At 42.2% G+C, this 1,070,505-nt stretch overlaps 10 protein-coding genes, 4 long non-coding RNA genes, 1 other non-coding gene and 4 pseudogenes across 48 annotated transcripts; 8 read left to right on the forward strand and 11 right to left on the reverse strand.

Annotated features, from left to right (window-relative positions):
- Positions 1-505: 505 nt before the first annotated feature.
- Positions 506-40,562, reverse strand: STYXL2 (serine/threonine/tyrosine interacting like 2). 2 transcript variants are annotated; one of them, XM_002760428.7, is made up of 6 exons: positions 40,448-40,562; positions 39,672-39,797; positions 16,320-16,414; positions 12,381-12,612; positions 9,898-10,115; positions 506-3,851 (listed from the first exon to the last, which is right to left on the reverse strand). In XM_002760428.7, exons 2-6 carry the CDS (start codon positions 39,779-39,781, stop codon positions 1,015-1,017), a joined length of 3,492 nt encoding a protein of 1,163 aa, XP_002760474.3. In that variant the 5' UTR covers positions 39,782-39,797; positions 40,448-40,562; the 3' UTR covers positions 506-1,014. The 2 variants fall into 2 exon arrangements, with proteins under 2 accessions (XP_002760474.3, XP_078212483.1); XM_078356357.1 differs by lacking the exons at positions 12,381-12,612; positions 16,320-16,414; positions 39,672-39,797; positions 40,448-40,562 and adding an exon at positions 11,389-11,598.
- Positions 40,563-44,251: 3,689 nt separating this feature from the next.
- On the forward strand, positions 44,252-81,810 carry GPA33 (glycoprotein A33). Its single transcript, XM_008985097.5, has 7 exons — positions 44,252-44,389; positions 61,459-61,613; positions 66,258-66,474; positions 71,642-71,797; positions 78,876-78,995; positions 79,605-79,731; positions 80,227-81,810. The coding sequence occupies exons 1-7, from the start codon at positions 44,347-44,349 to the stop codon at positions 80,357-80,359; spliced, it is 951 nt and encodes a 316-aa protein (XP_008983345.1). The 5' UTR covers positions 44,252-44,346; the 3' UTR covers positions 80,360-81,810.
- An 11,605-nt stretch (positions 81,811-93,415) lies between these two features.
- On the reverse strand, positions 93,416-93,519 carry LOC118149363 (small nucleolar RNA U13). Its single transcript, XR_004736745.1, has one exon. It is a non-coding gene; the product is annotated as a small nucleolar RNA U13 (small nucleolar RNA).
- A 12,000-nt stretch (positions 93,520-105,519) lies between these two features.
- On the reverse strand, positions 105,520-155,059 carry MAEL (maelstrom spermatogenic transposon silencer). 5 transcript variants are annotated; one of them, XM_008985100.6, is made up of 13 exons: positions 155,003-155,059; positions 139,886-139,969; positions 139,523-139,615; positions 137,572-137,671; positions 136,213-136,368; positions 134,999-135,040; positions 125,045-125,169; positions 124,191-124,245; positions 123,928-124,069; positions 111,347-111,409; positions 109,644-109,776; positions 106,495-106,570; positions 105,520-105,969 (listed from the first exon to the last, which is right to left on the reverse strand). In XM_008985100.6, the coding sequence occupies exons 3-13, from the start codon at positions 139,577-139,579 to the stop codon at positions 105,782-105,784; spliced, it is 1,137 nt and encodes a 378-aa protein (XP_008983348.1). In that variant the 5' UTR covers positions 139,580-139,615; positions 139,886-139,969; positions 155,003-155,059; the 3' UTR covers positions 105,520-105,781. The 5 variants fall into 5 exon arrangements, with proteins under 5 accessions (XP_008983348.1, XP_035136096.1, XP_035136095.1 ...); XM_035280205.3 differs by lacking the exon at positions 155,003-155,059 and adding an exon at positions 140,094-140,190; XM_035280204.2 differs by lacking the exon at positions 155,003-155,059 and adding an exon at positions 140,084-140,190.
- On the reverse strand, positions 123,255-123,373 carry LOC118149320 (5S ribosomal RNA; annotated as a pseudogene).
- Positions 155,060-155,536: 477 nt separating the features above from the next.
- Positions 155,537-217,426, forward strand: ILDR2 (immunoglobulin like domain containing receptor 2). Of its 7 annotated transcripts, XR_004736651.3 has the most exons (11): positions 157,838-158,088; positions 172,529-172,861; positions 173,800-173,919; positions 190,929-190,985; positions 193,737-193,883; positions 194,988-195,164; positions 203,955-204,068; positions 208,174-208,390; positions 209,584-210,256; positions 211,561-215,463; positions 216,616-217,426. XR_004736651.3 is itself a non-coding variant. In XM_035280198.3 (10 exons), the coding sequence occupies exons 1-10, from the start codon at positions 155,802-155,804 to the stop codon at positions 211,594-211,596; spliced, it is 1,920 nt and encodes a 639-aa protein (XP_035136089.1). In that variant the 5' UTR covers positions 155,537-155,801; the 3' UTR covers positions 211,597-217,426. The 7 variants fall into 7 exon arrangements, 6 of the variants coding, with proteins under 6 accessions (XP_035136089.1, XP_054103852.1, XP_078212484.1 ...); XM_035280198.3 differs by lacking the exon at positions 157,838-158,088 and adding an exon at positions 155,537-155,847 and having other exon boundaries at positions 211,561-217,426; XM_035280197.3 differs by having other exon boundaries at positions 211,561-217,426.
- An 18,923-nt stretch (positions 217,427-236,349) lies between these two features.
- On the reverse strand, positions 236,350-241,495 carry LOC118149262 (uncharacterized). Its single transcript, XR_004736660.3, has 4 exons — positions 241,131-241,495; positions 240,091-240,309; positions 239,831-239,948; positions 236,350-238,889 (listed from the first exon to the last, which is right to left on the reverse strand). It is a non-coding gene; the product is annotated as an uncharacterized LOC118149262 (long non-coding RNA).
- Positions 241,496-245,677: 4,182 nt separating this feature from the next.
- TADA1 (transcriptional adaptor 1) lies at positions 245,678-264,184 on the forward strand. Of its 6 annotated transcripts, none has more exons than XM_035280213.2 (8): positions 245,678-246,210; positions 251,119-251,210; positions 251,468-251,533; positions 256,973-257,070; positions 258,428-258,637; positions 260,106-260,257; positions 262,411-262,573; positions 262,975-264,184. In XM_035280213.2, exons 1-8 carry the CDS (start codon positions 246,107-246,109, stop codon positions 263,125-263,127), a joined length of 1,038 nt encoding a protein of 345 aa, XP_035136104.1. In that variant the 5' UTR covers positions 245,678-246,106; the 3' UTR covers positions 263,128-264,184. The 6 variants fall into 6 exon arrangements, with proteins under 6 accessions (XP_035136104.1, XP_017821603.2, XP_002760479.3 ...); XM_017966114.4 differs by having other exon boundaries at positions 245,678-246,071; positions 258,433-258,637; XM_002760433.6 differs by having other exon boundaries at positions 245,678-245,782.
- A 2,008-nt stretch (positions 264,185-266,192) lies between these two features.
- Positions 266,193-605,804, reverse strand: POGK (pogo transposable element derived with KRAB domain). Of its 9 annotated transcripts, none has more exons than XM_035280209.3 (8): positions 605,615-605,804; positions 345,701-345,997; positions 342,270-342,431; positions 280,005-280,138; positions 274,364-274,490; positions 273,534-273,632; positions 270,418-271,903; positions 266,193-268,042 (listed from the first exon to the last, which is right to left on the reverse strand). In XM_035280209.3, exons 3-7 carry the CDS (start codon positions 342,322-342,324, stop codon positions 270,432-270,434), a joined length of 1,887 nt encoding a protein of 628 aa, XP_035136100.1. In that variant the 5' UTR covers positions 342,325-342,431; positions 345,701-345,997; positions 605,615-605,804; the 3' UTR covers positions 266,193-268,042; positions 270,418-270,431. The 9 variants fall into 9 exon arrangements, with proteins under 9 accessions (XP_035136100.1, XP_078212487.1, XP_078212486.1 ...); XM_078356361.1 differs by having other exon boundaries at positions 345,701-346,098; XM_078356360.1 differs by having other exon boundaries at positions 604,674-605,804.
- On the forward strand, positions 345,219-568,066 carry LOC144580272 (uncharacterized). 6 transcript variants are annotated; one of them, XR_013529571.1, is made up of 6 exons: positions 345,219-345,376; positions 368,433-368,699; positions 414,386-426,883; positions 439,451-439,538; positions 484,285-533,757; positions 561,009-568,066. It is a non-coding gene; the product is annotated as an uncharacterized LOC144580272 (long non-coding RNA). The 6 variants fall into 6 exon arrangements; XR_013529568.1 differs by having other exon boundaries at positions 533,589-533,757; positions 555,617-568,062; XR_013529567.1 differs by having other exon boundaries at positions 533,589-533,757; positions 561,009-568,060.
- On the reverse strand, positions 581,623-583,124 carry LOC144580270 (transcriptional enhancer factor TEF-3 pseudogene; annotated as a pseudogene). Its single transcript, XR_013529564.1, has one exon. The product of XR_013529564.1 is annotated as a transcriptional enhancer factor TEF-3 pseudogene (transcript).
- Positions 604,665-714,104, forward strand: FAM78B (family with sequence similarity 78 member B). 3 transcript variants are annotated; one of them, XR_013529566.1, is made up of 3 exons: positions 605,421-605,683; positions 700,348-701,280; positions 710,967-714,104. XR_013529566.1 is itself a non-coding variant. In XM_054247437.2 (2 exons), the coding sequence occupies exons 1-2, from the start codon at positions 605,421-605,423 to the stop codon at positions 700,868-700,870; spliced, it is 786 nt and encodes a 261-aa protein (XP_054103412.1). In that variant the 5' UTR covers positions 604,665-605,420; the 3' UTR covers positions 700,871-703,328. The 3 variants fall into 3 exon arrangements, 1 of the variants encoding a protein (XP_054103412.1); XR_013529565.1 differs by having other exon boundaries at positions 700,348-701,277; XM_054247437.2 differs by lacking the exon at positions 710,967-714,104 and having other exon boundaries at positions 604,665-605,683; positions 700,348-703,328.
- On the reverse strand, positions 645,277-782,985 carry LOC144580273 (uncharacterized). The gene is made up of 3 exons (XR_013529573.1): positions 782,454-782,985; positions 756,306-756,384; positions 645,277-650,450 (listed from the first exon to the last, which is right to left on the reverse strand). It is a non-coding gene; the product is annotated as an uncharacterized LOC144580273 (long non-coding RNA).
- Positions 745,348-746,619, forward strand: LOC144580271 (microtubule-associated protein RP/EB family member 1 pseudogene; annotated as a pseudogene).
- A 50,533-nt stretch (positions 782,986-833,518) lies between the features above and the next one.
- On the reverse strand, positions 833,519-921,634 carry UCK2 (uridine-cytidine kinase 2). The gene is made up of 7 exons (XM_002760436.6): positions 921,316-921,634; positions 855,353-855,512; positions 854,405-854,501; positions 849,428-849,570; positions 842,643-842,740; positions 839,845-839,893; positions 833,519-837,450 (listed from the first exon to the last, which is right to left on the reverse strand). The coding sequence occupies exons 1-7, from the start codon at positions 921,412-921,414 to the stop codon at positions 837,311-837,313; spliced, it is 786 nt and encodes a 261-aa protein (XP_002760482.1). The 5' UTR covers positions 921,415-921,634; the 3' UTR covers positions 833,519-837,310.
- Positions 921,635-976,210: 54,576 nt separating this feature from the next.
- On the forward strand, positions 976,211-1,008,854 carry TMCO1 (transmembrane and coiled-coil domains 1). 2 transcript variants are annotated; one of them, XM_035278942.3, is made up of 7 exons: positions 976,211-976,418; positions 976,831-976,908; positions 984,711-984,770; positions 991,069-991,115; positions 992,903-992,970; positions 997,754-997,898; positions 1,004,794-1,008,854. In XM_035278942.3, exons 1-7 carry the CDS (start codon positions 976,349-976,351, stop codon positions 1,004,890-1,004,892), a joined length of 567 nt encoding a protein of 188 aa, XP_035134833.1. In that variant the 5' UTR covers positions 976,211-976,348; the 3' UTR covers positions 1,004,893-1,008,854. The 2 variants fall into 2 exon arrangements, with proteins under 2 accessions (XP_035134833.1, XP_035134834.1); XM_035278943.3 differs by lacking the exon at positions 997,754-997,898.
- On the reverse strand, positions 1,004,790-1,038,075 carry LOC144580080 (uncharacterized). The gene is made up of 2 exons (XR_013528955.1): positions 1,037,942-1,038,075; positions 1,004,790-1,012,293 (listed from the first exon to the last, which is right to left on the reverse strand). It is a non-coding gene; the product is annotated as an uncharacterized LOC144580080 (long non-coding RNA).
- An 85-nt stretch (positions 1,038,076-1,038,160) lies between these two features.
- Positions 1,038,161-1,064,397, forward strand: ALDH9A1 (aldehyde dehydrogenase 9 family member A1). Its single transcript, XM_002760438.6, has 11 exons — positions 1,038,161-1,038,501; positions 1,041,027-1,041,172; positions 1,048,034-1,048,163; positions 1,048,880-1,049,014; positions 1,050,743-1,050,939; positions 1,051,852-1,051,992; positions 1,056,647-1,056,835; positions 1,057,077-1,057,164; positions 1,058,632-1,058,773; positions 1,061,432-1,061,544; positions 1,063,502-1,064,397. Exons 1-11 carry the CDS (start codon positions 1,038,321-1,038,323, stop codon positions 1,063,594-1,063,596), a joined length of 1,557 nt encoding a protein of 518 aa, XP_002760484.6. The 5' UTR covers positions 1,038,161-1,038,320; the 3' UTR covers positions 1,063,597-1,064,397.
- On the reverse strand, positions 1,042,656-1,043,147 carry LOC108588958 (NADH dehydrogenase [ubiquinone] iron-sulfur protein 5 pseudogene; annotated as a pseudogene).
- Positions 1,064,398-1,070,505: the final 6,108 nt, after the last annotated feature.

The raw sequence follows: 1,070,505 nt of genomic DNA on the forward strand, positions 1-1,070,505 counted from the left end.
CCTTGGGGACAAAAGATAAAAGATTCTCACCAACTTAGCCCACTTAGAGTGCAGGGAAAAATCAAGTGTACGACCCACTACATTACCCAGTGATCCTCCTAGGAATACGAATCAAAGATGACCACTAGGTTTTATAAAAACATGTCTCCATCTCCCTCTACTGGGTTTATTTTCTTCTCTCCCCATGCTTTGTTTTTGTTTTTCTGCCTTTCAGAGAGGCCTTCTCTCTACTTTACATCTTGACATTCTCACCACAATAAAACTCATTCTCTTTTTCTCTGGTTCCCTCTGTTACTCTCAAGGGTTTTCCTAGTGTGGTCTGCTGTATTGTATCACAGGCTAAATACTTGCTTGTTCTTTTTTATAATGAGGCGATGATGGCATTGTCTGGAGGCACAGCTTTGGTGAAACAAGGTGAGACTGGCTCAGATAACACATTTGTGTCTTTTAAAGTGGTTTTTGTCTAATATCCAAAGATCTAAACATGACCAGAATAAAGAAGAACTGTTTGCTAACATACCATTTTAATGGAGACTCAAAACAGTTTAAAAACATCAGAATTGAGCATTCCCAGGAGAGGTCAGACTTGCCATAGGATAGACTTTCTGGTTCTCATTATAAAACCTCTACAGACAAAACCGTGTCCTATGTTCACGGCCTTTCCGGATGTAAACTGGAGTCTCTGACAAACTACAGTGCTTTTCCAGGCTTACCTCTCTAGTCTGTGATGAACACTATCAATTACATTAAGTGAAACACCAAAGCTTAGAGGGTGCCGGGCAAGAGAAAACGGTGTCAGTCCAGCATTCAGACCTCATACAGATGGTTCTCCCTGTCCTTGCCTCTTCCTTACTCCACCTCTGCTGCCCTTATGCTTGGTACCTCTCATTCTGGCTCTGCCCCTTCAGAAGATCCTCTCTGCATCCTCATCTCTTGATGGGTGGTGGCAATGTACGCCCTGAGCCCTATGCTAAGCTGAGGGGTTTCTTTCAGTGTTCTCAGCTTTTTTCCAGCTCAGTCCTCCCTCCTCCTCTGCAGCTTGGTCCTGGTTTCTTCTTGCCGGCGTCTCCAAGCAGCAATGATGGCTTCATCATCCATTTCTTCCTCTTCCTCCCTGTCAGTGCTTCTCCGATACTGGAAGCGCCGTCCAGATGCAAACCTCCCTTCTTCTCTGTTTTCCGTCCTCTCTTTCTCTCCCTCTTCTTCAGACCTCATAAAGCTCTGGGTGAATTTCCTCTTGGCTCCAAATTCAGAGAAGTCTGACTTGGATGACTCTTCCACATCTTCCCAGTCCCTGGACCTGGCCCAGCTTGGGTGCTGTGGCTCCGGGGACTCTTCCCTTTCTGATGGCTCTGGGGTCCTGCGGAAGAAGTAGGGCTCTGGGCTCTCCTCTCGGGAACTTGAGGTCTCGCTGTACGTGGACCTGCAGAACTTGTGCATCTCTCTGCCCTCCCTGGTGGAGGAAGATGAGAACCTCGAAGTGCTTCTTACAGAGTTGCCATTTGCCTCGTTGTAGGAGGAGCTGTCCTGTTCCTCTGACCGGGATTTGGAGAACTTGTAACTGGAGGATTTAGACTCCATCTCCCTGAGCAGAGATGATCTGGTATACTTCCCCCTAGAACTTCCAGACCAGTCACTTTGGAAAGGAGGTTTTTCCTCTGTCCTGAGGCCACTGAGCCACTTATTAATACTGCTATCCACCTCTTTGCCAACTCTGCTGCCACTTGCATAGTGATCACAGACAGCCAGTGAGGACGATGTGTCTGTTTCGGGTTTCTGGGAATTACTGCGGGAAGAATATCGGAAGCTCCCTATAGCACTGTCAGCGTCCTCATCCCTGTCACCCACACCATCATCCTCATCTTCCTTGACCTTCTTCTTCTTGAAGAGGGAGCTGCGTTTATTGTCTGAGGCCAGCTTTTCCATTTTGTACTCGGACATCTTCTCCCTAAGCTCCATCTGCATCTCCTTCTCCTTCTGGCCAAGTCTTTTTAGGTCCACATTGTCAGCAAAGAGGCTGTAGATGGGCTTGCTGGTCCCCCTCACTTTGCTCCTGGAAACTTCGGCCGGCGAGCTCAGTGTGGTGTTGCAGGACAGCACAGACTGCATGTCAGAGCTGGGTCTTGCCTGGCTCTGAGGCAGCAGGCAGCCACCCAAGGAGGAGCTGCTCTGTCCGCTGAGCATAGAGACTTGGTCATCCCCCAGGCAGCTGGCCGCTGGTGCTGCCTTCATGCTTGCAACAGACGGAGATCGGGACAGCAGCAGCATTTCATTTTGCTTCTGAGCAAGGGTCTCGCTGACTACATTGGCAATCCAGTTCTGGATACTGGCAATGGAAATGGTGTCTCCAGGCCCCACTGGCAGGTTAGGCAGGGGTGTGGTGGGATTGGAGGTTGAGCACCCTCCTATATTGCTGGCAGCCTGAGACAGGTGGGAGCGGTGGCTCTGGGTGCTGAGTACCGAAGCCGTGTCCCCATCAGCACTGACCGAGGGGGCTGCAGACCAGAACGCAGACAGGGGAATACTCCCGCTGGCCGCGGAGCTGTCTGCCTCCCAGCTTGTCATAGACTGGCTCTCCTCCAGCGTCTGCCGGCTTCTCTCTAGTAGCTCCAGCCTCCGTTGCCTCTTCTTAGCCAAGGCCAAGTCCTCCCCCTTGCTGAGCTCCACCACCTCCTCCCTGTTCTCACTGCCCACCTTCTTCTGGTGTTTCAGCTTCCAGGCCTGGTAGGCTGTCAGGCTGATGTCGGAGGGGTTCTTCTTCTCCCCCGCTGCCTCCTCTGCACCGGGCTCACTGCTGCTGTCTCCTGCTTCCAAGTCTTTCTTGTGAAATCCAAACTGGATTCTCTTGATCTTCCATCTCTCCAGAGCAGTGAGCTTGTCCTTGTTCCTGCTGCAGAAATTGTAGAAGGAGCTGGCCTCAGAGCCCACGCTCTCCTCGTCGTCCTCCCGCACCCTGCTCCCCGCCTCTGAGCTCAGGTCCGCCGCCTCCTCTCTCTTGCTCTTGGCATGGTACCTCCGGGAAGCCTCCTTCTCAATCTCCAGCAGCCTCTCATTCCACGCGTCCCAGGTGCTCTCCGAGGACACCGAGTCTGCGCGGCGCCTCCCGCCTTGGTTCTGGCGGCTCAGCTCCAGCTGCTGCTTCAAGACCCAGATGTCGTGGCTGCTCACGCTCTCCCAGGCGCTGCTCTCGCTCAGGGTGCGCCGCCGCCTCCCCACCATGGAGCCAGCATCGCTCTCCTCCTCCTCTTCCTCCTCCCTTCCCCACCTCCGGTGCCCTTCTGCTTGGTACCTCTCGTTTCGGCTCTGCCACTCCTGGATGATCCTCTCCACGTCCTCCTCCTCGTCCTCGCCCTGGAGCTCCTCCCCACTCTGGCCAGAGGAGGCTGAGCGTCTGCCACCTCCACCCTGGGGGACCTTGCCCGAGGGGAGGCCCTGCCCTTTCTTCCACTCCTTGTACAGTTTCTCCTCCTCCTCCTCGTCAATGAGGGTGAGGGGCTTGGAGGCCTGGCTGGCCTTCCCCAGGGAGGAGCCACTCAGGTGGCTAGCGCTGTCGTCCTCCTCCTCCACCGTCAGGGCGTGCACTCTGGCCCCCAGCGTGCTCCCCGAGCCCTCGCCCTCCTCAGCCTCAGCTGATTCCCCCTCCAGCCTATAGTCCTCTTCTCTTTCCTCCATCAGCTTCTCGTTGAGCTCCCGCAGCTGCTTCAGGAAGCCGTCGTTGGGGTAGATGGCCCGCTTCTTGCGCACGGTCATCAAAGCCTCCAGGATGGCCATGTTGTGGAAGATCATCAGGTAGGCGACCACCAGCACCGCTGACCGGCTGATGCCCATTTCGCTGCTGATCAGGACTTTCCCTGAAAAGAAAACACAAGAGAAAATGATGTAATGATGTAATTACAGTGGCTTCCTTGTAGCGTTCTTGTTTGTTTGTTTTCTTTGGTAAGTGCTGTTTTAATGCGCTGCACTGAAGGTGTTTACTTTGTCTCTGAAATTCATCCCGGCTCAAGACACAGGACGGCTGAGCATCACCGTCCCCATATTACACATGGAAGATCCGCAGTCCCCGATGAGCCTCTATTTGAAACACTGCAGTGCATTTCTACTTTCTCCTCACAAACTGAACATCAGACGGAGGGGAAATACAAGAATTGGTGGGGAGGAGGATAGAGCAGAAAAGGAATGAGAGGCTAAGATGAATGAATCACAAAGAAATAGAATCTCGGTGCTGGGAAGCATCATAAGTCACATCCTAAACCTGAGAATTCCCTTTACAACATCCCTGATGCTGGATCACCTGTCACATTTGTCATCCAGCCACTGCTGAATGCTTCCAGTTATGAGGAGCTCATTAGCTCAGCTGGACAGACAAATACAACTCACTTCATTTTTGTATCACTCTAGTGCTTCAATTTTTTTTTTTTTTTTGGTACATTAGGGAAAAGTACAAATCTCTGTAACAAGCATCCAGTACTGTTGCTCTGACATTCTAAAGTCAACAATGAATACATTGTATGAAACAGGGCAGGGGCTGAGCGCAGTGGCTCATGCCTGTAATCCCAGCACTTTGGGAGGCCGAGGAGGGTGGATCGCAAGGTCAAGAGATCGAGACCATCCTGGTCAACATGGTGAAGCCCCGTCTCTACTAAAAATACAAAAAATTAGCTGGGCATGGTGGCGCGTGCCTGTAATCCCAGCTACTCAGGAGGCTGAGGCAGGAGAATTGCCTGAACCCAGGAGGCAGAGGTTGTGGTGAGCCAAGATTGCACCATTGCACTCCAGCCTGGGTGACAAGAGCGAAACTCCATCTCAAAACAAAAAAAGAAAAAAAGAAACAGGGCTTTTATACAAAAATCCTTAAGAATATGGCTATCATAGTCTTCCCAAAATATTTTTTTTCTTTTCCTGGCTATTTTGAGTCTTTCAAACGTTATTTGAACAACTTCTCATGTCCCCTTACTCTTCTAGCTACTATCCTCCAGGTTGTTCGTTGTTTTGTTTGTTTGTTTGTTCTGGAGTTTGTATTCAGGATGGAGCAAGATATTTCGGGTCTGGACTGACCCACATAGAGTAGAGTGGGCTCCTCCCCACCCTTGTTTGGGTCACTGGGGCTTTACTGATCCCTTCTAAGCTTGCAGTGTGGGTGGATATGTCACACAATGAACTCAAGTTATCTTTTACATCAGCTGAAACCTGTAAAACTTTTTTAAAAAACTTCAATTAAGTCATGTTTCTTTTAATGTGCAGTCATTTTTAAACTTAAGGATAACTTTACAAATTCTTACTAACATCTTTTAGTAGATGTCTGTTTTTATAGCTTTTGCAAGTCTTGACTCTACCATTCAACAGATCAGTTACCTGCTGCTGGCCTCCCTTTCGGCTTTGCGTCTGTCATGAACGTGACAAATATGTCTCCTATGCCTTCATTGTAATAGCTGTTTAAAGTGCATACTGGAACCGCTGGAGACCTTCCTCCCTGCTGTCATCCATCTACTTGCCAACAGTCTTTGGGGACGTTGGCTAAATCAGTTAAAAATCCTCTCTAACAATGTGGGATGGGAGGGACTCTTTTATTATTACATCTTTGCCGCAGTTAGGGTCATGTCTTTGTCATACAGGAGGTCAGAGACAGAAAATTCAGGAGACTTGAGGCCCCGTAGTGATGAAAGGTGTTATTGCTAAGAGCCAGCAGCCACTAGAGGGAGATAAATCAGCAGAGTCAAAGCCACAGGCTGGGCATGGTGGCTCATGCTATAGTCCCAGCACTTTGGGAAGACAAGGTTGGAGGATTGCTTGAGACCAGGAGGTTGAGGCTGCTGTGAGTGGTGACTGTGCCACTGTACTCCAGCTCAGGCAACAGAGTGAGACCTTGTCTCAAAATTAACAAACAAGGGTGCTGTGGCTCACATCTGTAATCCTAGCACTTTAGGATCCAAGGTGGGTGGATCACTTGAGGCCAGGAGTTTGAGACCAGCCTGGCCAACATGGCAAAACCCTGTCTCTACTAAAAATACAAAAACAATAAAATGCTTGTAATTCCAGCTATTCGGGAGGCTGAGGCAGGAGAATCACTTGAACCCAGGAGGCAAAGACTGCAGTGAGCCGAGATTGTGCCACTGCACTCCAGCCTAAGCAACAGAGCAAGACTCTGTCTCCAAAAACAAAGAGCAAAAGCCTCACAAGGAGCATCTGCCGAAGCGTTTGTCTTTTTCTCCTCTCACCTTCGGCACAGGGCTTAGCTGTCCCTTGCAAGGACCTCCACTTAACTATCTGACCAGGCTACTGTCTACTGTGGCTAGTCTCAAAGTCTCACTCATTTTCTCTGGAGATGGAATCACCAGACCAGCTCGCTTCAGGACACTTCAGGACATGACCAGCCAGTCTTCTTCATAGGGGCATCAAATACTACTTAGACTCAGTCTGGTGGAGATCAGGTTAGGGTGCCATGTTTTTCCATGCTGTGTTCCTAGCATACTGGGACTCCTCTGAGGAGCCTCAAGGGCAGCCAGAGGGACAAGAGAGAGGATGGGTGGGTGAGACTCAGGGATCTTTACCCAGAGCAGCAACAGGATTCTCTGTCTTCTCTGTTAGAGGCAGGCTGATGCTGTATAGACTTTTCTCTGCACAATTCTAGGGGGCCTCTTCACATCGAAATCGAAGTATCAAAACATACTTGGGTTATGATGAAAATTTTCCAACAGCAAAATGGTTTGAGGAAGGTAATTGATGATTTTCTAATTTGCAGAGTTACCATTTTGATTACCAACAGGGCTGATTGTGAAGGGGGTCCTTGTTTTCAAAATTAGAAAAGTACAGGCTGGGTGTGGTGGCTCATGCCTGTACTCACAGCACCCCGGGAGGCCAAGGCAGGTGGATCACCTGAGGTCAGGAGTTTGAGACTAGCTTGGCCAACATGGTGAAACCCCGTCTCTACTAAAAATACAAAACTTAGCTGGGCAGTGGTGGTGCATGCCTGCAATTGCAGCTACTCAGGAGGCTGAAGCACAAGAATCGCTTGAACCTGGGAGGCAGAGGTTGCAGTGACCCAAGATAGCACCACTGCACTCCATCCTGGGTGACAGAGTGAGACTCTGTCTCAAAAAAAATTTTTTTTTTAAGAGTACAGCTACTGGGAAGAGCATCAGACTTGAGCAAGACTGGGTTTGAATTCTCTACACTCTCAGTATGCCTTTATATGGGAGGCAATTGTGCTATACTCTCCCAATTCATAATCCTCCCTTTCCTTGGAACCTACCCCTCTCCACATCCCAGAAAATAAATAGTAGTTGCCCAGAAGCCACCCCACTTGCCACTGTTGATGGAATTCAGGGTACAAAAAGGACCAGCATCTGACAAATTCTCCAGGAAATTTGAAAATGAGGCTGAGACAGGAAATTAGCTAGTTTAATGTCAGACCTGTGGATGGCCATTTGCTCTCTGAAGTAGAGAAAGAAGAGGGAAACTGAGAGTCCTTAGACTGTCTAGCTCTTGTCCCAGGCTTGCCTATCTAGCTCTTGTCCCAGGCTTGCCTGTCTGTGCTTCTTTCCTGCAACTTCAGAACTGATGCCTTTGCTGCCTGTGAAGGCGTTTCAGATGGTTTCCACCCACTAGCAACCAAGAGAATCTTGATTATTACACCGTGCGCCGTGCCAAGTCGCCACTTAATCTTCCATGGGTCTCAACTTCCCAGTGCGTGCAATGTAAATAGCAACACCCCCTCGTGGGCTCTTTGTGATTACCATGTAAAACGCCAGCGCCTGGTGTTTCTTTCGCTGTTCTCATCAGGCACTGACTCCCAAGCAACCTGGAGTAGAGGAAGCCACAGGACCCAAGGCTCAGCGGGGTAATTCTAGAGATGCTATGACCTCTCTGCGGTGGAGTAGGAACGACCCGCAAAAGCAACAAGCACAGCAACAAGGGCCTTGAGCTGCCTGGCAGGGAGAGTGAGACTGAATCGGGAGGAGATACCCGCAGGGCGCACCGGCGCCTGCAAGGAATCTGGACACCCAGCGCTCCGACCTACGGTCTCGGGCCCGGTGGAGCTGACGCGCTGGCTTCTGGTCAGTGCTCCTGGCTAGTGGTGTGCTGCAGAGAAGGCCGCGCCTGAGTTACAGCGGCGACAGGAAACTTCCTGCTGAGCCCTCGAGGCTCCTGGCACCGCCTCCGCCTCCGCGTTTGGGCGCATTCTTCCTCCCTCCACCCGCAAGGCTGGCTCTCGCTTCTGGTATGCGTTCCACATTCTGGGATCTGTCTCATCCGCACTGGGATGTTGCGGGGGACTGCCGGCCCGTGGCCGTGTCAACCTGCGTGAGCTACCGAGAGCCATCCGCTCCGCCTCGAGGTCGGTCGGTGTGCCCAGGCCCAGTGAGCGAGGTGGGACACGCTTCCTATGCCGCAGACGACCGACAGACCCACTCAATCCCACACTGGTCAAACGTCCTGCATTTTAAAAAGAAGGCATTTTTAAGCATTGAAAAGAGAAGAAAGCAGTTTACATATATGTGTGTGTGTATACATGTGTGTATATATATACACATACATACCTATATATATAATTTACACACACATACATGTTTAAAATACGTGTATTTGGCTAGGCATGGTGGCTCATGCCTGTAATCCCAGCACTTAGGGGGGCCAAGATGGAAGAATCTCTTGAGCCCAAGAGGTCAAAGTTACAGTGAGCATTCCAGCTGCCTGGGGGACAGAGCTATTTCCTGTCTCTAAAAATAAAAATAAAAAATAATAGCAAAGGAAAATATGTGTGCTTGTAATTTCCATTAGAAGTTACCCATCCTGGCCATTGGTGGTGACAGGCAATGCCCTTTCCAGGAATCATGAGCAATATTATTATAGAAAAGGCTGTCATTTTAGAAGCATTTATTGTGCCAGGTGTTGTCCCAAGGGAGTTATTTTTGGTGCATTTTTAAAATGTTATTCCTCACAGCAACTTTAGGATTTGATATTTTTGTCTTTGTTCTCTATAAGGAAACTGCAGCTCCTAGGGCTGAGGGAAATGGCCCAAGGTCACTTGGTATATACAGTGCAGCAAATCCTGGACTCAGAGCCCGGTTTCTGGACACCAGATCCTGAACTCTTCCCAGCCAGGCTGCTGGCTCCATTGCCTAGGCTCCACCTCTCCTCCTTGAGGCCTGTGACCTCTGTAGATGAGGCTTCTGTCACCTTTCACTTGGATATAACGATAGCTGCCCCGAAGCACTACTCTCCACCATCCCAACTGGGTCTGTTCTCCAAGGCAGAGGGAGGGAGTTTTCCAAAACATAAATCAGATCAAAGTGCCGCTCGAGCTTCTTACCCTGGCATTTAGCTTCCTGTTTGATGGGGGGGCCCCCTGCCACTCCAACCTTCATCCACACTGGCCTTTGATGCTTGAACGCACCAAGCTTCCCACGTTCGGCTCTTCGCAGTACTAGTTCTCTTCCACAGGAATTCTCTTCTTCCAGTTTTCCCATGCTAGCTCTTTGTCACTTGGCTTACATGTCCCGTTGTCAGAAGGCCTTCTCCACCATGCTCTCCAAGGAGTTAGCCAGTCACTCTAGCACACCATCCTAGTTAGTTTCTGCCTCACACTTACCACCATCTGACATTTTTCTCTCTTTTTTTTCATTTTTCTCTCCCCTCACTACAGTGTAAGAGTCAAAGGCTGGAAGCGTTGCATCTTTTACCACAGTGCCTAGAATGGTACCTGGCCCATGCTAGGCACTCAGTAATTAATTACCGGGTGACTGATTATCCTGTCTTTCCTCCTTTTCTTAGAGAAAACGACCTTCTTAAGACAGATACCCCCGAGACACGCCAACTAATCAGGTTTTCATAACATTCCCCACATTGCTTTTCCCCTTGTGGAAGTCCAGCAGCCTGGAGCGGACAGACCCCTCTCACCTCTATAGGTCAGCAGCGCCTCATCGAGGAACTCAGCCGCCTTCCGGAAATGTTGGGAAATGTCCACCTCAGGAAAGTCATCTACCTCCACACCCAAGTACTGGATCTCCAGGCCAGTGTAGAATTCAGGGCCAGTGTAAACGCCGGTGCCATGCGCAGCATTGAGAATGTGGGTGATTCCCAGCCTCTTCAGCCTCCCCTTGTTCACAGCCACACTCCTGGGGAAAGAGACAGGGACCTGTTTGCCACAGTCGGAACTAGAAAGGTGCATCACCACTGTGATGGCGAGCCTGCCTCAGCTGGTCTGGGGTCTCAGCTGGGCAAGTGCCTCCTTTTCTGCCCCCTGGTGTCTGGGGATCACTGCAAATAACATTATAGAGAGAGTTGATGCCTTGGCCTCAGCAAGAGAGAGAAGAGACAGGGAGTTAAGCAAGGGAGGGCAAGATGAAGAGGCCAACAAAAGTGATGTGTAAGGAAACTTTTGAATGGTCCAGAGACTTCTAGTTTAAAACCCCATGCCTTGGGAATAGACGTTCATCAAGGCACAAAAGTGGCAGGCACAAATAATAAAATTAAGTGGTTTTTTTTTTTTTTTTTTTGAGACAGAGTCTCACTCTGTCACCAGGTGCCAGGCTGGAGTGCAGTGGCATGATCTCGGCTCACTGCAACCTCCACCTCCAAGGTTCAAGCAATTCTCCTGCCTCAGCCTCCCGAGTAGCTGGGACTACAGGCGCACGCCACCATGCCCAGCTAATTTTTGTGTTTTTTTTAGTAGAGACAGGTTTTCACCATGTTGGCCAGGATGGTCTTGATCTCTTGACCTCGTGATCCGCCCGCCTCGGCCTGCCAAAGTGCTGGGATTACAGGGGTGAGCCACTAAGCCCTGCCAAATTCAGTGTATTTTACATTGATATGGCATGCTTATAATTTTCAAAATCCTTTCACACGCATTATTTTACATTATCCTAAAAATAAACTTAAGAAGTAGACAGGGAAACTAGTTTTATTCCCATTTGGAGATTATAAAAATTGCCAAGTCCGGAGGTCCACACCTGTAATCCTAGCACTTTGGGGGGCTGAGGTGGATGGATCACAAGGTCAGGAGATTGAGACCATCCTGGCCAACACGTTGAAATGTTGGGATTGTAGTTCCAGCTACTCAGGAGGCTGAGGCAGGAGAATCACTTGAACCCAGGAGGCAGAGGTTGCAGTAAGCCAAGATAGTGCCACTGCACTCCAGCCTAGAAGACAGAGTGAGACTCTGTCTCAAAAAAGAAGAAGAAGAAGAAGAAGAAGAAGATTATAAAAATCAATCTGAGAACTCATAACTTCCCAAAATTGTGAAAGGAGAAAAAGACAAAACAAGAACTAGTGTTTTAGATCTCTAGTTCAGAGCTCTTTTTGCTGTAGCTGAATAAGTGCAGTTTAGTTTGAAGAGGCCCTGAGGTCAGGATTGTTCGAGAAAGAACAGAAGCCTTGAGCTGAGAATACCTGGATGCCTGGGTCCTCAGTGGCCATGAAGTGAATGCTCCTGGATCTGAAGATCTATTTAAAGATCACTTAGGACTTGGTGCCCAGCTCTGAGGATCAAGTTCTAGGCAACCGATTTCTCCTTGGTGAAGATAAGACCCACTGTTCCAAGCTGTTTTCCCTATGCCCTTCCCTGAGGCCCCACATTTCCTCCTTTGCTTTTGGATATCTGGATAATTACATTGGGAAAACATCTCATTAAGTATTCGATGAATCAGCAGAAATTCGTTTCACTAATTAACCTAGTGGTAGCAATTACACACTGGCATCCTAAAGGAATGGGATGTGGGTGAGTTGCTTTTGTTCTGGAAACAACTGATAAACTTGTAGAAAATAATCGTTTTTGGATTATAAAAACAATGTCTACTTTAGGAAACCTGTCCAAGTCAAGGGAAATCTAAAGAAAATAAAAACCACTTGTAAAAACACTTCCCAGAGAGAAACATTGTTAACATTTTGTCACATTTCCTTCTAGCTGTTGTCTATGTAAAAGCATGCACACACATACACATACATCTATTGCCTGATTTTGTATTCTCTTGTAATCTAATTCTTTCTTACTGTATTGAGAACATTATCCGTGTTGGTAAATACATATGCATGTCAATATTGTCAGTGGCTCCTAGTGTCCAGTTCTGTGGTTATTACAGATGATGAAGTTGGCAAGATTCTGTGGCAAAAAACGAGGCCCAGAGAAGGACTTCTTGAGGGACAAGAGAGTCCTGGCAAGTGGGTAAAGGATAAGCAGTGATGCCAACGTTTTGCCTGGAGACCTCTGAATGCAGGTGGATGGAGGGGTCTTTCTCTGGGCTGGGGCAGGGTAAGTGGCTAGGCAGCCTCATTGAGCTGCAAGGACCTATGGACGCCTTTGGTGAAAGTTGGGGGAGTTTCATCTGTCTCAGGCACTAAGCAGAAAGGTAGGACAAAGGGTCATGAAGAGCAGTCAGACTCACTTCTCAGCTATGAAGACGTTGGGCCAGACCTCGTCCACCTCGTTCCAGGGAGCCTCTTGGCGATCCTGAACTAGGGCCCGCTGGAGGTCCAGGACGCAGGGCGTATTATAGAGGCTGGTGTCATCCATCTTCTCCCTGACGCGGTTGTACAGGTCCTCCACCAGCAGCTGTTCAGCAGACTCCAGCATGCCTGGACACTCTGCGTCTGCTCTGACCCCCCGTGGCTTGAGCTCTAGAGGAGACAGGAGGCAATCTCATGAGAGAGTTAGGAACACCAAGGCCTCCTTGTTCCTGGGGAGAACATGCTCTTGGCTGGTTTGCTGCCAGGATCTGGGCATGGACTGAATACCAGCAGGATCTCCCAGGAAGGACTTTAATTGGGACCAAGGCATTTGTTGCACTGGCCTGGACGCTTGTAATCAGGGTCAGCGGGAGGAGCGTATAGGAGTGGGTGAAGGCGACCCAATTTCTTTTACTCTCTTCCATGCTTCTCTGAAGCTGGCTGATAATTTTTTAGACCGAGTTCCTTGAGTACGAGGTGTATTTTGATCCATACTTAGTAACTCCCACAGTGCCCAGTACAAAGTGGATGCTCAGAAGTATTTACTGGCCAGGAGTGGTGGCTCATGCCCGTAATCCCAGCACTTTGGGAGGCCACGGCAGGTGGGTCACCTGAGGTCGGGAGTTTGAGATCAGCCTGGCCAACAGGGTGAAACTATCTCTATAAAAAAATACAAAATTAGCCAGTTGTGGTGGCACATGCCTGTAGTCCCAGTTACTTGGGAGGCTGAGACAGGAGAATCACTTGAACCTCGGAGGTAGAGGTCACAGTGAGCCGAGAGTGCACCAGTGCGTTCCAGCTTGGACAAAAAGAGCGAAACTCTGTCCCCCCCCCCAAAATGGTAGAAGTATGTATTAAATGAGGGAATGGTGTTCATTCATAGTAAAATTCTGTTAGTTTAACTCTCTTTAACATACGGATTGCAGATAACCCTGGGAAAGGTAAAACTTTCAGCAGTAACTTATGCAATGTTACCTTCGAATATACATCTAATTTACTTATTTATTTTTTGTATTGTCTTATTCCCCCTACTAGAGTGGAAGCACCTGGGATTCTCAGCCTCCCAGCCCACAGATAGGTGGCAAAGCTCAGCCATGAGCTCTCATTCTAGTCTCAAAACAGGACTCAAACTTCAAATGAACTCAAATCCCAACTCACCCACATCTGGGGTGAATCTTTAATCTTCTTCTAATAATATATTTGCTCACAGTTTATCAAATTTGGGAAAATGTAAGATGTTTTCTTTCTTTAAGGTAGACAAAAGTAAGAAAGAACAAAATTGTTCCTCTCATGTGGTAGCCAAAACTACTGAATAGAAAGAGAAAAAAGCTGGACATATCTGTCTTCTGTGTTTCTCATAGCCATCTTTTTCCCTGATGGGCAGTTTTCGGGTGGGGGCTGATGCAGAGAGAGTCTAGCCACATTTGGAAGTTAGACTTGGCCCAGCCCCTCGTGGAATCTGCTCCTCCCGGGGTCTGTAAGCAGGGCTTGCTGCTCATGGACTGCAATCCTGGGAGCTTGGGTTCTACCTAGGGCTCAGGATTTCATTTCCCTTCTCTTTTCCCTCCTCCAACCATCCTGAGGGGCTCCCACATCCCTGCATCAAGGCTCAGTTCTATTTTTATTTTTTTTAAAGACAGGGTTTCACCATGTTGGCCAGGTTGGTCTTGAACTCCTGACCTCAGGTGATCCACCTGCCTCGGCCTCCCAAAGTGCTGAGATTACAGGTGTGAGCCGCCACGCCGGCCAGGGCTCAGTTCTAAATGTTCTCTGATCTCCATTTCAAAAGTGGAAAGAAGAAAACTTCTACAATCCCAGAGCTCTATTTTGTTTAAAAATAGATAAAGTGTTCCTATTTTCTCCACCACCCAGTTTTCTCCCCTGGATCTCCTGGGGTCTTTCATAGCAAATGCAGCCCCTCTCCTTCCCTTGTCTACTTTTTCCCTTACTACATATAAAAAATGGGACTCCTGACCTCATTAAAATACACAGTATTGTCTTCCTCAGCTATTTATCTAGAAGGTTGTTGTTTTAACTTCTTTTCTTTTCAGTTTAAATACAAATGTCCCAGCTCCTCACCCTCATGGTAACTCCTGCTTTCCCTAGGTCTCTGGCTCACACTTCAGCCTCTGTAGAGTTTGCCTCTATCCCTGCATCAATTTCTTTCTATTACCTGACATTTCTTCAGCAGAAAGTAAAGCCCACACATTTCTCCCCTACACTCTCAGATGTGTGGCATGTGCCGACTTTCATGAAAATGGAAGGTTCTTCAACACACATTTTTACTCCTCTGATCACTAGTGAGCACAGCGATGTTTTGAAATATCACCTGATACATTTTCCTTTCTCTCTAATATATTGTTTTTTCTTCCCCTACAGCCCTTCAGCCACTAAGGCTAATGAAACTTAGGTTTGATGCCCCCAGAGAAGAGAAGAATAGAAGAGACCCAGGATAAAAAAAAAGGCATTGCACATCTTTTGGTTTCAAACTAGACTTTGAACGTCCCTAGCATTCTATAGACTTGAAAGTGAAGCTTTCAAAGAGAGAAAATGTTTTTTTTTTCCTCCTCGCAATTCCTAAAGCTGGACTTCTGCTTAGCAAGAACCAAAGCCTGGAGAATGGCCCATAGAATGAAGCACAAAGCAGAGATGATGCCGAATGGATGGTTAGGGAAATTTCCAACCATGAAAGAGGAAGAAAAGACTTTCCAGAGTGAGGGTGGTGCTGGAAGCAATTCAGAGAGAACTGGACCAAGGTGAAGACACTGCCTGTGTTCGGGGGCAAGGTGTCTTGGGGCAAGATATTTTGGAGCCAGATAACAGATACTCCACGTATGGAAGAAAAAGAAAAAAAAATCCCCCAAAGCAGATGGGTCTTTGAGAAGATGGGGCAAATTACTGTCTCTAGGGCCTCTTGCTCAGTTTTTGGTTGCCTCAGGGGTCCTGAGGTGGCTTATGACAGAGGCACAGACCTGAGAGCCCAAGAAATGGCCAGGAGCAAACAGAGTCAAATTTCTGGTTCTATGTGAAGTGTTCAAGAGGTCCAGATATTCTCTCGAGACCCTGGTGGAGACCCAAACGGATCAGGGGACCAAGAAAGGACCAGAGTTAGAGTGGACAAAGAGTAGTGTGTGATTCTCATGATGAAAGACCAAGGAAAGGCTTGTGGCCACCAGTAATGGGTGCAAGATTAAGCCCAAAGGCCAGCTGGGCCCTATTTCATCAGCATGCACCTGTCCCATTCCACCCTATCTCACCAGAGTTGTGAGACTTCCCAGGGAGAAGGGAGAAGAAAGGGGAAGAAAGAAATTGGAAAAGATTGTTTACCTAAAATTGACTAGAAAAAAAAAATCCATCTAATCCAGACAAGTGTCCTTGAATGAAATATAATAGTATGTTGCCTGCTTCAAAATTTTACTGTGTAAATATTAACATGGCTCCCCACTCAACCCTTCTTTCCCTCCTTCCCATGCGTCCTTCAGTTTGAAGCATCTTTAAGCACTGGTAGATGTGCAGGTGTAAGTCTAGACTCCCTTGGATGGGAACTAGAAAAAAATGCTCCTGGCCATTTCTTGGGCTCTCAGGTCTGTGCCTCTGTCATAAGCCACCTCAGGACCCCTGAGGTAACCAAAAACTGAGCAAGAGGCCCTAGAGACAGACTGGTACTGCCTCCCTGGTTGTCCCTGTTCACACTGATGCATAATTATTTCCACTTCTGTCCTATCAAAGTTGAGGAGGTGGGTTGGCAGAACAGCCTTGTGAAGATCTGCTCTTCCTAATGTGACGGGCAGCACCTGAGAGGCACATTGACACCTTCCAATGCCCCCCCACAAGGATCATCCAGTTGGGTGATTCCACCCAGCTTTTCATTGCATTACCTTCATTGATGATCTGTTTGGCTGCAATGGCTGAGGAGAGGTGAATGGGATCCATGAAAATGCTTTCTGTTTCTGCATCTGAGACCATGGAATACCTAAGGGAAGAGGACATTTTGTGAGATGAGCCTGCAGCATCTGAATTGAAGGCATTCTTTTAGATGAGAGATCTGGTTCTGATTCTAGCAACAAGTGGGAAACAGTGAGCAATCAAGGCGCCTTCCTAAGTTTAAGGACCCAAGAATACAGAACACTGGCTATCCTGTGGCTCAGGTGCCCACCTATTTTCAGATCAGAGTTGGCATTGATGGTCTATGCTGTGGAGGCAAGAGCGTACATCTGAGCTTGGGGGAACCCACCCTGATATGGCTTCACTTTCTTGAATGTCTTGCTGCTCATTTAAAAAAGTGTTGTCTCCTATTCCTCTGCTATCAGTCTACAGAATGTCCTTCACTGTGCCTCTGCCAGTCTTCTGCTGGACTGTTGGGCTGCATAGGTTGGCCGCACTCTTTCTGTTCCCTCTGTTCTCCATTCTTTCTCCCTTTTTGCTTGGGGATGGGCTGATGACAAAGGACTGACACAGCACCGAGTGAAATGCTAAAGATGAACTCAGTTGCACAGGGACCAATTCTGAGCCCAAGAAATCAGGAGTCAGGTTGAGCCCAGATGCAAAAAAAGTAACTTGGGTGAATATCAAGGCAATTTCCCAAAAATAATTCTGTGCAGTTGTCAAAAGAGACCTTTAAGAACCTGGAGAATCTACAGCAGAGACAAGACTTGGGACTGCACTGTGGTGGTGGGGTGGGACCACACTAGAGTTCACTAGTAAACATCTTTCTAGTGAATTGGCCTATTCTTCAGGTGTTCAGATGAGCTTTGGGTCATTTTTTTTTTCTGCTTAGTCTTTCCTTTAGGTCCAGAGAGGGGGAATTTAATGGATAACATTTAGGGGTGCCTTCTATGATATAATTCTGACAAATTCTCCACAAATTAGGTATTACTTTTATTCCTGGGGTTAAGAAAATTGCCCAAGGCAGTAAGTAAATGGCAGGGCTAAATTGAGAATATAGGGCAGTCCTGCTGTAGGTCCAGTGTTCTCTCCACAATACACAGATACCATTTAGATTAGAACGGGAAGGTGGATTGGTTGGTGGAAGCAACCCCAGCTGGATTCCCAGACTCAGTGCAGACTTTGACAGGTAAGTACTTAAGAATGCTTGTTAGAAGCCTGGATGCATGGATGAATTCAGCTGAGTTAAGTTGAGTGGAGCAGAATCCAGATAAGCTCAACAAAGCTAACTTGAGCTAAGACAAGTTGCGATTGAATTCAGTTGAACTGATTAGCAGAACAATTCTCCTGTGCATCCACAACATCAGAGTTCACCCTAGGGAGAATGGTGTGCTCATGTCAGCAATGCCAGTGCTCTTGCCAGGAGAAAGAAGTAGTCTGGGACTCTACCCAAGACATGGCCAGACCTGCCTATGCAACCTCAGGGACAGCATGATGTGGCATCATCCATAATATCTGAGAGTTTTCTCATAGCAGTTGTGCTGGTTCATTCCCATTCTAGCACCAAGTACTCCTGTGACCAAACAAAATGCATTTCCAAATAAGCATGACTGGGGAATGAGCATACATCTGAGCTTGGGGGAACCCACCCTAATGTGGCTTCACTTTCTTGAATGTCTTGGGGTGGATTAAACTTTGTTCACTAGAGGCTGTCCATCCTAAGTAGATTCACAGACTACTCCTTTCTCTTGACAAGGTCATTTGCTTCTTCATGGCATGGCTGACACTGGGCACACCATTCTTCTGAAGTTGGACACTAATTTGTGGATGGTTACCACAAAATAATTGTTTTGCTAATCAACTCATTTATTTTTATTTCCATAAGCTTTTGGGGAACAGGTGGTGTTTGGTTACATGGACATGTTCTTTAGTGGTGATTTCTGAGAGTTTGGTGCACCCATCATCTGAGCAGTGTACACTGTACCCAGTGTGTAATCTATCCCTCACCCCCTCCCACCTTTCCCAGCAAGTCCCCAGAGTCCAATGTATTATTCTTATGCCTTTGCCTCCTCATAGCTTAGCTCCCACTTATAAGTGAAAACATGCAATGTTTGGTTTTCCATTCCTGAGTTACTTCACTTAGAATAATGGGCTCCAGTTCCATCCAAGTTGCTGCAAATGCCATGATTTTATACCATTTTATGGCTATTACTCCATGGCGTGTGTGTGTGTGTGTGTGTGTGTGTGTGTGTGTATACATATATATATATATATGCCACATTTTCTTTATCCACTTGTTGATTGATGGGCATTTGGACTGGTTCCATATTTTCACAATTGCAAACTGTGCTGCTATAAACATATGCATGCAAGTCTTTCATATAATCACTTCTTTTACTCTGAGTAGACAGGAGTGGGATTGCTGGATCAAATAGTAGATCTACCTTTAGTTCTTTAAGGAATCTCTCTACTGTTTTCAATAACGGCTGTACTAGTTTACATTCCTACCAGCAATGTACAAGTGTTCCCTTTGCACCACATCCATGCCAACATCTATTAGTTTTTGATTTTTTTTATTATGGCCATTCTTGCAGGAGTGAGGTGGTATCGCATTGTGGTTTTGATTTGCATTTCCCTGATCATTAGTGATGTTGAGCATTTTAAAAATATGTTTGTTGTTAACTATTTGTGTATCTTCTTTTGAGAATTATCTATTCATGTCCTTAGCCCACTTTTTGATAGGATTATTATTATTATTATTGCTGATTTGCTTTTTGAGTTCCTTGTAAAATCTGGATGTTAGTCCTTTGCTGGATGCTTAGTTTGCAAAGATTTTCTCCCACTTTGTGGGTTGTCTATTTACTCTGCTGATTATTTCTTTTGCTGTGCAGAAACTAAAGTTTAATTAAGTCCCATCTATTTATCTTTGTGTTTGTTGCATTTGCTTTTGTTTCTTGGTCATGAAGTCTTCGTCTATGCCAATGCATAGAAGGGTTTTTCTGATGTTATCTTCTAGAATTTTTATGGCTTCAGGTCTTAGATTTAAGTCTTTGATCCATCTTGAGTTGATTTTTGTATAAAGTGAGAGATGAGGTTCCAGTTTTATTCTTCTACATGTAGCTTGCTAACTATCCCAATACCATTTGTTGAATACAGTGTCCCTTCCCCACTTTATGTTTTTGTTTGCTTTGTTGAAGGTCAGTTGGCTGTAAGTATTTGGCTTTATTTCTGGGTTCTCTATTCTGTTCCATTGGTCTATGTGCCTATTTTTATACCAGTAGCATGCTGTTTTGATGACTATAGCCTTATAATATAGTTTGAAGTCAGGTAATGTGATGCCTCCAGATTTGTTTTTTTGCTTAGTCTTTCTTAGGGTATGTAGACTCTTTTTTGGTTCCATATGAATTTTGGAATTGTTTTTTTCCAGTTCTGTGAAGAATGATGATGGTATTTTGATGGGAATTTCACTGAATTTGTAGATTGCTTTTGGCAGTATGGTCATTTTCACAATATTGATTCTACCCATCCATGAGCATAGGATGTGTTTCCATTTGTTTGTGTCATCTATGATTGATGACAAAGTACTGTGTATTTTGTAGCTTTCCTTGTTGAGGTCTTTCACCTTCTTGGTAAGGTATATTTCTAAATTTTTGTTTCTTTGTTTGTTTGTTGTTGTTTTGTTTGCAGCTATTTTAAAGGAAAGGAGTTCCCGATTTGATTCTCAGCTTGTTCACTGTTGGTGTATAGCAGTGCTACTGATTTGTGTGCATTGATTTTGTATCCTGAAATTTTACTGAATTCATTTATCAGATATAGAAGCGTCTTGGACGAATCTTTAGGTTTTCTAGGCACATAATCATATCATTAGCAAACAGTGGCAGTTTGACTGCCACCTACTGATTTGGATGCCCTTTATTTCTTTCTCTTGTATTGCTCTGGCTAGGACTTTCAGTACTGTATTGAATAGAAGAGGTGAAAGTGGGCATCTTTGTCTTGTTTCAGTTCTCAGGAGGAATGCTTTCAACTTTTCCTTGTTTAGTATAATGTTGGCTGTGGTTTTGTTATAGATGGCTTTTATTACCTTGAGGTATATGTCCCTTCTATGCCAATTTTGCTGAGGGTTTTAAACGTAAAGGAGCAATGCTGGATTTTGTCAACTGCTTTTTCTGCATCTATTAAGATGATCATGTGATTTTTGTTTTTAATTATGTTTATGTGGTGTATCACATTTATTGACTTGCAGATGTTAAACCATCTTTTTTTGCTATATCCTTTCCTGGTTTGGTATTAAAGTGCTACTGACTTCATAGAATGATTTAGGGAGGACTCCCTCTTTTTTTTTTTTATTTTTGAGATGGAGTTTTGCTCTTGTTACCCAGGCTGGAGTGCAATGGCACGATCTCGGCTCACTGCAACCTCTGCCTCCTGGATTCAGTCAATTCTCCTGCCTCAGCCTCCTGAGTAGCTGGGATTACAGGCACACACCACCATGCGCAGCTAATTTTTTGTATTTTTAGTAGAGACGGGGTTTCACCATGTTGACCAGGATGGTCTCGATCTGTTGACCTCGTGATCCACCCGCCTCGGCCTCCCAAAGTGCAGGGATTAAAGGCTTGCGCCACCGCGCCCGGCTGTTTTTCCATCTTTTGGAATAGTTTCAATAAGATTTGTACCAATTATTCTTTGAATGTCTGATAGGCTTTAGCCATAAACCCATCTGGTCTTTTGTGTGTATGTACAATGTTTTTATTACCAATTCAATCTTGCTGCTTGTTATTGGTCTGTTTCAGAGTTTGTTTCTTCCTGGTTTAATCTAGGAGGGCTATGTATTTCCAGGAATTTATCCATTTCCTCTAGTTTGTACCTGTAAAGATGTTCATAGTAATCTTGAAAGATCTTTGTATTTCTGTGGTATTGTTTGTAATATCTCATGTTTCTTTCTAATTGAGTTTCTTTGATTCTTCTCTCTTCTTTCCTTGGTTAATCTCACTAGTGGTCTATCAATTTTGTTTATCTTTGCAAAGAACCAGCTTTTTGTTTCATTGATGTGTTTTGTATTGTTTTTTGTTTGTTGGTTTCAATTTCATTTAGTTCTGCCCTGGTCTTTGCTATTTCTTTTCTTCTGCTGAGTTTGGGTTTGATTTGTTCTTGGTTCTCTGGTTCCTTGAGGAACCTTAGATTGTCTGTTTATGCTCATTCAGACTTTTGATGAGGGTATTCATTGCTATGAACTATCTCTTAGCCCTGCTTTTGCTGTATCCCAGATGTATTGATAGATTGTGTTACTATTATCCTTTAGTTCAAAGAATTTTTAAAATTTCCATCTTCATTTCATTGTTGACTCAATGGTCATTCAGAAACAAGTTATTTAATTTCCATGTATTTGCATGGTTTTGAGGGTTCCTTTTGGAGTTGATTTCTAATTTCATTCTATTGTGGTCTGAGAAAGTATTTGATATGATTTTAATTTTCTTAAATTTGTTGAGATTTGTTTTGTGGCCTATTATATGGTCTCTCTTGGAGACGTTCCGTGTGTTGATGAATGGAATGTATATTCTGCAGTTGATTGGTAGAATGTCCTGAAAATATCTGTGTTAGGTACATCACTTGTTTAAGAGACCACCAAGCAGGCTTTGTGCGGGCAACAAGACCATTTTATTTCACACTTGGGTGCAAGTGGGCCAAGTCCGAGAAAGAAGTTAGGTAAGGGGTGTAGAAATGGGGACTGGTTATATAGGTTGGAGCAAATGGTCAGTTAAAGGTGGTTATCTATTTTAGAGAGGGAGAGGGCATCAGGGATACATGGTCACAAGGCTAGGGGTTATCTATTACAAACAGGCATGGTCATAAGTGTGGGGGTTATTGGTTGCAAGTAGGGAGGGTGCAGTAAATTACATAGTTACAGGGTGGGAGTCTTGAGAAACTTAATGTCTTGTGGGGAAGCTTTGCAAGGCTGAGCAGGAACAATGGTCAAAAGTTGCAGGGGGAGAGTAATCAGTTGAGGCAGGAGCTAGTTGTTTCACTTCTCTTTGTGGCCATTGGTTACTTCAGACTTTCTGGCTCCTAGAGCCCATCAAGAGGTGTATTAAGAGGTCACCAAGGCTATAATGGCCAGGGTTGGACTTAGAGGCCTGACGATCTGTTAAGGCCATTTGATCAAGGGTATACTTTAAATTCATTATTTCTTCATTGACTTCCTGTCTTGACGATGTCTAGTGCTGTCATTGGAGTACTAAAGTTCCCCGCTGTTATTGTGAAGCATTTAGGCCATTTACATTCAATGTTCCTATTGAGATGTGAGGTACTATTCAATTCATCATCTAGTTGTTGCCTGAGTGTTATTGTTTTATAGGCCTTGTGAGATTTATGCTTAAATAAGTTCCATTTTGGGGTTTTTGTTTCAAGATTTAGAACCCTTTTTAGCTGTTGTAGTGCTGGCTTGGTAGTGGCAAATTCTCTCAGCATTTGTTTGCCTGAAAAAGACTTATCTTTCCTTCATTTATGAAGCTTAGCTTTTGGATACAAAATTCTTGGCTGATAATTGTTTAGTTTAAGAAGGTTAAAGATAGGACCCCAATCCTTTCTAGCTCGTAGGGTTTCTGCTAAGAAATCTGCTGTTAATCTGATAGGTTTTCCTTTACAATTTACTTGATACTTTTGCCTCATAGCTCTTAATATTCTTTCCTTCATCTTGACTTTAGATAACCGGATGACTATGTGCTTAGGGGATAATCTTTTTGTGATGAATTTCCTGGGTGTTCTTTGAGTTTCTTGTATTTGAATGCCTAGTTCTCTAGCAAGGCCAGGGAAGTTCTCCTTGATTATGTTTCTCAAATAAGTTTTCCAAACTTTTAGATTTCTCTTCTTCCTCAGGAACACCAATTATTCCCAGGTTTGGTCATTTAACATAATTCTAAACTTCTCGGAGCCTTTGTTTATTTTTCAAAAATTCTTTTTTCTTTGTCTTTGTTGGATTGGATTAATTTGAAAGCCTTGTGTTCGGAAAATATAAAGGAAGAGAGTGATGGAAAGAAGGTACCTCAACTGCCAAACAGGTTTATTTACAGGAATAAGCCTGCAAGGGGTCTCAGTCAGGAATCTCACTGAGACCCTGACAGCTTACAAGCTGAGGGTTTTTTTTTTTTTTTTGAGGCAGAGTTTCCCTCTTGTTACCCAGGCTGGAGTGCAATGGTGCGATCTCGGCTCACCGCAACCTCCGCCTCCTGGGTTCAGGCAATTCTCCTGCCTCAGCCTCCTGAGTAGCTGGGATTACAGGCACGCGCCACCATGCCCAGCTAATTTTTTTTTGTATTTTTAGTAGAGACGGGGTTTCACCATGTTGACCAGGATGGTCTCGATCTGTTGACCTCGTGATCCACCCGCCTCGGCCTCCCAAAGTGCTGGGATTACAGGCTTGAGCCACCTTGCCTGGCCTACAAGCTGAGGTTTTTATAATAAAGTTTCTACAGGGGAGGGGTTGGGCAAGTGCTGGCAGGTTGGAACTGTCGGGAGCTGGGGAGAGATGTGGTGAGGGCCAGCAGGCTTTGTTGTGGTCAGAGTTGTTATGCTCTCTTTAAGGTATGGGTGAAGTTGACATGTGTTTTTGTATCTGGGGACACTGTCACCAAGGTGGAAAACAGTCACCAAGGTAGAAAAGTGGCATTGCTATTGTTAATTTTCACACCTTGTGTTTGAGCTCTTATTTCTTCTACTTGTTTGATTCTATTGTTGAAACTTTCCAGTGTATTTTGTATTTCTCTGTCTTTTACTTCTAGAAGTTCTGATTTTTTTTAATTGATGCTATCTATTTTTCTGAAGTTTTTTGTGTTCATATCCAGTATTATTTTTAAAATTTCTTTAAGTTGATTTTCACCTTTCTCTGGTTGCTTAATAATCAACCTTCTGAATTCTTTTTCTGGCAACTCAGAGATTTCTTCTTGGTTTGGATTGATTGCTGGTGAGGTGCTGTCATCTTTTGGGGGTGTTAAAGAACCTTGCTTTGTCATATTGCCAGAATTGTTTTCTGGTTCCTTCTCATTTGGGTAGAGTATGTCAGAGGAAAGATCTGGGGCTCAAGGGCTACTGTTCAGATTCTTTTGTCCCATGCAGTGTTCTCTTATGCGGTGCTCTCCTCCTTCCACTAGGGATGGGGCTTCCTGAGAGCTAGACTGCAATGACTGTTATTGGTCTTCTGGGCCTAGCTACCCAGTGGAGCTACCAGGGCTTCGGTCTCATATTGTTCGTTCTGGGGAGTGTCTACAAAGAGTCCTGTGATGTGATCCAGCTTCAGGTCTCTCAGCCATGGATACCAGTACCTGCTCCAGTGGAGGTAGCAGGGAAGTGAAATAGACTCTGTTAGGGTCCTTGGTTATAGTTTTGTTTAGTGTGTTGGTCTTCTCAAATGCTGGTTATGGTAGCAGTGAAGTTGTTTTGTAGCTAGACCTGGGACCTCTGGTTAGTCACGATGTCACAGGTGGTAGAATTAGCTGTTGTTTTCTCCCTTCTTGGAGCAGCATTATTATTCTTTTATGAGTTGCTGTAATGGCTTGAGTTGGTTGGCCTCCAGCCAGGTGGTGGCACTTTCAAGAAAGCATCAGCTGCCGTAGTATGGGAGGGATACAAACTTGCCCTAACGTCTCCTGGATAAATATTCAGGTTTCTCAGGTGATGGGTAGGCCGTAGAACTCCCAAGAGATTATGTCTTTTGTCTTTGGCTACCATAGCATGTAGAAAAAGACTATCAGGCGGGGGCAGGGCTGTCCCGTGTTTGAGCTCTGACTCTCCTTGGGTGGGGCGGGCTTTCTGTGGCTGCTATTGGGGATGGGGTGTGGTTCTCAGGCCAATGGAGTTAGGTTCCCAGGGATTATGGCTGCCTCTGCTGCATCATACAGGTTGCCAGGGAAGTGAATAAAGCTGGCAGTGGGGGCCTCACCCACTGAGGGAGTCAGCAAGGCCAGTCCCACTCCCACTGTGCCACACCAACAGCACTGTTTAGGCAGCTGGTAATCAGGGATGAGATCTTGCCCCAGGCTACAAGCCTCCCTGAGGAGAAAGCAAGCAGAGCTTTTCAGGCCCCACCACTGCTCCCCTGTGATGACTTCTGTGCTCTTCCTGTTTGCCATCCCCCCACTCCCCACCCCGATTCTGGCCTGGACAATTTACACTTTGTTGAAATTATTACAAATTTCAGTTGGAAGTTTCCTGCTCCCTGTGGTCCTTCCCTAATACTCCTCGCTGCCCTCCCCAAGGACCCCTGTGAGAAAAAGTCAGAAATGGCTTCCCTGGAGACTGGGAGTGCCCGCAGGGCTCTTCCCACTGCTTCTTCTACTTATATATCTCTCTCAGCTCTCTAAATTCATTTCAGCTCTAGGAAAGGTTACATGCTCCTCATGTGATCTGGATTTTCAGGCCCCCTTTGAGGATGTCTGTAGGAGGCAGACTTTCCTCTTCTCACACCTTGGGCACCTGCAGTTTTTGGCTGTCTCATGGAGTCTGCAGCAGCAGGCTGCTTCTTTCAAAGGATCTGTGAATTTTTTCAGTTTTCCTTATATGTTTCTGTAGTCGTTCTTGGAGCAAAGGTTCATGATGTGAGTCTCTACATGCTGTTCTGTCCATCCAAGTGGGAGCTAAAAGCTAGTCCTGCCTCCTATCTGCCGATTTTTTTTTTTCTATAACTCTAATCAACTCAATTTAATTCAATTCCAAGTTATCTTGGATGTTAAAGCTACAGAGGTCTTTAGAGATCTCGTTGCTTGGCGAAGATAATGGAGTTTTATGATAGCAGTTGTGTTGGCTGATTTTTCATTCTAGCATCAAGTACTTTTTATGACCAAAAGATACATTTTCAAATAAGCATTACTAGAGAGTGGGGGTGGATTAAGGATAAAGTTCATGGGATATTATCTTTGCATGTTAAAACTAGAGAGATCTTTGGAATCTTATTGTCTGGTGAAGATAGTAAAGACTTAAACACCTAGTTGGGGTGGCAAAAAGCTCTATAAAGGAACAGATTAGGTGGATTAGGTGGTCTTATTTACCTGTGTCTCTAGTAGACGGAAGATGATCATTCAGGGTTTGATGATTTAGTGAGTGTATGGCACAGACAGATGGGTAGATGGATGAACAGCTGGATGTCTGAATGAATGGATGGACAAGGTGTCCACATACAACCTAGGGGATCAAACCTGATGATTTCCAAGGCCCTGTATTCTCTGTCCCCTTCCTCCTCTTCAGCCTCAGTTTGCACTGCTTTCTCTCTGGCTCACTCATTTCCAGTACACTGGTCTTCTTTTGGCTGCCATTCTCACCAAGTTTTTCTCTGCCCAGGGACTTTGCAGAAGTTCATTTCTACAGCCTGCTGCTTCATCCTCTCCTTCTTCCCCCATTTTTCAGATTCCAGTTCAATCATCCCTTCTTTAGGGAAGTCTTCCTTGATCTTGCATCATACATCTGTTTTCATGGCACTTCTATCGGATGAAATTTTATACTTCTTTATGAAATCATTTGATAAATACCTGTCTCCTGTGCTAGATCACACCCTCTGTGAGGGCAAGGACCATGACTGGGCATTTTCTTGACCATTGTGTTCCTAGCACCTAGGAGAACGTCTGGAACACAGTTAATGTTTAACAGCTATTTTCTGACCTACTGACTGAATTTGTCCTCAATAGTACTATACTTAAGGGAATGTGGCAGTTACAACAATTAGCAATAAGATTTATCCAGTGTTTGCTGAATGCTCATTATCTTACTTGAACACCAGAAGCAAGCCTCAAAGCAAAAGCAGGATCTTGGCTGTGCCCTCTCCATGCTACTCTCTGCCCTTCAGAGGCCAAAATGTATACAATATCTGAGGCCTGTGTTAGCAATTAGTCATTTTTTCTTCTGTAAGAGGAATGGTCACCCCAGATCTGTGATACTCCTTGCATAGAGAGGTGGGGTCTATGTCCACTGCTCTAGAATCTAGGCGGTCTCTGTGACTGCTCTGACCAATAGAATATAGTACGAGTGATAACTGGCCCATTTTGAGCCCACATCTTGAGGGAAACCTTCCTTCTCTGGGTCTTGACACTGTCTCTGGGACCCCCTGCGCTGCCATATAAGAAGTCCAACTACCCCCAGAACACCAAGCTAGAAAAGCCACTGGTCAACCATCCCTGCTGAGCTCCCCACCAGCAGCCAACCATGTGAATGATCCTCTTAGAAATGGACCTTGCAGCCCATCAGGCCACTCCGGCTGATGCCATATGAAACGGATAAACTGCCCAGTCAAATCCTGTCCAAATTCCTGACCCACAAAAAGGGGAGTAAAATAAAATTATTGTCTTTAGTCACTAAGTTGTGGGGTAATTTGTTAAACACCAATAGATAACAGGAACAGTGCTATTCCAAGGGCTAAAAAACAAGTTTTAAGCAAATGCTTAGGCACTCTTCTCCTTAATAGTGATACACAACCTAATAAATATCAGTGACTGACCTAAACATGTTGTGGATGGGAAGTAACAACAAAATAATGCCAATATGATAGAGCACACCCTGCCTCTATGCCAGACCTGGTGGACATTCTGAGCACAGGGGTTCAGGACAGTTAGTTTCCATATATCAATATTTCACAAAACTAGAATCAAAGCCCCAGATTTTATATAAATGTGAGCCATATTTTCCATTTCAACAATATTTATTAAGGGAGTTTGTTTTATTTTTCAATAATGAATACTATTTATGCTCCTATTAACAAAATATTAATCGTTTTATTTATTAAGGGTCAGTATTACGTAAAATGAGGTTTGAGGCAAAACCAAACCAAACAGATCCAGGCTGAGAATGACTGTATTACTCTGGGGATTACAAGGGCCTCCTCCTTGCACATTTCTACCACGTGGAGAATTTTCTTTGTTCCTTTGTGGGCCCCAGGGCTCTGCATCCCAAAGAGGCTTTCTCACATCTGTAATCAGTATTCCAAGCAACTGACACAGACTGAAAATAGACACAGGAGGCACCGTCACCTGTCAGGTGTGCAGAAAGGCCTTGCAAAGAACTCAGCAGGTGGGATTGCCAAGATCCTCGCCTGGGATTATCGTCCAGGAGCCTTCAATCCTGCCATTTTCCCTAAACAACATTGACTTTAAATTGTGAGGATTTGGTTTTAAGTAACAAATACTGAGAACCAAGAATCTGTCTTAAATACACCTACATGCTGAGGGTGTGGGTTTGATAGGGAGAATATGAAAAGAGAAATCGCTGTGAAACATCTTTCCTTCTTCTGGGTGGTAGAGATTGAAGTTCAGCTAATGAGTCAGCAAACCTGAGAAATCACACGTGAAGAGCCTACCCGGTACACTCTTGAGAAGTTGGCAGCTTTGTAATTGAGAAAAGAGGGGGGATTAAGAACAGATTTCCTCCCCAGCCCCACAACGTTTCTGGCTTTGGCTGAGGATGCTAAAATGTGAGCAACATTAAACCCTGCTCAGTATTACCCAGTGTGGAATGTAGGATGTAGATTACAAATGCTTTTACGAGTCAGCCGCCATGAGGGGAGATGTAAACCTAATAAACTGTTTGCCACAGACACGGTTTATTAAGTCTAATAAAGAAAGGTGTGGGGGCAAGACCTAAAACGGATGCTTGTTTTCCACAGAGAAGAAGGATTGCAGAATAGAAAAGAGGAAGGAGGGAGAGCCCTGAACAATTGGCCTTGTTTCTATTTGCAAGGTCAGTGAGATGGCGGCCCTAGAGGTTTTGATTTATGGCTATGTCTGTGTCCCAGCCTGCTTACCTGAGATGGAGTGAGATGACACTCACACCCTGATTAGAAAGCAGTGAGGGCTGGCTGTTCAAGAAAGACAGGCGGGGAAAAAGAGGATCTAGGATCGATACATACCTCATCACAGGATCAGGAAGCAGCTGCTAAAAAGCCTTGAGGCTCAACTGAAAGAGGAGCAATAAAGGGGACTTTGATGGACTTCCTAACCAAGAGCGGGAGAGCTGTAAAGCTTGCTTCACACCTGCATTTTTCAAAATTGCAGACTGACCAATCCATGTATAATAAAATCAATTCAATGGGTTGTGTTCAGCATCTGGGACAGAAAGAAGAAAAGGAAGAAGAAAGAAAGAGAACGGAAGGAAGGAAGGAAGGAAAAGAAGGAAGAAAAGGAGGGAAGGATAGAGAAGAGGAAGAAAGGGAGGGAGGGAGGGATGGGAAAGAAAGGGAATAGTGCTACCCATTGTAAGGGTAAGTGTAGTTTTGTGAACTTTTAAAAATTTATATATACACGTATATATCTCTGAGTTGAGCTATAAATGGCATTGTCACGCTGCAGATTGCCATTAGCCAAGTTTAAAACCCATTGCTTTAAACCAGTTGCCTGCTGTCCAGACATGGAATGGAGTTGAATTGGAGTCCTTTGGCCCAGACTTCCGTATAGCTGATCACTTATCAAGGAGTCCCTTGGAAGTAAAACAGAGGTAGACCTCCAGGAGGAGGTGTCTTTCTTGATTTGGCTTTTGCAAAAAAAGGACAAGGTTTCTGAGCGCTCTCTAAGTGTTCAGCCACTTCAGAGAAAATGACCACACACAGGCACAATTCAGGCTCGAAGGAAGAAAAGTCAGTAAACCAAAGAAAATCGATTTTTAGCAAGCTGCTTCCAGCGGGCTTAGTGAGAGAGCCAAGGTGGAGACATTTTCACTGAAAAAGAAAAGTAAAGGAGAAAGGGTGAACAGGAGGAGCCATTTCCCAAGGAAACGTAATGAAAACACAGTGAAATTAAACTTCATGCACCTGTCTCTTACCCACCCACCACCGCTGGAATACAGATGCTTGCTCACCACAGGAAGGGAAAGGAGAGCACAGTTAAGGAAGTTCAGCTGAAGGTCAAGGGAAACAGTGCCACCGTGAGAGGAAGCCCGATCAAGCCTTACCAAGCAGTTTTAAACAACTGCAGTCTTGAAAAGTTTAGATCTAAAAGCCAACAAGAAACAGACTTTGACTTGGAAAGATATAAAGGAAAGCAGAAAAGCATTCTTCAAATAGGGAAAAAGAGAATGATAAAAATGTTTTTGCTCCTTTAGTTGGAAGGGAAGAGAAAACTGCTAATAGCTAAGGAGATGGTGTGGAGGTTGGTTTGCATTACAAGCACACTTATTTCTTAGACTGTATTTATTTAGGTGACCGGGAAGGTCCGATGGAGACCCCCGTCTCCATCAGATGCCCCCAGCAAGTTGCCACACTGACAGGGGTTTTTAAATTTTAGTGTCAACTCATGAATCACCTAGAGAAAGTTCCTCGCTGGAGGATGGATGAATCTCTAACAGCACGTTTTCTTCCAGAGCGACTCTTAATTTGAGGTGTTTGAAGTTAGTGCCTAACTCAGGCAAAAATGAAGATTTGACACCCCTGCCCATTGTCTACACCCCTTTCTCAGGTTCTTAATTGACCCTAGGATGAGATTTACAGATGAGACTTGAAATGTTAGGACTCCCTGCCAGGACAGCAAGCAGGCTACATCCCTGCCAATTTTAACTGGCTGCTAGTGGCTATTTGTTTGGAGCACTGGGTGAAGCTTTGCAAGGCTCTGTTCTAGTTACACAGGAAAGAGTACAGTTATGTCTGTTAGGGTCTGGATCTAGAGCTGTTGTGAGTCGAATGGTGGCCCTCCAAAATGGTATGCCTTCCAAAACCTGGAAATGTAATCTTTTTTAGAAAAAGGATTATTGCCGGAGTAATAAGTTAAAGCTTTTAAGATGGGATCACCCTAAATTAGGATGGACTCTAAAGCCAATGACAAGTGTCCTTATAAGAGAAGACAGAGCAGAAGGCCTTTTGAAGGAGGGGCAGAGATTGGACTTATGCCGCCGCAATGTAAGAAATGCCCGTAGGCAACAGAAACGAGGCGAGACAAGGAAAGAGTGTTCCATAGAGTCTTCGGAGGCTGTGTGGCTCTGTCACTATCTTGATTTCAGACCTCTGGGTTCCAAAATGTGAGAGAATAAATTTCTGTTGTGTTTAAGCTGCCTAGTTTGCAATCATTTGCTGTGGCAGCCCTAGGAAACCAGTACAGGAACCGAGAGTCCGGTGGAGAGATATTTGCTGACTTGGTGCATAATTTAACTTAAAGACTTAAAATGTTAAAGACTCAAACCTTTACCTGAAGTCATAAAACCAGAAGGATGGAATTTCAGGCACTTATCAGGTGCAAGGAGGACTGTTCAGGACAGGAACAAATATCAGAAAGTATCTCTGCTTCTTAGAATACAGGATTTGCTTATGGCAGAATTAGAGAAGCGTGATGTCTTAACCAGTGTGTGTGTGAATCTACCTAATAAAAATTTTTTGACATAATGAGTTACTGAAAAAATTTTGTCAGATATCTTTCCCTGAAAAGAAAAGGGAAGAGAACTATCATTTATCAAATACCTAATATACCTTTGTACATATTATATTATTTATTCTCCACTACTGGAAAGCTGGCATTCCAATTGTTGTGATTAAGTAATTTAAGCAAGCTTTCAAGGGTTTATAAGTAGGAGGGCAGATCTGATCTCAATTTTGGTCTCAACTACACCACTTAATTTCTTTCCACAGTGCCATGCTCCCTCCTAAAAGAAGGTTTTGTTTATTGTTTATGTTTTTTAAAACCCACTTTATTATTGACATACAAACTGCACAAATTTAAAATATACAAATTGGTAAGGTTTGACATATGTATACATCTGTGAAGCCATCACTGCCATCAAGGTCACATCATCCCTTGTGCCCCTTTTTAAGCCCTCCCTCTCACCCTTCCCTGCCCGATGCCCCCCAGGCAACCATTGAACTGCTTTCTGCCACTATAGAGATTCTAGAATTTTATGTAAACAGAATGATATAGTATGTACCCTTTTTTGTCTGACTTTCAAGCAGCATGATTATTTTGAGATTCATCCGTGTTGTATGAATCAATAGCTCATTTCTTTTCATTGCTGTATAGTATTCCTATGTATAAATGTAACACAATATGTTTATCCATTCACTTGTCAATGGGCACCTAGGCTGTTTTTAGTTTTTTGGCTATTACAAATAAACCTGCTATAAACATTCATGTTTAAGTCTTTGCATAGACATAGGCTTTCTTCTTCTTCTTTTTTTTTTTTTTTTTTTTTTTTTTTGAGACAGACTATTACTCTGTTGCCCAGGCTGAAGAGCAGTGGTGTGATCTCGGTTCACTGAAACCTCCACCTCTCTGGTTCAAGCAATTATTTTGCCTCAGCCTAAGTACTGGGCTTACAGGTGCCCACCACCACACCCAGCTAATTTTTGTATTTTTGGTTGAGACAGGGTTTTGCTATGTTGGCCAGGCTGGTCTCGAACTCCTGACCTCAGGTGATGCACCTGCCTCAGCCTCCCAAAGTTTTGGGATTACAGATAGGAGCCACTGTACCCGGGAGACATAGGCTTTCACTTCTCTTGAGTAAATACCTTGGAGTAGAATGACTGGATCATGTAGATATAGGTGTGTTTGTTTAACTTTATAAGAAACTGAAAAACTGTAAAATGGTTGGACTATTTTACATTCCCTCCAGCAGTATAAGATTGTCCCAAGTACTCCACATTTCCACCAGCATTTGGTATGGTCAGTCCTTTTAATTTCAGATATTCTAATAGGTATGTAATGGAACTCTCTGTGATTTTAATTTGTGTTTCCCTAATGATTAAGGATTTTGAGCGTCTTTTCATGTGCTTATCTGCCATCCACATATCTTTTTTGGTGAATATGTATTCAAATCATTTGTCTGCTTTTTAACTAAGTTGTTTCCTTATTAGTGGGTCATGGGAGTTTCAAAAAAATACATTCCAGATACAAGATACGTAATTTGCAGATATTTTCTCCAAGTCTGTAGGTTGTCTTTTCATTTTTAAAAAGTGCTGCAGACTCATTCATCTGAACTAGTTGAGGTGCGGTTCTGTGTAATAAAGTGGGATAGATTAGACGATCGCTCCAAAGCCTGTGTAATTGTAATTGTTTAGACGTCTTATTTTATGAAGACACTGTGGGAAGAGACAGCCTATGAAGTGTCACCACATGTTTGCCTTCCTTGAAAATATCTGGAAAGGGCCACACGATTTGGGATAAGTTTCTAGAAATCCATTGCTGAGTAGTACACACAAACCAAGAAGGGCATCAGAACCAACAGGATTCAGCAGCAGTCACTGCAAATCCAGAGGACATTTGCTCCGGATATGGGGCCATGCTTTAAGGAAGTTTAGCCCATTCCACAGGAAAGTGGGTCTTTCGGGCTAAGCTGGTTTTTGCCTAGGAAGGGAGAATGGCTGCTGGAAGGAAGGGCTAAAGATTGAATGCCTTTGCTTCAATTCTTTTGTCTTGTGGTAGGCTAAGGTGACGTAAAATTGTGAAACCAACAGACTTAGTCTTCCCTGCCTCCTATTTCTCTTTTCAGTGACTCCTCTCATCCCTGCCCCTTTGTGTCATATTTATTATTTGCCTTCCTCAATCAACAATCTGAGAAGCTCAATCATACCAAAATGATAGGCAGTTAATAAATACATATTCCCTAAGGCAATGCTGTGGTTCGTCCTTACCAAAATGCATATTGAGGCTTGGTCTCCAGTGCGATGGTACCGGAAGGCAGTGCCTTTAAGAGGTGATTAGGTTGTTAAGAGAGATGAATGCTTTTCTCAAGGGAGTGAGTTCTGGCTCTTGGGGGACTGGATTAATTACCATGAGGGGGTTGTTATAAAGTGAGGCTGCCCCTTGCATTTGGTCTCTTTTGCACATGCATGCTCTCCTCTCTCACATGCACTCATGCCACGTGTTGCCATCTACCATGTTATGAGCTAGCATGAGGCCCTTGCCAAATGTGGCCACTTAATCTTGGACTTTCCAGATTATGAGCCAGATAAACCTCTATTCTTTGTACATTACCCAGTCTCAGGTATTCTGTTATAGCAACAGAAAACAGACCAAGAAAGGAAGCTTTAAAAATAAATATATATGCCAGACTTTATTTATCTAGCCTACTGCTGATTGGACAGTTCACCATGTTGTTTATACATTCTATATTCTTAATGATTGTTAGTTGCTAAACATTATAATATTTATCTTCTGGTATACATATGTACTTGTTTTCGTTAACTATTTGTGAAGAATGAGCCTGCTGGGTCAGAGGACAACCATATGTTTAGCTTTAGTAGATACTGCAAAATAGTTCCAAATGGCTGTTCTAATTCACACTCGTACCAGCAATGAATGGGAGTTTGGATTGCTTCACAGCTGCACTAATATTTGCTACCTTTGGTCTTTAGTTTTAGATATTCTGGTGAGTATGTAGTAGTATTGAATTGTGGTTTTAATTTAAATTTCTATTTTTTAACTTTAAATTTATTTCTACCTTTGTTCTTCTATGTTCAGATAACATGTTCTGTATTATTTTGATCACTAAAAATTTGTTGATATATGTATGGCCCGGTATATGATCTATTTCGGTAAATGCTTCATGTGTACATGATAAGAATGTGTATCCTGTAGTTGTTGGGTACATGTTCTATAAATGCTAATTAAGTTAATTTTATTTATTGTTTTGTCCAAATATTCTTGATTTTTTATTATATTCTTATCAAAAATCATTCCTTTTTTTTATTCTATCAGTTGTTGAGATGGTTTTTAAAAATATGTATATATATACAGTTGTGGGAAATTGTGGCTTTTATTCTTTCATTCAGTTCTGTCAACTTTTTGCCTTATATATTTTGAGGCTGTGTTATTAGACATAGAAATTGAAAATTATTATCTCTTTCTGGTGAACCGAACCTTTGAGCATTATGAAATGTCTCTTTTTGTCTCTTTGTATCTAGTAATGATTACTTTAAAATCTGCTTCACTGACTTGCTTTGGCTTACTTTTCAATATCACCTTGATACTTCTCCAATGGAGGGATGAAGTCTATGTTGCCTCCCCTTGAAACTTCACGGACATTTGTGACAGCAGAGTACAGCAGAAGCAGTGCTATGTAACTTCTGAGGCTAGCTCTTGAAAATTAATACACATCTATCTTATTCTCTTGGATGCAACTCTTGGAGTTGAGCTACCATGCTTACAGAAAGCCCAAAGTAGCCCACATGGAGATATTCTGGCCAAAAGCCCAGGTATTTGGCTAGGTATTCTGGCCAAAAGCCCAGGTAAATTTCTTTTTTTCTTTTTCTTTTTCTTTTTTTTTTTTTTTTTTGAGACGGAGTTTCGCTCTTGTTACCCAGGCTGGAGTGCAATGGCGCGATCTCGGCTCACTGCAACCTCCGCCTCCTGGGTTCAGGCAATGCTCCTGCCTCAGCCTCCTGAGTAGCTGGGATTACAGGCACACGCCACCATGCCCAGCTAATTTTTTGTATTTTTAGTAGAGACGGGGTTTCACCGTGTTGACCAGGATGGTCTCGATCTCTTGACCTCATGATCCACCCACCTCAGCCTCCCAAAGTGCTAGGATTACAGGCTTGAGCCACCGGACCTGGCCCAGCCCAGGTGACTTTCAACATAAACTGCCAAACGTGAAGATGCCTCTATGAGTCACCCTCAGCCTTAAGTCATCCCCAGTCTTCAAATTTTTTCTAGCTGAGGCCTTGGACATCCTAGAGCAAAGATAAGCTAACCCCACTGTGCCTCATCCAGGCTCCTGATTATGAACATAATAAAACGGTGTTTTATGCCACCAAAATGTGAAGTTATGAGCAGTAGTAACTGGAACAGTGTAGTATAAGTTTTTTGTTCTTGGTTAACTTTGTGTATCCATATCCTTATTTTATTTCATTTTTTGAGGCAGGACCCCACTTTGTCACCCAGGCTGGAGTGCAGTAGTAGCTGAGACAACAGGCATGTGCAACCATGCCCGACTAACTTTTTTTAAAAATGTCTGTAGAGACAGGGCCTCAGTATGTTGCCTGGTCTGGTCTCAAACTCCTGGCCTCAAACAGTCCTCCTACGTCAGCCTCCCAAAATGCTAGAATTACAGGCATGAGCTACCCATGACAAACCTATATCCTTACTTTTAATGTTTGTCTCTTGTAAACAGTATGTAGCCTTTTTAATTGAGTCTGACAGTCATTATCTTTTAATAGAATATTTAGTCTATTTACATTTAATGTAGTTATTTATATATTGAAGTTTAAATCTACCATACTACTATTTTCTTATTTATTATTCTTATTCTTCCTTTTTTTTCATCTATGATTTCTTGTGGAAAAAGCTGTTCTTTTTCTGTATTCTTTTTCTCTACTTTCTTTTGGATTGATTATATTTTATGATTTATCCTCCCTTCATTAGCTTGTTAGCTATACATTCTATTGCAAAACTTTCTAATAATTGCACCACAAAGTATAGCATGCATCCTGGACCGCCAACCCCAATTTACAGTTTCAGATAACCTCCCAAGATAACGATCATTAAACTGAGAAAAGAAGGCAAATAAATGAATCAGGATTGATATAATTTATGATTATATCAATAAATCTGATTTATATATAAATAAGATATAATTTAAGATTATAACTAGGAAATAACTTTGAGCGTGGTTAGTAACACATGGAGTTGTGTAATCTACATAGATCATAAACCTACTGAGTTTTTGAAAGGGTTCTATTTTCAAAGAAACCAGGAACTTTCAAAAGCTTTTGGGTGGCATAAGCCTTATTAATACAGCCCCTGAGACACCAAATTTTCATAAACAGGACAGTCTGCAAAAGCTATACAGTCTTCAAGGAAGACATGTCTTCAGCCTCACTCCAGATGTGGCCATGGAGGTAATGGACAAGCAAGATAGCTCAGAAGGCAGAGTTAGAGGTCAAAGAGAACAACAGATAGGGGTGTTCCTCTCAGAAAGACAAATCAAGGTCAAATCTAGGAGGTTTCCTCACATCCTGGGTCAACATGCTCATTAATTATATGACTGCAGTATTTCCTCTTCTTCCTTTTATAAAATGGTAGCTGTTTTTGCAGTTATCTTGCTCAGACCATAACGTGTTGCATTCAGGCCTGAGGAAGAGAATGCACACCCATTGGAGAACCTAACCTTGAACTCTGTATGTGGCAGTTGGTAAGTGGGATTTTGAGTTTTCTCACTTGGGAGGCAGTAAACATGTTCTATGGGTGGGAAAAAAAGGTAACATGGATTGACTGAGAGGAGGAGCACATTGTGGCTGACACTGCTATTGTAAATACACTAATTTCCTCTTCTGGGGGGAGCTCATGGACCTTATTTCCCATCCTTCCCTGCAAGAAAGCATGACCTTGCTGAGTTCTAGGCAATGGAATATGAGTGAAAATGAAGTGGTCACTTTCACGTCTGGACCGCAAAACTTCCTGGGAAATTCTCCATGCTCGTCTCCATTTTTTCTTGATACTGACGGCATAGTGACTTTAGAAGTCATGCTTTAAAGCGGTGAACCCACAAGATAGAACGAGCCTTAGTTCCTGAATCACTGCTCAGGCACTTGTTTTGGAACTTATCTGAGCAGGAAAGAAGTGTCCTTTAGGTATAATAGCTAACGTTACCCTTAGCAATATACAAAACTGTCACCTATCCCAACCACACAAAGCAACCTCTACCTTATTCAGGGGTGTACAAGAGAGGAGGAACATATTTTAAATCTTTCAATCCTGAGAGTTTTCCTAAGTGGGACCATAAGGTTGAATCTTCTTTCTTTTTTTCTTTCTTTTTTCTTTCTTTTTTTTTTTTTTTTTTGAGACAGAGTTTGGCTTTGTCACCAGGCTGGATTGCAGTGACTCCACCTGCAAGGTTGCTCCATTGCAACCTCCACCTCCCAGGTTCAGGCAATTCTCCTGTCTCAGCCTCCTGAGTAGCTGGGATTACAGGCACCTGCCACCATGCCTAGCTAATTTTTGTATTTTTAGTAGAGATGGGGTTTCATCATGTTGGCCAGGCTGGTCTCGATCTTCTGAGCTTGTGATCTGCTCACCTCAGCTTCCCAACATAATGCTGTATTTTGAAGAAGTGTCTACACTCCATTTGGGTGAAGTGCCCTGGCCCATGAGTGCCAAGCACCTGCCGTTGTTCCCATCTTACTCCACTGGGGAAGCCTTTTGAACCTCAGAAAGCAGGAGCCAGCAAGACCCCAAGAGAATGGAAGAAAAGTGAAGTCAAGCAGAATTATAAATTCTTACTAGGGAAGTTAATTTCAGATATTTTAGCTGGGCCTTCCAACTAAAGGCTCAATCATTTAAGTTATTCTTCACATCAATTTGGTGACAGAGATATGATTAGAAGTCAGGTCTCTTGCCATCATTTATGGCAGAAGAAAATGGACGGGCACATATAGTATTGTTTTAGCAAGCAATTAAGCATGACATTTCTTCACTGTCTCGTGGTTTTTCTTAAAACGTTACACACATTTTTTTTTTAATTCTACATAAGAAAATAACCTTGATGATTTTAATGTAAAAGAATGTTTCCAATTACTTGTGGTAAAAACAGGACTTTCCGGCCGGGCTTGGTGGCTCACATCTGTAATCCCAGAACTTTGGGAAGCCAAGGTGGGTGGATCACAAGGTCAAGAGTTCGAGACCAGCCTGACCAACATGGTGAAACCCCGTCTCTACTAAAAATACAAAAATTAGCCAGATCTGGTGGTATGCGCCTGTAATCCCAGCTACTTAGGAGGCTGAAGCAGGAGAATTGCTTGAACCTGGGAGGCAGAGGTTGCAGTGAGCCAAGACAGTGTCATTTCACTCCAGCCTGGGTGACAGAGTGAGACTCCTTTAAAAAAAAACACAAAACAAAGCGAAAAAAAAGGACTCTCCAGGAAGATGCATTATGCCCCTTGCCATCTTGTGACTTGCCCCAAGCACACACATCACCCAGTGTAAATGATACAGCTTGATTATGGATATAAAATTATTTTAGTGCTAGGGAATGCTTGCATAAGCTTCTCCTCTCCTGATCCCTTCTCTTATAGTCTAAGGCCTGTTGTCCCCAAATCCAGCCCCTATCCTAGTAAATCAAGCACTGCCAAGTTCCTACTCATCCTCTGAGATTCGGGTCCAGCATCATCTCCTCCAGCAAGCAGCCTATGACCTTCCAAGTACGGTGGTTCCCTTCCCTAGTGTCTAGTTCACCACATACTAGATCTTGGACATATTAATACTTAGCACATACCTGCCACATTGCAATCAGTCTGTTTGCATATTTACCACCGCCAGAAAGTAGGACACACAGAAGTACTCAACAATATCTGTTGAATGAGTGAACCAAGGTGATGGCTGCAGGCTCCCTGGAGCCAAAGGCCCATCCTGCTCCCAATCCCTCCCAGCCGTGGCTGTAAGGGTGGGAGATGAGTGGTCACTTACTGGCTAGGGGACGGGCTCCGGAGGTAGTGGGCCTGCACTGCCCTCACGTTGGCTTCATCCTCCTCATTTGGGACTACTTGCTCTTCCTCTGGGTCCTCACTCGTCGCCATGACAACTTGCCAATTTCTGAAAGTTTGGCAAGAAAAAGGCTGTTAGGGAATTAGGTTCCAGAGGTTTTATGGGAGGAGGAGGGGCATCAGTGATGTCGCCTCAGTAGAACTAGGAGTAGGAAGGTCCCAGTGGGCAAAGGACCGGCAAGGAAAACCCAGTCATACCCAGTCACTGCTACCAGGACACCAAGGAGTGCACCCTGCCATATTAACAGGCCACCTTAAATTGGCAATATTTAAGTGCCAGTGTGGCTCTTTCCACAGATGCCAGCAGTTGGTTCCTGTCTCACTGTCCCTTAGCAGGCAGAGGAGCCAGCAGGTCACCTGAACTCAGCTCAAGAAGTTGAAGAACAGTGGCTTTCCTGGACCAGCAAGATCTTTCAGTTGAAATGGTAGGGTGTGCATACACACCCCCCTCACCTATGCCCGTGTGCACCCCTTTGTCTCTGCTGGGGAAGGTGCAGCTGGCCTTCAGTGGCTATAACCAAGGCCACAGGAGGCAGGGCCTTTGGCTCAGGCGTCATTCTGGAGCCTATTAAGGGACATGAAATCTCCCAGCAGCTGGTCCCAGACATCATGGCTGGGCCCTGACACTCAGGGCAAATCTGCTGCCCCTTGGATTGTAAGTCCTGGGCACACCAGAACTGAGGGGAGAAGCACACTCACCTCTACCCTGCCTGGACGTTCCACACCAAGGGCTGAGAGACCCAGATGAAATGACCAAAGCTCCGGCCAGTGAGACAGGAATCAACCACCTCCTCTCTTCGGGGCTTCTTCTCCTAGGAGCAGGACAGCTGTTAACAGGAAACCTTAGCCACCCTCTAAATTTAGCCTCTGGCCCCATAGGCTGGCAGATCTCTGGGAGAAAGGAATGCAGGCTCCAGACCCAGGCCCCAAAGCAGTCCTCACTTAACCCTTTCCCTCCTGGCTGATTCTCCAGACACTGACATTTAGCAGCAGAATTGGAAGACGTTCGTGCTTGGTAGACAGAGAATCTAAAGAACTCTGGCTCTTGCCTGGGTCTGCCTATTCAAAGTTCTTCCAGAAGGGAGTCTAAATCCAAGGATCCAGAAGAATAAACGAACTTAGCACAGCCCTACGTCCACTAGAGAGGCCTAAAGCAAGTCCAGATAGAAAGAACGGAAAGGGTCCTCAACAGACAGATACTAGGAGAGCACTGTGTGCAATGAAACATTCTTTTTGTTTTTTTTTTTTTAAGACAAGGTGAGAGTGCCGTGGTGCCATCAAAGCTCACTGCAGCCTCAACCTCTTGGGGTCAGGGGATCCTCCCACCTTCGACTTCCGAGTACCTGGCAGTACAGGCCCATGCCACCACACCCAGGCAACTTTTAAATTTTTTATAGAGATGCGGTCTCGTTATATTGCCCAAGCTGGTCTCAAACTTGGGCTAAAGTGATCCATCCACCTCAGCATCTCAAAGTGCTGGGATGGATTACAGTTGTAAGCCACTGTGCCCCGCCTATATTTCTTTTAATAGACATGTCTCTGGATGGTCGACTGGGCAGTTGTGCTTGCCCTCCACATTCCCTCCCTCTACTCACACCCCAAGGTGATGATGGATTGGCAACCCTGAGCGACGTGTAAGAATTCCGTGAGCCTCATAGTCAAAGAAGCTACCTTACCCCACTACACCCTCTACCACCACTATGATCAAAGCAAAGCCAGATAGCCCACGCCTCTCATCCCACACATACTAGTCACCCTTTCATCCGTTTATCCAGCCGTCTATTTACCCACTTACAAATATTCATTGATTACCTACTATCCACGGCTCTGTACTTGACGCAAGTTGGTACGTCACACAGCTTAAAGTTGTCTTTCTTCCTAGCTATGTGGAACAATGCCTGCTATATAGTATCATTAGAAATGGCTGAATGAATGAGCTCACTGTTTATTAGGAGAAATGAGACACAGACCAAAAATAACTCCAGCATAACACAGAATGTAGTTAGTATCCTAAAAGAGAGCCAGAGTGTTGTGTGAGTTCAAAGGTGGGAGAGAGCCCTTCTGACTGAAGAAATCAGGAAAGACTTCAGAGAAGCAGTGGTGACATGTGGGCTGGCTTCTAAAGGACAAGTAAGGTTCTAAGAGCAGATATATTAGGGGAAGGGAATTACCGAGGGATGGCATCGACAGTGTTTTGGGAGTAGGAAAGTATGAGTTCTGGGTGTGAAAAGATGTCTAACTTGGTCAGAGCGTAAGTTACGTATTCTGGAAGGCAGACTGTGTTTGAGAACAAATGCTAGAATGCCTTCAAAGCCAATTTGTTAGGTTCTGCAGAATCAGTTATAGGACCCGAGCAGACAAGTAATATCATCAGGGCTGTGTGTTAGGAAGACTAATTTGGCAAAGATATTATAAAGTGCTGGGGCTGAACAATTATTATCTATAATAAGAGAATTTAACAAGGTGCCTGAGTGAAATGTAATAAACAGAAAACAACAAATTTTGTATGACAACCAAACCGAACAGCCATAAGGATTGATAAAAAATAATCCATGTAGGATATTATGAATTCATAACACAAAAAAATGCTAGGGGAAATATTTGCAATGCTCATCACATCCAAAAGTTCCTTTCCCTAATATACAAAGAGCTGCTAGAAGTCAACAAGCTAAAGACCAACAACTCGATAGAAATATGGCCAAATGGCCAGACGTGGTGGCTTATGCCTGTAATCCCAGCACTTTGGGAGGCTGAGGCAGGATTGCTTGAGCCCAGGTATTCAAGACCAGCCGGGTCAACATAACGAGACTCTATCTCTATTTTTAAAAATTTACTTTAAAAAAGAAATATGGGCAAATGAGCTACCTAGTCTCAGAAAAGAAAAAAAAAAAATATATATATATATATATATATGATGCACAACTATATAAAAAGATTTTCAATTTCACTAATAATTTTTAAAAGTAAATTATATATACATGGGATATCACGTTCACTTAGATTGGCAAGGAGCAGAAAACTTGATAACTGTGTTATGAATATTTGGTGACTGTTAATGAGCGTGTGGGGAAATAGGCATCCTTAAGTGCTGTTAATAGGAGTGTAGGCTGTAAAATTCTCATGGTAGTTTAGCAATATCTATAAAAATTACAAATGTGCATAACCTTTCACTGAGTCATTTCACAAATTTTACTTTTTTTTGAGACAGAGTTTCGCTCTTGTTGCCCAGGCTGCAGTGCAATGGTGCATTCTCAGCTCACCGCAACTACTGCCTCCTGGGTTCACATGATTCTCCTGTCTCAGCCTCCCAAGTAGCTGGGATTACAGGCATGTATCACCATGCCCGGCTAATTACTTTTTTTGTATTTAGTAGAGACAGGGTTTCACCATGTTGGCCAGGATGGTCTCGATCTCTCGACCTCGTGATCCACCTGCCTCGGCCTCTCAAAGTGCTGGGATTACAGGAGTGAGCCACTGCACCTGGCAAATTTTACTTTTAAGAACTTATCTTACATGTATAATCACGACATGTGTGAAATATCATACACATAATAGATATTGGTGGCAGTCTTTTCATAATTGTGAAAGATTAGGAAAAACAATCTTAAAAGTAGTTTGGTTAAATAAATCACGTCACTCACAGACCGTGAAATATCATCCCCAGTTTTAAATAGACGATGCTGGTAGTGCCATACATGCTGATACAGAAAACTTTCTAGGCCTTTCTTTGAATGAAAAATGAAAAAATCATTGCAGAACAGTGTATATGGTACACTGTCATTTGTGCATATTCTGTCATATGTCTAGAATATCTGTGGAAGAAACCAGCAACAGGGGCTGCTCCTGGAGAATTCCGGTCCCACAGAATTGACCATTCTTTCGGTAGGGTGGCCATCATCCCAATTTGCTTGGGACTGAGGGGATTCCTTTCGGTTTGAAAACCAGGACAGTCCTAGGAAAACTGAGATGAGTTGGTCACATGTCCCCAAGATGATCTTTCACTTATGAATTCGCTACTCTCCCAATCAGAATAGAAACTCTGAGGGCAGAGACTTCCTGTTTTCTTCATGACTGTGTCTCTAGCATACTGTGGGGTGGGGGTTATAGAAGAGGAGAGAAGTAGAGAAACAGATCGCATCGTGTGAAGTGTTTCAGCAAATATGGGCAACACCTTTCTTTTGCTAGCTTGGAACCCTACCTCTGAGAGCATTTCTCTTTTTATTATGTATTTCCTGTCAGTTATAGGAGAGGCCCACACCTTTGTGAGCAGTCTAGGACTTTGTACATCTGCAAGGTAGGGAGAAGGCAGGGGAGGTGGCTGGTTTAAAATGAACTGGAGGGACGTAAGGAAGACTCCTCTTGGGACCTTTGGAGTAAGTGACGCAGGAGCCCAGCCCCGCAAGTGAGCTCACCTACCAATCCAGCTGAGGGACAGAGCCTGTGAGCCAGGCTGAGCAGAGGTGGGTGGGAAGAGGGAAAACTGCAGGGATCTCCGGTTGAGCCAGACCAGAGGCTGCTGTAGCTTTAACCAGACAACTCAGACCTGTCTGGTGGCTGCCAGTGACAGGCTAGGTTTACGGCAGAGAAGAAGCAAGACTATGGTGGGGAAGATGTGGCCTGTGCTGTGGATGCTCTGTGCAGGTGAGTGCCTCCTTTTCTGTCCAACACCTGGGAGTGGGTGAGACATGAGGACCTAGGGCTGAAGGAGAGGCTCTCCCAGAGCCTTCCCAGGCAGGGCCTCCAGCAACACAGCTGTGTCCCTGCTGGGCAGAATTACACATTCTCTTATTCGGGCAGCAGTTTCCAGGTCAGTGCCCAAAATCAGAATGGTTTGATTTGCATATTAGTAAATAACATTCTAGCCCACTGCTGAAAGGAAGAATTCAAAGTACTCTCAAGACCATATTTTCTCATCTGAAATGGGATTATAGGATTGGACGCAGAATTTGACGAAAAGAAAAAGTATTTGAAATCAGCGTTGTCCGAGAAAATCCGGGGTGTGTGGGTCTAGACACGTTCACTATCTAGTATATTAACGTTTGTGTTAAAAACAGAGAACGAGAGGGAAGAGTGTTAAAGTCTGTATCACATATAGGGAAACCGAGGCAGAAGAGACAATGCAAGTTATCCAGTATTATTCACAGAGCAAGAGAAGACTCAACCCTAAAAACAAACAACAACCTAGAAAGGTCTTTTCCAAAGGCTAATGCTCCTTGTCTCTTCTGGGCCTCTGGTCATTGAAAACTCTGGGACTCTGGCCATTTCCCTCTGGGAGGGAAACCTCCCAGAATAAAATCAGACATTCATGAGTATATGGCTGAATCCAAATCAAGTACTTAATAGCACAGCGTTGTGTGGGGACCTGTGGAGTGTCTAAGGGTTAGAATGGAAGTCTTGGCATTAAGGCACCAACTGTTTTGCTGGGCATCAGAAGGAAATAGAATGGAGAGAGGGAAGTTGAGAGAGGCAGGGTCTGGGAAAGTTTAGGAATATCTTTGGTTTGGTGTATTTGGCCATCACCTGGCAATTCAAATGCTCTTGAGGGCTTCCCGGATCCGGCAGGAATGGGGATGAGGTGAAGAGCTATACCAGGAAACTCAGGAGTGCCAAGCCTGGGGAAGTGGGCCCAGGAGACTGGTTTAGAGCTCACTTTTCAGCATATACAGGAAAGCCCAGGGCCACATGGCCTGCAGCTCATAGAGGTTCTCCCAGGCCCCAGACTCGCTCATCTCTCAGAAGCCAGCCTTGGGGCTCTCGAGGGAAGGGCAGCCTGCTGCTGGGGATGAGCTGGACCACATGGTTTGGAGGAAGATCTGGGTAGGATCATTAGCTGAGGCTGGCTCAAGCTCTGCCAGGGGTCCATGTGGCGGAAGGCAGAAGGCCCCTCGTCATCCACCGAGATGGACTGCTTGGTTCTTTCCATTATCCAAACAACTCTTTACTGAGCACATAGTTTGTGCAGGTGCCATAAGAGTGAGGAGTCTGGAGTGATGAGTCATAAGTGGGCCTACCTCAGCCATCAGATCCAGACGGGGAGGATGCTTCAGGGCCCGAAGGAGGGAGGCTGAAGGAAATACCCATCCTCCCCGGCTGGGCCAGTGATTCTCCCACTGTCCCCTAGTAAGCCAGAGCCTCCTCCATGCCTGCACCACCCCAACCCCCAACACATAACCCACGCTTGTAATCTGGCTGCAATGAATAAAAAGAAAAAATTTTGGCTTAGAAAAAAGGATCTTAGAACAAAACACTCACCCAGGTTGGAAGGAAAAATGGGCTTAACTCTGAATTGCCTGGAGTAGGACATTTTGCTTCTTGCTGTGAGAAAGTGAGTGACCCCTGGGGACCTCACACAGCGGAACCAATTATTGGGCCTGTTTTCAGACACAGATAAAGTGTCTTCCACCTCCGTCCCATCATTTCCACCACAGCTTGCCCAGCCTAGAAGCATGTGACCGCTACCTTTTCTTCCTCCATATCTTACATTAAGAGGAAGGAGGGGTCAGAGCAGTGGGGCAGGAGAAGCCGGGCGTGGTGGTCAGTTTGAGGCATATAGACAGAGTTTGCCAAATAGTGAAATAGCCATTGCCACTGCAGATGAGCGAGGAAGACCCTCAAAGATTGAACAAAAGCAACTAGGCAGCCCTCCCCACCATGCCTCATTAGAGGACACCACCTCCTCCTTTGCCCAGGTAAGGGAGACCCAGGTAGGAGCAGGACCATTAGAAAGGCTTCCTGAAGGAGGTGGAGCTTGAATTGGGTTCCAGAGGACCTACTGGGCTTTTCTCTTCTTTTTCTTCCCATCTGATCTTTCCCAGGAATAGATTCTGCTAAGATCAGGGCAGGGAAGCACCACATTGATGAATGAGCCCCAGGACTCAAGTGGTGTTTGGGGAAGCAGAAGTATTACATAAGGTCCTATGCAGGGAACACAAAGTTAAGGCAGTGCACTAAGGAGTTTAAAAGCAATCAAAACCTACTAGGGGGCTGGGTGAGGTGGCTCAGGCCTCCCAGCACTTTGGGAGGCTGAGGTGGGCGGATCACAAGGTCAAGAGATCAAGATGACCATCCTGGCCAAGATAGTGAAACCCCATGTCAACAAAAAATACAAAAAAAAAGTGAGCCGAGACTGTGCCAATGCACTCCAGCCTGGGCGAAAGAGCAAGCCTCCAACTCAAGAAAAAAAAAAGACTACTAAAAGTTGGTCTGCTTCTTATGGTCATCATATACTGACAGTTCTAAACAGAGTCAATGACAAAACACACCTCCATGCTTGGGAGATACTCCCACCCCTCCCTCCTTGCACTCCACTGCCATTCCAAGGGATCAAAGGGAGCTGACTCCAGTGCCTCTTAACTGACTATGGTGTGGGCCATGACTTTACCTTGCTAAAGTCTTCTTGCACGGGCTTCTAGTCTGTGAAATGGAGAGGGTAAAATTCCCACTGTGTCCCAACAGAGCTATCACAGGTACTAAATGAGTTTGCACATGTAAAAATCTTAGACCCGAGGCTGGGTGCGGTGGCTCACACCTATAATCCCAGCACTGTGGGAGGCCGAGGTGGGTGGATCACAAGGTCAAGAGATCAAGACCATCTTGGTCAACATGGTGAAACCCCATCTCTACTAAAAATACAAAAAAATTAGCTGGGCATAATGGCACATGCCTGTAGTCCCAGCTACTTGGGAAGCTGAGGCAGGAGAATGGCTTGAATCCAGGAGGCAGAGGTTGCAGTGAGCCAAGATCGTGCCATTGCACTCCAGCCTGGGTAACAAGAGCGAAACTCCGTCTCAAAAAAAAAAAAACCTGACACATAATAAATACTCAATAAATCCCAGTTATGACTGCAGTTATCATTATTAGTGTGGGGAGATGTAAGTTACAGAAAATCAGTAGAATTTGGTGACCAATTATCTGAGAGCCCTGAGAGGGCAGACAGGTGCCAAGAAAGGAAGTCAGAGGTCACTGCGGACGAACCCTAAATTATCACCAAAAAGCCACCACGTGCTGCCCCCTCCACAAGGCTGTTAGAGAAAATGCTCCAATTTCAAGGTGCTTCCATTACAGGAATTTTTTTCAGCCACCAGACTCTATGAAAGATCTGATGTGCTGCAATGTACCGCTGCATGAAAAGGGATGTCTAAAGAGGAGAGCGCCGGGAGAGAGGAGTCACTGAGCAGCTCTGCTCAGAGCCAGTGACACCTTTGAAGACCCACTCACACACACACACACGCGCGCACACACATGCATACACACGCTCACGCACACACACACGCACACATGCACACGCACACGCGCGCACACACGTGAGCTCGCACACACACGTGTGCGCACACACACACTTACACACCCCACCTTCCTAGAATGAGAAGAAGCTTTTTCTAAGTTAAATGAGAAAAACTCGGGAGAACTTTCACCTGGGAAAGGTGTAAAAGATTTTTTCTCCCAGGAAAAACATATTTTTTCTCCTCCCATATAAAAAAGTTTCAGAAAACCCACAGTGCTTGATCCATGAAGGGATCTTGAAGGGAACCACGTTTTCAAGTTGCTGACTTTTTGAGGCTGATTGTGCCTAAATGAATCCTTCCCTGGAATCTTCGTTAGAGGCACGATCCCAGCAGGAAGATTTTCCCTAAATGTGGTGCCATCCACTTGTCTGCTCTGAAGCGGCATGTTCCTGTTGATTGCACAGGTGTGGGCTTCTCCCTGGGGTCTGCCCTATCACAATGGCCTATCTGTCATGTGCCTAAAGTCTGTGCAGTTGCCTGGCTTCAGATATGTGGTTTAAGGGGCTCAGTCTCACATGTGCAGTCTCACAGAGTGTCCTGATGGGACTCTGGACATCAAGAGGGTAGTATTTGGGCCAGAGCCGGGGTGGCGTCAGCCTGCAGAGGCAACTACAAGATGAGTGGCCTGCCCACCGTCTGTTCTGTGGCCCTGGGTCCTGTTGCCATTCCAGTCCCTAAATCCTGGCTCCCAGCTGGGGCCTGGGCACCATCTGCTGGCACCTGAGCACAAGTCAGAAGCCGGTGCTTGTAGGAAGAGCTCATGCACCTGGAATGAATCACATTGCCTGCCTGTCAGAGAGGCAATCGGGATTAAAATGTCCTACTCTAGTCTCAGTCCCAGCCTCAACGGAGAAAGGATGTAATGAATGGCCAGTCTAAGAAGGGCATGTGTTCAAAAGAGGAAGATTAATAGTTTAGGCCCGTGGCTCTCAACCGTGGTTGCCCCTCAGAGTCACCTGGGGAGTGAAAATACAGATGCCCAGTCTCCCTCATACCATACCTTCCGAGTCAGAATCCAGAGGGGCGGGATCTGGGTTTCTCTCTGGTTTTTGAAAAGTTACTGAGGTGATTCTGATGTGCAGTCTAGGTGTAGAGACACAAATTGGAGCTTGAGGAAAAGTCAGTTTAATGAACAGTTGTCTCCGGTACACTGCATGTGACTTTCAGCTCAGTTTTGTATCATCTGGCTGCTTCTCTGAGTTACTGTCCAATTCCCCCAATTTAGGGGGCTCAATTGTGTGCATTCTCCCACATTAGTGTGTATACAAGTCATCTGGGGATCTTGTTAAAATGCGGATGATGCAGTAGGTCCTGGGTAGGACCTGAGATTCTGCATTTCTAGTGAGCTCCCAGGGGATGATACACCTGGTCCAGGGACCAGTCTGAGAAGCAAGTCCCTGGGGAAGAATTGGTTCATGGGCACAGGTGCGATCCTCATCTTGCCTTTGCCCACCAGAGTTCCCTCTCAGGGCTTTTTGGTAACACAACCATGCTGCCTGTTGTAATGCTGGTCACCAGGAAGCCTGGGGAAAGTGTGTCTGGCCCAGGATCTACTTGTGCTCCTGGCAGTGTTTGACCCAGCTAATCTCTCCCTCCTTCCTGAAACACTCTGTTCTGTTGGTTTCCATGATTCTTCCTCTCCTTGTTCTCCTCCTACATCTCTGACCTTGATCTTTCCACGTCTCCTTAGCAGCCTCATTCTCCTCTGCCCTGCCATGAAATGTCAGAGTTCCTCACTCTCCGTCCTAGGCTCTCCTGCTGTCACTCTGCATCCACATCTACCTCCAAAGCTTGAGTAGCTGCCCATTCCCAGCTGACTCATACATTTCTGTCTTCAAACCCAACCTCTCTCTTGAGCTATGACTTCTCAACCTAGATTTGCAGAACTCAAACTCACAAACTGAAAACAAAACTCATGATCTTTGTCCCCAAACCTGGTTCTTTCCCAGTGAGCTCTCTCTCAATAAATGACAACCTGTCCCTTCAGGAATGAAAGCCAGAAACCTAACAGACATCTGTTGTGTTTTCTATTGCTGTGTAATAAACCACTCCAGCATTTAGTGACTTAAAACAATAATCATCGTTTATGTTGCTCTTAAATTAGCAATTTGGATGGTGCTTGGCAGGGACAGCTTGTCTTTGCTTTATTCAGTGTCAGCTGGGGTGGCTCAGCCAGCACTGGAAGACCCACTTCTGAGATGGTGCAGCCGTTGGCTAACAAGCTGGCATGGAGTCTGGTTCCCCTCTCCACGGGCCTCTCCACAGACAAGCCTGGGCCTCCTCATAGCATGACGGCTGGATTTCAAGAGCAAACATCTAAAGAGACAAGAAGTAAAAGCTGCTAGTTTCTTAAGGCAAAGGCCCAGAAACTGACCCAGCATCACTGCCGCCATATTCTCTAGGGAAGCAGGCATAGAACCCAGCTCAAGGGAGAGAATAAGAACACCTTTTGATGACAACGGTTTAAAAGAATTTGGGGACCATATTCTAAAACTGCCACATCACCCTTGATCTCTTTGTCCCCACTGACAAATTCAGACCATGGTTTTGCATGATGATTTTAGCTTCCAGTATCTCTTCAATCTGCCCAGTTTTCTCTGTTACTTTTGCCGCCTCATGCTCCCCGTCGCCTCTCCTAAGCTACTGCCACAGCTGCCTCCCTTCCCTCCTGAGCCTGTCTGCTCCTCTGACTGCTCTCCAGCCTGGAGCCAGAATGATCTTTTAAAATAAAATCATGACGTCACTACCTCTGCTTAAAGACCTTCGGTAACTTCCCATGACTATTCGGATAAAGACTCAGATTGTTGTCATGGCCTGTAAGGGTCAGCCCACATTTCTGGCTGCCCTGGCCATGTATGGTGTGATTTGAGTTGCTTGTAGGAGGGCCTTGGTGGGGCAGGCAACCTGGCTGAAAGAGAGCAGATAGCAGGATTTGTCCTCACTACCTAGATGGGACAAGGACGCTATTTTTAATTGTCCTGTATTAGGCAAGTTTATTGGTAGTGGGAGGCTGAAGGGTATTATATGGGGAATCACACACCCCCAAGAAACCCCTCAATGCCATGGCTACACACTGGCTTGTGTTAGTTTCTGGAACATGCCTCGCCTTCGGCCACCCCCTGACCACTGCACACTGCCCTTCTGTCATACCTCTTCTCCTGTTTCCTCATGGTTCACTCCTACTTATCCTTCAATCTCAGCTCAAAAGGCCCTTCCTCAGGGTGCCCTCTCTGCTATATCCTCTCATCAGATGCATGACACTTGTTACTATGATGGTTTTACATTTGTTTCTATGATTGTTTACAGACTATGATTGTTATTCACCTGGAACAGTGAAAGCTGTGAGAGCAGGAACTGCGTCTGCCCCTGCCCCTGGTTGTATCCCCAGAGTCTAGCATAGTGCCCAGGACACAGGTGCCCAGCGGCCATTTGCTGGATAGGTGTTGATGAATGAGTGCCGACCCTTCTGAACCTCCCTTCACCATCTCCTATCCTTTCCTGCTTTTGTTCCTCCTCTAGGCTGTCCCTGCTTCTCTCCAAGCTCCTCGTTCCTAATCTCATTTGCTTCTCTCAAAATGAGCCTGCCTCACATTCCTTTCTTGGGTTTCCATGGATAAGAGGCGCTAGCTAGTTAGGGAGGCGGATTGGTCGCAGGTTAAATTGACTTAAAGAAAGTCGCTTAGTGTGTCTTCCCTGACTCTCAGACATCACCTGCATTTTAGCAGGAGCTTCTGTGGCTTCTGTCAATGGTGGAAGTTTCAGTATCGCAACAGTTGGGGGAAGACACAGTGGGCTTGGGGGGAAGTACAATGTCCCTCAAGCCGCCCCAGGTTGGCAGCACTCAGGTCCTGCCCTCCATCATCTTCTCTCTGCCTGCTCTGTGGGGCTTGTCTCTGTTCCCAGATCACCCTGTCCCCTCTCTGCCTGGGGCACCAACCATCAAGCTTGGAACCCGGCTCGTTCCTGAGGTGTTTCCCTCTCCTCTGCTACCCAGTGACCTTTGGGCTGCTTCCTCATTTTCCGCCCTGATGAGTCAGGGATGCCATAAACACTGGGCATGGGCAGAACATGGTGACAGACAGATGATTCCCTTTAGGACCGTCACAAAGTTCACTGGGAGAGGAGCATAAAATGTATATCCGTTGGCTAGAGCTCATGCCCTGCACCTGCCCACTGACATATCCCCATCTGCACTGGGGAACAGGTGACACTTGCCGTGAGCAAAGCTGGCCTTCCACCTGTGCCCTGGCCCTTCCCCTCCTCTTGGGCCCCCTCCCAGGCTAAGGTCTTGCTCCATCTGGTGTCTCCTGCACTTTCAGTCTCTTCCTTCCTGGGAGCACCTTCCCCATAGCCTACAAGCCCACCCCTGTCTCTCCATCTTCAATCCCAGAGGGGCTAAAGAGATCTGCTCAGGATCCCCTGTGCCGCTCTGGTCTGGGCTTTCTCATCTTCTGGTGTTAGGCGGGCTCCTGACGAAATAGGCTGCCCTCACTGTCTCTACTTCTTCACCTCCTAGTTGGCTTTATTGTTACAAGACCACCGTGTGTTTGTTGCAGAGCACTGAGAAATAAAAGTACACATAGAAGAAACCTCAGATTGACACATGATCTCAGAATCCACAGATAACTATTAATGCTGTATTTTGGTATATTTTCTCCTAGAAATATTTGTGTGTGTGTGTGTGTGTGTGTGTGAGAGAGAGAGAGAGAGATTGTGTGGGACTGGGACACTATTGTATGTACAGTTTTGCATCCTGCTTTATTCCTTTTTTTTTTTTTTTTTGAGACAGAGTCTTGCTCTGTCACCCAGGCTAGAGTACAGTGGCAGGACCTTAGTTCACTGCAACTTCCACCACTTGGGTTTAAGCAATTCTCCTGCCTCAGCTTCCCAAGTAGCTTGGATTACAGGGCCCTGTCACCACGCCTGCCTCATTTTTGTATTTTTAGTAGAGACGGGTTTCACCATCTTGGCCAGGCTGATCTTGAACTCCTGACCTCAAGTGATCCATCTGCCTTGGCCTCCCAATGTGCTGGGATTACAGGCATGAGCCACCGCACCCGGCCTTTATTCCCTTATATATGCAGTCCAAAACAGAGAATTGAATCCCTCGGGAGCTATGTCAGGTCCTACCTCCTCAATAAACCTTTCCATTAAATCTCTTTTCCTGGTTTTAGCTCAGCCCCTCCCCTCTCCCGCTACACACCTCACTCCCTTAACACTTGCGCTTTAACACTTAATTAGGCTCCATTAGGATGCTGGCTGACAGCAACCTCTCACTGCTTCCTGAGCAGGGATTGTGCCACAGACCACTCAATCAGCAAGTTCTCATTAGGACCCAGCTCAGTGCAGACACTTTGCGGGTAGAGCCAGCGAGTGGTGGATGTAAGAGAAGTCTGAGACTCAGACCCTGCTCCAAGGAGCCTGCCATCTGTTGAGGGAAGGGTCCTGATCCACAGCCCATATCAACAGGAGAACTGCATGTGCCCAGGATGCATCTGCCCGAAGTGGCTTGGGAAAGCCAGCCAGCGGGAAGGGCTGGGATGTTCCTGGTGGGCCTCCAAGATGAGGTATGAACACACCTCTGATCATTCTTCCAGTGCCTTGCACTAAACTAAGACGTTGGGAGAATTTTATTGGATTGAGCTGAATTTGTAGACGCCTAAAAAATTATGTTAAATGAACAGTTCAACATTTACTGAGTCCTAAACTACCTCCCTCCCGCCTCTCCGTCCCTCCTCTCTCAGCTGCCAGTTTGAGAGCCTGCAGGGGCTGTCCCCTGACCACCGCCTGTAGAGGAAGGACAAACCAACCTGCATGTGTGAACTGCCTTCTTCTCCCTAGAGACCAGGACTTTCTCAACACCAGAGCATGATACGTGGTCCTGGGGCAGGCCAGGTCCCTTCTGGCCTCCAGAATCTCCTCCCTAAGAACATGGTTTCCCTGAGCAAATGGATTTTCCTAAGTGGAGGAATTGGTACCAGTTTCCCAAGGGCTCACATAATGTGCTATGTATGCCTCCAGCAGCTGTTTCCATCAAGCATTTCATTATCTTCCAGTGTATTACTTTCCATTTAGTTCTCAAGAGACAGTTTATTATCTTCTTAATAAACCTTAATTTTTCACAAGCAATCTTCGAGACCTCAAGCTGGCTCTCCACACCAACCTCCTTAGAGAGGCAAAATGACCTCTCTCATTTCCAGCTGGGGTATCTTGCAGACTCCGCTTCCCATCTCTGGGGATCCTTTGGTCTTTTATTTTATTTTAAGCAATTCATGGAATAGGTTCTTCCACCAAGTTTCTCTGGTTTTAAATCCTACCCATCCTCTAAGCTTAAATTCTCTATAACTCATTCATTTGCTGTCAAAAAGCACGTATTCGAGACCTTTTATGTGTTAGGCGCTTTGCTGAGCTCTGGGGATATGAAGAGGAAGAAAACAGCGCAGCGGAGGAGAAAGGCAGGGCAACCCGGATTGCATGTAGAGTCCTTTATGTGCCAGGGTAAAGGATATGTACTTTATGTGAAGTCGTTCACCCTCTCACAACCTGGAGTTAGATAGTATGATGAGGCTTATTTTATAGTTGTGGAAACTGAAGCCCAGAGAAATTAATTCAGTTGCCTAAGGTTACACAGTTAGGAAAAGCAAGAAAGAGGATGCCAGCCCAGATAGTTTGGCTTCAACATTCAATTCCACACTGCTGTATTGTGTAATAAAGTTTTACGAGAGAGATGCACCAGGAGGCAGGTAGCCATGGGTAGTAGGTGACACCAAGGACCGAATTATCAAATCTTCTTGGGAAAGTTGGGACATCTTCTTTAGGACAATGCATGTGTTATCATGCAAGAGATTCTTCTGATTCCTTCCTTGCAGGGAAAAGTGCTTGCACTTCCAGGTTATGTACCCCTGGAGGTTAACACATAGACACATTATTAGTTAGTAGCACCTTACGGTAAATTAGCTTATCCGATGGATGATTTTCTTGAGCATCAGAAGAGCTCAGCCTGGACAAGGAGAGTAGGGGAGAGGGGATGGAAGAAAGAAAATGTGTAGAGCATGAGGGGCACAGGCCAAAGGGAGCGACTGGATGGGAGAGACACAACTACTGGGCGGAGGGTGGGCTCTGGGCAACTGGAGACGTGATACCCAATACCGACCTATGCAAGGAAGTAGAAAGAGTGGTAGCTGGAGACTCTAGAAATGAGCTTCTCAGCTTTTTATCCCAGCTTAGATGTCCTACCTGGTGCTTTGGTTTCATTAAGTGCGTAGCAATGGAAAGACCCCCAGAAGAGAAAATGAGGGATGCAGCAGTAATAAACAGAACGCCTGTGGAAAGAAGTAAAAGAAACTGGATTTCTTCCAGATGGAGGGGAAGAGGCTGCTGATTACAAACAACAGAAGCCTCTAAGGGTACAATGGGAAGTTATTAAAAGTCTGGCCAGATGTCTTCATTGCCAGTAATGTCAGAACAAGAGGATATTGACTGAATGGGTGGAAAGGATTAGCTATGAAGGATTCCCAAGATGGCTGTTGGCATAAAGTTCTTAAACATGGGATAACTTATCTCAAATTATGGAAAATGTAAGTGTGCCTCAGGGCACAGGATGAGCTTTTTAAAATCCTTCTCAGGTTTACAAATAACAGTGAAAGAGTGCTCCACATTTGTGCAAGGATTTTTTCCTTATGAGCCCTTTCTTATTCATTCATTTCTATTTCTTCCTTAACAGATCTAATAGCATACATGGATTTTAACTTGCTATTATAATGATCTCTAAAACTAATCTATTCTTTAGTTCGAATCATTAGAAATTACTCTTCTTTTTTGACAACTCACCCATGGTGATGGTTAGTGCTGCCTCAGGATTCACTTCTACCAAGGATGCACCTCCACAGCAGAGTGTGGGATAAGGAAGCAGAAGTGGCTCAGTGTGAAAAATATATGTAATGGTAACTCATTTCTTGAACACCGATTATGACTTAGGAACTATTCTAAACAAAGTACCCATTTCATGTCACTTCATTCTCACACAACTCATTTTTCAAAGGAAAACTCTGTGGCACAGAGAGCTTAAGTAAACTTCTCATGGTTATCCATGTAGTAAATAAAGGAACTGGAGTTCCAGCTGAGGCATTCTGGTTCCAGAGCCTGTGCATTTAAACTCTATGCTATGCTGCCTCCTGAAATGGCCATGGAGAAGTTGTGCGATACAGAGTGGTCTGTGCTCTGGGATAAAGTATCAGAGGGATGGTTCTGAACCAGAAGAAGGGGAGAGTTGGGAGAAAAAAAGAATAAGTCACAGGAGTGGCTGATGGGAGTGTATTGCTCTCCAGGGAAGGGGGTGTTCAGAGAATCTCAATACAGCCAATTCAGCCATTCCACTGGGCAGAGGGTCCCCTCTCTCAAGGGTGTGAGGATCCTGAGAACTGTGAGATGGAAGCAAATAGTGGGTGTTGTTTCTATGCAGTTTCCGGCCCTAGTTCTTTTCCTGCATAAAGGTCACATTGAGTTCTCTTCTATGAGCAAATACTGTACTTAGCATTCCGTTAAGAGGATCTAAGTGTGTGTGTGAAGCTAGTCAATGTCCATTAACTTTGCCAGGGTAAGAAGATGACTTTGTGGGCATCTATCTCATCTCCCGGAGGAGAGCTGGGGGCTGGTTTTATACGCTAGGCACATATTAAGTACTTAGTGGTTGACTGAAGGAAGCAGAAGAGTTTCTGTGACAAGATTGAGGGGTGTGATGTGTTCAAGGAACAAAATAGAAAATAGATTCTGTTGACAGCCAAGGAAAACACCATCACCCCCGTCCCTGCAGGCAAAAATTAGCACTTTCCCCTGACTGGCGGGAAGCCACCCTGCCCCTCACTAGGGCTGCCTCTATCTGAGGGACCTGCCAGCTGCTCTGCCATTTGTTAGCTGTCATATCCAGCTAGAGCGAAGGGTCTAACTTTCCAGAACCTCAATTATGCCACTAGTAAAATTGGGCTAATACAAATGTCTATCATTAAGGAGAGTATGAAAATAAATGAGAAAGTATCTATAAAATACCTGTATGGTGCCTGTACCATTGAGACGTAATTAACATAACATGAGATTAACAGGAATTGAGAATGACTAACTCAATAGAGTGACTCATTTTTCATCCATTGATGGTTGACTTCACATCCCTTTAATCTTGAGTGAGCAGGTAACTGGACACTCCATTGTCTAAAGGAATGACTTGGTGTGTTGGTTTTCTTTGATTTGAGAGTTAGAACTGTTACTATCAGATAGAATGTGCTTGAGTGTCGGGGGCCAACCGTTCCTGGGCCATTCAGGTTCTGCCAATGGCAGAAGTCCCCTAATGGGTAATCTCTGGGTAGGGTGTTAGATAAGAATGAAATCATTGTAAAGGTCATGGAGAGGCCTGAGAGTGATCACCACTAATGGGTAATCTATGGGTAGGGTGTTAGATAAGAATGAAATCATTGTAAAGGTCATGGAGAGGCCTGAGAGTGAGGATGGGGCTCCAGGGAAATGCCCTGGCCCAGGCAAGGACCCAGAAGAGGTGAGGTAAGGATCGATGGCAGTTGCCACGACTAAACCAGGTGTAAGAGGAATGGTATCTAGACAGGTTGTCTGCTATAGCTGGGAGCTGGGCAGATGGCACTGGAGGGCTCCATTCAAGCAAACAACCTTCTGATGAAGGGTGACTTGTTAGTAATGATAACAAATGTGCTTTCTTTTCTTTTCTTTCTCTCTTTCTATCTCTTTCTCCTTTCCTTCCTTTCTCTCTTTCTTTTCTCTTTTTCTCTCTTTCTTTTCTTTCTTTCTTTCCTTCTTTCTTCCTTTCTTGAGATGGATTCTTGCTCTGTTGTCCAGGCTGGAGCACAGTGGTGCGGTTTCAGCTCAATGCAGCTTCTGCCTCCCAGGTTCAAGTAATTCTCCTGCCTTGGCGTCCTGAGTAGCTGGAACTACAGGCATGCACCACCATGTCCAGCTAATTTTTTTGTATTTTTAGTAGAGGTGGGGTTTTACCATGTTGGCCAGGCTGGTCTTGAACTCCTGACCTCAGGTGATCCATCCACATTGGCCTCCCAAAGTGCTGCGATTACAGGCATGAGCCGCTGCACCTGACCAGCAAATGTTTTCTGACAGATGAAGATGGTGGAAAGACCACCAGTCACATGGAGGGTCATTTGATAAGTCTTGGCCACTTTGGAAGCACCTTCTAGAATAGAATCAGTGACTCGGGAAGCCAGCATTTGAGCCAATTTTCCATGCGGAAAATATGCAAATGCCAAAGAGGAGAAACCTGGTTTTTGATGCCTTCCTGTCTCCCTCACTCCCCATATCCAACACTCCCTGACGTTTTAGACTCGCCCCAGGAACTCACATGGCCCTCCCTGTACAGTGTCCATTCCAGGAGGGCGGCTTTCACCTTATGAAGTATTGCATACTGAAGTATGAACGACCTGAATGCCTCACTGTTCCCCAGGAGTGATTTGCATCTTTAAGAGAAGTGTGTTAATCCAGCTGGACTTTGACTGGAGAATGGAGTCTTCCCAACTGGGAGGGGTCTTCAGCAGGATAGTTTCCTTCTTTATGCTGCAGCCTCATCATGGGAACACTCAGACAGAACTTGCTCACCCTCCTACCACCAAATCTACCAGCCTCCCTGCACCTGTAGCCACACCCCATTACAGTGGATGGACAGCCCTGGGGTCTCTAGGGCCTGTCCTCCCATAGCACCCTACTCCCAGCTCCATTTGCCCTATGAGGACATCATTTCTGCCTCATTCTGTCTTGGTTCGTTGTCATCATCACAAACAGTGTAAAAACATTTTTAAATCATCATACACATATTTTGGAAAAAAGGGCGTCAACGCCTCTTGACCCCCTTTAGCTAGTATAGTCCCCTTGCTCTCTCCCCTTTCCAGCAAACTCTGTCTGCGTCCTCTTGTCCCATCAGCTCTTGAACTCACTCCTTTCAGGCTCTATCCTCACCACTCCACTGCAATCACTCATGGCAAAGTCACCTCCATGTGGCCACATCCCATGACCATCTCTCTGCCCTCAGCTCCCTGGTTGAACATGTCAGCAGCATTTGAATAGCTGACCTCCTTTGCTTTCAAGAAACACATTTCTTGCTTGGACTCTGGGAAATGCTTTTTCTTGGTTCTCTTCCTGTCTTCCTGGCCAAATTTTCCTCCTCCTCCCTTACTGATTGCTCCTAACTTCCTTCATCACTAAGCACTGGAGTGCCTCAGGGTTCAGTCCCAGATGCCTTTCCTGTCTTCCTGCACTTCCTTAGTGATCCTCAATATCCTCCTACCTTAAATTATGGAAAGCTGGGCACTCCCAAAGTTGTCTCTCCATTCTGCGCCTGTCTAGCACTCTAGACTCACATAACTGGCTTCTTGCCACCTCCATCAGGGTGACTAAGGAGCATCTCAAACTTTACAAGTCCTAAAACAAACTCTTAATCTGCCCCCGGAGACCTTCTCCTTCGTTAGTTGTTGTCATTTCAGTAAATGATGATTCCATTCTCAGGCCATATCCTTCCATCTATTCCTGACTCCTCTTTTCCTCTAACACGCTAAATCTAGCCTGCAATCAAATCCCATTGGCCCTGCCTTCTAGATACATTGCAATTTGGACCACTTCTCACCACTTCCACCGTTATCACCTGTGTCTAAGCCATCAGCCTTCATCTAGACTATCAAAGTCAACTCTTGCATGATTTCCCTGCTTCCATTCTTGTTTCCCATCCCACTCCTATCTGTTCACCTCACATCAACCAGAATGATCTTTTAAAAATGTATGCCAGGCCAGGCATGGTGGCTCAGGCCTGTAATCCCAGCACTTTGGGAGGCCGAGGTTGGCAGATCACCTGAGGTCAGAAGTTCAAGACCAGCCTGGCCAACATGATGAAACCCCATCTCTACTAAAAATACAAAATTAGCTGGGTATGATGGTGCACACCTGTAATCCAAGCTACTTGGGAGGCTGAGGCAGGAGAATTGCTTGAACCTGGCAGGCAGAGTTTGCAATGAGCCAAGATTGAGCCACTGCACTCCAGCCTGGGCAACAGCGAGATTCTGTCTCAGAAAAAAAAAAAAAAGGTATGTCATATATATTTCATCTGCTTAAATCTCGCTAAGAGATTTTCACTTCATTCAGAGCAAAATACAAAATCCTAAATAAGGGCTATATTGCTCCAAGCAATCTGAGACCCCTCACTGTTCCACCTCATCTCTCCTCCTCACTCACTCCCCTCCCACTACACCAGCTTCCTTGCTGTTCCTTGCGATGGACTAAGCTGACTCCTGCCTCCCTGCCTGACCCTTGCTGACCCTCTGCATGGAAAGTTCTCACCAGTGGCATCCATATGACTCTCTGTGTCAAGCCACTATTCTGCATGACAAACAGCCCCAAAACTCAGTGCTTAAAACAGTAACAATTTCTATTTTACTCTTGAGTCTTCAATTTGAGCAGGGATCTGCAGGGGTAGCTCAGCCCTGCACCCCTTGGTGTCAGCTGAAACAGCTAGATGGCTGTGTTCACTCACTCTCATGTCTGGGAGTTGAAGTTGCTGTCCAAAGGACCTCAGTTGGTGAACCGAACACCGACACCTGTTCTTTCCATGTGGCTGCTTACCTTCCTTCAGGATGTTGATGGGCTGCCAGGGTGAGCATCGCAAGGGACCAGGTGAAGTGAATGGCCTCTTATGAGTTGGCCTCAGAACCACATAGTGTCCCTTATACTGGAGTCACAGGTGCTTCCAGGCTCGAAGGGAAGGAACACAGACCCCAACTCCTGATGGAGGAGTGTCAAAATCATGTGGTAAGAGTATGTGTGATGAAAGGCACATACTAGTGTGGCCACATTCTTTTCCTTACCTTGTTTCCATAAAATTATATGAAATGAACTCCTGTGAGAATATGGTCCATCTCTTTACCTTGATATAATCTTATTCTTTAAATTCATAAAATTCTTTACCACATACAAATGTTTCATAAATACTTGTTAAATAAGTGAATAAATCATCATCACAACCAAAAAGATAGCTGGTAATGTTTAATGAGAGTTTTCCATGTGCCAGAGACTAATAAAAATATTTACACAGAGTATCTCCATTAATTTGCCCAATAATTCAAGGAAATAAGTATTAGAGCTCCTATTTTATTGATGAGAAAACTGAGGCTCAGACAAGTTGGCAACTTCACGATGCTGCGGGGTGGAGTTAGGTGGGGCAAGGCACATGTGTTTGTCTTCACCACAGTCTTGGAGGAGAAGCTGGTTTCCAGGGTGAAGGTGGCCAAGGTGGCTCTAGCTGTGGCTGGAGGCACAAGGACAGTCCTGGGCGTTCCCTCAGTGGTCCTGTGGGCAGTGGTGGTTATGTCTGTGTCCTTCACTTTTCCCTCCCACTGACGACTTTCTTTCCAGTTAGGGTGACTGTGGATGCCATCTCTGTGGAAACTCCGCAGGATGTTCTTCGGGCTGCTAGGGGAACGAGTGTCACCCTGCCCTGCACCTACCACACTTCCGTCTCCAGTCGAGAGGGATTTATTCAATGGGATAAGCTTCTCTTCAGTCATACGGTAAGGATGCTTTACAAGTTCTGGCATCATGGGAATGATTATCATCTGACCGGGTCCTCTTAGAAGGCAAGCACTATGCAGTATTGCCATAAATGACATAATAAACACTAGCACCCAGGCTGGGGTGGGTGGGGAGGGAGTGGTGAGTGTTGGACTCATGGAGAGCCAGATTGTGTCACCTTGATTTTGAAAATGTCACCTGCCCTAAAGTATCTTTCTGGTGGCCAATCTCAAATGACCTAAATTGTATCATGTGAATCAGTCACTCCTTTTGTTTGTTCTGTTTTGTTTCGTTTGTTTTGGTTTTAGACGGAGTCTCACTCTGTCACCCAGGCTGGAGTACAGTGGTGCAATCTCGGCTCACTGCAGCTTCTGCCTTCCGGGTTTAAGCAGTTCTTCTCCTGCCTCAGCCTCCCAAGTAGCTGGGACTACAGGTGTATGCCGCCACGCCCGGCTAATTTTTTTTGTATTTTTAGTAGGGAAGGGGTTTCACTATGTTGGCCAGGATGATCTTGATCTCCTGACCTTGTGATCCACCCGCTTCGGCCTCACAAAGCGCTGGGATTACAGGCGTGAGCCACCGCAATTGGCCGGGAGTCAATCACTCCTTTTGATTAGCATAACCCTTGCTCTGAGGCCAAATTTTGTTTTACAGGTTTTTCTTTTCCTGTTTGGATTCTTTTGGGGAGTATGGAGGAGTTTTGTTTTATTTTCTATTTTAAAATAGATAATATAATCTCATGGTTTGAAAATCAAAACATCATAAAAAGTCTACATGGAGAAGGTTCATTCCCATCCCTGCTTCTCCTGTCCCACCTACCCTGTTCCCACACCCACATCCTCCATCCCCCTCACTCTCCTCCACCCCCAGGCAGTGCATATACAAACATGGATATATGTTTTTATAGATGCATTTGCATATATGAGTACGTATGTTTACATATGCTACACGCGTGCTGTTCTGCATTTGACTGTTAACGATATATCTTGGGCTCTGTGTGCATGAGTATATTCATCTCATTTTCAACATTTGCGTAAGGCGTTTCAGTTTATGAAGGTACTATATGTACCATGAATGGACATTTGGTTTGTTTCTTATATTTTGCTGCTACAAATAATGCTGGATAAATATAATTACCCTTATATGTATGTCTCTAGACATATGTATATATGAGAGAGATTATTAAAAGTAAAACCCTGGGTCAAAGGGTATGTGAATTAAACATTGATAAGTAAGATCAAATTCTTCTCATTAAATGCCTACCGATCTTTATTTTCACCACCAACAGTGAGGGCGCCTATTTCTCCAACACAGAGCATTCTCAAACTGTTTGCTATTTGCCAGTCTGATAAGTGAAAATCATCTCATTCGTCATCAAATTCACATTTGTTTAATTATAAGAAGTGGAATATCTATTCATAAGTTTAAAAGTGAGGTCTCCTTTTAAAATGCAAATGTGCCTGGCAGAGGTAAGCATTAGGTCCTCAACCTCTCAGAGTGGAAAGGACTTAGCTTTTTCCCTGATGGGAAAGAAGGGATGGCCTAAACACCCAAGACCTTGAGCGGCAGGACTGATGGAGAAGGAAAGCGAGTCTTGTTCAGACTCACCAAGGGACCCTGATGGACCCTGATGACCCTGTCCCGACTGCTCCCAGAGTGCTGGGATAAAGTCGCAGAGAGGAGGGCTGCCGCCTTTAGCTTGTAGGAGTAAAAGGACACCTTCTTTGGCCATCACATGTATTTAGCAGGCCAGGCATGAGGTCAATGCCTGACAGTTTTCTGGGTGTTGAGGTAGATACTAAAGTTATTTTATTGACTGCTGGATTCCTTACTTTCACAAGGATTTCAGGCAATTCCCTTGAGACCCTGCAAGAGTACAGAGAAAGGGATTAAATCCAGTCCCTTAAAGAGATTATTGTGACAGGTCCTAGCAGGTCTTGTCTTTGGGGGAGATTCAGGGAGATAGCCTTAGGATATCTTTGATGGGAGGAAGGTTAATGGGTGGAGAGTCCTGGGCAGAGCCACTCAGGGTCAGAAAAAGCCGAGCTGGGGAAGACCAGTATCCATGGACTGATCCGCAGCCCGAGACACTTTTGCATCTCCCATCTGTTTCCCCCTTGCTTCTCAGCTAAGCTTCCTGAAAGAGCTGTCTGCCTCCACCAGGTCTGTTGCCTGTGGTTGGGCAGATTGCTCCCTGCACAAGGGTATGTGCTTCATTAGCCAAGTTATGTATCCCAGCACAGGCTGTAGACCCCTTTATGCTAATTTGCACAAAGTGCACTGCAGGCACAGATGTCAGACGTGACAGTGGATTCCCACATTCTCTCTGCCCATCATGGTCTTGATTCTTTACCTAACGCTCTGCAAAAGTCACCAGCACAACCTCTTTTTTTTTTTTTTTTGCTCCATTCAGTACACTTCATTCAGTCATCTTATTTCATCTCTGATTAGCAGTTCACACTGGCAGCCACTTTCCAACCTTGGAGTCTTGTTGTCTTGACTTTCTGGCAGTCTTGCCTTGGCTTTTCCTCTTATTTCTCTGACCTCTCCTTGACACTTCGAATGAAGTAACTTGGAGACTTGCCATTTCTCTACTTATTTATCCCGGTGGCTTCAACGAGCCCACGTCTCAGTGAACATCGACATGATGTTGGCTCCCTAACGTTCATCCCAGTTGCACTAAACTGACCCGTCTGGCTCTTACTGACTCCTCCACCTAGATGAATCTCCCACCGACGCTCCAGACACCCCACCCGTAAAGAGACACATCGTTTATTCATAAAACATTCCCTTCCTTTGTGCTTCCTCTTTTGGAAATGACATCACCTAATATCCAAGCCAAAAACCTCTCTGGAGGTCTGCCATTCCCTAACTCTGTCCACCAGATCCACTCCTGTCTCATTGGTGCTCCCCCTTCATACTCCTCAATTTCTTAACGGGTGCCTTTTCTCCTTCCAATTCATTTTCCATCCCAAGTTGAGAGCTGGCTTCCTAAATACACAGCTCTCTAGTGCTTCAGGGTAAATGCAAAGTGTTTAGTCCCATATACACGGTGTCTGAGACCTGGCATTGTAGAATCTCTGGACTTCAGACTCTGGAGCCAGAATGCTGGGTTTGAACCTCAGCCCTGTCATTTACTTAAACATGTGGACTTGGGGGAGGCATTTAATTTCTTGGTGCTTTGGCTTCCTCATTTGTAAAGTGAGTATAATCATATACCTACTTCAGGGGTGTTGCGAAGATTCAGTGAGATAATGCATACCAAGGGCATAGACTAAGACCCAGCACATAGCATATGTTCACTAAATAACAGCTCTGATCTGAAGCGCTACCTGCCTAACCTCACCCTCTCACCAGCCCCTCACTCACCCACTTACCTCTATTCACACCGAACCACTGGAGTCAGTAAGTTGCTTCCCACGTCTAGGTCTTTCCCTGCAGCTCTCGCTTTGCCCGAAATGCCCAACACCTTTATCCTACTCCAACACTTACTCTGTCAATACCCCCAGCCCCTTGCCTGGAGAATTCTTAGTTGTTTTTAGGATTCAAGGCAACTGTCACCTCTTCTAGGAAGTCTCCCCTGACTTCCCAGTCTGGAAGTGACACTTTCTTCAGGAGTCCTATAGATCATGGTAAGATGTTGTAACATTTGGTTGTCTATCACTTCCATTACTCTTTGGGGGCGGAATTCATGAATTACCATCTTTGAATGTCAGACACCTGGCAGATGCTCAGTTAGAAAAATGGCTAGCACTTCTAGAAACTTACCGTGTCAGGCAATGCCCGAGCTGCTTTGTGTATATGACTACGTTAATTCTCACTGCAGTCCTATGAGGCAGGCATTATTATCATCATTTCCATTCTGTAGCATAGTTAACAGAGTCACAGATCGAGCATTTTGCTCAAGGTCGTACAATTAGTCCATGGCAGAATGGGGATCTGAATTGAAGCTGTCCAGCTTGAAAGTCTGTGATTTTAGCCATTACCACATACAATTTGATAAATGATGAGTTTCTCCATCAATCAGTAAATTCCAAAGGCAAGAGTCAAGTAAATAAAGTGAATTTGGCAGCCAAGGCTGGCTGCCCAGCGTGATGGCTGGTGCATGGAAGGTGCTCGGTAAATACTGGGAGACTGAATGAGTGAGAATAGGCTATGGATAAAATGGAATGGATAAGAGATACTGCAGATTACAAGAGGTGAAAGTGTAGGCATCCCAGATGGACCCATTTACCCACATATGTTCTATAGTATGAACTGCCTAATTTCTTTCAATATTTTCATTTAAAAATAATTTTAAAATATATATATAATAAAAGAATACATGCTACTCATTTGTGGATTTCTTTTATTATAGAATACATTTTATCATATAATATGCATTGTATATAATTATCATATAATATATATTATATATTATTCTATTATACACAATACATATTATATACACTTTTATATAATATATATAATATATACACGAAACCTACCAATGGGTAGCATGTATTCGAGCTGCTTGTTCTGAGAGGTTGGTGTCTGTGCTTCTGGGCCCTGGGAAGTAGAGGATGCGGGCAGTCACGGCAGGCTGGAAGCACCAGGCAAGGGCCTTTGGGTGAAGACCTAGTGCCATTTTTCTTCCCTCCCAGGAAAGAGTGGTCACCTGGCCGTTTTCAAACAAAAACTACATCTATGGTGAGCTTTATAAGGATCGTGTCAACATGTCGGGCAATGCTGAGCAGTCCGACGCCTCCATCACCATTGGTCAGCTGACCATGAAAGACAACGGCACCTACGAGTGCTCCGTTTCGCTGATGTCAGACCTGGACGGCACCTCCAAGTCACGCCTCCGCCTCTTGGTCCTCTGTGAGTGTCTCCATTTCTTTCAGGAGTGTAGGAAGAGGGTGGGATGGTGGCAGCACAGGGAGGAGAACAGCCCCGGTGATGAGGCGAAGGCAGAGGCAGCAGCAGGAGCTGAGTCACCTCCCCTCGTCCCGCTGTCTCTGGCAGAGGGCCGGTTCCTCCCTTTGGAACTGAACACTAGTGGGCAATTCCCGAGGGCAGAGAAGGCTGATTTGGAGTGGTCCCTTGCTCTGTCGATGTCCTTTTCCCCACACCAACTCCTCTTTTTCATACCATACTTATTACAAAGATAAAGGAAACTCTTAAATCCTGTTGCAAAGATTCATGGTGCCTCTAATTGGGTGCTCAGAGGGCCACATCGCAACTCTCTTACATCTTTCCCTGCCGTAATTTAGCTACCTAGCAGAAATCCTTCACACCACCGTCTGCTCACCCCCACCCCTAAACAGACACTCCATCAATCAGGTGCTACTCCCTTTGAAATGTGTCCCAAGATAACATTCTTTTCATAGAAATAACTTATTATTGGAATTTATAGTTTAGGAAGGATCTGAAAGATCGTGTACTTTAATATCCTCATTTTGTAGGTGAGGCCCGAGAAAGGGAGCAACTGACTCACAGTCAAATAGTTATTGGAAAATAACTGTTATTTAATGAACACAGTCTATGTCCAATATTAGAAATGGCGCCACTGCTGGTAGGTTGCAATGCTTTAAACCAAAACAAGGTTTTATTTCCCTTCTTTCTTTTACATACTTGATTGCATTTTATTTTTAATTAATATGTTCAATTTAAATTTATTTTTAAATTAAATTTAATTAATACTTAAAATATTTTAATTGCATAAGGTGGTTGCCTGACTTTTTGAAAGCATTACTGAGTCAAACTGTACAAACTAGCATTGTATAAAAAATAACTAAGATCTCGGTAGCCAATGGCAACACAGGTAGGTGTTTCATATTTTCCTCATGTCCTTTCAAAATACACAGACTCTTGCATACTTTTCTCTTTTCCTTTAAAAAAAATGAGATTGGCAGGGAGCGGTGGCTCACACCTGTAATCCCAGCACTTTGCAAGGGTGGCAGATCATGAGCTCAGGAGATCGAGACCATCCTGGCTAACATGGTGGAACCCTGTCGCTCCTAAAAAAATACCAAAAATTAGCCGGGCATGGTGGCACGTGCCTATAGTCTAAGCTACTTGGGAGACCGGGGTAGGACAATCACTTGAACCTGGGAGGCATTGCAGTGAGCCGAGATCGGGTCACTGCATTCCAGCCTGGGCGACAGAGCCAGACTCTGTCTCAAAAAAAAAAAAAAAAAAAAAAAAAAAAAAGGATCATATTGTAAAATCGCTCTGCATTTTTTCTTTTCTAACCATGTTTCATGCACATTTCTCCAGATCGGCACATGTAGATCTACTGATTAACGCGTACCTTCCATCACACGGAGGTGCCATGATTTATTCAAGTATTCCTTCCTGATGAATATTCCGGCTGTTAAATTTTTTTTTTTTTTTTGTATGAACAATACTACAATAAACATCCCTCTTACACACACGTACCTATGTATGTTAGGGGTCCCTTAAATAGCTCTCGTTTTCTTTGGGCAATGGAAGTATTAATGAAGACTCCCCCGAAATCCTCCACATAGTATTATGTAAATGCTGATCCCCCTGCCTCCCAACCAGGGCCAGAAGGATACAAATTTAATCTGAGATTATGGAACTCCGTGAAACCAATGTTTTAATTTTTAAAAAAAGAAGGGTCAGGTGCAGTGGCTCACGCCTGTAATCCCAGCACTTTAGGGGGCCGAGGCAGAGACCAGCCTGAGCAACATAGCTAGACCTCCTCTCTACAAAAAAATTTAAAAATTGAGGTGGAGGATCACTGCAATTAGCTGTGATCCGGACACTGCCCTCCCAGCTGGGTGACAGTGAGACCCGTCTCAAACAAACAAGCAAGCAAACAAACAAACAAAAAACATAGAAAAGAGAGGGAGAGCTCATTTTTAAATGCATTCTAAGAAATAAGTTTAAATCGTATACATATAAACAGAAATAAAAACATAAACACACGCACACGTTTTCTTTCCTAATGGCTTTGCTAGGCTATTTTAAGGCAGCCGGTCTACTCGGCTACTCGGGCTGGATGACCGCAGTAAACAGAGGCGGGCAGGAAGCTCCGGCCAGGCAGCCCCTCAGCCCGCGCCTCGGGGCAGCGCGCCTGATCTCAATCTCGGCCGGGAAAGCTGGAGCCCTGGGTCCCGAGACCAGGTGCCGCGGATCGGTATCGGCAGTCTCCCCGGCCTCTGGCTCCCCCTGACGTCCGTAGAGGGAGTCGCAGGCTTTGGAGAGGCCTCGGCGCCCGACTAACTGGTTCACTCTCCCCTCCTTCCCCATTACTGCGTCCCCAGCAAATATTCAGGTAACATCTGCCCTATGCTGGGAGGGTATGACTGAGTCTGAGACTCCGAGTCCCCCGGAGGTCTCACGGCCCCCACATGTGTGGAAGGACGATTTGATCTTTTAAAGATCTGTTTGATCGGAGGTCCTAGCTGTTTTTGATGGTGGGAGGCTGAGGAGAGAGACCTTAGTGAGGGATTAACAGAGTGACAGCAGGGGGTTCCTGGGTGTGAGGCCAGAGGGTTTGGGGGCTGAGAACGGACACATTCCACCCTAAGCCTGATCTCTTTGGGGGTGGGTGGTCACTTCTTTGCCGTTATCTGTACTTCTGCCTCTGGAGAGAATAAGGATTTGCTTTTTTTTTTCCCTTAGCAAATGTTGGTTTCGGCAAAGCTATGGCAGTTTTTGGGTGCATTCAGATGCCTTTGAGTGCTCTGTAGACGCCAGTAGGCCTCAGTTACTTTCCTACCCTTTTTGTCTTTTACCCCAAAGAAACCTGGTTATAGAAAGGCTCTACTGTCAGTCAAGCACACTTTGTATGACTTTGGGGACACATGGAACTCCTCGGGTGGGACTGGTGTTTTGCCCACTCTCCGACTGTGAAATAAAGCCTTTGCCTCCTATTCAAGGCATTCCTGGGAAAAGGTTGAATGTTTTTGATGTGTGGAGAGGGATGCTCCCTGTTGGAAATAGATGCTTGGTGCCGCAAAGAAAAATTAGCACTGAGACAAAGGATCTTTCAGCGATGCAATTTTTACTTCCTGGGCTGCAGGAAGGGTACTCTCACTAGCCATCTTGCCATGAGAGCAAGCTGGACTCAGCAACCCCATCCTAGGGGTCCTCTGGGAAGCGGTGTTCACCTTCTGCTTGCTGGCCCAGCATGGGGAGCAAAAAGGCTGCTGGTAAGAGTGGTCCTCAGGCCGCAGCCTCCCCCTCCCCACACTCCTCCAGTCCCAAGGTCTGGTTCAGGATAGATGAGACCTGCTCTTGAACTTTGGGCCTCTTCTGTTTAGGAACAGCCCAAGGGAAAGTGACAATCAGAGAGGGCATCTAATTTCCCTCATGTCGCCCCACACCTGGCCAGCTTTCACTATGGCAGCCAGAGATGTTGTGCACACACAACAATAACCTGCCTGTTTCCAAGAGGAAATACTTGGCTGCCAGGGTAGAGGGGAGTGGTGTGTGGAAGGGTTTCTCTGGGCAACTGCCGGGTGGGGCTGAGAACAGAAGGCATTTCTGATGCTCAGCACCTGGATTATAGAATGGGCGGCACTGTTATTGGGTGAGCAAGCTATCCAAAGGGATGTGAAAAGAAAGAAAGATTCAGAAGGGACAGGCTTGGACCCAGGGATTCCAGGAGCAACCCTCTCCACTGCGTGTCCTCTTCTCACCTCCAAGGACACGACCTGAAGTCTCAAGCATGCTTCATGTTGCTTCTTGCCTCTGAGCCTTTGCACATGCTGTTTGCTCTGCCTGGAGTACCATCACCTCTTTCTCTGACCACCACTCCCACCTCCACCACTGGCCTTTTTTACTGTCATCCTTCCTTCAGGTCACAGCTGATGCTGTGATTGGGGCCGTGTTTGGGTCTTATCTGCCCCAGCAGCCTTGCCTCCTGCCTGGTCATTGTTCATCTATTTGTCTTTTGCCCCCACTAGATTCCCTTATCCAATCACTGTGTCCTCCCAGTGCCCACCACTGTCAGACACACAGTAGGCCCCCAGTGAGATTTGTAGAATGCACCCACTTCACAATGGTGTCTTGACAATGCTGAGTGAAGGGCATAGGCTTAAGCCTCCCAGGATTTCAGGGAATCAGGTTGGGGTGGTGAGATGAGGGTGGCCTGTGTCCTGCCGTTCGGTGTAACCTCTGGTCTGTGGGCTTCCCTCTCCTGAGCTCTGTGCCCTCTGCCTTCTTGGATCCCCTCCGTCCTCGTCACCCTGTACATAACTTTCCTGCTGCCTGTGCTTCCTCCCATGATCCGGCGCTTGTGGGAGCTGCACGTTATCGGCAAAGTGCAGGAAGAGCGTAGTCCTGAACCCAGAGAGAACTTCCCTAGTAAGTTAGCATCGAAGGCTTCAGAGAGCACTTAGTCCAGGGTTAGGCAAACTAGGACCAAATCCAGCCCACAGCCTGTTTTTATATTTCTAACATATCATTTAAAGAGAAAAAGTAGCAGCAACAGAGACAATATGTGGTCTGCAAAGCCTAAAATATTGTCACCTGGCCCTTTTCAGAACACGTTTGTTGTCTACTAATTTTGCAGAACGGAACACTGAGGTCCAGGGAAATTGAAGGTTTTCCCAAAATGGCACAGATGAGTCAGTGGCAGAGGAGCTCCTATGGACTGGTGGAGAGCACACTGGAACTGGAGTTAGAAGATCTGGGCTCTAGTCCCTGTTCTGCCAGGACCCACGAACAAGTGTCCTCTCTGGGCCTCAACATCCCCATCTTTCTAATGGCCACGTTGAGCTATCCTTAAAAGTCCCATGACTGTAAACTAGAACACACATGAAACCATGCCTTGTGAAGCTACTGCAGACCCACGATGCTCCCCAGAGTATGTACCACTCCTCTGTGATGGTGACAGACCACTGAGGGCACACTGGGGTGAATTGGTTTCACAGCGTTCCATCTCACCACTCAGCTACAGAGTTTTCTGCCTGTGAACAAACAAGGCAGTATGTGTTGTGGGGAGGGGGTGGCGGGTGGCTGTCACCAAGCCCCACCTGCCTCATGCCTTCTTTTTGGTCTCTCGTCTACATAGCGCCACCCTCCAAACCAGAATGCGGCATCGAGGGAGAGACCATAATTGGGAACAACATCCAGCTGACCTGCCTATCACAGGAGGGCTCACCAGCCCCTCAGTACAGCTGGAAGAGGTACAACATCCTGAACCAGGAGCAGCCCCTGGCCCAGCCAGGTAAAGGGGCAGCAGGGAAGGCGGGCTCCTCACGTCCAGGTGCAGCGGATTGGCAAGGGGTTGCCAGGGGCGACTCGGGTAACCAATCAGATCCCCCCGAAGGCCGCTTCCCTGCCCCACCCCTATCCCCACCTCTCTAAGCTCTGGTTTCTTATAATAATACCCATCTCATAGGTTCTGGCAAGAAACAAAAATGATTCGTGTCAAGGACGTAGCGGAAGCCGCGGTAACTGTTGACTTGTTTTCTTTGTTCCGCATTCCTCAGTTCTCTTGGATGAGCGTGTAAGCACCCTGTGCGAAAGCATAGGTAGGGTTTTAATTGACTATGTCCTGAAGTATACGTTTGAGACCCCAAGTCTAACTCGGCGGCTCCACCCAAAGGTGGGGAATTTAACTTTCCCATATCCAGGCCGGTCCATCTCAGCCTTCAGGGACTCACGTGCTGTAAGTGTCCCACGTTCTCGGGAGAAGCAATGGTAGGGTCAGCTGTAGTTGCCAGGAGACCAGTTTTGTGGTGGGCAACTTGGTATTTGACCTTTCAGTCAGGAAACTAACTGGAAAAAAAAAAAAAAAAGCGTTATATGAAAATCCTACCATCCTTACCCCGGAGCCAACGGGTGCAGAAATACCCTGGTGGAGTCTCAGGGCCCCTGGTGCCCATCCCTGCTCCTGAGGATCAAGAAAAACAAGGCTTGCCCGGTGCGGTGGCTCAGGCCTGTAATCCCAGCACTTTGGGAGGCTGAGGCAGGAAGATCACTTGAGGTCAGGAGTTCAAGACCAGCCTGGGCAACATTGTGAGACCCCATTTCCACACACACACAAAAATTAAAAATTAGCTGGGGATGGCAGGATTCACCCTTTAGTCTTAGCTACTCAGAAGGCTGAGGTGGGAGGATCACTTCAGCCCTGGAGGTGGAGGCTACAGTGAACCATGATCATGCCACTGTACTCCAGCCTTGGTAACAGAGCGAGACTGTGTCTCAAAATAAAATAAAATAATTTCTTTTAAAAGAAAGGCAAGGCCTGAAAGGTGTCCATCAGATTTCACTTCTGGGAGATCTTTCAGTTCAGTGTAGGTGGAAAAAGAGGCCAGAGGTGGAAAGTGAAGCTAGCGGGACACACAGCTCTCCAAGATGAGGTGCCTGGTGGTGGGGGTGGGGGCCATGGGCAGGACATCTGTTGTCCTGGATAAGCCCAGCCGGATGGATGCACATGCCAAGGGTGTACTCACCAGGATGAGCTTTATCATTCCTTTGGAGGCAGAGTGACTTCTTAAAAACAATTAGTAGAATCCACTCGACCTAACTTAAAATACGTTGATGTAATGTAGATTTTCAACAAGCTTTCAGTTTTGTTTACCTATTTCTGGTTGGCAACTTTTTATCGAGTATGTTGGGAATTTTTGTTGAAACCACCTGGCAGCTCTCCCGGGGCTCTGTGGCCTCCTCTCTCTGGCCTGTGAACAGCCTAGCAACTCCAGCCATGGTCATGGTAGGTCTGCTGTGGACACTGGTAGTGTGTGATCTTCTTTCCAGCAAAGTGTGTATAGGGAGACCCAAAGCTGAAGACTACAGGTGGCAAAAGCTACATTAGCTTTATACCCAGTGGCAAGGTAACAGAAGAGGCATAAGAAGATGAAAGAAGGTTTCTCCAAGGAGGGGGTATTGGAGTCAACAGTAGTTAAGAGCACGCCATGGCTTGATTCCTGGCTTGGACTCTTGTTAGCAGTGTGACCTTGGCACGTGTCTTAGCTTCTTTGTGCCTTAGGTTCTAGGTCTGTGAAATGGGCACAATGCTAGTGTTTCCTTCATAGGGTTGTGGAGATTAAATAAAAGTAGATGTAAAGCACTGAAACCAGTGCCTGGTAGGTAGTAAGCACCCACTTAATGCTAAGTATTACTCGCTGTTATTTGAGTCCTCAAGGATGAAGAGGCTTGGCTTGGAGAACAGGAAGGAATCATGACTGTCTGGTGTGGTTAAGGGGTAGGTATAGGAATGGTAGGAGATACTCTTGTTAAGAAACACAGTGAAGAGAAATCATGAAGAGCCTGTGTCACACTAGGGAGGTTGGTCTTTGCCCTATAAGCCATGGGTACCTTGCGAGGAGCCTCACAAATGGACACCCCAGCTGCAGTTCTCTCCTGCCTCCACCGGCAGACTCCTCTGGTGGTTAGAAGCCAAAACTTAGTTATTTCATTATCCAAAAGAAAGAATCCTGAGGACATGGAAGGGGGTTAAAGGAGAATTGCTTCCTTAATTTGTAAAAGGTTTATCCCGTCTCTAGTTAAGATTTGCTGAGTCAGAATGGGGATTGGGGGTGACAGAAAAGAATAGGATTAATGGTCATAACAACACTCCCTTGCAGCTGGATGACATCGTGGGGTGAGGATGGAGTTCTCAAAGTCTTTTGTCTCCACCCTGCTTCTCAGAGCCTTAGAGAATCTGCCAATTCTGGCCAGGTGCAGTGGCTCATGCCTATAATCCCAGCACTTTGGGAGGCTGAGGTGGGTGGATCGCCTGAGTTCAGGAGTTTGAGACCAGCCTGGGCAACATGGTGAAACCCTGTCTCTACAAAAAATACAAAATTAGTGCGGCCTGGTGGTGTATGCCTGTAGTCCCAGCTACTCGGGAGGCTGAGGTGGGAAGATCGCTTGGGTCTGGAAGGCAGAGGTTGCAGTGAGCCGAGATGGTGCCACTCCAGCCACGGCACTAGAGCCAGATCTTGTCTTAAAAACAAAAAACAACGAAACAGAGAGAGGGAGAATTTGCTAATTCTTCCTCCTCTGTGGGTCAGACCAAATTATTTCTGGCTTTTAAAACATTTCAGTCCAACATGGATGATTTGGAGAGGAGGGTACCTCTGCCCTCCTACATCTGAAGACAATTTCCAACATTAGAGATTGGTTCCTTTGATTAAGCCCTCCGTGGGCACAAGCTAGCAGTGAAAAGAACAGGGAATCAGGAATCAGGAAACTAGGATTTGAGTCTGGACTTCCCCACTTTGGAGCCTTGAGTCACTCACAGCCTCTCTGACCCTTAGTGGTTCCCTTTGAAAAAAACTGGGATTCCCCAAAAGCTGTGAAGAGGATGAGAGGAGATCCCATATGTGATAGGCTCTGAAAAGACTTTATAAGTTGTGTCCTAGTAAGCTGAGTTTCATGCACTGAAGAAATAGGAATTTGGATATCACAGAATTGGGGCAGGGTGTAGTTCTGGGGCCTGGAGCACTTGAGGGGAGGAGGTTGTGAAGGCTGGGGACCGGTCCAGGGAGGATCCTGAGGGCCCTGTGTGAGACAGAGGTGGCAGCAGGGGCTTGTCAACAAGCTACGGGATTGGATGAGGGTTGGGGGAATGCAGAAATGTTAAATCTCGTTAATGTGACATTAGTGTCTTGGTGAGACCAGAGGTTCTCTCGAGGGTACTCTTTCCACAGCTGGAGCAGAGGAAGGTGGGAGGCTTATGACCGTCCTGGGCATTTCCCATCCTGACCACAAGGTGTCGTCACTGCAGCGGAAACAGTTTTCTCTGGATTTCAAAATTTACTAGTCCCTTTCTGAAAAAAAAGGGGCTTGGGATCCGCAACTCGGAATCAAAAAAGGTCCTGTGGCACAAGACCTGCACTGGTTCATCCCGGCAGCTTCCAATGCACACCATTTGCATCAGGGAACTGGGGGAGGAGAGTGCTGACTCATTGGACTAGGAAGTCCCATGTTCCCCCACCCTAAACAAGGCCTGGAGCTCAAAGCTGGACTCTGCCCACTAGAAAGGTCCTCACTGTCTGCACTGTGCTGCCCACACTGAACCCAGAGTCTGAGCTTCACCCTTAAAGTGGTGGGGATCTGTTAAGAGCTCTAGACCTCCTACGCATGCCTAGGCCCATAGAGCATTTCCTAAAGTGTGTTCCTTCAAGATGCCTCTTATTAACAAATGCAGTTAAGCCGTGAATACCATAACCCACTATCAGAGACTTCCGGTGCTCAACAGCATTTTGGGGGTTCTGAAAGTGCTGCCCTTAGAAAGCGTACTTAACCCTAACTCCGTGATTTCTAAACTTGCTTTTTTTAGGGACTCCTCCTCTATGCCACATATTAATATCACATGTAAACAATGTGCCAGAAAGCATACTGAGACGTGGAATTCTAGGATAGAAGGGGGCACATTTTATGAAGAATGAGCATCCAGAGAGTAGTGTCCTGGGCTTCAAGGGAAGAATTTTGAAGAAAGTACAAGTGAAAAGACTGAACGAAAGTAGCACAAAATCAAAGTGTTATTTCTAGGTGATGGAATTATAATGATTTTTTTCTGTTCTCTCTCCTTTGAAGAGGCTTTCCTTGGCCCTTTTGATGAGATTTAAACCCCCTGCCATAAGCTCAGATAGTACCTCCACCTGGAACTGAAACTACCTCTGTCTTCTTTGCGAGACTGGAAACACCAAGAGGAAAGGGACCCTCTTCCTATCCTTTATAATGTCATCAGCAGCTAAAGACTTTCTGTATTGAACTAAATTGAAATAATAGTTTTAAATCATAAATTATTATAATTGGTTTTGTGATACAAATTTTCATTTTTATTTTTTGAGACAGAATCTTGCTCTGTTACCCTGCTGGAGTGCAGTGGTGCAATCTCAGCTCACTGCAACCCCCTCCTCCCGGGTTCAAGTGATTCTCATGCTGAGTAGCTGAGACTAGAGGCACACGCCACCACGCCCGGCTAATTTTTCTGTTTTTAGTAGAGACGGGGTTTCACTATGTTGACCAGGCTGGTCTCAAACTCCTGACTTCAAGTGATCCGCCCACCTCAGCCTCCCAGAGTGTTGGGATTACAGGTGTGAGCCACCGCACCTGGCCACAAATTTTAAAAGAGAATTATCAATGGCTCCAGGGAGTTCTAGACCCCAAACAGGGTTTTTGTTCCTGTTTTATCATTTTTTAAATTTTGTGGCCTTGAGCAGTCACTTAACTTCTTGAAGCCTCCAGTTACCTCTATGAACTGGAGATTGAAGTATTGAGGACTGCTGGAACGATGACAGGACATCACATTTGAGGATGTGTACCCAGCAGCACCTCCACAAAAGGAAGATTTTGAGATGCAATCTTGCAAGAAAGTGACAGTGGGGCAGCAAGAGGGCAGCTCCCCTGGTTTTCCCATAGCTCCAAGTGGCAAAAGAGAAAGCAGGTATGATTGACAGAGCCAGATCTATGACCTGAAGCTTGGACTTGTTACTGAGGATTATGGGCAGCCCCTGAAATGTCTGAACAGAGCAGTGACAGGATCGTATTTACAATTTAGAGTGTCTCCTAGGGATGGCAGTAACCACCTGGTGGCAGCAGGGATCAGGCAAGGCTGGCTCTGCAGCTAAATTAGACGATGCAGGTCTCCACCTCCTCTCTCAAAATAGCTGTTATAACAAAGCATCTTGGATGGCCTGCCATATACATATGCCCAAGCACAACGCTCTTGCTTTCAAGATGAAGAAACTGTTAGGATGATAGATTGAGGGGAAATGTCTTCCATGAGACATTCTGGTCCCTTCTCTTGGATTTAGGAGGATCAGGTGTTTTCACTCCCACTTTCCAGATGAAGCTTGCAGCTCAAAGAAGTTAAATGGCTTGCTCACGTGGTGGCAGATGCAGAGGAAGAGTCTAGACAGTCTCCTCCATCCCACCCCAACAGCACACACGTCCACCACCCCCATACCACACACACCACACGCCACATACACCACACACACTACACATGCCTCATGCCACACACATAACACATTCATCACATGCATATGCACCACATACATTACACACGCCATACACACACCACAGCACACATCACACACCACACACTCATGCACCACACACACTACACGTGCCACACACCACACACCACACACCATACAACTACATACCACATACATCACACACTCACTACACACCACTCACCACACACCACACACACCACACAGCACACATCACACACCACATGCACCACACACACTACATGTGCCACACACACCACACACACCATACAACTACATACCACACACATCACAAACCACACTCACCACACACCACACACACACCACACAACACACACCACGCACAGCACATACACACCATACACATCACACACTCGCCACATACCACACACCACATGCACCACACACACTACACATGCCACACACACCACACACCACACATACCATACTACATACCACACACATCACACACCACACACACCACACACTGACCACACACAGCACATAACACACCACATGCACCACACACACTACACGTGCCACACACCACACACTCACCACACACACCGTACAACTACACAACACACACCACATGCACCACACACACTATACGTGCCACACACAGCACTCACCACACATACCCATACAACTCTACACCACACACATCAGACACTCCACACTCCACACACCACACACCCATCACACACTATACACACACAACACACATATACCACACACACCACATACCATACACATACACACACACACACACACCTTTCTCAGGGCAGAATCCCAAGATCAGGGTTCTTGATTTCCAAAGACTTCTCTCATGTGAGCCTAAGCTAAGAGATTGTTTCTGAAGATCATAAAAGTAATAATATCTTCTAAATAGAAAGCATTTTCACATAATATGAAATGTGCATTATGCTTCCTGAGTACTTACTACATATCAGGCATTCTGCTGTGGCCTTATCTTTATTCTTAGCACCTCATTTAAGCTCTCAAGTACCCTGTGAGGCAGGTACTATTATTTCTGATTTTAGATGAGGAAACGGAAGTTGAATGAAGCTAAATTACTTGCTAAAGGCAAGTTCATAAGTGGCAGAGCCAGGTGTCAAACCCAGGGTGCCTGACTGAAATCTAAGCACGTGGCATTGTGCACCCTGCCTGGTTTAATCGTCCTGCAACCCTTGAGGTGGAGATGGGGCTCCGGCCTGGAGAAGCTCAGTGGCCGAGCTTGTGCCTCCCTAGGAGTCCGGACCTCCCGTTCCTGGCTGCCTCCACCCCACTGTGGTGCCTCTCATCACCCTGACTGTTCTTCCCCTGCAGTCTCAGGCCAGCCCGTCTCCCTGAAGAACATCTCCACAGACACATCAGGTTACTACATCTGCACCGCCAGCAATGAGATGGGGAGGGAGTCCTGCAACATCACGGTGGCCGTCAGACTTCGTAAGAGCAGCCTGGGAAGGGAGGGAGGACAAAGGCCACAGGATAACTGGTGGGGGTCCAGAGTGTCAGCTGAGACCACCGGGAGAATGAATCATGGAGCCTCTCTAGGGCCACGTACCTGCAGGGTGACCTAGGCAGGATGACTCTGTCCCAGGCTCCCCTCGCTCTGAGGCCAGTCCAGTTCCACTGGTTTTTGGAAGTGGAGCATAGGACCAACTTCTAGGACTGAGAGGCTTCCTCAGTCCAACCTGCCTGAGAGCCACTGAGGGGGCATGGAGGAAGTGCCGAGAGCCGGCTGCCACAGAGTCTAGACCACGTCCTTTTGGGGTGAGACGTCATGTCTAGCTCAACGAGCTGGCAAGGCTGACACCTGAGGACTTCTGCAGAGCCAGGGTGGCCCAAAGAGTGTGAAGATGTGAAGTATCTTCACATCTCTGTCTGCACCTCCATCCTGAAGAGTATTCCTGGATCATGGCTGGTCACATCCCTACAAGACCATGCCTTCCATGGAGTGTTACCAGGAGCTGGCAGCTGCTGCTCCCCTGGCTGGGAGGAGCACCGGAGCCAGCTTCGAAGCTCGGGAAGTGCAGCTGCTCTGTCCTCTTGCAGCCTCCATGAACGTGGCCCTGTATGTGGGCATCGCGGTGGGCGTGGTTGCAGCCCTCATCATCATTGGCATCATCATCTACTGCTGCTGCTGCCGGGGGAAGGACGACACCGACGAGAAACAAAGGCCGTGAGTGTCTGGGCTGCAGCCTGTTGCAAGGGTCTAGGGAGATTGAAATTACGCATCCCAACTCCTCACAGCCTCTTCTATTCGCTGCACCCCTGGGCATATCACCCCCATTTTGTGCTAACAAAAGAATGACCTGCCCAAGCCATAAAATGTGCATTGCAGCCCCAGGCCCTGCCTCCCACGCCTCTGGTTTCCAGTCTGGGAGCTCAGATCCAGCCTCTCCGGGCATGCCCAGAGCCAAGTGTGGCCTGCAGCCTCTGTCAAGGGGCCAGTCCTTCCTGGGCTGCTAGAACCAGCCTGTTCCTGTACTGCCCTCAGCTCATGCGTGGAACAAGTCTGTGGCTCCTTCACTCTCAGCCCAGCCTTTCAGCCCAGTGTCCTCTGCAGCTGGTGGGTGGGGAGGAGGTCTGGAGGCTGCTCTTCCCATGAGGCCCAGCTCCCTCGGGGGTCCACCTCAGAGCAAATCCTTCCCCTCTGTCCCCTGCTGCCCTGCAGGAATCCGGAAGCCTATGAGGAGCCGCCAGAGCAGCTGAGAGAACTTTCCAGAGGGAGAGAGGAGGAGGATGACTACAGGCCACAAGACCAGAGGAGCATGGGGCGTGAATCCCCAGACCACCCCGGCCGGTGACGGGCCGGCAGCGGAGGGCAGCAGAGGCAGGGTTAGGACTTCATTCCCTGGCTTCCTGGCCTCCTTCTCTCTAAGCCCCATTCTCCTGTCCCTCCATCCCAAACATTGATGGGGCATTTCTTCCCCTCTGTCAGCTGTGAGGAACGTGGCTGGCCTAGTAAGGGGGTCTCTCCTGTGACTGACCCTGCCAACCTTGCTGTCCTGTGAAGTGACTCCTCCTGTCTGTGATACCTGGTTCAGGGCCTGGCCCTCACTCGAGACAAGGCTGCAGCCTCCACTTCCCCCATAGTTGGCAGGAGCTCCTGGAAACACAGCGCTGAGCATGGGGCACTCACGCTGAGAACTCTCCAGGGAGGTGATGCCAGCTGCGGGGGGGGGGGAGCTGCCCTGCTTACCTGTGAGCCCAGCACCTGGAGGGGCACCGGCAGAGGGTCTGCACTCCACATATTTTTGTTGAATGAATGAAAGAGTAAGTATGCTTGGGCCCTGCATGGGCCTGGCCTCCAGCTCCCACTCCCTTTCCAGCCTCACTTCCCATAGCTGCCAGTATGTCCCAGACCCTCCTGGGAAGGCCACCTCCCACTCCCGCTGCACAGGCCCTGCGGAGCTTTTGCCCACACACTTTCCCTTTTTGCCTGTCAATGTCCTACCTGTCCCCCCAGGCCCATCTCAAATCACAAGGATTTCTCTAACTCTATCCTAATTTTCCACATATGTGGAAACAATGCTGTCACTCTGTCCCACAGCCAATCATGGGCCACAAGACACAGTCCTCTGAGCGAGTGCCTCTGGCTATATTAGAGCACCAGCTCCTTGGGGCAGGGCCTGGGCCTCATAGCTTTTGCTTTCCCTGAAGCCCTAGCAGCTGGCGCCCATCCTAGTGGATGTTTAAGCTTAATTGGGGAAACTGCTTTGATTGGTTAGGCCCTCCCTTCTCTGATCTCCCTGAGATGACTGTGGATGCAAGGATGACTCCCACCCAAACACACATGTTCATTCAGTAAGTTAAATAGGAATTGATTTAAAGTGAACACACACCAGGAGCTTACTTGCAGAGTGTCTAATTCCTCTCCAGGCCAGAATAACTGGCTGGGTTCCTGGTTGTTCCTGCATCGGATACCTCAGCCCTGGCCCTGCCCAGCCCATTCGGGCTCTGGTTTTCTGGTTGGACTATCCTGCTGCCCTCTCTCACCTTCCCTCTGCTTGTCAAGCATTTCCCCTACTCTTGAGAGCTCAGGCAGCGTTAGACCGCGTAGGTCCCAGGGCCCAGTGGCTGGTCTCACCCAACTGCAGTTTACTCTTGCTGTCTTTTCTGGATGATCAGAAAAATAATTCCATAAGACTATTGCCTACTTGTGATTTTTTTAATGTGTATTTTTATATATATTGTTAAATCCTTTGCTTCATTCCAAATGCTTTCAGGAATAATAAAATGTGGGTGAAAATTCTTATTTCTTTTTTAATGTGGATTTTGTTTGCAGTAAGATAAAGCTTGGGTCTCATGGGTCTGTGTCTACTCAACCTAGCACTCTTCTGCTTCCTAGGAGAGGTGAGACAAGGTAACTGAGTTGAGAATCGTGAGGTCCCTCTGCTTGTGGCTGCAGTAGGGTCAGGCAGTGCCTCTAGTGGTTGTGGGAACAGGACAGATTCCTGCCTGCTAGTGGAGGTAAATTCCAGGAGCCTGCGGTGTCAGGACCTGGCAGGCCTGGGCGTCAGTCCACATGCTTGAAGGAAGACGGTGGAGATGCTCTAGCCAGTTCTGCTCCCTATGATGCCCCTCCTGAGAGAGGGGAGGAGCAGTCCTCTTGTTCTGTCACAGAGCACAGTGACACTTCCTCCTCCAAAGCAACTTGGCTCCGCCATCGGTTTGTGGCTTTGACGCTGACCTTCCAGAGAGACATTCAAGGTCTGTTCCTCAGTGTCCTTTCCTGTGGGGCTCTGTACTCCCTCCTGTCCCAGCGCTTGTCAGGCAGCACTGTGTGCCTATTTCACCTGTGTACAGGTCTGTCTCTGCCTCGGCCTGTACCTTCCTTATGGCCTGGCACGTGTTTACCCTTGAAAAGGTTTGTTAAATGAATAAGGTTTGATGTCACAGTATCTTGCTGCAGGACATCTCCTGGCTCTCTAGCTACTCTGAGGTGCCTTCCGGTTCTCACCATGCAAGGTTCCACAGCATGTTCTTGAGGGAGCCATGGAAGCAGAGGCAGCCACCGTCCCCCAGGTTTGACATGACTTCTCTCTGCCCTTCAAAGGACTCTGAAGGTTCACCTGCTTTAGCTCCAGGCTTAGGGAAGAAAATGAGGGAAATCAAGACCCACTGCACTAATTCAACAACAAATATTTTTCACACATCTACTATATGCCAAGTAGCGTGCTGGTTGCAGAGTATATACAAGTCACTAAGACACTATTATCCAGAAGGAGCTAAAATCTAATGGAGGTCACAGACATAGAAACATAATTATGTGAGCGAGAGAAGGGGCTACTGTAACACAGAGGAGGGCCTGAGTAACTCAGCCTAAGGGAGTTCAGGAAAGCTTCAGAGACGAGGTGGCATTTGGGCTGCATCTTGAAGAAAAATGAGGAGTTTTACAAGAGGCAAAGGGCTGGTGCTGACTTTTCTTCTGTCCTCCAGTGCGGGTTTCTATTACTTGGGTGTCAAATCACATTATCACTCGGTAAGACTACAGTTTCCTGCTGAATTTATTTCAGTCCGCAGACTCTGGGAATCAGACAGTTGTAGGTTCTTACACAATCAAAATTAGCCCAGCAATACACTCTCCTTAGAATGTCAAGCATCCCTTCCAAGTATGGTTTCCGGCTGATGGTTCAGAGACTTTCCGGTGTTTTAGAAGAGAGACAGAGCCTGCCCACTAATTGAGGGGCGATTGTGGACTAGGCACTTGAGACAGTTTCTCATATAATCCCCACTTGCAGTTTCCAATATTTGGGCCTATGTCAACGCTAGGTTATCACCTAAGGAGGGACTCTGGCTGCCCAGAGAGGGCCCCATGAGGTAATATATAACTTGGTAAATTAGCCACTCTTCAGGTCTTGTTTTTTAATTATTTATTTATTTTAAATTGTACTTTAAGTTCTGGGATACATGTGCAGAACATGCAGGTTTGTCACATAGGTACACATGTGCCACAGTGGTTTGCGGCACCTATCAGTTTGTCATCTAGGTTTTAAGCCCTGCATGCATTAGGTACTTGTCCTAATGCTCCCCCTCCCAAGGGGTCTTGTCCTTAAGCTGCTTTTGTGACACAATGACTGGGCCTCAGCTCTCAAATGCAGAATCACATTAACCAAGCTCACAGTGCGTGATGTACAATGCTTATAGCAGCAATACTTGCTCTGGGCCAGCCACTGCTCTAGGCACTTTGCATAGAACATCTCATAATCTTCACACTACGAGATAAGTGGTATTATTCCCATTTTACAGATAAGGAAGCTAAGACACAGTGCAATGTTGACATTGGATCAACACAGAATGTCAGTTTGCTACTTATAGCTGTCAAGCAGACCAGCTTTTCAGTCCACCTGACCCAGGCCATCTCACGCCACGAGCACTATGCCCTCAGTTGCTTACTGAGCATGGAATCAGAACAAGAGAAGTCGGCTACCATCAAGGAGCTCTCATCCTCGATGGCAGTTTGTATAAGTAGGTATCATATCCCCTGTGGAAGTTCTGGAAGATTCTCTGGGCTTGGCCCCACCCTTGGATATTCTGGCTTGGGGCCCTGGGCATCTGCAGAAGTGATCCTATTGGTAAGGCCCTATAGAGAGGCCTCTTCGGGGACACTTGGCTATTGAATTTGCTCACTGAGACTGCCTCTCCTCAGGTAGGTTTCCAGAAAGACCCAGCCTGGTTTCTGTCTGTGATGGCCCTTTGTCTGCACTTCCTCAGCTCTCCACCTCATCCCGTCCTACAATCTTTTTTTCTCATGCGTATACTGCCTTTGTATTTGCAAAAACTTTCCTCCAGCTCCAATGAACTCTGTTAGATCTGGGAACTGGTCTTTCCTCTTGAGAGGATACTGAATATTTCTGCTTGGATCTAGGATTTTAAAGTTTATCTCTAAGAGTCAATCCTATTTCCCCGATTTCCATGTTGCTGAGTAAAATTTTCCCTTTAATTAAGATGAGCTAAACTGCTATAAAAGTGGGCTGAAAAGCTATAAGGCTCAGATACAATAGAAGTTTCTTTCTCACACAAGTAACAGCTTTTGAGACAGACTCAGGGGTGGGATCTTCTGTTTATCTCCAACTGTTTACATTAGTGGGTCTTCCATCCTCAAGGGCCTGGAAATTGTCTGCAACCAGCCAGCAGACAGGAAGGAGAGCAGAGCAAAGGTGCAAATGCTTCTTCAGACTTGATCCAGAAGTGACTGCCCTTGATTGTGCTCACTCACCATTGGCCCATTGGCAAGCACTAGTCACAAGGCCACACATTGTACAGGGAAGGCGGGGAAATGCAAACTTGTGACCTTGTCATATATGCTTAGGAGGCAAAACAACTGGCTACTGGCTTCTGCCACAGTTGCCTCATCCTAAGTTCCACAGACCCTCTCCATTTTACAGATGAGCAAACTGAGGCTCAGAAGCAGAAACTCATTGCTAGTAGGTGATGGAATGAAGATTAGATTAATTCTGTCTGATTCTGAAGACCTTGCTCTTTCTACTTGAAAATATTTTCTCCTGATCCTGTGTATGAACAGGATGATAGAATGGGGGAAATGTGGGAGTGGAGACAGAGTTAAGGTTTTTTGTTTTAAATCTGTATATGGCAGTTCTTTCTTATAATACAGGTGTCTCAGGAGTTACATGTGCATTTCTGAATAAAGAATATATTGGTATACCTCCTCATGTATAATAATATATGCATTTCTGAAAAACCTTGCAGGAACACAGAGGAAGGCCTGAGTAACTCAAAGACGAGTAACTCTTCAAAATCACACACTCAAACTAATAGGACTTACAGGAAAGTTAGGATTCGAGGAGGACCACATAAAAACCAACCAAACTTTGAAAACCAGCGGGCCTTTGTAACCGGATCACTTTCAAAACAGTAACAACACTCGTGAAAATACAAGTGATGTTAAATTTGGCGCCAAGTCTGTTAGCACAAAATATCAGTCAGTCACCCTTAATGTGGGCACTCATTTCTTCAGAGACCTACTCATCACAATTAAAACATTCCTTGTCTATCTTTATGCCAACACTGCATTGTCTGGATGAGTGTAGGTTCGTGAGATAATCATCTTTCATTGTAGAGTCCTGTTAGTTACTTAAGATTGTTTTGACCAGTATAGATCCTTTGCTTTTCTACATAAATTTAAGAATTAACTTTTACATTTATAAAATATATGCTTACGATTTTGACTGGGATTGCATTTAATCAACAGATCAAGTTGGGGAAACTGACATCTCAATATTGAGTCTTCAAATTTATGAAAATGACATATCTCTTCTATTATTAATTAGGTCTCTTTAATTTCTCTCAGAGGTATTTTGTAGCTTTCACTGTAAAGGTTTTGCAAGTATTTTGTTAAATTTAAAAGTGTTTTATGTTTTTGATACTATTATAAATGAGATTGGCTCTTAAATTTCTATCAGTTTTGATTAATTTATTTTGAAGTTCTGTTATTAGGCACACACATTTAAAATAGCCATGTCTTCCTGTTGAATTGGCTTTCTGTCAATAGAAGAAATATTCCTATTGATCTCTGGTACCTTAATATGACAATGTTTTTATGCCTATTGTCTTTATGGTATTTTTTTCATTATTTTACATTCACCCTGTCTTTGTCATTATATTTAAAGTGACAGACCTATTTCTGTCATTATATTAAAAATCGATTCTTTTTAAAATCCTTTCTGACAATCTCTGTCTTTTAAATTGAAAGGTTTAAGTCAGTTATATGTAATTATTGATATAGTTTTAAAAAGTCTACCATTTTGCTGTTTGTTGTTCTATGTTTTGTTTTGAGTTTTTGTGGTTATAATTCCCTTTTCCTTCCTTATTTTGAGTTAATAAAATACTTTAAAACATCCTATTTAAACTTTCTATTGGATTAGCAATAGTACATCTAAAAGTGTCTATGACATATAAAAGTAGAGAGTATACACTTAACAAATTATTAGTTATGCTTTAGTTTTTCTCTCAGGAAAATGGGACTTGGTATATGAACCTTACAGGTTCCACTGAAAGGCTAGAGAATATCTATCTGGCTGAAGGTAGCTGCTGTAGCTCATATAAAAAGCCTGTGTAAGCAGGTCCCTGATCTCTCTCAGCAAAACCTGCCCTCCTTGTCTTGCCCAACAAAAAATAAAGAAAGAAAAATTATGAGAAAATACTCCATTTGGGTCTCAGCATAACTCCTAAAGTCATTGCCATTTTTATGGGATGGGAAATTTACCCACGGTTGCAGAGGAACGATCATGTAGTGGAACGAAGAGAAAGAAGGAGAGGAATGTGATGTTGGGCTAGTCTAAAGAGCCACCAAAGTGAAGGCTGTGATTTCTAGATTCATTTTGGTATTTCTGACCCTGATTGGTATGGCATGGCCTAAAGCCCCTTCTGATCCTAGACAGCCAAGATTGTCCCCTCTGACTTTGCCAGGGACAACACAGCTCCACAGTTGCTCCTCTTCCCTTCATGAAAAGCGTGCCCATCCAGATTTTCACCCTTACTCTCTTGGAAAGGCATTCCCCACGATGATTAGAAGCTGCTGTTCAAATGTCTGGGAGGATAAACCAATGAGTTGACGTAAATGAAGGCCAACAGCCATGATGTCTTAGCTGTAGAACAGAGAGGTGACCAACTCAAACTGAGGTCTGAGTGGCTTTTGATCACCAGATGCCAGGGGAAATGACCCAAGGGCAACAAGTCTGACTCGTTGAACTTGTCTCCCCTCTGCCTCCTTAGCTGTAATGCAGGAGGAATGGAAGATAAGAGATTGTGAGAAGGCAATTGATATCACTCAATAAAGTTCAACAGAGACAAACTAACTTGAACTATTACAAACATTTTCTTGTCTGCTTCTGAAACTCCTCCTTTTTATTATTTGAATAATGACACATCTACTTCTAGCAGCCAGATCTCTTAATTCTTCTTTTATATTTTCCATTACTTTACTCCTTCCTAATGCCTTTTGGGGAGTGTTTCTTAACGAAATCTTCTAGTTCACTAATTCTGGAATAGGGTCTGGCTTAGTTTAGGTTTCTGTGAAAACAGAGCCTGAGATCACGATGCCTGTGTTACTTAGAGATGATCCCTTAGCAATAGCCCACTCCATAACACAGATTTTGTTGCCTTTCCTTCTCTCTCACTTTTCTCATTCCATCACTTCTGCTTCCTGGGCAACTAGAGCTCTGAGAAACTGTGTGGAATGTGCTTCAAGACTGTAGCACTGAAGGGAGGAAAAGCTGGGGCGTTTATCTACCACTTCCATCCCATAGGGGTCTGAGACTGTCACCTCCCCTACACTTCCCAGCTGCCCCCCATAGGTGGGTAGAAATCTCCTTGAGGCAATCAAGGGGAGTGTAGCATGCACTTGAGTAGGTACAGAGGCATCATGGGTGGACCTGTCCATTATAGCTGAACTACAAGCAGGTGACCAAGGGGATGAGGTATAGGGACCATAAGCACTTGCCCAGGCCCTCAGGGCAGACACCCTACAGGCTGCCCCACCTCGGGGAGACCCTGACCCTGGGAGCCTCTTTATACCTCCGATTCAGGCACTGCCCCTCTTCAGAAGCCTTCACTCCTCATTGCAGTGACTCAGCCTCATGTGTGGGCTGGGGGGCATCCAGTCAGGGTCCTCTCTTGTTATTCTCTTTGGGGAGGCACCCCCTTGGATGCTTGCAGCTGATTCCTGTAGTGTTGGGCTGCAGCAGCCCTTCTTCTCTTTATCAGCAGTAACTGCACAGGGAATGATTTGCTCAGAGCAATACAATGAAAAGAAAAGGGCCCCAAAATGAAAGTGTTTTAAACCTGAGGGTCCTCCTAGACACCACTCTCTTTTCAAGTCAACTAGTGGCCAGTTTTGAAGATACGATCTCGTTAGCATCTCTCCAATGAATCTGATTCCTCCCCATTCTCCTTTCTGTTGCAGTAGTGTTCTGGGGCATAGAGACATGGGGCCTCATCTGCTTATATACTACTGATTTGGAGCAATTCTTGTTTTCTGCTCATTGGTAGCCCCTCAAGCCAACTTTATGCAAAACCAGGGAAGTGGCCTCTGCATGGGCAAGTGTCTAAATTCAGCATTTCAACCTTCATAAAACGATGTCACTCTAACCCCACTCCACCCTTCTTGGCTGGCTTAAATTTAAGAATATTTGCACTTAAATCCAACTAAGAATGTTTGCACCCCAGAAACTTCAGGAGATTATAAGTTTGGACTCACTGCTGATCAATAAATTTCAAAACTTCCAATAAAAGAAATAATACAGAGAATTGTACACAGTGTAGAATATTCTTTACTATTTCCTTGTCTCAAGCCAAGCCATCAGCTCTGCATACTTGGTTGGATCCTCCTTGATTCCTTCTGGAATTCTTTTATATAAGCACTTTAGCATTATTCCTCTGGGTATCTTTGTAGGAAATTGTTAGAAGCAATATTAGGTCTCTCATTTTTGTATTTATCATTAGAGTATTGTTGAGGACACTGCTTACTACATTGTAAATTACTTGTTGATGAAAATCCACCAGAGAATTTTCTCACAGGTCTGCATACTAGGAAGGTTTTGCTGCTCATTTTTTTTTGGAGGCACAGTCTTGCTCTATTCCCTAGGCTGGGGTGTAGTGGCGTGATCTTGGTTCACTGCAACCTCCACCTCCTGGGTTCAAGCGATTCTCCTGCCTCAGCCTCCTGAGTAGCTGAGATTACAGGCGACTGCCACCATACCTGGCTAATTTTTGTATTTTTAGTAGAGATGGAGTTTCGCCATGTTGGCCAGGCTGGTCTAGAATTCCTGACCTCAGGTGATCCTCCTGCCTCAGCCTTCCAAAGTATTGGGATTACAGGTGTGAGCCACCGCATCCGGCCTCAATTTTTTTCTTCTATTCCCTTTAGGTCATAAATTTTTGCTACTCATAAGCAAGTCTGCTATAGACATACTATGTCAAGGACACCATGAACTATATACAATTTGTGCTTTCCTCGTTGCAATGGTTGCTAGGAAGTTCAGAGTCAAACTTACTCATGTCAAGGACCTGTTTAGGACTTTTCTAAATGCAGTTGGTGAACTAACTTTGTCCATAATTTCATCTCTCTCTCCTTTTTTGCCCTCATTTTATCTTCACAGTGATTCTGCCTTTATTTAGTTCTCATCTTTTATGTATTTGGGGAATCCACCTTAAGTCCTCTTGAAAACAAGATGGGATTGAGTAGCAGTGAGTAGGAATAATAAAAACAGCTGTGGGGAGTGAGGTAGAAGTGCCTGGAGCTGGGGGTTGGGGAGGGGAGAGTTTTGGCTGATTCAGCGCCTTGGGAGTCACAGGCATGGATGAGAGGCGTCACACAGAGGGCATGCCCTGGATGAGGGTGTGTGGTGAGAAAGCAGCCAAGGACGGGTTCTGAGGACATCTTTGTAACAGATGGAGGAGGAGATCACATAAAGGCCTGCAGCAAGGCTGGAGGAAAGCCGGAGAGAGGATGGGCTGGGAGGCAGTAGAATGTAAGTTCTCCCTTTTTAAAGTATTTTAAACAAGCCCATCATGTTTCTATTCTGCCCTTTTCCTCATAAAATCAACCAGAGGAATTGCACAGTTGAAAGACTTAATTGAGCATAGCTTATTTGGCTTGGCAGTCTTCTATGATTTTTTTTTCTCTACTGAACTAAAAAAAAAAAGGCTACCCACGGAGAGACAAGCTTTTCTGTTTCCACCTAAAGTTCACTTCCCACATTCCCAGCAGCCTTGGCAGACCCCTGTCAGTCTGGTCTATGGCGAGGGTAAGCGAGCCTTCCGGCACTTTCAGTCTGAGAGCACGCCCTAGTCTACCCGCGGACCCCCGTGGAGCCGAGCCCGGGCCCAGCTTCTCGAAGCTCCTGTGGCAGAAGGTGACGTCAACACCCACTGCGCGCCTACGGAGCGGCAGCGAGGCGGAAGTGGCTTTCTGTAGGGAGGCACCTGGACTCATAATTTAGTCTACTTTCACCGCCTCCCCCACTTGGCAATCAAAACCGGAGATGCTTTTGAGCTTTCTTTTGTGCTGCCCGGAGAGGAGATGGGCTCATTGTGCCAATGGGCAATTATTTCATATTGCTCTACAGAGCACAGGCTGCAGCTGTCTTGGAACAGGAGCTTTGCAAGGTGGATTCAAAGTGTCTGGTCTCATCAGGCATCCAGGAAGAGGCTTCAAACACCCTGCTGGAATACTTAGTGAGCAACTTTTTAGACAAATCAGCCTCAGTGAATCACAACTAGGCAGTCTCCCTGTCTAGTATCTTGCGGTGTGTGTGTACCTGCTAGAGACTGTCCAGGGTGGGGGGCAGTGTATCAGAGGAACATGAACAATCAGCTGAGGAAATGAAAGAATTGAATTTTATAAAGCGTATTCAAAGGCATGACCCATTTTAATCTTCTCAGCCACATTATCAGCCAGGCATTATTCATCTCAATTTACAGATGAGGAAACCAAGGCTCGGGATATTAAAGTGACTTGTCAAGGATCATGCAGCTGGTTAGTGACTAAGAGCCCAAACTCAGGTCTAACTATTTAAGTTCTGGGCTGTCTTACAGATTTTTTTTTTCCCCAGAAAGAGATCCAGAATCCTTAAATAAAGACATTAGTTGCTTAAATACAATTCTTCATACCATGAGCCTTAGTCTCTCCCTTCAAGAACAATCTATATGGTTTATCAGCTCAGGGCAGCCTTCCTTCTCTCCTAGCATATTACTTTCATCTTCTTGTTCCAGCTTTTCTCTAACTGGCTTTCATTGTTTTTTTCATTAAACTAAAACATCCTGCAGTCCCTCTGAACCTGTTCCATGACGGAGGAGAGCTCTGTGGCTTGGCTGGGAATAGTCAAACAGAGCAGAGAAACAATGCCTCCATCAAATATCACCCAAGGCCCCATTAGTAAGGGTTGTTCTCCAGACCAGACAGCACCAAAAGGAAAGGTGGTATTTCTGCTCCTCTAACTTCTCTACCAGTTTGATGCTGTGGAAATAATCGAGAACAATCTGAAAACCCAGTGCCCTGGCTTTGTGTGACTTTAAGCAGTGACAAAATCTCTGGAGTTTTTTCCTCCCTATTGATAAGAGACTGAGTCAGAAGGAGGTTCAAGACCCTCTTTGGGCACTAACAGTTATCTGTATGGAAGAAACCAGCATTTTTACCACTGCTTTTGACTTACTAGTGAGGTTGACCCCCAATTTCTGAATATGGCAAATGGAAATATGGAGAAAATCATATGAAAAAATAGTCTATTCTTTTAGAGATGATCTTTCAGCCTGAATCAGGAGAATAATATCATTTCCTTTTCTATTTCTTTCTGAGGAAGAAAAATATATTCACTCTTGTATCTAAAACAGAACTTGGACATAGTTTGTGTTCAACAAATATTTCTTGAATTAATGAATTAATAAAATAAACTTAAATATCCAAGAAAGTCAATTTCTTTAAAAATTCAAAACTCTAATTAATATTTGAAAATCTTTGTTTTTGTCCATGTGCTAAGTAATTTGTGATACTCCATGGTCCCCATACCACCCTCCAACTAAGTTTCCATAGACCCAAGGTCTCTTTGGCATATTCGGTTCTTGCTAGAATTTAAGGTTGTGTCACTTAACAGAAATACAGTAACTTGAAGCAGGAGGAGAAGCCTCATCAGAGACACAAACAGACAATGCACAGGAAAAGAAGTGAGAATTACACTTAGCCCTGGGAAAAGATGCTCAACATCATTCACTTATAATTGTAAATTAAAACTACACTAAGATACCATTTCCTGCCAGTAAGTAAGCTTGGCAAAAATCTAAGATTTGGACCACATACTTTATTGGTGAGGCTAGGGTGAAACAAACACTCTTCTACATTGCTGGTAGGAATGAGAAATGGCATCATCATGATGGGGGGGAATTGGGGGAAATTCAGCACAATTTTATGCGCATCTACCATTTGACTCAGCAATCATACTGAAATTTATCTTTTAGAAATCTAGATTCTAGGCCAGGTGCGGTGGCTCATGCCTATAATCCCAGCACTCTGGGAGGCCAAGGTGGGCAGATCACAAGGTCAGGAGATTGAGACCATCCTGGCCAACATGGTAAAACCCCGTCTCTACCAACAAAAAAAACAAAACCTAGCTGGGTATGGTGGCGTGCGCCTTAGTCACCCCTACTCAGGAGGCTGAGGCAGAATCACTTGAACCTGGGAGGCAGAGGTTGCTGTGAGCTGAGATCATGCCACTGCACTCCAACCTGACGACAGTGAGACTCCATCTCAGAAAGAAAAGAAAAGAAATCTAGATTCTAGAACACTATCCCAAAGCCACAGTAGCAAAAATATGACAAGATGTACATACAAGGTACTGTTATAGCATTATTTGTAATAACAAAAGACTAGCAACAACCAGAATCGATAGCACAACAGTTAAATAAACAATGCTTCAGCCACATAATGATAAGTGCAGTGTAAAATGGTGGGGATTATCTCTATACAGCAAGTGATCTCTAGGGTGTATCGTTAAATGAAAAAAGCAAAGTGAAGAAAAATATGTGTAGTAAGCTACATTTACATCTGAAAGGAAAGAGTAGAATCCACCTACCTATCTCTGTAGGTATGCATTTGCTTACATTACAAAAACCAGTAAGGGAATAAAAAAAAATTTAAATAGCTGTATAGAATAGTACAGGGAGGAATATCTTTAAATATTCCAGATTTGTCTTTAGAAACATATTTTTTAAATCATAAAACAAAATTCAATAAAAACATAATCCCCGAAGCAAAAATAAAATAAGTGATTATATTTGTGTAACCAGTAAACACCATTATGAAACAAAGAGAAACGATTTCAAATGACTTTGTTTTATTTTTTTCATGTCACATGGATAATGTGCCCACGTTGTAACAAAGTTTGAGGGTGGCACATCTCACACATGCACATGCAAACTCAATCATCACACTTATGAGCTACAAAAGCAACCTCAAATGACTTGTTTTTTGTTTTTTTTTTTTGTCTCTGATCTTGGCTCACTGCAGCCTCCACCTTCTGAGCTCAAGCAATCCTCCCACCTTAGCCTTCCAAGTAGCTTTACACAGGTGCGTGCTACCACGCTCAGCTAATTTTTTAACTTTTTGTAGACACAAGGTCTCACTATATATCCCAGTCTGGTCTCAAATGATCTTCCTGCCTTGGCCTCCCAAAGTGCTGGGGTTACAGGAATGAGCCACCACACCCAGTCTTCAAATGACTTTAAAACAGCAATTTGGTCATATATTCCCACTGAGATCAATCCTAAGGACAAAAATAACAATAAATACAAAAATAAAACCTTGAACTGTTCTCAGTAGTCATATTGTTGGTGATAGAGTTGGTTTTGTTATTCTGAGACTGCTGTGTTGCAGGATAAAGAAAAGTGATTATTTGGTTTCATTCAGAACTATGTATTTTCGGTGTGGTCAAAAGAAGATATGGATGCAAGATTGGTGAGTTTAAGAGTCTGTAGACCTGTACTTCATTTGGAATATCTGTATGAAATCATGACATATTTGATCTTAAAAATATCTTTTCTAGTTCTGCCGTGTATCAAATAATCAAGATAGTCCCAGTATTTTGATTGGAATCCTTCCTTCCTTCCTTCCTTTTCCTTCCTTCTTTCCTTCCTCCCTCCCTCCCTCCCTCCCGTTATATATAATGGTCAGTAGGCATTATATATATGTAAGAAAATTTCACATGTACTCCATAAATTAGTCCAAATTTTAAAAAGCAGTGAATAAAGAGAAAGAAAAATTCCTTTTCTCTGTGGAGTTTACATTCTAGCGGTGGGAAAAGGTAATCCTAAATAAAATGAATGAGTAAAACAAAGTATGTCTAATGCTTCTAACTGCAATGGTGGATAATAAATCAGGCCAGGGGACTAGAGAATGTGGATAACTGCTATTTTAAAGAAGGGGTCAAGACCCTATTGAGATGGTGACATCTGGGTGAACATCTGAGGAAGGTGAGGAGGGAGGTATGCAGATATCTACAGGAAGAGCATTCTGGGCAGATGAACCAGCCAGGGCAAAGGCCTTGCTTTGAGGCATAAGTGTGCTTGGAGTATTTAAGGAAGAGCAAGGAGCACCGCGTGGCTGCAGCAGAGAAAGCTGAGTGTGGGAAGCAGGCCAGGGAGATAGTGCAGGGTCTTAGTGGCTACAGAAAAGCAAAGCCTTTGACTTTGAACTTTCACATGATTTGAGATGAAGAACAAGTACAGGTTTTGTTTTTTTTTTCCCTGATGAATTTGTTTTAAATTTTACTTTAAGTTCTGGGGTACATGTGCAGATCTTGCAGGACTGTTACAAAGGTATACACATGCCATGGTGGTTTGCTGCCTCCATTCCCCCGTCACCTACATTAGGTATTTCTCCTAATGTTATCCCTCCCCAATCTCCCCACCCACTGCTATCCCTCTCCTAACCCCCTACCCCCTCAGCATACCTCAGTGTTGGGGTCTGTGATGTTCCCCTCCCTGTGTCCATGTGTTCTCATTGTTCAACACCCACTTATGAGTAAGAACATGCAGTGTTTCTGATCTTGTGTCAGTTTGTGAGAATGATGGTTTTCAGATTCATCCATGTCCTTGCAAAGGACATGAACTCATCCTTTTTTATGGCTGCATAGTATTCCATGGTGTGTATGTGCCACATTTTCTTTATCCAGGTTTATTAATTTTTAAGCAGCTTTATTGAAGTATGCATTAATTCCCTGGAGCTGGCAAATAAATTACCACAAATGTGTGGCTTCAAACCGTAGAAATTTATTCTTTCACAGTTCTGGCAGCAAGGAGTGTGAAATTGGGATATCTGGAAGCTGAGCTTTGGGGAAGTATAAAACTTTGAGGAAGGAAGATAATGAAAGAGCAGCTAAGGCGGAGGAGCAACCAATAAGACAAGAGAGAACCAAGAGAATGTGTGGTCCTAGAAGCCAAGTGAAGAAACTGTCTCAACTGTGTCTACAAAATATTGCTTATAGGGTCAATTAAGTTGAGGACTGAGACTTGGACCATTTGATTTAGCAATGTGGAAGTCACTGGTGGCCTTGATAAGCATAATTACAGCTGAGTGACATGGACAAATGCCTGACTGAGACAATGGGAGGAGAGAAATTGAGGACAGGAAGAAAAGATACTTATTTTGAGAAGCTTTGCTCTAAAAGGGAGCCAATAATAAAGCAGTAGACATAGAGGGCTCAAGGATTGTTTTATTTTTAATGGGAGAATTAATTGTACGGTGATGGGAATGATCCAACAGGGAGGGAACCATTAATGATGCCAAAGAGGGGAGAATTGCTGGTTCAACACTCTGAGTCTGGGATAAGATTTAGAGGAGAGGAGAGTTATTGGCCTTAAGAGGAGAACCAACAAGTTATTCATTCTAACAGGCAGGGCTGAGGATGAAGTGGAGGGCACAGTGTATGGAACAGATGTCAGTGGCTGAGCTTACAGAAGTTCTCTTCTGAATAATTCTTCCTGAGTGACGTGTGAAGCTAAAAGAGGATGGGAAGGAGATGTTGGCATTTTAAGGAAAGAAGAGAAGGTATGAAAGAGTCATCTAAAAGACGAGTTAGTGAGTGAGTAGACTAGGAAAAGAAAAGCACGACTTGAGAGGCAGTGGATGAGGCAAATGCAGCAGTGTTAAGGGCCTCCTTGAGAACGGTGGTCATGAATTCACAGTGAAACCAGATAGCATGACAGCGTGCTTTTCTTCAGCTTTATTCAGATGTGTAGGTGTTGGTGTGAAGTAGGCAGAGAGTTGTGTTTAGCAAGGCTTTAGATTGTGCCACACAATTGTTTAGTAAGGGAAGTGGGAATGTATACCAGGGAGTGAATGTAACCGTTGACTATGGACTTTGAACATGGTAAGGGTCAAAGTGTGAACAAGAGCATTGTATGACACAGGGAAAGATGTGATTAAATTAATGGGTTGTAGGTCCCGTTGAAACTATAAGTTCAAAAGTAGGAGGACTGTTTAACTTGGGGGGCCAGAATGTATGAGCTAAAAAATGGAGGTGGTGAGCAGAGTATAATGTTGAAACGGAAGGTACGGAGTTGTGTTATTGGTGTATGTCTAAGAAAGTGGACAGTAGAAGCAGGGTGAAGGGCAAAGTCCTGGGAGAGGAAGTCAAAGAACTGTGACATCTGGATTTGAGAAGATCATCTCATGGAGACTGAACTCTCCAAGAATTAAGGCAGAAGTAGGACTGGAGAGTGTGACAGAGCCCAGAGTGAAAATAATCAAAGAATGAGTTGGGAGTGATCTGGTGGAGTAGACGACAGCAACAATGAGGAAGAGTGATGACATAACTTGTCAATCTGACCTTCCCCTGAAGTAAGTCATAAGACCTCTCATGTGAGAGGTGCCTTCCCGTACCTGGAGGAAAGGGAAAGGAACATCCTTATCTCTGAAGACCAAGAGATGCCAAAAAGAATACGAACAGGCAGGCCTCACTAAATTTCTCCCAGTTCATTACCATTAGGTCGTACCAATTCACCCTATCATATTTCTCAATGACTATCTATTCTTTATCAAATCTACAATAAAACACTCAGGTTTAATTATTTATTCAAGTCTTTATTTCCTTATCAAGGCTCTCATGTCATATAAAACTTATAAATGTATATGCTTTTCTCTTGTTAATCTGTTTCTGTTACAAGGTCTCATCCATGAACCTAAGATGTGTAGGAGAGATATTCCCCCCACCCCACATAACCATTTCCATTTTTTCAAAGAAGGAATAAAGAATATATGACTATATGCCTGATTGTTACAGTTCTATAGATGTATAATACTTGGGAAAAATACCCAAGAAACTAGCCACATTGGTTTCCTGGGGAAAGGAATTAAGTACATGGGGACAATGGTGTCATGCCTGGGGGTTACTGTTTATTCTTTGATCCTTTTGAATTTGAGCTACATACAGTGCCTATTACAAATAGGAATTATGATATTAATATAAAAGAATGTCTTTTTGTCTTCAAGTTGGGGAGACAAAACATATATACACTTCTTATTATAAAATGGAAAGTGTTTAGTGTCCTAAGAGAGGCAGAGATAAGATTGTCTTCCAGGGTTGGCTAGAAAGTCAGGGCAGGTGGAAATTTAGGTACAAGTTTAAGTTTGCATTTTGTTTAAATATACTTCAATGGAACTGGAATGAATGCCCCAATCTCCGAGTTCAGGTCATGCTCAGCAGTGCTTTAGCCTCCAATAAGTTTTTTGGTTAAAAGCAGGTGCCAAAAAATTTGTAAAGTTCCGTAAAAGCGCTGCTAGCATCTGGTAAGAGTCAAGGGTTTAATGTTACTAGTTAAAGGCTTTTTAAACACTCATCACCCTCCTTTGTGACCTGTTCTGATGTTAAAGTAGCTGAGTTTAACACCACTGCACGCCAGCGCGAGACAGAAAATGCATGTTATTTTTAGCAAAGTCTAGTGCAAATGGTGTATGCTCTTTGGACTCTGTTGGCAGATTTGATTCTTAGCTCCTGGGAAGCCAAATTTATTTAAATTTTCATCCTTGTCTGTCGTCTCTAAGAGTGAAATGAACTTTTCCAATTCCTCAAACTGTGATGTGGTGGGTGAATAAAACCCCAAGGTGGCATCCAACTAGGACTAGATTGAAAGTTTCTTTTTTCTTTTGAAAGCTAAGTAAGGACACAGTTTCAGTTCAGCAGCTGATAAAGACATTTGATTTACCGAGAAAGCACACGGAACTCTTCCACTGTTATCTTCTAAATCAGGAAAAGTCTCAGGCAACTCATTAACTCATTAACTGTAGCTCTTCCCAAATCAACCAGTAGATAGTGTCTTAAAGATTAAGATACCCTAACTTGAGAGAAAGAAAACTCTGTATTTCATCATTTTACTGCCCAAGTCACCGAAAAGCCTCTCTTAAAATTTCTCTTTATTATTAATTAAAGAGGGTTTTACTATGTTGTCCAGACTAGACTAGGACTCCTGGGGTTAAGCAATCCTCCTGAGTATCTGGGATTACAGGTGAGCACCAACTTTTCTTCCTTGACTCTATTAATACAGTCAATGACATTTACAGATTTTTGAATGCTAAATCATCTTGCTCTCCTAAAGAAACTCAACTTGGACATGACTTTTTTATACATTAAAACAATATTCAAGATCAGTGTTAAAACAATATATTCCTTGAAAGTTTAGAATTCAGCTGTTAAACTCCGTGGCTTTGGCATTTTATTCTTTAGAATATTTTAAACTATTGTTTCAATATTGTACAGACAGTATTTGTCTGTATTTGCACGTTTGCCATTTTTAATTTTTTTAGATGGAGTCTTGCTCTGTCACCCAGGGTGGAGAGCAGTGGTGTGATCTTGGCTCACTGCAACCCCTGCCTCCCAGATTCAAGAAATTCTCTTGTCTCTGTCTCCCAAGTAGCTGGGACTACAGGCACGTGCCACCACACCCAGCATTTTATTTTTTATTTTTAGTAGAGACAGGGTTTCACTATATTGGCCAGACTGGTCTTGAACTCCTAACCTTGTAATCCACCTACCTCAGCCTCCTAAATGTTTGCCATTTTATATCCTTCCTATCTCATCATGCAATCTCAGACTGTCCTTCTAGGATAATTTTATTGCAGAAGTTATTATAGTTCAATTGGTGGCAATCGGTTTTTTAACCTATAAATGAATTTATTTGATCCTCTGTTTTCAAAGACAGTTTACTGGGTACCTATTCTAGTTTGATAATTCTTTTCTCTCAACATTTTGGAGATACTATTTCATATCTCCTGACTGTCTTTGCTGCTGCCAGGAGTTTTCTGTCATTGCCCCTTTGTAGGTGATATTTTTCTCTGGCTGCTTTTGAAGTCTACTCTGGTGTTAATGAATTTTCCCATCAATATCTTTGGGATAGGTTTTTTTGTTTTTTGTTTGTTTTTTTGTTTTTTGAGACAGAGTCTTGCTCTGGCACCCAGGCTGTAGTGCAGTGGCATGATCTTGGCTCACAGCATCCTCTGCCACCCGGGTTCAAGTGATTCCCCTGCCTCAGCCTCCTGATTAGCTGGGACTACAGGCACGTGCCAAACTCCCACCTCAGCCTTTTTTTTTTTTTTTTTTTTGTATTTTTAGTAGAGATGGGGTTTCACCATGTTGGCCAGGATGGTCTCGATCTCCTGACCTTGTGATCTGCCCACTTCGGCCTCCCAAAGTGCTGGGATTACAGGCATGAACCACCTCACCCGGCCTGGGATAGGTTTTTATATTTATCTCAAGGATTCATGTTTTTCATTATTTCTTAAAGTTTTCAGCCATCATCTCTTTAAATATAACCTCTTATCCATCTATTTTTAGGCCCCATATTTTTCCTCCATATCTCTTATTATCTCTTTCTTTTCTGTTCTGTCTCTTTTTTCTACATTTCTTCAGAACTATCTTCCAACACAGTAATTTTCTTTTCAGTTGTGATTAATTTGCCTTTTTTTTTTTTTACCTCAACAATTCTAATTTATTTCTGGAAGTTCCTTTTGTTTCTTGTTCTTCAAATACACCTGCTTGCTCTTCTTTGTGAATGAGTCTTTTATGTAAACAATTCATGCATAGCTCTTTTATTTTCTACATCTGACAATTTCAGTAGTGGCAGTTCTTGGGTAGGTAACTATTACTTGCTGATTCTACTCTCACACTGTGTCACCTTCTTTTAGGCTTTAATGAGCTTACTGCTTGATTTTAATCTGTAGGAATTTTGGGAAAGTAAAATGGGCAAATATTTCTTAAGAGAGGATTGTTCACAAGGTCAAGAGATCAAGAGCATCCTGGTCAACATGGTGAAACCCCATCTCTACTAAAAATACAAAAATTAGCTGGGTGTGGTGGGGCACACCTGTAGTCCCAGCTACTCTGGAGGCTGAGGCAGGAGAATCGCTTGAACCCAGGAGGCAGAGGTTGCAGTGAGCTGAGATTACGCATCTGCATTCCAGATTGGGCAACAGAGCAAGACTCCGTCTTAAAAAAAAAAAAAAAAACAGAGAGGAATGTTATCTGTTTCTGACAGTGTCCAAGGGTTGCCACCAACCTGATACTATTTCACATGCCTGAGAGATAGAAGTCTCAGGCTCAGGCTGTCTGCTGCTGGTCCTAGGCTCAGACAAATGGTAGCAGTGCTGCTATTTGCACCTATCCCCAACTCCCAGGCCATCCGTACCCAACTTCTCAGCTTCCTTAAAATTCCTTCAGTCCATCTACGGGGGTCAAAATGAGGCAGACATGCTTAGAGTGATGAGGGGTCCCTCCCTCAGCAGAGGTCTGCTTGAACTAGTGTACTGCTTCTAGAACTCCCATATCCTTTTTAGCCCTGTTGTCACGAGTGAAGAGTCACAGAAATTCACTCCTTGTCTGCTAACAATCAAAACCTTAACATCACTATCTGCTTTGACTCCACCAGGACCAACTTTCTTCTGTCCTTTATCCTTGTTTATATGAGTTACCACAAGAACCACTAGACTCTTAGGTCACTGCTCATCTCCCACACCCAAATCTCCCTAAGGTTCTATACATCTCTGTTGCAGTCCCTTCTCTTTGTCAATTCCTGAACCCTTCTACCATGCCCCCTACAACTTACGGTTCATTATTAGCAAAATTACTTTAATTTCAACCATTTTTTTAAAAACACAGACTCACTTCATCACCCAGGCTGGAGTGCAGTGGTGCAATCTCAGCTCATTGTAGCCTCAACCTCCCAGACTCAAGTGATCCTCCTACCTTAGCCTCCCAGTAGCTGGGACTACTGGGCACATGCCACCATGCCCGGCTAAGTTTTGTATTTTTTGTAGAGATGGAGTTTTACCATATTGCCCAGGCTGATCTTGAATTCCTGAGCTCAAGTGATCTGCGCACCTCAGACTCTCAAAGTGCTGGGATTATAGGTATGAGCCACTGTGCCCGTCCTCAAGCATTTTTCTGATTTCTCCTTTCACCTTCTTGCTAAAACTGAAATCTGGCTCATCCCTGAGAGCAGTATTCCCTTGTAGCCTTCTCAAGTACTGGTGATTTTTCTTTCTCACACCTATTACCACTGGGCCTGGAGGTGAGATAGGGCCTCCTTGTTTCTCACTGCTACTTTCTATCTTCCTTCTCCCTAAAACTCAGCTTTGATTTTCCTGTCATCAGATTTTAATACCTATCACCCTCATTTTGATGTCACCTATCAACCCTTGGGTTAACCCCAGCTCCACCCTCCATTTTCTCAGTAATTTTGGCTGCTGGGATACTACCACTCTCTCCAAGTCTTACTTAATGGTGATTTCAATGTACATGGAGATGATTCTTTCAACACCCTGACCTCTCATTTCTTTTTTTTTTTAAAGGTTTTATTTTCATAGGTTACTGGGGAACAAGTCCTGTTGGGTTACATAAATAAATTATTTAGCAGTGATTTGTGAGATTTTGGTGCACCCCTCACCCGAGCAGTATATACTGCAAACAATTTGTAGTCTTTTATCCATCACCTCCTTCCCACCCTTTCCCCTTGAGTTCCTAAAGTCCATTGTGTCATTCTTATGCTTTTGCTTCCTCATAGCTTAACTCCCACTTATGAGAGAGAACATATGATGTTTGCTTTTCCATTCCTGAGTTACTTCACTTAGAATAATAGTCTCCAATCTCATCCAGTTCACTGCAAATGCCATTAATCCATTCCTTTTTATGGCTGAGTAGTATTCCATCACACACACACACACACATTTTTATCCACTCGTTGATTATAGACATTTGGGGTGGTTCCACATTTTTGCAATTGCGAATCGTGCTGCTATAAACCTGTGTGTGCAATATCTTTTTTGTATAATGACTTCTTTTCCTCTGGGTAGAAACACAGTAGTGGGATTGCTAGATTGAACAGTAGTTCTACTTTCAGTTCTTTAAGTGATCTCCACACTGTTTTCCATTGTTGTTGTACTATTTACATTCCCACCAGTAGTGTAGAAGTGTTCCCTGTTCACTGCATGCATGCCAACATCTATTATTTTTTGATTATGGCCATTCTTGCAGGAGTAAGGTGGTATCTCATTATGGTTTTGATTTGCATTTCCCTGATCATTAGTGATGTTGAGCATTTTTTCATATATTTGTTGGCCATTCGTATATCTTCTTTTAAGAATTGTCTATTCATGTCCTTAGCCCACTTTTTGATGGGATTTTTTTTCTTGCTAATTTGAGTTTGTTGTAGATTCTGGATATTAGTCCATTGTCAGATGTATACATTGTGATGATTTTCTCCCATTCTGTGGGTTGTCTGTTTACTCTGTTCTTCCTTTTGCCACACAAAAGCTCTTTAGTTTAAGTCCTAGCTATTTATCTGTTTTTATTGCATTTGCTTTTGGCAATTTTGGGTTCTTGGTCATGAAATCCTTGCCTAAGCCAATGTCTAGAAAGGTTTTTCCAATGTCCTATAATTTTTATAGTTTCAGGTCTTAAAAGTCCTGGATCCATCTTGAGTTGATTTTTGTAAAAAGTGAGAGAAAAGGATCCAGTTTCACTCCCCTACATGTGGCTTGCCAATTATCCCAGCACCATTTGTTGAATAGGGTGTCTTTTCCTCCACCTTGTTTTTGTTTGCTTTGTCAAAGATCAGTTGGCTGTTAAGTATTTGTGTTTATTTCTGGATTCCCTATTTTGTTCCATTGCTGACCTCTCAGTTCCTTAAACTGCTCTCCTCCTTCTCTACCTCCCTCAGAAACACAATCATATAACAATACCCAGACTATCTCATTATCAGTAACTGTAACGCACTATAATCTCGATTTCATGCATTGCTCTCTCTGACCACCACCTCCTGTCTTTCCAGCTCATTCCCCCCGTACCACAAAAACTCTGTCCTTCAATACTACCTCCAATCCAACCTCCAATCCATTGATCTAGTCATCTTGATACTTTATTCATCTTCCTACCTAGTCTGTATTTTTTACTGAGGTAAAATAGACACATACAATTTACTTTCTTTAAATGTACATTTCAGTGGTAATAAATACATTTATATTCCTTTTGCTCCCTCATGTCCCCCATGCTCCTCCCCTTCCTGGCTATGGTAACCACAAATCTACTGTCTTCATCAGATCTGCTTTTTAGCTTCCACATGAGAGGGAACATGCAGTATTTGTCTGTGCTTGGCTTATTTCACTTAATGGCCTCCAGTTCTATTCATGTTGCTGCAAATGACATGATTTCATTCTTTTTTATGGCTGAATAATAAATATTCCATTGTGAAGTTATACCACTTCTTGTTTACCCATTTATCAGTTCATGGTTATTTGAGTTGTTTCCATTTTGGGGCTATTATAAGTAATGCTGCTATGAACATTCATGTACAAGTTTCTGTAGAAACATGTTTTCAACTCTCTTTGGTATATGTAAACAAATAAATGGAATTGCTGGATCATATGGTAACTGTATTGAACTTTTTTAGGAATTGCCAAATTGTTTTCCACAGCAGCTGGACCATTTACATTTCCACCAGCAATGTATGAGAGTTCCAATTTCTTTATATCCTTACCAATACTTATTTTCCTTTTTTTGATGATAGCCATCCTAGTGAGAGTGAAGTAGTCTCTTTTTGGTTTTGATATGCATATGCTAATGACTAATGATGTTGCACATATTTTTTTGTGCTTATTGGGCATTTGTATTTCTTCTTTGGAACAGATATTTGAAATATCTATTCAAATCTTTTGCCCCTTTAGAAACTGGGTTGTCTTTTTATTGTTATTCCAAGTCGGTCTGACTCCAAGGACCGTGTTACCTTTTTTTGTAATTGGCCAACCTTTTGTATAGATCATGTTCCCAATACACTAAATTGTCCTCCATCTCGCTTTCATCTGTTTCTGATACCAGATCTTTGAACAAGAAAACAATTCAGAGACTGTAAATTTATATCTTTTCTAGTAGTATATTTTTATTTAAAAACTTCATATCCAAGATTTGAAACCACTGTGTCTTTCTTAAAAATCTGGCTCACACCTTTAATCCCACCAGTTTGGGAGGCTGAGGCAACAGGATCGCTTGAGGATAGGAGTTTGAGACCAGCTGAGGCATAGGAGCAAAACTCCAGCTCTACAACAAACTAAAAAGTTAGCCAGGCATGGTAGTGCATGCCTGCAGTCCTAGCTACTAGGGAGGCTAAAGTAGGAGGATAACTTTAGCCCAGGCGTTCAAGGCTATATGACCTGAGCATTTTTTGGTCTCTAAAATGTAGGTAATAAGGATTTAATAAGATCTTTGCTCTCACTTCAGAGTGATAAGGATTTAGTAAGATGAAACATATAAAATGTCCATAAGGTAAGTATTCAATAGCTAGTAAAGAAGAATATGAGTATTAATAAAAAACCAGAAGCCCAGGACAGTCATTCTCTGTAATCAGAGGGATCAGGGTTTGGGGTCATGTAGACTTAAATTGCTACCTTTACCAATGTTGTGTGTGATATTCGCTTGTCGTTTCAAGTGGAAGGGGTTACCATTGCCTGTTTTACTCACCCTAGGTCATATACTACTCCAGGTTGAGAATGTAAGCCAGTTTAAGTCAGTCACAGACCAAAACCTGACTCAATATAATATCTACTTGCTTTGCGGTCCAATGGATGATAAATTCATTCAATATCTAGCCATGTGATATGATTTAGGGTAAATTACAAAACCTTTCTAATTTTGCCTTCTCATCTTTCAAGTGACTCCTTTTGCAAAAGTAAGTATATTTCAAAAACATTTTAAGGTAGCAAAACTCTGTGTTTTTTAAAGGCTAATTTTCTTAGTTATTTGCAATGAAAACAGCCTGCAGGTCTCCAGTGTAAGGTTCCCATTTCATTGGCAGGAAGAAATAGATTAACATTATTTTAGAACCTTACTAACAGATATTCTATACCTTTATTATCAGGGAAAAGAATTATCAATTTATAAGATTCCCAAAAGTACAACTCTGAAAATGTCAGTTTTGTGCACATAGGACTCCAAACTTTAATGATACACCCATCATACAGTCAGGAAGCAGAACAATCCCTCAAGAAAAAAAGCAAAAATGCCAAGATGCTCTCCAACCACCATTTTTTTTAAATCTATGAAACAATTTCCTTACAAATTAAGTAGTTTTTATAGTATTGACATTTATCATTGATGTAATCTGTTTAATATGACTGTAGTCAGAAGGGAAGTTGGGCCTGTAATTTTTTTCAGAAATTGAAAAAAGTACCATCATTAAGATAAGGAAGAGAAAGATTTGTATCCATCTTTTTGGGACATGTAAGGTGAGAGTGAAGTCTCACAGTTGGAGAATTTGTGGACATTGCTGGAGGAATTGGAGATGCTCTCTAGTAAGCGGGTAATCCCTCTTCCCCGAACACTGCTGTTTGGGCCAGAAATGTTCGCCCTAGATGGGTAGTCACCTAGGATATTGAAAATATGAGAAAAGAAATATAGTAATTTTATAATTTCTTAATAAAGAGGTGCCTCAATTAACTGACTCATCCTACTGTAGGCCTTTCACTAAGTCATAATTCAATAGATCAAGAATAAAAAAATGTTTTTGTTTTTAGCCCAGGAAATTTTCAGTTGAAGTTCTTTAGGTACTACTTGAAATTTCGTGTCATTAGCTTTTAAAGTTTCTCACCTACCAAAAGATATTATTAAAATCAAAACTATAAAGCTGTTGCTGTTACGAAAAAAACCCAGGTTTTCTTTTAAAGTCTTGAACAAATTCTGAGGAATAAGTTACAACGTATCAAAGTGACCCCAAAATGTATGTATCTAAACTGTGTAAGGTGCTAATGCCAACTAAAACCCCCAATTCAACAAGCTCCTTATATCCCAAAGCTAATTTAGAAATCACTGTTTAAATACTACACCCTGGGATCTTAGTAATAAGCCCTAACCTCCTTTAGGTGCATTTTGGTAAAATATAAGGTGCTTACCAATGGGTGTATTTGATCTTTGTTCCTGATTAGAAGAGTTGAAATGAGAGAATCCTGGACTCCCGACCCTTAGCTTCTGTAAGTAACAGGAAAATACCAGGGGGAAATTTGTTTACTTATCAATTATTGGATGGTCTTCAATTTCAAATTACTCTTTAAAAATCCAAACTAATACTTAAATACTTTTCCAATGTCTGATAAATTTTTGCTGCAAAGAGAAGGAGAAAATAGGATAGACTCTGTGGGGGAAGATATGAAATTACAGGGTAAAAAAGGGTTTGCCTTTTTTTTTTAAGTGAGATTATAGCATGTTTGCTGATAATGCATTAGAACAGAGTGAAACCCTGATGATACAGGAGGGGAAAATTACTGAAGCCATGTTCTTGAGTGGTAAGGGAAGGAAATTTAATATATAAGTAGACACATGAGTTTTAGATAGTAACACAGAAAATTCATTCATTGAAACAGGAGTAAAGCAGATGATATGGTAGATGCAGGTAGATGAGTGGCAGGAATACGCAGAAAATCTCTCCCAATTGCTTCTATTTCCTCAGAGAAATAGAAGGCAAAGGCATCAGCTAGAGCAAGGGTGAGGGAAGAGGTGATGAAATTTGAAGGAAAAAGGTGGTGAGAAATAACTGCCTAGGAGATTAGGAAATTAATCAGACTAGAGAAATGAATATCTGCCAGGCAGCACTAAAGGCCCCTTGAAGTTGGTGGTGCTAAATATTCAGTAAGATCATTCCTTTCTAGCTGCATTTAGCTTCATAGGCCTAGGAGGAGAGTAGGTGAAGAGTTAGATGTAATCAGGGTTAGTATCTGTCAAGTATTATGAAAAAAAGAGGGCCAATGGAGTTGACAAGTGCATGCAAGGCAATGGAAAACACAGGCCAAGGAATCTGAGTTGGGAAGGACGAAGGTGAAGGGTAGAGACAAAGGTGGTAAAGGAGGAGACGTAAGGCTACAGCATTACTAGTGTGAATGGTGCCCTGGAGTTGTGCCATGAAGTGGCCCTGTAAGGGAGTATAAAACAGTGGAGGCATAAATGAATTGTATATCCCAGTAGAGACTAAGTAATTGTTGGCACCGGGGTACTAAAAGATGGTGGTAGTCTGAGAGGAGGATGTTTGAAATCAAGATTATGAAGGAGGTACCATTGGGTCCAGGATATGATTGTTTGTTAGAAGACAAGATTGAAGGAGAGGAAATCAAAGGATTTCGTGTAGGGAAATTGAAATAAATAATTCTGATGTGAAAACCAGTTTTCTGGATCAATGTTGCTCTAAGAACAAGAGTAACCAACTCAGGAGTCTACTGAGTCCAAAAGGGCCATCAGGTACTACATCCTGGATGGCAGGAATTTCAATCCTAGGAATTTAGGGAGACTGTATGAAGAAGTCTGGAAGTCACAATCAAGAACAACTACTTCAAATCTAGGCCCATGACAAATGAAGAAGAAAAAGACGTCACCATTTGAAAGGGGTAATAGAAAAGCAGTGTCCTTAGAGGACTGTCAGTTTTAGTTTGAACCAAGAAGGTAAATAGATTTTCCCCCAAAGATAACAAAGATATCTGAAATTTTGCTGATAACTAAGGCTGAGAAAACCCACAGGAAGGTTTCTCAGCAGTTGGGAAGGGCTGGGAAACAGGATCAGCCAAATAAGATGAGTTGGGGAGATGAGAGAGAATCTAGGAGTCCCTAGGCTTCCTGTAGTAACTGATGTAAACAGTGAAAAAGCGTATTGTTGAGATTAATTCTGATGATGTCCACAAGATGGTGGTGATGAGGCTAAGGCAGGGTTTCTCAACCTGGGCACTAATGATATTTTCAGCTGAAAATGCTTTGCTGTGGAAAGCTGTCCTGTATATACAGAATGTTTAATAGCATTACTGGCCTTAATCCAGTAAATGCCAGGGGCACTCTCTCCCTAGATGTGACAACCAAAAATGTCCCCAGGCATTGTCAGATGTCCCATGGAGGACACAATATGGAATTGAGAACCACTGGGCAAAAAGTCAAAAGGGAGAATACAGAAGGATCTTGCCCAGAATATGTATGGAGAGCTCTGGAGTCCTTCTGTTTTTAATTTTAAATTATCATACAGTAAAACGGTTTTTTATTTGTATACACATCTATGAAGTTTAACCTATGTACAGAGTTGTGTATACATCACAATCAGGATACAGAGCCATTCTACTACCTTGAAAACCTCCCTCATGCTCAATCCCTTTACAGACACCCTGTCCCCACCCCTAACTCCTGGGAACCACTAACCTGTTCTTCATTGTTACAGTTTTGTCTTCAAAACATGTCATATGAATGGAATCACACAGTATAATATAAAGTGTATAATTTTGGAGACTGCTTCTTTTGTTCAGCATAATTGACTAGGATGAATCTAGTTCTATGTGTCAGTAGTTCATTCCATTTCTTGAGTTTCCTTTTTACCAAATGTTTAACTATTTTAAAATATCAATATTTATTTATTATCTATTAAGTTCTAAGGCATGGAAGCCTTGGCACTGTCATATATTGCTGCATTTAATCCTAATAAATATTAGCCCCTATTATTGTTCTTGTTTAATACATAAAAATTAGTATAGAAAATTCAAGTATCTTGCATAAAAACACAAAGCTTATATGTAGCAGAACCTAAAATAACATTCAGGAATTTTGACCCTACAGCCCATACTCTTAAGTGCTATGCACTTATTGGTGTAGAGGCCTACTAACAAGTAAACAGCAGGGAAGGAAGGAAGGTGGTAGAGAAATTAGATAGCTTTTAATTAAATCCTAAATCAGGTCTTCAATATTTTTGAAGTAGATGTTTAGAATATTTATATGACCTACATTCAGATATCTAATTTTTGGAATAAATCTTTGGAAATGTTTTACATAAAGATTAAATACTGGTTTTAACTTTCTTAAAGCTTTGTTAAATTTGTAGGAAATATACCAGAAAAAAAAGAATTTTACGCAAGACACAACTGGGTTAGGGACTGTTTGACATTCCATGAAGGACTTCAAAATAATGTTTAAGGGGAAGAAAAGAACCAAACAAAGCCTTGATCTTTTGCTGCTATTGGCCAGAATCACATTGAGTAGAACAGCTAGAGAGACCTGCAGCTCTTAGAAGTCAGTTCCTTACCTGGTAACGCCCTGCATCCAATACAACCATTTTGGGTGTCACACTATTGCTGGCCTCATAATCTTGTAGTGGTACATGAGCCTCTGTGAGCCGGATTCCAAAGAGAGTACCCAGAGAATTACTGATGCAGTACCTTTAAAAGAAAGAAATATCTCACTATCAGAATCTAATTTAATTCATTCTAAAAGTATTTGTATTTTAAAATCCCTAACAAAAAGAAAGCATCTGAGATACTGTTATAAACTGGGAAAAAATAAATTTGGAGATTCAGAGAAGTCATATAAATAAATAGCAATATACATAATACGACAGGTTATTACTGGTAAGCAACCTTCTGATTACCAGATAAAATTTTACTTTTATTTTAAAGGTATGGGAATGAAGGTAAAGATCACTAGGGTTCCCAAATATTTAAGGCAAGGAGAGGGCAGCAGCAGAAATAAGACTACAACCATAAATCATAATTTATCCTCTGAACCAATATCACCTGCTGGGCTACCAGAGCACCCAGATATCTGGGGCGCCAGGTACTTTCACTACAAAATGAGAATAAAGGTCTATGTGTTAGAGCACCCCAACAAGGAAGCAATAAGTGGTTCTGAAGATTCACCCATATTGCTCAGAACAGGTGACATGAACAGAAAATAAAAGTAGTATGATATACAGAACCACATTTGTTTTTATTTTTTTTGTCAGTACATAGTAGGTGTATATATTCATGGGGTACATAAGAAGTTTTGATACAAGCATGCAATATGTAGTAATCACATCATGGAAGACAGTATATCTGTTCCAAAGGATAAATTCATATTTATCCTTTGTATTATAAACAATCCAATGATACTCTTTTAGTTATTTTCAAATGTACAGTTAAATTATTATTGACTATAGTCACTCTACTGTGCTATCAAATACTAGGCCTTATTCAGTCATCCAAACTATTTTTTTGTACCAATTAATAATCCCCACTTTCCCCTTATCCCTCTCACCCCTCTAGCACCCTTCCTTGCCTCTAGTAATCATCCTTCTACTCTCTATATCCATGAATTTAATTGTTTTGATTTTTAGATTCCACAAATAAATGAGAACATGTGACATTTATCTTCCTGTGCCTGGCTTATTTCTCTTAATATAATGACCTCTATTCCATCTATGTTGTTGCAAATGGCTGAATCGCATTCTTTTTTATGGCTGAATAGTACTCTATTATGTACCAATACCACATTTTCTTTATCCATTCATCTGCTGATGGATACTTAGGTTGCTTCCAAATCTTGGCTATTGTGAACAATGCTGCCACAAACATGGAAGTATAGATATATTTTCAATATATTTCCTTTCTTTAGGGGATATCCCCAGCAGTGGAAGTGCTAGATCATATGGTAGCTCTATTTTTAGTTTTCTAGAGAATCTCCAAACTGTTCCCCATAGTGGTTGTATTAACTTACATCCCACCAGCAGTGTATGAGGGTTCCCTTTTCTCCAAATCCTCACCAGCATTTGTTATTGCGTATCCTTTAGGTATAAGCCATTTCAAACCAGTGGGAGATAATATCTTACTGTAGTTTCGATTTGACCACCTTTGTTTTAAAAGAGCATTGTGGAAACAGATTTACCCCAGCTGCCAAAGTAACAGCAAGCAAAACAGCACAATAATTTAATCAGAATACAGTATCATGAAGAAACTCCTTTCCCCAACTTACGCAATCTTCTTGCAAACAGCTAAAGCACAAAAGAGAATATCATTTTCTTCATGCCACTTGCACCTGTACAAAAAAAATAGACTTTAATATCCTAACTGAAGTGGCTCTGCTTAAAGGTTTTTACATGCCAGATTCCTATCTGAAATCATTTAAAAAATGAGCTTACTCAAAGATTAAAACTTCAAATTTAACATAATTTTAAAAAACAGATGTTAATGCTACCTTCTCTGATAAAAATTCATGACACTACACAACCTACACATAATCATACAGTCAAATTTGACCTTGAAATAAAATGAGTTCTTCTGGCACACTGGTGACATGCAGTCATTCAACAAACATTTATTCAATGTACACTATTTGCCAGGCCTTGCAGTAAACACTAGTAATACAGTATTGGAAAAATAGAAACTATTGTCCATATGAAACCTACTTTCTGGTGGAAAGACAGATCAAGAAAGATACACAAGCATAATACACAGTAAATTAGAAAACTAAGAAAGTTCTAAGGAGAAAAAAAGATGACATAAAATATTAGAGGGGGTAACATTTTAGATAAACTGTCAATCAATGAAAGGCATCACTGAGAAGGTGGTGTTTCAACAGAGATCTCAGGAGGTGATGTTGGTGAGGAAATGACCGAAATAATTTGTATAAGTCAATACAAGGTTACAAGCACTGACAGCACACTTTCATGACAAGAGATGCTATAAACTTGTGTATATATCTTTCCAGTAAGTACAGTCTATTAAGACTCAGAGCAGCTCTACTTCCACAATACAAAGCTTACCTAAACTCAGCAAAAAGACTTCATTTAAAATTACAAACATACTAAACAGTGTAAGTGTAAAAAGTTCATTATTTCAACTGCATGAAAGTTATTTCATGCATAGACGAATGGAAGACTACTTAAAAATAATGAATTTCCCACTGTTTTTCCAAAGAAAAGTGATCCAATAAATGCAGCAGTTCACAAAACGGTTAACATGAAGACGCAGGTTAAAACAAAGCTAAGTTATAGATACATACTATGTACCAACAAAATTAAAGCTTAAGAAAACAAAAACCCTAAACTGGCTGGGCACAGTGGCTCATGCCTGTAATCCCAGCACTTTGGGAGGCTGAGGCGGGTGGATCACTTGAGATCAGGAGTTCGAGACCAAGCCTGGCCAGCATGGTGAAACTCCGTCTCTACTAAAAATATAAAAATTAACTAGGTGTGGTGGTGTATGCCTGTAATCCCAGCTACTTGGGAGGCTGAAGCAGGAGAACCACTTAAACCAGAGAGGTGAAGGCTGCCGTGAGCCAAGATCAAGCCATTGCACTCCAGTCTGGGAGACGAAGCAAGACTTAGTCTCAAACAACTACCACCACCACAAACAACAACCCTAAACCTAAGTTTCTAGATAACCACACAGAATTTTCATGTAATTTTAGAAGTAATTTTTACTTTCCAGCTAGTTTTGCTCCTTGTCCAGAACTTAATAAACCCTAAGAGTTTAACCGTTATGTCATATATACACTTTCCATTGGCGATCAGATTTGAAATGAAGGAACTGAAAAACTAATAATATACTCCAGGATTAAAAAAACAAACAAAACCTTACAAAAATCTGATCCCAGAAGAAGAAAAGCCTCCAAATTGATGGTTCTGCCATTAAAAATGACATTGTTTTAATCTGTTTTTATACTCATACGTCTTAATCATCTTCCTTAAAATTATTCCACCAATCTCCCTAAAAATATGAGCTTATTTTCTAGTAAAGGAAGGTTAGTTGCATAAATGTGTCAAAAATCAGAACGGCTTTGTATACTTTGTTAAGCTAAACTCACAGCTTCCTCCCAAGACTGCAACATAATCTTCCTCGCTCAAATGATGTGCAGCACAAAGACCTTACACTCTTTTCCTCTTTATCTCAAAAGGTCCCTATGCCCTTGTTTTCTATTTCAACATTAAGATTCTTCTATTCAAGGATAACCCTGCCTTTACCTGCCCTTATGGACCATTGTCATCCTATAGTTACATATATGCTGTAGTCAAACTGACTTGCCGGTTTTTCTTAAACAGTCTCTTGGCTTTCATTTCTGTTTTCCATTTTGTTTTGTTTTGTTTTGAGACAGAGTCTCACTCTGCTGCCCAGGCTGGAGTGCAGTGGTGTGATCTCGGCTCACTGCAACCTCCACCTCCTGGGTTCAAGCAATTCTCGTGCCTCAGCCTCCTGAGTAGCTGATACTATAAACGTGCGCCACCATGCCTGGCTAATTTTTGTATTTTTAGTAGAGACAAAGGTTTTACCATGTTGGCCAGACTGGCCTCGAACTGCTGACCTCAAGTGATCCACCCACCTTGGCCTCCATAGTGCTGGGATTATAGGCATGAGCCACTGTGCCCTGCTGGCTTTCATTTCTCTGAGTCACTATTCAGGTCATTTTTTAATTGAAAAGGTCCCCCCTTCAACCTGAATTTCTACTCTAAGAAATTCTATCTTCACAGAAGAAACAAATGAAACATTTATTCCATATAGTATTCAGTAGTTTTTAAATCCTCACAACACTTAAGTGACATCTTCCGCATCTGATTTTTCATAATTTTTTGAAATTCTACCAGAATTTACCATATATGACTAGCGTTTTCACACTAGAGTCTTACTGAGCAGGAGATTCTGAGGCCAAGGACAATTGTGTGCTCTTTCTCACATTTCCCAAAGAAATTTTCCCATACAAGTGCCTTATGTACAAGAGCAGCTCAAATCCTGCTAAATAGCAAAAGCTCATTAATTTGGGCTAAGAAAAACTATTCTAAAGTGATAAAGTATAAAAATATATCTCTTTTTTGAGGTAAAGTTTTGCTCTTGTTGCCCAGACTGGAGTGCAGTGGTGCCACCTTGGCCCACTACAATCTCTGCCTCCCAGGTTCAAGCGATTCTCCTGCTTCAGCCTCCTGAGTAGCTGGGATTACAGACATATGCCACCACACCCGGCTAATTTTGTATTTTCAGTAGAGACAGGGTTTCTCCATATTGGTCAGGCTGGTCTCGAACTTGTGACCTAAGGTGATCTGCCTGTGTTGACCTCCTTAAAGTGCTGGGATTACAGGCAAACCTGCATCTCTTAATACTACTATTGCTGAGGGTTCTGGTTCAAGATGGTGAATTAAACATATGCACAAATTTATCTCTTCTTGCTCCCAAGACCCTATGAAGATGACAGCCAAAGAATAAAAATGGAACTTGTCCACAATAAAGGAACAAAGCAGAAAGAGGCCTCCACAGAAGACAGTTTAACAAATCTGTGGCAGAAAAAAAACAGTAACTGGTGAAGCTGGACAGAAGTCACAGTCTTCAGTGCTCACAGTAGAGGATACAACAGAAGAAGATCTGCCTAGCAGAACTCAGGAGAGGCTCTGGACTTACGAACATGTTGTCTCTACTCACAGAGCAGAAAAAGAAGACACGAGGCTGAACTTCTGTAAAAAGAATAGTCCACTTCCCTGACCCCCCATGCAAAAAACTAAACTGTTCTTGGAAAATCAGGCAGCAAGAACGGCTGCTTGCACCCTAAAGCAAAGCCTTTCAAATTCTAGCATTTAGGATTTTGCCTCCAACTTAACATCTATTTCTCTTGTCTGCTTTCTTTACAGGAAAGCCTCATCAGTTAACAATCCTCACTGAACAATATGGAACACTTACTCAGCTTTATAGCCTCATTTCTAAATCTGAGCGCAATCAAGGATAATCAGACATTCAAGAAAAGCCTGCAACGTGAAAAAGAACAAAATAGGGACACCACAACTCACAACCCAGAAGAATGAGATAATGCAGGGAACAAAAGCAAACTAACAGCCCTAACAGCTTACAGAAGAGTGTGTAGAAAGGCAGAGTACTTTATAGTGGCAAAGAAGACCAACTACTTCAAGGGGATTTATGAAATTATTACATCCACAATCCCAGTTTTCTCATCTCTTCAACCCTCATCAACACTGATGATGGCTATGATGATTTGTGTAACAGCAACACTTATAGGCTGAGAGATACTGAGACTTCAAAAAGCCTCTGCCCACATTTTAACTTGTCAGAGCTTGTCAGGGCTTGCGCTGAGTCCTCTTCTCTTTCTGTTGTTTGTTAAAGTAATCTCATCTACATACTGTGAGGTATATTAAGGCGGAAGACTTGTCTTTCTGTATTATATCTTCAGTGCCCAGTACATAGTGAAAAGAATGCTGACACTACCCACACCACTTCACTGAGCTCTAGGTCAGGACCACAGGTTGCCTGCCTGCTATTTACAGATGTGATGCCTCACCAGGACCTCAGAACACTGTAACTTTGCTCCTCTCTTCCCCATCTATCCAGTAGTATAAACCAGAAAGTTGGGTGTCATCTTTCATTATTTCTTTGCATTTTCTCTCCCTGGGTCCAGTCCAGCAGCAAGGTCTACTGACTTTAACCAATCTTAAATCAACCTATTCCTCTCCATCGCTCCACCATCACCCTAGCGCAAGCCATTTCTTGCCTGGATTAGAGAAATCATCTAATAATCACAGGTTCCATACTTCCTTTTTTGCCTCCTTATAATAAACCCATTAAAAATTCAGACCTTTTAGATGTAATCTGACACTTCCCTAATTGATAAAATTCTGTCTTATGGCTAACAAGGCCTTGTGTTTCTGATCCCTAGCGGCTTCAACCTCCTCTTACGCTTTCTTCATTTCACGCATTCCTCCCCAGTCACACTGATTGTCTAACAATTTCTAGTAAACACCAAGCCTTTACCTCAATGCTTTTCTAGTCCTCTATCCAGGATGCTCTTCTTACCATTTTTTGCATGGCTGCATGTTTCTTCCACTTCGGTTCTCGGTTTTAATGACACACTCTCAAAGCCTTCTTGACCACTCTATAAAGTGGTCTACTTTTCTACACATTCTTCTTTGTTAGAGTGTCCTGTTGATTTTTTCTTAGCACTTATCACAAGCTAAAATTACCCTTTTCTTTATTATGTACTGTATGCTTCTTTCCTACTTAACTGCTAGCTTCTTGAAGGCAGGAACCACATTAATTTTGCTCACTCTTTGTACCATCTTCTGGCACAGAGGAGATGCTCAAAAAATATTTGTTGATTAAATGAAGGCTGCCATATTTTAGTCAGTAGGTCATAGACAGTGAATTAGTCCAAGAAAAATTATGACAAGTAGCATCAGGAGACTAAGGAATCTATAAAAGTTATAAATATTCTAGCCTCCAAATTAACATTATTAACAGCCTGTTTACTTAAGATTTTAATATTCAGTTTGTCTAACTCTACTCAATTTCACCAATACAAAACCTACCCATTTCTCCTGGAGCTAGAAAAAACATTTATCACAAATTTATTACAAACTTTAAGGTCTTTTAGTAGGCGTTTAAGAGCAGTGCTTGGAATAAGTTTCATTTGCTTATATCAACAGATTCTAACAGTTTCTATTGTACGTTACAATCCCAACTCCCTTGTAAAATATTATACATTAGAATCTTATTATGTTATGAAGCACAAAAGAAAGTAGATCCATCCTGTCCAAAGAAGTTTAGTAAAATGCCTAAAGTACTATGTAACAGTTTTACCTTTAACAAAATCCCATGGCATAGACCTCAAATAATGTCTTAAATTAGAGCTACTCTAATCTTGCTGCAGAATGTACCTACTCTGCTGAACTTGATACAGTATTTCCTCAATTATAAAACATATTTTCTTCACATTTTAACCAAAATTAGAATGCATTTTACAATCGAAGGTATTCCACAATATCTGACATTCTAGAAATAGTTGCCATTGCCTAAGGATGTACAAATTTAATTATTAATTTTGATGGTAACCAGACATTTGCAATACTTCAAAATTTTAGTCCATAAACCACTTAAAGATTATTTGAGGACATATTAGTTTGTCCCTGAGAATTTTCTTTTGACCTCTTCTGAAAAGATCAAGAAAGAACAAGAATCAAAAAATTACAGAAAGGGTATGCTTAGAAAAAAACCCCAGAGACAACACTTTTTAAGAAATGCTACGGCTGGGTGCAGTGGCTCACACCTGTAATCCCAACACTTTGGGAGGCCCAGGCAAGCGGATCACAAGGTTGGGAGTTTGAGATCAGCCTGGCCAATATGGTGAAACCCCAACTCTACTAAAAATACAAAAATTAGCCAGGTGTGGTGCCGGGTGCCTGTAGTCCCAGCTACTTGGGAGGCTGAGGCTGGAGAATTGCTTGAATCCAGGAGGTAGAGGTTACAGTGAGCCGAGATTGTGCCACTGCACTCCAGACTGGGCGACACAGCAAGACTCCTTTTTAAAAGAAATGCTGTATTGCTAACATTCTTAATGGCACAGAGGATAATAATGCACAAAAACATGGATAATGAATGACCCAATGTGAAATTTTACAAATACTTCAGCCTGTACCTGCAGTATTTCAGGTAATGGTACATAAATCCAAAATCCTAACACATCATCCATAAGCTTTACAGATTAACAAGAACAACAACAACAAGTGTGGGGAAAACAAAATCTACACCTGCAGCATAACTAGAAGAATGCTAAAAAACTCAGTTATCTATAAATAGAAAAATGAAAACTTTAATTTTCAGGCAGCAATTTCTCAATCTCCTATCCCAACCTTTATATGGAGAGTGGAGCCCAGAAAAAACTGTGGGGAAGAAAGAAAATGGAGAGCATAAGATTAAATAGAAATCATTCTTACAACGAGGAAGCCCATTCTTCATGTAAATATTCAAACAGTCCTAGTAGATCAGAGCACTAGGAAAGTGACTGTGCTAAGTGAAAGAGGAAGAGGGAAGGGCCCTTTAGAAATTAGGTGGAGACGGCCGGGCGTGGTGGCTCAAGCCTGTAATCCCAGCACTTTGGGAGGCCGAGGCAGGTGGATCACGAGGTCAACAGATCGAGACCATCTTGGTCAACATGGTGAAACCCCATCTCTACTAAAATTACAAAAAATTAGCTGGGCACGGTGGTGCGTGCCTGTAATCCCAGCTGCTCGGGAGGCTGAGGCAGGAGAATTGCCTGAACCCAGGAGGCGGAGATTGCGGTGAGCCGAGATCGCGCCATTGCACTCCAGCCTGGGTAGCAAGAGCGAAACTCCGTCTCAAAAAAAAAAAGAAATTAGGTGGAGACAATAAAGCAAAGGGGGAAATTTAACATCATGCAGGCAAAAAAATTTGAACAACCTATAACCACACTCCTACCATCCCAAAAACATTCATTAAAGAACCTGTGCTTTGTCACGCTGATAGAGAGGAAGGTTCTTGGAACAAAGACTCTCAATCAAATCTCCCCCCAAATTATCAGCCTTGTCCAAGAAATACAAAGGAGCAATGTATCTTTATCTACAAAAAGCTATTGTCGGAAGAAAACAAGCTATTATAAAAAAATGCCAGGTGTAAGCCAGCCATGATGGCTTACACCTCTAATCCCAGCATTTGGGAGGCTGAGGCAGGAAGATCACTTGAGGGCAGAAGTTTTACACCAGCCTAGGCAACATAACAAGACCCTGTCTCTACAAAAAATGAAAAATAACTAGGTACGCATGGTAACACATGCCTGTAGTCCCAGCTACTCAGGAGACTGAGGCAGGAGGATTGCTTGACCCTAGGAGTTCTAGGCTGCAGTGAGCTATGATTATGTCACTGCAATCCAGCTGGGGTGACAGCAAGACTCTTTAAGAAAAAAAAGACAGAAAGAAAAGAAAAACAGAAAATGAGAATCAAAACACTTTAGCTGATAGTTTCTCATACCCAAGCCCCCAAAAAGTATGAAGGAGAGAAAAAGCATAACATTACTGTATTAGTCCATTCTCACACTGCTATGAAGAAATATTCAAGACTGGGTAATTTATAAAGGAAAGAGATTTAACTGACTCATAGTTTCGCATTGCTGGAGAGGCCTCAGGAAATCTGCAATCATGGGAAAGGCAAAGGAGAAGCAGCTACCATCTTCACAAGGCAGCATGATGAAGTAAATGCAAGCAGAAGAAATGCCAGATGTTTATTAAATTCGTCAAATCTCATGAGAAGAGCAAGAAGGAACTACCCCCATGATCCATATACCACCACCTGGTCTAACCGTTGACTTGTGGGGGTTATGGGGATGACAATTCGAGGTGAGATTCGGGTGGAGACACAGAGCCAAATCACATGAGATTTGGGTGAAGACACAGAGCCAAACCATATCAATTACCATTCCATGTTAAATTAAATATTCTCAGAAAGGACGTGAGAATATGAAAACACACCCTGAATGAGAAACTTTGAAACTAGAAACCGAAATAAATAAAAAAAGAAAAATGAGTTAACTCAGAAAGAAAGGGGAAAAAAAAGAAAAAGAATTACAGAAAAGAACTAAATTACCAACTGCCCAAGGCTGAACAGATTCATTTGTAAAGTTAATGAGATACACTGAAGAAAGCAGAAACTATCACGAGAATAAAAAAAGTAAAAAGGGTCAGAAAAAGTCATTAAAATGAAAGGCAAAAAAGATGAAACATATACATATATAGGACTCCTTTTAAGAAGAAACATTAAACAGTGGAACAAAACTAATATTAAACTATGATCTAAAAAAAAATCTCCAGATAAAGAAATGATTCTGCATATTGTAAGGGCTCACCAAACGTCTCAGTAAATGGACCTGCATATAAACTCAGAAAAACAACCTAGTGAAAGTATTCGACTTTGAAAAAAGACTAAGGTCTCCAGGCAAAATAACTCCAGTCAAAAAGATCAGATAACTAAGGTCAAGAGAATTAACAGACCAAATTTCACAAAAGGAACATAGAAAGCCATAAAATGAAGTTGCATTTTCTAGAAACTCAAGGAAATACTGTGTAAACCATTAGCAAAAGTTTTAAACAATACAACCAATGTAGATCACGTATGTGTGTGTGTATATGTATCTCAAATGCTATATCCTGAAAAGAAAGTATATTCTCATATGACAAGAGAACAGTCATGAAAATTAACTATATGTTAAGTTGGCAAAAAATGAACCCCAAATACCAGTAACTTCCATAAAGTAAAAATAGTACAAATGTTTTCTGATCACAAAGTAAAAACACTGGAATTTACTAAAAGAAAAACAAAATGCAGAAAGTCCTTCTTGCCTGGACATTTAAAAGCCCTGTATTTAAAGAGATAGTGGTTGAGAGTGAAAATGACAGAATTTGTTTAAAATGGCAATGAAAATATTGCATGCAAAAAAACCTATGTAATTCACTGAAAACAATGATTATGAGAAACTTCACTCTACTAAACACATCAAAAAAATCAGGCAAAATATAAATGAATTACATATCCAGCCCCAAAACTAGAAAAAGAACCACAACATACAAAGAGAATAGCAAACATTAATTAGGAAGAGAATAGAAACACAGGTCTAATAAATTAAAATCCTGTTGCTCTCAAAATTAAAAGACAACACACTTGCTTACAAAACAATGAGAGCACAAATACACAATGACAAGATAACCACTGAAACCGAAGAAATTAAAAAAATTTTAAGAGACCACTTCTTTGCAGACCTTTAAACAAGCAACTTTGAAAAGCTATATAATATGTATCATTTTCCAAAAACATACAGAGTATCAACATTTACCCCATTAAAATTAGAAAGCCTAATAAAACCAATTTCCGTAGAAAAAGTTATCAAGGAACTGCCCCTACAAAAATGCGCCAGTCCCCGATATGCACAATCCGTGTGAGAAAAATTTTAAAACATATTTAAAAGACACAAAAGTAGATCTGAACAATGGAAAGATGTCCCTAGCCTTGGAAACAACTCAACATTATAAATATTTCAGTTATCCCCAAGTTAATCTATAAATTTAATGCACTAACATGCTTTTTTTATGGAGCTATAATAAAGTAACACTTCTGAACATTATTTTTGTTTTCAATGGAAATGCTTTAGACATTCAAAAGATAAATGAACAAAAATGGAATAAAAACAAGTAAATGAACTTAACTATTAGTATATTCCAAAAGAATAATTTGTACTGAATGGGGAAAAAAAGAACCTAAATAACGTTTGAATAAAACATTTTGACTACATACTTTCAGACTAAAAACTATTATAAACAAACTCTAAACAGTTGTATGTCTTTTTTTCAAAATAGTGGTTATCATATAATTCTGAAAAATATTGACAGCCCAGGTTTTCATGCTCAGAGAAAAAAAATTTTTTTAAATGTAAAAAAAAACTAGAGAACTCTATGGTACTGGATTGAAATTACAGGTTAAGTGTGAACTTATGGTAAGGCAGAGATGGATAAAAAGAGTAAGAGACCTAGCTACAAACAGATGTGTATGTAGAGTGTAAACAAACAACACACACACACACACACACACACACACACACACACACACACACAATTTCCTAGCTCTCTCCACTAAGGGGATCTAGAATCAATGACACTCTAGTAAGAAATGAGCACACCTACCACCAACCAGATCCCATCTCCTCAACATTATGCTCCAGTAAAAGAAACCAGAGATTCTTGGAGAAATGGCTAATCCAGGGCTAGAACAGAGAAAGTAAAAGATAAGCCTGGAACATTTTGTGCCAAACAGAAAGCAAAGAAGCACTGTTAGATAGAAAGCAATGAAACAATGTCAAAAGGACACACAAACCCCCACTTGAAGGTATTCCCACTGGCCATATATGGAACAATTTGATCATAAAAATAAAATACAATAACATATTATAATCTATTGAATAGTAATCCATGAATCCATGCTCATATAAATGAAAAAAATAAGTGAGTGAAAAGGAGAAGCTTTTTTTTTTTTTTTTTTACAGTGGAATGCCAACCAATAAATGCAGAAGGAACAATCAAATTAGAAAAGTCACCTTTCACAATGATAGTAATAACTGACTCAGGCAAAAATTGGCACTGGACACTAAAACTTGTCTATGAAAGTTTGAGGAAGAGAATATCTACCCAATTTGAAAGTATTTCCCCACAAAATATTTATTAATTATATGGTAAAAAGCTGCAAGCTGTGGCTCATGCATGTAATCCCAGCACTCTGGGAGGCTGAAGTGGATAGACTGCATGAAGTCAGGAGTTCAAGACCAGCCTGGTCAACATGGTGAAACCCCATCTCCACTAAAAATACAAAAATTAGCCAGGCACAGTGATGGGTGCCTGTAATCCTATCTACTCAAGAAGCTGAAGCACGAGAATTGCTTGAACCTGGTAGGCAGAGGGTGCAGTAATCCGAGATTGTGCTACTGCACTCTAGTCTGGGTGACAGAGCAAGACACTGTCTCAAAAAAAAAAAAAATATATATATATATACACACACACACACACACATAAAATATGGTAAAAAAAAAATACCATAACTTTCCAATAGAGAAATAATGACAGGTACTATCTTAAACAAGTGACCAAAGTTATCATTATCAGTAATGGGACAAACTGACATCATATGCCTCCAGATACGACACACTGAGCAGTCACATAATCACTCCTGCGGTATTTCCGCCAAAAATACATACTCTTAATTTAACCATGAGGAAATACAGATCATCTCAAAGTAAGAAACTATTCTATAAAATAACTGGCCTGTACTCAAAAATGTCCAGATCATGAAAGTAAAAGAAAGACTGAGGAACTGTCCAGATTAAAGAGATATAATAACTAAGTGCAACATGTGGTCCTGGATTGGCCTCAGAGTTTTTTTGGCTATAAAAAACATAGTGGAACAATAATACATTAAGAATATGGTCTTCAGATTAGATAATAGTATTGCATCCTATATCCAATATCCTGATTTTTATAATTACACTATGGTAATATAAATGTTCTACACACACACACACACACACACACACACACACACACATGTACACATGCAGTAAAAGCCTACAGCACCCAGTATTCCCAGGCAGTCTCCCATATAAGTACTAACCAGGCCAATCCCTGCTTAGCTTGTAACATCAGACAAGATCAGGCGTGTTCAGGGTGCTATGGCTGTAGACTAAACATTCTTATTCTTAGGAAACATATTGAAGTATTTAGGTGTAAACAGGAATAATGACAGCAACTTACCCCCAAATGGTTTTTAAAAAGTCTACATATATTTAGGAACAAAATTATAGAAAATGTATTAAAATGTTAGCAATTAAGGAAACAGAGAATAGCATACTTTGTATTATTCCTGCAACTTTTCTGTAAGTCTAAAATTATCTCAAAATAAAAAATACTTTTGCCTACTTATTTTACTTATATATTCTTTTATATGTAAGTACAAGACTTTTATGTAATAAAAATCTGTCTAAATAAATCTAAGGACATTATTTCATCAGCAAAGAAGTTCTAAGTGATAAGAAAGAACAGTTTACTGGCAGTTTGTTTTTAGCAGTACATAAGTAACAACGATGTAATCTTACTATCAATGAAATCTTATATTCAAGGAAATACAATAATTCCAAGCTTAAATGGGAAAATATTACACAAAAAAACAAAAATAATCCTACCATATTTTCTCAGTTTAGAAGTCAAAATGACTCTAAAGCAAAAATGCTAGCAATACCTTGTGTTGCTAGAATAATCCCACATGGCCACATCTAGGAGGCTTCGAACCCAGGTCTTAGAGGGTTCCTTGAGAAATTTTTGCTGGTAGATCCCCACTAGAAGGTCCTCTACAGTAAGAAGTTGCAGATCTTGCCTGATTTCTTCCATTAGTAAACAGAAAAACACATACAGTTAGTAAGTTTAGATACTTGTAAGATATCAAAATGGAAACAAATACAGATACTATAAAGCACTTCTGCAGCAACCCGGAGTTTTACTCACCTGATACTTTTGCCATATGCTTCAAACACCAGTTGACTCTGGTTCTATCATCAGACTGGAGAAAGAAAAAAAAATTACTTGCATCTTCTCCTATTTTAAATGACTTCTAATGCCGTCCTTTTAAAATGGGTCGTTGCAGGGTAGGGGGCACAGAAGAAAGACTGAAGAGTTTGTGACAAAATGAAAACTATAAAAAAATTGACATATATTAGAAAAGATTACTGCTATTATTAATCAGTTACATTTATACAGAAATGTTAAGATACTTTAGGAGGAGCAAGAGTCCTAGGGTACACAAATGAAGAAACCAATGTTAAGAAAAAGATCAGGTAATCACCTCATGGTTAGACTAAGTAGCAAGGTTAAAACTCAATTTTTCAACTCCAACCCTGGAAGAATATAGTCTCTCTAAATATTACAAACATAGAAGGGAAGGGGTTGCTACAAAGACACTTCTGAAGAAAAGGTAATCTTGTTTGGAAAGACTGGTGTACAGAATGGAGCATCCATTCTTTTTTTTTTTCCCTACTCTGCACTTATTGGTAAGATATTTTGGAGCATCCATTCTTAAGAGTAAAAAGATATTGCAGATGGTTCAGAAAGAGGAACTCAGAAAACATGAACTCTACCAAAATAGACACATATTTAGCTTTTGCAGTCTTCAAAATCCCACCAAAATTGGAGAAATTTAAAAAATAGGCATTATATCTAAATACATTCAAAACTATTCAAAATATGTGTTTTAAGACACACAATGAATACATAGACAAAAATATACAGGCAAAAATTCTTTTTTTATGGCTCTTTTGGTATATAAGTTGATACCTTAAAAGAACTTCTAAACTTGAAATTACCTTGCAGTAGATGGGTGGCCAGTTCCCCGGATTGGGATGAATAAATTTATAAAGGTTTTGTAACACAGTTGCTTGGCTATGCCCAGATTCAAAATTTGAAATAGGAATCTTGTGACTAGAATCACCTGAGGGAAATAAAAAGAAGTTCAAACTTTGAGCAAGACAAATACTATGGGGTACGTATGGAAGTAGGGGTATAAGAAGAGAGTAGTGTGTAACACACAGTTAAGTACTTGTACCCAGCCCCATTTCGGTGAGGATTTTACATATTTTAACCCACAGTCTTACAGCCATTCTATGAGAACTAAATAGTAATGACTGCTTTATAAAAAGTTATATGACGTCCACTCATAGGAAAAATAAAAACCAAGTAATTTAGACCAACTTTCCCACAGAAAATAAAAAAGCTTGAGGATATTAAGATCACACAGAGCATTAGGAATTAATGGATTAAGAGAATTTTACATAATTATGTCTGAGAAGATTTTACATAATTATGTCTGAGGAGATCCAATCACAAATTTTAGCATAAAATTGTTAATTATTTTAAAAAAGATTTAGGAAGCCAGGTGTGGTGGTATGCACCTGCAGTCCCAGCTACTTGGGAGGCTCAGGCTAGATCAACTGAGCCAGGAGTTTGAGCCCACAGTGAATTATGATCACACCACTGCACTCCAGCCTGAGTGAATGAGTAAGAATTCCGTTCTCCCTCATTCTCCCCCAAACAGATGCAGGAGTTGTTCAACTTCTAATGATAGACTAGGGAAAAGCTGAACAGATGAAACACCTTCTTCAAAGACCTGCAGAGATAAAAATGGTGAGGAATCATGAATCATGGGCCCAAAATCTTGGAAAGGAACAAATCTTAGAGAGCTGAATCTGGAGCTGTATTTGTTTCTTCCCAGGGTCAGTTACCAATTCTGGAAGTGGATATTTAGAGGCTGAGAAACAGAACAGAGTTTCCACTAAACTCAGAGCTGGTAAGAACTAAATAATTTATTGCAATATCACATTAACAATTTATAATTTTAAAAATTCCATTGTCTTCTGTCTTCCATTGGTTATTCTGTGAAGTCAAATGTAAATTTTACTAATAATCCTTTGGTGATCATCCATCCATCCTTTCCCTTTTTCTAGTAAAGGCCAGCTACAAATGGACTTTCATGAGGTCTAAAGCCCAATTTAAAACCACCTCAATTCCTGAAAATGGATTAAGATAATCTGAGATGCTAGTGACTCCAGCTTTCTGACAGACATAATCATAAATCTTCTCTGGAGAGAAATAACAAGCCTTCATATATACTACTTAGCACTCAAAAATAGACATATGAAGAGATTCTGATAGTTTGATTGACCATCGAGATAACCAACAGACTATAAAATCAACCCCCAAAAGAAGATGCCTGTAAGAGGATTATCAGACGTGTAACACTAAAATAACTAGGCTTATTATGTTTAGGGAAATTAAAGACAATGTTAGTAATTTCTCTAAAGCTATTAAAAATAACCAAATTCAAAAACTGAAAAATCTATTCCCAAACTCATTGCATAATGGCAAAACAACCTTGATAATAAAATTAGGTAAAGTTAATCTTAGTCTTTAACATAAATGCAAAAGTCCTAAAACAAAATAGTAACAAACCAAACTCAGTATTTTATATGTGAGATATACAGTAACCATGATGGGCTTGTTCCTGGAAGACAAGGTTAGTTTAACACTAGTAGATTACCACATGAGGCTGGCGTGGTGGCTCACACTTTGGCCAACAATCGGGAAACCCTGTCTCTACTAAAAATACAAAAATTAGCTGGGTGTGGTGACATGCACCTATGATTCCAGCTCCTCAGGAGACTGAGAATTGTTTCACCCAGGAGGCAGAGGTTGCAGTGAGCTGAGATCATACCACTGCACTCTATCCTGGGTGATGAAATGACACTGTCTCAATAAATAAATAAATGACCACATGAACAAAAGACACAAATCATATGACATGAAGAAAAAACATTCATTAGAATGTGCAGCTGCTATCTCCCTAGCCAAACTGGGAATATAAGAATATCTTGAAGATGCTGTAGGTTCAGTTCCAGACTGTCACAATAAAGTGAGTATTGAAATAAACTGTCACACAAATATTTTGGTTTCCCAGTGCATTTAAGTTACATTTACTGTACTCTAAAGTTATGATTATGCTGTTATTAAGTGTGCAACAGCATTGTTTTAAAAATAAACATACATATGTATTTTTAATATAAAAATATTTTATTGCTAAAAATGCTAATGATCAGCTGATTCTTCAGTGAGTTGCAATCTTTTTGCAGGTGAAAGATATTTTTTTAAAATGTTTTTATTTCCATAGGTTTTTGGGGAACAGGTGGTATTTGGTTACCTAAGTTCTTTAGCGGTGATTTGTGAGATTTTGGTGCACCCATCCCCCAAGTAGTATACACTGACCTCAATTTCTAGTCTTTTATCCCTCATCCCTTCCTATGCTTCCCCTCCCCAACTCTCCAAAGTCCCTTGTATCATTCTTATGCCTTTGCATCCTCACAGCTTAGCTCCCACTTATGAGTGAGAACATGTTTGGTTTTCCATTCCTAGTTACTTCACTTAGAATAACCATCTCTGATCCCATCCAGATTGCTGCAAATGCCATCAACTCATTCTTTTTTATGGCTGAGTAGTATTCTATCACATATATACACACATATATACTAGTTTCTTTATCCACTTGTTGATTGATGGGCATTTGGGCTGGTTCCATATTTTTTGCTATTGCAAACTGTGCTGCTATAAACAGTAAGTGTGCAAGTTATCTTTTCCATATGACTTATTTTCCTCTGGGTAGATACCCAGGAGTGTGAATGTTAGAATTCTCAAATGGTAGTTCTAGTTTTAGTTCTTTAAGGACTTTCCACATTTTTTTCTTTTTTTTTTTGAGACGGAGTTTCACTCGTTACCCAGGCTGGAGTGCAATGGCGAGATCTCACCTCACCGCAACCTCCGCCCCTGGGTTCAGGCAATTCTCCTGCCTCAGCCTCCTGAGTAGCTAGGATTACAGGCACGCGCCACCGTGCCCAGCTAATTTTTTGTAATTTTAGTCGAGACGGGGTTTCACCATGTTGACGAGGATGGTCTTGATCTCTTGACCTCGTGATCCACCCGCCTTGGCCTCTCAAAGAGCTGGGATTACAGGCTTGAGCCATCACGCCTGGCCCTCCACATTTTTTTCCTATGGTGGTTTTACTAGTTTAAATTCCCATGCTGGTAGAAGATCCTGCCTTGATGTTGCTGGCCGGTGACTATCAGGGTCGTGGTTGCTGAAGGCTGCAGTTGCTGTGGCAATTTTTAAAAATAAAACAATGAAGTTCGCTACATTGATTGACTCTTCCTTTTATGAAGAATTTCTCTGTAGCATGTGATACTGTTTGATAACATTTTACTCACAGAACTTCTTTTGAAATTTAAGTCAATCTTTTCCAACCCTGCTGCTACTTTACCAAGTTTATGAAATATTCTTAGTGCTTTGTTGTCATTTAACCAGTGTTCACAGCATCTTCATCAGAAGTAGGTTCCATCTCAAGCAACTAGTTTCATTTCTCATCCAAAAGCAACTACTTGTCCATTCAAGTTTTATTGTGAGATTGTAGCAATTCAGTCACATTTTCAGGTTCCATTTCTAATTCTAGTTCTCTTCTTACTATCACTTCTCCACTGAAGTCTTGAACCCCTCAAAGTCATTGATGAAGGTTGGAATCTACTTCTTGCAAACAACATTTAATGTTGATATTTTGACCTCCTCCAATGAATTATGTGTGTTTTTAAAGGCATCTAGAATACTGAATCCTTTTCAGAAGGTTTTCAATTTACTTTGCTTAGATCCATCAGAAAAATCACCATTTATGGCAGCTACAGTCTTATAAAACAGATTTCTTAAGTAATATGACTTGAAAGTTGAAATTACTCCTTGATCCATGGTCTACGGAATGATGCTGTGGTAGCAGGCATGAAAACATTAATCTCTTTGTACATCTCCACCAGAGCTCTTGGATGACTAGGTCTATTGTCAATGAGCAGTAAAATTTTGAATTTTTTTTCTGAGCAGCAGATCTCAAGAGTGAGCTTAAAATATTCAGTAAACCATGCTGTCAAAAGATGTGCTGTCTTCTAGGCTTTGTTGTTCCATTTATAATAGTACAAGCAGAGTCAATTTAGCATAATTTCCTAAGAGCCCTATGAGTTTCAGAATGGTAAATAAGCAATGACTTCAACTTAAAGTCACCAGCTGCATTAGCCACTAACAAGAGAATCAGTCCTTTGAAGCCAGGCACTGATTTCTCTCTAGCTATAAAACTCATACATAGTATCTTCTTCAAATAGAAGGTGGTTTCATCTTCATCGAAAATCTGCTATTTGCTGTAGCCACCTCGATCATTTATCTTAGCTAGATCCTCTGGATGACTTGCTGCAGGGTCTATATAAGCATTTGCTCCTTCACTTTGCACTTTTATGTTATGGAGATGGCTTCTTTTCTTAAACCTCATGAACCAAACTCTGCAAACTTCTAACTTTTATCCTGCGGCTTCTTCACAGAACTGAAGAGAGTGGAGGCTTTGCTTTGGATTAGGCTTCAGCTTAAGGGAATGTGGTGGCTGGAGAATGCTGATCTATCCACACCACTGTAACTTTCTTCCTATCAGCAATGGGGCTGTTTCACTTTCTTATCATTGGTTGTTCACTCTAGTAGTACATAAATTGCCTTCAAAAACATTCCCTTTCTATTTACAACTTGGTCATCTGGCATAAGAAGCTGAGTTTTTGGCCTACTGTCGCTTTTGATATGCATTCCTCACCAAGCTGAATTATTTCTAGCTTCTGATTTAAAGTGAGAAACATGTAGCTCTTCCTTTCACTTGAACACTGAGAAGCCATTGTAGGGTTATTAATTGACCTAATTTCAATATTGTGTCTCAGAGAAAAGTGAGGCCCAAGGAAAGGGAGAGAGATGAGGCAATGGCCAGTCAGTGGAGCAATCAGAACACATACAACATTTATCAATTAAATTTGCCATCTTATATGGGCATGATTCATGACACTCCAAAGCAATTACAAGAGTAACATCAAAGATCACTGATCACAGATTCACCATAACAGATACAATAATAATGACAAAATCTGAAATAATTGTGAGAATTACCAAAATGTGACACAGAGAGAAGTACATGCTACTGGAAAAATGGTGCCAATAGACTTGCTCAATGCAGGGCTTCCACAAACCTCAATGTGTAAAAAAAAAAATGCAATATATGCCAAGTGCAACAAACTGAAATGCAATAAAACAAGGTGTGTATGTAGAAGAAATATCTTTATCCTGATAAAGAGCACACACCAAAAACAGGGGTGGGGAGAGAAAGAAAAAAACTACAGCAAGTAGCATACTCACTGGTGAAACATTAGAAACCAGTGGTCCTGGTCAGTATACTAAAACAAAACAAATTTAAAAAATTTTAAATGAAGATACGTAGATTAGAAAGAACAAAGTGATTTCACAGATATGATTAAGTAATTTGTTAAAACTCAAGAGTTTACCAATGGGTGGGACAAAACCAAAATACAAAAGTAAACAATCAGAAAATGTAATTTCAAGGGATATAATTTATAACAGCAACAAAAAGCATGATAAACTATAAATTTAACAAATGATATTCAGACTGTTAGTGGAGAAAATTATAAAATTTTATTGGAAGACGTTCTAAATCTAAAAAACAACAGGGAAGCCCAATATTTACAAATATAAAGATTCAATATAATGAAGATACCAGTTTTCTCCAAAATGACCTAATGTAAAACATGAAGAAACTGATTTTAAATTGTGTATGGAAGAACAAAGGGTCAGGGCAGCCATGATATTCCAAAAGAATGAGGTAGGGGGCTTGTCTAAATAGATATTATCAAACTACTATGTTTAAGAACATGATATTGACAGCAAAAAAGTAGAATGGAACAAGACAAAGAGAACAAAAAATCTTCCCCCCACACAAACAGAAACATATGATACAGGTGGCACTACCTATTGGAGTACAAATTCATTAAGTCAATAAATGATGCTAAGATAAGTGATTATCCACATGGTTAAAAATTAAAGTGAATCTCTCCCTCATACCATACACAAGTCAATTCCAGGTAGAATAATAACTTGAATACAAAAAATAAAACCTTATAATTTTTAGAAGAAAACAGAGACTACCTTTACAACTTTAGGGTAAAGAAGAGTTCTTGCCTAAGACACAAAAACCCCACGAATGATAAAAACATTGACACATTTACTAAATTAAAAATAAAAACAAGGGGCCAGGTGTGATGACTCACACCTGTAATCCCAGCACTTTGGGAGCCCATGGTGGGGAGATCACGAGGTCAGGAGATAAAGACCATCCTGGCTAACACGGTGAGACCCTGTCTTTACCAAAACACACAGCAAAAAAAAAAAAAGGCTGGACATGGTGGCACACACCTGTAGTCCTAGCTACTCGGGAGGCTGAGGCAGAGGAAATCACTTGAACCTGGGAGGCAAAGGCTGCAGTGAGTGGAGATTGTGCCACCGCACTCCAGCCTGGTGACAAAGCGAGACTTCATCTCAAAATAAATAAACAAACAAATAAATAAAATAAGCTGGGCACAGTGGTACATGCCTCAAGCCCCAGCTACTCAGGGGAGTGAGGCAAGGGGATCACTTGAGCTCAGGAGTTTGAGGCTGCAGTGAGCTATGACAGCATCTGTGAAGTGACATCACACTCAAACCTGGGCAATATAGCAAGACCCCATCTCTAAACAAAAAAGTTTTTTTAAAGCCTGTTCATTAAAAGACACCATAAAGAGAGTGAAAATACAAGGCACAAACTGAAACAGGTATCTGCACACAATTTTAAAAAATCCACCAGCAGATAAGATAGAGGAAAGAAAAATGAACAATTCAACAGAAAATGGGTGAAAGATACAGAGTTAAAAAATACAGGAGAGGAAATACATACATCAAGTTTGTACAACCTGTGGCATGCAGGCCTCACGTGGCCCAGGACCACTTTGAATGCAATGCAATACAAATTCATAAACTTCCATTATGGGATTTCATTATGAGAAAAAATTCATTATGAGATTTTTTTGTTTTTGTTTTTTTTGTTTAACTCAATAGCTATTATTAGTGTTAGTGTATTTCATGTGTGACCCAAGACAATTCTTCTTCCAACGTGACCCAGGGGGTGAAGTGTGGTGGCTTACACCTGTAACCCCAGCACTTTGGGAGGCTGAGGTGGACAGATCAGGAAGTTAGGTGTTCGAGACCAGCCTGACCAATGTGGTGAAACCCATCTCTTCTAAAGATACAAAAAATTAGCCAGGCATGGTAGTGTAAGCCTGTAATCCCAGGTACTTGGGAAGCTGAGGCAGGAGAATTGCTTGAACCTGGGAGGCAGAGGTTGCAGTGAGCTGAGATCGTGCTACTGCTCTCCAGCCTGGGTGCGACAGGGTGAGACTTCATCTCAAAAAAAAAAAAAAAAAAATGTGGCCCAGGGAAGCCAAAAGATTGGGCGTCCTGATATATACAATATGTTAATTACATAAAAGTTGAAACAAATAAAATTAAATATATCATTTAAACAAATATGTACGTGTAGTAAAACTACTCAGAAAAGAAATACACAAAATTCAAACACGAAATTCAGAATCGTGGTTTTTCTCATAAAGAAGGAAGGGGATGCCATCAGGGAGAGATATGGGACTGGCAATGCGCTATTTTTTCAATTGACTTGTGAGTGTTTTGTTGTTCATTAATGTTCTTTATACCTTAAATAAATGGTATAATCTGTTCTGTGTACAGAAGCTTCATTTGAAAAGCTGACGGACCTGTTGTATAGGAAGCTGAAAGCAGGTCCTGATGTTTTAAAGCAGAATTTCTCTCAAGAAAATCATGAACCAGTGAAATGGAGAGAAGCAGAGCTCCGCTGGTTAAACTGGGCAAGGAGAAGAACCAAGACCTCCTATCCTTACACTCATAGTTCATAAAAGATCAGACAGCACAGGGGTATTGGAGAGATCAATACGCATGTTCCTTAAATACCACTCATATTCTTCATATCCACATGTAAATTCATTCCATTGTGTGACTATATGAAACACGGTCTCCTCTAAATCAGCTCAATTACATTTGCATAGGTATTTTTAGTTATTATGGTGACAGGTGTCACTCTAATAGTTATTTATCGTATTTAACTGGCATATTTCCCAGGATTATCAAATTGGCAATTTAAGAGGCACTCAAATTGGTAAGCTCCAAACATTTTAAGTTTCCTTGAATTAGAAACATTGTACTCAGTTTTGACTATATTGAATACTAAATTAAGAAAATATTCCTAGAGTCTTTAATAGATTTTTTTTAAAGAACCATACTTTCTGTTAATCTGATTTGAAAAGGTTGTAAAAACAGGTTGTCAAAAATAGATTTTTAAGAAGGATTTAACAGAATCAAAACAAAGAAGAAACAGCAAGCCAGTGACACTCTCATAAATGAAGGTCTGGCACATAGTAGGGATTCCAATAAACCTGAAACAGAGTTTAAGTAAATATGTGAAAATTAATTCACCAGCTAAGTTTCTATATATATATTTCTAACTGCTATCTATGTAGTTCAGTAACCTTAGATGATGTAACAGTTGGGGATATTAGCTATGTTCACACTTCAAAGCAAGTACAGAATTTTTCTTCCATATTGTTATTTTTTTTCCATTCAAAGCTACGTAAGAAGGAACTACTAAAACAGTTCTCCCTTATGCTTCTTATTCTATAGCCTACAGCCCAGATTCCAGTCAAATAATGGATTAGTATATATTAAGAATTCAAAATACACAACCAAATATGAGTCCAAAATATGTTCATCTATAAAGAACAGTCTTATAAGTATTATAGCTGTTTGTTATGGAAGATTGGAAAAACGTACTTCTAATTTCAAACACTTCTACAGGCTAGTTGTCCATATTTTTAAGTAAAAAAAAATTACAGACAGGAATCATTAAAGGGTCCCGACACACTGACACTTTTAATTTAATATACATTTTTAAATAAACCTATTATGATTTTCATGCTATTTAAGCAGAAACTGCTAAAACCTAGTTCTTAGAAAAAGAGTTTAGTTCAAGGGTTTAGGTATACAGTCATGCCCTTTGGTTGCAAAATACTTGGAAAACTGTTTTCCTTATCTGAAAAATTCAGAACTCTTTTTTTTTGAAGTATTAACTTTTTAAAAACATTTGAAATGGACATCCCTGAAAATGAACCTAAATCTAAATAATCTGAAACCCTTTTTTTTTTTTTTGAGACAGAGTCTCACTCCGTCACCAGGTGCCAGGCTGGAGTGCAGTGGCGCAACCTCGGCTCACTGCAACCTCCGCCTCCCGGCTTCAAGCAAATCTCCTGCCTTAGCCTCCCGAGTAGCTGGGACTACAGGCACGCGCCACCATGCCCAGCTAATTTTTTTGTATTTTTAGTAGAGATGGGGTTTCACCATGTTGGCCAGGATGGTCTCGATCTCTTGACCTCATGATCCGCCTGCCTTGGCCTCTGAAAGTGCTGGGATTACAGGCGTGAGCCACCGCACCCAGCCAATCTGAGACCCCTTAAAAGACTTTGCTAAGTATCTAGGCACTAAGAGCAGCTGACGTTGAGGTCAAAGGATATATACAGAAAATAAAATGACAATTCCCTGAAGGGAAAAGGGACAATATACTATCAGTCTATAAAAAATTTAAAGATCACAGATACCATCTATCTCTTCTATGCAGACTCTCTAACAATAACCTAAGGTTATTTTCCACTTAGTTTATATTTTGTGTGTTAAAGGAATAAGTCTAACCAGGTATAAATATATTCAATTCACAAATCCTACCCCATTCCTTTATACTTACTTGCAGCCTGACAATGAAATCGAAATCCTCGTGGAATTTCACCTATAATACAAAACATCTAATTGAGAAGCAGACATTTCAAAAGTGCTCTAGTAGTGCTACAGTAATACTCTATAGGACGACCAAGTTATAACACAGAAAGGTAATTTTTATTATGTGGAAATACAAAGGATTAAACTTGTATAGGGTTTATTTTTAACCAAAGGCTGTTGGTTTGAAATAACTGTTGGAGAATTTGGTATATTGTCTAAGCTACTTTTAAAAGTAAGTTACTCCTTACAGAGAAAGAAATGCTAGATAAAGAAAGCATGTGTCAATAGATAAAGAAAGCATGTGTCAAAAGAGTTTTACTTCCACATCCATGAATGGGCCTCAGGGGGTCATAAGGGTGTTGATACAGCAAGGTTTGTATGCATTTCCCAGAGGAAAAATAGTTACTAACCCTATCTTTTTAATATCTTACAACCCATGTGGGGAATAGCAGTTCTTTAACTTGCCCTAAGTAGCAACACTCACAATTGTGAGTAGGATGATTAATGTTTTTGTCCTCTAAAAATGAGGAGGAAAAAGTGCTGGGATTCCTAATTTATTTTAAAGTAATTGACAAAACTGAAAATAAAGTCACTTCCCCAATCTCTTCTCCCTATAAATTTTTCCTACTTACATTCAAGGATATAAAATCCTATGTCTTCATACCTATTTTGCTTTTTAATGGGATGGAGCTGTAGGAAGAAGAGATGCTAATAATATCTGAGAGCCAATTAAGTATTAGGCTATTTCCATATTTCTCATCTATTCCTTAGAACAAACAACCTTCCAATAGGTATTATCCCCACTTTACAGATGAGCTAATAGGTTCAGAGAGGTTAAGTAATTTCCTCAAGGTTACAAAGCAATAGCACCTTAAAAAGCTAGTCACTACTGAGGTGAAGGATGAGGTAGAGAAAGAAAAGACCATGGCATACACAGCTTTTAGAAAATCCCAAGATGTACGGCTATAGGTAGGTGAATAGCAGGCTATGAATTGTTCAAATAGTCTATCTGAACAATACTGATTTTAATGGTAACTTGAGGTTAAAAGCCTAAACCAAAAAACCCTGTGTCAACACTTAATTTCTGTCAGTTTTTCAATAAGAATTATAAAGTCTTGTTTTCAAGATTAAAAAAAAACATGCACTTTTAAGATCTAGCATCTACTCTAACTGACTACTTACCAGGATTTATAAAACTGTGGAAATCTGCCATAATACCATCTTGGAGAGAATATTTAACACAGCCAATTTCACAAGGGAGGAAGCGCTGCTCACAATGAGGAGGTAGCTCACCATGGCTAAAAATGTTCAAAAAATAAAAAATGCCTCCAAGGAAAGCTAAAAAAAAAATGGTGAGATAAAATGAACAAATGAATGTCTCAAATTTACCTCTTCCACAAAAGCCTCTAGTTCAAGAGAAATAAATGTTTTAGAACAATTTTCTTTCTGTTCCTATATTCCTAAATGAGCTGGAAAAGAGAAAACTAATCAACTATACCAAATAAAGAAATAAAAATTTTTATAATTACACTTATCAAGGATTAAAGTAACCACTCTTTTCATGAAGCAACAAAATTATTCTAACTTGCAGCAGCTCTGCATAATTCGGCCATACATGAGCCCCGAATCTCAGGAATGACCTAAGAGCTGTGACCCTTATTCAACAAACAGGTTTGAAATGAAGCTGAGCAGAATCAATGCAGAAAGGCTGTAATATAAATCATGAACAATTTAGTTCATTCTTTTTTCACTTTTCACCAATACATGTAAGACCCCCTATAAATCCTCCAAAGGAATAAAGGAATGTGAGAATGTGTGAATTGTTATTTACCAAGATAGGCCACATTTAAGACTGTTAAAAGTTTATTAGTGTTCAACAAAGGGAGAACACAATTAATAAAAACAGCCAGAAGGAATAGCAAGGATCCTTATTAACTATGTTCTCTTATTGGCAGGTTCCACAATTCATTTGTATCTTTATAACTCCCCTCTACCACCCAGGATTTTTTAAAATTTTATTTTTAGTTAACAATAATAATAAAATATATTTATGAGGTACAATGTAGTTTTGATACATGTATACATTGTGGAATGATTAAATCAAGCTCATTAACATATCTATCACCTCACTTTTTTATGGTGTGAATATGTAAAACCTACTCTTACCAATTTTGAAACATACATTAACTGTAGTCATCACACTGTAGAACAGATCTGAAAACCTTATTCCACCTGCTTTTGTTTTTAATTTAAGTGTATTTAAGTGTTCCATTATAAGTAAGTCTAAAAAATACCTATGTTTAACAACACATGAAGTGGTAGAAACGGAGACCAGATTTTTGTTAAAAAAAAAAAACAACTCTCTTGTTTTATTTCAACAAATTACCTGATCTTTTATAATGTCAGCACCATAATATTTAACACTTGTAGTTAATTATTTTGAAATGGAGGATCAAAATGAACAGAAAACATTTTTACTGACAAATACAGTGTTTCGGGCACTCAAATTTATCTAAGCAAAATATTTCAGGATTACTTTACCTTGCTCACTTTTTAAAGACAAAGTTGACATATCTGGAGGTGAAACATTCTGCTTTGGTACAAGCATGTCTGGCCTCCTCAGTGGTGTGAAAACAGGTTTCTAAAGAGGAAGAGAATGATTGGCCACATAAACTCTTGCTGGGCACTTTAGACCATATATTAAAATTTAGCTAAACAACTGCAAAACCACCTATAGATTACCAAGGTCAACGAATCCAATGAATAAATGTATCTGTCAATAATACCAACACCCAAAGGCAGAATAACAAATCTATAAATGTTCTGAATCAGAAGGGGAATGGTAAATAACCAATACCACTATTACTGAAAGCCATTTTGCCCACTACTGATTATCCAAGGTAATCATCCTGAGTCACTTACTATATGCCAGGCCAGTGGCCAAAAGCACACTATTTCCCAAAGTACTTTAATATTGCTTGTAAAGTCAAAACCAGATTATGTTGCCTCTAAGTCTCACATAAGGTACATATACCATAGCTTAAGTTTTGAGGGAAGGTATCTTGTAAGAAGAAAGCTTGCGAGTATAGCTTCTACTCATAAATCTACAAAATAAAAGTATCTCTTGAATTTCAATCCAATGTTGACAGTTTAAGAATGGAATTGTACCATGTAAGAATGGAAAAAACAAAGCCGGGGGCGGGGTAGGGCCAACAATTACCTTGCATTTTCCTGATACAAATCAACAAGAAAACAAATTTTACTTAGTACTTTAACATTTTACTACACAGAAATTTACCCAAATAGGCCCGGCGCGGTGGCTCATGCCTGTAATCCCAGCACTTTGGGAGGCCGAGGCGGGTGGATCACGAGGTCAAGAGATCGAGACCATCCTGGTCAACATGGTGAAACCCCGTCTCTACTAAAAATACAAAAAAATTAGCTGGGCATGGTGGCGCGTGTCTGTAATCCCAGCTACTCAGGAGGGGGAGGCAGGAGAATTGCCTGAACCCAGGAGGCGGAGGTTGCAGTGAGCCGAGATCACGCCATTGCACTCCAGCCTGGGTAACAAGAGCGAAACTCCGTCTCAAAAAAAAAAAAAAAAAAAAAAATTTACTCAAATAAATTTATTATTTATTTTTTTTTATTTTTTTTTTTGAGACAGTCTTGCTCTTTTGAACAGGCTGGAGTGCAGTGGCGTGATCTCAGCTCACCACAACCTCTGCATCCCATCAAGTGATTCTCCCAGCTCAGCGTTCTGAGTAGCTGGGACTACAGGCGCCTGTAACCACTCACGGCTTTTATTTTTAATTTTTTTTTCTTTGCCCCACCACTCCCTGCCCCCACAGTTTTTAATTTTTAATAGAGACGGGGTTTCCTCATGTTGGCCAGGCCAGTCTCAAACTCCTGACCTCAAGTGATCAGCTCACCTGTACCTCCCAAAGCGCTGGGATTACAGGCATGAGCCACCGAGCCCGGCCTATTCAACTCTGTAAAACATACACACACACACCAACTAATCCAAGTCCTGTTATTCCAATATTTTAAACACAGCAGCTAGCTTTGTTTCAGGTGTCATTTTAAAAGAATGGTATATTTAGCTAAATGAAAAAAAAAAAAGAATCTAAACTACTTGTAACACCCCCCTGCCCCCACAGACCCACCCAGGCTCATTAATCACAGAAAGTTGAAAGGGACACCTTAATATCATCTAGTATAACCCCTAGATGTTACATTCCCATTACTGATCAAAGCCACATTCCCATTACTGATCTCATCACCAAATTCAACCAGTGTGTGCATGCCCTAGTTATGGAGTCTGCAGGTTTTTTTAACAGGCATTCTGATACCAGGGGAAAAAAAGAACGTCGTCTTCACACTAACCGAATCCCCAAAGCAGTCTACCCCTGACATTCACTCATTCACTCATCCAGCCTTTGCTGAATACGCCCATGTGCCAGGCAGATGGCTGCTTTTCTCTTGCTAACTTTACCTGCTTCTCTGAAGGCCCAGAGTCCCTTCCCTGAGCGGCTCTCCACTCTCGAGCCATTTCTGCGTATTTCTCCTTTTCTTCCTCCCTCAGAAGCTTTCGGAGATCGAAAAGGTAAAGAAGAGAAGCAGCCGTGAGGATCGAGTGCTCTGGGGCCCCCAGGCAGATGCCCCGACATTACAGGGAGGTTGTTCTAGCGTTGGTTTGCCCAAGGCCACAAACGGAGGCTTTCCGTTTCGTTTCCTCTGGCAGGGCCAAGCCGCCTGACCTCCTCGAGGCCTTCTGCCCTCCCGCCTCGCCTTCCCGCCTCACCCTCCAGCTTGCCCAACTGCCCTGCCCAGCCCTCTCACTCCGCTGCAGCCTTACCGCCCAGTCTGTGGAGCAGTAGGGGATGGCATCAGCGACGCGAGCCACACGTAGACCTTGCCGTCGCAGTTCGGGGATCTTCTCCTGCACAAAGAAATAGTAAGCATTCCGGCTGGCCTTGCGGTTCGGCATGGCAGGGATGGCAGGACTTCGGGCCTCAGACAGCACAACCCCCCAGCGCCCTCGCCGGGCTCCCACCCTAAGTAACCGAGGTAGGCGCCTGCGCACGCAGCCAGCAACTCTCGGCCAATCAGGACGCAGCGCGCAGTCGCATTGACCCGCTGGAGGACAAACAGCCTGAGACTGGAAGATTCCGGCTCGTGCCGCCTTGCGGGTGAGGTAGGGGGAGAGCGAGGGCGTAAGTGCCAAGTGCTTTGATTGGCTGGGTGCATGGTAGGCGGAGGCATTGTCACGTGGGAGGCCTGGAGCAATTTTTGTACATTATTGCGTAATGTACAAAATAGGTGGAGAAGTGGAACTGCGGGTGCTTCCCCATTTTACAGCTACAAACGGCCAGCGTTGCGCCAAAGACTGTGAAAAGTGTCGAGTGAGGACATAATGAGGAACGGGACACATAAGGTCCTCCTTGTCCTCCAGTTTACAATCGAAAGAGGGGAGAGGATGCCAAAAACCGGTGAAAACAAAAACGAATCTTTTAAAAGTGCATTTTAAAATAAGGGTTCGAAAGAAACATACAGGAAGAGGTTGAGATTTCAAATATCCTTGAATAAAGTTTTATAGATTTCCTCATAAAAGTCTGTCAGTTTTATTCCCAAATAACAATATTTTTTGAGTTTTTATGAAAATATTCTTTTTTTAAAATGGTATTTTCTAATTGGTTACTGCTGATGTCTAGAGAAGGTATTGATTTTAGTGTTGGTCCTGTGTATTTAGTCATACTACTGATCTCTCACATTAGTTTAAATCGTGCTAATTGGTTCTTTTGGTTTTCTAGTTAAGTTTTCCAGAGAAAATTCCTTTCTCGGCTCAGATTTCTAAGTGTGTGTATACATGGTGTATCCATATGTTTTAAAATCAAGAATGGCAGTTGAACATTTGCTAAATTTCTGGATCTTTTCAGGTAATCACAGTTTTTATTTTTTTGAGACAGGGTCTCACTGTGTCACCCAGGCTGCAGTGCAGTGCCACAATCTCGGCTCACTGCAACCTAGACCACCTGGGCTCAAGTGGGACCTCCCACCTCAGCCTCCCGAGTAGTTGGGGCTACAAGTGCACACGCCCTGGTGATTTTTCTATTTTTTGTAGAGATGAGGCATCCCTAAGTTGCCCAGGCTGGTCTCGAACTTCTGGGCTTAAGCAATCTGCCTGCCGAGATCTCCCAGAGCGCTGGGATTACAAGCGTGAACTACTACACTGGGCCTAATTGCCTAATTTGTTAACATAAAGAATATCGCTAGTTTCTTCTAATGTTGATGAGGCTTTGCTTTTTAAAAAAAAAAAAAAAAAAAAAAACATAATACAGGCTGGGCACAGTGGCTCAAGCCTGTAATCCCAGCACTTTGGGAAGCTGAGGCGGGTGGATCGCGAGGTCAAGAGATCAAGACCATCCTGGTCAACATGGTGAAACCCCATCTCTACTAAAAAAAAAAAAAAAAAAAAAAAAAAAAATTAGCTGGGCATGGTGGTGCATGCCTGTAATCCTAGCTACTCAGGAGGCTGAGGCAGGAGAATTGCCTGAACCCAGGAGGCGGAGGTTGCGGTGAGCCGAGATCGCACCATTGCACTCCAGCTTGGGTAACAAGAGTGAAACTCTGTCTCAAAACAAAAAACAAAAACCATAATACAGATTTTGTGGTTTTTTCCTTATCAAATATTGGTGTCAAGGTTGTGTTCAGATTGAATAATAGATGGAAATTATCTATTCCTTGACAGTTTGGTAGAGCTTATTAGTAAAACTCTGTGATCCTGTTATATCTTTGGAGGGGAATTCATCTTTAACTACCATTTCAATATCTTTTGTATGGTTTATAGTCTTCTCAGTTTTCCTAGTTTTCTTCACCTAATTTTTATAATTATATTTTCCTAGAAAAAGTTTCTATCTCAATTAGATTTTTCTAGTGTATTGGAATAAAATTTGGCAAGGATCTGAAGCAGCTGGAATTTTCATACCTTATTGGTGGGACAGCTGCCTGAGTTTCTTTTTTATTTTATTTTATTTTATCTTTTTTGAGACGGAGTTTCGCTCATTACCCAGGCTGGAGTGCAATGGCGTGATCTCGGCTCACCGCAACCTCTGCCTCCTGGGTTCGGGCAGTTCTCCTGCCTCAGCCTCCTGTGTAGCTGGGATTACAGGCACGCGCCACCATGCCCAGCTAATTTTTTTGTATTTTTAGTAGAGACGGGGTTTCACCATGTTGACCAGGATGGTCTCGATCTCTTGACCTCGTGCCTGAGTTTCTTATACTTACCATAGGACCCAGCAATTCCATTCTTCTAGGAAAATGAAAATATATATCCACAAAGCCTCGTACATGACATTTCACAGTAGTACTATTCATAAGAGCTCCAAGCTGGACAACCCAAATGTTCATCAACAGGTGAACTGATAAATTATGCGTTCATATAGTAGACTACTACTCAAGAATGAAAAGGAATGAAGTATTGATATTCGACATGGATGAATTTGGAATTTTGTTGAGTGAAAAAAGGCATACATAAAAGTATACATATGATGTGATTCAGTGTATACAAAACTTGAGAAAAGGTAAAATTGTAGGCTCCAGATCTGCAGTTACCTGGAGCCAGGAGGTGGGGAAAGGAGATTGAGAACTGACACAGGGAACCTTCTGGGTTGTCAGAAATGTTCTCTACCTTAATTGTGGCGATGGTGGCCATTAGTAGTATTTATTTGTCAATATTCATCAAACTATGGACTTAAAATATGTGCAATTCATTGTGTGTAAGTTATAGTTCAATAAAGTTGACTTTAAAAAACAAAAGAATTAGCATAAAAATAAATGTAACATTTGATTGTAACTTTAAACACATACACACACAGACACACACACACACACACACACACACACACACACACACCCATCTTGTCCTCTTCCTTTTTATTCCTAATATTATTTATGTTTTCCAGGTTGTTTTCCTTAATACTTGCCAAATTTTGTTTATTTTATTGATCTCTTAAAAATACTTTTGGTTGCATTGATCCACTTTACAGTTTTTCTTTCCCTTTTCCCACATTTCTGCCTTAAGTTTATTAATTCCTTCTTTCTACTTACTTCAGACTGTTTTGTGTTTTTTTGTTTGTTTCTTGAATAAAAAGCTTTGTTCAATTCTTTTTCTTGCCTGTTTATTACGTTTCTAATTTTTCCCTTCTCTGTGTTAGCTGGAGTGATCAGTATTTTTTGCTGTAGTTTCTTTCCACTGGTTTTAAACTTATACATTCTACTTTTCTTCATTCTGTTGTTGCCCATAAATTTTAGTGTACTTATTTTAAAACATATTTTTATCACAACTTTTACAGCTAATACCTATTCATATCCCCTCTTCCGAAATAGACAAGAAGCTTAGAAAATTACTACTTCTTCCCACTCAGACTTCCATTCCACCCACCACCATCCCACTTCTGTCTCCCACCTTGGTATCATCTGGGATTTTAGTTTCACATTGCCTTTTTTATAACAACATTTAGATATGGCTGAAGTATAATAAACACAATATATCTAAAGTGTATAATTTTTTGAGTTTAGACATATGTATACACCTGTGTAACCATCACTGCCATCAAGATAATGAACATATTCATGCTCGCCTTAGCAGCACATATTCTAAATTTGAACATATCCATCCCCCAAAGTTTCCTCACTGCTCCTTTACAATGCTTGAAGTTGCCCATGGCTTACTGATGCTCTGTTCATTTTTTCCCTTCACTCTTTTTTCTCTCTTTCATTTTGCATAGTGTCAATAGCTGTCTTTGTATTTACTAATGTTTTCTTCTGTAATGCTAATCTGCATTAATCCCATCCAGTGTATTTTTCATATCGGATTATTTATTTTCATCTCTAGAAGTTAATTGGGTCTTTAAAAAAATTTAAAATCTTTAAGCATATCTCTACTTAACATCATCTATCCTTCATCTACATTTTTAAACGTGGAATACAGTTGAAACATGTAATATAATTATGATAATCATTAATTCTTGTCTACTCATTCTATTATCTGTTTCATTTCTGGGTCTATTTCTACTGATTGATGTTTCCTCTTACGGGTTTTATTGTCCTGCTTCTTTGCATGCTTGGTAATATATGATTGGATGCTGGCAATTGTAAATTTTACCCTGTTTAATACTGTATATTTTTATATTCTTTAAATATTCTTGGGCTTTGTTCTGGGACACAGTTCTGTTACTTGGAAACAGTTTGAGGCTGGTTTTCACTCTTTTTAGGCTTGCTTTTCTGCTCTGTTATTTGAGATCAGAGCAATCTTTAAAGCTAATCTTCTTCTCTACTGATATAACATCTTTTTGAGTACTGTACTTGATATTCCATGAAATTTGGAGCCAAATTCCACTTTGGCTGATGGGAATACAAACTATTTCTAGTCCTATGTGAATTCCAAGGATGGTTACTTGTAATCCTTTCAGGTTGTTCTTTCTTTGGCTCTGTATAGTTTCTTCCCACACATGCACTAATCAGTATTCAGCTCAAGTTTCAAGGGAGATCCTTACCACATCTCCAGAGCTTTCTTTTTTTTCTTTTCTTTCTTTTTTTTTCTTTTTTTTGTCATTATGCTGTTCCCTTGTTTCTGGTACTCTGCCCTGCAAACTCTACCCACTGTGGCACACCTAGATACACAACTCCATCTGCTCAACCCAGGGAGACTCCACTGGGCTCTGACTAGGTAACCCATTTTGATACTGCTTTCCGATACTCTCTCCAGGCAGCTGCCTGTGGCAATCACAGAGCTCACCTTGTTTGGTGCTGGTCTTTAAGGGATTACTCATCTCTGCTCCCTGATATCCAGTGCCTGAAAACATTGTTTCATATGTTTTGACCAGTTTATTGGGTTGGTGCAAAAGTAATTGCAGTTTTGTTTCAGGGTACTGAATCCATTAGTTTCCTGTTACTTCACCTTGGGCAAGATAGCTTTTTCATATTTTAACATTTTTAAAACCATATTTAGCTTTAACTAGTGAATTTCTATATAGATGATCAGGGAAAACCTCTGTGAGGAGCAGGTGACTTTTATAATGAGAAAGGATGGAAGGAATAGAGCTAATCATGTGAAGAATTGAAAAAATAGAGTTCTAGACAGAGGGAATAGTATGTGTAAAAGCCTCAGGTGATAAAGAATTGAGTGTCTTCAGAACAGATGGAAGACTAGTTGCTAGTGTTGCTGTACTGTATCCTGTCAGGCAGAGAATGGTGCCTGCCGAGGTTGGAGTGATCAACAGGGATCTGGGATTGACCGTGACCACTTAAGGGGTTCAATTATTGGTCTAAGTACAATCGATGTTCATTTAGGGAGTTATTTTATATTTATTTATTTAATTTATTTATTTTTGAGATGGAGTCTCGCTCTGTAGCCCAGGCTGGAGTGCAGTGGCAGGATCTTGGCTCACTGCAACCTCCGCCTCCCAGGTCCTGGTTCAAGTAATTCTCCTACCTCAGCCTCCCTAGTAGCTGGGATTACAGGTGCGAGCCACCATGCCCAGCTAATTTTTGTATTTTTTAGTAGAGACGGGGTTTCACCATGTTGGCCAGTCTGGTCTTGAACTCCTGACCTCGTGATCCACCTGCCTTGGCCTCCCAAAGTGCTGGGATTATAGGTATAAGCCATTGTGCCTGGCCCATTTATTTTTAATCGAGAGATAAAATAGTATATATTTATTGTGTACAACATGTTTTGAAATATGTATATGTTGTGGAATGGCTAAATTGAATGAACTAACATATGCAATACTTCATACACTTATACTTTTTTTGTGGTGAGAACACTTGAAGTCTACTCTATTTAAGGGTTTTAAGAAACATGTCATGTTTTCTATTTGGAGAAAGGGTTCAAAGCAGTAAGAATGGGTATGGTGAGACCAGTTAGGAAGCTCCTTCAGGAGTCCATGTGAGTGATGATGGCAACCTCGAACAGAAAAGAAATGCTGTGCTGAAATTTTATTTTAGGAAAAATAGAACTAGCTTATGGATTGGTTGTGGGAGTAAGAAAAAAGGAGGAGTCCTAGGATTTTGGCTTCAGTAACCCACTGGCAAACAGTGCTTTTACTAAAATAGGGAGGACTTTGGGGCAGAGGGAGCCAGTGCTAATACCAAGTGCTAATGCCAAGGTCCAAAGCCAAAGCTGCCAACTCCCAATAATTTATACTATCTGCTCCTCTCCTTTTTTTTTTTTCTTTTTTGAGACAGAGTTTCGCTCTTGTTACCCAGGCTGGAGTGCAATGGCGCGATCTCGGCTCACCACAACCTCCACCTCCTGGGTTCAGGCAATTCTCCTGCCTCAGCCTCCTGAGTAGGTGGGATTACAGGCACGCGCCACCGTGCCCAGCTAATTTTTTGTACTTTTAGTAGAGATGGGGTTTCACCATGTCAACCAGGATGTTCTCGATCTCTTGACCTCGTGATCCACCTGCCTTGGCCTCCCAAAGTACTGGGATTACAGGCTTGAGCCAACGCGCCCGGCCTCCTTTTTTTTTTTCTTTTGAGACAGAATCTCACTCTGTCACCCAGGCTGGAGTGCAGGGGCGTAATCACAACTAACCACAGCCTCAGTCCTGTGGGCTCAAGTGATCCTCCCACCTCAGTCTCTCGAGTAGCTGGGACTACAGGTGTGTGCCACCATGCCCAGCTAATTTTTGTAAAGACTGGGTTTCACCATGTTGCCCAGTCTGGTTTCAAACTTCTGGGCTCAAGTGATCTGCCTGCCTCAGCCTCCCAAAGTACTGGGATTACAGGTGTGAGCCACTGCTCCTCTCCTTCTTTGATAAAATTGATTTTTGTTGTTGTTGTTGTTGTTGAGTCAGTCTTGCTCTGTCGCCCAGACTGGAGTGCAATGGCATAATCTTACCTCACTGTGACTTCTGTCTCCCAGGTTCAAGTGATTCTCCTGCCTCAGCCTCCCAAGTAGCTAGGATTACAGATGCACACTACCACATCTGGCTAATTTTTGTATTTTTAGTAGAGATTGGGTTTCACCATGTTGGTCGGGCTGGTCTCAAACTCCTGACTTTGTGATCTGCCCGCCTAAGCCTCCCAAAGTGCTGGGATTACAGGCATGAGCCACCGTGCCCAGTCTGATAAAACTGATCTTTTTTCCATTTTACTTAAGTCCTATATAAACAGAATGGCTTTCTCCACTTTCCAAACAGATTGATTTTTTTTCTATTCAGAAATTCTAAAGGGGGGCAGGTTTGGGTTGAAGTATGTGGAGGGGGTGGATGAAGAGTTCTATTACGGACATGTTCATTTTGAGATGCCTACTATATATTCAAGTAGAGAGGTCAAGTAGGTAACTGACCACGTAAGTCTGGAGCTCTGGGCTTGAGAAAGAATTCAGAAGTAAGCCACATAAAGATGTATTTAAATTCATGAACTAGATGAGATCACTAAGGAGAGAGCGAAGAGAGAGAGAAAAAGGATCCAGGATGGAGTCCTGAGGAACTGTAGCATTTACAAGCCAGAGAAGGAAGACCCAGTAAAGATGACTGAGAAGAACATGTGAAAAAGTAGGAAGAAAGGCAGAAAAACCAAGACAGGGGAGTGATTTCAGTAGCAAGTTGTTCATTTATTCAATAGATATTTATTAAGAACCTACTATACCAGTCACTATTTTAAGCACAAGAATGGATTGAATAGAACAAAGCTTATAATAGAAAAAAAAGGCAATAGAGAAATAAACTATTACGTATATAACAAGATGTCAGATATCTTATTGGATGATAAGTCCAATGAAGAAAAACAATGCAAGATATGGGACTAGCAACAGATAGAGGGTACATTTTTAGGGTGGTTAGTAAAGGTCCTATATAAGGAAATGAAATTTGAGCAAAGACTGGAAGGAAATGAGCAAGCAAACCATCAAGATATCTGCGGAAGAGCATTCCAGGCAGAAAGAATAACAAGTGCAAAGGCTCTGAGGTGGGAGCACATCAGATATGGTTGAGGAACAGCAAAATCAGTCATGTAGCTGGAGTAAAGTGAGTGAGGGGGAAAGTAGAGAGAATATTAGAGAGTGAGCTAGGGCCAGGTCATATAGGATTTACAAGGCCACCATAAAGACTTTAGATTTTTGTCTAAATGGAGGAAAACTTGGAGGTTTGGGTGACTATTATTTCTTTTTCTTAAATGAAGTATGAGGTGTGATTATCAGCCAGGTAAGTCTTATGCAAACCACTGTAGAGCACCACAAGTGTTCTTGGAAAATGTGGCTGAGTTTTTGTGATGGTAATTTAAGTGAAGGCCCAACACTATTCAGTGTGCATCTTCCTTCCTGTGCTAATAATAATAATAGTAGTAATAATAGGTGACATTCATTGCAAGCTACATCCGGCTCTCTGCTAAACACTCCACAAGGGTTATCTCGTCTCCCTTTCACAACAACCCTATGAAACAGATTCCATGATTATCCCCATATTGCAGGAAAGGAAACTGAGGCTGAGAGTGATGAAGTGACTTCCTCATGCCACACAGCCTTTGAGTGACTCTGACATCTGTGAGATCCCTGCTTAACACTCATTCCAATCTGTTTGTCTTAGATGTTCAAGGTTGTTTATTACCTGATGCTTTGCCAAAGTTAAGAGAGAAATTTCTGAGTACCATCTCGACATTGTCTGAATGTGTTCTCAGATTCATTAGTGACTTATCCTGATGTCTGGTTGATTTCTCCTGCTTGCAATATACATGTGAATTCTACCTCTTGTGACTCCTTGTAATGCCTCTCTCAATTGATGTTTGTGTTCTCTTTGTGCTGCCCCTTGTTAGGTGCTTGTTACTTCTTGGGATCTTGTAATGAGCTCTCCCATGGAAGAGACCTCTATCTCTCTCTGTCAATTCATCCTACACCCTGTGGCCACAATACCTTTGCCGAGACACAGGTCTGATCTTGTTCTACTTAGAAAGAAATTCGCATGGATGGTACATTGCCTGTGGAATCATGTCCAGATCTGGTACCCTGGTTTCCCTTGTTGAACCTCAGCCTAGCTTTCCAGCCTTATTGCTGACTGTGCCTTTTGTAAACCCATGCTCTGGGTAGAAGTTCCTATTCTTACCTCTGCCTGTTGCTTGTACATCTGTACTACCTTCTGCTTACTCTCTGCCACTAGAAATTCTGTCCAGATGATGTTTAAAGCTTAGCTCTGGGGTCAGCTTTTAATTAAGATATCTCTGACCAGCACTACTAATAATTGGCCCCCCACTTCATTTTCCTACCAAACTCGTACATGTCCTAACACAGGCGCTGTCATACTATCATACTTAAAGACCACATATTTGCCTCCCTCCCTCCTTCTCTACACACCTGGTGACAACTCAAATGTAAGCTCTTTGACATAAGGGGCTGTGACTCATTCATCTTTGAATTCGTATTCATTTTTAATTTCTAGATAGCATAGTGTCTAGAATATAGTAAGCATTCAATAAATGTGTGTGGAATAAATGAATGAATTCAGGGAAGAGAAAAGGAGAGAAGATGAGGAAGAGGGAAGATGAATACACTAGGGGCAGTTTGTAATTAATTAGACAAATACATAATGATCATCGTATGTATAAGGCATCTACTTAGAATTGGGGAAGGGGTACAGAATTAACACTTCTAGGAGACATCCTCACCCTGCTACTTCAACACAAAGGTTAAGGCTGCTGTTTTCTAACCCTGGTCTTTAAAGCCCACATGCCCCTTCTCTTGCTTGAGCCATTATTTTCATGGTGCTCAATCTTCTGGCCTTCTTATTGTAGCTCTCTTCCCTGCCCATTTTCTGGGGGTGAGGTCATCGGATGACATATTTGTTCTGGCTCATTTCCCTCTCTTGGGTTCTGTTTTTGACCTTTGCCAGGGACTAAGGAGGCCTCTAGGAGAATGCATAGGGCTGGGCTCTGAGAAACAATCTTCTGGCTAAATTACCAAGACCCAGAGCCTAAGGCAGCTTCATTTTATAATCTATAGGCAGCCAGTTCCCCTTTCTTCCTGTAGCCTTTGGGCTGTAGGAAGCTGCTTGACCACTGGAATAAGAATTGCTCTGCTGCTCATCTTGGAGGCTGTCAATGCTGTTCTGGTCTCCAAAGGATGCTAACAATGAAATAAAAACAGAAACAAAAGCAAAAACTGGAGGCAGGGCTCCTAAAAGAGCATTGACCTTCATCTCTGGCTGTGTAACTTACAAAGAAATTATAGGTTGAACTGTCAGTCAGTAAAAGCTCCCAAGGCTCAACTGCTTATAATTAACTTGATTAACTGCTCACAATTGAGACATAATGAGAGCAGGTGTACATTTGGGGGCTTTGTATCTGGCTAAAGATACAGGCCCGACAAAACACCTGTCACTTCTTCTTGCTTCTTTCCTTTCTCCAGGGATATCCTAGAGACTGGAGAACAAATTGACAATGAGTAAATTTTGGCATGGGCACAGCTTTTGTGCAGCACCTTTTCCTATATTATAGAAATATTACAGGGTATAGAAAGTTATAGGCTGGGCACAATGGGTCACACTTATAATCCCAGCACTTTGGGAGGCTGAGGTGGGAAGATCACTTGAGCCCAGGAGTTTGATACCAAACTGGGCAACTTAGCAAGATGCAGTCTCTCAAAAAAAAAAAATTAAAAATTTGCTGGGCATGGTGGTGTGCACAAGCTGAGGCAGGAGGATAGCATTGAGCCTAGGAGTTCAAGGTTGCAGGGAGCTATGATGGCACCACTCAGTCTAGTCTGGGTGACAGAGTCAGACCCTGTGTCTAAAAGAAAGGAAGAAAATTATAAAGAAAAAAAATAAAGGAATGATGATCTTCCCAGAGATAATCATTGTTACTGATTTGTTTTCTTTGTCCCTTTTAAATGTATTTTTTCATATTTGATACCAAGCTTAAATATACCTTTATGTTCTTTTTTCTGCACATTATACTTGAATGGACCTTTTAAGGGAAAACATTGGTAGAGAGCTAATTCAGGAAAGGTGTGCCCCGCTGTTGAGCAGGATCTAGCCTTAGAAAGGGGCACACAAAACATCACCTAATTCAGCATCCAGCACCACCAGCCCAAGACTGGATCGAATCTGCTGGAAGTACATGGAATTTTCAACACATTCTCCCAACCTTTTACTTATTATATACTTTCCACTGTTCTTGGCAGTTCAGATTTCGTTTTTCTTTCTTTCTTTCTTTCTTTTTTTTGGCATAATGCATCTGTTTATTTGCATTTCTTTTCTTTAAAGCATCTTCTTAATGAAACAACTTATTCCTCAACCTGAAAGGACTTCAAGATTGAAAATGTTTCCAGTTTTCAGTACAGGGTTCCTAGAGTCTCCAGTTTTTTTTTTTAGTTCCTTGGTTTAATTTAGGTTTTTAACTTATAACACATTGAGGGTGGTTTTGAAGGTATGGAGAATGGGGAAGATAACAAACCTAAAAGGTAGCAAGAGAAAAAATAGATGGACCAAACTTACACGAGAAAAATGGTATGTGTTTCAGAGTCATACTTTATATATTCCTCTTGAAATGCAGGATCAGAGAGAAGTAGAAATATGATTTCATCTGTGTGCTTTAAACAGACTTACGTTAAGCGGTATTCATGTGCATGCATGCTTGTGTGTCTGCAATGAAATCATGTTTTAAAGACGATTCAGCTACATTATATTTATAACTATGTGGTTGCTACCAGCTACCAGCATGTCTCCTTGCAGTGGTTCACTTCTCTTTTCTCTGTGTCCTAATTCTGTTCTAAAGTGTGGAGTTTTGCTGAAGCAGCCTGTTAGTCCCCTCACCACACACATACAATCCCAGCTGTGGCTTCCTGGGAAACTTGTTCTGGTCCCATACAGGTCCTTGTTCTGACACATTTGTCTTGTTGCAGTAGAAACCTTCAAGTATTGCAGATCCAGACCCCCTCCTTGGCTGTGATGAATCAATCTCTCTATTTGGGCTCTTGTCCTATCAGGCCAGAATAAATGGACAACCAGAGCTTAACTAGATCCAAGGCTCATTAGAAAACATCAGCTCAACAGCTTCCCAGGAGAACAAAAAGATAGTTAGGTACTGCTTCTTAAACATTAATGTGCATCAGAAGCACCTGGAGAAGGTGGTTAAACTGCAGATTTATGGGCTCCACCTGGAGTTTCTGATCTCATTATTTTTAGTAGAGCCTGGGAGTCTGTTTAAGCAAACACAGATTCTGTGATCTGATGATTCTGATACTGGAAGTTCAGAAACCACATTGGGACTCTGGGTGCCATATCCCATTACCAACCACCAATGTGGCAAAACAATACCATTTTCCCATCCTCTTTCCACCTCCATCCCTTAGGCTACATGTTTTGAATCATTAGGTGTACTTCAAAATTTTATATTAACACTTCATCACCTTGGTAATAACATGTGCAAGGTGGAGGGGCACACACTGTGATTCACTCCAGTTTAGCATCCCTTTCAGGATAGCCTGGGCTCCACTCATCAGGAAGATTCAGGATTCACCATGTGTACTTCTCTGGCTATAAAGCAGACATGCAGGGCACTACATGGAAAACACATTTCTGGGATGATGGACAAGGCACCCGCATTCTATGATTCATTGTGGCATAAACTCTGCAAGTCTCCTGATTCCTTGTGCAACTACACAAAGACACCTCCTCTGAGCAGACATGAGTTCACCTCTGTGGGCATTCATGTTCCACTTCATATACACATCCAGGCTCCCTTCACTCAGTTCATCTCCTACTTTCACATGTATAAACTTGCTCATATATCCAAGTTTTGCATAAAATGCCATTTGTTTTGAGACAGGGTGTCACTCTGTCACCCAGGCTGGAGTCCAGTAATGTGGTCACAGCTCACTGCACCCTCAACCTCCCAGATTGAAGTGATCCTCTCACCTCAGCCTCCTGAGTAGCTAAGACTACAGGAATGCACAACCACATCTGGCTAATTTTTGTATTTTTGTAAAGATTGGGTTTCACCATGTTACTCAGGCTGGTCAAACTCCTAAGCTCAAACGATCCGCCCACCTCAACCTCCCAAAATGCTGAGATTACAGGTGTGAGCCATTGCACCTGGCTAAAATGGCTGTTACATGTGCTTAGATAATAAACACTATTCAAGTTGTTTTGTGCACTGTGTGTGGCACACACTCGTACATGCAATAAATGGCAGAGCATAATACAAACATATCATCATCTCAACCTTCTGGTGTAGATGTTCTTTTTCTTTCCCTTTTTTTTTGAGACAGAGTCTTGCTCTTTTGCCAGGCTGGAGTGTAGTAGCACAATCTCAGCTCACTGCAACCTCCACCTCCTGGATTCAAGTGATTCTCCTGCCTCAGCCTCCTGAGTAGCTGGGATTACAGGTGCATGCCACCACACCCAGCTAATTTTTGTGTTTTTAGTAGAGAAAGGGTTTCACCATGTTGGCCAGGCTGGTCTTGAACTCCTGATCTCCTGGCCTCCCAAAGTGCTGGGATTACAGGCGTGAGCCACCGCACCCGGCCCATGCACCATGTGTTCTTTTTATGGTGCAAAACGTATATGCTTTAGAGTCAGATTCAAATCCTAGCTCTGCCACTTACTAGCTACCTGATCTTAGAGAAATTAAATGCTCTGGGCCTAAGTTCTCTCTTTAGGGTTATATGAGAAGGCTTGTAAAACATGTGGATCTTTGCCTAGAACCTAATAGGAAACCCACAAATGTTAGGTGCCTCCTATGTTTTTATTCTTCTATATATGAAAGGAAATGGTCCTCAGATTTCTCTCATGCAGTACATAGCATGAAAAATCATCCAAAATAAATAAAGAGTTTATGAAAGGATATTGGGCCGTTCAAAGAACTGCCAGGAAAGCAAAGAGCCAAGTGTAGAAGAGAGGCTGGAACCCAGAGAGCCTACCAGACCACAGTCAAAATCACACCTTGGAGCATCCTGGTGGCTTAACCTCTGCCACAGCTGACTGTGTATACTGGATGCTGCTGCTGCCTCGGTGACAAAATCACTTCTCCACTGTCCTTCTTCCCTATGTCCACCACTTGCTCCAGAATAAAAAAGCTCTGAGGGAGAGGTCAGCCTGGCCATGCCAGCGGCCCAGGTCGGCACTCCAGCTGGGATAGTCAGGGGGGTGGCTCTAGACTTTCTGGCTTCTGCAGTTGGAATTCCTCAAAATAAGAAGGGAATTCAAATGTCAAGCAGCCATAAAAGACGGCTGTCCAGGGTCTACTCTTACCATTTCTCACATGTTCACATATCCTCCCTGCCTGCATACACATTCACTCTTAGGTGTAGTCTTGTCTGTTCCAGGAACTACCCTCCAGCCTGGCATTACTCTGTTTTCAGATGCCACTTGAGACCTTTCTGCTTTGTCTCTTTGCCCAGAATGCCCCCGCCTGCTCCCTTTCCACCAGGGACCCTTGAATGGCGCATATCTTGCCCTTTCTGCAAATGCCAACTTAGATGTTACCTCTACTTTATCGTGGTGCCCCCTCCCCACCCAGGACTAACTCCTTCCTCTATGTTTCCAGGGCACTTTCTCTGTCTCCATTATTGCAGTTGCCCCGTTTTCCTACCAATAAGTATCATGTCTTCAATGGGCTGACCTTCCTCCCTTTCCTGGACCTAAGATGAGACTCCTAAGGACAGGAAGTCTATCTCATCCCACTTTGTAGCCTTGGTTCTTAGCACCTAGAAGAGGCTTCACATATATTTCTTATGCAAATCATACATTTCTCAGTTCTCTCTCAGCACATGAATTTTGAGACCCAAGACAAATCCGTCTGAAAATTAGGCCTAATCCATGTGGATGCGTGCTGCAAACTATAAAGCGTTGGATGGAATTAAGCTGTCATAATTATTTATCTCATTCTGGTTTTACATATTTTCTGTTAAAGGGCTGAATGCCCTTATTCTACCTCATATTTTAACGGGAAAAAGTAATGACGTGAGATTCCCGCCTACCTTTTTCAATTCTGCAGAGCCTCCTGCCTGGTTCCTTGCACTGTCAAAAAGGAAACCAGACGGAGGGGCAGGGGGACCGCAGAAGCGAACGGTCTAGCCCAGAGTACCTGCTAGTTAAGTCCCGCAAGAAGTTAACGCCAAGTCCCCGCCGTCCCCCACCCTCGCCGCTGTCGCTCTCTCCCGATTCAGGTTGGCTCTGGCGGCCCGCAGACACAGGCACCCCTTGCTCCGAGTCCCCAACGCGCCTTCTCGCCCGGGTTCCCGAGCGCGGGCGTCCCTGGGAGAAGCCGCGATGGTCGCTCCCCGCACAGCGCGGCCCGCGGGGCGGCCTCTCCCGCGCCTCTCGCTGGCTGCCCCCCTGCGGCCCCCTCTCCCCGCGTGGCCTCGGTCACTCCGCGCTGACCTCCGGGGCGCCGGGGACCGGCACGTGACCGAGAAACTTTGGCAGCCTGGGCAGCGGGCGGCGGGGCGGCGAGGCGGAGGCGCGGGAGGCGGCGCGGCGGCCGAGCTCCCCCGCGCGGCGGGCTCTGCGGCGGAGAGACGCTCGCCCCGCGCCGCGCTGCCTGGGCGTGCGGAGGCGCCGCCGAGCGCCGCGCGGACCCCGGAAGCCCGCGGCAGCGCGCGCTCCGCCGGCAGCGAGATCCAGTCCCCGGCCCCGCCTGCGCGCCCGGCCCGGCGGGCGCTGCGCCCAGGGACGCCCGGTGCCCGCCGCTGCGCTGCCGCGGGGTGACAGCGATCCTTCTGTTCCAGCCGTTTCCCACTTTCCTCACTCCGTAATCCGGATGGGAAGTTGGGGAAGATGGACAGGGTCTTGCTGAGGTGGATTGTTCTTTTCTGTCTAACAGGTAAGAGTCGTTTTCTACAGAAACCAAGAACTTTGTATATGCCTGTAGTGCTTCTGTTCTCACCCCACCCCCATTTTCCTCCTTACTGACCATGTTTAAAGCTGCTTATCAGTCTGGCGGAAAGTGGGGGAGGGGGCTGTGTGTGTGTGTGTGTGTGTGTGTGTGTATGTGTGTGTGTGTATGATGGGGGCGGCAGGGGAGAAGCCCAATGACAAGTGAGACGCATCTAGATGCAGGTGTTTGACTCATTGGCGTTGAGGTTGTTCTTTCGAATGTGCATTTCCCCTTCATGAAACGGTTTTTCGGTCTTATCCTGAGTTGTAATGCTGTGAGTCCTGGGAAGAGCCTGGCTGGAATAAAAGAAGCTCAGAGGGAGCTGATGAATTAAGTGAACTGGTTTTCTGGAGGTGGTGGCTGGAGGACTGTCTCCTTAATTTCTTCCCTAGAGAAGGGGGGGGGGGATCCGGGGCATTCTCTCTGTGGCTCTCTGGAGGGTGCAAGGAACTGGAGGTTGGGAAGGAGAAGGTTGTGGACTTTACGGCCTTCTCTCTCTCACTTGGTATCACTTGGGGAGTGGTCCCACACGATAATTAGAAAGCAGAAAAGCCTTTCTAATAGGTGCACTCCCCGCTACCTAAAAGATAATTTGCAGAGAGATTGAGAGGCATTGGACTTCTCCCCAGCACCAGAATCACTGGTCTAGCTGGGTCTTCTGTGTCCTCCCTCCTTTTCGGTGAACTTTCTTCCCATTCTCCTGGGGTCAGGAGATGCTCTTGTTCTTAACCCATTTCCCCACAGGTGGATTCTGATTCCTTGTGGTTAAGGAATATGAGGCCTTGGAGTGGCCAGCCCGGAGAGATTCTCAAAGCAGCTGAAGGGAGTGGGATGGGAGTGAAAAAGGTCTGGATAGCTTGGACTGGGTCAGAGGCAACCATTCAAATCAAGGTGGAGGCAGAATGATGGAAGAAACGGAACAGGGGGTCAGAAGGGTGAGGACGGGATTGAGTGGAAAGCAGGAGAGAAAAGGGAAAATAGCACCACATGAGAAGTTTGTCTCCTCTAGGGTCACCAACCAGATGATCTGGACGAAATCAAGGCACTAGGCAAAGGGGAACAAGCTTAAAATAGCTAAAACAAATCATGGAAAATACATGCTAAAATACATTTAGCAAGAAAAGGCAAATACCCCATTTCCCTTAGCTTCAGAATAAGATTCTTGATTGCTTAAATATTTTTCCCATTTCAAATGAAATGCCGCTAATATTGCCCTGGCCCTACTGCTGGGTTTAGGCTGGGGGAGGCACCCTCAGCAGAGTTAGCCTCTTCTTTTGGCTGCTTTGAGTTCATCCCTCCCACACTATTCAAATATGAATCATCTCTAATTTCAGGGTTTGGCTGATCCATGCCTCCCAGCTCCCCTGGCCTCCCAGCGCCTTCCACTCCCACCGTCCCTGATTCTTCACATCCTTAACCTGCCTCTATTCTCGGACACTTAGTCCTTGAGCCTGTATCACCACCTCCCTGAAGTCAGCCAGGCATCTGGGGAGGGGTCCCTGAGTTAGAGGTGCTCTTATAGACACCCTGGGGTCTGCCTAAAATAAGTACTCTGGGGGTTTGCAGGGAGTGAGAGAAGAAGGGAAACAGCTCTCTTCAGATGGCTCACAGCTTTTTATGAAATGGAATCATGTCACTGGAGGGGACCACAGGAACTGTAGTTCAGCGATCTCAGTTTATAGAGATGGAGTCCTAGAGAGGCAGTATGCACATAGCAGGATCATGATTGATTAAGGACTAGATCCCAGTTCTCCCAAACCCAAGGCCAGTCTCATTCGCCCTCTCCCAAGCTGCCTCTCTGGGCTTTTTGCTGGAGGGCTTTGTGTTTTATTTTTGTTTTGAGGGAAGTGATGCTTTGTCTGTGCCTTCTGCCACCTGCACCTGGTTCTGCTTGGAATCAGGCAACAGGTTAGTTATCAGGGCCAGCTCAGCTGTCAGATGGCTGGGGATTCTTTGCTCTGAAAGGGAGACGGACTCCTGGGATCCCATTGATCATCCTCTGCTCCCAGCTCCTGCTTTCCCCTCATCCTGTCACTGCTGTCAGAGGTGTGGACAGACAAGCTGCCTCTCAGCCTGAGCAAGTAGAGGAGCAAACAATGGCGGCTGGGGAGGGGAGGGAGGAGACAGAAGCAGACAAGGAGGAGATGAATTCAGACTCATTCTTCACAGAGAACCATGAGAGGAAAGGTGAGAAATTTTAGTCCAGCCCAATCAATGAATTCTCTCTTGAGGGGGTGGTAGAAAGGAAGGGAGACAGGGAAGGACAGATTAAAAAATGAGACAGAGAACCAGGAAAAAAAAAATCCACATTTATTCTCCTTCTCCCTCCCTTTCTCTCCCCACCGTCTCTCTCCCCTCCCTCTCTATTTTTCCTCCCCTCCCCTCTCCTCCTGTTTCTCTTTTTTAATACAGGCTGAGCAATTTCTAATCAACACTTCAGTATATTTTTCCTCCAGCCTCTAGCAGCTCCTTCCTTGTCTTTTATTACTAAAATTCCGTATTTCTTCCTGTTATATATTTAGCCTCATGGTTTCTTATTGCCATTGTGATGTTGCTTCCCATAATATATTGGTTTTGTTATTGTTGCTGTTGTTGTTGTTTTGAAAAAAACAAAATGCTTACCAGCTGCTATTTTAGCAACAGGTGCCATCTAGCAATAAGACTTGAAGGAGGGTTCACTCTGTCTTTGTTCCTGAATATGGGTGGTGTTTCATCCTTTTTTGGCAGCAGAGGCTGTGAGAAACGCTGGAGCTGTGTCGACACTCTGGGAACCCACTCCCGGAGCAAGTGATATGTTTTCCTGGAGGCTCCTTTGCTATCTCTGTGATAAGGATTGTGTGTGATGGATTCGCATTTCTTTTTTTTCCTTTTCTTTTTTTTTTGAGACACCCAAGCCAGAGTGCAGTGGCACCATCTCAGCTCACTGCAACCTCTGCCTTTCAGGTTCGAGCAATTCTTGTGCCTCAGCCTCCCAAGTAGCTGGAAATACAGGCATGCGTCACTACACCCAGCTAATTTTTGTATTTTTAGTAGAGATCGGGGTTACCATGTTGGCCAAGTAGGTCTCAAACTCCCAACCCCAGGTGATATGCCCACTTTGGCCTTCTGAAGTACTGGGATTACAAGTGTGAGCCACCATGCCTGGCCCTGGATTAGCATTTCTTTTGGTTTCACTTATTTGTCTATTCTACAAGCACATATTAAATTCTTGTGATTTCTAAGTATTATAATAAGTGCTGAGAATAAGGCACTAAAAGACATCGTCCTTGTCCTCAAAGTGTTGTCAATCTAGTCAGTGATTCCAATAAGTTTTCAGCCAGTTGCAGTTGTTCATGCCTGTGATCCCAGCACTTTGGGAAGCTGAAGCAGGTGGACCTCTTGAGCCCAGGAGTTTAAGACCAGCCTGGTGAAACCTCATCTCTACCAAAAAAAAAATACAAAAAAAATTAACCAGGAACGGTGGCTTGTGCCTGTAGTCCCAGTTACCCAGGGAGCTGAGTGGGAGGACTGCTTGAGCCCAGGAAATAGAGGCTGCAGTGAGCTGAGACTGTGCCACTGTACTCCAGCCTTGGTGACAGAGTGAGACCCTGTCTCAAAACAAAAACCAAAAACCAAGTTTTCCAGTCATTTTGTTAGGGAGGTTGAAGGTCCTTTGATGAGAGCCACACCCCTGCTGTGAGAGCATGGAGGAAGCACACACAATCTGAACCAGGAGTGGTGCAGCAGCTCTGAAACAAATTCCCAGAAAAGGTGATAGCTAAGACATTTGTTCATGAATAGTCAGTGAGTGAGTTACTCCTGTGTCCCAGACATTGTGCTGGGGTTAATAAGATGAGTAAGTCACAGCTCTTGCCTTTAAGGCACTCAGTCTGGTGGTGGAGACACCAGTTATGGAGTAGCATTGTGCAAAAGCAATGATAAAGATGTGCACGATGGAGTGCCTTGAATCCGCCCCAGCCGCTTCCCTGCAGTGGGAAGGGAGGTATCAGGGAGTGATCATTACTTGGTCTGGTTTCATTGTCAGGTGGACACCTGGTGACTGTGAAGAATAGGCTTGGATTTAGAGAGTTAAAATGTTATTAGCCCTGGAGAAAGAAGAATCACTTTTAGAGACTGCTGACACCTCAGCTTTTGTTATCTCCTTTCCTGTCCTCCATACCTTCCAATTTCTCTTCCTCCTCTGTTCTACTTTTCTATGTGGAACTTACCTTGTTCATCTTCTTTCGTCACTTTAGCACAGCTCTCCCAACTCATCCCCTAGCCTGGATGCTTCTCTCTGGACTAGGAGAGGGAAGTTGTTTCAGTATCCTCATCACTCCTTATGTTTTACACATATGAGTCTTCTAGGTGGCTAGTTTATATGGACTTGAGTATCAGTATGAGTGGTCTTAGTGCAAGTACCTAGTGCTTAGTCCAGTGTGCGTAGTATTAGTACCAGGACACAGTGGAAAGAGCCTTGACCTGGGAGCTGGGGTTTAGGTTCTAGTCCTAGCACCTCCATATAACCATGGGTTTGGATCTTAGTCTTAAATATTGAGCAAGTTCAGCTCTAAGAATCTAGGGTTCTGAAATTTTCCCCCTTAAAATTTGATAAGTTGTAAATGAAAGCTAGAGTGACAGGTACGCTATTCCTTTTATAATTCACACAGGAGGAGCCATCAGGGAGACCCAGTTCCTTTTTTTCATACTTTCCCAGACCATTAATGATTAGAATGAAAAACACCAGCTAGAAAGGAAGAGCTCTTGCTAGAATTTTCAGAAGAACAAATGGTGTAGAATCCAGTACTTGCTGGACAGGATAGGTTCTATTCTGAACAATTAAATGTGCTGATATTGGGAAGTGGTAATGTGAGTCAAGTACTTTGGACCATATAGGATGAATCTTGCTCCAACCTACCTGGTCCTAGAATGTCCCTTCTAGTCCCAAATTTTTGTTCTAGGACTCTTTCACCTCTTCACCCCTTCCAACTATTTTAACTCTTATGCCTTCTTTTTCCCAGTCAGGAGTATAAAGAAATGTGTGATGTTGTTGTTGTTGTTCTCACTTATTTAAATGCTATGATGCTTTTCTATGTGTTAAATGTCTTTCACATACATCATCCCATTTGATCTTGCTAAGTAAGTAAGGTTGGTATTACCTACCTATACTTAAGAAGACCAAGGCTCAGAGGAAATAAATGATTTGTCCAAGCCCGTGATATCATACTGGTTAAAAGAATAAGAAATAATGTCACTGCCTTAATATGAGTTGGTTGTTTTAAGTACTTGAATTCAGGAAAACATTCTTTTCTGGTTAAGGTAGATCAAACTATAACTTCTGATTTAGGTGAACATACATGGTGTCTATTATGGGGCATTGGACATTGAGCGTTCATAGAAAAGCGTGGAGTTCATAGAAAAGTGAGTAAGAATGGCAGTTAGTTTTTCATAATGAAATCCTCAGATCTAGTGGGAAAGGAGTGAATGAAGAGTACTCCAGCAAGGCACACGAGAGCAGAGGATGTGCCCCAGTGACAGAGCAGAAGCTGATGGCACATCAGAGCCCATCTGGTACTAGGGGCTGCTGCTGTGCTCTCAGGAGCCACACAGGATGTAGCTACAGCATATGCATGCTCAAAGTCTCAGTCTTCAAGATAGTTTTTGGCTCTCAGAAAATGAAAGAAGGTGTTTTGGATGACTACAGTTCTTTACAGGCCAAGGAACAAGGAAGAACTCAGAAAAACCTGCTGCTTTCTCTGTTCTCCTTCAGCGTGTGGAACCCTACAGAAAGTGGTGCTGAATTAGGAGTAGGGCCCTCACTTTCAGCTGACGCTCTGTATAATCACTATCATCACTGTTTCCATGCCCTTGGATCACCAGGAGGCAGTGTGGGGAGGGTGGGGAGGCTCCAACTAACCTGGATTTGAATGCCAGCTTAGGATTTTATCTTTTTTTTTTTTTTTTGGCTTTAAAATGGAAAGCAAACCTACCCCATAGGGTTGTTGTGATAATTAAAATGAAATTGTGTAAAACTTCTAGCACAATAGTAGGCCCTCAATACTTATTTTGAGCCCAAACTAGATGTATTTGCCAGTATTTTGATGCAGCAACAAGCAGCCCCCAAATCTCAGTAGCTCACAGCATACACTTTGTTCTTGCTCATATTATATGAGAGCTGCAGTCAGCTGTAGGTAGCTATGGATTGGCTAGGTTTGGTGGATTTGGCTTAATTCCAATTGTCTTCTTACTCCAAGACCCAAGATGAAGGGGCAGCCACTATCTGAGCATTTTTTTCTCACAGTGGAGGGCAAATGCTCAAGGGGGTCAGGGCAAGGGCAGAGCTAAACCACACAAATGTCTTTAAAGCTTCTGCTTGGCCATATCTATGGCACATCTGCTTACAATCCATTGACCAAAGCAAGTCATGTGGTCAAGTTTATAGTCTATGAGGTGGTAAGTATACTCTGCCTACAGGGACAAATGCAAGGATGGAGAGGAAACAAATCATTGGGAATAAATAATATGATCTATCAACTGGGTTAAATTATTCAACGCATCTATGGAATACTTATCATGTAGCAGAGGGAGCTTGTTATTAGTGGGGGAGATAGATGGCTAAATAAGAAATTCTCAGGGGAAGTGATGTGATTCTTTGGGGTATTGTGACTGCAGTAAGAACAGGAAGAAGCTTTCGAGGCAGTGATAGCTGAGCAAGTCCTGAAGGATGAGTAGGAATTGGCGAGAGAAGAGTGGGATGGGGATAGGGGAATCTGCAATGGAAACAGCCTGTGCAAAGGCCGGGAATCAAGGGAGGGCATGATATTTTCTGAAAACTCAAATATTTTGGTATGGTTAGAGTCTTTAGTACTGTAGGAAGAATGGAAGGGAGTGGTCCTATCTGAAAGGAGCTTTTGTGCTCCTGAAGCCTAGAAGAAGTCTTTTAAGAATCAAAGCAAGAGAGTGGCACAATCAGATGTGCATTTTAGAAATATCATGTGGACCTCAGTGTGGAGAGTGGATTAGATGTGGACAAGACTTGTAGCAGAAGTCAACTAGGGGACATTTGCAGAAAGCATGGCAAGACGTGGCGAAATCCTCAATTCGCATGGTACAATGAGGAGGAGAGAAATGGACAGAGTGACCAGAGATGGAGGAAGTAGGACTGGCTTGGATGAAGGTGGAGGTTGAAAAGGAGGGAGTGTCAAAGCGCCTCCAAGTTTCTGGCTGGGGACTGCTGGAGATGCCATTCATCAACATGAACTAACACAAGAGGAGAAATGTGTTTTGTTTTTGAGATGGAGTCTCACTCTGTCGCCCAGGCTGGAGTACAGTGACCGCACGATCTCAGCTCATTGCAGCCTCTGCATCCTGGGTCAAGCATTTTTCGTACCTCAGCTTCCCAAGAAGCTGAGACTACAGACACACATCACCATGCCCGGCTAATTTTTGTATTGCCATGTTGGCCAGGCTGGTCTCGAATTCCTGGCCTCAAACAGTCTGGCTGCCTCGACTTCCCAAAGGTCTGGGATTACAGGCATGAGGCACCACACCCAGCCAGAAGAAATATGTTAAGGAAGGAAGATGAAGTTTTCCCTCCCTCCCTTCCTTCCTCCCTTTCTAACTTCCTATCTTCCTTATTTTCCCTTTAAAGTATAGCCTAAGCTGTTATAACTAAGAGATCCTAAAATACTGTAACCCACACAAAAGAGTATATTTCTTTCTCCTGTAACAGCCTGAATCTCTGGGGGTAAGTCTACCATTTCCAACATGCAGCTTCCAAGACTACTCATAGCCATTTCTCAGGGGGAAGGGGCAAGGAAAGCAGAGTTCCAGGGCAAGCCACTTGTTTGGAGAGAGGTGGCCCAGACGTTGTACACATCACTTCTCCTATCATACCTTTGTCCTGAACCTAGTCACATGGCCACACTTAGCTAAAAGAGAGACTAGGAAATATATACTACTTGGCTGGCCAAATTAAACCTGGGAATTTCTATCACTAAAAGGAAGAAGGAGATGGTTAGTGTCTCCATCTACAGATGGATGAGTTTGAGGTGCTTGTATAACATCCTGATGGAGAGTGAAGTTGTATATTTGATTCTGGAGGTTAGGAAAGAGATCTAGACAGGAGGTACAGATAACAAGTTGGTAAAGGCTGATAAGAGCTTTGTTGAAGGAGTTTTTTCCTGTCTGACTGTTCCATCCCAGAAGTCTGACCCACTTGGAAACCAAGAGAGTTTTCAAAGTACCTCCACATAGCAGGGTAAAGACTGACTTCTTTTAGCACTGCTTTGTCCCATTGGAACAGTGTTTAAGCCAGCTAGACATCTCCCATGAACTCATTTCAGATCTGTGGAAGACGAGGCAAATGAGGCAGAAAGAAAATGTTTCTACACAGTGGTGGCAGAGAACAAGAAAGAATGGCACACTTGGACACAGAGAAAATATGCTTGATGAATGGCAAGCTTTGTGTAAACAAACACCAGAGTTACTATCGGCAACTAATAACTATGCCATGAGCAAAAATCCACCTGGGCAGTGGCAGCACTGGTATTTACCATGGCTCTTTGGAAAACAGTGACATATTGCTGCTGTTGAGAATCTTGAGGAGAAAACATACAAGAACACTATCATGTTTTTTGAAATTTCAAGATGGCACATCTGGTTACCCTAACCCTAAAGTAGATTGAGCAATCAGGTATACCATGGTAGCAAACAGAAAAACTGATTCTGGCCAAATTAAGCAGGAAAGGACTTTATTGGAAAGAAGGTAATTAACTCACAGAATCAATGGGAAAGCTGGAGAATGAGGCTCAGAAAATAGGCAGATTCTAAAGCAATGTCTACTATTCTTGGTAAAGCCTTTTTATTTTAGTTTTTTAGTTTTTTTTAAACCAAGTTTATCAAGGCGATGAATAGTTCCTATTTCAAGAAGGAAAAGAGATTCAAGCTGCGTTTTCTTTGTCTTTATACTTTTAGCCTTGTCTTTAAATATTTCCCAAAATGTTTTATTCTCATCCTGACAGTACTATTAAGAGCTGAACAAGCTTTCTTTCCTTGTTTGAATTATGACCAAACCCAGAAGAGATGTTTACTCATCCCCCAATTCATCTCCTACACTTAAAAAACCTGCCCGTTAGTTGTTCCTAAAAAGTATCTTAGGAAATTGGGACAAGATGTTAAAACTGTGAAAACAAAAGATGAATTTGTTAAGAATACCTAACTTGAAGGCAGGCAGAGAAAGGTTTTGCGCAGGTTGAGCATTGGTAATCTGAAAATTTGAAATCTAAAATCTGAAACTTTGAGTGCCTACATAATGCCAAAAGTGGAAAATTCTACACCTGATACATTTGCTTTCTGATTGTTCAATGTACACAAATTTTGTTTCATATACAAAATTCTTTAAAATATTAAATAAAATTACTCTCAGACTATGTGTATAAAGATATATGAAGCATAAATGAATTTTGTGTTTAGATTTGGGTTCCATCCCCAAGATAGCTCTTCATGTATATGCAAATACTCCCAAATGCAAAAAAGTCTGAAATCTGAAACGCTACTGGTCCCAAGCATTTCAGATAAGCGATACTCAAACTATATTGTCAAACTGAATGAAGAAAATCCTTAGGAATTTGAAGGCCAAGATATGCTGAGGAATGGGCAATTATGAGGTCAAATCCTGCTTTTGGTACTCAAAGCTTTAAGGGGTGGGTGATCATTATACAACATTTCTAAAGATGCCTGTCTCTAATGATGATAATTTTCCATGACCTTTAGCAGCATTCTTTGTTTCTCTAAAATGGGGCTGTGCTTATAGATCTGCCTCCCAAAGATGCTGACAGGAATAGCTTACAACTAGTGAGGGAAAGGAACTTGCTTTGAAAAAAATGAAAGTGCTAAAAATAAGAATAGCATTGCCTTAGAGTCTGTGTTTGTTATTCTTGCAAGAACACAGTTCATCATATATAGAATCTTTTTCTTTACATGAGAATTGGGGCAGAACCTTTTTTTTGCATATGCAGTGAGACATTGTCTGCATTTGACACTGATCTTCCCTCCCTGGTGGCTAGGCACCTATGCCTGCAGACTAGTTGAGATGGGGGCTGCTGCTCTGAGCCGTCACTCTTCACTCTACCTTTAGGCAACTTTCCTAGTTATTGGCCAGAATCCATTCTCTGAACTGGAGACCACCTGCTAAGAAAGGCCCCTCAGACTCACAGGTTCATTTTTCATTCATTCCTTGATTCATTCCACATTTTTTAGCTTCAGCTATATTCTTTACCTTTGCTGTATACTGATACAAAGTCAATAAAATCCTGGCCCCTGCCCTCAGGGACCTTATAGTTAGAAATGAAGTTTATATTGAATTTCTCAAGATGAGGGACTGGTTTTAAAAATCTGTTTTACAAGAACTTAGCATAGTGTTTTAAAATATGCTTTGGATCAAATTAAAATTAGATAGTCAAGGGCAGTTTGCCTGAAGGTCAGGGCACCAAAACGGTTAAAAAAATAGTCTGGTGGTGTAAGAATGATGACTATTTCCTTTTCAAAGCAGAAAACCACCTATGGTCTTCATTTCTAGTGCTTCTTTTGGTGAGAAATCCTTAAAACTTTTTTTTTTTTTAATTTAGAAGATCTAATTTTTACAGGTGTACTCTCTACAGTATAATTCTTTACCTTGCTTCACTTCTCCTCTCTTTTGCTTTCTCCCCTAAGGTGCCTCTCTCTAGTTTTACAGAATACTTGCTTTAGTTTATAGGATGAAGCACAGGTTCTTTCTGCACCTCTGTAAATTTTTATACAAGTCTGAAACTCAAGTCCCATGTGGTGTTACCAGTGCCTGGACTCAGAGGCCCAGCCTTCCCATTGTACCAGCGTGTGCTTGTTTATGAGTGGGCAAGACTCTTTCTCAGTGCTTCTCTATGTCTGCCTCCCAGGAACTCCTTCAGTTACATGGCCTGATATTTGCCCAGGAGGATGGGAAAACATACTTATTATAGTCAAAGGATGAAAAATAGTATGGCTGGAGCCTGTCAGGGGCCAAATCAAGGAGAAGGCCTTATATGCCATGTCAGAGTATTTCAGTTTTGTCCTGGAGGGAATGGGGGATCAATGGAGGCCTTAAAGCAGGAACTGACATGATTGATGATGTTTTAAAAACAGTATTCTTGAAAAATATGGAGAATGGATTGGGTTGGAAGTAGGAAGACCATTTATTCTCAAACCCAGATGGTGGTGAGGATCGTGTAAAAGGATGGCGAGGATCTTTGGAGCCAGTCAGTGTGGGTTCAAATGCGACTGTCACCTGCTAACCGTGAGATGTTAAGCAAGATACATACATTCTCTGAGCATCAGTCTCTTCATCAGTAAAACAGGTGTAATAACAATGCCTACTTCATAGGATTTTGAGAGAATTAATTAGGATACTACATGAAGAGTGCTTAGCACAATCCCTGACACATAGTCAGCATTTTACAGCTATTATCTAGTAGCAGGAATAGTAACTTGATTTAAGGGAGTGACAGTGGGAATAGAGAAGGATCAAATTTGAGAGATATTTAGATTTAGATCAACTGAATATGGTCAGGGACAGAGAGGAAATTATCAAAGCTAAGATTTCTATCTAGGGCAATAGGTTAAGTGGTATTTTGGCAAAAGACCGAGGGATAGAGAAAGGATAAGTTTGTAAGCAAGAGCTAGGGTGGGAAAAGAGGAGATGATGAAAGAGGTTTAGACATGTTTAAAGTATTTGTTAAATATGCAGATGAGGCTTAAGGGCATTGGGGGTGTGAGATATAACTGGTAGTTGGAACCTTGGGAGTAAATAAGATTTCTTGGATCAAATGCACAGCTTAGCACTACAAAGAGGCTGAAAATGTTTAATTCATTTATCTGGAATTCAAACTTATAGTTACATATTCATACTAGCCTGTATAGACTCCAGCATAAGAAGTACTTGTTCTTGGTACCTGGTTTTTGGCATCTGACAAGTAGGAAAATTGAAAAACAAAAACAAAATCCATAAGAGGTAGGACCCCAGCTCAGGATACTCCCTTACCCCCAGGGCAGACCTCTTGGGAATGGGAGCCAGAGGGAGGGTATCTCCAGGTCAAATCTCAGCATCCACAGAGGACTGGCAATCCTAGTCCCCACCCAAATTAGCTACCAGCGCTGAGGAGCCTGATCTGTGGGGGTTCTATGAGAGGTATTTTTTGAAGTTGGGTGGATAGCAGCATCACAGTTTCAGATTTGGATCAGTCATACATGAAGAATATAGGAAACAATACCTGACCGTCAGGAGAAGGGGCTGGTATCAGATTCCCAGGCAAGCAGACTAGAGTTCAGGGCAAGGGTTCAGACCCAGTGGAGCAACTGGATTGCAAATCAGTATACCAAGGTGGAAAAACAGTCTTCAAATAAAGTAAACATAGGTTGAGAGAAAGAGATGCTGCCTAGTGGTTATAGGAAACCTAGGCACTCACCAGTGATCCAGGGTTAGGGCCAGAAGAGCAGTTCTAGACCCTACCCTCCAGTGGGAATGGGGGTCCTGATAAGCTTGGTCAGGGCAGTTTGGGGACTGGATGGCATTCATCTTACTGTTTGAAACTTATGGTGCGGAAGCAGGGATTGGCATTTTTACTTTTATCTCTAACACTTCACTCTGTGGTCCTCAAAGATCCAATAAACTGACATTTACTTGGAATTCTAGTCTTGTCTTCTCCAGATCTACTCTTAGAGTCCCATTGTGCCTGTACATGTGTACATGTGTATGTATGTGTGCACACACACTCACAGGGTTACTCTCTACCTCTGAGTTCCAGGAGGTACATACGTGAAATGCAGTGATGAACAGACCCAGGCACTGTCACTGCTGAACTCCTAATGACATAGTCTAGCATTCTTGTGCAGTTTTTGCCCTGTACACACTCGGCATCTCACATCTTGATCCTTGTGCTTGCATAGCTCTAGGTTTGTAGCTTCACAGAAGTTAGCAAACTGCTCTTGATAGCAATGCTGACAACTACATTTATTGAATGCTCACTATATACCAGGTATTATTCTAAATACTTAGGATCAATCCCACTTAACCTTCAAACAATTCCATAACATAGTTACTATTGTTCTGGTTTTGCCAGTGAGGACACTGAAAGTCATCAGAGTTGAGTAATTTGCCTGAGGTCATGTAGAGCCTGGATTCTTACTTAGGATTGACTACAAAATCCATGCCTTTAAGTATCATGCTATAAAAAGGCAGATGTTTCTGAGAATGTATTTTTTATTCTTGGGAGCATGAGTTTATGTTTATGTCATAGAAGCTGAGCATTGACCAACCTCTGTTAATAATTTAAGAGAGTCCAGTGGCTTGCTCAAGTGGCTAATCTCATTAACAGAGAACAGAGCTTAGAAGGAGGTTATTCTTGGTAATCATCTAATCAACAAAACCACAAACTTAACTTTCTCTCTAAAAAAATAAATAAATCTCACTACACTTTTGTATAGCACCCACCTGCATGACGAACTTGTCTGTACACCACACCCCTGCAACATACGATGTACCCATGTAACAGACATGCACATGTGCCCCTTGAACCTAAAACAAAAGTTGGAAAGGAAAAAAAGAAAGGCTAGGAAATGTGATTCAGTGCCAGAATAGCAGCAGAGCAGAAAGGTGGTGTGGTCAAGCACACAGCTGTGTATGGGAATGGTGCCTGTTGAGTGGTTATCCAGCCTCAACCACTGATCATTGAAGTCATTTCACCTCTCTCGTCCCATTTTTATTACCTGAAAAATGGGGTGTAATTAAGGATTTGAAGGATAATTACAAGGTTAAAAAATTAACACACTAGAATTTAAGGAGAAACTATAAAGAAGGTGATTTTTCTATCCAGCTGTGTAAGTGAGGGAGATGTAGTGTGGAATTGTGATGTGGAATTAGCCACATCAACATTTAGGGATGGTGAAAGGAAGCATGGGAACTAGGGTTCTTCAGGGAGCTTCCAAATGGAATTGTTTGCTTTTTGATGCATCATGCTTTTGATGATCTACATAATCTTTGTGTAATCAAGCCTGGTGGTGATGGATGGTCATCAAGATTCAGGATGGGAGGTGAGGGGAAAGGTTGGCAAGGTGAGGGAGAATTAGCATTTGAGACCTAGTCTACCGGTCACAGTGCTCTTCTACTGAGTCTCCTCTCGGAAGGCGCCCAATGAAAGAACGTTTGTCAGCAAGCCTAAGAGTAAGCATTATGATGCTCATTCTATAGATGAGGAAAAGGAGTCTCAGGTTGCTCAAGAAACCATCCAAAGTATATGGCCAGATGAGATTCAAAGCCATTCCTATTTGATGCCAACACTGTTTTCCTACACTTCTGACTTATTTAACTTGTTTCCTCTGTAAAGCCCTAAAAATTTCCTTATTTATAGCCATTCACTTGCTCATCCATTTCTTCATTTATTCTGTAGGTGGCTACTGAGCACAGGGTAAGTCCGAAATGCTTTGAGACTTAATAAATCTCAAATACGCTGTTGTATTCATTTCCAGGTTCTACAGAATGCAGAAACCCCTTTCCCCAATAGGAATTAGGATCTACTTTTTCATTGTTCCTTTCACTGAATAGAGACATTGGTGTGGATGTCAGAAGATATGAGTACAATTATGTATCTTGCCCTTGTCAAGAGTCCTCCAGTAAAGAGGCATATTCATAAGTAAGTTTATGCTTTAGCTGTGGGAGTGAGCTGGCTTTGCAGGATGTTATTGTGAACATTGGCACTAGTAAAGGACAGGACTCCATGGAAAGTAGTCCTTTTTTGCATGTCACTACCCCAAGCTACTTGAAGCTGACTTGGGAGTCTCCTGGATTCAATTCAGAACCTCTTTATGATATCTTCATATTTGTTTTTTCTGCCTCTCATCATAATTCTATTTCTGCTTCTAACCTCACATCAAGTTAAAAACTCTTGACTTTCCCATTCAACTGAGGAAGTTATGTTCCCTTTGTTTGGAATTTCTAGATCTTATCATTTGAGTTCATGAGGGACCTTTGCTTCTCAAACATACCCCTGGTTTCTCATTCACTGAAATTTCTCATTCTTTCTTGGTCACCAAGCCTCAGGTTGGATCTTTTTACCACTTAAACTTCTCATCTGCTTTTTAGCCCCCCCCCCTTTTCTTTTCCTTCTTTTGATTACCCTTCAAAGCTTTTGAACTTAGTCCACAGTATTTGATCTGAAATCCTCCATTTCTCTCAAAGACTTCTTTTCCTCTTCATCTCTGTCCCCTTTGCTGGGTCACCAGCTGGAAGGGAAGTCACTTCCTCCTGAAGTGATACTTCCTGGCTTCATTGTCATTATTTATCAAATATTTGTTGGGTACCTATGGGCTTCACAAGCCAGGGCAGCAAGATAAGATGCCTTCCATACCTGATAAGTCTGACAGGCCTGACAAGCATGAAAAGAAATACTTGGAAGACTGTTAGAGTAAATTCCAGAAGAAAATGCTGGGTGTACTGATAGCATGAAGGAGGATGCTATAAACTTACTGGTCAGAGAAGGCTTTCCAAGGAGTCCTTGAACTGGATTTTGAAAGATGCAAAAGGGTTTCCCAAGCAAAGAAGTGAGGAAAAAGCATCCCGGAAACAGGACACATCATGTGCAAAGATGTAGAGGTGTGAAACAAGATATCCCACTGGAGAAGCAATTAGTTGTTTGATATTCTTGGAGCTTGGCACTTAAATAGAGGTGCTTCAAGAGGTAAGAGGTGAAGTTCAGGAGGTAAGAGGAACTAGATGATGGAATACCTTGCCAAGGACTTTTGGTTTTATCCTGAAGGCTATGGAGGATGAGTGAAAGGTCTTAAGAAAGAGAGCCATAACAATCAGTTTAGAAAGATCATCTGAACTGTAGCAAGAAGAGTATACTGGGTGTTGACAGATTGAAGGCAGGGAGACCAAACAAGAGATTACTGTGGTGTTACAAGGAGGAAAAGAAGGGGGTCTCAGCAAAGGCAACGGTAATGGGGTTAAAGAGGAGGGAAGAACATCTTAACATCTTAAAGATGTTAAGAGATAAGTTGACATGACTTAGTGCCTGACTGGATATAGGGAGTAAGGCTGTATTAGTCTGCTCTCACACTGCTATAAAGAACTGTCTGAGACTGAGTAATTTATGAAGAAAAGAGGCTTAGTTGACTTACAGTTCCACAGGCTTAACAGGAAGCATGACTGGAGGCCTCAGGAAACTTACAATCATGATAGAAGGCGAAGGGGAAGTAAGCACCTTCTTTGCATGGCAGCAAGAGAGAAAGAGTGAAGGAGGAAGTGCCACACACTTTCAAACCATCATTTCTCATGAGAAGTCACTCACTATCACAAGAACAGCACAGGGGAAACCTGTCCTCATGATACAATCACCTCCCACCAGGCCCCTCTTCCAAGTTGACATGAGATTTGGGCAGGGACACAAATCCAAACCATATTAGAGGGCATATTTCTGCACACAGCAACCAGATGGGTATTAATGCCATTAAGTGTGATGCTGAAAGTGAGGTTGAGGGGACACAAGTTAGGGAAGTGAAGTGGAAAGGTATGACCATGTGGTAGAAGGGGAGGTCCAGGATATGGACACTGTTTGGACATGTTTATTCTGTTTTGCAGCCATGGTCAAAGGCCTTCAGGTCACAGTGCCTGACAAGAAGAAGGTGGCTATGCTCTTCCAGCCCACTGTGCTTCGCTGCCACTTCTCTACATCCTCTCATCAGCCTGCAGTTGTGCAGTGGAAGTTCAAGTCCTACTGCCAGGATCGCATGGGAGAATCCTTGGGCATGTCCTCTACCCGGGCCCAATCTCTCAGCAAGAGAAACCTGGAATGGGACCCCTACTTGGATTGTTTAGACAGCAGGAGGACTGTTCGAGTGGTAGCTTCGAAGCAGGGCTCGGCTATCACCCTGGGAGATTTCTACAGGGGCAGAGAGATCACGATTGTTCATGGTAATAATGCCCCTGTTTTGAATCTAGGAAATGGGAGGGAGGTTAGTTTCATTCTTCCCTTCCCTTGGGTTGGGATATCTAAGACTTTGATTTTATTGGAAATGGGAGCATCAAGAGACCTATTACTGGTTTGTGGGTAAAAGAGTTAGACCTACTACCTCTAACTGTTTAATGGGATGGGATGGTGAGGGGGGAAAAGGGTGGATGGTGTAAAATCTAGAGAAGACATACAGATGAACTTTGGAAACAGTCTTTCCAGAGTCCAGCATCAAGTCTCAGGAGTTTGTTTTTAGAGCTGAATTGAAATGGGTCTTAGAGAAAAAACTTTTTTCGTCAAATATCCTATACCCACCTTGACATCAGCCTTTAGGGTTCTTTCCCAAATGGAAAGCAGGTTTTTCACTGGGGGATGGGATATATGCATACAAATAACAGAGCCAGGTAGATGCTTGGCCCAAGCCCCAGGTGGCTTTGCATCAATTCTACCCTTTCTCTTGCTCTCTAAAGCTTTGGACATCAAAAGTTCCCAAGAGTCTGATATGACCTATTTGATTATTTGAATTTTGAAGAACTCCTGTGATGTTAGCTTATTTCCAGGAGTTCAGAATAATTCTAGCATTTTTGTGGCTCTCAGGGGCCTCTGCAGGCCTGGTTCAAAGCCATCTCCTACTCCTGAAACTGGACCAGAACTAGACCGGTTTCTGGCAGGCTCTAATTGTCTTTCCTTAGAAATGCTAGTTTTTGTTATGGTTCTGTTGATCTTGTTTGTTTGTTTGTTTGTTTTAAAGAAAGTAAACCTCTTTCAGTCACCATCCAGATAAAGAAAGAAAACACTTCAGACACTCCAGAGGGGTTCTCCCCTCCCAACCCCCATTGTTCAGTGTTTTTCTTTCAGAGGACAGAGTTTCAGGACTGGGTCCTTCTTTTCGTGATAACAGATGCAGATCTTCATATTGGAAAGCTCATGTGGGGAGACAGCGGACTCTATTACTGTATTATCACCACCCCGGATGACCTGGAGGGCAAAAATGAGGACTCAGTGGAACTGCTGGTGTTGGGTAAGTGAAAACCACTGGTGACATTTTCATCTTAGACCGCTTGCACTGTATCCTGACCCTCTTCTCACATGTCCCCTGTCTTTATACAGGTGTATACAGGTTGCATACACAGTCTTTATCTCTCTCACACACACCCTTTTAGAATATGTGCTTTTTGAGCAGTAGTTGTACTTTTTTTTTGTTTTTGTTTTTTGAGACGGAGTTTCGCTCTTGTTACCCAGGCTGGAGTGCAATGGCGCGATCTCGGCTCACTGCAGACGGGGTTTCACCATGTTGACCAGATGGTCTCAATCTCTTGACCTCGTGATCCACCCGCCTCGGCCTCCCAAAGTGCTGGGATTACAGGCTTGAGCCACCGCGCCCGGCCCTCAGTAGTTGTACTTACTATAGCTTATTTCTTGAAAGCTATGACCACCCCCTTCCCCTGCTATTATCATTGTCCCGAATATTTTTCTGCGTTATTAGATTTTTTTCCCTCCTTTCCACTTTCACCTTTAACCCTGATTTTTCTCTTTGTCTTTTTATATGCTCATTTTGAAGAAAATGCAAGAGGCCCCTTGTAGCAAGCTAGAGATTACACAGAGATAAGAATTCACCGATGTGTCAGAACCTCTGGAGACATCAGGAATCTTTTCCCACTAGATTACCTCCACTAAGACAATCATAAGAAAAGATACTGGTAAAGTGGAGGGTTTCATAATAAAAGATGCCCAATGAAAACAGCTGCTTGGGAGATGTACTAGTGTTTAATTGGAACACAAATATCTTGAAACCTAAAAGTGTCCAAGTTATTCTCAAAGCAAATACATCTAATCCTTATTAATATTAATTTCCTCATAAATGAAAACTCGTTACTTTTGACTACTTTCCTTTTTTGTGGATTGGAGGAATGTCAGTGGGAGCTGACCTCTTTGTATGAAACTGAAAATTGAGCACATATTTTGTGCTCTATTAATGTTGTTTGAACAAGAAAATTAGGACATACAGAAATAAGAAAAGAAACTGCATAATTGTAGGAAAAAAGGTAGTTCAGGATATATACTTAAAGCCATTTTTCAAAAGAAATTATACTTTTGTAGCTACCAAGAAACCAGGTAATGGCAATTTGAGGAATATGTTAGAGTACCTCCTATTAAAAGTAAGTGAAGTTGAAGGTTGATTTGTACCCTATGTAAAAATTATACAAAAACTCAATTCCTAGGGAGAAAATGGCAGTTGCTATTTATGATTTTTAGTTTTAGTCTTTATCATGATTGTGTGACTTTGGCAAAACAACTGTTCTGATGCCTTAGTATTATTTTTTTTAGTTTTTATTGTTCTGTTTTTAAAAATTATTTTATTTGATTTTATTTTGAGACAGAGTCTTGCTCTGTTACCCAGGCTGGAGTGTAGTGGCTCAATCTCAGCTCATTGCAACTTCTGCCTCTCAGGTGTGATTCTCATGTCTCAGCCTCCTGAGTAGCCTAGGACTACAGGTGTGTACCACCACGTCTTTGTAGAGACAGGGTTTTGCTATGTTGGCCAGGCCAATCTCAAACTTCTGTTCTCAAGTGATCTGCCCACCTTGGCCTCCTAAAAGTGCTGGGATTACAGGTGTGAGCCACTTCGCCCAGCCACATTATATTTTGTAAATTGGATTAAGGTAATAATGGTCTGCCTTTTTAGAAGATTGACTTAATTCAAACAAAGTCTTTGGGTCCAGTATGTAAAGTGTAACTTGTGACTTTATAGAAGAATGGAAATATGACTGATATTTAGTAGGAAATGAAGGTAAAAGGCTTATATTGACATTGTAAAAGAACATAGAGAGATCAGATCTGGAATCTGCTGGAACTCTGTAAATCAGAAGGGAATAAAAAGACACATTTTTGGTTAATCACACTCTAATAGTCAAGTTTGAAGGAACAAGTGGCTCATTGAGCCTGCAATTAGCTAATTGTGAACATAGTTATTTGGCCAGGGCAGCCATTTGCAGAGAAGTAATTGCCTGTGCAGGAAAAGGGGGCCAGGTAATAAACACTTTAAATAATTTGGTCCCAGTTGTTCTGCAAACATGGGGAAATGAATACAGTGAAAGCTTTGTCATCTGAGGATGTGTTGAAGCGTATGAAGGGCATTCCTCTGGATCAAAACATGCAGAGTTGGGCAAAAATGCTATTCCCAAGGGAAAAAAGGGGCCAGCAGCTGAGAGGTGAGTAAAACAGAAGTCAGATGACAGTGGTCACCAATTATGGAAGGAAAGATGAAGAACAGAAATCAGTATTACTTTAAAGGAATCGTAAAGGAAACTGTACAAGGCTGCCAATCCAAACTCATTGTAGTAGAAGCAGCCTGTCTGTGAAACAAACAGAAATGCTAGGGTTCTTGGGGAGGAAAAACACATCATTCTGTTATGTTCAACATTAATTAGAGGTGTTCAAAGCATGATAAATTTGTCATGGAAACTTTGTGGGACAACACAAGCTATGTTACTTATTTAAAGGGGTTAGTTTGAAATCTACAAAAATTTTCTGAGTACACAAAGCACTGTATTTACTTTCCAAATACAAAATTCTGAGTCTTTATTTATATTCACACCCCTTTAGACAATACTTCAAAATGCTGTCACAGTTTTAAAATTCCTTATGTTGGGATTATTTCATCCTGCTGGCCTATTTGTTAAGTATTCTTTTTATGTGAGACCAGGAGAGCAAGCTGATTTCTGAGGTCATTCTTAAGGAGATGAAGACCTCTGCGGGAAGATAACTGGGACCCACAGTTTGCTAATTATCATGTTCATGAACCACTGGCTCAGTCATTGAATTTTATATGAGGGTGATTGGAGGATTTGGTCTAGCAAAAGTGGACTTGGAACAGGGAGCATGAGAAGTGTCTCCAAAAATTTGAAGTGAAATTATATAGAAGAGAGAATGGAAACATAACTCTGGGTAGATAAAATGGAATCAGGAGTGGAAGTTACAAAGGGAGGGAGTCTATCTCCGTGTAAAAGAAGAGCTGGAGACATCTAACATTAACAACTGGAGACATCTAAAGATGGAATAAGTGTTCTCAGAAGTGAGTTCCATATCCCTGGAGGTACTTATACACAGGAAAAGGTATTCAGAAATAAAGCTTTTGAGCTTTACTTCTATTCCAAAGTTCTTGGTTTACAAAGTAGATGAACATGATTGATGTGACTCCCTTGATGAATAAGAAAATGATCTCCCAGGAAATCAATCCTCATGAAAGAGATAAATGGAGTAACAGGTTGGTTACAAGAACATACCGGGTGATTGATGTTCATTCACAAGGAAGCCAGAAGGAATAAACTGTGGTCTTTTGCAGTATGTCAGGGCTAAGAGGACTAATCCCTGAAGAGTGAAGAATAAAAACTATTGATGGTGGCTTGAAAGAGTCAACTGCTGTAGCTTTTCTTGGAGATAATCACAAAATGGGGAGCACAAAACTGGTTGGGATTACAGAAGCTGAATTAGCAAGGAAAGATGGGTTAAATATACAAATTAGAGGCAAAGTTAAGAAGAATGTGGATTCCTCATTATACTCACAAAGGTGAGGATGGAAAAGTTGACGGAGCAAGGTTGTGAAGTGTCTTACATGCAAGACTAAGAAGTTTGGACTAGATTCTGAAGACTTAGGGGAACCAGTGAAGAAATCTTAACAGAGGAATCAGATTAGATCATAGCGTCAGAACAATTATTAGCAAGCAGGGTAGGTGAAGTTCCAGTTGACCCAGTTTGGTCAGTTGTCCCCTGCTTAGCCTTTTAAGTCCAGGGGCTCTTCATGGTTAGTTTATCAAGACACAGAGAAGAATTAATTCTCCCAAGTAAAGTAAGACACTGTTATATAAAAGAAGAATAGATGTGGGATGCCAAAAAAGTAATATGTGTCTACCAGAGGATGCCATTACTACGTCTACCACTAATACTAATGTACATTGCAAATAAGTTTCAGTTTATAAAATTTTTCTGTAACAATCTTGTAGGAGGGCAGGTATTCTTTTCCAAATGAAAAAATTGATGTCTAGGTTTTATGACTAATATCCCAGTTTAAAAAGTGTCAATGACCAAACCCAAGTGCTTTGATTCTTAGCCTTGTCTCTTTCTGCAATACCTCATGACCTGTCTGTATGAAGAAGCTATAGAATAGGCTATGTTAAAAAAAATGTGGTTGCTACTTGAGGGCATGGGTCATGATTGCTACTTGCTCCAGGTTTGCTTCAGTATTTCACTTTATTTCTTAGTGAAACTGCCCACAACCATTGGCCGAAGCTCTGACTTCAAAGGCATAGTTGTTATTGTCTAGATTGCATTCCTTCCCACTGAGCATGACTCACCCCTCCTTCCACACCATACATCTGAACCATCCACAAATCGCTATGGATGGCTCTTTCAGTGGTTTCAGAAATATCCAAAGACATGTGATTCACAGAAACGGGAGGACAACCACTGATTCAACATTAAACACAAAAACTATACTGAACACCCTTTAATGTCTTTTGATGAATCAGAAGGTTAAAGTCATTGTGAAGTTGGAAATGCATATAGTGTTTTGGGGGCTTTGAGATGACAGTGACAGGTACCGTAGAAATATTTAGACTGTCATTTGGGACCATAGGGCCATACCAGCATTCACAGAAGGTGGGAGTGTCTAGAAATCTTCCATCCAAGATTAGACATTTGTCTAGGATCAATGGTAAGGACAGGCTGTTTATCATCTGGAACCATGCCACTGTTTGGATAGGAATAAAGTTCCCTGGGGCATCTCCAGCTGGCAGGCAAAGGACTTCACCATTTCAGGAAGGTTCAAACAGGGAAGTTATTTTAAAATCTAAAAGCAGCTTGCCTTGTTCTTGTGTCTTTCGATGTACAATCTGAGGGCTTGACCCCTTCTTTCTGATGTCCTATGTGGTAGCTTGTTTTTTAAAGGCCTTTAATTAGAAAAAGGGGGAAAAGGCCTGGGAGGAAATGTGACTGGATGAACACCCCTGCCTGTGAGCCAAGAATAGAATAAGAGGATATGAGGTAAGGAGTGTTTAGATTTACCCTAAGGAAGACAGTCCTAATGGTCAATAACAATTTTTGGAAACTATGGATGGTTGAGGGAAATTATAAGAAACTCCTTCTCTGATGAACTTTGAAAATGGAACAGGTTCTCTTGTCTGGGATATTGCAATAAGCAAGATGGTTTTTCAGAGTACTTTCTATGATTTTGACTTTATTTAAAAGATCCACAGATGGCAGAATTAATTCTCTATTGAGGGTGATACCTCAAATAATGCTGTTTTGTGTTGTTTTAATATTGTTTCTGTTTTAGAAAAAAAGATGCATGCTTATTGTAAAAATTTCAAACAAAACAGAAAGGTACAAAAGAAAGTATCCCTAAAGATCTCACTATCCAGAGCTAACTGTTATATTTTTCAGAACTTTTATTGTAAGGGATAGAGGCTCAAACTGGCTTAGGGGAACTCTGGTAACAGGTAATTTGATTTAGGTAACAGATAAATTCAGGGGTGTTCCTAGGTTCAAGCATGGCTGAGTCCTGGTTTTCGGATTATGTGTTAAACAGTCTCTGTCTTCCTATCTTCTCCTGGCTCTGCTCTCTGTGTTAGCTTCATTTTCAGGCAGGATCTCTCTGCATGGGGCAGAGATGATGGCCCCCAGCAGGACTACCCTTCCATGGTCTTTAGAACATTTGATCTCAAGAGGATAAAGTGGCTCTTTCCCCATAGTGTGAGTAAAAATCCTGTTGTTGGGGGTGGCCTGTGTGTGGGAGGACTGTAGTACACCACCAACCCCAACTGAACCTTATGCACTGAAGGGAAAAGGGAAAAAGAGTAACTTCCTAAAGGAAACTCTGCAGTTTGTTTCCAAATGAAGAAGAAAAGAATGTCAGGCAGGCAAATAACAAACATTAACATTTTGGGGAATTCATCCATTTGTGATCCTTTATGGGCCAAATGCAATGCTAATCCAGGAGGCCAGAAATAGGTATGCTCCCAGCAGGTCCTTGTGAGTAGGCGCTAATTTGGAATTGATTCTTCCCTATGAATATAAAGCCACAGGATTGCCATTGTTTTCCTGTCATGCTCCTATTTTTTTTTTCTATCTCCTTCTGTGACTTAACCAGAAGTAGACAAGTGATAAAAGAATGGGCAGGCATGTGCGTGTGTGTGTGTGTGTATATATTTTATTATTATTATTATTATTTGAGACGGAGTTTCGCTCTTATTACCCAGGCTGAAGTGCAATGGCGTGATGTCGGTTCGCCGCAACCTCCACCTCCTGGGTTCAGGCAATTCTCCTACCTCAGCCTCCCGAGTAGCTGGGACTACAGGTGTGCACCACCGTGCCCAGCTAAGTTTTGTATTTTTAGTAGAGATGGTGTTTCACCATGTTGACCAGGATGGTCTCGATCTCTTGACCTCGTGATCCAACCACCTCGGCCTCCCAAAGTGCTGGGATTATAGGCGTGAGTCACCGCCTATAATCAAATTATTCACAATACTGTGCCCGAAATTGTTATTCTGCTTTCAAATAAACTTCTGTGTCCATTGGTATTAAAAAGCTATTAAGAACCTATTATAAAATCAGTTAATTCTTGAGGGTGTCTCAGAATTTGCAATTGGCTTTAGGGATGTTTGATGGGAGTGTGCATCTTAAGGCTGTGCAGAGATGCCCCCACACCCACCCCTGTGTTACTCCTGCCTCAGTTTGAATCCTGTCCACCCACCACCCTTGTGAATTTAGTTCAGTCTCTTCAGAAAGGCTACTTGTTGCCAATGCTTCCCCTCCCTCCTTCTCCTCCTCTTTGCCAGCCCCAGCCTGGTGCTGCTAACCGAGGAGATTTGACGATTAAAAGGGCCTCAGCTCCCAGAGTTCCCATGGCAACAGCCTCCTTGGAGGTCTTTGTTGCCTGCTAAAACTTTGATCTCTGAGAGTGGCTGCTGCTGTTTCTTTCCAAGATTTACAAACAGAGGAAGAGGGAAAAAGAATTGGGGGAGAAGGAAGAAAAAGTTTACTCCTGGCAGAAGGGGGAAAAGGAATTAATTACAGAGCCACACTTTAGCCATAAATTTGGAGGCTACTTCTTTGGAACATCTTTTGATTTGAGCTGTGCCTACATTTTCATTTGTAAACTCAATTATGCATCAGATATACTTCAGATTATGCGTCAGTAGGGTTGATTTCCCAAAGAAAGCAGAGTTATCCTTTCTGTCATCAGCAGACACCTGTGCCTTCAGGTTTCCAGAACAGCTGAAATAACTCCACAGTTTCCCATAAGAGACAGAAAAATGAGGAGTGGCTTTTCAGGCCTCAGCCCCCTGTCTTTTTTCCCAGCACTCTCTTCTAGCTTTGGCCTGCTCTGCCCTGCGCTTACCTAGATGCCCTTGCTGGTCTTGTTTTTAAAAAGAACTGGGAAAAAAAATACATTTAAGGGATGGAGGAGAGGGAAAGCCAGAAAAATTAGCCAAGTGTCTACTAGAATCTGATTCTGGTTAATGACTGCCAATAACCTTCATTCTACTGAATGAAGAGTGGAGTAGGGTTTTTGGTTCCTCCAAAGATGTGGGATCATGCCTTTCATACCTTGCAAGAAGCTTCCTTTGCCTTCACGCCTTTCTACTGCATAATATCAACCTTGTTCTTTGATAAGCACCATGGAATAGAGTCACTTTTGCTTCAAGTATGATTTTTTTAAATGAATTTTTTGCATATTATATCCCTAGCACAGTGAGGATACAACATAAATAAATGACAATGTCTTGCCTCTATAAATATTACTATCTTCTGGTGAAGATAAAAGTATATTTCTGAAGCAGTTAGAGAACAATACAAGAAATATTAAAGTTGTATTTGGATATTAAATATGTAGGCCATTGATGCTCAAGAAGGGGCAACTTTGCCTCTCCAGGAGATATCTGGCAGTGTTTGGAGATGTTTTTTGTTATCACAACTTGTGGGATGCTATGGCATCTAGTGGCTAGAGACTAGGGAAGCTGCTAAGCATTCTGCAGTATGCAGGGTAGTTCTCCCATACCCCAAAGGAATTATCTGGCTCTAAATAGAAATAGTGCTGAGGCTGTGAAACTGACCAAAGGTCTCTCTGGATATTGGATAAAGTTCAGGCAGCGTGGGACTCACTGCAGCAATATGAACTTGGACAAGTCAATGTCTATGAGCACGGGTTTCCTTAGCTGTATAAATGGGGAGGGGTAATAAAAGTTACGTGGAAGATCTATTATGAAGATCAAATAGCATGTAGAACTCAGTAAATGTTATCTGCCTTCTCCCACCCCATCCTACTCCCCACACCACATCAGCGTGTCATCCCTAATCTGAGGGCACCTTCTTTAGGGAATTCTACATTTGGGGACTCCTGCTAAAGAGCTGATTTTCCCTTAGCCCATTCCATAGGCAGAGACTTTAATGGCCATCTGTGACCTGGCAATCCTATTGCTAATAGATTCCCATTTTCTCAATGACATCTGTACTGTGTTTTGCCAGTGCTGACACTAATCAGCCCAGTGGAAATCTTCCTGCAAGTGTATTTGAAAGCATTGTGTCCCAGCATGGTATCTTTTGGTTGCTGTTGGAAGCCCCCATTTCTCAGTAGATGACCGTTAGTTAATAATTGCAGGGTGTTTACTGCCTAACCTAAATACAAGGATTAGGTCATACAGGCCAGGCGATTTGGTGAAGTCTGGAGGGGACTGAAAAACACTGGACTTGGATTAGGATCTGGGTGGGGTTAGGAAGACTTTAGATAGGGTGAATTTACAACTTATCATCCAAACTAGGATACGCTTGAGAGTGAAAATGGGGGACTTTTAATAATTTCTGGCCAGACAACAGGCATAAACTGGAACTGTCTAGGCAAACTGGCATGATGGTCACCCATCTTTAGCTGCTGACCATCTTGAAGGGTCTCCGGTAGATTGAAATGAACAGAAGATCCAAAGGACTGGAGGGGAAATTAGTGTCCACTCACCTCCACCTGCTGAACCCTGCTGCTAGATGGCATTTCCTTCCCGGGGACCTGTGTATGTGCACATATATCTCCATTCATCTGCGTACTTGAACCGAGCAAAGGGGCCCAGCAAAGAGCTGGGGGTTTGACGTAATAATTGTTTTTTGAAAAATTTGCCCTAAGATTTTTGAACCGTAAAAGACGTCGGTCGCAGCCGTTCACTGCCCTGCGTTAAGAAAACAAATGCGGTCTTGCAGGCGCTATTTCCCCTCCCCGAAGCCCCCAGCCACCCCGGTCGCGCCCGTCGCTCCCTCCTCGCAGCCTTTATCCCGCCTCACTATTTTTGCTTCACTTGTTGCTCATCACTGTGGGAGGAAACTCGGCCTTCAATTAGCGCGCATTCCTGGCGGCCCGCGGTTGCCGTGGTTACCCCGGGCAGGAGCCGGAGCAGCTGGGTCAGCCGCGCGCTGCATTGTAGTCGGCTGGACCCGCGCCGGCCCGAGCGGGGGAGGAAACGGGGGCGGGCGCGAGAGTGGGTGGCACCGAGAAATCGGCTCAGCCTCTGGAAAGAAAGAATGGCAGCCCTTGAAAGCCGGGCAGGAGACAGTCGTTCCATTTTTCTCCAAAGCCAGCTGCCGCTATTCAGGCGTGCAGGTTTGCGTTCACATGGGAGCTGTGCCTCCGACTTTGCTGAATTGGCTTCCCACGAGAGGACCTGGGAAAGGCTCAATGGCCAACCCCCTCACACTAAGGGGGCTGGCCACGGAGGAAAGAGCAGGAACTCGACAGTTTGAGACCTAGCAAGTGTGTGCCCCTCTGCGTCTGCCTGAGACCGCCAGGGCCTTTTTTGGTTAAAGAAAGTAGCCATTCTTGCTGCTTTGTATCTGTGCTAGTCTGATGGATGGAGCACAGTGACTTCAAGACACCCTACTGGGCTCCAAGAAACTCAATTTTCCCCTTCCATGACATCCCACGCTCCTTCGCGTCATTTTAAAGTCAATCTAGCAGTCTTCTGCATTTTATCTCAGGCCAAGTCGACCATGTTCTATTTCTAATAATATTTTGTATTTATTCACTCTCTGGGGGTGGAGGTTGAATCATTATAGCACTTTGTGAAGTCAGATTACTTCGCAACCATTTTTGTGGTTTATTAGTTTGTAGCAGCATGGTGAATGCCTTTTAATTAGCTCATACTGTGTTATGATGTATTCAGTGATCATTTTTCCGGTTGCAACTTTAAAAGGTGCTGAGAATTTCAGCTATCTTCAACGTTTCCTACATCCGAAAATTGTATTTTAATTATATAAGTAGAGCATTAATGCCAAAAACATGAACAAATTTCAGGGTCATTCACTACAAATATTAGGAGACTAGAAAGCAATTGCTGCACTAAATGAAGAATAAGCAAATGTTTTGGGGTGGTGAGATATTGGGAAAAAATTCTGGAGTTGGGGTGAGTACACCTAGTTCTATTCCTGGCGTGATCATTAATGAATTGTGTGACTTGGGGTAAGATTCTTAACCTCTCAGAGCCTCAAATCACTGAAACCTGAGGTAGAATATGGACTAGATGATCTCCAAGATCTTTTCTAGTTATAAAATCTGATTCTAGGATTCTGTGGGAATAGAAGACAGCTCCTTAGGCCAAGCTTATAACTACTGCCAAAAACAAAAAACCAACCCAAAGCATTTGTTAACAGTTAATTGTAGATGGTCCAATACTTGTTATTTTATGGATAGAATTCAGTGTCAGAATTCTTCTCCTCTAAGACTATAATTTAAAGTGAACTGAAATGTAAAGGACACGGAAGGAAAAAGTAAACATATGAAATGCTTAAGAACATAGTTTATAAATGTATATAAAAGAAAGGGAGGCTATATCCACATTTGTGATAGTCATAAACTATATTTATTAAATGCATGGTTGCTATGGGAATATAGAATAAAAACGGGGATGTGTGTGCCCTTGGGAAATTTCCAATCTATTTGGGATTCCAAATAGCCATAGAAACAACTTAACACTTAAAAGCATAGCCATAGAAACATCTTTACACTTAAAAGGGCCAGAGAAAGGCATCTGTTCTCCTCAAAGACATAGGAGTGAAACATTTTGGAGGGTTAGGAGCTGACAGAACAGGGGGTGGATACAGTACATCCCTGAAAATGGATCTAGGGCATCTGAGGAAAGCTTGAAAGTGGGATGAAGCTGAGATGTGCATTAAACATAAGGGAGAAGAGGGGATCCACACAGAGCTGAGGAAGAAAGGCATTCCTCATTGTCCTAAGCAGAAAGTTCATCTGTATAGTGTATTGACAAACCCCAGGAGGACTCCAAGTTAATACGTTTAAAGAAATGGAGCTAACTCTGCTGTCAGCAGTGGTGTCATAAGGATAAAGGAAATGTTATCCTTCCTTTTCCTAAGTTCCAATGCATTAAACAGTGTGTCTATTATCAAGTGATTGAGTAGGCAGGTTCTGGAAACAAGTGTGTCCTAAATCCTGAACTTCTGTACTTCCATTGCAACTTTGAAGACTTGGAAATGATTAGAGCTTGGATTTAAGTTTCAAGAGTAAAGACCAAAACAATCTTTTTGGCTGAAATTTTTGTGTGTATTATATCTCTGTAATGACTTCCTTGAAAATACCCTTCAGTGTGGGGTAGGGTGGTGCTTCTGTCTCCTTACATAGCAAAATGACATTTGGGGATGTTCTAACAACTGGAGAATGCTCCTGGCATTCTTCCCCGAGTTCAGAAGTGCTAAACATTCTGCAGTGTATAGAATAATGCTGCATGAATAAATGAATAGTTCTTTCATATTTTTATTAAAAGCCTACTTCCACCTGGTGTTGATAAAGTCACCATAATGAGCAGCAAATCAGAAGTCCCGTTAGAAACCCTGCATACTGAACAAGGGGATTTGCTATTGGAAACACTTCAAGTTCCTGACAGGTTGGGTGAGATGCCTTCTCACACTGGGCTTCTGCAGATGCCAAGCATAGAGCACACACCTGGAGGGGTTTCCATGTTGCTAGGGAAGGCACATGTAAAAGCAAAGGCGCATTGCAGCCACGAGATAAGTGCTTTAGTGAAGGCATATGCAGTGGGCCTAGGGAGCATGGAGGAGGAAACACCTTCTTAGTGCAGCATTCTTACAGGGCTCTGTCAGAACATATCTTATCTCAGCCTTGTGGACTCTACGCGGTAAAGAAGTAAACAAAGTAGTTCAAATGTTTATCCAAGCAAAGAAGGTAAGTAAAATTTGCTCTGAGGGGGCTGACCTACCAAGAAAAACATGTAAAACAAAAACTTAGGGAAATGCCACTAGGACATGATTTGTTGTGAAATGTGCGAAGATAATGTTCTGAGTAGAAGTGGAAAACCAGGCAAGGACTAGATCTCTAGGGAAAGGCCCCAGGACCAGGCAGAACCTGATGTCAAAAATGCAGAGAAAACGGATGATAACTAATTTGGCGGGAAGATTTAGTAGGTCTTGTGACACAGAAGCAGATAACTAAAGCCAAGCTCTGCGTGGGCCAGACTGTGAGCCTCTCAAGTGTCTCAGAGGAACACATCTTGTCCCTTGTGTCTAGCTAAATATAAATTTCTTTGCTGAATGAATGAATGATGAATGAATAAATGAGAGCCATTCCAACAGTGAGCTGGTTTGCAGGAATGTGTACAAAGAGTTCAATTGAGGATAACTTCAAAGTGGCAGTGGCAGAAAACAACTGAAATAGGGAATTTTATAGGTAAGCTAGGTAAGTTATTTTATTCACAATGCATGTTTCTACTCTAATCATTCAACCCAATGCGTGTGAATGTGTTTAACTGTAGAGTTTGTGACAGTATGATATGGAACTGGCATTTGTGTGTGTGATTTGTGTACAAAGTATTAGTATGCCTGATTCGTTTGGTTTATTCATGTGGAAATTTCTTAAAAGTGATAGATTCTGCAAGGTTTGGGGAAAACTGTTTGAGTGCTTACATAAAAACTGTCTTTTCCGCTGATAGTTTGAGCTGTGGTTTGAAAAGAGCAAATGTGGCCTTCTATTTGCAGGGCTTGCTTTCCATCCTTTCCTCAGACATTAAAGTGACTTGTAATTGCCACTCTTAAACTGAATCCTGGAAGAATGACAGTGATTCACAAGTGTTGGTAAAGTGCCGCTGAAATCTAGAATGTATTTACTGCAATTGTTTAGATGCTCTAAGATCAGGCCTTCATTGAATGTGATAGAAGAAAAGATAAAGCATTTCTAACTAGCAATAACATTTCTTAGGAATTGTTAGGGAGGAAGCTAGAAGTGAACTATTTTCAGAAATATTAGATCCCAGCATAAATCCACTTTTTAAAATGTCTTTAGTGTCAATAAAATATAAGTAATGGTATAAAAACTACAGAGCTTTGCACCGTCTCTGCTGTTGACGGTGATATATTGGCATTGTCTGCTCTCCCAAAACTCCTACTATGTTCTGAATTCTGAAGATATTTAATTTCTCCCACTTTACTGCACACATCACCTATGCTACCCTGCGGCTAACACTACACAGGTGCATATGGGAAGCCTTCACCTTCGGATGCATCAGCCACTGACTGTTGCTTCAGGGAGAATGAGAAGCTTGATATATGTCACTTCCACAAAGCTTGGAGTGACAAGCTTTGTGAATCACCTGTCCATGTGTCTGATACACCCTTTCTTAATTTTAATTTTTTCAATTATAAAAGTAAAAAAGTCTAAAGTTAAAAAAAAAAAGCAAGTTCCTTCATTGTTCTTCCATAATGCTCATTCTAGCTCCCTAGAAATAAGAAGGGCTAGCAGTTTGATGTGTAATATCATTGTTTCCAATTTTAATTTGAACATAGGTGACTAGATCTTGTATTACTATCATTCTGTGTGTGGAAGCAATGTTAGAACAGCATCAAGGAACCTAAACAGCCTATGGGGAAATCCAGCTTTATGTTTTACCCTCCCATAAATGTATCTGTGTGTGTATACCCTTCAGAGGTTGCAAACACACGATTTCTGGGTTCTCTACAGCCTGTAGACATATTGTGTTTGATTCACCTAGTGTTTTAAAAACTGAATTGGTTGCCAACATTTGAAAATCAAAATATTTCACATAAAATCTGGGGCCTGGAAAATCTTGAATAATAGGATGATCTGAAACCCTAAAGACACATTTCTATGGGGCCACAGGTGGCTGGAGGTGACTAGTAGCAGCCCCCTAGTGACATCTCTAGCTGCTCCCTGTTGTATTACATTTGGCCAGCTGCACTCATATGCATTACCTGCTAGTCCCTATAGGTATTTGAGTTTTTAACTCCAATCACTGAGCATAAGATTTGGGAACTAAAAGTGATATAAATAGTGTGACCGTGTAATTAATTGTCCAAACGAGAACACTTTGAGAGTAAAAAAGGGTGCTATTAAAAATTACACCTGGACCATAGGCATAAACCGCAATTGTCCTAGACAAACAAAGATAGATGGTCTTTCTATTTATAAATTTCTCCACTCAACCTCTTCATTTTACTAATGAGAAAACCGAGACCTAGAAAGGGAAAGTAATTTGCCTGTAGTAATCACCAAGTGAAGTAATGAAGTTGCCCTAAGTACTCTGACTCCCAGTCCACTGCTTTTTCCAATATACCATGTGTGAGTACCACATCCTCTTGAATATATGGATTTTTATAGTTAATTATCATACTTAGTTAGCTATGGGAGCCCACAAATTGGTAGCTTATATCATCAATCATCAGTGAGTTTTCTATCATGAATTTAAGTGACGATTTAGACCATAGCATATCCAGAGATGCTTAAAACATTGGTAGGCTTGAGAAATAGAGAGTAAACACTAGCAAAGATTCTGATTTTACAATCTACAACAAGAGATGTATTTATAAGTGCTAATTATGCAGATTGAAAAAAACAATAAAATCCACCATCAAATACATATCTGATGACTGGATTGCTAAAAAACAGTATGTATTGACTTCTTGATCGTTGATTATTGCCTGGTCTTTAAGAGATCTCCAGGAGCCCAAATTCCCAAATCTTTGACCAGTTGTTTATTACTCTGTTGCATTTCCCAGAGATATTTTTACAGAGAACACTTAGACAAGACCAATGCATATTGTCTCTTAATGACTTTCTCAAACTTTGGCCCCAAATTTTTACTAATTTCCTACCCTAGGGAACTGTGTAAGCCTTAGGAACACCTCTTAGTCTTTTATGAAGGCTTGGGTCAATTCTAGCCTGAGTAGACACCTTTTCCAATGTTCCGCTTGACTCCTACTTGTCCTTCCAAGAGACCTTGCAACAGCAGAGCCATCTTACCATGTCAGCTGCATGAGATGGAGGACAGAAAGAAGGAAGCTCTTTTTGCTAAGGCCAAAAGCAGAGTTGGCCCAAGTCACTCATCCTTGGAATGTACTCTGGTCCTCGTTAGCTTTTTAAATGTGGGAACTTCACCCACATAGACTAGGATACACATTACCACACTGGCCTTGTGGAGTTGAGGAGAGCCAAGAAAAAGAGAGCAAAGACCCCTTCTACCCCACTCATTAAATCTTGCCCCAGCTCCAGCATACTTCCCTAGTATCCTAGGGGAGCCCCTTTTCTTTGACCTTTGTCAGAACTTCTCTTCTGTGGGTGACTTCATAGAGATGTCACCCACAGAAGAGATTGGACCGGTGACCAATCATGACCTTAGATTCAAAATATGAACTACACACCTTTTCTCTAATGCACCTCAACAAACTTTAACATGAAAGAGTTGTTTTCTAAATGAGCCAATTCTATAGGCATGAAACAGATTGCCAGAGCTGTGCTGTCCAGTAGCAACACGTGGCTACTAAATCCTTGAAATGATAGTATTTTGATGATAGTCACACAAGCCAAAAAATAGGATCACATTAATTTCCTTTGTTTCTTTTTTGCGTTTTATTGTACTTCCTAGAAAAGTTCAAGTTATCCACATTGCTTGCCTTATATTTCTATTGGACAGTGCTGTTCTAGAGGTATGTGTCAGGGACCTAAATGAAGTAGAATTTAGTTGCATGTTTAGGTGCTACAGCAACTGTTTGCCATCATCGCAAGTCTGAAAGGAGGGATGTTTGCTAATTGTTTACATTACTACTAGTTTCTTAGCAAGGCTTCAGTGTGGTAGACGTATCTGGTACAGGGACAGAAGTTTGTAACAGGACTTCACCTTGATATGAGAACATGATGAAAGCATTCATTATGTCTTTCTGTAAATCAGGCTAGTTTTAAAGTGGACTAATCTGCTCCCTCATGTCTTCCAGCCTCTTGTTTCCTGCACAGCTCTCTGCTTCCCAGAGCCCATGAGGGCACCTGTTCTGACTCCAGCTTTTAAGCTTCTCTGCCATATTATGCAGAAGGCACTTGGGTCCATATAATGCCAGCTGTGTGTGCCATATGGAAAAGCCGTACCATCTACATATGTACAGTGTATTTCTGAAGCCAGAAGGAGTGTAGAGGAATGTGTAACTGATCTAGTTTTATCTTTCCCTTGCCTTTGAAAATTCTAATCATTGAAATATCTTTAGGCCACAAATAGAATCATGTAGTGAGATAATTCTGAGTTAAAACCAAATATGTACTTTTGTTTTTATATGGACATAGGGCTGTGTATGGATGTATGAAAATGTAGATTGAACATTTGGATACAGACGGGCTTGACTTTCCAATGAAGTGTATGGAGACGGATGTATAAATGAATGGAGACAGTGTGTGTCAGTCTGCTCAAGCAGAGATTTCCTCCTCCTATATATAGTTGGAGAGAAAGTTCTGTTTCTGCTTCCGCTTAGTTTAGGTGCAGAGTTCACTTAGATGGCTGCCAAAGATTGACAGAGAACGTCATTCTCTAGTCTCAGCCTAGCTTCGGTGATGCGCTTTTCATACCACAAAGAGCATGCTCTAATGGCCCCACGTATGGATGGTACCAGCTGGAGCCAGGCTTTAGGCTATGTTTTCCTTTTTAATAACCACTTTCCTTCTTCTTTTCCTTCCACTTCTTCTAGGCAGGACAGGGCTGCTTGCTGATCTCTTGCCCAGTTTTGCTGTGGAGATTATGCCAGGTATTCAGTCATTTAACTCTTTATTTGCTTGATTTGCTGTTATTACATCTGCCTTGCTTCTGCATTAGTCACTAATTGCTTTTTTAATTTATTTGCACATTTATCTATATGTCTCTGATCTTTTCCGAGATGAACTAAACCCATTGGAAGGGCTTTTAAATTGCATTCCTTCTGTTACTAGGCCTTAAGAGAATAATGATAATTAAAAAATAAGCTGAGATAGTAACCCAGTCCTTCAGTGTCAGGCATGCAGGCTCTTTGGCAATCTCCATGCCATTTCAGTATTTCAGCTGTACCCATACACTTAAATAGTATTTTTAACAGAATTAGTATTTACCTGCCTTCCTTATTTCCTAAGTTATATGTTTACCGATTCGTTATTATACAACTGTGTTACTCTGAATTGCCTTTTATAACATGATCACACTTTTTTCTCAAACCTTAGGAAAGCTACGTACCCCTCCTTCCTTGAAAAATACTCATTTGCAGACCAACATTACTTTGTACACAATTTCAGGGGCTTATTAGTCCCTTCAAGTCCCTAGGGGTCCACGGACCATATGTGAAGGACATCTATGGCAAACATACATCTCTGTCTTTTTTTATATCTTCAGTTGAATGCACTAGCCTAGATAAGCCAACATCAGTTTGGTGCAGCTTTATGGTCCACAACTGAGGGAGGCACAGAGAGAAGCAAGAATGAACTGTGGGAGAGAACATATCTAAGCTCAAGCAGTAGGAAAAGGGGTGATTTAGTCTTGTCTTGGAGGGTTTCTGCCAAAGTTTTAAGAGCTACCTAATCACAACAGAGAAACAAAATATCCCTGGGTATTGGTTTTTAGCTTAATTCAAGTTTTTAAAAACATCCAGAGTCTTCACCATTGAGCTTTACTAATTATTCTTCTATGAATTCTAGTCCATTTCCATTAGGTGGCCAACCCAAACACAGACATTCTTCTTACTGATGTTGCTCCCAAGGACACAAATATATGCCTCTTTGCAATCCCCTTATCCAGAATTCCCTCAATTCATAAGCATTTGTTCATCACACAAACAGTGTTACATTACAGTACTTCAAACTAGATGTTACATCTCCCAGTCTCAAGAAAGACGTACTGTGTTGTTCGTATCTGGCCCTATATGACTAAATTTCCCTCTCTTTGATTCCAAGAATCCTTTCACAGATAATATTCTTTTGTTTCTCACATATACATTTCCAGTCTTATCCTTGACTGCTTGACCCAAGTTGTAGCCACCACTGCATACAGCTCATCTAAACCTAAGAGCTCATTTCTGTCTCAGGCCATGTTGCATTACTGTGTTGTTACTAAGGCTTAGGCCAAAGCCTTCAACTATGGACTGTCCTCGGCATGAATACTCTCCAGGCCATTCTAGCCAGGCAAGGCCTTCCCATTCCCTCACTAAACAGAGGTTGACCTGTTTGATTTGAATGTATTCCAGAAAGATTAGTGAGGAGGGATATTCAGGAAACATGCTGTTTGTTTCCTATCTGAGGAAATTATGGTCTATACAAAGTCATTTTGTTAACCATTATTACACAACCTGTTATATAATAAAAATGTCATGTTCTCAAGCTCCCAGCTGAATGTCCATTAAATTGAAGGAATATTTAATAATCAAAATTTAAGAAAAACGATGTATGCTTGAGGTTCATGGTGAAGGGATTTGGGATAGATTGCTTCTAACCAAAATGAATTGCTTTAGTCTTTTTGGCATTTAAAGGAAAGCATGACTCTCCCCAGTCTATCCAGGCCTCCAGGGGGAAGTTGGGTCCTATAGCCAAGTCCCTAAAGCATGATGTTGAGACACATCACCTGAAGGCCACAGTCATTTTTATCTAAGCCAATTGCAATTTGTTTCCTTTCTCTTAATCTTTTTGATGGGCAAATGAAATGGAATTTATATTTAGCTTCTGGCAAAACTGTGAAAAGAGGCAGAGTTAACAAACATATCCAGATATACATGTCAGCCTTGCCATTTATCCAAGCTCAGAGCCACTTGAGCCCTTGGTGAGGCTACCTGCCTAGCATGGGCAGCTTGAGTGTGATCAAACCAAACTCATTCTCTGTGCATGGGGACAGTGTCTTCTCTATGGAGACCATGTCTCTAGCTTCCTCTAGACATGGATTATTGTCCCAGTAGACCCAAAAGGTTTGGGTCTCAGCACTGGTGCTGAGTACAGGAAAGATGTTCTAGGGGCAGTCAGCAGGGAAAGCAGGTGAATACCTAAGGGGCCTGGAACTACATCTAGGCTACTAGACATACAGACCTTTTCCTCAGGACTTAGACTTTTAAAGACAGGATTAACTTGACTACAAAAAATAAGTATTCACAGAACCCACCAGTTCATAGCCCAGCAGAAAAGGTTCTCCCTCCCCCTAGCCAGGATTCTTTCAGCTCTGGTCCCATCCTTGTTCCGACGCTGCAGTCAATAGTGTGAATCCTTTCTGCAGTATAGGACTCTGAAGTCCCCACATTGTTTTGTGCCGGTCATTACATGTGCCCAACATGACATAGATAACCTTCTTCCTTCTTCTCCATTCCCCAGGACTGGGTGTCTGCACTCGTCACTCCCAGAGTTCCTCTTGAGTGTTGGGGCTCTGTCTCCTGTTAAGAGATGCTTTCTTCCCCAGCCTCCTCTCCCCTGTTCACAGGGAAATGCCAATCAGAGTGCACGCTGCCCTGGAGGTGGGCTGCCTCGAGTATGGATTTCTTTGTACATCCTTCTAGAGTGGGTGTTTGTTGGCCTGGTGCTCCTGGGCATCTTCCTTTTCTTCGTCCTGGTGGGGATCTGCTGGTGCCAGTGCTGCCCTCACAGCTGCTGCTGCTATGTCCGCTGCCCGTGCTGCCCAGATTCCTGCTGCTGCCCTCAAGCCTGTGAGTAAAGGGATCGGTGGGGAGACAGAGCAATTGAGAGAAATGTCTACCCCTCTACCTGACAGCTATGTGCGCTGAGTTCCTCCCCCACTTCCTGTCCTTCCACCCCCAAAATTGGTCATTCCAGACTCTCTTCTCCGCTGGGTGCCCCTGGCCTCAGGGATGATCATTCTCATTTGCCTTCTCACCTTAATGCACCTCTCCACACTTCTTATCCATACCTGTCACTCCATGCATTTGGAATTCTCATGGACACTATTGATAAAATGGAAGGGCAGGTTTGGCATGGTGAGGTTGTGGGGTAAGGCTGTTTCCTCTCCCTGGCGCATTTCAAACTAGAGGAAACCTCCTCTGTTAATTCCCTTCCCACACAGAGAACCTCCTTTTTATATAAGAAGAGTGTGCAAACTGTGGCCTTTGGGCACCCACCCAGCCACAGATTTGTTTTATTTACTCCCATGATGCATGGGCCACAATAGGGCCTAGCTCTTATTTGGGGATTCACCATTTTTACCTTACTGGCCAAGCCCATATAGACATTAAGTTTGGTACCCCTGCCATAAACCAAACACATCTTGAAAGAGCAAGGTACACCAGGTCTTTAGTATCTTCAGGAATAAAGCAGTTTCTAGGACAAATCAGGTATTTGCTCTGCTTTTGAAATCACAGAGCAGGGAACATGTACAAGCCCATTACTTGCTTTCCTTCCTAAGGGAAGGTCCAGGCTCCTCCTTGAAGCAGCCCTGGGTGGTCCCCGTGCTAGGCTGCATCCAGAGGGGCTCAGGCAACTTCCAGTGTGGATGAGAGTGGGCTGCTGCCGTCACTGGGGATGCTGCCATGACAGCTCTGAGAGCAGCTTAATTACTCAGTTGCCAGGTACTAAACAGTGTAATTCCTTATGTCGTTGCCATTTGGTGGAGCTGGAGGAGTCCAAGGGAGTGGGGGAAGGTGACTCTGATGAATCAGTTCAGTTCTGGAGAACAAACACACATGCACATACACACACACAGGAGCTCCCTGAAGTGCATCCTCAGGGATTTTTGGTGTGAGGGTTGTGGAGGGTGGGACAATGTAATCTCTCTTGCTCTTGATCTCCCTCCACAGTGTATGAAGCAGGGAAAGCAGCAAAGGCCGGGTACCCTCCCTCTGTCTCCGGTGTCCCTGGCCCTTACTCCATCCCCTCTGTCCCTTTGGGAGGAGCCCCCTCATCTGGCATGCTGATGGACAAGCCGCATCCACCTCCCTTGGCACCAAGTGACTCCACTGGAGGAAGCCACAGTGGTAAATGTAGTTCCTGACTGCCCTGCCCCATGCTTGTCTTGGGCCCCAATAGTGATTCCTTGTTGTTCAGAACAGTTCAGTGATGTGTCTTTGGAAAATAGTTATCTCCATTACAGAAATGAGATCCTTCCAGCTATGTCAGATATCTTTTGGGGTGCATGTCAGACTTTCCAAGGGCCGTAGGACATTGCTGACGCCTGCCTTCTCCTTAGGCTTCTCAATGACTAAAACTATAAGAAAAGAGACAAGGTATCCCTTGAATGTTGATTATTCAGTTAGTAAATAGTTGTTTCATCCCTACTGGTATTCAGGAGTCCACTAGTACTGTGAGGGCCTGCAAGAAGTGTAGGACATGGTTTCTCCGACAAGCAGCATGGCCTGGTCAGGGAGAGAATGACCTTCATTAGACAAACCAGATGCTAAAGAGTATGCTAAAGGCAATCAGTTCGAAGAAGAAAGGGCTGGACTGGTTACAGAATCTTCTGGGAGGAGTTGAAATTTGAGCTGGCCTAGAGGGATAAATGGGATTTAGGAAAGCACAGTCAAGGGATGCTGAGCACCTTAAGTGACAAGGTCAGCATGATGAAATCCCAGAGCTGGGTGGGAGAACACAGTATGAGCATGTGACAGTGTCCAACTTGTCAGATTGATTAGAAGAAGGTAGAAGGATATGATGGAGCCAGATTGGGGAGGGCCTTGAAACCCCTCCAGAAGAGTGGGGCTTGGTGTGAGAGCCACTGTGGACAGACTCCTGAGGGCGGAGGTGGCACCATGGCAAAGGGAGTGGCAAGTGGGAGAGAGTGGAGCCAGAGACCATGAGCTGAGGTATGGTTGAATTGATTGGGATATGTGAGCATCTGGATTATGATGGAGACAATGGGAGTGAAATGTGTGGGTAAAGCTGAGAGACACTTTGAAAGAAACAATGAGTTATTGGGGAATGAAGGAAAGGGAGGCTTCAGGATGACCCCAAGTTGTCTAGATCATAGACAAAAATGGAGTAAGTGGTAAGGAGAGCTGATTTAGGCAAAGGTTAGTCCCATTTGAGGCACTATTAATTTGTGGTTATAGGCAGGTAGGAGGTATAGGTGGAGGGGCAGGGTAGGGTGGGCAGGTAGAGGGGCATTAAAATATGGCTCTTCTGGAGGCATGTGAACAGGATTGCAGGGTAGTGAAGGTTAGGATTGAATGTGCTATAGATTTAGAAGGTGATTTTTAAATCCCTAGATGTGGATGAGCTGCTGGAGTTGGTAAAACAGACATTTCTTCCCTAGAGGTATCCCTAGAGCCTCCAGTGTGAGGTGGGGAAAGGTATCTAGCCCACCTAATGAGCTGCCAGTGCCTGACTGTAGAATGAGTGGATATCCTCAATGAGTGATTAGGATTTGTATTTTTCTCTCCCAGGAGCTATTAGTAGAATTGTGACATCTGATACAGAATGAGTCACAGACTGAGAAGTAAAAGTTAATGATCAGTGACACACAGGGAATTAGAGAGATAAAGACAATATAGTCCGTTTCCATGAAAGATGAAGTGGGCAAAAGAGACATTAGTGGAACTTATCTCACACTCTTTGTTTGCCTTTTTTCTAATCTTTCTTCCCATCAGAATCCTTTTCCCCTTATTTTTTATTTAACGGATTAGCTAACAAAACTGTTCTTATTCACAGAAGAGCAAATACTTGCTCTCTCTTGTTTTCAGTCTTTTTCCAGTTCCTCTTTGCTGTACTTCAACCATTTTGGTCTCATTCTGCCATACTAACCAACTGTAATTAGAAGTGGCTTTAAAATTGGAAATATATTATTTCACATAACAAGAATGTCAAGGTAAGGCAGTTCCAGAGTTGCTTAATAGAACAGTTTGGGTGGCAGCCCTGGAGGAGCTAGTTCCTTCTGTCTTTGTTCTGTTATCCTGAGCACGTCCCCTGTCCTCCTCAGCTGGCTCACCTCATGATCTCTTGATGACTGCATAGTTCCAGGTAATTAAGCACATTCAGAGACTGAAAATGGTATTCTATTCCTTACGCCGCTTTTCTCAAGAGTAAGGAAAAGCTTTTCTGGCAGACTTTTTCTTTTAGTTTTATCAGCAAGAATTGGGCTCATGCCCATTCATAAACACAATCGGCTTGAACTACTTAAGTCTTGCCTCTTAGGCCTGAACAACTATTTATTTACTTTGGAAGTGATCAGGGTTTGTTAGCAAGGAAAAAGAGGACGGGTAGTGATCAATGTCAGCCGCAGCTAGTCTGGCCCGTGCTGTCACGGTCTGGCTGGTGGAGCCAGGACAGACTTCTTCATGATCCCCACCAGGCACACTTCAGTACTCATGGTCCTATGGGGAGTATTAGTGATGGCGTTTGGCTAATCTGCCTTTAGCAAAGGTGGCTTATGCCAGTGTTCCATGTAGATTATTACTTAAAAGAACATTAAAAATGTTAAGAAATGTTAATTTACAAAAATGTAAATTTAGCCTATTTTATATTTATATACTACTTCAATTTTAGGGTAGTTATTTCACAACAGTAATTTTTCAGATTACATCTATACACAGTAGCCTTTTGAACACTGTGTGGTTGTAAAGGGCATCTTTTTTTTTTGGAGACAGAGTTTCGCTCTTGTTACCCAGGCTAGAGTGCAATTGCACATTCTCAGCTCACCACAACCTCCGCCTCCTGGGTTCAAACGATTCTCCTGTCTCAGCCTCCCAAGTAGCTGGGATTACAGGCATGTGCCACCATGCCCGGCTAATTTTTTTTTGTATTTAGTAGACACGCAGTTTCACCATGTTGGCCAGGATGGTATCAATCTCTTGACCTCGTGATCCACCCGCCTCGGCCTCCCAAAGTGCTGGGATTACAGGCGTGAGCCGCCGCGCCTGGCCGTAAAGGGTATCTTTGATGAACTATATGTAGTGTAGCCAGTTGGTTCCCAAATGGAATAGGTAAGAGGCACTCTAATTCCTTCTCCTGTTCTTCATGGCAGCGACTTGAGACCTTCTTTGTTACCATGCAACAAGACTGCCTGCTCCTGTGCTGCTCTGGATCGTCCCTTTCAGCTTTGTCAAGGCTCTCTCTTTATTGAATACCCACAATCCACCCTGCTCCCACCTCACATCTCCATTCTTTTCTTCTTTAGTGACTCCTTCCTATCAGCATTCAATAAATGCTAAAATCTCTCCCATTAAAATACAACAATTCACAAAAACCTGTGGTCCTTGGATGTTGCTTTCCTATCCCTTTACTCTTCTTCACAGCCAAAATCCTTGGAAGAGTTTTGAATATTAAATATCTCCTTTCCCTCTGCTCTCACCAGCTCCCCGGCTCCCTTCCATCTTGCTATTGCTTTCACCACTCCAGAAACCAGCTCTTGCTAAGATTGTCTGATTGCTAGATTTAATGGACGCTTTTCAATCATTACCTCCCTTGACTTCTCAGAAGCATTTGCCACTCTGAGGCACTCATCTTTCTTTGCTGTTCTCAGCACTGTACTTGGTCATTTTTCTTACCTATCTCTGTGCATGCTGGCCATTATTCTACTATACCACCTCCAGATATTCCTGTTTTGTTTGAGGTCCTCTCCCTGGGAAATCTTATTCACTCCTATGGCTTCAATCAGCATCTATATGCTGATGATTTCTGATCATTATCTCCAGCCTCTCTTTTGTTCCTCAATATCACATATCCAGCTGTCTTCAGGACATCTCCACCTGGGTGTTTTGTAGGCATTTCAACCTTAGTCCCTAGGAAATTGAATTAATCTGCTGCTGCTTCACTTCAAACCAGCTTGTATATATCTTATCTCAGTTGATAGCATTGTTGTCCACCTTATAGCCCAAACCAGAAGCAGAGACTTCATCCTTATCTCTTCCTTCTCCCCCACTTCCCTCATCCAATTGGTAACTAAGTCCTTTAGATTGCAACTCAAAATAACCTTAGGTTGGTTTCTTTCCTTCCATCTCTACTGAAACTGCCCCAGTCCTTGCTGCCATTACCTCCCACCTTGCTTGACAGAATTATCTCCCACCTGGTGCTTCCACATCTACTCTGCTTCACTCTAATCCATTTTATTTCCACATCTACCTGGCTTCCACCCATTCTTCATGCAAAAGAATTGAGTAGGCAAGTAGAGTTTTGAAATGTCATTTTCAAAATTAATAAGGATGTGTATCTATATATATGCCTACTGTATGTATACAGAGAATATGCAAATTTTAAGAATCACTTCTCCCACAGCTGAGCTGCTGTCACCTTGGGGGTGGAATCTGGCAGCTGTTCTATCATCCATAAACAGCTTTACTTAGCTTATTAAGATAGGACATGCAGAACAAGGCTATATCCATGAGTATCTGCCTTAGAGACTTCTTTTGCAAGTTTTATAAGTTGGATTTTGGCTATAATGGGGAACTTAGCTGAAAACTGCCTAAGCCATAATGGGGTCAAAAGTATCAGCAAAAATCCTTTAATAATAAGAATGTTTTAAATTATAGTTTGGCATCAAAGTGAATATCCCAGTATCCTCTCTCCAGTAAAATCGAAGTTGGCAAGGCTAATAAACTAGGGGAGGTGAAGTATGAAGAACCACACCAACCAAAGGACTTGGGGCAGACTGAACTTGAAAACAGATAAATCATCCATTGATCCTAAACTGAAACATCACTAGGAAAAAAGTCATTTTCCAAATATGCTGAACTTTGGCCAATAGTCTAGGACATTTCTTATTAAAACATTACCACATACCCCAGAGAGTTCTCTGATCTTCAGACAAATTACAGATAAAAATCAATCTGACACCATTGCTATTTGCTTTCAAATCAAGAAAAATTTAATGAATGCCTACAAATTTTACCTGCCCTCAAGGAATTTACAGACTAGCAGGTGGTTGCTGGGGGCTTGTAAGTAGAAATAAAATGAGTAAGTAATGCAAGGCAGTATATGAAAAGATTGATCCAGGATGCCAGCTCAGAAAGGAAAACCTCATCCTTGGAGAGGAGGGACCAGGAAAGGTTTTCTGGTGTTTCTTTTCTTTTTTTTTTTTTTAGATGGAGTTTCACTCTTGTTACCCAGGCTGGAGTGCAATGGCACGATCTCGGCTCACCGCAACCTCCGCCTCCTGGGTTCAGGCAATTCTCCTGCCTCAGCCTCCTGAGTAGCTGGGGTTACAGGCACGCGCCACCGTGCCCAGCTAATTTTCTGTATTTTTAGTAGAGACGGGGTTTCACCATGTTGACCAGGATGGTCTCGATCTCTTGACCTCGTGATCCACCCGCCTCGGCCTCCCAAAGTGCTGGGATTACAGGCATGAGCCACCGCACCCGGCGTTGGTTTTCTGGTGTTTCTTATCTCCCTCAGAATGTATGTGACATAGAGCCCTATTCTACCAGGATCAGAGAATTGTTTAGTGTATTTGAACTTGTAGCTTACCATTTTTTAAAAAGTCCAATACCTTTTAAAGGGAGAAAGAATTGCCTAGGTTTTTAGCTACTGAAACCAAATGGATGATACACCTAAAGTCAAAAGATCAAAACTTTACTTCTGTCTTTTTTTTGGACAAATTAGAGGAATTTAGATTTCTGAAGTCAAGGGCTACTGTGACGAAGAAGTCAAGGTTGAAAGTATCTGGTACAGTGGAGTCTCTTTATAATGCCAGTACTGGAGGCAAAACTATCATCTTCATTTGAGGCTATAAATGGTTACTGTAACTTCTCAGGGACATGATAACCTATGCATACACAATCAAATCTGTATCATAATGAGGAGTGTAATTTGTTATAATGACATAGAAAACTATGCTCTAGTCCAAGTGGCAATTAACTGAGGATTCTCCAGCTGCTGCTCAGGGTAGCAGCCATCTCTCACCGGCCATCTCTCTCCACCAGGGCACAGCTGGTACATTGTTCCATGCAGCAACAACTTTGTGGGCCCCATCCCCCATGACCTCTAGCTCAGTATTACTGAATGCTTACCGTAACAGCGCTTCACATATTAGAACACCTGGATAAAACCACAGCTGCTGGTAGAGCAGGCCCTTTCCATAATGCCTACAGACAAGCTAGTTTTTCTTACTTTAAAAATAATTAACAATAATCATGATACTTACCTAAACTTTGCTATGATCCAAGCCTTTCCCTTCCTGGTCAAAATTCTCCCATAAACCACCCATATGGCCTCATCTGCTATACATTGTAATCTCTTATAATATGGTTTCTATTCCCAGTTTCTCCTCATTCATTCACTCATTCCTTCATTCATTACAAACACACATCTTTCAAATGTCTACAATGTGCCAGGCTCTATGCTAGGTGCTGGGGATACAGAAGGGAACAGAGACCTAGTCCTTGTCTTCAGGAAGTTTGCAGTCTAAAGAGAAAAACTCTACTGAAAATAAACTTTTCAAAGAAGCCATTAACCTTGCCCCAATTCCCAGGCTGGAAGCATGCAACAAACATTTTTTAAGTTCCCTACTATGTGTAAAGCATGGTTTTAGGCACATGGAGATCCAGAACCATAAGGATTCTTTCCCTTCAAGAATCTTTTAGAAGATTTGACATTTATACAGATAACCTAAATAAACTAGAATATATTATTAAGGACCATGATAAAATTCAAATTGAATGATTTATAAGTTAGAGAGGGAGAAACAGAACTCTTTAAGCTGTGAGAATCAAAGAAAGCCCTTTGGCTGAGGCAGCATATGAGCTGCTCCTGATAATTACAGAGAACTCAAAGTGCTCCACTGATTTGGTCTTAGTTGTTCTCTCATCATTAAGAGATTATTTAAAGATTGGGAAGTATTCACTGCATTTTATAGACATGAAAACTGAGTCCTAGATAGGTCATCATTTGTTTGAGGTCCCTCAATAAATAGCACAGCATGCTACAAGATGCCCTGTTCCCCGCTTCTCAGGCTAGAGCCTCATCCATCAGACATAACTGCCTCCAGAACAGACATCGCAGTTCCATGGGATAATTGCATTTTAATTGAACTGTCTGTATGACTCTGTAAATGCCTCTGTACAGATGGAAGAATGTTTAGCTTGATAAATAAAATTATTTCTGCTAATAATTGCTTTCATGCAAGGATTATGGATCTAACTTCTGGGAGAAAGTGCCACTAAAAAGAGTGTGCTGAGATTCATTAATTTTTTTTCTTAGTAATTCCACAATTTGAGATGAATGTGGACTGCCCAGTATATTCTCATATAGAAAATCAGTGCACCTGCAAATGGGTGTGTGGGTGACTTCTGTTTTTAGTGCTTGGGCTACAATTAGAATGCGATGGAATTTTATATTTTCATCTTCCATGTAAATAGCTTGTGTGGGAGGGGTTTGTCCGCAGTCAGGGTAACATGGCCAGACACTACACCACAGGGTTTTCACTGGATTTACATGCAGTCATGTGGTTTCTTTATGGTGTTTGCCCCACTTTGGGAACAGGAAATGTTGGCATTAGGTCACTAGCTTCCATCCCATTGAAAAGTCTTGAAGAGCTGGAAGATAGGACCACGCTGCAGACCATACAACCTGTGGCATAGCTAAAGCATTTCTTACTCTGGGCTTTCCTTCCTTATCCTTCTCACCTGTCTCTTCTTACCACCTCTCTTCCTAGACTCTAGAGAGGCAAGATGCCCTAATATGTTTAAGCTTCCATCAGACTACATGGTTCCAGCCCTGGCACTGCTAAATTTTTCCTTGGCAAGTTATGAAACCTCTGTGACCCCAAATTTTCTCAAACATAAAATGTGGCTGATAACAGTACTGTTTTAGATGGTTCTGAGGAACAAATGTCCATGTAAAGCATTTAGCACAGTACCTAGCACATTTTTAGTGCCTGGTGAGTACTGTCTAATTACCATTATTGTTCTGTACTCATCCCATCATTCCCTTCTCTCTTTCGTTTTTTTCTTCTTTCTCTTATCTGTGCATTAGGCCCGCTGGTATCAGTCACTCTGGGGGCTGGTATTGGGCTACATTCATGCTTAAGCGATATGGGGCTTAAACGGCCTTTGTCTCTGACAATATGAGTGATAGGGATGTAGGAGATGTTCTCGTGCCTGCTTTAGTTTTGTTTTTTATTAAGCCCTGAAAATAACAGCTGCTTGTAACCGCATAGCAGCAGCTTGAATTAATCATGTCTAAAATACAGTATTCCTTTTCCTAAAAGGAAAATGCTAAAGAAATAAAATGGAACCATAATTAAAAATCCACGTAGTTTGAATTTTGTTTTGTACTACTATGTATATGGTCTAGAAATTAATATTAGCTCTTATACACAACTCAGTTTAAGGAATTTTTGTACTATCTATCTTCCAGGCAACTCAAAGCTTTCAGGCCAACTTGTCAAGGTCCTTGATGTTTTTAAAGTTACCTGTGCTCCCACAAAGTGAAGGTGTGATCCTCAGATGGTAGAGTGACGCATGTCCTCAACCTAGAAAGTGGTCTTTTTTTAGTGTGAATACCCTCCTCCAATGGAACTCAAAAGCATTGAGAAGATGAGCGCTAAGTGGAGCTGCAGGAGGTCGAAAGATGGGAAGCAGAGGTTAATAAATGACTGAAAATAGACTGTGATGGAATTCTGTTGTTGACCTTTAGGTCCTCCATTCCAGTGGCGCCATCTGATAAAGGGGATAACAGATATGGTCTCATATGTATAAATATAGATTGTTATTTCTGGGTGATTTCAAAAAGAGTTGTTATAATTGGAAACCCTATTTTCTACTTGGTAAAATAAATGGAGGCCTCCTTCTCCTGATATTTTCCTTTTTCAGCTCACCTTCTTGTGCTTTTCTCAACAGTTCGCAAAGGTTACCGGATCCAGGCTGACAAAGAGAGAGACTCCATGAAGGTCCTGTACTATGTTGAGAAGGAGCTGGCTCAGTTTGATCCAGCCAGAAGGATGAGAGGCAGATGTGAGCATCTGTTAGTTTTCTGTGATCTGCGCATTATGCAGGAGTTAGTGTGTAAAGGGGACTTGGGGGTCACCAAACTTGGGCAGCCCTGAGCTTACAGGCTTAGAACTAGCAGGGGTGCTGGTGACACTACTGAAGAAAGTAGCTCTCAGTACACAGAGGGGGAAAAAAAAGGTCTTCTGGTGTGAAGAGCAGAGCAATTCTGTAGCACTTTGGTTTATGTTGGTTCTCTCAATGGACGGTCAGTATTTCTGGGGCTGTGTTTTATCCTGGGGTTTGGAATGCTTTATTAAAATAGTCTCCCTTCTACTCCCTTTAAAATATATTCTAAGTAATGTCTTAAGATGTAGAAGCTTGAGTATCAGTTTTTCCAATGTGAATGGCCCTAGCCTTGAACAATCCAACCATCAGCTCGCTGCATGGAGGCCTCCTGAAAGTAAAAGAACAAGTCTGGCACATAAACCTGGAAAAAAGAGGTTGTTGCTCCTCGAAGATGCCAAACAACAGAGGTTAAAGGGCAAGCAAAGAGGCCGCTCCTCTTGTCAAAAGAACGTTTTGAATCCTAAGTCTGAGGTGGCAGGGCCCCAACCCTTAACTCACCCCCAGCCCTTGGATACTTTGTAGTTGACACAGCTGATTCTTGGGGTGGATTCCAAATTACCGTCTATCATGGGAGACAACACAAGCAGGTCCCGTATGGACAAGCTGATTATCAGAAGGTGCTGGCGGGTGTGGAAGTGAGGTCATTATGCTCTCTCTTTAACTCCTCTTCTTGGAACTAACGAGAGACTTGACGGAATTGTTGGGGAAACAGTCCCAGACTAGAGGAGCTTTATTCAGATTAAGGACAACATATTCCACCCAGTTTGCAATTCTAAATTCATCCTGTCTGCGTTGTATCCATTGCTGTATCCTCCCACCAAACTGACTATAAAAAGACCATTTCCAGATTGGAATGTCAGGAATGCAGATGTCACTGCACTTGACAAGCTAGTTGTAACAATGTTGTCATGGATCCCTGTAAGGGGCCAGAGACAGAGTGAGTCAGGTACCACAGAGGAGTCTGCAGGAAATCTGCAAATCTCACAGCTCAGGGAAAAAGTTAACAGCTAAGGTTAAAACTAAAGGATCAATTCTGGTTTAGGCGATGTCTCCTGTCTCTCTACTTGATTAAAATGGTCTCTATGGGCTTACTGGTCATAAGGTAATGGATTCTTACAGTCCAAGAGGGTCTTAGACATGGCCTAGGTCAACCTTTGTAGTGCACAGATGAGGAAACAGAAGCCTAGGAATGCGGTGGCAATTAAGACTAGATTCCAACTCTTCTGATTCCCAGTCCTGTGCTCTTTCCACAGGAAACTCGAGCAAACTGTGGATGGCTCCGTGGCTGTAACAGCAGTTTCTGTTCAGAGACCACAGCCTTCTAGCTAATAGGACTTTAGAATGCTAGAGCTGGAAGAGACTCTGGGGTTGTTGAATCCATCCCCTCACTAAGGCAGAGAGGAAAAGTAACAAGTACCAATACTCAGTGCCAGTGCCAGAACTGGAACCCTCATCTCCTGAAACCTGCAAGTTAATTTTACAATAACTACATAAAGTAGGAATACTGTTTATTTTGAGAGGTCCTATTCCTGAAAAACAGAGTAAACTATGGGGTGGATCATGGAAGTGGGCAATCTTGAAATCTCTTTATAAAATGGATCTCATAGTTTCAGGTTGGAGCAGGAGAGTAACAGGTTCTGTAAGAACTGAGTTTGAGGTCCAGGCTTGTGAATTTGCTAGCCAGTATGGTCCTTATTTGCTTTGCCCTTCCAAATGGGGGGTTGTTTTGGGGATGTTTTTAGTCTGGGAAGTCCTAGAGTAGGGCTCAGCAAACTATATCTCCTGGGCCAAATATGTTTCACTTCTTTTTTTTTTTTTTTTTTTTTTGAGACAAGGTCTTGCTCTGTTACCTAGGCTGGAATACAGCACAGCTTACTGCAGCCTCAACTTCCTCAGCTCAAGGGGTCCTCCCACCTCAGCCTCACCAGTAGCTGGGACCACAGGCATGTGCCATCACACACAACTAATTGTTTTATTTTTTATAGAGATGAAGATCTCACCATGTTGCCCAGGCTGGTCTCAAACTCCTGGGCTCAAACAATCCTCCCTCATTGGTCTCACAAAGTGCTGGGATTATGGACATGAGCCACCATGCCCAGACCCACTTCCTATTTTTATAAATAAAGGTTACTGGAATACAGCCATGCCAGTTTACTTATGTTGCATCTATGCCTGCTTTCATGCTACAGTGGCAGAACTGAATGGTTGTGTCAATATGGCTTGCAAAACCTAAAATATTTACTCTCTGGCCCTTTACAAAAAGAAGTTTGCTTATCCCTATCCTAGAGTTATATTATGGATGTTTGTGAGATGGGGACAGGTCGATGTTCATGTTCAATTTGGCAGAAATTTTAGCACAACATACAACTTAGACAATCCATCACTGTGAATAGTGAAACATAGATCATCCTCACTATCTAGAGAAATGAAAAAGGTCAAGTATTCCCTGAAGTTTAAGGAAAGTTCTGAGCCAATGACACAATTTTCCAGTAGGCTCATTTGGTGCATTTTAAAGGCCTCTTCTTTGTGTACTGGAATTCATGGGGATTGTGAGAAAGGGAAAGTTGTAGATTTTGTTAATTTATAGTATCTGAGTTATTTTCCTTAAGATAGGCATAGTCCCTTCTTTTTAGATGGAAGAAAAAGTTAAAAGTTAAATTATAATTAAAAATCAACTGATGGCATGATTAATCTGAATGGCATTCATGGTAAACGCTGTGTCCCTGGTGAAACAGAACTAGGTGGCTGTGTTGGGAGGCCCTCCCTCATCTTTGTAGAAAAATCCCCTGGTCCTCCACGTACTCTTCGGGATAGTGAGGGGGGAAAGTTGAGGGAATCTGAGACACACATTTCCACATCTTATCTTGGCCTACCTCTCACTCAACAGCTAGGCCTGAAATTTGGTAAATACTATTTTTGATAATATTTTGAAGTTCTAATTAAAGGATTTTAGAAAACAAATGGATTCAGTTACATTGCAAATAGATTTGGTAGATTTAGTTTTTAAGTACAATGAAATTCAATACATTTCAAAGTTTTATAAATAAATAGTTGAGTATTTATTTATTTTTTCCTTTCCAGACTGTGATTCTGGTCCATATTCACAAGTGCTTTTGCAAAAAGCTACTTAGGCCACTTCAGGAAATGAGAAAGCTGTGACTCGATACCCCCAGTTTTGGGCTAGGGCCAGAGTTTAAGTAGAGGCCCACAGGTGTAAGTACAGCCCCCTCTACTTTTCTTCCTACACCTCCAAACTGCTGGCCTAACCACTCATGGCCACATACCCCTGGAAAGCTTTTTTGGGGGAGAGGAAGAGGTCTGCCCAGGTCCTAGAAGTAGACTTGGTTCTACTTGGGCAGCATCTTCCAGGTTCCTAGATGAGCATGGGCTAGGCAGGGGGTATATGGACACTAGGAACATGTTTCCCCTTGACTGTTCAACTACTCTGTGGACTTCTTGCTCTGTGGGGAGGAGCACAGCCAAAGGAGGCCAGAATGCGGTGCCTCTACAGCATGTGGCAGGATTGGCTCTGAAGGCCCATCTTAGGACTGGGCCAACAGTAAGGAAGATGCTGTGATCTATGCTTCTGTCTCTCTTTTTCTGCTTTTGGCTTAACATGCCTGGGATCAACACAGCTCATCACAGAATTATAAACGAAGAAGAAAACATTTGAACAAGAATGATGATATACTAGGAGGAGGCCAGCAACAGAGAGCCTGAGTCCTGGAAAGCCTGCCTTAGGTGCAACAATAACAAACTTGTTCTCCTATTCCAAGAACAGAACATGTAGGAACCTCCCGCTCTGTAAGCAAGTAGGCTTCAAACTGGAGCCAATTCCTGCTAAGAATACAAACACCACTAGTTCAGGTTTATAACCCACCCTGGACAGGAATGAGGCAGGAGTTTCCTGGAACCTAGGGTGTTCCCCTTAACAGGATTCTTTTCCTATCTAACACAGAGTAACACTTAGAAAGCTCTATCATGCCTGGTTTTGTCCCTACAGATAACAACACCATCTCAGAACTCAGCTCCCTACATGACGAGGACAGCAATTTCCGCCAGTCTTTCCATCAGATGAGAAACAAGCAGTTCCCAGTGTCTGGGGACTTGGAGAGCAATCCTGACTACTGGTCAGGTGTCATGGGAGGCAGCAGTGGGGCAAGCCGTGGGCCCTCAGCCATGGAGTATAACAAAGAGGATCGGGAGAGCTTCAGGCACAGGTGATGGCTGTGAGGGGCAGGTCTGGTCTGGGTGTTTGGGGGCAGGAGCTGGAAGGCAAGGAAGATGCCATCCAGTTCATCTCTGTCTCCCATTCCAGGTTATGCTGACACATCTCTCTTTCTACAGGATATTGAACAGCTCACATTTGTCAAGACAGGAAACACTTGTGACAACATGTGTAGAAGTAATTATTCAAGACCTTTGAAATGGGTCCCCTAGACCCTTTAATGAACCTTAACATATCTCTGCCCTTCTCATATATTTTATCCTATAACTTCTAAAAAAATCGCACCCATCATCTCCATCTTTTTTGAGGGGGATGGGTAGAGACAGAGTTTTGCCATGTTGCCCAGGCTGGTCTCGAACTCCTGAGCTCAAGGGATCTGCCCACCTTAGCCTCCCAAACTGCTGGAATTACAGGTGTGGGCCATTGTGCCTGGCCATCTCTCTCATTTTTGATCATTTAGTATATGAAAGGTAAAATGCCGAACACTTCTTTTGCATTTAATTCTCATAACTCTAAAGGGCAGCTACTATTAATGTCCCCATTTTAAACTGGAAAAATAGAAACTTCCAGGTGCTAAGGCACTTACCCAGGTAATGTGACCAACAATTGTGGGAGTATAAGATTTGCTATTCCCCCTAAATAGCACCTTCACCACTCATCTGTCTTTTGCCTTAAAAGACAGTAGATACTGCCTTTCCTTTACAAATTGCAAGGGTCCCTCTCCCCTCCTGTCCCAGTAGGTAACTTGGCCCTCGGCTCTGATGGGGAAAAGGCCTGTGTGTCACCACACATTACAGGGCCTCCTGGGACCACAACTGTTGTAGTGACACTTGCGCTGGCTTTGAGGGTGGAGTGAGATGTGTGGTTGTCGACCAGAGGTCACAACATAATGACCAGAAGGCAGCCCCATGGTGTGTCGGTATTCCATGGGACACAAAATTTCTATCCACACAACCCCATTTTGAAGCATGGCACACGTGTGACCGGTTGTCCCCACTTGACGTTCTGGGGTATGAGAGGAGCCGGGAATGCTTCATCCAGCCTGGAGCAGAGCTGTGGCTGGGGCCAAGGTGCCTGAGTGCGGCCCCAGGACACTATGGGTGCTCTCAGAGCTCAGCCTCGAACTCCCGGCCTCAAGCTTGGGGGAGGGACGGGCCGTCTGACCCCAACCTCCTCTGCCCGCAGCCAGCCGCGCTCCAAGTCTGAGATGCTGTCGCGGAAGAACTTCGCCACGGGGGTGCCGGCCGTCTCCATGGATGAGCTGGCGGCCTTCGCTGACTCCTATGGCCAGCGGCCCCGCCGGGGCGACGGCAACAACCACGAGGCGCGGGGCGGGAGCCGCTTTGAGCGCTCGGAGTCGCGGGCGCACGGCGGCTTCTACCAGGACGACTCCCTGGAGGAATACTACGGCCAGCGCAGCCGCAGCCGCGAGCCCCTGACCGACGCCGACCGCGGCTGGGCCTTCAGCCCCGCGCGCCGCAGACCGGCCGAGGACGCGCACCTGCCGCGGCTGGTGAGCCGCACGCCGGGCACCGCGCCCAAGTACGACCACTCGTACCTGGGCGGCACGCGGGAGCGGCAGCCGCGGCCCGAGGGCGCCAGCCGCGGCGGGAGCCTGGAGACCCCGTCCAAGCGCAGCGCGCAGCTCGGCCCGCGCAGCGCCTCCTACTACGCGTGGTCGCCGCCCGGCACCTACAAGGCGAGCTCGTCCCAGGACGACCAGGAGGACGCGTCCGACGACGCGCTGCCGCCCTACAGTGAGCTGGAGCTGACCCGCGGCCCTTCCTACCGCGGCCGCGACCTGCCGTACCACAGCAACTCGGAGAAGAAGAGGAAAAAGGAGCCCGCCAAGAAAACCGTGAGGCCGCGTCTGCCGCCCCTCCTCGGAGGGGGCTGAGCGGGAGCCGCCGGGGCAGGGCGGGCAGCGTTGCTGTCCCGGGCCGGGCCGGGGAGGTGGCGAGGCGGGAGGCCTCTGCCCGGAGAGGCTGCCGGGGCCTGACCAAGGGAGTTTGAATGCGGATGTTAGGCCCGGTAGCTTTTCAACCTCATTCTGTCCAGGGCCAGAGGAAGGAAGGAGCATGCGCCGGGAGAGGTGAAAAACAGGCAGAAAGTAGTAGGCCTGTAGATGGTTTAACACGGAGAATTAGGTAGTTAACCAACTCAGAAGCGCGTAGCGTCAGCGATTCCGGGAGCCATCACCACCACCGGCCTTTAGGTGGGCTTCTGAGGTCTGCGCAGATCTTCAGTGCGTGCTTCTGTGTGTATTCCTCCCCAGCCCTGCTTGGGGCAAGGGTTTGTAACCTGCATCAGATTTCCGAGAATCCACATCCCAGAGAAGGTTAAGAGCCACTGCTGTTTGCAAAGGACACCTCATGTTTGTTCTCCTTCGACGTTTTATTGAGTGTAAACTGTAGTCATATATGCGAAGGAAATCCCTTGGTCCCTGCCCAGTTCATTGTCTCTTTTGTAAGTGGCCTTATACAGACTTTATTATTTTCAAAATGCCGAAAGCTGCCTACTACATCCCTCAGCCTGAAAATGGGAGCCCTGGACCTCAGAGAAACGTTAGGGACAATCACAAATATCCACTGTGTGTACCAAGTGCCTCTGACCCCCATGCTTTGGAGACTGGTCTCTAAGCACAACTGCTTCTGCCCCTCCTCAATTACCCTGCCTCCCCACCATTCTGTTTTTTATGAATCCGAGCTGGGCATTTTCATTAATGTTTAGTATGAGGAGAAGGAATATGAACAGAAAAAGGTTTTGACACAATTATTAGCCCTTCTAAAGGAATTCCGTGTATTTCATTTTTCTTTAAATAAAAAAATACAATAACCAAAGTACTATGAGTAGGGAAGAAACTTTCAGGCGATTTCAGGTTTATGGTATACCAACCACACTTGCTGCTGTGGAGCTGTGAAGTAGTTATCCTTAAGGGAGTGAGAACTTATTTTGTGGCTAAGGAACTAAGCCTATCAGATGTATGTTGGCTTTAGCCTCTACTGCATATTAGGATCAACCATCACAGGTCTAATGACAGGTTCTGAGAGTCAGGGGTGCCTGGCACTGAATAGGTTGTGGACTCTGCCCAGTGAACCATCTGTTATTGGTTGTTTTCTTTAGCATGTGGCTTAATGTTGGGCTCTTTCTGCTCTTTCCTAGAATGACTTTCCAACCAGGATGTCCCTTGTGGTCTGATGTTGTCAACATTTCTCTGGATGACTAGAAATCAGACATGGACTACAGGGACAAGATACAAATCTAAGAGCCAGCAGGCCCAGGACCTTCTCTGGCCATCACCTTGGAAGATTTGCTCATCTCTGCTTTGGCAAGGGATGGGAGGCAGCCTTTAAGAGAGGCTGATTTCAGACCTCTGTGCCCATCTAACTAGTTTGAGAAACTTACCAAGAAAGAAAGAATGTGTGAGAACATACATTCCTACATTCAGTTTCTCAACCATAGCGTTTATTCTGCCCAGCCTCCTCCCTTAGCAGAACCAGGACTCTATTTCCAATTCTGAAAGAGACTTAGCTCTGGACTGCTAATCTCCAGAAACTGTCTATGCCTACAGTATGCTTTTCTACACCTCCTGTGCTATACTTAGAAGAATTTATTACTACCAGGAGAAGAAGGCCTTCTGCTGACAAGGGAAGATAGCTTCAAATCAAAATATACCTTTTATCCCCGTCACTTTCCAGTCACTAGTCAATGACTGTTGTTACACTAAAATCAAAAGGCCCTTGGTGAGCTCAGTGACAGTGACCTCTGGGACAATCACAGAAATGACTTCAGTTTGTTCTGAATGACAATTCTTGAGTGGCTAGGACAAAGCAAAAGCGAGTATACTTTTGAAAAGCTGTCTAAGTGGTATTTCCTTTTCCATTCGGAGAACGTAAACTGCTTTTTTCTTTTCTGTTGCACATGTCAGTATCTGAGTCTTAGACATTAAGGACTCTTTTCTCTCTCGAGACCCTGTCCTGGACTTTCCGCAGGTTGGTGCCACACACAGAGCCCTGCCTCCCTCTGCACTCTGGTTAGATTGTCATCGGGTGCCTTGGAGAAATGCTTAAAATACACACATGAAGAAGAAGAGGGGAAAAAGGAGAAAGCAGTAATGCATGTATAAAAGAATGAGAAGGAATTTAAGAGGGAAATAACATCGTCTTATTATATTTTGAATGTGGACCATTTCCCCCACAAACTTCACTCAGTCTTTTCTGGTTTTGTGCTTCACTTACCATAATTGTTTCTGCCATCCCAGTTCTGCCATTCTAGGGCATGGGGGCTGTGGCACATACAGCTTTTGGCCTGACTAGACTGCCACTATGGATGCTTTCAAGAAATAAGAGATACTGCTTTCTCAGGAAGGAGTACTTCCTATTTCCACCCTTGCCTAAATGATAGAATTTGCCTAAGTTCCAAAGCTAGATCTCTGGAGTTTACAGTTTGTGTAGATTGCAAAAATGGCCACAAACACTTCCCTTCTCATCAAGAGGTGCCATCTTTTTCCCCACCCCTTGAATCTGGAGTTGGCTGTGTGATTTGATTTAGCCAGTAGCCCAACAAATGTGACACAAGCAGAGACTTGAAAAGTTCTTGTGCATGGGGCTTGTCCTCTTTTGCTGCTCTTGGGAACCTTGCAACTACCACCAGGTGAACAAGCCTGGACTATCCTGCTGCATGACAAAAGAAAAGGGCCCAATTACCCGTGTCTTCCTGTCTGACAGCCCATCAACTTTCAGCTGATTGCAGACATATGAGTGAGTCAAGCTAATACCAACGGAAGAACTGCCTAGCTGAATGTAGCCCAAATTTCTGATTCCTACCCGAGGCATGAAAAGTTGATGCATTCTGTATGTTCTCCACAAGAACAAACCTGACGCTTTCTTGTCTGAATGTTCATCCCTGAATCCCCTACTCCGTCCAAACTTGTGTTTCTCATAGCCTCTGCTTTTGTTGACAGATTTTTTTCAAAGCTTTTCACCTGAACCCTTGTTGTGTACATGTTCGGGTCAAATCAGTGGAGGATGATGCTTGACTTTGCTGTTCCTTAATCCAGCAGTGGGTTATTCCCTGTCGGTGGATCCATGGACAACCTCTGAAGAAGGTCTCTTTTTTTTTTTTACCATCTTTTTTGTCTTCTCCAGAGCCACCCCACTGGAGCTAGGCCCTGTTCTCAGAGTATCGTTCCTCTACTATCCATGTGTACTTCATGACATTTCCAAAAAAAAATTCTTGCGTTTGCAATGAAATAAAGACGTGGCTGGGTGAGGGTCGGGGCAGTGAGCTGGTAGGTGTCATTGCTTGGAGAATTGACCTACCAAAGGACTTTCCTGTTGCTTTGACAAGTCTTGGAGATATCGGGAAAACAGTTGAACTCAGTGCTGGCACTTCCAAGGGCTGGAAGACACAAGCCATAACCCTGGTGCTGAGTTTCAGACTTGCTAGTGTCCCTGGCCTCTGAAAGCTTAGGTCTAGCCTGTGTGTTTGGACCTCAGTTCAGATGGAAAAGATGCTAAAAAACTTCTTAGTCACCAGCTTTGGATTTCAACTTGCTCAGGCAATTTTGGAGAATATTGGGTAGCTGTGGTAGCTATTATCGCTTTATACTGAGCACTGTGTCAGGCTTTTCACCACCAAAGAGCCTCATAGCACCAGCTGCAGAGACCAAAAATAATGCTTTTTTAAAGCTACAGGCATGTATGATTTTGGTGAAGTTTGAGGGTAGCAATGGGAAAGAATTAAAAGAATTATTAAAATTGGAAACCTGCAATTCCAAAGACAACAAAACTACAGAGAGACTGAAAAATACAAAGAAGATCGCAGGCTACTGAAATAACCTGGGGAGTTGGGACCAGGTTGTCCTTTGTAGAACTGCATAAATCATTCAGACTTCCAGGCCTTCAGCGGAGAGAAAAAACAGTTGTTTCTGGGTATATGGACAGGAGTTAAGGCTGAGTTGACAAATCAAAGCTTGCTGTCTCAGCACCCCTGACTTTCCTCTATGTGTCCTTTTGTTTGTTCTCCCTTGAATAGTGTGTCCTGCATAGGAAATGCTTATATTTGTTAGCTTCTTTGTATAAGACATAATCTCTGTCCACTAGGACCCTGTAATAGGGGAAATAAGACATGCTGAAGAAAGGAGATTATTTATATAGAGAGTATGAAATAGTGCTATGGATAAATTATAATAAACCCAGAGATTTAGTTTTTTTAAAAACATAAATGGGAATACTTTGATATTAAAGTATTGTGTGTGTGTGTCCATCATCTCATTTAAAAATATGCTCAGCGATCTGAAAAGCCGGTATTCAAAAGTCTGAACTGAAAAGAGGTGAATTAAGATCAGGGAAGGGTGAGCAACAGGGGTCCCGGAGGGATGATGCATAAGCTGCAGTGCTTGCCTATGAGTCACTATGAGTCAGGAACATGCTGGAGGAGGAAGTGTGGATGCAGGTGGCAAGGAGGTGTCTCCTGGTAGATGAGCTGTTTCTGTAGGCCATGCGTGGATTCATTAGGAAGTTGGAGACAATGGCCAGGCACCTGGTGGTGCGTGCCAACTATTCCATCCAAGCATGCTCACAGGGGAGTTCTATGTCGGCTGCTCCTGGGGCTGAATTCTGCGGCTGGGAGTGCTGCTGCCCATCTTCACCAACAAAGGGCAGGTTTCACGGAGATGCTAGGCCTCTCATCCCCCTTCTCATGATCCTCACTGTGCACTTGACGTAGGATTAGGCATTCTGGAGATGGGAAAAGACTGCCACCCACACCCAAGGCACTGACCACATCTGTAAATTGAATAGTCCGCAAAATTTCACATAGGTAATCTGATTCGATCTTGCCTTTAAGGGAAGCTAAAGTCACAGATCCTGTTGTAATTTACCACCACCCTCAACCCAGTTTTTTTTTTAATAGGTGAAGAGACCATCATTGCCATTAATGAAGTCACAAACCTATTAGGTCTTAAGACTCTTAAACTCTGGATTTTTTCTGCTCATCAATGGAAAAAATCATTCCCAAAATTGCCTAACCATAAGAATGAACTTGATTGCTGCTGTTAAAAAGGTATTGTTGGGCCCAGCCTTGGAGATTGATTGGGTGGATGTAGAGCCAGAATTCATACTTTTAATATGCATTCCAGGAGACTCCTGAGATCAGATGCATTTGGAAATTGTTGCACTAAGTCATACCTCTGGTGTATTCCAAACAGCTAGTCCCGAGGCTTCCTTGGGCCTTAGAACTTTTTTCCTCAAATGTCCTGGTGAAGTCTCTCACTCCCTTGGGGCTGGCAGTGGTGAGACACCCAAAAGTCTGGCTGTGACCCTGATGGGCTCACCAGAGTGCAGTAGTAGTGGTGGTAAAACCATCAGGCAGAGAGAAAGGAGTGTCGGGAGCACTCCCAGGGAGCCTGTTGTAGACGTTTCCATTACAGAATAGTGATTTATTGTGACAGTCTCAGAACAGACAATAAGAATTACAGGTAATTTTCTCATTCCCTTGATATATTTTTAGCAAAATTGAAATGAATAGAAGGAAAAGAGGGCATTGGGGAAATGGAAAAAATCATTTTATAAAGCATACAAATTATAAGACTGGTCAATAGCACTTCCTCTTTGGTCTTACCCAAAGTTGGGTAGGCAAGAATAATAAAAATCCCCATTATATATCCTTCCAAAACCAGACTTAAATGCTGCCAGCATCTTACTAGAAGTCTGAAATTGATTGATAGGATGTAGAAATCCAAATTCACTAAAATAGGGGGCCAGCTACTTAAAGTCCTAGAAGGAAAAAATGCCTAGTTTTTTTCTGCCAGTATTCTACCTCCTAGTCATCTGGGAAACTGATTTATGAAGCTTGAAGAAGGGGCTTTGAATAGCAGAGTGGCGCAAGGGTGATGATGAGCTGCTTTAAGCAGCAGCCTGAGTTTTAGCACTACTTGAGGGGGAGAAGGTTAATGCTAATAATATTTGTGTTGTTTTTATGTATATTACTGTTTACATGCATTATCTCTTTTGATCCCAACATCAATTCCTGTGATAGAGGCAGGGCAGATGTGTGGTCTCATTACACATAATGTAAAACTGAGGTTGAAAAATAGTAAGTGACTTGTCCATAAGCAAATGGTTTTTGAAATTATAAAGGCAGGCCTTCTGACTATCTTGTCTCGAGTCCTCTCCAATTCCTATGGGACTGGAATCTGGCTTCTTCTCTTCACAGCCAAGCATCTGGTGAGAAGAGCTGTAGACTTGTTCATATGTCATAGATGTGGTGAAGCTATGAAGACATATACTGTTGCTGCTTCATCCAGCCAAGCACCATTCATTCCTCAAATGTTAATCTTCTGGCCTCAAGTGATCCTCCTATCTTGGCTGCCTAAAGTGCTGGGATTACAGACATGAGCCACTGAACCCAGCTGAGAGCCTCATTCTCATTAGCTATGCTGTGAGGGGTAAATATGTGCTTCAGCTTTTCTGGAGAATCCTTACAGAGAAGTTTCTGAATGAAACTACAGATTCATCTGGATTCAGAATTCTGGACAGGAGCTGCATAACAGCAAAACTCTGGCATCTTCACTATATTTTAAGATTTTAGGTAGAACTAAGAGGAATCAGATATATAGAGAGAAGCAATGTGAGAAAGAAAAAGATAGTGGTTTAGCTAAAGGTTTTCTTAGAGTTTCTTGGTGGGGCTGGACATGAAATAACTAGTCTGACTCATTTCTTCTGGGAAGGCTAAAAGAGACACAAATAGCTTCTCTTTTACCTTGGCTTTAAGGAAAAGCCACTTTATTAACAAAAGTATTAAACACGACTGCATAAGAAATTTCCTTATGAGAATCAAGGGAATAGAAGGGTGGGACAGAGGGACGAGAAGTTGACTTCGTGAGGGCTACCTGTCAGTTTTTGTGCCTTGTTTGTGACATCAAAACTGAAATGTTTGTGTTACTGTTGTCCGTCACTTTTTTTTCTGTGTCAGACATACAAATTGAATTTGTAATGTTTTAAACTAAATAAAGCATTCTCACCTACATTTGTTACCAAGAACTCATAATTAACACAGCAATGGTTAATCATGATCTGACACATTAAATGGCCTCAGCAAGAGAAAGACTCGTGATACTTGTCCTCCTCTGATTGTTGTAAGTATGGTAATAGAGGAATACATATTGTGGGGTTACAGAGGGGGCAGGTACTGACAGAGTAAAAGGTATGTTTTTACGGATCGTAGTAAGCTAGATAAATTCTGTCGTCACTCCTGCTCTCCACAGACTGTAATATTCAGGAGGAGATGAGGGGCAGGAAAGGTGGTTGGATAAAGTGGTGGTACTTAGCTCATTTCCAAGATGGGCACAAGTATGTGCCTGCTAGAAATTGCACTTGGGGGCTGGGCACAGTGGCTCATGCCTGTAATCCCAGCACTTTGGGAGGCTGAGGTGGGCGGGTCACCTGAGGTCAAGAGTTCAACCTGACCAACAGAGAGAAATCCTGTCTCTACTAAAGATACAAAAATTGGCTGGGCATGGTGGCATATGCCTGTAATCCCAACTACTCGGGAGGCTGAGGCAGAAGAATCATTTGAACCTGGGAGGCAGAGGTTGCAGTGAGCCGAGTTCGCACATTGCACTCCAGCCTGGGCAACAAGAGTGAGACTCCATCTCAAAAAAAAGAAAGAAAGAAATTACAGTTGGAGAAGGGAAGAAGGAAGTTATTTGTGGGAGGACATTTTAAGTTCTGTAAAGATTTGAGAAATTCCACAGTACTGTAATTAAGAGGAGGCAATTAAAAACCGTTGTTAGCTAAAGATAAATACTTCAGAGAACTATTAATCCTATTTTGGATGGCTAAGCCTTCTAAAGACAATTCCAGATGATTTTAGGGGCCTTGTCAAGCAGAAAATCTGTCCTTGCTTGAAGCATCTGGGTTCAGTTTTGTTTTCTTTCAGTAGTTAACTTTAAAATTGTAACATGTAGATTTAGCTTAAATATAGACTCTAAAACAGTTGAACTCTGATTACCCGCTCTGGACGTTGTATTATTTTGTCTAAAGTTTTAATTCCATTTTGGTTTTTCAACTTTATAAAATATTTTTGTTTTTATAAAGTATTTGTTTAGAATCACCCATGTGTTTTTTCTACACATCTTTTCTTCCTATATTTCAGAGCTTCCTTTTGAAATCTTTTCTTTATGAAGGATGTTTACTTCAGTGATGATTTGTTGGTAGGATACTCATCAGCCTTTGTTAAATAAAGATCTAAAGGTCTTTATTTAATTTTTGTTCTTGAAAGATAATTTCACTGAGTATAATTCTAGATTGAGAGTTATTTTCTCTCAGGACATTGAAGTTATCTTTACATTCCCTTCTGACTTATTTTTGTTTTTGAAGAATCAATTACCAATTTAATTATCCTTCCTAATTTGCCTTGTCTCTCTGGCTGTTTTAAAGATTTTTTTGTTTCTAGTGTTCTTTGGTTTAATTAACATGTGATCAAGTGTGGATTTCTTTTTATTTCAGATTAGGATTTGTGGTGTTTCCTAAATCTGTGGATTGGATTTTCCATCAAATATGAAAAACTCTCGGCTATTAACACATCAAATATTTCCTCTTCCTTTTAAACTCTCTTGAGAATTCCAATTTAGCATTAGATTTTTTTTTTTGTTCTAGCCCCATATTGTTTAATCTATATTTTGTATTTCCTCTCTCTCTGTCTTCTGTTCCCTATTCAGGTAAATTTCTTCAGGTTTATCTTCCAGCTCACTAATTTTCTTTTCAGCTAGCTCTAATCTCCTTTCTTTGAATTTTAATTTTAATTAATATATATTTCATTTATAAGAGTTTAATTTAGTTCTTTTTTAAATCTGCACAGTCCCTGCTGATAGTGTCTTGTGGCTTACTCTTTTTTTTAAATGCCCTCTTATTTATCTGAAAATGTTAAAGATACTAACCTAAAATTTTATATCCAGTAGTTCCAATATCTATAGTCTTTGTGGATCTAATTTTAGACTTGCTACTTCTACTAATTCTCACAGTTTTTTGTTTCTTTATGGGTTTTATAGGTTTTTGTTGTAAGCTCGTATTTGCTGCAATACCATATGACATTGTGCCAGTCAAGAAAGACCTTTCCTGTTCCTTATCTGCCTTCCTTTTCTCCATAATGACTCCATATATACACAGCAACCCTGGGGTGGGGGTGGGGCAGGAAGAATGAGTGAGTAAAGAAGAAGGAAGTGTGCTAAATGGGAAAAAATGAAAAAGGCACACATACATGCATTTCTTTTTAATGCAAGCTCTAGACTGCAAAGAAAAACTTAAGATGGGGAAGACAAGAGGCTTTAACTTTACATATTCTTTAGAGTTTGATAATATAAGAGAATGGCTGTCTTAATTACAGACATAGACTATTTTAGGGTTTAAAACTGAACAGAAGTCTCTTAATTGTTAAGAGTAGCCAAAGAAATTATGGATCTAGATTTCATTCAAGAAGCAAGGAAGGCCGGGCACTATGGCTCATGCCTGTAATCCCAACAGTTAGGGAGACAGAGGTGGGAGGATAGCTTGAGCCAGGAGTTCCTGAACTGCCTGGGCAGTATAGTGAGACCCCATCCTCCACAAAAAGGTAAAAATAAAAAAAGACAAAAAATAAAAATAAAAAAGCAAGGAAGGACTAGACTCATAGGATGGATTAAAATTAGGTGAAACAAATAATTCATTTTTCCCTATGAGTATCTAATTCAATTTTTATATGCTTTCATTTCAAGAAGTAAGAAGTAGGCTAATTTCAGGTTCTCTTCAAAAATCTTGGCAGAGACATCCTACTAATACTCATCACACCACTTAGGTGAAAATTATATTTTCTGCTGAATTGGTTATAAGCATTTCCTAAATGCTTATCAGGCGGCCCAAGATGACTAACCAAAAATGGCATGAGGTGTGTGGCGGTAGCCAGCAAGTTGCTCAGAGGTGAGTGAGTTAGCCTGACATGCCACCTAGTGGCACGCATCCTCAGGAGAATGACTCCATTGCTAACCTTCCAGTATTGGGTGGAGGTGTACCTCACATTACTTAGGGGATGTGTTTTTGAAAAGCTGTATATGAATTATGTATTTTAAAGCTATATATGAATTTATATATGTTTATTGAAAAACGAAGTATATTAGGAGTTCTTAAAAGTGATATGTTTTTCTCTATACTTTACAAGTTTAGAACTTGCCATATTATGTTTTTGATGCAGCTTCTGTGGATATAATTTGGGGAAAACGTCATGGTTTTTGCTTGGGATCAAGTGGGATTTAGGGTACACACCTTTTGTGATTTAAAGCTATTTTAAAGTGTGCTTTTAACACCATTGCATTACAAATGCTTTCTGAAGTCAGGTCAGGATGACTCTGATTCTGCAGAATTATGGTGAAGCCAATTTCTCTTTAACAAGCAAAAACGATGTCATCAAACTGTACAACCAAAGGACCTAAATAGTCCATTCCCTAGTCTTTGGCTGTAGAAAGATGAATCAGTCTCCTGTCTCTTGTTCTCTTTCTCACTGTCTCTAAAAAACAAGCAAAGGAGAAAATTTCAGAGTCTTATGTTAAAACATTTTACTTTTTTTTTTTTAAAACAATCCTAGCTCTCTGGAGATAGACTTCTTATATGTTCTTACAAATTTTGTATAGAAGCATAGCACCAATGGATTCTGTCTGGCTCTCTTTCTTTCCCTGAGATGTTAATGTCCAGTATAACAAAGCTAGATGGATATATGTGTGTATGTGTGTGTGTGTATATATATGTGTGTGTGTGTGTATGAACAAAGGGGCTGTTCTAAAAACAATGTTAATAGAAATCGACATTATATATATATAATGTCTATAGATACATATGTCAGTCAACATTATATATATATGTCTATATATATATAAAATGTCAATTTCTATTAACATTGTTTTTAGAATAGCCCCTTTGTTCAATGGAACATAGTTAAATTATAATGGACGTTAATACCCAACTCCACCTTCCCAGCCTTTTTGTGTTGCTGGTATGACCTAGATGCCTAGCTTTTCTCATATCCTCAGGTCAAGGCAATAGCCACGGATGTTTCTTTACTTTGGCAGCTGTATTAGTAAATAAATTTTTTGGTTGCAAATGACAGGAAGTTAACTCAGACTAGCTTAAGAACAAGAAAAGGAAAAATGGAGGTCATCTATAAGAGAGATCCTGTAGTAGCTCACAGGCCAGAAGAAGAGCTGTAGGAACTGAGAACAAATCTGGGTTTCAATGTAGTAAGATTCCCTGTCCATCATCTACACCTACTTGTATTTTTACGTTGATACATTTGGATAGACTTACTCCAAAAGGTAAGAATATATTCACTAGCAGTCTTAGAGTCACAACTTTCCAGCTGATTTGACCAAGCAGGCAAAAGGCCTTACTTCTGAGAACAATCCTGGAGAAAGACTGTGGTCAACTCATGTTGAGTCATGTGCCCATATCTGAGCTAATCATGTGGCCAGAGACATGGCAAGTCTGTTTATGACCAGGAAGATGAGAAATGCAATGGACTGGATAGTGGGATAGGAAGATTTCTCCGAAGAGAGAAGAGAGGTGTTATTAATAGAAGAAGTAGGAATAGCGATGCTGGGCAGACACATACAACACCAGCAGCTATCTGCTACTGCATCCAAAAAGATTCTTTATCTGCAGTCACAGAGCCCTGAACAACCAGCCTTCCTGGCTTCCTTTTGTTGCCAATTCCCTTACACATATTATCCCTACCCAAGGCTGCAGGGAGGCTGTTTTCACTGCAGTTCAGAGCGTTCAAATCCTACCAGAGCATTCCGTATACCAGTGAATGTCCTTGGTTATACTTGGCTCATTCTGAATTTAGAAATCCATCTCTGTGTCACTGCCTTTGTTAGGACCTTTCATCTCTTCCCTGGATTCTTTCTACCCTCATTTCTTCTCTCCTACTTCTTGTCTCCTAATTATTTGCCTTCTACTTTTTTTGTTAGAGGTTATAAACAGTTTGAAGAAAAATACTTGATGCTGGGCAAGGTGCTTCCTCCCTTGCTCCCTAAGCTCCTTAGAACAGGGGACATTTTGTTTCTCTGTTGCTATGGACTGAATGTTTGTGTCTTCCCCACCTTTTTATGTTAAACCCTTAAACCCAATGTGATGGTATTTGGATATGAGGCCTTTGAAAGATGATTAGGTCTGATGGTAGAACTTTTATCATGGAATTAGTGTCCTTATAAGAAGAGACAGGAGAGAGATTGCTTCTTCTCTTTCTCTGCCGTGTGAGGATACAGCAAGGCATCTGTCTGCAAACCAGGAAAAGGACCTTCACCGGGAACTGAATGTACTGGTACATTGAGCTTGGACTTCACAGCCTCTAGAACTGTGAGAAATACATTTCTGATGTTTAAGCCACCTAGTCTATGGTATTTTTGTCACAGCAGCCTAAAGTGACTAAGACACCTATCCACCTCTTCATTCTTTTCTGTATAAGCAGGAAAGGAGAACTACCTAGATTCCTGAGTGTCTGAAGTTCATCGTGCCACATTTCGCAGTGTAAAGTAAGTGTTTACACACCCCACATTCTCTTTTCTGGTCCTACACCTTTCACCTCCTGTTCTCAGGGATGGCCAGTGCATTTGTGCTTCCTTCTCTCATGTGAAGGAGAATATGTGACTTGGGCAGAGTCCTTTCTCTGCAACTCAGCTTGAGACCAAAGCTGCCTTCTCTAATATGGTTATCAGAAATCCTGCATTTTGGGAGTTGGCTGTTCTTTGGTGAGCACCCATTTAACTCATAGCCTTTATGTATATGCTGCATTTGTCATGGAAGAATGGGACTATGTCACCTCCAAATATATGTAATTTTTACATTAGATTATATGATTTTAAAATACATTTTCTTGAAAAAAGTTAATTACTTCCAAGCAGCTGATATCTCACATTCCTCTGATTATTGATTACCCGTGATGCTAAACTTCCTTTCCATCCCAGCATTTGATACAGGAATTCAAACAACATATTGAACATGTTTTTCAAATTTAGAGCAACAGATTCTGGAGCGGGACAACTCCATTTATTAAGGGATGTTCCCTCATAAGAAATGAATGACAGGCCCACAGCAAGCTCTGTGTGGAGAACCTGGAGCGTGCTCATTGTTCCATGGCAATTCCTGAGATGTAAATAACTCCATCACATGAAGGTGGATTTTCACAGTGATCCAACACAAGTCACTCACAGCAGGCCATGGGGAATTTTCAAAAGGAAACCTCTTCTCCAGGCACTTGAGGGCTCTTGTGTACATTTTCAGTGCTTCAGAGAGAAGCGTCTTCAAGAACTGGCAAACAGCTGTTCGTCACGGCAAATATATTTCTCATTCCAAGGAAAGCATCAACACATTTTTTTCTCTCTCTCAAGGAAATTCAGAACTAAATGGAATGATTTAAATTCTTGACTTAAGGAGACTAGCAGCTTTGATAATGCTGCCAAATCCTCCTCACCGTATCAGAAGAAAAAAATGACCTGAAGACTTGCACTGTAAGAATTATAAGTGGTGAAAGGAAGCTACTTAACCTTGGTTTTTGGTAGATGGCAGCCTGGCAGTGGGCAGCACTGACCTGCAGAGAGGACAGAGGCAATCGGGCACAGGGTTGCCTGCCATGGAGGCCCTGAACTGATGGGTGGCTGGGCCTCCTAGGTCCAGGCAAAACACTAGAGCATCACACAGTTCATCCGTGAGGGTGAGCCTGAGGATACCTGAACTCTCGCATAAAGCCACGTCATATCTTGATAAGGACTGTCAGTCATGAAATTCCAGACATTCTAATGTTTCCTAAGCAGAAAACTCAAGTAACAAGTGGTTCAGTTGAAATTAAGATACCTGGCAAAACTGAAGTCTAACTTTGGCACTTTCTGCTTAAAACCCTTCTGGCTCTCCATAGTCTTTTTCACATATAGTCAAGTGCCTTAGAAGACACGAAGCTCTCTATGATCCCACCCCTTCTGCCATCACAGCTTCATTGCCAGTCTCTGCCTCTACTTCTCTTCTACTCCTTTGCTATGCTGTAATATGCAGAAACATTTGTAGAGCTTGACCTTATTCCAGAATACCTTCCTCCCCCTCTCTAGGCACTTTCTTACATACATTTTCAGACTCAGCTTGGATGTGGCATCGTTTAGGTAATCCCTTAGTTCCAGCAGGCTGAGCTAAGAGCCCTTGGTCCATGCTTCCTCTGCAGCGTTTGCCCTGTCACCATGTTCAACACACTAACACAAAATTATCTCTTTTTGTGTCTGGCTACCCACTGAAATGCAAGTTATTTGAAAGTATCCTTTTTTGGGTATCCTTCATACCACTGTGGTATGTGGCAGGCAGTAGGTCTTATAACATGAGCTTAACTAAACCAAAGTGAGATCATTTTATGATATTCTGAAAGCTCTGACCTCAGGACAGCTGCAGAGCAGTCACTCCCATGCAGAGTGAATAAGCACTAACACTTTTACATCCAGGTCACATCCCAGCCAGTACAAATGATCTCAGTCACTTTAAGGCTTTCAGCCTAGCCACACCCAGAACAAAGGTTGGAAGACTTTTCAAAGGGACTTGCCGAAAGACAAATTCCTTTCACATAAAAGCCTGGAGGAGTTCGGAAGGCAGGTGATGGGGATTCTTATTACTCATAAACCATGGGCAAAAGAGATTCTGAGATAGTATGGTCACAGATTTTGGAAGTAGAAACACCCAAGGCCCTGTATCAGTTTTCAGCCTGGTCTGTTCACTCCAACTGATGATTTATTTGTAGCTAGAGAGGTTCCAAATGATGCTGTGGCTGGGACATGAAGGAGGCAACCCGTCCAAAAGCTGTTTGTGTGTGTTTTTATCAGCACCTAGACTAGCAATTACTATTCCTAAGCTGTTGAGGACCACAAAAGAGTATAAGCGACGTGTATAAGATAGAGATATCAGGGGTTGGACAACTAGGTGGGTGGCTGGAAAACACCGTCAAGGTAGAGGGGAGGGTAGGGCACTGAACTACTAGAGAAAGCGACTTAACCTCTGGTAGACCCTGGGTCTGCTCCTTCTCCACCGTATCTGAGCCTCAGTTTTGTTTAATCTAAAAGGTAACAAATCAGTGTGATAGGTAGAAAATTTAAATGTTATGAGTGCTCTTCAAACTCTTTCTCCTTCAGTGCATACCAAATTCTGAACAGCTGACTCAGCTTCTGCAATTTTGTAGTACAAAATGATATAACGGGTGCACAAGGGAAGACTCCACTAGAGCCTGGCCAAGCTCAATTGATTTACATGGAACCAGCTGGCCATGGGAGAGAAAAGGATGAAAGAGATTACAACCAGGATGGGCTAGGAGAGTTTGGAGAGGAAAAAAAGTAGATTTTGGGTATAATCAGCATTTACATGAGATTTTGAGAGAGATAAAAAGAATCTTTTAAGGTTAAAATTTTTTTTTTGTTATGAATACAATCCCCTTTGGGATTTTTGAGAGACTTTACTATGTGCCAGTATAGGGCCATAGGTTAAACTGGTTATAGCAGCATTTAAAAGTCTCCCTTCTGAGTAAGGCCTTTATCTGGTTACCTAGCACAAAAGGATTTTTTTCTTTTGCAGTTTTTTTGAGGCAGTGTCTCCATGCTCAGCATGAAAACCAGAGGAGGCAACTCTAAAATGCCCTCTTGTGTACAATGAAGTATCTTAGACATTGACTGCTAAAAGTTAGGACAGTATTGGAACAGTGGTCAGAAGGCCTCTCAAAGGATGGGATATTTTCAAACTGTTGCCTGAAGGATAAGAAGAAACTGGGATTGTGAGGATCATTGGGCAGAGTTCCAAGGAAAGGGTGAACAAGTGAACAGTGCTTGAGGTGGGCATGATTTCAGAAGGCTTGAGGAACAGAAAGGAAGCCATCATGGTTCAAAATTAGTGAACAAGGACAGATGTAGGAGATGATGTTGGAGAGTGCGTATCCAGATCATTTAGGCTGAGAAGGGTATGATAAAGATGCCAGACTGGCAGGCATCCTCCTCAAATCTCTTCTCTTTTTCGTCCTTGGAAAAAGACTCTTATCTGGATATCTAGTCAGAGACTAAATTTCCCAGCCTTCCTTATTGTGACTTGTGGCCATGTGACTATAGTTATTGACAGAGGAATGTGACAGAAGAGATGTGTGCAACACCCACCTTACTTGACTGAAGGGAAATTACTTGTCTTTAACTTTCTTCCTTTGAGTGGCCAACCACATGAGTAAGGACAATGTACTAGCCGTAGGCATGGTGGAGCAACAAGATGGGAGGAACCTGGCTCCCAAATGACCTCATGGAGAACTGGTCTGCCTGGCTGGACTAAGTGAAAGAGAAATACGCTTCTCTCTTATTTAAGCCACTGTATTTTGAGGTGTTTATTATAATGACATAGTCTTTACTATAATTAAACCAATGAGAAATGTGGACTTTTTTCTAAATTGGAAACTATTAGGAAATTTCAAACAGATGAATGTTGTGGCCTATGTTTGAAAAAGATCATTCTGACTTCTGTGTGGAGAACAGATTATAGGAAGACAAGAGGGGAAGAAGTGAGAACTGTTGGGGGGCCGGCGAATGCAGATGTTATGTGAGGGACAATGGAATAAAATGATGGTGGTGGAGAAGGGTTTTCAGGATAGACTGTAAATATATTTTGGAGGGAGAGCAAATAGGCTTGCTGATTTATTTAATTTTGGAGACAGTGAAGGAAAAGGGGGAAAATATGATTCCTAGGTCTCTGACTTGAGTAACTAGTGAAATGTCAGTGGACTTTCCTGAGGTGGATGAAACTGAAGTGCAGGGTAGGAGAGGTTGCTTTGACTGCAAAACAAACAAAACCCAGAAAACTTGGCATAAACTGGCAAAAACAATGAGAACACGTATTAGCCTACAAAAGGTAGAACAGGCTATGATGATTGGTTGTTCCAAAAGTTTAATATGTTACCAACATCTTCTTCTTAGCTCTACTCTTTGCCATCCAAGTTTAAGCCTTATCCTAAAGCTGGTTCCTCTTGTGGTTGGTGACTGAGACGTGTTTCCTCACTCACCTCCAACAAGGAAGAGAGAAGCCATTTCTCTAATCGTATAATACAAGTCTTTCTAGCATGAACTTTCTGACTTAGCTCTGCCATGTGCTAATTGGCTTAGATGAATAAGGAATAGGCTTGGAGTTACTGCCCTCTGAGTCATGGCTGATGCACAGAGGGCACTATATGACACCAGGGCAAGATCAGGTTCTGTTGGGAAGGGCAGAGCTGTCTTGTGCTTCAGCTCTGTTTCTTCTTCCTAATCTGTGAAGTGGGGAGAGAGATACGCACAGTCTTGGCAGACAGAGGAGGTCCGGGATCTCACAGAAAAAGAGATTTTTGCATCTGTCAAAAGAAAGAAACTCAAAAACTGGGAAGCTGAAGTTTCTGTGGAACCAAGGGGGAAGGCCACTCCTAATATCAAAGGGACCCATACGGCAAAATTGCTGCAGAGATGAGGTAATGTGAATGTCAGAGGCTGTATTTTGTTAACATAGATATCTGTCTGCTACCAGTGAGTCCAAGCAGCCCTGTGGGGGAGCCAGGGAAGAAGGCAGCAAAATAAAACCCTGCTGGCCCTGGTTTTTGTGTTTTAGAAATCCAGTCTTTTGGCCCGTGAGAGAATGATCACAGAGGATTCTAAAACTGTCTCCCTTTTACAAGTCACATCTATGACATTTGAGAAATCAGGACTTGAATATAAAAAACAAATTGGGACAGTGCCATTGAGGGCAAAAGGAGCCTTGGTTTAGAATGAGGGAGGGAAGAGGAGAGGACCAGGAAGAATGATGTCTTGGTGTCAAAGCCTCACCTGCTCTCCAGGCAGACAGATTCTCTGGTTGGGGGGCTTTCTTGTTTGTCATTCTATGAATAAGAAACTTGTTTAAAAGCTGTTCACAGTTAGCCATGGAGAGGAGCTGTAGGAGAAGTTCTTCTCAACATTTGTAATAACCCTGAGGCACCCAATGATTGTAAGGCTGATGTGGGTCCAGCCCTCTGTTCCTCCCCAAGAGGAAGGGAGCAGGGTTTATTCCCAGTCATCAGCGTGGCTGCCAGGAACCTGAGAAACTCGGGAATGTGGAGCATTTGGGGCACTGCATTAGATATACAGAGTGTGAGCCCCTTGTAGCCCCAGACTGTACTTCCAGGCCACCAACTCTGATTGCTAAAAATGGAAGGTGGCCAAAGAGACCAGGCAAAACTATAAAGCTATTGGTGCTTTGCTTCTGCGTTTGAGTGTGATTCACCAATCATCTTGTATTCCTTCAGGAAGAGCTTGGTCTAGGGATTTTAAACATCAGAGTAAGTAGTTAGAAAGGTAGAATAAAGACGGTGGGAAGATTGAAAGCAAGCGATTTTACCTTAGAAATAAAATGGAGTTTTAACATAAGCATACCAGTAACTTAGAACTACCCATACCAGCCAACAAAACAAAAGGTCTGCCCTTTCATCTATTTTTCCTACTTCTGTTGGTAACCTCATCAACTGCAGTTTTATTGGGGTGTCATTAAATGGACATGATTGATTGAACTAAACCCAATCTCTAAGTCCCCACTCCTTCCCTCCCTAAGGTTGGGAGGTCTAGTCAGTTTTACTTGGCTCAAAGCTCCAACTTTTTAATCACATAGTTCATCTTTCTGGTATGGCCAGCCTCCATCCTGAAATTGTCTAGTGGCACACCATGAATCACCTCATTAGCATAAATTAGGGGTAGTCCAAGAAGCCCAGCATAAATAACAAAGACACTCCTATCACTCAGGAAACCCCAAAGTTTAGAGGTTACCTCCCAGGAACCAGAGATAAAGACGAGCCAAATTCTTTAATACACAACACACACCCACAGCCAATCCATTACCAAGCCATGCCAACTTCCTCTCCTAAATGTCTTTTAAATACAGCTCCTCTGTTCCATCCCTACTGCCACTGTGTAGGTGTATATTACCTCTAATGTGGACCACAGCAATAGCCTCTTAACTGCTCACCTTACTTCTAGTTGTACTTTCCCACCAAGTCATCCTTTACTCTGCTATCAGAGTCTTATTCTAAAACCCCAACATGATCATATTCTTGTCCTGCACAAAAACTCTCAATGTTTCCCAATTGCCTGTAGCAGCAATGTCCAATAGAAGCATAATGTAAGCTGCATATGTAATTTCAAAGTTTCTGGGAGCCGAATTTTTTTAAAGTAAAAAAAGTAGACAAAGTTAATTGTAATAATTTATTTAATCCAAAATTTCTAAAATATTATCATTTCAACATGAGATGTATAGATATGTGTGTGTGTGTGTATCTGTTTCCATTTTTAACTTTACATGACTAGAATTACAAATTAAAATTCTTCTGCTTAGTCGTACTAGCCACAATTTACCTACTTGAGAGCCACTGGCTGTCTTGCTTAACAGCACAAGCCTACGGTACAAAGAAAACTTCCAGCCTGTGGCATCCAAATCCTTCACATGCTGACTCCTGTCCACCTTTATTCCATCTCCTGCCATCCCATCCCTCCTGCCAACAGCAGCAGTACAGCACTTTCTTCTCTGGCCACGCCAAACCACCTGCTCTTCCTCCGAAGAGACCATTCTGTTTCCCACTTCTTCACCTTTGTCCATGCTGACTTGTCTGCCTTAAAATTCTTTCAGTAAAAGAGCCAGAAAAAAAGTCACATATATTGTTAAACATTGTTGGAGTTCAGGACATGCTACTTTAAAATATGGCACCTTGGCGTTTCAGAAAACAGCAGAAGCAGAAGCTACCCTCACCTCCCATCACTCTTCTGCCTTGAAGCAGGACATAAGACCCTCATTCGAGAGGTGCCCTTCCTTATCTCTGAAGATAAAGGCACATCCTTATCTCTGAAGACATGGGAACATCAAGAAGAATCTCAACAAACAGGGCTTGCTAAGTTCTCCACAGTTTATTGGCATTAGATTATACTCTTTTTTCCTCCAGTTGTATTCCTCTATGACGGTCCGTGACTCGTCAAACCTAAACATAATATACGTCTACCTGTTTCTTTGGGTCTTCATTTCCAAAGCCTCCTATATCCATAAATATATTTAATAAATGTGTATGCTTTTATCTTGTAAACCTGTTATTCATTATAGGGGACCTAAGATGGAAAGAAAATATATTTTTTCATCCCCCACAGCGTTAAGCCCTGATTTTCCTTCCTCAGTGAAGACATCTCAGGCGCTCCAGACAGGTTCCTCTAAGCCTCTGCATTTCCGTGGTGCTTTAATACCCCTTTTGGAGTAAACTACATTTTCTGCATCAAAGACTATAACACGTGATTTGACACCTCAACTGACAAATAGGCAGACTATTGAAAATAAAGGAAAAATGGGTTTTGCAATTATAGTACTTACCACATTGTATTGAAATTGTGTTTGTACATGCCTGAGTGGCGAGCTCCTCAAGGACACAGTTGCTGGTCTTTATATCCCGTGTTCTAGTTCAATGCCTGGTGGCTGTTAGCTCCTTCCTCACTTATGAGATTAAACAGGACCAATTTCTCCCCCTTCCTACAATGGGATACTGTTCAATACTAAAAGCAAATTAGTTATCAAGTCATGAAAAGATATGGAAGAACTTTAATGCATATTACTAAGTGAAAGAAGCCAATCTCAAAGGGCTATGTACTGTAGGATTTCGACTAGATGACATTCTGGGAAAGGCAAAACTGTGCAGACAGAAAAAAGATCAGCGGTTCCCAGGGGCTAGTGGGGAGGAAGGGGTGATAGGTGGAACACAGAGGATATTTAGGGCAGTGAAAGTATTCTGTATTGTACTTTAATGGTGAGTACATGTCATTATACGTTTGTCAAAACTCATAGAATGTACATCAAGAAGAAAGCCTAATGTAAACGCGGACTTTGGATGATAGTGATACATCAGCATAGGTTCACTGTAACGATGAACCACTCTGATAGGGGTTGTTAATAGTGAGGGAGCTTATGTGCATGTTGGGGGAAGGGGATATGTGTAAAATCTATATTTTCTGCTCAATTTTGCTGTGAACCCAAAACTGTTCTGAAAAATAAGTTGTATTTAAAAAATCAACACCATCAAATAAGAAAACATAAGTTTATGAGCTTCTGTAGTGCTTGAGGAAAAAGTAGTCTACACTCTCCATGGCTCAGAAGCCTCCCTGAATCCCAAGCTGGGTGAGGTAGATACTCCCTGCACCTGCCACCTCCCAATTCACACATTTGCTCATTCATCTTCTCTGCTGAACCTTGAGCCCCGTGAGGGCAAAGACTGTGTTTGGTTTCAGTGCTGCACCTTCATTGCCTGGTGCAAGGCGTGGCACCTATTAACACACATGTGCTCGATCAGCAGATCAGGGTGTGGGCAGCTAGCTAGCTGTCCTAAAGCATGCTTGACTCCAACCATACCTCTGGATACCTCATAGTAGAGTTCTGCAGGAAATCAGTGGTGCCCGGTGCTGCAAGTGGCATTTTCTCCAGCGCAGACGGGGCAATTTCTTCCTGTGGTATGCTGAGCTCTGCTTGAGAGCCCATCTTGAAAAAAAGCTGTTTCTGTTTCTGTAAACAGCATAAAAATGGAGAAAGCAAAAACACTATAATGAAGTTCTTGATGAAAAGAAATCTCTCTAGATGAGGAAAATAACATGTCGGCCAATGGGAAACTGATGGAGATTTGGGCAGATCTTGTTTCAGGCCCAATTCCTTCCTTTACCTACTGTGTGAAGGTGCACAAGTCACCAGTCTCTGCAAGCCTGTTCTTGATGAACAGAATGAGAAAGCTCCTAGGTTGGATGATCTCAATGGTCTCTTTTACTTTTGTGATTTAACAAAAGCTCCAGAGCAAATGAGTTACTTTTAGCCTTCATTGTCTAGGTGAAGCAATTCAGCAGCTGTCTCTGCTATGCTTTCATTTAGTACCTTGTTTAAAATAATTACTGTTTGAAATAATTATATTTCATTATCATGCTAGGATTCTCAGTTTGGTCCGCTCTAGATCTACTGTGTGCTGTGCTCTGCAGACTGCCTCTTTTGGGCTCCCTGGCCACTTCAGTTTGGCCAGTGGAAAGCACTGGAAGGAGATCAGAGGCAGTGGGAGAGAGGCCAGGGTATTCCTCCTGCATTCCTTCCTGCTGTACTAATTGCCTAATTATCACAAACTGAGTAGCTTAAAGTAACTGAAACATATTTTCTCACATGGTTTTGGAGACCAGAGATCCAAAATCAAAGTGCCAACAGGGCTGGCTCCTCTTGGAGGCTGAGACCATCCATTCCATGCCTCTCCCCTAGCTTCTCAAGGCTGTTGGCAATCCTTGGCATTCCTTGGTTTGTAGACATATCACACCAATCTCTGCCTTTACGTTCACATGGCTTTTTACCTTATATCTTTGAGTGTCTCAAATCTCCTCCTTTCTCTTATAAGGACACCAGTAGTTGGTGTCCACCCTAAATGCAGGATGATCTCATCTTGAGATCCTTAAATACATTTGCAAAGACTCCATCTCCAAATAAGGTCAGATGTACAGGTACCAAGGGTAAGAACTTGGACATATCTTTTGGGGCCACAATTTAACCCACTACACTTGTCCTGATGTCATATCTCTGATAAAAGCAGAGACATCTAAAGGACTGATATCTCTTCCATAATTCAATTCTCATGAGTATCACTCCTCTCCTTGTCCCTTTTGCCCTAGGAGTAGTAATAATTTCCTTTTATTGGCTAAACTCTGAGTGTCACAGAGACCCCGTGATAGGAGATTAAATTGTTACGTATGCTTCCAGACAATAACAGGCAGGGCTTGGTGGCTCATGCCTGTAATCCCAGCAATTTGGGAGGCCGAGGAGGGTGGATCACCTGAGGTCAGGAGTTCAAGACCAGCCTGACCAACATGGTGAAACCCTGTCTTTACTAAAAATACAAAGATTATCCAGGTGTGGTGGTGCATGCCTATAATCCCAGCTACTCAGGAGGCTGAGGCAAGAGAATCACTTGAACCTGGGAGGCGGAGGTTGCAGTGAGCCGAGATTGTGCCATTGCACTGCAGCCTAAGTGACTAAGATTCTGTCTCAATACTAATAATAATAGCATAAGAATAAATTTGTATTCCTGGAAAATAACTGACAAGAAGTGAAAGTGAGACTGGACATAGAGTTCAGAAAGATGCGAGCTAGGCAGGAAGACTGAGTGAATTTTATATTTTTCTTTGAAGAAGAAGCATCTTATACTTGAATCACTTTTTCTGAGTTTTTCCTCAGAGTTCGCTTGTTAGAATTTAGTGGGAAAATAAGAAGTAAGTCATTATGAGGTAAAGACTGAATTTAATGTCATCTCAAAAAAAATCTAGAATCATATAGATTCTAGAATCATCTAGAATTTTTAAAAAGCTATGGATTTTATATTTTAATGTTGATATGCTAAACTGGAATCCATAGAGAGGTTCTACATAGCTTTACACCAACTCATGAGTATTTGGAGTAGGACAGTGTTGGTTTGGTTTCCCCAGAAGGCATACCCTGAAATAAGAATTTGAGGAAAGTAGTTTACTGGAGAGGGCTGGTCCTGGGAAAGTGAGACAGGGAAAGGAAGGACATCAGTAAAGAATACATTGTTAGGGCAGTTACCATTTCCTGCAATTGGAGCTCAATCCTGATGGGTGAATGTGGGAGGCTGTACAGGAATCCCTCCTTCACCCAAATTGAGAAGTCAGGAATCTGGACTAGTTATTCCTCAACTCCCTGCCCAACTTTGGTTGAAAACTGCTTCTGAGGGCATGACTCTTCAGAATCTCTGGCTTATCCTTTTTGCCGGGCTGAAGAAAGTCCTCAGGCAGAAGCTCTGGATATTCATGGTAAACAGCATTGGCTTGTAGGGGTGAATGTGGGGGGTGGGGGGTATAAGTGGGACATTGGCAGCATCTGCTCAAGAAATTAATGTCATTAAAGAAAAAGACAAAACCAAAAACACGCACATCCTGGCAATGTGGCAACCTTTATTATATATCCCTGAATCTTCCTTCTCTGTCCTTGCCATTGCTACATTGCGGGCAGAGTGTAATTCCCCACCTGTGTGACTCACATTGTCCAGTGGAAGGTTAAGAGGCATGATAACAGCAGACATTGTAAACGCCCTGCATGCAGGAGGTTTCTTGTGACCTCCTGTGCTTCAGTCATCTATGCCTTTACTTAGAATTCTACTTTAGGGAGTCAGTCCTATGAAAATACAAATATACACAAATAAATTGTGTAAAATTATGGTCATTGTAGAATTAATTATAAAGGCAAAAAAAATGGAAATAACATAATGAGAATGGTGGCTCATGCCTGTAATCCCAGCACTTTGGGAGGCCGAGGCGGTTGGATCACGAGGTCAAGAGATCGAGACCATCCTGGTCAACATGGTGAAACCCCGTCTCTATTAAAATACAAAAAATTAGCTGGGCATGGTGGTGCGCACCTGTAGTCCCAGCTACTCAGGAGGCTGAGGCAGGAGAATTGCCTGAACCCAGGAGGCGGAGGTTGCAGTGAGCCGAGATTGTGCCATTGCATTCCAGCCTGGGTAACAAGGGCGAAACTCCATCTCAAAAAAAAAAAGAATGGGTAAATAAGTCACAGCATATTTTTACTGTAGAATTTTATGCAGTATGTCCTTAAATGGAAAGATGTGAATGACATAAAAATTCAGAAAAGCAAGTTTCAGAACTATATATAATCTCCATTTTTAACAACAAAGATTCTAATTATGCATATTCAAAGATACATATTTGCATCTTTCTTATATACATATAGAAAAAACTGAATGTAAAATGTATCTCTGGGCATTGCAGTTGAGAAAAGTAAAGGCAACCTCTGATAATAGTTTTTTTTTAAATGTCATACGTGAAACGTGTCAGACAAAAAAAATTTTATTTCAATAGGTTTTTGGGGAACAGGTAGTGTTTGGTTACATGAATAATTTATTCAGTGGTGATTTCTGAGATTTTGCTACACCCACCACCCGAGTAGTGTATGCTATACCCAATGTATAATCTTTTTTTTTTTTTTTTTTTTTTGAGATGGAGTTTCGCTCTTGTTACCCAGGCTGGAGTGCAATGGCGCCATCTCAGCTCACTGCAACCTCCGCCTCCTGGGTTCAGGCAATTCTCCTGCCTCAGCCTCCTGAGTAGCTGGGATTACAGGCACACACCACCATGCCCGGCTAATTTTTTGTACTTTTAGTAGAGACGGGGTTTCACCATGTTGACCAGGATGGTCTCGATCTCTTGACCTTGTGATCCACCCGCCTCGGCCTCCCAAAGTGCTGGGATTACAGGCGTGAGCCACTTTTATCCCTCACCTACCTCCCCGCCTTCCCACCACCGGTCCCCAAAGTCCATCGTATCATTCTTATGCCTTTGCATCCTCATAGCTTTGCTCCTTATAAGATGAAAAATTTAATGAGCAAAAGATACAAAATGAAAGTAAAAGGTTTTTTCCTTGTCTTCATACCACAGATAACTAATTCTGTAATTTATTCTAAAAATTATTTTAATGCATATGTTCACACCATATATGCATCTGTGTGTTCTTATAAAAATGTTATTTGTACTGAACGTGTTCTTTTGACTCTTGAGGTCACAGAAGTACCTCAGTCTTTTCATAGAGGCATCCTTATTCCATCCTACAGGTTTACTGTTATTTAGTTAACTTGCCCCCTACTTATGAATACTGGGTATTTCCAGTCTTTTGCTGTTGCAAAACAATGTAGCAATAAATATTCAGGTACATATATTTTGCTAAACATTTGCAACTATATCTATTGCGTAAATTTCTGGCAGAGGAATTACCAGTGAAAGGAGATGTGCATTTTAAATTCTGAAAGATATTGTCAAATTATCCCCAAAAAGAACACACCAATGCACATTTCTACCAATGACTTTGGAGAGTGTTTATTTTCCCTTTAGACTTGCAGCACTAGGTGTCATTAAACGTCTACATTTGCCCATCAGAGAAGTGGAAAAAATCTTATTTATTCATTATCGTTTTGATTATTTGTATTCATTTTAATTCTGAATTGATCTTGTCATTTGTTTTCTGACCAGTTGTGCTCCTTTTTCTGCAGACATTAGTAGCCTTTGACCATTTTCCTCCTGGTGGGTCATCTGTTTCATACTGACTTGTAGAAGCTCCTTGATAGTTGAGGAAGTTTAACTTTTTACCATTTGTTTTGCAAATATATTTTTTCCAGTTTGCTATTAATCTTTTGACCTTTTTTGCTATTAATCTTTATGGCATTTTCCCCACACACACTGTTTTGGAATGTTTATATGGTCAAACATGTTAATTTTGTTTCTTTACGGCTTCCGGATTTTGTTCCTATTTAAAGGAGCCTTTCTTACCACAAATTATAAATTCTTTTGGAACTTTTATCATTTTTATGTTTAAATCATTGATCCAGCTGGAATTTATTTTGGTGAAGAGGAATGTTTACTTTTAGCTTCGTAGGTATCTAAAATGGTTTGAGTTTTCTAAAATGAGCAAGTGTTCCTTCTGTAATTTAAAAGCGCCAGTAAATGAAAACAGATGAATGAGATGAAACGATAAGGCATAATAACTCACAGGGACAAAGCCTGGAGCAAGAAAGACGAGGTAAGAGGTATTTTAATAATCTAGGTCGGGCTATTCATTCAATACACTGACCACCTATTATTTGTCAGGTCCAGTGCTAGATCCCAAAGACATAATAAAGGCCTGGATTGAGAAACCGACAATGGTAATGAGAATGAGGGGAAGGATTGATGGAAGTGTTTTAGCCCATAGAATGATCACCATGGCAACGGGAGCCTGAATCATCACTATGGAGACACAGTGCTTCAAATTATGACTAGAGGGGTAGTGTGATTCTGTCAGTGAGAATTTTGAAAAAGGTAAACAGGTATGTTACAGATGTTTCAAAATGACACTATTACTTGCCAAATTGAGGTTAGTGCCTTGCTTTTTCCCACTGTTCTCTTTGGGGAGACTAGAGACAAAATCATTCATAAATAACATAGATTAAGACAAGCACAAGCTTTATCTGGTCATTTCTGCTCCTGACTGCACCAGCTAGGGAACAGCCTTTCATTCAAAGAGGTTTCCATCCAATATAATACACATTACATATATGGCCCAGTGTCCTGGACCTCGGAGCCCCAGACTGTTTGGTTGTTTGGAGAGACTACTCATAACATTTCTTCCCGGCAGCAACCATAAAGACTTCTATCCAACACTTACAGCCCAAAAGAAACACTTATATTTGGGAGTGGGACTTGGGGTTTTAATGGGGAATTTGATTAGGGATTGAACTATTTGATTATTGCCAATATATGGCAAACATGATTTGCTTATGAGTATAGCTGAGGTCGCTTTTATGATTATGTCCAAATAATAATGTCCTTCGCCCCTCCCTCTGCACTCAGAACCTCTAGCCTCACTTTCAGAGGCACTGGGAACTTTGGCAGTCGTAGCAGCAGAAGGGGTTCACACAGGCTTGAAGTCGGTCTGTAACAGCACCGTGTTTCTGCCACTGCCTGGCTCTGGTCACTGCTCATGCCACTGCCAACCCCCTCCTGCAGTGTCTAGCCACCGTGCTGGCCTAAACAAGGTGACTGCTTCTCTTTTATCTATTCACCTTTAGACTCTTACCTAATTCCCCATGCACAGCTCAAAGCATATTGACACATTAGGTGTGAATTTTCTGAAAGCTTGGGGATAACCAAAGGGAAACTTATAGCTGGTTACCAGATGAAACTGCTTTGGGGAACAAGGCCCAGGCTCAACCTCCTCCATGTGACCGAGGCCAGTTTACCTCCCTCCTAGAATGCCCTCAACAAGAATCTATAAGTTTTTATTACATGATTGTGTAAAATTGGTTTCTGATTTGAGCCATAGCAAACATCTTGGAATCTGCCTCCTTTAATTCTACTTAATGTTTAGGCTCTCCGGGAATGTTTGGGGTTCCCAGCCCACATGATTCCTCTGCCCCGGCTGATGTGGTAGGGACCCTGTGCCCATTAGCCTGTCATATAGGTGCCATATCGCTTATTAGGGTTTAGGGGAAAAACTATGAGGAATGGTTGCACATGGAATCTCCGGAGGGCTTTGAAAATTACTGATAACCTGGGTTCCATTCCCCCAACATTCTAATTTAATTGTTCTAAGGAATGGTCAGGGCATGGAGGTTCTAAAAATTCTCCCAAGTGATTCTAACACCAAAATTGAGAACCACTGCTCTTATCAAAGCTACAGTATGGTGAATTCAATAGAAATAATCTGTTCAAGCAAGCAAAGTCCAGTAATCTCCTTTGGCTATTCATGTTCCAGAAATGATGGGCAGACACTCCATGTTTTCTGTAGTCGCCCGTGGGCTCTCCATAGCAACAAGATGGAATGGATTCCATTGTCCTGGCCTGGCTGGTTCCACGGCATCCCCTACATGACATGGAAATTGTTGGAATAGACTAGACATTAATTTATATGGACATGTTAAGTGTTTCATAAATGTTTCCTAATATTATGATTATCTGGTCAGAAGCTGACTGCTGGGCATTAGAACACACACAGACAGTGCCTTCTTTCCAACTGTCCTCTTTTCTGCACATAGTAGAAAAGGTTGAGGCTCCTATTATCGGTATTCTGCAAAAACCTGCCATGCAGGCCTAAAGCAATACAAGTACTTTGAGGTTTGAGGCTACCCAGCAGTCCATTAGATCTAGTAGTCATCTCCATTTACTATTTTGTATTGGGTAGGCATCCCTCAGGTAGAAATCACTGCCATGGAAGCAGCCAAATTTCATGACCCTGGTTTGCACCAGCTATCACCCTCTTCACAGACAAATCAAACATCACAGGCTTCCGACAGATCCTAATAATGCAGAAGTAGCAAAGGGCATACTTCCGGAATTTTTTGTTTCAAGTTGCAAGTCCTCCAAATCCTACTAGGAAACGGAGCAAATACAGCTAGGTTAGGCTCGACCATAAAGGCACAGTTCCACAAAGTCCATTTTAAATAATATATGGAAATGTAGTCGTTTTCGTTTCATGTGGACGAAGCCTGGGTGAGACCTGCCTCATCTTCCTGAGCTGGGGTCAACAATTCAGATACTATTTTCTAGTTTTGTACTCTATGAAACAACTGATAACTTGGGGAAAGCAATAAACTCAGGTGTCAGATATTTGTAATAAATAAAGAAAGGCTGGGCACAGTGGCTTACACCTGTAATCCCAGCACTTGGGGAAGCCAAGATTAGCCGACTGCTTGAGCCTAGGAGTTCTTGAACTCCTGGACTCCTCATGTCTACAAAAAAAAAAAAAAAAAAAAAAAAGAAGAAGAAGAAGAGAAAGAAAGAAGAGCTGGGCATGGTGGTACACACCTGTGGTGCCAGCTTCTTAGGAGGCTGAGGTGAGAAGATCACTTGAGCCTGGGAGGTTGAGGGCTGCAGTTAGCCATGGTTGTGCTATTGTACTCCAGCGCAGGCAACAGAGCAAGACCTTGTTTCCAAAAAAAAAAAAAAATCCATCTCTATAAAAAATAAAATGAATAAGTGACAAAGCAAGGAGAGAGGAAGAAGAGAAAGGGAAGGAGGGGGAGGAAGGAAAAGGAAACAAAAGATTATTCTGCTAAATCTCTTACCCATCTGATGTGCATCTAATAAGGACAGTGCAGCCTGTAGAGGGGCTCTCTCAAAATGCGGGTGCAGGGCATGCATGAGCTCCATCCCCACAGTGTCAGAAATCATGGAGCTGCAGGGAGGTGTAGTAGAATGTGGATGGTTGAAAGGATGGCATCAGCTACACTGGCTGGAGGACATCGAGGAGTTTTCAGACCATTCCAGCTTGTTTCAGATGGAATCTGTTGGAAGAAATGGACAGGGGCACTTACACTACAGTGAGCAGTAGAACTTGGTAGCTAGTGTATGAGTTCTGGAATGGAACTTTCTGGGCTTATGTCCAACTCTACCAGTTACTAGATGTGTAACTGTGGGCAAGTTTCTTAACGCTCTATGACTTAGTTTATCTCCCTATAAAATGGGAATAACAATAATAGTGGCTACCTTGTGAGGGTTGAGGTGAGAATTTTAAACCACTGCCAAAAAACATTACGTACAATGCTTGGCAGATATTAAGTGCTCACTGGAGTTAACATATTTTTGTGGTTATTGTGGAAAAATGGACTCTGGTGTCAGTGAGATCTGGGTTCCAGTGTTAACTCTGCCACTTCCTGCATAACCTAGGTCAACTGAACTTTCCGGAGTCTCATTTCCCTCACTTATGCCCTGAGGATAGCAGCAATTTAAATCTCACTGGATTCTGGTTTGGGCTAAAGGAGGTAATGTAGTAGACCCACTTCCTAGTAGGCAGTTCGTACATATCAGTCGTTGTTACTTCCTAGAGCCTGATGAGAAAGAGCTCACCACGGGTTGCACTCTACTTTTTTCCTCTTTCAGGACCCAAGGTGGGGAGCGTGCAGGGGAGGGTCAACTCTACTTGTGGCCGCTGTAAGCCCAGCCTTCCCATTCAACTGCTCTCGGGCCCCTTTGGTCCGCAGCTCCCAGGTTGTCTCTAAACGTGGCAATTCGTCAATTTCTTCCTGTAGGTGGCCCTTCCCATGATATGGCAATGATTTTTGGCAGAGTCTATCCCTGCCATTACTGGAGGGTCTGAAAGTCGCACCTTCGGACGGCCAAGATGTATTATGAGTCCAAGGGCCAGGACTTCCCAGGGTCCGTAGAAGGAATGCGCGAGCGTCAGGTGGCCACCAGAGACCTGGTGCCGGTGGTCAAGGGTATCTTCCCCCGCGGAGGCTCCGGGCTGGGACGCGTTAGACCCACTGCCCTCCTTGGCATCCACGGCATCCTCGAGGAAAGGTGAGGGCGCATCACCCCCTGGTGGCAGCCGGGCAGACTCCAGCCGGCCGAGTTGGTGCTGCGCGCTGGCCGTCCCTCCTTCCTCTGGGGAAGGTAAAGCGGTGCTGCTGCAGGGACATTTCGCTCGCGCCGGGAGCCAACTCTGTATCCTCGCTTCGTTTCTTGGACAACAGCCGCTTTAGCGCTGAGCTCAGCACCGCGCTATCCGCCCACCCCGTCCCCAAAGCCAAGTAACCCTCCCATACTCGCTTTCTGTAGGAGGCGGGGTTTTCAAGCTGAGCGGTGGTGCGCGCCTAGAGTTGGGTGACCGCAGGGAAAGTCCTTCCTGCGGGACGAGGGCCGCCTGCGCCGCCAGTGCAGGTGAGTTCTTGAACTTAAGAGAGCCGAGGACGCACCTGGTCAGGTGCCTGGGTGGTGTGAGATTCAACAGAAGTCAACAAGGCCAGGATCGAACCAGCTGGCCAGTTGGCCCGGACGACAGACGGTGCATTGCTGGGGACTCCAGAAAGTGCTCGATGTCCTTTCTGTCCAGTGTGAATAGGCATTATCCAATCTGTTGAGGATAATGAATAGAACAAAAAGAAAGAGGAAAGGCCAATTCTTTCTCTTGAGCCGAGACGTCCGTCTGCTTCTGCCCTCCGCCCATGGTTTGGAGGTTTCCTACTCCTCAGCCTTAGGAGTGCAGGACTTACATAGGTGTCTCATTCCTCGGGCCTTTGGACTAGAACTGAATTATACCACCAGCTTTCCTGGTTCTCTAGCTTGCAAATGGCAGATGGTGGGACTTGTTTGCGTCCATAATCGTATGAACAATAGACACGCACGCACACACACACACACATTTCTTCCCTGTTGGTTCTGTTTCTTGGCAAACTGAGAATAAAGAGTGTCTTTCCAAATGTACAACAAATATACTTCCTGGTGAAATGTGAGAAGGAATGCCAGGTGCTCAGCAAAGAGGCCCACTCTGAGTCCGCTGCTCCACACTGCAATGGAAATTCTGGTCTTGAGCTGTTCAATACGCTTGCCACTAGCCACAGGTGGTTATTTAAATTTAATGAAAAATTCAGTTCCTCAGTCTCACGAGCTGTATCTCAAGTGCTAATAGCCGTACATGGCTGCCGTATTGGACAACCCAGCTAGAGAACATTTCCATCACTGTAGAAAGTTCTATTGGACAAAGCTGGTCTTGTCAACACAAAAACCAAAAAATGAAAAAAGATATCTAAGGGTTGGAAAGAGAAAGGCGAGCTTTTCCTAATCTGTAGACAATATGATTGTCCACACAGAATATCTAAAAAAACATGCAGGTAAACTATTAGAATTAATAAAGGAGTTTAGCAATGTCAGTATACACAAGATAGGCTCATACTAGCTATGACATACTGACTTTTACTACACATCTGGCATTATTCCAAGGCTTTCATGTACTCTCACATGTGACAGTAATTTAATTTTTACAACAGAGTGATTAAGTAACTTGCTCAGAGTCACACAACTAAATTAGAAGAAGTCAGGATTCAAACCAACCTCAGGCAAACTGGCTGTGGTTTGCACTTTAACACCGTGCTATTTGCCTCCATTGCATTCCAAAGTACCAACCAAATTAGACAACATAATAGGAGGCTGGGCATGGTGGCTTACACCTGTAATCCCAGCACTTGGGGAGCCCGAGGTGGGAGGATCGTTTGAGCCCAGGAGTTCAAGACTATCCTGGGCAGCTAGGAAAATACACTTTTTAAAGGGTTTTCCTTTGTTTGTACACAATTATATTCATGAGGGAAAAAAGTTGTATAGAAACAGGCAATATATATGAGTAATATCACCAACCTTCAGTGAAATGGAAAAAAAAGATATGGATAATATAAATAAAGGAAATTTTATGTTGTATAAGTGGAGAATACATATATATATATACATATATTTATATACATAATCCATGTACTTGGAGAAATACTTGCATGTTAGGTGAGGTTGGATCCTCGATGTCTGTTCTCAGCAACCTATTGAGTTGACTCTACTAGTTACTCTCAAACCAGCTTGTGACCAGCTGGGATGATCCAAAAAACAAACAACGGCAACAACAACAACAAAACAGACTAAACATGTCAAGTTCCTTGCACTTTATAAAGCATTTTGACACACATTCTCTGAAGCTATTTAATAGTTTCAGCGTGCACTGTATAATATTTGCTATAATTAAAAGATTAGAATTAGTTTCTTTAAAGTAAACTTCCAAATTACAAGTGGTTTGGATATTCATTTTTTTTCAGAAAAGTTTTTTGTTTTTTTTTTTTAAAGCCAGGGTCTCACTCTGTTGCCTAGGCTGGAGTGCAGTGGTGCTCTCAGGGCTCACTACAGACTCGAACTCCTGGATCTAAGCAATCCTCCCACTCCAGCCTCCCCAGTAGGTGGGACTACAGGCTTGGTATTCATTTATATTATTACCTTGTTTGGTAGACGTCCATTTATGTATTGTCTAAGACTGCAGTTTAAATGGACATTTGACTGAATAACTTTAGTAAAATTAGAGCTAATAGGTGTATAAAGTGCTGACAGAGAAAGGAATATTTAATTGAGCTAGACGTATGCGTGTTGTCATGCATGGGTTCAAAAAGAAAATTTTTGAGGCCTTCCTTTGTGGCTAGAGACAGATGAGAAACAAGGACTCTTCCTGGAAGATGTACCCAAACATCTATAGCCTTTCCTAATGTTGTTGAATTGATCCTTGAATAGAGTCATATGTATGTTTGAACCTGAATGAAAAAAATGGAGGTACCCAACCATAAGTCTCAAAACCAGCAGAGAAGAGATATGTGTAAAGGGACGGAGCCATGTGTTGTTAAAGTCAAGTTAACTAGAATGCTGAGTGCAAGTGTGGGGGTTATGTGGCAAGGCCGGGAGTGTGTGAGGTACACAGGTAGGGTGAGTTCAGATCATGAGAACATCTGAATGCTGGAGTCTGGAATTTGTTTAGCAGAGAGGGGGGAACCATAGAAAACTTAAGTGGATAATTTTTTTAAAGTGTCAAAATTTACCCGAATTTTTGACACAGAGGAAGACTTTGCCTGACGTGTTCACCTTTATACCTCCAGTACCCAAAGAGTTCCAGACACATAGTAGGAGCTCACTGGATGAATTCAGGGAAGAGAAGGTGCCTGGCCAGCTTTGCAGGTAGAGCTGCAGCAAAGATAAGGTGGAGCTGCAGCAAAGATAAGGCTGGTGGGTTTAGGTTGAGCACTGAGGAAGTTGAATGAATGAATAAACTTAAGGGGACCTTTTTGGAGAAATTACACAAAAATTAAAAGCTATCTAGGATTATTTTTAAATCTTTGGAAGGCAATTTGACAGTGTACACCAAGGCACTTACAAATATTCTTATCATTTGATCCAGTAATTCTATTTGTGGGACTCTATCCTAAAGTAATAATCCTAAAAGAGGAAAAGTTTTACGCATAAAGAAGTTTTATTTCATTATGGCATATGCTTCAAAAGCGATATTACAGTATTGCTTTTAATAGAAAAAAATGGAAACAATCAGTCTAACAATTGGGAAACAAGTTATTGTGTACCTTCTATCTGTGGGGGTATTTAACATGCTATCATTAAAATCACTATAAAGACGACGTAATACTACAGATAAATCCTGAAGTTTAAAACGTGCAAAATTGAACATAGAGTATTATAAGTGATGGGAGTGTGCGAGGTAAAGGAGAAATCTTTCTCAGTTAAGTGTTTGCCCAGGGGTGGTAAAACACTTTTTCTATCTTTATGCTTCTCTGTATTTCCCCCGTGTGACATAATTACCTCATTTACTCAAATACTTATTAAGCATCCATTATGTGCTCTAGGAACTGCGGGTAACCCTGAATAAAACAGAACTCCGGTCCTCGAGCCACAACATTAACAAGATAAATCAACTAAATGTCATATGAGACGATTAGTGCTCGGTGAAAAATAAGGCAAAGAAAGTAAAATTGATACTGCATGTACTTTTTGAAATGGAGGGGTAAGGTACTCCTCCAGGTAGAAGGACAGCGGGCCGAATTCGGAATTGCCCCAGCGGAAATAGAATTAAAAGGCTGGGACGCGCCAGCCTGCCTGCGACGCTGCGGGGCGCGCGGGTTTAGGTTGGGCGCGCTACAAGGTGAAACGGATCACGTGACTCGAGGGGCGGGAGGAAGTGAGCAGAGTTTGGCTGGGCACCTTCCCTACAAAAAGGCGGGCGGAGCCGAAAACCAAACAAACGACTTCTGAGTGATTGGGGGCGGGGCAGACGGCGGCGAGCTTAGTTTCCAGAGCGGAGGCCTTCCGCCGAGTTGGTTTTTCGGTTGTTGATCGCAGTGGCCGGGCGGTTTGCGGTCGGGCTGAGACGCGCGGAGCAATGGCGACCTTTGTCAGCGAGCTGGAGGCGGCCAAGAAGAACTTGAGCGAGGCCCTGGGGGACAACGTGAAACAGTAAGAGCTGCCCCAGCGCAGCATCCAGGCCAACACTCAGCTGCTCTCCTGGCCTCGGGCTGCCAGCCCGACCCAGAGAAGCCCACACCGCCCGGGGGCCTGTGCAGCCTTGAGTCCGCGGCGGCGGGGCTTCGGGGTTTTTCCGGCCGGGGCGGGGCGGGCCACCCGAACTCACCGCCCTGGAGGCACCCAGACTTCTGGGCGCTCGGGAGACCCCAGCGGGCGCCGTTGCTCGGGACTTTCTGTCCTGGGTGGGGCGGGAGAAGCGCACTTCTCGCCCAGGGGCCAGGTGAGCAAGTGCGGGCCCCAGCGCGGGCGTTTGGGATGCAGGAGGCCGACCTGGGCCGAGTGAGCAGGAGCCCTACGCGCCGGGCCAGAGAGGGCATCGCGCGGGGCGGTCGCTCCTGGAGGGCTTCCTGGAGGTGGAGGTCAGTTGATCTCTTGTGATCTGCTAGGCATTATTGGTAAGCGCTTTGACAGCAATTTTGTAAGGCAAACGGACCCTGCGGTAAAATCATACTCACAGAACACTATGACAATTATAGTGATGATAGCAATAGCAGACATTTAAACATTTTAAGCTCTCTAAATGTATTATCTCATCTAATTTTTACAACAGATGTGAGATAGGTACAGTTGCTGATCTTATTTGACAGGTGGGAAGACCGAGACCTAGTGAGGATAAGTAACTCTTCAAAAAAGTGACTGTCAGGGTTGGGACCCACGCTTCTGATTCCAAACTGATGCCTTAGAGGGGCTGAAAAGAATCCCGGAGACGCCCAGACAGACCTTCATCCAGGTTATGGTAGGGATTGAGTGCACAGCCGGGATAGATGCAGAATGGCCAAGGGTAAAATCAGTATCCGGCCAAGGCCGAAGCCAGACAGCATAGAAGGAACCTCTGAGATACAAGGAAGAGTTTGGAAATTTTCAAAACGTTGTTATTGCAACTCTTATTTTTCAAAAATATGGGAGGTAAATTTAAACCTTTAAAATTATAGTATGTGTGTCGTTGCTGCTAGATGCCTCTGTGGTATTCTAAACATTTGCATTGCTCAATGGATACATACTTCTAAATGACATTGGTGGAGGAGCAATTTGGGAATACTTAATTTTTCCCCAATACTTTCTTTTTATCCTTCTTTATTATTTCTGGATTGAAGTTACTTAGCTTGGATGCCATACATGAATTTTGGAGTTTTTCCTTCATGTGAAATTTTGGGGTGGTGGAGTTGACTGCTCTTCATCCTAACCAGATAAAAAATTGAAACTTTAAGAAGACTGGAATTAAAATCTGCTATTTTAGCACAATTATTTAATTTTTGATGGCCATATATTGACTCCCAAAAATATAATGTTCCACTTTTTTTTTTTGAATTGGGGTCTTGCTCTGTGGCAGAGGCTGACGAACAGTGGCCTGATCACACAATTCACAGCGACCTTGATCTCCTGGGCTCAAGAGAGCCTCCCCTGCCTCAAGCCTATAGCAGGGGCCATAGGCACGCCCCACCAATCCTGGCTGAATATTTTTTTTTTTCAGAGATAGGGTCTTGCTATGTTGCCCAGGCTGGTCTCAAATCCTGGCCTCAAGCAGTCCTCCCGCGTTGGCCTCCCAGCATTCTGGGATTACAGTCATGAGCCACCACACCTGATTATAATGAACCACTGAAAGTTTTCTTTTAATATTCCTGTTCACTGTCAGCCTATTCTTTGTTTATTGAATTAAATATTCACAAACTTATTTTAATAGTAAAATTGACAGCTTTCACCTTGATTAATTACTACAGCTTTTTACTTTTGTAATACTGACTGGCAAAATTTACATTTTTAAGCACATAATCAGCTTTTCACTCTCTTCCATCTAGAATGCTTACAAATATTTGAAAGCGAATGTTTACCTACCATAATAAATCTGAAGGACCTGGCTTGTGTATGATTGCCTTTAACCTCGATTAGATGCAGTGGTGACCTGTGATCCCATACTCATCAATTACAGGTTCAGGGCTGCCAGAAATGTTTTTGAAGTTAGCATTCATTATTCAGTTTAAAGGCCAAAGCCGATTCTCTGATGCTGGTCAAATACTGATGCTGAAACTGAATTTGGGGCATCTAGATAGAGCACGAATCCCCACTGAAAGGCAATCAAAAGAGGTTTTTATGCCTGAAACAGTTAATGGTACAGTATCATTCTAAATTTGTTTTTCCACTCTCTCATTGTTCTTTTCCCTTCTTAAAAAGTGCCTCCTGGTTGAATAGTAACACTGCTGTACTGTACCGTCATTTCTTACGTTTCCCCATGAGCACTCTGCTTTGGTTTGCACAACCTGACTATTTAAGCGTGGTCCTTGGTGGTAGGCAAAACATACAAGGTAATGCACGGAGGCTGGATATGAGTTATTTGCTATTCATCCAGTGGTCTGAACATCCCTTCATGTCTGACTGGTTGGGTTGTGTGCCCAAGCTGCTTCCAGGAAGACATGGGCTTTGCTAAGCAACTCACTTTGTATAGTAGCCAGTAGAGTGCCATGTTCAAATTGGTGCCTGATTTTTTTTTGAAGATTTGATATTTATTTATGTATTTATTTATATATTTTGACATGGAGTCTTGCTTTGTCGCCCAGGCTGGAGTGCAGTGGCGCGATCTCAACTCACTGCAACCTCTGCCTCCTGGGCTCAAGTGATTCTCCTGCGTCAGCCTCCTGAGTAGCTGGGATATAGGTACCTGCCACCGTGTCCGGCTAATTTTTGTATTTTTTGTAGAGACAGGGTTTTGCCATGTTGGCCAGGCTGGTCTCAAACTCCTGACCTCAAGTGATCCACCTGCCTTGGCCTCCCAAAATGCTAGAATTACAGGCATGAGTCAGTGTGCCTAGCCACGATCACATGTTATTTAATATTCTTCAGTATCTCCAGTGCTTTGTAATCCGACCCACTTACACTTCTACCCATTGTCCTCACCTTCACAGGGATTGATTGACTTTTTTTTTTGTATTTGTCTTTGGTCCATGTGTGTTGCTGTAAAGGAATACTTGAGGCTGGGTAATTTATAAAGAAGATAATTTGGCTTACAGTTATGCAGACTACACCAAAAGCATGGCACCAGCATCTTCTGGTGACGGCCTCAGGCTGCTTCACTCATGGTGAAAGGTGAAGGGGAACATGCATGTGCAGATTACTTTGTGAGAGGAAGCAAGGAGGGCGAAGGTGCCAGGCTCTTTTTTAACAACTAGCTCTTGGGGAAATCTCTTGCAGGAACTCAGGGTGAGTGAGCACCTCATTACCACCAGGAAGGTTCCCACCAAGCCACTGGTGAGGAATCTGCCCCCATAACCCAAACTCTTCTCATTAGGCTCCACTTCCAACACTGGGGATTAAATGTCATCATGAAGTTTGGTCAAATATTCAAACTGTAGCAGTATTGTTGAGGGAAACAGTCATTTGTCTGTGGTTACACAGTGAGTTAACACAGGGACCAGGATTGGAGAGCAAGTCTTTTAACCCTTGGTAGCTCGTTCTAGCTCTTTGGGCTGAAACGTTTCCCATTGGAGGAAATAGTTTGCATTATTTTGACAGAGCTTCCTGGTAGACCCTTGTTTTAGTTCTGGAACAAGTTTACTCATTCCAAATATACATTTGCTTTTTATAAAATACTGACATAGGACTTTTAAATAATAGAGTTTTTGTCTAGATTACTGTCCTTTTTTGTTGCATTGAATGGGATAGGAACTTTGTTTTTCTGTGGAGCTTTTTTTATTTCTTTCATTATTGTTCCTGTCCTTTAAAAAAATGTACGAAAGTGTCCACTGTTGGAAAGTTACTGTTGACCTACTGACTAATGAGTGTGCAAGTATCAGCTGGAAAGGGTGCCTAGCTCCAGAGCTGCGCATGTTTTGTTGTTGAGTGAAATGGGCCTGAAAGATGGCTGTGTCATGGGTTTTGGGCCACTTAAGACCTCATAAAAGCTATGGGTTTTCTCCTGAAAAATAACAACAACAAACATGAACCCAGAGCTTTGCATGCAACTACATATGTACATAGTCAATTACATACCAGGATACTAAGATGACTTAAAGCGAATCCACACACAGGGAGGTCCTACTGTGGGTATAATATAGCAGCGAGAATATAAACCATCTTGTTTAGAAATCTGATTTTTTTTTTGCCTGTTAGGAACTCAAGTACTAAGTAATTTTTCAGCCCATTCCATGAACAAGAAGAAGCTTCCTTTAGTACCAAAACAAGGGTTGTGGATGTGATGCGAACTGATATATTTCACTCGAATTTCTAACACTGTTGTTAAAGTGTAAAAGGTTAAGTCATTTTTTTTCTACTAGTTACTTAATAGTTTTATTATTAGGTGTTGGTTTTCACTTTAAAAACTACCAAGTTTCTCATATCCCCAGGCATTTTCTTTGTGCTGAGACGTTTAGAAACCCATCTTTTTTTCAGCCAGTTAGATTGAAAGTTGATTTTATCTGAAGGGAAGGATGTCACCTAAAACAAATATAAATGACTACTTCTCTCTCTGTTAAACACACACACTTTAAAATATAAATCTGAAATGCAGGATTCTGGAGAGTAGGTCTTTTAGAAACGTGACAGTGAGAAACAGAGGTATAGCTGTAGATTCTAAGTGAATCATGAGTTCAATTCTGTGACTGCCTGCCAATTCCCTTTTATTTGTTTTAAGACAGGGTCTTGTTCTGTCCCCCAAGCTGGAGTTTAGAGCTCACCGTAGTCTTGACCTCCTGGGCTCAATCAGTCCCTCCACGTCAGCCTTCCAGATAGCAGGGACCACAGGCATGCACCACCATGACAGCCTTGTTGTGTGTTCATGTGGTTATTTCTTTGTATGTGAATGTGTCTGGTGTCTGTATCCTAATTGCCTCTTCTTATAAGGACACAAGTCATATTGGATTAGGGCCCACCCTAATGGTCTCATTTTAAGTACTATTTAAAGGCCCAATCTCCAAATACAGTCACATTCTGTAGTAGGATTAAGGCTTTAACATAGGACTTTGTAGGGGGACACAATTCAGCCCATGAAGCTAGGTAATGCAAAAATTCCTTTCCTGAGAATTGGAGCATTTATGCTGAACTTGGGAAAGAAGCAACATCTCTTCATGCTGTAGTCCCAGCTACACAGGAGGCTGAGGTGGGAGGGTAGCTTAAAACTAGGAGTTCAAGGCTATGGTGAGCTCTGATTGTGCCCCTGCATTCCAGCCCGAGTGACAGAATAAAACTGTCTCTAAAAAAAAAAAAACAAGAAAACCAACAACAAAGAAAACTAGAAGCAGCAAAATCTGTAGTTCTTAATATTGTTTCTGCCTCTACAGATACTGGGCTAACCTAAAGCTGTGGTTCAAGCAGAAGATCAGCAAAGAGGAGTTTGACCTGGAAGCTCATAGACTTCTCACACAGGATAATGGTAAACGAATTATCTGGGGAGTTTTTTTACTATTCTCTACTTTCCCTAGATTAGTAGTAAAGTCATTTCCCTTTTTAAAATGTTAAGTTTTGGTTTTGTGGTGTGTAAGATTAGCTTAGTAATGTGGATATTTAAAATTAAGTATAAAGAATGGCAGAGTAGGGGCTATCCAAAATCCTGACAAGCTAGACCAAAGTTGTGGTTTCCTTACGTTGAAAATATTTTTAATTTGATTGTCACTGTCTTCCCTTTTTCAGTCCATTCTCACAATGATTTCCTCCTGGCCATTCTCACGCGTTGTCAGATTTTGGTTTCTACACCAGGTAAGGGAGTGGAAATACTTCCAGTGTGTGTCAGTCAGCAAAGCACTAGACTTTAGCTTTCTCTAATAGACACAGCCAGTGTTTGTAAAGCAGACATTTTTAAACTGCTCAGAAGAAAAGTTTTATTCTGTAGATACAAATTCTTTTACAGAATCTTTTTTTCTTTTTAAAGCAAAAACGATTTTTAAGAAAAAGGTATGATTTCTCATTTTCTATTTTTGGCATACATTTTAATTCTTTCCAGTGGAACCAAAACCTCCTGAACCGCTTTTGGTGTCATTCAGAGCTTGAACTTCTGTTTCTGGAGAAAAAACCTGTTCACAAATGAGCCGTGTAATTTGATCACCATTTTTGACATCAAACTTTTCGTTGCCAAAATTGAATAGTATAACATCAACATTTCCTCTATGATCTTTATCTTATGATGCCAGCTCCTACATCAATAAAGTGTTTTTCAGACAAGCCAGATGTAGGGCTACTCTTGTCTAACACCCTGAAGGAAGGGCTATCTGAATGTCCGTTTTCACAGGCGCTTTCTCCCTAGGTGGTATTGTGTGATCGTAGGCATGTTGAAGTCCCAGCCCGGGTGGACCCTGGGTCTGGGCATGTTGTTCTGGGAGACCCGTGCCGCCCTCCCCAACAGGCTGGTTTGCTCAGTGAGGGAAATGATGGGGTCCTTCAGAATAGGGAAGGGGATAGCTGAAAGGCGAGCAAGGAGACAGCCCAGGAACAAGAGGGTGCAGGGCAAGCACCGCAGCAGGGACTTACAGATCTACAGAGCCTTTGTAAAGTGGGCTATGGTCTCTGTACTTACATTGCCTTTGATATTGACTCTCGACTCAGCTACATTTTAGATGACTTAAGTAAATGAGAAAGAGGGTGGGAAGTCAGGATGAAGAAGGTAAGGAGGATGAAGAGAGGGCAGTTGGTGTTAGGTGTCCCATACCTAAGGGATACCTAACTTGAAAGGTGTCTGTAGCAGGATGGTGGGGGAACCGTAACGTATGTCGGGACCTGGACTTCCGCTATGTTCTTAAGTAAGATAGCACCTGGAAAGTCAAGCTTCAGCACCTGTGTTTGGCAGATTATTGGTAGAGAACAAGAGGTAGGGGACAGTAGCATGTTGAGGGGGTGGGTGGAAACTAAACCTGTCACTTTAACCTGAAGAGAAGATTAAGCTATAAGTCACCTCTTTCAACTATCTTATTTTAATCAGTCAAAAACAAGTAATTAGATACATTGAAAACTTTCTTCATGATAAAAGTCATGCTGCTCAGTTTTTGTGTTTCTAAATTGCAATTTATGTCTATTTATAAGAGTACAAAAGTTACCGTTAGAATTGTGCTTTCCAACCAGTGTTGTAGATTAAACTGAAATTTTTTAAGGGCTTAGGGTGATTCGGATGATCATATATGAAAAGCTCATGTTTTATGTATAAATGGCTAGTTTTTTTTATCCTTTCTCTCTGTTTACCTCTACTGTATAATAAAGAAGTCACAGCCTGGGCGTGGTGGCTCACACCTATAATCCCAGCACTTTGGGAGGCTGAGGTGGGTGGATCACTTGAGGTCAGGAGTTCGAGACCAGCCTGGCCATCATAGTGAAACCCCAACTCTACTAATAATACAAAAAAAAATTAGCTAGGTGTAGTGGTACACACCTGTAGTCCCAGCTACTTGGGAGGCTGAGGCAGAGAATCGCTTGAACCTGGGAGGTAGAGGTTGCAATGAGCTGAGACTGTGCCACTGCACTTCAGCCTACGTAACAGAGTGAAACTGTGTCTCAAAAAAAAAAAAAAAAATAGAATTCACATAAAATCTCCTAACACCTCATTCCTTGCTCCTGAAAGAAGTCGTCGTTAATGTGTAGTAAACTGTGAGCACTTGCTTAGAGAACAGTGCCTACTTCCCTACCCTCACCACACTCATCACCACACGTTCTTCCACCGTGTCAGATTTTTGATGTGCTATTTTATTTATATACAAGTGGACTTCAGCCATTCCTCTTTTATGTCCAAAGTTAAATCAAGATCTACCTTGTTGTATAAAATTTAATTTGATCAGAAAAGCCAATATTGTGAGGATTACATCTTACTTTTTAGGGAAGTATATTGTAAATTGCCACATACGCAAAAGATAAATGGAGTGATCAGAAATAAAAACCCTGGTTTATAAGAGTGAAGAGACTTGGGTTCAAGTGTAGGTTTTGCCACTAGCTTACATATTATAGTTACTTGGGTGTTCTAGTTTTCACATTTATAAAATAAGTCAGCAATTTGTACCCCACAGGATTATGAAACAGATGAAAGAATGTATAAAAAAGTTATTTTAAAAATAAAAAATGCCATCTGGGTGGCTTAAGCCTCTAATCCCAGCACTTGGGAAGCTGAGGTGGGTGGATCACCTGAGGTCAGGAGTTCAAGACCAGCCTGGCCAACATGGTGAAACCTGTCTCTACTAAAAATACAAAAATTAGCCAGGCGCAGTGGTGGGCACCTGTAATCTCAGCTACTAGGGAGGCTGAGGCAGGAGAATCGCTTGAACCTGGAGGCGGAGCTTTCAGTCAGCCAAGATCATACCACTGCCCTCCAGCCTGGGTGACAGACTAAGACCCTGTCTCAAATAAAATAAAATTTAATTTAATTTAAAAAATAAATTAAAATGCCAAATAAATGTTGAAGTGGTATTAGTAAGTGTAGGTGGCTGATTTTAATTAGATAAAAATCTTTGATATTCTGAATACTTGTTAATAGTTACTTTAAAATAAATGAAGAAGCATTTGGATTTTTAGAATGTATTCTTCCATATAAAATTCTTCCAATAAAATTCCCCAAATTTATTTTCTCAAAATGAAATTAATATTTGTTAGTAACAAAGAGGAGATTTCTATTCAAAGTAAAATATAGTTCTTTGTACCTCACAATTTTGGATGGGTTGTCTTCTAGTTTTCTAAGTTAGGCAGGAAAGATGATATTAATAATAATATTTGTTGAGTACAGCATAGTAGACACTTTATATGCATTATCTTTAATCCTCACAACAATTCTGCAGGGTAGGTGTTAGCCTGTTTTTATAGATAAGGAAACAAACTTCAGAGAAGAGAAAACAAAATAAAAACTTGCCTTAGGCCTTATCCAGCTAGTAAGATCAAAACTGAAATCTAAGTGCTACTAAAAAGCTTTCCCTCTTGTCAGGGTTAGGCCTTACCGTGCTTTGCATGGCCACACAGCAGCAGCTGGTTAGCTCTGAGTTTGCAGGCCTGCTCCTTTGCATCATCATCCTCATGTTCAGCCTGCTTTCCTATCATCACCTAGCATCCAGTTTCGTTTATCAGGAAGAGATTTCTTTGGAAATCATCTAAGATTGGGTGACCTTATCAAGTGAGATCTGTTCATGCCAAAGATAAGAGAAACTTCCCAAACCGTTCTTTTTAAACTGAGTCATCTGGAATATTTTTTTTCAAAGCTTGAAAAAGTTTCTTTCAAAAAATATCAAAATTGCAGGAACATTTTACTATAATTATGGGTGACTTTTTTTCTTTCTTAAAAATTTTTTTGGGTTTTCTTTTTAAGTGAACTATAATGAGGTTGTATTACTTTTTTTTTTTTTTTTAACATTAAACAATATATGTTCATGGTTAAAAAAATATCCATAGCATAGACGATTTCATGATAAAAGCTTTTTCCCACCCCTAGACCTATTCCCAAAGGCAACCAGTTTTTGGTTTTTGTTCTTCTGGTCGGACCTCCATGGCCCTCATAGTTGCTTAAATCTGTTTCTGGATTTACTGATTTTAACATCTCTGTCTTACTGCTGTGTGTTCTTTGAGATTTCCTCAACTCTTTTGGCCTTTCTGTTGAATGCATTATTTAATTAAGCAATTTTAATAGCATCTTATTTCCTGGATAAACATGTTCTCAAACTTTTCTGTGGATACCAGTTAGAAATTTATCAGAATTCTTTTGCATTTCCTGTCTAGGACCTCATTATTATTATTATTTTTACCTTGCTCTTGTCGTGTTTAAGTATATTGTCAAATATCTGATGATTCATTGTTGTCCGTTTCATGTTTAAGAATGAAGGCTAAAACTGCTTAGAGACTTTGCTTTAGAGTGAGCTGACAAGAAGGCTGTTGATAAACTGGTGGGTCTCCCAAATTTCCATATGCAGAGAGCTTTGCTGTAGGGTACCAATGTCCATACTAACTACCTTAGTAGATCCCAGAAATTGTGTTCAGTTTAACTAGAGAAGAGTCCTTATTCCCTCCCCACCTTCCTTCTAACCCCCTGCCCCAGCTATTACAAACACCCTGCTCTGTGTCGTTCTGTGCGTGGGAATGAGCCTTCATGGGCCTGTGAACTGCAGTTGCGCAGAAGGGCCCTGCTGCGCTTGGTTTGGTGCTGTACCATCATTATCTTGAAATTCTTAATTTTTGAATATGAGGCCCAGCACTTTGATTTTGTACTGAACCCACTTTTGGGGGTGAGTGAATGGGTTTGTGTGGATGATTTAAGGATACAGACTTTCCATTAATTTTGTTTTTAGCCTTACAGATCCCTCCTGGTTTCCACTCCACTCACATTCTCCCAGTCCAGGTTGTAGGTTTCTACCAGGCAGGTCGACGCGCTTCTGCCTCATTTGCCTAGCCTAGGTTACAGCTTCCATGGGTCTGCTTTGTGAGTCCGCACCCTAGAAGTTTGTTGACATCTCATCGTGTCTGCCATTCATTTTCCTTTTTTTTTTTTGAGACACAGTGTTGCTCTGTCTGCCAGGTTGGCATGATCTCGGCTCACTGCAACATCTGTCTCCCGGGCTCAAGCAATTCTCCTGTGTCAGCCTCCCAAGTAGCTGGGATTACAGGCCTGTGCTACCATGCTCAGCAAATTTTTGTATCTTTAGTAGAGATGGGGTTTTACCATGTTGGCCAGGCTGGTCTCGAACTCCCGACCTAAGGTAATGCACCCACCTTGACCTCCCAAAGTGTTGGGATTACAGGTGTGAGCCACCATGCTCGGCCTCAATTTCCTTTTTAATCTCTGTTGTGGGAGTGTGCTGTTTACCTTCCTTACTTTCATATTTTGTGGAGTCTTGGAAGAGAGAGGAGATAAATACAGGTGCTTGGTTCATCATCTTAGACCAGCAAATTTTGTCCTACATCTGTAATAATACTACTGCTGATCAACGAAACACCCAATAAACATTAATTAAAAATATAAAAATATTTATCTTCCTAAAAAATTTTAGTTGCAGCTAGGAAAAAAATGCGATTTCAAAAGATTGGTAATTTTATTTAGCGAAGTAGAAGGAGAAGATTTGGATTTAAGCATTCATTATTTATTTGCATTTTTGAGCATTCCATGCTTCTTACCCCAAATGAAAACAAACTAGTAGTTACCAGTTGTCATTATTTTTACTTATGTCATATTCTTCTGTCTCCTAGAGGGTGCTGGATCTTTGCCCTGGACAGGGGGTTCTGCAGCAAAACCTGGAAAACCCAAGGGAAAGAAAAAGCTTTCTTCTGTTCGTCAGAAATTTGATGTAGGTTGTTCTTCAGTAGATCTTGATAATGACTGATTGACGTTCTGGTGTGATGGGACTAGCTGTAGTTTTTAAGTGAATAGCTAAATACTGGTAGGGGAGTTAAAAATAAGGGAGTATGATTAGAGAAGAAATGGGTTTCAAGGACTGTGAGTTCTAGGTGTTTGAATTTTTATAGTTCTTGCTTAAATCTTAATGTTATTATTAGTACCTAATGATTTTTCCATTATTCAAAACAATGGCTTTGTTCTCTCTCCTCTTAAGTACTTTTCTTGAATGAATAATGTTTCTTGGATGAAGACATCTGTCCCAAGGGTTTAGGCAGCTTGGAGGCCTTTGGTGGGATCTTGGTGATGCTCAGCTGGGCCCTGAGTGTTTTGGGGACTAGTAGAGATGCCATGAAGGCATTTGGCTTTAAAATTTGTAAACATTTTAAAACAAATTGCTTTTTCAAGCATATATTCGGGGAAAAAAAGCTTCCCAAAAGTAACCATTTTATAGGTTTATGGGGTATTGATAGCTTTATTGATTAACATCAATAAACATTTTTTTCACCTTGACTGTCTGCTTTATATCAGTAAGACTATCCAATCTGGAGGGCATCAGGATCTCTAGAGAGACATTTCTGGTTTAAAAAGACATGTTCAATATAAAATAGTTTTATACTTGGAAATGGAAAAATAACCGTGTTGTTTTCATAATAGTTTCAAACAGGGACAAATCATCTTCACTATAAAATCTTTTATGTTGGCCTTAAGCAAAAGCTACCAGTGATGATGGAGAATATGAATGGGCTATCAGAATCTCCCAGGGGAAGGCTGAGATTTTTATGCACGAAAATGACTGTATCTTAGGTTCTGTGTTGAGAATTCTAAATAGAAAATAACAGCAATTAAATAGTTACACTACACAGCATTATCTTGGAATATTTGTTATTTGATATGCCATATTGGTTAGGCTTTTTAAGGCTTAATTGAATCATTCTTTATATGTTTATACTTTTAGAACCTACTTACAGTTAAATTTTAAATGCTCTGACTTGTTTGAATGTAGTTCCATACTTCTCCCTCAGTTATTTTTAGCACAGTGCCATGCATTCTGTGATCACCAGGGTATTAATTGAATAGAATAAACTACTATGCAAACTACCATTATTACCCTTAATTCATGTCTTCCTTATTACCTTGTATTGGATGTGAATTTGGATTCTTTGTGCGTGAATTACTTTTTATACCCTGAACCCTGTGGTGTGGTTTTGGTGGCATTAATTTGTAGGAGCTCCACTTCAGTGCAGGAGTTACTTTGTGGTTGTTTGCCACTGGAATGAAGAATTTTAAAAAGTTTTTTTTACTCATAGCATAGATTCCAGCCTCAAAATCCTCTCTCAGGAGCCCAGCAATTTGTGGCAAAGGATCCCCAAGATGATGATGACTTGAAACTTTGTTCCCACACAATGATGCTTCCCACTCGAGGCCAGCTTGAAGGGAGAATGATAGTGACTGCTTATGAGCACGGGCTGGACAACGTCACCGAAGAGGCTGTTTCAGCTGTTGTCTATGCTGTGGAGGTTGGTTTGCTGTTGGGAGAAATAATTTTACAGGTTGAATGTGATAGACTTGTGTGTTGCTTAAAGTCAGTATTGCAAGAAAAGAACCCAAATGTCACTCTGATTTCACAGAATTGTCATTGTTGAAGTGGTTTGCCCTTTTTTTTGAGACAGTGTCACTTCATATCCTAGGCTGGAGTGCAGTGGCACGATCATGGCTCACTGCAACCTGGAAATCCTGGGCTCAAGCTATCCTCTTGCCTCTCGAAAGCCGGGACTGTAGACATGCAGCACCATACCTGGCTAATTTTTTTAGAATTTTTTTGTAACAATAGGGGTCTCTCTATGTTGCCTAGGCTGGTCTCGAATTCATGGGCTCAAGTGATCTTCCTGCTTTGGCCTCCCAAAGTGCTGGGATTTACACATGTGAGCCACAGCACCTGGCTGAAAGTTGTTTTCTTTTAGGAGGAGACACTCATTACAATCTAAATAATTGTCTTCAGTTAATAGACTAAGCTTTTCAGAAAGGTTATTTATGGCATGATCTGCTTGATCTGATGTTTTGTCAACAGAGGAATGGTTTTTAAGGAAAAGAAATGCAATTGAGAATCCTGAAGATTAAAGCCACTTATTTTTGCTGTGGTACAGCACTAAAAAGCATTAGTCTTGGCCTCTGAACAGCAGAGTTCTTGTCACTGCCCATGATTTAATTCGTCCATTCATTTTATTCATTTAGTTACTTGACAAAACTGATTTGACATTGAGGTCTATAGTGAATGGGTGCAGCCAGATAACATTGGATAATTATTTTCAATTCTCTGAGCCCTATTTTCTTCATCTGTACCTCAAAGATAGTAACAGTTGTCTCATGAAGTTATAAACATTAAGTGATTTCTGTGTGCAAATCAATTATAAATAGTACAATAATGTCATGATATAAGTGGATTTTCCTTGGTTTAATTGAAACACCCTGCCTGATCCTGGCTCTTCTACTAATAATGGTAGCCTGGGATGAGTTCTGTTACTCTCTTTTCACAAACTTCCTTAACCTTTTCCTATGAACTTGGCTGAAAAGTGAAGACAAATCAAGTACCTAATTTATTTTGTGCTTATTTCCTATATAGCTATAGTTTATGTGGCTTTTGAGAGAGCCCAAAGTCATTTTTGTGTACTTTTATTTAAAGTCATCTAAAAATCATTTTTGAGAGAGAGGAGCTAATTTAGATATGTAAAAACTTTTCAAATAAACTTCATGTGGAGCAAGCCCATCTTAAAGAGAATTATTAATAAATGAAAATAAGCATGCCCCATTCTTTCCTATATCCTCCTACTCCTTTGGTATGGCTCTGTGGCTCTTCATGCGAACATTCATTTGGTTGTATACACATCTCCATCTAAATGCCAATAAACATTTTTTGGTCAATGGAATTTTATGATTTGCATTTAAAGAGGAGGAGATCATGCTATTTTTCTTTTCTTATTTTCACAGAATCACCTTAAAGATATACTGACGTCAGTTGTGTCAAGAAGGAAAGCTTATCGGTTACGAGATGGCCATTTTAAATATGCCTTTGGCAGTAATGTGACCCCACAGCCATACCTGAAGAATAGTGTAGTAGCTTACAACAACTTAATAGAAAGGTAAATGAAGTTTCTTGTCAATTTTTTTTTTGAGACGGAGTTTCACTCTTGTTGCCCAGACAGGAGTGCTATGGTGCAATCTCAGCTCGGTGTAGTCTCAGCTCACCGCAACCTCCATCTCCTGGGTTCAAGTGATTCTCCTACCTCAGCCTCCTGAGTAGCTGGGATAACAGGCATGTGCCACCATGCCCAGCTAATTTTTGTATTTTTAGTAGAGACAGGGTTTCTCCATGTTGGTCGGGCTGGTCTCGAACTCCCGACCTCAGGTGATCTGTCCATTTCAGCCTTGCTAGTTGGTTATACTCCTCTTACGAAATAGACCACCGTTAAATAATTGATTATGTTTCCATATGTTTAAAGTACCTTTAATAGGAGACAATTTTTTTTTTTTTAAGTCCTATACTCGCCTGAGATCAAGTGAATTATTTTGGTACTTTCTTTTTAATCAGAAGTGAAGTTCCAGAGTTTGGCTGCATGTGGGTTTAGTGTGCTTGTCCCCCACCTCGACTCTTGGGTGGAATGGAGTAGTGCATAGGCAGTGCATCCTGAGGGACATCACCTGCTTGATGGGGAAGTGAGCCTACTTTCAATTAGAAGCAGGACCTATGATTGTTAGGTCACAGCTGGGTTTCTTGGTGGTGGGAAGAGGAGGAGTGGTAGATATTTCTCCAGGCCCTCATTTTCCTCTTGTAACTCAAGATCATGGCATGTGCCTGGTGTCATCACATTGCTTTTTTGGCCTCCTGCTGTGCAGACACGGTCTCTCAGCTCATCTCTGGGATTCCTGTGTCTTCCCATTGAGGGCTTCAGGATGTCTCCATGTCCTGAGTCACTCCTTTATGAGACAGCCTAGATTACCTTCATCCCTACGTTGTCTTTCTTCCCCTTCCATCTCCCTCTGTCCTCCATTTCCCCCAAAGGGAATTTAGTCTGAATTTTAAGCCTTTGGGAAAGCAAAAAACCAGTGATATAATTTTCCTTATGGTTACTGAAGTGACTTGAATTTCCTGTCAATGCTGGACTTTGCATATCTGGTTAGTTAGGAAGAAGAGAGGTAAAGAGAAAACTGGGACTTGCACGTTCAGAGAAAAAAGTAGACTGGGAAGGCTGGCAGGGTGATTGGTGGAGAAGAAACGGGAAGGAAAGGCAGGAGGTGTAGGTGGAAAAGCTGAGAGTTGGATAGAGCAGAGTGTTGATACCACATGTGGGAGTTTGTACCGTTGCCCATTGCATGGCTCTGAAGATCTTTACAGGGGTCATGGGCCTATTTTAACCTATCTTAAAATTGGGCTCACTGTTTAGATTGCCATATTTGATGATTTATTGTCTAAGTTGCATTCAGGCATATCTGTTTGGGATCATTCTTCTCTAGAAAATAAAACCCCCAAAATGGCTCCTTGTAGTGGGTGATGTTGGGAGCAGCGTCTGGCCCTGGCGGGACTCCCAAGCCCTCTCTGCCCTGCTGGCCAGTCTCTGAGTGCCTTTGCCTGTCTATTGGGCACTTGTTACTCTAACAGGCTGCTTTTGTCCGATGCTTTAGTCCCACGCTAACGTTCCACTTTGCTTTCCCGAGTTACTGCTTTACTCTTGTTTTACCTCATGCTATGTCCCCAGCATTGTGTAGTTTATCTCCTACTGGGTTATGAGGTAAAAACCATGTCTGACTTTTCAATTTGTATCTGGCTCTATTTTAGGAAATTTGCAGCTTCTGGATTAATTTTCCCCATTCTCCATTTTTGCCTATTGCTTCTGTGCTGTGTCTTCTTTTCTTCTCATTTATTTTAGAACCAGTTGTCTCCAGTACCATTCACCTCCCTCTTTAAGTTACTTGTTTTCAATGTTATATTCCTGTAGTTAAGGTCTAGTAGTTGTTTCAACTGGAAGCCCTTTAAGGGAAACAATTTTTGTTCAGTATCCTGAGCTAAGTAAATATTTTAACATTGTGGAAGAAGGAGGGTAAATATAGTTGCATTATGTTTTATTTCCAGCCTTTAAAAATTAAAATTACAGACTATTCATGTCTGCAGCAGTAGACATTGAATGGATTTCTAATTCAATGAAATATATTTTTAATAAGATGCTAGCAGGCCAGTCCTGTTCTTGTTGTTCAGTTGTCTCCATGCTGGGAATATTTCTGAAGTTTTTATTTTCAGCCCTCCAGCTTTTACTGCTCCCTGTGCTGGTCAGAATCCAGCTTCTCACCCACCCCCAGATGATGCCGAGCAGCAGGCTGCACTCCTGCTGGCATGCTCTGGAGACACTCTACCTACATCGTTGCCTCCAGTGAACATGTATGACCTTTTTGAAGCTTTACAGGTAAGTCTTGGCTCCTTAAAGTTTACCTAGATTTATAGATAGGTTAAGAGATTCTTCAGGTCTACAAAGGTTTTGACTGTTTTCTCTCTACTTCTTGACTTTGTGTTTTTGTTTTGTCTGTTATGAAAGCCATTATTAATACTAGCCTCATTCTTCAAATCCTGAGCCCATCTTCTTTCTCCCCACTAAAGAAATAAAAAAAGAAAAAATCCCTTGTTTTCCTATTCCTATTTCAAAACATTTTTATTTCCTTACCTTATTGTTATCTAATTGGTGATTCATTTTAGTGTCTGACTGAAAGTTTTTAAGTTGTGTGTAGGTTTTGTTGATGTAAAGCCTTTTATATGTTGGAAAAATAAGTCTACTGAAGAATAATTGGAGTGTTAATTTTTTAATCCCAGGTGCACAGGGAAGTCATCCCTACACATACTGTCTATGCCCTTAACATTGAAAGGATCATCACGAAACTTTGGCATCCAAATCATGAAGAACTGCAGCAAGACAAAGTTCACCGCCAGCGCTTGGCAGCAAAGGAGGGGCTTTTGCTGTGCTAAATTAGGATTTGAGGGTGTGAGACCCTCACCAAATTCACTGATTACTGAAAATTGAATGTTTTTTGGGTCCACATTTCAAGGCTGAAGTGTATAGTGTATATATAACCTTTCCTATGGAAATGTGACATTGAGTACATTTGTGTTTCTGTTGTGAAGCCATTAATATAAATCTTTGGTAATGACCCATATCTCTATATTTATGTGTTCCCAGCGGTGGGAGCAGGCACTAATGAAATCCTATGTCTGGAATGGAGATGCTTAGGTACCTGAGGCTTAGTGTCCTGTGGTCTGCATGTAAGATAGATGACATCCTAGAACAAAGAAGCTGTTATAACATAGCCCCCCGATCAGGAGGACATCTGTGTGTTTAGTGACATCATACATTCTGTATCTAGAAGTCTAAAATTTCTGCCTTTCTCCTAAAGAATGTGCTCTTGCATTTTGGCTGAAGTAACCTCCACAGTGTTAAAAATCAGATACCTCCTTTAGTGACCAGTTTAATTTTAATAGCTATAGGTAGCCCCTGAAAAATTTATCACTATAACTCCACAGGAACTATGACTTGGAAGTGCTGTGTGTACTAAACCATATAAAGTCTCTTTGCATTTAAAACCAAAATCAAAACAAAACTCTTGGAATGTAAGTAATTAACTCTGTGTCTTCCCATGATTCAAGTTTTGTTAGAGTTAGTATGTCCAAAGACTTTGGCAGTTTCTTGGGTTAATTATTCCTATAGAATGTATTTTAAGAAATGTATACAAATTGGATATATGCTTGGTAATTGCCCTATTTCTAGGAGGTATCTAATTCTACCCTTTCAAGTGATGAAGTGAAAATAATTTGCATTCAACAGTGTTACTGATAACAAACCTAGGTTTCTTAAAAGAGTTATGTTGCTTTTTACTTAAGGGATAGCATTGACAAATTAAAAATTGATAGATAGGTTTGTGTAGGTCTAAATAATAGCTATATAGATATGTATATATGGTTCATGTATCTGGATCTGTGTATTTGATTTTGTACTTTAAATGTGAGAAATAAACCTTTTGGGAGAAAACTTTGTTGTTTATTAAACATTATAAGGAATATTGCCTTCTACAGAAATGTGAAAATTGCTTGCTTTATGAGGGCTTGGCAAAGACTTCTCAAAATAATGTACTAGATGAGAAAGATTAAAAAGCAGATTCCAATTAAGGTATACCATTTTTTTTTTCTTTTTGAGATAAGGTCTCACTTTGTCTCCCTGACTGGAGTGCAGTGGTATGGTAGCAGCTCAGTGCAGCCTTGACCTCCGGGCTCAGGTGATTCTCCCATCTCAGTCTCCTAAGCAGCTGGGACTACCGACTTCCACCACCATGCACGGCTAATTAAAATTTTTTTTTTTGTAAAGACAGAGTTTTACTGTGTTGCCCTGGCTGGTCCTGAATTCCTGAGTTCAAGCAGTCTGCCCACCTTGGCCTCCCAAAGTGTTAGGATTACAGGCTTGAACTACTGCACCTGGCCAGGTATGTAATTTCTTTACGTATGTATAGATTAAGACTCAAAAAGAGAACCAACAGCTTAGTTTCAGTTCTTGGCCCAAGCCTTTAGTTTTAGGTGAGATACTGAAGAATTTTTAGGGTTTGGAAGAATTTGAACTAATACTCTAATATAGTAGTTTTGGTTTGGACTACTCATATATCTGGGCTTTAATACTGCCTAGGGAGTATGTTTGAAATGTCATAGTCCCATAGATGGAGGGACAGCCAGGAGCTTTGACTATGTTCTGCTGCCCATTGCAGTGTCTGGTTCCATAGGCTGTATGTACAGCACAGAGGAAACTGCAAACAGGAAAACTTCTCACTACTCTAGGACCTGGTCTGAATTCCTAGTCATCTACCCACCTGGTGGGACCACAGAATGCTGGAGGGTCTCCCTTTGCCTCATGTACTTCAGTCTACACTCGTTTTCTGCTCTCCATGCCAGTTTTCCTAGGAAATCATTTTCTAAAGAGGGGAGATGGAGGAAAGTGCAGGGCAGGAAGGTAGAAACAGTAATACTCTGCATTTTCACAAGAGCCCCTGAAACATCTGAACTTTGCCCCCAAAGGCTGGTTTCATCTGTAACAGCATGACAGCTGTGGGGACTCTGAGTGCAATCAACTCTTCTCTAATGAGGTTAAGAAACGAATGCTTATTACCAAGCCTCATGTAGAAAAATAATTATTTTAATGAGGGAAAAAGCTGTTAGAAACCATATACTTTCAGACTTAGAATAAAACTTATTTTTTTCCTCCAGGAATTGAAGTAATTATCTTTTGGCTGTAGGTGAATCACTGGGCAAAACCAGGTGTGATAAGGCTGGCCGTACTTCTCCAGGCAGGTAGGAGGACTCAGACTCACTAGCATGTTCTTTTGTTGTTCTGAATTTATTAAAAAAAATCTTTTGGGTTCAGGAGTACAAGTGTGCAGGTTTGTTATGTAGCGAGTTCTTATCACAGTTACCACCCACTCCTCTGATCAACCAAGCACAAAGTTAATCAAACACTTTCCCTTGCCATTGCCTGAAGTGACTCATTCCAAAATGCCTGTGGGAAGAAGAGTAAGAGTAAGGAAGCTTAGCTGAGGGGTCAGATTTGGCTCAGCATTTAATTCTAATGGGTTAAAAAGGACAAATGACACAACCAGATTATTTCTGGAGAATCAACTACTATATGGGCACTGCAAATTGTTAGGACTAATGTTACCAAAAGCGCACCGTTAAGACTTATGAGTTCATACTTTCGTTTAAAATTCAGATCCCTTCATGGAATTTCTTTCATGTGACTTTGGTAACGTACCATTGCTGAGAGCATACAAAACATGGCTGAGGAATAAAGGTATTTATGCCAAACTTCCCCCACTGCACACACTTTCTTCCCTGTGTCTTCACAGATACCAATATTATACTGCATCTCATCAACGCTTTTTGATTCAAAGGTGTAATATGTTGGTAGCAAACTGGATGGAGAATAAGGTGCAGCCAATAGCCTGAATGCAACTTTTCACAATGCTAATAGGTAAAGAAAACCACCATAGCCTACTGTCTTTATTATCAAAGTTTATTGTTGGGGTCAGTTCCTACCTACTAGGGAGTACGACTATGTCTCATTATGTGCTATAGTAATTCTAGGGTAACAGCCATTCTGCAAAATAGTTGTACTGGGGCTCTGTTAGGCATAGATGATAATTAAGTCAGTGGAAGAATGAGCCCAGAGAAACCCTGACAGTAGAGCCATTACTCTAGGAAAGTTCCAGTGCTGTGCAACCTGTAAGGCATCATCGCTCAGGTGATGATGAGACTCACGGAGGTGTTGGAGTGAAACAGGAGTTGAACCCATTTTCTACTCTTCTTGGCAGGATAACTATGGCTCCAAGGCAGGAACCAAAATTAGGTCTTATAAAATCTTTCAAGTTCCCAAAGCAAGAGAAATAAGACATAAAGAAGAAACAGCCAGTAATTAGGACAGCAGATGAAAAATTAGGTGGAACTGGAGGGAATGGAAACTTCTGGAATGCTGGGTTTAGATGCCATTTGAGATGACCAAGAATACAGTACAGGAAAAAGCAAATGGGGAAACAATTAAAATATTGACAGTTATTCAGATACTAGAGATTAAGTAAAATCTCCCCCTTAGGGGAAAACTGGTTTAAAAGGATCAGAAAAGTGAATTAGTAATAGGAAAATGAGTACCTGAGTAGAAACAGGTGTTTCAAGATGCCAAGAACAGTTTAATATACAGGTGAGCTGAGTCTACAGGAAGGAAAAGTGGTTATGGCAGCCTGTTTCCAGATTGGACATCGGAATGACATTTCTAGCAATGGCTTTGTCTGTGAGGTCCTGGCATATTTTTTGTAGCACAGATCGCTTTTAAAGGAATGTTTTCATAACACTCAAACTTATGTGGGAATGCAAATTACGATAGTGTAAAAAATTCAATGACCTCCCACCTATTACTGGAGGGCAGGAGATTAGCAAGTCTTGAAAGAGCTGTGGTTAAAGGCCCAAGCCCCCACTGCCCCTGTGATAAAAATATTGAAGAAATTAACAAAACAAGCAGCAGATGAGTCAATGGGCCTTGTACCATGTAGACAGCAGATAATTTATAGTGACTTCTTCTGCAGGCAGCCTGAGAAACAGAAGAGCTTGCATATGAAATCTTGCCCTATCATTAAATATAATAATGAAAAAAACAGGGCCATCAAATGAGACCCTAAAAACGTCTAGCTGCCAATCAGGTTGGGATGATAAATAAAACATCATAGTTTAACCTGTATTTTCCAAACTAACCCAGTTTGTCTATAGAAAAGCCATCTGCTGGCACCAGGCCAGTATGTTTTAATTTTGTTGTTATCCTAAGTATCTCATTTTTCCAAAAGAGGAAATGTGTAAGTAGCAGGTATACATAAGTGACACATTTCTACAAAGCTTTTTGGAAGTGCTACTTTTGGAAGCATTTTCAAAGGCAGAATAAAACTTTACTTGAGGTTTTCTCCATAGAAGGACACCAGAGTTGTGCCCATGAGTCGAGTCCCATGTTGCTGTTGAACAAATTGTCTCTTCTCCAGGAAATACCTTTGTTTGTTCATATTTACAGGTTTCTCTTGATGGACAGATGGAGTAATCTCCAAAACAAGAAATGGGGCAGAAGCAGTTTCATTTCTGATCACGTCTCTGATGAAATGAAGGTCCTAGACTTTTCTGATACCTTATATGGTGTCGGGGAGGGGCTGGGCTGTGTCCTGGGATGGATGTACAGGCTGCTGTCTGGACCTGGGCTGTTAAGAGCCCTGTGCCCTTTTCCTGATGTTCCCTGTGCATCCAGTACATCCACACTTTCAGGAATAATCTTCATGAGGATTTTCCTCTCCAACTGTTTCAGTCAGAGTTCCATTTGCTGGAAAACAGAGAGAACCTAAATGAATCAACCCTTGGCTTTTTGGAATAACTTTTAACAAACATAATAAATCCATCAGTCAGATTTCCAAATTGATGACGAGGCAGTTTTACGGCCACCTGGTCTCCCAAATCTCTTGTTCACTGTGAATCTGTCAACTCCCATCACTTCCTCAGGAGCTGCACAGAGAACTGTGGCCGTCTGGAAGAGCAAAAGCTCATGACCAACATTAGATGCTAACATTCATAGATGTAGCTTAGCATAACTTTTTCTCCTTCCCTTTCTGGCAGGTTTTAATCATGTCCCTGAGGTAGTAAGGAGCTTAGGAAATTAAAAGTGCACAAAAATGTCTAACAAAAAGAGGGCAAAGTAAAAGGTAAATGAGGAAAAGATGGAAACTCAATGTAATGGTCAGCAGAAAAGGGAGGCTGGATTCATGGTGTTTCTCGAAGCAGGAGGAACACAAGCGGTAAAAGAACCAATTTTGGTGATTGTGAATGTAACAGTAAGGACTTCTCCTTGCTCCATTTAATTCCAGGGATCTCAGAATTACAATGGGATTCAGCAATGAGTATATTTTGATTTGGGGGCAAGGAAGGAGATAGATGTAAGTCACTCTTTGAAACATCTGGACTTATATAGTTGAAGTGGGTAAAAGAAGGTTCCCATTAACATTTCGTTTGGAGAAAAAAGCAAGGAAGATGAAAGCACCTAATTATACTTTAAAAGAAAGAAACAGAGTGTGTGAAGATGATTGATGGTTTCAGGTCCTCTGTAAAAGAGGTGGTTTCTTCCTTCATATAAAACACTGTGTCTGGAGGATGAAATTAATTTATAATTAGGGAGATAAGAATGAGAAGGTAAATGAACTGTTTGTTCTTTGTGGGTGTCTCCCCCTGCTGTACATGCTCATCTTCTTCCTCTCTGGAGTTGTGGGTGGCTGGGGTCATTTCACTAGCGTTGTCTTGGCCTCCATTCCTATTTTCCTTTGGAAGCTGCTCTTCTTTTGTAGTCAGCCCGGAAAATTCCAGGCCTATTGTCCTCAGCCCTCAAAGTTTATTCACTAGAGTCTGTTTTATTTTTTGTTGTTGTTGTTTTAAAGATTCAATTAAAAAATATCTTCAGACATCTGCACTACAGGAAGGAAATTATTGTACTAGCCCACATGAGGGTCATAATGAGACTGATTTTTTTTTTTTTTTTTTTTTTTTTTTGAGATGGAGTTTCGTTCTTGTTAGCCAGGCTGGAGTGCAATGGCGTGATCTTGGCTCGCCATGACCTCTGCCTCCTGGGTTCAGGCAATTCTCCTGCCTCAGCCTCCTGAGTAGCTGGGACTACAGGCATGCGCCACTATGCCCAGCTAATTTTCTTGTATTTTTAGTAGAGATGGGGTTTCACCATGTTGACCAGGATGGTCTCGATCTCTTGACCTCGTGATCCACCCACCTCGGCCTCCCAAAGTGCTGGGATTACAGGCTTGAGCCACCGCGCCTGGCCTAAGATGATGTTTTAAAACCTCTTCAGTCCCTAGTGAAAAGCAAGCAGAGCTATTATTATTTCCTGGTGGCATACTGTAGTCTGCTCCAGGACTGAAACCCGAGGCCCAGAGGACACTGTACTGAAGGCCATAAATGTTAAGCATAATTTATAAGGGAAAGAAAAATGTTGGCTTTTCAGACAAAATTTTGTGTGAATCTGAACAATGTCAGACTATGCTTCTTTGGGCCCAAATAATTTCTTTCAACTTTATAGCTCTCAGATGTTCTTTCTGGTAGCTCATTCTTTGTTAATTTCACCTATTACACAAGTGTTTCTGGGTCCAGTCCACAGAGCAAAATAGACACAAAGTAAATCAAACAACAGAAGTTTCATGTAAAGGAGAAAATGCTAATGGTCTGTTATCTATACCAGCAGTCCCCAACTTTTTTGGTACCAGGGACTGGTTTTGTGGAAGACAATTTTTCCATAGACCCAGGGTGTCAGGGGTAGGAGGATGGTTTTGGGATGAAACTTGCACCTCAGATCATCAGGCATTAGATTCTCATAAGGAGTGTGCAACCTAGATCCCTCACATGTGCAGCTCACAACCGGGTTTGTGCTCCTATGAGAATCTAATGCTGCTGCTGATCTGACAGGAGGCGGAGCTCAGGTGGTAACGCTAGCGCACTCACCTCCTGCTATGCAGCCCAGTTCCTGATAGGCCATGGACCGGTATGGTCCGTGGCCTGGGGTTTGGGAACCCCTGATCCATGCTACTGCATTGTAGGCTCTAAAGGAACTTAAACACAGAAAAATACTGGAAAGAGAGAAGGTATCTGTAGAACACAAACATGTCAATTAGCAAAGGCACTGAGTATCTACTCCTGAGTAGTTACCTGTCCCTTTCCCTTCAGTTGCCCTCAGCCATGCTTTCAGTGTCACATTCTTTTGGTGGTTCTCCTCCTCCTGGCAACTCACTCTCAATTTCCCATAGGACGTCGTCTTCCTCCTCCAAGTTGCTAGAGATATGGCACTTCTTGAACCCTTGGACAATGGACTCACTTGAGATGCTATTCCATGCCACCATGACCCACTCCAGAAAGAGGCCCAGGGGTGGCTTCTTAGCATTCCCGGTTGGGCTCAGCGCCAGATTCCCAGCCAGAAGCCAATTGGAGTACTGTGCCCGTACACTGTCATTCAGTGGCTTGTAGACCACAACGTCCAGCACCTGAAGCTGTGAGGTCAGACCCCCTGGGATGATCACCATGTCAGTGTTCATGCTTTCCATGGAGTTCTTCACCGAATCTGTGGCGTGGCCCCGGAAGCCATTCAAGATGAGCATCCCTCGCTGCTTAGGCACCGCTCCTGTCCTCCGTCTCCACACCACTTCCAACCAGTCCTGCATCAAGTCTTCAGTCATCCACCCATACCGGTGGCAGCGGATTTCCATCCCACTGGGAAACTTCCCCGGGGGGATATATGTTCCCCTCAAAATGATGTACGGAGGTAACTTCCTCCCATCAGCCAAGACACCAAGCATTGCTGTGATTTTCAGTTTTTCCCTGCCTGGTGTCTTGACCAAGACAGGCTTTTCGCCCTGGTTATCAACAGTTACCCGTGATGGCACCTCTAAACAAATGGGTGTCTCATCTGCATTTCCCATCTGAGCTACCTCATAGTCATGTGCCCTGCGCAGAGCCAGGACACTGCGCTGGTAAGTGACAAGTTTCTCAGTCAGGTCTTCCGGCAGGTGCTGGGGCACAGGCACTTTATGCCTCAGAGACAGGTCATACCTTCTCATCATTCTTCGACACCAACCCAAGCTTGCCTTGAACCCTTTCTCTGGAATGTTCATTTCCTGGGCGATTTCGAGAGCTTTCAGCTGCATCGCCTCCCGGGTGATGGGGTCCCCTTTGGCCTGCATGTATCTGACATATTCGGCCACACGTTGGTCCACCAGAGCAAACCTCCCATTCTTCGGGCCTCGGAATGCCCGCCGCATGGCATGGGCATTTTGAAGCTGTGGCTTCACTTTGCGCCAGTCTCGAACATTTTTTTCCAATACTCCAAACTGCTTGGCAGCCTGGCAGTTGTTGGTGCTCTCAGCATATTCCACCACCATCAGCTTGAACCCTGCGTCGTAACTGCGGCGCATGCCCCGGCTGAACTGAAACTTCCCAGCTATGTCGTCAGCTGAGAGGTCATACCCTGGGAAGCCCATGGCCATGTAGAAGGGGTACCCCTCACTCCACTCAGGCAGCTCTGTGATATCCCGAGGCAGACGGAGGCCAAAGCTGTCGAAGTGCTGAGGCTGAGGAAAGTGGGAGGTAGCATTCACTGGGCTTGGCCAGTCTGGAGGCTTGACGTCAGATTCTTCATTTTCTGGGAGACAAATAGGGAAGGGCAAAAATAATGCCAATAAGTAAAATGGCTTATACCCGGATTTTTGGGGGTTGAAATGCCAAGAATACCCTAAATGAGGTTCACCAAAAGTAGTAACTTCAATAACAGATAGTTGCCTAAGTCCTTATCCATATGCCAATGTATATGGACTACCCACATCCAGTTCTCTCAGTAACTAAGTTACTGTTCCTTCTTTGCAGATGAGGAAGGGGAGGCTACGGAGGTAACATATACAGCAAGGCAGCCAAGCAGGAAAGTGGCAGAGCTGGGAATTGAACACAGACACCCAGCTTGGACCAAATGATTTGGGAGCCATGTTTGCGCCAAAATACTTTTTATGTGAATGAGAAGCCACATGTAAACCATACTACCATATAATATTACAGAGATACTTCATGGCCTGAATCATATCCCTTTTGAACCAAGAAAACCTATAGCAAAAACCATACTTAGCAAAGTAAAGCTTATGAGCAGAAAATTAGTTCTTGCACATTAATGGTAGAACTGGGTTTCACTTTATATTTAGAAGGTGGTCATAGACACCAGGCGCAGTGGCTCATGCGTATAATCCCAGCCCTTTGGGAAGCCAAGGTAGGTGGACCACAAGGTTAAGAGATGGAGACCATCCTAGCCAACATAGTAGCCCATCCCTACTAAAAATATAAAAATTGTCTGGGCTTGGTGCACGCCTGTAGTTTCAGCTACTTGGGAAGCTGAGGCAGGAGAGTCACTTGAACCCAGGAAGTGGAGGTTGCAGTGAGCCGAGAACGCACCACTGCACTCCAGCCTGGCGATGGAGCAAGACTCTGTCTCAAAAAAAAAAAAAAAAAAACAAGGTGGACACAGAAATTGAATATGAGTTGGGGAAATTACCCTATCTCACCCAAACTAACTAAAATGCCATCAGTTGTAGGATGCATCATTATGTGTCATTAAGAAAGAAAACACTACTAATTAAGCTGTGACATGCCATTGATTTTAAGAGGGTTTCTCAATTTCAGAGACAGTAAAGCAATGGGGGAAAAAGATGTCTTAGAGTTAGTGAACCATGGCATTTTAAACTCTTACTTCTGGAGAAAAGACAGAACGATTCCAGCCCTCCGGAAGCAACGCTATATTCATTCAACTGCAGCCACACTAACCATTTTTCTTGATAAAGGACTAGGTACTTCTTAAGATACATCTGCTCAAATGTATTGCTGTTGCTTTTTCTGTCCAATATGAAATGGACAGGAAGCCGGGTAACTCAGGAAGCGTGCTTCCTCTCACTATTCTTCGTTTGCAGAGGTGCATGGTATGCTACTGAGGTAGCCCTGTTCAGCCAGAAGGTGCACTGGACCAAACGCCGCGCAAGCCCATTTCACTTCATCCACACAGAAGGTCATACCTCGAGTCTTGTTACTCAGAGCTGACAGAGGAAGAATGGAAGCTCTGAGGTAAAAGCAGTTGCCTAAGGTCACACATTTAGCACTTCGAGAGAGAGATTTTAAAACTCCAAAGCCCATAATCCTTCTATCTCACTCTTAAATACCCCATGGAATGGCCACTGAAAATCCCGCTTCACAGTGTTCCCAGCTGGATGGACGCTGAGTGGTTTTACTTGTAGTACCTGCAGAGGTGCCTCCTTGGAGTTGCCACTCGTCAGAATTCTGAGACTCCTCCTCCCCTTCCAACCGGGTGATCATGTCTGGCTTAGGGAATGGGAATTCTGTTTACAGGAAATAAAATAGGTAACAGCGGTGTGTTACTGTCCTGGAGCACTACCAGAATGAGTAATATACTTAAGAACCACTCTCCCCTTCTTTGTGAAAACAAGGGGAAAAGGCTCAGGGATACTTAAAGAAAAAAGATAATGGAAAATAGACCTGTCCAAGGAAATGGATGGATCTCTCCTAATGAGGGATGGTATTGGCACCAACAATAAAAGAACTGCATTTAGAAGGGAAGAGAAGGAATGTAGTTGCTGATCCAATGATTTGGTACCTGTATGAGCAAACCAGGAAATCTCTTCAAATGGGTACATTCTGCTGATAAAATGGATATCAATGGGGGCGGGGGCTGGGGAGAGGAGTCTTTGGGAGTGTATGTCCCCAAGCTTCTGAGGCTGACAGGATAACAAGGCCTGCCTTCCCTCCTAAGGAACAGTGAGGCACAGGCCCAGATCCATGGGGACATTTCTAAGGTCATATTTTTTTTCCTTAAAATACAAATGCCTGGGTTGAATGCGGGCAGTTCTGAGGCAGCACGAGTTGCTGAGCAGGACAGCACAATATTTATATACTGCCCAAACAAAAAACTGGAAATTAAATGGGAATAGACATTGAGGGGGCAGAGCCTAAGTTCAGGAGAGAGGGATGTTGGATATACCAGAGAAGAGAGTCATGTAAACAGTTCTCTGGGCTCAGAGCTTCCAAGAGACAAAGGAAAGCAAAGCTTTACCCAGGGACAGGACGGTTTCATAATTCATCCTCATGACTTCCCGGTACAGGGCCTTTTGTTGCTCCGTCAAAACTTCCCACTCCTCATCGGAAAAATATATGGCCACCTCATCAAACAGGGCTGGTACCTGGAAGAGTGAACAGCCCTTTCTCAATGATCAACAGCCACATGCACGCAGACAGACTTTCAGACCAGACAGGACCTTACAGACAGCCTGGCACAGCCCAGCCTCTCACAGGTCAGGTAAGGGACCCTGACCCAGGGGAAAACAGACTGTCCACATTCATACAGCTGCTGGAGGCTAAAGAGGGCAAGAGCACAGTCCTGTGCCCACCACAGTGGCTGCCACCCTCAGTTCAGATAAGGTAAGCAGCACCTTGAGAAGAAAACTAACTCCCTACCATGATCACCAGCTGGGGGACGCTGGGACATTGTACCCTCATGCGCTGCAGTGAGAGCTGCTCACGGCTCACTTCTGACCCACCCACACCCAGATAAAGTGTCTCACCAACACTCACCCCCAATTCCCTCCCACCCCAGAAAAGGGCCCTCGGCCCAGGGCGGGCTGCATTGGGTTTGTAAATCTGAATAGGATCACTGCCCTCCATGGGGTCTTTGTGGTTTTCCAGGGCACTGCATTTCCAAGGGTACTAACCAAAGTGTTAAACTTGGAACCCAAAGCTGCCAGGGAGGAGCCCTACTTGGCCTTTTCGATCCACAAGAGCATGAAGAGAAAGAAAGAAGGGCTAATTAGAGCTTAATGTATGTAATGATTCCAGAGCAAACTCATTCACTTTGATCCTAGACCAGATAGGCAGAAAGAAGCCCAAGGTCCCCACACTGTTCCTCTGCTTCCCGGCCCCAGCACAAGGGGGCTCCTCACTAGCCCAGGGCAGCCAAGCCACCCGAACCAACCTCCCCTTTTTGTTTTTCACTGTATTTTTTCGTTCAGTCATTAAAAACCCTACTCCAAAGTTCATCCTATTTAGTGATAAGGCGGCACTGGACAGCTTGTTTCAGGCTGGTTATTTTGAATTCTTGCCTTCGAAGCTATTTCCCAAAGCTGTATCTTGGGTCTGAGTGATTATGATGTTGGTTTTTCCTCAGTGTAGAAAATTAGTGTCCATGCACTATATAGACTGCAGCCACTTCAGGGGTCAGGCTATCAGTCACATGGAAGCCCTCTTGTTCTCTCCCTACTTCCACAGCACCTCACATGTAGGAAGCATATACTAGGAAAGGCCCTGTAACTGCTTCATTAATTTATTCCCCACAATGGGCCTGTGGAGAAGCAGATACCTCTATTTGTTTTTTCCTTTGAGACAGAGTCTTGCTCTGTTGCCCAGGCTGGAGTGCAGTGGCATGATCTTGGCTCACTGCAACCTCTGCCTCCTGGGTTCAAGCAATTCTCCTGCCTCAGCCTCCCCAATAGCTGGGATTACAGGCACCTGCCACCACACCTGGCTGATTTTTGTATTTTTAGTAGAGATGAGGTTTTACCACGTTGGCCAGGCTGGTCTTGAACTCCCGACCTCAGGTGGGTGATCCACCCACCTTGGCCTCCCAAAGTGCTGGGATTACAGGTTTGAGCCACTGTGCCCTATTAAATAGATTAAAATGATTCTATTAAATCAAATAGAATATGGGCTCAGAGAGGTCTCATTTCCAGTCTAACGTCATAGGCAATAAATGGCAGGGTTGCGTTTTGGACCCAACACTGCCTAACCCCCAAGGCTCCAGCAATACCGAGCACAGCTGCCTCCTTATGACTAACCCTCAACTCTCCATAGCTCTGTGCTCCACTTGTACTCAGCTGTGTACTGTTCCCTGAACAACCATTCCCTGATGCCCCCATACCTTGGCCCATAATCTCCCCCACCCTTGAAGAACCTCCCTTTCTTGGTCTAGCTGACATCCACCCATCTTCCAGGACTCAGCCCAAATGCCCTGCTCCCCAGGAAACCGGCTCTGTACCGTGCTGTGAACAGACCCACATGTCCCTGTGATGCCCTGGGCTCCACACTCCCGGGGCACTCGTCACACAGAATTCTTTTGGTGGACTTGTCTGCTCCCTCCACTAGAATCTGAGCTCACTGAAGGCAGGACCTGTACTTACTCCTTTTTGCTTCCCTAAGCCTAGGACACTTCCTGTGCTAGTAGTCACTGAAAAACATGATTCTGAATATACCATCTAGGCAAATCTCTGGATTTCCCTTCTCTTGTTCCACTTGGAACTGTTTCAAAAAATCATCAAATTTTATCTGTCACAACGAAGCCTACTCGTTGGATGGACAAAAATCCCTAAGTATGAAAAGGCTGGATTCGTCTCCAGGCTTTCCTCAGACTTCCTCACCCTGGAAAGTCAGTCAGCCCAGGAATTTTCCACCCCACTCCTTTCCCACTTCCCAGGCTTTTAAAGAACTCTCCCTTTGGCCTTTTTTTCTCCCTGGGAAGTCCCAGATCCAGGCCATACCTATTTATAGTCCCCTTCCCTTTGCTGATAAAATGGGAACAGGACTGGCTATGCCTGTCATTTCAGAGGGGCTATCAATACTCTTAGCGGGGGTAACACATGCTAGGCCTGATAAAAACATCAGGTACCAGGAGCCCTGAAGCCACAAGAAGGCTGGGGGGCTGGTGCAGGCTTCATCTCCTCCTATTGATGACTGAGCCATGGAGGATCTTCAAACAAGCCCACATTATGCTCCAGAGGCACAGTGCAGTGGCTTAGAAATTCTCCTCACAGCAAGCCTCTGTAAGAATGGAGCGATCCTTCAGCCAGGCCCTGCTGCGCAGGCCTCCCCTCGCTCCACAGAGGCCTTTTATCTGGACAAACACAGCAGAAGGTAAACAGGGCCAGCCCTGGGCAAAACTGAGAAGTCAGGCAGTCTGCGTACCACCTCCAGACACCCCTTCTTGGCCTTGCAGGTAGGGGCCCTCAATCCCTGCCCTCCTCCCTTTCCTCAGAAGATCAAGGACTCACTGGTAAGTGTTCTTCCTCCAGCTTGTGTGCACTGCCTTGATCTGCTCAGGAAGCTGGCATTCCAACGCTATCACCAACGCTAAATGTTGTAAAGTGCTTACACATTGCACAGCCTCACTAAAGCCTTGCAGCCACCCAGCAAAGATGTGGGATCTCAGGGGAGTGAGTCTGTACTGACCCACTGATGGCGCGCCTGCTATGTGCCAAGCCCTGTATGGGACACTCAGTCATCTATTCTCTCACAATTCTCTAAACTAGGGACATGGGGATCACTACCTCACTTTTATGGGTAAGGAAACAGAGTGGTTAAGTAACTTGTCCAAGGTCACAGAGATAAAAAGTCTGATGCCAAAACTAGGCTTTCTTAGTAGGCCACTCAGGCCTTAGCATAGTGGCTGTAGAGAGCCTGAGGCCTCCCTTAGAAAGATGGGCTAAGGCCTCATTCCACAGAGCTAAGGAGAAAGCTCCAACTCGACGGCGTAGCACTCCATGTCCTCCTGGCTGGCTCTGGCCCCGACCTGGCCTCCTTCTATGCCTGATCCCCTTCCACTCTCTGCCACGAGTTTCAGGTTCCAGCTGCAGGGGAGCGGCTCCTAACTCTGCACACAAGCACCGTTCCCTGTGCTTCTGCCTGTGCTGTCCTCTTACCTGAACCGCAACCCCCTCCCTTCCCTCAGCTGATTCCATCATGACTAAGACTCAGTTCAAAGTACATTCTTCCTTTTTTCTACTTGAAATTGTATTTCTATTTCAATCCTATAAAATTTTATCCTACTATAGTTCTTATACTTAAAAAAGGTTTCACTGATCACCCTAATTCTCTATAATCAAAATACATATTTTAAAAATAGATTTTTTTTCTAATTTAATGCTCTAGAGCAGGGTTTCTCAATCTCAGCACAACTGACATTTTCGGCCAGTTAATTCTTTATTGTGTGTGTGTGTGTGTGTGTGTGTGTGTGGCATCCTGTGCATTGCAAATGTCTAGCAGCACCCCTGGCTTCTACCCACTAGACGCCCGGAGGATCTCCCAGTCCCCAATGCCCCCCGACTCAGTCAGACAACCAAAAGTGTTTCCAGATATTACCCAATATCCAGGGGTGGGGGAAGGAGGTAGTGTTTCCAGATGGTGCCAAATGTCCAGGGGTCAGGCAAATTGCTCATTGTTCAAGATTAGGCCTTGTCCAGGAAGCCCCAGGGTTCTCAGCCTGAATGAAGCATCTCCTCACCGGCTCCTGGCACATCCTTGCAGACCTCCACCACTGCACTCTGCACAGTGTGCTTATTATTACTTATGTTTACTTCCCTGCCTTGCTCACAAGACTAGAAATTCCATCAGGGAAAAAACCTCTCTTTACACCCAGCACTGTTTGGTAACTGTGGATGGATGGGCAATTGCCTGGAGGCCACAAGGGCCCAATCCCCAGCACCAGCCAGCTGCTGGCCTCCCTCCCCCAGCTCCTCTGGTTACTTTCTTCTTTTCCCCACTCAAGCACGGTTTGTCTTCATCTTGCTCCTTCCTTACTGTCCCAACGCATTCACTTTTATTGCACCTGCTCCCCAAGGCTGTCCATTTAGATGTTCTGGGCTGGCCAGTTTAGCCTCAAAGCCCTGAGTTTCAACTGCCTTGGGGTTTTGTTCCAGGCTAAATGGACCTGACACCTGCTTAAATCAGAACTGGGAAGAAGGATGTAGTGGGAAAAGAACACTGCTAAGACAAAGGCAGTGCAGCATCCAAAGCTAGACTGGCAAACCCAGAGCCTGTGGTTGCACTGCTTTTTTTTTCAAATTAAGGTACAGCTTACATACGGTAAACTGCATTATTTTAAAGGGTATAGCTCAGGAGACCTGTTTTGAAGAACAAATGTCAGTGTACATGTGTATCCTTGGGGTAAAGCAGATAATCCTTCTGCATCCCAGTTCCCTCATGTGGTAGGGAACAATTTAGAAGTGCCATGCTTCTCTATAGATAGAGACTCTTTATGGAAGCAAAGGATACTATGTATACTGGCAGTACTTATACACAGTAGAAAAGGAATGTCAATTTGTTGCTTATTTAAAATGCTTAGTCTTCATGTCTAATTACCAAGAAGTCCAGTAACTACTGTGAATAACTATCTGTAACTATAAATATCTACTGCATTTGCATGTGTATAAACTGACCTCTATCACACTACTCTGTGTGTGTATCATAAATCTCTGTATTCCCTGCTGCCCGCCATTTCAATCCAGGCCAGCGGGATATGCAGCTCTCCTGTGTGAACTGTGATAAGAGGTGCTCACACAGACCCAACCAGCCTAACCTCTCATGTCAACCCAATGACTTGAGTCTTATTTAAAATAATTCCCTTCAACCAGCACTAAGTCAGCAAACATCTACTTGGTGCCTACAATGTGCCTGGCATCAAATACAGTGCAGGAGAAGTGGCTGAATGAGAGAGACAAGGTCTTGGCTTCTAGGACTTCCAATCGAATGATGACAAGCTACATGGCGGAGGGACTGCTTCCATAACCACCTCCTCCATTCTTTGCACTGCCTTTTAAAGCCACAGGGCAGATTTCTCAGGAATGCAAACACCCTGGGCTGGGCTATTTTTACTTTCCTGGCTCTCAGGCCTGCTACTGCTGGCTGTGTGGACTCCACACCTTCTTACTTACCCATCCGCCCTCAGAGCAGATTCGGACTTTCTGCATGACAACGGGGCCGTCCTCCAGTTCCCGGCTCTGAATCTCTTCTTCCTCTTCCTCTTCTTTCAGGGTCAAATTGAGAGGATAGGCTGCGGACTCCATCTCTGCAAATAAGATTCAAGTTCAGAAAAACCAGGTATCACTGAAACCTCCCCAAAGCCTATGATGGTGGAGGCTGAACTACATACTAACCTCTTTTGCCCCAAGCACTGTGACCGCTGGAGGGAGGTAAGGGAACAGAGTCGGCCAGGAAGCTACAGGGTGTCATGTTTAATTATGATAAGAGAGGCTATGGGTAGATGATGTCTCTGGCTGCCTTCAAATATTTAAAAAGCTCTCTGGGGAAGAGAACCCAGACTGGTTTGTAGAGACTGGAGGGCAGAACTGAGGCCAGCCAGTGGGTAAATATTCCACAACAAGGTTTTAAGCTGTGAGAAAGGCAGTACTTTCTCACAGCCAATCCCACCCAGGGGAAAGGTGCTGATTTCCTATCAGTGAAGGTGGCTGAACACAGATTGGACTGGGTGCTAGAAGCCAGTTAAGCATGAGCGGCGTGGTTGGCTCAGTAGGCCTATCACCTGGATTTTCCAAATTCAAAGGCTCTGTCCACGAGCTGGTTCAGAAAATTGGGTCATTCTACCTTAAGGGACTTTGCAAACCCAGGATTCAGTGAAACACAGTGAGAGCTATGCCTGGATACCCAAAAAGGTGCAGAAATCTGCTGGGGCCCACCCTAACAGGGAAATGACCCATTGCCTCTTGGATGCAAATTCTCTGTTCGCTGACTCTTGGCCAGTACAAAGGGCCGCGCTCCTGCCCTCTACGGGCACGGGCAATTCCTAAGTGTGGAGTGCGGGTGCATCTTAAGGGCCGCATCTTCTGGGACTTCCAAAGAAAAGATCCCTCTGGAGTTCAAAGTCGGTTCTTGCGATATTTCCAAAAAAGATGGGCGAACGCGACACGGATAGGTGTAGGCTTCAGATGCCTGCAGCAGCTGGGGCCCGAACTTGGCCGCGGCCTCCCTGCCGGCTCCCGGGCAGAGGTGGGAGGGGCCCCCGCCCCTCACCAAGGTGCCGCAACCAGGGCCGCCGCCCGCCCAGTCCAGCCTGCGCCACCGCTGCCGCGCCCCGGGGCGCGCTCGGATTTCTCCAGCCATCTTGCCCCATTTCCCTTTCTCCGCGGCCCCGCGCCGGCAGCGCTCCCGCCGCCCCCTCCGCCCGGCCCGCCTTCCGGCCGGGCCCCCTCTCAGCCTCAGCGCACCTGCCGGGAGGCGAGAGCCGGCGCCGCCCGCCTCCCCCGGCGGGCCCTCAACAAAGGCGGCGGCGGCGGCAGCGCAGCCTCGGCGCCCCCGCCCCCGCCGCGGCCCAGCCGCCCGGGACCCGGGGGAGGGGCCGCGCCGCCACCGCCCCCGCCCGCGCGCACTCACCGCCGGGCCCAGCGGCCGGGGCGCGGGGTGGGGACCCGAGGGCTCCGGCCTGGCTGTCACAGAGCCATCCTTTCCGCCTCTCCGGCCTCCCGTGCGCGCGGCCCCTCGGGATGGAGCGGGGAGGACACGTGGTGGGAGGAGGGAGGGTCCGGCCCGGAGCTGAGGGTGTTGGGAGGCGAGGGGAGGAGCGCGGCTGATGTCAGCAGGCCTCGGCGGCGCCGGGGGACGGCGCCCGCGCGAGCTCCGCGGCCCTCCTCTCGGCGCGGCTTCCGGCCGGTCCGCGCACCTCCCGGGCAGTCCCTGGCTGGCCTGGACAGCCGTGCCCTCGGCCTTCTCCTGCCCCGCCCGCTGCAGGCCGCTTCCAGTGCCGCGTGTGACCTCGGCGTGGACGAGGCAGGAAAAGCCCGGACTGATTTTAACCGAGCGTAGTGTGGGCTCACAGTTCCATGTGCTCATTTGCAGTCACCAGCGGGTGCACTTGCTTGGATGAGCTCTCCAGGCGCTCTCTCCGCGCTTCAGGGAGTGAAAGACTAGACAGGCAAGGGAGTGTAGGAACAAGAGCAGGGGTCTTTGGGAAAGAAGATTCGTATTCTGGCAGCAGGCTCCTGTCCAGAAATTCGTCATATAGATGGAGAAGGAACTTCTTGATTTTTGTAGCTGTTGTCTGTTAAATCCCAAGCATGTAATCCCTTGAACAAAGTAGGTGTATAGAAGGACCTTTCTTTTCCAAAACGTTCAAAGGAGTTGTTTACGCTCAGCTTTGGGGACAAATACAACAAAAATGACCCGAGAAGCCCTAAAGCCTTTTTCATTTCAGAAAAATTTTGGGTTTGGGTTTTTGTTGAGAATTTGTTAAAGAAAAAATTATTCTGACACTTGTTAAAACATGAAGGCTTTATACAGTGTTATTGCTATCTATAGGTGTAAAGATGGTCACACTAGGGAGAGAGATGAGGTCTAACCTGGAATACAGTAAGGACAGCTGGGGATGTACAGCCAAGGAGCAGAACGAAGGGGTCAGTAGATGGAAAGTTACTGAGATGAGACGCAAGCTCCTAGAGGGATTCTTGCTGAAGGCAGGCCAGGGTGATCCGATATCAAGGATGAGGGAATAAGGAATTTGATCAGATACCAAGGGTGGTGATTTCTCTTTAACCTGACTTAGCAGGATTCTTGCTAAAATAGAGCTGGGCAAGCCAGAGGTGCAGGGGGGCAGGGGGTGAGTGGTCAGGGGACCAGGGTGGTGGGCTGCTTAAGAGGGCTCATACTTGATTAAACTTTTGTCAAGGAGAGAGTCCGTCAGACTCTTCAGATTGTCCCTGAGACCTGAGTATCTGTTGGAAAAGATCTGTCTTTCCAAGTTTTCGTGGGCACTACTATTTATATATGACTTTTATTTCTCTCTGTCATGGGAGAGGCCACTGTGCGCTGTACTCTTAATACATAAAATGTAGCATGACATACACATCTCTGAAATCCAATCACTGCTGACAACCCAAGACCATAGAAGATCTTATCAGTGGGTGGGCAAGATTGTTCAAATGCTGGGAGGGAAGCTAGAATTTATTTTTTTGTTTGTTTTAATGAACAATTATTTTTGTGTATTAAGTATTTGTAGAACAGGAGTGACATCTTAGCTTGAATTGACTGGCATTCCCCTCTTAATTTTTTTGAGGAAATGGCAGGTTCAAATAGGAGGGCATCAGGAAGGGAGAGGGGGTTCTAGGGGTGTTCGCTGGCATCTCAGCATCTTGGAAATTAATACAGTTAGGAGATAGCCCAAAAACCCCCCACTATGTTAGAGTTTTAGTCTCTGAGAGCCCTAATGTTCTCATGGGCTTTGATTAGGTGTCCCTGGGAAGAAACTAACAGTGACCCACCTGAATTCTTGACTTCGAACCCAGTCCCATGATCTCAATTACTGCCAGAGGATCCACCGTTCCATGGGTCTGTAATTGCTAACAAGACTTACTCCAGGAGCAAGGTGCTGGTGTGGCACGATACACTGCAGTATAAATGGTTTCAAGTGCTTTTCTGAGTCATTGTGCTTCTCTCTGCTGGTGTTTCTTCTGCAAAAAGAGCGTTGAAGCAGATATGGTCCTAATGTTCCCTCGGCTCTATTATTGTTCCCATTTTCCATAAGACTGCGTCTGAGTCTGAATGGGGAGTGATTGAATCCAGTCTTTGAGATAGTGCATTACTCTGGTAATTCCACAGGATGGATTTCTCTTAGTTGATGGCTAATATGAACAGAACATCCATGTAATCAACATAGTAGTTCTTTAATGATGCTGTTGGTCTGACTTCGTCCTTCCTCCTGTTGAATTATTACAGTAGACAAACCATAGGGATGCCTTAAATTCCAAATTTTACAAAATACTCATTTCTAAATGTAGTGCCCTTTAGTGAATACACATTTCTGATTGCCTTCAGCTGAGGCTCCAGACGGGTCAACATAGCTATTGGCTCACATACCTCTATTTCTCAGGGACTGCTGTAGATTGAATTAGTAGTCTTGGTACTTTGTGTCCCTGTGGTAGTGTTACATATCACACCTTTGCCGAGGTGTCATGTGTAGAATGTACTTCAATGCCCCTTCACTTGGCCTGCTTTTATGGTGAGCTTCAGCCAATGGAATCTGGGGGGAAGTGACTGTGTGTGAATCCTGAGCAGAGGTCCTAAGGCCTCAAAAGTTTTTCCCAGCACCTCTGGGAGCTTTTCATCTGTGCTACGACAAAACCATGCTTAAGTAGTCACTGCTTCTCCAGCTTAGGCATCAGAATGAGGCATGTGTTACAGAGCAATCCTTGCTACTATGAAGACGAGTGACAATTAGAAAAGATCATTATTTGAAGCTACTGAGTACTGGGGTGCCTTGTTATATAGCAATTTTGAAGGTATAACTTATTGAGATGATGACAAGAGGCAACCTAGGCCTTAGGGCTCCCAACCTTGGCCTTCAAAGGGTTGCTCTGAAGCAGGAGAAGGAGAAATGACCATTTTGTGGTAGGTATCCTCAGGTATGTGGACAAAGAAATCCTAGTTGGGAAGGAAAGGAGGAGAGAGCCAAATGGGGAAGAAGCATCACTGCTGACTGTATCTTTCTCTTTCCTGGGGTTCTGGCACTTCAGAGAAAGAGCAAGATATGAACCCAGCCCTAGAAATTACCCAATAAGAAGCCAGGCATGCTGGCTTTTATCTGTAATCCCAGCTACTCAGGAGGCTGTAGGAGGATTGCTTGAGCCCAGGAGTTCAAAAGCAGCCTGAGCAACATAGCGAGACCCCATCTTTTAAAAAAAATATTACCCAATAAAGCCAGAAGTTATTCCTCGGACATCTTGATAAAATGGTAAGGAAATGTCTGCTCTGGGCAGTTCATTGAAAGGTCCTAGAGATTCTTGGAGAGGAGGTGTGCTGTTAGAGCATCTCAGAGAGTTAAGGAACAGTCAGTGGTTTCTCTAGAAGAGGAAAGGGAATTATAACACTTAGTTTCATACTATTAGAGCTACTGTAACAAAGAGACCCCAAATGCATAAAGGCAGAACTGTGATTTCCATTGATGTAATAGTCCAGAGTTGTTCTGTCCACAGGTGACTCCTGACGCCGTGATTTAGGATCCGTGTTTTGGCTTTGGTACCACCTGGGGCCTGTGGTTTTTCTCTATCTGCCAGAGTGAAGGGGAGAGAAAATGAAGAAGGCACACCCTTGTCTTGCATCTACAGTGACATACATCTCTTTTATTCACATTCCATTGGTTGGGATCAGTTACATGGTCACACCTACATGAGAAGAGGCTGGAAAATGTATGTGTATCTCCATATAGAAGTGGAGCAGAGGGAAGGAGGAGAGGAGGGAGGCAGGGGAGAGGGAGAGGGAGAGGGAGAGGGAGAGGGAGAGGGAGAGGAGGAGGGGAAGGGGGAGGGGGAGGGGGAGGGGGAGGGGGAGGGGGGAGAGGGGGAGAGATGGAGAGGGAGAGGGAGAGGGAGAAGGGAATTGGCTTATGAGATTATGGAGGCTGAGTCCCACCATGCGCTGTCTGCTATTTGGAGGGCCAGGAAAGCTGGTGATATAATTCAGCCTAAGTCTGAAGGCCTAAGAACCAGGACCTTCAATGTCTGAGGGCAAGAGAAGATGGACACCCAGCCCAATAAAAACTTTTTGTTCTATTCAGGCCCTTAGTGGATTGTGTGATACCTGCCTATGTGATGACGACAGATTCAAATACTCTTCCATAAATACCCTCACAGGAACACCCAGAAATAATGTTTTACCAGTTATCTGAGCACCCCTTAGCCCAATAAAGTTGACATATAAAATTAGCCATCACAGATATGATATTTCTAGGTGGAAACTTTTTGATATTTATTCTGCTTGGTTTTCTCTGAATTTTCTGGATCTGTTTGGTTTGGTGTCAATGGCTAATTTGGGAAAATTCTCATCTATTATTATTTCAGATACTTTTTTCCGTTCCTATGTTTCTGTCTTCTCCTTCTGGTATTTCCATTATGTGTATATTGTACCTTTTGTAATTTTCACACAGTTCTGGTATTCTTTTATTATTTTCTTTTCTTTTCAGTTAGGGAAGTTTCTTTTGACGTATCTTCAAGCTCACGGATTCTTTCCTTGGCTGTGTCCAGTCCACTAATGAGCCCATTAAAGCATTCTTTATTTCTGTTATGGTATTTTTCATTTTTAGAACTTCCTCTTTCTTTCAACTTTCATCTCTCCACTGACATTACCCATTTGTTCTTCCGTATTGTTTACTTTTTCCATTAGAGCCCTAAGCATATTAATCATAGTTATTTTAAATCTCAATTTTGATAATTCCCAACTATCTGTCATATCTGGGTCTGGTTCTAATGCTTGCTTTATCTTTTTTCCCCTTCTTTTTGAGACCAAGTTTCACTCTTGTTGCCCAGGCTGGAGTGCAATGGTACAATTTCAGCTCACCGCAATCTTTGCCTCCTGAGTTCAAGCAATTCTCCTGCCTCAGCCTCCCCCAAGGAGCTGGGATTACAGGCATGCACCACCACACCAGGCTAATTTTATATTTTTAGTAGAGACAGGGTTTCTCCATTTTGGTCAGGCTGGTCTCGAACCCCCGACCTCAGGTAATCTGCCCACCTTGGCTTCTCAAAGTGTTGAGATTACAGGTGTGAGCATATCCGGCTGCTTTATCTTTTCAAACAGTGCTTTTTTTTTTTTTTAACCTCCTTACCATGCCTTATAATTCTTTTTTGTTGTTGAGAAACAACAATCTGGCTGGGAATTAGGCTGGGTTTATTGCTTGCTGTGCTTTTGTAGTGTTGGAGTCTAAAATTCCCTCTCATGCCTATGTTTTGTCTGCACTGTCATCTTTGGATTTCTGTAGACTCTTTCCTAAATACAGTCTGAGGCTTGCATTTCTTTGATCTGTAAGCCCCTGTTACTAGACAGGTGCCTGATTGATGTGGCGTTGGGATGTGGAGGGAGAAGCAGCATTCTTTAATCCCGACTGGGTCTCAGTCTCAGTGAGCCTGTGTCCCTGGACTGGGACCTTCACAAGTGCTTCTTGGCTTCTTCCCATTCCCCCTTAAGTGAGACAGGAAGAGGGGGCTGAATTTGGTCATTTCCCTTCCCCAGGTCTGGCAGACTCTGGTAAAACCCATGTTTGTTAGGCTCTGATAAAATAGTTTCCCTTGAGGGCAGGCTTTTGTTGAGGACAGAATGCTCTGGGTTACTTGTTCCTTTCCCCTTGCCAGAAGCATTAAGGGAACTTTCTCTAATTTTAACCCTAAGAACCTGATGGAGCTTCTGGAGGTAAAACTTCTGAACGTGTAAAGGCTCCACTATGACTGCCGCTCCCCTAGTGGGGAGAGGTTACCTTGCATGCGGGTCCACACTGAGCCTCTGACAAGTATTCCTTGTATTGTATTTGGCCCCAGCAGTGGCTTTTGCACCTGTAAGCCATTATTCTCTGTATCCCCTCATCTCTCCAGTTGTTGAGGTGGCAACTTGCCCTCTATTCTGACGGATCTAAAAAAATCGTTAATTTTCAGTTTGTTCAGCATTTTTTTCTTGTGAAGATGGGAGTTACTACTTCTAAGCTCTTCATATGTTTGGACTGGAAACTGCTTTTCTTATTAGAAAAATTCTTTTACTCATGGAAGAAAATAAAAATCACTTAAAATTCTCATCACATATAACTTATGAATGTGGTTGTTTCTTAGGAAAAGCTGAGGGAATGACAACTTGTGGCTCAGTGAAGAGAACTAAGGTGATAAATATATGAAATGTAATATTTATCCACATTTTCACCCAAGGAATGAATTTAGAGATTTTGGAGGAGTAAATGGGAACTTACTTGTTGTTTAGTCTTCTCTAAAGGTCATTACTACCAGCCTAGCTTTCGCTAGGAGCTAGAAAGGAGACACTTCTCTAGTGAGAGAGTGAAATGCTGGTGTCTTGTATTGTCCACTGGAAGATTCTAAGTGCTTTGGAATCACTTCAGCAGAGGAAGAGTTACAACTACAAAATTACAGAAATTAAGTGGCCTGGATAAAAAGGCATCTGTAGACAAAGCCAGACTTTTCTTTGTAAGTAATTTTAGATCAGTTTCAGCACATTTTTGGTAGAATCCCTAAAGTTCTAAACTTCAAGCTTGGTAAAATAATTTTGATCTGGAAAAATTTTAAGCATGTGTTGAGTTTGTTAGCAGTGCAAATATCCCAGTTACTGGCAGCAACCACAATTCTTGCCTCCTCTGAAGAAAGAATTTGACAGAGGGGGATTGACAGAAAAAAGAGACCAAAGCAAGTTTCAGAGTAGGAGTTGAAGTTAATAAAAAGCTTTAGCGCAGGAAAGAAAAGAAAATATACTTGGAAGAGATCCAAGTGGGCTTCTTGGAGGTGAAGTGCCCAGTTTAATCTTGAACCTGGGATTTTAAATACTGGCTTACTTCAGGCATCTTGCACCCCTTTCCCTTCATTCTTCTCTTAGGGTGAGCCACCAGCATGTGTGGTGCTGCCCTGCTTGCACTTGGAAGGTAAGCATGCACGATGTGCTTACTGGAGTCGTATGCATGCTCACCTGAGGCTTTCTTCTCTTTTCCGGTGGAATGTCCCCGCAAGGTCATACTCCACCATTTTGCCTCTTATGCACATGCTCAAGCCCACTTGCCCAGTTCCAGAAATCTTATTGGAAGCTGCTGATTACCAATTTCATGTATTTTATCTATTGGGAAACTGCCTCTCCCTGGTGCTGGCTGCAACCAATTATCATTTTAGAGAGGCAGTGTAACAACTATTGGACTATCACCTGATGGTTGCCTGACATTCCTGATGCATTGGGGGAGCCCTGTCCTGCCCTGCTCTTGCTTGACTAGCTACCTACTGTAACAAGTTGTCTTGTCGAAGTTATAGAAGAGTAATGGTCCCATGAATATAATTTCTCATCTGTTATGGTTTGGATGTGGCTTATCCCTGCCAATGTGATTATTTTGAGAGGTGTTTGGGTTTGGAGGTATGTACTTTCATGAAAGATTAATGACACTCAAGGGAGTGAGTACTCACTCTGGCAGGAAGAGAGCAGATTTGGTCCTGTAAACCAAAAAGTATCTGAGACAGGTCAGATTAATTTAGCGGTTAGTTTTGCCAAGGTTAAGGATGATGACCTTTGACATAGCCTCAGGAGGCCCTGAGAACATGTGCCCAAGGTAGTTGGGTTACAGCTTGGTTTTATATATTTTAGGGAGACAGAAGCTATAGGCAAAGACATAAATCAATACATGGAAGGTATACATTGGTTTAGGCCACATAGGCAGGATTTCTCAAAGTGTGGGGGCTTCCAGGTCTTGGGTGGTATATTTGTCTGTTTTCATGCTGCTGAAAAGAGACTGGGAAGAAAAAGAGCTTTAATTGGTCTTAGAGTTCCACATGACTAGGGAGGCCTCAGAATCATGGCGGGAGGCAAAAGGCACTTCTTACATGGTGGTGGCAAGAGAAAAATTAGGAAGATGCCAAAGTGGAAACCCCTGATAAAACTGTGTCTCATGAGACTTATTCACTACCACAAGAACAGTATGGGAAAAACTACCCCCACGATTCCATTATCTCTTTATTTCATCTGTTCTCCTGGCTTTAAATACCCACGTTTGAAATAAGACCCACATTGATTGATGTTCCAGCTTGGACCTCTCCTCTTAACTGTAGACTCGTATATCCAACTGCCTGCCAGAAATTTCTATTTGAATGTCTAATAGGTATGTTGAACTACATCTGTCCAAACATGAAATCTGGACGTATCTCCCAAGTTATTCTCCTACAGTCTTCCCATCCTATTAAGTACAAGCTCCATGCTTTCAGTTGATCTGGCTGTTATTCTTGATTCCTGTCTTTTTCCTTTCAGCCACCTGGAAATCCTGTAGGAGATTTTCAGAATATATGCAGAGTCTGTCTTCCTCTACCATCCCCATCTTTGAGTAAACTGCCATCATCTCTCACTAGGCCACTGGCAATGACCTCATGGCTGGTCACCTTGCTTCTACCTTTGTCCCCTACAGCCTGTTCTCAACACAGTAACTAGAATGTTTTAAAAAGGCAAGGTGCCTCCTCTGCTCAAATCCCTCTAATCAGCATAGGACAATTCACAGTTATTACTGTGTCTACTAAGGCCTTCCATCCCTTCGTCCTTCAAGCCTTGGCGCTTGCTGTTCCTTTCCCTTGGAACATCCCCGCTTCACCGGCTCTCCATTCCAATGTCCTCACCTAGATAAGGCCCTCCATGGTTACTCTATAAAGCAGTTACTTCCCCATGCCCCACATTGTCTATCTCCTACATTCCACTTCATTTGCTCCATTGTACTTAACACCATCTGACATCTTTTATATCTACTTGTTTACTTATTATTATCTATTTCCTGACTGGAATGTAAGCTCCATGGGTAGAGGGACTTGGTCTACTGTATTAATTGCTGCAACCCTGGCAGCCAGAGCAGTCCCTGGCCAGTAGGATGCCCTCAAGAAATTAATGCCCAATGGATGAAGAAATCATGAGTAACTCTGCCTCCTGGTGTTTATGTAGAATGTAAATCTGCAAAATTACCTTCAGGAACAGGAGGAGATGACCTTCAGAAAGTAGTTATTTGATGTAGACATATTAGATTATGGAGATCGTTTGTTCCAAAGATAATACATTTCATCTTAGAATAGCTAATTATTTTTTTCTGGAAGTGGTTACAGAATCAGATGGTTTGTTTATTGCAGCCACTTCTGGTCTCTGATACACAATGAGGAATGTTATTATCCCATCATTCACTGATGTGGTGGTGAAAAACAGGGGAGGGAAATGAATGTTAAAGAATAGTTTTTAAAAAATGAAAAACATACTCATACTTGGCTGGGTTCACTGGCTCACGCCTGTAATCCCAGCACTTTGGGAGGCTGAGGGGGGTGGATCACTTGAGGCCAGGAGTTCAAGACCAGACTGGCCAACATGGTAAAACCCCGTGTCTACTAAAAATGCAAAAATTAGCCAGGCAGGCTGGTGCACACCTATAGTTTCAGATACTCACTTGGGAGGCTGAGGCAGAAGAATTGCTTGAGCCTGGGAGGCCAAGGTTGCAATGAGCCAAGATTGTGCCACTGTGCTCTAGCCTGGGTCACAGACCCTGTCTCCAAACAAAACAAAACATACACAAAAATGGATTGAACTACATCAAAGATTCATTAAGCTTGTTAATAAGGGGATCAGCAAGATGGTAAAGCTGGCATCAAGATCATTTGAGGAAGTTTTAGGCACTGAGAAAAGAATGTTGCCAGGTTGTATGCAAACCTGGGTTAATATACTGGCCAATGAAACGATAACTTTGTGGTTCTCCTTTCTATAGTACAGGAGTTGTTTGCATCAATACCTAATGAAAAATCTACAAGTTATCATCTAACCTCACAGTGGGTGGGCCCCAATCAATAATAAAGAGCAAGTCAAACAAAGGTATGTCTACTAGAGAGTTAAGTAATTTTGGGTGAGCCTGTTAAACAGAGTTTCAGTCTGACATTGAAAGGGCATGCCGTTCTTTCTTTGCCTAATTCCCAAATTTTGAATAATTTTTCTTACAGCAATATAGACCAAATTAATCTGAGTAATTTCTACTTAATAATTTAGAATTTTTTAAAAGAAGTTTCCAATTATAAAAGTAGTGTGACCTTATTTTTAACCCCACAATGAGAACACTCAGTTTGACACATTCTAAGTGGAGGATGGATAAACAGTAAGGCAGCTTATTTGAAACCAAGACTTCCAGACAATTGTGAATGGTGCTCAGTATAAGAGTACAGAGTCTCCTAATGTAGTAATTTATCTTTCCTTTAAAAAATTTTCTTGATTAAGGAGTTTTTGTTTTGAGATGTGTGCTCAGGCTCAGAAATCCAGGTAAGCAAGGAAATGAGCACGCTGTGGAACTGGTCCTAACTGTTACACCTCACAGGGGATTGTGGCTCTGTGGCTGGACATGGTCCCCCATAAAATGAGGTTGTAGGGGCTGGAGGCTTCACCCTCAAAAATTTGGAACTCTGTTTTCTGCTCTATCAATGGTAAGAAATCACCAGAGCAAAAAGAAGATGGGAAAAATAAGGAAGGAACTACATTATCTCATATATTTTTTGCATCACAGTGGGTATTGGTATTCCCATTTTACTGAAAGAAATGCAAAACTTAGAAATATTATATAACAATAGATTGATGCAGTTAGTGGCAGGACTGAGTTTATTCATCTCCAAAGACAGTTATTTTTCCTTTTTCTATTAAAAATGTTGGTCACTGTTTCCATCTAGGTGACTCAGCAAAGCGGATGGCTCATAGTTCTTGTCTCTGACCTTTGTGTTACCACCTTAGGCTTCCTAGCACACATGGAGCTCTTGAAACATTGCCTGGCACAAGGTGAGCACTCAGTATATGTTGGCTTTTACCTTCCTTATCTCCACTCCATGCCGCCCCCTCTCCATATTGATATTGGCAGTCCACACCTATATAAGGTTTAACATTTCAGGGCATACTCACTCTCATTGTTTTAGTTGATCCTTGAAATACTCCCATAAAATTGGCAGGGCAGGTGTCATTCCTACTGTTTTATAGATAAGATAACTGAGGTTTCTGTAGATGAAGCACCCTTCTCATGATAACATCGAATATTACAAGGCAGATGTGGAAAATACAGGTGTTCCCCAGCACCATACAATGCCACTGGCCACACTGTTGTTTTTTACTCATGCTATTTCCGTGCTCCCACATAGCCTACGTGACGACGGCTCTTTTCTCTCTGGAGTGTCTCTTCAATCTTGTCTACTTCTTCCCCCTCTACCCTTCTCCTTAAACTTTCCTTTTGAGCAAGGTGCTTTGGAAACCTAATAAAGGATTGCATCAAACCCTAAAACCACATATACTGCAGAGTGAAGAAGGGCTGAAGGCTGGGCGCTCCCTCTGCTGTCCATTATGGGCAGGGCAGGAGCTTTGAACGCAGCCTAAGGTGGGGAGTATGTGGGAGGGGAGGGGGGTGTAACAGATCACAGTACCTAAATTACACCAAGAAATAGATACTAAGGTAAAATTCACAATAATAAACTAGGAAGCAACCTCTGAAGGAATTCACTTCCTACTTGTTCTTTGTAGCAGCCCTAGAAAAAATAAAATACTATGAGGATGTTGAAGAATCAGGTGGGATTATTAGAAGTAATAAGAATCATATTTGTAAAAATGCATATTAATCATATTACAAAAAGCCTGGGCTTTGGAATCAGACACATCAAGGGTCTAATACCAACTTTGCTATTGATGAGCTTTTTTGGCCTTGGGGAAATTACCTCCATCTTTGTAGCCTCACTTCCCCCTTTGGTGAGAAGTAAATGAGCCAATCTGTGCCAAGTGCCTCCCGTAGTATCTGGAACACCAATGGACACACAGTGGGAAAATAAAAAAAGAAGACAGAAGTGGGGCAAAGATACTATGAGCATTAAAAACATTTAAGAAGGGACTACCTTAATGGAATATATATTCAATTCATAAAATTTAAAACTTTAAAACTATTTTATATATTTATTTCTGATTTTTGCTTTTTAGGCATGTATTGATTATGGAAATTGGTGAACTTGTCCTTAAAAGTAATTACCTGGCCGGGCGCGGTGGCTCAAGCCTGTAATCCCAGCACTTTGGGAGGCCGAGGCAGGTGGATCATGAGGTCAACAGATCAAGACTATCCTGGTCAACATGGTGAAACCCCATCTCTACTAAAAATACAAAAAATTAGCTGAGCATGGTGGCGCATGCCTGTAGTCCCAGCTACTCAGGAGGCTGAGGCAGGAGAATTGCCTGAACCCAGGAGGCGGAGGTTGCAGTGAGCCGAGATCACGCCATTGCACTCCAGCCTGGGTAACAAGAGCGAAACTCTGTCTCAAAAAAAATTACTTATCTAACTCCATACCCACCAAGAGGAAAGACATCTGTCCCTCAGAAGAGACATCTTCATGCCTGGTGTGTGAGCCCTAAACAAACCAAAGACCAAAACTTTTTTTTAACCACTTCACTCTGTTTCCCACAGGTGACTCAGGGTGGAGCTAAAGTGATTAGGGGAGGCTTCCTGGAGCAGGAGGTGGGTGCAGAGTTGAAATAAGTAGAAAGAAGAGAAGAAGTTAATGAATATGCCTCGTATCATTCTTCAAAGGCCTTTAAATTTATAAGAAGTTTCCAAGGTTAGAGGATCCTAAAGGGGGAAGTAATAGAAGTAAGACCAAAAGGATGTGTCAGGAGAACCTGAGGAAAAGAGGACATTTGGTGTGATACTTACATTTATAATTTATGGAAACTTCAGAAGATTTACAATCTGATGAAAGCTTAAAGATATTTATTGTTAACTAACAAAAATAGCCAAGCAATGATATCATAAACCTGTGATCTATTATATCTATTAGAATTATTAGATTAGTAAAAGAAAAAAATGCAAGTTGGATGGTGGTACTGTTTGGATCTGTGTCCCCACCTAAACCTCGTTTGATTGTAATCTCCAGTGTTGGAGGTGGGACCTGGTGGGAACTGACTGGATCACGGGGATGGGGTTCTCATGAATGGCTTAGCACATCTCCTTGGTGCTGTTTTCATGATAGTGAGTGAGTGGGTTCTTCTGAGATCTGGTTGTTTAAAAATGTGTAGGCTAGATGCGGTGGCTCATGCCTGTAATCCTAGCACTTTGGGAAGCTGAAGCAGGTGGATCACCTGAGGTTGCGAGTTTGAGAACCAGCCTGACCAACATGGAGAAACTGTCTCTATTAAAAATACAAAATTAGCTGGGCATGGTGGCACATGCCTGTAAGCCCAGCTACTCGGGAGGCTGAGGCAGGAGAATTGCTTGAACCCAGGAGGCAGAGGTTGTGGTGAGCCAAGATGGTACCATTGCACTCCAGCCTGGGCAACAAGAGTGGAATTCCATCTCAAAAAAATAAAGAAAAGAAAAGTGTATAGCACCTCCTGCTTCTCTCTCTTCCTCCTGCGCCAGCCATGTCAAGATGTCTGCTCCCACTTTGCCTTCTGCCCTGAGTAAAAGTTTCCTAAAGCCTCCCCAGAAGCAGATGCCACCATGTTTTCTGTGCAGGCTGCAGAACTGTGAGCCAATGAAACGTCTTTTCTTTATAAGTTATCCAGTCTCAAGTAGTTCTTTACAAAAGTGCTAGAATAGACTAATACAGAAAATTGGTACCAAGGAGTGGGGCATTGCTATAAAGATACTTGCAAATGTGACCTTGGAGCTGGGTAAGAGGCAGAGGTTGAAAGAGTGTGAAGGGCTCAGAAGAAGACATTAAGATGAGGGAAAGTTTGGAACTTTCTAGAGACTTGGCAAATTGTTGTGACCAAAATGCTGATAGTGATATGGCTAACAAAAGTCCAGGCTGATGAGGTCTCAGATGGAAATGAGAAACTTACTGGGAATTGGAGTAAAGATCATATTTGTCATGCTTTAGCAAAGAACTTGGAGGCACTGTGTCCCTGCCCTGGGGATCTGTGGAACTTTGAACTTGAGAGTGATGATTTAGGGTATCTGGTAGAAAAAATTTCTAAGCAGCAAAGCATTCAAGATGTGACCTGGCTGCTTCTAACCACCTATGTTCATATGCATCAAAGAAATAATCTGAAACTGGAACTTATATGTAAAAGGGAAGCAGAGTGTAAAAGTTTGGAAAATTTGCAGCCTGATAATGTGATAGAAAAGAAAAGCCTGTTTTCTGGGGAGGAATTCAAGTCAGCTGTAAAAATTTTCATAAGAAAAAAACAGCCAAGTGCTAATATTCAAGACAATGGGAAAAGGACTCCAAGCCATTTCAGAGAAATCTGTGGCAGCCACTCCCATCACAGGCCTGAAGCCTAGGAGGAAGAATGGTTTCCTGGGCCAGGCCCAGGGCCCCCGTGCTCTGTACAGCCTTGGACACTGCTCTATGTATCCAGGGAGCTCCAGCTGTGGATAAAAGGAGCCCAGGTACAGCTCAGGCTACTGCTTCAGAGGGTATAGTATAAGCCATAAGCCTTGGCAGCTGCCACATGGTGTTAAGTCTGTGGGTGCATATAGTGTAAGAGTAGAGGCTTGCAAGCTTCTGCCTAGATTTCAGAGGATGAAAAGCCTAGATGTCTAGACAGAAGCTTGCTGTGGTGGCAGAGCCCACATAGATAACTTCTACTAGGGCAGTGCAGAAGGGAAATCTGGGATTGGAGCCCCCCCAGAGAGTCCCCACTGAGGCAATGTCTGATGGATTTGTGAGAAGAGGACCACTGTCCTCCAGACTCCAGAATGGTAGGTCTGCCAACAGCTTGCACCCTGCCTGGAAAAACTGTAGGTACTCAACAACAGTCCATGAGAGCAGATGTGTGGGCTGAACCTTGCAAAGCCACAGGGTGGAGCTACCTAAAGCTTTAGGAGTGCACCCCTCACACCAGTGTGCTCTGGATGTGAGACATGGAGTCAAAGGAGATTATTTTTTGGAGCTTTAAGATTTAATGACTGCCCTGATAGGTTTCAGACTTAAATGGGGCCTGTAGCCCCATTCTTTTGGCTGATTTCTCTCTTTTGAAATAGGAGTATTTACCGAATACCTCCACCTCTATTGTATCTTGGGAGTAACTAACTTATTTTTTCATTTCATAGGCTCGTATGCAGAAGGGACTTGCCTTGTCTCAGATGGAACTTTGGACTTTTGAATTAATGTTAGAATGAGTTAAGACTTTGGGGGATTGTTAGGAAGACATGATTGTATTTTCAATGTGAGAAGGACATGAAATTTGGGAGGGGCCAGGGACAGAATGATATGGTTTGGATCTGTGTCCCCACCCAAATCTCATGTTCAACTGTAATCCTCAGTGTTGGAAGTGGGTCCTCTTGAAAGGTGATTTCTCATGAATGGGTTAGTACCATCCCTTCAGTGCTCTTCTCATGATAGTGAGTGAGTTATTATGAGATCTGGTTGTTTAAAATAAAAATGTGTTGCTCCTGCCCCCTCTCTCTCTTCCCCCTGCTCTGGCTATGTGAAGATGCCTCCTCCCACTTTGCCTTCCACCATGAGTAAAAGTAAAACCCTGACGGCTTGGGAATGTCTGTTCCTGCTGCCTAGTGCCACTTCTCCTCTACTGGCAGCTGCTGCAATCTCAGAGCAGGGTTGGGACCAAGCCCTGGGGCTATGAATGGCAGTGGGAGGCAGACAGATTCCTGGGAGAAAGTGGGTGGGTCCCCAGGAAGGCTCCACTTTTAGGCTAGGGAGAGTGAGGCTGGGAGCTGGGCTGCCAGTCTGGTGACTGGAGTGGGGCTCATGGATCCTCTTCTGCCAGCCCATGGCCACCCATGGACCAATTGGCATTCACTTCCTCCCCTCTGAGGTCCATAAAAGCCCTGGGATAAGGCAGAGCAGGGCAGAGGGTGGCCAGAGAAGGAAGAGGGCAGAAAGAGGACAGGATAACCAGCTGCAGAGAGGAGTACCCTCTCTACAGATAGCTAGAAATGATGGGTCAACCAGCAACAGAGAGGAGCTACCCTTTCTGCTGAGAGCTTCAGAGATGACCTGCGTGTGAGAGGAACCACCCTCTCCCTTTCCAGTGTCTCTTCTTGGCTGAGAGCTGCAGACACTGGATGCCCAGTTGCAGAGAGGACCTATCCTTTCCAGGGCTTCCTCTCTGCTGAGACCTGAACACTTGCTGGATGACCTGCCTACAGAGAGGAGCTACTCACTGTGGGTCTCCTCTGAGCTGTTGTAACACTCAATAAAGCTTACCTTCATCTTGTTCACCCTTTACTTGTCTTTGTTCCTCATTCTTCCTGGACACAGGACAAAAACTTGGGCAACAGTGTCATGGCCCCAGAGGTTTTCGATCAGAATATTGACACCCTCAAAGATCCCATAACATTACTATTAAATTCTTCATTTTATCGATGAGGCAATTGAGGCCTAGAGAGAGTGAATAACTTGTCTGCAGACATACAGCTGGTTAGTGGTAATATAGATTCCCTTGGTCTGCAGTGATGCTATGCAGAACCCCATGATGGTAAACCAGGGGTTCAGTTTAGTAAGGACAAACTGCCTCCTCTATGGTGGAAGAAGTCTGATGTCATCAACTTGCCACACAGTGGCTGACTAGCCTCCACAAGGGACGGTACCATATCAAAGCTCAGTATTGGTCTCTGCTATACTTGGTACATTGAACACTCAGCTGTGGCAGGAGCTAGATCAGCTTTAGTGAGGAGGAACCTAGGCTGTTGGACCTTTGCATAGCACTTGTCACTGATATCATGGCCACCATGGACCCATGCACAAGCAAAGTGGTGGCCAAGGAAAGAGTCTGGTCAAGCATGGAGGATCTCTGCCAAGTTATTGATGGATGACTCCCTTTTGGAGACATCAGTGTGAGACACAGACTAAGTCCTTTGTGCTCTTTCCAGTGGGTCCATTCACATGCCTCTTCCCTATATTTATCTCTAATCTGCCAGTTTTGCTTTTTCCAGCACCCTGATCAGTTAGTGCATCTCATTTTTCCTTTCATACAAGAGAAATAACCGACTATACTGTTTGAAGTTCTGCCCACTGGGAGGATTTCACTTCCTCACTGTCCTTCCAGATCATTTACATCGTTTACCTTCAGCTTGTACCAACATATGAAGACAATCAATCCATGAACCAGGCCTGAGATTTTCTCCCCCCATCAGTTGGTTGTAGGGCCCCTGATGAAGTAAGTTGAAGGAAAAATGTCCATGCATTAGAAATTGGTGAATTGAAGTCTGGACCATGCAACTTATTTGTGCTCTCCTGACCTACTCAGGCCGGGTCTGAAATGTTTTCTTTCCATCATGCTCTTTTAACCATCTGACTCAGTAGATTTGATACTTTCTAGCTCATTAAGAGAAGCTTCTGTGGTACATTTAGGACATACTTTTCTTATAACAGAAGACAGGAATGCAAAGGCCAAAAGAACCAACCACATGCATTTAGAATTTCTGGCTGCTTACAGTGTATACATTCCACTCACATTCCATTATCCAGAGCATGTCACCTAGCCAAGCTTGGCACTGGACTGTGGAAGCATACTTCACCCATGAGGAGGCAAGGAAAGGGAAGGACTCTATGACACTCTTACAAGGATGGGAGCAGAAAACAAGGAGCAATTATAGTCTGCCACATTCCTGGAGTTTTTGTTTTCACCATTGCTCTCCATCATTATTTCTTCCTATAATATTTATTGTCTATCCACTCACCATTTTCTGTTTAGTTATATGGTTTTTACATTATTCTTTGGTTTAGGTATATTATATCTTCCTGATAAGCTTGATAATGGGAACCAGGAATTATACTTCCCTTAAATCTTTTAGCACAGTGCTAAAAGCATCTTAGTTGTTCAATATAATTAACTAAGGGGTTGAGAGCATCTAAATGATCAAATCATAGACCACATCAATCTTCATCTGTTAGCTTATGAAACCTGAGGTATACTTAAGAGACATTTACCTGTTATTATTTTTCATATATGAGAAACTACCTCTCTTACAGCTGGTTCAGAGAAGTGCAAGTTCTGAGAAGAAAAATGAAAGCTCAATTATTCATTCAACACATATTTATTAAATGCCTGTAGATATACTCCTCCTTCATAGAGCTTAGAGTTCAGCAGGTGCAAACCTTGGGGTGTTTTCTGATCATCAGAGAATGGACTCTGATATGATTTCAATTTGAAAAAATGATGTGGCGAGAAGGACATTGGCGGCATATGATCTTATCCCCTTATAACATTAGTATGGAAAGTTAGTTTATATTTAACCACTAGGTGGTAACATAATGGTGTAGTTAGACATAATGTACTCAGATTCTGTATTTGCCAAAAAATTCCAGTCAATTATTACCAGCAGCTGTTAGGCAAAGGAGATAATGAGTCCATAAGGAGATTAAGCCGAATGTTTTCAGCCACCAGATGCTATTAACTTTTTTTCCTTCTGTAAAGTGGATTAATGCAAGATTCTAGTTTGTTTATATAGTTGTTAGAACTCAGCTCTTTATTATGCCATCTTGTAAAGCAATCTGTGGCTAATGCTAATCTCTAGCTAACTTCTGTTTTAGCTAAGATACTCAGGGTCAAGGGCACTCGAACTGCTTTGTGCACTGTTGACTTCCACGGGAGATGAAGAAGACCAGCATCAGAGAGAGTGCTGGAGCTCTCAGTTCTGTTCTGTTTGCCCTGATCTGGGATTGTGAAAGAAATAACACTGTAATTTCTAAGGCTCAACCTGATTTTACCTTTCATGCCTATCCAGGCCTTATGTAATACAGGCAGTTTTATAGTCAAAAGGACCTGGTTGACATTTTGGGCTGGATGATTAAAAACAAACAACCAACAACCTGGGTTTGAATCCTGGCCCCACCATTACTTATTAGCTGTGTGACCTCAGGCAAGTTACAGTTTCTTATGTGCAAATGGGGGAAATACTAATTTTACTACAACAGGCTGTTGCAAGGCCTAAGTGAGAATCTGTATCTATAACTGTGTCCATATCTACATCCATATCCATAACCACTAATAATACTGCCATGCCATAGTAGGTGCCCAGAATTATGAATGCACTTCCCAATCCCTTTGCTCCTCATATCAATCACTTTTACAAACAGGTCAATCTTCTTGCTGACCCCAAATATGGTTTTCTCACTCCCATCTTCAGAAGTTGATGATATAGCAACTGCTAGAAAAATGAGAGCCCTTTCCTCAATCTTCCCTTATGAAAATTCTATCCTTCCTTTGAGATCCACTTAAAATGTTGCTCTCTATCATATTATTACATGTCTTAACATTTTACAGCCTTCTTATTCTATATTTCAGTTATGAGTATTTTTGTTTTTCAAGAAAAGTAGATACATTATGATGATGATGACTTTCCTGTTAACATAATGGAAAAGTGCTTAATTTTTTTAACTTTGATATATTAAACTATTTGAAAAGAAAAAAATCCCAAATAGCCAAAGCAATCCTAAGCAAAAAGAACAAAGCCAGAAGCATCATGTTACCTGACTTCAAACTATATTATAAAGCTTCAGTAACCAAAACAACATGGTACTGGTACAGGAACAAACACATAGAACAATGGAACAGAATAAAGAACCCAGAAATAAAGCCACACACCGACACCCACCTAACCTTTGACAAAGTCAACAAACACAAGCAATCAGCAAAAGTGCTATTCTAGTTCTTCTTTTGTAGAAAATTATAAAAGAGGTACTTTTGTGCCAAAAAGGTAAAAGGCAATGCTGCTTTTTTGGGATAGAAGTGCTTCTTTTGTACTTTTCTTTCTTCTTCTTTTTTTTTTTTTTAACACTTTCATCTTTTACTTTAGAATCACAGGGTACATGTGCAAGTTTGTTACCTGGGTATATTGCATGATGCTGGGGCTTGAGGTATGATTGATCTTGTCACCCAGGTACTGAACACAGTATCCAATAGTTAGTTTTTCAACCCTTGCCCTCTTCTTTCCCTCCTATCTCTAGTAGTGCCCAGTGTCTATTGCCATCTTTATGTCCATGAGTAACCATTGCTTAGCTCCTCTTATAAGGGAGAACATTTGGTGTTTGGTTTTCTGTTTCTGTGTTAATTTGCTTAGGATAATGGCTTCCAGCTGCCTTCATGTTGCTGCAAAGGACATGATTTTATTCTTTTCTATGGCTGCATTGTATTCCATGATGTATATGAGCCACATTTTCATTATCCAATCCACTGATGAGCACCTAGGTTGATTCCATGTCTTTGCTATTGTGAATAGTATTGTGATGAAGATATGAGTACATGTATCTTTTTGGTAGAAGGATTTTCTTTGGATATATACTAAGTAGTAGGATCACTGGGTCAAATAGTAGCTGTTTTAAGTTGTTTTGAGAAATCTCCAAACTGCTTTTCACAGAGGCTGAACTAATTTACATTCTCACTGTATAAGTCTATGTTCTTTGCAGCCCTGCCAGTATCTGTTGTTTTTAGGTTTTTGAATAGTAGCCATTCTGATTGGTGTAAGGTGGTATCTCATTGTAGTTTTGATTTGCATTTCTCTGATGATTGAGCATTTTTTCATGTTTGTTGGTTGTTTGTGTGTCTTCTTTAAGAAGCTTCTTTTAACAACCTACAGAATAGGAGAAAACTTTTGCAATCTATCCATCTGATAAAGGTCTAATATTCAGAATCTACAAGGAGATTAAACAAATTTTCAAGAAAACAAAACCAAAAACAACCCTATTAAAAACTGGGCAAAGGAAATGAACAGGCACTTCTCAAAGGAAGACACATGGCCAAAAAACATGAAAAACATCTAAACATCACTGAACATTGGAGAAATGCAAATCAAAACCACAATGGATACCATCTCATGCCAGTCAGAATGGTGATTATTAAAAAGTCAAGAAACAACAGATGCTGGTGAGGCTGTGCTGTGCAGAAGCTCTTTAGTTTAATTAGGTCCCACTTGTTTTTTGTTGTTGTTGCAATTGCTTTTGAAGATTTAGTCATAAAAATATTTTATTTAAAGAATTTAAAGAATTTGGTTTGATTATACATTATTAGAAGACATCCAGTCAGCTCTTATGCCTTTCTCAGACAACTCACCTTGGCAAATTTTAGTCTCACCTTGTCTTCCCTCTTCTAGCCATGATTGCTTTTGTTTCTGTGGATATAGATGCTCACGTGAGATCTATGCCATTTGTCTTATTTGCCAAAGCTACACATTTTTGACAAGTTAGATCTGTTAGAGAAAATTCTAAGACAAGGAAGTATAAACAAGATTTTAGATTCTTTGCTGTTTATATTTGTGTCACAGACTCTAATGTCCTTCCACTCTCATCTCATCAGTTTTTCAGAGAATGCACCATTGTTCATAATGATAAAATATTTTGACATATTTCTTTAGAATCCTAGAATCAGGAATACTTGAACTGTTCCTGAATATTTCTGTAGCCACTTTACATACCATTTAATTTTATAATCAACTCACCACTCTAGGTATTTGCACTTTCCACCAGTAATAATAAGTAAATACTCTATACCAGCAATTTTCACTTCCAGAGAAAAGAGGCAAACAATTGTTGTGCAAAGTGTATTCTCTAGACTGTATAACATCTAAATAAATTTTTAAAGAAACAGATTAAGCTATATACATAGTCTATTATACATTTCTAAACTTAAAGAACAGTAATACAGTAATAATATGTATCCAGACATAAAATTTCTGAGTTTATAAACTTTCTGATTTTAAATTGAATTAATTTTATTGTTTTCTGCCACTAAATTTTAAAGCCTCTTCTAATAAAAAAAAAATAAGCCTTATTTAAGTAAAAAACAGTTCATAGCTATGTTGTTGTTTCAAAATAAAGATTATGTCAAATGTCAGGCCCTGACGTAATGGATAGGCTGAGACATAGAGGGATCAGTAGATATACAGATACATACCAATATTCACACACACACATAAACATATGTAATAGCTTGTAGTATATTTATATTTAGTTTATATTTCTGTTTACAATTAGTTTATATTTACATATATATATGTATGCTGTATATAGGCACACACACACACACACACACACACACACACACACCTATAGATATGCATTATGGCTTGAATGTGTCCCTTTCAAATTCAAGTGTTGCCAATTCAATAACAGTATTATGAGGTAGGGCCTTTAAAAGGTGATTAGGCCATGAGTGTTCCTCTGTCATGAATGGGACCAAGGCCCTTATAAAAGAGGCTTCATGCAGCTTTTGGCTAGCTTCCTCTTCTGCCATCCACCATGAGAGGACACAGCATTCTAGTATCTTCCGAAGCATGCAGAATCAAGGCTCCATCTTGGAAGTGGAAAGTAGCCTTTGTCAGACACCTGAACCTGCCAACGTCTTGATCTTGGACTTTCCAGTCTTCAGAACTGTAAGAAATAAATTTCTGTTCTTCATAAATTACCCAGTCTGTGCTATTTTGTTACAGAAGTTCAAATAAGCTAAGACAATAGGTAGATAATAGTCTTGAATCTTTCATTATATTCTTCAAGTAGTAAGCTGAGCATACTGCTGAACCTTTCTCATAGTAATGAAAATTTCCCAAAGTAAATTCATTACTTTGTGGTTGGGGTTTTCTATAGTCTTGATTATGCTTTGTAATACAAACACAGGCGTAACAGCAGAATGGTTAAAACTTGGGTGTTGTTGTCAGGCATCTCTCAGATGGCTGTGAGGGCTAAAAGAAATATTTGTGTGAAGTGTTCAGCACAGGGTACAGTACCTCTGGTAGTTATTATTAGTGGCATTATTATAACACATATTTGTCTTTTCTTTCATATATCATGTTCTGCCATTTTGCAATTCATTTTCTAAAAATTATTTTTTATTATTATTATTTAGAAATAGTCTTGCTCTGTCACCCCGATTGGAGTGCAGTGGCACAATCATAGCTTGACTTCCTGGGCTCAAGAGATCCTCTGCCTCAACCTCTTAAGTAGCTGCGACACATGTGCACCACCACACCTGGGTAATTTTTTGTAGAGATGGTGTCTTACCATATGGTGTAGGCTGGTCTCAAAGTTCTGGGTTCAAGCCATCCTCCTGCCTCCACCTCGCTGAGATTACAGGCCTGAGCCACTGCGTCCCACCACAGTTCACTTTCTATTTGTCCCCATATGTTCTTTTCTTCCCCCACTTTCCTTCCTTTTTCCCATTAAGCAAGAATTTTTGGGTATTCCATTTTATCTCTGCTACCGTATTTTGGTTAAACAGTTTAATATTATTATTCTATTGATTGCAGTGGAGCTGACAACACACACCCTTGACTTACTTCTACAGCCTGCCTCAAATTAGTCTTTTCTCATTTTCCAAACAATGCAGTAACTCTACAACAGTTTAATCAATATATTTCCCTCCCACATTTTGTGCTATTGTTGTCATATATCTTACTTGTATATATGCTATAAATGCCACAAGACATAGTTACTGTAACTGCTTTAAATGGTCAACATTTTAAATATTTCCCATATGTTTATCTTTATTTCTACATGAAGTTCTGTGGTTTAATCGGGGATCATTTTCTTGAAGGTCAATAACTTAAAAAAATTTTGTGTAGTGTAGGTCTGCCTGGTGAAAATGTTTTCAAGTTTTTGTTGTCTGAAAATGTTTATTTTCTCTTATTTTTGAGTAATATTTTCACTAAATATAGAATTTTAAGTTAGCAGTTTTCCTGCCATGAAACTGTTATTTCGCTGTCTTTTCCAGTGCTATTGAGAAGTCAGCCATCATCCTTGTCATTATTTCCTTGAAATTAAGTGTTTTTTGTTTGTTCGTTTCTGGCTCCTGACAAGATTTTCTCTTTATCTTTGTTTTTGTTATTGGTTTAACTGTGATGCAACTAGTCACAGTTTTCTTTGTATTTATTCTGCTTTGGGTTCAACTGAGCTTCTGAATCTGTGGGTTGATGTCTTTGATCAGATTTAATGCATTAAATTAGCCATTATCTTTTAAAATACATTTTCTCAAATAAAAAAAATTAAAATACATTTTCTCTCTTATTCTTTACCTTCTCTTATATAGGATTCCAATTGTATGAACACCATGTCATTTGCCATATTTAATGTTTCTTACACTTGGTCCTATTCTTTCCACTGTTTTATTTCTGTGACTCAGTTATTTTTCTACTGATTTAATAAGTTTACTTATGTCTTCTTCTGCATCCAGGCTCTTGAAAAATCTATCCAATGAGTTCTTACTTTAGGATATTGAATTTTTCAGTTACAGAATATCTATCTGATTTTTAAAAATGAATTCCAATTCTCTATTGAAATTATCTATTTTTTCAATAATTTCATTCATATTTTCCTCTAGTTTTTGAACCTATTTATACTAGCTATTTTAAAGACCACGTCTCCTAACACCAACATTGAATTAGGGTCTTCTTCTATGGTTTATTTCTGTTCTTGATTTTCAGTTCCATTTGCCTGCCTCTTTGCGTGTCTTGTAAATCTTTATAGATGCTGGGCATTATTGTTAAATAATGATAAAGACTGAAGTAGGTGTTGTTTTCTCCCCAAAGGAATTTATCATTTTGTCTTTTAGGCTGACAGGGTAAGGGGCTGAGGTCAGTCCCTTAGGAATTAAGTTAAATCAGGGCTGGGTTGTAGAATTAGCTAACCCAGTCTACTTCTGGTTTCAATTGTCTTGGCAATGAGATTTATCACATGTTTGTTGCTGTCCCCTCCCTCTGACAGTACTCTGTCTTCTAAGCAACTGAGGCTACATGAGATCTCAATCCTCCCCTCTCCTCAACTCAGTACTCAGTATATGAATCATGGGCAAAACTAGTTGTGTATCTGAGATCTTTCAACAGTCTAGTCGGTCATGCCAGCAAATGTCTCTGGGAAGAAAAGGGCTGATGATTTCTGTTCACCTAAAAAGGGCTCTTTCCACTCTGGAACTGCGATTCATTAAGAACCCTTTGTTTTCAAGCTCTTCAATGTCTTTAAGGTTTTTGTGACTTGTCTATTTTTTTCCCAATTGTTGAAGTGGGAGTGATGAACTGCTGATACTGTGTATCCTACCTGGAAGCAAAAGTTCTTAATGACTTTTAAATTAAGACAGTAAGCGTGGGCCCTGGTACATGACTTTATATGGCTCTTGCACATATACTTTATTATATGTTTTTGTACTATTCCAAAAGAAATAATGTTTAATTTGATGCTCTAAATCTGTTTTTAATATATGTGAAATATACTAATTACTAATATATTAATAATTTTATAATGCAATATTATAAATGTAGTCCATTTAATATTACACATATGTACTATATATTATAAATTATATATTATATAGAAATATATGTAATATAACAAATAGTACATATGATATAAATGTTAATAGTCATATATGACTATTACTGCAAATGAATTGTTACTCAGAAGTTTAACATGTAATAGCAGATGGCAGCGGAGCTCCTTTGGTTGAGTTGGAGGTGAGGGAGGCCTGCCTGCCTGGCTTTTCTCCAGCGATAACCTCTCCTCTCTAACTCCTAGGACCATAAAGATTATGACTTGAAAACCAGTGCTTTATATATCTTCATTCTAATAATGATAATTATTAATCAGATTAAGATTACCAAAATAAAATAATTTGCATTGGTTTAGGTGAACAAGTCTATTTCTGCCTTCTTGACAACCTTGCCGACAGAGCTGTTAGAACTTTACATCTGCAAACTCTGTCACCCCTAGTTTCAAGACTACAGCTTATGAAGCAATAAAGTTTATGATTAGCCTCAGATGCCAGCTGTTATAGCCTGGTATTAATCTTACTACTATAGATCAAAGACCTGATATACTTGGTTGTATGCCTTTGGAACCTGTATAATCTTTGATTTGCATTTGTTTAAACTCTCTCTCTTCCTTGAGACCAACATCCTGCTCCAGTTGGTTTCCTCCATAATTGTTAGGCATCTGCCTCAGTTTACTAGCACGTTATTTATGTGCAGTTATGCTAGCAGGAATGAACTGTGTGTATGACTTCAACTACCAAATTGGAGACTTATTATAGCTCTTGCCAGACGGCATCTCTGGGGGATAACTTCTTATCTCTATCCTCCAGCCAGTGGCTGTGTTCTTTTTTAGATCACATAAATAAAGATATTTCTACCTCAAATAACAGTGCTGCCATCCTTACCACTAGGCTGACTTGGACTTTCACCTGACTAGATTTCACTTTGTTGAAGGGGTATTTGTCTGACTGGGTTGATTTCTTGTCCTTTTTAAACTCTCAGTTCTGGTTCCTTTCCCTATCTCCATGAGGCTATGTTGCTGAAGTTTTAGCATATTTTAAATCTGAGCCTTAAAAGTTATGATGAAACTGAACATTATGTAGAGCAGCAGTTCTTAAAGTAGTTTGCAGATCTCCTCAGGCCTCTGACACGCTTTCAGAAAGTGTGCGAGGGGGGAACTATTTTATCACAATATCATCTTTATTTGCTTTTTTCCCTGTGTTGACATTTGCACTGCTGATACAAAAGCAACAGTGGGTGCCTCAAAACAAATCAAAGCTGGCTCCATGCAATGTTAGTAGTTATTTAATTCCTAATCCATACATTTGCATTAAAAAAGTCAGTTTCACCTAACATTGTCCTTGGTGAATTATTAATTTTTAAAAAAATCTTAACCCTTGAGTCTTTAACATTTTGTGTACTAGAAAGAGAAGTGTGCATACAGCACTCTGCTGCATTCTAAAATATGACGGCTGTCTCCAGGAAAAAGCACTTATGCAGTTGTTTAAGTTATAAACTGAACAAGTGGCTTTTCTCATGGAACACCATTTTTACTTGATAAAATAACTCTTACACAAACTGTGGTTATTCTGATTCAGGCATTTGGCAGACATTTTCTGAAAAACAGATGAAGTAAGCCTGTCAATTCAAGGAAAGCGACTGATAGCATTTGTTATCAATAATAAAATTAGAGCATTCAAGCAATAATTAGAATGTAGAAAAACTTGTATCTGTTACTCTAAGCTTTACTTTACATAAAGGCTTTACCGCTGAGCAATGTGATCCTCTGATATTGTATAATAACATAGTGTTAACATTTGGAAAATCTTCATAACTCAAGAAACAAATGTTTTCTAAATAACCAATATGATGTTGCAGAATTATGAATGGTTAAAATGTATGTTCAAAGTGCAAAACAGATCAATCAATTTTAGAGTAATAGACTACAAATACAATGCCAGATTCCATGCTGCAGCTAACCTTTAAGAAACTACCACTTGCTGACTTTTGTTTTATTGTTAAAGATAAAGATCCACGATTATCTGTAAAGTCTACCCAAATATGATTCCCCTTTCCAGCTATATCTGAGTGAGGCTGTATTTCATTTACAAATGTCAGTCAAAATAAGATATTTAAACAGATTAAATGTAGAAGCAGATATCAGAATCAAGCTGTCTTCTATCAAGTCAGGCATTAAAGATATTTGCAAAATGCAAAACAATGCCACTTTTTTCATTAAAAATATAGAGTTTTTCATAAACAAGTTATGTTAATATACATTGGATTTATCATAGTTATTTTAAAATGAACAGTAAATAAATATTTTTAAGATGTCTTAGTTTTAATTTCTAATATGGTAAGTAGCAATAGACAACTCACATAAAGAAGAGTTTTTTTGAGTATTAAGGGGGTTGAGAACCACTGATATTTAAAATAAGGGAAGAAGTGTTGCCATTTACTAGATGGCTAAAGGTTTAGTTTTCAAATATCATTTTAGATAATGTACATAATTTGTACCTTTTCTATATGCAATATTTAGCTAAAAGGTAATTTGTTTTATAAAAAATACTACTCATTAGGGATAGCCTCTTAAGAATATGTTTAAATATTAACAGCAAATCACTACACAACAAAACAAATCAAGGCTAGAAAGGAAATAAAGTTAATTTCCTAAATTTAAAAAGAAAATGCCAAATAGACACAGAACATTCATTACTAAATTCCCAAAGGCAGAAACTTGGATTTAGATGATTACAAAACAGAAGAAAATTCTAAGATGGAATGTCTCACATAAAAATGAGCCTCGATTCTCATCTAGTAGGAATCTGAGATCATTAACCAGAATGCTTTTACTGATCATAATTTTTGCAGTGAGGGAAACTGAGAAGGAATTAAACAAGTTTTCATTATAAATATTCATCCTGTAGGGTATTGCAATCGGCTTGAATTTGTCAAACTGCTCCCATTTGAAGTGTAAAACTCTGATGTTGAAGTTATAGAGCTAAGGAGTCTCCCATGAGGAAAGGGATCAAGACCCTGGTCTCCCCTCCCTTTCCCTCCCTTTCCCTTTATTTTTGAGACAGAGTCTTGCTCTGTCACCCAAGCTGGAGGGCAGTGGCGCAATCACAGCTCACCGCAGCCTCGCTTTATTTTTGAGATTGAGTCTTGCTCTGTCACCCCAGCTGGAGTGCAGTGGTGCAATCACAGCTCACTGCAGCATTGACCTCCTGGGCTCAAGCTGTTCTTCCATCTCAGCTTCCTAAGTAGCTGGGAATATAAGCATGCAAGCCCAGTTAATTTTTTATTGTTTCTAGGGTCTCACCATGTATTGCTGATCTTGAACTCCTGGGCTCTAGTGACCCGCCTGCCTTGGCCTCCCAACATGTTGGGATTTCAAGCATGAAACCACCATGCCCAGTCTCTCTTTCCTTTTAAAATTAAATTTATTAAGGTATAATTTATTTAAAATGTATAATTTTAAAAAAATGTACAGCTTTATAAGTTTTGACATATATACATCATGTGTCACTATCCTAATCAAGATTTAAAATATTTCCATGAACCCAGAAAGTTCCCCCATGCCCCTCCCAGTGAATCTTCCCCTCTTTCTCCACCATCCTTTGAGGCCTGGGAAATCATTGCTATCTTTATAACTAAAGATTAATCTCACTGTTCTAAAATACCATATAAATGATACATACAGGCTTACTTTAAAACTCAGAGAGCACTAAAAGAGTCTGGGGAATTGGGGATCTGACAGCAGGGGCCCAGTGACACAGGAGAGTCTCTAAACTTTTTTTCAGGATGCTGACAGGGGGCAGCAAAAGAATAGTGATTCTGAAAAAAAAAAAAACTAGATGAGATAGCTCATAGTGCTAGACTCAAGAAAACAAAGGTTGATAAGGAATTAGGCTCTGATTGCAAAATTGGAGAAGAAATAGCAGGAAAGAGATGAAGGGTATATCTGGAATACAGGATAGCCACTAGGGTTTCTCTTACTATTACCATGCCTTGTGATTAAGGTGAATGGAGAATTACAACAACCTAATTGAGGCAAGACTATGAATGGCCAAGACCCTTTAGGAATGAAGGTTTGCATCACCCCAGCAAGTAAAGAACCACAACCAGCTGAAGTGCCTGCTAAAGACACAGGAAATACAAATTAGGTAGTAGAAATAGGTAGTTATAAATATCAGCTACTACCTTGTGACCAGTTGCAGAAATGAGAACTAATTTTTTTTTTCTTTTTTTTTAGCCAACTCTTTTTTTTTTAAGGGAGAGAAGGAGGAAGGGAGGAAGGCACGAAGGGAGGGAAGGAGGAAGGGAGGGAGGAAGGAAGGGATGAAGGAAGGAAGGAAGGGAGGAAGGGAGGAGGGAGGGAGGGAGGGAGGGAGGGAGGGAAGGGAAGGAAGGAATTCAAGCAATGAGAGAGACATTGCCAACCTGGATCTAGAGGTTTACAAGTTGATTTCTTTTTTTGAGAGAAGGAAAGAAAAAAAATGAGTAAAGGAGAGAAAGAGGAAGAGAGAGAGGGAGGGTGAACGGAAATATTGCTTTATTCTGGAAAAAAAAATGGGTATTAATAATGGCCAATCAATGTTTCATTTAAACTTATGGGTAGGTGTGATGTGGTATTGACAAGAATGTATATTTTGTGTATTTAAAGTGGAGAGCTCTATAAATATTTATTAAGTTTACTTGTTCCGGATCTGAGTTCGAGTCCTTGATATCCTTATTAATTTTCTGTCTCATTGAATCTAAGTCTCTATGTATCTGGGTGTTAGGATCGTTAGCTCTTGTTGTTGTATTGATCCTTTTACCACTATATCTTTGTTGCTTTAAAATCTATTTTATCCACTACGAGAATTGCAACTCCTGCTTTTTATTTATTTATTTATTTTTGCTCTCCATTTTTTTATGAGTATTTCCTCCTTGTTTTGTTAGATTACGTTTGTGCTTAATACACATATATTAAGCAAATATCTTTGTTTTTATTCTTATTATTCTCTCATGTAACATAAGATATATCAACTTTATATTAGTATTTAGCTATTGTTAATTTTACATCATGATATTTTAGTTATGGGATATCAGGAGAAGAATAAACACCCAAATAAATTTACCTCCTTCTCTGGGAAAGAGATTAGTGTTTTCTGTTGTATGCAGGGTAACTGTATCATGGTAAGCAGACCAATAGCCTCTTTACTGTCTTTGGAGATTAAGTATAAAGAGGTGTATATAGGAGCTGAGTTGATAAGGAATGGAATTGTGATGGTTAATTTTAGGTGTCAACTTGACTGGATTAAGGAATACCTAGAGATCTGGTAAAGCATTATTTCTGGGTATGCCTGTAAAAATGTCCCAGAGAAGACTGACATGCAAGTTGGTGAACAAATGGGGATAATCTTCCCTCAGTTGGGCAGGCATCATCCAACAAGCTGGGGGTTTGAATACCCTCAACAAAAATGCAGAGGAAAGGTGATTTCGTTTTCTTCTCACTCCTGAAGCGGAAATACTCTTCTTCACCTATTCTTGCACGTTAGAACTTCAGGCTTTCTGGACTTTCAAGATTTATACCAGTGGCCCGCCCAGGTTCTAGGCCTTTGGCATCCAGTCTATCCACACCTCAAGGTCTCTAGCTTGCAGACGGACTCTTGTGGGACTTCTGAGACTCCACATGATTCTGTGAGTCAATTCCCATACAAATCTTTTCTATCTGTGTATCTCTCCATCTATCCCTTTTCTATTTGTTCTGTCTCTCTGAGGAACCCTGAGAAACATAATCTTCAATCCAACAATATTCCTAAAACAACTTGTTATTTTCAGTAGTTTTGTTTTTGGATTTATTATATTTGAGAATAAAAGCATTTTTCCTTGTTTCTTTTTTCCTTGCCTTATTTAACTTGCTAGAATCTCTAGTGCAATGCTGAATAGAAGTGGATTAGTAGGAATTCTTACATTATTACCAAGCCTAGAAGAAAATTTTTCATACTGTATTATTTAATAAAAGCTTAGCTGAATGATTTTCTCATATATTCCCCATTTTAGAGGAGATTCCCTTTTAATTTTTGTCTGCCAAGATTTTTTAAAATTAATAAATGGATGTTGAATTTTAGGAAATGATTTTTCTCCATCTATTAAAATAATTATGAGGTTTTCTGTTTTATTTTGGTAATATAATAAATTACATAAATTTAATTAATTTGCTTGTGGCACACAATTTGAGTCTAGTCTGACATCATCTATCAAGGATGGAATATTCTAAGCCATTTTCCTCTTGGATGTTTTTGTTCTCTTTTTCTCTCTAGGACTCTATATGGGACCTTTTCATTTTACCCATCCTGTCCTTGGGGTTCTCTTTTCTGTTTTTTAAACCTTAATGTTCTCATACCGCATTTTGAATTATTTCCTCAGACATATCTTTCAGTTTTCTATTTCTGTCAGTGTGTCAAATTGGTGTTTAAGCCAATTTCTCAATTTCAATTACCATAATCTTATTTTTCTGATGAGTTTTCAAATGTATGATTTTTTAAAAATAGTATCATTCTTTTATACAGATTCGTATTTCCTTTTTTTTCTCTTTACTCATTTTAAGTAGTTATTTTAGACTCTCTCTCTGATTCTTTTTCACCTCCACGCCTTTCCTACTCTCTCTATCACCTATACAAAAATGCAAAAATGATTGCTTCAAAATGAGAGTCAGTGTCTAGCAATCCCCTGTTCAAAACTCTTTACAGGTTTTCATCATCATTAAAAATTCATCCTTGTGTTCCTTCTGCCTGCGTTTTTCTTTCCTTAGATATTCACACAACTCAATCCCTCCATTTCTTTAAGTCCCTACTCAAATATCACCTATCTATTCAGGGGAGCCTCTCCTATCAGACTCCTCTGGGGCTCTGAGTCATACCTCTTTGCTTTATCTCTAATTCCAGCCACAGCTGTAGTGGACAGCATTGTGAAGGCTTCATCTTATCTCAGGCTGACAGTTGTATGCCTTAAGCTCATCCATCACTTTGTGTGCAGGGACTTCTTCAATGCTTAGGACTCTTGTGTGAGCCCACTCAGCCCATACACACAAGCGATTTGAAAGTGCTTGGGAATAAAACCCCCATGGGCAACCCTCAGCTAATAACAATTGGGAGCCCATGAATAAATTTCCTGTTTCTTGTTTTTACATGGACAAATCAAACCACTGTTTCCCTTGGCAGCAGTAATACATACTTACACTGTCTTCTTTCTCCTTCCTCACCCACTTTTTCTGTTCTATTACTTTTGTTCTTTAAAATCGCCTCCCTGATTAACTACGTACTTACACATTCTTTTCTAAGGCTCTGCTTTTGACTAAACTCCAACTCAATCTACTTGGATTATACTATTTAGTCCATAGGAACTATTTAATATTTTGCCTTAAATTCTTTATCTGATTTAAGAGAGTAAACCTTGATTTTTTTTTTCAAATTTGTTTGCTGTATCATGGACAGTTTATTTCAGGTATGTTTTCATTAAGTAATCTGAGGTTGGATTTTCTACTATAACTCAATATGAGAGATTTTAAGTGGATGCAAGCTTAATTAATTTATCTAATTTATATAATTTGTGTTTCTTGTGTCACCTTATATTTTTTCCCTTGTGGAGTAATTTTTCTTATTTTGCTTTATATGCAATGTTTTGCTTTTATTTTTAATTGACACATAATAATTATACTTATTTATGGGGTACAGTGTAATATTTTGACATATGTAAATAATAATCCTATCTAGCTGTATCTTTGTATCTATACACCTCACCCGCGGCTATGACCCACCCTATATGTAGTTTATGGATACACAGATTCTTGTCCTTATACAGACAAATCAAACCCGTTTCCCTTGGCAATAATAATATACACTTACATTGTTTTTTTCTCCTTCCCACCCCATATAAATATATGCTCCATTCCATATACATATACATTTTATATATATATATATATATATATAAAACACACAGATATATACACATATGTATGCACACATAGGTTACATGTATATGATACACCATGTTTTCATTAGACATTCATCTGTTGATGGACACTTTGGTTGACTGCAGGTCTTGGCTCTTGTGAACAGTGCTGCAGTAAATGTGGGAAGGCAGATATCTCTTTGACATACTGATTTCCTTTCCTTTGGATATAAGCCCAATAGTGAGACTGCTGGGTCATGCGGCCGTTCTCTTAGAAGTTTTCTGAGGAACTGTTTTCCATATTGTCATGCTAATTTACATTAGCAGCAACAGTGTATGTGTTCCCCTTTCTTTGCATCCTTGCCAATATGTAATGTCATTTAGGAGGGAGTCATAGATCTACTGGTGGCCACATTGAAACGTTTCCAAAGTAATTTTTAACCTGTATTTTCCTAGGTTTCTTTGAGTCAAGAGTGAAATTGCACTTTCAAGCCTTTTGTTCACTTCGTAACTTTTAAATTAGTGCACTGTCAGTTCTCTCTCTCAGGGAAAACCAGGACTTGGGAAAGGGAGAAAGACCAGAAGATAAAATGTAAGTCCTGCTTAGACAGCACCATTTTGTTCTGCCTGTAACTGTCACAGCAGCAGAGGCGCTGGTCTTCTGCTACATTGAGAGAAATAGTCCAAAGAGGTAGCTTTCACTTTACTGAAGTTCCAACACTAGCACGACTGTGGGCTTGGACCACTAAGAGACTCTTTTTCCATCTTGCTTATTTGGGGGGGAACACTTTTTACTTTGAGAGTAAGAAAAAAGCAGAAGTGGCCTAAAAATCAACTCTAATTTGTTAGTTACCTGAAGTCTTTCATCAGGCGGTGGTACATCACAGTTAGTAGAGAAATGGTGAGCTAGGCATTTTATTTGACTCTGAATACCAAAATATGGCTACAGACACAAAACATCCTGCAAAAAAAAATGACTCAGATCTCAAATCATCTTCCATTGATGGGATGTGCATCTAGACTTCAATGATCCCCCAGATTTTGTGAGCTTTCTCAGAAAATTTTAGAGAAAATTTATTATTTGATTCCTTATATAAACACTTTTTATCATTTGCTAACAGACTAGTGAATTTTTGATTATGTTTATACTGATCATCTACTAGACGTTTTTCTTTTTGACGATTTTTATTGATTATTAAAGGCACATAATATTAATGTTGCAGAACTTTCTCTTTAGTTCAGCTAAAACCTGGTTCTTGTCACATGACCAGGAAAGATTAGGCTCATGGACACATAGAAGGGTGAGGAGAGGAATTTATTGGGGAAAAAGGAAAAGCAACTCTCAGTGAAGTGAGAGAGAGTCCTGCTAGCAAGTCTCCGACCTCACAGATTGAATCCCAGGTCAGCACTCAGCAACTGGAGAGGTCAGGCTCCTCCTCACCGCAAACATGAATTTCCTGAGGCTCCACCCCATCCTCCCAGTGCACATATTGGCATTGTTCAGAAAGAAGCCTTCAGAAAGAGCCAGCTTCATCCAAGACCAGTAGTCCAGGTTTTCAGCCTTTAGACTGTTTTAGGCTTGAAAGCAGCGTTTCACTGGGGACCCTAGGCTGTCTCCTGTCTCTATTATTAATACTAGGGAAGTATACATTTACTATATTTTTCTAAGTTCTTACCAAGAGAAACAAACATGTGCAGACATCGGAACTAGTTTAGATGAGACCTGTTAGGATCTAGAGATAAACTTTCAGAGGTCTAAGACAATGCAGGGTTCCTCAATTTTGAAGAATTATTATAAAAATGGAATCACAAGCTCATGTGCCCTAGACTGTAAACTTCTTGAGAGCAGAGGCCATGTCTTATTTGTAACTCCAGGACTAAGGATAGCATCTGGAATGCAGGCTCACCTCACAATCACATATATTGAAAGAATTCAGTACTTTAAAAGTGTCAACCCTTAACTCATGAGATTCCGAAAATATGATCAAGGAGAGTTTATTTGAGCCCAAAGCTTGAGGATGGTCACCCAAGAGCATACATTCAAGTTGCCCTTCCATTAGCAGCAGTTATAGTGGGTTTTTACGTAAAAAAGGAAACGCAGCTTCTACATTGCATACCAAGAATTTACATTAAAATAACATAAGCTATCCATTGGCTATACATTGTTCTTTGTATCACAAATTTTAGGAACATGACAGTAATGGGTGAGGAACAAAAATACCCGTTAACATTTGCCTCTGGGCATGGGTAGGGGTGCCTAAATCAAGTCCCACGCTCAGGTCTCTCTGGGCCTGATAAATTTGGCATACCTCACATAGCTCAAACAACTCTATTTTTCTTTTTTTAAAGGTAAATATATTTTAGTATTTTTTGGTCATCTAATGCCAGCTTTTCTAAAATTACAAAAGCTTAGAAATAAGGTTGCTAGATTTAACTGACATTAATTATACAGAGTGGCCTTAAGCTCAATTTTTTTTAAAAAAATAATCTTAGTTTGAAAGAGCTTAGGAGCTACTTATCTAATATTTATCTCTAGATTTAAGTCCTACCTTTGTAGTTCTCAAGCTGTGCTAAGGGGTTTTATTGGCTTGCAAAATCTGTTTTTTCTTAATTACTTCTTTGTCAGCTACCCCTTGAGCTATTAAATAGATGTTACCCAGTCAAAATTGGCGAGCTGTCTTTGCATGGCTCAAGGGATTATGGTTGTATACATTTATAGACAGAGGATTTACCTCTGCAGGAGAGAGAAAATGACAAGGTACAAGACTAGGTTTACCTCACAGTGGAAAAATGTAAATACTTGTCAGCAATGAAAAAAATATTCTTGTCACATTATAAAAACACCTAGGTGATTTCATTGTTTTGAAGCAGTTACATGGCCATCCCTACCTATCAGAGAATACTCAATATTCATGTTATACCTGGCTGAGATAGCGTTTTTAAAAATATATCTCAAATGTACTTTACTTAGTGGGATTCACCTTACTTTCATCTGCTTATTAATTATAAACCTGCTTCTTACAAAAGTCCTTTGTGTTTGGAATTCTTATTGCTTTTTTTTTTTCATTCATCAAATAAATGTTTATAGAGCTCCTACCACTTGATGTTTACTTTTCAGGTGGTGGAGATAAAAAGAGGAAATGACATGGTCTCTGCCCTTCAATGGATAGTAGAAAACAGACAATGACAAGACACTGCAAGATACTGTACGAGGGTTCTAAAGATGGTATGCGCAGTCATCTTTAGATGGGGGAGGGGCCACATATGTGAAGTATGGAGTTTGCCCATACTAGCTGTCATCTAGTGAATCACTGGTCCTTGGACAGAATCTATCACTCTTAATAGTAATTCAACTTGGAAAATGAAGTCAAATGTTTTGAAATTGCTGTCTGTATAAAACATCATATTGTCCAAGATGGCCAAATAGAAACAGCTCTGGATTGCAGTTCCCAGTGAGAATGCAGAGGGTGAGTGATCACTGCATTTCCAAATGAGTTTTTACTGCCCACAGACCACGAGATTCCTGGGCGGAAAACGGCCATGAGTCTCCAGCATGGGTGTTTCAGCCAATGCAGTGGGTCTCTGCACAAAAACTCACACAAATCTGGGTGGCCATTTCAACTGGTGCCTGAAATGCCTGGGAGACAGAGTCGCCCATTCAACTGAAAGAAAGGGGGCTGAAACAGGGAGCCAGGTGATCTGGCTCAGCGGGTCCCACCACACAAAGACCAGCAATCTGAAACACTCTGGAATGAGAGTTTCACAGCAAGCACAGCTGGACCCAGGCTGGTCCAGCTCTGTGGGGGGAAGGGGCGTTCACCATTACCGAGGCAGTCCACGATTACCAAGGCAGTCCACAATTACCGAGGCAGTCTGCCATTACCAAGGCAATCTGCCATTACAGACAGTCTGCCATTACTGAGGCAGACCACCATTACTGAGGCAGTTCTAACTATACCTCTATAAATAAAACTGCAAGGAAGTTCACACAGCAGCTGAGCAGAGCCCACAGCAGCTCAGCAATGCCTCTGACAGACTGTGACTAGGCTACCTCCTCGCTGGGCAGAGCATCTCTGAAAAAAGGCAGCAGAATGATAGGAACTTATAAATAAAGCACCACCCCCTTCCCAGGACAGAGCACCTGGGGAAAAGGCTGTTAAGAGTTTTGCTGCAGCAGACTTAAACATACCTGTCCAGCAGCTCTGAACGGAACAATGGAGCTCCCAGCTCAGCACTTGAGTTCCCCTCCTCAAGCAGCTCCCTGACACCCATATATCCAAAGATATACCTCATAAAGGAGAGCTCAGGCTGACATCTGGTGGGTATCCGTCTGGGAAGAAGATAACAGAAGAAGAAACTAGCAGCAACCCTTACTATTCTGCAGCCACTGCAGGTGATCCCCAGGCAAGCAGGGCGTGGAGTAGATCTCCAGCAGTCCTACAGCAGGGGGGCCTGACTGTTAGAAGGAAAACTAAGAAACAGAAAGAAATAACTTCATCATCAACAAAAAGGACATCCACTCAGAGACCTCATCCGAAAGTCACCAACTACAAAGACCACAAGTGGTTAAATCCACAAAGATGGGAAGAAACCAGTGCAAAAAGGATGAAAACACCCAAAACCAGAATGCCTCCCCTCCTCCAAGGGATCACAACTCCTCACCAGCAAGGGAACAAGGCTGGATGGAGAATGAGTCTGATGAATTGACAGAAACAGGCTTCAGAAAGTGGGTAATAACAAACTTCTCTGAGCTAAAAAATCATGTTCTAACCCAATGCAAAGAAACTAAGAACCTTGAAAAAAGGTTTGACAAAACGATAATGAGAATAAACAACTTAGAGAAGAATATAAATGAACTGATGGAGCTGAAAAACACAAGAACTTCACGAAGCATACACAAGTTTCAATAGCCAAATCGACCAAGATATCAGAGACTGAAGATCAACTCAATGAAATAAAATGAGAAGGCAAGATTAGAGAAAAAAGAGTAAAACGAAATGAACAAAGCCTCCAAGAAATATGGGATTATGTAAAAAGACCTAATTTATGTTTGATAGGTGTACCTGAATGTGACAGACAGAATGAATCCAAGCTGGAAAACACTCTTCAGGATATTATCCAGGAAAATTTCCCCAACCTAGCAAGGCAGGCCAATATTCAAGTCCAGGAAATACAGAGAATACCACAAAGATATTCCTCAAGAAGAGCAACCCCAAGGAACATAATCATCAGATTCACCAGGGTTGAAATGAAGGAAAAAATGTTAAGAGCAGCCAGAGAGAAAGGTCGGGTTACCCACAAAGGGAAGCCCATCAGACTCACAGTGGATCTCTTGGAAGAAACCCTACAAGTCAGAAGAGAGTGGGGCCAATATTCAATATCCTTGAAGAAAAGAACTTTCAACCTAAAAAGCCAAAATCCATCGGTGTGCTGTATTCAGGAAACCCATCTCATGTGCAAGGATACACATAGGCTCAAAATAAAGGGAGAGAGGAAGATTTACCAAGCAAATGGAGAGCCAAAATAAGCAGGAGTTGCAATCCTGGTCTCTGATAAAATAGACTTTAAACCAACAAAGATCAAAAGAAGAGCATTACATAATGGTAAAAGGATCAATGCAACAAGAAGAGCTGATGATCCTAAATATATATGCACCCAATACAGGAGCATCCAGATACATAAAGCAAGTTCTTAATGCCCTACAAAGAGACTTAGACTCCCACACAATAATAGTGGAAGAATTTAATATGCCACTGTCAATATTAGACAGATCAACGAGACTGAAAATTAACAAGGATATCCAGGACTTGAACTCAGAGCTGGACCAAGCAAACCTAATAGACATTTACAGAACTCTCCACACCAAATACACAGAATATACATTCTGTTCAGCAACACATCACACCTACTCTAAAACTGACCACATAATTAGAAGTAAATCACTCCTCAGCAAATGCAAAGAATGGAAATCATAACAAACAGCCTCTCAGACCACAGTGCAATCAAATATTAGAACTCAGGATTAAGAACCTAACTCAGAACCGCACAACTTCATGGAAACTGAACAACTGGCTCTTGAATGTTGACTGGATAAACAATGAAATGAAGGCAGAAAGATGTTCTTCAAAACCAATGAGAACAAAGACATATTTAAAGCAGTGTCTAGAGGAAAATTTATAGCAATAAATGCCCACATGAGAAGGAAAAAGAGATATAAAATCAACACCCTATCATCAAAATAGAAAGATCTAGAGGAGCAAGATTAAAAAAAACTCAAAAGCTAGCAGAAGACAAGAAATAACTAAGATCAGAGCAGAACTGAAGGAGATAGAGACACAAAAGACCCTTCAAAATATCAATAAATCCAGGAGCTGACTTTTTGAAAAGATCAACAAAATAGACAGATCACCAGCCAGATTAATAAAAAAGAAAAGAGAAAAATCAAGTAGATGCAATAAAAAACGATAAGGGGGATATCACTACCAATTCCACAGAAATACAAACTACCATCAGAGATTACTACAAACAACTATGTGCACATAAACCAGTAAACCTGGAAGAAACAGATAAATTCCTGGACACTTGCACCCTCCCAAGCCTAAACCAGGAAAGAGTCAAAACCCTGAACAGACCAATAACAAGGGCTGAAGTTGAGGCAGCAATTCATAGCCTATCAACCAAATAAAGTCCAGGTCCAGAGGGGTTCACAGCCAAATTCTACCAGTCATACAAAGAGGAGCTGGTACCACTCATTCTGAAACTATTCCAAACAATCCAAAAAGAGGGAATCCTCCCCAAATCATTTTGTGAGACCAACATCATCCTGATACCAAAACCCAGCAAACACTCAACAAGAAAAAAAAACTTCAGGCCAATATCCATGATGAACATAGATGCAAAAATCTTCAATAAAATATTGGCAAACCGATTGCAACTGCACATCAAAAAGCTTATCCATCATGATCAAGTAGGCTTCTTCCTAGGGATGCAAGGCTGGTTCAACATACACAAATCTATAAACGTAATTTGCCACATAAACAGAACCAAAGACAAAAACCACATGATTATCTCAATAGATGCAGAGAAGGCCTTTGACAAAATTCAACAGCTCTTTATGCTAAAAACTCTCAATAAACTAGGTATCGATGGAACATATCTTAAAATAATAAAAGCCATTTAAAACAAACCCACAGCCAATATCATACTGAATGGGCAAAAACTGGAAGCATTCCCTTTGAAATCTGGCACTAGACAAGGATGCCTTCTCTCACCACTCCTATTCAATACAGTATTGGAAGTTCTAGCCAGAACAATCAGGCAAGAAAAAGAAATAAAGGGTATTCAATTAAGAAAGGAGGAAGTCAAATTGTCTCTATTTGCAGACAACATAATTATATATATAGAAGACCCCATCATCTCAGCCCAAAATCTCCTGAAACTGGTAAGCAACTTCAGCAAAGTCTCAGGATATGAAATTAATATGCAGAAATCACAAGCATTCCTATACACCAATAACAGACTTAAAGAGAGCCAAATCAAGAACGAACTGCCATTCACAATTGCTACAAAGAGAATAAAATAACTAGGAATACAACTAACAAAGGATGTAAAGGACCTCTTCAAGGGGAACTACAAACCACTGCTCAAGGAAATAAGAGAGGACACAAACAGATGAAGAAACATTCCATGCTCATGGTTAGGAAGAATCAATATTGTGAAAGTGGCCACACTGCCGAAAGTATTTATAGATTCAATGCTATCCCCACCAAGTTACCTATGACCCTCTTCACAGAACTGGAAAAAGCCACCTTAAACTTCATATGGAAACAAAAGAGAGCCCGCATAGCCAAGTGAATTCTAAGCAAAAAGAACAAAGCTGGAGGCATCATGCTACCTGATTTCAAACTATACTACAAGGGTACAGTAATCAGAACAGCATGCCACCAGTACCAAAACAGATATAGACTAATGGAACAGAACAGAGGCCTCGGGGGCAAAGCCACACATCTACAATCATCTGATCTTTGACAAACCTGACAAAAACAAGTAATGGGGAAAGAATTCCCTGTTTAATAAATGGTGTTGGGACATCTGGCTAGCCATGTGCAGAAAGCAGAAACTGGACCCCTTCCTGACACCTTACACTAAAATTAGCTCCAGGTGGATTAAAGACTTAAACATAAGACCTAACACCATAAAAACCCAAGAAGAAAACCTAGGCAAAAACCATTCAGGACATAGGCATAGGCAAGGACTTCATGACTAAAACACCAAAAGCATTGGCAACAAAAGCCAAAATAGACAAAAGGGATCTAATTAAACTCTAGAGCTTCTGCACAGCAAAGAAACAATCATTAGAGTGAACTGGCAACCAAGAGAATGGGAAAAAATTTTTGCAATCTACCCATCTGACAAATGGCTAATATCCAGAATCTACAAAGAATTAAAGCAGATTTACAAGAAAAAAACAAACAAACCCATTCAAAAGTAGGCGAAGGATATGAACAGACACTTTGTAAAAGAAGACATCTACGAGGCCAACAAACATATGAAAAAATGCTCACCATCACCGGTCATTAGAGAAATGCAAATCAAAACCACATTGAGATATCATCTCATGCCAGTTAAAATGGCAATCATTAAAAAATCAGGAGACAGATGCTGGAGAAGATATGAAGGAATAGGAACACTTTTACACTGTTGGTGGGAGTGTAAATTAGTTCAACCATTGTGGAAGACAGTGTGGCAATTCCTCAAGGACCTAGAAATAGAAACACCATTTGACCCAGCGATCCCATTACTGGGTATATATCCAAAGAATTATAAATTGTTCTATTATAAAGACACATGCATATGTATGTTCACTACGGCACTGTTTACAATAGCAAAGACTTAGAACCAACCCAAATGTCCATCAACAATAGACTGGGTAAAGAAAATATAGCACATATACACCATGGAATACTACACAGCCATAAAAAAACAATGAGTTTGTGTCCTTCATGGGGACATGGATGAATCTGGAAACCATCATTCTCAGCAAACTGACACAAGAACAGAAAACCAAATACCGCATGTTCTCACTCATAGGACAGTGTTGAATAATGAAGATATATGGACACACGGAAGGGAGCATCACTGCAGTCAGTTGGTGGGGGCTAAGGGAGGGACAGCGAGGGGAAAATAGGGAGGGATAACATGGCGAGAAATACTAGATATAGGTGATGGGGGGGATGAAGGCAGCAAACCACATTGCCATGTATGTACCTATGCAACAATCCTGCATGATCTGCTCATGTACCCCAGAACCTAAAGTACAATTAAAAAAAAAAGGCTTGAACTAATTAATCTCCATAAACATTATTACTTTAGCATTCTTTAAGTCTCTAAACCTCTCGTTCCTGCACTATCTCTGGGTTTTATTCTCTCTCTCTCTCCCTTTTACATGTTCTTTATTCATTCATCAATTCTATAAGCAATAATTGGGCATACTGAATGGGCCAATCCCTGGCCTGAGCCCTGAGGATATATGGTTGAATAAGATAAGAATTTGCACGGGTGAGAAGGTAAGTGAACAAAGGCAACTCATATACTTTAACAGGGTGGTCCCTGTTGTCCCATGGAGGCCAGAAACTTGAGTGTATGTTGGGTGCCAGTGGGAGATGGTGGAGAGGGAGGAAGAGGATAGGGCTGGGCTTCACTCATGGCTGCATAATACACAGGAAATCCAGAAGCTGACCCTCTATAGTAAAGAAGGCTATTGATTTTAGCAGTTTTCTGGTATCTGAATTCTGGTTTTGTGGCTATAGTATTTGTCACAGTGGCAAAATACTAGCCCCATCTGTGCTACAAAAAATACACAGAAGATAAGGCTTCTACAAAAGGCTTAGCTCATTACAGTTGGGGTCAACCTGTCTTTCTGGCTTGACGCCTACACGAGTGAACAAGCAAAAGAGATTGCTGGCTAAAGCACTCTCTACCCTGCTCTCCCAAGGCCACCTTCAGATAGCTTCTAGCTTGCTTGGCGTTTGCAGAATTTCCCAGGAAGCTGACTTGAGGCAAGGGGAGGACATGAGAATTGGAAGACAGTAAATTAAAGTTTGCTTATCCCTTCTGATACATACAAAGCCTTTGCAACACCCTCCATTTGCAGACAGATTATTTCTTTAATTATATATTTAAGGGCCTGAGTCAGTCAATTATCTTCCTTCACCAACCTATCTTGCTGCATAAACAGATTTCCATTTCCCAATGCTGTCCCTAAATGGCAAGTAGTAGAACACTGGGAGAAGGTGGCTGACATTGCTCTGTATGTGTCTAGAGTCCAGTGTGATCTGAGGCATCTCCTGGGGCAAACACAGATGCACGTGAGAAGAGAAGTGCAGAAGGGCTCAGCAGGTGTGGGAGTAGACCATCACCGCTCACTCCAAACCCTGGAGCTGCTTTCTGCTTTCCTTTCTTTCTATGCCAGTGATATAGCCAAAACTGCCTGCATTGTTGTCACCTAGAGTCTGGACTCTTGTGGGGATGTGCTAACATACTCCAGTCCTTGCTTTTGTGGCCTTTCCTTCAGTCAACAAACCTTTACTGTGGGCCTAGTACTGACTGCTCTCCAAATATTGCTACAGGTACAAAGATTAACCTGGCATAGTCGAAACCTAATAAATTCAATGCTCTAGTTGGGAGACAAACATTAAGGAATAATTGCAACGCAGTATGTTATAGGCCATAGCAGAAATACATTTAAGAAATGAAAGTGTCACAATAAATAAAAATATATAACTTCAAGAGAGGCAGGAACAGAGAAGATTCTTAAAAGAGATGTTAACTGAGCTAGGTTTCTAAGAATCAATAGAAATTTATCCACAGATAAGAGGCAGAACAACTGAGGAATCTGCACATGCACAGGCACACAAGTAAGCAGCAGGAGGCGTGCATGCGCAGGGAGCCACAGGGCCTTAAAGCATTCTCGGAGTGCACTGCAAAAGCCAGGGTGCTGAGAGAGGACAGACTTCCATGGGCCTGATGGTGAAGGTGGCATCTGCCACAAGGAAGACTTTTCTTACTGACATGAGGCATCACTGGAGGCTTTCAAACAACACAGTGCTATGGCCGGATTGGGGTTTTAGAAATATTATCCCATAAATAGTGGAGAAAAGATCAAAGCAGGAAAAGTGATCAGAATGGAAGAGGGTAAGCGAAAGTGAAGGTAAGGGCCTGTATAGATGGAGGCGGCAGACTCATTTAGGAGGCAGAGATACAGAGCTCAGGGACTGCTGGAGTGCTTGGTTGTGGACGAAAGGGAGAAGGGAGCAACAAGCTGACCGGCAGGCCATGGTTTGGTGGCTGGCTCAGTGGTGACTCCTCCAACCTCCAGACCTGTCTGGACACGTGACAAAAATGGCCACCCTACTGGAGTGTATGAACTGCCTTTCTTCACCTACATCGCTCTCTCCAGTTCTGAGGGCAGGGGTCTTATCTTACTCAACAAGTGTCCTGCCCTGTGTTTGGTGTACAGAATATGCTCAATTATTACTTTTTGAATTGATGAATGAATAAAGAAAGTCTAAAAGGGAGAGAGAGAGTAAAACCTAGAGACAGTGCAGGGATATGAAGTTTCGAGAATTAAAGAATGTTAAAGTAAAAATATTCATGGAGGGTCTTTAATTCAACCCAGTAATGCAGATGAAGAAACCAAGCCCTAGAGCACTAAAAGATTTGTCCAACATCACATGCTGAGATAACAGACAGAGTAATGGGCAAGTTGGGGATGAAGAGATGATGAATGCAGTTTGGATGTCATTATATTTGTGATACTTGTGGTGGTAAATGCAGATTCTAATACCAACTGTGCTGTTGGAATGTGATGTTCAAGAGAAGGGTCAAATCTAGACATATAAAGCTGGGATATAGATCATACTGAGATGATACCTCATGAGAATAGGTGGAGTCAGCAGCCAGGAAGGCCACGAGGAGAGCTCTAGCAATCTCAGAGATGGTACAGCATGGTAGAAAGCAGCACACCAAATTGTTTGGCCTTCCTGTGCCTCAGTTTCCCCAATCTATTTTCTAAGGTTGCCATGTGTTATATAAAATGAACAGATATTTATAAGACCTTATGACAGTGCCTGGCGTGAACTAAGCTCTAAATAAGTGTGGAAATGTGTATATAAACACCAACATTTGATGGTGGACAAAGAAAAAAAGACTCAGAAAATCAGTAAACTAGGAAAGGCATTTTTCATAAACGAAAACGATGTTCTTTAGAGGCCCATTTTTTTTTTTTCTCAGTAAACTAAGAAATCAGGCAACTATGGGAACACCAATGACCAAGGAAGAGAGAGTGTAAAGAAGGCAGGAGCAATTATGCGGCAGATGCAAAAGAAAGACTAAAATTACAAAGTGCCTACTGGCTTTGGCAACTGAAAGTTCACTGGTGATTTTAGAGCCTCCTTGGTGGGCACTCAGGAGGAAGAGGAGTGGGCTGAAAAGTGAGTCAGGGGTGGGAGGGCAGTTGGCTCAGGGCAAGGCTGGGCAAAGTGAAAAAAACCCCGGGCTGTTGAATTCCATTCTAGTGAGGCTCTACAAGTCTTGCCTCACAACCCAGGCCACCTTTCTTCCCTAACCCAGAGCCGTCATCTGTAAAATGAAGGCAAACTTGACCTCCACATTTCTATCAGCTGTGATGGCTGAATCCTTTTCTTTTCTTGTTACTAACATTTGATGGTGATGAAAACCTTTTTCACTTAGAAATGTACCTGAGTCAGCTAATGGTATTCTTTTTAAAATCTAGTTTTGAGTTTATGGAGAGAGATGCTATGAGGGCTGGTTTATTTGCATTTGATCCTTAGGCATGCACGTTATTGGTATTGTTGCTTTATATATAGAGCTAACTTTAAAGAAGAGGGTAATTTTTCTCAAAGTCACAAGAGAAGTAACCCAAGAATTGAAGCCAGGACTTTTGGCAGGCAAATCCTGTGCGTGAGAGCCGCTGGAGGTACCTGGGTTAGGTGGCAAAAAACTACTTGAGAACTGGGCCTCTAGAGAACATCGTTTTTGTTTATGAAAAATGCCTTTCAGCACAAAACATCTTGGATATATTTATCAAAATAATAGGTTTTCTGCCATATCCTCTTCTCCTGCAGTAGGACATAAGATTTCTCACTAGGAAAAAATAAGCTTTAAAATTTTTTTTTTGTTCTCCTGCAGTGATAGGATGTTTAACAATATGATCATTTATATTTTATTAGACTGATGTGGCTTTGTATGCACCAAGACAATTTCAAAGCACTTTTGCATGCATTGTTCATCTGATTCTCCTCACCACTCTTTGAGAATGGTAAAATAGGAATACTAGTTTCATTTTAGACGTAAGAATCTGGTGTTAGAAAGATTATGTGACCAATGTCAGGTTTCTCAGAATTGCTCAAGAACACCATTTAGACATTGAGTTTCCTCGTCTCAAAGCTGGAGATCATTCTAACCTTGCGGAATCATTGTGCTGATCAGATAGGGTCAGTAGGTCCCTAGTCTATCACTGGCACTCATAAATTAATGAGCTTTAGGAGAAAAAAGTATCCCACCTCTATGTGCAGTCCTCATCTTTACTATCAGGGTATTGGTGGTGGTGTCACTGAAACTTAAGGAAAAATTAAAAATAATGCATGAGATGGGGGAAAAAGAGAAAGAAAGGAATAGGATAAGGAAAGGAGAAGAAACCTTAGCAGTAAACATTTCACATATGGTGGTTTTGGATGTTTCCAATGTTCGTGTAAAGTGCTGACTTCATCATTCTATAAGGGTTTTATGGAATAATATTTAAAAAGCACTTTGAGTGCCTTTGAAAACCGCGTTAGATAAATATAAAATACTGGGGGCATAAAAGTGGAAGACAACCTCAGATATATAGTCTATGTGTGTAAAGAAATAAAATTGCTTTATTCATCAAAAAATAATCACTGTAAAGTAAAGAAAGCAGAGTTTCCTTTTTCCCCCACTTGGCAGGGTAACCAGTCTGGTTTTCATTAGGATTAATGTGGTATAAACATGTTTATCACTAATAAAAGAGACTATAGAAATACTGCTGATCTTCTTCATTCAGCATGAGGATGAAACACTGCTAACTTAATCTCAGCAAAAACTATCTGTCGTTAGGGAAAAACTTGTGTAGCTCTAAGTCATTTATAGTAAGTCAAAAAATTTATGATCAAGTAGTTTATTTTATCGGGGTGGCAGGTTTAGAGTGTGACCTGATTTAATCTCAGATGGACATCTTTTTGGATGTGGTTCCAGAATATTCTGGGTATAATCTTTTAAACTAATTAGCACCATAATTTTAAAGGATGATAAAATAAAGAGCAAAGCTTGAATATCTTTTCTTAAAATTTTTAGGGCTAAAATTCTTACACCAGTTTCAAGAAAATGGTCTGTAAAGTTGACTGTAAAACACCTTACTACAAAACTGAAAGAAAAACACTTCATTTTCCTTATCCCAAGAAAATACCTTTGAAAAAGAAAAAAAACACTATATGTATGAAGATAATTACAGCTGCATTATTTGTAATAGAAAAAGAAACAAATAATGAACAAGTTAGTAAATAGGTGCATATTAATATGGTAGGCTGTTATATAACTATTAAAATGATAAACATGCTGTCCATGAAAAAGCTGGGGAAATGTTTATAAAATAATATTTTGAAAAGTATACAACAAAGCAAAATATATTCTATACTATTATTATGTCCATGTAAAAAGTATGTGATTATATGGACAAAGTGTGGATGGGAACATGAAGAAACAGAAACCATTGGTTGTGTTAGTATATCAGTCAGGATAAACTAGGTTATGCTATGGTAACAAACAGTACCTATAATGTATATCAGTGACTCACAACAAAAGCTCAAGCTACCTGATCAGACTGTGCTCATTGTAAACATTTTGGTACCCAGGCTGAAGAACGTTCCATCTCTACACATCCTTTCTCAATTGTCTCAATGTTGGCAGAAGAAATACATGGTTGGTACTATATCTAAAAGATTCTACACGGGAGGGAAATACGTCACTTCTGCTTACATTTATTTGGCCAAAGCAAGTCACATTGGCATGTCAACTTTAAAGGGGGCAGGGAAGCTGCATCCTATTATGTGATCAGAAAGAGAACCATTCCCTTTTGCATAGACAAGTCTTATCTTTAGGGCAAGCCTCCATCCCCTCTCCTTCTCAGCTTAACTTACCCTGATCAGCCACTCCTGCCCTGACTGCTCTTACCACTGCTTTTTTGTACTTTGCATACTTGCTGGGTGTGTACTTCCATGCACATGGAGTCTTGTGTTTTCACCTGTTCTGTAAGTTGTTTGGGGGCAAGGACCAGATCTTATGGTCCTTTTTACAGTCTACACAGGTTTTAGTGCATATTTAGGTATGGAGTGGACATTCACTTAGATATTTACTGCAATTGACCAAGTGTTCATTTGGAGAACAGGCTGCAGAAAGCCTTATTTCTATCCTGTGCTAAGTGTTGAGGTTAGTTTCCTTTTTTTTTAACTAAACCTAGAGACAGAGTCATATAAAAGTCTCCTAAAAATTGACCAAAGGAAAAAAAAAAAGCCTAGAAAACATCTAGTTGCTTTAGGTCTTTTCCTTATTCGATTGTTCAAGTTATTCCTTCCACCTTCAGGAATTTCTCCTAGGAAACACTTGTGGCCCAAGCTTGCAGGAAGATTTATTTTCTCAGGCAGTCAGCAAACATGTAATTAACCATCAGTTAAGAGCTCTTTGTGGGTGGGAGTTACATTGTTGATACCCTCATCCCACATGGCCAGCTTTCCTTCTCTGGCTCCTCAATTACTGTTGGTTCCACAAAACAGATAAAAAGAAAAATAATCAAGGAGAAATCTCATCCCCAAAAGAATTTTAGTACAAGTTCTAAGTGGAACCCAGGGCCCTAGAGTGATGCCGATGCTGGCGGCTGGTTCTGGATGATCCTGGTTTTGTGCTGTGTGGAGAGTCCAAAAAGTGTGTACGAGGATGGGGGAGTCTTTCAGTTTTGTAAATATTGTTATAAATATGCTTCCCACACTTGATAACAATTTTTTAGGCCTTTCAGGCTTTTCTAAATTATCCAAGAATGATTTTAAAAAAGGAAAATCTGTCCCTGTTATTGCCTTTAAGCTAAATAAAATTTAGCTGGATAATAAAATTATTTTAAACAAAGTTCATGAACAGTAATTTTGGTTGAATTAACCCATTCTTTCATTTAAACTGACTCAATTTTAATACTCCTTTGGTTCAGGGTGGCTAGCACTAGCATTAAGGAAACCATGGGAACTCATTTCTTTTAACTGTGATACCTGTTAACACTTAGATGGCCCAGAGAGTTTGGGGTTTCCTTGTTGGCATTGCAGCTCCTGCTGGCTGCGTTAACTGATGACAACCAAAGTCACTTTTTCCACATGAAGTGGGAATACATAATTGTATAGGACTATCTGGTTATCAGTGATATTCATGGAATCTTCAAAGAAAGGAAATGAGAAGGTGTGTTCTTTAGCAAGATGATGACATCAACATTCTCTACAGTGCTGCAATCTTAAAAAGGGGCAGCTGTTTCCATGAATTCTTTCATATTGGGTTTGATCATTATTCTGCCAGAAATGGATATTATTGGGAAGGTTGTCACTGATGCTCACTGAGAATTTACAAATCTTCAAAACTGGGGAAGATGGCTCATACTAGTATTTGTCTAAATTTATTTACTTATCCATTTATTCATTCTAGAAAATGGTATTGGATACTCTTTTTCCCACTTCTATTTCTACAGATGAGATAAAAATGGTCTCTAGGAAAGATTTGAACTCGAGGGTTCTCCTTTTCCTCTTCCCTTCCTCTTCCTTCACTCTTCCTATATAAGGCTGATCTCATACTAAGAAAAAATAAAAAGCCAGGAAGGCAAAGCTCTCATCTTCCAATGGAAATGACTTCACCTGTCTTTCCACAGTGGGACCTTAAAAACAGCCTGTCTATACTAGCGCAAGACAGAGGCATGTATCAAAGCTGACTCTGAGGACGTGTGCTCAGCTCTGATCTAGCATCTGTCACAGCAACCCCTGGTTCTCTTTGTTTTGAGATATTTAGCTGAATTTCACATAGTGGTGATGATTGTGTTCAAATAGCAAAACCTCATTTGTCTGGCACTGTCATATCATCAGAATGTTGAGGAAACTTACATTTATACAGTTAAGAAAATTATTTTACTTTCTTTACTTTTACATTGTGCTTTGATTAAAATTATTTCTAAAATTTATTGAGCTCCTGTCTCATTTCTTAAACAGTGTGCAATGAACATAACCTTTTTTATTGCTCATTCTCATCATTAAGCACCTTAATTACTGCTCAAATGCTATAACATAGTTTTAGTGTTTCCTCCCTGGGTTGTTCATTATTATGGCTCTTGTCACTGAATCTGCAGCCAACAGTATTTCCCTTCCTTGACAAACCCATGGTTAGAATCATTTGTAAAATAAAGGCCAATAAATACCAAGTGGTCCTCTCATTAGTAAAGTGCATGAATCATAATACATAGAAGACTGGTTTTTTTGTTTGTTTGTTTGTTTGTTTGAGATGGAGTTTCGCTGCTGTTACCCAGCTAATTTTTTGTATTTTTAGTAGAGACGCGGTTTCACCATGTTGACCAGGATGGTCTCGATCTCTTGACCTCGTGATCCACCTGCGTCGGCCTCCCAAGGTGCTGGGATTACAGGCTTGAGCCACCGCGTCCAGCCCAGAAGACTGTTTTATAAGAACTTTCAGCTGGGCATGGTGGCGCGTGCCTGTAATTCCAGCTACTCAGGAGGCTGAGGCAGGAGAATTGCCTGAACCCAGGAGGTGGAGGTTGGGGTGAGCCGAGATCGCGCCATTGCACTCCAGTCTGGGTACCAAGAGCGAACCTGTCTCAAAAAAAAAAAAAAAGAACTTTCTAAGTTCTTACAATGACATCAACTGAGACAAAGTAGATGCATTCTAAAGGGTATCATGAATACCTTTTCTGAGGCTTTGGAGCATCGTTTGCATGACTGAATCTTTTTTAATATTTAACTTTTTAATTAAAAAATTTTTAAGTAACATGTAACAGTTGCATAATTTATGGGGTACATAGCAATGTTTTTATTTATACAAGGTATATAGATTAAGGTAATTAGCATACCTATTATCTCAAACATTTGTCATTTCTTTGTGTCAGAAACATTCAATACACTCCTTGCAGCTATTTGAGACTATATATTACTGTTAACTATAGTCATCCAACAGTGCTATGGAACATTAGAAATGATTACTCTTACCTAGCTGTAATTTGTTTCCTTTAAGAAATCTCTCCCTATTCCCTCACCCTTCTACCCTTCCCAGTCTCTAATAGCTTCTGTTCTATTTTTTACTTCTATGAGATAATATGAGAGATGAGATTATATCTCACTCACTTATGAGTGAGAACATGTGGTGTTAATTTTCCATTCCTGGCTCATTTCATTTAATGTCCTCCAGTTGCATCCATGTTGCCAAGAATGACAAGATTTCATTCTTTTTTAGGTTGAAGAGTATTCCATTGGTAGAATCTTTAGGTTTTTCTAAATTTTACATCTTCCTTTACAATTTATAATTTTATATCTTCCAATTTGGATGCCCTTTCTTTCTTTCTCTTGCCTTACTGCACTAGCTAGAGCTTCCAGTATTATGTTAAATAGTAGTGATGAAAGTCGGCATTCTTGTCTTGACCCAGATGATAGAGGAAAAGCTTTGTTTTTCTTTCCACTTTTTCCCATTGAATACAATGTTAGTTGTGGGTTTGTCAGTTTGTGGCCTCTATTGTAGTGAGGTACTTTCTTTCTATACCTAATTGCTGAGTTTTCATTATAAAAATATGTTGAATTTCATCAAATGCTTTTTTCTGCATCTATTTAGATGATTAAATGGCTTGTCTTTCATTTTGTTAATGTGATATGTTACTTTCATTGATTTGAGTATGTTGAATCAACCTTGCATCCCTGGGATAAATCCCATTTGGTCATGGTGAATTATCTTTTTAATGTGTTATAGGATTTGGTTTGCTAGTATTTTGTTTAGAATTTTTGCACCTATGTTTATCGGCGATATTGACCTGTAGTTTTTATTTTGCTGTTGTGTCTTTATCTGGTTTTGGTTTCAGGCTAATGGCTAATGCTGGCCTTATAGAATGAGTTTGAAAATGTACTCTTTTCTTAAATTTTCTGGAATAGTTTGAGAATTGGTATTATTTCTTCTTTAAAAGTTTGGTAGAATTCAGCAGTGAAGTCATCTGGTCTTAGACTTTTTTTTGTTGGAATACTTTTTTATTACTGATTAAATCTTACCACTAATTATTGTTCTGTTCAGCCTTTCTATTTCTTCTTTGTTCAATCTTAGTAGGGTGTATCTGGCTAGGAATTTATCCATTTCCTCTTGAGTTTTCAAATTTATTGGCATATAGTTGTTAATAATTGTCTCTAATAATCATTTTTCTTTCTGTGATATCAGTTGGGACATTTTTCATTTCTGATTTTGTATCATCGAGATGAAATACTTGATAACATTTTAATTTTAAAATGTTTATGATGTATTTTGTGTTTTAATATATGGTCAATCCTGAAGAATATTCCATGTGCTGATTAAAAGAATGTATATTTTGCAGCTGCTGGATGAAATGTTCTGTCAATGTCTATTAGGTGCCTTTAATCCATGTTGCAGTTTAAAGTCAATTTTTAAATTAATTTTCTGTTTAGATGCTCTGTTCATTGTTGAAAATGGTGTTTAAATTCTTATTACTGTATTAAAATCAATTTCTCCTTTTAGATCTAATATTTCTTTTATATACCTGTGTGATCTGGTGTTGGGCACATATATATTTAAAATTGTTATATCCTCTTACTAAATTTGATCCCTTTATTATTATGTAATATCATTGTCTATTTTTATAGCTTTTGAGTTATAGTCTGTTTTATCTGATATAAATATCATTCCTTTTGCTCATTTTTATTTTCCATTTCCATGGATAGCTCCCTTCAGCCCTTTCCTTCTAGTCTGTGTCTATAGGTGAGATGAGCTTCTTGTCAGAATATAATTGGATCTTTTAAAAAATTCATTCAGGCAGTTCATTTTTTTATTAAGAAATTTAATCTGTTTACATTCCAAATAGTTATTGAGAGGTTAGAACTTACTCCTGTCATTTATTTATTGTTTTCTGGGTGCTTTATGTATCCTTTGTTCCTTACTTTAATATTTTTTATATTTGAAGTTTGGTGGGTTGTTGTAATAATAATTTATTTATTTCTCTTTCTTCTTTGTGTATCAGCTCCACCACTGAATTTTACAATTTAACATGTTTTCATGATGGGGGCTATTGTCCTTTCACTTCCAGATATAAGATTCCCCTGAACACGAGACTGATCTGGTGGTGATGAGTACCCTTAGTTTCTTAGCTTCTGTTTGCCTGAGAATGACTTTCTTTCTCCTCATTTTTGAAAAACAGATTTGCTGGGTATAATATTATATGCTTGTATTGTTCTTCAGTACTTTGAATATATCATCCCATTCTCTCCTGGACAATGAGGTTTCTGCTGAGGAATCTGCTTTTAATCTAATGGGAATTCCCTTATATGTGACTTCACACTTTTCTCTTGCTATTTTTAGAATTTCTTTCGTTTAACAATTTGACTATATTTTACCTTGCATAAGACTTGTTTGGGTTTAACCTATTTGGGGATGTTTGAGCTTCCTGAATCTGAATGTTCATCTCTCTCCCAAGTCTCAGAAAGTTTTCATCTATTTCATTAAATATGTTTTCTAAACCTCTTCCTTTCTCTTCCCTTTCTATAACCCCCTTAATGTGAGTATTTGTTCATTTAATGGTGTTCTATAAACCCTATAGGCATTCTTCACTCTTGGTTTTTTGTCTGCCTAAGGTATTTTAAAAATCTTAAAGTTCAGAAATTCTTTCTTCTGGTTGGACTAGGGTGTTGCTGAAGCTCTTGATTATATTTTTTACTTCATTAATTGAATTCTTCAGCTCTAAGATTTCTTTTTTAATTATATCTATCTATTTATTGTTTTCCTGATTTCATTCAATTGTCTCTCTGTATCTCTTGTGTCTCACTGAGTTTCCTTAAGATTATTATTTACAATTATTTTTCTGGCATTTCATATTTCCTTATGATTTGGGTCTGGAGAATTTTTGTGTTCCTTCGGAGGTGTTATTTTCCATGTTTGATGTGTTTCTAAGTTAATTTCTATGCATCTGGTGGAAACATCACCCCTTCCAATTTTATGGCATAAATTTTATAGGGAAACACTTATTCATATGGCTGGATCTTGGTGTCAGTTGGGTGGAGTGCATTGGTATTGGTTCTAGGTGGATCTATGCAGTTTCTTCAGTTATAATCTACACTGCTGATGTTTGTGAATGTCTCAGTGGCCCAGGCTGTAAAGTTTGTGGTGGGAGTGATGTGCCTTTGCCAGGGATGGACTTGCCAAGCTGTTTCCCAGGCTAGGGATGCAAGTTTGCACAAAATGGTCAGCCAACTCTGGGTCTAGCTCACTGGGGTTGGAACCACATGGCTGTAACTGTGGCCAGAGTTGAGAATGTGGCTGTTCAGCTGGCTTGAAGGTATGTTCACCTGGAGTGGGACTATTTGGCTATTTTTGTGGCCCAGAGTGTGGGTACATGGCTATTCAGCCCGTCTAGGATTGTGTCTGCCATGGGTGAGTTCACAAGGTTGTTTTTCAGTCCCCGAGCATGAGTGCAAGGCTACAGAGCAGGCCTGGGGTGAGTGTCTTCTGAGGGAAGGCCCACAAACCTGTTTCTCAGGCCCTGGGCACTGGAACATGACTGCCTCGTCAGCCCAGGGCCATGTCTACTGGGAGCAGACCTGTTAAGCTATTTTTCAGACCCTGGGCATGGGTGTTGGGCTACTGAGCAGGCCTAGGGACCATGTCTTCTGAGAGTGAGTCCACTGGGATGTTTCTCAAGCCCTAGACATAGGTACCTGGCTGCCTTGTCAGCCCAGAGGCATGTCAGCTGCTCAGCACCTCAGTGGCTCTTCTGCTTGAGAGAGGTTGGCTGGCTCAAGTGAGGGTTCTCTCTAGGTAAGTCTTCCAGACTATTTCCCTATCTGGAAGTGCAGGTGAGCAGGGCAAAGTCCAGTAGTGACTCTGGTCTCAAGATGGCTCTATGCTTCCACAGCTTGTCTCACTGGGGGTGGGTGGAAGTGCAGAGTGACACTTTGTGCTCCTAATCCTGGGCAATGCAGCTGTGATAATTCCTGGTAGCTTCCAAAACTGGACTCTGGGGTTGTGAGGACTATGGGATTCCACTATTATAAGCACTGCAGGTGTTTGTGGTGGCAATGAGGGCTGGTGAGGTTTTTCTAATTACCTTTTCTCCACAAGGGGAAAGTCCCTCCTGACTCTGGGCTGGCTGGTCCAGGTAAGGAAGTCAAGGCTATAGAGGCTCTACATTGCCCTCCTGGACTACCAATCACCACCAGATGCCCCTCTCCCAACCCTGCTGCACTCCATTGCTCTCCCTTCAACCACTCCAGTCAAGTCTTAGCTGTTTGTTGCCCTGGTGGAGGTTGTAGGGATTAGCGCCAGGCATCTCTAGCCAGCCATCTTGTTGACATTACTGTTCTCTGAATCTTGAATTTAATTTATTCTCTGCCCAGTTATTCAATACAGATGCCATCAAGGTCTTATTGATGATATTAAAGCATATGAAAAGGAATATTTCTATGGAATAGCCTTTATCTCATTCATGGTTCAGTATCCAGGTCCCTTGTCTGGTGCTAAGAAAGACCTGAAATAAAGTAAGAGTGTGTGCAAAGTGTGGTGCTGGGGAGAGTTGTACAGCAGGAGAGAGAACATAGGATATCACTGTTTAAAGATTGTACAGAACTGGAAATAAGCATGAGCCTGAATTTCTGTCCATCTCTGTATCTTCATCATCTCCTCCTGTCTAGTTCTTCGCAACATGCCCTGAGCCTTGTTGCTGATTTGGAAATACTATAAGGAACCAGGAAGTTTATTGTTTGTACTTAACAACTTAAAGTAAGGCGGTGTGGGTCGGCTACAAGCTTGGTCAATGGAGGCATGCCTGGGTGTGTTAAAGGCAGGAGAGATTACTTATAAAGTAGAACAATGGACAAGGGGGTGAAACTCTTTGAAGAGAAGCTGTTTGTTCCCAACATTAGTCTGTGAACTGGTAGAAGACCTGAAGAAGGGGAACTTCAGCTCTTCCATAAACTTCAGTGTGTGTTCCTCTTTTTAAAAAAGACTTTGAAAACTAACACTTTACAATCTTTGGTGGTGCGGCTATGCGTTTTTCCTGCTAATCTATAGGCCTCACAAGATCAAGTACTTTGTCCTTTACCTAATTCCCCAGCGGTGCCTGGTGCTCCTGGGCTCTCTCACCTTCTTGATCTAAATTTTGCCATTCTTCAGTCTTCAGTCCTTAATTAGCATAGCCATTTTCCAAGCTGGGGATCCTAAATCTTAAATTTTGCAAAGGGCTGGGATCAGCTTCCCTCACTTTTACTTCTCAATTCACTTTCTAGTATCCTCATCCAATTTCTGACTTAAGCGATTTGCTTCTATATGAATGAACCCTAAATAGTTATCCCTACACAAACTGTTTAAATTAATTCCTGTGCATTTCCTTTGTCCAGTCAGTGATCATTGCTTAAATATGGAAAAAGAAAAAAAGTCAATTATTTCTTTTATCCTTCGATTGAAATGTAAGCAAATCTTTGCTGAAGTTAGTACTGGACTTTTAAGTAATTTCCTGCCTTCCCTTACACTAGGTATTAATGTGTTGGACTCTCAGTTTTCTTGGCGCTAAAATATGGGGGTTGAACTAAATAATTTCTTCAGCAATACCAAGTTTTAAGATGTTATAATATTTTACTGATTACAGAAATTTAACCTCATTTAATTGTCTCAAATAACTATCAGACTTTCTTTAATATAAAATTTTATTTGTTCTATTATTTTTCAGATATGTTTTGCTTTTTACATTGGATATTTTTAGTGATAAATATCTTACACATGCAAAAAAGTAAAGAGAATCATAAAACAGACACTTGTATCATGTATGATCATGCACCTGGCACACAGTAGGTGAAAAATAAGTACTCTTGAAATGAAATAATGATCTGGACCATTGGCAGAGATGACTACAGTTGCTGTAAAATAGCTGTGATTTTCCCAGAATGGCCAGCAGAGGGTGCACTTTCACATTGACAAAACACCCTTGGTTTAGGTAAATTACCTTGGTGTCTTAGCTCCCCACTCAGTGTACAAGTCAATTATTGTGCAATTGCTTAGCACATACCCAATAGCTGATCTATGTACCCCTTGTTAACCATATTAAATGAACACAACTACATATTCATAATTGTTCGGAGACTTCAAAGTCAGTGCATTGTCAAATAGCAGTTTGGAAAATTCACAGTATTTAAATCACCTATCTAGATTATTCTAAATCTCCCTAAATCATCTTTGCCAGTTGTAGCTATAGCTAAACATTGTCATTTGGAGTAGCAGTGATGGTCTGAATTAATTATCAAAGTTGCTGAATATTTTGTTTCACTAGTTAAGTATTGTATATTGTAATATCTCTCCCTCAATCTGAGATATACATATATATATATATATATATATATGCCCCCACACACACATATCCATTCTTTATGCCCAGAAGAGGCCAGTTTCTTGATCTTTTTTGAAATTACATATGCACATATAACCCTAGATATATAGGTTATTTAAACCATAAATGGGATCACAAATACATGCAGTCCTATAACATAATGTTTTTCAACGAATATATTCTGATATTTTCATTTATAATTGTGTTTTATTCTTCTTAATAACCATGTAATTGTCCATAATATATGTGTGTTAACTAGGAGATATCTTGACAGAGAGCAAAAGGCCTGAATATTTCTGGTCCCATTACTAGGAATCCATTTCACCCAGCCAACACACTTAATCCTTTTTGTCTCTTGTGTGTAGATACGCGTTTTCAGTGGGAAGCCATAAAAAGAACCCCTGAATCTTGGTTATCCTATACTTTGTGCACATGCAGGAGGAGAATTACCACAAGAAGAAGATGCAGCTGTAAGAAAACAGGCTTGCTTCACAGTGTGGCTGAGCACCACAGCCAGATCAGAGCCAGAATTTCCAATGACAATCATGAAGATTCTCTTTCCCATAAATCCCTCTAAATGTTATATTTCTTACTGTGGAAATATTTGCCTTTCAATTTCTCAATCTCTATTTAGCGAAAATAAATGGAAAATGGAAAATAATGGCTTAGATTCAGGAAATGCAAAGCTTACTTTCGCTTTTGCATTGCATTTGTGCAGTCAAATAGTAAACCCAGTTATATATAGAACTGCGTTCAGCTTCTTTTACACTGGTCCTTCTGTGTCAGGGATCCACAATCCCTGGGCCATGGACTAATACTGGTCTGTGGCCTGTTAGGAACTGGGCTGCACAACAGGAGGTGACTGGTGGACTAGCGAGCAAGGCTTCTTCTATATTTACAGCCACTTCCCGTTGCTCGCATTACTGCCTGAGCTTTGCCTCCTGTCAGATCAGTGGTGGCATTAGATCCTCAATGTAAATAGTATTTACATTGGAGTGTAAATACTATTGTAAACTCCGCAGGTGAAGGATCTAGGTTGCATGCTCCTTATGAGAATCTAAAGCTTAATTATCTGTTACTGTCTCCTATCCCCTGAGATGGTACCATCTAGTTGCAGGAAAACAAGCTCAGGGCTGCCACTGATTCTACTTGATAGTGAATTGTATAATTATTTCATTATATGTTACAATGTAATAATAATAGAAATAAAGTGTACAACAAATGTGTTTGAATCTTCTCCAAATCATCCCTACCCCACCCCAGTCTGTGGAAAAATTGTCTTCCATGGAACTTGTCCCTGGTGCCAGAAAGGTTAGAGATCACTGCTCTATGTTACACCAATGTTAACTGCTACTAACAGAAATCTTATTTATTACAGTAAACACATTAAGTTATTTTAAATACATTTTCACAGAGCAAGTTCATTTTAGTAATACCCAAATCCATACAGCATATTACATTTTTTCTATGATTATCATCATGGACTCTCAAAATTAGAAAATGAGTCCATCTGGTCCAATCTTACACTATATATCAGCAGAGCCTTGCTATGCAAAATGAAATTCACAGACCAGCAGTAGCAGCAGCAGCAGCAGCAGCAACAGGGAACTTAGGCAAAGGCAAATTAAATTCGGAGAACCCACTCCACACATGCTGAATTGGAATTTCAGTGGCGTTGGAACTAACAATCTGATTTAACAAAGTCTTTGGGTGATTGTTGCCATATTAAAGTTTGAGAACCACTGATTTATAAACTCCTCATAAATGATCATTAGTTTCTGCTTAAACACCTCCTTAATTAGGAAACCAACTACTTCACAAGGCAGACGGTTTCATTTTAGGACATCACTTCTTTTGGAAAATCCCTTCTTCTTTAGTGCCAAGTCTACTTTTCGGAGCCTCTATCTACTATTTGTTTTGCTCAACAAGAACACACACAGTGTTGACTCCATCTTTTATATGATGGTGAGTTACGGTCAAAGACAGCTGTCTTGCTCCTCTTCCTCCTTCCACAAGTGTCCTCCTCCCCCAAGACTGTCCTTCTCCAGGATAAATAACTTTTAGTGGCTATTAAACGTTCACCAAGCTGCACTTATCTGATTAACATTCTTATAGTTCTCTTTTAATGATGTTCCTTTTTGTCACCATTCCTTTGAAGTGAAACACTTCAAAAAGAACAATAAAAAATAAATTAAAATTTTAAAAATAAAGTTAAAACGAGAACGGAACATAATCCTTTAAGTGTGGTCTGACAACACTTAGAGGATAAAACAGATAGATACTTCTGTTGAAACATAAGTGCTATTGGTTTGGGCTTAGACATTCTGATTATAACAGGCTTTTTCCTTTATAAAACTGAAATCTCTACAAAAGTCAGATTTTCTTCTAAGGAGTTATTTATTTGGCTTACTGACATTGACATTGTCAAGATAATTTTATTTTTTATTTTTATTTATTTATTTTTTTGAGACAGAGTTTCGCTCTTGTTACCCAGACTGGAGTGCAATGGTGCGATCTCGGCTCACTGCAACCTCCGCCTCCTGGGTTCAGGCAATTCTCCTGCCTCAGCCTCCTGAGTAGCTGGGATTACAGGCACCATGCCCAGCTAATTTTTTGTATTTTTAGTAGAGACGGGGTTTCACCATGTTGACCAGGATGGTCTCGATCTCTTGACCTTGTGATCCACCCGCCTCGGCCTCCCAAAGTGCTGGGATTACAGGCGTGAGCCACTGCGCCCGGCCAAGATAATTTTAAATTCGCTTTACTTAACCACAGACCATTATAAATGAGAGGGATTTTCTTTGCTTTGCATAAATCATCCCTCCCACCATTCAGATTCCCCAAGACAGCAAAGTTCCATACCTGAGGAAAACTGCAGTAGTAAATGAGGGTCAGTGTGATGACCACTGCAGCCCATGACAGTGCCAGAGACAGATGACCTTTGCTTCCCCTCAGCCTCACCACCGTGTTACACTGGCCAGTGCAAGAGAAATCAGGATGCTTCCTCATACTGCACACCTTTATCTGAGAACAAAAAAACAAATACAGGTGTTACATTTTAGCTCCTTCCACCTCCTTCTGAAACCAGAGGACTGGATTGGGATCATTTTGTTTACTTAACAGATTTCAGAAAACATGAATTCTGAAAAATCATTTTTTTTGTGTGTATCTTCCTATGTGTAAAAATCTTTGGTGAGACTTACAATCTCATTTAAAGTTCTTTCACAATTTTCATGAAAATTGAGTGATGTGTAATAGATAATTAATTTTTTTCCTTTGCAGCTGATGCCTGACTTTTTTCCCTTGGTAATATAGCTTATGAAGCAGATATATATTGCAATACACCCTTGATTTTAAGTCTTTCAAATAGAAGACCATAGGAGTAAGCTGACACATGAGAGATGGATAAATGAATGGACACACATATGTTCAGCAGTTGTTGTTTTAGAGATGATGCCACAGAGCCATTAAATGCTAACACTAAATTAGATTTTCCTGTTGTGGGAAGTAATCAAGCAGGGACTAGATATCCATCTATCAGAAAAAATGAATTGCTAGAGAGATATGGTATAGCCTTTCCAAATTTAAGGTTCCATAAGTGTAGAGAAATGAGGATAATGGCTGTTAATGGTTAGCGTTTACCTTAGCATAGCCACCAATGTAAGTATTCTATATGCCTTAACTCATTTAATCCAGAAAGAGATGCCTCTGAAAAGGGAATTTTAACAATAGTCTGACTTTCTGCAAGGAAGATGACAAGTGAGAAAGTTGTATTGTTAATATACACACATGTTCACAAAAGACCACTATAAAGGGAATAAGCTTTTGCAAATAAACACACTATTGCCTCTAAATCAGTGAGCAGTATTTCTAAACCAGATTTAATCCCCTGAAACTGCATGAAAAATAGTGTATTTATGTGCCCATTTATGGAGAAAGGTGACAGCTGCCCTCATCTCCTTTGCCCTAAGGTCAAAACAATAATAATTGTAAAACAAACTTTAAAGCTTACCCAGAAACAGATATATTTTACAAGGTTAATGTATCATATATTTCTTTTCTTTTCTTCTTTGAGACGGAGTTTCACTCTTGTTACCCAGGCTGGAGTGCAATGGCACGATCCGGGCTCACCGCAACCTCCGCCTCCTAGGTTCAGGCAATTCTCCTGCCTCAGCCTCCTGAGTAGCTGGGATTACAGGCACACGCCACCATGCCCAGCTAATTTTTTGTATTTTTAGTAGAGATGGGGTTTCACCATGTTGACCAGGATGGTCTCGATCTGTTGACCTCGTCATCCACCCGCTTCGGCCTCCCAAAGTGCTGGGATTACAGGCTTGAGCCACCGTGCCCGGCCCATATATTTCTTTTTAAAAGGTTTTCTAGTTGCTTTATTTTGTATGCATACATCTTATATAAAATGATATTTGTATTCGTTGACTAAAGGGCAGACAGCTTACAAAAAATATCTGTTGAGCTTCCAGTATGTATCTAGTATTATGCCAAGTTTTCTACTTGTTTCTGGACATATTTTGAGACAATATAGCATCGTAATTATGTCTGTAGGTTTCAGAGTCAAACTGGAGCCACTTAATTGCTGTATGACCTTGCCCAAACTACTTAAGTTTATGCATCTGTTTTCCTATCTGCAAAGTGGGGCTAGTACCTTTGTCAAATTTACAGTGAGAATTAAACAAAAATATGAAAATCCCTTATGATTATTTCTGGCACCTGAAAGTGTTCAGTATTTAATATCACTTATTATTTTATCCTCACAACCCGCACTTTAAACAGGGTCTGTCTGGCTCCAAAGTCCCTGCTAATTCCTCTAATTCCTCACTGATGTAGTATATTTAAAAATTAAAAAATATGCTTTAATTTGTTAACAAAATTTAGATTGGTAGACATTCATTAGTTCCTTAAACATATGGAGAAAATACATTGCAAGTTAATGTGGAAGAAATCACCTTGAGGTTGGGAATAAGGAGATGTGTGTTACTCGGTTATCATTCTGGGCATGAAGTTCCTTGTTAATTGGAGAATCTACATGAGCTAGGTTCTTTAGAGTCTAATATTCCATGAGTCTATGGATAATATTATCTATAGATACAGATTTTATTCCTAAAGTTGGTTTTTTTTCTTTGTCTGCATTTAATCTAAAGCTGTGTTCAAAGTAAGGAAAAGTGAAGGTATGCGTACAGCATGCTGAACAACGCTATCTGTGAAAGCTAGTTTTTACCCGAGCATAGAACCCAGTTTGGTAGTTCGCCACTGCTGTCTCTCCAAGCCGATTTGTGGTAGCGTCAGGCCTATCACTAGGTCTCCTAATGTAACCTATTCTCTTAGACATTTAAACCACTTATACTTTACACTTCCAGTACTATTTGCAAACCCTTCTTTTAGCTGTATTACCTACCTCCCCTCCAGCCCTAAATTTCAAAGGTCCACCAGATACAGGTGGTTGTTTTGCGTCAAACTAGCAGTTTAAAACATGAAAACTACATCAAACAAGAAAAAGAACCATTACAAGGTATCTATATTTTCCCCTAAGTACGGAATTTCACACTATAGCCCTTGTCTTCAAACACCCAAACAAAGCACGCAGGACCTTCATTTATTATTCCATGCCCACGCACACCCTAAAAACAGCTCTCTCTCCTCACCCCAGCTGCTCGAAATCCCTATCACTCTAAGTACTTTGACTCGCCCAGAGCCCCATTTAAACTTTAGCCCCACCCTCCCCTCGCCTCGCTCGAAGCTGACCCCTGATTGGTCGAGGCACCAGGCCACGGCGCACTGTGCATGCTGGGAAACGAGTGGAGGCGCGAGGACACGAGCGAGGTGTTCACCGTGGGTTCCCCCGACCCCAGACTCACGCCCCGCCCTGGCTGACTGGTCCCCGAAAGGGTTACCGCGGTTTGTGAGCACTGGTCCCCAGGATTTAGGACCAACCCATTTGGAGACCTGAAGAGGTGAGGAGGGGAGAGGAGAAACCGGGTCACTACCAAACGGCTGCTAACGGCTGGAGACCTGGCCTGGCTCACTCTCTCGCTGAACACACAGTGTGGGCTGGAGACCGTGTCTCCAGGATTCACCTCTAGTTCTTTCCTAGCCCCGTCGAGCAGTGGGAGGGCAAGTGTCCAAGTCGCGGCTTCATTGTCACCCAGCCGCCGCGTGGTAACGGCCAGCGGCCAGTCTCGTCATGGCGTCTGGCAGCTTTTTCCGCCCGCCCCATGGCGCCCTGCGCTCCCCGCCTTATTCCCCGCCCTCCCCTGCCGCCTTCCGGCCCTTCCCACCTGTGCTGCCTTCGGTGTTTTCCTGACACGCTCCCGCAGATGTCCGCTGCAGGCCGGGCTCGGGCAGCCGCCCGGCTGCTGTTGGGCCCGCGCGGTCCCCTGGAGGCTTGAGACGCAGTCTGGGGCGACCTGACAGCTGGGTGAGATTCGGCAGTCTTGTCGTTTCAGAACTGAATTCACACTGGCTGAGCTTTAACCGGCTCCTCGTCGTTTTCATGGAGTTCTAGCCGGGGCTGAGCCTCGAACTTTCCTTTGCCTCCTTTTTGTCTCTTCCCCGAGTGCCTCCTGTGTGCTGGGCTGTGGGCAGTCATGTATCATATTTATTTTAAATGTTCACACCACAAAGAAAATGATAAATACTTGATCTCTCTGTCAAACCATCAAGAAAACACTGGCTTCTGAAATAAAATTAAAAAAAGAAAATGATAAATATTTGAGGTGATACATATGCTAACTAGCCTGATTTGATCATTCCACAATATATGCATGTATGGAAACATGACACTGTGAACAAAAAATGTATAGAATATATAGGGCTGAAGGCCCCACGGGGTCGTGGGGTGTGCCTTATGCTGTGCTGAGGCGCAGGATCTGAGAAATAAAGAGACAGGACACAGAAGAACAAGGAAACGCAGCTGGGCTCCAGGGGTCACGCCACCTATGAGCGGAGTCAGGCGAGGCCCCCAATATCCAGAAGCGTGAGTATTTATTGTGTATAGGTGAGGGAGCAGGGCAGTGAGTGAAATCATCTTTAAGGATAGCGATAGGGTCGTGAGCAATAAAACAAGGGGTCCACCCCTATTAGGTCACCTAGGCTGGGAGGTGGATAGTGCACAGCAAGGGGCCCATTCCCATCAAGGCAAGGGCCGTGTACAGTAAGGGGTCCACCCCCATGAGGTCACTGAGGCTTGAAGGTGGGTCGTGCCCAGTGGAGAGGGTGCAGTGTGCAGTACTTCTATCTGTGGGCAAACTACTTGTGAGTATGGGGGGATGCTTTAAGTCACATAGTGACAGAGCTGTCAGGGTTACCGCCACCTTCTGGCAGCTTCCAATGAGTTCTATGGAAAGATGCTTTTTGAACAGCACAGTAGCGAGAGCTAATAAAGTTCACAGTCAACCAAGGTAGATTGCTGGTCTGAGGGCAGCCTTCCACAAGAACTGGAGCAAGGTCCTACAACTCCTTTATCAGGAGGAGTGGCTCTTGCCCCAAGCCTGCCATACAGCGGGTATCTTTATGATACTGAACGCTGCCGCCAGGGCCGTGGATTCCTATCCTGTTATAACTGTTTTTCCCTTAAATCATGCTCTGCACTGTGTCTGCTCTAGGCATTCCTCCGATTATAAACTGGTTATTTCTTAATTCATGCTCTGTGCTGAGTCCACTCTAGGCATTCCTCCAATTATAAACTAAGATGTAATTAAATATATGTAGGGAAATATTCTTTAGGCACTGATGCTGTCAACTATTATTATATGATTATATATAGAGGATTATATAAAAGGATTCTTCCAGCCCTAACTACTCTATAAACTAATATGATTATATAAAGGATTATATAAAAGGAAATAGCTGAGTAGTAACACTAAAAACAGATATTCTTCAAGCCCTAACTATGCCAGGGTTCTGCTTAGGTCTCTTTCCTTGGTGCCTATATGGGGGGTTACCCACAGAATAATTGTTTATCAATTCAAAATAAAATGTATGAGTATGAGAAGTTACTGAAGCAAGTCATTTAGTTGAAAGTGTTGATGGTCAAAGATAGGTAGATGCTGGGCTTTCCTTCTTCTGACTGCTCCTTTAGAAAGCAAAGGAAAACATTCTCAGCGAATTCCTCGTGAATAATGTGGTGAAGAAAGATTGTGTTTTAAGAGGCATGTGCAGGTCTACTCTGCTGCTAGACTTCTCTGATACCTGCAAGACAGAGCACTGACTGCACTGAAACATTCTTTAAGAGGATGCCCTTTGTTGCATACTTTCCCTGACCTGTGTCTCATTCATTTTTTTTTTCAAAATTTCTATAGCAGACTATAACAGGCTGAAGGGGGACAGATGACATTCCCTTGGGCCCATAGCTCATTACAGACTCACTAGGGGCATTGGGCTAGATCAGCACAGTCCCAGACCCTCTTACTCTAGGACCTAGCTGAGATTATCTAGCAGGAACTTCAGTGGAGACAACCATGAGTCAAAAATTCTCTTTCTGAGTTACTGTTAAACTTCCCAATTTCTTTCACCCTTAGTACTTTGCCTTCTAACTCCTACGTCTCAAGCCTTCATTTAGTTGCCCACTAGAAAGGTTGGACCAAAGTGTTTTCTTAGATCTTCAAACGAAAAGCCCTTTGCAATCAATTGGGGAGGAAAAGAAATACATTTAGAAGGGAATTAAATCAATGCCAGCCTAGGAGGGTGAGCAGACCTGACAGAAGGCTTCCTTTTGGCTTACCTTCAAATTTGACCTGCTCAGGAGTCCAGAGACTTATGAGGGTTTGGGAATTTGGTAATTTGTATTGACTTGCTCCCAAGCTCTGCCTTCCTTTAGTGATGTCCTAGACAGAGCCCTCTGCAAATTCATCACATAGTCCTCCCTTTCTCCATATAAGGTAGACTTTATCTGATCTGGAGTTCACTTGTATCAAATGCGTTTTGCCATTTCTGAAGGATTTAATGGCACCAAAATTCTCCCTAACACATGTTGATCCCCTACTCCATTGCTGCTTCCTCCAGGAAGCAAAGGAAAGAGATCTGCTAAATGTCAACTCTGTCACTAATGACTAGGTTAGGTGTTTCTCACATAGATCACACAAGAACTGATGACTGATCTCTCTTTATAGCTTAGAAAGCTGAGGCTCAGTGAGATTTAGAGAGTTGTCCAAAGGGAGGATTCTAGTGGCAACTGTAGTCTTCTGCTCCAGGGCCTCTCCATGCCTCAGGCTGCCCCATCGACACCTAGCCTGTACCCACAGCACCTCCAAGACACCTGGCTCACAACTCAGCACCCTCTGCCTTGTTCTGTAATTATCTGTGCCCAACATCTTCTCTCCTTTACTGTCTTGTCTCCGAGAACCAGGAGTGGGTCATGTTTATCCTCCTACCCTCCATAAGGAGCACAGTTTCTTGCTCACGGTGGGCTCTTGCTTTACATTTGTTGAATTGCAGCTTCAGTGTGTGCTGCATTACATCAAAAGAACATTAGGAAATTCCAAGTAATGGAATCTCCAGAGACCCTCAATGTGATCACACTGTTCTAAGTAGGTGGGCTCCAGCCCTTGATCCCGGCAGCACTTAATGGCCTCAGATCACAGATCCCAGTAGCAATCATTGCTACTCTCTCTTCCACATTCCCCTTCATTATCTGGAGGAACAAAGATCATTATAAGCTCTGAAAATCTAAGTGAATGAGGTTGAATGACTACTCAATAAAAAAAAAACCTCTCTGTCAGCAAAGGATTTCTAACAATTTTTTTCAGAAATAATTCAATTCCTAAAATTTGGGTTGGCTCCTGACTTCCACAACTTTCCTTGGAGGAAAAAGTGATGACCCAGTCCCACTTGACTCCTAAGTCATCCCCGACCCGGGAAGATAGAATGTGTGCTGGAATAAATTTTAGGACCTTAATTTTTTCAGTCTCTCCTTTACCATCATTCATGTGGGTTATAGGCTCTCTAAGCATGGCATCAGGGAAGAATAAGATGGGGCAGGAGAGCAGGAGCCTGCACAAGTTCCTATCGTTGAGTTCTTGTTCCCAGAAGTGTCTAGGCCAGATGGAGGAAAGGGATTACAGGAAGAAACAGAGTAGTTGAAAATAAGCAGTAGGAAGAAGTCTTTGTTTTTGTTTTTGTTTTTTTGCAGTACACACCATCTAACTGCCTCTGGAACCAACCCCATGTCTTAAGGCTCTGCTCTGCCCAGTCTTGCCTTCCTCTTACACCACCATTTTTAACGAGTGCTATTCTGTGCTTTGCCTCTGAATTTGCTCATATTGACTCTATTTTTGGAAATGTACATAGATAAATTCCCAAAGCAATCGTATATCTGTTTAATGCTTAGCTCTCTTCCTAGCACTTTACTATGCTTTTTTCTTTCAATGTGGTCCTTAGAAAAAGTAGATAGAACCAGTATTACTGCAACCTCACTTTCCTGACGGCTCCCTGAAGAACAGCCACTTGTTCAGGGTATGCAAGTACCAAATAGTGAAGCTAGGTCAAGTACATGGGCTGTTTGACTTCTAGTTAGATGCTTGGCACAGCAGTCCCTGTGACCTGCTGCCAAATTTCAAGGTACCCACCCACCCATGCTTCCTTTTGTAATTCCTGTCCAGATCCCCTAGTGTCCTAAGCAGCTGTGTTCTGGCCAGTGTGATTTTTTTCTCAGGTCTTGTCTCACCTGAATACTGGTGGTGAGCTCCTGGTATGGTTTGGCTATGTCCCCACCCACATCTCATCTTGAATTCTCATGTGTTGTGGGAGGGACTTGGTGGGAGGTAATTGAATCATGGGGGCAGGTCTTTCCCATGCTGTTCTCTTGATAGTGAATAAGTCTCATGAGATTCTTCCCTGTACAAGCTCTTTCTTTGCCTGCTGCCATCCATGTGAGATGTGCCTTTCACCTTCTGCCATGATTGTGAGGCCTCCCCAGCCATGTGAACTATAAGCCCAATAAACTTCTTTCTTTTGTAAATTGCCCAGTCTCAGGTATGTCTTTATCAGCAGTGTGAAAACGGACTAATACAGTAAATTGGTACCAGTAGAGTGGGGCACTGCTGAAAAGATACCCAAAAATGTGGAAGCAACTTTGGAACTGGATAATAGGCAGAGGTTGGAACAGTTTGGAGGGCTCAGAAGACAGTTAAATGTAGGAAAGTTTGGAACTCCCGAGACTTGCTGAATGACTTTGACCAAAATGCTGATAATTATGTAGACAATGAAATCCAGGCAGAGGTGGTCTCAGATGGAGGTAAGGAACTTATTGGGAACTGGAGTAAAGGTGACTTGCTATGTTTTAGCAAAGAGACTGGCCGCATTTTGCCCCTGCCCTAGAGATTTGTGGAACTTGGAACTTGAGAGAGATGATTTAGGGTATCTGGCAGAAGAAATATCTAATCACCAAAGCATTCTAGAGGTGACTTGAGTGTTAAAAGCACTCAGTTTTAAAAGAGAAACAGAGCATAAAAGTTCAGAAAATTTGTAGCCTGACACTGCCATAGAAAAGAAAATCCCATTTTTCTGAGGAGAAATTCAAGCCAGATGCAGAAATTTGCAAAGGTAACAAGGAGCTGAATGTTAATCACCAAGACAATGGGGAAAATGTCTCCAGCGCCACAGAGGTCTTCACAGCAGCCCCTCCCATCACAGGCATGGAGGCCTTGAAGGAAAATATGGTTTCGTCTACAGTTGGGCCCAGCGTCCCGGTGCTGTGTGCAGCCTAGGGACTTGGTGCCCTGTGTCCCAGCCACTCCATACGTGGCTGAAAGAGGCCAACATAGAAAACCGTGGCTTCAGAGGAGTCAATCCCCAAACCTTGTCAGTTTCCACATATATTGTGCCTGCGGGTGTACAGAAGTCAAGAGTTGAGGTTTGGGAACGTCAATGTATGGTAATGCCTGGATGCCCAGGCAGAAGTTTGATGCTGGGAAGCCCTCATGGAGAACCTCTGCCAGAGAAGTATGGAAGTGAAATGTGGGATTGGAGTGCCCACACAGAGTCCCTTCTGCTCACTGCCTAGGAGAGCTGTGAAAAGAGGGCCACTATCATCCAGACCCCAGACTGGAACAGCTTGCATCGTGCGCCTGGAAAAGCAGCAGATGGTGGCAGCCCATGAAAGCAGCTGGGAGAGAGGCTGTACCCTGCAAAGCCACAGGGAAAGAGCTGCCCAAGACCATGAGAACCTATTTCTTAAATAAGCCCATTTCTCACGTGACCTGGATATGAGACATGAAATCAAAAGAGATCATTTTGGAGCTTTAAGATTTGACTGCCCCACTGGATTTTGGACTTGCACAGAGCCTGTATCCCCTTTGTTTTGGCCAATTTCTCCCATTTGGAATGGCCTGTATCCCCATAATATCTAGGAAGTAACTAACTTGGCTTTGATTTTACAGGTTCATAGGCAGAAGGGACTTGCATTGTCTCAGATGAGACTTTGGACTGTGGACTTCTGAGTTAATACTGAAATGAGTTAAGACTTTGGGGGATAGTTGGGAACTCTAAGACCATAAGCCTCTTTCTTTTGTAAATTGCCCAGTCTTGAGTATGTCTTTATCAGCAGTGTGAAAATGGACTAACATAGCTCCTAACCCTTTAAGAATTAACAATGAGTGGAGAGGCCAAAAGGAGAGTCACAAAGCTACAGAGGAGGTGAGAGCAGCTTTTATGGGTCATGTGTAAGGTAAAGTGAGAATACCATCCAGCAGAGAAACAGCAGAATGGTACAGTCAAAGAAAAACAGAAAAGTAATGGTCCTAGTCTATAAGAAGGAAATACAGCATCCTTAGCTTTTCAGAACTGATGTATTAAAGCCCTCTGTCTCTTCAAAATAACCCTAATTTCTTGAGCTAGTGAGTTGGAACCCTGTGACATGATTTAAGTCTAACCTGAGTGCCGGTGAGTTCAGAGTACGGAGCAGTGAACCCTGCTACAGAGCCCCTCCTACAAAGGAGTAAGCGACTCAGAAGCCACTATCAATGGGACTGTGCTGAGGTAGGAGCAGGGAATATATGCAGGACATAAAATTAGTCTGAAATGTTGGGTCTTTTCTTCATCATACTCCTCTTGGGATATTTCTTTATTACTGAATCCCTCAATTTTTTTAGAAAGTAGTATATTAAAAATCTCAGCCTGTTGTTCAGCTCTATTGCTAACATAACATTGTGTTTACATATGTACTAAAATGTTAATTGGCATGTTACATTGTGATTTGTATATGTATTCAACTCTCCACTAGACTTTGACCTCCAGAACATAAGGCTAGTTTACTTGTCCTTGAATATACTGTGCCCATTACTACCCCTTGCCTGCCATGGGGACCCAATAAATATGAGAGGAATGAATAAATGAGTTTATTACCAAAGACAGTTTACCTCAGTTAAAGGCACTAAAATGTACTCTTAAGAATATGAGGCTGGGCGCGGTGGCTCAAGCCTGTAATCCCAGCACTTTGGGAGGCCAAGGCGGGTGGATCACAAGGTTAAGAGATCGAGACCATCCTGGTCAACATCGTGAAACCCCGTCTCTACTAAAAATACAAAAAATTAGCTGAGCATGGTGGCGCGTGCCTGTAATCCCAGCTACTCAGGAGGCTGAGGCTGGAGAATTGCCTGAACCCAGGAGGGGGAGGTTGCAGTGAGCCGAGATCGCGCCATTGCACTCCAGCCTGGGTAACAAGAGCGAAACTCCGTCTCAAAAAAAAAAAAGAATATGAAAAGCTCTTCTTACTGATATAAAATCACATTCTCTATGTCCCCATGAAGAGAATAGGATAAATAGTATATAATACAATGAATACATATCACATCCTGTTTAAGTTGAACTTTGGGGCTGACTTATTGAACCCCTATTGTACAATTTACATGTCATCTCATGGTGCAGTATGACTGCTGGCTAGGCCATGGCCATGGAGGCCAATGTGGGTGGTGAGACCTGCCCAAAGCCTCCCCAACATTTTGCCCAGGTGGTCTGCCCTTTGGGTCATGTCTGCCACTACTGACTTTGCTTTCTTGAGTGCTTCTGGAAGTCAGAGATGTTGTGAAAGTAGTCATTTACATAGGAAAAAGGTCACTTAGATCAGAAAAAGCCTGCTGGGCTCACTTGGTCAGACCCCATTGTTAAGTTTCTAAGAATTTTTCAAGGCAGTTGTTCAATTCTTAAATTATATAAACTTATGAAGCAATTTTATGAAAACCAAAGATAAAAACTCAAAACCATCACCTCTTAATTACTGCATTTTACCATTATCAACACTTAGAAAGTTATTTCTATGTATCATATTTACACGATGGAACTACTGCATAATAATGTGTTACTGTGCATCTTTTCCTAACTCTGTGTTCAGTGAGTCATTTGGTAGCTTGAAATTGGCCTCGCTGGGAGTGTTTACACCTTAGAACTCAGCAAACACTACAAATCAGGGCTATCCTCTGCCCCCAGAGCCTGTTGTTCACCATTTGCCAGCACACCACAGATGTGCCCTTGAATAAACTCATCAATTTGAGCCATGCCTTCCAAAGAGAATTAAACATTCAAATGAGGATAATGCTTTAGAATGTACAATGGAGGATGCAGTAAACATCTGCTCAACATTCTCTAATCCTTGAGAAAAAAAGGTTTCATAAAACTGCTGCAGTGGAAGCTCCCCTTCTTTGTTTTATGAAAGCCAGCATGAGTAGACCCTTACTGCCAGCGACCCTGTCTCTCCCTGGGAAGCACTTTATGGGAAACAAGCTCAAAAGAGATTATGTCTCAACTGCATTTTAATACTCTGGCTGCAAACTTTTAATAAAAAAAGGAAGAAAAAGTACATTAAAAGCCTCATATTGATCCGTCAGGCTTTTTGCGATCATAGATAACAAAATGAAGTGGTAAAGCAAAGGCTATTAACTCACTGTGATAACAGCAGGACAAATAAACAGAAAAATGGCTTTTTTTTTAAAGTGTAGGTATAAGCTTACATAAGCAGATTGCAAGGAAGTCACCACCCTTAAAACACCATCATTTATCAAAGCAATAAAAATGTCACAATGATATCAACTAGTATCTAGTGGTAGGAAAAGGTACAGCCTTACAAATCAGTTACTTCATGCCCCAATACAATTGCTAACATCTAATTCTCTTGAGACAGTTTGCATGTTTTGAATTTAAATTAAACCAAGAAATTATGTAAGGTAATTACATAATTACCTTACAGAAATGTGTAAGGTAATAAGATTTGTTTTTTCCTCAAAGTTAGGTCACAGTCCAACATATCAAGCCACCTATTTGTTTTTTTTTTCAGTCTGGGAGACTATACTGTAAAGAGGCATGTTAAAATAAGACAGTAAATGCTTGCTTTTTTAAAAGATTACATTTGTAAATAGCTATAATAATGAAATAAATGCTCACTCGGGTGCTATATTAAATTCAATCACAGCCATTGGGTCAAACAGATACACTTTCGCAGGCAATTCTTTCCTCTGGTCAACAACTTTCTCAGTTTTGATGATGGTCTGGACTCTGGAACTCAGCATCCTTCTATGGATGCTCAAAAAAAAGTAGTTTTAGGTATTTCTTTGCAGACAGGAAGTATTGTTTTCTTGAATCAGTTTTTTCTATTTTTGCTAAAGCAATTTCCCTATGACTTATTGTTAAGTTGCTTATAAAACATTTATAAGCAAATAGCCTCACAATTCACATTAAAAAGAAAATCGATTTGCTAAGACAGAGGCTGTGATAAAACAAACAGATACTTTCAATCTCAAAAGAAAGTGCGCTGGTCACCTTGCTCTTCTCTGTTTTTATCTCCTTTTAGTAGCAGCTTGGGAGAAAAATGTGGTATGGTTGAGAGTTGCTTCTGGGTCAACCTGATTATTAAAAAAAAAAAAAAACAAAGAAAGGTTGTTTCTCCTTTGCCCGTGTTGATACTATTCCTGCCCTCATTTCTAAAAAAGATAGTAACCTCTTTCCTTATCTCCACTTTGGAAAAGTATCTGCATAGAAATTTATCTTGACTGATGAGACTTAAGTCTTAGCTAGTGTGACATTTCTACATTATATGAATTTCCACTGCTGAAGCATTTTAGGAAAAATTAAAATATTTTCCTCATTAAACACATCTAGCTATAGCCTCTTTGCAACATGCCAAATCAGCCTTTGATTCATTTTATTTAATTACAACATTTGTGAATGAATGAAAGTATAAAGTACATTCACAGGCTCTCAGAAAAATTTACATGCACCCTAGTAAGGAAATTTGACAACCTCCTAACTGGTCAACTGCTTTCTATCTTTCTACATATACATCTTTGGAGGTATTACTCTTGGTACTGACTGTTCAGTAACCCTTTGATGGATCCCTGTGGCCTGCAGAACAAAGTTGAAAATCTTCAATATGGCATTCAAGGCCTCCAAGACTTGCTTCCAACTTTCTGGCTTTCTTTCCCCTACATTTACCCACAGGTGACCTATGGTACCTTCTATAAGCTAGAAACTATGTTCAGCACTTCAAAATCTTTAACTCATTTATATCTCATGAGAACCCTAGGAAGTAGATGCTATTATCACCATTTTACAGAATAAGAAACAGTTCCAGCAAGATTAAATAACTTGCCCAACATCACACAAGAGAGGTCAATGGAAGAGCCTAAAACTACTGTGTTCTTGGGGCAGTGTTCATGCTCTAACCACTACTCCTTGCCTCTCCTGTGTTCCAGATACCTGCAGACTCCACTTTGTTCACGCTCAAGCTACTGGTTTGGTTTGAAATGCCACTTCTCCCACAACTACCACCCTGCCTTCAGGAGCCAGCTTAAATGCTACTGCCTACCACAAGTCTTCCCCAATCCTTGCCAGCCCCCACCACCTACCAGAATTTTCCTCCCTCCTCTGCCTCTTAAAGCATTTCACTCCTCTGCTCAGAAAATATTTTAGAGTCATTCATTTCCACAGTGCCTTGAGGGCAGGGCCTATTTCCTCTTTGTATATATTCCCCACAAAGGCCTTCCACAGAATCAACATAATCAATAGATTACATTGTGTTCAATAGATTTTCTTGAGTTTAATTGAACATGGTAGCTTCCTGAATAGTAATCCTTTTCTTAACTACATCAAATAAACAGCAGAGGGGCAGAAAAATCCAGGAAAAATATGGTACACAGGATGAAGGCCTCAGGGAAAAACAGGTTCATGCTGGGAGGCTGTGTGGTTAATGATAGAAGATATTTTTAGTTGGACAATCTGCATTCTGATGTAGGCTCCTCCTCTTCGTAGCTGAATGGTTTGGGGCACATTCTTTAATCTCTCTTAACCTCAGTAAGGTTATTAAGAAAATGTGGGTACTCCCACATGACCCTGTTCTAGATAAATGGCAGCCATTTCCATTGTGTACACATTCGGTCTCTGGTGACATCTATCATCTTCTCCACCTCATCAAATAGCACTATGGTCCTCCCAAGTGCTTCACCCAAAACTAGAAGCTTTCTAGGATTCCTTTGACTCCTTCACCCTCATAACCAATATGACAGGAAATCATATTGACTCTGCCTCCTAAAAATATCTAACATTTTTCCATTTCACTTTACCACTGCTACCATCACCCTAGTTTCAACCACCATTATCATCTTCTTGCCTGGGTTTCTGTGTTGACTTCTAAACAGGTCTTCCTAATCCACTTTATTTCCTTCAGTCTATTCTTCACACACTATCTAGTCATCTTTTTGAAATGTAAATTAGATCACATCACTCCCTGCTTGAAGCCACCCAATGGCTTCACATCTGTAGAAGGCCCTGCATGATCTGGCCCCTGCTATCACTCTGACCCCTCCATACCCTCTTCTCATTCTTTTTTCTGGCCTACTTGCTTTCTTACTGTTCCTCAAACATGCTGGGTTCGTTTTTCATTTCCAAAAGCCTACTGGCTTACTGTTCCTCAAGCACACCTTTATACATCTTGCCTGGAAAGCTTTTCCTTCTGCATTTGACATAGACAAATGCTCCTGTTTATTCAACCTTCAACTTAAATGTCTATCTACCAATCTGTCTCTATATATATTTGTGGATATAACACACAGGGACACATGCACACACACACACATACACACACACACAGAAGAAAGTTTTTTCTCTGTTTACCCACTAAAATTTAAATTCTATAAGAGCAGGAACTTTGTTTTCCTCATTAAAAACTATAATCCTACAAGGTAAAATATTATGTAGTGCATAGCATATGCTAAATACCTGGTGAATAAATGAATGTTTGTTGACTTGAATAAGAAATCACATTAATATATAACAACTATAAAATGTCATATTCATATTTTAAATGTTTATAAAGCACCTACCATATACCAGGCATTGTGTTAAGTAATGAGGAACCAAAAGTAAAGCACAATTTCATCTCTTCATGGGGTGAACTTACAGTCTGATATTAAGTTTTATTATGGCTATTGGGACTTTTTTATAATAAGACAAAGAATTTATATTACTTTCATATTTCTTCATTTTTCCACTCCTTATTGCCCACATGGCCTAATGAGAAGGTGGGTACTTTAACAGGATACATAGTTTCATGGGCCTGAGTTCAAATCTGTCTCCCCCCAACCTCCTATATTTATATTAAAAACTCATGTAACATCTTTGGGTCTCCTTGCTTCATCTACAAGAAAAGAAAGGAATATTTCAACAAGATGGAAGAATTGAAAGTTCTTGACTCTCTTCCTCCCACAGACACACCAATTCAATAGCAACCTAAGGATCAATTCCCTTTAAGGAAATCTAAAAACTAGCTGAGAGGCTCCTGCACTCTGGGCAAGTGAAAAATCAGTCACATTAAAACTGGTAGGAAAACTGGAGACACCTTGATGCCATACCCCTAACCCCATCACAGTTCCATATGATCAGGAGGGAACCTATAGCTCGCAGCTTTTCCCTGAGCAGCAAAGGAGATGTACCACGTATTTAGCATCCCATTTTTTTCTCGTGCTATCCAAGGAATTGGATTTTATCTTGCCTGTGTCAGAATGATGAGTCCTAGCATATGATAGATTATTGGGCATTATGGGGAACAAAGTGGAGGTTTGAACAAGTGTGTGAGCACTCACTGCAGCTCCTCCCCACAGCACAAGAAAGCAAGTTAGAACACAAGCTCCCATCTTCTCCCTGGGTAGAGAAAGAGATAGACTATGCATCCAGCATTCCAGCGTTTTTAGAGGCTAGCCAAAGGACTGGCTTTTGTACCACCTGTCTTGGAGTGCTGTTGGGACTTGGTGCTCTCTAGACACTTGGCCACTGCAAAGAACAAAGATGTTCAGTTTAAACTAGCATGAAAATTTGAGAGCCCCATAGACGATCTGGGCAGGTTGACTGGTGAACATCTTCTCCAAATAAGGCCAATTTGTAAAGACTGTGAGAGGTGGCAGGTTTTTTCTTTAATGTGTAGATTTCAACACAAAAAGTTAAGGAAAATAAAGAGACAAGAATACACAATCCAAACAAATGAGCAAGATAAAACTGCAAAACCTAATGAAGTGGAGATATATAAATAAACCGACAGAAAATTCAAAATAAGCTGGGCGCGGGGGCTCATGCCTGTAATCCAAGCACTTTGGAGGCCAAGGTGGGTGGATCACCTGAGGTCAGGAGTTCAAGATCATCCTGACCAACATGGTGAAACCCTGTCTTTTAAAAAAAAAAAAAGAAAGAAAGAAAATTCAAAATAACCATAATAAAAATGCTCAATGAGCTTAGGAGAACAATGCAAAAAGATGGATTTTTAAAAAATAATCAGAAATATTGGAGCTGAAGAACATAGTAATTGAACTAAAACATTCAAAAGAGGGACTTGACAGCAGACAAGAGCAAGCAGAAAAAAAATCAGCAAACAGGTTAGTTGAAATTATCCACTCACAGGAACAAAAAGAAAAAGAAAACAGTGAAGATAACAGGTTTATGGGCACCATCAAGCAGACAAAATACACATTATAGGAATCTCAGAGGAAAAGAAAGAGAGAAAACATCCAAGAGTTCCATTCAAAGAAATAGTGGCTGAAAACATTCCAAATCTAAGGAAGGAAATGAATATCTGGATCAAGGAAACTTGAACCCAAAGAAATCCACACTGATACATTTGATTACAAACAAGGAAAAATTAAACAAAACAAGAAACCCATGCTGGGACATTCAAACTGCCATAAGTCAAAGACTAAGAAAAAATTTTGAAAGCCACAAGAGAAAAGTGATTTGTCGCATATAAAGGAACACTTCCAAGACTATCAGTAAATTTTTGCAGTAGGAACCTTGCAGGTCAGAAGGCAGCGAAATGACATTGCAAATGCTGAAAGATTAAAACTCCCACCCAAAAATACTATAATGGCAAAACTATCCTTCAAAAATGAAGACTAGGTAAAGACTTTCCCAGATAAACAAAAGTTAAGGGAATTTGTTATTACTATATTTGCCTTAAAAGAAATGCTAGTTCTTTGACTTGAAAGGATGCTAAATAGCAACACAATAACATAGGAAAGTATAAAACTCATTGGTAAAGGCAAATATATAGACAAACAATACTGTAATGGTGGTGGTTAAATCACTTTTAATTCTAATATGTAATTTAAAAGAACAATATACTATATAACTTAAGAATATGTGAATAGATATACAATATAAGTAGCTGTAAATGACCACATCAGTAACATAAAGTATAGAGGGGGAATAAAAGTGTCAAGCGTTTCTATGTAATTGAAGTTTACATGTTGTAAACTTCAAGTAGATGATTATGGGATATTTTAGGTAAGCCCCATAGTAACCACAAAGAAAATATCTATAGAAGTTACAGAAAAGTAAAAGATAAAAGAATCAAATAATATCAATACAAAAATATAAATAAAACACAAAGATGGCAAGAGGAAAAGAGAGGCAAAGGAACTACAAGACAAATAGAAAATAATAAGCAAAACAGCAATCATAAAGCTAACCATATCAATAATTGCTTTAAATGTAGATGGATTAAACTCCCCGACTAAAAGACAGAGTGGCTGAATAGATTTAAAAAAATCAACTAGGTGTTGTCTGTAAGAGACTTACTTTAGATTTAAGGACACACACACACTGTAAGTAAAGGGATGGAAAAAGTTACTCCATGTGAATGATAACCAAAAAAGAACAAGGATACACTTACTTATTTAAGATAAAACAGCCTTTAAATCAAAACTGTCACAAAAGAAAAAGAGAATATTATGTAGTAATAAAAGAATCCACCAGAAAAAGATAATTTTATATGCTACAATGTCAGAACACCTAAATAGATAAAGCAAACACTGACAGTCCTGAAGGGAAAAATAGCAATACTACAATATGAGGAGTCTTCAATACCCCACTTTCAATAATAAATAGAACAAGTAGAAAAGCAACAAAGAAACAATGAACTTGAATAACACAGTAGACAAAAGTGGACCTAATAGATATATATGAACCATTTCATCCAATAACAGTAGAATATACATTTTTCTAATGTACACACAGAAAATTCTTCAGGATAGATCATGCTAGGTCATAAAATAAGTTTTAACAAATTTAAGAAAGTTCAAATCACACAAAGTATATTTTCCAACCACAATGAAATGAAACTAGAAATCAATAGCTGAAGAAAAATTGGAAAATTCACAAATATGTGGAAATGAAACAACACTTTGAAAAATAACCAATAGATAGAAGCAATCAAAGGAAATTCAGAAAATATCTTGAGACAAATGAAAATAAAAATACAACATACAGTAACTTATGGGATACAGCAACAGCAGTACTACAAGGAAATTTTACAGTGACAAATGCATATATTAAAAAAAAGAAGGATTTCAAATAAACAATTTAACCTTACACTTCAAGGAATTAGAAAAAGAACAAACTAAACCAAAAGTTAGCAGAAAGCAGCAAATAATAAAGATTAAAATAGAAATAAAATGGAAAAACAGAAAAAAAAATGAAACTAGGAGTTGGATTTTTGCAAAGGTAAAAACATTAATAAACCAATACCTAGAGCAAGAAAAAGTGAGGTGACTCAATAAAGTCAGTAATGAAAGAGAAGACATGACAATGAAAGCCACAGAAATAAAAAGAGTTATAATATTCTACAATGAACAATTTTATGTCAATGATCTTATTAACCTAAAAGAAATGGATAAATTCCTAGAATCATACAACTTACTAAGACTTAATCATGAAGAAATAGAAAGTCTGAATGTACTTATAACTATCATAGAGTTTAAATCATTAATAAAAAACCTCCCAAGATGGAAAAGTCCAAGACCAAATGATTCTTCTCTGGCAAGTACTATCAAACATTTGAAGAATTAAAGCCAATATATCTCAAACTAAAAGACCAAGGAGGAAGGAACACTTAATAACTACAGTTTTATGAAGTCAGCATTACCCCAATACAAAAGCCAGACAAAGATACCATGAGATAAGAAGGGTACAGTCCAATATCTCTGATTAATATGCATGCAAAAAGATGCTCCACAATGTCTGAAAGCTCAACTGGGAAGGCCTAGGCTTAGAGCCTGGGAGTAACTCTACCGCTGTGTGCTGGGATCCTTTGAGGGCTTCTTCACTCATAGTTCTGGTGGTGGAAGCTGGATGTTGACTGGGAACTCCACAGAGGCGGTTGACCCAAATACCTATACAGAGCCTCTCCATGCAGCTTCACGGCTTTCTCCCAACATGGGAGAAAGTTGCCACAAGTCAGTGTCCCAAAAGTCAGGAATCAAAGGCTATGAGTTTCTTAAGGCCCAGGCCCAGAATTTGGCCCAGGGTTATTTCTGTGCATTCTTCTTGTCAAAGGAGTCACAAAGTTCCTCCCAAGGTCAAGGGGAAGGGACACAGATCTCACTACCTAATGGAAGGGATGTCAATGCCATGCTGTATAAAAGCATACGGGTTAGGTGTATTGTTATGGCCATCTTTGGAAAATACAATCTGTCACAGCTATTACTGTTAATATTATGCCCTACTAGTCATCAAAAATATTTTAGCTCCAAGGGATGCCCTCTCCAGTTCCTAAAAATTGAGATAAAATATAGGAGAAGAAGGCAAGAGAGGTGAGGCATTAGCCATTTATATATCATCAAACTTAGAAATACTTAGTCAAATGCTCTTGTTTAACAAATAACATAAAGCAGTAATCATTCAGTTATGCTTCCAGGTGGAAGGCTAAGAGAGGTGAAGTGAATTGCCCAAGATCATCTTGCTGGCAGAAGCACTGGAATATTTTGTTTCTGATACACCAGAATACCTGGAAGAGCAACAAAATGTAGTTGGAAGGGGAATAAACAGGGAGATGATGAAGAGGAAAAAGGTAAACTAGAGAAGGAAATGGGCAGGAAGACAGAGAAAGAGTTGCCAACTGCCTCTGAAACTCCAGCAGTCGTTGGATGTATGCCCACACTTGATTTTAAACAGCAGAGCTGCTTTGGAAACCTTAAGCCCTTGAATATGTTGGCAAAACCCCTTGGATCTTTTGGATGATTTCTGCTCCTCCCTAACCCTGAGGATAAACTCTGGGCTAGAGAATAAGTGGTGACTGGAAATCTACGAAGTCCCAACTACAGCAGATACCTCTTTCTCCCTGTTATCTTGTTTACCTGGTTCCTTGGGACCAAACTTCCACCTCTATGTCATTTAAACTCTCCTCTAAATTCATTCCGCACTTCACCCCACTCCAAGTAGATTTCTTCCCATGCCTCTTAGTGTTGCTCTGGTCATGTAGTATGGCATTTGCTTTGAGGTCCCATTTAACCTGTGTGTTAACTCTAGCAACAGAGAGCTCATTTTGAAGTTTGGTGTTTTGCAAAGACCCTGTGTGTGGTGGAAACGACACCCACTGGAATCGCCAGGCTGGAGGGCTCTTCACCAGCCTGGCTCTTATGCCTTTGTATAGTTCTGTCCAACTACAGAGAACAGCACCACCCTAAAAGCAACCGTGGGAAATTCACCTTTCTTTTACACTCACTTAAGGTGAAACCGCTAACCTTCCTCCTGGGAAGTCCTTCTTTGTATCTAGCTCAATCATGTCCAGTTACTAAGTAATCCTATTTCTCCTTTTGGTATACTCAATGGTTCTGGAGACCAGCAGCCATAAAGCTAAATGCAATAGACATTCTTGTAATGAACAGAGCAGGTCTTTCCTCATTTTTCTGGAAAAATATAATAATTGTTCAAATTTCTTATTTTTATTAGTTCATCAAGCATTTACCGAGCATTGCCATGTTCATTGGGAATACAAACATATATAAGGTACAATCTCTGCCCTCATAGAGTTTATAGTCTAGTACAGAGGTTATAAGCTTAGAATCCATGGACTGGACTCAAGGAGTCTATGAACCCCCAAAATTACATGCAAAGCTTTGAGGGGTATATGCATTTTCCTATATAAAATAAATCCCTTTTACCAGATTCTTTTCTGAACCATGACACAAAAGATGAAAACTACTGAGATGTAGACATTCAAGCAAATGTCACATTCCTGATCACAGCCAAAGGGAGATGGGGAGAGGACTATTGTGTATTGTCTCAATAGAGATGAGGTTAGTATCCAGTTCAGGGGGGACTTTAGAGGGGAGGTATTATTCACAACCAGCTGGTGGGTGCCTGGTGTGGAACAAGCCTACATGGCTACTGGGAGAGGAAGCAAGGTCAACCTGCTATGTTGAAGGCCCTGCTGAAAAAGAAACCCTCTCACTGTTATGAATATTTTCCACAACTTTATCATTTTCATTATTCTCAGAACATATTTCAGGTTCTTTATGTGCCTGTTTATCAGTAAGCCCAGGAACAGCCAGGGTTTTCTGGTGAGTTACATAACACAAGGAAATTGCAGGTACAGAGGACCTGTAAGAAGAGAGTTCTTACCTCAGTCTGGCACAATTTGGCCAAAGGACTGTAGGCTAATTTTATAAATTATTTGTACATCACTTACACATTCACTTTAAGATCGCTGTCCACTTAAAATGGTATTACTGGCTTCCAAAGTTTGCCATTCTTTGGAGCTTTTTTCCCACTGCTGATACATATATATAGATATATGTATGATAGATATGTAATGATAGATGTATGTTATATACCACTATGTATATGATACTCCATGCTTCCTGTAAAGCCTGCAGAACCTGAGCCAATTAAACTTCTTTGTGTGTGTGTGTGTGTATAGTAGTATATAACACATCTATCATTACATATATATTGTTTTATATAATATATATCTCTATCATATCACTATATTATAGTAGAATATACCTATATATGCTATATAAAACAATTATATTTCTATGTGTAATAATAATAATATATTCACATATTTTCTCATTCAAGCAAGCCATCTTATAACCAGAAGTAGAAAATGTAAAGAAAGAAGAAAATTTGGAGGAAGACAAAGGATGAAAATTGAATCAATTCAATGGATTCAGTTGAAGGGTGAATTGATTTTGTGAAATGAATTTTATCTTAGTGACACTTTAGAGAACACTGTTACTATGAGGGAATAACTCATAGTTTCTACAAGCCAAAAGATCAAAACAAAGCATTAGAATGGACTTTATTCAGGTTATTTAAGGCAAGTTAGTTTGCTTTTATTCAAAAGCTGCTGAAATACTTATCAAGCACACAGACAAAGTGTGACATCTAGAATAAGGAGAAGATTACTGTGAGCTTCTTTACATGAAGATACTTGGTGTATTCTTTAATGAAATTACATTAAAGAAAGCATCTGATCAAACATACAATTCTGTCAGTACAACAGAAGAATCTAAAAATAATTTTAGCTCTTCTTAAACAGCCAGTTTTAATGATTTTATAACCTTTGTCACACAGCCAGAAACTAACTTTATTGGAATATATTTAAGTTGTCAAACATTTACTGAATACCTGTTATTAGCAAGGTGCTATACTAAGCTTTGCAGAAGACACAACTATGAATAAGAAATAGTCCTTCCTTTTGAAAAGTCACAGAATGGCAAGACTCATATTTATAAACAACTATAAGTCAAGACAGAAACTATTAAATGCTATAATAGTTAAAAAAATCCAGAATGCTGTGGAAATAGAGATGAAGAGACCATGTGGACTTGAAAAGCCTGAGAAAGGTCTCATGAAGGAGGCAGAATCTGGGGTTACAAAGAAGGTGTAGATATTACCAGGTACAGAGACAGGACAAGGTTATTAGAGACCCAGCATATGGCAAGAGGCTGAGAGAAGGAAATTATAAAATATGTCCTGGGAAAAGCAGGGACCAGTTTGGTTAGAACAAATACCTTGAGATAGCAAAACATCCAAAATTTATATCAGCATAAGAATCTCATGAGTTTGCAATACATAGTAAGAAATTTAGACTATTCCATAGGTATGGTCTATGGGGGGTGGGATTCTATTATCAAAAGTAATAGCATAAAAGGATAAAAAGTGGCACAGAGGCCACTTATGATGTTACTACAATTGTCCAAGTAGATGGAAATCTGGCACTGGGTGAAAATAAACAGGAGAAATAAACAGGAGACTGAACTAGGAAGAATATCTATAAAGGCCAGGTATCAGCATTATTGGCAAGGTAATGGTCTCCAAAGAAAGCCAGTTAGCATTGCCCTCAAAGATCTTCTTGGCACAAATCCCAAAACACAAAGTAGGGAAAAAAATGCAAGATAGATGATCTTCTAGATGAGGAGTTCAGCAATATGGACTCTAAACCAGAGTAGACCAGTGGTGTTACACTTAATCATGGGGGTCGGTTGATGGACAGAAAGTGTTATACAAAAGCTTATCTGAAACTGGAAAAGATAAGATTAATCAGATAGCTTATCCACTGATTATATTTGACTAGTCTAGCCATCATGAAGAGTAATTTTTTTTAAGTTGGGTTTTTTTTTTAATTGAAGAGCATTTAAAGTAAAACCAATTGCAGTTTGAAACTTTATTGAACAATTACTTGTGAATTCCAGAGATTACTATGATGAAGGTTGATATAATTTGATTGTTTGCCCCTGATCCAATCTTATTGAATTGTAATCTCCAGTGTTTGGAGTCGGGACCTTGTGGGAGGTGTTTGGATCATGGGGCAAACCTCTCATGGCTTTGGTCTGTCTTCGTGATACTGAGTTCTTAGGTGATCTGGTCATTTAAAAGTGTGTGGCACATCCCCCCCACCTCTTGCTCCCCCTTCACCTTTTGCCATGATTGTAAGCTTCCTGAGTCCTCCCTGGAAGCTGAGTAGATGCCAGTGCCATGCTTCTTGTAAAGCCTGCAGAACTGTGAGCCAATTAAACCTCTTTTTTTTTATAAATTACCCAGTCTCTGGTAATTCTTCATAGCAATGCAAGAACAGCCTAATATAAAGGTCAGAAACCAGGTTCAAATCTTGCCTGTCGTCAATTAACAGTGTAATCCTGAACAGCTACTTAAACTTGATAATTGTTACTTTTCTAATCTACAAAACATTGATAATAATACCTAATTAATTCAATCATTAGGAGGATAAAAGAAGCAATGTATATAGAAATGCCGGGAACAAAGAAGTATAGTCATATAGGATTGGTATTCTGACTTGGTGTTTCTTTTCTTTTGAATGCAATTGCGTTGGAGTGGGCTAAGTCAGCCATAAACCCAATCCATTCAATTCTAAGATTAGGCATTGTGCAGTTTTGTTGGATTCTGAGATGATGGCCATATGATTGTGTTTTCCAAGTGAGGGATTCTCACTACTGCTCCGTTTAAAGTAGAATATGATTTAAAATCTATTTAACCCATACTTTTATCTACCTCTCACTGGTCTATTCTGAATATCAGGAATTTTCTGCACCAGTGGTCTTGGCTGTGCATCCTGAGATCTTAAGGATAGAGAGGCAGCCAGGCACAGTGGCTCACACCTGTAATCCCAGCACTTTGGGAGGCCGAGGCAGGCAGATCATGAGGTCAGGAGATCAAGAACATTTTGGCTAACACAGTGAAACCCTGTCTCTGCTAAAAATACAAAAAATTAGCCAGGCATGGTGGCACACACCTGTAGCCTCAGCAACTTGTGAGGCTGAGGCAGGAGAATTGCTTGAACCTGGGAGGCAGAGGTTGCAGTGAGCCAAGATCACACCACTGCACTCTAGTCTGGGCAAAAGAAGGAGACTCCATCTCAAAAGAAAAAAAGAGGAGAGGCCAGAGCTGCCTGGTATAGAGTTTCTTTGAGCAGGGGTCTGGCAACCACAGTACAGCAGAGAGAAGTATTCCAAACAGAATGAGAGTCCCCCTGTCCGGAAAGAGCAGGAACTTTACTTCTCACTTGGAAAGGCTGACTTGATTCCAATAAAAAGAGAGATTGGAAAAAAAGGGAGTTGACTGACAAATCGTCATTGTGGAAGGAAAGCATGTAGCAGGTTTGAACAGAACTAGATCTACCTTTTTCTCTTCCTGAAGATAAATCTAGAACTAGAGAGTTGAGATACCTAGTCATATGTCTCTCTGTCTGTGACTGTTGTTGGCGTTATACTAAGTACAATCAACTATTCTGCCAGATCAGCTAACAAAGGGAAGGGTTTCATACCTTAAGAATAGATTTGCTTGGATATGCATTTTAAATGCTATAACCAAACTCTCATTAAGCTTGCCTAACTCAGAAAAGAAGAATGAGGACTATTACAAAGAAAAGTCGTAAATGGCTTTGGTTTTAGGAGTATGTATAAACATGACATAGAGCCAAACTCTTCATCATCTCTCAAAAAGGCAGTATGTCATGGAGGTTGAAAGCAAAGGTTCTAGAACTAGTCTACCTGTATCCAAATTCCAATTCTCTCACTAGCTATGTGACTACTAAAAAGTTGTTTAATCTCTCTGTACCTGGGTTTCTGCATTTGTAAAACAGAGGTGATAATAATACTATGTATATGTAATTGAGTTTGTTATGAGAAAAGAATTAACCATGCATAAATTGCTTTGTTAGTGGTAACTACTAAGGATAAAGAAGTATGTGTAATGAGAATCCCCAAATTTATTGTTGTACAACCCCTTCTTCCCACACAGAATTTTAAACAGAGCTTCAAGAAAGCCGTTGACACCTCTGTCTCTGAAGACAGTTGTTGAGCAAAAAGAAGGGGAAAATCAAGACTTGGAGTGGGGTAATCAGAGGGCAGAGAGCATGAATAACTGCCTTCTGGAAAATCCCAGATGGTCTTGTTACCCTCTTGTGGTTCTGTCGATGACACCAGAAGTGTTGAGAAGAACAAGAGCAGATTCAAAGAATAGACACCAGAGCTCCTTGATTGACATCATCTGCAGGACCACTACCATGTGAGTAACAGAACAGTAGGCTTAGAGGAGTGAGCACCAATCCCAGCTCACTTGCTGTTGGTAAGCACTGGATTTAAAGCAAAGCACTGTCTTTCTTGACAGGATGCTTTAGCATGGGCTTTGTCTTAAGTAGACAAACATTTGTAAACGTGATTTAAAAAAAAAAGGCAACTGGAAAACTAGAAGCACATTTTGTACCATAAGAAACAGAAATTGTCTACGGAGCTGCCTGTGATCTTGGCTATGGCCTGTGTGAAGAAGTGAAGGAGTATATGCAACTTGGTATAGTCATACATTATTCTTTCACTTTCTCAATACACAGTTTTGAGTGTCGACTATGCCCTGCACATATTAGGTCCTCATATTGATGATTCTTGGCTGAGTAATTATGTAGCTCAGTGGTCTACTAGCAAAGCAAATACTGCATTCTGTGCACAAACATGAAGATGACAGCAATTCTTCTAGAATTTGAGATAAATGATCAGAATAGATGTGTATGTATATAAAATGAGAAAAAGAGCAGTAGTCATCCATTCTCCCCAGGCTTCCAGAAAGAATAATTTTAATTACCATTAAAAATATTTATAAGCTTATAAATACTCACAGATAAGTATTCTTAATAACTCTTCTAAAGACTTTGTATGTAGGCAGTACTTTTCCAGCCACATCTAAGAAATGTTTACCCCTAAAGTCACATGTTGAGGCCTTATAGCGTAATTCTGAAGCCACATTTACATTCGCTATTTAATTTAAATTAAGCTTCTCTCTATGGAGAACTCTCTGTGGTTGCCAAAGTCCTGCGTACCCTTGTAGAGCTCCATCAATGGTATTAGGGACTTTGACGTGATCAGGGCCTAAATTCAGATCACAAGGAAGCTGAATGATGCCTTAGGAATGTCACCAGGCTTGCTGTCCCAGCACCAAAAGAGAGGCAGAGAGAAAGACAGGGAAGGGGAAAGAATAAGGGATGAGGAGGCCAAGAGAATAGGGGAGGAGAGGAGTACAGTTTTCATTGGTAAGTAGGGAAGGGATTGATAACTAGAAAGAAGGGAGCTGATAGGTTACCAACTAAAACCAGTAACTTTCTACTCAAAAGCCCATATGATGCAGCATGAGCGTCCACCTTTAGTGAACTAGAGTACAGTTCATCTTTCAAAGTAAAAAATGCAGCACAGATTGTAAGGTCTTCTAAGTCAGTTAAAAAATATACTATTTTAATCTCAAGCGTTTGTTATTGCCATGAACAAGCAGCAAAAGTAGGTTTTGTTCTAAGTGGAGATACCTCAGGTAGTAGAGAATTTCCTCTCATTGGAGAGTACTGATTAGAAAGAACAGTCATCCAGCAGGTTCCATAGCATGAGGTGAGAGACCAAATTAGGCCCCTTTGACATTTCCTCTCAACCCTGGGATCCTTCATGTTCTACCATTAGTAGAGTTGCTTTCATAATCAGATACATAAAATCTTTTGCTTGCTTGTTTGTTTTTCAAAGACAGTTCTGGAGGCAATGTGGAGGATAGATTGGAGGATGGTGTGATCATTTTCTTGGAGACCTGTAGGAGGCTCTTTTGATAATCCAGATACAAATATAAAGACCTACTTTACACAGTACTATAGAGATTCAGCCACCCTAAGGTTAATTAGTAGGTAGTGAAATGGATTTTCAGCTAGCATTCGTCTCAGGAATGCAATGCATTTAGTAGGAAGAAGATTTCTTATTTTATAAAAGCAATGCTGCAAGTGGATCATCTGTGATGTATGTATTTGGGTATATGATTTTCTTGTCTGAACACCTTGTAATAGGGTTCTGCATTTACAAGGTAAGTTGACTATGGCTGGTGGTTCAGTTACTGGCGGTGGAACAGAGCCAGGCCAAGTATTTTTACTGAACCAATTTCATGAATTTGTCTCTATTAGCATTATTCTCTGTATAGTTGAGCTAAATAAATGCTTGCTGAACTAAAGATGAGAGGAGAAGATGTGAATTGAAAGCTAAACCATACACAAGAAGTTCAGCTTCCATTTGCTAGTAGGGAACTTCAGGCAACTTTCTTTTCACTTCTGTGCCTCATTATCTATTTATCAGCACAGAATATTTGCTGAGCCCTTCCTGTGCTAGAACTATGCTAGATATCCTCAGATGTCAGGTTGGCAAACAGATCAAAGATGCTGTTTAAAGGTACAATAAAAATTCATGTAGAAATAGTACAGAGTTCTTCATGTTCTATTTCTAAGAAGCCAGAAAAGAGAAAATGAGAGTGAGAATTTATTTTAATGCAACAAATGTTTATCAAATACCTACCACAGTCAATGAGTAAAGCACCATTGAAGGTGGTAAGGAGGGTATATTAATAAGGGTTTTCCAGAGGGACAGAACCAGTAGGATGTAGATAGTTAGATATATGAGATGGGATTTATTAAGAGAATTGACTCTTATGATTTTGGATGCTGAGAAGTCCCACAGGAGACCATATGCAAGCTGAAGTTTCTAGAAGGCATGGCTCAGTCCAAGTCCAAAGGCCTCAGAACCAAGGAAGCCAATTGTGTAACTCTCAGTTCAAGGCTGAAGGCCTGAGTGTCCTGAAGGACATGGAGCAAGTACCAGAATCCAAAGGCCAAAGAACCTGGAGTTCTGATGTCCAGCGACAGGAGGACAAAGGTATCCTAACACAAGAGTGAGAGAGAATTCCCCCTTCTTCTGCCTCTTTGTTCCATATGGACCCTTCGCTGATTGGATGGTGCCTGCCCACACTGAAGGCAGATCTTTCTCACTTAGTCCATCAACTCACATGCCAATCTCCTCTGGAAACACCCGCACAGACACACTCAGAAACAGTGCTACACTAGCTATTGAGTTATCCCTCAATCCAGTCAAGTTGACACCTAAAATTAACCATTACAGAGGAGGGGGGACATGCAAGGTAAATAATACAAGGATCTGCCCTCTGTGACTGGTTGAGGAAATAGTCATAGAAACAATTAGGTCAAGGTAGAATGAGATAAGTGTTGTCACACGAATTGTTTTGTGTTTTTCATTCTAACTGAGGAGATCATGGAAGAAGTAGCAATTGAGCTAGCCTTGGAAGGAGAAATCTGAAAAATGCACCAGAGAGGAAAGTGGAGTATGGAGGTTGAGAACAGCTACCTGGAATAGACCCAACTCCATTCTGAAGGGAAAGTATAACTCTCCTTTTCTGTACTAGGCAATATGCTAGTCACTGGAGATGTAATATGAAGAAAACAGACTCAGTCTCTCTCCTCGTGTACCTCATTACCTATTTTTTAATATAACATTAAAAAATAATTATACATATAAACACATAATGGAAACATGGATAAGGTAGTTCTGTTTTCCCTTATCAAATGCCAGTTTTTCTCCCTGTACTCAACCTTATGGCCCAGGGGAAGAGCGCAAAACAAAAGTTTCTTAGAAAGAGGAAGACTCTAACATAGGGACATCTTCTACACAGGAAGAGAAAGTGGAAAGCTCATTTTTTTCTATCCTAGTTGGTATAAAGAGAAGGAGACAAAGATGGTGTGAAAAAGCATGTCCTAGCTTTTCCTCCACTTAGAGTAGAATTCAGATGAAAGATGTGGAAGTATGATAAGACTCATACAGAGAGTGGGGCATTTGGACATTAGAAATCTTAGAGGATAGTTAATGACATGCTTCTCTGGGTATAATGCTAGAAGTCCCCCTGAAGTGATTTTCCAGCATAGCAAAGAAGACAGGATAACATATGCAGTGATAAAACTAGTGTCAAAATTTGTCTAAACTGCAAAGACATAGAATCAACCTAAATTCCCATCAATGGTAGACTGGATAAAGAAAATATGGTATAGTCAAGCTGCAAACCAAATCAGGAACACAATACCATTCACAATTGCAATAAAAAGAATAAAATATGTAGGAATACAGGTAACCAGAGATATGAAAGATATCTACAATGATAACTACAAAACACTGCTCAAAGAACACAGAAGACAGAGATAATACAAATAGAAAAATATTTCATGCTCATGAATAGGAAGAATCAATATAATTAAAATGGCCATACTGCCCAAAGCAATTTAGAGATTCAGTGCTATTCCTATCAAATTATCAATGACATTCTTCACAGAACTAGAAAAAACTATTTTAGAATGTATATGGAACCCAAAAAGAGCCTAAATAGCCAAGGCAATCCTAAGCAAAGATAACAAAGCTGGAGGCATCATGCCACCCGACTTCAAACTATCTCATGGGGATACAGTAACTAAAACAGCATGGTATTGGTAGTACAAAAACAGACATATAGACCAATGGAATAGAATAGAGAGCCCAGAAATAAGTCCACATACCCACAACTATCTGATCTTTGACAAAGTTGACAAGGCCAAGCAATGGAGAAAGGACTCCCTGTTTAAAAACTTGTGCTGGGGTAAGTGGCTAGCCATATACAGAAGATAGAAACTGGACCCCTTCCTTATACTACATACAAAAGTGGATTAAAGATGTACATGTAAAACCCAAAACTATAAAAACCCTGGAAGACAATTTAGTGCCCTTCTAGACATAGGAACAAACAGATTTCATGACCAATTTGTCAAATGCAACTGCAACAAAAGCAAAAAATAGACAAATGGGATCTAATTAAACTAAAGAGTTTCTGCAAAGCAAAAGAAACTATCAAGAGAGTAAATAGACAACCTATAGCATGGAAGAAAATTTTTGCAAACTATGCATCTGACAGAGGTCTAATATCCAGTAAACCAAACAAATTTACAAGAAAAAACAAACAACCCTATAAAAAGTGGTCAAAGGTCATGAATAGATACTTTCCAAAAGGAGATATATATGTGGCTGACAAGTATATGGCAAAAAAACTCAATATCACTTATCATTAGAGAAATGCAAAGTAAAACGGCAATGCAATACTATCTCGAACCAGTCATAATGGCTATTATTGAAAAGTAAAAAAATAACAGATGCTGGTGAGGTTGTAGAGAAAAAGGAACATTTATATACTGTTGGCAAAAGTGTATAAGGGAATGCTTATACACTGCTGGCGAGAGTTCAACCCTGTAGAGCTAAAAACAGAACTACCATTTGACCCAGCAATTCCATTACTGGGTACATACCCAGAAGAATATAAATCATTGTATTGTAAGACACATGCATGCATATATTCATTGCAGCACTATTCACAATAGCAAGACATGGAATTAAGCTAAATGTCCACCAATGGTAGACCGAATAATGAAAATGTGATACACTTACACATAGGGTACTACACAGCGATTAAAACAGAATGAGATAACATCCTTTGTAGCAAGATGGTTGGAGCTAGAGGCCATTATCCTAAGCGAACACAGGAACAGAAAATCAAATAAGTAATGTTCTCATTTAGAAGTGGGACCTAAACATTGAGTACACATGGACACAATGAAGGGAATAATAAAGACTGGGACATACTTGAGGGTGGAGGATGGGAGGAGGGTGAGGATTGAAAAACTACCTGTTGGGTACTCTGCTTATTGCCTGTGTGAAAAAATAGTCTGTACACCAAATCTCCATGACACTCAGTTTACCTATATAACAAACCTGAACATGTACCCCTGAACCCACAAGTTTTCAAAGAGTATGAATCCTAATAAGGGGGTATGAAGATGCTAAAACATCCCCTAATCATTACTTAATTAACTAGGATAGGCAATGTTACTACTATGTACTAAATTGTGTTCCTACCGCCCCTCCCCTCTGCCTCAAGAATCATATGTTGAAGCCCTAACCCTATATGTGATGATATTTAGATATGGGGCTTTTGGGGGATATTGGGATAAGATTATTGGGTTCAGATGAGGGTGGGATCCTGATTATAAAATTAATGCTCTTATAGGAAGAGGACCATACATCAGAGTTCTGGGAAAAGGTGACCATCTGACAGGAACTGAATTAGCCAGCAGTTTGATCTTGGACTTCTCAGTATCCAGAATTGTGGGAAAATGAACTTCTGTTGTTTAAGCCACACCGTCTGTGGTGTTTTGCTTTGGCAGCTGGGCTGACTAATATGGTTATGATGCTATTACAAACCTCTCAAATCTCAGATGCTAACACAACAAAGATATATTTGCTGCTTGTGCAAAGTTAAGCTGCAATAGTAGGTGATTCTACAGAACAACTGCCCTTAATAGGAAGACTCAGTGATCTAGAGTGCCTTTATATGGTTGCTCCACCATTTCAGCATGGGAAGTTACTGACAGGTTTTATCACCTCTGAAGGCAGCACCTATCAGAGGTTATTCTGGGATGGACTTCAGTTGATTTAAGTCTTTGGAAGGCCAAGTGTAGTCTACAATAGTCACAAGTTGCAATGACCAAAGTGAACCTCCACCTCCCCAATGAACTTTTATTCACGGGAGGAATATATGGTAGAATGCCTTTTTTTTTTTTCACTTTTACTTTCATGAACTCCTCTGCTACTTTCCCAAAAGTCAAAAGAATCAAAATCAGAAACAGTCAGATAAATATTCCTCCTTCCTTCTTCTTCTAGTGACCATGTGGGTATGGTGGATCTTCTAAAAAAAATACATCTCTTATTAAGATTTGTATGTTATTTACATACCAATAATTGCTCCAAATCTGCAAATCAGATTACAAAATAATTATAAACACCAAATGTGGTTCAAATTACCTCTTACAGTTTCAGGCAAACAGGAAGATGGCATTAATTTGCTGCACTATTGTGCAGCGCATTTCTGGGGCCATTAAAATAAATGTTACATCACAGCAGCACACAGCATCCTAAAACATAAGGAATTCATAGTCCTGAAAGTTTCAAATAATATCATTTACCAGTCACATCACATAAACCTCATTTTGAGTCTCTCCTATTATGGATACCAGGAAGCCTGTGTTAATGAGTGTTTGGGCTGTCAAGGGAAGATGATACTAAGGATATGGATTCCTACATTCCTATTACTATGGGGTAACCACATCTCTGTTCTCTAACAAGCAAAAGTAAATACAAAATAGAACTTTCCTTTTTTCCTTCCCCCGGGACTATGCTGTTTTGAATTAAAATGCAAGTTTTAATATAATGAATAGCCTTGATTGGAAATAGAACAGAAGGATTAAGATTAGAATTCCTAGTACTCCCTTATCCTCTCAGATAATCACTCTTTTTCCTAGCAAGTGATGGAGACAGGAGGGATAGTGAAGGATCTATATGGCATGGTGGTAAAAATATGCACATACCTTATGAATTTCTTTTAAAAATTAGATAATAGAGTTTTCCCTGTTTTTCAAATGGGGAAACGAAAGTCCAATGGAAAGAAGTGACTGACCCAAGATCACATCACTAATAAGAAGAGGATGCAAGACCAGACTCAAGCTTCATGATGCCTAAGCCAGTGCTGTTACCACTGTGTTACCCTCTCATGTCTGGTCCAGATTCTAGTAAGGGATTCTGTTTCCAACTGTGGTTTCCAAAATATCAAATAAGAGACCAAGAAAGTTTTCACTCATTGAATTAAATTCATTAAAAGAACAAGCATGCTTTTAAAAAAACCCCAGTTGGTCGGCACGGTGGCTCAAGCCTGTAATCCCAGCACTTTGGGAGGCCGAGGTGGGTGGATCACAAGGTCAAGAGATCGAGACCATCCTGGTCAACATGGTGAAACCCCGTCTCTACTAAAAATACAAAAAATTAGCTGGGCATGGTGGCGCGTGCCTGTAATCCCAGCTACTCAGGAGGCTAAGGCAGGAGAATTGCCTGAACCTAGGAGGCGGAGGTTGCGGTGAGCCGAGATCGTGCCATTGCACTCCAGCCTGGGTAACAAGAGCAAAAATCTGTCTAAAAAAAAAAAAAAAAAAAAAAAAAATCCCCAGCCCTCCTGACTGCATAGAAGAGAAACATAAAATATATGATGGATATCATAGAAAGTCAGTGGTGGGATTGGGAGATTAGATTGATGGTTAAGTAATAAGAATGCTACTGGGCGTGGTGGCTCATGCCTGTAATCCCAGCACTTTGGGAGGCCGAGGCGGGTGGATCACGAGGTCAAGAGATCGAGACCATCCCGGTCAACATGGTGAAACCCCGTCTCTACTAAAAATACAAAAAATTAGCTGGGCATTGTGGTGCGTGCCTGTAATCCCAGCTACTCGGGAAGCTGAGGCAGGAGAATTGCCTGAACCCAGGAGGCGGAGGTTGCGGTGAGCCGAGATCGTGCCATTGCACTCTAGCCTGGGTAACAAGAGCGAAACTCCGTCTCAAAAAAAAAAAAAAAAAAAAAAGAATATAGCATGCCTGATCAATTTAGAAAATAGCCTCAAAAGGGCCAATCTAAGAGTTACTGGCCTTAAAGAGGAGGCAGAGAAAAGTATAGGGGTAGAGAGTTTATTAAAAGCAATAATAACAGACAACTTTCTAAACCTAGAGAAAGATATCAGCATTCAATACAAGAAGGTTATAGAACACCAAGCAGATAAAACTCAAAGAAGACTACTTCAAGGCATTTAATAATCAAACTCTCTAAGGTCAAAAATAAAGAAAGAATCCTAAGAGCAGCGAGAGAAAAAAAAAAAATACAATGGAGCTCCAATACATCTGGCAGCAGACTTTTTAGTGGAAACCTTACAGGCCAGGAAAGGGTAGCATGATGTATTTAAAGTGCTGAAAAAAAATACTTTATCCCAGAATAGTACATGTGACAAAAAATCCTTCCAGCATGAAAGACAAAGACTTTCCCAGACAAAGAAAAAAAAAAAAAAAAGCTGAAGGACTTCATCAACATCAGACCTGTCCTCCAAGAAATGCTAAGCGAAGTTATTCTATCTGAAAGAAAAGGACATTAATGCACAATAAAAAAATCATCTGAAGGCACAAAACTCACTGGTAATAGTACACAGAAAAACACAAAATATTAAAATGCTGTAATTGGGGTGTGTCAACTGTATATTTCAAGTAGAAAGATAAAAAGATGAACCAATCAAAATGAAGAACTAAAACAACTTTTTCAGACATAGTACAATAAGATATAAATAGAAACAAAAAGTTTAAAAATGGGGGTACAAAGTTGAAATGCAGCATTTAGTTTCTTTTTGCTTGTTTATGCAATCAGTGTTGTCATCAGTTCAAAATAATGGGTTATAAGATAGTTCTTGAAAGTCTCATAGTAACCTCAAACAAAAAGTATGCAATGGATACCAAAAATATAAAAAGAAATTAAATCATAAGACCAGAGAAAATCACCTTAACTAAAGGAAGGCAGGAAAGAAAGAAAGAAGAGAAGATCACAAAACAACCAGAAAACGAATAACAAAATGGCAGGAGTGAGTCTTCACTTAATAACATTGACTGTAATGGCATTAAACTCCCCAGTCAAAAGACATAGGGTGGCTGAATAAATCAAACAACAAGACCCAACAATCTGTTGTCTTCAAGAAACATACTTCACCTATGAAGAACCACATAGACTAAACATAAATGGATGTAAAAAGATATTCCAAGTGAATAAAAAGAAAAAGGAGTATCTATACTTATGTTAGACAAAATATATTTCAAGACAAAAACTGCAAATAGAGACAAAGAATGCCATTATATAATAATAAAGAGATCAATTAGTAACAGAGTATAACAATTGTTAATATATATGCACCCAACACTGGAGCACCCAGATATGTAAAACAAATATTATTAGAACTAAAGAGAGAGATAGATCCCAATACAATAATAGCTGGAGACTTCAGCATCCCACTCTCAGCATTGGATAGATTATTCAGACAGAAAATCAACAAAGAAACATTTGACTTAACCTGCACTATAGCCCAAATGGACATAATAGATATTTATGGAACACTTCATCCAATGGCTGTAGAATACACATTCTTTTCCTCAGCACATGGATTATCTTAAGGCTAGACCATATGTTAGGTCACAAAATAAGTCTTAAAACTTTCAAAATTGAAAGGATATTATGTATCTTCTCTGACCACAATGAAATAAAGCTAGAAACCAATAACGAGGAATTTTGTAAACTATAAAAACACATTGAAATTAAACAGTGTGCTCTGAAATGACCAGGGTTTCAATGAGGAAATTAAGAAGAAAATTGAAAAATTTATTGAAACAAACGATAATGGAAGCACAACATATCAAAACCTATGGGATACAGCAAACACAGTACTAAGAGGGAAATTTATAGCTATAAGTTCCTACATTAAAATTTTTTTTAAATTTCAAATAAACAACATAACAATGCATCTTAAAGAAGTAGAAAAACAAGAGCAAACCAAACCAAAGTTAGTAAAGAAAATAAATAATAATAATAATCAGAGTAGAAATAAATTGAAATGAAGAAAACAATACAAAAGATCAATGAAACAAAATGTTGGTTTTTTGAAACTGGATCCCTTTCTTACACCTTCTACACAAATTAACTCAAGATGGATTAAATTTAAATGTAAGACCTAAAACCATAAAAACCCTTGAAGAAAACCTAGGCAATACTATTCATGACACAGGCATAGGCGAAGACTTCATGACTAAAACACCAAAAGCAATGGCAACAAAAGCCAAATTGACACATGGAATCTAATTAAACTAAAGAGCTTCTGCACAGCAAAAGAAACTATCATCAGAGTGAATAGGCAACCTACAGAATGGGAGAAAATTTTTGTAACCTATCCATCTGACAAAGAGCTAATATCCAGAATCTACAAAGAACTTAAACAAATTTACAGGAAAAAAGAAAACCTATCAAAAAGTGGAAGAAGGATATGAATGGATACTTCTCAAGAGAAGACATTTACACAGCCAACAAACCTATGAAAAAAAATCTCATTATCACTAGTCATTAGAGAAATGCAAATCAAAACCACATTGAGGTACCATCTCACACCAGTTAAAATGGTGATCATTAAAAAGTCAATAAACAACAGATGCTGGAGAGGATGTGGAGAAACAGGAACACTTTTACACTGTTAATGGAAGTGTAAATTAGTTCAACTATTGTGGAAGACTATGGCAATTCCTCAAGGATCTAGAACTAGAAATACCATCTGATCCAGCAATCCCATTACTGGGTATATACTCAAAGGATTATAAGTCATTCTGCTATAAAGACACATGTACATGAATGTTTATTGCATCACTGTTCACAGTAACAAAGACTTAAAACTAACCAAGATGCTTATCAATGACAGACTAGGTAAAGAAAATGTGGCACTTATACACCATGGAATACTATGCAGCCATAAAAAGGATGAGTTCATGTCCCTTGCAGGGATGTGGATGAACCTGGAAACCACATTCTTAGCAAACTAACAGAACAGAAAACCAAGCACTCCATGTTGTCACTCATAAGTGGGAATTGAACAATGAGAACACATGGACACAGGGAAGGGAACATCACACATCAAGGCCTCTAGAGGGGTGTGTGGCTAGGGGAGGGATAGCTTTAGGAAAAGTACCTAATGTAGATGATGGTTGATGGATGCAGCAAACCACTGTGGCATGTGTATACCTAGGTAACAAACCTGAACATTCTGTACATGTATCCCAGAGCTTAAAGTATAATTTAAAAAAGAAAAAGAAAATATACATTTGAAAAAAATTAAAAATATATTAGAACCTGAGTCTGCATGAGCCTCTAGATCTACTACTTTATGGGAAAAGTGGATGATAGTGGCACATAGTTAATGACACTACAGAAATACAACTGTATGTAGAACATGAGAAAATTCTAGCATAAACACCTAGTTCTTTCAACAAATAAAAAATGGGGGAAAAAGAAAAATTAAACAAAATTGACAAACCTTTAGCCAGTCTATGACAAAAAGAGAGAAGACCCAAATAAATAAAATTAGGGTGAAAAAGGAGACATTACAACCAATACCACAGAAATTCAAAGGGTCATTAGAGGTTACTATGAGCAACTATATGCCAATAAATTAGAAAACTAAGAAAAAATGGATAAATTCCTAGACATATACAGCCTAACAAGATTGAACCATGAAGGAATCCAAATCCTGAACAGACCAATAACAAATAGATCAAAGCCATCATAAAATGTCTCCCAGCAAAGAAAAGCCCAGGACCCAGTGGCTTCACTGCTGAGTTCTACCAAACATTTGAATTACTAATATCAATCCTATCCCAGCTATTCCAAAAATCAAAGTAAGGAATGCTTCCAGATTCATTCTATTAGCCCAGTATATTATCCTGCTACCAAAATCAGAGCAAGACAGATCAAAAAAAGAAAACCACAGGTCAATATTCCTGATGAACATTCACACAAAAATTCACAACAAAATGTTAGCCAACTAAATCAAAAATACATTAAAAATATCATTCATAGTGACCAAGTGGGATTTTCCCAGGGATGCAAAGATGGTTCAACATACATAAATCAATCATTGTAATACATCATATCAACAGAATGAAGGACAAAGCCATATAATCGTTTAAACTGATGCATTATATAAAATTCAGCATCCCTTCATGATAAAAACCCTAAAGAACACTGGGTTTAGAAGGAACATACTTCAGCATAATAAAAGTCATATACAACAGACCTACATCTAACATCATACTAAATGGGGAAAAACTGAAAGTACAATTACAATATACAAAAACAGCATATAAAAATCAGTATCATTTGTACATGTCAACAGTGAACAATCTGAAAGAGAAATCAAGAAAGTAATGCTATTTACAATAGCTACAAATAAAATAATTGGGAATTAACAAAAAAGTAACACCTCTACAATGAAAACTATAAAACATTGCAAGAAATTGAAGAAGACACACAAAAAAATGGAAATATATTCCATGTTGATAGACTAGAAGAATCAATGTTTTTAAAATTATTACCCAAAACAATCTACAGATTCAATGCAATCCCTATCAAAATACTAATGACATTCTTCACAGAATTAGAAAAAACAATTCTAAAGTTTAAATGGTACCACAAAAGACCCAGAATAGCCAAAGCAATTCTGAGCAAAAACAACAAAACCAGAGAAATCATATTATCTGACTTTAAGTGATACTACAGAGCTACAATAACTAAAACAGCATGGTACTGGCAGAATTGGCACATAGACCAATGGATCAGAATAGAGAACTCAGAAATAAATTTATACAGCTGTAGTGAACTCATTTTTGAGAAAGGTTCCAAGAACATACATTGGTAAAGGACATTCAATAAATGGTTCTGGAGAAAACTGTATACCCATATGCAGAAAAATGAAGTTAACCCCCCCATCTCTCACCATATACAAAAATCAAATTACAATTCATCAAAGACTTAAATTGAAAACCTCAAACTATAAAACTACTACAAGAAAACATTGAGGAAACTCTCTAGGTTATTGGACTGAGCAAATATTTCTTGAATAAATCCCACAAGCACAGACAACCAAAGCAAAAATGAACAAATGAGATAATATTAAGTTAAAAAGCTTCTTCACAGCAAAGAAAACAATCAATGAAGTGAAGAGGCAACCCATAAATGGGAGAAAATACTTTCAAACTACTCACATGACAAGGGGTTAATACCTAGTATACATAAGGAGATCAAACAACTCTATAGGAAAACTTCCAATAATCCAATCAAAAATGGGCAAAAGATCTGAATAGATATTTCTCAATGGAAGACATAAAAGTGGCAAACAGGTATATGAAAAGGTGCTCAACATTGTTAATCATCAGAGACATGCAAATAAAAACTACAATGAGATATCATCTTACCCCAATTAAAATGACTTTTATCCAAAAGACAGGCAATAAGGAATGTTGGTGAGGATGTCAAGAAAAGGGAATACTGGTGGTGGAAAGGTAAATTAGCACAACCATTATGGAGAACAGTTTGGAAGTTCCCAAAAAAAACTCAAAATAGAGCTATTATAAAATCCAGCAAACCCACTGCTGGGTATATACCCAAAAGAAAGGAAATCAGTACACTAATGAGTTATCTGCCCTCTCATGTTTATTGCAATGCTAGTCACAATGAAAACAAGCCACATGTGGAAACAACCTAAGTGTTCATCAGCAGATGAATGGATAAAGAAATGTGGTACATTTACACAGTAGAGTACTCTTCAGCCGTAAAAAAGAATGAGATCCTGTCATTTGCAACAACATGGATGGACTGGAGGTTATTATGTTAAGTGAAGTAAGTCAGGTCCAGAAAGACAAACTTTGCATATTCTACTTATTTGTGGGAACTAAAAATTAAGACAATTAAACTCATAGAGATAGAGAGTAGAAAGATGGTTACCAGAGGCTGGAAGGATAGTAGGGAATAGGGAGGAAGTGGGGATGGTTAATGGGTACCTACTATGCACCTACTGTATATACCTACTACCTACTAGATACCCATACAAATTAAAAAGAAAACATTTTTTGAAAAAGAAATTGTAGTTAGAGAAAGCAGAAATCTTCAGGTAGGGAGGAAAAATAGTATCCAGTTCTTGGTGGGACAATAGCTATTAATATCTGACATAGGCTCCTGACAAGTAAAAACAGTAAAAAGGGGAGAGGGAGTCTACCACAGTAGCAGTCATCTCCAAGGGACACCCTCTCTAGGTATTTCTCCCTTCCCCAACTCACATTCAAGCCTAGGATATAATTTGGCTCATCAACATGCTGTCATTGTCAATATCATCCACACTCTCAAGCTTCAAATGTTGATAAAAATAAATTGCTGCTCATAATTCAGTTTTGTTAACACTGAATTTGGAAAACTGGGGAAAAGCTTTTAGCCTATTTTCATATGTCAATCAGCCAAAATAAGCTGTGACTTGGTGCTCCAGGGGCTAGAGCAGGCCTAACAAATGTGAACAAATCACTGGATTCAAAGACAAATTCAAAATCTTCCCTTCAACTCTTTATTTATTTTATACGATTTTTCCTTTTCATCCCACTAACCTCTTGGCCTCTTCCTTTGGCAATGGTGTTGATTATGATGATGGTACTTAAGATAATTCAGCTTCCCCTTGCGTCTGCAAGGTATGCGCCTCCTAGAAGCCAAGCAAATATAGTTTGCTAGTAGGAGTTATGTGTATATAAGTGATATATTTTTAACTATTCATTAAAGCACAACTGTATGCATAAAAGTACACAGAGGTACAAAATTCAATGACTTTTTATAAAATGATTACATTCATGTAACCAATACCCAGAACAAAAAGTAGAACATTACTAGCACACAGAAGTCAATGCTTTGCCCCAATACCCAGAACAAAAAGTAGAACATTACTAGCACACAGAAGTCAATGCTTTGCCCCAATACCCAGAACAAAAAGTAGAACATTACTAGCACACAGAAGTCAATGCTTTGCCCCAAGGTTGCCAGTATCTCACTGGCAACCTTTAAATAGTTACTGATTATTTATTCTCATTACTGTATAGTATTTATTGTATAATTATACCACAATGTGTTTATTCATTCCAGCGTTGATGGGTAGTCAGTTTTCATTTTTTACATTATTTGGCTATTATATGTAGTGCTACTATCGATATTTTTAAATATTTTGGGTGAAAATATGTATGCACTTCTTTGAGTATATTCCTAAGGGTAGAATTACTGGGTGTTCGGCGATGCACATGCCCGGCTTATGTAAATGCTGCCAGCATGGCATCCACTATAGTCTATTCCTTGTATTGTCTGTATCTGCTTGCTTCATTTTAAGTTCTGATAAAAGCTCCTCCAGGATTTTGTTGGGCTTCTTTTCCTGGTAGGAACAGATAATGGGAAGGTTAGTGGCATAAACTACAGCCCTGGCCATTGCAGTCGTTCTTCAGGCTACAAATGATATTCATTATCTCCCTCTTCCATGCCCAACCTCCATTCTAGAGTCCCTTCACTATTTGTACCTCTGCTAGTGAAGGAGTTTACATGGCATAGTGATGCAGACCTTCATCCTATTGCTGGTCCACTAGCAGGTGATGAAACTTCAAAACCCCATGTCAGAGTACTTTGGGATACACTTGGTACCAATTGCTTCAGGTTAACTTGCCCGAGAAGCAGTCTCTAGGATGGAGCTGTTTGTTCAGGAAAAGCAAAGGAAGCATAATTGGTAAAGGGAGAAACTGAAATGAAAATTAATGTAACAAAGGCCTCAGCCAATCCCACTGGAAGCTCTGGAGTTGGATGGCCTTCTATAGTTATCCCAAATGGGTAAAGGAGGCAAGCTTTCATACCTCCACATCAACCAATCCTTAGATGTGGCCAGACCCCAGGATGGGAATGAGGTTTGGGGGAGGGGCAAATCTCTTCATCTGAAAGCTACTGATCAAAAATGTTTCCAGTCCTAGGTGAGGGTGATCTGGAAAGATCACAATGGCATCCATTGCAAATATTTATGCCTTAGATCTGAGTTGCAATAACTCAGAAGAACAAATTTTGCATTTGAAATATGTGGGGTGTTATTGGTTAAAGCAGACTTCTGGAAGGGATTTAGGTTTATACAGGTGAAAACATGCTTCATACTACCAGATTTCATCAGTTATAATCATCAAGATAGATATTTACAATTTAGAAGATTACTAAATTTTATTATTACTTTACTATGAAAAGATAAAAATTGCCATCAATTTAATTATGATGCACAACGTTATATGTAAGAAGTATCTCAATTTCAGAGGTAGAAAAATGTGATTAAAGCCCCCCTGCATCTTAGAATTTATGATATATGGTAAGTTTTAACACCTCTACACACACACACACACACACACACACACACACAAATGATGTATTCATGGTGTTAATGAATGTTGTCAAATGGAAGTAAAGTAGGGTAGATTTATTGGCAAGATCATCCTCAGTCCAGATGTCCAGATAAAGTAACAGTTGTTCACTGCTTTACTTCCCTACATCATACACTGTATCATGGTATATGTAGGGTAGGCAGTACATTCCAGTGGATGAGTGGCATTTGTCATTTACAGAAAAGAAAAGGACTCAAGGAAGATGTCCAGACCAGAATGGACCTTACTAACCCACTCACCTACTCAGGAGTCCTTCTCAGCTCAGGTCACATATGCCTAGGCTTGGCCATCCTGTCCCTTCCATCCTTTAATCTGAAGACTACAATAAAGGGAAAAGGGCCCTCACTCTGTCCCTAACCCACTCCAATTTTTTCTTTGACAAAGAAGATGTAGAAACAGTGTTCAGGAGTGAGGATGCTCACCACTATGCAAGGCACAGTTCATTCTCTCTCAGTCCACTCATACCTCAGACTCTGCCTACTTTACCCACCCTGCGCTACAGCAAACAATTGTTCTCTCTTCAGTCATAGCAAAAACTCTTGACATGTTCCCTCCTTCATGTAATGTTTTATGATGACTGGAACTGAGAATCAATCTCCTTGGTCTCTTCCTTTCTAAACTCCCACAGAGGCCTCTTTACTCATGCTTCCCACTTTAAATGCACTTACATCTTTGCTTGAACAGCATTCAGACTTGGTTTAATTGAAGCATTTTTATGGGGTGTGGTTGTCAGCATATCCTTCACAGGCTGACACATGACCACAATGTCTCTCCCACATTTTCAGCAACACAGATAATAGATTTGGCAGCGAACACTGATTAAAGACATGGAGGCGCTTGCTATCTTCTGTTGCTGCTGCTGAGTCAGGATCTTAAATGTACGTTGAGATCTTCCAATTGGTCCTACAAGGTCTATCCTAGACAAGGCTTCATGGTTTTCCCAGCAGCCCTCTACAATGGAATGATTTGCTGCTCAGGGTTGCTCTGATTTTCTATGCTGGGGGGAACTGGAAAGCATCAACATTTATCATGCACTAGAGGGTGCCAAAGTCTTGGGTAACTGAGTCCATCTAGGAAGTGTGTGTCTCACCTTGAAGCCCAGGAAAGAGAAGCAGCATCCAAATTTTTAAAGTTCTGCAGCTGGATTGGGCATGAGGATATCTGCTAGAGCACATGCCTGTGCTATCAGAGGGACTATTCTGAAACATTCAGTAGATCAGGATCTATACTACTACTGGAGGTTTTCAAAGGCAACGCTACTGTGATTGAAAATATATATATTTTAACAATAGTAATAGCTACCTATTTGCATACTATTTATTATATGCCATACACTGTTGTAAGCACCTTATATGCACTGACATATTAAATTCTGTCAACAATGCTAAAACATTATCTTCAAGTTATAGATGAGAAAACTAAGGCAGAGAGCTTAAGAAGTTTGCCCAAGATTATGTAGCTTGTGAGTGGTAGGGCCAGGATTCAAATCCAGGAGTCCAGCTTCAGGGTCTTCAACATTCTGCTTCACTCACATGTTAACACAAGTATCAGGCACTCTATTGCCACATTTCTTGTCAGAAGTAAACATGAATTTCTTCCAGCTCCCCTGGTTAGGCAACCACAATGTTCAGTACCCTTACTGCTAGAAAGTTCTTTTTTAACATTCCCTTGAATCCAGCCTCTATCCTTTATTTCCACCTAGATTGTTTTTAATCTATTTATATACATTTTCATTTTTGTACTCTAGACTGTTTGACCATATTATGGAGTATTTACTGACTGTTCAGCCTCAACAAATAGAAATTTTTTTTTTAAAGATGAGGTCTCGCTATGGTGCTCAGGCTGGTCTCCAATTCCTTGGCTCAAGCTATCCTCCCATCTCAGCCTCCCAAAGTGCTAGAATTATAGGTGTGAGCCACTATGCCCAGCCAGTAGATGGTTTCTGACTTCTGTGCTTCTAAATGCAACTGAAAAAATCTTTCTTGGATTCCAACTAGCTGTCGGCCCACATTTCTTTAACTCCTGTTCCAAAATACTGGTAAAAGTACCCAAGTAAAAAGTAACAAACTAGGTCCAATGATTTGGCATTGCATTTGAACTAATGAATGTCACAAAACTCTCAGCTAATCTACGTGTAATATTTTCAAAAAGAAGAATTTTAGAAGAACTAGGCAACAAAATGTTCTGAAAAAAAATTTTTTTTTTTAGATGGAGTTTCATTCTTATTGTCCAGGCTGGAGTGCAATGATGCGATCTTGGCTCACTGCAACCTCCTCCTCCCGAATTCAAGTGATTCTTCAGCCTCAGGATTACAGGTGCCCACCACCATACCTGGTGGCCAGCTAACTTTTATATTTTTAGTAGAGACAGTTTCACCGTGTTGGCCAAGGTGGCCTCAAACTCCTGACCTCAGGTGATCTGCCTGCCTCAGCTTTCCAAAGTGCTGGGATTACAGGCATGATCCATCATGGCCAGCCTGAAATGTTTTCTTTACCAAAACATTAAATGTCTTCTCTCCTGTCTTACATCATTGATAGAAATTTCTTAAATGCACCCACAATTAATTGAACCTGGATCGTCTCTAAACTTGATTCCCCTTTGGTTCCGATAGCAACTTGCTGTGGGACTCTACCCCAGAGTTTCCGCATTTTGTGGAAAGAGACAGAAATTCTATCTAAGAGACCCTTTCTGGAAAAGTTGTGGGCAAATTAGGTTATGGTGAATAAATCACATTTGGAGAGAATTTTCTATCGTACAAGCACTATCATTATAAAATGAGGAAGACTTGTCTTATTCATATTGGTAAATTTCAGTTTATCAACATGGGATTTTTTGAAGATATTTAGGCCAAGCAGATTATCTTGTAGACAACTTTTTAAAAAGGCTAATTAGGAGGTGACTGGCAAGATGGCTGAATAGGAACAGCTCTGGTCTGCTGCTTCCAGCAAGATCAACACAGAAGGTGGATGACTTCTGCATTTCCAACTGAGGTACATAGTTCATCTCATTGGAATTGGCTAGACAGTGGGTGAAGCCCACAGAAGGTGAGCTGAAACAGAGTGGGGTATTGCCTCAACCTAGAAGTACAGGGGGTCGGGGAACTCCCTCTCCTAGCCAAGGGAAGCTGATGAATTGTGTTTTGAGGAACAGTGCATTCCAACACAGATACCATGCCTTTCCCATGGTCTTCATAACCCACAGACCAGGAGATTCCCTTGGGTGCCTACACCACCAAGACCCTGGGTTTCAAGCACAAAACTGGGCAGCCATTTGGGCAGACACAAAGCTAGCTGCAGGAGTTTGTTTTTCATACTGCAGTGGCACCTGGAATGCCAGTGAGACAGAACCATTCACTCCCCTGGGAAGGGGGCTGAAGCCAGGGAGCCAAGTGTCTGGCTCAGTGGATCTCACCCCCACAGAGCCCAGCAAGCCAAGATTCACTGGCTTGAAATTCTAGCTACCAGAACAGCAATCTTAAGTCGACCCGACACTAGAGCTTGGTTGGGGAAGTGGCGTTTGCCATTACTGAGGCTTGAGTAGGCAGTGTTCCTCTGACTGTAAACAAAGCCACCAAAACAAAAGTTCAAATTGGGTGGAACCCACTGCAGCTTAGTAAAGCTGCTGTAGCCATACTGCCTCTCTAGATTCCTCCTCTCTGGGCAAGGCATCTCTGAAAGAAAGGCAGCAGCCCCATTCAGGGGCTTATAGGTAAAACTTCCATCTCCCTGGGACATAGCATCTGGGAGAAGGGGTGGAGAAGGGTGCAGCTTCAGCAGGCTTAAACGTTCCTGCCTGCCAGCTCTGAAGAGAGCAACAAATCTCACAGCACAGCACTCAATCTTTGCTAAGGGACAGACTGCCTCCTCAACTGGGTCCCTGAGCCCTGTGTCTCCTGAGTGGGAGACACCTCCCAGCAGGGGTTGACAGACACCTCATACAGGAGATATCTGGCTGGCATCTGGTGGGTTCCCCTCTGAGACGAAGCTTCCAGAGGAGGATACAGGCAGCAGTTTTTGCTGTCTTGCAGCCTCCACTGATGATACCCAGGCAAACAGGAGTGGACCTCCAGGAAACTCCAGCAGACCTGCAACAGAGGGGCCTGAGTTAGAAGGAAACTAACAAACAGAAAGGAATAGCATCAACATAAACAAAAGGATGTCCACACAAAAACCCATCCAAAGGTCACCAACATCAAAGACCAAAGGTAGATAAACACAAGAAGATTAGGAAAAACCAGCACAAAAAGGCGAAAAATTCCAAAAACGAGAATGCCTCTTCTCCTCCAAAGGATCACAACTCAAGGGAATGAAACAGAATGAATGAGTTTGAAAAATTGACAGAAGTAGGCTTCCAAAGGTAGATAATAGCAAACTCCTCCAGGCTAAGGGAACATGTTCTTCCCAAATGCAAGGAAGTTAAGAACCTTGATAAAAGGTTAGAGGAATTGCTAACTAGAATGTAGAGTTTAGAGAAGAACATAAATGACCTGATGGAGCCAAAAAACACAGCATGAGAACTTTGTGAAGCATACATAAATAACAATAGCTGAATCAATCAAGCAGAAGAATGGATATCAGAGATTAAAGATCAACTTAATGAAATGAAGTATGAAGACAAGATTAGAGAAAAAAGAATGAAAAGGAAGTAATAAAGCCTCCAAGAAATATGGAACTGTGTGAAAAGACCAAACCTACATTTGGTTGGTATACCTGAAAGTGGCAGGCAGAATGGAATCAAGTTGGAAAACACTCTTGAGGATATTGTCCAGGAAGACTCCCCCAACCTAGCAAGACAGGCCAACATTCAAATTCAGGAAATACAGAGAACACCACAGATACTCCTCAAGAAGAGCAACCTCAAGACACAAAATCATCAGATACACCAAGGTTGAAATAAAGGAAAAAATGTTAAGGGCAGCCGGAGAGAAAGCTTGGGTTACCCACAAAGGGAAGCCCATCAGACTCACAGCAGATCTCTCTGCAGAAATCCTACAGGCCAGAAGAGAGTGGGGGCCAATATTCAACACTCTTAAAGAAACGAATTTTCAATCCAGAATTTCATATGTAGCCAAACTAAGCTTCACAAGCAAAGGATAAATAAAATCCTTTACAGATGAGCAAATGTTGACAGATGGTGTAACTAGGCCTACCTCACAAGAGCTCCTGAAGGAAGCACTAAATATGGAAAGAAAAAAACTACTGTCCGCCACTGCAAAAACACACCAAATTGTAAAGACCATTGACATTATGAGGAAACTGTATCGACTAATGGGCAAAATAACCAGATAGCATCATAATGACAGGATCCAATTCACACATAAAAATATTAAACTTAAATGTAAATGGGCTAAATGCCACAATTAAAAGACACAGACTGGCAAATTGGATAAAGAGTCAAGACTCATAATTGTGCTGTATTCATAAGACCCATCTCACATGTGAAAACACACATAGGCTCAAAATAAAGAAATGGAGGAATACTTACCAAGCAAATGGAAAGCAAAAAATGCAGAGGTGGCAATCCTAATCTCTGATAAAACAGACTTTAAACCAATAGAGATCAAAATAGACAAAGAAGGGCATTACATAATGTTAAAGAGATCAATGCAACAAAAAGAGCCAGCTTTCCTAAATATATATGCACCCACACAGAAGCACCCAGATTCATAAAGCAAATTCTTAGAGATCTACAAAGAGACTGTCTCCCACACAATAATAGTTGTAGACAGTCTTTAACACCCCACTGTCCACATTAAACAGATGAATGTGACAGAAAAGTAACAAGGATATTCAGGACTTGAACTCAGCTCTGGATCAAGCTGACCTAACAGACATCTACAGAACTCTCCATCCCAAATCAACAGAATATACATTCTTCTCAGCACCACATAACACTTATTCTAAAATTGACCACATAATTGGAAGTAAAACACTCCTCAGCAAGTGCAAAAGAATGGAAATCATAACAGTCTCTCAGACCACAGTGCAATCAAATTAGAACTCAGGATTAAGAAACTCACTCAAAACTGCACAACTACATGAAAAATTGAACAAGCTGCTCTCCATTGACTAGTGGGTAAAAATGAAATTAAGGCAGAAATAAATAAGTTATTTGAAACCAATAAGAAAAAGACACAACATACCAGAATCTCTGGAACATAGCCAAAGCTGTGTTTAGAGAAAAGTTTATAGCACAAAATGCCCACATAAGAAAGCAGGAAAGATCTAAAATTGACACCCTAACATCACAATTAAAAAACTAGAGAAGCAAGAGCAAACAAATTCAAAAGCTAGCAGAAGACAAGAAATAAGATCAGAGCAGAAGTGAAGGAGACAGAGACATGAAAAACCCTTCAAAAATTAATGAATCCAGGAGGTGGTTTTTTAAAAAGATCAACAAAATAGAACACTAGCCAGACTAATAAAGAAGAAAAGAAGGAAGAATCAAACAGATGCAATAAAAAATGATAAAGGAAATATTACCACTGATCCCACAGAAATACAGACTATCACCAGAGCATACCATAAAAACCTCTATGCAAATAAACCAGAAAATCGGATAAATTCCTGGACACATACGGCCTTCCAAGTCTCAACCAGGAAGAAGTTGAATCCCTGAATAGAGTAATAACAAGGTCTGAAATTTAGGCAATAATTAACAGCCTGCCAAAACCCCCCAGGACCAGACATTTCACAGCCAAATTCTACCAGAGTTACAAAGAGTAGCTGGTACCATTTCTTCTGAAACGATTCCGAATAAACAAAAAAGAGGGACTCCTCCCTAACTCATTTTATGAGGCCAGCATCATCCTGATACCAAAACCTGGCAGACATACAACAAAAGAAAATGTCAGGCCAATATCCCTAATGAACATTGATGTGAAAATCCTCAGTAAAATCCTGGCAAACCAAATCCAGCAGCACATCAAAAAGCTTATCCACCATGATCAAGTTGGCTTATTCCCTGGTTGCAAGGCTGGTTCAACATATGCAAATCAGTAGATGTAATCCATCACATAAACAAAACCAATGACAAAAACCACATGATTATCTCAATAGAGATAAGGCCTTCGATAAAATTCAACCCCTTCATGTTAAAAACTCTCAATAAACTGAGTATTGATGGAACGTATCTCAAAATAATAAGACCTATTTATGACAGACCAACAGCCAATATCATACTGAATAGACAAAAGCTGGAAGCATTCCCTTTGAAAACCAGCACAAGACAAGGATGCCCTCTCTCACCACTCTTTTTCAACATAGTATTTGAAGTTCTGGCCAGGGCAATCAGGCAAGAGAAAGAAACGGTATTCAAATAGGAAGAAAGGAAGTCAAATTGTCTCTGTTTGCAGATAACATGATTGTATATTTAGAGAATTCCATTGTCTCAGTCCAAAATCTCCTTAAGCTGATAAGCAACTTCAGCAAAGTCTCAGGATACAAAATCAATGTGCAAATATCACAAGCAATCCTGTACGCCAATAATAGAAAGCCAAATCATGAGTGAACTCTCATTCACAATTGCTACAAGAGAATACAATACCAAGGAATACAACTTAAAAGGGATGTGAAGGACCTCTTCAAGGAGAACTACTGCTCAAAGAAATAAGAGAGGACACAAACAGATGGAAAAACATTTCATGCTCATGGTTAGGAAGAATCAATATCCTGAAAATGGCCTTACTGCCCAAAGTAATTTATACATTAAATGCCATTCCTATCAAGCTTTCATTGACTTTCTTCACAGAATTGGAAAAAACTACTTCAAATTTCATATGGAACCAAAAAAGAGCTGGTATAGCCAAGCCAATCCTGAAAAAAAAGAACAAAGCTGGAGGCATCATGCTACCTGACTTCAAACTATACTACAAGGCTACAGTAACCAAAACAGCATGGTACTGGTACCAAATAGATATATAGGCCAATGGAACAGGAGAGAGGTTTCAGAAATAATGCCACACATCTACAACCATCTGATCTTTGACAAATCTGACAAAAACAAGCAATGGAGGAAGGACTTCCTATTTAACAAATGATATTGGGAAAACTGGCCATATGCAGAAAACTGAAACTGGACCCGTTCCTTACACTTTATACAGAAATTAACTCAAGATGGATTAAAGACTTAAACTTAAGACTTAAAACCATAAAGACCCTAGAAGAAAACCTAGGCAGTACTGTTCAGGACATAGGCATGGACAAAGATTTCATGACTAAAATACTAAAAGCAATGGCAAACAAAAGCCAAATTGACACATGGAATCTAATTAAACTAAAGGGCTTCTGCACAGCAAAAAAAAAACTATCATCAGAGTGAACAGGCAACCTACAGAATGGGAGAAAGTTTTTGCAATCTATCCATCTGACAAAGGGCTAATATCCAGAATCCACAAGAAACTTAAACAACTTTACAAAAAAAAAACATCAAAAAAGTGGATAAAGGACATGAAAAAACACTTCTCAAAAAAAGACATTTATGCAGCCAACAAATGTATGGGAAAAAAAGCTGATAATCACTGGTTATTAGAGAAATACAAATCAAAACCACAATGAGATACCACCTCACACCACTTAGAATGGCGATCATTACAAAATCAGGAAACAACAGACACTGGAGAGAATGTGGAGAACCAGGAACACTTTTACACTGTTGGTGGGAGTGTAAATTATTTCAACCATTGTGGAAGACAGCATGTTGATTCCTCAAATACCATTTGACTCAGCAATCCCATGACTTGGTATATACCCCAAGAATTATAAATCATTCTATTATGAAGACACATATATTTATTGAAGCACCATTCACAATAGCAAAGACTCGAAACCAACTCAAATGTCCATCAATTTTAGACTGGATAAAGAAAATATAACACATACACGCCATGGAATACTATGCAGCCATAAAAAGGATGAGTTCATGTCCCTTGCAGGGATGTGGATGAAGCTGGAAACCATCATTCTCAGCAAACTAACACAAGAACAGAAAACCAAGCACCATGTGTTTTTACTCATAAATGGGATTGAACAACGAAAACACATGGATACAGTGAGGGTAACATCACACACTGGAACCTGTCAGGGTGGGGGGTTAGGGGAGGGATAGCATTAGGAAAAATACCTAATGTAGATAGATGATGGGTTGATGGATGCAGCAAACCACTATAGCATGTGTATACCTATATAACAAACCTGCACATTCTGCATATGTATCCCAGAACTTAACGTATAATTTTTAGAAAGGCCAGTTGTGTCTGAAACTTAGATATAATATATTGATAAGGTATTCCAGCTACTGGATCTAGGTAATAGAGTAGAGTCAGAGTGCTTGGATTTCAATCCTGGCTCCTCCACTTACCAGCTATGAGAACTTAGCCAAGTTACTTTCTCTGTGCCTCAGTTTCTTCATCTACAAAATAGGAATAATAATAGTGAAACAGAGAAAGTTCCCTTATCCCCCTCACAGGGCATGCAGTAGGTTTGTAGCTCATGTCTTCGGTGCCCCACTGCTTAAACTCCTAGGTGGAGTATGCAGACAGGCAGGCTGCAGGGCTCCAACCTCACGACAGTGTCTACGGGTGAATGTTTATAGCTCCTGAAGTCCCAGTGTTACAGTGTGTTACAGGGTGCTCTTTCAATTTAGCTGTCTGTTGGTGGCTTGTGTTAGCTCAATTAGACCCCCTGCCTTATTGCAAGGACAGAGGGCTTTCTGTATCCTCAGGTTTCTTGCCTTGGTGTATTGGAATAATTGGATAACACATGGGCTTGGAGAAAAAGTGCAAGGTTTTATTGAGTGGAAGTAGCTCTCAGCAGATGGGGGAGCCCAAAGGGGATGGAGTGGGAAGGTGATTTTCCTCTGAAGGCAGGCCGCTGAGAGGCCAGGCTCTCCTCTGACCACCCCTGCCAAACTTCACGTTGTTCCACTAGTCCATGGCCTACTGGCTTCCTGGCATCTGTCAGTGTGCTCTTATTCCAGTGCATATCTCTCAATGTCCAGCCATTTGTGTCTTCTTCTGCTGATATGTTCCTCTCAATGTCCAGCTCTGTGTGTGTGTGCCTGCTAGGGTGTCGGGGTTTTTATAGGCACAGGATGGGGGCATGGTGAACCAGGGTGGTCTTGGGAAATGCAACATTTGGTCAGGAAAACAGAAATGCCAGTCCTCACGTAGGTCCATGGCCACAGGCTTGGGGCTGGAGCCCTAGCCAGGGACCTGGCCTTCTCTACTCAATACTTCCTTGCCCACCGCCCATATGAATAGTACCTACCTTAAGGAGTGGTTGTAAGAACTGAATTAATTAACACATGCAAAGCACTTATAACACTAACACTGAGTAACTGCTCAATAAATATATTTGTTATTTGTTGCCATTTTCATTCCCAGTAATACCTTATTGTCTCGGGAGAAGAGTGGGGTGGGAATTGTACTAAAGTTGTTGCCTTTAGAAGGTACAAACAGAATCTGAAATCAAAAGAAAGCAGCTTTTTCAGAATCCTTGTGCATAACATCATCACACGGGTATCCTGCTGTGGCTCTGAACTCAGGTGAGGACTGGTAAAAATAACAGAATGTTGTTTAGAAGCAATAGCAGGTTTAAACTGTTTCTTGTGAGTGGTAGGCAATTCCAGGTATGCTTCACAAAGAAGTCTTGCTGGTTGTACCTAAGTATATCTGGCAAACAACTCTCCTTTCAGAGTTCAAACACCAGATATGCCCATCCATGCGCCCCCAGAGCCTGTGTGGTCTAATTGGGTGGTCAGTGATATCTATGATTTTATTTAATAGAAATACTCTAGGTTTTCAAGAAACAAATCAGCAGTCCTTGGAGAAATCAGAATTGGAACTCACATGTCATCTCATTCTTCTGCCTATGATGCTGATTGGAGATAAGAGCTGAGGACATGAACTCAGTTATAGCATACTAATGGGGATGTTTTATGCTGCTCAAGGAATTGGCAACCAGATCTCAAGAGTGTAGACAAAACAAAAGATTCATTGTAAAATGGCCTCCAATAATGGCCAGATACCTTCCTCAGACTAAGAGAGAGGCAAACCTTTTTGCTAACACAAACCAACAATTAGGCACCCAAACTACTCACTCTAGTTATTTTAAAACCTGGAGGACTATAGAAAGGGATTGAGGGAATCATTGAAGCCACAAGTCATAAGCCTGTAAGATATTTTTCCTACCAGCAAAGTAAATGAAGAAGCCCCAAGAAAATCACCTGTTGAAATCTCAGGTAACTGTTGGAAGGGTGGAGTGATATCTCATTCCCAAATTGTATGCCAGCTCAAGGCATATGCCTGCTGGTATACCCCTTCTATCTGAGCAGAAGAGAATAATGAAGATGAAGATAGGGCAAGGTGGTAGTGGTAGAACAATTGGTCACAGCATGGGTGCATAAATTTCCTGTGGGCTATACAGACACTGCAGAAGGAGCAAAATGTGAGGCATCCTGCTCTTACCCCCAGAAGTTGCAGGAAGATTTTGGAAGAGATCAGGTCAGAGATGGCTGTCCTATGTTGGAGAGCAAAGGAGCGGGGAGCCCCTTCATCTATCCCTACTTCCACTCTAGGTTCCCAAAGTACTGCTTTCAGAGGCCTGCCACACAGAGGACTTTTAGAGCTGTGAGTATGAGCTGCAGGAGGAGCAGCAGCCAAAGAGAACCCCGACAGGTGGCTGTCAAGGGCACATTGGGTGCACAGAAAGGATTATTCAGAGGTTACCTTGATTTTGAAATTAATATTCCATTTATTCAAAAATCCAGTTCTTTCTGAAGCTTTTAAATTCAGCCTACAGATCTTATTATGCTATTTATAGTTCTAGCAATCATTAACAGTTGCCTTTTATGGGGTCATTGATTAACATTTAGTCTCATTTACAAACTTAGTTTAACACCTTCAAATATTTTCTTGTTTATTTAGTTTCCCTTTTAAGTTTCCCAGTTGTCTGACTTAGCAAAAAGGTTTTCCTAAATGCTTGAATAACTGTTATAAATTTAATAAATTAAACTTATAAACAAGGTAAAACTTAAGACTTCTTAAGTGTGCTAATTCAACTATATAAACTTAGAAGTTCTACTTAAAATCAAAAGCTCAAACCAAATAATCACTTTGAAGTAGAGTTACAAGATTGACCTGCTACTCGAATAGGGCAAATTCTCTTAAATGAAGCAAACACCTAAGATAAAAATTTGAAGAGATTTCTTATTTTAAAAAATTATGCTATGAGTTTAATGTTCATAAATATCTGTATACGTAATTCAAAATCATATTTGGAATAAAAAGTACTTCCTCACTAATAAAACAACTAGGTCATCCAATAGCTTTGAGGGATATTTTCTCAATTGTTGAATTTGAATCATGATCAGAGAGGAACAAAGACAAGTAGCCCACCTACGCCACACCATTCAGGTCCCAGTCCACTCATGGAAGTCCAAATCCCTGACCTGGCTACTTCCCCACCTGACTGGATTTTGTATTTATCTGGCATCCTATAACTGGGTTAAATTATTTATGTACACTCCTGTCTCATTCCTCTTATCTCTTAGGCCACAAAACTCATACATCTGTACGAGCTAGTGAAATGAGTTAATTAATTGATATCCGATTACATTGTAAATATCTCTTGTGGCTTGGGCTATTCATAAACTTACCACCTTCAAGGTCATCTCATGTACAGGAGCCACTACCTATGGCCCCTGCCCTCTTTCCTATCTCTGCTTCTTAATCTCCAATTCTGATTAAGCTGGAACTAAGAGAGTAGGAAGAGAGAAAAAGGTTCTTCCTTCTATAGGTTATTAAGGCCGCTGGTCAAGCCTGAGCTGGGAAGAGGGAAGGAGGTAAGATGGGCATCTTAAATTGTACTGGCTTAGACTTTTTAATAACTAGAAATGAATGGAAAACTGGAATTTGCCTGAGATTTCAATACAGAGAAGGAAAGAGAGATTAACAGAAAATATTTCTTTGATGTTTATAGGTCATCGAGTTGAAACTGTTCAATAAACATGTAACATTTAAGTAAGGATACTTTACTTCTTATTAAGCCCAAAAGATGTCTGGTTCTAATTTTTTTGCTCTTTTTAGAATATGTAGGCACTAGATCTCCCATATCATCTTCCTTGAATCCCAGTTGCTAATTCTGGAACAAAAAGGAAAAATCTCCTTCAGCATCCTATTATGCTCATCTCCCAAGAGACAATTTACCCCTTTTATGAAGACCTATAGGTCTCTACCCAGACTTCTGTATTTCTTATATCATCCCCAAACCATTCTTACCTCTTCATGGTGGTTTTCATGTTGATGATCCCTAATGAGACCAGCATCATTCTTAACTGCTGAACAAAAACTCAGAAAGTGTCCTGGATATAGGCCACTTGCTAGGGCTACCAGAAAGATTGCAGCTCCCATTCTGCACTCCCCTTTCTAAGAGCTTTCTTCTTCTTTTTAACTTTAGCCTCCTTGGAGAGAACTGGTGCTATAATGGGAAAACAACTGGCTAAAATCTGGGCAAGCCACACTGGCCTAGAGCTGAAGGCTCCTTCAGTGAACTATGCCCCAGGCTCCAGAGCTAGAATAGGCCCTCTCAGGGCTGTAGGCTCAAGTGTGGTCCCATCACCCTGCACCACAGCTGTGCATCCAAAATCAGAGGGAAACTCGGGCAGGAACCAAAGTGAGGAGACTAGGAGAGGAAATTAAAATCCTTTGATTGTAGTGTATTAAGTCATTGCAGCACTCAAAGGCAGCCATTCATATCATTCAGAAAGCTCTGAATAAATGTTTCAGTAATGAGACATGCAGAAAGGAGCTTGTCACCCTGTGATAGTCTTTCTGCAAAGAATTTGATTTAAGGTTGGTATCAGAGCATGAACCATGCTGAAATACAATTACAAAAGAACAGGAATTTCATTAGAGGATTGCAAGGAACAGCTTGGACCTGAGGAGTCTGGTGAGAGCTGATAGGTGTTGGCAGGAAGAAAGAGGAGGAAAGAAGATGTGGTGTGTGATGGAAGAAGCCACCTGTCCCTCTAGTACCATACTGGGAAGGAAGATGGCAATGTCGATTTCAGGAAAAGGAAAGGAGAAGATGACTTTCTCTTTTGTGTTGAGAAACTACATCTCTCTTTATATGTACTTTTTACCTAAAATAAAGAATAAAATTAAGCTTTGTTCATATTTATTTGGTAGATTTATAGTAGCTAATTAAGTAAAGTGCTTAGAAAAGTGACTAGCACATATAGTAAGCATTATAGATGGGTTTGCTATGATTTTATACCTTGTGTGTGTTTATGTGTGTATGAGATGATGGTTCAAAATTATTTTTAACTACAGATACATACAATTAAAAATGTTGAGACCACTGTAAAGCAGTTAGTGCTTTAGAGGGATAAGGGGAGAGAAAAAGGGAAAGAAGAACAAAAGAATGAATAAAAAGGAGAGCTCTCACTTGGATTGAGATATCATTCAGTACACAGTGCTTGCTTAGAGGAACTTCTTACTCCTTTATCTTCACTGGGCAAACCTCAAATGTGATGTCTACAGAGCAGAGTTCAGCTTTGGATTATTTTAATCCAAAGTGGTCAGGGAATTTCTATTCCTTTTGAAAGCATGAGTGGCAGGTGCTTTCCTTTAAGAACAGAAGACATATTCTGAGTCTCATTTTTGTCCCCTTATCTCAGGTGGTGGCTGTAGAGGACAGATAAACCAAGGGTTCAGTTCCATCAGGATGAGTACTATCTTTTAACACACAGCTCTTCAGTAGGTCTCTGTTGGGATCTCAGAACTAAATGGGATTTCAGATGCTGGCCAAGATGTAGTAAGCCTACCATAGTTCATCTCTCCCACTGATTAAAATAAAAAAACTCTTGAACACAATCGAAAAACAGCTACACAAAGACTCTTAAAAAGTAGACATTAGGGCCGGGCGCGGTGGCTCACGCCTGTAATCCCAGCACTTTGGGAGGCCGAGGTGGGTGAATCACGAGGTCAAGAGATCGAGACCATCCTGGTCAACATGGTGAAACCCCAACTCTACTAAAAAATACAAAAATTAGCTGGGCATGGTGGCGCGCGCCTGTAGTCCCAGCTACTCAGGAGGCTGAGGTGGGAGAATTGCTTGAACCCAGGAGGTGGAGGTTGCAGTGAGCCGAGATCGTGCTATTGCACTCCAGCCTGGTTGACAAGAGCGAAACTCTGTCTCAAAAAAAAAGTAGACATTAGCATCCAGATTGGGTTGGGAAGTCAAAACTTGAGGAACAATCAGTAAGAGACTGGGGAAGCTTTTTGGATATTTGCCCTTTTTTGTCATTCAGCTTTGTCTTGATTGTACCCCCACCACCACCCTGCTGATCTGGCAATTGTGTAACTGGGTAGCAGTGATGAACAGCAAAAACTGTAAGAGATGTGTGGGATGTGTCTAGAGCAGTGTTCAAAGTAGAACTTAAAGCATTAAATATTTATATAAAAAAAGAAGATAGGTCTTGAATTACATAAGTATCTACTTTAAGAAATCAGTAAAAGAAAAGCAACTTGACCCCAAAGTAAGTGACAGAAATAATAAAGATAAAAGCAGAAATCAGGCCAGACATGGTGGCTCATGCCTGTAATCCCAGCACTTTGGGAGGATGAGGTGAGTAGATCACTGGATGTCAGGAGTTTGAAACTAGCCTGGCCAACATAGTGAAAATCCATCTCTACTAAAAATATAAAAATTATCTGGGTATGGTGGTGGTTTCCTGTAATCCCAGCTACTCGGGAGGCCTTGGCAGGAGAATTGCTTGAACCCAGGAGGCGGAGATTTCAGTGAGCTGAGATTGTGCCATTGTACTCCGGCCTGGACAAGGAAAACTTCATCTCAAAAAAAAAGAAAGCAGAAATCAATAAAATTGAAATGAGAGAAACTTCATTCAATGAAATGAAATACTCGTCTCTAAAAAGATCAATAAAGATCAACTTTAGCCACATTGACCATGAAGAAAGAGAAAACACAAATCACCAATATCGAAAGTGAAAGTAAGGAGGACATCACTACAGTTCCCACATACAACAGACAGATAATAAGAAAAGATGATGGGTGTGGGGTCCTGGCAAGATGGCCAAATAGGAACAGCTCTGATCTACAGCCCAGAGTGAGACCAATGCAGAATGTGGGCAATTTCTTCATTTCTAACTGAGGAACTGGGTTCATATCACTGGGACTGGTTAGATAGTAGGTGCAGCCCATGGAGGGTGAGCAGAAGCAGGGTGGGGTGTTGCTCCACTCAGGAAGTGCAAGGGGTTGGGAAACTCCCTCCCCTAGCCAAGAGAAGCCTTGAGGGATGTGCTGTGAGAGACAGTGCTATCCAACCCAGATGCTACACCTTTCCCATGGTTTTTGCAACCCACAGACCAGGAGATTCCTTCATGTGTCTATATCACCAGTGCCCTGGGTTTCAAGCACAAAACTGGGTGGCCATTTGAGCAGACACCAAGCTACTGCAGGAGTTTTTTTTTTTCCATACCCCAGTGCTGCCTAGAACCTCAGCAAGACAGAACCATTCACTCTGGGGCTGAAGCCAGGGAGCCAAGTGGTCTTGTTCAGCAGGTCCCACCCCCACAGAGCCCAGCAAGCTAAGATTCACTGGCTGGAAATTCTTGCTGCCAGCACAGCAGTCGGAAGTTGACCTCGGACACTCGAGCTAGGTTGGGGAAAGGGTGTCCACCATTACTGAGGCTTGAGTAGGCTGTTTTCCCCTCACTGTGTAAACAAAGTCCCTGGAAGTTCAGTTTGGGCAGAGCCCACCACAGGTGGCAAAGCCACTGTAGCCAGACTGCCTCTCTAGATTCCTCCTCTCTGGGCAGGGCATCTCTGAAAGAATGGCAGCAGCCCCAGTCAAGGGCTTATCAATAAAATTTCCATATCCCTAGGACAGTGCACCAGGGGAGAGGCACAGCTGTGGGCACAGCTTTAGCAGACATAAACATTTCTACCTGCCAGCTCTGAAGAGAGCAGTGGATCTCCCAACATAGTGTTCACACCCTGCTAAGGGACAGACTACCTCCTCAAGTGGTTCCCTGACCCCGTGCCTCCTGACTAGGAGATACCTCCCAGCAGGGGTTGACAGACACTTCATACAGGAGAGTTCCAATTGGCATCTGACAGGTGGCCCTCTGGGATGAAGCTTCCAGAGGAAGGAGCAGGTAGAAATCTTTGCTGTTCTGCAGTCTCTGCTGGTGATAACCAGGCAAACAGGGTATGGCTTGGACCTCCAGCAAACTCCAGCAGACCTGAAGAAGAGGAGGCTGACTGTTAGAAGGAAAACTAACAAACAGATAGCAATAGCATCAATATCAACAAAAAGGACAACTATGCTAAATCCCCATCCAAAGGTCTTCAGCATTAAAGACCAAAGTTAGATAAATCCATGAAGATGAGGAAAAAATAGTGCGAAAGGCTGAAATATTCAAAGACCAGTATACCTCTTCTCCTCTGAAGGATCACAACTCCTCGCCACCAAGGGAACAAAACTGGTTGGAAAATGAGTTTGAGGAATTGACAGAAGTAGGCTTCAGAGGGTGGGTAATAACAAACTGTTTCAAGGTAAAGGAGCATGTTCTGACCCAATGCAAGGAAGCTAAGAACCTTGATAAAAGGTTAGAGAAATTTCTAAATAGAATAACCAGACTGGAGAAGAACATAAAAGGACCTGATGGAGCTGAAAAACACAGCACAAGGATTTCATGATGCATACACAAGTATCAATAGCCAAATCGATCAAGCAGATGAAAGGATATCAGAGACTGAAGGTCAATTTAAAGAAATAAAGTATGAAGACAATATTAGAGAAAAAAAAATGAAAAGAAATGAACAAAGCCTCCAAGAAATACAGAACTATGTGAAAAGACCAAACCTACATTTGATTGGAGTACCAGAAGGAGACAGGGAGAATGGAAACAAGCTGGAAAACACTCTTCAGAATATTATCCAGGAGAACTTCCCCAACCTAGCAAGACAGGCCAACATGCAAATTCAGGAAATACAAAGAACACTATAAAGATACTCCTCAAGAGGAGCAACCCCAAGACACACAATCATCAGATTCACTAAAATTGAAATGAAAGAAAAAATGTTAAGGGCAGCCAGAGAGAAAGGTTGAGTTACCCACAAAAGAAAGCCCATTGGATCTCTCTGCAGAAACCCTACATGCCAGAAGAGAGTGGGGGTCAATATTCAACATTCTTAAAGAAAAGAATTTTCAATCCAGAATTTCATATCCAGTCAAACTAAGCTTCATAAGTGAAGGAAAAATAAAATCCTTTGCAGACAAGCAAATGATGAGGAATTTTGTTACCACCAGGCTTGATTTATAAGAGCTCCAGAAGGAAGCACTAAATATGGAAAGGAAAAACCAGTACTAGCCACTGCAAAAACAAACCAAAATGTAAAGACCATCAACACTATGAAGAAACTGCATCAACTAATGGGCAAAATAACTAGCTAGCATCATAATTACAGGATCAAATTCACACATAACAATAAATGTAGATAGGCTAAATGCCCCCAGTTAAAAGACACAGACTGGCAAATTGAATAGAGTCAAGACACATAGGTGTGCTGTATTCAGGAGACCCATCACATATGCAAAAGACACACATTGGCTCAAAATAAAAGGATAGAAGAATATTTACCAAGCAAATGGAAAGCAAAAAAAAAAAAAAAAAAAAAAAGCAGGGGTTGTAATCCTAGTCTCTGATAAAACAGACTTTAAACCAACATAGATCAAAAAAGACGAAGGGCATTACATAATGGTAATTGGATCAACGCAACAAGAAGAGCTAACTGTTCTAAATATATATGTGCAAATCCTGCATGATATGCACATGTACCCCAGAACTTAAAGTATTATAAAAACAAACAAAAATAATAAACACCCCCATTCTCAGATCAATGAGACAGAAAAGTAACAAGGATATTCAGGACTTGAACTCAGCTCTGGGCCAAGTGGACCTAATAGACATCTACAGGACTCTCCACCCCAAATCAACAGAATATACATTCTTTTCAGTACCACATAGCACTTATTTTTAAATTGACCACATAATTGGAAGTAAAACACTCCTCAGTAAATGCAAAAAAACAGATTATAACAGTCTCAACATATCATAACCACAGTGCAATCAAATTAGAACTCAGGCTTAAGAAACTCACTCAAGCTGGGCACAGTGGCTCAGACCTGTAATCCCAGTGCTTTGGGAGGCTGAGGCAGGCTGATCATGAGATGAGGGGTTCAAGACCAGCCTGACCGACATGGTGAAACCCTGTCTCTATTTAAAAATTCAAAAATTAGCCAGGCATTGTGGCACACACTTGTAATCCCAGCTACTTGGGAGGCTGAGGCAGGAGAATTGCTTGAACCTGGGAAGCGGAGGTTGTGGTGAGCTGAGAACACACCATTGCACTCCAGCCTGGGCAACAGAGCAAGACTCCATCTCAAAAAAAAGAAAAAAGAAGCTCATTCAAAACTGCACAACTACATGGAAACTGAACAACCTTCTCCTGAATGACTAAGGGGTAAATAATGATATTAAGGCAGAAATAAAGAAGTTATTTGAACCAATGAGAACAAAGACACAATGTACCAGAATCTTTGGGACACAGCCAAGTACAGTGTTGAGAGGGAAATTTATAGCACAAAATGCCCACATGAGAAAGCAGGAAAGATCTAAAATTGACACCCTAACAGCACAATTAAAAAACTAGAGAAGCAAGAATAAACAAATTCAAAAGCTAGCAGAAGACAAGAAATAACTAAGATCAGAGCAGAAGTGAGGAGATACACACACACACAAAAAAAAAACCTTCAAAAAAATCAGTGAATCCAGGAGGTGGTTTTTTGAAAAGATTAACAAAATCGATAGAACGCTACTCAGACTAATAAGAAATGAAAGAAAAATCAAATAGACACAATAAAATATGTTAAAGGGGATATCACCACTAATCCCACAGAAATACAAACTACCATCAGAGAATACTATAAACACCTCTCTGCAAATAAACTAGAAAAATCTAGAAGAAATAGATAAGTTCCTTGACACACACATCCTCCCAAGACTAAACCAGGAAGAAGTTGAATCCCTGAATGGACCAATTACAAGTTCTGAAATTCAGGCAGTAATTAATAGCCTACCAACCGAAGAAAAGCCCAGGACCAGATGATTCACAGCCAAATTCTACCAGAAGTACAAAGAGGAGCTGGTAGCATTCCTTCTGAAATTATTCCAAACAGTAGAAAAAGAGGGACTCCTCCCTAATTCATTTTATGAGGCCAGGATCATCCTGTTACCAAAACCTGGCAGAGGCACAACAAAAAAAGAAAGTTCAGACCAATATCCCTGATGAATATTGATGCAAAAATCCTCAACATAATACTGGCAAACAAAATCCAGCCACACATCAAAAAGCTTATCCACTGTGATCAAGTCAGCTTCATCCCTGGGATGCAAGTCTGGTTCAACATATGCAAATCAATAAACGTAATCCACCACATAAACAGAACTAAAGACAAAAACCACATGTTTATCTCAATAGATGCAGAGTCTCTCAATAAACTGGGTATTGATGGAATATATTTTAAAATAATAAGAGCTGTATATGAAAAACCCACAGCCAATATAGTACTGAATGGGCAAAAGCTGTAAGCATTCCCTTTGAAGACTGGCACGAGATAAGGATGCCTTCTCTCACCACTCCTATTCAACATAGTATTTGAAGTTCTGGCCAGGGAAATCAGGCAAGAGAAAGAAGACCCCATCATCTCAGCCTAAAATCTCGTTAGGCTGATAAGCAACTTCAGCAAAGTCTCAGGATACAAAATTAATGTGCAAAAATCACAAGCATTCCTATACATCAATAATAGATATGAGTGAACCCCATTCACAATTGCTATGAAGAAAATAAAATACCTAGAAATACAGCTTACAAGGGATGTGAAGAACCTCTTCAAGGAGAACTACAAACCACTGCTCAAGAAAACAAGAGATGACATAAAAAGCTGGAAAAACATTCTATGCTCATGGATAGGAAGACTCAATTTCATAAAAATGGCTATACTGCCTAAAGTAATATATAGATTCAGTGCTGTTTCCATCGAGCTACCAATGACTTTCTTCACAGAATTAGGAAAAATGACTTTAAATTTCACATGGAACCAAAAAAGAGCCCATATAGTCAAGACAATCTTAAGCAAAAAGAACAGAGCTGGAGGCATCACACTAACTGACTTCAAACTACACTACAAAGCTACAGTAATCAAAACAGCATAGTAATACCAAAACAGAGATATAGACCAATGGAACAGAACAGATGCCTCAGAAATAACACAACACATTTATAACCATCTGATCTCCGATGAATCTACCAAAAAGAAGCAGTGGGGAAAGGATTCCCTATTTAATAATTGGTGTTGAGAAAACTACCTAGCCATAAGCAGAAAACTGAAAATGAACCGCTTCCTTACACCTTCTACAAAAATTAACTCAAGATTGATTAAAGACTTAAATGTAAGACCTAAAAACCAGAAAACCCCTAGATGCAAACTCAAGCAATATCATTTAGGACTGGGCAAAGACTTCAGGACTGAAACACCAAAAGCAATGACAACAAAAGTCAAAATTGACACATGGGATATAATTAAACTAAAAAGCTTCTGCACAGTTAAAGAAACTATCATCAGAGTGAACAGGCAACCTACAGAATGGGAGAAAATTTTTGCAATCTGTCCATCCGGCAAATGGCTAATATTCAGAATCTACAAGGAACTTAAACAAATTTACAAGAAAAAAATCAAACAACCCCATAGGAAGTGGGCAAAGTATATGAACAGACACTTCTCAAAAGAAGACATTTATATGTCCAATAAACACATGAAAAAGAGCTCATCATCACTGGTCATTAGAGAAGTGCAAATCAAAACCACAATGAGATACCATCTCACGTCAGTTAGAATGGCAATCATTAAAAAGTCAGGAAACGAGATACTGGAGAGGATGTGGAGAAATAGGAAGACTTTTACACTGTTAGTGGAAGAGTAAATTAGTTCAACCATTGTGGAAGACAGTGTGGTGATTTTTCAAGGATCTAGAACCAGAAATACCATTTAATTCAGGAATCCCATTACTTGGTATATACCCAAAGGATTATAAATCATTCTGTTATGAAGACACATGTACACTTATGTTTATTGCAGCACCCTTCACAATAGCAAAGACTTGGAACCAACCCAAATGTCCATCAGTGATAGACTGGATAAAGAAAATGTAGCATATATACACCATGGAATACTATGCAGCCACAAAAAAGAATGAGTTCATGTTCTTTGCAGACATAGAGGAACTAGAAACCATCATTCTCAGCAAACTAACACAGGAACAGAAAACAAAACACTGCATGTTCTCACTCATAAGTGGGAGTTGAACAATGAGAACACACGGACACAGGGAGGGGAACATCACACAACAAGGGGTGGGTCTAAGGGGAGGGATAGCATTGGGAATAATACCTCATATCGATGATGGGTTGATGGTTGCAGCAAATCACCATGGCACATGTATACCTATGTAACAAACCTGCATGTTCCACACATGTATCCCAGACTTAAAGTATTATTAATTAATTAATTTTTAAAAAGAAAAGATCATTACAACTTTATACCCATAATTTTGAAACTTTGAATGAAATGGATCAATTATGTGAACAACACAAAGTATCAAATTCATTCAAAAGAAATAGATGATCTGAATAATCCTATCTTTATAAAAGACATTAACTTTGTAGTTAAAACCTTTTCAAAAACAAAGGGAACAAAAGGGAAAAAAATACGTAAAACTTCCAGGTTCAGATGGCTTACTTAGTGAATTCTACCAAACATTTAGAGAAGATATAATATGAATTCTGTATAATCTTAGAAATGTAAAGATGTGGGAGCACTTCCCAACTCATTTTGTTTATTTTGTGTAAAATACAATCTTGTATTTTTTCTAAATATATAAATGTACTTTTGTATTTTTTGTAAAATACCTGTGTATTTTACCAAAAAAATTGTAAAATACATTTACGTAATTTAAGATTAAGTCAAAATAGACCATAGACTTGAATGTAAAATGTAAAAATACTCCAATACTTCATTGATTCTATTTGTTTTATTCATTTCAGTTTTATTTATTTCTGCTTTTCTCTTTATTATTTTCTTTCTGTCACTTGCTTCGGGTTCAAGTTGCTCTTTTTTCTGGTTTCTTAAAGTAGATACTTATATAATTTAAGACCTTTCTTCTTTTTTTTTTTTCTTTTTATTCTTTTTTGAGACAGAGTCTTGCTCTGTCGCCCAGGCTAGAGTGCAGTGGCTCAATCTGGTTCACTACACCGAGATCCACCTCCCTGTTTCAAGCAATTCCCCTGCCTCAGCCTCCTGAGTAGTGGGATTACAGGTGCACAACACCATGCCCAGCTAATTTTTTTGTATTTTTTAATAGAGATGGGGTTTCACCATGTTGGCCAGACTGGTCTTGAATGCCTGACCTCAGGCAGTCTGCCTTCCTCGGTCTCTCAAAGTGTTGGGATTACAGGCGTGAGCCACCATGCCTGGCCAACCTTTCTTTTTTTATATCAGCATTATATTGACATCAAATTTAGGCAAAATATTGAAAGAAAAAACCCTACAGACTAATATACCTTATTAACCTGACACCAAAAATTTTCAACAAATATTAGCAAATCAATTCCAATTGTATCTGAAAAGAATCATCTATCATGACCAAGTGGAGTTTACTCCAGGAATGCAAAGCTGGTTCAAACTAAAAAATAAGCAGGCAATGTAATTCGTTATATTAGCAGACTAAAGTAGAAAAAAAAATATGGTTATCTTATTAAATGCAGAAAAAGCATTTGAAAAAAATTATCACTAATTTATAATAAATAAGAAACGGAAAGGAGCTTCTCCTAAACTTAGTAAATAAAATCTATAAAAAAATAGCTATAATGAATATCATATATGATGATGAAACAATGGATGCTTTCTCCCTAAGAGTAGGAATAAGGAAAGTGTGTGTAGCTCTTACAGATTGAGAGTATGAAAGCCTTACAGATTGAAAAGGAAGAACTAAAACTGTCTCTATTTACAGACCAGGAAGGTCACACGATTCAAGGCCAACATAAAAAAATCAAATGCACTTCTATATGTTAACAAACAAATGTGGAAACTGAAATTAATAACACAACATATATATTTTTTGAGACGAAGTCTCACTCTTCCAGGCTGCAGTGCAGTGGTATGATCTTGGCTCAACTGCAACCTCCACCTCTTGGGTTCAAGCGATTCTCCTGCCTCAGCCTCCCAAGTAGCTGGGATTATAGGTGCCTGCCACCACACCTGGCTAATTTTTGTGTTTTTAGTAGAGATGGGGTTTTACCATGTTGGCCAGGCTGGTCTCAAACTCCTGACCTCAAGTAATCTGCTCACCTCAGCCTCCCAAAGTGCTGGGATTACAGGCATGAGCCATCACGCCTGACCAACGCAATACCATTTATAATCACTCCAAAGGAAATGAAATGTTTGGGTATAAACCAGACAAGACATGTATAGCCTCTCTATGCTAAAAATTGTAAAATGCTGACTAAAAAAATCAAAAACCTAAAACAATGGAGAGATACACTGTCATCTTGAATTGGAAGACTCAACATAGTAAAAATGTCGATTCTCTCCAAAATGATTTATAAGTTCAATGCAATTTCTAGAGATTGGAATGGAAGTAATAAAACTATTTTTTCTTCACAATCTGATTGTATACATAGACCATCTCAAGGAATCTACAAAAGAATCATGAAAGTAATGAGTGAGTTTGCCAATGTCACAGGACATAAAGCCACTATATAAAAATCAGTTAACAAAAATATTATCAATATTTTTATTTTTTAGCAATGAACAACTAGAAATCCAATTTTTTAAAGTAAAAGAGTCCTGTTTACAGGACAAAATAAATGAAATGTGTAAGTATAAATCAAACTAACTATATTTAGGAAAACTGTACAGGAAAAATATGTGAAAACTATAAAATACTGATGAAAGAAACTGAAGAAAGACCTAAATAAATGGAAAGCTAAAAAGCAGAAAGTAATAAGTGACTATTTTCATGAATGAGGAAACAATATTGTTTAGATGTTTTATTGAATCTACAGGTCAAAATTCATCTATGGATTCAATAAAATCCTAATTAAAGTATCAGTAGGAATTTATAAAAATCAACAAGGTGATTCCAAAATGTATAGGGAAAGGCAAAGTAACTAGAATAGCCAAAACAATTTTGGGGATTGGGGGGAAGAGCAAAGTTGGAGTACTCACATTACTTTACTTCAAGATTTATTATAAAGCAAAAACAAAACAATGTCCTAATGACTGAAGGATATCTACACAAATCAATGAAACAGAAAAGGAAGTCCAAAAATGAAAACACATAAATATGATCAATTGAATTTTGACATAAGTGTGTAGACAAATCATTGGAGAAAGCATGATATTTTCAATAAATAGTCCTGGAACTTATGCAAAGCAGAAGGAAGAGGAGGAAGGGGAAGAAGAGGAGGAGGAGGAAGAGGAGGGACTGCTGCTCACACATTGCATAAAGATTAAGTTAAAATAAATCATAGACCTGAATGTGAAATATAAAACTATAAGACTTTTAAAAGAAAACATGGCAAAATATCTCTGTGAGCTTAATTAGGCAACGAATCCTTAGATTCTGAAATATTAGACAAAAAGCATGATCCATAAAAGAAAAGAATGATAAATTGGACTTTTCAAAACTTTAAAAACCTCTGTTCTGTAAAGGATACTCTTAAGAAAGTGATTTTAAAAAGTAAGCCACAAAATGGGAGAAAATATTTGCAAATCGCATATCAGACAAAGAACTTGTGTCCAAGATAAATGCATAACTCTCAAACTAAATAACAAGAAAACAAGCAACCCAGTTGGAAATAATAATGGGCAAAAGATGTAAACAGGCACATCACTAAAGAAGATACATGTATGTCAAATAAGCACATGAAAAGATGTTGAGCATAATTAATCAGAGAAATGCAAATAGAAACCACTCTGAGATGCCAGTGCATATCTATTAGAACAAGTAAAATAAAATAAACTGAAAATGCCAAGTGCTAGCAAGGATGTGGAGCAAGTTGAAAAAGAGTTTTAGTTTATTATAAAATATAACATATATTTACCATATGGCCCAGATATTGCACTTCTACTCCAGGAAAAATAAAACCTTATATTCAGAAAAAATTCTGTGTGTGAATGTTTACAGCAGCTTTATTCATACTTGACAACAACTGGAATCAACTTAATCTTTAACAGGCGAATACATAAACTTTTTGTCTGTCCATACATGGAATACTAGCCAGCAATAGAAAGGAATGCAGTGCTGTGACATATGATAACATGGATAAATCCCAAATGCATTATGCTAAGTGAAACAAACCAGACCTAGAAGGCTACGTACTGGAGTACTAGTCAGCAATAGAAAGGAATGTAGTACTGTGACATGTGATAACGTGGGCAAATCCCAAATGCATTATGCTAAGTGAAACAAACCAGACCTAGAAGGCTACGTACTGGAGTACTAGTCAGCAATAGAAAGGAATGCAGTACTGTGACATAGGATAACATGTATAAATCCCAAATGCATTATGCTAAGTGAAACAAACCAGACCTAGAAGGCTATGTACTGGAATACTAGTCAGCAATAGAAAGGAATGCAGTACTGTGACATGTGATAACATGGGCAAATCCCAAATGCATTATGCTAAGTGAAACAAACCAGACCTAGAAGGCTACATACTGGAGGTTCCATTCATGACATTCTAGGAGCGACAAGACAATAGGACTATGAGGGAGGGGTGGATGGTAGAACACAATGAAGAATTTTGAGAAAAGCTACACGACTCTATGCATTTGTCAAAAGTCAGAGAACTATAACAAAAAATGAATTTTGCTTTATGTAAATTTAAAAATAAATTGCAGAAAAAATAAGTGATCTTGTGAACTAACTCAGCTTGTTCATCCTCTCCCACATCAGATGAGGAAGCTGAGGCCACCGAGGGCACAAGACTTACTCAAGGTTGCACAAAAGCCAGACTGTAATCTCAGACTCCCAAAATGCTTCTTGTTTGTTTTGCTTTGCTTTGCTTTGCTTTGCTTTGCTTTGCTTTGCTTTGCTTTGCTTTGCTTTGCTTTGCTTTGCTTTGCTTTGCTTCTGTCTTTTGGCCATAGGAGCCGTCATCATAACACTTCATGAAATTCCATCTCATTCAGAATGAATTTCTCCCTCCCTTATATCTCCTTTACCCTTTGCTCCACTCCTCCACCAACCCTGTCTTCCACTTATTATCACTTCCTGCCTTTTATCAGGGCTTTTTTTTTCTTAGTTTGCCTCTCTTCCTCCACGGAGTGCATTAAAGAGGAAGAAGACACAAAGGGGAGACATGGTGCAGGATGTGGGAGGTGGCAGTACCCAGCAATGCCATGTTTCTATTTCCATCAGTAACAATTTACACTAGATTCCACTGATCTCATTCTTTCCACCCTAACCTGGAAATGACCTGGGGAGAGCCCAGTGGTGAACTCAAAGATGGTACTGATAGCCTTTTCCAGTTGTTTCCAGTTGTTTCTGGAATTCATCAATTCAACAAATACTTAGTGGACGCCCACCAGGCAGTATGCTCAATGCTGTGGGAGTAATTGTGGACAGAAAGACAGGCACAATGCCTCACAACCTACTGGGGAAGATTTAATCTCATGACCTCAATAGAATAAACTCCAGCTTAGAAAAGTACAGGTGTAAAAGAATATTTTCTTAAAAAATTAGCCAACATCATGGCTCTCTTTGGAGGTTAATTTGCTTAGCAAAAACATCACACATAAATGTGGCTGTTCCATGATCCTTTTCTTTCTAAATTGACTCTGAGAATTTAGTCTTTCATGACTCTGAGATTCGTTACCACCCAATCAAGTGATACGCCAAGGACACTGGGGGAGCTGCAGCTACCTTAGAGGCAAGCTCTGAACCAGGATGCTACTCAGACTCAAGTCAGGATCTGTGGCAGGTGGCATAGGAGGGTCAGCCAGAGCTTGACTCAAAACCTTCCCACCACTTATCTCTTCAATGCCTGGGTCCACTTCCTTAAGCTCCCTGCAACCTTAAATTTCTTTCTCTAAGATAGATACTTAGAAGGAGGCAGAAAAATCCTTTCATGGGGGATGTGGGAGAATTAATTGAGCTTAATATCAATCAGAATTGCAGAACATTTAGTATGTTCTTGATAAACATTAGATTTCTCCCTCACACGCCTACTTTTTAGATATGTTTGACCTTCTCCAAGGTCAAACAGGTCCTAGCCTTCCTTGAGGGGAGGTAGACCTTGCAGCTCCAAAATTTTGCCTCAATCAAACCAGTTTAGACGGAAACTACAAATCTCATTTTAACCATTGCAAACCCCATCCCTCCCCCAATCCCTTTAATCCCAGGTCAGGCCTCAGTGTCCTGCCCTCCTGGGATGGGATGCCTAACTATTACAGCCAGTTATTCACCCATGACCCATGGACCAGCCTGGGTGTTGTGTGCATGCTGAGGCTTTCCACCTACCTGGAGATGGCTCCAGGCCTGGGGGTGGGCACCACCTTCCAAGCTGCATCAAGTGGTTTGATCTCTAGTAGAATACTGTGCCCACTGGTTCAGTTAGTATCCAAGTAAATGGAAGACTAGGCCACCAAAGCTCTTAGAACTACATGTGTGATGCTGTATTTACTGTCCTTATAATAAATTAAAAAGGCATAGGACCTGAAGAGTTGTCCCCACCCTGTTCCCCAGTCTTAACTGGATCTGATTCCACCTTTTTTATGTTCCCACAGGCTTCCTCTGGGCATATCTATATCAGTGCACTTAACTCTCCAGATCTGGGTCTGTTTACCCATCAGTATCTCACCCAGCAGAATCTCATCTTACTCATACTTATATGCCTGGTCGCTGGTACAGTGCGCCTCACAGATACCCAATAAATGTTCACTGAATGAATGGAAAAAGTTCCCTTAAAGGAATGAAAAGAGCCTCCTATAAGCATGCCATCTGAACATTTTCCCTCTGAGCATGCAGGCCTAGCATTTCCCCATGGCATCATAAACGGATGAGGTTCCTGAATGATTCTACAGGATAAACTGGCTGCCTTCTGGACCTTTTTCTTAAATGCAGAGTGCTATCAGGACTGCTAATACCATTTCCCTGGGTGTACCACAGAGGATGCCAAGCTTTATTAGTTTAAGGTGTTTGCTTCACATAACAACTTGCTTTTTAATGAGCTTGTTTATCTCACCATCTTGATGTTAATATTGTTGAGAAGAAAACATACTGATTGACTGTTACCAAGCAAAGACCAAAATCTCCAAGGAGAGCATCAAATGCATGCTATGTGCTAACAAGTATTCAATGACTATGCTCTTTTCAAAAGACCAAAGAAAAGATAGGAAAGGAAGAAAGGGAAAGGATGGTTTTAAAGTGAGCAATAGAAAAATAGGAGTTGAAAAGTTGCTCACATTTCCTTCTCTGAGCTCCTAGCATGGTCCATGAACTAAGTCAATTGTTTCTAATTCTGCATTGCAGGTTGAGCCCAGGAGCCTACTGGGCTGCAACCTCACCTCTGAGCCACCCACTTTACAGGGAAAAAATAAATTCTGAATATACAGGCAAGGATGAAGCTTGAATGGTCCATCTTAGCAACATTTCCATTTTTAATTTCAGTTTTACTGCTAATTAAAATACTGTATAGTGCTTCCCTCAGAGAACGGCTTCTGTGTTGGTAATTCTCTATTTGTTTACTCCCCCTTCCCCATTCCTCACTCTTCTCTGGCCCTGCTTTGTAACCCAGAGACTGACCCTGTAGACTGCAGGCCTAGGCAGCCATCCTTCTGGCTTTTATTGGAATTGGCCAACAGTCAGTAGCAGGTCAGAGGGTAGAGGAGAGCAAGGCATTCCTCTCCCGTCCCACCGTGCTTTAGCATCAAGTCCCCAGGCAGGAGCTGGGCGCTTCCAGAGCTACTGCTCTTGACAGGCCATTCCACTCCCAGCAAACTCTGACTGAGTTCCAGTAATACTACATCTTCCCCTTGCCCCTGGGGTCTTGGGGTGGTGACTGGCTCCCACTATGGCTAATGGTGCCTCAGGGTTATCTTGTCTGTTACTTTAACCCTGTCTACATCTCCGTAACCAGTCCTTTCATTCAAGTTCTTTGATTTGAGCCATTTGAGATGAATATCTATACTACATACATATTTAATATCTCAAATCAAAAGATGTGGTCCCTAGTTATTCTGTCATATCATGTCCCTCTGTAGTATTTTCATGGTTTGCAAAGTGCTTCCAATTCCACCAACACATTTGATCCCCTCAATAATTCTGCGAGGTAGGCAGGGCAGGTTGTTATCCCCATTGTACATGTAAGAAAACTGAGACTCAGAGGTTAAGGGACTTCTCCAAAGTCATACAGGAAGCTATTTCCTCCAAGAAAAAAATTTATTGGAAAAATAACCTATCAATGTACTTAGCAAAGTAGCCTATACTTTGGAAGGCAAAGTGTATGTTTACAGATTCAGTGGCTTGTAAGAATGTCTAAAATAATGATCTAATTTTTTTCCAGCTGCGTCTTCAAAGAAAGACCATAAACCGAGGGATGGTGGCAGAGATTAAAGAGAAAGGAAAAAAAGTGTAAAGTAGTCATATTAGAGAGGAGAAAAGTGATTTTTTTCATTAGGAAGATGTAGTTGGGTTGTCTGGCCAATGTATTCTTTTGAGATTTATGATGAAAAATTTAAAGATATCCAGAAAGCAACAAGTTGTATATTTTCTTTCCCTTTCTTTTTTTCATTTCTTTCTTATTTCCTTTCTTTCTCCTTCCTTCTTTTCCCTTCCTTTCTCCTTCCTTCCTTCCTTCCTTCCTTCCTTCCTTCCTTCCTTCCTTCCTTCCTTCCTTCCTTCCTTCCTTCCTTCCTTCCTTCCTTCCTCTCTCTTTTCCAGTATAGGCATCAAGTAAATGGACTATTGGTTTTAAACACATTAAAACTTTGCCAGCTGTTCACTACAGGATGTAGAGAGAAAAGTTAAGAATTTTTATGAAGGAGTGGCTGTGATACTAGAATATGGAATCCAGGTGAAGAGGAACTGATGACAAGATGAGGGTGAGGACAGTGGAAAAACTAGTAGGGCCGATGGGTTAATGATCTTAATGGGATAGGAGGTAACACTCAAGTAAATTAGTTGAAAGGATTGACTTTGTGCTTGAAATCAAGATTCTGGATGGCCTTATCCCCAGTGTCTCATTCTTGTTTTTATTCTGAGCCTCCAGCCAGTGCTCGGCGTATAGCCAGCAGCACCAGAATGAAGTACAAAAGTAGATGAATTGTCAGAGTCTCAGAAAAAACTGAGATGCGAAAGGCAAAAGACATTTATTTAATAAGCATATCACCCACCTGCCCTTCTTTCCTCTATGCCTCTCTTCCCTTCCTCCCCACCCCTCTCTCTCACACATACTATACACAAGCAACACTGATTTGTTCTGTATTTCCTTAACCTTATGATTTTTGGTGCCTTGTCTGAACCCTCCTCCCCCACTTTCCTCCTAGCTCTGCCTCCTGCAGTATCCCCTATCATTTCCTCAGCAAAAGTTTTATGAAGTGCTTTAGTCAAATACCACTCATTTACTGTCATACCCACTGCATATCATTGATGCCATTGTTATGGCACTTTCTTCATTTTACCATAAGGACTGACATCAGTTTTCTTTGCCACTTGACCATAAGCTCCTTGGAGTGCATTTTCTAGTCTGATTCAGTTTTGTGTACCCCACACTGTCTAGCACATTGCCAAAACTCCATAAACCTTTGTTGACTAAATAAATGAATGGAATTCTACAGATGGAAGGTACTGTCTAATCAAATGATAAATCAACCAGGTTTAGACTCGGGAAAGGAAACAATAAAACTAACAAGTAATGAGCTTTTCTTGAACTCAGAGAATCAAAGTAAATTTCTGTATTCATCAGCAGAGCTAAAACTTAAAATTACTGACTCAAAGAGTATGTCTATTAGGTGAGCATTTCCACAGTAACACAACAGAAGAAGACCTGGCACTCTGCTTCTATGTATTTCTCCAGCTGCTTCTGGATCTCCTGCTACAACGAATCTAGTGAAGTTTGCCTAATGTTTTCAACTGGAAAGTTCAACAACCATTGTGGAAGACAGTATGGCGATTCCTCAAGGACCTAGAAATAGAAAATCCATTTGACCCAGCAATCCCATTACTGGGTATATATCCAAAGGATTATAAATCATTCTATTCTAAGGACACATGCACACAAATGTTCATTGCAGCACTGTTAACAATAGCAAAGACTTGGAACCAACCCAAATGTTCATCGATAATAGACTGGACAGGGAAAATGTGGCACATATACACCAAGGAATACTATGCAGCCATCAAAAAGGATGAGTTCGTGTCCTTTGTAGGGACATGGATGAACCTGGAAACCATCATTCTCAGCAAACTGACACAAGAACAGAAAATCAAACACCACATGTTCTCACTCATAGGTGGGTGTTGAATAATGAGAACACATGGACACAGGGAGGGGAGCACTACACACTGAGATCTGTGAGGGGGAAACTAGGGGAGGGTGAGTGGGGGGTGGGGAGTTGGGGAGGGATAACATGGGGGGAAATGCCAGATATAGGTGATGGGGAGGATAGCAGCAAACCACATTGCCATGTATGTATCTATGCAACAATCCTGCATGTTCTTCACGTGTACCCCCAAACATAAAATGCAATAAAATATATATTTTAAAAAATAATAAATACCAGTAATACCAGCTAACATGCACATAATGTTATTGTTAGGTACTTTTCACATGTGTGGCCTCACTTAATTCTCACAATGCTGTGAAGTTTTACTCGTAATATCCATTTTTACAGGCAAATAAACTGAGCAAAGAGATTATGTATTTGTCTAAATAACCAAACTATAATCTCATTTCCAAATCTCATGTCCTTTTGATTTTTTCTTATTTCTTAAGAATCCCCCCTGACGTTTCATAAGAGTGGACATTATTCTGAATCTCTTACCAGAGCATAGGAGGCCCTAAATAAATTGCAGACACAAACTCATGGAATTCTTTTCTTGTGACTCTTGCCTCTTGTCTCATAACCCAGCGCATCCTTGGCTAAGACACAGCACTCCTCTGTGTAGTAAGGACATGAAGAGCCCCTCAATCTTTTTGTTCTGAATCCTCTATTCTTCATTACTAAAAGGACCCATATCTTGGGTTATATGATGATCCATTAAAAATGAAGCCATTTGGGGAACCATCACTCCAAGGAGAAAGTGGCTCCCTCTGAAAAAAAGATGGTCACATAAAAAAGGGCCCTATAAAAGAGTCATCCTAAGGTCAGAGGCGAGGAGGACATCCCAGCTTCTAAGTCTGGAGGGTCATGGGAGTGAGAGCTACACATACGGGTTTAACATGGATCAGGAGCAGAGACTTAGAAAGAAAATGGTAAAGAGTGGAAGTAGAGTCTTTAAAAGTTCTGCAGTGATTTAAAAAGAAAAGGTACATGATGAATGGCTGGTGAGAAAAAGAAAGTAGAAAGATATAAAAAATTAATGTACAGGAGGCAGACACCTTAATATGAAAAAATGAGACCAAGAAATGTATCCAACTTCTGTTTCAATTCCCACATTGATAAAATCAGATAAGACTATCTTTCTCTGCCTGAGGGTTATTTTCAGGATCCCACAAAATCACATTGTGATCTTGATGTACCAGGCAGCCAAAAATGGGCTTGGGGCCACTAGTAGCCATCTGTGCCACTAATTGATCTGAGGCACTCTTTCAAACCAGGGACCTAAGACTATTCTTGGGAGTATAAGTGGTTCTACAAGAAGTTTTAAATTTTTTGTTTACATTTTGATGGCAATCTTAAAAATACCAATCTAAGCATTTTTCTAAACCATCTGATAAAAACTTCATGACCTGGCCTTGCTACTTGGTCTCTGGCCCATATGTAGGTTTCTATGTACTGGCTTTGCTGCTTCCTCTTCTTTTCCCTGACCTCTCAACAGGAGAGTGACCGCACCCTTATTCCATTGATACCTCTAACTCTGCTCCTTGGTCTTCTCCTCTCCATTTATACTCATTCATTAGTGATCTCATCTAATCTCATGGCTTTAAAGTTTGTATAAGTTGACATCTCCCAAACACTTAACCATGGCCCAGACTGCTATCCTGAATGTCAGCCTAACTGCTCCTCATCATCCACCTGGATGTCCAACAGGGTGACCATATGACTTGATTGGACTGGGATGGTCCTAGATGACTCCTGTTGTTCCAGCATGATTACTAGTATTTTCTCTTTTCTGCTCTATACTCACAAGTGTTCTAGTTTGGACAATGAATGATACGATCATCCTACTAATAGGCTTCCCAAATTTAACATGTCCAAAACTGAACACCTAACCTCTACAATTTTCCCTGTCCTCTTATTTTCCCTGTTTCAATTTATGGCAGCTCCTTTCATCCAGCTGCTCAAGCCAAGACCCTTAGAGTTATGCTTAACTCCTCTCTTCCTCTCATACTCCACAATCAAGTCAAAGGCAAATCCTGTTGGCTCTGCCTTCATAACATTTGAGAAACTGACTGTTTGTTCTAATTCTGTTGCTACCATTTTGGTTGGAACTGCCGTTCTCTTTCCCCTGCATTATCATCTCCCCATGATCTTTAATCCAGCCTTCCCATTCCATAGCTTGAGCTCAATGCAAAAACCAGAATGATATTACTGAAATGTAAGTCAGATCATGCTGTGCCTTGACTCAAGTCCTCCTGTGAGGTCTCATTTATCTCAGAGTAAAAGCCAGAGATTTTACAGTAGCCCATGTGGACCTACATGATCAGGCTCCCTGTGACCTCTCTTGATTACTTTCCCCAACACCCACTGCTATCCAGCCCCCTCGGTCTCTCCCAGGCTCTTACAGCCTTGGTACTGGCTCTTCCTTCTCTCTGCAGCTTATTCCTTACCTCTTTCAGGTCCTTGCTCATGTGACTTTCTCAATGAGGCCTAATTGCACCACAGTTTAAAACTGTAGCACCTACCCATACCCCAACCCCTGATTCCCAAATTTCCCTATCCCTTACTAACACTTAGTAACTTACAACATACACTATTAATTTTATTGTTTACTATCTCTCATATTACAGTGTAAGCTCTGCAAAGGCTGAGGTAATTTTGTCTGTTTTGTTCAGTAATTCAGCTCAGGCACTTAAAACAGTATCTTGAATATAGTAAATAATTTTTTTAATGAATTCATTTTGATGTCAGTAATACTATTTTATTTGTCCCGAAGTAGGAAGAAAATAACTTAGGAGGATGTACTGTATAAATGACGTCTTCTTATTGAGTGAGAAGCAATGATGTCATAGGGTAAATATTTCACACTAACGTGAATTTTAAAAAGTGGTGATAGACATGAGTCATTGCATGGTGGATAAAAGCATACATATGTTGAACTCAGAAGAATCTTCCCTTTAGTACTTAGTACCTTATTCACATTTAGAGGCTTAATTTAATTTCACAAACCAGTATCATCCATCAAATTACATTAATGCACATTTGAATTCCATTGTATTTTAGCTTCATTTAGATTTAATGTATAAATTTGTTCTAGTTTTCTAATTGTATGGGAATTAATAAGCATAATGAATTTATATATGGTTTCATTAAGTTAAAACACACACACACAAAACAATTTCAGTGAGTCCTGTGGATCCACATAAACTTTTCATCTTTTATGAAAGAAGTATGCAGTACTAAAGTTTATAAAACAGTGTATATTTGAACTTTCTTTGGCTGCATGTATCAGAGTAACTTCAACCCCCATCTGTCCAGATGTGAGGCAGATTGGACTCATTGGTAATTCTGTTTTCCAGGTCAGCCAAGCTCGTTACCACTCTAATCTCCTTTGGCTCAATGATCTGCATCATTAGTCCCTCAAACATAATTATGTGCCCACCCTGTGCTAGGCAGCAACCTAGGTATTGAGTATGTAACCAGAAAGATGGGAGGTGTCCACTACTTTGGGCAGTTTTGACATCATCCACACCACAGTCTAGTACATTTGTGTGAAGAGCATTCTGTAGTTCACAAAGTGCTCCAAGGTACACTCACCCTCTGAGGCAGGAATGTCAGGTGTGGAAGCTGACACTCCCAAAGATTAACTGACTTTTTCAAGATCACATGGCTACTAATGTCAGAACCCAGAGCTCAAGTCCCAGTTTTTAACCCTTTTCTCTTTAAGTTATAGCTTTTGCCTTCTACAACCACAGCATCTGTATCTTCATTTCACTTTCTTTACTTCCCTGCTTCCCATCAAGTTCTCCCAGGATTTCTGATGCCCTCCTGCTTCTGAGTGGGAGGATCACAAAACAAGAATAATCTTTCTTATCTTTTGTGGTCCCTTCCTTTCTCTGCAGTCTGAGTATGCAAGAGCAAACATCAAGTCTGCAGTGTGTCATGCAGCCAGGGTAATCATTAATAGTGTGCTGTCAAGTCCAGGGGGCTCGGTGCTCCCAAGTCATGAAAATATAGTCATGCTTATGTGTTGGGGAAAAATCACATTAATGGATTGGGGGAATACATTCTGGATTCCTTTAGCTTCTCATAGCATCACCTGGCAGATGGGACCAAGACCGCATTCTTGGTGCATTATTCGATCTGCAGTACAAGCGCTGCTATAAATGCCTATTTGCCATCTGGACACAGAGTGTCACACAGCATCCTCAGGGCATCCCACCAGATATGTTCCTTCCCAGCTTTGGCCAGCGCTAGCACTGAACCCCAGCAAAGCTTCACAAGGGCCAGAGAACCCAATTTCACTTGGACTTAATGCTGCTGTGTTTGCAGTTGTAGCAGGCATGCTTTCAAGCAGGCAGCTAAACCTTGTCCTGTTTCTACAACTCAGGCTATTCAGAATGTCTGCATGGATTGTCTCCCGCTTGCTGCTTCTTTTCTATCAGTATATCTGTTAAAAACAGTTAAAATATGACACTTCACACACATCATCCTTAGACGGCTTTTTTTTCCTGAATAATACTTTGCATCCAGATAGCACTTTTCTCCCATAGCTTTCACAGACAAGTTGTTACGCTCAATTCAATTTACTAGATGAGAAAATGAATGAGAGGAAAGAGATAGCTTTACCTGATAATAATACATTAAGTTGGGAGTGGAGTTTCCCCAAGAACTAGGGTGTGAGCAAAACACTTCCATAGGAGATCCAACCCTCAGGGCAGAGGGCACAGGGCATGTAGCTATGCACCATTAAGTTTATAAGGATTAATAGAAATAACATTCAATTTTTTGGCAGCATTGGCTGGCACATAACAAATGTCCCCCAAAAATACTGTAACACTCATTATCTCACTTTAACCTCATAAACATTCTGTGTGGAAAGTGAAACAGGTATGATGACTCCCAATTTGTAGAGAAAACACTGAGGGGCCAATGATATGTCAACATTATATAACTCAGGACAGAACTAAGGTTTCTAACTACACACCAAGGTCCTTAGAATTTGGAATCAGCTTGGAATCCTAACTTCATCACTTACCAGCTGTTTCATTTGGTTAAGGGTTTCCTTAGTAGTAAATAGTAATAATAATACTGTTTGGGGAGCTTTAGCAAGTATTGGAGATAATTTATGTGAAGGATTTAGCATAATGCCTGGCTCAAAAGAGAGGGCTAATACAACTCATATTTTATGTTAAACCCACCTTCAGATATAATCTTTCTTTTTAAAAAGCCCCCTAATTTCAGGCAGGGGAAATGAAGTGTGCAGAGACTTATAAATAGAACACATCAAATGGAACTCACAAACAACATTAGCATCCTATAATACGGGAGGATGGGGCAATGGAAAGATGGGCAGGAAGATACAGGCACAGCCAGGCTTGGGCCAAATGGGACATCCTTGAGCAACTCACCTTCCATGCCCCTTCCAGCCACCATCTATCCATCCTGCAATCTCTCTGTGACCACGGGCCTATCAGTGGCCCACACTGCACCTGGGTTTTACTTTATTTTCTCTTGCATCTTCTTCACACTGTACTCAACTATCAACAGGTGACTCCTTTGCTCAGTCTGATCACCCACAGGCTGACATCCCAGTGAGCTGATGAAATAAATGAAACTGGTGATCTCAAGATTCATCCTGGTGGAAAGGGATTCAATAGGAGTTGTGCTGGTGTTGGGACTCTGGAGATAGTGGAGATACTGTTGTTGGCCTTGCAAAGCTCACATTTCAGATGGGAGAAAGATGAGTAAGACAATATTCAAGAATAACTTCTTATTTCAGATAACTGGGATTGGTAAATCTTTACAAAAGAAATTATTTGCAGCCACTTTTAATGGCTGCTGCTAATGAGTTCAGGTTCTGTTCTATATAATTCCACAAACAATAACTAATTTGATCCTGACAACAACCTTGGAATTATTACTCCTATTTTATAGTTGAGAAAATAGAGGATTGGAGAGGCTAAATTAGCTTCTCTAAGTTCAGACAGCTGACTAGCAGCAAAACAAAGAGTTGAATCCACATCTATCTCATCTTTCTATTATGCTATACCTGGAAAGAGGAGAACTGGCAGAGAAGAAAATATAGGTTCTAGTCCCAAGAGCATAGTTTTGGAGGAGTGACTCTTCATAATCTTAATGATGAATGTGGGGATGTTTCTGTACATTCTCCCTCCCTCCCTCTCTCCTTCCTTTCTTCCTTCCCTCCTTCCTTCCTTCTTTCCTTCCTTCCTTCTTTCTCTTTCTTTCTTTTCTCACTTTCTTTCTTTCCTTTTCCCTTTCTTTCATCTTTTCTTCTCTTTCCTCTTTCCTTTCTTCTTTTTTCTCTTCCCTCCCCTCTTTTCCTTTACCTTCCCTTCCTTTTTCCTTTTTTTTTCCAGAGACAGGATCTTGCTCTGTCACCCAGAATGGAGTGCAGCAGTACATAGCTCACTGCAGCCTCTAACACTTGGGCTCAAGTGATCCTCCTGCCTGATCACCTCCAGTCTCTGGGATTACAGGCATCAACTTTCATCCTTTCAGATTTCTCAGAATTTCTTAGCAGCATAGGCTCTTAGAGAAGCCCAGTCAAGGCGAGAAGCAGCTGGGTGGAGCATCATTGTCAGGATACATTAAAGCGTTAGAAGAATACAGCTGAAGGCTGGACCTCATGTACCCCTTCCAGAACAAACAGACCCAGGCTGTGGCCCCTGACACCAAAGGAGATGATGCTTTCCAATGGAAAGAATAGCATTCTTGGCATCAACCTCTGTCCACTGAAAAGTTTCTTATACCAACATGAAAATTGGTACAAGGCCAAGGCACCCATCCCAAAGCCAGTCAGTGATGTCATCTGAAGCAGACTCCACTCTGCTGTAGATCTGAGAACTGATTGACACTTGCTGAAGTGCTGCTTAAAGAAAAGACTGATTCACTTCATTAACTCAGCCCAAAACCCTTTAGTATACCACCCAAAAGTTGTCTGATTGAGAACATGACAAAAGAACATTGAAGAGATAAATAAGAAAGCAAGAAATATTTTCCCTTCACGAAAGCAAGGAGGGAGAAACACACAATAAACATTAACAGAATAAAAAATTTTTTAGCAAAATGTTTCTATGTCGGGTAAATTAACTCTGTCCTTAATGAGTAGTATGTATTAATGAATCCAGTCATAAATAACAGAAAAAGTATAATATAAAATTAATTTAAAGTCTATGTTATATTCGTGAAAAGTTAAAAAAACTACTTTGAACACAAGGAAAATCTGTACTAGTTCTATTTTGACAAGAGCAATAGCTAATAATGGGAACTCACTATGTGTCAGGCGCTCTTCTAAGCATCTTGATATATGAACTCTTTTTTTTTTTTTTTTTTTTTGAGACAGGGTCTCACTCTGTTGCCAGGTTTGAGACAGGGTCTCACTCTGTTGCCCAAGCTGTAGTGCGGTGGCAAGAGCATGGCTAGCTGCAGCTTCAACCTTCCAGACTCACATGGTCCTCCCACCTCAGCCTCCTGGGTACCTAGGACTGCAGGCACACACCACCATGCCCAACTTATTTATTAATTGGAAGCATTAGAAGAATAAAGATTTTAGAGACAGGGTTTCACCATGTTGCCCAGGCTGATCTCAAACTCCTGGGCTCAAGTGAACGGCCCACCTCTGCCTCTCATAGTGCTGGAGTTATGGTGTGAGCCACCACACCCGGCCACATATTTGGACTCTTAATCTTCACAACAACAATAAGAGGTGCTTATTACCATTATCCTCATTTTAGAGATGTGGAAACTGAAATACCAGGAGGTTACTATGTCCAATATAACACAGCCAGCAAATAAATGGTAGAGGTGAGAGTTGAACTTGAGTGATCGGGCTCCAGAGTCCATTGTCCCCTCCTACCTCCACCAAATACACAGTGAGCAAATATGTGAACTTGCTTGCTTTGAAAAGACATCAAAGCATTAATCCCTGTCTGGCCAGTTCTTGCTTAAGGCATCCCTCCCTATACCCCTGCTCTAATGGCCTAAAATATTCATTTTCTCAAATAGGATATATTCGGATTCTCAAGTAGAGCCAGTAAATCAGGCAGGGAGTTCCCACCATAGCTGGGGTGCAGCACAGGGGCTCAGCTCCCTCCCCATGCTTGCCAAAGATGTAATGGGGTGGGGTGCAAGGGACTCAGCTCTCTCCCCGTACTCTCCAAAGATGTAACCAGGGGATATGAGCAGAGCTGCAGGGGCATCCCAAAGATGTTTCCTATTCTCTGATCTGATGTTTTCTCTCATGTGCTCAGGTCCTTGGCCTCTCCACCACCTCCCTAAGCCACCCCTGAAAACATGGGAAGTGATAGACAGCAAAAGCTAAGTAAGACACAAATCTTTGGAGGATGGATAATGTATGAATTCTAACAAAATGCCACTCACCAGGAAACTAACCACCTGGGAGGTGTAGAGGTCCTAGCAGCTTCCAGGAGGGGAGCCCAAGGAATCTCTAACTGAGTCTGAGAAGAGTCTGCAAGCAAGGTATCAGGATCATGGGTCCGGGCTAACAGAAGTTCCCAAAGAGCTCCAGAGGCCGCTTCCTTCAGGGACCGACAGCAAGTAGTTCCATTTTTGAAAGTGTCTGCAGGTCTTTCATCGGAAACAATTGCTCAAACTGCTTCCCTCACGTTCTGTCTTCGAGTGACACAGGAACCCATGCTACTGAGAAAACCGCTGCCTTATTATTCCCAGGGTGTGCAAGGAAACCCTTGAAATGGCACGGTAAGGCTCAGATTGAGGCTTAAATCCATTGGAATTGCCACAATCACATGACCTTTGGCCACACATATATTTCTTTCAAATGTGTGTATCTGTCTTGCACTTGTTACAAATCAAGCACTGTACTAAGCTCTAGGGTAGACAATGGGAAGAAAATAGAATGCTACTCAATAGATGTTTATATTCTAAGGGAGAAAATGGATATGTGCGTAAATAATATAAGGGGAAGTGATCAGAGAAGGAAATGGGAAATGTTCAAGTGTGTAACTAGCCAAACTCAAGGTTCAAATTAGACACCAATTTTCAGCATGAAGGGCACTACCTTTCAAAAACTCTTGCCCACTCACCCTCTCACCTAAGTCAACATTATCCTATACAGTCTGAGAGCAGGTTCTGGGCAAGGAGAAGAAACTGGGAATTGCATAGAAGCCATTAAATTCCTGGTGGGAGGCCTCTACAATCCCTGTCTCTTGACTTGCTTAGGGGAGTTCCATACAGGCATTGGAACCCATTGAAGACACATTCCATTTTTGTTTCAGGGGCAGATGTGCCTCTGATGGCTGGAAGTGACAGGGGAAGCCAATACAGCATTTCCTTTGTCTTTACTCCTGTCCTAGGGAGAGGGCATTGGAAAGGGAACACACTGCTGGAGTTGTTTCCTTTGTAAAATACCCAGCAAGGGAGGCCTTACAGAGAATATGGTTTCAGAAAGCACTGGCCTACATTCCAAATTGTAGGGCCTGTGCTTCCTGAGATAACTGCTTTGCTTTTTCCATTAGTGATGTCCACTTACATCCCTCCTACACCAGGGTAAATGGCTGCCTACTCCCCAAGGTGCATCTGTCAGAAATTATGACAACTAGAAAGTGGGTTTGGGGAGAGGGGAAGATAAAATGGGCCATCTACTGCCAGAACTGGAGGGAAGAAAGGAAGACACAGCACTGGACAGCCTCTGTGCTTTCAGAATATGAAGAATTCTGTGGCAGCTTCTAACTGATCAAAGGCATCCCCAGAGACTCCAGCCATAGCTGGAAGCTTGCTGTGCCAAAATGATTTTAGAATGGTCAGTGTGTTCCATGGGCCATGATTCTGCTTGGTGCAAGTCTATTACAAGAGCACCTAAGTATATAATTCTGCTAAATATGGGCATGATTACAAGAGGCACCGGCTGATGTGCTGATACACACCAGCTCCATGGGCTATAAAATGTGCTGCTGTTCAACTGTACGGTTATTGCTCCAGGATCGATTTTGTGGGCAAAGGGAATAGTATTCCCTCCAGCAATTCCAGCCAGCTTGCAGGTAGGAAAACTTTTAAGAGGCAAACAAGGTTATCTGTAACTGTTACAAAGTGCTACTGACAGTCTGCCCAGGAGGTAAAGATCACATTTAGACACTTAGGAATTCCTTTACCCCATTCGAGGAAGTCTGGATCACCCACAGGGCTGGACTGGGGAAAAGGAGAACTAGAGCATGACTTTCTTTTCATTTGTTCACCATTTTCTTTTTCCATTCAACCAACAGTTACTGAGTACCTTGTGCATTAGGGACTACTCTAGACACTGAAGACACAAAGATAACTATGATCTGGTCTCTTCTTCTAACTTACGGCTTCACTATTTTCACAGGGGGAAGATGAAACAGCACATAAACAATTACAGTAACAAACTTAGAAACTCACATTTACGGAGCATTTTCCATGCTTTATTTCATGTGATACTTATAACAAGTATATGGAATAAGCAGGAAAATATTATTGGGTTGATGCCCACCAGTCAAAGACCACTGGAAACAAACACATACATAGGAATAAAGTTAGGTTCTTACTTGCTACAGCAAGGGAGACCATAGAGCATGGGGATCCGTGGGGCATCTCCAAAGCGGGGGAGTCAGAAAAAGGGCCATATAGGGCTTGGGAGGTGGAGTTAGTCATAGGGTGGGCTTAGCAGGAATAAACTAGAGAGTTTCTGGAACAGTCCATGGCTTTGTATTTAGAATGCCTTGGTCTGTACAGAGTCACTGTTGGATCAGTTGTCTGTGCTCTTATCGTGGAGCTCACGGATCTGAACAGACTAATGTTGAAAGACTGAAAGCTTCCCTAGCTGTGGATGAACACCATGGTTTGGATCTGATACAGGTTATCTGTTTTTCACAGCCTGCTTTGAAAAACTGTGGCTTCTATTTTCAATTCTCAGTACCCTCCCTTTAGTCTACCTGCCAGTGCCTTTTCTCTTTACCAATTGTTAAGACTACTTCAGTTTTAACCAGTGAAGTTACTAAGCAGGACTCAACAAAGCCTTTCTCATCAGAAGCTGCTGCAGAGACCCAGCCAAACCCAGGTCTCCAGTGGGGAACACAAATAGAGTCCCTTGAGCCAGACATGATGTTCAGGCTATGACTTCCGTCTTGCCTCACCTATTTGCCTGCCTTTCCTTCTTACCTCCCCAACTGTATGAACGACGACCACAGTTTACAAAGCTGCAGCCTAGTGAACAAAAACGTGGTCTTTGGGAGTGAACTGCCCAGCTTCAGAGCCTGGATCTGTCTTGTACTGGACTATCAATCTCTCTATACCCTTGCATGTCCTCAGCTTTAAAACAGCAATAATATTAGTATCTCCCCCATGGGGTTATTGTGAAGATTAAATGAAATAATATGTGTGCTTAGAGGGGTGCCTGCCATATAGAAAGTGCCCGATTAAAGGGTTATTATGATTATTCTCTCCTGTCTCTGTAGCACCCAGGACAGTGCCTGCAAACTGACAGCTGTGGTGTACAGCAGCGCTTCTCTAATTTTAATTTGCATATAAATCATCCAGAGATCTTGTTAAAATTCAGATTCTAATTCTGTGGGTCTGAGGATCTGTCTTTCTAAGGAGCTCTTGGGTGATGCCTGCTGGGACCAAACTTTGAACAACAAGTAGTTCTCAGCTTGTGGTCTGGAGACCAGCAGCTTTAGTGTTATCTGGAAACTTGTTGAAATGCAAATTACCCCTTCTCACCAAACATGCTGGAATACAGCCAGCAATCTATGTTTTAATAAACGCACTAGTATGTAGGAAAGAATAATTGACTGGAGTCAAAAGTCTTGGATGGTATTCAGGATTTGCTAGTTAATAGTTGTGTGGCCTTGGGCAAGTCACTTAATCTCTGTTAGCCAAGCACTGAAGTCCCAAATAGTTTATTCTTTAAACCCAGAATGTGGCCATAAAAGACCCCAGGCTGAAATGGGCCATGTTTCACCTCCTTAAAATCCCAAATTCACTGCTTCTCCATTGCTTCTGTAAGGTTGGACACACTATACTTACCCTGCTCAGAAGGCTGTTGTAAGGTTCTAATGAGAAAATGTAAAAGCAAGTGAAACTATAGGATAATACATAATCATTAAGTACTTGAAATATATTTGATAAATGATTAAATGAAGAATTAAATACCACATATAGAACTAAAACACCTTTGGAAAGCCCAGTTTGTTTCTTTATTAAAAGTTATTTTTTAGGAGGAATGCATCCAAGGTTTCTTAGGAACTGCAGACTTCTGTCAGAAGTGGGTGTCTGATCATGTATGCTTAATGAAGAACTAGGATATTTTATTTTATTTTAGTGCTATTAATAGATCAATGAAGAAAACCACCAAGCAGGTAAAATAGCCCATTTATTTCAGGGTCTGAATACCTTTTATATGAGTATGTTTCCATTTTAAACGTTTTATTAGATGGTTGGGAATTTGCTGAGACACCCAAGGTTGACAGAGGTAGCCATTCCTACCTTAATATCTGGCCTGTCCACCTACACTGGATATTTATGTGTGAGGCTCTTTATCTGACTCTATCAAAACACTCACCAGCTGGTACTGTCTATAATTAGGCAAACCTACTTATGAATGACTCAGTTACTTCTACCTCAATCAAGAAATATTAATTGAGGCTGGGCATGGTAGCTCATGCCTGTAATCTCAGCACTTTGGGAGGCCAAGGCAGGAGGATTACTTAAGCCCAGGAAATCAAGACCAGCCTGGGCAACAAAAGGAGGCCCCTTCTCTACTATAAATAACTTTTTAAAAATTAGCCTGGTGTGGTGCTGTGTTCGTTTAGTCCCAGCTACCTGGGAGGCTGAGGTGAGAGGATCCCTTAAGCCCAGGGACTCAAGGCTGCAGTGAGCTATGATCCTGTCACTGTACTCCAGCTTCGGCAACAGAGTGAGATCCTGTCTCTTAAAAAAATATATTAATTGAGACAGATGATGAGAGTTTTATTTTATGCATTTAGTAAATCCAAAAGTTTTAAAATTACTATTACTGAATGCCTACTAAGTTCAAGATACGGTGTTAGTAACCAGGACTTTCTAACGACCCTCCTGTTGTCACAGAACTACCTAGACAAATCTAAATCAAATATGTGCCTCCCAGACAAACCACACATCTTGCACTCAAGAATAATTTCCTGATACCGCCATCGCATGTAACCTTAACTAACAAACCTAAATCTAATAATCTCAGCAGAAGCAAAATATTGTGATGCGAATGACCCTGAGAGGATCACCAGGATGAGAACCCAGGTCTGCTATTAACCAGCTTCTCAACTGTCTCTCTGCCATTTGCCCTCTATGCCTCATGTTCATTGTCTGTGAAGTGTGAATTTTGAAATGGTCTTTTAAAGTCTCCTCCAGTTCTAATATCTTATTTGGTATTCATGTGCATGCCTCAGTTAAATGTATATGTGAATTGTTCCTATGCCACTTTTCTGTGTATTTGCTTACCCTTTTTCCTTTTCCTGTTAGTTACTTTGGATGTAGCCATCTTGAAGGTAGACACTACAGCCCATGCTGCTTTTGAAATGTCCTCTACAGGGCATAGACTCAGAGAGCTCTCACTTAACATTGCTTGCAAATGGCAAACTATGGCTGATCCCACTAGTCTAGTGGGTCTGTGTTACAGACCCATCATGAGGTGAGAAAGACTCCGAGTTGTCCTGCCACCCTTTTCAGAAAAAAGCTGCAACCCCACTCACAGACCTGTCTTTAAGAAGAAGAGAAGAAAGAGAGAGATGTGCTGAGCCCTATCTCAGAGAGCAGCTCCCTCCTTGTTGGCGGAACTGGTTGTCGGTGATACCAGTAAAGTCAAAAGTAGTGCCCATATGTAGAACCACAACATATCTGTATTGGAAGTGCTCACATAGTCCCTTTTCCCCTTAGGAGGAAACTGAGGCCCTGAGATGGGAAGTGACATGCTTAAAGTCATCTATTCATCATCCCTCCCTCAACCTTTCAGCACTCTAGGACTTTGAATACAAGGACAGAGAGAAAATGTGGAAGTATCAGATATTGCAGGCAAGGACAGCTGTTTGAAGAGCCTTACTCCAAGTTATATCTCTCTTAGGATGCTAAGGAATCATATTACAAGGTTCACAGCACAGAAAAATTATCAGACACAAACAGAGTGAACTTTGATGGGAAAAGTACCATGGAGAACATCAGGGAAAACTGCCCAAATTTAATATGCTATAGAAATGTTATACACAATAGAATATTCTCCCTGGTTATATGCACATGTAGCAGAGAAATATTACAGTCTCAGGGGTCTAGAAGTTGAAGATGAGTCAGCAGCACTGCGATGTTGTTTAATAAAGCAGGAATGGAATTCGGAAGCAGACAAGGATGGAACATTCTGCTCAGCACATTTGAGTGCTCTTGCTCTTTTTTATTATTCTCTAATTGTATCTTGTGTCTAAGTCTTGTCTCCCCAATGAGATTAAAAGCTCCTGAAGGACACAGACCTTCATTTTTCCTTCGTATCATTTTTTTTTTTTTTTTTGAGATGCAGTTTTGCTCTTGTAGCCCAGTCTGGAGTGCAATGGCTTGATCTCAGCTCACTGCAACCTCCGCCTCCCAGGTTCAAGTAATTCTCCTGCTTCAGCCTCCCAAGTAGCTGGGATTACAGGCATGCACCACCATGCCCAGCTAATTTTGTATTTTTAGTAGAGATGGGGTTTCTCCATGTTGATCAGGTCGGTCGTGAATTCCCGACCTCAGGTCATCCCACTGCCTTGGCCTCCCAAAGTGCTGGGATTGCAGGCATGAGCCATCGTGCCTGGCCCCTGTGTATCTTTTTTGCAGGATTTGATTCATCCTTTGTATCTTTTTACCACCAGCAAAAAAACATATGTTACAGAAAGAGAGAGAACTTGGAATCTAGGAGAAGGGTGGTGGTATTTTGAAATTCTATAATTCCAGAGGGAATTTGCTTAAAAGATACAGGCAAAGAGAAATGAAACTAAAATTAAGAGGTGTCTTGATGTCAGCCTAGAAAAGAGATGACTAAAAGAACAGACAATGACAGTAATGGCTATCATTTATTGAGTGCCTGTTAAACTGCAGTCAATGAATATCCATCATCTCTAATTTTTACAATGACCATGCAGGGTAGCCCTTTTGGCAGCCCCATGTCACAGTCAAGAAAACTAAGAGAACTTAAATAATGCTGCTCATAATTATAAAACTACCAAGTGCCTGAGTTACACTTAGGGCCAGGGCTCTCTGGTTCTGAAGTCTGAGTGCTTTCCACAGGCCCATCTGCCATCCTGAGAACAGAGAACAGGTTCTGTCTCTGCTGGGGCCAAGAAATAGACCTTACACAGGAACTTCAGCCCTGCGGAAGAAATAGCTTTCAGGCCAGGAGGACGGTCACTGAGAGCACCAGCAGGTCAGCCTCACAGCTGTGGAGATTGACATGTGGGCATATGGAGTCAAGTGCAGAGGGATCCACAGGATCTTCTGGGGCTCAGGAAACTCTTCCTGAAGTCGTAGCGTCACAGGAAAATGCAAGCCCCAGTTGCCCTGGAGGTGGTCCAGTTCTGTCTCTATTTGTGTCCTTTCCTTGTTGCTTTGGCTGACTCATCCTGCTTCTCTCCACAAGGGAGCTCAATCACTGTCCTTCTTGTCATAATGAAATAAGAGATCTTAAAACAAGCTTTCCTTGCCAGAAATTGCAGGAAAAAGATCCCTGTTCCAGCAAAAAAGAGTAAAACGATGCAGAAAAAAATGTTAAGTATTGACTTTACAGGGTTTGGTTTTTTAATGTCCCCTTAGACTTCTCTGAGTTTTCCATATTCGAACAATCCAAATGCTCTTCTTTCATAACTAGACAAAATATTACATATATTTAAATATAAAAATTTGGAAATAACATACCTATATGGTTTCTTTTCTTTTTCTTTCTTTCTTATTTTATTTATTATTTTTTTTTGAGACAGAGTCTTGCTCTGTTGCCCAGGCTAGAGTGCAGTGGCATAATCTCGGCTCATTGCAACCTCCGCCTCCCAGGTTCAAGCAATTCTCCTGCCTCAGCCTCCTGAATAGCTGGGATAACAGGTGCCCGCCACCACACCTGGCTAATTTTTGTATTATTAGTAGAGACAAAGTTTCAGTATCTTGGCCAGGCTGTTCTTGAACTTCTGACCTCATGATCCACCTGCCTTGGCCTCCCAAAGTGCTAGGATTACAGCCATGAGTCACCACACCTGGTCTTCCTATACAAGTTTTAAGAAAAACACTGAAAATTATTATGTTCAGTTACAACCTTTTCTGGTACTTCCCACTGGTGAATAATCTCATGATTTCATCTACTCTTGTGATCTGAAACATCTTCCCATGCCACAAATTAAAACCAATAAGCAAACATATGAAGACATTTTTTAAAATGTCAACAAAGTGCACATGGTATAAAGCTGACTAACAGCAATAGCATTGGAAATAAACAGCCAACAGACTGGTGGTCACAGAGATAACATGTCAGGCAAAGGTGATTCCTTCCCCACGGAGTTTGAGCCAGGCTAGCCAGAAACCTCAGCACACTGAAGAAAGCAGTCTGGGGGGTTCCGTTTGACTGTGGTGCTGGAAACTCCCGGACACAAATACCCTACCTCTGTACTCTCAATGTTAGAGAGCAACTCTCCAGGCAATGCGAAATGCATTGACAGCCAAATGGGGACGTTTAGACTTCTTTCATTTCTCTCACTTTGCAGGTATTCATAGCTGGTCTCAAAAAGATCTTTTCAAATAGAACCAACTTCTCATTCCACTATCCCAAAATATCCTTTAGTACATTTTAGAGAAATATAACAGGTGCTACTCAGAACCAGCAGATCTGAGGGGACAGTGATAAATAACCCATTGGTTAGTTCTCCTAGACAGAGATCTTAGGTCATAAAATCATAGAGAATTAATTGTCACTGAACATTGTCTTAGACCGGGAATTCTCAAATGTGAATGTTATAGGAATCATCTGTGGATCTTCCAATGCAGATTCTGACTCTAGGTCTGAGATGAGATCTGAGATGCTGTGTTCTATCACACCTCCAGTTCATGTTGATGATGCTAGTCTAAGAACCACATTTTCAGTTATGCTCAACTTTACTTATAATAGGAGAACTGCAATTAAAACCCTAGATGCCAGTTTTCACCAATTTGCTACCACCATATACATTTCACCAACATCCCACATACATTGCTGATGGAAATATAAAATGTTCCAGTCACTTTATATAATGCTTTGGCAGTTTATTAAAGTGTTAACTATAAATTGAATTATTCCTATGTCCTCATTTCTGGAAAAATTGACCTAGACCCTAGAATAAATATGGTTCAACCAGATATTTTCTATGGGTTAACTAGAAGTAGCTGTGGTGCAATGAAAAGAGGCCCTGTCTTGGCGTCAGAAGTCCTAGATATGACTCGTAATCTTTGAGTCTCTCTGAGCCTCAGTTTCCTCTTCTGTAAAATTAGGTCAATAAAACCTACCAGAGTTTTGCGGAGATTCAGTGTAATTATAGACTGTAAATTGCATGAACCCAAACAAGTAAAGGTTATTGTGTATCCTGAGTGGTGATTCAGTGTGCCTGGAAGCACTGGAGGAGAGGAGACAAAAGTAGAAAGTATGATACACAACATGGTTTTTATAGTCTGGTCAGGGAGACGAAGCAAGTACAGGCAGAAGGCCCCAAGGCTTTTGCTATTTCAAAAGAATATGGTGTGAACTAGGCATTTAATTGCTAAAGAGATGCAAAGAAACAACTTGTTGGACTTGGATGGAAATAACCCGTGAAGACTGGCAAGAATTATTGAGTTGGGGCATGAAATAAATGAGGGACATGGATTGATAGAGAGATGAACAAATTGCTTAAGCAATCTAAGTTATTCTGTCATCTGTAAAATGAAAAATAAAATAAAATAAAACTTCACAGGACTCTTGTGAGGATAAAATGAGATGATATAGTTACAGGTTTAGCACAGTATCTTAACACACCAAGTACTCACTGCTTGAATTTTTTAATCTTTTTTTAAATTGGAATGGGTGATATAAACCCATAATTCAGAGAACCAAACCAGGTGCAGTGGCTCACTCCTGTAATCCTAGCACTTTGGGAGGCCAAGGTGGGTGGATCGCTTGATGTCAGGAGTTCAAGGCCAGTCTGATCAACATGGTGAAACCCATCTCTACTAAAAATACAAAAATGAGGCTGAGCATAGTGGCTCACGCCTGTAATCCCAGCACTTTGGGAGGCCAAGGTGAGCAGATCACCTAAGGAGTTTGAGACCAGCCTGGCCAATATGGAGAAACCCTGTCTCTACTAAAAATACAAAAATAATTAGCTAGGCATGGGGTTGGGTGCCTGTAATCCCAGCTACTCAGGAGGCTGAGGCAGGAGAATTGCTTGAACCTGGGAGGTGTAGTTTGCAGTGAGCCAAGATCATGCCACTGCACTCCAGCCTGGGCAACAGAGCAACTTTTCTGTCTCAAAAAGTAAAAAACAAACAAACAAACAAAAAAAGTAATAAAGTATATATTGACAAGTCTTGCTCTCTTTTCCTTTCTAGCAGATTCTTCCTTTCTGAATAGGTAATTATTCTTAGCAATTCATGTAACTTTTCAGTGCTTCTTTGTGCAGATACAGGCAAATACAATATAAATAGTCTTAATACTCCCTTTGTTACACAAAGCAAGGTACTATACACACTGTTCTGCACTTGAGTTTTTCACTTTCTTCTTTTTATAAAAGTAACTAGAGAAACTTTTCTCTGTGTGTTTCTAAAGCAGAATAGGATTTTAATGTATGTTTGTACCAGTTTATTTATCCAGTCCCCTACTCATGGACCCTTGGATTTCTTATTATTGTAAATTACAATAAATAACTTTTGCATTCCTACTATTTTGTATGTGTGCACTTAAGTCAATGGGTTACAAACTTCAGCATCACACAGTATATCCAGGTAACAAACCTGTGCGTGTATGCTCTAAATCTAAAACAGAAATTGAAATTATAAATGAATTATTGCTAAAGATATAAACAAATAAAAAGATGGAAAAACATCAAAATTATTAAAAGAAAAAAAGAAAAAAGAAAGTAGCAGTCAAGAGATTCTGCTAATCTCATTGGGTTGGAAAAAAACAAAATAAATGAGCTTAGGACTAACTACCCAGGAAGGTGGTATGTAAGGAAAAATAAAAGTACTTCAAGATAAACAAAATCTATGTGTTAAATTCTCAGAAATGGGATAAATGCATTTGTAATTTTAACAAATATTATCAGATTTTCCACCATGGAATTGGAGCCTTTACCATTTTCTTCCCCGCAGCCTTGTCAAAAGAGTGTACTGTCAAACACTGGATTTGATGTGATCTTCACCAGTGATTCTACTACATTCCTTTGTTAATCAGTTCTATTTCTGAACTTTCTTGTCTGTGTTATGGTCCATTTGCCTATTCAGGAATCATTATCTCTCTCTTTCACTTATTGAGATTGTGTAATATGCCTTATTACCTAGAGGGACTAATCCTTCTGCACTACTCTCATTTTCAGAATTTTTCCGGCTATTCTTGTGTATCCATTTTTCCATATGAATTTTAGAATCAACTTGTCCAATTCCAGAGAAAGAAGGAGTGAGGTCTTTGTTTTTACTTTCATTAGGATTGAATTAAATTCATAAATTAAAAATAATTGACCTATTTGTGATTTTTTTAGTATTCCAGTTTTAGAACATGATATGTCTTTCCATCTATGTTGTTTGTTTCATTATTAAGCACATCTCATACTGAGTAATTGACAGGTTAAGAGGCATGGAAACAAAGACTAACACATTATTGCAGCAAAGAGCAAAAAGATTAATATGTCCCAAAGCCAAAGAGCCATAACTCTAAATTCTGGCAAAGTGGTAAGAGGCAGGATTAAGTCAGAAAGGAAAAAGTGGGAGGGAAAAAAAAGTAATTATTTGGGCTTAATGATTTAAATTGGTTTCCTCATTGAATCTTCATTTCAAAGATTATAACAATATAAAAAAAGAAGACGTATCAGTTAGGATTCTTTTACTCATAAATGCAAAGCATTTAGCATAGTATGTGCCACATAGAAAGAACTCAACAAATGTTAAAGACTATAATGCTGATAAGGATGGTAAAATTAGGAGAAATCAAGGTTCTGAATTATGAAATAATTTGCCAAATGTCTTATAGATCCACAATTCAAACTCAGATCAGCCAGTTTCTAAAGCCCAAGCTCTTGGTACTGTACTATTCTGCCTCAGGGGAAGTTCATTTAATTCAGTTTAATAAGTGTCTATTAAATATCTGCTATGAATAATTTGAGTATTGTGTTCCATTCCAGAAGTCACACTAGTGAAGGCTTATTAATTTATAAATAATAGAAGCAAATTCAACTTATCCAAGTATAAAAAGTGTAAAGAAGTATTTATCAGCTAATATAACTAATTATGGAAAAGACCTAGAGTAAGGTTGGCCTCAGGGATCTCTTGGTTCAGGGAGTGGAATATTGTCAGGTTCCTTTCTTTCTTGTATCTCTCCCTCCCCTGTTTCTAGCTGTTGGTTCTCTTGCTGCCCTGGCTCTCATCACTGCATCCCTGCACTTTGTGCTTTCACACTGACTGTCCCGGTGAGTCCAGGCTCACATCATTGCTCCAGGCTCACATCCTCACATGAAACTTTGCTGTCCAGCTCCTGGGAGTTTTCTAGCTCCTCAGAAAAGCTCTCTCATCAGCTGAACTGGCTTGGGCCATATTCTCAGCACTGTGACCAGAGGGCTGGGGTATAGTGGTTGGCAACTCCACCCCCTTTTGGAATGGCATGGTTAGAGAGGGGAAAGAGCAGTTGCCCAATTAAGATTTAGACAGAGAACAATGAACGACAATGACGAAAGTAAATTATAGTATACCCATTCAGTGTACCGTCATGCAGCCATTTAAAAGTATGCTTTAATTTTAATATGACATGATAACTTGGGAACATACTATGCCATGAGAATAGATTAATAAAAGCAGAATAGGGTGAGCATGATGGCTCATGTCTATAATCCCAATGCTTTGGGAGGTCGAGGCTGGCAGACCACCTGAGGTCAGGAGTTTGAGACCAGCCTGGCCAACATTGTGAAACCCCATCTCTACTAAAAAAAAAAAAAATTAGCTGGAGATGGTGGCCGGCCCTTGTAATCCCAGTTACTCAGGAGGCTGAGGAAGAATACCATTGTCCAGATCAGTCACTTTGAACTCTCATGCTGTTTCTTCTAGAGAGTAGTTTTAAAAGACTCGGGAGGACTCAAGATGGCGCTGTGAGAACAACCCAGGATTGGAGCTCTTCTGGTTGAATCCGCAAACGGTGAGTCAGAGCGGCATTTCCAGACTGATCTTTGTTGCCCACAGAACGGGGAAACTCCCAAGTATAAAAAAGACACGGGACGCCAGGCAGTAGGTCTGCCTGGCGAAGCCGGCAGCCGGGGCGGCGGCAGCCGGCCCTACCCAGCAATCCCCACAGGGCGCGCTTGTCCGGGTGCCCTGTTGAACCGGCAACCTGAGACTTGAGAGGGCTGGACTTGAGACTGAACGAGACTCGGACAGTAGCCCAGCCCAGGGGATTGCAGGGATTGGGATACCCAGTGGGACGAACAAAACCGCGATTTCAAACTATCCCAAGCAGACGGTCCGAGACGCTCTGTGGGGGAGGGGCGTCCACCACTACCGAGGCAACCCGCCCCAACTGAGATACACGCCCACTGCTGACGCAGCCAGCCGTTGCCGAGGCAACCCGTACCTACTGAGATACACGCCCACTGCTGACGCAGCCTGCCGTTGCTGAGGCAACAGGCTACAACGAAGAGACTCCGCCGCAGGGCGTGGCGGAGACCACAGCAGAGTAGGCAGGAACAGCGCGAATCACACAACAGCAGGGCGGAGCCTCGGCAGCCAAACAGTGGCTAGTCTGCCTTCTAGCTGGGCAGGACACCTGATCGGACATCCAAAAATAAAGCCCAAACCCCTCAACACAGAGCATTTGAGAAAAAAAAAAAAAAAGCGTTTTTTAATGAGCTCTGTTGCAGCAGAATAAAACATAGCAGCCTAACAGCCCTGAATGAACACCAGAGTGCACAGCTCAGCAATTAAACCCCTATAAAGTACAAACTGTCTCCTCAAGCAGCTTCCTGACCCCTCTATATCCAAAAGACTGACATTAGGCAGGCATCATCCTGGGACAAACAGAGCAGAAAAAGAAACTGGTAGCACCCCTCGCTGTGCCACAGCTACTAGAGGTGCACCCCAGACAAGCAGGGTCTGGAGCGGACCTCAGCAGTCGTACAGCGAAGGGGCTAGACTGGTAGAAGGAAAACCAAGCAACAGAAATACTTCATCATCAACATTCTGGGTGTCCACTCAGAGACCCAAACGAAAAGTCAGCAACTACGCAGACGACCAGCGGACAAATCCACAAAGATGGGAAGAAACCAGCGCAAAAAGGAGGAAAACACCCAAAACCAGAACACCTTGCCTCCTAGAAAGGACCAAAACTCCTCACCAGCAAGGGAGCAAAGCTGGACGGAGAATGACTGTGACGAAATGACGGAATTAGACTTCAGAAGATGGATAATGAGAAACTTTTGTGAGCTAAAAGATCATGTATTAAATCAATGCAAAGAAACTAAGAACCTTGAAAAAAGATTTGAAAAAAGATTCGAGGAAATGATAACAAGAATGGATACCTTAGAGAGGAATATGAATGAATTAAAGGAGCTGAAAAACACAATACGAGAACTTCGCGAAGCAAACACAAGTTTCAATAGCCGAATTGACCAAGCAGAAGAAAGAATATCTGAAGTCGAAGACCAACTCAATTAAATAAAACGAGAAACCAAGATCAGAGAAAAAAGCGCAAAAAGGAATGAACAAAGTCTCCAAGAAATGTGGGACTATGTGAAAAGACCTAACCTACGTTTGATAGGTGTACCAGAAGGGGACGAAGAGAATGAATCCAAGCTGGAAAATACTCTTCAGGACATCATCCAGGAAAATTTCCCCCACCTAGCAAGACAAGCCAACACTCAATTGCAGGAAATACAGAGAACACCACAAAGATATTCCGCAAGAAGAGCAACCCCAAGGCACATAATCGTCAGATTCAACAGGGTTGAAATAAAGGAGAGAATACTAAGGGCAGCCAGAGAGAAAGGTCGGGTCACCCACAAAGGGAAGCCCATCAGACTCACAGCAGATCTCTCGGCAGAAACACTACAAGCCAGAAGAGAGTGGGGGCCAATATTCAACATCCTTAAAGAAAACAACTTTCAACCCAGAATTTCATATCCAGCCAAACTGAGCTTCAGAAGTGAAGGAAGAATAAAATCCTTTGCGAACAAGCAAGTACTCAGAGATTTTGTCACCACAAGGCCTGCTTTACAAGAGCTCCTAAAAGAGGCACTACACATAGAAAGGATCAACCAGTACCAGCCATTCCAAAATCACACTGAATGCTAAAGAGCTTCAACATAATGAAGAATCTACAACAACTAATAGGCAAAACAGCCACTTAGCATCAAAATGGCAGTATCAAATTCACACATAACAATATTAACCCTAAATGTAAATGGACTAAATGCACCAATCAAAAGACACAGACTGGCAAATTGGATAAAAATCCAAAACCCATCAGTGTGCTGTATCCAGGAAACCCATCTCACATGCAAGGATACACAAAGGCTCAAAATAAAGGGATGGAGGAAGATTTACCAAGCTAATGGAAAGCAAAAAAAAGCAGGAGTTGCAATTCTCATCTCTGATAAAATAGACTTTAAAGCAACAAAGATCAAAAGAGACAAAGAAGGCCATTACATAATGGTAAAAGGATCGATACAACAAGAAGAGCTAACGATCCTAAACATATATGGACCCAACACAGGAGTACCCAGATACATAAGGCAAGTTCTTAATGACTTACAAAAGGACTTAGACTCCCACACAATAATAGTGGGAGACTTTAACACTCCACTGTCAATACTAGACAGATCAACCAGACAGAAAATCAACAAGGATATCCAGGGCTTGAACTCAGACCTGGAGCAAGCAAACCTGGTGGACATTTACAGAACTCTCCACCCCAAATCCACAGAATACACATTCTTCTCAGCACCACATCACACCTACTCTAAAATTGACCACATAATTGGAAGTAAAGCACTGCTCAACAAATGCAAAACAACTGAAATCATAACAAACAGCCTCTCAGACCATAGTGCAATCAAGTTAGAACTCAGAATTCAGGAACCGACCCAGAACCGCACAGCTTCATGGAAACTGAACAACTGGCTCTTGAATGTTGACTGGGTAAACAACGAAATGAAGGCAGAAATAAAGAAGTTCTTCGAAACCAATGAGAACGAAGACACAACGTGCCAGAACCTCTGGGACACATTTAAAGCAGTCTCTAGAGGAAAGTATATAGCAATAAGTGCCCATATGAGGAGAATGGAGAGATCCAAAATTGACACCCTATCGTCAAAATTGAAAGAGCTAGAGGAGCAAGATCAAAAAAACTCAAAACCCAGCAGAAGACAAGAAATTACTAAGATCAGAGCTGAGCTGAAGGAGATTGAGACACGAAAAACCCTTCAAAAAATCAATAAATCCAAGAGCTGGTTTTTTGAAAAGATCAACAAAATAGACCACTAGCCAAATTGATTAAAAGTAAAAGAGAGAACAACCAAATAGATGCAATAAAAAATGATAAAGGGGAAATCACCACAGATTCCACAGAAATTCAAACCATCATCAGAGAATATTACAAACAACTATATGTGCATAAACTAGTAAACCTGGAAGAAATGGATAAGTTCCTGGACTCCTGTGTCCTCCCAAGCCTAAACCAGGAGGAAGCTGAAACTATGAATAGACCAATAACAAGGTCTGAAGTCGAGGCAGCAATTAAGAGCCTACCTCACAAAAAAAGCCCAGGTCCAGACGGGTTCACAGCCGAATTCTACCAGACACACAAGGAGGAGCTGGTACCATTCCTTCTAAAACTATTTCAAACAATCCAAAAAGAGGGAATCCTTCCCAAATCATTTTATGAGACCAACATCATCCTGATACCAAAACCCGGCAGAGACCCAACAAGAAAAGAAAACTTCAGGCCAATATCCATGATGAACATAGATGCAAAAATCTTCAATAAAATATTGGCAAGCCGATTGCAACAGCAAATCAAAAAACTTATTCATCATGATCAAGTAGGATTCATCCCGGGGATGCAAGGCTGGTTCAACATACGCAAGTCTATCAACGTAATTCACCACATAAACAGAACCAAAAACAAAAACCACATGATTATCTCAATTGACGCAGAGAAGGCATTTTACAAAATTCAACAGCCCTTTATGCTGAAAACCCTCAATAAACTCGGTATCGATGGAACATATCTCAAAGTAATAAAAGCTATTTATGACAAACCAACAGCCAATATCATACTGAATGGGCAAAAACTGGAAGCATTCCCTTTGAAATCTGGCACTAGACAAGGATGCCCTCTCTCGCCACTCCTATTCAATATAGTACTGGAAGTTCTAGCCAGAGCAATCAGGCAAGAAAAAGAAATAAAGGGTATTCAAATAGGAAAGGTGGAAGCCAAATTGTCTCTATTTGCAGACGACATGATAGTATACCTAGAAGACCCCATCGCCTCAGCCCAAAAACTCCTGAAACTGATAAACAACTTCAGCAAAGTCTCAGGATATAAAATCAATGTGCAAAAATCACAAGCATTCGTCTACACCAATAACAGACTTAAAGAAAGCCAAATCAAGAGCGAACTGCCATTCGCAATTGCTACAAAAAGAATAAAATACCTTGGAATACAACTCACAAGGAACGTAAGGGACCTCTTCAAGGAGAACTACAAACCACTGCTCAACGAAATCAGAGAGGACACAAACAGATGGAGAAACATTCCATGTTCATGGTTAGGAAGAATTAATATCGTGAAAATGGCTATACTGCCCAAAGTAATTTACAGAATCAACGCTATCCCCATCAAGCTACCATTGACTTTCTTCACAGAACTGGAAAAAACCACCATGAACTTCATATGGAACCAAAAGAGAGCCCGCATAGCCAAGTCAATGCTAAGCAAAAAGAGCACAGCGGGGGGCATCACACTACCGGATTTCAAACTATACTACAAGGCTACAGTAATCAAAACAGCATGGGACTGGTACCAAAACAGAGATATAGACCAATGGAACAAAACAGAGGCACTGGAGGCAACACAACATACATACAACTATACAATCTTTGATAAACCTGACAAAAACAAGCCATGGGGCAAGCATTCCATGTTTAACAAATGGTGTTGGGAAAACTGGCTAGCCATGTGCAGAAAGCAGAAACTGGACCCCTTCCTGACACCTTACACTAAAATTAACTCCAGATGGATTAAAGACTTAAACATAAGACCTGGCACCATAAAAACCCTAGAAGGAAATCTAGGCAAAACTATCCAGGACATAGGAGTAGGCAAGGACTTCATGAACAAAACACCAAAAGCATTGGCAGCAAAAGCCAAAATAGACAAATGGGACCTAATGAAACTCCACAGCTTCTGCACAACAAAAGAAACAGTCACTAGAGTGGATCGGCAACCAACAGAATGGGAAAAAATTTTCGCAGTCTACCCATCTGACAAAGGGCTGATATCCAGAATTTACAAACAACTCAAGCAGATTTACAGGAAAAAAACAAACAAGCCCATTCAAAAGTGGGCAAAGGATATGAACAGATACTTTACGAAAGAAGACATATATGAGGCCAACAATCATATGAAAAAATGCTCATCGTCACTGGTCATCAGAGAGATGCAAATCAAAACCACAGTGAGATACCATCTCACGCCAGTTAGAATGGCGATCATTAAAAAATCTGGAGACAACAGATGCTGGAGAGGATGTGGAGAAATAGGAACACTTTTACACTGTTGGTGGGAGTGTAAATTAGTTCAACCATTGTGGAAGACAGTGTGGCGATTCCTCAAGGCTTTAGAAATAGAAATTCCATTTGACCCAGCAATCCCATTACTGGGTATATATCCAAAAGACTATAAATCGTTCTACTATAAGGACACATGTACACGAATGTTCATTGCAGCACTGTTTACAATAGCAAAGACCTGGAATCAACCCAAATGCCCATTGATAATAGACTGGATTGGAAAAATGTGGCACATATACACCATGGAATATTATGCAGCAATCAGAAATGATGAGTTCGTGTCGTTTGTAGGGACATGGATGAATCTGGAGAACATCATCCTCAGCAAACTGACACAAGAACAGAAAATGAAACACTGCATATTCTCACTCATAGGTGGGTGATGAAAAATGAGAACACATGGACACAGAAAGGGGAGTACTAAACACTGGGGTCTATTGGGGGGAAAAGGGGAGGGCCAGTGGGAGGGGGAGGTGGGGAGGGATAGCCTGGGGAGAAATGCCAAACGTGGGTGAAGGGGAGAAGAAAAGCAAAGCACACTGCCATGTGTGTACCAACGCAACTGTCTTGCATGCTCTGCTCATGTACCCCAAAACCTATAATCCAATAAAAAATTTTAAAAAAAAATTATATACTCATATTGCTATGTCTTGATTTATAGAGCCTAGCCAGTATCTCTTCTTTTTCTGATAATTGAAGATTTGGTTTTTAAAATCATCCAAACATATATCTCTTCTCACAATTGTCCCTAAACAATTATACTAAAATTATTATCTAAATAAGTAGAGGAAATTATATTATGATGATGATATAAATACAATTTATTAATGAGCAATCGATGTCCTTCTTTCTTCCTTTACTGACTTCTTTTGCTGAAAACCATCCCAAAGTAGCTCCTCAAAGGATGTGTGAAGATAAACATATATATATATATATATTCTACCTTCAATCTTGATAATAATTTGACAAAATATAGCATTTTTCTGAAGCTACTCTTTATCTCTAGTGGTCAAAAATTTCAGAGTTATGTCTCTTTTCTCTTGCATTCATCGTATCGCACTTGATGGGCCTGTTCAAACTGGAGATGCATGCCTTTCAATTCTGTGAAGTTTCTATCTTCCTTGGATAATTTCTTTTTGTTTTCTTGGATTTCTCCTCTGGCAATCTTGTTATGTTGATATGAGATGTTGGTATTGATCTTATCATGATTTATAATTTTTTTTCCTGGGATATTTTCAAGTGTCCTTCACTCAATTAAATTTTTTTCATAATATTTTTAATTTTTAGGAGTTCTTACTGCTTTTCTGTTCTTTTATCATAGCATCCTGCACTTGGCTTGTGATTAAGGCATCTTTTATACTTCTGAGAGGATATATTGTAATTTTGTTGGTTTGTTTAGATTTTTCTGTTCCCTGGAGAACTATTTGTATCCTCTAGGAGAGTTTATTTTTCCTTTTTTTTCTTAGTTGTTTTCCTGCTCCCTCTTTCATATTTAAAGTTTTTACAAATACCTAAAGTTTACCTTATATAAAGAATGATCCTTTATTTTATGTTCATAATTTTATGGTAGAGGTGATTATCAATTGTTGAGATTCAGAATAGGGTGAACAGGAAGTAAGGCAGGCTTGTCATTGAGTACCCCCAAATGTCACTATTGGAGGTCTTTTTTCCAGAGAAGAATTCTTCAATTTCCTACCTGGGGACAGGGGGAACAGGAGGATGATTCTGCAGGGCTCAACCTACTGTGAGGAGGAGGAAGAATAGGTGCTGAGAGTCTCATGATTCAATATATAGACTGACTCCTCCCCTTTTTAGCTCCCTCTCCTTAGAAACTCCCATTTCTGGGGGAAGAGGCAGATTGGAAGGAGACTTGTAGTCACTTGGATGTGCAGGGTAGGTAAGAGAATCCGCGGGAAGTCTCACCTCTCTGTAAAACATCTTTCAGTCATTTTTCCTCTCCAACAAGCCTGCCTTGCCTTTACTGCATTGGGCCACCTCAAGATATCTGCTAGGTGAATTGGTTTCCTTTCCATCAGAATATTCTCTAAAGGTAGTTGAGTAAAATTTCTCCACTCTGCTTGGTCAATGAGCCCTCCTTCATCTGCTTTCCAATTCTGTAAACTTGTTGATTTCTATTCTTTTTGTTTTTCTACGTTTATGCTTTTTAAAAAGCATTTCACAATCATTTTGGTAGACTTTTCAGAGAGGATTAAAACAAATGCAGTTGACCAACCATGCATTATTTGAAGTTTCGTGCCCTATCTTTGTTTTCAAAATTTTAAAATGAGTACATACTGTGTTTATAAAGGGGGAAATACAGTACACTTTATTTTTTTAAGTTTTATAATTAAACATTGACAAGAAAAAAGGAAAGACTAAAAACTAGATAGAAAATGGACAAAAGAGTTGGCATGAGGTTTACATAAATAAATCTATGCTCAACTTTACTCCTAATAGAATTGCAATTAAAACCATACATAGATGCCATTTTTCACAACTTTCTCACCATATACATTTCAATAATACATGAGGAAAACAATTATTTACCAGGATGTGGATTATGTGGAACCCACATACATTGCTGATGGGAATGTAAAATATGGCAGTCACTTTATAAAATATTTTGGCAGTTTATTAAAATGTTAAACAAGAATTTACCACATACTTAACAATTCCACTTCCTGGAATCTCCAAGATAAATAAAAATATATGTCTACACAAAGACTTACATATGAAAGTTTGTAACAACACTATTCGCATTAGCCAAAAGAAGAAACAACCTAATATCTATCATCTGATGAATGAATAAATAAAATGTAGTAAATTCATGCAATGGAATAGTATTCAGCAATAAAAAGAAGCAAAGTACTTTTTAATGCTACAACATAGATGAACCTCAAAAACATTATATTATGTGATAGAAGTATAATAAATAAACTACACAACAAACCACATGCATATGATTTCATTTACATAAAATTTCCAGAAAAGTCAACTCTATAGAGATAAAAAATATATTAGTGATTGCCTGAGGCTGGCAGTGAAAATGGAAAATGACCATCCACAAGCATATCGTTTCTTTTTTGGGGTGATGGAAATATTCTAAAATTAGATTATTGTGTGAGTTGCACAATACTATAAATTTACTTTAGATCATAAAATTGTGCAATTAAAACAACTGAATTTTGGGTACCTAAATTAGACCTCAATAAAGCTATGAAGGAAGGAAAGAGTGAGAAAATGAAGGAAGGAAGGAAGGAAGGAAGGAAGGAAGGAAGGAAGGAAGGAAGGAAGGAAGGAAGGGAACGAAAATAAGAAAGGGAGTGAAGGAGAAGGGGAGGGCAGGAGGGAGGGAGGGGAAAAGCTCTTGGATTTGGCAAGAATATTTTGACCAGAAAAGTCACCATGCATCTAAAGTTTCTGGTTGAGAGGAAAAAAAGAATTAAATATAAAATTTTAAAATGGGATACATGCAAATTTTAAGGCTTCAAATTGGGGAAAGGCTTGGGTTTTCTAAATTTTAGTTACTAGGAAATAAATTTATTTATTTAAAATAACATATAATACAAAATAATGTTTGGTTAAATTATAGTAACACAGTAGAATATGCATACTTCAGATTAAGCTACTCCCAGTGTGAGTCAAATAACAAACCACAGGAATTATTATGATGGCAAATAAAATACCTAAATGGTGCAAGAGGTATCTTTTTATTCATCTTGAAATTGATCAGATGGTAACTCCCAGAGAAGTAAATAAAATTGTAGATCTGATTATTGCAATCTATATATGTTGAAGGTACCGTGTCATCAGAGTTGATTTGACTTTGCCTTCCTTCTTTCTGGAAGAGGTTTTGAGGAAAATGTTAAGCCAACTTTGTCTTGAAAGATTGTAATTGCAAAAATACAGAAAATTCTTTGGAAATCTAAAGAGTAGAAAATATTCTTGAAAGAATAGGCTCTGCTGAGAGCCTGACAGATCCTTTGGTGCAATGAGTGCATTCTGATACTTATCTCTGCACAACCAGAAGAAATTATTCTATTGGTAAGTTCCCACCTATTTCCTGACTGGCTGACATAATGACAGATCCTGGTTAGGGATGATTTCACCAACCAATTTCACTGTTCCATTAAAACCTGAATATTCTGTTTTGACTTCTCCAATCCAACAAATGGCATCAGTAGTCACAAGTGTATGATCTAGTGTCTAATGACTAGGTTCACATCTGGCTGTATTCCTTATTAGCTGCAGGACCACCAGGAAAATACCTAATCTGTCAGGGTCTTCACCTTAACATAAAGGTGGTAACAACAGAACCTCCTCATAGGGGTGTTTGTGAGGATTAAATGAGATGGTGTGCATGAAGTGTGGAGACAAGCACCTTGCACTTCATGGTGACTCAATAATGTAGGCTACTGTTTCTTTCAGAAGTAAAATTTTAATGACGTTTACCACCTATTTTTCACTGCTATGTGACAGGCATTCTGCTAAGCACACATCACGTCATTTAATCTTCCTAATAACTCGTCGAAGTAGGTTTTAATCCCCACTTTCAGATAAGGAAACTGAATGTGAAAGAAGTTAAGTGACTCACCATAGCTCACAGACTTAGAGATGGGATCTGACCCCAGGTCTGTCTTACACCAAGTTGTAGCTACTTCTTAGATATAAAAATTAAACCAATACCACCTCTCTGACTGGCCACAGCTGATCTTTTAGAAACCTAGTACAAGAATGTAATTCAATCATTTGACATATTTTGTGAAGGTCCTTTTGTGAGTAAAGCAGTAAAAGACGCAGTGATGAACTGACATGGTCCCATGACCTCAATCTTGGAGTATCCAAGGGGGTTGCAGGAAACAAACGTGTAAACATATTGCGTTTGGATGAAGCAGAACAGAAAATGTGCTAAACAGAAGTACAAGACCAGGGTTGTGGGAGCATGGAGGAAGAAGCAATTAATTCTGGTAGAGCAATAAGGGAAGGCCTCAGGGAGAAGCTGAAAATGAGCTGAGCCTTGAAGGATGCATAGATTTGATTAGTAGAGGAAGAAACGGGCATTCTGGGCCTAACAAAGGTGAGGCAGAGTGAACATCACTTGTGTTTGGGGACCAGGCAGGTGAACAGTGAAGGAGGCTACAGAATATACCGATGGATATATCGGAAATGAGACTGAAAAACTGGCAAGGGGTAAGGGCAGCACCAGAGTCCCTTGAATGTCTGTTTAAAAGATTGAACTTTATTAGAAGGTCAACAGGGAGTCATTGAAAGTTTTATGAAGACAACTCTAGCACTGCCTCAAAGATGAGTTGGTAAAGCAGACTGATGAAAACTGGAGGCAGAGGAAAGAAAGGCAGAGAAAGGCTCTACAAAACAGTCTATCGCATTTTTCCAGATAACTTTGTTCTAAACAATACCCCAAACACAGACATCTTTGTGCATTTATTTTAAAAGTATACTTTTCATAACTTCCTCAAAGGCAAGATGTTGGGGATGAGAAAGTGGAAATTAGAGAAAACAACTATAACCCTGATTCCCTCTGAAAGTCTACAGAGCAGTGATTTTCACAATGCATTTCAGAGTGCTGTTTTTGCACAGAGGTGGTTGGGAATGAGGACATAAACAGAAAGACAACCAAGGGCATCTCTGAATTTCCTACCCTTTCAACCAGAGCAGTAGCCTGTAATAGAATGTCATGACAGATGTTTGCCTCTTGTTCACCACTGAGCCCTCAACCTGACACAGTGTTGGGGGCAATAGGTATCAGTATTTGTTAAATGAGTGAATTAATGAATGGAATCACTTCTGAGACTTTATTTAGAAGAAAAACTTTTCAAAGAAATAAGTAGAAGGAGAAAGAGAAAGTGAAGAAGGTTTGCAATACTTCTTCTGAGTGAAAATATTTGTCAACTCTCTATCAATCTCATGATAGTATTTAACAAACCCGAGAGAAAATTATTTCTTATATCTGACCTCAACATTTTATTCTGTGGTATAAGCCCTTTTCTCCTTCTCCTCCAGAGCAGCAGCCTGTAATAGAATGTCATGTCAGGGGTTTGCACAGTTCACCACTGTGCCCTTGACCTGACACAGTATTGGGGACAACAGGTATCAATATTTGTTAAATGAGTGAATGGATGAATGGAATCACCTGGATTATTCATCACAATAATCATTTACTTATTGGAGGCAAATAATAAAGGTTTTGTTTTTGCCTGTATTAACCATGATTCACCAGAGCATACATTGTAGGTCATGAGCACAATGGTGTTCCCTGGGAGAAGATGCTCATGCAGTTGCTAGGTGAAGGGTGTCCATGAGACCAACCCAATTAAGAAATCAAGGCAATATAGTATATTGGAAAGAGTGCAAACCTGGGGAGTTGGCAAGACTGGCAGCCCAAATCAATCCATTTATTGATTGCTTGACCTTGGGTAAGTTACCTAACTTTTCTAAACCTCAGCTTCCTCTTATCAAACGAGAATATTAAATAATGCCCAGCCTGTATACTTGTTTTGGGAAGTAGAGCTAAGGTATATTGAACAGCTATTACAGTGCCCAAGATATAATAGTGCTTAATAAATGGTGACCCGGCCGGGCGCGGTGGCTCAAGCCTGTAATCCCAGCACTTTGGGAGGCCGAGGCGGGTGGATCACGAGGTCGAGAGATCGAGACCATCCTGGTCAACATGGTGAAACCCCGTCTCTACTAAAAATACAAAAAAATTAGCTGGGCATGGTAGTGCGTGCCTGTAATCCCAGCTACTCGGGAGGCTGAGGCAGGAGAATTGCCCGAACCCAGGAGGCAGAGGTTGCGGTGAGCCGAGATCGCGCCATTGCACTCCAGCCTGGGTAACAAGAGCGAAACTCCGTCTCGAAAAAAAATAAAAAATAAAAAAAATAAAATAAATAAATGGTGACCATTGTTTTAATGTTTTACACCAGAATGGACCTCTCACTTCCTATAAAAGTTAATTTAAAATATTAGTAGAACTTTTCTTGAAATGTAACAATTGGTTTAAAACTGGCACAATTGCCTGCACACACACACACACACACACACACACACACACACACACAGAGAGAAGATTTGTAAACTCAAAATGTAAAAGAAATCTCAGTTGTCTTAGAATACTTAAGAATTTTAATTTGGCAGTACCTAAGACTATGTAGAATTCAGGGCAAGGGCCAGTTCCTAATTTCAGCCTATGGAGGTTAATGACAATGCCAGTCTCAGTACACCTAACAGGGATTCATGCTTAACAGGGGGGCCCAATAAGGCTGACATCACGGTAATATTTATTCATCTATTCATTTAATACTTGCTTTATGTCAATTTGATTAACTGAGCTGTCTCAAAGAGTGAGAGTCCTCCAGAAAGAAGGGCCAACAACAAAGGAAATTTCTTACTAGCTCAAAGAAAATAGAAAATGTATACAACTAAGAACAATATAAGCCAGTCAGTGTTCGAGATATAATTGCTAACCTCTGGCAGTGCCCTTTTCCAGTCCTATTCTATGTGGTACTCTGTGGTAGTTTGAATTAGTGGCCCAAGTTCTTTCTCCCTCCCTGCATCCACTGCCACTTTTTAGTATTCTTCAATCAGACATGAGGCTAGCAGAAACTTGAAAAGCACTTGTAAGAAAAAGCTTCCTCTCTGTCAGATAGGTAAACTGCAAAAATTTTTTCCCATTCTGTTGGTTGTCGATTCACTCTAGTGACTGTTTCTTTTGCTGTGCAGAAGCTGTGGAGTTTGATTAGGTCCCATTTGTCTATTTTGGCTTTTGTTGCCATGCTTTTGGTGTTTTGGTCATGAAGTCCTTGCCTACTCCTATGTCCTGAATGGTTTTGCCTAGATTTTCTTCTAGGGTTTTTATGGTGCCAGGTCTTATGTTTAAGTCTTTAATCCATCTGGAATTAATTTTAGTGTAAGGTGCAGGAAGGGGTCCAGTTTCTGCTTTCTGCACATGGTTAGCCAGTTTTCCAAACACCATTTATTAAACAGGGAGTCCTTTCCCCATGGCTTGTTTTTGTCAGGTTTATCAAAGATTGTATGGTTATAGATATGTTGTGTTGACTCCGATGCCTCTGTTCTGTTCCATTGGTCTATATCTCTGTTTTGGTACCAGTACCATGCTGTTTTGATTACTGTAGCCTTGTAGTATAGTTTGAAGTCTGGTAGTGTGATGCCTCCTGCTGTGTTCTTTTTGTTTAGAATTGACTTGGCTATGTGGGCTCTCTTTTGGTTCCACATGAAGTTCAGGTGGTTTTTTTCCAGTTATGTGAAGAAAGTCAATGGTAGCTTGATGGGGATAGCGTTGAGTCTGTAAATTACTTTGGGCAGTATGGCCATTTTCACGATATTGATTCTACCTAACCATGAACATGGAATGTTTCTCCATCTGTTTGTGTCCTCTCTGATTTCGTTGAGCAGTGGTTTGTAGTTTTCCTTGAAGAGGTCCCTTACGTTCCTTGTAAGTTATATTCCTAGGTATTTTATTCTCTTTGTAGCAATTGTGAACGGCAGTTCGTTCTTGATTTGGCTCTCTTTAAGTCTGTTGTTGGTGTATAGGAATGCTTGTGATTTTTGCACATTGATTTTATATCCTGAGACTTTGCTGAAGTTGCTTATCAATTTCAGGAGTTTTGGGGCTGAGATGATGGGGTCTTCTAGATATACTATCATGGCTGATATCCAGAATTTACAAAGAACTCCAACAGATTTACAAGAAAAAACAAACAAGCCCATGCAAAAATGGGCAAAGGATATGAACAGACACTTTACAAAAGAAGACATACATGAGGCCAACAAACATATGAAAAAATGCTCATCATCACTGGTCATTAGAGAAATGCAAATCAAAACTACATTGAGATACCATCTCATGCCAGTTAGAATGGCGATCATTAAAAAATCTGGAGACAACAGATGCTGGAGAGGATGTGGAGAAATAGGAACACTTTTACACTACTGGTGGGAGTGTAAATTAGTTCAACCATTGTGGAAGACAGTGTGGCAATTCCTCAAGGACCTAGAAATAGAAATTCCATTTGACCCTGCAATCCCATTACTGGTTATATATCCAAAGGACTATAAATCGGTCTACTATAAGGACACATGCACACGAATGTTCATTGCAGCACTGTTTACAATAGCAAAGACCTGGAACCAACCCAAATGCCCATCAATGATAGACTGGACTGGGAAAGTATGGCTCATATACACCATGGAATATTATGCAGCAATCAAAAATGATGAGTTCATGTCCTTTGTAGGGACATGGACGAATCTGGAGAACATAATTCTCAGCAAACTAAGAACAAGAACAGAACATGAAATACCGCATATTCTCACTCATAGATGGATGTTGAACAATGAGAACACATGGACACAGGGAAGGGAGCACTACACACTGGGGTCTATTGGGGGGAATAGGGGAGGGACAGTGGCGGGGGGAGCTGGGGAGGGATAGCATGGGGAGAAATGCCAAATATGGGTGAAGGGGAGGAAGGCAGCAAAACACACTGCCACATGTGTACCTATGCAACTATCTTGCATGTTCTGCACATGTATGCCAAAACCTAAAATGCAATAAAAAATATTTAAAAATAAAATTAAAATAAATAAATAAAAATTAAAAAAAAAAAAAGAAAAAGCTTCCTCTCTCCCAGGCCAAGAGAAGAGCCTGCTTAAATTGGTCCCAGACCAGCCAGCTGGTCACAGGAAGATGGCAGACATGTGGCAGAGCAAAGCTAGCCCCCACTAATCTCTAAACATGTGAGACCAACCAGAACTGGCATAGTCATCCAGCCAAGTGCAGCCCAGATCAGCCAACATGCAGACTTAGGAGAATAAATGACTGTTATTCTAAGCTAAATTTGGGGGTGATTTGTTATATACTATGTTCATGGCAATAACTATCATACATATACTTCCTTTGCCATAATTCTTTGACTTAAAAGAAACTATAATATGCAGAAAAATCTTAAATTCATTCAAATTGAAGTTTAAAACATTTCTGTTAAAGCTGAAAAAATGAGAGGATATTAGGAAGGAGTAAGCTGCATAAAATTGCCTCCTCAAAGGAAAACTTACCTAGAATTGTGATATATAAAACTGATAAAAGGCCAGCAATCTGCTTGAAGATGAGCTGTCCTCCCCAGACCTCTAAGGCACATTTTCCAAAATATGAGAGCTACATGAGAACAGTCATAAAAGTATAATTCTAGGTAAGAAATTTATTTTAGAATGTAATACTCTAAGAATCATTCACTTTAGTTGGGCTATGCAGAATGAGGCTTAAGATGATCTTTAGATATGAATCTCCTGGACATACAAGGAAGATTGCCAGGAGAGATATAGTCTGGTGTTTTCTGGATCTCAAGAGACCTTACATAGTGTATATAGTTATGGGTTACTAATTAAAACACAGTAGATGAGTCCATATATGGTTATAAATTACAAATTCAGTTTTCAATTTAACTTATTTATAATTGATTAATAAGTGAACAAATACAATTTCTTATAATAAACATGTTTTATAATAACCTGTAAGAAATCTCATTATTAAAAATTATAATTAACCATCTCTAGTGGTTAATCAAACAAAAGGAAAATTGTAGATAAAACTTGGTACTTGCTCCTCCTTTAACTCTCTCCCTTTCTTTTCATCTTTCCCTTCCCTTCCCCCATAATTTAGTACATAAATTAGATGCTCTGAGTGACATTAAATGGAGCAGAGCAAGGTAGGCACCCATGCTGGAGGGGCATCCAGAGTGGGCTTCAGGGTCCCAAGAAGGGTGTTCTTGCAGGGAAGTGGACCAGCATGAGGTGTTAAGGACCAAGAAGGGTGAGAAAGTTGTCACTTCTCATGACAGCCTGACATGAGGAATCAGAGGCCAAGAAGAATGAGGAGGGCACCTATGCATAAGTATAGTGTGGCATGCAGGGTCAGAGCCCGAGAATAGTGACAAAGGCATCCACACCTGGAAGAGTTTTGGTGTAGATTGTCAGGAGGTAACCTGGTGTGAGAGGCTAGAGTCGAGAACATTGATAAAGGTGTCCAGGTCGCGGGGCATGGCATAGGGAATCAGAACCCAGTTGGGGTGAGGAGGTCATTCCTGTGAAGGGAAAAAGGACAGTTATTGTGAGGAGTCAGGATCCAAGGGATAAGGGGGTCACCCCGAGGAGGGATGGCCTGCCCTGATGGGTAAGGCAGAGTGAGGAAGGTGTCTAGCATGATGTGGGGGTAGCCAGCTGAGGAATGAGATACCTAATTCAGTGTTCTTTAGGATGACCTCCCAGAAGAGAGGCATCTGATAGGAAGGATCAGTTTCCAAGAAGAATAAGGAAGGTACTCATGCTTGGGACATTGGGAGTCAGCAAAAGCAAGATGAGGTCAGAATCCATGGAGTGGGTAGACTAGCATGAGGTGTCCTGGCCCAAAATGGGTGAAGAGGGTGTTCAATTCTGGAAGAGGTGGCCCAGGTAAGGAGGCAGAACCCATGAAGCAAGGTGAAGACAAGGGCAACCCAACATGAGAAGTCAGACCTAAGCAGGATGAGAAAGGTTTCCATGCAGAGGTGGAAAGAGTCAGATCTGAAGTAGGCTGAGGAAGGCATCCACATATGGGGGGTAGACCAGTATGATTATTCCAGTCGAGCAGGGTACAGAGAGTTTCAAATGGGGGGTAGTTTAGCAGAGTTTCAGAACCCAAGTTAGGGTGAAGAGGACATCCTTGCAGGAAAAGGGGTGTCAGCAGAGATGGAAAACTGATTTAAGGAGAGGAGTTGATCAAACAAGTAGATATGTTAGAGATAATGAGAGCCAGGTTTTCATTTTTTTGAAGAAGGAAGTTACAAATATCAGACGTAAGAAGAAAATAAACTCAGTGAGTTGGATTTGACTTAGAGATATTCATGTGAACTACAGACTTTTACTATATTGAATTAGTTATATAAATAAATATAAAAGTAAATATGTGAATAAATGTATATATTTCCATACATATATACCCCAGTTCTGTCCTCTGAAAGGGCCTGGGAACAGTGACACCCCAATTCTAATGAACATACCTGGCACCCAGATCATGGCTTCCATATCCCATTCTCAAAACTAAGAGAAACCATGGCCCCTTTGGAAAAATGACTGATTTCAGATCTGGGACAGAGAAAGTAAATAGTGAGGCTAACTAACACATTTATTGTGCCAGAAGGCAAGAAAGCACTCCAGAATGATGGAAACATGTCAAAAGACACAAAAGTCTGCTTGAATAGATTTTCACTGGAAAAACTGAGGACAATTTGATCATTGAAATAATGATAAGAATGGATCATAACTGATTGGATACGATAGGCTACCATGAGCCCACAGAGAGATAAGTAAAAAATTAGATAAACTGAAGGTTTGATGAGAAATGGGATATGTATATAGTTTTATAATACCTCCATACAAAATGCTTAAGTGAAAAAGTGGAAGAATAAGCTCTCAGTGGAGAAGTCTGGCAGACACTACCTTAATCAAGTGATTAAAATAACTCATTAGTAATGGAACAAAAAAATTATGTGCCACTGATAATAAGATACAGGAAAAGGAGCACAGCATCAGTTCTGTGACATTCCTGCCAAAGATGCACAACCTGGATCTAAGCATGAAGAACCACCAGTCAGATTTGAATTGAGAGTCATGCTACAAAATAACTGGCTTGTTCTCTTCAAAAATGTAGGGAGATGAAAGTAAAAATAAGATTAATGAACTATTCTAGACAGAAGGCTGAAAAACATGACAATCAAATGCAACGTGTGATTCTGAACTGGAGCAGCATTTTGCTATATGTGACACTACTGGGCAACGGATCTGAGGGTTAGATAGTGATTTGTCAATGTTAATTTCCCTATTTTGTTGATCAGGTTATAACTTTATAGGAGAATAATCATTTGTAGGAAATACTGGCATATTTAGAGGTGATGGGTATTGGATTAGCAATTTCCTTGAGGTGGTTCAGGTTGGAAATGTTGTTTATTTTTTGTTATAATTTGTAATTGTTTCAAAATAAGAAACATAAAAATAGAATTTTATAATTAAATATCATTGAGAATCTCTTATTCCATATCAGTAAAAGTTAAATAGAGGAGTTATGAATACGATAACATGATTAAAGCTAAATAAGACCTTTGCGCCATCAGCTTCTGGCAGGAGTCTCTCAGTGCTTTTTGTTCACGGTGCTCCCACACTCACTGCAATGGGAATAGTCTCCAAACTGCTCTTCTCTATATTGCTGAGAAAGATATTAACCAACATAGCACTTTAAGTTCTTAAGTGCTTATGTCAACAGATTATTTTTTCTCAAGTCTTCTCCCTAAAATGTGAACTGTGGTTGTTGTTTTTTTTTCCCCATCTGATCCAAGGCTGAATCAAATGTCTCAAGGCTTTTAATTTTATTCCATGAGATGTGCCCATGAAAGGATCCATGGTAGGACAGTGTTGTGGCTGGGCTGTATCTTCAGGGGTGTTCTCTGAGATTAGCTACAGGGGCTGCCGATTTGGGAAAGCCAGTGTCACTCCTGAGCAAACAAGAGGGTTCAGCATCAAATCTGAAATAGGAGGAAAAGACAGGAAGAGCCCCACTGGCACCCTGGAAACTTGAGAAAGCAGCATGGTAATGTGACACATGGGTCAGGAGACCAGTTCCGAGCTCTGCTCTCCTATGGGGGAGGTTTCATCAGCTGCCCCTTTTGCATAGAGTCCAGCATGAGATGCAGACTGGACTGGGCTGCTTGAAGGAGCCAGATGGGGCTGATGTCCCTCCTAAGTTAAAAATATGTCTTTCTTTGGGACACAAGGAATCACATAATTCACTCTAGTCCAGTTTGGTCCTAGCTTCCAGGAAGCATGAAGTCAAACTTATGGCCAGCAAGCCCTCCAATTAGCTGACCAGCCCTTCCTTTACAGAAGCAGAGAAGATCCAGAAGACAATGTCCCAAAATTCTACCAAATTCCTGCTCTCTTTTCTGTGCCCAGTAGACTTCTTCGTGTCCCCCTCCTTCTTTCCTGTCACATTCTCACACCTACTCAACTGTCCCATCATTTCCTGTATTTTCATATTTGATCTTTAGTGGCCCCTGTTCTTCTATATTTAAATTTCTCACCTTTTGCTAAAACAGATCGATTTTCCCCCATTTTTCCCTTACTTGCCTTTTCTATATTTTATATAATATCACCATGCTCTCTTTAAATTTTTTACCTTGGCTTTCATTTGTCTACACTCTACACTCTACTGGTTTCCCTCTTTCTTTTCCGTCTCACCTTCCCAGCTGCTCATTACCATCTACTGTCCCTTCTCACATGTTTTCTTTTTTGAAAGAAAAAAGAAAGAAAGAAAGAAAGAAAGAAAGAAAGAAAGAAAGAAAGAAAGAAAGAAAGAAAGAAAGAAAAGAATGGAGAGGAAGAAAGAGGAAGAGGAGGAGGGAGAGAGAATGGGAGTGTTGCTTTATTGTCCAGGCTAGAATGAAGTCTAAAAATGAGTATTGAAAACCTCTTTTATGCCAATAATTGTGCTTAATAATGGAGACAGGAAAAAATGAGGGAAGAAAATAACAAACAAGTAGCCAACCAATATTTCATTTAAACGTGTGAGTAGGTGCGATGTGGTACTGATAAGAGTGTATATTTTGTGTATTTAAAGTGGAGAGTTCTATAAATGTTTATTAACTTTACTTGTTCCGGATTTGAGTTCAGGTCCTGGATATCCTTGTTAATTTTCTGTCTCATTGATCTATCTAATATTGATGCTGAAGTCTCCCACTATTATTGTGTGGGAGTCTAAGTCTCTTTATAAGTCTTATGTATCTGGGTGTTTCTGTATTGGGTGCGTATATATTTAGGATCGTTAGCTCTTCTTGTTGCATTGATCCTTTTATCATCATGTAATGACTTTCTTTGCCTCTTTTGATCTTTGTTGCTTTAAAATCTATTTATCAGTGGCGAGAATTCAACTCCTGCTTTTTATTTATTTATTTATTTTTGCTCTCCATTTGGCTGGTAAATCTTTCTCCATCCCTTTGTTTTGAGTCTTTGTGTATCCTTGCATGTGAGATGGGTCTGGATGCAGCATACCAATGGGTTTTGGCTGTGTCTTTTGTTTGGGGGGATTTAGCTTTAAATTTACGATTAATAATAATATATGTGAGTTTATTACTGCCATTTGATGTTAGCTGGCTGTTTTGCCCATTAGTTTATGTAAATTCTTCATTATGTTGATGCTCTTTACTTTTTGGTATATTTTTGGAAAGGCTAGTACTGGTTGTTCCTTTCTATGTGTAATGCTTCTTTCAGAAGCTCTTGTAAAGCAGGCCTGGTGGTGATGAAATCTCTGAGTACTTGCTTGTTCACAAAAGATTTTATTTTTCCTTCGCTTGTGAAGCTTAATTTGGCTGGATATGAAATTATGGGTTGAAAGTTCTTTTCTTTAAGGATATTGAATATTGGCCCCCACTCTCTTCTGGCTTGTAGGGTTTCTGCTGAGAGATCTGCTGTGAGTCTGATAGGCTTCCCTTTGTGGGTAACCTGACCTTTCTCTCTGGCTACCCTTAGTATTTTCTCCTTCATTTCAACTTTGGTGAATCTAACAATTATGTGCCTTGGGGTTGCTCTTCTTGAGGAATATCTTTGCATTGTTCTCTGTATTACCTGGAGTTGAATATTGTCCTGCCTTGCTAGGTTGGGAAAGTTTTCCTGAATAATATCATGAAGAGTATTTTCCAGTTTGGATTCATTCTCTTCGTTGCATTCAGGAACACCTATCAAATGTAGATTAGGTCTTTTCACATAGCCCCATATTTCTTGGAGACTTTGCTCATTCCTTTTTATTCTTTTTTCTCTAATCTTGTCTTCTCATTTTATTTTATTAAGTTGGTCTTTGACCTCTGATATCCTTTCTTCTGCTTGATCAATTCAGCTGTTAAAACTTGTGTATAATTTGTGAAGTTCTCATGTTGTGTTTTTCAACTCCGTTAATTCACTTATATTCCTCTCCAAATTGTCTATTCTTGTTAGCATTTTGTCAAACCTTTTTTCAAAGTTCTTAGTTTCTTTGCACTGGTTTAGAACAAGTTCTTTTAGCTCCCAGAAGTGTCTTATCATCCACCTTCTGAAGCCTACTTCTGTTAATGGAACACACTCGTTCTCCATCAGGCCTTGTTCTGTTGCTGATGAGGAACTGTGATCCCCTGTAGAGGGAGATCTTTCTCCTTAAGTCATCCCTTCTCAGCAATTTTTGCAGGCTCTTTACCCCATTCATCCATTAAGTGTTACTATTCCCAAGGTTTTTTTCTGATCTCCTTTTCTTACTCCATCCATACTCTAGGCACACTCTTTTATCCCTAAAGTATCTACAGATGAACTCAAGTGTCTGTGTCTGTGTGTGTGTGTTTTACACTTTTTTCTAATGAAAATAGCTTTCTTCATATTCTCTAAGGGATTCATGAAAACACAAAGTTAATTCCAGCATATGTTAATGCTCTGAAATCTATATACTCAGATTGTATTTCTCCCTGAACTCCAATTCATATATCCAGCAATATAAGTAGCACCACCTAAACAAAAGTCATCCTTTTCCTCTCCAAGCCTCTCCCATTTTCTTTTATCTTCTGTTGATGGCACTGCCATCAACTCAGTTATCCCAGTAATATATCTTAGAATCACCTTGGACCCTTTCCCCATGTCCACTCATATCCAATCAAACTTCAGAGTCCAGCATTTCTCCATGCTTAAGATCCCTTCACTTGGTCTGCATTTCTCAATCTCTTAGGCATCATTTCATGAAGCAGCCTCCTGTTGCCCCCAGCACAAGGTTTGCCCCCTCTAAACCATTCGCAGACTAAAACTAGAGTGACCTTTTAAAACTGCTAATGTGCTCATTTTCTTCCCCATGCTTAAAACTCTGCTTTTAGGATAAAGGCTAAACTTTCAAATATAATATATAAGGCACAAAATCATCTGGCCCCAACCAACACTCCTTCTGCCATGCCTTCATCTGCCCAGTCAGCCCTGACATTTCACTCTATCTTCCAGTCATTCTGAGCTTTTTACAGACCTTGGCAGGTGCCATTCTGTTATTAGACTCTGGGACTTGGCACATTTTATTGTCCCAGGATCCCCTGGATCTCTACATTCATATCTGATGAAAAGCACAGTGCCTAGGTCTTTGATAGTCTATCATGTTTTCATACTTTGTCAACATGGCTGAGCTGGAATTTCTTTTCTCAGAGCTTCATCACTGTATGGTTCCAGTTTAGAGGTGGCCAAAAGAGAATTTGCCCAAGAATTGAAAGGCAAAAGTGGAGTGTCAGCCATTATGCTCCACAGGGGATTGTGGATGGAGGTAATGAGAGATGGATGCAGAGGTATGGATGGATCCCAGTTTGTCCCTGCTCTTCCCCATGCCATCTGTCCAGCTTTTCTTCCCAGTGTCCCTTTCTGCTGACCTAGAACACAGGCTGTGAACTCAGAGACAGTAGCTATGAAGAAACAGCCTCCATAGACACCACCCACTTTCCACGGTCCCACTGCATTAGGAGGATGTGTCTCACATCCAGATATCTTTGCAAGCATTGACTTGTCTATCCACATCAGTTCTCTGAACTTCAAACTCTCTTTTTCAGACCTTTACTTCCCCAGGCTTTCCCACATTTGCATAAGGACCAGTTACTCTTGTTAATTTCTTATTCCCTGATATCCACAGCTCTGCTGCCCTGATTGGACTCCTCAGTTATTGTTGAATAGTTGGCTTGCATACATCCTTCAGTTATGTCCTCCCTGGGAGAAGCCTCTCTTACCACAGAGCCATCATGGGCTTCATGAAGGGAAGAACACAGAGCCTCCTCATGGCTACTACTCATGGCTGTGCAGCCAGTGTGCTCACATTGTCAGACACACAGCTGCACTTCCACCCCAAGTGAGAAAAAATCTGGCTCTGATTCTTGGGGTGCTTTTCTCAGGGGTAGAATATCTGGGTGACCACACTGACTCCTTCTGTAACTGCCCTACAAGCAGCTGACCATTCCCTGAAAGCTTCACTACACCTCATGGGTACAGGTTGGGGAGAGAAGAGACATAGGTAGTGCTGGGAACTCATTTTTGGTAGGAAACTACCCTGGGGAGATGGACTTCAAGTCCAGATGGGTCTTTAAAATGCTTCTAGGGATAATTGGCCAGAATCCAGCATTTCCAGGATCAAGAAAAGGCATCACCAGGAGCTGAAGATGAGTTATTTCCCCAGGCTAAGAAGGCCTGCTCCAACCTAGAGACAAGTCTGAGGCAGATACACTCTGCATGGGGCTGAGAAGGTATCAGCAAAGCCTTCCAGCTCTACCTACTCCTACCTGAGCTCTTTGTCCCTTTAATACCCTGATACCTGCTCTTCCAAGAGACTAGAACACAAGTAACTCCATCTATCACTCCAGAGCATCTCTGCCTTGATTGTGAGCCCTTCATGGTGGCTTGCAACATGGTGCCCACCATGCCTCCATATTATTTGAAGGCACAGTTAGGAACTGTGAGCTCCTTGAGGAGTGGAGCTATGCCTGAAGCTCCCTTTTAAAAGGCTGAGCAGAGATGCTTGCAGATCACAGTTATGAATCCCCTCCTTTCATAACTATGTCTGCTGGGTGCTGACTCTGTCATCATGAGGCTGTCCTGCATGGCCCCGGTTTGTCCCACTTTATATTGCACCAGGTTGCATGATGCTTGCCAGGCATATTGCTAGCTCACATGCTCCATTTCCCCACTTCCCAGGCAGAATAGAGTGTTCTCCCTTAACAGAAGTCAGTCTGCTCAAGGGCCTGGCTTCAGACTAATTCTTCAAAGTCAACTTCTTAAAACAAATCCTGTGACCACATGTATCTCCCTGCCTGGTGATTCAAGACTTCCAGGGTGCTGCCTTAATGAACCATGAATTCCTTAGGGCTACATTGGTGTCTACCTTAATCATCACTAGATTCCCAGTGTAGATCCATCACCTGACAAAGAGCAGGTGCTGAAAAATACATGAACAATTGCATGTGGACATAGATGGAGTATCTAGAGGCTCAGAAACTTGTCCACCTATGTCTACCCCTCCCTGTGAGTATCTCCCTGCTCAGAGTCAACCAACCATCCCAGAGAAGTGACCCAGTGGCGCATGAAGTAACTTTATGCTCCTTTTCCCAGAGGAAGTCTCACTTGTGAAATTATTTTTTTGCCAGGAAGGCTTTGCCTCCTGGGGATTTTCCTAGCTTGAGTTGATGCTGACTGGCTGCCCCACTTCCTAGTATAATATTTTCAAAGATTACTATTCTCTAGGAGAAAGAACAATGTTTCTCAATGGAAAACAGCCTGGCAGAGCCTTAGGTTTTCATCAGGCCTGTACCAAGGTAAGGTCATTATAAACTGTCCCCTGCCTCATCTTTCCCATCTGTAAATGGGCTAACTCTTATCTACTCCCAATCAATGCACTGAGGCTATGAATACCATTTAATAGGTTGTGTAAGGGGTTGTCCCCACCATGAGCTAGGTTTGATGGCTCACACAAAACCCTGTGATTCCACATTGCAGTATTTACCTTGGTATATTGCCTCCCATGCCTTAACGATGGACTTCTCCCACCTCTGGCGATGAGCCCCCAGTAGCCCTTGAATCTCAAAATAAGCTCATACTTAATGTGTAGGGGCAGGATGCTATGGTCAGATGCATCAAAAAGTATCCATTTTGAAATCAGACTGATCTGAGCTGAAATTCTAGGTCTGCCACTTGGGTGCTACCGGTCAGTTCTTTAGACAGTTTTCTCTTCTGTAAGATGGACTGCTACATGTCCAGAAGGAGGAGATGGGAGAGAAACCATGTTATGAATTCCTGTCCTATGATATATTTTACTTTGTACTTTGGTAACTATTGTTATGTATTAATAAATAAATTCTAAGAAAATAATTCAAAAGAAAAGAAACTCCAAAGGCTATCATTACAAGCTTTTCAGTGAAAGAGTAAAATATTTTAAACTTAGCTGCCCAAAAATAAGAGAATGGCTAATTATATTACTGACTACTTTGGCCCAGAATTTCTAAGAATAGTCTACAAAAATACTCTCACAAGAAATGTCCATACTTAAGAACATTTATTGCCGGACTTGTTGCAATAAAAAAACTTGGAGATGATACTCTAACATCCCATACAGCCATGTCTAAAAATGAGTATTTTGCAGTGTGGAAGAATATTCATAATATTTGTTGAGTGAGAAAAAACAAAAATGAATTAATAAAAAACAAATTGTGGGCCACTGTGTACAGTGTAAATGCATCTTTGAAAAGAACAAAAGACAACATAAAACATTATGTTTTATGTACTGTATAGATCATACAGAAAAGTTAGGAAGGTTACATACTAAACTGTAGAATTGGTGATGGGGTCATACTTAGCTTTATATATATTTGTATTTTTTTAATATTACAAAAATATGCATGGGTTTATATTTTAAATATATGATTAAAATGTGAAAAATGAAGTTTTTGGGGTATGTGGACAAGTGAAAACCAAAAAATTTTGCAAGTAGGCAAACTCAAAGATTAAATGATATTATCATATGTGAACGCCAAAAACCCTTCATCAAAGAGAATTGTTTGCAGCTAATGCAGATCCTCAACAAATGACAGCCTCTTACACCATGCATCAAGGGTAACCATACCTCAAGACCTGACCCCCAGCTTAAAAGGTCCAATAATGAATCAGCAACATGTTTTGAGCACCTACCACAAGCCAGGAACTGTGCTAAGTACAGTTGAGCACCACTTCAGTAATCGTCATGGCAACCCTATAAAGCATGTACTGGGGTTATCTGTATTTTACCGATGACAAAACTGAGGCTCAGTTATGGCTAATACCAATGGAACCAAGAATAAAACCCAGATTACTCCAGATTTTGAGCCCAAACTCTTAAGCACCGATGTCTAATGTCTTCGTGGTTGGTTTTTCAGTTCACCCACCCTTAGACTCATGAAGATTACGTCATGCTAACTAGACTAGTAAGAGATAAGTATATAAACGAAATGCCAGTGTAGCATTTATAATAGTCATGCCCCCCATTCAGAACACCTCCCTTCCTTATATTAGGTTTCCAGGGAAGCTGATACACATAGAATTAGTGACTAAGGGTTGGATAGTTGGGCATATTTCATCCCAGCTAAAGAAAAACATGATGAGGAGAAGGGGGCAGGAGTGCAGAGTGGCTAAGACCAGGCCCCTGGAAGCAGATGAGCCTGCCTTCATATCCTGCATCCTCTTTGGGCCAGCTAGGTGACTAGCTTAGGAAACTCCCAGTGACTGGTTTTCTTGTCAATAGGATAAAAAACAATTTTACGACATAGGGTTATTTTAGAGATTAAATTTTAAAATCTGTTAAACACTTCAGTATCTAGGGCCTGACATGCAGTTGGTGTCAGCAAATGTCATAATGAAGCCAATATAATTTGTAGTGTAACATAATATTGTTTTCCCATCTGCTGCTGCTTCTCGCTCTGTGGTGCTCCTTTGAGTGTCCACATCCTCATGTCTGTCAGTTAGAATCCCTCCATGTAGCTCATCAAAGAACTGATAAACTCTTTCTGCCCTACTCTTTTTGTGATACATCATGCAGGCCACACCCTTCACTCATTCTTGATTTGATTCTAGCTCTTTGTGAAAACCTGCCCATCTCCTGAATAAACCCCAGTCATCTTGATTGAATATAGGTATTTGCCAGGTCTCCATCAGCAACACACTCACAAACATTCAATAAGGGGGCTCCCATCTGAGAAAGCAAGCTTTCTTTTCATTGATTATTAACCAGACATCACTTTGAAAGTGTACCTTCCACTAGCATTGTTAGCTTTTGGGATGGACTAGATCAGACTGGAACAATGATCAAAAATTACCAATTCAAGGGTAGTTTTGTTTTTGTTTATTTCTATCCCTTTCATCTTACAGAAAGGAAATCAGACAATGTTTTTTTCTCACCTGGCATGAATCTTACCCTCTTAGATGAGTGAGAGAGTGCCGTACTCAGCATGAAGCACTGCACTGGATGATTTACAGACAGAAAGATTCTTCCAAGCCCTTGTCTGATTTTTACTGTGGAATCCCTAGGTCGACATTATCCTGGTCTTTGTCTCCTTTGTAGATTCCAACCCACACAGCTAGACAGACAGAAATGGCCTGTGTGAAAGTGTGTGCAGCTCCTGAAAAGAAAGTTTAAGTTCTGCACAAAGGTAGCATATTATCTGCACAGAGTCACCATTACTTAGCAGTCTGACAGCAGTGCTGATGAGTGACCCTCATTCAGTGAGCAAAGAACTCATTTGCTGTTTGTCAATAAAACTCTTAGTCCTCCCAGCGCCCAAAGGAGTCTCCAAAGAAAAGAGGCTGACAGGTTCTTATTGTGTAAGGCAAGGAGGGGAAGTTAGGAACAAGGAGAGGGTAATGGGGTGCAGCCTGGCTGTACCATCATTAAAGCATAGAATGCAAAGCTAGAAGGTCTTTTTGGAGCATCTGGACAAATGGTTTTAGGTGCCAGGGAGAGGCCTGCCGCACTGAAACTACCAGGGCACAGTTTAGAAAGACCATTTCCTGGCGCCTTTCCTCAGAAGATTTTGAATCAGTATGACTGGCTGGGTCTCTGGAACGTGTATTTTTAACATGCTTCTCAGACTATTCTAATGTCCAACCAGCTTTGGAAAAGACTGAGCTCATCTAAAGCCCTCATCTTACAGAGGAATCTGCAGCCTGCAGATATGATGGATATGATTTAGACAAAGTGACCCAGAGACTAAGTAGCAGTTTTTTTGTTTTTGTTTTTTTAAATTGCATTTTAGGTTTGGGGGTACATGTAAAGAACGTGCAAGATTGTTGCATAGGTACACACATGGCAATGTGATTTGCTGCCTTCCTCCCCATCACCTATATCTGGCATTTCTCCCCATGCTATCTCTCCCCAACTCCCCACTCCCCACTGTCCCTCCCCTATTTCACCTCAACAGACCCCCGTGTGTGATGCTCCCCTCCCTGTGTCCATGTGTTCTCATTGTTCAACACCCACCTATGAGTGAGAACATGCGGCATTTCATTTTCTGTTCTTGTGTCAGTTTGCTGAGAGTGATGTTCTCCAGGTTCATCCATGTCCCTACAAAGGACATGAACTCATAGTTTTTGATGGCTGCATAATATTCCATGGTGTATATGTGCCACATTTTCCCTGTCCAGTCTATCATCAATGGGCATTTCGGCTGATTCCAGGTCTTTGCTATTGTAAACAGTGCTGCAATGAACATTCGTGTGCATGTGTCCTCATAGTAGAACGATTTATAATCCTTTAGATATATACCTAGTAATGGAATTGCTGGGTCAAATGGAATTTCTATTTCTAGGTCCTTGAGGAATTGCCACACTGTCTTCCACAATGGTTGAACTAATTTACACTCCCACCAGCAGTGTAAAAGTGTTCCTATTTCTCCACATCCTCTCCAGCATCTGTCGTCTCCAGATTTTTTAATGATCGCCATTCTAACTGGCGTGAGATGATATCTCAATGTAGTTTTGATTTGCATTTCTCTAATGACCAGTGATGATGAGCATTTTTTTATATGTTTGTTGGCCTCATGTATGTCTTCTTTTGTAAAGTGTCTGTTCATATCCTTCACCCACTTGGGCTTGTTTGTTTTTTTCTTGTAAATATGTTTTAGTTCTTTGTAGATTCTGGAATATCAGCCTTTTGTCAGATGGGTAGATTGCAAAAATTTTTTCCCTTTCTGTTGGTTGCCGATTCACTCTAATGACTGTTTCTTTTGCTGTGCAGAAGCTGTGGAGTTTGGTTAGGTCCCATTTGTCCATGTTGGCTTTTGTTGCCAGTGCTTTTGGTGTTTAAGTCATGAAGTCCTTGCCTACACCTATTTTTTGAATGGTTTTGCTTAGGTTTTCTTCTAGGGTTTTTATGGTGTTGGGTCTTATGTTTAAGTCTTTAATCCATCTGGAGTTAATTTTAGTGTATGGTGTCAGAAAGGGGTCCAGTTTCTGCTTTCTGCATATGGCTAGCCAGTTTTCCCAACACCATTCATTAAACAGGGAATCCTTTCCCTTTGCTTGTTTTTGTCAGGTTTGTCAAAGATCAGATGGTTGTAGATGTGTGGTGTTGCCTCTGAGGCCTCTGTTCTGTTCCATTGGTGTATATCTCTGTTTTGTACCAGGACCATGCTGTTTTGATTACTGTAGCCTTGTAGTATAGTTTGAAGTCAGGTAGCATGATGCCTCCAGCTTTGTTCTTTTTGCTTAGAATTGACTTGGCTATGCAGGCTGTCTTTTGATTTTAAGTAGCAGTTTTATATCCAAAATGTTACCCATAGTCAAGACATTAGCATAAATATTCCCCCACATCACCAGAAAAGAATGTTCATCTTATAAAAATTGAGAAAAGCCTGGACGCGGTGGCTCACACCTGTAATCCCAGCATTTTGGGAGGCTGAGGTGGGTGGATCACAAGGAGATCAAGACCATCCTGGCTGACATGGTGAAACCTTGTTTGTACTAAAACTGCAAAAAGTTAGCCAGGCATGGTGGCAGGCGCCTGTAGTCCCAGCTACTCAGGAGGCTGAGGTAGGAGAATCGCATGAACCCAGGAGGCGGAGGTTGCAGTGAGCCAGGATTGCACCATCACACTCTAGCCTGGGCAACAGAGCAAGACTCTGTCTCAAAAAAAAAAAAGAGAGAGAAAAGATGGTTCAGAAAAGCCAGCCAACAGAGACCCAGGCTCATGCCACACATCGGGGCTCACCAGCAAAAGAGACAGTGGAGGGTAATCAATTCTGTCAGTTTACTGGCGCACAGATTACTCCTGCCAGTTTCTTTAAATGTCTCCCCGTACTGAACTACAGACTGTTTCTATTTGCTCTTCAAACACCTTTAGCTCATGTTTGGTACAAATGGGAGAAAGCCTTTTTTTGTTGCCATGGCACCACCACAATAAGCTGTTTTGAAGTGTTAGATATTCTGAAATGACAGACTGTGTTTCAAGAAATGAGAATTCTGACAGGGTCAGTAGAAACTGCCAACCTTCTATGTATCACGAATTGTCATGTATCAGTGGTGTCACTATACCAGGAATTTACTCTTGAGACCAAAGAGCATACGTTTTGACAATCTACTCCAGGCCCAGGTGTTCAGTGAATGTGAGGACAGCTCTGTCTCTCAGCCATGCACCTAGCTAACTGGCCCCAGATGCTGATGCTCTTGGACCTGAGTCCAAGAGCATGGAGAAAGTGCTAGTCCAGTGCGATATAACTGTCAATGTCCTTCCCTTTGTTTTCTTTTTATGGAGATGCAGCTCCTCCAGCACTGAAATTGAAGACTAACTCAAGCCTCCCATTCCCAGGATGAGATGGACAAATATTACTTAAGCTATGACATTTGTGTTCCAAGCGCAACCTTGAGGTAGCCATGTTTTGCCCATGGCCTTGCCTATAATTGTGAAATGTATACGTATGTCTTCCTCTCTGTATTGTAAACTCCTCAAGGACAAAGGTCATGATTTATTCATCTCTACATCTACCACTGTGTCTGATACTTGTTAAGCACTAGTTCATGTTTGTTAGGTGTTCCAAGATCAAATTTAACAAATAAACAGCAGGGTGTGTGTGTGTGTGTGTGTGTGTGTGTGTGTGTGTATGTGTGTCACATGTATTCTGGATGATGTGAGCCTGGCTTAGTGAGATGGTAGTGAGACTAGAAAAGCAAAGAAATATTAAAGCAGTTTTAGAGTCATCTCCAAAAGTAATTGTTAGAAAATTTTTGTTGACGTCATAAACCCCCAAGAGTTCATTTAAATAAATTTCAGGTTCCTATATCTAAAGTTTCTGATTCAACTGGGCTGCAGAAAGACCCAGGAGTCTTTGTAATGCAAGTCCCCAGGGCATTCTGACATACACTAAAGCATCTAGTAGTAGACGATAAATCAAAGGATGAAGGATGCCTAAACATTAGTAGTCCTACCGTTAAGCAATTTTATAGCATTCATTCAGAGTTAAACACTACACGTATTAAACAGTTAGGCATAAAGAGAAACACGTTAGAAAGGAATACACAATAAGATGTAAAACAATCTGAACCAATGCCAAAATCTGAGAGTCAAACAATAAATGTAATTGTAGTTCTCAGATATCATAAGGGAAGATTCCATGGGGAGGTGAGACCTCAAATGGAAAAGGGCCTTTATAGGTGAGTGGAACTCTCTTGGCAGAGACGGAGGGGGCATTTCAGAGCAATAAGTTCTTGAACTCTACCATGTTTTGAAATCCTAGTAGCTTATATGCAATATTATATAACCTGATGGGAACCAGACCAGGGATGACACCCTTATATTCCTGCTACCACCTGGGGAGTTAGGATACAGCTAGAGCTGCTATACAGTCATATAGGCACACACATCCTGTTTTCTGCACACTCACCATTTTCACCATCTGCTCCCAGGCTGCCATACTCCACATCAACCAAAGTTTTATGTAGACATTGATGTAAGTGTAGATATATAGACATACATTGATATAAATATAAAATAAAGTAGATATTGAACATCAAATACAAATAGAAGCAGCCTCCATGTACTCTTTCTACTTTCCTGATTCTGATCTTTAAGGCATTCATTCAGGGACTAACAAGGGAGTTCTTTTAAAGTTATTGTCAGATGAAGGTAAGCAAGAGCCTGAGAAGAACAGGGAAAGACTGATATGGCTTTATAAACAAAGTATCTGACATCGAACCATTAAACAATCATTTGTGTTTAGAAAAATTGAAGGAAGTAAGGTAAGAATCTGCTGTCAGTAAAAGCTTAAAGGGCCAGATAGGGATAGAAAGAGAGAGAGAGACAAAATAATAATAATAACAAAACACAAAGAAGGGATTAGGAAAATAATAAGGGCTTTTTTTTTTTGTATACTTGTGCAGACTAAAAGGAAAGAACAGGTAGATGGAATCCCATTGACAAATGGAAGGTGTATTAAATAAACGATTAATACAAAATGATCCACGCACTGAGCTTCACTCACAGAGAAAAAGAAAGACAAGAAGCTGTGGACAATTAGGAGCTACTGCAATATGATCAGAAAGTCGTTGGGAGCAGCCATCAGAAATGGGGTGGAGCTCAGGCAGCTGGTATGCAGGCAAATTAGCAGTGCACGATTTCCAGAGAGCTCAGGGAATTGGTAATGAACCTGGACCTGCCACAGCTGACATGTCAGAGGGAACAGCACAGTGGGATCCCAGGGGGTTGCAAAGAGCAAAAGCACAGCTCCAAATTTCTCAAGAGGCCTGGGAAATTAGTGGCCAGTGCCCAAAAATAATAGCATCCAACTATGTTTGTATATGAGTGCACAGTCCATGGTGACAAGTGACACTATCTGTAAGTTAATGCTAGCTAAAGCAAGGCTGAACTGTTTAAGTAAATGCATATGCAAATAAATAGACAGGACAAAGCATACCAGCCACAGAATTGGCATGCTTTTATAATTGAACTACAGTGATGACAAATCACAAGTCTTTTATTAGGATGCACCAGGCCTAAGTTCTATTTCCTGTTATTACTACCAGAGTTACTGAAAACAATTACCTTTAATTTATCACTTACCACATGCCAAGTAATAGTGCTAAGTATTCTGTGTGTGATAATCTTATTCAGCCTCATAACCCTTATGATCTAAGTGTATTCTCATTTTAGGACTCAAAGTGTTAGGCAAATTTCCTAAACCCACATTGCTAATAAATGGCAGAGGAAAGACAACCCACATCTGTCTGCCACTGAGCAAGCCTCAGTCTTACCAGCAGCCCACGGTGAAACCCTGATTGGGTCCCTTCACCTTCCATTGCTTAGTTATTTTCATCTGTGATGTGCAGTGAGGTGGGGTGTTGCTCAGTGTTCTCTAATAGTATATGGGTAGTATCTATGGTAGAAAAAACAAAAGCTTAGAATTTGAACAGAGCTGGGTTTAGATTCTGTTAGTGCCATGATGCTGGGTAACCTATCCCAAACTCAGCTTCCTCATTTAGAAAGAAGAAAAATCACACCTATCTCATAGGGCAATTGTAGAGTTTAAGGAGATATTATATTTCAATAGGTGCCTAGTAGCTTTAATATTCTATGATTTTGTTCTAGTTGTAAACTGATCTGACTATAATTAGATGAAAAACAAAAGGAGAAATGGTAATCCATAAAAGAAAATCTTTTAAAAATTAAGTTAAATTTTATAAAAAGATTATTAATTTCTGAATATGTTATAGGCTATGATATACTCAAATAATAAATTACTTTAAAGGGGGTATTCAGCCTTTGAGCTTTCATAATTTAAAGAGAAAACTTATAAAAGTTTTATTCCCCTAAGTCACTCAAAATTGAATTCTGAATCCAGTAGCAGATTCCAGAGCCTCTAGGGATAATGAGAAAATTATCTTCTAAAGAGAACCTGTTTTCAATGAAGTAAAATATTATGTGTTACTCAATCACTTTCAGTAAAGGGGTTCCATTCATATAATAGAAATATTTGGGGACATTTATACCATTTTGTCCTAAGACAATGAACGTTTATTTTTTAGACTAAACGAGCATTTATCTTTGTAAGTTCTTCCTCATACCAATTTTAACTGCCTGTTTGGTCATGATTTACTTCAAGAAAGCTGACTAAATCAAATTGAATTTAAGTAGTTTCTTGATATCCTTTATTGTACTTGATGTGGTCAAAATTAGTCTTCTCCTTCATCAGTTATTGTGGAATTCAGACAAACAAACAGGAAGTGCCAGATGGCTGAATTGGACCAAAAATTGAAATGCTTTCTCCCACCAAAAATGTAGAAATGCAGGAAATTTAATAGTAAACAAGACTGACATCTTCTGCTTCCTAATGATAAAACAGGAATGAGAGAATAATGATTTTCATTAATATGTACTGAACACTTATATTGTAGACATTTTTCTAAGATTTAGAATTCATCTTCCTTAAATCCATCATCATACTTGATGCTCAAAACAATCCTTCGGAGTGAGTGGTGACTGTCACCCTCATTTTACAGCTGAGGAAACTGAGGCATAGATAGGTAACTAACTTCGCAAAGCCTCACATTCCATCATGGGCAGAGGGGTATTTTAACCCAGACAATCCTGCTCTGGAGCAAAAGCATTCCATCACAGATGATGGGTATCCACTGTAAAGGTCCCTTTCAAGATTTTAATGACCATTTTATAATGTAGCATTTTTATTAACAGTAATAATGTGTGTATTTGAGTAGCCTATTTATGCTCACAAAACATTTGATATAAGTCTGTTTCCCTGGGCCCTTATGATATAAGCAGGTACAAACACCATCAATTTAGTTAGGGACATAGACTGCAAGAGATGGAGTGACTTGAGGATTTAAACATAGGACTTCTGACCCCAAGTCCAGTGCTCCTTCCTCCGTACAAACTTTTCCTGAGAAAAATCAAACCCTGCAATCTGCTGGTGGGTCTATAGCCACCAAAAACTAACACTTAACAGTATTTCTTGAACAGCAAGACTCATTGAACATTTACTTTCTGCCAAGGACTATGTAAAGCATTCTGTTAATCTCATGTAAGCCTCTGTCTTAGCCCTCGTGAGTTCATTTAACACTTGTATTTTTAAAATGAGGGATTTGAAGCTCAGATAGATTAAGCAACTCATTTCAGGCCACATAGTTCCTAATTGACCTGACAACAACCTAACCCAAGCTGGGCTTGGCATTTGAACACACATCTATTCAATTGCAAAATTTTCATATTCTTCAACACTAAAAGATAAACCTGATGAGGGCAGATATGGTGGTGTCCTTCCAGAACTTGTAGAACTGCTGACCACAATCAGTTTCCAACTAGCACACTGTATTAGCTATCTACTAATGTGTGATATCACCACAAACTTGGAAGCTAAAATGACACTCATTTATTTTCTCATAGTTTCTGTGGGTCAGGAATCCAGATTCTGACCGGCTGGCTCTCTGCAAGGCTGTAATTAAGACTTCCTCCAGGGCTATGATCTCATCTGAAAGCTTGATTAGGAAAAGACCCATTTCCATATATACTTGGTTGTTGGCAGGATTCAGATCTTTACAAGAAATCAGAATGAAGGCATCAGTTTCTCACTGACTATTGGCTTGCGACTACCCTCAGTTCCCAGACTGTTTTTAGCTAAAAGCCATCCTCAGGTTCTTGACACATGGGCATTCACTACATCACTTCTTGCCTCCACAAATACATCTAGGGTCTTATAGCATGATAGTTGACAGCTTTATGACACATAATCCTGGAAATCACATCACATCACCTTTGCCACATTCTGTTTGTAGAAAACAAGTCATAGGTTCTGTCACCCTGAAAAAGAGGGATACTGCAGACATGAGTATTAGATGTTATTAGACATTAGAAGTAGATGGCAAGGATGATTAGGGATGATCCCAGAGTTTGACTATGGCCAATCCTTCTGAAGTCCAATTCATGCCAGAAGTCTGGCATGAAGAACAGACTTCTGGTTTGCAGAGATGGTGGTCTCTTCTCTTAAGAAACCTTAAAATATAAGACAAGAAAGCAAATTTCTGCCTCTTTAATGAAATAGGATACACTGTAATCGTGAACCTCAAAATAAAAAGTTCACAAATAATAGAAAAATCTCACAGGGGTGCATGAAGGACCAAGAAAAGATGCACATGGCTATAGAAATCAGGCAAAGCTAGCAAACAGGAGTTCTCAAAACATGAGTATACCCCAAGGTACAAAACCACAGCTTGCCAGTAGAGATTTTCCATTGACCCTTTTTGGTATGAAGCCTTGAAAGGTTAGGAAGGTGGAGCTGAATGAAGAATCACAAACAAACCATGGTTTGCAAGAAGCAGTCTGTCAGGATGACAGGAAGAAAGTAAGAGACTCTGTATTGGGAATATTCTGCTGTGCCAATCTAGTTTGGGTGGGAGGAATGAAGACGGGAGGAACACACACCTATACAATCCCATTATAAGGAAGATTCCGTTGGCCTGGCACAGGGCTCTGGCACTTCCCAGACACAAGTCTCCTGCCCACAGCTTACCTAGAAACAATTCACCTAATTCAAACATGATTATTAACTTAAAAGAATAAATATAAGGCTGATAGAAACATTATAAGAAGAAAGGGTAAAAGCAACAGGAAAAGCCAAACAACTCAAAAACACACGCGGCCGGGCGCGGTGGCTCAAGCCTGTAATCCCAGCACTTTGGGAGGCCGAGGAGGGTGGATCACGAGGTCAACAGATCGAGACCATCCTGGTCAACATGGTGAAACCCCGTCTCTACTAAAAATACAAAAAATTAGCTGGGCACGGTGGTGCGTGCCTGTAATCCCAGCTACTCAGGAGGCTGAGGCAGGAGAATTACCTGAACCCAGGAGGTGGAGGTTGCGGTGAGCCGAGATCGCCCCATTGCACTCCAGCCTCGGTAACAAAAGCGAAACTCCATCTCAAAAAAAAAAAAAAAAAAAAAAAAACACGCATAAGAAAATTATTGCAACAGGGCAGATGAAAACTTTAACAGCCATGTCACAGTTTAAAAATAATAATGGACTGGGCACAGTGGCTCACACTGTAATCTCAACACTTTGGGAGGCCAAGGTGGGTGGATCACCTGAGGTCAGGGGTTTGAGACCAGCCTGGCCAGCTGGTCTAGACCTCAAAGTGAAAAATTTTTGCCAGCTAGACAAAAAGATTGGGTTACCTAAAGAGAGAGAAAATACAAAACCGGCTAAACAGTGAGCAGGCTAAATGATAATTGGCCTAAGCAATGAATAAAACCAAACAAAAACAAAAACAGTTAAGTGATAAGCACTTCCAAAGTCCATGAGGGTAAGATGTGACCAGTAATAAGGCAGTAGGAAAATCTTGTATGAGCATGTTAGAAGTCAGAGAATACTCATGAGTCCTTCTTGAAGAAAGCATGAGCACAGTAGAACAAACTTTATCCAATTAAGAAATTAAGGGAGACTAGGGTGGAGAAGAATACTGTTGTCCAGGCTGGAGTGCAGTGGTGTGATTACTGCTCACTGCCGCCTAGACGTTGTAGGTTCAAATGACCCTTCCACTTCAGTCTCTCAAGTAGCTGGGACTACAGGTGTGCACCACCATGCTCAGCTAATTTTTGTATTTTTGTAGAGACAAGATTTTGCCATGTTGCCCAGGCTGGCCTCAAACACCTGGTCTCAAGGAATTCATCCGCCTTAGTCTTCAAAGCGCTGGAATTATAGGTGTGAGCCATAATACACCGCGCCTGGGCTGTATACATAGCTTTTGGATAAAAAGTCTAAACTGTACTTTAAAAAACAGATATGGGTTTCATAATCTGAAACATTTGCATTTTCAGATTCAACTTCGCTTGATTGCACTGTAATTGATCTGTATACTTAAACCTATATGTTCAATGTTGTACTCTGACATTGCACATCTTGCTTAACTTTGTTTCTGTGATCCAGCAAGCTCTTATTATATAACAAACTAATTTAAATTGTAAAAAATTTAAAAAGTTTTAAAAAAAGAAATTAAGAGAAACTCCAGCAAAAGGAAAGTAATGAGCACTGAACACGCAACTTTAAGACAGTCTAAACCAGCTGTGGATATTATAGTTACAGAACACAAGGAAGTGTTATGAACCTTTACAATGTAGATAAGAAATAACTAACAAAGTTTAGGAGGGTAAGTGAGAAGGAGTGGTGGCAAATAATATAAGTATTGATTTCCTTATAAAAATATACTATTCAAAGCTGTTAAACAAAACCATAGATCTATAAACATATTGGAAAAATAGGAAGTTAAACACTTAAGAAAAATTACATACCAAATGGAAATTGAATGATGTAGAAGGGAAGAATAAGGAGAGAAAAAAGAAGTATGCTGATGTTCTTGGCTTACTGAGGATAACCAAAAGACTATCTGTAGAAATAGAAGATTGATATAGTATATAAAATTATGGACACAAAAATGATTGCTGGAACAAAATATTTACAACTCTAAAAATATATATATACTACATATATAATATTTTTATATAACACAATACATATTGTTGTTATGGTTAATTTTTATCTGATAACTTGGCTGGGCCATGGCACCCAGATATTTGGCCAAACATTATTCTGGAGATTGCTGTGAAGATGTTTTTTGGACAAGACTGATGTTTAAATTGGTGGACTTTATCCATAATGAGCGTGGGCCTTATCTGATCAGATGAAGGCCTTAACAGAGAAAAAGTTTGACCTCTTCTAGACGAGAAGGAATTCTGCCATCAGATTGCCTTTGGACTCAACTGTAACTCTCCCCTGGGTCTCCAACCTACAAGCCTACCCTCCACAATCACATGAGCCAATTCTTTAAAGTAAATCTTTGTCTCTGTATTATATGTATATACATCCTATTGGTTGTTTCTCTGGGGAACTCTGACCAATATCTATCTATCTATCTATCTATCTATCAATCAAATGTTAGACTCAAATATAATACATAATTCTAAAACATTACTCCATGAAAACTGAAACTATAATTTTTCAACATCCCAAGAAACTCAAGAAATATTCACAAATGTTGACCATTTATTAGGCCCAAAGAAAGTCTCAACATGTTACAAAATGTGAACAGTCTAGTCAACATTCTCTAATTACAATGCGATAAAACTAGAAATCTGTTAGCAAATTAGAAAAAAAAGTCTTTTTCTCATGCAACTTTTAGTTCAAAGAGGGAAAGTGAAAGCATATTTTACCAGCAAAATAACAGTGATCAAAACATCATCAAAATCTATGTGAAGTGTTCAGAAGAAAATGTATAATTATATTAATAAACAAAAAAATTATGCTTGTATATTTTAATAACAAGAAAATATACTTAAATAAACATACATTAATAAATATGAAAGAATAAAAATAAAGCAACTCAAGAAGGTAAAGAAAGAACTATAAAACTAAAAAGCATAAGAAAGAAAACATTATAAATGAAAGCAGAAATTAATAATTTGGGACAGTGTAATAATAAAACTAAAGAGAAAATCATGTTGTTTTTCTTGAGAAAATACAATATGCAAGCCATCAACTAAAATTTAAAAGATAGAATGATGTAGAAAAAGCTTTCCTAAGGGGGAAAAAAGCAAAAAGAAATTTTTTAGAAGATTGATAAATTCCATGTATATTTTTTAAATATTGGGGGAAAATATCACTTAAAAAGTAAGAAGTAATAACAAACTGGTTAAAAAATAAAAGTCCAATTAAAATCACAGAAGGCCAATATCTACAGATCTCCTACTATCAACAAAAAGTCAATACCCAGTTTTTAAAAAGAACAAAGAATGTAAACAGAAAGTTAATTACAAGTGTCTCTTCAAAATAAAATAATGTTTGACCTCATTCATAAAAAAAATAAAAATTAAAACTATGTCATCTCTTTTAAAATCAATTAGACAATATAAGTTCAAAATATTTGGACATATGTTGGCATCAATATAGAGAAACAGGCATTCCCCTCACACAGCTGGTGGTAATGTAAATTGGTAAAATCTCTGTTAAAAGCAACTTAGTGATACCTATCAAAATTATAAAGACATAGATCCTTTGACTCAGCAAGTTCTACTTTTGGTACTTTATTCTACATATATGGCTGCACACATGTGAATGGCATACACCATATTCATTAAATAATTGTTTGTAAAAACAATCCTTTGGAAGCTATGTAAGGAGCTATCAATGTTCGAAGGTGGAAGGAAGATCAAATCCATGTCATCTTACAGATTCACACAGACAGATCCAGACAAATTTCTGATCATCATTCTCACACTTTTGACACCTGGACTGAAGCCAAATACTTTCAAAAGAGTTTCAAGTTGAAAAAAGTTTCAACTTTTTTGAAAGTATTATGATATATTCTTATAATTGAATACTACTGTATATGACCATTAAAAAAGGAATCAGATGGCTCAATATGAATTGATACGAACTAATTTCCAAGACACAATGTATATATTGTTAAATGAAAAAGGCCCCAGTGTAAAAGAGTTAGTTCAGAATTCCAACATTTGGTGTTTTAAGCAGTAAGAAACATATACACATGTTTTTGCACGTGCATAGCACGTGACTGTCGGGATACACAAGAACCTTATAGTAGCAATTGTCTTTGGAGAAAGAAACCAAGTGGCAAGTGCAAGAATGAGAGCAAGTCCTACCATTTATCATCAGCCATTTTGAACATTGTTGCCTTTGTATCATGCTTGTATATTATTTACTCAAAACTAAATGACTAAATGTTGAAAAGAGGGAAAATTATCTGAGAGCTGACTGTGGGATTTGAATTCTAAGCAGGTTGATTCAGAACTGTTTACCCACCATATCCCTACCCAACTGCCACAATTCAAGATCCATTTCTCTGATTCTTAAGGATTCAAAAATCCGTTCTGTACAGGCTTGAGATGTGCCAATTGGTCAGCTGTGTGGGTCTTTAACTTAAGCCCATTCTGTTCTGAGTGTAATGCAATGTCATTGACTAATAACACCAATGATCTACAGATAATGAGGAGACGTGACGTAGAAAAGCAGGAGGGTATGAGGAAGAATGGGAAGTCTGAGGGCCTGTGGCCAGCCAATTACCAACTTGGTAATTGAGAGACTGCTCAGCAAGCTGCCCCACCCTTAAATAGAAGGATGCCTACCCCATTTCTTATCCCTCGCCCTGCACTAAGCCAGCCTGAAATAGATAGAAGGAAGCACGGCTACATATGAGGATAAATGCAGTGTCCTTTCTCAAGGGCAGTAAACATCATTTATTTGGGTTTTGTTGCTTCTAAGATCTATTGTCTCCTGAAATCTAATTTGCTATGTGCCCTAAGCTTATTTGGGGCTCCATAGAACAGAAATTAGTGCAAGGTAGCAGAGTCTCCATGCAGGCCTGAACAGGAGGAGCTCAGTCCATCTTAATAACCTCACTAATGACTAGAAGGAGAGGGCTGACAGCATATAAAAACAGACAGCCTGGTTGGGAACAGGTGGGAACATTTCTGAGAATGTCCTCCGCTTTTTTTTTTTTTTACATTATTAGCACCCAGAGTATTTTTTCTTTGTGAGAGAATTTAATCTTCAGGACTGTTAACCAGTTTTTTTTAGAGCTGTCATCAACTCCGATAAAGAGAGTACAATTATTGCAGGGCAAAGAGACTTGTGGGCTCAAGGAGGCAGCAATTCAAGGGTATGCAAAGGAATGCCGTGTTGCCAACCTCCTTAGCCTCCACTGATTGCTTATCCCTGGATTAGAACGACTAGATCAACTAGGAATAGGTTTTACTACTGAAGTTACTTTTCGTCTGTCCGCTTTTCAGACCTAGGAGAAGGTGTGCTCCTGAGTTTGTATTATGGAAAATATAAAAATAAGTTTATTCTTCCATTCATTGAATAAAATACTAAGTACATATTGAACACAGACGAGTGAAAGAGAGGCAGCCGGTGACACTGAACACATGTAGGGCCCATCCCTGCCCACTCGGAGTTCACAGTCCAGGCGGTAAGATGTATATGGCATGCACGAGAAGAACCAGGGAAGGCATGAGTTTGCACTTGATTTTTAATTGACTTCACTGCCTTTTTTCCATGGCTGACAGTTTTTCCTTACATTCAGGCTCTGCCAGGAAGAGTCTATAGGAAAAGTTCAGTGGACCAACTGGCCTGTACCAAGTATAGCACCCTCCTCCACCAGGCTGCAACATAGTTTTCAAAAGGAGCTCTTTTCTATGTCCTTGAAACCCAGAGAGAAAAAAGGAAACAAGATCTCTGAGAATAGCTGCATTGTTTCTCAGGGTGTCGGGGTCCTGGACCTTCGGGGCCACTTAGGTAATAAATATTCAAACACTGGATTACGAGATAGGCTCTACTTGCCAGTTTTGGCATTTATTTTCATACCATTTTATTATTGTCATAGAACCATTAGTTAATTATATGATTCAACGTCTTTTAAGGTTTGTAATATATAAATTTTAAAATGTATATCCATAAAAATGGAGGGAGAAAACCCCAGGGCAGAGGACATGTCTTGATTTGTGTTTTGTAGAACAGTTCAGTCATAACTCTGGTCTCTCTATAACATCTAAATCAGGGTTTCCAGGGGTCACCACTACCAGCAAGTTGCCAGTTTCCAATGGCCTTGGAATGAGGCTGCTGGGCCAAGAGCCCTCATATGGAGCCAGGAGAGAAACCCTTCTGAAGTCCACAGGTGCATGATGCTGCTTATAAATGGCAGGTGTCTCCAACCCAGAGGCTGATGGCCTAGGAAGCTGGCTTTGGGCTGGCTTCACCAAGGACAAAATAAGTATAACCTTTTAGTTTCGGTGTCCCTAAGGGTTTAAAAGGACTTGCAAACAAATTTGGCTGCTCAGGGCTGCACCCTAGGACCATTTGCTTTCATGGGCTCCTTCCTTCATAGAAAACATGTTAAATTATATTTAATTATATGTGTTCATATAAAGATTAATTATTAATATTATAGATTATATTTTTGACCTAAACATTTATTTTTTCTTTTTTAGATTGTTGTTCCCTGTACATGATGTCATAATGCATTTGCTGCTTTTGAGATTCTTTTGTGTTTTTATTAATGCATAATAATTTTACATATTTATGGGGCACACAATATTTTGATACATGCATACAATGTATAATTATTAAATCAGGATGATTAGCATATGCATCACCTCAAACATTTATCCTTTTTGTGTGTGTTAACCACATTGAAATCTTCTCCTTCAGCTATTTTGAAATATACAACAAATTGTTGATAACTCTAGTCGCCTTACTACTACTGGACTGTTGAACACCAGAACATATTCCTTCTATTTAACTGTATTTTTGTACCCTTTAACCAATTTTCTTCTTCTTCTGATTTTAAAAGAAATTAAAAAGCTTTGTGGGTCCTAGGCACTGTGCCTACTGTGTATTCTGAATAATTAGGTCCTGATGGGGGTCATAATTAAATTTTAAAAGGTGATGGCAGGGAGGAAAGAATTGCAAATATGAAAAAACAAAAAAACACACATCACAGAAGAGCACAGAGTGGTAAGTTAGAGAAAGCAGCAAATTGGATGGCCAAATTTTGTCAAAGCCCCAAAACACAGTCTTACTTTCTCAGAGGTTAAATCTCTAGGTCTTGAGAATTTGCTTATTTTACATTCAGGCTGATTACAGCTTAATGCAAAGCACCATGGTGATCACTTTTCAGGAGCAAATGTTTTTCTGATTACTTTACATTTGTGTATCTTAAACTAGTATTTCATGAATGCTAACTGCTGCAGTTTGAGTTTCCAACTGAATTGTCAAGTGGTGACTTTGTTCTTTTACTTGTAAACTTCCATGTAGTGTTTATTGTTTCTTTAGCTTTTCATTTTTCCAGTGATTTTGATGTTTAGAAGCTCAGTTCCTGCCAGCCGCCCTGGAGGAGGCTTCAGAAAGAGCTGGGAGAATTATGTAAAACCTTATACAGGACTGTCGGAAATTTCACTTTTAACCTGTCCCCAGGCCTGTGTTGTTCTGACCCAAGATCTGAACACAGTCAATACATTTGGCACTCTCTCCTGCCAGTCTCTAGGACCTCCCTAGAGGAAAGCAAGGGGTGCTCTGGAGACATCGTTTTCTGCCCCATATGAAATAACTCCTGCCCCATGCTGTTTACTTCAGTGTCAGTACACCTGCTCTCAATTGTTTTCCTGTTTTTGGAGACAGTTACCTGATGTATCCCTTCTCTTTAAACGAGTTCCCACTCCCATCACCTATTGCATGAAGGTTGTTTTCCTCTAAGGAGAGAGAATAATACTTATTAAGCACTTGGTATTAGCCTAAGTTGGTTCCTTCCCATCATCATCTCATTTAATTCTCACACCACTCAGAGGTGGAAGTAATAGTCTATAAGATGAGGAAACCAAGGCTCAGAAAGGAAAAAAGTGAGAAGACTCAGTCATAAAAATGAGAGGAAAGAGAACATGCACCAGAGAATTAAAGATACAATTTTTTTCAGGCTACTATAAGGCGAATGATCGTTAATGAGAACTTTCTCAAAGAAAAGGAAGGAGACCTAGGGTTCTATGCAAGCAGGTCACTAAGGGAGCTGTCTGTGAGTCCTACAGACGTCGTGAGAAAGGATGGAGGTGAGTTTGTCTTGGAATATACAAGGGCAGGGTGGTCCTCTGTAGTTAGCCTCCTGGGACACAAAGGAGTGGTGTGGCAGATTTCATAATTGTCGCAACTTTCAGGAAGCACAAGACTCAGAAAAAGTTCAATATTGTCAGTCCACCTTTTGTTCAAGGCAAATGTCACTCATTGTTGAACAACTCCGAGGTGATCATAAATCTCCTGAGAGGGTGGAGCAGGATCCAAGAAAGGGTCACCAGAGGACTTTGTTATTGTTGTTTCTGTAAACCACCTGAACCGTCTGTGGAGAGTCAGTGGCAAAGATCAGCGTTTTAGGGACTGAAGACCAGGCTTCTTGAAAGGGGAATGCCCAAAATGAAAAAGGGAAGCATTAATATGAAAACTGGTATTGAAGGAAAGAGGTGGGAGTGAATCTGAAGGTTAACAAGTCCAATGAGTCAAGACGTTTGTGGAGGAAGCTCTTTCAGTTATCGAGCATCACTCTTTGAGTTTCTTCAAGCTCCAAAGCTTGAAATGTTGATGCTCTTGGTGACATCATCCATTGTCTTGGTTCCCTCTTATAAAAGGATATGTATGGCCTAAGCATGTCACTGGATTTCCTTGTTTGTCTAGATATAATTTGTTTAGAGAGAACTCTGGCTTATGCATGGTCTGCTGAAGTGGTGAGTCCTTAGAGGTTTGCACCAAACTGTCAGGCTTCAGCTTGTAAGATTTCTTCAGATCCTAGGGAAAAGAGCCAGCTGCAGGGTAACCTAAAGTAATGATAGAGATCTGGTCAGTCAGGGTTTTAGTTCCCAGTGATGCTGAGCCAGGTGGGAGGGAGAAAAATTGAAATAGTTCGAAGGATTGTAGCCAGATCTTGAAGAAAACTGAAAGGATTAAAAATTTGGTTAAAAAAATGGATAATATGGTCCAGGTGACAGATAAGTTCAGTTTTGTCCAGGAGTTAAAGAAAACCAGTTAAATATCTACCAGACAAGACAGACAGAGTTGGCACATCTATTATTTACTTGCAATTTTAAAAGGTGAAAGATCCCATGAGAGATCCTACAAGAATAATGCAACTACAAAAAGAATTTGTGTCTGTGTAAACAAGATAAAAGTCAATCCAAAAAAAGCTGAGACAAAATATCTATAAATATAACAATTAACCCCATTTTCAAAGAAAAGTAGATATTATAGCTAATTTATAAAAATGGATGAACATCATCTTTACCAAAACAACTTTAGATTTAACACACCGTAATCCTTAGATATAATACACCATGAAGATATCAAGTATATAGTTTAAAGAAATACCAGGAATATATCAGAAGTAATCCAGTGAAGAGATTCTGCAACCCTACAATAGGTCTTAAACATTTATGTATCAAATAAAACTCCACAGTTTTATTAAATGATGTTAATAAAACTTCATAGATTAAAAAAAATCCACTTGAGAACCATGAGCCTAAAAGATGTTAGATTCAATTTAAAGAAGTAAATTGCAGTTCAGTTCACATCTTTAAAAATAATTGAATTGTGACTATACTGTTGTTTTTTGGTATCAGACAAAGCAGTAACAGGACTATATCATAGATAGCAAGAGAACTGACAAATATCCAAGAGCTTCCCTTACAGCATATGATTCTGAAATATTTGTATTAATAATGTTATCTACACAGATTTATCATAGAAAAGGTTAAGCATCTGCATCTCTTCTGATTTGGCAATGTTTTGAAATTCATCAAGGGTAACATATCGCATACACCTCATTATTTCTAGTTTCTCCCTTTTTACAAGGTGAAAGAACAAATTCTTTGTGATTTTCTAGGATCCCCCTAGGAAATCTCAAAAACACCTTTAGGTGCAAAAGACATCACTCAGGAATCAATTTTGTAAATGCAAAAATCAAAAGCTGTTAGGAGATTTGAACACCTAAGATAGGAATTGGATCGTGGGTGTCTGAGAGGTAATATTTTACTTCTCATTTCAAAGTGACAGTAAAACATTTAAAAATAAGCCTAAAAGGTAACATGATTGTAAAGAGTCGTAGTTCTGTTTTAAATGAGAAGCCTTTGTTTTCTCAAATCATCAAGGATATAGAAAAAAATGAACATAAACCCATAAAAGCTTATTCTGTTAAGACATAGAATCTTTGCTATTTAGGCAGATTATACAGATGGTAAAGAATAACATTTTATAACCTTACATTATGAGCAGACCAATGATCCAAGGAAATTTTGTCACTTTAACAAAGATTAAAAATAAATTTTTGCTTTCAATCAGCACAATATTGAATAACTGAAGCTTTTTCTGAAATCTTCTAAATAAACCCATCAAACCTTAGCTAGCTGTGACAACAGTAGATGCAATGTTTTTCCATGTACCTTCCATAAGTATTTTTATCCTTTCAGGATTGTCCTACTCTTCCCTCTTTCTCACTCTGCAACAAGTAGTCATTTTAGTTTGAGACAAAACTACTCTGTTTTCATTAACAAAAAACAAAGTCTGCCTACCTTGCATATATAGTTGTTCTTTTGCCACTATTGCTCCTAGTGGAATTTCATCCATATCAGTGACCTCTATTCCACAGAGAAAATTAGGAGGCAGGAAACTGTGAACTGTCGTCTGTCACATGCCAGCACTTTGCAGCATGTTAGCAGAGCTCACATTTTCTGTAACCATACACATCTCTTACAATGCACTGTCTCAAAAGTGAAAACACTCATTAACACACCCAAACTACATAGCCTCTCTGTAGCACAGACAAATTAGAGGCCGGGCGCGGTGGCTCAAGCCTGTAATCCCAGCACTTTGGGAGGCCGAGGCGGGTGAATCACGAGGTCAAGAGATTGAGACCATCCTGTTCAACATGGTGAAACCCTGTCTCTACTAAAAATACAATTTGCTGGGCATGGTGGCGCGTGCCTGTAATCCCAGCTACCAGGAGGCTGAGGCAGGAGAATTGCCTGAACCCAGGAGGCGGAGGTTGCGGTGAGCCAAGATGGCGCCATTGCACTCCAGCCTGCGTAACAAGCGTGAAACTCCGTCTCAAAAAAAAAAAAAAAAAAAAATAGAAAAATTAGATGCAAACATATATAAACTTAAAATTATGGTTAATAATTAATATTTCAGTACTCAGTCTTACTCAGAAATGATGTCTAACTCAATTTAGCAGAAGTCCAAGATTTTAATTTACCTAAAGATACTGGGAATTATTTTCAAGATCACATACTGAAAAACATAATTACCATTGAAATAAAGTCTTCAGAATAAGGATTCTATTTGGTTAAATACAAACTTATATTTTTCATAATCTTAAACATTAAGTAGAAGTAATCCTAACTTATTTGATCAGTGAACCTATAATAAGTTTAGAGAGACTACCCCCAAGTAGAATGAAAATGTGTGCTTCTTTATACTTAATGCTATAACTCAGAGAAAATAGAGCTGTTTTTATTGAACCAAAATTATTAGACCAATTTTATTTGCCAGATATTTACCTGAATTATGTGAACTTGAACTCTCAGAACGTTTCTGAGCTAGTTAACGTAACAATACCTCTTTTTTCCACAGTGAAACTATTTAAGCTTTAGGGTCCTCAATTTCTGGATATTTTAGGAATATTAAATTTATGTAATCACTTATTTACCTCTAAGTCAATGAGAATAGAATTTATTTAAGAATTTTATAATCTAATTTGGTAATACCATCCAGATCTAGGAAAACATCACACATTCACACAATGAGAGGTAAAGGCCTTTCCAAATAAGGCATATAAACCTAAACACAACACACACATACACACACACACACACAGAAAACTAATAGCTTCAAAGCTAAAATGTTAGTCATAGGTCAAACACAAATGCAGAAATGCAAAACTCACCAATTTATATCAAAGACCTGTTCTCCTCCCAGTGGATACAAGTTTTTAATTGATTTGAATTAAAAACGGAAAAAAATAAGACAAACAGAAAAGATTAACAAACCATATCCTTTGTCATCTTTTATCCAACAGAGAAAAGTTGTGTTTACATTACATATATGTATTACATTTACATTAATCTGTTTACAGAGAACACTGATTTGTCAGACCATAAAGCCAAGAGAAGCCGGTACCAGAAATTAAGTACTTGAAAAGAATCAAAGTCAAATATTTACTGTGCTACTGAAAGACAGAAGTCCAGAGCACAGGACCAGGAGTTGGGCCCACCATTGGGTCCCCAAGTCATAAGTAAGGAGGTAATAAACAGGGCTCCAAGAAGCCTCACTATCTAGCTGGAGTAAATGAGGATTCAAAGGTGAAGTCCAATCCTATTTGATTCATCACGAAAGTTATAAAACATAAAAAGCACAAGACAATTAAGGACATTATATTATTCAGGTTATTCCAATAGAGAGAATGTTCATTAATGAGTAATGCTTCAAAGAAAAGGAAGAGGACTTGAAATTTTATATAGGCAAGTAATCGAGGGATTATCACAAGTCTTATGAAAGTCTTGAGAAAACTGGTCTTATTTCAGAGTATATTATGAAAGAGCAGTGTGGTTCTTTGTGGTTGGTCAATCCCAAGACACAGAAAGATGGGAGGATTTTTTTAACCACACTGTCAAAAGCTATGTTCTTTGAAAGGTTCAATCCTTTCCTTCATTCCTTTGGCCTTTCTGGACCTAGTTGGGGAGCTAGGCAAATAGAAGCGGCTTGGTAAGTGCTTTCTTGGGTCGACTACGATGATGGAGGCATTACCTAGCATGGAGGACTGTGGGAGGAAGCAAAGGCTCACTGTGCCCCAGAGACAGAGGTCTCAGGTCAGGCTCTGAATGTCAACAGTGAATAAATCCTTAGTTAATACTTTTCAAGGGTTCAAATTTACCTATGCCACTGGGAAAGTTAAATAACTTTACAGAGACTCATGGGTTTTTAAAATTTCTAAAATGGAAATATAAAAACATACTTCATAGACTTCTCTGAGCCTTCAAAGATATTATAACAAAAAAATGCCTGCCATATATTTGGCTCTCAGTAAAGCTTTTCTTCCCTTCTCTTTCTTTACGACTTAGGTACCATCTTACTGTACTAGAATCATTCACAGTCAATTGCAAGCTCTGTCTGAGCAGGGAGCATGTAGAATTTACCTTTGAATCAGCTTTTCACAGTGGGCACAGTAAATACCCTGTGAATGCTAATTTCTGTGTATATAGGCAGAGGCTGAGCTGCTACAATAAAGAGCCCCTAAAATAAAGTGACTTACAAAAACAGAAGTTAATTTATTTTTCATGAATTAATCTAGAGAGTAGCTATCCAGGATGATGGAATAGCTCCACTCCATGTGACCATTCAGGGATGCAGTTCTTGTTATCTTGTGGCTTTGCCTTAGGGGGTTAGCAAACAATATCCAATGAGCAGACTACCTGTTGTAGTAAATAAATTTTTATGTAAACACAACCATGCTCTTTTGTTTATATATGGCCCAAGGATGCTTTTGTGCCAAAATGACAAAGTTAACTAATTTCTACAGAGACCATATGGCACACAAGCATAAAGTGTTTACTATTTTACTACTCACTAACAGTTGACCCCTATTCTAAGGCAGTATCCCCATCTGCCTGGTTGAAGTTGGGTGGTTGCAAGGTCTATGCTCTTAGAATGGGTAGAGGATAGATGTTCAGAACAAGTGGCCTTTATTTACATTAAGCATGATCAGACTTTGCATGTATCATTTCCACTCTCATCTTCTTGGCCTGATATTTGCCACATGGCTATACTCAGCTGCAAGGAAAGTTGAGAAGAGTAGTCCCTGGCTAGACAGTCATTTGCTCAGCATAAACCCAAATAGTTTAGTTATAGAAAGAAAGAAGGACTGCAACCACATATCCTACAAAGGACCAGTATACAGAACATATAAAGAGCTCTTGAAACTCAAGAAATCATTTTTCATTGTCTCCAAAATGAGTAATCTAATTAGAAAATGGGCAAAAGACATAAACAGATATTTCACTGAAAAGGCCATACAGATGGCAAATAAGCACATGAAAAATTTTCCCCCTCATTCTCCATTAAGAAAATGAAAATTAAAACCATGAGGAGTTATCATTGCATATTTATCTAAATGACTAAAACAAGAAATAGCAGAAATACCAAATGCTGGCAAGGATATAGAGAAATTGGACCACTCATACATTACTGGTAGAAATATAGTAAATCTACTCTGGAAAACAAGTTGTCAGTTTCTTGTAAAACTAAACATAATAACTATCATAAACAACTATACATAAACATGCAACAATCATACAATCTAGAAGTTGCACGTGTGGGCATTTGTCCCAAAGAAATGAATACTTATGTGCCTCAAAACGCTACACACAAATGTTTCTAGCTTCAAACTAGAAACAACTGGATTTCTCCAATGAGTGAATCTTTAAACAAACTGTGGTACATCCATACTGCAGAATACTGTTCAACAATGAAAAAAAGAATTATTGCCGGGCACGGTGGCTTACAGCTGTAATTCCAGCACTTTGGGAGGCCGAAGTGGGTGGATCACAAGGTCAGGAGTTTGAGATCAGCCTGACCAACATAGTGAAACCCTGTCTTTACTAAAAATACAAAAATTAGCTGGGCATGGTGGCGTGTCCCTGTAGTCCCAGCTACTCGAGAGGCTGCGGCAGAACAATCGCTTGAACCTGGGAGATGGAGGTTGTGGTGAGCCAAGATCGTGCCACTGCACTCCAGCCTGGGCAACAGAGTGAGACTCTGTCTCAAAAAAAGAAGAAGAAGAAGAATTATTAATACATGCCACAACTTAGACGAATCTCATGAGAATTGTGCTGAGTAAAAAAAAAGAATCCCAAAAGGTTATATTTTGCATAATTCCATTTAACATAACACCTTGAAATGCCAAAATTAAAGAAATGGAAAATAGATTAGTGCTTTCCAGGGATTCGGGAGACAGTGGGGAGGTAGATGTGGTTATAAAAGGGCAACTTGAGGGTTTCTTGTGATGATGGAATTTTTCTATACCTAAATATAAGCACAGTGCAGGTAAACCTTGAGGAATCTGTAAAAAGAAAAGGAAGAAGGAGGGGATGGATGCTGGGGGAGAACTCACAGTGTCAACCGCAAGTGTGTTATTGTTCTGGTGCCGAGATAAGAAAGGACTATTCTATCACCCTGACTTCCTTTTTGCTCAGCTCTTCTTCTGAAATTTGCTAGGCAGCAGAGAATACTAGCACGTGACAGCAAGTATCTCCCCTTCCCAACCTCCTAAAAAAAGGAGAAAAGATGAGAACAGCAGCTGTTTCTTTGTTAGTAAAATAAGGAATTTTTATTATCCCATAAGAATTCCCCCATGGAAAAGATTAGAGAATTAGAAATAACAGCCCCCCCCCCCCGGCTCATTACCAGGTAACAAAATAATAAGCTGAACATTTGAGGGCTTTATTGGAGCAAATAACAATGAAGTTGTTTTCCTTTTTGTAAAACTGGGGTACATGAATCATTTAAATTGCAAGAGGGATTCTTGGAAGTGGCAAACAAACTCTTTTAATCATCTGAGCTTTCCAAGGCAACAAGAATCACATAATAACATGTGGTACAGAAGGAATTACAATCTGGTTGACCAGGCTGAAAAGTACCTTGTGTTCTTGGAATGTGGGCTAGTACCAGTTTGCCCCAGGGTAGCCTTTACTGCCCAGAAATGGTCATTAAACTATCCATTTGTTGTCATGTGCATTAATGCAGATTATTTTCTCTTTTATGCCAATTTGAAGTTTCTTGTCCTAGGCTCCCTATAGTGGGTATCAAGGGTCTTGACTGAGCTGAGCATAGGTGCTAAGTCCTTTCCAGAAGCCTGAACACAGATGCTGAAAGAGGGCTGGAGGTAGCAGAGATAGGCGCTGCAGGCTCTTGAATTGCACTTTCCTCTGCTTCATGGTTTTTTCCCATGCCAAAGCACCATCCGCTATGTACCATACCTCTGATGTTCCAGAGAGATGCTTCAAATTAGAGAATTCTCCTCTCTCTTTAATGAGGGTGGATTTATCCTTGAATGGACCTGGGAAGAGAACTCCAACTCCAGGGCCCAAACAAGGAATGTTGGTTTTTTTTAAGACCCACTTTATCATGCATTCCACAAATATTTATCAAATATCAACTATGTGTCAGGCAGGCTTCATGAGGATGGGATTAGGCTGGGATTAAATAAATCCCAAAGTGACCCTGACAGCTAACATCACAGGTTCTCTGACCTTCATGTCACCGGGACCTGTGAGAGCCTGAGGGTAGCTGATCACAACTGTGGGCAGCCTGAGCAAGTTTGAGCCTTGTATGGGCTCTGCATCCCTTATTACCATGTTGTTTTGTTTTAGAGGGATTCACTTAGAAGAAAATACTGCTATGCATCATTTGTATAACCAACTATTATTTGTGTAAGTCAGTGGTTCGAAGTTTATTGTACCTCAGAATCACCTGGAGGGATATTTAAAACACAATTTGTGTTTCAGGAGCTCCGGGAAAGGGCCCGAGAATTCACATTTCTAACAAGTTCCCATCTGCTGCTGTTGTTTGGGGACCATGCTTTGCAAACCAGTTAGAACCATCTTCCCAAGAGTTTCTCCTACTCTTTACTTCACTCTTAGCCATATATGACCCAATGTTTGGTGAGGTAGAACTTGATTTTTTCCTAAACTAGCAACTTAGCATTGCTTCTCTGTGTAGGTGGAGCCAGCATGTCCTTTTGACACAGAACTATATTAGAGAAAAATCTCTTCTGGAATCATCCCTGCCTGTTATGTAACTCTAAAACCAGGAGGAAGCAAGGAAAATGTCTTTGGGGCTTGATATTGCTCCCAGGTCCTCTTGGTGTGCAAAGCTCTGGGTGGGAATGAATTGGAGTAAAGCATGGGGGTCTATTGGTGGGAAGGGATCCTCCATGTAACTCCCACTTATGAGTAGTTTTCAATTGCTGCAGAACAAATTACCCAACATTTAGCTTAAAACAACTCCCATTGATTATCTCATGGTTTCTGTAGGTTCAGCAGTCCAGACATGACTGAGCTAGGTTCTCCGCGCAGGAGCTGAAATCAAGTTATTGACCAGGCTGCATTCCTTTCTGGGGTTCCAATTCCTATATGGTTGTTCACAGAATTCAGTTTCTTGAGGTTGGAGGACTGATATCCCCATTCTCTTGTTAAATCTCTAATTCTCTTGCTAAATCTCTGCTCTCAGCTTCTGGTAGCCACCTGCAGTTTCATTCATATCCCTGTCTTACCCCCAGGGCCTCTCATACTCAAATCTATTCTTCCTCCTTAAGGCAGCAGGGGACTATCTCTCTGACTTCTTTTCAAGTCTCCTCTGATGAAGTCAGGCCCCTTCAAGGATCTTTCCCTTTTGATTAACTTAGTCAACTGATTTGTAACCTGCTCATGGAAGTGTGCTATCCCATCATATTTACAGAGTACAGCCACCCTCAAGAGGAAGGGATGCTAAGGGAATTGACCTGGGTGAGGGTGGGGTGGACAGTCATTGGGAAAATGAGACTTGAAGGCCATCTTAGAGCCCTGATTAGGATACCACCCTTTTCCCTGAGATTGAACATTACTAGATCACATTAGAGTGATCTGGTCAAGGCCAAACTAATCAGCAAGAATGTCAAGGGAACCAAAAGGCACTCTCATATAGAGAAGGGGTTGGAAATGGTGACCTGGGCTCACATGAAGGTTTAAAGTCTCCTAAGATGGGGATCTTCTGACTCAGCAACTGGCTAAGTACTTGGGAACAATGACCAAGCAAAGCACAGTAGTGAGACTGGAGATGTGAGCAGAGCACAGATGTTGGAGGGTCATGTGGAATATACTGAAGATAACTGGGAGTCATTCATGACTAGCCAGGCAGTGATATGGTCAGGCTTGTGTTTTAGATGATCACTTTGGCCGCAGTGTGAGGAATCACAGCAAAACTGGAAGATTTTGAAGTCTTTAGTAAACATTCAGATGAGGTGGCCTAAACCAGGACACAGAAATGAGGATGGGAGTTAAGAACACTCAGCATGGTTTGGTATTCCCCCAACAGGAAGAGCCCTATTGGATAGCTGACGAATGCCAGTGTCTCTGCCCTTATTAAGGCCTTATGATCTTCCACTTGACTTTATCAACAGCCCACTCCATTCCATTTATAATAAGTTCTGTTGTGAATAAAACCAGATTCAAACCTCCAGGTCTGACATTGAAGGTTCTTTGTACCCTGGCCTTGCCACTTTCACCAGCTTCAACTTCTGCACAAAGTCACTATGGGGTTACTTTGAATATCTTACCAGTCTCTGAACAGGTAAAATCATATCTTCTCAGCTTAGAAAATTGCAGGCCAGGCATGGTAGCTCACGCCTGTAATCCTAGTACTTTGGGAGAGTGAGGCAGGAGGATCATGAGATTAGGAGATTGAGACCAGCCTGACCAACATAGTGAAATCCTGTCTCTATTAAAATTGCAAAAACTAGCCAGGCATGGTGGCGTGCACCTGTAATCCCAGCTACTCAGGAGGCTGAGGCAGGAGAATGACTTGAACCCGGGAAGCAGAGGTTGCAGTGAGTTGGGATCACACCACTGCACACCCCAGCCTGGACGGCAGAGTGAGACTCCATTTCAAAAAAAAGAAAAGAAAAGAAAAGAAAGAAAGAAAACAAAATAAAATTGCCAGAAAAACTCCTACTCATCCCCCAAGACACAGCCCAAATGCCCTGTCTTCATTCTATAACTCTGTGGTAGGCTGGATGATGCCCCCTAAAGATATCCAGGTGCTCATTTTTAGTACCTGTGAATGTCACCTTTATGCTAAAAAGAGACTTTGCAGATGTGATTTGAGTTGAGGATCTTGAGATGGGAAGATTATCCTAGATCAGACGGGCCTTAAATATAATCAAAGACTTCTTATAAGAGGGAACAGAGGGATAATTGACCATGGAAGAAGTGGGAGTATGATGACATAAGCAAGAGACTGGAGGGATGCAAGGAAGGGGTCATGAGCCACGGAAGACATGTAGTCTTCCGGAGGCTAAAACAGGCAAAGAAACAGATTGTCCTCTAGTGCCTCCAGAAGGAACCAGCCTGCCGGCACTTAGACTTCAACCTAGAGAAACTAAATCTCAGAGCTTGGCTTCCAGAACTGTAAGAAAACAAATTTGTGCTCTTTTAAGCCATTATGCAAAAATTTATTACAGCAACAATGGAAAACTAATATGAACTCCTTCAGTAGTCACTCTCAAAACCTTTTCTTTATGCTTCTAATGAAGTACTACTGTGGGGTCTAATTATTGGTTTACAAGTCTGTCTTTCCCACTGGACTGTGACTTCCTAAAGTGTAGGGATTGTGCCATTCATCCTTATATTCTCAGTGCTCTGCACAGTGCTTGGCATATAGTAGGTCTTCAGTAATTGTTTGAGAGAAGAAAGAGATGGAGATGGAAGGAACGAACCAAAGTAAGAAAAAGGTTCTGTGGGCCACCTTTCTATCATTTTGTACCCCTGTCATCCTCTGTTCATCCCTTTCTGTAAGGCTTTATGGCTTCTTTCTGATCTGGTGTATTAGTCTGCTTTGCGTTGTTATAAAGGAGTACCTGTGACTAGGTAGTTTATAAAGAAAAGAGGAGTATTTGGCTCATGGTTCTGCAGGCTGTACAAGCATGGCACCAGCATCTGCTCAGCTTCTGGTGAGGCCTCAGGAAGCTTTAACCCATGGCAGAAGCCACAGGGAGGGCAGGCATGTCACATGGTGAAAGAGGGACCAAGATTTTAAACAACCAGCATGAACTCACAGAGTAAGAACTCACTACTGCAGGTACGGCTCCAAGCCATTCATGAGGGATCCACCTAACACATCCTGCTAGGCCCACCTCCAACACTGGGGATCACATTTGAACATGAGATTTGGAGGGGACAAACATTGAAACCACATCACATGGCTATTCAACCATCCCATACATCCAGACTAGGGTATTAGGAACTGAAGATGGGTAAGAGGAAATCGGGCCAAAACTCACTCTTCAAGGAAACTTATGACAGAGTTAATTACCAAATGTCCCCTGGGGAACAAAATTATCCCCAGTTGAGAATCACTGTTCTTGAGGGACACTTCCTTCAGGCTATAGGAATTCTGTACCACAATAGAACCTCTGTGAAAACTCACTTTCACATAGTTGCTACATGTGATTCCCCCAGCATGGTTTCTTCTCATAGAATTTGATAGTCCAATTTTCATTTCCCAGGTTCAGTGCAGCCTGGTCATTTAACCAAACCACTGCTTCCAAAGAATTACTTAAAAAGGGTTTGCTGCAGTGAAATCCAGGCTTAGAGCCACGCCCTTAGCTGCACTGGAATATTTCCTAAGTCTTCATCAGCAGCACATGGACAAAACACTTCTCAGGGTAGGCCCCCTCTGGCTTGGTCAAGTGCATCTACTGCTTGCTGAGTCTCCTTGATTTGTCTCTTAGAAGCTGACCTCCTCTGCCACATTCTTAAGACAACTCACTGCAGGCACAGATTCCAGTGTTTTTTTCCTGAGCTGAATCTGACTAGAGCAGGATTCACAATGACCAATGCAGACGAATCTTCCGTACTGTACCCCCCGTTGGAGATGGTGGTGGGAGGTCTCACACTGTTGTGTGCTCAAGCATAAGCATTATCTGTGTAACATAAGTTGATACTGAGGCATGGGAAGGCATTCTTTTGGCACCGGCTTTCTCTAAGGTGAAACAGGTCCAGATGAGGTCAATTATGCAATTAAATGTGGAAGGAATCCCTGGGTATTTTTTTAGGATGGGTCTGCAGGTGGGAAGTGATGAGCTCTGCAAAAAGATGCTAAATGAAAACTAGAGTGTGTAACCAAATGGAATTAGATAGTCTCCTGGACCAACAGAAAGCTGTGGTCAGCTGAGCAGTAGCCAAAGACATCAGGAAATGGAATATCAGTCTAAGAATTTAGAAGCCAAAAATAGAGGGTGCGAGCTGAGGATGCCTCAGCTGTTTTGCAGTCAGAAGTGATTTTAAAGCAAAATCTGAAAGTTAAAAACTATCCTCAAAAGCACATAGTTTTCCATTCTCCAAACTACTCAGCAGACCGACATCATTATATTTCTCTAATATCCTTCCTTTTAGCTTCCTTTAAGCATTAACATATTCTGCAACTGTTAATGGGTGCTTTTTAACTGAACCATGATGCAAACATAAAAGATTATTTAGTAATAAAGAAACTGAGGCTCAGGCTCATTTGCAGACCAAGGCACAAAGCCAGGACTCAGCTCTAACTCTGGCCTGATGGCTCTAAGTCCATTTTTCCTTTCTGCCCAAATTAATGAGAATTACACATATTCCTGTGGCTACATTTTGGCTCTCCTTTTCAAATTATGCCATCCTAAATCATTTTACTGGAGCCGTTAGTAATGAAATGAGCATATTTCATTTTTCATTCTTTTCCTTTCCCTGAGGAGAAGCAAATGTCATGGGTTCAAAACGAATTAGATAAGAGTTCACTGATCAAGAGCTGGATTTCCCCAGAAGGCCCACCAATTTACAACAGCGGGTCAAAACACCTAAGCTTTAATTTAAAGAGCTTCAAGGTAAGCACCAGCACAAATCTGGTCAAATGAAGCACTGGTGGGCAAAGTTCCATATGAATAGGGACATCTGGCTTTGCATGAGTAGGGACAGCTGGCTCTGTGTAAGTAGGAACAGCCAGCACTCTGGAAGGAGAATGGCTACCTTGGGGAAGTGAAATATGAGTTTGATCCCAGTTTTGCCCACTTCCAAGCCATGGAACTTTTCTCAGTCAATATTTTTTTTACTCTTTGAAACCGAGCTAACAATATTTACTTCACAGAGTTGTGATGAGGATTACACCAAAAATAATAGGGACATTGGATTTCTGATCTGGCATGTAAGGGGCTTAGGAATCATCACTCCATCCTAACAGCAAGTAAAAGGCTTACTACACTAAAAAACAACTCTTATTAGATTAATTAAAGAAGTAATGTCACAAGGCAAACCACTGTCCCCCAAATTGGAGAGACAGGCAAATATAGAAAATCACAAAACAGAGCAAAAACCCGCAAAGAGAAACCTCTCTGGAAACCACTGCCAGGGAGGGGAAACCAGAACTTTAACTGACAAATTGATGGAGGCCCAGTGTAGACACATCTGAGAAATAAAAACTCCAGAGGTAGGTGGGGACCATTCACAGTGGGATCCTGACACTTTTGTGAGTTTCTCTAAGAGTTTTACTGGGTTCTCACTGTGAAGATCATTGGGAAAAATTCCTTCATGCTGCTGGTAGGGAAAGAAGGAAAGCAGCCATTTTGAAATATGCCAGAGCATTCTGTTCTTAATGAAGCCTGCCCTCAAAACATACTATTTACCACAGCCTAACCTATTAAGGTTTAATTAGAAGTCAACTGATCTGGGGGAAGGGAAATACGTAACTCCAGCCCATTGTAGCCATTCTTTCCCACAAAAGAACAGGGAAAATCTGAGAAGCATTTGTGAAATTCACAGTCCAGGGGTCTGGACTCACTAAAAGACTGAGACCTAATCATAAGACTATAAAATGCTTCTGTTCCCTCACACCTTGCCACTACATTACCAAAGACCTATTTACTCAGTTTCTCTTACCCTATACATCATAACCAGCTATCAAAAAATTACAAGGTATACTAAAAGGCAAAAACACAATTTAAAGAGACTAAACAAGTATCAGAACCAGAGTCAGACATGGCAGGAATGTTGGAATTATCATAAGAGGAATATTTTTAAAATTTGTGATAAGTATGCCAAGGTTCACATGAAAAAAGTACAATTCATGAATAGATGGATAATGTAAGCAGAGAGACAGAAATTCTAAGAAAGAATTTTAAAAGAAATGCTACCGATCACTGCAACAGAAATGAAGAATGCCTTTTGTGTGTTTCTTACTAGACTGGAAACAACTGAGCAAAGAATCTCTCAGGTTGCAGACATACGAACAGAAACTTTCAAAACTGAAAGGCAAACAGAAAAAAGACTGATAATAGAATTGAATATCCAAGAACTATGAGATGACTATAAAATGTGTGTGTGTGTTTTTTTAAACATTTAATGGGAATGCCGGGAGAAGAAGAAAAAGAAAGAAACAGATGCAATATTTGAAGCAATAATGACAGGAAATTTCTTCAAATCAGTGTCAAACACCAAACCACAGACAGAAATCTCACAGAACACCAAGCAGGATAAATGTCAAAAAATTTAAAAAACAAACAAAAACCTTCACCTATACTACCATGTCTTCAGGAAAAAGAAAAAAAATTCTTGAAAGAAGCTAGAGAGAATATAATACCTTACCTATAGATAAGAATTATGCTGAACTTTCCATCAGCAACCAAGTGTGCAAGAGAATGAAGTAAAATACTTAGTGTTGAGAGAAAAATATCACCAACCTAGAACTTTATATCCTATGAAATTATCCTTCAAAAGTAGGGAAAAATAAAGACTTCCTTAGACAAAAACTGAGGAAATTTGTGGCCATTAGACCTGCCTTGCAAGAAATGTTAAAAAAGTTATTCAGAGAGAAGAAAAATGATAGAGGTCAGAAACTTGAATTTACATAAAGAAATGAAGAGTACTGTAGAAGGAATAGTGAAGGTGAAATAAAAACTTTTCTTTTTCTTATTAATTGATCTAACAGATAACAGTTTGATCAAAATAATAATTGCAACAATGAATTTGATAATTATAGCATAAGTATGAGTGAAATGAACAGCAATGCTAAAAGAATCAGCAATTTTTCATCATTGTAAGGTGCTTGCACAACTTGTGAAGCAATATAGTGTCATTTGAAAGTGAAATTTGATTTGTTGCAAACTGCAGGGAAACCACTAAAAAAATTTAAAAGGAAGTATGATTGATATGCTAAGAAAGGAGAAAAATCATACAAGTGCTCATATAAAATTATATAAAATGTTCAATTAAAGCCACAAAGTGCATAAAAATGGGTAAAAAATCAAAAGTAGGAAAAAATTTAAAGGACAACAGAAAATAGTTATGAATATGGTAAATATTAATCCAACTCTATCAATAATTATTTTATACACCAATTATTTAAGTACATCAATTAAAAGACAGAGATTGTCAGAGTGGATTTAAAAACTCAAGACAGGCCAGGCGCGGTGGCTCACGCCTGTAATCCCAGCACTTTGGGAGGCCGAGGCGGGTGAATCACGAGGTCGAAAGATCGAGACCATCCTGGTCAACATGGTGAAACCCCGTCTCTACTAAAAATACAAAACAATTAGCTGGGCACGGTGGCACATGCCTGTAATCCCAGCTACTCAGGAGGCTGAGGCAGGAGAATTGCCTGAACCCGGGAGGCGGAGGTTGCGGTGAGCAGAGATCGCGCCATTGCAGTCCAGCCTGGGTAACAAGAGCGAAACTCCATCTCAAAAAAAAAAAAAAAAAACTCAAGACATAACTATAAGTTACCTACAGGAAATCCACTATAAATATAATGACACATATAAATTAAAAGTAAAGTGATGGAGAAGAATATACTACATTAATAGTAATCAAAATAGAGATGGAATAGCTATAATTAACTTCAGTCAGAGGAGCTTCAGAGCAAGGAAAGTTAACAAGAATAGAGGTGCATTACGTAATGATAAAGAGGTTATTTCTCCAGGGAGACATAATAAACCTTCATGTATATGGACATAACAATAGAGCATCAAAATACATTAGGTAAAAACTGATAAAAATGCAAAGAGAAATAGATGAATCCACTATTATATCTGAAGACTTAAAAACCTTTCTATCAGAAATGGACAGGTTCAATAAACAGGAAATCAGTAAGAACACAGCTGAACTCAACAGTTCCATAAATTGGCTGGATATAATTGTCATCTATGGACTACTTTATCCAACAACAGTAGAGTACACACACTTATCAAGCTCACATGGAACATACATCAAGATGCACCACATTCTGGGCCATAAAACACACCTTAACAAATTTAAAAGAATTCACATTATACAATATACTCTCAAATTATCATGATCTGTGATTGAATTAAACTAGAAATCAGTAACAGAGGGATAGGTAGAAAATTCTAAAATGCTTGGAGACTAAGTAGCACACTTCTAAATATCACATGGGTCAAAGAAGAAATTTTCAAGAAAAATTTAAAAATATTTTGAACTAAATAAAAGTGAAAATACAACTTAAAAATTTGTAAGATGTAACAAAAACAGTACTTAAAGGGAAATACATAGCATTTAATGCATATATTAGAACAAAATAAAAATAAAAAATCAATAATCTGATGTTCCACCTCAATAAAGTAGAATAAGGGCGTAAATTAATTCCAAAGTAAACAGAAAAAGAAAAGATAAAAATTAAGGCAAAAGAATCAATGAAATTGAAAATAAGAAATCAATAGAAAAAAAAATCAATGAAACCAAAAGGTGGTTAGAAAAAAGGGGAAATGACACAAATTACTAATATCAGAAATGAAAGAGGAACCATCTTTACAGATCTAATAGACATTAAAATGATAATAAAGGAAATATAGGAACAATTCTATGCCCACAAATTTGATAACCTAGCCAATTTTGTAGAAGAAACAATCTGCCAAAATTCACACAAGAATACATTAAAAACCTAAATAGGTCTACAGCTATTAAAGAAACAATCAATAACTGATGACCTTTCAAAAAAGAAAGCACTAGGCCCAGATGGGTTCACTGGTGAATCCTGCCCAATATTTAAGGAAGAAAATACACTAATTCTCTACAGTATCTATCAGAAGATAGAAGCAGAAGGAATATTTCCTAACTCATTCTATGAGGCCAGAAAAGCCTAATACCAAAACCAAAGACAGTACAAGAAAAGAAAACTACAGACCAGTATCTTTCATGAAAATCAATACAAAAACTATCAACAGAATATTAGCAAATGGAATCCAACAATGAATAAAAAGAATTATGCACTGAAACCAGTGGGACTTACTCTAAGTTTGCAGGTCTGGTTCCATATTTGAAAGTCAATTAATGTATTTATCACAGGCTAAAGGAGAAAAATCACAAATCATATCAGTAGATGCAGAAAAAGCATTGACAAAATCCAACACCAATTCATGATAAAAGAAAATATGCTCAGCAAATTAGAAATAGAGGGAAATTTATTCAACTTGATAAAGAACATCAATAAAATATATACAGTTAACATAATATTTAATGGTGAAACTAGAAGCTTTCACACTAAGATCAGGAGGAAGGCAAGATGCTCCCTCTAAACACTTAACATCATACTGAAAGTCTTAGTAACGCAATAAGAAAGGAAAATAAATGGTATATATATTGGGATGGAAGAAATGAAACTATATTTGTTTGTAGACGACATGATTGTCTATGCAGAAAATCGTAAAGGATCAACAGCAATAACAAAAAATCTCCTGGAACCAATAAAAGATTATAGCAAGGTTGCAGGATACAAAGTTACTACACAAAATTCAGTCACTTTCCTATATGCCAGCAAATGGAAGTTGAAATTAGAAACACATTACCACTTACATTAGCATTCCCCCAAATAAAATACTTATGTATAATCTAAGATATATATTTATGTATATATCTAAAAATATATGTATAAGATTCATAACTGTGATAAAAGAAATCAAAGACCTACATACATGGAGAGAGATTCTATATTCATGGAGAGGAAGATTCAATATTGTTAAAGCATCAGTTCTTTCCCACTTGATCTACAGATTCAACACAATCCTAAACAAAATCTCAGCAAGTTATTTTGTGGATATCAACAATTATGTTCTAAACTTTATTTAGATATGCTAAAGACCCAGAATAGCCAATGCAATGTAGAAGAACAAAGACAGAGGACTGACACTACTGAACTCCAAAACTTACTACAAAGCTAGAGTAATCAAGACAGTGTGATATTGATACAAAAATAGACAAATATATCAATGAAACATAGTAGAAAAGCCAGAAATAAGTGCACATAAACATGGCCAACTGATGTTTGACAAAGGAGCAAAGGCAATACAATAGATATTTCAACAAATAGTGCTGGAACAATCAGACATCCAAATCTAAAAAAAGAATCTAGCCACCCTCATACCACTCAAAAAAATGTTTTCCCTGCATTTAACTCAAAATGGATCACAGACATAAATGTAAAATGCAAAACCATAAAACACTAACAAGATAGCATAGGAGAAAACCTAGATGACCCTAGATGTAGTGATGACTTTTTGGGTCCAACACCAAGGCACAGTCCATGAAAGAGATAATTGATAAGCTGGACTTCATTAAAATTAAAAACTTCTGCTTTGCAAAAGATATTCTCAAGAGAATGAGAAGACAAGCCACAGACTGAGAGAAAATATTTACAAGACATGTCAAAGTGCTGTTATCCAAAATATACAAAGAGCTCTTAAAACTCAACAATAAGAAAACCAACAACTTGATTTAAAAATAGGCAAAAGACCTGAATAGGCATCTTGCCAAAGAAGATATACAGGTGGCAAATTAGCATATCAAAAGATGCTCAAAATCATATGTAATTAGGAAATCATAAATTAAAGCAGCAGTGAGCTACCTCCTACTAGAATGACAAAATCTAAAACACCGACAATACCAAATGTTGTGAGGATATGGAGCAACAGAAACTTTCATTCAGTGCTGGTGGGAATGAAAAATGGTACAGCAACTTTGGAAAACAGTTTACCAGTTTCTTGCAAAATTAAACATACTTACCATATAATCTGACATTCATGATCATTGGTATTTTACCCAAAGAAATTAAAAACATGTTCACATAAAAACCTCCTCATAGATGTTTATATTAATTTATATTATTCATGATTGTCCAAACTTGTAACCAACCAAAATGTCATTCAGTAGGTGAATGGTTAAATAAACTATGGTGCATCCAAACAATGATACATTATTCAGAAAAATTTTTAAAAGCTATCAAGCCATGAAAAGACATAGAGAAAACATAAATGCATATTACTAAGTGAAAGAAGCTAATCTGGAAAGGCTATGTGCTGTATGATTCAAACAATATGACATGATAAAAAAGGCAGAAAGGATCAGCTGTTGTGAGGTGTTGAGGGGAGGGAAAAATGAGTAGGGGGAGCACAGATGATTTTTAGGGCAGTAAAGTAATTCTCCTTGATAATATAATGGCAGATGCATGCCATTATATACCTGTCAAATCCGTAGAATGTACAACACCAAAGTGAACTCTAACATAACCTATGTATTTTAGGTGATAATAATGGGTCAATGCAGGTTGATTATAGTAAAAAACATACTACTCTGGTGTGGGATATTGGAGTGGGGGAAGCTGTGTATATATGGGGACAAGGAGGGTTACAAGCTCTGGACCTTCCCATCAGTTTTGCTGTCAACCTAAAACTGCTCTAAAAATAGCCCTTAAAATAACAATATGAATATTAATAATAATAGCCAACATTCATGGAGGGGTGGCTTTATGCCAACCACTGTGCTCAGAAGTTTGATAATAATCACTGCCAGTATTTGATTAATTATTTACTAAGTGCCAGACTATACTCAGTACATTACACTTATCTCATTTATTCCTCCCCAAAATACTGAAAGGAAGGTCTTACTTCCCTCATTTCACAGAAGAAAAGCATACTTAAAGAGAGTAAGTGACTTGTCCAAGGTCACGATGGAGCCAGTGCACAATCACAAGTAGTTTCCTTCTTTTCTTCCATCTGCTGAAAGTCTAAGGCAGGTCTGCTTCCAGACTGTAGCTCCCAAACCAGCAGTTAAGGTAAAATTCCTTAAATCAAGCATAACTTGGGGAGTTCAAAAGGCCTCTAGTATGAATCCAGAACTATAAAGCCCTCGGGCAGAGCAAAGATAGTCAAACTACCTTTGTAAAAGATATCACTTCTCTGCCATGAGAAGAAATAAGCCTTCATAGAGGAATGGACTTCACTAATAAAAGGCAGACGTCTGAGAACACTTTCTGTTTCAATGCTTGATGCCAGCCACAGTCCCAAAAGATGATGAGAATAGAAACACTGCATTGGCGATCAGGTTGGTCTGCTTGGTGAGATTCCCAGATGTCATATTAAAACACACCAACATGATAATCACCTGGCCACAGTGGCCACGGTTGACTGGTTCTGCTGCTGGCTCATTCACAACAGTGTCAGACACAGCTTTTCCCTGAAAATTCTCTCCACAAGCCCAGTGGTTCCCCAAGACCCATTCGATCAACTACTTAGTCAATTACTCCAGTGATGTTTTAAATGCCTGAGAGAAACTTGAATGTAAAAGTATAACATTGCCCTTCTGCTCTCAAAGAAACTTTTAGCAATCAAAGTCTTCCCCAAAGTTGGTAAGAGGCAGGAGAGGGTGTCAATTCCCCCTCAGATTCCACGGCTACTATGCAATGGAGGAGAAAGATTATAATCTGACAGAATCCAAAATCTGGATGCTGTCAGGCAGGCAGAGGAGAGGTAGGATGCTAGTTAGCAATCAGTAAATGCCCACCACTGAGGGTTTCTGGATTCACTGGGCCTCTCCATCAACAAGATCACCAGGGAAAAGAGGAACATAGATGCCTTGAGAAATCACAGATGTCAATTACAGTCATATATATTACCTCATTTCATTCTCTCCACAGCCTTGTAAATTAGGTTTAATTTTATCAACCGGCAGGCAACAGGAGGTCAGAGAATTTCGGTATCTTGCTCACACTGACAGAGCCAGTAGGTACTAAAGCCTAGATTTGAAGCCAAGGCTATTTGACTTCACAGTTCTTGCTTATTTTACTGCACTGTTACCTCCCTCAAAAGGCAGTGAAGAAATTTTTGTATTGGATTCTGGGACTCAACAGTTAGTGAATAGGAATAGAGAAACAAATTCTGAGACATGAACATTGGGAACCAGGGAGAAGTGAGAAGGCAAGGCAGCTAAATGGTTAATTATAGTAATACTGACAGAGAATACAAGTCCCCTGAGTAGGGAATCTCCATACATTATCCATTATAATGAAAATTTAGCTGGGACTAGCCATCCAAAATAGTGTTTACATTTCTCTGTATCATTTGTGGCCAAATGTGGTCATGGGACTAATCTCAGGCCAATAAGATATATACAGAATGCCAAATGGAAGTTTCCAGAAACCCTCCTCAGAGACAGGTGAAATATCTTTTCCCTTTCTGAATCTCTTCCGCCTTGCAGAATGGTTAGGGGACATGTTGACCACAGATGGAGTAGCCATCTTGGACCATGAGGTAATGGATGAATAAATGCCATACACAAGATGAAGAGATAAAAGGAGCCCAGGTTCCAAGGACCCCAGGAAGCAAAGCCACCAAACCACATATGGACAGCCTAATCTGATTATAATTGATACACTAATTGTAAAAATTTGAATGAATTTTTGAAACACCCTGAATTGCAGTTTTCTCCTCTGTAAAATGGGCATAATACTGAGGACAGTAATTGCTAATTTCATGGGTTGTTGTGTATACTAATTTAGGTAATGGATTAATTGTGCTGATTAAACAGGTATTTAGTAAGAAATATCCATATGTGCTATCACTAGCTCTCTTCCTACAAGTCAATCTTGGATCTCCTAATTGTTTGACAATGAAGGGAGAATTTCCTCAGGTGAAGTGTCCTGCCTCATCCTCCCATGCACCATCATGCCTGGCTAATTTTTGTATTTTTAGTAGAGATGGAGTTTCACCATGTTGGCCAGGCTCGTCTCGAACTCCTGACCTCAGGTTATCCACCCACCTTGGCCACCCAAAGTGCTGGGATTACAGGTGTGACCCACCTTGCCCAGTCCGTTCATTGCCTTTTGAGGTAGATCTTTGGGTCTCAACTCCTGTTCATCAATAGCCACACCACAAGAGGGCCATCTCTTTTATCTTTTTCCTTTCCCTAACCCTTCCCTGATGACCTTCCTATTTTCCTGAGGAAATAGAAGCCACCAGAAAAGCATGTCCACATACTTCTCACCTCTGCATCTATCCCCCTCCTTACATCTACTCCAGTATGCTCTGCCTCACCTCCTGTTACGATGGATGAGTTGTCTGTCCTGCCATTCAAGGCCAACTCCTACTCTAGACCCCGTCTCCTTCAGGTCAAAGAAATGGCCATTCTGTCTCCTACTCATCTATTTGTCCTCTACTTCCTCATTCTCATCAGCACACAAACATGCTATCTGATCTTGGAAAAAATCTCTTGTCCACACATGGTCCCAGGTATCTCCCCACTTCTTTGCTCCTCTTCAGAATTCCTGAGTGCTCTACACTTACTGCTATCTTCAAATCTTCTCCTCCCATTTTCTCTGCAGGTTCTCCAATTAGATTGTTGTTTTCATGACACAGAAACTAGAGACCTCAAATTGTTAAATCCAAAGGTCACTTATCCTTTCTCATCTTGCCTGTCGCATGAGCAACATTTCACACAGATGAACAAGCCATTCACCTGGAAACACTGGCTTAGAACATCGGTCTCTCCTGATTGTGCCCAGCTTGACCAGCTGCTCACTCTCACCTTCTTCCCTTGCTGGCACCTCCTGGTCTCCTTGCCATCTAACCATGGAGTACCTTGGGACTCGCTTATCTGCGTTCTTCTATTCCATATCTGAATTTCCTCTTGTTGAGAACTCATCCACTCTTGTGGCAAAACAAAACAACCTATCTATACACATAACACATACAGACAATGCCCATCTTTCTTTTTTTTTTTTTCCTAAGACAGAGTCTTTCTCTGTCACCAGGCTGGAGTGCAATGGCGCGATCTCAGCTCACTGCAACCTCCCCCTCCAAGGTTCAAGTGATTCTCCTTCCTCAGCCTCTCAAATAGCCAGGATGGTCTTGATCTCTTGACCTTGTGATCTGCCCACCTCGGCCTCCCAAAGTCCTGGGATGACAGGTGTGAGCTACAGCATCCAGCCCAGACAATGCTCATCTTTCTATCTTCCGCATTTTCTTCTGACTTCTTCACCTCTCCTTCCAGCCACTGCTTAAAGGTCACCTTCCCAGTGAGGCCTTATCTGACCACCTTATTTAAAGCTACAACCTACTCCTAGCCCAGTAGGCTACTTCCTTTCTCCCTCCTCATTTACATTTTTTCATAACATTTTCAATTTTCTAATGTATGGTATAATTTATCTTGTGTTTTCCAATACTGGAATATAAGTTTCATGAGAGGAGGAATTTTTGCCTATTCTGTACTGCTAATTCTCAGTACTTAGAATTGTGCCAGGCATACTGTAAGTGCTCGATTAATACTATGAAAAGAATGAGTGAGTTAATATCCTTATAAGAACTAGTATAATATTAAGAGGCAGAAGAATTATAATTAGAAACATTCATTTTCACCCAAAATTGGTGGACCTAACTATACATCTGTTTATTCTCACCTCTAAGACAAGTCTCACACCTCACAGTTGTATCGTACTTTTAGCTTTCAAAGCACCTTCACAAATATTCCCTACAGAATTTTGTGAGCCAGGTATCTGAGCTCCACAGAGGTCAAGGAGATAAGTATGATAGGCAGAATCTTTCCCCACCCCAAAGTCCATGTTCCAATCTTCAGGAACTGTGAACATGGTACATCACATGACAAAAGGACTTGCAGATGTAATTAAGATTACAAACCTTAAGAAAGGGATGGTAGGCCGGGCGCGGTGGCTCACGCCTGTAATCCCAGCACTTTGGGAGGCCGAGGCGGGTGGATCACGAGGTCAAGAGATCAATACCATCCTGGTCAACAAGGTGAAACCCCGTCTCTACTAAAAATACAAAAAATTAGCTGAGCATGGTGGCGTGTGCCTGTAATCCCAGGTACTCAGGAGGCTGAGGCAGGAGAATTGCCTGAGGCCAGGAGGCGGAAATTGCAGTGAGCCAAGATTGCGCCATTGCACTCCAGCCTGGGTAACAAGAGCGAAACTCCATCTCAAAAAAAAAGGAATGGTAGCCTAGATTATCCAGGTGGATCCAATCTAATCATAGGCGAACTCAAAAGCTGGGAACTTTCACTGCCTGGAAGCAGGAGAAATGCGGCAGAAACGTCAAAGAGATTCAAAATGTGAGAAAGATTCTTGACCTGCCATTGCTGATTTGAAGATGAGGGAATATGGTGGCCTCCAGAAGTGAAAACAACCCCCAGCCGACAGCCAGAAAGGAAACTGGGACCTTGCTCCTACTACTCAAAAAACTGAATTCTGCTAACAATTTGAACGAGCCTGGAAGCAGATCCTGCTTCCCACCCCACCCACAAGCCTCCAGTTAAGAGCCCCACCTGCTCAACACCTTCACTTGGGCACTGTAAACCCAAAGGACTTATGCCTGAACTGTGAGATTATGAATGAGTGTTGTTTTAACCTGCTAAATTTGTGATAATTTGTTATAGTAACAATGGAAAACAGACATAGAAGTGGCTATCACTGAGTAACAAGGAACCCTGAAATATTTGTAATCAGGGAGCTTTCTTCTATCCAAGAGTCAGGCCCACTTTGAGAAATCTGGCTTTTGTTGGCCTCCCAAAAAATGTCAAACTGATTCTTTGACCTATTATTAAAATACCACTTCCTTCTGATTCCCCTGGTGTCAGAAATTTAAATGAACCAAAAGAGCGGAGGGCATCCTGTATCTTTCCCCAGGTTGCGAGGACACATTTTAGAGACTTTCCCTTCAGCATGGATTAGGTCTGGGTTTAACTAATGGTCTGAATTTCTATTAAGCTGCAGGGAACATGAGAAATGGCTGCTTCCATAGAATTAGTAAATGCCACCAAAACTAAAGGTCAAAGCAAGTTGACATTAAATACAGTACTTCCAATGGGGCGATGCGGGGTGCTTTAAAGAGCAGCTCCTACAAACCCCTGCAATGCCTATTCACTGAGCTTGTTTTGAGTGCTAATGGAATCCAGTTAAACTCTTTGTCAGTCCCTGTCCTTTCCCACCTGCGACCTATATTAGCCACAATAAGTCTGTTTTCACTGACAAAGCCCCCACCCTGACCAACGTGGAGAAGGGCCATGTGATTGGTTCCACATTTTAAACATTACACTCACTCATGCAGACTGCAGCACCACTGTGAACTGAACATCTGTTTATTCTCTCATACGGCTGTGGAGGGGCAGAGAAACAAAGAAGTATGGACACAAGGCAGATTCCAGCTGAGCTGAATCTGCACATGAAATCAAGCTTAAACCAAAGGCATGGTAACCTGGGAGCTTCAAGAAGCAGAGAGTCAGGCATGTGATGTAGAGGGAATTGCACAGACTTGGGAACCAGGCTGCTATAGGTGCAAATCCCAGTTCTACCACTTATTAGCTGTGTATTCGTTGGTGTGGTTTTAACCTCTTTGAGCCCCAGTTTCCTCTTCTGTAAAATGGGGACAATATTAAGTTAAAAATCAATAAATACAGAAATGTGCTTTCCCAATTTTAGTGTTTTCTATTACCCTTACCTTGCTTTGTTTTTATTTCATGGCAATTATTACTATCTGATATCTATATATTTATGTGTTTATCGATTAACATATCTCTTCCCCCACCCCATCCATCAGAATTTAGCCCTGAAAGGCAGGGACTTTGCCTTTTCACTGCTACATTTATGGTGCCTACAGCCATCAAAAGGCAATATTTAGTGGTTAAGAGCTCAGGCTCCAAAGCCAAGTTGTGAGAGATCTCATACTGATGTACAAACTACCAGTTCTATGAAACTGGAAAAATTATTTCACTTCTAAGTTCCGCAGTTTCCTCATCTGTAGAGTGAGGATAACAACAGAACCTCCTTCAAAGCTTTATCCTAGGGATTTGTCTGTGAATACATGTGAAGGTCTTAGAAGAATGCCAGGCATACAGCAAATACCCCCCAAAGTGTTAGCTAATAAAAATAATGATGATACCTGGAATATTTATAATAATAAATCAGCATTGTTGAATGAATGAAAAATATTTACAAAGCTTTTTGAACTATGCCCAGCATATAACAAGAGCTCAATAAACAACTTTCCACAGTGATATTCTGGTATATGATTTGTTGTTGTGTTATTGCCAAAAATTATGTGAGTATATGCTGGTATATCTTCAACAACAGACTCTCAGAGGCAGGAAGTTGATTTTTGGTGTGCGCCAGTGTCTGTGGCATAAATACTCCCATCATAGCTGACTTCAGCTACCAGTCTGATACCACTGAATACAGAGTTGAGAAGAGATGCACAGTGGTATTTCTTTATGAAGTATTGCTACCATACAAATAACAATAAACATATAAACTTGAGAACATACATAATCAATAATAATTAAATGATGGGTTTTAAGTATTTATTACCTTTGTTTTTAATATAATTATGTTTGTATAATATAATTTTAATAATGGCTGAGTTTGTTTAATTTTTAATAATAGGCTTCTCAAAATTTAACAATTGACTTTTGTGAGCCAGTACAAGCTAACTCCACTGGCTGTATACATGTTAGTCTTTTTACAACAAAAAAAGTACCCTTTCTCTGCCCGCCCAAACAAATAAATAAAAGTGCAAATACTTGTGCAGAAATATAGGACAGACATCGTGCCCAGTCAAAGCACTGGAATCAGATCCCAAAGAGAAAATGAATTAATCCCCCACCAAATATATTACCCAACTCTGGTGCAACAAGCATTTCTTAGGCTGGTCTCTTCCAAGGGATAGCCTAGAATCCCTGATTATGAATTTCACTGTTTCAAATACTGCTGGAAATAAATGGGCCATTAGCCTAGACGTGTGTGTATCTGGATTATGTTGTCATTAACAAAAGCAAACTTTAGAAATTTATCTGGAGGAATGAGTAGATAGTGATAGATTGTAGGGGTGAAAGGTGTGTTGGTAACCATTGTCACAGCTGTGAAATGTGTATTTCTCCCACTGGTCAGCTCTCTTACATTCTGCTCCACACTCAGGAAAAGAAAAAAAAGTATGAGATGCAGAAAAAACTCAGTCAAGTCTGGTAATATTCCACTGACTCCAGCTCCAAAATAAGTTCCTCAGTTACCTAGGACATTCCTTGGAGCAGAGGCATTATGGTCATGCACAAATTCTGTCAGTAGGGCAACCAACCATCCTGACTTTCCTGGGACTGTCCCAGTTTTAGCACTGAAAATCCAGAGTCTTAGGAAATCCCTCATCCTGGGTAAACCAGGATCACCAAATCCCATGGCCCTCAAGGCCAGGATTCTTACAGTTTTCAGTCTGCCAGGAAAGCCATAGGCAATGATTCTAGAAGGTTCCTCAAACTAAGGATATGAAGAAGAAACATGAAAAAAAAGCAAGAGGCCTAGAATTAGAAGTGAGTGGGAGATCCAAGATGGCCAATTAGGAGCAGCTCAGGATTGCAGCTCCCAGCAAAAGCATGGAGGGTGAGTGGATGCTGCATTTCCGGACGGATATTTATTGCCCACAGACCAGGAGATTCCTAGGCAGAGAAGCATCACAGGATGGGAACACCTGGGACACAGAGTTGCCCATTCAACTCTAAAAAAAAAAAGGGGGGCTCTGAGGGAGGAAGCCAGGTGATCAGGCTCGGCTAGTCCCACCCCCACTAAAAAAACAGCAATCTGAAACACTCTGGATTGAGAGTTTCACAGCAAGCACAGCTGAACCCAGGATGGTCCAGCTCTGTGGGGGAGGGGCATCCGCCATTACTGAGGCAGACCACCACTATGGAGGTGGTCCACCATTGCTGAGGCAGCCCGCCATTACAGAGAGAGTCTGCCATTATAGAGGTGGGCCGCCATTGCCAAGGCAGTTCTAACTGTACCCATATAAACAAGACTGCAGGGAAGTTCACACCACAGCTGGGCAGAGCCCACAGCTGCTCAGCAAAGCCTCTGCAGGCAGACAGTGACTAGGCTGCCTCCTCGCTGGGCAGGGCAGCCCTGAAAAAAGGGAGCAGCACAACAGAAACTCATAAATAAAGCTCTAAATCCCTGGGACAGAGCACCTGAGAAAAAAAGGGGGGCGGTTTATGAGTTCTGCTGCAGCAGACTTAAACGTACCTACCCAGCAGCTCTGAATGAACAACAGAGCTCACAGTTCAGCATGTGAGCTCCTATAAAGGATAGACTGTGTCCTTAAGCAGCTCCCTGACCCTGGTATATCCAAAGAGTCAGCTCATAAAGGAGAGCTCAGACTGACATCTGGCAGGTATCCTTCTGGGACAAAGATAGCAGAAGAAGAAACTGGCAGCAACCCTTACTGTTCTGCAGCAGCTGCAGGTGATCCCCAGGCAAGCAGGGCCTGGAGTGGACCTCAGCAGTCCTACAGCAGATGGGCCTGAATGCTAGAAGGAAAACTAAGAAACAGAAAGAAATAGAAGTGAGTGGTCATTGCTAGTTCCTATTGTTTCCAAAGGATGCCTTGAAGTGGCCCATAAAAGTGGACAGAGACCAGCAGTTTATAAAGGACATTTAGTTTTCCTTGTAGAGGTCTTTCACATCCTTGGTTAAGATAATCCTAAGTACCTCTCGTTTTTTTTGCAGCTATTGTGAAAAGAGTTGAGTTCTTGATTTGATTCTCAGCTTGATCACTGTTGGTGTATAGCAGAGCTACTGATTTGTGTACATTAACTTTGTATCCTGAAATTTTCCTGAATTCATTTACCAATTCTAGAAGCTTTTTAGATGAGGCTTGAGGGTTTTTGAGGTGTACAGTCATATCACCAGCAAATAGTGACAGTCTGACATCCTCTTTACTGATGTGGATGCCTTTTATTTCTTTCTCTTGTCTGATTGCTCTGACTAGGATTTCCAGTACCATGTTTGAATGGAGGTGGTAAAAGTGGGCATCCTTGTCTTGTTTCAGTCCTCAGGGGATGCTTTCAGCTTTTCCCAGTTCAGTATATTGTTGGCTGTGGGTTTGCTGTAGATGGCTTTTATTAGCTTAAGTTATATCCCTTCCATGCTGATTTGGCTGAGGGTTTTAATCATAAAGGGATGCTGGAGTTTGGGGAAAAAAATTAAAACTGTACTGAAGCACATCTTCTCTGTGCCATTTGTGCCTTTTCTTTTTCCTTTGTCAGCCCTGCTTCTTAGAGTGCTGATATGAGCTTTCTCATCATAAAGATGAGAAAGAACGTTATTTAGAGTTGATGTGCTCAGGATGTCTCTGTGGGCTCTTCCCATCCAGACCACCAAGAGAATAACGGTTATCTAACCCAGGAGGAATTAGCAGAGCTTGAGGGAACTCTCTGAGGCCCACCAAAGAGTAGACAAGGCAAGTGTCATTAGAGCCAAATCAAGCATTGACCTCCAGAGCAGCCCGCTTTCTGAAAATACCAGCTCCCCCAACCCCCAGCCATCATAGCAGGCCTGGTCTTTGCACTCTACAGTCCACAGATCCCCATGATTCTCCCTCAAGCATCTTTCCTAGGCTTCTTCAAGATCCATCAAAACTTACTCCTTTGCCCTAGCTATGTCATCATGATCATTTACTCTGCCAGCACCTCAGAAGCAAATTCCTCCAAAAAACCTTTTGGCATGAAAATTTGACATCATGGTTTTCATTTCTAAAAATTCAGTTTTGTTCCTTTTTAAACTCATCTATTCTTTTCATTTTGACCAGTTCTTGTCTCATGGTCCCTTACCTTCAACTATCTGTATTCACAGTGTGTTCATGGTATGGAGCACTGTATAGCTGCCTGCCAAAGAATGGATCTGGAATTTTTTTTCGATCAACGTAATTGGTTTTCAAGAGGGACTAAAGCTGTAACACAGACCAAACAGTAACTCTCAAGCTTAGAGGGAGGTATTTCTCTTTCATGTACAAATGCAAGGTAAATAGTATAGGTCAATGAGTTTTTCTGACCCATGCAGTTATTAAAGAACCAAGATTCCTTCTGTTTTTCTTTTTTTTTTTTAACATTGATTGAAATGATTATTTTAATAATGATACATAAAGGAAGCTAGTTGCCATTTATTTATTTTTGTTCAAACAAATGTTTTATGGTGTCTGGAAATGGTGGCTCACACCTATAATCCTAACACTTGGGGAGGCCAAGGCAGGAGTTAGAGGCCAGGAGTTAAATTCCAGCCTGGGTAACACAGAACTCATTTCTGGGAGGGGAAAAAAATAGCTGGGTGTGGTGGCACATGCCTATATAGTCCACGGTACTCAGGAGGCTGAGGTGGGAGGATAGCCTGAGCCAATGAGGTAGAGGCAGTAAGATTGCATCACTTCACTCCAGCATGGGTGAAAAAGCAAGAACCTGTCTTTTAAAAAGTGTACAAAAGTTAAAATTAAGAAAACGGTTTAAAAAGTACTGTTTAGTCATCCCTAGGGTGTTATCCTCATGTGCCTGATTGGAACTGGGGCATCACACAACTGGATTGCAGCCAGTGTGAAAGGAAAAGATCGTAGAGAAACCCCCACTATCTTCAGTTGCCAGCCCAGAAGTGTCACTCATAACTTCTGTTCCCATTGGAGAGAATTGAGCCACGTGGTTACACCTAACTACAATGGCGACTGTGAAATGTAGCATAGGTGGGCAGTCATAAACCCAGCTATAATTCCATCTCTATCTGGAAGGGAAAACAGGTAAGGTGGGCAGCTTCAGTGTCTCCAACAGTGGTTAAGAGGCAAGTTCTGCAGTGAATCTGCTGTTCAAATTTGACTCCACTAATTACTAACTGTGTGACCTTAGTTAACCATTATTTGCCTCAGTTTTCTTTTCTGTAAAAAGGGGCTAGTAATAGTCTCTAACTCACTGGACTGGTCAGAAGGGCAACACATTAAAGTTCTTCTAATAGTGCTTGGTGCACAGTAAGTTCTTCATATTGTTAAAATTTTATAGATTCTTATTTTATAATATTTTAGAGATTGTTTAGCTTTCTCCAATTCTCAGGGTATTTAGTTTTACTCTTTCCTGTTTTGATTATCTTTCCTTCATGGAATGTATATGCTAGTATGGTTTGTGATTTTCTTTCTATTAAGCATATCAGCAACACAGCTTCTCTCCTATGGACCACTCATATGCCCAGGATTGTGGGCTCCTCTGTAGAGAGGTTCCATGGTGGCCTCTGACAGTTCTCTAGTAGCTTTATTGGTTGGACAGTTTTCACTTCCATTTCTCAAATCAGTATTCTGCAGTATAAAGGTAAGGCAACATTTTGACTAAATATTCAATCGTGATTCTTACTTAGAATTCTCATTTCTCTAAGGTGACATTATTTCCACAGAGGGTCTCAAACAGATGGCAAGCTCCCCAGATGATCAGATTATTTCTTGTCTTTGCTTCAAGGAACGAGCAGCCCTTTGAGGTTCCCAGTTCAATGCAGGTGGTTCCCTTTTAACTCTCCACCTTGCACAGGCCTGAGGTCTCACTTCCTGTTTCCAGATGGGAGAAAAATCTCCACCCTGCCTGAAGGCCTTTATCCGTGTCCTCTAGCATCAGTTCCCATTTACCCCAACACTTTCTGTTCCTCTTCTTTTCTGAAACCTGAAGATTTTCTTCTCTGTCTTTCAAGCTCAGCTATGCATTTAAATACAAATTTTTAAATGTTTAACTGAACATTTCTATGTACTAAAAGTGGGAGGGGGCATTTTACATCTGCTCTGTCTGACACATTCTTCACTAGTTTGTTTTACGTCTAATGGATAGAGAAAGAAGAATTCTTTTGAGGGAAGAGTGCTGTATTTGCTAGAAAAGAATATGTCATAAGCCGCATGGGGGCAAGATTACGAGATAAGAAAGGTAATTCTGACCACCCACCACTCACTGGTCGGGCTGCATGGTGATTCCAATATCTGGGCCATCCCCATGCTCCAGAAAAAATAAACACTCTTATCTTTCCACAGTTTGGGTCCTGCCTGACAGACCAAGAAGCCCCACTATGGAAAAAAGGAATTTAATCAGCTTTTTTGTGTTGAAGGCTCTAAAATCAGAGGAATTGAGATGAGAAAAGAAACAAAGAAAGGAAAGGGATCTTAGTGTCCGAGGGTCAGATACCAGACTAAGCACAGAGGTGGACTGTGGCCCAGGAAATATCAGAGGGGCACTGTGCAGCCCACCCCTACTCTGGGGCCTGGGACAGTTTCCAGGACCAGGTCCCGATGAGTACGCAGACTCCTTTCCCAGCCTAGGCTGTGAGGCTTTGTTTCTGGGCCCAATCACCACTCCCATCTGCCTACCCTACAATTCTCAGGATCCTTGTATGCTGAATACCCTGGCTGGACAGAGATGAGCAGATCCCCTGATACACTTATTGCCAATAAGAACATTTACAACTATTCACGCAGCCCTTTGTAATTCATAAAACACTATGTTTTGACAAGTATTTTACAACTATCCAGTCAGGTGAGTATTTTTAGTTTTATTTTATGAACTAAAACTTAACATCTCTCCACTGCAGAAAAAGTAGAGAGGAAAAACAGATACATACTTTTATAAGTTGTATTCTTTTCCTGTACTCATCCTTACTCTATTTTACATAATTAAAAACATCAAAATCGGCTGGGCGTGGTGGCTCACACCTGTAATCCCAGCACTTTGGGAGGCCAAGGCGAGTGAATCACCTGAAGTCAGGAGTTCAAGACCAGCCTGACCAACATGGGGAAACCCTGTCTCTACTAAAAAGACAAAAATTAGCTGGGCGTGGTGGTGCATGCCTGTAATCCCAGATACTCAGGAGGCTGAGGCAGGAGAATCGCTTGAACCCAGGAGGTAGAGGTTACAGTGAGCTGAGATGGTGCCACTGCACTCCAGCCTGGGAGACAGAGTGAGAGAGACTCCATCTCAAAAAAAAAATCAAAATCTAAAGCTAATTTTTTTTGTATTTAGATTACTTACCTCACAAACCTCAGAGGATGTCTAAAGCAAAAAATAGCTACTTGGACTAAATTCACCTAAATAGAAAAGCTACAACGGGATTAAGACTTGTTCACCAAAGCTGTTTCTTTCAGAAACAAAGCCATGAACCCAAAGCTATTAACCCGGAGCCATGAACCACAGCCATGAAGTCAGAGTCACAAACCCAGAGATATTAACCCAGAGCCTCATACCAGAGCCATGAACCACAGCCACAAATTCAGAGCCATGAACTTTGAGTCAAGAATCCATAGCCATGAACCAGAGGCATGAGTCTGCAGCATGGGAGACGATGCCCCAAAGGCTGACTCTCGCTTTTACACTTTGAGTTAAAGAAAGCAAAATGCCGGTATTCTCAGAGTAGCCCTTTTGTCTCTGTTTTAAGTCAAGAGGGTTCCATAATTTTGAGACAGTCTCAAAGCACTTCTTTACACCCTTAAGAATTTTAGAAAGTATAAAATGCTGAGCAATTATGTCATCAATTCACTTTACAATCTGAAAAACTGTGTTCATTTCAATCAAAAGTGTCCATTTTAATACTGAAATGGTAAGTCTGCATTCTACAAATTGAAGTCATACACAAACTGAGTGAGAAAAGCCAAATCTGAGCCCAGTCAGACCTTTTAGTCAGTTGCTCACAACTGATTCAGTAATAGGGAACAAGTCGAAGGATTACTTCTAGGACCATCGGGTAGTGATAGATCCATTCCTCCTGCCTATGATTGTGAAATTTCAAATATTAATAAGTAAAAAATAAGGGCTTGGGGTGTCAGTTTCTAACAACTGGCTGTAAGGTTGCAAACCACACCCAAAGCCATGAATCCAACAAGCTGACACTATGCTTCTCTCCCATGTTGCAGACTCTAAGCTCATGGCTGTAGTTCAATGGCTATGGATTCTTGACTCAAAGTTCACGGCTCTGAATTTGTGGCTGTGGTTCATGGCTCTTGTATAAGGCTTTGGGTTAATATCTCTGGGTTTGTGACTCTGACTTCATGGCTGTGGTTCATGGCTCTGGTTCATGGCTGTGGATTCTTGACTCAAAGTTCATGGCTCTGAATTTGTGGCTGTGGTTCATAGCTCTGATTCACGGCTTTGGGTTGATGGCTCTGGTTTCATGTCTATGGTTTGTGACTCTGGTTTATGGCTGTGGGAGCCCAGGTTGCCACCTGCAGTCCTTGACCAGGCCAAAGTGAACTGAGACACAGCATGATGGGTCAAGAAAATCAAGCACTAGCTCAATTCCTAGCACCTCCAAGGAAATAATTAGTCCATAGTCCAATGTTTATTAAGTCCTACTTATGCCCCTGCCCTGTTCTAGACTCCGAGAATCAGTTGCCAGGGAGTGAAGCAAGGAAAAGAAAGAAAGATGAAAGAAATGAATAGAACATTGCACTTAAAAAAAAAAAAAAGGTTACTGTTCAGTTTGGAAGAGAAGGTAGCTATGAAGGAACATTTAACATGACAAAATGTAGAAGAGCCAGAAGAATGTACATGGTGGGAGGGGGTTGTCAAGGGAGTTCAAAGGATGGCAAGTTGGGGGAAGAAAGGAGTGTGCCAGACTATTTGGTTATGGGATCAGTCAAAGATTTATTATGATCTTTCTAGAAGATATAAAGCCTCCAGTAGACCAATCCACAGAGTCCCTCTTAGTATAGAAATTATACAGAAAAGTAGAATGGCTCAGTAATCATTAGACTAGTGGCAAAAAGAGAACATTTGGTTAAAGGTCTAGACTCTTGACTGACAGCTGGGTAGGTGGGTGATTAGTTTCCCAGAACAAGTCTTAATCCCATTACAGTTTCCAGAAAATAGGTTAAGCATTTTACCAGGAATGCTAATTTCTTCCCAGAACCAAGTTCTGAACTTCATATCACATAAAATTCTGTCCCAGTCTATGTTTAGGGCAATTGTTCTTTTACAACAACCACATCCATGCCTTTTGTGGCCTTGTCTGTCCGTATAAAGCAACAAAGACCACAAAATTCATATTTATATATTGTGTAGACTTGCTGCCAAAGACCAGGTCTGGACTTTAACATTTGCCCTCTAAGGAGAAGGATGACCTTGATTAGTTTGCTCTGATGTGGGAAACATATAAGAACAGATTTGAGGGTATTTGGGTCTAAAGCTTGTACAATTTGGAGGTAACTCATTACTTAAAAAATATAAAATTAGGAATAAAGTATTTATTTGAGAGGAGAAAAGAAATCACCTTGGTGATTCAGGTCCTACTCTTCAGAAACCACTTTTTCAGAAATAGTTACATAGTAATGCTTCCCAACTGCACCCTGGCCTCCTCTCCCCACCTATATTACAACAGCTTCCAGTAGCCCCCGGCTCCCACAGGGACACGGAAGCTTGAGCTTTCTTCTCCTCCCAGTGAGTTGGCTCTGATGTGATGCTCCTGTAGGTCCACTTATAGCCTCCCAGGCCCCTGATTTCTTACTCTGGGCAGTTGGTACCCAGTCACCCTGCCCTGGCTTCACTCATCAGCTAAAAATGATAATTTCCTAGAGAACTAAGGGAATGATCTGTAGATGAAGTCACCAAGTATTTTTTAATTATTATTTTATTTTAAGTTCTGGGATACATTTGCAGGACGTGCAGGTTGTTACCTAGGTAAGCAGGTGCCATGGTAGTTTGCTGCACCTATCATCCTATCACCACCTAGGTACTAAGTCCCACATGCATTACCTCTATCCTGATGCTCTCCCTCCCCCTGACCCCCCAACAGGCCCCAGTGTGCATTGTTCCCCTCCCTGTGTCCATATGTTCTCATTGGTTAGCTCCCACTTATGAGTGAGAACATGCAGTGTTTGGTTTTCTGTTTCTGATTTAGTTTGCTGAGGATAATCGCTTCTAGCTCCATCCATGTCCCTGCAAAGGACATGATCATGTTCCTTTTTATAGCTGCATAGTATTCCATGGTGTATATTTACCACATTTTCTTTAACCAGTGAATTATTGATGGATTTGGGTTGATTCCATGTCTTGCTATCTCAACAAGTATTTTTTGACCATTGTTACATAGTACTGTTCTGGGGTGGAAATAAACTTTCTATAAATTGAAGTTAACACTTAAGAATATTTTGAGAAGGTAGATTCATATTCATTCATTTATGTCACAATATTTATTGACAATCACCTATGTGCCAGGCTTGAGCCACCACCAACCACATAAGGTAGACACAGTTGTTACTACCATTTTACAGATGAGAAAACTGGGGCTCTAAGAGAAGTTAAGTAGCATGCTGATGGCAGAGCCTGCAGGTTAAACCTGTGTCAATCTTCAGAGCCAGAGGCCTTACCCATTCTCTACGGTATCAGAGCCTATTGTTTATAATGCACACACACACCACACACACGCAGACACATTCACACGCATATAATATATATTTGTACTTTACAATTTACAAAGCATATTCACATAAATTTGCAGCATTTATCTTTTCAGTAACTGTGTGGAAAATAAGGGAGAAAGTGAAGGAGAAGCCCTGGGCCCTCATTCTGTTAGTCAGCTGTGGGACGTTGGGTAAATCACTTCCTGCAGTAAAATTGGGGGTCTAGATTAAATTATCTCTAAGGCCTGATAGTTTTGCCCTCCTTTGATCTTTGGTCAGCCAACCCTGACCATATATCACTTCTCACAGGCCCCTGTGGCATGTGGGCAGAATCAGATCAGAGAAGGAAATTAGGTGGGAAGAAAAGGAGAGGAGAGATTTAAGGCAGGGATTGAATCTACTCAGAGGCAGGAGCAAACTTGCAGCTGCAAGAAAACTCAGAGCTGTCTGGCCAAATGCCCCAAAAGCTGGAGAGTCGACTAGAAGCTGGAGTTTGTTTCTGCTCCATGGTTGCCTACAGATAAACTTTCTGTCATTATAGACTGTAGTCTAAACGAGCTATGTCGTTATAAACTGTAGTCTATAAAGTCACCCTACAACACTCCTCCTCTAGCCCCTTCATTCCCTTTCCTGTGGCTAAAAACAAACTTGCCTGTGCTAAATGGAGCCCATAAGGAACCCCTCACAAGACCAAATTCCAGGCTTTGTTTTTCCAGTGACTAGGCATGCAGGTGGAGTGGGTGTGGTCTCACAAGCAAAGGCCAGGATGCCCGTGACAGCTCCGAGGGGCCACGACTCCTGAACTACATTTTAAGGAAAGGAAGAAACTAATTCCTAAAATATCTAGTCACTCCCTGGAGAATTTCCCTTTCCTTTCAGTTGACTTTTTTGTTTCTTAATGTTATATCTTTTTTTCCCTCTTTCTCTCTTTCTTTTTTTTTTTGGGTAAATGTCCCTAAGTGTTTTTATGTTTTTAATAAGGTAAAATTTATGTAGCACAAAATGCACCATTTCAATTATTTTAAAATGTACAGTTTAGTGACTTTCAGTACATCCACGTTCTCCACAAATACATACATACATATATATATATATTTCCTCTTCAATTCATCTCTATTTATCAACCTTTCAGTTTTCTAACCTGAGCTAATAGCAGACTTCAGGGGTGTAAAAGTAAAATCAGGTCACTAAAATTAAAATCAGATTGTCAAAAGGATCATGGTCCTGCACAATTACAAGTGATGGCAGCTCTGGCCCCAGGTTTGTTGAGCTGCAAGAAGAGTTTTAAAGGCCTAAAATTGAGTCATGTGGCTGAAATGGCGAATGCATGTTTGTACATAGAGGACCTTCCTTCTACGGTCACAAGCAACTATTTCAATTAGAAGATGTCCCATTGGGTCAAAAGAAGCAATACTTGTTTAAAATCCTTGAAATTAATTAGATTGAGAAGAGGAATACAAGTAAATTAATTAGTTGTAAATTTCCATTGCACAAAGTCCAAAGTCAAATCCACCTGCGTCTAATCTAGATACTGCCCATAATTAGAAGTAATTTAAGCCGGGCATGGTGGCTCGTGCCTGTAATCCCAGCACTTTGGGAGGCTGAGGTGGGCGGATCACCTGAGGTCAGGAGTTTGAGACCAGCCTGACCAATATGGTGAAACCCCATCTTTAAAAAAAAAGAAATAATTTAGCTATAGTGACTCTGAACAATCACACCCCCTCCCCCTCTGACAGTTAGTTGTCATGACATCCCCCATTCAGTCAACTCTGAAGTCATATGATCCTGTGATTCTCAGTTCTGCCACTCTGTGGAGCTTACTCCGGCCTCAAGATTGGTTTCCAGACGTCTCCCCTACGATCCACTGGTACAATTCTCCCAGGAACTCCTCTTCAAATAATGTATTACTCTAGCATCAAAAAACTTCACTTCCCCCACCCCCAATTACCTATAAAATTAAAAAAAAAAAAAAAAAAACCTTAGTCCATCTCCGTGTGGATTCTCACGTTTTGAAATCCAAAGTTCTTCTTCCTTGTTGTTCCCCATGAACTTCTCTTTAGTCAAACAGTCCTGCTCGCTATCACCCAAACATGTTATGCACATTGCCATGCCCACACCTTTCAGCCATCTCCCTTCCTGGAATACCTTGTCATACTGTCTTAAACTCTAAATCCTGCCTCGGCTTCCCAAGCCTCATCCTCCCTCTCCCTGGGGCTCTCCTGGGCCATCTCAGTTTCCATGGCTCTTCTGTCTGAATTCTTCACCTCATTCTACCCTGTTGCATCTCTTATGTTTCTATGTCATGTTCTAATTTCATTTGACTTCTCGTGTCCTCTCACTCTCTCTGACCCAATCATAGTTCTTTGTCGATACAGCTTTGTGTGCAGCCATTTAGAAATCCCTACCACTGCATTGGACGTAGTGTTTTGAACATGGTAGGAATGCTATTTATTGAGGACACAGCACAGGCTGTGTCAGATCTTCCTGGATCAAAACTCTTGGTCCACTTTTAACTAGCCATATGTTTTTGAGTTATTTGACTGTTTGAAACTTCAGTTTCTTCACCTGTAAATGTAATCATTGTAGTTCCCACCTCAAAAGGATATTGCAAGGATTAAGTGAAATAAAGCACATAGAGTGTGCAGGACAGTCTGATACGTAGTACTCTGTGCACGTGAGGCATTATCATCCTCAGAACCAGCTATTACTGGAAGTAAAGATGGTCCCTTAAGTGAAGACGAGCCAACACAACAGTGAGGGAGGCAGCCCTCTCCAACACACTTAAAATTGGAAAACAAAAACAACAAAACTGACCCTGACCCTGCAGGACTGTTGAGGGAGGGATCCTGTTTCTCTCTGCACACTCACAGCTCTCTTTTTATGACTTCTGCATATATCAGCAAGCAATCGCTGCACTTACAGATCCACAGTGTCTTAAGGATTCACCACATGTGTCTTCCAAATCCCCCCAAGCATCAGTGACTCGACTTCTCAGTCCCCACACAACTCATGTCACCACCTTGTCTGCCTGGCACCACCATCCCCATCTGTGAGTACAGGAGTTTGAGGAAAATAAAAACACCCTCTCATCAGAGAAACTTGGGAATTCTGTTTTAGGCTCAGAGCCCAGAGCTGCTCCCAATAGTACCAGCTAATTCCACACTGTTACGGGTCCAGAGGTGCCTGTGCTTCACACTTGACATGTTTCTGTTCCTTTAGATTCCTCTTAGCTTTCTTCCTGTGATTGTAGACAATGTGAGTAGCTTCTGTGCATCCCTGTGGAACCGCCTTGTTTCTTGCCTGTTGCTCCTCCCCCAGAGTCATGTGAGGCCAGCACCACATTTCACTATGTTATCAGTACTCCATTTTTCATGCTAGGGAGCAGGTGGTGCCATGATGGGCATCATGTTTGTGAAAAAATTAGTTAAACAAGCCTATGCCTGGCATACTTCCTAAGTACTGCAAGAGAGTGATAAAGAAGACTTATTACTTCTAGGTCTAGTATTACCCCTCTCCAGTCCACGTAGAGGCAGAGTGCTGTTTCTGAAATGTAAACCAGGTCTCATCCTTCCCTTGCTCATAGCAACTCCATGCTCACCCATATCATCTCTTCAGTTTCATCTCCAGTTTATTAAAAACAGACAAGCAAGTGGGAAACATCTGGAATGTCTAGTTTAGAAAGGTTGGTTTGCCATACCTCAGCTCCAGAAGAGCATCTTTAATGTAGCAATTCCTTGCTGATATACGCAGAAGTCATACAAAGATGGCTGTGAGTGTGCAGAGAGAAGCAGAGGGTCTCTCTGGGGGCCGTGGCAAAAATGAACTTTCTCCCCAACAATGTTCATCAGAAGGGAATGTTCTGACTCCAGTCCTCATGCTTCTCTCTGCCAGGGGCTCTCTTTCTTGTCAAGACCTCTGAGTATCTTTGTAAAAGTGATCACTCATTCTTCCAGGCATTGCACAAACCTGAAAGCAGTTTGTTTTTCTGGGAGCCTCTGAAAGATATTCAGTAATGTCATGTATTTCCCTGGAATGTCCTGCCTCCTCTTCACCAATGCAGTTCCTTCACTTCTCCTGAGATCAGGCTCAAAGTTCACCTCTTCCAGGAAGTCCTCCCAAAAATCACACCCCTCATATCTAATCATTTATCCATTCTGTCACCTTTCAGCAATTATGTGGTTATGTGTTCAGTTTTGACTGTGCCATTCTTTACTTGCTGATACATTGTTGTAACTGCAGATCCTTTGTCCTTTATCCAAAACCTATGGAGTTAAATGTGTTTTAGAATTCAGAACTTTTCAGATCTTAGAAAAATGACAGAGTTTCTAGGGCTCCACCCATAATCAAACACATTAATATTTGTTCAGTGAAACTTATGAATATTCATGGTAAGTGGAGTATATAAAAATTGTAATTAGCTTCTTATCAGTTCGGGTCAGGTTTTGACACAAATAAATCCAGTATTTCAGAAGTGTAGACCTGAGCTATTCAATAACTACCGCTACCAAACCTCCCCTAGTGCTAATACTCTGCTGTTGTGTGTGGTATCTCATTTAATCCCACAACAGTCCCACATGAAGGAGGTGTTGTTTTCCACACATTATAGATGAGGAAAATGAGGCTCACAGAGACTACATAATTTGCCCAAGGTCAAATCTCTAGAAAATGCAGGCACCAGCATTCAAACCCAAGCCTGCCATAAGCTCAGAGCTCAGTGGCCATACAGTTTCCATATTGTGTGTGTTGCCTTACAAGCCTCTAATTACAGGATTGCATGTACAAAATGGAACACATAAATGCTTACCAATGATGACAGACAGAAGAGCATTTAATTTTTTTCTTCATAATACACAGGTTGTGCTTGTCTTCTTCTAAAATGACTGGACAGTACTTAAAATGTTAGTAAGTTCTGTAGCATCTCAAGCCCCTGGAAGCTCAGAGGTGACTAGGGCAGACAAAGTCACTGACAAGTACATCACATGACACGTACCAGCCAGGCAGCACATGGGCCCACTGACCGTCACACATGTTCCCAGCTCACACAGAATCAGTGGTCAACACTTAGAGCTTGGGAGACTTCAACTAAAAGTCCAAACAGTTTCTCTAAATGTTAAAACTACTTTTTAAATTGTTTATATTCTTTCTCTTGACAAATTGGATGCTCTCACACAGTGTCTTCATTCCTTCATGGCAGTAATCAGATGCTTCTCACTAGCAGCTTTAGATGGGGGAAGCACTCTCCAATTAGCCACAGTTTCTCCACTCTGCACACCTGGATTCTTAGGAAATTTCAGTTTGGGGTCACTCTACCTGATAGAGTGGACCAAAAGCAGTACACCTGCCCTATCATGCCGCCTCTTCCCCACCCCTCAGCAGGCTGGCAGTCTTTTTACCGATTTGAGCAAGGTGGATGTGTTGTGTAGTTCTTCTATTACATATAAAGAACTTTCAGTAAGGATGACACTGTATGATCACAGTTTGAGCACTACCACAGCCACCACCATGCAGCAAGGGCAGATTGAGAGAGAGAGAGAGAAATAGAAAAAATAGAGAGAAAGGGAATACGACATTTCTAACCCCACTTAGAAATCAGATCTACAATTCCTTGGGCCAGAGACAGAAGAGAAATCTGAGGTGGTAAAGCAGACTAAAGCACAGCTATTGTGCCCAGGAGTCAGAAGGACATGGAAGTGGCCCCTGTGTCAACCTCTAAGAAGCAGAGTTTCTACGTGAAGCAGGGCAACCAGAACCTAGGTCACTTCTTAAGCCCAGACTCCACCACCCTTGAAAGGAAGCAAGAAAAGCTACAACACACAGCTGCTTGAAGGTCATGGACTGTGGAAAGCTCTGTGACTAGAGGGTCTAGATGAAGCAGACGGTGTCACATCAGGACAAGGCGCCAGCCAACTGCTGGCTTCATGACTATGTATACAATGTTCTCAATACCGCCTGAGCCACCAACATAAGATCTGGTTCTGGACTTGGGCTAGTGGAGAGAGGATGGAATGGGAGTTGATGACTGATAGAGAAGGCCAGGTGGAGGCAACTGCAAAACAGCTTGCCAGAAAGGGGTGTCAGGTTGTAGGGAGGGGAAAGAGAGTTAGTGAGAGAAAAAAAAGAAATTCCCACAAGCTAAGACTGCAAACAAAAATTCCCAAAACACATGAGGAAAATACATAAGCAAAACAGCTAGCAAGGTTGATAATGAAATTTATTCACTTCAAAGGATGAATTCTTGTTCAGAAAAGAAATAGAAATGCCACAAAACTAGACTCAGAAAAATTTATAGCTTAGTAAACATTTTGAATATGTTTTAATCACCACCAAAAGAACAGAAATATAATCCCTATTTTCCCAGCTAGCAGAAATAAGAGGGTAAGGAAGAAGATCAGTTCAACAAAAAGTAGGAAAATGAAAAATAAGAAAGAGAGGGAAAATCAAGGAAGCATATACTGGACATTGAAGAAATACTTCTTAGGTCTTCCTAGTTTCCAGTATGATCAACTAAAACCCAAGTTTACCAGGCTAGTGACCTTTCTCAAAGTCAGCAAAAACACCTTCAGGTAGGACCTAGTAGAGTTTACCCTGGAATTTTATGTGAAGAGAGGCAAGTTTTCCTTTTAACCCACATTGGGAACCCAGATATTTGCCCATTATCATCTGGAGCCCACTATACAGGAAGCACCTGCCTTAGGACTGTCACTACCAAGCACAGAATCCCTCAAAGGGGTTTGTTTGTTTGTTTGTTTGTTTGTTTGGTGAACTCTCAGGGAAACTCTAAGGAATACATTTAAGGGCAGCAGTAAAATATGGACGACTAATTGTACCAGAGCTTGTCAAGGTCACTGTGGGTAAAAGGACCTTTACCAGATCTGCTCAATGATTGCCCCGCCTCTTACAACCAGCCCCACTTCCTGTCAGATACATTTATAATTCTGCGATTGGATTCCAAGCAAATACACCCTCCCATCAATACCATAATCTGAATCAGTGCAATGGTTTTGTTAGTCTTCTGAAAATTTCCAAATTTTCCAGATTGGTTCAGTTTCCTGGATCTGGGAGAAAAAGCTCACTGGGCTGTGTGCCCTAGTGTCCTGAGAGATGAGGTGCTTGCCAAGTCTTCTCTCTGGGAGCCAGAAATGTAAAGCAGATAACGTAAATTGCATTGTTGTTCTGATTTGGACCTGAGAGGCAAACATCCAATTTGAGATCAAATAAATGGATTCTGGGCCTGAATAAGCTGATTAAATAGGATTCACTCTAAAGCAGTCTGAAAATTAGAAAGAAGCACTGCAAAATTCTGCCTATCCTTTCTGGGCTAAAACGGAGAAGCTCCCCCAAGGAGGGGACCCATTTATGCCAGATGCCACGTTCTATAATGAGAAAAGTACAACTACAGACTTGGGAAATAGAAAAGGGTCTTATGTAATTTTGACTTGAATGAAGATAAACAGAATTTAAATTTACAGCACCAATGTTTCCAAAATAGTGACAGCTAACATTTATCGAGTTCTTACTGTGTGCCTGACACTGTTTAAAGTACGTAATAATTACACGATATTTCTTAATTCACTGCTTGAAAAAATACACAAAGCCAAATACCTGAAATCCTGTGAGGTAAATGTTATCATCTGTCTTTTACAGATGAGAAAACTGCTGAAGAACAGCTGGTATATGTTGGTGCTGAGATGCACAACTAGGCTGTTTGTCTGACTTCAGTGCCCATTTACTTAACTATTAGCCTATCTAGAAAATAGTCTTACCTTCAATGTACTTAATAATACTTAACAACATATAGTATTAGTCAAAAAAATTATAGGATCTTTATGTCTCATCTATAATGTAGCCCACACCTTGTTTTACTTCGCAGTAGCTATCCCTAGTCTCTGATTTATAGAATTTCAAGTTGTTTGAGAATCAACATCTGAAAGAGGGACACTCCTTCGTCGTAGGAGGTGAACCATGATTAATCTGAGCCACTAAGGCAATCTTGCTTCTCTTTGCTGGGAACTGGAAGGTATATAACACAGCTCTGGCCATTGAGAACTAGAAAAACTCTGCTGGAATCTGGGGGAAATTTTGCTCCATGGTAAACAGATCATGAGAAAGTCTGCTATATTTTTTCTTTTTTGAATGTGAGTGTGTAAAGCATGATGCTTGGAGTTAAAACAGCCATTTTAGGTTTGTCTGCCTATGGACAAAAAGCCATTATACCGAGTATGGTAAAGCAGAAAGGTTTTTAAAAGCCTGGCTCTCTAATGACAGATTGAGCCAATAACCCAAACCTGGAATCCTCTATCTCCAGACTTTTTGCTACATGGTATAATTATATACCTCTGATGCTTGAGCCATTATTAAGCATATGTCCCTGCATCCAAATGCATTCAACTTACATATACCTCTTTTGTATATATATAGGCATATCTTATTTTTATACATTTTTCACCTTTCTTGATTCCAGTTGACTTTTAGCTGTGTAGCCAAACAAAACCAGTCAGTCAAGAAAGGAAAGAAAATATATTTTGAAAGTAGTTTATCAATACTCTTCTGGGAAAAAAAAAAGTTCAAGGTTTCTGTACTATCATTTACCAAGCCCCATTCTGTACTATCATTTACCAAGCCCATTTACCAAGCACCTTAAACACAGTCACCTGCAAGCTATGACTCAGCAGTAAACAAAATAAAATATACTTCCAGGTACTCATTATTAAAATAAGCAGTTGAACCAGATGATTTTTAGGTAAAGTGTAGCACTGACATTTTATATTTTAAGAAATGTTTCTCTTGTAAAAATTTCTAGCAATGCCCTATAAATAATGACTACATCTTTAAATACTTCGTAAAATAGTAATAATTTACCAAGAGTTTTAAATCCTTTCCCTCTGCCTACCTCAGTTCCTCATCAGAAAAATATGAAAAAAAATGAAATTGATGCTCTTTAAGATTCTTTTCATCTGGAGCACTCTTGAATCTGGCTAGAATCTAAACTACGTGGTTCTCATTCTCATTGATTTCTACTCAAAGCTTACGCAGTCAGGGACCTGGCAATATGTAACTCATACATAGCACCTTCTAGAACACATGCTTATGTTAAAGTTAAATATTTCCCTTCCTTCATTTAATGAAAAGTTACTGTCCTTACTTGGACTGTGAGCTCCTTATTCACCTTCTGTATCCTCAACGCCTGATACAACATACGGTATGTAGTAGGTACTTCATAATTACTAACTATCTAATAATGGCTGCCAGTTTTTGAGCATCTACTATTTAACAGACATTTTAAAATAGGGTTTCTAAAATCCTCACAACAATCCTGCAAGGGTAGTATTTTTATTTACATTTATAATCTCAGTAAAACTGGAGGTTAGTCTCAGCATAGTGTCACATCCAAAATAAATGAAACCCAAATCAAACAACATTAAGACATTGTGTAGGTCTTTAGTGAAATCAATTACATTGTAAAACATACAGCAGATATTCCCTGTATCTGTCTTCCAAAAATCTCACAGCACTATGAAGATCCCCAATCTCTACCTTCTCCAAACTCCCAAACAAAACTCTTTCCTTCTCCCAATTCTAGTTCACTCCGTTCAGTTTTCTTCTGTCCTTTGGGGAGTGGCCTCATGCCTTGTGTGACCTACATTAGTTGAAAAGTTTAACCTCTTCAAGGTCTCCAGCTCTTCCCAGTCTCCATTGATTTGCCCAAGTACATGCTGCAGGGATTGTACCAGCATTTGGATTTAGTCCTCTGATCCAGAGCCAGTGTCATTCCACAACACCATGCAATGACTATGCTCTGCACTGCTTATACAAAGTTGCTCTGTCATGGATAGATATCCATTAACCACTGGCTGCCTCTCAACCAGCTGAGGGACTCCTTAAAAATACATCTGCTCTCCAGTCCCTGTAGTTAGAGTATCCTAGGGTGAGACCCATGATTCCGCATTTTTAACAAGCTTTCCAGGTGATGCTGAGGCATTGTCAGATTTTGAAGCACTGCTTTATACTGCAAAGGCTTTAGAATTGAGCTACAGAGTAGCTCATGCCCATAGGAACAGGAACATTCTACCCATTTTAATGTTTAATCTTCCCCTGCAACATGATGTTCCAGACACACAGGCAGTCCTCAACGTCTGAACACCATGGGTTTAAAAAATGTTAATGGTGATGTGCAACTCAGAATGTATTTCCCAGAGAAACAGTGACTGGAGATGCTAGCAGGGCTGGGAGAGTGCTCCAGAGCTTTGGATACCTTCTCAAAGTGATTCTGTGAGAAGATATACATAGAAGACTCCACTGGGGGTACCAAGAAAAACTTTACCCCCGACCCCGATTCCCCTCCTATCTCAGGAGCTAATGGCAGGAGGGGAAGTTCAGATGGTGACAGAGAGCAGAGAGCTCTAGTACTAAGGAGAAGTCAGAAGAGTTGTCCTCTACAAAACCTACAGGAACTAGACACCTAGGAAGGAGGGATACAAACAGCAAGATTTTCAGGGCCCCTGCAATGGCCTCTTTCACAGAGTCAGGGCTCTGACAGAGGGAGAAGGTATTCACTGGGCAGAAGAGGCATTTTGAGGGAGGGAAGCAGGAGAGCTCAAGGCCTTAGATCCCTGAGGCAGCCATAGCCAAGGATCTGGTCCAAGATAAAAAAGATGGGACAGACGGGCCTATCCCAAAGGCAAGTCTTTTCTCAAGCAAGTTCTCACTACAGAAGTTCCCTCTCCTGGGTCTTCTTCAAAGCTCTGCTCTCTTTGGAAAGGATTTCAGCATCAAGAGGTGCCATCAGAGACCCCTCCAAGGATTTTAGTCACTGAAGAAAAAAAATGTGGCCTCATATAAGGTGATCTTACCACACAGGTTCTGAAGACAGTTTGGGAGTGAGGACTACTGTTTTTTAAAACTCAATTGCATTGCATGATTAGTTGCAATTCCTGTCAACAAACATTTATCAAATACTTACTGATGCACTAGGCCTGGGGAACATGGGGCAAGAGTGAATCAATCTTTGGCAGGGCATTGAGTACTAGAAATCAGAACACATGATCTGACAAGCGTAAATGTCCTTATGAGTCTGCTGGAACAGAAAAACTGAATACATCACTACCTCAGATAATCCTAGACATTTGCTTGCTCAAAATAAGGCTGGGAAGGTCAGTGGGATTATTGATCACAACAGTCAGTTGGGTCTGCAGTGTGTGGTTAAATCCAGTGTTGCTAAAACATCAGTTCTGATCCAACATCAAACATGGGTTCTGTACAGCCATATGTATACAAAGGAATGAGATTTCACCCCTTCTCTATGGGACTTCCTCAGAGATCGACAAATCAACACAGTCACCTCTCTGGTTAGCTACAGGGACATGCACATGGGTAACTTTTTTGTTGTTGTTACTTTATGCTCCTCTACTTCTCATCCTTCCAGGTATACTCCCCACATCCTTTTTATAGTGTCCTCACCTTCAATCTTGTTTTGAATAGACTGACATTGTTCTTCCTCTCTAAGAGTGCTTTATAGAGTTAATTTAGGCAGTGGAATCCTTTTAGCAAAAAAAGCTTCCATGCAACTTCGATATTTTAAACATGTAAACCCAGATCTCTGGGACTCTGCCCTGTTTAAACCCTGTCCAGCCTCAGAAGCAATCCTGACATCTTAGGAACATAGCTGCCCTAAAATACCAATCAGCACCAATTCTTGCCTGTGAGGCAGAGACTGCAAATTACCATCCCAGTATCATTTTCTTCTTCATCCTTAGTAACAGAATTCAGATTTGGGTGGGAATGAAACCAACTAAAAGACCACATTTCCCAGCCTGTCTTCCTGCTAGATAAACCAGTCCTGTGATTAAAGTCCAGTCAATAAAATTTAAGTGGAACATATGGGACTCCCAGAAAGACACCTTAAAACTGAGAGTTGTGCCCTTTATGTCTTTCTATTCTTCTTCCTTCCTGCTGCCTGGAATAAGATATGATAACTAGAACTTCAGCAGCCACCACGGACCATTAGATAACTTCAAAGGTGGTATCTATGATCTACAGAACGTGGAGCAGAAAAGACAGACAGAATCTGGGTCTGGATGACTTAATGGTACTGCTATTCCAGTTATGCCCTGCTTGCCTCTGGACTTCTTTTAGGTAAGAGAATAAGCCCTGCATGTATGATGCAATGTTGTTTTGGTTTTTCCAAAATATGCAACCATATCAAGTCCTAAATGATACAGAATCTGTCCGTAGTTAACTTTTCCAGTAAAAACGTCCACTACAGGTCTCTTCATATATACTATATTTGGAAAAGAAAAATTATTAAGAACCAGGATAAGAGCATACAGCCATTATGGTATATACTCTATGGATCAGATTTGTTTATAAAATTAATAATAATACCTAGTATTTACCAAGTGCTTGCTGTATATCAGGCTATCTGTAAGCACTTGTGCATATATTATTTCATTTAATGCTCAAATTAACCACATAAAGTAAGTAATATAATGGACAGTTTTCCAATGGGGGGAAAAATGAGGCTGAGAGGAGTTAAAAACTTGCCTAAAGTCACACAGCTAGTTAGTTACAGAGCAGAGATTTGAAATTACATCTGTCTTCCATAACAAGCTCCAAATATAAGGGGACTTAGAGTCTATGCAAAATAAGCGAGTAGATAAAAGGAACTTTAGAATTACTTTATAATAAAGACAATTAAAGCAGTGTACTTTATCCTAAGATTTGAATTATGTTCACTTTTATGATCTAAACTTTATGTTGAAAAGCTCTGAAATCAGACTGACTTGGGTACAAATCCTTGGTCTAAGTCTTCCCAGAAATGTGATCTTGGGCAAAATTTGTCAGCTTCTCTGAGCCTCAGACTGCTGTACATAGTAAGGTGTGAACTGATGAGATAACGCATAAGAAGTTTACGACACAATGCCTGCAATGATGAATAAGCTATTATCAATTTTGTGACACAGACAAGGTGAAATGAGAAAAATGAGGTAAGAATCAATCAACTTGTTTTATGAAAGAATTTGAAAATAACTCCTTGGAGAACTGGCATAAAAGAGTAAAACACTTATGGTGTTTGAGTGTACATTGACAGTGAGAAGCTGAGCAAGATTCTTCTCCTTAGTCTCAATTTTATCATCTGTAAAGTGGGAATAACAATATTTTTTACACAAGGTCATTGAAAGAAAGAAATGATAACTACCAAGTGCTACATCACATTATCGTGATATAGTTAACCTCCACCAGGCCTTGCCACTTCTTAGTTTTTCCACATGAAGTGACAAAATGTCTATCCCACATTCTTGTTTTTCTCATTTCAACCTGTTACCAGGATTTCTTTCATACTATGAAAGACAATCATAGCAGTTATGATTCAGAAATGCTAACCCTAATGAATGTAAAAGAACAAGAACTGGATGATAGAGAAAAAACAGTGGCAAGCACACAAGAATGGTGGTTTTTATAGGAAAAAACTATAAAGCCTGTTAATGTACCAAAATTTAAAACTTTTATGCATCAAAAGACACAATGAACAGAATGAAAAAGCAACGTACAAAATGGGAGAAAATATTTGCAAATTATATATCTGATTGAGGAGTTGATATCCAGAATATATAAAGAACTCTTACAACCCAACAATGACCAAAAAACCAAATACCCTGATTTAAAAGTAGGCAAAGGACTTCAACAGACACTTCTCCAAATAAGATACACAAATAGCCAACAGGTATATGAAAAGATGTTCAACATCACTAATTATTAGGGAAATGTAAATCAAAACCACCATGAGATATCACCACAAAGCCATTAGAATGGCTACTGTTAAAAAAGATATAAAAATACAGAAAATAACAAGTGTTGGTAAGGATGTGGAGAAATTTGAACCTTTGTGCTTTGCTGATAGGAATGTAAAATGATGCAGCCCATCAAAAAGCTAACCCACCACAATCACCACATGGGCTTTACCCCTGGGATGCAAGGATGGGTCAACATATGCAAATCAATAAATGTGATTCATCACATAAACAAAACTTAAGACAAAAACCACATAATTATCTCAATAGATGTAGAGAAGCCTTTTGATAAAATTCAACACTACGTCATTAAAAATGCTAAAAAAAAAGGTACTGAATTAACATACCTCAAAATCATAAAAGGTATCTATGACAAGCCCACAGCCAACATCATACAGAATGGGCAAAAGCTGGAAGCACTTCCCTTGAAAACTGACACAAGACAAGGATACCTTCTCTTACCACTCCTATTCAACATAGTATTGGAAGTCCTGGCCAGAACAATCAGGCAAGAGAAAGAAATAAAGGGCATCTAAAAAGGAAGAGAGGAAGTCAAACTGGCTCTGTTTGCAGATGACATGATTTTATATCTAGAAAACCCCATATTCTCAAAAGCTCCTTCAGCTGATGAATAACTCTGGCAAAGTTCCAGGATACAAAATCCACATACAGAAATTACCAGCATTCCTATACACCAACAATAGCCAAGCTGAGAGCCAAATCAGGAACACTGTCTCATTCATAATTGCCACAAAAATAATAAAATACCTAGGACTACAGCTAACCAGGAAGGTGACAGATCTCTACAATGAGAATTACAAAACACTGCTCAAAGAAATCAGAGGTGACACAAACAAATAGAAAAACATTCCATGCTCACAGATAGGAAGAATCAATATCATTAAAATTGCCATACTGCCCAAAGCAATTTAAAGATTCAGTGCTATTCCTATTAAACTACAAGTGTCATTATTCACAGAGCTAGAAATAACTTTTAAAATTCACATGGAACCAAAAAAGAGCTCAAACAGCCAAGGCAAAAAGAACAAAGCTGGAGGCATCATGCTATCCGACTTCAAACCATACTATGGGTCTAAAGTAACCCAAACAGCATGATACTGATATATAAACAGACATATAGATACAGACCAATGGAACAGAATAGAGAGCCCAGAAATGAGGCTGCACACCTACAACCACTGACCTTTGACAAAGCTGACAAAAACAAGCAATGGGGAAAGGACTCCCTGCTAATAAATGGTGCTGGGATCCGGCTAGCCATCTGCAGAAGATTGAAACTGGACCCCTTTGTTACACCATATACAAAAATCAACACAAGATGGATTTAAAAACTTAAATGTAAAATTCAAAACTATAAAAACCTTGGAAGAAAACCTAGGCAATACCATCCTAGATACAGGAATGAGCAAAGATTTCATGACAAAGACACCAAAAGCAAAAATTGACAAGTGGGATCTAATTAAACCTAAGAGCTTCTGTACAGCAAAATAAAATATCAACAAAGTAAATAGTTAACCTACAGAATGGGAGAAAACTTTTACAACCTATGCATCTAACAAACGTCTATATTGCACATCCATAGGAACTTAAACAAATTTACAAGAAAAAAAATACCCCTATTAAAAAGTGGGCAAAGGACATGAACAGACATTACAAAAGAAGACATACATGTGGCCAACAAATATATGAAAATAAGCTCAATATCACAGATCATTAAAGAAATGCAAATCAAAACCACAAGAAGATATCATCTCACACCAGTCAGAATGACTATTATTAAAAAGTCAAAAAACAACAGATGCTGGTGAGATTGCAGAGAAAAGGGAATGCTTTTACACTGTTGTGGGAGTGTAAATTACTTCAACCATTCTAGAAGACAGTGTGGTGGTTCCTGAAAGACCTTGGGGCAGAAATATCATTTTACCCAGCAATCCCATTACTGGGTATATACCCATAGGAATATAAATCATTCTACCATAAAGACATATGCACACATATGTTCACTGGAGCACTATTTACAATAGCAAAGACATGGAATCAACCTAAATGCCCACCAATGACAGATTAAATAAAGAAAATGTGATACATTTACACCATGAAATACTATGCAGCCATAAAAAAAGAACAAGATCATGGCCTTTGTGGGAACATGGATGGAGCCAGAGGTCATTATCCGTAGCAAACTAATGCAGAAACAGAAAACCAAATACCATCTGTTCTCATTTATACGTGAGAGATAAATGATGAGAACACATGGACCCAAAGAGGGAACAACAGACACTGGGGCCTACTTGAGGGTCGAGGGTGGGAGGAGGGAGAGGATCAGAAAAAATAACTATTGGGTACTAGGCTTAATACCTTGGTGATGCAATAATTGGTATTAAAAAAAAAAACTCTGTAACATAAGTTTGCCTATAAAACAAACCTACACATGTACCCTCTGAACCTAAGTTTTTTAAGAAAATAAAATGTTGCAGACACTATGGAAAAGTGTGATACTTCCTCAAAAAAAATAAAAACTGTAATAGTTCCTCAAAAATATCAAAAATATAATTACTCTATGATCAGCAATATCACTTCTGTGTAAATACCCAAAAGAGTTGAAAGCAGGGACTCAAACAAATAGTTGTGCACCCATGTTCATAGCAGCACTATTCACAAAAGCCAAATGGTGGAAGCAACCCCAATACTCATTGATAAATGACAGGAATAACAAAATGTGGTATTTACATGCATTGGAATATGATCTATCCTTAAAAAGAAAGGAAATTCTACACATGCTACAACCTGGATGAACCTTGAGAGCATTATGCTAAGTGAAATAAAAACAAACATTATCACAAAAAAAAACATTGTACAATTGCTTATATGAAGGACCTACTGTAGTCAAATTCATTGAGACAGAAAGTAGAATGGTGGCTGCCAAGGGCTGGAGGAAGGAAAGAAAGAAGAATTGTTATTCAATGTACGCAGAGTTTCAGTTTCACAAGATGGAAAAGTTCTGGGGATTGGTTGCACAAGGAATATATTTAACACTCCTGAACTGTACACTTAAAAATGGTTAAAATAGTATGTTTATATCAGCGTATTTTATTGCAATAATTTGTTTTAGAAACTGCTGTTAGAAGTGCAGCGATAGGAGGAGAGTGAAAGGGGCACCCTGGAAGAAAGAACAGGTGACAGGAGTGCAGCAGTATTATGTGGGTGTCAGTGATGCATTTGACAACGACCTCCGTAAAAGTTGTGCTCCAAATTAAATTGGCCTGTTTTTGGATGCTCTTGCCTAAGTGGAATGCTGGCAGGGTAAAAACACTGCGTAATCAGGAGTAAAATAGGAACTACATCTGGTTGGAAGCAAAAGGTCCACAGGGGCATGTCGGAGGCTGATGTCAGAACTGGCCTTGTTTAACAAACTTGCTAATGACCTAGAAGAAGGCGGAAATAGCCACTGCTAATGAAATTTGCAAAGATATGTTGGCAATGCCCTGGACTTGGCCATAATGGCATAGGCATTGCTGGGATGAAGAGAGATTTTCCACTAGATAGTTAACTGGATTAAACCAATGACTTCCTGAGATATATATAAACACTTGCTCCATTCTAACTCCAGAGAAGAAAGCAAATTCTGAAATGTGATACAGTTCATCAAACTATGTGTGATAGAGGCCAGTGGAACAATAGTGGGTTCTCATAGCACAATTCTGCTTGTGTCATTTACTGCTAGGTAAAAGACAATGGAATTGACACATAAAAAAAGATATAAGAAAGGAGAAGGTGAGAGATGCAAGGGATATATACTGTTTCTTTCATGGAAGGAGGTGTGGGCAAGATGCCCACAAAATCTAAATGTGCAAAGGCTCTGACATTTGGCACAGGTTTTGTCATCTCCGCTATGCTGCTTAAAACCTGTCAGTGGTTCCCCAGGGCCCTTAAGAGAAATCTCAGATCCTTGACCGTGCCCTGAATCATCTAGCCCCTGCCTACCCATCCAGTTTTCCCTTACCACTGCCCTTCTCCCGCATGCAAGAGGCATCTGCTATTTTGCCTGCCCAGTAGCAGTTTCCTTCTTCTGCCAACAGCACCACAATTTTCTTTGGCAAATTCATCCCTTCCCCACTCTGAGTCACCATTCCACCCCCTGCCTCTATGCTTCATTCAGGGATGGACAGAGGACTTAAGCTGTGACCACCTGACTCCATCACATGACTTTTTAAAGCAACTATTGCTAAGTAGCAGTTCTCCTTTGGATGAAGCTGGCTGCTGTAAGATGACCTCAGCCTACAGGGTTTCTCAGAGAAAGGTGCTGTTGGCATTTTGAGCAAGACAGTTCTTTGCTATGTAGAACCATCTTGCATGTTGTAAGCGTTTAGCATCTCTGCCTCCGTGCACTAAATTCTTAGTATTTTCTTTTTTTTTTTTTTTTTTTTTTTTGGTAGACTAGATCCCACTCTATTACTCAGGCTGCAGTACAGGAGCATGAACATGGCTCATTGCAAACTCAATCTCCAGAGCTCAAGAGAGCCTCTTGCTTCAGCCTCCCAAGTTGCTGGTACTATAGATACCTACTACCATGCCTGGCTAATTTTTTAAAAATTATTTGTAAAAACAGAGTTTTATATTGCCCAGACTGGTCTTGAACTCCTGGACTCAAGCACTCCTCCCACCTTGGCCTCCCAAAGTGATGGGACTACAGGCATAAGACACGGCTCCTAGCCCTCTACTACTTTCTGAATCATTGTGACAAAGACAAAAAAAAAAAAAAATGCTTTTTCACACTCATACTTAAATACCAACCCATGGCTGAGAACTACAAGATACCATAGAACTCTGGCCGTGAGAGAAAAATCTGAGAATGAGGCACTTTGCCTGGGAACTACCTTTCTATCTTCAAGATCTTCAGCTTGCATGTCACTTCATCAAAGAGGCCTTTTCATATATTCCCAATACAAATTATGTCCCTGTCATGATTACTTATTATGTATAGTATTGTGCCAATTTGCAAATACATATTTAGTTGTGTGGTTGTTTGTTTCATATCTGTTTTCTCCCACTAGACTGTAAGTTCTATGAATAAAAGGGCTCTCTGTTTTGGTTTCCAATGACTGGCATTCAATAAACATTTGGATAGAAAGGTATCAGTGCAGGAACACAAGATACATAAAAATGCAAGGAAACATGTCTCTCCCATATTCTATGGATAGACTCTGATCTCTCCCTAGGAAAGAGTGTGGGGTGGGAGGGGTGGGCCACTACCTTGGTTGTTGGGACAACTCAGCAATTCCAGCCTGTGGGCTTTGGAGAGTCCAAGCCAACAAGGGCAGAAGTGGTTCGCCAGCAAGGCATGGCTGTTTTGCCGAGATGTGGCCAGGCTGATTCTTTAAATGACACCTGGGTCTTGCATTCTAATTTGATTGTGCTATGGTCTGAGACAGTTTGTTATGATTTCAGTTCTTTTGCACTTGCTGAGAAGTGCTTTACTTCTAATTATGTGATCAGATTTAAAGTACCATGTGGTGATGAGAAGAATGTATATTTTTTTGATTTTGGAAGGAGAGTTCTGTAGATATCTATCAGATCCACTTGATCCAGAGCTGAATTCAGGTCCTAGATATCTTTGTTAATTTTCTGTATCAGTGATCTATCCAGTATTGTCAGAAGGGTGTTGAAATCTCCCACTATTATTGTGTGGGAGTCTACACCTCTTTGAAGAGCCTCCAGCCAACCTCACCCATGTTCCACAGCTAATAGCATTCTAATTTATTCCTTGAATGGAGTGCCTGTGGGGAACGCCACCACCTTTGCTGTTTGGGGCATCTCAGCTGGTTCAGCCTGTGGGTCTTGTAGAGCCCAAACTGATTGGGGACCAAAGGGATCCACGACACAGCACAACTGCTGTACCAAACACAGCCAGACTGGTCCTTTAAGCGGCTTCCTGATCCTATTTCTGCTGCCTGAGTGAGACCCCAGCTGGGGTCTCCAGCTACCTACTACAGCTGTGTTTGGGCTGGCAACAAGTCAGTACCCCCTGGGACAGAGCTTCCAGAGCAAGGGACAGGCTTCCATCTTTGCTGTTTTACAGCCTTCACTGGTGATATCTCCAGCTACTAGAAAAACTGAGGTGACTAGATTACAGAGTGCCCCCCCCAGCAAACTGCAGCAGCCCTACAAAAGAGTGGCCAGATTATTAAAAGAAAAACAAACAACAACAAACACAAAACTCCCATCCACTGGTCAGCAACCTCAAAAATCAGAGGTAGATGAGCTCACAAAGATGAGAAAGAATAAGCACAAAAATGCTGAAAACTCTCCCTTTCCTCCAAAGGATTGCAAGGCCTCTCCTGCAAGGGTTCAGAACTAGGATGAGGCTGAGATGGCTGAAATGACAGCAGTATTTGGTTCAGAATGTGGATAGAAACAAACTTAGCTGAGCTGAAAAAGCACATTGTAACCCAATGCAAAGAAGATACGAATCATGATAACAATGCAAGAGAGGACAACCAGAATAGTCAGTATACAGTGGAACATAACCAACCTGATAGAGCTGAAAAACACACTACAAGAACTTCACAATGGAATCACAAGCAGTGATAGCAGAATAGATCAAATGGAGAAAAGAACCTCAGAGCTTGAAGGCTGTCTTTTTGAAATAGGAAAGGCACACAAGAATAGAGGAAAATCGAGTGAAAAGAAATGAACAAAACCTCTGAGAAATATGGGATTATGTAAAGAGACTGAATCTACAAATGATTAGAGTACCTGAAACAGATGGAAAGAACAGAACCAAATTGGAAAACATTTCAGGACATCAACCAGGAGAACTTCTCCAACATTCAACAGGCTGACATTCAAATTCAGGAAATGCAGAGAACCCCAGTAAGATACTCCATGAGAAAATTATGCCCAAGACACATAATCGTCAGATTCTCCAAGGTAAAAATGAAGGAAAATGTGTTAAGGGCAGCCAGAGAGAAAGGCCAGGTTACCTACAAATGGAAGCCCACCAGCTTACAGTAGGTCTCTCAGCAGAAACCCTGCAAGCTAGAAGAGATTAGGGACCAATATTCAACATTCTTAAAGAAAGGATTTCCAGCCCAGAATTTCATATCCGGCCAAGCTAAACTTTGTAGGCAAAGGAGAAATAAGATCCTTTTAAGACAGGCAAATGCTGAGGGAATTTGTTACCACTAGACCTGCCTTACAGGAGACCCTGAAGGAAGCTCTAAGATAGAAAAGAAAAAATTGTTACCAGCCACTGCAAAAATACACTGAAGTACACAGACCAGTGACACTATGAAGCAACTACATAAACAAGTCTCCAAAAGAACCAGCTAGCATCATGATGACAGGATCAAATCCATACATAACAATACTAACCTTAAATGTGAATGGGCTAAATCCCCCAATTAAAAGACACAGAATTGCAAGCTGGAAAAAGAACCAAGACCCATCAAGTATACTGTCTTCAAGAGATCTACCTCACATGCAAAGATACACAAAGTTTAAAATAAAGGGATGGAGGAAATTGTACAAAGCAACTAGAAAACAGAAAAAAGTGGGGGTTGCAATCCTAATTTCTGATAAAACAGAGTTTAAAACAACAAAGATAAAAAATAAAGAAGGGCATTATATAATGGTAAAGGGTTCAATTCAACAAAAGAGCTAGCTATATGCTACATATATATGTACTGAATACAGGAGCACCCAGATTCATAAAGCAAGTTCTTAGAGACTTTCAAAGAGACATAGTCTCCCACACAATAATAGTGGGAGACTTCAACACCCTTCTGACAATATTAGACAAATCATCAAGACGGAAAATTAACAAAGATATCTGGAACTTGTACTCACTCTGGATCAAGTGGACCTGATAGGTACCTACAGAACTCTCCAACCAAAAATAACAGAATATACATTTGTTATTCATCACTATAGGGCACTTCAAAACTGATCACATAATTCAAAATAAAATGCTCCTCAGAAAATGCAAAAGAACTGAAATCATAACAGTCTTCTGGACCATAGCACAATCAAATTAGAACTCAAGATTCACTCAAAATCATAAAATTACATAATAATTGAACAACCTGCTCCTGAATGTCTTCTAGGCAAATAATGAAATCAACTCAGAAATCAAGAAGTTCTTTGAAACTAATGAGAACAAAGATAGAACATGCCAGAATCTCTGGGATGCAGCTAAAGCAGTGTTAAGAGAGAAATTTATAGCACTAAATGCCCATATCAACAGGCTAGAAAGATCTCAAGTTAACAACCTAACATTGCAACAAAGTGAACTAGAGAACCAAGAGCAAACACCAAAGCTAACAGAAGACAAGAAATAACCAAGATTAGAGCTGAACAAAAGAGATAGAGACACAAAAACCCCTTCAAAAATCAGTGAATTTAGGAGCTGTTTTTTTAAAAAAAAAATTAATAAAATAGACTGCTAGCTAGACTAACAAAGAATAAAGAGAGAAGATTCAAATAAACACAATCAGAATAATAAGGGGTATATTACCACTGATCCCACAGAAATAGAAACAAACATTAGAGAATACTACAAACGCCTGTATGTACATAAACTAGGAAATCTAGAAGAAATGGATAAATTCCTGGGCACATCCACCCTCCCAGTGCTGAACCAGGAAGACAATGAATCTCTGAATAGACCAATAAGGAGTTCTGAAATTGAGCTAGTAATGAATAGCCTATCAACCCAAAAAAGCCCAGGACCAGATAGATTCACAGCTGAATTCTACCAGAGGTACAAAGAAGAGCTGGTACCATTTCTACTGGAACTATTCCAAAAAACTGAAAATGAAGGAATCCTCCCTTATTCATTCTATGAGGTCAGCATCATTCTGATATCAAAACCTGGCAGACATACAACAACAACAAAAACTTCAGGCAGGCCAACATCCTTGATAAACATCAATACAACAACCTTCCACAAAATACTGGCAAGCCAAATCCAGCAGCACATCAAAAGTTTATCCTCCATGATCAAGTAGGCTTCATCCCCAGGATGCAAGACTGGTCCAACATACACAAATGAATAAATGTAATTCATCACATAAACAGAACTAAAGACAAAAACTACATGACTATCTCAATAGATGCAGAAAAGGCCTTTGATACATTCAACATCTCTTTATGTTAAAAACTCTCAATAAACTAGGTATTGAAGGGACTTACCTCAAAATAATAAGATACATATGTGACAAACCCACAGCCAGTATCATACTGAATGGACAAAAGCCGGAATCAATCCCCTTAAACACTGGCACATGACAAGGTTGACCTCTCTCACCACCCCTATTAAATATACTATTTGAAGTTCTGGCCTGGGAAATCAGGCAAGAGAAAGAAATAAAGGGTATTCAAATAGGAAAAGAGAAAGTCAAACAATCTTTCTTTGCAGATGACATGATTATATATCTAGGAAACCCCACCATCTCAGCTCAAAAGCTTCTTAAGCTGATAAGCAACTTCAATAATGTCTCAAGATACAAAACAGCATTCCTCTATACCAACAACAGGCAAACTGAAAGCCAAATCAGAAAGGCAATCCCATTCACAATGGCCATAAAAACAATAAAAATACCTAGAAATACAACTAACAAGGGAAGTGAAAGACCTCTTCAAGGAAAACTGCAAACCACTGATCAAAGAAATCAGAGATAATACAAACAAATGGAAAAACATTCCATGCTCATGGATAGAAAGAATAAATGTTATGAAAATGGCCATACTGCCCAAAGCAATTTACAGATTCAATTTTATTCCTGTCAAACTACCATTGACATTTTTCACAGAATTAGAAGAAACCACTTTAAAGTTAAATGGAATCAAAAAAGCCCAAACAGTAAAAGCAATCCTAAGCACAAAGAATAAAGCTGGAGGCATCATACTACCTGACTTCAAACTATGCTATAGGAATATAGTAACCAAAACAGCATAGCACTGGGATAAAAATAATAACATAGACCAATGGAACAAAATAGAGAACCCAGAAATAGGACCACACACCTACAACCATCTGATCTTTGACAAATCTTACAAAAACAAGCAATGGGGAAAGGATTCTCTATTTAATAAATGATGCTGGGAGAACTGGCTGGCCATATGCAAAAAATTGAAACCAGATCCCTTCTTTACACCATATACAAAAATCAACTCAAGATGGATTAAAGACTTAAATGTAAAACCCAAAACTATAAAAAGCCTTGAAGAAAACCTAGGCAATACCATTCAGGACATAAACACAGGCAAAGATTTCATGACAAAAAAGCCCAAAGCATTTGCAACAAAACCAAATATTGACAAACTGGATCTTATTAAACTTAAGAGCTTATGCAAAGCAAAAGGAACTATCAACAGAGTAAACAGAAAGCTACAGAATGGGAAAAAATTTTTACAATCTATCCATCTGACAAATGTTTAATACCTAGTATCTATATAGAACTTAAACAAATTTACAAGAAAACAAACAACCCCATTAACAACTCCATTAAAAAGTGGCCAAAGGACATGAACAGACACTTCGAAAGAAGACATATAAGAGGCCAAAATATGAAGCAAAAAAACCCCTCAACATCACTGATCATTAGAGAAATGCAAATCAAAACTACAGTGAGATACCATCTCATACCAGTCAGAATGACTATTATTAAAAAGCAAAAAAACAACAGATGCTGGTGAGGTTGTGAAGAAAAATAAACACTTTTACACTGTTGGTGAGAATGTAACGTAGTTCAACCACTGTGGAAGACAGTGTGGTGATTCCAGTGTAGTGCCCTAGAGGCAGAAATACCATTCAACCCAGCAATTCCATTACTAGGTATATACACAAAGGAATATAAATCATTCCATTATAAAGACACGTGCATGTATATGTTCATTGCAGCACTATTCACAATAGAAAAGACATAGAATCAACCTAAATGTCCATCAATGATAGATTGAATAAGGAAAATATGTTACCTTTACACCATGGAATACTGTGCAGCCATAAAAAGGAATGACATAATGGCCTTTGCAGGGACATGGATGGAGCTGCAGACCATTATCCTTAGCAAACTAATGCAGGAACAAAAAACCAAATATCATATGTTCTCACTTACAAGTGGGAGCTAAATGATGAAAACACATGGACACATGAGGGAGAACAATACACACTGGGGCCTGTCACAGGGTGTGAAGTGGGAGGAAAGAGAGGATCAGGAAGAATAGCTTATAGATGTTGGGCTTAATATCTGGGTGATGGCATAATCTTTGCAGCAAACCAGTATGGCACACATTTACCTATGTAACACCTGCACATCCTGCACATGTACCTCTGAACTTAAAAGTTAAAAATTTAAAAAGAAAAACTTGCTTTAAAAATTACAGAATGCAATTGAAAATATTTACAGCAGAATAGACCAAGCTGAGGAAAGAATCTCAGAGCTCAAAGACCCATTATCTGAAATTGCCAGAAAAAAAAAAGAATGAACAAAACCTTTGAGAATATGGGATTATGTAAAGAGACCAAATCTAAGACTCATTGGCATCCCTGAAAGAGAAGGAGAGAAAGCAAGCAACTTGAAAAACATATTTTAGGACATCGCCTATGAAAAATTTTCTAACTTTGCTAGAGAGGTCAACATTGAAACTCAAGTAATGAAGAGAACACCTATAAAATACTATATACAAGAAGACCCTCTCCAAGACACATAGTCACCAGATTATCCAAGGTAGGAATGAAAAAAATTTTTTTAAGCAGCTAGATGAAAGAGGGTGGTAACCTACCTTTCTTTGTATGCTGTCTTCAAGAGACCTACCTCACATGCAATGACACCAGTAGACTGAAATTAAAGGAATGGAGGAAAATATACCAAACAAATTGAAAACAGAAAAAAAGCAGGGTTTGCTATTTTAATTTCAGTCAAAACAGATTTTAAGCCAACAAAGATCAAAAAAGACAAAGAAGGGTATTACACAATAGTAAAGGATTCAATTCAACACAAAGACCTAACTATTTTAAATACATATACACCCAACACAGGAGTACCCAGATTCATAAAGCAAATTCTTAGAGACCTGCAAAGAGACATCGATAACCACACAGGAATAGCAGGAGGCTTCAACACCTCACTGACAGTATTAGACAAATCATTGAGGCAGAAAACTAATGAAGGTATTCAGGACCTGAACTCAACACTTAACCAGATGGACCTAATAGATACCTATAGAGTTTTCTACCCCAAAACAACAGACTATACATTCTCCTCATCTGCATGTGGCACATACTCTAAAATCAACCACACAATTGGCCATAAAACAATTTTCAGCAAATTCAGAAAAACCAAAATCATACCAATCACATTCTCGGACCATTGCACAATAAAAGTAGAAATTATTACTAAGAAAATTGCACAGAACTGTACAATTGCATGGAAATTAAACAATGTGATTCTGAATGATTTGAGAGCAGATAGTGAAATTAAGGCAGAAATCAAGAAATTATTTGATACTAATGAGTACAAAGATACAACATACCAGAGTCTCTGGGACATAGCTAAAGTGGTGTTAAAAGGGAAGCTTATTGGACTAAACACCTACTTCAAAAAGTTAGAAAGATTTCAAATTAAGAACCTAATATCACAACTAGAAGAACTAGAGAAACAAAAGCAAATCTATCCCAAGGCTAGCAGAAAACAAGAAATAACCAAAAATCAGAGCTGAACTGAATGAATTTGAGATGTAAAAAAAAAAAAAAAAACACTATAAAAAGATCAATGAATCCATGAGTTTTTCTTTTCTGAAAGAATGAGTAAACCCGACAGAGCACTAGCAAGAATAATAAAGAAAGAAAGAAGATGCAAATAAAGACAATCAGAAATTACAAAAAGGATATTACCACTGACACCACATATACACAAAAAAACCCTCAGAGACTTCTATGAACATTTCTATGCACACAAGCTAGAAAATCTAGAAGAAATGGATAAATGCCTGGATTCATACAACATCCCAAGATTGAACCAAGAAGAAACTGAATCCCTGAACAGACCAATAATAAGTTCCAAAATTTAATCAACAATAAAAATCCTACCAACCAGAAAAAGCCCAGAACAATATAGATTTACAGCTGAATTCTACCAAATGTATAAAGAACTGATATTATTCCTACTGAAACTATTCCAAAAGATTAAGGAGGAGGGACTTCTCCCTGACTCACTCTATGAGGTCAGAATTCCTGATAGCAAAACCTGGCACAGACACAACAAGAAAAGAAAATTTCAGGCCAATATCTTTGATGAACATAGATGCAAAAATGCACAATAAAATACCAGAAAACAAAATCTAGCAGCACATGAAAAAGCTAATCCACCATGATCAAATAGGCTTTATCCCCAGGATACAAGGTTGTTTCAACATACACAAATCAATAAATGTGATTCACCACATAAACAGAACCAAAGCCAAAAACCACATGATTATCTCAATAGATGTAGAAAAGGCTTTAAATAAAATTCAACACCCTTTTATGTTAAAAAGAAAAACTCAACTAGCTAGGCATTGAAGGAATGTACTTCAAAATAATAACAGCCATCTGAAAAAAAAAAAAGAAAAGAAAAAACCAGACACACACAACCAACATTACACTGAATAGACAAATACTGGAAGCATTCTCCTTGAAAATCTCACCAAGACAAGCATGCCCTCTCTCAGCACTGCTAGTCAACATAGTACTGGAAGTCCTAAGCAGAGCAACCGGGAAAGAGCAAGAAATAAATGGCGTCCAAATATGAAATCAAAGTATGTTTGCAGATGATGAGATTCTATATGAGGAAACCCCATACTGTCTGTCCAAAAGACCTTTGTTCTGATACACCACTTCAGCAAAGTCTGAGGATACAAAGTCAATGTATAAAAATCACTGGCATTCCTATCCACCAACAACATCCAAGCTATGAACCAAATCAAGAATGCAATCCCATTCACAATGGCCAGAAAAAAGAGTAAAATACCCAGGAATACAGCTAACCAGAGAAGTGATAGATCTCTACCAGGAGAATTACAAAACACTGCTCAAAGAAATCAGAGATGACATTAACAAATTGAAAAATATTCCCTGCTTATGAATAAGAAGAATTAGTATCATTAAAATGGCCATACTACCCAAAACAATTCACAGATTTAATGCTATTCCTATCTTTTTAATTTTTTTAATTTAATTTTTGTGCACACAGAGTAGGTGTATATATTAATTGGGTACATGAGATATTTTGATACAGGCATGCAATGTGAAATAATCACAGTATGAAAAATGGGGTACACATCTCCTTATCCAACAATTCTATTCTTATCAAACTACCAATGACATTCTTCACAGAATTAGAAAATACTATTTTGAAATTCATATGGAACCAAAAAAGAGCCTGAATAGCCAAGGCAATCCTAAGCAAAAAGAACAAAGCTGGAGGCATCACATTATCCAAGTTCAAAGTATACAACAGGTCTAGAGTAACCAAAACAGCACGGTGCTGATACAAAAACGTCATATAGAACCAAGTAGAGAGCCCAGAAATAAGGTCCCACACCTACAACCATCTGATCTTCAACAAAGTTGACAAAAACGAGCAATGAGGAAAGGACTTCCTATTCAATAAATGGTCCTGGGATAATTGGTTAGTGATATGCATAAGATTGAAACTGGACTTCTTCCTTATACCATACACAAAAATCAACTTAAAATGTAAAACCTAAATGTAAAAACTAACTTTTACATTTAAAAACTTAAATGTAAAACCTAAAATGATAAAAATCCTGGAAACAACCTAGGAAATACCATCCTGGACATAGGTCCTGGCAAAGATTTTATAAGACTCCAAAAACAATTGAAAAAAACAAAAACAAAAATTGGAAAATGGGACCTAATTAAACTAAATAGCTTCTGCACAGCAAACTAAACCATTAATAGAATAAACAGACATCCTACAGAATGGGGGAAAACATTTGCAAACTATGCTCTAACAAAAGTCTAATATCCAGAATCTATAAGGAACTTAAACAAATTTACAAGAAAACAAACAACGCTGTTAAAAAAATGGACAAAGTATGTGAACAGACACTTTTCAGAAGAAGACATGCATATGGCCATGAAGTATATGAAAAAATGCTCAACATCACTAATCATTACAAAAATGCAACAAAACCGCTATGAGATACCATCTCAGAATGGCTATTATTAAAAAGTAAAAAAATAACAAATACTAGAGAGGTTGTAAAGCAAAAGGAACACTTATATACTGCAGGTGGGTATGTAAATTAATTTACCCACTGTGAAAAGCAGTTTCATGATTTCTCAAAGAACTCAAAGCAGAATTACCATTCAACCCAGCAATTACATTAATAGGTATATACCCAAAGGAATGCAAATCATTCTACTATAAAGACACAGGCATGTGTATGTTCATCACAGCACTATTCACAATAGCAAAAACATGAAATCAACCTAGATGCCCATCAACAGTACACTGGATAAAGAAAATACAATACATATACATCATGGAATACTATGCAGCCACAAAATAGAATGAGATCATGATCCTTTGCAGCATCATAGATGAAGCTGGAGGCCATTATCCTAAGCAAACTAAGACAGGAACAAAAAAACAAGATACCACATGTTCTCACTTATAAGTGGATTGAAACATTGAGCATATATGAACACAAAGGAAACAATAGATACCAGAGCCACTTGAGGGCAGAAGGTGGGAGGAGAAGAGGACTGAAAAATTACCTATCAGGTACTATGCTTATTACTTGGGTGATAAAACAATCTGTATGCCAAATCCCCATGATACATGGTTTACCTATATAACAAACCTGCACATGTACCCCTGAACCTAAAATAAAGTTAAAACCAAAAGAACACCCTAAAAAAATCCAAAACTTAGAACAAGTGACTGCTACACCAGATGCACAGATATCAATGGAAGGACACAGGAAACATGAAAAAGCAGGGAAATATATCACCAAAGGACCAAAACAATTGTCCAGCAACAGATGCCAATCAAAAAGTATTCCTTAAAATGCCAGAAAGAGAATTCAAAATGGTGATTTTAAAGAAGCCCGATGAGAAGCAAGAGAAATCTGAAAACCAATGCAAAGAAATGTGAAAAACAATTCAGAATATGAATGAGAAATTTATCAAGAAGATATCTTCAAAAATAAAAGAAATTCAGAAATTAAAAAATTAATTGAAGGAAATACAAAATACATTTGAATGCTTCCATAATAGACTAGAACAAGCCGAATAAAGAAGCTCAGAACTTAAACACTGCTCTTTCAAAATAATCTTATCACACAAAAATAAGAATAAAAAAGAATAAACAAAGCTGTTGAGACATCTGGGACTATACAAAGCAACTAAACTTACAAGTTATCAATATTTCCAAGGGGAAAGAGAGAGCAAGAAGTTTAGAAAAAAATTTAATAAAGTAATTGATAAAAGTTTTCCAAGTCTATCAAGGTAAACATCTAGATATAAGAGGCCCAGTGACCCCCCAGGAAAATACATTGCAAAAAGGATTTCACCACAGCATATTATATTCAGAATGTCTAAAATGAAGAAAGAATTTTAAAATTAGCAAAAGAATAGCATCTTGTCATCTATAAAAGAAACTTCATGAGACTAACAGTGCACTTTTCAGCAGAAACCTTATGGGCCAGAAGAGAATGGAATGCCATTTTTAAAGTGCTGGGGGAAAAAAACCTGTCAGCTAAGTATTTTGTATCCTGTCATAATAAGTTTTATAAATCAAAGAAGAAATAAGTCATTCACAGACAAGCAAATGCTGAGGGAATTTGTCACCACTAGATTAGACCTACAGGAAATGTTGAAAGGAGTCTTACACATGAAGAAAAAAACTTGATATTCACCGGCATAAAAACACAGAAGTATAAAATCACGTTTGTGTAAAACAGTCACACAAAGGAGAAAGAGAAAGGAATCAAATGGCAACACAAAAGAATTTCATCAAACTACAAAGTTAGGAAATTCTCCCTAACTCATTCTATGAGGCCAGTATCACCCTGTTATCAAAACTAGACAGAGACACAAGAAAAAAAGCATTACAGACCAATATGCCTGATGAACATATATGCAAAAATCCTCAACAAAATACTACAAATCAAATCCAATAGCATGTAAAAAAGGTAATACATCAGGATCAGGTGGGATTTATCTCTGGGATGCAAGGATGGTTCATCACATGCAAATCAATAAATGTAATACATCACACAAAGAGAGGTAAAGACAAAAAGCATGTGATCATCTTGATAGATGCAGAAAAAGCACTTGATAAAAATCAGCATCCTTTCGTGATAAAAATTCTCAACCAACTAGGCACAGAAAGAACATACTTGCATGTAATAAAGGCCGTATGTAGCGATCCCAAAGCCAATATTATACTTAATGGGGAAAAATTGAAAGCACTCCCTCTTAGAACTGGAACAAGACAAGGACGTGCACTTTCACCACTGTTATTCAGCATGATACTGAAAGTCCTCATCACAACAATCAGGCAAAATTTTTTAAAAAGACATACAAATAGGAATAGAGGAAGTCAAACAATTCCTGTTCACTGATGATATGGTCTTGCATCCAAAAGACTCCATTGAAATATTCTCAGATTTAATAAATGCATCCAGGGCCAGGAATTGTGGCTCATGCCTATAATCCCAGCACTTTGGGAGGCCAAGGCAGGCAGATCTCTTGAGGAGTTCGTGACCAGCCTGGCCAACACAGAGAAACCCCATCTCTACTGAAAATACAAAAATTAGCCCAGTGTGGTAGCAGGTACCTGTAGTCCCAGCTACTTGGGAGGGTGAGGCAGGAGAATCTCTTGAACCGGGAGGTGTAGGTTGCAGTGAGCCAAGATTGCTCACTGCAATTGCTCACTGCACTCCAGCCTAGGTGACAGAGTAAGACTCAACCTCAAAATAAAATGAATGCATTCAGTAAGGTTTTGGGATACAAAACTAATATACAAAATCAGTAGCATTTCTATATACCAATAACAATCTAGCCAAGGACCGAACTGAGAAGGCAATCCCATTTACAACCACTACAAAAGAAAAAAAAAACCACCTAGTAATATATTTAACCAAGGAGGTGAAAGATCTCCACAAGGAAAACTACAATGCACTGATGAAAGAAATCATAGATGACCCAAACAATTTTTTTAAGTTCCATGCTCATGAGTTGGAAGAATCAATATTGTTAAAATTATCATATTGCCCAAAACAATCTATATATTTAACACAATCCCTATCAAATTACCTATATCATTTTTCACAGAATTAGGAAAAACAATTCTAAAATTTTTATAAAACCAAAAAGGGCCCAAATAGCCAAAGCAATCCTAAGCAAAAAGAGCAAAGCTGGAGATACCGCATTACCTGACTTTAAATTCTAGTACAAGGCTATTCTAACCAAGACACATGGGACCAGTATGAAAACTGATACGCAGGCCAGGCGCAGTGGCTCACACCTATATTCCAGCACTTTGAGAGCCCAAGGCAAGTGGATCCCACAGTCAGGAGTTTGAGAGCAACCTGGCCAACATGGTCTCTACTAAAAATATAAAAGTTAGCTGGGCATGGTGGCACGTGCCTGTAATCTCAGCTACTCAGGAGGGTGAGGCAAGAGGATTGCTTGAACCTGGGAGGTGGAGGTTGCAGTGAGCCAAGATCACACCACTGCACTCCAGCCTGGGTGACAGAGTACGACTCCATCTCACACACACAAAAAAAATAAAATAAAAAGAAACAGATATACCAGATCAATGGAAGAGAACAGAGAATCCAGAAATAAAGCTGTATAACTACAATCAAGTGATATTCAACAAAGTCAACAAAAATATGCACTAAGAAAAGGATACTCTATTCAATAAATGGTGCTGGGAAAATTGGATAGCCATATGCAGAATGGAATTGGACCTGTACCTCTCACCATATACAAAAATTAACTCAAGATAAAGAGCTAAGCATAACATCTGAAACTATTTTTTTTCTTTTTTTTGAGACAGAGTTTCGCTCTTATTACCCAGGCTGGAGTGCAATGGCGCAATCTCGGCTCACCGCAACCTCCACCTCCTGGGTTCAGGCAATTCTCCTGCCTCAGCCTCCTGAGTAGCTGGGATTACAGGCATGTGCCACCATGCCCAGCTAATTTTTTGTATTTTCAGTAGAGACGGGGTTTCACCATGTTGACCAGGATGGTCTCGATCTCTTGACCTCGTGATCCACCCGCCTCGGCCTCCCAAAGTGCTGGGATTACAGGCTTGAGCCACCTCGCCTGGCCCACCTCTAACTATTAAAATCTTGGAATAAAACTAAGGAAAAACTCTTCTGGATATTGGCCTAGGAAAAGAATTTATAACCAAGTCCTCAAAATAAATACAACAATAATAAAAATAGACAAGTGGGACTCAATTAAATAAAAAAAATTTTACATGGCAAAAGAAACAATCAACAAAGTAAACAGACAACCTACAGAATGTGAAAAAATATCTGCAAACTTTGCATCCGAGAAAGGTCTGGTATCCAGAATCTGTAAGGAACTCAAACAGCTCAAGAAGATAAAACAAACAACCTCATTAAAAGGTGGGCAAAAGAGTTGAACAGACATTTTTCAAAAGAAGACATACAAGTGGCCAGCAAACATGAAAAAATGCTCAACGTCAGTAGTCATCAAAGAAAACCAAATTAAAACCACAATAAAATAAATAGCATCTTACGCCAATTAGAATGGCTATTATTAAAAAGTCTGAAAAACCACAGATGTTGGCAAGGATTCAGAGAAAAGGGAATGTTTATACACTATTGGTGGGAATGTAAATTAGTACGTTTATGGAAAAATAGTATGGAGATTTCTTGAAGAACTAAAAATAGAACTACCATTTGATCCAGTAACCCCACTACTGCATATATAACCAGGGGAAAGAAATTATTACATCAAAAAGATAACTGTACTTGTATGTTTATCATGGAACTATTCACAATAGCAAAAACATAGAATCAATTATATTGTCCATCAATGGAGGATTGGATAAACAAAATATTGTGTGTCTACATATATACCATGGAATACCACTCAGCCATAAAAAAGAATGAAATCATGTCTTTTGCAGCAATATGGATGGAACTGAAGACGATTATCTTAACTGAAATAACTCAGAAACAGAAAGTCAAATGCTATGTACTCTCATATAAGTGGAAGCTAAACAACTGATACACATAGACGTGCAGAGTGGAATAACAGATACTGGACTACAAAAGGTGGGAAGGTAGGAGGGGTGTGAGGGTTGAAAATTTCCTTTTCAGTAAATGTTCAACATTCAGGTAATGGTTATACTAAAAGTCCAGACTTCACCACTATTCAGTATATGCACGTAAGAAATCTGAACTTATACCCCTCAAATACATAAAACTTAAATGAAGTTTAAGACAAAAACAAAAAGAAAGACTTTCCAGATAACAAAAACTGAGAGAATTAGTTACTAGTGGACCCATTTTACGTGAAGTAGTAAAAGAATGTCTTAGGCTAATAGTGGGTGACCCCAGATAGTAATTTGAATCTAAACATGAAAACAATTAATACTACTAAAGGTAATTAAGTAATTATAAAAGTCAATATGAATGCATATTTGTTATCCCTTTTCTCTTAACAGATTCAAAAAATAATTGCATAAAAATGTATATAATTGCATTATTTGACCTAAAACATATAGAAATATATTGTAAAATAGAACAATTTGTGGTAGCAAAGCTATCCTGGAGCAAGGAAATGACACTAGACAACTCAAATTTACAAGAGTAAATACAGAGTCTGAAACAGCAAATAGGAAAGTTAAAATAACAAACTTTATAAGTATATATTTCCTCCCTTTTCTGCTCTTGGATTCTTTAAAAACATTAAATTATGTAATATATATAATTATAAAAATATGTTTAAGGGTTTGTAACTTATTTTTATTTAATAGCACCAGAAGGGAAAAAAGAGAACAGAATTCTATAGCAACAATATTTATATATCTCTCTGAAATTAAATAATATAAATTACAAGTAGATTCTGGTAAATTAATATGTATATGGTAAGCCCTAGAGCAATCTCTAAAATACCCTCAAAGTACATAGTGAAATAATCATGAAAATAATTTAAATGTTATACTAGAAAATATTCACTTAATGTAAAAAGAAAAAGCAGTAAAGGAGGAATAGGCTCAAATTATGAGATATAGAAAACAAAAAGTAAAATGGCAGATATAAATCTAAGTATATCAATAATTAATTGATTAAATATGATGGATTAAGCAATCCCATCAAAAGGCAGAGATTGTCACAACAATTCAGCTATATACTCTCTATCAAAGACACCTTTTATATTTAAAGTTGCAAGTAGGTTGAAAGTAAAGAGGATAGAAGATATATCATACAAACAACAACCATAAGAGAGCGAGAGTGGCTGTACTGTATCAAGCCAAACAGATTTAGAAGTGGTACTGGAGAGAGAGATACATTTTATGATGAAAGTATCAATCTATCAGGAAGATATAACTATATAAACATACACATACCTAACCACAGAGCTTCAAAATACGTGAAGCAAAAACTGACAAAACTTAAGGGAACCAGATAACTCACCAATAACAGGTAGGTATTTCAAGATCCAACCTTCAGTAGTAGATAGAAAAAAAAGAAAAATATAAGCAAAGGTATAGAAGACCCAAACAACCAAATCTAAAAGATATCTACAGAATACTCCATACAACAGAACACTACATATTTTTCTCAAATGCACATGGAATATTCTTCAGAATAGATTACATGCTAGGCCATAAAACAAGCCTCAATAGGGGACGGGCACGGTAGCTCATGCCTATAATTCCAGCACTTTGGGAGGCCAAGGCAGGTGGATCACCTGAGGTCAGGAGTTCCAGACTCCTGAAACCCTGTCTCTACTAAACACACAAAAAATTAGCCGAGTGTGTTGGCACATGCCTGTAATCCCAGCTACTCAGAAAGCTGAGGCAGGAGAATTACTTGAACTTGGGAGGCAGAGGTTGCAGTAAACTAAGATCACGCCATTGCACTCCAGTCTGGGCCACAAGAGGGAAACTCTGTCTCAAAAAGAATAAAATAAATAAATAATTTACAAGCCTCAATAAACTTCAAAAGACTGAAATCATACAAGTATTTTTGCCAACCACAGTGAAATAAAATTAGAAATCAATAACAAAACATTTGGGAAGTTCACATATATGTGGAAATTACACAACATTCTCCTAAAAAATATGTGCAAGAAGACATCATAAGGAAAACTGGAAAATAATTTTGAGGTGAATAAAAATGAAGTTACAGCATGCCAAAATTTACAAGGATGTAGTGCTCAGAGGGAAACTGATAGCTGTGAACATCTACTTAAAAAAAAGTTTTCAAATCAATAACCTAACTTTAGTCTTAAGACACTGGAAAAAGAAGAGCAAACTAAGCCTAAAACAAACAAAATGAACGAAATAATAAAAATTAGAGCAAAATTTAATAGAGAATAGAAAAACAATAGAGAAAATCAATTAAAACAAAATTTGGTTCATTGAAAAGATCAACAAACTTGAAAAACTTTTAGATAGCCTGACCAAGAAAAAAAGAGAGAACACTCAAATTACTAAAGAAGAAACATTACTACAAATCATAAGGAAATAAAAAGGATTACACAGAATATATATATTCTGTGTATACACACACACACATGCACACACACACACGGGTGTGTGTATATATATCCTACACACACACACACACATATAAAGGGGAGTTTATTATTAACTTACACTATCTTATACAATCAAAGGTCCTACAATACACTGTCTGCAAGCTGAGGAGCAAGGAGAGACAGTCTGAGTCCCAAAACTGAAGAACTTGGAGTCTAATATTTGAGGGCAGGAAGCATCCAGAATGGAAGAAACATGTAGGCTGGGAGGCTAGGCCTGTCTCTCCTATTCACATTTTGCCGCCTGCTTTATATTTGCTGAGAGCTGATTTGATCGTGCCCACCAGATTAAGGGTGAATCTGCCTTCCCCATTCCACTGACTCAAATGTTATTCCCTTTTGGCAACACCCACACAGACACACCCAGGATTAATACTTTGTATCCCCCCAATCAAATCAAGTTGACACTCAGTATTAACAATCACACTTCCCACAAAGAAAAGCCCAGTGGTTTCACTGGTGAATTCTACCAATCATGTAAAAAAAATTAACACCAATTCTTTATAAAGTCTTCCAAATAATAAAAAGGGAACATTTCCAACGTTTTATGTGAGCCAGTATTACCTTCATACCAAAAGCAAACAAAGACATCACAAGAAAACTATAAACTAATATAATTTAGGAATATAGATGCAGAGCTCCTCAATGAAATACAATACCAAATTCAGGAACATATAAAAAAAATTATATACCATGACCAAGTGGGATTCATCCCAGGACTGGAAGGTTACCTAACAATCAAAAATTAATGTAATACACCATATCAACAGAATAATGGACAAAAGCCATATGGTCATCTAAATAGAGTAAAAAAAAAAACATTTAAAACTATGTAACACACTTTTGTGATTCAACAAAGTTGGTCATCAGGAAATGCATATCAAACCACAATGTGGTACCACCCAGTAGTATGGCTATAAATAAAAAGACAAGTGCTGGGCTACCAGCACTTTGGGAGGCAAAGGCGGGCAGATCACCTGAGGTCAGGATTTTGAGACCAGCCTGGCCAACGTGGTGAAACCCTGTCTCTACTGAAAATACAAAAATTAGTCAGCTGTGGTGGCACATGCCTGCAATTCCAGCTACTCAGGAGGCTGAGGCAAGAGAATTGTTGCTTGAACCCATAAGGCAAACTTTAGAGGTTGCAGGGGGCCTAGATCATGCCACTGCACTCCAGCCTGGTGACAAAGCAAGACTCTCTCTCAAAAAATATATACATAATTAAATTAAATTACAATTAAGAGACAGGTAATGACATGCTGGAGATTATATGGAGAAGTCAGAACCCTCATACACTGCTAGTGAGAATGCAAAATGTTGCAGCCACTTTGGAAAACAGTCTGGTATTTTCTAAAACAATTAAACATCGAGTTACCATATGACCCAGCAATTCTGCTCTTAGATATGTACCCAAGGGAATTGAAAACAAGTACTTAAACAAATATATGTACGTTATGTTCATAGACACTAATATGCAAAATAGGCAAAAAATGAAAATAGCCAAATATCCACTAATGAATGAATAGATAAACAAAATATGGCATATTTATACAACTGAGTATTATTCAGCCATAAAAGGGCATGAAGTACTGATACATGCTATAATAAAAATGAACCTTGAAAACATTATGCTAAGTAAAAGAAGTCAGCCACAGAAGACCACATATTGTATGATTCGATTTATATGAAATTTCCACAATAGGCAAATCCATAGAAATAGAAAGGAAATTAGTGGTCTTCTGGAGCTGGACACTTGGGGAGAAATGAGAAGTGACTTAGTACCTATGGAGTTTCTTTGTAGGGTTATACAAATATTCTAAAATTAATTGTGATGTTGGTTGTACAAATATGTAAATATCTTTAAAACCACTGAATGGATTTCTTTAGGAATACGGTTCCCAGTATACAAGAATATAAATTCAAAGATGTTTATTGCATCATTGTTTACACTAACACAATAATAATTAAAATTAAAGTCATAGAAACATAGTGACTGTCCACCTGGGGGTGATACTGAATCAATATAATACATTGATATCATGAAACATGTGAATTCATGCTCAAACAACTGCCTTGATGGGATTTCCATGTGTTGTTATGAGTGAAAAGATAAACCACATAATCGTGTATACAGTGCGATTCAATTTTTGTAAAATAAACAATAACAAAAACTTCCCTCCTATGCATATATTTGTATATATACACAAATGGTATACATAATCAACTGAGCATAAAGAGAGGTGTGGAAAGATGCCCCAGGAATGAGTGGGTCATTGGAGTTATGAAATAAAATAATACTGGAAAGAAAATAATTGCCAGCCACATACTGAAGTCAGCCACATGTTTGACACTTGAGCTCCAAATGGAAATTTTTTAAGCTACTAAAATTTAAAATCTATATAATTACTATGCAAGCTCCATGGGATCCAGTCTGTGCCATTGCTAGTTATGTTAGCTTGGGCACACTACTTAACCTCTCTGTGCTTCCAGTTTTGTTATCTGAAAATAAGAAAGTAGAGATGATAATAGAACCTACCTCACAGAGTGGTTGCAAGAATTGGAAAAGTTAACATGTATAAACAGTCAGAATTGTGCTATTTGATATTTATTATTACTCTTTGTATGGATGGTTCTTTGCTGAAAATAATGTGCAAAACCACAGCCTATTTCTGTGTAATAAGTAGAGAGATGGCTATTTTTTCTCTCATTAACTTTTTCTTCCTCTTCTCTCCATCATGTTCCCATAATGGAAGAAAATGTGCTCTGTGGCTGGTTCTGCGGCCACTCAGAAGTCATGGCAACACTGAACTGAGAAGCAGACCTAGTGTCAGGCAAGGCCAGATGATAATATAAATGGACTTAGCAGATCAGAAATATGAACAGCACATAATGAAATGAGATTTACCTTAGGGGGAAATGCAAAAACTAGTTTATCAAAAAGAAATAGTTTAATAAATGGTCAACCTGGAAGCAAAGAAGAGTGCATCTGAGGAAGGCAGAGATAAGGAACAAGGAGAGAGAAGGACACTGGCAAGAATATGGCCAAAGTGTCCCTGCTGTATACAGCTGGCCCCAGAGAAAGAAGATAACTCCTCATGAGGTACCCACTGATAAATATCTTCTCATCTTGTGAACTATCCATTTTTGCTTGATTTATATTTCCCAACTCTAATAGAGACCAGCAGTCAAGTGGTTGATGTAATCGTGCACCAAAAATATTTTTCTCAGCTGTGTTAGTCATTATTTTGGCAGTTTTAACCACCAAACTGGAACAAGAAGAGACAGTCTGAACCACTGCTGGGCACTGTGCCTCATGACAAGCACGTATATACTCAATCTACTGAAGAGGCAGAGCCTGAGCAACATTGCCAGACCTTGTCTCTAAAAAAAATAGAAAAGTTAACCAGGTGTGGCAGCACGCACCTGTAGTCTCAGCTACTCAGGAAGCTGAGGCAGGAGGATTGCTTGAGCCCAGAAGTTCAAGGCTGCAGTGAGCTGTGATCACACCGCTGCACTCCAGTCTGGGTGATAGAGCAAGACCTGTCTTACAATTAAAAAAAAAAAAAAGACACTAAAGAGGCAGATCTAAGTCACACTATATAGATATAGCCTTGGCTCCCAAAGCTGCTTTCCAAAACCATGCTCCAGCAACTGAAGAACATAATACTGTGGCTGCATCTCTGAACTGATTGCAGCTGGAGCCTGCCTCTCCTCTCCTGATGGGGATCAGGTCACTTCAGGAAGCTTTGTGTCTGTAGATAGGAGCGATAGACTCTTTGTAATTAAGAACTAAGGCTTTAGTACAGAATAATCAATAAAGAGACAATCCTACTTGAAATGCCTCCCATCTTAATTGGCTTAAACTAGTATCAATGGCAAAAAAAAAAAGAAAGCCAAACTGTAATTAGCTCTTGTCGCCAGGAAAGTAGTGGATCCAGCAGAGGCTGTCAAGACCTGAGTGAGGGCTACCCTGGTTATCCCTTTACCAAATTCTCCCAGTGAGGCAGAACCCCAGGGGAGGGAGATCACCACCCTGGGAACTCAGAGACCTCAAGAGCCAGAGGGCATCTTGGAGACCTGAGGAGAGACTCATATAAACCAGAAGGATAACTTCCCACTTCCTAACTAGGATAGAAGAGGGTCCTAAACAATTGGATTTACCTTCAAAACAGGTGATTATGTTCTCTCAGTTCTTAAAAACATTTCTTGGATCTGTCCCCAACTCATCAATAGCAGCGAATGTCCCTTAATTCAAGTCCACACTGTGTAGGCCCCTAAACTTCTCTTCCTGCCTCTTACCCTTCAACACCTCCCCCAACTTCACTCATTTTGGTCTTTTTGTGTTTTGTTTTTGCTTTGTTTTTGAGACAGGGTCTTGCTCTGTCACCCAGGCTGGAGTGCAGTGTATGATTTCAGCTCACTGCAGTGTCAACCTCCTGGCCTCAAGCGATCTTTCTACCTCAGCCCTGCAAGTTGCTGGGACTACAAACCCATGCCTCCATACCTGGCTAATTTTTGTATATTTTTGTAGAGACAGGGTTCCACCAGGTTGCCCAGGCTGATCTCGAACTCCTGAGCTCAAGCGATCTGCCCACCTTGGCCTCCCAAAGTGCTGAGGTTACAGCTGTGAGCCACCATGCCTAGTTCATCTTAGTCTTGACTTTTGCCCTTTGAACAATGAAATTTATGTAACCTAGGTGATCTATCTAAAGCACAAATCTATTATATCAGCCTCTCTTTCCCCAACTTAAAAACACCAGTTCATGGATTCTGCAGTTTTAATGTGTATAGATGTGTTCTAGGCACTGTGCTGGGCACTGAGAATTTGATGATGAAAAAAGCAAAGAAGCTATGCCCTCATGAAGCTTGAAATCCAGTGGAGAGAAAAGACAACAAAACAATTACACAAAAAGCTATGCTTAAAGTGCTATGAAGAAGAGGGGCATGAGAACCTCTATCAGGGCTCAGTCTATCCTGGGAGGTCAAGAGAAGACTTTCCTATAGATGCAACATATGAGCAGAGATATGAAAGATGAGTAGGAACCAACTAGGCCAGAGGCTCTTGCAACCTCTCAATAGGCCAAGGAAATTATTTAGGTTTAGAGTGTCACAACCACATCTTTTAAAATGAAGTAACAGACTGGACTACTAAACAGCAGAAGAGAACAGAACAGAAGAGAAAAAAATAGGGACTAGATCAGAATGTACTGAAAATTAGCAAAAGTTAGCACTACTTCATGAAATGTTTGTAGACCATTACAATATAAAATGTATTTCTTACTGTAGGTTGTGAACTAGACAGTGGAGGAAGCAGGGAGGATGGACACACATCCCCAAAACAGAATAGCCTCTGCAAAGGCTCAGTGGGTGAGAGGAAGTGGAAGATGTTTAGCCTCAGTTTTAAGTTGGGGGAGAAGCCAGTCATCCAAGCAGCAGATACCACAGACATCAGAAGGAGCCAGACATGGTTCTCTGTCTTGTTGAGCTTACATGGCATCAGGAGAGATAGACCAGTATGTAAATAAATATCAGACAGAATTCAAAAAATAATTCAGGAACAAAAACATAAAAAGGATATATGGTGTAAAGAAATTACTTCCAGCTAGAGAAAATCTCAGAAAACTTCACGAAAGAGGCTTCTTCTTGAGGCCTGCAAAGAGGGGTAGGAATTAAATAAGTGAAAATGTTGGCAGTGGGAGTCGGGGGGAGAGGAGTGCAACCATTCCAGATGCGGAATAGTGGGAGTAAAGGCAGAGGAGTGTAGAGGATGTGTTTGAGGAATGGTAAGTTGGGCTGGAACAACGGGTCTAAGTGGAAAGAGAGTCATGGAAAATAAGGCACATGATGGAAAATGGAGACCAAGTCACGTGGGGCCTTGCCCGCCTGGCTAAAGAGTTTGAACTTTGCTTTCAGGCAAAAAATAAACAATGAAGGCTTCTAGGCAGGGAAGTGACATACTTTTTGCTGTGTGACATACTTTTTTGCAAGATTCCTCTGGAAACAACATTCAGTAGATTAGTGGGAGTGACACTGGGCAGAACAACTAAGAGGAAATTGTAAAATTCGCAAGTTACACTAAGACCTCAGCAGGGGTTAGGGCAGTGGGGATGCAAGGGAAGGAGGGCGTGGGATGAGACACAATAGCTTCTTATAAGGATCAGGATGGATCAGGATCTGTCTCAGCCTCTAGCTGTGACAACCCAGACAGATGCTCTAGGTTTCTCAGCCTTAGGTTTTTTTCCTCTGTGAACTGAGGGAATATTACTCTGGCTTCTGATACAATCATCAGAGACTGGGAAAAATAAAGTGCGTTCAAACACATAAAGTGTTCACAATTTGCTGGAGTAAAAGTGCCCTAAATCTACAACGATCTTAGCAGCCCCAAAAGAAAACCAATTATTAAAGAGTAACAGGATTAATGGGTAGTACTTTTCAGTCCTTAAATCCTTTTTACTGGTGAGCTGCCTCAATTTCCTTTCTAAGAAAACTTTTCCTTTTCAAGGTTGAAAATTAAAAGGGCTTAGGGCCACCACAGACTAAAGTGAGCATGGAATCAAGCATGCTTTTATAATTAATCATATCATCAATACACTTTGAAAATGATAGAGTCTATCCCGAAGTTGTACTACACATTGGTAAGGGGGTTTACTGTCAAAATTTGCTGATTTCCTTTATCTCTTTGGGTCCTGGACTTTTTTATTCACTAAAATCTATTAGATTATAATTTCTACTGGGGAAGCAAACTGAGCTGTCTTGTGAACCTGCCATATCTTCACCACCCAGCGTAAGCAGGCACACAGTCATTGAATTGTGTGTTCCCTAGTGAGTACAAAGTGCACTCTACCAGTGAGCTGTTACCAAATTATTTCAATCTGACCCCTCTGCTATCATAAGGGAAAATGTCCATTTGACCCAAGCGAACTTTTTCAAGAGGAAAAAATTATATATTTAAATATGCATATATTTCTAAAATCCTAAACCTTATTTTTCTAATTATAATCTTCTTAAGTCTCTGTACATCTATGACATGCTAAGGCAGAAAAGTGTCATGACCAGCATCATCATTTGAATCAGTACTCTTGGTCATGAGTGACAAAATCCTATTGGAACTGGCTCACATAATAGAAAGTACAGGCCCAGGCTTGTCTTCAGGCACAACTGAATCCACATATTCAAGCAATGTCAGCAGGAGTTTGTCTCTCTCCATCTCTTAGCTCCCTTTTTCTCTCTGTTGGCTTCATTCTCAGCTGGGTTCTTCTTTAGCAATGACAAAGAGACCAAAAGCTCTAGATTTAGTGTTTTACCAATCTAAAAACCCAAGAGGAAAAAGAGAGCTTTTCTTTCCTAACAGTTCCCACTGAAGTCCTAGGGTTGCCTCTGTAGTTCACCAAGCTTAGGTCACGTGCCTATCCCTGAACCAATCACTGGGATTCTAGTTGTCCAAGCCTAGCTCTGGAGCCGGGGAAATGAGATTAGCCCTTCTTGAAACACAGAAAATAAAAGCAGGGATGAGAGTAGGGTACATCCCCAAAAGAAAATCAGGCACTATTAACAGAAATGGAAAATGAATGTGAAAAAGACTAGAAAGACAGATGTCATCATCTCTAGTTGTCTAAAATAAGGTTGAATAGAGCCATATCTGATGGGCTATCATAAAGAAAGTGATTAAGCCTTTTCCATTATCGATGCCACACATGTGCTTAATGATAATAGATGAGACGCTGTGCCGGTGAGCAGGTGCAGGAAGGGAGCCAGCCGGGCTGGGAGTAGAAGCCAAGTAGCAGTTCATCTTACAGCATAAAAGTTCCCCCAAGTCGGTTTTACCAAACAAGATGCCCAAACTGACTCAGGCACTTTTCAAGTTGCAAAAGTTGCTCTCAGACTCAGCAGATATATGTGAAACAATTTTATGACCAACAGTTAAACAGGAGGAAATTAAGGGAGAAAACTCAAGGATACAGCTTCATGCATAAAACTCAGCCATACAATTAACAGAGCCCACATTAATCACACATCAGTTAGGCCTCAGTGGTTTGATAGTTATTCGTTGGCAGAAACAAACCCCATTCCTATAGGCAAAAAGGATTGATGCTAGTATAACTGAAAGACTTAAATGTAGCGCTCCTATCATTAATTAATCAAGTAATCACTCTCTTTGTGGTATTTATGTGATATTAGGTCATTAGTTTTTAGTGTTTCTCCCCCTTTAGCTTAGTTCTTTCTTACACCCAACATTTTTTTCTTAACATTCCAGTGGAAGATGAGATGTGTTTTTAATAATAATAAGACCCTTGTGTTTGTAGATCACTTTGTACTTTATAAAATGGCTCACTGGAGTCTTCCAGCAGCCTTTGGAGTTAAGCAGGACAAATATTATCCTCCCAAGTAACTACTGAAGCATCTTGCCTGGAGTCAGGCTCAAATAATTGCCAGTAGAACCTGATTCTCTTGCAGGGGGAGTGAAGTGTCTTCTCATTGTAATAGTGGAGCAAATGGAGCTTTGGTTCTGGGATAAGGTACAGACAGTTGGAGCCACCTCGTCAGAACAGAACCACTGCCATAACCTACTCCTGAGGTCACAAGTCAGTCATACATAACTGCAAAGGCATTAAATGTAACTGGGCTTCAAGGGAAATCTCCCTGGCCTACAAATAACAATCCTATAGAAAAGGTAGTAAAGCAATATCATGGAAAACCCAAATAGATATATTTCATAACATAATTTAAAAGTACTTTAAGGATGCTTCACATTTATCTTGTGGTTTAGAATTCTTTGTATCTCTTTGAAATGCATTATCGCATTTAGTTCTGAATCTATATAGACTATAAATACCTGTTTCTCTATGACTTCAAAAAATATTATAGGACAGAGGCAAGGTCTTGCATTGCTAGAGATCTACCCTGTGTTTCCCATATTTTCAGCTCCAGCTCAGAGCTGAAAATACAGTAAATGTATTCAGGAAGTGGTTCTTTGTTTTAAGTAGAAAAATATTGCTTCATTGAATTAGTGCTGGTCAGCTTTTTGCATGGCTCTGAGGTCTGCTGTTAGAACTACCATCCTTCAAATAATAGTTATGAAAGCAAAGCCAGCTGAATTCACCATAAATTATTTGCTTATTCAATCAGTCTTACACAATTTTTCAAGGACACAAAGCCAGATTCTACAGTGAGACAGAGAGCATAAAGATGAAAAGTTACAGTCACTAATCTCAATGGCTGTACATGCAAGCTAATCATTACAGCAGCAGCTACAACAACAAATAAGAGCATACGTTTCTGAGCACTTACTGTAGGCCAGTTACCCTGCCAGATGCTTTTCCTGTATTCACTATCTTAATTCTTACCAGAACCACTGAGGTAGGTATCATTATTAATGTCATTTTACAGATGAGTGAACTGAGGATCAAAGTGGACTGGCTTGCCCAAATTCTCATGGTCAGTTAGAGGTGGAGCTGGGAGCCAAGCTCAGGCAGTCTGACTCTACACTCATACTCTTCACTGCACACCATGAACACCCCAGTCATGGCATGGGCCAAGTTCAGTGGTCACACAAGGAAAAGCAGCAGCAAAATATCCACGGAGGAGTTAGCTAAGCATCACAGGAGATGGAAAGTTTGAGCTGAGACTTAATGGATTGGTAACATTTTTTCCGGGAAAACTAGCTTGGAAAAAGGATTTCAAGCAAAGGAAACAGCATGGCTGAAGCACAAACTAGGAGGAAGCCTACTATGTTTGGAGATATACAGCTAGATTGGAGTGACTTGGGCTTTGAGCAAGGGTGGGAGGAGTGGGAGCCAAGACCAGTGAGGAAGACAGGATATGAATCCATGTCTTCATTATATAAGATGTCTATGTTATCATTTTCAGATATGAAACAAATCTGTAATTTAATTTTGGCTAGTAAATAGCTCTCACTTAGTAACAGTGTGAACCTCACTTCAGTTTGCTGGGATCTAGTCTCCTTGATGAACTGGCTAATTTTACTGCTACTATCCTCTCACATAAAGACTTTAATATCATGTTTGTTTTGCTCTTGTTTTCAGTCCTGATGGAAATGTTAAATGATAAAAATTATGTATAGAATCTAGGCTAATCAATTTAGATTCATGAATTTGAATGCACCAAAATATATTCTGACTCAATATAATCACAAATGTGTATAAATATAATCAATTTTAAAAGACTGAAGGAAAATACATCAATAGTTTAAGAATTGCCTTTAAATACTAGACAATTTTCTATATATTCAAACCTTTCCATAATAAGCATGTGTCAATTTTAAGAATACAGAAAAAATTCTAGAATGGAGACCAGACTTTAAGTCAAAGTAATGAATGCACATAGTTCAAAAGTCATGTTTTACCAAAGAACTAGTAACAAAAACAATAGTCTGCCTTTAACTCCCACCTTCAGTCTTGCCTTCCCAAAGTCGCCCCACTAACTCAACATGTTTATTCTGTAGTCACATAGAACTGCTGTAGTTCTTTTGTGGTTCTGTGGTATTTATGTGTTTCTATAAGATTTAACTCATTTATATCACCTCCCACCTATCTGCCCCACCTTCCCAATACAGTTATAACACTATATTTAGTTTCTGTATTGTTTGCTTACTTTTGAAAGTTTAGATAATGAACATATGCTATCTTTTCTTATTCTGCCAAACATAGATAGTTTCTCTTAAGACTCCAGTGGGTACAAAGAGAACACTGGTGCTCCTAGCCTTGCCCTAAGCTCTTGTACCTCCCATCATCAAGACTGCAATCTTAGAGCATTCAAGTTTACATTTGGTTTTGTAATTAGAATTCCATCATTCATACTTTCTCCAATCGTTCATTCTAAAATATGAAAACAAATAACAGCATTTCAGTACTGTAACTATGTAAATGTTAATTCATGGAGCAGCCAAGTAGTATTCTATGAGTATAATTTCTTTCCCACACATTTTTATTTCTCCTGATTCCAATACTATTTTTTAACTTCATTATATTAAGTATTGTAGAAAGTCTCCCTCTTCCCCAGGAGACCTCTGTCCCCAGGCTCTCTGTCCCTCTGCTTTGACCTGGATGTTTTGTCCGGTACATGTCATAGAAAGAGTGTGAGTGATTCCCCATTACATTCTTAGTGAGGATTTTCCTGAACAGCTTCCCTAAAATTCCATCACCCTCCCAGATACTACCTAGTTTCTCTTCTGCTTTTTCTCCCTAGCACCTATCACCATATAGCATATAGATATTTTATATACTTACTTTGTTTATTGTCTGTTTTCCTAAATCTGAGCTCCATAAAAGTGGGATGTTTTGTCTGTTTTACTTTCTGCCTTATCCTCAGTGCTTAGAACAGTGCCTCATACACAGTAGCCACTGAATGGAAGAATCAAAGCTACTCAATCTCCTTTGCAAGATACTTCCCGGAATGGGCAGCCGTAGTCCACTCTGGGCCAATGGGATGTGAGAAGAGACTTTCTGGGAGGGAGAAGTCAGTACTCTCCCGCTAAGTACAAACGAAAAACATTGCTTAGGTTGCTTCTGGCAGTCATCTTTTTTCGTTATTATTATTATACTTTAAGTTCTGGGTACATGTGCAGGTTGTACAGGATTGTTACATAGGTATACACGTGCCATGGTGGTTTGCTGCATCCATCCCTCCATCACCTATATTAGGTATTTCTCCTAATGTTATCCCTCCCAACCCCCACCCCTTGCTATTCCTCCTCTAGACCCCCTCGCCCCCTAACAGGCCCTAGTGTGTGATGTTCCCCTCCCTGAGTCCATGTGTTCTCATTATTCAACACCCACTTATGAGTGAGAACATGAGGTGTTTGGTTTTCTGTTCTTGTGTCAGTTTGCTGAGAATGATGGTTTCCAGCTTCATCCACATACCTGCAAAGGACATAAACTCATCTGTTTTTATGGCTGCATAGTATTCCATGGTGTATATGTGGCTTCTGGCAGTCATCTTATGACCAAGAGGAAAAGCAGCCTTTGGAGAAGCCAATGCCAGGGATGGCAGAAGAGAAAGACAGTAAAAAACCTGGATCTTTGTTGATCTTTGAACCATTAAATCAACCTAAGAGCCCTCCCTGCCTTTTTGTTGTTGTTTTCATTCTAGTTTGAGTTGGAGCTTCTATTACTTTCAGTCAAAGAAGCTTACCTATTACCTGAGTTCCACTGAGCACCTGTCACCTTAGGTGGCCCCTTCACTGATTTTCTAAACCTGAGTCACGCTGTCATGGACCCCATGTCTTTCTCCTTTGATTTATTCTCTACTTTTACTAGAACACATGCTGGATAACTTTCTAAGATATCTATAACAAAAATAATGTTTCTGAGTCATTGAATGTCTTTTTTTTTTTTTTTAGACAGAGTTTCTCTCTTGTTGCCAGGCTGTAGTGCAATGGCACGCCACAAACTTTGCCTCCTGGGTTCAAGGAATTCTCTTGCCTCAGCCTCCTTAGTAGCCAGGATTACAGGTATGCACCACCATGCCTGGCTAATTTTTGTATTTTTAGTAGAGATGGTGTTTCTCCATGTTGGTCAGGCTGGTCTCAAACTCACAACCTCAGGTGATCTGCCTGCCTCAGCCTCCCAAAATGGTGGGATTACAGGAGTGAGCCACCACGCCCAGCCTGAATGCCTTTAAATGTTTTAATTTCTCCCTTAAACTTCATTGATGAGTTGGGTAGGCATGGGATTCTAGGTTGAAAAATCATTGCATCTTGGAATTTTGAAAGCATCACTCATATTGCCTTTTACCATCCACTGTTACTGATGCTATATTTGGGTGATCTAGCTTTATTCCAGGAAATAGGATAGACACATTTAGCAAATAAAAATACAGAACATCTGATTAAAATCACCTTTCAGATAAACAATGAAATATTGGGGACATGCTTATTCTAAAAAAAAAATGTATTCATTGTTTATATGAACTTCAAATTAAACTAGCATCCTGTATTTTATCTGTCAACCCTACAGGGAAAGTTTTTAGTATATTCTCTTTATCCTCGATGTTCTGAAATTTCACAGTATTTCTAGTTGTGAGGGTTTTTATTTTTTATTTTTAAAAAGCTCATTATAATAATGCTAAATGAGCCCCATGAAAGAAGGTATAGTTCTTGTTGACATGTTTAATGCGTGGGTCACCATAGCCTGCAGGCTTCAGCCCTCTGTCAGCTTGCGTTTGAGAAACCAGAGCAAGAAAAAATATATTTAAATGGTTTCATCAACCTCAGAATTAGAATGTCTTTAGAGAAATTCACTTTCAGAGCAGAGGCATGGGGAGATTGTAGTCTACCCCCTATAGGGCCCTGTAGTCTAGTGAATTACCTGGTTTCAAACCAGGCCACCCAACTGGCATTTCACACAAGCATCAGTGAACAACTTCAGAAAAGGGCCAAGAGTTCAGGCTAAAGAGCCTTGCTTTGTAAGAGTGAATATTCTGGACACATCCCAAATTTGCCATGTAATTGCCCTGCTGTGAACCTAGCAGACAGATATACTATCTCCAAAGAGAAAAGACAATCTGTTTGTAAGATGCATATTTCCTGGGCTTATCTTTGAGTGAACTAGCTAGAAAGTAAGTGATAAGGCCAAGAGATAAGAAATAATCATTTTGGAAAGTAGTGGTAAAATCAGACAAGGTAAAAATAGGTCAAAGAAATTAGGAGGAGAGCTGCAGAGTTAGTAGAGAGAGGAAAATTTTTCAAATGACTTCAGAATCATTGACTAGACATGACCTTAGAAATAATCTAATCCAGCCCCTCATTTTACTAATGATAGTACCAAGGTTAAGAGAGTGGAAGGGGCTTGCCCAGAGTCACGGAACCAGCTCCCTGACTCCCAGTCCGGTGTTTGTTCCATTCTATTGCTGCTGTTGCTTTCAACCTATTGCACAACAGCCCTATTTAATCATCTTGACAGCTTCTGAGAATGATAAACCTTCTCTGATATGACTCACTCAGGGTAGCAGCCTCACCAAAGGTCCCATTAAAAGGCAAATTACTCCAGATGGGGATTTCAGGGAGCTTGGAAAAGATACCCCTAACCAAAAGTCTTGCCCGTGCTCACCTACGTGTGCCTAAAATTATAACTTGAAAATATCTGTTGAAATGCAAATGACTACTTTTTACTTTTGCTTCGATCTTTGTAGAGGCTTCTTAACAAAGAAGGGTCTGATGGTATGTGACACAGGACAAATGCATTTTGATTGGGCAGAGGTAGAATGATTAGATGTATTAGGATCCATCAGGTACAAACGGCAGCAGGTGCCTACTTCACCATCACTATTTCATAGAAGAACAAAGCAACAGATTGCTTTGTGCTCTAATCATTTGCTTGTCATCAGACTTCACACTTGGTGTCTGATGTCACAGTAAGATATTTTAGCAGACCTAGTTTCCTTGATTACTTGAATAATTCACATTTTGTATCTGAATATAAGATGTTTTCATCAGAATAAAATTCCTTTAAATGGCAATTTTGATTTCAGCATCAAGAATTGCTATGTCTGGAGTCAAACTTGAAAATGTTATTTATCCTCCATGAAGGTCATTTGCCTTCTTTTCTGTGTCTGAAAGTTAAGGAAGAGGAATTTTGAAAGGCGTCCATTGGTTTTGCCAATGAAGAGATTATTTTAACCAGATTAGGTGTAACAAAGTAATAGAAGCCAAAGTAGACTGCTATACTTCCTGTTAAGAAGTGAACATGGCTGAAAAAGTGATAAGATTGATGCAGACAACTTTTTTTTATTGCATTTTAGGTTTTGGAGTGCATGTGAAGAACATGCAAGATTGTTGCATAGGTACACACATGGCAGTGTGATTTGCTGCCTTCCTCCCCTTCACCTATATCTGGCATTTCTCCCCATGTTGTCTCTCCCCAACTCCCCACCCCGCACTGTCCCTCCCCTATTTCCCCCCAACAGACCTTTTAAGAAGCTTGACTATGATCAGAAAGAGAAAATGTTTTATTGAAATGTTTGACTGAGTATCGGTTGGCTGGGTGGTTGGTTGGTTTTTAAAGGTAGGAGAGACTTGAGCATTTATTTTAGCTTGGGGGAATGAATCAGGACCTCAGCTCCCTCATCTGCATATTGCAGACCTGCTAACCACCATAAACAGAGAGTCTGGCCAACTGGCCAAAGTGCCAGAATTAAAATTCAGGTCTTTCAACTCTTTGTTGCTTGGGTCCATGATGTCTCTCCATTTTGCAAATATTCTTGGTTTTTCAGTGGGTCATAAGAGGATACAGGAGGTCACTTCTATACAAACACATTTGCAAAGAGTTGTAAAGTCTTCTTGGACGTGGCAGGAATAAGGAAGCAAACACTTGATGAAGCAAACACTTTCCATGTGCTAGACACTAAGGTAATCACTTTACTGGTAATAAGTTAGTCAAACCTCACAGCAACCATGTGAAGTAGGTAAAGTTATCTTTCTTTCACAGATCAAGAAACTGAGGCTCAAAGAAATTAAGTGACTTGCCCACAATCACACTGTTAGTAAGAGCCAAAACAGAGTCTTAACCACTAGATTACACTATCTCAGGGGAATGCAGAGTAATACTGATTTAGTATCATTAATTAATAATATCTTAAATTGTCATAAGTCATTATTTTCTAGGCACAGTCATATTTATTTTCCTATTTTGTATGATTTTACTTTCAGAGCAATCCCGTGAAACAAATAAGGCAGAGAACACTGAGAATAAGGAAATTAAAGCCCATTCTCTCTCTTTCTCTCTCTCTCTCACTCACTCACTCTTTCTTTCTCTCTCTCTCTCTCTCTTTCACACACACACACATTAGGGAAAGCAGTAACAGAGCCTGGGCCATCTCAGTGGCTAAATTTTCGACAGAGCTACCAGGAGCCTTAAGGGGAGAGATTCAATCCTCTGCTGTCTTTTACAAGTAGCAACTGGTGTCCAGGGTTGAGAAAATAAACTCATTCCATCAAAATGCCAGAACGTAAGTCCTCAAGCTATTGTGTCAGAGTTCCAAGTGAGAAGATTCATAAGCAACAACCAAGCAAACTATTTCCAAGTGGAATGAACTCTTTAAAAAAAATCAGAAATAAGTTTTGAACACTACTAGACTTCTTTACTTTTCAAAATGACCTATAGTCTCTGAAATTGTAGCGCTGTTTTGCAAAAAGTAAACACAAGTGGGTCCCATAGACTCTTTTTGTTTTGTTTTGCTTGAGACAGGGTCTCACTCTCTTGCCCAGGCTGGAGTGCAGTGGCATGATCTTGGCTTAGGGTAACCTCCACATCCCGGGCTCAAGTAATGCTCCCACCTCAGCCTCCCAGTAACTGGGACTGCAAGCGAATAACACCATGCCCAGCTAATTTTTGTATTGTTTATAGAGATGGGATTTTACCATATTGCCCAGGCTTGTCTCAAAATCCTGGGCTCAAGCAACCCTCCTCAGCCTTCCAAAGTACTGTGCTCAGCCCACAGCTACTATCTTTTTTTTTTTTTTTTTTTTTTACTTTTCATTCTGGGACACATGTGCAGAACATGCAGATTTGTTACATAGGTATACATGAGCCATGGTGGTTTGCTGCATCCATGAACCTGTCATCTAGGTTTTAAGGCCCGCATGCACTAGGCATTTTTCCTAATGCTCTCCCTCCCCTTGCCCCCAACCAATGACAGGCCCCCAACAGATGACAGTGTGACGTTCCCCTCCCTGTGTCCATGTGTTCTCATGGTTTAACTCCCAGCTATGAGTGAGAACATGCGGTGTTTGATTTTCTGTTCTTGCCACACACACTCTTAATACATTAACAGACTATTTTTAAAAAGCAGTATCTGTCAGTTAAGAAAAGAAATCACTAGTTTGAAAGTTCAGCACAGGTATGATTTGTTCATAATTTTGTGGCAAGGCCTGTGCCTTACACTTCTGTATCCCTAACACCTAGCATGATGTCTGGTACATAGTAAGTACCTAATAAATTTCCTGTAATGATTTGATGAACACTATCCAGGATATAATGATGGCCCTGTCGACCACCTGTGCTCTAATTCTCAAAACCAATGATAATAAAATCTACTTAGTTGGATAGAAGGAAAATTGAAATGACACCAAAACAACCCGGGCCTGAAGTTCTCAGGGAATTGCCTCAATTTTTAACTTTTAAATGTTTAACATTTGTAGCATTCTGATTTTAAGGAGCAATTCTCTTGTTGCTAAGTTTCTAAACCAATCTATAAAATCCTTTGATCCTAACACAGAAGAATAATTGAGTCCAATAACATTATAGAACCATATTCTCATTATGTCAACCTTTATTTTGAATTCCAGTATGAGATGGCAGTAAAAGCCCCTTTCCTAGAGTCCCAGCTTCAGATTCAGGAACTTCTTTTTAACCCTCTTCCCATTCTGCCTCCTCTTCCACTGTGTGTCCCCACCCACCCTGCTCTGCATCTAAATGAAACTTGCTTCTTCTCTTGCTTTCTGAATCTCAATGAGTGGCATCAATATCTACCCAGTTATTCAAGTTTGATGCTCTGGAATCATCCACCCTGAATATGTCCCCACACTCCCACAACACACATCCACATCTACACACACATGCCTAAGAGGCTATCAGGTACCATGATTCTACCTCCACTATCACTGTAGTTCAGGACATCATCTTTCTGGACTATTACAAAATGTGTCTGGGTTCCAGAGAGAAGAAGCCTTAAGTTTTAAGACGATAGTAAGCCTTGCTCCTTCTATGCGTCTAAAATTTACCTGAAATCATAAGTTTCATAAGGAAGCACAGCTACGTTCAGGACCTTGGAGAGAACCAAACAAAGATTTTGAGGAGCAGAAAGCAGACAAGTGCTGTGCCAAGACTAGGGTTGTAAATAGTGCCAAATACTGTAAAGAAGTCATGCTAGGAAGTCCAGCCACACGTTTTCTTTTTGATCTTTGAACACATCAACCCATCTCTGCCTCGAGGCTTTGGCCCCAGGTCTGTTCCCTGACTTGAACCCTCTGACCTCATACCTTTGCATTGCTGTCCACTTCACACTATTCAGGTTCCCACACTAATAACTCTGTAGAAAAGCCTTCCCTTAATCATGTTATCACATTTCCCCATTTTATTTTCTTCATAACAGCGATCACTAGTTGAAACCATCTTATTCATTTCTTTACTCAACTATAGTCTTCCCAGCTGCCTCAGTAGGTGTAAGCTTTATGAGAGAATAGGCTGTGTCTCTGTGATTCCCTGTGATATTGTTAGTGTTTAAAACTGTATCTGACACCCAGAAGCTACTCATTCAGTAGCTGACAAATAAGCAAATGAAATAAGCAGTGAGAACAGAAAATTTAATGTGAAGATGAAGAGACTTTTGAGGACCTTGAACTGAACAGTTTGAGCTGATACCAGACACTTCTTTTTGGGTTGAATAAATATTTTGGAGTTTGAAGAAACACATGTATAGACGTGTTAGCATGATGCATATAAGAATGGACATCTGACACACTCATCAGATGGTACTGCCAATACTATATATGTGTGTGTGTGTGTGTGTGTGTAATATATACGTATACACACACAAATCTATACGTTTATATATATACACACATATGTATATACGTATAGATATGTGTATGTATATATACAGAGAGAGAGACAGGGTCTCACTCTTGCCCAGGCTGGAGTGCGGTGGCAAGATCACCACTCACTGTAACTTCTGCCTCCCAGGTTCAAGCAATCCTCCCACCTCAGCCTCCTGAGTAGCTGGAACTACAGGTATGCACCAACACACCCAGTTACTTTTTGTGTATATTTTTGTACACAAAAGATGAGATTGCGCCATGTTATCTAGGTTAGTCTTGAACTCCTGAACTCAAGTGATTCACCTACCTCAGCCTCCCAAAGTGCTGGGATTATAGGTGTAAGCCACTGCATCCAGCCTTTTTATTTCTAGAATAAGTAATACATCTCTAACTAATAAAAAGTAGGCAAAGACAATCCTTTTGGATCATCTCAGAAGCAGCTACTGTTTTCCCATTTAGTCTAGTAAGGGATTTTGATTTTCTCATGACATCAAGTGGAGGCCGACCAAGCAAATAATTGGGTGATTGTTTGACCACATCACAGAGGTCAGTGAGTAAGAGCCACTGCACCCGAGGCTCTCATAGAATTCTTAGGAAATGAGAAAATCCCATGGCTGAGGAGTCTGGATACCATTATCTCTGACATGAAGAAGACATGCACCAGGGTGGTGGGGCAAACTGCCCAGGCATTGAGTCTGGTAAACATGTTTAGTTTGGCCCACACAGTGGTTTTACATTTTTCAGTTGATCACCAACATTTTAAACATCTGGAGATTTTGCACAAAAATAAAGATTTCCAGTATCCCTTGAAAATTCAGAAGTTCTAGAAATACAGGGCCTTGAATTTCCACATGATGACAATCACCTGACATAGCAACTGCCCCCTTTAAACAGGATTTGTGGTCTCAAGGCTGCCATAGTCTCCTCTACTCTACCTGTGTAGCACCCAGCCTGCTTCACTGATTCACACTGATTGCATGCCCCGGGAACACATTCGAATTTGAGATCCCTTATTATGAGATACAATGATCAGATGATTCTAAGAACTGGGGATGTGGGAATGATTAGAAAGAGAAAGTATCCATGAATCACAGTGTCCATTTTCCCAAAGAAGCAACAAATCTGTGGTACATTACAACAGGCATGAAACTTGTAATTATGTGTATTATAAAGGTATTTGTGAGCATATTATACACTATTTCCCACATTTCTAGGGAAAGTTTGTGTTTGGTTTATGTGTGCATGCATGCTTATATGTACGCATATAGTGGGTGCCCAATAAGTACTTACTGAATGAATTACTATGAGGTGCAAGGGTGTTCACCAAAATTCTAAACCCTAAAAACATTATGACCTAATGCTACACAATTTACAGCTTCTGAATGTACCATATTTCTCTTTTTTTCTGTTATTTTCTCCCAGTTTGAGAGAAGAGGCTTAATTAAAGTTCATTAATAATTATAAATAAAAGCTGATTAATCAGTCATCAGTGGGTGTGTTTACATCAGTGTGACAAGGTTTCAGAGTGCATTCATTATATTAGTGAAGTCAGGACTTCTGGGTTCTGGTCCTGGATCTACTCTTAGTGACAGTGATTCTGTGAGCAAGTTCCTTGGCTCCCTGGTCCAAAGTGTGCTTACCTGTAAAATCATATGATATGCAGGGCTCCTCTCTGCTTTATGGTCCTTGTTTTTGTGAAAAACAAAGACACATGAGCCATAAGATGACTGGAAACTCAAAGCCATTAGAGTCTAGCAAGGAAAAACCAAGAAGAGAATTTCTTTCTCCAATAATTAAGGCAAGAAGGTTTGCAAATGCCTGGACAGCAATTCACCGAGGGCCAAGGGTGGAGCGTGAACTCATTAGTAGGATGTGTAGTAATACTCACAGAGGAAGAGAGAGTGATGGGGAGAGAGTTCAACTGAAGACAGAATTATAAAGAGAATGTAAAATAGTGCTGCTAATTAGGTCATTTACAAACTGAACAACTGAATGTAATTCTTGCTGAAGTAATAAGAAAACAGCCAAGGGATGCATAATAGTAACAAGAATATATGCTAATAGACAAAAACAGAATCCCCAAGTAACTTAGGACAGCAAACCCCATGTGAGCTAATAGAAGTCAGACAGAAAACAGTACCTGAATTTCAACCCAATTTCACTCAAGTACATAGATTTTAAAATTATATAAAAGAAGTACATAGTAAGTACTCAGAAAATATTTGTTGAATTAAATTACATTTTTAAAACTTCAGGTATACTTCACTATTTAAAAAGTCTAACCTAAGAAAATGAAAAATACGATACATCTCAGAGTATTTCTTTTATGAAAGGATTCACTGCAAGTATATTTTGAACACAAATATTTTGCCTTTAAAATATAAAATTAAAATAGTTCTACTTACAAAGATTTTTCACCAACAAACATATAAACAAGATGGAGTTCAGAATCCATGCTTTATTTAGCTTTGCATCTATTTGGCCTAACAAAATATCAGGCACAGACAGATATCAAGCACCAATGATTAGTTAAATAACTTTCAGTGAGTGAATATATATGTTTTGGTTATCTATTGCTGTAAAGAAAACCACCCCAATCTAATGGCTTAAAAATGACATTCATGTTCTTATCTCTCACGGTTCTCCATAGGTTAGCTATGGGAAGGCTCCATGGGAAGTTCTTCTGTAGTCTTACTTGGATTCTCACGTGTATTTTCCAGGTGATGGAAACTCATACAGCATGGAGCAGTAGAAGTTCACCTGAGATGCTGGCATGACTTGGCCTCTCTCTCTCTCTTTGTGTATTCTCAGGCCACTCCCTCTCCATGTGGACTCTCTGTGTGGTCTTTCTTGCAGGGTAGACAGACTTCTTACATTCTTAGGAATCTCAGAAGTACAGAATCAAGGACTGTCAGGGCTTCTTAAGCCTTTTGCCCCGAGCTGGCTGTGTTCCTTCTGCCATATTCCATTCATTAAAGCAGGCCACAGGGCCAGTCCAGACTCAGTAGTGAGGGAGGGACAGGAGGGCATGAGTACAAGGAGGTAGGGCTCACTGAGGCATGTTTGAAGTGAGCCACCACAATTTTCCCTTGCTTTGGGCTCCAACTTCCCCTGGGGCAGAAAGCAGGATTACAGATATGCAGCTACAAATGTGTGCCATTTCTATGACTAAGGCGGAACGACGCAGAGGCAGAGCTCGGATCCCAGAGAGCGAGACCAAGAGATAAGCAGAACCACTGTTAAAGAACAAAAGTGAGCCTTCATCAGGATTATTCCTTGCCTCAAGTCAGAAAAATTGGAACATGTGTCAGGCTGGATTTCAGAATTGCTGTGAATCAGTGACTGATCATCTTTCCTTTTTTCCCCTTTTTTTGAACAGGGAGTCAGTTGTCATTTTCTTGCCTCATTTTCAACTAACTGTTAGTGAGTGATACACAGATACTTGTCGTTTTCTTTCACTGGTCCTTGCAATTGAGAAAATGCACATAAGGAACTTCATCCCAGAAGCCCCATTCTGAGACACAGTTTAGTGCACAATATCCTGGACTTTAAGCTGATGCCATAGTGGAATGAGATTTGCAAGGGTAAGTGTATTTTTTATATGGGAAGTTCATGAATCATGAACAGCCCCAGGCAGTAGCTCATCTCCAACGATGGCTCCCAATGAGCCATTCCTCTCCATGTTCATACTTTTATTGTGTATTGATTAAAGCTGAGCTTCCCTGAGACCTGTTTTAATTAACAAAATATAGCAGAACTGACATGGTGCCAATTAGAGGTCTAAGCTTTATAAGCCTGGAAGCTTCCACATTTACATTTTTGGGGACCCTAAGCCTCCATATAAGAAGTCTGGCTGCCTTTCTGGAAAGACCACATTGAAAGATGAAATGGAGAAGCCACATGGGGAGAGATAGGTTCTAAGCCTACAGGAAGAGAGAAGGAGCCCCCACTGTCCTAGCCAAGCTTCTTTCTAACTATCCCTGCCTAAAAGAACCCAAGAAAGACCAGCAAAAGAACTGCCCAGCTGAGCCCAATCAACTCACAGAAATGCAAAATAAGATCATTGTTTTAGCCACTAAATTTTAGGATAGTTTACTAATGTAGCTACAGATAACTAAAGTGGCATCAATGAATAAATATGGGCAAATTATGCCATTTTAGGAAGTTATATTTTCATACACTACCCAAAAGTTATCTTCTCATTTAAGAAATGTCTGTTGGGCCCCTAAATTGGTCAGCTCAGCCCCCTTGGGTATAGAGGAAAATGGGATTCTTTTGCCCCACTTACATGTGTTCTTCTAGACAATCAGGCTTAGACATAGATCTGAGAAAAAAATCTTCAGTTGGAAGCTGGAAGCTTCCATATCTAGCCTCCTCTGGCCTTAAGGAAGGCAGTTGTGATGTGATAGTAGCAGGAAGCCACTGCAGATTCTCAGAGGAGCCATAACATGATGAAAGTGGTATTTGGGAAGGTCCATTTGGCAGCAGAGCACAGCTGGGTTATAGGGAGTATGATGCAAGCTGACCTGAGTCCAAACCGGGGCAGGTGGAAAGGACAGACTTGAATAACTACAAAGAATTAAAGATAAAGGGCTGAAGCTTACTGAGACTGGGAGAATAACTGTGCCACTAACATAAAAATGTAAGCATTTGGAAAAGGAGTTGTGTGTGGGAATCACTGATCCACCCAAACTTGGACTTATGCATTTGAACAAGAAGACAACTGACAGAACTATCTTTTTAAAAAAAAAAAATTATGTTTTACTTTTCTATAGGCTATTGGGGTACAGATGGTGTTTGGTTACATGAATAAGTTCTTTTTTTTTTTTTTACAGAGCATCTTGGGTTTATTTGGGGTTGGGCACCGCAGGTTCAGGCACAGTTTGTTCCTGGGTAGAGTCACAACCGCTCCTCTCAGCACTCTTGGCATTTCAGGGGGCTGCCCCTGCAGGTCCCCTCCCCACGTCCCCATTTCCTGCACACACATCTCTTCCCCCCTCCCTGCTCCCCGAGTCTCTCATTCTTTCACCAGCCTGTAGATATGGTGCTGAGCCCCGTGCTCGCTGGCTGACACCTCAAAGACATAGGCAATGTATAGCAAGGTCTCCTGTGTGTCTCTGTTGGTGACCACCTGCAGGATGGTGAAGTTCTCCAGCACGCTGTTCATCATGTACTTCTCGGGCAGGTGCTTCAGCTTGTGGATGAAGTTGACCATGTACTCACAGAGCGGGGACCGGTGGATGCGGTATGAGTAGTGTCCATTCTCGTAGCAAGCGTACTCTGTCTCAACCTTCTCCACCACCTGCTTGCCGAAAGAGCAGACCTTAGTGGAGCAGGTGATAATCATGTTCTCAGGGCTTTCATACTGGCTGGAGACCCCGTAGAAGGAGCTGCCTTCATCCTCGATGTTGGTGTTGAGGTCTGCCCAGAACTTCACAAGAAAAAAGGCATTGGAGGGTCCCCGTTCGAAGAGCTCCTTGAGTCCACCCTTCTTCTCAGGGAATTTGTCATAGATCTGGCGGATGTCTACGGCTTCGAGGTAGGGGTCGCTATAGCTTGGGCTGGACTGGCCAATGTGCACAAACAGGTGCTTGTTGTACGTGTCCGGGTCTTGCTGCTGCTCTAGGAAGGCAGAGAACTCCAACATCCAGAGTTTGGAGCTGGCCACGCTGCGGCCCTGCCATGGGGGTGCTGGGGGTGCAGAGGGCGACGGGGCAGGCCCTGCAGGAGACTCAAAGCCTGGCAGAGGCAGCGGATGCTGGACAGCATAGGTTTGTTGAGAGAAAGGCTTCACATCATGGGACGTTCCGGCTTGGCCTGGTAAAGCTCCTTGCCAAAACCCTGAGACTGCTGGGCAGCCAGGGCCCCGGGCAAGGGCCATGCTACTGTGGAAGGCCGTGGCGGAGATGATCTGTGCAGACGACATGGCAGCCATGCTCTGCAGGGCCTTGTCCTTAGCTGCCTGGTCCTTTAGCTTGGCCTGGATCTCGCGAGCTTTGCGACGAGCCTGCACCTGGATGTGGCTGGAGACCTGCTTCCTGGTGCAGGTCTTCCCTGTCCGGAGCTTGATGTAGCGGGCAATCAGCTCGTTTCGACCGTACATCTTGCCCTCGTCTGACAGGATGATTTTGCGCCAGCCGCAGGGCGGGTAGATGGCCAGGGCCTCCTGGAAACTCTGCTCGATGTCCGGGCTCCACACGCCCTCTGCATCATTGTCGATGGGCTTGTCCAGTGCCTGACTGCTCCCAGAGACGTTGCTCCCCTCGGGGGAGTTGGGAGAGCTCCACTCGTTGGAGGTAATGGTGCCGGCCTTGCCCTCCAAGGCTCCGCTTGGAGGAGCGCCCGTTGGACCTGGCGGGACGCGGCGGCGTCGTCGGAGCTGCGGTGATGAATAAGTTCTTTAGTGGTGATTTGTGAGATTTTGGTGCACCATCACCCAAGCAGTATACACTGCACCATATTTGTAGTCCTTTATCCCTTGCCCCCCTCCTATGCTTTCCCCCAAGTCCCCAAAGTCCATTGTATCATTCTTATGCCTTTGTATCCTCATAGCTTAGCTCCCACATGTCAGTAAGAACATATGATGTTTGGCTTTCCGTTCCTGAGTAGTTACTTCACTTAGAATAATAGTATCCAATGTCATCCAGATGACTGTGAATGCTGTTAATTCATTCCTTTCTGTGGCTGAGTAGTATTACATTTTATATATATATACACACACACACACACATACCACAGTTTCTTTATCCACTTGTTGATTGATAGGCATTTGAGTCAGTTCCACGATTTTACAATTGTGAATTGTGCTGCTATGAACATGTGTATGCAAGTATCTTTTTCATATAATGACTTCTTTTACTCTGGGTAGATTTGAAAACCTGAGAGCCACAGAGTTGAGGGCAAAAGGATATTTATGTCCCAGCTCAAGCCTTCAAGCCAAAGCCATCAAATCCTCCCTTCCTCTACCTATTGTTCTATTCTAGCCCTGAAAGGATTGTATGAGGCTCACCCACATTGGGAATGGATATCTTCTGGGGTTTTTTGTTTGTTTTTCAGACAGGGTCTCACTCTGTCACCCAGACTGGAGTGCAGAGGCACAATCATGGCTCACTGCAACCTCCCCCTCCCAGGCTCAAGTGATCCTCCCACCTAGCCTCCCAAGTCACTGGAACTACAGGTGCATGCCACCATGCCAGCTAATTTTTGTATTTTTTGTTGAGTCAGGGTTTTGCCATGTTGCTCATGCTGGTCCTGAACTCCTAAGCTCAATTGAGCAGCTGGCCTTGCCTCCCAAAGTGTTGGGATTATAGGCATGAGCCACTGCACCTAGCCAGAGTGATCTTCTTACACAGTAAAAAGATTCAAATGCTAATCTTTTTAGGAAATAGCCTGAAAGAAACAACCAGAAATAATGTTTAATCAGAGATCTGAGCATCCCGTGATCTAGTCAAGTTGACACACAAAATTAACTGTCACAGTCCCTAAATCTCTGCATATATATATATATATATATATATATATATATATATATATACATACATACACATAATCCAGCTCAAGCAAGTCTTCTGGAAGTTGAGGTACCACATAGAGCAGAGACAAGACATCCCAGCTGAGCTTTCTTACATTAACCAGCCCCCAGCCAATTCTGCAGCTGATCATACATGTATGAGATACCAAATATATATAACTGGACCTTGACATGGAAAAGGAATACATCTTTATTAAGTCACAGAGATTTTTGTGTTGTTTATTATACCTGTGACCCCACCTTGACATAGTGCCATGACTTGAAGTCAGCTGACTCCAACGCCTGTGCTCCCAAAGGGCAGAGAGCATGATTGGTATCCCACCTTCTAGCCTAGGATCTATTATCCATTAATTTCACCCAGCTATATAGAATACTCTTCCTAAAGTCTCAAAACACATGATCGCACCAGTGGTACTAGACTCTAGAAAAACCTTTGGGGAAATATCTGTGTATAGTAAGCTTTTACTATATAACAAACCACCCCAAAACCAAGTTGCTCACAACCAAAAACAAACAAAAACATTCTTTTAGCTCACAAATATGAGAATCTGCAATTTGAGCTTGGCTCAGCTGGGCAATTCTGCCAGCCTGGGCCAGGCTCAGCTAATATAAGCTGAGTTCCCACATACATCTGTGATCAGCTGCAGAGCCGGCTGGCTGATCCAAATGGCTCAGCTGGGATAGCTTGTCTCTGTTCCATGTGGTGTCTCTTCCTCCAGTAGGCTAGCTTGAGCTTGATCAAGCAGTGGCGGAGGCAGAGGCTGCAAGAACAGCAAAAGGGCAAACCCTAAAGAACAAGCTCTTTCCAAGCTACTCCCTTTGGCCAAAGCAAGACACCTGGCTGTACCAAGGGGCAGTGTGGGAGATCATTATCAAATGCCCAAATGCAGGAAGATGGGAACAAAAGAGGCCATTACTACAGTCAGTCTACCCCAATATCCCAGGATCCCTGTGTGGGCCAGAACACAAAACAAGTATGTCACAGACTTAAAAGCCTCCAAAGTTATTTCTTCCAGCCTCTGACCTGCAAATCTCCAGCAACTCAATGGTAATAGAATCTATAAGACAGTAGCATTAATTCACTTTTTGGGGAGAAGAAGAAAACCCATACTTAGAAAAAAATGACTGATTCCTTGTAGCTGGTTTGGCAGAACTCTGGAGGCAGAGTGCTGTCCCTCCCTGACAGGATTATTCCAGTGTGTGAGAAATCCTCCTGCAAAAGTGAGTCATGACAAGAAGATTGCCAGGCCTCCCTCGTACTCCTCAATGTGGTAAGGAGGATGTGACCAAACGCTGATGAAGACACTGAATACACTCCCATTCCCAAGAAGGACGGCAGGAATAAATGAAACTGCTACTGGATTTGCTGCGCAAGTCGGAACCCTGTCTGTTCTCTGCTCAGATTTCCCTTTTGCCTTGAATTTCTGTGTCCAAGAGCTTCTCTTTGTGGCTTGCTATTGTTTCTATAAAAATACCTTTCACGGGCCGGGCGCGGTGGCTCAAGCCTGTAATCCCAGCACTTTGGGAGGCCGAGACGGGTGGATCATGAGGTTAAGAGATCGAGACCATCCTGGTCAACATGGTGAAACCCCGTCTCTACTAAAAATACAAAAAAAAATTAGCTGGGCATGGTGGCGCGTGCCTGTAATCCCAGCTACTCGGGAGGTTGAGGCAGGAGAATTGCCTGAACCCAGGAGGCGGAGGTTGCGGTGAGCCGAGATTGCGCCATTGCACTCCAGCCTGGGTAACAAGAGCGAAACTCCGTCTCAAAAAAAAAAAAAATAATAAAAAATACCTTTCACGTGGCAACATCTAGCCAAGAAAAGCAAAATAACTAACAAAGAAAAACACAGCTTATCTGTTATTTCAGTGACTTAAGAGCAATAATGATTTGTTATGGTGTGAATTGGGTTCCCCCACCAAAATTAGTATGTTCAAGTGTCAACCCCCAGTACCTCAGAATCTGAACTGACTTTGAAATAGGGGCATTACAGATGTAATTTGTTGAGATGGGGTTGTACTGGATGTGCACACAGGGATAAGTCTATATGACGAGATAGGCAGAGATTGGGGTGACACAACAGAAGCCGAGAAAACCAACGATCGCCAGCAAGCCACCAGAAGCTAGGGGAGAGACGTGGAATAGCCCTTAGAAGGAACCACTCCCACCAACACTCTAATCCCAGATCTTTGACCTCCAGTACGTGAGACAATAAATTTCTGTTGTTTAAGTCATTCAATTTGTGGTAATTTGTTATGCTAGCCATAGCAAGCTAATGAATGAACAACCACCTATGCCACGGGCCCCTTCACATTCAGTCTCTTTTTCACCTCTTCCTCCAAGATTGTCGGCCCCAGTTTCAGATGAAAACACTGAGGCTAGTTTGCCCATGCTCAGTCAGCATGGCCAAAGGCCAGACTCAAGCCCAGGTTCCAGACCCTGTCCATACACTTCGCTTTGCACAGTGTTGCTGTGTGAAGGTTGCTGACAAGGCAAAAATTGGAGCTGCAGTTCTAAAGGGAGCTACACCCCTACTGTGCAATAGGTTGGTTTCTAAAAGAATTAGTTCTTAATTCCTTATAAACTCAATGATATTTTAAGTGCTTTCGCGATATTTCCTATTCAAAAGAGCCCTGTGGGAGATCCTTTTGTATAACAGAGGGTCTTTTTGGATTGTGAATAGTCACGTCTCCCTTTAAATTTATTTAATTTGCAGGCATAATTTGTTTTTGTCTGAAAGACTTTTGTGAAAGTGGGCCTGCCTTCAATTCTGCACCTCTGCCTCAGCTGGCGGGGGTTCAGTAAATGGTTGCTGTTACCGTTGTGGTTAATGATAGCAATGAAGGATGCCCACAGGTAGCACCGCCTTTTAAATACACATGGTGTCTGGAAGAGTTTCCTCCCATTTCAAGCCATTTTGAGCATCTTCAACTTAAAATCATTGCTTGGGTAGAAAAGGGAGAAAACATCATTTTGTTAAATGCCAACATTTAACTATTAATTACTCCCTATTACTGAGCTCTGTGGTAATTACTATTCCAGATATCTAGGTGTTTGTAAATTAACAGGTATGTAATTTCTTTTTATGGATCTGCCTTTAAGCCGCCTGTGCAGAAAAATTCCCCTGGGGGACGAGGGTGTCTTTGGCCCAATGGAGAGAACACAGCCATGGCTGGAGTGACTAAAATCTTATTACTTTAGTAACAACCTCTATTTGGAAGTACAGATTCCCAAAGTTTCAGATTAGTTTCAAGGTTCTTTCCTGAAATTGCTTTTATCATTGATTAATTAATTAATTTCATAAGTATCAGCTGAGTACTTACTAAGTGTCAGGCACTGTCCTCGGCCCTGGAGATTCATAGATGAAGAGGATTCCAGCTCTACCCCTCACATTCTCATCATCTGATGGAAAGATACATGCTTCAGTCAATAACTCCACTGAACTGGTTACATGATATATTAGAAGATGGCGAATGGTGCCTTGGGAACACGAGGGGACAAAAAGCATTTCATTCTGCTGGAAATGGCAGAATCCGTCTCCCAGAGTTGGTGGCATTCTCACAAAATCTTGAAGGATGAGTAGGAGTATGCCAAATGCATGACTTGATAAAGGACATTTCGAGAAGAAAGAGCAGTGCACTCTGAGATGCAGCAATGAGAACCTGGTGTTTGGAGACAGGTGGGTGGCTGAACATAGGAGATGATGAGAAAGTAGCAGGAAGTAAGTTTAAAACGGTTGTCTAGGGCAACATCATAAGAAGCTCAAACATGTGTCTCCTCCTAGACGGGAGAGTGACCTAACTAAATTGGGTGGCATGGAAGCTGACCTGAAATGTGAAGAGGCTAGAGGCAGGGAGCTGAATGGGGAGACACATACCATGGATGGAAGTCTAAGGCAGGGCAGGAGCTGTCGGGAGGTACGGAAGAGCAATGACTTAAACAATAGTAATGAAATGAAATTCTAGAAGCTTGTGACCAGGAGGTGAGAGGGAGGAAGAGTTTGGGATGACTGCACATCTCTGGCTTGGGTATCCAGGTGTACTTACCAAAAATGGATGGTGCAGGCACAGAAGCAAACTAATGTGATTTATTCCCAGTATATTTAGAATGCAGAAACTAAGGAAGCTTTCAGAAGTGTGATTTCTACTCACTCCTTCAAGGGTAATTTGCGACTTGCTTGCTCATTCTGACCTAGCAACTCTTAGAAAGTTGTACCTTGAATCACAGAACAAATGAGTTTAATTTGCATTCACATAAACAGGAAGCACTGGCCCTTAACAACCAACAACTGAGAGGCATTTCTATGAGGTTCTCCATTACACATAGCAGAACCACCTCCATTTACCTTAAGCAGAAAAATAATTTATTAAAAGATATTGGGTAGCTTTGAAAACCTCCAGGATGGCCAGAAGGCCAGGCTTGGAGATAACATGATCAGGACCGCACCTGGACCACACTGTGGTTGGCTCCAACAGAGACCCCACCCCTGATATTGGGCCCTGGAAGCCCAAAACTCTGCCTCTATTGCCTCTAATAGCCAAGTGCCCCACAGTTATCCTCATCAGAAAATGAGTTATAGCACGTGCTTCCCTACTCAGTTCTTTCCCTAATTGAAGTCTTGCATCAGTGGATCTGATGGGCAAAACGTGGATCTGGTAAATTTGCTCTAGCTGCAAGGAACTGGGAAAGCAAGTATCTGGCTTTCCTCTTGAGGACGTGAGATTTACAATGCAGAAAATGCCCTAAACACACAAAGGGTTTCAGAACAGGCTAACTAGAAAACAGACAGCCCCACAGAGGGCTACTGTTTAAGCAAAAAGATAGAATGAAGTGATCTCTTTCTCCTGGGACTTGTGAGACGCTGCTCTTGTAGATGTGACAACTTTGTACTAGTTTTTAGACCCAGATTGGAAAACTCTCTGTGGCAGGTGAGATGTTTTGAGTTTTGCATGACACGTTGGTGCCGCACACCCAGGAAGAGCTCATTAAACGTGGTCCCCTACAAATCCATGACACTATGGAACTCTCTGGCTTGTTCATTCAGAGCATTTGCTATACACCTATTGTGTGCCCTGACCTATGTTGGGCATTGCTGCTGATTCAGAATCATTGAGCACACCTGTGCTCATACCCTGTAATCAACAGTGCCCGCTATGTATTGTGCACAGAGATGACACCTGGTGCCCGTCATCACCACAGTAATCTATCATCACTATAGGAGCCATCACAGTTTGCCCTAACAAAGAGGGCTTCATGGTCACTCAAGGAGGCAGGAACTTCCCTTGTCAGGCCCACCCTGACTACACCTCCTTGTCATTGGTTTCTATTCAGTTCTATTCTCTGACTCAATAAAGAAACTGGAAGGGAAATGATATTGACTTCCAAGGAGTCCTAGAAAAGAATCTTCTTGGCCATTTGGCCAGACTCTGAAACAAGGATTCTAGGCCTCAGGGAGAAGCTTAACCTCCTGAGAATTCTATTTCAAGAACTTTTCCCATTGGGCAGTCATCAGGGATGCTTAACCATCCAAGCTGTCAGTTCCCCTACAGCACAGAAAGCACCCAAGTCTTACTCTTTATCTCAACAGGTCCCTCCAACCCAGGAAATCTGAATTGCTGTAAGGAAAGAGAGCAACTTATCATACATCTGCTGCTATGGAGTGAATTGTGTTTTAAACTCACCCCATGTTACTTCCTCATCATTTCCTGTCTCTAGCCAGAATTGAAGCCCTGGGAGGATGGCTTCATGTCCTAGTCTTGAGTTTCAATGTTGAGGTGTTAGGAAGCTCCATGGGTCTCAGGCCTGTTTCCCTGGAAACATGCTTAATAATAGTCTTCAAGGAAACCAGGTGAATCTACTTTGACCAGGGCCTTGGGGCAGGTGTGTTTACTGAAATGAATCCTTTGAGCCCAGCATCCAGTGATGACGGGGGCTCCTCTGCCTTACTCTAGTAAAGCTTTCAGCAGGGCCCGGCAAGTGCTTCTATTTGAGGCAGAATGGAACAAATTGTGCAGATTTTAGGCATGTTGAGATTGTCCTCCTGCTCCCTAAATGCTCTAGGATTTTCATGTTCTACAATTTCATGATGATGGCATTATTCTTTTGAATCTGAGGCTCCATAAAAGTCAGATCTTTAAGCAATTTCACCTTAAGCTATTTTATGTCTACTTTCACTTCCAACCAAGATGGAATAAAATAGTCTAAGTTACCTTCCCTCCTTACATAATTTAAAAACTGAACAAACTTTGTGGAACAAAATTTCAGACACTGGACAACAGGCAGTAAAGAATAGGCCTCCCTGAAAGAGAGAAAACAAATGAGGAGAGCCCTACAATTTCCCCAGATCGATGTCTGGAAAGTTTCCCATTTTACATGTAAGAAATTATCTAATCTGGACAAAGCCTGCCAGTTCCATGGTGACAGTGTCTTCCACCTGGGGGCATTGGGGCTCAGTGCCCTAGTCTGATGTGCCTGGGAGTGGTTTTCTTGTTTGACACGTATCTCACCACACTAATTTCCCCAGTCTGTTATTTGGTTTTTACCTTTTCTGTTCAGATGTCTTCACCTTTTACATATTTTGCTCAATTGTTTCTACATCCCTGTAAACCTTAGATGAAATATAGAAGCCCAGGTGCAGTGGCTCAAGTCCGTAACCCTAGCACTTTGGGAGACCAAGGCAGGAGGATCACTTGAGTTCAAGAGTTCAAGACCAGCCTGGGCAATATCACAACACCCTGTCTCTACAAAAAAAAATTTTTAATTAGCTGTGCCTGGTAATATATGCCTGTAGTCCCAGCTACTCAGGAGGCTCAGGTGGGAGGATCCTTTGAGCCCAGGAGGTTGAGGCTGCAATGAGCTACGATCACACCACTACACTCCAGCCTGGGTGGTAGAGTATGACCCTGTCTCTAAAATAAATAAATAAGTAACAGAGAAGATCGCTTTTGCTTTTGCTTCTACTCCTTCCCTTGAGAACTTCTTTAGATTCCCTTTTTCAGGACCTGTCACTCTCTCTCATCTAGAAAAGGAGAATTGCCTCTCATTGGTCACCCATTTTTTCCTTAAGTTTAATGTAGTATTTTCTTTTTTTCAAGCAGGAAATTGCTCAGTCTCTCTAGACTGCTGCCAAATTGTTCCGCTTTGCATTTATTTGAGCTATTACCATAGTATGCTCAAGAAGATGCTGTCCCATGGGGTGGCCCTTCATCTCCAACAAACAAGAACAAAAGTATAACCTTTGTGTAATACTTTCCAGATTGGGAATTGGGTGATAAAGTCTGGGACACAAGCAGAGAAGGCTTTAAGTCAGCTAAAATAGTAATAATAATATCTGACATCGACAAAGCTTTTCACATGCATTATCCTTTTCAACTCATGTCAGCCATATAAGGTAATCAGTACAGGGCAGTTTCTAACAGTAGTAAAAATAATTACTCATTCCAAGGGTAAGAGTACACAAAGATTTCTGCTCTTGCATCATGTCTATTTTTCTCATTTTACATGTGACCCAGGTGGGCTCAGGTTTTCCTTCTCCTTGAGAAAGATTTAGATTGGCTTAAATTCTCATCACGTCACTAGGAAATTCACTTCCCTTTTCAAGATTTTTGTCAATTCCAGGGGCCTAATGTTCTCATAGTCTCCCTTGACTCTGACTTCATATAACTTCTCAACTCTTGGTCTCCACTTTGACTCATAGTTGTTTCTAGATGTTTGCCCTAGAATCAACCCAGCTTTAGAACTCATTCATATTCTTTAATCTACACACACACACACACACACACACACACACACACAGACGCACACAGAGAGAGAGAGAGAGAGAGAGACTGTGTGTGTAAAGAATACTGTGTTGAAGATTTGGAGATACAGAGAAGTAGTTCTCTCACATGAAAATAATGGAAACCACTTAAAACTGAACATTTGACCCCCCTATTCTAATGGGTAGATGTCCCTCCACATTTTTAGTGGACTATTCACTTCCTCCTCTCTCCCTTGTCTTCTCTGTCCTAGTCTCTTCCCATCCCCCAAATTCACATTCATTTCTATGGAAGAACTGACTAGCATCTTTTTACCAGATCTCAAGTTCCTTATCAGATACTCGTCTCCTGTCCTAGTCAGTTATCAAGGGGTTTCCCAAGACAAAAACAGGAGGAAATCTGGAAACAGCAATGAAGATCTTTTTTAATTACAAATGCAAACAAAGAAGCTGAGGATCAAAGAATTTATATGACTTTCCCAAGACCAAAGGAGTTACGACCACTACCAATCCTTTGTTAACTGAAAGACACAAAGTCTCAGACTTACAACTTTCCTGTGAAGCTCCCAGTGCCAGGCTGTGGGCTTATGTAAGACACAATCAATGGTGCTTCAAACATTTGAGGGAAACAGCATGGCCTTCCCACTCCAGCACCATGGGGGCCTTGGGAAATGAAACTGTGCTATGTGACCTGCTCAAAGCTTGTCTTGTGTCAGCGCAGGATTGTGGCTGTTGTCTCCAGCTGCCTCAGGAAGTGTAAACACTAATGTTATTTTGCTTCCACTGTGTGTGATACTTATTGAGTGATACAGATAAAATGAGTTTCTATTCCAGTAAACACAATACCCAATTTAAAGAGATTCTCAGGTTTCCTGCTTCCCTTTCGTATTTTCTTCCTATGCTGCTCATTCCCTTTATTTTAATGTGATTTGGACTCCCTTTCTATTCATAAATCAATCATTTCTAGCAGTAATAAAAATAATTACTTATCCTAGTGGTAAATGCCACAAAGGTTTCTGCCCTCATGTTGTGTTTATTTAGCCTGGACTGAGGCCCATGTTGGATTCTCTAAGTAAAGTGCATACAGCAGCACTTCCTGAACAATCGATCCCTGAAGATCCCATCACTGGCTCCTCAAATCCTCATTGTATCTCCAGACACTTGATCCTGACACAGTTTGGATGAAGCAGACCAGGAGGGAGGGGACCTGGAACTAATGTGGAGACCCCAAAGCAGGGGCAGCAAGAAATGTGTCTAATCCCACAAGTACAACACAGCATCAAGGAGCCCTGGCCTTGGCACCAGGGCTTCCAAGATGGATCGATGGATATGTTCCGGCAGGGGACAGAACAGAAACAGATCCAGGAACAGACAGAAGCAGGTAGTGTGAAGGAAATCTGAGAGTAAGCAGCAGGGCCCCTGTGCTAAGGTGGAGTTGGGGGATCTTTCTCCACTCAAGGGGGTGAGGGGGTGTTAAGAATGAAGTAGGACAATGTCTCTAGAAGGACTGGGATACTAGGCAGGTTACCAAGACAAGGTCCCAAACTCATTCATTTATTCAACAAATATTTTCTCAACAGTCACTAGGTATCAGGCATTGTTTTTAGGGCTGGGTATAAATAGCAATGAAAAAAATTAACACAGTTTTTACCCTCATGAAGCTTATAATCTATCAGGGAAGACAGATTAAATAATTACAGGCTGGGTGTGGTGGCTCGCACCTGTAATACCAACACTCAGGTGGATCACTTGTGGTCAGGAGTTCGTGACCAGACTGGCCAACATGGTAAAACCCCATCTCTACTAAAAATATTAAAAAATTAGCCAGGGATGGTGGCACATACCTGCAGTCCCAGCTACTTGGGAGGCTGAGGCAAGAGAATCGCTTGAACCTGGGAGGCAGAGGTTGCAGTGAGCCAAGATCACGCCATTGCACTCCAGCCTGGGCAACAAGAGCAAAACTCCATCTCAAAAAAATAATAATAATAATCAAAGACATGATTATCTAATTACTCACATGATAAGTGTATGGGAAAGAGGTCCAGAGGGCTTTAAGAATGCACAATAGAGAGCCCTGGCTGGGTGTGTAGGGTGTGTGAAAGCATTGCTGCGGGTGTGGCATCTAGGTTGAAGTCTAAAGGATGAGTTGGCTCTGTGAAAGTGCAGAGACTGGAGGGTGGCAGTCGGAAGTTAAAGGTCAGGACAAATACAATTAGGGGTACAGGAGGAAGACTGATCCTACCAGAAGAAAGAGTTTGCACAAAGGCCTTGAGGCAGAAAATGAGCCTTGACTCATTCAGTGACATGAAAGAAGGAAAATGTGGAGACGGAACAGATGAGACGGAACACGGCACAATAAGATAAGAGAGGCAGCCAGGAGCCAGCTCATGAAGCATCTTATCATAGTCACCGCATGGTAAGACTGAAAATGGGGTCCCCAGAGGAGTCGGAAACCATTGAAATGTTTTCTGAGAATAAGTGACACAATCTTATTCCAATTTTTAAAAGATCATGATTATTGTGTAAAAAAAGTAGGTTCGGGGCAAGGGAGAAGGGCAAATGTGGAGAATCCAGGTGGGACACTCAAGAAGACGGAGGGATGCCAGTTCTTAGACATGGGGCATAGGGTAGAGATGGAAACTCTGTGACAAGGACCAGGGACTAAAGTGGGCACAGGGCCTTGGGAACAAGGCTTGCAGGGAGGAGCCGGTGGGCTGAGCTGAAGTTGAGGAGGTGTTCGCATTGCCTAGGTTGCTGCATCAACAGAGCACCACAAACCGCATGGCTTTAAACAACAGTGATTTTATTCTCTCCCAGTTCCAGAGGCCAGCAGTCCAAAATCAAGGTGTTGGCAGGGCATGCTCCCTCTGAGACTCTGGGTAGAATCTTTTCTTGCCTCTTCCTAGCTTTTGGTCCTGGCCATTCATCTTCGATGTTTTTTGATTGCATGACTCATCTCTGCCTGTCATCACGTGGCATTTTCTCAGTGCATCCGTGTCTTCTTATAAGGAATGACCAGTCATATTAGATGAAAGGCACACCCTTCTCCAGTATGGCCCCCTCTTAACTAATTACAACTGCCATAATGCTATGCAAAGTTAAGATCACATTCTGAGTTACTGGAGGTTTGAACTTCAAGATATCTTCCAAGGGGCACAATTCAATACTTTACAGGAGGTGACTGAAGAGAGGACCACCAGGGCCTGACCTAGCCCTTTATACATCACACTTTCTCTGCCCAGCAAGATCTACAAGGACATTGGCCTTCACTTCTTCCATCCCTCTTTCCTTTCTGATACCAGTATTATTTAGTCTGAGATAGGCACCAGGATATAAAAATGAAAACATATAGTGACAACCCAAAAGGAGCAGATACACTAGCAGAAGACACTGACACATAAACAAGCTGTTGCAGGCCACCCTGGCAATTGCTAATTGGAGGAATATTCAGAGCAGCCAGGAAAAGGAAAAAATGCTTACTGTGCGTGGGAGGGTTTGTATGTGGGAGCCAGGGAGCAGGGAGGCTTCACAGAGGAAGTGACTTTTAAAGGGTGGACAGACATCCATCAGAGACAAAGACCTCGAAGAAGAGGAATCAACATGTGCAAGGCATTCATGCATTCAATAAATACTTATGAGTGCCTATTATATGTTGCGTGCTATACTAAGCATTTGGGATTGATTAGTGAACAAAAAGGCAAGGCCTCTGCCCTCACACAGTGTACATGCTTATGGGATGTAAAAATAAAAAGCACATGGCAAACTATTTGGGCAACACCAAGAACCTCAATATGGTTAAGTCTGAGTGGAGGGGTTACAGTTTACATTGCAGGAAGGTGCCAGATCACAGAGTCTTTGTCATCACACAGGAGAGAAGGAGGTCACAAGGAGCCCTGAATTCTGTAAGGACAAGGGCAGTATCTTGTCTGTCTTCATACGTCCAGCATTCATTCAATGCCTGATGGACGGCAGCTGCTCAGCAAGTTATGAATGAATAAGTGACTTATTGGCTTTAGATAAGCCAGTGAACAAGAAGTGTGTTTTTGAAAGATAATTCAGAGTATAATATAAAAGAATGGATTGAGACAAGGAGACCAGCTAGAAGGATTTACTATTATCTAGATCAGTAGTTGCCATTTAGGTTCGCTTATTTATTTATTTGTTTATAAATGATATATGTCACCGGGTGCAGTGGCTCACACCAGCAATCCCAGCACTTTGGGAGGCAGAGGCAGGCAGATCACAAGGTCAAGGGATTAAGACCATCCTGGACAACATGGTGGTACCCCATTTCTTTCTTTTTTTTTTTTTTTTTGAGATGGAGTTTCGCTCTTGTTACCCAGGCTGGAGTGCAATGGCACGATCTCGGCTCACCGCAACCTCTGCCTCCTGGGTTCAGGCAATTCTCCTGCCTCAGCCTCCTGAGTAGCTGGGATTACAGGCACGCACCACCATGCCCAGCTAATTTTTTTTTTTTTCTTTAGTAGAGACAGGGTTTCACCATGTTGACCAGGATGGTCTCGATATCTTGACCTCGTGATCCACCCACCTCGGCCTCCCAAAGTGCTGGGATTACAGGCTTGAGCCACCGCGCCCGACCGATACCCCGTTTCTAATAAAAATACAAAAATTAGCTGGGCATGGTGGTGCACACCTGTAGTCCCAGCAACTCAAGAGGCTGAGGCAGGAGAATTGCTTGAACCCAGGAGGCGGAGGTTGCAATGAGCTGAGATGGCGCCACTGCACTCCGGCCAGGCAACAGAGTGAGACTCTGTCTCAAAATAATAATAATAATAATAATGATAATAATAATAAATGATCTATGTCAGTATCACACTTATAAATTTACTAATAAAACATACATAAAATATAGATATTAACAGAAGATGTTTAAAATAAAGGAAAATAGAAATTCTCTTATTTCCTTCTCCACTGTAGACCTTTTGGAGATCAGTGCCCTAGTGGGTGAGGACTGAATGGTGGCAATGGCAAGGGAGATGGAGAGGACAAGAGGTGGCTCTGCCTTCTACACAGCAGCAAGCTGGACAGCCACCAGCCCTGCTGATGAGAAATGCCTGCAGAAATGCACCAGCACTAAACTGCTGCTCTGATACGATGCTGGATAAATCCTCAGACTAAATCCCAGTCCCTGATCCATGCAGAGGGATTGTGGTAAAACACACCTTATCCAAAGTTAGCCAGTGCTTGGTAGGGAAATCCATGGGTGAAGTAAGAAGCGAAAAAAGAGGAAAGGTGAGTACAAGAAACGTGAATGAGTCCAAAGCAAATCCAGAGACGATAATGACCTTCTGCTGAGGGTTTTAGGGACCTGGGTTTCTCTGCCAGTGGTAATCCCACCCAGGGCCTTAAGCTGTGCAACCAGTTGCACAGTTCAGTCAGAAAACTGAAATAGGATAAATGGAGGGGCCATAGCCAGTTTTAAAAACTGACTACTTTGGAAATTCCTATAGGCAGGGATTAAGTTTACTCTATCACATTGTCCATCACAAGCAATCGTGACAATGCTCACTACAACTTACTGAATACCTACCATGTCCCAGGCATTGCACTAGGAGATTTATATTCAGTTCATCCTCTTGACAACCTCATAAAAATGGCATTGTGTTCTCCTTATTCTCATTTTATAGACAAGGAACATGAGGCCTAGGGACATGGAAAATATACAGCTATTACTTGTCCAAGCTGAGATTAGAACTCATGTACATCAGACTCTAACTGCATTAGCTTTTCACAATACCTTCCTCTGCCTCATGTAGACACTGGGATCCTCAGGCTCTGGTCCTACTCCCCCTTTTTGACCTCACCTCTCCCCATCCACGCATCCCCTGTGCTATGCTTGCCATACTAAACTCCCTGCTTCTCCCTAGTACGTTACCCCTTCTATCAAGCTTCTTGAACTTGAATGCCAATAATGCTGGTCTTCAGACTATATTTTGAGTAACAAAGATCTAGAAGCTCATTTGAAATGCAGAATCTCTGGCCCCACCTGAGACCTACTAAATCAGACACTGCATTTTAACAAGATCCCCAGGTGATGTGTACGTGCATAATAATTTGAGAAGCACTGGTCTTAACCTGTAATTCCCTCTCCCCTACTCCTCACCAGGCCACCTTTTACTCATTATCATTTGAGCACACACGAAGTGCCAGGCACTGTGTTTAGGACTAAGGACACAAAATTGAATTAAATACAACGCACAAACCCAAGACAATGACAATGTATTCATGAGAGAGACATGTAAATAAATGGTATTTTTAAAAGTATGAGTGCTATTAATAAGGTAAGAACTACACGTAGTCTCTGAAATGCCTCAGAATCTCTAAGCACTATCCTAATAGCAGGCACTAAGAAAAGGCTCAATGATATTTCCAGAAGAAAATAAAGACTGGAAAGAAAGGGAAAGAAAAGAAAGGAGGGAGAAACAGGAGAAGGCAGGAACTGTACTAAGCTGTAATTTCTAAAATGACCACTCAAACAAGATGTGTTCATTAGTGACTTCCCCCACAGGGTGTCTTCACTCGAACACTTGGATACTTTCACATCAAGATCACTGTAGTTCTCAACCCACTCAACTCTCCTAGTCTCATGTGATTCACTTTGACAATGGTATTACTGTCCTTTAAGCTATTAGCTTAGAAATCTTGGATTTATCCTTGATTCTTCCTTCTCCTTTGATCTTTGTATAAGTCTATTACAAAACCCTGTTATTTTATTCATTCAGGCATCAGTTACTCAGTGTCTACCACATGTTCTGAGCAGGAATCTAGGGTGGGAGAGATCATATATAGCTGAAGTGCTCCCCGAAGTTCTCACGGGAACCAGAGGGTCATTCGCATGTGGTCAGAGGGAGGTCTGACTCCTAGCCTGGCCACTTACCAGTTGTGACCTTGGGGAAGCTCCTTGCTGTCTTTTCCACTGTACCTTTATCTGTAAAAGAAGATAACGATAGTACCTCACAGACTTATGCCAAGAATGAATGAGACACACGTGGTTATCATCATTTTCATGGAACAGGGTGGACCTGAACATACAGTCAGAGGACATAGCCTAACCAAAACAGAGAAGAGGAAACTGCTGAAGTACTGGTGACTCATCTGCTGGACCTGAGGCCCAGAGAGGGTAGGAAGTAGAGGGAAAGAAGGCTAGAAAGGCAAGTTGGTTGGGGTCCCATCATGGTGCAGCACTTCAACACCAATCTGATGGATCTGTGATGAATTTATTAGTAATAAGAAAACACAGAAGGTTTCCACAGTAGGGAAATACATGATCAAAATTTGCTCTGACTTGATGCGTTAGATGAGAGTGGCAAAGATGGAGAGGGAGGAGCCTAAGAGTAGGGCTTTAAGAGTAGGAAGACACTGGTGCCTTCAGCCAGGAACAGGGTAGTGAGGAAGAGACACTGGCTCACAGAAAAAGAGGTAGCAACTCATTGCGAGCAGAGGATACAGCAGGACATCCAAATGAAAACATCTAGCAGGCAGATGGGCCTCCTGACCTTGAGTTCAGGAGAAATGCTGGACTGGTAAGACAAACTTGGAAGACATCCATGAAAAATGCCAGTGAAAACATGGATAAATACCCTGAGGCGTTCAGGTAGAAGAGGGGAGTCCCTTAGGAAATATGACCCTGGAAAATGAGGAAAGCAAGAGGAGTCAGTGAAGCTAAGAGGAGAATCCTAGGATTGCAGAATCCTAGGATTACAAGTAGTTTAAGAGTGTCAAATCTGACAGATCAGGACAGAGAAAAGGACTTTGAATGCGGCAGAGATAGGTACAGCAGATCTACAACAGAAGAGCTGAGGAACCAAGGTATCCTTCCTCATAGTTTCTGTGGCCTAATCTAATGCAAGGCTGGTGAAAAAAGCTTGGTAAATATTGGCTACTTGAACCACACAATGGCTGCCGCATCTTGGGCTGAATAACTTCTGCAAAGTGCCTGAGTCCATTGCCATAGTCCACTCCATATTGAGTTTCTTAGTCTGTCCTGGAAGAGAAATTAGTACCAGCTCTGAAGTGGTGGTAGGGAGAGTTCACAACCAGGAAGTTGTTGTTTCCTTAATCCTGCAGTCTTGGACCTGAGTGTAATCTCTTGCCTTTGGGCCACCTGAGTGAGACAGAAATCCCTCTCTATTTTTAACAGCTGCAGAGGCAAGTCCTCAACATCTCTTGGTAGTCTGTTTGATAGTTTCTGAAAACTCTTGGCAAGGTCAACTAGAAAATAGGCCCTTGTGACCCAGAGTTTCTAAAATGCTCTCTTGACAAATTGACAAATCAAGAGGAAAAACAAAGTCAGAGATCGCCCCGCTTCTGGAAAAACCGAGTCATCTACAGCTGAAGGAGTGGATTGAAAAGGAGAACAGAGGCCAGCCTCCTGGAGAGCGGACAGCGCGACTCTCACTCGGGAACTGAGGAGCTCTGTCATGCCCAAGAACATCAGAAGCTTGAAGTACAAAGGATCATTTGTGCTGTGCCCTGAGAATAAACTCCAATGAAGTTATTCACAAGAAATGATTGTTGTCAAGGTCTTGTCACTGGAGTTTCCCCATTTCATGGTGTCTAGAACTGATAACCCTTGAGATCATGCATAGTGCTCGAAGACAAAGGGCATCACTTAACATCAAGGAAGCACATTAAGAAGAGTGGGAGGACAAAGAGGTACAGGGCAGAAAGAATTAGAATAAAACGTGCTTGCTGCAGGTGATGGGACAGAGCTTATAGGGAAGCTTATAGGGAATGTCAAGGGTCCAAATCTGTGAATCATGTTACATTTTAGGGATGGCACTCTACTAAATATAATGTATGAGAAATAATGTTTTAAAGGATTTTTAAGAATACTTTTAGTCATTCAAACGTTTATTGAGCAGCACCTAGGCGCCACACACTAGGCTGGGAACAGGGCATGGTGGCACATTCTCTTTTTTTGAGACAGTGTTTCACTCTTGTTACACAGGCTGGAGTGCAATGGCACGAACTCAGCTCACTGCAACCTCTGCCTCCTGGGTTCAAGCAATTCTCCTGCCTCAGCCTCCTGAGCAGCTGGGACTACAGGCGTGCGCCACCATGCCCAGCTAATTTTTGTATTTTTCATAGAGACAGGGTTTTACCATGTTGACCAGGATGGTCTCGATCTCTTGACCTCGTGATCCACCCGCCTCGGCCTCCCAAAGTGCTGGGATTATAGGCGTGAGCCACTGCGCCCGGCCGGTGGCACATTCTCTTGAGGAACGAACAGCTTATTGGGGGAGACAAGTGTGAGCAAGCAACTGTGAAAGAGCATTAAAGGTGTTAAAAGAGGCAAGGGACTTACCATGAGGAGAAGAGAAACTTAGAAGAGCAGCCGCAGAGAAACTGTTGCAAGTCGGGGGATTTCATTTGCGCTACAGATAGCCCTGCATTGGCATTTGCAGACCAAATATGCATGCATGGTAAAAATCCCCAGTGAATAACCTGAAAGGTCCCTGTCATGAGGTAATTTTCTGGGACACAAATTTGAATGGGGCTGCCAGGAGGCCAGAGTGTACTTGCCAGCCACTCAGCCAGTGCATGGCCGCTCCCAACACTGGCATTCGTGCCCCCGTACCACTGAGCTCTCCTTCCATTCTCATCGACATCTGCACAATAATTCTCATACTGTGATCAATTTTTTTCTTTGCACAGTCAGGGAAATAGGATATTAATAAGGTAAAGATATAAGGTAATGAAGTAAGGAGTTTATTTTAATGGCAAAATGTATTTAAATAGCTTTAGAAATTACTTTGGCCACATATTCATAGAACCATTAAGAGTCTGAAAAGATTCTTTACATTTTTGTTATACTTCACTGTACTTTATGGTGGAAATTATATGCCATGATGACAGTGATGATTTTGGAGACTCACCAAGGTCATGGATGAACCCTTTTAGAATGTCAAAGGTCCAAATCTGTGAATAATGTTACATTGTATTAGCTTTACTAAATATAACAATATCTTATTTTAAGTTTGAAAAATAAGATATTCTTCCTTATGTGATTTCCCTATATTTTGGGAAAGGTTGCCATGCCCCTTCCTGTTTATGAAGGCTTAACATGTCTCACCAGAAGACAAAGGAGTTACTTATCCACAAAACTGCAGCCTGACAAGCAATTCAAATTAAGAAAGATAACTACATTCCCCAATAAAATGCTTTCCTTCTGGTCTATTGCCTGGAACCTAATAACCACTGAAACTCAAACTCTAACCCCACCCCAGCCCACCCCACAAATACCTCCAAGCACCTTGAACTTAACATGACTTCACCCACAATCCCAAGCTGCTTCCACTCTGTCTCCTTGTTCAGTTACCAAGTAAATAAATTTAGTTCCTAAGTGATTCTCAAATGCAAATACAGTCAGGCCTCTCCAGCCCCACAGCACCACCCTCGCTAGCGGAAGGTCAAAGCATCAGTCATCACAATATTCTGAAACACTGCCTCCTCTATTCTCTATATTGATGCAGAGTAATTTTTCTCAAAACACATGGCTTGTCTTGATTGGCTTCCACTAAAGTTTAAGATATGGTCCTATCAAGAGAACAGATATTGGGCCCTACTAAAGGTTGAAGGGTAGAAGAAGGCAGAGGATAAAAAAAAAAAAAAACCTACCTATTGGGTACTATGCTTTTATTACCAGGGTAATAAAATAATTTGTACACCAAACCCCTATGATATGCAGTTTACCTATATAACAAACCTGCGCATGTACCTCTGAACCTAAAATAAAAGTAAAAAAACAAAATTATTCACCAAGCCCAGTGATCAAGGTTAATATCTCCAGTAACAAGTCATATTGCTAGCACATACCCCGACACGATGCAACGAGGGGGGCAATTCATCTTCATGGTATTCATCTCCAAAGTCCAAAATCCTGGTCTAATCATGAGGAAACATCAGATAAATGCAAATGAGGAACATTCTACAGAGTAACCAGTCCTCTTTTAAAATGTCAAGGTCATGAAAAACAGAGAAAGACTGAGAAACTGTCACAGATTGAAAAGACTAAGGAGATGTAATGACTAAATGCAACATCATACCCTGGATTAGATTCTAGGAAGAAAAGACATTAGTGGAAAAACTAGTAAAATCAAAATAAAGTCTGTAGTCTAATTTTAAAGAGAAAAAAGATATGGTCTATCAACAATCAACTGATGCTTGGACAGTGATTCTGATGCCCATGGTCCACACATAAGACCTTGAGAAATGCCTTGACTGTGAGTTTCTTCCCCCAGAGTATGATGAGTTCTTTCATACTTCTACGCATTTTGCATTTGCCAAATGCTGGTCCTGTACTACCCATTTACCATTCACCTTTCTCTTTTCGGTAAGACGCTTTCTGTTAGTATTCAATTTAAATGTCACTGCTTCAGCAAAGTCTCATATAAATCTCTCAATAACTCTCTTGTCGGGTCTTTCACAGCACTGGATACACAGCTCCACTAAAGCACGTGCCACAGTTTACTATAATAACTTGTTAACAGGTTTATTTTCTCCAGTGATCCATGTGCTCTTGTCCAACTTTGAATCCCTAGTACCTAGCACTATGCTTGGCTCCTGCCAGGCAGGCAGTCAGCCTTTGCTGAATGAAAGGACCAGTGATTGAGGTCTGTGGCCACATGGTAAAACGAGAGAGATGAGTCATCAAAGGGGAAAACCGCTTTTTTGTTAACTATAAAGTGAACCAAGGTGTCAGAACAGTTAAAACAAGGATGAAGAGTGCTTTTAGATCTCAATCAATTTTCAAATTACTCGTCACACCTGTCCTAGCTAAAGACTAACTCTAGCACCTCCTGCGGCCTGTTAGTCGGTATTTCACACTTGGGTAGCAGATCCAGCAAATGTTCAATGATCGGAGAAGAAATACCTAGATGCTGTACGCTTTGAAAATATAAATGTAAGAAGATGCCCAGTAAAAGCATCTGCTAAATATTTTTCCTGTTTGGCACATTAGACTGCAGTAGGAGACACATGACCGTGGTCATACTGTACACAATGCCCAATGTCTGCCAAAACCCTGGCATATGGGTGACTTAGTGCTGACCTACGGAGGGATTCTTCCGGTACCCCCACTACACACAATGGTGGAAAGAAGAGCTTCCAGAACAAACCCGGTCAAGCAAAGAGGCAAATCCACTGCATTTAGTAACATTGCTGGAGCCTGCACCTCACCCTTCCTGAAGGTAGGATACTAAGAGGGCTCAAGCCTAAATCTAATCCAACAAGCTATATTCGCAATAACGAGCAATCTCTGATAAAGCTTTTCCCCAACCCTTCTGCTGCCCCACTCATTCCACAGCCGCTACTGGGCTACCGAGTTCCACTCTGGACAGCGCCGCGCCCTGCTCGGCCCCACCCACCCGTTGGCGCTTGGGCCCGCCCTAGTCCCCCACCCCCACCCAGGGGTACCACCTACCAGGGCCCCGCCCCGCCCGAGTCCCACGTGCCGGCCCCACCCCGGCGCTAGCGGCCCTTTAAATACCCCCACCCTTACACATTACCCCCCCACCCGGACGGCAGCCGGAGAGGGACAAAACTCGTGGCGTACAGCCAGTTTCCTCCGCGGAGCACGTCCTGTGCCGCCCCAGCCGGTGGGGCTCTCCACCCGGGGCCACAGCCTCCTGGCGCCCCTCGGGCCGGGGCGGCCGGACCGAGGAGTGTCGGCGCGGTCGGGCTACGGGGCGGGGCCGGCGGGAGCTCCGGTCGCCGCCGCCGCTGCTGCCTCCGCCTGCCGCTCGGGCCGCCCGCTTGCCCGCCGCTGGGTGCGCTGCACGCGGGGGGCAGCCGCGGTGCAGAGGTTCATGCAGCGGCGGCGGCGCCGGCGGCTGCTGCTGCTGCCGCCGCGGAGGCAGACAGACCGGGCGCTGCCGCCGCCGCCCTCCCCCGGCTCCATGCCGCCGCCGCCGCTGCCGCCTCCTCCTCTCTGGCGAGGGGCGGGGGGCTTCGGCCCGGGGTGGGCACCACTCCTCGCAGCGCCGCTCCCCTCCCTGCCCTCCGCCCCGGCGCTGGAGCCGGCGAGGGCACCCGCCGCCTCCTAGGAGTGCTCCCTCCGCGCGCCCTGCCGGAGCGAGGGGGCGGGCGTGGGCGGGCGTCGGGGCAGCGGGGTCCCCGCGCGGCTGCAAGAGGAGGGGGCTTCCCCAAGGATGCCCGGCGGCAGCTCCCCGCTCCTAGGTGCGAGCTGAGCCTGACCGGGAGCGAGCGGCGCGTCGCCATGCCGGCGTGACGGGCGCCCCCGGCTGCCCGCGCGGGCCCCCGCGCTGCCCCACGCCGCGCTGTGCCGGCGCCGGGCTGCAGGATGGGCTGTATCCAAAGCATCACCTGCAAGGCGCGGATCCGGCGCGAGAACATCGTGGTGTACGATGTGTGCGCCACCATCGACCAGTGCCCCACGCGTATCGAGGAGACCTCGCCCATCGTCCTGCGCTACAAGACCCCCTACTTCAAAGCCTCCGCCCGCGTGGTCATGCCCCCCATCCCCCGCCACGAGACCTGGGTGGTGGGCTGGATTCAGGCGTGCAACCAGATGGAGTTCTTCAACACCTACAGCGACCTGGGCATGTAAGCGACCCGCCGCGCGGCATGGGAGCGGAGTCCGCGCCCCCGGCTCTGCTCACCACCTTGACCCCCCTCCCAGCTCCTTCCTACTGCTGTCCCCATCCTCTTTCTAAACCTTCCTCCCGCCTCCTCTCCCACCTCCCTCCTCCCTACGCTTTTGTTTCAGTGACAGGGCGGGTGTAGGGAGGCTCCTCTCGAAGGCATTTTCTCGTGGTTTGCTTCTGACTCCTCAGAATCTACGCGAGGAGAGCTGTGCGGGGCGGGAAGAACGCGACTAGGAGGATTCGAGAGGCGGAGGTGGGGCTGGCTGGCTGGTGCCCGGCGAGTTTCAGGGTGCCGTCTGTGCTTTGTGTCTCCCCGGGAAGAGTTTGGGGGAAATCATAAAGGAGTGGAGTAGAGTGCCGGGGACGCAAGGGCTGTGCGGCGCGTCCTTTGGAGAAACGCGAGCAGGTCCCGGGCGTCCGAGCGGGAGCTGGTAGTTCTGTCCTTGCCCTCTCGACTGTTGAATTCGAACCCTTGTCCCCCAGGCCAGGGAGCCCGGAGGCGTTTCCGTCTGAAACCGCAAGCCCGACAGAGTTGTCTCTCTGTCTCCGCGCCCCCTGGATCAGTTCTGGTGGGGAGCTGGGAGGCACCGGCTGCGTCCCGGCCAAGTAGGGCGGATGGCCTTGTGCGAGCAGCCGCCGGCTGGCGCGGCGCAGAGTGTTTCTTATGCTAAGGGAAAGGATGGTTCTCCTCTCTGTCTAGGGTCCTTTTCAAAAACTTTCCTAATTGCGGCACTGGAAGGGATTCCCCCAGCGCCCACCGCCGAATTCTGTCGGCGTGCTGGGAGCTCTCCAACTTTCAGCAGCGCGGGTTGGTGCGCGCAGGCTCGGCTGCTACGGTGGAGACCCAGGATCGCCGCGGCTGCTCAACCGCCAGGGGCCGCAGGCTGCGGGCGGTCGCGTCCGGGACTTTTATATTTGCTAAATTTTCGTAACTCCCCATCTGCCTCATTTCAGAACTAGACTCTGAGCAGGTGGCAACGACAATGGCTGAAAGGTTTAGGGCCTGTCTTCTACCTCCTGTTACAATGTAGGTCTAGAACACCCTAATTAGCCTGCAGCCTTCGGGGAAACCTTTTTTCTGGAAATTCAACCTCATTTCACTTATTAATTTAAAACTCTAGAGCTCCCAAGGTTCGCCTATTTAATATGGATATGGGGTGGGGGAGTTCCCATTTTAAAAGGTCAAACCCTCTTTTTAGCAGCAGTTTGCAAGCTTTTTACTGCACTCTGAGAGCATGTAAGTTAACACTAGTCACAGGCGCTAAAAGAAATTTTGACAGGTCCTTTTGTTTTTTCCTCCCAAAGATTTTGCACTTTTCTCTTTCAGCACAAAAGCTTAATGCTAGAGAAAACTCGATTTCTAGTGAAGAAATGTGGCGCCCAGTTTCCAATATGCCTCCACACATTGTATTCTTTCTGGAAGATAGCTAGATGTGAGAAATGGGGAATATGTTATTTTGGGTGAATCATGACATTTAAAAACAGACACGCCCTCAAAAGAATGATTGTATGTGAACGCATGTGTCTCTTAAAACTTCTTTTTGGAGTAAATCCACTATTTCCAGCCAAGTCAGAGAAAGCCACAGGCAGGGCATGAGCCTTCCCTGTCATTTCCTTGGCCTCACCCTGATGGCAGTGGATAATCTTGCCTGGAGGACAGTAACTGCTCTCCCCAACAGCCTGGGGCCCCTGGTAGAGGAGGCCAGGAATGACTGTGCAGAAGCAGCCTCACTTTTCCCGAGACTGAGCAGCAGAGCTCTCTGTTGCCTCAAATCTCTTACAAATCTGTAAATCAAAAGCAAATATATAAAAACAGAATTTTTTCCGTAAAACTTATTTTACCTTAGAAGTCAAGTTGAGATATAAACAGACATGGTAATTGAACTTCCTGAAATCTATAGGGACGTTAGGTCCTCACTGGAACCAACTTTAATGGATGTGAATCCATGAGAGGACTCCTGACCCTTCCCCACTGAATTCTTGCATTTGGGATTTGGAAAGCGGTTTTGTTTTTAAACTGCTACTTTTGGTGTTTTAAGATTCTTGGTTTTCAGGTAGACGTAGGAGAGCAAAAATAGACCCCAAAGAAATAATAAAGCATATTATTATAGATTTGTGTCTGCAGTCTACCTGTCTCTTCATGGTTTAAATAATTGCTATGTGTTTAAGGCCACTTTGGAGCCCAGATTTGAATGAACCAATTTCCACAAGATGTTTATTCCCTGAAAACTTTGCCAGTGTAAACTTTTTAAAGGGAACTCCTATTGCATGAAAGGTGCTGCAGCTGTTATGTCTACTTAGCCAATGCCGGAATTGTAAAAAACACCACCGGGTTCATTTTCACCCCTGTGCAGTGTTCTGTCATGTAAACCAAGATGTGGTGAAAGGGTTTGGGTTAGAAAACACCTTTTCAATATTTTGAAAAGGACTGTGCTGGAGGAAATCCACAGCCTAAAATGGCGAGAAACTTCTGTCTGCAGGATTGAAAGAAAGCCTGAGGTTTTGTGGTTTAAATTTTAAACTTTTCCAAGGAGTAGGCTTTTAAAAGCACATTAGAAATAGTTGATGGTCATGATGGCCAGAGCTGAATTTGAACTTGAACTCATTGCCATGGCACTTCCTCAAATGACTCTATAGAAACCAAGGTGGTGAATAGTGTGGCTCCTATTGATTTCTCATTTAGTCCTGGTGAATCTCGCTCGTGCAGCCTTGAACAGACTGCTGCAAGTCTTCATCCCTGGGGGAGGAAGGGCTCCTGACTTTCTCAATCAACCTGTCAATAAGCAAACATTTACCAAGTGCTTCTGATGTACGGGCAGCACCAAAGAAAACAGGACTATGCACACAGTCTCACTGCTCCTCATTATGGGATGGCACATGCAGAGAAAAGCAGTGCTCTTCGACAGTGTGGAAGAAATGCCTAAGAGAAAGGGCAGGGGCAGGCAGGGTGTTCTAGAGGTGAGTGGACCCAAGGTGAACTCTGAGGTATGGGTAATAGGGAGGCAGGGACGGGGGACTAATTCCAAAGGGGAAAACCAGCAAAGATATGGAGGTAGGAAAATAGGAGGTGTTTTAAGGGGTCATAAGCTGGTTGGAGTGTTCAAGAAGGGGGACATTAGGAGATGAGGTTTGAAAGGTAGGTTGGGGTCTGTTGGTTGGGACCAGAAGAACACAGTCTGGAAAAGGAAGAGTAAAGTCAGATTTCTTGACCAGACAGAGGGTGTCAGGAAGCCCTTCATACCTTCTTTATACCTTGTGAGTATGCAGAAGCTTTCCCACAGAGGTGGAAGATGGTTTATGATGGAACAGTTTCAAATGTTGGAGTACGACACTGAGGAGGTGTCCCGAATAAGATTTGAACAAGGAATGGGGCTCTTGGGCCAGGGATGGATGAGGTGAAGCCAAGGTCAGGGAAAGGCGATAATAGCTAAAGGCCCTTCTCATTCTCTTTGAGTCTTCTGGGGCTGTAGGGGAACTCTCCATGGTCAGCCTAGGGCTGTTAGTATGGAAACCATCTCAACTAACAATATGAAAAACTTTGGCCTGTGTGAAACTTTAGGAAATCATAGCTTACTCTTTTCCTTCAAGAGACAGCATCTGCCTGTCCCTCTGTTCCTCCCTCAAAGCCAAGGTTACTGAGGATTTGACTGTACCTACCCACTTCTGTTGCCTGTTCAGTTTAGTCCAAGCTGATTTCTATCTGTGCTGAAACTGCTCTGGATAAGTTTGTCTGTGACTTCTATGTTGCCAAATCACTCAGACACTTTTGAGAGACTGACCATTTCAGCAGCCGTCCTTGTAGTTGACAGCTTCCTCTGTCAGGAACCATTCCCATCTTTTAGCTTCCATGCTACTTTTCCGCTGTTCCTTTATCTCCATCTTATCTTAAAGTTTATTGGGACTTTTTTCTTCTGGTTCTATGCTTTCCCTGGGTAATCGCATCCATCCTAATGGTGGGAGGGAATCTCTATGTTACACAGTCATCTCCAGTCTAGATGTGTGTGTGTGTCTTTGCATAATGATGACATGACACAATGAAAGACATCTCAGCCTTTGGGTATCCAAACCCAACTCTCAGTTGCCACTATAGCTCCCGCCCAAAATCTGCACCTTTGCCATTCTTCATCTTAGTAAATAACACTTCCACTCTGAGTTGCTCAAGCTAAACCATCTGTGTGTCATCCTAGATATTTCCCCACACATCCAGCTCATCATTAAATCCTACTGGTCCCATCTCCAGAATATATCGGTAATCCAGCCACCACTCTGTCTACTGCTACCATCTTAGGACATGTCACCATCAACTGTCACCTGTTCCTGCAGAGACTTTCTAACTGAACCAGTTACCACCATTCCTGTCCCCCTCTAGTCTACTTCCCACATAGCAGCCAGCATGATATATTAAAAATGTAGATGTTATTACTTCTTGTTTAAACCTTTTAATAACTTACCATTGCAATTGGAATAAAATTGGATAATCTCTTGCATGGGAGGCCGAGGCGGGCAGGTCACTTGAGGCCAGGAGTTCAAGACCAGCCTGGCCAAGATGGTGAAACCCCAGCTCTACTAAAAAAATCCAGAAATTAGCTGGGCATGGTGGTACACGCCTCTAATCCCATTCACTCAGGTGGCTGAGGCACAAGAATTGCTTGAACCTGGGAGGTGGAGGTTGCAGTGAGCCAAAGTCACACCACTGCAGTCCAGCCTGGGTGACAGAGCAAGACACTGTTTCAAAAGAAAAAAAGAAAATCTCATTCTGTTCTCTTAATTTCTATTCTTAAGCCATGTCAGCCTTCTTCCAGTCTTTCAGAAGAACCTACTTTATCCCAACACAGAACATTGCATATGCTGCTGCTCCATCTGAAATGTGCTTCCTTCCTGCACTGCTCTTGCTAAGTCCCTTTCCTCATTCAGGTGTCAACCATCATCTCCTCAGAGAGGCTACCTCTGATTTCACAACTGAAATTAGGATCCTCTGTTCCTTTCCTTAAAGACGCCCTGTTCTTATACTGGTCACCATTAGTAAGACTAATTAGTGAGGGTATAATTGTTTACTTAATTTCTGACTCGTCCACTACACTATAAATTTCATGAAAGCAGATGTCTATCCATCTTGTTTATGAACAGTACATGGCACATAGCAGATGTTCAATAAATGTTTGATACAAAATAATCGAATGAACTATTTTTCTGACCTCAAATAGTCTGTGTCCTCTTCAACAAATCATGTCTCTTCAAAATTAGCTTTTCATGTTAAACCTAAGCCAGACCCACAAAGCTAACAGTTACTTAGCACTAACATACAGTTTAACTCGGCTGTGCTTTTGCGTTATTTGTCCTGTGTTACCCCACCAGATGGTCTGCTTCTCACCACAAGGCTTATGTCTGTCACTTCTTCTGTCTCCCTAAGGTGTTCTGTATACCGGGAGTGGTGTTCAGCAAACACTGAAGCCTCACTCTCCTGTCTCCTACCTGCTATAAAGTGGCATTCAGTGTGTACCCAAGAGACCTGCTATAAAGTGGCATTCAGTGTGTACCCAAGAGACCTTGTCATAGCACTGTTCTGCCTGCATCACTAACTCGTTAATCCCAGGACTTGTAGAGGAGAAGGCTAAAGGCCTTCGCTGGTACAGTCATCTCCCCCAGGCTAGAGTTCCCCTTCTTGTTACCGGTTACATCCTGCTGCATGCCCAGTTTGGCTTTAAGTGTGGCCCTTACTGGTGACCACAGAGATGGTCACACAACTGGGCATTTTGCTCTTGAGGACCAGATCGGCCCGTCTGTCCAGGGAGCCTGATGAGTCTCCCGGCCACTTGACCAATACCCATCCCCCACCCCATTTCCATTACGTTTCAATCAGGAGGCTTGTGGTCTGGAAGTAACCAGAACTGCTTCTCAGCAGAAACACTGAGGATGCCAATGTAGAGCATCAGATGGGAAAGCAGGATCCAATTCCTTTATTAAAGTCCTGAGTGCCCTTGAAGGGGAGATGGCCTAACCCCTTTGCCTCTAATCTCCTCCATCTCTGCAAAAGAGGAGCAGCAGAGGATTAACTGGTCTTATCAGGGAAGCATTAAGCCCACTGGAGATAAAGCACAACTCTGGAGTTGGAAGAGGGGTTGGAGAGATAGGGAAGGAAACAGATGATTAGGGAGAGATGCAGAGGGGGAGAAACAAATGGGGAGTTAACAAAATGTGGCTTGTGTAGCCTGGGATACTAATCTGCATTGCAGGGCACTGGATGGGTTGGAAAATGCAGGGACAGGGGATGGACTGTGAGGGCATCAGACTGCAGGGTATCAGTGGCCTTCCACAGGCAACAGGGGCAGATGCTATTTTAGGGCTTAGGTCTGCAGAGGCATCATGTTCCAGGTTAAGGATGCAAGTGAAAGGGAAATGCAAAGTCTGGTGTGGGGTGTGCAATCCCAAATATCCCCTTTCCCTCTCATTCGTACTGCATCCTGATCTCATCTGACCTCCCTTCTTGGGAACTAGGTACTATTATGCTGATCTTACTGATGAGGGAACTGAGTCTCATGTAGTCAGGTAACGTGCCTGAGGCCATACGTCAAGTAAGTGGCTGAGCTGAGACTGCAAGCCACGTCTTCTGACCCTGTGTCCTGGCTTTCTGTATACTGCCACAGCTTGGCCTGTGAGCAGACAGGTCAGCCCTCCATTCGTATCAGCACTAGAAAAGTTAGAAGTTACGGCAGCTGTTCTTGTCATCATGCACCTAGCTCTTTTCCTCAAAGCTTCTTGTGAGGAAGCCTAGGGTTGCCCAGAGGTTCCAAGTAGTTGATAGCACGGCTTTCTTCTTACCTAGCTTCAGTCCCTGGACCACTTTGCTCTACCGAAAAGGAAAGTTGTCTCAGATAACAGGGCCTACAGCTTCTGTGTGTTAACGCCGAACAGGCCGGAAGAAGTTGCTGTCATTTATAAGTTGGTTATTATGGACTCCTTTGAGAAGAGAAATACTAAGAAATTAGCAGTAGCAGAGCATCCTGGTGAATCTCACAAAGAGGCAGTGTCCTGGTGCTGAGCGTCCCTGGAAGGAATTGGTGCCTGCCTGCACACCAACAGCAGAGCTGCCCATAGAGTGGGATCTTCCCCCACAGAGGCAGAGTCATGAGGCAAGTTGCCTCTTATTTTCACCAATCCAAATCAGTGTGGTATTTCAGGACAGTTCTAGAGTTGCTGCTTTTTTGGGTTTTAGTAAAGAGGGTGTGAGTGTGCCTGTGCTGGGAGAGTTGTCCAGATCAAGGAACATCTGGTGAGTCTGGGAAATGCTGTTTGGGAAGGAAGGAAGAGAAGGCAAATAACACACATGAAAGGTCTGTGTGCCTGGCACTCTGTGGGGTGCTTTTCACACTATGCTCCTCGAATTCTTACCCAGTGAGAGAAGTATCCTATTGTGAGGTCCAGGGATGCTCAGCAACTAGCTCGAGACCTCATGGCCAGCAAGGAGTCATGCCAGGAGTCAAGCCCATGTCCTCTCACTACTCTCTTTCTTTCTTTCTTTCTTAATATATATTTTATTGCATTATAGGTTCTGGGGTACATGTGAGAACATGCATGATTGTTGCATATGTACATACATGGCAATATGGTTTGCTACCTCTATCCCCATCACCTATATCTGGCATTTCTCCTGATGATCCCTCACCAACTCCCTACCCCTCACTGTCCCTCCCCTAGTCCCCACCCTGACAGACCCACAGTAGGGGCTCCCCTCCCTGTGCCCATGTGTTCTCATTGTTCAACACCCGCCTATGAGTGAGAACCTGCAGTGTTTGCTTTTCTGTTCTTGTGTCAGTTTGCTGAGAATGATGGTTTCCAGGTTCATCCATGTTCCTACAAAGGACACAAACTCATTGTTTTTTATGGCTGCATAGTATTCCATGGTGTATATGTGCCACATTTTCCCTGTCCAGTCTATCAATGGGCATTTGGGTTGGTTCCAAGTCTTTACTATTGTAAACAGTGCTGCAGTGAACATACGTGTGCATGTGTCTTTATAATAGATTGATTTATAATCCTTTAGATACATACCCAGTAATGGGATTGCTGGGTCAAATGGAATTTCTATTTCTAGGTCCTTGAGGAATCGCCATACTGTCTTCCACAATGATTGAACTAATTTACACTCCCACCCACGTCCTCTCCAGCATCTGCTGTGTCCAGATACTTTAATGATTGCCATTCTAACTGGCATGAGATGGTATCTCAATGTAGTTTTGATTTGTATTTCTCTATTGACCAGTGATGATGAGCATTTTTTCATGTTTTTGTTGGTCTCATGTATGTCTTCTTTTGAAAAGTGTCTGTTCATATCCTTTGCCTACTTTTGAATGGGTTGGTTTGTTTGTTTCTAGTAAATCTGTTTAGTTCTTTGTAGATTTTGGATATAAGTCCTTTGTCAAATGCAAAACTTTTTTCCCATTCTGTTGGTTGCCAGTTCACTCTAACCATTGTTTGTTTTGCTGTGCAGAAGCTCTAGAGTTTAATTAGATCCCATTTGTCTATTTTGGCTTTTGTCGCCAATGCTTTTGGTGTTTTAGTCATGAAAGTCCTTGCCTATGCCTATGTCCTGAATGGTTTTGCCTATGTTTTCTTCTAGGGTTTTAATGGCGTTAGGTCTTATGTTTAAGTCTTTAATCCATCTGGAGTTAATTTTAGTGTAAGGTTTCAGGAAGGAGTCCAGTATCTGCTTTCTGCACATAGCTAGCCAGTTTTCCCAACATCATTTATTAAACACGGAATCCTTTCCCCATTGCTTGTTTTTGTCAGGTTTGTCAAAGATTAGATGGTTGCAGATGTGTGGCATTGCTTCCAAGGCCTCTGTTCTGTTCCATTGGTCTATAGCTCTGTTTTGGTAGCAGTACCATGCTGTTTTGATTACTGTAGCCTTGTAATATAGTTTGAAGCCAGATAGCATGATGCCTCCAGCTTTGTTCTTTTCACTTATAATTAACTTGGCTATGCAGGCTCTCTTCTGGTTCCATATGAAGTTTAAGGTGGTTTTTTTCCATTTCTGTGAAGAAGGTCCTTGGTAGCTTGATGGGGATAGCATTGAATCTATAAATTACTTTGGGCAGTATGGCCATTTTCACGATATTGATTCTTCCTACCATGAGCGTGGAATGTTTCTCCAGCTGTTTGATTCCTCTCTTACTTCGTTGAGCACAGCTTTGTAGTTCTCCTTGAAGAGGTCCTTTACATCCTTTGTCAGTTGTATTCCTAGATATTTTATTCTCTTTGTAGGAATTGTGAAGGCAGTTTGTTCTTGATTTGGCTCTCTTTAAGTCTGTTATTGGTGTATAGGAATGCTTGTGATTTTTGCACATTGATTTTGTATCCTGAGACTTTGCTGAAGTTGCTTAGTTTAAGGAGATTTTGGGTTGAGATGATGGGGTCTTCTAAATATACAATCATGTCATCTGCAAATAGAGACAGTTTGACTTCCTTCTTTCCTAATTGAATACCCTTTATTTCTTTTTCTTGCCTGATTTCTCTGGCTAGAACTTTTAATACTATATTGAATAGGAGTGGTGAGAGAGGGCATCCCTGTCTAGTGCCAGATTTCAAAGGGAATGCTTCCAGTTTTTGCCCGTTCGTTATGATATTGGCTGTGGGTTTGTCGTAAATGGCTTTTATTATTTTGAGATACGTTCCATCAATACCTAGTTTACTGAGAGTTTTTAGCATAAAGGGCTGCTGAATTTTGTCAAAAGCCTTCTCTGCATCTATTGAGATAATCATGTAGTTTTTGTTTTTGGTTCTGTTTATGTGGTGTGTTACATTTATAGACTTGTGTATGTTGAACCAGCCTTGCATCCCCAGGATGAAGCCTGCTTGATCGTGATGGATAAGCTTTTTGATGTGCTGTTGCATTTGGTTTGCCAGTATTTTATTGAAGATTTTTGCATCTATGTTCATCATGGATAGCGGCCTGAAGTTTTCTTTTCTTGTTGAGTCTCTGCTGGGTTTTGGTATCAGGATGATGTTGGTCTCATGAAATGATTTGGGGAGGATTCCCTCTTTTTGGATTGTTTGGAATAGTTTCGGAAGTAATGGTACCACCATCTCTTTGTATGTCTGGTAGAATTTGGCTGTGAGCCCATCTGGACCTGGACTTATTTTGGTTAGTAGGCTATGAATTGCTGCCTCAACTTCAGCACTTGTTACTGATGTATTCAGGGTTTCAACTTCTTCCTGGTTTAGGCTTGGGAGTGTGCAAGTGTCCAAGAATTTATCCATTTCTTCCAGGTTTATTGGTTTATATATATAGAATTGTTTGTAGTAATCTTTAATGGTGGTTTGTATTTCTGTGGGATCTATGATGATATCCCCTTTATTGTTTTGTATTGCATCTATTTGATTATTCTCTTTTCTTTTTTATTAATCTGGCTGGCAATCTATTTTGATGACTCCTGGATTTATTGATCCAACTCCTGGATTTATTGATTTTTTGAAAGGTTTTTTGTGTCTCTATCTCCTTCAATTCTGCTCTGATCTTAGTTATTTCTTGTCTTCTGCTAGGTTTTGAGTTTGTTTGATCTTGCCCCTCTAGCTCTTTCAATTTTGATGATAGGGTATCGATTTTAGATCTTCTCTTGCTTCTCATGTGGGCATTTATTGCTATATATTTTCCTCTAGACATTGCTTTTTTTTTTTTCTTGGAGACGGAGTTTCACTCTTGTTACCCAGGCTGGAGTGCAATGGCGGGATCTCGGCTCACTGCAACCTCTGCCTCCTGGGTTCAGGCAATTCTCCTGCCTCAGCCTCCTGAGTAGCTGGGGTTACAGGCATGCACCACTGTGCCCAGCTAATTTTTTGTATTTTGAGTAGAGATGGGGTTTCACCATGTTGACCAGGATGGTCTCGATCTCTTGACCTCGTGATCCACCCGCCTCGGCCTCCCAAAGTGCTGGGATTACAGGCTTGAGCCACCGCGCCTGGCCTCTTAGACACTGTTTTAAATGTGTCCCAGGGATTCTGGTATGTTGTGTCTTTGTTGTCATTGGTTTCAAAGAACATCTTTATTTCTGCCTTCATTTCATTGTTTATCCAGTCAACACTCAAGAGCCAGTTGTTCAGTTTCCATGAAGCTATGTGGTTCTGAGTTCGTTTCTGAGTTCTAACTTGATTGCACTGTGGTCTAAGAGACTGTTTGTTATGATTTCAGTTCTTTTGCATTTGCTGAGGAGTGATTTGCTTCCAATTATGTGGTCAATTTTAGAGTAGGTGCGATGTGGTGCTGAGAAGATTGTATAATCTGTGGATTTGGGGTGGAGAGTTCTGTTAATGTCTATTAGGTTTGCTTGGTCCTGGTCTGAATTCAAGTCGTGGATATCCTTGTTAATTTTCTGTCTCCTTGATTTGTCTAATATTGACAGTGGAGTGTTAGTCTCCCACTATTATTGTGCGGGAGTCTATGTCCCTTTGTAGGTCATTAAGAACTTGCTTTATCTCGTCTGATCTCGGAAGCTAAGCAGGGTCGGGCCTGGTTAGTACTTGGATGGGAGACCGCCTGGGAATACCGGGTGCTGTAGGCTTAAAAAAAAAAAAAAAAAGAACTTGCTTTATGTATCTGGGTGCTTCTGTATTGGGTGCATATATATTTAGGATCGTTAGCTCTTCTTGTTGCATTGATCCTTTTACCATTATGTAATGACCTTCTTTGTCTCTTTTGATCTCTGTTGGTTTAAAGTCTATTTTATCAGAGACAAGAATTGCAACTCCTGCTTTCTTTTTTGCTCTCCATTTGCTTGGTAGATCTTCCTCCACCCTTTTATTTTGAGCCTATGTGTCTCCTTGCACGTGAGATGGGTTTCCTGGATGCAGTGCACTGATGGGTTTTGGCTTTTTATCCAATTTGCCAGTGTGTGTCTTTTGATTGGGGCATTTAGCCCATTTACATTTAGGGTTAATATTGTTAGGTGTGAATTTGATCCTGCCATTTTGATGCTGGCTGGTTGTTTTGCCCATTAGTTGATGCAGTTTCTTCTTTGCATCGATGCTCTTTACCATTTGGTACGTTTTTGGAGTGGCTGGTACTGGTTGTTCCTTTCTATGTTTAGTGCTTCTTTCAGGAGCTCTTGTAAAGCAGGCTTGTTGGTGATGAAAGCTCTAAGCAATTGCTTGTTCATAAAGGATTTTATTTCTCCTTCACTTATGAAGCTTAGTTTGGCTGGATATGAAATTCTAGGTTGAAAGTTCTTTTCTTTAAGGGTGTTGAATATTGGCCCCCACTCTCTGCTGGCTTGTGGGGTTTCTGCTGAGAGATCCGCTGGGAGTCTGATGGGCTTCCGTTTGTGGGTAACCCGACCCTTCTCTCTGGCTGCCCTTAGCATTTTTTCCTTCACTTCAACCCTGTTAAATCTGATGATTATGTGCCTTGGGGTTGCTCTTCTTGAGGAATATCTTTGTGGTGTTCTCTGTATTTCCTGGAATTGAATGTTGGCCTGCCTTGCTAGGTTGGGGAAGTTCTCCTGGATTACATCCTGAAGAGTGTTTTCCAGCTTGGATTCATTCTCTCCATCACATTCAGGTACACCTATCAAATGTAGATTAGGTCTTTTCACATAGTCCCATATTTCTTGGAGGCTTTGCTCATTTCTTTTACTCTTTTTTCTCTAATCTTGCCTTCTCATTTTAGTTCATTGATTTGATCTTCAATCTCTGATATCCTTTCTTCTGCTTTGTCGATTCGGCTATTGAAACTTGTGTATGCTTCGTGAGGTTCTTGTGTTGTGTCTTTCAGCTCCATCAATTCATTTATATTCCTGTTTATTCTCATTAGCATTTCGTCAAACCTTTTTTCAAGGTTCTTAGTTTCTTTGCATTGGGTTAGAATATGAATTTTTTAGCTCAGAAAAGTTCATTATTACCCACCTTCTGAAGCCTGTTTCTGTCAATTCATCAGACTCATCCTCCAGCCTTGTTCCCTTGCTGGTGAGGAGTTGTGATCCCTTGGAGGAGGGGAGGCATTCTGGTTTGGGATATTTTCATCCTTTTTGTGCTGGTTTCTTCCCATCTTTGTGGATTTATCTACCTGTGGTCTTTGTGGTTGGTGACTTTCAGATGTGGTCTCTGAGTGGACATCCTTTTTGTTGATGATAAAGTTATTTCTTTCTGTTTCTTAGTTTTCCTTCTAACAGGCTCCCTTCTGTAGGACTGTTGGAGTCTGCTCCACACCCTGCTTGCCTGGGGATCACCTGCAGCAGCTGCAGAACAGTAAGGGTTGCTGCCAGTTTCTTCTGTTATCTTTGTCCCAGAAGGATACCCACCAGGTGTCAGCCTTAGCTCTCCTTTATGAGGTGTCTCTTTGGTACTGTGGGGGTCAGAGAGCTGCTTGAGGAGACAGTCTGTCCCTTTTAGGAGCTCAAGTGCTGAGCTGTGAGGTCCGTTGTTCTGTTCAGAGCTGCAGGGCAGGTACATTTAAGTCTGCTGCAGTGGAACTCATAACCGCCTTTTTTTAGCAGGTGCTCTATCCCAGGAAGGTGGGGCTTTACTTATAAGTTCCCGACATTCTGCTGCCTTTTTTCAGAGATGCCTTGTCCAGCGAGGAGGTAGCCTAGTCACAGTCTGCCAGCAGAGGCGTTGCTGAGCTGCTGTGGGATCTGCCCAGCTCCTGTGTAAACTTCCTTGCAGTTTTGTTTATAGGAGTATAGTTAGAACTGCCTCGGTAATGGCGGTCTGCCTCGGTAATGGTGGTCTGCCTCGGTAATGGCGGTCTGCCTCGGTAATGGCGGTCTGCCTCGGTAATGGTGGTCTGCCTCGGTAGTGGCGGACGCACTTCCCCCAACAGAGCTAGACCATCCCAGGTCCAGCTGTGCTTGCTGTGACACTGCCAGTCCAGAGTGTTTCAGATTGCTGGTCTTTGTGGGGGTGGGACCAGTTGAGCCAGATCACCTGGCTCCCTGTTTCAGCCCCCTCTTTTTCAGTTGAATGGGCAACTCTGTCTCCCAAGCATTCCAGTCACCAGTTGAAACAGTGCCCGGATTTGTGTGAGTTTTTGTGCAGAGACCCACTGGCGCTGACTAAAACAGCTGTGCTGGAGACTTGTGGTGCTTTTCTGCCTGGGTATCTCCTGGTCCATGGGCAGTAAAAATTTGTATGGAAATGCGGTAATCACTCACCCTCTGCATTTTTGCTGGGAACTGCAATCCAGAGCTGTTCCTATTCAGCCATTTTGGCTCCTCCCTCTCTCCCTCCCATCCTTCCTTCCCCTCCTTTCTTTTTCTCTCTCTCCTTTTCTTTTCTTTCTTTAAGGTCTTCCTCTGTTACCCAGGCTGGAGTGCAGTGATACAACCACAGCTCATTGCAGCCTAGATTCCCTGGGCCCAAGTGATTCTGCCCCCTCAGCCTCCTGAGTAGTTGGGACCACAGGCATGTACCGCCACATCTGACTAATATTCTATTTCTAATAGACAGTGGCCTTATCTCTCAGGAAGGGGGTTCTCCACACTTGCTTTGCAAAATAGTAATAATGAATCTAGCTTTATTGGTTTTCTCTGATTTCTCTATTTCCTCACTCCCTTGGAAACAGAGTAAGTTGCTCTGAGATCATGTATGTGAACCTCTTTGCCTTCCCCCTGAGAATGGTATTAGTGGTTAGCTGTAAGAGCCGTGTCTTTGTGAGGGGCCCAGAGCAAATACAGCAGGGAATATGCTCCTTTCATGCTGAGGAGCTCATTCCCTGGGAGCAGGGATTTGACATCCTTAGCTCTCAGGGCTTGCGAGCTGGTTGGTCTGGGCTGCAACTTTTAGCCTTGTGCCTACACCTTTAGGCCCTAATGGGCAGCCCTGGGCCCCAGCAGAAAGTCACCCAGACCACCCAGGTACTGAACATGGAGCTCTATTCATCCCTCACACTCTCCAGGCAGTTCCTGTTCGGGTGGATGATTAGGAGAGAAAGAGAATGAGGATTTCCTTCTGGTGGTGGAAGGGACCCCTGGCTCTGTCATCAGCTCCTTGGACATACCTCTGGTTCCCAAGAATTCCTGCACTATTCCTTTTCTCCAGGCCCCCTCGGTCTACCATCTTAGCCATGTGGACCCTGCTCCCTCATTAGGTTCTGGGATACATGCCAGTTGGAAAAATTCACAGTGGAAGATTTAGCTGCTGGTTCCTTGGCACAGGGGTTCCAGTCAGAAGACCTGGGTCCCAGTGCCACAGCATGCCCTTTGGCAGGTCCCTTAGCAAGTCAGCATCAAGTTTACCTATACATACGTGGACAGTAATAAGATCTCCCCTATCCTAATGCCATAGGGATTAGGAATCAACACTTGTGATTTTTATTATTATGAAGCCTGCTTGTTACTATTGCTAGAGAGTGACTCTGGATCAGCCTTAAGGATCAGGAGAGTTATGGCTGTGGCCCTTCCTGCAACTTCCCTGACAGAGAAGCTTTCACTCTGGAGAGGGGTCTCTGGCATGTCAGCCAACCCTTTCCTACAGACCCACTCGGAGATAAAGGGGAGGAAAACAGCTTGCTGTGTACCTCTGGAGCCAGGACTGTTTTCTGTTCAAATTCAGAGGAGGGCATTGGAGCCCTCCCCCACCCCACCACCATGCCATGTCCCTCAGAAGTTACCCTCCTTGTTCTCCTCTAAGCTGTAGACTCTGGGAAGCCTCCAGGATCCTGGCTGCTCCTAATCCCTAGGCATGATGCCTGCAGCTTAGCCACATCTTTGTGGGGACTTCCTGTCCCATCCCCGAGCCCTCACTTGGTGACAGCATCACTTGGGCTGGGGGAAGGAGCTACAGTTTATCCAAGCCAAGGACTCGAGGGCGGGACGATGCTGGAGCATGTGAGCCATGTTCTTCATGCTTGGGAAGGTTGCACAGTTTCTGACTTGGGTGGACAAGGAGACCAACACCTGAAGTCATTTGTGTCCAAAGCTATTTTTAAGGTACTTTATTCTTTGCAAGTTCCTTTCGTGATTTTTGTCTTGTTTATAAGGGGACCTCTCATAATTAACCTCACAATAATCTTGAAACATTTAGGGCAACAGTTATTCCTATTTCAGATAAACAAGCTGAGGCCTAAGGAGATTAAACTGTGTGCCCAAGGTCATCCTGGCAAGCACTGGTAGACTCAGGCCTTCCACTTCCTCTCCCAGCGCCCTCCATACCGAGTCCATGCTCAGCCAACCAAGGATGGGAGAGGTGATCCTCAGAGCCATGTGCATTGGGCACCTCTGGCTCAGCCAGCATGTGGACGCTTTCAGGGGCATCATTTATGAGGTCTGAAAACAAGAGAGGGAAAACAGGACCACCTGAATGTCTTCAACAAGCACAAAGAGAAATTTTCAGGCTGTCAGATTAAAACAAAATAAATAAGGCCGTTTTGTTATGAAAACCAAATAAACGATGGCACATCAATAGGGTCGCTGTGCAAGGCCTGCCTTGCAAAGCCTCTGGCTGACTCCCGCTCCTGGGGCCTGACCTTTCACAACTGGCTTGTGGGCCTATATCAGGCACATGTTCTCAGAGGCTGTCAGAGGCCTGGCTAATGGGAAGCAGTAAGTCAGCATCGGCAGTCAGCACTCTGCAGCATCCTGAAGGAGCTGGTGGAGGCTCCTGGGGCATGCGTGGTGGCAGGTGCAGGCTTTGGCAAGTCCAAGAGCTGCCAGAAACAGGCAATTTAGATGTTGCTTTGCCCTCAGCATGGGGGGGAACAGGCTGGGATATGTAGGGGGAGAGAAGCATGAAGGGAGTCAGACATGCTCATTCTCTGAGAGGTAAGTATCTTGCCTTCCATTCCCTCTCCCGAGACTACTCATGCTGAGCGTCCATTCCAAAATGGCAGTACCCGTATCTGAGCTGGGCAAACCAATTCAAGAACAGATTTTTTTTGTTATAACTTAATGATTCAAGAATCTGTTTCAAGCCTCCATGAGCCATCCTCACATTCTTTAGGAAGGATGAGTGATTTGTGCCACAAAACTAACCCCCAAACTCCTGCTGAAGTTATTTTCTTGGCCTTCACAACCAAGGAGCCTGTCTTTTGCTAAGAAACCTGCACACACTGAGTGATGGGCAGCTGTGTGCTCACCATCTGTCTCCCCATGAAACCGTGAGCAACTTACTGAACTTGATGATAACAACTATTTGTTGAACACTTAACTAGTGCCAGATGCTTCAGATGCACTGTCTGTGAAGTAGGCAGCACCATTGTTTTCCTCATATTAGAGATGAAACGGAGGCCTGCAGGGGTTGGATAACGTGTCCAGCATTACACAGCTGAGTAGTGCCAGAGCCAGATTTAGAAAGCAGGTCAAACTAATACCTGGAACTCCGTATGATATTGTATCACCTTGTAAGGGTTGAACAAACGAATGTGCAAATGAATGAATGATCAGGACTTGTTGAGAATATTGCTTGAGAGTTTGCTTTTGTCCGTACTGAGGAGACCTGGTAAACAAAGGGTTTAAATCCAATTGGAAATGGCCAGCCACCTCGCCTCACAGCTGCCTGGTTCACTCAGCTGCTCAGGATGTGACAGCAACGAAACCAGAGTCTTGGGATCAGACCCAGGGGACCATCCAGCACCAGAGTCTTACTCTGTCCTTTGAGCTACCTCACAGGTGACTGCTACTAGCTCCCAGTCGCAGCAGGGTCTTGATTAAAGAGTAGAGAAATGGCTAGAAGAATGCAAGTGGTAGATCAGCCAAATCATCCCTAACTCACAGAGTGTTAGAATGGTGCAGGAAATCATCCAGCTCATTTGCTGCTTTTACAGATGGGAATGCCAAAGCCCAGAAAAGGGCAGTGCCACAACTAGTGAGGGAGAGAACCAGGACTCCGACCCAGGTACATGGGCCTGGATCACTGGCTCACTCTGTGGGTCAAAGCTGGAGGCACCCAGCACACCTAGTCTTCAAAGCAGCAGTCAGCGGTCACCACCCCCTGTTTTCTCATCACTGCCCACCACTCTATTGTTTGCTGAGGATCCAGGTCTTCAGGCAGAGATGGCCACCTGCCCAGGAAAGGATGGTGCGCAGGGTGCAGGAAGAACCCATCTCTTGGCAGCACAGAGAACTCAAATCAGCCCAAGGGATGTCTACACAGTTGCCAGGAGCAGAGAGTCCAGCCTGTTCCCAGTGACTATATGCAGCGATTAGCAAGCAAGAAAGAAAAGGGTCTCCCCAGAGATACCCATCACAGATGGCAGGAGATGGGAGGGCTTGGCAGCCCAAGGGAAAGGGAAGGTATGGAGAAATTGAGATTGAGCTGGGATTCCCAGCAATGCAGAATCTCTTTCTTCTACCCCTCAATATCCACCCTCACCCCAGTCCTGGTTCTGATGGCGTGCCTGGCCCTCCTGGCCCCCTACCCACACACAGGCATCTTTGTAGCCCCTGACAGCTCTAGAAGAAATAAGATCCAAGTAGCGTCAAAGATGTGAGGGGCCAGGGGCCCTCCCCTGACAGCAGGGCTCAGCTGGGAGGCCTCTGTGGAGCAGAACAGATGGGGGGAGTCTGAGAGGGATATCCCAGCAGCCTGGAGACCCTGTCTCTGTTGTGGCTTTTAGTTGGTTTCAGTCAGTTCTTCTGTCGTCGTCGTTTTGTTTTACTGAGGCATTTCAGCATAGCGGCATGAACAAATTGTGCTGCGTCTGCTTACTTTCAAGGAGGTGGAATTGGGGAAGAATGGGAGGGAACAGGTCCAGGCCACACCCATGTTGCTTTGCCTTCATTGGGATCTAAGGCAGGTGTAGAGGGAGGACTACAGAGGGAGATGAGTGTGTACCTCCAAGCAGCCTGCCACTACTGTCGGTCTGGCTTACTCTAAAGTTGTAGTCTCTATACCACTCCACGCTGCCTGTCATGAGGAATCTGGGAATCCAGGGTGATGTCATGTGGTCCACCTCTCCTTTACACAGTCCTGTTGCAGCCTGGCCCTCCTCCTCTAAGCTTGCACTGGGATCTGGCTCCTGCCGTCCCTGGAGGCCTTCATAGAGGAGGAGGCATCCTCATGTTTCCTGGACTACGTGGACCCCTCACTGTTGTCCTGCCCATCTGGCATGGCCTGTTCAAGTCCTATAACTCACGGGGCTCCTGCCTGCCTGATTCTCAGTATTTGTTGGTTCCGGCCTGCATAACTCACGGGGCTCCTGCCTGCCTGATTCTCAGTATTTGTTGGTTCCGGCCTGCCTTTGTCAAGAAGAACTACTTGTTCTCACTCTGTCCATCCCAAGTTCTGCTGGCCTGGATTCTGACCCTCTGCTTTTCTTGGGACAGTCACTTTTAAGCTGCAGGGCTTTAGCCAGATGCCCATCCGCAGATCCCTGGATCCCCCAGCTTCTCATTGGCTCCCTGACTTGTGCTCCCCTTCTCCCTCTGAAGTTGGAGAGACAAATATGGGAGGAACCACAGCTGGAGGAGCAAAGCTGTCCTCCACCCTTGGGGAAGAATCATTCACCCTTCTCCTGGGAGCTCATGAGTCACTCTGTCTTCCACTTTGCCCCCAGGTCTGGCTGGGCTTCTACTTTGATCTCACGAGTGGGTTTCCAAAACCATGGATGATCTTTAGAAAGAAAATTACTTGTGACCTAAAGGGGCAGCTCAGCTAGAGTTCTGGATGTCTGGTGAGGAAGCTGGGAACAGTCTAAGACCAGAGTACTGAGAACTTCCTCTGAGCGCGTGGGGTTTGGAATCCAGGGAGAGAGCATAGGTTAAAGGGGGATTGATTCAACAGGTGTCCAGGGCCAGTTCATCCACAGCAAGTCTGCAGCCGAGAGGGAGTATGAAGGAAGCTTAAGAACATGACTTACTGCTCTTGTCTACCTGGCAACCATCTCAAACATCTGGCTATCAAGAGTAGACCCTAAAATAGGGAAAAGAGAACAATTAATGGGGTACAGGCCAGGGCCAAGGGAAGCTATGGTGGGCCTAGTTCCCTCATGACAAGACCGGACAAATTCTGTCCTGACAGAATGGAACTTCTGAAAGGCCCAAACAAGGTCAGCAGCTGCTCCCATCCCTCTCCCTGACATCTGAGAACAACTGCCGTGGGCTTCTCTGCTGCAAACCTCCCTGACGTAGCAACTCCATTTGGATGGCTGAGCAGATGGCTTGAGCTAAAAGGTTCCTGAGAGGGAAGGAGCTAGGAACACCGAAGGGCCCTTCTGCAGCCAGGGTGGACATTCTCCTCCCTTGCCACTGCTTGGGCTGCTGGGATTCTCAAATGTCTTTGAGAAAATTTGTCTTTTCAGAACCTGTATCCAACAGACTCTGGATAATCTGGGCACCTGTGGGGTTGCTTAATCACGATGGAAAAGTCTTTCAGAGATGGGACTGTTGTATAATTTAGGCTGAGAGTTGAGCCCGGGGGAAAGTTGACTGCTGCTGTGAATTTAGTGCTAATGGGCTCCCTCCTTCTACCAGGTCCTCAAAGTTGAATGGAAGGGGAGAGGTAGCATTTGCCTACATGATAAAGTTTTTGCGGAAACCCTATCTGTCGACCTTTAACCTTGGGATCTGTAGATGGTTACTTTTTCATGAAGCAGCTAATTCTCTTTAGCAAAATGGGTGCACAGTTGAGTAGATCTGGAAGATACAGTGGGGTGCAGATACTTGAAGCAGATACAGTTGGGTACAGCCCCTACTGGGGAGGAGGCTGAGATGGTTTCTTGTCTACTTACATCAGGCTGTGGTTTCTGTGGTTGTATCAGATTGAGGGATCCTAGGCCCACAATTGGACAGACTCTCACTGCTGAACCAAGAAGAGCAGGATGCTTCTGGATCAGAACCCAGGAATATTTAGGGTTTTATTCTAAGAGGGAGAGCCTTCTTTGGATACTGAGAGGTTTTCTTCAAGTTATACCTTCAGTATCTGGTGCTTCTTGAAGTGTCTGGTCATCAGAATAGGAATCTAGAATTATACCCTAGTACTTACGAGTTTCCACAAAAGGAAAATCTTGGAATGTTTTCATGCTATCCACAAAAAGCAAAAACATTAACAAATATTCTATGAGAAATGCCCCTGGTTAAACTGAAGCAGAGTAACCAGAGAGAAAGAAGTGGATGAGACAGTCAGATTGTCTTCACTGGGACATTGCAAAAGCACAGGCCAGTTTACAGGGTAGCACTGAACTCCAGAGCTATTATAAGTCGACATACATTTGTTTTCAGTCTCAAGTGCTCAGCTTCTGCCATCCTGTATAACCCAGCACAGAACTGAGCTGAATCTCCCTGCAAGCCTCTTGGCAAAAATCAACTTCTATACCAGATCAAAACCCCAGTTCTTGGTCATACCATCCGACATCTACACATTTCTGATTTATCACTATTATACTTTTAAATTTTTTTTATTTTTAAAATATAGTTAGAGACAAGATCTTACTATACTCAGGCTGGTCTGAAACTCCTGGGCTCAAGTAATCCTGCCTCCGCCTTCCAAAGTGCTGGCATTACAGGCATGAGCTCCTGCACCCAGCCTGCTTCTATGTATACTTTAAAAGATGTTTATTTCTTGTTGCCCATAAGATCACACTTGCTAGTTGTATTGTGCAAATATTCTGTATTCTTGGTAATTTTGTGTTTGATCTGTCAGTTATTGAGAAGTCTGTTGAAATGTGTGTGTGCTAGTGTGATAGTAACACTTCCTGCAGCTTTTTCACACGTTGCTTTATACATTTTGAGGCTGAGGCTGCTCACCTCTTGAGTTGTGGATTTATTTCCTCTTCATTTTTGACCCTAGGAACTTACTTTTACAAATTCAACTGTGTATTCAGGAAGAAACTTGGAATGCAGGAGTTTTTCAGGAGGCTGAGCTGGCTTACCTCTAGAGTTGTGGGTTTCCTCTTCACTTTTGACCCCTAGATATTTATTTTTGCAAATTCAACTGTGATTCAAGAAGAAACTTGGAATGCAGGAGTTTTTCAGGAGATTCAGTCTATTATGATTTACTTACTATAGTCTCTTGTTCCTCAGTTATAGACAAAAGTAAGCTTTTCCTGCCTCCTTTTTCTGGTTTGAATGAATGTCTTTCAAAGCAAGCTGCCTGTCAAGGCAAGGCTCTTTGATAAAAAGAACTGAGGTTTCTTTTTACTTAGCACTCGCTGTTAGGAGTGAAGGGGGAGCCAAGCACTGGGAGGGTTTGGGTCTAAGGCCAAGGGCAAGAGACTCCAGCATGTTGTCCCACTGTGCACTGGGCACAACCACCTGGGGCACACTGCTGCCTCAGCAGACTTAGTTTCTCTGAGTTGCATTCCTCAGACATCTCAAACCCCCCGAGGCACAGCCATACTTATTGTCCCTGTGCAGCGTCAGAGTCTGAAGTAGCTAGCTCCAGATTCCTCTGCACCTGTTCCCTGACCTGTCCCCCAAGGCTCACTTTGCACTGGCATTCGGCTTCTGGCAGGCAGGAAGCTTATTGCTTTCTTCTCTTGCAGAAGGCTCTAGGAAGGACCAGCAGAGGGAAGGGAGATGGGAGAGGAGACCAAGAGGCAAAGCGATGTCATTTGGAAGGTGCAGCCGGCAACCCCCAGGAAGGCACACATGCCTAGTATCGCCCTGCCCTCCGCAGGCTGACACTCTCCAGAGGTGGGGATGGGGCATGGGGATTCCCTGTGTAAAGCTGTTTTAGGATATAGAGATGCCCAGATGGTTGGGGCCATATAAACCTTGAGTATAATGAGAAAGGCTAGGCTAGAACTTTAACATTTACAAAAATGCTTCCGTGTATGTTACTCCTATTGAGCTTCATATCCGCTTTTAGAGATGGTAGTACTGTTCTCCATGTAATGAGAGAAAACCGAGGTTCCACATGCTGAACTGATTCCTCAGGTTTATGTGGTTAGAAGGCGGCCGCATTCAACATCCAATTCCAAATTGATTACCGCCTTTAAGTAGCTGATACTGGAAAAGGGAAAAGTGATAGAACTTCTGAAGCTGAAAAGAGCTTTGAGATGCCAGTCTTCTTCGTTTACAGATGACAAGACATGTAAAAAGAGGTTAAAAAGGAACTTCCCAGGGTCATCCAGAAAGCTAAGAGACCCTCAAAGGATGGAGTTTATTTTAAAATGTCCATTTTTTATGACATTTTAATTCAATGAATGTAATTTTTCTGAACGCTTATTACTTTCTGAGAAACCGACTCTGGTGGGATGACAGTCTACAGGAGTAACTAGCCGAATAGACAACTGCATTGGGAGGAAAGGATGTGCGCTCCCTCTGTCACCTGACCTTTCTGGCCCAAAGTGACAGCACAGGTTGTCTCCTCTCTCATTTCCGTTGAGGTCCCATTAGAAACCTGAGCTGCATCCCAGCCACCCACCCACCATTGGGCAGATCCTTTTCTAATGCAGATTTTCATCATTCATCACCTAATGGGCACAGATGAACATGAGGTGCTAGGCATTTACACAAATGATCTCATTCGACACTCATTCACATTACCTCTGTTTCACATATAATGAAACTATGGCTCATGAAAGACCACGTAAGTTGCCCAAAGTTTCAGTGCCAAAATCAAAACATAACAACCAGGTTCGAAGAATTCCAAAGCTATGCCTCTGACTACTATGATGCATATAGATGCTTCATAAAAGAGAAAAAGGAACCTCAGATTCTGAGCAGGGCTTGGGAAAGCTGGTCACAGCAAATAATTTGAACATCTTGTGGCAAAACTATCACTCTTACCAAACTACTATACAAAAGATATTTCAAGATTTATCGGCCGGGCGCGGTGGCTCAAGCCTGTAATCCCAGCACTTTGGGAGGCTGAGGCGGGTGGATCACGAGGTCAAGAGATCGAGACCATCCCGGTCAACATGGTGAAACCCCGTCTCTACTAAAAATACAAAAAATTAGCTGGGCGTGGTGGTGCGTGCCTGTAATCCCGGCTACTCGGGAGGCTGAGGCAGGACAATTGCCTGAACCCAGGAGGCGGAGGTTGCGGTGAGCCGAGATCGCGCCATTGCACTCCAGCCTGGGTAACAAGAGCGAAACTCCGTCTAAAAAAAAAAAAAAAAAAATTTATCTGTTAACAATAAGTCACTCCTTAAAACATCTGATTAGAGTTGAATTATTTGAGTTACCAGCTCTCTAGACCCCTCATATCTTACTTTGCATTCATCTGAGGTTTCTACAAGAAGTTAGAGATTCATTGTTGTTGTTAAAGTTGAAGTGTTGGATTAACAGAAGGAGTGTACCGCAATGGAGAGGAGCATGAGGTTCGGAAGCCACAGGTCACCAAGAATTCATTTCCCTTAAACCCCTCTTTGACTGAAGGCAACATTAAAAAGCACAGACTTTGGGCCAAAGCAGTGGCTCATGTCTGTAACTCCAGCACTTTGGGAGGCTGAGGTGGGAGGATCACTTGAGCCCAGGAGTTCTAGACTAGCCCGGGGAACAAAGCAAAACCCCATATCTACAAAAAATACAAAAATTAGCCAGGGGTATGGCGGGGTACACCTGTAGTCCCAGCCACTCAGGAGGCTGAGGTAGGAGGGTTGCTTGAGCCCAGGAGCATGGGTGACAGAGTGAGACCCTATCTGAAAAAAAAGTATGGGCTCTGGAAACTTAGTATGTGAATTCATATCCTGCTTGCACCATTTACTAGTGTGTGATTTCAGGCACATTAGCTGTCTGAGCAGGGGGAACACAGTAGACCCATAAAAAAAGCTTGACAACATCGTAATTTTCCATCCAGCCTTCCCCAGGCAGAATTGTGCCAGTTCTCTTAAAGCATCCATGTTCTAACTTATTCACCCTTGGGACTCAGTTCCCCAAGAAGGTCTGGCCGGAGCCGGCTGCAGCCATGAGAGGACATCCCTGGGCTTCCTGCTCACTGATGCTCATTTAGGCATTATCATCCTGGCATTGCCTGCTTTTTATCTCTGAAACCACAGCACTCCAGTAAGAGAGGCTGGCTGTTACCTTCAGCAACGCCTAGGACTTTTCTTGCTGTGCTCAGCACATACACACAACCAGCCTTTCCTGTCTTGGTGTTGAGCAAGTTTCCCCTCCCTTTGTCCACTCCTGGGCTTACTAAGCTGAACTTTGTTCTTTCCTGACCACCTCTCCTAGGATAAGGCTCTTTCTGATCATCTCCTCCTAGATCTGGTCTCTCATGAACTCCAGTCAAGCGAGAACCAGACCTCAAAGCACGGGGAGGGGTTTATGAGCTTAGAATGTCTAAACCTTACAGCTTTGTGTGTGTGCTTGGTGGTGTAAGGATCAGACCTGCAAGGGGAGATCCTAGGTTAGTCTCTAAGTGCTGAACCGGGCCTGTGCGTTGAATACAGAGGGAAGTGAATGACCTAAAGCTTGCAAAGAGAAAGCTCAGGATAACTTCTGCCAGCACAAATGAAATGAATGCTGATGCTCAGAAGGCCATTTCTACTGTTGTTGAGAGGTTGACTGAGATGTTCCCTAAGATTCTGTGATTTGTCTACTTTAACATCCCACTGTCCTGTGTTCTGAATTTGAACATCCGCTTAATGTGCCACCCTTGACCCATTGTGTATTATCAACTTCTCAACCTCATTTTTCTGAATTGTGTGGAGACTGCCATAGGCAGCCTCAGACCCCAATTGCCCTTAGCTTAGTAGAGCTCGACCTTGAAGTGCTTTTAGCCTAGTTACATTATAGAAATATCCTCTTAAAACTGATACACAAGAGCAACTCTGTGTCCGTCTTCATTCCTATAGGACTGCATCACCTTACCTGTCCAGTCAGCAGCTCTTATTTATCATTTTATCAAGCACTAGCTAGGCACTAGAGGACTAGGCGAATCAGTAAGTTTGATTCAGTGTAGGAAAAATGTCTTAAACAGCATCCTAAATAAGCTTAATGCCTTGTGGTCCCAGATACCATAAAACCTTGAATGGAGAAAATAGAAATTGGTCCTGGGGTCAGAAGTCTTTTTGACAGAATGGCAGTGGCACTGTGAGACATGAGTCCATTGAACTAATGTTTTAAAACATCTACCTGAATTGTCCTCAGGGAAGATTCTGGACTTCAAGCAATGTTAATAATAACCATCCTTCATACAGGTAGTAGAAGCTTACAGAGTACTCTGATTCACATTTCTTTTGCTCCTCACCGTAGCTGTGAGAGGAAGCAGAGAAGCAATCATCTCTCTTTCACAAATGAAAAGAACTAAGACTTTTGAGAAGTTATGTTTCTTGTCCAAGGCCAGAAGGAGGAGACAAAAGACTAAAACAGTGTCTTCTGACTCATTATCCAGCATTTGTCTACTTTACCATTCTACTAGCCTTCAGGTTGTGAACTTAGTATCCATGTAATGTGCAGCCAACCAAGAAAAAGTGTTAGTCACCTTTCGTTTGGAAAGTTTGCATGGATGGGCGTCATTTGGTGCCAAAAATGTGTCTGACTTAGGCTTGTCTTTGATAAGTTACAGATCCAAGACTAGATGTTTTGCTTTTTGCTAAGATAATGCATTGTGGCCTTAGAGTCATAAAGCAGCTGTAAGAGAATTTTGGAAAACATCTAACTCATTCCTTCCCCTCCTCCAGGCAACTGAGAGACAGGCAAATATCCTGTACTATGCAGGCCCTTCCATCCTCTTCCTTGCCCATCAAAAAGCTCTCTTTCCATTTGAAAGGGTAGGCATAGTGCTGCTGCCGTGATGACACTTAGTACCAACCTGCAGGATGCCCTAGTGCACCCTGGGAAGGTTGGCTTCAGGCAGGGGAGTGAGACATGTTGAAGCACACTCAACATGTAAAATCTTGCCTTGTTACCATGTTTAGCAGGCACCTCTGACTTGCAAAGATGAGCTTGATGGAAGCAGCTTTGGTGGAAGAGGTGGAAGTCTGAGGTAGGGATGGCAAGTCCTGCAGTGCTTGGCCTCCTTAGTTTGTGGATATAAGAAGCTGAGAGGGGTTCAGCTTTTTTGTCCCAGGGCCAGCCAGTTGGCACAATCTTCACCTCGACTGGAATAGACCTGACCCAAGTTGAGGGCATCTCCCCCATCCTCTCACTTGTCGTCTTTGGTGTGGTTTGAGATTCAAGGAACTAGAGACTGACATATCCTTTAAAATGATAGTCAAGTCCAGGTGCAGTGGCTCATGCCTGTAATCCCAGCTACTCAGGAGGCTGAGGCAGGTGAATCACCTGAACCCAGGAGGCAGAGGTTGCAGTGAACCAAGATCGCGCCACTGTACTCTGGCCCAGGCGGCAGTGCAAGTCTCAAAAAATAAATAAATAAAATAAAATGATAGTCAAGTCTGGTAGGTGGTATTGAGTCCTCCCAATCCCCACCCTTCCTCTGTCTTTTTTAAAGAAACCTCAGACTTTTCCCTTCCATGGGCAGGAAATCAGAGGAGTGGATTGACTTTTTATGGAAAGATGAATGGGTTCACAGCAAAACCCCTGGGTGTGGTGCCATGGTGAAGAACAGAAAGGGAGTTTCTTCCATGAAGAAATGGCAGGTCTTTCCTTCTTCTGTGGGCTCCATACCTTTGATGTGGTTTTCCCTCCTTGCAGCTGAATATTTTGCCTTGAGGAAAGTTAGTTTACACCTTGTTGTTGGAGAAAATAGTTGAGATTTGAGAGATAACTCCCTTTCTGTCAAGAGCCAGTACGGTTTAAGATGAATGGGGACCTCACTCTGCCCCGCTTTCCACCCACCCTGTTACTCTCTGATTCTTCCTGCTCCATCATGAGGACAACAGCCAACCTCCTCCTCCCCATCCCTGCCTCCCACCTTTGGAGGGAGACAGATCAGAGTTGAGCTAATCCTTTAAAAAATATTTAATGTTCATATGCCTTCCTTGCATAGAAGCAGTTTCAGGGTTCCTGTGATTCTGGATTTAAATCTGTCTCTTTCATTTCCTACAAACGTATTGCCATCTGTTGATTTCATTCCTGTGACACCCACATCAAGATCATTCATAAGGAAGATCAAACCCATTTCTAGACCCCCCCCCCCCCCCCGCCCCAGCCTTACTCACAGCTCTCCCCAGTCCAAATGCCTGAGCAGGGATCTGTGAAATGCTAACACAGACACGACAGACTGTCAGGAAATTTAGAGTTTGGGTGTTCAGCTCCTAAACAATTGAAAGTGGGTACCCACCATGCCCTTCATCCCTGAGAACCCTGGTTACTGGACCCCCATTAATTTGGGCCCAGGAGTCCTCTGGTGCCTTTTGTCGACTATTTTTTATTGTCATCAAATGTGAGTTAGCAGTTTGTGTCTTATCTGTCCTTCAGCTCCTAAGGACATTATGGAGGAGGGATATTCCCTCCCCGTTCTGCCCCAACCTTCACACACACTCTGGTTCATAGGGTTTGGGTAAGCACTAAAAGAGATGCTCCATGCAAAGTGTTTGGCACAAGGCCTGACATGTGGTTAAGGGCTCAGTGCATTGTCAGTGATGGTGTTTTAGTATATGCAGTTCTGTTGTTTAACCTCCTGATCTTTCTCAGATCTGTGCTTTCCTCTCCATCCCACTTCCGTAGAGCAAGCCTCACTACCCCTTACCTTCATTACTGCCTTGGCCTCCTAATGGGCCCCTCTTTCTCCTGGCTCCACATCCTTCCCCTCCACCACCTGTCCTCTGCACCACAGCCCGAGTAGGCATCTCAGAATAGAAAGCCGATACTATCACCCCCTCCTATTTAAAAGCCTCCTAAGGTTCCCCATTCCCTTCAGGATAAAATTTACCTGCCTTAGCAAGTAATGCCAAGCCTCTGTTGGCCTCACCTTTCCTGGATAGGGAACCAGAGACATCTCTGGCCTGTCTTCGTCTGCCAGTCTCTCCTTGGCACCAGGGAAGAGCTACACTGCATGGCATGTAGCTCCCAGCTGTGATACCTCTAGACCTTTGCATATGCTCATCCCCAGCCAGGCTTACCCTCTCCTCTCCGAGAAGATGCATCTCCCCAGAGCCCTCCCTGGCACCTTCCCCTAGTCTGAATTAGGCGTCTTCCCTGCCACTGTCTCAGTCTCTACTATATATTAGTTAACATGTGTTCACAAATATTTTATGTTTTAACTCATTGAATCCTCACAACAACCCTATATCAGGTACTGTTACTATTACGGCTACTTACGGATGAGGAAATTGAGGCGTAGAGAAATTACCTGATTTGCCCAACGTATCACAGCTCTTAAGAGCTGAGATTTGAATCCAAATGATCTGGCTCCAGAGTCTGCACACATAACCACTGGGCTCTGACCTCTTATACTACTGTACCATTGACCAAACCGTGGCCCTCTCTGGACTGAGCTCCCTGAACTAAGAAACCATGTGCTGTTCATGTTTGCATCCTGTGGCCTGACACAGGGCAGGAGCACAGTTCTTCTTAATTAACCCTTCAACCTATTCATCCTTCTAGGCCTGTGGTATTCAGTAGATTTAAGACTAGCCCACCTTTTGCAATCCATTACCTGTACATCATTTCATAAGAAAAGTGCCTAGAGGGCCTTTTAAGTGCTACAGTGATGAGGGTAAGAGACTTAGCAGATAAGGCTCCACCCGTGAAGGACGTGTAATTTGGTTGAAGAGATAAAGATCGTATCCCCAAACTTAATGATAATGATTCCTCAAATCACAATCAAAACCAGTTTGTTTTGTGGTCAATCCTCAAATAAAAATAGTCTCCCTCTTTTCCCACCTAGACCTCAAGATCCTTGAGGCGAGGAACCCCGTTATGTACCATACATATGTCAATGCCCAGTGCTCAGTAAGTGCTGTGGCTAATGCAGCACTGACCCTCTCTGTGGACTTCAGGCTTCTGCTGCTGCCCCATGCCCGAGCCTCGCTATGCAGTCTTCCCAGGCCTAGGTGGTAGCAGTTACCCAGAAGACTCAGGGCACAGAGAGTCTGGGAGAGTCCAGCTTGGAAGTAGACTTTTGGGTGCAGAGTCTCAAGGTTCAACAGACCCTAGTAGTTCAGGACACTAGAACCTCCTTTAAGTGCAGTCTAACCCTCCGCTCCCCAATGATGGTTTCCCCTCGCATAATGTCCCCTGGTGACCTGCCTAGGTATAGATCTCCACAAGGCAGCAGTTTCCCTTCCACGCAGACTGCCCCAAGTCAGAGCAGGGCTGGTCACCATGCCACTTCACAGCCAGTCTGATCATTGAGGAGCTTTGCTCAGGGCAGGAAACCTGGGATCTCTCACAGGTGGCATGCCATTCCAGGACCAGCAGAGAACACAGCTCTGCAGGGCCAGCATCTGTCAGCCTGCCTCCTCCCTTCTTCCCTATCAATGTGATATGGATGAGAGCTCATCCATTATTGGATGATATGGATAAATGCTCATCCAGCCCAGAGCATTGTCCCTTCTCCAGTGTCCAGGGCACTCTTAGTCTGTGCTTGGCATGTACAGCTCTGGATCTATCAGTGTCCATGCTAAAGCCAGTGAAAGCTGTGATGGACTGTGCATTGGGTAGCTGCCACTTATCTGTCAGTCAACCTTTGACACGCCCCACATGGGTATGTACCTCCCATCACCTCCAAGCTGGAATACACTTTTCTATAAAATGGGTATGAACACACCTACTTTGCAGAACTTTTGTGAAGATTCTACATTTACTAGTTTAACAGCTGTTCAGTACTTCTTATGGGCCTAACTACATAGAAAACAATGGCAATAGCTTTGAGAAGATCTGTCTTAGACAAAGAACTTTCAAAACTATGTGAAATACATGCAAGAAATAGTAGTCTATGCTGTTTCTTCAGCAGTTTGATGATCTTTGTGACAAAGATGTTCAGGGAGAGGAGTATCTTGGTCAATAACTGGAGTAAAACCCACTTCGATTTCTGTCCCCAAACCTCTGGTGTGTGCAGTGTCGGCACCTGCCCCCTCAGCCATTTCTCTCACTGTGATGTAACTACATGCATCTCATCTATTTCTTCCACTAGAGACCATGAGGGCAGAGATGAGCCCTATGTACATTGCACATTGCTGTCCCCAGTACCTAGCACAGTACCTTGCCCCAGTAGGCACTTCATACATATTTGTTGGACCATGGCAGGCGAGCCCTTTGTGAGGGGTCCACCTGCTCACTGGCCTGGCCTTTAATGTCAGGGGAGCATTTCTGATATATTAACGCCCCTCTAATTGTGCTACATTTGTCTACATAGGCAGTGCGGCAGCCTGGCTTCGGCGTTTAAAGACCAGGTTACAGTCAGAGCTCTGCTGTTGGCTGGCTATGAACTCCGAGTAAGTTGCCTGGTTCCTCTGAGCACTAAGGATAGCATTACCTGCCTCACCGGGTTGTTTTGAGAGTGAACACAATTAAGGAAAGCCGTTTTGTAAACTTGAAGTCACTTCCTCTCCATAGAAGAGATCAGTGTTGGACCAGTGATCAGGGAGTTTACAAATCGTACCAAAAACCAAGAATCTCTGTTGTATTTTACCTCCAGTGTTTTGATAGAGAACCTCAGCAGAGCACACTATTTTCTAGTAATCAGCCACTTAGCCCACCATTTGCAGTAAGGAAAACTGAGGCACTCCATCATGGCTCATTCAGCATCAGCAGCCCCGCAAAAGACAAGTCTCCTTTGGATTGTTTTATCATCCTTCCCTTAAGCAGAGATGATGGTGCCTTTCTCGGCGCTCTGGCTCAGTTAAGAAGTCAAGTCTCAGATTTATTGGTCATCCTAACTATTGTTTCCTGAAGACCCGAAGCCCTGTAATGCTGTTTTCTGGCTTCCCGGATTTACGACCATGGTTTCTAGCCCCTAACAGTGTCTGGAGTTCGGTTTACATATTCACATCCACTGTCCAATCGAAATCCTTCCAGGCAGCAATCAAGCTGGGGCTGGTTCTTCATCCGACTGTGGGCTCACTTTTTCCTGGCAAGTCAGTGTTCATTCTCCAGGACGCTTAGAGGCTGCATGTTGATGGTAGATTGTGCTAGGGGAAACGGTGAATGTGTGGCCTGCACATTTGAAGGCTTGCTGGGGTAGAGAGGCTTTACCCTGCTACTGCTCCTGGAATGTCCAAGCCACTATTAGAAAGGCCATCTCATTCTTTAGAAGAGTGTAGCCCTGCTGTAGGCTTCAGAAGCATGTGTGCTCTACTTTCTACTCATTTAAAGCAGTCTCCTGAAAAGGGCTGCAGAAACATGACTTCACCCTCTCCTTCATCCTGTGTGGCCTTTGTCACATCCTTCCTCCAAGGTGCCTCTGGTGGTGGTAGCAGGGAGGCTGCCACCTGGCTTTGTATGTGGGGAAATCCAGCCTCTTCCCTCCACCCTCAAAGCAGGACAGCCAAACTTGGCTTTTCATGAGGAAGCCACAGGAGGAGCCTCTTGAAGCTGTTTAGCTCTCTGGTTAAAAGGTTATGCTTTGTGTTTCTGGGGCAACACAGACCTGGTTGATTATATCCACAGGAAGAACAGCCTTTGGGATTCATTAGTCGGATTAAGACCAGCTCTGCAGCCTCCTCTGCCAGTTATATGACAGATATGTGCTAGGGTTCATGCCGAAGCCAGTCACAAGCCCATCCCCGATGAGTGTGGTCTCGTTGGTGTTCAAGTGCCACCTCCTTCTCCAGGAAGACTTCCCCGCCTCCCCAAGGCTGCCTTGTGGGCCCCTCCTCCTTCTCTGTTCCCTCTCAGCTCTGCCCTTTTATCAGTGTGGCCATTTTACAGAATTTTAGTTATTGGCTCAGGTGTCTCCACTAGACTATAAGTGGCAAGTGTGTAGAGACTTTTGTTTCAATTCTGTATCCCCAAAACCCGGCATAGTTCATAGTAAGTATGTACGGTACTCTCAATGCCTGCTGAGTGAATAGAGTCCACTTGCAAGTAAAGCTACTGTGGTTTGCTTTTGGAGACATTTGTTTTGGAATTCTATTGATGTGGACAGCATCAAGATGATGGCAAATGTATTGGTCTGGGATTTGTTTTACATGCAAAGTTTCTTACGTTGGCTCATCTCCAACTGGATAAAACCCTGATTCTAAGCTTCCCCTTCTAACAAAGCTGCTGTACGTTTATGGACCTCCATTTTCTTGTCTGTAAAATGAGAATGTGGGCTAGTTAGAAAAATTTCTGGTGTCCGCCTTGCTGCTTTGTGATTCTGGGGTACATTCAGAGAATACCCCAACATGACAAAGGGTCTGGAAATTCTTCATATGATATTCAGGGAGGGAGACAGTTCAGGGAACGTGGAAACTATCTGGAATTATTTGTGGGGTTGTCATGCAGGAGATGAAAAAGATTATCTGGAAAGGCTCTATGGATTATAAACAAGACCAACTACTAATTCATTCAGCAAATATTTGAGTACCTGCCATGTGCAGCGCACTATTCTAGGCAATAGTGATGCAGTAATGAATACAACAGACAAAAATCTTGTTGCCCTTTTGGAGTTGACATTCTAGTGAACAGAGACAATTCAAAAATAAACAAATGGAGAGGAACACTGGAAACTTCTCGGACCCTCAAAACGAGCTGCTTGTGAACTATTGAGCTCTTTGTGTTCAAGAATACATCTAGTACTTAGAAATCTAAGTATTAGATGCTTCCAGTGGCTGCTTAAACTAAATGACCTTGCTAGGATTTTTTAGCCCTGCAATCCCATGAATCCAAGGCTGGTGAGTGATCTCTCTCTAAACACCACTAAGCCAAACCATGACCTCCACTCAATGGCAACTGTCACTCTAGGAAGAGAGATAAGGGCAGCGGGCTGTTCTTATGAAAAAGGGAACAAAAAACAGTGCTTTCAAAATATGCGTCGTGGTGGGGGTCTGGGTGGAGGCGTTGCTTTTTCTTGAGATCCCTGTGATATTGAGGATGAAGAAAGAGAACCACAGGGGATGGCAACTTCACTGAAGGACCAGAGAGAGTGAATCATGAAGAGGAGGAGGAGGGGATAGAGAGCAGGGGAGGTGGGGATGGAGCCTTTGATGAGGAGAGGCAGAAGTAGAAGGCAGACAAGAGGAAACCAGCAACTCAAGTCCCAGGAACTCAGCCTCACTCCCCTCTAGGTCCTACTGCCGTCATCCTCTTTCCATAGAGGTGAGAGTCTAGGTGCAGTGTCCCAGGTTCATACTCATTGACTAGTGGGACGTCCACTGTGAGAGCAGGAAGGAGGGGTAGAGAGATCTAAGAGGGTGGAAACCCTGCCCCGCCAGGAGTTTTTGCCTCCAGCAACCTGCTCTGTTCTAAGACACACCTGAAACCAGCTGCCTACAAGGGGGACCAAGGTCTGTTTGTCCTGTTAGCCGTGGTTCCCTCCTGTGTTCCTGCATGTGTGGTTGGAGACAGGAAGCCTGCAGGTATGGAGCAATTGAAGCAGAGTCTAGAGCCCAGATTCCTTACTTCCCATAGTACTTCTCTGCATTTTGTGGGACTGCTTATGGCTTTCCGTGTTTCCACATCTATCTACTAATAATATTATGGTACAGCAGCAAGAACATGGGCCTCAGAACTCAACATTCTGGAGATAGAGTATTTTATGTGATTGTCAGTATTTCCGTGAGATAGGTAAAATGGGTATTATTTCCTCTGATCTGCAGGTGACGAAACTGAGTCACAGGGAGCGCATGTATTCATACTTGTGGAGCTATAACTAGTATTAGGACCAGGAGAGCTAACACAGTAAAAAAAAAAAAAAAAAAAAAGGACTGGACTTGTACTCTAGAATCCTGGGTTCACATATCAGCTGTCCAGCTGTAGGACTTAGACTATATCTGTTTTCTGATGCTTAATTTCATTATCTCTAAATTAAATAGGTTGGACTAGAAAAAGAAAATCTGGTGGATGGTGGACATCTTTAGTCAAAGTGTTGAGTCCTTTGCATACCTGTGGCAGACGTGGCTAATTGATCATAGCACGCTGCCCTGCTGAGTCAGATGCAGCCCAGAGTCCTCAGTACAGGGTTCCTGGGAACCAGTAACCACTGTTGAAAATCAGGGCTAGCACATAAAAAGAAATCGCATGCCATTCCTCAACTAGCTCTCCACGTTTTTTTCCTGTCTAGCATTCTGGGCATAGAAAACTGGTCTCCTCCCTTCTAGCGTCCTGGTCTCTCCAGCAGGTCGTCCTGGACCACTCCTTTTCTATAGATCAGTAGACAAAGTAAGGGACTAAAATAAGATCTAGGTTCAGGCCCCTTCTCTTTCCATTAGGAGCTTAGTGACCTCACAGAGTGTCATAACACCTCCCTCACATGATAGTTATGGGCCATACAAGTACATTCAGTTAGCAGATGTCAGTGCATGACCACTGTGTGCCAGGCACTGTGCTAACACACAGCAACTTGAGCTCCCCACCTGGCATCCAGACCCTCTTCCCTCTCAGGAACTAAGCAGGAGCCTAGGCTATTGACCATCCAGGCAAACTGTTTGCTGCAACTGTTCTAAATCAGAGTCCCCAGCCCAGTTAGGGGCAGGGTAGCCTGGGGCCTCAGGTAGAGGTGGATTTTTCCACCTCATAACATTACCTTCCAGGAGTTCATTGCTTTTTCTTTTTGGTAGATCTTCCTGTTGCCCTTTACTTGTTTAGCTGCTCTTTGGTGCCTTTATTTTTTGCCACTACTTAGCAATAAAGTTATGTTTTGTAAAGAGGGGAAGAAGAAGGGATCCTGGTTTATAATGACACTGGAGTGAGAGTTGGCAGGGACAGCAGCAGCTGCGAGGGCAGAGAGATGAGGCATCTGGAGGTGGCTGCTCTGCCACCCACGTCACTGATCCGCTCACGAGGCCAGCGCACAGCTAGAAGTCAGCGTCCCCAACCCTCACACCCTGTCCCTGCAGGCTCAGGCTTTCCATTACCCAGGCTCTGTGAAGATTAGCGCGTCATCTTTAAAGCACTTGGCACTTCTTGGAGAAAGCCATGCTGTGAATTCAGACATGGCTAAAAGATTGAACTCTTATTAAACCTCTGATCCCCTCCATGCATCAGAATTCTTACAGCCTGGTTCTGTTACATCCTCAGTGTCCTTTGCTAGTTCCCAGCTGGTCTCACAGACAAGCAAATTACTGGCAGGTTTGTTTAAGACACTGTACTTAGTCCTCCTACAATACTGGTGAGTGACAATCCCCTTTAAAAGAGCTGTTTGAAAAGATTTAGCACTGAGGCTTGCAATGTACCTTCTGCTCCATCTTGAGAATGCAGGAACCCCTAGGGATTTTCTGGGTCTTGGGAGACTGGATCTCTTGTTAATATGTCAAAAACCAACTTCTGGAATATAGGTTTGGTCTATACTGATTCTAAAATACCTTGGATTGTTAACCTTTGCACCATCTTTGCAGAACACACACAGAATGGGACAATTCAGAGGAAAGAAAGTCCTTTGGGCCTAGACCTCCCCTCTACAGTTGACAGAGTCATGGGGGTGAGTTAAAAGTGCTGTGACTGCTCCTGTGTTGTTTGGGGGAGGTAGTCCAGAACCCTGAGACCATGTTGGAAACAGCTTCATTTGGAATTCTCTCTGGCTTGGTTCCTTCAGAGTTTTGGACTTTGAAAACAATGTGTTTTCAAGATGTCATTGCTGTTATACTTTATGCTTTACACACTCCTGCCCACTGGTCTTGCTTTTTTTCATTTTTTCTTCTGGGGCAAATATAAGCCATGTTGATACAGGTGTTTAGAGAAAATTCCTATGGAAGTAGTTCCAACTGGAAGTCATCTGGGGAAAATTAACCTCTGTAGGTGGACTGAACTTTTTCAGGGAGTGTGTAAGGACCTCACAACTGACCCAATAAATGTGTTTGCATAGTGACATACCCGTTTTCATTGTAAGATGCCTGTCTTGTAACATACCTGTTTTTATTTAATTAGCTTCTTTAAAAATAATTCTTCAGATGAAAGATGATAATGGCTTCTCATCCTGCCCTGCTGAGCAGAGCCAAAGAGCTTGATAGTTTTAGGACAAATAAAAGAAAGGAGTACTTTACGCTGTCGGTAGTAAATGTGCGAAAATCATTACTCCCAGAAACAGGATGTGTTCAAATTATAAATAGATTCCAGACACAAACTTTTAGAGTGCATAATGGATGACAGATATAAATTGGGTTATTAAAGGGACGATGGGGGCATTTTGTAATTGTTTTAAGTTATCATTATGAATGGATCCCCATATTCTCCAATGACCCTCATGATATCACGATCAGGAACAGAATGTTCTGTGGATAACTGCTGGTCTAACCTTCTTAGGTATTATTAAATTCATGTGCTCCAGTCTTTTTAAGCCAGTTTAGCCTCTATACCTATTATTATTATTATTACCATTATTTTAATGTTCTGATGCATTTCAAATGGCCACTTCTTCAGAACTGTCTGAAATGATTTGGAAAAGCTAGTGGGTACTCAGCCCAATCTTAAGATGGGAAACCTGAGCTCCAGTCCTGTCTCTGCCGCTAACTAGTTGCTTGACGAGGAGTAACACTGCACTTCTGTTTCATTTTTCTGCAAAGAAAGGGAGTTTGATTAAATGCCCTCCAAGTCCCCATTGGCAGTAAAATTCTATGAATCAGTAAATAAATATTATATGCACACTCATTCAGGGAATCCCTAGAGTAAAAGAATGGTGCAGTGGGGGACTGCTTTGTCTTATTTTCTGAAAGGATAAAGTAGAGCATTTCTCCCTTCTGACAGGAGAAAATGAATGTTGTAGGGACAGTGCAAAGAAACCCGTCAGCCTGGGGAAACCCTCCAAACTTCCTTTTCTCTGAACCTGAGGAGCGAGATAGTGGGGAGAGCATAGCGTGGGAGTTAGGCAGGTCTGGCTCTCAGTCTCCCATTGGTAAAATGGAGGTAAGTACACGTAACTTTTGGGGTGGTGAGGATGAAATGACACTAGTGGCACGAAGTTATCTTGCTTAGTTCCTGGTATAAAGTAAGTGCTCAACAAATAATAATGTTTAGGGAAAGGAGATGAGAGTTGTGAAACAGGGCAGTTATAATGGTAAGTACCTCATGAGTGGCCGTCAGAGAAGGATGCAGTTGAAGCAGGCAGCCTGAGAAAGGCCAGAGCCTGAAGCCAACAGCTGTGCAAACACCCACTCTAATTAATTAGGCATGAGATTAGTGCTGGAATACATTTCTAACCACTAAAAATCAGATTCCTTATTCCACATTATATTTACAGTTCTTTTTTTTAAAAGATTGCTCAATTTTACAGATTAATATGGCATATAATCTTAATTTTAATATTGCATATAACTTAATGTGTTGCCTATATTAAGGTGCATATATTTTAAACATTGAAATGAACAGTTAGACATTTGTGGGATTTGCAGAAAGATCCCCACATGAAGCAAAGACATTTTGTGTTTTGGTTCATATCAGTGTCACCTACTGACAGAATATGCAAAATGCAGGTTTCGTTTTGTCTAAGAAATTGTATCTCTAACATACATCTATCTTTAGGAAAGTGTAACTCTAAACCTAAAGTTACACAATAACAAGTATCCTCTCTTCTCCTGAGAATTCCCTTAACCAGCTCTTGAGGAAGACCAGAAGGGACCTTATGAGGAGTTTCCAGTACTATCATGAAGCTCCTAGGTCAGGACAGGCAGCTGTGCAGAGCTCAGCCCTTGTTCTTCCTCCAAGAAGCCAAATAGAAGAACTTTGGGTCTAACCTCTAGCAGAAATCTTGTTCTCAGAAAAGGAGGGCCACTCTGCTATTCTCAGAGTCAGCAATACCCTTGCCCTGCCAAGATCCTACCAGTTTAATAAATAACTCATACCTTCCCTCATTGTTAGAAGCTCCAATTCCTCAGCAAATTCTCAGTGCTGCTGATAACCTTAGACCAGCCCTAGAGATTGTTCTCATATCCCAGAAGGCAAAAATATGGCAGTCACACCCCTACAAACTGCCCTTATCATTTTCGTCATGGTTCATCTTGAGAAACCAGCAGATACCATGAAGCAGTTTCATCACCCTAATAAATTGGTACTGTAACTCAGGTCACTGTTATATCTGACAACATGGGGCAGAAAATAACAAAGCTGGTCTTTTTGGTACACTTAGCTGATGTAGTATTATCTTTATAGTGGTTTCTTCACAGAAAACTAGAGTCAAGTGGCTTTTGAACTTGGTGACTTCATCCTAAATGAAAATCTTTGTCTAATTAAGTGGCATAATTTGGCAAGAGAGAGCAACAGTTAGGTGGAGAGTCATTCACTGGGAGGTTGGAGGGAATCTCCCACTGCTGTACAAGAAGGGAGATGGCATATGGTAAAGCCCTTTGTAACAATGGTTGACGTTCACAAGCCACTTACTTTGTACAAACCTGGGTTGGGCCGGGTGCAGTGGATCACGAGGTCAAAAGATCGAGACCATCCTGGTCAACATGGTGAAACCCCGTCTCTACTAAAAATACAAGAAATTATCTGAGCATGGTGACTCGTGCCTGTAATCCCAACTACTCGGGAGGCTGAGGCAGGAGAATTGCCTGAACCCAGGAGGCGGAGGGTGCGGTAAGCCGAGATTGCGCCATTGCACTCCAGCCTGGGTAACAAGAGCAAAACTCCGTCTCAAAAAAAAAAAAAAAACCTGGGTTGCCTTTTTTTTTTTTTTTTTTTTGAGACATAGTCTCGCTCTTTTGCCAAGCTGGAGTGCACTGGTGCAATCTCGACTCACTGCACCCTTTGCCTCCTGGGTTCAAGTAATTCTCCTGCCTCAGCCCCCTGAGTAGCTGGGATTACAAGTGCGTGCCATTATGCGCAGCTATAGAGACGGGGTTTCATCATATTGGCCAGGACGGTCTCAATCTCCTGACTTCGTGATCTGCCTGCCTCGGCCTCCCAAAGTGCTGGGATTACAGGCATGAACCACTGTGCCCAGCCACATGCCTGTTTTTGTTTTTGCACTTCACACACATCTCAGTCCTCAACAATTAACCAGTAAAGGTAAACAGTATTATCCCTATTTTGCAGATAAGGAAACTGCAAAATAAAAACTAAATGACTTGGGTCACACTTAAATTGCAAGCTAGATTTTGAACTCACAATGCCAGTCAAGTCCAGTTTGTCATGTTCTTCACACTGTGAGGGTTAGGGCAGAGGGGAGGTTTGAAACCTCTCTTCTAGGTGACAAAGAGAGGACAGAAAAACCAAAACATACCCTTTCTGCTATTATGTGAACTGCTTGATCCCAGTGTTACACTGATAGGATCTCACTAAACACGTCATACTTACTCCATTGTCATTTTGTGGTGATAGCTAATAGGTTTCTAGTCTTCATAGCCATTGCTCTTACTGTGGAGACATCTGACAAGTTTTTTAAATTGGAGAAAAATTGTGCTTTGGCCTTGCCTTGCCTTTTTTTTTTTTTTTTTTTTTTTTTTTTTTGAGATGAAGTCTTGCTCTTTCTCCCAAGCTGGAGTATAGTGTGGCATGATCTCAGCTTACTGCAACCTCTGCCTCCCAGGTTCAGGCAATTCTCCTGCCTCAGCTTCCCGAGTAGCTGGGATTACACGTGCGCACCACCATGCCCAGCCAATTTGTGTATTTTTAGTAGAGACGGGGTTTCACTATGTTGGCTAGGCCTTGCCTTTTATGGCCTTCCTGACATTCAGCCTCAGATTGAAGCAGAATTTTCTCTCAACTGAAGTCAACAGCTTTCATCAGAGGGAGAGCAGTGCACCTACACCATCACTGCGATTTAAGACCTGGGTCTTCAGCCCGAGGTCTTCTGCCATGTGAGGGCAGGGTTTTTTCGAGTTCCATCTCCCACCCTAGACAGCCCTGCCGCTGGGGTCTTCAGCTCAGCCCCTGCAACTAGTGCCTAGCCATGTAACCTCACTTTTTTTTTCATAAAACATAGCAGGACCTTGGGGGTTCCCAATTAGGAACTCCTTGAGTGTCTTTAGAAGAAACACGACTTACCCTGAATCCCAATGGCTGAACTTTGTGCCATTTTAGGTAATTCTCCCCATTCTTCCTCATCTTGAGCCCAAATTGGTCAGATTTTATTCTCCATGCAGCCCAGTTCTGCCCACCAGAGCTCCCTAAGATAGGACTTCTCACAGACACACATGGCTACCTCGCAAACTTGAGGATGTGCTCATGCCCCCCAAGTTCTCCTGTCCACATCAGTCCTCCCCAGCCCTCCACCCCACTGCTCTCATGCAGGTGGTGGGTTTTAGGACACGGGCCCAAACGCTCAGGAAAAATGGCATCTGTGATCTGTGACTGTTAAGCCCCTCCATCTCCTCTGTGCTGGCATACTACCTCTCTGCTCTCTCGAGTCAAGGAATTCAGTAACCGAGGAAGGCTTGGTGTTACACTTCCCAGCATGTTACTCCCATCACAAGGATATCTGCTCTCCTTGGGCTGCTTCCCAGACTTCATCACAGCTCTTTGAACCAGGAAGACTAACCTTGCTGTTGCACGGCCTCAGTAAAGTCAGTGTCTGCTGGAGGGTTCAGCTGCCCACTCTGGTGAGGTAGTTTGCTCTCCTTTATCCCCCTCTCTAACATGGACAGTGGAGTTGCTCCAACTCTGGAGCAGTTTTGCCTGGCCTACTGGGATGGGCCTTAGCTGCCTGCTAGGCTTCTGACATTGTCATTGTCTTACATAATTTGGAGGCACTATTCAAAAGCACCTATGGGGCTGGGCACAGTGGCTCATACCTGTAATCCCAGCGCTTACAGAGGCTGAGGCAGGCAGATCACTTGAGGTCAGGAGTTCAAAACCAGCCTGGACAACATGATGAAACCCCATTTCTACTAAAAGCACAAAAATTAGCCAGGCGTGGTGGTGTGCGCCTATAGTCCCAGCTACACGGGAGACTGAGGTAGGAGAATCGCTTGAACCTGGGAAGTGGAGGTTGCAGTGAGGCAAGATTGTACCACTGCACTCTAGCCTGGGCAGCAGAACGAGACTCCTGTTTCCAAAAAAAAAAAAGCCACGTAGGTCAGGTGCAGATAGACCGAGTAGTTCTCCCTGGGCCCACGGCCTTGTGACATTGGCCAGGCTTAGTAATGAGCAAGCAACAAAGAGAGCTCTTTATTGGTCATATTTCTTCTCGGTTCTGCCACAGTGTCTGGCTTTGCAGACGTACAGACAATGCAGGAGAAAAAGCACAGGTCTGGGAGTCAGGGAACTGAAGTTTAGCCCCGGATCTCCCACTTAAATAGTTGTTCTGTCTAGGACAAGCCGCCTGACTTGTTTGTGGGTTCGTTTTTTCAATTTGATTAATACTACTCATTTTAATTAATAAGTATTAATTCAGGGTTCTCAATAGCAGTGCTATTGGATTTTGGCCTGGTTAGTTCTTTGTTGGAGTGGCAGCAGAGGGCTGTCCCTGTGTATTATAGGATGTTTAGCAGCATACCTAGCCTCTCCCCACTAAATGCCAGTAGTACCTTCCAGCTGTGACGATCAAACGTGTTTCCAGACATAGCCAGGTGACCTCTGAAGGGCAAAATTGCCCCCAGTTGAGAGCCACTGTGCAGATTAACTCATAGGATTTAGCAGGATACATTAGATAACTGTGTGAAAATACAAAACATCTTGGTTGTCTCCCTCCTCCTCTAGCGTTAGTCTTCTCTGATTGTCTATACTTACATAAAAGCAGAAAGAAGAAACAGCATATTATATCCACATCCCTATATAGTCCAGCAAGTGACTTGTTATGTCCATGCTTCACGTCATGCACTTCAGTAAGTTTCTCCTTTTTTAATGTGCTTGACGTTTACTGTGTGTGGAAAGCCACAAAGGTGTGTAGCAGTGCCTATTATCATGGGTGACAAATTCTCATCGGAGGAATATTTAAGCACAGAAATGACTAAGATAAGAAAGGCATGATCAGCTGTCAGAGAGGAAGCACTTCAGAGTAGGTGATATTTGGATTTCAGTAGACAGAGATGGGCTACTGAAGCCACTTCACGTATTTGGTGAAAATGCTTAATTGTGAAAGGCTATCCACATCTAAATCACTGTTCTATGGTTATAAGTCAGAGAACAGAGGAGAGGAGGTTTCACAGCTGGATGCCACTGCCAGCATTCACAAGCTGGAGCCAAGGGAGGTCTGGTCTTTGGGCATCTCTTTCCACTTTCCCACTGGGAGGGAACATGGCATGGAGTCTGTGAAAGACATTGGGTGAGGCAGGGTCACTAGGCATTTTCACCAAATTGCCTGAAAAGGCTTGAATCAGAGGGAGCAGTGTGACCCAGGGTAGAAAGCATATAGGATTAGATGAGAAAGTAGCAAGAGGTAAGACCCTGTGGTCAGTCTACGAAGGCTTGGAATGCCTAATGTGCACATTGTCCTAATTTGGCAGTGACATGCCATTGCTGTGTTGAAGGGGGTCATGTGACAATGGATTAAAGTAAGGAGAGGCCAGCACAAAGTGGCTGGGGGACCTGAATAGAGCCATCGTGGTGGGAGAAGGGAGGATGAGGTTAATGGAAGAGAAAGTGCAGGAGGAGAAGCAGCAGGGTCTGTGGGGGTGAAAAGTGGGGAGGAGGAGGAGAGGACTACAATTTTTACTCTGGAGCTCAGAGACAAGGGTTTCCCAGAATAGAACAGGAGAAGACAAGAGGAGGAACCAGGAATCAAGAAGTTTGAGCACTGGAGAAGGGCCAAGGTAAAACATTAAATTGAGGATTTCCTAAATTCATCCACATTCATGCCTGAAAAGGTCTCACACACTTCCTAGGAGAAAAGGCACATGAGTGTTTGCTTAATGCTTTGTTTATTGCAGAATGGGCTTCTTGAATCCCTTCATCATTTAAGGACTATGTAGTCCTCAAAAAAATAACATTAAGGAAAAAAAAAAAAACTCGGCCTGGGGCTTTCGTTCCTGTGCAAAGCACCTTTTTATAAGCAGAAAGAATCAGACTTTGGGTTTAACTAAGTTAACAGCAGGAGCAGAATTGCATGCAGAGCATATGCCATATGCTGCTTTTTCTTAATATTCTAACAATACACTGGGATGCTCTAAATCTATATACACAGGAGTGTACCCACAGCAGGGGCTCTGAGCACCAAATTGGCACAGCTGGGCCCTCTGCCACTGCTCACACACCCAGACGGGGAAGCATAGCCTGGACTCTTGAGGGTGTGAGCAGGATCCCCACGTTTGTGTTCCCAGAGACAACTCAATCACATTTGCATCTTGTCCCCCCAGCAGGTGACCCGACTTTGCTCCATTTTTCCTCCCATGAACCTTGCTTCACCTCCTCCCACGCTTCCTGTTTCATTCCAGCACTCTATGCAATTATGACATTGAGATCCTTAAATGCATCTAAGAAGGGACAATCAAAGTGATGGCTCCCAGGACACCCATCCGTCTTCTACCCTGCATATATATTTGGTTATTAATATTTATCTGCTAACCAACCAGAGATGCTCCATGTGTCAGTGGGTCTGTCATAGGGAACCTAGTCACCCTGTCTCACCCACTGTCTCTCACAGACTTAATGCCACGTTCTCTCCCAGTGGGAAAGTAGAAAGAGATGCCGAAAGACCAGACCTTTCTTGGCTCCAGCTTGTGAATGTTGGCAGTGGTATCCAGCTGTGAAACCCCCTCTCTGTTCTCCAACTTATAACCAAAGAACAGTGATTTACATGTGGATAGCCTTTCACTATTAGGCATTTACACCAACAGCGCATTCAGTTATCATAGTGAAAATTAGTGCAGGTGTTAACTGCCTACTTTATAAGGGACAGAGTGCAGAGGAGGAGAATGTGATTCAGTGCCAGCGCAAGGACCAGGCGTCTGACTGCCAGCCCAGGCTCTGTCCTCTTGCTGACTTCTGCCACGGCCCTTTGCATCCCTCTTCTCTTGCTTCAGGCTTTCTCCAGTCCGTTCAGAGCTCCATTATGGCCTTTATGGAGTGAGCAATAAATAGAGGAGGAATGAAATAAACATAAAATTAATGAAAAAAGTGTAAAATGAATGAATTAATTAATAAAAGAGGAATAAAAGGAGATGAACTGCAAAGAAGAAAACTTTAGCTCCCATAGGTAATAGGGTGTCAGAATTACTATTGTTACCTTAGCCCTCCTGTTTCTCAGCTTCCACATTTCCTTCACTTCCTATGTTTTAGGTTTTTATTTCCTGTACGTTTTCCAGTGCTCCTACAATAAAGCTTATACTACTGAGGCCAGTTTCATAGGTGGTTTTCGTCAAATAGCAAAATACTTTGTCTGATGTGGTGGCTCTGTATTTTATACCAGCTACTTCTAAAATAATCACAGGTGCATGCCAAGTAATTATGTGTGGATCCATTTGCCACCTGATGGACCAGGGCTGTCACAGATGAGATAGGATCTTGGTACCATCCTTAGCCTTCAGGTTACCCTCAGCAGGTGGTCTGTGTGCTCTCTGACCTTGGTGTGTTTGTTTCACTGGACCCACTCCCTTCCCCTGCTACACACACACAGTAGCAGTCAGACACATTTTTGAACTAAATTTGTCTTTCTCTTTTCATCACCAGGTTTTCCTTACCAACATCTGTTCAAACTGGCAATACATTTTTGGACAAATTGCATTTCTACTAGTACTCTTATCAATAACTGTTTATTGAGCACCTAATATGTGTCTAACACTTTAAACAGAGCTGTGAGCACATACAGTAGGCCCCAACTGGTAGAAATGTGACCGCAGAGTCTCAAGGTCAGACTCCTCGAGCACCAGATCCTGAGTCTCCTGGAAGTTGGACTCTCCGTGTATTGAGACAAAAACGGAGGTGGTCCTCCATAGTCGCAGGTAAACCCTTCTGCCCAAAGTCTGAGGAAAGGCTTAATTCCAAGCTCCCTCCTGGACTGGTGATGATTGGGGTGGAGGCAGCCAATATATACGCTGTCTCTGTCTAGGGTAGAATTGAACTTGGAGATGGATCTTCAGTGATTGCAGCTGCCAAAAGCTGGGGAAGTGGTAGGAAATGAAAGAGGAACTGCCAGCACTTTTCAGAGCCCTTGAAATGTACCCATTTCCGTTTTTACAACCCTGTAAAGCAGGAGTGATTTTTCTCTATTGTTCAGGTGAGGATACTGACATTCAGAAAGGTTACATTATATGTCACCCAGTAAGAGAAAGACCCAAACTGCAGCCTCAAAATCTTGTGTTCCTTCTACCGCAACAGAATTAGATGAGATCTCGTGGATTCCTTCCAGATCAAAAATGTCTGAGTCTTAGGTCCTACTGTGCCTAGGTTGGTTGATATGGGAAGATATCATGAAACATCTTGGTTTTCATGTGTTGACATTAGGATGCACATATAAGCTCTGAGCTGAGACCACGTGGGTGCATTCCCAGCTCCAGTACGTGGTTATGTCACCTTGGACAAGATATGTAATATTCCTTTGCTTCGGTTTCCCAAAATGGGACTAATATTGGTACTCAATATTGTAGCCTACATAATGTAATAATTACCACATATTATTGTGCATATTATACCCCTACATGATGTGGCCCCTCACCGTCTCTCATCCTCATCTCCCTCATTGTCACTCCTTCCCAGCCTCACGGTTCCCTCTCACCATTCCCTGAGCCCACCAGCATGCTCCCACCTTTAGACCTTTGTCCCTAATGCCCTTCCCCAAGATGGCCAACTCCCTCACTTCCATCAGATTTTTACTCAGTTATCATCGTATCAGTGAGGCCTACCTGTACTCCCAGTCTCTTGCTCTGCTATTTCATCCATACTATTTCTTTTTTTTTTTTTTTTTTGAGACAGAGTTTCACTTTTGTTACCCAGGCTGGAGTGCAATGGCGCGATCTCGACTCACCGCAACCTCCACCTCCTGGGTTCAGGCAATTCTTCTGCCTCGGCCTCCTGAGTAGCTGGGATTACAGGCACGCGCCACCATGCCCAGCTAATTTTTTGTATCTTTAGTAGAGACGGGGTTTCACCCTGTTGACCAGGATGGTCTCGATCTCTTGACCTCGTGATCCACCCGCCTCGGCCTCCCAAAGTGCTGGGATTACAGGCATGAGCCACCGCGCCTGGCCCTCATCCATACTGTGTCATCCTGTTCTACTATATGGTTTACCTGATAGTTTACTACTCCTTTATTGTGTTTATTGCTTGTCCGTATACAAGTCAGAGATCTTTGTTTTTTTTCACTGCTGTTTCCTAAGTGTCCAACATAGAGCCTGGCATCTACAGATACTTCATCATAACTGTCAAAAGGATTAACACAGGCTTGTGAAGATTAAATTAGATAGGACAGTCAGCCCTCTGTATCCATGGATTCTGCATCCAAGGATTCAGCCAACCATGGATCGAATATATTCAGGAAAGAAAAAAGTTAAAAGTAATAGGCTGGGCACGGTGGCTCACACCTGTAATCTCAGCACTTTGGGAAGCCAAGGCAGGCAGATCATGAGGTCAAGAGATTCACAGCATCCTGGCCCCGTCTCTAAAAATACAAAAATTACCTGGGCCTGGTGGCATGCGCCTGTAGTCCCAGCTTCTCCAGAGGCTGAGGCCCAAGAATTGCTTGAACCCAGGAGGCGGAGGTTGCAGTGAGTCAAGATCGCGCTACTGCACTCCAACCTGGAGACAGAGTGAGACTCCGTCTTAAAAAAAAAAAAAAAAAAAAAAAAAAATTAAAAAAATAATACAGCAATAACAATAACAAATTCAAAAAGCAATATGGTGTCACAAATATTTACATAGCATTTACGTTGTATTTAGTATTATAGGTAATCTAGAGATGATTGAAAGTATACAGGAGGATATGCATAGGTTATATGCAGATACTATGCCATTTTATATATGGGACTTGAGCATCTGCGGATTTTGGTATTTTGTATTTATTTGGTATTTGGATTGGTCATAAAACCAATCCCCCACAGACTGAGAGGGATGATTGTATTCTTTTAATAGTTTAGCTCAATACCTGACCCATAGGAATGACTCAGTAAGACTTCTGTCATCATATCTGACTTTGACATTGATTAATTTGCTGTCAGGTTGTAGTTCAGTTTCAGGTCCCACTCACAGGGAACGTGGACCATGTTTAATGACTGGCCATGAAGGTTGCAGTCCCTTCCTCTTGCCACTAGCCTTCCCAGTGGAGACAAATAGGCCGTCATACTGAGCTCCAAGGCCCATTGAGGCAGGTAATTAGAGTCAGCCTCAATATGCAACTGGAGAAACAGAGTCGGGGGCATCCAGTGGCTTATTCAAGGAAAGACAGAGTCAGAGACCTTCCTGGCCCTTGGTCCCACAACTGTAGGAAAAAGAAGCTAAACTCAGGGATTAGCTCAATTTAGTTAATAGGTGAAAATCAGCTTTGGGTGAAAATCACTCCAGTGCATGCACACCCCTACATAGGCCTTATCAAGTTATACATGGAAACGTACTGCAATTGTGAGAGCTCAATGCAGGCAAGTCTTGCTTGACCATAGGAGAAGCCAAATTCACTTAAAGAATGGGAAACATGTTGGAGAGAGAAAGTGTAGCTGATTTGGGAAGAGACATTTCTCAGAGGTGACCTGGTGTGTATAGGGTACTGACCAGCTTGCTGGGTGTCTGTGTCCCGTCTTCCACACCAGGTCTGCCAGGGTGTAGCCAACCTGGGGCTGGACTCCAGTGACTCCATTCCTTCCACAGTCCTCCACAATCCCGTTCCCAGGGCCCAAGTGGCCTTTTCTACTTCTCTCTTCCTCCTCCTGCTGCCCAACAGAGGAGGTTCTGTTCAGTTCTGTCAGACAGTGTTTCATGAGGGACTCAGCCAACACCAGCAGAGCAAGGATGGCCGTCACAGTATCTGCCCTGGAAGGCTCACAGCCTACCTGGGTAGATTGAAGCCTGTTAAATTATTTCTAAAGAACTCAGAGCTATGCTTCCAGGGTTTGAACTTGGCTCTGTTACTTATAACTCTGTGATCTCAGGCAAGTGACATAAATTATCTGTGCCTCAGTTTCCTTGCTTCAATAAAGCAAGCTCTACTTGCTAGTAGTAGAACCCACCTCATAGAGTTGTTATGGGAGCAAATGAATTAAAATATGCCAAGTGCCTAGAACAGTGCATGGCACATGGTAGGTGCTGCGTGTTTTTGTTATCATTGTCGTTGTTTAGTGTTACTCCATAGTGACTACAACAGAGACACACAGCTGTGCTAAGAGCCCAAAGAGAAGCAATCTAGCTTAAGAGCTCTGGGAAGGATTCTGGGGAGAAGCAACTGTGAACTGAATCTGGAAGGATGACTAGGCATTACCCAAGCAAAGAAGGTGCAGAGGATGTTCCAGGAAAGGGTGTTGAAACCCGTGAGCCAGGCAGAGAGGCATAAAGCAGACTAGTATGTGCTGGAAACTGCAAGGAGACTGATGTTGCCATGGCAGCCTCCTGGTGGGGCATAATGAGTGATGAGGCCAAAGCGGGACAGATCATGGGGGGCTTTTGTCCTCATCAGTTCAGCACCTTCTCCTGGCTTCTGCAACCCAGATCCTACTCCTCCTCTTCCCACTTTGGACTAGGGCCAGGCCTGGGACCCAGGTACCAATTACATTCCCCATTCTACTGGCTGCAATAATTACCAAGGGATGGGCATGCAACCCAAGGTGGCCAATCACAATGCTTGCTCAAGATGTCTGATGGAGCTGGGGAGGAAGAATCCAGCTTGCCCCTCATGGCATGTTGCTAGAGGAGTGTGGTTGTGGGCCCCTACACGCCTCTTTCTCACCCCATGGAGAAGGCCTCTGCTCTGGCCCCTGGGATCCCAGGAACTGCCCAGTTCTTATAGTTCTTTTCTGCTAGGAACTTTCCCCATATCCTACCAATGTTTTTGTTCATTCTTCATCTGAGCTTCTTCAAGTTGGTTTCTGACATTTGCAAATGAAAATATAGACTAAGGAGCTTGCATTTCATCCTCTGAAGCCATTGAAGGATATTAAACCGGGGTTGTTGTGTGTTTTAGAGGCATCACTCTGACAGCACTGTGGAGGATGAATTAGAGAGTCTGGAGACAAGGACACCAGTGAAGGGCTGTCATTGTTGTCCAGGAGAGAAGTGTCAAGGGCCTGACCTGAGGTCATTGAAGTAGGAATGGAAAAGAGGGACTGACCTGAGAAACACAGTTATGGGAGCGGCGAGGTGGCCAAGAGCAGACAGACCCAGAGACTGAGTCAACTGTGTCTCTACCCATGAAGCCCAGCCTGGAGCCCCTGAACCAGCCACAGGTGGTCCAGGTGTGGGAGGCCTGGCCTGGCTTTCAAAGGTCAAGACCCAGAAGGAGGCAGCTGACAGAGGCAGCCAGAAATGTCTGTTCTCCACTTGGAACCAAAGCCTTTCTGCCACATCACACTGTTACCTTTCCATGCTGGGGTATACCCCCTGCTGCTCTGCTGTCCCTGCCACTGAGGAGTTTCTTTTAAATACATTTATCTAGTTTCCTGCCTTTATTAGAGTGGCCACTGATCAAAAGCACGCTCTGCTCTCTGCTGTTTTTATACCTTCGTCCTGGAGCTCTCAACCCCACCACGTTTCCCCCATACAAAAATGGGGCCTCAGACAGCTGTGAATAACTCACTCCATGAGATCCTAAAGAGAACCCAAGAACAGAGGCTCCCAAGAGGGAGAAGTAGAAGCCGGAAGTGGCCAAAGAAGGGGGAAACGACGTTTTTAAAGCATGTTTTGTATACTAGAGCATTTACATGTTATTTCATTGAATTCTCTCAATCCTGTTAGTTATTTTCCATCCCCATTTTGCAGCTAAGAAGCTAAGGTTCAGAGAGATCAAATAACGTGTACAGCACCACACAGCTGCTAAGAGAGAGAATGAGGATTTGAACCCAGATTCAGGGTGATTCTCACAATGCCCTTTCCACATTTGGAAGGATTTCTTTAAGCATTTGTGAGTGGGTTGTAGCAAATCTCTATTCTGAGGCCTATTAATATCTGAGATATGAGTTAGCTTACATAATGTTGGATAATAAGCTTTATAAACATGTATAAATATCAAGCTGATGGTGTTTTCCTTGGCATTTGTTCTCTGATTTAGATAGAGGTGGCTTAAGCTCTGAAGAGAACTGAGATCTCTTTTCTTTGGCTTATACTTTCTCCCAATTCAAGGGCAGCTGCTATCACTGGCTGCTAGAAACCCCACTAATCTGGGGTGTTTTCCATCTGTCCTGCCTTCAGGCAGATCTGTGCCCTGGGCAGAGCAGCCTACTCCTGATTATCAGCTGTGGCATTAAACCACCAATGCCCTCAGACTGCTTATCCCCACCCCTAGGGATGATTTCATTCCTTATCCTGGCTGAGGCAAGAAAAAAAAGCCATCTTGTGACTCACTTCCAACTTTCCAAAATGATGCTTCAGGAAACCTACTGGGCAGATCTGGGAATTAATCTGTGATTCGGAAAAGCAGTCAGAGGTGTGGAGATGTGACGAAGAGTTGTCCCAGATGTTCATGAATATAGGCCATGAGTACACAGTAGGTAATCCATAGTGCCTGGGTGGGAGTTGCCTTCAGGGCTGAGCTCTGGGAGCCTGCTCTATAAGCCAGTATGTGCCTCAAAGGTGGGCCCTGCTGTGTGTAGAGAGGGCATGGTGTAGTCAGTAGGAGAGAGAACCTGCGGCCAGATGACCTGGCTCTGTCACTTAGGACCTTGGGAAAGTTGCTTACCTGCTCTGTTTCAGATTCCTCATCTGTGGAATAACATTAGTAATAGTACCTACCTCATAGAGTTGTTAGGAGAATTAAACAAGTTGGCACATGTAAAATGCTTAGAACAGTTAACCTTGGCACATGGTTTTATTAGAAGCATTACTAGTACATGGTGCTATCAAAGGTCATTACCACTCTGACCCCCTTGCTCTGGGACCCATGCTTTAGAGGGCCCTGCTCTGACCCTCTCTTATATCCCTTTCCACAGGGTATGGAGCTCTGAAGGGCCAAAAACACAGGCATATACCCCTCCTTCTAGACCATTCTTCAGTGGTAGTCAGGACCCTGGAATTCCCTGCTTAGACAGTCTGGAGTTCCCAGAACCTGTGTGGACACTTTCCCTGGGTCCAGCTCCTGAGGGTGGGCTCCACTACCCTGTGAACCCTCAGGGGTCGAAGAGTGACTGAGGCTGAGGGTGTGGACAGAGCCTGGTCCTAAGAACTTGAGTGTCCCACCCCAGCTACACACCCATGGTGGGATACTGAAGTCCCCAGGACCATATGCGTGTGGCTCCTTGTGGACCTTGATGCCCACACTGATGTGTGTGCCATCCCTTGCCACCATAGCATAACATGTCTTTTATTTAGCATTCGTAGGCTTGATTTGTAACTTTTAAATATTTAGTCATATGATAGGTGGGCTTTAAAAAAAGTTGTCCAAAGCTCTACAGATTTAAAGAGTGTACCTGGTGATAATCTTGCTGGCAAAGAATGAGATCAAGAAAGGTCACTTTGAGCTGAAGCTCTGGTGACCAGCGCCTAGAAGCAATAGTATTACTGTATTGACTTATCTTCACATTTCTCCCTCTCGCTTTGGCCAAGTGGATGAAGGGGAAAGTGTTGGAAACTTAGCTGTAAAGAACAAGACAAATGGTGTTTACAGATAATGGCCAGGGTTCTGGAGTCAGGCAGACCCCTCTTACCTAGCACATTCATCCATTGGCCCTGGTTAACTGAATTCACTGTAGAGGTCCTCTGCTCACCACTCACTCCTGCTCTTGGGGACAGCTCTTAGCTCCTTCTGTTTTCATCCACCCACCTCACTTCAGATTCTGCTGGAAGCTTGTGTTCTCGCTATATTCAGCCTCCCTTGCAGTGGTCCGCAGGGACCTCTCTTCAGGACCCCTATTATCCAAACAAGCACTGGTGGCTGTACATCTGGAGTGCTCACCAGCCATGATCAATCCAAACTGATTGGATTGATCAACACCAACACAAACAGCTGTATTTCCACACAAATTGGGTTTATGCTTCTCTCATTTTACTGTTCTGCCTCCCCTCTCCAAATGGTCTTCAGCTCAACATGACATACAGCACACTGAATGCACCTGAGCCTCGACCCATGTTCCTGCAGTTGCTGGGCACCCTGCTAAGTGGGCATTGCTGAGTCAGCCCACAACTGTGATGAAGGAAAGCCTCCAGGCTTTGGGTGTGGTGCAGTGTGATGGAAAGCGCACTGGCACGCTCGTGCGTTCAAATGCCTGGCTCCACCACTAACTTGCTGTGTGTCTTTGGACTAGTTACTTAACTTCTCTTGAGTTGTGGGTGCTATGTGTATAAAATAAGGAGAATAATGCTGACCTTACAGCTGTGAGGATTAAAGAAATGGCATATGTAAAGCCCCCAGCACAGCACCTGGCACAGATAGACTCAATAAAGTTAAAGACAAGGACTTTATTTATCTTTGATTCTCAGTGGCCCACCCAATGCCTCACACAATCCTTGTTGGTTTTCATCTTCTTTAAGCTGTGAGAAGCTGACTTTATGGGAGGGAGTGGGCTGAATTCAGAGGCACGAGGAACAGTAGATCCACAGGCTGAGCCCCAAACAGAGCTGCCTCTCTTGACGCATCTTCTGTCCTCATGCTTAGCTGCCCTCTTTTGGCTGGAAATGTCACCCTTGAAATTCAGGCTTGCGTCTGAGCTGGGCAGAAGCTCTGTGGGCCCGGGGAACCACGCACATGTTCAGCGTATTGCCTTGGCAAAGCTTCAGGGAGTCTCGTGTGGCCACTTAAGACACGCGTCCTTTATTCTCTTGACCACTTATGTTAGAACTGCTGAGGCGCTTTAATCTCTTAGATGAATATTCATTCCTATCTGTCCAAGAAAGATGTGTAGTAAAAGTGGAAATGCAGAAACTGTAAAGGCTTATAAATGGCAAAGAGGAGGAAAACAGCTCTCTTAGGGAGGCAGCTTGGAAGAAGGGTTAAAGCGGGGTCAGCTTTCAATTGATACTCTTCTGGACAAATGTAGAGCATGCTAATGGGCTGATTGATTCTTGTCACTCTGGGAAATCTCCCACGCAGAAAGCAGGGGCCCCGTCTGAGCCTCAGATTGGCTGTTTGTTCTTTAAATGTGATTGTGGGTAGATAGGGCTTGTTTTTTACCCTGTGCATCATCTCCTCTGGAATCTCTCATGTCAAAGGAAGGTAAATATCAGGTACTCTATATGCTTTGCTGTTTGTAGCAGATGCCACTGAAGAAACTGAAGACAACTGGGTGTGTTAAAATCATTTTAGCCCATAAGGGCTGCTTGGAGTAATTTCCCTGGAAACCGGTGAGAAGGGTTTTCAAGCTGAACTCGAGACAGTTGTAAATGTGTCCTTTTGTTGGAAAACAGAAGGTGAATGCTAATGCTGAGAGGGACTTGGGGAGCCAAATGAATTCTTCAAAGCTCTTAGAAGCTCTCTCTTCCTTTCGCTCCTCTCTCTCTCTCTCTCCTACCCCTACTTGGAGTAGCGGTTTGAAGCTGGCTCTGTAAGATCAGACCTCCAAAGTGTGAGGCCTGTCCTGTGGCCAGCAGAGGGGTGGAGTGACCCTAGGCCAGTCAGTTCACCTCTGCCTCTTGGGCCTGGTGTCTGCAAAATGACAAAGTGGAATGATGTGGAGAGGTGCACATCAGTGAGGAGGGACGGGACACTGGGAGCCAAAGTGGAGAAACAAAGGCCTGGGTGTTGAGTGTCATGGTTCTTGCCAGAAGTCAATCAGCACCTAGCTCACTCAGAGGACGCCCTTAACTCTGAAGGCCTCAGTTTTCTTATCTGTATAATGGGGGGTTAGAATACATCAAAAGATCACAAACATTTTCTCTGAAGGGCCAGAGAATAAGTACCTTAGGCTTTGTGAGTTGTATGGTCTCTTTTGCAGCTGCTCAGCTCTGCCATGATAGCCCAAAAACAGCCAAAGACAATATGTAAATGAATGAGCATGGCTGTGTTTGAATAAAACTTTATTAATTGATATAAAAACAGGCAGCAGGTGGCCATAGTTTGTCAAGCGCTGGATTAAAGGACACATAAGGTTATTTCTAACAATAAAGTTACAAGATTTATCTTGTGAAGACAAAACCTATTGGTATGTGAAATCATTGGTTCTTTTATTTGCTATGTGAGTAACTGAAATTATACATTAGAAATTATACCAAGATTGGTAGAGACTTTTTAAAAATCTCACGGAATTTCAGACCCTTAGAGCTCAAAGGGATCTTAGCAATCATAGAGTCCCACTGTGCCCTTCATGCTGAAAGCTCTCAACGAGTTCCTAACTCCTGGTTATCTGTATTCTGCAAAGAGCCTGCCATCTAAGGAGGCAACTCACACCATCCGGGCTCCCGTCTGTGAGCAGGTTCTTAGTGAAGGCAGAATCTGCTTCTGTGTAACTGTCTCCCAGTGGTCCTAGTTAGGGCTGCTCTTTCATTCCAACTTTTCTTTGTACCTTCGTCTCTATGGCTGGAGCTGTGGTTCTCTTACAGAGTCCATGAGGTTTGCTTCAAAGGACCACCTTCGTTCTACCTCCTGCCCTCTAGTCTGTACCTGACTCTGGGCCCAGCACTCCTACCCTCCCAATTGCCTCATGTCAGGTTTGCTCACTCTTGCCTGGATTTTTAAGGTGAGCAATTCTGCGGGACTGCCTGCTTGGCTTTCCATTCCAGCTGTGCTCCTGACTGTTTTAGACCCCACTTGACTCAGCCTCTGTGCTCCTCTCAGACACCCAGAAGCCCTGCTGTGTCCATCCCCTGGGCCTCAATTCATCTAGGAAAAAGGTGTAGAATATACCATAATCCTTTAGAAATTTGAAGTGCATTCTTTCAGACCAATGAGATCTCCAGTGCCTTCCATGTACCTGTATACCCACAGGTCTGCCATTCTTGCCTTGAATAAAACAACTTAACTGCCTTCTTGACAGGAACTTATGCTAACAAAGCACATATCCAGAGAAAAATAAGTGCCATTAGCAAAGACTTGGAACCAACCCAAATGCCCATCGATGATGGACTAGACAGGGAAAATGTGGCACATATACACCGTGGAATACTATGCAGCCGTAAAAAACAATGAGTTTGCATCCTTTTTAGGGACATGGATGAATCTGCAAACCATCATTCTCAGCAAACTGACACAAGAACAGAAAATCAAACACTGCATGTTCTCACTCATAGGTGGGTGTTGAGCATTGAGAACACATGGACACAGGGAGGGGAGCATCACACACTGGGGTCTATGCAGGGGAACTAGGGGAGGGATAACATGGGGAGAAATGCCAGATATAGGTGATAGGGAGGAAGGCAGCAAACCACATTACCATGTATGTACCTATGCAACAGTCTTGCATATTCTTCACATGTACCCCAGAACCTAAAATGCAATAAAATATATACTTTTATTAAAAATGAAAAATAAGTGCGATTAAAACTGTAATGAAATAGAGGCCCTAGTAGCTGAACTTTTCACGTGGAAATTAAGGGAAAAGAGAAACAGCAGCTTCTGCTGAGGAGGAAATGTGGTATGGGAGTGCTAAGACTAACAGCTGATTGTCTAAATGAAGAAAGGAAAATATGCCTCACAACTGATACTCATCCCCTTGGGGAAAAAAAAAAAAGGAGAGAGAGAAAAACGTGCTATTTGGAGGTCCATTAGTCTGCTGTTGTATTCACAGCAACAGCAAACTACATGTCCCACAAGATACAAAATGCAAAATTAGACAAGCATTCTACTCAGGGATTGTTGAGTAGGATTCTTGAATTCTACTGGAATTCAACAAGAATTCTACTCGGGGAGACTGTGTCTCTTCTTAAAGGAAGGAAAAAAGGCGGAAAGCGACCGTAGTGCAGCACAGAGCTCTGGGGGGTCTGAAAATGCTCAATTTGAATTTGGTCTTCCAGATACAAAGATACAGTTGTCAGAGTAGGAGAATACCATGTATTTTATTTAGCATTTATAGGCTTCATTGTTTCTTTAAAAGACAGAAGTCAAGGTCAGCATCAAGGGATGTGGTGGCTCTTCAGCCAAGACAAGTGGCAGGACGCTGCCATTAGAAACAAAGGATCATGGGATCCTAGAAGCCTGGAGCTGGAAGGGACCTTAAGGTCACCTCATCATCATCCTCCCATTTTACAGATTGTGGTTGAGGCCAAAGGAGTGCTCAAGGTCACAGAGCAGAGCCAGCACTTGAACCCAGCCAGTGTTTTCCTGTAAGTTGAAAGCGGATTTTTCAGCTGAAGCGGGTAAGGTCACTGTAGGACAACTCTGATTGGAGAACATAACACTGGAAGATGAAATACATTAAAGCCTTGGGGTTGGTGAAAAGAGACTCTTCTATCTGAAGGGTCCTAGAGAAAAAACTTTTTAACCCCAGAAGAGGGCATGCGGATCACCCTGCAATCTGGCTTTCATTGTTGGGGGTTGTTTGGTTTTAAGCCATGACCTTGCCAATCTGCTGATGGAAATTTACTCCTCAAAAGTACCTTCTTTATAGAGAGGGCAGACGCTTCCCTTTCCCTGGCTGAGCGCCTACTGCTATGGAGAAATGCTGCCCTGGACAGAGCCAAACCCAGCCTGTGTGGGAACAGCATCCTCCTGAATGCAGACAAACAGCAATGCAGGGTGACCAAGCACCTGCAGCCCAGTGGCCAGCTCTTTAGGGCCTGGAAAGCAGGGGCAGGATCCCGTCTCTGGTTCTGGTCAGAGAGGATGAGGAGCCCAGAAGCAAACAGGAGTCTGCACACATGTCTGAGCAATTCGAGTTAACCAGCGGAGGAAGTGCCACAGGGATGGTGTCTCCGGCAGCCCACCGAGAGCCACAGAATGCAACCAGGCCTTGGGCCAAGAGGCATGGCTCCTAGGTCTTTACCAGCTTTAGTGGGTGCAAGCAGAGGTGCTAGGAGCCTGTGCACCCAGCTGTGTTCACTCACAGTCACAGGTGTGTAGGAAGAGAAAGCACTGCGGTGAGATAGTAGCAGTATTTTTACCTCTCTCTAGAAAAGACCTTCAAACCTTTGACCTTGTTTTCTGTTCAAGAACAAGTAGTTATTTCATTTCTTACACAAGGGAGTTAAGTTCAGAAAGATCTGAGGACTTGACTGAGATGGGAAAAGGGCGAAATGGCTCCAGAACACAGCGGACCTCTGGCGTGTTTCACAACTGTTCCTTCCAGCTTCGGTGTCGTCACCTCGGGAAGCCCTTTCTTGAGCCCTCAGCTCCTCCAGCTGCCTTTTAGCACTTACCACCGTGTCCTGCACTCATCTCTTCCTTGGTCATCCTTTGATAATCATAAGCTGCCCCTGTGAAAGCAGGGCTCATGACATCTTTCTCTGCCCTCAGGCCCTAGGACATGCCTGGCACATAGATGCTGCACAGGGTCAGCATCTCAGCATGGCTTCCAGGGCCCATAGGCTCTGTCTGCCACTGGGCTGCTACTTCCCAAGCAGAGCTCAGATGCACAAAGCCCTTCCCACGCAGGGCCTTTGCCCTTGCTTGCCGCCTCTGCCTGGAACACTCTGTGTCCAGATAGCCATGCAGTCTCTCCCTTATGTCATTCGACTGTTTGCTTAAAATGACAAAATGACAACATTCTCAAAGAGGCCACTTCTGCATTCTGTCTTAAAAAGCAGCCCCGTCTTTCATTACCTTTATCTTGTTTGTGTTTGTCTCTTTCCCCGGCCAGTATATAAGCTCCTTGAGAGCAGGAGCCTTGTTTCATTCACTGCTATGACCCCAGAGCTTGGAGCAGTCTCTGGCGCTCAGTAGACTTGTCAGATGAACGAAAAAACCATGCTGTTTCCTGTTCAGGCACCCAAAGGTGTTTTCTGTCCCATCTTGAGGGGACATTAATACCACATGCTCCTCCTGAATCTCTCACTCTCACCCTGTTACCTCTAAAATTTGAGAATCATCACCTGTGTGCTATCAATGGAGAAGGCTAAAGGGAACTTGTTCTAGAAGACCAGACTCTCTCCCTGGGAGTCAGGAGCCCTTAGGATACGCAGGCATCTTACGTCGTCTAACTCTAAGCTGTTTGTCAGGACAGCCATGGTTTCTGAGTTTGGGGAGGAAAAAGAGAACAAAAGAACTTATGCTGTATTGTTGTCTCTTTTAAAATAAAGAATCCACACTTATTCTCTCCTGGGAAGGCCCCATGTCTTCCCCTCCTGTGTCCTCTGAGGTAACTAGCACAGGGAGGAATGAGTAAAGGCCACCTCCTCCCTAACTCCCACTATCTGTTCTAATGCAGGATGGACCAAGTCTTTTCAAGTCCTGCTGGAAATCTCCTGGCTGGAAACCTTCCCAGACACCCGATTTTCTTGCTTGAAGTGCATTTCTTCTTTTCTCCTTGAAAATTAGTTCTGGAGAATTTGTCTCTGTTATAAGCCTCATCCTGGTGGGAAGTGTAGTATTTAGTATTCACACAGAACTTTCTAAATGCCAGTCTTTCCAAAGGGTGGCACATCTATACCAAACCGCATCAAAATTAATTCTGAAAAATTCAAACCATTTTATGAATGAATGAGTGAACCAGTTGGCTTCGGCACAAGCTCTGCCATTTAATAACTATGACCCAGGGCACCCTCCTTCTCTGAGCCTCAATTTCCCGGCCTCTCAATGGGCATTAGACTATGTTCTGCACAGATTTGTGTCAAGACTTTAGTTGTATCATGCATGTGTTAGCACCTCAAAAATTCGAATGTGCAGTAGAAATATATTTTTATCATCACGCACCCAAAGACGTGCCCAGCAGAGAGTTTACAGAGGAGGCCTTTGGCTGAGCAGTGAAAGGATAATTGGTGGCTCTGTGACTTATTTATTGTCCCATGTCTTGTTTTGTAAAGTATTTGCATGTCTAACATGTGTCTTCAGGTTGGTGGGCCCTAATGTGGTGGGCAGTGCTAAGGGTTCTCTGATGGGCTGCCACCTTTTGTCCTGTGTTTGACCTTCAATGCCAGTTTGGACCCTGACACTGCCCCTGTAAAGACGGCATCTTCTTCAGTTCTCCACACCCCACTGATATCAGAGCTGAGTAGAGGCCTGGTGGTCTCAGAGGTGCACCCATCTGCACACAGGCCTATCTCCTATGCCTGTTCAGCATCCCTTCTGTCCCAGGAAGGGGACGTTCATTGCTGCCCAGGGCTGCTCAAGGCAAAATACTTAAGTGAGAGCGCAGGGAAAGCCAACCGGGACACTGTGGCAGGATGCACCTTGCAGAAGGGTGGCAGGTGTGGCTCCCCAGCCAGCTGGAGGAAGTCACAGGACTCCTTAGCTTCTGATGCCACATAAACATTCCACTAATTTGAGCATCATTTGTTTGCAGATATCCTTGGAGGGTAAATCCTAATAGGCATTCACACCCCAGTGAAAATAAATTTAGTTGTATACTTAGTCACTAATGTTTATAAGGCTTTCACGCATGCTGTCTCATCACACATTTAATCTTTCTAGCTCTATGAAGTAGCTATTAGCCCTGTTTAACAGATGAGGAAACCGGAGCTGGAGCAGTGAAGTAATCTGAACATGCATCTGCCAGGAACAGAGATGGGATTTCAAACCCAACATTATCCCCCTACAAAGCAAGTCTTTTTCTCCCAGGAAGTCTGTAAAGAGGCAGAACCCTGACTGGGGGAAGGCCCTGGGAATTCAGGGCCCACCAAAGGAGGGTCCTGGCCCAGGCCAACAAACCTGGTTCAGAGGCGGCCATGCTGAGAGTCGGTTTGCCCACCTCCTCACCTTGAGCAGGACAGGATATGTAGGGTCTGCGGCCATTGAGCATCCATCAGATGGCACAGCTGAGCCTCCTTCCCTGTAATAAGCTTCTGTATTTTTATTTTTTTAATTAGAAAACATTTTTTAAAATCTCTCATCTCTGTAATGGTTAGCTAATTGAACAATGCACTGTAAGTGGATCTCCCAATAATATAGACATTTGGAGCCAAATGACTTGAGTTTATTTCCCAGTCTTGGCTCTTATTAGTGATAGGACTTTGGCAAATTATATAACCTCTCTGGGCCTCAGTTTCCGCATTTGTAAAATGGGAGTAATTCTAGTATGTATCTCAGAGGACTGTTGGGAAGATGAAGCAAGTTGACTCCATATGTTTACACAGGGCCTGGCATGTAGGAAGTGCTCATAGAATCCTAGGTGGGCCACGGCCTTGCTGCCATATATCCCCATCCATTCTTGGTTTGAGAGCAGGGGTGTGAATAATGCCTGCCTTATGAAGTGATGGAGCGCCAACATATCCTAGCCACTCCTTGAATAATGGAGCATCCTCAGAAAGGAGCAGCTGGAGTGGGAGGTTAGTGTGTACTCTTTTGTCATCAGTGGAATCCAAGAATTGTGTCTCTTTTCAAGGCCTTCCCTGAGGCAATCCCATGAGAGCACTTGATCTCGAAGCATTTGGAGGCAGACTCTATGGGAAGGTGCCCTTTCAAACTCCAGAGACTTTCCTAGACTAATTCAGAAACCTGATTAGTACTTTTTGATAAACAGGGTGAATTCAGGTGCAGCTCAGAAGAAATGAAATCGGCTGGGTGTCATAGAATACTGCTTTGGGCTCACACCTTTATTTTCTTCATCCTTAATCTATTTTGTGTCAATCCAAAGACCAGAGTTGTGAGCACAATTATAATAGAAATGTGGTAAATAAGTAAGAAGGCTAATCCCTGGTAAATCTGTTTTGAAGTTGGGAGTGACTGAGCTGGAAGAGAATGGCAGTGACTGAGCTGGAAGAGAATGGCAGGGCAGTGAACAGATATACCCCCAAGAATTTAGGGGATACCAGGGAGGCCGGGCTGTTTCTGGAGATGAAACTGCAGAATTACAGCCAGGGAAGGCCACAGCACTGTCATGTCTTCTGATGTTGTCATAAAGAAAAAGTGACATCGGGAGCCTGGATCATGCAACTTACTGAACTCATTTCATATCCTCTTAGGCAAAATCGTTATGATCTGGATGGAAATTTAGCCAGAGAGCAATAAAGTATGGAATAGGCAATGAAGTGTAGCCTCTGGGAAGCCAGGAACCCTGCTCTGTGGCTAGCTGTATTTTACATAGTAGAGGAAATTAGATAATAATGCACATTTGCCAAGAACTGTGCTGTGAACTTTGACGACCTGCATTCTTTGGATCCCCTGAAAAACCCCCATGCGGAGGGCATCCTAGTCCAGTCAACATTTGACAGTTTTCTGTTATAATAAAGACGTAGACTTTGACCTTGGGAGTTTGACTTTTCCCCCACTTCAGGTGACCAAAAGGAAGTGACATTCCCAGTTACTTGTGACTAAAGCAAGAGACCATTTACATTTCCAAAATAGACTACAGGCACAGCAGGGACAGTCCATGAATGACAGTCGATGTGTTACTGCTGTAGACAGCTGTCCCAGCCTCTGTAACAGGTCACCCTGGACATGTCTGAGATTTCTAACTTGTTCTCTACACTTGTGTATCAGGCCTCTCAACTTGATAACCCAGCTCTGAAAGCAGAGGTCCGTTGGTGGACGTGCAGAGAACAAATAGGAAATTCCATATAACCTTACCCTTGCTATCCCTGCCCATCAGTCCTGGAGAGAGTTCCTGTTTCTGACAACTTCATACATTTGGAGTGTCCTTGATGCAGAAAGCAGAGCTGATCCTTGGGCAAATTTTAGCCACCTGGACCTCATGGTTGCTTGACCCAGAAGGGATATGAAAGAGAAGGGCAAGTCTGGGCTAGTGTTTCAGGGATGGTCAGGAGACACCTATCAGCAGTGGCCCCATCAGCTTATCTTCACAGAGACCTTACACTCTCACCCTCCAAGCTGGGTTATCCAAGATGGTAGTTCATATTGGTCATTTTATTCACCCCAACTCCTATGTCCTCCTTTTTATCTGTCCAGCAGGGACATTTTAGGTTTCTGTCATCTCTATATACATTCATAGGGGCACAGAATTTCCAAAGCTTGATTATATAGTGCCATCATAGGCTGTTCTAATACCTCTTTATCTCATTGTGTCTTCTGCCTCACTCCTCACAGGTCTAGATATGCTCAGCTGTGCAGAGTTCTGCCAGATGCTCTGGAAATGTATCATAAGCTGAGTGTAACATGTGGGGGCCATAGGCTCTACTCTCTAAAAGCAGAGACTCCTCAGGTCTCTGTGTGGCTCTGTTCAGAGCTGGATACCATCTTAAGTCACTGTTGCCCACCAAGCCACTAGCCAGTGTGCACAGGTGACATAGTCACTGCTTCCATGACAGGCAAGCAGGAAAGCAGTGGTGGAGTTAACTCTGAGCTGGGCTTTGGGCACTACCACATGGGAGAAAAAGCCAGTGATTGCTTACCACTTGTGTTCGCCTCCGCCACAGGGGAAAAAAAAAATACTGAGTAGTGTCCAAAACAACAGAAGTAAAAGCTCAGTTGCTGTCCTTTACTGCCTGACTCTTCAAAGATACCCAGCTGTGCAGAGGGAGGATCTGAGGTTGGGATTTCATGATACCCAGGTAATAGCAGGATCAGGGCCAGTGATAAGTCCCCATTCTTTTTCTTTATTTTTTATTTTTATTTTTTCTCTAAGTTATTGGGGTACAGGTGGTATTTGGTTACATGAGTAAGTTCTTTAGCGGTGATTGGTGAGATTTTGGTGTACCGTCACCGAAGCAGTACACACTGAACCATGTTTGTAGTCTTCTATCCCTCCCTCCTCTCCCACTCTTCCCCGCCAAGTACCCAAAGACCATTGCCTCATTCTTACACCTTTGAATCTTATAGCTTAGCTCCCACATATCAGTGAGAACACACGACGTTTGGTTTTCCATTCCTGAGTTACTTCACTTAGAATAGCCATCTCTAGTCTCATCCAGGTCACTGCAAATGCTATTAATTCGTTCCTTTTTATGTCTGCTCGTTCCTTGATGGGCACTTGGGTTGGTTCCATGATTTTGCAGTTGTAGATTATGCTGCTATAAACGTGTGTGCAGGTATCTTTTTCTAATGATGACTTATTTTCCTTGCAGTAGTGGGACTGCTGGATCAAACGGTAGTCCTACTTGTACTTCTTTAAGGAACCTCCACACTATTTTCCATAGCAGCTACACTCGTTTACATTCCCACCAGCAGTGCAGAAGTGTGTGTTCACCTCACCCACACCATCATCTACTGTTTTTTGATTTGGTTATAGCCATTCTTGCAGGAGTGAGGTGATAGCACATTGTGGTTTTGATTTGCATTTCCCCGATCATTAGTGATGTTGAGCATTTTTTCAACTTTGTGGACCATTCGTATATCTTCTTTTGAGAATTGTCTATTCAAGTCCATACCCCACTTTTTGATGGGATTGGTTTTTTTTCTTACTGAATTGAGTTCATTGTAGATTCTGGATATTAGTCCTTTGTCAGATGTATAGGTTGTAAAAATTTTCTCTATGGGTTGTCTGCTTACTCTGCTGACTGTTGTTCTGGCTGTGCAAAAGCGCTTTAGTTTTATTAGGTCCCAGCTATTTATCTTTGTTTTTATTGTATTTGCTTATGGGTTCTTAGTCATGAAATCCTTGCCTAAGCCAATGTGTAGAAGGCTTCATTTCTAGTGTTATCTTCTAGAATTTTTATAGTTCCAGGTCATAGGTTTAAGTCCTTAATCCATCTTGAGTCGATTTTTGTATAAGGTGAGAAATGAGGATCCAGTTTCATTTTACATGTGTCTAGCCAATTATCCCAGCACCATTTGTTGAAAAAGGGTGTCCTTTCCCCACTTGATGTTTTTGTTTGCTTTGTGAAAGATCAGTTGGGTGTAAGTATTTGGGTTTATTTCTTAGTTCTCTATTCTGTTCCACTGGTCTGTGTGCCTATTTTTGTACCAGTACCATGCTATTTTGGTGACTATGGCCTTATAGTATAGTTTGAAATCAGGTAGTGTGATGCCTCCACATTTGCTTTTTGCTTAGTCTTGCTTTGACTATACGTGCTCTTGTTTCCATGTGAATTTTAGAATTTCTTTTTCTAATTATGTGAAGAACAATGATGGTATTTTGATGGGGATTGTGTTGAATTTGTTTGCTTTTGGCAGGATGGTCATTTTCACAATATTGATTCCACCCATCCATGAGCATCAGATGTGTTTCCATTTGTTCGTGTCGTCTGTGATTTCTTTCAGTGTTGTTTTATAGTTTTCTTTGTAGAGGTTTTTGACTCCTTGATTAGGTAAATTCCCATGTATTTTATTTATTTGTTTATATTGCAGCTATTATAAAAGAGGTTGAGTTCTTGATTTGATTCTTCACTTGGTTGCTGTTGGTATATAGAAGAGCTGATTTGTGGATATTAATCTTGATCTGGAAACTTTGCTGCGTTCTTTTATCAGTTCTAGGAGCTTTCTGGAGGAGTCCTTAGGATTTTCAAGGTAAACAATTATATTGTAAGCAAACAGCGAAAGTTTGACTTCCTCTTTACTGATTTGGATGCCCTTTATTTCTTTCTCTTGTCTGATTGCTCTGGCTAGGACTTCCAGTACTATGCTGAAGAGGAGTGGTGAGAGTGGACATCCTTGTTTTGTTCCAGTTCTCAGAGGGAATGCTTTCAGTTTTTATCCATTCAGTATTATGTTGACTGTGGGTTTGTCAGAGATGCTTTTTATTACATTAAGGTATGTCCCTTGTTTGCCTGTTTTGCTGAGAGTTTTAATCATAAGGTGATGCTGGATTTTGTTGAATGCCTTTTCTGCATCTATTAAAATGATTATGTGATTTTTATTTTTAATTCTGTTCATGTGGTGTACCACGTGTATTGACTTGTGCATTTTAAACCAATTCTGCATCTGTGGTATGAAACCCACCTGATCTTATCTTTTTGATATGTTATTGGATTCAGTTAGCAAGTATTTTGTTAAGGATTTTAGCATCTGTGTTCATCAAGGCTATCTGTCTGTAGGTTTTTTTCTTGGTTATGTTCTTTCCTGGTTTTGGTATTAGGGTGATGCTGGTTTCACAGAATGAATTAGGGAGGGTTTCTTTTGTTTTTTTGTTTTGTTTTTGAGATGGAGTCTCGCTCTATTGCCCAGGCTGAAGTGCAATGGCGTGATCTCGGCTCACTGCAACCTATGCCTCCTGGGTTCAAGCAATTCTCCTGCCTCAGCCTCCTGAGTAGCTGGGACTACAGGTGCACACCACCATGCCTGGCTAATTTTTTGTATTTTTAATAGAGATGAGGTTTCACTGTGTTAGCCAGAATGGTCTTGATCTCCTGACCTCATGATCTGCCTGCCTTGGCCCCTAAAGTGCTAGGTTTACAGGTGTGAGCCACCATGCCTGGTCAAATTAGGGAGGGTTTCTTTTCTCTCTACCTTGTGGAATAGTGTCAAAAGGATTGGTACCAATTCTTCTTTAAATGTCTGATAGAATTCTGCTGTTAATCTGTCTGGTCCTGGACTTCTTTTGTTGGTAACTTTTTAATTACCATTTCAAATCTTACTGCTTTTTATTGGTCTGTTCAGGGTATCTAATTCTTCCTGATTTAAGCTAGGAGGGTTGTGTTTTCCAGGAATTTTTCTATCTCTTCTAAGTTTCCAAGTTTATGTGCATAAAGGTGTTCATAATAGCCTTGAATGATCTTTTGCATTTCAGTGATGTCAGTTGTAACATCTCCTGTTTCATTTCTTAGTGAGGTTATTTGGATTTCTCTTTTCTTTTCTTGGTTAATCTTGCCAATGGTCTATCAATTTTATTTATCTTTTCAAAGAACCAGCTTTTTGTTTCATTAGCTTTTGTATTTTTTGTTTGTTTCAATTTCATTTAGCTCTGCTCTGATCTTGGTTATTTTCTTTCTTCTGCTGGATTTGGGTTTGGTTTGTTCTTGTTTCTCTAGTTCCTTGAGATGTGACCTTAGAGTGTCACTTTGTGGTCATCCAGTGTTTTTTTTTTTTTTTTGAGATGGAGTTTCGCTCTTGTTACCCAGGCTGGAGTGCAATGGCACGATCTCAGCTCACCGCAACCTCCGCCTCCTGGGTTCAGGCAATTCTCCTGCCTCAGCCTCCTGAGTAGCTGGGATTACAGGCACGCGCCACCATGCCCAGCCAATTTTTTGTATTTTCAGTAGAGACGGGGTTTCACCATGTTGACCAGGATGGTCTCAATCTGTTCACCTCGTGATCCACCTGCCTCGGCCTCCCAAAGTGCTGGGATTACAGGCTTGAGCCACCACGCCCAGCCCATCCAGTGTTTTTAACATAGGTGTTTAGGGCTATGAACTTTCCTCTTAGCACCGCCTTTGCTGTATCCCAGAGGTTTTGATAGGTTGTGTCATTATGGTCATTCAGTTCAAAGAATTTTTAAATTTCCATCTTGATTTCGTTTTTGACCCAACGCTCGTTCAGGAGCAGGTTAATTTCCATGTATTTGCATGGTTTAGAAGATTTCTTTTGGAGTTGATTTCCAATTTTATTCCACTATGGTCTGAGAGAGTGCTTGATATAATTTTGATTTTCTTAAATTTATTGAGGCTCATTTTATGGCCTATCATATGGTCTATCTTGGAGAAAGTTCCATGCACTGAATAGAATGTGTATTCTGCAGTTGTTAAATAAAGTATTCTGAATGTATCTGTTAAGTCCATTTGTTCCAAGGTATAGTTTAAATCCATTGTTTCTTTGTTGAATTTGTCTTAATGACCTGTCTAGTGCCATCAGTGGAATAATGAAATCCCCCACTATTACTGTGTTGCTGTCTATCTCATTCCTTAGGTCTATTAGTAATTGTTTTATAAAGTTGGGAGCTCCAGTATTAGGTACATATATATATTTAGAATTGTGATATTTTCCTATTGGACAAGGCTTTTACCATTATATAATGCCCCTCTTTTTCTCTTATAACTGCTGTTGCTTTAAAGTTTGTTTAGTTGACATGAGAATAACTACCCCTGCTTATGTTTTGGTGTTCATTTGCTGAAATGCCTATTCCCACCCTTTTAACTTTATGTGAGTTCTTATGTGCTAGGTAAGAATCCTGAAAGCAGCAGATGGTTGGTTGGTGAGTTCTTATCCATTCTGCGGCTCTCTTTTAATTGGAGCATTTAGGCCATTTACATTCAATATTAGTATTGAAATGTGAGGTTCCATTGCATTCATCATGCTCTTTGTTGCCTATGTACTTTGGTTTTTGTTTTATTTTTGCTTTTTAACTTGTATTTTTGTTTTACAAGTCCTGTGTGATTTATTCTTCAAGGAGATTCTGTTTTAGTTTCTTTCTAGAAATTTCAAGATTTAGAGCTCCTTTTAGCAGTTCTTGTAGTGGTGGCTTGGTAATGGTGAATTCTCTAAGCATTTGCTTGTCTGAAAACAACTTATCTTTCCTTCATATGTGATGGTTAATTTCTCTGGATACAAAATTCTTGGCTAATTGTTTTGTTAGAGGAGGCTTAAGATAGGGCCCCAATCCCTTGTAGCTTGTAGGGTTTCTAGTGAGAAATCTGATGTTAATCTGATAGGTTTTCCTTTATAGGCTGCCTGATGCTTCTGTCTCACAGCTCTTAAGATTCTTTCTGGCCAGGTGCGGTGGCTCAAGCCTGTAATCCCAGCACTTTGGGAGGCCGAGGCGGGTGGATCACGAGGTCAAGAGATCAAGACCATCGTGGTCAACATGGTGAAACCCCGTATCTACTAAAAATACAAAAAAAAAATAGCTGGGTGTGGTAGTGCATGCCTGTAATCCCAGCTAGTCAGGAGGCTGAGGCAGGAGAATTGCCTGAACCCAGGAGGCGGAGGTTGCAGTGAGCCGAGATCGCGCTATTGCACTCCAGCCTGGGTAACAAGAGCGAAACTCCGTCTCAAAAAAAGAAAAAAGAAAAAAGATTCTTTCCTTCGTCTTAACTTTTGATAACCTGCTAACAGTGTGCCTGGATGAAGATCTTTTTGTGATGAATTCCCCAGGTGATCTTCCTGCTCCTTGTAATTGGATGTCTAGGTCTTGTCTCTAGCAAGGCTGGGGAAGTTTTTCTTATTTTCCCAAATATGTTTTCCAAGCTTTTAGCATTCTCTTCTTCCTCAGGAACACCAATTATTCTAAGGTTTGGTCATTTAACATCATCCCAGGCTTCCTGGAGGCCTTGTTCATATTTTTTTGTTGTTGTTGTTGGATTGGGTTAATTCGAGACTGTTTTTGAGCTCTTAATTTCTTTCTTCTACTTGTTCAATTCTGTTGCTGAGACTCTTAAAAGTGTGTCCAAAGTTTCCAGAATTTTTTTTAAGCTGTCTATTTCCTTGAATATTTTTCCCTTCACTTCTTGTATCGTTTTTTGGATTTCCTTGCATTGGGCTTCACCTGTCTCTGGTCCCTTCCTGATTAGCTTAATAACTAGCCGCCTGAATTATTTTTCAGGTAAATTAGGGATTTCTTCTTGGTTTGGATCAATTGCTGGTGAACTAGTGTGATTTTGGTGGGTGCTGAAGAGTCTTTTTTGTCATATTACCAGGGTTGGTTTTCTGGTTCCTTCTCATTTGGGTAGGCTCTGTCAGAGGGAAGGTCCAGGGCTGAAGGCTGTTGTTCAGATTCTTTTGTCCCACGGGGTGTTCCCTTGATGTAATACTCTCCCCCTTTTCCTATGGATGTGGCTTCCTGTGAGCTGAACCGCAGTGATTGTTGTCTCTCTTCTGGGTCTAGCCACCCGGAGAGTCTACCCAGCTCCACGTTCGTACTGGGGGTTGTCTGCAGAGAGTCCTGTGATGTGAACTGTGTATGGGTCTCTCAGCCATGAATACCAGTGCCTGTTCCAGTGGAGGTGGCAGGGGTTGCAATGGACTCCGTGAGGGTCCTTAGCCTTGGTGCTTTAATGCTCTGTTTTTCTTTGCCTCCTGCCAGGAGGTGGCGCTTTCCAGAGAGCATCAGGTGTGGTATTATGGGAAGAACCAGTGGTAGGCAGGGCCTTAGAACTCTCAAGATTATACACCCTTTGTCTTCCACTACCAGGGTGGGTAGGGAAGGACCATCTGATAGGGACAGAGCTAGGTGTGTCTGACCTCAGACAACTGCTCTGGGGGATGGGGATTATCAGGTCACTGGAGTTATGTACCTAGGATTAGGGCTCCCTTGGCTGAGTCATGCAGGTTGCCAGGGAAGTGGGGGAAAGCCAGCAGTCACAGGCCTCACCCAGCTCCCACGCAACCTGAAGGGCCGGTCTCACTACCACCATGCTCCCCCTAACAGCCCCTAGACCGTTTCCAGGTGGAGAGCCATAGGAGCTTAAAAACCTGCCCCTGGCTATCTGCCTCCCAGCTTCAAAAAAAAAAAGGGCTTGGTCCTTCCCTTGCCTGTGGAGTCTGCACACCAGATTTGCACCCTCCCCAGAGTTCTGGCCAGGCGGCTTCTTGCCCTATTCAAATTGTTACAAAGTTCAGCTGGAGAATGCCTTCTCCCTGTGGATCTCTGTGGTGCCAGGCAGGAATGGCCTGCTAGCAGATGCAGTGAGCTCCCAGGGCCTTTCTGCTGCTTCCTCTACCCCTGTTTTTCCCTCAGCTCTCCAAACTAACTCAGCTCTGAGTAAAGTCGGAAACTTCTTCCATAAACAGACCTTCAGCTTCTCCAGCAAGCTGTGTGTTGGAGAGAGGAGAGTCTACCTTTCCTACTTCTGTAGTTGGGGCACTCACAGTTTTTTTCGGTGGGAGGGGTCTCCTGGGTCCTGCAGGTGCTATCTGCTTCCTTCAGAGGGTCTGTGGGTCCTCTCGGGATTGCTGGTTTGCTTTTGCAGTGGATCTGGGGCTACAATTTACAGTGTGAGCTGCTGCCTGCTGCTCTGTCCGGAGCTTCAGCCGAGTCGTGCCTCCCATCCACCGTGATCTCTCCCCCGTCGCCCCATTCTTTTGAAGACAACTCTTCATCTTCTCTGGATTCTTGGACTCTAGGCTGGCTTCTGGAGTTAAGGTCAGCCTAGAGTGGGATGCAGGCACAGCTGCCATAGTAGGTATTCAGGGAGGAAGACCAACTGGGTGAGTCAGATAAGAACATCGAGGCCTCTCTCACTACTTCAGGACAGTCAGAGATAATCTCGTTCTACTTTACAGCTGAGGAAACTGAGGCACGAAGCAGCCAAGTGACTCGCCCTAGGTCACATAGCTAGGACTTTGCAGAGCCAGGAATTAGATTTATTATGGAGCAAGTTTTCCTTCTTAATTAAAAAAAAAATGCTACCATCAAGAGGTTGGGCAGATAAAGTTGTTTTTCTTGGAGGAGATAGATGTAGAGTGATCTACGCATAGGGCTGTTTGGGCTGGCCGGTGAAACGAGCTACCCATCCACAGATGTAGGCAGCCCAAGCTCACTGCCCTATGCCAGAGTGGCCAGCCTGCCCTCAGCAGTGGCTCCTGGGTAACGGTAGAACTGCAAGACCCAGAAGAGAGCTGAAATCCAAACCTGATTCTCCCCAGCAGTGAAAGCAAGTCAGGATGAAAATTTGCTGAGAGCAGCAGAGGCTCCTGGGACGACCGGCAATTTGAGTTTCTTAGAGACAGACGATATGTTGATACCAGATGTCATTTTAAGCTAAAAACCTATGGTTACGTTGCTTAGATGATCTTTTTTATTTACTCTAACCCATAATCCAGAAGCCATTCTAGATTGAATGTGGGCCATTGAGCATTCCTCTGAGAACCACAGCTCAGTATTTTTAGGCACTGCCATTTCCAGCTGGGGAGTTACATTTCTGTCTGCAGCTTCCTGCATTTAGTATTTGATTTTCTCTGTGTTTGATCTGTCACTGATCCTGGGAGCCAGGGCCTTACTCCTCTGTGCTGCTGGAGTGTTGCCCCCCACCGCCTCCACACACGTGCACACAAATAGTTCCTGAATCGTTCATGTAGCAGGTCCCAGAGACCTCCCTGGGTTGGGAGTGGGGGTGATCTGTGTAGCACTTGCTCTCTAGCACATAAGCAATTCCCTTCCCTTTCCCTCCTGCCCACTTTTTGGCAGGATGAGGAGAGGGGACTCTGGGGAGGCCTGGGGTTCCTGCAGGCTCACAGTGACTGAGGCAGAGGTAGAGGGGCTGGCCATAATGCTCCTATTAAAAACAGGATGAAGGTCCTAATAATCTGTCTTCCCCTGCCCATGCCCCAGCTTTGGCTAGAAAGAGTACATACACCCCCAAAGGCATCTAAACCTCAGGGCAACACCAGGCCTATTTGAGCTTCATCAGCATTCCTAGCTGCCTGTCCTAGTTCCTGGCCCACTGGCTGTACTGACCACTCTACCCTCCCCTCTACCTTCTTTAAACCTGTCCAGGCTGCTTAACACACCTCTGTTCTCACCAGTGATACCTGTGCACTCTTCTGTCCACCTGCACCCCAGCTGCTGCATTGAGTATGCCATGCTCAAGGGAAGGGAGCCCACCCTGTACACAGGGCATAGGCAAGCCCTTTGGGAACAGGGGGAAATGTAGCCATCCTGAGGACTGAGCCTCTGAGGGCAGGGTTGTTAGCAGACTTGCCCCAGCATGGCTCTGCAAGGGCTGATATGGACAGAGTCATCATTAGACCAGGTCTAATAATACCTAATATTAATTAGAGTCAATCTAATATCTACTAGGCAGAAGGTTTTTCTGAAATGAAATGAAGTGTGTGTAGAATGCTCTGCACCCTCCAGCATTCAATAGGTGTGTAAACCTCAGTTAGTGTGACTGGCAGTGTTATCGCTCTCACTACTAAGGAGGCTGTCTCGTCCCTCCTCGGCATGTCAACCTCACTTGGCACCCACATGTCCTTCTGCTCTTTTCAGGGCTCTGCCCAGAATATGTGACCATTTTGATTCATGGGAGCATCCATATAAGGTCAGAGTATTCACTGCAGAAACATTAAGGCACATTCTGTGTCCACATCTGTAGGGCATTCCTGTACTGTCAGAAGTCAAGGAACATCTGCCCTGACAGAACACAACAGCACAAATTCATAGACTCACCACCACGTAGTACAGCCTGGCCACGGGCAGTTCTGGGTCCATGGTGATTGGGAAATGCCCACTGCAGCTCTCTGTCAAAGTACAGGTGTCAGCATTGCACGTACACTTCACGGTGGAGCGCCCGGCCATGGCGTGGAGACTGAGTCCTACCTAGAGCACAGGACACAGATTCCCTGTATAGCTGTCCCAAAGCAGGGTGGCAGCCTTCTGCTCCATCAGGGCCCACTTGCCTCCAGTCATTCCCCTCTGTTCCTGCTCCTCACTTGCCACCATTTTTCCCTTGGCTGTAGGTACAGGCATGTTCCTAAGTGCTGTCTGTGCTGACGGCTTCTGCTCCGGGGTTGCATTCAGTGCTACCTATTTGGGATCAGCCCTGCGTCCCAATGCCCTGCTTTTTTCCCCTGCTGCACCACTGGCTCAATAAAGCCAAGGATTCAAGAACACCACACATGCGCGCCTTCTTTCACAAGCCCTATGTGCCCCCTTTCCCCCTCCCCTCCATGCACCGTCATTGATCCTGGGCCTATGCACCATCCCTGTTCTGTGTCATCCCAGCCAATCAGGACACATTGAGGTATAATTCAAGTCTTTCCTAAGAAAATCAATGCTTGCCTTACCTCCAGAGCCCAATCTACAACTGCTAATTGCTTTAAAAAAAAGAAAAATGAGTGCTTCCCATGTGACCTGCTGGTCTGCCATTTACAGGCCCTGGAGCAGCCTCGGCCGATCAGGATTCTTTTATTCTGCTAAGAATTGCTCTAAAATACTTTTCTCTCATGAGTTTGTCCTCCATTAACTTGGCAAAGGTTCAGTCTCTTAGAGCCTTTATATGTGAGAAGGAATAGAAAGATATTTTATGTAAAAGAAGGCAAGCCCCTGGCTTTAAAATGGGTATCCATGGTCATATAGGGCCAAAGATGTCAGGGCAGTAAGGTTTCTGTTTCTTCTTTTCTGCCTTTGACCCAGGAGAAAAGGAAATAAAATGAGACAAATGCCCCATCACCCCCTTGTTTCCTGGTGGGAGCAATGGGGAAGGGCAGGAACTGCTGCTTGGAGATGATTTAAAATCATTGCCATCGTTTTCCTGCTGTTTAGAACCATTGTTCACACCTGGAATATAGACATGACTTGGCCACATCTTCATCCCATCTTTCTGCCTAATATCTGTTCGGGCCTTTTCTCACAAACAACATGCCCCACTTTAAGAAGCTGGAGAGATATATAAAATAAGAAAATTTAATAGTTGCTTCTTTATATATTACATAAAGAGTTTTCTGTTCCAAACAATGCTTCTCTGCAGGGCTCCTTTGAGGAGTAGCTACCCAAGTATATTATTTTTTTAAATATATTCTTAACTAATATTGTTGATATAAGTGGATTTGAATGAGTGTAGGTTTGGGGCTCAGATAGACCCACGCTTGATTTCAGCCTAGCCAAGTGGCAAGTTAGAATGTCTCTAAGGTCCAGCAAGCTTGTCTGATGATGATGATGATCATATCCACCTAACCAACATTATTGGGAGGATTTAACACGTTACTTATTCCTTCGTCAAAAACGTGTATTAGAATAGCATTTCTGAAGGCCTCTTTTACGCTCACTATAGCACACAAAAATGACTAGACAGATGTCATCGAATTTAAAGAGTATGTTTGGGATGGTTGGACCTAAAGTAAAAGCTGTGCTGTATACACAAAAGTCATATTGCGATATTGGGAAGCCCATGCCCTGGGGTCCCAGGGGTCAGGACTGGAGTTCTGGGTGGGCAGGGCCAGCTTGCAACTGAGGAGAATGGGGTAAAGGGGAATCAGAGTCTGCACCCTACATACCAAGATCAGGCTTAAGGACCAGTAGGCATAGAATAGGTAGAGAACCAAAACCAAATCCACAGCAAGGGGTCCACAGAAAAGAGGCAGGGCAACACTAAGGGTGAGAGGAGGTGTTGAGAGCACTGACCACCTGGAAGAGCCCCTTTGAACAAGCCCCTGGTGGGCAGGGGGTAGTTAGCAATGCTAGGGAGGATTGGGGGTGCAGGCAGGGCAGGACAACTCAGCATTCCCCACTGGAAGGAGGAGGGTGTGGCCCTGCCATCCAAGGGATACTTCCACACTTATCAGTGCTTGCCTCCATTGGCACAGATAATTAACACTGATGGTAGCTCATTAGCTAATTATTTCTGGCTCATTTTTACCAAGTATACTTCAGGTATTTTGGGCAGATCATCCCCCTGAGAGCTAAGTTCTGGAAATTTCTTCAGAAAGGTAGACTTGTGATACATAAGCTTCCCCCACTTTTTGTTTTGCAAAAAGAAAAATTGATGGCTCAATCATGTTAACTACACAGTGTCTAGGTTCTGCTGTCTTGCCTCATTGAGAAGCAGGGGTGGTGTGGTAGAAAACATAACAGAATGTGGATGTAGGTTTAAGATCTGTCTCTATCGCTTATGAACTGTTGGACTTTGAGAGAATCATGTAGCCTTTCTGAGCTCTGGTTTCCTTGTCTATAAGGTAGAGGACGTTATATCTATTTCATAGTATTGTGAAGGTTAAATGAGGTCATTTATATGGGGAGTGTTTTGTGAAATATGAAGTACTAAGTCCATATCTGGTTATGGTTACTTTCCCATTCATTCAGCCACCAAATCCTTATGGAGGATCTCCGTGACAATGGCAGGTGTGACCCGTAAAGAATCAGACTTGAGATACCATCTGTATTAGTCCATTTTCATGCTGGCAAACATATACCTGAGACTAGGCAATTTACAAAAGAAAGAGGTTAATTGGACTTAGCGTTACTCATGGCTGAAGTGGTTTCACAATTATAGTGGAAGGCAAGGAGCAGCAAGTCATGTCTTACATGGATGGCAGCAGGCAAAAGGAGCTTGTGCAGGAAACTCCCCCTTCTAAAACCATAAGATCTCATGAGACTTATTCACTATCATGAGAAGGCCTTCACAGAGGATTGAGGGGTGGGAATGACTGGGCCATGGCTAGATGCCAGTCGGTGAGGTCTGGAAATCTCAACAGATCTAACACCTCCTGTTCCACATAGTTCTCATAGAGGCAGGGGAAAGACCTGCCTCCATGATTCAGTTACCCCCCCCCCCCCCCGAGTCCTTCCCACAACATGTGGGAATTCAAGATGAGATTTGGGTGGGAGCACAGCCAAACCATATCACCATCCTTCCTGCACCAACCCAACCATACTTTCACCGGGGAGCTGTCAAGGCCACCACCTCCCCTTCAGCCTGGACTTCCCTCACTCTGGACCCAACATTGTGTTTAAAAAATACAGAAACAACTAGTTCTGCTCTTACTGCCCATGCCACACCTTGAGGCCGCTGCTCAGGAGCCAGTCAGCTTGCATTGCCCTAGGCCAGTTTCTTCACCTCCCGAAACCTCATTTGCCGCCCCTGCAACTTTAAAATGGGAATCAAGTTAGTGCCAGCTTCACTGAGTTGTTAGGATGAATCAGTTGGTGCGTGTGAAGCACCATGAGCAATGCCTGCACAGAGTAAGCCCTCAATAAACATTAGCCATCCTTGTCACCACCATCCACCTCTTCCCAAATGGCTTTTGCTGCTGCCCCTATGATGACATGTCTCTGTCCCCAGATATCCCACATTGCATTGATCTGCCTCTAACTCTGTTCCATGGATATTCCCTGTGAAACAGGACGCTGTCTCATGAGTCTTGGTGTCCCCTGCACCCGGGAAAGTACCAAGCACATGGCAGGTGAAGAAAACACTGAACTGAGGTCTCGTGAGCTGTACCTCTGCGGTGGCTTTTATTACTGACTTTGGGACTGCATTCCCTTTGAAGGGCTTAGTTTTCCCCATAAAAGGACTGAGTTAATAGCCTGTGACCTTGGAGAGATCTCATTCCATTGTCCTTGGAGTGGCCTCCTTTGGTTCCTGGCACGTACTTCCCCTGTTGATTTTGGTTTTTTCAGCCTAGTCTTCCTGTTGAATAAGGGGTCAGTTTCAGTGAGCCACGCATTGCTTTGCCTGTCCAGGAGCTGAGAAGGTTCATGTGTCAGTGTGTGGACAGATGATTGTGATGACCGGGCTTGGAAAATGCTGAGTGTTCATCCGTGTTTCTGTACTCAGGAGCCCTAAAAAGTGTTGCGTGGGGGATCGGACTTTTCATTTCTTAGTTTTCACATGAACATCTTTTGACCTATACCCAAGCTCAGAGCCAGAAAATGGACACGGGGAAGAAGATTACAGGGCTCTGAGAGGGACAGGAGCGCATTGTGTAACTGACCTGGGTAGGAACCTCAGGACCTCACTTTTATTTTGAAAGAGCTATTTCTGCAAGAGGCAATTATCAGCTTCCTGTTTGGCTTTCGATCCTTCCCTGCCTCTGCTGTTCAACTTTATAATTGCTGCCAGGAGGGCGAAGAGCCCCAGTGTGACTCAGGGACAGTGGGAGCCGAGTCTCAGGGAGTCTGTGCAGCATTGCCAGCCACAGGGCTCCGTACCACTGAGGGAAAGCTGCTGTTTAACCCCCCACTGCGGTCATGTTAACAGTTCCCTTTCCCCCAGAAAGAGCTCCCTCTTACTACGTCTAAGGGATACTAGTGAAATTCCAACTCCCTTTGACATCTGGAGGGCAGGACCACCACGTAACACAGGGACATAGGCATCATTGGTACCCAGCCCCCCATTCCAGAACTCTCTCCTACTTCCTTGCCAGTTCCCAGAGAACTGTGGATGCCCTAACTGCACAAAACGTCGTCAGAAGCCTGCACCTGTCCCTTCCTAGGGGCCTCAAAAGAGGCTATGCTTCATAGCTGCTCCTCTGAAATCTTAAACGCAAACAGCCCACTCTCACGTCTTCCTCCTGACCCATTATTTCACTTCCTAGAGCCCTCTGCTTTCTCCCTGCTACCCATTGTGGTTCCTCAGGCCCATCACTGCCACCACTCTCTTCCATCCTCTTGCCCCTGGTTGTTACCTCCTTCATGTAGACATTCACTCTTCATGCACACTGATGGAATACCACTCTATCCCAGGCTGTGGTGGGTCCTTGGTCAGTAGTAGTGATCAGAGTTAAGGTGTTCCAATCCACATGGAGAGAGACACATTAAATCATAAACAGGTTCACACATATGTAATTACAAATGGTGATAAGTTCTGTGAATCAGGAAAAGATGTGGTTCTATAGCAGAGAACTAGTTTTGTTCAGTGTAGTGGGGAGGAGGTGACACTTGGGCTTAGACCTAAGGATTATTCAGTTACCCACTTGAGCAATGGGGAAAAGTACCTTCCAGATAGCATATACCAAGGCTCTGAGGCAGGGTAGAGCCTGGCATGTTGGAGGACCATAAGGAAGGCTACTGGGTGGGGGGGGGCAGCTATTGGGGGTAGAACACTGACAGCATGGGGTAGTGGGGTGTAAGGTGAAGCTGGGGAGCACATTAGGGGTTGGTGGTATTGTACCAGTACTGAAAGCCCCGCAAGAGTTGTACACTGGAGGAGCCCACTAGCCCTGCACAGCCCCAAATTCACCCAGTGTCTGCCCAAATACTTTGGGTTAGTCCTATATCCCTTCAGAAGGCCTTCACAGAGGATTGAGGGGTGGGAATGACTTGGCCATGGCTGGATGCCAGTCAGTGAGTCCTGGAAATCACAATAGTAAAACACCTACCGTTCCATGTACTTCTCATGTAACCCACATGACAACTCTGCGAGAGGGCATTATTTTCCCATTTTACAGCTCAGGAAACTGAGGCCTAGGAGAACCTTTGTGACAGTCATGCTGCTGAGTTACAGACCAGATTGTAGACCTGGGTCTTCTGAGTCCACACCCAGTGCTCTTTCTGCCCCACCCAGCAGTCTGCAGCTGGGAGAAAACTCCCTTGGGAAAGAGTGAGGAGAACATGGAGCACAGTGGAGTAAAGGGCCCTGCAGGGATGACACTGGTGTTCCTTCTGAATCCACAGCAGCTCCCATGCAGCGCTGATGGGCTCCTGAATACAGAAGAGTCAAAGAGCCTGATTTCAATTTAACATCTAAAGAACCTGAGGTTCCAGAAGCCTCTGTGGCATGGCAGCTCCCCTGTGGGCTCTCACAAGGATGCCAGAATCATCAGAGCAGAGATGATCCATCCAGGGACAAAAGCCGGTCTCCTGAGTGTTGGAAGAAGATGACCAACAGCTTGAACAGAATTGGCTCACAGTATCTACTGCCTGGGCTTTGTGTGTGGGCAGGCTGACTTCTGAGCCACCCTCCCCAGGGTACAAAAGGTAAAAGCAGCAGACAGAAGTACCCTGTGCCATCCCCAGCACCCCAGAATGTTCTCCAGCCTAAGTAGCTCTCCTCCCATCCTTCCTTGCACTGCAGTCATTTACTTACAGCTTATGCCTGCTAGGAGCCAGGTGACAGTCATCTTTGTGCCCCCCATCCTCATAGCCCACATACTGCCTTAGATGCCTACACGTTTCAAAAATTACCTAATCAATTAAGAATGAACAAAACACTTGAGGGGGTACAGATAAATATGTAACTTTTAAAAACTGAAAACACAACACAGGTATGGGGTTGTCGCCACTGGGTCGAAGTCCCAGCTCTGCCTCTCACAAGCTGGGCACATTACTTAACTTCTCTCCATCTAAGTTGTTGCGTTTGCAACACAGGACTTACAATGCGTCCTTCACAAAGACTTATGACGACCAAATGAGTTAACCCGTACCAAGTCCCTGGCATGGTGCCTGAAGTACACTAGGTGCTCAAGACATGGTAGTTTTCCACAGAAATGTCTGACTAGGCAGGTGCCAGCTTAGCACAAAAAAGGGGTGCCTGTCTGCGGTTGGCAGGGGGGGGTGGCCATACTGTCCACACATGTGGATGGAGGAATTCACATGGGTGTTACCAAACTAGAGGGGAATTATCAAACTTCCTAGGGATGCCTACATGTTCCCCCAGTGTGGCCACATACCGTCTGGCCCAGGTGGGATGTCTTTTTCGCTATTGTGAATGGAAGTGGTACACACACTTGCTTCCATTTAGTCTGCAACATTACCGGGCTCCTATGATCACCATCTCCATTTTGCAAAGGAGGACACTGAGACACGATGGCAACCAGGATGACAGCAGGCGTAAACCACTGGGACAGGATTCTCACTGTAGCCGATACCTCCACAGCCCAAATTTAAGTAGTCAGACATTTCTGTGGTCCTGTCACCAGGTTACACACTCAGCTACCAGCATCCTCATCTCTCCTGCCCCAGCTCAGCTGCTGCCGGAAATTCCGCACATCTGCTGTCCTACCCAGCATGCACTGAAATGTGGCCTGCAAAGAACACACAGTTAATGAAAACAGTAAACTCTGATTTTAAAGTCTGTGCTGCTAGAGCACTCCATCCTCAGCCTCTGTGTCTGCCTCCCTCTGCCCGGCTTTCGTGACCTTGACCCTTCTGCCTATACCTTAAGCATCATTTATGGGAAACTGGGAAGCCCTTCCATCTTCACCTTGCCTAGCATCAGTGAGAGAAATGACGGCTCCAGCAGCAGAGTCCTGCCCTTCTGCCACTGTGCTTCCTCTGGGAACATTCCTCTGCTCTAGTGTCACCTATGAGGTAACCCTGTGCTTTGGGGATGATGAGGGAGGGAGAATCAGGTTAGAGGACCTGGGTCAGTACTGGCTGCGAAAGCCTTTGCTTTTGAACAGGAACAGGGAACAGGTACTAGAGAGTCAGAGGCCAGAGTTAAGTTCTCCCCAGCTCTGCGACATTGGTGAGTGATTTAGCCTGAGCCTCAGCTCCTTTATGGGAAAAAAAAAAAAAAAAAAAAAAAAGACCACCTGGTGCAGTGGCTCATATCTGTAATCCCAGCCCTTTGGGAGGCTGAGGCTGAGGCAAGGGATCACCAGAGGTCAGGAGTTCGAGACCAGCTTGATTAACATGGAGAAACCCCATCTCTACTAAAAATACAAAATTAGCCAGGCATGGTGGCACATGCCTGTAATCCCAGCTACTCAGGAGGATCACTTAAATGCAGGAGGCGGACGTTGCAGTGAGCCGAGATCACGCCATTGCACTCCAGCCTGGGTGACAAGAGCCGAAAGGAAAAAAGGAGTAACATAGTGCCTACTTTGAGGTTGCTGCACCAAGAACTTAGCAGAATTTCTGGAAACCTTCAGTAAATATTAGCTGTTTTTACCTGTAGTAGCAGTATTAATAATACCTGACATTTGCGATTCCTGCCCCCAGCCTGACTTGATCATCTCACCTTTGTCACCACAGCTGTTCTGCTCTGTGACTCTCCTGGCCTTGGTCTTGCCCCAGTAAACACATCTCTTTGACTTTATTTCCTGGTTTCCAGACTTTGGACCCCTGAGGCCAAGGATCCCCCCAGCCCAGACTTGTCATTGACTCCCAGGTACCCAGACTCTGTGGGTTATGTTCTTTCTGGTCATGGTCATTTGTCATGGTTCCACTGAGGCCTCAGTAACCAGGGTGGCAGGAGAAAGGCAAGAATGCTATCTGATAGAAGGGCTGGTGGTGCCCTGCACTCCTGCTCACACACTGTGCCCAGCAGACCTGCCCTGGTTCATTCATTCGTTCAGCTGACAAGTATCTAGTAATTCCTGATTCATCTTGGAGAAGATTTGACAACTATGTTTTTATCAATGTCTCCTTGCCCTTGAAGATTTGTTCTCCTTAATGATTTCCAAATCAGATGGGAATAAATTACAGGAACTGCTGTCAGGGCCAACAGATCTGAAGAGATCAAGTTATGACCCCAGCCTCCAAAGCTAACACATCAGCTTTAGGTCCGGGTATGAAGGGATGGCACAGTGGCCCTCCTTCCCTTGAGCTGCCCCAGGCCCCCAGTCAACCATGCTCATTATCTCCATCCATCAGATGCATGTGCTGCCATTCGATTTAGCCACAAAAAACTAGTCATGTCTTTACAAGTAACAGTTAAAACTGCAGATGTTCTGTGCTAAAACAGTCCATGAGACTACAGAGGATGCACTGCCAAACCATGTCCATTAACCCAGACAGGGTAAACGGTGGGGGGCCCCAACAGCTCCTCTTCCAGGCATCCATCAGAAGATTCCATACTAGGAATCTTACTTGAATGAAATCCCACTCCCCATCAGCACAAGGACTGGGGTCTTTGGTCAGAGATTATAGGAGCTAGACATATCCTTATCCATTAGGTGGTTTGTTCTACCTTCTCAGTTTTATAGATGAGGAAATTGAAGGTGAAAGGGCTCACATTGGAGAAGGTAGCCCAAAAGTCATCCCAGAAAGGTCATCTAGGCTGGTAGCTTCTAGAGCAGATGTTTTTAGACTTGAGACCCTCACTAGATGAAATTATATGCAAAAAGCGGATTCTGCATCCTCTGTGTTATCCACAAAGTCTAACACAGATGTTAAGAACAAAGCAGGTGCTCTTTGTGAAAAGAATACTGTGGATGTACATCTTTCTTGGTGCATGCCATGAATAAGTGTCCTTATTATGTAAATGAAGTGTGGCCATCTGCCCTCCTGTTACCTTGTCAGGACGGAAGGGAAATACTTAATTCTCACTTGCGTACAGGGAGGAAATGAATCCTACCCTTTGAAGAAGCTCAGATCCCAGCCGGTATCCTTTTTGAATGAGCAATACCCATAATAATAGTTCTCATTTATGACCTGTTGTGCTAGGCAGGCATGATAGAGATTGCTGTTCATAGGTTTCTCATTTACAAACAAAAAACAAAACCTACAGAGGAGGTTTTGTTGTTATCCCCATTCATACAAGAAATGGAAGCCCAAAGAGGCTTAGTGATTTGTCTAAGGCCACTTGGTCAGCAGGTGGTAATGCCCAGATTTGCATGCAGGTCTTGAGTGTCCCACCCCACATTCTTCCCTCTCTCTCCCCAAAATGCTTCACATTCATTCTATACAATTCTGTGAGGCAACTCATTCCTATTACAGAATAAAGACAAATTTTTTTAACGAGAATATACACAAAATGGGAAAGTTCTGTAACCCCACAACTATAGATAACCACTTTTCACATTTTGATGTATCCATCCAGTAATGTCTTTTCTCACGTTAACTAAGGTTCTGCCTATAATAGCATAATTCCAAAATAAGAAGGGAAAAACACATGCACTCCCCATCTCCTCTACCTGCCATTGGTCTGGCTTCAACGGGTGTAAGTAGAGGATACAGTCTGCTGCCCTGGGCTGGATGGAATGTATGGTGCATCCCTCAATGCCACCACCCAGCCCCTACATCCTCTCCCAGCTTAGCTGGGCTCATCTTTGATGCAAGCTGTCAGAGGGAAGGCACTCAGCACCTTGCCAAGAGCCCCAGAGACATTCATTCCAATATATCTGCACTCAGCCCCTTCCCATCCCTTCAGCTGTCACATGGGACTCTCCCCTAGACCCCAGAAGAGACCTCCCCATCTTACCCACTCTGCAGCTCCCTTGACTCACCTAATAGCCAGCCCTCCCTGCTCTTCCAGAAACATTTGCCCCATTCATTGCACTGCTTGAAGGAAGCACCTGTTCTGGGCTTTTCTGGAGGTACTGAAGATGCAGCAAAGCCTGTCCTCAAGATGCATGCAGTCTAGTGGAAGATGGGCATGGACACCAGCAAATTAGCACACTGAAATGCATATGCAATTGGAAGCCACTCGCAGGTGACCTGCAACTGCAAGTTGAGGATGAAAAGGAGCCAAGGGTGGTGGCTCATGCCCATAATCCCAACACTTTGTGGGGACTGAGGCCAGAAGATCACTTGAGTCTAGCAGTTCAAAACCAGCCTGGGCAAGGTAGCAAGACCACATCTCTGTTTTCAACAAAAGGAAGAGTCCATATGTAAAGAACTGAAAGAAAATGGTCCTGGGCAAAGGGAACAGTAAATCCAAAGGCCCAGCAAGTCCAATGGGTGGGAGCTTGTCTTGTTGAAAAATGAGAAACATTCATGTTGCTGGAGTCTAGAAAGCCAGGAGGGAGGGGGTGAGGCTGAATGAGGCTGGAGAACTGGTGGGGCAAACAAGAAAACATGAACATTTGAGAAAACCATTGTAGGATTTCTCAGAGATGGGACATGGCCTGAAGTGCGTTTTAACCACAAATCACATTTGTGGTTTTTAGGGGCAGCACAAGCTTGGAAGCAGCATCCCAATGAAGAGAGTACCTGCATAGTCTCAGATAGAGGAGAAATAGCTTGGAGCAGGGTGGTGGCCATGGGGTTAGAGAGAAGAGACAAATTCTGGCCATACTGTAGAAGCATAGTAAAGGAACATCCAAGAGCAGGGCGAGGATTGGGGCGTGGTGAAGGGCAGGCAGGTCTCCATGCTCACCAGATGGAATGCCACCCACATCAATTCCCCTTCATCTTTTGGGGTCCCACTGCAGCCCCTTTCCCCAAGGAAGCCTGCTGACCTCTACCCCCAGCCCCAGTTACTTTTGCTTCCTCTTGGCACCCCCAGAGCCTGACGTAAGCAGGGCCTTACTCCTGTGAGAAGGCGTCTAACCTGTCACCTTGGGCGGGCTGTGACCTCCTTCAGGATGGAGGACAAATGCCACTGGGCCTGGTAAGGAGCCAGAAGACACAACCCTTGCAAAGGACACAGCCTGGGTCTGCAGGCATTAGCAAATGCTGCTTCTCTGGGTGGGATAAAGTGCTTTGCTCCAAGAAACTCAGAATTGGAGACGGAAGTCAACCATCTTCAGATGTGACCTAGAAAACTGGCCACCAACCCCCGATCTCAGGGCTGTCAAATAGAAACAAGTCAGCAGAGGACTCTGAGAACCCAGCTGGGGCAACTTAGAGGGCACAAGGTGAACTGACCTCCACGTGGTAAAGGTTAAATACTCAGAAGATGTCTCCAATGCTGGGAGAACTCAGTCTAAACAAAACACAAGGATGGTTAAAAAAAAAAAAATGGAGCCTCTCAGCCCTAATAACTCTTGAAACAAAACACTGGAAATTATCTTTTCTGCAATAGGAAAAATGCCTCCCTGTGCGCCAAAAAGAAAAGGATGTGGTCAGAAAGGAAGTGGGCGGAGGGGAAAGTGGGAGGGGAGTATTTACAGGCTGCTTGGAGTCTGATGTAAACAGTGCAGAATGAGGAAAATCCTAATTTTAACACTTAGTCTGTAATCATGGTTGCAAAGCATCTGAACATCAGGATGCCTGCCAGAGCCAAGGCTGGGAATTGGTCTCAGGTGCCAGGTGGCTACCCAGGTGCCAGGGGCCTGGCCTTGCTCCCCTCTAGCCCCAGCCCTTTCTGAGGCCCCACCTGCTCCGTGCCTCCTCTCTTCATTGTCCCACCATGGACTGTTATTTCCAGCTCCTCCTGTGGAGGGGTGGAGAGGAGAAAGTGGCTGCAAAGTCAGCAGTGACACGGAACATGAGACTCACATGACCGGGAGCACATTGCTGTCCTTCATGTTAGATGGAGGGAAGCCTGAAGGCTCAGGGTGGTGTTCTCTTTAACTAAACTTTCCACATACCCAAATAGGAGCACGTCAGGTTCCAGCCTTGAAGATGAAAAGGCAGAAGCCTCTTTTCCCACCCTCTAAGTGCAGTGAAGTTAGCACAGCAGTCAGGATTCCTTTAAAGAGCAGGCTGAACATAGCAGTTAGACCACAAGCTCTCTGGACAGTGCCTGGCATTCAGGTTAAGCATGAGCTATCATCAGGGTAATGTTATCAGAACTATTAATATACTTAGCCTTAGAACCAGAGCCTGTCTTGAAGATCCCCTGCCATACCTGCATTAACCCTTTAGTTGATTAATTTTTGGAGAGGTGGTGGGGGTAGCTGAGGAGGAACCTGGGTGGCCAAGGAGAAGGCATTAGGGGAGAAAGAGGGGTTGTTTAAAATATTGAAACATTGTTGGAACAGTTGTTAACTGGCATGGTCACAGCAGTATGTATCAGTTCATCTCATCCATGACTTTTATTTACACAGCTCAGTTCTGCCCCTCACTAGCTGAAAGATCTTAAGCAAGTTCCCTACTGCATAATGGAAAGTAGAATGATGCCCACCTCGTGCAGCTAATGTACAAAGTAGATGCGCTGCTGGGTGTAAGGTGCTTTGTGCATGTTAAGACTAAGCGAGCATCAGTAAACCCACACGTAACAAAAGGAAAATTTTCCAGATTGGAACTGTCCAGGCTTCCAGAGCTGTGCAGCTGGATCTAACATTAGAGGCTCCAGAGCAAGAATACAAAGGCCTGGTGCCATTTCTAAGTTATAGGTCAGACTAACAGAGGGCTGAATCAAGTTCTATCCTCCTACCTAGACAAGTATACCTTTATGAAAACCTGAAGGCTAGGTTCAAATTTAGGATTTTTGGACTCTTCAAAATTCTGTGACAGAACCTAGCAGCATAGGAACAGGTGACCCTCAGCTCCACCCACTTCTCCTGCCACCCCTGGCTCTGTACCATGTTGAGAGACAGGTTTCATCATTCATATACATGTGGGCACCCAACACATGGGCCAAAACTCCATACATACCCCAACAAACAGCCACTCTGGTCACCCCTGGGGCCCAAAAGTACATACACAGTGGAGTCAACTGCCCTTGTAAAGACAGGACAGGAAAAAGGCCTGGAAGACCCTGGAGGCATATTTAGAGACATTTGGGCTGGAAATGTTGAAATCCTGGGTACCCAGAGTGGTAGAGTGGTCTGGAAGGAGGGGTACATCCTCTCAGTCCCACAGACTTCTTACCCAGTGCAAAAGCCATGGCCAGAAGATAACAGAGTATATCCCTTAAAAGGATAAGGCCAGCCAGACACAGTGGTTCATGCTTGTAATCCCAGCAACTTGGGAGTCTGAGGCAGGAGGATCACTGGAGGTCAGGTCAAGACCAGCCTGGGCAACATAGCAAGACTCCGTCTCTTGAAAAATGTTTAAAAATTAGCTGGACATGGTGGTGCATGCCTGTAGTCCCAGCTACTCCAATAGCTGAGGTGGGAGGATCACTTGAGCCCAGGAGTTCACGGCCACAGTGAGCTATGATTGTGTCACCGTGCTCTAGCCTGGGTGACAGAATGAGACCCCATCTCTGAAGAGAAAAAAAACACACACACATGTAAGGCAAGGCCAGGGCTGCTTTGACTTAGGTCTAAGGATAGTACTGCCCCAGATTTCAAAGCCTGCCCTAGAAGCTCTCCAGGCTTGAAACCATCAGTCCTCCATGTGTGGTTTCCCCCTGACTCCCATCCCACACTGCATCAGGGGACATTAGTATCAGTAGAGTTCCTGCACACCTGCCCACCCTCTGCCTCCAAGAATGTTGCTGCCAGCCTCTCCCCAGACTCCCCAAAGACTGTTGCTGCCAGCCTCTCCCCAGACTCACCAATGACTTTCAGGGGGAGCAAAGTGGGGCTTTTCTCAGAGAGGTTGCTCTGCCCCTCAAAGGCAGTGGAAGAATTTGTTGGGTCTGAGTGGAGCCTTTGACCTTAACCCAGGGACATATTTGAATGAAATGCTTAACATGAGCTCGTTTGATTAAGATTTGCCTTTTTTCTCTAAAAATGAGATGCAAAAAGCATGAAGGTTGCAATAATCAATGTTTTCTCATTATTAGGCCCATTGGCAAGTCCATTAGCTATGAGCTTTGGGTCAATGGCTGATTGTCTAAAGCAAAATACTGTGTTTATCACAGTGAGGAGAAGGGTTGTAGGAGAAGGAAGGGAATTAGATAATAACTAATATTGATGGCTAGGCACAGTGGTTCACGCCTGTAATCTCAGCACTTTGGGAGGCTGAGGCGGGCGGATCACCATGTCAGGAGATCGAGACTATCCTGGCCAACATGATGAAACCCCACCTCTACTAAAAATACAAAAATTAGCTAGGCGTGGTGGCCCACACATGTAGTCCCAGTTCCCCAAGAGGTGGAGGCAGTAGAATCACTTGAACCCAGGAAGCAGAGGTTGCAGTGAGCCAAGATTGCACCACTGCCCTCTAGCCTGGTGATAGATCGAGACTCTGTCTCAAAAAAAAAAAATTGACATGTGTTGTAGTTTGCAAAGCATTTGCTCATATATCATCACTTCACTTGATTCCTTAATAGCTCTGAGACGTAGGGAGACCTGGAGTTATTTTTCTTCCTGTTTTACACATGAAAGTATTTAGCTGTGCTAAGTACTTCCCATTCATTATCTCATTTAATTCTCACACCAAGTACATCAAGTAAGTACTGTTATCATCTCTAGTCCTTATCTCTTAGATGGGAAAACTGGTACAGGAAGTTCCTTGGACTGGTTAGTAGTAGCACCAGGTTTACAGGCCTATGCAGTCTGACTCCAGAATGCTGCTTTCAGCCGTGATGCTTGACTACCTCTCTACTTCATCTCTCTTCTCCCCTTTCTTGCCAAACTTCTCCCTTTTTTCTTGTACTTAATTCTCCTGCAGAATAGCTTTTACCAGCATGTCTTTACTGCTGTCTTGGTAATTAATGAGTTGAATGGCTTTTTCTCTTCAGTTTCTATGGCTTTTGACACTGCTGACTCCCTGAAATTCCCCACTTTGGAAATTAGTTCTCTTTTGTTGCTGGCTATTCCTTTGCTTTTTGTACCCTTTGTCTCTGGCCATCTGACAGATCTGTCATCCTGAAAGAGCTCACCCAGCACCATCATCAGCTGAGCCTCTCCATGCAGATGGTTGCCAAATCTACATCCCTAGCCCTGACTTTCTTCTAAGCTCTAGACCCAACTTTGCAGTTAACTCACAGACACAGTGTCCACCTATTTAGTCAATTCCAATAAGGCAGCAGTGTCCACATTGAAATTCATGGTCTCCAGTCATCTTTCACTTCAGATCAATTTGCTATTTATTCAACAAATAATTTTGAACTCCTTCTATTTGCCTGGCACTGTTCTAGGTACTGGAGCTATAGCAGTGAATAAAATACATAAGATTCTTGCCTTCCTAGGGATGTTTGGGGAGTGGGATGAGGGCAGACAGACCATTAACAAAATAAGTAAGTTATAGTGTATTAGAATGTGCTATGGAGAAAAATAGAAAGAAGAAATGGGGGCGGGGGGAGCACTGGGGCAGGAGGTTGCAATTTTAAATACGGTTGTTAGGAAGGACTGCATGAGAACATGATATTGGAGCCAGGAATGAGGCTGGCAAGGGAGCAAGCCTTTCAGATATGCAAAGGAATAACGCTCCAGGTGAAATGAACAGTAAGTGCAAAGGCCCTCAGGTGGGAGTTTATTTGGCATGTTCAGTGAACAGCACCGAGGCCAGAATGGGGAGAAAAGGAGATGCAATCAGAGAGGAAAAAGGGAACTGGATTATATAGGGCCACATAAGCCATTTTAAGTAGCTGAGCTTTTCCTGAGTGTTTAGGAGGCACAGAAACATTTTGAGCAGGAAAGTGACACGATTTTACAAATGTTTAACAAGATCACTGTGGCTGCCATGTTGAAAATAGACCAGGGAGGCAAAGTTGAGTAATTAGTAAGGAGACCAGTTAGAAGGTCACTGCAGTAATCTAAGAAAGATGACGCTAGCCTGGACCAGTGTCATGATGATGGATGTGATGGGAAGGCGTTGAATTCTAGATATATTTTGATGACATCAGCAAGATTTGCTGATAGGTAGCATGTGGAATGTGAGAGAGTGGCCAAGAGTAACTCCAAAGTTTTTGGCAAGTGGGCAGGTGAATATATGGATCTGGAGCTCAAGGGAGCAATCCAGCCTAGAGATACAAATTTGGAAGTTGTCACAGTGCAGATGGTACTTAAAATCATGAGACCAGATGAGATCACCAAGGAAATGCAAACAGATAGAAAAGAGAAGAAGCCCAAAGCCTAAGCCCTGGGGACCTCCAATGTTAAAAGGTTGAAAGAGGAAGCAGAACCAGCAAAGGACGCTGAGAAAGAAATAGTGAAGTATAAAGAGAAACAAGATTAATAAGTCTGCATCATGTGCCAGACACCATGCTCCAGAAAAAGGATGCGGAGACATACACGGCTCCATCCTCACCATCCTCATGCTCTAATGCAGGAGTCAGGTACTACACCTTGAAATACCGTTGTGGATTGGTTCAGGGCTGGGTGCAAAATGTCAGTAACAGTGCGACCACGCCTGGTTACTTCTATGAATGATTCTACACACATACAGTCAACCATACTTGGCTCTTCTGAGTGACTGTTTTTCTTATTTCTTTTCTCTCTAACAGGCGATTGGTTACCAAAGCTAGGAGAATCTACCTTTGTAGTATCTCTTGTATGTGGCACCTCCTGTCCACTTGTTCGGCCACCAGTCTAGATGGAGCCCTCCTTGAAGATCACCTGTAGTGTTGCAGAAGCTCCTAAACATCCTTGTTCCCTCCCTTTAGCCCTCTAATCCTACTTTTTTATTAGCTCTCCTGAGCAAAAGTCTCACCCCCTCTAGGATGCAGCCCAGGTGCCTAAGCCCATTACTGAAGGTGCTTTACAAACTGGTACCATCCTGCCCACCCAGCAGTGTCTTCACTCTTCCCAGGGTTGTTTTCTGGACACTCCACATTTATGCTTGGTATCACACTGCAGCCTACAATGCAGTATCCCACCTGGAATGCCTGTCTCTATTCCAAAGTGTTCACATCCCCTTCCCTTCACAAAGCTTTCCCCTTGTAGTAGCCTGCACGGTTATCCATGTCTCTGAGTTGCTGTATCACTTGGAGTCTCTGACACTCATTTTTGTATGTAGGTATATGATGGCATGGGAAGTCACTAAAATACATTCATATTCACTGATTCATTCAGTTTCATTTAAGTGTGGCTTGCCTCCTCCTCCTAAGGACAAGCAACTTCTATTGCAAGGCATGGTACTATTCTAATAATGGAGTCTAAGTGAATAGTAGATGTTAGAGTTTTTTTTAAAGGTGAGTGAATAAAGTATAAAACTGTGATGAAATACTTCGTTGTATATAAGTTCTGCCACGCTCCAGGAATATAGTTGTGAAAATAATTCAAATAAAATATTTAGTCTTTCAATAAATATTGAGTTTTATGTGCCAGCAATGTGCAAGACACTAATGATTCAAAAATAAGTCATACTTTAAGCCTCAAGAAATCTGTAATCTAATGGGGAAGACACATAAACCATTTTAATATAATCTGACACCTCTAGCTGTAGATATATCTATGGAAGAGGAGGCGAAACGTGGTAACTCTCAGAGCATGAGTAGTTAGATACAGTGGAACTTGAGATGGAGGAAGAACAGCGTAGGCAGAGGGCACAGCGGTGAGGTGAAAAACAGCACGGTGTTTGGGGATGGGGAAGCCAGATGATGGAGAGCCATGTATGTCCTATTGAGGAACTTGAATTTTACCCTGTGGGTGTTGCCAACAATGTCCATATAGAAAAGCCTTGGGAGGATTTTATGTATAGAAAGAGCAGATCAGGTTTGCATGTTTGAACACTTGGGCAGCCTAAAAGTTGGATTTGAGAGGGACCAGAGTTGAATGCAGAGAGACAAGCTATGTGCCCTTACAGAAACCAGTTAAGAGATGCTGAGGGCTTGGATTAAGTGAAGGCAGTAAAGTTGAATGGGGAAAAGTTTTTTGGTTTTTTTTTTTTTGAGATGGAGTCTCACTCTGTCACCCAAGCTCGAGTGCAGTGGCGCAATCCCGGCTCACTGTAACCTCCATTTCCCAGGATCAAGTGATGCTCCTGCCTCAGACTTCTGAGTAGCTGGGACTACAGGCATGTGACATCACACCAAGCTAATTTATTTTGTATTTTTAGCAGAGATGGGGTCTAACCATGTTAGGATGGTCTCGATCTCCTGACCTCATGATCCCAAAGTGCTGGGATTACAGGCATGAGCCACCGCCCCCAGCCGAAAGGAGATAAATTTAAGCATCACTTACGGGGAAAAATTCAGAGGATGCAGTGATACAGTCACTATGGCAGAGGGTGTGGGAAGAGGCAAAGATGGCCCTTGCTTCTGACCTGGAGGATTTGGTGAGCAGTGGGCAGCACTTCCCCTGCAGCAGAGACAGGGGAAGAGGGCTTGGTTTATGTTGGAAGTGATGAGTTCAGTCTGAGCCATATGGAGTTTGAAATGCCTCCAGCATTCCATTCAAAGTAGTCCCCTTAAATGGTCATTGAGTGACTCAAATACTGCTCCTGTTCTTGGAACTTTTCAGAGACTTCTCAAAAACCCATTACCAAAGACATTTTATCAGCTACATAAACCAGTCATGCATTTTATAGACATAACTCTCTTTGGGAAAAACAAAAAAGAGAAAGGAAGGGAGGGGGAGAGGGAAGAAGGGAAGGACACTGCCTTGGGGTGTATATTAGTATCTTTTTCTTAAGGGGAAATTTTGATATTTTTCAAGTAGAAAGCAACTCCCTATTCACTAGACTTAAATCATCATGAATTTTGGCTGTTTTCAAAATCAAATCATCTTAATGATATAATCCTAGTTCCCTAGGGCTAAGGAAGAAAGCATGCCTCTGACCTGAGGAATTCCCAAAACTACAGTTGCAGAAGTAACAGCAGTGTAGATGGAGCTAAAGTGTAACCTCCAGGGTCACTATTCCCGATGACTGCATGTGGCCAGATTTGTTTGTTCTGATGTGATGATTAAGAAGCCTATTGTACTTCTGTTCTAGAAACACCTCCAAGAAAAGGACTTTTCCTTCTCTCCTAAGATAGCCACAAGAGTATGCCTTCATTGTATTATCTCTGTTTAAAACAAAAAAAAACACCTGGGACCAAACTAAGATTTATGATTTGTCTTACAAGGTTGACTTGCAGACCCTTGCCCCAAGTCTCTGCTCATACAGCTCTGGGCAGGAAGATGTGAGGCACAAATATGGGAACTATAAAGACACTATAGACAAAGTCACTGAACCCACCAGCAAGATAGCCACCCCTGAAAAGGACAGTGTTGTAACAGAATAGAAAGTACATCCACTCAAAAGCAAATTTCCCAGGCAATACGCCACAGTAAGCCCAGTGTATAGGGTGGGAGAGCACAATCTGCCACTGCTGGGAATACCCGCACTCCAATCCTAAAGAAGGACTCAAAGGCCAGTAGGGACTGGTCACAACCGAAATGAAAAACAAGATTTAGGCAGCACAGAAAATAGATGTGACTGAAGAATTGTCTTAGCCCTTTGCATGGGGGCATGAAACCGACTCCAGTATGGTTATTTCACGAACCCAATAAGCAGATTGGGTCTCTGCCCAGCCTCTGACCTACTCAAACAACATGTACTCCCTTTTGTACAGTAAGAAATGGCATAGAATTACCTGGGAGCTACTGCCCCCAGCTGCAAAAGCATATGCAAAATGAGCTCTGACTTTCTGCATCAGGTCAATTCCTTACTTAGTGTCTGCCAACCGTGGTACACTGCATTTATTCCCAGCAGTTACTAAGGGCGTGACAAGAGAAATGGCTCTTGCAGCTGTGGGCTCACTTCCTCCCCAGGCAGCCAAGCCCTCCCTTCACTTCAGGCTGGGGCTGACTGGCATAGGAGGTACTGTAGGGGGCCAGTTGGAGGCAGTGGTTAATGTCTCCATATCCACAAGTGACAGTAAGGGATGTGGAGATGTTAATCAGCACCAGCTTGACAATGTAACTCCCTTTTTGACCACTTGTATAAAACCCTGCAGGATCTTCTGTCACTTCATAGGAGGAAGAACTTTATATCAAACAAGACCACTATCTTTTAGCTGATGAACGAAGCAGTCTCATTTCTAATTATTAAATTCTAGTCCATTATTACCAAGTACCATCCCTGGTCCCCGCAGTGAAAAAATGGAGAATGCATAGCCAGACTCTGCTGACTAGACTTGTGCCTTTACTGGGGTCCAGTCCAGTTCTCCATGACTGGTCCTGGAGCTGCTAAGTCATTAGACAGTCTGAGTCCTCTCCACTGTGGCTTCCTCCAGCACCGTGTAAGGGTACTTTGGGGGGCAGTATGATATAGTGGTCAAAACCATGGACTTTGAAGTCAGACAACTCCCAGCTTCACCTCTTGCATTCTGTAGGACCTTTGTCATTTACCTTAAGCCTCCATCCCCTCATGTGTAAAATGGAAATAAAAATTTATCTTGAGGAGTATTTTGAATATTAACTGAGGTAATGTACTTAGCACATTGGTTTGGATAGAGTAACACTCAGTAAGTATCGTCAATTATTAGCAACAGTCCATGGCAGGGGGAAGAGACATTGGTTCCTTCTTCTGTACAAGGTCAGAGGCAGCCAGGAGGAGTAGGTAGGTACCAGAATGGCAAGTTTGCAAAACTAAGCTATGAGACTTCCAGGCTGGACTGGAAGGCAGTGGGAAGGCAGTGCATTAGAGGGTATGCCACCCTCTAGAACAACTTTCACATTCAGATGGTTTCCAGAAGATGACCATGATTTCTTTTTGTTAGATTTTCTGTTCCTGTGTTTTCTAAGTGATAGATTGGCTGATGCCTAGAAGCTAAAAAACCCTTTTTGTTGAGTAGAAATTCTATTACTGTGATTTCCTAAGAAATTAGTATGACCTTTAACTTTGCCTCCTTTTGCCCTTCTTTCCTCCAGATACTGCCTTCCAGGTACATCGAATTTCAACCACCATTTCTTTCCAAAAAACAAACCTTACTCACACTCATATTTCCAAGAAAGTGGCTCTTGCAGTAGAAATCCTCTAAACTGCTGATTACCATCATCTAACTAGTTGATGTCTCTGTGTGGTCTCACAACTGTCTCTTTGAGCTTCCTGTTCTCAATTGGGTCAGCTCTGGTTGTATTTAACTTGTTTTGGCATGGCTTTGTTATTTTTATTTTGTTTTGTTCTCATTTAATTTGGAAACAGCACAGCATAGAACTTTTTGACCTGAATTCCCCCTGTGAACTTCCCATTTTGCCCAAGTTGACTATGTTAGTAAGCAGTGAGCACCTCTCCAGCTTCTGAAAAATTCATTCAGCCTCTTTTCTTGTGCATGTCTTCTGCTTTGCCAGGTCAAGCTGGGAACTGCCTGATTTGAGGGAAGGGAGAGTAAAAGCCATCAGTGACTCAGATGGGGTGAGCTACCCTTGGTACGGGAACACCACAGAAACTGTGACCTTGGTTGGCCCCACCAACAAGATCTCCAGGTTCTCCGTCAGCATGAATGACAACTTCTACCCCAGTGTGACATGGGCAGTGCCTGTGAGTGACAGCAATGTGCCGCTGCTCACAAGAATCAAGAGAGACCAAAGTTTCACAACCTGGCTGGTGGCCATGAATACCACCACAAAGGAGAAGATCATTCTGCAGACCATCAAGTGGAGGATGAGGGTGGACATTGAGGTGGACCCTCTTCAGCTCCTGGGGCAGCGGGCCCGGCTGGTGGGCAGGACTCAGCAGGAGCAGCCCCGGATCCTGAGCCGGATGGAACCCATTCCCCCTAACGCACTAGTGAAACCCAATGCCAATGATGCCCAGGTCCTCATGTGGAGGCCCAAGCGGGGTCCACCTCTGGTTGTGATCCCTCCTAAGTAGAAGCAGACTGGCCTGACTGTGTGTGGATCACACGCTTCTGAGACATGCAGTGAGGGGTGCCAGAGGTGGCAGGAGCCAAACTGAGTTTCTGAGCCAAAGCAGACCTCTCGGTTTGCCAGCCTTTGCAGCCACTTTTGAAGAGTAGGGCTGCCCCTTGGGTGGTAGAACCATAATCCTTAGGAAAAATCCCTTCCTCTTAGGAATAAAGAAATCACTGATTTGACAGACTTGCTGTGATTACCAAGCAAGTAGCCATATTTTGGAGCTGACCAGGATGATTCTTTTATCTGAACTATTGACCATTTCTTTCCTGTGAGATGCAGGGGATAGAAACGAAATTAAACAGTGCCTGTGGCAAATGCTGCTTCCCAACCAATTAGAAGTAGGAGTGAAAACATCCACACCAGGTGGTCGTAAGACAAACTGCTGTCTGACTAGAGGGTGCTGGGGAAACGGGTGGTGAAAGAATGGGTGATGGGGAGAGGAAATAATACGTTTTTATTACACAGTAATATGTCTGCATTTATTAGTTGATCATCAGATCGACACACTGACTGGAATGAATGGAACACTTAGAAAACTAGACAAATACTGGTATTTGCTCCCTTCCAGGGAGAAAGCCTCCTTGGAACTGTCCAAGGTGCTGATGTGAACTAACAGATGGAAACACTTCATTAGTTCCATCTACCCACCTCTTTCCAAAAAGATTGCTTATTCTCAGAGTATTTTCATCTCAGTACTTGGCTTTGTAATTCCCGTATTCTGCGATAGTTATGATATTTGGGGCGCTGTCCATGTTTTAGTTAAATCCTGTGCTTTTGTTTACAGCTGCTTATTCTGTTCCCATGATTAGCCCTAAATTTACATTTAAAAAATTATAAGCCATGAACCCATGTGAGATTTCAAGAACATTCCAACAAATAAGAACTGGATCGTTATATTTGAGTTTCTGAATGATCTGAACACACACAATGGACACGTGTATGCATAGACACACACGTATGCACACATCAAGGATGCATATATCATAATTAGTAGCATGTTTGTCAGCAGTGCCTATATATCTACCTGTAGCCTTTGTATATACACATATTGTATATTTATATTTATTTATTTATTTATTTATTTTAGCTCTGTTTCACAGAAGCTCAAATTTAACTGCTTGAGCATTTGTGAGAAAGTACTTCCTAAGGCTTAACTTCAGAGCTCTTTAAAGAAGATCTAAGCCACTCATATTAAGCAAGCCTGTATTGCTAAGATTTAACCAATAAAGATGAGAGGCCAGGTTTCCTTTAGTCAAGCCAATATAAAACTTCTTTTTGAGGGTTTCCAGCCTTGCAATGAGGAGTTTTGCAGTTCTTCTAGCTTGAATCACTCTTCCTCCCCTTTTTTTGTAAAGGTACAAAAAAAGAGCTTGTACCTTTATTCTCAATAATTCAACCATATATATGGTTGTATATATGTTTGCTTGTTCACCACCTGCCTATGCAAGCTAATTATAAAAATTTCACATTGTCACTGTGGATTTAACAAGTAGATACTGCTAGCTTAATTTCAGAGGCAGAAAGTTGAATTTCAAGGCAGTTTTACAATCTTGTGATTGGCACCAAAGGGCTGTCTTCTATGAGAGTTTGTGGATAGTGAATAAAAAGCAGGAGGGTTTATTACTTTTATTAAAAATTCAATTTAGTCCAATTTATTTCAGATTCTAGTCCCAGAGGATGGTACATATTTACATAATAGTGCTAACAGATCTACTCTAAAGTATGTAGTGTTAACCTCACACCCCAACCATCAACTACTGTCCTATAGATTAGTTATTGATGGCAAGTTATTTATAACAGCCATTAATAATACATTAGTGGCTCACAAAGGACCTGGAGACATTCATGTAGAAATAATTCAGCTGTTACTTTTGGAATTCTCTGTCTCTTCCCATGTTTCCTTGTTTTATTTGGGAAAGGCAGCTCCAAAGAGCTCCATGGCTTAAGTACAAAGCAGCTTATTTTCCATGCTGACATCATAGGCAGCAATCTCTCCCCGAGACTGAATTAGACTTCACTCCTATGGGATTCTGAGGAATAGATACTGATCCTAGAATCTAATCCATGTGGCCCCACTTTAAGAAAACCTGCAATATTTTAAACTCCAAAGTTGTAACAACAGATTAACGAGAATTTACTTAAATTACAAAATCCTATACAAGATTTGTGTTTTCAGATTCCCCTAGTGCATTAAAATATGACTTATGCAACTATATTTACAAATAACTTTTTCAGAGGCATATCTGTATTTCTAAAGCAAGGCATAGCATACTTAGCTAGACTTGTTTTCCATGAAAAATCACCCTTTTCAGAATTTTAAAAGAAATTACCCTCATAGCAGTTTTCTGGGAAATTGTGTAATGACAAAATGAAAAAAAAATGGGAAAGTATTTATAAAAGTTAAAAGCACTATGCATATATACATTGTGATTATTGTTATCGATACCACTGTGAACTCTATAGTTGGGTCTCTCAGCTCTGAAGTCAGCCTGGCAGAACGCTCTGTTGCCCTGTAGCCAATTATTTTCAAGTTACTGTTGTTTTACAAGGAAATGACCCCTTTTCTTCCTGTGATTTGTGGATCATTATCTTTCAGCTTAGTCAGGATATTGCTAAATCAAAGTCTATCGTACAAGAGAAAATTAACCTCAAAATCTCTGTTGAGGTCACCTCTGCCCTCCCATCCAGCTCTCCTTCCCTTGAAAGTGCCTGGGTCTGACACCATCAGTTTACAGGGGCTCATTTAGTGCCTTAAGTTTTAGTTGGGTGCTCTCAGGACTTAGACATACACACACAACACATGGCTTCTTGGTGGCACAAGAGTTTTGAATTCCATAGGAAAAAGCATTTCATCATATCTTAGATTATTTTAATCAAGTCCTTTGAGATCTTTTAGTCCATGATCTCACAGGAAATTGAGGCCTCGTTAAATTAGGTCATCTATTCAGAATCACACATCTAGCCAGCCAAAGGGCCAAGGCCCCACATGTCCCAAATCTCATTCACAACACAGTCACACTTAGCTAGGACCCACAGCCTCTTGTCTCCAGCCAGAACATTATCTTCATCCCTAATCCATTCACCCACAAACCAATGAGTCTAAAAACTAGAGACAATTGGATCCATCCTTTAAAGAACAAGAGAAAATCTCTGTTACTATTATGTAAAAGAAAATCTGAATGTTCCAGATTCCCTTTTATCTGTGACAGCTGTTTTAAGGATAAACCCTTAATCTGGGCTCTTTGTTGCATGCATGTTACATTCCTGGGTCATTGCTGTAGCTCACAGCACATGAGAAGGTTGGAGGCTAGTCCCCTACCCACCTCCCAATCCATGGACCTTTTTACAACTCCCTCTCTCCTGGTGCTGGAATAGTATCTCATAGGTCAAAATTGTGTGCTAAGCAGCAATTCTGATGAGTAAACTAAAAGAACTGTGACTTATAGAGTATTTTTACAGAAGGCTTCCACATGCATTTTCTCATCCCAGACATTCTTATGAGGAGTGTAATACTCCTAAGGAGTGTTATTATCCCCATTCTCAGATGACAAATTGAGACCAAAGAGGTTAAGTGACATACCCATGAATACACAAACAAAAAAATATCAGAAGCCAGGATTCAAATGGGGCCTTTTCCAAATTCCATGCCCTTCCACAATCCTGTTCTGCCTCTCCTTTTCATCCCTGCCTAGAAGGCACAAAAGAAAAAGGAGAAAGCTAGTCACTTTCATTTACATAGCCATGTAGTCTCTCCCAATCTATTAAATGGACATATTAAACATAAGAGAACAAACACTGCTTTCTTATGCAAAGAAATCCTTTCAGAGGTTAGCCCAGAAAATAATGTCTGACGCGCTGCAGCGTGGGTGAGCTAGCTATCACTCAGCAGCTCTTAGCAGAGTACTGGTAATCAGTGGAATCGGAAATTCGCTCTCCTGGTCTCAGAATCCCTTAAACACCCCAAGGCCAAAAAGGAGAAGGAAAGCATGCATCCTGCAGCTGAGGTCTCGGCTGAACAAGGCCCTGCCACCCGCCATCCCTCAACATGGCAAGAGCAGCCTTTGGGGGTGAGCAGTGGAAACAATGGCTTTTTAAGCCCTAGTTGGCACATTGAACATGCTTGTTAGAACTGAGGGCACAATTAGACATTGCAAGAGCCAACTCCCAACTGAGTTGCAAAGAAAGATGTAAACACACACAGACCCACCACACTCACACACACTTCAAACTGAAAAGAAAATTAATCAAAAACCCAATGAATGCCTGAACTCTATAATTAAGCCTAAATGATCCTTAGATAGAAAGGGAGCTGAGTGAGCAAGCTCTGTGCACACAGATATTTTTACCCCAGAGTCTTGTTGCCATTAATTTCTTTTGAGATCTTGAGTACATCTGGTTCCAGTTTCCCTGGAAGGACATCTGCCTATGGAAGGCCATCAGGAGGGTTGCCAGTTCAGTGGCCAGAGGACAGTCAAGGTTATTTGGCCATTCCAAACACTTAGACAGGAAGGCATCTGGGGAGATGGAGTGTCATCCCCCACCCAGGTCAGCAGTGCACCCACCCATGACAGAGTCCATCACCAACCTAAGGCTTCCTAAAATTCCTTTTATGTGTAAGTGCTTTACAGTTTATACATAAAAACCGTATAAACACTTTCATTTCCTTTGTGTAGCATCTCTGTTCAGGATTGAAAACCTTAGTATCAGCCTGATCTGTCATTGTTATTATTAATAGCAACAAGTCCCATCTGATTAGTGTGTTACAGTTTACATATTACAGATGCAAATATTTTGCCATTTTATCCTCAACAATCCTGTAAGATTGGCATTATATCCCCACTTTATAATAAGGAATCTCAAGCAGAATGCTCAAGTGACTTGTCCAAGTCACTTAGTGGTACACTGAGAACTTGAGCCCTCTGCACACAGTACTTTGCCCCAGACCTTTACTCCACTCTCACAGAACGTTCTCGCCCTGGGTAAATGCAAGCACCCGCCTCTGCTTGTCCAGCCACTACTATTCCTCAGGCAGGGCTGACTAGCAAAGGGAATCTTGACACGCGTGCCCTGACCGGTCTCTGGATGCACTTTAACCAGAAAGAATACGCTCTACTGAGGAGTCTGGGTTCAGGTGGTCCAGGCTGTGGCTTCCAGTGATTTCTCTCCCATCGCACATTAGAAGGGAGGACCTCTTGGGTGCTCTGAGGTAGCTTCTTTCTAGAGCTGCTCAGAGCCCAGGACATCAGCATGACTTGAGATCTTGGAGATCCTGCTGGTAGCTGGACTTGAACAAATCATTTAACTTTTCTGAGCCTTAGTTTCCTTCTCTGTTAACTGAGATATTAGTACAGCCCAGCCAGCTTCACGATCGGAGAGAGAAAGTAGATGATGTCTGAAAATACTCCAAATTGTCTAATGTGCTGCCTCATATAAGATGTTGTGACTTGAGTAGAATCACAGGGCCTGAAGCTGATGGCAGGCCCTCTGGCTTCATCTACTTGGAAGCCCAAAACCATCTCGGGAGAACCCACTCTTACTGCCAAGTGATGCCTGGCCCCTGCGAAGAGTGGTGGGCTCTGTGCCCCCATTTCCCCCGGCCACCTTGCTTGTTCAGGGAGGCCTGAACCCTGATGGTCAAGGAAAGAAAGATTTTTGCATAGCACTGCAGGAAGCAGCTCTAGAAAGGACGTGTAGCTGGAACTCCAAGAGGCCTTTTGGAAAGGAAAGGAGGCTGGAATGTCAAGTCTAGGCCAGACTTGAAATCCCAGCCCAATTGGCCTAGTTTAAACCTAGAGAAGCCAGCCAGGAACAGCTATAGTTTTTCTCTTATGGGCTCAAACGAGATACAGAGGAAAAATATATATATATATATTTTTTTCAAACTTTTTTGTGGGTCTCTACACAGTTTTTGATGCCCCAGATCTTAGCTGGGACCCCACAGTTTAATGATGGTATTTCAGATTTGGCCATGTGGGTGCAAATCAAATGAAGAAATACTTCTTCGTACCCTGCAGCCCCCAGGCTGCCTCACCACACTAGAGGCACATACGATGAATGCTTCTGTCTCTCTGCACCTGCCCAAGGCAGCCCCATTTCCTATGGCCCCACATGGACCAGCGACACAGTTTGCCTCAGGGCTGCTTCCCAAGAACTCCCTGGCCCCATACCCTAAACTGTGCCTCTCCCCCAGCTGGGCCTGGGAATGGTCCCTAAGAGAAGCTAACCAGTTCTCACTAGGACAAATGTGAAACCAGGCCTCTGGGCAGCAGGCCATGTGGCCAAGCATAGGAGCCCCTCCTCTGCCTCCAGGCCCACATTTGTCCTTGGCTAACCCAGAAAACGGGTTGATCTGCAGAACAGCTGAGTGCTGGGTCAGAAATGCCCAGGAGAAGGGAAAACAGACATTAGAATTACAGCAATGAGGGGAGAGGGCAGAGACACAGAGCACGACCCAGTGTCCCATGGACCTCACTGGGGACTATGAGAGATACAGCCGGTGCCATGAAGTATTTGGATGGTGAGATTGCTGAGCCTAGGGCTCGGCCAGCATGACTAGGAGCAGAGAGGAAACGTAAAGAGGGAGAGGATGTTTCCTTCATGCCAGTCCTGGGACTGGGTGAGCCACACTAGGATCCAGAATATTTTTATTCCTTTTTTTTTTTTTTTTTTTTTGAGACGGAGTTTCGCTCTTGTTACCCAGGCTGGAGTGCAATGGCGCGATCTCGGCTCACCGCAACCTCCGCCTCCTGGGTTCAGGCAATTCTCCTGCCTCAGCCTCCTGAGTAGCTGGGATTACAGGCACACACCACCATGCCCAGCTAATTTTTTGTATCTTTAGTAGAGACGGGGTTTCACCATGTTGACCAGGATGGCCTCGATATCTTGACCTCGTGATCCACCCGCCTCGGCCTCCCAAAGTGCTGGGATTACAGGCTTGAGCCACCGCTCCCGGCCATTTTTATTCCTTTTTAACAGAGCTGGAGTCTTGCTATATTGCCCGGGCTGGTTTCATAAGATCCAGTATTTAAGAAGGCACTCACTCTCAGGCCATGCACAGGGACCTAGGCCCCTGGCTTGCCTCTCGCAGCCCCAGCCCTGCTTCATGCCCACCTCTCACTCACTGCCCTCTTCACAAGATCTGAGCAGCGAGGCTGTTGTGGGATCCCTCTGAATACTTGTTCTGTCAACAAGTGTATACTGTCTCCTATGTGCCAGGGTAACCAGAGTCTGCTCTCAGGGAGACAATTCCCACAAGGAGCTTTAGAAGCTGTTCATTTTCCCCCTTGGGCTCATCCATCATAGGGGACTCCAAAACCTAGGGAAATGCCTCCTTAGTTCTCTCTATCCAGGTGCACCAGCCAGTATGCCTATGAGCAGATGTTGCCTTCCTGGCCCAGGGGCTCCATGAGGATGGGTAAGGTGACAGGCAGGACTTCTGTCAATCACTTTGAGTTCTTCCAAGGAAAGGCGCTGGGAAAAACCTACAGCCACATCAGTACAAGAGCAGGCACCCAGGATGAAAGAAACAGCTGGCTATCTCTCCATCTGCTCTTGTCCCTTCACCCCGCCCTTCAAACCAATTAGAATATTCCACACAGACGTGATCCAATGAAATGTTAATTGGAAAAATAACAGGAAAGATAACACATGCACTTCAGGCTGAGAACTATTTCATTAAACTGGGCTTTGAAAGCAAGACAGCCAATTAAATTATTTCCCACTTTACTCGCTCATGTACCAGAAACTATGGAAAGCTATTACTTCTAATTAATTAGGAAAGAAAGAAAGACTCTGCACATGCATATCAGATGAACAGGGATTGAGCGGCTACCCCACCCATCTCTTTGTGCACGCACACGCATCAGGGAACTAAAGACTCATCTGTCTCACCTAAAAAAATTTCCTTAGTGTTCTGAAATAGGAAGCAAGCATCTGTTCCCAGGAGCCTCTCTCAAAATCAAACAAAGGAAAATGTCTTCTTCAGGCACGTTCATCAGAAGGGAAATAGGGCATTTGTTGTGAAAGAATAAGCAGCTTTAAACTGTGGGATTCCAAACCCTCTGCAGCCTGACATGGTCCTGTCTTTTCAGCAGAATTAGATCTTTCCAAGCCTGCTCTCAATATCAAATGCGGTGTTCATTGGCACAGGGTGGTCTCATGGACCAGAAGACCTGAGACGCCGAGGCCCGATTTTGGCTCGATGGTAGTCTGATGCAGGCCATCTTTGGGATCTTCACTTTTCCATCTGTGAAATAGGAAGAAGGCCAATCTCTGTACCGTATTCACCCTCAAAGTTTTTAGGCTTGAGAGAGCACATTTGAGGGAGAGCTATGAGCCTCTGTGCCTTGCCGTAGAGAAAACTGATAGAATCCAAACACAGTTCAAATATTTTCTGCAGAAAAATTATCCTAACCCAGAGACACCCTTATTGTGTAATAAATATAACAGAAATGATATAATGAAATGACATAAAGCAGTCATTCTGGTGATGTGACTTACACACAGGCATCTCTCCAGTATGGTCCAGGAGCAATAGGCAGACCCAGGGTGTCTCAAGACCTCTGCACACGTGCAGCCACATTGTGCCCCACGCACTCCCCCTATCCTTGCCATGTCTGTCATTCTGTGTCGCACGAGGTACTGAGGGCTGGTAAAGCCTGCCACAGTCAGTGCCTCTGACCAATTCTAACCAATCTCATCACTGAAGGAAGGGGAAGTAGCATTTATTGATACAAAAGAGCGTGGCACCCATTCCACAGCACGGGGAATGCGGAGGAATACTTTCTAGAATGGCTTCTAGGCGATTATGTCCCCAGTTGTATATGTAATGAGGTTGTCTACTGACTTCAAACAATTGGAACAAGTTTTCTTTACTAGCTACATAAGAATTTGAAATTTGGTTTTTTCCTAAAATTGAAATCATGCATACAATCTGAAAAGGTAACATGCTAATTAATTTATAATTATAATTATTAAAAAATTGTGCCACTATAGCAGTGCATCCCTGTAAGCAAACCAAGCATGTCAACAATTCAAAGATACCAAAGAGAAGAAAGATCAAGGACAAAAAGAGGAGGATGCCTGATGCTTCACTTTACCCTAGAGCAACTCCCTTCATACATTCAAGACTGCTTTTTTTTTTTTTTTTTTTTTTCCATTTTAAAACTTCAGTTCACCCACTTTGTTATGGCCACAACTATTACATAACAACTTCAGGTTGATAACTGAATAACTTCAGTTTTCTCTAATGTTGCATGTTCAAGAAGTAAGTTTTATCTCATGTGATTTGGACTCTGGAATAAAACAGTAAGTTTTAGCTCAGTCATGGTGTGAACCCCTTGCACCGGAATATTGGGTAAGCTACAGAGCTCTGGTCTCAGTGATTCTCGCAAGTCCCTTTGTACTTTGGATGCTAAAAAACAATGCCATTGGATCAGGGATCTCAAATTCCCCTCCCCTCACCCATTTCTGTGGATTGCTTGGTGTGTTACTAATGGGTTACACATATAAATGACCTGTAATTCTTTAATATTTAGTTTTTAATCTTTTTAAAAATAACCATATGAAGGTTATAGATTCTTTTTTTGCTTTGTTTTTGAGACAGAGTCTCGCCTGTCGCCCAGGCTGAAACGCAGTGGCGCAATCTTGGCTCACTGCAACCTGGGTTCAAGCAATTCTCTGCCTCAGCCTCCTGAGTAGATTACAGGCACTGTCACACGCCTGGCTAATTTTTGTAGTTTTAGTAGAGATGGGGTTTCACTATCTTGGCCAGGCTGGTCTTGAACTCCTGACCTTGTGATCCACCCGCCTCAGCCTCTCAAAGTGCTGAGATTACAGGTGTGAGCCACTGCGCCCAGCCAGTTATAGGTTTTCTTTATAGAGAAGTGCATATGAAAATAAATACCAAAAATTTTGCATAAAGTTTCAGGGTCATCGCCCCTTGAAATCTATTAACGGAGCCCAGATCATGACCATCTGCTTTTAGGGAATGACTTTTCTTTGATCACTGTCTTAATGCCGGTTTTATTACATGTTTCCGTATCCACATACAGGTCTCCTAGTAGGACAAGGAAAGCCCAGCAAGCACAACCACATGGCAGACTGAGAAGGAGGAAGTGAGCAAATGGCTGGCGGCTCCAGAAGCTGAAGCCCTGGACAGCTGATTTCCCATTAAAACGAGTGCCATCCTGCCTACCTCCTCGCCTTCCTCCCATCCCATGACCAGTCCCTCCTACCCACCCTCTGCGGGCCATGCAGCACTTGCCCTGGGCTGACTGGGCTGCCTCCTTGGCTCATGGGGAGCTGTGTTGAAGTGGGGGGTGTGCCTGCTGTATCTGTGTGTGGAAAGATGGGGTTCATTCTGATCTCAAGTCCTTTCCCCAACCCTCAGAGTGAAGCCTCCTAGGAATGAAGAGCTGGTCAGCCTGGACTTTTACGTAACAAGACCCAGCCTTGGTTCCCAAACCCTGCCTTCCCTCCCTACACTTTTGGATGGGAAATGGGGAATATGTATCTCCCTTCCTCCTCCTTCTCCATGTGGGTGGCCTCTCTAGGTTTCTCTAAGTTCTCTGATCCTCAGAGAGCCAGGGCCAAGGCAGTCATCTTGTTCCCTCTTCCACGGCCAGGCTGGGTGCCTTCAGGTGACCAGGGGCAGAATGTAAGTCACCAGGATCAGTGGGGTGAGGGAAAACCACCTTAAGAGGGCAAAAATGGTGTGCATTGGTTTATTTATTGGCTTGCTTACTGATTTATTTATATTTATTATACAACACTAAATCCATTTCCATTTTTGAAGCATCAACCCCAGAATTTGTCCTCCTGGCCCCATAGAGCACAGTGAACTATTTCTCTTTGAAGCTTCAGAATAGAGGAAAATTTTCTCCTTTGCCCCAACACCTCCACCGCAGCCACATTTTCAGCCAGACATTGGATTAGAAAGCACCAGCTCATAAGGCTGTAAAGCCACAAATATCAGCAGAGCTCAACTGTCCAGACAGCTCTCAGAATCCTGCCTCCCTCATGCTCCTTTACTCGGGTGGGGATTGGCCAGCCTAACAGTGCAGAACAAAACTTCTCATTCTGCTCTGATGTAGTATTCTTAACATCACATGCACATTAGAATCATCTGAGGAGCTTAAAAAACGTCCATGCCTGGTCCCCTGCCCAAACCAATCAGCATCTAAGGGTAGATCCTGGGCATCAGAGTTTTTGAAATTACCCAGATGACTCTGTGAAAATAGGGTTGAGAAGTTCTAATGTCACCTCTCCATTGCCCCTCCCCACCCAGATCCTTTCATTTTTACTTTCCAAGCTTTCTTCAGAGTCCTCTTCCCATGCTTCCAGCCCCCTCTCCTCCCTGAACCTTCCCCCTCAGCTCAGCCAACCATAGCAGATCCCTGCAGAGGGGGCAGGTCCCATGAGTGGTACTCTGAGGCTGCTGGTTCCTGCATCTAGCCTGGGGGCTGCTCCCAAACAGTTTCCAGCTTTTCTAGGAGCAGAAACCTATCGCCTGCAAGATTCTCTGTCCACCTGCACCTTCTCCAGGTTCCCAAACTCCAAAAGTTTAAAGGGCACTTTGGTGACATTTCTGTCTCCAAGCCCTATTCTTGATGGTATGGCCCATGTAAGTGGTATAACCCAAGCCTTGGCCCTTTCTGCAGAGCCACTTGGGTTGATTGAGGGTCTACTGTTAACAGAGGAAGGGGTCACAATGCCCCCCCCCGAGGCAAGTCCTTTTTCCAACAGCTAACCTTCTCAGCCATCTAGGATTTGGACGCACAATGCTGCAACTGCTATGCATTCAAATCCTAGATGGCTGAGAAGAGGCATCTCACCCTTCACATCTACAAGATCTCCACTGCTGAGTATGAGTAAATGTGTGTGTGTGTGTGTGTGTACACATACATGTACACACACTACATACAAACCATCTAGATCTATAGAGATGCCAGACTTCACTATACATGTTACTACATTTTACATGATAACAATTGAGGGCTTTCATTGTCTTTCACTTGATGGAGTTTCACTATGCTATGTTCATGATGGGCCCCATTGAATTCCGTATCAGGTATATACACAGAATGTATAATCCATACAAACTGTTAGATACACAACACACACACACAAAGTCTAGAGAGACCTATGATGTAGGTAAGTTCATTTTGCCATCCCATCTCCTCCATCGAAGTAATTTCCCGGGGCACACACTGTTTCACACATTCTCCTCAGCTGCCCAGTCATTCTCTCTCCAGTGTCCCACACCACCAAGCCTTCTTCCCCATTGGTCCAAATGTCCCTGCCCTGCGTCCCATCTCTCAGGGTCCTACTCTCTGATAGGTGACTGTTCAGTCAGTGGGTGCTAGAGTCGAGTGTTACCCTTCCCAGGTGACATTTACATTTTAATAGGGGCTACAGATAATGCCTTAATCCGAAAGAGTGGCTGTAGTGGTGGGAATTTCAGGCACAGAAGTGGGCCAGTAAGGGAGATTCTTTTATATCAGGAGGGCATTTTAGAGCCCCCAAGTCATACCTGTCTTTAATCGCAGCCCTTCATAAGTGCATGAGCACGAGCAAGCACACTTACCTACATTACACCCTCCATAATTCTGAGATACCTCCCTTGCCTTGGCCCTATCTTTAAAAATGAAAAAAACGAAAAAGAGAACTAGCTAAATTAATTTAGATCTCACTGGGAAATGTAGCCTATTTTTTCACCGGCTGCCAGCCATCTGGCCCACCCCACCCTGTTCAATTTCCCTTCTGCTCCTTCTCTTTTCAGCTACGACCGACCGTATCAGTTAATTTACTTGTATGTGTCCTCTCTGCTCTCTCCTTACCCTGTTCCCCCCTGCCACCCCACCCCCATGTATTTCCTTCTTGTATCATTTCCTCCTTGGAGTTGTGCTGTGTTTCACTGTCCTGGAGGACAGAAGAGCAGGTTAAGGCATGAGCATGTGTGTATCACTTTGAAGAAAGAGAAACCAGGTATTCTGCTACAGTTTGGAGAAAAATCCAATGAAGGAAGAGATGAGAGCTGGCTCTGCAGAGTGCCTTAAAAATGACTTTAATTAGGAAATTCTGAGTTGTCGGTCTTCAGATGTTACATAAACTCAAACAGATGTTGCATTTCACTTCTCTGGGATTAAAAAAAAAATGTTAAATACAGTGTGTATTCAACAACAACAAAATATGTTTTCTCTTTAATTTGGTCCTTAAAGATGCAGTGCTGGTTTTCTACAAAACCTGGGATGGCCCCAGGAACAAGCAAGCTCTGGAACATACAGAGGGCAGATGCAGGAATCCTGCCCCGCTAGGAAAGCTGTGGCAGGCTAAGGCAAAATGTTGCCATTGAATTTGGTCCAAAAGACAACTCTGAGATGAGAAAAAGCGTGGACAACCATAAGGGAAAGAAAGGGATCCTTACCCTTCTCCCTAATGACACGCTTTGGTCTGAGTCTTTTGGGGCTGCTATAACCAAATATTGTAAGTTGGGTGGATTATAAACACCAGAAATGTATTTCTTACTGTTCCAGAAGCTGGGAAGTCCAAGATCAAGGCTTTGGCAGACTCGACGACTGGTGAGGCCCTGCTTTCTGGTTCCTACTTGGCACCTTCTAGCTGTGCCCTCACATGGCGCAAAAGACAAATGAGCCTCCTTGGGCCTCTTTTACAAAAGCTCTGTTCTCCAGACCTCATCACCTCCCAAAGGCCCCGCCCCCTAATACCATCACCATGGGGGTTAGGATTTCAACATTTGAATTTGTGAGGGATGCAAATATTGGAACATAGCACTCTCCTCATCTATGATTTGGTGCTGTGAAATTGGGAGAAAGAGGACATTCTAGAATCGGAAAATAAAGCTTGCCTTTCCATCTCTTTCCTACTACTACTCCTGGAACACCCTTGAGCAGAATCTGCTTTGCTTTTGCTAAATGGTTTCCTTTAGCTTAATGTTTGCAACCTAGGATCTGACCAAAACAGTTCATCTTGAAGTCTGAGTTCCTCAAGGCAATTAGGTCTCTGGAATGTTGCCTTCTCTCCCTGAGTGTTGGTATCTGTAAATATACCAACCCCTCTCCCCTACCCTGCAGTTCCCACTCTTGTGGGGATGAGAGTGGGAACTGCAGGGTTGGGAGAGAGGTCTTGAAGTGTACTTGGATTCTGAAAACTATGGAGGTTAGCAGGACTGAAGACCATAGCTCTGTCAGCCCCAGCCTATCAGAGCCCTCCTCCTACCCGTCCCCACCACTTGCACTCTGACCTTTCCACAAGATATGTGACCCTTCTGTGGGGTTGGCAGTTTTAAGAGGGCTGAGAGTCACTAACTCACATTTATTCATTCATTCTCTCTCTCTCTCTCTCTCACACACACACACACACACACACACACACCAGTCAAAAGAGGGAGAGCAAGGAGATCCAGATACTGAAATAAAGAGTGGTAAATAGTGGTTATCACTCCTGGAAAAAAAGATTTAAGAAAAGAATCTGTAATGCATGTCGGGGTGAGGGAGTATTTTTAAATATACATATGTCTAACCTCAGACACCCCTCTACCCTCACCAGGGCACTGGGCAGCACATGCTCAGGTCTGGAGCAAGCAGCTTGTGGACAGATTTTAGAAAAGGGATTCCTGCACCTTCTCTATCAGAATGCACGATCTCTGGGAAGAACAAGTGGCACTTTTTTCTTAGTTCATTCATTTCAAGAAATAAATAAGGAACTGGCAATTGCTAAACACACTGCAGTATGTATGTGTGTATATATACAGCTCAAACATATGAGTGAGGGTTGGTAGAATATAGTGACAGTTGAGGCACACTGAAAATATAAGTGGTATTTCTTTCTCACTTAAAAAAACTAAGTTCCATGTTAACTTGGAAAAGAGAAGAAAGATGTGTTTGATTTTCTTTAAACCAAATTGTCATATATTTAAAGAAGTCACTTGGGGGAGCAAAGACAATATTCAAACAAAACTATGTATTTATTGTTACCTACATGAAGAAATGGTATAGCCTGCCATGTTACATATATGGTCACATTTCTTTTACTTTTTCAGAATTACTTGAACCATCATATATTTTGTTAGCAGAGAGCACAGTAATCCCTTTTTAAGGTTTTCCCAGCCCATCTACTCCCAATTTCTCAAAAACCCTGGGTCCTGAACTCAGTCCCAAGAGATTCAAAACCCCAAGCAGAAAACAGGGGCTTATGAACCTATTCCTGCCTTCCCTGCCCGCTGCCTAAAGTTCCTTGCAGCCAGGAAGCCCAGGACACAAGTTGTCACTTTGGTACAGCTTCTGGCATACCAAGTCGTTATTCTCAAAGCAGAATGATGCAGGGGGGCCAGTACTGGAGGCCTGTCCAGAATCATTGCTAAGTTGTGCGGAAATAGACTCCCTCACAAATCTCTAGGTTTGTTCATTACACCCAAGCCAACAACCTAAACTACTGTCCTCCCCAAGCCGGTGACCTGCCAATTTTCCCGGGCTCCCAGCTCAGGTGTGGGACCCCTCAGAGTTCCCATGGGAATCCCTGTTTCAAACCTTGATGAAGAGGAGCTGAGCTGTCAGTTCCTTGCCTTGCAGAAAGTTCCAGCTTCCCTTTACAAATTAATGAATTGTTCCATGTCCTCTATGCCCTTCTTCTCCCTGAAACCCTACATTTTCATAACTAAAGGAGATCACTGGAGTGATCTGCAGAGCAAAAGGATACACTATTTCAGCAAGCACTTATTATGTGACTGCTACGTGCCAGTCTTGGATGCAAGGAACTCCTCAGCAAACCAAACAGACAAAAATCCATCCCTTCTGGAATTTCCATTCTAGTGGGAGGAAAGATAGATGGTAGACATAAGAAAGAAAGAATTGTATATATTAGGCAGTGAGAAGTACTATGGGAGAAAAAAAAAAAAACAGATGAGGGGAACCAAGAGGATAGAGTTGTTTACTGTATGCCTGGGCTATACCAAGAAGCAGCTGTCAATTACTGCATTTAATAAAGATAATATTTTTGGCCTTTCCAGCACCTCCTTTAGTCTATGCATTAATAGGCATTCTATTCCATTAAAGCCTTCAGATCTACACTTCATACATTTCAGAGCAGAATTAGGTTTACTGTTTACTATTTTTACCACGATCCATGGAGATTCCATTTACTGCAGCCTTGAAAAATAAAATGACTTCCTCAAGTTCATACAGCTGCTAAGTATTGAAATGAGGATCCCCATATGACTCTTTTGACTTCATCATATGATTTTTCTCAATGCACTTGTAAAAAGCACAAAACAGGAAGCACAAAGATCTAAAACAGAGACCAAGCATTGCTTCTTACTAGGCATACAAAACCTTGAAACGTTCTTTGCAAACATAAGACTGGATGTGACCAGGCACAGTCGCTCACGCCTATAATCCCAACACTTTGGGAGGCCAAGGTAGGCAGATCACTTGGGGTCAGGAGTTTGAGACCAGCCTGGCCAATATGGTGAAACCCTGTCTCTACTAAAAATACAAAAAGTTATCTGGGCATGGTGGCGCATGCCTGTAATCACAGCTACTCAGAAGGCTGAGGCAGGAGAATCTTTTGAACCCAGGAGGTAGAGGCTGCAGTGAGCCAAGACAGCACCACTACACTCCAGCCTGGGTGACAGAGTGAGACTCCATCTCAAAAAAAAAAAGATTGGATGTGAAATTACACTATAAATCATAAGGTACAGTACAAATGTGAAGTTTTGGGGCAATTCTGCAGGCTATCTCAAAACCCCACTCACCTATCATCTGTGTGATTCATTAAGTAAATAAATATAATTAAAAGGAGTTATTTTTATAACACACTGCACACAACTCCCAAAGCAATCCTTACTCAAGTTGGAAAACTTAAAACAGTATATATTTTCTGTCTATAAACGAATTATCTGATTCAAGTCAAAGCAAACCCACTTTTAAGGTGTTCTCTAAAAGCATGTGCATAATTATAAGGAGGATATTGAAGAAGCGCCAACACGTGGCCTTTGTGACCAGCCTCTGAGCACTCAGTGTGCGCAGTGCAAGTGCAGAGAAATGGCCATGCATGGGACAGCTCCCAGGGGTGTGGGGGTGGCTGTGAACAACCAGTTAGATTTATTCCTATTCCAGGCCTCTCCCTCTCTGTTATCCCAGTCATTGGAGAATGCCACCAGGGAACAGTAAGAAGTGTCACATTAGCCTGCAGGGCAGCTGGTACTGAGTCTATCAGTCTAAGCCAGTAAACAAAACTGAACTCTGCTTAGCAGATCTTAGAAGGGAGATCCTAGAAGGTACGAACTAAAAGAGAAGAGGCATACTCTACTTTCTGAAAAGATTCTGAATCTTAGAGGAATATTCCTGCCCTCAAAAAAAAGAAAAAGAAAAAAAACCTACAAAAATAAAAGTGTACCTTCAGAGAGCTGCCAAACGTCACCTTCTCTCTTCTCCCCATAGTCAGAGTGGGAGACTTGAGAAAAAGGAAGGACAGGTAGCTCCCCAGCCACCTGCACAGCCTGGGGATGTGCAAAACTGTCCTTTCTCTGCCTCTGAGGCTCCTCACCAAGATTCCAAGGGAAATTGGATTAAACCTCCCCCAAAAAAAGGTATCTTGATGAGCCTAGGTTCAAAATGAAGGGAGCGGGGAAGTATCACTTTCAGGAGGAAAGCTAGAGAATGAACCACGATACAAATGAAATAACTTCAGTAGTAAATAAAAAGAATATGAGTGTCACACGTGGTGGCTCACACCCGTAATCTCAACACTGTAGGTGACTGAGGTGGGAGGATAACCTGAGCCCAGGGATTTGAGGCCAGCCTGGTGACCTACGGAAATCTCTACAAAAACAAAAATAAAAATTAACCAGGTGTGGTAACACATGCTTGTCGTCCTAGCTACTTGGGAGGCTGAAATGGGGGAATTGTTCAAGCCAGGAGTTTAAGGCTGCAGTGACCTCTGATCTTGCCACTGCACTCCAGCCAAGACCCCATCTCTGAAGAAAAAAACAACAAGACATGAGGATGCTAAAATCATGATGATCATAGTTTCCAAACCAAAAATTTCTGTCCCTAGCCTGATCAAAACATAAAATAGTATAAATCAAATCTATCCCTCAAAGTCGAGAACGTGTCTTCGTTTCAGCTCAACAGCTAGTCTGTGGCAATTCTTCACCCTTATAAGACTATGTACATTGAAGATGAGGGGAACCAGTTATTTACCATCACTGGGAAGAGAGAGAAATTGGCACCAACTGAAGCCTTAGGGATCCTTTGTTAAGATTCTGAGAGGGTGAAAAAAATGATACCTGAAGGAAATTTCTGAGTTTTTTCTGTTCCCAATATCCCTTTCCCACTCGGAACAGAGGAATCCATATGTTAGTGGTAAACACAGCAGGCTGAAGAGTTTATCCCTGGGCAATTCTGAGCTGACTCTGGCTCTTCTGAATCCCAAGGCATTAAAGTGACAGCAGAAATGATTCCCCAAATCATACTTCTTCCGGAAAGCCCAACCCTTAGAGGAGCAGTGCCCTTAGTGGGAAGTAGAACTTGACCAGGCTACGTTTCAAGGTTATCAAGAGGTGGCCTGCAGTCTGATTCTCCTGCGTGTTTAAAGATACACAAATGTCTCCTCAATGTCAAATAAACAGCAGCAGGAAGCTGTCATCCACTTGTAGAGCTAAACGATTTCGTTTAAAAGAAAAGTGAATAGGCGTAGCTCCCCAAGAGTTGAAGTCCAATACGTCCCGGCTTCCGTGCAGCTCTTTCTCAGATTCAGAGATTCCTGAGCCCTCTCAACTGTATAAAGCCTCATGGCTTACCAAGCTTTGACAAATATAATGGTACTTCACTTCATCCTATCAACAACCCTGTGGGGTGTTGCTAGTCCTGATGCACATACGAAGACAACATCCCATAGATGCTCAAGCTGGGGCTTGAATTGAAGTTTCCCAGTCTTGTCTATCTAGTAGGCTTTGCACAGCTCTGGTTTCGAAGTTTAAAGCTGGGAAAGAAGCCTACATGTTATGCAGCCGAGCCATTTTTCAGAGAACATTGAGGTCCAACAAATAAGTCCTTTAGCTTAGCCACACAGCTTGTCCTGAGCTCAGCAAAGAGAGATATCCTCCGACCCTGCACCTAGGTAGATGGGGTCTTGCAGACTCAGGGATGGAGAGGCTGCCACCCCAAGGAAAGGCCCTTGAGAGAGGACTGAGGATGGGGTCAGTTTCAGCCCAAGCTTCTCCCTCCCGTCAGGTGGGAGAGAGGCAGGGAATGTTCCAACTTACTCCACTGGGTTTTGTGCCTCCATCTGTTCTGCTTCCAGCAGAGATAGGCCCTCCAGGTAGTGTGAGCCTTCAACACCAGAACCTGCCACAGAGCTACAATCCTAGCTCTAAACCCTTTCCAGGGGCATGGAAGGGTTGAGGGGCTCCTGGGGAGTAACCGTAAGTCACGTATTTTATGTGTAGCTTCAATTCCATGCCAAAAGCTACCACAGAAATGGAAGTGCCCCGGAAAACTTCCTTTTAGGATGTGAGACCCCTATGTGTACCCCTTTCCAAATACCACTGAAGCCCCAGGGAATATCAGTCGTAGTCCTCTGATTCACCATTCATCCATATACCAGCTCAGTCAAAGACTGGGCCCCTCACCACATGCCTCTCTAGCTGAAGCCTCCTACTGCCTTGGGAAATAGGTGCTGAGGTAGCTGTGTTGGGAATCCTTCAGAGTGCCCAGAAGCCCTGCTAAGGTCTGGAAAAGGCTGAAGGGCAACTTCCATCCCCAGCCCTGAGGAAATCCCCCTCATCTGGGTTAATTCTAGGCAGGTTGATTTCAAGAGAATTCTAGGCTGACTCATGTACTCTAAGAAACATTTTGGAAAAGGGGTTCAATCCGAGACCTAGTCCCAGCTGGCCCTGTGTTATTTTCCTTCCCTGGCTTCCCCCGACAGTTTGCTACTTACTGTTATTCTCCTATCACACAGCTTCCATCTGCCCTAACGATGGAAAAGACACCAGGAGGTTTCAGGGTGGATGAGCTGAAACTCATTCCAAAGTGATTACGTGTGAATGCACGGTGAGTTCGGGTGCTGAGTTACTCAGTGACCACTCATCCTGGGATCTTAGAGGCAGGGAGGCTCCTGCAAAAGTCACATGAAAAATTCACCAAAGCCGACAGAGCACCCCAGCTCAGTATTGCCTTCTTCCCTCCTGAATGAAAGCTCTTCCTGCTGATGAGCCCACTTAGGCAGAAGCCGGATGCTATGAACAGGGAAATTCCTGTATCTCTGTTTAGCTCCTTTGTTACCAAGGAACTTGGAAAGGAAGGCAGTCCCTCAGAGATTCAGGATAACAAACATCTACTGTGTTAGGCCGTTCTTACATTGCTATAAAGAGATCCCTGAGACGAGGTAATTTATAAAGAAAAGAGATTTAATTGGCTCATAGTTTTGCAGACTGTACAGGAAGCATGGTACTGGCATCTGCTCGGCTTCTGGGGAGGCCACAAGGAGCTTTTACTCATGACAGAAAGTGAAGCGGGAGCAGGCATCTCACATGGCAGAGCGGGAGCAACAGGCGGGGATATGCCACTCTTTACTACAACCAGATCTCGTGAGAACTCAGTCACTGTGGTGAGGACAGCGCCAGGGCATGAGAGATCCTCCCCCAGGATCCAAACACCTCCCACCAGGCCCCACCTCCAACAATGGAGATTACATTTCAATATGAGATTAGATGGGGACACATTCAAACTCCATCGCCTACTATACAGGCGATTCAAAGAAGAACACAGCACAGCCTTCCCAGCCCCAAGGCTTCCGAATGGCTCTGTGAAGATGCCTGTGACCTAGGTCTGGTAGAGGGACATGAGGCCTCTACAAAGAGGAGAGTGGGTCTGAGAGTCAATGGAGCAGGGGCTTGAAAACCAAGCTGAGGACTTTCCCAGTAACTGTTCTTGCGGTCCACCACCAAGTAGATGTGAAGAGTGGGCCCAATTACCTCTTCATGTCCATTATTCAGCCCTCAGAACTATTCATTTCTTATTTATTCAACAGATATGTAGGGCACACCTACATATACACATACACCTATGCAGGGCACACCTATGTAACGCTTATGTGACAGGCATTGTTCTAGGTGCAGAGGCCACGGGAGTGAACAAAGCGAACAAAACCCTCTGCCTTCAGGAACTGGCGTTTAGTTGAGAGTTGGGGAGAGATAAATACGATTCGTACATAAACCACAAGCCACGTTAGTGTTAAGTGCTGTGAAGGAAAATAAGGAAGGAAATAAAAATGTAGCTTGACGAGGGGCTTAAACTAGGGTGGTAAAAGAAGGTGGCAGATGGAACATAGGCTTAGATGAAGAGTCACGCAGATACCTAGAGGAGGAGCTTACCAGGAAGAAGGAATGAGTCCTGCCAAGGACCTGAGGCTGGACCGAGCCTGATCTCATCGAGAGCTATAGAGGCTCAGCGTGGCTAGAGTGGAACAGGCCTTATCCTTAAGCCTCAGCTCGCCAGGGGCTCGTTTGAGTGCCCTTCTGAGTTTGAATTGACACATCCCACAGGTTTTCAGCCAATTTCCCTATGAAAATACTTCAAACTAGTAGTTCCTAGGTCTTCAATGGAGGTAATGAGTTCAGAACCCTTATTCAAGAAAGAAATGAAGGGGAAAAATGACAAATTATAGGACACTCAGAATAGTCGGATGACTGTGGATGTGTAGACAGAACTAAGTTCTGTGCACATGCTGTTTTCTTCTTGCCTCTGCACAAGCTGTGCCCTCTGTAGATGCACTTTCCTCCCCTTACCCCAACTCATGCTGCAGAGTTCGGCCATTCCATCTACTCACACATACCTCTGCACTCACATAACTATTCTGCAGTTTGCTTATTGTGAGTTCCTGAGGTCGGGAGCAATACTCTATCCCCTGGACCTCAGAAGAGATGTTCCTTGAGCAAAAGGAAACGAGATTCTAGGATCACCAAGCCTGGAACCTGTGCTGTCAGGGCACCTGCTGCAGCTGCGTGGAGGAAGCATCTGCACGAGGCGGAACAGTTCCTTCGTAGAGTCACTTTTCTTCCTCATTGGCTCTGTGAGCTGACAGACAAGCCTGGCATAGGACCCCTGAAACAGTCAGTCAGTCCCGTTCCCATAGGCTGGGACTTGAAATGTTTGCAGTGGAGGAGCACCTTCCTGGAGCTGGAACCAACTGGACACAGCCCAGCTCCTTATTTTCATGAGGACCTTGCAGGAGTCATATTGCCTTGTCCTAGCCTGGGGAAGGAGGCAAGGGTCCCATCACTGTTACTAAGTGCCCGTAGGATGAACCCAAGCAGGAATCTACATCAATGGCATTTTTAGGGACCCAGAGGAAATGTTCCTTGGCTTTGGCTGCTTATCTTTTTCCAGAGATTTCAGCTGTGGCATTTGCTACCCCAAGGGTCCAGAGGTTTGCTCTCAAATGCCCCATCACTAAATGCTGTTTTGCAGGAGCCAATTACCAAGATAAGTCATACTTGAATGAGAGAAGGCAGCAGGGCAGGTGCAGTGACAGCCTCCTCAAATGCCCACGGAAGCCCACCTCAACATGGCACCTTTCACACCTCGTAACTCACCGCTCTGGCTTCTGCCTCTCAGTATCACACAGAACCACACCAGCAGCCACTAGAGGTGCCAGCAAGGCGGAGGTATTTGTCTGGGGCACCAGGGTGTGAGAAAACAAATCCTTTGTAGAACAAATGTGGGAAATGCTTATTTATTTTTTTCAAATCATATTTTCTGAAAAAACTGGCTCTCAGGCAAGAGAAGCAGCCTAAATAATTTTGGAGGTTGAGATTATTATAGCACAAAAATGAAATAAAGGAGATTCTGCAACACAGCTCTTCAAACATGAGAGAATCAACCGTATCATCTTTTGAGAGAGGGGGCTTAGAAAGGATGGGTAAGAAGGAGACCCATTTTTTATAGATACCTTTTTCCCATATTTGAATTTTTTCTGTGTGTGATAACTTTTCAAAAAGTTTTAACTTATCTTGTGACTATATGCAGCCTTTCCCATGTTTGATGTTGGTATTTATACTTCTCTTGTGTATTTCCCCTTCAAGAAACAGAGAACACTACACTTACGGAGCTTACTAAGTGCCAACTGCTTCAACCTTCCTCAGTTCGTCTTCATGACAACCCTGCAAGGGAATGGAATGACCATGGGTTTTACAGGTGGAGAAACAGAGGCTCACTGACATTAACTCACTCCAGTGCACACAGTGGGTAAGTGGAACCGAAAATTCAGGCTATCTGACTACAAAGCCCATATCAGACCTCGTTCTTAACTTCTGTTTAAATCCTTAACAAATGAGATCTGAATTAAAGCAGGGAGAAGTTTCAAGAGAAAGGATGCTCTGTTTATACTGACTGAGAGGCATGAAGATGAAACTGAACCCTCTTCTCCCTTCTCTGGCTGGAAATAACTTTTTCCTTTTCCCCATCTGCCACTTACCCTCCAGTGTTTGCTTCCTCCTGAGTCTCAGTAATTCCTAATGCTGCATTGTCTCCCACACTCTGGGCAAGATGGAAATGAGCTCCTCTCGCCTGTGAGTGTTAACTGTCTCATAATTCAAGCCTACATCCATGATCCTCCCCCCCCCCAACACACACACACACACGTTCTGCATCGACTTTCAAATCTGTCAGACCAACACTCTCACACCAGAACATTGGCCCTGCACTAAGGTCTAGAGACTGGAATGAACCATTTGCCCAAGTATTGGTAGGAGCAGAATAAATGAGTTGGATTCAGCTGGATTCATAGTGAAGCCCTGCATACTCATGGTCATATTCCTGTGTCCATGGACTTATGACACACTCGTGGTCTCATCTTAGGAGCCCCAGAAAATGCCACTTCTAGCACTTCTACGCCCCGCTCCCGCCCCCCCGCCAAGAAAACTACCTGCAGTGGGTAATGTCAGGATTTCATTTTGCTTGAGGTTTTGATCTAGAATGCTAGAATGCACTTCTCCCTGGAAGGGCAGCCTGATGCCATGGCAAGAGAGCCCCTTTCCCACCTCCACTGAGGCTGCTGTACCTGCTTCTGCAGTCTACAGACTCTTAGTGCCACACAACTCTAAGGGTCCCATTTACATCGTAATCATTATTGATGTGTATATTTTGTGACACTTTTCTGGCAGGTAGTAGTCAAAGGTCTAGCACTGGTGTTGCCCACCTCCAACAGGACAGAACCCACTTTATCCTGGCCCTTTGCTGCCTTTACTTCTACAGGGAATGCAGGAATCAAGAACCTCATCTGCCCCATTCTCTTCCTTCCTCAGGGGTTTCTGAAGAAAATGGGGCAGACAAGGTTCATAGAGCCTGCATTCCCTCTATAAGTCGTGGGGCTCCTAAGATGAGACATGAGTGTGTCATTAAGTCCACAAGCTTATGATGGCTTCTTTCTGCATTGTGACTGGAGCCAGTGTTGAACTCTCTCTAGGAGGCCCCACCTGGGGACTCTAGCCCAGGACTTCTCAATCAGAGTGAGCAGGGATTGGAGAGGGACATGGGAATGTATTAGAATCATGGAAGGGGAGGAGGAGGAAGAAGAGTATCTCAAAATACTCAAAGCTTGGACCCCTCACTTAAATTTCCTACTGACCCTTAAGAGGAGAGGAACTGGACCCATGCATTTAGAAAAGTTCCCCCTACTCCTCAACCCCACTTCTTTTGAAAAGCATGTCTCTGGCCTGTGTGGAGGCAGAGTAGACACAGGACTGAAAAGATTCAAGGCACCAAAGCACCACACACCTGCCTCACCACCAATCAGGCCCAGAATTAAGGCATCAATCCTAAATACTATGTTGGAAACAAGAACACTAATGTTAACTGGCTTTTAATCTAATTGTTGTCAACATTCACCCAGCTCTGAGCAGAAGGTTTTGATAGGTGACCTCATTCAGTCTTTGTGGCACATGCTATCTTTACCCCCTCCTACAGAAAGAAGGACATAGCAATCATATCTCCCATTGCCCCTACTGCTCCTTCTAATTAGCCCCAAATCCCAGCATGGCTTACTTCCTTCCAAGTCTTCAGTCAAATGTTACCTTCTCAAAGGGACTGGCCCTGACCAGTCTCACCAAAAGTATAATCTCCACTCTTCATCCTCAGCACGCTGCTCCACTTTCCCCTGTGGCCCCCCATCACCTCTAACTTACAATTTGTTTATTGTTATTGTCCTGTATCTCCATCTCCATCCCCATTCTAGTAGCAGGGGAGTTCTGTAAGAAAGTCTTTGTCTATTTTATTCACTCAGTATTCCAAGCACCTAGAACAGTGCCTGAGGGTGGGTACTCAAAAATGATACTGAATGAATGAGAAAGAGGGTAAGCATTTCCTCAGGGTGATCCAGCTGTGAGCAGAGGACAAAGGACAGACCTGAGCTCCTATCCACATCGTGCCACTATTTTGTTGAGACCTTTTTCCCCTCAGTGACAGCAGAGATTTGCTCAAGTAGCCTCAAATAAGGAAGAGTTTACAATAAGGAGCCATGTGAATGAGAACCAAAATCAGAACTAGAAACATTTCAGGGATCAAGTTAGCCATGGGAGCTGCTTTTATATTTCTTAAATTGTTTTATAGATTTAGGGGGCACAAGTGCAGTTTTGTTACATGGGTATATTATAGAGTGGTTATGTGTGGGCTTTTAGTGTAGCAATTACCCAAATATTATACATCATACTCATTAGGTAATTTCTCATCCCTCACCCCACTCCCACCCACCTACCTTTCTGAGTCTTTGATATCTATTTTTCTACATTCTATGTCTATGTGTCTGCATTATTTAGCTTCCACTTATAAGTGGAACATGTGGTATTTGACTTTCTGAGTTATTTCAATTAAGATAATAGCCTCCAAGTCGCGCACGGTAGCTCACGCCTGTAATCCCAGCACTTTGGGACGCCGAGGCGGGCAGATCACGTGGTCAGGAGTTCAAGACCAGCCTGACCAACATGGTGAAACCTTGTCTTTATTAAAATTACAGAAATTAGCCTGGTGTGGTGATGGGCACCTGTAATCCCAGCTACTCAGGAGGCTGAGGCAGGAGAATCGCTTGAACCCAGGAGGCAGAGGTTGCAGTGAGCCAAGATTGCACCACTGCACTCCAGCCTGGACAACAGAGCGTGACTCCATCTCAAAAAAAAAAAAAAAAGGTAATAGCCTCCAGTTCTATCTGTGTTGCTGCAAAAGACACGATTTCATTCTTTTTTGCGGTCAAGTAGTATTCCGTGGCAGATATAATCACACTTTCCTTATTCAGTTATCCATTGACAGACAGAGAGGTAGGTTCCATGCCTTTGGTATTGTCAACGGTGCTGCAATAAATATATGAGCGCAGGCATCTTTTTGATATAATGAGTTATTTTCCTTCGGATACTTCATAGCAGAATTGCTAGATCAAATGGTAATTCTATTTTTAGTTCTTTGAGAAATCTCCATACTGTTTTCCCTAGAGATTGTATTAGTTTACATTCCCACCAATAGCGTATGAGTTTCTCTTTTTCCACCTTTGCCATTATCTGTTATTTAACTTTTTCATAGTGGCCATTCTGACCGGTATGAGATGATAACATTATGCTTTTCATTTGCATTTCTCTGATGATCAGTGATAGTGAGCATTTTTTATTACGCTTACTAGTCATTTGTATGTTTTCATTTGAAAAATGACTGATCATGTTCTTTGCCCACTTTTTGGTGGGATTATTTGCTTTTTCTTATTGGGTTGTTTGAATTCCTTGTAGATTCTGGATATTAGTCCCATGTCAAATACATCATTTGCAAATATTTACTCCCGTTCTGTAGGTTGTCTGTTCACCCTGTTATTTCTTTTGCTGTGCAGAAGCTCTGAGAACTGCCTACTTTACCTCTTTCATGGGCCACTTAATATTTCCCTTTCATAGACTCTCTCTTTCCTTCAAGCGTGTACTCTGTTCTCTCTCCTGATGAGTGCACCTGCTCCGTTAGTTTCAATCTGCCCATTGACTACATCGTCTCTCTGGTCCCTCTCCTTTGATCCTCTCATAACATTTCTGCATCAGCTCTACTTCCGATTGCCACCTGCTCTCTGTATTTCCCTTTTGATGTGCTGGGAGAAGCCTCTCTGATTGGCTGATGCATGTCAATGGTGGTAGGCTAGCCAATAGTGGCTGCCCTTCGGTCAGATAAACCCCCTCACTGCCAGAGAAGTCCGGGAACCGGTGTCACAGAGCATGAAGCACAGCAACAAGCAGGGGCTGTAGGTGACTCAATCAATCGATTCCTTAATGGGTGTCAGTTCAAGGTAAGGAGAGAGGCTCTTAGCACCAGAGGGCACTGAATAGCAGTTGGGTTGCTCCATAGTTTGATCCAGGGTCTTTCAAAGGTCCCTGGAAGAAAAGAGGGATTCTGGAGAGGAGACTGGGGGACCAAAAGATGAGAACTGTTTTATGCCTGTTTCTCACTTCGGCATCTGAATTCTGTCAACACACCTGGAATCTTTGCTCCTTCTAGGATTCTTTAAAAGTCATCACTAGATGACTGTTTAGTGAACTAAATAGTTCACTAGAACTATTTTCTGGATTCGCTCTAACAGAGATGAAGGTTGGGAGGCAAAGGGACAGATGAGTTTTAATGGTGAAGGAGGGTTGATGAGAGGTCTGGGCTCTGCATATGAGGTTTGCAGGCTTGTGGGCAGCTTGGGGAACTGGGGTACCCAGAAGCTCTGACGGCCAGGAAAATGGAAAAGCAAGTTCTAAAGAAGGATGGAGCGGGCCAGGCACCGTGGCTTAAGCCTATAATCCTAGCACTTCGGGAAGCCAAGGTGGGTGGATCACTTAAGCTCAGGAACTTGAGGCAAGGCTGGGCTACATGGCAGAACACCATCTCTACAAAAAATAACAATAAATAAAATTAACCAGGCATGGTGGTGCACATCTGTAGTCCCAGCTACCTGGGGGGCTGACATGGGAGGATGGCTTGAGCCCAGGAGATCAAGGCTGCCATGAGACAAGATCACACCACTGTACGCCAGCCTGGGTGACAAAGTGAGACCCTGTCTCAAAAAAAAGAATAGAGTAAAAAAAATCTTTGACACCTTTACAATCTTACCTTAAGCTAGGCTTGTTCTAACACTTACCCCTTTGTCTTTCTTTGACCACCTAGATTCTAATAATTTCTTTTTTCCAGCCTAAAATACCAGGTATTCCCAGGTGGCCCCCTATCTGTGTACTAACTACACATGACTGCTTAGCTTCTGAGATCAGAAGCATTCAGGGAGGTATGGCTGTACACTGAGGGCCCTGATGACTTTGAAAGAATCCTAGAAGGAGCCAAGATTCCAGGTGTGTTGACAGAATTCAGACTCTGAAGCGAGAAACAGGTATAAAACAGTTCTCATCTCTTGGTCCCCCAATCTCCAGGGACCTTTGAAAGACCCTGGATCAAACTGTGGAGTAAACTGACTGCTATTCAGTGCCCTCTGGTGCAAAAAGCCTCTTCTCCTTACCTTGAACACTCATTAAGGAAGCCTGGCCCAGGAACAATGCCTACAAACTGGCAGGTAACAGGGACATTTGACTTGATGGTGGCCCCAGGGCACTGGGATTAAGGTGTTAAATGGAGAGTGCCCCCTGCTTATCTCTGAATGCCTGAATGGGCAAAGAGCTTAACCTGAGGGAGTGAAGATGCCTGTGTGTCCAGGGATATTGCACACCCTCCATGACCCTCAATTCACCAGGCTAGACAAGCCTTCTCAAACAACTGAGGGCTGTGGCTAACCCTCCCCCTGCCACATAAATGGTAGCAGAAAAAGAACTGGCTCTAGGTCTCACCAGGTGAATCCCAGTGATGCAAGACCTCCAAACCTTCTCCCTTCCCAGCAGGCCCAAGGGAGCTTTTGACCACCACAGTCCTCTGGAGGTCCAGGTGATCTCACGCCCCAGCCTGACTGCCCTCAGTGGCTTCTGCCATGCACCTGGGGTCTTCTCATCACCACTAGATTTGAACCACCATGATGACCAGGGTTATCAACACTGACATAGGCCAAGGTTCTGAAGGGCTGTCTCCACCTATTAAAACTCCCATTATAGGGTTCCCAGAATGCTGGCTTTTTGTGCGCACGCACGCTCTCTCTCTCTCTCTCTCTCTCTCTCTCTCTCTCCTCCCTCCCCACCCCCCACTTTCTTGATTCTCAAGACAGGACCCAAGACCCTAAGTCATAGGCATTTGTAAGGGTCCCTACTCCAAAACTATGCAACCCTTCAATAATCACTCTGTCCCAGGACAGACCCAAGGCACCTCAGCTCCCCGTTGCTTTGGGTGAATTCCCAGCGCATCAAGGTCACCTTCCGGGAAAATAGGGTCACTTCTCAGTCAAGACATCTATATCCAGTGCCTTTGAATCTTTCATTCATTCTCACTGTCCTTTTTTTAATCCATGGAACTTTTTATAAGGTTTATTTTTTATGTATTTTTAATAAAGAAAGGCATGAGGTTGTCCTCTCTTCCTCCCCTACACTCTCCTACACCTGTGCAGACTACACTGACTCCAGACAGCCTTTGGACTTTGCCTGTAAACCGGCTCTGGCAGCAGCCTGGGCCAACAGACTCCCTAGGTAGATACAGAGCCACCCCTCCCTCTACACCCTCATTCATTTGGTACTCTCTTTAATAGCTCTTTCTTGGGGTTTCTGCCTTTGTTTCACACAAAAGCCTCTCAGGGCAGGCAGAAGCCTCTGTTTAGACGGGGCCTGTGCCTCTGGGGCATTGCTCTGCCAAAGGGCTATAGGCAATTATTATTATTTACAGCTTTTTAGTATCTGCTTTCCAGTCCTAGCCTCTCAAGAAGTAATAAAATGGGAGATACACTTGCAGCTGCTCTAAAAAACTCACCTGGCTTTAAACAAAGGCTTCTGATGACTTGGCTCCCACCTCCTGGGTGGGCCCGGGTTGGGAGTTCCCACATCCCTGAAATTATGCTTTCTGTTCCAAAGGGATCTGAGGCCACTCCTTTGAATTGCCTGAAACAGGTGGTGTATTTATGTGTGAGCAAGAGAGTAAGCCAGCAAGGGCAAGCCCAGGGACCTTCCAGGTGGGAGGGCCCCAGTGCCTTGAATAAATCCAGGAGTCTGCTAGCACTCAGGGCAAGGAATCCATCAATAAAACATCAAAGGCCGGTACCATTAGAGGAGGCAAAGTGGGATATTTTATTCATGACTGTATTTTGAAGGGGCTTACTCATGACTCACAAATTATTCATGAGCTTCTTCTATTTTTAAATGTAAATTACAAGGGTGTTCAAAAGGGTGGAAGTCCTACACCCTCCCTTTGGTACCACTCTGCTATTTTTGGGAAAGACCGCCTCATTTCAGGTAGTCCTGTCCCATGGTACACAGTCCCCATTGTTTTGACCCAGGGCCTCTCCCAAGCAATTGAAGGCAGGTTGAGCATCTGCTCCCAGCCCCACCTCTCTGCTGCTCATTGTACTCACAGCTCTGGGCCAATTAGTACCAGAGACCATCATGTGACAGGCTTCATAGTGACTCCTGCAGCACTGATGAAAAAGACCATCTGTAGACCTGCTTCTGAATCTCCCAGGGTGAATCTGTTCAAGTTGCAGATTCCTGGGCTCCATCTGACTTTCCAAACTAGAATATCTGGGGTGGGATCCAAGGATCTTCCTTATAAATACGTTCCCTGAATAATGATTATACACAGTGCAGTTTCAGGAGCACTGAGCTAGTCCCACGGTTTTCAGACTATAATGTGTTTCTGTTTCAGCATCACCTAGACAATTTGTTGAAACACAGATTGCTGGGCCCCACCTGTAGAGTTTCTGATCCAGAAGGCCTAGGGTGGGGTCTGAGAATTTGCATTTCCAGCAAGTTCCCAGTCAGTACTGACGGCTGCTGGTCTGGAGACCACACTTTGAGAATAATCACTGAGTCCCAGTTTATCACCCTCCTGAAGACTCTAAAGACCCAGGTCTGACGAAGGACACACATCTGGGTAAGGGATGAGTTTGATGAGAGTGCAGGTCTCCCAGCCCCCAGGCCAATAGGCCTCTGTTCACCGCTGCCTCCCATCATATCCAGGAAGCCTTTCTCACTTTGGAGCTTGCTCCCAGGGCCCTCTGGCCTGCCAGAATATGGCCGTTGCAGTGACATCCATTGAATATCATCAAAACTTGAAGAAAAATTTGCAAAGTCCTCTTCAATCCCTCATCCCAGAATCTTGTGCATATATTACAAGGCACCTGCTTTAGAGGGTCCTGCCTGCATTTCTTCATTCAACATACATCGGTTAAGCACTGTGTATCGACCAGGAATGCAAACATACAGAGTTTCCGCCCTCAAAGACCTGACGGTGTAGGGGGACAAGCACAGCAGATCATCTGAACATGTTGCAGCTCTGGGCAATGATGGTGTCTATGGGAACCCTAGGAGGGCCCCATAAACCAGCCTGGGTTGGGGGCAAAGGATCCCTGAGCTGAGTGTTGAAGGATATAAGGAGTCAGCTGTTGAAAGGAATGAGGGGCTAAGCAAGGGAACAAAGTTGAGAAGTAGCACTAGTGGGGGCCAGGGCCAGGAGCAGGGGTGGGGCATGGGGGGTGTGCTGAAGGCCCTCAGTCTGTGGTGGCAGCGTTGCTGAAATGTCAGAGCAACCCATCCAGTCCCTGTGGAGGGCATGGTGGGAAGTAAGCAGGTGGGATTTGGAAACGAGGTACTTCCTCAGTTTTTGTGAGCTGGGCTAGAAAGGAGAAGAATGTGGAACCCCAAGTCTATGACATGCCATGACCTTGACCTTGAGCATCAGCTTTTGGAAGAGCATTGCTTTCGTAGGAAGGGAGTGAGGATTTAGGTAGGTTTTCTAGAGAGACCCTGTAGCTGGCCTTGAAGCCAGATCCACTGATCGGCCTTCGGAAGAGTCCTCAGACTCGTGTGTGCACAGGGCTTCTTCTGCCCCTGCCTCCCTGTGTCTAGATTAAACCCATTCTTCAGGCCCAGCTTAAACATGTCCTATTGCAAGAAGATTGTCCTGCTCCCCTATTTAGAAGTAAATTTTCCCTCCTATCTATGAACTCCTATACCATTTTATCTGTGCCTCCCTTATATTATATATAATTTTCTTATGTGCTTGTCATTTCCTCAACCAGACCAAGGTTCCTAAGGGCAGAGGCTGCATATCACTCATTTTAATATCAGGCACATAGCATCTGGCATAATGCCTTGCACATAGTAGGGGGTCAAAAGATGTTGAATAGATGAAGGAATGAATTGAGTAAGTAATTGAATTAAATTATTTCCTATCATGGCCTCATTCCCAAGAAGCAGACTAACCACCATGTGGTAGGAATGAATATCCAAGAAGAGCTTACCCTTGATCATTGGGTGTTACTCATAGACAACCAGTCTTAGGAAGTGCTGGGGCCCTTCCCAAACTTCCCACAGGCCAAAACCCTGAATGAGTGATGCAAAGCTGTTCAGCCAGAGCCGCTAATGCCTAACCAACAGACAAGGGCCTGCAGAGTTCCAGATCCATCAGCAGCTGACAGATCACTCCATACATGCTCTGCAGATAATTAGCTTGTGTGCACTGGGGACTGCAGGCATTTTGGGAAAATAATTACAACAGGTTAAAAGCCCCATCAAAGCAAAATCAAAATGAAATCATATGGACTGCTGAGGTCAGGCAAGGGATGCTCGGGTCTTTGAAATCCCATAAAAGTAATTAGAAAAAGGAAGGTTGGGGTGAGAAGGGGAAAGGACAAGAGAAGAGGAACAAAAATCAAATTTCTGCCCTTATTAGATTGTGGAATTCTGGGCAGGTGCAGAACCAGCCTGCCAGATAGCCCATTTCTGTCTCTTCCCACAGTCAGGAGCAGCGGGTGTACAGGCGTCACTCCTGCACATGACCCCTCTTCCTTCACTACACACACACACACACACACACACACACACGCACACACACGCGCGCACACACACACACACGCACACGCACACACTCCAATCCCTCATCTCCTCAAAGCTGATCTGGAGGGATTATTTCAAGGGAAAAGCACTGCTGTAGAATTGCTGGGAAGGGAGGACCACTCTAAATATTAACCCACGAAATCAAGCAATTCTGTTACACATCGATGGTGAGCCCAGGATTGGGCAGGGCTCAGAAGGAGTGGCTAAAAATTCTAAGACTCATCGCAGCCATCAGTGACTTATCCCTCGCTTGGGGAAGAAAACTAAGGCACATGAAACAGGTGCAGAAACCACATGGCAAGCTGTGAGTCACTGTTAAGCCATGGCGTGCCAAGCAGGTGGGTGCACTGGAACACCCATCCCTCCCAGTGCACACAATAAGGGGGTGCAGTGTGCACTGAGGATTTAGAAAAAACAGAATGACTCAAGGGAGGTCTGCTTTTTCTAATCACTAGTTTACAACTCTTAACATCTGTGATAAAATATTCCTCCTCACAGGAACAGAGGCCCTGAGGCACCCTCTCCTCATATACCTCTGCTGTTAAGATTAAGATTCCCCCAAAAAAGGGGAAGTTAGCACAGATTAGAGTAGTTGGGAAGGCTTCTCAGATGAGGAGGACCAGAGGTTAAGCCTTGACATATGGGAAGGATTTGACTTGCGAGGGGTGAGTGTAAGGATTCCAGTCAAGATTGCACTTCTGTGCCTGCTGCGTTGAGAGGATTTCCCAAGCCAAGGACTCCTGATTGTCACGAGTCAGGGGAGGAGGAGCCTCCTGACTGGCACTCTGTTGCTCCTTGAGGGGCTCTAACATAGAAGGAAGAAATCTGTCTCTTCTAAGCAGGCCCTGGGGTGTGCCTGAGGCACACCAGGGAAAACAGGCAAGATACTTGGAAGAGAAGCAGGATGTAGTAGGGACCTTTGATTGAGTCCCAAGGCACTGAAATGAAATGAGAAAGCACTTTTAAGAAATAGAAAATGGAACAGACAGCAGAGTATTTCTTGGAATCCACAGAGCAAGTGGCAAAACTGAGAAGCCTCTGTCTTGGGGACAGTCTCTCCAGGCTCAGAAGCTGTGTCACTTCTCAGCAGGAGGACCTGAGAGGCAGCTTCGAGTCACTGGAGGGCTGTCAGGAGGAAAAGAAATGAGTCTCGCTGTGAAGCTTCAGAGGCAGGATTAGGCTCTGTGGGTAGAATTTATAGGGAAGCAGATTTCAATACATTAGCCTGATGCTTTTTGCCATTAGAGATGTCCCACAGTAGGGTACACCATTTGAGAGGTGGTGAGTGCCCAGGCACTTGGCATACTCCAGCAGCAGCTGGACAAGACTAATTGGAAGACTGGAGTGTGTGATCGGCAAATGTTGTAAGGAACATTCTGGCAAGGAGCGTGGGTCTCAGGAGTCACCTGCTAATGCATAATGCTAGTAATAGCTATTCATTTGGAGGAGGGTGTTGCATGACTCAGTCTCCAGGCTTAGCCTTCCCTTTTGCGTACAGAGTTTTGGGGGTCCTGAGATTTTTTATTTTCCTTTACAGAGGATTAAAGGATACTATAGAGGACATTCTAGCAGCAAGCATGGATCTCAGGAGATTTCTCTTTAAGTCTGAAATTCTGTAATTCCCAGCCCCAAGCTTGACAAAGCTCTTGCATTTATGCTACTCAGTGTCTAGACTCACCCAAACCAATCCTGGAATATAAATGACAATCTTCAGGGACATATCCTCTCCATTGGCCCACCATAGCCTAGCCACCCATCACTGGAGGAAGGCCAGAGAACCATGTGCTTTCCTATTTATTAATAGTCAAGGTGGATAACCTGAAGTCAGGAGTTCAAGACCAGCCTGGCCAATATGGTGAAACACCATCTCTACTAAAAATACAAAAATTGGCCAGTAATCCCAGCTACTTAGGAGGCTGAGGCAGGAGAATCACTTGAATCCGGGAGGCGGAGGTTGCAGTGAGCCAAGATGGAGCCATTGCACTTCAGCCTGGGTAAGAGAGTGAGACTTTGGGTAACAGAGTGAGACTTCGTCTCAAAAACAACAACAACAAAAACAACAACAAAAACAGGGTTAGTAAAAAGAATGCAGCCGTGGAACTCAGGTTCTGCTCTTCAGTCTGTCATTCACCAGCTCTGGAACCATGGACAGATCCCTTCTCTGGCCCTTGCTTGCTTTATTTATCAAAAAAAGATGGTTCTGAGTAGTCCTCACACTCTTGTCAGGTCAAATTAATTCTCTTATTCTCATGCTACTTTATTGAGAAAAATAAAAGCCATCAGATAAGAATTGCCTCACCTTCCCACCTGCCTGCCTCTAAAGCTGCATACCCTGCGTTTGCCTTTGTTTAGTTGGAAAAGTACCTCCACTCCTCTCTAACGTCAGCTTCTCCACTTGTGCTGTGGACCCTGCATACGCGAGTACTTTAATCCTGAAATTATCCTCTCACCTTCCTCCCTACCAGGTCATTCCATCAATACACACACATGCCAAAATAGCCACAAGATACATTGTGTGGACCTTACTGATGTTCTGGTTTTTTAAAATATACCTCATAAAACCATTTATAAGACAATCAGGGAAAAGTAAACTCTGACTAAATATTTGATAGTATAAAGAATTGTTTTAAAGTTTAAGTGCCGTAACACTCTTATGTAATTGTCTTTTTGAAAGTGCTTTCTTTTAAAATAATCCAAAGTACAGGAGAAGTAGTAGGGTTATGGATGAAATAATTTTTTATATTGGTAATTGTTGGCATTACGGGATGGGTACACAGGAGTTCATTACACTATTTTCTGTACTTCTGTATATGTTTGAAATTTTCCAGAATAAAAGTCACAAATAATAAACAAATAAGGGACCAGATTCTCAGCAGATTTTACACCACATCTTGGTAGGACCCTCCCAGGGTTCCAGATATTTAATATGAAGAAGAATTAGGTTGGCTCTATAGATTGGAGGTCCTATCTCCCCAAAAGGCTGTCCAGCGGGCAGAGAAATGGGTGGTGTGCCCCAGGCTCCCGCCTTGCAGTCGAGAGATTTCAGGATCCTCAGATCCCAGCAGAGGAAGCAGTCAAGTCTTACAAAGAGAGATGCCCAAGCTAAGAGGCCTCCATCAGCCTGTCCAGCTCTCAACCCACCAGAGGGCCAGGATAACTCCTGTTTATCCAACGCTTTACCGCTTTCTTACAAAACCTCATACATGCAGAATCTCATTTCATCCTCACCATCGCTTTGGGGTTTTTCTCATGCTCCTCCATTTTGTTAATGAGGAAATGGAAGCTGAGAATAAAAAAGTGACTTGCCCAAGGTTATTCAGCTGCTAAAAGGCATAGCTTGGTCTTGAACCCAGGTCTTTCTCTATGAAAGTTGTATTCTTTCCTTGTCTCCATACTAACTATAAACTCTTTGAGGGTAAAGACTACATTTTGTTTTCATCTTTAAATCGCAAATGCAATAATCATGCTGGGAATGTAATAAGAGCTCAGTAAAAGTCTGCTGGATGAATGGATGGGTGTGAGATGTGCCCCAGTGCTCAGTGTAGATACTCCTTCTCTTAAGCAAGTGTTTATCACATTCTGTGTTGCAGGCATAATGTGCCTAGCTGCTGGCTCCCCTAGTGGATGGCAAACTCCCCAGTGGCCAGGAGGGCCTTCCATGCCTCTGTGGCCTCCAGCAGACCTGGGTAAAATGGTTGGGAAAGAGGGACAGAGTCCTTGTGTATGGCAGTGGTATGAGTCTCCATAAGAAGACACTTAGCACGCTTGTTATTTTTTCTCTCAATGAAATATTTTTGTTTTACTGTTACAGAATAAAATAGAACCAAAATCTTTCATTCACATGCTGATTTCTTAAGCTGTTGGGATAGACTACACATCACTTCTCTGACTTCTATTAATTATTCCCTCCCTGTCATTGAAAAGGGGTCTGTTGGGGGGTAGGGGGCTAGGGGAGCAATAGCAGGGGATGGGGAGGTTGGGGAGGGATAACATTAGGAGAAATACCTAATATAGATGAAGGGGGGATGGAGGCAGCAAACCACCATGGCATATGTATATCTTTGTAACAATCCTGCAAGATCTGCACATGTACCCCAGAACAGGGAGGGAGGGAGGGAGGAAGGAAGGAAGGAGAAAGAAAAAATAAATAAGAAGTCCAATTGGGATGTTGGTGACCACATCCCTTCTGCATCTCTCCATAGGCCCCATTCCCTTCAGGGTCCAACACTGGGCAGGCTAGGATCCTTCTCCACGGGATAATGTTAGACTTCTTCAGGCCCATCAGTGAGTTGACAGAGGCTCAATGGGCATCTGAATTCACAGAGGACTCTAAGTGGTCCTGGCAAGTGGCAAGACTTAGCACTCTCAGGCGCACACTGAACAGAATCGATTGGTTAACGGGAGGTGGGAAAGGCTGGGGAAGTGCAGTTTAATTTCCTTCTCTGGCGCCCTGACAGCTGGATATGACAGCAGCTGCTAAAATATTTCAAACAGTCAGTTTCATGCAACGCTTGTAGTGTAAAAGCTGGGTTTTTGTCAAACCCTGGGAAGCTAAAATGGTGAACTGTGAAAGCCTAGGGCTGGCAGAGTCCGGGTGGGCATGTTCACAGGCCTTGACCCTGGCAGCTCCAGCTGGTAGCGGCTCTTTGCCAGCCCTGGCCTGAGGTCCTCCCACCTGGAGTGAGGTGTCAGAGTGTCTGCCAGGAACAGCATGTCACTGAAGCTACCATGCATTTTGAGTCCGGCCGGAAAATTCCTAGGGATTTCAGGGCTGAGACACAAATCGGGCCCAGAGCAATCAGAGTTTTTAATAAACAGTGACATGCTTCTGTGCCTCTGACCCATTCCTGGCACATCTACAGTATCTGTCCGGGATGAAGGGTGGGGCAGCTAGGGTTTGGTTGATTAAGAAAGGCAATGACCATATAGGGTGGGCTGACATGTAACCACGTCATTCTACGACAGTCCTCCCCCACCAAAGAACTGGAGGAAATGCCTACAAGGTCTCTTAACAGCACTGAGGAAAGAACCTATGGTAAGATGGAGTCAGAGCCAGTGGAGAATCCCTCAAATTAACTTCTAGCTCAGCCCCTTGAGGAAACCGTACCAGGTTCCTGCAGAGAGGAGGGCTGTGATTAAAAGTGACGCAAATGGAGATTTCCAGCTCTGGAGGCAATGAGCCTACATTTTCCTGGGGAGAGGGTTCGGTGCTTTCAGCAGATCCTCCAAAGGGAGTGTGTTCTGTAAAAGACTAAGAATCACTGACCTTCAGGCAGAAACTGGTTGGTTTACAAATAGGCCCAATGATCTGGCAGGCCTGCCCAGATACAGATTGATGCTGCTGACCTGAGGTATGAAGATAAACAAATTAGGAGTTCCCAGACTTTCACTGCCTTTGTGATTCATCAGAACTACTAAGCCTCATCTCCCAAGAAGCTTCCAGGGTATTTTTTCCTCAGCCTGTTTATTACAAAGACTGGTGACTTCACATTTGCATTGCAAATAGCTCTTCTGTGTTGACATTTCATTTGATCTTGAAGGACCCATAATATTTTTCCGGTTTGGGCGGGGTTAATGGCTCGCATCCAGAAACCAGTAGATACTCATGTACTCAAAATATAACAGATGCTCAATAACTATAATTTGAATGAATAAAGGAATGAATGAATTTGAATATAGGTTTCCAACTGCACAATAGCAACACACATTCAGTTGTCTTTAAACAATTATAATGTTAAAATGCTTTGCTTTTCTAAGATTAACTACTTTTATTCATCATTTATTCATTTATCCATTCATTCAACAAATGTTTGCTCAATACCTCATTTAATTCTTGACTGAAAACTGCATGACAAGAGGAAGCCTGGGACTATGTCGTATTCAACTTTACATTTTCAATATCTCCTGGTACATATGAAATGCTCAAAGAATATTTGTTGGGTGACAAGAGGAATTCTGGATGTCTTTTTTTTTTTTTCAGGAAATTGTCAAACACACTCAAGCTAAGAATTTGATTTACGTCCTCACATTTGAAAGAAGAGTAAAATATTAACAAAGAGGCAGCCTTGGTAGCCCTCTGGATATTCACAGCATATAGACTTGAAAAGTTGTCGTAACTCATTCATGTATTAATTCAACACAGGTTTGTTAAGCACCAGTCACTACATAGCCACAGAGGACATAGAGGTGAGCCTGATCTGTGGATGACCAAGTCATTTCAGCAAAGCTTTATTGATTGAGGGAGAAGATGAGTGGAGAATAAACAGCAAGACTGAGAGAGAAGGTAAGTGGAGATTAGTCAGCAAGACTGAAGGAGTAGTTGAGGAGACAATAAACAGCAAGATTGAGGGAGGAGGTCAGGAGAGGATAACAAGCAAGACTGTGGGAGGAGATGAGGAATGACAACCAGCAAGACAGAGAGGAGGTGAGGAAAGAATAACCAGCAAGACTGAAGGAGGAGTTGAGGAGAGAATAACCAGCAAGACTAAGGGAGGAGGTCAGGAGCGGATAAGAAGACTGAGGGAGGAGGCAAGGATAGGATAACCAGCAAGACTAAAGGAGAAGGTAGGGAAAGAATAACCAACAAGACTGAAGGAGGAGGTGAGCACAGAACAACCAGCAAGACTGAAGGAAGATGTAAGGAAAGAATCACCAGCAAGACTGAAGGAAGGTGTAAGGAAAGAATCACCAGCAAGACTGAGAGAGGAGCTGAGAAAAGAATAACCAGCAAGACTGAAGGAGGAGGTGAGAGGAGCCTGGCCAAGTCCAGCAGATCTGAACCCGTTTCCCAAAAGGTGATGTTTAACTGAGATTAAAGGATGAAAAGGAATGACAGCCAGGCAAAGGACACAGGGTCAGAGGTGTCACAAGGTATATCCAAGGAAAACCCAAGATCAGACCTAAGAAATCCTCAATCCATAGCCATTCAGACAACTGAGAAACCTAGGAGTCAAAATCAACCAAGGCGGCCCAGGAGTAGTGTGAAAGAAGAGATAAACATCTTTATCTGATTCACCCCGAACTGCTTCTCCCTTTCTTTCTCAAGAATAAGATCTATAATGAATGCTGAGAAGGGGCTTAACAGGGGGAATTTTCCTTTGAAGAGGCAAGAGCCAGTGTGAGACCTGAAGGTAAGAGCCAGCATTCTCTATCAGAGGAAATGAAAGAAGGTCAGTAAAAGGAAAGGGTGTGAGGCTGGAGAGGAAGTAGGGTCAAAGCCTGCAGAGCCCTTTGGGCCATGTAAGAAATTTGTTCAAAATCTAAGAACACGAGGATGTGGGAGCTGAGCAGGGACATAACGTCCCCCATGTCTGTACTTTTAAACTATCTCTCTGGCTGCAGAGATTCTCAAGAAGCAATTGTACATCTGAGCAATGATAGTGCCCCAGGCTCAGGATGGCAAATATAAGGAAGTGGGTGAATTTGAGAAATATTTCAGAGATAAAATCCAAAGAGCCTAATGATTCATAAAGCATTTTTTGAGTTCCTGCTATATGCCAAGCATCTTCCTTTTTTAATTCTCCTAACCATTTTCTTAGATTATTTCTATTATTATCTCCATTTTCAAAAAAGAAGAAACTGAGCAAATTTCCAAAGACCACCAGTTTATAAATGGCAGAGCTGAGATTCAGGCCAGGCATGAAAGCTCCAATCCTCTTATCCTTTCCTCTTAAACATCATGTCATACCATTTAGGTTTCTGGCTTAGGCAATGGAAAGAGCGGTGGTGCCATTTACTGAGGTAGAAAACACAGGAGGATTTGGAAATTTGGGTGAGAAGAAAATTATGAGTTCAGCTTTCATGCTTGTGGGACATCCAAATGAAAATGAGCAGTGAGTAGTCTGGAGCTCAAGGGATAGATTTGGGGGTGGGGGTGGGAACGGAGTAGACATGTAGATTTTAAAGTCATCAGCAAATAAGCAAGAATCGCACTTCACGGCTTCCTCCTTGGGAATGATGCTGAATTTGGGAGCAGATTCAATGCTTTCCAAGTGAAGAGGAAGTGGGAAGATGTCAGTAGTAATGAGCCCAGCTGAGCCAGGGCACCAGGAGCTCTAGCAATGTCTCACCCAGCTCTGCTTCCAGGTCATGCCCAGGAGACACTCAAGGGCATGACGTTAGGCCCCTGGTGTTCTGCAGCCCCAGGCTTCCCAGGCATTCTGTGGCAACACTGCATGCCTGCGTTGTGGGAGCTGCCTTAACACTGATTAACTCTTCCTTTAAAAAGTCACGTTTCTATGTTGCCTGCCAAAATGGTAACAGACAGATAATGTACTGTGTCACTAACACATCCCTGTCTATTTAAAAACCTCCAGAGAAGCAAGCAGATGAGCTTGGAGTCAGCTCAGTGGTGGGAATTATTGCTTGGCTAATTATAAACAGTGTTGCCAGAACTCCAGAACATGCTCAGGGGGGTACAGCCCATCTTCCTTGAGGATCTATGGGTGACTTTTGAAAATACCAACAATACTCAAGACACAGGAAGTCAAGAGATAACATAACACCCTCGCACAATTGTGAATTGAGAAATAGACCCTCATTTGTGGGGTAGTATGTCTGTCAGCTGGCCCCCAGTGATCCTCCTCCTGGCATTGTGCCCAGTATGGTCCCTTCACCCTGTGAATCAGGATTGGCCCTGTGTGGCCAATAGAATAGAGCAGAATTATGTGAATTTCAAGGATTGCAGATTTCACCTTGGTCTCTTGAATCACTGACTCCGGGGGAATTCAGACACCATGTTGTGAGGTCACTCAGCAGTCCTATAGAGAGACCATGTGTCAAGAACTGAGACACCTCCCTCCACCCCACCACCCTACTCCCAACAGCCAGCACCAATTTACCATTAAGGAGTGAGACACCTTAATATTGAATGTTCCCTTCTCAGTCAAGCCACAACTGACATCTGACTGCAACCTCATAAGAGACTCTCAAGCCAGAGCCACCCAACCAAGCCCCTCCCAAATTCCTGACCAACAGCAAATGTTAGGAAAATAAATGATCACTGTTGTTTCAAGTCACTACATTTTGGTATGATTTGCACATTAATGAAAAAAATCAATAAAAAGACTGGGTCCTGGGTAGGGAAAGAAATATTGAGTCCCTACTGTGCTGCAGGGACTAACATACATTATCTCATTTACCAGGCCTGCTTCACAGATGAATAAACCAAGGCACAAAATACATACAGTTGAAAAGCCTGCCCAATTCCACAGCTAGGAAATGCAGAACAAGGGTTTGAATCCTGACCTGCCTGCCTTCAAAGCTCTGGCTATTTCTCCCACATGCTCTGCCTCCCTGGAAATAAGCAGCCCAAAACACTGGTTCTAGCTCTGCCATGACATAGCTCAGTGATTTGGGGGAATGGTTCATTCTTCCCCAGCTCATTTTCTTTCCTGGAAAGTGGGACAGTTAGAGTCTTTGTCTGTTGAGGGTCCAGTTAGCTCTAATATCCTTTGACCCTGCGGCTCCATCTCATTGCCAGCATCATCTACCTTCCTCCTAGGACAGGCTGTTCTCAGACTTCCCTCTCGCTCTGGCTGTTCTCCACAGATCATGAGAAGTTGGTTTCGACTGTAGCAAAATGATCATAGGTTAGCCTTTAAGAAATCCCTAGAAGTTCTGAGAAACTTAGGATACCAAGAAAACCTGAAAAATTTTCTTCCCTGGAGGCTTTTCAAGATAACATTATTAAGGATTTGTTCAGGAGCTTTTAGGTTAGGTGAGCAAATCATAAAGAAATGAAGCCAAATCCAAAAGAAACGGGGTGGTGAGCTTCTAGTAACTTCTGGCTTGCACATAGTAAGCAACTCAAGGAGAATTCATGGATTGAATACATGAATAATGCGCCTTTTCATTGTCAAGTAGAAATGAGATATGTGACAGAGGGCAAGTTACTCAACCATTCTGAGCCTCAGTTTTCTTATCCATAAATAGTAAATTAACTCAAAGGGACTGAAATAAATATAAAAGACAGTAATACATATAAAACCTTTCACAGAATGTCTGAAAGATAGAACGTGCTTAGTGAGTCCCTATATTCTGTTAAAGAAGAATGACCATATTGATTCAACAGAAAATTAAGGACACTTCATCAGTACCATCAACAGTTGGAGTGCAGGCTCTTTTTGGTTCTATGAACCTCTGGGAAGCATTCGCATCTGTGGAAATGGAGTGAATTTTGGAAGGAGAAGCCCATGTTGTAGACTCAACAATCTCTCCTGCCACCCCCTAGCACCTTAATAGCACCTGCCTGCTGGGCCTTTCTTGCTCCAGCCCCCTCTTTTGCCACATCCACCCTCAAAATCCATTTGTGACCTCATCACTCAGGGCATTTAAGTGCCACCCACCTCAGTTTGCCCTCTCCTGACCCAAGATTTGGAAGTCTGTCAGCCTTCCCAGCCAGATTAAGATGCTGACTCTGATAAATGGCCTCTTTCATCAGGGACTCCAGTAAGTGACCCAAACCAGGACCTTCCCTTCACAAAAGGACTTTCTTCCCACCAGCTACATAGTATAGCAGCCACCTGTGTACATCTCCCAGGAGAATGCCAAGAAGGGGCTGCTCCATCTCCTCTCTGCTGCCCTTCTTCAGATCTGACCCTCAAAACCTACCTACTCAGAAGGCTGAATCTTGCTGTTCAGTCCACACAAGGAATTTTTCAAGAGTGTTAGATTCTGTACAGGTCTCTAGGAGGTGGACACATAGTCGTACTAATTCCATTCTGACCCTGAAGATAACATAAATGCTTCCTAATCACTCATCCAGCGCAGGAAAGTGAGTTTAGAGAAGGAATGTAGTCCTGGCATTATTATCATCAAGTCTATTTAGTCCAAAGAGAGATCTGTCAGGCTTCATCAGGGACTGTTGATGGGCTAACTCAGTTAAAAACTCTCACTTCATTAGGCGGACGAGACTGTAATGATATCTTCTAACCCATAAGTAAAGGATTATAATAGTTTAATAAGCAAGGAGGGCTCCAGAACATTCAATAATACAATTAGGTTAGGCTCAGGAAGAAAATATGATCACTGGATAAAAAACAGCCCTTGTTTTTCATTAGTCCTCACTAGTATTGCCAGTGGAGATGATTTGTTTTCCTCCAATATCCTGACATCAAAAGACCAGGATAAACCAGGCTGTACCAGCCTTTGCAGTGGCCAGCTCAACTTCCAATCTACTCAACGACTGAAACAGGATTAAGGTGACCCTGATTGCTTAGGCCTCCAGGTGCCTCAAAGAAGCAAATGACAATTCTCACTAGAGGCAGCAAACGTTAAGTAAATTTAGAATAAAAGCATTTCCAGACAAACAAAACCAAGACAGTTTGTCACAACCAGATCTGCCTTAAAGAAAACCTTAAAGTGCGTGTTTCAAGTGGGAGAAAAATTATTCCAGATGAAATGACACAGATGGGGAACTGGAGCCGGGTGCAGGCAGTGGACGCGGTTCCGCAGAGAGCAGAAGATGGCAGTGAACGTATACTCAACGTCAGTGACCAGTGATAATCTCAGTCGACATGACATGCTGGCCTGGATCAATGAGTCTCTGCAGTTGAATCTGACAAAGACTGAACAGCTGTGCTCAGAGGCTGCCTATTGTCAGTTTGTGGACATGCTCTTTCCTGGCTCCATTGCCTTGAAGAAAGTGAAATTCCAAGCTAAGCTAGAACACGAGTACATCCAGAACTTCAAAATACTACAAGCGGGTTTTAAGAGGATGGGTGTTGACAAAACAATTCCTGTGGACAAATTAGCAAAGGAAAGTTTCAGGACAATTTTGAATTTGTTCAGTGGTTCAAGAAGTTTTTTGATGCAAACTATGATGGAAAAGACTATGACCCTGTGGCTGCCAGACAAGGTCAAGAAATTGCAGTGGCTCCCTCCCTCGTTGCTCCAGCTCTGAATAAACCAAAAAAAACCTCTTAGTTCTAGTAGGGCAGCTCCCCAGAGGCCCATCTCAACACAGAGAACTGCTGCGGCTCCTAAGGCTGGCCCTGGTGTGGTGCGAAAGAATCCTGGTGTGGTGCGAAAGAATCCTGGTGTGGGCAATGGGGATGACGAGGCAGCTGAGTTGATGCAGCAGGTCAACGTATTGAAACTTACTGTTGAAGGTTTGGAGAAAGAGAGGGACTTCTACTTCGGAAAGCTACAGAACACTGAATGGATTTGCCAGGAGAGTGAGAGGGAAAATGACCCTGTATTGCAGAGGATTGTAGACATTCTGTATGCCACAGATGAAGGCTTTGTGATACCTGATGAAGGGGGCCCACAGGAGGAGCAGGAAGAGTATTGACAGGCTGGACCAGCAGAGCAACATCCGAATTCTTCACTCCAAATCATGTGCTTAACTGTCAAATACTCCCTTTTATTATCCTTAGAGGACTCACTGGTTTCTTTTCATAAGCAAAAAGTACCTCTTCTTAAAGTGCACGTTGCAGATGTGTCACTCCTTTTCCAGTAAGTTCGAGTTAGGAGCTTTTACCCTGTAGCAGAGCAGTATTAACATCTAGTTGGTTCACCTGGGAAACAAAGAGGCTGACTGTGGGGCTCACTGTGCGGATGCGGGTCACACTGAGTGCTGGAGGAGGGGTTATGTTATACGCTGAGGTGGCAACCTCAGTGGAGTAATGTAAAGACTGAATTGAATTTTAAGCTAATGTGAAATCAGAGAATGTTGTAATAAATAAATGCCTTAAGAGTATTTAAAATATGCTTCCATATTTCAAAATATAAAATGTACATGACAGGAGATTTTGCATTTGACATTGTGTCTGGGAAGGAAGGGTCAGACCTTAGACCCTTTGGAACCTGCTGTCACAGGTCTTACAGGGCTGTTTGAATCCTCACAGGCCTAGGCTTTGGTCTAAAAGGAACATTTAAAAAGTTGCCCTGTAAAGCCATGTGGTGTCATTGACCAGTTGCATCCTTGCTAAAAGGCAAGAGGCATCATTGCCTGAATAACAGAGGATGTGTTTCAGCCCTGAGATGTTTGAGTTGAAGAGCTCGGTTTTCATTGAGCATTTCTCTATTTTTCCAGTTGTCCCCAAAATTTCTATGTATTATGTTTTTGGGGAAGTCAGGTGTGCTCAGTTGTTTAATCTAACAACTACTTTTTGGGACTTGTCCACACCTGTGGGATTTCAATGGCGATTGTATCCCATGTTACTGTCTTCTGGGTTTACATTTACCACGTTTCTCTTCTCTGGTCCCCTTGCCCATTGGGGACTCCTCTTTGGCTCCTTGAAGTTTGCTGCTTAGAGTTGGAAATGCAGCAGGCAGGCGGTCATGCTGCAGGTTCTTTCTGGGCCTCTGGCAAAGTGAGTGGCCGGTGAAGGCCGTGGTTACCTTGGGATCTGCAAGGCTGGGGTGTCCTCGGGATCTGCTGTCCACAGCTCTCCACTGTAATCCGAATACTTTGCCAGTGCACTAGTATCTCTGGAGAGAAAATTCACTAGTGTGTTACTAAATGTTAATTTTCTTTTGCAGAAAATACAGTGCCGTGTCTGAATTCATTATTAGTATCTAAAATAGTTAATTCCTTAGCTCTCCCTGATTTGCTTTGCCCACAGCCTATTCAGTTCCTTTTTTCGCAGGATTCTGCAAAATGTGTCTCACCCACTACTGAGATTGTTCAGCCCCTGATGTATTTGTATTGATTTGTTTCTGGTGGTAGCTTGTCCTAAAATGTGTGTAGAAAGCAAGTGTTTTATGATAAAATTGTTGTGTCGTGCATACTGTGTGTGGAATTCAGAGGAAAACCCAGATTCAGTGATTAACAATGCCAAAAAATGCAAGTAACCAGCCATTGTTCAAATGACAGTGGTGCTACTTCTCTTTTGTGGCCTTTTAGACTTTCGTTGCCCTAAAATTCCATTTTATTGGGAACCCATTTTCCACCTGGTCTTTCTTGACAGGGTTTTTTTCTACTTTAAACAGTTTCTTTTTTTTTTTTTTTTTTTAATTTTTATTGGATTTTAGGTTTTGGGGTACATGAGCAGAGCATGCAAGACAGTTGCGTAGGAACACACATGGCAGTGTGCTTTTCTTTCCTTCTCCCCCTTCACCCACTTTAAACAGTTTCTAAATAAAATTCTGTATTTCAAGAGTAAAAAAAAAAAAAAAGAAATGACACAGATGTGGAAAGAAATGAAAAGGGAAAATATGTGTGCAATGTTAGCTGTATACACCAATAATAAGTATGTCATTGGAGTTTAAAATATTTAAGCTAAAATACACGACAATAATGACATAAATCAGAAGGGGATAAATGGAGTTTAAGTACCTTAGATCTTTGCACTTTCTGGGGAGACAGTAAAAGTGTCAACTGATGGTAACCATGATAAGTCAAAGTTATCTCTTAGGTAATCAACGCAAGAATAATTAGAGTATATAACTTCAAAGCTAATAGAAGAAGGAAATACTTTTTCAAAATCAATCTAAAAGGCACAGAGTAAGATGAAAGATTTACACCCACATGAACCAATGGCTATATTAAATGTATCTAGACTTAATGCTCCAATTAAAAGTGAAGATTATTCACCTGAATAAAGCACAAAACACAACCATGTGCTTCTCACAGGAGATACATGTAGAACTGGAAACAGGTTGACAGTTAAAAAAAAAAAAAGGCCATACAAAAGCTACCTTAAAGAAGGCTGGTAAGTTCTATCACAGAGCTAAAGGCAAAAAAAACCTTTTACTAGAGATTAAGAGGATGCATCATTATGATAAAAGACTTAATTTACCAGGAAGACATAATGCTTTAAAATTTTTATGTACTTAATAATGTAGTATCAAAATAAATGAAGCAAAATCTGACAGAACTACTAAAAAATAAACAAATCTATAAAAACAGTGGGAGATTTAAATACACCTCTCTCAGAAATTGATAAGACAAGCAGACAAAGATCAGTAAGGATACAGAAAATTTGAACAACATGTGTAACAAACCTATCCTAATTTACGTATTTAGCACACTGCACCCAGCAACTGCAAATTACACATTCTTTTCAAACCCACCCAGAACACTTTTTTAAAAAATTAACCATATGCTGCGCCATAAAGCAAATCTCAACAAATTCCAAAGGATAGAAATCAAACCAAGTCTCTTTAACCACAATGCAGTTAAGCCAGAATTCAATAAGAAAAAGATTAGTAGACACCCCATATGTTTAGAAATTAAGAAATACACCATCTACATTACTAACAAAGAAATCACAATATAAATTAGAATACAGCTTAAATAATAATAAAAATTCTATGTGTCAAAACTAACTTCTGGGATCCAGCTAAACCACTAATACATTGGAAAAGATGCTAAAAATAAAAAATTTCTCAATCATTCTATAGAGTTGCAACTCTTCTCCTGGACAGGCCTGTCCCAGTCCAATTTCCTGAGCCAGACTCCGGGACTACTCGTTGGATTTTGCCACTTTCCTGGGTTGGATCCTCCACATCCTGGATCTTACTTCTTTCTCTTTCGCAGCTTAGTCCTTCATTTAGATGTAGTACATTCTCAAGCAACTTCCTGAGAAAGGTGCATGGGAGATAAAATTTTCTAGTCCCAGTCTAAAAATAATTCTACCCTCACATTTGACTATTAGTCAGTCTAGGTATAGAACTTTAGGTTAAATTTATTTTCCCCTCCAAACTTTGTTGACCTTTCTCCATGGTCTACCAACACCCAACGCTGCTACTGCTCAGTCCGGCGCCAGCCTGTGTATTGTTTTTTGCGGACACTTTATTTTTGTTTTCTCCTTGGAAGCCTTTGGGAATTTCATCCTCGGGTGTTGCATTTCATGATGATACATCAAGCTTTGAGTCACACTGTATTTGTTACATTGGGAATGTGGTTGCTCTTTCAGTATGAAACTTTGCTCTCAGGTTCTAGAAATTTACTTCTATTACTTCTTTGACAATTTTCTCTCCTCGATTTTCTCTACTTTTTTTTTTTTTTCACAGATAGGACCTTTTAGCTTGGACTAGTAATTCCTATCTATCAGCTCATTCAACTTTAGCAACCGTCTCATCCCCAGTAGCTTTTCCCAAACTACTACCTTCACCATGAAACTCCATGAGTCTTCTCAATTCAAATAGGCTTCTTCAGCATTTTTGCTTTTCTATCAAGGACATCATGGAGAGGATAAAGAAATTGGCAAGGCTTTTCCGTGTCTTTTTCCAATGCTGTCTGGACGAAGCAATTTATTGCTTCAATTACTGAATCAATTTATTGACAACTTATTTCAAGTCGTTTGTCTGCACCTCTCTCGTGTCATGATTTCCGAATCTTCTTCCAGATCTGTCAGACCTGCTGGTGCTGAGCATAAGAGCTCCTCCATATCTAATTGTTCCATTTTTAGTAAAACCAACGCAGAACAGATTAAAACGAGTAACCATCGGTAGTCTTGACATCAATGTGAGCTTCAATCATGGCTGCCATTTTTTTACCATGGGACACATTTTGTCACAGTTAAGAGCCGTGCGATGGAAGTCAGGCAGCTTTTGCCCTGAACATCTTCAGTAATCATCTTGAATTTTCTAAATGCAACTTCATCATTCTGCAAATCAGCAGGACTCACTTTGAACATAGGACCCTTGAGGCCATCAGATACAACTTTGATTGCTTGGGTCCTGGTGACTTAGAGGCTTTCCAATATTTCTTATATTAAACATAGCAGTTGCTTTCACATCATACCCATCTTTCTTAGAAAATGGATCAGCCACCTTCTTCTTGGCTCCCTTTTTGCCACCTTTCATTAAGACCCTTGTTTTCACCAACCACCACAGTGCTGCTCAGAAAGCCAAAATGGCTCTTCTTTCTTTTTGTAGGGTTCTTATTAGTCAGATGTTGAACTTCCTTTATTGGTCTGCCATATAATTCATTTAGTTTCCTTAAATACAATCCCCATTGTGTGTGTGTGTGTGTGTGTGTGTGTGTGTGTGTGTGTGTTTGCTTGTTGGTTTGCATAAGTTGACGGTGGGGGGAATGCCTCAATGTTAGTGTCTAGGAGTGAGGGAAATGTTGACTGTCCATATATAGTTCTAATTCTGGCCTCTGTTTATAACCCCACATACCACTTCACCCTCCGTTATGCCTGATGTCTTCAGTTCCTATGTCTTGTTTTAGCTTTAAATTTCACTTGACATAACACAAGTTTTCTCCTTAATTGTAGCTGATCCTTTCCTCTACTTCACCGGGTACCACCCACCATTTCACCTATTTTCTATCTTCAAGCAATTTGCTGAAATTTCTCATTCTCTTCATTATAAAGAGATAATAACTTTTCATTATTTTACTATTATTTTAAAAGATCTTACAGAGAGAGGAGATACATCTACATATAATCTATATACTCAGTCTTTCATCTTTCCTTACAAGCTCAGCTTTTATTTCTTTGCCTGTTTGCCCACTGTAGAGCTGTAAGCAGAGCAGCAACATGGTATTTTCCTCTATAACTTTTGGGCATAACACACACATGGCTAACCATCATTCCCTAAATATTTGCTGAATTTAATAGATTTGCCTAGTGCAGGCCAGGTGCAGTGGCTCATTCCTGTAACCCCAGCAATCTTCACTTCGGGAAGCCAAGGTGGGTCGATCACTAGAGGTCAGGAATTTGAGACCAGTCTGGCCAACATGGTGAAACCCTATCACTAACAAAAATACAAAACTTAGCCAAGCATGGTGGTGTGTGCCTGTAGCTCCAGCTACTCAGGAGGCTTAGGCTGGAGAATCACTGGAACCCAGGAGGCAGTGGTTGCAGTGAGCAGAGATCATGTCACTGCACTCCAGCCTAAGCAACAGAGCAAGACTCCATCTCAAAAAAAAAAAAAAAAAAGGTGGTGGAAATGAATTGCCTAGTGCATATTATGCATGCTCAGTCACCCTAAGATAATTATCAAGTCCTTAAGGAGACCTACAGGGATATCCCTATAATAACCAGAGTCTCCTAAATATAAAAAAATGATGAGGGGGACCACATCAGTGAACATTTAAAATGTAGAGGATCATGAGAAATCTAGAACTTAACATGCAATTTTGTTGAGTCTTCATTACAAAATACAGTGTGCTTTACAGGCAAGAGACCCTGTTGGTGTTACTTTTATACATATATATGTGTATGTATGTATGTGTGTGTGTAAGTTAGAAGAAATGTCACTTATCTTAATTCCGATAATATGAGGCATTTTTCTAAGTTGAAAACAAGAACTGCTTCTTCTCTTAGATTCAATAAATGCTGACTATTGTCTCAGATGTTGCTGCTTTTATTTTTTAGAGTTGATAAACTCTCAAGATGTCAATCAATGAATTGAGGGGTTGTCCCTCTTATGAATGGTTTAGGATCCAGCTAATAGTTGATGAAAGAGTTTAATTCACACAAGATTGGCTTTCTAGGTAGAAGCAGCCATTCAGCTTCCAGAAAGAATAAGAGTTCACTTTTCTCCCTTTATCTGAGCTGGCTGGTAACTTGAGAGAAGCAAAAGCGGCCAAGATTGAAAGGTCAGCTGGCAGTGTGTACTCAACTTTGGTAGAAGAGAGAGTGTAAACCTTTGAATGTCCTGAGATAACAAAAGCCCAGTGAAAATACAAATAAAGTCGTGTGGATCAGTATCTAAATCTGCTGCCTGCCGCCTCTAGTACAGATGCTCTATGGTACAGCAGGAAAAGCAAGGGCTTCAGAGTTGCACAGATTCATTTAACCCTGTTGCTTTCCGACTGTGATCTTGGGGGAATTTTCTCAGCCTTTCTGAGTTTTACTTTCCTTCTATAATGAGATTAAAGGAAATTAAATGAAAGAATGAGTGTTAAAGAGCATGTCCAATATAGCAGTTGCTCAGCAGATGCTAGTTCTACTTTTCCTTTTATGTCTCGGAAGGGATAACTATGGTGCCTCACTGAGGCACAATGAGAGATCGCATTCTCATGGATCACCCCTCTGCCCTGGTGATCAGAGGGCAGATTTACCACTGCATCCCCATTTTAAGGTACATCCCTCCCACTATTCTTCCTTACATTCTTCCTTATTCTCCTCTTTTCTTCTTGCCCTTTCTTTCCCCAGCAAGTCTCATGTCACATAATAAAAAGGACATGTAAAGCCAAGTGTGGAATCAAGAGCACGGGAGAAGAGGGGAACGGAAGGGAGGGATTGGTCACACTGCCACCTCTGTCTGTACAGTTTTGGGTATTTTTTGTTTATTGGTTTATTTTTTTAATTTTTAAGCTCTGGGGTGCACATGCAGGAAGGTTTGTTACATAGGTAAACATGTGCCGTGGTGACTTGCTCCACCTATCAAAGGTTGTGGGTTTGTTTTGTCGCCTCACACTTCAGGTACTCTCTCATCTATACCCTTTATTTCAGGAGCACTAGAGGTTGGTGGTTTTCCATTCTGTATCTCCAGCCAGGTATCTCTGCTCTGAACTCTAGAACTACACTGAAACAGCCATTTGATGTCTCCACTTCTATGTCTGTAAGCGTTTCAAGTTCAACACAGCTGAACTCATCACTCCCCACCTGCCGTCTTTGCCCCACAATCCCTTTCTCTTCCAGGATGGTCTATTTCAGGCAGTGGTACTGCCACCTACCCAACTGCCCAAACCAGAAGCATTGGAGACATCCTGGCATTTCCTATCCACCAACTCCCACCTACCCCTGTCATCAGACTCTCCTGGAGTCTACCTTCTCTGCACTCCTCTTATTCACATCTCAGGCCTCCAGGATCTGTTCTTCAGACCTCATTTTTTTCTCATGATTTCTGTCTCTTTGTATCTCTGATCCTCGCTCTAAGATATTTCTTCCACTTGAACTTCCAGGTCTTTAACAAGGTTTTCAATATGATCATCCTCTTCCTGATGTTTAAATGTAAAAATCAGGGCTGTTTTTGTTTTGTTTTCTCCTTCTAAGAAGTATTTTTTTTGTTTTGTTTTGTTTTTTTGAGACAGAGTGCAATGGCGCGATCTCAGCTCACTGCAACCTCCGCCTCCTGGGTTCAGGCAATTCTCCTGCCTCAGCCTCCTGAGTAGTGGGATTACAGGCACGTGCCACCACGCCCAGCTAATTGTTTGTATTTTTAGTAGAGATGGGGTTTCACCATGTTGACTGTACTTATATTACTTTTTAAAATAAGATCAATGCCTGTCTCCTCTAGCAGTTGCATTCAAAGGAGTTACCTGTCTGGGTGTTGTCATTGCTCTCTGTAGCTATTGAAAACCCCTAGGTGCACTGAATTTTCCTCTGTGAACTCTTGATTCTACAACCAAGGTTAAGCTATCAAAAATGGCAATGAACTTGGGAACATTAAAAAGAACAAGAGCCTCTGACCCTAGGGGCCAACCCAGGTGGCAGGTTGCCTCTCCCCTGATGAATCCTCTCTGCTCTCTATCTCCTCAGCAACAAAGACCACAGCTCTAAGGGGTAGGGGAACCCCATCCATGCCGCAGTCTTACTCGGCTCCTCAGGAACAGGGTGGCCAACAGGTATTCCTAGAACCACATCAGCCATGGATCTCCATGGCTCGAGCTCCCTGTAATAAATAAGTTTTGCTCCAGGGCTTTCCCCATCTCAAGGTTCCTATCTTGACCAGAAGGCTGAGCACTACTCCCAGAATCCTACAGAGCACAGACCTTCAGCTGGTAGTTGGATTTAAGCCAGGGCAAAAAGGCTGTAGGATACATGCTTTAGCTGCCATCATCCCCGAATTCCCTCCACATCTCTCCCATCCACTGTAATCTTCCTGGACCAGGAACAACCATCTCTTCCCTAAACTACTGCAATAACCTTCTAAATGCTTCCATTCCTGCCTTCCTAAACTTCATTCTCCCCTCTGCACCCAGATAACTCTTTAACAAGTAAACAAACAATAACCTGTTCATCTTATTCTCCTGCTTAAATTCTTTCAATGACTTCTCAGGGCTCCCAGAGTAAAGACCAACACCTCTGACAGAGCCTTCCAGGTCTTGAATAACTTCACCTTCTTTGAGGCTCACCTACTCACAGTCAAGGGAAAAAGTCGCAAACAGGGGTCTCTTTCTAAAAAAGAGGAGCAATGCCTCCAGAATCACAATACCTGGAATCTGGTCCTACCTCCTCTGCCAATCCCCTGGGTTTCCTTACTAACTTGCTTCATTTCTCTGGACATCTGCTTCTTCATCTAAAAAAATGTTGATAAAGTCTGCCTCACCTTCTTCAGGGAGTTTTAATGAGGCTTTCATAAGAAAATGTTTTCAATGTCTGTTTTGTAAATTGCAAAATAGCATGAAAATTGTAGCTGCTCTACTAAGTGGTGTGAGTTTTAGGAAACTATAAACTTAAAACATGACTTCTGAGAGCTTGTCACAGATACCATAATTTCTACCATGAAAGTTTCTTTTTTGGACTGAGGCTTTATGACTCCAGTAAGACACTTAAAATGCACAAGATACAGGAGAAGGAAGAGAAAAGGATAAAGCACGAAGTCATTATGATTCACTGCTATGGAAGTTTCTCATAGAATTATCACTCAGATTGACTAATTCTGAGGGACTGGCAGACAAGAGAGGTAACATTTTAAAATTGAGAGAGGCCAGGCGCGGTGGCTCAAGCCTGTAATCTCAGCACTTTGGGAGGCCGAGGCAGGTGGATCACGAGGTCAAGAGATCGAGACCATCCTGGTCAACATGGTGAAACCCTGTCTCTACTAAAGATGCAAAAAATTAGCTGGGCATGGTGGCGCGTGCCTGTAATCCCAGCTGCTCGGGAGGCTGAGGCAGGAGAATTGCCTGAACCGAGGAGGCGGAGGTTGCGGTGAGCCGAGATCGTGCCATTGTACTCCAGCCTGGGTAACAAGAGCAAAACTCCATCTCAAAAAAAAAAAAAGAGAGAGAGAAGGAAGGAAAAAGTCCAAGGGGATACCCAGAGAAGAACAGCTAGGTAAGCACAGTGTTAGCATTCCTAGGCCAGTGGAGGGGCAGCAACAAGGCCAGCACCCCATCTTCCTCTTAATTTTATTTCTTCCTTTCAGACAATTGCCTTCCTCCTGATAGTGCAAAATATTTCACGTATAATGGAGAAAAACTAGAAAAAGGCATTCTAGTTGTTTCTCCTCAACCAAGAATGCTATAGGATATTTTATTCTATTTAAGATGCCATCAATTATAAAACATAATTATATGTAGTTTAAGAAAAAAGCATTTCTGATTTAAACTATAACATACCAATAAGTTGTATCCCAATTTCAAAGATGATAAATGTGAAAAAAAAATGTACATTTTAAAATCCATGAACTATAACATCTGTACGTTGACTGGATCTGTATGGCTAGTCTGCTGCAAGTATGTGACATAGTACCATCCATCTGCTAAGGTGGGGATTACAATGTGGAATTCTCCATATTCTCAGAGTAGAAAACAGTTACTTACTACCAAGGACGTTTTGAGAATGAGCATGGTGATGGTACTCTGAAGCTTCCATTTCTCCTGGAGTAAGATGGGAGAAATCCTATAACAGATACAGAGGATTATTTTAAAAGGATACAAATAGCCTTATTCCAGGTCATAAAAAAAATTTGGTTCTGACCACTATTTCTCAAATTATGGCTCACATCACACCTGTAGACCTGAAGAGCCCTTCAAGGGTCCCTGCAAGTGCAGTAAGCATCCCAGACTCTCTGTGAAATCCTGTGGAGGGTGCACTGCAGTGCACAAGCACCCGCAGAGGGCGGCCATTGCTGTCCTCATAACACATAAGACGACCTATTCTTTCAGTTTTCTATTTTAAATTATATCATCAATTAATCCATGAGAATATCTTTTTCATCTTGTATCTTTAATGTCTGGTACAGTACCTGGCACATCTCTGACACAATAATTACTTTGTAGATAAATCTCTTCATTAATAGTGATCATTTAATTGTATTTTTGTTATCAATAAGTTGCAAATAAAATAATTATAATAATGTAAATAAGTATTAATATATAATTTTTTGACATAATTAAAGGTAATTATACCTTACATTCCTTCATTCAATAAATATATATATATGTATTTCCTGCTAAGTGCTAAGACCTGTTGCTATTCTAGGTGCTGAGGACAAAATGAGAACAAGATGTACAAGATTCCTGTTATAACAGGGGTCCTATAGAAGGGTGAGGCAAACAACAAATAAATACATAGATATCAAGATAACTTCAAACAATTGTAATAGGGGGAGGTTTCAGCTACTTTAGGATGACTTCTCAGAGGAGATGACATTTGATCTAGATTGAAATTTTAAAAGGCAGCTCAACCCCTGAGGTTCTGGAGTCTGAATGTGCCAGGCAGAAGGAACAAGTACAAATGACCTTAGATAGGAGCGAGTTGGTAAGTTCAAGATGTAGCCAGTAACTGAGTATAGCTGCAGTGAAATGAAAGAGGGAATGAATGATATGAAATGAGGCCAGAGTCTGTACTATGTTGAGCTATATTAGGGATTTGCGGTAATAATTTGAGCTGAGTGGGAACCAAGCAGAGGCGATATGATCCACTTTACATTTTTAGAATTTCAGTCTGGCTAATGTGCAGAAAAAGATTTATAGGGGGATAATAGGCTATTTCAGTAAACTACAGTCTTAGTTTGGGTTCTCCCTGAGACAAGGATTCAAGTGCAATTAGTGTATTTAAGAATTGCAGGAAATACCTTGACGGAAGTGGGAGGAAGTGTTATAGGAACGGGAAGGCAAGCAACAAAGATTATTATTACCCCAGCTACCATAGTGAGTGACCAGAGCTTAGTCCTGCAGATAAATTTGGAAAAACGGCCCCAAGCACACCTCAGACTAGCTCTACCTGAAAGGCAGGGCAGCTGGGGTATTCACACATCAACTCTGAAAAGTCATTGATTGAGGTTGCTGTTAGGAGGGGCCGGGGATACTAATTCCCCAACACCTCCAGCCAATAGCAGGTAGGCAGAGTGATCTTTCAAGATGGGAGGAGAGCAGCCCTCAGGCACCAAGATGTAAGTACTGGCAGTGGGAAGTTGGCTGGAACAACTGGGCACTGATATCACCCACAAGTAATGATGGTTTGAAATGGGAGGTAGTGGTGGAGATGATCAGAAGTGGACAGATTTGAGGATCCACTGACAAGACTTGCTAGATGCAGAGAGATATAAAAAGGAATCAAAGACAAATCCTGGACTGGGCATTGAACTATGGGGTAATGGTGGGACCATTTTACGAAATGGGAAACGTTAGAGGAAGAATGAGCTTTAGGGGCAAGGAATCAAAACATTTGCTCTGAGATGCATAGAAGACATCAAAATGGGACAGTCAAGTAAATGATTGGATTTAAAAATTAAGCTCGAAAACAGCCAACTAGAAGCAGCTAGTGTGCGCCACTCTCGTGGAGAAAAACAGAAGGGGCAAGTAAATACAGCGCCTTCAACGGAAACATTCAGGTACATGAATTAGGACTGATCAAGGAAACAACCTGACCCGCAGAGAACAGAGAAGAGCAAGACAGTACAATGGCCCGCCCAGGAGCAACACGGAGCAAGGAGAACCTCCTCCACTCAGGGAAGCAGTGAGTGAATGAGTGACCCAGGAAACCCATGTATCTCTCATGGAGAAGGATCTCTGCAACCCTTGGGTCAGAGGATCCCCTCCCGAATCCCCTCGCTCCACCAGGGTCTTCAGTCTAACACACAAAGCTTCGTGGAGTCTTGCAGAGCAGCCACTCAGGCACACACAGAGATCTGGTAGGCTTAGACACCAGGGCTTCCTGGCAAAAACTATTGCAACTCCAGCAAATTAGGAGGTTAGACTATTTCCCCACTAGATACCCCCAGGAAAGAGGCTGAATCTAGGAGGCTGACCAATGAAAGACTACAGGCCCTACTTCCACAACACATCACAGGATAAGACCCACTGGCTTGGAATTCCAGCCAGCTACCAGTAGCAACATGGTACTTCCCTGAGACAGAGATTCCCTTGAGAGGAATGAGCCACCATCTTTGCTGTTTGGGCTACTTAGCCCATCTAGCCTTCAGGCTTTGAGGAGTCCAAGGTGGCTGGGAGCTGAAGCGGACCCCAGCACAGCAAAGTTATTCTATGAAAACATGGCCAGACTGCTTTTCTTTTCTTTTCTTGAGATGGCGTTTCGCTCTTGTTACCCAGGCTGGACTGCAATGGGCGATCTCAGCTCACCGCAACCTCCGCCTCCTAGGTTCAGGCAATTCTCCTGCCTCAGCCTCCCGAATAGCTGGGATTACAGGCATGCACCACCATGCCCAGCTAATTTTTTGTATTTTTAGTAGAGACTGGGTTTCACCATGTTGACCAGGATGGTCTCGATTTCTTGACCTTGTGATCCACCCGCCTCGGCCTCCCAAAGTGCTGGGATTAGAGGCTTGAGCCACCATGCCCGGCCGGCCAGACTGTTTTTCAAAGCAAGTCCCCAATCCCACTTCTCCTCACCAGGTGAGACCTCCAACCAGGGTCTTTAGCTACATTTGCTGGGGTTTTCTGGCTGATGGAAGGGCTCAAACTTCTGTGGGATGGAGCTCCCAGAGGGAAGGGAGGGCCACCATCTTTGCTGTTTGGGCAAATTAGTCATTCCACACTTTGGGCTTTGGAGAGACCAAGGAAACTAGGGGCTGGAGCAGGCCCCAGCATGGCACAGCTGCTCTACAAAAACATGGCCAGACTGTTTTCTTTTAAGTGGTCCCCTGATCCCATTTCCCTTACTGGGTGAGGACCTCGTAACTAGGGTCTCTAGCTGCCTTCTACTGGCGCTTTCGGGCCTGCAACAGTTCTGTACTTCCCTGGGACAGAGCTCCCAGAGGGAGGGGCAGGCCACCATCTTTGTTATTTTGCATCTTTAACTCTTGATTATTCCAGGTCCTGGAAAATCTGAGGTGACTAGGGACTGGAGTGGACCCCCCAGCATGCTACATCAGCCCTACATAAAAATGGCCAGACTGTTACATGTGTGCCCATTTCCATAGCTCTTCACAGGCAGATCCTCCATGCCTGGGCCTCCACCCACCACCCACTGGGGCTATCAAGCCAGTAGCAGCTCAGCAACTCTCTGTACAAAGCTGCCAAGGGCAAATAAAGGCTCTGCCACTGCCCTGCAGTGGAACTACCCTTGCTACCCTCAGGCTAATGGAGGATCAAAGACCCTGAGTGCCTTATCCACACCTCCAACAAGCTGCAACCAACCCAAGGAGAGGAAACCAGTCCATCTCCCCTGGGTACCACCCAGCCACCTTTGCTTATCACCACACAGGGAACCCCCAGCTTGGGCTCACAGCACAGACCCTTCATCCTGAACTGATTGCACTGAGCAACTGCTGACCTGCATCTTTCTGGGGTGGAGCCCCCAGGAGACAAGCAAAATACCCTTGGCACAACCACTACTAAGGTCCCTTTCTCTGCTTCCTCCAAATTAAGAAAGGAACATAAGCCCTGAGATTGCCCCCAAGATGCAGGGTGCAGCTCAGGGGTGGCAAGTCATGATCTACAGCCAGCACTCAAGAGAAAGAGGAGCCCACACTTTCAGAGCATTGAGAGGGAACACAACTGCAACTGTGAGGAAATATAGGGGAGCCACACAACCAAGCAAGACACTATCAACTGACCAATATGCCTAAGCACCACCCAAAAGCTTCAACTCCAAAAATACCTCACTAACATAACCCCCTCTGAAATTAGAGCCAAGAAGTCAGCTTCAAAGGTCCTGCACAAAGCCTTGGCCCTGTGAAAACATACAGAAAAGAAGTTCATTGGTTATACTCAATCTACACTGCAGTTAAAGGAACACCGACATGCAGAGATGAGAAAGAACCAATGCAAGAATTCTGGTAACTCAAATGTCCAGAGTGTTGTATGTCCTCCAAATGACTGCACCAGTTCTCCAGCAAGAGTTCTTAACCAAGCTGAGACTGAAATGACAGAAATAGAATTCAGAATATGGACAGGAATGAGATCACTGAAATTCAGGAGAACTGCAAAACCCAATCCAAAGAAACTAAGAATTACAATAAAATGATACAGAAGATGAAGGACAAACTAGCCCATATATAACAGACCCTAATGGAGCTAACAGAGTTGAAAAACACAATACAAGAATTTCACAATGCAATCATAAGTATTTTTTTTTTTTTTGAGACGGAGTTTCGCTCTTGTTACCTAGGCTGGAGTGCAATGGCGCAATCTCGGCTCACCGCAACCTCCGCCCTCTGGGTTCAGGCAATTCTCCTGCCTCAGCCTCCTGAGTAGCTGGGACTACAGGCACGCGCCACCGTGCCCAGCTAATTTTTTTGTAATTTTTAGTAGAGACGGGGTTTCACCATGTTGACCAGGATGGTCTCGATCTGTTGACCTCGTGATCCACCTGCCTCGGCCTCCCAAAGTGCTGGGATTACAGGCTTGAGCCACCGCGCCTGGCCAATCATAAGTATTAACAGCAGAACAGACCAAGCTGAGGAAAGAGTCTCAGAGTGTGAAGATTGGCTCTCTGAAATAAGACAGTCAGACAAAAATAAAAAGGAATGGGTTGGGCATGGTGGCTCATGCCTGTAATCCTAGCACTTTGGGAGGTCAAGGTGGGTGGATCACCTGAGGTCAAGAGTTCAAGACCAGCCTAGCCAACATGACAAAACCCTGTCTCTACTAAAAATACAAAAATTAGTCAGTTGTGGTGGCAGGGTGGTAGTAATCCCAGCTACTCAGGATGCTGAGGCAGGAGAATTGCTTGAACCTGGAAGGCAGTGGTTGCAGTGAGCCGAGATCATGCCATTGCACTCCAATCTGGTGAAAGAGCGAAACTCCACCTCAAAAAAAAAAAGGAAAAGAAAAAGGAATGAAAATAAATCAACAAAACCTTTCAAAGTAAGGGATTGTGTAAAGAGGCCAAATCTATGAATCATTGCATCCCTAAAAGGGAGGACGAGAAAGCAAACTTGGAAAACATATTTCAAGATACTGTCCATGAAAACTTCTCCAACCTTGCTAGAGAGGCAAACAGTCAAATTCAGGAAATACAGAGAACCCCTGCAAGACTCCACACAAGAAGATCATCCCTAAGACACACAATCATCAGATTTTCCAAGGTTGAAATGAAAGAAAGAATGTTAAAGGCAACTAGACAGAAAAGGCAGGACACCTACAAAGGGAACCCCATCAGGCCAACACCAGACCTCTCAGCTGAAACCCTAAAGCCAGAAGAGATTGGGAGCCAATATTCGACATTCTTAAAGAAAAAAAAAAATGTTCAACTCAAAATTTCTTACCCAGCTAAACTAAGCTTCCTAAGCAAAGGAGAAATAAGATCTTTTTCAGATAAGCAAATGCTGAGGGAGTTTGTCACCACCCAACCTGCCTTACAAGAGATCTTGAAAGGAGCACTAGATGTAGAAAGGAAAGACCACTACCAGCTAATACAAAAACACACTTAAATATATAGACCAGTGACAGTATAAAGCAACCGCATAAACAATCCAGCATAATAACCAGCTAACAACACAATGACAGGCTCAAATCCATGTATATCAATGCTAATTTTGAGGGCTAAATCCACTTAAAAGGCACAGAGTGGCAAGCTGGATAAAAAAGCAAGATGGTATGTTGTCATACCATCATACAACAATGGTATGTTATCTTCAAGAGACCCATCTCACATAATGACACTATAGGCTCAAAATAAAAGGATGGAGGAAAGTCTACCAAGTAAATTGAACACAGAAAGGGTATGATTCTAGTTTCAGATAAAAACAGACTTTAAACCAACAAATATCAAAAAGACAAAGAAGGCCATTACATAATGGTAAAAGGTTCAATTCAACAGGAATACCTAACTATACTAAATATATATGCACCCAACACAGGAACACCCAGATTCATAAAGCAAGTCCTTAGAAACCTACAAAAAGATGTAGACTCCAACACAGTAACAGTGGGAGACTTCAACACTCCACTGGCAGTATTAAACAGATCATCAAGGCAGAAAATTAACAAAGATATTCAGGACTTGAACTCAACATTGGACCAAAGAGATTGATAGACCTCTACGTAATTCTTCCCCCAAAAACAACAGAATATACTTTCTTCTTATTGCCACATGGCACATACTCTAAAATCGACCACATAATTGGACAAGAAATGTGATTTATCACATAAACTGAACCAAAGCCAAAACCACATGATTATCTCAATAGATGCAGAAAAGGCTTTTGATAAAATTCATCATCCTTCTGTGTTAAAAATGCTCAATAAACTAGGAATTGAAGGTACATATATCAAAATATTAAGAGCCGTCTATGACAAACCCACAGCCAACATCATACCAAATGGGCAAAAGTTGGAAGCATTCCCCTTGAAAACCAGCACAAGACAAGGATGCTGTCTCTCACCACTCCTATTCAACATAATATTGGACGTTCTGTTCAAAGGAATCAGGCAAAAGAAAGAAATGAAGGGCCTCCAGATAGAAAGACAGGGAGTCAAATTATTCTTGTTTGCAAACAACATGATTCTATGTCTAGAAAGCTCCATAGTTTCAGCCCAAATGCTCCTTCAGCTGATAAAACTTCGGCAAAGTTTCAGGACACAAAATCAGTGTATAAAAATCACTTCACTGACAACAGCCAAGCAAAGAGCCAAATCAGGAAGGCAATCCCATTCACAACTGCCACAAAAAGAATAAAATATCTAAGGAATACAGCTAACCAGGGAGGTGAATGATCTCCACAATGAGAGTTACAGAACACTGCTCAAAGGAATCGGGGAAGACACAAACATGCCATGCTCATGAATAGGAAGAATCAATATCATTTAAATGACCATACTGCCCACAGCAATTTACAGATTCAATGATATTCCTATCAAACTACCAATGACATTCTTCACAGAACTAGGAAAAAACTATTTTAGAATTCATACAGAACCAAAGAAGAGCCTGAATAGCCAAGACAATTCTAAGCAAAAAGATCAAAGCTGGAGGCATCACATTACCCGACTTCAAATTATACTACAGGGCTATAGTAACCAAAACAGTATGGCACTGGTACAAAAACAGGAATATAGACCAGTGGAACAGAGTAGAGAGCCTGGAAATAAGGCCACACACCTACAACATCTGATCTTCTATGAAGCTGACAAAAACAAGCAATTGGAAAAAGATTCCCTATTCAATAAATGGTGCTGGGATAACTGGCTAGCCATATGCAGAATGTTGAAACTGGACCCCTTCCTTATACCATATATAAAAATCAACTCAAGATGGATTAAAGACTTTGATGTAAAATCCAAAACTATAAAAACCCTGGAAGATATCTTAGGCAATACCATCTTGGACATAGGCATGGGCAAAGATTTCATGACAAAGACACCAAAAGCAACTGCAACCAAAGACAAAATTAGGTCTAGTACAATGAGATCTAATTAAACTTAAGAGCTTCTGCACAGCACAAAAAACTATGAACAGAGTAAACAGACAACCTACAGAATGAGAGGAATATTTGAAGACTATGCATCTGACAAAGGTCTAATGTCCAGCATCTATAAGGAACTTAAACAAATTTACAAAAGAAAAGCAAACAACCTTCATTAAAAAGTATGCAAAGACGGGCCGGGCGCGGTAGCTCAAGCCTGTAATCCCAGCACTTTGGGAGGCTGAGGCGGGTGGATCACGAGGTCAAGAGATCGAGACCATCCTGGTCAACATGGTGACACCCCATCTCTACTAAAAATACAAAAAAAAAAATTAGCTGGGCATGGTGGTGCATGCCTGTAACCCCAGCTACTCAAGAGGCTGAGGCAGGAGAATTGCCTGAACCCAGGAGGTGGAGGTTGCAGTGAGCCGAGATTGTGCCATTGCACTCCAGCCTGGGTAACAAGAGCAAAACTCCATCTCAAAACAAACAAATAAACAAACAAAAAGTATGCAAAGGACATGAATAGACAGTTTTCAAAAGAAGATATACATGCAGCCAATAAGCATATGAAAAATGCTCAATATAATTGATCATAAGAGAAATGCAAATCACATCTCACACCAGTCAGAATGGCTACTATTAAGTCAAAAAATTATTAAAAAGTCAAATTATTATTAAAAAGTCAAAAAAAGTTTGAACTAATTTACACTCCCACCCAGAGTGAATAAGTGTTCCTTTTCCTCTGTATAAGGGAACATTTATACACTCTGGGTGGGAGTGCAAATTAATTCAACCATTGTGGAAAGTAGTAGGCGATCCCTCAAATAGTTAAAAACAGAATTACCATTTGACCCAGCAATCCTATGACTGGGTATATACACAGAGAAATATAGATCATCCTACCATAAAGACACATACAAGTGAATATTCATTGCAACACATGATAACAAAGACATGGAATCAACCTAAATGCCCTTCAATGATAGATTGGGTAAGGAAAATGTGATACATATATCCCATGGAATATTATTATGAAGCCATGAAAAAGAATGAGACCATGTCTTTTGCGGGAACATGAATGAAGCTGGAGGCTATCATCCTTAGCAAACTAACGCAGGAAAAGAAAAACCAGGTATCACATGTTCTCATTTATAAGTGAAAGCTAAGTGATGAGAACTCATGAACACGAGAGAACAACAGACACTGGGGTCTACTTCAGGGTGGAGTTTGGGAGGAGGGAAAAGTTAGAAAAAATAACTATAGGAACTCGGTTTAATACCTGGGTGATAAAGTAATCTGTACAACAAACCCCCATGACACAAGTTTACCTGTGTAACAAACCTTCACGTGTACCCCAAACCTAAAATAAAAGTTAAAAATAAACAAAATTTAAAAATAAAAGTTGAGCTCATAGAAGCTTCAGTTATGCATGAGAAAGTTCTAGAGACGTGCTATATAACATTGTACCTATAGTTAGCAGCACTCTGTTGTTCACCTAAAAACATGTCAAGAGGGTAACGCTCATGTTAAGGGTTAATACAATAAAATTTTTAAAAATTAATAAACTTTTTTAAGTAGAGCTTATGGAAAATGTCCCTGTATTCAGTCTCCCATTCCCACTCCTATCAGAACAGCATGGCTTATACCCAGTTTCTAAGTTGGTTTCCTTGAAAGAGCCATCTGAATTAATGACTCTGGATTCTGCTACCTTAAAAATAGTTGCAAACTACCTACAAGTTAAAATAGGTTGACAGCAGAAATTTGAGATCAAAAATTTACTGAATAGCTATTACATATCAGGCCTTGTATTCAGCTGGGTCACCTACATTTTCTTACTTAGGCCTCTAATAACTCCTTCACTAATAATAATACAGGTTTTATTATTGTCATTTTGTAGCTGGGCAGACGGACTCAGTGAGGCAGTGATTATCCAATATCACACAGCTAGGAAGACAAGAGAAATCCAGTTCTCAGGTCCCAGATCCACACTCATTTCCCTGCACCATGTTGCCTGGCCCCATAATCCCATAATCAAGAGCTTGTCTTACCCTCCAGCTTGGATCTAAGAATTTGGTCCTGAATGATTTGGGCACCACTTTTTAGTCATTTGTTAGAGCTCCTACCCAGAAGAAATCAGAAAGGAAGGTAGCCAATGAGCATTTCTCAGACTGTGTCTGACGAGCAGCATCTGCCAAATAAAGATCCCATAGTCATCAACCTTAGAAAAGACAACGGAGTCTATCCCTCCCTTGGAGAAGCCCGGTGCACATCAGAATGGTAGTGAGGCCGATAACACTGCAGTTAAAAACAAACAAAACCTGTCTACTTTGGTTTAATGTAGCATTTCCTAAACCTCCTCTGCCATCGCACCCTGATTATATGAGATCCCTACTACTATTTCAGAATGAGTGTTCTGAGAAAACCCCATATGAAACTAAGTCAGCATACCGGTTTTCATCCTGTCCCCTCTGCCTTTGATTGGCTCTGTGTCTTTGAGTATTTTGCACATACTGAGCCTCCCCTGTTCTGATGATGGCATCCATAACCCTTTCATTCAACTAATGTTTGTTGAGCTTTTGCCAGGCCCTGTGCTAGGTCTGAGCTTTCACCATCGAAGAGTCGGCTGTTGACTCCATGGCTCCTGGTGCTCACCTCCCAGAAGGCCACCTGCTTATCACTATGCAATCCCCATAGCTCTGTCTTCTATAAGAATTCACTCAAGGCTTTTATCAAGGCAGACAAGAAAAATGATCCTTTTTCTGCAATGAATCCTAAGACCAGCTGAGAAATCGCCCTGAGAGCAGGACTAGCCATATATCTTGCAGGGCCAGCGTAAAATAAAAATGTCAGGCTCCTTATTCAAAAAGCAGGGGGTGGCAAGTGTGCAGCAAACACACTAAAATATCGAGCCTTTTCCTTTAAAAAGATTGTATTTTTTAGAAAAAAATATGTTGTATTAATTATAAAACACAATGGGGTGATAGTGATATAACAAATTTATAAATGGCACAGATATAGTATGTTGGCATCATAATTTTACATAACACGATAAATAATAACCAGAGTGATATCTTGATTGGCCATAAGATTTTTTTGGCTTGTTTTTCTGGAAGTTTATATATTAGGTTTATAGCACTTCATATATTGAAATTTATAGAAACTTCATTTTCAGTTGACATAGTTGAGAGCAACCTCTCCTTGGCAAGTGCAAGATCACACATAATTTTTGGTAGTTTTTAATTCTGAGAAGGATTTATGCTGATGCAACTGTTATTGGAACTATTAAGAGTATTTTATAGTTTATGATAACATTAGAATACATTTCTGCCAAATTATTTCAAAATATAAATTTTAGTACATCTAGAGCTGATGATTTTTGCAAAACAATGTTGCTAAAAAGATTTAACTCTTCATTCAATTAAGTTTTTGTGTACATCTGAATGTTTCAATGGAAATTCTTATGGCATTTTAATGTTCCCTCTGAAACGTTCCATAACTTGTAGAATATGTACAAGAAACTGAAAGTGCTGATATGATTAGTATATCATTCAAAAGAGCTGTGTCTTCAAATGCAAGGAAAATTAATTTGTAAATTGTCTCTCTCACCAATAATTGGTTCAGCCAGAGTATCATATGAAAATAGTGTTGTTTTCCCTTGAATGTAATGATCTTTAAATTTAATTGCTATTTCCAAACCTTGGAACTTGCTTTGCAATTTGCAGCAGTTTTCAAGCCCCCAAAGTCTCAACTTTTTTTTTTTATTGCACTTTAGGTTTTGCGGTACATGTGAAGAACATGCAAGATGGTTGCATAGGTACACACATGGCAGTGTGATTTGCTGCCTTCCTCCCCTTCACCTATATCAACTTTTTGAAGAACTGTAGTGACTTTCTTGTATGGTTTATTGCAGTGTCCATGTGTACACGTTTACTTTATATGATTTGTATAATTTGCTGACAAGGTTTACTGCATGTGCACCTGCAGTTCCTATTCTGGTGCTCAGGCTGGAGAGTTAATATCTGTACAGATGCCACAGGGACAAACCAGGAACGGACAGGCAAGCCAGCTTCCCACTGGAGACCCTGCACTACCTCCGTATAGCATTCCTCCTCTCTCGTGGCCACACCACTTCTGCTGCTGCTTATGCGATTGCCGCCACCACCACCATCATCACAGGGCCTAGGTCCTGGCCTGGCTAACCCCTCTGGGCTCTGTAGCACCCAGACAGCTCCAGGCCTGTGTGTGGGGAGGCTAGGCCAACTGTTCATTATGCACACTGCCCACAGCCTATTGTGTTGAGGAGCCTGGGCCTACCCTGCACGTATGCTGCTGGCATCGCTCCTTTGCTCATATGCATGTTCCATTGTACCATCAGGTCAAAGACAAACTTATTTAGAATTTCAAGATGACAGACAAGCACTGAGCCAAGGGCCTGGCTCCTATGAAGAGTAGGTCCCTGTTCAGCTGCCATAAAACCAGCGCTGCCTGAGAGGCAACAGAATTAACACTGTTCTTTAGGTTGGCCAGAAACCCTATGACATCAACTCAGCATCAATTTCGTAGACCTACTAAGTGAGCCTTTCCTGAAGAACCACACTGACACAAATAGCTTGGTCTGGGGCCCTTCCATCATTTCTCTTCCTTGCCTGCATCAAACTAAGGTATTTGTCCTCATTGATTGCTCAGGACCAAATCTCGCTCATCTTCCTTTGGCTTCTAACTCATCCCCTATGCAACAGAGCACTATTTCTAATTTTGAAATCTTCTGCTAATAGTCCATCTGATCCTAAGAGGCCATCTCTCCTGTAGGTTCTGCTCACTTTGCTTTGCTGGCTTCCAACTTGGTTTTTCTAATGGCAGTAAGAATAGATTTTAAAATAAACAAAGGAAATCATAACTGTGATAAGAATTCTCCAGGAGCAGTGACTAATGGAAATGACAGTAGATTAAGTGACTAAGCAGTCAGTAGGCCAAGTAGCTATTATGAGATAAATTTCAGCTAAGACAAAGCAGCATCTTGCTTCTCTGCCTCTTTTTGCATGAGAGCTCTCCCTGCTCTCCAGTCTTCAAAATGTTGAATTTTGAGTAAGAAGAGCCATCATCTTGCTCCTCACTGAGACAACCCCGTGCAATAACTATGGAAGGATAGGAACCAACATTTTTGAATACCCACTGTTTACCAAGCACAGTGCTTTATAAAATCACCTTTACCCTTTGTGACCTCCCTCCTAGAAAGGAAGAAGCCAGAACATTCAGTAAGCCTGGTTCACAGTGACCAGGAGGCTGGTGTTGATGTGCTATCTTTTTTTTTTTTTTTTTTTTTTTTTTGAGACAGAATTTCGCTCTTGTTACCCAGGCTGGAGTGCAATGGCGCAATCTCGGCTCACTGCAACCTCCACCTCCTGGGTTCAGGCAATTCTCCTGCCTCAGCCTCCCGAGTAGCTGGGATTACAGGCACACGCCACCATGCCCAGCTAATTTTTTGTATATTTAGTAGAGACGGGGTTTCACCATGTTGACCAGGATGGTCTCGATCTCTTGACCTCGTGATCCACCCGCCTCGGCCTCCCAAAGTGCTGGGATTACAGGCTTGAGCCACCGTGCCCAGCCTGATGTGCTATCTTATGAGGGTATGTGGCCAGAACCAAAGTGACAGGCTGAGGTAAGGTCACCAAATCCCACTGGGCCTGCGAAGACAAGAGAGATGTCCCACCAAGTGGGTGACTGACCCAGAGAACTCTCCACGAGAATATTTGAAGGGGACGGAAAGAAGTCAACAGCTGCAGGGCCCCTTAAGCCGAGGTTTAGGGCTGGACTTATGTGGTGGCCACAGCTGCTGGTGTGGGCAGACTGGCAGCAGTTAAGGGAGCCACAGGAGAACATTCACAAAAGTAAGGCTCTTACCACCCTTTTATCACTAAGGAAACAGACTCATAAAGGTTAAGGAGATTGCCTGAGGTCATACAAACAGAGCCTGAATTCCAATCTGGATCTGGTACATCAAGTTTCTACCATTAACTAGACATGACCCTGGAGCAGAGGGCTTGTTTTGTTAGCTTTTCTTCCCATCAGCTGCAGTACATGAGAACATAATCCTTTACCTTGGTCTTAGCAAAGGCACCCCTCAGCCAAGCTAACCTGGCCAGGATCCCCGACACTCAGAATTAGGAAAACAATTCTAGTCCAAGTTACCCAACTTACAACATGAATAAAAAGAGGCCAAGTTTGTTTCTCTGGATGTCAACACAGCTTGTCAGTGTAGTTCTTGTAAAATGGTTTTCAGACTACTGTCTCTGCTGTGGGCTTAGACTGTATTTTAAAACAAAATTCTACTCTGAAACAAAACTGAGCCGTGAAGGCTTCATTAAGCTGTCTTCTTCCAGAAGCAATGAATACCATTGATTTAATCAGCGGGGGCCCTCGGGGCGTTTAGGAACTAGGAGAAACCATGACCTACCAAGATAAAAATAAGCCAGTTTAAAAATAAATATTTCAAATAACATTATCCATTCCGTATTTATGGAGGACCTCAATGTGCCAGGAAGTGACTGAGGGAGGCAGTTGACGAAGGAGGTTAACAAGTAAATGCAGTAACACTGAGTGCGGTTGGGACAGCGTGGAAGGATGACACAGACTGGGGGTGCCTCTGCTGCTTCCCGTGTGTAGCTGTGTCACTCCTGGCGTCTCCACCACCCATTGCTCCTTCCTGGCAGAAAAGTAGTGGCTTACTCTGATTCGTGAATTCGAGAAGAGTCAACTGGTCATTCTCATCTCAGCTACTCCTTTTATTTCTGTTGGACGGGTCAGCTCTGGGGAACATGAGTTCTGCTCTCCTCCCTGGGGAGCCTGACTTAGTCCAGCCGCCTGTGGCTGAACAGATTCGTCTGTCCAGTTGAGGGGTTTAATTGCATCTCATGCTATTCTAAGTCCTCCAGCTTAGCCTCTATCAGTAATCAAGTGATATTTTGGTTCTCACATGCTTACTCTTTTATCTTCTATCTCCACTTGCTCAGAAAGCCAATTGAGAAGCCTCCTCAGAGATCCCAGCTCTTGCATTGTCTTACCAAGACACATCAGAAACCTCAGCTCCCTTCCTTCTAGAGACACATGCGAGCCAGGTTTCTTCACCTCCACAGGTACATTCTGAGGAATAACATCTGCCTCTTGGCTACATCATTTGTCTCATTTGCTAACCTAGTTCCTCCTCACAAAGAGTGTGGGTCCCTCCACTTGCCTCACCGGTTCGTTTTGTTGTTTGAAATGGAGTCTTGCTCTGTCGCCCACGCTGGAGTGCAGTGGTGCGATCTCAGCTCACTGCAACCTCCACCTCCTGGCTTCATTCTCCTGCCTGAGCCTCCCGAGTAGCTGGGACTACAGGCACCCACCACCACACACGGCTAATTTTTTGTATTTTTAGTAGAGACAGGTTTTCACCACGTTAGCCAGGATGGTCTCGATCTCCCAACCTCCCTCATCTGTTTTTAACGAACTCATGCCAGTTTCAAGGGGTGATCATTCCCTCTCCTAAGCTAAGTTCTACTTAACAGTTGGCTCTGGCATCTTGTTATATGTCAGTATCAGGTCGGGAGACCTAACCCTTTCCCCTTTCGGGAGGATGGGGAAGCACAGTAGTGTGGCCTCTGCATTCTCCATCATTCTTCAGAGTTCAGGACAGTGTTTCTGAGCTCCAGCTCCCTCGGAAGTCATTCATCTGGGTTTGAGCTCATTCAGAACCACACTGTACTGTCACCTCACCTGTTTTAGATTTCAATTCCTGCTTTATTATGTTTGTTCTACTCTTTTTGGTTTGGAAGTCATGCTCTTTGATAGAGATTACAGAGGCAAAATAACACTGCCCACTCTGTCATCTGTTAACATGATCCCAACTCCCCAAACACGGCCTATCATTCAACCCTTATTTCCACTTCTGATTTCAAAAGTAACTTCCAAAAAAATTTCTTTTGGTTCATAACAATTTTGCAAGCTGCAGCTCCACCTAGGCTTTCCCTATTCCGACACTACTTTTTTTTTTTTTTTTTACGTCTATACCTCTCTTGTTTCCCTGGTTTTCTGGCCATCTTTCCATCTCTTATACATGGTCTTTAAATTTCTGGACCCCTGTGTATAATTACTTAGATACCCTAGGTATCCTCCTACCTGTACCCCACAATTTTGCTTCCTCATCCAAGTTCTTTGTGCTGACGTATTCTCAGAAATCATTCTGTCATATTACATTGTATTAAAATGTTGGCATTTATCCATTCACCATATCGTGCACGATACTAGACCCAAGTCTGAAGCCGTAAGTATTGTTTTTATCACACTTTGTTTCTTTTTCCTTAGAATAATGACACTCAGCTATTCTTATTTCAATGTCACACCCCTTGTCCTCTGCAGTTAATAGTTGATAGTCTGGCATTTTTCTCCTTATCCCTGAATTCTAGATTAAAGCCACCTCAATCAGGTGAACAGTTCTCTTGCTACACACATTCTTCCCCATCTCCTAAGCATTCTCACTTGCTGCATAAGTGGTGAGCAGCCCGGATGCTCAGGGGGTGAGCACTGGATTGGGTGTGCATGCCCCTTCACCTCTCCAAAGAAACCAGCTTCACCGTCTGTAACATGGATAACTACCCACTTCCTACCTTTTCTTGTTTAGTAACAATTAAGTCAGGAGAAATCTACAGCGGTCTATGCAAAAGCTCCCACGAGTCCATCTGTCTTTCTCGGTCATCTGCCCTGAGCAGCGGGTCTGTTGGTTCTTGTTTTATTCTACTGCATGTTTCTAAACCACACCCCACTCCCTGACACTTTCTATACAGCCAGAATCTAAGTCAGGTATGGGTGAGACTGAAGGTACAATTCATCCTGAGGCAAAACTCCTCTCCAGCTGTGAACGTGTAAAACTAGACAAGTTATGGGCTTCCAAAATACAGCGGTGGGGCAGGCATGGGATAGACATTTCCATTCCAAAAGGGAGAAGTAGGAAAGAAAGGAGGAGTGGCTGGTTCCAAACAAGCCCAAAGTCTACCAGGGCAAGTTTCATTTCATCTTGAGGCTTGAGAAGAATCCTCTTGGACTGGATGCTCTGTGCTTCAGGCCCAATGGAGTAGCAGCATCACCCCCACATTCCTAGACAATAGCCCTACCCATGGGTCTGCAGGGAGGTCCTGCCCCAAGGCTCTGGACAGCCTCATTTAACCCCACTCCCAAAATCTGTGTTAGTCTTCTCAGGCTGCCATAACAAAATACCTTAAACTGGGTGGTTTAAACAACAGAAACTGATTTTCTCACACTCTGGAGCCCAGAAGTCCAAGATCGAGGTTCTGGCCAATGTTAATCCCAGGAGGTTGTTCCTACAAGAGTCAATAAAAACTAGCACAACGTCTCTCATGTAGACAAGGATCAAGCCTGTGCTTCTTTAGCATCAGGGTGGCAGGGCATCACAGTGGTTAAGGAAGAGGCCTTTGGAGCCTGAAAGACTTGTGTTCAAGTCCAAACACTGCACCTGCCTAAGTGACCTTGAAAACATTATTTAAAGTCTGATTTTCAGCCTCATCAGTAAAATGGGCATAACAATTCCTACCTCGTGGACTTGTGAAGATTAAATGAGAATACGAATGTAAAGTGCTTAGAGCCTGGCATGTGCACGCATGCACGCACACACACGCACGCACACACACACACGCACGCACACACGCGCGCGCACACACGCGCGCACTCAATAAACTGCTAGCTACTATTCCTTCTCACAGTGCCTAGCTGGGAACACAGCACAGAGAAGGTGTTTCATACATATTATGCTTCTTCAATTCATTGATGTGTTTCTCGTCCTCAGAGACCCCGTAGAAAAAGTGTGGCGAATGCTTCTCACCAACTAAGAAATTCTAGTAGGATTTGGCCAACATGGATGCGTCTAGAATGGGAAAGTAGAGGTGATGGGAGGAAAAAATGCACTTTCATCAGTCATTGATGCCTCTCAGTATAAGGACAAAAAAGAAGTTCCAAAATGGTCATCCTTTTATCCCCTCAAAAGCAGAAAGTATTGGTTCAGAAACTTGAGTAACAAGTTGCCCCAAAGAGAAACTATTGTACAAGTCAAGTGAGCAAATAATCTCAGCACTTTTCAGTTCTTTCCTTTACTGGAGGCCTTGGGGTCTCAACTAGACCAGCATTTCCCCAGCACAATTGTTAAGCCTAACTTGGGAAATAAAGGGGAACCATTTAGTTTGCACAGTTTGAAAGGAAGGCTCAGTGAAACCCAATACAATGTTCTGAGCCCAGGAAGAGGCCACACTGGGGGTGCATGTTTTATTATTTCTTCCAATTTATTAGATAAGCCTCGGCCTTAAAATCAGTGAGAGTGAGGAATGGCTCCACAAAGGAATATGTTGTTTGAATCCAGCTGTTGAAATGTGGCAATTTGTGAGTAATTAGTCGATTTGCTCCAGAGGATGGACTGAAACGCCCAGGATTAAAGACCAGGTTTCACCATTTGTTTTGGAGTTCAAATTTCCTTTTCCAAGTCCTAAATAATTTAATGTCTATTTCTTATGAAAGCATTGCCTGGTCCTGGGAGCTCTCCCTTCTGTGATGTTTGACACCCATGAATATTCTAAAGGAAAGCAGTAACAGCAAATAGCTACACCCTCCATTCTTCTGTATCCCTCTTTAACTCCCAGATATGTTTTCAAATCACTGCTAGCATTTACTGAGAATTTACAACATACCGGGAACAGTTCTAAGTAATTTACAAGTAGTATCAATACTCTTCATAACAATTCTATGTATTAATAACAACATTCAACAGATGAGGAAACTGAGGCACAAAAAGTTGAGGAAACTGAGGCACAGAAAGTTAAGTAACTTGCACAAGGTCATAGAATTGAAAGATCCAGAATTTAAACACAAGCTAACTCCAGTCCACACTGTCTCCCATTATGCCACACGCCTCTGGACATGACACACGCTGCCACACCTCCATTCCTTTGCCATTACTTTTCCCTTTGTCTAAAATCCTCTTCTTGCCCCAATTCATCATTTAGAAAGCTACTACGCATCCTTCAAAATTATGAAATCCTTCTTCTCACTCCACTTGGAAAGTTAGGCCTGGGCTGTCCTCTCTGCACCCAGTGCCTATTATGCATAACATGGCCACGTTTCTCCTACACTACTGTGATCGTGGTTCATGTATCTGTCCCTGCTAGGCCAGCTGAGACTGAAGATCCTCAGAGGCAGGTCTATGCCTTCTTCCTCTTTGTAACCCCAAAACCAAATACACATGGGGTTTAGCAGATTATTGCCACTTTTTAAGGTTTTTATTAAAATTAAATTAAAAAGCAGGACTTGGTAGGAAACTGTTAGAATTCAGCAAACTCAGTAAACTGCTTGAGTTTGAGGTCTGAACCTCATTATGAAACTGTCATCAATTTTTGTGCTGCAGATTTCTCATGCGTGAAATAGGAGCCTGGGTCCTATCAACTTCCTAGAAATGTTTCCTCCTTTACTTTACCACTTCCATCCCCACTTCTTGCCTGAACAAGTGCTATGGCCTCCTCTTAGGTCCCTGGCTTCTTGTTTTACTCATTCCAACTTATCGCCTTTGGCACAACTAGAATGACCTACCTAAACAGATTCAACCATGCCATTTTCTATCACCCTTTCAACATCCCTACCTCCCCCTCTACTTCCACACACCCAAGGGTGACCATCATACTTTACTGTGAGTGGTACAATCTCATTTGCCTAGTTGCAGCTAGGCATTTTAAATATTTAAACAATATAACATTTCAATATCAGAGTGAATGTTTGGGGGAAGATGCTGAAATCATCTAGTAGGCTCAATGTGGAGAAATTTAAAACTTGTTGGTTTTTCATGCTGACCAAGCTCCATTTGGCTGGAAGCAAACAAATCAATTGCATCATTTTTCACTTAATTAGCCTTGAAGCTGCCCACTTGGGCATTCTTACTGCCAAGCCAGCACACGCCATGCCTTCTTCATTCGCCTCCTCATTAATCAGTAGAGGGTGTCACCCCTCCACCATTAACTCCAAATCCTACAGTTGCTTCCCCTGGGCTTCTTAGCCCTTTACTCACATCTATACTGGAAGCTTTTCTCATTTTGCCCCATGAAGTAGGTGTCTGACTTCCCACGGGGCTCTGAGTTCTAAAGACATAAAGACAATGCCCACTCATCATTTTTCCCCAGGAGCTGGCATAGAACCAGTACCCAATTAATTTTCAATAAATAATGTCACATCCTATAGAGAAATTTGCAAGGACCAGGCTGAAGAATTACATTTAAACTTCTTGTTCTACTCACATAATTGAATGGGGTCCTGCTGTCCAGAGTGCAGGGGCCCCCTCACCAGTTTTTCTCTTTAGATAGGCATGCAACACTCCCTCTATGTCCAGCTGCCAGAATTTAAAGCCACACTCTAGCATTTGACTGATATCCTCTCCCCAGTTGATGTGGATTAACTTCTCTTCGGGTTTTTAAAAAAAGAAGTAACCAGCCTGGTGCAGTGGCTCAGGCCTGTAATCCCAGCACTTTGGGAGGCCAAGGTGGGTGGATCACTTGAGGTCAGGAGTTCATGACCAGCCTGGCCAACATAGTGAAAATACAAAATCTCTACTAAATACGACCAAGTGGACCTAATAGACATCTACAGAACTCTCCACCCCAAATCCACAGAAAATACACATTCTTCTCAGCACCACATCACACTTATTCTAGAACTGACCACATAACTGGAAGTAAAACACTCCTTAGCAAATGCAAAAGAACAAAAATCGTAACAGTCTCTCAGACCACAGTGCAATCAAATTAGAACTCAGCCTTAAGAAACTCACTCAAAACCACACAACTACATGGAAACTGAACAATCTGCTCCTGAATTACCGGATAAATAATAAAATGAAGGCAGAAATAAAGATGTTCTTTGAAACTAATGAGAATGAAGACACAATGTACCAGAATCTCTGGGACACATTTAAAGCAGTGTGTAGAGGGAAACTTACAGCATTAAATGCCCACAAGAGAAATGAGGTAGTATCAGCTGAGGTAGTATATGGGAAGATCAGGTGATGAGTGGGACCCTAGATGCTCTTTGAAACCAAGGAGAATGAAGACACAACATGTCAGAATCTCTGGGACACATTTAAAGCAGTGTCTAGAGGGAAATTTATAGCAATAAATGCCCACAGGAGAAGCAAAGAAATATCTAAAATTGACACCCCATCATCAAAATTGAAAGAGCTAGAGGAGCGAGATCAAAAAGCTCAAAAGCTGGCAGAAGATAAGAAATAACTAAGATCAGAGCAGAACTGAAGGAGATAGAGACACACAAAAAAACCCTTTAAAAAAATAAATAAATCCAGGAGCTGGTTTTTTGAAAAGATCAACAAAATAGATCACTAGCCAGATAAATAAAAGAAAAGAGAGAAGAATGAAATAGATGCAATAAAAAAAATGATAAATGGAATATCACTACCAATTCCACAGAAATACAAACTACCATCAGAGATTAGTACAAACAACTCTACGCACATAAACCAGTAAACCTGGAAGAAATGGATAAATTCCTGGACACTTGTACCCTCCCAAGCCTAAAACAGGAAGAAGTTGAAGCCCTGAATAGATCAATAATAAGGGCTGAAGTTGAGGCAGCAATTAGTAGCCTGCTAACCAAAAAAAAGCCCAGGTCCAGATGGGTTCACTGCCGAATTCCACCAGACGTACAAAGAGTAGCTGATACCATTCCTTCTGAAACTATTCCAAACAATCCAAAAAGAGGGAATCCTTCCCAAATCATTTTATGAGACCAACATCATTCTGATACCAAAACCCAGCAGAGAGTCAACAAAAAAAGAAAACTTCAGGCCAATATCCATGATGAAGAACATAGATGCAAAAATCTTCAATAAAATACTGGCAAACCAACTGCGAAAGCACATCAAAAAGCTCATTCATCACAATCAAGTAGGCTTCATCCCGGGGATGCAAGGCTGGTTCAACATACACAAGTCTATAAACATGATCCACCACGTAAACAGAACCAAAAACAAAAACCACATGATCATCTCAATAGTAGAGAAGGCCTTCGACAAAATTCAACAGTCCTATATGCTAAAAACTCTCAAGAAACTAGGTATTGATGGAATATATCTCATAAATAAGAGCTATTTATGACAAACCCACAGCCAATATCATACTGAATGGGCAAAAGCTGGAAGCATTCCCTTTGAAAACTGGCACAAGATAAGGATGCTCTCTCTCACCTATTCAACATAGTATTGGAAGTTTTGGCCAGGGCAATCAGGCAAGAAAAAGAAATAAAGGGTATTCAATTTGGAAAAGAGGAAGTCAAATAGTCTCTGTTGGCAGACGACATGATTGTATATTTAGAAGACCCCATGGTCTCAGCCCAAAATCTCCTTAAGCAGATAAGCAACTTCAGCAAAGTCTCAGGATACAAAATCAATGTGCAGAAATCACAAGCATTCCTATACACCAATAACAGACTTAAAGAGAGCCAAATCAAGAACGAACTGCCATTCACAATTGCTACAAAAAGAATAAAATACCTAAGAATACAACTAACAAGGGATATGAAAGACCTCTTCAAGGAGAACTACAAACCACTGCTCAAGGAAATAAGAGAGGACACAAACAGATGGGAACACATTCCATGTTCATTAGGAATAATCAATATTGTGAAAAAGACCACACTGCCCAGAATAATTTATAGATTCAATGCTATCCCCATCACCCTACCAATGACTTTCTTCACAGATTTGGCAACAAAACACCTCAAATTTCATATGAAACCAAAAAAGAGTCTGCATAGTCAAGACAATCCTAAGCAAGAAAAACAAAGCTGGAGGCATCATGCTACCTGACTTCAAGCTATACTACAAGGCTACAGTAATCAAAACAGCATGGTACTGGTACCAAAACAAAGATATAGACCAATGGAACAGAACAGAGGCCTTGGAGGCAACACAACATATCTACAACCGTCCGATCTTTGACAAACCTGACAAAAACAAGCAATGGGGAAAGGATTCCCTGTTTAATAAATAGTGTTGGGAAAACTGGCTAGCCATGTGCAGAAAGCAGAAACTGGACCCCTTCCTGACACCTTACACTAAAATTAACTCCAGATGGATTAAAGACTTAAACATAAGACCTAACACCATAAAAACCCTAGAAGAAAATCTAGGCAAAACCATTCAGGACATAGGCATAGGCAAGGACTTCATGACCAAAACACCAAAAGCATTGGCAACAAAAGCCAGAATAGACGAATGGGACCTAATCAAACTCCACAGCTTCTGCACAGCAAAAGAAACAGTCATTAGAGTGAATCGGCAACCAACAGAATGGGAAAAATTTTTGCAGTCTACCCATCTGACAAAGGGTTGATATCCAGAATTTACAAAGAACTAAAACAGATTTACAAGAAAACAAACAAACCCATTCAAAAGTAGGCAAAGGATATGAACAGACAGTTTACAAAAGAAGACATACACGAGGCCAAAAAACATATAAAAAAATGTTCATCATGACTGGTCATTAGAGAAATGCAAATCAAAACTACATTGAGATACCATCTCACGCCAGTTAGAATGGCAATCATTAAAAAGTCTGGAGACAACAGATGCTGGAGAGGATGTGGAGAAATAGGAACACTTTTACACTGTTGGTGGGAGTGTAAATTAGTTCAACCATTGTGGAAGACAGTGTGACGATTCCTCAAGGACCTAGAAATAGAAATTCTATTTGACCCAGCAATCCCATTACTGAGTATATATCCAAAGGATTATAAATCATTCTACTATAAGGACACATGCACACAAATGTTCATTGCAGCACAGTTTACAATAGCAAAGACCTGGAACAACCCAAATGCCCATCGATGATAGACTGGACTGGGAAAATGTGGCACATATGCACCATGGAATATTATGCAGCCATCAAAAACAATGAGTTCGTGTCTTTTGTAGGGACATGGATGAACGTGGAAACCATCATTCTCAGCAAACTGACACAAGAACAGAAAATGAAATACCACATGTTCTCACTCATAGGTGGGTGTTGAAAATGAGAACACATGGACACAAGGAGGGGAGCCTCACACACTGGGGTCTGTTGGGAGGAAATGGGAGGGACAGTGAGGGGTGGAGAGTTGGGGAGAGATAGCATGGGGAGAAATGCCAGATATAGGTGAAGGGGAGGAAGGCAGCAAATCACACTGCCATGTGTGTACCTATGCAACAATCTTGCATGTTCTTCACATGTACCCCAAAACCAAAAATGCAATAAAAAAGAAAGATTAGGGTCCCAAAGCCACACAGCCAATGGGAAGGCAGACCTGGGAGACCAGGTCAGGCCTACTTGGCTCCAGTCTTGTGATCCACTATACCGTGCTTGAGTGGAATGCAGAGTGATCATTGACAGGTACAGCACAGTGACACACTGACACAGACTGGATTGTGTCTTCCCAAATTTTATATGAAGTCCCGACCCCCAACGTGACTGTATTTGAAGATAGGGCCTTTAAGGGATCATTGTAGTTAAATGAGGTCATAAGGATGGGGCCCCAATCCTATAGGATTGGTGTCCTTGTAAGAAGAGGAGACACCAGGGATAGAGAAAGACACCATGCAGATAGAGAAAAGACCACGTGAGGACACAGCAACAAGGCAGCCATCTGCAAGGCAAGGAGAGTGGCCTCAGAAGAAACCAAGTCTGCCAACACCTTGATCTTGGACTTACAGCCTCCAGAGCTGTGAAAAAATAAATTTCTGTTGTTTATGCCACCAAAAAACCAACCAAAAGGAAACAGAAGGAATCCCTATATTAGCAATAATTAATTCGAGAAAACAAATCTTTGTACAACACTTAGGAGTACAGCCTGAGCAAAGAATGTTGTATGTAATTACCAAGGCTAACCTGATAACATAAAGACAGCAATAAATCGAGCAATATCCCATAATGGTACATAAATATTCAGTATTTTAAAGATTTCTAAATTGTTTCCAAAATTAATCTATGCAGTCTCTGCAGTCACAAACAAAATCCTAACAAAGTTTTTGGCAAAATTTGGTAAGTTGATGCAAATAAGTATACAGAGGAGTAAAAGGCCAAGAATAATCAGGACAGTTTAGAAGAAGAAAAATAAGGAGGGAACAAAGTATATCAGTTGATTTGTTATTCCACAATAAAAATTAGAGATAATGAGGCAGACATGAAGGCTGCCCACCTCAAATCCATTCTCCCCTATTAATCTCCAGGAAAACTTTATTTTATTCTAGCAATGTTGTTTACATGTTACAATGACTCACTTTTCAGACTCTCTTGCAGGTGGGGGTCCATACAGCTCAGGTCTAACCACGGAGATATGTTAACTGAGCTTTTAAGAAGACAAAAAAAGCTGTTACTTCTCTGAAAAGCAAAGGACAGACTTGAGGACACTTGCCTTTATTTCTTTGCCTATATCCTTTTCTCCCCAGTAGAATGAAAATGCTGAAAATCAAAGTGCAGTAGTCATCTAGTGACCGTGAGAAAGAAAAATATAGGATAAGATTGGTAAAGAAAGAATGATCTTGGATTCTTAAGTCCTCAAGCTGCTGCACTAGTCGTAAGCCGCCTACTTCTGTATTTTTTGCCACAGAAGGAAAATAAGCTCTTATTTTATTAAGATGTCTCAATAAGCTTGTATGTAACTGAATACAATCTGAATTGATAAAGACAGAATGGTGTTAACACACAAATTTAAAAATAGATCAATCAGACAAAACAGAGGGCTGTAATAGATGCGTCCACTTGTGAAAACAGAACATGACAGAGAAAATGTTACAAACCAGTGTAAAAGGATGAGCAGTGCACAAATATTGATGAAACGAATACCTTTCCATGTGAAAAAATATCAAGTCAGAATTATACCTTATATCACGCACATATAAAAGTTAGAAAGATTAAAGTTTTACGGCAAAACTTTTAAAATTTTGGAAGGAAATGTATAAATCTTTATGATACTGGGATAAGAAAAGATGTTTGAAATAATACAGCAAGCATGGGTCATAAAAGAAAAACAAATCTATGAATTGAACTGGAGTAGATGAAAATGTATATGCAACAGCAGTTACCCAGTAGCCAGATGCTGGGATGGAGATCGTCAAATGAAAGCATAAGGTAGAGCCGGTGACGCGAGAAGGGCTTTCTGTAGCAGTTAAACGTAAACTGAGAAGGAAAGCACCATGTGAAGAACACGGACGAGGCTCTTCGTAACGAAAGGAATATAATCTGCGACGACCCGGAGGTAGGAAGAGCTAGGCAGTTTCACAAACAAAAAAGACCAGTGTACCTGAAGGTAGAAATGAAAAAGGAGCGTGATGGGCGACACAGTTGGAGAGACAGGCAAGAAAGTCCCACAGGGACCTGTAAGCCGTGGTAACAAGTGTGCAGGAAGTTCTTGAAGGGCTGTGGATAAGGAGAAGCATAAGCCAGCCTCTTGTAGCACCGTGCAAATAATGACCGAAGAAAAATGACGGACAAGGAGCTCTGAAGACCTTCTTGCAACAACTAGACCAGAAATAGGAGAACCCATTGTCTAAGTCATCAGTGATCTCAACGAAGGGAGAAGAGGTCTCCAGGAATGATGCTACCTCCCCACCACCAGAAAACAAATAACTGAAGGGCCTTTTGGGGGGCTGAGGTACTGAGGACTTAGAGTCGGGGCAGGCAATTGTGGGCAGTAAGGGCTGTCAGACAGTCAGAAGAGAGGGGCTTTCCTAGCTTCTATCAAGGCTACTGAGGACATTTTTAAATTTGAAAGAATACCTAGGTGAAAAGGCTGAGCCAGGGACTCTTGCTCTAAACCAAAACTCTTCAGGTGGTTTATGTGGTTCTATCTCAAGACAACTCTTCCCCATTGGTTGAAACAAAACCAAAGCAAATAGTCTCTGAAGGGAGCTTCCCCATGTTAGGTCTGAAGACTCTCATGAACTGAGATCAAGAAATGAGTTCACCATTTTACAAGTATGGTTCCTCAAAAAATTCAACACAGAATTCCCATGTGACTAGCAATTCCACTTCCAGCTATATACACAAATAATCGAAAGCATGGACTCAAACAGATATTTGTATCCCAATCTCCATAATAGCATTGTTCACAGTAACCAAAACGTGGAAGCAACCCAAATGTCCATCAGTAAACAAACGGATGAACAAAATGTGGTGTATTCATACAATTTAAAATTATTCGGCCTTAAAAAGAAGTGAAATCCTGACACATGTTACAAAATAGATGAACTCCAAAACCCTTATATTTAGTGCAGTAAGCCAGGCACAAAGGACAAATATTGTATGACTATGACTCCACTTATATGAAGCATCTATAATGGTCAAATTTAAGACAGAAAGTAGAATGATGGTTAGCAGATTCTGCTTTGGGAGGGGAAATGGGAAGTTATTGTTTAATAGGTACAGAATTTCAGTTCTGGATGATGAAAAAGTCCCGAGATTGAGAGGAGTAATGGTTGCACAACAGAGTGAGTGTACTTAACGTACTGAATTGCACACTTAAAACTGCTAAAATGGGGAGCTGCGGTGGCTCCGGCCAGTTGTCCTGGCACTTGAGGAGGCGAGGCTATGAGTTCAAGGCCAACCTGAGCAACATAAGAAGCTCTCATTGATTAACAACAACAAAAAAAACCTGCTAAAATGTTAATTATGAGTGAAAATCAGCTGAAACATAAAGCAATAGATTTTGAACCCTAAGGATCCCAAGGATGTGAGACAGTCACCTGCAGAATACTTTTAAAACCGTATGTATAAGGTGTTTAAAGAAATAATTCAATTACAAAGATGAACATTCAATGAGAAACTATTAGAAAAGAAATAAGTTTTGGAGGAAATGGAACTATTAATAATGAAAAATATGAAAATAAAAAAACTTAATGGACTGGCTAAACAATAGTTTTAGACTGAATTTAGGAGAGAATTCATTAGCTAGAAGATATATCCAAAGGCTTGGCAGAAGGTAGCAAAGGGAAATGAAGAAGAAAATATAAAAAAGAAGAGGCATTGAGAATAGAATGAGACAGTGTAACATACATGTATGATGGGATACCCATGAGGAAAAAACAAAGAATAGGGGAGAGACGATATTTAAGATAATGGTGATTTCACAATTTTTATAGTGCTAATAAGAAATATAGATCCCGGCCAGGCACAGTGGTTCACGCCTATAATCCCAGCACTTTGGGAGGCCGAGGCAGGTGGATCACGAGGTCAAGAGATTGAGACCATCCTGGTCAGCAAGGTGAAACCCTGTTTCTATTAAAAATACAAAAAATTAGCTGGGCACGGTGGCGCACGCCTGTAGTCCCAGCTACTTGGGAGGTTGAGGCAGGAGAATTGCTTGAACCCAGGAGGTGGAGGTTACAGTGAGCCAAGATTGTGCCATTGCTCTCCAGTCTAGGTAACAACAGCGAAACTCTGTCTCAAAAAAAAAGAAAAGAAATATAGATCCCAAAATGTGGAAGTAAAACATTCCAGATATGATAAATAAAAAGAAATCCACACAGTACAGTAGAAAGCTGGATGACACAAAAGACAAAAAGAAGATTTTGAAAGTAGCTTGATAATAATGAGAAATTACTTACAACAGAATGAGAGCTGTCTTCTCCCTAGCAACAACGGAAACTAGAAACAGTACAGCTACAACTTAAACGCATTGAGAGAAAATAATACAAAATTGTGACCCCAGCAAAATGATCATTTTAAAAGGAGGGTAAAATAATGCCATTTACAGATTAAACAGAAAATGAGTTTACTACCAAGAAACTGCTCTAAAGACATACTTCTGAAACTAAATGCAGTTCCTGTAATTAAGTATATCTTTTAAAAAATTAAAATATACTTCAGAAAAAGGGGGAAAGATATAGAAGGATGGTCTGAAATACAAAAGAAGTATAGAGAGCAAAGAAAATGGAAAACAGGTAAATAAATTCAAACAGACACTGGCTAAATATTATGTCTTATTTCTGGGATTAAAAAGTTAGAACTGAAGAAAATGAACAATAGTAGATAAATAGAACATGGATTGGAAATAAGTGATTCTTAGAATATCTGGAAATGAGTATCAAGATACTGTTTAATTTTTTTAATGATTGAAGTATAGCAAGACAGGAAACTTGGAGATCCTTTAAGAGGTCGTTACATGAGTCCAAGGGAGAACTGATGGTCCCCTGGACTAACAGGTAGCAGTGTAAATGGAAAGGAGGGAGTTTCGAGATGTATTTTGGAGAGAGAAAGAATGGGAAGAACCAACAATAACTTCCAGGTTTTGGATTAGCTGGGTGGAGGGTGGTGCTAAATGAGATGGAAAAGCTTAGATCAGTAAGGTGAATGAGCAACAGTCAAGTGTGCCATTTGGATATGCTAAGTTTCAGAAGCTTGTGAGCCCATCAAGAAGGTAAGCAATGGGCAATTCTGTAGTTTTAAATAAAGTTCCAAGCAGAAGAGGACAATTTGGGCAGTATCAACATAAAGATGTCTTTTTAAATTCATAGAATTGGATAAAATTACTTAGGAAAAGAATTAAGAGAAAGATTGGGAGAAGGCTCAAGGCAAATCCTAAAACACACTGGTTTTTAGAGATCAGGAAGAGCAGGAAGAGCCATCAAATCAACATGCAAAGAACAAAGAAGGTTAGAGAAAGAGAAGAGGATCAGGGTCACCAGGTCCAAGAGGGGAGAGTTTTCAGAAATAATTTTAGTGTACTAAAAGGTCAGGTGTGATGGGGCCAGAAACAAGTACATCCTTGACAGAGGTTTATTGGAAGAAGTATGATGACTGTTTAGGTTTTTTTTGGTGTGGACTTTATGAAAAAAAAAATGGGAGAGAAGGAAGTAAAGAAGAGATGTGTTCATGAAGGTTGAGTATGAAACAGGACAGAGAAATGTAACAGTACCTGCATGGAGAAGTCAGGTCAATAAGGGGTCTTTTAGATTTGGAGATACCAGGGTGTTCTTATATAGTGTAGGGGTGATCCAGCAGAGAAAGGGAGTTTGATCATGCTGGAAAGAATGCAAATCATCAAAGAAATGCATCCTTGAGAGAATAAGAAGGGATTAGGTCCAGAAGATAATGGAAAGATAGGCATTTAATGGAAAAGGAATACATCCTCTATTGTTAATGAGGGGAAGAAAATGTATTAATGTTTTCAGATTTTGTTGCAGGAAGATGGAGTTCACACCTGAAACCTTCTAATTTCTCGTGATAGTCAGAAATTTGATGATAACCTAAGGGTGAGGGGGGAAAAAAGCTGTAAGTAGCTGGGGGTGGAGGGAAGGCAATGAAGTAGTATTCCCTTTCCCTACAACACGCCACTTGGTTCCTTTGTGGCAGTTATTGCAATCTTTACATATTGTGTTTATTTTTCATTTACTCATATATTATCTGCCTGCCCTATTAAAATGTAGGCTACATGAAGGGGAGGAACCAGGCCTGCCTTGTTCACAGTTAGAGTCAATGTCTAACAGAGTGCCCAGCACGCATTACATCCTGAAAAATATTAGCTGAAAACGGAATGAATAAACACGAGTGTATTCAGTGATCAGTAGTTATTAGAGAATTTTTAAACTCCTAAGTGGAGGTCGCACTACTGAAGCCACTGTTGAGTCACCTGCCAGACACACCTCCGTTCTCAGTCCATTCCCAGCCTCAACGCCTACTCCACTAGTGCTTTGGGGATGCTCAAGACCCTCTTAAGATCCACCCACCCTCAGCACCTAGCACAGAGACCCACACACAGCGTGACACCTGGCACTGTACCACCCTCGCCTCCTACTCTGACTGGCTGGCATCCAAAAAGTGGCAGAACATTAAGGAAGATCCTCAGAATTTCTGACATTACCAAAAAGTGATTTTTTTTCTTTTCTCTTAGGAAACAGATGGAACTGAAAATGATCCTATTGTTCTTAAGTAAATTAACCAGCATCAGGTGCCCATTTCCCTGAAGAGAGCCTTCTGAAAAAAAAAGAAAATGTAACAATGACAGCATGTCTTCTAAGCCTCTTTATTTAGAAACCAGGCTAGCTTGATCTTTGTGCTTCTATTAGCATCCCAATTGAGCAAGAGAGTTATAATTCAGTGCATGACAGGCCCATGATTTCTGCCCCAGGGAAGGCAATAACTGATGTCATGACCCCTTCTCACTCTCACCATCACCACCACCACCTCCACCTGTGCTAATTGCGCCCACAAAGCTTGACTGTGAACTGTGAACAGATCTGCCTGGATCTGCCTTCAATAGCCCCAGACTGTTGAGACACCTGAGAAAATTCCACCCTTAACGAAAGCCTGGAAGAGGTGCAAATAATTTCTGACTCTTGCTTGATGCTCAGTTGGAAAAGGAATAAAGGAGCAGTGTGAACCTTCTAACAATCTCTTGGCTTCCTGAAATGTCCATCTTATTGAAATTAAGAGAGTTAAGTAAGACTTGGCCCTAGAAAGGGAGTCATTCATATTTTTGACAGATTCTAAAACAGCGACACATAAGAACCCAAATATGTTCACACACACACAAGCTCCAGCTCAGCAAGGTTATGAACAAGCTAGTAGTCGCCAGGCTTGGCTAATACATCAGGAATGAAAGAAGACCCTTCACACACATATAGGGTGGAAAGGACCGCATCTCACCTGCCACGTTCACTCCGATGTCATTGCCTTTCTCCTTGCCCAAAGTGTCCATTCTATACTCTCCCTAAAATCTGCTTATAATTCAAGTCGTCGTCTTCTTCTATGAAGCCCTCTCCAAATTCTCCTCTCTGAACTTCTACATTACTGATCCTAGTCATTGAGTATACACAGCCTCTCAGTGCTATTTAAGAGTTTCAGATTTTTTAAATCTTTTCGGCCCAGCAAGAATAGGGTAGCTCTTACATGTCGCATTCTCCTAGACCCACCAGCGTGCTGGGCACACTACACATATTCAGTAACAATTCCGTGTATATTTTTCTACTAGTCATTTGATCAAATGGGCATATATGTGGACAGTCCCATAACAACAACAATCGCTCTTATAAACATTCACTCCAGAACAAGTCCTATATAAGTACTTTCTATATATTACCTAATTTAAATTTCTCAATCACTATAAAATAGGTACTATATTTATTACCACGTTATAGGTGGGGAAACTGAGTCTTAACTCAAATTTATTGGTTAACTTTTAACCAATAAACTGATTCCAAATGTGTCTGTTTATAACTTATACAATTTTATTTATTTTTAATTTTGTTTGAGATGGAGCCTCACTCTGTCACCTGAGCTGGAGTGAGGTGGAGCAATCTTGGCTCACTGCAGCCTTGACCTCCCGGGTTCAAGTGATCCTCCCACCTCAGCCTCCTGAGTAGCTGGGACTACAGGCATGCGCCACCATGACTGCCTTGTTTTCGTTTTGTATTTTTAGTATAGACAGAATTTCACCATATTACCTAGGCTTGCCTCAAACTCCTAACCTCAAGTGATCCACCTGCCTTAGCCTCCCAAAGTGCTGGGATTACCGGTGTGAACCACCACACCCAGCCTTATAAAATTTTAAATAGGCATTACAGGCCCTACAAATACTTACCAAACAGACTGGTGGAATCTAGCCTCCAAAGGACTTCAGAGGTCATCTAGTCCAACTGTCTGGTCTTACAGATGATGAAAACAAATATCAGGGATGTGAAATGACTCTCCTGGGACTAGACAGCTAGTAAGAAGCAGAGGTAAGACTAGAGCGGTGAGTCCCTTACTCCTGAGGTGTGTGACTTCTACCGCTCACAATTCTACCGATAGATAGATAGATAGATAGATAGATAGATAGATAGATAGATAGATAGATAGTCTTTTCTTCTCCCCAATACCAGTTCAACATGCTTGAGGTTTTTTATCTAGTAGACTTTGTGCAGGAATTTCAGGTACAGATGTTATTAACAGCCCCTCTGGAATGAGCTGGGCTCTCTTCAGCCTTCTTTTCCCTTTCATCCCTTCCTGCCATCTTCCCTGTCATCCAACTTCTCCTCCAACCTGGACCCCAACTCCAGACTGCACTGCCCCACCCTTGCTCTTAGCCAAAGCTTCTCCATGGCAGGGGGAACCATTAGAACGCTGCTGGGGTTGCCAAAAAGCAGACAGTAACACAGACTGTGACACAGGCAGCCCAACAGGGCCTTTGACTAGACAGAAATCAAATTACCACCCCGCTACAAGACAGAGGGGATTTATACTCCTGCCTGCATCTGGCCCTGCGTGGCAGCCTCTGCCTGCCACGGGAGGGGAAGCTAGAGAAGCAGCTAATTGCAGTGGGGCCTCTAATCCAGTCACAATCTAATCAACCTTGGGGTTGTCAGTAGCAATGCTGTTTTCAAAAGACACTTTGATCTTCTGAGTTGTCACTGCCAAAGCTGACCACATCAATCCTTCTGTAGCTAGAAGCTACCACACTCATGTACCCCTTAGACCAGGGACAGGAAAAAAGCCAGCACTCCCGACACACCAAACTAGATTGGAGCAATTCCCAAAGGTTTCACTCCATGGGGAAATTGGGCACAGGCCCCTTAGGGAAGAGCAGTGCAAGAGACACACGCAGTTCTCTTATGTTTCCAGGAAATAAGTGTTTGGCCTTACTTCTAACTATTAGCACTAATTGCTTTATTTCTAATTATTAGCATTTGAGTGACAAAATGTTTCCCAATAAAAAGGTCAAAACAGCTCTTCGGAGACTGTTTTTCTTTCTTCAAACTTAACTGGGAGAAATATAATAATTGACTTCCTCAGGCTCCAGTCTTTCCTCTCTCTACTCCATCCTTCAAAAAATAAATTCATTTATCTATATTACAAATCCCACTTAAGCACCCAATCTGTAGATCACTGAAGAAAAAAGATGAATAAGACCTGACCCCTGGGAGAACAACAGGCAGGAGGCCATTTCAGTGCATTCAGTATGGACAATAATGTACCTATGAAGCAGGAAGCTCAAGGAGTCATGTCACTGTCAGGCACAAAAGCTACCAAGCCCACCCATACCCTCTCTATTTGTGGCAGTCAGTGATTTTCACCTATATTACAGTCCTCTTCGTTCCAGACCCATGATGGGAATGTCTTTCCCTCCCCTTCCCATGACCATATCACTAACTTTGACCAATAAAATATGAGTGGAAATGACACACTACTTTTTTTTTTTTTGAGATGGAGTCTTACTCTGTCACCCAGGCTGGAGTGCAGTGGCATGATTTCTGCTCACTGCAGACCTCCATCTCAGGTTCAAGTGATTCTCACACCTCAGCCTCCTGAGTAGCTGAGATTACAGGCACACACCACCATGGCTGGCTAATTTTTCTATTTTTAGTAGAGATGGGGTTTCACCATGTTGGCCAGGCTGGTCTCGAACTCTTGACCTCAAGAGATCCACCTGCCTCAACCTCCCAAAGGGCTGGGATTACAGGCATGAGCCACAGCACTCAGTTGACATGCTGCTACTTTTAAGTGGAAGCCTTTAAGTACTGATGTGCAAATTTCCATGTCTTCTCCCTCCCAACCATCTCAAAGTACAACATTTCAGAAGGTGGGAGCTCCATCAGCATGACACTGCAATGAGGAGGACAGGAAGCAGGCTTCCTGCTGACTTGGGATGGACTTGTAGCACAAGCAAAAATTGAGCTTCGTTGATTTCAGCCTCTGAAGTTTTAGACTTCTTTGTTTTTATGGCATAACGCAGCCCACTCAAACGCCCTAGGCTGGCACTCGAGGCCTTCCCGTAAACCAGAGCGCCTATTCCTCTAGGCATTTGTTTCATAATACTTCCATGAATTCTGCACTCAAGCCAAACTGCTCTGTCTACCATGTGCCATCCGTATCCAGACCATCTAACAAGCAGGTCTCGTCTTGTGCTAGTCCCTTTGCCTAAAATGTTCTCCTCCCATCTAAATCCTGCCAACCATATAAAATCCAGCTTAGTGGGCCGGGCCCGGTGGCTCACGCCTGTAATCCGAGCACTTTGGGAGGCCGCGGCGGGTGAATCATGAGGTCAAGAGATCGAGACCATCCTGGTCAACATGGTGAAACCCCGTCTCTACTAAAAATACAAAAAAAATTAGCTGGGCACGGTGGCGCGTGCCTGTAATCCCAGCTACTCAGGAGGCTGAGGCAGGAGAACTGCCTGAACCCAGGAGGCGGAGGCTGCGGTGAGCCGAGATCGCGCCATTGCACTCCCGCCTGGGTAACAAGAGCGAAACTCCGTCTCAAAAAAAAAAAAAAAAAAAAAATCCAGCTTAGTAACTCCTCCTCCAAGAGGCCTTCCTGAGTGATGTGAGTTAGAAATGAATCTGATAGCCCTTTAAGCAACCCAGTCATGGGTATTTATCTCATGGAATTTTCTAGAATATTTGGTCATTTATTTGTCTGTGCCTCTGCTAGACATAAACTCCTTAGAACGGGGTTTGGGGGCTCATTGGTCTTTGTGACCCACGCTCCACGTAACCTGCACTTTGAGTGCCTTCCGCGTGGTAGTCAAAGGTTATCATTTGCACAGTCTGGAACATTCCTTACAGTGGCTTTGAATCACTTTGTCTCATTTCTATAAAGAAAATGTGGTGAGCATTATGAAGCTGAGCCACTGCCAAGTCCGACCTTACAAGTTTTTCTCTCAAATTTCTATTTTCTGATCCACTTTCTTGACCCTCATTATTTTCTTTTCACCTACATTCTCAACACTAGCAACTGACTTTTTTTCAGAGGCCATTTTCCACCAAAGAACTAAACTATTATTTCAAGAGTCATGACTTCTGAGGGGTCAGGATGCAGGCATTAGCAGTGAGCAAGCCTCCCTCACCAGGCAGGTAACTTCCCTCTGCATCCAGCCTCTCAGCAAATGGAGCAAACTCCACATTGCAGGTTGCTGCACCACATGGACCTCTGGGGTAGTTGAGAATATCTGAAGCTGTAAGTGATAAATACCGTAACTCCCTCCTCGCAGGATTCCTATGAGGATTAGAGAGTAGCCAGGGCAACGTCTCGTACATACACAACAGGTACTCAATGAGTGGCAGCCATTGTGTTAGAACAAAGCATCAGTCAGGCCACACGTGGGCATAAGTGTGCCTGAACATAGTGGTGGTGGAAGATCTAAGGGATGGCTGGCAGGGCTGCATTCTTCTCACCATGCCCCTCCAGCCCTGGCTCCATCTGTCACACACCCATATTCTCCCCCGATGCTCTGTACACTGTTTGAATTTCCAACATTAGGAAACCTGTCTTGTATGTTTGAAAATACTATCTCTCTCTCCTTCCAAGGAGGGTCCCTAGGAAAATGAAAATAAGTTTATGTGACAACTTCCATCATCTAACACATCACAGAAGATTCAGTAACTAGAGGCCAATCCAGGGAATGGAGCATAGACTCAGGGACACTGTCCCATTGTCAGGATAATGTAGGAAGAGACCCACAAATACAGAAAAAGAACATGAACCTTTACAGAAAGAGATCCAGAAATACAGAAAGAGAACTTGGATCGTTACAGAAAGATCTTGGAATTAGGTCCACCCTTTATCACAGGTATGAGGATGCTGAGCCCCAGATACATGAAGTGACTTGCCACAGCCCCAGATGCATTAACAAAAATGCGATTCCCAACTCCAGACCTCCTGATTCCTGAGTTACTGCTGCTCCTTCTACACCATGGATCTCCTGGAGACAAAGGATGTTAGGCCCCAGAAACTGTCTTGCTGTGTCCCACCCTCCTGCACCCTCGATGTCACCCTCTACCTCTGCCCTTTCCTATATCACCATTGACAGAAAATTCCAATAATTTTTTTTAAAAAAAGGTGATGATGAGGGGAGGAAGAACAAGAAAAGGGGCTTTCCACACACATGTATAAAGCCCTGGCAGGCCCCAGGGAAATAAACAGCCGCTCCAGCTTTCTGATTTGAGCTGTTAGCGGAGATTCCAGAAATTCAGCTGCTAACCACAGCAACAGAAGTATTGCCTGCTCAGCCTCCCACATCTGTTCCTGGGCTCCATAAGCGGGAGGGGAGGCCCAGCCTGGGAGGCCTCGAGCAGATGGCAGCTCCACTCCCTGTGGATGACTTCACTTGGGTAATTACACCCGATGAGGAGGTTGGGAGGCCTTCTTCCTGATGATAATTAGCCAGGATAAATAAACTGAGCCTGCTTGGAGGTCTTGGGAGGACATGAAAGATTAATATTAGTGACTGTTGGTCACGGGGCACCTACTAAGTGCAGGCGCTTTACAAACCATTTTTTGGTTAATCCTCTTTACAAGCCTGAAAGGTATAGGTTTTATGATCTCCATTTGCATGAACAAAACCCTAAAACTTATGAAATATTAAAGCAACACACCCAAGATCACACAAGCAGTAGGTAACAGCTTCAAGGTTCAAACCCCAGCTCAAATGACTCAGGAGACTGATTTGTCCTGGTGTGCCACACACATGATATCACTGGTGATCCACAGTCTGCTCTCTGACAGACACTGAGCATCCAAAGACGAATAAGCCACCAGCCCTCACCCAGGGGCTCACGATCAAGAGGAAAAACCAAACGGAGACATCAAGAAGAATTATGCCACCAAATGGGAAATTCCTTCGCAAGGGTGGGTAGTCACCTAGATTATTTTTGTTGTGGTGGTTTTACTTCCTTTCTATTGTCCCCAGGACCCCAAAAAGCCATGGATAAATAGCAAAATGTTTGTGAGAGAAAGGAAGAAAGACTTAGTAAAAGCAGAAAAGAAAGAAAAAAAAGAAAATCACAGTATATATCTACATTTTTAGAACAAGAACCTCCAAACTAAACAAAAGCCATACTACAGGGACTTCATTCAGTCTTGGGAAGGTTGGCTACCAATGGCCAGGACCTCCTACCATGGCCCAAAGACATTTATGGTGAATAAGAGGTCACTTCAGTTAGACATCTGCCTATGGCTCAGTTTGTATCTTCATACCCTTGGTCTCAAAGAAAAGTCATCAGGCATCCCATTGCAATCATTTTCCCCCAGAAAAGTAAAGAGAAGATCTTAGGGCCAAAACTGGAAGTAGAACAATTCTGTACACATGCCAGCTCCTAGAAAAATCTTCAGAGGTTGGTCAGTCATCTTCTAAGATGGGACAGGAGGCTTCATGCACTGAGTAAGTCAGGAAACTAATCCATAAGGTTCCATTCCACTCTGAGGGTCCTGTGCCATGTAACCTGATCCCAGGCACAGAAAAGGATAAGATATCCAATTAAGGCTTTGAAGTTACTGGAAAGCCAGACAAAGGACCAGAAATAAAAAGGGAATATAATAGGCCAATGTCACTTGTGAATATATTTATTAACCACCCATCATTCACTAGGCAACAGTTCTGAGGAGCACTGAGCTGGATAGACCAGAAATCCATGCTGTCAAATCACATACATCCTAGTGGAAGGAGACAGACAATCGGGGCATAAACAAAGTAATATTAAGTTCAGGTATGGGAAAACTCTAAGAAAATAAGATAGAATAGTGTAATCTAGAGATATTACAAAGCTGTCTAACTAGAAAGCTCAGGAAGAGCCTCTCTAAGAACGTGACATTTGAGTTGGGTTATGAATCATGAGAAAGTAATAGTCCAGAAAAAATCTGGGAGACCAACATTGTTCTGTGACAGAGTCCGGCTGGCATGTTCAAAGCCAAGGCTATTGGATGGAACCAGGGCGAGTGTGGAAAGAGCTGGGTGGGAGTTAGAATAAAAGGTCTTACAGGTTGTGATAGGGAGTTCTATTTTACTCCCATTACAATGTAAATCATCGAAGGTGTTTAAGCAGGGGAATGACTTGATCTAACGGACGCTTTAGATAGATAAGTCTGGCCACTGTGTAGAGTTTGGACTAAAAGAATGGAGACAGGAGAACAAGCTAAAATATTATGAATGGATTTGGTACACTAAAAAATAATCTCCAGTGATACAGCAAAGTTTATCCCATAAATATATGGTTAGTCCAACACTAAGAAATCTATGAATATACCTTATCACCACTTATCACTCACATATCACTTAATGACAGGGATACATTCTGAGAAATGTATCATTAGGGGCCAGGCACAGTGGCTCACACTTATAATCCCAACACTTTAGGAGGCTGAGGTGGGCAGATCACTTGAGGTCAGGAGTTCAAGACCAGCTTGGCCAACATGGCAAAACCCCATCTCTACTAAAAATACAAAAATTAGCTAGGCGTGGGGGCGTGTGCCTTTAGTCCCAGCTACTTGGGAGACTGAGGTGGGAAAATCACTTGAATCCAGGAGGCAGAGGTTGCAGTGAGCCAAGATGACATTGCACTCCAGCCTGGACAACGGAGTGAGACTTCATCTAAAACAAAGAAAGAAATGTATCATCAGGCGATCTTATCAGTACACAAACATCATAGAGCGTACTTACACAAACTTAGATGATAGAGCCTACTACACACTTTGGCTATATGGTATAGCCTGATGCTCCTAGGCAACAAACTTTCACGGCATATTACTATACTGAATGTTATAGGCAACCATAACACAATGGTAGGTATTTGTGCTCTAAACATACGTAAACACAGAAAAAGGACAGCTAAAATATAATAATTTTATGAGACCACTATAGTATATGTGATCTGTCCTTGACTGAAACATTATTTTGCAGCACATAACTGTATATGACAAAAGTATATGACTGGCCGGGCGCAGTGGCTCACATCTGTAATTCCAGCACTTTGGGAGGCCGAGGCAGGCAGAGCACATGAGGTCAGGTGTTTGAGACCAGCCTGGCCAACATGGTGAAACCCTGTCTCTAAGAAAAATGGAAAAATAAGCTGGAAATGGTGGCGCATGCCTGTAATCCCAGCTACTCAGGAGGGTGAGGCGCTATAATCACTTGAACCCTGGAGGCAGAGGTTGCAGTGAGCCAAGATTGCACCACTGCACTCCAGTCTGGGCAACAGAGCAAGACTCCATCTCAACAACAACAACAACAGCGCATCTGATTATTTCAATAGGGCATTTAATAAAATTCAAATGCATTCTAAATACACATTTTTAAAAGTGAGAAAAGATGAGTCATTTTTCAATATGAGAGAGAGATTCTCTTTCCAACTGACATTATTTTTAGCCATAAAATACTAGAGTCCCCAAAGATTCCCATTATTTCTATCATGGTTTATTATTTTGTTTATAAAATTTTAGACAAATCAGTAAGATGTAAGACGCAAATAACCATCAGCTTGGAAAGAAGAAAATTATCATTATTGATAGAGGTTTTGATTTATTTATCTGCTAAGAATGTAACCTTGACATGGGCCTACTGTGTGTCTGCTGTTTACAATATGCTACTTCACCGAATCCCACAACACATTAGGGGGTCACATCTTTCTTCTTATTTGACAGACAAAGATGAGTAACTTTCCTACCTATGAAGCAGGGAAGCTGAGATTTGAACATAAGTTTGTGATTTAAAAGCCTGTGTTCATACACCATGTTGCCAAAACATTAAAAGGTAAAGCCAGAAGCTGCCAACAATTCTTATTTCCTGTGGCTCTAGAGCTATGGAAATTTCAGCCTGCCTCTGGAATCAAGGTGGGACCTAGAGCTTGCCAACATCTCAAAAGTCTTGGTGCCAGAGGAAAGCAGCTACCTCCCTCCCTGCATCTCCTAGGTCTTTCCACCTGGAAGGAGTTTCCAGAGCCTCAGCTTCTCTGCATAAGAAATGCTAAAGCAGCCTACATTTCAGTATGAGTCTTAGTCCTTCCTAGGAATATTTAAGTTTCAAAAGAAGGATGTTCTTTAACCCAGCTAAATTTGCTATTAGTTGAATTGTGTGAACAACATTTTAGGTGCAGGAGGGACGAGTCTTTAGCTTCTCTTCCCTCCTCCAAGTTTTTGCCACATGTCACTTCCCCCCATGCTAGAGGATAGCTAGAACCTTGGCCTCCACCTCTGGAAGTGTGCTGACCCTGCCCAGAAGCCACATGTTGCTACGTGAGGTGACTCGAAGAAAGAAGCCAGGCCCCTGAGTTCTAACTGTACAATCTGACTGGTCTCTCTAGACTCAGACAAGGCTTAACCCTACACACAGGGATGCTGAGAGGTTTCCTGAACCAAAGAACTCTGCCACCTGAAGCACTGAGTTCCTGCTGAGAACATGAAGTGTTCTCTTTTCATCTTGGATGTGAACATCAGAATAAAATACATCTCTTCTCATTTTCAAATGAAACCCTCAGTTCAAAGAATTGAGGCCTACTGCCTCTCTAAGATAAAGTGGACTGACATCTCTCTATATTTCCTCATTACTTTTGAAATGCCAGTGTTATGGGCAACAGGCAGTTTACCAGCTGCCTGAATTCAAAATTGGCAAGCCCAAACTGGCCTCTTCCCAGCTGCCAGTCACTTTGAAGCTTTTCACTTTCCTGTGGATGCTTTCTTTCCTCCAATCCCAAACAACACAATGCCCGCCTGCAAGTGGCCTTGGTATCCTGGCCCTTCTCCCATCTCAGCCTTCCACTGTGAAGGTGTGAAGCGTGGGTGTGTAGAAAGGAAAGGAGAAGGATGAGAAGGACATGAGGAGGGGAGGAAAAGAAAGGAGGAAGGGGAAGGAGGGGCACCTGAAGAAGGGCTAAGAGGGTGTCAACAGAAGACTGAACCCACAGGGTGGTGGCATGTGGCACCATCTCTGCAAAGCAAAAGCATGGGCACTAGAAGAAATATTTATCATTGCCTGAAGCATCTTTCACTGCACCATGAGGACCAAGCTTTCTTTCCCCAGTTGTCTCAACTGATATTCTGACCACACAGCTGGGCACTGAGGAGTGTGGCATCTCAGTTTGGGACCCTTGGGAAATCTGTCCCCATGGAAGTTTCCTGTTTCCTCCTGACCAGCGCTTATCACAAACTCTGGAAGGATGTCCCACAGTGTCCAGAGGCTGCTGCCATCCTCTCCCCAGACACAGGACCCTGGACAGCTCCCTGCAGTTCCTCGGGCCCCTCCCCTTTGGAGGTTTCCAACAAAGTTAGAAGGTTTGCCTCTCTCGGATTTCAGTCACATCAACAACAAAGACAGACTTTTAAAATTAAATTTGGGGCTCTCTAATCCACAGGCAGGGTTGGTATTCTGCAGAACACAAGGCTCTTTAAACATGGCTCCCACGTCCCCCTCCAGGTGCCCCATTTATCATTTATGACAGGATGTTTATTAGCAGCAGAGCAGTAAACAGTGAGTGAACATCTGAAAACGGGGCTATAAAATTCTTTAAATCACAACTTCGCACAGGCAGCCACCATCACTGGGATGAGCCTTCCCTTCATGGCTCTGGAAAGCAAGGCTGGTCTCCATCTGCCCCGAGGTCATTTACTCAGCTTAGATGCTGTGAAAGGCTTTTTCCTAGGTAGAGTCACTTTGTCCCTTGCCCATTTCATTTGCACAGTTCCTAATGTATGCCAGACACTACACTCAGTGCCAGGACCTGAAAATGACCCCAGCCTTGTGTGAGCTCACAAGTTACATAAGTGGCAGAGCACAAACACCACCACAGCATCCTTTGCTGAGGGACCCAGGCCCCACTTCTCTTTTTTCTTTTATAGCTCTATTCATTTATTTGCTTTTTAATGCATTCATTCATATTTAGAGGCAAGGTCTGGCTCTGTCACCCAGGCTAGAAATCAGTGGTGAATCATAACTTACTGTAGCCTTGAACTCCTGGCCTCAACCGATCCTCCCACCTGGGCCTCCCAAAGTGCTTGGAGTACAGGCATAAGCCACTTGTCCCCAGGTTTCCCTTTCTTTCTGTCTTTCTGACTCCTGCTAGCCACCACACTCCCTATGCTCATACTTCTTAGGGAGGATCTAGTTTGTATGTGTCCTGAGATGAGTTTGGCCACTTATTCCTGCTCAGTGTTACTGGTGATCTGCCAGAAGTCTCACCTGGCACTACCACATTCTGATAGGCCAGAGAAAGGAGGGCTTGGCTGGTTGGAGAAAGATTCATGGAGCCTCCATATTATCTCATAGCAGAGGCCACATTATTGTAGTGCTTCAGCTGCACAGCCAGCTGGGCTTGTCCCTGCAGCTGCTTCCAGTCTCTCATGTCACTCAAGACACAATGTCTTGAGTAGGACACCTCATGTCTCACATGTCAGGTGTCATGTTTCATGCATCCCATCTCCCACACTTCGTGCATCCTCCACATGCAGGACCCAAGGAGCCCCCTACAACCTAGAACTGCCCCCCCAACCTCCTAGCCACACACACTGGAGGGCCCCTGAGGCTTCTGCTACAGGGAGGCAGGGAGGGTGTGCCACTCATGAGTTCTGCCTCCCCGAGTGGCTGCCCAGAGGGTCCAGGTAACACAACCTAGAAATCTGAAGGGGCTAAGGCCCCATGGGGAAGAACCTTGGCTGATCTGAGTAGGAAGACAGGAAGGAGACAGTGGATCTGTTCTCCCCTCCTAGCTGAACAGACTGTTCCCAAACACAATGCTTCTGTTCAGCCTCTCCTGAGACCTACCATTTGATGGAGCAATAGCTGGGCTTCTGAATGGTTGAACTGTAGCCAGTTTGGTAACACAGCTCCTTGTATTCGCTTTTTCTCATTCCCATCTCATTTCCCCTCTTCTGTCACTCACATCCCTGGAATTGCACTCTTGCACCCCTTTAGAACATAAGCTCAGAAGCTTTGCTTCAGGTTCTGTTTCCTAAGAAATTCAGGCTAAGACACCTCTCAATCATAAGTGACCAAAAATCATTTCCCCACAACCTTCTATTTACCCTACTCAGCCAGTCTCCTCAAGCCTGCTCAGACTTTGCCTGGCAGCCAGCTCCCTGCTACAGGGTGGAAGAGGAAGCCAGGAACCTTTCAAAAGGAATCACAATGGAAGGTGAAGAAAGCTTCCTCTTTGATAGATGGAATGAGATCCTCTATCAGCCCAAGGGACCAGGTTCCTCACTGACCGGAAGAAGCATGCCCCAAGCTGGGGCTTACACAGACACATTCCCCAGGGATCATGGTTTATGTGGGGGAAAAGATGAGAAACCATGAGGTGTCCTTCAGGTGGAGCACCATGAGCCCAGCTGGCCTTGGATGGGGCAGTGCCAGCCTTGGTGGTGCTTCTGACATGCTTGGCACTTTGCAGAAGGTACAAAAGTAAAGAAGATTGCTCCTTCCTTTAAGGAGCTTACACTTCAGAAGAGTGCATCAGGCTTCAAAATTAGCTATTCTGGGCATCGTGGCTTTGCAACTATTGTTTGTTTTCCTTTTATTTCTTTACCAGATTTAAATAACTGGAGGAATTTCCTCCAATTTTTTTTCCTTCTCTAGCAGGTATCCCCAGCAGTCAATTAACGATGAGCCACTATAAAACACCTAAATTAACCAGTCTACAACTTCCTTTACAAGCTTTTTACTGTCTTTAGATGAATGTATGAGAAATTCAACATTAATAACTTTGGATTTCCTTATCACAAAAAAAGAAAATGAAAACCCTCAAAGCACCAGAAGAGTTTATCAACCAGTCTGAATCTATTTACCTTCATCTGAATGTCTTCTAGAATGTGTCAAAAGTCATCAAGTGTATATTTTATGCTACATGTACAATAAGAACTTCTACAATTGTATATATGCCTTTGATATATTTTCTCCTCAAGATTATCAACTCTGTGTTTGACAGTGAATATTAAATCTGTTATCAGTTGAAATTTGTACATAAGAATTGTTTCACAAACAGAAAACCTGTAAAGCAGTATTAAAATTTGGCTAAACAAGTGTTCTGTATCTACTTTAATAAACGGTTATTCTTAAAAAAAAAAATCAGCTATTTTTGGCACATGCATCCCAAACCTCATCAAAACTGATTCAGACCCATAGTCAGGTCAGGCTCCCTTGGTGGTAAATGACACGCTCTTGCAACATAACTGTCCAATAGATAGGGAGAAGTGTGAGTCCGCAGAGTGGCCCAGGCACTGAGGTGTGAGGTGTAAGGAATACATGTTTTGAAACAGAATACATGCTTTGAAAATAGACTCCTGTTCCACATTTGCAACAAGAATCTATTTTCAAAACATGAATTCTGTGCTTACTACATATAAACATCCTAGAGGCTGAAAATCCAGATACATAAGCCCCCAAACCTGACTTCAAAAAGTTTACATCTATGCCAGGGCACCAACATGTTCCGTTTTAATATGATGTGCCATCATAATAGAAATGCAAAGTGGGAGCAAAACGGAGGATATCTAGTCTAACCCAGGAGTCTAGCTGAGCCGTCTTAAAGAATGTATAAGACGCAACCTGGTAAGATCTGGTGGCACAGGACAAGCAACTGGCATATACAGAGGCTTGAGGAATGAAACCGTTCTGAAAGCTCCTGCCAAACATTCCATGGAGTCTTCCTCATTCAGAAGCCCCTTGCTGCCGCTACTGCTGCTGTTCCCACCACCACCACCACCACCACTCACACTCTACAGTGACATAATCCAGGAACCTCCCCATCTGTTAGGGGCACTACTCACCTCTGGTTTCCCCCCCACCCCCACCCCGCAAAGCTTCCATGAGTATTTACTCTACTTGTTACATGGAACAGTGGATTGGCCAGGCAGATACATAAGAGGCCTCCCATGCTCCCACAAATAACAGTGGCTCCCTTAGGCAGTAATTGACAGTCCCAGTGGGGAGGGGCAATAAGGCAAGGGATTGGAATATAGGCAGTATGAAAACAATAAATCCTAGGGGATTTACTGGGAAGGTCGTGAGGAAACCTAAGATGGACAAGTTCTATATCCTGGTAGAAATGTGGATTACAGAAGCATACATATTCATTTGTCAAAAGTGACTAGTGAAAAAGCATCTATATTTTATATACAGTTATTAGATGGCAATACTTACCTTCAATGTATATAAATATTACCTTTCAATAAACTGTAAAAAGATAATAAAACCAAGTAGAGTGTGGGCAGTGGGTCGCAGGATGGATGGAACAAGAATGGCCAAATGTTGCTAACTGTAGGGGCAGGGTGATGGATTTATATAGCATAGTGTTTATTGTGCAGTGCGTATGTAAAGACTGTATTCTTTGTCGTGCACGGCCACTGAAGTCTCTGTTCTGTTAGTTTAGTGGTAAGCTAGTGAGATGACAGAGATGTCCTTAAACACCTGGAGTCGAAAAAGAAAAATGAGGCTGGGTGCGGTGTGGCTCACACCTGCAATCCCAGCACTTTGGGAGGCCAAGGCAGGTGGATCACATGAGGTCAGGGGTTCGAGACCAGCCTGGCTAACAGGACGAAACCCCGTTTCTAATACAAAAAAAAAGCCAGGCTTGGTGGTACGCACCTGTAATCTCAGCTACTCAGGAGGCCGAAGCAGGAGAATCACTTGAACCCAGGAGGCGGAGGTTGCAGTGAGCAAGATCACACCACTGCACTGCAGCCTGGGCAACAAGAGCAAAACTCCATCCCAAAAAAAAGAAAAAGGAAAAGGAAAAACTATCCTCCCAGTCTTTGTATATTGGTTCTGTGATGGGGCACTTCTTCAAACACAGGCCATTTATGATTCTGCCTTAGCCTTCACTTCCTGCTTTCAGGGAACCTGCCAGAAGTGAAAGCCTGGGGTTTCCTCAGGTCTTCCACAGGAATGTGTCCAATCCTGAGCATGTGGAGGCCTTCTAGATTCCCCAGTGTGCACAGGAGCTTTTCAAATGCCTCATTTCCCCCATATATCTCCTTCCCTGGCCACGTTTTCCTTCCCAGCATTTCCCATCTACTGCTCGCCCTGACATTTATCCCTTGCCACAGGTGGCAGCAGCTTTTAAATGCTTTGAACCAGCCGCTTCAGCCCTGGGAAAGATCCAAGTCAAGAGAAACAAAGGCAAGCCCTGAGCCTATCTTTCAGGGAGCCACCAGATGCTTAAAACACACAACCACAACTCTTTGAAAATAAGAGCACTGCTCCTGTTAGGACCAGCAACCTTTTCCGGGAATATAGATCGCTGTCTCCACAGCTGCTGCAGAACTGAGGAGGGCTTAGGGCGTACGTTGAAACAACCCCGTACTCTCTTACCAAAATTCAGCAGCTTCCTTCTTCATTCATTCAACCAGATTTGCCTACTTGGCGTACGTTGAAACAACCCCGTACTCTCTTACCAAAATTCAGCAGCTTCCTTCTTCATTCATTCAACCAGATTTGCCTACTTGTTGTAACTTTTATTGGATTCCAGAGTTCTGAGAATTTGATTCTGACAGTTCTTGCCAGTTAAATCACTGCTTTAATGGAAACATTTTTGCAGTTCCCTACTTAGTCATTTTCAGTGACATTGCTCATTTATTCTATATGTGTTTCAATTCTTTTTCTGTAGTAAAAAGTTTTACAAATGCCCCAGGTCATTCTGATAACAACCGTTTGCCCTCATCAAAGTTTTTAAAAATCACTAGTTTAAATGAACTCTAGCTATCCTCGCGATTTAACTTTTTTTTTTTTTTTTTTTTTTTTTTTTTAAAGACCAGTCTTGCTATCTTGCCCAGACTAGTCTTCAAATCCTGGGCTTAAGCTTTCTCCCAAGTAGCTAGGAGTACAGGCATGTTTCACTGTGCCTGCCTATTGATTTGAGCAATTTTAACTTACATTTCCTGTCATCTTTGGAGTTAGCCAGCCCTAGAATGACATTTCATAAGCGTCGCTGAAGCCTCCAGGCATCTCCTATCCACGTGTTCACCAGGGCAGACTGTGTCAGCCAGTTCTGGAGCATCCAGAAGTGAGGCATTTCACAGAGCCACCAAGACTCAGTGGATGGGGATTGGTATTAGAATTTCTCCTGCCCAATTCTAAGCATACCCCTCTTTAGTCTTCCTGTGTCCTTGTATCATTTTTCTCCATGACAGGCAAACAGAGGGAATTGCAACGAGATAAGCACATTCATAACACCAAGGACTACTTATCAGTAAATGTTTGCTTTTATCACTGTCTCCAATGTGAATGTTACTTACTCCCACTTCCCAGAATCTTCACCAGACCCTCAGCAGATAGAGACCTGAAGGATTAGGCTTTTCTCCCACCAAACATGCTTCCAGAAAACTTTTCAAACAGCCACATACCCGGCTAAGCAGCTCAGTGCTTGTGAATGCTTTTTCTGACCTCCTTTTCTTTCATTTAACTACTTTAGGGGATGTTTCTGGCCACCTAGAGGGAACTCTGAGTAACAAACGGATCTCCATGTGGTTGTTTTTCCTAAACCAGATGCATGTAACACCTGGCGGCTGAGTCATTTGGGGAAAACAGCTTCTTGTCTCATCTGATTCCACCAGCCCAGGGAATCAATGGAGACTCTAGAAACAGCGGCACGGAGCTTGGCATTGCCAAGTCTTACTTTTCCCAGAACTACGGAGAGATGAAACTCTGCAACCCATATTTTCCTTTTGTATAGCTTCTTGGTTTCATTTCAGAACAAGATGGGAGTGCATCCCTCTCGTTTGTATTTTGTTAATGTGCAACTCCACATAATGCACATTATGCTACTCCTATGCCAAAAAGAAACCCCAAATGTCTCCTCACTGCCAGTAAACTACGTCCAACATCTTTTCAAACAAGCTGAACCTGATGTATTTTTCTAATTCTATTTTGTAGCATATAGAGTGCTGTGATCCAGGCAAATCAGCCATCATCCACTTTCTCTTTTGCCCCAGATTGTCCCTCTTTTGCGATTTTGCTTACACTATCACCTCCACCCCAAGTCTTTCATCCCATCCTACATTCATTCTGGAGTCAGCATGACCCCAACCAAATCAGAGCTCACCTTCTTCTTAACCCCCATAGCACCTTGGCGGTGTCCGCTTCCTCCATTTTGCATTCTGCTTTGCAGTGCAATTTTGATCAGTCTGTCTCTTTCACTGTGTTAAAAGTCTCCTGACGGGAGGGAAGGTGGCATAGTCACTTCTGCTACTGACAGTATCTGCTGTGTCCCAAGCACTCAAAAATGTTTCCCCAAATGAATGTTAAGTGAAAGGATAATTAAATGACATGGCAGTCATTTCTCTTGGGCATCAAGCACCCCCCAAGTGAAACTAAATGTGTCTTCTTGCAAGTGCTTATATAGTACCTGTGAAGATCCTACATTTAGTTCCCCAAGTTGAAGACCTGACCAGCCAGTGTAGTGCTCATGGAATTGACTGATGAATGCCTAAGGGATTAGAAAAACTCCATTCAAGACGCACTGACTCCTCTCTTGCTAATTATCTTCAGTGTCTCCTGAACAAATTGCTCTGTAATCAGTAACTCCATCCTCTGCCGAGTGCCTGGGCTTAAGTTAAGATGTCTGAAAAACAGCTCTGTCCTCTCCCACCTCCAACAGGGATAAGAGGGGAGTAAGGAGGCCTGAGAATGGGGCCTTGACACTAAGTGGGTTTAACAGACAGAAAGACTCAAGACTCAAAGGACCCTTTGTGACCATCTAGCCCAATACTCTTTTTATTAGGCTGGTGCAAAAGTAATTGCAGTAATACACACAAGAAAAGTACAGATGGAAGAAAGGGGGCCACTTCTCCAAGGTTATGTGTTCCTCAAAGGTAGAACTAGAACTGGAACTCTGGAGGCCTGATTCCCAGGACCGGCTTACCATTAATTATGCCATTGTTTTCCCAAATCTGCCACACCATGCAAATCACCTTGTGTTTTTGTTAAGAAGAAAGAATCATGAAGACTTTGTTCTGCGGGTTTACCAGAGACAAGGAATGCAGGCTAAATAAGTGACTCGTTGCAAGCTTAGACGTTCCCGCCCCTCAGCCCAGCCCAGCCGAGGCTCCCCCTGCGTCCTGGCTGCCACGGCCTGGGCACCCATGTGCTGCCCCAGCGCTGCGCGTGGCGTTTCCACCCCAGTCGGCCAGCGCCTCGGACAACCACTGACCCTGCTGCGCTTGCCAGTGTTGCTGCCACTGCCCACTCTCTCCCTCGACTTCAGCCAGAAAGCTCCCGCGGGCCCTGCTCGCTCAAGTGTCCTCCTCCGAGGACCCCACAGTCCCGAAATTGCTTTCATTGTGCTCCTCGCTTCATCCCTCATCGCACACACGCCTCGCCCGCATTCTCCACCCGACTGAGAAGCGCACAGAGGCAAGTCCCAGGCTGGAACAAAAGTAGCTCTGCACTGCTGGCCCGTCCCCTTCTCGGCACTATTTTGGGGCACGTGCATTGCGAGGCTGGAGCGTGCACCGTCTTTGCGGCCTGGAGTATGCTGTAGTCCTAACCAACATAGGATCCCGCATGGCGGCCTAGTGGGACTTCCAGAGCAAAGAGCATGCCCTCTCGGCCTGAGGAAAAGCTATTCTGAACCCGTCAATCCTGCTTGGGAGGAGGCAGCCCACTGCCCCAAAGCCAGAAACAAGATACTGCTCTGGCCTTCCGCACCCGGTGTCCTCTCCGCCCTACTGAAGACAGAGGTGGGGTGAGACCGAAGGGCAGAGGCCAAGCCTGACTCCAGTGTGCTGGCCTCTCCTGGCCCTCAAGCAACAGCAACTTTACCTGAGAGACCCAAGAAGCTGAGCTGGCAGAGACCGCCACCATTTTGTGCTGAAAATAGTCTGGAAGCTCATGACCCTTATCCAGTTTCTGGCCTTTACATAGCTGAGGTCAGGCGCCCCAGGCGCCCCTGGGCAGTGGCTGCTCCCTGACAATCAGTCATTTCTCTCCACAAGGTCATTCACAGGACTGTTGTTTCTCATGATAAAGCAGCTCAGGTGGCTAGTCCTGACCTCGCCTCTTCGATTTGGAGTGTCCCCTAGAGTGTGTACCCTTCCCTATCTGAGCCTCAGTGTGTCCATGTGTATGATGGGGGATGGGTGTGTTATGTGATTTCCAAGGACTCTGCCAGTCTGTGGTTCTGATGTCATCCGATGGAGGTGGTGTTCTATACCCAAAGGATGACCCCTTCCAGAAAAAGCACCAGCACAGCATTTATTTCCTTCCCTTCTGAAATTTCTGGCTTATAGACCTCCCCTCCTTTACAAAGATATGGGTGGAGAGATCGAATGCACAGGTCTACCCTGAAATGGGCTCCCTGGTATACCCGTCTCCCTACTACTCCAGGCTCTGAGCTTTTTCAGTTTACGTTTTAAAGGAAAATGTTTTTTGCCAACAACAACAAAATGTTTCATGCTTGGGAAGTGGGAAAAGGAGGGGCTTTTAAGCAGAAAGAGGATTCGTAGGTTGATGGTGGAATTGCAGAGGGAGCGGAGTTCAGTTTTTGAAATGGCACCGCAGCTAACAGTAGTACAACAAAGCGTTTTACTATCTACTTGGAAAAACTAGACAAGGGCGCTCCACACCGACGTCTTCAAAATAAGCTCTGTTGGCAGTGGAGGAGCGGAAATGCCCACGATTACTAAATGACTAGTAAAAGCTTCTTGGAGGAGGTAGTGCTTGAGTCAGACCTTGAAGAAGAGCAAGACTTAAATGGGGCCACAGAAGGGCGATTTTCAGGACATTAGAGACCAGCTATCCTCAATCAAGAGCTGAGGGAGACGAGAAAAATGCTACAGTCCAAACAGCTAAGAAAACAATGCTTCTTTTCAGTAGTCTCTCTCACTTCCCCCCTTTTGGTGTCACTTACACATGTCTACACACTTACTTTCCCACCAGTGTCACTCAGCACCTGTTCAGAGCAACACCCCATTTGGATCCCTCCTGCCCTAGGCAACTCCCATATTCTCAAACTGCTCGGTCCCTCTCCCCACTAATTAACCAGTGCTTAGGGCTTACTATGTGCCAGAGCCTGTGCCAAACAAATGACATGTAACATCTGTTTTAGCACTCAGAGTTTAGTATTGAACAATAGTTATTATCTGCATTTAACACAAGAGTGAATTAAGTATGGTAGGCCAAATAATACTCCTGCCTCCCCCCAAAAATATCCACATCCTAATGCTTGGATCCTATGAATATCTTACTTATGTCAAAGTACGTTACAATGGCACTTTGTAGATGTGGTTAAGGATCGTGAGATGGGAGGTGACCCCAGTTTCACTGTGTGGGTCGATGTAATCACACGGGTCCTTATAAGAGAGAAGGAGAAGTATCAAAGCCAAAGGGAAGATGTGATGATGGAAGCAGAATCACAGTTAAGGGTCATAGGCCAGGCGCGGTGGCTCAAGCCTGTAATCCTAGCACTTTGGGAGGCCGAGGCAGGTGGATCACGAGGTCAAGAGATCGAGACCATTATGGTCAACATGGTGAAACCCCGTCCCTACTAAAAATACAAAAAATTAGCTGGGCGTGGTGGCGCGTGCCTGTAATCCCAGCTACTCAGGAGGCTGAGGCAGGAGAATTGCCTGAACCCAGGAGGCAGAGGTTGCGGTGAGCTGAGATCGCGCCATTGCACTCCAGCCTGGGTAACAAGAGCAAAACTCCGTCTCAAAACAAATTTAAAAAAGTCATGCACCTGAAGATGGAGGAGGGTGGAAGCCAAGGAATGCAGGCAGCCTGCAGAAGCTAGGAAAGGCAAAAACTCAGTTCTTCCCAGAGTTTCCAGAAGGAACACATCGCTGAAAACATCTTGATTATAGCCTGCAAGACCCATTTCAGACTTTTGACCTCTAGACTGTAGGATTACAAAATTGTGTAACTGTAAGTTCCTAAGTTTGTGGTAATTTGTTATAACAGGAGTAGAAAAATAATACCCTGGGTTTATACAACATTTGCACTTCAGCAGACTTTTACTACCTTAACTCAGTGCAGTTATTTCAAAAAAAAGGAAATTTTGCAAAAGCTGGCAGGCCAGTAGGGGAGACATCTGTGTGTGTGTGTGTCTTGCAAAGTATGGCTGAGAGGGTATGATAAGAAGTAGCTTATTTCCTGAATTTGAATGTTAAAAAAAAAAAAAAAAAAAAAGTAGCTGTTGGAGTACTTGGAAATTCATCATCTTGTCAAATAATCTGTTCTAAGAGTTCCCCAAGCAGTTAATGCCACACCTGCAATGAGATTTTGACCAAAAATCCTAAAGAAACCTGGTCAGGGCTGGACTCGACGGCTCACACCTGAAATTCCAGCACTTTGGGAGGCCGAGATAAGTGGATCACCTGAGGTCAGGAGTGCAAGACCAGCCTAATCAACATGGCAAAAACCTGTCTCTACTAAAAATATAAAAATTAGCTGGGCGTGGTGGCAGGTGTCTGTAATCCCAGCTACTCGGGAGGGAGGCTGAGGCAGGAGAATTGCTTGAACCTGGGAGGTGAAGGTTGTGATGAGCCGAGATCATGGCATTACACTCCAGTCTGGACAAGAGCAAAACTCTGCCTCAAAAAAAAAGAGAAAAAAAGGTAACCTGGTCAGAATGCACCACTCTGTGACCTCCTCATAGGGTTTGCATCCCTCTCACGGCCTTTATCCTGGAATCAGTGGCTGCAGTCTTTATTCTGCAGGAGCCTGCTGTCAACCTGACTAATTAGGTGGGTGCAATGATCAGGAATGGGAACCGTAAGAGGAGAACTGCTGAGCGGGTGGCTGCCCATTAGAGAAGGGCTGTGCCTATCCCTGCCCATTAATAAAGGAAAGGTGGGACTTTGCATCAAATCTCAGCTCTAATATTGCCTGGCTGGTTTTTATGTGCCAGGAGAGACTCTAAGCAGGAAATTCTGGGACAGTTCAAAAGCACTTGACTATAGAAGATTTATTTTGCATTCAACAAGGCGAAGCGAAGTTACTTTGCCCCTCTGGTCTTCCTCCCAAAAATCCACACGCTAGTCTAATCATGAGGAAAAAAATCAGATAAATCCCAATTGAGGGTATTCTGCAAAATAACTGACCATTCTCCTCAAAACTGCCGTATGTATTGGCAACCAGAGATTGCCATTTCCACAGTGTGTAAAAGCTCTGGCTCCTGCCTCCTCTGGTCGCTACCACAAAGCCCTCTGCAAATCTTAGCCTCGGGACCCACACAGGCAGTTCTCCTAATTTCAGAAATAACCCCCGTAAAGGAACGCAAAGACTTGCCCGTTCAGGAGACAGGAGACGTGACCTTGGGCAAGTCATCTGCCCTGCAGAAAGCCACCTCCTCCTTTGTAAACTCCGGTGCGTGGGCAGTGGGAGCGGCAAGGCGTGCTGGAGCTGCAAGGATCTGAGTCACCAAGACCAGCAGTTCTCCAAGTGCATCCTGGGAACCTGCTAGAAATGCCAAGGTGCAGGCCCCATCCAGACTCGCTGCATCAGAAACTCTGGGGAGGGGCCAGCTGAAGAAGCTGATTAGGTCAGCACTTGTCAATTCTAACTGTATCTGAATCACCTGAGGACCTTGTTGAAATGCAGATTCGGATTCAGTAGATTTGGAGTGGACCTCAAGAGTCTTCACTTCTAACAAGTTCCTAGATGAGGACGCTGCCTACTGGACCATGGACTGTATTTCGAGAAGTAAGGGATCCTTGCAGGGATTTTTCGTCTGTTAGCAAGGAATGATTTTGACCCACAGGCAGACATTAAGCAATGTCTGTAGACAGTTTTGGTTGTTACAACTGGAAGGCAGATACTACTGGTATCTAGTGGGTAGAGGCCAGAGATGCTGCTAATATCCTACAATGCGCAGGCCACTCACCACGAGAAAGAATTCTCTGGTCCAAAACATCAGTAACACTGCTGCTGAGAAACCTTGGTCTGGATCAGTAGTTCTCAAACCTGAGCGTGCATCAGAATCACCTGGAGGGGCCTTGATTGCAAGGCCCTTCCCCGGAGTTTCTGATTCAGCGAATCTGGATGCGGCCTGTGCTTTTGCATTTCTAGCATGTTCCCAGGACACATTTGGAGAAGCCTGGTCTCGATGACTCAGAGCCTTGCAGCTCCAGCACGCCTTGCCTTTCCCACTGCCCACACACCGGAGGCCATGACTCCTCGTTCTAAAACACCCAACACAGCCAGAACTTGTTGGTTCTGAGGTAGGAACTGGCATCTTTTCCCCTGTGACAGCTTTAGATCTTGAGATGAGGCAAAATCGAGAGGTAAACCAACTCCATCTTAAAGAACATTCCCGGTACACCTGGCCCTGTGTGTAGGTGGATCCACTTTTAAATAAAACTAACAGCCCTTCTCCTAGGCTAAAAACAAGGCAATGAAAGGACAATTTACTCCCCGTTTTGCTGCCCTCCTGCCCTCCATTTTTGTTCCCCACAAATGACCCATTAACTGTCAGAACCATGCACAAGAAACAGCTAATAGTCAAAGAAAAATAGCTGTCCATCTAGGATGACATGTTGGCAGGCCCATGAGATGGCACACAGTGAGACTGCCCACCCAACCCTCCATTCTTCTCACATGGTACAGTGTAGGAAAACTGTCCCCATTAATCAAGGCGACCTAGGAGTGAATACACAAGCCCTCACCTCCCAGCTTGCCCGCTTCTTGAGTGGCCCTGGGGAAGTCACTTTACCTCTGGAAGCCTTGGTTTGTAACCTGTAAACGAGACTGATGCACATACTTCACGGGTTACTGTGAGGCTTGATGCACGAGACAGCCTGTGTTATTGACCCCAACTATGTACCAGCACCATGTTAAGCACCGGGGCTATCAGTGAACAGAACAGACTAAAATCCCTGCCCTGCTGGTTCATGGTAGGACCTCAACATTTTTTTTTTTGAGATGGAGTTTCACTCTTGTTGCCCAGGCTGGAGTGCAATAGCGTGATCTCAGCTCCTGCAACCTCCACCTCCTGTGTTCAAGTTCAAGGGATTCTCCTGCCTCGGTCTCCCGAGTAGCTGGGATCACAGGCATGTGCAACCATGCCCGGCTAATTTTGTATTTTTAGCAGAGATGGTTTTCTCCATGTTGATCAGGCTGGTGTTGAGCTCCTGGCCTCAGGTGATATGCTCACCTCGGCTTCTCAAAGTGCTAGGATTACAGGTATGAGCCACCACGCCTGGCCAGACCTCAACATTTTTTGTTGAATTTACCTTAGGCAGATTAATGAAGGCTTCTCTCCCTAAGAGATCAGTCAACTGCAGCCTCCAATCCACTCACAAAGGAAAGCTCCAACAAGCCAGGCAGCCCGAAGCAGAGGAAACGGAGTCCAGCAAGGCCTTCTCCAGGATGAATTATTTTTAGCTCAATATGGTATGGGCCACAGCTCCCTGAGCTTTAAATATTAAGGGTTTTATTATGCCTATTTCATTACTCTGAGCAGTACATTGCAGGAGACAAAGTTACTCACTGGGACCAAGGCAGGAGGCGAGCTCGGCTGAGGTGAGCAGGGAACTGGGAGCTGGTGAACGGCAGTCAGCTGAGAACTCCTGGGTCAGGGGGAGAAAGATGTATCTTTCATCATTGGATATATGGGGCAGGCCCCATTTATGCCAGCGACTGTGGGCAGAGGGGACGCAGCAGCCCTCTGGGCACAGGCGTTGAGAGATTGGCTCTGCAGCCTACTGCCAGACCCAGGCCCAGGATTCCCAAGGGCCAAAGAGGGCTTTCTGGTGAAGCCTCCATCTAGACAATGGCTGTGAGCTCTGGCTGGTCAGCATAGCAGATCAGTCTGAGCCTCTATGGGCCCCACATCATGGGTTCCGTCAGTGGGCCAGCAGCCATGAGCCACCCTGCCCCAGCCTGCCTCCTTTCCTCCAGCACCCCAGCCAGTCCCCTGGCCTTCCTCTCCCTGTTGCCCCTTCTCTCAAGGGAGCCCCCAGTGTTCGTGGTCTTTTCGGTGCTTACCCTGCCTTTGTCACTTTCTCCCTGGACCCACTCCCTATGTCTAATTAAATATGACAAACTCTTCCCGAGGGCTGGGATCAGAGGATACTGACTTGCTAGTGTTGTTCCTCTGAAACATTGATTCGGCAAACATATATTCACATTTTTTGTATAGGTCTTCTGGAGGCTATTTTTTAACCCAGGGGAAGGATGTATGCAAAGTTGCAGCATCATGGAACAGCATGAGGGGACAAAAGGTAAGATACAGGGACGAAAACACTTGTTTCTTGCCGCCATGGGCTGCTAAGCTTGCAATAACAATAAGAGGTGGATATTATTTAGGCAGATTTTTACTAACGAGGAATCTGTGGATAAGAGAGCTTTAAGGAACTTTCTTAAATGTCACACAGCTAGCAAAAGACCCAGCCAGGATTCTCCTAAAATTGCATGGCTTATCACCTCTTGTAGGAGGAGGGAGCATTATTTGTATTCACCTGGGAGGGGCTAGCTCTTTGCCTCTATATGTATGGCCTCCTGACAAAGTTTTGAGTTAGGAAGCCCAGAAAACTGAGGCTTCCTCTAGTACCTGTGCTGAACCTGCTCCGTCATTTTCCCTCCTCGCCCCCCAAAGCCCTAGCCTCAGGTGTAGCTCCAGCCATTGGAGAAAGAGGTGAAGCAGCCAGGCACAGCCTGCGCCTGGGCAGGAATCACAATCGTTCAGGTGTCCCTAACAGGAATCACAGGTAGCAACTCCACCTGCGAATCAGAAGGCCGGACCCTGACGCAGGACAGCTGGCCCTCTGGGCATCACTTCCCCAAGCCCTGCCTGGGGATTCGGAGTTCACTGAAGCTAAGCTGACCAACTAAAGCCAGTTCAGCCTAACAGCCGCTATAGAATTTTAATGTGTCTGCCCTCCTGGGTCACATTTGCATCTTAATAGCCACCTTCACATTGCCCCACTGGGGGGCAACATTGCAGGGGAAGACGCGCTTGAGAGAAACGGGCAGCCTTCCCTAGACCTGGAAACGTTTTTGATTCCCCAAGAGCTGTTTTTCTTTTTCCTACTGAAGCCTTTCCCCCTAGGCTGCTCCTCTCTTCCTTTCTACTGCCGCGGGACGGGCTCACAGCTTTCAGGACTCCCTGCCTGTCTTCTCTCTGGCAATAGCCTCAGCTGGGGCTCCCAATTAGGCCAGGGCTCAGGCTAATGGGCTCCCTCGGCTCTCCCCTAGGGCAGTCTGGGAGGTCTCCCTCCCACCCTTGCTGCTGCATCTCTGACGCTGTGCCACTCTCCTCCACCCCAGCCCCACCACACAGCTCCCCATACAGGCCCTGGACTCCCACGTCTCAGATCCAGTGCCTTTGACCACTACACCCCTGCCAGCTCCAAGACTGATTGCTGATCGTGGCCTCCACCGATCCCCTCCCCTGACCCCCACACACACCCTTACACACCCATAATAAAACGGAGAGGCTCTGGGTTTGGTGCTTGGTGATTCAGGTGTGACTCCCAGCTCGGCCACTTGTATGGGTGACCTTATTCAGGACATGTCATCTCTAAGCCTCAGTTGACTCACCTGAAAAATGGGAAGGCAACCTATACCTGCCTACTTCACAGAGTTGTTATGAAAGTCAAATAATATTATGCATATAGGAGCCCAAGAAGCAGAGTATGTTTTTTTTAAACCATCAGTCTTATTAGTAGAGCCAGATTGAAGAACATGGATTAGATCTGGGGCCAAGGGGGCTTCCTGATATGTCTCTGTTGAATGCACATGTGAAGGCGGAAGGCATCACAGGCCTTCTGGCCCTGCAAAGCCCTAGCCTGTGGGGTGAGCTGTGGCAATTGGAGGCACAGTCTGTGCCCACACAGGAATGAAAATAGTTCAGGGATCCCCTGACAGAAATCACAGTCCAGACACAGGTAGCAACTCTACCTGCCAGTAGAAGGTCAAACCCTGACACAGGACAGCTGGCCCTCTGGGCATCACTGCTCCAAGCCCTGCCAGGTAGAACGGAGAATGCCATTTTTAGCTCCAATATACACATACAAGCCTAGGCATACTTGTGGCTACGACTTGTCACAGAAGAGGGCACTAAGGCCCAAAGAAATGAAGCAACTTACCTAAGCCGCCGCACCTAATAAGCTGCAGAGCTGGGATCTGAAGCCAATTAGTTGAGTCCAGGCTCTCACCACTAGTCTGGGGAACACCAGGACCTAGCTAAGAAGCAAGTGACTTTGCTGCAGCTGGAGGCGGAGGTATGGAACAGCAGCTGTCTCAACCAGGGGTCATGCTTATACTTGTCACTTCACCGTGTCACCGCATTCTCTTGTCCATTCAATAAACATCTACCGAGCACCACCCTCTAGACCCTCGGTACACAGTGGGAAAAAAATGTAAGTCCCTGACCACAAAAGCTTACATTCTGGCAAGGAGACAGGCCCAGAAGAACTATCCATAGAGGAAAGTAAGTACACAGAGCCTAAAACATAGATGAATTCAATGAAAAACTAAATCAGGGTTAAGGGATGGAGCAGTCAAGGATGGCTGCTGTGAGTGTCACATCCAGCAGAGACCCAGTACAGTGAGCACGTGTGACTATCAGGGGAAGAACATTCCAGGCAGAGGGAACAGCCAGTGCAAAGTTCCCAAGGAGGGAGCAATGCATTCATCAAGGACCAGCCAAGTCCTGTCAAGTAAGGTATTGTGGCTGAAAAACAGCAAGAGGAAGGGTAGGAGGTGAGGACTTGGAGTTCGCAGGAGTGAGGGGGTGTGGATAGGGGAGATGTATAGTCTTGTTGATCACAAGAAAGACTGGGCTTTATTCTTCAGTGTATCGAAAACGGGGGGATTTTAGAACCAGTGAGTGACTTGATCTAATTTATGTTTTTTAAATATGGCTGTGGCCGTGATGGGGAGAACAGGCTACAAAGGGCAATAACGGAAACGGAATCTGGTCCAGTGATGAAGCTATTATAGAACGTCATCTGGCACATACAGTGGCTTGTGCCAAAGGGTAAGCAGTGGAAATGTTGAGAAGTGGTTGGATTCTGGATGTACCATGAAGGCAGCAGGGTATTGTCGCCAGAAACAAAAAGGGAAGCCCAGGGCCCAGAAGTAGGAAAGGAGGATAAATGCACCCGGTGTTGGGTGTCCAGTTAATAAGACCTGAGCCTGCTCTGGAAGCAGTTCCCAGACCCTGGCCTGGGATCTCTACATTGGATGCACCAAACACCACCGAAGGTCCAGGCAGGGCCCAGCCCCAGCCGCAATCCATCCCTGGTTCCTCACCTCTCTCCCGTCAAGATGGCAGGCCAGATGCACCATCTAACACTTGCTGTGTATTTTCCAAATGACATTTTCCCAGTAGTGAAAACACAGCATGGCACTTTAATGCAAGGTGGTGGAACAAAGAAACAACTCTCAAATCCTCCCCTTCAGGGAACCACACCACGTATCCTACAGAGAAGCCAGTGCTGCCGCATTTCAATAAGTATCCCTGAGAACAGGCTTGCCAGGTGCTTGCCAGGTGCCAAGGCATACACTACAGAGGGCTGTGCTCCCAGTCTGGTGGGAGAGAGAAAGAGGGATAAACTGAGGGTCCAGTAGATTGTTCATCAAGGGCTGCAGGGTCACAGGCTAAACAAAGGCTAAAGCAAAGGATAAACCCAGGGTGAGGAAGAGTCTTCAGCGTATGCCTTCAGTGAGATTTGGGATTCAGGGTGTCCCAGGGCAGAAGATTAGTTAGGGCAGTGACTGAGCAGAGACCCGGAGATTTGAAAAGGCGTGGAAGCAGAATAGACCCACGCAGGGAGGAGTCTAGTGCGGTCTGAGCAACAGAAGCTACAGTAGACACACTAGCGTCTACTGAGCAATGTGCCAAGCCCGCACTAAGAGGCTGTAGGCATTCTCACGTATTCCTCACCACGCTGCGAGGCAGGCATTATCTTGGCCCCATCATGTGGGATGAAGAAACCGAGGCTCAGAGAGCTTAAGTGACTTGTCCAAGATTATACAATTCGTAAGAAGTGAAACTTGGATGTTTTAAAAATAAATGTCTTTTATCGAAAAACTTTACAAGAAAGATCGCAAGTCCTAAGTATCGCAAGTCCAAGCTTGAGAGAGTATCACAAAGAGAACACACCCAGTAACTACCACCCAGGACAAGAAACAGAATCTTACTATTCTGAAGCCCCTCTCATGCCCCGCCCCAACCCCCCTCCCCCTCCCCCACAGTAAGCACTTCTAACTCCATAGCGTCGTTTCTGGAGTTGAGGTCTGCATCCGGGTCTGTGCCCAGGATCTGTAGCGGGCACAGTAATAGGCGGATGGCTGCCTGCAGTCTGATTGGGTCTGTGCAGGACTGTTTTCCCCAACTGCATCCATTTCTGTGCTGTTCTCTAATAATAATAAATTAAATTAAATGCAAATTAGAATGACAAGGTTCCAAATGGGGATGTTATAAGAAAACACAAACCCAGGCTAAGGGCTGAGGTGATCACTTGCTGGTCAGGTGAACAGGGACTTTCGGGGACTAGCTCAGTGGAGACAGGTGCGAGCTCTAAAGAGGACTCCTGGAAACCGGTGAGGAAGCCACCTGTGTCCAGTGTAAGAGTCTTTTCCTGTGCTCAGGGAGCTGGCTATGCACCAGGCTGCAGTCAACAAGGTTTGTCATATCCCATCTTTAGGAAAATATGATTTAATGACAAGAATGTCCTTTTGGAGACAGCATATCAATAGCCCTGGGCAGTATCTTTGAATAGGTTTGGCCATATTCTCAAAGTTAGGGATTTCAATCTGTGAAATGTGAAGAAAACTCTATAGTCATTACCAAAAAAATAGGAAGACTTCAGTTTTTCAACTGGATAATGAGACTCAAGACTCACTCCCACCCCTCTATCCCACTCCTTGGCTCGTGTTCTGATACAAAAGCAAAAACTAAGCACAAATTTTGCTGAGAAAATGATTAGCTTGGGCTTCTTTGAAGCCCTAAGTCACATAAGCCTCAGCCCATCTGCCGCTGACTTTACCCCATATTTTAGCCATATTTTCAAACAGAATGCCATGGTCCCAACCCTTGCTGACCACTCTCTTCTCAGGAAGTCTTCTTTCCTCTGTCCTGTCACTCAGGTCAAGATGGACCTCTAGCTCTCTCAAGTGGCCTCCAGCAAGGTTCTGCTCTCCTCACCAGACAGTCCTGACTGGGGTGCTGTATGGCTAATTGAAAATAAGTTAAAGCAGGCCGGGCGCGGTGGCTCATGCCTATAATCCCAGCACTTTGGGAGGCTGAGGCAGTGGATCGTGAGGTCAAGAGATCGAGACCATCCTGATCAACAAGGTGAAACCCCGTCTCTACTAAAAATACAAAAATTCGCTGGGCATGGTGATGCGCGCCTGTAATCCCAGCTACTTGGGAGGCTGAGGCAGGAGAATTGCTTGAACCCAGAAGGCAGAGGTTGCGGTGAGCCAGGATCATGCCATTGCACTCCAGCCTGGGTAACAACAGCGAAACTCCATCTCAAAAAAAAAAAAAAAAAAAGAAAGAAAGAAAGAAAAAGAAAAGAAGTTAAAGGCTTGTCCCTCTCTGAGGCAGCATCCCTCCTCTCAGAAGCTACCCTGAGGTTTAGGGAAGAGCCACCTTAAGGGAGACTTAGGCTAAGCCACAGGGCCAGGTAAAATGAAATGTGGATGCTTCCATAGCATCTAAGTTGGAAAAGTGCCTTTAAAATGCAGATATTGGCTGGGTGTGATGGCTCACACCTGTAATCCCAGTACTTTGGGAAGCTGAGGCAGGCGAATCACCTGAGGCCGGGGGTTCAAGATCAGCCTGGCAACATGGCAAAACACCTTCTCTACTAAAAATACAAAAATTAGCTGGGCATGGTGGTAAGCATCTTTAATCCCAACTACTCAGGAGGCTAAGGCAGAAGAATTGCTTGAACCTAGGAGGCAGAGGCTGCAGTGAGCCAAGGTCGCATCACTGCACTCCAGCGTGGACAAAAGAGTGAGACTCTATCTCAAAAGCAATAATAATAAATTAAATTCAATGCAAATTAGAATGACAAGGTCCCAAATGGGGATGTTATAAGAAAACACAAACCCAGGCTAAGCGCTGAGGTGATCACTTGCTGGTCAGGTGAACAGGGACTTTCGGGGACTAGCTCAGTGGAGAGCTGAGCACCGTAAAGATATCCAGGAGGGAGAGGGTTGGAGAACAAAACTCGATCTTTGAGATAGCATGACATAAGGGAGGCAGCGGGGTGTAAGGGTGTCGGGTTTACATTCTGCAGGCAGAAAAACATGGTTCAAATTCCAGCTTCTCCATGTGTTGCTGACAATGTAATTTACTTAACCTCTCCTAAAGCTCAATTCTGTTTATGGAAAGAGGGTAATATAATCTACCTCACAGGATTCAAATGAGGTTTAAAACAAAACAATGCATTTCAGTGACAGCCACACAGCAGAGGCTAACTAGATAAACAGCTGATGAATGAAATGAATGGGAGAAACTGCAATTGCGCCCCCTGGTGAAGTTTTGAAGCCTAGCACATTGGAGAATGACAAGCACGTGGGACAGGATGTGTCAATGTGTCATGGCCAAACATGCTCAACATGCTCAAACACACTCAGACACTTACACACGCAGTCTACCTCTGCCAGATTCTCCTTGCTGCTACAGCAGCAAACAGAGGCGACCATGTCTTAGTCCTTTCTCCTTATACTCACACACACAAATGCAACCCAGAGAAAAATCTCCACATCTAAATATATCCAAAAGTCATATCCAAGTTCCGGATTACCAAATGTCTATTAGCAAACACCACAAAAATAAATGATGGAGAAAAGATTCCCTAGTCAATAAATGGTGCTGGGATGACTGGCTATTCACAGGCAAAAGAATGAAATTGGACCCCTACTTATCACCATATATGAAAAATAACTCAACATGGATTAAAGACTTAAATCAAACACCTCAAGCTATAAGAATCCTAGAAGAAAGCCTAGGAAACACGCTTCTCAATATTGGCCTTGGCAAAGAATTTATGACTAAGACCTCAAAAGCAACTGCAATAAAAACAAAAATTGACAAGCAGGACCTAATTAAACTAAAGAGCTTCTGCACAACAACAGAAACTATCAAGGAAGTAAACAGACAACCTACAGAATGGGAGAAAATATTCACAGACTTGCATCCAACAAAGGTCTAATATCCAAAATCTATATAAAACTTAAATCAACAAGCAAAAAGCAAATAACCTCATTAAAAATGGACAAAGGACATGGACAAATACTTCTAAAAAGAAGACATACAAGCAGCCAACAAATTGATGACAAAATGCTCAACATCACTAATCATCAGAGAAATGCCAATCAAAACCACATGAGATACCATCTCTCACCTGTCAGAGTGACTTTTGTTAAAAAGCCAAAAAAATAACAGATGCTAGCAAGACCGTGGAGAAAAGGGAACATTTATATGCTGTTGGCAAGAATGTAAATTAGTCTAGCCACTGTAGAGAGCAGTTTGTAGATTTCTCAAAGAAGTAAGGCTGAACTACCATTTGTCCCAGCAATCCCATTACTGGATATATGCCCAAAGGATAATAAATCATTCTACCAAAAGGATACATGCACCCATATATTCACTGCAGCACTATTCACAATAGCAGAAACATAGAATCGACCCAGGTGCCCATCAACAGTGGATTGAATAAAGAAAATGAAGTATATATGCACCATGGAATACTACACAGCCATAAAGAACAAAATCATGTCCTTTGCATCAACATAGATGCAGCTAGAGGCCATTATCCTAAGTGAAGTAACACAGGAACAGAAAACCAAATACCGCATGTTCTCACTTTTAAGTGGGAGTTAAACATTGCATATACATGGACATAAAAATGGTAACAACAGACACTGGGGAATACTAGAGGAGGGATGGAGGCAGGGGCACAGGGGCTGAAAAACTACCCATCGGGGACTATGCTGTCTACCTGGGTGATGGATTCAGTCATACTCCAAACCTCAGCATCAAACAATATACCTTTGTAACAAACCTGCACATGTACCCTTGATTCTAAAATAAAAGCTGAAAAAGAAAATAACAGCCGGGCCCAGTGGCTCACACCTGTAATCCTAGCACTTTGGGAGACCGAGGTGGGTGGATCACCTGAGGTCAGGAGTTCAAGAAAAAATAACAGAATGCCTATTAGCAAACCCGATGGTGCTGGTGTTGACTGCATGATCAAATAAATCTCTAACATAAAACAGAAGTCAGAGAACAGGTTAAAACTCTCTCAGAGGAAATGCTCTTCTAAAATAGCCTTTCTCTGGTCCCCATTCCCACTCCAGCAGCCCCCTGACACATGCACACACAGACACACACACACACACACACAACAATGTGTGTGCATGGAAAGCTCACCTTAACTGAAGTGTTTTTTTTTTTCTTTTCTTTTCTTCCTGTTAATTTATGGGGAAGAGATAACTGAAGTCTTAAAAACACTGGTTGTGATCAATCAGTATTTTTTTTTTTAATAGACTCTGAATGAAAACAGGCCTGAGGATCTCACTGGTGTTCTTCGGTGCAGCAGGTGATAAGCATGGTGACTGACACTTCCCGTCTTTCCTCCTCTCCTCTCACCCCATGGAAAATCAACAGGCACTTTAAGTCTCCCATCAGCTTGAGAAGGGATCAGTAACCTTTCCTCAAGCTTGAGAGAGGAAGCCAAAGCTCTCTCAGCCATTCAGTTCTTTTACTGGGCCTGAAAAGTGACAGTAGCTTTTCTTCTTGGGAGCTTATCTCAGGGGTTAGAGCAGCACCATGCTCCACCCATTCTTAATCTCCTCGACCTCAGGGTCCCTGCTTGGGAAAGGAAAGTGCCCCTCTCCACAGGCTGGAGTGTAACCCTCCCACTGGGTCACTCTTATTGGATGCTAGGCTGACACCTCCCCAGAGAGTGTCAGAGCACAGTGTTCAGCCCAACACTGTAATGACACTGCTATCCCCTGGGTCTGAGATTTGTCCAAACCTGCCTGGTATAGCTCGGCTTACTGTGGGTCTCCTCTTCTGGAAGAGTTTACATTCTAGTTAATTCAGTAAATGCCCGTGGTGAGCCCGAAATTCCTAGGCTCTGAAGGCATTTTAGGAAAATTTGCATTAACAATTAAAGCTTCATAAATATATGGCACTTATGCATTTTCAAAAGTACTTTGATCTTTGTACTTCACTTAAATCTGGCACAACCCTATGAGGTAGAAAGGACTTGGTATTAACATCCCTAAATAAAGAGATTAAAGACTAGAGAGTGTTAGTCCACGGTCATGCAAACTGTCTACTGCAAAGCCTGGGCAGTCTCTAGCAGGCAACAGTAAGCCATGTGCACATGAAACAGGTGTATGAAGAGGAGGGTGAGACTGAGACGGAGGGGTGGATAGTGCAGGTCCTGTAGATTTCCTTCTCACAGACTGACCAATCTGAGTTCTATAGGGAAGATACCAACAGGTCCTCCTTCTTGAGACCCCTTATATCTAGCAGCTGGATTTGTACCTGTTTGTGCACATTCCATTCTGCCTTGTACAAGAGTTGTGTCTATACGTGAGAGGGGTCACTGGCCATTTATGAGGTCCTGGAAGGCAGGGAGGGCTTGGCACAGTACCTGGCACATGATAAGTACTCTCTACTGCGTTTGAATTGACTGTTCTCCAGCTGTTTTGAAGGTTAAAACAAGACTGTGCTGGGCTTTGGCTCACTCTCACCCTCTAGTGTTCAGTTTTAAGAATAACAGACCACAGAAGGAGCCCATGAGGAGGCACTGCCATGCCCACGCCACAGTCCACCTCCTGGTCAGGAACAACTCAGATATCAATGGAAGTCTTTAAAAATACCTATGCATCTCCGCTAGCAAGATGTCTGGCTCTAAAGCAAAAGTCAAATAAGGAAACCAGCCAACTGTTTATCAGGCATTGACTACGTGGCAAGTCCCCTACAGGGACACAAGAGATACAGGACAAACACATTTCACAGTTCGTGACCTTAAAGGAGCCAACAATTTAATGCAAAGTAAAAACACTCCAACCCCCAGGCATCCCAGAATGCTTCACATACACAGAACAATGGAAGTTTTAGAAGTTCAAGAAACATTTAATGCTGTAGACAAAACAGAATTTCTCTGGAGGAGAAAGTTTGAAAAAAACCAATGAGACACTTTTTTTTTCATTATCATGGTTCAGATAACCAGAAAACCTTACTGCTACAAAATACCTAAAAGTTCTAGATAAAATACAAAATAACAATAATAATAATGAAGCCCTGCTTAATGCATAGCTGACCATATAAGAAAATGACATTAGACATGGGTCAGGAATAGCAATTTAAAACATTTAAATCAAAAATCAACAAGCAGATTTGGACTATAAAGACATGATTTTTCTGAAAGCTAAAAATATGGTCATTGAAATTTAAAATTCTGTAAGTTTTAAACAGCAAAGTAAACGTGGCTGAAGAGAGAGTAACTAGATTGGAAATGATCTAAGGAACTTAGCTAAAATGTAGCTTGAGAGATGAAAAGATTAAAAATAAGACAAGGCACAGTAGTCCATGCGTATAATCCCACCACTGTGGGAGGACAAGACGGGTGAATCACTTTAGTCCAAGAATTGGAGACCAGCCTGGGCAACAGAGTGAAACCCCATCGCTAGAAAAAATACAAAAATTAACCAGGCGTGGTAGCTTACGCCTGTGGTCCCAGCTACTCACTTGAGCCCAGGAGGTTGAGGCTGCAGCAAACCATGACCACTCTACTGCGTTTTGGCCTGGGAAACAGAGTGAGACCCTCTCTAAAAAAGAAAGAAAGAAAAAGATTAAAAATAAAATAAGCGAGTAAGACTTAGAGGAAAGAAGAAAGGGTCCTATGTACATGGAACCACCAATCAAAAGACAGAGAATAGAGAGAAAGGTGAGAAGGCAACATTAGAAAACATAATAGCTATACATTTTCTAGAATAGATGAAACACACAGCTCTTGCCTTCAGGAAGCACAAGGCCTAAGTAGGATAAATAAAAATAAATCCACATCTCAACACATCATAAAAAATTGCAAAACATCAAGGAGAAGTCTTTTTAAAAGACAGAAATCAAAAGACAAATTTATTCAAAATGTTGAGAGAAATAGCTAAATTATAACCCAAGAATGAGGGTAAAATAAAGGCATTTTCCAACAAAAAGTGTCCCACTCATACTTCCACCAAAGAATCATGAAAAAATGTCGATTACGAGGAAAACTGAACCCATAACCAAGATTGACAATGCCAAATAAAATAGGGAACAAAGTCATTAGTAATAATCTGGCAAGATCTAAATGAGCCCTGACAGGATAAAACAGTAATAGGAACCGGTGTCAGGGAGGTAAAAGCAAGGTGGGGCTACAACGCCTAATATCAGCAACACGCAAGACAGACAGCGTGGTCGGAGGAAGCTTCCAGAACTTTCATGTTGTTTGGGAAGAAGCAGAAAATGCTGATTAAATTCAGATTTTTTCAACTATGCATGTCAATTTTAAAAGATGGCCACTAAAGTAAGAAAAATAGAAGGTGCAATTTTCAGACCTAAAAAGAGGATAAAAGTGAATATACACATCTCAAGAACTTCTGTATAAACATGGTAGGCGGAACCAGTCTGCTCCTTGCTCTCTTCTGACACCACCCTAAAAATAGTGAATTTAGCAAGATTGCACAATAAAAGACCAATATATAAACATCAATTGTATTTTTATATACCAGTAACAAACAATTATAAGTTGGACTTTTAAAAAATATTATTTACAATAGCATCATAAAATATAAAATATGTAGGGATACATCTGATCGAAGATATAAGACTTATACATTGAAAACAATATTGCTGAGAGACACTTTTAAAGACCCCAAAATAAATGGACTGATATACCTTGTTCATAAATCAAAAGACATAACACTGTTAAAATGTCAGCTGTCTCCAAATTGATCTATGGATTCAACAGCATCCCAATTAAAGTCCCAGCATTTTCTGTAGAAATTGACAAGCTGATTCTTTAAAATTTATATCGAAATACAAAGGACTCAGAACAGCCAAAACAATTTGACAAAGAAATAAAGTTGGAGAGCTGACACTACCAGATTTCAAGCTACAGTAATTAAGACGGTGTAGCACAGATGTCAAGATAGACAAATCAATGGAACAGAGTCTAGAAATCAACCCACATATGTGGACAAATGATTTTTTTCACAAAGGTACAAAGGCAATTCACTAGAGAAAGAACAGTCTTTTCAATTACGGTGCTAAAACGCATGGATATCGAATGTAAAATAATGGACTTCCATCTATACCTCACACCAGCTAAAAAAATTAACTTACCAGGTGCAGTGTTTCAGGCCAGTAATCCCAGCACTTTGGGAGGCTGAGGCAGAAGGATTGCTTTAGCTCAGGAATTTGAGACCAGCCTAGACAACATAGCAAGACCTTGTCTCGACAAAAAATTAAAAACTTAGCCAGGAGTTGTGGTGCACAGCAGCAGTCCCAGTTAGTCAGAGGCTGAGCCAGTAGTAATTTTGCCACTGTACTCCAGCCTAGGTGGCGAGGGGGGGGGGGAGGAGGAGGCTAGGTGGGGGGCTGGGAGGGAGGAGGAGGAGGAGGAGGAGGAGGAGGAGGAGGTGGAGGACCCATCTAAAACTATAAAACTTTTAGAAGACAACACAAGAGAAACATTTTTGTAGCTGGGAGCAGTGGTTCACACCTGTAATCCCAGCACTTCGATAGGCCAAGGCAAGCAGATCACTTGAGGTCAGGAGGTCAAGACCAGCCTAAACAACACAGTGAAACTCCATTTTTACTAAAACTACAAAAATTAGTTGTGGTGGTGGGTGCCTGTAATCCCAGCTACTCATGAGGCTGAGGCAGGAGAATTGCTTGAACCTAGGAGGTAGAGATTACAGTGACCTGAGATCATGCCACCGCATTCCAGCCTAGGCAACAAAGTGAGATTCCAACTCAAAAAAAAAAAAAAAAGTGACATTAGATTATGCAAATATGTATTAGCTATGACACCAAAAGCAAAACTGATAAATCAGACTTCACCAAAATTTAAAACATGAGCTTTTAAAAAGACAGTGTCATTTAAGAAAAGGAAGACAAGCCACAGAATAAGAGAAAATACTTGCAAAGTATAAATCTGAAAATGACTTGTATCCAGAATACATAAAGAACTCTCAAAACTCAGTAAGGAAGGAAAGGCATGGTGGCTCATATCTGTAATTCCAGCACTGGGAGGCTGAGGCAGGAGGATCATTTGAGTCCAGGAGTTCAAAACCAGCCTGGGCAACATGGCAAGACCACATCTCTCTTAACGAGGGAAAAAAAAAAATTAATAAGAGAACAACCCTCCTTGAAAACAATGAGCAAAACTTTGATACACACAACACGGATGAATCACAAACTTGTGCTGAGTGAAAAAAATTCTGGCCGGGCGTGGTGGCTCAAGCCTGTAATCCCAGCACTTTGGGAGGCCGAGGAGGGTGGATCATGAGGTCAAGAGATCGAGACCATCCTGGTCAACATGGTGAAACCCCATCTCTACTAAAAATACAAAAAAATTAGCAGGGCGTGGTGGTGCGTGCCTGTAATCCCAGCTACTCAGGAGGCTGAGGCAGGAGAATTGCCTGAACCCAGGAGGCGGAGGTTGCAGTGAGCCGAGATCGCGCCATTGCACTCCAGCCTGGGTAACAATAGCAAAACTCCGTCTCACAAGAAAAGAAAAGAAAAGAAAACATCAACCAAGTGCTGATGACAGAAATGGGAACCTGAGTACCTTATGATATGATGAAACCACCTTATGAGCTCTGGACTTCAAACCCTAGACTTCTGTGAGAAAAGTCAACTCTGCCTTACCTAAGCCCATTGTTTTGGTAGAGTGGAGCTACTTCTCTGACATTGGGGTGCCTGGGTCTTATGACAAGCGGGCACCTTGAATGACATTGCCTTCATGCTGCCTGCTAGCTCTCAGACATGCCCCAAGCCTGGCTGACACAGACTTCTGATTCCTTGAATCCAGTTTGCTGTTCTCACCTGCTCTAATCTGCTTTCTGGCTTTGTGTGGACATCTTAGTTTCCTTACAGATACATTGGTCTAAGCTGAATTTGATCAATTCTTAATGCCACTTTGGCCCAGTTGTACTTTGTACTAAAAACAAATCACATATTTTATGTTTGTGTTTTATATATATATGTATATTGCTTCTAATTCATTTTATATTGATGATTTCACATGGTCTCCTAAACCACTAAATTGAGGGCAGGGATGATGCTCTCATTTCTCAGATGAAGAGGATTGACAGGAGTGAGTCATCTACAAATGTCCCCAGGAAAGAGTGGGGCATTGAGAGTAGAGCAAGGGCCCTGACTCTGCCTGTCCTGTGCTGCAGAACAGCTCCCCTCAGTCACTCACTCCTTTATTCCCATTTGTTTTTCAGATGCTTGCCAAGCCCCTGCTCTGCAGCAGGAACCTGCCATCCCAGGTGTTGGGGACACTAAGAGGATACCAACATGCTTCCGGCTCTCGAAAAGCAGCTAGTGCAAAAGAGAAGGCCACTCACCACACACACCCATGAATGAGCAAGCTGTCAGGGTGGCATCTCGGGGTAGATGGAGGTGCAAGGAAAAGGACAAATCCCTGGTGTCTTTTCTTGTCTGTTCTTAGGTAAGAACTAGAGGATTCTGCTATTTCCTCCTCTTTTCCTTTGATTACCAGTCATTTCCACCTTCTGTTTATAATAATCTCCTGTTGACCTCTGTGGAATAAGTGGACCTTAATGTGTTCCCATCTATTCAATATCATTGCAAATATTTTGCCAGGTTACCATATTTCTTTCTGGCAACTTTCTGTTTACTTCTCTCCAGCCTGGATTTCTTTGAGAAAGAATCACTTTATCTTCATCCATTCCTTAACCAGCATTTACTCTTCCTGCTATGAGGTGACCCTGTCTCCCATCACTGAATCCCCCGAAGCCTTTCATGCCCCAGGCTTTCCTCTCCTCATGTCAGGTTAGCTGTCGTCCTGGCATCATTCATCACTGGGCTTTCAGAAACAGCACCTCAAAAGCCTGGGCTTCTCCTGACTCAGGCCTTCCATCAGCCTTAGGGCTAGAAAAACATAACCTTTACCAAAATGCAGGGTGGTGGCAGAATCTCTGCTAGACCACGGCCTAACCAAAGCCTTGCTCTCTAACTAGCTAACCATGATCTTAGACAAACCACCTTCTCTCTCTGAATCCCAATTACCCCTCGGTAAAAGAATAGGATTCAACTGCAGCCTTGCCTAGCTCTGACATGATATAATTCTAACTATACTGACCTGTGTTGCCCAATGACATGGCCTCTAGCCATGTAGCCGCTGAGCCCTTGACATGTGGCTAGTCCAAACTGTGATGTGCTGTGAATGCAAAATAGACACAGCAAAGACTCTGTACAAAAAAAACAGCATGCAGAAATCTCAGGAATAATGTTATATTGATTACATGTTACAATAATAGTATTTTGGATAGTTTATATAAATAATAAAATATAATGCAAAAATAAGTTTCACCTGTTTTCGGTTTTTTGTTTTGTTTGTGTGTGTGTGACAGGGTCTTACTCTGTCACCCAGGCAGGCGTGCAGCATGTGATCACAGCTCCTGCAATCTCAAACTCTTGGGCTCAAGTGATGGTCTCACATCAGCCACCCAAGTAGCTAGGCCTCCAGGTGCGTGCCAACATGCCAGGAGTCTTACTATGTTGCCCAAGCTGGTCTCAAACTCCTGGCCTCAAACCATCCCGCTAGAGGGGTTCATGGCACTCCCCCACAAAATGTATGTGTATCAACCCCAACTGAGAAAGATGGGGCATTTTCATTAACCAGGATACTGGACATCCTGAGTAGAGGGGGACCCTGGGCCTGAAGGGGTTCCAGGCATGTACCACTAAAGATGCCAAGTGTCCCTTGGCTTGTCTGACCCCCTAGGCAGCCCCTTCAGCTGAAGAATCAGAGGACACAATATCTGACCCCTTCATTTTGATACCAGGACTTTTTGACTTTCACCATTTTGAAGAAATGGTGAAACACACTTCATTAAACTGTAGGATCCATTTAAAATTACAAAATAATATGTGCAATAGATATCCTTCCTTACGCCATTCCTGAACCCAACTTCTATCTCACAGCCTTACCCCAAAGTGGGCATCGGGATTGGCAAAAGGCCCAGAAATGGGTGCATCTCAGCCTGCGAGACACAGAGCTCTAGGGTAGGCTAAGCTCTAAAACCCATCTGACGTCCGCATCAAAATATCCTGCTTTGGTTTTACTAAAACCTTCTCTGCAACAGCTGAGTTTAGCCTGGGCTCAGGGCTCTAGCAGTGGCTGCTGAGAAGTATAGTTTAGGTATTCTTTACCAAGCAGCCAGCCGCTCCCAGATCTGTGGGCCACACAGCCTCACCCACAACGCAAGCACCAGGGATAGACTAGAAGCACAGAATCAGCCACCACTCACTGGGCAGCTCTTGCATCCAGACACAGTCCTGCCACTCTACCTATCAAGTCTCATTCAATGATCTAGGCAAAGCAGGGAGGTTAGCCCTGGGTTGCAGACACTGAAGCCAAACAGCCTCCCCAAGACCAGACAGCTATTAAGTGAGGGAGCCAAGTTTTTAATCCAGGTCTATTAACTCCAGACCTATTTCCCCATACAAGCCACCCCCCACCCCCACTTGGTTGAGGCTTGGTTCCCCCCCACACACTTGGTTGAGGCCAGCCAACACTGAAATCCTTGAGCAGAAGCTGGAATGGCTTTTACAAAACTCAGATGACATCAACTAACCAAATGTAATTTGTAAACAGTGGTCAGTTCTCTGTAAAGCCCTAATCAAATCCACTGCAGACCTAGAGCCCAACAGTGGGATCTTGACCCAGTTGCTTTTCTTCTGGGTCTAGTTGATGAAATAGAAGCCTGGGTTTAAATGATTTCCAATCTCAAAGGAGAGGCTAAGGGGAGGCTCCAGAGCCCCATTGCCAGTTTCAACCACACAGCCTTGCTTTCCTCTGATTTCCACATTGAAACTTCAGGTAAGATTTCCTGAAGGGCTCCAAGGGAAAAACATGTTTGAAGGCCACTGGGCTCGTTAACTTCTAAAAGCACCCCAGCTCCAGCAGACATCCTAAGGAACATTCTCAGGAAAATTCCAGCCCAGAGCCTCCTGGAGAACAGTGCTGGCTTTGAATGGGCTTGAGGGCAGCCTCAAAACACTATTTCCAGTCTCCATGCAGACAGGGGAGGTCCTTAAGCGACATACAGGACACTTCTGGGAGAAATCGCATCCCCAAAACAAGGAATACCATAGATTTTAATCGTCTATACGGTTAAATACACAAGGTCCCTAGTTTCCAACCCTGCCTGTACATCTGACTCACCTGTACAGTTTGTTACAAAAGATTCCCTCCCCAACATGGCGAAACCTCATCTCTACAAAAAATAAAAAGTAACTGGTCATGGTGGTGCACACCTGTAGTCACAGGTGCTCAGAAGGCTGAGGTGGGAGAATCGCTTGAGGCTGGGAGTTTGAGGCTGCAATGAGCCATGACCATGCCGCACTCTAGCCTGGGCCACACAGTGAGACCCCATCTTAAAAAAAAAGAAAAAAGATTCCTTCCCTAGAATTCTCAGGAATGGATCCCGCTAAGTTTTTAAACAAACCCACCCACTGATTATGATGGCCGGCTTGTGGAACCACTACAACAGATGGTAGCAACAGAGAAATTAAGAGGGTCAGCTTTCATCTCCCCTGGTGAAGACTTTAATGAAAACTTTCCAAACCCCAGGCGCTGTGGTGCATGCCTATAGTCCCGGCTACTCAGGAGGCTGAGGCAGGTGGATCCCATCCCTTGAGCCTAGGAGTTCAAGACCCACCTGGGGAACAGCAAGATCTTCCCACATTTCTTTAAAAAAAAAAAAAAAGTTTTTTTCCAGAAAAAAACAAACAGAGAGACTTCTAGGGATCCTCCGACAAGTCTCTTAGTATCCAAGCCACCACGTGTTCCGCAACCCGAAACAACCTTCCTGTTGCAATCTGAATCCCACCATTAGATGGCAGGCACACATCAGACAACCTGACTAGCACAGCTTGCCCTACGGCCCAGCAGTTGCTTTGGGTTAAAATCCGTTTCCTTCTCGGTAAAACGGGAGCATAACCACATTCCTTACATACTTCGCGGGACTGTTTTAAGGATAAAACGAAGGTGTAACGAGAGCTGGACAAGTCGAATGTGAATATTACAATGCAGGTTGAAAATTTCAGAAACAGAAGAGAAAGTATATGCCATCATAAAGAGAAATCTTGAGAACATCCACAACTACAATTACCCAGGGTGAAAAACTGGGCTTTTCAGCATAGAACTCCATCATGACGTGAGCTAGTTAGGCAGAGGCCATGGTGGCTTTTCCTGGGCCAGGACAGTCAGAATTCAGCAATCACTGCATTAAACCCTGCACCGTTTTCACTCTAGGCACCATGTCATAGGCACCATCAGATCCAGTCCAAACACATCCTCAATATGAGAAGGCCATGTGAAGCATGGATTTGGCTCCATGAAAAGGGAGTGTGTATAAGGTACAACTTCATACTCTCCTTCCCCTCACCTCCATTTATTTAATTGAGAATCGGTAACTTAAGTTTAGTTCACAAAAAAATATAAGCATATATATAGATAGATACATATATGCACACACACACAAATAAATCCAAAATCTAGCAAGTAGTTTTACTTCACTTTGGATTTAGAAAGTAATCTGATGAGTCTGCTCTGAAATAGAAATCTAAACATATCCCCAGCACCAAATGACAGAAATCCATCTCTTCCCGTCCTCTCAAAGCACTTTCCCACATCCCACGTCTCCTTTTCCAGCCCTTATTTAAACCCTTTCAGCAGGTCCTAACAGGTTTCTTTTAATCTACCCTAATTAATGGTTCGATTAAAACAGCACTAGTCAAACAGGCGTCTCCTCCTAGCTGTGGAGCTGAAGGATGGCTCAGAGGATGTTGTGACACAAGGGTGGGGAGACAAAAAAAAAAATCAACTCGGGGTGTTACTGGCCTGCACCACAGTCCCCTCCAGCTACAGCAAAGGTGCAGAAATGCACTGAGAACCAAGTGGCATCCCAAGCAAAGCATCAAAGTCCAGAAGCAGTCGGCTTGGCACAGGCGAGGTTGTGAGCAGTGCAGAGGGAAACTGGACCACAGCTATGCTCCGGCTTGCAGGACCACTGCCTATGTGACACGAGGCAAGCCACTTACTGTGACTCACGATGTCTTCATCTACCAGAAGCTGACAAAGATGCTTACACCAGCTCTTGCAGGGGCACCTGAGTGTTGTTTAAAACACAGCCACCTCGTGAGAGCAGATCCTGTTAAAAACCTGCTAAATTCACAGATGGGGTTGCACCTGTCAGAGTGGAGCCAGTGGCTGGAAAGAGAATGGCTCTGCTCATGAATGACAATCACTGGGTGCCTGGTAGGCAGTGGAAGAAGAGATAAACAAGAAGCTAAGAAAGGTGGCAAGCTGATGGGACTAGGGTGCTACAAAGAGCATAAAAGTCCATTTTATTTCCTTTTTTTTTTTTTTGTTCTGTTGCCTAAGCTGGAGTGTAATGGTGTGATCTTGGCTCACTGCAATTTCTGCCTCCTGGGTTCAAGCAATTCTCATGCTTCAGCTTCCCGACTAGCTAGGATTACAGGCATACACCACCACACCTGGCTAATTTTTGTTTAGTAGAGATGGGGTTTCGCTCTGTTGCCCAGGGTGGTCTTGAACTCCTGGCGTCAAGAAGTTCTCCTGCCCTGGCCTCTCAAAGTGCTGGGATTATAGGCATGAGCCACCACACCCTACCAAAAGCCAATCATTTTTCTACCTTTGGTGGGTGTTCTAGGTCTGACAAACAGGGATGAACATACACGCACATTCACTCACTGCAGAGTACGCAGTGTGCCTTGTGTGTGACCTGCAATTCTTTGCATTGTTTCCATGTAAATTTTCCTCATTTTCCACCCACCTCCCTCAAAAGGGTTTATACTTTAAAAGGGTTTGTTTGAGCAAGGGAGGGGCTGGGTCACCAGCCTGAGGAAGGCAATGGGGGCAGAGGCCGGATAAAGTAGATGGCGTCGGGGAGCACAGCACCCGAATGTCCTAAGAACCAAAGGCTCCCAGAAATCTTGGCCCAGGCTTTGCACTTGACAGTAACTGAAAGTCCGCTCACCTGAACTGGTATCTGAGCGCAGATGAGGCCTGGGGTCTGCCCCTCATACACCCCAGGATCTTGAGGCTTCGTGACAGCAGGCCTGGTGACCACATCTACACCGCACATGCACAGCATGGCCCTTCCTGAGCCACTCCGGCCTCACAGCCAGGACTCTGTCGCTGCTCTGGGCTGAGCACCACACAGAAGGCGAGAGCCACATCCTTTTTGTTCATCTTTATTTACAGCAAAGTACATAATGTGTGGTCATTTCGTAACCACTAACAATAAAGGTAGGGAGGTAAAAAGAAAAGGGAGAGGAGCAAGCATCTTAAAAGGGGGGCGGGGGAAAGCCTAAGTCTGTATTTAGCTACTCACCCTGCTCCTGTGGCAGGACTGGGTAGGCACTCCCTGCCTCTAAGACGACAGCAAAGCTGACCTGGAATGCCAGTCCCCAGTACGAGGAGGGCGGCAGAAGGCCCAGAGACAAGATGAAAGGGGACTGGGCTCTGGATGCATCCACTTATGCCTTTGCCAGTTAGTTCCTTGTTTTGTTTGAGTGCTTCCCCCCGCCCGCCCTGAGCAGTGTAAAGGGCAAGGGTGGTAGAGAAGGTGGTCCCTTCAGGAAGCAGTCCTGAAGGCCAGAACCCACCTTCCTAGCTGTTCCTTAGCCTGCCCAGTTCTTGGCCCTGGAATCTTTAACAGGCACACAGGAGATTCCAGGGCAGAGGAAAATATTTCCCTGCAAGAGGCTACTTCCCTCCAATAGCCGTGGGGGCTTGTGCAGGGCAAGATTGCTAAGTCAAGGAAAGTGCAGGAGGTTAGCAAGGGAAGTTACATACAAACCAAGCAGGCTCCCAGCCCTCCAGCTGTCCGACGGCTCCGAGGTGTGCACAAGCCTCCAGCCCAACCCAGCAGCCTAATGCAACTCTGGCAGCCCAGCCCGGGTGTGGCCACAAGTAACCAGCTCCAAGCCCAAGTGAGGCAGGGTGTCAACTTCCCCATGATTGCCAAGTGGCCAAGACCAGAAGCAGGGACAATTACGCTACTTCTGCAGCAAGGTGAACTGGAGACCCTGTCTCTGCACTCCTCCCCTGGCCTGTCCCACAGACATCCTGTTGTTTAACCCACTGCCTTTGCAAGGGCCTCCTCTATCCACTACAAATCAAAGGACCCTTGTATCCTTCTTACATAGATTCCCATCTCTCTGCTCATAGTGGTCTCAGGCTGCCTGAGAATAAGAAACTTGGGTCTGTAGACGTCCCATCAGTGTGAAAGAGTGCGAGGCCAGGCCTTCCTGTGACTTAATGCTTCTATGCTTGTTTCCTAAGCACTTGGTCCACACACAATACCTGGGCAGGGAGAGAACCGAGCACCATGGGACGGCTCTGGAGCCAGGGGACTCCCATATACATACAACCAACATCACCCCACTCTGCTCATCTGTGCCTCCTCCCTGAACAGCAAAAAGTACCTACATGGCAAATGTCATAGTTTCCGGACTAATAATTCTACTCCCAACTCTCCATGGAATCAGACCCAGAGACTCTTAAAAAACTAAGACCATTGTTTGTTCCATAGAAAGCTCAATTTCAGATACAGAGTTGGCTAAATGCTGGGCTGCCACGGAGGGGTAGAGCCTTCCATCCCTTCCTTGCTCCAGACACAATGTGTCACAGACCCCAGCAGACACTGCTCAGTGTCCCTAGCCAAGCCACCAAGAATTGGTGATCATTTGACAAGGGGCAGGGCAGCCCTATAGCTGTTTCCAAGCTAGCAGTGGGCTACTCAGAGATATTGGAGGCTTGGTCCCAACACCACAGGTAGATGAGGAAGCGGCTAGGTAAAGGCTCAGAGATGAGACGAGTCCATCTTCCAAGGCAGTGGGATAAACAGCCAAGGCACTAAATGGTTTGGCACCTGGGAGCTTCAAGTAAAGTTGAGCACGCTGCCCACTGAAAGACCAAGGCTATCTCCCAGACATGGGTGGGCTTCACCTGAGCAGAGCCTGTGCCATCAAGGCCAGGCCCCCTGTGTCCTCAGGATGCTAACCCAGGCCTGCGATCCCTGCTTCATCTCAGAAGTGATCAAGGCATGACTACAAGGATAATAATGATTGATCCTAAACACACACTCCAGAATTCAGCCATCCCAGTGAGCACCGGCTTTCAACGGAGGCACCTTGGCACCCTTCCCTTGGTTCAAATAGGCGGCTGTGACTAGGAGCTCCTTTCAGAGCCTGCGTGGTCTCTTGAACGTCTCTGGGTGGCAAGCTCTGTTGAGGACTAGGTTTGACTTTTCTGAAATAGCGAAACAGACTTAGAGTCAAACTGATCCCAGAAAAGGGAAATCAGACTGGATGGTGCTGAGTCTGAAGGGAAAACTTGGTGTGACCAGGTGGTAGCGGAGACCAGTTACCTGAATGGCTCAAAGAGGCTCTGAGGGCAATGGAAAGAGAAGGTTCTCCAAAATGTTTCTAGCAATGGCAGCCACAATGGGATAGTTAAGGACACAGTCCCCCAAGCACTAGGGTGGTCAACACTGAAATGAAAATCTCTGGCCCTTCTGCAGTCAGAAACTGAGGCTCAGGACTCTATAATCAGACCTCCTTCAGGGCTCACTTGGGCTCCCGTCCACCCAGAATGTCAGGAATCTGTACTTTCAGAGAAAACGTTGCCACCAAGCAGCGGCTCTCAGGAAAGCTAGAAATTTCCACCCCAAATATTTCAACCTCAGACTCCAACTTAGGTATCTATGATTTAAATACTGTCCTTTTAAATACTTTTTAAAAATTGCTTTTCCAAGCCCCTTTCATCCTCTGCAGCTGCCACAGCTACTAGGCAGTATTGCAAATAAGTAAATCCTCCTGGCCACGATGCTGCTAGTGAGAATCACTGACCAAAGTTACTCTCCTCACTTCGCTGCAAACTTCCAGGAAACAGAAACTACTACCCGTCTGCCGACAGAGCTCCCCTGCCACCCTGTGAGGAGCTGCTGCCAGTGTCAGTTACCAGAAGCCCTCACCCAAGCCCAGCCTGCAGTGGGCCACTCTGTATTCCACAATACAGGAAAAAGCCCACAGAGTCAGATCAGTTATATCCCTGGGAGGCTGAAAGAACCAGTGATTTTTCAGATATGACAGCAGGCACAATTCTGCCCCTTCCTTCTCATCTTCTATCAGAAAACGATCCCATAAAATCTCTTCCAGGGGAGGAAGAGAGGCAGCTCTGGCTTCTGGGAGAGACAGAGAAGCAGGATGGTGAGAAGGAGTCACCACGCTACCAAACAGCCAGAGGCAAGAGGATGGGAGCAGAGCAAAAGGAAAACGCAGAAGACTTGTTCTCCTCAGTGGGCCTCTTCCCTGAGTTTGATTTTTGAGTTGAGGTTTTACCTAATTTCAACTCAAAAAAAAAAAAAAAAAAGACAAGCATTTCTCTTTGACATAGCACTAAGCCCCAGCTCTAAGGGTGGTATGTAACAGAGGAGGCGATCAAGGGTTTCTAACCCCATTCCCATTTAGTTCCACGGGGCACTCAAGAGCAATGGGACCTAAGCCACCCTCCGTCTCTCACAGATGCCCAAGCCTGCCCGCCCCGGGACACAACAGGCAAGTTCCCCTTGGTGGAATTCCAGCTCCAGTCCTAAAACACTCAAGTACAGATCCTCCTGCAAAATACTTATGGCAAACAGCTTTACAGTATTTGTACATTTACACAAAAATAGATCCTTTTATATATATATGTATTTATAACTGGTTACACGTCGGATTCATAATTAGGCATCACCAGTAGTAGTTGGCACAGTTTTGTTATTTAAGCTCAGGGTCAAGTTCTGTTTCATTCCGTCGTTCCAAAGTACAAAAAGAAAAAAAAAAAAAAAAATCAAAGGCATTTCATCTCCATGGTGTTTTCTTAAATACAGTAATGTCATAGGAAACAGTATGTACAGACGAGCAGTGCCTCCTGACCCTCCTCTGTCTTCTGGAGATAGGGGCCGGGGTCCAATGGAGATGGGTCAATGCGGCCTGCTGCTAGACTCCGATGCCTGCCTCTTGCGTGAAGGAGTGTAGCCGTTGAGACAGCCATTGGTCTGCCGTTTGGAGGGCCCTCCGTTCAGGATGTCCTGGATGTGCTGCACGATGAGGTTGATGGCCACTGTGAGGCAGAGACCGGCAGAACGTTACGAGCGCAGGCATGGGTGCAGGGGTGAGTGTGGGAGTCTGTGTGGGGGAAGGACACGCAGGAACCACAGGCAAAAGACTACCAGGGAAGTGGCCCTGCCACTTGCAGGCAAGTCACCCAACTTCTCAGTGCCTGTGCCTAGACTAATATGATACCCCTCCCTCACAGGAGGGCTCTAAGGAGTAAGACAGACAATGCCTAGCACAGAGTCAGCCCTTAATAAATGGGCTTCTTATCAGGAGATGATCAGTCACCAGTGGATGAAGCACTCAGGCCAAATTCTGCAGACGTGGTAACCAGCCATGCTTCTGATATCATCAATTAGTTATGAGATCTTCCCACCAGGAAATCTTTCTGTTTTCCATCCTAAGGCAGAGCATCCCAATGGAAGGCCCTCTTTCCCTCCAAAAAATAGAACGAAGAGAGCTATCTTTTATTAGCATAAGAAATAAACTATGCACCTCAACCAAGAGGTCAATTTGACATCGCCAAATGTGGAATAAACATCAATTGCTTTCTTTTTTTTTTTTTTCTTTGAGACGGAGTTTCGCTGTTGTTACCCAGACTGGAGTGCAATGGCACGATCTTGGCTCACTGCAACCTCTGCCTTCTGGGTTCAAGCAATTCTCCTGCCTCAGCCTCCCAAGTAGCTGGGACTACAGGCGCGCACCAGCATGCCCAGCTAATTTTTGTATTTTTAGTAGAGACGGGGTTTCACCTTGTTGACCAGGATGGTCTCGATCTCTTGACCTTGTGATCTCCCCCCTCCGCCTCAGCCTCCCAAAGTGCTGGGATTATTGGCGTGAGCAAATGCTTTGTTATGTGATACGAAAAGAAGGCCACGCAACATCTCTCCTGGGATAATTCCTTTAGATAGTGTAAGCTCATGAATCCAATCACAAGAAAACAAAAGACAACCCAAATTGAGGACCATTCTACCAAACAATGGGCCTGTACGCTTCTAAAATTTGTCTTAAAAAACAAAAGATAGGGGCTGGGTGTGGTGGTTCACACCTGTAATCCCAGCACTTTGGGAGGCCAAGACGGGTGGATCATTAGGTCACGAGATCAAGACCATCCTGGCCAACATAGTAAAACCCCGTCTCTACTAAAACACAAAAATTAGCTGGGTGTGGTGGCACGTGCCTCAGCCTCCAGCTACTCAGGAGGCTGGGGCAGAAGGATTGCTTGAACCTGGGAGGCGGAGGTTGCAGTGAGCCAAGATATCACTGCACTCCAGCCTGGCGCCTGGTAACACAGCTAGACTCTGTCTCAAAAAAAAAAAAAAGACAGGGAACATCTCCAAGTTAAAAGAAATCATATCAATGGTAAGTGTCTTGAATTTAATGACTGTATTGTGGTGATGAACAAGAATGTCTTTGTTTTTTAAAAGTACACAGTTAATCAGGCAATGAAACCTGTCTAAAAAAAAAAAAAAAGAAAAGTACATGGTTAAATATTTATATCTTTTTCCCAAATAATAGCTCAACAAATAAATAATCTTTTTAACTGGAGGGAAAATTAAACAAATTCTAAAGAGAATGAGGAAGCAGGGTGCTATCCTACAGATCAGCTCTGCCACACTATGCCTAGTCACTTCAGTGACATTCAAACTTCCTGACAGGCCAAAAAAGTACAACAGTGGGGCCAGGTGCTATGGCCCACGCCCGTAATGCTAACACTCTGGGATGCTAAGGTGGGAGGGTTGCTTGAGGTAGGAGTTTTAGACCTGCATAGAGGCAACATAATGAAACCCTCTACAAAAAAAACCCTTTTTTTAATTAGCAGAGCATGGTGGTACACGCCTGTAGTCCCAGCTACTGGGAGGCTGTGGCAGGAGAATCATTTGAGCCCAGGAGATGGAGGCTGCAAATGAGCTGTGACTGTGCTATTGCACTTCAGTCTGGGTGGCAGAGCAAGACCTTGTCTCTAAAGTAAAATAAAATAAAATGAAAAATAAATACAATTAATAGTAGCAACAAGCTCCCTTTAGAAAGGGCTACCATGATGGCAGGACATCATAAATTAGATCAAGGAGGGAATCTGCTGTTCCTAAAAGGTGGCCTCAGAAGCAAAGTATCCAAGGGTCATCATAAGGAAGTGATAGTAAGAGGTAATCTACAGCCCTTTCTTTCTGCCAGAGAAGCACAAGTGCACGTCTGTCCCCACAACACGTGGGTGCCTACATCCACTGGCCTGTTCCCAGGGCCAGACGTGTAGGTCAAAAGACTCTGCTGGCTCACAATCACAGACGAGCAGTGCAGCCAGGCTGCAGAGCCCTGTGTGGTCACCACATCATGCCCCAAATTATGACTAACAAAGGGCAGACATTATGTACTGCAGGATGACACCCCGCCAGGGACTCACCTAGATTATCTGCGCCTCTAGGGATGATCACATCAGCATACTTCTTTGTCTGTGGAGAAAGACAGTTAAAACACATTAACACAAGTTCAGAGACAACTGGCCCGAGCCCCTCTCCAAGGCAATATGGGGAAAGGGCAGCCTTCATACTAATGAGCCCAGAGGGACAGCTTTTAAGGCTTCAAATATTGTTTACAACTTCACAGTGAATGTGTCTATTAACAGAAATTTGGGGAAACCTAAGGAAGTGCCTTGTTTAGCTGAAACATGAATGAAAAAAATAATCAGGGAATGAGGAATGAGAAATAAGAAAGAAGGATTGAAGACCTTTACGTATCAAGGAGAAAAATGGTCCAGACTGAGTGGTTAATCCAAAACCAATTCATAATTCAATTTATAATTGTCCGCCATAGATTTTTATCCACTTTATCTACATCGCAAAAATTTAGCTCTGATTGAAGTTTCTCTCACTCTCTTTTCAATTTTTTTAAAAGACATGGTCTTACTCTGTCACCCAGGCTGGAGTACAGTGCCATAATCACAGCTCACTGAAGCCTTGACCTCCTGGGTTCAGGAGATCATCCCACCTCAGCCTCCTGAGTAGCTAGGACTACAGGCACCCGCCACCACACCTGGCTAATTTTTGTATTTTTTATAGAGCGGGGGAATTACCATGTTGACTAGGCTGGTATCGAACTCCTGGGCTCAAGCAATCTGCCCGCCTGGACCTCCCAAAGTGCCAGAATTACAGGTGTGAGCCACCGTGCCCAGCCAAGTTCTCGTTTCTAACACTTGACGCTGTTTCAGCTTACGACCTATGTACAGAACATGGTCATTGGAGTCAAACACTTAATTGCCTCTATTCCACTAGGAAAAATATAAACTAGAAAAAACCAAACTGAAAAGGGGAAGGAGACTGATTCACCTCGGACTTTTACACACACTCTGAAACATGACACTGTTCACTCCTAGCACAGGGTAAAACCAGAAAAAGTCATCTTCATTGATGACCAGTTCATAGGTTCTGTTATTACATAATTTTTTAAAAAAAGAAAGGCCACAAAGAGATGTAGTTCTTTTTTCTTTTTCTTTTTGTTCTTCCAAATTTGCTGAGATTTTGTAACCCATTCTACAAATAACTGCATCCTGGCATATGTAAACTAAGTCTAGCATAAGACGACATAAAAATCACACCTCAGGTGTGTGGGCATCTTACTCTGTGCAGCTTCCACCATAGGGCTGCTGAAAGGCAGCAGTGCCAGCCCCAAACCCAACCTGAACTGAGCAGATACTTATCAGGTCCAAGCTCCTGGCTTACAGGGGAATGAGCTGATCTTCCCTGAGCAAAGAGTGGCTGGACAGTGGTGGCAAGCAGAAATATCCCAGAAAATGTCTGTGCAGAATTTTTAGCTTTGTTACAACAAGTAAAACAGCAGAAAACTGACTATAATTGATATCCAATAATAAATTGATATCCAATATAATTGATATCCAATAATAAATATATATAGTTAACTATAATTGATATCCAATAATAAATTCACTTTGTGTTCTTAGTAAGTTAAAAACAGTAGGAGAGGTCCTCAGATTGATAAATGGGTGGAAAAAAAGTTCACAGCTCCTCAGCCCCCTCTGGCTCTTCCCAGTAATCTACTCTTGTAACCCGATAGTCTCCAGGACAATGGATAGGGCATCAACGTTACTCAGCTGGTTCAGAAAGTCCACCTGTCCCTCATCTAAAACCAGTCAAGTACGGGTTGCTGTAAAAGCTACTAACATTCTTAAAGAAACAAAGACAGGTAGAGATCATATTTTTCCAGAAGAAAAATAACAAAGTTCATTATTAGAATAAATAGGGAAATTCTAATACCCAGCCTTACTCTAAATCTATCCTCAATGTAAGAGAGATTCCAGCCTTCCCAGTATATCTCAACCAAGATCAGTTAAGTCCCAACCACTTCCTTCCCTTCCTCCTGCTCTCAGAGCCTAACTATAAATGATTGAGGAACCACACCATGGTTTGGCCACGCTGGAGGAGACTCAATGACTCAGTAGGATTCTCCTGAGTTAAATGCGTCTTCTTCTGCAGCCCCACCACACCACACCTCTCGTCTCTGCACAGTCGCAGCTCATCTGCAGCCTCAACCTCCTGGGCTCAAGCAAGCAGTCCTCAACACGTCCCTTCCTGTCTTTCCTGGGCTGAGGGCTGATCCACTAAACTCTTTCTGTCCTTCCTTCTCTGAAAGGCACCTTGCTAGAGAATTCCTGGCTGCCACGGGAAGGACTGGTGAGTCTGCAAGGGTGGAAGGAAGGAAGCTTATCCACTAAGGCATGACAGTCCCCAAATGGGAACTAAAGACAAGCTCAAGGCAGCGCTCACTGGTGATGGCAGGAAAGGCTCAGGAGGGAACACCTCAGGGCTCAGCCCCCAGTGCATCCGCACTACAGACCTTTGAGAGATCCAAATAGCTGAGGACTCTCCTTGGATATGATATACGCTTAGAAAAGGGTCTCACACCAGGATCCCAGCAAGCAAGAAGTCTAGAACTAGCTGGGAATTAAATGACCTGCCTAAGGACTGGCAGGTCCCTACAGGCTACCCAAAGAAAGAACAGCAGGACAGGGCTCCTGGAGAACACAGGGGTGGGACACAAGGGCCGAGGGCTGCCCTCTCTTAGGACTGCAGGACATAGGATCCCTCAGAGAGAGAGGAGTGAGATTCAGGCAGGGGAGCTCCATCAACTTACATATCTTTGTATCATCAAATTTTAAATTCTACATTCAACAAAAACACAACTCACTGGCAAGCAGAATTCCTCAAAGGCAGGCTTGACGAACGTAATGTACTGAGATAAAATCTGCTCCAGGTCCCTGCCTCTCTCGCTGATGTCCCTTAATACTGTAAGAGAAGGGAAAACAAGAATCAAGAAACAGTGCAGGAACCAGCACACACTCGCCCGTCATGGTGTGGACCCAGCTCCCACAGGCTCCACGATTACACGGATGATTCTCAAGCTGGATTCCTGAAAGGCTTGACCAAGAGCAGATCAGCAGCAGCTTTGGAAAAGACAACTTACGTTGTGACCTCTTACAATGGTCAAAGGTGACAATGACACAATGTTCTCTGAAACAAAAGGCTGTCCATGGAGGCCAACAGCCTTCTTGTTTCAAGCAACATTTGATCCAAACGAAATTTCAGTGTGAATTTTAAAAAAAGCAGGGCAGCCTTGGAGAGCTCGCTGTTAGCAGGGAGGAGTCTGGGCCCTGAGTGGGCTGGGCTGCACGCTGCCTGCCTGCACGCACTTGCCTGTCATCGGAAGTCCAGCGAGCCACTGCTCCCAGCGCCCACACACGCCCCCTCTGCAGCACGGAGCCCAGGCCACGCCGAGGACCCAGCAGAGTTAGACATTCCCGCCTACCTCAAGCACAGAGGTTTGCCGAAAAAAAAAAAAAAATCACTCAGCGAGAGAAAAGAACAGCATGGCCTAGCAAATGGTGGGCTGGGGCTGAGACGAAGCCCAGGTTGATACAAACTCACCATCTTCTGTCATCTACCTTCTTCCTCCTGGTCAGTTTTATTCAAAGACTTTTACTACTCTCCTCCCCACCCCGCTTTAAACATTTTTTTTTTCTTCTGAGACAAGGTCTCTGTCACACAGGCTGGAGTGCAGTGATACAGTCATAGCTCACTATAGCCTCAACCTCCTGGGCTCAAGCAAGCAATCCTCCCACCTCAACCTCCCGAGTAGCTGGTACTACAGGCACACACCACCACAACGGACTAACTTTTTTGAGGGGGGATTGAGAGAGGGTCTCACTTTGTTGCCCAGGCTAATCTCAAATTCTTGCGCTCAAGTGATCCTTCTGCCTCAGCCTCCCAAAGTGCTGGGATTACAGGCAGCTCAAACACTTTTTAATTAAACAATCTTCTATCAATAAATAGAAATAAGACTGATCATCCTGGTTCTGCCATTGTACATGAGCTTTCTGTTTCCCCATGAGTAGGGAGTTTGGAAGGAGATTCTCTTAATCAAAAGAACCTCTTTGCAGATGTCATTTTAAATCTTATCTTAATCTAATCTCATCTGAGCTGCTAAGTCTTTCACCCCAAAATGTTATCATATCCATTTACAACCATTTGCAGTGGCTCTTCAGCTCCTTCCCAACCACTTCTCAACGAACAGATTCAAGCATGGGGTGAAACTCACTGTACACAAACATGAGATATATCTGTGATGAACTTCTGAAAGCCATGTGTCTAAATAATTTTGTCTTTATACACACAAGCACAGGTGCACACAGAGAGGATAGGGAAGGAAGGGGATGTCATGGCTATGAGCCAGGCTGACAGAAAGTCTGTAAGATGAGAAGGCTAGAAAACTGTCAGGAAATCCACATTTCCAGAAAGCTGGGCACTAACGCTGCTACCATTTGACTTTCATAACAGCTCCTGGATTTACGAAGTGTTTTTTCCATGGAGACCTGGCAATAAAACAGTTGGTTGCTCATGTTGTCAGGACTTGCCCACCCAGCCTGGCAGCAGCCTTCTCCAGCCAGGAAATGGTTTTCCCCACCCCTGCAATGCTGGACCTGGGCTCCCACTGGCGACCTGCTGCTGTGGCAGATCTGCTGGGAGATTTGCCAAGGAGGAGCCCTGAGGAGCTGCCACGTGGCTCACCCCCAGAAGTCACCAGAGCTCCGGCACACGTGGCTAAGCAGAGCAGCACCACCAAAACAGAGAGTCAGCGCGGCCGCCAATTCTTCACACATCTCCAGATAAAGCCCAAAGTAAAAAGGAAACCAGATCAAAAGGGTATCAGAGCTAGTGAAAAAACAAACACACCCGTGCTTGGCCAGCTTTTACTTAAAGCCCTACAAATGCCTGATGCTGGGATTGTTTTACCACACGTGTTTTTCATACAATTGCTGAAGGCTTTAGCACTGGAGGAAGCTTTGTCCTTCTCCCAGCAAACACGGGTGCGTGCGCGCGCGCACACACACACACACACACACACACACACACACAGAGTGCATGTCCACACCATGTCACATAGTCCTTCTACTGCCCACAGCCTGGGCCTTTGGCCTCCTTCCTTCTGCAGACCTGGTGGCTTCATCTGTTTTGTCACTGGAGAGAGGAAACTGATTGTGCAGAAAACATGGGGTGGGGGGTAGTCACAGTGAATCTGCTCTGTAGCCCAAAAGCTGCTTCTTGTTCCACCTCTCTGGGCTCTGTGGGGAAAACTGTCCTGGACCTGAATCCTGACACCAATAACTCCCACCTCTGGACACGTGGCTTTAACTTCTTTGAATCTTAAGTTTCTTAACTTTAAAACAGGGACAATAATGGTACCTTCCTCATACAGTTACTATTCAGGAATACAGAGATGTGCATAAAAGTCTTCAGCACTGTGGCTGGCGCCTTAGCACATGCTCAGTAACACGGTCTATGATCACGGCCACAACAGAACCTGAGGAGGCGTTAGGAGGGTGGTGCCTCCCTGACAGAGCAGCTCAACGCCGTGGGAGGGTGGGAACCTTGAATTCAGGTAAGCAGGTCAGACCCAGCTGAGCGGGGGCGGCAGAAGACAGGAGGACTCCTGCAGGACAGCTGGAAGGGTGGGGTGCCACATGGAAGGGAGAGCAGGGCACAAGCACATGGAACAACATATACGAGGAGGGAGAAGCAAGGAAGACAGGGGAGAGTCTCCCTACAGCTTCCACGCTGGAAAAACAAATGGGGAATGGGTCAGAATATTGCCCAGGCACTGGGAACACACAACATCAAAAGGCCTTGCCCACCTCTGCTCCCCAAGAACCTCCGATGGAACTATCACCTCAGGCAGACTGGGCCTCCCTGAGCCAAGGACAACAGAGGGCCAGTCAGTTCCCTGTACCGAAAGGCCCTGCTCCTCAGGCAGAGTCAGGAAACAGGGCTGTGCCAAGGACTGAGTCAAAACAAGGTCTTGGCACAAACTGGAAACCCTAAGGGCTCAAAACCAACCCCTCTATCAGCGCTCTGACCCCAGCACGTTTGCTGGGCCAGAACAGGCCCATCTGGAGGACAGGGTAAGGGCAGGAAGCTCCAAGTCTGCCATATTACCTGCTGGGGCTTCCCTGTCAGCCCTTCCAAACCCAGACAGGCTCTTTCTGGTTAGCCAAAAGCTAAGAACAAAACTTAGAAGGACCCAAAATAAAGACAATTCCTCAATGGTGAAGTCAATCACTTTAAAAAGTCCGATGAGGAAATGTGCTACTCTACAGTAAAAGAACAGGCTGAATCCCCCACGGCCCAGTGCAGCCCTGATTCTAGGTGAATGCTGTATGAGGAAGATGGGGTATCAGCCATTCTAAATCTCCCTGCCCCATTTCCTCCCTGTCCCTGTATTCAGGGTTAGGTGGCAGTAAAGAGCACAGAGGGAAGGTAAAGGCAAATGAGGCAGAAACCAATCCCTAGAAGGACAAGGGTTTCCATCAGGAAGGAAGTAGTCTCGAGGGACGCTTTACTTGAATACAGATCCCTCCCACGTGAGGGTCAGCTTGGAATGTGATGGTCACGTGCCCAGGCGGGTGTGACAGACGGAAAAAATCATGGAGCTAACTCAAGTCTCCAGGAATGTTCAAGTTCAACAGCTGCTTCTGACTAACCGGTCTCCCTACCCCAGCACCCCCGAACTCCGCAAAGCACATGCCAAGCATGTTTTTTGTCCTGCGTGGATAGAGAATGAATCTGTGGAAATAGCATACAGAAAAGTCCCATGAGTCCATCAGGAGAGTGACTCGGCAGTAGGTGACATGTGAAGTCAGCAGATCTGAAATGAGAAAGCAGAGCCCTGCCCAGGCAGCCTGATCGGGAAAGGTGGGGAGGCAGAGCTGGCCCTAAGAAACCCCCAGAGAGGGCCACCACCACCGCCGCAGGAATTACTCCCATTTCCCCTAAGAATCCCATGCAAGAAAGGAAGGGAAAATGCTCTGTTTAACCCACACCGTGATGATCTATTTGAATTAGACACTAGGATGCTCTTTATTTCCAGGGTCACTACCACTACTCAAACCTTGGCTCTAATTTCCTGTGCTGGTTCTTGCACTCCCTGCTGCGAGGACTCCCTTGGCAGCAGTTCCTGAGACTAAGTCCCACTTCTGGACTACTGATGGCATCAGCCCGGATGCCATCAGCTCCTAAGGAGACCCGAGCAGATCCCCTTGGAGTACCTAACCAGTCTTGTCAGAAAATTCAGAAAACAAACAGCATCTCAGCAAAGCAGATTTCTGATCTGCCACATAGATATTTATTGACTAATGCACCACCAGGCATTTTACCTGCATTACCTCTTATCTTCACAACTATCCAGGAGTACAAATCATAAGACCACGTTCTAATAGGAAAATGAGATACAAAGAGGTTAAAACACAATTTGCCCAAAGTCACACACACATCTAGTCAGTGGTAAAACCAGGATCTAGCCCAGTTCACCTGAATCCAAAATGTATCTGTCCCTGTGTATCAGACTGCCTCTCTAATATGACAAGCTGACATGGACACTGAGCAGATCAACCAAAGTAGGGCCTGAGTTTGTGGATTAAGGTAACAAGCCAGGCCCTGGGGCAGACGCTTGAGGGGTTGGTTGTCAGGCTCAGGGTTCAATTATCTATCTAAAAAGACCATGCAACTCTTACCCAGCCAGAGTTGTGACACTAAAAGCAGGCCTGTCTCCCCTGTATAAAGAAACCCAAGCCGGGATGTCACACGAGCCTAGTCACAAAGCTGGCTGGGGAGGGCTCTGCTGGAACTAAAAGGCCCCGCCCATTCCATTCTTTTTCCCATCACACAAAACTGACTGACCCCAGCCCCACCTGGAAGCAGAATGTGGTTCCACTGACCATCTATAACTACTTAGAAGGGCCAAACTTAGGACTTGTTTCTGCAGATTCTACTGGTCCCATTGATATAGTTCTTACAATGACAGTGTTAAATGCAATAAATTACAGATCTATTTCATGAACCTAAAAGAAAAAATTATCCAGACTTTGAAGTCAGAGGGCTCCAGGATAGAGCTTATTAAAGCTTTTTTTTTTTTTGGAGATGAAGTCTCACTCTGTTGCCCAGGCTGGAGTACAGTGGTGCGATCTCAGCTCACTGCAACCTCTGCCTCCCGGGTTCAAGCAATTCTCTGCCTCAGCCTCCCGAGTAGCTGAGATTACAGGTACCCACCACCACACCGGCTAACTTTTGTATTTTTAGCAGAGACAGGGTTTCACCATGTTGGCCAGGCTGGTCTTGAACTCCTGACCTCATGATCCACCTGCCTCAGTCTCCGAAAGTGCTGGGATTACAGTGAGCCACCACCCCCAGACAGAGTTTATAAAACCTTAATCTGTCAATAATGTGTCCTGTAACTAGGAGCTGACCTTGTCATTTCCTGTGTCTCCCTGCCTCTTTCACACAACGGAGACTCAAACCTTCTCACCTTTCACTCCTCTATTCAGTCACCCCCACTCACTGCCCTTGCTCAGTGCTATCGACTCTAACTCTGCTAATACTCTTCTCACCTCAATTCTGCTTCCTCTGCCACCCACCTAAGGACCACAGCCCTGCCTCTTGTCTAGATCCTAAACAGAGCACTCTCCAAAGAGCGGCAAAAGCTGCAGGCTTCACTCACATGTCCTCTGTCAGAACCACTGTCCAACACAGAACGGTGGTCACTTCACTTGCCTTGCTCAGAACCTCACAGTAGCTCTTCCTTGCCCACCAAGAGCCAGACCAGAGGTCTCAGTCTCTAAAACCAGGCTCCAAGCTGCTTTCTAGTATCTCTTTGTATGACCCTCTGTAAACTTCAAGTTCCTGCCACTCTTGGAACAAGCCACTGTCTGCATCTGCACTGTGCACCTTCGTGGGTTGCCTACATCGTCACCCTACCCTACCACATCCAAGTCCCAACCCCTCTTCCTCCATGAAGCCTTCCAATCCCTCCCGGTGGAAGCAGACTCTGCTCAGTGCCCCACAGAGCTCAGCACACAGGCACAGGGCCTTAGCACAGCAGGCCCACACTCAGTAGGGCTTGCGAAGGGCGTAGCTGACTTCCCTCCTGAGCTGACTGGAAAGAGTGGTAATGCCTCCATAAAACCTGCTGGAAAATTAAGGACTAGAGAAGCAGGCTAACAGGATGAGCTACCCAGAGCTTCAGGCACTGGGGATCCTGTCCTCAGCGGTGCTACAGTTAGTTCCCCAAGTCAGAGCATCTTGATTTTGATGTCTTGTGAAAAAACTCGCAAGGCATTAAGTATTTAATCAAACTTTTCCCAGAAAAACCAGATGTCGACGTCTTATTTGGTCTCTGTGACCTCACAAGCCTTTCATTATCCCAAACAGTAAGTGACTAATCCCTTCTCAAATGTCACCAAGTGTCTGGGCAGCAGGATATCCTGGGGCTGGACTGACGCAGCTGGACTGGACCATGCAACACACAGCTGCGTCAGGGAAGGCATGGGCCTCAGACTCAGGGGGGTGGGGTCCTGTCACAGGCTCCCAGCTCCCCTGTCCTCAAGGTGGCCGCCAACAGGGCCACCTGGAGCTTTTAGAACGCACCTCTGCGGGAGAGCCGGGTGTCCGCATCTGTATCCACAAAAAGCTTCATCTGGAACAGGTCTCGTACCTCCTGGGAGTAGAAGGCCAGGATCCCTTCAAAGAGCACCACGTCTGCGGGATAGACAGTAACTGTCTCCTCCTTCCTGCAAAGCACAGAGCAGATAATGGGCCACGCCAGGCAGGGGCTAGCAAGGGACAGAGAACAAGGGCCAGAACATCTGGCTGGGCTGGGTTCTGGGTTCCTTGCCCCCACAGACTTCAAGCAGGGACTAAAGACTCAGCTAACTCAGCCTTACACAGCCCTCAGACCACCACCGAAGAGCCAAGGGTGATCACGGCTGGGACAAAGGTCTCCTGTGACCACTTCTTCTGAGCTTTCACCATGAAACAAATACAGGGCAGACATCCTTCTCCTTGGAATTAAAAAAACCCTGCTGTTGAATGAAGAATACAGGCAGACAAAAGCAGATGTGATCCTTTTTTTCTCTGAAGGCATCTCCAGGAATGCTCTCATGCCTGGCATGTATGGAACCGAACACTCTGAACTTTAAAAAACAGAAACTCACAGTTTTCTCTCAACAACCCCACCCCCTCCCTGCCAGTCCTAAGGCAACTGAAAGGAGGGAGGAAAGGACAGAAGAGGGAAGAGAAGGAGGCAAAATAAAAGTTTGGGGAAGGAGAATACAGATGAGAAAGCATTTGTGAGGAAGTACAGAATCCCGATGTCTGTCTGACCTGGCTCTATCCCACTCAAACCAATATAGTGGCCACAGGTCAATCCTGAGCTCCCTAGGGCTGCTCTTCCTCATCAATGAAGCGGGAATATGCATGACCTCATTCACCTAACCCACGTGGTTTGGAAGCCTAGGGCAGACACTAATTACAAACATGATTTTGCTTTCTTTTTTCTATTTTTTGAGACAAGGTCTCATTTCGTCATCCAGGAGGCTGGAGTGCAGTGATGTGATCTTGGCTCATTGCAGCCTCAACTTCCCAGGCTCAAGCGATCCTCCCGCCTCAGACCCTAGGTATCTGGGACTACAGATGCCCACCACCACGCCAGGCTAATTTTTGTATTTTTTAGCAAAAACAGGGTTTCACCAAGTTGCCCAGGCTGGTCTCTAACTCTTAGACTTATGCCACCCACCCACTTCAGCCTCCCAAAGTGCTAGGATTATAGGCATGGGCTACCAAGCCCAGCCAACATGACTTTTCAAAAAGCAAGAGTGGTGAGTCACTGCTAAACAGGCGATGGGCTTTCACGGATGGGCCTGCTTGTGTTCAGCTTTGCCCTGCTGCAACTTTCACTGTATTCTGATTTTTTATTCTGTCCTATGCCCACCTTACACATCACCAACTGTCTCTTGCTCAAAATTCCCTGAAAACAGAGTAACTGTCATCACTGCAAGGTTTTCACTTACCCTGACCAGCACACTGGCAAACCACATAAAATAAAGTCTCTTAAAACAGTAGTTCCATCTGTACAAGCATAAGGTCAGTATCAACGGCCAGCTAAACAGGATGCCGCTCAAACTCCTTCCCGTAAACACTCCCTGATGTCTTCTTAGCTTGGACCACTGGGATTGTGTATGAGTTTTCAGGCAGGCACTGTTGGAGTAGCTAGCAACTGGCAGAATATGCAGCAGGGAAGACGGGAGAAGACGACTAGGATTAGGAAATGCTCTAGAATTGTGGTATAGCTGAGATGCATATCAGAACCATCTGGGATGCTTATAAAAATATCCCTACCTGGACCCTACCCCCCAGGAGCTCTGACTTAACGAGTCTGAAGTGGAGGTAGAACTCCAATACTATTTAGAAGCTCCCAAGATATTTCTAACATGCAGCCAGGGTGGAGAAGCACCAGTCTAGAGGAACGTCAGCTGCCAGAAAATGGTGTGCCCACTGTGGATAAGAAGGCAACCTGGAAAAATTCAGAAGAGAAATGGATACAAAACAGGACCAGTGGGTAAGTGAACTAGTGAGCCACTCTAGGTAACCACCCTACACCAAGGAGGGTGGAGGAGGGCTTTGTCCAAAAATAAACTTAATGTATGTGTGAGATTCCACTTGAAAAACACACTAACAGAGAACACAATGGCTGTGCTAAGTTTGCATCTACAGGTTGGGTAGCCCTTATATAAAATGCTTAGGACCCAAAGTGTTTAGGATTTTTGAATTTTGGATATTTTTTCAGATTTTGGAATATTTGTATTAAACTTAGGGCATCATCCCTAACATGGCAGGAGGAGAGAGGATCTACAATGAGCAGCCCTAATATGAAAATCCAAAACCTGAAATTCTCCAATGAGCATTTCCTTTGAACGTCACACTGGCACTCAAAAGAGTTTCAGATTTTGAAGCATTTTAGATTTTGGATTTTGGGACTAGGGATGTTCAACCTGTACCGACACTAGATATTAAGATCATTTTACGATGCCTAACTGATAAATACCAAAAAGGAAAACTGATTTTCCATTGGAAGGAGAAAATTAGCTGCCTAATTTGTTGTTGGTGCCTAAAGAAGTTACAGTTAATCATTTCCCAAGTCCACATGTAGGTCTGGGTAGGAAAAACTTTCATAACAGCTCAGAGTTTCTAAAAATCAACAGCAAATTTATTGAGCAACTACTAGCCCGGAATGTGCAAGGAGTCATACCTGGCATAATATACCACTTAGGAATTTAGAGTCTGGCTGAAAAGTCCCCAAAAGAAGCTAGCCAATTAGACCATTGGAGATAACCCGGTCTAACCATCTCATTTGGCTTATGCGGAAAAGGATGCCGAGAGTGGGGTAAGTGCAACAAATAAATGTCTTCTTCATTTCAGGCCAACACATTTTTATTTGTACCAAATGCCCATGGGTGGAATGGAATCAGTTAACCCAGAATGGCTTGATGTCCAATTAAGTGGCCCTCAAGATTTATAGGGAGGTGGGAAGGGGGTGGCTATGGTCTAGGGTGATCAGGGGAAGTCTCTCAAGACACGAGCTTTGAGCCACTAAAGAATAAGGTTTTAAAACATATTAGATAAATCAGGAGGAAATGTGAAACATGTCTGCATTGGGAATTCTACCAGAATTTTCTTTTGTTAGCACATGAACTTGATGGAACTCATGCCGCACGTGGTATTCAACTTCCCTCCTCTATTCCTCGACGGCACTGGTCAGGCCTTGGCTCCTGTGTATCACACTCAGTTCCACTGCCTTCTTTCAGGCCCTTATCAGTCTCTCACTGGGGCTATTCCAATGGCTTCTTCACAAATGGCACTGCAGATCCTGTCTCCTCCAGCCACCACAATGTCCTTTCTACTACCACAGCAGAGCCATCTGTAGCTCCCTTCTGCCAAATGTCTGTGCATCTGGCCCTGCCGCCTATGGCCCTTCATGACCTGAGGCCTGCCTACCTTCCCCCACACCCACGATCATCCCTCCACACCTCTCCACCACAGTGCCCCCGCCAAGCTAATCCATGCCTAGTCCTGAAATGCTTCCCTACCCAGCACTCTGGAAATCCCTTTTCCAAACAACTTCTTATCCTTTCCTATCTAAAGTTTAAATATCACCTCCATACAACCTGCTCTGAATAGCCTGCTCTTCCTCCCTCTTTTACATTCTTCTGCAGGCCCTGTCTTAGCCATCGTGCTGCATTTTAATTCTTCACACATCTCGTCAATGTGACACCACCACCACCACCTCTTCCAGGGAGAGCTACAATTCTCAGAACCCCCTTCCCCACATGCTTCCAGGTTATTGCACCAACGAGAGACTTAAAAAGTGAGCGTGAAGCAAAATCCACAATATTTGGGAGATCATAATAATCAGACAGGAAAACTCTGCCAACAGTCCACAAGCTCCCAGAATGTGGCTGCAAACCCACACATGGCAGTTCCTTGGACTTTTCCATGAACCCCCGCCTCTGCTCCAGTGCCTCAGGCTGGAGTCAGTGGGGACTACTTTGTCTGATTCTTCGGCTCTCCCAGCCCCAATGTTCATATAAGCTCCAAACATTATACTAAAACCCTTCATTCCTCCATGATCTGCAGTGGTTGGGTTAGGAAAACAGACTGACACTCAAAGGTGTGAGGATAGCATCCTGACCTCTGACTCTCCTACACAGGAGAACCTGGCCCATAGAAGGAAGTGCTTCAGAAGATTCTGGTGAGGCATGGAGGTAAGCACCAGAATAGCCCCCTCTGCACCTCAGTGAACACACACGGATGCTCATTCTCTCTCTCTCATCTTCGTCCTCCAATCAAATCTTCACCACGCTCTCTAATTCAGACCCACGGGAAGATGTGGGTGTTCTACATTCAGGACTGAGACGCTCTGCGCAGCTTTGAAGGAGCTTGCGGTCTGGCCAGCAGAAGGGCAGTCCTCTAGGAGCCCATTCCCACCACTCAGAAGGAAGCAGGGTGAGGTTGAAGCATGGCTGTTCCTCTATTTCCTAATCAGGAGCACTAAAATGCAGGCTTCACTGGAAAGGACTGCTATGTTTCCACTGAGAAGCTTTCTGGAGCACTTGGTTAATTCTGAGATCAGGCTCTGGTGACCTCACGCCTCTCCACATTGTCCAATCCCAAGTAAACCAGGAGAGCAGAAAGAACAGTTTTCTTTGTTCTTCTTCCTTCCCTTCCTCTGCCCCTCCCCTTACATCTTGTTCCAGGAACAACAGCCACTGGAATGTGGATCAGATGCACATGCAGTCCCTCAAGCTTAAATAACGAACCCATCGTTCAGAGTTAAGGAATCGTGACAACAGAACTGTTCCAGGAAGCACCCAGATGAACTCCCCGACCTGTGCAATCCCACAGCACACACTGCTGCCACCACACCCTCCACTGACTCGCTGCAATGGCACTGGCCAAGGGTAGGACAGAGGTCTGAAGTGCCAGAGGTGAGGAAGGAGGTCTCAGTGCTGACCAGGGAGGCTTTGGGAAGCTGTGGGTGCCATCCCTGGCCCAGACCAGCTCACTTACCGGGAATGGGAGACAAAGTCATACACAGGGATCTGGACTGTTTTCCCTTCAGTGATTTCTTTGAGTGTTTTGAGAATGAGTTCATTATCAAAGGCATCTGAAAAATATCAAATCGTTAAAATGTTTCTTAATTTTAAAATAGTATCTCCTATAATCATACACAGGGCATCCTCATAAACATGTATATGGGCACATCACACTTTAAAGATAATCATACTGCTCCCTAAAAAGCTCAATTTCTACCCAAAGCAGAATGGAAGCTCCCTGTATCTCAAAATGAGATGTATGAATGAGTTCCAACAAACAGATTTCTTTTCTTCTTTGACATCCCACCCCTGACTTCAGACAGGTCTCTTCCCTGTCCGAGTTTAGCTGGTATCATCCCAGGATTGGCACATGCTAACCTGGAAAGCATACCCATGACTGGGGGAGTGCATACAATAGCCACCATGCAAAGGTTTGCTTCTAACAATAAGAAACCTAAGCCAGCTAAAGGAGCAGTGTGCTGGCCTAGGGCTGCAGAGCAAAAACCATTCTGGTGGCCACCCTGGCCCTCCACCTCCCTCTCTGCCAGAGAGTGGGTTGAGCACACATGTACACATGGGGAGGAGGTCTGAGGAAGGCTGCCTCAGATCAGAAGCAGCAGAAGAACCAGCTCTGTATGTTCGACCTCATGTCTGGCCCATCTTGAGTCCCAGCCTCATACAAAATCACCCTTGTTCAGATACAGATTCAATCAGTATTTAATGAGCCAAACGCTACATGAAGCATTTGAAAATTCCTTCTTTTCACATAAGCCCCACAATAACACTGCAAGGTAGTTATCAAGTCCCTACGTTCTAGATGGAAACAAGATTCCAAGAGGTTAAGCAACTTCCTCATAAGCAGAAAAAAAATACATCCCCCACCCCAATACACATACACACTCCCTTCAACAGCCCGACTCACCCGGGTGGTCAAAGTTGAACTGGCCCTTCAGGGCTTTGGCCTTCTGCTCTGAGGTGAGGACACGGTAGAAGCTATCCTGACTCAGGATGACCACTTGCTTCTGGCGATAGTCCACCTCATTCTGCCCCAGGAGCTGCACGATCTTAGCACACACGGAAGACTGTGAGGAGAGAAGAGAGCGCCCAGGAATAAGAGAAAGGGCATGTGCAGTACAGAGGAAAGCCCCCAGAGTAACCAAGCTGATGCACAACCTCCAAGGGGCTCTGGAAGGAGAATCCAAAGGCAGCTATCATGCACAATGAGTTAAAGGGCTAAGGGATGCAGCTATAAAAAGAACGAGATCATGTCTTATGCAGGAACATGGATGGAGCTGGAGGACACTATCCTTAGCAAACTAACACAGGAACAGAAAACCAGATACCACATGTTCTCACTTATCAGTGGGAGCTAAATGATGAGAACGCATGGACACAGGGAGGGAACAACACACTGGGGCCTGCTGGAGGTGGCAGGTGGGAGGAGGCAGAGGATCCGGAAAAATAACTAATGGGAATGAGGCTTAATACATGAGTGATGAAATCATCTGTACAACAAACTCCCATGACACAAGTTACAAATCCTGAACTTAAAAGTTAAATTTAAAAAAGCAAAAAAAGACCAAGGGACAAGAGTCTGCCTGATATGCCTGTGACAGAAAGTCTTGGGATCCCAAAAGTTCCGTCCTCCCTTCCATTAACACAGCTGAATACTCTCAACTATTTGCAGTGATGGCGAGGCAAGGTGGGTAGCACACACCACCTCCTTCTCCTGAAGAGCTTTTTCTAAAGCCACTCGTGAAGGTAGAGCTAACGGATCCTGCCTGTGTCCTAGTACAAACAGACAAAAAAAGTGGCAGCAGAAAGTAGAATGAGGGCCCGGTGATGACGTGCTGAGGGGCCACAGGGCCTTGGAATCACAAGGTGACTGCACACCCATGGAGCACCACTCAGCCCTTGCACATCTCTATCAATGGAACCAAAACCATGGCCAGAAAGCTCTGTGAGTTAGCAGGAAGGCTATGCTCACAGCGTTAATCTTACTTCTCTTGGTTACTTTTGCTCCAGCCCACAGCCATGGACTTCTCCACACCTACAGTAAACCGGGTGGCCTTTTCACAAATGTATGCCACCACATATAATGACAAGGAACACAAACGCCACCAACACCTAAAACAACTTAGGGGTATCCCAACTAAGAGTGGAGAAGCGAATTCCAAATGCACTCAAACCTACATGCTTTGTGTGTGTTGTTAGTAGTACAGGTATCCTAAAATTTAAAAAAAGAAAAAAGTAGTAATACACATATCTGCCCCTTTTTTCCTTCAATAACATGTATGCTTCGTAAAAGGAAAATTATGAAACAAGTGCATTCAACAGAATGAGGTAGTGAAGGACTGTATTTATCAAATAACTGATTTATTTTTTCATTTGATACAAAGATTAATTTAAAAATAAAAAAATCTATATTACATAAGCTGTAGAAGACATAACCCAAGTCTTCTAATGAAACTGGTTGACCTGCCAGGCAGTGACTCATGCCTGTAATCCCAGCACTTTGGGAAGCTAAGGGGGATAGACAGCTTGAGGTCAGGAATTTGAGACCAGCTTGGGCAACACGGCAAGATCCCATCTCGAAACAACAACAAAAAAACCCCAGTTGACCTAATAATAGAGATGAGAAACAGCATATTTAGGCCAGGCACGCCGGCTCACGCTTATAATCCCGCACTTTAAAAGGCCAAGGTGGATGAGAACACATGGACTCAGGGAAAGGAGCATCACACATTGGGGGCAGCTGAGGGCGGGTAAGGGAGAGGCAGCGGGGAGGGTGGGGAGGGATAACATGGGGAGAAATGTCAGATATAGTATGCACCTAAAGTAAAATAAAAATTACAAAATAAGTAAATAAAAAGACGCCAAGGTGGATGGATCAACCTGCAGTCAGGAGTTCGAGACCAGCCTGGCCAACATGGTGAAACCCTGCCTCTACTAAAAATACAAAAATTAGCCAGTCATGGTGGCATATGCCTGTAGTCCCAGCTACTTAGGAGGCTGACGGAGGAAAACTGCTTGAACCCAGGACATGGACGTTGCAGTGAGCTGAGATCACCCCATGCATTCCAGGCTGGGTGACACAGCAAGACTGTATCTCCCCCACAAAAAAAAAAAAAAAAAAAAAAAGCAGAGACAGAGAGAAAAAGAAAAGAAAAACAGCACATTTAAACATTTGATGACTCAATCTTAGAAGTTTTACTATTGAACTTATTTCACAAACTGAATTTTACAACAACAACAAAAAAGTCATGAAATCTTTCAAAGTTACAATTCTTATACGGTTGTGTTTGACTGCCCTGAGCGTAAGGAAAACTGGCCATTCCTGTTGCACAAGTCAATGCGAACTGAACAGTTTTGCAAACTACGTCCTGTTACACAAGTTGTGACACACAACTAAGTAAGGATCTTTGGAGGATCTTTGCAGATATTTTGACTCAATTATCTGCAAACAATTCATTTTGCTTTCATGATACTTTTGCATACTAATGCAGAAAAACATTTAAAACTACTCTGGACTTCGGGACCATAGATCCTCCCACGCCCCAAAATATCACAGGAAGGTAAAGCTTTCATAAGATAAACTAGACTCGAAAGTGAAAATGATATAACAAAACCAAAGGCTCTCTGGGTGCTACAGATGGATGGGGCAGGGTGGGAGGGGGGAATCAAAGGCTCTATGCAATTATAAACTGAAAGTTTTTAAACATCGACAGGCCCGCAATTTCCTGTTCTTCCCAGGCATCTATCTGTTTCTTACGTCCTCAAGTTCTAGGAAGGTAAAGTCTATAGCCTTAATTAGTAGATAGAATTCCTTCCAGAATTCCGAAGAAAAACAAAAAAGTGATTCATTCATGAAGCCACATGTATATTACCTATCCAGTTATTCAAATTTTGATATTTTTATTTACACTTAAAACCCATAAAATGTTTTTAATGTAAATAGCAATCCCATCACTATCAAAAAAACATATTAAAAAGTTATACTAGTTAATTTTGCAAATAAACAACTGTTTCCCTTAACCCAGCACAATCTAGGAGAGAACCCGTACAATGGCCAGTCAAATGCGATAATGAACAAACAGTAGGTGCAATTCTAGAAAATCAGCACTTGTCCCAATCCTTCATCAATGACACAGTATGACTAATTTTGCTGATCTACAGCGACATGTCTCAGTCCCGTGTTTTCAAGGACCTGGCTGGTGACCCTTCCCTTCCGCAAACACACCACCACTGCTGACAGGGCAGCAGGCCCCGTGCCAAACACTCCACTAGGACCACTGTAGAAGAAACCAAGTTGCGTAACTTGCCTACAATCATAGAGTTTTGGCGTTCTACCTCAACCTGAGATGGGAAGACGTCCCAACGCAGAAGAAGCCCTTTATCAGGCAGGAGGAGATAAATCAAACTGCACAAAGAAACAAAGAAACACCTGCCTCTAGGACAATCTAGATTTTTCAGGCATTTTCTTCCTCCTGGGCCATGTTAGAAATGGGCCCCCAAAAATTCAGATAACTGTTGAATCTGGCTAACAGGTACATAGGGTTTGGCTATATCATCCTCTCTACTGTTGTATAGGTTTGAATTTTTACATGGTGGGGACGAAGGCAGGGACAGAAGGAGAAGCTCCACAAAGGGAATCAACTCTGCCCTGAATAAATGGTTTTTCGCTTACTTAATTCTCACCTCTATCTCTTTCACTATAATTTCTGTGTTCTCCTTTGCATAATTTTGCCTCTCCCTTCAAAAGGATGAAATGGAGGTCTGAGGTGTCATCTTGCTCCTTAAGAATAATTCAGCTGGGCACAGTGGCATGTACCTGTAATCCCAGTGATTTGAGAGGCTGGGCAGGAGGATCACTTGAGCCCAGTAGTTCAAGACCAGCCTGGGCAACATTGTGAGAACCCACCTCTAAAAAATTCAAAAATTACGTAGGCATGGTGTTTGTGTCTGTAGTCCCAGCTGCGCATGGCAGGCTAAGTAAGGCAGGAGGACTGCGTGAGCCCAGAAGATCAAGGTTGCAGTGAGCCATGATCATGCCACTGCACTCCACTCTGGGCGAGAGAGCGAGACTCTATCTCTAAAAAAAAAAGAGAGGAAAAAAAAGAAAAGAAAGAGAAAGAATCCACTAATAACCAGGGTTTGAGAAGGGCAGGCAATCCTGAGCCTATAGAAATCTAACATGGGAAAGGGTACAAGGCAAATACTGTATGATTCCGCTATGTAGTCAAATTCAGAAAGTTAAATGGCGGTTGCCAGGGGTTGAGGGGAGAGGAAAATGAAGAGTTGTTGAATGGATATAGTTTCTGTTTTATTCTGTTTTATACAGTGAAAGGATTCTGGAATTTGGTCATCCAACAACATGAATATACTCAACACCACTGACACGTACACTTAAAGATCAGTATGATGGTAAATTTTATGATATGTGTATTTTACCACAATTAAAAATTATTATTACTGTAATAAAAGCCGCATTTCTTTCTATGTGCTAGGTACTGGGCTCAGCACTTAAAAATGACCTCATTTGCATACTACAAACTTATGTGATGGGAGTTATCATACCCACGCCACTGACGGCAAACATGGAGGCAAAGAGAAGTTGGAAGGACCGGGATTCCGACTCTAGCCGTCCACCCCCAGCACCCAGCCACTTAATGGCTGCAGCTGCATGGTGCTGTCTCGAAGGCAAATTGACACTGCCCACTGAAGCATGAGTTCAGCTTCGTTTTGTATAATATTTAGTGCAATGAATCCAGAACATATTCCGTCCCTGCCACTTCTAACACATTACTCCAATTAGAGTCGGGAGGGTTAAAGGCTAGGACTGTGGGCTGTTGTCCAAATACATAGTTAAGCGAAGGTCAACACAAGGTATCTTTAAAAAGGAAAAAAAAACTCTATGGAAGAAGAATGCTATATAACTAAAGAATTCAGAATGCTATATAAGTAAAGAAATTGCGAAGACGATTCACAATTTCTTTACTTATATAGCATTCTGAAGACATTACCTCATTTAATTCCATTATGACAAGGTATTACTTTGTCTTCTTTTTTCCTAATGAGGAAACTGAAGCTTAAAAAAATTGATCAAGTTAAGGGCAGGTGAGGTGGCTCACACCTGTAATCCTAGCACTCTGGAAGGCTGAAGGGGGCGATTACGAGATCAAGAGATCAAGACCGTCCTGTGTATCTACTAAAAAAACAAACATTAGCTAGGCATGGTGGTGTGTACCGGTGGTCCTAGATACTACTCGGGAGGCTGAGGCAGGAGAATCATTTGAACTTGGAACGGGGGGGTCAGAAGTTACAGTGGGGCGAGATCACTCCCCTGCACTTCAGCCTGGCAACACAAGACTCCATCTCAAAGAAGAAAGAAGAAAAAAAAAAAAAAAAAGAAAGAAAGAAAAGAAAGGAAAGGAAAGAAAAGAAAGAAAATTGATCAAGTTAAATGATTTGCTCAGTCCCGAAGCTGAGCCTCAAACCACAGGTCTAACTCCAAGTGCACAGCTCTTTGCACTGTTTCAGAACTTAGGCCGCTTGGCATCCACCTGCAACGTTCTCCATAAATGTACTCTACCTCTGGAGAACAATGACAAGGGAAGGAGACACGGAGGAAACTGATGAGAAATATAACACTGTTTAGTCCCACTGTATCATCAGAGTCAACATTTATGCTGAACTTCATAGAACTAAAGGCAGGCAAGTGATGTGCCTATTAAAAGAAAGCTAAAAGCCCACCAAAAAAAACCCGTTCGAGAAATGTTTATTGTGTTCAAAGAATCCAGCTGTTAGGAACCGGAGTCCACTAGACATGCTGAACAATGAACTCCTTGGCAGAGACTTCCCATTTGGGAAGCCCCAGTAGTAATGAACAGCTCATCAACAGGCCCCTTCAGCTGACAGTTTCCAAAAGGGCAGCTGCTGAGCCAGCATAGGTTCCTGTATTGCTATAGAAAGGATATTTCTCTAAAACTGCTCTCGCTCTGGAGGTGGCTCTGACAGCCTAGACCCAATCTTACTATGCTATTTCTAGTGTGTGTCTTCCAGGATCTAATGCAGAAGATCCTCTTGTACTGTTCCAAAACCGCTGGATGAGTAAAAGAAAACAAGCAGGGTAATCAGCTCTGTCACCTCTTAGTCATGTACCCCCCACCACACTTCAATGCTCAGAACCTGACACAGCCCAAGCCTGGACAGCTCAGAGCAGCTCAGCCCTCTGGAGGGCATCGGGTATGTCCCTACATGAATGAGCTGGCACATCTCACAGTCAACCTTATAGAAGAAGACCAGATAACCATACTACCCAACATTTTTGAAGCCCATCACAGTGTCTCTTGTGACACTCTGGATGAGCTGCTTCAGAATCACAAGGAGGTCTGCTCAGAGGGAGGAAAACTTAGAAACCACAGCCAATCAGCTCCAGGTGACGCACACTGATCATCACAGCAGAGAAGAGTGCCTGAAGGCCACATGCTTGGCTTCCTCAAGTACGAAGACCCCATCTAGCTCCTTGGCTCTGGGACTATGTGTGCATCACATCAATTACTCTTGGCAGTAGTTTTCCCTGTCACTATCATTAAGTAAGTATCACCACTAGCTTATATGGTGTCCATCTCAAAGAAAAAAAACCACCGTAGCCCCCAGACAATGCATCACTCCTCTGTGGGGTAAGGGCTACTTCCCACATGGCTCAGAAGCTCTAATTTACGGGCAAAGCACCAGCAATTTGCCCTGGTTTAAAACTAAGAACAAGGTTCAAACCTGCTAGCTCAACTTCCAATCCAACTGACCATTTGGCACAGTAGAAAGGTGTCACTGAAATGCTTCCCTGGAGTATCTGCAAGCCCATCTATTTTTGAAGTCATGGATGGCCCCAAAACGCATGCATTGCTGACCAGGTGTTCCTAGCTACAATACAATCACCACCACCCACCCACCCACCCAACACACACAGGATCTACATTAGAAACTCACTAGATTGCTAATAAGGCTCTGCAGTACCAAAAGGCTGCCATGGGTCAATCAAATAACCTAAGAGCTTTTGGAGCACAAGGACCAATAGTGGTATTAAGCTTTTATTCTCAGGCACCTGAGGCGGTGGGGGGAAGGAGGCGGAGGCGGGGGGGGGGTCTCCCAAATGTCTGTTAAATAGAAATGTCCAAATTTATCAGAAGTCTTTTTTGAAGTCATGCAATCTTAGCTTACTGCAGCCTCAAACTTCTGGGCTCAAGCCATCAGTCCTTGAATTTTAGCTGGGCACACAGACTGCGTTTTCAGCCTCCCTTGCAGTTCCTCGTGACCACGCAACTGTTCCCTCTTCTGACACTCTCTCCTGTTGACTCAAATGAAGACCTGATAGCCGGAGCTCGAGCAGCCACCTGGCAGCATTGCTATCTATCATGCTAACTAAGGATCGGAGAGCAGCTACATACAATCCCAAGATTCAAAGGGTCAGAGCTGAATGAGTGCTAAGGTCAGAGTGTGTCCCCCGAAATTCACAGGCTGAAATGCCGACGTGATTGTATTAGAAGGTGGGCCTTTAGGAGGGGATTAAGCTATGAGGTCAAAGCCCTCATGGATGGGATGAGGGCCCTTATGAAAGGGCTTCAGAGAGTGGATTCATTCTCTTCTGCTCTTCTGCCATGTGAGGACCCTCCAGAGGATGCAGCAACCAGGGGCAACCTTGGAAGCAGACAGCAGCCCTGCCAGCACCTCGTTGTTGGACTTCCGACCTCTGGAATTGTGAGAAATAAATTTCTGTTCTTCATAAATTACACAGCATCAGGTATTTTGTTACAGCAACACACACGTTCTGAAACAATGAGGTAAACTTTATTTAAACCCCGTTTTAGAGGTTTTGTGTCACTTTCAACAGAAGTGATAGTAATACTGATGTCAACAAGCACATGACCAGCACACCTTAGTATGTGGCTCTTGGCAGAAACGTTCTCTTGAAAGCTGAGGAGAGCCTCTGTCCTGGTCTAACGGGCTGCTTTAATTACCACAGGAACCACAAATAACTCATCAGCCACGTCATTTCCATCTGAGTTTTAAAGGGTAGGGAGATGAACATTCGCCTCAACAAGTGTCCCCAGACACTGCTCTGTCACCTGCCAGCCTCCAGGTGTTTATTTACCCAGAGGTGTTTCTTCTTCCTTTCAGCACCTCTTTGTGCCACAGACCAAGCTCTCCATAGAAAAAGTAGCACCTAGGAGAGGGAAACCCAAAAGCCTCTTAATGGTAGAAGATGAAAGATTCCCACGATAAAAGCTCCATTTTAATTCTTGATCCATCTGCTGGTGCCGCAAAGGTAGTCCGGCCTAGGAAGATGCCGGTGTTAGACTGCATCTGAGAAATCTGGTTATCAACAGTCACCAACATACACAAATTCCCAGGACTTTTCCCTGATGTGCCAATCTCATTAAGCTCTATTACTAGAAAAGACATTTTAAAAATTTAATTCTGGGTTCATGTAATTATATGTTTGGCTCTGCTTTTTAGACTCACCAGCACTTGGAAATTACGTGGTTCAAAATTAACTGAGTGACGGTAATAATAGAACACAGAACATGCTATATCCCAGGGACTATTCTAAGGGCTTTACATATACTCAGTTATGTTTAATCCTCAAATCAACTCTATGAAGCAAGTGTTCTTATTATCCCTATTTTACATAAGAAGCAGCTGAGTCAGAGAAGCAGAGTGAGTGACTCGGACCAAAGTCAAGTGTCTGAAAAACAGATGAGCCTGTCTTCAAAGTCAGGCGGCTGGCTTCAGGACGCAGGCCCTTCGCCGCCACCCACGCTGCTCTGGCTTGCCTTGCCACCCATCAGAAGCGGGTGGAAACCTTCTGACAGAAAAAGAGCCACAATAACCCTAGAAGCAGGGGTGTAGTGTCAACATGTGTATACTGAATATATAGGAACCACCAGGAACAAAACATTATCAGCAAGTCTCTGTAATTTACTCCCTGGGGGTCTCTGCAAACCATGTTTGTCGGCTTCCTTAGAAGTTAATGTTTTTGATATTTTATTAAGAGAAAGATAAGTCACTTTTGATCTACTATAACTCATTCTTTGGCGGAAAATGGTGTCTAAATCCATGCTTAAGGGGACTGGGATCAATACTCTGGAAAACATAAGCTCATGTAGGTGCTTTTGGGAACAGAAATGAGTGGACCAGGCTGGGCGCGGTGGCTCACACCAGTAATCCTAGCACTTTGGGAGGCCGAGGCAGGCAGATCAAGAGGTCAGGAGATCAAGACCACCCTGGCCAACAAGGTGAAACCCTGTCTCTACTAAAAATACAAAAAATTAGGGGGGGGGTGGTAGCATGTGCCTGTAACCCCAGCTACTCGGGAGGCTGAGGCACGAGAATCGCTTGAACCCATCAGGTGAAGGTTGCAGTGAGCCGAGATCGCACCACTGCACTGCAGCCTGGGAGACACAGCGAGACTCTGAAAGAAAAAAAAAAGGAAGGAAGGGAGGAAGGAAGAGAGAGAGGGAGAAAGAAGAGAGAAGGAAAGAGAGGAGAGAGAAAGACAGAGAGAAGGAAAGAGAGGAGAAAGAGAGGGAAAAAGGGGTGGGGGGAGGGGGGGGAGAGAGAGAGAGAAGCAGACCAACTGTTTAAAACCTCACCACATCATCAAAACTGGTACATGCATGCTGGCCGTTGTGCTGTGAACTGGTGAACCCATTTTTAAAAGCAGTACAGTAAGAATCATTTCTACCCTATTCCCAAGTAATAAACTTACAGTGAAATCAATTGAGATAGGAAAAAAAAAAAACCCCTGAGCAAATAAATCTATATGAGGACAAGAGAGAATATAGTGCAAATACTCTGACCTATAACCATGTAAAAGATACAGGTAAACATGAGGGGAAAAACCTGGAAGGCAAACTGGCCAAAAATGAGAACTTATAGTTCTTCTACATCATCATTTTTTTTTTTAATTTTATTGAAATGGAGCCTCACTCTGTCACCCAGGCTGGAGTGAAATGGTGCAATCTTGGTTCACTGCAACCTCTGCTTCCCAGGTTTAAGCAAATTTCCTGCCTTGGCATCACAAGTAGCTGGGACTGCAGGCATGGGCCACCACACCCAGCAAATTTTTTGTATTTTTAGTAGAGATGGGGTTTCTCGAACTCCTGACCTCAAGTCATCTACCCACCTTGGCCTCCCAAAGTGCTGGGATAACAGGCATGAGCCACCACACCCGGCCTTCTACATCATCTTAAACAAAAAGGCAGAGAGGTGTCTACACGGCTCATGTGAGACCAAGTTCTAGGCTCACCCAGGGCCTGGTTAACAGCTACCACCAAGCAAAGACAAAACGAGGCTATGCTTGAGATTCAAGGGGCAGTGAATCCCTGACGACTGACTTAAAATCATTCCATATAGAACAGTGATTAATTTCAGCCTTTATTCTAAGCCTGAATATGGAATCTATGGATCCTACTTTGTATTTGTCCCCACAGGACAAACACAAAAAGCATCATACACACACACACACACACACACACACACACACACCCCAAAAAAACTGAATGGATCTAGGCTTGTTGCTAACTTTGCTGAACTGCTGCTTATGAAGCCCTCTCCAAGGGGTGGAAGCAAAGAGGAGACCTGCTGGAAGATTAACTATACTGACTTGTGGGTGCAAGTGAGGCTGGGTCTGTTTCTTTCCCCTTTTACTCTCTGAGCAAATTGAGACAGTGAAAAACAACAAACTGGGCCCCTTGTTTTGGGTGACACGCCAAAACCCACCCACTTGCTACGGACTGGTGTACTGAGCAAAGATAATATGCTTTTTACAGAAATTTTGGGCTGAAAGAACTGGAGTCCTTCTGGGTATGAGACACAAAACAAAAGCTGACTTTCCTCTGTTTTTAAAAAACTGAAGACATCAAGAGAGCACAAAAATGCCAGCTGGATCCTCTACTGAATCTTTTCAAACTGAAGGCTACACATGAGTAAACATTTAATGTGGCTGTAACAGCACAACAGTGCTTTATTGTACAAAATATATTTTAGTTACCTCTTCCATCCAGTAATCCTTATCCAAACTGGAAAATCAGAAATCGGACTGTCTAGTTATCAAGATTTTTTTTTTTTTCTTCTTTATTTCTTCTCCAGCACCCACATTTAATGCCCAAATAGAGAGCAACAGAGGGAGGAAAGAGAAAGCAACACCAAGCACCCACTTCCCTTCCTTTTTGAGAATCTCTTTCATGTCTTTGAAAACTAAACTTATAATTTATTTCTCATAACAGTTGAAGTAAGGGGTTCAAGTCCTCTATTGGCTGTCTGAATTCCCTCAACTGTTCCCTTCTAAGTTTTGCTGAATTCATCATTCATAACCAGCATCTCCAGGGCCTCAAAACTCCTTCAAGAATCAGAAAAGAGAAAAGAACTCCCAAAGCCACATAGATCATGTTACTGAATAAAGAGGAATAAGTTCGTAACACTGGAAACAATCATACATTTTCAGGGCTAATCTACTACTGACAAAAATAATAATAATAAAAATAAATAAATAAAAAGCAAACATCCTTTGAAGACAATAATTCTTTTTTTTTTTTTTTTTTTTTTTTTTTTGAGACGGAGTTTCGCTCTTGTTACCCAGGCTGGAGTGCAATGGCGCAATCTCGGCTCACCGCAACCTCTGCCTCCTGGGCTCAGGCAATTCTCCTGCCTCAGCCTCCTGAGTAGCTGGGATGACAGGCACGCACCACTGTGCCCAGCTAATTTTTGTATTTTTAGTAGAGATGGGGTTTCACCTTGTTGACCAGGACGGTCTCGATCTCTTCACCTCGTGATCCACCTGCCTCGGCCTCCCAAAGTACTGGGATTACAGGTGTGAGCAGTAATTCTTTTATTAATTTGTGACACTGACAAAACTATCAGTAGATAAGGGCCAAACTCTTATTTCAGACCCACACAAATATGAATAACTGATATGACAAGAAGCAGAGCAATTCAACAGAAGAGGATAGCCTTTCCAAGAAATGGTGCTGAAGTAACTGGACATCCACTGACCAAAAAAATGAACCTGAAGCCAGGCATTGAGATCTGCTCTGCAAAAGACCCAGCCAAGAGAATGACAACAAGCCACAGACTGGAAGAATATATTTGCAAAAGGCATGCCTGATAAGAGGTTGTTATCCAAAATATACCAAAAAATAAAAACACAAACTCTTAAACCTGACCAAAAAAAGGTCTAAAGACCTTAACAGATACTTCACCAAAGACATACAGATGACATATAAGCATATGAAAAGATTAGAACAAGGTATCACTACATGCCCATTAGAATGGCCAAAATGTACAACACAGACAACACCAAGTGCTGACATGGATGAGGGGCAACAGGAACTCTCACTCATTGCTGGTGGGACTTCAAAATGGTGTAGCCACTTTGGTTTTATAGGAAACTGCCAAATTGTCTTCCAGACAGTCTTACTATACAATCCAGTACCCATGTTCCTTGGTATTTACCCAAAAGAGTTTAAAATTTAGGCTCACACAAAAACCTGCACATGGTACTTACAGAAGCCTTATTCATGACTGCCAAACCTTGGAAGCAAGCAACCAAGATATACTACAGTAGGTGAATGAATAAACTATAGTACATCTAGACAATGGAATGTGACTCAGTGCTAAAAAGAAATGAGCTAACAAGCCATGGAACGACATTAAGAAACCTTAAACGCATACTGCTAAGTGAAAGAAGCTAAACTGAAAAGGTCATACATACTGTATGATTCCAACTATAGTATATGACATTCTAAAAAAGGCAAAATTGACTGGGCGCTGTGGCTCACGCCTATAATCCCAGCACTTTGGGAGGCTGAGGTGGGCGGATCACAAAGTCAAGAGATCACCATCCTGGTCAATATGGTGAAACCCTGTCTCTACTAAAAATACAAAAATTAGCTGGGCATGATGGTGCGCACCTGTAGTCCCAGCTACTCGGGAGGCTGAGGCAGGAGAATTGCTTGATATCCCAGGAGGTGGAGGTTGCAGTGAGCCGAGATCACGCCATTGCACTCCAGTCTGGGCAACAAGAGAGAAACTCCATCTCAAAAAAAAAGGAAAAACTATGAGAACAACAAAAAGATCAGTGGTTGCCAGGGGTTAGGGGAGGCAGGGATGAATAGGCAGAGTACAGAGCATTTTTTTAGGGCAGTGAAACTATTCTGTATGGTACTATAAATGGTAAATAACATGTCATTATACATTTGTCCAAACCCACCGAATGTACACCACCAAGAGGGAACCCTAATGTCAACTATGAACTTGTTAATGATGATGTGACAATGTAGGTTCATGATTGTAACCAATGTACCTCTCTGATAGGTGGTGTTCATAATGGGGGAGGTGGTACATGTGTGGGGCCGAGGGGAAATCAGAGAAACCTCTATCTTTTGCTCAATTTTGCTAGGAGCCTAAAACTGGTCTTTAAAAAAAGGCATATGAAAAAAAATAATAAACATGCAACGAAACCACCATATGATCCAGCAGTTGTATTCCTGGGCACACATCCCACAGAAATGAAAACATAGTCACACAAAAATATACACAAATGTTTACAGAAGCTTTGTTAGAGCTGAAAATTAGAAACCACCCAGATGTCCTTCATTAGGCCAATGGATAAACTACGGTATATCCATAAAACGAACTGTTACTCGGCAATAAAAAGGAACAACTGCTAATACACACAACAACCTGCATGAATCTCCAGAGAACTGTGCTGAGTAAAATAGGGCAATTCCAAAAAGTTACATACAGTATGGTTATATTTATATAAAATGTGGAACAGATTCATGGTGGACTAAGGTTAGGGAAGGTGGGGTGGGGGGCAGGAAATCCAGGGTGGCTAAGAAACAGCAAAACAGCAGCAGTGACGGAAATGTTCTATATCTCCACTGTATCAATGTCAACATTCTGGTGTCTTCTGTAACTTGGGATCTCTCTGCATTATTTCTTACAAGTCTTTGTGAACCTACTCCTATCTCAAAACAAAATGTTTATCTAAAAAAAAAAAAAAAAATTAGCGACCATCCATCTTCTGTCATTTGCTTTTTATTTATCCCAGAAATTTAGCCTCTCACCTTTCAAAATTCTTAATTTTTCCTCACAAAGCAGTGACAATAATTAATTGTAATAAGGTGAATGTATTCTGCACATAGGACAAATCTTGGAGAGCCAGAGGACAAGCTGTAAGTGGGTTACATTGTTGCCCCTTAAAATTACAATCATGTTCTAACTCCCTCCAACCTCAAAATGTGACCTTATTTGGAAAAAAGATCTTCAATTAAGTTAAGGCTCTTGAGATGAGATCAACCTGAATCAGGGTGGACCCTAAACCCAATGATACATGTCCTTCTAAGAAACAGAAAAGGTGAAAACACAAGAGACACGAGGGAAAGCCATGCAAAGGTGAAAGTAGAGACTGGGGTGATGCAAGGAATGGCAGCAGAAGCTGGGAGACAGGATGGAGGCGTGGTTCTCCTTTAGATCTTCCAGAGGAGGCCAATGCTGCCCACACCTAAATTTCAGTCTTACAGCCTCCAGCACCGTAAGAGAATGAATCTCTGTCATTTTAAGTCATCAAGATTATAGTAATTTGTTACTGTGGCCATAGACAACTAATATACCTGTCATGTTTTAAATGAGTATATTCAATTTCTTTTTTTTGTTTGTCAATCAATGAGAGCATGTAACGTTGCTCAGGTTGGCCTTGAACTCATGGCCTCGCCTCCTCAAGTGGCAGGACAACTGGCCGGAGCCACCGTGGCCCCCTCAATTTCTTTTTTTTAAATCACAGAGGATGTACTTTCTTCAACTTTTATTTATGTATACTCCTGTACATACATTGTTTTTATGTCCTTGCAGAGGATATAGGCCATAAAAATGTATCATTTCATTTTATAAATTTGCCCTGCAGAATTTTTCCTGGTGTTTTCTGTTTGCTCTGAGAGTAAACTGTTGCTATCTGGAATATAGGCGTGTCTACCTCACCAAATATCCTGGTTGATAATTTATCATACTTACTAGGCTCAACTTAAAAGGAAAACTATACTGAGCACAATCTGTTTCCTGGGTGACTGAGAAGTCACTTCCAGATCAAATGGTGTGCTTCAGGGTCTTCAAAATGAGTAGCGATCATTAGGCTGCAGATGTGTGAAAATGCCATTCAAGAGAGGTGTTGTGTTTCCATAGAAATGCCCAGTAAACTTCTGGACACGACGGATTTTAAAAAGCAAGCCAGATAAAAACTACCCACCTACTACAATGTCCTAAGGCAAAATACGGGTCCTTGTGGTGTTATAGTTTACGATGGTTTTCAATCACGGTTCCTGGTTCATAACTCCCACAGCCCTTGTTACAGTCTTTTGTGATAATGTTGGGTGTGTTAGGATCAGGAAACAGAATCTCTTTCCTGCCTTCCTTTCCCCTGGTCTGAGGCAGGAATCTAATCTTTCCCCAGCTTTCAGATTGTGTGTCTCAAACCCTCCCCTGAGAGGGCTAAGCTCTGTAGGAAGGAACTTCCAAAAAACCCAAGAGGACTGGGTACAGGGAGCGTCCAGAGAGCTGTACACCTGGAGGTTCCTGGAGGGTGTCACACCAGGGAGGGCTTGGAAACTCCGCACCTCTTCCCCCATGCATTGCCCTATGCGTCTCTGTGGCCTTTTCAAAATATGCTTTATAATAAACTGGTAAACATAAGCGTTTCCCTGAGGTCTGTGAGCCATTCCAGCAAATTTATCTAACCCAAAGAACGGGTTATGGGAACCTCAACTTGAAGCCTATCAGAAGTTCCAGAGACAGGTTTGCAACTCGTGTCTGCAGCGGGCAGGGGCAGTCTTAGAGACAGAGCTTCCAACCTGTGGGATTTGACACTATCTCCAGGTAAATAGTGTAGGAAGTAAATTGGAAGATACTCAGCTGGTGTCTGTGCCTTGCTGTATGAGGAAATCCCCCCTTTCTCAGCAAAGTTGGTCACAGAAGTCTTCTGTGTTAACTGCTGTGGTGTGAGAGTAGGGGAAAAACGTGGTTTCAGAGAGTTTCCCTACATAGTCCCTTAGAATCCGGCTGGGCACACAGGATCTGGCTTGATTCCTGACTCTTACCACACCAGTGATATCTCAGAACATCGGTATGCATCTTTGTTTTAAACAGCAGGTAACCATATCCATTCCACAAATGGGCCATAAGTGTTAATAAACTACATGCATAAGATAGTGCCTAGCACAAACTACATGTTCAATAAAAATTATTCTCTTCTTTAAGATCCACAAAATTCTCATTTACATCAATCTTTCCAGGAAAGTCCAGTAGGAACCTTTTTTTTTTTGTTTTTTTTTTGGTAACTCAGTTGAAAACTTCATCATTGATTTTCATGCCTATTAGTTTTATTTTCTTCCCTTCTATAAAACTACATTATCATATTATTAAACCACACTATACAATTAAAACAACACAGTAGTGATTATGTATCATGTTCCAGGAAAAAGCATCTACTTCCTTAGAGCCGCTGTTCCTGCCACGGCCATCTAAGAAAACACCAGGGCAAAGGACAGCACCCTCTCCTAGAATGCCTAACCAACTGCAATGCCTTTCATGTCCTCGGTTAAAAAAAAAAAAATCTTCCATTTAACAACCTATAGATGGAAGAAAATAATTCTTATGTAAAAAAAGATCTTTCTGTTGTATGGCAGAGGCACCTGACAGCCATAACTGAAGCATCTCCTGAGAATGACCCTATCAGGATCTACTAAGAAGAGTGTTTGTTTGGAGTTCCAGGCTGAGAAATCCCAGAGTGGCCAACCTGGAGGTTCATTCTTTATCTGTGAAAGACATCCAAACGCCTGGCCTATCCCTTTTAACGCAGGGGATGGAGAACGTTTGTTTTGGGAGGCTGCCAGGTGGAGGACGCTAAATGAAAATGCTATATAAGCTACATGTTTTTACAAACGGCAGAAGCAAGCTTCCTGCCCAGCCCGCCGTCACTAGACAGCTCTGTATGTGAGTCCCCCCAACAACCCTGTGTCTCTTGATATCTACGGGTCTTTTCTTCAGTCTCTCAAACATGGTGCCATCCCTACTGGAGTTAACAGGGGTCCAGCACAACATCTATCAACATCAAATCACAGAGCATTCCCTGAAGAAGCAGGCAGGGTGGCCCAGAAAAAGCCCCAGGTGATTATGGAGCATGGAGAATCAGTGCTTACCAGAGCAAGATTCAAGTTCCCACCTGCCCCTGTCTCTTGTTTTCACAATAAAGGTAGTAGAGAAGTAAATTCATAAAATAGAAGCTTGTCAGCTTGTCCTCAGAGGATGGGATACATGAAATTAAGGTTATGGAGGATTGCAAGTACTGGTAATAATTTGCCTTCCTATTTCAATTGGGGGTAAACATCTTTCGTATGCTTTAAAGAGGGCCAGGCACGGTGGCTTATGCCTGTAATCCCAGCACTTTGAGAAGCCAACACGGGCAGATCACTTGAGACCAGAGTTCAAGACCAGCCTGGCCAACATGGAGAAACCCTGTCTCTACTTTTTAGTAGAGATACAAAACTAGACAATACAAAAGAAGTAGATAATACAAAAAAGTAGTAATATAAAAATTAGCTGGGCATTAGGAGGCTGAGGCAGAACTGCTTGACCCTGGGAGGTGGAGTCTGCAGTGAGCTAAGATCGCACCACTGTACTCCAGTATGTAGGACAAAAGCAAGACTCTGTCTCGAAGAAATAAAAATATAAAACAAACTGGTGGCCGGGCGCGGTGGCTCATGCCTGTAATCCCAGCACTTTGGGAGGCCGAGGCAGGCAGATCACCTGAGTTCAGGAGTTCAAGACCAGCCTGACCAACATGGTGAAACCCTGTCTCTACTAAAAATACAAAATTAGCCAGGCGTGGTGGTGTATGCCTGGAATCCTAGCTACTTGGGAGGCTAAGCAGAAGAACTGCTTGAACCCGGGAGGCGGAGGTTGCAGTGAGCCGAGATCACACCATTGCACTCCAGCTTGGGCAACAAGAACAAAATTCTGTCTCAAAATAAATAAATAAATAATAAACTGGCTAGAGCAGCTGGCAAAAAGGAAAAAAAAGATTATGTATATGCCTAAAAGGCTTCTGTTTTTCTGGAACTGGTTTGTTGATATCCTATCCTCACTTCTCTGTTGAGTTTACTGGTCTTTTATCTCTTATTGATGTATAAAAGCTCTTTATATATTAAGAAAACTGGCCATTTCTCATTTGCATCACACATTCTTTCCAGTTAACTGTCTTTTTTTTTTTTTTTTTTTTTTTTGGGAGACAAAGTCTCACTCTGTCACCCACACTGGAGTGCAGTGGTGCAATCTCGGCTCAACGCAACCACTTCCTCCTGGGTTCGGGCAATTCTCCTGCCTCAGCCTCCCGAGTGGCTGAGACTACAGGCATGCACCACCATGCCCAGCTAATTTTTGTATTTTTAGTAGAGTCCGGGTTTCACTATGTTGGCCAGGCTGGTCTCAAACTCCTGACCTCATGATCTACCCACCTCAGCCTCCCCAAGTGCTGGGATTACAAGTGTGAGGCACCAAGCCCCGCCAAATGTCTTTCTAAGTAGTGTTTTGCAAAGACATTTTTTATTGATGCAGTTCAACTGATGAACCTTATGCTTTTTATCATGTTAAATTCAGAAACAATTTCCTCACCCAAAGATTTTTTTAACTTCCCCACGTTATCTTCTCAATGTCACGCCTTCCTTACTCTTTGAAGGCCCGTGCTTCCTTTCTTTTCTTTGCCTTCAACTCCCAAGATCCCAAACACATCAAAGGCAGATCACAAGAGGGCACCAATCCAGTAGCTCCTTGAACCCTGACAAGGCAGGTCAGGCTGACAACCAAGGAGCACACAGGGCCAATAACGGAAAGGAAATGAGCTCTAACAGAGTGGGTTGTAAGGGACTTCCTGTGCATATACAGAGCGTTACAGAAAGACCTGCAGCTGTGTCCCTGTGGAGTTCACCAGGAAAGAGACACAGGATCTGCTTTCAACCCCCCAGCCTACAGCTGCACACACGCCAAGGGATTAGGCCTGTGGCACAAATGGAAGAGCAAGAAGTGGCATCAAGTCTGGAGTACATCACAGATGAAGGCCATTTGCTAAACTATTTTTCTTTAAAACACAAGGTTAATTTTCTCACCTCATGCAGGGTATCCTGTTAAGAGTATGAAATATTTCTTCCATACCATGAGAAATAGCTACAATAAGCAAATGTGCACCCCCCAGGCACACACAATTCACGCCCCCCCACACACAAATAACACCACACTAAAGACCAACAGGGGCCAGGCACGGTGGCTCATGCCTGTAATCCCAGCACTTTGGGAGGCTGAGGCGGGCATCACTTGAGCCCAGGCAGTCAAGACCAGCCTGGCCAACATGGTGAAACTCTGTCTCTACTAAAAATACAAAAATTAGCCAGGCGTGGTGGCAAATGCCTGTCAACCCAGCTACTTGGGAGGCTGAGGCAGGAGAATGGCTTGAACTCGGGAGGCGGAGGTTGCAGTGAGTCAAAATCACAACGCTGCACTCCAGCCTGGGCGACAGAGCTGAAGTTTTTCTCAAAAAAAAGACTAACAAGGAATTTTTGTCCAATGAAGCCTTGTGTAAAATAATAACATATATATATATATATATATATATATATGGCTGAAGACAGATGTGAAACAGCACAATAAATACATGTTTCTAATATTACCTTGATAACCTCCTTCCATGTCACTGGAAATGGTTCGTACAGATTTCCAGGAAACAGTATACAGAAAGTAACACAAAGTTCCCTCAGGGAAGCTCCCTGTAGTGTGCTGTCTACCCATAATGGAGCGAGAGGCTTCAATCTCTTCCTCTTATTTATGAAAGCAGAACCTTGTAGCCGGACACTGAGGCTCAAAAATCCCTGTGAGCAGAAGTATCTTCATTCACATATTAAAATTACTGTACAACAAATGGTACTGGGAAAACTGGACATTCATAGGCAAAAAAAAAAGTGAAGTTGGACCTTTCCTTACCTTATATATTAAAAGAAAAACCTCAAAACATATCAAATACCTAAACTTAAGAGCTAAAACTCTAAGTCTTAGAAGAAAATATAAAAATAAAGCATCATGACTTTGGATTTGGCAATGATTTCTTAGATATAATACCAAAAGCACAGGCAACAAAAGGAAAAATAGATAAGATGGACTTCATAAACAGTGGCTCAACCTATAATATAATTCCTGTGCTTTGGGAGGCCAAGGCAGGAGGACTGCTTGAGGCTGAGAGTTCAAGAATAGCCTGGGCAATATTGCAAGACCACCGCAAAAAAGTTTTTAAAAATTAGCTGGTGGTGCCTTATGCCTATAATCCCAGCACTATAACCCCAGGCTGAGGTGGAGGATCGCTTAATCCTGCAGTGAGCTATGATCAGGACACTGCACTCCAGCCTGAGTGACAGAGCAGGACTGCATCTCCTCAAAAAAGAAAAGAAAAAAAAAACCATGATGAGATTCTCTTTCACACCCATTAGGACGGCAATTTTTTTTTTTAGATGGAGTTTCGCTCTTGTTACCTTGGTTGGAGTGCAATGGCACAATCTCGGCTCACTGCAACCTCCGCCTCCTGGGTTCAGGCAATTCTCCTGCCTCAGCCTTCTGAGTAGCTGGGATTACAGGCATGCACCACCATGCCCAGCTCATTTTTTGTATTTTTAGTAGAGACGGGGTTTCACCTTGTTGACCAGGATGGTCTTGATCTCTTGACCTCGTGATCCACCCTCCTCGGCCTCCCAAAGTGCTGGGATTACCGGCTTGAGCCACCGCGCCCGGCCGGGAGCAATTATTTAAGAAAGAAACAGGGAAGAACAAGCGTTAGCAAGCATGAGAGGAGAAGGAATTCTTGTGCACTGTTGGCAGGAAACATGAATTGGTACAGCCGCTGGAGAAAACAATATAGGAACTCCTCAAAAAACTAAATATAGAATTACCATATGACCCAGCAATACCATTTGTGGGGATGAACCCAAAAGAACTGAAAGTAGAAACGCAAGTAGATACAGGCATACCTCACTTCATTGTGCTTCACAGATACTATGCTTTTTTACAAATTGAAGGTCTGTGGCAACCCTGTGTGAAGCAAGTCTTGTTAATGCTATTTTTCCAACAGCTTGTGCTCACTTTGTATCTGTGTGTCACATGTTGGCAATTTTCACAATATCTCAAACTTCTTCATTATTATGATATATGTTAAGGTGATCTGTGATCAGTGATCTTCGACATTACTATTATTGTTCTGGGATAGCACCGATCACGCCCATATAAAACAGCAAATTTAATCCATTAATGTGTATGTTCTGACTGTTCCACTTACTGGGCATTCCACCGTCTGTCTCCCTCTCCTTGGGCCTCTCTATTATTTCCTGAGACACAACAATATTGAAGTCAGGCCAATTAATACCCTATAATAGCCTCTAAGTGTTCAAGTAAAAGAGTCACATGTCTCTAACTTTAAATCAATGGCTAGAAATAACCATAAATAAGCTTAGTGAGGAAGGCATGTTGAAAGCCAAGACAGGACAAAAGCTAGGCCTCTTGTGCCGAAGAGTCAGCCAAGTTGCAACTGCAAAGAAAAAGTTCATGAAAGCAATTAAAAGTACCACTCCAGCGAACACATGAATGATAAGAAAGGAAAACAGCCTTATTACTGATATGGAGAAAGTTTGGGTGCTCTGGATAGAAAATCAAACCAGCCACAACATTTCCTTGAACCAAAGCCTAATCCAGAGGAAGGCCGTTAACTCTCTTCAGTCCTATGAAGGCTGAGAGAGGTGAGGAAGCCACACAAGAAAAGTCTGAGGCTAACAGAGGCTGGATCATGAGGCTGACATTAAGAAACTGTATCCCTAACATATTGTGCCAGATGAAGCAGCAAGTACTGATGTAGAAGCTGTAGAGAGTTATCCAGAAGATCTAGCTAAAAATACTGATGAAGGTAGCTACACTACAGATATTTTCAATGCAGAAGAAATAGCCTTCTATTAAAATAAGATCCCGTCTTAAGACTTTCACAGCTACAGAAGTCAATGCCTGACTTCAAAGCTTCAAAGGACAGGATGACTCTCTTGTTAGAGGCTAATGCAGCTGGTGACATTAAATTGAAGCCAATGCTCATTTCCCATTCCAAAAATCCTAGGGCCCTTATATGCTCTATCCATCTACTCCGCCTGTGCTCTATAAACAATAAATCCAGTATGGCAGCACATCTCATTTCAGCATGGTTTACTGAATATTTTAATCCCATTGCTGAGACCTATTGCTCAGAAAAAAAGACTCCTTTCGAAATATTACTGCTCATCAGCAATGCACCTAGTCACCCAAGAGCTCTGCTGGAGACGTACAAGGAGATTATTGTTGTTCTCGTGCCTCCCTACACAACATCCCTTCTGCAGCCCATGGATCAAAGAGTGATTCTGACTTTCAAATTATTATTTAAGAAATACAATTTGTGGCCGGGCACAGTGGCTCACGCCTGTAGTCCCAGCACTTTGGGAGGCCACGGAGGGCAGCTCACAAGGTCAAGAGATCGAGACCATCCTGGTGAACACAGTGAAACCCTGTTCTCTACTAAAATACAAAAATTACCTGGGGGTGGTAGACACCTGTAATCCCAGCTACTCAGGAGGCTGAGGCAGGAGAATTGCTTGAACCCGGGAGGCAGAGGTTGCAGTGAGCCAAGATAGTACCACTACACTCCAGCCTGGAGCCTGGCAACAAAGTGAGACTCTGCCTCAAAAAAAAAAAGAAAAAAAAAAAAAAGAAAAGAAATACAATTTGTAAAGCTATAGCTGCCATAGTGATGCTTCTGGTGGATCTGCACAAAGTATACTGAAAACCTTCTAGAGAGGAGTCACCATTCTAGGTGCCATTAACAACATTTGTGATTCATGGGAGGAGGTGAAAACATCAACATTAACAGGAGTTTGGAAGAAGTAGATTCCAAGCCTCAAGAATGATGCTGAGGGGTTCAAGACTTCAATGGAGTAAGTCACCACAGATGTAGTGAAAATAGCAAGATAACTAGAATTAGAAGTGGAACCTGAAGATGTGACTGAACTGTTGCAATCTCATCATAAAATCTGAACAGATAAGAAGTTTCTTATTCCTTTTTTTTTGAGACAGAGTTTCCGTTCTCATTGCCCAGGTTGGAGGCACGATCTCAGCTCCCTGAAACCTCTGCCACCCAGCTTCAAGCGATTCTCCTGCCTCAGCCTCCCAAGTGGCTGGGATTATAGGTGAGCACTACCATGCCCGGCTAATTTTGTATTTTTAGTAGACACAGGGTTTCTCCATGTTGGTCATGCTGGTCTCAAACTCCCAACCTCAGGTGATCCGCCCACCTCGGCCTCCCAAAGTGCAGGGATTACAGGTATGAGCTACTGCGCCTGGCCAAGGAGTTTCTTCTTATGAATGAACAAGTTTCTTCTTATGAAAATAGTTTCTTGAGATGGAATCTACAGCTGAAACTGCTGTGAGTATTGTTGAAATGGTTACAAAGGTTTAGAATATTCCATAAACTTAGTTGTGAAACTTAAAGAGGACTGACTTGGATTTTTTTTACTTTTTAATTTTATTTATTTATTTTTTTTGAGACGGAGCTTCGCCGTTGTTACCCAGACTGGAGTGCAATGGCACAATCTCGGCTCACCCCGACCTCCGCCTCCTGGGGTCAAGCAACTCTCCTGCCTCAGCCTCCCGAGTAGCTGAGACTACAGGCGCGCACCACCATACCCAGCTAATTTTTGTATTTTTAGTAGAGACGGGGTTTCACCTCGTTGACCAGGATGGTCTAGATCTCTTGACCTCGTGATCCACCCACCTCGGCCTCCCAAAGTGCTGGGATTATAGGCGTGAGCCACCGCGCCCGGCTTTAATTTTTTTTTAATTGCTGGGTCGAATGGTAAAATTGACACCCACTTTAAAAGAAGTTTGACCATGGGCAAAATACCATCAAACAGCATCACATGAAACAGAGAAATCTTTCATGAAAGGAAGAGTCAATCAATGTGGCAAACTCCACTGTTGATGTTAAGAAATTGCAACAGGCCGAGCGCGGTGGCTCAAGCCTGTAATCCCAGCACTTTGGGAGGCCGAGGCGGGTGGATCACAAGGTCAAGAGATCGCGACCATCCTGGTCAACATGGTGAAACCCTGTCTCTACTAAAGATACAAAAAAAAATTAGCTGGGCATGGTGGTGCGTGCCTGTAATCCCAGCTACTCAGGAGGCTGAGGCAGGAGAATTGCCTGAACCCAAGAGGCGGAGGTTGCGGTGAGCCAAGATCATGCCATTGCACTCCAGCCTGGGTAACAAGAGTGAAACTCTGTCTCAAAAAAAAAAGAAATTGCAACAGCACCCTAGCCTTCAGCAACCACCACCTTAATCAGTCAGCAGGCATCAATATCGAGGCAAGACACTCTACCAGCAAAAAGATTATGACTTGCTGAAGGCTCAGATGACCATGAGCAATAAAGCTTTTTTAAATTAAGGTATCTATGATTTTTAGCAATAAAGCATTTTTAAATTAATGTCTGCAATTTTTTAAGATATAATGCTACTTTATACTCAACTAACTACAGTATAGTGTAAACATAGCTCTTATATGCACTGGGAAAGAAAAACAATTGTGTGACACTTTCTTATGATATTCACTTTACTGCCATGGTCCACAATGGAACCCACAGTGTCTCCAAGGTATGCGTGTATTTGTACACTCATATTCATAACAGCATTATTCACAATAGTCAAAAGGTGAAAGCGACCCAATGTCCATGGATAATGAATGGATATATACATACAATGATACGTAGCCTTCAAAAGACAATTCCGACATGCAATACAGTATGATGAGTCTTGAGGAATTATGTTAAGTAAAATTAGCCAATCACAAAAAGGCAAACACTGTGTGATTCCACTTAACTAAAAAGTACCTAGAATAGTCTTAATTCTGAGTCTGAATGTAGAATGGTGGTTGCCAGGGCCTGGGAGAAGGAGGAGTTAATGTTTAACAGATACAGAATTTAAGTTAGAGAAGAGAGAATCAGCCTTTATTTCTAAAGGCTGGTGATGGTTATACAACAATGTGAGTGTGCCACAGAACCATACACCTGAAAATAAATTTTATGTTATATATATTTTGCTATAAAAATAAACTTACCTATTTATTTTATTATTCCTCTCACTGCCACTAAACTGAATACATTAAGGGTAGGGATCTTATGTTATTAATCTGTGTACACTTATTCCAGTGCCAAGCCCTCAATAAAAGTACATTGAACCTAAGTCACATTTTCAGGTAGGTCTCTAAAACGAAGATGTCCTCCAGGTTCAAAGTGAGGGAAAGTAGCACCCAAAACCACAATTGGGCAGGGGAGACCCTGTCCCACAGCCATTATTACAGTTGTAGCAATCAATTCACTCTTAACAAATCTTTTTTAAAAAATCAATAGCTTGCATTACTAATTGCCAACTTCAAGCCAGGCTCCTAAAAGGTGTTTACTTCCCGGTATATGCTAAGAGCACAGCATATACTCCAATCTCCCAGTTAACTTCCTCTTCCAGGAAGACTTCAATACTGCTCCCTGAAAGTACCTTTGCTCCCTGCTCCTCCCTTTCTTCCTTTCCCTATTCCCTATACTACCTAGCCCACCACTCAGTTTTAGGCAGCCCTTCCTTCGTTTTCAGCCACACACCAAACAACCAGTTTGTGAAAGGGGATTGGATCTTTCTGCTAAGCAGGTGGTAAGCACTGGGTTTGACCTCACACTTTTTTAGAATCAAAAGAACTGGCCTGAGTTCTGTCACTGTTAAAGAAAGCAAAGTCTCATCGAGCAAGTATCTTTCTATAACTGGGTAATCGGTTGTTCCAAATGTGGCTACCCTAGTTAGCCTGCCCGCACCCCATTCCCTGGCTGGCCCCGGCTACCCTCTTCCATGCGCTTTCATCTGAGAGCTTGGCTATGATCAGGCGCCTGCTCATTTCAGACTCCTTTTCTGTCTCCTCACGGTACTGGCTTTGCTTTGTTGAAGAGCAGCCTATTGACACGGAGTGGACAGTCTGTCAGTAGCTCTCTTTTTTGTGCAGGAAAGGCAATATGATACAGGAAGCCTATCTTTGTACACTAAAAAACAAGGAATAAATATAATTGAGTTGACAACAACAACAAAAGCAACGTCAAAAGATGATGGGAATGACTGTCTTCCTGGTTCAGTGTTCAGTGAAACACAGATCCTGCTGCTGCACTTGCCATGCTTTGCAGGGGGTGGGAGGGCCTTTCAGTACTGTCACCCCTGCAACACATTGCACCTGGGAAACTACTCGCAGTGCTGCCAACAGCAAGCACCAAGAATTCTGCACACTAGTTTGGCAAGAATATAAAAAACATCTGGCCTTTTAGCCAATCAATTCTACTTCTAGGAATTTCTCTTAAGGAAATAATTAAAGAAGAACAAAAAATTAACTTAGGAAGATGTCTGTCATTCAACAAAGTGGATTAACAAACAACATGGTCACCAGTGATGGGATGACCCATCATTGGTCATACTACACGTATGATGTGATATGTACAACTACACACATGATGTGTACCACTACCAAAGGACATGTATGAAAAGAATATTTGGTAATATGGAAGATGTCCAGGATACAGTAAGTTATCAAAATGTGTGTGTGTGTGTGTGTGTGTATAAAACAATTTTGGCCAGACATGGTGGCTCACGCCTGTAATCCCAATACTTTGGGAAGGGAGGATCAACTGAGGCCAGGAGTTCAAGACCAATCTGGGCAACACAGTGAGACCCTCATCTCTACAAAAAGTAGAAAAAATAAAAATTAGCCAGGCATGGTGGCTCACCCCTGTAGTCCTGCACACTCAGGAGGCTGAGGCGGAAGGATCACTTAAGCCCAGGAGTTAAGGGCTGCAGTGAAAGAGTGAAAGAGTAAAACTGTGTCTAAAATATTAAAATTAAAATAAAACTAAAATTTCAATTTTGTCCAAAACCTTACTTACATATTTAACTTCCATACATATATTCCAAAAAGTTTGAAAAGACATGTAACAGTGTTAACTGTTAGTTAATGACTAGGTCTGGGTCATGACAGTATCATTTTTTCTTCTTTATACTATTCTAATTACTTTTTATATACCCAATAATAAAGCTCATGCTTTATTATCACACACGATATACTGATACCTATAAAAATAATTAATAAAATGTTTGTTTCTGAAATGTCATTTAAAAAAATCTAGTCTCATTTGGCACCCTGGGTGTTAGCATCACAAAAGCCAAAGAAGGCACAAAGAGGTGGCAGATCTATGACTCTGATATGTGGAGTCATGTGCCTGGATACTGAAAAATAAGGCAGGACCCAGCCAGGCGTGGTGGCTCATGCCTATAATCCCAGCACTTTGAGAGAACAAGGTGGACAGATCACCTGAGGTCAAGAGTTCGAGACCAGCCTGACTAACACAGCAAAACTCTATCTCTACTAAAAATACAAAAATTAGCCAGGCATGCTGGTAGGTGCCTGTAGTCCCAGCTACTTGGGAAGCTGAGGCAGAAGAATTGCTTGAACCCAAGAGGCAGAGTTGCAGTGAGCCAAGATTGTAAAGCAAAACTCCATCTCAAAAGAAAAAGAAAACTAAGGCAGGAACTACTAAAAACTACATGACTTTTTATAAAACACATAAGATGACTGCCATATTTAACAAATTACATTATATAAGTGATATATAATATATGCTTTCTATATAAATTTCAGAGAATGTAATTTTCATCACAGACCAAATCAGTATGTAAACTTGCAATCAGGAACCACTGGCTAATCTCCATGAGTCTACTACTAATATTCTGTATTGCTAGGACACCCTGCTGGAGGTTATTCTGGCTCAGCTGTACTAAGGTAAAATCAAAACTAATTTCAAGCATGCTTTTTTAGCATCTGATTCCAATGACAAATCCCTTTATCTCTGAGAAGCCCTTGGTTTCAAAAGAATGTTCCCTTCCTTACAAAATGCCCTACGGGCAGTCCCCAACTTACAAACACACTGCCATCGAAAAGTTCACTCACTGTGGAACACTGGGAACACATTTTCCCAGACAAATGGGTGAGGATTAGGTTCCCAGCATTGCTTCTAATGCCAACTTAACCCATGCTGCTGATGAAACACTGACGATCTGCTGAACAAAATCAGGAAATAATACTGCTGCAAATCTAAAACTGAAGTCAAAAAGAACATCAAAAATGCTGTTGCCTGAGGATCCAGAAAAGCCTATGTTTCTGAAGTGCTTTTCCTCACACCATTCACAACAAATGGCCAACATGGCTTGTCCTCAAACATACAACCTGCCCACTCTGTGCAGACTTCTTGACTCTGAACCTCTCTGCCTTGCTAATTTTCTGTGTGTCTCCAGAGAAGAGTCCTCAGGTGCATAAATCCTTCTCAGCGTGAATCTGCCAAGTAGATCTTTAGCACATCTGGCACCTGGCACTGGAGAAGACAGCGTCCTCTGACTGCACATCACGATAGCTGTCTATCTCTTTTCTCTGGACTCACAGGCTCACACATAGTATGTTTCCTATGTTCTCCATCTGGCTGGGGACAGCTGAGAACCAGATAGTCAGTATGATCTCTAAGGAGCCAAACGCCTATCAAAATCCCTAAATTAAATAAAGTTTTTCTTTTCTTTCTTTCTTTCTTTCTTTTTTTTTTTTTTTTTTTTTTGTTAATCAATAAGAGCTTGTAATGTTGCTCAGGTTGGCCTTGAACTCATAGCCTCACCTCCTCAAGCGCCAGGACAACTGGCCGGAGCCACCATGGCCCCCAAAAGTTTTTATTTTCTACACAAGGAAGTCCTATTATTTATTTCTGCACACAAATCTAACAAGCTTCTTTTCCAGATTTCAAAAACCATAAAAAGGGAAGTGAAAGGGAAGGTATCTAACATTTGTTGATGGCCTCTCTCTGTGTGTCAGGCACTTTCTTAAATTCTCATTTACAAGAGGAAACTAACGGTTTAAGGGTCTTGTAGAGGTCCCTTGGCAATGATATAAGACCTGTGAGCTGAAACTAGAACTCACTGGCTGGCTCTACAGTCAGTGGAGGCAGGGTTGCAGCTAGCTGATGTACTGCTCCACCTGATGTACTACTATACGGAAGTCAAAAGCTGACATCAGACTCAGCCTGCAGCAGGCCATTTACTGTTTCTTAAGGACACAAAGCAGTGCTTGAAATACTTTCCAAACAGCTCTCTCTTAAGTTTTCCCAAGTGCCGGCACTTCAGACGGGCTGTGTGAAACACTGCTAACCCTGAGGTTTCAGGAGGACGGGGTTTTTACACCAAAGGGCTCCTGTCATCTCCATTCGCCTCTGCCTTGTTCCCACATCAAGAGTGGGCCAGACTACACCTTATGGATGTTTTCTGATCTGGAAGCAGCACTGTCCTGACCCTGGCTGCCTTCGCAAGAGCAACTTTGCCCTTCACTTGTTTAAAATGCAGCATGAAGAGACATTCCAGGGCAGGGATGAAGAAATTCGCTTCAGAGAAGTTTATCATCTGAGACTCGGTACTCTAAAGAAAGGGAAAACAGAGATTAAGAGAGACCGTGCATATGAACAAAGAGATTGATGAGACCCAAACCAGATGAGTAATGATTTCAGTCAAGTATTTAGCAAGGATAATTTAGCACCCTTCTACCAAGGGTGAAGAGAGGACTTATGGTTTTTATTTCAATAAGCAAGGACCTTCAAGTGGAAGTCATGAAAGAATAAAAAATGATGAGGGCTTCCATCAGAACCCCTTCTACCTTCCAAGGACTGACAGCTAATTATCAGTTAACTAAAAATGATAACATAATTTGCTGAAATTACAAAAGTGGTATCATGAAATCGGCACTTTTTTTTTTAAGAGATAGGGTTTTACCTTGTTGGCCAGGCTCGTCTCCAACTCCTGACCTCAGGTGATCTGCCTGCCTCGGCCTCCCAAAGTGCTGGGATTACAGGCATCAGCCACTGTGCCCAGCCGAAATCCACATGTATTTTGCAAAAGGCAGGACTGGCATGGTGAAGAGAAAAATAAGCTTGAGTCACACAAGCTGGTGTCTTAATCCAGATGTGCTATCTGACCTTGGACGAGGTTGTTAACCTCCTTTAACCTGAGGTCCTTCATCTGTAAAATGGCCAAGTATGGGGTGCCAATCTTAATAGGCATGTAGTAAACAGTCAATAAACCACAGCTATTTAGTTTTACTGCTTTTAGTACACAAATTATATAACAAGTTACCTAAGGCTGGCATGCCTGTGTCCCCCTAAAATTCCTGTGTTGAACTTAATCCACAAAACAATAGCATTGGCCAGACATGGTGGCTCCTACCTGTAATCCCAGCACTTTGGGAGGCAGAGGCCAGGTGGATCACAAGGTCAGGAGTTCAAGACCAACCTGGCCAACATAATGAAACCCCGTCTCTACTAAAAATACAAGAATTAGCTGGGCATGGTGGCATGCACCTATAGTCCCAGCTACTCGGGACGCTGAGGCAGGAGAATTGCTTGAACCCAGGAGGCAGAGGTTGCAGTGAGCCACTGCACCACTGCACTCCAGCCTGGAAGACAGAGCGAGGCTCCATCACAAAAAAAAAAAAAAGAAAATAGCATTAAGAGGTGGAGCCAGTGATTAGGTCATAAAGGCTCAGCCCCCATGAATGGAATTAGTTCCCTTTTCAGAGAGACTTGAGGGAGCCCTTTTACCCTTTCTATCATGTGAGGACCATAAAAGGCATTAACTGTAAAGCAGAGAATGGGCTCCCACCAGACACCGAATCTACTGGTGCCTTGAACTTGAGCTTCGTAGACTCCAGAATTGTGAGCTATAAATTCCTGTTGTTTATAAATTACCCAGTCTAAGTTATTTTATTATAGCAGATTAAACAGATAAGACAGTTGCTTTCTTTTCTTTTTCTCAACAAAGCAGATTCAAGCATTACACTTACTCCCAGTAAAGTTAGTTATGAAGTATTTTAGGCAAACCATGCAGACTTGGTCCCTACTCTCTTGGAGTTGACAACCACAGCTCAAAGGATTATAATAGAAACAAGGGAGTCTTGAATAGAGAATAGGATGGCCAGGCGTGGTGGCTCACGCCTATAATCCCAGTACTTTGGGAGGCCAAGGCAGGTGGATCACGAGGTCAAGAGATCAAGACCATCCTGGTCAACATGATGAAACCCCTTCTCTACTAAAAATACAAAAATTAGCTGGGCATGGTGGCGCACGCCTATAGTCCCAGCTACTCGGGAGGCTGAGGCAGGAGAATTGCTTGAACCCAGGAGGCGGAGGTTGCGGTGAGCTGAGATCGCGCCATTGCACTCCAGCCTGGGTAAAAAGAGCAAAACTCCGTCTGAAAAAAAAAAAAAGGCAAATAGATACAAGATAAGGTTAAGAATGCATTCTAGGGCTAGGCGCAGTGGCTCATGCTTGTAATCCCAGAACTTTGCGAGGCTGATGCAGACAGATCACTTGAGATCAGGAGTTCCAGACCAGCCTGCCCAACATGGCAAAACCCTGTCTCTACTAAACATACAAAAAAACTAGCCTGGTATGCTGGTGTGTACCTGTAGTCCTAGCTACTTGGGAGGCTGTGGTAGGAGAATCACCTGAGCTTCAGAGGTTGAAGCTGCAGTGAGCTGCGATTGCACCACTGCATTCCTGCAGTGCAGATCCTGTCTCAGAAAAAAAAAATTTTCATTCCACACAAACATCACACACAACTGCAGGGAGATGGATCACACTCCTAGGTCATAGTCCCCTCTGCTTTGGTCAACAGTGGAAAAGCAAGGAAGGCTTTAACAGGAAAGAAGAGGGCAGCTCCAAAGGTGTGGTGTGTGGCCTTCAAGACAAGGTTGTATAGGGCGGGGACAAAGGTGGATACAAAGAACTAAGAAGGTGATCCTGAAAGGCAGCAGGCAGGTGTGATCAACACAGCCTGAAAACAAGCTGCGGAACACAAGCTGAGCATCTCAAATCTGCCCCACAGTGTAACTGCGTGCATGGAGTTAAGGCAAGGATAGGGGACTGATCAACGTCCAGAGGTCTGAACTATAGCAAAATATCATGGTGGCTTGTGCCTCCTTCAAAGCTGTGAGTCCTGACACAAACGGCAATCCAAAGAAGATTAAGGACTGGCCACCCACAAGGAGACTAGTGGGGAGGGTACTGCAGTAGAACAGGAGGCCTGCTTTGATGGGCAAGGCAGGGTGGACAAAGTGGGCAGGGGAGGGCCAGAGAAGGCAAGAGCTTCTTCCCCAGAGCTGAGTTTGGGAAGGGACTTTCACTTCCAACCCACTGATCTTTTTTGAGACAGGGGCTCACTAATGACTTACTTCAGCCTCGACCTCCTGGGCTCAGGTGATCCTCTCCTACCTCAGCTTCCCCTTACTCCTCCCTGCTCAGTAGCTGGGACCACAGGCGTGCACCACCACACCCTGCTAATTTTTTGTGGGCTTTTTTTTGCAAAGACAAGAGTTTTATCATGTTGCCTAGGATCTTCTCGAACTCCTGGGGTCAAGTGATCCACCCTCCTTGGCCTCCCAAAGTGCTGGGATTACAGATGTGAGCCACAGTGCTCAGCCCCACTGATCTTTCTGACAGGGTGCTATTTAGGTCTGAAATGCAGGGGAAGGTTCAGGGATCTGGGCCCAGAGGGCAGAATGTCACTTCACTGAGAGTTGGAATACATATAACAAGGAAAGTTCAGTTAAGAGGTTCAGTTAAGGTTAACCAACTCAGACACCAGCGGATGACCGGCAGCGAGTCTCCAAACATAGGAAGGAGACAACAGCTCTGGACTCGGGGGTGGAGTGGGGCGGGGGAAAGAGTCCTCCTCTAGACATCCAGAAACTTCAGTGGTAACAAATGATGTCAACCTCCGTTCCCAGGTTGCCGGCAGCCGCCTCCACAGGGGAAAATGAGACGATGCACCCACTCAGAACACCTGCCCCAAGAAGTTCAAAGTACACTTGGAAAACATGGCCATTTTATACAGATTTAATTACATGCCTCCACTCCCAGCGTCATAAACGTTGCAACACAGTGAACTGTCTTATCTTTAACATTCTTCAAAATACACGGTTATTAAACATGTTGTAGCAATCCCAGCAGAGGATTTATCCAGCAGATGTCAATCTAGAGAATTTGATTCCTGGTTTACGCAGCCCTTTCAACACTCGTATAGCTAACAAAACAGTTCCTGAAGGCCTCAGAATGATAAATACATAAAGCGGGACCTGCTCCCACATCAATTGTGGCTGCTTTGAACACAGCTGGAATGCCTGGCTTCCCTGTCACCCTTGCCCCATCAGCATTCCATCTTCGTTCTTGCAGTGACCCTGGGCCAGGTCACTTGAAACATCTCAGAGACTGGAAAGGGGAAGTTCCTATGGCACGGGGTCCAGAAGTTGCTGAAACTCTCCCTCCTCCAATGGGGCCTCTCCTGGGCTAAGGGTTGAGTACCAGGCAGGGAGTCAACACAGGGGACCTACAGAAAGGGATATGAGTGGGCACTGCTGGCTCAGCAGACTGCGTGACATGTCCAGACACTTCTGCTTCATGACCCAGCACAACCTTCCTGGACTTGGCCATTCTCTCCAGGGACAAGTTCCCAGGCCTATCAGAGCAGCTGGCTGCTTATTTGATCACCTGTCATCAAACCCAGCTAATGTAGGCAAGGCTGCCAAGGGGGCAGACTGGAAACCACAGCCACTCTGCCGGATACCCAGGGCAGTACTGACAGACCCACCTACACACATGGGAGGCATGGGGCATGGAGGAAGAGCTTGATAGGCCCCCATGCAAATCCTTGGTTCCATATCTTACTGGCTGAGCCACTTCAGGCAGGTTATTTAACTTCTCTGAGCCTCCACTCTCTCCCATATAATAGAGGTCTCATACGTCACACCTAAGGATAAAAGCGCATGAACTATCGATCTTTAAGGTGCATCTTGCACAGTGGCTATAAACTCAATACATACAAGGGTGGGGGGTCTTCAAACATCTACCTTATTCACACAACTGATATATCCTGAACCCATGAGTTTTTGTAATGGTCTGAAAGGAAAGAAAAAAAGAAAAAACCTTTCTCCAATCCTACTACCATGCTTATTCCCTTTCTCAGAGTAGTAATTTTATGTCATGATCCACAAAACTCCTTCTGTACCAATTCTCTCAATCCCTCCAGCAGATACAGAGAAATCTCTCCCAGTAGTCAGATCAGGGCTGGTGGGGTCATTTAACCTTGGATGGGGTGCAGTAAACACTGACAGCTTAAAGCAAACATTTAAAGGGGTAAAAGGGAGAAAGCAAGGCCAACAGGAGTAGGGTAGAATGACAGATGTCAGCCAGAGCTGCAGGGGAAGGACATGTGGTATACAGTGGTAAAAGAACATCATTCAAATGCTTCTCTTGGCACACAGGGCTGTCAAGCTGGCCTCAAACTGCTGTTCCTGCCTCTCGCTCCAGCTACATACCGAGTGCAAGCACATATTGCTGTTCCAAGCCCTCCGATTCTGTCTGGAAATGCCACCCTGCACATGCCCTCACTCCCTTTGCAATCTGGCTCATCCCTCCATCTCCAGCTCAGTCATTACCTCCTGTCATTTGCCTCTTCCAACTCGCCACCCCAAGCAATTGTGGCTCCCTCATGGGTGTTCCCAAAGTACTTTGAACTCCGTATCATGCCACTTAAGCAACTGCACTGTCTGGGTTATGTCAGTTATCTGTCTACTGCCTGACTCATCTTTGCAACGCCAGGTACTAGAGATACAACAGACACTCAATGTTTGCTGAATACATTAATGTGTCAGATGGTACTTAGTACCATAAGTCACTTACTGCTTCAGTGGACCCTGATCAGCTTAGTTGAAAGCATGATTCAGAGAGAAAAGGGTTCAAGTACTGGACGTGCCACTGACTACCTGCATGTGCCTGGGGAAGGCACTTCCTCTCTTAGTTTTGTCATGTTCATACATGACAAAGGAGGGGTGAATAATACCATCTACCCCATTACACTGTGGCTTACTCAAGGTCACTTGAGAAGGCAGGTGTGAAGATTCTAGTAACTGTATGTCCTCTCCCAAGCCCCTGAAAACATTCTCTCTGCAGAGAATGAAGGCAAGGCACATGTATGCCTGCCTTCTGAGTCTCCTCTGTGTCAACATGTTTGTAAAAGAAAAAAAAAAAAAAAAAAAAAACCCTGGGACCCTAGGAGGGCCATATTTAACACATATCCTTAATTCTCAGGCTCTGAATACTTGTCCCAGTTGACATCTGTGGCTGCCAAGAGTGACATTTGACTCTGGAAGTGTGTTTCAACCAACTTATCTATTAAAGCTTTCCAGCTCTCGCTAGATAAGCCCAAAACTGATGTAGAAAAGTTAACAATTAAATCATCTCCTGGAAAACTAAACATAAGCAACTTAATATAATCAGGTGTCACAACTCCTGGTCCACTTACTGAAATCATTCAAAATCTCTTTTCTTAATAGATAGCCCTCTGGCCAATTGCAAGATAAGTACACACAGGAATGTCAACTAAAAATTTTAGATGAAGAACCAAGGGTAGTGTGGTTAAAAAGAGGGAGGAAGATTTTTTTTTTTTTTTTTTTGAGACGGAGTTTCGCTGTTGTTACCCAGACTGGAGTGCAATGGCATGATCTCGGCTCACCGCAACCTCCGCCTCCTGGGTTCAGGCAATTTTCCTGCCTCAGCCTCCTGAGTAGCTGGGACTACAGGCGCGCACCACCATGACCAGCTAATTTTTGCATTTTTAGTAGAGACGGGGTTTCACCATGTTGACCAGGATGGTCTCGATCTCTTGACCTCATGATCCACCCGCCTCGGCCTCCCAAAGTGCTGGGATTACAGGCTTGAGCCACCGCGCCCAGCCTGATGTTTTTTTTTTTTTTTTTTTGGAGACAGAGTCTCGCTCTGTTGCCAGGTGCCAGGCTGGAGTGCAGTGGTGAGATCTCGGCTCACTGCAAGGGAGGAAGATTGTTTTTAAAGCTAAATGCCTCTGAAGCTCATAAAAAGTTACTTACTTGTTGGGGGAGGGAAGGGCGGCAGAATTTTAATGACAAAACTCACCTAACTAACACCTGAAATGCCAGGAACTGGGGATACAACAGGCACTTAATGTTTGCTGAATAAACTAATGTATCAGATGGTACTTGATACCATAATTTGGCTACTGCTTCAAGGAGCCCCAATCAGCTTACTAAATATCAGAATTCAAAGAGAAGATTCAAGTACTGGCTATGCCATTGATGAGCTGTGTGAGCTTGGGAAGACACTTTCATTTCTGGGCTTTAGTTTTATCATCTAAGTACAGACATATGTATCTTATAATATGTGATAAATGTTTTCTATATATACAGATATAGAACAGGTAAAACCTTCTACACTGGAAGACACACATCACTTCATTATGGGGAGTTCTTTATGGCTTATAAATATTTTCTCATACCTATTTTCACATTTTATTCTCACAACACTCAGATACTATAGACAGGACAGATTCCCAACCAGTGGCAGAGATGATCAAAACCAAAGGTGAGTCGATTTGTACCAGGGCGTAAAAAGGCCAAACAGAGAACAGATTCACTGTATTTTGACTTCTCTACTCTGCAACTTTTCCCAAGGTTTTCACATTGGCCAGGACAAGCAAACAGGGTTCCAGTTCTCCACCGGGCCAGGCTGGCTCTCATCCCCACCCCACATCCACCTGCCCTTCTCAAATATTCGTATTCCCCATCACAGGTAGCCCCAGCTTCTACACACCAGTCAGATAAGGTGATTTCCAGCAGCTCACACACAGCAAGATTCAAGTAGCACATATTCTACTGTTCTGCAAAGATTTAGAACACTAACAAAAACCCCAGAATGTCCAACTCAGCTGGCTGGGATGTTATGTGGGTCTCAGTCAGCCCGGACAAAAGGAGCTTGCGAGAAAAAAAAAAAAAAAATGAAAAAACTGGGAAGTGACCGAATATACATGTAAAAAACAGTTTTACTTCCTACCACGATGGATTCTGTGCCCACTGAAATGTGTTTAAAAAACTGTGTGAGCTGTTCTGAAACAAGATGTAAGGAAGTAGAATCTGTTGCTATATATAAGCACCTTATTTGGGGACATCTTTGCTGCAAAATAAATGCAGATTCAGACAAGAACTAGGAATAGGTGTTTACGGAATGAATCAAGAAAGTCTAACACACTGTAACTCCCTTCACATCCTAAGAGCTACCTGGACCCTGTCAATCACAATCTACGTCATCCTAGAGGTAAAGGAAAGTCTTCTTCGTTTACTTAATAAGCATCCATCTCTCCAGGGTAGGACAGTTTAAAACGAAGGTGGGTGGGAGAAACACAGGCTGGCTAACCATCTGTACTCCTTACGATTTAAGGCTGAAAATGTAGCAATGGTAATTTTCCTCCAGTGAGCTATTTTATAGACTCTGTACCTCTTTTCAGTGTCATGTGTACAAAGTATCTAGAAAATTATTAACTGCACCTTCATATGGGAATTTATTTAATTATTCAAACCCAGTTAAATTCTTCTCAGTTACATTCTCCTACAGTAGGGTTCTGTATGAGCTGGGATTGGTAGGAAAAACAGAAGCATAAAGGAAAGAGTTCAAGGACCAGAATAAAGGATGGAAGGTAGTATTTATGGACTAGAAAAGATATGGTGAAGTAAGATAGGAGCTAAGTGGGGAGACTGGGGGAGCTGCTTCAGAGTGAAGGACTGAATGAAATCAGAACAAATATAGGAAAGTCAAATACAGATTTTTTCTAATCTAAAGAGATCCAAAAGAAAAAAAAAAGGAAGCCTAGTTAGCAATGTGCAGTCTAACTCTAGAAGACAGGGTTGGGGGAGCTACAGAAGTGGGACCCAGTTCCCTACTACCCTGGTCAGGCTGGCAATTGGCGCCTTATGCTATGTGTTGGTTCTCTGCCGTATGTGAGCAATCAGATTCTACAGCGAAACCAGGGAAATCGGTTTACTTCCCAATAGGACACCTAACAATCATCTGAATGAGGTTAACGAATATCCAAGAGCAGACACCATTTGTTCTCCATTTCCCTCCATGCTGTGGCAACACCAAACACCACACACACGTCCAGCAGCAGGAGGTAACACACAAGCAGGAGTGGTTTCCAAGGCCCAGACATACTTTTTGTGTGGGATCACATAGACAGTCTCAGCCTGCCACTGTGGTCTGAGGTGCCTGTTGAAGCCACTCCAGAGTCCACTGCTCCAATGCTTCCTACATTCTCAGGAAGTCTCAACAGGCATTTTGTCTCACAATCTGAACCCCAATATGAGGAGACAGGAATGGCACCTTAATTTTCCCAGACTTCCCAAAGAGCATGGAATTCTGACTGCACAGATCTAGTTGGAAGAGCTGGTGAACATTCAGCATCCAAGAATCTAAAACTGTTAAGAAAGAAACCTTAAAAGATGAGGTCTTTATAACAAAATGCAACTCCCATTTTGCTCCCATGAGTCAACATTCCAAAAGCCCTTGAGTGTCTATCCATAACCTTATACTTACAGCAAGTTATGAGTTCTTGGGAAGATAACTCACTTGTCTCCAGTAGTGAATTAGTCAAGAAGGAAACAGAATTATAGCGCAGAGAGAAGAATGAAAAAGATGCAGGATAGCAATAGTACCTAAACCTGGTAATACTAGGGGCCAAAACAAATACTTTTCATTATATTCATGGGTCATAAAGTGTCAAAGGACAGAAGGAGTAAAGAGGAGGAACACTCTATGAAATACATTCTGGCTAAGGATGACATTCAGTGAGGGAAGCACTGAGGTCAAGCAGAAGAACTTAACTCTGAGGTTTAAAATTCCTTTCTGGATAAAGGATCCTTTCTCCAAACACCTGGTTAGAGAGAAGGTGGGTGAGACAGAACCTACTAGATTAAGCAGAAAGACATAATACTTGGCCTACTTTTTAAAAATAAATATTTGGCATATTTAATATTTTTTGGCATTTAAATGAAAACAAAAAAATCAAATATGCTGACATGTGAAGGGTAGGAAATGCAGTAGTGAAAGTATTTCTCCTTTCACTTTGCAAATAAAGGTGGGCATTAAAATCATGGAGATGATCTGCTCTTCCCAGCACCCAAATTTCCCCCACCTCTGATTAGATTTGTAAGAGGCCTCACCAGTAGGTTCAGCTCTTTCTGGGGCCTCTCTGCGCTCGCCCTAAAGCCTAACAGCAGCCCAGCGTTAAAACCTGTTCTCTAGGACACATATGATTCTGCAAAACTCCACTGGAAGGCAGCCCCTTGGAACTCACACAGAGGTAGAATCAGGCCTTGATATTCACATGACAAGTAACCAAAGGGGCAACTTAGAAGAAACCAGAGCCAGGGCACCAAGAGAGGGATAAACTTGGGAACAATAACCTTTAAGGGAAGACCACTCTTTGATATTTGAGAGATGTCTGACTATCCATTAATCATAACATCCAAGTAATGTCCACAGAGCTGTGGCAACACTTCCAATGCCATCTATTTCCCAGTGCCGTTTGTTCACATACCCACCCATTCTTTCTCTTTTCTACACACATAACAAGCTACCTCCTGTCTCAACTCCAGGAGAAATTACATATATAGAGGATAGATGAAATGCTAAAAGGCAGGTAAAGGGATGTGTTCTATGGGACTAAATATACAGGTCCCTCGCTCTGGAAGCCTTTTAAAAACCATAAGCACTAATTTACATTCCTACCAACAATGTAAAAGCATTCCTATTTCTCCACAGCATCGCTAGTATTTACTGTTTCCTGACTTTTTAATAATTGCCATTCTGACTGGCTTGAGATGGTATCTCATGGTGGTTTTGATTTGCATTTCTCTAATGACCAGAGATGTTGAGCTTTTTTTCATATGTTGGTCACATAAATGTCTTCTTTCAAGAAATGTCTGTTCACTTTTTGATGGATTTTTTTTTTTCTTGTTAATTTGTTTAAGTTCCTTTGTAAATTCTGGATATTAGACCTCTGTCAGATGGGTAAACTGCAAAAATTTTCTCCCATTCTGTAGGTTACCTGTTCATCCTGATGATAGCTTATTTTGCTGTGGAGAAGCTCTTTAGTTTAATTAGATCTCATTTGTCAATTTTGACTTTTGTTGCAATTAGTTCAACCATTGTAGAAGACAGTATGGTGATTCCTCAAGGATCTAGAATGAGAAATACCATTTGACCCAGCAATTCCACTACCATATATATACCTAAAGGAATAGAAATCATTCTACTATAAAGTACACATACGTTTATTGCAGGACTATTTACAATAGCAGAGACATGTAACCAACCCAAATGCCCATCAATGATAGACTAGATAAAGAAAATGTAGTAATATATACACCATGGAATACTATGCAGCCATAAAAAGGAATGAGATCGTGTCCTTTGCAGAGACAGCTGGAAGCCATTGTCCTCAGCAAACTAACTCAGGAACAGAAAATCAAATACCACATGTTCTCACTTATAAGTGCAGATTGAACAATGAGAACACATGCATGCAGAGAGGGGAAGAACACACACCAGGGCCTGTTGGAGGTGAGGGTGAGGGGAGGAAACTTAGAGGACGGGTCAATAGGTGCAGCAAACCACCATGGCACACATATACCTATGTAACAAACCTGCAAGTTCTGTACATGTAACCCGTTTTGTTTCTTTTTAAGAAAACAAAACAAAACAAAACAGTAAGCGGCATCAAGCCTTAAGCCCTGAAAGGGTCACCTTTTAATAAATATTGCAGGCGTAGGGGAGTGGCAGGCACAGAAGTAGCCAACAGTCGCTTTACCAGCTCGACTTTGATTCTCATCAGGCGATAAGGAGGTCTTTCAGATGTCAAATTAGCCAGACTATCTACACCAGGTACTCAGGTTGGCCTGAGGTCACTCCTATGAACCACATGCAGATCCAGGAAAAAAGATGGGCACAGAATGAGAGCTTCCAAATAAATGTTCAAAAGAAACTAAGAAGAAGGCAAGAAGCTGAGAATCTGTGTTTGTGGGCGAAGCCAGGAACTAAGGAAAAACCACAGAGAGAAAAACCATCATGACAATGTGCCTTTCACAACTGTTTTTCTCACTACTGCTGCCCCTGGGGGCACACGATCTCAGAGACACTCAGGTGCACTGGGCCAGCTCCAAGATGAGACAGAGATAACAGGGGGAGCAGAATCTCCAGTCTGCCTTCCCAAGATTCACCTTGTATGACCTGGAGGGGACTTCACCGGCTCATTAGGCTGGGTGCAACGGCTCACACCTATAATCCCAGCACTTTGGGAGGGCAAAGCAGGAGGATCACTTGAGCACAGGAGTCCAGGCAACATAGCAAGACCCATTATCTACAAAAAAATTTACAAATCAGTCGAATGTGGTGGCATGCACACCTGTAGTTCCAGCTACTTGGGAGGTTGAGACAGGAGGATAGTTTCAGCCCAGGAGTTCAACCTGCAGAGAGCTGTGATCACGCCACTGTACTCTACCCTGAGCAACAGAGCAAGACCTTGTCTCTAAGAAAAATTTTAAAATCAAAAAATATATTTTTAAAATTAACATAGGCTGTTTTAATTCAGTCTTCTTAACTTAGATCTAAGGAAGGTGTCTTCTCTGGGACATGTCATAGCAATCTCAGGTTCTTCTCACTATTTCATACCATTTCTGGGTCACTCTAGTCCAAACTCTTACCTGTTAATTCAGTCACTCTCCGAATAACAGGTGTTATTAACTATACCTAATATACAGAGATGATGATTTGCCTGTAGCAACTCAGCAAAACCTGTTTAAGAGCTGGGTGAAAAAATGTAGAGTCAGGCACCACACCAAGAACAGAAAGAAAACTACCTTGAGCAAGAAAAGAAAACCCTTTGCTACTCATTCCAAGAGACAGATTTTTCCTGTCTAAAACGAGCTTTTCCATTTTCACAGGTTTTCCAGATTCCCTCACTACAATCACTCTCCAAAATTGGTTTCTAACGCCCAACACAAAAAGTTTAGAGCCAAAAATGGAAAAAGGAACTCTGTTTTAAGCACAAATTTCATGTTTCTCTATGCAGGCTGGAAGTTGGCATTGTGTAAAACTATAATTAGTGCCCTAGCTCTGGCTTTCTCAGGAGAAAAAGCCTTGGCCTTCCTCATCTCGCTTCACCTCTGGCCCACTGCCCTGCCACCATTCCTCTCCATCTTGGAGGCCAGAACGCCCTAGACCAGGCTTGCTTCAGGATGATTTCATTAACTGCAGCCCCATGGAAAAATCTGCTTTGGTCCTGAGTTCACTCCTTCCCAGATCAGAGCCCAGGGTTGTGCCATACACTACAATGTTTTGCCTCTCATTTAGGTTCTCAGAGCAGAGGCTCTCCATCACCTGACCACCTCCATCTGGTTCATTGGTAAACACTTGAGATCCACAAAACCACAACTCCCCCTTTATCCTTATGCTTGGCCCTTCCCCCACTCCAGGTAAACTGTACTAGGTAAAACTAAATCAATATTGACATTCCAATTATTAGATCAGCCTAAGCCTTTTGTTAAGTGCACTTTTAAGAAATCACTGCTCTTCCCTGATACCTTTTTTTTTTTTTTTTTTTTTTTTTTTAAGAAATGGGGTTTCACTTTGTTGCCCAAGCTGATCTTAAACTCCTGGCCTCAAGCAACCCTCCCAAACTGAGATTACAGGCCTGATCCACCGCACAGCTCCATCATTCTTACCTTTCATAATCACAGTAATTTGCCTTTTCTCACATCTGGCTCATTTCCAACTAGGTTGAACCAAATCCAACTAGGCTGTCCCATCTGAGTGCTTTCTGGTGACCCACCATACTTTCTGAAATGTGGTGAGCTTATTTCTATGGGTAGGAAGTTAGGGCTTTCTACCTACAGATGACAACCTAAGAATAAAGACGTGAAGGGTAGATAGCATCAAAAACTGACACAGATAACAAGTCATCACCCATTTCTACTCCAAACTCCTCATCTATGGATCTAAATCTCTAAATCTCAGGGGGTTTTTTGGTTGGTTTCAGAGTCTTGCTTTGTTACCCAGACTAGAGTGCAGTGACATGATCTCAGGTCAGTGCAACCTCTGCCTCAGTGGGTTCAAGCGATTCTCCTGCCTCAGCCTCCGGAGTAGCTGGGATTACAGACACATGCCAACACACCCGGCTAATTTTTGTATTTTTAGTAGAGATGGAGTTTCACCATGTTGGCCAGGCTGGTCTCAAACTCCTGACCTCAAGCAGTCCTACTGCCCTGACCTCCCAAAGTGCTGGGATTACAGGCACAAGTCACCATGTCCGGCAAAAGCTCAATGTTACTTCAAGAAGTTTAACCTCCACCAACACTTTCTAAGAGTCCAGGCTGCTTGTACAAACCAACAAACTGAGCATCTGAGAAAAATGAGCAAGTCATAAAATAAACTTAAATAAACCACAACTACATGACAACCTTTAACTTCACTCATAAAGCCAATAAACAATATTTCACCCAACTTTTTCAACTCAGATTAGCAGTTAAAATGTTCATGTGATCATTATGTTAACACTAAATGTCAATTTAACCAAAACTTAATATAATTACATCAGAAGATGAAGAAAAGTGTAGAGAAGGAGGTGTCAGTTAAAACCTAATCTTCAGTGGCTCACACTTGTAATCCCAGCACCTTGGGAGGCCAAGGTGGGCGGATCACTTGAGGTTAGGAGTTCAAGACCAGCCTGGCCAACATGGTGAAACCCTGTACCCAGGAGGCAGAGGTTATAGTGAGCTGAGAGCGCGCTACTGCACTCCAGTCTGAGTGACAGAGCAAGACTTGATCTCGAAAACAAATAAACAAATCCTAATCGTCAAGTCAGGAATGGCGGCATATGCCTGTAGTCCTAGCTACTCTGGAGGATGAAGCAGGAGGATCACTTGAGGCCAGAAGGTCAAGGGTGCAGTGTGCTATGATGGTGTCTGTGAATAGCCACTGCACTGCAGCCTGGGTGACATAGTGAGAGCCTGCCTCTAGAAAAAAATAGAAACCGGATCTGATCTTCTAAAGGAGAAAGTCAATACAGAAGCTTAATTAACACAGTCAGGGTTGGAGGGTGATGCGAATTAAAAAACAGTAGAGTAAATGTCATTCTTTTTGAAATATAGAGATAAACAAAAGAAATAGCTAGAGGATTTAAAAGTGGTTGTTTCTTAAAAATGGGATTGGGTGAAGAAGGACTGATTTGTGATGACAGGCCTTGCTAGTGTCATTACTGTATCAACACCACCACCACCATCATAAGAGATAACAGTTATGGTCTATTTTCCATATACCAGAAAACTTTTCAGTTGCCTTTTCTGTATTATTTTATGTAATCTTTACAATTCTCACAACACAGGCAGGTACTATTTTGGTATCCATTTTACAGATGAGGAAAATTGACACATAGCAAGTAACTTTGCCCAATATCATTTCACGGGGAAGTGGCCGCGCTCAGACAGTGTAATTTGTCTTTTTTTTTTTTTTTGAGATGGAGTTTCGCTCTTGTTACCCAGGCTGGAGCGCAATGGCGCGATCTCAGCTCACCGCAACCTCCGCCTCCTGGGTTCAGGCAATTCTCCTGCCTCAGCCTCCTGAGTAGCTGGGACTACAGGCACACGCCACCACGCCCAGCTAATTTTGTTTTTTGTTTTTTGTTTTTTTTGTAGAGACAGGGTTTCACCATGTTGATCAGGATGGTCTCGATCTCCTGACCTCGTGATCCACCCGCCTCGGCCTCCCAAAATGCTCGGATTACAGGCTTGAGCCACCATGCCTGGCCTTGTAATTTGTCTTTTTATACCATATACTTTATAACTTTTACCAAAGTAGTAATTTATATGTTAAATTGTTAACAATATACAAGCACACAGACACTTCACAGCAAGGCATCTGAAAACAAAAATGGCCAGTTAAAAGAGGATGTGAGCTACCTCCACTCTACGTGACGCAAGGCTCACAAGGGGGCAAAGACAGTCATGACATTGCTGTCATACCACAATATAAGACTGAAACTGAACAGGCGCCCCCGTATACAGGCTGAGCCCAAACCTCCACCTGATGAATGTCAACCCCTGTGCTCCACTAAGGAACAGTCCAAACTGCCCTCTCTCATTTTATTCCCACTGATATCATTTTCTGGAACTAGGAATAAAAAGGAAAAACACGTTCGAATCCCTAAATCAAGTCAGCTTCCAGGATCCTTGTTGCCACCTAGACAAAGAATATACCTATATCAAAAAGGGCTCACGCTTATCCTCATCCTGGGATCTGGCATGAAACACTCTCCCCAGTGAAATGTACACTTAACAAAACTCTATAGGTAGTTTTAGAAGATAGATAGCCCTTTTGAAGCCTATCCATGGATCCCAGGCTAATCTAAAAACTCGTGCCCTACAGGGAAACTATCTGCTACCACTGGAGGGGAAGAGAAGGAAAGATAAGACGTGACCAACTTCCAGTCTCTTTTTTCTTATTAGCACAGTTATACAAACTAGAAAAAGACCACAGTCAAAATCCCATACCCATGGGAATAAATACCTGTAGGAACCCAGGGACATTAAACACATTTTTAAATGTTAAGCTTCTTTTTTAGAAACAAAGTCTCACTCTACTGCCAAGGCAGAAGCACAGTGGCACAATCATAGCTCACTGCAACCTCAAACTACTGGGCTCAAGTGATCTCCCACCTCAGTCTCCAGGGTAGCTAGCTAGGCTACAGGTGCCACACTCAGCTAATTATTGTTTATTTATTTTTAATTTTCAGTAGAGACAAGGTCTCACTGTGTTGCTCAGGTTGGTCTGGAACTCCTGGGATCGTCCCACCTTGGCCTCCCAAAGCACTGGAATTACAAGCATGAGCCACTGTACTTGCTCAACTTTCTTTGCAGGGCATGACATCCAGTGTAAATGCAAAGAATGCTGGGAGCCGTGGCTCATACCTGTAACCCCAACACTTTGTGGGGCCGACGCTGGAGAATCACTGGAATGCAGAGTTTGAGATCAGCCTGAGTGAATTTAAAAGAATTTTTAAATTAGCTGCGTATGGTGGCACACTAATATGGTCCCAGCAACTTGGGAGGCTGAGGCAGGAGGATTGCTTGAGTCCAGCAGGTTGAGGCTGCAGTGAGCTGTGATCATGCCAATGCACTCCAGCCTGGGCAACAGAGCAAGACCCTGAGTCTCAATCAATCAACGAATATAAATTGAGTCTCAAAAAAAAAATAAACAAAATAAACAAATAAATTAAGTCTCAATCAACAAACAAACAGAAAATGGATGGCAGCTGCCATCTGCACCCTCTTCCTCAAAATACTGCTGATGAGAATAAAATATTTCCTATATCTCAAGGAGACTGATATTTAGCTAATGAAAAACAACTCAGATCCAGTTAATTGTTACACAGCTAAAATAATGTCACATCTCAAGGGACATGCTCTCCAAGGAGCTGCGAAGAAAAAAAGTCTGTTTCCCAAGAGAGGTAACATTCATTTAGTAAGTATTACATCTGTGCATAAATATATATTTGTAATTGAAAAGAAAAAGCTTTATGAGGAAACAAATTATAGCAACTAACCTGAGGGAGAGTGGGCCAAGAAGATACAGGAAAAAAAACGTGCCTTTCCTACCCTCTACTATGCACAGAATATTCGCCTCTGGTCACCAAGACATGTGAGTTTTTCTCCTCACCAGCAATCAATCAGTTCGCCAGCAGATACCGGCTGGGTGTCCTGTAATTCAATTTGGACACGATCTACCTGGAGAGAACGCCATATCCCATAGGTTTAGGGATCAGTCCCCAAGACTGCCCCGCACTTCAGATGCCATGCCAGGTCCCAGGCTGTGACCTGTGCTTCTAACAGAGGCTTTTAAATCAGGGTTCTCAGGACCCCTCCTTAGGTTTGATTAATCTGCTAGCGTGGCTCACTAAACTCAAACACTTACTTATTATGTTTACCCACTTATTATAAAGGGAACAACTTATAATTTATTATAAAGATTACAAAGGAAACAAGAACAGCCATATTAAAAAGACGCAAAGGGCAAGGCATGTGGGAAGGGTGCAAAGCTTCCACACCCTCTGGAGGCAGTCAACCTCCACCTGTTCTGCTACCTGGATGCTCATTCAAACACTGTCCTTTTGGGTTTTTATGGAAACTTCATTACATATACATCATTGATCACATTGCTGACATTAGTGATCAGCTCAACCTCTAAACCCCCCTCTCCCTCTCTCCTCCCCAGAGGTCACAGGCATGGAGATGCAAGTTCTCACACCATAATCACATGGTTGTTTCCCTGGCAACCGCCATCCTGGCTATCCAGGAGCCCACCAGAGTTACCTTGTTAGAACAAAAAATGCTCCTATTACCTGAGAAATTCTAAGGGATTTAAGAGCTCTATTATCACCCAGAAAATTCCAAGGGATTTAGGAGCTCTGTTATCACCCAGGAAATTACAAAAGTTTTAGGTGCTGTGTCAGAAACATATTAGAACAAGAGATTCCCCTAGTACCCCTATCCACAAGGGTTTTAGGAGCTCTATGCCAAGAATGAGGGGATAGAGACCAAATACGTATTTCTTACTATATCACAGCACCACAGGTGCTGAAAGATTTTATTTTTACTTCTCACTTGGAATACCTCGTATTCATCCACACTGAATGCCAACTAGCAGGAAGGAGCCATTCTAGGTGCAGGCACTGCAGGAGGAAGGTGCAAGCCCTTTCAGGCTTGCAGTGAGACACAATAGAGCAGAGTAGGTTTTCTGGACTCTGAAGCCAGGAGTTTAAATGCCAGCCCTACCTGGCACTCTGCTACAGCACAGTGGATACTTAACACCTTGGTGCTGCAGTCTTCCCATGTCGAAACTGGGGATAATTACAGTACCTTAAGGGGCTGTGAGAGGAAATAAAGGCATTAATACAAATAAAACACTCACAATAGCACTCAGTACATAGTTAGTGCTCAGGAAGTGTTAGCTCTTACCAAAAGAAATGCAGTGAATAGAGATAAACAATAAACACATGCAAAATTATTTCAGGTGGTATCGGTGATGTAAGAAAATAAGGCAGTGGAATCAAGATGTGCAGCAGGCAATCCATTAGTGTTACACCAACATTTTACAACGACATGTGTTCCTTCTGAGTAAGAATAAAAAGTGGCAAAACATGATAAGGGCTATTCTCTCTTTTAGAGATAGGGTCTCTCCAACTGTCACCCTCAAATTCCTGGGCTCCACAGATCCTCCTAGCTCAGACTCCTGAGTAGCTCGAACTACAGGTGCATGCCACCACACCTGGCTTATTACTTATTTTTTGTAGAGGTGGGGCTCCTACTATGTTGCACAGGTTGGTCTCAAACTCCTTGCCTCAAATGATCCTCCTGCCTTGACTTCCTAAAGTGCTGGGATTACAGGCATGGGCCACCAAGCCCAACCAAAAGTTGGCCTTTCTAATAAGTTAAAAGCCTGTGCCATCCCTCAAAAAACCTGTGGCCTAATGACTTCTTGAAACTCAATCATGTCCCTAATTTTTGCTGCAAATGTAGGGTTCATTTAAAGATGACTTTTCCCTTGGCCGGGCGCAGTGGCTCAAGCCTGTAATCCCAGCACTTTGGGAGGCCGAGGCGGGTGGATCACAAGGTCAAGAGATCGAGACCATCCTGGTCAACATGGTGAAACCCCGTCTCTACTAAAAATACAAAAAATTAGCTGGGCATGGTGGCGCGTGCCTGTAATCCCAGCTACTCAGGAGGCTGAGGCAGGAGAATTGCCTGAACCCAGGAGGCAGAGGTTGCAGTGAGCCGAGATCGCACCATTGCACTCCAGCCTGGGTAACAGGGGCGAAACTCCGTCTCAAAAAAAAAAAAAAAAAAAGATGACTTTTCCCAGAACTATACATGTGAGATTAAATTTTCAAATCTTAAATTCTGACATAAGAATGAGAAACAAAAAAAGAACCAGATGAACTCCCAGGTAACCCAATCTCACAATCATGGTTTCAAAAAAAACACACTTGAATACATTCACTCAAGCACGTTTAAGCAGCTACAATATTCTAGGCACAATGGACACAAAGACAGTGACCTTAAAACTCAGTGTGCTGGGAAGACAGCAACAAGAGGTGTCAGAGGAAGGCAAACACAGGATGCAAACCACAATTCAGATGGCAGCGAACTGACAGAACACTTCCTAGAGGAAGTGACAGCTGAAGAGGTCTTTGAAGGCTGAGTAAAAGTGACCACACAAAAGAGGCATATCAGAAGCAGCAGCATCAACACGTGCAGAGGTGTGGAGGTCAGCTCTCAAGAGCTGGGAACTGGAAGTGCTGACAACTCAGGGTAGGGGAAGACCAGTATGGCAAAGAGGGAGTGACAGGAAGCAAGGCTGGAGGGACTAAGCCAACTGTGGCTTAGCTGGGAGAAAAGGATGACGGCAAGACTGAAGGCAAAGAAGAGTTACGAAAGAACATAGGGGATGGACAGGCGGCAGTAGAGTTGCATTTTTAAAAGATCACTCTAGCAGCAATGTGGAGAATATTTTTGAGGTGGTCTAGATTGGCAGCTGGGAAATCAGTCAGTGGAGTATTATACAGGCAAGAAATAACAGATGCAGATTGGGAGGAGAAATGACTTCAAGAGAAATTCAGAAAGGAAGATTGACTGCACCAGGATAGATGTGGGAGAATGTGGAAGCTCGGGAGTAACAGAGACGATTGTAAGGTTTCTGTTTTCTGCGTCTGGTGGAGAGAAAATACAGGTAGAGCAGCAGCTCCGTGGCTGGAAACAGAAGGAGGCAGGGTACTGTTAGGAGTCTCATTCTGGATAAACATCAGTCAAGAACATGATGTGGAAATGCCCAGTGACAGCTGAATAAATGAGAAAGAAGTCCAGGAAAGGACTCAAGGCAGGAAATAACCAACCTGCGAATCACTGACGAATCGAGAATATAGAATATAGAGAGGGAGAAAACCAGTGAACCAAGAAAGGGATTCTGAGGCATGACATGGCCACAGGCAGAAAAGAGCCTAGAGAAGACTGAGAAGAATGGTAAGAGTGAAGAAAGCCGAGGAGCCAAGAGCAGTGAACCCGAGAAAAGCTTCCCAGAGCACAGGGGCACTGTCACGTGTTACAGAACAGTAAAGGTAAAGAACCCACAGCTTGAACTGGACGTAGAGACTACGTGATTGCTAGCCACTTGAGCAAGAAAAGCTTTAGCGTAGTCATTAACACTTTCCGACTCCTCTTGACCGGCGACAGCACTTGCTGACTGCAGCATTTATTTGGTACTTAGCATACCTTCAACAATCAGACTGAAGCCCTCCCTGTGCATAAGACTGGGGACACAAGAGGGATAATGGACACTCCAGAATCCTGGAATCTAGAAGTCAGGTGTAAACAACACAAGAGAATGGCTACTACAGGAAACAGTAAAGGGAGTATTACTTAATTCAATTTGGCAGACACTTAAACACCTACCATGTGGCCGGGTATGACACTGGGCACTGGGCTAACACATGAGTCAGACCTAGACATACAAGCTCCCTGACGTCAGGGCCTTTCTCTAATGCACTGCTACATTCCCAGCACCTCACATGTCTGACACACTGTAAATAATCAATACACACTTACTGAATGAATGACTGAATGAACGAAGACATGAACCGTTTCTTTCAGGAGCAGGAAGGAGTGGAAGCTGCAAAAGCTGCAATTTTAATTCAAGTACATGTGAAGAATTAAAAAATAAAAATAAAAAAAAGCTGCAATTTGTGACCTGGATTAAAGAAATAGTAGGATTTTGCTAGGCTCATGAAGAGTTTTATGTTCATTTTATACACACACACACACACACACACACAAATATATATATATATCCTGTACAAGGTTAAGATACTAGAGTTACAAAGGTAATAGTGAAAAACTACCTTGCCTCTAGTAGGTTAACAAGAAACAGTTGATAGGAGCAGTAGCGATGGGTGGGGAGGGCTTTCTGTGGTTTTGGGAATAATCTATGTTGATCATATGATAATTCATTGAACCATACACATTTATCATTTATACATTTTGCTAGGTGTTCCATTTGTAATTAGAAATTTTTTTTATAAGATACTAATAAACTGCTTTTTCTCCCCCTAACTACCTATTACAAAACAAGAGATTTTAACTCTTTTGGGAAAAAGGCACAACTTAACTACAGAAAAGGATAGCTAAGGCCTACAACAAGCTTGTAACACAAAAATTAGAAACTTCAAAGGTTGACTCAGAAAGAAGGTGCCCACTATCTGACTAGTTATGGGCCTTTTCAGCAAAGATGTAATAACTCACAATAGTCAGTTATAAAGGCTCCTTATCACTATCAGTGCCTCCATTCCTGGACCCTGTCAGGCCCAGGTGCCAGGCAGCAGTGCTGGCTAGAACTGGACAGCAAAACTGGCCAAAGATACACTGGAGGGACAAGCTCAAGGGATTGATTGCACCACATGCTGACTATGTTACTGACTATGGTCAAGAACAATGTACTGTATACTTGAAAATTGCCAAAAGAATAGAATTCAACTGTTCTCACCACAAAAAAATGACTAACTGAGGTAACAGATATGCTAATTAGCCTGATTTAACCATTCGCAATGTATAAATACATCAAAACATTAATGTGCGTACCATATTTTCATTTGTCAATTAAAATCAATGAATAACTATTTTAAAACATTTTTAAAGGCTGGCCAGGCCAGGCACAGTGGCTCACACCTGTAATCTCAGCCCTTTGGGAGGCCGAGGCAGGCGGATCACTCGAAGTGGGAGTTCAAGACTAGCCTGACCAACATGGTGAAACCCCATCTCTACTAAAAATACAAAAATTAGACAGGCATGGTAGCATGCACCTGTAGTCCCAGCTACTCGGGAGGCTGAGGCAGGAGAACTGCTTGAACCTGAGAGGCGGAGATCTGCACTACTGCACTCAGGCGCAAGTGAGCTGAGATCGTGCTACTGCACTCCAGCATGGGTGACAGAGCTAGACTTCTGATCAAAAAAAAAAAAAAAAAGAAAAGAAAAAAGTCAGAGAGTGACTTTAAATTTTAACTTTAAATTCTTATTGTTAAGCTCTTAAGGAACTGTCACCTATTTTGTTTAACTCAATGCTTTTTTTGTTGTTGAAATGAGATAGGCTTGTTTCATTAGTCAGTGGTTACATTTTTCTCTACCTCCTTTTGTAGAGAAACTAAACATTTGAGAGCAGGAGGAATAGAATACTGAGTGATACATAGTGTTTGAACAAGAGAGTAGTGAATACTCTCAGGAAGGAAATGCAAGCTGAGTGAGCCCTCCTTGACTGACTACAGAGGGAGGACACAAGCTGAAGTGGGCATCAGATTGGCCATTTTATTTCTGGAGACATCCATTGTTAAGGTGGAAAAGCTTGTGCTTTGGAGGCATCTTCTGGGAAGAACTCAGTCCTAGGTCTGCCATGAGGCCCTGCTTGCTGGGTCTTGGTGGAGTTTAAGGTGTTTGGGGTGTGATCGAATGCTTTAAAATGTCTCCACTTCAAGTTAGGGTTGAGAATCCCTGGTTTGTTCAGAAAATGCTTCCTTGTTGAGCCAAGCCCAGGCAGCTTGATGGAGTGGAGCATGTGGGTGTTGGAGTCAGCCAGGCTTGTGTTAACATCCTGCTCCACCACTTTTAATCTGTTTCTTCTGAACCTATTCCTACATGCGTGAAAGGAGACAATGTCTGGTGTAGAAAGGTGTTAGGATTAAACAATAAACTGTATGCAGAGGGATACACATGGCAATGCTTATGCAGTGGGCAAAAGTCACTTGCCGGTACTGTGATTCATGTTCTGTGCAGTTGCGCTGTCTGGAAAGGCTCGTTGGCCAGCCTTCCCCCATCCCCACCCCAAGACTTGTCGTGTTACCCAGGCTGGATTGTAGTGGCATGATCTCAGCTCACTGCAGCCTTTGCTGCAGGTTCAAGCAGTTCTCCTGTCTCAACCTCCCGAATAGCTGAGACTATAGGCGCACACCACCACACCCAGCTAATTTTTGTATTTTTAGTAGAGATGGGGTTTCACCATATAGGCTGGTCTTGAACTCCTGACCTCAAGTGATTTCACCCACCTCAGCCTCCCAAAGTGCTGGGATTACAGGCATGAGCCACTGCACCCAGCCTGATTTTTTTTTTAATGTACCACTAAATAGGCATCTAAGCCATCTAGCAGGCACAGTTAGACCAAGTTCTGTGACTGACTGCCAGTGTGCCAGCAAATCTTATTCAGGTGATAGGAACCCAAGAGAAAATACAAATGTGAACAGCAAACAGACAGCTCTCTACATCCCCCAGCAACAGGTTTCATGCTAAAACTAGCATTAGAAGTGGTAACTGAGCAAAGTAACTCATTCTTCAAACATTCAACAGATATTTGAGTGTCTAATGTGTACAATTTTAAATAGAGTGACCATGAGGAGACACATGAGCAGCACTTGAAATAGGGAAGTTGGTTAATTACACTGATATCAAGAGATGCCCTGGCAGAATGAACAGCCAGTGCAAAGGACCCATTTGTAGGGCCCTCCTGATCTTGTTACAGACTTAATTTACTAGGAGCAAAATGGGAAGCCACTGCAGGGTTATATCAGAGCAGGAAATTATCCAACTTTTTGAGTTGGAGTCTTGGTTTCAGAGTCTTGTTCTGTTACCCAGGCTGGATTGCAATGGCGCAATCTCAGCTCACTGCAACCTCCACCTCCTGGGTTCAAGGGATTCTCCCGCCTCAATCTCCCAAATAGTTTAGAATTATAGACACTCACCACCACGCCCGGCTAATTTTTGTAGTTTTAGTACAGACGGGGTTTCACCATCTTGGCCAAGATGGTCTTGAAGTCCTAACTTCGTGATCCACCTTCCTTGGCCTCCCAAAGTGCTGGGATTACAAGCATGAGCCACACCGTGCCCGGCCTATCCAACTTTCACTTTAACGGGATCACTGTGGCTGTTATGAGAACAGAATGTGTATACAAAGAAGGAAGAGGGAGATGGGTCAGGAGACAACTGCAGTGATGCAACTGAGATGATGGCGACCTGGACCAGGGTAGAAGCAAAGGAGTGGAAAAGAGCTCAGACTGCAGATGCGTTGTGAAGGCAGGGCCAACGGGATTTCTTAATGGACTGGATCCAAGTGACTTAGCAATTATGAATACAAACCATGTTTGAAGACCACAGTCCAAACCAGCCCATTCTTCATAAGCTCTCTCTAGAGAGCCTGAGAGACTACAAAAGAAAGACTAGTCAAGGATAACCCCAAGGCTTTAGGCCTGAGCAACTAGAAAGACGTAGTTGCCATCAACTGAGATGGTGAAGGCTGATGACCAAGCATGTTTAAGAGGCGAGATGAGGAGTTCAATATTGGACATGTTGAGATTCCTATGATACATGGAGTTTGAAAAAAAAAAAATCCTTAATATTTGGTTATTCAACAAACATTTGAGAAACTCATCCTTCCTGTTTTTGGACCATGCAATAGTGAGCTAAAACAAAGTCCCTGATCCTGAGAGCTTAGTCTAGAGAAGAAGAGACTAAACAAGCAAAGACCACATAGGAAGAGGATACAAAAACTCTGTAACTTGGGGTCCAAAGTGGCTCCCGCCGGAGGTCGTGGCGCTTGCAAAGGCGAGGTCATGAGTTCAAGGCTAACCTGAGCAACCTTATAAGCTCAAACTGATTGGCAAAAAAAAAAAAAATTCTGTAACTTAGGACTGTTTAGGACGCTTTAGCAACACAGAAGAGGAACAGTCAAAAAGAGCAAAAGAACAACATCTGCAAAGGCTTAAAAGTGACAGTAAGTCATACAGGGTCCCCAGACCTTCAGGAAATCTGACTGGTATCCAGTTGAGAAGAATGCTGGCAAATGGCAGGGTATGTCAGTCTTTCAGAACCCCACCAAAGAGAGCTTATAAATGCCTACCACTTACACAGGTTCAGATTCAAGAAGTACTTTGTCTGTGTGATCAGTGGTAACAATTATAGGATACTCAAAGCTAGTTACAGAATGTGAAAAGGTAAAGGCTCTAAGGACCTTCTGTAGATGAAAATACAGGTACTTAATAAGTGGCAACAGTGGGCTGGAACACAAGTGCTGTGGTTTGAAAGTATCCTCCAAAGTTCATGTGTTGGAAACTTGATGCCCAATGTGCCAGTGTTGGGAAGTGGGACCTGATGGGAGGTGTTTGGATCATTGAGGCACCGCCCTCATGAGCTAGATTAATGCCATTATTGTGGAGCAGATTCATTATCACAGGGGTGGGTTCCTTATAAAAGGATGAGTTTGGGCTGGGTGCAGTGGCTCACGCCTATAATCCCAGCACTTTGGGAAGCCAAGGCAGGTGGATCACGAGGTCCAGAGATCAAGACCATCCTGGTCAACATGGTGAAACCCCATCTCTACTAAAAATACAAAAATTAGCTGGGCATGGTGGCACGTGCCTGTAGTCCCAGCTACTCGGGAGGCTGAGGCAGGAGAATTGCTTGAACCCAGGAGGCGGAGGTTGCGGTGAGCTGAGATCGCGCCATTGCACTCCAGCCTGGGTAACAATAGCAAAACTCCATTTCAAAAAAAAAGGGAAAAAAAAAGGATGAGTTTGAACCTCTTGTGCACAAGGACACCCACTTTCTCTCTTCCTCCTCTCCTCTTGGGATGGCCATGACATAGCAAAAAGGCCAGGTGTCAGACCCTCAGCTTTGGACTTCTTAGCCTCCAGAACTGTGAGAAATAAATTTCTGTTCATTATCAGGTATTCTGCTATAAGCTGCACAACACAGACTGAGACACCAAACTACCTAAATCAGTTGTCTTCAAACTAGGGTACATAAAAGTTTCCCAAGCCACAGGAGGGCAAGGAGACCCTTTCACAATCAGGCTTCTCCCACTTTGCAACTTTGCAAAATAAAGGCCCATCACCCCTCCCATCCTGAATCCATGCAAAAAGGTGATCTAAAATACTAGTGCTGATACTGGAAGATGTATGACTTAATGACTGAATAACAATTCCTTTTTCAAGTCTGGAGGTTTCTGGTTTTCCTGCTTTCTACAAAACTAGAGAAAATGAATGGCAGGCTAGTTGACTGATAAAAATCCCTGCATTTTGACATATAATTTCAAAGGTAAAAACTGGGTCTTGCGTGACCTCGATATAACAATATTCTTTCCATTCCCATCTACTGATTTATGTCAACAGCGTTCCTTAAAGCTCAGACAATTATACAAATGAAAAATCTTATTCTAGCATTAAATACTAATTATCCACAGAATCATGAAATAATTGGGGGTGGAAGGCTCTATCTCATCAAAATGCTTTCTTCAAAAAAAATGTATAATACATCCATTTGTTTTGAGAAATTTTATACTAATAAGTACAGCAGTAATGCAATCCAAAACAAATAAATACTTAGATTTATGAGAACAGGAAATAAAATTTTAACTTATACTTTCATCATGTATAATAGAATGACCAATGAAATGTTTTCAAGCATAAAAATAAATAAATTAATGTTTTGCAGGGAGGCAGAACTGAAATATGATTGAGGAAAAAAGAAAAATGAACACTTCTGACTCAAAATCTTGTTCATCTATATGTTTTAAAATGTATGACCATGGTGAAATTATTACAGTATTTAGAACCCATCAGATACATTTTAAAAAATAATAAAACAATTGTTGTTTTTAAGTGTATATTTACAATATATCAGATATTACTTCCTTTTCAACACTTCAGTTATAATGAAAAAAACTGATGTCAAAAATATGTGATGGGGTCCAGTACACTGGCTCATGCCTGTAGTCCCAGCACTCTGGGAGGCCAAGACAGGAGGACTGCTTGAAGCCAGGAGTTCAAGGCCAGCCTGGGCAACACAGTGAGACACAGTCGCTAAAAAAAAATAATAATAACTAATTAAAATATAAATAACACACATGAATTATAAATATGTAAATTACATATAAATATATAATTATATATTTTATAATATATAAGAGAATTACAGAGAATCGTCCCATTTTGCACATATACATGTTTATATATATGCATGTATATATATAATGTATACATAATTATATATTTTATAATATAAAAAATGTTTTATAATATATAAAAAGATATACATGTGCAAAATGGGATGAAGAATTCTCCAAAATTCTCTTAGTGGTTATGAATGTAAAAATGTCTTTTAGACCATAGTCCAAAATCAGCACTCTTATCAGCCCATTCTACCACCAGCTTTCTCTAGACAGCCTAGGAGACCAGAAGCCTGCAAAGGTCAAAGACAGTGCTCATCTCCACTCCCAAGGAAAAGCAATCCCAGAGACACAGAACTTTGGACTTCTAGAGAACAGGCAAGGGAAAGCAGAGCATGCTAGCTGAGATGACAAAACAGCCCCTGCTCCCTGCTACTCAGCCACAAAAAAAAATAAAAATATTAGACCAAATAGCATACTTATGGACTGAATAAAGAAGGAAGCACAACTCTGCAACCCACACAAAATTCTTATGTTTCTGCTACATGTGTACCAGGCAAAATTCTTACTAAAGACCACATGGGACAGGAAGAAAAGGTACGGTCACCTGTCCAGGTGGAAAGATAGCTTGAGCCAGGGAGACGGAGGTTGGAGTGAGTCACGATTGCACCACTGTACTCTGACTTAGGCCAAAAAAGTGAGACCCATCTTATTTGATTTGCTATTTTGTGCAGGGTTAAAGTTTTAGGTAAGATTAAGAAAAAATTAAAATATTTACTTTAAATTATTTTGAAAAGATATTTGGCCGGGCGCAGTGGCTCAAGCCTGTAATCCCAGCACTTTGGGAGGCCGAGGCGGGTGGATCACGAGGTCAAGAGATCAAGACCATCCTGGGTCAACATGGTGAAACCCCGTCTCTACTAAAAATACAAAAAATTAGCTGGGCATGGTGGCGCGTGCCTGTAATCCCAGCTACTCAGGGGGCTGAGGCAGGAGAATTGCCTGAACCCAGGAGGCGGAGGTTGCGGTGAGCTGAGATCGCGCCATTGCACTCCAGCCTGGGTAACAAGAGCGAAACTCCGTCTCAAAAAAAAAAAAAAAAGATATTTGAAAATGTTTCTATCGTTAAGCAACTTTGTTGTCAAAAAGTGTGTACCTAGGCTGGGCGCGGTGGCTCACACCTGTAATCCCAGTACTTTGGGAAGCTGAGGCGGGAGGATAACCTGAGGTCAGAAGTTCGAGATCAGTCTGGCGGCCAACATGGTGAAACCCTGTCTCTTAAAAAAAAAAATAATAAATAAATAAATAAATAAATAAATAAAATGGGTACCTATAAAACTCATAAACAGAAACTTGTAAAAGCTTGCAAATAGAAATTACATTTTTAATCTATTTTAAAATATTTCTAATGAGGATTTTCAGTGGGTTTTGAATATACTAGTTAAACTTTAAATGTAGCACCCTGGTTTGTAAAAAATAACCAATGGACAACAAAAACTGAAAATTTTCTAGCTCATTTTAAAGAAAAGCCATAGCATAATTGGAGGATGGGAATATCATGCTTTAGTAAGTACTGCAAAATGACGACTTTCTTCTACTTGGATCTCTTTATGGGGTACCTTTTTCAAACATGATAACCATTAAAAAAAAATTCAGAAGACTAAATTTAGAACAAAACCTTCAGTCTTGAATGATCACCAAAACTACCGCCACCAAGGTCATCCAAGAATCACCAATTATTAAACAAAATTTTTAAAAATAAAACCTCTTATGGCCGGGCACAGTGGCTCACGCCTGCAATCCCAGCACTCTGGGAGGCCGAGGCAGGCAGATCACAAGGTCAAGAGATCGAGACCATCCTGGCCAACATGGTGAAACCCTGTCTCTGTAAAAAATAAATAAATAATAAAAAATAAAACCTCTTTCAAACTTCAATCACAAATAATATTTTAGATGGGCGCGGTGGCTCAAGCCTGTAATCCCAGCACTTTGGGAGGCCGAGGCGGGTGGATCACGAGGTCAAGAGATCAAGACCATCCTGGTCAACATGGTGAAACCCCGTCTCTACTAAATACACAAAAAATTAGCTGGGCATGGTGGCGCGTGCCTGTAATCCCAGCTACTCAGGAGGCTGAGGCAGGAGAATTGCCTGAACCCAGGAGGCGGAGGTTGCGGTGAGCCGAGATCGCGCCATTGCACTCCAGCCTGGGTAACAAGAGCGAAACTCCATCTCAAAAAAATAATAATAACAATATTTTAGTAACAAAAGATTTTATACCATTAAAGAAATTATGTTTCTAAACATTTCATTTTTCTCATTTTTTATTCCTACTTTATACGTCATAATTATATGTGGGTTATGCTCACATATTTCATATATATGATGAAAGGATCAAAGGCTCATGATAAATCAGCTTAATGATTAAAATGGTTTAGTAGACAAGAGAGCACACAGACATATGCATAGAGACATATAAACGGAGTATACTCTCAACCCTTTTTTGTTGATTTTTAAATACTGAAATACAAATCTAAGATTTAGAGACCTTAAGTAGTTCCAACAGCACCACCACAGCGCCTACTAACAAAAAAGATCAGGTCTTCAGCAGTGCCATTCCCAAACACAATCTGTCTCCATCACAGAACCTCATAAAAGCAAGACTTGACAAAGAAATGACATGAAAGCAAATGCTATGTAGTGAACTGGCAGGTGACCACCGCCAGAGTGAGCATCAGAAACCATGCTTCAAAGACACTCAAGGAATAAGAAGAAACACGGCCTGAGGAAAGGCAGCAGGAGAGAAACTACTGGAGGCAGCAGGACCCAGGGTTTCTTCTTCATTCCACCAGACATCGTGCCAGGCATGGCTCAGTAAACCAGCAGCAGAGTTTCAGGCAGAGCAGACACCAAGTGCGGACATCCTTGGCTGAGGGAAAACCTGCCATGCCAAGAGTGGGTGTGGCGGGACTAGCCAGAGCAAGGGGGAAAGGGAAGGAGGTCAGAAGGGCCATCACACCAGGCATTCCTGGCCGTGGCAGCAGTTTGAGGTGACGGAAAACACAAAATGCCAGCTCTGAGAAAAACAGAAGGACCAAACCAGCCCCCCCCAGTTCCAGGAGCACCTGATAGGAAGGTGTGGAATACGTGAGCTGGCTGGATGGCGATGGCAACCGAGGTTCCAGGAACAGGACAGTGAGAGCTGACGTGGGCCCTGAGCACATTCTGAAGCACTCCAAAAGCAGATGCTGACTCATGGCCAAGCTGCCCTGAGGTAGCAGTCCCCTTTCCTCTCTTGTCCTGTATTACACACATCCCAGCCTCCCTAAAAATACTCACACGAAGAGGCCACTGCTTGTGGAGAAAATTCAAAACAGGAACAGATTTTTAAAAAGGGGGAAAAAAATGCCAGGTGCAGTGGCTCATGCCTGTTATCCAAGCACTTTTGGAGGTCAGGAGTTCAAGACTAGCCAATATGGTGAAACCCCATCTCTACTAAAAATACAAAAATCAGCCAGATGTTGTAGTGGGCATCTATAATCCCAGCTACTCAGGAGGCTGAGGCAGGAGAATCACCTGAACTTGGGAGGCGGAGGTTGCAGTAAGCCGAGGTCACGCCCTTGCACTCCAGCCTGGGTGACAGAGCAAGACTATCTCAAAAAAATAACTAGATCCCAATCCCAGTCCTATCACTAAGTCAGAAGTTCCCCCAGCCTTATCTTTCACTGTTGTCTACCAGTAAGGAAGACACCTGCCTGACTTCATAAGGAATAATCAAATACTTTAATGATGAAGTGGCTTGGTGAAAAGAACAGTGGAAACAATTTATAAACAGTAAACTGCTAAAGACAGAGACCTTCTCTCGTGGTTCCTTAAATCTGTATTTCCTTCCCTTCAATCCCAAGCACTTAAACAGGTAAGTAAGAAAAAGTATTCTCTTGGCAGGGCGCAGTGGCTCATGCCTATAATCCCAGCACTTTGGGAGGTTGAGGCGGGTGGATCACGAGGTCAAGAGATCGAGACCATCCTGGTCAACAGGGTGAAACCCCGTCTCTACTAAAAATACAAAAATTAGCTGGGCGTGGTGGCACAGCCAATAGTCCCAGCTACTCAGGAGGCTGAGGTAGGAGAATTGCTTGAACCCAGGAGGCAGAGGTTGCAGTGAGCCAAGATCACGCCATTGCACTCCAGCCTGGGTACTAAGAGCCAAACTCCGTCTTAAAACAAAGAAAAAGAAAAAGTATTCTCTCACAGAACACATAAGCTGATGGAAGAAGCTGTCAACAAATAAGCAAGGTATGGTAAGTCTGTGGAACCCGAAGAAAGAAAAAAGTAATTCTCACTAAGGAAATGGGTAACAAAGCTCCCTCCAGGAAGTATTAACAGAGCTGGGCCTTTGGAAGGACTAAAGGCCATTCCAAAGAGAAGACCACTTAGCAAAACCGTGTGAAGGCAGTTCAGTAAGATGGTCTGTGTGCACTTGGCTGTATAGAAAAATAAGGCCAAACACAGTGGCTCATGCCTGTAATCCCAACACTTTGGGAGACCGAGGCAGGAAAATCACCTGAGGTCACGAGTTCAAGACCAGCCTGGCCAACACAGTGAAACCCCCATCTCTACTAAAACTACAAAAAATTTAGCCAGACCTGGTGGTGCATGCCTGTAATCCCAGGAGGCTGAGGCAGGAGAATCGCTTGAACTCAGGAGGTGGACGTTTCAGTAAGCCAAGATGGCACCACTGAACTCCAGCCTGGGTGAAAGTGAGACTCCATCTCAACAAAAAATAAAATAAAAATAATAGGTCAAGCGCAGTGGCAAACGCCTGTAATCCCAGCACTTTGGGAGGCTGAGGCGGGCGGATCATGAGGTCAGGCATCCTGGGCAACATGGTGAAACCCCATCTCTATTAAAATACAAAAAATTAGCCAGGCATGGTGTCAGGCGCCTGAAGTCCCAGCTACTCGGGAGGCTGAGGCAGAGGAATCACTTGAACTCGGGAGGCAGAGGTTGCAGTGAGCTGAGATCATGTCACTGCACTGCAGCCTGGAATAAAGCAAGACTCCATCTCAAAAATAAAATAAAATAACAATAATAAATAGCCTGGGATCATGTTCAGGGCTAAGGGGATTTGTACTGAGCTGAAGTTTTTGACCCGTACTGAGCAATGGGGAGTTAGTTACCCAAGGTTTCTGAAAAGGAAAATGCTACAACCAGAGCTATTCCTAAGGAAGACCACTCTGATGGCAGTATAAAGGAGCAGATTCAGAGGCTATTTTAATTGCCCAATGAAGAGGTCACAAGAACAAGGAACAGGCAAAGATGAAAAGGAAACAGAATGGCACTCAAAAGTCACAGATATGTATGCGGGTAAAGTTTAGCCTGGGTTTTTTTTTCCCTCTTTTAGTGTTATCTCTAGACCTGTCCTTTAGGAGGGAATACGAGAATCTGGTTGGGTTTGGTTTTGAGATGGGGTCTTGCCATATTGCCCAGTCTGGAGTACAGTGACACCATCAAAGCTCACTGCAGCCTCCAGGTCCTAGGCTCAAGACATCCTCCTGCCTCATCCTCCTGAGTAGCTGGTGGCACAAACCAGGGGCATGGCTAATTATTTTTTTTTTGGTAGAAACGGGGTCTCTGTTACCCAGGCTGGTTTTTAAACCATCCTCCTGTCTTGGCCTCCCAAAGTGCTGGAACTAGATGTGAGCCACCATACCCAGCCATAACCTTTTCTAGTTTTTGTTTGAGACAGTTTTGCTGTGTCACCCAAGTTGTAGTGCAGTGGCACAATCACAGCTCACTGTAGCCTCAACCTCCCATGCTCAAGGAGTTCCTCCCACCTCAGACTCTAGGCATGCACCACCACACCTGGATAATTTTTTAATTTTTTTGTAGAGAACGAGTCTCACAATGTTGCCCAAGCTGAGAATATGGTTTTTAACATAGGTCAAAATAACTTTCTCGACCCACCACAATTTTCATTTTATACAAACAGGGTCCCTCTATGTTGCCCAGGCTAGTCTCCAACTCCCAGACTCCTGCAATCCTCCTGTCTCCCAAAATGCTGGGATTACAGGCATGAGCTACCAGGCCTGGTTTGGACTTTTTTAATGACAAAAACATTAATAATCTTAAAGGATAACAAACTCATATGTCACTCATATGTCAAATCACTCATATGTCAAAAATGTACAGACAAGCCTGGGCAACATAGTGACCTAGTCTCCACAAAAGAAAAAAATTAAAAAGCCAGCCCAGGTGGGGTCTTACACCTGTAATCCCAGCACTTTGGGAGGTGGAGACAGGGGGATCACGAGGTCAAGCAGGAGGCTGAGGCTGCAGTGAGCAGTGACTTTGCCACTTACTCTTGGCTGGGTGGAAATGTGAGACCTTGTCTCAAAAAAATTAAATTAATAAATAAAAAAGTACAACATGTTTTGAAAACGGCAAAAAAAACAGACCCTTCCTTTCTTGGGAGTTTCTACACTCTTCCTTCTGGACAAAAAAAATAGAGACAGCAGAGAATTAGCTACTCCCATATTGGCTGACTACTACCTCCCATCCCACACTTTACCCAAGTAACACCAAAAGCTTCTACTAATCATCAAGTTAGAACAGGTGACAACTGAGAAACGCGCAAGAACAGAATTATTCACCTTTTAGGGTCTCAGTTTTCACCCTCATGGTAACTAAATTACTTAGATGATTACCAACGTTACTTTGTGTCTAAAAGCTCATATGAAGCCGGGCGCGGTGGCTCAAGGCTGTAATCCCAGCACTTTGGGAGGCCGAGGCGGGTGGATCATTAGGTCAAGAGATCGAGACCATCCTGGTCAACATGGTGAAACCCCGTCTCTACTAAAAATACAAAAAATTAGCTAGGCATGGTGGCGCGTGCCTGTAATCCCAGCTACTCAGGAGGCCGAGGCAGGAGAATTGCCTGAATCCAGGAGGCGGAGGTTGCGGTGAGCCGAGATCGTGCCATTGCACTCCAGCCTGGGTAACAAGAGCGAAACTTTGTCTCAAAAAAAAAATAAATAAATAAATAAATAAATAAATAAATAAAAGCTCATATGCAAGTTTAAGTTTCCTCCTCACCTAGGAGGACTGGACTTCAGCTTAAAATTTGGACCCCACTACATGCCAGGCAGGCATTGTGCTAGGAGGGCTGGGAAAACAGCCATGAACAAAAAAAAAAAAAAAAAAAAAAAATGCTCCCAATGCAACAGGAATATGCCAAGGCAAACAGAAGGGCAAGAATAATTCTAAAAGAACAGGTAAAGCTTCCTGAAAGGGCTAACATTCTGCTTTTGCTTTGAATTACTAGTATAAGTAATAGTAAAGAATACATTCAAAAATCACAATTTTTTTTTTTTAAAAGCCTTCAACCAGGGAGCACACAGAACATAAACTTCAGGACCTAAAGCAGGCGGATTCCTAACCCTGGGAGGTAGGGACAAGATTGACTTAATCAGTAAAGAAGTTCCACAGTGCCAGCTGCCAAGTCTGGGCTCTTTGCGCTAAAGCAGTACAGACCTGGAGGAAAAAAATGTAAAACCAAAATGGAGGAGGGGCCACTGACAAGTCGGCTCTGGAGCGAAAACCTCGTGGCTCTTTCCTCATGGCGACAACCAGCCTTCCTGCTCTGGTCTCCCCAGCCGGGGGAAGCATCATCCTGCCTCTCCAAACCAGCACCCAGCTCGCAGGCTCCCTTGAGGAACCCGTGCTCCAAATGAAGTTGGAGGGTGTTCAACGGTGGGAGAAACAAGTAGCCACATCTTAAAGGCTGTTAAGGGAGCAAAGAAAGAACCATCTGGGAGGACTCCACCCTTCTCCACCTGCAGAAAAAGCTCCGGGTAAAGCTAGGAAGTCATTTCCCTCGTCTCTCCTTGCCTTGCTGATAAAACAAAGGAAACAGGCTTCTAAGAGTCAGACGCCCATAAGATGACCCCCTTCCGTAGACCCAAGACGCGAACGTCTCGGACGCCGAAGAGCATGGAGCCAGTACAACTTTCTCACTGAAGCCGACCACGTTTCCTCTTATAACCTTAAAGAACAGAAGCCCCTAGTATCATCGTTTCATTGATGTCACGGCATCTATTTGCCTCTCAGGCTTTTACCCGGAAACCCCTGTAATCCTCAGCCCTTCCGTGCAGCCCCAAACCGGGCTCCCCTTCCCCGGGACGCCGCCTCGCGCGTTCCCGCCACCCTCGCCCTCCCGGCCGCGCTTGCCGGCTCGCTCCGCCCTTGGCACCGGGCTGCGCCGCGGGGCGAGCACGTCTGTGCCAGACCGGGGGTGGGGGGGTCCATCGGGGGTTCGTGGGGGATCCCGCGGAAAGCCCTCTCCCCCAACACTGGACTTGGAAAACAATAAGCATCCGCTCTCCTTGCCCTTCCCCCATAGGACCGGGGCCACGAGTTACTAACGCCGGGGAGAAAAGCGAGGGAAGCACTCCAGCCCTGCGATTGTGGCCGCGTACCCCCGGAACCTCAATGGCCCGAGTGTTCGCCCGCCCCCGCCGCAGCGTCCCCAGGCCGCGCAGGGCGCACTCGCCGCTGGAGCGCGGCCGGGAGCGGAGGCGCGCTGGCCACGCGGTGGCTGCAGCAACTGACACGGCCCACGGCCGCCCGCCACATGCGCCGCCCGGGAACCGGGGCTGGGAGGAGAGCCTGGCTCAGGGCCCCGCCGTACCTTGCCGCTGGCCGTTCCCCCGCTGACGCCGATGAGGAAGGGCTCGCCGCCGTTGGGCTGCTGGTGGTTCTGCAGGGTCTGCTCGCTATCCCCAGCCATGGTTCGCGCCGCCCCTCCTCCCGCTGCCTGTGCGAACGGACGCACGCTCCCCGCCCGCGCCCGCGTCGGGCTCCCTCCGCTTCCCGCAGCCGCCGCTGGGCGCTGCCGGGGCCGAGGCTGCCGCCGCTCGTCTGCGAGCAGCTCAGAGCCGGGTGATGGGGCTGAGTTTCCCAGAGGAGCCAAGAGCCTTCCTTTGCCCGCAGCGGCCGGCCCGGTTTACATCCCAGGCAGAGGTCAGCGTGATGCTGCTGCTCCAATCCGGGCGGGCAGCGCGCTGCTATTCGCCGAGGCGGAGGCGGCGAGGCGTCTGGCCCCAGCCTCCGCCCCTCCCGGGCCCCACCGCCGCCGCCGCCCGAGGTCGCAGCGAAAGGTGTGAGCCCGACCCTCCCTCTCACCCGGCGGGTTAACCCTTTCTCTGACGCGCCCTGACGGACCCTGGGAGAAAGAAACGCGTTGTTCTGTGTTTTAATTTGGTATGCTACCTACCACTTATTTCGGAAGGGATAAAAAGCTTGAAGAAATTCATAGGCAGATTAAATGAGAAGGAATCGCCCAGGTCTCAGAAGCAAAATTTGAACAAGCTTGGAAGATTAGGGTGGAACAGAGTTAAAGTCATTTATCCATTATCCAGGCTAAAAACCTGTGTATCCAGAAAATGAGGGTTTTTTTTTTTCCCTTCTCCCATTCGCCAAGATAATATGTCAGCCGCTGGCTTTAGATATTTCCTGTCTTGGAAACCCCCCAGCGCCATCGTTTTTAGCAGGCCTGTCCTCGTGCGACTCTCTAGAGAAGGGCAATTTGAGGGGCTTTAATGAAAAGTGCCCTTCTAAAGCACAGTATCTCAAATCCCATACACTGAGCTTCCTGTGGAGTTAGGGTATCTGAAAACAATGACATTTGATCCATTAGTACCTTCGATTGAACCGGTTTTCCAGAGATTGGCAATTAGTGACTTACAAAGGCACTGTCAGACTCCACCTCTGTAGCCAGATTTCTGCATTCATGCCCAGGTCCCTGAGCAAGTTACTTAATCTTTCTGTGCTTCAGTGTTCTCATCTGTTAAATGGGAATAATAATGGCAATTACATCTCAGGATTTTTGGGAGAATTAAATGAATTATTATATGTAAAGTGTTGAGAATAGTGCTGGTACAGTCAGACCCTGTATTAGTGTTTTAAGAGAAAAGGTCTCTAAAGAGCTGAAACTGGAAAGAGAAGTTTTGCTGGGACACACCTGAGAGAGGCAGAACTCGCCTAATAACTTCCAGTCTCTTCTGTGAACTTGGGACTGGTATCAACGAACTGATGGGGCCTACAATCTAAAACAGAATTGATGTCAGTAGCATTATCTTTAGAAACTTAGTAAATTATCTTAAATTGAAAATTATGTTAAAAAAATAATTTTCTCGGCTGGGTGCGGTGGCTCATGCCTGTAATCCCAGCACTTTGGGAGGCCGAGGCAGGTGGATCACAAGGTCAAGAGATCGAGACCATCCTGGTCAACACGATGAAACCCCGTCTCTACTAAAAAATTAGCTGGGCATGGTGGCACGTGCCTGTAATCCCAGCTACTCAGGAGGCTGAGGCAGGAGAATTGCCTGAACCCAGGAGGCGGAGGTTGCAGTGAGCTGAGATTGCAGTGAGCTGAGATTGCGCCATTGCACTCCAGCCTGGGTAACAAGAGCGAAAATGCGTCTCAAATAATAATAATAATAATAATAATAATAATTTTCTCTCAAGCCAGGAAAATCCAGGCTGCAACGAGCCGTGATGACCCCACTGCACTTTAGCCTGGTCAACAGAGCCAGACCCTGTGTCAAAAAACAAACAAACAAAAAAGGATACCAGAAAACACAAACTTTTTTTCACTTTTAAATGGCATTTGATACTTGAACAGTTCAAACCTGTGAGGTTCACTTTTATGCGACTTTTTTCTGAACCCAAGGCAGTTGGAAAATACAGCATTTATGCAGGTTCCCCAGAGCTGACTATGGGACTTTATGCATGGGTTTTGTAACATGCAGGCTGTCCTGGGACGGGTCCCTCCGCGTATATCTAGGGATGACTGTATTTTATATCACCATCTGACATCAGACTTGGTAGCAGCAGACAGGACACAAAGATGGGGAGAGTGGCCACTACCTGGTACCTAGAAGCAGGCATTTGGGTAAAGTTTCCTAAAGGGGTGTCTTGCCAAGGTGAGTTCTGGGTGGTCCTAGAGTTAACCTCTTCTCAAAAAGGTCTTTTCTCTACTAGATAGATTTCTTGGTCCTCATGGGCTTTTGTAGAGCTCTTTATATCCTGCTGGAATTTGGAAGTTGAATCTACAACTAAGGGTTAGCAAGGGGATATTAGGTAGTTAAGGAGAAGAGGAGGATAAACCAATGCCAAAGGCCAGTGTGGTGGCTCACACCTGTAATCCCAACATTTTGGGAGGTAGAAGAGTGAGTATCACTTGAGGCTAGGAGTTTGAGACCAGCCTGGGCAACATAATGAGACCCCCATCTCTACAAAAAGTACAAAAATTAGCTGGGCATGCTGGTGCACACCTGTAGTCCCAGCTACACCAGAGGCTGAGGCAGAAGGATTACTTGAGCCCAGGAGTTCAAGGTTGCAGCAGTGATCCTGCCATCATACCCCTCTATTAACCTCTTTTTTTTTCTAATCTTATGACAGATTACAGCCTATCTCTTAAAAAAAAAAAAAGAATGCCATGTCTTTCATAAACGTTTCTCAAATCTCCACCTTCCTTATCACTCCTATAGTGTTTCTTCCATAATATTTTATCATAAAAATTTTCGAGCACAGTTGAAAGAATTTACAGCAAACACCGATATACCCACCACCTAGACTCTATCATTAATGTTGTATTATATATATACTGGCTTTAAAACATAACTACCCATCCCTCTATCCATCAAGGTATTTTTCTTATATTTCCTTTTGCTCTGTTAATTTTAATTGATGGATTAAAAAAGGGTCGTCTACCCTTCCCTCTATCCATCAAGGCATTTTTCTTATAGGACTTATTTCCTTTTGCTTTGCTAATTTTAATTTACTTACTCCACACTGGCTTATACATTTCTTTTTTTTTTTTTTTTTTTTTTTTTTAAATTACTATATCCTTAACACCTAGAACAGTTTCTGGCAACTTGTAAGGCTGTAATAAATGAAGAGACATAATGTCTCATTTCTACATCCCCCAGGCCCACTGAGCAGAATGACAAGCAAGTAGGAAATATTTAATACATGATAAATGAATCAATATGGAAGTAAGAAGACACCAACAAGTAAACTTCATTTCCATCACTTTGGAAGGAAAGGCAGTGTTCCCTTGATTGTATTAATATGGTTACTATACTTATTTCTGAATGTTTTGTTTTCTTGGCATTCCAGAGTGACTATCTCCATCTAACCCTAATGCGTCTGTCACCCGGTTGAGGTAATTCATTAACTGAGCTAACTTTCCACACTTCTCTGTACTTTGTTTAATAATAACAATATTTGACCTCTGTGTATGAGTTAATATACATGAAAGTGCTCTGAAAAAATCAAATCATTCTATATAAAGGTAAGGCCTAATTAGCAGAGGACAGACATCTGTACTCTGTACTCCCTATTTTTCTTTCTCTTTCCTATCCCTAGGGGTGGCTTGCCTACATATAAGGAAATTACCCGTGTCCATTTAAATTATGGAGAGTACTCTCAGCTCCAGTGACCTCAACAAGGACTTTCACATCTCTGTCCCCCATAAAGCAATGCAAGCTGCCTGTGCTATTCCCTGTGCCGTGTCATTCTCTCTTGGGAGCTTGGTCACCAAATCCCATAGCTAGGGATGTTCAAATCACATTTGAGCCTACCATAACAATTACACTGCAGATTCTGAATTAAGTGATTTCAAGCTGTCCTCCTTCCCCTCCCACTGCAAAAAAAAAAAAAAAAATTGAATGTTTTTAACAAAATTCAGAGTTAGAACAGATTCAAGGAAATACATTTTCTTGGTATCTGTGATAATTTTTTTTCCTTTTACAGATTTCAGTCTGATCAAGTTCTGGCCTAGTTAACATTTGGGGATGAAGTCAGCATGAGTATGCAATTGCAGCTGTAGCCAAAGAACAATAAGAGACATTGCTGTTGACAGTCCTTTGTCTGCCTGCCATCTTCCGTTAAGTAGCCGTAGTTCTGAACTAGACAAGGAACATTACATTTTGCACCCAACTGAAATGTTCTAACTCCTAACTCTAGGTGCTTCATGCACTATGATTAATTCTCTGTTTATCTCATTCCCCAGCCAGAAAAATAGATGTTGTCCCACTTCATCATGTATCCAAAGCATTTTTGTTCTCTGTATTACCTTTCTAATTACTTTCCACCTTTTAGCAATCAGCAATTGCTTTGTCAGTTTATAAGTACTGTTCTAAAAAGATGGCTGGATGATGTTAAAACTCTCTGACCTTAATCAGTCACATCCAGCTCTGTGACCTTAATCAATTACATTCTCAGGTACTGTTAGGCAGCTCGACATAGTGCAGTCTCACACCAGCAGCAGCAGCATCTGGGAATGCAAACGCTTACCACCCCAGAACTAGTAAATCAGGAACCCTCTGTGTGGAGCTCCACATTCTGTGTTTTATAAGCCTTCCAGGTGATTCTCATGCCCACCAAAGTTTGAGAACCACGGTTCTGGTGCAAAGAAGGTGAATAAGCTGTAGTCAGAAAACAAAAGTTTATAATCTTGCTTTGTTACTAACTTTATAGCCTTTGACAGGTTACATACATAATTTCTTTTTTTTTTTTTTTTTTGAGACAAAGTCTTATTCTGTCATCCAGACTATAGTGCAGTGGTGCTGTTTTGGCTCACTGCAACTGCCACCTCCTGGGCTCAGGCAATCTTCCTGCCTGACCCCCAAAGTAGCTGGGACTACAGGCACCAGCCATTACACCCGGCTAATTTTTGTACTTTTGGTAGAGATGGGGTTTCACCACGTTGCCCTAACTGGTCTCGAACTCACAAGCTCAAGCGATCTGCCCGCCTCAGCTTCCCAAAGTGCTAGGATTATAGACATGAGCCATGGTACCAGGCCAGGTTACATAATTTCTATAAACCTCAGTTTCTTCAACTGGTAAATGATACCTGACTCATAGGATGGTTGTAAAAATAATGATACACATTATCACATAGTAGTAGTTAAATAAATACTATTTCCCTTCCCCTCCTATTTCTGTCACAGCTCTCTGACTTATCACATATGTCCACTATTTACGGGTCAGGGGTTCTATAAGTAAAAATTCCTAATCCACCAGGTGCGGTGGCTCACGCCTATAATCCCAGCACTTTGGGAGGCCGAGGCAGGTGGATCACCAGGTCAAGAGATCGAGACCATCCTGGTCAACATGGTGAAACCCCGTCTCTAAAAAAAAAATATTCCTAATCCCCAAGGGCACTTTCTTTTTTTTTTTTCTTTTTGAAATGGTCTCACTCTGTTACCCAGGCTGGGACACAGTGGCTTGATCATGGCTCACTTGTAGCATTGACCTCCCCTTGCCCAGACTGGTCTCGAACTCCTGGGCTCAAGTGATCCTCCCACCTTGGCCTCCCAAAGTGCTGGGCTTACAGGTGTGAGCCACCACACCAGGCTGGACACTTTCAAATAAAAATTGAAAGTTAATGTCTAGAATGGGCAAATATACAGGGTCCATCCAATGTAAATTTGTGGTTGCCTGTGGCTAGGGAGGTTAGTGGGGGAAATGCAGAGTGACTGCTAATGGGTCCAGGATTTCTTTTGGGGTGAAGTAAATGTTTTAAAATTGTCATAATGATTGTACAACTTTGAATACAGTAAAAACCATTGAATGGTACAATTTAAATTGGTGAATTGCATGGTATGTGAATTATAGCTAAATAAAGCTCTTTTTTAAAAAAAAAAATAGGTGTTGGCGAGGCATGGTGGCTGACACCTGTAATCCTAGCACTTTGGGAGGCCGAGGTGGGTGGATCACCAGGTGAGGAGTTCAATACCAGCCTCGCCAAGATGGTGAAACACCATCTCAATTAAAAATACAGAAATTAGCTGGGTGTGGTTGCGGGCACCTGTAATCCCAGCTTCTTGAGAGGCTGAGGGAGAGAACTGCTTGAACTTGGGAGGCAGAGGTTGCAATGAGTCAAGATCACGCCACTGCACTCCGGCCTAGGGGACAGAGTGAGATAAAAAAAATTAGGTGTCAACCAGGAGGCTAGAAGAAAGAGTTTTAGGAAATGGGAACAGAAATGGGGAAAAGCATAGAAAAATGACTGAGATTTAAAAAGACAGCACCAGAGAACTTTGTAACCTGTAGGACATTATGCAAATGTAGGTTATTAATTTTGTCAAATTTAACATACACCCTTTCTCAGCTAAGATACTAGTCATTCAAGGGTCCTTAAATTTTAGTTAGCCCAACTTCAGAAATCTCTTATGAAGCCTTCACAGAATTGAAAAAAGTAACATACACATTTGAGTTCTATAGAGATTTTCTGATTTTTCTTTCCCTTCCCCATAACAGGACACTTGCTAACGTGATTCTTTGAAAATAGGCTGAAATAAAATCAAGAGTTCTGTTGTCTTGCTCTGCCAGCTACCAGCATCTGATAAGAGCAGGCCCCAGAATCCATGTTTTATCACCATGTTCTAACCTGTTTTGCTTCGTCCTGTTCACCTAGACCCATATCTGACCCTTTACTTATTTTCCTGTCACCAGACTAAATCCTTGCTATCCCACTTTTCTGCAGTGATGTCCTTCATTTTCTCTAATCAGTTCGTAGGTTACTGTCTCTTCGAATAATCTACTGCTACTTCTTCCCTCCTCCTGTGACTCATGCTCTTTCCATCAGGTCATAACAGATGCATTATAGTCGGTGATATAGAGCTGGGATTAGGGTGAGACAAGGGATGTGCCTAGGGTGCAAAAAGTGAGGAAGCACTGACTCTTGGGTTGAGCAAGTACAAGTGCAGGGCGGGCCTTACAAAGGAGCAGCTCCTTCATACCCCGGGTGCCCACTTTGCCTCACTACCGTAGTCTCAGAGCCTGTGATTGCCAAGAGGAGAAGCAGAGGATGGGACTGCTGAAGGCATCATTGTCAGAGAAGTAGTTACATTTAGTCCAGTGGCTTGTATTTGAACTGGTGGCCAAGGATGGCAGGTTTGACTTTCCTCAAGATGATGGGCTGAGGTGCCAAATGACGTTGGAAGCCAAATGAGATTAGGTGGATTGGGTTTTTGCTCAGTGTTCATGATATGTGAAAAGTTACTTTGGTGTCTTGAAGTAAACTCTCCCCAGGTCATTAGGCGAGAAGATTAGTTTGGATTTCCTTCAGAATGAAATTACAGCTGTTCCTGGTGGCAAGGAGGCCTAAGGCTTCCAGTGATGAACTCTAGTGTTTCAGAAATATTTTTAGTCAGAGACACTGAAAAACAAACAAAAGCAACAAACTTGCCAGGAAAAAACTGCGTTTGCATAAAAGAGAATGTTGAGGAAACTCAAAAGGGTCCAGAGATCTCAAGAAACCCATTCATAAAGAACTCCAAGGATCCCTGATTAAGAATCCCTGGTGTAACTGGAAAGACCATGAAATGAAGAGAGGGAGTCAGTTAAGCAAGTTCTCTTTTCAGCGTGGTGGAAGAGACGGTTTCATTCCTGGATGCCTCCTGTGAGAGAGTTTGCAAGATCTTCAGTTGGTTAGGTCACCAGAACTAGAGAAATAAGATTTATTATGTGTGTATCTCTATCTACATCCATGTTGATGTATATATCTACATATTTTATATATGTAGATACCTATCTTTTTTTTTAAGACAGGGTCTTGCTGTGTCACCCGGGCAGGAGTGCAGTAGTGCAGTGTCAGCTCACTGCAACCTCCACCTCCTGGACTCAAGCGATCCTCCCACCTCAGCATTGCAAGTGGTTGGGACTATAGTTGAGTGCCTCCACACCTTGTATTTTTTGTAGAGATGGGGTTTTGCCATGTTGCCTAGGCTAATCTCAAACCCCTAGACTCAAGCACTGTCTACCTCAGCCTCCCAGAGTGCTGGGATTATGATGTGAACCACTTTACACAGCCTATATCTTTTCTTTTCTTCTTCTTCTTTTTTTTTTTTTTTTTCAGACAGGGTCTCACTCTGTCACTCAGACTGAAGTGCAGTAGTGTGATCATAGCTCACTGTAACCTCAAACTCCTGGCCTCAAGCAGTTCTCCTGCCTCAGACTCCTGAGTAGCTAGGACTACAGGCATGCACCACCATGCTCGGTAATTTTTTTTTTTTTTTGAGACGGAGTTTCGCTCTTGTTACCCAGGCTGGAGTGCAATGGCGTGATCTTGGCTCACTGCAACCCCCGCCTCCTGGGTTCAGGCAATTCTCCTGCCTCAGCCTCCTGAGTAGCTGGGATTACAGGCACGCGCCACCATGCCCAGCTAATTTTTTGTATTTTTAGTAGAGACAGGGTTTCACCATGTTGACCAGGATGGTCTCGATCTCTTGACCTCATGATCCACCCGCCTCGGCCTCCCAAAGTGCTTGGATTACAGGCGTGAGCCACCGCGCCCAGCCGCTCAGTAATTTTTTTTTTATTTTTTGTACAGACAGGATCTCGCTATATTATACAGGCTGATTTTGAACTCCTGGCCTCAAGTGATCCTCCCAAAGCTCTGGAATCAAAGGGGAACCACCATGCCTGGCCTTTGTACTCGTGTGTGTGTGTGTGTGTGTGTGTGTGTGTGTAGATACACATATCCTCCCAAAGTGCTATATATATATACCACACACACATGCATATATATATATATTTCATATACATGTATGTGTATATCTGTGTATCTATATCTGTAAATATACACAGATATATTTTGTATCTTAAGACAGAAAAGAGGTTAAAGGGATACAAATTTTTTAAAGGGATATAGCATTTTAAATTTTAAGCTATTATAGCCAAGATAACATAATCATCTTGGCCGGGCGCGGTGGCTCACGCCTGTAATCCCAGCACTTTGGGAGGCTGAGGCGGGTGGATCATGAGGTCAAGAGATCGAGACCATCTTGGTCAACATGGTGAGACCCCGTCTCTACTAAAGATACAAAAAATTAGCTGGGCATGGTGGCGTGTGCCTGTAATCCCAGCTACTCGGGAGGCTGAGGCAGGAGAATTGCCTGAACCCAGGAGGCGGAGGTTGCGGTGAGCCGAGATTGAGCAATTGCACTCCAGCCTGGGTCACAAGAGCGAAACTCCGTCTCAAAAACAAACAAACAAACAAACAAACATAATCATCTTGATTAACTTCTGAATAAAAGCTCTAGGTCATCATTCAGCAGCATTTTTCTTAGCCCCAGAGTAGAAGTGTATAAAGTAAAATACAAGAAAGTATAAATTCAATATGACGTTAAATTATAATAAGAATACAATAGAATAAAAGAACCCCTTGTTTTTAAATGAATAATAAGTAACTTAATCATCTCTGGTCAAAAGTTAAACACCTCCTGTAGAGATTATTTCCATTTTTCTTTCCAGATTTTACTTTTAATTCAGCTTTCAGAATGTGTAACAAATTACCTGATTTAATGATATTATCATCATTAACAACAACAAAAAGCCTTATTTCACCATTCAGTTTCTTAAGGCACATACTTCTACTACTTTGGGCCCCATCATTCCAGTGGATGTTAAAAAAACCCAACTCTGTGACCTCTTCTCTTAGATCAGCCCTGGCCTGCAGAGGAGAGCAACCACCAGATTTCTTAGGGTCAGTGGTACCTCTCTTCCAGCTCCTTCCTGATGGCTTTAGCAGTGTGTCCTCTAGACCTTCTAAAGGAACATAATTTTCTGGCTGGTCATCTTGGCTTACATATCAGTTTTAGCATGCCCACCTTCTCTGTGTTTTGCCAGGGCAAGGCAGGTATTTCTACTTCTCTGAGATTTGATCATTATTTTTTCCAGGCTTCTTAAATCCTTGTAGCAAGTTTGCCCCATCTCCTGGAGTTCCTGGTAGACTATTAAAGCTTTTGTCCTGAGAAAGTGTCTCCACATCAGTGAATGCTTCCTTATCCAGTCTTCCATTCTGGCATCCTTGATTAAACACCCTCAAATGCTAATCCCAGGAACACTCCCCTTACTCCTTCTAACTCTTGCCATTTTTGTAAGTACATAGTCTCTTTTCTCCCTTATCAGGCCCAGGACAGCCCCAGTTATCAGCTTGGTAGCCAGAAGAGGAGGTGGGGGTAAGTGCAGCTTCAGAGGAGGGCACCTGTTTCCAGCACAGTCTGAGTGTTAGTCAAAGTGTTAGCTCTCACTTTTTTTTGAGATAGTGTCTCACTCTTGTTGCCCAGGCTGGAGTGCAATGGTGCGATCTCTACTCACTGCAACCTCCACCTCCCAGGTTCAAGTGATTCTCCTGCCTCCGCCTCCCAAGTAGCTGGGACTACAGGTGCGCACAACCACGCCCAGCTAATTTTTGTATTTTTAGTAGAGATGGGGTTTCACCACATTAGCCAGGATGGTATCTATCTCTTGACCTCATGATCCGTCCGCTTCGGCCTCCTAAAGTGCTGGGATTACAGGCGTGAGCCACTGCACCTGGCCAGTGTTAGCTCTTATTTAGGAAGATAAGGGGCCAGGCACAGTGGCTCACCCCTGTACTCCCAGCACTTTGGGAGGTCAAGGTGGTTGAATCACCTGAGGTCAGGAGTTGGAGACCAGCCTGGCCAACATGGTGAAACCCCATCTCTAGTAAAAATATAAAAATTAGCTGGGCATGGTGACACACGTCTGAAATCTCAGCTACTCAGGAGGCTGACGCAGGAGTATTGCTTAAACCTGGGAGGTAGAGGTTGCAGTGAGCAGAGATTGCTTCACTGCACTCTAGCCTGGGCAACAGAGCGAGACTCCACCTAAAAAAGAAAAAAAGAAGAAAGGAAGGAAGGAAGGAACAAAGGAAGGAGGGAGGGAGGAGGGAGGGAGGGAGGGAGGGAAGGAAGGAAGGAAGGAGGGAGGGAGGGAGGGAAGGAAGGAAGGGAGAAAGGCAAGGTACCTCTGTAAGCCCAGAGGGTCCAGGGACACAGTGGTTACAGAGGCCAGACTCTTCAAAAGCTTTTCACCCTTTTCACCCACATCTTAGGATCTCAGGTTTTCATCACTAAGACCTGATCTTCACTACTGCTTTGGCCGAGCAATGCAAAAACTATGGAGCCTAAGACTCTAAATATTAAGTCTTCAGCCTGCTGCTCAAATGTGCCTGCCCTTCTACTGGAAGAGATAAGGGCCTCTTTCTAAGTTACCACACAGGTTCTGAATCTCACACTTAATCATTAACTGATGTGTTGTTTTGTTTTTTCGTTTGAGATGGAGGCTCGCGTCCTGGCGTGGTGGCTCACGCCTGTAATCTCAGCACTTTGGGAGGCCAAGGCGGGGGGATCACCTGAGGTCAGGAGTTCAAGACCAGCCTGGCCAACATGGTGAAACCCTGTCTTTTAAAAAAGAAAAAAAAAAAAAAGAGATGGAGTCTCACTGCGTTGCCCAGGCTGGAGTGCAATGGCATGATCTTGACTCACTGCAATCTCTGTCTCCTGGGTTCAAGCTATTCTCCTGCCTCAGCCTCCCAAGTAGCTAGGATTACAGGTGCATGCCATGACACCTGGCTAATTTTTTTTTGTACTTTTAGTAGAGACAGGGTTTCACCATATTGGCCAGGCTGGGCTTGAACTCCTGATCTCAAGGGATCTGCCTGCTTTGGCCCCCCAAAGTGTCGAGATTACAGGCATGAGCCACTATGCTGGCCAATTGTTAAGTGTCCTCAGTCTCTCATTATCCTTATGTAGTTGTATCACTACAACTTAGCAGCAATCAGCCAAGTCCACTGTCCTTGAAAGCCTTGTTTCCCCATATTTTTGAAAGGCCTGAAAAACTGTACCTGCTACAGCATACCCTTCCATCAGCACTCCCCTCGAGGGATGCATTTTCCCACATTACCACTAGTGAAATCTTTAGCAACTGAGCCTCTGCCTTTTGCCATGCTCCACTTCGCTATGAGGACAGCATCCTTTTCATTTGCTGGGCAGTAGGTGAGCTAGTCCTAAATGAGCCAAGTTCCCATCTTACTGCCTATTTTCTTAGATCACTCCTGGAAACATTTGTGTTAGTCTGGACCTTTTAAGAAGCAGACACCAAGATGACATTAAGTATACAAAGATTTTATTAGGGGAAGTGACCATGAGAAAAATTAGAGAAGGAACTGGAAAAGTCATCAGACTACAATACAAGCCTAAACCTGAATGAAGGAGAGAGAAGCAAGCATGGGTGGAAGCACCCTAGACTACTGTGCAGAATAAGAAAGTTTCAGCAAAGCTGCTATCCTCGAGTCAAAGTTCTTGACATACAAAGAGCCCCATATCTCCCAGGTATGAGGCTGCTTTAGCATTCCACCTACATGCAGTCACTGGCTGACAGTAGCCTAGGGGAAGCATGGCCAGGAAGCAAATGAAGCAGTTGATCTCAGAGTGTACTAGCTAGGGTCTTGGTCAATTACATTGTTCCTTGTATGTGAAGGTCTTTAAGGCTCGTCTCTTGGCCACCAGATACTGAGGGTGAAGTGGATTGTCTATTTTTCTTTTCAATTATGACAGGATTTTTACTTCATGTATTTTGGGGCTTATTAGATACATATATATATTTGTAATTGTTATTTTTATATATTGATCCTTTTTCATTATGAAATGTCTCTATTTAGAGCAATGAAATGCCCTTGTCTCTAGTATGTCCTAAAGCCTGTTTTGTCTGACATTAAAATAGCCACTCCAGTTCTTTTGTGATTACTGTGTGCACAGTATATTAGTTTCTGTCTTTTAATTTTAACCTATTTATGCCTATGAATCTAAAGTATGTCTTTTGGTGGACAGTATATAATTGATCTTGCTTTTTTTTTGTTTTTTTTTTGAGACAGAGTTTCACTCTTGTTGCCCAGGTTGGAGTGCAATGGCCTCATCTCAGCTCTCTGGAACACCTCTGCCTCCCAGGTTCAAGCAATTCTCCTGCCCCAGCCTCCCAAGTAGCTGAAACATAGGCATGCACTACCACACTTGGCTAATTTTGTATTTTTGGTAGAGACAGCATTTCACCATGTTGGCCAGGCTCGGTTTGAACTCATGATGTCAGGTGATCCACTTGCCTTGGCCTCTCAAAATGCTAGGATTATAGGCATGAGCCACCGTGCCCAGCCATCTTGCTTTTTTATATAGTTTCACAATCTGTGATAGATCTGTTAGCAGTATATTGATCTGCTAGCAACATATACTCTCAGTTTTTGCTTATCTGGTAATGTGTTTATTTTAACTTCCTTTTCTTAAAAAAATGGTTTTGTTGGATATATAATTTTTAGTTGAAAGACTGGTTTGTTTTGTTTTGTTTCCAGCATTTTGACTATGTCTTTCTGGCCTCCATTGCTTCTAATGAGAAGTTGGCTTTTTGTTTTTGTTTTTGTTTTTTTTGAGATGGAGTTTTGCTGTTTTTACCCAGACTGGAGTGCAATGGCATGATCTCGGCTCACCGCAACTTCCGCCTTCTGGCTTCAAGCAATTCTCCTGCCTCAGCCTCCTGAGTAGCTGGGACTATAGGCGCGCACCACCATGCCTAGCTAATTTTTGTATTTTTAGTAGAGACAGTGTTTCACCTTGTTGACCAGAATGGTCTCCATCTCTTGACCTCGTGATCCACCTGCCTCGGCTCCCAAAATGCTGGGATTATAGGGGTGAACCACCGTGCCTGGCCTGAGAAGTTGGCTATTAACTATATTTCCGTAAATATGATGAGTCATTTTTCTCTCTTTTTTTTAAATTTCTTTTCTTTAAAGACGGGATTTCACCATATTGGTCAGGCTGGTCTTGAACTCCCGACCTCAGGTGATCTGCCCACCTTGGCCTCCAAAGTGCTTAAATTACGGGCGTGAGCCACAATGCCCGGCCAAGTCATTTTTCTCTTGCTGCTTTTTTTTTTAAATACGGGGTTTCACCGTGTTGGTCAGGCTGGTCTTGAACTCCCAACCTCAGGTCTTGACACCCACCTTGGCCTCCAAAGTGCTTGGATTATAGGCGTGAGCCAATGCCCGGCGTCTCTTGCTGCTTTTGAGATTTTTCTCTTTGGCTGCCTGCGGTGGCTCACACCTATAATCCCAGCACTTTGGGAGGCCAGGACGGGTGGATCACCTGAGGCCAGGCATTCAAGACCAGCCTGGCCAACATGGCAAAACCCTGTTTCTACTAAAAATATGAAAATTAGCCCAGCATGGTAGTATGCACTTGTAGTCCCAACTACTTGGGAGGCTGAGGCAGGAAAATTGCTTGAACCTGGGAGGTGGATGTTGCACCGAGTCAAGATTGCACCACTACATTCCAGGCTGGGCAACAGAGTGAGACTCCATCTCAAAAAAAAAAAAAATTGTTTGAACATATTTATAATAGGTGCTTTGAAGTGTTTGCCTATAAAAACAAAATCTGAGCCCACTCAGAGTCAGTTTTACTAAGTGCTTTTTCCCCCTGTATATGGATCATACTTTCCTGGTTTTTGCCTGTCTAGTAATTTCCGGCAAAAAACTGAACATTTTAGGTGATACCCTGAGTTCTGTTTTCTATTTTTAATGATTGTTGGGTTTTTCCCCCCAGTGACTTGTCCGGATTTAAATGGCAGAATCGGTATCTCTGGTGTGCAGTTGCTGGTGTCTCTACAGTGGTATGCGCCACCATTGGCTTTGAAGAAGAACTTCATTCTCAAGCTGGCAGAGCTATTGCATTTTTCCCATTTGTGCCCAACTAAGTGCACCATTTATTGCTGGCAAGACTATGGGGTTTTGCCCCTCATACTGAATGGAGTCTGATTTCTTTCACAGAAATGAACTCCAAAATGGAAAAGATTCCAATGAAATAAAATACAACAAAATAAAATTCCAGGCCCTAATACTTTGGCCAGTGAATTCAACCAAACATTCAAAGGAAAGTTAATGCCGAGATTACACAGACTCTACCAGAGAGAAGGTGAAACATTTCACAACTTAAGTTATGAGACCAGTGCAACTTTAATACCAAACTCTGACAACATATTACAAGAATAGAATTAAACGCCAATCTCTCATATGAGCATAAACTGTAAATATTATTATTTTAGTTTAGTTTTCAGAGATGAGGGGCTCATTATGTTACCCAGGCTGATCTTGAACTCCCGGACTCAAGCATTCCTCCTACTTCAGGCTCCCAAAGTGTAGGATTACCAGTGTGAGCCACTGCAGCCAGTCAAAATGCAAAAATTCGGAACACAATTTTAACAAGCCAAATCTAGCAATACATAAAAAGGAAAAATCATCACCATCAAATTTTGTTTACTCAATAAATATAAGGTTAGTTTCATATTTGAAAAATCCATTCTTTAATTAATTTAGATTTGGCTCAAAAACAATGTGAGCAGATATGGATAAATCCTGTAATAAGAAGGGGAGAACCCTTCTTTATCCTTCAGTAGGAAAAGAACTCTTTCCTGAACTCCCTAAACCAGTGTTTTCCAAAATGTGCTCCTTGGAACAGTGGTCCTGGGAGGAAAAAGGATACTAAGATACTAGAAACAAATGAGTTTGGAAAAACCTACGTACTACACTCCACTCCCACTTTAACTTCCCAGTCACAATGTGTATCAGTGCATTAGCCTAAGAAATATTAGTAACACAGATGCATTTATCTTTGTTTAGACCATGTTTTACCAAATTTACCAAACCACTTTTGTCTAGCATGTCCAGTGCCAAGCAGCAAAATTAACGTTCTGTGAATCTCACCCTTAGAAATGCTTCTCTATTGTGTAAAAGCACATCCACAAAAAAAAGAAGAAAGAAAGAAATGCTTCTCTATAGTGACCTAGTGTTCGTGTAGCAAATTCTCTCTTACAAGGAAGCAAACAGTATTCTGTTATCTTGGGAGAGGTCCTCAGAGACCTGTTTACATTGAGAAGCATATTTATTGATGTTAGCTTTCTATTGATGAACATCTCATGTTTAATATTAATAATTCTTTTCAGTTTATTGCATGAAGGAGTTATACTAGTTGAAGTTAAAAGCAGACCCCTAGTAATTTATTATAATTGCTTTTTACCATAAAAAGTTATAGATGTTTGGTATAAAAACTAAATAATGCAGAAATTGTTTTGAGACAGGGTCTCGCTCTATCATCCAGGTTGGAGTACAGCAGCATAATCATACCTCACTGCAACCTTAAACTCCTCGGCTCAGGCAATTCTCCTGCCTCAGTCTCCCAAGTAGCTGGGATTACAGGTACACACTGTGTGCCCAGCTAGTTTTGTTTGTTTGTTTAGTTTTTGTGGGGATGAGGTCTCACTATGTTGAACAGCCTGGTCTCAAACTCTCGGCTTCAAGCTATTCTCCCACCTGGGCCTCCCAAAGTGCTGGGATTACAGACATGAGCCACTGCCTGGCCAGAACATTTTGTATTGAATGAGAAAGTTCCCTTTAATCCTCTCCCTTAGAGATCGTCATTATGAGCAGTTTAGTGTTATTATTTAGCTTTTAACATTTCATATTTGCAAAGTTGTTTTAGAAAAACTGCTGACTAGTAGAAGAGTTGAGTCAGTTTTCACTATCTAACAAAAAGTGTGCATATTAATAATGTAAAAACATTTAAGCTTGCAAATGTGAAAATGAATATTAGCATGTAAAAAATTTTGGAAAAAGTTCTCTTCTTCAAAAGCTAAACACAAAAGAGAAGATTAAAGAAGAAATAAACTTACAGAAAAGAAAGCTGAAGACTGAAATCTGGTAACTTCAAACAAAAATTAGAAAGTACTAAAGATGTGAAACAAGGCTGGGCGCGGTGGCTCACGCCTGTAATCCCAGCACTTTGGAAGGCCAAGGCGGGTGGATCACAAGGTCAAGAGATCGAGACCGTCCTGGCCAACATGGTGAAACCCTGTCTCTACTAAAAATACAAAAATTAGCGGGGCATTTGGCACGCGCCTGTAGTCCCAGATACTTGGGAGGCCGAGGCGGAAGAATCGCTGGAGCCCGGGAGGCGGAGGTTGCAGTGAGCTGAGACTGTGCCACTGTGCTCCAGCCTGGCAACAGAGCAAGACTCCGTCCCCTCCGCCCCCCAAAAAAAGATGTGAAACAAGGGCATAATTCATTTGTTTATTTTGGCATGCACAAAACATCCTTTGAATGCTCTAACACTATTATAAAATAAAATTTCCTCTATTGCTATTATTAAATCAAAATACACTTAAACAGGAAAATATTCATAGGCATAAAACTACCATGTATGCCAAAAGGAGAAAATGAATAAAACGCATCAGTAATTGATAGTTATGATTGAGGGGAAGGTGCGTCTCTTCTGTACCAATCCAAGATTTGAAAGGAAATGATCAATACTAGAGTGTCTCCAGACAACTGTCATCCTGTTGACACCTGCAGCACCACTAATGGTCACCAGTGAAAACAACTAGGTATTCACTTCCCCTCTCTCTCTTTTTTTTTTTTTTTAATTCTCTTCAGCTGGAGACACGTGAAACTTCCCCCTCTCTTTAGGTGGTACTTCTGGGGACAAAGTAGAGTTTGTAATGACAAGACAAAGAGATTCGTAAATAAGGTCATATGAGTTATAAGACCCAATCAGTCTTAAGGGTCATTTAGTTCATGGTAGAACATCTGACAATGGCATCCAAGGCTATTTTGTGGAAGGGTCTGATGTTCTTCTAGGTGACAAGTTCAAAAGGTTTTGGTGCTGACCCAACAACTGCATTTTCTTTGAATGTCTCTCACCGAAACAGCAGAATGCTGTCATTCTATTCTGGATCCTTCCAACTCTCAGATCAGTTTCATTTCCTCCTGTGGCTCTTCTCTAGCTACAGCGTATCTATTCTCAGATAAGGACTCAGAACTATGTATACAGTGTTCCAGGTGTGGCTCTTATATCCTTTTGTTTTAAAATGCCATTCATAATCCCACATTTTTGTTGGTCTTTGTGGCTGGAGAAGCAATCTGGACCAAGATGTTCAAAGAATGTGCTGATCCTTTTTTTTTTTTTCCTGGATGTAAGTAATAGCCAATCTTTTTTTTGAGTCTACAGGAAAGAGAACTTGACCAGCAAATCAGGAGATCTGGATCAGGGTCTAGTTCCACCAATATCTGTGTGATCTTATAAGTTATTTAAATTGTATTGCCTTCAATATATTCATCCACAAAATAAAGGATTTGATTTTTCTTGTTTTTTGGTTTTGTTTTTTGTTTGGAGATGAAGTTTTGCTCTTGTTGCCCAACCTGGGGTGCAATGGTGTGATCTCAGCTCACTGCAACCTCCACCTCCCATGTTCAAGCAATTCTCCTGCCTCAGCCTCTGGAGTAGCTGAGATTACAGGCATGCACCACCACACCCAGCTAATATTTTGTATTTTTAGTAGAAACGGGGTTTCACCATGTTAGTCCAGCTGGTCTCAACTCCTAGCCTCAGGTGATCTGCCTGCCTCAGCCTCCTAACGTGCTGGAATTACATGCATGAGCCAGCACGCCCGGCCAGGATTTGGCTTTTCAATGTTCTAAGATCACTCCCAGCTCTGAATTTTTATTTATTTATTTATTTGTTTATTTTTGAGATGGAGTTTCGCTCTTGTTACCCAGGCTGGAGTGCAATGGTGCGATCTCGGCTCACCGCAACCTTCGCCTCCTGGGTTCAGGCAGTTCTCCTGCCTCAGCCTCCTGAGTAGCTGGGATTACAGGCATGCGCCACCGTGCCCAGCTAATTTTTTGTAGTTTTAGTAGAGATGGGGTTTCACCATGTTGACCAGGATGGTCTCAATCTCTTGACCTTGTGATCCACCCTCCTCAGCCTCCTAAAGTCCTGGGATTACAGGTGTGAGCCACCGCGCCCGGCCCCTTGAATTTTTATGATTATAACATCATAGCTTATCTGCCACTTTTCTTGACATTCTTGCATCTGGTAGGTACTTTTAGTAGTATATCCTTAGAATGGTATTTCATTTATTGGAACCGATTAGTGTCAAATACAAACTTAAACATTTCACCATAAACCATCTTTTTTTTTTTTTTTTTGAGACAGAGTCTCACTCAGTCGCCCAGGCTGGAGTGCAGTGGCATGTTGTCAGCTCACTGCAACTTCCGCCTCCCAGGTTCAAGCAATTCTCCTGCCTCAGCCTCCCAAACAGCTGGGATTACAGGCGCCCACCACCATGCCTGCCTAATGTTTGTATTTTTAGTAGAGATGGGGTTTCACCATGTTGGCCAGGTTTGAACTCCTGACCTGAGGTGATCCGACAGCCTCGGCCTCCCAAAGTGCTGGGATTACAGGTGTGAGCCACCATGGCCAGCCCTATACCTCAAGTCTTAAATGTGAAACTCCTACCCTTTACTTCCTAGCTTCAATGACCTCTCCATCCATTAATTTATTTATACACTCTTTTTTTTTTTTTTTTAAGGAGATGGGGTCTCACTCTGTTGCCCAGACTAGAATACAGTGGTGTGATCTTGGCTCACTGCAACCTCTACCTTCTGGGCTCAAGTGATCCTTTCACCTCACCTTCTGAAGTAGCTGAGACTACATGCGTGTACAACCATGCTTGGCTAATTTTTTATTTTTTGTAGAGATGAGGTTTTGCCATGTTGCCCAGGCTGATCTCAAACTCCTGGACTCAAGTGATCCACTTGCCTTGGCCTCCCAAAGTGCTGGGATTATAGGCATGAGTCACCATGTCTAGCCTCCAACCAATTTTTTTTTTTTTTTAATAAAGACAGGGTTTCACCATGTTGGTCAGGCTGGTCTTGAACTCCCAACCTCAGGAGATCCGCCCACCTTGGCCTCCAAAGTGCTTGGATTACAGACATGAGCCACCACGCCCAGCCCCTCCAACTATTTTTTTTTTTTAATTTTTTAGTGGCTCTCGCCTGTAATCCCAGCACTTTAAGAGGCTGAGGTGGGTGGATCACGAGGTCAAGAGATCGAGACCATCCTGGCCAACATGGTGAAACCCTGTCTCTACTAAAGACAAAAAAAATTAGCTTGGCATGGTGGTACATGCCTGTAATCCCAGCTACTTGGGAGGCTGAGACAGGAGAATCGTTTGAACCCAGGAGGCGGAGGTTGCAGTGAGCCGAGAATGCGCCATTGCACTCTAGCCTCGGCAACAAGAGCAAAACTCCGTCTCAAAAAAAAAAAAATTTTTTTTTTGTAGAGACAGAGTCTCGCTATGCTCCATTTATACGTTCTTACATTAAATATTAATTTCCTATTATGTGCCAGTAAGACAAATATCATCCCTACTCTTACTGAGCTTACAATCTGGAAAGAAGGACAGCTACTAATGCAAGCAATGACATCAAAATACAGTGCTCAGGGCCAGGCGTGGTGGCTCACGCCTATAATCCCAGCACTTTGGGAGGCTGAGGCGGGTGGATCACGAGGTCAAGAGATCGAGACCATTCTGGTCAACAAGGTGAAACCCCATCTCTACTAAAAATACAAAAATTAGCTGGGCATGGTGGTGCATGCCTGTAGTCCCAGCTACTTGGGAGGCTGAGGCAGGAGAATTGCTTGAACCCAGAAGGCAGAGGTTGCGGTGAGCCAAGATCATGCCATTGCACTCCAGCCTGGGTAACAACAGCGAAACTCCGTCTCAAAAAAAAAAAAAAAAAAAAAAAATACAGTGCTCGGGAAAATACTAGGGAATACAAGAGAATACAAACAATGTCAGAACAATTTCACTGTTTTAAAATAACCTTTCAGCTTGGTTATTCAAAATTTGGAAATTTAAATTATTATAGTTATATCCACAGGTCTCCTTTATTCAAAATAAAGTAATAACATTTAGAAATTCTCCTTTCCCTAAAAAAGTAGGTATATTCAAATGCCTCTATGTATAAATAACACCTTACGGTCAAGAAAAATATTTGCCTAATGGTTTAATAGTAATTTCCTAGTAGTTGGGGAAACTGCTTTCCTTCTTTTTGCATAATATTTGAAAAACAACTTGGCATTTTCTCCAAGTATTTTTGCAAAAGTGGCCTGGCATAGGTGAAATGAGTCAACCTAATAGAATTTATCCATCGTTCACAGAAATGTTGTGGCTGTATTCTACATGGAATCACTGTAATGCAGTACAAAGGAACATAATTGACCAGCACATCTTTGTTTATTTAAGAAAGTAAAGTTTCCCTGTTGTTTACGTTGAGTATTTCTTATCTTAAATCTTATGATATTGACTTTCATTATTACCTCATTATATAATGTACAGTTGCAGACAAATTAGAAAATCCAATTTAAAATATAATAAAGAGATACAACTACCTTAAGGTTCCAGTCAGAGATAGCTACACTTAACGCATCAGTGTATATGTTTTCTCATTTCCTTTCTTTCTTTGTTTCCTTTTTTCTTTCTTGACAGGGTCTTTCTATGTTGCCCAGGCTAGTCTTGAACTCCTGGCCTCAAGTGATTCTCCCATCTCAGCCTCCCAAAGTTCTAGGATTACAGGTGTGAGCCACTGCACCCAGTCCTCTTTTTTTTTTTTTTTTTAATTATTCTTTAAGTTCTGGGGTACATGTAGAACGTGCAGGTTTGTTACATAGGTATACACATGCCATGGTGCTGTTCACAATAGGAAAGACTCAGAACCAACCCAGTCCTCTTTTTAAAAAAAAATTTAATGAACTTCACACAGATTTTTGAACTAAGCATAACCTTTATTTTGTAACTCATTCTCATCACTGACCCTCTTATTATTTATTTAATAAACATAAGATCCAGAATATTGGCAATAAATTACAAGTTACTGTCAATATTCTAAATGTCTTTGTATGTATAATGTATACACAGTTTTTAACCGAGTCTTTTTTTGAGAGCTAAGAATTAGACTCTCATATACATGGTCAATTGATTTTTTCTTTTTTATTGTGGTAAAAAAATATAGATGTATATATGGCCAGGCATGGTGGCTTATGCCTATAATCCCAGCACTTCGGGAGGCCGAGGCTGTCGGATCACCTGAGGTCAGGAGTTCAAACCTGGCCAACATGGTGAAACCCCATCTCTACCAAAAATACAAAAATTAGCCAAGTATGGTGCCGTGCACCTGTAATCCCAGCTGTTTGGGAGGCTGAGGCAGGAGAATTGCTTGAACCCAGGAGGCAGAAGTTGCAGCAAGCCAAGATCACACCATTGTACTCCAGCATGGGTGACAAGAGTGAAACTCCATCTCAAAAAAAAAAAAAAAGAGGTATATAGGACATTAAACTTACCAGTGTAACTATTTTTAACTTTACATCCAGTACTGTTTCATTTTTTTTTACATTGTTGTAAAACAGAAAAACAGCTCTCCAAACTTTTTCATCTTGCAGCTCAGAAACTCCATACCCATTAAACAACAACTCACTATTCCCTCCTTTTCCCAGCCCCTGGTAGCCACCATTCTACTTTCTGTCTCTACAAATTAAATTACTTTAGATATTTCATATAAATGGAATCAGTATTTGTGTTTTTGTTACTGGCTTATTTTAGTATAATGTCCTCAATGTTCATCCATGTTGTAGCATGTGAATAATATTTCTGTGTGTGTGTGTGTGTGTGTGTGTGTGTGTGTGTGTAACACATTTTGTTTATCTACTCATCAATGAACATTTGGGTTGCTTCCACCTCCTGGAATAGTGTATAATGTTGTTATGAACATGGGTGTGTAAATATCTCTTCAAGACTCCTCTTTCAATCTTTTTGAATATATACCCAATAGTGCAATGACTGGATCATTCTATTTTTAGTTTTTTTAGGAACTTCCATCTGTTTCCCATAGCAGATGCACTATTTTACAATCCCACTAACAGTGAATGAGGGCTCTAATTTCTCCACATCCTCACTAACACTTGTTATTTTCTGTTTTTTGATAGCCATGCTAATAGTACAAGGTGATATTTCATTGCGGTTTTTATTTGCATTTCTTTACTGATTAGTAATGTTGAGCATCTTTTCACATACTTATTGGCCATTTGTATAGCATCTTTAGAGAAATGTCTATTCAAGTCCTCTGCAATTTTTTTTCTGTTTCCTTATCACTGATTTTATTTATTATTTTTTATTTCCAACATTTATTTTAGGTTCAGGGGTACTTGTGCAGGTAAAGTGCATGTTGCGGGCATTTGGCGTACAGATTATTTCCTTACCCAGGTAATAAGCATAGTACTCAACAGGTCGTTTTTCAGACCCTCACCCTCCTCCCACCCTTCACCCTCAAGTAGGCCCTGGTATTTATTGTTCCCTTCTCTGTGTCCATGTGTACTCAGTGTTTAGCTCCCTCTTATAAGTGAGAACATGTGGTATTTGGTTTTCTATGTTAGTTTGACTAGGATAATGGCCTCCAGCCCCAACCATGTTCTAGCAAAAGAAATTATCTCATTCCTTTTCATTATTATTGTACTTTAAGTTCTGGGATACATGTGCAGAATGTGCAGGTTTATTACATAGGTATACACGTGCCATGGTGGTTTGCTGCACCCATCAACCTGTCATCTACATTAGGTATTTCTCCTAACGCTATCCCTCCTCTAGCTCCCTGCCAACAGGCCCCAGTGTCTGATGTTCCCCTCCCTGTGTCCATGTGTTCTCATTGTTCAACTCCCACTTATGAGTGAGAACATGTAGTGTTTGGTTTTCTGTTCTGTTTCTGTTCCTGTTAGTTTGCTGGAAATGATGGTTTCCAGCTTCATCCATGTCCTTAAAAAGGACATGAACTCATTCCTTTTTATGGCCGCATAGTAGCCCTGGTGTATATGTGCCACATTTTCTTTATCCAATCTATCATTGATGAGCATTCAGGTTGGTTCCAAGTCTTTGCTGTTGTAAATAGTGCTGCAATAAATATAAGTGTGCATGTGTCTTTATAGTAGAATGACTTATAATCCTCTGGGTATATACCCAGTAATGGGATTGCTGAGTCAAATGGTATTTCTGGTTCTAGATCCCTTGAGGAATCATCACACTGTCTTCCACAATGGTTGAACTAATTTACACTCCCACCAACGGTTTAAAAGCATTCCATTTCTCCACATCTTCTCCAGTATTTGTTGTTTCCTGACTTTTTTATTTGTTTCTATTTCTCCACATATTCTCCAGCATTTGTTTCCTGTCTGTTTAATGATCGCCATTCTAACTGATCACCATTCTAACTGACGGTATCTCAATGTGGTTTTGATTTGCATTTCTCTAATAACCAGTGTTGATGAGCTTTTTTTCATGTTTGTTGGGCCACATAAATGTCTTCTTTTGAGAAGTGTCTGTTCATATCCTTTTCCCACTTTTTGATGGGGTTGTTTGTTTTTTTCTTGTAAATTTGTTTAAGTTCCTTGTAGATTCTGGAGATTAGCCATTTGTCAGATGGATGAATTGCAAAATTTTTCTCTCATTCTGTAGGTTGCCTGTTCACTCTGATAAAAGTTTATTTTGCTGCGCAGAAGCTCTTTAGTTTAATTAAATCCCATTGGTCAATTTTGGCTTTTGTTGTCATTGCTTTTGGTGTTTAAGTCATGAAGTCTTTGCCCATGCCTATGTCCAGAATGATATTGTCTAGGTTTTCTTCTAGGGTTTTTATAGTTTTAGGTCTTACATTTAATTTAAGTCTTTAATCCATTTTGAGTTAATTTTTATATAAGGTGTAAGGAAGGGGTCCAGTTTCAGTTTTCTGCATATGGCTAGCCAGTTTTCCCAACACCATTTATTTAATAGGGAATCCTCTCCCCATGGCTTGTTTTTGTCAGATTTATCAAAGAGCAGATGGTTGCAGATGTGCAGCATTTCCGAGGCCTCTCTTCTGTTCCATTTGTCTATATATCTGTTTTGGTACCAGTACCATGCTCTTTTGGTTACTGTAGCCTTGTAGTACAGTTTGAGGTCAGGTAGCGTGATGCCTCCAGCTTTATTCTTTTTACTTATGATTATCTTGGCTATCCCGGCCCTTTTTTTTATTTCATATGAAATTTAAAGTCGTTTTTCCTAATTCTGTGAAAAAAGTCAATGGTAGCTTGATGAGGATAGCACTGAATCTGTAAATTACTTTGGGCAGTATGGCCATTTTCACAATGTTGATTCTTCCTATTGGTGAGCATGGAATATTTTTCCATTTGTTTGTGTCCTCTCTTATTTCCTTGAGCAGTGGTTTGTAGTTCTCCTCGAAGAAGTCCTTCACATTCCTTGTAAGTTGTATTCCTAGGTATTTAATTCTCTTTGCTGCAATTGTGAATGGGAGTTGACGCATGATTTGGCTATCTGTGTTGGGTACCAGCCCCACCCTGTACATGAGTGCCCTTAGTCCCAGGGGTGATGAGGGATTGAGAAAAGGAAACAAAGGCAGAGACACAAGAGTAGAATTTACAGCCTGAGTCCAGGGGACCAACCCAAGCATGGGAATTTGTTGGCCCTGAGCTCCGGGAATTTGTTGGCCCCCAAGCCCTTTATTATGTGCATAATCTCATGGATCTTATGGGCGTGGAAGGGGAGGGTGAAGGGGTAGGTAAGAGAGTTGGAGGGGAGCACTTGATATCTTTCTAAAACAGGATAAACTCTGAGTTTATTTCTGATTGTTATCAGGGTGTGGCTGCAGCAGAAGTGTAGTGGATGAGGAGCCATGGGGTCTGACCACACCCAGGTGTGCATCAAGGGGCTTTTATCTCCTGAGCATTGAAGACATAGAGCGATTAAAATCACTCCACATTCTGAGAACCTAGGCAGAGCCTGAGCAAAAGTTGTCCTAACACATATTTTCCAATGAACCAAGATTATACAATGTGTGGTGAACTTTCAATGCAATCAATATGCATTTATATCAGTACTAATACTAAAAAGTATTCTCTTGCACAAATTTACTATATTTGGCCAGTGCTTTTTAAAAATAATTTAGATGTTCTGCCTTTTTAATTATGTAAGAATGTGAAAACACCCTTAAATATGCTTCCTGGACCATCTGCATGATGGTTTTCTTTGATTGAATCCAAGGTACATGCATGTTTGTTTGTTTCAGACAGGGTCTCTGTTGCTCAAGTTGAGTGCCATGGCATGATCATAGCACACTGAAGCCTCAACTTCCTGGGCTCAAGCAATTCCCCTGCCTCAGCTTCCCAAGTAGCTGGGACTACAGGTATGCACCAACACGCCCGCCTAATTTTTGATTATTTTGGAGATTATTTAGAGACAAGTTTCCTCTATGTTGCTCTTCTATTCCACCAGGCCCTCTAATACTTCTTTTCTTCTTCTTCTTTTTTTTTTTTTTTGAAACAGAGTCTTGCTCTGTCACCAGGCTGGAATGCAATGGTGCAGTCTTGGCTCACAGCAACATCCACCTCCTGGGTTCAAGCAATTCTTGCGCCTCAGCCTCCTGAGTAGCTGGGATTACAGGTATGTACCAACACACCTGGCTAATTTTTGTACTTTTAGTACAGACATTTTGTAGAGGGTTTCACACGTTGTTCAGGCTGGTCTCAAGCTTCTGGTTTCAAGTGATCCACCCACTTCGGCCTCCCAAAGTGCTGGGATTACAGGTGTGAGCTACCATGCCCAGTCTCTAATGCCTCTTTTTAATTTTAATTTTATTTTATTTGAGACGGAGTTTCGCTCTTGTTACCCAGGCTGGAGTGCAATGGCGGCTCACCGCAACCTCCGCCTCCTGGGCTCAGGCAATTCTCCTGCCTCAGCCTCCTGAGTTGCTGGGATTACAGGCACGCGCCACCATGCCCAGCTAATTTTCTGTATTTTTAGTAGAGACGGGGTTTCACCATGTTGACTAGGATGGTCTTGATTTCTTGACCTCGTGATCCACCCACCTCGGCCTCCCAAAGTGCTGGGATTACAGGCGTGAGCCACCGCACCCGGCCCTAATGCCTCTTTTAAAAGTAAACTCTGATGGCCTTCAAAACCTAGCAAATTAAGACCGAATTCCTTAGTTTGGTATTCAAGCCTTTCCAGTTTCATTTTTCTTTCTTTCTTTTTTTTTTTTTTTTTGAGAGAAGGAAAGAAAAAAAAAATGAGTAATGGAGAGGAAGAAAGAGGAAGAGAAAGAGGGAGGGTGAACGGAAATATTGCTTTATTCTGAAAAAAAAAAATAGGCATTAATAATGGCCAATCAATGTTTCATTTAAACCTATGAGTAGGTTGTGATGTGGTATTGACAAGAATGTATATTTTGTGTATTTGAAGTGGAGAGCTCTATAAATATTTATTAAGTTTACTTGTTCCGGATCTGAGTTCGAGTCCTTGATATCCTCATTAAGTTTCTGTCTCATTGAATCTAAGTCTCTATGTATCTGGGTGTTAGGATCGTTAGCTCTTGTTGTTGCATTGATCCTTTTACCACTATATCTTTGTTGCTTTAAAATCTATTTTATCTGATATGAGAATTGCAACTCCTGCTTTTTATTTATTTATTTATTTTTGCTCTCCATTTGGTTGGTAAATCTTTCTCCATCCCTTTGTTTTGAGTCTTTGTGTATCCTTGCATGTGAAACAGGTCTGGATGTAACATGCCGTTGGGTTTTGGCTGTGTCTTTTGATTGGGGGATTTAGTCGATTTAAATTTAGGGTTACTGCCATTTGATGTTGACTGGCTGTTTTATCCATGTGTTGGTGTAAATTCTTCTTTATGTTGGTGCTCTTTACTTTTTGGTATATTTTTCGAAAGGCTAGTACTGGTTGTTTCTTTCTGTGTATAATGCTTCTTTCAGAAGCTCTTGTAAAGCAGGCCTGGTGGTAATAAAATCTCTGAGTTCTTGCTTGTTCATAAAAGATTTTATTTTTCCTTCAGTTGTGAAGCTCAGTTTGGCTGGATATGAAATTCTGTGCTGAAGGTTCTGTTCTTTAAGGATGTTGAATATTGGCCCCCACTCTATTCTGGCTTGTAGAGTTTCTGCTGAGAGATCTGCTGTAAGTCTGATAGGCTTGCCTTTGTGGGTAACCTGACCTTTCTCTCTGGCTGACCTTAGTATTTTCTCCTTCGTTTCAACCCTGGTGAATCTAACGATTATGTGCCTTGGGGTTGCTCTTCTTGAGGAATATCTTTGTGGTGTTCTCTGTATTACCTGGGGTTGAATATTGACCTGCTTTGCTAGTTTAGGAAAATTTTCCTGAATAATATCCTGAAGGGTGTTGTGAACTGAACGCGAGCCCGGGAATCTCGTCCAGCGAGAGGGTCCCAAACCTGGAAGAGAGCGCGCACCAGAAAAAAGGAGATAGAAAAGGCGAGGTCTGGAGGGCTACATGCGCTATGCTCATGCAGCAATTTTGTTTTTGCAATGTGTTTCATTATATACTTTTTGAAGTTAAAGTTGTTTACACCAGATTAACGTACTTAAGTTACAGTAAGCAAGTTACACCCAGTAAGTAAGTTAAGCACAGTAAGTAGGCTATGCCCTGTAAGTAGGTTACTTCCAGTAAGTAGGTTACGCCCAATAGGTCAAGGTAAGTAAGTTACAGTCACGCCCTGTAAGCTATGGTAATTAAGTTACAGTTACACCCTGTAAGCTATGGTAATTAAGTTACAGTTACACCCAGTAAGTTACTGTAAGTAAGTTACCAAGTGTAAATACTTAAGTTAATATTTTACAATGAAGGTAACAAGGGTCCAAAATGAACACAATCAAGCAATAAACCATAAGAAGCTGAAAGTGGACACATTGACTCCCAAGTCCTCATATCCATAAAGTAATGTCTGTTAATTATTTTGGATAACATATAGTTCCTCTCTCGGTTCCTACTTTCCCTCAGCTCGATTCCCCCAACCAGGGATCTGTGTCTGGGCTCAAGCTCACCGTATGGTGAGGCCCATTTCCCAGGGGCCTCACACGGGAGCGATCCCCACAGATTCCCTCAGAAGGGTATTTTCCAGCTTGGATTCATTCTCTCCGTAGCATTCAGGTACACCTATCAAACGTAAATTTAGTCTTTTCACATAGACCCACATTTCTTGGAGATTTTGCTCATTCCTTTTTATCCTTTTTTCTCTTATCTTGTTGTGTTTTATTTCATTAAGTTGGACTTTGACCTCTGATATCCTTTCTTCTGCTTGAACAATTCAAGTGTTTAAACCTGTGCATACTTCTCGGAGTTCCTGTATTGTATTCTTCAGTTCCATTAATTCATTTATTTTCCTCTCTAAGTTGTCTATTCTCAATAGGATTTCATCAAACCTTTTTTCAAAGTTCTTAGTTTCTTTACGTTGGGCTACAACATGTTCTTTTAACTCACAGAAGTTTCTTATTATCCATTCCCTGAAGAGTGATTCTGTTATTGGGATGCGCTCGTTCTCCATCAAGCCTTGTTCCATTGTTGGTGTGGAACTGTGATCATCTTTAGAGGGAGAGGCATTCTAATTTTGAGTATTCTCAGCCTTTTTACGCTGGTTTCTTCCCATCATTGTAAATTTATCCTCCTGTCGTCTTTGAAATTACCAACTTTCAGATTAGGTCTCTTGAGTGGATGTCCAAGTTGTTAGTTCCCAGGGCCAGAACAGCGGCGTTAAGACTGATGGTGCTTTTCTGCCCAGGATTCTCCTGTCTGGCTTCCTTCTTGTGTCCATAATAGGCGACTCTGCCTTCCTGGGGCTCCAAACCTCGGTCAGAAGGGGAACCAGTCCCCTTTACTCTGCCCCGAGAGCTGCCACGCCGAGGTGCCATCACAGCCACTGCACTGGCCTCAGGAGTCGTGCTGGGGACCCGTGTGGGTCCTCCAAACCTTGGTCAGAAGGGGAGCCAGCCCTGTTTACTCTGCTTCAAGAGCTGCCGCACCAAGGTGCTGGCGAAACTGCTGCGCCGGCCACAAGAGTCGTGCTGGCGACCCGTGTGATTCCTCCACTGGGGATCTTCTGCTCCGTGAGCGACCAGAATTTGTCTGAAAGTGTGACGTCCTCTAGTTTTCTGTGCAATCCCGAGATGTTAGTGATCGGCCATCTTGGATCGTTCCCCCTCCAGTTTCATTTTTCACTTCTTCCTTATACATACCAACACTCTAGTAATGAGGCTACTCTTAACATTTCCTAAATACACCGGTGCTTTCCCTAATCAAAAGGGCCTTCTTCTCATTACACCCATTGAAATTAGAATTTATATGCCACCTTCTTTGTGATTCTCCTTGGCTGCATAGATATTTTTTTCTTCCTTGGAATACCTACAACATTTTGCATTCAACTCTGAATATTCTGCCTTGCAGAATTTTTTTCCTAACACTAGCCTATGAATGCCTTTAGGATAAGAGGTCACTTTTTTGGGTGAGAGAGATGGGGGGAACAGGGTCTGGCTCTGTTGCCCAGGCTAAAGTGCAGTGGCATGATCTCAGCTCACTACATCTGACTCTGGGGCTCAAGTGATCCTCCTGCCTCAGCCTCCCAAGTAGCTGGGACCATAAGCATGTGCCATGATGCCCAACTACTTTTTGTATATTTCATAGAGACAGAGTTTGTCATGTTGCCCAGGCTGGCCTTGAACTCCTGAGCTCAAGTGATCTGCCCACCTTGGCCTTCCAGTGTTGGAATTACAGGCATGAGATGCTGTGCCCAGTGAGGTCACTTTCTTAATCTTTGTATCCATTCTAAAGCCTAATGGGACACCCAAGTTATAGTAGTCCCATACCATACATACTTGCTGAATTCATAGGCAAAATGTTACTTCTTCTATTATAATGCAAGTGCACTAAAAATAAGCATCTATTTATAGAAAATCACTTTACAAACCTCCCATTATTTATTTTAATTAATTAATTCATTAAGTTTTGTAGAGAGGAGGGCTCCTATGCTGCCTAGGCTGGTCTCAAAACTCCTAGGGATCCTCAAGCTTCAGCCTCCCAAAGTGTTGGGATTACTGACATAAGCCATCATGCCAGGCCTACAGACATCCTATTTTGAGCAATGTGGTTTAATTAGAATAAACAATCCCTTAGCTTCTCAGGGCTGAAAGTAATGAAATCATTAACAAACAAAAAGAAAAAAAGAGTAAATAATCCTTAAGGCCTCCTTCACTTCTGGTGTTTCATAGCTCTAAAAGCATCTAGGATAGTATAATATCTCATCTCATTTCAGCCCTTATGTATTAATTCAGATTCCCCTCAAATATACCTTCAGATAAGGATTTGAGTGTAAACAGTTTACTTGGGAGGTGATTCCAGAAAATACCAGTAGGAGAATGTGGGGAACTGAAAAAAGGGAACGAAAGGTCACCAAGTTATGAAGCCAGTTGTCACTGTGTTAAATGGAACCCTGGGAGTCAGTGAAGATAAGTATTTCGGAGTTATCCCACCTGGGAAGGGTGCTGGGGTGTTTAAACCAACTATGCCAGTCATTGTTTCAGGGCTGTTGCCAAAAGACCTTAATTCTCTGCATTTGCTGATGGCCTCCCTAAAGGGGCAGAGGCTTCTGTTGCCAGATCTTTGGCAGCTGGAAGTCGTCATAAATACAGAAGTCAGACCCAAAGGCGGGCAGGGGACTGACAAGGTCTACCGTGTTTCATGAAGAAATTTTAAATTATATATAGGTTTTTAAATTTGGGCTATTTGGCCAGGTGCGGTGGCTCACGCCTGTAATCCCAGCACTTTGGTAGGCTGAGGTGGGTCAGGAGTTCAAGACCAGCCTGGCCAAGATGGTGAAACCCCATCTCTAAAAAAAAAAAACTGGGCTACTTCAGCATGTTTGTAGGTTATATAGGCAAGAGTAACAGCAGAGTCTATGGTTGGAATGAAAAGGCACAGAAACAAAACCTAGTGTGGCCAGAGGGGCAAAGTTCATAGAAAAGGCAGATTATATGATGAAACGTACGGAAATCATTAAGAAACACAAAAAGTATAACTGTTAAGTCCAATCTAATTTTTAGTTCTCTGTAATCCTTAGGCCAATTTTAAATATGCAACATGTAAGCCTTTAGGTAAATGAAGACTAGAACAAACATTTTTAAATTCTTACTTTTAAATGTTTCTATATATGCAAGTAACCCATATTAAAATACTTCTCTAACCTAAATTTATCATCTTCCAACATCATCCCACTCCTCCCATTTACCAGTTATTTTAGGTTTCAGAAATGTTAAAGAAAAATTGTAATGTAAAATTTAAAAATACATATAGACAGAGAGTAGGTAATATGTGCACAAGGTAAAAAAATTAAATAATACTAAAGAGTATACAGGAGTGGCCACAGCAACCTTGGTTTATATCAGAGTCACAGCACCAAAAAAAGAGTATATAGGAAAAAAGTAAACCTTTCCCATATGTCTTCCAGTGTTCCTCCCCAAAGACAGTCACTCTTACTGATTTTTCATGTTTTCTGAAGACAGTCTATGCATATAACATGCATAGGCACACACACACACACACACACACACGCATAGCATATGCCACAGACTATTCTGTATTTAAAAACAATTACTGCCAGGTGTGGTGGCTCACGTCTGTAATCCCACCACTTTGGTCAGAATGAGCAGTGCTGGGATTTGGGATGCCAAGGCAGGCAGATTACTTGAGGTCAGGAGTTCAAGACCAGCCTGGCCAACATGGCGAAACCCCATCTCTACTAAAAATACAAAAATTAACTGGGCATGGTGCATGGTGGCACGTGGTTGTAATCCCAGCTACTCGGGAGGTTGAGGCACAAGAATCTCTTGACCCCGGGAGGTGGAGGGTGTGCAGTAAGCCCAGATTGTGCCACTGCACTCTAGCCTGGGTGATAGAACAAGACTCAGTCTAAAACAAAATTTTTAAAAAATACAAACAATTACTATATCTTAGAGGATATTTTATGGCAATATACAGATATCTGCCTCATTAAAAAAAAGCTGGGCATTGCGGCTCCTGCCTTAATCTCAGCACTTTGGGAGGCTAAGACGAGAAGACCACTTGAGTCCAGGAGTTCGAGACCAGCCTGGGCAACACAGGAGATTGTGTCTCTACGAAAAAATAAGGAGAAATTAGCCAGGAGTGGTGGCACATGCCTGTGGTCCCAGCTGCTCAGGAGGCTGAAGTGAGAGGATCACTTGAGCCTGGAAGAGAAGCCATGCTTGAGCCATTCCACTCCAGAGTGAGAGCTTGTCTTTAAAAAAAGCCAAACCAACCAAACAAACAGTAACCTTTTAAATCAAAAGCAAAATATAAAATTGTTTCAGGGCCTAGAAGAAATAGCTTCTAAGTGAGGGAGGCTAAGTAGGTGAGGGAAATATCTATTCATTCATTCCTTCATTTACTGACTCAATATATTTTGAATGTTTACCATATATGAGGTGTACCATATTGGGTATTAGGAGTAAAAAAAATGATTCGAAATAATTTCTACCTTTAAGGAGTTACAGATTCTTGGAAATATAGGTATATAAACAATTAAGCAATTATAATACTGTGTGATGTGGTATTATAGTACACAGCAGCAACATAAAGCATTAAGTAATAACTCTGCTTGTGCCAGGAACAAATGCTGGGAGATTCATGGGCATTAGCTCATGTAAGACTCACCATTGTCCTATTAAATGCCTGTAGGGGTCCTTATTAGTCAGGGTCTCATTAGAAAAGTCCCCACAGTTAAGAGATTGCATTAAGAAAAAAAAGTTACCTAATATATGTTTACCAATGAACCAGTCATTTGTAAAATTCATTCTTAAGCATCCCTCCTCATATAACACATCTTTCTGTCCCCATTCATCTATTTGCAAATTTATTCCAAACTGTTCAAAAAGTAAAACTGAAAATCTTTTGCAAAAGATATAGGACATTCAAAAAGTGAGTGAAAACAATAATGGAGAGCTGCTCAAATCACAAGAAAAGCCAAAAGCATGTTGTGGGCTGGGCACCGTGGCTCACGCCTATAATCCCAGCACTTTGGGAGGCCAAGGCGGGTGGATCACGAGGTCAAGAGATCGAGACCATCCTGGTCAACATGGTGAAACACCGTCTCTACTAAAAATACAAAAATTAGCTGGGCATGGTGGCACGCGCCTGTAGTCCCAGCTACTCAGGAGGCTGAGACAGGAGAATTGCTTGAACCCAGGAGGCGGAGGTTATGGTGAGCCGAGATCGCGCCATTGCACTCCAGCCTGGGTAACAAGAGTGAAACTCCGTCTCAAAAAACAAAAACAAAAACAAGCATGTTGTGGAACTAGGCAATAATTGTAGAAGAGAAAATCAACATCAGTGGTGACATAAACTGACACTTCACAAGAAAATGATTTAAAAGGAAAAGGATTCAAAAGTAAAATACCAGACCAGGTATGGTGGCTGTACAGTTTGTTGTGATTCCCAGGCTGGGCACTGTGGCTCATGCCTGTAATCCCAGCACTTTGGGAGGCCAAGGCAGAAGGATTGCTTGAGCCCAGGAATTTGAGGCCAGCCAGAGCAACACAGAGCAACACCTTGTCTCTACAAAAAAAAAGATTTAAAAATTAGCCAGAGGTGGTGATGTGTGCCTGTATTCCAAGTTACTGATGAGGCTAAGGTGGGAGGATACCTTGAGCTCAGGAATTCAAGGCTGCAGTGAGCCATGATCATACCACCATGATCAAAAGTAAAATATCCTGCAAAAATGACCTTTTGGAGACAAGATGGAAAATTAGCATGTCTTCCTCCTTCAACCCAACTGTGAGGATGCTTACTGTAAGAAACCTTTGGGAGTAAAAAGAGTTTATCAGTTTCCGAATGGAAGGAAATGGCATTCTGAACAAGTAAGAGCACCAGTGTCATGAAAATAGATATTCTGGATGAGAATTTACTGGTGTCTTTTTCTTTCTCCCCTACATTGAGCCGGGCACATCATTGCTTACTCTTTCTCTACCGTGTAGAAGAAAAATATCAGTAATACCAGCCTCAGGCTAGTGCCAGGGCAATACTGGGGCAGTGTTAGAACCTGGAAGAGGTAATTACAGGTGCAGGCAGATTAGTTGGCTCCAATTGTTTCCTCTGGATCCTTCCCCACCTCCCCTCACCTCAAGTGAATGCAAAAAGGCAACTCTTAGGAGGCAGCAGAGCAGAGGTGCAAGCTTCCATGAGGGGCAGAGTTCCTTGACAGGAGGTGAAGTGGGAGTGATGGGCAGATGATGGGAGATGGTCCAGTCCAAACATCTGAGGAGTACAGGCATTGTACAGGATAAACAAAATAAAATGTTGTAACAGAGAATTAATAGACCAAACATAACAAAAATTTAAAATAAACATATTAAATATCCTTTAAGAGTTAAGAGAGGTTATGGGGAAAAGGAAAAAAGAACAAGAACATTATGCTGGGAACTAAACATAATGACTGAAAGAAAAACACTCTTTGAAAGGAGTAATGTGAAAAATGAGTAAATCCAGAGAACAAACTTGTGAGCTGGAAGATAAGGTCAGAAACTCTTAAGAATTAAAAAAAAACTGTAGCCAGGTGCAGTGGCTCACGCCTATAATCCCAGCACTTTGGGAGGCTGAGGCGGGTGAATCACGAGGTCAAGGGATCGAGACCATCCTGGTCAACAAGATGAAACCCGTCTCTACTAAAAATACAAAAATTAGCTGGCCATGGTGGTGCGCGCCCGTAGTCCCAGCTACTCAAGAGGCTGAGGCAGGAGAATTGCTTGAACCCAGGAGGCAGAGGTTGCGGTGAGCCGAGATCGTGCCATTGCACCCCAGTCTGGGTAACAACAGCGAAACTTCGTCTCAAAAAAAAAATTGTAAGGTAAAATGTAAAAGAAAATTCATATGGAGTCAGGAAATGGTAATGTTGAAACCAATATATGTAATATGAATTCAAGGAGGAAAAAAATGAAGGGGAGGGAGTATTTGGATAAATGAAAAGAATATCCTGGAACTAAAGAAAGGTGAAAGTCCACAGATGAAAGGCTCCACAAGGTGCCTACAAGACAGAGAAGAAAAAAGCTCCACTTAGACAAATTACGGTGAAAAATTACAATATTTTAATAAAAACATTCAAACAGAAAACTTGAGAGAGCAGTACAATGAGCACGTGTCTTTCACCTAGATCCAACAATTACTAGCATTTTTTGCAATATCTGCTTTTCCTACTTTTTTAGAATCATTTTAAAATAAACTGCAGACATCAAACTTCACTCTAAATGCTCTAATATGCCTGTTGTAAGGATAAGGACATTCCCCTACATAACCACAATACAAATTCCCTAAAATAATCTTTCAGTCTATATTCAAATTTCCCCAACTGTCCCTCAAATGTCTCTTACACCTGCTTAGTATTAACAAGAACTAATGAAGTTTCTCTCATTGCACTTTATTGCCTTTCAGACTTGTAAAATGTAGAAAAAATCGTCACATTTTTTCTTCGTAACATTGATTTTTTTTTAAAAGAGGGTAGAACTATTTTCTTGTGGAATGCACCACATTCTCGATTTGTCTAATTATTTCTTCATGGTGTCACTATCTAATCCCTGTATCCTCTATATTTCCCGAAAACTAGGAATTAAGCCTAAAATCTTGATTAAGTTCAGATGAAAACAAGCTTGACAAGAATTCTTTATAGGCAATGCTATGAATTTCATAATACATCTTACCAGAAGGCACATCATGTCAGGTTTACTAATGCTAAATTCAAGCTCTGAGTTAAATAGTGAATACTGGCCGGGCATGGTGGCTCAAGCCTGTAATCCCAACACTTTGGGAGGCCGAGGCAGGTGGATCACGAGGTCAAGAGATCAAGACCATCCTGGTCAACACGGTGAAACCCCGTCTCTACTAAAAATACAAAAAATTAGCTGGGCGTGGTGGCGCGTGCCTGTAATCCCAGCTACTCAGGAGGCTGAGGCAGGAGAATTGCCTGAACCCAGGAGGCAGAGGTTGCCATGAGCTGAGATCGCGCCATTGCACTCCAGCCTGGGTAACAAGAACGAAACTCCGTCTCAATAAATAAATACATAAATAAATAAATAGTGAATACCATAGCTTATTCAGTAATCCCATACTGATGGGCATTTAGGCTGTTTCTAATCCATTGCTACTACAAATTATGTTGCAATGAAACATCTTTGAAGTATATTTTTATATGTGGAAATGTCTCTTCAAGATAGTTTCCTCAAAATTGATTGGCATATACAACTTAATTAGAGCTGGGTGCGGTGGCTCAAGCCTGTAATCCCAGCACTTTGGGAGGCCGAGGCAGGCGGATCATGAGGTCAAGAGATCGAGACCATCCTGGTCAACATGGTGAAACCCCGTCTCTACTAAAAATACAAAAAATTAGCTGGGCATGGTGGCGCGTGCCTGTAATCCCAGCTACTCAGGAGGCTGAGGCAGGAGAATTGCCTGAACCCAGGAGGCGGAGGTTGCTATGAGCCGAGATCGCGCCATTGCACTCCAGCCTGGGTAACAAGAGCAAAACTCCGTCTCAAATAAATAAATAAATAAATAACTTAATTAGATAATACTAAATTCCCTTGCATGGGGTTGTGCAATTTTGCATTGCCATTGGTAATGTATGAGAGTGTCTGATAATTCACAGCCATGCTAACAGAATGTGCTGTCACATTTTTTTGATTTCTGACAATTTGATAGTTGAGATAAAATGATAGCTAAGGAATAATGTCTTAGTGTTGCTTTGAATGGACTTTCTATTACTATGAGTGAGCTCAATTATCTTTTCTTACATTTAAGGAACATTTGCTATCTTTTTTGTGAACTATTTTCAAATTTTATCCATTGTCCTATCATGCTTTTAGTGTAATCTTCTCAGTTTTTAAGGCAAATCAGCCTTTTGTCTGTGGTACAAGCTGCAATTATCTTCTGTTTTTCATTTGTCTTTTGCTATGCTTATGGTGCTTTTTGTTCCTATCTAAATGTTTTTTACTTTAATCTTTATGTTTTTAATATTGTCAGCCAAGTAATTTCTTCTGATTTGGAGTAATAAGAAAATATTTAAACAAAAACAAAACAAAACAAGTTAAAAAAAAAAAAAAAGAAAGAAAAGATTTTTCCCTTCTCCCAGTTCTAAAGAAATTCACCCTGTTTTTTTTTCTAGGGTTTATATGGTTTCATTTTATTACTTTTAGATCTCAAATCTATTTTGCTAATACCGTTTTTCAAGTCTTTTACATCCTTACTGATTTTCTGTCTACTATTATCTGGTATAAATGTGGATTTATCTATTTTTCCTTCAGATCTGTCAGTTTTTTCTTCATATATTTTGAAGCTCTGAATCAAATGCATATACACTTAATTATTTATAATTTTAATATTTTTAGAGTCTGTATCTTGCTGTCACCCAGGTTGGAGTGCAGTGGTGTGCTCATAGCTCACTGCAGCCTCAAAATCCTGGGCTCAAGCGATCCTCCTGCCTCAGCCTCCTAAATACCTGAGACTACCACACCTGGCTAATTATTAAAAAAAATTTTTTTTTTTGAGACAGAGTTTAATTCTTGTTACCCAGGCTGGAGTGCAATGGCGCGATCTCAGCTCACTGCAATCTCCGCCTCCTGGGTTCAAGCAATTCTCCTGCCTCAGCCTCCTGAGTAGCTGGGACTACAGGCACGCGCCACCATGCCCAGCTAATTTTTGTATTTTTAGTAGAGACAGGGTTTCACCATGTTGACCAGGATGGTCTCGATCTCTTGACCTTGTGATCCACCTGCCTCGGCCTCCCAAAGTGCTGGGATTATAGGCGGGAGCAACCACACCTGGCCTAATTATTCAAATTTTAAACTTTTGGTAGAGACAGGGTCTCACTATGTTTCCAGGCTGGTTTTGAACTCCTGGTCTCAAGCCATCCTCCTGCCTTGGCCTCCCAAAGTGCTGGGTTTACAGTATGAGCCACCATGATCGGCTAATCTTTACTTCTATCTGTTGTTCAGTTTTCTCTTTATTAGTAGTTGTCAGCAATGTGATTGTAATGTGCATTTATATGGTTTTCTTCTTATATTTATCCTACTTGGAGTTAGTTGAGATTCTTGGATAAAGGAGGGTAGTTAAAAAAAACAGTATTATAAGTGCATCCTATATTGTGAAAAGCTAGAAGAAAGTCTAAATATGTTAAGTAGAGGCAGGAAAGATATTAGAAAGTCCCAAACTGAACTCTAGAAATGAAAACTACAATTTCTTAGGTGAAAAATACACTGGATAAAAGTAACAATATATTGGCTGGGTGCAGTGGCTCACGCCTGTAATCCCGGCATTTTGGGAGGCCAAGGTGGGTGGATCACCTGAGGTCAGAAGTTCGAGACCAGCCTAGCCAACATGAAGAAACTCTCTCTACCAAAAATACAAAAATTAGCCGGGCTTGGTGGCAGGCACCTGTAATCTCAGCTACTTGGGAGACTGAGGCAGGAGACTCACTTGAACCCGAGAGGCAGAGTTTGCAGTGAGCCAAGACCGTGCCACTGCACTCCAGCCTGGGTGACAAGGAGACTCCATTTCAAAAAAAAAAAAAGTAACAATATATTAGTAAAAACACTAGAAACTTTCCAAAATGAAACATAGGGGCAAGAGAGAGAATTTACCACAAATTACATTTCTGAGAAGAAAGAAGTGTGGTTATTGAATACAAATGTGATGAGCTCCAATGTGGTAAATGATGTGAGAGACACAGGAAAGATTCTGAAAAGGGAATTGGACAGAGATTTAGTGAAGGGGATAAATAAAAAGATTGACAAAGAGCATTCAAGACCAAGCTGAGCTTATATAACATTTTTTTGTTACAGATTAATTCTTCCATCTGCTACTCTAGAAATACTGAATCATTTTCATCATTTCTGTTCTTTTTCTGTCCTCCAAGCCGTGTCAAATTAGTCCTGTGAATTACTTTTCTAGTTTCTTGTATTTGTCTTCTTTTTCCAATAACACCCCAGTTCAGGCTCTTATTTTCCGTATGCCTATACTTCAATAATAGTCTGCTAACCTGCCATCCATGCTGAATTGTACTGTCAAATTAATTTTCCTAAGGCACCACTTTGATCGTGTCACTTTTTTTGGCTCCAAAATCTTCAAAAGCCCCATTTCTACTGTCTTCTGAATAAAATTTGGATTTGCGTTAATCTGCAATTCAAAGTTTGACCTATTTTTCCAGCTTTTCAAAAGTCCTACATGTATACTAAATTATCTGTTACCGGCCGGGCGCGGTGGCTCATGCCTGTAATCCCAGTACTTTGGGAGGCTGAGGCGGGTGGATCATGAGGTCAAGAGATGGAGACCATCCTGGCCAACATGGTGAAACCCCGTCTCTATTAAAAATACAAACAAATTAGCCAGGCATGGTGGCACGCGCCTGTGGTCCCAGCTACTCAGGAGGCTGAGGCGGAAGAATCATTTGAACCCAGGAGGTGGAGGTTGCAGTGAGCCAAGATTGCGCCACTGCACTCCAGACTGGTGACAGAGCAAGACTCCGTCTCAAAAAAAAAAAAATTATCTGTTACCTCCAACCAACTTTCATTTAATTGTCTCTTCTTTTAGTCATTAACTTAACCAACTGAATACCTACTATGTGGGAAGCATTAGTCTTAATGCCAGTGGTAAAGTCATTTTCTTTTCGTTAAATTTCTTGGAAGTTGATCACTATCATATATACCCATATAATCAATTTTCTAAACTTTCAAAATTGAAGATCAGGCCTCACATAGAGGTAAGATCATCACAGTATAGTCACTTCAGGAGGTTTTATCTGAAATAGTCAATCAGCCTTTCTCCATGTTCAGAATGCATGGAAAAAATAATTCCCATGGGGTTCAAGAGAGAACACTGAGAACAGACCACAGAAAAATGAGAGAATCATACTGAAGTGAATGAAAGAAGTTTGGCTACCCCTTTGGAGTCATTTCCCTCTAACTGGGAAAGCATACGTTATCTGTACCACACTAATGGAAAGTGAAAAATTCCCTGTGCTTTCTTTTTCTTCTTCTTCTTTTTTTTTTTTTTTTTTACAAGACAGTTTCACTCTGTTGCCCAGGCTGGTGTGCAGTCATGATCTTGGTTCGCTGCAACCTCTGCCTCCCGAGTTCAAGGGATTCTTGTGCCTCAGCCTCCCAAGTAGCTGGGATTACAGTCGCCCACCACCATGCCTGGCTAATTTTTGTATTCTTAGTAGAGACGAGGTTTCACCTTGTTGCCCAGGCTGGTTTCAAACTCCTGGCCTCAAGTAATCCGCCCACCTCAGCCTCCCAAAATGCTGGGACCACAGGCATGAGCCACCGCACCTCATCTCCTGTGCTTTCGTATACAGAGCATGCATTTCATCTCTTTCACAGATACTTTTGAGAATCCATTATAGAACAGACCCTGTAATAGATGTGTAAGTCAATTTGAGATGGACCACCTGCAAAGGCCCAGAGTCAGGGACATGAATCTCTGAACATTCAACAGTATTGCTTGTGGTATTTATGTTTCTGTGTGAGTGAAATCAATGTCTTTTTGGCAGCAGAGTAAGTCACTAAGGTGAAGGGTAAGAGTCTCAATAGTGAGCAAAAGTAGATTATTGGCCAACAATGTATCATGGGAATACTGAGTAAGCATGACAGTGCGTATTTGTGATGCACAAGGTCACCTCAGACTTTAGGCTTCTATTAAGACTGCTCCAACTCACACATGAGAAAAGGAATGTGGATTTGTTTAGGTACTTAGGCATTTTCTAAGGCCTCCTTCTAACTCTAAGATCATAAAACTTTAGTCAAACTAAAGTTTTTATATTTTTCTTTATTTTTATTTTTATTTTTTTTAAAGATGGGGTTTCACCATGTTGGTCACACTGGTCTTGAACTCCCGACCTCAGGTGATCCGCCCACCTTGGCCTCCAAAGTGCTTGGATTACAGACATGAGCCACCACTCCCGGCCAGCTTTTTAAATTTTTCTTTCCCAATGGAGACCTTCCCAACCACTCTATGGCAGGCTTGTCACAATATCAGGTTAAAATCCAGAGACAAATTTATCATGAAGTTACTAAAATTAAACTTCAAACATTTGTTAAAATTAAACAAAAGAGTGGGCTACTTATTTGCATTGGTCCCTTCTAAATAAATATTAACTTTTTAACCTAATTTTGACTCATAATCATGCATTCTTTTTCTAAAGAGAATTGTAGAGCGGGCGCGGTGGCTCACGCCTGTAATCCCAGCACTTTGGGAGGCCGAGGCAGCTAGATCACAAGGTCAACAGATCGAGACCATCCTGGTCAACGCTCTTGTTACTCAGGCTGGAGTGCAATGGCGCGATCTCGGCTCACCTCAACCTCCGCCTCCTGGGATCAGGCAATTCTTCTGCCTCAGCCTCCTGAGTAGCTGGGATTACAGGCACAAGCCACCATGCCCAGCTAATTTTTTGTATTTTTAGTAGAAACGGGGTTTCACCATGTTGACCAGGATGGTCTCGATCTCTTGACCTCGTGATCCACCCGCCTCGGCCTCCCAAAGTGCTGGGATTACAGGCGTCAGCCACCGCGCCCGGCCTTTTTTAAAAAAAGAAATACTGCTTGCTTGGCAAAATTCTCATGCAAGCTTAAGATGTTTCACTGACTTCCCACTATCACCACTCTCCTAAAATTGGGATGTTTAAGTGCCCAGGCAAAATTGGCACTTGGTCAGAGGATCTAGAAACCGCAGGAGAAATGTGACACATTTTTCCAGAGTATCCATTTTATTTGATGGAGTAATTTAAAACCTCACTCCCCCCGACCATCTTCACCTTATTTATATCAAACAGACATAGAATTAATGTGAAAAGGAAAAAAACATTGAGCTCAGATGCATAGAAATAGATACATCATTATATTTGGATCACGACACATTCTCATTGTTGGTGCATTCAAGACCCTCGATCATTCATTAATTCATTCAAAATAATACAACAAACACCCATGATATTACCACCAACATGGAACTACGAAATGAATTTCCATTTACATTCACCTCTTTGATCTTCAGTTGTATCACCCAGCCTCTTCCCCATTCCAAGAGGGGATTTCAAACACTATTGAAATCATCATTCTCTTGCTTCCCCTTTTAATGTCACATGTAAATATATTCAAAAATAGTGGGGGTTTTTTTTGCAGGCGAGGGAGTGTTTAGATGTTATTAACTTTATGTGTAATCTTTAAGGACATACGCTTTTCACTTAATACTATATTGCTAGAATTAATCCACATTATGGCATATAATTATGGTACATTCACTTGGAGTGGATATAAATATATCCTTATTTATTTATGGGTATATCTCCACTGCCCTGCAGGGTCCTAGGACACTGTGAGACAGGAAAGGTACTGATTTTTCATTTTTTGTAGATGTAGTCCCTGTCCTCTAGGAGCTTCTAATTAATTTATTGCCTGTTAACGGGCATTTGGGTTGTTTTCAGGTTTTGGTATTAAAAAGAGTGCTCACATGAACACTCTTGTATGCATGCCCTGATACTTGTTATAAAGGTTTTTTTGGACTGGGCACAGCGGCTCATGCCTGTATTCCCAGAACTTCAGAGGCCTGAGGGTGGGAGGATCGCCTGAGCCCAGAAGTTCAAGACCAGCTTGGGCCAGATAGTTGATATGGTTGGCTATGTACCCACCCTAATCTCAACTTGAATTGTATCTCCCAGAATTCCCCCATGTTGTGAGAGGAACCCAGGGGAGGTAATTGAATCCTGGGGGCCAGTCTTTCCCGTGCTATTCTTGTTATAGTGAATAAGTCTCATGAGCTCTGATAGTTTTATCAGGGGTTTCTGCTTTTGCTTCTTCCTCATTTTTCTCTTGCCACTGCCATGTAAGAAGTGCCTTTTGCATCCTGCCAAGATTCTGAGGCCTCCCCAGCCATGTGGAACTACAAGACCAATTAAACTTTTCATTCCCAGTTTCAGCTGTGTCTTTATCAACAGCGTGAAAATGAACTAATACAATAGTGAAACCCTGTCTCCACCAAAAAAATAAAATAAAAAATTCACTGGGCATTAGTGGCATGAGCCTGTAGTCCCAGCCACCAGGAGGATGAAGTGGGAGAATAGCTTGACCCCAGAAGGCCAAGGATGTAGTGAGCTGTGATTGTGCCACTGCATTCCAGCCTGGACAACAGAGCAAACTCTGTCTCAAAAAAAAAAAGTTTCTTTTATGTATATGCCTAGGAGCAAAATGGCAGGTCAAAGGGCGGGCATGCAAATGTTTACCTTTACAGGATAATGCCAAACTGTTCCAGAAGGGCTGTATCAATTTACACTCCCATCAGGAATGATTAAGATATTCTGATGATCTTTTAGAGGATGAGGTGGGTGGATCACGAGGTCAGGAGTTCAAGACCAGCCTGGTCAACATGGTGAAAACCCATCTCTACTAAAGATACAAAAAATTATCCGGTCATGGTGGCATGTGCCTGTAATCCCAGCTACTTGAGAGGCTGAGGCAGGAAAATTGCTTGAACCTGGGAGGCGGAGGGTGCAGTGAGCCAATATTGCGCTATTGCACTCCAGCCTGGCCGACAGAGTGAGATGCCATCTCAAAAAGAAAAAATAAATAAACTGTATCTAATTAAAAATAACTCTCCAGGCTGGGCATGGTGGCTCATGCCTGTAATCCAAGCACTTTGGAGGCTGAGGCAGGTGGATCACTTGAGGTCAGGAGTTCAAGACCAGCCTGACCAACATGGTGAAACCCCATCTTTAAAAAAAGTAAATAACCCTCCATTCTCCCTTCCTCCAGCCTAGGAAACCACCATTCTATTTTTTGTCCCAACGGATATAACTACTCTAGATACCAAAAATAAAATTATAAGCCCCCCCCACCACCACCACACCAGCCATCAGAATGGAAGCCTTCTCTCAGGCAAGGGCAGTCCAAAGTTAACCTGAAAAATCAACTCAGGTCATTACGGGAAGGGGGAGCTGGATATGCCTCATTATACTCTCCTCTCTTTTGGAATTATTGATAGAACAGACTTTTAAAATCTGATAAGAAACGCTTACAATCTATTCTCTCTGAAGCCTGCTACTTGGAGACTTCAGCTGGATGATAAAACTTTGGTCTACACAACCCCTTACTATAACCCAGACATCCCTTTCTATTGATAACCCTTTCAACCAATTGATGATCAGAAAATTTAAAAATCTACCTATGACCTGGAAGTCCCAGTTTCAAGTTGTCCTGCCTTTCCAGACCAAACCAATGTACATCTTACATATATTGATTGATGTCTCATGACTCTCTAATATGTATAAAAGCAAGCTCCACCCCAACCACCTTGGGACCACTTGAGGCTGTATCATAGGCACATCCTTATCCCTGGCAAAATAAACTTCCTAAATGGATTGAGACCTGTCTTGGATACTTTTGGTTTACACCTGATATTAGAGAAATCATACACTATTTGTTCTTTTCTGGCTGCTTATCTCACTTAGCATATCTTCAAGGTTCATTCATGTTATAATACATGTCAGAATTTCTCAAGGCAGAATAATATCCCATTGTATATATACCATATTCTTTTATCCATTCATCCACTGATGGACACTTAGGATACTTCTATCTTTTGGCTACTGTGAATAAGGCTGCCATGAACATGGGTATACAAATATCTGTTGAAGTCCCTGTTTTCATTTATTTTGGGTAGATACCTAGAAGTGGAATTGCTGGATCTATGGTAATTCTATATTTAGTGCAGTGGCATGCTTATGGCTCACTGCAGCTTCATTCTCCTGGGCACAGGTGATCCTCCCATCTCAGCCTCCTGAGTAGCTGGGACTACAGGCAGGTACCATTACACCTGGCTGATTTTGGTATTCTTTTTGTAGAGACAAGGTTTCACCATGTTGCCCAGGATGGTCTCAAACTTCTAGGCTCATGTGATCCACCTGCCTCAGGTTCCCAAAGTGCTGGGTTTATAAGTGTGAACCACCATGTCTGACCTTATGTTTAATTTTTTGAGGAACAACCATACTGATTTCCCATCCTGACTGTATCATTTTGCATTCACCCCAGAAATGCACAGGGGTTGACTTTCTTCACTTCCTCACCAATACTTGTTTTGTTTCTTAATAACTGCCATTCTAATGAGTGTGAAGTGGTTTGATTTGCAATTCTCTAATTAGTCATGTTGACCATCTTTTCATGGGCTTATCAGCCATTTGCTTATCTTCTTCGGAGAAACCTTTGTTCAAGTCCTTTGCCCATTTTTGAATTGGGTGGGTTTTTTTTTTTTTTTTTGGTGAATTGTAGGATTTTAAAATATATTTACAATGGATTTTAATCTCTTACCAGATATATGCTTTGTAAATATTTCTCCTGTTCCATGAGTTGCCTTTCACTGTTGTGTCCTTTGATGAATAAAAATTTTTAATTTTGATAAAGTCTAATTTATTTCTTGTTGCCTTTGCTTTTGGTGTTACATTCAGTAAATCATTGCCAAATCTAATGTCATGAAGGTTTTCCCGTTTTCATCTAAGAGTTTTGGAGTTTTAGCACTTCCATTTAAGTTTTTGATCCATTTTGAGTTTATTTTTACATGTGGCTATCTTAAAGATAAATTATGTTGGGAAAACTGGATATCCATGCACAAAATTCACCATCTACTGAAAAGATAAATGGTGTTGGGAAACCTGGATTTTTTTTTTTTTTTTTTTTGAGTCAGAGTCTCACTCTGTCACCCAGACTGGAGTGCAGGGCCACAATCTGGCTCACTGCAACCTCTGCCTCTGAGATTCAAGTGATTCTCGAGCCTTTGCCTCTTGAGTAACTGGGATTACAGGTGCCCACCACCAAGCACAGCTAATTTTTAGCTACCAGCATTTATAGCAGAGCTGGGGTTTCGCCATGTTGGCCAGGCTGGTCTTGAACCCCTGATCTCAAGTGATCTGCCCACCTCAGCCTTCCAAAGTGCTGAGATTACAGGCGTGAGCCACTGCACCTGGCTAAAAAAAAAAAAATGATATTTTTAGGTTATTTATATTTTAGATTGTTTTTTAGATATTTAGATTTTCACTTAGATTATATATCTTTTCAATAAATGGTGTTAAGAAAACTGGATATCTACATGCGAAAATGGGGAAAACTGGATATCTTTTCTCCACTGATTGATTGGTCTTGACAAAAATCAATTGACCATATATGGAAGGATTTATTTCTGGGTTCTTTATTTTATATGTCTGTCCTTATGCCAGGACTACAGTGTTTTGATTACTGTAGCTTTATAGTTAAAGTTTGAAATCAGGAAGTATGAGACTGTCAACTTTCTTCTCTTGCAACATTGTTTTGGCTACTTGGGGTACTTTGAGTTTTCATATAAATTTTAGCATGAATTTTTCTATTTTTGAAAAGTCACTGGGATTTTGACAGGGATTACATAATGAACCTGTAGATCACTTTGAGTAGTATTAACATCTTGTTTCAGTCTATGAACACAGTGTGTCATTCCATTTATTTGTGTATTCTTTAATTGCTTTCATCAACATTTGTTGTTTCCAGTGTATAAGTCTTTTGCCTCTTTGGTTAAATTTATTCACAAGTATTTTTGTTTTGATGTTATTGTAAACGGAATTTTTAAGATTTCCTTTTTAAACTTTACATTGAAATGTAACTAAATTTTGTGTGTTGATTTTGCATCCTGCAACCGTGTGTTTAAATTCTGACAGGGTTTTCTGGGTGGAATTTTTAGGGTTTTGTACATAAAGGATCATGTTGCCTGTAAACAAGTCATTTTACCTCTTCCTTTCCAATATAATGGCCTAACTTTTTAATTTTTGCTAACCAAATAGACTGGTCCCAGATATGGTTCCCTGATACTGATGAGGCTGAATATCTTTTTATAAGGAAGCATTAATACCAGTCCCATAATAGTAAAATTTACATATGACGTTAGGATAAATATATAATCCCAAGCTTCAGACCTCATGTCTAAATCTTATGGTCTCATTCCCTCTCTTCTGCTCCTAATGAGTGCTGTAGTAGAAAATTTTTGAAGACTAATTTGTTATAGCATTAAGCTTAAGCCTTTCTATTAGCCTTTCAAATGCACAACATAAGTGATTCTTAACCTTTATTGGTTTATAAACACCTTTGAGAATTGAATAAAAACTATCACACTTCAACTTAGAAAATAATGCACACATGAAGTTTTACATGCGTTATCAGGAGGAGATGTAGGCTCTCCTAAAGTTCAACCCTGAGGTTGGGAGTGGTGGCTCATCCGCGTAATCCAAGCACTGTAGGAAGCCTGGACGGGTGGATCACTTGAGGCCAGGAGTTTGAGACCAGCTCGGACAAGATAGTGAAATACCATCTCTACAAAAAATACAAAGATGAGTTGGGTGTGGTGGTGTACACCTGTAGTCCCAGCTACTCAGGAGACTGAGGTGGGAGGTACAATTAAGCCTGGGAGGTCAAGGCTGCACTGAGCCATGACTGCACCACTGCACTCCAGCCTAGGCAACAGAATAAGACCCTGTCTCAAAAATAAAGTTGGCTGGGTGTGGTGGCTCAGGCCTGTAATCCCAGCACTCTGGGAGGTCCAGGCGGGCAATCACTTGAGGTCAGGAGTTCGAGACCAGCCTGGCCAACGTGGTGAAATGCCATCTCTACTAAAAATATAAAAATTAGCCAGGTGTGGTGGTGCAGGCTGTAATCCCTACATGGGAGGCTGTCAGGAGAATCACTTGAACCCGGGAGACGGAGGCCGCAGTGAGCCAAGATTATGCCACTGCACTCCAGTCTGGGTAACAGAGTGAGATCCTGTCTCAAAAACAAAACAAAATAAAGTTCAACCATGGACCTTTTACAGATACAACCTGGGTTCACTTTAGTCAATCCTATTTCTTTCTTTTTTTTTTTTTTGAGATGGAGTTTTGCTGTTGTTACCCAGACTGGAGTGCAATGGCACGATCTTGGCTCACCGCAACCTCCACCTCCTGGGTTCAAACAATTCTCCTGCCTCAGCCTCCCAAGTAGCTGGGACTACAGGCGTGCACCACCATACCCAGCTAATTTTTGTGTTTTTAGTAGAGACAGGGTTTCACCTTGTTGACCAGGATGGTCTCGATCTCTTGACCTTGTGATCCACCTGCCTCAGCCTCCCGAAGTGCTTGGGATTATAGGTGTGAGCCACCGCGCCTGGCCAGTCAATCCTATTTCTATTAAATACATAATGTCTTTCTATATTTTAGTTGTTTTTAACTACACACTAATTTTCACACCCTACCACTTAGTTCCCGACTCAATGCTTCTGATCACTGCTTGTGTCCTAAGTGAATTTTACCTTTTCTTCAAGGTCCACCTAAATTTTCCAGTTCTTCCAAGATATTTCTCCAACCCACTGTGTTCTCTCCCAAAAGTATCATTCATTCATTCAATAAATACATATTGTGCAGCTTCTCTGTCCTAGACCATGTTCCAAAAGCTGAAGATGCAACAATGAACACCACAGTCTCTGTCCTACAAAAAAAAACAGTGCTCAGCCAGGAGCAGTGGCTCACACCTACAATCCCACCACTTTGAGAGGTCAAGGCAGGAGGATTGCTGGAGACCAGGAGTTCAAGACTAGCCTGAGCAACATAGCGAGACCCTACAGCTCTACATGTGAGTGCACACACATGCACAGACATACACAAATTAGCTAACCGTGGTGGTACACACTAGTTAATCATCTACTACTAGACACTCAGGAGGCTGAGTGGAAGGATTGCTTAAGGACTGCTTTAGCCCTGGGAGTTTGAGGTTACAGTGAGCTGTTATCAAGTCACTGTATTCCAGCCTGGGTGACACAGCAAGAAAACACAACAGTACAGGATTATCCAACCAGCAGATGAAACATGTATTTAGGGCACAAATAACACAAACTCTGAGAGAAAACACTTGGAAAAAGAGTAAGATTTCAAAAGTAATAATTAAAAATATATTTCACCTTAGTTTTTTGAGACAGTCTCGCCAGGCTGGAGTGCAGTGGTATGATCTCGGCTCACTGCAACCTCCACCTCCTGGGCTCAAGTGATTCTTCTGCTTCAGCCTCCCTGGTAGCTGGGATTACAGGCGCCTGCCACCATACCCAGCTAATTTTCGCATTTTTAGTGAAGACAGGGTTTCACCATATTGGCCAAGCCAGTCTTGATCTCCTGACCTCGTGGTCCACCCTCCTCGGCCTCCCAAAGTGCTGGGATTACAGGCATGAGCCACTGTACCCGGCCTAGTATTTTATTTTTAATTATAATTGGAAAGAGACCTCATGATTTTCTCAGTGCCCAAGGTTTCTGAAGGTCTTCATCTAGTCCTACTAGCCTAGTAGGAAAAATAATAATAATACTCTCCTAAAAACTTGATTCCTCTTTTGTTTTCTCTGATATGTATTCAGGTATCCAAGAAAAAAAAATCTGGGAGCTGCCCCCAACTTCTTCTTCCCAATCTTCCACACCCAGTCATCTTTGTATTTGACAAATCAGAAGAATGGCCTGATGGGACAGAAGTGGGTATATAACTAGAGACCAGCTAGAAAGCTGTAATACAACTGGAGATAATGATAATCTGAATTGTAGTGGAGGAGATTGAAAGATGTGGAAAAAAAGACATAAAAAGCGGGCTATCTATGAAACTTGGAAAGTAAACATGTGAGATAAAGAGGGAGTTCCTGAGGAAAGTTCCCTTATTTTTGGCTTGAAAACCAGTTAGATGGTGGTGCTATTCATTAAGAGAACAAGAGAATAATGGAGTTTGGGGAAAATAATACGATGGATTAATTTTTGTATATCCAAATGGAAATTTCCAGTGGGCGGCTAACTACTAGGCCTGAAACTGGAAAGAAACTTGGGTTATGGATAAGATTTTATGAATTACCAGCAGATAAATGGTAACTAAAGCTACTGAAGAAAAGAGCACAGGAAAATGAATAATAATAAGAAAATTAGTTCAAGTAGTATGTGCTCAGTGGTTGAATATAGCCAATAACAAGAACATTAACAGTAATACATGTTATTGGCCATACAACAAGAACAGACAGGGCTGGGCGGGGTGGCTCTCACCTGTAATCCCAGCACTTTGGGAGGCGGAGGTGGGCGGATCACAAGGTCAGGAGTTCAAGACCAGCCTGACCAACATGGTGAAACCATGTCTCTACTAAAAATACAAAAACAATTAGCCAGGTGTGGTAGCACATGCCACTGTACTTCAGCCTGGGTGACAGAGTGAGACTCTGTCTGAAACAAAACCGACCATGTACCTTCTAAACACTTTCCTCACATATTTTTTAAAAATTAAAATTCTTTAAACTTACTATTATTATTATCACAACATTTTACAGTCCAGAAAAACCAAGGCAAAGTATAGTGAAGTAATTTGCCTGAAATTACACATCTAGTTAAATGGTGAAGCCAGGATTTGAATACAGGTAGTCTGACTCCAGGACTTTGTTCTCAACCCTACACAAACCTCACAGTAATTCCTGAAGGTAGATATTTTTACCTATACTTTACAGATTTAAAACAATGAGGCTCAGAGAAATTAAATAACTTGTAACTTAGTAAGGTAGGGGGCTAAAATTGAAACATAAAGTTCATTTTGTTTCAAATCTCAGAGTGTAAGTAGGGATTTATAATTCTCTTATCATCTTTTACAATGCCTAGATTAGTATTAAATGTGTATTTAAATAACAGTATTGGGGCCAGATGCTGTGGCTCATGCCTATAATCTCAGCACTTTGGGAGGCCAAGGTGGGTGGATCACGAGGCCAAGATCGAGACCATCCTGGCCAACACAGTGAAACCCCGCCTCTACTAAAAATAGAGAAATTAGCTGGGCATGGTGGCGTGCTCCTGCAGTCCCAGCTACTCAGGAGGCTGAGACAAGAGGCAGAGGTTGCAGTGAGCCAAGATTGTGCCACTGCACTGTAGTCTGGTGAGAGAGAAAGAGACTCCGTTTCAAAAAAATCAAAACAAAAAAACAGTATTGGGCCAGGCACAGTTGCTCACACCTGTAATCCCAGCACTTAGGGAGGCAGAGGTGGGTAGATCACCTGAGATCAGGAGTTCAAGACCAGCCTGGCCAAAAAGGTGAAACCCCATCTCTACTAAAAAGTATAAAAATTAGCTGGGCCTTGTGGTGCATGCCTATAAACCCAGCTACTCGGGAGGTTGAGGCAGGAGCATTGCTTGAACCCAGGAGGTGGAGGTTGCCATGAGCTAAGATCGTTCCACTTCACTCTAGCCTGGGCGACAGAGTAAGACTCCATCTCAGAAAATGAATAAATAAATAAATAAAAATGAAGACTAGTATTGGCTGAGCATGGTGGCTCATGCCTGTAATCCCAACACTTTGGGAGGCTGAAGCAGGAGGATTGCTTTGAGCCCTGGAGTTTGAGACCCAGCCTGGGCAACAAAGACAGACCCTGACTCTTTCTCTCTCTCTCTCTTTTTTTTTTTAAGATGGGGTTTTGCCATGTTGCCCAGGCTGGTCTCAAACTCCTGAGCTCAGGCAATCCACCCACCTCAGCCTCCCAAAGTGTTAGGATTACAGGCATGAGCCACTGCGCCCGGCTGAGACCCTGTCTCTACAAAACCCCAAAGCAACAACAGGATTATTATTACTAATTCTGCTAATAACCTAAGAATAAGCTTAGCTCCCATTCACCTTTCACAGAAAGTTACTTGAAGATGTACCACAACATCAAGTATAAACTAGAAACAAAATTATGGGTGCAAGAGGATAGTAAAACTAAATCACAGGACAAAAGTCTTGCTATTGTACTAGAGACTGGAGGAGGTCAATGAGCTTTGGGAGAGTGGTCCTCATGGGGAAAACTTTGAAATCTAAAAATTAGATAGTATAACTGGGAGCTTAGAGAATTTGGGAATAGACAAAGAAAACTAGTAGAATCAAGAAAAGATGTTATCTGGATTTGTCTCTGGCACTGTTCTTAAACAAGGGGCATAGTGTCATGACATCACTACCTTAGAAAAGGAGTCGGATCCTAGTGGTCCACAGTTGTAAACATTTACACAGAAATAACTTAACTGCTTATTAGTTAATATATTTCATTGATTCTAAGACTTATTTTTTCATATTTTAACATCTCTGAATGGGATTCATCTGACAATCAATTTTGTGTCATGGTTTAATTAGTTATTTTTTCCTTTTAGGTAGGAGATAAAATAATGATGCATCTTACAATGAGTAGCATGTTGAATCTGATGAATTGTGTGTGCCAAGCACTGCTTTAAATGCTATATAGTAGACTCTTCCTCAATCTTCCTAACAGTTTTATGCAGCTCATGTTACCACCATTTTTGAGGCTCAAAGATGTTAAACAATAGGTTCTAGGACTGCTGTCAAGTAAGTGGCAGAGCCAGAATTGAAAATCAGGTCTGATTTCTAAGGTCATGCTCTTATCGTTATCTCAGCACTTACCTTGGGTGATACAAAAGTGAATAAAAACCTATCGTTGTCTGAACAGCTCATATCAAGATTTAGTTCAAATGTGATCTTTCTGAAACCTTTCCAACTACCCAGGAAGAAAAAATCTTGTTCCCATCTGTACCCCCTCAACATTTTAAAAATACCTCTATAATAACTTAGTATATTGTGTAATCTCCCTGGGGCCTTGGAAGTCAGGAATATTCTCTTAACCATCCTTTTGACCCTACCTTGCCTACCACGGTTCTTGACATATAGTAGAAGCTCAATAATGTTTCTTAAAAAGGAGACAGGATCTCTGCTACTAAGTGTTGGAGACAAGAAATGCACATTAAGCTAAACAAGGTCAAAAGTAGTGTTGAGGAGAATTATAAATTTAAGTGCAGTAGAGTTTAAAAGAACCAATGATAGAAAGTACAAGAGGACACAGCTCAGCCAGCTTCCAGGTTTTCACACACATCAGTCTGAAAAACCTGAAAACGTCTACAATGGCTGAAACCACGCTTTTAAGGCGTTTTTGAATTTTAATAAGTTACTAGTATTCATAAATTGAAATTTCACATAAAACCCACGGTATATGGATTTTCCCGAGAAACGAAGACATCTCAGAAACTGGATGCTCATTCTCCTAGAGAAATGGGTTGGAGTTGAGTATCAAATTCTCCTTTCAGATGAACTTAATGCTCCCTTATCCATCATAGTACCTTCCACCATTTTTTTAGGCTCAGCTTGCATAAGGTAATTTATCTCTCTCTCCAGTCTAGGCATCTGGGTTTATGACCCCTTCTCTAAACACATTGTTCACTGCTCTATCACACGATGAATTTTCAGGCATCCGTGTCTTTCAAATTCCATTTTGTCTAGAAAATCCTTTGCTTTTTCCAAAAGCACTTCTACTTCTCTAAGGCACTGCTTCAATTCCTTTCATTAGCTGCTTCTGAGCACCCTCTCAACAGTGTCACGCAGCACTGTGGTGTAATACCTCTATTAAAACCCTTATCAGAGAGCATGTACAAGCTTCTCTCCTTCGCGCTGACATTCGCTCCTTGAGGCCAGCGGCCCCCGATTAATTCATTTCGCGGCCCCAGCTTCGAGTCCATGGCCTGGCACCTACACCCAGGCGTTCAGTACTTTTGCGGTTCTTAATTCACGGCAAACGCAAGCTGAATTAATATTACGACCACAGAAGTGGGACTGGGGTAGATGCCAAGACTATCCCAATAACTGGATTCTGGCCGAGAAAAAGACGCGCGCCAGCATCCCAATCGGCAAAAACTACCGGGCAAGTTAGCCCCCGCCACGCTCCTGCTCTGGGGCTCAAGTTCCAATTCTCGCGAGATTCAGCCTGAGAACTAGCCCTTCAGCTCCAGTGATTTGCGGGTTGGTTTCCTCTAGATTCTCTTGGTCAAACAGTTTTCCGACACGAACCTTTCCGGGGCTGTGCCCCGGAAGAGGAAGTGCGATCTTCGGGCTGTCAGAGTTGGTGTGTTACTCGGTAGTGGCGGAGTCTACGGAAGCCGTTTTCCCTTCACTTTTCCTGGCTCTAGAGCGCTTTCCACCTGGCGGGTGGGAGTGCACGGACGAAGGTGCGAGATGAGCACCATGTTCGCGGACACTCTCCTCATCGTATTTATCTCTGTGTGCACGGCTCTGCTCGCCGAGGGTGAGAGCAGCTATTTCTCAGACGTTTGATCAGTCCCCGGGAGGAAGGGCCCCGGGGTCCCTAGCGCCATCGGAGAAAGATCGCGAGTCTTACTTGCTTGGGAGGCTCATATACTCCACTCCGGGGAATCTCTGGGCAACTCGTGAACCGGAGCAGGAGACGAGTATGGAGTCGATTGATGAGTTTTCTTTGGTCTTAGGTAGATTTCACTTGCTTAATTGTGGAGACACCTTCACATCATGTTACAGTTGTTTTGGCTTAAGAGTCAGTTGTATTGGCCTTTGAAAAAAGTTAACTACGGGTAAATACAAAGTGAAAAGTTGGAATTCCTCTTTCTTCAACAGTAACCGCTAATAATAGGTTGTCGTGATCGTTCCAGTCATTTATTAACATGTTGCTTTTGATGTTTTAGGCATAACCTGGGTCCTGGTTTACAGGACAGACAAGTACAAGAGACTGAAGGCAGAAGTGGAAAAACAGAGTAAAAAATGTGAGTATGGCAACACATTAGAAATAGTTTCAACACGTCAAGCTCAGTAAGTCCATGTTCCCAGTAAATATTTTAAGAGCACCAACTGATACAGAGATGAATCTGACTTGAGTCCTATTTAGAAATAGAAGACTTTTATGCAAAATATGTAATACCAACTAGAGGGAAGTGAGGGAGGTGGCAGATATATGTTATGTTTCCACCTGGCGGGTGGGAGTGCTGTGGTGGTTCTAAAGAAGAGGGTCTGCCTGGCGCAGCGGCTTTCTCCTGTAATCCCAGCACTTTGGAAGGCTGAGGCAGGATTGAGTCTAGGCGTTTGAGACCAGCCTGGGCAACATAGGGAGACCTTGTCTCTACAAAGAAATTTAGCTGAGTATAGTGATACACACCTATAGTCCCAGCTATTTGGGAGACTGAGGCATAAGGATCCCTTGAGCCCAGGAGGTTGAGGCCACAGTGGGCCATGATGGTGTCACTACACTGCCTCCTCAGCAACAGAGTGAGACTTGTCTTTTAAAAAAACAGAAGAGGTTTCATTCAGTTGTGAGGAACCATGGTAACCTTCATAATCCTGATGGCCTTGCAGTCCTTGTGGATAGTCACAATTTGGATAGAGAATGAAATGGGGAAAGGAAATTCCAGGTAAAGGACATAACATGAGCAAAAATATGGAAATCTTAACATTTCAGGCATGTTTGGAGGATGATAGGTCATTATGACTGGTGTCAAGGTAAGTGGTGTCTTCAGAGATAAGCCAAGTTTCAGCTGGGTTAGGAAGTTGAAGAGGTGTTTGAGGAGAATATTAAAAACAAGCAGGGTTTGTGACCTTTGAAATAAAGCAGGAATTTCACAGGACTCAGCTAAGGGTACAATGTGAATGGTTCCTTATAGGCCTGATTTAGCTTCTTTGTTCTTTTCTTTCTTTATAAGGATTAAATATAACTTTTGTTTCTTAGGATTCCTACAACTTTCTGTATTCTGTGACTTTTTGTTACATCTTCATAAAGATTCGAAGTTTGTTTCCTAAATTACCACATTTGATCCACACAGCAACCATTTGTGGTCACTTGTATAAATATTTCCTCCATGTCATAGGAAGGAAAATGAACCTCAGGATAGTAATGACAACTTACGTCACAGAGCAAACAAAGAATCAGAGACGAGACTTTTAATTACAGCTTGCTGTTCCTTCATTTACTCAGTGTTGATTATGTACCTCAACATATTTGAGCCAAACTTGTTATCTTTACCTTCACAAACATGATCCTCTTCCAGGATTTCCCTATCTTGGTGATGGGTACCTCCATGCTTCCAGTAGTATAAGTCAGAAACCTTGATATGCTTTCTTAATTTGACTTCTAGGACACCATACTCTCCTGGCTTTGCTGCTCTCTATCTTACTGGTCATCACGTTTTACATTTTTAATTTAATTTTTTTTTTTTTTTGAGACAGGATCTCACTGTGTCACTCATAGCTCACTGCAGCCTGGACCTCCCAGGCTAAAATGACTATAGACACATGCCACCATGACTGGCTAATTTTTTGGAGAGATAAGGTCTTACTATGTTGCCAGGGCTGTCTCAAACAGGCTGTCACAAACTCCTGGGCTCAAGCAATCCTCCTGGCTTGGCCTCCCAGTGCTGGGATTACAGGCATGGGCCACAGTGCCCAGCCCTTACTGATCTTTCTTCTGCAGTTTACTTGTTGGTTTCATTTCTTCACCTCCTGTTGTTGGGGGTGACACAAAATTTAGTTTTTTCTCTATATTCACTTCCTTGGTGAACCTATCTTTTGGCTGTATTGGCCAGTGACTTTCAAATTTATGTCTCTAGCCCTCTCTCCTTAATGCAAGATTAATATATCCAAGCATCAATTTGTTAGCTAGAATGTTTAGTGGAATCCCAATCCCAACACATCCCAAATTGAACACTTGTTCCTCATGTCTAATCCTGTTTCACGTGTAGCCTTATCGTGGTCAATGGCATTTCTGTCTTTCCAGTTGCTCAGGCCATAATCCTTGTGTAGTTATCTTTGACGCTTCTTACAATGCACATCTGGTCTTTTAGCAAATACTATTGGGCTTCCTTTTTGGGGAAGCACTTTGATCCAGTAAAGGTTCAGAGAGCTTCTGGTATCCAGAATCTGACTACTTTTCCAGGGTTAACCACTGTGGTCTTGGCACCATGATCTTTTGCATGGATTATTACAATAGTCTCCAACAAGCATTCCTGTCTCCCTGAAGTCTGTTCTCAATATGACAGCCAGAATAATCTTTTTAAAAGCCTATTAGATCATGTCTCTTTCACTCATCGGAAAAGCCAGCATCCTTATAATGGCCTACAGAGCTTCCTTTTTACCACTATGATTCTTTTCTTCTCACTTCCCTTGCTCCACCCACACTGTCCAGCTTGCTGTTCTTTACACATACTATCCATACTCTTGTGCTGGGACCTTTCTAGCGGTTCCTTCTGCTTAAAAATGTTCTTCCCTACAATATGTGCTGGGCTAATCCTATTACCTTCTTCAAATCTTTGTTCCAATATCACCTCTGACACTTAAGTTGACCACTCTTATTTAAAACTACAGCCTGCAAATCTCCCCTACTTCTAATATTCCTTACTCTGTTCTATTTTTCTCCTGTTGCTTTTATTACTTTCTAACGTGCTATGTGATTTACTTATTTATCACGTTATTAGTCATTATTTCTAGGTAGCAATACTGTTAGCTAGAATGAAAACTCCACTAGGACAAGGTTCTTTGTTGTTGTTTACTTATGTATCTCATTTACCTAGAACACTGACTGGCCATAGTAAATGTTTAATAAACATTTGTTGCTTTGAATGCTTTCTTTTGCCCTATATATGCAGTCTGTTACCAAGCCCTATTGTTGTTTTCAGATCATTTCACATCTCTTCATTTCTCCCACCACCACCTAGTCTAAACTTCTATTATGTTTCATTTAATCTGCTGCAGTAACCTCCTCTCTGGTCTACCTGCAGCCACTCAAATGTGTCCCCTATAATGCATCTAGGGTAATTTTTTAAAGCACAAATCTAATTATGTTACTTGCCTTCCTTAAAACCTTCCAGTTTCTTCAGGATAAACATGTGGCCTACAGGGTCCATTGTGGTACAGCACCACCCTCCCTTCTCCTGGCTATGTCTTGTATCATGTTTTCTCTTGCTCCCTAGTCTTTAGTCGTTCGTGCCTTTTTTTCTTTCCTTTGGGCTAGTTTTATGGTTTCCTACTACAGGCACTTTGTATCTGTTGTTCCTCCTAACTGAAATAATTTTCCCTTCTCATTTTGTTTGGTAAACTCCTACTCATTCTTCAGATCTCAAAGCCTTATCCAGTCTCCCAGAAAGGGCCATATCTTCCTATCATAGTTTATGATTTATTCACATACCTCTCCTTAGAGCACTTGTCACAATTGCAGTTTTACCTTTATATGATTATGATCATCAGGGTAATGTCTCTTCTCAACAAAACTGTAATTTCTATGAGGACAAAGGCCATTGTATCCACAATACCCATGCAGTACCTGGCACATATTAGATACTTGATAAATGTGTTTTGAATAAATTATGTAGCATAACATCATATATATTCTCAGTGAAAAATTGTTCTACTATGATCCTATGCTAATTGGCAGCATGCAATGGCATCCCTGTATATATTTCTTCATATCATTTATATCGTTGATTAGTTTTTTGCAATACAAAACAAATTTAGCTTCAAATTTGTTTGAATATTCTCATACCCTAAATATTTATATAATATGGATTTGCCCTATAGATTTTGAGTTTCACTGGTATCTACAATATTGCCTTGTCTTTAATTATTTGCATTACAGAAATAAATGAAAAATCTCCTTCACTGTACACTGAAATTCAAAGTAATACAGTTGAGGCCGGGTGCAGTGGCTCATGCCTGTAATCCTAACACTTTGGGAGGCTGAGGTGGGTAAATTGCTTGAACTCAGGAGTTCAAGACCAGCCTAGGCAACAGGACAAAACTCCATTTCTACAAAACATACAAAAAATTCGCTGTACATGGTAGCATGCACCTATGGTTCCAGCTATCTGGGAGGCTGAGATGGGAGGAGTGTTTGAGCTTGGGAGGCAGAGATTGCAGTGAGCAGAGATGGGAGATTGGGCCACTGCATTCCAGCCTGGGTGACAGAGTGAGACCTAATCTCAAACAAAACCCAAAACAAAACAAAGTAACACAGTTCTCAATTTACATGTCTATAGTTGCAATTTTAATATAATTTCTTCATCTGCTTACTTTGAAGGTAAGTATGATGTAGGTTGATGACTGGAATGACTCATGGCATTTCTTGTGGTCTTAAGTCCTCTATCTGGACAAGCTACCAAAACTCAGTAAACATGTGTTATTTTTATTTATATGATCAATTGACATATTTGATTGCTTGCTGTGTGTTGAGTTTACCATAGTAAGTACAATATGAAATGAGTGGCCACAAATTCTGTCTTCTGGAATGTATAATCAAATGCACATCTATTATATTTAGCATGAGGGTTATTAAAAAGGAAAAATATAAGGTAAATTTCCTCTTTGAACAAATGTCTTAATTGCAAATACAGAATTCCTTCTGATACTTGGTATTCAGAATTTAGTATGGATCTAAGCAAGCAAAGTTTGTAGGGTTTTTGAAGAATATAAAAAAATATAAACAGGTTTGAATCAGAATTTGATGTAGGTTACTTTCCTTGGTACTGATCTGGTCCTTGGCATTTTTAAAAGAATACTGGTATCCAAAAAGCAGTTCTAGTGAGTTGCCTTTGACCAAAAAAAAAAAATGCTTTCTTAAAGGTAGTGAGTTGGTTGACTCAGGTGGTCCCTAGGCTTATAGATGTGCTTATCAGTAGTTCTCCTTTTATTGTGTTTCTATTATAATATATACTAATGAAAGGATACTTCAGTAAATGAGAAAGATTAAAATTACGGTATATATAACTTGGTTCTTGTAACAAAATTGAGAATATTTACTGAGTATGAATTGCTGTGAAGTATGAGGTATTTCTGTTGTTTATGGTGAAATAGGATAAATCTTATAGAATAATTTATAAACTGTTTGGCAGAACTCTGGAATTCAGAATGGACAGAGGACAGAAATATGTTTCATAATAGACAAGTTTTATTTTTGTCAACTCTGACATTTTTACTTCTTGCTGTCAGGTGAGATTCTGATGAATAAATGTCAACACACTGAGGTTTCATCACAACCTCATGAAGTTTGAAAAACATTAGATTAATTTATCCCTAAAAAAGATTTCTCTAGTCTCAATCTGGTCTGCTAGAAGACCAGACGAATGTTTATAGAATTGTCTTATGTTTCTATTCTCTAGCCTTCTGTCTTTTTATTGCCCTATTTTTTATGTAGTCATGGCTAAATGCTAAGTCGTTGTGTTACAGTCCTTCTGGAGTGGGAAATAAATATTTTTGTTTCTTTGTTTAATAATAATGATAAAGAGTAAAACATGAAGTGTTTTCTGTCCATTTTGTCTTTTAAAATGTTATCCTTATAACATTTTAATAAAAATGTTTACTTTTATTATTATTTTTTTTTGAAACAGGGTTTTGCTCTGTCAGCCAGGCTGGATTGCAGCGACCCAATCATGGCTCACTTAAGCCTTGACTTCCCAGGCTCCTGTGATCCTCTCACCTCAGACTCCTGAGTAGCTAGGACCACAGGAGTGCACCACCATGGCTGGCTGATTTCTGTAGATTTCTTAGAGATGAGGTTTTGCCATGTTGCCCTTGCTAATCTCAAACTCCTGAACTCAAATGATCCTCCCATCTTGGCCTCCCAAAGTGCTGGGCTTACACACATGAGCCACTGTACCTGGCATAAAATGCTATTTTTAAAACATTTTAAAATGTGAAATTTGACATTTTTTAAATGATCTTTCACTAGTATGTTCATTCAAACTATTTCTCACTCTCTTTCCACAGACATGATGTTTTATTTTTGAGACAAGATCTCACTCTCGCATCTGCTGGAGCACAGTGGTGCAAACACAGCTCACTGTAGCCTCAAGCCCCGGTCTCAAGGGCACCTCCTGCTTCAGCCTCCTGTGTAGCTGAAACTACAAGCATGTGCCACCACACTCGGCTAATGTTTTAATTTTTCTGTAGAGACAGAGTCTTGCCATGTTGCTCAGGCTGATCTCAGGTCTCTCAGAACATACATATACTGCACATACACACACACACACACACACACACACACACACGATATATATTTTATTTTGGCCAGCAGAAATTTCATTTGCAATATTGGAGTCAAATTGAATTTTACAACTCTTGGATAAAGCAGTGATACCAATTGTGCTTTTAGAATTCAGGGACAAGGCCGGGCACGGTGGCTCATGCCTATAATTCCAGCACTTTGGGAGGCTGAGGCGAGTGGATCACAAGGTCAAGAGATCAAGACCATCCTGGTCAACATGGTGAAACCTCGTCTACTAAAAATACAAAAAAAAATTAGCTGGGCATGGTGGCACATGCCTGTAATCCCAGCTACTTGGGAGGCTGAGGCAGGAGAACTGCTTGAACCCAGGAGGTAGAGGTTGCAGTGAGCCGAGACTGTGCCATTGCACTCCAGCCTGGGTAATGAGAGCGAAACTCCGTCTCAAAAAAAAAAAAGAATTCAGGGACAAACTTCACGTACTAAGGGAAAGTGTTCTACCTGCTAATTCTTTTTCATGTAAGTTTTAGAAATAATACCGCTATTGTACTGTTTGCTATTAGTATACTAAGATAATATGGGTAACAGATAATATAAACTAAGTAAAAGTAATTTTTCACATCTCCCTAGACCCTTTACAGATGATTAAAGATAGTAAATATAATATTATAAATATATATCACACTGTTTTTCAAAAGCTTACTGTTACTTAATCATGATAGTAATTGAAATGCATCAGAACAATTGGTCTTAGCTTTTTTTTTTTTTTTTTTTTTTGAGAGACAAAGTCTCACTCTGTTGCTCAGGATGGAATAGACTGGTGCTATCTCGACTCACTGCAAAATCCAGGATTCTCCTGCCTCAGCTTCCAAGTAGCTGGAATTATTGGCATATACCACCACGCCCAGCTAATTTGAGACAGGTTTCACTATATGTTGGCCAGGCTGGTCTCGACCTCCTGACCTCAGATGATGCGCCCACCTCAGCCTCCCAAAGTGCTGGGATTATAGGTGTGAGCTACCTTGCCCAGCTGGTCTTAGCTTTTTTGCCTCTCCTGATTTTCCTGCAGTGTGCATATATCTATCTTGTCACTTTAGTGTAATTGTCATTTGATTATCTCCCCTGACTAGATTATTCTTTAGAGGACAGGGATCATATTTTTTTCATCTGCCTAAAGTTACTTAGCCAATAACGGAGTCAATAAATTTCTACCTTCTGTCATAAGAGAATGGAGCTACAATTAACCCTAGTTATCTGAGAGAGGAGAATTTGAAAATGGTGCTTTCATACTGGCTAAGGTAATCATCCTCAGCTGATAGTCAGTTTTCATTATGATTGTATCAATACAATTATTTATGGGTATTTGACTAATCATGCTTATAATTATTGTTTCATTCTTAGAATATTGTGTCTACCTTTTGCCATCAGTAGCTGTGAGAGCAGGCCAGTTAGCTTAATCGTGACCATAATCAAAGTCAGTGTGTAACTTTCTTATAAGCTTCTTTCATCGGTTCATCTGTGATAAAGCATCCTTTGTTTCTTCAGTATAATGAAGTTAATTTTACTGTGTTACTGTGTTGTTTACAGTGGAAAAGAAGAAGGAAACAATAACAGAGTCAGCTGGTCGACAACAGAAAAAGAAAATAGGTAAGAAGAGATATTCATCAAAATGAAATTTGGGTTTTCTTGGAAAAAATTCTTAATGAAAATATAATAAAATTATTAATAGTGATAGCTCATGTTTCTATTATTTTTATGGTTTATAAAGCACATGCATACTTTATTGCACTTGATTCTCACCCATTTTGTGAGGTGTACAGGAAAAGTTAAATAGTTCCTCTATTTTTGCCCTTAGCTTTGAAATGTGAGTTTTGTAAAATGACAGTTGTGGTTTTTGAACATGACTGAGGGCTTTTGGCATAGTTTGTAAAAGCATATTGTTTTTTATATCTGAGATGATTATTTCCGCTTAAGTCTGAGTTACTTGTGTTCATTGTTTCTATGGCTTCCTTACTGAGAATTGACTAGTGATGGAAATCCACCAAGGGGTAGGAAATTTCTGCTGAGTAATTTTGATCTACTTTGAGAAATAATGATCATATCATATGTTTTTACTTTTTCAGTATAACTTAGAATTTAATTCTGTTTCTGAAAGACAATTTATAAAAGATTATATACGATTTGTTTTTATATGTTATGACATTTCTTGATTCTCAAATCAGGAGAAAACATTGTTGTGAGATTGTGTATTTGTTTAAGAAACTGTATCGGCCGAGCGCGGTGGCTCAAGCCTGTAATCCCAGCACTTTGGGAGGCCAAGGCGGGTGGATCACGAGGTCAAGAGATCGAGACCATCCTGGTCAACATGGTGAAACCCCATCTCTACTAAAAATACAAAAAATTAGCTGGGCATGGTGGTACATGCCTGTAATCCGAGCTATTCAGGAGGCTGAGGCAGGAGAATTGCCTGAACCCAGGAGGCGGAGGTTGCAGTGAGCTGACATCACGCCATTGTACCCCAGCCTGGGTAACAAGAGCTAAACTCCAGCTCAAAAAAAAAAAAAAGAAACTGTATCTATATACCTAGGTCACTGTTGTTACAGCTCAGGGGAGAATTCCATGAGATTAGACTATGCCAATGTCCTGTTCTGATTAAAGTTTTTCAGTTAGTGTAGGGATCCCAGATATTTTTTAAATGATCTGTTCATTTAATTTTATGGCAAAATGCTATTGAACATTTACTTTATATGTATCAGTTACTCCTAAAGGCATTGGAGAAACAAAGTAGAAAAATATTCTATTTTTATAAGCTCTGTTTAGAGAGGGAAAATAAACCAGGAAATAAATGATTACTGTGCAGGATGGTAAGTACTTTTTTGTTTGTTTGTTAGCTTGTTTTTTTGTTTTTTTTTTTTGAGACAGAGTTTCGTTCTTGTTGCTCAGGCTGAAGTGCAGTGGCGCCATCTTGGCTCACTGCAACCTCTGCCTCCCGGGTTCAAGCAATTTTCCTGCCTCAGCCTCATGAATAGCTGGTATTACAGGCATGCACCACTACACCCAGCTAATTTTTGAATTTTTAATAGAGACAGGGTTTCACCATGTTACCAGGCTGGTTTCGAACTCTTGACCTCGGGTGATTCACCCACCTCAGCCTCCCAAAGTGCTTGGATTACAGGGATGAGCCACTGTGCCATCTGAGAGTCTTGAGGAACAGAAATTTAAGGAACATCAGAAGTAAAGTTCTGAAACAGTATTGCCAGTGAAGTTGGAAAGTAGTAGTGTGACAAGTTGAGAGGAGAGTTTCAGGGAGGAGGAAGGGCCTGATTGATGATGGTAAGTATCTAAGAAATGGAGGTTATTAGTGCTTTTAGCAAAACTGGTATCAGTGGCATGATGGGGGACAGAAGCCAGATCATATAGATTAAGGAGATAATGCATGGTGAGGAAATGAAGACATTGAATGTGGACAACTCCTTTAAGTACCTTTGCTATAAAGAATAGGAGGGATAGGCCAGGCGTGGTGGCTCACACCTATAATCCCAGCACTCTGGGAGGCCGAGGTGGGTGGATCACGAGGTCAAGAGATCGAGACCATCTTGGTCAACATGGTGAAACCCCATCTCTACTAAAAATACAAAAATTAGCTGGGCATGGTGGCGCATGACTATAATCACAGCTACTTGGGAGACTGAGGCAGGAGAATCACTTGAACCCGGGAGGCAGAGGTTGCAGTAAGCTGAGATCGTGCCATTGCACTCCAGACTGGGCAACAAGAGCAAAACTCTGTCTCAAAAAAAAAAAAAAATTTATGAAGAGTTGCTTATCAAAATCTTATTGAAATTATTAGATGTAATATTTATGATGAGTTGCTTGAAAGACAATCTATCAATTCTCTAGATTTGTACATTTTAATCCTAGATTAAGTCAGACCATCTGTAAACCTAAACTGCATTATTTTGGACTTCATAAAATGCTTTTACTGTATTTCACCTTGGCATTTGCATTGTTAGGCTTATGAAAAATTCAGCCACATATAATATAACTTGTTATAGTACTAGTATGGAATATGTTTGAAAACATTATCTACAACATTATATAACTGTCTTTTGATATGAAATTGTGGAAACTGCATTGGAACAAACAAAAAGAAATTGTGGAAATGTTTCTGTTAGTTTTCAATGTCAGGAAAAGTAGCAGTCCACCTACGTAATTGATTTATCTTACAGACATGTGCTCAAACTGATTTTTTTTTTTTTTGAGATGGAGTTTCACTCTCATTGCCCAGGCTGGAGTGCAGTGGTGCCATCTTGGCTCACTGCAACCTCTACCTCCAGGGTTCAAGCGATTCTCCTGCCTCAGCCTCCCAGGTAGTTGGGACTACAGGCGCTCGCCACCATACCCAGCAAATTTTTGTATTTTTAGTAGAGATGGGGTTTCACCATGTTGGCCAGACTGGTCTTGAACTTCTGACCTCAGGTGAGCCACCCACTTTGGCTTCCCAAAGTGCTGGGATTACAGGTATGAGCCACTGTGCCTGGCTGATTTTTTTTTTTTCATTCAAATCAGCTGCTGATAAGCCTAGAATCAGATTTGCTGTTCCTCTCCAGCAAATGTATAGGACCAATTAAATGTATTTTAATGTACTGATCCTATGCAGTTTTGTTATTATCTAGCCCTTACTTTTTCTTAGCTCAGATTCCTCACTTGAGCTTATTTACAAATATATATATAGTATCTGCAGAAGAAGGGGGTATAAAGAGTAAAGCTGCTGCACTGAAAGAAGGGAGTTTTCAGTAAGAGGGAAGCAGCCAGCAATACTCAGTGTTCCAGAGAAACAAAATGTCATTGATTTCACTAGGTGAAGCTCTTTGAGAATAATCCTTGAGAGAACCACTAATCTGCAGTGCAAGTGTCTTTTGCTTTCTAACTGAAGATTTGATGTTCCCGATTCTTAATTTCAGTAGCAAATGTTTTGACTATTTTACATTTCCCTCTTATAGAAGAAAAATGAATTTACTTTTTGGTTGCATTCCAAATAAAGAAGTCATAAGGGGTTTATTTGGAGGATGTATGTGATGAGAAACTCAGGCAAAGCTGAACTAAGTGGTTACAGGAAGGCAGGAACTGTGGTAAGGCAAGTCCTGAAGGCAGAGCAAGTCCTGAGAAAAAGCCGGACAGGGATCTTCACTGTAAGACTCCACTTGTTTTTTTTTTTTTTTTTTGAGACGGAGTTTCGCTCTTGTTACCCAGGCTGGAGTGCAATGGCGCGATCTTGGCTCACCGCAACCTCCGCCTCCTGGGTTCAGGCAATTCTCCTGCCTCAGCCTCCTGAGTAGCTGGGATTACAAGCACATGCCACCATGCCCAGCTAATTTTTTTTTTTTGTATTTTTAGTAGAGATGGTGTTTCACCATGTTGACCATAATGGTCTCGATCTTTTGACCTCATGATCCACCTGCTTCGGCCTCCCAAAGTGCTGGGATTACAGGCGTGAGCCACCGCACCCGGCCGACTCCACTCGTTTTTTTAGCATTCAGCTTCTGCCTTCACCTAACCTTCCCTGTGTCCTTCCTCACTCCCAATCTCGTTGGAATATCTGCTCCAGACACTTGTGTCCTCAGGTTCTTTCTATCTCAATATTTTCATAGTGTGATCTAAGACTACCTATGTCAGTATTGCTTGAGATACTTGTGGAAAATGAAGGGTTCCAAGTATTACTCTCAGACTTTACTGAATCAGGATCTCTGGATGTGCCACCAGGAGTCTGCTTTTTTTTTTTTTTTTTTTAAACAAGCTGCCGATATAATTCTTAAAGTTTCAGAGCCAGTACTATATTATAACTTTTCTATTTCTATTCTCATAATTAATTTATTTTCCTCTAATTTTCTAGCATTAATTCCTGAGAGAGGAATCTAATTGTCTCAGCTGATCTTTTTATGTCATAGATCTGGGAGAGCCTATGGTTTGGCTGCCACTTGGGTCAGCAGTAGTAGGACAGAGGGTGTTATTAAATCTTCATGAGGCTAACCCTTCAACAGGGATTATGGTGCCAGCCAGATGTCCCCAGAAGGTGGGTGGGAAAGGGAGGGCAGACATTCTGAAGCTTGACTGAGTGGGATAGGTATCTCTTTTGTTTTTGTTTTTGTTTTTGTTTTGAGACGGAGTTTTGCTCTTGTTGCCCAGGCTGGAGTGCAATGGCGTGATCTTGGCTCACCGCAACCTCTGCCTCCTGGGTTCAGACAATTCTCCTGCCTCAGCCTCCTGAGTAGCTGGGATTACAGGCACGTGCCACCATGCCCAGCTAATTATTTGTGTTGTTAGTAGAGACGGGGTTTCACCATGTTGACCAGGATGGTCTCGATCTCTTGACCTCATGATCCACCCGCCTCGGCCTCCCAAAGTGCTGGGATTACAGGTGTGAGCCACCGCACCCGGCCCTTGTTTTTGTTTTTGAGACAGTGTTCCCCTCTGTCACCCCAGGCTGAAGTACGGTGGCATGTTCATGGCTCATTGCAACCCCAAACTCCTCCTGCCTCAGCCTCTCGAATAGTTCAGACTATAGTCATATGTCATCATGACTGGCTAATTTTTAAGTTTTTTTGTAGGGATGGGGTCTCTCTGTTACCCTTGAACTCCAGGGCTCAAGTGAGCCTCCTACCTCAGCATCCCAAAGAGCTGGGAATACAGGTGTGGGTTACCACATCTGGCCTCTTTTCTTCAAGACTTGGATTTAAATATGAGAGGAAATTTTTGAAATTTAATATATTTGGGGCCCTGAATTTATACATTTATTGTAGGCCTTTTTCTATGTTATTTGGATTGGCTGACAGCCTATTTATTCTGTGGTCAGAATGGATGTCATCATTACTACTAGTTTATTCCAATAGCCACAAGAAATATAGCCTCCAATTTGGAGTATTCCTTTTCTGAATTTTAATTTTCCCTTTTGCTAGTCACCTTGGAAAAGATATCACTCTAGAATATAAATGTATCTTCTGCATATTTCCAGATTCTTGTCTGCATGAAATTTCCTCAAATTTCATAGAGGTTGTATTCCAAACATTCACTACTTAGAGAATGCATATTTTTTGTTTTTGTTTTGAGACAGAGTCTCACCCTGTCACCCAGGCTGGAGCACAGTGGCACGTTCATGGTCTACTGCAGCCTTAAACTCCTGGGCTCAAGTGATCCTCCCACTGTAGCCTCCCGAGTAGCTGGGACTACAGAGCACACCATCATGGCTGGCTAATTTGTAAATTTTTTTTGTAGAGACAGGGTCTTGCCATGTTGCCCAGGATGGTCTTGAACTCCTGGCCTCAAGCAATCTTCTTACCTCGGCCTCCCAAAATACTGGGATCTTCCAGCTAGAATCTGGATTTTTTTTTTTTTTTTTAAGAGATGGGGTCTAGCTATGTTGCCCAGGCTGGAGTGTGGTGGCTATTCATAGTCGCGAACCCACTACTTATCAGCATGGGAATTTTTACCTGCTCTGTTTTGGACCTGGGCCGGTTCACCCCTCCTTAGGCAACCTGGTGGTCCCCCACTCCTGGGAGGTCACCATATTGATGCTGAACTTAGTGTGGACACCCGATCGGCATAGTACCATTTTAGACAAATTGAAAAAAGGAAGAAAATGTAAGAGAAGGATAACTGATTTGAGATACCTAAGTACAATCATTATGTTATACTTACAAATTAACTGATTGGCAATTCCCATTGGTATAAGCATATATATTAATGTATAGAGTGAAGACATTTAATACCAGAGGTAATTTTTAAAAAAAAATTCTGAGTACAAAATATATAATATCCCAGATGTTTTCATCATCTTATTAAATGATATTGAGACAGACTGCTTTTGTAATCACCAAACAGTGACAATTTATTTAACAACTGCTCTGTGCTCAGCATTGTATGTATTAACCATCTCATTAATTCTTTGCAGAGAGACAAGAAGAGAAACTGAAGAATAACAACAGAGATCTATCAATGGTAAGAGTCCTAAATATAACTTCATGGTAAACCACATAATGTTTTTAGCAAAAGACTGATTTGCATCAAATGCATTGCACTTAACGTTTTCAGTAATGTATCAGCTATGAAGGCTGTAAATAATATCATGGGTGTTCCTGGACCAAATGGAAGTAAAATATGCTCCTGCTCTTAAACTTCATCTTAATACTGTAAATAGCTTTTTTTTAGACTGTCTCAGAGGTCATGATTTTTCCTCTTCACACAGTTCTTAGTTCCCTCTTAGGTTTTCAAATGAAGTAGTTTATTTCTTTTTTCTTCCTCATGTTAATGCTGAATCTTTGGTTTTATAGTGATATGTGTAATCCCAATATAGGAGTTGAAACATTATAAATGGCTTTAATTACTGTCCTTGGTTCTTTTTCCTTTTTCCATTTTTTTTTTTTTTTGAGACAGAGTTTCGCTCTTGTTACCCAGGCTGGAGTGCAGTGGCGCAATCTCGGCTCACTGCAACCTCCGCCTGCTGGATTCAGGCAATTCTCCTGCCTCGGCCTCCTGAGTAGCTGGGACTATAGGCACGTGCCACCATGCCCAGCTAATTTTTGTATTTTTAGTAGAGACGGGGTTTCACCTTGTTGACCAGGATGGTCTCAATCTCTTGACCTTGTGATCCACCCGCCTCGGCCTCCCAAAGTGCTGGGATTATAGGCGTGAGACACCGTGCCCAGCCTCTTTTTCCTTTTTTCTTTTGAGAGATAGGGTCGTGCTTTGTCACCCAGGCTGGAATGCAGTAGCGTGGTCATAGCTCACTGCCACTGTGAATTCCTGGGCGCTAGGGATCCTCCTGTCTCAGCCTCCCAAGTAGCTGGGACTACAGGAGTACACCACCATGCCCGGCTAATTTTTAATTTTGTTTTTCTTTTTTTGTAAAGATGAGGTCTTGCCATCTTGCCTACGCTGATCTTGAATTTCAGTTGATCCTCCAGAGTATTGGGATTATAGGTGTGAGCCACTGCACACTGCTCAATCTTTTTCTTTTGTTCCTTTTTTTTTTGAGACAGAGTCTTACTCTATTACCAAGGCTGGAGTGTAGTGACTCTGTCTTGCCTGACTGTAACCTCTGCCTCCTGGGCTTATGCGCTCCTCCTACCTTGGCCTCCCAAGTAGCTGGGACTACAGGCGTGTGTCACCATGCCTGGCTTATTTTTGTATTTTTTTTGTAGAGATGGGGTCTCACTATGTTGCCCGTCCTGGTCTTGAAGTCCTGGGCTCAAGCCATCCACCTGCCTTGGCCTCCCAAAGTGCTGGGATTATAGGTTTGAGGTACTGCACCTGGCTCTTTTGTTCTTTAAGAGACCTTTTGTTCTCAGTATCTGGCATACTATGAAGTATAAGGAAAAGTGACTTCATTACCCATTTCCTCATTATTTATAAAGAGTAGGCTTTATTCAGACATGTCTTCCTAAAGCATAGATAGGCTGATTATATAGCTTGATGGATTTTTCACTTCTATGTATTTAACACAGGACATCTGAATTGTGCAACAGTTCTCTTTTACTTACTGAGAGACCTTTTGTTAGTACTTATTAACTCATTGGCCAGAATTGGGCCACAAAGCCACCCCACTATTCTTCCTCACCAGATGGTAAGAAGAGGAATTGGAGGTGAAGAGTGGGTTAGCCAACACAGCTGTAGCTTTTGCTAAGGAGTACTTTTTAAAAAAATTACATGAAACCAAAACTTTTGCAGTGTGCTTTAGATGTATTTTTTTTTTAATGTAAAATGACAATTTGTTTGTCTCATTACAGGTTCGAATGAAATCCATGTTTGCAATTGGCTTTTGTTTCACTGCCCTAATGGGAATGTTCAATTCCATGTGAGTATCCTTTTATATGCTTTTGCGTAGTAACTATTACTCTATATCTGTATGTATGTTAGCATTAACTTTTTGGGTAACGTTTTATTTTGATGTAATTTCAAACTTAAGAAAAGTTGCAAGAATGGTATGTATATCCATTCCCACATTCACAGTTGTTAATGTTTTGCTTCATTTCTTTTTTTCTTTTCCTCTCTTTACTTTCTCTATTATATGTGTGCTCATCCGTATACTATTTTTGTGTTTTTTCATAATCATTTGAAAGTATGTCGTAAGCTCTATGCTCCTTTTCCCGCACCTACTTTGCTATATATTTCTTAAGGACATTTTCTTATATAACTTCAAAACAATTATCAAAATCAAGGGAATTTTTTTTTTGTTTTTGAGATGGAATCTCGCTCTGTCAGCCAGGCTGGAGTGCAGTGGCGCAATCTCGGCTCACTGCAGCCTCCACCTCCTTCATTAAGGGGATTCTCCTATCTCAGCCTCCCGAGTAGTTGGTATTACAGGCATGCACCATCATGCCTGGCTAATTTTTGTATTTTTAGTAGAGATGGGGTTTCGCCATGTTGGTCAGGCTGGTCTGAACTCCTAACCTCAGCTGATCCACCCGCCTCAGCCTCCCAAAGTGCTGGAATTATAGGCATGAGCCACCACACCTAGCCAGAATTTAATTTTTGTAAAATACAATTCCACGATAACTTTTTTTACCCTCTTAATATTGACGGTATTTTATGTATAAGGCTTAGGCATTATGGGTTCTCCATAAAGAATTTAATATGTTCCCTCTGTTTTTTTCAGTTGCTTACTAACAAGCTGCTTCAAAATGAAGGTAGTCATATAAAGATCTTTTGCCTCTTAAAATAGAGTCTTAATAACTATAATCTTGTTTAATGATAAGGTAAATTACTGTTGTCTAAACCAGCATATAGCAGACCTGAGTAATTGTGGAACTTCTTTTGAGAGAATATATCCAAAGATGATAATAATGTATTGCCCTTTTTTTTTTTTTTTGAGACAGAGCCTTGCTCTGTCACCCAGGCTGGATTGCAGTGGTGTAATCTCAGCTCACTGCAACCTCCACCCTCTGGGTTCAAGTGATTCTCCTGCCTCAGCCTCCCGAGTAGCTGAGATTACAGGCATGTGCTACCATGCCTGGCTACTTTTTGTATTTTTAGTAGAGACCGGGTTTCACCATGTTGGCCAAGCTGGTTTCCAATTCCTGACCTAAAGTGATCCTCCCACCTCGGCCTCCCAAAGTGCTAGGATAACAGGCGTTGAGCCACTGCACCCGGCCCATGTATTACCTTTTCAAAGCTCATCTGAACTGTACTGCAGGTATTAGAGTTTTTCTCACTCCCCCTTTCATTCCCTTCCTTTTACTCTCTTTTCCCAGCTTCTTTCCTGTCTGTCTCTCCCTCTCCCTGCATCTCTTCCCCTAGTCTATTTTTCCTTCCTACCTGTTGAGTGTATATTTTGTGCCAGGCATTGTGCTAGGTATTAGAATATAATGGCTGGGCATAGTGGCTCACGCCTGTAATCCCAGCACTTCGGGAGGCCGAGGTGAGTGGATCACCTGAAGTCAGGAGTTCAAGATCAGCCTGACCAACACGGTGAAACAAAAATAAAGAAAGAAACAAAATAAAATACTACATTCTCATTGGAAAAATTTCAAAAATATATATGTATAAAATATAAAGTAAAAATACATTTTACTCTGTATAAAATGTAAAATTACTGTCTGCCTCCAATATAGTGCATATTCATCAAGATTTGTACTTTTTGTAATAGGTATACAAACATTTTTACATTTGTATATATGAATTTTTATTTTTTTGAAACAAGGTCTTACTCTGTTGCCCAGGCTGAGGTACAGTGGAACAATCATGGCTCACTACAGCCTTGACCTAATGTGCTTAAGTGATCCTCCCACCTTAGCTTTCCGAGTAGCTGGGACTACAGATATGCACCATGATGCCTGGCTAATTTTGGGTGGGGACAGAGTCTCACTCTGTTGCCTAGGCTGGAGTGTAATGGTGTGATCTTGGCTCACTGTAGTCTTTGCCTCCTAGGTTCAAGGAATTCTTCTGCCTCAACCTCCCGAGTAGCTGGGATTACAGGCATGCACCACCATGCCTGGCTAATTTTTGTATTTTTAGTAGGGACAGAGTTTTGCCATGTTGGCCAGGCTGGTCTCGAACTCCTGCCCTCAGGTGATTCACCTGCCTCTGCCTCCCAAAGTGCTAGGATTTTAGGCATGAGACATCATGCCTGACCCAAGCTATTTTTTTTTTTTAATTTTTGTAGAGATGAGGTTTCACTAGTTTGCCAAGGCTGAATATAAACTTTTATACACAAGAATGGCTGTTTTATAACTTGCTATAATTTTTGTCCACACAAAAATCTGTGGCAATTTTTAAAACATAATATATATATATTAATTTCTATGTAATATTATTTTGAAGTGGCTGTATAATGTTGCATTGAATGAATGTACCTTTTTTTGAGATGGAGTTTCATTCTTGCCCAGGCTGGACTGCAATGGCCCAATCTCAACTCACTGCAACCTCCACCTCCCGGGTTCAAATGATTCTCCTGCCTTAGCTTTTCTCTTTTTGAAACATTTTTCTATTTTATAAAAAATAAAAGGAATTATTTTCAAACCTAAAAACAATTAAGTAAAAGTATTATCTCAGAATATTGCGTATGTAGTTTAGTAATCTGTTTCTTTCATCACTACTATATATTCTATAAATTCCTATTCAGAAATGTTTATCCTTCTTATTTATTTTTTATTTATTTATATTTATTTATTTAATTTTCTCTTCTGGCCACACTTCACTAGAAAATTTTATTTATTTACTTATTTATTTGATTTTTTTTTAGACAGAGTCTCACTTTGTTGCCAGGCACCAGACTGGAGTCCAATCGTGTGATCTCGGCTCACTGCAGCCTCTGCCTCCTGGGTTCAAGCAATTCTCCTGCCTCAGCCTCCCGAGTAGCTGGGATTACAGGTGCATGCTACCATGCCCAGCTAATTTTTTGTATTTTTAGTAGAGATGGCATTTCACCATGTTGGCCAGGATGGTCTCAATCTCTTGACCTGGTGATCCTCCCTCCTCGGCCTCCCAAAGTGCTGGGATTACAGGCTTGAGCCACTGTGCCCAGCTTATTTATTTATTTTTAAATAGAGACAGGGTTTCACCATCTTGGCCAGGCTGGTCTTAAACTCCTTACCTCATGATCCATCTGCCTTGGCCTCCCAAAGAGCTGGGATTACAAGCGTGAGCCCAGCATACCTGGCCTTATCCTTCTTAATATGTGTAGTTGGGACCTTCGGGTCTTAGAAAAGAATTTTTTTTTTTTTTTTTTTTTTTTTAAGACAGAGCCTTGCTCTGTCACCCAGGCTGGAGTGCAGTAGCATGATCTCAGCTCACTGCAATCTCTGTCTCTCAGGTTCAAGCAATTCTGCCTCAGCCTTCCAAGTAGCTGGTACCACAGGTGCTGCCACCATGTCCAGCTAATTTTTGTATTTTTGTGAGATGGGGTTTCACCATGTTGGCCAGGCTGGTCTTGAACTCCTGGCCTCAAGTGATCCGCCCGCCTTAGCCTCCCACAGTGTTAGGATTACAGGCGGCCTCCCACAGTATTAGGCTTACAGGCATGTTAGGATTACACCATGCATGGCCCAAAAAGAAGGTTCTTAAAATCTTACTGGTGCTATGGTTTAGAACTGTGGTTCTCAAAGTGTGACCTGGGATCCCTGGAAGTCTGAGATTCTTAAAGGAAGTCAGAGATTCTTTCAGAAGTCTTAGAAGTCAGAATGATTTTCACAGTAATTTTGAGATGTTATTTACTTTTTTTTTTTTAATTCTTTCTCTCATGAGTGTACAGTGGAGTTTTCCAGAGGATTCATGATGCGTGATATTGCAGTAGCCTAAGAACTGAGGCAGCGATGATTTCTAGCTATTTTCTATTAAGCCAAACATTTAAAAGATTATAAAAATAAAATAATGCCTCTCTTTTCACTAATATTTTTGTTTTTAAATATATTCTTCAAAAGTTATTTTCATAAAAATAAATTATGTTAACATGTAATGAATTCCTTGCTATTTTTAAAATAAATTAATAAATATTTTGGCTGGGCACGGTGGCTCATGCCTGTAATCCCAGAACTTTGGGAGGCTGAGGCGGGCAGATCACCTAAGGTCAGGAGTTCAAGAACATCCTGGCCAACATGGAGAAACCCCATCTCTACTAAAAATACAAATATTAGCTGGGTTTGGTGGCACACATCTGTAATCCCAGCTATTCGGGAGACTGAGGCAGGAGAATCATTTGAACCCAGGAGGCGGAGATTGCAATGAGCTGAGAGTTTGCCACTGCACTCCAGCCTGGGTGACAGAGCAAGACTCCATCTCAAATAAATAAATAAATAATATTAAACATTTCTCATTTTTAATTTCTAATACAGTAAATAATAACTATAGCCTACATAAATACAAAGTTTTTAGGGTCCTAAATAATTTGTCAGTATATAAAGGGGTCTCAATACCAAAAGAATTGAGAACCACTAATTTAGGAAAAGATTGATGAGAATAATCTAGGCTCTTCCTTACACCACAGTATTCAGGTTCATGTCTATTATTAGCATGTCACCCTTTCTTTGTTTTTCAGAGATCAAGAGACTTAAAGCTCTATTTCTGTCCCAGATTCTTCTTTGGAAGTAAGAAACTTGTCAGTCTTCCAAAAATAACAATTCTTTGTTTTTTTTTTCTTTTAGATTTGATGGTAGAGTGGTAGCAAAGCTTCCTTTTACCCCTCTTTCTTATATCCAAGGACTGTCTCACAGAAATCTGCTGGGAGATGACACCACAGACTGTTCCTTCATCTTCCTGTATATTCTCTGTACTATGTCGATTCGACAGGTGAATGATTACATCTACCATTTAATATGTATATTTTTCCTTGCTGTCATGCCAATTAGCTTTTACTTCTGTAATACTAGAAATGTTTACCCATTGTTACTGAGTTCTTTAAGTTGCTCATTTTAGAATTCCAGTGTATCATCCAAAAGCCATTTTAAATTGCAAGGTCTAGATTACTGATCCTTAGGGATGAGAAGTAGTGATAAAACCAAATATAGATTCCATATCCCATTCTTAGAGCTCTCAGGCTCCTCCTTTTATCACAACTGCCTAAAGCTACAAGAGTAGAAAGCGGGTTTGGTCTTCCCAGTATCATTTCTTCATAATAGACCAGCACCATTTAGCAGTTCAGGAGCACAATAAGTGTAATAATGTGGTAATTTTAGATTATTCACAGCTGAGATAAAGTTTAGGTTATAGAATTTACATTTGGCCAACTTGGTGATTTGACATTCATAGTGAAAAACAGTGAGAAATAAGAAGTAAAAGGGTTATGAAGGTCCAGAAGAGAGGTATAAAATTTGATTAGTGGGAAAAGGTTCAAGCAGAAAGTGGCTTTTGAGATGAGACTATGAAAGTGAAAGGGTGGCCAGGTGACGTGGCTCATGCCTGTAATACCAGCACTTTGGTAGGCTGAGGCATGAGGATCACTTGAGCTCGAGAATTTGAGACCAGCCTAGGCAATACGGTGAGATTACATCGCTACAAAAAATTTTAAAATTAGCTGAGTATGGTAACATGTGCCTGTAGTCCCAGCTACCCTAGAGGCCAAGGTGGGAAGGTCACCAAAGCCTGGGAGTTTGAGCTTGCAGTGAGACTTGACTACATCACTGGACTTTAGCCTGGACAACAGAGTGAGACCCTGTCTCAAAAAAAAAGAAAAAAAAGGTGAAAGGGATAATTAAGGTCTCTGCTCAAAAATTCTTTATTTTTATTCAGTTTCTGAACATACTTCCATTCGTCAGGCTTTGTAATGGTAAGGTTTGCACATGTGTAAATATGAACAGAAATCTTTCAGTATTTGTTACATAAGTGATTCTCTTTTTTCCTACTCCTTCTGAGTACTGTCTGTAGCAGAAGATTTTTGATTGATCTGTGTATTAGTTTGTTCTTGCATTGCTATAAAGAAATACCTGAGACTGAGTAATTTATAAAGAAAAGAGGTTTAATTGGCTTATGGCTCTGCAGGTTGCACAGGAAGCATGATGCTAGGTTGTACAGGAAGCATCTGCTCAACTTCTAGGGAGGCCTCAGGAAACTCACAATCATAGTAGAATGCAGAAGGGGAGCAGGCATGCCACATGGCCAGAGTAGGAACGAGAGAGAGAGGTGGGAGGTTCTACACACTTTTAAACAACCAGATCTCGTGAGAACTCACTCACTACCACAAGAACAGTACTAAGGGGGATGGTACTAAACCACACAATTTGACATGAGATTTGGGTGGGGACACAAATTCAAACCATTATCAACCTGTCATGTGAGAATCAATGGGAAATCAAATTACAGTTCATGGCTCACCAAGATCTTTTTCATTGTATTGCTTAATATTTTTTCCCAATTCATATCTCATCACATCCCCACAAATACAGCACTTTGACCATTCTGGCTTGCTTAATAGTTTTCATGTTACAGTCACTCAGATGTACTTTTCGCTTCTGTGTTTCCTTCTTTCTGAGTGCCTCCCTCTTCTTTCTTTTAAACAAAATCAAGTTTCAAGGCTTCCTTTTCTGGCACATATTTTCTGGCACTTACTGCACTGTGAAGGTTAGCTATAAGAGGAGCATGACTAAATACAGAAATATCAAAAGACTATTGTAATAGTGTAACAAAAAATCATTATATTATAAACTATAACAGTGAAGAGAGGGATGAAAAGGATGGGACAAGATTGAGAAATAAATAGAAGGTGAAACCAGCTGAACTTAGTTATTAATTTAATGTGAAGGAGAAAAGAAAAACTAAGATGACTTGCATTTTCTGATTTTGGTGACCAAATGGGGAAAAGTTTCACTAAGAGGTGGGGAATAGTTTATCCAACAGGTTGGGAATAGAAGAAAGAAGAGTATGCTGGTTAGCAGACTGCTGAGTTTGAGGTGTTTGTTGAATAGCTACATAATTATGTCCACCAAGAAGTTGTACTCAGGCTTAGCTGAAGTATATACTAAAATTTTTGAAATAGTCTCTGTAATAGGCCTACCTTAGCCCATTTTCTGTTGCTGCAACAGTATACCACAGCCTGGGTAATTTATAAAGACAGTTTAGCTCACAGTTCTGCAGGATGTCCAAGAGCATGGTGCTGGCATCTGCTGAGGGTCTTCCTACTGCATTGTAACTTGGTGGAGGACATCACATGGTGAGAAGGCAAGAGCGAGAAGCAGAGAAAGCTCACTTTTATAACAAAGCCACTCGTGATAAGGAATCCACTCCCATGATAATGACATTATCTGTTAATGAGGGCAGAGAGATTAAATTTCCACCACATGAACTTCTCAGGGACACATTCACACCATAGCAGGAGTTTATCCTAGTGAAAGCTAAGGTAATGACAACACAGATCTTTTGATCTCTGTGGAATATTGCTCTTTAATTTGATTGTTTAAGTCTGAAATTTTTTTTTTTTTTTTGAGACAGAGTTTCGCTCTTGTTACCCAGGCTGGAGTGCAATGGCGCGATCTCGGCTCACCGCAACCTCCGCCTCCTGGGTTCAGGCAATTCTCCTGCCTCCGCCTCCTGAGTAACTGGGATTACAGGCACACGCCAACATGCCCAGCTAATTTTTTGTATTTTTAGTAGAGATGGGGTTTCACCATGTTGACCAGGATGGTCTTGATCTCTTGACCTCGTGATCCACCCGCCTTGGCCTCCCAAAGTGCTGGGATTACAGGCTTGAGCCACCGCGCCTGGCCTAAGTCTGAAATTTTACAATTGTAGCTTGGGTTGACATCTTATTAAAACACAATGATGTATATATTTCCCTTTAAGCACCAAAGAGCAATTCTGGGTTCTTTTGTTTTTTTCTTTTTTTTTTTTTGAGATAGTCTTGCTCTGTCACCAAGGTTGGAGTGCAATAGCTCTATCTTGGCTCATTGCAACCTCTGCCTTCCAGGTTCAAGTGATTTTCCTGCCTCCTGAGTAGCTGGGATTACAGGTACCCACCACCATGCCTGGCTAAGTTTTTTGTAGTTTTAACAGAGACAGGGTCTTGCCATGTTGGCCAGGCTGGTCTCGAACTCCTGACCTGAGGTGATTCACCAGCCTTGGCCTCCCAAAGTGCTGGGTGCCTGGTAGCGTTCCATTCTTAAGTGTTGGCATAGGAAACATGGAGGCATGAACGTTTGCAATGGACTACAGTATAGGAACTACTGAATCTAAAATGGTTGGTGGGATGTAATAGGAAGTGAAGTTGTCACTGAGGAGGATTGCCTGAATCTCTACTTCATGATGTAGCATTAAGGGATTTCTTTTTTCTTTCTTATGCATCTTATAGTGCAAATCTGCTGGTGACAAATTAAATCTTCATTTATCTGAAAATATCTTTATTTTATCTTCATTCTTGATGGATATTTTCATTGGACATAGAATTCTGAGTTGGCTTTTTTGTTTGTTTTAGGCTTTAAGCATTTTAAATGCCTTTTCACTATTTTCTGGCCTCCGTTGTTTGTAAAAAATTCTTCATGTCTTTGTGTTCTCTAAGTAATGTCACTTTTCTGTAGCTGCTTTCAGATTTTCTCTTTGAGATTGGTTCTCAGAAATTTGAGTAGGATGTGCCTCGGGTATTTTTTATTTTTATTTTTATTTTTTTTTGAGATGGAGTTTCGCTGTTGTTACCCAGACTGGAGTGCAATGGCACGATCTTGGCTCACCGCAACCTCCGCCTCCTGGGTTCAAGCAATTCTCCTGCCTCAGCCTCCCGAGTAGCTGGGACTACAGGCGCGCACCACCATGCCCAGCTAATTTTTGTATTTTTAGTAGAGATGGGGTTTCACCATATTAACCATGATGGTCTCGATCTCTTGACCTCGTGATCCACCCGCCTCGGCCTCCCAAAGTGCTGGGATTACAGGCGTGAGTCACCACTCGTGGCTCTTTTTTTGTTGTCTCTCTGTGTTTTAGGATTCTTTCTCTATTTTGAGTAGCTATGGTTTTCCTCAACCTTGGTTTTTGGTTCTTCAAACCAGTAAGATTGTAGTTTATTCTGAGTTTTAGACTCTTCACAGTGCTGACTGGGGTTATGCCCTCCATTATGAGATTTTCAAAAAATAAAATAAAACATTTTATCTTTCTGCACTACACTAAAATTCAGAACATTCTCTCTGAGTGATCCTCAGAGAAGGAGCTAAAAGAGATCTAGGGACATTTTCATTGGAAAGATGGGGGAGAAAGAGAAAGAGGGACAGAGGAAGGAAGTGAGAGAGAGAGAGATTGTCACTTAATCCCCTGACCCCAGCACGAAAGACCTTCATTACAAAGAGGGCCTTTGGTCAACCTAAGACAAAAAATATTCATTCATCATTACAAAGGAAGTAACATTATTCTAGTGCAGATTTGATGTGTTCATCTTTCAGAATTTTGATTTCTACTTTGTAAGATATATGTTAAGAAGGACCCCGAAGGGGGCTTCAGTTTTCTACCCTATTTTGTTTTCTGTATTGGGCTTCTTTACATCACATTTTATTTTTCAGAAGTCTTCTGTTAAACTCTGTGAATTGTGTACAAAAAAAAAAAAGATGAATAGAAGTTTATTTTAAAAATTAGGACTGGCATGGTGGCTCACGCCTGTAAGCCCAGCACTTTGGGAGACTGAGGCAGATGGATCCCAAGATCAGGAGATTGAGACCAGCCTGGCCAATATGGTGAAACCCCATCTCTACTAAAAATATAAAAATTAGCCGGGTGTGGTGGCGGGTGCCTGTAGTCCCAGCTACTCAGGAGGCTGAGGCAGCAGAATTGCTTGAACCCAGGAGGCGGAGGTTGCAGTGAGCTAAGATGGCGCCATTGCACTCCAGCCTGGGTGACAGAGCAAGACTCTGTTAAAAAAAAAAAAAAGAAAGAAATTTATTTTACAAATTAAAAAATAAAAGAGTTCTTAAAGGCTATAAGGGTCTGAAAATGATTGATCTAGTCAACCCTGTTTTTTTTAATGGTAAGGAAATTGAGATTTGGTAAAATGAAGACAGTCCTATTATTTTATTGTCTAGTTTGTCAGCACTAGAACCCAAGTTTTCTGATTGCTAACCCAATAATATTTCAACAATGTCAAGCTTGTACTGTCTGGTTTTCAAAGTAAATATTTAATCTCTACATTATTTTTCCCAAGTAGTCTAGTCAGATATAATGTGAGAACCCTGGTAATATTGGAATGTGTCGTTTTGAAGTCATTAGATTTTATACACAACTTTGTTGAGACAGTAAAGATATGTATGGGGGCTGGCCTCAGTGACTCATGCCTGTAATCCCAGCACTTTGGGAGGCTGAGGCGGGCGGATTGATCACTTCAGGTCAGGAGTTCGAGACCAGCCTGACCAATATGGTGAAACCCTGTCTCTACTAAAAATACAAAAATTAGCCGAGTGTGGTGGCAGGTATCTGTAATCCCAGCTACTGTGGAGGCTGAGGCAGGAGAATTGTTTGAACCTGAGAGGCAGAGGTTGTAGTCAGCCAAGACTGTACCACTACTCCAGCCTGGGCAACAGAGCGTGCCTCAAAAAAAAAAAAAAAAAAAAAGATTGTGTTATGGTAATAAATGAGATATTGGAATTAATTGGAAGTGAAGACTGGTTGCCAGATGCCAGAGAAACTAACAGAGTGAACTGAGGATTGTCATGGGTGTGTTATTTTAGCTAAATGACTAAGGAATAAAATTTAGCAGATTGTGTTTATCACCATTGACCTGGGTCTTCCCAAAGTGTCAAGTAACCAACAACTTCCATTTCTTGATCACTGGGTCTTAATCTTTGTAAAGAGGAAAGAACACAACTTCTATGGTGGCATTTTTCTGGTTTTCATGCCAATAGAAGACACAATTATGGGAAAATGTTTTTCCTTTGTTTTTCTCTTCTGAGTATACACTCTTCATTTGTTACCTGTTACACAGGACTGGACAGGAATTCAAAATAATTGTTTTACATCTTTCCAAAACTTGATTGCATCTTACTATATTTTACATTTGTATTTTCTTTCATAGCATCTTTGTTATATATTAAAACTCCTGTTTTTAGCTAAATGCATATTTCTTTTTTTTTTTTTTTTTTTGGAAACGGAGTCTCGCTGTATCACCCTGCTGGAGTGCAGTGGTGCAATCTCAGCTCATCACAACCTCCGCCTCCCCTGTTCAAGTGATTCTACTGCCTCAGCCTCCCAAGTAGCTGGTATTACAAGTATGCATAGAGATGGGTTTCACCATGTTGGCAAGGCTGGTCTCGAACTCCTGACCTCAGGTGATCCACTCACCTCAGCCTCCCACAGTGCTGGGATTACAGGTGTGAGCCACCACGCCCTGCCGAAACTGAAAATTATAGACAGTGCAGTATTGACAAATCCAGCCAGCAGACCCATTCTTGAAGAAAATGCCTGTAAGAAATAGCTAATGAATATTCTTCATATGCTTCATGTTAAAAATAAAAGATTATCTCCTTTTATGATTCTCCACTTCATAAAGATCAGCCACTTTGATTAGTAGGCCAAAGTCTCATCAGGTATGGAAGGCTTTTACTGTTCTATGATTTTCATTGCATTGTAGGCCTTTTAAAAAATAATATAGTAATAATCATCCTATTACAGGTCATAATGGTACCTTTAATTTATATGAGTTGCCTTTGCCTGAGAGCTACATAAAACATGTCTTCTGTATATTTGATATTAAAACTCAATTCTTACTATGTTTTCTTTACAGAACATTCAGAAGATTCTTGGCCTTGCCCCTTCACGAGCTGCCACCAAGCAGGCAGGTGGATTTCTTGGCCCACCCCCTCCTTCTGGGAAGTTTTCTTGAACTCAAGCAGAACTTTATTTTCTATCATTCTTTCTAGACACATACATCAGACTGGCAACTGTTTTGTAGCAAGAGCCATAGATAGCCTTAGTACTTGGGCCTCTTTCTAGTTTTGAATTATTTCTAGGCCTTTTGGGTATGATTAGAGTGAGAATGGCATCCAGCAAACTTGATCATGCTTTTGGTCCTAGATGGTTTTCAAATAAGCGAATTGATTAGTTAAGTTCAGGTGATGTTTATGTAATGAAAAACAAATAGCATCCTTCTTGTTTCATTTACATAAGAATTTTCTATGAGACTGACTCTCAAGGCCCTATGTATGCCCTGCAAGAGATCTAGAAGGAAGATTTAGTTTGTATAACTCTTAATTGTAACTGTTTGTTGAGCTGTTTTTTTTTTTAAGCCAAATATATGACATAAGATCAATAAAGAGGCCAAATTTTTAGCTATGTTATGCACAAGGAGAGATCTGTTTCATTTTGCTTTGCCCTATTTCTAGATGTAAGTTTTAGCATTGGCCAGGAAGGGCTAAAAATGAAGTTTTTAAGGTACTATACTTTTTTGCCATACTTCACTCATGTACTCAAAATACAGAGTTGTCCTGGTGTAGGAACAGGAAAGCAGGAGTGGAAAGGAACATAATAATTCATGGGAGTTTAAAAATCAGGGTCTTGGCAAGTAACACTGATGACTGAAAAAAAAACCAAATTAAATATAAATAAATAAATTAAAATGAGGGTCCTCAACCATTCTCTTCATATCCTATTACAGTCTCTTGGATTCTTGTAGGGGCACTCTTAGATCTCCTTTGGAGGCAAGGATACAGTTATATGTTGTTAATCTTGCAGAGCTTTCTTTTAGTCACAATAGCCTTCAGTTTCTGCCATGTACCATGATCCTCCCCCATAATCTACGGAATTAGGAGTCCTGTGTGGGGTCCGCTCAATAAATATGCACATTCATCAAATGTCTACTTAAATGTGAGTATTCTACCAGTGAGAAAAAACACATAATTTTCAAAGTAATAACTGTTAAACCAACAGCAAACTTCTTTCTTATCAGCACCATAAAGTCCAGAAGACAGTGGAAAAATAACTTCACAGTGCTGAGGAAAATAAGTATCAACTTAGAATTTTATTCACAACATTCGAGGCAAAATAAAGACATGTTTGCACATAAAAAAATTAAGACAATTCAATTATTAAAGGTCATATTTCAAGGATAGAAAAGAAAATCTGTCCAAGGTGAAGGTATGGGATACAAGAAACAATGATCAACAAAGAAATAAAATATATGGATAAATTTAAATGTTTTATGGATTATATAATTTAAGAATTATCCCAAGACGACCCTACAAGGTAATCACTGTTCTTTTTTTTTTTTGAGACTGAGTTTCGCTCTTGTTACCCAGGCTGGAGTGCAATGGCGCAATCTCGACTCACTGCAACCTCCGCCTCCTGGGTTCAGGCAATTCTCCTGCCTTAGCCTCCTGAGTAGCTGGGATTACAGGCACGCGCCACTATGTCCAGCTAATATTTTGTATTTTTAGTAGAGACGGGGTTTCACCATGTTGACCAGGATGGTCTGGATCTCTTGACCTCTTGATCCACCCTCTTCGGCCTCCCAAAGTGCTGGGATTACAGGCTTGAGCCACCGCGCCAGCCCTGTAATCACTGTTCTTACCTTCATTTAACAGATGAGGACGCTGGGGCACGGGAGGTTAGTAACTTGCTTCTCATCACAGAGCTATTGAGTGGCAGAGTCAGGATTTGAATTCAACCATTGTAAAGACAAATAGTCCAGACTGTCAAGCTCTATATTACAGCCTCCTCATAGGTATGCGGTGATTCTCTTCTCATCACCTCATCTCCTCAACTAGACTGTGTGAGCTCTCTCAAGTTGGACTTTGTCTTTTTTTTGTTCTCCTTTTTACAAAGTAGTCAACATGAGTGGGAACATAGCAGGAGCTCAATAAAAGCAGATAAAAGGGAACAGAAGTCCCTATTTTTATCAGAAGGATGTCTGATAATGGATGATGATAACTTTTAATGGTCTTTTCTCCATGTCATTGACCACTATAAGCAAAATAATAATTTTAATGATAATGAAGAAAATGATGCTCCTAACAATAATGACAAATATGAAATATCTAAAATAAAAAATGAAAAGAAACCATCCTCAAAATTCTGCCATTGCCTTTTTAAAGTGAGAATGTATAGCACACTCTATCACTCATACCCTGAGGCTTTGAAGTTGGTGCTTTCTAATTCGATTCCTTATGGGCCAGGTTTTTATATACAAATTATGTTTCCATAGTAAAGGATAAATAAGAGGAAGAAGTTAAAAAAGGAGAGGAAGCAGAGATTGCATCTATTCACCCTATTCATTTAAAATTTTTCTTTTTTCCAAATATATTCTGCTTATGTATATTTACCCTGTTCTTAACAGCACAATAACAAAGATACATTACAGAGGAAATAAAGCTCACATCACAAGATTTAAGTTCAAGGAGTTATTAAGGGCTACTGCAGCCCCACAATTAGCTTTCTTAAAATTTCTTGTTTTGAAGAAATTTCAAGACTAGTTATTTGGATGACACTCTTTAAGTCCACAACATCACCAGATCATTGGAGATGACATTTCAAGACAGGCCTGTGAATATCTCTCAAAACACATACTTTGGCTATTTTCCCTATGCAAAAAGAGGTGGATTGTCTCATGTCTAGTGAAAAACAATCAGCCCTTACTGATATCTGTATTAGGCTATTTAGGTTACACTCATAATATGTTAAAGTAGTATGTTTTCAAAAATGAAGGTAAACCTGAGTTTATTAACAGATTGCATTCTAAAGGCTAAGCTAGTTTGGAAATTGGAAAGCAAATGTGTGTAGGTATTCATGTGCCCTTGACTAGACTGGGCCTCTCTCTACTGGTATGTCATTCTCTCTAACAGGGTCAGTTACTTAAAATGACATCAGACAATTGATAGAACATCCAGATCCCCCTTACTTCCAGAACAAAAGCATTTTACCATATACTAGTATGAAGTAGGTTTTTTTTTTCTGACTATTTATACTTATTTTGTGTATTTCAATACTGCCCTTTAAATAAAAGTACTATATACTTTCTCTTTTTTTGGATTAATTCTGCTCAAGTTACAGTCTTTTAATTTATTCTAGTTTGAGTTTTAAAAAAATTTAGAATGAAAAAAATCTCAAAAAATATATATAGAGAGAGAATATATATGTGTGTATATATATACAGAGAGATAGATAGATAGAGAATGAATAAACACCTAGGTACCCATCCTCCACCTTTGACAATTATCAACTCCTAGCTAATTTGTATCATCTATAATCCCATCTGCTTCTTCCCTTTCTGTATTATTTTAAAGTAAATCTTATAATTTATCTGTAAATATTTCAGGGCTTTAAAAAATATGTATAATCTTAATACCATTTTTACACCTAAGAAAACAGACAACTCCTTCATACTATAAGTTGTCTATAGATGTCAAAAATTTTTGCAGTTTTTTTGGGATTAGGAACCAAATAAAGTACTGAATGTTGCAGTTGGCTGATACACATCCTAAATATCTTCTATTATTGTGGTCCTGAAACTAGAGTGTATCAAAATCACTAGAGCCTTGTTAAACTGCTGGGACCCACCCCAGAGTTAGTGATCTGTAAGTCTCTTGTGGAGTCTGTGAATTTGCCGCTCTAACAAATTCCCTGGTGATGCTGAAACTGCAGGTTTGGGGTTCAGTTAGGTATTGGTTCATCACCATCTCTCTGCCCTCCACAACATACTTGTTCAAGAAGTTGTGTCGTTTACCTTGTAGAGTTTTTATTAGTTTGGATTTTGCTGATTGCATGCTGGTTTTTTCATATTGTTGGTTGTCTCTTTGTAATGTGAGCAGCTTTTGATCTATTAATGAGTTATTAAAAATGATGGTATTCTAATTATAGTATTCCTTCATTTATTATCTAAAATACCTTTGTAGATAGAAACTTCTCCTCATCTACTTTTTGGGGGAAAGTTAAGAATAAATGTTTAACTCCTTGGTCTTCAAAATAATGAGTTGTTTATTAGTATCTTCCAATAGTGAATAATTAATGTGTATGTCATTAGCAATTCATGCATTTAAACATATTTGATGTACTTCAGTCCGCTGAAACTATTTCTCTTATGAATGCTCAAATTGTCCCATTTTTGGCCAGTGAGAGCCTCTTTAATTGGCTCCTGAGTCCATCTGCATGACCCTTGTTGTCATTGATAGCATCTTTAAGTGATATAACAAGATGTTCTAAGGCTCATCTTGTGTATTTCCTGCCTGACTTGAAAACAATTTCTCCAAAGAGGCTTGTTTCCTCTTTACCAGAAAATGGCATTTGGAAATTGGAATCAGAGCACTAGAAATGTTCACTGAGACTGGGTTCGTAGGTTTCTAGGCCTTTCTGTGGACTAACGTTGGTATTATTTGTTGTTTTCATATAAAATACAGTGTGAAATTATACTGATACGGCCGGGCGCAGTGGCTCATGCCTGTAATCCTAGCACTTTGGGAGGCCAAGGTGGGTGGATCACCTGAGGTCAGGAGTTCAAGACTAGCCTGGCCAAATGGTGAAACCCCATCTTAAAGAAAAAGAAAAAGAAATTATACTGATACTCAGTGCTACAGAATTTTTACTTAATTTCTTTGGGCTGTGTCTCCTTATCAAAGCATATAAGAATTCCAATTTTCAGCATGTGGCTGATAGAATATTACATAATTATTCATTAGTATAATTGAAAAATATACACTCAGAAGTCTCGGAATATCAACATAAACATTACCAACAATATAGTTACTGGAAATAGTTTAAATTTTGTTTTTTGGGGGGTAGAAAACAGGGAGGATTGTGTAAGCTATATGTATCACACTATGGGTTCACAGTCCCAATACTGAGATTTCAAGTTATCTGGAATAGTTTCTTTAAGGTTATTGCCAACAGAATATACATTTACCTCTGTTTGATTTTACTTCCAATTTTTAGAGATTATTCTTTAATTTTACTTTATATGTTTTGATGGGTTTCTAGGCTTTGCACAAAAAAGCATACTTAAGCTACATAGAGATGGGCACCCATTACCACACTTCTCTTATGAGTTTAACCCCACTCATAAGCCCCATAATGTGTGAAAAGATGGGTGGGTAAAATTCTTACCAGAAACAATTTAATTTTAAGCCAATAGTGGGGCTGGCAGGGACACTCTGCAGTGACATTGCCCCCTTACATTTCACATTTGTTGGCTAAAGGGAAGAGACCTACTGGGAAGAGAATATTATGTGGGATGTCACCAACATTGACTTGGGTCCTTATCACTGTCCCCTTAAGTTTTCTGCAGTAGCAGAAACCTTTATTCTAGTTTCCCTGACTCCAGGAAATCTTTATTCTAGTTTCCCTGACTCCAGTTTACCTTCTATTTTGCTGTGGCAATGATTTTTTGTTTTGTTTTTTGAGATGGAGTCTTACTCTGTCTCCCAGGCTGGAGTGTAGTGGCATGATCTCGGTTCACTGTACCCTCCACCTTTTGGGTTCAAGTGATTCTCCTGCCTCAGCCTCCTGAGTAGCTGAGATTACAGACGTGCACCACCACATCTGGCTAACTTTTGTATTTTTGGTACATATGGGGTTTCACCATGTTGGTCAGGCTGGTCTTGAACTCCTAACTGCAGGTGATCCACCCACCTCAGCCTTCCATATTGCTGGGATTACAGGTCTGAGGCATGCACCCAGCCTGGCTATGATATTTGTAAAGTATAAATCTGATTGTGTTACTCCTCTAAGGAAAGTTAACCAGTGGCTCCCAGTAGCTTTTAAGTAAATTTAAACTCATTAGCACATAAAACCATCCCAACTTATATCTCCATCCTCTTCCAACCTCTGTACCCGAGTATATCTTGTCCTCTAGCTAAGCAGATTTATTAAACAAATTATGCATTTTTCATGTTCTTTTTTATTTTTATGTTTTAAGATAGAGACTAGGTCTCACTATGTTGCCAGGCTGGTCTTGGACTCCTAGGCTCAAGTGATCCTCCCACCTCAGCCTCCCAAAGTGCTAGGATTACAGGCATAAGCCACAGTGCCCAGCCTTTCATGTTCTTTTTGGACTTTACTACCTTTGTTTTCTCTGCCTGGAATATTCTTTCTCTTATTTGCCTGGTTTTCTTTTCTTTTTTTTGAAACAGAGTTTCGCTCTTGTTACCCAGGCTGGAGTGCAATGGCGCGATCTCGGCTCACCACAACCTCCGCCTCCTGGGTTCAGGCAATTCTCCTGCCTCAGCCTCCTGAGTAGCTGGGATTACAGGCACGTGCCACCATGCATGGCTAATTTTTTGTATCTTTAGTAGAGTCAGGGTTTCACAATGCTGACCAGGATGGTCGCGATCTCTTGACCTCATGATCCACCCGCCTCGGCCTCCCAAAGTGCTGGGATACAGGTTGAGCCACCGCGCCCGGCTATTTGCCTGATTTTCTTCGACTTTTCCTACTTAGCATCACCTTTTAATGGTTGGGTTAGATTTCTCCTCCCTGTATTTCTGTTAGAGCCTTTCGTATATGAGTCATTCATTTAAAAATGGACAATTAACTTTCTAAGCTTCAATAGCCTCATCTGAGTTAATAACTCAGTCAAAGCTCGCTTATCTGATTTCCAATTATCTGAGTCTTCAGATGGATCCTCCCAGTTCCCTGTGAAAAGGTAGATGACCAACATCCACATCATGCTGAATGCTCTCAACCATGCTTCCAGTCAATTGTATAACATAATTTATCTTACTTGTTATTTTAATTACGTACATTGACTAAATATGTTAAATCATGAAATATGAATACAAAAGAAGGATTACTTCTATGAAACTTAAGCTGAATGACTTGAAATAACAATTAAAAAGTTTCTAAAAATAATTGCTGTTGGTGAAATAACAAAGACTAAAAAAACGTTAACAAAACCTGTAGAAAGATTCAGCACTATTTCTTAATATCTTAATTCATACTCCACTTTAAAGAAACCAGAACTGGAAATCAGAGATGATGGGTTTGGTTTATGCAGAAAAAAACAACAGTATTTCAATCAATAGACTCATACTCAAGGAAAAGGCCTTGGCCCTACATCAAAAGTGAAAAAGTATATATGTGTATGTTTTAAGTTAAAATAAACATGTCTAAAGTATGTATATATGTATTTTTTTCATAATCTGACCCTTTAATTAACTTTTTAGATTAACCTGCAAATTACTGGTTCTAGTTCATATCAGATAAATAGGTTTTTACCTTATAATGTTCTTGATGGATTCTGTAAAGCAATCGATACTATATCTGGCATATTGAAGTCATCTGCTCTTCAAACACAGAAATCCTATGAGGGAGATAGGATATCTTTTTATTATTTACATTTTACAAGTGACAAATCATGATTTATCTAAGATCATACACTAGTAAGTGACAGAACCAGGAAGAACCCAGATCCTTAGTTTTCAGAGTCCATGCTTTTTCTACTGCAGCACCTGGTAGGGCTGCCTCCACTGGGGCTACAAGGTAAAACTGCTCAACTTGAATCCCATCTGGACCCGTTACCCTACATGCAAAAGATCTTCAAAATATCTTTACATAACACCGTTGGGGTCTTTAGAGTATCATTTAGATGATGATCATTGTCTCTATTCCATTTTTTATAAAGCTTTCCCACATTACCTTCATTGTCTAAATAGTATATTTTAACAAGACTTTTTGAATCTTAGAAGAAATTTAAAAATTATTCCACTGTCACCAGAGAAGTCAGGAAGAGGATGAATGTGAGTCTACTTAAGCCTACTAAGAGATGATATTTCAAATTTCAAATGGCCCTCTGCAGATGGAGGCTAAGCACATTTTAAAACCCAGAAACTTATATTTGGATCCAAAATTCATCTAGCTGCTCAGAAATCCTTCAATATAATAAAAAAATCCTTTTTTTTAATACAAAAATGATCTTCAGGTTTATAGCTATTTCAGCCATTTGCTGAACTGTCAATTGGATCTTAAACAGGGGTCATACATATCAAGAAAATAGAAAAAGCCTGAAACCTTGATCTGGTAACAAATTGTTTCATTCTAGAGAAAATTTTACAGTTTTAGGCAAAATGGGGCAATACTTTAGTGCAGGGTCTTCAAACTTTTTTGACTGTAACTCCACAGGGAGAAATACATTTTTATTGAAACTATTTACTTCTTATATGCACTTTGATAGTTTATTTCATTCTTCAAAAAATTTGGTTGTAATACACTAATTTTACCACTCACTAATGGGTTGTACTAAGCAGCAACCTTTTGGAAAAAAAATAAAGTTCTCTTTGAAACTTGAAGAATAAGGAAATTTGGGTGAAATCAAGTGTGGAGCACTAGAGAACACTTTAAATTAGATGTGGTGGATTTATCTAAGATTTTGACTATATTATAGTAATGAATAACTCAATGAAAAAAAATCAAGAACAACTAATTTTCTAGAAAGGCATTATTAGGCAAGAGTGTGACTTCTTTCCTTAGATATACTTTCTAGAAGACCAGAAAGTGCAAGAATCTGACATTTATATCATGATAAAATTGCATACATTTGTTCACCTATTCACCAAGCACATTTAAAGTACGACCAGTTTGCAAGACCCTGTGCTAGGGGCATTGTGGACACAAAGGTGAGTTGAGTAGAATCTGCTCAGAAATCTTACAACTGGTAGCTACTGTGAGCAGCAGTTTTCCTCATCTAACAAAAGAGGACAATAAGTCCTGCAATGGCCTGCATACTCATAAAATTGTTACAAAGATGAAATGAGAATAATATATATAAAGATCCTTTGTAATTGAAGGGAACATTACTAAAAACACTTGAATAGCGAAGTGTTCAAAAAATTTGGATTCATATCCTTTCTATATACACTAAGCAACCATTTGACAATTTTTCTTTTTTCCCCGGTAATCATTAATTTATAATGACTCTAGGTTGGAGTTAGATTATTTTTGTTAAGATTGTTTTCATTTGTCTGAAAGCTTGAACTTTATCAAGTAAAATCTTGCTGATAAAGTCCTAGATTTCTGGATGAACACATTTCATTTTCTTCTAGTCTTGGCTGTGCTCCATGTTCACTGGTAATTTAAGGTATATCATTTAATTTAAAATCTTATCTTCTCTACCAATAAAAAATAAATAAAATCAATATTCTGCTTATCTTACTAGATAGGACTTATTGATGCATAATAAAAATTAAAACATACAGATGACTTCAAATAACACAAAGTACTCTTATGTCTAATCAAAAAATGCCAGGACTACAGGTACAAGGATCATAATCTCTATAACTGATATGATGCAATCCTTAAACATCCTAGTGATACGAATGTTACTGCCCCATTGTGATTCTTCCCAGTGATGTCAGAGCAACTCAACAGCACCAGGGTAAGTGCAGGGATGAATAATAACACATAGTCTGGATCCTCTAGGACCAAGGGTAATACACATTAATGATTGTGATGTATATACTGCTATAGAGGTAGGTACACAGAAGGAAACTATTGATTCTGTTTGGTGAGGACTTTGGGTACTGTGTCAGCAAAAGTTTACAAAACAAAACCCTTGCTTTCAAGGATCTTAGAGTATAGAACGGATGGCTCTTGGATGAACCAACAAAGAATGGTAAGCAGAGATGAATACTGTGTTACAGGAGCACAGAAGAAGACATCTAACTCAGGTCCAGGAAGGGTTTCTGAAAAAGGTGACAAAAACCAAGTTCTGAAGGCTTTATTGAAATCAGCAAAAAAAAAAAGAAAGAAAGAAAACTGAAGGAAAAGCATTTGAGACAGAATGAATAATATACACAAAAGTAAAGAGGCAGGAAACAGTAGTTTAGGATGGTTGATGGAGCATGGGGGACACGTGGGGAGGTGGCAAGTAGTGAGGCCAATTCAGGATAAGTGAAAAGGTTTGATATCTCTGAGAAGTCACTGACTACAGGCAGGGAAGTGGCATAACTAGATCTACATTTTAAGATCACTCTGGTAGCAGGACAAACACAGATTAGGAAAAGTCAAGCCTTTGCAAAGGCTAGGAGGATTTTGGTTAATGTTAAGTGCCTACAGTATGCCAGGGGATACCATGGTCACCAAAAATATACATAATCACACCTTCATGGAGTTTCAATCTGGTGGGAGAAATAAATGTTAAATGAATACCTAATTACAAAAAGTAAGTGTTCAAAATAACTGTGAGGGAATATGACCTTCCTCCAGTCATGATTTAGTCATATGGGACAAACACTGGGACAAAATGGGGGGCTGTATAAGTCTGGGAAAAGGGAAAAATGGGTCAGTCATGGTAGCTCACGCTTGTAATCCCAGCACTTTGGGAGGCCAAGGTGGGCAGATTATGTGAGGTCAAGAGTTCGAGACCGGCCAATATGGTGTTTAGCCAGGTGTGGTAGTGCACACCTATAATCCCAGCTACTCGAGAGGCTGAGGCTAGAGAATTGCTTGAACCTAGCAGGCGGAGGTTGCAGTGAGCCAGGATCACCCCACTGCACTCTAGCCTGGGTGACTGGGTGACAGAGCAAAACTGTCTCAAAAAAAGAAAAGGGGAAAAAATGACTTTTGGATAATATAAAAATACTAAAGAATATGCACAATGATTTAGAGAGACCATTCAAGATAGAAGTGGGTTGCCCAAAAGGGTGATTAGGCCCTTAGTTCCTTTGGCTGGTTGGCTTCTCTTATTCTATATTTTGCTTTTTGCTGCCACCTGGTTCAGGGATAGTTCTTTCTATCACGACCAAGTAAGTACCCAGCCTCAACTTCTGGGGCACCAGAAAAAGCAAGATGGTGATCAAGATTTCAAAAAGGCAATTTAAATATGTTTACCTCATTCTTTTTGTTGTTGTTGTTGTTTTTAGGCAAAAGCCACATATTAATTTACCTCATTCTTGAAGTTCCTTCTTTGTTGTTGAATGAGTTTGCTTTTTCTTTTCTGCAACTCAGCTCACTGCTTATATGTGCGTGCCACCTACTGACGAAAATTGGCCCTGCCTGCTTCTTAGGGAAATGAGTTTTGTATCTACTGTTCAGGGGAAGGGAGACAGGTAGAGTAGATCACACACTGAGAAAACTTTAGAATGGGTCCCCTGGGCTAGGATTACAGCTCACACCTATAATCCTAGAACTCTAGGAGGCCGAGGTGGGCGGATTGCTTGAGCCCAGGAGTTTGAAACTAACATAGGTAATATGGTGAAACTCTGTCTCTACGAAAAAAATACAAAAATTAGCTGGGTGTGGTGGTTGGGGCCTATAGTTCCAGCTACTTAGGAGGCTGAGGTGGGAGGATCACCTGAGCCCAGGGAGGTTGAGGCTGCAGTGAGCCGAGACCATGGCCACTGCACTCCAGCCTGGGCGACAGAGTGAAACCCTGTCTCAAAAAATTAAAAAATAAATAAGAGTGGGCTCTGAAGGGGCCAACGGGAGGCTTCCTATGGTTGAGCATGAAGACACAGACCTGGTAAATGCACAGCAAGTATTATTACACTTTTTATTCCTAGGCTCTCCTTGTGCCACTCCTCAAGCCTCTCCTTCCATGCAAAAACAAAACAAAACAATAAAAGAGCTTTGTTTCCCCCTTAACAAGGTGAGAAATCTTAAAAACAGGAGCAAAAGAGGGCAGGTAGATCTGGGAGGGTCTCTCTGGCATGGCTTTTGACCCCCTTGTCCCTCTTGTCCTGGGACCACTGTCTTTCCTCTTATCACGTCTCCAGTCTGCCAAGGCCTTCCTCCGTCCTGGCTCACCTTTGCTCCGTGTTTAATTTCCAGTGTGTCCTCTGCGGCCCTGTTCTTTGCTGAGACTTTGCTAGATTCTCCATTTTATTATAGAATGCTCCTACCACTTGAACTAAAAACCTCTTTCTTATGAGGGAAATGTCAATGTAATTACATAAATATGTCTGATAATCCATGATAATTCACAACCCTCTTGAGCAGATGCTGCTGTTTCTTTGCTCCTCTTGTCTTCAGACCAAGAGGTGGGGTTGATGCACTCTTAGCTACTCATTGCCTCATCCTTTTTTACAAAAAAGCCTTTTTTTGGCCGGCTGTGGTGGCTCCCACCTGTAATCTAAGCACTTTTTAGTTTAGGAAAACACCTGGGTTCTATTTTTTTTTCCTGTTTTTAGGCAAAGAACTGGGAAACTTGAAGAGCTTACTTTGTTTCCCTTCTCTCAGAGATGACCGTCCCATACTACCTACTGTCCAACGTTTACAAATCAATGTTTCCTATACTTTGTCCACTTTTCTAGTTGTTTGAGGCAGGAAGGAAAGTCTGGTTCTGGTTATTTCATCAAGGTTGGAAGCAGAAGTTTCCTTTTTTTTTTTTTTTTTGAGTCGAAGTTTCGCTCTTGTTACCCAGGCTGGAGTGCAATGGCGCGATCTCAGCTCACTGCAACCTCCGCCTCCTGGGCTCAGGCAATTCTCCTGCCTCAGCCTCCTGAGTAGCTGGGATTACAGGCACACGCCACCATGCCCAGCTAATTTTTTGTATTTTTAGTAGAGACGGGGTTTCACCATGTTGACCAGGATGGTCTCGATCTCTTGACCTCGTGATCCACCCACCTCGGCCTCCCAAAGTTCTGGGATTACAGGCTTGAGCCCCGCGCCTGGCGGAAGCAGAAGTTTCAATACCCACTTCAGATGAGAATATGGAAGCTAGAGGAGGAGACAGTACCTCCCAGAAGGCACCACCAGGGACTTAACATAGTCTTGCTTCTCTCAAATCTTGTTACTCTCCTTTAGCAACTTACAAGTCAGACCCTCAGATTTGTTGAGGACTTAAACACGAGCTTAATCTTTTCCTTCACATCCTTTTTCTTTTTAAAAAAATTGTTTATTTTTTTGAGACAGGGTCTCACTATGTTGCCAAGGCTGGCATCGAACTCCTAGGCTCAAGTGATCCTCCTGCCTTAGCCGTCTAAGCAGCTGGGATTACTGGCCTGTGTCACCATGCCCAGCTCCTTTCTATTTTCTTTTCTGCCATAATTCCAGGTGTGTATGGCATCCTTATTGTTGACCAGTCCAGTAAAGCAGCTCCTACTTATTGAGTACACTGTGCCAGATATTTTACAAATATTGTCTTCTTCTTCTTCTTCTTTTTTTAAGGGTTTTGCTCTGTCACCCAGGCTGAAGTACAATGAGACAATCTGGGCTCACTGCAACCTCCGCCTTCCAAGTTCAATCAATTCTCTTTTTCTGCCTCAGCCTCTGGGGTAGCTGGGATTACAGGCATCCACCACCACCCCTGGCTAATTTTGTATTTGTAGTAGAGCCAGGATTTCACCATGTTGGTCAGACTGGTATAGAATTCCTGACCTCAAGTGATCCACCTGCCTCAGCCTCCCAAAGTGCTGGGATTACAGGCGGGAGCCACCATGCCCGGCCTACATATGTTGTCTTCTTACATTGCTCCTACCAGTTAGTTATAATTTTCTCTCTCTCTTTTTTTTAATAAGAAAACAGACACTGAGAAGGTTTAGCAACTTGTTCAAAATCATTTGTTGTTAAGGGACAGAGCCAAGATTTAAAAGTAGCTATTGCTCATCATCTATCTTGTTAACTAGCATTGCAATTCCTAGACATTCTTTACTGCAGACTTCTCCGCTGCACTCCAAAAATTCATTCCCATGAATTAATGTAATCACCACCTAAAACTCTGAAAGATTGAGCAGAGAAATCTCTTTGAACACACATATCCTAGATGCTTCCACACCTTAACTTTTCCCCATTCTTCTCTTTTACTTTTTCATTTTTTTTGAGACAGAGTTTCACTCTTGTTGCCCAGGCTAGAGTGAGGTGGCACAATCTCTGCCCACTGCAACCTCCGCCTCCTGGGTTCAAGTGATTCTCCTGCCTCAGCCTCCAAAGTAGCTAAGGCATGTGTCACCACATCTGGCTAATTTTTTGTATTTAGTAGAGACAGGGTTTCACCATGTTGGTCATACTGGTCTCAAACTCCTGACCTGAGGTGATCCACCTACCTCGGCCTCCCATAGTGCTGGGATGACAGGCGTGAGTCATTGTGCCTGTCTTCTTTTCTTTTTCTTTTATTGAAAACATTATCATTCAATAACACTGTCACAAGGGCCTTCAGGTCCTTTGTTCCTCTTTACCTGCCCCAATACCCCATTAATCCTCAACCCTAGATGAATCCAAGCACCTGCTTGTTTTCATACTATACCACTGAATGAGGATGGAAATCTATTCAATACTCAACTTAGCAGTTAGGATGGAAAAAAATCTATTCAATATTCAATTCAGCATTGAGTACTGCTCAATAACCTTTTTACTTTTTTTTTTCTTTTTAGATGGATTTTCACTCTGTCACTAGGCTGGAGTGCAGTGGCAGGATCTCTCTGCTCACTGCAGTCTCCTCCTCCCAGGTGCAAGTGATTCTTCTGCCTCAGCCTCCCAAGTAGCTGGGACTACAGGCACTCACCACCACACCCAGCTAATTTTTGTATTTTTAGTAAAGACGGGGTTTCACCATGTTGGCCAGGATGGTGTCGATCTCTTGACTTCGTGATCTACCTGCCTTAGCCTCGCAAAGTGCTGGGATTACAGGTGTGAGCCACCGCACCTGGCCTTTACTAATTCTTAGTCAGCAAAGTTTCTTATTTCCCAGAAGTGCTGTTCCAAAAGTTTATCTTGCCTTTTCTTTTCTCCTCATTTTCAGCAGGTGATTTTCCTTCTTACTTCACAGAGAAAGCTCCCAGCCAGGCTCCTTCACTTCCAAACTTTTATCTGTACTCACATTTTCACCTTTTCTCTTTTTTAAGGAAAGGAAAACAGTATTAGTCATCTTTACATTTTTACTTGTTCTCTTGATCCCACTCTTTCTTGCTGCCTTTGGGTCTTTGCATCAGTTATTTCTTTTTTTCTCCAGAAACTTTAATTTCCAAATATGTTGAGCAAAAATATATAACCCCAACAGCAACTCTTTCTCCTAAGGGGAGATCCTGCAATGTATCTAGGAAAAGGGGCATAAAGGTGAGAGGGTAGAGGACTTTGGAGTACATCCCAAACTTCCCCTAAAACCAAACACAGTTTGTTCTCTGCACTAACAACACAGGGGTCCCCTGATCTCCTCCTTCATGTTTTGAGAGGCTGAAGGCTCTGCTATTCTTCCTTAAATGAGAGGCTGGGTCCATACTTCTCTATGGGGATGTCCAGAGGAAGGAGGGCTGTCTGCCTAGTACTTCTACAGTAATCCTGGCCACACCCCATTTTAGAGGTTCCCTGGGGGATGGTGAGACATGAGAGGAAAGCACCCCTAGAGGCACGAGGGGAAGGCGTCCACATCCACAGTATCTGGGAAGTTTATGCCTTAGTCGTGGCTCAGGCTGAGATGACGACCACACTCTTCTCATATTCCAGCCTCTTGTTCTGAAGCCTTCTAGCCATGAAGAAAACAGCCAGACTACAATAAGCTATTAAAATATGCTAATCATTGTGTTTCCAAAATGGGGATGTGTTAAGTACTGTTTTCCAAACTTATTTATCGGCAGAATCCTTTTTATATGGAGCATCTTGAAAATTAGTGTTATGAGAGTCATAACATGGGAAACAATGCTTAATTGTTTTGAATGTGGTCCAAGGATGCTTGCATCAGGATCACTTTGGATGTTGATTATTGATATAAAAAGTCATCACCACGTCTTGCTATGTCAGAAGATTTTCTATCAGAAGCCTTTCAAGGAAAGGAGAAGTTAACGTGAGGATGTCAGAAGAAGAAGACAGAGGGTGCCTCAGTCCCTAATACTTTGAGGGCCACCGAATTATCCCTGGACTGCTTAGCATTGACCGTTACATAATAGAGAAATAAATTTATTTTCTGTATAAGACACTGCTATTTTTGCCATTGATAACGCAGCTGATCTGAAACCTAATTCAGAAATAAAAAGAGAACCTACTTTCTGACTAATCATGGTGAGTAGTCTCTGTCCTGTCCTTTATACTAAAGTGTGGATTTCTGTTTTGATTTCTTCCTATTTAAGGTAAAAAGATAAGGTCTTTCTTTTTTCTTTTTCCTTTTTTAAATTTCAATATCTTTTAAGGTACAAGTGGTTTTTGGTTACATGGATGAATTCTATAGTGGTGCATTCTAAGATTTTAGTGCAGCAATTAATTACCTGAGCAGTGTACACTGTACCCAATATGTAGTCTTTTATATCTCACCCAGCTCCCAACCTTTCCTGAGTTCCCAAAGTCCAATTCATCACTCTGTATGTCTTTGAATCCTCATAGCTTAGCTGAATCAAGATATATTTTATTTATTTATTTTTGAGACGGAGTTTCGCTGTTGTTACCCAGACTGGAGTGCAATGGCACGATCTCGGCTCACCGCAACCTCTGCCTTCTGGGTTCAAGCAATTCTCCTGACTCAGCCTCCCGAGTAGCTGGGACTACAGGTGCGTGCCACCATGCTCAGCTAATTTTTGTACTTTTAGTAGAGATGGGGTTTCACCTCATTGACCAGGATGGTCTCGATCTCTTGACCTCGTGATCCACCCGCCTTGGCCTCCCAGAGTGCTGGGATTATAGGCGTGAGTCACCGCGCCTGGCCAAGATATATTTTAAAGGTAAAATTGTTATCACTTGATAATGGATTAAATGTAGGCAGCATTTAGAGATTGGATAGGTTGGGATTTTTTAAAAGTTCTGAATTGTGATTTATGTTAGAAATTGTCCAAAGCACTTTCATTAAACTTTTGATTTCTCTATTGTGTTTTCCTGGGACTCAAGGTAAAAAAGAGAGAGAGAGAGAGAAAGAGAAGGAAAACTGGCTACACAACAGCTACTTATTAAGTTCTGACTATGTGCCTGTGTATTCAGGTTTGTATACTCCTAACATCTAATTCAATGCCCAGTGCAGAATGGGTTCTCAAAAAATATTGGAAAGACAGATGAAAAACTGCATACACACATTAGATTTCTCAATAGCAACTGTAAACTAGAAAGATAATGGAATATTACATGACGGGTCTGTCCCGCAGACCGTGGCCTACTGACAGAAGCAAGCAGTACTCAGACACAGGTATGCAGTGTAAGAGCAGCCAGGGGACTGCCTGGCTCAAGTGGCCAGAGTACAGCCCTGAGGAAGCTAGAGCTGCTTGCTTTTTTATTCAGTGCAGGCACAATGCCAAAAGCCTGAAGCAAACACAATCTGTGGGTAATTAACATTTATTGTTTGCCTTTCAGGGAACATCTCTCTGGATGTTCAAAGGTCAGTTCCTGGACAACTTCAAACAATCAAGCCTGATCAGAATAATTTCCACTTCACACATTTACACATACTCCTCGCCCTCTGCCTCAGGGTCAGGGAACAGCTGCCTTCAGCTATTCTCCCCCGGAAGCTCTGCAGAGTCTTCTGACCTTTCAGAAGGCCTGCTCCTGTCCCTATAGTTTCTCCCAACATTCTAACCAATCTCCTACAATTACATTCAAAATTCTAAAAGAAAGTTGTTTTCAACTTGAACACTATACTTATCTATGCACACCTAGATCATCAATAGTGTAACAGAATGAATATTTTTCTTTTTATTATTATTATTATTTTTTAAGATGGGGTTTCACCATGATGGCCAGGCTGGTCTTGAACTCCTGACCTCAGGTGATCTACCCACCTCGGCCTCCCAAAGTGCTAGGATTACAGGCCTCAGCCACAGCGCCTGGCCCAGAATGAATATTTTTCATTTGGGCAGTCTCAAATGATTTACCTTCCTTGTGCCCTTTCTCAGGAAGCTACTACTAGAAGATGTGTCTGTTAAAATAAGGGAGTATACCAAGAAAGAGGAAGACATGGAAGGCTGGAAACAAAGGATATTGGCAGGACAGAGGCAAAGGGAGTGATCAGGATGACAGCAAAGGCAAATCCCAGGGCAAAGGTGGGGAAGCAGGTCGAGAGAACAAGCAATCCAGAGTAGATGAGGAGGTTGGAAGACTCCAGTACAGTTATCTCCAAGAAAAACAAAACAAAAAGTCAGATAAATTATCTAATAGGTTTGACCATGTAGAAATTATATATTGTCTTTGTTTTACAGAGCTGTTGGAGGGTGCAGAAGGACTTAGTTGAGTATTTATATGAAAATTATAAGCAATTGTGAACTACAGGAGAAATAAAAAATTGTGCAAAAAAGGAAATTGACTACTTGACTCAATGGTGATTAATATTTACAGTCATATAATAAAAAATAAATTCCCTGCATATCTTGAATTAGGTAATTATATACTTTTATCAAAATTTATTGAACTGTCCCCTTAATATGAGTGCATTTTATTAACTGTAAACTATACATCTCAATATCTCTAGTCAGAAAAAGGTTGCCTACTCTGTTGGACAAGAAGTTTTTTTTTTGAGATGGAGTCTCACTCTGTTGCACCCAGGCTGGAGTGCAGTGGCACAACCTCAGCTCACTGCAACCTCCGCCTCCTGGGTTCAAGCGATTCTCCGGTCTCAGCCTTCCAAGTAGCTGCAATTACAGGCACCTGCCACCACGCTCGGCTAATTTTTTTATATTTTTTGCTAACTTTTATATATATTGTTTGTTTTTGTTTTGAGATGGAGTCTCACTCAGTCACCCATGCTGGAGTGCAGTGGCAGAATCAGCTTACTACAACCTCCACCTGCCGGGTTCAAGCAATTCTTCTGTCTCAGCCTCCTGAGTAGCTGAGACTATAGATGCATGCCACCACACTCAGCTAATTTTTGTTATTTTTAGTAGAGACGGGGTTTCACCATATTGGCCAGGCTGGTCTCAAACTCCTGACCTCGTGATCCACCCGCCTTGGTCTCCCAAAGTGCTGGGATTACAGGCATGAGCCACTGCACCAGGCCAACTTTTTGTATTTTTAGTAGAGATGGGGTTTCACCAGACTGGTCTCGAACTCCCGACCTCAAGCGATCTGCCCACCTCACCCTCCCAATGTGAGGGGATTAAAGGCATGAGCCACCATGCCTGGCCATTTTTTCTTTCTTTCTTTTTTTTTTTTTTTTTTTAGGGCTGCTTGCAAATTGGTATAAGAAAGTTTAAAAACAATTATATCTTTTAGACCTAGTGAGGTCTCCTCCTGGGTCCATGAGGGGTGTAGTTTCAAAGGCAGGAGTTTCCTGGCTCCACACCTCCATCCAGGAACCAGAGGGGTTTCAATTGTAAAGTTCTTTTCTAGGTTTCCTGCTGCAGGCTAGGTTGGGAAAGCCAGGTGAAGCTCCTTTTTTCCAAAAAGCCGGTTGAAAGCCCTGAGAGGAGGGCGCTTTGTAACTCAGGGCTGTGGACCAAGTAGCCAATCCACTATCAGACTCAAAGATCAATCACTCCACTGGAAGTTTGAAAGAACTCCTCTCATTGGATGAGAATATAAATGGGGAGGGAATAACTCAAAAATTAAAACTCCAGCTGCTCCTTACCTATAGGGATTGTTTCTTTTTCTTTTTTTTGAGACGAAGTTTCGCTCTTGTTACCCAGGCTGGAGTGCAATGGCGCCATCTTGGCTCACCGCAACCTCCGCCTCCTGGGTTCAGGCAATTCTCCTGCCTCAGCCTCCTGAGTAGCTGGGATTACAGGCACATGCCACCATGCCCAGCTAATTTTTTGTATTTTTTTAGTAGAGACGGGGTTTCACCATGTTGACCAAGATGATCTCGATCTCTTGACCTCGTGATCCACCCGCCTTGGCCTCCCAAAGTTCTGGGATTACAGGCTTGAGCCACCGCGCCTGGCCCATCAGGTGTGTTTTTTTTTAAAGATGGGGTTTCACCACGTTAGCCAGGCTGGTCTTGAACTCCTGACCCCAAGTGATCTGCCCACCTTGGCCTCCCAAAGTGCTGGGATTACAGGTGTCAGCCACCACACCCAGCCAGAGATTGTTTCTATGGGTCTCCTCCAACGACAGAGTGGGAGCTGTCTTTCTCTCTCTAAATCACTTATCTGCAAAACTCTGGGTCCATGATATTTATTTGAATGGCAAATTCACTGTGCCTCCAGGGCCCCTTTCCCCATTCTTTGTGGTTGGCGAGGCTAAGAACCTCTTCGGAACTGGGGGCTGAGTACTCTCCCCAGGTTACATCTTTTGGCAAGCCAGCCAGAAGAACGTCAGACTTCAGAGTGGTGATTGTGCTTATGCCTATGAGGACCTCCTTCAGTATAAATACACAGGGCCAGTTCCCTTAGTCCTAACAGAGCCAGAGTCTATCAGTGGGTACTGGAGGCTATAGGACATTGTGTTTTTTGTCACCTGCAATTTCCCAATCCAACTGAGTGGTGCCAGAATCTAGTAACATACAATTTGTCTTGCCTAGGATTGGCTCTCCATACGGCAGAACTTCTCCATCTAGAAAACCATAGCCAGACCTGGTCTGAGGCTCCAATAGTTCATTACAGGCCCCACAACCCTAGGGCATATTCCTAGAATGGAAAGTGGGGTGAGGGGGCCCAGGTCCCCAGGGCATAGTTCCGGCCTCGGCCATGTGGCCAGCCATTACCTTCTTTAAGATTGTTGTGCTTAGAGGCCCCTCTCAAGGAGTTTATCCTCCTAGGGCAGTTTTATGGTCAGGTCTATGTTAATTGAACTCTTGCTAGGGAATATTGGCACCCATCGCCCAAGCATCACTGGCCTAGTTCTTCAAAGACATGCCGGTAGGGCCACTAAGCCTGGCAGTCCCCATGTCCTTAAGGTGGCCATAAGGAAATTAGATGGTGAGGGTGTGCCCATGATGCCAATAAGCATGATTAACCCCAGCACACGGGGGGACCCAGAAGATGATCACACATCTAGGGTGCAAGGAAACTGCAAGGTGCTATAACTGGGGGACAGCCCAGGGCTAGCAGTTACAAGGAATAACCAGGGATGTGGGCATCCCTATGTTCAATTTCAGATAGATGCTACTCTTCCCAAGGCAAAATCACCCTTAAAGTGTATCCTGGATAACTGCGACCAATTTGACCCACGATTTTTAAAGAAGCAGCAGCTCATTTTTTTCTGCCAAACAGTGTGGCCATGATATCTTCTGCAGAGTGGAGAAACCTGGCCTCCTAAGGGAAATATAAATTATAACACCCTTCCACAATTCGACCTTTTCTGTAGGAGGGAAGGTAAATGGATTGAGGTCCCCTATGTGCAAGTTTTCTTTTCTCTAAGGGATAATCTTCAGCTATGTAAGGCTTGTTTCCTATGCCCTACTGGATCCTCCTCAGGACTACCCCCATATTTAGGAATCCCTGTGGCTCCTCCCTCCACTGATGCTGACCAGGTCTCCTCAGCTCCTATAATTCAAGAGGAGTCAGGGAAGGCCAAAGTGGCCAAGGCACCCCAGGCTACTAGGATGCTCCAACTCTGCCCCCTATAGGCAGTTGGAGGAGAATTTGGCCCAAGCAAAGTGCAGACTACTTTTTCACTTTCTGACTTAAGGCAAATCAAGGCAGACTTAGGAAAATTTTCATATGACCCAGACAAGCACACAGATGTTTTGCAGGGCCTGGGTCAGTCCTTTGAATTGGATTGGAAAGATATCATGTTACTGCTTAGTCAGATCCTAACCAGCAATGAGAGAGAGGCTGCTCTAGCAGTGGCTCAACAGTTTGGGGATACCTGGTACCTTAGTCAAGTACATGACCAAATAATGTCAGAGGAGAAGGATAAATTCCCTACAGGTAGACAAGCAGTCCCTACCATGGACCATTGCTGGAATCCTGACTCAGAACACGGGGACTGGGGCCATAGGCACCTATTAACCTGCGTACTTGAGGGATTAAGGCAAACTAGGAAAAAGCCCATGAACTATGCAATGTTATCCACCATAACTCAGGGAAAGAAAGAAAACCCAACAGCCTTCCTTGATCAGTTACGAGAGGCCTTAAGAAAGTATACTCCCCTGTCACCAGACTCCATCAAGGGTCAGCTAATACTAAAAGACAAATTTATTATGCAATCAGCGGCAGGCATCAGGAGGAAGTTCCAGAAGCTGGCCCTGGGGCCAGAACAGAGTCTAGAATAATTACTAAATCTAGCAACCCTGGTGTTCTGTAATAGAAACCAGGAGGAACAGGCTGAAAGGGACAGGAGGGACAAAAGAAAGCCGGCAGCCCTAGTCATGGCCTTCAGGCAAGCAGATCCAAGGGGCTCGGAAGAGGGAAAGGCTTGGGTTAGCCGCCAGTCTGGCAGAGCTTGTTACCACTGTGGCCTACCAGGACACTTTAAGAAAGATTGACCCCAGAGGAACGGACCACCTCCTCATCCTTGCCCACTGTGCCAAGGGGATTACTGGAAGGCACACTGTCTCAGGGGACAAAGGTTCCCAGGACCTGAGGTGGCTAAACAGATGACCCAACAGTAGGACTGAGGGTGCCTGGGGCAAGCGCCAGCACAAGCCATCACCCTCACCAAGCCCCAGGTAAAGCTAACTACAGAAGGCCAGGAGGTCAATCTTCTTCTGGACACTGGCGCAGCCTTCTTAGTTTTGCTTTCCTGTCCTGGATGGTTGTCCTCCAAGTCTGTAACTGTCCGAGGAGTCCTAGAACAAACAGTCTCCTGATATTTCTCTCAGCCCCTAAGCTGTAGCTGGGGAGATATAGTCTTCTCCCATGCCTTCCTCATCATGCCGGAAAGTCCCACTCCCTTACTAGGGTGGGACCTGCTAGCCAGAGCAGGAGCCATTATCTATATGAACATCATCAAGGAGGAAATCCCTCTCTGCTGCCCATTATGAAAGAAGGAATTAATCCCGATGTTTGGGTAATGGAGGGACAATTTGGGCGGGCAAAGAATGCATGCCCCATTCGAATAAGGCTAAAGGATCTCACCTCTTTTCCTTACCAATGACAGTACCCGCTAAGACCAGAAGCCAAAAAAGGGGCTACAGGATACTGGAAGGAACTTAAAAGCTCAGGGTCTAGTGAGATCCTGTAACAGCCCTTGTAATACTCCAATTTTAGTACAAAAACCTAATGGACAATGGAGGCTAGTGCAAGATCTCAGGCTTATTAATGAAGCTGTGATCCCTTTATACCCAGCCATACCCAACCCATACACCTTGCTCTCTCAAATACCAGGAGAGGCACAATGGTTTACAGTCCTGGACCTTAAGGATGCCTTTTTCTGGGTTCCATTACACCCTGACTCCCAGTTTCTGTTCACCTTTGAAGACCCTTTAGACCAGAATTCTCAGCTTACCTGGACAGTGTTACCCCAGGGCTTTTGAGATAGCTCCCACCTGTTTGGACATGCTCTAGCTCAGCACCTTAGTCATTTTTCACATCCAGGTACCTCGTTCTTCAATATCTGGATGACTTACTTTTAACTGCTAATTCAGAAACCCAGTGTCAGCAGGCCACCCAAGACCTCCTAAAGTTTCTAGCCACCTGTGGATATAAGGTTTCCAAATCGAAAGCCCAACTTTGGAGGCAACAGGTAAAATACCTAGGGCTTGTCTTGTCTAAGGGCACTCAGGCTCTTGATGGAGAATGTCTCCAACCTGTATTGGCCTTCCCCAATTCAAAGACCTTAAAACAGTTGTGGGGATTCTTAGGAATAACTGGTTTCTTATGACTGTGGATTCCCAGATATGGTGAAATAGCCAAACCCCTATATACTCTGATTAAGGAAACTCAAAAAGCTAACACTCATCTAATATAATGGGAGCCTATAGCTGAGGCAGCCTTTCAGACCCTAAAGCAGGCATTACTGCAAACTCCAGCTCTAAGCCTTCCTACAGGGAATGACTTCTCCCTATATGTTACAGAGAAGTCAGGTGTGGCACTGGGGGTTCTCACCCAGGCTTAGGGGACCATGCCACAACCGGTGGCATACCTAAGTAAGGAAATTGATGCAGTAGCAAAAGCCTGGCCACACTGCTTGTGGGTCGTAGCCGTGGTGGTTATACTGGTCTCAGAAGCTGTTAAAACAGTGCAAGGGAAAGATCTAACTGTATGGACTTCACATGATGTAGCTGGAATTCTGGCCTCTAAAGGAGGCTTACGGCTGTCCGACAATCGCTTACTCAAATATCAGGCCTTAATGCTCGAAGGACCTATACTTCAGCTATGCAAATGTACAGTCCTCAATCCAGCTACTTTTCTTCCTGAGGAAGGGGAAAACAAAGAATATGACTGTCAGCAGGTTATAGCCCAGAACTATGCAGCTCAAGAGGATCTCTTAGAAACTCCTCTAGCCAATCCCAACCTTAACCTATACACTGACGGAAGTTTATTCATGGAAAATGGAGTTCGGAAGGCAGGATATGCAGTAGTCAGTGATCAAACAGTGCTTGAAAGTTATTCCCTTCCTCCTGGAACTAGTGCCCAGCCAACAGAATTAGTAGCCCTCACTCGAGCTCTAAAACTAGGAAAAGGGAAGAGAATAAACATATACACCGATTCCAAATATGCTTCCTTGGTTCTGCATGCCCATGCTGCCATATGGAAGGAAAGAGAGTTCCTAACCTCAGCAGGAACTCCTATAAGATATCATAAGGGCGCCAGGTGCGGTAGCTCAAGCCTGTAATACCAGCACTTTGGGAGGCTGAGGCGGGTGGATCACGAGGTCAAGAGATCAAGACCATCCTGGTCAACATGGTGAAACCCTGTCTCTACTAAAAATATAAAAAATTAGCTGGGCATAGTGGTGTGTGCCTGTAATCCCAGCTACTCAGGAGGCTGAGGCAGGAGAATTGCCTGAACCCAGGAGGCAGAGGTTGCGGTGAGCCGAGATCGCGCCATTGCTCTTCAGCCTGGGTAACAAGAGCGAAACTCCGTCTCAAAAAAAAGATACCATAAGGACATTTTAGACTTATCACAAGCTGTCTGAGAACCCAAAGAGGTAGGAGTCTTACACTGCTGAGGTCACCAGAAAGGAAATGAGAAGGAAGAAGAGGGCCCAGCTGACCTAGAGGCAAAAAGGGCAGCTAGACAAGAATTTATAGAAGGGCCTTTAATATGGGAAAACCCTCTCCAGGGAACTAGACCTCAATACTCATCTTAAGAGGTAGAGTGGGCAGTCTCCCAGGGACATAATCTTCGTCTTTCAGAATGGCTAGCTACTGAGGAGGGAAAAGCACTCCTACTTGCTACCAGCCAGTGGAAAGTACTTAAAACCCTACATCAAACCTTCCATATGGGTATATAGAATACATATCAAATGGCCAAATCTATATTTACAGAAAAAGGCAAAGCTGTCCAACAAATAGTCAAAGGATGTGAAATATGCCAGAAAAATAATCCTTTGGCACACCACAAAGCTCCTCCTGGGGAACAGCAAACTGGTTATTACCCAGGTGAGGACTGGCAAATGGACTTTACTCATATGCCTAAGTGTCAGGTATATCAATCTGTTAGTATGTGTAGATACCTACACAAGCTGGGTTGAGGCTTTCCCCTGTAGAACAGAAAAAGCCCAAGAGGTAATAAAAGTCCTGATCAATGAAATAATCCCTAGATTCAGACTCCCTGTCTTCAAAGCGGCAATGGCCCTACCTTCAAAACTGCAGTAACCCAAGGAATTTCCAAAGCATTAGGAATACAGTATCATCTCCACTGTGCTTGGAGGACTCAGTCCTCAGGGAAAGTGGAAAAGATGAACGAAATTCTTAAGAGACTCTTAAAGAAACTGGCACAGGAAACCCACCTCCCATGGCCTTCTCTATTACCAACAACACTCTTAAGGGCTCGAAACTCTCTTCAGAAATAGGACTCAGCCCCTATGAGATGCTTTATGGATAACCCTTTCTTACTAATGATCTTGTATCAGACAAGGAAAACGCAGATCTAATAAAAGATATAACCTCCTTGGCTAAGTTCCTACAAGCTCTTAGGACTTTACCTGAAGGTCACCCAAGGAAAAAGGGGAAGAGTTGTTCTGCCCTGGAGACTCAGTGCTTGTTAAGTCTCTCCCCTCACACTCTCCCTCTCTAGGTCCATCTTGGGAAGGACCATTTTCAGTTATTCTGTCTACCCCAACGGCAGTTAAGGTGGTGGGAATTAACTTGTGGATCTATCACACTCAGCTGAAGCCTTGGACACCTCCTGAAGGAAATCATAGGCCCTCCACTCCACAGCCTGAAGTTCCAGGAGACCCTTCACACACCTGCGAGCTGTTAGAGGATCTACATTTGCTCTTCTGATGAAATCCCCAGGAAAGTACTGAGTCTAACTTACATCCTGGCATTAACAGGACTATCACTGTTAACTTTACTATTTGCGACCGGACTAAGTGGTCGCCCCTATGGATTGGCCTAATAGCTCTCCTCCTCTCCCTCTGATATTATTACTCCCTCAAATCATATGGGGCTTACAGGTCCCTTGGTCACCAATCTACAAATTCCATCTACCTCAAACTTCACTTGTGTAAACTCTCTACTAACAATGCCAATGCTTCCCTATGCCAAAACTGGGTTGCCTGATCCCCAGACCTCAGCTGCCTAGCACCAGGCTTATTCTTTGTGGCACCTCAGCTTACTGCTGCCTGAACAATACCCCTGGGGAAATATGCCTCCTCTCCTTCCTAGTGCCCCCCACAATGATTTACACCAATTCTCAGGTGCATAGTCTTCTCTTGCCAAGGCCACACCATACTCAAACCCCAATTATTCCTTTCATAGTGGGGCCGGAATAATAGGAGGACTTGGTACTGGCATTGGAGGAATTACTACCTCTACTCAGTTTTACTATAAGCTATCTCAGGAGTTAAATGATAACATGGAAAAGGTTGCTAATTCTCTCTGCAGAGGCAGCTTAACTCTTTAGCTGCCGTCGCTCTTCAGGGCCTTGGATCTGCTAATAGCAGAGAGAGGTGGAACCTGTCTCTCTTAGGTAAGAGAGGTAGATCACCTGAGGTCAGGAGTTCTACTTTGTAAACCAATTAGGTATTGTCTTAAACAAAGTTAAAGAACTCAGGGATCAATCGAATACAGGGCTAAAGACCTTCAAAAAACAGGATTGCAGAGCTTCTTTTAAGAACTGGCTGTCCTGGCTCTACCCTCTTCAAGGCCAGTTTATAGCCATTCTATTATTGCTGGCCTTTGGGTCTCTCATCTTTCACCTTCTTGTCAAATTCATTTCTTCTAGAATTGAGGCCATGAGACTACAAATGGTCCTGCAAATGAAACCCTGAAAGTACTTGGCTCGTGAGTACTATCATGGACCTCTGGATCAACCTGCACCCCTGGAAGACTCCCTTCTGGAGGAAACCTCAACTGCATGGCCCCTTCTATGCCCCAAATCATCAGGAAGTAGTTAAAGAGCAATCGACACCTGTGTCCCAACAACAGTTGGACTTTCCTGTTCAGAGGGAGGACTGAGGGATTTCTCTTTCTGGGTCGACGAGGGGCATGATTTCAAAGGCAGGAGTTTCTCCGCTCCACGCCTTCATCCAGGAACCAGAGAGGTTGCAAACGCAAAGTTCTTTATCTGTGTTTCTCGTGGGCAGGCAAGGTAGGGAAATCTAGGTGAAGCTCCTTTGTCCCAAAAGCCCGCTGAAAGATCTGGGAGGAGGGGGCTCTGTAATTCAGGACTGTGGACCAAGTAGCCAATCCGGTATCAGACTCAAAGTTCAATCACTCCACAGGCAGTTTTAAAGAACTTCTCTCATGGGACGAGAACATAAATGGGGTGAGAATAACTCAAAAGTTAAAACTCCAGCCACTTATCTATAGGGATTCCTTCTCTAGGTCCCCTCCCATGACAGTGTGGGAGCTGTCTTTCTTTCTCTCTCTCTCTCTCTCTCTGTCTAATAAATCATTTTTCTGCAAAACTCTTTGAGTCCACGATATTTATTTGAATGGCAAACTCATGGTGCCTCCAGGGCCTCTTTCCCCATACTTCGGGGTTAGCAAAGCTAAGAACCTTTTTGGAACTGGGAGCTATGTATGCTCCCCTGGTTACACTAGCAATTCCACTTCTAGGATTCTGCCCTAAGAAAACAAGCCATATGGGCAAATTCAGCTTGTAAGGGTGGCAAAACTCCACCTCTGTTCTCTTAGACTCCTGATTGGGCTGGAGAATCAAAATAACATAAAACAGATTAACAGGAGAAAGCATCCTAATTTTTTTTTCTTAGTGCTTTTCCTTTTTCTTTCTTGGAGACAGGGTCTTACTCTGTCACCCAGGCTGTAGCACAGTGGCTTGATCTGAGTTCACTGCAACCTCTGCCTCCCGGGTTCAAGTGATTCTCCTGCATCAGCCTCTCAAGTAACTGGGATTACAGGTGTGCACCACCCCAACTGGCTAATTTTTGTATTTTTAGTAGAGATGGGGTTTCACCATGTTGGCCAGGCTGGTCTTGAACTCCTGACCTCAGGTGATCTACCTGCCTGGGCCTCCCAAAGTGCTGAGATTACAGGTGTGAGCCACTGCACCTGGTCTCTTTGTTTGAGTTTTTAAAGTTTTTTTTTTTTTTTTTTTTTAAAGAAATGGGGTCTCACTGTGTTGCCCAGTCTGGTCTTAAACTCCTGGGCTCAAGCGATCCTTCCCCCTCAGATCCTCTCACCCCAGATTCCTAAGTAGGTGGGACTTCAGGTGAATGCCCAGAAAAAACACTGACACAACCACTGATATACTTAACAGTATATATAAGCGATGGCTCACACTTGTAATCTCAACAATTTGGGAGATTGTTGATGTTCCCTAACTAGCATCAGAGGGAACATCCTCATCAGGAAGCAGGAAGACTGCTTAAGTTCAGAAGTTCGAGACCAGCCTGGGCTACATGGTGAGACCCTGTCTCTACAAAAAATAAGAAAAATTAGGCATGTGGGTGCATGCCTATATTTCCAGCTACTCAGGAGGGTGAAATGGGAGAACTGATTGAGCCCTGGAGCTTGAGGCTGCAGTGAGCAGTGATCACACCACTGCACTCCAGCCTTAGCGTCAGAGTGAGACCCTATCCTAAAAAGCAAAAATCACATCCTTTTTTTTTAAAAAAGAAATCTGAATCTCTCATTTTTATATCTTATACATTTTTATATCTTACACATTTTAAAGAGTTGGAATAATTTCTATATAATGCTACTGTCTTACGTAACAGACAGATTTTAAGTTTTTCTGTAAGGTCAGTAGCGTTTCGTCTTTAGCTGATTATCAACTCCAAGAACAAATTCCAAAGTCAATGACCCTGAATTTCATTTGAGAAAAACAGGAAGGCACTGCAAACTATACACATTGTTAATATAATGGCAATTGTGTAGTGCTTTCTAATTTTTAGAACACTTTCACATACTCTGTTTCATATTACCTGAGGTTTATAAATTAAACCTATTTTTGAAAATATGAGTATTATAGCCTAAAAAGCTGTTAAAAATGAAGAAGACTAGATTATTCAAGCAGAGATGCCTAACTAGCATTAGAGAGAACATCCTCATCAGGGCAGTGATTTCAAAGTTCAGGTTTGTAAAACCTAACTTGAATTACTGTTTGTGTGTTCACTCAACAAATATTTATTACGGACCTAATCCTAGTGTCAGGCTGCCTAGATTAGGAAACCTGTTAGGTCTTCAGTGAGAAAATTATATTCTGTATATGAAGAATGTGAGGACACTCAGGCTTAAAATTCAATCTATAAACTATCATTAAGTGAAAGGCCCTATTAAAATGGGCAGGGACAGGATTTTGAATAATTATTTCCTTTCTTTTTGTGTGGATGGTTTTCTGGCTCCCTGATGAAGTAGTTATGAGTAGTAGACATACTATTGTTCAGGAAATAAAAATAAATGTGGTGTGTGCGTGTGTGTTTAATGTATTAATAGTTCTAGAGGACAAAGAGCTGGTAATCCTAGCACGAATTCCCAAGGACTTCCTTTTTTGGGAGGCTTGGAGATTGGGAAAGGGGATCCAGTTGCTTTTCTTTTCCTTCTCTGGTTGTCTGGGGAAGGAAATGTGGAAATGGAGGGGGCTTTAGTGGCACCCAAGCTCGGCTTTAAGCAAGTTGTGAGGTAGGCAGTTTCTCCTTGGATCTTCTACCCCATTAGCAGTGATTCCATTCCTTTTCTATCTCGTTCTATCCCCACGTCTGCCCTCCAACACACACCCATCTAAGGGGTGCTTCTCTTTTGGCATTCCTTCTGCTCCTTGTGGCATCTTTGTCAGTTTGAATTTCACCCTGAATTTGTAAACTGGCAAGCATCCTCTGTGGTTTCAGGGCTGCTTACTGGGTAGTGCTGATAAACATCCTACGGAATTTACAGGTCCTTCAAATCTTCTCCCTAGAACCAGATCTCTGGGTTTTCTCAGAGATATCCACTAAATAAGAGTGAATTTTGATAACAACCTTCATGGGGTCAACATCTGGATCTGGTAGAGTAAGAGGAAATTTACTTTGGATTTGCACAGAGCTAGATTCCAGCCTTATCTCCTCTATAGGGAAGCTCTATGATCTTTCTACCAGTTTCCTCATCTGTACCATGGGAATGATAAAACCTATCTTTTTTTGTTTGTTTGTTTGTTTGTTTGTTTTTTTTGAGGCGGAGTTTCGCTTGTTACCCAAGCTGGAGTGCAATGGAGCGACCTCGGCTCACCGCAACTTCCGCCTCCTGGGTTCAGGCAATTCTCCTGCCTCAGCCTCCTGAGTAGCTGGGATTACAGGCATGCGCCACCGTGCCCAGCTAATTTTTTTTTCATTTTTAGTAGAGACGGGTTTTCACCATGTTGACCAGGATGGTCTTGATCTTTTGACCTCGTGATCCACCTGCCTCGGCCTCCCAAAGTGCTGGGATTACAGGCTTGAGCCACCGCGCCCAGCCAGATAAAACCTATCTTACGTGATTGCCACTGAGATATTTACCAAAGTGCCACATACTATCTCCTAGCTCAATCTGTGTTAGTTTCCTTTTCTTTTATAGGGTTATTATGAGAATCCCGTGAGAAATTAAATGTGAAAGGGCTCTGTAAACTATAAAGCTCTTTCTACATGTTGGATTTTGTTAATGAAAAATATTATGTTAATAATCTAATAATAAGGGTGGAAGGAGACGATCAGGAAAAAATAACTAATGGGTACTAGGCTTAATACCTGGGTGATGAAATAATCTGTACAACAAAACCCCATGACACAAGTTTACCTATGTAACAAATCTTCACATGTACCCCTGAACTTGAAAGTTAAAACATAATAATAAAAAAAGCACAGACGGGCAAGAGGAACAGCTAAATATTTAACAGCTAGATATTTTGGAGGAGATCTGTTCTTTGGGGAGGAGGGGTCTCACTCTGTTGCCCAGGCGGGTGCAGTGGTAGCTCACTGCAATCTTGAACTCCTGGGCTCAAGTAATCCTCCACCTCAGTCTCTTGAGTAGTCAGGGCTACAGGCTTGTGCCACTATGCTCGGTTAATTTTTAAAATATTTTGTAGAGACACGGTCTCAGTATGTTGCCCAGGCTGGTCTTGAACTCCTGGCCTCAAGTGATCCTCCTGCCTCGGTCTCCCAAAGTGTTGAGATTACAGGTGTGAGTCCTGTGCCTGACCAGAGGTTTGTCAGTCTTAAAATCTATGAATTCAACAGACATCATGACCACATTTCCAAAACAAACATCAGGAATTATGATGTGACAAGTCAAAATGCATTGGTTGGGGACAGAATATTTTAAATAGAAATTGTCCCATAAAATTTGAGATGTATAGTTTCTGTGCCAAATGACTATTCAGTGATCTTGGAAATCTACAGTGCTGTCACCAACTCCTGATACGTTTCAATTCTGTTTCCAATGGACAATAATAAGAAATAATATGTGAGTGTGGCCTCAGGCATTCTGAGTTTGGGCACTGCTGTTTCCATCTGAGGATCAAGATCTACACATCTCAGTAGCACTGAAAAAGTTAACTAACAGGCATAGAGGGTCAGAAAATTTGATCCAAATACTTCATATCTACTCTAAACCTGAAAACCACACTCCCTAATATTGTGCTAGTGTGCTGGCGAGGAAAAAACATTGAGAAAGCAGGCCTTAGAAGAGAAACAATCCTGAGATGTCCAAATTGCCAATTACTTTGTGAAAGTCTCTACTGGAGGTGCATGGAAGTTTAATAAAAATAATGAACCTTTGTGCAAGATCCCTCAGCTGACAGACCTGTGAGTGCCTCTGAGGGGCTGCTTCGTCTTACAGAAGGCATTTTGCTTACTGACACTTTTTCCTGTGGCCTTTGCTCTTCTTATTCTGTAGTGTTCTGTGTTTATCAATATTTGTCATTAATGGCATTTACATTGCTCCTTCAGAATTTTGAGACAGGGTGTAGCTCTGTTGCCCAGGCCGGAGTGCAGCGGCGCGATTATGGCTCACTGTGGCTTGGAACCCGGGCTCAGGGGATCCTCCCACCTCAGGCTCCCAAGTACCTGGGACCACAGGCATGTGCCACCACACTTGGCTTTTTTTTTTTTTTTTTTTTTTTCCAGTTTCGCTATTGTCGCCCAGGCTGGAGTGCAGTGGCGCAGTCTCGGCTCACTGCCTCTCGGGTTCAAGCGATTCTCCCGCCTCAGCCTCCCGAGTAGCTGGGACTATAGGCGCCTGCCACCACACCCAGCTAACTTTTGTATTTTCAGTAGAGACGGGGTTTCACCATGTTGGCCAGGCTCGTCTCGAACTCCTGACCTCAGGTTATCTGCCCACCTCGGCCTCCCAAAGCGCTGGGATTACAGGCGTGAGCCACCGTGCCCGGCCCAGCTGGTTAATATTTAATTTTTTTTGGTAGAGACGGGGGTCTCTATGTTGCCCTCAAACTTCTGGGCTCAAGCGATTCCGCAGCCTTGGTGAGAGCCACCGCGCCCAGCCTCTCTTCAAGAATTTAAAAAGCAGTTTCACATCACAATATCGTCTATCTCTTCCACACAGTCCTCTCGCTTTTTACTGCAACCCTTTAAAAAGTATCATGCAGATAAACGGTGGTTTGTCGGTGAAGAAACCACCGAAAACTCTTGGCACTCCAATCCTCTGCCTTCTTCAGGCGATAGGATTAAGAATGGGCTCCTAGAATGCTTACATGCAACGAAGAATCCGAAAACGCTTGCTAAGTGCGCCCGTGCGGCGCAAATACTGATGATGAAGAAGGAAGTCCTCTTCTCGCCTAGAGACTGTCGGCTGTGGCGCACGAGCGGGGGAAGAGGCGGGCGGAAGAAAGTAGAGGGGAAGCCGCGGGGAGTGAGGGACGGAGAGGAAGGGGCGGGGAGACTGGTGTCTTGCCCCACCCTCCTGGAGAGGCGAGGGCCTGACCTGGATCTCTGAGGAACTGAGTGACTGACTGCCTCTAGAATCTCCTGGAACCGATTCTTGCGCCCCCCTCCCCTCCCGCGACCCCTCCCCTCTGAGGCCCCGCCCCTCGGAGGCCCAGAGCGTCTTTCCGGGAGCGGCGCCCGCCTCTTATGTTTTTCCGAGCGGGCCGGGCTGCGGTTTCTTCGTTTCTTCGCAGTGTTCTGCAGTCTCCTGTGGCCACCATGAGCACCGGCACCTTCGTTGTGTCGCAGCCGCTTAATTACCGTGGCGGGACCCGCGTGGAGCCGGCGGACGCCTCTGGCACGGAGAAGGCTTTCGAGCCGGCAACCGGTAACTGCACGGAGCCCGGGAGGCTAGGGCGCCGCGGGGCCGGCGCGCGGATTTCCCGGCCAGCCCTAGTTCCCTTGTGTTCTGCAGGTTGACTTGAGCACAGTGACGGTGGAGAGTCTAAGGCTGTACGTGTAGGCAGCTAGGGATTCTGGGGCAACGCGAGTGCCTCTGGGCGGGAAGGGAGGAAAAGGAAAAGCTGGTCAGTTGCGTGGTGGGATCGTGAGTAGTTTTACCCGGGCCAGAACAGAGATCTCAAAGTCCTCGTGCGGGAAGTCGTGCCTCGGTTAACTGTTCGTTTTTTTGTGTGTCGTCCAGACTGGCGCGACCTCAGCTCACTGCACCCTCGACCTTCCTAGCTCAAGTGCTCCTCCCGCCTCAGCCTCCCGAGTAGGATTACTGGCGCCCACCATCATGTCCTGCTAATTTTTGTATTTTTAGTAGAGACAGGGTTTCACCATGTTACCCAGGCTGGTCTCGAACTCCTGAGCTCAGGTGATCCTCCCGCCTCAGCCTCCCGAAGTGTTGGGAGTACCGGCTTGAGCCACCGCACCCGACCAACTGTTTCCTTTTCAAACTAGAACTGATGTATTATTGTCTTCACATGTGTGCGTAGGAGAGGTTTTCTAGAAGAACGGGGCGGGGTTGGGGGGGAATAATCATTTGTGCTGGGAATAGGGGAGCGCTCACAGATAGTGTCTAATGACTACGAATGAGGACTTTGTCTCCACATTCTAATATTAAAATATTTCTGCACGTTAATCAGAATTGGGAAAGGAAAAAACCCCACTCTTATTCAATACATATTTCTCCAGCTTTATTGAAGTGTAATTAACAAATAAAAATGGTATGTTCTTAAGGTGTAAAACGTGATGTATGTATACCTTACAAAATGATTACCACAATCAATCTGATTATCCGTTGCTTCTACATAATTAAGACTTTTTTTGGATAGTGAAATATTTAAGATATGTTCTTTTAGCAAATTTCAAGTATGGTATGCAGTGTTAGTAACCGTAGTCATGTATTCATCTTCCCGAAATAAAACTTTTATCCAGTGCTTAATGTGTGCTAAGCACTGTGCTAGGCATTGGATTTACTCTGGAAACTCTGAGGGTCACAGCCATAAGGAGGAAGAGGCTTTTTGTTTTGATTTTGTGTTTATTTTGCTGGGTTTTATGGAATATATGTGGCGAGAAAAATGTAAATATTCTGTGTAAAATGTAGCCAGAGCAATAAAACTGGATTGCAAGGGACTGGAGAATTTAGTATTTGACCATCCACAGTAAATCAGAGCAGTGACTTGGCAGAACCAGAAGGCATTATCACATTTCTTCTTTATATAGGAGGAAACAGCCTCTATACCCCTGACCTAATCTTGGTACAAAAGAAAAGAAAAATTGCTCTTTAATTGCCTGAAGTGTGTGTGACTCTCAGCCACAGCCTTTACCAGCTGGCTATTCAAGTTTGTAACAGAAGTTGCAGATTTGTGAAATCTCCTTGGAAAGAGTCCCAGGAGTTCTTGTGAACAGGATTTGCTGAGTTGGCAAACTTAATGAATTCTTGTTGGTAGAGGCAGTACAATCCTTGGGAGTGGGTCCAGAAAAATTGTTTTGTAATTTGCACCAGAATAGGGAGGGGGACTAAAGGTGGAATAAGAAAAGGAAATCTTGGGTTTTTTGAGGGGAAAAAACGTTCTTTTAGAGATGCCTTATCGTGTTATTACTGCTTATTAACTAGATTTATCAAGTATCAGTAGTATAACATACTTAGAACATTTTAGATGATGGATTTACAGTCAGAGTTCATAACCCAGTAGACTGATTACTTTTGACTTTCATTTTGCAAGACCCCTGAGATTGTGAGATAATGTTTAGGAGTGTTGCAAAACTTATAGGAAGTTAATGTTAATACACCCAATTGTAAAACAGTAGAGAACAGGGGTTTTTAACCCTAAATCCATGATGAATTTAGGGCTGGGGACTTGGCATCCCTGTAATTCTGTTATGTGTTTAAGTACATTTTTCTGGAGAGAGGGCTGCTTTTATCAGACTCCTGAAAGGTGTCAATGACCACAAAATTCAGTTAAGAACTGCTAAGCCGGGCACGGTAGCTCACACCTGTAATCCCAGCACTTTGGGAGGCTGAGGCAGGTGAATCACTTGAAGTCAGGAGTACCAGACCAGCCTGGCCAACATGGTGAAACCCCATCTGTACTGAAAATACAAAAATTAGGCAAGTGTGGTGTTATGCGCCTGTAATCCCAGCTACTGGGGAGGCTGAGGCAGGGGAATTTCTGGAACCCGGGAGGCGAAGTTTCAGTAAGCCAAGATCATGCCGTTGCACAGCAGCCTGGGTGGCAAGAGTGAGACTCTGTCTCAAAAAAGAACTTTTAATACAGAGGTGGTCACTAAATCAAACCATACTGAAAAACAAGAAGGGAATACTAAGAGAATGTTGATACATAATAGTTTATTTAAATATGTGGCAATGATTTGAGATAAAACTGACTTTTCCTCTCTTTATAGGCCGAGTGATAGCTACTTTCACATGTTCAGGAGAAAAGGAAGTAAATTTGGCTGTTCAGAATGCAAAGGCTGCTTTTAAAATATGGAGTCAAAAATCTGGCATGGAGCGTTGCCGAATCCTTTTGGAGGCTGCCAGAATAATAAGGGTATGTTCCAATTTATTCCCTTCTGGAAAACTCAGACATTGCTCTGAGTGTTCTTTGTGATGTTTGCAGTTTGACTTTGGTGCAACATTCGATCAGAACGTTTTTATAAAACAGAAAAACATTTCTACATGCTCACCTTAGTGTACAAAACAAGTTTTGTTCGATACTTCCCATCTGGATCTTGGCTCTTGGACATCTCAGGTTTCATGTTTGTCATTGTTTTGAATTATAATGCACTTTTTATAGCTCATCTTTCTTTGTTATTTTTATTTTTTGAGATGGAGTCTTGCTTTGTCACCCAGCTGGAGTGCAGTGGAGCGATTTCACTTAACTGCAACCTCCGTCTCCCGGGCTCAAGCAATTCTCCTGCTTCAGTCTCCCAAGTAGCTAGGACTACAGGTGCCCGCCACCACACCTGGCTAATTTTTGTATTTTTAGCAGAGATGGATTTCACTATGTTGAGTCAAACTCCTGACCTCAAGTGATCCACCTACCTCGGCCTCCCAAAGTGCTGGGATTACAGGCGAGTTACGAGCCTGGCCTTCTGTTTCTTTTTAACCCATGTTGTTTACTTGTTTCCTTTTTTCTTCTTTTTTTTTTTGAGACGGAGTTTCGCTGTTGTTACCCAGACTGGAGTGCAATGGCAGGATCTCGGCTCACCACAACCTCTGCCTTCTGGGTTCAAGCAATTCTCCTGCCTCAGCCTCCCGAGTAGCTGGCACTACAGGCGCGCACCACCATGCCCAGCTAATTTTTGTATTTTTAGTAGAGACGGGGTTGCACCTTGTTGACCAGGGTGGTCTGGATCTCTTGACCTCGTGATCCACCCGCCTCGGCCTTCCAAAGTGCTGGGATTACAGGCGTGATCCACCGCGCCCGGCCTCCCTTTTATTCTTTATGCTGATGACCCTCAAGTCTACCTTTGTTTTTTAGATTTGTTTTCAGATAGGGTTTTAAGTAAAGTTTTGTAGCTTTAATAGTCTGGGAAGATTTCATAAATTTGTAGATGTTCTCTTTAAAAAAAGAAAGTTAAACTTTATATTGTCTTAAAGATCAGAAGTACCAGATGCTCATAGAAAGTTGGAAAATTCAGAAGAAAATACATCAAAATATGCATCATGGATATCTGAGTGGTAGATCTGTGATGACTTTTCGTCATAAGTATGTTAAGTAAAACTGTGAAGGGTCTGAGAGTTACCTACTTCGAAGAGTGTGTGTAGCTATATATTGTACACACATATATATAGCACATATGTAAACATAACTATACACATATAATTAATCTATATAATATGCATATAATCTGTTATATGTGTAAATTATATAACTATGTATAATATATGTATATAATATACATAAATATGCTGGCAAGAGACATGAGGCTTTTTGGATATAAATAAATAAAAAGTTGGTTTATTATTCACAGCAAAATGCAGCAGCCATAGCAATACCTTAGCACTAGTTTCTGTGTTTTTTGTTGTTTTTTTTTTTTTTTTTTTTTAGGATGGAGCAATACTTTATTTTTCCACACTTTGACAAGGAGGTTTTCCATAAACAACCTTTCCAGTGGAGAACAGAGAACATGAAACTCAGCTTCCAGATATCAGTAGCTGTGTCTGCTCAGGGCCGAGGCTCCCCCTTGCCCATGTGGTGAGGTGGAGGGGTGTACTTCCCTTCCTTCATCAGTTTTTCCCGTTGCCTCCAGATGGTATCCATACGTTTCATTGTTTTTGTCCGAAGTATACACTCTATGAAATCATCATATTCTATCTTGCACTCTTTCTCTGCCCGGATAGTACCGATTCCATGTGCACGTTCTATCCATTCTTTTTCAAAAGCATGGCATCGAGCAGGAAACTTGTAGGGCTGTTCAGCACTTTAGATTGTCCACCACCGATCTAGGTTAATGCTGAACCTTTTCTGCACGTCCAAGAAAGGCATGTCTGTAACTATCCAATGCTCGTGCCCTTGTCTCCGTTTTTTTTTTTTTTTGAGATGGAGTCTTACTCTGTTGCCGGGGCTAGAGTGCAGTGGTATAATCTCAGCTCACTGCAACCTCTGCCTCCTGGGTTTTAGTGATTCTCCTGCCTCAGCCTCTTGAGTAGCTGGGATTATAGCCATGTGCTACCACCCATGGCTGTTTTCTGTATTTTTAGTAGAGATGGGGTTTCCCCATGTTGGCCAGGCTGATCTCAAACTCTGGACCTCAGGTGACCTGCCCACCTCAGCCTCCCAAAGTGTTGGGATTACTGACATGAGCTACCACGCCCGGCTTAGTTTTTGTTTTCGAAGCACCAGTCCCCACGGTAGGTGACGGGATGTGGTGAGAACCAGGTGAGATCCCTGTGCATGCAGAAAGTTGCAGCAAAGAAGAATCCTAAAATTCTGAGATTCATTTAAATAGAGGCTACTGGCACATCTGCCTATCCTCTCCTTTAGGGAGAGAGAGAGAGAGATTGAGATTGCTTACTAAGCACATCTCCAGGGTTGAGAGGGAAGGTGTCACTAAGTTCATTATCTTGTAGTATAAGCAGATGTTTCCAAGAACAGCAAATATGGAGGTTTACAATTCCACATTTCTCCAGAGTTCTCTATCTTTAGGGAGACACTGCCTTTGCCTTTCAGGCCTTTGCTTTTCAGTCAGTTTGTTAGTGTCCTTTGCTCAGAAGACCCTGACCATGCAGAAATATCAAAATATTCATGCAGAATTTTCTCCCAATGAAGTATTTTCCCGTTATTAAAAATTTATTTATTTATTTATTTATTTATTTATTTATTTTTTGAGACAGAGTTTCGCTCTTGTTACCCAGGCTGGAGTGCAATGGCGCGATCTCGGTTCACCACAACCTCTGCCTCCTGGGTTTAGGCAATCCTCCTGCCTCAGCCTCCTGAGTAGCTGGGATTACAGGCACGCGCCACCATGCCCAGCTAATTTTTTGTATTTTTAGTAGAGACGGGGTTTCACCTTGTTGACCAGGATGGTCTTGATCTCTTGACCTCGTGATCCACCCGCCTCAGCCTCCCGAAGTGCTGGGATTACAGGCATGAGCCACTGTGCCAGGCCAAAAATTTATTTTTAATTCAATAAACCAAAGTTAATTTATTATTTTCATTTGTCCATTTTATTTTTTTCTCTTAGCAGTATTGTAGGGCTGTTAAGAATTGGTTCCTTTATTTTTAAGAAATGACTTTTATTGATCCTAAATAATATCTAATAATAGTTTTTGCTCTGAAATCTATTGTCTGATACTAACTTTCATTGCTTTTTACTTTACCCTCCCCTTTGTATTTCCTTTGATACCTGTGTGGTGTTTTATTAATCAGAAACACACTACTACCTTTCTTTAAAGCTCTTGTCTGATGATCATGCTCTGGACTTGCCTTCACCCCAGTTTATTCCGTAACTGAAGAGATCCCACTCTGTGACCATACCTATAATCGTTTTAGCTCTCAGTTTTCTTTTAGTGATTTTTCTAGTTAATCAAGATCTGCAGTTCTTTGCTCCTTCCTTTTTTGACAGGGTGTTGCTCTGTCACCCAGGCTGGAGTGTAGTGGCCCAGTCATGGCTCACTGCAGCCTCAACCTTCTGGGCTCAAAGGATCCTCTTGCCTCAGCCTCCTGTAGGTATGCACCATGTACCTGGCTAATTTTTATTTGTATTTTTTTGCAGAGGTAAGGTTTTGCCATGTTTCCCAGGCTGTAAGTTTTTTTTAAAAAATCGCTGCTCTAAAGAGTTATTTTTTTTTGAAGATTTTAAGAATAAGGTAAAATATTTTATATTTGTCCACATATTTACTGTTTGTGGTGCTCATCAGTCATTTGTGTCAACCCAGGTATCTATCTGCTATCATTTTTCTTCTGCTAAAAGGAATTTCTTCAGCATTTCTTTTCTGTTTTTTTGAGACAAGGTCTTGCTCTTACTCCCCAGCTGAAACACAGTGGTACAGTCATAGCTCACTGTAGCCTTGACCTTCTGGGCTCAAATGATCCTCCCACTTCATCCTCTTGAGTAGCTGGGACTACAGACACGTCACCATATCTGGTTAATTTTTGTATTTTTTGTAGAGAGTAGGTTTCTTTATGTTGCCCAAGCTGATCTTGATCTCTTGGGCTCAAGTCACCCTACTGCCTCAGCTTCCCAAAGTGCTGGGATTACAGGTGTGAACTGCTGCGCCCGTCAGCCTAGCATTTCTTACAGTGCAGGTCTGTCGGTACTCTTTCAGATTTTGTATGTCTAAAAAACTCTTTTTTTTTTCATTAATTTTTGAATGAATTCTAGATACATAGTTTTTTCTTTCAGAACTTTAAACATATTGCTCCACTGTCTTCTGATTCATGTTGTTTCAGAAGAGAAATCTACTGTCATTTTTGCATCTTTGTAGGTAGTTTACCCCTTCTCCCCCACACCTGGCTATTTGACGATTTTTCTCCTTATCACTGGTTTTAAGCAATTTGATGATGATGTCTTTTGGTGCAGTTTTCTTCATATGTATTTTCCCTGAGGTTTATTGGTTTTCTTAAATCTGTAAATGTGTTTCATTAAATTTGGAAAAGTGGGCCATCATTTCTCTCTCTCTCTCTCTCTCTCTCTCTTTCTCTCTTTCTTTCAATTTTTTTCCAAAGTGAAAGATAGAAGTGAGGGACCTGCCCTTGACTTCTAATCTTTCATCCCAGTGGACACCTGGTCAAGTTACATTGTAAAGCAGGGTGATATAGAGGAGGAACAGGGTTGGGAACAAAGCATGTATTTCCCAACTAATACTTGTAGCAATATGTCGTTATGGCAAACAATTTCATTTTATGGTTGTTCTTGCAATAGTAGCAGGCAGAAATTTTTGTCAGAGACACCCTTGATGATCCTTACATAGTATATCAGAAGATCTCCCAATGCTCTTCAGTAGAGAACCTTGTTTTGTAAGGATGGAGAATAACAGAATAAGACAAAAATTTTTCCAAGGCTGTCTAGAAAACTGAATTTTCTCTGAGAGTTGAAACCTCAAAAACAGTCCCCAAAGTTACTTGTCTACCCATTATTTTAAAAGAGAAAAAAGTCTCTAGGCCGGGCGCGGTGGCTCAAGCCTGTAATCCCAGCACTTTGGGAGGCTGAGGCAGGTGAATCATGAGGTCAAGAGATTGAGACCATCCTGGTCAACATGGTGAAACCTCGTCTCTACTAAAAATACAAAAAATTAGCTGGGCATGGTGGCGTGTGCCTGTAATCCCAGCTACTCAGGAGGCTGAGGCAGGAGAATTGCCTGAACCCAGGAGGCGGAGGTTGCGGTGTGCCGAGATGGCGCCATTGCACTCCAGCCTGGGTAACAAGAGTGAAACTCTGTCTCAGAAAAAAAAGAGAGAGAGAAAAAAAATCTCAAAAGTTTCTATTTCTTAGTAAATGTTCCAGGGCTTAGCAGCGATAGAGCCACAGATTACTTCCCTGTTTGTTCATTCTTACACTGAAATGTAAGCAGAACTACTGTGTTTCACTATTGCCAGTGTGATATCTCTTCCCTGTATTTGAACTGTTCTGTGCTGATTCATCACTTTATTCAGCTGGTCAGTGAGCTAGCCTCTCTAGGGCCTAGTTTTCTCTTGCATTCAAGAAACAAAATGTAAGCTACTTATGGTTGATTATACCTTTGGAAAACTATTTTGTGTTAATTATACTCAACAAACTTAAGAATGGGGAATAATTTATGCTTGGTGTAAGAATTGGTGCTTGTTTTCTCCAAAGGTACCCTCTTTCTAGTGTCAGCATACTGGGAAACAAGTTAATTGTCAAAAGGTTGTTTTGGTGAGTATAGAATCAGGAAGAGAGAAGGTAAATTGTTGGTTTAAAAGACAGTTTAACTTAGACCAAGTTTGAATGGTGAACAAATCCTTTCTGAAGGAGCATATTTATTCAAAAGTTGCAATATTTATTTAAAATGTGCTAACTTGCCCTTTTTTTGTTTACTTGTTTGGTTTTGAGACAGAGTCTCACTGTCAGCTTACGGCAACCTCCGCCTCCTGGGTTCAAGAGATTCTACTGCCTCAACCTCCCAAGTAGCTGGGACTACAGGCACACGCCACCACGCCCAGCTGATTATCGTATTTTTAGTAGAGATGGGGTTTCACCATGTTGGCCAGGCTGGTCTCGACCTTCTGACCTCGTGATTCACCTGCCTCGGCCTCCCAAAGTGCTGGGATTACAGGTGTGAGCCACTGTGGCTGGCCTGAGTTTTTTTATTTTTAGTAAGTTGTGGAGGCCAGAACTAGAAACAGTATTTGAAAAACAGTATGATTGAGTGCTATGTATTAGAAAGTATTAGAGAAGAATATGTTGCAATTCTTTGGGTGAATTAAAGTGATGCATATTACAGCCTCTTAAATAAAATTTCCCTAAGAACTGTTTTCTCTTACCATATATGAGCAAACGCACTTAGATATTTATATACATATACATATTATGTTCATTTCCCAAAATGAATTACTCTTCTACTTGTGAGCCACCCATTCTCTCCCCATTCTCTACCCCTCACCTCTTCAGTAAACATACACTTCAAATCAGAATGAGCCTGCCTTGAGACATTCAGAGCCTCAGAGGGCATGGGTTCATTCCTGCCTGGTCTTGCCCCTTCTTTTACTAACTGATTTTGGCATAAAGTTGTGGTCTTAAATCTCTGTCAGTTAATGAGGGAAGAACAGGGCTGCTGTTCAGCCATAAGATTTTATCTCTTTTCTAAATGTAACACTGCCATTTCTTCTCACTTAAAGTGAAAACTTTCTAGCTTTAAAAATTGAGCAGTGTATTCTGTTTAAGCATTAACTACATCAAGACATTCTGGAATATGTCTTTAATCTAGTTTCCTGTTTTATCCAAAGGAACGGAAGGATGAAATTGCCACTGTGGAATGCATCAACAACGGCAAGTCCATCTTTGAGGCCCGCTTGGACATTGACACTTCCTGGCAGTGCCTGGAGTATTTTGCGGGCTTGGCTGCGTCCATGGCTGGTAAGTCCTTACCTGATGTCTGTCACCAGCTGACAATGAGGCAGAAGCGCAGGGCCTAGTGGTAAAGGGCAGAGATTTTGGAATTAAGACAGACCTGGGTGAACCTATTGGGTGACTTGGGAAAAATCTTTCCTAATCTAAACTGGAGATAATAATTCCTAGCTTCTTGGGTTGTTGTAAGGATTAAATGAGATAGTGCATATATAGCACCTAGCATGATTCTTAAGCTTTAGACCAAATTTCTGAAAAATCAGTTTTTACAAGAATCAGTTTGTCATATTCACCAGTTTTATCTATTTTGCAAACTTTTTTTTGACAATGTATAAAGTTGTGAACAATTGACATTGGATGGTTTATGGGGCCTAGGAAGGTTGCAGGGAGCTCAGAAGCTTCTCCTCCTGTTGTGTCTTCCTCTCATTTCCATTTTGTTTCATCTAACCTATCTAATGGAGGCTCAGTAAATTCTTAGAAAATTAAATCAAGTTGGGTGACCATGTGTTTGAAGGATAGGCAGGATTCTCTATGTGGAGAGAATATGTGGAAGCCAGTGGAAGAATGACTGGAAAAAATAGAAGAATGGAGACAGGGTGAGCCTGGTGTACTGGGAGCAGTGGGGAGGCTGCGCTGACTGGAGTACAAGTCAGACTGCTACAGACGTTGGTGAAATCTTGGGGAGAACAGACCTGCATCCTGCTTTACTCCTGTTTTCCCCGTAGGTGAACACATCCAGCTCCCAGGCGGATCCTTTGGTTATACCAGAAGAGAACCACTTGGGGTATGTGTGGGAATAGGAGCGTGGAACTACCCCTTTCAGATCGCTTCTTGGAAGTCAGCTCCTGCGTTAGCCTGTGGTAAGAATGAGTTATGCCTCCATTTGAGAGCCATTTGTTCTCTCCGCATTCTCTACCCTTCACCTCTCTATGAAAACTTTAAATCCGAAGGGGCCTGCTCTGGGATATTCAGAGCCTCAGAGGTCAGGGCTCATTCCTCCCCTGTCTTGCCCCTCAAGGATCTTACAGTTTAGATTATACACAATCATGTGTAGATAGTCCCAGTTTTTATTTATTTAATTTCGTATATGAAATGGAAGAAATTTAATTTTCTTATTAAATTGAATTAGATTTGTGCTACTTACAAGTTCTCTTCCTTTCTGGACAAGAATTTTATTTTATTTATTTATTTATTTGTTTGTTTGTTTGTTTATTATTTATTTATTTTTTTTGAGATGGAGTTTCACTCTTGTTACCCAGGCTGGAGTGCAATGGCACGATCTTGGCTCACCGCAACCTCCGCCTCCTGGATTCAGGCAATTCTCCTGCCTCAACCTCCTGAGTAGCTGGGATTACAGGCACGCGCCACCATGCCCAGCTAATTTTTTTGTAGTTTTAGTAGAGACGGGATTTCACCATGTTGACCAGGATGGTCTTGATCTCTTGACCTCGTGATCCACCCGCCTCAGCCTCCCAAAGTGCTGGGATTACAGGTGTGAGCCACCACGCCCGGCCAAGAATTTTAATGTATGCGTTAGCACTTAGGAGTTTGACTTCATTTACGAAGCAGAAGATAAACATCTTTCTTCATTTGGATCTTAAGAGAAATAATAAGCAAGGCTTCCATCAGAGGAGCTTTGGCTGATTGGCATAAAACAGTTTTCCTACAGTATTTAAAGAGAAGAATCTGTGGGGAAAGAAGACTAATTATGTATTAGAAAAAAACCCTAAATGTTATAAAGCATTACTGTTAGGACGTTACATTGAAATGCAACTTTTGTCGTTTTGCCATTGCATGTTGTTGTTTTAGCCTATTTCTCTTTGAGAAACATCTGTGAAAGAGGAAAAACAGTCCCAACATTAAGTCACTAACTTTGAGGACTCTCATGAAGTGAACCTTTCTGGTCTTCAGTGTAAAGTTTTATCAAATGGAGCTAATGATACCTACTTCATACTGCTGTTGAAAGTGTTAAATGAAATAATATATGTGAAAAGGCCTAGATAGGCAAGTGTGAGACCGGGCACCTGTAGGGTTTGGGATCTGTATGAGAGAAACCAAGATGAAAAGGACAAGATTTGTTTACTTATTGATATGGTTTGGCTGTGTCCCCACCCAAAACGCAACTTGAATTGTATCTCCCAGAATTTCCACGTGTTGGGAGGGATCCAGGAATCAAATCATGAGGGAATCAGGAATCGTGAGGGCTGGTCTTTCCAGTGCTATTCTGGTGATAGTGAGTAAGTCTCATGAGATCTAATGTGTTTATCAGGAGTTTCCGCTTTTTGCTGCTTCATCATTTTTCTCTTGCTGCTGATAAAGAAGTGCCTTTAACCTCTGGCTGTGATTCTGAGACCTCAGCCTTGTGGGACTATAAGTCCAATTAAACCTCTTTCTGTTCCCAGTTTTGGGTATGTCTTTATCAGCAATGTGTAAACAAATTAATACACTTATTAATAACATTTTTGGTCTAGGATTTATAGGGGAAGAGGAAACAATTGGAATCATTCTTGAATTGTCCTCTAGTCCTGTTTTGGGGGGATCATTGGTCTTAAGAAGTCTTTTTATGTTTGTGTCTTGGGTTTATGCAGGTAATGCCATGGTCTTCAAACCTTCTCCCTTTACGCCTGTTTCTGCGTTGTTACTGGCTGAAATCTACACTGAGGCTGGTGTGCCTCCTGGGCTCTTCAATGTGGTGCAGGGCGGGGTTGCCACTGGCCAGTTTCTGTGTCAGCATCATGATGTGGCCAAAGTCTCCTTCACTGGAAGTGTGCCCACTGGCATGAAGGTGAGGATGTAACCAATGTTGGTCAACACAAACGGCATTTGGGTAGGGCAAAGCTGGTCCTACCCAGAGTATATTTTGGAGGCTTCTGTTTTGATGTTGCCTAGCCTGTATTGGGAATGGGGAAGGAGTTTTTATTGGGCAGAGGTGTGAAGTTTCCTGTAAAAGTGTGAAGGGGCAAAGGGAGTACCCATGGGGTGATTTGTGGTAGGCCAGCTAGAGGTGGAAATATCTGCTCCAGCCTAAGGAGAGGATGTGTCTGAGTGGAAGGGCCTGGGCTGCCACTTGTATTGTTTGGTGACTTAATTTTTTGTATAGAAGGAAGGATTTTTACTCTATAGAAGGAAGGCTATTTCAGTTTCATTATTTTGACATTAATTTGTGTTCTGAACTCTGTCAGCCTTATACACAGTAACAGTAACACAAAAGAATTTCTGACTATGATAGTCCTGTGAATTAACAATATTTTTTATTTTTATTTTTTTGAGACAGAGTCTCACCCTGTTGCCCAGGCTGGATTGTAGTGGTGCAATCACAGCTTACTGCATCCTTGAACTCCTGGGCTCAGGCAGTCTTCCTGCTTCAGCTCCCTAAGAAGCTGGGACTATAGCCATGTGCTACTGTGCCTGGCTAATTTTCTTATTTTTCTGTAGAGGTAGGGTCTTGCAATGTTGCCCAGACTGGGACAATATTTTTTAAATGAACTCCCTCTTCCAGTGTCAGTGCAACTCTGTGGGTTCTCTTCAGTTTTCTGAAAAAGTATATTTTAATAGACAAAAGGCAAAGGATATTGGCAAGAATAAGGCTACAGGTCACACACAGTTCAAGATGATTTTGTAGGTTTAGGGTCTAATTGACCTAGCATGCGATATAATTTGTGTTAAAGTTCTGAATACCTTGTCCTTGTTCTGTAAGATCATGGAGATGGCATCTAAAGGAGTCAAACCTGTTACCTTGGAACTTGGAGGCAAATCTCCACTCATCATCTTCTCAGACTGTGATATGAACAACGCTGTGAAGGGGGCGCTGATGGCCAACTTCCTCACACAAGGCCAGGTATGTACCTGACCCTGGAAGAGGTGTAAAAGGAATCTCCACCTCCTCATCTGACAGCATGTTTAAAGCCTTTTAGTTTGCAATACTTTCTGACTTACAGTAAAGTTGCACAAACAGCACAAAGAATTCCCAGGTACCTTTGAACCAGATTTCCCAAATAGTAACATTTCAACACATTTACTTTATCATCTTCTTTATCTGCCTGTACATACATAGGCTTATTAAGTTTTTCTGAACCTTGAGAGTAAATTGTAGGCATAAGGCCCCTGACCTCTAAATATAAAGTTCCTTAAAACAAGTGCATTCTTTTACATAAGCACAGTACACTTAGTAAGATTAAAAAATTAACATTGATATCGTATTGTTACTCAGTCTATAGGCTTTACTCAATCTATAGCCCCTATTCAAATTTGCCATTTGTTTGACTAATGTCCTTATAGCAAAATAGAAAAAAAATGTTTTTTCTGGTCCAGGATCCAGTCAAGGAGGATGCATTGCCTTTAGTTGTATTGTCTTTAATCTCTTTTAGTTGAGAACAGTTCTTTTGTTTCAGGACCTTAACGTTTTGGGAGAACAGGCCATCATTTTGTAGAATGTTTTTTAGTTTGGGTCTGTCAGATGTTTCCTGTTAGATTCATATTGTGAATTTTTGGCAAAAGTACCACAAACATGTTGTCGTATCCTACTCACTGGTGACTTGACTTTGGTCACTTGCTTTAAGGTGAATTTTCACTGTAAAGTTACTGTGTCTTACTTTGTGTTTAATAAGATCTTGTAGGAGGTATTTTGGGACTATCAAGTTCCTCATCAGATTTTCATGTGGTAAATACTTTTATCGCCACTGATGAGTCTTGCTAAAAACAGTTTTTATTATGGTGGTTGCAAATGGTGGTTTTCCAATTCCATAATTTCTTCTATATTTGTTAGTTCACCTTATACTGTAAGAAAGAGCTTGCCTTTCACCCCTGTTTGTTTTTCATTCATTTATTTATATCAGTATGGACCCATGGATTCTTATTTTGTTCTATGGGTTGTAATCCAGTACTATCATTATTTATTTCTTTATTTTTATTTTTATTTTTTAAATTGAGATGGAGTCTTGCTCTGTCATCAAGACTAGAGTGCAGTGGCACCATCTCAGCTCACTGCAGCCTCCGCTGCCTGGGTTCAAGCAATTTACCTGTTTCAGTCTCTGGACTAGCTGGGACTATAGGTTTGCACTACCACGGCCCTCTAATTTTTTTGTATTTTTAGTGGAGACGTGGTTTTGCCATGTTAGCCAGTTTGGTCTTGAACTCCTGACCTCAGGTGATCTGCCCACCTCGGCCTCTCAGAGTGCTGGTATTACAGGTGGGAGCCACTGTACCTGGCCTCATTATTTATTTTGATGCTCAGATAATTGCATATTGGCTAGTGGGAACCCCTTTCTGTGACCTTTTGTTATGTCCTCATTATTCTTTGAATACTTCATTACTTTCTGGCGTAGCAAAGGGTTCCAGACTCATCTCATACTTCCCCTGGCTGTGTTTTGGAATCAGTCGTTTCTCTAAAGGAGCCCTGTTTCCATTATTGTTTATTTGCTTATTATTATTATTTTTGAGACAAAAGTCTTGTTCTGTTGCCCAGGCTAGAGTGCAGTGGTGTCTTCTTGGCTCATTGCGACCTTGGCCCCCGCCAGGTCAAGCGATCTTCCCACCTCAGCCTCCGTGTAGCTCGCCACCACACCCAACTAATTTTTGTATTTTTTGTAGAGATGGAATTTCACTGTGTTGGCCAGGCTGGTCTTGAACTCCTGGACTCAAGTGATCCGTGCACCTTGGCCTCCCAAAATGCTAGGATTGCAGGCATGTTCCACTGTGCCCATCCTGTTTGTTTATTTTTTATAATTTTTTTAAATGATTATTTAGAAGGACTATCTTCAAACCAGTTTATTTCATAGATAACATATTTGTTTGAACAAGTTGAGTAAATTGTTGCACAATAAGCCACCTCACTAAAGAAAAACACTAAATCCGAACAGTAAAGACATGCACAATGAGTTAGGACACAATTAAAATTTGCTTTAAATATTTCTTTGAGGGAAAGGACACCATACTTCTCTACTCAATGAAGAGGAACAATTTTGCTGTCCAGAGGTCTTTTATTTTTTTACACCTATCATGCCATGAATTCATAGGGAAGAGGCTCCAGCAGCTCAGGCTCCTTCCCATTGGTTCTCACACATTGTGCTTCCCTGGGTGGAGCAGGCTGGTGCTTCAGCTGAACACAAGTACCTTTCTCTTTGGCTTCCTTCTTTTTCTGATGATCATCTTATATACATTTCAGAAGCTATCTTGGTTCTTAGAGTGCTTGATATACTCAGTGTGCACATTAATTCTCTTGACCAGAATTTTGCCTTTAATTTATTTGTTTACAGTAGTGCCAACAACATGCTGGGTAACAGTGTAGGCTCTTCCAGTTTTGCTGTGGTAATGCTTGTGGGGTATCCCTTTTTGAACAGTACACATTCCCTTAATGTGTACAATATTGCCTTTCTTTTTTGAGATGGAGTCTCGCTTTGTCGCCAGGCTGGAGTGCAGTGGCACTAGTCATCCTCCTAATGGATATGAAATGGTATCTCATTGTGGTTTTGATTTGCATTTCCCTAATGATCGGTGATGTTCACTGCATATGTAATTTTATAAGATACTGCCCTTTCTTAAAGGAAGTGTTGCATTCTTACTAACAATATATGAGTACCTATTTTCTCAGAGCCTTTCTTAACAGTATAGTCATAATTCTAAATTTTTACCAGATAGATAAGTAGTAGTATTTCAGCATAGTTTTAATTTCAGTTTGTCTGTCTGTCTGTCTGTCTGTCTGTCTTTGAGATAGGGTCTTGCTCTGTTGCCCAGGCTGGAGTGCAATGGTACAATCTCGGCTCACAGCAACCTCAGTCTCCCAGGTTCAAGTAATTCTCCCACCTTAACCTCCCGAGTAGCTGGGACTACAGGTGTGTGCCACCACACCCAGCTAATTATATTTTTAGTAGAGATGAGGTTTTGCCGTGTTAGCCAGGCTGGTCTTGAACTACTAACTTCTAGTGATCCACCTGCCTCAGCATCTCAAAGTGCTGGGATTACGGGGTAAGCCAGCATGCTTACCTAATTTCAGTTTTATAATTATGAATGACATTGAACATCTTTTTCAAAATTCACATATAATGTTCACATTTTTGGTGTGTTATACTATGAGATATAATTTTCCATTAATTTTTCAGAGTTTTTTAAAATTAATGATCATAGCCTTTTATCTGATATAAATGTTGCAAATAATTTTATTCCAGTTTTTCAATGGTCTTGACTTAGTTTAAGGTATTTGCCATGCAAAAGATTTTTATTTTTCTGTAGTCAAATGTATCAGTTATTTTTTCTTTAATTGTGTCTAGATTTGGGATAATTGAAAACTTTTTTTCTACACCTAGGTTTTAGAGGAATTACCTGTATTTTCTCCCTTTTTTTTTTTTTTTAAAAACAAAGTCTCACTTTCTCACCCAGGCTGGAGTGCAGTGATGCAATCGTGGTTCACTATATCCTTGACCTCTTGGGCTCAAGTGATCCTCCCACATTCTAGATTTGGGATAATTGAAAACTTTTTTCTACACCTAGGTTTTAGAGGAATTACCTGTATTTTCTCCTTTTTTTTTTTTTTTAAAACAAAGTCTCACTTTCTCACCCAGGCTGGAGTGCAGTGACGCAATCGTGGTTCACTATATCCTTGACCTCTTGGGCTCAAGTGATCCTCCCACGTAGCTGGGACCACAGGTACATATCACCACACCCGACTAATTTTTGTATTTTTTGTAGAGATGGTGTTTCACCGTGTTGCCTCAGCTGATTTTGGACTCCTGAGCCAAGTGATCTGCCCACCTTATATTCCCAAAGTGCTGGGATTACAAGTGTGAGCCACTGTGCCTTGATTTCTTATTTTATATTTTGATTTCTGATACATTTGGAGTTTATGTATGAAGTAAGATATGTATCTTATTTTATGTTTTCCAGATTACTAATGATTTGTTGTAGAACCATTTATTTAGTCCATCTGTGTCTTAATGGTTTAACTTTCACCTTTGTTATAAACTAGATTTTTATGAGCACTTAGATCTGTTTTTGGGCTTTCGTGTTCTATGTTCTTACAATATTTGAACAGTGTTTATGTTTCTTTCTATAAGAGGGTCTCAATAGTGATGATTAATGATTTCAAAGACAAGCAGGGACTGAACTCAATTAGATTTAAGACCACAGTTCTTAATACAGTTTTACTCTTCAGTTCCCTGCCATCTAAAATACACACCCAGATTGAGCCGCTGATATGAGGAAGTAGGAGAGGTGCTGTGGGTTATACGGATCTAGCAATGGCCTTAACAAAATTTAAACAAGCAAAATAAGAACTTTTACCTCAAAGGGCAGATTTTGCTTATGGAGTGATATGTCCACAATTATGTGTGTGATCCTTCTTATTCAGTATGGAGCCAATTTTTAGAAATGGAAATAACCTTTTTAAAAAAATGTATAGTGTCTCTTTTCAGTTTAAAGTTTTCAGATTGTGTTCCTATTTCCTTTTCCCTTTTTTCCCTCTACACACATAGAAATTGATGTCTGTGTTTGTCCTTTAGGTTTGCTGTAATGGCACAAGAGTATTTGTGCAGAAAGAAATTCTTGATAAATTTACAGAGGAAGTGGTGAAACAGACTCAAAGGATTAAAATTGGAGATCCCCTTCTGGAAGACACAAGGATGGGTCCACTCATCAACCGACCACACCTGGAGCGAGTCCTTGGGTTTGTTAAAGTGGCAAAGGAGCAGGTAAGAAATAATTGGCAGTAGGGTGGGTTGGGGAAGATTAAACTAGTCCTAAATCACTTGCTTTGTGCCCTTTTCATGTTAATATTCATTTGACTATTAGAATTCCTGGCTGTGTTCTGCTTTGTGCCTGCACTGTGAAGACTAAGTATGTGATTGTTCAGGATACACTTAACATTTCAGGAATGCATTTTAGGATTGTATTTTTAATACGAAAGTTTTTTTTTTTTCCCCTTTTTGGCAGGGTGCTAAAGTGTTATGTGGTGGAGATACATATGTACCTGAAGATCCTAAATTAAAGGATGGATATTACATGAGACCTTGTGTATTAAGTATGTCTTCTTTTTGTTTGCTTTTAGATTATTAGACTTAAATACTGAATAGATAGAGGTGAATATTTATAAAATATATATATGGTATAAAGCAAGGGACTGGCAAATTATGTGGTCGTAATACCCAGGTTTAAGAAGTAAACTACTTACTCCATTACCTTCAGATCCTTCTGTGTGTCCCTCTTTTGGGCACCCATATGTATTAGTTTATCCAGGACTACAACTATCGTTCTAGAAGCAAGGGACTAAAAAATATTAAAGTGCATATTTGACTTAAAAAAATTAAGTAATTTAATTCCTTGAGAAAGTAATGAATGTTTTTCATGGGACCTATAGGTCATTGTATTAAACATTTTGCATTGCTATCAAGGAATATTTAAGTTTGGGTTAGTAGAAAAGATGTTTATTTGACTCATGGTTCTTCAGACTATACAGGAAGCATGGTGCCATCATCTGCTCTTGGTGAGGCCTCAGGAAGCTTTCAGTCGTGGTGGAAGGTGAAAGGGGAGCAGGCGAGTCACATGGTGAAAGAGAACAAGACAGGTTGCAGGCTCTTTCAAACAGCCAGGTCTGTGTGAACTGACAGAGCCAGAACGCACTCATTACCATGCGGAGGGCATCAAGCCATTCATGAGAGATTTGCCCCTGTGATCCAAAAACCTCCCACGAGGCCCCACCTCCAGCAATGGGAATCATACTTCAACATGAGATTTGGAGGGGAAAAGCATCCAAACTGTATCAGTCATCAATATAACAAAACCAGTTTGTCAGATAATGTATTAATCTTTTTAGAAATTACATAATACTTTTTAGCACCTCCAGTCAGTATTAAAAATCTAGTTTTGACAGTCAAGGTGTATATGGTCATCCTACTCCCAACCATCTACTTCCTCCTACTTCTGAGGTAACTACTATTCTAAATGTTTTTAATCATTTTTGGCTTTTTCTGTATCATTTTATAGTGTATGTTAGTATCCCCTACAAAAATATCGATAGTTTTGTAGGCTTTAAACAATTATACATAGATTGAACCATGTTGTATAATTTCTTACATCTTATTTGGAGACAAATTAAGGTGGTTTTTGCCCCTAAGGTTGATAGTGGTGTCAGTTTTTAACAGCTTTATATTTGATGCAATGTATAACCTTTCACCCTCACTAAAAAGAACCACTGATGTTTAAAAACTGGGAAATCTAATGTCCATACCATGAATTAGATTGCAGTTATTACATGAATAGGAAAAGCTTACAATATATTGTTAAATTAAAAATATTGAGGCCAGATGCAGTGGATCACTCCTGTAATCCCAGCACTTTGGGAGGCTGAGACAGAAGGGACACTTGAGTCCAGGAGTTTGAGACCAGACTAGGCAACATAGTGAAACCTCATCTTCAAAAAAGTAGCCGGGGGTGATGGTGCACGCTATGGTCCAAGCTACTCAGGAGGTTTTTATTTTAATGTTTGCAGCTAATTGCAGAGATGACATGACCTGTGTGAAAGAAGAGATCTTTGGGCCTGTTATGTCTATTTTACCATTTGACACTGAAGCTGAGGTTCTAGAAAGAGCCAATGATACCACTTTTGGACTAGCAGCTGGCGTCTTTACCAGGTATATGGAGAGGGACACTGAGAGCAGTTTTGGAGTGGGGCTACAGTATCTGCTCAGATATATAATTGATCCTGTTTTTTTTTTTGTTTGAGACAGGGTCTTGCTCTGTCACCAGGCTGGAGTGCAGTGGCCTAATCTCCGCTCACTGCACCCTCTGCCTCCTGGGTTCAGGCAATTCTCCGGCCTCAGTCTCTGGACCTGCTGGGACTACAGGTGCCTGCCACCACCCCCAGCTAATTTTTTTTGTATTTTTAGTAGAGACGGGTTTTCACCATGTTGGCCAGGATGGTCTCGATCTCTTGACCTCGTGATCTGCCCGCCTCAGCCTCCCAGAGTGCTGGGATGATAGGTGTGAGCCACCGCGCCCGGCCTTGATCCTGTTCTCTCACTTTAGTTTGCCCTCGTAGGAGCCATCGGCACTTTCTGTTTGCTTCAGGTTAAGTCAGAAGACACCAAAGCAGCATTTTGTAGTTTGCTGTAAATGGCCCGAGAACCCTGCTATTGAGTTTATTTTTTTCTTTTATTTTTTTTTCTTTCTTTTTTATTGCATTTTAGGTTTTGGGGTACATGTGCAGAATGTGCAAAATAGTTGCATAGGTACACACATGGCAGTGTGTTTTGCTGCCTTCCTGCCCCTCACCCACATTTGGCATGCTATTGAGTTTAAAATTGAGCTATAAACTTTGTTTATGTAAATGTTGTCCTTTTTTATTCATTTGTTTAATAAACACTTATGCTTCTGATCTACGTAAAGCATTGGGCTAGATGTCTTTTGAAAACACATGTCAAGGTATTTAGAAACCTCTAAGCTTATAAACTGTGGGCAGTATTCTTCAAAAACATGATTTTTAGTGGCATCATAGTAGTTCCTAACTGAAGTGCATTATAACTCATGTAGCTATTTTTTCTGTGGTTGGATATTTAGGATATTGTTTCCAGTTTTAACTATTACAGTAATGTGATTAATACCTTTGTGCATAAACTTTAACCTCTGCTATTGCAAGTGAAAATGATTTGGGAGTACAATTTCTTTGAAATTAATTTCAGATTGCTTGGCTTTATGCAAACTTTGATTAGTCTTTGGCAGTAGTAGGCAGTTTTCTAAAGCTGCTTTACACTGGGGATTATGCTGTTTCTGTGGTGATACATCAAGTTAAAATTTTTTTTTTATAGCTTTATGGTCAGGAACTTGGGAAGAAAGCCCAAGTCTCACTTGAGGACCTGATGTAATTGCTTGTCTTTGAGCTCTGAAGAAAAAATTGAGGAGCTGGTCTTTTGATTTGGGGATTGAGCAGGTTAAGTGCTCTCAGTTTGCTTTGCCACCCTAGTACAGACAAAGTGCAGTTACAAAGGAGGGTAACTCCAATGTGCTGTTCCTTTTCCCTTACCAGCTTTGCTGGGATAATGCACATACTGTACAATGCCCCCACTTAAATCGTACAGTTCAGTGGTTTTTAGTATGTTCATGGAGTTGTGCAACCATCACCATCATCTATTTCTTAGGACACTTTCATCGTCTTAAGAAGGAACTTTGTGCCCATTAACAGTTACTCTTCATTCCTCCTCCCCACTCCCAGCCCCTGGCATCCATTAAACTACTTTCTATCTTCATGGATTTGCCCATTCCGAACATCTTATGTGAATGGAATCATACAATATGTATTCTTTCGTGACTGGCTTCTTTCACTTAGCATAATGTTTTCAAGATTCATTTGTTGTGGCATTTATCATATTATTCCTGAATAATATTCCATTATATGGATATGTACCACTTTTTATTCATGCATTCATCTGTTATAGACATTTGGGTTGTTTTCACTTTTTGGCTATTATGAATAATGATGGTATGAACATATGTATACAGGTCTTTGTGTGGACATATATAGATTTCATATATATCTAGTAGTGAATTGCTGGGTCACATGGTAACTTTATGTTTAACTTTTTGAGGGACTGCTAAACTGTTCCAAATTGGCAGTGCCGTTTACATTCCTCCCAACAACATGAAGGTTCTAATTTGTCCGCATCCTTACCAGCCCTTGTTATTTTCTGTCCTTCTGATTTTAGCCATCCTTGTGGGTGTGAAGTAGTTTCTCACTGTCGTTTTTATTTGCATTTCTGTGGGTTTTCTTTTCACTTTCTTGTCTTATTTGTAGCACAGAATTTTAAAGTTTGACCAGTTCCAATTCTGTTTGTTTGTTACTTTTGATGTCGTGATCTAAGAAGTCTTTCCCTGACCCACGGTCATGAAGATTTATTCCTCTGTTTTCTTCAAAGATTTTTATAATTTTCAGTCTGACCTTTGTAGGTCTGTGATACACATAATTTTTCTATATGGTGTAAGAAAGGGCTCCACTTTTTTTTTTTTTTTTGCACGTAGATATCCACTTGTTTCAGCACCATTTGTTGAAAAGACTGTTCTTCCCCCGCTGAATTTCGGGTGTCCTTATTGCTGCTACTTATTTTAAAGATGCCTTGTGTATGGGACTATAAAACCTAGTCCGTGTCTGTTTTGCCTGGATGATAAAAGATTTTAAAACATTTTGAAGGAATGAGAATTTACTAAGATTTGAGAACCTAGAACTGGCCATGTAACTTTTCCTGTTAAAGTAGTAGCCTAAGAAACTCTGAATAACCAACACATTTGTTTGTTCATAGGGACATCCAGCGGGCTCATAGAGTGGTAGCTGAGCTTCAGGCTGGAACCTGCTTCATTAACAACTATAACGTCAGCCCAGTGGAGTTGCCCTTTGGTGGATATAAGAAGTCAGGTAAGGAGCTGGGAAATGTGAATGCAAACCAGGTCTCTAAAGATAGGTCGTAATTCAGACCTTACAAACTAGTGTTCCTAAACCTGTCTGCCTATCGGAATCACGTGGGGAAATACAGGTTCCTGGTCCTTCCCCAGATCCACTGTAGCAGTCTCTGGGAATGGAAGTCAAACATCTTCCCCTACCCAACACCCCTAGAAGGTTCTAATGTATAGCCTGGCTTGTGAACTGCTGATGTATATCTCAAAAAGGTTTAACTTGTGGGTAGCATTACTTCTTCATAACCTATGATTACTGTAAGCATAAAATCACTCCCTTACGGGTTCTGTATCAGGGATGTCCGTCATCATCCACTGTGGAGTTTTTAGATTCCATTTAGGTAAAGTGTCTCTAAAGTAATGTCTCAGTAATTTTGTTTCCTCTGTTATATCAAATTAACAAAATCTTTAAATTTATTATTAAGTAATCAATTGTAATTGTTTTTGTTACACTTGATGGCATATGGGAGTGTTTTTCCTTAGCCACCGCTCATTCATTTCGTTTATTCAGTAGTCAGACATACGTTACCACAACATACAAATGTATAAGTCTGGTATAGTATATCAGGAGAAGTTTTGAGGCATCAGGAGTATAGCCAGAACCTTGAGGTTCTTTCTGTGGAGTTTATTGCCTGTAAATATTCATTTACATATTTTGCATACTGTTCTAAAGTGAAAATTGGTTTGAACTTTGTTGAGGCACCATTCTAAGAGTCTGACCTCTAGTTTCTGTGGCAGATATTTACCGTCATCACAGAATTGGCAAATATATAAACCTTGATGAACACTGATAAGGTGGTAGGTGTTGATTTGACAGTCTTATTTGTCCCTGTGGGGTACTCAGAGGAGCCGCATACAGAGGCATAAGTGTTGGTGGGAACCAAGGTGCATCTTATTAACATGTAATGTCAGTGCAGGGAATTATTTCTTTGGAATCAGCAGCCTAGGCCTTTGGAGGGCCTCCTAACTTTCCCTTTCCTTTGGACCAGGCCATGCTATGTGGGATGAGAGAGCAAGAAAGATGGCCAGATGTGCAGAGCAGCACCTGGCCTAACATGCCTGACCAGCAGTGTGCTTAGAGGATTTGGAAAGGAACTAAAGTCAGAGTGAGGTCTTCCCAGGACCTTTGTGTGTGATTCCATTTGAGTGGTGCACCCTGGAAATGTGCATATCTGGGACCCAACCTTGCCTTTAGAAGGCAGAGCCTACCAAAGTCTAGCGCAGGGTGTACAGGCAGGGCCAAGGGTGGGATACTACCCTTTTAGCACAGTAACCTCCCCCACTAGTAATTGGGCAGTGTCTTGTGAGTAATCAGAGGGACCTTCAGTGCCACCTCCCCAATATGAGTTGGCAGGGTAAGATAGGTTAATCTTTTTTTTTTTTTTTTTTTTTTAATGAATGAGAGGTTCTTATGTTGCCCAGGTTGGCCTTGAACTCATAGCCTTGCCTCCTCAAGCACCAGGACAACTGGTCCTAGCCACTGTGGCTCCCAGTAGTAGGTTAATCTTATAGCTGTATAAGAAGTGGTGAATAAGCCTATTGTGTAGAGTTAAGTTTTAAATTAGCATCAGCTTTCAAGGGTGTCAGGTTGATTGTTGTAGAGATTGCCGTTGACACTTGATATAAAATCCGAGCATTTTTCAGACCTCAACCCAGAATAGTAGGTACTTGAAGTTAAGATTCATATTGGTGGTAAGAAACGAGACCTGTATATTTTCCTATCCCCGTCCCCAAAGGCCACTGGGTCACTTTTTCCCTAGATTTATCCACAGCTAATACGTGGATTGAAGACTTTATTCCAAAACATTAACGTTCTGTGTTCTTCCCTAGCCCTGATAAGCAGTGCTCATCTTGAAAGATCATTATGACTTTTGACTGTTGTAGTGATGGCTCATCCTGACCCCTTCTCCTCCTTTCAGGATTTGGCAGAGAGAACGGCCGTGTGACAATTGAATATTATTCACAACTGAAGACTGTGTGTGTGGAGATGGGTGATGTGGAATCCGCTTTTTGAAAACCTGCAGTGAAACCTGTTAACATGGCTAGGCTGTGGAATGATGCAGTCAGTCCTGTTGACAGAGGCAGTGCAACTAAATGCCATTTTAAATCCAGAATTTTGGCATTCAAGATAAGAGAATGGTTCATGTTACTCTTTTTCTCTAAATCAGCTTCCTCATTGAAAATGGGCCTAAGTGCCTTGTAGATACTAATCAAGAAAGTTGTGATTTTCCTCAGAGTATATTTTTGTGAACGCTTTAAGTGCCAGTAATGTACTCCTAGGGAATAGGAAAGGGGACTATACATCTTCCACACATTTGGCCAGTTGACATTGTTAATTCTCTGGCATTTTCAAGGAACTTGGTCCTGGCTGATCCAGGTGCAGTGGTATTTACAATTGATCTCAGCCAGTTTGTAGATTTCTTTGTTCCTTCTCCATTCTCACTTCTTCACTTGACTAGTCTTGGGAAAAAAAAAAAACAACTGTTTTTTTGTAGATTCCTGGTAGAATCAGTAGAGATGGTTTCAGCTTACTGACATTTTTTAAAACTATATTTCCCTTGTCATTCTATTGTGAAAGCTGACAACTGGGATAGAGAGGGGATTAGATAATAGATGGGGTCAAATTCCGTGTGAAAGGTTAATTTGCCTAGTAAGTGCTTTGTCTCTGTTCACTACTGTGATAGGAAACCTATCTCCTTATTTGGGTCCTTGAACTACAGCCTGCTGTCTTACACCAGCAGAGCCACCCTTTAAATGTACAAATTACTTGTATGCCAATGTAATATAGTGAAATTAAAACAAATCATGCTGTTAATTCTTTTGCGTTAGTGTTTTGAAACTAAACATATCTTAAGGTTATGAGATTATAAGGTTATAAGGGCAGGTTTAGTTGTGGTGATGAACTTTTTATGGTCCAGGTAAGCATTTAGGCTCCATGTTCATTCTCACCCGGAATAAACAGTGCCTGCCTGTGAAGAGCATTCAGATAACTGGCTTTTCAGACTATTGCAGTCATGCCTCACTCTGCCCCCTTCTCTTCCTTTCAGGGGAATAGATTATAAATAATAGCTAATTTAGTAGTCAGAGATAAGAGATGCTTATCACTGGTCCTGGATCTAATTATGTATTATGATGAGCAAGTACTGCAGTTTTAGAGCATAGGAACCACCAAATCAGCCTTTTTTGGTGTTTCTTTGCACAGAGGACACATATGTGATACTGGACAAAGCCAATAGCATTATCTTAACTCTGTGTCCAAGGGGATCCTGTGTACCTTAAACAGTAGGAGCTGCCTGGGAGAAGATAAGTTTCTGATAGTCCCTCTAAAGCAAGCTTGTCCAGTCTGTGGCCCACGGTCCATATACAGCAGTTTGAATGCAGCCAAACACAAATTTGTAAACTTTCTTAAAACATGATATTTTTTTTTTAAGCTCATCAGCTATCATTAGCGTATTTTATGTGTCTGTGTGTGGCCCGAGACCATTTTTCTTCTTCCAGTGTAGCCCAGGGAAGCCAAAGGATTGGACACCTCTGCAAGAGAAAATAGCAGGGGAAAGGGAAGCAACATTTAAATACTTACTCAGTGTGCTCCCACTGCCACATTCCTTCTCATTTAACGCTCACAGTAAGCCTAAGGGCTTATCTCTGATTTTCAAATGAAGAAACAGATTTGGAGGTGTCTTGGTCCCAGGCAAGCGTGATATTTTATGCCCACATATAAAATTATGTATTTTTTCATCCATAGTTCCTGGCTCATAACTCCCTTGGCACCGTTTTTTGTTACAATGTTAGGGCACTCTAGGGCTCAGAAAACAGAACGTCTCTCTCTGACCTTCTGCCCTCCTTTTCCCCTGCCCAAGCCAGGGCTCTAATCTTCCACCACTTTTCTGATTATGGGTCATAAGACTCTCATTTTAGAAGGGGTCCTGCCTGCTGCCCTGCAGGAAGAAATGCTGCATAGAGGCCAAGAATCTGAAGACGGGCTTTGCTGGGTTTCCCCACTCAGTCTCCTTTGTATTAGATCATGCCCCTTTAGTCCAGTCACATTTCTACTTGGTGTCTATGCTTCAGTCATGACTATCTAATGAAGTCTTTCTAAGAGGCTCAAGAGAACAGGCTTCAGGGAGCTTCTGGAGAGCTGAACATGTGGGGGCTTACAGGAAGGTAAACAACACACGCATGTACCAGGAAGGTGATGTACCCTAAATCCATGGGAACAGAGGCTCCTATGCTTCGGATCCTTCCAGACCTAGCCCTGTGTATCCCTTCATTTAGTTATTTGTACCCTTTAAAATACTTTTTTTTTTTCTGGAAACAGGGTCTCGCTTTGTCACCCAGTGTCTTGCTCTGTCATGTCACTGTATGGTGGTATGATCATGGCTCACTGAAGCCTTGACCTTCCCGGGCTCAAGTGAACCTCCCACCTCTCAGCCTCCCCAGTAGCTGGGAGTACAGGTATATGCCACCAGGCCTGGCTAATTTTTGTATTTTCTTTGGAGACAAGGTTTCACCATGTTGCCCAGGCTGGTCTTGAGCTCCTGGGCTCAAGTGATCCTCCAACTTCGGCCTTTCAGAGTGCTGGGATTACAGGTGTGAGCCACTGCACCGGGCCTAGGATATTCTTTGTAATAAACCAGTAAATGCATTTCTGAGTTCCGTAAGCCACTGTAGCAAATTAATCGAACCTCAACTTCAAGCCAGTGGGTTGAGATCCAAAAGCCTGGACTGGTAGCTGGTTGGGTGGGGGACAGTCTTGTGGGACTAAGCCCTCAACCTGTGGGATCTGATGCTATCTCCAGGTAGATAGTGTCAGAATTGAATTGGAGGATGCCCAGCTGGTGTCCTGCAGAACTGATTGCTTGGTGTGTGAACAGAAAACCCCAACATTTGGTCACAGAAGTCTTTTGTGTTGAGTGTTGTATGAGAGCAGAGGAAAAACAAGTTTCTTTCACATCAGCAAGTCTCCAAGGTGAGTGGCAACTTCAAGCCAGTTGTGAGCCTCCAGTTCCTGAGCTTTCTGCTACCTTCCCTGTTTCCTAGAATTGAACCCAGTGTATTAGTTTCTATGCTTGCAGTACAAATTACCACCAACTTAGCAGCTTAAAAGAACACACATATTTATTACACACTTACAGCTCTGGAAGTCAGAAGTCCCAAAATGATTTTACTTGGCGAAAACCAACAAGTTGTCAGGGCCGTACTCCTTCAAGAGGCTGTAGGAGAGAATCCTTTTCCAGCTTCTAGAGTGGTATTCCTTGCATTCCTTGGCTGGTGTCCCCCACCTCTTAGATGCCAGCAGCTTAGCATCTTCAAAATCTTTCCCTGCTCCGGCTGCCTTCTTCCCTGTGTAGTCAAACTTCCCTTTGTCTCCCTTTTAGAAGAACACTTAAAGGACATTTAGGGCCTACGCCTATGATCTCAGCAGTTTGGGAGGCCAAGATGGGAAAATTGCTTGAGGCTAGGAGTTTGAGACCAGCCTGGGCAACACAGTAAGACCCTGTCTCTAAAAAAAAAAAGTGTGGTGGCAAACGTGTAGTCCCAGCTACTTGGGAGGCTGAGGCTGGAGGATCACTTGAGCCCTGGAGTTTGAGCTGCAGTGAGCTAGGATCATGCCACTGCACTCAGCTTGGGCAACAGAGTGAGACTCTTCCTCCAAAAAAAGAAATGACTTTTGTTTCCCTCCTCAGACCTATGAATCCGAATCTGCATTTTAACAAGATCATCAGGTGACTCATAGCACAAGAATCTGCCAGCACTGCTTTAGAGCAATGGTTCTCCACTTTCACTGCACATTAGAATTGCCCAGAGAGCTCTAAAATACTGAGATTGTGATTTAATTGATCCGGGCATCTGGATTCTTAAAAGGTCCCCAGATAAGCTTAACAGGTAGCTGAGGTTGAAAACTGTTGCTTTAAGAGCTGTGCTGTTCAAGTATAGTAGCCTTTGCTATATGTATCTACTTAAATTTAAATTAATTAAAAATTTAGCTCATCAGTTGCTCAGCCACACATGGGTAGGGGTTATATTTTATTGGACCGTGCAGACAGAATATTTCCATCATGTCAGAAGGTTCTGTTGGATAGTGCTGTTCAAGTGGGAAGGGACTGAGAGACTACTGAGTTTTTTATTAAGAGCACCTTTGGAGACAAGTGCTATTTAGGGCTGAAATGGAAAGCTGGGCAAACTCTATGGGTCCTAAGAACATAAAGAAGATGTAAATTAGTTCAACCATTGTGGAAGATAGTGTGGCAATTCCTCGAGGATGCAGAAATAAAAATTTCATTTGACCCAGCGATCCCATTCCGGGATATATACCCAAAGGATTATAACTTGTTATATTATAAAGTCACATGCACATATGTTTATTGCAGCACTGTTTACAATAGGAAAGACCTGGAACCAACTCAAATGCCCATCAGTGAGAGACTGGACAAAGCAAATGTGGCACATATACACCATGAAATACTGTGCAACCATAAAAAACGATGAGTTCATGTTCTTTGTAGGGACATGGATTAATCTGGAAACCATCATTCTCAGCAAACAGACAAGAACAGAAAACCAAACTGCATGTTCTCACTCATAGGTGGGTGTTGAACAATGAGAACACATGGACACAGGGAGGGGACCATCACACACTGGGGTCTGTTGGGGGGAAGGTTGAGGAGGGGTAACACGGGGAGAAATGCCAGATATAGGTGATGGGGGGATGGAGGCAGCAAACCACCTTGCCATGTATGTACCTATGCAACAATCCTGCATGATCTGCACATGTACCCCAGAACATAAAGGAAAATTTTAAAAAAAAGAAGATAACCTGGTTGCTGACTTTTGCTGCACAGGCTACACCAGCAGGTGGCTCTCGTGCTTCCTACCACAATTTGTGTGGCTACAAGACTCCTAGCAGGCACTGTGCATGTACTATCATTTGATCCTCACTAATTTTATACGGTATTTTTATTATTCTCAACTTAAAGCTGTTTAAATTGAGGCTGAGTTTGCTCAAGGGCACACAGTTACCTGAAGGTGGGAATACTTAAGGGGTTCGATATGGATCAATTAGGCATTTATAGTTGGTATGGCTGTCTGATTTTCATCTAGCAAAACTCAGAATGTGCTTCCCTTATACAAATAAATAGACACTCTGGAACATACACTGCCAACAGATTAGTATTAAATCGTTAATGGTAGAAGTATTTATGCCAAGTTTTTCTCCACAAGACAAAAAGGACTAGCTTGTAAGAGAGTTACTCTCTAAGCAGTCTTTACCAACTGGCTTCTGCCAAGCCCTAGGATTCCTTGGAAGTACAGTGAGTGGGGAACTAGAAACTGAAAGGCAGAGCCCTCGGTTCTGCATGTCAACCACAGCGCCCTTTATGTACTGAGCTTCCTTACAAAACTCCATCTGAGTCCAGTGTGCAATAGCAAAATGACAAATGGATCACATGAAAGACGCGCCTCGACTTAACGATCGGGCTACATCCTGAGAAAACCAGCATAAGTTGAAAATACTCAAAGCTGAAATTGCATTTAATACACCTAACCTGAACACCATAGCCTTAGTCTAGTGACCTTAAATATGCTCCGAACACTTACATTAGCCTACAGTTGAGCAAAATCATCTGACACAAAGCCTCTTTTATAATGAAGCGTTGAATATCTCATTTAACTTAATACTGAAAGTGAAAAACAGAATGATTGTATTGATACTCAAAGTACGATTCCTATGGAATGAGTATTGCTTTTTTTTTTTTCTTTTTTTGAGATGGAGTCTTGCTCTGTCACCCAGGCAGGAGTGCAGTGGTTTGATCTCAGCTCACTGCAACCTCAACTTCCTAGGTTCAAGTGATTCTCCTGCCTCAGCCTCCCAAGTAGCTGGGATTACAGGTGTGTACCACAACACCTCGCTAATTTTTATATCTTTAGTAGAGACGGGGTTTTATCATGTTGACCAGGCTAGTCTCCAACTCCTGATCTCGGGTGAGCCACCCGCCTTGGCCTCCCAAAGTGCTGGGATTAATAGGCGTGAGCCAGAACACCCAGCCTGAGTATTGATGTTGCACCATCGTAATGTTGAAAAATTATTAAGTCCCACTGTCATAAGTTGGGGACCATCTGTAGTTTGGAAAGTATACCCTGTAAAGGTGAGAAAGCCAGCTTCATCTCAAGGTCTTCCCTGCTCTGCTTCACTGATGCCTGTTGTTCTCTGTGCAGTGAGAAAGGAAACCTCAAGTTCTCTGGCCTCTCTAGATGTGTTTCTTATGAAGCAAAAACCAAAAACCTGTCTTATTACAAATTCTCAATTATATTATTTTTTCAAGTCAGGACCAGAAATCCTTACATTCATCATAACCATCATTTCATTAAGGAACATTTTAATGTAAAAAATTCAAGTGAAAACTTTCGAAAAGCAGTTTTCATTTTCCTTATTTTCCTCTCCATTGGTGAAACTTTCTCATGAACTAACACTGGCGTGTGTGCTGATCTGGTCCAGCCTCCTCATCAAATGCCCCAAGGGCTCCAGGTGGCCATTTGGCCAAGGCTGATCATCTTCAATGGCTGGCCATGGCATTGTATCCTTAAATGCTTCATCTTCAGAGCTTATGCAATAAACTGGTCCAATTGGAAATGCATGGATTTTAGAGTCAGAACTGGGTTCAAATACTGTCTCTTATCCTCACAGGCTATTGAGCATTTGAAAAAGGGCTAGTAGAGCTGAAGAACTGCTTCTTTGTTTTATTTAAATTTTATTAATTTAAATTTAGATGACCACATGTAACCAATTGGACCACACAGGTCTAGACATTATATTTCCTATTAAGGTTGTTTATGGCCACATCAGTGTTTTGGAGTAACTGTCTTATTCTGCCAACTTGGCAGTGTTCTCTAAACCAACTGAAATCTAAGTCTTCCTCATTTGTAC

The sequence above is a fragment of the Callithrix jacchus genome, chromosome 18, assembly GCF_049354715.1.
Source record: "Callithrix jacchus isolate 240 chromosome 18, calJac240_pri, whole genome shotgun sequence".
Lineage (NCBI taxonomy): Eukaryota > Metazoa > Chordata > Mammalia > Primates > Cebidae > Callithrix > Callithrix jacchus.

Coding starts and splice junctions, on each gene's coding strand:
- ALDH9A1 (XM_002760438.6), top strand. CDS start 1,038,321: ATGTTTTTCCGAGCGGGCCGGGCTGCGGTTTCTTCGTTTCTTCGCAGT. Junction 1,056,836..1,057,076: donor TTAAAGTGGCAAAGGAGCAG/GTAAGAAATAAT, acceptor CCTTTTTGGCAG/GGTGCTAAAGTGTTATGTGG. Junction 1,058,774..1,061,431: donor GCAGCTGGCGTCTTTACCAG/GTATATGGAGAG, acceptor GTTTGTTCATAG/GGACATCCAGCGGGCTCATA.
- POGK (XM_035280206.3), bottom strand. CDS start 281,916: ATGAGCACATGGAACTGTGAGCCCACACTACGCTCGGTTAAAATCAGT. Junction 280,139..281,294: donor CGGCTCTCGCCTCCCGGCAG/GTGCGCTGAGGC, acceptor TCTTATTTGCAG/AGATGGAGTCCGCAGCCTAT. Junction 273,633..274,363: donor TGAAACCGTCCTGTCCCTGG/GTAAAGCTTTGC, acceptor TCCTGTAAACAG/AATTCCCATTCCCTAAGCCA.
- ILDR2 (XM_035280197.3), top strand. CDS start 157,998: ATGGCGGCTGGGGAGGGGAGGGAGGAGACAGAAGCAGACAAGGAGGAG. Junction 173,920..190,928: donor AGTGGAACTGCTGGTGTTGG/GTAAGTGAAAAC, acceptor CACTTCTTCTAG/GCAGGACAGGGCTGCTTGCT. Junction 195,165..203,954: donor CACTGGAGGAAGCCACAGTG/GTAAATGTAGTT, acceptor TTTTCTCAACAG/TTCGCAAAGGTTACCGGATC.
- GPA33 (XM_008985097.5), top strand. CDS start 44,347: ATGGTGGGGAAGATGTGGCCTGTGCTGTGGATGCTCTGTGCAG. Junction 66,475..71,641: donor CCTCCGCCTCTTGGTCCTCT/GTGAGTGTCTCC, acceptor TCGTCTACATAG/CGCCACCCTCCAAACCAGAA. Junction 79,732..80,226: donor ACCGACGAGAAACAAAGGCC/GTGAGTGTCTGG, acceptor GCTGCCCTGCAG/GAATCCGGAAGCCTATGAGG.
- TADA1 (XM_035280213.2), top strand. CDS start 246,107: ATGCAGGAGGCCGACCTGGGCCGAGTGAGCAGGAGCCCTACGCGCCGG. Junction 246,211..251,118: donor AGGGCTTCCTGGAGGTGGAG/GTCAGTTGATCT, acceptor CTGCCTCTACAG/ATACTGGGCTAACCTAAAGC. Junction 251,534..256,972: donor GATTTTGGTTTCTACACCAG/GTAAGGGAGTGG, acceptor TCTGTCTCCTAG/AGGGTGCTGGATCTTTGCCC.
- STYXL2 (XM_002760428.7), bottom strand. CDS start 39,781: ATGGCGACGAGTGAGGACCCAGAGGAAGAGCAAGTAGTCCCAAATGAG. Junction 10,116..12,380: donor AACGTCTTCATAGCTGAGAA/GTGAGTCTGACT, acceptor CTCTTTCCCCAG/GAGTGTGGCTGTGAACAAGG. Junction 3,852..9,897: donor GGCGCTGCTGACCTATAGAG/GTGAGAGGGGTC, acceptor TTTTCTTTTCAG/GGAAAGTCCTGATCAGCAGC.
- UCK2 (XM_002760436.6), bottom strand. CDS start 921,414: ATGGCTGGGGATAGCGAGCAGACCCTGCAGAACCACCAGCAGCCCAAC. Junction 839,894..842,642: donor TTGAGGAATTCTGCTTGCCA/GTGAGTTGTGTT, acceptor CTTTCTCCACAG/ACAAAGAAGTATGCTGATGT. Junction 837,451..839,844: donor TAGAGGCGCAGATAATCTAG/GTGAGTCCCTGG, acceptor TCTGCCTCACAG/TGGCCATCAACCTCATCGTG.
- FAM78B (XM_054247437.2), top strand. CDS start 605,421: ATGGGCTGTATCCAAAGCATCACCTGCAAGGCGCGGATCCGGCGCGAG. Junction 605,684..700,347: donor ACCTACAGCGACCTGGGCAT/GTAAGCGACCCG, acceptor CTGCTTTGCCAG/GTCAAGCTGGGAACTGCCTG.
- TMCO1 (XM_035278942.3), top strand. CDS start 976,349: ATGAGCACCATGTTCGCGGACACTCTCCTCATCGTATTTATCTCTGTG. Junction 976,419..976,830: donor CACGGCTCTGCTCGCCGAGG/GTGAGAGCAGCT, acceptor TTGATGTTTTAG/GCATAACCTGGGTCCTGGTT. Junction 984,771..991,068: donor ACAACAGAAAAAGAAAATAG/GTAAGAAGAGAT, acceptor AATTCTTTGCAG/AGAGACAAGAAGAGAAACTG.
- MAEL (XM_002760429.5), bottom strand. CDS start 140,017: ATGCCGAACCGCAAGGCCAGCCGGAATGCTTACTATTTCTTTGTGCAG. Junction 137,672..139,522: donor CTGGGCCTTCAGAGAAGCAG/GTAAAGTTAGCA, acceptor CTTCCTCTTTAG/AAACCTGTTTTCACACCACT. Junction 111,410..123,927: donor GATTATTCTAGCAACACAAG/GTATTGCTAGCA, acceptor TTTTTTGTACAG/GTGCAAGTGGCATGAAGAAA.